The sequence below is a fragment of the Puma concolor genome, chromosome C2 (genome assembly GCF_028749965.1).
Source record: "Puma concolor isolate L17-30 chromosome C2, mPumCon1.1.hap2, whole genome shotgun sequence".
In the NCBI taxonomy this organism is placed as follows: Eukaryota; Metazoa; Chordata; class Mammalia; order Carnivora; family Felidae; genus Puma; species Puma concolor.
Window position 1 is genome coordinate 89,350,452 of NC_141675.1, and position 1,041,351 is coordinate 90,391,802.

Here is a 1,041,351-nt window from a genome sequence, read left to right on the forward strand (position 1 = left end):
AGATGATTCACAAGAAAGTGCAAGAAGACACATGGTATAAAAAATATTAATTCTCACATACTGCTGAAGGTGAAAGGAGGCTGGCACTGTCTGGGGACCAATCATCTTGCATTGGTTTTTATTTCATCCTCACAACCATGAGCATGTTAAATATCATACCTTGCATGTTATAAGCAAGGAAACTTAACGTTCAGAAGGGTTGGGTATCTTGTTGACCAATATCACTTGGCAAAGCTGGAAATGAACTCATACGTCTCTCAGGCTCCAAAGACCAAGGTGTTTTCATTCATCAAGCTATGGCTCCAGTGACTGGTATGATTCAAATCAAACTCTTTTCACCTACTAAATGAGCAAAACCTAATGCTCACGAGAATAAGGTGAAAAAGTCCTTCTCATTAAGAGTCTATGGGTGGGTGGGTAAATTAAAAAATCCTTTGAAATCTGTCAATACTTACTAAAAGCCATAAAAATTTGATTTCCATCGACCCAGAAATTCCACTTGGGGAGAATCTTCTTTTAGGGAATAATTCAATATACGGAAAGAGTTAGGTGCAAAAGATGTTCATCAAGGATTTATAAAAGTGAGCAATTGGAAACAACCTAAATGTCTAGAATTATCTAACTAAATTGGTAAATGTTTACTTTCCTCCTGACAGAATATTATATTGCCATTATAAACATGCTACAAATATTTTGAAGTAAAAGGAAAATACTATTCATATGGTTTCTTTTTTAAACCTTGCTGCCCTCCCTCTTTCTAAAAAATTAAAGTAGGGACACCTGGGTGGTTCAGTCGGTTAAGCATCAGACTCTTGATTTCAGCTCAGGTCATGATCCCAGGGTCATGAGATTGAGCCCCTCATTGGGCTCCACACTGAGAGTGGAGCCTGCTTGGGATTCTCTCTCTCTCCCTCTGTCCCTCTTCTCTCTCTTTCTCTCTCTCTCTTAAAAAAAAAAAGTGGAAACACCATTCTTCATTTTGTTTAAAAAAATTAAAGTATAGTCGGCATACAATACTACATTAGTTTCAGGTATATAACATAAATGTCAACATTTATATACATTATGAAATACCGTAAGTATGGTTACTATCTGTCACCAAAGTTATTACAATACCTTTGACTATTTTCCCTATACTGTACTTTTTATTCCCTTGACTTATTTATTTTATAACTGGAAGTTTGTACCTCTTAATCCCTTTCAACTATTTTGCCCATCCCTCCCCCTCTATCCTCTCTGCCAACCACCAATCTCCTTGTATTTATGAGTCTGTTTCTTTTGTTTGTTTATTCATTTGTTTTGTTTTTGAGATTCCACATGTAAGTGAAGTCGTATGGTATTTGTCTTTCTCTGTCTGACTTATTTCACTTAGCATAATACCTTCTACTGTGGTCCATTCATGTCATCACAAATGGCAAGATTGCTTTCTTTTTTAGGGCTGAGTAATATTCTATTGTGTATATACACCACATCTTCTTTTTCCATTCATGTATCAATGGGCACTTACATCACTGCCATATCTTGGCTATGGTAAATAATGGCAATAAACATAAGGGTGCCTACATCTTTTTGAATTCATGCGTTCATTTTATTTAGGTAAGTACCCAGAAGTGGATTTGCTGGATCATATGGTGTTTCTATTTTTAATTTTTTGAGGAACCTCCATACTGTTTTCCATAGCACCAATTTACATTCCCACCAACAGTGCACAAGGGTTCCCTTTTCTTTAAAGCCTCATCAGCATTTGTTGTTTCTTATCTTTTTGATACTAGCCATTCTGACTGGTGTGAGGTGATATCTTATTGCATTTTCAATTTGCATTTCCTTGATGAATAGTGATATTGAGCATTTTTCATGTGTCTGTCAGCCACGTATATGTCTTCTGTGAAAAAATGTGGCAGGTCCTCTGTCCAACTTTTAATCAGGTTGCTTATTTTGTTTTTGCTGTTGAGTTGCATGACTTCTTTATATATTTTGGATATTACCCCCATCAGATATATCATTTGCAAATACCTTCTCTTATTCAGTAGGTTACCCCTTCATTTTGATGAAGGTTTCCTTCACTGCGCACAAGTTTTTTAATTTTATGTACTCTCATTTGTTTATTTTTGTTTTTGCTGCCCTTGCTTGAGGAAACAAAGCCAATATATATATAGATAGATATAGATATAGGTATAGATATAGATATAGATATAGATATAGATATAGATATAGATATAGATATTACCAAGGCTGATGTCTAAGAGTTTACTGCCAATGTTTTCTTTTAGGAGTTCTATGGTTTCAGGTCTTACATTGAGGTCTTTAATCCATTTTGAGTTTATTTTTGTGTATGGTGTAAGAAACTGGTCCCATTTTCTTTCTTTCACATGTAGCTGCCCAGTTTTCCCAACACAATTTGTTGAAGAGACGGTCTTTTCCCCATTGTATATTCTTGCCTCCTTTGTCCTAGACTGAACGGCTATATAAGCACGGATTTATTTCTGGGTTCTCTGTTCTGCTCCACTGATCTGTGTGTCTTTTTGTGCCAGTACCATACTGCTTTTGATTACTACATCTTTGTAGGATAGTTTGAAATCTGGGATTGAGATACCTCTAGCTGAGTTCTTTCCCAAGGTTGCTTTGGCTATTCGGGGTCTTTTGTGGTTCCATACAAATTTTAGAATTATTTGTTCTATTTGTGTTTGAAAATACTATTGGTAATTTGACAGGGATTGCAGTGAATCTGTAGATTGCTTTGGGTAGTAAGGACATTTAACAACATTAATCTCTCCAGTCTATCTTTCCATTTATTTGTGTCCTCTTTCATTTCTTTCATCACCATCTTCTAGTTTTCAGAGTGTAGGTCTTTTACTTTCTTGGTTAAGTTTATTCCTAGGCATTTTATTCTTTTTAATGTAGTTATAAATGGAATTGTTTTCTTAATTTCTTTTCTCTTTTGTAACTAGTGTATAGAAACAACAGATTTCTGTATATTAATTTTGTATCCTGCAACTTACTAATTCATTATTAGTTATATTCCTGAGAAATTCCTAAACCACAAAACAAGTTGAGAATCACCTTATAACAAGAGAGACACTGTCATGAACATTGCTAAGAGAGTAGATCTTAAAAGTTCTCATCCCAAGAAAAAAATTTTTCATAACTAGGGATATATGTGAACTAAATTTATTGTAGTATTCATTTCACAGTATAAACCCACATCAAATGATTATGTTGTACGCCTAAAACAAGTACAATGTTATATGTCAATCATACTTCAGTTGAAAAAGAAGACAAGGTCTCCTCCTGAAAGAGAAGGCCAAGGGGGTGGAGGGGCTGAAAGGAGGGGAGGAGAGAACATATGGAGAAGCCATTTAGGGATGTGGGGGGAAGCTGACTCAGGACATGGAGTTGGTATTGGACAGAGGTTGATGACAGTGAACTTGCAGTGGTAGCAATCTCCACATAAAATAATTTTCCTGTAGGAGAATTCAGCAGTGGGTTTTGGAGGAAGAAGGGGGCCAATGTTGCCCTGGAATTAAGGGTTTTTTTGGCAGGTAGCATCAGAATGGGAAGTTACCACTAGAGGACTTCTCTTTGAGTTATAACCTGTGGGTCTGAACTCAGAAGCAGGAAAGCCTGGGTGACAATGAAGGGCCGACCACGGTTAATAGCTTTAATCCATAAGATATATAAAAAGCTCATACACTGTAATTAGAACACTACGAATAGCCCTTCTCTTAAAACAATAGACGAAAATCATGAACAGGAATTACAAATTACAAATGTGTGGTGTGTTCACCTTCCTAGTGGTCGAATCAATGAAAATTTAAATACTAAGGTATCACTTTTCACCTACCATGGTAGGAAAGAAAGCCCACTTTTTAAAAATGAAAGTGCTTCATGCTAATGAATGAGAGGAAAATCTCAAGGGTGTAAGTTAATATAAATTTTTAAGAAGATAATTTGGCAACCGTTTCTAAAAGCTTTAAACTTTTTATCTCTTGAATTAGTAATTTTACTACCTGGAATTTGTACTAAGGAAATAATACAAAAGAAAAAAAACATTGAGAGGGACGTCTTTCTTACTCCTTTGCCAGCCAACACTACACTTGTACCCAAAGAACTAAGTCAGGTTAACCTTCAGGAAAAATGAAACTCTGAGGCTGTTAGTGTCCCCCGAGGCTCTCTGTTCTCTGATAGACATCACAATAAAATAAGCTTTCTCAGCCTATTTCTCTACAGAGGCAGGTCAGTCAAAAGGCTCCTTAACTTGATTGCGATTACTCCTACATTCCTATTCTTCCTCAGTTTCTATTATTAGCTCTTTGGTTACCACCCACTAGACTGTGAACTCCTCAAGGGCAAGGACGTCAGTCTTATTTATCTCTTTGTCTTCTATCCAATACACACATGATAGATGCTTGATAGAGATGGGCAGCAGTGGCTGTCACTTCAGCTGCCCTCACTCCTTTATTCCCCATCCTCTACCCTCTTTAGTTTGTGCATTTGGCCAAAGATCAAGTTGGTCTCTTTGTTCAGTTAATTTGTTCTGAAGTGTCCTTGTTGTGCATGTGCCAACCAGTTGGCATTTCAGAGGTGCCATGATTATTAATAGACTCTTGCATCACATACCTTAAAGCAAGGTTCAGGGTCCTTGCCTCTCTGGGTTTATCAGCATAGTAACTTTCTATAACGCTTACTATAAAGGGATGTGGCAACATGTGGGTAATAAAACAAGGCAGGGAGTCAGCTGACTCATGAAAAGTTAAAACTGATGAAGAGCTCAGGAAATGATGGTATTGATCCACCCTCCTCCCCCCACTGCAATTTTTCAGATAAGGAAATTGAAGATCAGAGAAGGGCAGATTTCCAAAGTTTGCATGACTGGTCCATGGGACGGTTGAGATAAGAGTCCAGGGTCTAGACATCCAATATATTATGATTTCTAGGGCACATGTCATGAAAACATGTGAGCTCCATGAGCATATTAGAGAGGGCAAGGCCAGCAAGCCCACCTATGCTGAGTGACATGGCAGAACTCCATAATGGAGACAGAAGTTTTCAGTGATTCTGTGAGATGGCCTGGTTGGAGAACAGGGGCAGGATGAAACAGAAACAATGGGGCATGGGGAGTAGAGCGTGGCCTTTGAAAGCTGGAACATGGTCCCAGGTCTGGCACACATCCCCTTGTTACTTAACTTCTCTAAGACCTGGGTTTTTAGTCTGTAAAAACTTGTCCATCGAACTGACTTCTCAGGGTTGAGGTAAAGGAGACAATGGATGTGTTGTATTATTCAACTCAGAGTCCCCGCAGAGAGCTCTGGAAGATGGTGGTTTGTGACATTCTCACAAACCTTGAGGGCAAGGCTTGTGGTCCTTCAGAGAGGTTAAAAACACCAATGCCTCTGTCGATCTTCCAAAAGCTTTTAGACAGGGATGAGCTCCTTCCCTGATGAGGCAGGCCCTAACCCTATTGGGCTGATTGCACTCTGGAGTGGGGTCAGCAAACTACATCCTGTGTGCCAAATTCAGCCAGCTGCCTGTTTTTGCAGGATCGACAAGCTACGATTGATTTTTATATTTTGTTAATCACTTAAAAAAATCATATTTTATAAAATGTGAAAATTAGGTAGAATCTAAATTTCAGTGTCCGCAAGTGAAATCTTCTTGGAACACAGCCACACACATGGGCCTGCATATTGTCTCTAGCTGCTTTCACGCTACAATGGCAGAGTCCAGTAGTCAAGACAGAGATTATGTATGATACTCTCTCTATTTCACACTGCCCCCCAGAGCTCCCCACACATTGCAGTGATGTAGTCGTAACTCAACGGTTTTTCAAATGCCACGTGTATGGCCTTAACAGGACATTTTTTTCTTCTTAAAATTTCCAAGGCGTACTCATCACATCAAAACAAGAAGAGAAAAATGGACTTTAAATATCATGCTTTTAAATCACAGCATGGATTATTTTGTTACCAAATTAGATGGCAAACATTATTTATTATGCAGTGAATCTATACGTGGGCTAAAACAATAGATTATGTCATATTACCATACTAAAAGCATATCACAATATTCCCAACTCACAGGAAAGTAACCATCAGAAAGCCAGAAAATTTTAGGTGGAATATTTCATTGCAGCAGAATTTCTTCATCCAATTAAGTAATGAAAGTGAGGCCCACAATCAAAGCAAGTTTCCAAGTGGCTCACTTGTTGCCTAAGCAAGGAAAGTCATTTAGGGATGAGTTAATTAAATTGTGTTTGATCACATCAGCCAAAGAAATGTGTCCAGAGGAAAGAAACTTGTTTCAGATTGTTTTGGCAAGAACAAACGGTCTTTCAGAGAGTTGAGAACACTGAGAAGAGTACCAATAGTCAATTAACAAATAGCTCTGAGTGGATTTCCCTGGCTCTTGACGAGTTGATAAATGTTACCAGTACTATTCAGTGGTGGTTTATTCAAGGAGTCAGTGACAAGTTGGAAGTGACTGAGGAATTAGCCTCCATGGTACATCTTTGTGGAACAACTATAGGAAAGAATATTTTCAAAATGTAATTACACACTTTAAATGGGTGAATTGTATGATGTGTGAATTAAGTCTCAATAAAGCTGTGTGTTTTTTTAAGAATATTTTCAAAGAAATTGAGAAACCATCGTTTCACTATAAACTGAAGTAGAATCTGCTAAGATGTGTTACAAGTGAGGGTAGCAGAAACACATGGAGCAGAAAAAGCTATGATTGGATTCATTCAGAAAGCTTATGGTAATAAGGGATGCCTGGCTGGCTCAGTCAATAGAGCATGTGACTCTCAATTTTGGGGTTGTGAGTTGAGCCCCACGTTGGGGGTAGAGGTTAGTTAAAAAAGAAAATAGGGGCACCTGGGTGGCTCAGTGAGTTAAGTGTCTGACTTCGGCTCAGGTCATAATCTCACAGTTTGAGCCCCACATCGGGCTCTGTGCTGACAGCTCAGAGCCTGGAGCCTGCTTCAGATTCTGTGTCTCCCTCTCTCTCTGTTCTCCCCCCAACACACTCTGTGTCTCTCTCTCTCTCAAAAATAAAAAAAAAAAGATTTAAAAAGCTTTTAAAAAAATAAAGCTTACGATAATTCATCACATTATTCATGAGTATTCTGTGGAAAATATTGAAATATGTGTTACAAAACCAGTAGCGTCAGTGGTGAACTTCATTTCACTGTCAGTTGACTTAATCATCATTGGTTCTGTGAATTTACTTTCTTAAAGCTTTTTTTTTTTTTTTAATTTTTAATACACCCAACGTAGGGCTCGAATTCACAGCCCTGAGATCAAGAGTACCATATGCTCTACCAACTGAGCCAGCTCGGCACCGCGGTTCTGTACATTTTATCAGATATAGAAGGTGGCTAGTATCCTGACTTATCCTACCGTAAAGCAATTTGATGGCTTAGCAGTTGCAAAGTTTTATTGCAAGTTTTTGAGCACAGGGCTGAGATTAAAATCCTTCTGAGTGAGATGAACCACTCAACCACTGTTAATCAAAGGAGAATGGCTTTTGAAGTTCTCTTTTGCTGAAAACCTAATAATGGTTCCTGATGAATTCAACTTAAAATTATAAGGCAAAACAGCACTAACACGCAAATTTTATATGGTGGTAAAGTCCTTTTAACAACTAACATTGTGTAATTCCCAAGGAATGTCAAGCTGCTTTCTATACTTTCCACGTGTGGTCAAAAATTAAAATGAGAAGCAAGATCTTCCTTCCCATACAGATCTGTGGCTGACATAGTTTTTGAACTTAAACTACAGTTCCAGCAGTGTTTTTCATACTTCAGCGCAAGTGTGAAGAAAATTTCCATATCCCAAAATCTGTTTTACTATGTAATCAAGGAGAGCATTTACTTAAGTTTCAGTTGGAAGTGATTAATTTGTAATATAATGACATGCTAAAAGGCAACCACCAAAAGAAGAATTTAATAACCATAACTGCCTGGGGCGCCTGGGTAGCTCCATTGGTTAAGCAGCCAACTTCAGCTCAGGTCATGATCTTGCGGTTCAGGTTCAAGCCTCATGTCAGGCTCTGTGCTGACAGCTTGGAGCCTGCTTCAGATTCTGTGTCTCCCTCTCTCTCTCTGCCCCTGCCCCGCTTGCACTCTCTCAAAATAAATAAATAAACATTAAAAAAAGAATTCTATAACTGCCTTTCAAGCAACAAATATACATAATTAAAATTACGTGTTCATGGACTGATACCAGCATTTGGCAGAACTATCTATGTGGACAGACATTTTAAAAATGAAATACATAAAATTTCATTATAAATCAGCATGAACAGTTGAACATTTGTGATGATTTTTGATGATCGGGAACCTAGTTTTGAACCTCAATTAAGCAAAATATTATCCCCACTAAAGAGTTCCATTCTTGGAATGGCTTGAAGATGGCAGCATAGGAGGATGCTGGGCTCACGGCGTCCTGCGGATCACTTAGATTCCACCCACACCTGCATAAATAACCCAGAAAACTTCCAGAAGACTAGCAGAACGGATTCTCTGGAGCCAAGCATAGACGAGAGGCCCACGGAAGTGGGTAGGAAGGGCAGAGAGGTGGTGTGCACTACGCGGACTGGCGGGAGGGAGCTGGGGTGGAGGGACAGCCGGCAAAGCAAAGCCCCCGAGTCTGGCTTGCAAAAGTGGAGGGGCCAGATGGACTGTGTTCGGAAAGCAAGCGAGACTTAACATCTGGAATATTATAAGCTAACAGCTCTGCTCGGAGAGCAGGAGGGCTGGAGAACAACAGGAGGGAGAGTTGTTAAGCCCCAGATGACAGAGTGCAGCTTGGCGGGGAACAAAGGTGCTCGCCAGCACCATCTCCCTCGCCCATCCCCCAGCCAAAATCCCAAAGGGAACCAGTTCCTGTCAGGGAACTTGCTTGCACCACGCAAACACCCAATGCTGTGCTTCTGTGGATCCGTCCCTCTGGTGGCGGGTCTGACTCCCTCCCGGTGCCACAGTGCCCCTCCCAAAGCGCATCACCAAAGGAAAAGCAAGTTGAGCCTGCCCCTCCCACCCCCGTGCACCTTGCTGATCCACCCCAGCTAATATGCCAGATCCCCAGCACCACAAGCCTGGCAGTGTGCAAGTAGCCCAGACAGGCCACGCCACCCCACAGTGAATCCCGCCCCCAGGAGAGGGGAAGAGAAGGCACACACCAGTCTGACTGTGGCCCCAGCGGTGGGCTGGGGGCAGACATCAGGTCTGACTGCGCCCCGCCCACCAACACAAGTTATTCAAGACAGCACAGGGGAAGTGCCCTGCAGGTCCACACCACTCCAGGGACTATCAAAAATGATGAAACGGAAGAATTCCCCTCAAAAGAATCTCCAGGAAATAACGACAGCTAACGAACTGATCAAAAAGGATTTAAACAATATAACAGAAAGTGAATTTAGAATAATAGTCATAAAATTAAGCACTGGGCTTGAAAACAGTATAGAGGACAGCAGAGAATCTATTGCTACAGAGATCAAGGGACTCAGGAACAGCCAGGAGGAGCTTAAAAATGCTATGAATGAGCTGCAAAATAAAATGGAGACGACCACAGCTCAGATTGAAGAGGCAGAGGAGAGAATAGGTGAACTAGAAGAGAAAATTATGGAAGAAGAAGCTGAGAAAAAGAGAGATAAAAAAATCCAGGAGTGTGAGGGGAAAATTAGAGAACTAAGTGATGCACTAAAGAGAAATAATCTATGCATAATTGGTATTCCAGAGGAGGAAGAGAGAGGGAAAGGTGCTGAAGGTGTACTTGAAGAAATAATAGCTGAGAACTTCCCTGATCTGGGGAAGGAAAAAAGCATTGAAATCCAAGCACAGAGAACTCCCTTCAAACGTAACTTGAATCGATCTTCTGCACGACATATCATAGTGAAACTGGCAAAATACAAGGATAAAGAGAAAATTCTGAAAGCAGCTAGGGATAAACGTGCTCTAACATATAAAGGGAGACCGATAAGACTAGTGACAGATCTCTCTACTGAAACTTGGCAGGCCAGAAAGGAATGGCAGGAAATCTTCAATGTGATGAACAGAAAAAATAAGCAGCCGAGAATCCTCTATCCAGCAAATCTGTCATTTAGAATAGAAGGAGAGATAAAGGTCTTCCCAAACAAACAAAAACTGAAGGAATTCATCACCACTAAACCAGCCCTACAAGAGATCCTAAGGGGGATCCTGTGAGACAAAGTACCAGAGACATCGCTACAAGTATGAAACCTACAGACATCACAATGACTCTAAACCCATATCTTTCTATAACACTGAATGTAAATGTAAATGAACTAAATGTGCCAACCAAAAGACGTAGGGTATCAGAATGGATAAAAAAACAAGACCCATCTATTTGCTGTCTACAAGAGATTCATTTTAGACCTGAGGACACCTTCAGATTGAAAGTGAGGGGATGGAGAACTATTTATCATGCTACTGGAAGTCAAAAGAAAGCTGGGGTAGCCATACTTATATCAGACAAACTAGACTTTAAATTAAAGGCTGTAACAAGAGATAAAGAAGGACATTATATAATAATTACAGGGTCTATCCATCAAGAAGAACTAACAATTATAAATGTCTATGTGCCGAATATGGGAGCCCCCAAATATATAAAACAATTACTCACAAACATAAGCAACCTTCTTGACAAGAATGTGGTAATTGCAGGGGACTTTAATACCCCACTTACAACAATGGATAGATCATCTAGACACAAGGTCAATAAAGAAACAAGGGCCCTGAATGATACATTGGATCAGATGGACTTGACAGATATATTTAGAACTCTGCATCTCAAAGCAATAGAATATACTTTCTTCTCGAGTGAACATGGAACATTCTCCAACATAGATCACGTGCTGGGTCACAAAACAGCCCTTCATAAGTATACAAGAATTGAGATCATACCATGCATACTTTCAGACCACAATGCTATGAAGCTTGAAATCAACCACAGGAAAAAGTCTGGAAAACCTCCAAAAGCATGGAAGTTAAAGAACACCCTAGTAAAGATGAATGGGTCAACCAGGCAATTAGAGAAGAAATTAAAAAATATATGGAAACAAATGAAAATGAAAATACAACAATCCAAATGCTTTCGGATGCAGCGAAGGCAGTCCTGAGAGGAAAATACATTGCAATACAGGCCTATCTCAAGAAATAAGAAAAATCCCAAATACAAAATCTAACAGCACACCTAAAGGAAATAGAAGCAGAGCAGCAAAGACGTCCAAAACCCAGCAGAAGAAGGGAAATAATAAAGATCAGAGCAGAAATAAACAATATAGAATCTAAAAAAACTGTAGAGCAGATTAATGAAACCAAGAGTTGGTTTTTTGAAAAAAACAAAATTGATAAACCTCTAGCCAGGCTTCTCAAAAAGAAAAGGGAGATGACCCAAATAGATAAAATCATGAATGAAAATGGAGTTATTACAACCAATCCCTCAGAAATACAAGCAATTATCAGGGAATACTATGAAAAATTATATGCCAACAAACTGGAAAACCTGGAAGAAATGGACAAATTCCTAAACACCCACACACTTCCAAAACTCAATCAGGAGGAAATAGAAAGCTTGAACAGACCCATAACCAGAGAAGAAATTGAATCAGTTATCAAAAATCTCCCAACAAATAAGAGTCCAGGACCAGATGGCTTCCCAGGGGAGTCCTACCAGACGTTTAAAGCAGATATAATACCTATCCTTCTCAAGCTATTCCAAGAAATAGAAAGGGAAGGAAAACTTCCAGACTCATTCTATGAAGCCAGTATTACTTTGATTCCTAAACCATACAGAGACCCAGTAAAAAAAGAGAACTACAGGCCAATATCCCTGATGAATATGGATGCAAAAATTCTCAATAAGATACTAGCAAATCGAATTCAACAGCATATAAAATGAAATATTCACCATGATCAAGTGGGATTCATTCCTGGGATGCAGGGCTGGTTCAACTTTCGGAAATCGATCAACATGATACATCACATTAATGAAAGAAAAGATAAGAACCATATGATCCTGTCAATCAATGCAGAAAAAGCATTTGACAAAATTCAGCATCCTTTCTTAATAAAAACCCTCGAGAAATTCGGGATAGAAGGAACATACTTAAACATCATAAAAGCCATTTATGAAAAGCCCACAGCTAATATCATCCTCAATGGGGAAAAACTGAGAACTTTCCCCCTGAGATCAGGAACACGACAGGGATGTCCGCTCTCACGGCTGTTGTTTAACATAGTGTTGGAAGTGCTAGCATCAGCAATCAGACAACAAAAGGAAATCAAAGGCATCAAAATTGGCAAAGATGAAGTCAAGCTTTCACTTTTTTGCAGATGACATGATATTATACATGGAAAATCCGATAGACTCCACCAAAAGTCTGCTAGAACTGATACATGAATTCAGCAAAGTCGCAGGATACAAAATCAATGTACAGAAATCGGTTGCATTCTTATACACTAATAATGAAGCAACAGGAAGACAAATAAAGAAACTGATCCCATTCACAATTGCACCAAGAAGCATAAAATACCTAGGAATAAATCTAACCAAAGATGTAAAAGATCTGTATGCTGAAAGCTATAGAAAGCTTATGAAGGAAATTGAAAAAGATATAAAGAAATGGAAAAACATTCCGTGCTCATGGGTTGGAAGAATAAATATTGTTAAAATGTCAATACTACTCAAAGCTATCTACACATTCAATGCAATCCCAATCAAAATTGCACCAGCATTCTTCTCAAAGCTAGAACAAGCAATCCTAAAATTCATATGGAACCACAAAAGGCCCCGAATAGCCAAAGTAATTTTGAAGAAGACCAAAGCAGGAGGCATCACAATCCCAGACTTTAGCCTCTACTACAAAGCTGTCATCATCAAGACAGCATGGTATTGGCACAAAAACAGACACATAGACCAATGGAATAGAATAGAAACCCTGGAACTAGATCCATAAAAGTATGGCCAACTAATCTTTGACAAAGCAGGAAAGAATATCCAATGGAAAAAAGTCTCTTTAACAAATGGTGCTGGGAGAACTGGACAGCAACATGCAGAAGGATGAAACTAGACCACTTTCTTACACCATTCACAAAAATAAACTCAAAATGGATAAAGGACCTGAATGTGAGACAGGAAACCATCAAAACCCTAGAGGAGAAAGCAGGAAAAGACCTCTCTGACCTCAGCCGCAGCAATTTCTTACTTGACACATCCCCAAAGGCAAGGGAATTAAAAGCAAAAATGAGCTATTGGGACCTCATGAAGATAAAAAGCTTCTGCACAGCAAAGGAAACAATCAACAAAACTAAAAGGCAACCAACGGAATGGGAAAAGATATTTGCAAATGACATATCAGATAAAGGGCTAGTATCCAAAATCTATAATGAGCTCACCAAACTCCACACCCGAAAAACAAATAATCCAGTGAAGAAATGGGCAGAAAACATGAATAGACACTTCTCTAAAGAAGACATCCGATGGCCAACAGGCACATGAAAAGATGCTCAATGTCCCTCCTCCTCAGGGAAACACAAATCAAAACCACACTCAGATATCACCTCACGCCAGTCAGAGTGGCCAAAATGAACAAATCAGGAGACTATAGATGCTGGAGAGGATGTGGAGAAATGGGAACCCTCTTACACTGTTGGTGGGAATGCAAACTGGTGCAACCACTCTGGAAAACAGTGTGGAGGTTCCTCAAAAAATTAAAAATAGACCTACACTATGACCCAGCAGTAGCACTGCTAGGAATTTACCCAAGGGATACAGGAGTACTGATGCATAGGGGCACCTGTATCCCAATGTTTATAGCAACACTCTCAACAGTAGCCAAATTGTGGAAAGAGCCTAAATGTCCATCAACTGATGAATGGATAAAGAAATTGTGGTTTATATACACAATGGAGTACTACGTGGCAATGAGAAAGAATGAAATATGGCCCTTTGTAGCAATGTGGACGGAACTGGAGAGTGTGATGCTAAGTGAAATAAGCCATACAGAGAACGACAGATACCATATGTTTTCACTCTTATGTGGATCCTGAGAAACTTAACAGAAACCCATGGGGGAGGGGAGGGGAAAAAAAAAAAGGTTAGAGTGGGAGAGAGCCAAAGCATAAAAGACTCTTAAAAACTGAGAACAAACTGAGGGTTGATGGGGGGTGGGAGGGAGGGAAGGGTGGGTGATGGGTATTGAGGAGGGCATCTTTTGGGATGAGCACTGGGTGTTGTATGGAAACCAATTTGACAATAAATTTCATATATTAAAAAAAAACAAACTGTAAATTGATTGCTAAAAAAAAAAAGAATTCCATTCTTCTATTAGTAAACCAGTATTACCAAAAATTGTGCTCAATTATTATTATATTTTACATTTTATCAATAAAATTTATTTTGGAAATTTGTTTTCTTTCCTCTACAAATGTCTACATAATATCCTCAATCTTACCTCTAGGCCCACAAAGCCTATATTACTTACTATCTAGCTCTTTATAGAAAGTATTTGCTAAGCTTGATCTAAGTCACAGTCCTACCTATGCTATGATAGTAAATCTACTTCATGGTTTCGAGTTAATAAGTGTAAAGTGTGTAGAATGGTGGCATGTGGTAGGTGCTTTTTTAATGCAAGTTATTAACATTAATAGCTATATTTCTATAGCTCTTCTGAACTCTATAGAATTGTGGTCATTACAAAAAAGGTTATCTGTCAGTGAGTAAAAATGTCCTTTAAGACAGTCCTCTCTAAAAGTGTCCTAAAGTGGTTTCTACCTAATCCATCCCAGCTCACTTTTTAAAAAATGTTTGTTTGTTTTACATTTATTTATTTTTGACAGAGTGAGACAGAGCGTAAGCAGGGGAGGGGCAGAGAGAGAAGGAGACACAGAATCTGAAGCAGGCTCCAGGCTCTGAGCAAGTGTTCAGCACAGAGCCCGACATGGGGCTTGAACCCACAAATTGTGAGATCATGATCTAAGCCGAAGTCGGATGATCCACCGACTGAGCTACCCAGGTGTCCTGGTTTATTTATTACCTTTGAGAGAGAGCACACACACAAGAGGGGGAGGGGCAGAGAGGGAGGGAAACAGTATCTGAAGCAGGCTCCAGGCTCCAACCTGTCAGCACAGAGCCCAACATGGGATTCGACCCACCAACCGTGAATCATGACCTGAGCCCAGTGTTTAACTAACTGAGCCACTCCCCCCCACTCACCTCCCTATCCCTGCTCACTTCCCCTTCCTCTACCCCTCCTCCTCCTCTTTCATTTTTTTAGTAGCAGCTTTATTGAGATATAAATCACATACTCTACAATTCGCTCATTTCATTCAATGCATCGCTACAACCAATTTTAGAACATTTCCGTCAACCCAGAAGGAAACCTGCACTTTCTCAGCTGTCATCTCCCAATCCTCTCACCTCCCCCACAGCCCTAGGCTGCAACTAATCCATTTTGAGTCTCCATAGATTTACCCGTTCTGGACATTTAACATAAGTGGAAGCATCTGAAATGTGGTCTTTTGTGACTGGCTTGCTTTTCTTGGCAAACTATTTTCAAGCTTCATCCACATTGTAGCAAGTATCAGTACTTCTTTTTTTTTATGGCAGAATAATAGTCCATTGTATGGAAATACCAATTTTGTTCATTAGCTGATAGACATTGGGTTCTTTCTATCTTTTGGCTATTATGAATAATGGACACTCATGTATATGTTTTTATGTAGACATATTTTCATTTCTCTTAGGAAGACACCTAGAAGTAGAATCACTGGGTCACATGATAACTCTATGTCTAATTTTGAGGAATCACCAAACTGTTTTCCAAAGTGGCTACACCAAGTTTGCATTTCCACCAGCAGTATGAGGGCTCTGATTTCACATCTTCACCAACACTTGCAATTAATCTGCTTATTATTGTTATTATTATTATTATTATTATTATTATAGCATTCCAAGTGACTGTAAAGTAACATCCAGTTCATTTTTAATTCTCTGACATGGGGTGTTGGAAAACTACCTTCCTCACCACTCTAGGTTGGGTCCATGTGGGGACACCACCCTGGGAGCCCAGCTCTAAGAGCACATCGGGGTATTTCCACCAAAAGTTAAGTTTTTCTCATAGGACAAAAGGATCCCAGCGATTATGCCCCACTGGTAGCTTTCCAGTTCACAAAACTACGCATTTACTTAACCCTCTAAGAAGCATTATTGGGAAATGTGGAAATGTTTTTCAAAGAACTACAAATACTTACAGGCAGATTATTACTAGGGAGCTTGACTCAGCAAGACAAGATTGCTTCCAGAAAGAAGTTCTGCAGAGATTACTGCGCACCTCCCCCCCTCCATCCCTATGATTTACAGAGACTTAAATCTCTCCTCTCTCTTCTGGGGAGAGGAAGCAGGGGCACTGGGAAAGAAGTCTCCATACAGGAAGGAGTGCTCCTGGAGAGGCAGGCCCCACACCAGGACAGAAGGTCAGAGGGGACACTGGTTTCCGGTCCTGCCCTGAGAGGCAGCAGCTCCCCCGGGGTGGAGCAGAAACGGGGATATTTGTACCTGTCAACCTTAAAAATAAAATAGCCAGTTATTTTACCAGCAAAAAAAGTTTATGGGAGAATAACAGAAGAATTGGAAACTATGGTGGATGACAGACAAGTCCAGAGATAAAGGGAAGGGAAGGTCAGCTTCTATTAGCTTTTAGGAGGAAATCAGGGAGGGTTGTTTTGAATACAAGTTCGCTGGCGCAGAACAAGAGTTGGAGTTTGTGGCGGTTTCTCACTGGCTGCAAGCGGTAGTTAGTGCTCATAGGCCGGGAAGTCTCTTCCTTCTTTTTCTTAAAAGCAGGCAGTGACATTCTGATGTGAAAAATGTCCTCTCCTGTCAAGGTAAGAATGGTCTTCCTTCTTCCTGCTGGTTATACAGGTTGCAAGGAGCGGTAGCTGCATGACAGATCCCCTTCAGAGCTCCCCAACTTGGTTTTAAATGAGGTTTCTTTTATTTTCACACCCGTGAACAATGTCAGCCAGTCAAAGGCTATCGCACACCTACTGCGTGCTGGCTTCTGTGGGGTGTCCTGCTTCCTGGGTGCACTTTGCTGAGTGTTCCAAGGTGAGCTCGTCCCCTTATACATCCTCCCACCACATCCTGAATGTGTCCCTCGTAGCGCTTTGTACAGAGTTATCTCAGAAATGCTCATTTCAATTCATCGCTATAACCTCAGAGCTTGGGACAGTGTCTGGTGCTTGTAAGATGCTCTAACGTACTTGGTGAATAAAGGAAATAATCTAAAGTCAATAATGGGTGGCGGACCCCAAGTCCAATGCCTCCCTATGTAGATTATTTGATAGTTTAGTCACACTTAGTAAAAATACAGTTCTGTTGAAAATTTCCTTTGTTATGATGACTGCTTAATATTCTTCTCAAGAAGTCACCAAATTTGTCTTGACCTAGCTCAGCTTTTGGACATTTATATAGTTTTATGTTTTTTTCTTTGACAAATAATAGTAATGCATCCTTGTACAAGCATCTTTGAGTACATGTCTAGTTATGTCCTTTGGGCAAATTCCTAGAATGAAATCGCTGGTCAAGGGATATGTCTATTTTCTTTGCTTTCTTTTTTTATTGAGGTGTAATTAACATACAAGGTTGTATTACTTTCACGTGTAGAATATGGTGAATAAACACTTCAATGCAACACCTGATACTCATCACAAGCGCTCTCCTTAATCCCCACCACGTATTTTTTTTAATGTTTATTTATTTTTGAGAGAGAGAGAGTAAGTGAGGGAGGGGCAGAGAGAGAGAGACAGAAGATCTGAAGCAGGTTCTGTGCTGACAGTAGACAGCCTGCTGTAGGGCTCGAACTCACCAACCTAGAGATCATGACCTGAGCTGAAGTCAAGGTGCTTAACTGACTGAGCCACCCAGACGCCCCACAACACCTATTTCACCCATCCTCCCATCCGCCTCCTCTCTGGTAACCATCAGTTTGTTCTCTATAGTTAAGAGTCTGTTTTGGTATTTGTCTCTTTTTTAATTTGTTTGTTTCTCAAATTCCACATATTAATGAAATCATATTGCATTTGTCTTTCTCTGGCTTATTTCACTTAGCATTATACCCTCTAGATACATCCATGTTGTTGCAAATGGCAAGATCTCATCCTTTTTTGTGGCTGAGTAATATTCCATTGCATATCTATACCATATCTTCTTTATCCATCTATCAATGGGCCCTTGGGTCTATGTTGCTTCCATAATTTGGCTATTGTAAAGAATGCTGCAATAAACATAGGGGTGCAAATATCTTTTCAAATTAGTGTTTTTATTTTCTTTAGGTAAATACCCAGCAGTGGAATTACTGAATCAGACGGTAATTCTATTTTTAATTTTCGATTTCCTCTTTGATTTCTTGGTTGACCTATTCATTGTTTAGTAGCATTTTACTTACCCTCTGCACATTTGTGTTCTTTGCACATTTTTTCTTGTGATTGACTTCTAGTTTCATGCCACTGTGGTCAGAAAGATGCATGATCTGGTATTAATCTTTTTTAATTTATTGACAGTTGTTTTGTGGCCTGCGAGTTTGGCTGCTGGGACCGCAGGTGCACCAGAGCGTGTGGTTGTCTTCCCCTCTCTGGGGCAGGAGCGCCTTGGAGAGACTCCCGCTGCGCTGCCGAGTGGGACAAGCTGGATGGGGTGGTTCTGCAGGAGAACGTGGGTGGGGCGCACGGTGCTAGGTATTGGAGAGCCTGGTGGAGAGTGTTCCTGCTGGTTCTGAAAGTGTCCTGATATCTCGGCTGGGTGGTGGAGAGGGGGGAGGTGTGTGCCAGCCCTTCTGTTCTTGGACAAGCCTTCCAGCGCACATTCTGAGGTTAGTAAATAAATCTTCACATATACCCCAGGTGCTTTTCAAACAGCTGCTTCTATGCTGTTTCTCAGTGGGGTTGTTATGCGGGCTCTTTAAGGGTGGGGTGTCAGTTTCCTCCTGCCTTCCAGCTCTCCCAGAGTTAAGTCCGGATGGTTTTTAAAGTACCCAGAGTTAAGCCCTGATTATTGTAAAAACTCAAAAAGTTAAGCCTCACTGGTTTTCGAAGCCAGATGTTATGAGAACCTGTCTTCCCAATGCAGGTCACCCATGCCTAGGGTGGTGTCTGATCCTCTCTCAGTGCTAACTTCTCTGGCTTGTGGTATCTTTCCTGTTTGTGGTTAGTCCTGCTGGGGGGTGTTGGTTCTCAGCCATGTCTCTGCCCCTCCTACCCGTTTTGATGCGGCCTCCTCTCTACACTTATCTGTGGAAAGTCTGTTCTGCCAGTCGTCAGGTTGTTTTCAGAGTTCCTTGCACTAATCTGCCTGGTGTCTCAGTGTGTCTATTGGAATAGATGATAGGATCTAGTAGGATCCTTTTACTCCTCCATCCTCCCAGAAGTTGTCCATTTTTTTTTAATGTTTATTTAGTTTTGAGAGAGAGAGAAAGACAGAGTGCAAGTGGGGAGGGGCAGAGAGAGAGGGAGACACAGAATCCGAAGCAGGCTCCAAGCTCTGAGCTGTCAGCACAGAGCCCCAAGTGGGGCTCGAACTCACGGACCGTGAGATCATGACCTGAGCAAAGTCGGACACTTAACTGACTCAGCCACCCAGGTGCCCCAGAAGTTGTCCATTTTTAAAGGTCTGTAATACATGTTGCAATTTCTGTAATGGCATGTTGGTCACACACCATTGCCAACAGCAGATCTTATCATTCTTTCAATCTTTCAATCTTCAAGATCTATCAATCTTTCAATCTTTCAAAATAGGCCCACAGCCATAGTATCTAATTGGTTCCTGGTGCTGAGCAACCTCTCAGGTAATTGCTTGTGAACATGTGCTGATGTTTTATTTCAAATTTGTCATAAAGAAAACAGTTCCTTAGAAAGCCAAATCAAAAATTCCTTCTTAGAAGAGATATTTCATAGGTAACTTGAACAACAATTCAAAAGAATGTCTGGTTAAAGATTATGGAGTGAGTTGAGTTCAAGCCTTGAATGTCAAATGAAATGTTATGGCCCTCCCCCTCCCCAGACTGACAGCCAGCTGGGGGGTGTAGGAGCCAAATTCCCAAGAATAGGCACTTATCTGATTAAATTCCATTCAAAAATAACTCAGAGTTCAGCTTTAAATGAGGCTTAGTTTAGTTCTCTTTTCCTAGTGCAAAGTGACACTTTTCATGGTGTTGATATTTGGTATTTCTTTTATTAATATTTTAGCTAACTTACTTTGTTTGCTTCCCCACCCCCACTTTTCTTCAACTCACCCAAGGATGTGTCCCAGCATGGTGTCCTCTGAATGTCAAGCAGTTTTGTCCCACCCTCGGGATTCTTGACAAACCACATGCCGTCTTTACTCTTTCCTCTAGAATATCGTTTGGAAATTGACTTAAGACCTAAATGAATTTACTTTTAAAATAAACTTTACATCATCACCTTAAATAAAAAACTAGTTTCCTTTCTCATAAATCGAAAGTCATCATAAAATAAACACAACAAAAATTAAGTGTTAGTGGGTTCTAGGTGCATATCTCTGCCAAAGGCTCTGTGCCTGGGGCTGCTCTGTCTTCCTTGTAAAGGAAATATGCAAGTATCAGAACACAGATACATTGGCAGTCAGCGTGATTTTCTCCCTGTGTAATCAGAGTGTCTGAAATGCGTTTGAAAAGGCAATTACTTTCCTCCTCCAAGTAAATCAATGTTTTCTAACAGTGACCACAGACCACTTAAAATCAACTTTGTGCCACGGGCACAGTGATTGTCACACCTGAGCACACAGCAAAATTACCCGGACTCTTGTTAAAACACAGATGGCTGATGCAGTAAGTCTGGGCTGGGGATTGAAATGTGCATTTCTAAAAAGTTCCCGAGTTGTGGGCATGCTGCTGGTGCGGGCAACACTTTGAGGGCCACTGCCCTCATTGCTCGTTGCGTTGTCTCCCATTTTAGGAGCAACTGGACTGGGGACGCTGGCAGGTGCAAACCAGAAACCACTGCGATCCCTAAACAGGTGCTAATGTACTCCCCTCTGTTGTTGGCAATTTTCCTCTCCAAGAGCAACGAGTCCAGGCCCAGTGCTAGCACCCTAACAGCAGCGTTATAATCTCTTGAACCACTCACCCCTCCAGGAGGAAATCTGAATTACAGTTGGTGGAGGCGATAGGGACCTTCCTCCCCTACATGGAATCTCCCGTCATCCCATTCGGGGAGCTGGGTGTGTGAAAGGTGAAGCTGCTTCCTGGGGAAAGCCCCTCCATATAACTTCGCTAAGAGCTTAATTCCAGAAGATAGATAATGGAATCGTGATGTCAGAGAAGTGTGGCCTGATGCCACAGGGAGTGTAAGTTTTAGTCTAAGTGCAACAACAGGAAGGTTCTTGGTGGTCTCATCTAAAGGAGCCCCTCTCCCCACCTGACTACAGGCCCCTAGTTCATTTTGCATGACCATCCTCACAATGTGAACTTCCGTGGTCTCTTTGTTGGTTTGGTTGTCTGTTGCTCCTCTTCCATGAGAGCCTCCCTGCTTTGTTCACTCCTCTGTCCCCAGCATCCAGAGCAGCTGGCACAAAGCGGGTGCTTCCTAAATATTTATGGAATAAAGGAAAGGATGGCCGAATGCCATTCAGTCTGTTCTAGATTCAGGGAGCAAGGAATGCAAAGTAAATGAGATATAGTCATGGGTCTTCAGACTCACAGATATTTGGATAACTTATTTTCCAAAAGTTGGTTGCCATTATCAAATTATTCATAAAAAGAGAAAATAAAATTCATAAAGAAATGTGAGGGAAATGCCCTTCACTCATTTTACAGATATGCTACTAGCAAAACAAAATAACATTTTACATCTTTAAAAATGTTTGCAGTCAATTCAGGTGAGGGTGCAGATACTTTAATAAGCTTACAAAGGCTATATTCCCTTCAAAAGGAAATGCGGCAACAGATATCAGGAGCCATAGAAAATGGTTTTTTGACTGAGACATGACATAAAAAATTACCCACTTCCTGAGAAATTCACTTCTGGGACTTTATCCTAAGGAAAGACTTCCAAATGAATGGAAAATTATACGTACAAACTATTAATACACACACGACACGAATGAATCTCAAAATAATTATCCTGAGTAAAAGAAGCCGGACCAAAAAATAAAAGCCCCCAGACCCAGTACATCTGTTTGATTCCATTTCTATAAAATTCTAGGAAATGCAAATTAATCTATAGTGACAGAAAACAGAGGAGTGGTTACCTCAGACTGGGGGTGTGGGGAAGGATGGGCACAAAACTTTTGGGGATTGTGAGAATGTTTGGTATCTTGATCACGATCATCGTTTCATGGGTATAAGCCCATATCAAAACATTAAATATGTGCATTCATATTACATAAATTATACCTCAGTAAAGTTGTAAAAGAAAAGAAAAAGAAAGGGCTGATAGACACAGTAATCTGGATGAATTGTGAAATCATTGTACTAAGGGGGAAAACCAGACATAGAATAAGTAATACATGCTGTATGACTCCATTTATATACAATTCTAGAAAAAGCAAACTAATCTCTAGTGACAAAAGCAGGTCAGTGGTTGCCTGGGGTGGGGGGTGGAGAGAGGAACACACTGCCAAGGGGCAAGAGGAAACTTTGGGGCGCGATAGAAATGTTCCATGTCGTGATTATAACGGTGGTTTCACACGTAGACACATCTATCAAAACTCACCAAAATTTACCCTTTAAATGGATTCGCTTATTGATGTAAATTAGACCTAACTCAATAAAGTGAATTTAAAAAGAAAACAGAAGAGACGAAAAAGAGGCCTTAGTTTAACTTCTGGTGCCAGGAATGCTTCAAGCCGAGAATAACAGCACAGGCGTTTTGCCTGGGAAAAATATTTAAATGGGCCTCTCAGCTATATAAGAGCAAACCCGAAATTCTATTCCTGAGTGGAGACCTTGGGGACAACAAGGAATTAGCCTTCTGTGTAATAACAAAAAATTTTGTCTTCACTAAGGTCAGAGGTAAAACTGCCTAATATTCACAAGGAGCGACTGTTTTCACCCCTCTGTCCGGGGCTAGACCCAGGGGGAATTGGGGTTCTGAGCTGTAGGGAGGGAGGCCTGAGTTAAGAAGACCCTACTCTAAGTGATGGGCTGGTTCCTGAAATGTAGTGAGAAGTCAGGGGCTCGGGGGTTCTGGGACAAGAGGTGAGTAGAGAAGCTGGGAGAGGGAGGCCAGGACAGCGAACGAACAACCAGGAGTGAAGAGATACGGTCATCCATTTTAAGTTTTCCCCCTTTCTGTACTGTATTTCCCCTCCCTGAGCTGTCACCCACAAGCCTTCGGTAAAGTTAGGCTAAATGCTACAGTTCAATATTAACTGTGTTTGCAGGTATTTATGGGGCGCAGCGTCCAGGTAAAGTGATCTGTGGAGAGCCATGGAAGCCTGGAGATAGGATTACAAAGTTGCTAGAAGTGACCATCAGGGAGGCCCCTGAAAAGCTAAACAGCAAACGGTTTGGGGAAAACATGGAAGAGCCCCTCAGGGATTCTTGGAACTACCGTCTCCATGCTCATATGGCAGGAAGTGGAGCACAGATACTACATGGCGGTGTTCGGTGTTCGAAGGAATGGTGACCTCCTGAAGAGTGGTAGCCCGGGGACATTTGGGATGTTTAACGACTCACCCCCCGCCCCCTCCCCCCACACACCTCGCAACCTCCCAAGGAGGTGTGGGCTGTTTTGAGCTATTTTGAACTATAATACTTTGGATAGAATATTTTGGACAGAAAAATACTCTCTAAGTCCAGGTTACCTCTTTTATCTCAAAAGCTCGGAAGAGACCTATGGTATATGACCAAACCCCAAGGAGTAATTGCCTCTGGCTGATTGACGTCAGTTAATGACTGGACTTTGTACCCAAAAGAGGGTTAAAACCGAAGACTGTTGGAGGGAAGTCATTTCCTCCTTGGATTGCCTGGCAAGAACATCTAAAATGAAAGCCTTTCGTCACCTCGCTCTTCTCATCCTCCTTTTTGGAGCCTCAGGTAAGGACCATTTTGCAATTTTTATTCTTTTAATCATGTTTGCTGTCTCTGAGATAGAACCAGCGGGCTTAAGCTACTAGCTCCAAGGTCCAACAAAGCAGACTATTTCATGGCTGAAGTTTCCTCTCCCATTCTGCTCAAAGACGTAGGGCATTTTAGTGCGATGAAGGAAGACAGAGCACAAGTAAAGGGGGTTCTGGGCTAAGGTGTGGGGTTCAGCAAGCCAGAGATTTGTCCTCCAGAGTTCCTCAGGCCAGATGAGAACAACTCAGTAGGTTCCGAGGGCCTGATGCCCTTCAGTAGCCTTTTCTTTGGCCCCCAAATGTCATTTGGACCCTAATGCAGTGCAGGGATCTGGTTTAATCCCTGATTCCAGCATCAGGAGTCTTTTGTCTCCTTCTACATGGGAATTACGGTTTATCTCTGGGCAAATCCCTAAACCCATCTGGGTATTGGCCGGCTCTTCTATCAAAGATGGATGCGCATATCCATCTCACAGTTACTCTCTGACTCAGGGTGAGCCCTTGTTAAATGAGCAGAGTAGCAGGGATAGGAGGAGCAGCAGTGAAGATGGCCAGCTGGTGGGGCACCCAGGCTGGCTCAGTCAGTGGAGCTCACCACTCTGTCTCAGGATTGAGCCCCGCATTGGGTGTAGAGATTACCTAAAAATACACTCTTAAAAAAAAAAAAAAAAAAAAGGTGGTCAGTTGGTGAACTATTTTCTTGCTCCTGGCCGAGCAATGGTTTATCTCTTCAACACTTAATGACTATTTAAGCCAGGCCCTGTTGAAGGTGGAGAGCCAGATTCTGCCATCCAGGGGCTCACAGCCTTGTGGGGGAATCAGTGGTCTTTCTATATCGGAGGGGTTAGGAATTGCTTCCTCACTTACACTTTTTTTTCTTTTTTTTTTTTTCTCACGAAACCTTCTAATATTTGTTTTTAAACTGGTTGTCAGTGTCAGCGTTCTTTGAGACAAGGGTTCTAAAAGAGTAATCACTGGGTCACTAAGAGTTTACTACTGTTCCATGTGTCCAGGGGTTTCTAAGAGTTGGAAAAAAGGCAACTCTGATGATCACCGTAGCCCTTAGGGCAAAAATCATCTCTACTCATCCTGCTCTTTAAAAAATTAATGTGTCTAAAATTATTAATGGGTAAACATCCCTAGGAAACAATTTTTGGAGAAAGTTTAATACACACGTAATGAGGTATTTTTATTTCATCTCTCTTTAAATAAACCCCCTCCCCTGCCCTCCCTAAAATGGGGACTATTGCCTTAAACTATAAAAAGACAAAAAAGACAAAGACTGCCACTTTCAGGTAGTAACAGCGCCACCTGCTGGCATTGTCAATTGTCCTCAGAAGACTACCAGAGAATATTAAACCTGGATTAATAGTCCAGCAACTACAGGCCTAAATGATGTTACTTCTTGGTCCTTGTCTTCATCCATATTAACTTTTTGTAATATAGTTCAGTAACATTTTTCCAGTTTCTTTCTCTTTAATTTTATCTATTGTGAGGGTTTTGTGTGTGTGTGACCGAAGTAGTCATGTATTTTCTTTACTTTTTTTTTAAAAGAGAGAGAGCGAGAGAGAGAGCGTGCATGAGTGGGGGAGAGGGGCAAAGAGAAACAGAGAGAATCTTAAGCAGGGCTCATGCTCTGTACGGAGCCCAATGCAGGGCTCGATCTCACAACCCTGGGATTGTGACCTGTAGCAAAATCAAAAGTTGGACTCTCGACCAACTGAGCCACCCAGGTGTCCCCATGTATATCGTTTTTAATGTAGTCAACTATATTTATTTTTCAAGAAAGAATGATTGGGTACTAATTAGTATTAAAGAATAAGTAACTGCCGTTATGTATCGAATGTTCTTTCTTCTGAAACTTGGTATCTTTGTTCCTCCAGCCATTGGGCAAAATACAACTCCTTCAAGTAGCGCTACCATGAATGACGTAGTTACTGCTGCCACAACACCTACCACAACACCTGCCACAACACCTACCACAACACCTGCCACAACACCTACCACAACAACTGCGACAACTGCCCCAACACCTACCACAACAACTGTCACAACTGCCACGAAAACTCCACCAACTTCCTCTGTGGCCTCTGTTTCTATATCGAGTTCAGTTACAGACGCCACTGTCACGTCTACAACAAGTAAATCAAGCACAGATGAAAACACAACAGCTGCACCTACCCCTGGCTGCGTTTCTTCTGGGAGCAATGAGCCAACCACAGTGGTTACTTCTCCAGAAACACAAACGACAGAGACGGACACTGGATCATCCCTCATCACAGTCCCCCAAAGTAATTCCTCAGAGGCTGTTCCTTCAGTGACTTCTGGCAATGTCACTTCGCCTGAGAGCAGCCCCCCAAACCCTGGTCCCCCAGGTAAGAGCGATTTCCTTAAAGACTGCTCCTTTGCAGAGTCCTAGCATTGGGGAGGATGGTAGGTAAGTGTGTTCTGTGGGGGGGAGGAAAGTGGGTATAGAGAGACCCAAGGTTTCCTTGAATATGAACCCCTGGAATTACAAACTCTGAGTCAAGGGGCACCTGGGTGGCTCAGTCGGTTAAGCATCCGACTTTGGCCACGTTCTCACGGTTTGTGAGTTCGAGCCCCACGTCAGGCTCTCTGCTGTCAGCACAGAGCCTGCTTCTGATTCTCTGCCCCCTCTCTCTCTGCCCCTCCCCCACTCTCTATCTCAAAAATGAGTAAATATTAAAAAATTAAAAAAAAAAAACCCTGAGTCACAAAGGCTAGTAGTCATGGCAGAGACCCTAAAAGATAACCCACGGTTTCATTCTGTTCTCCTTTGCCCTCCACCTATCCTACTTCAAGTTAGTTATGGACTTTTTTTTTTTAATTTTTTTTTTTTAATGTTTATTTATTTTTGAGACAGGGAGAGACACAGCATGAACAGGGGAGGGTCAGAGAGAGGGAGACACAGAATCTGAAACAGGCTCCAGGCTCTGAGCTGTCAGCACAGAGCCCGACGCGGGGCTAGAACTCACAGACCGCGAGATCATGACCTAAGCCGAAGTCGGCCGCTTAACCGACTGAGCCACCCAGGCGCCCCAGTTATGGAATATTTTTATGGACTTGGGCATCATGAAAGCTACTTTTCTAGCTTCCATCTCCCTAGGAGATTTTAAGAAATAGTTTCAGCTTCTCTGAGAAGGCAAGGTCCAAATAAGCACTGTCTCTCCAGCCCCACTGGTCTGTCTCCCTGATCTATGCAAGGAAGGAGTCAGTGCTATCCTGACTCAATGTTAGGGGAAAGTATGACATTGCAATGGTGGCTGTTCACAGTTTGGAGTTTGAGTTAATTCACGGAATGTGAGTCTGAGGAATAAAAAGCCAAACAACGGAAGTGCTCAAATGGTCCTAGACATGGGGCCATTGTCCAAAGGACAGATGTTTCAGGAATACTGTCCTGAAGAGTTGGCAGTTGACCTCAAGTCAAAATTATTGAAACAGAAACCACTTGCCTCATTTCCCAAAGTTTGGTCTTATTAGAATAAGGGTCAGCGAACTTTATCAGCAAAAGCCAGCTAGTAAATATTTTCGGTTTTGTGGGCCACAATAGGGTTTCTGTTGCAGCTACTCCAGCCTGCCATTTTAACACGAAAGCGGTCACAGTCCATACACAAATGAACGAGCCTGGCTAAACACCAGTAAAACTTTATTTACAAAAACTGAAGACGGGCCAGATCTGTCTCATGAGTCATAGTTTACCAACCGCTGGTCTAAAAGAATCCTCAAACCTAGGCTTGAAGGGTCCAGATAGATCTAAGAACTGGCTGGTTAAGCAAGGGGAGACAGAACCTGTATCTAAGACCTGGGTCCCGGTCTGCCTTCATGTTTGGAGGGACCACTCTGAAGACTAGGCCACCTGGGTCACAGCTGCACAATCGGCTCTACTGAAGTCAGGAAAGGGAACTTTTCTAAGCAATTTCTGCGTCCCCGGACATTCCCTCAGAGTAAAACCCCTCCACTAGCTACCTGGGGAGGGGGCAAGTCACTTCTCTCCTGGCTTCAACTTACCCAGCTGTAATAAGGTGTGACTGAACCAAATAGCCATCAAAATCCCTTCTGGCTGCAACATCCTGTGACTTTATTCCTGTCGCACAGAACAGGCTGACAAGTCTGTCCTTTATTGCCGGAGGGAAAGCATTCCAGGACTTGTCTGCCTGGTGTATCCTGAGTGGGCTTGTGCTCAGTTCCTTCCCTAGGATTTTCCAAATCATCCTTGCAATGTGGGGATTTTTGAAAACACCTTTTATTTTACTTAGAATATTAGTTCATACCAAGGTGCCTGAGTAGCTCAGTCAGTTAAGCATCTGACTTTGGCTCAGGTCGTGATCTCCCGGTTTGTGGGTTTGAGCCCCGCGTCGGGCTCTGTGCTGACAGTGCAGAGCCTGCTTGGGGTTTTCTGTCCCCTTTTCCCTCTGCCCCTTCCTCACTTGTACTCTTTCTCTCAAAAATAAATAAACATTAAAAAAAAAAAAAAGATTCCTTCATGTCTTTTCAGGGCTTCAAAGCTCCTTTCTTTTTAACTCTGAATAATATTGCACTGCCTGAATGCAGCACAGTTTTATCCATTCACCTACTGAAGAATATCTTGGTTGCTTCCAAATTTTGGCAATTATGAATAAAGCTGCCATAAATATGCCTGTGCAGGTTTTTGAGTGGGCATGTTTTCAACTCCTTTGGGTAAATACCAAGGAGTGTGCTTGCTGGATTATATGGTATGTTCAGTTTTGTAAGAAACTACCAAACTGTCTTCCAAAGAAGCTATACCATCTTGCTTTCCCACCAATGAGAGTTCCCATTGCTCCAAATCCTCATCAGCGCTATCTATCTATCTATCTATTTTGAGAGAGAGGAGAGAGTGTGCAAGCAGCGGAGGGGCAGAGAGAGAGAGGAGAGAGAGAATCCTAAGCAGGCTTCGTGCTGTCAGTGCAGAGCCTGATGTGGGGGCTCGATCTCACAAACCGAGATCATGACCTGAGCCCAAATCTAGAGTTGGACACTTAACTTACTGAGCCACCCAGGCGCCCCTAATTTCTATTTTTTTAAATAAAAGTAGGGGTGCCTGGGTGGCTCAGTTGGTTGAGCATCCGACTTCTGCTCAGGTCATGATCTCTCGGTTCCTGGGTTTGAGCCCCACATCAGGCTCTGTGTTGACAGCTCAGAGCCTGGAGCCTGCTTCGGATTCTGTGTCTCCCCCTCTCTCTGCCCCTACCCCGCTCATGCTCTGTCTCTCTCTCAAAAATACATAAACATTAAAAAAAAATTTTTTTAAGAAATGAATTAGGCCCAAAGTTATGGAAGAAAAGAAGCTTAAACAGGGCAAAAGTATATTCAGTAAAAACTAAATCTCCTTCCTATCCTAAGCTCCTAGGACCCAGACCCCAGTTTCCTTCCTCAGAGGCAACTTCTGTGGCCAGCTTCTCATATCTTTCTCCAGAGGAATTTGTGCAAATACGAGCATACACATTTGTGTGTTTGTGCATGTTCCTCTCTTTTTATCACAAAAGAGAGCATGTTGTACACATTGCACCTTATATATAGCTTTTTTTAAAAAATCAACAATTTCTACCTATAAGTTCGTAAGAATATTAACACCTTTTGATCAGTCACTTGACTATTTCTGAAATCAAAGCTCAGAATCATTTTATTCGACAGAGGTGGAGAAAATGGCCAGCCAATTTGGCCTCTGACCTAACTCCACTCCCCGATCCCACCACTTCTCCAGAGAGAGGAAGAGGCTGTACCCTGCCTGGTCTGGGAGCACCACCCAATGGTGTGGACACCATTGCAATATAATTCTCACCAACTATTCAAGTCATCCACTCAGAAAGCCAGGGGAGAGAGTGTGCCATCATCACTTCCTCTGAGAATTTTCACTGAGTTAATCTGCAGGGGCCCCTTCCTGTCCCTTTTCCTTTCTTCATGCACCTGTGTGCTATGTTAGTTAACTCAAATAGAACACCTAGTTTCTTGGGGGGGTGCTTCTTGCCTCTACCTCCCTATAAGACAGTTATTCATACTTCCCTAGAAAATAGGATTCTCTCTCTCAAATGGTGTTAAGGAGCCCTACCTAGTGTCAGAGGCACAGACATCAAGGTTCTGAAGGATCCTTGCAATCCAAAGATTCCAACGATGGAATTAGAAGACTGCTGTCTCTATAAGTACACTCTTTCTTGCCCACCGGTCCCTGCCCTTTACCGTTGACAAGCCTCTGGCTCCAGAATTTCAGCAACAAACTCCCTCAAGACGTAAGGGAATATGTATTTGCTTCTAGCTCTTCTAAGGGTGTGCTGTAGACTAACAAAACCAAGGAATGGAAAGTGCCCAGAGGGAGGCAAGAAGATTTTGAAGTATGTTTCTGGGTGTAATTTGTTGTCATTCTGTGGATTTTTAATCTCTTTCTCTTCCATCTCAGATCTCAGCAGTCCTTGCCACGGAACTCCCTGTAAAGGCGATTCTTCATGTGTTAGCCTGAATGATACCTATTTTTGCCTGTGTTCGTTAGGATATTACTATAACTCTTCCACATGCAAAGAAGGTGAGTTACAAGGGATGAACTGGGCAGAGCTGCATTTCAGACCTAAAGTGGAATGGGAAATGTAAAATAATGTCAAAAGAGCCTCCAGAATAGTAGAGGTAGAGGATGATTTATAGGTAACAAAGGCCTGCTGAGTAGAGAAAAAGCTCCTGCTTTTATTTCAGTGGAAACTAGAGGGATGGGAGATGGACCAAATCAGAGGTGTGCGTGAGCTTGTCCTAAAGGTCTGGGAGTGGATGTGTCCCTTCACTGTACTGGTTAAAGGGAACGGTGCCATAAGGACAAAATGATGAGTGTTGCAGCCCCTGGAAAATTCTGACAACTGCATAAATACAAAGTCGTGCTGTTACATGGGGACACCGATTCAGGATAAGGTGCCATACTTAAGACAAACCTGAGAGCCTACTCTCTGACCTCAAGTCAGTTCTCTGTCACAGAATTTGCTTGCTCCCAACAGAAAGCTCCATTTTTAGAGACTTAAGAACCTCTTGGCTCCTGAAATGGACTTTAGGAGCAAATCAATACACCTCTGGCATAACCCTTTTTTGGTTAGTTCAGCTGGGTGCTCTGCAGGTCCAAGACTGTTTCCTGAGTTAGAAATTGTTCTCTGTTTCATGAATGAAAAATATCTCCCCCTGCCAGAGCAGACCAATTATGCAGGAAATGAATGTACCGTGTTGGCCACAGGGATTAGAGATACCCCAAAAGCCAAACGGACGTTCATATTTCAGCACTAATAATCTCATTTCTGGGCATCCACTCTAAGTACGGACCCCAAATATAGAAAGGTTTGTGCATAAAGATGTTTGCTGCAAATTTTATTTTTCTTTTTAAATAGTCGGTAGCATTAAAACAAATAAAGACTATTAATGAAGATAATGTATATTTCATAGAGTATTTTGCAGTCTTTAAAAATAATAGTTATCAGAAAAAAACCAATAGTTATGGGGGGCGCCTGGTTGGCTCAGTTGGGAGAGCATGCAACTCTTGATCTCAGGGTCACGAGTTCAAGTCCCATATTGGGCGTGGAGCCTACTTTAATAAATAAGCATACGAGTAAATGAAATAGTTATGAAGACTAGGTAATTATTTGGAAAAGTGCTTATTATGTGACAATAGGTAAAGAAGACTCACAATGTAAACATGGAATTGTAACGATGCAAACTATGCACAGAAAACAAAAGCTGGGCGAACTGTACCAAAGCAAAAATGGTTGCGTTAGGCTGGGTGAGATTTGGGGCAACATTTTTGGTACTCCCAGACTTCCCATAATAATCATCATATAATGTTTAGAATTTTAGAGAATAATCTATGTTTTAAACACAATAGAAATTAACCCTTTTTATGTTAAATATTACAAAAAAGATTCTGCTTAAATTTCAGGAAAGCTATTCCCTGGAACAATTACAGTAAAAGTATCAGAAACGTCTGGTTTGGAAGATAAAAATTCTATGGCCTATCAAAAATTACATACTAAAGTTACTGAATTTGTAAGTATTTTCCTACCTTTCTTCCTGCATAAGTGTCCTTTATTCTAACAATGACTTACGGATGTAGGACTGGTATTCAGTCCGTACACACTGGTGCAGCTGTATTAGTCCGTGAAATAGTGAAATGCACCCTTACTGGTTGGTAAATAGCAACTGTCCTGAGCCCCTGGCACCTGGTTGCCCGGGCTCCTCCGCTAGGACGCTTAGGCCTCCCCATGATCCTGCACCTAGATGACTAACACTAAGCACGGCAGAGGGCCCTTCGAGGCTTGTTCCAACGATGCCATCCATACTCTTTGATACAGAAGCTATGAGAATATTTTTAAATGGAGGGGTGTCTGGGTGGCTCAGTCAGTTAAGCGGCAGACTTCGCCTCGGGTCATGGTCTCAAAATTCGTGAGTTCCAGCCCCACGTCGGGCTCTCTGCTTTCAGTCCAAAGACTGTTTCAGATCCTCTGTCTCCTTTTCTCTCTGCCCCTCCCCCACTTGCATCCTCTCTCTCTCTCCCAAAAATAAACATTAAGAGAAAAGAATATTTTAAAATGGACACATAAATATAATGATGTTTTAAAATATTTTCGTAGGAAAAAAAATAAAAAATAAAATATTTTCGTAGGATTGAAGAGAAAAAAATCAAGGTTTCTTTTTTTCCTTTCTACCTTCAAATCTGCTTATACTTCTATCCTAGTCGGGCTTTTTTTTAATGCCTGGAAAAGGAACTCTGTTCAGATTAGTATCTGTTACTTTTTCTCCCCCCACTGTCGAAAATGTCAAAATGAACCTTAGCTTCATTTCATTTTGATGATTGTGAGTGAATGTGCCAGCATGAAAAGGGGTGGAAATCTCCATTCTGGATCTATGTTAGACCAGTGTTTCTGAAAGTTTAGTTTTAAAGAAACAAAAAAAAAAAAAACAAGGAGCCAGTAAATATGTCTTAGAACCCTAGGTGGGGCAACACTTTTAAAAGCTAAAAAGACATGGAAGACCATACCTTTCAATTCTGAATTATTTCATCACAGAAGAGTTTTGCTAGTAGAACGGTAAAACATAAAACATTATTGTCCAGATGATTTACAGATTGTACGGAGACAGCTAGTGCTCACGACCAAACAGCCGGTGCCTGGCACTGCGAGGGTGAAACCTGACTGCAGCCTCCTGGCCTTGGCCTTGCACATACCGCCTGTGCACGACGGGCCAGCTGGCCATGACCTATCGTCTTATCCTAGATCTACATTCCAGTTCTCCCACTTGGATGATTTTCTGGTGCATTGAGGACAGCAACATCCATGTGTTCCTATTTCCAGAGAACCCCTCTACTATCTCAAGTCGCATTACTGAGCAGTGGCCCCTGTGGCCACCACGTTCCCCAAACTTGCTTTGGGTATGAGTGTCCACAAGCGCCCTCCTGGTACAGGCCTATGCCCTGGTCTTCAGAGACCGATTTTGAGACTTGGTCTCAGTCAGGTCTTGATGGTTTCAGAGGGACCATGAAGGGGAGAGAGCATTCTTATAATTTTCAGGAAGTTTTTTTTCTGAAGAGGATATGCCAGAACTCATTTGCGGTTCTTACAGACAAGAAAAGAGAGATAATTGACTTTCTTCAAGGTCCTCTTAGCAGACTTTGTAGCCAGGGCAGTCCCAGCTCAGGCCCCAAGATGTCTCCCAGGGCCCATTTTCTATCCAGCTGGATCCAGATGGACAGTCTGCAAAGGGATGTGGAGTTTCCCTGTTGCATACGTGCCTGGAATTTTATGTGTAATGTTTCTAATTCCCAAAACAACCTAATGGGGAAGGTGGTACAATGGTGCTATTTTGCTGATGAGGCTGTTAAGGATCAGGAAGGTTAATTAACTGACTGAAGGTCACCCAGCTGATGAGTGAGGAGGTAGGGACTTGAACTCAGACCTGCCTGACCACAAAACTGCTTCTTCTCCTTCTCACCTGCTTGCTGTGTCATGCAGTAGAGGGCCAGCAGGCCTGTTTGGGTAGCTACTGCCTTCTTGTCCAGACTTACAGCCCTTCAGTTTGATATGTGTATGTCCGGACAGCCTCAAAGGGTGACCTGGAAGATTTGAAAAAAACAAAAACAAAAAAACAGAGACACTTTCTCCTATGCCAGATGCTAATTTTGTAATCTCTTCTATAGGCATAAGAAAATTAAGTGGGCAATGGTGAGTAGGGGAATGAGAGGGCCCTCGGAAGATGACCAATGAACTTGTTGCTAAGTGAACTCCCAGGCCCCTGATGGTTTACATAAATGCCAGCTATTCCTCGTATTTAAAAGAACTAAAAGGCATATGGATGTATTCTGGATGTAAGGCTACCCAGACTCACTAGAGCATCAGATTTGTTTGAATTTGACTAGAATAAAAGAGAAATGATTTAACATCTTTTTAAATGACATTGGTTACCAGGATCTTTTAAAGCATTGGGTCACCATGAGGAGAAAAATAGTAAAAAAGTCATTGGATTATAAAAAGGTTGCACCAACCCAGTGGAACACTCATATAATAAAATATGGAGACTGGGGCCCACAGGAGGGAAGACATGTTCAAGGTCATGTCTTTCACATTTAATTTATTCAGTCATCAGTCAGCCAGTGTTTGTTGAACATTTCCTGGGGATTGACCTGTGTTGAGTGCTATGGGGTGGGGGCGGGGGAGGTTATGAGAAAGAGAAAACTTACATTCTTATTGGGACCCTCTCACACCCCCCTCCACTTCACCCCTGCCTGAGGTCCCACAGCCCCTCCACTTCACCCCTGCCTGAGGTCCCATGACACAATTCTGCCTAGTGACATGTACTTGTGCTGGAGCCCCTTCCAGCTCACAAAGTCATGTATCAATTCCATCTCATTTTATACCAATAATAGCCCTGTTGGTAGGAATTACTGCTACAGCAAGGGTTCCCATGAGAAGAATGAGGTCCAAAGAAGTTCTACAAAAGCTGACACATGGAGAACTGTGACCTTAGGTGTTCTTCCCAGTCCAGCCTGCTCTTTTCTGAGCCACACTGCTTCTGAACATTAGTGTGTGGGCTCCTTCCCCCTCTCTGTGTCCCAGCACTGCCTCTGAAATGCTTTAAGGCTTGTCTGCTTTTGGAAGCCCTCTCTGGTTCTCTGCAACTGGAAGAGAGTTTTTCTGGATTTCTCTGGTAGATCGTATTGCTCCGTGGTGCTTACCTGTCTCAACTTCATGGTGTAGTCCCCTGTCCGATCTCAGGGCATAGCCTGCCGTCTTTGTAACCTCTGTGTCTGGCATCCTGCCTCAGCAAGGTGGGAAATTAAATAAGCGTTCCTTGGGTAGACTGATGAGTGTGTGAAGCAGGCTTTATAGATAAGTCTAACAAATATGCAAAACTTCACAGTGACTTTGAAAATACAAACTTAACAAGTTAGTCTCCTTAGTTTTAAAAGTATGATCATTGATTTGGCTGGGTGCTTTAGGTGTCTGTCTTTTTTCCTGGAGAACTCTGACTTTACATCAGAATCTTACTATTTTGGAACAAAAATTATCAAAATGTGTTAGAGCACATGCAAGGAGCAAACTGCTGTGATTAACCACGCATATTTACACCAAGGAGGTTAGAAATGTGTTTATGTGAACACCTAGATATAGTATCACATTTCCCCCCCTCTTCGTGGTTATTACTAAATTTGTTCTTCTCCTTCACAGTTTGTGAATGCATTTAACAGTTTTGATTATGGACAGACTATAATTCGTGAAGTAAGGTAAGTGGATCGATGGGGGACTTTGGAGGCAGGTAATATGCCACGTTGTTTTGTCACTAAATATACAGTGGTTCCATTTTTTCCCTTCGTTGTAATATCTTGCCTCCTGAATTGGAGGGTGTGCTAGTAGGTCCTTTGAGTGAATGAATTGTGGATAGCCTTTCCTTCCTAGCCCTACTGCAAAATTATTCTGTAGATTTCTGGTCATTTTTCACCTGATAAAGGACTTGTATCAAATACCCCTTTCTCACTGCCCCGTCTGTTCCATCGTCACCTCCAAATCCTATCATGAATTAATCACGGGAGGGAATTTTAAATTAGAATCTGAATCCCATTTTGCTTTTTGGACTCCCTTTTGCGGTGACCATTTGAGTTTGGATTTTCTCAATTGTTCTGAGGAATGAATATGGCTGTAAACATTTCCTAAGTAGGTTGGCTATGTTTTCAAGCTTCTGATATTTATTCAGAAGTCAAAATGGAGTCTAGAAGAAAAAAAGAACAGGAAAAATATAGCATGAATCTTAAAAAACACATAGCCAATGGTGCACCTGCGTGGCTCTGTCTGTTGAGTGTCTGACTCCTGACCTCAGCTCAGGTCTTGATGTGAGAGTTGTGAGTTCAAGCCCCATGTTGGGTCCTGTGCTTGGGTGTGAAGCCTGCTTAAAACACACACACACACACACACACACACACACACACACAGCCACAGGCTGGAGAGGGAAGGACTTTTTGAAAGTCCTTTCCCCCACCCCTCTCTTTTCGTGATTGTATCACTCGATTCCTCTTGGACAGTGGAAGAATTAGAATTAGACACAGAGGTTCTTGGGGCTCCAAACTGCAGCGCCCAGTGGAGAGAGACCATGCAATGTCTTGCTCACAGCAGGCACTCACAATCAGGGGATCTGATGTGGTGTTCTGTGCTCATGTTCCCTGTAGCCCCACCCTCCTTCGTTCAGTGTCTGAGCTGAATCTGCCTGCTGACCCCCCTGGCCCTCTGGGGAATGACCCAGACTCAGTGTGGTTGATTACTGCTCTCTCTGTGCAAGAGAGGAATGCACATTCACACCCTTCTGTCTCCCTTAAAGTATAAGTGAGGTTTGCCAGCTCAGCAAGAAACCTACTCTTTTTTTTAATTTGTTTTTTTAATGTTTATTTATTTTTGAGAGAGAGAGAGAGAGAGCGCGCGCGTGAGCGAGCATGGGAGAGAGGCAGAGAGAGTGAGACTGGACCCACAGTGGGTTCCATGCTGACAGCAGAGAGCCCGATGTGGGGCTCAAACTCAGGAATCAGGAGATCATGACCTGAGCCAAAGTCAGATGCTTAACCGACTGAGCCACACAGGTGCCCTAAGACCTACTCTTGATTTTCTACAGAAAGTGACAACTTACTATATCAGATGTTACTTGTTCTGGTTCTGGTTAGTTTCAGGCTTTTAGCACCTAAAACGGACTGTCCACAATTTTTCTCAATATCCTCCAATAGGGCATCGTTTTAGCCATAGATTTCCTCTGAGCGCACATGGAAGAGAGATAGAGCTCCAGGCCTGTAAATTGCTAGCATACTACAAAGCCAGGCCTTTATGTTTGGGCCCCAGTTGTGGATATAAGACAGCGGCTCAGGGCTGGAGCTGAGAGACTGGGGAGTCCAGGAGGTTTGAAAATCAATCTGTCAATTCTTCAGTTCATCAAGTGATGGATTCATTTCATTTTTAGCACCTCTCCTTCAGCAAGATCGGAAACACGTGCTGGTGAAAGGGATGTCTCTGTAGAAGTCGTAAACATTTTCACAAAAACTACAAAAGAAGATGAGGTGACCGTGTCTAAATCCATTCAGAAAGCAATTGAAAACAACAAGGATGGCATTACAGGATATATTAGTAAGTATTCAGTAGTTTTATTCGAAGTTTACCTAAAGACCTCCCTTTTTGAAAACATTTCCATTACATGTGAGAAGAGGGCAAGAAAAGCAGGAGAACTGAATCCACTGATGGGCCCAATGCCTGTTAATTAGTCATTCTTCTTCCCTCTCCTCCCTCACTGGCTCTACTTATCACTCTGACCACTTTGCTCCTCTCTTTGGAAGGCAGTCGTGAACAGATGGTCTCTGGACAGGAAAAGATAAAGAAAGGAGAAACAAGAAGGCTTTATACCAACTTGTAGCTTCCAAATGATCATAGAAAGCCTTCCTTACTCTGTTTCCCCTTTAGGCTGACACGCAAGCCCCTAGCACAGCTGGAACAATTCACTTTTGCTGTGTCACAAACCACCCCAACCTTAGCGGCCTGAAACAGCAACCATTTATTTGTTGTAAGGCCATAATTCCCCTGCTGGCCTCTCTCATCCTTCTTTTTGCTCCTGCTGAAACTTCTCCTTGAGTCTCTTAAATTTTTGCTTTTTAATGAATGTAACCTTTGTGGCCTAGTTTGCAAAACTGTTTTCTCTTTTTGGAAATACACAAATCCTGTTCGTGTATAGCTTTCCAGCACCTTTCCACTTTCTTCGAGATTTCACGCAGATTCTCACTGTTCTCTCGGGATCTGGAATGTAAATGCTCTGGGGTAAAGCACTTCACCTTCTACCTGAAACAATGGAGGCCCCTCTGCACCATACCTTCTCCTTGGGCTGCTGCCTCTTGGCAACGTGCATTCAACTCTTCACTGAGTGTTCCTTCCTGGCAGAAGAGACTGGAGAACACTAGTTGTGTTTCTCTCATGTCACCCATCAACATGACAGCTGCCAGGCCTGGCCTTTCTGTGGGCTCCATAGCATGAAATACACACATGACCCTCCATTTGTTCACCTATCTTTCTATTTTACCCGTTTGCTCTTTGTTGTTGGTTTTCCTGTTTGTTGTTTGGGTTTTGTCTGTGGCAAGCTTGATCTCATTTGGAGCTCTAGACTTTATTACACTATTAATATTCTGTCTTTGGTTATGGGACCTTCTTTCTGTATTTTGTTTATAAATCTCATCTGAGAATTTCCTGTGCAAACCATATGTCCATTTCTTTTTATTTTTTATTTATTTATTTTTTTAAGTTTATTTATTTTGAGAAAAAGAGTGGAGGAGGGATAAAGAGAGAGGGAGAGAGAGAATCCTGGGCAGGCTCTGTGCTGTCAGTGCAGAGCCTGATGCGGGGCTCAAACTCACAAACCATGAGATCATGACCTGAGCTGAAATCAAGAGTTGGATACTTAATTGACTGAGCCATGCAGGTGCCCCTAGTTGGCTTTTTCAAATGGTAGGCGATGAAGGAAGGTTAGTTACAGGTGTGGGATGTTTAGACGAGAATAACTACTTTCTGTTTTACCTGCTCCTATGTTTGCCCCTTACTCTATTCTCAGATTCATTTTTTTTATCCCTAATGTCTTTCAACATGCTTCTAGACTAACATTCTTAAAAGAATGCGTTCTCCTGCCATGCTTCTGCTCAGAATCTACCAATGGATTCCCAGGCTTGTAGGATAAAAGTCAACATCCTTAGCCTGGCATTCAAACTCTGCTGTACATGTGACTGAACAAAAGCATGATTATTTGTTGAGGTTCCTGGTGTGGCACTTGCATTGACATCATTCAATTCTCACAATAATCATGTGAAACAAGAATTATTAGCCCCGTTTTATAGATAGAGGACACCTGGATCCACCAAAAATCAAAAAACCGAACAGACAGCTCATAGCCTGTAAATGGCAGGGCCAAGAATTCTCATCTCTCTCCCACCTCGACACACCACCTCTCCCCTGCCCAAGGGCAACTTCACTACTCTCTGACAAGAGTCCTTTGCTGCTTTTCATGCCTACTTTTCTCCACTTGACAGACTGCCTCTCCTTTGACTGCTCAAATCTTCCCTATCCTTCAAGACTTAGCCCACCTCCTGGAACCTTCATAAGGTTGTCTTTAGCTAGTTGAGCCTCTGAATTCCCATTGTACTTAAAGTCTGGACCGTGAGTTGACTGGGGGGACTTTCTGTGGGCTCAGACATGTAACTCCACAAAGATGGGGCCCAAAAGTTATATAACTACTATGTCCCTTGTGGATCCCAGCATAGAACTAAGTGAAAAAGAGATCTTGCCCTTGAACATAATTGTACTACCTTCTATTGAATTAATTTGAATTGAATACTATAAGGACATGGTCATAGAAGGGAAAATTAGGGAGTTGGATTTGAATATCCCAGATTTCCTTTTGTTAAATCCCAAACTGTATAGAAAGGTGTGTATAACAATGGAGTAAAATGCTTTCACAAGTTACTTTATTCATATTGTCTTTCTGACTGTATTCTTGAATTGCTTGTCCCTCTCAGTTCAAAGCCTGTGTGATTATTATGGTTGTGAAAAGGAAAACCAGCAAGACAAATGTGACAATGGTTTGCTGTGTAAATGCAAGCCGGGGATGGAAAGACCTAACCCCCAGATCCCTGTGTGTGTTGGTGAGTGTTCTACCTGCTTGTGAAACTTCTTCACAACCCCCACCTTCTCTCCTTCTGCATTTACAAAATACAAGCTTTATTGCTCAAGTGTCCATGTGTCTCAGGGGTGTGCATTTGGGCTTTAGCCACATGGGTCTGGACTGAGGCCTTGGCTCCGAGCTGGTGAGGAAGCCCATGTGCAGCTTCACAGGGAGCGTGTCATGTGCACAGCCAGGGAGCACCTCACCTGACCCAGAAAAAGCAATGTGAAAAATTGTGTTCTGTGACATATCACTTGGGGGTTGAAGGCATTGTTTCTGAAAATCACCCAGAAATTCTGTTTTGAAGCCTCTGCTCCAAAGTGTCCTGATACCTGCAACGCAGACCATAATAAGCAATGCTTACTGAACAAGAACAGTGGGAGCCCCGAATGCGTGTGCCTCTCAGGCTACGAGGAAGATGATCATGGGATCTGTCGAGAGTAAGAGAAACCACTCTTTTTCATCTTGCCATAGCTTGAACTAGCCAAAAAGGATAGAACTTGTAGACATATGCATGGGTTTAGGGTCAGGATGTTGGAATGCTTCCATAAGTTGGTAAGATAAGAGCATGATCCTATCACCGTCATCATCATCAATGGTTTTTGAACATTCTCTGTGCGCCGGGAACCATGCTAGGTAATATGTCTCCCAAAACAACGCTGTCGGGAATGGATTTGTTCCCCATTTGCAGGTGAGGAAAGTGAAGCTCAGAGAATGTAAATAACAAGCCCCAGCTCACAGGGCAGCAGATAAGTGGCAGGGACATGTGGCCTCGCAGCCAAGGGGAACCCACAATGCTCCAGGCCTCTAGGGTTCAGCGTAGCCTGAATTGCCGAATCTTTCTGGAGCCCAGAGGATGGAATGTTCAGTCAGTAGGAAATGGGGCCACTGGGAATTGTGTACCCTCTTCAGCCTTCCAGAGCTCCATGGAAGGTGCTCACCCAGAAGAATGGAAGCGTAAGGCAGAAAAGAGGAAGAGGAGAAGGAGGGGGGAGAATGAAAGGAAGATGGAAAGGAAGACTGGAGGCTGGGTGGGAAGTCTGACATGCTCCCCGTGGAGACTCTGTACCATGGTTTCCATTATTGTATTTTAGGTGTGCCTTTGGCTACAACGGAGTCAACTGTAAAGACCGTGAGTATAAACGTTTTGCTTTGTTAGTAATCATCTGAGAAATGTGGAGCACATTCAAAATTCTGCCCAGGACTCCAAAGTCTCTGGCTCCCTTCATAAAGAGTGAGAAACTCTGCCTCCAGTTGGTCTTCTGGGTCATGCCATCCCATTCCTGCCCTTAGGTCATGAGCAGCAGCACCTCAGCTGTAGGAAATAACAGAACCCAGCCCACGAGGGAGGCTGGCGCCTCTGCACTTGGCCGGACCAGAGGAGGGCGTCCAAACATTCTGTTCATTCTGTACATCGGCTGAAATATGCATTTTCTGTTACTAGTAAGGGTAAAAGACCAGTATGTTCCAAAAATGTCTGTGATCGTGGGAGAGCAGAACTAAAACCCAGACATTGAGATACTCAAATCTTTTTGTTCCAGAGCCATTTACTAGCTTGCAGTGTATTGTTGCAAGTTCAGATGCTTTGTTCTCTCCCACATCCCACTGCCACCAGTCTAGGACAATACTAACTTTATATTTTTAATTATATTTTAAATCTTACCTAACTAACTAAAGACCAATGATCCAAGATGAAGGAAACATGACTGTGGCCTCCCAGTGAGCCACAAAATTCATGATGAAAAATGCTCTCAATTTCTACTATATTTGGTTGCAAGGCTGTATTTGCTAAGTCATTTCTTCCTTCTGGGCTTTTAGCATCTGCACCTACAAAATGAGAGTTTTGGACCAAATGACCTCTGAGGTCGTTTCCAGAGTGGTCTGTGCCCCCATGAATCCAAGTTGGAGGTGGCATATATGGCAGTCACAAAGCAGACAGAGAGAAAGGGTTCTAGAATAGCACTGTCCAATAGGAATGTAATGTGAGCTCCATATTTAACTTCAAATTTAAAAAATTCTAAGTAAATTAAAAAAACTTTTAATATCTTATTTATATTTGAGAGAAAAAGAAGCAGAAAGTGAGTGGGGGAGGAACAGAGAGAGAGGGAGACGCAGAATCTGAACCAGGCTCCAGGTTCTGAGCTGTCAGCACAGAGCCCGACGCGGGGCTCGAACCTACCAACCATGAGATCCTGACCTGAGCTGAAGTCAGACACTTAACCAACTGAGCCACCTGGGTGCCCCAAGTCAATTTTTCAAAGATACATAAATAAAATTATTTTAATAACATTTCATTTCACTCAATATATCACAAATATCATTTTTTAACATGTGATCAATGTAAGTGTTATTAATGAGAAATTTTACTTGTTTTCATACCGTGTATTTGAAATCTGCTGTGGGTGTTATACTCACAGGCCATCTCGCAGCGCCACATTTGTAGTGCTCGATGGTGCTAGCCAGAGCAGCTCTAGAGGAAGAGAATGGGCTGTAATGAACTCTCCCCTCGCTGATTGTATTAAGCCTCTATTAGTGAGAAATTTAAGTCCGGTCTAGTTCTCCCTGCTTGTCAACAAGGCCAGATATGGTGGGCAGGAAAAGGCAGCAGAGGTGAGGCCAGGATGTGGACCTCAGTTGAGATCTCAACTCCTACAAAGTCCAGGAAGGCCCTGCCACTGACCATGGCCTCCTTTATGTTTTTGGTCTTCTTTTATCTGGAAAGGCAGCCTCTCCTGATTGGGTTCGGAAAACACAGTTGTGGGGGAGGTGCTAAAGGAGATGAGTCTCCCACCCAACCTGCCACCTAAGCTGCCCCTGGTGGGGTCAGGGACCAGAGCCTGATTGTCTTCACAGTCAGGGACCACTGGGAACACATGTACCTTTGCAGTAGACAGTGGGGGGCCGCTCATGGGAGGTTGTGCCTACTCTTTGCTCTTCCTTTTCAGAATTTCAGCTGATCCTAACTATTGTGGGCAGCATCGCTGGCATCCTCGTTCTTGGCCTGGTGATTGCATTGATCTTCTCAGTGAGGTACGGAGTGGACGGGTCCCTTTCCCTAGGGCACAGCACCACCAGCATCATGCTCGAGGTTCTAAACATACCCAGCCTTCCTGCAGCAAGAGAAGGGAAATAAGGCGAGGCCTCTTTAACACTGTGGGCGTGTTGGCTTTTTTTCTTACCTTAATTTTCTTTGGCTTATGTAAGCCATACGTGATCACTGAAGAAAACAGAAAAATGTGTAAAGGAGCACAATTAAAAAATCGTTCACAAAATTGACCACCCTGAGGCAACTGACATTTTGGCATATATCTTTCCAGATTGTTTTTCTTTTTCAATGATATTATAGACATAATTTTGTATCTTTTGTGGGTTTTTTTTTATTCCTTTTTAAAATTTTTATTTATTTATTTTTGAGAGAGGGAGAGGGAGAGAGAACAAGTGGAGGCAGGGGCAGAGAGAGAATCCCAAGCAGGCTCCCCACTGTCAGTGCAGAGTCGGACGTGGAGTTCAAACTCCACGAACCATGAGGCCATGACCTGAGCTGAAATCAAGAGTTGGACGCTCAGCCGACTGAGCTACCCAGGCCCCCTGTATCCTTTGTGTTTTAAAACATATATGGTTAAGGTTTATTATTTTTTTTTTTTTTTTTAGCACGTAATGTGACATAGCAACTATTTTCTGATGTCACCAAAACCCTTTGTTAGCAGTTTTCAACCCCACTGGTGTTGTCAAGTGCTGTTCTCAGCAAGGACTGGCCCAGAACCCTGCAGCAGCGGTTCTCACATCAACGTCAATAGAGCCACTTGGCAGCCTGGTGCCTTAAGTGCCCTTCCTAAGAACTTGGGTCAAGTCGTTTCATTTATTCGACAAATATTTCGATAAAGTTCCCTCCATTAACAGGGAGAGAGAACACTATTATCTCCGTTCCCCTTCTAAATGTGCCAAGTGCGGGTGCACTTTGGCAAAAACAAAGCTACTTGTTTGTAACATTTAGCTCATATCTTATATTTTGGCAAAATAGGTATTTTTGCACTATAATGTGAGAGGATAAATAGATTTTGTTTCTTCTTCTCTCTTTTTTTTTTTATTCCAGTTTGATATTAACTCTTTCCTCTAGAGCCTTTATCATAAGGATGCAAAGCTGGGAAATGGGAATGTGAATTTCCCTTTTCTAGGAAGATGGCTAGAACATTCTGTTCTGGACCAAGGCTGTCTCCTCCTTTCCTAGGAGGATGGCTAACTGTCTTGGGTGTCCAGTGTCCTCAGGCCTGTTTGTGGAAACTTGTGACCCCGTGACAGCTATGTTTCTCAGTTCCTCCTTCCTGCTACAGAGCCAGGTTTGCTCCTAGTTCAGCCTCACATTCATGATTCTTGGGAACACATCAAGAATTATAATTTCTTGCCCATTTCAAAGGGAAGGAAGTCTCTTCTCAGGCACCTTAGACAGGAGTGCTCTCAAAGGGAGGCGATTCTGTTGTAGGCTGGGATGGCCACCAGGGTCCACAGGGTGAGTGGGTCTTCCCTTATGACATTTCCGGTGGATAACTGTCACCCCGAGAGTGTCCTGTGGGCATCAGAGATGCAACCAATGCACTCCGCACTGTGGCATCCGGGCACTGCAGGGGCAGGTCTGTGTGTGGGAAACAGAGTTCATCCGGGGCAGGTACCTCCCTCACCTGCAAGTGTGTATCCTTGACTTTGAATGCTTCCACTTGAGGTCCTTGAGGGGTCACAGCAGAACCTGGGAAACGCCTTTTTCTCCTTGTAAGACCTTTATACCTCGAACTTTTGTTCACCTAGGTGCTTCCACACACATTGACTTTGCTTGAATGAAAAATGGTGCCACCAATCAGCTTTTCTCTTTGACCTCTATGATTGTTTCCATATATGATTCAAAAGCACCTTAAGAATAGTAACATTATTAGCAAGATTTCCATGAGACCAACCGAATTACATGACACTGTTGGACAAGTGTTAATGTTCTGTTTTTGATGGTTACAGAGAGTTTACGAGGAGATTGTCCTAAAACTTAGGGAGTAATGAGGTATCATGGGTCCTGGGGCACCTAAGAACTTATTCTTAAATGGTTCAGACATGTTAACAAATTGGGGAATCTGGGTGATGGGCATATGGAAGCTGCATGTAGTTTTTGTTTTGTACCTTATATGTAAATTGGAAATTATTTCAAAATTTTAAAATATTTTTAAAAAAGGATATTAATGTCTGCTTCAAGGAACTTTCTGCCATTGTCAGATCCTACTAATTCTTGTTACCATTTATAGGTCAAAGAACAAAAACAAGAATATTGAAGAACAGAACTTGATTGAGAACGACTTTCAAAATCTGAGACTGAAGCAGACTACAGGCTTCAGCAATGTAGGAGCAGACGGGAGTATCTTCCCTAAAATCAGGACGAATGTCCCCAGTCAGCTACACAATCCCTATGCAAACCAGAGAAGTATGCCTCGCCCCGACTACTAGGTGAGTCAGCTGGCTTTTGAGTAAAATGCCCAGGACAGAGCAGGCACTGGGCTATTGTATCTTCAAGTCCTGGCTGCCTTGCCGTCTTTTTTGTGTTTATTTTCTAATCAAAAGAGAAAGGTTAGAGGATGTTCCCTCCTATTGCTAAACAGTCACCACTTGGTCCCTAACACTGACCATCTATGTAACTTTAGACACATCACTTAATTTCCCTGGCCTTCTATTTCCTCAGCTATAAAACCAATTTAGATGTCCTCAAGGTCCCTTTAAATTACAAACTTCTACAGATATGACTCCAGTCTGTGATGAAAATTCCTAGGCTGTTTAAGGGCCTAGGACCGAGGTCAGGCCTGGGAAGAAGTGTTGGATGAAAACATGGTTCTGTGGATTCCTTCCAGCCTGCCCATATAAAGGCAAATTTCTCCTTTCCTCTCCCCAGACTTCAAGGCATAACCCAATCAATTTCTAGAGAGATAAGGCAAGTTAGGCTGGTGATGCTTTATTTCCCTTGGGAGGATTTTCAAGGAGCATAGCTTGTATTCATTAGATTTGTATTGGATAAGCATGCTGGCATTGTTTAGTGTGATCTGAAGAAAACTGTAAGAGGCCGCTTTTATGGGGAAAGGGGACTAGGGGCCTGAGCTGGAAGGAAGGAAGGAAGGAAGGAAGAGGAAAAGGGGGCCAGAGAAGAGAGAGGTAAGGAAGAGCAGCAAGGAGAGAAATGAGTTCTTAAAAGACGAACAATAGGGGAGGAAGGGAAAGAGGGAGGGGTGTGAGTGAGGCCTACCCAGAAGAGTAGATTATAAAGAGGATAAAGGAAGAGGAGGACACGGGAGGATGGCAGAGGGGGCTGAGGAAGGGGAGCATAGACTCCGCATTCTCTGTGGACATTACACTTCTACAGACTGCCCAGGTGAGCACACTGCCTCCAAGGATCTTAATGTTCTAGGGACATTCTGGGAAAACTTGCCTTATCTCTATTTTGAAATCCCATGATTTGTTTTGCACATAAAGTTTTCTTTAGTCATGGAAGTCTGAACGGTAAATGTATGTGCAAGCAGTTGACTTGTACAAGAAGGTGCCATGTTGGGTCAGACACGTGGTCTAGCCAAGAACGAGCATCCTATGGGAGTGTCTGCTGCCCTCCCACCAAGGTGAACCCTAACCAGCAAACTCAGTAAAACCTCCTTTCCTCCTTATGCAGGGAGCCTTTACTTTAAGCATAATCTCTAAAGAGAATCCTTTAGAGGTAGAATAAGCATGGGATTTAGAGTCAGACCTGAGTTTGATGCCTTGCATCTTTTGTTACTAGTACTAGCTGTGTGATCTTTGACAAGTTATTTGACTTCTCTAGGTTTGTTTTCTCATCTATGAAATGGACAAAATAAAGCCTATCTCACAGGATAAAAAACAAGCTAATATGTATAAAAACCTAGTCCAGTGACTATTCTAACTTGAATAATACTGTTCAAGTAATGTTAATAATTTATTGATCTAAATTTTCTCATATGTTGCTGTTGCAATAGTTCCTTTCTAAGAGTTTCCCTCCCCCTCTCCCTTTCTCTCTTTTTGTCTAGAATGGCAAAAACTGGGGACCGTCCATGGCCTCAACCCAGTGTATGAGCTTTTACTTTGAGTGTCTGAAAGACTAATGGACAAGTGAGCAGCCACAAAGATTTGGCCTTTGGTATTTCTCTGCCACCCAGCACCTAGCCTCTCTCAGTGGAAGCTGTGACTGTAGTGAATGCTTGTTTGCTAAGTACCTATGAAATTAAATGCACATAGATGCGATTGGCACTTGTAAGGCAGTTGATTTTGTCCAATCAGTACAATGGTTAGGTTTCTGTTTTTGTTTTTCCTGGCAACAATAACCATGTCCAACCTAGAGGAAAGCTCCCCAGGATTGTTTGCACCTGGGAGAATGTTACTGTGATAGCCTACTGATCAGTGACCTAATTCTGAGAGACTCTTACACATCAGGTATGGAGATCCCAGGGAGGGGTGGGAAGAACTACCATCTTTTAAGGTTCTCGGGCTTATTCTCTCACAAGTTAAAATAGGATGCTACTTCTAGCCCTCAAACACGGGATTTCATCACTTTTGACCTGCCAGGATCTTGTGACCTGGTCTCATACCAAGAAGACAGAAAGAAGACCTGTCTCTCAGCTTTTTGGAGGAGAAGTGACTGGGAATCCAGGATCTTTTTGATGTTAATTAGAAAGCCCAGACTAGAAATGTCCACCATGGAGTACATTCTAAAGTTGTCGAAATGCCAGGAGCGGGTAGAGGCAGGGAGAAAGAAAAATGTAACCAGGAGTGGAAGGAACAGAGGCAGGAGTCTGGGCCTGGAGGATGAGTATGAAGGCAGGCATGCATGATCACCTTCGTCCTCAGATCCCCTCCTCAATGAGTGAACGGACATTTCCTCCCACTTATGTCCTACCCGAGACCCAGAGCCTACGTACAAGAGTGAAGACAAAACCCCAGGAGCAAGAGCTGGAAGTCACTTTGAAATTGCAGACATTCTGTTCTGCTGCTGATGAAAGAGAGAGCTTGTGACCCGATCCAGGTGTCCAGCCTTGTAATACAGAGTCCAGAGATGCTTCGCGGAGGCCTCAGCCTTCCCTGGGGACAGACGCTCAGCAGCGGCCACCCGCCCACACAGAGCCACGCCCAGCACAGGCTTTCTTTACTGTTAATAGTGTCCTTGTTTATGTCTGATGTCTGGTCCCCTTGCAAGTTATTTTTATTTGTTGTTATTATTATTTGTTCTTGACTATTAACTGTAAAGGTAACAAATAAAGTGTGTTTGGTAGGTGGTGTCCCTCCTTGTGTATGGGCGTTTGGGGATGCACACAGCAGTGAGTCTCACTTTCAATAGCAAACGTGACACATGACAAACAAGACTGATATCTTCCGTCCTTGTTAGGGGCTGTTAGACTACCCAGGGCAATTTTTAATCATGCGATAGACATTTTCAGCTGCTTCCCCATGCACATCTTAACTTGTCTCACATTATGAAGCAGCCAAACATTTTGGATAGGACCGATCTGACCCCCAGCTCCAAGGGTGGGTCTTGGTTTGCCCAAGCCCATCAGTGGAACCCCATCCCCCTTGCCAGTGATTGATTTGGTGAGCACATGGCATAAGTGGATGCAATCAGAAAAAAGCCCCAGTTTTGGTAGGAAGCTTGGAGGAAGAGAAATCCTTTGTTCCCTTGACAAAGAGGGCTTAAAGCTATGAAGCCTCGGACTGCTTCGGTTTTGCTGAGCCAACATGTAGAGGAGGGCAGAGCTAAGAGAACCAAGGAAGAATGGAGCTGGAGCTCTGATCAGACCATGCCTGAAGCATCTGGACTTGACTGTTAGTCCACTGTGAATAGTTATTTCTGTTTTTGAAGTTGAAAGCATCCTCACAGATATCACTTTGTTTATTCTCCTGTTCTCAAGGCTGGGTGGTAAACGGTATAAAGGAAACACTCTTATGAACTGTTAACACCTATAAAGACATCAGTCAACAGTTCACAGCAGAAGAATTTATGTAGATGTAACTTAAAACTGGCTGACCTTGTAACTTGTCATCACAGGCGATCTGTGTGTTACCTCCTTTACATTTGAAGATGATTCTGGATTCAGTACTAGAAGTAGGCTATTTGAACATCTTTTCTAAACAGACCCCCCCCCCCCCCGCCCCGTCCTTGTGTCCCCATCACCATATGCCAGTCTCCATCACTTCTCAAACATCCTGGGCCATATAACTCTGGGCTTCATGGACTGGACTATCATCCACTTTTCAGAGACTTTCATTGCTATTGTTTAAATAAAAAATTGTTCTAAATATGTATGCGTGTAATGTTTACATTACATGACATTACATTACAAAAATGGCTTTCACGTACAAGGATGCTTTTGATTCTTACATAATATAACTTACGATTCATTTGTTTCTGCTCACTGGGAACTTTGCAAGGGTTTCCCATGTTGGTTGTCCTGCAACCTCGGAGGGCTATCAGAATGAACTTTCTAAGATGCGAATTAGATCACGATGCCCCCTGCTTCAGGCTTTTGGGGGTTCTCCCCTGAGAGAATAAAGCTCACGGAATTGAGGCAAACTCTTGTGGCCCATCACACCACCAACTGCTCCAGCTTTGCCTAATGCCCAGGGCACTGACACGCTGGCCCCAGCTGTCGCTCCGCAAACACACCTCCTCTCCGTACCTCCAATTCTCTATTCACGCTGTTCCCTGCGCTTAGAAAGCCCCTTTCCTTCAACTGCTAACGATCCTCGCCATCTGTCTTCATTGGCTAAACCGTCAATCCCCTCTGACCAGCTTCCCTGAATCCTGTCTTCCCCCACCAGTGCTCTCAGGTAGAGGCATGCCTCCTTCACATCCCAGCTATGCCCCGAAGCCAGCTCCCCCGGGAAAGGGGTGGTGCATGGCGAGTCCGTGTTTCCTTCTCCCCAGCACAATGCCTGGCATGGAACATTAAATGACTGTGAAACAGCAGTGTGAGACAGACTCTCCCAGCTCAGTCTTGAAGAATGTGTTCATTATGTGGTGACGGTTCATTGTGGTGATGGTTTCACGGCTATTTCAAAACTTGTCCAGTTGCACACGTGACATATTTCCAGTTTATTGTATGTCAGTTATACCTCAACAAAGTTATTTTTGTAAGTGGGGGGCAGACTCTCACACAGGGTCCTCTCAGACCTTCAGGGAGGCATTCTCTGATCACAGCCCTAAGACAGGGCAGGAACATGTACGTGTTATTCTGCTGTTCTTCACGCCAAAGTTTCTCTGGGGTCAGCACTGGGGGTGGGGGGGGGAGACCAACTGGAGATGGGACACTGGCTGTCAACAGCAGGTCTCAGCTGTCCGTTGGAGTCACCTGAGGAGATTGAAAACTCACTGATGCCTGGGGCCCTTCCCAGAGCACTTCACTGGTCTAGGGCAGCCTATCAGGATCATTAAGGCCCCCAGGTGACTCGAATGTGCGGCAGATTTTGAGAACCACTGTTTTAGATCAGTGAGTGGTTTGGCCAGAACCCAGATCGCATCATTTCCAATTCCTTCCCTGGAGTCCGTTGTGCCCAAGAAGCAACCACCAGTTGCCTTCAACACTAAACTGGCTTGAGATTCAAATCTCTGGGGCAGTTTTGCCCCTGAACCAAAGTCCCCCCAGCCCTTCCTAGCAGCTGGGCAAATCCCATGGCCAGTAGGTGGCGCCGTATCCTCTGACTTGCAAAAACCCCCACCTCTGGCAGGGCTGCGCTTTCAAAAGACTCCTTTGAAATTGTTAAGTTTGAATGCGCTAATACTAAATAATTTCCCCTTGACTTCTTGGTCTCTTCAATCCTCACTCTTGTGCCAGAGAAACATGAATATGACTCTTGTAATCTCACTCTAGTAATATTTGCATCATTTTCCCTGGGTCATTAGAGATCGTACGTGGTTCCCTTCATTGGCTCTAAGATAACTGAGTATTGAAGTCATGTTAACATCGTTGTGCATAAAATTTGATACAACTGTTCAGATAACCGATTTTTTATTTCATGGTAATTTTCCAAAATAGAAAAAGGAAATTCATTTTCACTGAAAAATTCTTCAGTTAAGGTAAAAGTACAAAATGCCACCAATAGGAAGTCTCTTTCATCAGCTTTCATGAGGTGAGCAGGTCTGGCTGTTTTTTTAAGGGAATGAGGTTGAGGAAAGGCCTGGGGCACAGCATAGGGGCCTTCCCCTCAACCTCCAGTCTATGAAATGTGTGTTCTTTTACTCAAAGAAGCCTGGGACAAATCATCAAAGGCTTAATAATTCCTGCAGTCCTGATTTTCTGAGCCCACAGTCATGACATATGGTCCAATAGAAGAATTTTCTTCTGCCTTCAGGTGAGAGAAGGAAAACATTCTGCACAGGTCAGTTCTGGAACGTTTGGACTAAGTATCGAGGGATGAGTCAGAGTTGACTAGTCGGAAGAGAGAAGGGATAAGGCCTTCTGCGAGGAAGAAACACCAACATGCAAAGGTGAGAGTGTGTTTATGAGGCAGAAATGCCGGGTGGGGGGTCGAAGGGCCTTGCGTGTCACATAATCACTGGATTCCTGGTCTTTCAGTTATACCAAGTATGTATCCCATCTTCTTTTTCTAAAGAGCAGGCTAAACAACTATAATTAGTAAGGCATTGACCACATCTTCTGATGTAGATAACTTGCAAGCCCTCCGTGGTCTCTTTGGAAGGAAGGAGCCCAGCTTGCTCAAGTTAAGGCCTGTGAGTATCCTGCCTCGGGTCTGACTTGGCTCCGTCCTTCTGCGCCACTTGGAAAACAGTGATTTGGGTGACCTCGTCTAAGAGCCACACACCCCTCAGCTAATTACATTTTGGCCTGTTGATCTGAGAGGGTGAAAGGCCCTGTGTTTGCTGTCAGTGAAGATTTAATTGTGGTTGGGGACGAGTGCTGGAAGGACAGCTATACAGCATAGAGCTCTTGTGACCAAAGGCCTGCTGTAACCCTGGAGGGGCCATCTGTTTAACATGACTTAGACTTGTAGGTCAAAGCTATTGCCCTTAGAAGTCATTCAGGGATCTCCCAAATTGAGGAAGTATTCAATTAATAATTACTGAATGCCTACCATGTACCAGGAATTTTCAGATGTATTTACTAATTTAACCTGCATACAAATATTTTCTAAAATAATCATAAGACTACCTATTGCACTTTAGAAAATATTACAATATTACCGTGTATTTCTTTAAAATACACTCAAATTATGTCAAGACTATGTCGTAGTCACGCTGAAGATCAGAAATTCCAAATGAGGCAGCTGTGATGTAGTAGAAAGAAGAATGGTCCCTGGTGTCAGGAGATCTTGGCTCTCTCACTTATCACTTCTCTAAGCCCCAGTCCAAAAGGGGAGAATAAGGCATGTTTTACAGTGAGGATTTGTATGAACTATACATACCTGGCTGGGCACCATCCTTTGGGCCTGAGCGTGGCAACTTTTTGAACTGTGTCTTTGTGAGGAAGCTGGAAAGCCAGCAAATCTCCTACAGTGCAACAAGGCCCTTCTTTCCTACCTGAGCTGACCGCGACGCTAGGCTAACACCAGAGCTCCATGTGATGAACTGTGGATAGTGCCAGGCTGGTCAGCTAGGATTCCTAGCCACATTTTCTGACTAAAGTCAAGTGTGGCCTCTGGAAGGCTTGTGGTCTGAATGTTTAGTTGAACCCAGGAGGGACCTCAGGTGGCCACTGCAGGCATCGTGGCTTATTTCATGATCTCTGAAATGTTAGAGCAGACAGTGACTTATCTCTACTGAAGCCAGGGAAAAGGAAACTGTCAAAGAAGGAGCTTGGGTTTACATGGAATGAAGAATTTGCTGTGATTAATGATTAAACAATCAAAGTATCTTAGCTAGGGGGCTTATGGAAGATCCTGGGACATCATTTAAAGAGGTGCATCAGGGGTGCCTGGGTGGCTCAGTCAGTCAAGCGTCTGACTTCGGCTCGGGGCATAATTTCATGGTTCATGGGTTCAAGCCTCACATCAGGCTCTCTGCTGTTAACCTGAATTCTGCTTTGGATCCTCTGTCTCCCCCTCTCTCCGCCCCTCCTCGATGCTCCTCCCTGACTCTACTGTCTCAAAAATAAACAAACATCTAAAAAAATTGTTTAAGAGGTGGGGTGACCATCTTCTGAGTCCATTCTCAAGACAGATCTTCACTGTCTTCCCACAGGCCTTGCACCCTCTGTTAAAGGGCAGTGGTGTTTTGAAGGACAACTTTCAGTTGGTACAACAGGTTATGTAAAGCAGAGCCTGCTGCCAAGTGCCAAACACATTTGACTTCACAAGTAGTAATTACAGAACCAGGTCTGGCATGGACTAGAGTCTTCTCTTTCCACGTGAGCAAACTGTGGTCCAAAGAGGGGCAGGCCGTTGCACGGCTGCTCAGCTAGGTTATGGCATTGAGACTGGAACTCAGTTCTTCTGATTTGGAGCCCAGATTGCTAGTTTTCCTCCACTAGCAATTATATATGAAGAGCTATATTCCACAGAAGGGCAGCAGGCCCTGCACACAGGCCAAAGTTGGATCCCAGGCAGTAGCCTGATGCTTGTTGCAGTGCTATTGGCCCTTGGCTTCCTGTAGACCCTGTCCCCAGGCAGTTACTCATCTCCATGCCCCCACCCCACCCCGACCTGGTCCCCCAGAAAGACATAGGGGGTCAGGTCCTACCTTTTGAAAAGCTGCTGATCTTCTAGCTAAGCATTGTCTTAAGGACCGCTGATAGCGCTAACGCAAGGCAGGAGAGAGAGACAGGAAGAAAGTGGGAGGTGGCAAGTAAGGGAATGGAGTGTAGGTGAAAAGGAGGATAAAAAGAAGGTGGTTCTCAGGTGGCCAATGCTCAGCTTCCAGGAGCATTCCCAAGTTACTGGCTTCTTCCCTCCTGTCTTCAGATGTCTCCGTCCCTGCCTGTGTTCACTGCCTTCTGTCCCATCCTCCTACTCTGTGGCATTTCCCCCAGGCCACATCTGCATGGACCGCACCTGCTCTGTGCCCCTTCCCCCCCATCCCCTGCTCTCTCCTTTTTTCTTGCCACTTACTCTCCAGGTCTCTAGACATGATTAATTTAAAAGGTGTGGGGTGTATGTGTGTGTGTGTGCTTGTGTTCATTCATTGTAATTTTATTGAAACAACTGGAAAAGAATCCATGCCTTTAGGTGGTGTGAAGTAACTTCTAGAAAGAAAGAAACATATCGTGATGGCTTTGCTGGCGTGGAGAAGGCACATTTAGGGAAGGACTCCAGCAGTCTCCTCGGGGTCCAAGCCCTACGGATAATTTTAAAGAAAAGTTTTCTCAAAGGAAAACACACATGCCAAAATTAGTTGAAAAACATAACAACTTTCACTGTAATTTAATTTATGGATATTATTTTTAAATGTTTCAGTTCATGAAAGCCAGAAAACAGATATTCCCTCTGGAATAGATAATCTTAAAAATATTTTCAAAACTAACCTTTGAAAAATTGCTCTCAGAAAGATATAATAATGAGTGTTTTCAGAATTGATAATTATATGAACAGGGCGAGGGCTGAAAACATGAAGCTTATTTAGCAAGAGCATGCTAGCTACTTCATAAATGAGTTTAAAATGCTTGCATATGCTTCTCAGCCTCAGAGAAATGTGACATTTCTATGACTTACGGCTACGTTTTTACATTAAGAGCAACAACAAACAGAAAGCCCATTCCTTATTGTTGAAAATTTCTGTCAAGACCTGTTTTGTATTCCATTTCTTCATGTGAAATTCTATCCACCTCAGGCTTGGCATAACCCCAATGTGACTGCTTAACCCAAAAACAAACAAAAATAACAGGGATCTATTATAGGCCAGTTAACATCGTAGGCTATTTTCACCAAAATGGAACCTGGTGTGCTCACCACGGCTTGTGATGTGCCCATCTCCTCGTGTGTACCCATTACCTCGACATTGCCTCTAGCTGTGTCCTTGGTGGTCCCCTAGTGCCTGTAAACTCTGAGATCCAGTATAGGGGTTATATTTTCCTAACCCCAGGACCATGGTGCACAGGAGGAGAAAAACCTATAAAGAACATTTTCCTATAAAAAGAAATCAAATTCGGGGAGGCACCTGGGTGGCTCAGTTGGTTGAGCATCTGACTTCAGCTCAGATCATGATCTCGCAATTTGTGGGTTTGACCCCACATTGGGCCCGCTGCTGTCAGCCTATCAGCCCCCTTCAGATCCTCTGTTCCCTCCCCTCTCTTTGCTCGTCCCCCCATTTGTGCTCTCCCAAAAACTAATAAATTTTTTTTAAAGAAATACAATTTGGTATTTTTTTTTAATTTTCAATATTTACTTTATTTCTGAGAGAGAGAGAGAGAGAGAGAGTGCGAGTGGGGGAGGGACAGAGAGAGAGGGAGAGACAGAATCTGAAGCAGGCTCCAGGTTCTGACCTGTCAGCACAGAGCCTGACGCAGGGTCCAGCTTGTGAACTGTGAGATCACGCCTGAGCCGAAGTTGAACACCCAACCGACTGAGCCACCCAGCCACCCCTAGAATTTGGTATTTTTAAAATAAAAAGTTAATATTAACTTTAAAGAAAATGTTGTACATGCTTCATAGCCCTGTTAATTGCTGCAAAGGAATTTTGTAACATTTTGTCACCAGGGTCATTCATTTCTTGCACCGTGACAAATCCTAGGCAGGACTGTTAAAAGCAGAGGAAATGAAGCATATTATCTAAACTAAGGTGAACACCCTAGTGTTGTTGTCGTCTCCTCTCACCTTGAATAATGACCTGCATATTAAATTACAACTATGTATTGGCAAAAATTTTTTGATCTGGATTATAGATCGAATTTCACAATGTGCCAACTCACTATGGGAATGAGTTGGCATGTAAATCTGAATTGTGAACCAGAAAAGTTTTAACTAATATGATTTGTTAACTATTTTTTTTAAATTATGGCAAAATATACATTACATAAAATTTACCATTTTAGCCATTTTAAAGTGCACAGTTCAGTGGCATTAAGTACGCTCACAGTGTTGTGCAGCCATCACTATGATCCATTCATTCCCAGAACTTTTCCATTACCCCAAACTGGAAATTTATAGCCATTAATTAATAATTCCCCATCCCTCCCCACTCTATGAATTGGCCTACTCTCGATACCTCAAATATGTAGAATCGTATAATATTTGTCCTTTGTGTCTTGCTTATTTCACTCGGCATGTTGTCACAATTTATCTGTGTTTTTTTTTTTAATTTTTTTTTTACATTTATTTATTTTTGAGAAACAGAGTGAGACAAAGTGTGAGCGGGGGAGGGGCAGAGAGAGAAGGAGACACAGAATCTGAAGCAGCCTCCAGGCTCTGAGCAAGCGGTCAGCACAGAGCCTGATGCGGGGCTTGAACCCACAAACTGTGACATCATGACCTGAGCTGAAGTGTGACACTCAACAGACTGACCCACCCAGACGCCCCACAGTTTATCTGTGTTATAGCACATGTCAGAATTGAATTCCTTTCTAAGGCTAAATAATAGTCCAGTGTAGGTAGATACTACATTTTGTTTATCCACTCATCTGTCCATGGACATCTGAGTTGTTTCCACCTTTTGGCTATTTTGAATACTGCTGCTTTGAACACGGGTATACAGCAGTTGCTGGATCATATGGGTAATTCTGTGTTTAACTTTTTTAAATGTTTATTTATTTTTGACACAGAGAGAGAGAGAGAGACAGAGCATGAGTGGGGGAGGGGCAGAGGAAGAGGGAGACACAGAATCCGAAGCAGGTGCCAGGCTCTGAGCTGTCAGCACAGAGATAGACTCGGGGCTCGAACTCACAAACCGTGAGATCATGACCTGAGCCCAAGTCGGATGCTCAACCGACAGCCACCCAGGCGCCCTTCTGTGTTTAACTTTTTGAAGAACTAATCTTGTTTTAACACTAGAAGACACATAACATTTCTCTGGGTTATCCTTGCTCAAACCTTGAGAGTGAACCCCAAGCCAACCAGGGGTCTCCTTTGGGCCCGGCAGCTCAGCAGTGATCGGCCATGGGATGTGCTCCCAGCAGCTACAAGGGAAGCCGTTCCAGACGCCTTGGGCACTGCTGCGGGTCTCCCTTTCTGAGCAGGTGCATCTGTACACCCTGACTCTGCCCCTTAGAGGAAGGCAAAGCATTTGAAGGGCACTTCCACCCCCCAGCATAATGAATGAAGAGTTCTAGGACAGGGTAAAAGGGGCAAACTAGAAACAAAAAGCTTCAGAGGAATTAGAAAAGGCATTTGCAAAATAGTTCTAAGATAATGGAGCATGGAAGAATGTTGTCATCATTTGGGACTCAGCGGCTTATGGCAGGTCTGGGCAGGTTGGGAACAACCAGGTGGGATGGGATAGGGGCAGACTTGATTGCAGCACTTTCCAGGTGCAGTCCTGGTAAACAGGGGTCTGTGTTAGGCCTGTACCCATTAAAAACTCCCCATTCCCCCCTCTCTCCAGCCCCTAGTAACTGCTATTATACGTTCTGACTCTAAGAATTGGCCTATTTTAGGTTTCTTATATCAGCAGAATCACACAATATTTTTCCTTTTGTGTCTAGCTTATTTCACGTAAGCAAATAAGGGTCTGAACTGGGAAACACTGTGTTGGGGGTGGGGGAAGTGATGCACAGAAGATCGGACATCAAAAGGCCTAAACTCAGAGCATGCTTGATACGTACAAATTACTGTACTTATCAATGCAATATTTACCCAGTTTTTGAGACTTAACTTTACTTCCATCTAATCCATCTTTCCATCTCTGCCAGACAAATCTGAAATCACCACTTGGCACATGACAGCTCCCGGTTCAAACTGTCTTCTCTAGCTTCCCATTATTTATGACCATTGCCTCCCAAGGTTGGATAAGAGTAGCTCCCAAGGCCATTCCCCTGAGAGGCAGGAAGACACTAGATAGACCTTGAAGGGGGCCGGGGTGGGGGGGGCGCTCTGCAGCACCAATTCTCCTGGAAAACATTTGGGGATAAGTACGATTTTTACATCAGAACAAACATGGGGATATTGTAGAATCCAATGTTTGCATGCAGTTTAAGGACAAAATCCTGGCCTTCAGTGAAATTTGGAGCTTTTCATCTAGGCCCAGTATACTCCAAGAGGAAGTTTACATCCTTGGGCATCAGGGCACCACCCCGGCAGAGTCTGGGAGGGGAAAGGGGCATGCATATTAAATTGCAAACTCCTTAATCTGGGCAGTCAGAACTATCTCCTGCCTGGCCTCTGGGAGCTGCCACTTTGCTCTTTACTCCTTAACTGCTTCTGTTTTTAGTAAAGGCATTCTGAACCTTTGGACAGGCATCCCAGGTCTGTCACTTCCTCTGGCAAGTTAATACCTCTGTGCGTCAGTTTTCTCATCCGGATAACAGTAGGGTTTGGGGGACAATTAAGTGAGTTAACAAGGTAATTTAGTGCCGTGCCTTGCTAGCACTGTTCTCTGTCCACGTTAGACATGCTCTTTCTATTGCCTTTTACATGAAGACCGCCTCTCCTCCTCTTGCCTATAAACCATTCCAGTCTTAATCCATTCATCGCGGCCCAGCTCAAGGCCACCTGTCCCTTCTCACGCGCTGTCAGGGGAAGCTCCCCAATTGCTACTGGTAAGTTCAGAACCAGCTCTGCTGAAGGATAAGGTGAAAGCCTGAGCACCTGTTTCTGAGTTTATCAGTTTAACTTCACGGAAACCGCCAGGGATGAGGAAGGCTAGCGGCATATCGTCCAGGCTCGAACCTCGAAAACGGCAAAGTGCTTGCGAGGGACAAGTGGGCTGTACATGTGCCTCCACGCCCCACATGCCCTCCCTTCGAGATCCAGCGCGTCTCCTCTTACTACACCCGCAGGCGCCTCCGTCTCTCCTCGGGGCGATCGCGCTGCTGGAGGTGCGACTTTGGGAGAGCCAGACGGCCAAGGCAGGATCTCACCATACCTTCTCTCCGTCTCGAAGTCTAGCAATTCAAAGTAATCACGGTTCGCCCCTTGGAGCGTGCCCGTCTTTCCCCCTGGCGCCAGGCTGCTAAGAAAGCAGAGCGAGACCCTCCTTAGCGACTTCGTTCCCCCGGGGCCCCCAGTAAGCGCGGCGTAAGGGACTTGCACCTGGGCGCCCCGGGATCCGCGTCCCCGGGCGGGTCCCCGCTCGGGGCGGAGCTGGCCCGGCCCGGAGCTCGCCCCGCCCCGCCGTAAACTGACCGTGTGGCAGCCGGGCGGGGGCTTAGAGGGGGGAGAAGGGGAGGAGAGAGGAGGGAGGAAAGTGGAGCCTGGCGGGCCGGAGGGAGGAAGGGAAGGGGCGGAGGCGGAGGGCAGAGTGTGGCGGCGCGTCCCGGAGCCCGAGTCGCGGCCCCAGCGCGGAGCCCGCCCCTCCCCGGCCCAGAGCCGCCCGCCGGGGCCGTCCCGAGCCGCGATCCCCCGGCAGCCCCGGGACTCGGCTGCGAGCACTGCGGGAGGGATGGTGGTGGCGGGGCGCCGGCCAGCGCAGCCGCCAGCTCCTCCCGCCCGGCCAGGGGGGCTGTGAGCCGGGCATGAGGCTGCGGCCCCCGGCCCTCGCCCCCCGCGTTCCGGCCTCGGCCCCGGGCCCCCGCGGAGCCCGCCGTCCGCGCCGCCGCTGAGGCCGGGCGCCCCCACCATGCCGCGGGCCCCGGCGCCCCTGTACGCCTGCCTGCTCGGGCTCTGCGCGCTGGTGCCCAGCCTCCCAGGTAAGCCGCGTCGCCCGCCGCGCAGAGAAACTTTGTCCCGCTAGGAGCCTCCCGCCGGCGGCGTGGAGGGCGGGGCGAGGGGCGCTGTCTGGGTGGGGGAGCGTCTTCCGGGCTCCCCACCCCCCAGGGGGCGAGCGGCGGGGTGCCGCCCGGTGGGGGGCTCGCGAGGTGCGTGCGCCACCCCGCGCGCAGCCAGCAGCCGCCCCGGCGCGCTGTCGTCGGCCGCCGGTCAGTCCCGGGCCGAGGAGGAGTCTCCCCTTCCTGTGTAAACAGCCTTGCCCGGCTGCTGACCGGCCCGCGTGCGCCCGCGCCCTCTGCCCGGGGAGGGCCGCCGCCAGCCCTGCGTGGGGGCCGGGGCGCCTCGCTCCCGGGCACAAAGCGGCCCTTGTGGCCGGCCGGGGGCGGGCGGGCTGCGGGGAGGCGCCGAGGGATGCCGCCAGTGCCCTGGTCCCCAGAAGGCGAAGGGCAGCGAGGGGGGCGCGAGAGCCGGAGTCCTTGCTGGAGCCACGGCTACTCCGGAGGGCTTGTGTCTTCGAACTGCGGGTGCTCGGGGCCCCTAAGCGCATGCTAGAGTTTCACAGCACCCAGTTTAACGGCCTTCTTTTAAAGTTTAATCCCCGTGCTTCCTCCCGAAGCCACCGCCAAACCCTTGGGACACCGGCGTCCCAAGTCACAGCCCCACCGGGGACTTACCGACCTGACTCCTGCCTGGGTTTATCCCGAGATAACACGAAACACTCGCCCTGGAACATTCCCCTAACTCTGGAGGATTCTGGGGCGGAGGCAGGAGGTGTGCTATTGCTTTGGCGCGATACTGCCAGGGGCTGGAGGCTGTGTGAGGAGCCCTCACTTACCTGCTTTAAGTTTTCCGAGTTGGGACGAGAGTGGATGTGGCAGTTAGGAGGCCCCAGAGGAAGGATGCTCCGTTTTTGCGCAGGGGCTGACGGACAGATAAGCCACCCCGAGCCCCTACCAAAAAATCAGGAAGCTCTAGCTTTTCTCCTTTCCCGGAGGAAATAATTGTGTCCTTTATTGCTTCATTCTCTAGCAGGCCCACGATACTGGATTGCTCTTGTGCCTGGCTGCCAAGGGAGAGGGCACTAGTCCCCTACGGGGCCTCATTTGCATGAAGACCTGGAGGTTTACCTCTGAGCAGGAGGAGGGTTCTGGGCAAACGAAAACTTCTTTAGGCCCTAATGCAAACTTAATACTGGAGCAAGATATCTTTTATGGGAAAATAATCACTGTAGAACGTGGAGTAGATCAGTGGTTTCCAAACACCCATCTGGCAAGCAGTGCCCATCGCTGATGGGTCCTCATGGGTCCTCAGGGAAATGCAGCTCAGAGAAGGATGGCAGCTTGTGGCACACACAGGAGTTTATCTTTGTCAGTGGTCCCCTGCCTCACAGGACTGCCCTTTAATTTGAAATGATGTCTTTTTTATTTTTGGTTGGTATAGTTGGTTTCATTTATTTTTTTAGTGATTTATAGTGATGACAGGGTAGTTTTTCTTTTTGGCAAAATAAAAAATCTAGCAATCCTGTATAAATTTCCCCTCCTCTTTTTCTGTTTCTTCTGTTCTTTTTTTTTTTTTTTTTTAAGTTTATTTATTTTGGGAGCGAGAGGGAGAGAGAGAGAGCTCATGAGCACACAAGTCGGGGGAGGGCAGAGAGAGAGAATCCCAAGCAGGCTCTGCACTGTCAGTGCGAACCGATGCGGGGCTCAGACCCACAAACTGTGAGTCATGACCTGAGTCAAAGTCAGACGCTTAACTGACTGAGCCACCTAGGCGCCCCTGTTTTGTTCATAATGTTCTGTGAAATCCCAAAGTTTGGCAACTGCTAAAGGAGATGATTTCTAAATTGCCTTACAGCTTGACCTTCTGCGATTCTAATAAAAACTCAAATGTTTCCATTTGTGAAGAATTCTTGTAATATATTGCTTTCCATTTGCGTTGTGATTTCCGTTGTTCACAGTTCATATGCATCTTCACAGTGATGTCCATTTTCCGAATGGGCCCAAAGGGGCAAAGTGACTTGCCCACTCTTCCTTGTCCACTGATGGATCTCAAAAGCTTTTTGGTCTAGTGCCCTTTGTCCTACATGATGCAGTTTAGGTTGGGAGAAAAGCATTGAGTCTTGGTGGTTTATTTCCAACTCCTTCTGAATTCCCTTTTCTTCTGCTGCCTGCTAGAGCTCAGCCAGCTTGCTGTGGGCCAGCAGGGCCATGATGGAGCGAGCTCATCACTGGCCTCCAGACCGGTCACCTCCCTCTTAGCCCCGGAGCCTCTCAAGGTTAGAAGAGACTGACACATATTTGTGTGATTTCTCCTAGTGCCCCAGGGTTGCTGAGCCGGCTTCACACAGACTTTGAAACAGTTTTTCTTTTCCTTCCCTTTTCTTCTTTTTTTCTTGAGGCCCCACAGGTACTTTTCCCAGAGCTTGTTTCAGAAAAACCTTCATTGCCCAGTGAAAGAAAGAGGTGACCCACGGGGCCATGCCTGCTTGGGTGTCCCTAGACCAGTGGCCAAGTTGCACGTCTGTTGCTTTCACTACTTCCATCCCTGTGCTTAATCCAGCAGGAAGCAGACTTTTAATTGAAGAGGACTCATTTCTTTTTTTTTTTTTAATGTTTATTTATTATTTTTGAGACAGAGACAGGGCATGAATGGGAGAGGGTCAGAGAGAGGGAGACACAGAATCTGAAATAGGCTCCAGGCTCTGAGCTGTCAGCACAGAGCCCGACGCGGGGCTCGAACTCATGGACCGCAAGATCATGACCTGAGCCGAAGTCGGACGCTTAACCGACTGAGCCACCCAGGCACCCTGAAGAGGACTCATTTCAAACAAGTTTCTGGCAGGTTGACCAGCCCTCTCCTATTCAGAGTTATCTCCTGCTCTCCTTATCCCATGGCCAAGAGCCTCTAGACAGGACTTGAGGACATGGTCTTCCCACAAAACCAGAGAAGGGCTGCTCTGGGGTGAGGCCTTTGCTCCCTGAGAGGGAAGGGGAGGAGTGTGGTATTGATCCTACTGCAGGACTGGAGTCATGTTTACTATCATAGTTTATTAAAAAAAAAAAAAAAAAAAATCATATGTTCCTTTAGTGAATGCCCTGCCAGTTAGAATGCTCTGAATCCTAGGAGAGCCCTGTACTCTATTTAGTGGGCTCCTGGTGACAGTGCTCTCCCCTCCACCACATGTTTCATGGCCTGTGAGGGGGCTGCTGGAGTTCGGCCTTGGGTTTGTAGCTCTCTTCAGGTAACCAGGCCTGGGTCTAGCAATAACGGGGCAGTGAAATGCAAACAGTGGGCTTGGTCTGGAGACTGCTGTTTACCCTGGGTATTTACATTTTAGCTCCATCATCCTTGAGTCGGGGGGAGGGGGGCTTTTTATAAAGGGGATTGAGGCAGAAGAGGGCAGGGTCTAATTAGCTCTAATTAGTATTCTCCTCCTGCTTGTTCTCCGTGCTTATTTAGCTACTGAGGCAACGGAGAATTAAAATACCTAAATACTTGGCAAAAGGCTTTTTGTGCCTGCCTACCCTGGTAACTAGTTTCTCTTCTTGAGCCGGCTCATGGAAATACTCTGAAAAGTTTTCACGATATCAGTAATGTGGAACAATTACTGCCTAAATAATAGTGTCCTTTTCATGTGGCAGTGTGCAGCTGGGTTCGTGGGGGGGGGGGGTGGGGGCGGACATCTCTTTTCACAGGTATTTTCTGTTGGCTGGGGGTGAAGCTTCAAAAAGCCCACTGCTATAGTTTGTTTGCTTTCTTTCCACTTGGAATGGGATTAATGGCCTTTATAAATGTAAAGGAACACGTTATTTATAGGCCCCATTTGTTTGTGAGGCTTCTTCTTGCTTCTGTTGAATGCAGGGTTTGATTCCTGGGCCACCTGGTGAAAAGTTTGCTCATAGACAGGCCTTGACACATCCCCTGTGGTGGATGCTGGAGGGGCAGGTAGTGTGGCCTACCCTCCTTACTGGATTCCCTCCCTCACTCACCCTCCTCCCCTAACACCACCAGAGTTTCTGAGATGCTTGCTCGTCTCGTATAGCTGGGGCCTGCTCCTGCTCTTGTCCCCTTTACCTATCCTCAGCTCTCACTCAGAGTGATTCTGTTAACACTCAAGTCAGATCATGCACTCTGCTTAAAACCCTCCAGTGGCTTCCAGAAGTCCTGACAGTGGCCTGCCAGGCCTCTCTGGGAACTCTGACTTCCCCGACTTTATTTTTCTCATCACTCCCGCTGGCGCACTTGGCTCTCCCTTTTCTTCCAGCACGCCACCTATGCTGCACGGCGGGCTCCTCTCTGGGCCTGGAGTACTGTCTCCCCAGATGTCCGTAGGGCATGCTGCCTCCACCCTGCAGCCCTTTCTTGGCGGTCTCCTGCTCAGCAAGTTGTCCCTGGCCACTCGCAACTAAACCTCCTGCCTCACATCCCTCCCGTCTCTTTTCTTTCCTTAATTTTTCTCCTCAGCCCTCATCGTCATCTCGTGTACTTACTGGTCTTGTTCACTGTCAGTGCCCTCTTCCCCAGTGAGGATTCTCCCCCAACCAGAAGCACTGTGAGGGCAGAGGGTTCTGTCGATTTTGTTTATCACTGTGGCCTCTGCCTAGGATATTGCCTGGGTCATATTTATTGAATGGATGGATGAGCTTGAGTCTTGGCAAGATTTTTTGAGCTGGAATATATGATAGAGGCCGTGTATTGCACCCCCTGAATTGTTTGCATGAGAATGCTGAGGCCTGGAAAGAGTAAGTGGCTTGCCCAAGGTCATGTAGCCAGTAAGTGGCTGAACAAGTACTTGGATCTTTTGTGTCCAGGATAGCCTCTTCCCATAATTCCAGCCCAATGTCCCCTCCTCTGTGAAGCCTACTCTGCCCCCTTCGGGTAGGTGGAATTGGCCTGTCCTTCCCTTGCTCCCACAGCACATTCTGTTACACTAGGGGCCGGGTGTCCCCCTCACATACTGCGTGGCAAATTAACCAGGCCTTATTTACCTTTAGGTTCCTAATACAGCCACAATGGATCCCCCCCTCCCATCCCCACTCCACTACCCCATGGTTTCAGTGGTCTTTAAAAAACCCCTCAATTTTCTAAAAACATAAATCAGTTTTAGATATACAGGAAAATTGAGAAGATAGTACAGAGAGTTCCTATATACCCCACACCCAGTTTGCCTATTATTAGCATCTTACCTTAGTACCGTATGTTTTTTACAATTAGTCAGCCACATTGATACATTATTATTAACTACAGTTCACACTTTATTTTTGTAATAATTTTTTTAACGTTTATTTATTATTGAGAGATAGACACAGAGCATGAGCAGGGGAGGGGCAGAGAGAGGGGGAGACACAGAATCTGAGGCAGGCTCCAGGGGCTGAGCTGTCGGCACAGAGCCCGAGGCAGGGCTCGAACTCATAAACTGAGAGATCATGACCGGAGCCAAAGTCAGACGCTTAACCGACTGAGCCACCCAGGCGCCCCAGTTCATACTTTATTTTATTTAATTTTTTTTTTTAAATAAGCCCCAGGCCCACTTAAAAAAAAAAAAAAAAAACAACAACAAAAACAAAAAAACTTGAACTCACAACCCTGAGGTTGTGAGTCACATACTCTACTCATGGAGCTAGCCAGGTACCGCTGAGGTTCATACTTTAGTCTGATTTCTTTAGTTTTTACCCAATGCCCCTTTTCTGTTCTAGGATCCCATTCAGAATGCCACATAAATTGAGTTGCCTTGTCTCAGTCTCCTTTGGACTGTGACAGTTTCTCAGTCTTGTCTTGTTTTTGATGACCTTGACAGTTTAAAAAAATTTTTTTTAATGTTTGTTCATTTTTTTAGAGACAGAGACAGAGCACGAGTCGGGGAGGGATAGAGAGAGAGGAAAAGACAGAATCTAAAGCAGGCTCCAGGCTCTGAGCTGTCAGCACAGAGCCCGATGCGGGGCTCAAACTCACATGTGGTGAGATCATGACTTGAGCTGAGGTCGGACACTCAGCCACTGAGCCACCCAGGCATCCTGATGACTTTGACAGTTTTGAGGAGATATTTTGTAGATTGTCTGATGTTTTTCCTCATGATTAGGCTGGAGTTATGGTTTTTGGAGAAGGCCATAGAGGTAATCAATTGCCTTTTTAAAAATTATTATTTGAATAGGTAGTATAGTCACATGATTTTTTTTTATAGTATAACAATTGTACAGTGAGAAATCTGTTTTCCATTCTCAGTGCCCATCAGTCTAGCATCTTGCCCTGACCCCTTCCCTCACACATTACCCCTGTTAGGTTTCTTATGTATCCAGGGTGTTTTCTACATGTATGTTACAGATATCCCTCCCCTGGGGCACTTGGTTGACTGAGTAGGTTAAGCCTCCGGCTCTTGATTTTGACTCAGGTCATGATCTTGTGGTTTGTGAGTTCAAGCCCTACATCAGGCTCTGCCCTGACAGTGCTGCTTGGGATTCTCTGTCTCGCTCTCTTGCTGCACCTCCCTTGCTCTCTCACTCTCTCTCTCTCTCTCAAAATGGATACATAAACTTAAAAAAATTAAAAAGCAAATATTCCTCCCCTATGTTTGTTGAAAGCACTATACACACTGTTGTATGTCTTGCCTTTTATTTGCAACTTAGTATATCGAGGTAAGGTTCGTATCAGTATATAGGGAGCATGCACATTCTTTTTTAAAACTGCATATTATATGCAAATATATGAATTTGTTTTAAAAATACAAGTCATATCTGTCAAGCGGGGTGTTCTGCAGATGTGTGATGTTCAGAAAGGTAGTCTAAGATGGGAACTGGCCTTCCTGAGGCATATATTTACAGTTCATGGTAACATCTTTGGACCAATGACTAGTTGCTAGATTTTGTACCAGAAACATTTCATTTATTGTGTGAGAAGTATGGGGGGCGTGGTTCAGGATATGAGGAGAGGCACTCCATCATTGCCACTATTTAAAAAAGAAAACAACAATAATGAAATGTCTTTATTTTCTGTTGTCTTGACAACAGTGACTAAAATGTAATTTAGGATCATGAGAAACCCCGCTTCTCGCTTGAATCATGAAGATGACACGCACACGAACCATTCTGAATGTTACGATCTGTTACTGTTAATGTGCTTTCTAGGGTGAGAACACACCCTACATACTCACGATGCTTTTCCCACTCTCCCGGCTGAATAGTGTCATGTCCCCTCTCTCCCTGCCAGTATAGGGTTATTCTGGCTCGGTACTCATTTCTGTTAACCCACTGAATGTTTTGGATCAGGAAATTCCACCTGCTGGATGTGTGCTGTAGCCGGTGTTGTCTGACCTTGGACATGTGGGGTGGACAGAGATGGGGAGAGACTGCATGGAGGGAGGCTGGCAGGAAGCCACTGCAGGAATCTAGACTCAGTGCAGAGGGCCTGGCTTGGGCATTGTGGGGCCAGAGAGGGCAGGCAGGAAGGGCTGGATTAAAAGCAACATTTCATGCATCTTGAAGGAATGATCGACCGGACGTGGTAGCTGCCTGGATATGATTGATGAAAGAGAGGGGTGAGTCAATGAGTTTCGGAAGGAGAGCGTATTTTTAGATTATGGTTTGCACTAAACCCCGGCTTCGGGGGTGTTAAGGGCTGCAGGCAGTTGCAGTTGGACTGGAAATAGTCACAGTGCAAACCAAGAAAAGATGTGGCCATCGTCTGGGCCACTAGTGCCTATTTCCATGACCTAGACACGACACTCTGACATTTGGGAACTCTAGCTGTTTAGCTTTTTATTCATTGCTTCCGTCCTTTCAAAATGCTGTTGGTGCCGAGTGACTCATCCAGCCAAATCCAAACTCTGAAATATTAATAGGTGGAGAGAGGAGAAATGCCAAGGGAAGAGCTCTGGTGCTGTGGTGGGTGTCAGCACACAACCTATGCTTTTGGTTCCTGGAGTGCCTGTCTGGTCCCTGTTACCCGGTACACTGAGCTCCCGGGGAGCAAGGCTCATTCATCTCTGTATTTCTAGCATCCCCTAGTGCAGAGCTTGGCATTTAGTACATGCTTCGTGCAGGCTTTCTTGAATTTGAATTTGTCCCAGGAGCCTAATTTTAGAGGAATCATTTCAAGTGCAGCACAACTACTTTACTGTTGCTTGTCAATATGTAATAATAGAATCAATTAGGAAATCAGGACAACACGTATTTTACAGTTGTTCAGTATGTTTTCATAGCAGATGTCTGTCCCATCCTTTGAGCCTCTTCAGTATTACCTCCAAGCTCTTGTAGGCTGACAAAACAGAAGACTGTCTGTCTGGGTCCGCACTGAGGAGCCTTATCGCCTTGAGCTCAAGACCCTCCACCCAAGTTCCTAAAGCTCAGTGATGAATGAGGCCCTGGTATTTAGAAAGTGGTCTTTGTGAATTTCTGTGCATCTAAGCAGAGACACGAATAAGACAGCTGACCTCAAATTCCTTTCTGATTGAGAGCCTGTTATAGATCTCCTCAAGGAGATCCCAGAGCTCACTGGTCACACTGCCCTGAGCCTGGGCTGGGTCAGGGATTGCCAGGCAGGTCCCCGATTTGGGCACTTGCTAACCAGCACCCCTTCTGACCTCTTTCTGGCAGACGGGGCTCCTTGTTTCAAGTCACTGACTCCTGTTTTCTCATGTTTTCATCTCTAAAATGAGCTGACTTGGCCAGCTCATTTTAAAACAGTTCTAGCTCTGAGGGTCTGCAACTCCCATGATTTTATGGAAATGATTTTGGGTGTCAAAGGAGATGGTGTGCCACAAGGACCTGAATTTTTTTGTTAATTTTTTAACATTTATTTCTTTTTGAGAGAGGGGGAGGGGCAGAGATAGGGACACAGAGGATCCCAAGCAGGCCTCGTGCTCTGACAGAGCCATATGAACCATGAACCCACGAACCATGAGATCATGACCTGAGCCGAAATCAAGAGTCACCTCTTAACCGGCTGAGCCACCCCAGGTGCCTGAAGGGCCTGAATTTGTACTTGATAAGGAGAGCAGGGGGAAAGTCACTTTCATTCTGGATTTGATCCCTCCACCCCCATTTGAGTTTCTGACACGTAAGGAGATTTGACCACAAAGTGGAACTAGCATTTTGAAACTCTTCCTGCCTACATATTTTTTTAAGCCTATTTAAAAGTCATCAAGTGAGTGGATTCGCTTTAAAATGAGAAAGGAACTTGTCAGTGCAAGCAGGAGGCAGGCAGGCCCGAATTCCCAGTGGGCTGGATTCAAAGACCTTCTTGGTTAGTGTTTGGACCTGGGAAGGGCTCTTCTGCTGAAGTGAGGTTATGCATGCTATCCCAGCTTGTTTCTCCAGCGAAATGTGTTCTGAGTCCAGGGCTTGCACCCAGGAGGTCCTGTTGCAGGTCTGGCAGTGAGATTGGAGTCCCCCAGCTCTGTGGGTGTGGCAGGGGCTCAGCAAGGCGGCTGGTGGTGCCCAGGAGCCCAGAGTGCAGCATCGAGCTGGGGGAAAGCATCTGACTTTACTCTCTCTGGGCCTCCAAAGCCCTTCCTCCTTTCTTCCCAGCATCTCTGGTCCTGCTAGGGTCTCCTCCCTTCCACCCCGGTGGCCATTCTAATCCCACATGGTATTTGTTCCCTTTAGTGTCCCTCGTGGTGACTAAGTGCAGCTCCCTGTGTCGATTTCTGTTGTTTTACTGCTAGTGGCAAAGGAGAAGCAGGGAGTTAAAACTAGCAAATTGGGGAAATGCTAGGGTTTCAAGAGGTCTTACAATAGTTGTTTTTATGGTATTTCATGGAGTTCCCTATATTTTCCCCCTCCACTCTCCCTTTTAATCTTTTCCGGCTGTTTTTCCCCTTACAGTTTGGACCCTTCTTTCTAGGGCTGGTGGCCCTGGGTTTCTCTTTTTTCCATCAGTTCAGTGGACATTCTCTCTTCTTGGAATTCAGGGCAATGACCAGAAGAGACTAGTGGGTCCTTAGTGCTATGAGGGCTGAACAGAGAGCCATGTTCATTCAGAGAAATACCAACATCCTCTCCTCTCGGTCAAAAGAACTGCGTCCTTGATGTTTCTGAGAAGAAGGAAAAGAAAAGAATGATAAGTTTCAAGGTTCGCAAGGTTGAAGAAGGGTGGGTGCAGGTGTGGGGTAGGGAGTTGAGTGGGCAGCGAATTTAACTTCACCACTGCAGTTTAGCACCCCCCTCAGGAGACCCCTCCCCAGATTAATGGGAGAGAAGGGACTGGTCTTGGTTTGAAATAAGTAAGCTTTACGATGATAAAGAAATCTCCTTCTAATCTTAGTTTCTGATTTTTTTTTTTTTTTTAATCAGGATGGGTTTTGAATTTGGTCAAATGCCTTTTTATTACCCAGTGAGGTGATGCTATGGTTTTTCTTATTTGACCTACTAGTAGGTATACTGAATTAATGGATTTTATCTTAACCCATTAATTAATTAATTTCAGAGAGAGAGTAAGAGTGAGTGGGGGAAGGGCAGAGAAAGAGAGGGAGAGAGAGAATCCTAAGCAGGCTCCCCACTGCCAGCGCAGAGCCGGATGTAAGGCTCGAACTCGTGAATCATGACATCATGACCTGAGCTGAAACCAAGAGTCAGATGCTTAACTGACTGAGCCACCCAGGTGCCCCTCTTTTTTCTTTTTAATAAGGATTTTATTTTTAAGTCCTCTCTCTGGTCAACGTGAGGCTCGAACTTACAGCCCTGAGATCAAGAGTTAGAAGCGCTTCCCACCGAGCCAGCCAGGCGCCCCTCTTCTTTTTTCTTTCCTTTTATCGTACAATTTCTTTTTGTCATTTTGGGTGGACTGAGTGTAATGAGCCCTTCGGTGAGGGAGGCCCTCCTGTGTGATGGGGCTGGAAATCCACGGGGATCCAGCAGAAGTAATGGGAGTTGCTCACGCTAGTGGGCACGCTCGGTGAGCGCTTCAAAAACTGTCACAGCGTTCAGGGCATGGCCAATGAGCCTTAACCTGCGATTAGCACTGGGGCCTGACCCTTCAGCCTTACCCAGGCTCCCAGTTAAAAAAGGAAGTGACCCCTCCCCCTACCCCATACAAAAGCCTCGTCAATCAGGTTTATGGCCTGGAACTAATTGGTGCATCTTTATCTTTCTTTGAAGGTCTTAACATATGCACTAGTGGAAGTGCCACCTCGTGTGAAGAATGTCTGTTAATCCACCCGAAATGTGCCTGGTGCTTCAAAGAGGTATGTGGCCGGGGTGGGGGTGGGGAAGGGGAAGAAGGGGCAGGCTACCCCACGGCTCGCAAGTTGACTGTGCAGAAAATTCTGCAGACTGCGTCTTCTTCTTTTTTTCTAGGGCATTTATAACATGGGTCTTCAGGTCGTGTTGAGTGTTTTCACCCTATTTTAGGAAAACAGGGCCTTCCTTCCCCTTGTGGGGAAGCCAGTTATGACCCTCGTATGGTTTTCTGCTCTTTGGTAAGAGATGTGAGCATGTGAAGTGAGTTGTTGTGTGACAGTTCAGAACCTACAGGGGTGGGTGGCATGTTGTTGGAGGCCAGTCATCTTCATGGGGCTCGTCTGAGGATGAGTATTATGAGTCAGCCTTTATGGAATAGTTAAAAATAATGGTTGCTGTTTCTTCCCACCCTGTAAGAAGGGTTATAAGTTCAGAAAGATGTTAGGCATACTGCTTTCACAAAGCGATGCAAATACCAGAGCTTGGTGCGCTCATCAGCAAATGATCAATTTCTAAAATTCCTCTCTTGAAGGACATTTCTGGATCACTTGTCAAAACTATTGTCAGAAGCACAGGGCACGAACCCTCTTTGCACAAGCACCCTGTTAAGGTTATTTTTTGAAGAAGCTAAGACTTGCTATCTCGCACTGGCTAAGTGTCTGCAATTCAGTGCGTGGGGCCTGTCAGGAGGACAAGAGAGGGCTCCTGGGAGGCCATGCTTCTTCACCACGATGCAGCCTCAGAGCCTAGGGATTGGTTTCCTCTTCGATGGCTACAGATGGCCGTGTGGGGAGCCCCGCTAGATACTGCACACCTTTTACATGGCATCTCCAGCCCTCACAACAGCTCTGTCAAATAGGTGGGAATAACAACCATTTTATTGATGGAAATTGAAGGCTCAGAGAGGTGAAGTGACTTTTTCAAGACTACGCATTGTGCCAAAGCTGAGTTTCAGTCTGCCTTCTTGGACTTCTGAGTCCAAGCTCTTTCCTCGAGGCCACTCGGCCTCTCAAGTGTGACCTCTCGAATTTTTTTTTAGTAGAGAGTAAGATTACTAAATAAGTGATTCCAATCCCAATAAATTTATCACAAGAAATCTTCTCAATGTATGAACCTTCATTGTGTTTGTGCTTAATTGTGGTGTGTTTATTATGAAATTTCTTTAAAACCTTTCACTGGTACCCTATGACTTGCATGACAAATCCAAGTTCCTTGGCCCCCACCTGCCTCCCCACCATCATCACTTGCCTGCCCCCAGCACTTTGGTCAGAGGGAACTACCCAAAGATCCCTAGAGAGCCCTGCCTGATGAATACCTTCATGGTTTTTCCTGTGCGTGCTCCTGTGCTTCCCCCCTTTTCCTGACCAACATTTGTCTTCCCCCGTTTTCAAGAATCAGTTCAAGACTCATCTCCTCTATGAAGACTTTCATGGTTTTCCCAGACACATCTGTCCACCTATCCATTCCTCAGTCCATCCACGCCATTTGGCAAGGAAATGTTATCTCTCTCTTCCCGAATGTTGGGGCAGGGGTTTTATCTATTTTCTGCATTGCTGGATCCCCAGTACCCAGAGCGTTAACCTGGCACACAGTAGTTGCTCAATAAATACTGGCTGAAGGCTTTCACTGGATTGCTATTGATTATCTGCACGTGCAGGCCATGACCACCTCTTTGTCTCCCCATATTCTGTACTTCATTGGTAGCACTTATAACCTTTTATTGTTATTAATTTGTTTTCAGGCCGGTTACTGACTAAATCATCTTCTTGAAAATCTAAACTATGTCTTACTCATCTTGGCCTCTCCAGATTCAGCCAAGAATCTGGCAGAAATTCATATTGGATAAAAGAGGTGGGCTTAAACAACATGTCGTTAGAAAACCAAAGTTTAAATCTCAGTTTTGCCGTATTTCCTCCCAGTTTCTTGATATGTAAAACGAAGGTGACAGCTCCCACCCTCCGGCGTAACTGGGATTGTAGAATGAGATCAGGCCGTGAGAGGGTTTGTGAATGGGACTGCTAATTAACAGAATGAGTATTATCCAGCAAACTGCTTCTGTTGTCGGTGACATTTTCTAGTAAATACAGGCAGTGGGGTCTGGAAGCCAGGGTCAGTGGTCTACTTTGGTTTTCTTCCTTTTCTTGTGCTAGTACCTCCGCGAGTCTGATGTCCTAATATTGATAGTGAATGACATTATCTCAAGGAACATGTCACTGTCCCAGGCCACACTTGGGTTCCCTCTCTAGCCCATCTGGTTCCCTGTGCTTCGGCGGAGCCTCAGTCTTGGTTGAAGAACTCCTCATTTTCTTGGGGCGAAGTGCCCCTGGGGCCTGAGTGTATTTCAGGGAGCTGAGTTTGGAGAGTTCAGGAATAGTTTTTGATCAGTCTCTGCCCTTTAGCAAGACAGAGTAAGTGTGGCCGAGTGCCTTCTTAACCATATATCCTGGGACGTCATCAGAGAGGTAATGCGTGGCCAAGAGTGTATGATGTGTATGTACATTGAGGGCTGGTGCCTAATGGACAGCCAGGGAGGGCCAGGTCCCTAATCAGTGTGTTTGTGTGGATTCTGATCCACCCACCTGCCTTGTCGTTGCACGCCAGCACAGATTAATCTCAGAACATATTCCATCAAGACTCCCCTGCTCTTGAACTCACCGTGCTTTCTTATTTTACTTGAGGTGGGGTGGGGATCCTCACTCTGCATTTAACATTCCTTGTAACCTAATTGCACTTCTTCTACCCAGTCTGCCCTCCCATTACTGTATTCTCCCACAGGTATCGAGTTTGAGTCTGCCCTTGGTCAGCTCCTGCTCAGCACCTCACTCTGGTTCTCTACAGAGTTCTGCTGCGTTGCCTCTCTCTCTCTCTCTCTCTCTCCTTTTTTAAGATTTTATTTTTAAGTAATCGCTATGCCCAACGTGGGGCTCGAACTCACAACCCCAAGATCAAGAGTCACATGCTTTACTGACTGAGACAGCCAGGTGCCCCCTGAATGGCCTTGTCAACCTGGCTCTTTTGCTCTCTTGTCTTTGCTTGCTTGCTTGCTTGCTTTCTTAATTTTTAAAGTTTATTTATTTATTTTGAGAGAGAGAGGGAGAGAGAGAATCCCAAGCAGGTGCTATCAGCACAGAGCCTGACACAGGGCTCGAACTCACGAACTGTGAGAGCATGACCTGAACTGAAATCAAGAGTGGGATGCTCAACCAACTGATGCCAACCAGACATCCCTCTTGTCTTTGTTTCCTGATGTAGTTTACTGGTGGCTTCAGATTCACCCTCTGGCTTCAAGACCAGAATTGCCAGGCTTTTTTGTACTCTTAGACTAGGAGTGTAGGAGGCTGCCTGTCCTCACCTGTTCCCATTGCACACCTCAGCCCCTGCCCCTAATACTTTGTGATACCTCCATGGCCCCTGCTTCTCAACCAGCATGAACACTTATGGGGCTCTTTGTACTGCACAGGATGAAACACACAACAAACCCCAGCAGCTTATTATCCATTTTGTCTGTCATTTTTTTTTTTTTTAGTGGAAAATTTCCCCTGATCTAAGATTATAAGTTTCACAACCCAGTTAGCTGTGAAGAGGAATTTGCAGGGCATGGCGTGTGTGTGTGTGTGTGTGTGTGTGTGTGTGTGTGTGTGTGTGTGTGTGTGCGCGCGCTTTCGGAGGCCCCGGGCAGCCTGCATTGTTTCTACACACACTTTCTTGCCTATGACCCAGTCACATCACTTTGCCTACGTGCAGTGAGAACTGGGAGACCGGACCTAGCTGTGTGCCCAGGGAGACCCTGTGCATGAGCAGAATGTGCTCGAAGCAGGGAAGCCAGTGTGGCTTGTAGGAGGACGGTGGTTTGGGAGAAGTGGACAGGGCTGAAGCACCCAGGCTCCCTATGAGGATGGAGAGAGCAGAGTTTGTGCGAGTGGAGACAAAGATAGGCTAGGGGATTGCATACAGGACTGGGGAAGTGGGGAGTCTGTTGGGCATGACAGTGAGGCACCTTGTGTCCACGGCAGTGCAGGCTGCTGAGAAGCCAGAAGGAGAAGAACCAGGGAGGCAAGGCCGCTGGCCTGTGGTGTTTGGATAGGAGGAAATGGGGATGGACGTGGAAGAAGACTGGGGAAGCCTGGGCCAGGGTGAGGGGTCTTTGCCGGGGAGGTAGACATGGAGAGGCAGAAATGAAGGGTCAATAGGGCCGGGTGCAGGAAAATGAGGAAGGGGACTTTTTAGAAGCTGGGAAACAAGACAGGCCAAGCGGACCTTCTGGGGAAATTATGGTGGCTGGGGCATAAATGAGACATTGCCTGTATTTTCCTTTGAGCTAGGAGGAAATGAAGAAAAAAAAAATGAGCATTCACTCCAGCTCACAATAAAATATAGATTCTTTGAGAGCATCTCTTTGTGGTCATGAAAGGAATAATCTTGGCCTATTGTGGATGCTTCATAAATATTTGTTCAGTGAATTAAATGAGCCGCCTGAAAGCTGCCGGAGGGATTTCTCCATCCCCGGGGCAGAGGGTACATGTGGGAGGGTGTTGCTCATGCACAGATTTCGGTTTGGATCGCTTACCCTCTCCCCTCACTGCCCCCACATCCACTCGGGCTCTGAGGGGCTGGCCTGGCCCTGCCATATCCCAGGGAAGAGGCCAGCCTCAGATGGTGGTCAGCTCCCCACCTGTGCCCACTTCTCTGCTAGGCTCTCTGCCCATTCACAAGTTTGTTTCTTCCCTTTTCATCCCAGAAATTGGGACTGTCTGCCTCTTTCCTGCCTGGGTTCCTCTTCTCCCAGGGCCTGCAAGTTTCTCAGCTCACCCACCCCTGCTGTTTCAGAGACAAACAAAAATCCACCCTTTCCCCCAAACCACCACCCACATCTTCTTAGAGTTTCAACCTTCAGCCAGAGTAGGCAGGATGGGGTGCAGATAATGTAATGACTGCTATGACACAATCACTAGAACCTGAATGAACCTGATCGCACTCAGGCACAGGCCTTCACTGCAGGGAGAGAGATTTTGGTGAGCCAAACGTTCAGGGAGTTAGGTGTTACAATGTTACAAACAGTGGAGCTCACTGTATCTTCTACACGTAGGTGATGGAGGGAGCCAAAGGGAGCAAGTTAAAACAACTTGCAAAGGCCAATGTGGTAGCAAATTAAAAGGGATCTAAATTTGGAACACTTCCCTTTTCTTTTTTATATCAGGCATAGTGACTAAAAGCCATAAAAGATGTTTCAAGTTCCTGTTCCCATTCTGTTGCTTCTTTTGGAAGTTTGCCTGTAATGCAGTTTCCTTTTATGAGTCCTTGGAGGGTTGATGGATGCGTTTCTGGAGACCACGGACAGATGCTTCCTCCATGAAGTGAAACTTTTAGCATCGAGCATAGAGCATCGGGAGCACCTGCAACAGTTGAGCTGTGCCCAATTAGAAGCCCTTCCTGAAACTAGTTTCCATTTTTCCAAGTTGAGATGAAGTCCCCACTCTCCTTCCGTACCTGTTTTTCTGCATAAGAGAGAATATTTATCCTCCAAGTTTGATAGATGGCAGGAAGATCTCTGCCTTGGGGGCAGCAAGGAAGTATTAAATTCAGAGGGATGGAATCCGGGGACCCAGAGTTAGTTTCTTGCTGCAGAATTCAGCCATGGCCTTGTTTGAGATGGAAGGTAGGTGATACAAAGAGCACTGCGGTCCAGGCAGCTGAGGCCGGATGAACTTGAATTTCTTGGGTGAAGTTTGGCATGAACTTTGGCATGTGGGCCTCTGATTCCTCACACATAGAGAGGAGGGGCTGACACCAGGTGGTGCATCTGAAGGCCATTCCCCTTGGAACTCCCTCTATTCTGACACCTGGAGAGGTTCCAAATATCCGGCCTCTGGGATCTGAAGACTCTTAACACATCAGATAGCAGGATGTCATTCATGTGAGGAAGATTTTTCTCAATCATGAGTCTTTCTTTCCTCCAGGGGTTTATGGTTTGGGGCATCTGCATTCACAGAATTGAAGCCTAAAATGGAGATATTGAGACATTTCCTTTTATTTATAATGCTTGCATATCTGGAAGGTTATAACCACTACAGTGTATGCCCCTGATCTCTGTGGTTTTAGGTCCCTGTGTTTATTTTGTTTTTTAAATTAATTAATTAACTAATTTGATTATTTATTTATTTTGAGAGAGCGCACATGAGCAAGGGAGGGGCAGAGAGAGAGGGAGAGAGAGAATCCCAAGCAGGCTCTGCTCTGCCATTGTGGATACCAATGCAGGGGCTCGATCCCATGAACCGTGAGATCATGACCTGAGCAGAAATCAAGAGTTGGATGCTTAACTGACTGAGCCACCCAGGCGCCCTAGGTCCTTGTCTTCAAATATGCATCTGTTTTCATTCAAAATTAAACTATCTAGAAAGGAGTTCAGGAATAGAGGAGACTCACCTGGGCTTGTGGGGTCGGCACTCCTGTTGGGCCTGCAGCACTCTGTCCTTTGCTTGACCAGCAAGAACCTATGGCTGGAAATTAGTCTTGGCTATTTTCGGAAGACTGTGCCAGATGAACCTTCAACTACTGTGGGAATCCCACCACCGAGGGAGCTGCCTTACTCTTAACGTTTATTTATTTTTGGGACAGAGAGAGACAGAGCATGAACGGGGGAGGGGCAGAGAGAGAGGGAGACACAGAATCAGAAACAGGCTCCAGGCTCTGAGCCATCAGCCCAGAGCCCGACGCGGGGCTCGAACTCACAGACCGTGAGATCGTGACCTGGCTGAAGTCGGACGCCCAACCGACTGCGCCACCCAGGCGCCCCCTGCCTTACTCTTAAAAGGTGCTTCAGACCTGCTAAGCTCAGAAGTGCCTCAGGTGGTGTCCTTGAGGCCTTAGAGCCCTGGGACAATGACAAGGCTCAAATAATAGGTAAAGATGTCTCAAAGGCTGTTGAACACATCAGTGAAACCATTGGGCCTGCCCCAAATAACGAGACACTGAACTTTGTGAAATAGGAGAAGGTTGACAAACTGATGATAGAGGTGGAGGTCACTGAGACTAAGTCTAAATTTGGTGTAGGTGCCGTTGTAGGGTGTCCCTGGCTGTGTGCTGAGAAGGGGGCTCTCTGTAGTGTCCCCTTTCTGACTTGGTTGGCACTACTGAAGTCACCTTGAGAGTTTTGTTTTGTTTTGTTTTTATAGTAAACTCTGTGTCCAATGTGGGGCTTGAACTCACGATCCCTAGATCAAGAGTCACATGCTCCACCAGCTGAGCCAGCCAGCTGCCCCACGAGTTGCGGTTTTAATATGGTCATTGGTAGTTCTCATACTGGCAACCAGGTGACAATACAAAGGTCAGTGGCCCTCCCTTGGCTGCACAGCAAACTTCCGGGAAGCCACGTGCATTGTAGTGAAGGTTTACCACAACCTCGAAGAATATTATTAAGGAGACCTAAGCTGCTACCAGTGAGGGGAATGAAGAGAGCATTGCCCCTAACATCCTAGAGATTAAAGAGGCCTCAGAGCCGCTAGAGTACCGTTGGGAAAGCCAGACACACAGAGAAGGCTGTATTGGCACGGGTGTGGCCATCAGGTCTAGGAAGGATGACCTGGACTCTAATTAAGTCGGCTGATGATCCTAGCAGGTGCATCTTCCCTGGCCAGCAGGTGGCCCTGTACAAGTTCTCCATCAAGGACTGGTAGTTTCTGTCAAAAATCTTTTGAGCAGGATGACTAGGAAGCTTGGGTGAAGTTCACTGCTAATGCTGGTGTCTGGGCTGTAGGGCATGATCTCGATGGCCAAGCTGAAATGAATCGCCAAGGCTATGGATTAGGAATCATGCAACCACCTCCTGCAGGAAGCACGTTGGCTCTGTAACCTGGTCTGTTTTAGAATGCAAGCTGCTCCAGACCAATGGGAGGGATGTCAGGGCTCCCTGTCACTCTGGGGACACCGAAGATGCTTTCATTGCCAACCTGATGGCAGAGTTTTCCCCTGGACAGCTCAAGACGGTGTACCTTGACAATCAGAACTGGGCCAAGCACGACCAGCTCATCAGAATTGGAGGAGCTGGCAGCAAGGCCTAGTATGTCAGCAAGAAGTTCAGAAATTCTCGCCAAGTAGGCTCTGAGCAGGCGAGCCCCCGAGCCCTTCCAGCTCTGGACAGCCAATTAGACCTCCGCTGCAGACAGCTCAGGACTGCAGACCTCTCCCTTCCCCCATCCCTTTGCTTTTGTACTGCTTCATTAGAATGTCTACATCAGAGACGAACTTGGCCATGTGGAACCCAGTTTGGAAAGCCTAGCTTTGAAATCCTGTATAATTTCAAGGATAATTAGTTTTAGCTGGAATCATTATTTTTCTCACCTGTTCCACAAGTGTCTGGAGCCACTTATACTTACAGTACCAGCCCTGAGGTTGACAGGCAAGATCCCAGGGGTTCAATATACCAAAAAAAAAAAAAAAAAAAAAAAAAAAATCAATTATGAAACAAAAACACCAACAAAATCACAGAGGCCCAGAACAACACATCTGGTTTTACTTATATAAAAACACTGCAAATTGTTCTTGACTTCTTGTTCTTGACTATTGAACCTTGTGAAGGCTCTAATAGGCATTGGCTAGTCCTGGGGCATCCTGGACCATGATGTACGGCGAGTCCTCCGAGTGTCTGTGCTTCTCCCAGCAGTCTGGCTCCTAACATAGCAGTCAGGACACTTGAATCATCTGAGGCTTTCTGACAAAATGTTACAGAGGGGAGGGGAAGAGATCAGCATTATAACTCCTCTAGCTATTACAAGGATTATCTAATCGAGTACTGGCATTCAGCCAGCTGGTGGAGGTGATCTTATTTTCTACATCCATCAGTGAAAGGATGTTCAGAGAGAATCTTGGGTTTACTTTGCTGTTGAAAATCCCCTTACTGCAAAATGATGAATACTTATAAGTACCATATTTTATAACAGAGTATATTATTTCGTTTTAAAGTGAGTGGCCTAAACTCCTGATGCCCAGATAAGGTTGGGTCAATCTGATACACAACCTTCTCCTAAATCCAGCTTAAGAAAAGAAAGTGTTGGGGCGCCTGGGTGGCTCAGTCAGTTAAGCGTCTGTCTTCAGCTCAGGTCATGATCTCATGGTTCATGAGCTTGAGCCCTGCGTCGGACTCTGTGTTGACAGCTCAGAGCCTGGAGCCTGCTTCGGATTCTGTGTCCCCTTCTCTTTCTGTCCCTTGCCCGCTCACTCTCTCTCTCTCTCTCAAAAATAAACAAACATTAACAAAAATTAAAAAAAAAAAGAAAAGAAAGTACCTTTCTTGTTTATTATTCAAATAACAGTAAAGATAATATAAAATATAATTTTAGTCACTCTAATGCCTCAACTATCCTTAATTAAAAAAAACTTTAGTTTTGAATCCCAATGCAGATATGATTTTATTTTCTGATTTAGTCTTCATAGTTTTGAATGACTGTGTTTGGAGATCATATGCCATGTTTTTCTTATCATTTGGGGATTTAGGTTTATAAGATCATGCTATTCTAAATAACGCTGCAGTATATATCTTCTTATAGAGTTTCCCCTTCTGATTGATTTCTTGTGATAAATTCCTAGGAGTGGACCGCTGGGTCAAAGGGCACTGTGTTCATTGCCATGTTGTCTAACTGAATGACTGTGCAGAATGTACAGGTCCTGCACAGTAGATGAGTGGACGGCTCAAAAGTTAACTCTTCATTGCCTGAATGACTACTTGTCCACTTATATAGCATCTTTCAAAATTTTTCAGTTGTATAACTGACCAGTTACTTCTCCCCCGCTAATCATGTAGACACATGCATTTTTTCAGGCGAATTTTGACCATTAAAGGAACAGTGAAATGAAACAGTTTCATTATGCGTTTACAGTTTACAAAGTGCGGTCATATCCAGTACTTTAATTAACGCTTGTAATCCTCGGTGAGGCATATTGGGGTCTATGCTATCACTTTTACCACTTTCAGACGATAAAAATGGAGTGCAGAGGGTTTCAGGTCCACGAGATGGTGATGGGTCTGCCAGCTGAGGTGCTCTGGAAAGACAGCCTGACCACCGTGTGCTCTCTCCTCCTCTGTCTCTGCACCTAGGACTTCGGCAGCCTGCGCTCAGTCACCTCCCGGTGTGACTTGGAGGCAAACCTGGTCAAAAACGGCTGCGGAGGCGAGTTTGAGAGCCCAGCCAGCAGCACCCGGGTCCTGCGAAGCCTGCCTCTCAGCAGCAAGGGCTCCAGTCCCACGAGTTCGGATGTCATTCAGATGACGCCCCAGCAGGTTGCCCTGAGCCTGCGGCCCGGTGAGTGCCCTCGGATGGGACGTGTTAATAATGAGAAACCCAGCCCGGGCAGGCTGAGAGCAGAGCTGATAGAGGGAAATGGCAAGGTGTGGCCCAGACCCCAGGAAGCGGAGTCCAAGGCCCCCGTGGACAGATGGGTAGCTTTGATGTTTTTTTAATTGCAGAAAATTTAGCATTTTAGCCATTTTAAAGTATATAGTTCAGTGGCATTAAGTACATTCATGCACCAAGTTGTCTAAGTAGCACCACCATCCGTTTCCAGAACTTCTCATTACCCCAGCCTGAAACTCTGTGCCCATTAAACACGAATTCTCAATTGTACCCTCACTCTCGCCCCTGGAAGCCACCACTGTAGGTGCTCCTCTAGGTGCCCCATATGAGTAGACTCATATGGTAGTTTTCCTTCTGTGTCAGGCTTGTTTTACCCAGAAAATGTCTTCAGGGTTCATCCATGTTGTAGCAGGTGTCAGAATCTGCTTCCTTTTTAAGGCGGGTTGAAACTCCCTCATACATGTATGCTGCATTGTTTGTCTGTTCATCCATCCGTGGACACTCGAGTTGCTTCCACTTTTCAGCTATTATAAATAGCGTTATTGCATTTTATGGGAGGATACTGGCCGGTTTACTCCCTAGTGAATGCAAGTTTCTCAGGAAAGTGCTGCTTCCAGGAAAGAGTATGTTTTCTTGTCAGCAAATTCCATTTGAGTCCATGGCATTCTGAAGGGACAGACTTTCAGAGTAGAGGTGTTTTGTCTTACGACCCTAGAGCCCCTGCAAGCCCTAGAATTGATGGTGATGTGAAGAAACTAACAGATTTTGCATACCTGCTGTGTGCTGAATACCTGGCCGACTCTAAGGTAGCTAATACCATTTTACACATGAAGGGCGACCCACTCAAGGTCTCCCAATTAGAAATGGTCTCTGAGTCAGCTCCAGGTCTTTGTGACTGTAAAACTGCTGTTTTTTTCTAGTTCATCACTTTTGTTATATATTATTCTACATATTAGAATTGTTATGATGTCAAAGAGTAGATATGCATGTGTCTAAATTAGGAAATACCACATTATCAAGAGAAGATAGCTTATTTCCAAATTCCTTTGAGTTTTAGCCTTTTCTTCTATGTCATTGCCTAAAAAACCCTTGGCAATAACTATTTCCAGAGGGTTTATATAGACCTCAGAGTTGCTTGGAGCCAGTGGCAAGAATCATGGATGTGGTTGGCCGTCCCGGGTTCCAGCTCTGGTTCTGTCCCTAGCTCAGAGGGCATGGACAGGTTAGCCCTTCCCTTAGCATCTCAAGGTCTTTGTCACAAATGAGACTTTTTGTGTAGACACACCTAAAAAAATTTTTTTGTGTTTATTTATTTTTGAGGGGGGTGGCACAAGTGGGGCAGGGGCAGAGAGAGAGGGAGATACAGAATCTGAAGCGGGCTCCAGGCTCTGAGCTGTCAGCACAGAGCCCGACGCGGGGCTCGAACCCCCAAACCATGAGATCATGACTTGAACTGCTGTTGGATGCTTAACGGACTGAGCCACCTAGGCGCCCCTAAATACACTTAAAAAATTTTTTTTTATGTTTATTTATTTTTGAGACAGAGAGAGACAGAGCATGAATGGGGGAGGGTCAGAGAGAGAGGGAGACACAGAATCGGAAACAGGCTGCAGGCTCTGAGCACATAGCCCGATGCGGGGCTCGAACTCACGGACTGCAAGATCATGACCTGAGCCGAAGTTGGATGCCCAACCGACTGAGCCACCCAGGTGCCCCCCCAAAAAATTTTTTTTAATGTTTATTTCTGACACAGAGACAGAGCATGAGTGGGGGAGGGGCAGAGAGAGAGAGGGAGACACAGAATCAGAAGCAGGCTCCAGGCTCTGAGCTGTCACAGCATAGAGCCCGACGCGGGGCTTGAACCCACAAACTGTGAGATCATGACCTGAGCCGAAGTCAGTCCCTCAACCGACTGAGCCACCCAGACGCCCCTTAAAAATTTTTTTTTGATGTTTGTTTATTTTTGAAGGAGAGAGAGGCAGAGTGTGAGGGGGGGAGGGGCAGAGAGAGAAGGAGACATAGAATCTGAAGCAGGCTCCAGGCTCCGAGCTGTCAGCACAGAGCCCGACACGGGGCTCGAACCCGTAAACCATGAGATCATGACCTGAGCCGAAGTCGGAGGCTTAACCAACTGAGCCACCCCGCCGCCCCTAAAATTAGCATTATTTTCAAAGAGTAGTGGCCAAAGGTGTCAGTTCTGGAGTCGGTCAGGTCTGGGTTTGAATAGTGACTCTCCGTGTCTCAGAATTGGTTTTAGCCCAGCACTGCCATCATAAGCACTTGGTTATGCTTGCTCTTGTTGCTGACATCCTATGGTTAAGAATTGTTTTGTTCTGCCTCGTGAATGGTCTTGGAAATACGAAACAAAATAAGGGTGTATGTGGCCCTGCTACTTAGAGAGGCACACACTACCAGATCACAGGAATTAGTGTGGGGATTAGTTGAGGTTGCTATTTTTATGAGTCCACTGTAAGTGACACTTAGGCTTTTTGTTTGGTGAGATACCATGCTGAGAGAGAGAAGGAAGGGAGCTCTGGCAGAGCTGTGTGCCAGCGTAGAGAAGAGTCAGCTGAGCCATTATGTAGGTAGCTATTTGGTGATGTGCTCTGGGTTAAAATAACTCATCTCCTTATGTGAAGACAGGCTCAGGGTCATGGGCTGTGACCCAGAAGGAGATGTAGGAATTGTGGTAGACTATTAAGATATTAGAACATTGTGTAGGGTAAAGTGGCTGGCCATTAATGTGAATGATGTGTCTTCTTTTTTATTTAATTATAGTATAACAGTAACTTAAAGGAAATTCTTGAAGAATCTACTTTAATTAATATTATTTTTCATTTTTACTAGATCCTGTCTCTATTCTTGTGTTCATATTTTTCATATACTTATAATGTATTTATAATCATGTACTGTCTTCAGTAATTAACAAAGAACAAAATTCATACCTCCAAACCAGTTTATAGTTTCAGGGTTACCAACAAGGGAGGTTTTTAACTTATATTTTTGCAACTTGTCATTTAGAATTGCTCTCAGAGCCCATGGTTTTCTAAGAAGTATTTTCCTTCAAGGTGGCAAATCCTTATTCTTCAGGGTAGATTTAGTTTAGGAAGGAGTTGGAAGTCACACAAAGCCAGAGATGTTATAGTTTTAATTCTCCTTCTTAAAATCAGAGTTAAGGTATGACTGTGAGGCAGAGAAACTGTTGTTTGACTTGACTTACCGACTGGCTTTTCAACAGCTCTCAAAGAGGAGTTAAAGAAGTGATTTGAGTGAAGGTAGCCTCCTTGGGCAAAGTTTTCTTGGCAGTATATTTATGCACAGCACTGATTTATGCACAAAGCACAATGTATGCTCAGTTAAAGAAGAAAGAAGTCAGTCTTATTCTAATATGCTTGTTGTTAGAATTCCAAGTCATCACATATTTAAGAAATGCATTATTTTGCCTACTGAACTGTCTCAGAAATGAACACAAAAAGGGTGTATGGGGCCCTGCTGGATTGCCAGGGATTAGTGCTGGGGTTAGTTGAGGTTACTGATGTTAGCAGTCTGGGTAGAGTCTCATCTCATGCTAAGCATTGTGATACAGTTTCTGGTGTTGGAAATAAAATGGAAAGCATGATCCTTTTTCTATTTTGGTGTTTATTTTTATTTTTTAATTTTTTTAAACTTTATTTTTTTATTTAAAAAATTGTTTTTACATTTATTTATTTTTGAGAGAAAGAGAGAGACAGACAGCACAAGTGGGAGAGGGGCAGAGAGAGAAGGAGACACAGAATTTGAAGCAGGCTCCAGGCCCTGAGCTGTCATTACAGAGCTCGATGCAGGCTCGAAGTCACAAACTGCAAGATTATGATCTGAGCCGAAGTCGGACACTTAAATGACTGAGCCACCCAGGGGCCTCAAACTTTATTTATTTTGAGAGAGACACAGAAAGCAAGCAAGGGAGGGACAGAGACAGACAGAATACCAAACAGGCTCCATGCACTGTCAGCACAGAGCCCACCGTGGGGCTCGAACCCACGAACCATGAGATCATGACCCAAGCCGAAACCAAGAGTTGGACGCTCAACTGACTGAGCCATCCAGGTGCCCCGATCCTTTTTTCAAGACAAAATCATTTTGTGGGTGCTGTGGATGGGCTCTGATTGTGTATGTGGTGATGGAGAGCCCATTTCTGGGAGGTCAAGGTGATGGAGGGACTGGCTGCCCAGTTAAGGTATACCCAAACTGTGAGGATGTTTGTCTATAGAGATGAACACTTGGAGGAGATCTGATGAAAATATGAATTCCTAAAGGTCTAGAACCTTGTAAATATATTTATGAAATGTAGAAACACCTGAAGCCAATGAAGCCTCTTAAAATCTTGAACATTTTAATATTTTTAAAGAGAAGGACAGGCAGGCCCCAGGTATTTATTTATTTGGGGGAGGTAGAGAATGCTATGTTGTAGTCAGCAACATTCAGTTTACCAAGTGCATAGTTAACCTAAGTTAATCACCCCCTGACTCTGGAGAAGCCCTTGAGATATAGTGATTTTTTCCATTATTTATTTTTAGAAATGCTTTTTTGTCTCCTCCCTCACATAGATATTTGCTGAGTGAAGTGTAACTCTTTGCCAGCCTTATACCAGACTAATCGAAGGCAAGCCTTGGTATAGTATGAGTGAGTTGTTGTTCCAGGGGAAGCCTGGGGAAAAGAAAGGAAAATTTCCCTCTATACAGAACTTTTTGTTTTGCTTTTCTTTCTTTCTTTCTTTCTTTCTTTCTTTCTTTCTTTCTTTCTTTCTTTCTTTCTTTCTTTCTTTCTTTCATTAAAACGTGATTCCCATACTGTAGAAGTCACAATTTTATTATCTTATTTTTATGTTTTTAAATACTTTTTTAAGCGTATTTGGTTTTTTAAATAATCTGTACACCTAACAGGGGGCTTGAACTCACAACCCTGATATCAAGAGTTGCACGCTTTTCTGAGTGAACCAGCTGGGTGCCCAAGTCACCATTGTAAAGTATACAATTCAGGAGTGCCTGGGTGTCTCAATCGGTTAAGTGTCTGACTTTGGCTCAGGTCATGATCTCATGGTTTGTGGATTCGAGCCTGCGTTGGGCTCTGTGCTGACAGCTCAGAGCCTGGAGCCTGCTTCAGATTCTGTGTCTCCCTCTCTCTCTACCCCTCCCCGGCTCATGCTCTGTCTCTCTTTCAAAAATAAAAAACATTAAAAAAATTTTTTTTTAAAGTGTATAATTCAGTGGTTCATAGTATATTTGCAACATTGTGCAACCATCACCACTGTCTCATTCCAGAATACTTTACTTACCTCAAAAAGAAACCCTATATGCATTAACATACCCTCCTTATCTTTTCCCTCCCTGCCACGTAGGTGCTGGCAGCCTCCAATCTACTTCTTATTTCTGTGTTTTTGCTTATTCTGGACATTGTTCTCTTTCTTTCTTTCTTTCTTTCTTTCTTTCTTTCTTTCTTTCTTTCTTTCTTTAATTTGGAGAGAGAGGAAGAGCATGAGTTGGGGAGAGAGGGCAAAGGGAGAGAGAGAGAGAGAGAGAGAGAGAGAATCCTAAGTAGGCTCCATGCTCAGCACTGAGTCTGATGCAGGGCTGAATCCCATGACCCTGGAATCACGACCTGAGCTGAAATCAAGAGTGGGACACTCAACCAACAGAGTCACCCAGGTGTCCCTATTCTGGACATTATATATAAATCATATGGTATATGGCATTTTATGTCTGGCTTCTTTCACTTTGCAAAATATCTTCAAGATTCATCGATGTTGTGGCATTTATCACTTCCTTCCTTCCTTTTCATGGCCAGATAATATTCCTTTGGGTCTGTATAGATATACCACATTTTAGCTGATGAATACTGGGGCTGTTTTCACTTTGGGGCAGTCATGACTAATGCTACTGTAAAAATTCATGCACAAGTTTTTGTTTGGACATGTGTTTTCAGTAATCTTGAGAACATTGCTAGAAGAATTTGTGGGTCATATGGTAATTCTGTGTTTAACTTTTTGAGGAACTGCCAACTTTAAGCAAGAGTTTGTGTAAACACAGGATCATGTTTTCCATTTTGTTTTCAGTCCTGGAACTGTATGTGAGGATAACAACCTTAAAAAATTCTTAACAAAGGATGTAAACTTTGGAATAAAGGTTATTGAAATGGTGAATAAAAGGCCATAGGTAGGTTGAAGCACTGGGGCAGTTAGAAGGGATTTACTTAAGTCATCATTTGCCTCGATCCTTTAGCTCATTGACCAGTAGTTTGTTTTTTCGTGTGCTTTATTTTGAAATAATTTTAGGTTCACAAGAAGTTGCAAAAGTAATAGAGTTTTTTATACCCTTCCTAGTGTTCCCTGATAACATGTTACATAACCAAAGTATATTACTGAAACTAGGAAACTGACATTGGTACAGCACTATTAACTAAACTACAGGTGATTGGTTGCTTTTGAGATGGGTTTCCTGCCAGTCCGTGTCTGTGCTTTTTTCCCCCCTCCTCCCGGTTCTACTTTGGGGATGCCAGTTACCTGACTTACAGATTGCTTCTGCCACCCAGAATGACAGAGTATATACTTTATTAAAAAGACTAAGAAAGACTTCATGGTGGGTAGATAAGAGGTTGGCTATAGATGGAATGTTTATGGCCTCCTTCCAAAGTTTATTTATTTATTTTTATTTTTAAGTTTATTCATTTTGAGAGAGAGACAGAGACAGAGAACACAAACAGGGGAGGGGCAGAGAGAGAATCCCAACCAGGTTCTGTGCTGTCTGCACAGAGCCCGATGGTGGGGCTTAAACTCGTGAATCATGAGATCATGACCTGAGCCGAAACCAAGAGTCAGACTCTTAACCGACTGAGCTACCCAGGCGCCCTGCCCCCAACATTTATAAATTGAAATCTAACCCCCAGTGTGATTGTATCAGGAGGTGTTAGGGCCTTGGGAAGTGATTAAGGCATGAGGACAGAGCCCTCGTATTACTGCTTTGAATTTATAAAAGACCGCAGAGGGCTCCCTGTCCCTTCTGCCATGTGAGGACACAGCAAGAAGTCAGCAGTCTGCATCCCAGAAGAGGATTCTCACCAGAACTCAACCGTGCTGGCATGTTGATCTTGGACTTGAAGGCTTCAGGACTTGAGAGAGAAATTTCTGTTGTTTATTTTTATTTAAAAAAAAAATTTTTTTTTTTTTAACATTTATTTATTTTTGAGACAGAGAGAGACAGAGCATGAACGGGGGGAGGGCCAGAGAGAGAGGGAGACACAGAATCTGAAGCAGGCTCCAGGCTCTGGGCTGTCAGCACAGAGCCTGATGCGGGGCTCGAACTCACGGACCGTGAGATCGTGACCTGAGCGAAGTCGGACGCTCAACCGACTGAGCCACCCAGGCGCCCCGAAATTTCTGGTGTTTAAAAGCCATCCAGTCTATGGTACTTGTAAGCCCAAATGGCCCAAGACAAGGTTATTTTCAAGGACACTAGGGATGCCAAGCCCTGGTGCTCGGGAGTGGACACTGTAGAGGCCAACTGTATCTTCATGTGGTGCCTTCCTGGGTTCCATCTGTCAAGAGTCAGAATTCTGGGCTGAGGAGTGGGGTGGGTTGCAGCACACCAGCCTTGTCCTTGACCAGGGAAGCAATTCTTTGGCTCCATGTCTGGATTTAATTCTTGGATGCTAATTACCTTCGGCTACAGTAAACAGAAGAGCTAGATGAGAGTCCTGAGGTATGCACCTGGGCCCTAATTCCCTGTAAGTCCTGTTTGCAATATACCTGATTTTAAGGTGTCCTTTCTTTCAATTTTTGGCACAGAAGGGTATTTCTGGGGAATCAAAAACTACTTACATTCATTTGGGGATGGCACGCATCTCTGTCGGTTGGAATACTGCTTTGTCTGAATGTTTGAACAAAAATCGATCTTAAACACACCAGGGATTCTTGGTGGAATCCCTACCTTCACTGTCTCCACTTCTTATTGAAGGGGCAGCAGAGAGAAAACAAACTGTGAAAGTACATTTCAAGCAGATGGTTGATACTTGACTACAGTGGGGGAAACTGAGCAAGAGGCAGGCATTTTGTGCAAAGCACCGCCAGAGCTGGGAGCTTTGGAAATGGGAAAAACCAGGACATGAGAGGGCCTGCTTGCAGGGCAGGTGCGAGGTGCTTGGCTGTTTTGGGGGGTGTGCTTTGTTCCATTTGTTTGATCCTGCTGCTGGTGAAATGGGGGTCCTGTGGAATGGCCCCAGAGAGGAGGGGTAAAGCCACAGGGGATGACGAGCCTGTAGTGGTCTGACCTGGAGTGGGGCAGGGGGGCATGTGGGCTGGGATGGTGTCGCCAGAAGCGGGCACTGATGGAGCGCTCATGGTGAGTTGATAAGGGCTCTGCTGGATGCATGAAAGTGACAGGTCTCCGGTGGTGCAGAGCTGTGTGGTTGGATGTGTTGCCAGAGTGTATCTAAGTTTGCATGGTTCTGGAAGTGTGCCCAAAGATGGAAAATGGGTCCCAGACTTTCTCTCTGCACGTGGCAGTGGCCTCTCCTTCAGTCGGCTGACCTCGGAGGCCTTGCTTGTAGGGGAGCTAGTGCACAGCTGCTTAACTCCCACACTTAGCACTCACGCTGAGAATTGGTCCAGGAATGTCCTTCCTTCCAAAATCTGCTGATGGGACATCCCAATATTGCCAAGGCCCCCTCAGGAGTTTGTGGCATTTAAAATCAGGTATAGTGGGGCTCAGTAGGTTAAACTTCCGACTTCAGCTCAGGTCATGATCTCATAGTTCGTGGGTTCGAGCCCCGTGTCAGGCTCTGTGCCAACAGCTCAGAGCCTGGAGCCTGCTTTGGATTGTGTCTCCCTCTCTCTCTCCCCCCACCCCCTGCTTGCTCTCTGTCTCTCTCTCTCTGTCTCTCAAAAATGAATAAACATTTAAATAAATAAATAAATAAATAAATAAATAAATAAATAAATAAATAAATAAATTTTTAAAAATCAGGTGGAGTTGACATAGCAGTAAACCCTCATTCTGAACCCTAATCATACTACCCTCTTTCTTATACCCTTCAGTTTTTGGAAAACTGGGAGAAATACTTCTTTTTAATATTTGCAGCCCCCCATGTGTGCTTTTTAAAGTAATCAGTTTCCCTCAGAATATGATGCCAAAGAGATTTCTGACTTCAGAGTAGATGCCACCTTAACGCACACAAACATGTATATCATACCTTGTTTGTCTTTTTGCTTTCATGCCTGAAAAATGTGGAGTTAAAATTTAATACCCAAGGCTAGAGCTGTTCACAATTAAGTTCCTGGCAGAATTTTCTATCTCCCTTTTTGTCATTAGGGGAAATTGCTTTATTTTATTTATTTATTTGTTTTTTTAACGTTTATTTATTTTTGAGACAGAGAGAGACAGAACATGAATGGGGGAGGGGCAGAGAGAGAGGGAGACACAGAATCCAAAGCAGGCTCCAGGCTCTGAGCCATCAGCCCAGAGCCCGATGTGGGACTCAAACTCACGGACCGCGAGATTGTGACCTGAGCTGAAGTCGGATGCTTAACCGACTGAGCCACCCAGGTACCCCGGAAATTGTTTTAATAACTGACTTTTGGGGGAACCCAGGGGAGGCTTTCCTTGTGTACAAGCATTTGTGTGGTGTTAGGATACATTGTGTCCTTTGATCCCCACAGTAATTAACATCCTCCCATTTTACTGATCCAGAAACTGAGGAGCAAATTTAGAGGAGCCTGAAGTCTTCCAGGTTCTGGGTGACAAGGTCTGGATTTTAAGCCAGCTCTCGCTCTCCAAATCTGGTGCCCTCTTCCCTCCCAGGGGTGCCTCCCAAGTCCAAGCCTGTTCTCCGCTCTCTGGTCCTAAAGTCCTCATCTGTTCATTACTCATAATCCACAAAAAGGTAGAAGTGGATTCTGGATAAAAGAAGATGTAGTTGGGAAGTTGGGGGGAAGGGCACAGGTGGACAGAAAATGTAGAAGACTCTGCCAAGAGGTCATGGGATTGGACAGAGCAGACATGATTATAGGCTCTGCCCATTTGGGGTCTGTGGTCTGCCCACACAAAGACCAAGGAGGTTCTCCCTTCCCCCAAGTTCTCTTCCCTCCTGCCCCTCCCCCACTGTGATGTGGCATCCAGGGCTGGGAGGGGCTCAGAGCAGGGACCTGCTCTGTCTGCCTGATGGGAGCCAGAGGCAGACATTACAGCAGTCTAGAATTCATTCTGGAAGAAATCTCCAACATTCCTCAGCTTGAGTCAGACTCTGATGGTTTTTAAAAATAGGCTCCTATGAACAGACAACCCAAACTGCATCAGTCTTGAGGAGGCGAGGACAGGACACGCAAAGACAAGTCCCGGGAAGCAGGCTCAGTGCTGTCACTCAGGCAAAAAATAGTAATTATAATAATTATACTTCATTTGTGCAGGCATTACTGCTTACCAAACACTGCTCTTCAAATGAGCGCTTCATAGGCTTAATCAGTGCTGTGCTGTTATTATTTCCATTGTTGATCTAAGGACACAGGCTCAGGTTGCTCCCCTAGTTGAGGGACCGAGCTGGAACTTGGATTGAAATCTTTCGGTCATCTGAATCTGCATGGTCTAGTTAATATAATGCGACTTGTCTGGGGTGGGAGAAGGAGAAGGAGCACATGGGATTGGGGTCCCTATCCTCCAAGTTCAAGAAGGCTTCAGCTTGCTGGTTGTCAGCTCGAGATGGGAGACCAGCTTCTCTCCCATCCAAGTACTAACCAGGCCCGACCCTGCTTAGCTTCTGAGATCAGACGAGATCGGGCACGTTCAGGGAGACCAGCTTCTCTGAGAGGTGACTGCCACCACCAGGTGTGGACTCTGTGGGCAGGAGAGGCCAGCCTCACTGTGCTCTTCTGAATACATGAGTATGTCCAGATTTCAAATGTGTGTGTGCAGCAGTCCTACCTAGAGAGTTCAAGGACATCTTGGTGCCTCTGAAAAACTAATAAGCTCAAGGACAGATAGAATTACTTGGTATGATTGCCTCTTGAAGTCGGTTCTAAATGATGTGTTTTTAGAGCCTATGAAATGATGTAGGATAATTATCCTGGCATGGGTCCCCTGGTTGCTGCACTGACGTGGGTCTTTCTGTAAACCCTGGGAGGTGACATTGCAGAGGGCCACACCTCCCAGACACTGGCTTTTCTCTTTGTTCATTTTCTCTGAATTAATTCCTCTTTCCTCTGTCTCTGACTCTTATTTTACAACCAAGAATTATTTTCTTTTTCTTGTAGCTGGTAGACAAATCTAGTAGTGTTTTCTTTCTTTCTTTCTTTTCTTCCCCCCCTTCATTTTGATGGTGCTAAAATTTAGAATCTGTCTTCCTGTATTTATACATATAACTTATTTTTTTTTTCTTTTTACTTTAGAGACAGTGAGTGCAAGAGAGCACATGAACAGGGGAGAGGGGCAGAGGGAGAGACAGAGAGTCTCAAGCAGGCTCTGTGCCCAGAGTGGAGCCTGGCAAGGGGCTTGATCCCATGACCCTGCGATCATGACCTGAACCAAAGTCAAGAGTTGGATGCTCAACCAACTGAGCCACCCAGGCACCCCTGTACATATAATTTCTAATGATAATAATTTGTGTCTATGATATCCCAAAATGTCAAATATTCCCAAGAACTAAATACTGTTGCCTATAAATGCCTAGGAAAGTAGAAATAGGAGACGTGGCACAAGCAAAAAATGTTTTTGCCCTTTGGGTGTATTTTAAGTGACAGTGTGTCCCTGCTCTCGCTTGCCTTATACCTCTCTCCCTTCGCCCTCAGTTCTTACTCATTCCCGTACCTCCTTTTGTTTATTTCTTCCCTGTTTTCTGTTTCATACACACCTTGGCAGTCTCCTCCTGGCCACATTCCCACCTTGGCTTCTCCTTTCCCTGAAGTTGGTGCGGGTTGGTGGGTTAACTCTCACCTAATCTGTGTCCATGGAATTGTCTGGTCCATTATCCACCAACTGCCCAAGAGTCCTTTTGTTGACAAAACAGAACACCACTGGGGAGACTTGTTGTTAAGGAGTTTCCTCAAAAATGCCGAGCGAAGTATTTGGAAGGAGAACCTAGAACTTCACCCTCAATTCCATATTCCCTTCAGTTACTCTTCTTCCAAGAAAAATATTTCTTCTTTTTTTTTTTTTAAGAACAATATTTCTTTTGAGAGTCATGTGGTCACTAAAGAAAAGTAAGAGGGGGACCAGCTTTGAAAGTGAAATCCATCCCTTCAGCCCCCAGCGAGTTGGATGACCTCTAATTGCATGGCCTCTCTGTTGGCACAGGCGATAAGACTACCTTCCAGCTGCAGGTTCGACAGGTGGAGGATTACCCTGTGGACTTGTACTACCTGATGGACCTCTCCCTGTCCATGAAGGATGACTTGGACAGCATCCGAAACCTGGGCACCAAGCTGGCTGAGGAGATGAGGAAGCTCACCAGCAACTTCCGGTTGGGGTTCGGGTCTTTTGTAGACAAGAACATCTCCCCTTTCTCCTACACAGCACCGAGGTACCAGACCAATCCATGCATTGGGTGAGTGACCAGTCATCCTTCTGCTGGGTATTTAAGTGTAGGGGGAATGGAGTAGCAGGAAAACTTAGCCCAAAGAAAGGACTAGGGAAGGCATATTGGGGGATGGGGCAGGCTTCAGTGTTTAATCTGATCAGTGATGACCTAGTCCTGTCTCCCCAACTGTGTGTGAAGACGTGAACTGTTGCAAGGCTGTGGGAAGGCATAATGATCATAGCTCATTTGTTTTCCTGCCTGATGTAGCACTGTTTTCTACATTGAGAGGTTTTATGTATGTATGTCTGTCTGTATTTTTAATTTATTTATTTTTAATTTACATCCAAGTTAGTTAACATATAGTGCAACAATGATTTCAGGAGTAGATTCCTTAATGCCTCTTACCCATTTAGCCCATTCCCCCTCCCACAACCCCTCCAGTAACCCTCTGTTTGTTCTCTATATATGAGTTTCTTATGTTTTGTCCCCCTCTCTGTTTATATATAATTTTTGCTTCCCTTCCCTTATGTTCATCTGTTTTGTATCTTAAATTCCACATATGAGTGAAGTCATATGATATTTGTATTTCTCTGATGAATTTCACTTAGTATAATACCTCTAGTTCCATCCACGTAGTTGCAAATGGCAAGATTTCCATTTTGCTGTTTGCCGACTAATACTCCATTTTGTGTATGTGTGTGTGTATGTGTATGTATGCATATATATATATGTATATATGTATGTATATATATATATATGTATGTATGTATGTATATATATGACATCTTCTTTATCCTTTATCCATTCATTCATCTATGGACATTTGGGCTCTTTCCATACTTTGGCTATTGTCAATAGCGCTGCTGTAAACTTTGGGGTACATGTGCCCCTTCAAAACAGCACACCTGTATCCCTTGGATAGATGCCTAGTAGTACAATTGCTAGGTCATAGGGTAGTTGTAGTTTTAGTTTTTTGAGGAACCTCCATCCTGTTTTCCAGAGTGGCTGCACCAGTTTGCATTCCCACTGGTAGTGCAAAAGAGATCCTCTCTCTCCGCATCCTCGCCAACATCTGTTGTTGCCTGAGTTGTTAATGTTAGCCATTCTGACAGGTGTGAGGTAGTATCTCATTGTGGTTTTGATTTGCATTTCCCGGATGATGAGTGATGTTGAGCATTTTTCACATGTCTGTTAGCCATCTGGATGTCTCCGTTGGAGAAGTGTGTATTCATGTCTTTTGCCCATTTCTTCACTGGATTCTTTGTTTTTTGGGTGTTGAGTTTGATAAATTCTTTATAGATTTTGGATACTAAACCTTTGCAAATATCTTCTGCCATTCCGTCGGTTGCCTTTTAGTTTTGCTGATTGTTTCCTTCACTGTGCAGAAGTGAAGGATGAGGTCCCAAGAGTTCATTTTTGCTTTTGTTTCCCTTGCCTCCGGAGACATGCTGAGTAAGAAGTTGCTGCGGCTGAGGTCATAGAGGTTTTTGCCTGCTTTCTCCTCGAGGATTTTGATGGCTTCCTGTCTTAAGTTTAGGTCTTTCATCCATTTTGAGTTTGTTTTTGTGTATGGGGTAAGAAAGTGGTCCAGGTTCATTTTTCTGCATGTCGCTGTCCAGTTTTCCCAGCACCACTTGCTGAAGAGACTGTCTTTATTCCATTGGATATTCTTTGCTGCTTTGTCAAAGATTAGTTGGCCATAGGTTTGTGGGTCCATTTCTGGGTTCTCTGTTCTGTTCCATTGATCTGAGTGTCTGTTTTTGTGCCATATTTATTTATTTTTAAGCTTATTTATTCATTTTGAGAGAGACATAGACAGTGTGAGTGGGGGGGGGGGGCAGAGAAAGAGGGAGAGAGACAGAATCCCGAGCAGGCTCCATGCTGCCAGCGCAGAGCCCAGAGTGGGGCTTGAACTCACAAAACTGTGAGATCATGACCTGAGCCGAAACCAAGAGTCAAACGCTAATCCAACGGAGCCTCCCAGGCGTCCCTCTACATTGAGTGATTTTAGACAATGTTTTCAGTAAGTGGACACCCAGGTTCAGGGAGGGAGCAGGCAGAACAGTGTAACCTTTCCTCTTGCTTGGGGTAAACTGAGGTGCTTGGGGATAAGTGAATTCAAAATCTGTCCCTGTTGTTATGTAAATATAACTTACCTTGGCAAAATGAAATGGAAGTCCTGGGTTTTAAAGGTATGATTTTGGGGGCGCCTGGGTGGCTCAGTTGGTTAAGCATCCGACTTCGGCTCAGGTCATGATCTCACAGTCTGTGAGTTTGAGCCCCGCATTGGGCTCTGTGCTGACAGCCCAGAGCCTGGAGCCTGTTTCGGATTCTGTGTCTCCCTCTCTCTCTGACCCTCCCCCGTTCATGCTCTGTCTCTCTCTGTCTCAAAAATAAATAAAAACGTTAAAAAAAAAAATTAAAAAAAAAAAAAGGTATGATTTTGTTTTTTCCAACATAAGTCAAGTACTTGAATTGGAAAATATTTGACAGATTATCAGACAGCAGGAATTTCTAACTGCTCCAACAAATAAATTGAAAAGTGTGTCATGTTAGAAGTTTATTTCCTGCTTACCTAAATCCAGTGGACACCTTCCTTCCACGCAGTGACTCAGGGACCCTTGCTCTGCCCACCCTGTACTCCTCTATCTTCTATATGTGGCTTTTAGGGTCATTGTGCCTGGGCGGACGCTCATAGGAGGAGCTTATGGGCCACCAGTGAATAGCCTTTGCCACTTCTGCACTTTATCAGACACGATGGAATTCTAGCAATGAAGCTGGAAACCAGTTCAGTTGTGCTCAGGAAGAAGAGGAAACAGGATTGGTGGACAGGACTCTGCCATGGTGTGTTTGTGTGGGGGGTGGAGGGTCACAGCCTCCAACTCCCCCAAGGCAACCTCTACAAGGTTGGTTTGTTTCCTTTCTAGTCTTACGAGTGTTCCTGTAAATGTCAGGATGATGTGGGCAGGATTACAATGAGTGGTAACTTCCAAGTTTTTCTTTCTCATCCCCACATACAACTTTAGTTAGGCTTTGGGATGTAAGACCCCAGAATACTTATTAGATAAGAAGCTACTAAGACTGAGATTCTTACCAAGCATCAGGCACTGTACTATATGCCTTGAACCATGTGGACTATCTCATTCAAGTCTGATGGCAATCTTTTGAGGTCTCTAAGATTTATGTGAGCCAACCAAGGCTTAGTATAAACCACTTACCTAAGATTACACAACTTGTAAGGGGTAGGTTTGGGGTAAGAGTCCAAACAAACTAGTTTTAGAGTCTGCATTCCCATTAATATGGTGCTTGCTTTTTCTGAATTCAAATCACGTGACCGCACAGAGGCTTTACCCGAGTCTGAGGACAAACGCCCATCCCCAAACAACCCGACCTTCAAGGCGCTTGCCTAAGGGTAATGTTAGGTGATGCAACAGTAACATAGCCCCCAAATCTCAGTGGCTCAGCACCATCAGAGTGTCTTTCTTTCTTGTACAAACTCTGATGAGGCCTGAACTGGTTTCTACGGCAGCTCTCCTTTCAGCGGTGACTCGGATCCAGGACCTTCCACCTGTGGTGGCATTTTCAGTTCTTGGGTTACTTGGCTGCCCCTGGGGGGGAAGAGAGCTGTTCCTAAGCCCCTGAGCCTGCCCAGCTCCCCAGCTAATCTTCCACAACCTCAACAGCTCCCAGGCCTGGGTTTGGCTGGGTGCTCAGGATGCAGTGGTGTTTATGCTGGTAATGTATGTTTTCCGGAATCTTTCCTAATTTTCTGTAAATCTCCTAGAAGCTCCCTTACGTGTTCCCCAGGGGTTGGGAACTGACACAATGGTGGGGAAGATAATAGATAAGAAAAAGTTTTAAATACAAAAGCAATTCTAAGTTCCTTAACTGTGAAGAGGCCCAGGTGTCATCATTTGCTGGGTTTAGCTTCCTCCTGGCCACAGGTGGCCTCTGGCATTATTATTACTTTGGTCCTGTCTCCAAGGCCTTTTCAGCTGAGTCTCAGTGCCGTGACCTGTTGTTGGAATTTTGCTTCTTACCAGGTACAACAGCAGCTTAACCAAAGCCTTTTTCAGTTCATCCCTAAGAGTGATTCTGTCTGCTTCTTTTCACCTCTGCCTTCTGATTGGGCCCTGTTTCTGGACAGACAGGGTATATCTCCACGGTCACTTCCCCAGGACCATCCACTCACTGTAAGATGTGCTAGATTGGCAGCCCAGAGAGGATGGAGGGGACTATCTCTGGAGACTCAGCATTCAGATATTCAGGGTTATCACGCACAATTTATCCAGAGTCCCTCTTGAAGGCCTGGAAGGCAGAACCAATTGTAGACGTAAAAGTCTTCTCAGTGAGCACAGGCACCCTGAAAGACTCGCAAGGCAGGAAATCTAGTGAAGAACAGGAGTTCTGAAGGAAACAGCAGAGCCGAGTCATGCAAATCTCTCTTCTGTAAGCTGGGCACCGCATCAGGGAGTCACTCTGGCTCAGTGAGCAGGCTGAGGTTTATCTCCGCACGGCCAGGCAGTGGAATGCATGTGGTGTCCTGGGTCCCAGAGATTCCCGCTGTTCCTGGGGAGAACAGCGAACGGTGGCTGTCCCTATACCTGATCCAGCCTGTGTGTGCTTTGTTAGAAGATTTGACCAAGAATAACCAGGATTTCCAGGTTTTCTAGAACAGCGGGCAGGTCTGTTGGAGCTGGGTTTGTACCACATGCTCGGCCGCTGCTGTCCTTACCACCCTTCATGTCGCACAGCTGGCCCGCCTCCCTTGTCTGCCTTTCATCCCTGGCCCGGTGCACACTGCCTGCGATCCTCGTCTATTCTTTTCCTTCAGCTAGTGCGCAGAGGAGAGTCATGGGGTTCTCCTCAAGCTCCGATGGCCCCTTCAGTTGGATTTTTCTCCCCTGAGGGAGTGGGAACAGCAAGAGCCCCCAGGAAGTTTTGGGAAGATAGAGTCAGGAGTGACTTAATCACCTCTACAGGACACCTCAGAGAAAAGAGAGCTGGTTTTTCATGGGGGCTTTTCTGAGGTTTGTCCCTCCTCCTGCTCCAGACGTTTTTGCCAAAGGATCAAAATCCTAGATTCATCCCTTCCTATCTTAGAATGTGCTAGAAATGCCAGGACTGGGGTAAGTAGTAGTAACAGGGCTGCCATAATCGGAAAAAAGGCACAGTATCATTTAATCACCAGATTAAAGATCTGTTTACTTGCTATTTTGAGTAACAGGAAGAGTGTCACTGGGAAAAGTCATGTGGGATTTACTGATAGAGGATTTGAAGGATTAATGCAGCCTGTTATCCCCGGCCCTGAAGACATTTCCTTTTGCTCGAGGTATCGGGCTGTTGTTGAAATACATGTCATGTCTCATTTATAGGTGGGGCCTAACAAAGCCAAACTCACAGAAACAGAGTAGACTGGTAATTGCTGGGAGGTGGGGGGAACATGGAGATGTTGGTCAAAAGGTACAGATTTCCAGTTATAAGATGAGTATGTCCTGGGGATGTAGCGTATGGCACAGTGATGCTAGTTAACGATATTATACTTGGAACATACACTTGTATACTTGGAAGAGAGTGAGTAGATCTTAAATGTTCTCACCACACAACAAAAATGGAAATACACATGCAAAAATCTGGGCAAGTAAACTGACATATTTCATCCTTCATCATTTATGTTTTCCCTTACCCTCCCTGTGTTTCTTCCAAGGGTCACAGTATTCCTTCATCACCTTGATGGTGTTATTTCATTGTCTTCTGGCATGTCCTGTGGCTGATGAGAAGGTGGCTGTCCATCTAATGGTTTTCCTTCTCTCTGGTGGCTTTTAATATTTTCCTGTGCTTTTCATATTCTATAATGATACACATTTGAATGTGTCTAGACTGGATTTGCTTTTATTTACATTGCTCAGAATCTGGTCTGCTTGTTTAATCGGAGAATACGTCTTTATTCTTGAAAATTCTCAGACATTTTCTCTTTGATTCCTCTATCTTCTCAATTTTCTTTCTTTTTTAAAAAGATGTTTATTATTTATTTCTGAGAGAATATGCACACGTGCACACGAGTTGGGGAAGGGAAAGAGTGGGGGAGAGAGGATCCCAAGCAGGCAAGCAGACTCCGCACTGTCGGTGCTGAGCCCGACCTAGGGCTTGAACCCATGAACCTGTAAGATCATGACCTGAGCCAGGATCAAGAGTCAGACACTTAACTGACTGAGCCACTGAGGGGCTCCTCTCCTCTTCATTTTCTAACGCTAATTTCCCTAGTAAGAAATTTCTTCTAGTTTACCATTTTGGTTTTTAGTTGGTTAGTCCATACACTGAAGTTTCATATTTGAATTTCACTGACTATAGTTTTTATTTGGTTCTTTTTCCAAACTTCTGTTTTTTATATTGTTTTGTTTTCACAGCCTTGTTTTTTTTTCTTCTAATAATATCCTGTTCTGGCTTTTGGTATGTATTCTTTCCTCTCCTTTAATGTTTTAAATATCCTTGCATTTACAGTGCTTCAAATCATTCTGTTATCTCTGTTATCATTCCTTCATGGTGGTTTGTTTCTCACGGGATCCATAAGTTTGTCATAAGCTCCTCTTCATCCGAGGTGGTTTTCTGGGCGAGGATCACAGCCCCATCCTTGTAGGGCAGTTATGTGTTTGCCTGGATCCTCCGGGTTTCGATGGGACTAGTTTTCCTGTTTATTGTTCCTTTGGGGGTTCCTTCACCATAAAGTAGTGAATCCTGACTTGCTCGAGCCTGGAGTTAACAATTTTTATGGGTGATTCATCATGCTCTCGGCCCAGAATGGCTCTTCCTTGCTTCTTTCCCAGGCTAGTGGCTGGAATTTGTGTCTTTCATTTTGGTGACAGGGCAGCTCTTTGTAGAGCTTAGCTTTATGAAGAGAGCCCTATTCCAGTGCTTCATCCGTCCCCGTTAGAATCGTGCCCCCAACCCTTAGGACCTCCGTCGGGTCCTGGCACATCCGGGAGCTCTTTGGCATGAGCTCTTACTCCAGGCCCACCTCATCTCGTAACTGTACTCATTTGTTGAGTGTTTTTTTTTTTCCTTCATCTCCGGCAGCTGGGATTTCCCCACTAAGCTTCCATATTAACATTTACATATGAGCATTTTGAAAAATTATATGTTATCTGGCAGTTCTGTATTTAGACTAAGACAGAGCTGTTTCCAGTCAGCTTGTCCCACAATATTGTCCTGAAGCCATAGATTGTTTTCTGGATTTGCCTGGGTCTAGCGTCTTCAAATTGGAATCACTTTTCATACGTACATGCTCCCCCAGGCAACTTAAGCATATATATTTTACTTACCTTCTTGGTTATAATCCTTGATGGAATAACTCCCTATACATGGCCCCAAACAGGGCTCTACAGACAGACACAGGGTGGGGGTTGGAGCATTTCCTGGAGTTAGACCCCCAAGTGCTCAGACCTTCAGTTCACTCAGTTCTGCCAGAGGTTAAATTAAATAGTCACAGGGGACATCGTATTTTAGTGACTATGGGACATGCAGCAGGATCTGTGTGACAAAGCTGTTTTCCTCAAAGAGATGACTGATTTGGTTGTAGTAAATTCTCTGCCATGAAGGCTTCTCTCTGGCAAACACATTTTCTATTTCCTGATTATTTAATAGTAATTCTCCAAGTAAAAATATATCTACTTAATGTTGTTAGCATGAATAAAAGGGGAAAGGTAAAAAATGCCAAGCTAATTTTGGTGAGCTTTTCACAGCTTCCCTGGCTTTCTCGCTGAACAGCAGTTATCATTCTTTTCCTCTCCTTTCTCTCCTCAACCCACTCGGTCAACTGTGACAACAATCACATTCCCAAAGTCCTGCATAGTAGACCAGAACCACACAGAGAGGAGGAGCGGCTTGAAGGAAGGGAAAATTTGTGTGTGTTTTCTTCCTCCTGCACCTGTCCATTTGTCAACTACCAATAGGACCTCAGCTCATTTCCTTCTTCTCTCCGGGAATATAATTTCCATGACCTTGTCTTCATGCAAAAATGAGATGGGAATAAAAAATTTGATGGTCCAGATCATATATAGAAAAGTCTGTCCTGTCCAAGCACAAGGTACAAGTGAAGTCTGAGGAAGAAGGAGGGAGTGAAGCCAAGGGAAGGCAGATGGATGAAGCCTGTAGCTCCCGCCCCCATCCAGAGAGAGTCGTGGCCAGAATGGCAGTGGGGTTGACTCTGTCCAGAGCCGGTTTGCTGCGGTGGCTGGTGGATGGAGCAGGCACTGTAGGTCCTGAAGGAGAGTGGAATGGCCTCTTAGAAAGCCAAAGTTTGCCTCTTGTTTGGAGGAAGGGAACCTGTCCAGACCTGCCCTGGCTGCTGCTTCTTGGCTGCAGTTAGGCAGGATTCCCTAGCAGTTGCTAAGCCTGTTTCCCTCTCCATACACAAGGCTTAAGTTGGATTATAACCAGCCCCCCCTCCCCCCACCCCCCCCCACCCCCGCCCATGCCTCTCTGTTAGTGTTGTTTTTTTTTTTTTTTCCATCTTTTGTTCTAAAAGAGAGGCTTTCTTAACGTGGCTGCAAACTTGCACAGTCTCTTTCAGTCTGCCTTCTCAGCCTCCCCTTGGCCCATCCTCACCTTGTCTGCCCCCGCTGCAGACAAGGCCCCCCTCCATCACTGGCCTTCCTTGTTCTTGGGCTCCCTGTGTTCTCTCCTGCCAAGGGGCTCTTGCATGTGTGCTTCTCTCTGGCCAGGACCCTCTTCCCTCTCCCCTCGAGAATCCACTGGTGAAACAATGGAAGGCCTCTCTTCCTGTGTGAGCGACTGCATGCCAAGCTGAGACTCCTAGATCTGTAATTGGAATCTAATTTCCTCCAGGGATGGAACCACTCAGGATCTCTACTGCAGACTGAAGATGAGATCGCCCAGTATTGCAGGAGAAAGACATGGCATTAACTTGCTATTGAGACGCAATACTTGCCTCTGCCCAAATTGCCACATCTAATTTTCCATCTGAGGACAGTTAGCTTCTGAGTGATCTCTGTTGCATTTAGGAGAGCTGGTCGCTTATCATCACAATATTTATAAATGAATGAAGTAGCAGATAGAATGTCTTCATTCCTGTTCCACTAGCTTTTGCTCATGTGCCAGGATGTCCTGCGCGTCTCTGAGTGGGTTCACTCAAAGGGATGCTATGTGATCTTTTAACACGTGGCAGCAGCAGAGTTGATGTGGGAAGCTGCTTTCATACAGTACCTCTGTTCAGGCTGCTCTCACTCGACACTGCCCACCTTTCTTAGCCCAAAAGATCCTTCCCTGCTGTGCTGCCCAGGCCATGGTGCCCATGCCACTGGTCCCTCCCATCTTTCAAGGCCCATGGCATGGCATCTCTGTGACGTATTCCTCTGACAGCAGTAGTCTGCTATTATCTCCTTTTTTCGAACCATTTGTCCATTCCATTCACATACAACCTGGATATGCTGACTTGCCTGTGGTATAGGTCTTGGCCTTTGTAGAGTAAGAACCATGTTGTCTCTCTCTTTGTGTGTCCCAGGGGCACACAGTAGGTGCTGGGTAAATATTCATTACTGCTGCTCAAGGCACTTAGTGAACACACAGAGTACTTGGTTGCTTAAGATTTACCTACAGTGATGGAAAGTGACTCTTCTCTTCTTTCTCTCTAGTTACAAGTTATTCCCAAACTGCGTCCCATCCTTTGGGTTCCGCCATCTGCTGCCCCTTACAGACAGAGTTGACAGCTTCAATGAGGAGGTTCGGAAACAGAGGGTGTCCCGGAACCGCGATGCTCCCGAAGGAGGCTTTGATGCAATACTCCAGGCGGCTGTCTGCAAGGTAACTTTTCTTTCTGTTTCATCTCTACATGTGGGCGGGCGTTGGCCCTGCCGGTAGGAGATGGCAGATTTTGAGCCACCCCAGCCTGTGGTTCGTGTCCATTCTTACATCCGAGGGTGAGCTCAGGGACTTTTGGGGAAACCTACAGCAGTCAAGTCAGCTGGAGCTCACTGATGGGTCGGGGCGGGTGTATGTCTCTGTTTCAGGGTGTGGCCATGTGTGTGTGACTGGACGCTGTCTTTGCCAGAAGACAGCTGTTCTGCATTTATGCATTAGATTCTTGCTTCTTTTGGGGGGAAAAGGTAAAGTTCAAGCCCTATGCATGAGGCCTGTTGAGCCTTCTGGCCCAGTTTTGGCCAACCTTAAAGATTGCTGGATTAGCAAATCTGGCTGAAAAACAAAACTGCATGTCATCTCAGGTTGCATTTCTATTTGTTTTTCTCCAGCTTTTCTGTGGTATATGAATCCAGAGGGAGGACACAGACCTAGGTCAGAAATGAACCCATGCTCTGAGAGGTTCCAGTCCCAGTTAAATAGATAAATGGAGCGTTGGTGATAGCTTTTTGTTTTAATTGAAGTATAGTTGACACATGGTGCATTAATTTCAGGTGTACAACATAGTGATTTGATAAACATATGTATTGTGCTGTGTTCATCACAAGAGTAGCTACCCTCTGTCATCATAGTACGTGTTATAATACCGCTGACTACATTCCCTATGCTGTGCCTTTGATCTCCGTACATTATTCTTCCCAGAACTGGAAGCCCATACCTCCCACGACCCTTCACTCATTTGACCCATTCTCCCACTGCCCTCCTCTCTGGCAATCATCAGCTTGTTCTCTGGGTCTATTTCTGCTTTTTGTTTATTTGTTTGTTCATTTGATTTGTTTTTTACTTTTTTTTTTTTTTAATTTTTTTTTTTCAACGTTTATTTATTTTTGGGACAGAGAGAGACAGAGCATGAACGGGGGAGGGGCAGAGAGAGAGGGAGACACAGAATCGGAAACAGGCTCCAGGCTCCGAGCCATCAGCCCAGAGCCCGACGCGGGGCTCGAACTCACGGACCGCGAGATCGTGACCTGGCTGAAGTCGGACGCTTAACCGACTGCGCCACCCAGGCGCCCCTTGATTTGTTTTTTAAATTCCACATGTAAGTGACATCATATGGTATGTGTCTTTCTCTGTCCGACTTCTTTCATTTAGCGTTATACCCTCGAGGCCCATCCATGTTGTTGCAAATGTCAAGATCTCATTCTTTTTGTGTAGCTGCATAATATTCCATTATATGTGTATGTGTGTGTGCACACACCATTTCCTCTTTATCCATTCATCTCTCAGTGGACACTTGGGGTGTCCCCATATCTTGGCACTGTAAATAATGCTGCATTAAACATAGAACACGTAGATCTTTTCAAGTGTTTTCATTTTCTTTGGTCAATACAGTAGTAGAATTACTGGAAGATAAGGTATTTATATTTTTCACTTTTTAAGGAACTTCCCTATGATTTTCCAGTGGCTCTACTGATTTCTATTCTCACCAACAGTACATGAGAGTTCCTTTTTCTCCACATCTGCCCTGACACTTGTCAGGTAATAACTTATTCCTAAACTAGTTTTCTACTATCAAAACAACTCAATAACAGCAAGATTTTGTAAAAAAAATCATTCTTGAATTTGCCATTCCAACACATACTTTCACAATTTTTTCAGAGTGCTCATCACTGAGCATGCCCTCTTGAAAATTTCGGTGGCTCAGCAGTAGGGCGATCGCTGGGACCCCCATGTTTGGGGCTAAAACTCAGTTTGGAGAGGCTGCTGTTCATTTACCAAGTGGTAAGCACTTAATTAACCACTTACATAGTTTCTGACCTCAGCACGTGTCCAGTGTGTCACAGACCCACTTTTTCTCCACTCCATCCTTGACCTGGTGATAAGAGATACAGTTGTCCTTTCTGAAATAAAAAACTGAAATGGTAGACAGGGATAAGGGGAAGGAAAAAATGGGAAGAAAGCGTAGTCGTCTGCGGTTCCCTTCTTGGTCCCCCTGCAGCTCTGTCGTCATTCACTGTGTCCTCGGGGCCACCCCTAGAGGAGATGGCCTTGCGGTGGCTGCGCCGCCCTTCCCGGCTGCTGGGCCAGAGCCAAACAGTTTGGTTCAGAGGACTCTGGTGGTTTGTAGCAGCCCAGGAAAGCCAGACGGAACATGGCTGGAATGTGTTCAGCTCTCAGTCTTTACAGTGTGTCACAATATAGGCCATTTATGGATTTGCTTCAGAAAGAAAAATTACATTTTTGACTGGCATTCAGACATTGATCATATGAGGCGTTGTCTTCACAGATATTCTGCCGAATCTCCTTCTTGGCAGGGACAAATAGTGCAGGGAAAACAGGATCCCTCTCATCTATCTCCCCAGCTCGAGGATTTTGTGGATTTTCTTTTTATGGGGGAGGAAATCATCCTTAGGGCTTGAGGGAAAGAACTCAGTGACAGAACAAAGCCATGTCCAGTTATGTTAATTCTGATAGAGTGATCGGAAAGGCCACGGTTGAATGCCTGAGGCACAGTGGTCTCCGAGAAGCCGAGAAGCCGCAGGATCTACTCTTGTGTTTACAGAACCTTCCCATACCACCCCAAGCCCATGCAAATCTTCTTCCCTTTGAAAACTCAGTATATCAACACTCCAGCATTTCAGAGATGCTGGCAGATTTCTTAAACCACTGTGTGAATGTACTGTGTGAATTATTGCTCACTTTATGAGCATATTTCAGTTTTAGGTGTTGACATTTTCCTCTTCTTCCCACCATGGCCTTAGCAATGGCGAGTACCTGGAAGGTTCCTAACTGCTGGGAATTATGTAGTCTATGAGCCAGCAGTGGCTCTCTTAGTATTTCTTTTCATGTGTACTGTCAGTTTCTGCTTGGGGACATTTCATGCAGTTTTTTCTTACTTGGAATCACCTATTTATAACAAATGTCATCCTTCCTAGTTCACCACACCCTTACTTATAGAAGCCATATATTGGAAGTAGATTTTGGCTTACCTTTTGATAAAAGACCATGTAGCAATCATACCCTTAAAGGACTCTTAAAGATCTGAATAATTCTTTTTTTTTTTTTAATTTTATTTTTTTAAATTTACATCCAAATTACTTAGCATATAGTGCAACAATGATTGCAGGAGTAGATGCCTTAATGCCCCTTACCCATTTAGCCCATCCCCCCCAACCCCTCCAGTAACCCTGTGTTTGTTTTCCATATTTATGAGTCTCTTCTGTTTTGTCCCCCTCCCTGTTTTTATATTATTTTTGCTTCCCTTCCCTTATGTTCATCTGTTTTGTCTCTTAAAGTCCTCATATGAGTGAAGTCATATGATATTTGTCTTTCTCTGACTGACTAATTTCACTTAGCATAATACCCTCCAGGTCCATCCACATAGTTGCAAATGGCAAGATTTTATTCTTTCTGATTGCCGAGTAATACTCCATTGTACATATATACCACATCTTTATCCATTCATCCATCGATGGACATTTGGGCTCTTTCCATACTTTGGCTATTGTTGATAATGCTGTTATAAACATTGGGGTGCATGTGTTCCTTAGAAATAGCACTCCTGTATCCCGTGGATAAATGCCTAGTAGTGCAATTGCTGGGTCGTAGGGTAGTTCTATTTTTAGTTTTTTGAGGAACCTCCGTACTGTTTTCCAGAGTGGCTGCCCCAGCTTGCATTCCCAAGGATTTGAATAATTCTTGATAAAGTAAGAGAGGAAGGGAAAGCAAGTAATAAAACAGCATAAACATATGATCCTACTTGACAAACAAAAGAGAGAAGAATGTGGAAAAGATTGGAAGTATATAGACTGAAGTGTTAACAGTGTTTGTCTCTGGTGATAGGATTATGTGTGGTTTTTGTTTTCTCTGTTTTTTTTTTTTTTTTAATTTTATATTTACCTACATTTTCACAATGATTTGGTATGATGTTTTTACTTTTTTTTTTTTTAATTTATTTAGAGAGAGAGAGAGCAAGAGAGAGCACTTGAGTATGGAAGGGGCAGAGAGAGAATCCCAAGCAGGCTCCGCACTGTCAGTGCAGAGCCCGACGTGGGGCTCAGTCTCACAAACCTTGAGATCATGACCTAAGCCAAAATCAAGAGTTGGATGCTTCACCAACTGAGCCACCCCAGGGCCCCTGTTTTTTGGTTTTTTTTACTTATAATGAAACAGCTCAAACATATGGAAGTAGAACAGTGAAATTAAACCCATGTACCTGTTGTCCATCTTTGCCAGTTACCAACTCCTAGACGATCTGATTTGTGTGCCTAACCACTCTCTCCCATTATTTGAAGTAAATCCCAGATACCATTTATTTCAATGATATTTAGATTTGTAATAATAATTAGATTTTGAGAGTTGTTTTTTTAAGAGTCCTAAGCATTTTTACTTTGTTTACTGAGTTTTCTGCTGCCTCCTGATTTGGGCAGATTAAAGGTGCTTCCACTGAATCCTGCAAACTGACTGTGACAGAACCCACAGGCCTGTGAGCTCTGGCTGGAGAGTGGTGTCAGGAAGGCTGGAGCTGGCTGGGCAGCGCGTGAGCCCCCCCCCACCCCCACCTCCCCCCGCGCCCCTACCTCCCCTGAAGGGAGCGACCCTGAGCCCTTGGAGATGAGCTGATAGCAGGCCTGTGTCGCAGCTCACAGGGGGCTCTTTGTTCTGGTTTCCTTCTTGCTGTGGTTTTCCTGGGATAGACTGTTAGTTATCAACTTGTGTGATTTAGGAGTATGTTCATATGACTGGCCCTAAATCCCACCTCTGTGGCCCACTTTATATTTCTTGGAAAGCTGTTCTTTGCAAAAAGAAGGAAACTGTTTCTATGTAGGATTCCATTTAGGACAAGGATCCTGATTCTACGAGTGGAAGTCTTTATCCCGCTCAGGTCACATTGCTGTGAGAGGTCATTTAACAGTGTCCACAGCTAAGGGACGCTTCTGTCATCAATGCAGGCATTTTTTTTCCAATACATTGTATCTGGCTAGGCCAGATGAGGGAATGCTCCTGCTCTTAATTTCTTATCTTTACCTAGAAATCTATTCTTGAGCGTTCCTTGGTCAAAATAATAATTTCCCTGTACTACTTTTCTTGTTCTTCCAGAACTTTCTAGAAGTTGACTGTAAGTTGTTTATTCTGAAATTGTGTGGATAAAAATGTGATGAGTGGTTCAGACTGGAACAAGGACTGCTTTCCTGCTCTCCCTAAACTGGGCCTGTCCTTGGCCTCGGGTGACAAGGGAGGGGTGGCCGAGGACTTCTGCCTTCCAGGTTGCCAGTCACCACTTTGCTGTTGTTCGTGCTTAAAGAAGTGACCTGCCAGTTTGAGCTTGGCTGGGTGCATCCTGGCTGCACAGGGTTCTATGGGCTGCTTTCAACCGTTAGACAAGAAAATAAGATCTTTGCCACCCAGTACATTCCCCTTTTTGTTTCAGCATCTAGAACCTCCACATCCTTCAGGCAGACTTCCTGTTTGAACCTTGATTCTCTAATTTTGTATTGTATGTTAGATTTTTAAACCATTGTATATCCTCTCAGAAATAGGTGGATGAGTGAGTCTCAAAGCAAACAAAGGAAGTTTACATGCTGAGTAAAAAGTCTGCAGCATGATCTGAGTCCTTTATTCCTTCGCTGGTGAGAGCATTCTGATCTAAAATGGAGACCCGGGTGCAGAATTGCTGGGGGGACAGCTTTACTCTGGCAAGACTTTCTGTAGGAATGCAAATTCTGTGGACCTCTAGAAACAGAATAATTGCTGCCCTTGCTCACCCCTCATCCATGCTCCAGATGTTTTACATACATTATCTCTGATGCTCACAACAGCCCTTCAGTGTATTGGCAGTGGGGGCTGTCCCCTGCTTATGGAGAAGGAAACGGAGTAGGACAAGGATTCATGAAACTTACTGTTAATAAGGAGTAGAGCCATAATTTGAACCAGATCTGATTGATTCTGAGGCCCATGCTCTGTTACCTGGTACCTGGTGCTTTGGGAAGTAGTGACAGTACCCTGCAGAGCAGGGAGGCTCAACTTAAGAGTCATGTTGTCCTAATCAAGCTAAGCCTGCTGCTAACTGACTCTGTGGAGGCCAGCTGACCTCTCTGGGCCGCAGAGCATCTGGAAAATGCAAGGAGGTGGGAATGGAGGGGAGATCTCTAGGATGCCCTTCCATTGGGCTGGTCGGTGCTATTTTTCATAAAGGACTCCTCCCCTTTTGCTCAGAGCCCTTGATTTTGCCTTTTTGGTCACTCCCTGTTCAGTCTTGAGCCTCAGGCCAGGGAGGGGCTGCCACAGGTACCTGTAGAGGTTGGAAAATTCCCCATCCCTGGAATCAGGCATTGCTAGAAGTTTCTACTCTGCCCCCTCCCCTGTCCCAGCCTCCCACAGAGTTAATTTGAGGGTTTTTTGTTTGTTTTTGTTTTTACCTGTTGCCTGATTTCTTTTGTTTATTTATGTATTTATTAGGAACTTTTTTTTTTCAAGTTTATTCATTTTGAGAGAGAGAGGATGAGCAGGGGAGGGACGGGGGGGGGGTGGGGAGAGAGAGAGAGAGAGAGAGAGAGAGAGAGAGAATTCCAAGCAGGCTCCACACTGTCAGCGCAGAGCCTGACATGGGGCTCAGTCAGGAACTGTTGAGATCATGACCTGAGTTGTAATCAAGAGTCAGACGCTTAACCTTAACTGACTGAGCCACCCAGGCACCCCGCCTGATTTCTTTTAGACTTCAGACTTGCGTTGTTTTTCCAAGCATGAGTTGAGAAATGTATGGAATTCCTTGAAGAAGGCAGCCATCCCTGACACTTCATGTCACCTGAAAAGGAGTCCCTAATGTGTTCTCTTTTCTCACCATCCGGGTTATCTGTCAGCATGCGTGAACTGCTTCTGCTAGCGGATTGCACCAAGTTTGGGGGGCTTGTTCCAGCCCCAACCTGCTTGCTCTTCCTCTGGCTCAGTGTCTTGGTGAAACACCATGAAATTATTGAACTTCCTGTGGCCCAGTGAAGCTTTAGGGGCCATGTGTGCAGGTATGCACGTCTTCTGCCCATGCCCATGCAGCTTTTTGCCAGAGGTGGTGAAAGTTTCTCTTGGCGTTCTATTTTGCAGATGTTTGTGGTTTAATGTGCATTTTTTAATCACTTGACTGTGTCCAGCCCTGAAGTGATGTTTCCTTGTTCTGCCTCGTGCCCATGAACTGTGTTTGGGTATTACTACCCTGCTGACAGCTGCTTATTGACACAAGGGATGGGAACTGACTGAGTTACAATTCAGAATTGTCACCAGGGCACGGATGAGAGTTTTTGTCTCTTGGTCCTCCAGCATAAGCCTGTGTTCCCTGTGTTGAGGGTGTTTTACACCCCTTGGCTCACTTGACTAATGATATGGCAGGAAAGAAACACCCTGCAGAAAGGTTAGAAGGCCCCTTCAATGACTGAGGCAATATTTCCAAATCTGGTTAGAATGTCAGTTTTGATTTCAAGCGACGGGCTCCTCTGTGCTTTACATGTCCATTTGGCAAAGAGGCAAAGAGACAAAGACTTATTCTCGGGCTCTTCTGGAACTGCTCTCTCCCCAAACCTCTCACCCCTGGCCTCTGCATTCCAGCCAAATGATCTTGAATCAGTTACCCTGACTATGGGGCCCTTTGCACATGCTATTTCCTCTCTTTGGAATACTCCTCCCCTATATTCCTGCTTCTTTCTTTCTTTCTTTCTTTCTTTCTTTCTTTCTTTCTTTCTTTCTTTTCCTTTTTTATTAATAAACTTTATTTCATTTCAGAGCAGATTTAGGTTCACAGCCAAATAGAGCAGAAAGTACAGTGTTTCATATAATTCCTGTCCCTGAACCCCCCATTCCAGCCCCATGGCCCCCCCACCATCAGCATCCCTCACCAGAGTGGTATATTTATTATAGTCCATGAACATCATTGTCAGCCAGAGTCCATAGTTAACTTCTGGGTTCACTCTTGGTATTGCACGTTCTGTGGGTTTGGACAAATGTACAATGACATGTATCCACTACTGTTCTATCCTACAGAACAGTTTCACTGCCCTAAAAATCTTTACTTCTCTTCCTCCTTCCTTCCTTCGTATCCCCAAACCTGCTTTTCTTGGAATGTGTAGTCTCTGCCTACTTCTGTTTTAGACCTCTACTTGTCTATGTGTCAGGGAAGCCTTACCTGATTGAGCCTTCTGATGAGGTCAGAGCACAAAGCCCTTGGTCACATCTACTTCAGTAGCCATTTTGTTTTTATTTGGGCCACTCCTTGAGGGATGTCTACCTCCGCTCTGAGACAGTAAGCCCCTGAAGGCAGGGACCCCATCTCTTTTCTCACTGCTGTATTTCCCTAGCACCCAGCACATTGCCTGGCACATAACAGGCCCTCCTTAAACATTTGGTGAATAAACAGATGCTTTGTTCTCACAGATTCCTTTATGCTTCTGAGTTCAGGAACCCACAGGTCACCTGACTCCAAGCCTGTCCACCCGCCTGTTGTACCAGGCTGCCTCCATGGCATTTACAGTGCTTCATGGACATCCACTGAAGAGAACCAGATGCCATTAGCTGGCAGGACTTTCCAACTCAGCCTAGTCAGTGTATACTGGCAGGTATGGTGGGGAAAGCTAAAGAAAGATGGGGAAAAGTCCCTATGGCTTCTGATTTGAGCTTGCAGGGGTTTGATTTGAGCTTGTAGATCCACCGGAAGTTATAAACAACCGGTTTGTAAACATTAGAGGGAGCCACATGAAGTTACTGATATTTGACAATCAATGATATTTGATACTTGACTACTAATAATTTCTCCTGCAAAAATAACCTCATGTGGTTCAGCCATGCCAACATTCCAAATGTTTCTCTTCCATTCAGACTGGACTCTTTCATGGAGTCCACATCAGACATGCTGTATTGTGTGTTGTTGGGGCTTGGGCTCAAAGTAAATGTCTAAATCCTGACTCACAGGCCAAGATTTCTTTTCCCGAAGGAAAGAATTACTGCACTTTTGTCCTCCTTGTGTTTAACCACAGAAAAGATTTTTTTTTTTTTTAACTTTTCATTTGAAAAGTATGCATGGAAGCAGGAAAAACAACTAATGGGAACACGATTATTTTATAAAGTGCCCGAAATAGACTTGAATGTCAGCCTGGTAGAGGAAGCCAATCTCAGAACTAACCTCGGTTTTCCTTATGTGCCATGTTCGAATTCAGACTCGGTCCCTGTGTTCAGATCTTCTTTGGGGTCTGCCTGCTGGCTGGTCAGGTCAGTCCTTTTTCCTTCTTCATTTCCTCCCCACAACTTGTTCTCTCCCCGAGTGCTTGCCCGAAAGGGTAACGTACAGTGTTCCGTCATTACTTTTGAAGATCTGTGGAGTACTTACTGCGTGCAGGACACTGTGTTAGGTGCTGCGGGGATGCATAGATGAATGAGCCACAGCTCCTGTCCCTGTGCTCATGACTCTGATTGGATGACAGGTGCTTGTCCAACAACCTGAGATTCCAGTGGAGCACACAGCAGAATGCACAGAGACGGCACCTTAGGAGCCGCTGACTGAATCACAGCATTCTTCTCCTTCAGTGTCTCCCTTGGTCTCCCTGCCTCTTGGTTTCCAATGCTGATGATGTTATTGATTACCATTGGTTCAGTGCTTTCTGAGAGCCAGGCCTTATGCCATGTACTTCCCAGGGCTGATTTTACTTAATCCTTTGAGTGTGGTTTTATTGTCCCCTTTTGATGAAGAAACAAGCCTAGAAAGGCAGAGTAATTTCTCAAGGTTGTTATAGCTAGAAATGACAGAGCCGGAGATGGAAACTGTACCCAGCCCCCTTGCTCTAAGGCCAGAGTTCTTAACCTTGACGTTAGAGTGCCTGCAGACTGTTGTGTTCACACCAGAGCAGAGCAGTGGGAGGCGTGTGCTTCCAAAGACAGCAAGTCCTCCTCTAAGGAACCATTACAATTTCCCAGGTAAGGAGGACTGGTACAGTCCCGGGAGAACACAGTTGCATATGCAACTGTTCTCTGGAACTAAGAGTTTCCTGTTTATCAGGAAGCACTTATAACATGGCTCTGGCAGCCCTAAGCACTTTCCAGAGGGACCACTTGTACCGTCCCAAGGTCAGAATTCTGTTGGAGCCCAGCCCTTTGAGCAAGCATGCTTATCTTTGACCGTGGCTTTATTATCCGTAAAATGGGGACTCTGATAATCTGCCTTCTCATTCATAATTCAGTGGTTCTGCTGTGGCAAGACACTTTTTCAGATGGTGGGTCTTTTCCAGCGATAAGGGGGCATGTGGCTGGTGACTCTTCAGTGACGACTGAGGCCCATGTGTTGTATTAATACCTTTATGTTGGGTGAGCATTCACTTTAATGAGATTGCCCTTGAGATCAGAACACTCAGTCATTTAAAGCTAGTGCTTCCATCTTCACTGAAAATGCCCCTGGAATGATGTATTGACTTCAGGCCACCTTGGGGTTTGAACACCATTTACCAGAGAGTGTTGTGAGTATCGCCTCTGAACAAGCAGGCCAGCCCACATTCAGGCAGGCATCCATCAATGTTTCCTAAGGCAGCCGAGCAGGGACATCAGCTTTTCCACATTCCCACGAACCAGCATTTCAGGCCCTTCCTGGCACTTTCCCGTACGGGCGTCATTGAGGCTACCCTCATCGCTTCACATGCCCTGCTGTGGTCCCTGTGTGTAAGCAGGTCACTATGAAATGGATCTGGGGACTGACATGCTTAATTTGAGCTAGTCAGAAGATTCAGCTGCCAAATGCAACACCCGAGTCCCAGCCCTGCTTTCCTCTGTGAGCTCAGATCACATCCCAGGAACTGCATAGGCCCCGGGGGCTGTGTTTAAGACGGACATTGACTGTGAGAGAGTGGAAGAGGGTGAGTAAGTGGATGGTGCTGGGCTTGGAAGCCATATCTTAGAGGGAGTGGTTAAAGGTTACCCAGGAAGAGAGATACCTGGAGAAAAGCATAGGTGACCTCAGACATCGTCATAGAAGGGAGAATAGACTCCCCTGGCTATTCAGGGGTGGGGAGGTGCTAGGATAGCTACAGGGAAGCAGGTTTGAGTTCAAGGCAAGGAAGAATTCTCTAACAAAGATCTCTGCTCTGCAGTGGAGCAGGCTGCCAGATGCCAGATGGGGCAGTGACTGTGTGTGTGGGCCCCCTGCCCACGTGGTGGGGGCACCAGAGGAAAGCTCCATGTACTGGACAGGAGCGAGGACAAGATAACCTCTGGGTTCCTTACAAACTGCAGGTGCTATATATTTCCTCTGAGTCAGTTTTTGGGCCCAGTAGCCCCTGGTGTGTTTGTTCTGGAGTAGCCCCTTCTAGCTTGTTTTCTGTTACTCTCAGCAGTGTACCCTCTCAGCTGCCTTTGTATTTGGCTGCCATGACCGTGAACCCTATCATGCACACTCACTTGTGTGCCAGGCACAGCTTACTTTGACCTGATGCCTAAAAAAGCTTTCCCTGCTCCCAGTGGCTTTGCCACGGAGCCACCTTGCCATGACGTAAAAGTCTAGGTACAGTGGGGGAGCTGTTAAGAGGGACCCAGGGACAGACTGGAAGCAGACAAGGGAGATGGAAGCCTATTTTTGATCCCTTGAGTGACCTTCCTCCTTTGTCAGACCTTGCAGTCCCGGATTACGTCAGAGAAACCACATCCTCTACTGCCCAGTTCCCGTGCTGTCCTGGGCCAGATGTTAGAGGTAAACAAACCAAGTTTGTCTTCACTCTGGGGAGGAGCCAATTTTTATTTATTTTCTCAAAGCTGGGAAGACCTGGTCTAGCATCTCCGTTCCTGCTTCCCCATTTCTTGGACTCCGGCCTCCTCTTCACCATTGCACAGAGCCCCAGGTCCCCCTGGCTGACTTCCAGGCCTGGCTGCCTGGGGCCGTCCCAGGAACCATCCCCAGTGACTGCCTGGCCTCGCCCCTCTCCTGCTCTTGCAGCTCCTAGCAGACGGCAAGCGATTCGATAGCTCTTAACTCTTCCCATATTTGGGGGTTTCAAATAAGGTGTTTGCTAGATTGGAAAGCGTACGAGGAGCTGGTGGCATCGTGAGTGTCATGATTGAAGACTTCTAACCCGGCCAGGGAGGGTGTTGGTACCCAGCTCTGATTCTGTCTGTGTGTTTGTTTGCTCCTTTTTCACTGAGTGCTGAGCCTGTGCTGGGCACAGTGCTCTTGTGATTCTGGGGCTTGGGTCCTGCACCCCTTTCTCTTTTCCCTCAGCCCCAGATCTTTGCTGCTTTCTGAGGACAAATTTCCCCACCCACTGAGCTTTCCACCCTGGGAAAGAGTTCTTTGGCCCCAGCCCTGGTCAGGCTGGTTGGTCCCCATAGAACTACAGGTCTGCCTCCTGGGACGTGGATGGAGTCAGAGATTTGGGGCTTGGTGACGGTTCTCCCAGCCACAGTCTGTGGATGGCTGTGTGTCACATAGTATGGTCACCTACCCATGTGTGTTGCCTGCCTGGAACAGGTGAAATACACGGGGTGACAGTCATACCTCCCTGGCAGAGTGCAGGTGGGTGGCCAGGAGGAAGGCGAACCTCAGGCTATGCCTGCTAACCTGGTGTGTTAGGAAGTGAAGAGAAAACTCTGGAAATTGTATGTAGCATTGTCCAGGGGCTCTGGTTCAACACAGGAATGGCCTGTAAGAGAGAATTGACAGTTTGGGACAGGCCTGGTGCTGTCATAGAACCAGAAAAAGAAGATAAAAAAGATAATTCCAAGGTTTCTAAAGAAGGCATGTGATCGCCCCATTGTCAGAAATGGGGACGCCTGGAGGGGCGGTTGATCTGGGGGTAAATGTGGTGCCGCGTCTTCCGATTAGTTGAGTTCCAGGTCACAGCAGACACTTTGGTTTTCGGCGCAGACCTGGGAGTAAAGCTCAGGAGAAAGGTCAAGTGTGGGCTGTGATTGTGAGTCATCCAAGTAAATCTCCACAAAGGGAGATGGAGGGGTGGGGAATGTTATCTCTGACCTCATCCACCTGCTGGGAGAGCAGCCAGAGGGGCAGGGGTAGGACAGTGCAGGGGGCTCACAGGAGTTCCCAGTCAGTGCAGAGGCCACAAGAGTGAGGCCCAAGGCCATGGGATTAATTCTTATCCTCGGCTGCACGTTAGGCTCATCTAGGGAGCCTAAAAACCCTAAGGGCGGGGTGGCAGATCGGCCCAGTTAGGTCAGGACCCCTGGGCATTAGTATTGGTGAGGCTCCCTAGAGGGCCCTAAAGTGCAGCCAGGGCAGAGAACCCTGTGTGCATGAGGGAGGAAGACAGGATCCAAGAACTGCTGTCTAGGGCTCATGTGGAGAAGTCTGATTATAAGGAATTGAGGAGAGGAAATAGAGGCCATAAATCTGCCAGTCTTACAAAAGAGAAAGAAGCAAGTGAGATTGGCAGAGCAGCCGGGTCACAAGAAGGGTTATTTTAATTGGCTCACGAGCATGTATTTTAGGCACATGGATGGGAACCGGAAGAGAGACTGAGAGAACAAATTCTCCAAAGAGGGCGGGCTGTATGAGCTGTGTTTCCTTGGGGTGGAAGAAGCACTTCTTCTTTGGGGGCAGACAGATCAGAGATGCCAGGAGGATGCCCCTGTGACTGGAAGCCATCCTCAGGTTGTGGGACCAGACACTCTGAGCCACTGGGAGTAGACGAGGAGGCAAGTCCCGTTATCTGTTTCTTTCGGTGATGAAAAAGGCAAGGTCACCTCCTGAGCGAGTGTGGGAACTAGGGGTTTGAAGGCTGAAACAGACCTTGTGGTGAATTTGATGCAGGTCTGAGCATCAAACAAAGAGAAGTTAAGTGAATCGTGACCTTGGCCAGATGCCGGGTTTCTTGCTTCTGAGTCTGGTACATATCCGTCCCGCCCAGCCCCTGACATTTTCATCTAAGGGCTGACTTCAGTGACATTTAATGAAATTGGCTTTTTTTAGAAAAATGTTTATTTATTTTTGAGAGGGAGAAAGTACGCAAGCAAGCAGATGAGGGACAGAGAGAGAGGGAGACAGAGGATCTGACGTGGGCTGTGCGCTGACAGCAGAGAGCCTGATGCAGGGTTCAAACCCACAAACCATGAGATCATGACCTGAGCCAAAGTTGGACACTTAATTGACTGAGCCACCCAGTGCCCCAAATGAAATTGGCTTTTAAATTTTTGTTTTTACTCTGAGACATGGAGAAAATTTAGCTAAATAGCTAAATAGGTTTGGTTTCACTTAAAATAATTTTTTTCTTAAGAGAAAATATATTCAATCTAAAAATATAGAAAATGCAGATAAGCAGAAAGGAGAATAAACATCACCCGTAAACCTACAGTCCAAAGATAAGATTGTATGCTTCTGAATTACGGACGTAAGTCACAGATTCTCAAGTCCAGGGAAATACTGATGATGATCACTGTCAGTTTGTAGTTGCCTACCACATACAGTCACGGAGCTGGGTGTTCCTCCTCTGTTTAATCTTCTCGTCACCCTATTTTATTGCTATTCTTATTATCATCTCCATTTTATAGAAGAGAAGCTGGCCTGGGAAGGATTGAGTAACTTGCCTGAGGCCAGAAGGACAAGCTGAGGCAGGTGTAGGGCTAACCCGAGACTGGCCAGACCAGCCCCTAACTGCTACACGATAGTGTCACCAAACAAAAGAACGTGTGTGAGTGGTATTCCCAGCACATTACTGACATCAGTCTATTTGTATAAATTCTTGTATTAAGAGACTTTATGAGCAAACCAAGTCTTCTTTAAATGAAAGAGCTTCAATGAGGTATACTTGATGTATAATACACTACACGTATTGAAAGTATACAGTTTGAGAAGTTTTGACATGTTTACACCTGTGAGAGATACGTACATACATACATATATATGTACATATACATATATATATACACACACACACAGATACCATGATCAAGATAATAAACACATCCTTTCCCTCACAGTGAACATTTATGCTTCTTTGTCATTTGCTCCCTCCTGTGCCTCCTATTCCTCACCCCAGGCAGCTACTAATTTGCTTTTTCTCACTATACGTTAGTTTGCATTTGCAAAAATTGTATATATCCAGTATAAATACTTATTTAGCCTGGTTTATTTCACTGAGCACCATTATTTTGAGATTTATCTGTGCTGTCAGGTGTCTCCATCCTTTCCTTTTGTCACAGAGTAGAATTCTTTGCGTGGATGGACCACTTTTTGTCTATCTGTTCTGTCCTGTTGGTAGATGTTTGGGTTGTTTTGGATGGCTGGTAGTTTTTGCTTATTACAAACAGAGCTGCTGTAAGTGTGTTCGAGTGTTTGTATAGATGTTTGCTTTTATTTCTTTTATCTCTAGACTTGGGAGTGGATTTACTGGGTCATCTGGTAGGTGTTTAACTTTTCAAGAAACTGCCAGAAGTACACATAGCATTTTACATTCCTAACGGCAGTGTGTGACTCCACATCTACATCAACATTTGGTGTGGTTGGTCTTTTCACTTTCAGCCATTCTATCAGGTGTGTGGTAGGTAGAATCTAATTGTGGTATTAATTCAAGGCTTTAAAGTTTTTTCCATGTTTGTTTATTTCTTGTGAGAGAGAAAGAGCATGAGTGGGGGAGGAGCAGAGAGAGGTAGAGACAGAATCCCAAGTAAGTCTTCACGACGCCAGCACAGAGCCTGATGTGGGCTTGATCTCACAAACCCATGAGGTCGTGACCTGAACTGAAATCAAGAGACAGACACCTAACTGACGGAGCCACCCAAGCACCCCAATTCAAGGCTTTTAAAAACTTTTCAGTATGCAATACTTCATAGTCCCTACAATGATTGTGGAGCCTCCCACATCAAGTAGTGAAAGGTGAAGAGAAGAAATGTAGAAATTATTACCAGTCTTAAGAGTAATAATTATAGGGGCGCCTTGGGTGGCTCAGTCAGTTAAACGTCCAACTTCGGCTCAGGTCATGATCTCACTGTTTGGGAGTTTGAGCCCCCCACTGGGCTCTGTGCTGACAGCTCAGAGCCTGGAGCCTGATTTGGATTCTGGGTCTCCCTCTCTCTCTGCCCCTCCCCAACTCACACTCTATCTCTCTCGCTCTCAAAAACAAATAAACATTAAAATTTTTTTAAAAAGTAATAATTATAGATCCTTTTTGTATCCTCTCATGTGCTGAGGGCTTTTTAATACAATTATGTCTAAACCTAGCATCAACCCTGCAAAACAGGATTTTTTCCATGTTACAGATTAAGAAAGCAAGGCTGAGAGAGGTGTCCCAGTTAGCGCAAAGCATATTTGAACTTAGCCTCATCTGTTCGAAAGCTCATGTCCTCTGGCTCCCCACACCATACTGCATTTTGTAGTTATTCTTTCTTTAAAAAACAAAACAAGGGGCGCCTGGGTGGCGCAGTCGGTTAAGCGTCCGACTTCAGCCAGGTCACGATCTCACGGTCCGTGAGTTCGAGCCCCGCATCAGGCTCTGGGCTGCTGGCTTGGAGCCTGGAGCCTGTTTCCGATTCTGTGTCTCCCTCTCTCTCTGCCCCTCCCCCGTTCATGCTCTGTCTCTCTCTGTCCCAAAAATAAAATAAAAAAAAATAAAAAAATAAAATAAAAAACAAAACAAAACATAATCTATTTTCCCACTGTTGCCTTCTGCTCCAAACATGGAATACAGAACTTAAGCCTTCAAGATAGTCCAGGCGGACAGTAGGAAAATTCTTTCTAATGTAAATTCTCTGTGGAGTCACTGCTTAAAAAATCTCTGAGCCCAAAAGCCTGGGTTACTGAATGAGGAGGTTCTGACTCGTGCTCTGCAGCCCAGCCTCTGGGCCATCACTTACATAACAGGAGTCCACTTCAGGGAAAACAGAATTATTATTATTATGCTGTGCCATTCTTCATCTGTAGAGCTATTTCTGTGTCAGATGCCACCTTTCAACTTGACAGACATTTATCTTGGACCCAACAATCATTAGTGGAGAGCCTACTAAGTACTTGAATGAATTCTCTCGTTGGTCACGCACACGCGTGCACGCACACACACGTGCACGCACACCCTGCACCATCCTCTCCTCCTTTATGATTGGGTAGTTTCGCTTTGTGAGTAAGAAGCAGATCATCTGAATCTGGCTTCTCTGGCCCTTACTAGTGCAGTGACCTTGGACTGGTTACTTAATGCCTCTGACCACCAGTTACCTCATCTGCACGAGGGCAGTATTTTACCTGCTTTACAGAGGTTGTGGTGAAGATGAAGTGGCATGGTGGAGGTGGAGTAAGTATTAAGTATTATTATTCCTGGTTTCCTATCAAGAAAAAAGCTTTTGAAGTGTTAACTCATTAGGTCAAAGCTACATGAGTAATTAGGGGTGGCAACAACATTACAGTGCCTGTCCTGGGGCACCTGGGTTCCACATTGTTCTGTGTCCTTGTTGCCAGCTTCCATTATGTTCCTGCAAGTCCTCTGGGAAGCTGTTGTGGGGCAAAAGGAGACTGAAACAGTTAAACAGCAGACCAGCAGCATTCAAAACCCAGTCTTGTGAAAGTAATACTTGCTTCTGAAAGACAGTTGGGGGGAAAAATGGGAAAAAAGAGAAAGATGTTGCCTGTCATCTCTACCCCAACCACATGATGGTGTATTTCGTTTCAATCTCTCTCTCTCTTTTTTTTTTTTTATATGAAATTTATTGTCAAATTGGTTTCCATACAACACCCAGTCCTCATCCCTACAGGTGCCCTCCTCAGTGCCCATCACCCACCCTCCCCTCCCTCCCACCCCCCCCCCCCATCAACCCTGAGTTTGTTTTCAGTTTTTAATAGTCTCTTATGGTTTGGCTCCCTCCCTAACTTTTTTTTTACCTTCCCCTCCCCCATGGTCTCCTGTTAAGTTTCTCAGGATCCACGTAAGAGTGAAAACATATGGTATCTTTCTCTGCCTGACTTATTTCACGTAGCATAACGTTCTCCAGTTCCATCCATGTTGCTACAAAAGGCCATATTGCCACACCCGAAAAACAAATAATCCAGTGAAGAAATGGGCAGAAGACATGAATAGACACTTCTCTAAAGAAGACATCTAGATGGCCAACAGGCACACGAAAAGATGCTCAATGTCACTCCTCATCAGGGAAATACAAATCAAAACCACACTGAGATATCACCTCACGCCAGTCAGAGTGGCCAAAATGAACAAATCAGGAGACTACAGATGCTGGAGAGGATGTGGAGAAAGGGAACCCTCTTGCACTGTTGGTGGGAATGCAAACTGGTGCAGCCACTCTGGAAAACAGTGTGGAGGTTCCTTAAAAAATTAAAAATAGATCTACCCTATGACCCAGCAGTAGCACTACTAGGAATTTACCCAAGGGATAGAGGAGTGCTGATGCATAGGGGCACTTGTACCCCCAATGTTTATAACAGCACTTTCAACAATAGCCCAATTATGGAAAGAGCCTAAATGTCCATCAACTGATGAATGGATCTTACTTTCTTTTTAATAGAAAGTAATGCTCATCTCTTACATGGTTTGTAATCACACTGCCATTAAAGTATTGTCTACTTCATCTTCCAGCTAACATTACACCTGTTGACCATAAGGTCATACTTTTTTTGAACATAATTTCTTTTGGCCAGAGAGAAGATACCTCCATTTACTTAACCATTCCTAAACAAGATCCCTTTTTGTCACTACTAGTGAAAATATTGCTGTGCATATTTCAGAATACTTCTTGCAGAGAGAGTTCTTGAAGTAGAATAATTGAGTCAAAAGATGTATACTTCTTTAAGGGAATTTTTGGTTATGGAGGGATAGTTTACACAGAGTAAAATTCACCTTTTTAGGCTAAAGTCTTCTAGCCACCCCCACAATGAAGATAGAGATTATTTCTAGAACCCTTCAAAGTTTCCTAGCATCCCTTTGTTGCTGACCCCTCCCTTTATTCTCAGCCTTTGGCAACTACCAATTTGTTTCTGTCCCTATATTTTTGTCTTTTCCCAAGTATCACATGGATGGAGTTAGACAGTAAGTTGCCTTTGGAGTCAGGCTTTTTTCACTTAACATAATGATTTGGAGATTCATCCAAGTTGTGTGTGTCAGTAGTTTGTTCTTTTTTTTTTTTTTTTCCAGAACAGTATTTCATTGTGTAGATGTACTACATTGTGTCTCTCTGTAAACCACTTGATGCACATTGTTTCTGGTTTTTGATGATTATGAATAACTGCTATAATAAGTATTTACATTGAGGGGTGCCTGGGTGGCTCAGTCAGTAGAGTATGCAACTCTTTTTTCTTTTTTATAAATTGATATTTTAAATTTATTTATTTTGAGAGAGAGAGAAAGAACGAATCCCAGAATCCCAAGTAGGCTTTCCGTCAGCAGCATGGAGCCTGATGCAGGGCTCAAACCCATAACTGTGAGATCATGACCTGAGCCGAAACCAAGAGTCAGACTCTTAACTGACTGAGCCACCCAGGCACCCTGAGTATGCGACTTTTGATTCAAAAGGGTTTAAGCCCCACGTTGGATATAGAGATAACTTAAAAATAAAATCTTTAAAAATATAAAGCTGTGTAGAAATTTTCATGTAAGCATAAATTTTCATTTCTCTTGGGGCTGATGGTAAGTGTATGTGTAACTTTATAAGAATCTGTCAAACTGTTTCCAAAGTTGCTGAGACTTTTGTATTCTCATTAGCAATTATGAGAGTTCCAATTTTTCCACACCATTACTGCCACTTGGTATTATTAGGGTTGGTGTGTTTGCCATTGGAAGAGCTATCTAATAGCTATCTTATTGTGGTTTTAATGTGCATTTCCTCAGTGACTACCAATGTTGAGACTCCATTCTTGTGCTTATCTTCATTCCTCTCTCTTCTTTGGTGAAATGTTTGTTCAAGTCTCTATCTTTTTAAATTCAATTTATTTTCTGATTCACTTATGAACATTCTTTATGTATTCCGGATATCGGTTCTATCAGATTTTTATTTCTTTGCAAATATTTTCTCCCAGTCATTACCTTGTCATTTCATTTTCTTATTGGTATCTTTCAAAGAGCAGATGTTTTTAATTTTGATCAAGTCCAATTCATCAATTTTTATCCCATAAATCATGATATGTAAGAAATCTTTGCCTATACAGAAGTCACAAGGGCTTTCTCCTGTTTCCTTCAAGAACTTTACTGTCTTAGTCCTAATCAATTTTTGTATATATAGGGAGCTTTGGCTTGAGCTTCATTTCTTTCCATATGGATGTCTAATTGTTCTAGTACGTTCTGTTGAATTGACCATATATGTGTGGGTCTATTTATCTCTATCTCGCTCCATTGGTCTTTATGTTTAATGCACTATCTTGATTATGGTAGCTTTATGGTAAGCCTTGACCTTAGATAACGAGTCCCTCAACTTGGTTGTTCTTTTTAGAAAATTGTTTCTGGTCTCCATTGTTTGACTTTCCATATAAATTTTAGACTAAGCTTACATTTTCTCAAAAAGGCCTTCTGGGCATTTGATTGGGATTGTGTCGAGTTAGTTTATAGATCAGTCTGGGGGCAGATGACCTCTCAGTGACATTGACACTTCTGATCCATGGAAACTATCTTTCTGTCCATTTTTTTAGGTCTCTGATTTCCTTTAAGGTTCTTAATACACATTGTCAAATTAAAGATTGTTCTACTTTCTTGTCAGGGTGTTTAGCACATTGTTGTGTCCTTGTGAATAACAGATCCACATTTTTCCTACAAAAAGCACTGTTGGTTTACACCCTCTTGATTATGCCTTATCTCCAAAGCATCGTGCCCTCCCTTCCACGGCTTATAATGTACTGCTTTAACTACTTCACAGTTTGAAACTCTTTATCAAAGTCTAACATACCTGCAGAAAACTGTACAAAGAGTGCAGCATCTCGGTCAATTTTCACAAGGTAGAAATACCAGGTCAATAGACAGAACATTACCAGCAACCCAGAAGCCTCCTTGTGACCCTTTTCAGTTATTAACTACCCCCATTCATGCTGTCAAGAGGATCCACTGTCTTGACTTCTAACATCACAGATCAGTTTTGTCATGGCTTAGATGTCATTGCTGTCAGGGACCTTCTAGGTTTCTTATTCCAGGTCCCAAAAATGTGCTTGGCTTCCTCTTTGTGCCTTTGCTAGTGCTTACAACGCCCACCCCCCTCTTCTGCCTTCTCGGGCATTTCTTCCTCCAGCTTCCTTGAAGAGCCCTTCCTATTCTTCCAGCTCAGCTTAAGTTTCATGCTCCCTGAGAAGGCTTTCAAGCCTCCTCCTCTCTGGTTTCCACTGACATTGTATTTACCTTCATTAGCACCTTAATGGGGATGTGTTGGAATCCTGTTTCCATTTGACTGTAAACTCTTTGGGATCTGGGACAAAACATTCCCCTGCCCCCCCCCCCCCCCCCCCCCCCCCGCCATTAGTCTGACTTTTTGTGATTTATTATTATTGTTTTGTTTCCATGCCACTTTTGGAGCAAGTGAGAAAATATTATGGCTCTTGAAGGCTGTTAAATTCATCAATATGGTGGTAAGAAAGAGGGTGATGCCTTCAACTCCTGATCTGCTGGAAGAACAACAGCTTTTAACTTGTAAAGTCTGTGAATCCAGTCTTTGGCTTCCATATCAAGCGTGCATGTGTAGATAACTCTCGGCATGTATTCACTCTGCCACCAACATATTTGGAGATGCCTTTTCACTGTTAGTAAGAAAGTGGCCATGTCTCAGTTTCTGTTGCTCTGTATCAGGGTCCAGCTGTTCCTAATAATAATGGCTGGGGTGTTTGTAGCATTGGGGCCACAGTGGCTGCATGTGAGAAATAGAGTCTTTCTCTTGCAATACAGACTGTATGTAGCTGTGCCTTTTGCTGGAGTGGATACATGAAGCAGTAAAGGGAGAACAGAGCTAATCTTACTGACCTTAAACACTGAGGTATTTCAGTTAATGATTGGAGTGGTTTCCACCTATCAGAATAGATGGCAGATTTTACCAAATCCTCCGAAGGCAAGATCCATTGACCATTGGAACACTCCATTCTGGGTGATTTGTGTCTCACTGGGGGACTGAAATGTTCCCTTACTGGTCATCTTAGATAAGGCCAGCTAACCCGAGTGCATTGTCAGGGGTTGGGTTGAGGTGGGTTAAAGGCTTTTCCAGGGATGGAATAATACATGAGGCTCAGAGGGGAAACGTCCAGAAGGGGTAGCCCTCAGGTATAACCAAAAGGAACAGAGAAGCATATGGTGGTTGGGAGGGAGGTTCCGGGTGCCTGGGCCTGCACGGGCCCAGCTGTGCAGCTGTGTCTCTGTGCATTTAGGCTTCCCCAGTTCAGGCTGTGTCTCTTCTGAGTTCTGTGGATCATTCTTGAGTGGTTTCTATGAGTGCTCCCCGGCTACGCACGTAGAAGAATGCCTCTGATTCAGACCACGACCCTGGGAGACGGGCCAGTGCGGCTTTCTGATGTCCTGGGGCAGGCCTGGGCAGCAGTCAGAAGCTCCTGGCCCCCCTCAAACTTCTGTCCCTTAGGAGAAGATCGGCTGGAGAAAGGATGCGCTGCATTTGCTGGTGTTCACTACAGACGACGTGCCCCACATTGCACTGGATGGAAAACTGGGGGGCCTGGTGCAGCCACACGATGGCCAGTGCCACCTGAATGAGGCCAACGAGTACACAGTGTCCAATCAGATGGTGAGGACCAGGGGTCCCAGCCCCGCTCCCATGATCCTGCCCGTGGGCCAGGTGCTCACCTGGCCCTCTACTCATGGACTTTCCAGTCCGTTCTGGGAATTGGGTTTCTAGTCCATCTTCTCCAGCTAGGCTTTCAGAACTCATTAACTTAGAACATTTCTCACAGATTTCTGCAGCTGGTTCATCTTCTGCCATCGTGCACCTAAATGGAAGCACTTAGTTAAGGAAGAAGTGACTTGGGGAGACCAGATAGATCTCAGAGGGGAGAGGTGAACTTACAGGAGGCCAGGGACTGTGCTCCTGCAGAGATCAAAACTTGCATAGAAGTTTATAGGGCAAAATAAATGAGGATAAGACATTGTGACTTCTAGAAAGGGGCTCCCTGAGGCACTGAGTCCTGTCACCTTCAGGAGTGGGGCTGCAGGTGTCCTGCACAGAATGGGAGGCCCCAAGGACCTTCCACTGTCAACAGTCTATGACCATCACCATGTCATTGAAAAGAATTTATGCAGAATTTCAAACATATATCATAAAAATAGATCATTGGAATGAACCCCTATATGCCTATTGCCCAGATGCAATAGTTACCAAGATCTTGCCACATTTACTGTGCAAACAGGCAAACAAACAAAAACCTGTACCCTCTTCCTTCCCAAATCCATTCTGGGAATACTTTGTAATTTTCTTTGCTTGGCAAGCCCATTTTCTCCAGTTTCAAGCCTTCCATATTATCCCAAGAATAATGGAGTCTGGAAAAAGGACTCCTAACTATAGAACTTGATAACTGTAGAGCTAATGAGGACCCCTCTACCCATCATTAGCCCTTAAAATCCTTTAGGACATTATTAGACTGCCTCTCAGCCTCCACCCTCCCCTCCTGCTTGGACCCCTCCCCCACCATAGCCCAACATTTAAGCGAGAGGTCAACAGCCTCTTCTGCCCATTCTGAGTAGTGAGCAGGACCCATGAGAGACATTGGGGGGCCTAGTTGTTGGGCTTAGGAGAAGGAAAGTAGGGCAAGGAGTTAGGGAGGAGAAGTCCTAAGGAAGATAAAGATAATGGTTGCTGATGGTAGATGATAGGGTATGGTGGCTGGACTTTGGGGGCCTCTCCTCTATGCCCCATCCTTCCTAAAAGGATGGAGGCACAGACCAGCTGTGGGAATCTTCCACTCATTATGTCTCCATTCTGCTTTGGGAGGGGTGAGGGGAATGCATCTAGTTTGGGAGGTGCCAAAAGGCCCTTACCTGGACATCCTTTCTGCATATTTCCCCAATTTGGAGCTGCCAGTGGGGCTTGGTTATTAAGGATGGCCAGGGGAAGATGCTTTTCCTAACAAGTGTGGGTTCCTGAATGCATGTTGGAGCTGGGGATGGTATCTCAGCCTGTTAGAAATGTTACAGCCTTGGGGCGCCTGGGTGGCTCAGTCAGCTAAGTGACTTCAGCTCAGGTCATGATGTCACAGTTCGTGAGTTCGAGCCCCACGTTGGGCCCTGTGCTGACAGCTCAGAGCCTGGAGCCTGCTTCAGATTCTGTGTCTCCCTCTCTAGCTGCCCCTCCTCCACTCACATTCTATCTTTCTCTCTCTCAAAAGTAAATAAACATTAAAAAAAAAAAAAAAGGAAACATTACAGCCTTGACCTTTTGCCTTGGCGCTAGGACTATCCATCTCTTGCCTTGCTTGGAGAGAAATTGGCAGAGAACAACATCAACCTCATCTTTGCAGTGACAAAAAGCCACTATATGCTCTACAAGGTAAGCCTCGAGGGAATGAGGGGAGCCAATGCCCTGATTCTGGGGCCCATGATGACCCGAAGGTGAATAGGAGATTAGGATGTGGGGTGAGGCAAAGTGTGAGGTAGTGGTCTGAGGAGTGTTACCAGCCTTCCTCTATGTGGGAGATCCAAGGGAGAAGTGAAATACAGCCCTGCCTTGATCTAGTGGGAAATAATAGTATTGATGAAGCTATTCAACATTCACTTAGCAGCACATGCCTTTATAAGCAATTTAAACATAGGGCATCTGATGTGATCCTGAGAAAAACTTGGGAGACAGTAGGAGCTCCCATTTTTCAGATGATGAAATGGATATACAATGTAATCCATAGGGAAGGACAATATAAAATAAAAGTGTACAGAAAGAAAACCAAGGCATTGAAGCAGGTTACATTACTAATTCCAGTATTCCCAGAGTTTTATGCCTTACTCACAGAGTAGGGCAGACCAAGGGGTCAGTCTGAGATAGGATTTCCCAAAGAAAACAATAAATGTCTTGGGCGAATAGAGCAGTCTGTGTATGAACCCATTCTGTCTCAGAGACTTTTCCTGGGCAATCCTCTGGGCCATCGTTATAAAATCCTCTCGTGAATGCGTTCTTCCTCACAACCACAGGCAAGTCACATTTTGAACTAGAACTATCTGAGTTGCTCAAGGAGTGTTCATGTATACTAAATGTAAAACTCGGCTCACCTCTGACTTCCTTTGACTTGAGAGGTTATGAGAACTGAGTCAGCAATCCCTCCCCAACCCTGTCCACCCCTCAGACTGCCTGCCCCCATCTCCTCTCTGGGCTGCTCTTAAATATCCACAGAATAACCTCTGTCTGATCATGTCTTTCTATTGCTCCTGGCTGAGATGATCACTGATAAAATTCCACTTAAAACTTCAGTTCTTTCTCTTCTGTTAGTCTGAATCAATTTTAGAAGATGAAAACAAAGGAAGAGGATTGTTGGTTTTATTTTTTTGTTGTTCAGATAGAAGGATAAAACCCAGCCATTTACACGTAACTTCTTTAGAGGGATCGATTGCACCGACTAGACTGGGTATGCTTCCAGATACTTCAAGATGGAATTGATCCACTTTGGCCTAAGCCATCCTTGCTCAGAACCAAGGACACCTTGCTCAGGGAGTAGGTCCACATAGTCCAAGGCAGGCTGAGGGCAGTGGGTTTTTCTAGAGGTCTAGAAACTTTAATAAGTGACATACTCAGTCACTAGGACAAATGAAAGAGGAAAGGCAACCACTTCAAGGCTGCCTGCTGTGCCACAGGATTTCACCCAGAGATACCCAGATGTCCTTGGGAGGCCATCATTCACATGTCAGTTCCCTATTCAGGAAAGAGGCCATATTTGAGAGACTTAGAAGAGATTCCTCTTTTACTCCTGCTGAAAAGATTGTGAGCATCCTTGAGCTGAAGCTGGGAATATGGATCTAGGTAGACTTGAGGAAAGATGGCAAGAATATCAAGAGTATGTTGTCCATAGAGGATGAAATTTCAGAAAGTTGTCTGTTACATGCCAGACGGGAGCAGCCTCCCAGAAGGAGCAGGACATTCTACTTTGGGAACAGATCTTGCCAGGCCCCTTTGCACTTAGACCTTCGAAGGTTGATGTTCCACAGCCTGCTGCATAGCTCTGTCCCCCAGGGCCCGTGCTCGACTTTCCTTGTGACACCTTCTCCAGTTTATGGTGTGCGAGACTGGCAGAGTGTGGTGCTGGGGGGCCCTTGCTGGTCTAGCTCAGGAGACCAGTGTTTACTCTTTGACGGTATGGAAGGACAAAATTGGCTTATATCTCTTCTTTCTTTTTTTTTTTTTTCCTTCAAGAATTTTACAGCCCTGATACCTGGAACAACAGTGGAGATTTTACATGGAGACTCCAAAAATATCATTCAGCTGATCATCAATGCGTACAACGTAAGTCACCAGTTTCTTCCCCACTGCCGCCTCCCGCCCTCTCCCCCTGAGGCTCCAGGAGCTGCTGTGGACGCAGGTGGGCAATGAATGCGTACATGGGCAGCCTGCGTACATGGTTCTGCTTCCTGCCGCCTGCCTCTTGAGTTTGGTGCCTTCCTCCTTCACTCAGGTTTGTGGTGGAGAAGGCCCCCATCCTACTTGATGCATCCTCTCCCCTCACCTCTGTTCTCTTGACTCTCATCAAAATTTGAACCCAGTGAGCAGCAAATGGCTCAGTCAGACTCCGGCCAGTGGCCCCTGGACATACTCAGGTTCTCACTCCGTGACAGCCTGGGCCCCCCACTGGAGCACCACGGTTGGGTGGGCACAGGTTCTCCCTCCTGTCCTCCTTTCCCTCAGTTCCAGATACCCGAGGAGTACTTGACTCAGACCTACTTTTCTCAGGAAAATGTCAGGCACAGGTTCTCATGCTGGCAAGTTTATACCCTCAGCTCTCCCCTCCCTGCTAAGCCCCGCTAAGGTTATAGCTTCCAGTGTCCACTCAGTCCTTCACGGGGCCAGGTAATTCGCAAATTGGAATTCAGGGTACATCTTCCTGTTAAATCAAAGTTCTACATAAAGCAAATATCGTTGAAGTAGCACTGCTAGTCCTAAACTCATGTAAAATAGACATTTGTGGGCAGACCTGGGAACCTGATTATCCACTATGGCATCACATGTGTGGTAGAGAAGCCATCTTACTTTCCCAACCATGACTGATGTACAAATGAGTATGTGGAACTCTGCCTTCCCAGGGTTGACTTTGTCAACCTGCTGGTGCAGCCCTCTTTTGAGTTACAAACTACTGCTCAGTTAGACCAGGAGTCGGAGGTAATGTCCTCACCACTGGGGGACCCCGGAGCCCTCACTGGTCCTGGCGTGAGCTGAGTGGCAGTGAGGATTTGTGGATGGTTTTCTGTCCTCTGCCCTCCCCATCTTCTATTGCACACAAGGATCCTCTTCCTCTCACAAGTGCTCTGATTCCCCCTCACTCCTAGAACTTCCTGTTGAGAGAAACCAGACTTCCTTCCCCTCTTCCTACCCTGTTCCCTACATACTGACATCCTCTTTTCTGTTCCCTGACATTTAAGTCTTCACCAGACTCAGTGGGCCAGGGTTTCCAGGTTCACCTCTGGTGGTTTTCACATTTCCACGGTGAGTGGAAACGTGACCTACCGAGAGAGTGTCTGGGAAGAGAGTGTGTGTGTGAGGGAGGGGGCCCAGGCCTGCCAAATGTCACCCCCTTTCTGAGGGCCTCTCTTTTTGTGAACTTATTTGGCCTCAAGCTCTGGATGCTGGACCAAAGGAGTTAAAGTAGGAGCTAGGACTGCTGCCTCTGGGGGCACTGTGGCTGAGAGACCCCTGGGTAAGGAGAGGGGCTGCTGCTAGGCCTGCTGTCACTGGGGGTGGGGGTGACCATAGCTTGTCTCCTGCCAAGCCCATACCTTTGGGGAATAAGTGGCTGAAGAGCAAGCCCATCTTGGGCTCTAGGGTGGGTGAGAATTTCTCCTGGGTTTCTAGGGCGGATTTTCATCCTCAGTCAGCTACTGAGTTCAGATCCTGCTGGGAGGCTCCCCAGGAGCCTCTGGGGCTACCTCTGGGGCTCCCCTAAGAGTGCTACCTGCTGAAGGCCTAGGCCCTCTGCTCCTCATGACTTTAAGAAAGGAGAGCATAATGACTCTGAGTTGCACAGAACTGACTGGGTGGTATTTGCCAGAAATGGAAAAAACACTCTGCTCTGTCGGTGCTTTGTGTGGCCGGGTGGTTCTGTACTTTGATACCCGTGTGTGGGACCACTAAAAACCAGGGAGCACATGGCATTGTAGGTTTTCTGTGTGGGAGCTTGTAAATAACTGGGGGAGTTCTTTCCCTGAGATGTGTTACAGTGGCTCTGAGCAGGTTTATTACATATAAATTCATCTTTTTTTGTAATGTTTATTTATTTATTTGAGAGAGAGAGAGAAAGAGAGAGAGTGCATAAGCAGAGAAGGAGGAAGAGAGAGAGAATCCCAAGCAGGCCCTGCGCTGTCAGCCCAGAGCCGGATGTGGGGCTCGATCTCATGAACCATGATATCATGACCTGAGCCGATACCAACAGTCAAAAAACTTAACTGACTGAGCCACCCAGGTACCCCTAAATTCATTTTCCTAATTAAAATCCAGGGACCTGGGGAATATGCTTCGTGTGGTTGGTGGAGGTTAGGAGAGGAGCCGAGAGCCCTGTCTGCTGTTAAGGAGTCAGGATTGGGATGAGCATAGAAAATGATCTTTTCTAGGCAGGAGCTACATTTAACCTGGGATGGAACCCCTGAAGAAGTCTGGGAATCCAGGACTGTAGCTTAGCTCTGAGTTCATCTGGTTCCTATGAAAGAATGCGTTAGGAAATGAGACACACAACTTATGAACGAACATTTGAAACTCAACTATTTTTTTATTAAATTTTTTTAATGTTTATTCATTTTTGAAAGACAGAGACAGAGCACAAGCAGGGGTGGGGCGGAGAGAGAGGGGGACACAGAATCCGAAGTAGGTTCCAGGCTCCGAGCTGTCAGCGCAGAGCCCGACGTGGGGCTCGAACTCACGAGCCGCGAGATCATGACCTGAGCCGAAGTCAGATGCTCAACCGACTGAGCCACCCAGGCACCCCGAAACTCAACTTTTAACATGGGTGATTCTGGAATGCTATCAACAGTTCACTGGAAAAATTTAAAGCAGCGTTATTGAGATTGGGAACAAATAAACTGTACAGATTGAAAGTGTAAAACTTGTTAAGTTTTGACACGTGTACACATCTCTGAAACCATCACCACCATCACCACGGTATTGAATGTGTGTGTCAACCCAAAAAGTTAGGATCATCGGTAATTCCCTACTTCTGCCTCTTTCCCTCAGTGGGGATTTGAAAGCTATTAAATATACGAATGTGAGACAGCAAGGTATTTGGAGCCAAGTCCAGCGGGTGGAAGCCGTGTTGGTGCCCAACAGTGATTAGGACCTGCTTCACTGGCTGTGGTCATTTCTGACAGAGGGGAGGGCCCAGGCTGGGCCTTGAGTGTGTGTGTGTGCGTGTGCATGTGTGTGGGGGAGCTTAGCGGTGGTTATCCTTTCACCTGCTCCTCTCCTTGGCCTGGATCTAAGCCCAACTCTAACCGGACTGTTTGCTTTTCTCTGTGTCACCTTACCGCCTCGGCAGTTTGTGGCGGATCCCATATGAGTCATGCAACACATGACTAAGTATGGGTGTTGACTTTGACCTCCCCTAGAGAGCTGGCAAACCGTCTGTGGGGACATTCTGAAAAGATTTTGGTTGAAGCACATGTAACAGATGAAATAGCTGTGGTTTTTAGCTAGGCTGCGGAGGGAGCAGAATGGGAAGGGCATGTTTAATGTCTTGTAGACTCAAGTCTGTTGTATGCAGCTTTCATAATGTGAAACTTCAACTCTGGGCTTTGATTTATATATCTTTTCTTGCTCTGCCAAATTCTTCATTGCGAGAGATCACCAAGTCCTCCCAAGGGGGTTTAGCTTGGCTAAACTGGAGCTTGGCTGTACTGGAGGTGCTAAGGAGAGCCCCGAGCCCAGAGAGAGGCCCTGGGTGCACACATACAGAACACGAGCACTGTGTCACATTGAGAAAGGGGACAAGGACTCAGAGAATCACTGGGGGCTCTTTTCAGAATGGGAAAGAACAGAAGGAGCTGGAAACCGCTAGAATTGCATGTGGAGGGTGGTATCAGAGGCTGTGGTGTATGTGTCTCCTAGTGGAGCACATGTTTCTCTTTTTGTTGTTGCCATAAAGTCTGCGCCCACCCATTCCACAGCTGGCCTGACTTAAAGCAATTGCAGATGTGACCTAGGCTGACCGAGTATTTTAATAGCCTTTAAACTTCTGACATTCTTGACATTGTCTCCTTGTCCCAGGATGAGGAGTAAGGAAATGTCTTCAGGGGCAGGGCTGGTAGGAGTTAACTGAATCAGGAGTCATCTGTAAGTCTTCATGTATTGCCTGTAGCTTTGCTTCTTTATTATATTTTATGCTCCATTCCATTCATTCATTCATTTGTCCAGCAAATATATAATAATGGCCTAATGTGTGGCAGATACCGTCTACATCTTGAGAAACAAAACAAAACAAAAACAGCAAGCAGAATACAGTCCTGCCCTCTGGGAGGCCATAGTCTTTTATAGGAGATAGACTTTTATGATCAGAATACAACCTGATTGTCCATATTCTCCAAGGTCAGAGCACTGCAGGGAGATCAAGAAGGCCTTGTTCTGTCCTGCCTGCCTCTAGGTGCTGAATGACCCTGGGCAATGCCTTTTCTTTGACCTCAGTTCCCACTTCCGTAAACTGATAGGTTTAAACTGACTGAATTATCTTCATGATTCCTATCCCCTCCCCCCCCCCCCCCCCCCCCCCCCCCCCCCGCTGTCAACATCTTAAGAGTTTCTGATTCCTATGGGGGCCAGGAGTAATAAAAACTTCAGATCACAACACAAGGCTTTGGGGGTCTAGACTAGAGCATAGATTTAATTTCTCTCCATTATAGTTACCAATTCATTCAGGAGGAGTCCCAGTCCCCAGTGCTCTTTCTCCCCCTGCCAAATTCCCCATTAACCCTTCTGGGTGGCAGCTCCAGCAGACCTTCATGGGGAGGGAGGATTGGTATTTCCTCCTAATGTCTTGTTGGTGAGCTACAGGGCCCTCATGTTTTATGTGACTGATCCCAAGTAATTTTTTATGTAGCTCCAGTCTACCTAGCCCTTTTATGATACATTGATTTGCCTTATTCTCAGTTATTTGCAATTCAAAAATATATATATCAAAAAGAAAGTTAATGTTTGTTCATTTTTTGAGAGAGAGAGAGAGAGAGAGAGAGAGAGAGCAAGCACAAGCAGGAGCAGGGTAGAGAGAGAGGGAGACACAGAATCCGAAGCGGGTTCCAGGCTCCGAGCTATCAGCAGGGCTCGATGCAGGGCCCGAACCCATGAGCTGTGACCTGAGCCAAAGTCAGACGCTAAACCGAATGAGCCATCCAGGCACCCCCAAACATATATAGTTTTTAAATTGACCTTGTCTTAGATACAATATAAATCTATAGTAATCAAAATAGTACGGTACTGGTACAAAAATAGACACATAGATCAATGGAACAGAATAGAGACTCCAGAAATAAATCCACAATTGTATGTCAGTTAGCCTATGTGAAAGTAGGCAAAAATATACAATGAAACAAAGAAAGTCTCTTCAGTAAGTGGTGCTGGGAAAACTGGAGAGCTACATGAAAAAGAATTAAGCTGAACCACTTTCTAACATGTATATAAAAATAAATAAAATGGATTAAAGACCTAAATGTGATACCTGAAACCATACAAATCCTAGAGGAGAGCACAGGTAGGAAATTCTCTGACATCAGTTGTAGCAACATTTTTCTGCATGTCTCCTAAGGTAAAGGTAAGAAAAGCAAAAATAAACTATTGGGACTACATCAAAATAAAAAGCTTTTGCACACTTGAAGGAAACATCAACAAAACAAAAAGACAGTCTACTAAATGGGAAAATTTATTTTCAAGTGACATATCCAATTACAGGGCTAATATTCAAAGTCTATAAAGAATTTATAGGAGTGTCTGGGGGCTTAGTTGGTTAAGCGTCCGATTCTTGATTTTGGCTCAGGTCGTGATCCCATGGGTTCAAGCCCTACATCATGTTCTATGCTGATGGCACAGAGCCTGCTTGGGATTCTGTCTCTCTCTCTGTCCCTCCCCTGCTTGCTTTCTCTCTCTCAAATCAATCAATCAATACATACATACATACATACATACATATACATAAATACATAAATATTAAAATAAAAAGAATTTATATAACTCAGAGTGCCTGGCTGGCTCAGTTGGTAAAGCATATGACTCTTGATCTTGGGGTTATGAGTTTGAACCCCATGTTGGGTGTAGAGATTACTTAAAAATAAAATCTTAAAAAAAATTATACCACTCAGTACCAAAAAATGATCATTAAAAAATGGACAGAGGACCCAAATAGACACTTTTCCAAAGAAGATATACAGATAGCCAATGGACACATGAAAAGATGCTTGACATCATCAGGGAATTGCAAATCAAAGCCACAATGAGACAGTACCTTACGCCAGTCAGAATGGCTAACATGAAAATGACAAGAAGAAATAGCAAGTGTTGGCGAAAGATGTGGAGAAAATGGAACCCTTGTGCACTGTTGTTGGGATGCAAATTGGTACAACCACTGTGGAACATAGTATGGAGTTTCCTGAAAAAATTAAAAATAGAGTACCATATGGTCCAATAATTCCATTACTGGGTATTTACCCAAAGAAAGTGAAAACACTAATTTGAAAAGATATATGCACCCATATGTTTACATATTTACAAGAGTCAAGATATGAAAACAGCTTAAGTGTCTGTCATGGGCAAATGGGTAAAGAAGTCGTTGTATATATATGCAATGGAATATTATGCAGCCATAAAAGGATGATATTGTGCCATTTGTGACAACATGAATGGACCTAGAGGGTATTATGCAAGTGAAGTAAGTCAGACCGAGAAGGACAAATACCAATGATTCTACTCATAAGTGGAATCTTAAAAAAAAAGAAACAAAAAGCAGAATCAGACCTACACATAAAGAGAACAAACTGATGGTTGCCAGAGGGGAGGGGAAGTAGGGGATTGGGCAAAATGGGTGAACAGGAGAGATACAGGCTTCCACTTATGGGATGAATAAGTCACAGGAATAAAAGACACGGTAAAAGGAATAAACTTTTTGACTTTTCAGAAATAACTTTTAAGTTTCTTCCACTCGGTCTGAGCCCGTTAGCATAGCTGCCATTAGGACATCCATCCATTCATTCAACAGAAGCTGTGTTCGGTCCTAAGGAGAAATAGGGTATGGTTCTGGGAACTCACAGCTCAGTGGGGAAGGCAGCCTTGGAAATAACTGATTGTGTTTAGCAGGAGAGTGCTGTTGAGTGCTGTATGTTGAGAGGTGCTCACCAAACTCTCTGCCAGTTGAGGCTGGCACAAGAGGAAATGGATTGAAGAAAGAGTATTTTTAGAGTTGTGGAAGCACTTGAACAATTTGTCGCAAAGGAGGAGACTATTTTTTGCAGAGAGTATTTTCAACAAGCTATTAATTTGTTGGGAAAACTGCATATGTAACATATTCAAGTTTAGCACTATAGGCTCAGCAAAAAAAGAAAAGAAAGAAAAGAACCCCACGTGAGCAAGAGGAAGTTCTGTCTGCCATCTGTTCAATGCCATGTTCCCCAAAGTGCACCTGAGAAGGGGAGTGGGAGCCTGGAGGATCATCAGTTGATCTTGGGGTCCATGTGTGCTTTCGTCTCTCAGAATGTGTGCATCCTGTCATACTGAATGTATTTAGTGTATAAACAGATGTATTTTTTGTAAGATGTGGCCCCTAGACACAAGCTGGTTCATTTGGCTTCAGTCTCCAAAGGCATGTCCTTAGAGATTTGGCAAGTCTTTAAACTTGCAGGCATGCAGAAAATTGCACAAACTTGTCACAAACTAAATATACCTGAGTATCCAGGACCCAGGTCAAAAAACAGAATATTACTAACACCCCGAAGCACCCGTTGTGCCCTATTCTTTTGCCCATCCCCCAAGAGTAACCAATAATTTGCCTACTTTTAAATTTCATATAAATAGAACCGTACAAGTATGTATGCTTTTTGTGTCTGGCTTCTTTCAGGCAGTGTCCTACGATTCATCTATGTCATGGAATGTAGTCATGTTTCATTAATTGTTAGTGTATGGTGTTCTATACGAACACACCATAACTTGGTTTGCTAAAAGTCTGTTCTGCTGTTGATAGGCATTTGGGTAGTTCTGTTTTCTAACTATTATGAGACAGTGTTGCTATAAACATTCTCATACATATCTCTGGTCACTACATATCTCTGTTGGGTATAATCCTACAATGAATTGGTAGATCTAAGGTTGGTCCAAACAGCAGTAGATACTGCCTAATGGTTTTCTAAAGGTTTTTGTACCAATTCACACTCAACACCAGCAGGGTGAGGGCTCCTATTGCTCTGCATTCTTTTCAACACTTGATATTTTTGGTCTTTTATTTTTTCTATTCTGATGGGTAATTCTGGCTTGATGTTGATTTCAGTCACCATCTTGAGAACATCACCCACATGTAAGATATGACTCTTTCAGAATGCAGTTCAAAACTCAGCACATGTAGCCCTCATCTACTGGAGGTGGGTGTGAGCATGGGGATTGGCAGGGTGGTTCCAGGAGAAAGTGCCTGCTGAACTGGTGTTGAAGGTTGACAAGATGCTAGTCAGGAAAAAAGAAGAGAGAAGGGCCACTGACCAGGGGAACACTCTCCCAGGCTCATGGAAAGGCCCACAGTCTAGAGAGCACATGGCAAGATTTGAGGAGCTGCATGTGCGAAGCTGAGTGGGGATGACAAGTGACTCTGGAATGGTGAGCAGGGACAGAGCATCACCCCTGTGAAGTAGATAAAGTTACCATATGGCGGGTGGACCATTATCAACCTCTCTGAGCTCATGGAGGGAGATTTTGGGCCAGGTCTAGCAAGATGGTATACGTGTGGAGAGAAGGGAAAGGATGTGGGACCGGCAGCGAACCAAGCCCAACTTTCCTTGGCCTGAGACTCCTGAGTTAGAGATAGTCAAGTGGGCCTCAGAGAACCAATGTGGAGAACTGCAGCCTTTACTAACTGGTTCTGGTTCCATTTTCTCTCTGTGTTCAGAGCATCCGGTCTAAAGTGGAGCTGTCTGTCTGGGATCAGCCTGAGGATCTTAATCTCTTCTTTACTGCTACCTGCCAGGATGGTATGTCCTACCCTGGCCAGAGGAAGTGTGAAGGCCTGAAGATTGGGGACACGGTAAGTTCTCACCCCCATTTATACCTGTTAGCATTGGTCATCATTCTTTGACTTCTGGTAACTTTCATGACTTATTAGAGTCCTTTAGAGGTTTATATTCTGTCTTCTAACTCAGCATAACATACTGGGGGACCTTCCTAGGCATGCTCTGTGTTGTGTGTTTAAGGTGCCGGGTAGATCTGGTCAGTCGACAGTGTTCAGTGCATCGCCACCTAAGTCTTCCTCAAGTTGACATTGTGCCCTTGGTGTTTTCAACCATTATTATTTTCATTTGACAGGGATGAAATCAGGTGGGCGAGTATGGGTGGGAATCTAAGAGAACTAGCCTTCCTTCCTAGTCCTCTGCAGCCTGCTCTGTGTCTCGGATAATCTGACCCTCCCTTTTCTCTTCTGCGAAGTATGAAGAAAGCCATCCATTTCTTCTGATTTGGTCACATGGAATGGATAACTCCACAGCGATGGAGGGCCTAGAAGCTCTGTGTGGGTTAAGTGGGTATAATTAAGAAATGTTGTATGTAAAGATATGTACCTATGTGCCAAGCCAAGGGCTTAAGGGAGGGGAGAATATATGGGTGATGAGAACAAAGAACAAACACAGGCACAGAGGCAGGCAGAGTGGTGATGGAGAGCTGTCCACACGTCTTCCAGAGCTTCCTGCTGCTTAGAAGCAGACCGTGGATCCTTTCCTTGCTATGTTGATAGTTTCATTGCTCAGAAAACAGAAAGGCAGTGAGAGAGTTCTCTTCCACACATAAAAGAATCTGACTAAAGCCAAAAAAATGGATAGGGACCTTGAAAATAGATGACCATATCTTTGGGGGGCACTAAGCACTAATGAAGGCCAAAGTGGATACACACACACTTACACCCAGGGCTCTAGGGGAAAGAGCTCTAAAAGTAGGTGTAGCCACGTGTCTGGTTGAGCCTCCATATGGTCTTCTGGGCCTTTCCCACATGCCATGCCTGATCCTCTCCTTCCTTCCCCTTCACAGCAGCCCTCATTTATGACACACAGGTGGATGTCCCGCCTGTTCTAAGTCTTACAGTGGTGCCTCACCCTGTCAAAGGGAAAATTCAGAACATGGCATCAGTGTTGAGAAAGTGAAGGACTCTAAGTAACAACTCTTTTTCTAAAGCATGTTTTTTTCCAAGTTTATTTACAAAAAAAAAAAGTGAAAGAGGTCCTAATCAGTTGTCAGATGATAAATCATTAAAAATTAAAAATGATTGTGGCATTTAACTCGGAGAGCACTCATAGAATAAGGTAACATTGCCGTACAAAAATCCTTCCATTCCCATCTTCCTAATTAAATGAATAAGTTTGTTTGGAGGTTGTGCTTTAATCTAGACCAATACAAAATTGGAATAGAATTGATCCCTGTCTTATTTAGCAATAAGTAATAATATATACATGGACTGTTTAAGTGGGGAAAGCGTCATCTCATTAAAGAGGCACTTCCAAGAAAATTTTATTTTTTAATACTTGTCAAATTTTGCAACATATTTATGTTGTTTTGATCAATCCAGATGATTGTCACAGGGTTTAGAGAGACAGCTATGAAAAACAGAAGGAGGTAGAGATAACCAGAGAAAATGACATGTAAGTGAGTTCTGTGGATCTGTGACTAGAATGCCTGGGGCAGTGTCAGGAAGGCGCAAGAATAACACATGAAAAACACCCAGCAAGGAACCCTTACTTGGAGAAATAGGTGCAGTGGGACAGAAGTGAGAGAGAGGACCCACAGCACACACACAAGACGCCTGGGGTTCAGGAAGGCTCTTGGCAATGTCTCATGACATCCTTATGGATAAGATAAATGATGTGAGTTGATGACAGCACAGTTAGGCAGATTTGTAGCTGAGTAAACTTGCTTCTGAGGAGTGTTCATAATGTCAGCTGGAGGGAAGACTTGAATGAGGTTCCAAATGTCTCTTATCTACTTGTGTTTTCTACTGGCTTGAGTGGAACTCACGAAAGACTGCTTATCAAGTATGAAAAGGTCACAGAACTAGAGAACACAGATTATCTTTGCTCCAGGAAAACCAAGACTTAAAATCATTTTCAAAATTCAGCAGTTGAAATCACAGGACTGATATCTTGCATTTAGTTCAGACTATTAACAGGGTAGAGGAAACTTAGTTTGCTAGTAGTTTTTAAGATAAGGACCTGGCAGATTCTGATTCTCAAAGGCTTAATATGAATACACAATGCTGCTTAAAAAAAAAAAAAAGCCATTGAGGTCATATTAACAGAAGTATTTTGAAACCCCAGAGATAATGGTTCCACTCTTCTTCGTGTGGGTAAGACTACATCTGGAGTTCTGTGCTCAGTTCTCTTTTTTTCAAAGAGTAAATGACAAGCAACTATCACGATGAATTGTCTAGAAACCAGGAAGGTCAAAGGAACTGGTGTTTTTTGATAATGACAGCATAAAGTTAGATTTCTTTTGGGATATGCAAGAAACTCAGGCAATTTATGCTGCCTTAAGCAAAAATGAGAAAATTGTTATGAGAATATTGGGGTCCCTCATGGACCCAAGAGGGACATGCAGTTAGCCTTAGGAAAGACCAGGAACAAATTAGACTGTGAGTTAGCTCTGTGTTCCTCACCACTTCCCTGTGAGGAAGATACCATTATTTATATTGACAGATGAGAAAGACTCAGGCACAAAGAATTGAATTGCCCAGATTCCACTACCATAAGCAGCAAAGTGAAAATTCAAAGCTGGGGCTTTCTGGCTCTGATGCTGGTACCGTAGACCACCTTTCCCTGGCCTTTTAGTGCCTATGATTCTGTTCTGTCCTATCTGTTTCAAAGGGTTCATTTCGAAGCAAAGTACGATAACAAAGAATGGGGGCCCTTACACGGGGAACACAGTTTATCAAGTGCCTTTAGGCACCCAGTGCACACACCCCCTGGCTCAGGTGGGGGATGGGGTGCTGCACCCATTGCTGCTAGACTGAGATTTAGGAGTGTGGCAACATGCCCGAGATCCCCCAGCTAGCAAGCAGTGGACTTGCCACTCAAACCAAGGTCATCTGACTAGTCCTCCTTATCATGGAGGGGATAACATGAGTACCACTCCGGGGGTTTATCATGGGCCCCGTTCTGCCGTAGGGATTTACTGCTCCTGCCTCTGCTTCTTGCAGCGCCTGTAAGGTAGACATTACTTCCCCACTTCATGTGAGAAAGACTGAGGCTCCAAGGGGGACCTGAGAAACTTGCTGGAAATCCTGCTGCTGTTGAACCCCAAACACCAGCAGTCGAAACTGAAGCTGCTGGTACCAAAGCCTGTGGTATACCTCACGCACTTTGGAAGAAAAAGCTTTCAAGGAAGCCCAAGGTGCTATCATTACCACTTACATACAGACACCGTGCTGTACAGATTTTGTTTTTTTGCCAGGATAGCTCAGAAACAGTAAGGACATTGTCCAGAGGACAAAAAAAAAAAAAAAAAAAAAAAGATTTTTAAATGGCATTTTCTCGCAAACACAAAAAATCTCAGCTGTCTTGGGATGATTGGTAGAGCATCTGCGATAGAGAAAGAAGGGCGCTGCCTCCACACGGATGCCCTCGACGGCTCTTCCGCATGCGTGTGCCGGGAGCGTCCCCTTGACTCAGACGGAAGCCTGCCGTGGCAGCTCACCGCGCAGTGTTGTCTTCCGGTCCGGGAGGCCATGGTCACATGGCCCCTGGCTCTGCTGCAAGGGAGGTAGAGTTTTCATTTTCTGGGGATGAAGATGCACTGGCACTGAGCGGCAGCCACTCACCCGTCACAGCTGAACATGCTGCTGCCCGCAAGGGCCACGCCAGCCCACGAGAGGCTAGCTCTTTGAGGGCCCGAAGCAGTGGGGGCAGAGCTGGCGGCATAAGGTGCAGGGCCCAGTGCAAAATCAAAGCATGGGGTCCTTGTTCAAAAATGCAGTCTGAAGGTGACAACAGCAGAGGATTAAACAGCACAGGGACCTTCGGAGTGTAGGGCCCTGGGAGTGCACCGACACAGTCCCGTGGAGCCGGCCCTGGCAGGGAATGAGGGGGCGCTCCCTCAGCCACCTTTTTGCTGAAAGAGAGATGCATTTCTGCACTTCTGGCTGAGGCCAATCTGATTCTCTTAGCCCTGGGCCAGGAAGGCAAACTTCTGTCCCTCCTTCCAGACTGAGCTTCCAGGCTTCAGCAACCAGGCCGGCTACTGAGTATGTGGGCACTTTCCTGCTCCAACATCTGTCTCAAGGACAAATCTGGCAGAGGAAATACACGTGCAGATGAGGCAGCCCCATAGAGGGTGATGGGTGCGGCTATAAAAGCTCAGCAAGGTGTCACTGCAGCCCCAAGGAAGAAGGACCACATCACAGGGGTGTGTTCGAGCTAAGAAGCATGAGTAGGGGTTTTCCAGGCATGGAGGGGGAGGAGTGGGCATGGCATGGTGAGCAGCAGGTGAGGCCCTGAGGCTGTGAACAAGCATTGCCCTTTTGTAGGAGGAAGCAGCTGAGGGGAGTGTTGGGGCCTGAGGAGAGGGTGGCTGGAGTGGAGGCTGCAGAGGCAGGCCCAGGCCATACGGGTAGGACAGATGTGCCAAGGTGTCTGGTGTTATTTGGCAGCCGGGTGTTTTTCTTCAGTGCCATGATTTGGGAGCCCCATGGACAAGGTGGCGAATGGCAGGAGGTAGGCAGGAGTGTAGAGCGAGCAGAAGGGCTCGGGGACTTACCCTAGGGAAGTGGGATTAGGGAAAGCACACAGGGAATAACTGTCATGGGGTACCTCTGGGTCTGGTCTATGGATGAGGATGTGCCCCATGGGGTGTGTGTGTGGGGTGCAGCCTTGGGATAGCTGGGTTCAGGTGGCAGCCAGGTGGGTCTCACCCCTGTAGCTAAAGCTTCCACAGGCAGGGACTCTGTGGTCACTTCCAACCAGAGGCCACGGTTTTGTGACTGTCCTGTGTTCTCTGGGTTAAGAGAGCTCTTCTGGACAAGAAGCGGGAAAGATGGCAGGGGGTAAGGGACAAGGTCATCCTCAACGAGAAACACTCCTCAAATAAAATGTTGAAAGTGTCATCTTCAATAAGGTTCTCTTCTCCAGTGATTTCCGTGTTTTCTCTAATTTTCCTCCTCTGGTCCCAACACCAGCCAGTGCTGATGGAGTGGGCCCGGCCGCTGGGAGTTGATTTTCTCATGAACCGGCTTTGACAAATCAGTATGCAAGTGGCCAGCCGTGCAGCAAGCACTAACGCCCAGTACAAAGGACGCAGTGAGCCCATCACGGGCTTCCCACAGCATCCCCCTCTCCTGTCACCTCCTGTGGGGCTCTGTACCCCATGCCCGTGCCCAGCGCTTTGTTTCAGTGAGTTCCTGGTGGACTTGGCGTCTGTACAGCCCTGGGTTTGGTGGGTTTGGGGTGGGGGCTGGGCAGCCCTTTTGAAAGCGAGGGTCGGGCCAAGAGCCCTGTGGGGAAACCAGGAGCATCCCAATGAGGCTTCAATAACAAGACTGGATGGGAGGGAGGGCTGCTGTGTCCATGACCTTTCTCTGGAATCTCCGAGTGGGAGATGGAAAGTCTCAAGGAACTGGGGAGCTTTCAGTATCAGTTGAAGTCTGCGGTAATCAGGGAAAAGTCTCATTCCAGCTGCCTGACAGACTCTGGATTCCTTCCTGATCCCTCAGGGAATGGACTCTGAAAGGAGGTTAGCAGAACAGATTTACTTGTTCCTGAAGTGCTTTTTATAGCCTTCCTGTGCCCGGCAGGACATGAGACCCCATGGCTGAATTAGAGTCATTCTCTGGTGATCAGGTGGCTGGCTGCACAGGCCCGACAGCTAGGACCTCGGTTAGACCACAACTTTAGCTGGGGAAGGCCACCGGGACCGCTTAAAGCCAGTCGTCCTGTGCTGCTGGCCAGGCGGACGGCATGTGAGCCTTTCTAAGTCCTGGGTGACTGGCTCCCTGCACTGATGCAGGGACTCCCCTAGTGTCTGCACTTAGGCCTTGGAGAACACAGACACGCTGGTAAGACTGGGGAGATTTAATTCTCTCGTTACTTTGTCCCTTAATGCAGGCACGTTTCCCTGGGGGAAGGTTATGCTCACAGACGGACACTCCTCACCATCTTTCAGTAATTAAATCCCTTTGGCTTTTGGTCTGGGTTATTCCTCTGTAGCTTATTCCACTTCTGACCCACAGATGCCTTTGGGAGGCAAGGGCGTTTCACTTCTTAGGTCCCACACAATTGTAGCCCTCAGAAGTAGTAGCCTTGAGCAAGCCATGGCTTCTCTCTGAACGGAGGGATGCTCACCTCTGCATTCTTGATGGCCCCGTGGGTGGCTTCGGTCAAGTACCCCCTCCCCCCACTTCCTATCTGTAGACTAGCACAAGGCAGGATGATTTGGAGACGCCTCTGGTCACCACCTTGGGGATCACCATCTAGTGGTCCCTGCAGTGAGCTGGGCCACCTCTCCCTCTGTCCCCAGATAAGGACACTGAACATCTGGCACATTCCCCACTTCCAGGAAGTGATGTGCCAAGGAGAGCACAGGCCTGGTCCCACCCCCACCAGCTGTGTGACCAGCATTAAGCTCCCTGACCCACCAACCCTGTTTCTTCTCTGGAAAGGGAATGGGTTAGTCCCTACTGTCTGCTGCTGGTTTGGCTCTCCCAGAACCCTGTGATTCTGGCTAGTGGTCACCATCCTCAGCTCACCTGTGATACCCCTTGGCTAACACTGATTCCTGGATGTCTGTTGTTGAGTCCCCTTGGAGCTGTGTGTGCCACCAAGTAGGACCTCTCTCTGGGGCCTGGAGTGCTGGGTCTGTCCTCCTGCTCAGTCTCACCTACCCCTACACTGGGGTGGCCCCACAGGTCCTAGAATCTGAGGGGAAGCCTTTTAGAATTATTAAAGACCCCAAAGTGATAGGGATCTGTAGAACATTTAGAAAAAACATGTTTTCGATGTTCTCTAAAAATATGCATTGTTACCTAAATAACAGTAAAACAAGTTATAGATGATTATTTATTTATTTATTTATTTATTTAACTTTAAATGTGTACTTATTCATCTTTGGGGGGGGGGGGATGAGTTGGGGAAGGACAGAGAGAGAGAGGGAGAGAGAGAATCCCAAGCAGACTGCACTACCAGCACAGAGCCTGACGCAGGGCTCGAAGTCACGAACTGTGAGATCATAACCTGAATTGAAATCAGAGTCGATGTATAACCAACTAAGCCTAGATGACTTTTTAAAAATCAGTTTTAATCCAGCCCAAATAATAGAATTAAGAATAACAGCTAAAACTGGTTCCAACCCATTCTGAGCTTCAGAATGAACTGAGGAACCTTTTCAAAGATAGGGGCACCTTGGGGCACCTGAGTGGCTCAGTCGGTTAGCGTCCAACTTCAGGTCATGATCTCCCGCTCTGTGAGTTCGAGCCCCGCGTCGGGCTCTGTGCTGACAGCTCAGAGCCTGGAGCCTGCTTCGGATTCTGTGTCTCCCTCTTTCTCTGGCCCAACCCCGTTCATGCTCTGTCTCTCTCTGTCTCAAAAATAAATGTTAAAAAAAAAAATAAAAAAAAAAAATAGTGGCGCCTGGGTGGCTCAGACGGTTAAGCGTCGGACTTCAGTTCAGGTCATGATGTCGTGGTCCATGAGTTTAAGCTCTGCGTCGGACTCTGTGCTGACAGCTCGGAGCCTGGAGCCTGCTTCGGATTCTGTGTCTCCCTCTCTCTCTGCCCCTCCCCTGCTCACGCTTTGTCTCTGTCTCAAAAATAAACATGAAATGAGATGAAATAAAATAAAGACATTTGGCCAGATGCAGTGAGTCAGTTTCTGGAGTGGGCACAGGCCTCTGTCTGGTCAGAGAGTGCCACCGTTGAGAGGAGCGTTTCAGTGTAGTGTTTGGTCAGAGGGTGCCAGCTACCTGTCTGCGGACCCCACCTGTGCTGGGCTCTGAGCCAAGTGTTGGATGACTACTGCACATGGCTCCTTTCTCGGGGGGGGGGGGGGGGTGGTGGCGGGGAGCCAGGCTCCGCCCCCTGGGAGAGCCAGGCTGCTGTGTCCTTGCCTTCCTCACACTGCAGCCCTGTGGGCAGCCAACAGGCATCTTTCCTGCACCGCTGTCTGCCACCTAGGACCACCTTGCTGCCTGTTTCCAGGGCAACCCATGAGAAGCTCAGGAGGTAGCGGCACTTCTCTTCATGCCTTGTTTAAAAAGAGAAATATTGTCCGTGTGTGTGGAGTGTTTCATCTGTGATGACTCTTGTTTACGACCTTGGGGCCGTGATCGTGAAAGACGCAGCTACGAGGACCAGCCAGAGGAGGAGCCTGGGTCAAGCGTGAGCGAGGCTTCAGGTGTTACCTGTGGGAAGACAGATACCCTGGAAGGGACCCAGGGTCATCCCGTCCCCTCTCCAGCAGGAGAGGAAACCCTTCTGAAGAGGAGCAGGCAATCGGCCGGGGTCCGTGGACCTCCGTGCCCTGTGAGGTCAGGGAGCACTTCTAGCTCAGTGCCCGGCATGGAAGACGTGCTTAGCAAGTACTTGTTGACTGAGTGACTTCCACAATGGCCAGGGGAGAGGATAGGATACAGGTGAAATGCAGGAAGAACCGTGTGACCTGGAGTGAGTCTCTACCTTTCTGTGGAAGCCCGAAGTTTCCTCAGGGTCGTGCAGATTAAAAGATAACGTGCCCGTCAAACATGGGCGCGCCCGAGTGTTCTCGTCCTCGGTACAGTGAGGGTGCTTGGTGGCCTGGGGCCTCTTCCTCCTTGGGGCTCAGTGGAAGCTCTGCATCAAGGACCTCAGGACGGGGGTGGGGGGAAGTTCCCTGGGTCCCCGGTGGGGTTAGGAGGCCGGTGCAGATACCCCAGAGCTCTTGACTAGCCACGCCACATCCCCTCTCTTCTTTCTGCACAGGCGTCCTTCGAGGTGTTGGCGGAGGCCCGGAGCTGTCCAGGCAAGCACGCGGAGCACACGTTCACGCTGCGGCCAGTGGGGTTCCGGGACAGCCTGGAGGTGGGGGTCACCTACAGCTGCAGGTGCGGCTGCAGCACAGCGCTGGAGCCCGACAGCGCCAGATGCAGTGGGAACGGGACTTACGTCTGTGGCCTGTGCGACTGCAACCCCAGCTACCTGGGCACCAGGTGCGAGTGCCAGGAAGGGGAGAGCCAGAGTGGATACCAGAACCTGTGCCGGGAAGCAGAGGGCAAGCCCCTGTGCAGCGGGCGTGGGGAGTGCAGCTGCAACCAGTGCTCCTGCTTCGAGAGCGAGTTTGGCAAGATCTACGGGGCTTTCTGCCAGTGTGACAACTTTTCCTGTGCCAGAAACAGAGGGGTCCTCTGCTCAGGTAGGCATCCCGCAAGTACTGTAGTGCTGAGCCACACCCGGGCACCACTGGGACATCCCCCACCCAAAGTGTGCCTTTTACTAACTGCTGCTGTCCTCCTGGGAGAAGGCGAGAGCAAGCCTTGCCTGCCACCAGGCGGGGGTGGAGACCAGTGTGTTGAACACAGTGGCAGGAGAAAGACCAGCCAAGTGCATGTGGACTCTCAGGGTCACAGTGTGTGCTGTGAGTCATCCAGGACTTCTTGCACAGCATTCCTGATGGGTAGGTGTTCAGTCTCTTCTGGATTGCCTTCTGAGACAGGGAGCTCACTGGGGCCGGTAGTGGTTATTCCCTTGTTAGACATGGCATTCATCGCCTGTTGCTGCTCTGACAAATTTCTACAGACTTAGTGACTTAAAACAACACACATGCATTCCGTTACTGTTCTGAAAGTCCGAAGTCCACAGTGGATACTAGTTAGCTAAAATTCAGGTGTCCGTGGGGCTGCATTCCTTTTAGAAGCTCCAGGGGAGAATCGGTTCCGTTGTGGTTCCCCACCCTGTTCCAGCTTCTAGAAGCTGTCTGCATTCCTTAGCTTGTAGCCCCTTCCTCCACTTTCAAAACCAGCAGTGTGGCACCCAGATCTTTCTCTGAGTCTGACCTCTGCTTTGTTGTCGCATCTCTTTCTCTGACATTCCTGCCTCCCTCTTATAAGAAGCCTTGTGATTACAAGGCTAATCCTGGAGTCTCCCCATCTTAAGATCCTTGACTTCATCAAACTTGCAAAGTCCCTTTACCACTTAAGGTAACACAGACACGGGTTCTGGGATTGGGGCGTGGGCATCTTTGGGGGCCGTCATTCTGCCTCCCACAGACACAGTTTGCAAGTTTCTTTTGATTGAACAGAAGATTGTTTCTCAGTAATTTCTACTCACCGGTTCATGTTCTAGACCCCCTCTTCCATATGTCAGCCTGTCAAACATCTGAAAATTTCTTTACATTTCTCTGTGCTCTTTTCTTACCACAAAGACACCAAGGCTCTTCCTCCTCTGAGGACTCTAGCAGTTTGGTAAGTGCACTTCTCAGCATCGAGCGTGTTGTCATTTTGGGTAACGAGGGCTCGGCCCAGAGTTCAGCTGAACATTTCTGTGATCTGGACATTCCACTTCCATTAGCACATCCTAACAATATGTCCACTTTTTATTTTCTGTTAAACAATCACATGATACTGTTGAGGTGCTTTTTAACATTACTACCAAAAGTTGAAGGTTTTTAATTTTTTAAAGGAACTATGGCCAAGCCAAGTTTTTGTTGTCTCCTGTTTGAGTGCTTGAAGTTTTCGATCTAAGAATAAGACTTTCCATGGATTCCAGTGAAATTGCAATTGGCAGCTCCCATTCTGGAAGTTGCATTCTTATGAGATACTGTAGAATCGTGTCTCAGAGGGGTCACTCCATCCAAAACCATGCTGCCTGCAAATACAGTAAGTGGAACAATTTTAGGCAGGATCTTAGTTTCTTCTGCAGTGTATTCTGTTGTTTCTGTGATTCCTCCTTGCAAATGGTCTTACAGTTGGGAAGTACTGATTTGAAAGGAACTTTGAGGATAGTAGGGAAGAGAAAGCAGAAACGTAGGAAGCAAACCAGAGCCTATAAATGACCTGTCACTGTGGAAGAATGACCATCCCTCTGTGGAAGGAGCAGGTGCTGAGGGTGGCCTGGACATGGGTTAGCAGGTGAGGCCTCCTGGGATTTGATTTGGATCCCTGCTGCACGGTCAGCACATCAAATCCTAATTCTTCCACCCGTGACATTTCTCTAGGACATTCACATGCCCTGTACCTTCTGGAGCAATTCAAGTTGTGAACAGGATTAGGATTTGATGTGCTGACCGTGCAGCAGGGATCCACTCTTCCTCTGTCAAAGAGATGAGGGTCTGGGATCGCGACATGGTTCTATCTGTGTTAGCAGGAAAAGTGCTTAGGATCAGGCTGTCCTGGGTCTGAATCCAATAACACCACCTGCTGCTTGTGTCACTCTGGGCATAGAGCTCTTGCAAATGAGAGAGAATGTGAATAAAGCACCCAGTGCACAGCCTGGAACAAAAGGAGGGCTCAGTGACCACTGGCTGCTTTATGAGTCAGTGCCACCACCTCTGGTCGCTGCAGCCGCTGCCCAATGTGCAGAAGGGGCCAGCCTCCCCCTGTGAATCACCAGGCTTTGCCTAAGGAGTGCCAGCATGGCAGAATGGACCTTGCTTCCCTTTAGCAGCACCATAAAAGCCCCAAGGAGCCTGGCAGTGTCCGTAACTGGCTTTTAGCAGCATTTTTTCTTTTTTCAAACTTTCACAACCATTCTCATGAAACTGTCTCTCCTTCAGGAGCCAGAAACAATCCCCTGATATGTCTTTACACAGAAGGCTGCTTGTGTCCACATTGCCTGGGAGCAAGGGCTTCTAAGCCAGATGACACGTGCCAATTCCATCCCCGTAGTTTCTCAGCCTACTGACGGGTTGTCTTGTACTTCTGGTTTCCTGTCTTAAAATAGCTCACAACCCATTGTTTCTACATTATTTTGAACTTTGAAGGAGAAGACATAGAGGAAGGACCTGGCCTGGTGCTAGTTAGGAGAGGGGCCCAGCATGCAGTAGATGCCTCCTCTCCCCCTCCCCCCCCCCCCCCCGACAGATGTTAACATTTCTTTGCATACAGTGCAGAGTCTGGGTGTGCAGGGCGGGTGTGAGTGAGGTGTGAGTGGCCTCAGCATGGAAAACTTGTCATTTTGGAAGCAGGAGTATTATGTAGTTGAGAGAGTACGCAGCTGTTTTGTCCAACCACCGGAATGCACAGTTCTGAGTTAAGCTTGCATTTCAGAATTCTGCCCGGGTGCTGTTTCTCTCTGCCTCCCTTCACCCCATACAATCCTACAGTATTGAGAGACTCTCCCTGGGTAGAGAACAGGCAGATTCTTGAAGCTCTCAAGGCTCCCACATGCATGATGTCTCAGGCCACTGACTTCTTAAGATGTTTTCCACCCCCGTTGGAAAAGCCATACACATTCATTAAAGAGAATGTGAAAAATAATTCTGTCGATAGATGTGCTGGCTGTCCTTGCTGTCTGCATCCGTCTTGGTCACTGGGATTAATTTGGAACATCTGGTGACCCAGACAAGGAACTCCTTCCTCCCGTACTGGTTAACGTACATCCTTTGTGAAACTGTGTGCTTGGTCAGATAGCTGGAGAATTCTTAGGTTTAGAAGAGTAGAAAAAAATTAAATAAATTGTTTATAATTCCTTCACTCATACTTGGAGAGGTCAGTCAGTATCTTTCCTTCTAAACTTTTTTTCTAAGTTAGTATGTGTGTGTCTGTGTACAATTTTGTGTTGTGCTTTTCTCGGGTAATACATCCTGAGACGTACTTAAAGTTGCATGACTTTCATACCTCATTGATTAGAACATTTTGAGTCTCTTTCCATTGCATCTCCAATTACCCTCTATACCCGTTCACTTTAAAAGCAACAACTAAGTTGAAACGTGAAGCCATCCAAGTCTTCCTGGGGAAAACAGTTTCTGGAATGAGGTCATTGTTGTGTTTGGTTATTTGGTAAGGACTTAAAACTGAGCCCAGCTCCAGGCAGGACTCACTCCTGCACATCCATGTAGCACCCCACTCGTCTTTCCTTGTCTCTCGAACACTGCTGCTGTCTCGGGAAGGCAGCCGTGACTGGGTGGGTGATGGGTTCCGTTCCCCAGTTCCTTGGCACCCATGATCAGCTTGGAACTCCCGCCTGGAACTGTGTCCATTGGTTTCAAGCTCTTAGACTGCTGTTATATTTGGGGTTTTTGTGGGAGAGAAGTCTGTTTCCCAGCAGCCACTCTGGTCTTGAAGGTGCTGACTCAGAGGCTCATGAGCAGCTGACTTCAGCATTCTCCCACAGTCCTTCCCGCCCCTTTCCCTGCAGCCTGCCCGCAAGGGGCCGTGTGGTTGTGGTCTGTCTTCAGACGGGGGGGGGGGGGGGGCTCAGGCAGGGAGCCAGGGCCAGGCTCGGTGGGGACATCCTAGAGAAGCTCCTTCCACTTCTCTCTGGCCTTTTTGTCTATCCTTGTCTCGTTGTCTGCCCTACCCCCAGAGAGGACCGAGGGGGGAATGCAAGACAGTACAAGTTTGTAATGTGTCATTCAGCATAAAAGTTGGTAGTGAAGCAAATCAGACTAAGGTTTGGAAGCGGTGACTTTTGGGACCATTGTCATGGGAATGCCATGTGTGCGTGTTGTGTTTCTCTCTGGTTTCTAGAGGCAACATAACCTAGGGAATGGTTCTGTCCACAGACGGTCCCTGTGTGTGCAAAGGGAGCTTTATGGAGCCACTGTGAGGTTTCTATTCTTCTGAGTCTTGTAAAGTGTTGACCCTTCAGAGTCCCTCCCCCAGTGGAACATAAGAAGTAGGACATGGTCTGTTTAGTTTTGTTTTGTTTTGTTTTGTTTTGTTTTAATGTTTATTTATTTTTGAGAGAGAGACAGACAGACAGACAAAGCATGAGCAGGGGAGGAGCAGAAAGAGAGACCTAGAATCCCAAGCAGGCTTCAGGCTCCAAGCTGTCAACACAGAGCCCGATGCGGGGCTTGAACTCACAAACCACGAGATCATGACCTGAGCCGAAGTCAGATGCTTAACTGACTGAGCCACCCAGGCGCCCCTGTTTAGTTGTTTTTAATGTAGTAAAAGATTATTGCTCAAACTTTGTTGTTCTTTGTTGGTTTCTATACCCAAACAGTGCATGTCCTGGGACTTGAGTTACTTCTTTGTGGTAAACTGTTGAAATCAGTCTCCACATGGAAGATTTCAGCACTCTCTGTGCCTTGGATGACTGCCCTGGGGTGCAGTGAATAGCTTGCTAATTAATGGTCAGCCTACTTCTTGGGTTTCATATATTGAGAAAATTTAAATCAAATAGGATAGGGAATTTTGAACAGAGCCCTTTAGGTCTTCTGACTGTGAGATCCCAAAAGTACCTCTAAGTAAGATCTCAAATATTTTACTTCCTCTAATAGGCTTTTTGGCCAGGTTATACATACATATATACATATATTTATGTTTTTCTTTTCCATACAGATTTTTATATAGATATAAAAATTCTTTAATGTGTGGCAGGCAGTTAGAGATTAAGGGACATCTGTGGTTCTCTCTCAAACATAAAAAAAATGGGAGAGTGACAATGGTGGCATCATTTTAGTCGTCAGAGCCAGCATCTAAACGCTGGGGCTGGGGCTGGGCTGATGGCTTCCAGAAGGCTTCACAAGGCTGTGTGAAACCTCTCCAGTTAAAAACACCTCTGACATTAAGGCCTGGTTCTAGACTTCTTGATTCTTGCCAAATGAAACACCTCGTTTGGCAACAATTATCCAGCTATGTTCATAACAATATTTCTCACCGTATTTATGCTCTTTTCTTCAGAAATGTAATTTTCACACTCACGGTAAGTATCCCAGTGCCGTTCCTGGGTCTGTGGTCACGGTACTTTCTGCCACTGCATTGCAATTTGCATAGATCATAAATGGCTTGTTATAAAACCGAATTGAATGTGGCTGCACAACAGAGGCCTCAAAAAGTACCTTTTGAATGAACCATGATTTGACATCTTGAATTTTCCAAGAAAGGGGCCTCTTGGTGGGATTACTACCCCTATAGAGCCTCAGGTGAGAGAGCCTAGAAAATTCTTCAGGTTTTTGCATGTATATTAATCTCTTCTTAGTTTGTTGATGGTTACGTGGGTACTACTTGCAAATATAAAAATGCAAAATATATACATTTTCTAGAGAAAGGGCCTCTTGTCCCCCACAGGAATGTCCTGCATAGCAGTTTCCCTTATTTGCTATTACATAAATCCTAATTATGCACATGACAGCAGAAGTTAAGAGGGTCCTATTCCATTGTGGAGCACAGAATACGGTGGCTCTAAGAGCAGAATTTGTTACAGGATTCTTCAATAATTATGATCATAAGGAATGACATACCCCTAATTAGTAAAGACACTTCCATTTACCGGTCCATGTTCAAATCTGGATTCTAAACCCGGCCCTGCCCCTTTCTACTTCTGTGACCTTGGACTCTTCACTTACCCTCCCTGACAGATTTTCTTTCTTTCTTTTTCTTTCTTTTTTTTTTTTTTTTGTAAGTTTTTACTTAAACTCCAATTAGATGTTACCATCTAATTACAGTGTAATATTAGTTTCAGGTGTACAATACAGCAATTCAACAATTCTAAACATCATCCAGTGCTCATCACAACAAGTGCCCTCCTTAATCCCCATCGCCTATTTCCCCCATCTCCCCACCCACCCCACTTCTGGTAACCAACAGCTTTTGACAGGTTTTCTTATCTGTCAAATACCCCAGAGGGTTGTGAGCATAAAATAGAACCATGTCCATAAATCTCCTTGAACACTGCCTCACATTGGGGGTTTGAGTAAATGTCACTACCTAGCCTCCCCCGTGCACCCCTTCTTGGAGGCATGTCTTCTTGCATAGAGATAAGCATCAGAGACATTCATAGCATCAGAATAGGTCGGTTTCAGAAGTTCATTTCATGATCAAGAATTTAGTAAGAATTCCATCTGTATCCAGATACTGCCCAAGTTCACTTGAAAGACACAAAGGGACCCACATTTAGGGCCTAGTCCTATCACGAAACAGTGCATGAACCAGGTGCACTGAGCTGCTCTCCCCAGGGTCAGCCAGCTTCTTGCAGCTTGTGATTGGAGAGAGTTCTTTGGGAAAACCAGAGTGTAGCAAGTACCCGATGTTAGTGCAGCTGCAGATGCAGAAACCGTGATCTCTGCCTGAGGGTCATCTTGTTTTAGGTGAGTGGCTGATTCCATCTCCTGCAGTAAGAGTTCTCTGAGCACTGTTCACCTGCCAGGGCTGTGCTTTGAGCCAGGGTCACAGCTGGGGCTGCTTGCAGTCTTGAATTAATATCTAAATGTTTGTTGCCCCTAGACTTTTCCACTTCTCAGAAACTTTCTGAGACTGAGGAATGAGGATATGAGTCATTCGCACTTCTACCTTGACCATCCGACTTTATTAGATCTTGAAAGACAAGGGAGAGAGTATTGGGAGACTGGGTTGAGAACCTGCCTTGTTCCATGCTCTGAGCTCAACTCTGGGTAGAGTTTTCTTGCTTCCCTTGCTCCCTGCTCAGATCCTGTTTCTGCAAAGATCTTAAGCAACAGTCCACCAGTGATTCTGAAAAATGGACCATCCTAAGCATTGGATCTTACCTCACTGCCCTTCTCTTGCTAGTTAGAAAGGGAAATGTGCAAGCATAGCCCCTGTGGTGAAGAACCCATACATGCCTTTGAACTTCAGGACTGATCCTTAAGGGCATGACACTTGGCTTGCGAAAGAGATCATGAAACTTAAAAAGGAAAGGAAAATCCTAGAAAGGCCATGAGAATGCCCAAGATAAGATCTTAGTCATGTATAGGTTTGGGTGGCGTTAGTTTTTTGATATTATAGGATAACACAGTAGGCAATTTTCCATTCTTAGTTAAACTGAGAACTATACGATCTCCGGTATTGGTTTCATTTCTTCAATGTTGAGCCCTGGCTTTGAGTTTGATCTCAACTTGGAAACTGTGACATACTGATTATAGGCCTCTGCTGCTCAGTGCCTCTGGTGGGGTGGGGTGGAATTGGAAGGAGTAGCCCTGTTTTCCTTTGGGATGAGCGTCCATGACTCTATGAAAACTGACCTAAGAGCCCCACCCAGATTCTAATACTCCCCGGTGTCTGGAAGCTGCTCTGAGTAAGTCTGACCTGTTGCACCTTTGGCTTCCCCTGTCTGGGACACCTGCCGGTCACCCTGGGACCCAGAAGAGGGGACCTCCAATCACTCTAGCCCACAACCACCATGTCTTGATCAGGTGACCCCACCATTCCTAAGCTAAAGGAATATCCTTCCCATGTTGGTATGTTATTTGACACAACATTGGTCTTTAGTAATAGGCAAATGTAATAATATAAGGAACATCTATTTTAATGCCCTTTTCACTATATTGAGGTGGTTTCCTTGGAAACAAACTGAGGCTCATTTGTTAGTATTTTTGCGCTCATAATGAGCAAGCACTTAATAGTAGGATTATTTGTGTCTTGTGCCTTTGCTAATAGCATCTGTCACACACGGTGGGTTGACATTTTACTACCTGCTTGACTGTGTACATTTGGGGAAACTGAGACTCAGAACCTGGACTAAAGCTTGCTGGGATTCTTGGTTATAGATTCAGACCAGGAGAACCTTGCAAGTAAATAGTTACCTCATTTCTACCAAATTTTACTTATTTTGATTAGCTTGAGGCCCTTCCCAAATCTCTGAATTACCAATCCAGTTTTCTCTGCCACCACCCAAGCATTGAGCCCGCATTTTCCAAGTCTTACCTAATAAGTGCTCTTTATTTCAGTCAAAATTTTAGGAAACATTTAGTGTCTGTTTTCCTAAGTGAGTGTTTGTCTGGGTTACGTAAGGACATATCAGATACAGCAGACCAGGCTGAAGGACACACATGGACCAAGGGATAGGCTGAGGTAGCTGTCCTTTTCTGACTATTATTTGATGGAAGGCAGAGTGTTCCTCTTCATATTCAGTGGGTGTCTGGCTGTTGTTATTGGTTATGCTAAACCCACTTTCCTTAAATGAACCTTTGTGGGCCTGTTCTAATTTATAAAATGCTTTTGACATGAGTGATGTCATTAAGTTGTTGTTACTCTACCAGGCGATTGATGTGGCTGTTACTGACCTGACCCAAGTGGAGGAGGCTGTGGCCGAGAAGATTGGCACGTTGGCCACACTCCCCACCAATGGTTGGCCCGAAGCCTTGACCCAATAAAAGCCCACCTTTCCTAACTCTAGGGGAGCGCTCTTCTCTTCTCTGGGCAGCTGCTTCCTGCCATCTTGTGGCTTAGCTGGGCTCCTGGCAGCCAAGCTTCAACGTGGCCCACTCATGTGACATTCCAAACCAGCTCTGTCCATTAAGAGTGCTGCACCCAGCTCTGAACAGTGGCCAGCTGAGGGTGGAACATGGCAGCTGTTAACCAACCACAACAACACGATGGTTTTCCAGGTTGAAAATAGTAACTCTCCCATCCTGTTGCAGTGACCAAGGGTAGTGAACTTATATCTCTCCGGATGTGGTTGGCATTCCCCCAGAAGTGCCTGCCAGGTGGATTGGGCAGGTTAAGCCAAACTGAAGATGTTGATCTGAGAAACCTCGGTTTCTTTTGGCCACAGGCCCTCTGTTTTTCTTTCTGAGTCAGCATTCCTTAGGGTCCTGTGAGGACTGTGGTTCATCTCACTTAGCTGTTTATAGATTTTTTTGAGACTGGAAAGATGAGTTCCTTAAAGAACACAGATTTTGCCCTCTTGTGTCCATTGCTTTAATCTCCTGTGATCGATAGACTTGGGTCAGAGACCAAGTCCTTTCTTTGCTGCCCTCATGTGAAATGCAATAGTAATTTGAGGGGCTCGGCAGCAGGGCCTCAGCATTGAGAAATCAGGTGTGAGGACAAGAAAGGCAAAGGCATCCTTTGGGAGGACTGTTCCCTTTGACAGTGGAGTCTTAGCTTTCTAGCCAGTGCTGTCATCTCCGAAAGGAATGTTGAGGTTTGGAGAAGCTTAGCTTAAAGCAACATCACCTTATTTGTTTAGTGGTCATCATATTTTGCTGCTCAGATACAACATGAATGCAACATATGGTTCGGCAGATGAAGGCAAAGGGCGAGAGGCTTGTTGGAGCATTGACTTTTGGGAAGCACCATCAGTTGACCTTGTCAGGGCTGGTTCATTAGCACTAAGCCAAAGACAGAGGAGCGGTTGGCCTTGAGACTGATGATGCATCATTGTTCACATGTCTGAAGGACATTTTTTTGCTGGAGAAATCTGAACAATACGCAAGAGCAATAGCGGGGTGCAAAGCTTGTGCTGCTGGACTATAACCTTGACCTGCCAAAGGAAAGAGAATTCTTAACCATTTTTTCCTCATGGTATTTTAAGTCTCTGGATTTCTTGGGCACGTGTTAAGAATTTGAAATACCTCAAGAATCCTATTTAAGTTCATAAGCCTCAATAATGCTTCTGTTCCCTTTCTAATTTACAGCTTTGGATATCTTCCTACAGAGCTTCAGGTTTGTGCTGATGATATTCTCAGCCTCCAGCCCATGTTCTGAGCATCCACTGTGGCCCTGACGATTCTAGGCATTGGACAAAGAAAAATAAAATGCCATCTTTGGTTTTGTTTGGGTTTGCTGACTAATGGGTTGAAGCAAATGAGTAAACAAACAGATATATCCGTGTGATAATTGATTTTATATTTAAGCTTTCCTCTTAACTAAACCTCCCATCAGCTTTTGAGCATGCTCAGGTCTCTTCATTCTAGAAAAAAATAGAGAAAGAGAAACCCTCAGCCTCCTACCCATTCACTGTCCCCTTCTTTCCTCTGTATTCACAGCTATATTTCTGACATTTGTCTCCACCCAGTCAGCCTTAACCTCAGTCCATAGGTCTTCCCAGATCCTTAATGGCCTTGTGCTGCTACATCTCATAGACTTTTTTTTAGCTCTTGACTTTTCTGGAACAGTTGACACTGTTGACCACCCCTACCTTGAAATCCTCTCTCTCCACGTTCAGCCTTTGGCTGTCTCCTTTGGCGTCTCCTTTGCAGGATCCTTCACCTCTAGCAACCCACTCAATGCTGGCTTGTCCACTTGTCCAAGGCATGGCCTGGATGTCCCTTCCCAACACTCTCTCTTGGGAATCTCATCACACCCACACCTTCCATTGCTCAGACCTGCTGCTGAGCTCCCTCCACCACTTGCCTTCTTGACATCTCCAGTGGGTGTCTTCAGTGCACCTCAGTCTCAAGATGGCTCAAACTGATCTCATGATCTTCCTCCCAGCCGTGGTTCTCTTCTGATTCTCCTTATCTCTCCTTTGATCTGTTTGCATAAGCCAAAAACCTAGGAATCATCCTTTTCCCACCTTCTCCTCAATGCCTACATCCCATATGCTACCAGGTTGTCCACTGACCTCTTATTTCTTTGAAATTCAACTCCTTGACCACCATCCTGGTCTATCTGTTCTCCACACCACAAGGCGATTGTTGCAAAACCAAAACATGCTGATGTTCATCACCTCATAGAGGCTGCACGTATGTGGGGATGGCCAGAACCTGGGGTGCCTTGGAAAGCAGGGACAGCTGAAGAGACTCACGGGGTAGCCTGGGATGTTGCACCACAAAGTAGAGACGTAGAAGCTATGCTGTAGGTGATGAGAAGCCATGGAAGGGCTTTATGCAAGAGCATCATCACGTAGTTTATATTTTAGAGAAACGCTGTGGAGCCCAGGTGGAAACTGACTTGGGGGGGGGAGACAGATCATAGAATGGGAAGGCAGCCAGGAGGATGCTGCAGCATCCAGGTGAGGCTTGTGGCTTACCTCAAGTGATAGGAGTCTATTGTCAGGCCATTTAGGGCCTAAGGGATAAATTCAAACTCCTTAGTCTAACCCTCAGGCCTCCTTCCTCCATAATCTCCTTCCTTCCCTCCCTTTTACCGTCTACTTGTCCATTCATTCATATATATGTACATGCAATAGGCCTGTATCTATTTCCACACCCTCGCTTCCCATCTTAGTAGACCTCTCCTTTTTTTTTTTTTTTAATCTTTATTTATTTTTGAGAGAGACAGAACATGAGCAGAGGAGGAGCAGAGAGAGAGAGAGAGGGAGAGAGGGAGACACAGAACCCAAAATAGGCTCCAGGCTCTGAGCTATCAGCACAGAGCCCAACGGAGGGCTCAAACTCAGGAATAGCGAGATCATGACCTGAGCTAAAGTCTTGATGCTCAACCGACTGAGCCACCCAGGCTCCCCAAAACCTCTCCTCTTCATTGTTTTTTAAATTTTTTTCTTAACGTTTTATTTATTTTTGAGACAGGGAGAGACAGAGCATGAACAGGGGAGGGTCAGAGAGAGGGAGACACAGAATCTGAAACAGGCTCCAGGCTCTGAGCTGTCAGCACAGAGCCTGACGCGGGGCTCGAACTCACGGACCGTGAGATCATGACCTGAGCCGAAGTCGGCCGCTCAACTGACTGAGCCACCCAGGCTCCCCAAAACCTCTCCTCTTCAAATACTTCCATTCCCAGCTGCCCACCCTATTCATCGTCACGTGTGAGCTTGTGCTGCTTTATTGCATCCCAAATGCCTTCTCTCCTCTACTATTCTGAAACCCACAGCTGAGCCTGAAGCCCACGTCGGGCTCTCCACATTTCTCTGTGCCCTGACCTTAAGCAGCGTTATGATGGTTGTGGAGGAACTGGAGAGCCCACCTGATCTACCACCCTTGCTTTACAGAAGAGGCCAAGAGTGCTTGAAGGATCAGTGGTTAAAAGAGCGAGTCTTGTGGATGGCCATGTTGCACATTTTTAACTGTACCACATCCTGGGCTCTTTGAACATTTATCCCATATGTTATTTTTTAAAATTTTTAAAAAATGTTTTTGAGAGACAGAGAGAGACAGCATGAGCCGGGAAGGGGCAGAGAGAGAGGGAGACACAGAATCCAAAGCTCAGGCTCCAGGCTCTGAGCTGTCAGCACAGAGCCCAACACGGGGCTCAAACGCACGATCTATGAGATCATGACCTGAGCCAAAGTAGGACACTTAAACTACTGAGCCATCCAGGCTCCCCATATCCCATATGCTATTTTAATTGTTATCACGTAATCATGACTGGATGATACTGCAGAAGCAGTGTGTGCAGTGGTTAGGAATATAGGCTCCAGAGTCAAACAAATGTGGTTTAGATCCTTGCCCTGACACCTGCTTGTTGTGCAGCTTTGGATAAATTACTTGGCCTTGTTTGGCCTCTCTGTGCCTCATTTGCCAGCTCTGGGAAAATTAGGGTGGTGCTTGTACCGTGGTACAGGGTTATCGGCGCGGGGGGGGGGGCGGGGGGGACTAATGAAATAATCCATGTAAAGGGCTTCGAACAATGCCTAGTCTGTTGTAAGTATTCCATGAAGTTTCTCTAGGTGAAGAGATTTTAAAAGTGGCTTGATGTCCCAGTGAAATTAAAAATCTCTTGGAGGCAGTACACCACACATTCTCTATTGCACATTACAAAGAATTTTCCCAATCCTGTACAGGGGACAAGGCAGTATCCCTCTTTCATTGACGAGAAAACCGGACCACTGCCCCGAGATAGCAGGTAGGTAGCTGAGATTGCACAGCAGCACCGCTGAAAAAGGATGTCCCCAAACTGAGCTTTTCTGAGGCATTTCAAGTAGAGTGACAAGGATAGGACAGAGGGAGCTGAGGTCCAGGCTTGGTGTGGGGCGAGGCAGCGCTATGCTTCTTTGTTGGGGAGCCGCCCTTGCAGAGCGAGTTCTCCAGTCAGTGACGGTCCTTGGCAGGAGAATGCTGTGTTTACAGCCTCAGAAAGCCTGTGGAGCAAAGGTACACTTGTCAAGAACGACATCTCTCTTGCCCCTGGAGGTTTATTTAGTTGTTGCTAAAGTGCCTGGAGCCAGGCTAAGATCCCAAATCTCCTTTCTTTACTTTTTCTAGAACCAAGTCAGTGTACAGAAGGGAAAGATAAGATACGGGAGGGGCACATTCCCATGGGACCAGGCTCAGAGACACCCTGAGGATAGCAGGCAGCACAGGCGGAGCAGGGCCTGTGAGGACACGAGGGCCTGTTATGTAATGCTAACCTGCTTGTCAGCAGCCAACCAGGAAGAGTACTTCCTATGAGGGATTTCCCCTTCCTGCCCAGGAGCCCCACACAGAGAGGCCATGCCCTTTGGAAGCCTGCATATGTGTTTGGCCACAGAGAGGTGGGCCCGTGTCTGGTTTTGTTCTCCTCGATTTGTGTTTGTGCCAGGACGTGTGCCAAGGGCCCTCTGCTGTGTGTCCACAGGCTCCGAACGGGGACTCCAGACACCCCCCCTGATGTTAAAGGAGGCAGAACAGTGGCCTCTGACCCCGGTTGCCCTGGTGCCCTGGCTTGGCAGCCCTCGGGGCCGCGAGTCTCACAGACAGGGGTGACTGGAGGCACGTAACGTTCTGAGTTGGCCTCCTGCTCTTTTTAAGCCAATTGTTGGAGAATTCAAGACCCGACTTTGGTGACACAGTAGCCACCCGAATGAGCAGGGATTTTCAGAACACGCCCCTTCTTTTTCTTTCCTCTTCACCACTTCTATTTACAGGGCTGCCTCTTCTGAGAGGAGGGGAGACTGGGGAGCAGACGCAGAGCCCTGAGAGAAGGGGTGCAGGGTCTGTGAGGAGAGGAAACTAGGAAGGTGAGAGGAAGGGAACTGCTTGTGTGAGGGACTGACTGTGGGGAGAGGGAGGGAGGGAGGCAGGACCGTGAGAAAGAGGAGGGAAGCGCCCTTCCTGTCTCAGGAACTGGGCTTAGTCCTCCCTCCCCTCCTGGGCCTTCTGGGAGCTAGGACCGGACTTGGGACTCCTGGAGGGGCCTGAAGCCGCTGCTGAAGGAAGCCACAGTGTGTTCCGGAGCTGGATGGAAACTATTTGGGGACCAGCTGTGGAGAGTTGGCTTGTGCCCTAAGGGTCTGACGTCTGCTTGGTTGTGACCCCTTGCTCCTGTGCTGGGTGAGAATGGGGAGAAGAGAATCACTTCTCGGTTCTGCCCATCTCAGGCCTGCCCCACTGCCCTCAGGCATCTCCTCCGAGGTCACCCCATGGCCATCTGGGTCCTCTGCAGGCCCTGAGTCCAAGTCCAGCTTGGGGGTGAGGGGGAGCGGTGGCTTCCCTCCTAGACCGCTTATGTGCTGCCTGACATGCCTCAGGGAGCGTCCCCACAGGGCCTCGGGCGCCTTTGTGGTATCAGCCTTCCCACCGAGGCTCTGGAGGCCTCAGAACAGCTGCACCAGGTCCTGGGTTTGCTCACTTCTGGCTGGACATGGATACATAACCTCATGGGAGATTTTAACCCCGGCGGCTTTTGACCCAACCTCGCAGAAAGTACTTCTCTTCCGATCCTCCGAGATCTACTCTGAGCTTCCTCAATAGTGAGGGAGCACTTACTATATGCCGAACACTGAGTGAGTGCTTTATTCAGGTTAAGTGATTAACTCCTACAGCAAACCAATGACGGGGGCATTTATATCAGCCCCATTTAAAAAACAATGTTTTAAAAAAACATTTATTCATTTTTGAGAGACAGAGAGACATAGAGAGGGAAAGACAGAATCCAAAGCAGGCTCCAGGCTCCGAGCTGTCAGCACAGAGCCTGATGCGGGGCTTGAACTCACAGACTGAGAGATCATGACTCGAGCCAAAGTCGGATTAACCGACTGAGCCGCCCAGGTGTCCCGTATCAGCCCCATTTAAAAATGAAGAAACTGGGGCTCCTGGGTGGTTCAGTTGGTTGAGCGTCCGACTTCGGCTCAGGTCATGATCTCACAGCTCGTGAGTTGGAGCCCCGCGTCAGGCTCTGTGCTGACAGCTCGGAGCCTGGAGCCTGCTTCGGAGTCTGTGACCCCCTCTCTCTCTGCCCCTAACCCACTCGCATTGTGTGTCTGTCTCTCTCAAAAGTAAATAAACATTGGGGCGCCTGGGTGGCTCAGTTGGTTGAGCATCCAACTTCGGCTAAGGTCATGATCTCACAGTGTGTGAGTTCAAGCCCCGCATCAGGCTGTGTACTGACAGCTCAGAGCCTGGAGCCTGCTTCGGATTCTGTGTCTCATTCTCTCTCTGCCCCTCCCCTACTTGTGCTCTGTCTCTCTCTCTCTCTCTCAGAAATAAATAAATGTAAAAAAAAAAAAAAAAAAAAGTAAATAAACATTAAAAAAAAAAATGAAGAAACCAAGATACAGATGGGTTAGACGTTAGTAACTGCTGGTAAGTGGCAGATTGAGGAGGCCAGCTCAGGCACTGTGATTCTGGAAGCCACATATTCACCACGCACCACTGCCTCATTTTCCCAGTGTTTCCTTGTGTCCCCACCCCGTTCTCCACCACTCATGTTCCGTGGTAAACAGGCTGCTCTTCATCCTGGGCCTGTGCAAAAATCCCCCCCTCCCTTCTCTTTTCTGGTGGTCCCTGAGGGAAGTTGGGGGAGCCTGGGAGTCTGGCCCCTCCTGGTCGGCACTCTCCCAGCTCCTCAGGACCCCCTTGGATGTTTGCTTTCCACCTACTCCCACACCCTCCCCTCCTTTGAGCTGTGCACCTTGACTTTTCTCCCCTCCCTCCCCCCTTACTGACATCCTGGCCATCCCTGCATTCCTCAAAGACCTTGGGACCCACCTCATGCTCCCCCCTCCCCCTCAGGCCCCACCATCCCTGCATCTCCCTGAGACAGTTGTCCAACGCATCGGTCTCCAAGCGCCTTGTTGCTCAGCTCCAGTGGCGGTTCATAGCAATTCTAGCCCGTTTCCTGGGCGCCCCCATGCACCAGATGCTGAGTGAGGGCTTTACCTGCAATAGCACCGTATTTCTTGACAACATTTCTACAAGGAGGGCATTGTCCTCATTGACAGATGAGGAAACAGATTGTCAGACAGGTTTAGGGACTTGCCCATGGTGACACAGTGAATGGTGGAGGACATATGTGAACTTGGCTCCGTGCAGCCTCTCAGCCTCTCTCAACATGGCTGGAGCTGGAAACTTGCACATCGCTCTCTGGCCACAGTCCTCACCCCTCAGCGTGTCCCCTCTCTTTCTCTCTGCCTCTTTCTCTGCTGTAATCTCTTCTCTTTAGAGCGTGCCATTCCCTCCATCTCTCCGTTTCCTCCCAAACCATTTCTCTTCTGAATCTTTGTCTGCAGTCAGAAGAAGGCACAAATCTACCCCATCTTCAGAATATCCTGTCTGCCTTCCTCCCCATCTCTTCCCACACTTCCAGACCACTTGTGGGAGCTGCCTGCTTGCAGCCACCTCACTGCCCCCTGGATTCTGCCCTCACCCCTCCCGATTGTGGCAAATCCACAGCAGCCACCTGGGATTTGCACTTCCTGATCTCTTTTTGTGCTTGCTCGGGCTTCCGATCATGTCTCTTTGGGCTTCCAAACCACTGGTTCTCCCCTGCTTGTCCCTGGCATCTCCTTCCCAGCCTACTTTAAGGGCTCCCCTCCCCCTAAATCGCCGATATTCTATTTTATAAAGGGAGGCATGGGGCCACGTCTTGGCCCACAGCCCACACAAGCACTGTTTTGCTGATGGAAAGCTGTTGAATTCTGTAGAGCTGAAATTCTGTATAAATAGACACATTTACAACTTCCTGTCCATTTAGCTATCAATCATTCTAACAAAGGTAGTACTATTAATAACTTGCACATGTAGCAAGTCACAGCTTACAAAGTGCTTTCGCATGCCTTTCAGTATCCCTACCTATGTGCAATGAAAATATTTTTATGTCTGCACGGTATTAAACAGGCATCATTAAATTCGACTTACTCTGCCAAGGTGTTGGGGGTAGCATTATAAAGGAGCTGTGTTTTGCTGAAGAGTCCTTGCTTAAGGCCCCCTGGGTGTTGTTAACCGGGATAATGTCCCCAGTTCCCCATTTAGTTTTACTGGTGATTGGTAGGTTATTGATCCTTGGGACAGGGCCAAATGACCCTTGTTATTTTAATAACGTGTTCCTGCTAGGGCATTGGGAGAGACTAAGGGCTGACCACAAGATGTGGGGAACCTCCATGCATACAGGTTGAGGCCCAACTACAGGATCTGAGACATTTGGATCAGGGTAAAGTGTAACCATACTGACCCAGTTTTTGAAAACCTGTATGGGTCATGCTTTCTAAAGGAGGCTTGAAAGCTTTAAACCAAGATGGCAAATGGTTGTATCTTCTGTGCCAGTCCCCCTAGTTGGTAGAACCTGCTTGGAGTACTGTGTTGAGGGGGATCCTGAGACCAAGCCAAGGCTCCCGTGATCAGATGGCGTGATGTGCCATAGATGGGGAGGAGGACATGAGAGCACAGGCCACATCTTTGCCGTAGCTGCTTCAAGCTGTCTTTGAGAGTGGAAGAACCACCGGACAAACTGGGGCCAGCAAGGGAGCCAGGGAGCCAGTGAGGGCAAGCCTTTGACAGGTCGCTGCCATTTCACCAGGCCCGGAGGCTGCCCTGCTTTGACTTGCTGGGACTTGACTTTGGAGTTGTCAAATTTCTGAGGCCAAAAGCCACATGGATAAGGATTTCCTGATGTCCCACAGCCCCTCAGCACCCAGCTGCTTGCTCACCCCACTTAAGTGGGCAGGGGCTGTCCGTGCTCTGTCTACTTTATCTTACACATTGTTTCTTGTCATGTCCTCACTGCTCAGGTGTCGTGGGAGGCTTTCTGGAATGGCTCATGTCTCTGGTGGGGAGTCCTGTCCCTCTCCTGCCCTTGACCCCTAACTTTCTCTGCCTGAGCCCTAGATCTGGGACACACTCAACTCCTTTGACCTCTGGCTGGGTTTCGGGGCTCTTGGGCCTGTGTGGTGTCAGATGTATCCAACATAGCCAGGCTCGTTGCTGATCTGGCGTCATGGTGGAGAGCACAGAGCAGCAGGTACCTTCGCCGGCATTCTCAGCAAGCAGGTTCTGTCACTTCGATGCCCGGTCACCATGGGGAGCAAGTTCTTCCTTCAGCACACACACACACTTCCCCTGAAACCCAAGTCTTCAACCAAATGATATCCTGCCTCTTCTCCAGAATGTTGGCACGTTGGAATACGGTGTCAGGTTGTTATTGGCTAATGTTATGTTGCTGCCACACACAATTAGAGCAGGGAGAAAAACAGCACCCGCTGTCTCCAGCAAAGCTGTCCCTCTGACCCAGGTACCGTTGTGCTGCTTGTAAATAACGGCACTGACCATGCTTTATGGGAAGTGTGGCATACAAGCTGCTGGGGAGTGCCAGAGCTATGTTAGAAACCTTCCCCAGAAGTGCACTCATATCTGCAGCTCACTTGGAAATGCGTTTTGGAAACTGCACTGACCGGTGGAGGGGGTGGGGTGGATGTGCGATAGAGCAGCAGGTAACACGCTAACGGTGGAGTGTGGGTGGCAAGCATATGGATGTTCACTGTACAATCCTTTCAACTTGGCTGCAGGTTTGGAAACTTTCATAATAAAATGTTGGGGGGCGGGGGGAAATTACCCTCGACAGTGACCCATTTTTAATTTGAAACAGGCTCTTGACCAGTGTGGCCCCTGAGGCTGGAGAGTGAAGGGGCTGTGCAGATTGGATCCATTTCATTCCGGAAGGCTTCCTGTGGGGGGTGGCTTCCTGCCTGCCAAGCCTTGAAACCTGCACTGTTCACAGACCGGGCTAGAGGAGGGGTCTGCAGCCACCCTCCCGTGGGAGCCGTGCACTCTGCTGCCAGTGCCCTCCAGCCCCCTGCCCCCACCTTGTGTACCCCTTGAGTAGGTGTGCTGCCCTCTCCTGTGCCTCACCTTCACATGCCAGCTCCTAGGCAGTTAGACTGCACCCAGCCTCCTGCTGGCTTTCCTCACCTTTCCCAGAGGGTTGCCATATGCCTCGGCACTGCCCGGGCAATGGGAGGGGGCTCTCGCCCGGCGCAGTATCTGCTGAGGCTCTGAGCCGCGGTGTAAAAGCAGAGAGGCTGTCTGGCCCCGGGAAGGTTGGGAGACTTGGTCGCTCCAGATGGCCTCCCTCCTGCCTGCAGATTCTAGGCACCGAGGAGCCGACAGAGCACGAGAGGGGGGGGGTGGGCAGGAAGTAAGTGGCCGGTGAAGAAGCTCTCTGGACTTAGGTCCTGAACTAAATTGTGGGTCACATTCATTGGCGGTCTCACAGAAGGTGCTGGGATCTAGCTACTGGGATAACTGGCTCAGGTGTGGGAGTAAAATGCAAGGCCTCCACCTGTCTGATGCCCATCCCCCACTGCTGCGGTCTCCTGCTAGTATGTAACTGGCTGCACAATGATACAGATTCTTGGTTCTTTTTTGTAAATTTACTTTTAATGTTTGTTTATTTTTGAGAGAGAGGGAGAGAGAGAGAGAGAGACAGAGTGTGAGCGGGGGAGGGGCAGAGAGAGAGAGAGAGAGAGAGATACAGAATCTGAAGCAGGCTCCAGGCTCTGAGCTGTCAGCACAGAGCCCAACACGGGGCTCAAACCCGCGAACTATAAGATCATGATCTGAGCCAAAGTAGGACACTTAACCTACTGAGCCATCCAGGCGCCCCAATTCTTGGTTCTTTTAGTCTTAGCCTTAGCAAAATGTCATCAGGAAGGAAAGCATGCTGTCATAATAGTTAGTGTAAGGGAAATTTTGTAAAGTTAAGTGCCGTAGCGCTGCTTTCTGCCTCTGTTAGTGCAGAGGATCGAGAATCCATTGTCAGGCTCTTGGCGCTCTTGGAAGATGGCGCTCTCCATGCTTTTTTTTCCCTGAGCGACACATTCGCTCACGCTGACACTTGTCCTCTGAGCCCAGTGAGCCTCTGCCCTTGACGCCTGCAAGGGGCATGCCCAGCCCCTCGCCCTCCTACAAAGGAGAGCAGGGCAACCTTCCACTGGTTGTCCACCTGGTTAGGGCCTATTCTGCTGTCTTTCCTCCAGAGAGGCAGTAGGTGCTGGGGTTCAGACTCCCTGGTGTGAGTCCTGACTCCACCACAGGCAGGTGATCTTCAACAAGCAGCTTCATCTCTGTGTCTCATCTGTGGCAACTGTGACGTGAGGGAGGGAACAGTCCCTGCCACATGGCCCCGTTGTAGAAACTGCTCAAGTTTATGCTGCAAAGCCTGATGTGTATATAGTGAGTGCTGTTCAATTAGCCACTGCTGACCTTGGCACCTGTGCCCGAATCATCCCACTCGGGGCTACGGCTCTGAGGCCGGAGCCAGAATTCAGCATCACTGCACGCCGTGGCTGTAATAAATTACCACAAAGTTAGTGGCCTTTAACAACATGGATTTATTCTCTTGAATTCTGGAGGTCTGGGCTAAAGTCACCGGGCTGACTGGGCCATACTCCCTCCGAGGCTCTTGGGAGGATCCATGTCCTTGCCGTCTCCAGCTTCTAGAGCTGCATTCCTCACATTCTTTGGCTCTGTGGCCTCTTCCTCCATCTTCAAAGGCAGGAGCTAGCATCTTGCTTCTGTTGTCCCATCACCACTGTGGTCCAGTCTCCCTCTGTCTTCGTCCTCTAGGGACCCTTGTGATGGCATTGGGGCCCACCTGGAGAACCCAGGAGAACCTCCCATTTCAAAATCCTTCACCTAGTCATATCTGCAGGAGGTTAACATTTACTCTGGGGATTTGGAAGCGGACATATTTGGTGGCCATTCTTCACATGACAACTGAGACAGGAAGAAACTCTCTGGGGTCATGGTCCTGTGGTGTTACTTGGTCAAATTCTGGACCAACTTAGAGCACCGCCCCAGACCTAGCTGGGCCACACAAGCTGCCCGGCCCCCTGCTATGCAAGCATGTGGGCTCTAGGCCCTCTCTGTCTGCCCAAACAGAGTTGGAGGGCACAGTCAGTATCTTGCTGTATTGGCTCCCCATTGTCTTGGTGCAAGGCAGACGCTGGGTGGTTGGTTATGTGTTCATGCCGGCAGGCGCTGATGTGCTGTGTGTGTCCCTTTAGGCCACGGCGAGTGTCACTGTGGAGAATGCAAGTGCCACGCAGGTTACATTGGGGACAACTGTAACTGCTCAACAGACATCAGCACGTGCTTGGCCAAGGATGGCCAGATCTGCAGCGACCGTGGGCACTGTGTCTGTGGGCAGTGCCAGTGCACAGAGCCAGGAGCTTTTGGGGAGACGTGTGAGAAATGCCCGACTTGCCCAGATGCCTGCAGCACCAAGAGGTAATGGCACCCTCACTCCCACTTCTCACCCCAGACCAGGCCCATCTTTCAGCCCGTCAACCCTTGGAGCCGGCCCACCTCTTAGTCCCCATCTCCCGCATTTTCCACTGCCCAGCCTTTTCTGGGGAGCAAAACTCATACGAGCATTAACTAGACTTTAACTGTATATTAAAATAGTGTCTTTGAAACACTGGTTCCTTGGGGATTTTGTAAGAAAATAAAAACAGAACAACAACAAAAAAGACTGTTATTCTATTCCCCAACTTAGAAGTTACCAGATCACTGAATTAAATTCAACTGGTTTGGGTACCAAAATAGTGGCTTCTCAGAGCCTTTTGAGTGCTATTGAGTATTTCACAGGGGGATGTAGTATGCTTCTGTTTTTCAAACAAGTTGGATCCCCTCCCCGACATTAACATTTCCCAAATAATGTTTCACAGGACATCGTATGGCAAATGTTGCTTGGAACAAAACATAATCAGAACGTGGATCGGATAGGAGGGCATTCGACCTAGATAAGGCATGCCAGAAACAAACCACAATGGCTTTTGAATTTTCTGCTCCATTTATACAGATAATAGAACGCTGGCCCTGCACTGCAGCTGAATGCAGAGATTGTCTGGACAGTGGGCACCGCGCCTCCACTGACTCAGCCACGGGGTCACGTTCTCCATGCTGACCTCCCCGCAGCTCTGCCCTTCCCCCTCTGCCAGAGTGTGAATGGGTGGGAATTAAAGGGATCCAGGAGCTATGCCATCAGGAAGGCATGAGTGACCGTTTCTCTTGAATTTTGCTAAAGGAACAGCTGTGTCATCGTCATCCACGCTAGGGGGCCCGGCGTGAGGGAAACAGGCACAGATAATCAGAAACAAATAATAGTACAGACGTCGTTCCTCTTGGGCTGGGGAACGCAACTGTGCAATTTTCTTTTGGCAGATTTCCCCTCCACATGTCTGGCTTGGGCTGATAAAGAAAGGAGTTCATGCTCTCCGAGCCTGCCTTGGCTGCTGGTCGGTCCTTGCTCAGAAATGTTCTGGGTGGCACAACCCCTACTTGGCTGTTTGCCTCAAATAATCCAGGCGTGGGTAATTGAAAGCTGGCTGTAGATGGAGAGACAAGATAGACAGGACCAGATTTTATTTTGTGTAATTGGAGAAGAGCCGGGGAAAGGGAGGGAGAAGAAAAGCAGACCCACTTTAGACCTGCTAAGAGTGGAGAAATAACAGAAATCCAAATAGCAACGTCCCAGGGGAGGAGGGTAGGATCCTGGATCTGGAGCCCAAGTAGCTGGGGCCGTGTGAGCGTGGAATCACAGCCATCACCCACGTTTTATGACGGAGCGGGGCACGCTCCCCCAGCTCCTCTCGCAGAACTGTTTCAGGCTGTCCTTGGGACACACGAGGTTAGTGGAGGGAGGGGGGCAAGCTAGGACAACACACATGGAATCAATAAAAGTAGATCAAGCCCGTTTCTTCCATTCCCCTCGAGCAGCAAGGCAATGCAGTTTTGGCGTAGGTCAGTTAAAAGGCCCGACAACCTTAGCTTTAGGTCAAAAGGGCACAACAACCGTAGCTTTAAATGTTTAAAGCATTCATTTCCGAGAAGAAACAGTATCTGATAATTTGTTATCCATTAAGCAATACTAAAGACACAAGGAGAGCAAAGAGATGCCATAAGGAAGCCTCACTATTCCTTTTTCATCTTTGGGCCACACTGATGCTCTCTGTTTCTTTCAAAGCCTAGTTGCAACTTCTTTTTTTTTTTTTTTTTTTTTTTAAACAAATTCCCTTTGAAAGTGACTTATGTGATGTTTTTCTACTTGTTGGTTTGCCAAGAACCACCAGGTTTTGAATGCCTTGTCTTCCCCACCCTCCCCACTTGGGGTTTCAGAACAGCCAGTCTCCACTTTCTAGAACTAACCAAACATACCCTTCACCTTGGGTGAGTTCACACTCAGGCTCAGCTGATTTCAATTAACAGGCTCTCTGAGTAAAGTCTCTCTCAGCAACTTGTTTGTTTAAAAGGCCAGACTTATTTTAACACATGACTACAATATATCACAAGTTTCAACCCAGTATGTGGAGCACACAAGTTAGACTGATAAATCCACATGGATAATTAGGGAACGTTTCCTGGAAGTGGCCCTGTGGTTTAATGTGGTTTAATAACAACGGTTGCAGTTGGAAGGCTGGCGAATCCTCGCTGAGAGGAGGGTCAGCTTGGGGGTCACTTGCTGTGTGCTAATCCCAGAGGCCGGAGAAAGGGCCAGAGCTAAACCGCCCCTTCCTGGCCTGCAGCCAAGTCTCAGTTGTCTGCCTCTGGGACTCTGGCCTCAGGGGAAATGCAAACATTACCAACTTGTTTGTAACTCCAGAATGTTTCTATGGAGTGTTCCAGGAGAGTGGGATGTTATGGCCAATTCTGGGGTAGCTGCATTCCTTTTTTTTTTTCCTTGTTTATTTTGAGAGCGAGAGAGCGCAAGCCGGGGAGGGGCAGAGAGAGAGAGAGAGTCCCAAGTAGGCTCCAAGCTGTCAGTGCATGAGCCTGATGTGGGGCTGGATCTCATGAACCATGAGATCATGACCTGAGCCAAAATCAAAAGTCCAACGCTCAACTAACTGAGCCACCTAGGCACCCCTGAATTCCTAAGAAAGTCCTGCCTGCTTTCCTCCCCAACGTTCAGAAAGGGAAGTGAGGACTTGGGAGGGGCTTACCGAGAGGCAGGGCACTGGGTGCTGGAGCAGCGGCCACAGCGTCTCATGGCCCTGCTGTCTCCCCTGGCCTCGAAGGGGGGGGCGCCTGAAGTGCTCTCCAGCTCCCTTCCAGTTCTGCTGCTCCCCTGAAGTTTCTTCTCTGGAAATCTAGTAACTGGCCTCAATCTCAAGGAATTAAAAAAACAGATGATGGTAATTCAGGCCGTGCATCGTGGTTGTACATCCCTCTACATTTTTGCCAGAGAGCTTTCCGGACACATAACCTCACTGGTCCCCATGGGCCTATGGGTGAGCGGAGTGGCCATCCCCCGGGTCACTGTGGCTCTGTGGTATCAGCACCTGTGTTCCACAGATTCGGCCCTAACCCAGCCTCAAGGAAGCCCCTGCTTCTGGGGCAGCCATCCCCATCGCCACCGGGCACCATCACCCCACTAAGTCCCTGAGAATTCACTGTCAGCTGGTTGTCTTGCCCAGCCCGCTCCTCCCTGGGGTTCTGTTTGTGCTCCCCCATCCCACAGTCCCCCAGAGGGGTCAGGCCCCTCTCCCGCCACCGCAGGCGTCACAGACCTTCTGTGAAAGCTTTGCTTCTCTGGCCCCACAGCCTCGGGATTCTGTTCTCACTGATGTAAAGTGAAGGTAGATGGGGACTGTCTGGAACTGGGTTTGACTATGGGAAGTAGAGTACTGATCCTTAATTGAGCATTTTACGTAAGCATTTTTACACAATATCTGACTTAAACTGTGCACCTGAGTTGGGAGGAGAAGGGGCTCAAAACGAGACTTTTTGGCTCCTAACCCAATTTCTCCAGAAGGCCCCTGTTGAAATGTGGCCTTCCTGGAAGGAGACTGCCACCCCGTAGCCTCTACCAGAGTCTAGTGTAGACCAACTCATAGAGGGTAGAACCCTCCAGGCAGGCTCCATCTGGGAGGGAGAAGGGCTCCAGGACAATGGTTCACAACCCTCACTGTATGAATCTGAATCCAGAAGCCCGGGCTCTGCCCCAGAGGTGTGGATCCCATTGGCGTGGTCAGGCCCTGGAGATGGTATTTTCTAGAAAGCCTCCTGGAGAGTCTAATATGTGGGAGGGTTAAGGGCCCCGCCCTGGCAGTGATCCCCTAGTAGGAATCCTGGGAAATGGGGCAATTTGGCAGCATTAAGCACTGGCCAGGGGGGTGTGAGGACCCCTCTATGAGGCCAGGAACCCCATTTTTTTTAATCACTCCAAAGTTTCCTGCTTGGAGCAGACTCTTCAAAGGCATGTGATACAGCTGAGTGAAGATGGTTTGGCTCCTGGTATCAGAAATTGAACGGTTTCTGGGGCACCAGTCAGTTAAGTGGATGACTCTTGATCTCAGCTCAGGTCTTGATCTCAGAATCATGAGTTCAAGACCCAGCGTGGAACCTACTTTAAAAAAAAAACGGGAAAGTCTCTAACCTGCAACTTGATGTGTAGACCAGGCATGCCTCTAAACTCACATGTTTCTCCAAGAACCCTCGGGCAACCAGAGGCCAGCAGAAACACTGACTGAGGCCAAAAATCTGAAGATAGGGTGAAGTAGAACCTTCAAGGGCCCAGGCCCAGCAGAAGAGTGGGCAGTGCACCCCTGGGAGCTCAGTTACCTGTGGGGAACCACCACACAGCATCTAACACCCTCATTTATTGCCTCTTTTCCAAAGAGACTGTGTTGAGTGCTTGCTACTTCACGTGGGGGACCCGGCCGACAACCAGACCTGCCAAAACCTGTGCAAGGATGAGGTGATCACGTGGGTGGACACCATCGGTGAGTGTGTCCAAGTGGCCCTGGGTAACTGTTCCCTTTTGTATTGTGGTAGACACCTCGAGGCTTCCTCCTCTGTGGAGACCATCGATTCTCAGGGCCACCTGGTAGGGAGCAGGGTGGTTCTAGTCTGGAGTTGAGAAGCATGACGTCAGTGTCCTGGATACTACTGTTGGGTCCCTGGGCTCTCTGGGGTGTAAGACTTCTTGTTCATAACTTTCTGCACCATCACTGGAGCCCATCTTAGTCACATCTCCCAGGTTCTCGGAGAAGTTGGTATATTAGTTAGGACAAGTCATGTTAGCTGCTAAAACAAATCCCAGATCTCAGTGACTTAACTAAATATAAGTCACTCACTGCGAGTCCATTGAAGACCTTTTTGGTTGATAAGGTCATTCAGGAAACCAGGCTCCCTCTACCTGAAGGTTCTATTCTCCTCGAGGTCCCTGGAATCCTCTCCACTCAGTCAGCAAATGGGGGAAGACAGTGAGGGATCACGTGAGATGCTGTTATCGGCCAGGCCTGGAAATGGTGCTCACGACTCCAACTCAGTTGTTTGGACACATTTAGATGTAAGGGTCGCTGGGAAATGTAGTCAAGTCGTGTGCCCAGGGGGCAGGGAAACCCTGTTTGATGAATGGCTGCCTAGTCTTTACCACATTGGCCTCAGCCTGGTGTGGCTCTCATGATGCTGCAAGGTATCAGAAGGGGCAGGGGTCTCGTGTGGCCTAGATTGCACAGTGATCCCAGCACTGGGATTGAGTGCTGTCCCAACTGTCCCCCCGGCAACAGGCATCTGTTCCTGCTGCTGTCGCTCACTCCTTGTTCTGTTATCTTTCGTGGCAGATCACATTTTAGAGTTCTTCTCATTCTGACCTCTCCAGTTTGACTCCATCCATTCAACCCTTTGCTTTACCTCTGAACAAATGGCTAGAAGTCCATTCTGGGTGGGAGCCCACAGGGTGGCTCAGACAGAGGTGCACAGACCTTTGCGTTTCACCCTTTCTGGGCTGCCTCCATCCCTTTACTAGTACAGCCATTTCTGTCCAGGCTGAGGAGTTTCTAAATGCAAATCACTTATCTTAGCCCCGTATGCACGTGACTGGCTTTGGAAGTGGTCTGGAGCACTATAATTACACCGAATCAAAGTGCCCCTATGTCAGAACCCTCATACAGTGTGGTGGTAGTGTAGATTTGTGCATCTACTTTGGAAAATGGTCTGGCAGTTCCCCGCAAATTAAACGGAGTTACCGCACAATTCAGTAACATCACTCCCGGGTATATACACAAGAGAACTGAAAACACGTTAACACAAAAACTTGTGCACAAATGTTCATAGCAGCGTTATTCATGAGAGTGAAAAATGAGAACCGACCCAAATGTACATGAACTGATGAATGGAAAAATAAAATGTGGTACATCCATACAGCGGAAAAAGGAATGGCGTCCTGATGCACACTGCAAGAGAGATGACTCTTGTAAGTACTATGCCATGTGTGAGAAGCCAGACAGAAAAGGATATATATCGTAGGATTCCATGTATGTGAAATGTCCAAAATACGCAAAAGCACAGAGACAGAAAATAGATTGGTGGTTGTCAGGGCTGGGGAGAGAAGAGAACTGGGGCTGAGCGCTAACAAAGATGGTGTCTGTTTGGGGTGACGGACATGTTCTGGAATTGGATGGAATAGTTACACAACATTGTAAATATACTAAAGCCACTGAATTATACATTTAAAATGGTGAGGCGGGGCGGGAGGGGAACAAGACTGTGTACCATGAAAGGGATTCTGCCTCTGAGGCTCCCTTGCTGGCAGCCTTGCCCTCCACCTTGACCTCAGCTGCCGCAGGCTCCCAGCCCCTGCCTTCTCTCTTGGTCCTGACTCACCCCCTCTGTAGACGTCCCTGGTTCTGACCGACCGCCGTGGCCACGTGAGGCTCCCGAGTATGTTGAGTCATGCATTCAGCCTGCACTTGTTCGTTGAGCGTCTCCTGCGTGCCGGGGCTTGTGTTAGACCAGGGGAGCCGGTCGGGAGCCTACCGAGTCTTGTTTCGTGGCCGTTTTCCTGCCACCGTGTCTGCTTGGTGCTTCAGGACTGGCTCACAGCAAGTTCTGCCCGCAGACCTGGGGCAGTGCTCGCCACTCCCCCGCCCCAACCGCCTGGGCGCACACAGTCGGAAGGAGATGCTGCCTTCCTGCGGCCCCCTGACTGAGGCCCTTGCTCTGAGCTGTTATGCACAGCTGCCTCTCAGTGTAATCCTCAGTGAGAAGCTTTCTGTTCAGATTCACTGTTTATCCTCCTTCCTTCCTTCTCTCGGCTCTCTTCATACACATACACTCACCCAGGCCAGGCTTATGGTTGGGGCCTAGGAGAAAAAGTCCAGGATTTCCCATCTGATAACCACACTAATTTGTCTGGTTCCAGGTTAAAACTCCTTTGAGCAGGGGCGCCTGGGTGGCTCAGTTGGCTGAGCCTCTGACTTCGGCTCAGGTCATGATCTCACAGTTCATGAGTTTGAACCCCACATTGGGCTCTCTGCTGTCATGCAGAGCCCGCTTCGGATTCTCTGTCCCCCTCTCTCTCTGCCTCTCCCCTGCTCACACTCGCTCTCAAAACAAAACAAAACAGAACAAAAACAACGAAAAAAACCCTCCTTTGAGCAACAGGGTCACAAAGGCAAGAGCTAAAAAGCATTTCACGCCACAACATCAATCCACAGCTGTTTTTCAGGACCGATTGGCCATTGCGGAACAATGTCCCCTTTGCTTTCCTCTTCCCTGCCCCTTTTTCCTCCTAGAGATCAGTCTAACCCTTCCCCAGAGAAGCCTTGGAGTGCAGGTGACGTCTGGACAGGGGGTTATGAGTCCATCATGTTGGGTTAACGGCATGTGGGGACAGGTGGGCACTGCTCCCTAGAAGAGTGGAGCGGGTGGTCTGGGCTCGGCCCTGGCCTCGGGCGCTGGCCCGTGGCATCTGTGGGTGAGGCACCACGGCAGGTGCCCAACTCTTGTCCAGACGTCCTCGTCATCCTTGGGTCCTTTTGGTTTTACACCCTACCAAAGAGCTGCTGATGCTTGGCCACTACAGCTGGCTCTCAGCCAAGTGGACTCAACTGTGAACTCTCAGGCCCCAAAGGGCATCGGAATGGCTCCTTCTTTTCTGTGTCCCTTTAATGTCCAGGGCACTTCCACTTACCAACCTCACCTCCAAGCATAATGCCTTCTTCCGTTTCACATCGCTCCCAGCAAACACTCTGGGGGGGGGCTCTTGCATTCCCCAGGGATTCCTCACCATTCAGGGGATTCGTGTTCCCAGAGCAATTCAGATTCCATGCTGGGCCCACGTTCTTCACGTGAGAAACCCGAACTCATTTGTGAAGGCCCAGCCTCCGCTTCATGCCTCCCTGCACCCCCTTTCCTAACTGAGGTGCTTGACTCCCCACCCTGTCCATCAGCACACTGGGTTGCTCCGAGAGGACACTTGTACCTGGTTTTCTTCCAGTGAAAGATGACCAAGAGGCTGCGCTTTGTTTCTACAAAACCGCCAAGGACTGTGTCATGATGTTCGCCTACACAGAGCTCCCCAGCGGGAGGGCCAACCTGACAGTCCTCAGGGAGCCAGGTGGGTGAGGGCCGGCTCTGCTCCTCCTGGGAGCTCGGCTTCTGATACCTTTCCCTGCTCTAGGCTTATCGCCCTTCCGTCCTCACTGGCTTTCCAAACTCCAGAGAGACAAGGGTCACAATTCCTTATAAAGACCGGGATCTAAGGCCACCCCTACCCAGTTCCTGGAGTTTGGAAGAAAGATGATGTACACCTGGGGACCCACTGCCGGGCAGAGCTCTGGAGGTCACGGCGTGGAGGCACGGGAGTTATAGTGTCTCATCTTGGAGGAGATGGAGCACAGGGGTAGAAGTGGCCATAGCACACATTTCACCTGCACAGCTGACGCTGATGGCCATGAGCAGCTACAGGCTCTGCAGGGGGTGTGCAGCGGGCGGGGGCGGGGGGGGTGGCGTGGACGGTCAAGGCTGGGCAGGCCATCTGGGTACACACACACACACACACACACACACACACACAGCCCTGGAGGGGCACCTGCACTTGCCACCGTGAAGTCCAAGAAGGGCAGACGGGGCTCTGGGTTAAACTGCCACGCTCAGCTCCTGGGCCACTGAGGAGGCCAAGCCTTAGTGCAGACATTGATAATTCTGCCTCATGCTTTGGACCCTGGGACTAATGCCCTTTTGCTTTGGAGTAATTAGGGTTTCTAGTATAACCCCTTTTATGCTTCCCTGGAGGGGGACAGGGGCGAGGAGAAAGGTTTTGCTCCCTTCAATTTACAGCCTTGCAAACTGTTTTTCCAAATTGAGCCAGACCACATAATACGCCTTCTCTGGGCCAGCGGCAGAGGAAGTGCTGTGGTACCAGCCCAAGATGCATGCCTGTAAGAATGAGGCTTTGTTTCCAAGCGCTGTCTTTGTGGTTCTTTGAAAATAAGCACATTCGCTCCAAAGGGCCACACTCTGGGGTTACAAACGTTGGCTGGCCTCCAGCCTAGCCCTTGTGGATACGGCTTCATGAAACCTCCTGCCTGCCCAGTCTGCCTCTGAAACCATTTACATGGAGGCTGAGACACATCCAGTCTGGAGAGCGGAGAATGGGCCAGGCCGGCACACGTACACTCATGTAAGGGGAGGTGCTGCTGAGCACACAGTGCACCATGGCGTCTGGGAGAAAGGGGTGCGGCCACCAAGGGTCTCTTCTACATGTGGCCTTGGAACAGTCACCATCCCTCTTTGACTCTTCCCCTTTGTGTGCATTGGAGAAAACTTCCAGCACCCCCAGGTCTCCCAAAAACAGCATGGGGATCTAAGAGAGAAGAGAGGGAAGGTGTTTGGTAGAAGGTGGAAGGAAGAGAGGTGCACCTGTTGTTCCAGATAGGCCTGACATTGTGGGGGAGGGGGTAGGGATGCTATCCTAGTGGCTTTGCTCATGGTTTCTCCTGGTCCCCTCCAGAGTGTGGAACTGCCCCCAACGCCACGACCATCCTCCTGGCCGTGGTTGGCAGTATCCTCCTGATTGGGATTGCGCTCCTGGCCATCTGGAAGCTGCTCGTCACCATCCATGACCGGAGAGAGTTTGCCAAGTTCCAGAGTGAGAGGTCCAGGGCCCGCTATGAAATGGTAAGCCAGTGGGGAGCCGGAAGTAAGAAAAAAAGTCAAGCTTAGAGATCTGGTTGAGGTCAGACAAGCTTTAAGGCCCACTAACATCTTTGGCATTGAAATCAAAGAGAGGTGGTGTGCACCCCATTCTAGAAGGTGAGAATTCATGGTCCAGAAGCACAGGGGGCTCTGTGTAGAGCCTCACACCAGACCTAGCTCAGGACTCTTCCAGGGAAGAGGCGCTTGGTGCAGCCTCAGAGAAAGAGTCTGGACAGTCCTAGAGCGACTGCAGACTCAGTAAATGAACTCAAGTTGTTAGAGTCTATGATAGCATCCATTTGTGCGAGTCTTGTCTCCCCAAGCAAACTGCATGCTCCTGAAGGACTGAGCAGCACAGGGAGCAGCACCCCTGAATCCCCACTTAGTTTCTGTTAAAGTTGGAAGGAACTTCACAGACCATCGGGCCAAGCCCGTCTGAGAGAGAAAGAGGGAATCTTAGAGACAGGGAGGGTCCTTCCCAGGGCATGACAGGTGGAGGCAGGGATGGTCCTGCAGGATGGGCCTGCCACTGCCGGCGTGCTCCGCCTCCCGGGGTGACTGACTGAGGAAGGGCTTCTGACCCCGAGAGTGTGTGTTCAAATGAATGGACACACATGTGTCCTCTTGCCTTCTGTGTTCTGCAGGCTTCCAACCCTCTGTACAGAAAGCCCATCTCCACACACACTGTGGATTTCACCTTTAACAAGTTCAACAAACCCTACAATGGCACAGTGGACTGACAGCTCCTCCGAGGAGGGCCAGAGGGGGCTGACGATAAGTCGGAGACTGATACGCCCTGGACAGCTGCTCGACTGGATCACAGCTCCCTAGAGGGACAAGCAAAGACACCTTCCTGTGAGCCTGGGCCAGGAGCCCATTGCCTGCACGGGAAGGCAGCCAGAGTTCCACCTGGCTTCTGGGCCATAGCCACACCAGGCCGCCACCCCTCCAAGCCCAGGAAAGGCCTGGGACTTTGACACTCTCAGCTTTCCACACCACATCCAGCTTGCTGACTCGGGTGAGCTGCTGGGGGTCTAGGTTGTCTCTCCCTTCCAGGAAGGCTGAGCCTCCAGCCTGGCCAGAGGAGAAGGATCTTGGGAGTATCAGAGTGTGCAAAACCAACATGCGCTCTGGCTTTTGTCGTGTTGATCATTTTTATACAAAATAAAAAGATCATGCATTTATGGTATAGCTCTGATTACTGCGAATTATCTGCCTGATGTCTGTCCTTGCACAGGGGTGTTGGTGATGGGATTATTGAGATGCCTGCTGAAGGCACATAGTTGCAGATGTCAGTTTTCCAATTCTGTCTGTGTTTGTTTAGTACTTTTGTAATGAAAGGGGAAAAGATTGGGATTGAAAGTAAAGATTAAACAAGACTTTGTGTTTGCCTGACACTCTCTGTCATGCGCGTATTCCTATCCTGACGTGGTTTTAAGTGGTGCCCCGGTGGGGGGTTGAAAAGGCTGTGTACTTCCTCCGGGGACCCAACAAGAGCCAATTCCCTATTCCAGACCAGGGCTCTTCAAACAGGGCCTCATGGGATGCCCGAGGGAGACCTAAGCCTATGCCTTTGGACCCTCCCAATTTTGGTTAAAAGGAAGACTTCCAAGCTAGAAATTGTGAAAACCACACTGGCCTGCCTCCCCTGTTTCAAGGTGCTGAGGCTGGAAATGGATTGTGCACGTAAAGAAAGGTCAAGATGTGATTTCCACAAATAGTCCGTCTCTATACCTTATTAAGAACAGGAAGCATCTGGGCGGCTCAGTAGGTTGGGCGTCCGACTTCGGCTCAGGTCATGATCTCGCGGTGCGTGGGTTCAAGCCCTGCGTCGGGATCTGTGCTGACAGCTCGGAGCCTGGAGCCTGCTTAGATTTTGTGTCTCCCTCTCTCTCTGCCCCTCTCCTGCTCACGCTCTCTCTCAAAAATGAATAAATGTTAAAAGAAAAAAAAAGAACAGTGCCTTCCCCGCTCAATTCCTATGTCCCAACCAGGCCTAAAGCACAAAACCCATTTCAGCTTTTTTTTTTTTCCCTGTAGACCCCTGAAGTTCCCTTAGGTTCCCATATCTGAGATAGAAGGGACCTGACAAATTATCTGATCCTATCCCCTATTTATGTAAGAGGAAGCTGTGAGAGAGGGGCAGTTGCTTGCCCAGACACGTGTCAGGAGGTCAGCTGATGACAGCCAGAGTGTTGGCCTCCTAAGACCTGCTCTTTCTTGTAGGATGTCTTTCACTGACCAGTTTTTTTGCTCTTGGCATCACTTCAGGGCTATTAGGCTTTCATTCCAAATTCATCTGTTCTCAGCCTTGGACCAAATTCCCCTTCCTTCATTTTTAAAAAATGTTTATTATTTGTTTTTGAGAGAGAGAGTGCACACGCGTGCGAGCTAGGGAGGGGCAGAGAGAGAGAGGGGGACAGAGGATCGGAAGGGGGGTCTGCTCTGACAGCAGCCAGCCGGATGTGGGGCTCGAACTCATCAATTGTGAGATCATGACCTGAGCTGAAGTTGGACACTCAATCGACTGAGTCACCAGGGCGCCCTGTACCGTTCTTTCATTTTGGCAAACACTAAGACAAGTGTCTGTCAGTAAATAGGGCCTATCACCTGGGGAAAATATGGACGGATTTTGAGTTTCCTTTGTTCTGTGTAGTTAGGATGAAACAGAGGCCTCGTGACTTGGTGAAGCTGCCTTAAAACCTTTTTGTAGTAAGTCCAAGTGTAAATAAATATATAAAATAGATGCATAAAATGGTGACTTTGAGATTCTAAATTGAGAAAAATACGATTTTGGAAGAAATTGGGTTTCTCTTCTGTTCAGTTGCGGTTTCCTGGAGACAATCATCAACTTGTTGAAAGTCTTATTTTCTATCAGGCAGTTCTGTAAGGGCACTCAGTTCCTGAGCCACACACTCTAAAGGATTACTTGCTCCTGGCGTCCACCTGACAGAGAAGTTAGGTCTATTTCATCTGTGACACCCACAGCTAGTGTGGGAGCCAGCTGCTCACAGCACCCTGCTGCCCCCTGCTGGAAGCTCCTGGGACTAGCTATTTGGAGACCTGACTACTGACATTCTGACCCACCCCGTGATTCTTTTTTTTTTTTTTTTGTAATGTTTATTTATTTTTGAGAGAGAGCATGAGCAGCGGAGGGGCAGAGAGAGAGCAAGACACAGAATCAGAAGCAGGCTCCAGGTTCTGAGCTTGCAGCACAGAGCCTGACGTGGGGCTTGAACCCACAAACTGTGAGAACATGACCTGAGCCGAAGTTGGAGGCTCTACTGACTGGGCCACCCAGGCGCCCCCCCAATTTGTGATTCTTATTCCTTTCCTTAGGCGGTGTGTCCATGCTGGTACCCTGCCCCGCCCCCACACATAGGCGTCACCACCAGCACTCCTCGATTAATACAAATAATGGAGCAGGAGCTGGGGGTGGGCACATGGTCGCTGCCCTTTTGCCATGCTGGGAAAGCACACAGATGGGAGTTCTCATGATTGCAGAGGGGCCTGCAAAGAGCACCTGGCAGTCTCTGGAAAAGCTTCTCCTGGTATCTGGTTGGAAAGATGGTTAGGGATGCACTTGTTGGAAAGGAGGGGTGGGGGCTATTTGCCTTTGTAATTAATCTATACTGACTTAATATAGGTTTTCAAATGGTGCTTATCTTTATTGACTGATTTTAAACAACTTTTCTAATCGCAAAAGTAATGCATGGAAAAGATGGAAAAATATAAAGATATCATAGAGAATCTTTTATAATTATACCAAGCAGGGGTAACTACTCCAGCTTTTTGTGCATGACTTCAGTCTTTTTCTGTGTGTGTGTGTGTGTGTAAAATTTTCACCAAATTAGGATTCAACTATTGCCCTCTTTAATGTTTGTTTATTTTGGGGAGAGAGAGAGGATCTGAAGAAGTTCTGTGCTGACAGCAGAGAGCCTGATGCTGGTCTCAAACCCATGAACTATAAGATCATGCCCTGAGCTGCAGCTGGACACTTAACCGACTGAGCCACCCAGGTGCCCCAACTATTGCCCTCTTTAAAAGAACCAGGGATCCTCATTCCACTTGTTTGACTAGTTCTTAAAGTAACTAACAGCCACCTCTTTGGGGGAAGAGAGATGTTTTTTTTTTTAATTTGTTTAATTAGGACCAAAGCTTGAGGTTCATTATCATTAAACTGTTGGGCTGGGTTACAGGTAACAACAAACAGATGGGGAAATGGGAAGGGGGAAGGGGTCTTTTATCTCTGCCCCAGTAGATAAAAGGAGCTCACCTTTTAACTGGCTGGCTCCTCCCTCTCTTGAGAGGGCTTCCAGTGTGTTGGCTCCTGCCTGCTTCGGAGAAGGGCCATCCTGGGGCACTAGGCCGCTGGTGGGTGCTTTGTGACTGGCTGAGAGGGGCAGTGGCGAAGAGGAGGAAGCTGGCAGTGCTCAGATGAAACTCAGGAGGAGGTAAGTGTTGGACCTGTGTCTGAGGCACCAAGGAATGCTGGGTGGTGCGTGTTGGGCCAGCACTGAAAATGCAGACCGGGAGCAAGGGCCGAGCAGTTTCTCTGCTTAGGCTTGTCTCGTAGCTGCACTCTGACAGCTGTGGCTTTTAGCATGGCTGGGAATGAGACCTTCTGGTCCCTCTCATTCGGGGCAGTGGGCTGAGGCCTTCGGTTTCTCCCACCTGGCTTCTGTCCTCCCCCCGCTCAGGGCTCCCGACGTCTTAGGACCTGGCTCCATTCAGGCCTTAGCCCCTCCAGGGAGGATGGGAAGTGGAGGGGGAGGAGAGATGGGGAGACATGGTGGTGTTGGCAGGGAGAGCCGTGTCTGTAGAGCCCCCCTTCTCAGCTCCCAAGGCCCCTCCTGGTGAGGTCACGTTTGTGCGAGGAACTCTTGGATGGTCACCGCGCATCAGCCTGTCTGACAGCAGCCTCTGAGATGGTTGGGTGATGTGTCCCAGTGAGAAGGTCTTCATATCCAATTTATTTCTCTTAAGAGTTCCATGCCAGGAAGTTCTGATGCTTCATTTTGTCATATGATGGGACCTGGTCTGTCTGGATATCTTGATTGTCGGGAAGCTGGAAACTAAATGCAACAAAATATAACCTGCCTCTGGTTCTTATTGAGATCCTTGACCTCTTCCCTGAACTGTCTTCTCTGCTGCCCCCTCCTCACACCTTTCCTCCCTCCACACACACTTTTGGATCCTTCTGACCATGTCCTTCTGTGTCATTTCTTCATCTGAAGACCCTCACACCTTGGTGCATAAAGGCAAGATCTAACCTGTAAGTAACCATAAGCCCTAACTTTCTAGGATAGGAGGATACTTTACTTTTTTGTTCTGGTGACTACTACTGACCCCTTGTCAGAATAATGCATATAAAATATATAAATAGGTAACATATAAAAAAGTCTGGACCTACTTCTCAGGGCAACTGGTTACCATTTACCATCTTCGTTTGACTCCAGAAACACCCTGGAAGGCTCACCAATTAAAACTTCGTTGGTCTTAACCTGCTTCAAATAGCAAACCCCTGAGACTAACAGCAGCCTCTCCTCATTTGACACTCACAATAGGCCCACATGGTGTTCAGGGAAGGCATTTCCTCATTTTACAAAAGAGGAAATTGAGGTCAGTCACCCCTGGGACGAGTGTTAGACCCCAGCTCAGGGACCCCTTCTCTGGTTTGATGATTTTCCATCCATACTGCACCTTCTGGAAAATGTGTGACTGGCTTCTTATCCTAGAGCTCACATATAAGTGAAATCATATGGTATTTGTCTTTTTTTACTTATTTCACTTAGCACGATACCCTCTAGATCCATCCATGTCACAAATGGCAAGATCTCATTCTTTTTAATGGCTGAGTAATATCCCACTGTATATATATGTGTGTGTGTGTGTGTGTGTGTGTGTGTGTGTGTGTGTGCGCGCGCGCGCGCGCGCACACACACACCATATCTTCTTTATCCATTCATCTATCAATGGATTCTTGGGCTGCTTCCATAACATGGCTATTGTAAATAATGCTGCAGCAAACATAGAGATGCATATATATTTTTAAATTAATGTTGTCATTTTCTTTAGATAGATTTCCAGAAGTGGAATTACTGGATTATATGATATTTCCTTTGTTTCTTTTTTCTTTTTCTTTTTTCTTTTTTTTTTTTTTTTTTTGAGGAATCACCATTCAGTTTTCCATAGTGGCTGCACTAGTTTGCATTCCCACCAACAGTGCACAAGGTTTCACTTTTCTCCCCATTCTCACCAACACTTGTTATTTCTCATCTTTTTGATACTAGCCACTCTTACAGGTATGAGGTGACACCTCATTGTGGTTTTTATTTGCATTTCCCTGATGTTTAGTGATGTTGAGCATCTTTTCATGTGTCTGTTAGCCATCTCTGTGTCTTCTTTGGAAAAATGTCTATTCAGGGCTTCTGTCCATTTTTTAATCAAGTGTTTTTTTCTTGGTATTTAGTCACATGAGTTCTTAATATATTTTGTATATTAACCCCTTATCAGATATATCATTTGCAAATACTTTCTCTTATTCAGTAGGTTGCCTTTTCATTTTGTTGGTGGTTTCCTTTGCCATGCAAAATCTTTTTATTTTATTTATCTTATTTATTTGGAGTATATTGGGTATTATACTCCCAATAGTTCATATTTGCATTTCTTTCCCTTGCCAGAGGAGACATCCATAAATAGGTTGCTAAAGGCAGTGTCCAAGAGATTACTACCTATGTTTTCTTTTAGAAGTTGTATGGTTTCAGGTGTCACGTTTGGGTTTTTAACCCTTTTTGAGTTCATTTTTGGGTATGGTGGAAGAATGTGGTCCAGTTTCATTCGTTTGCATGGAGCTGTTTTCCCAACACCACCTATTGAAAAGACTCTTTTCCCCATCATAGACTCTTGCCTCCTTTGTTGTAGATTGATAATATAGGTGTGGGTTTATTTCTGGGCTCTCTATCCTCACATATCCATTGATCTATGTGTCTGCATTTGTGGCAGAACCCTACCATTTTGATTACTACAGTGCTGTAGTATGTCTTGAAATCTGAGATTGTGATACCTCCAACTTTGTCCTTTTTCAAGATTGCTTTGGCTATTCAGGGTCTTTGGTTTCACACAAATTTTAGGATTTTGATAAAATTTGGTATTTTGATAGAGATTGCTCTGGGTGGTTATGAACATTATAATGATATTAATTGTCCCAAACCATGAGCATATAATAGCTTTTCATTGGTTTGTGTCAAAATCTTTAATTTCTTTCATCAGTGTCTTACAGTTTTCAGAATACAGACCTTTCACTTCCTTAAATTTATTCCTAGGTATTTAATTTGTTTTGGTGTAATTGTAAATTTCCCTTAATTTCTCTTTCTGCTACTTCATTATTAGTGTATACAAATGCAACAGATTTCTGTGCCTTAATTTTGTATCCTTCAACCTTACTGAATTCATTTATCAATTCTAATAGTTTTTTTGGTGCAGTCTTTAGGGTTTTCTACATATAAGTATTGTGTCATCTGCAAAGAGTGAGGTTTACTTCTTCCTTACCATCTTGGATGCCTTTTATTTCTTGTCTGATTGTTGTGGCTAGGACTTCCAGTACTATGTCGAATAAAAGTGGTGAGAGTGGACATCCTTGTCTTGTTCCTGACCTTAGAGGAAAAGCTTTCCATTTTTCAACATTGAGTGTGATGTTAACTATATGTTTTTCATATAGAGCCTTTGTTATGTTTAAGTATGTTCCCACTAAACCTACTTTGTTGAAAATTTTATCATGAATGGATGTATTTTGTCAAATGTTTTTTCCGTATCTACTAAGATGATCATATGTTTTTTATCTTTCCTCTTGTTAATGTGATATATCATGTTGGTAGATTTGTGAATATTGAACAACTCTTGCATCCTTGGACTAAATCCCACTTGATCGTGGTGAATGGTATATTTTAAGAATTGTTGAATTCATTTTGCTAATATTTTGTTGAGAATTTTGCATCTATTTTCATTTAAGATATTGGCCTGTAGGTGTTTTTGTTTTTGTTTTGGATTAGGGCACTGTCTTTGGTTTGGGTATCTGGGTAATGCTGACCTCACAGAATGAATTTGGAATTTTTTCTTCCTCTTCTATTTCTTGAAATACTTTGAGAAGAGTAAATATTAACTCTTTAAATGTTTGGTAGAATTCACCTGTGAAGCCACATCTCGTCCTGGGCTTTTGTTTGTTGGAAAAGTTTTGATTACTGATTGAATTCATTACTCCCAGTAAGTCTATTTAAATGTTTTATTTTTTATTGATTCAGTTTTAGAACATTGTATGTTTCTAGGAATTTATCCATTTCTTCTAGGTGGTCCAATTTGTGGCATATAATTTTTTGTAGTGGTTTCTTATAATCCTTTGTATTTCTGTGTTGTCACATGGTTATTATTTCTCTTCCTTCATTTCTGATTTTGAGTCCTCTCTTGTTTTTCCTTGATGAGTCTGGATAAAGGTTTATCAATTTTGTTCATCTTTTCAAAGAACCAGCTCTTGGTTTCATTGGGGTTTGGGGTGTGTGTGTGTGTGTGTGTGTGTGTGTGTGTGTGTGTGTGTATGTATGTTATCTCTATTTCATATATTTCTGCTCTAATCTTTATTATGTTCTTGATTTTACTATCTTTGGGCTTTGTTCTTATTTTTCTAGATCCTTTAGGTATAAGGTTAGGTTGTTTGAGATTTCTCTTGTTTCTTGAGGTAGGCCTATAACACTTTAAACTTCCCCCTTAGAACTTCTTTTGCGGTGTCCCAAAGATTTTGGACTACTGTATTTTGTTTCCATGTATTTTTAAATTTCCCTTTTGATTTCTTCCTTGACACATTCATTGTTTAGTAGCATGTTGTTTAGCCTCCTTGTGTGTTTTTCCAGATTTTTTTCTTGTAATGGATTTCTAGTTTCATACTGTTGTGGTCAGAGAAGATGCTTGATATGACCTAAACCTTCTTAAATTTGTTGAGACTTGCTTTGGGCTTAACATGTGATCTATTATCCTAGAGAATGTTCCATGTGCACTTGAATGTGTATTCTGTTCTTGGATGGAATGTTTTGTATATGTGTTAGGTCCATCTGGTCTAATGTATTCAAAGCCATTGCTGCCTTGTTGATTTTCTAGCTGGATGATCTATCCATTGATGTAAGTAAGGTGTTAAACTCCCCTACTATTATTGTACTGGTGTCAGTTTCTCCCTTTATGTCCACTAATGTTTGCTTCAGGTATTAGGTGCTCCTAAGTTGTATGCATAGATATTTACAATTATTATATCCTCCTCTTGTTGGGTTAATCCCTTTATCATTATGTAGTGTCCTTCTTTGTCTCTTGTTACAGTCCGTTTTAGATGAGATCAGGCACGTTCAAGGTGGTATGGCTGTAGACTGTTACAGTCTGTTTTAAAATCTATTTTGTCTGATAGAAGTATCACTACCCTGTGCCACCCCCCACCTTCCATTTGCATATGTTTTTTCCATCCCTTCACTTTCAGTCTGCATGTGTCTTTAGGTCTGCAATAAGTCTCTTGTAGGCAGCAAATAGATTATTATTATTTTTTTATCCATTCAGTCATCCTTTGTCTTGATTGGAACATTTAGTTCACTTACATTTAAAGTAATTACTGGTAGGTTTATACTAACTGCTGTTTTGTTAATTTGTCTTCTGATTGTTTTTGTAACTTCTCTGTTTCTTTATTTCTTGGTCTCTTCCCTGTGGTTTGATGGTTTGTGTTGATGTTTTGCTTGCATTCCCTTCTTTTTACTTTTGTGTGTCTATTACAGATTTTTGATTTGTGGTTACCGTTGGGTTCATCTACAACATCTTATAGTAGTCTTTATTCAGCTGATGGTCATTTAAGTTCTAACACATTCTAAAATCACCAAATTTCTACTCCCCCCCCCCCCCCACCTCCAGTCATCTTTAACATTTTATCTTGTGCATCTCTTGACTAATTTTTGTGGGTATAATTGATTTTTATCACTTTGATGTTTTAACCTCCATACTGGGTTTATAAGTGATTAATCTACCTTTACTATAGGTTTGCTTTTACCTGTGAATTTCATAATTTTCCTCTATTTACAGCCTCTTCCTTCCACTTAAAGTATCTCCTTTAATGTTTCTTTTAAGGCTAGTTTAGCGGTGATGAGCTCTTTTAGCTTTTGTTTGTTTGGGAAACTCTTTATCTTTCCTTCTAATATGAATGATAAACTTGCTGGGTAGAGTATTGGTTATTGAGTTTTTGTTTTTTTTCTTTTCAGTATTTTGAATATATCATGCCACTCCCTTCTGGCCTGCAAAATTTCTGCTTTAAAGTCAGCTGATACCCTTATGGGGTTTCTCTTATATGTAACTCTTTTCTCTTGCTGCTCTTGAAAATCTCTTTATCCCTATTTTTTTGCCATATAAATTATTATGTGTCTTGGAGTGGACCTCCTTGGGTTAATTTTGCTGGGAGCTCTCTGTGATTCCTTGATCTGGATGTTTGTTCCTGTCCCCAGATTAGAGAAGTTTTCAGCTATTATTTCTTAAAATAAATTTTCTGTGTCCTTATCTCTCTCTTCTCCTGGGATCCCTATAATTCAAATGTTATTATACTTGATGGTGTTGCTGAGTTCCCTTACCCTATTCTAATTTTTTTTTATTATGTTTAGTTTTGCTGTTCAGACTGGTTGTTTTCCTTATACTGTTTCCCAGATCGCTGATCCATTTTTCTGTATCCTCTAATCTGCTATTGATTCCCTCTAGTTTATTTTTTTAATTTCAGTTATTGAATTCTTCAGCTCTGACTTGTTTTTTAAATCTTCTATTTCTTTGTTGAAGTTATGAGCTCATATACTCTTTTCTCAAGTCCATTGAGTATCTTTATGACCATTGCTTTATCGGGCATGTTGTTTACCTCCATTTTACTTAGCTCTTTTACTATGATTCTTGTCTTGTTCTTTCATTTGAGACATATTCCTGTATCTCCTCATTTTATCTAATTCTGTGTTTGTTTCTATGTATTCAGTAAGTCAGCTACAGCTCCTGGTCTTAAAAGTAGTATCTTTTTTGTAGAAGTCCTGTGTCATCTTGTAGTGCAATCCCCGCTGGTCACCAGAACCAGGTGCTCCTGGGGTATCCCCTGTGTGGGCTGCATGTGCCCTACTGTGTGTGGCTGAGCCATGGTGGCCTTCAGCCTAGCCAGCTGCAATGACCTGCTTTGTCTGCTGTGGGTGCACTGCACAGGGTTTGATCTCCATGCTGTTGAGAAGCCTGTTTAAAGCCACCACTTTGGGCTCATTAGCAGGTAGGGCTAACAGTCAGACTTGTTGTCTGCAATTAGCTTTTCTGTCACACCTGGGGCATGTCTTGCTCCCTTCCTGTTTAACTGAAAGGCTCTTGTTGGTGGGCAGAGCTAGCCATCAGACTCACTGTCTGCAGTTAGCATGTCTGCCACAGTCAGGCAGCCATTTCTTTTAGAGAGATTACTGAAAGCACCCAGAGGAGAGGACTGGGAAGGCTGATTCTTGGTGGAATAAAATTTTTGTCTTCCTGGTAACCAGGGGTAGGTCTTGGAGAGCTACAACATGTCGTTAAGCTACCGTTGCATAACAAACCACCTCAGAATTCCATGGCATACAATAATAAGCATTTATTATTATGCTTATAAATCAGCCAGGTCTCCTGTGGAAGGTTGGTGTGGGCTCCACTCTACTTTTTTCTTACTCAATATCTACACTAGCAAGTGAGATGCACTGAGCCTGTGCCTTTTAAAGGGCCCGTCAGGTGGAAGCTGGTGGCGCAGAGATAGAGTGGGTGTATCTAGCTAATTGAACTGGGATCTGCTAGTAGCTGAAGTGGTGACTTGGAATCTTAGGAAATCTCAGAATCTTAGGGAACTGAAATTGGAAGCCCCTTAGAGATCATCTAATCCAATCACCCCATTTCACAGATGAAGAAATTGAGGACCAATGAGAAATGATTTGCACAAGGCTGCAGAAGAGCTAATTACAAGCAGAGTCCCTGTCTCTTGACTAACAATTTGGTATTTTTGTTATACTCTTTACCCCCTTTCTATAGAGGTAGATACATTCAGCTTTTTTACCCCTTTATGTCTATATGTAGATTTGCAGCTATATGTATATTCTTTCATCATTTAATCAACCAAGTATTTCTTGCATACAGGAAGTGCACCAGACTGTCACTGTCCTGGTCATCATGGAACTTAGTTTCTAGACTTTGAAAAGTACTTCCATACCATCATAAGAGACATCAGCCAGATTTTCCTTCCTATCAGCCTCAAGAGACATGTTCTTCCAGGAAGATACTGAATCTTCTCAGGATTGAATAGAAAGTACCAAACTAAAGTGGCGATTGTATTGTATTCTATTGCAATTCTATTCTAATATCTAGATGTAGATATTGATTCTGAGTCCTAAAGTACCCGTGAACAAGAAGCCTAAGAAACACAACTGGCTGCTACCACCTGACAGGGGATCATATGGCTGGGCTCAGATTATTGGTTATGGCCGTCTTCTCCTCTTGGGGCCCGCATGTGTCACTATCTGTCTCCAGGCTTCCAGCGTTAAAGGTGACAGTCTGCTACTGGTCTGATTTTTTTTTTTTTTTTTTTTTTTTTTAGTAATCTTTATCCTAGAAATTCAATAATTTTCATAGGATATGCCTAAGTCTATGCCTTTGTCCATAACTCCTGCCTAGAACTTAGTGGGCTCTTTTAATCTGCAAACTCAAGTATTTTTTCAAACTAGAGAGGTCAGTTATTTCTTTTTTTTTTTTTTTTTTTTAACGTTTATTTATTTTTGAGACAGAGACAGAGCATGAACGGGGAAGGGGCAGAGAGAGAGGGAGACACAGAATCGGAAGCAGGCTCCAGGCTCCGAGCCATCAGCCCAGAGCCCAACACGGGGCTCGAACTCACGGACCACGAGATCGTGACCTGAGTCGAATTCAGACATTTAAACGACTGAGCCACCCAGGTGCCCCCAAGAGAGGTCAGTTATTTCTAAAATGATTGCCTCTCCTCCCAGAATGCCTTTTATTGCTGCATCTGTCTTCTAAAGCTGTCATCTACTCCCTTACTACTTCCATTTTTTTGTCTCCTTATTCTGAATTTTAATGGTTTCTTCCACTTGCTCTTCCAGCCCATGAATGTACTTCTCAACATTATCATACCATCTTTAAAATTTTCCATCTCACTTTCAAATTCAAAACTAAAATTATTTAAGTTCTCCCAAAACTCAGGTCTCGTTTTTGGTACTTTGGTCTCTGAAGTGTGGTGTTTCCTGGGGCAGCTCACTCTTACCAGAAGCCTTGTGTTTGTGAACATTCAGAAAGTTTGCTGGGCCCCATCCCAAGTACAGAGAATATTGCAATGAATCCAAGATTGAATCCCTGCTCTCTTGGAGCTACTATGGGTGGTTTTTTTTGCTTTCCTCCCCAGGTTGCTGGATTTCCTCAGACACTTTGTCTACCCTTGGCTCTGTACACCTTGAGAGGTGGGGCAGATGCTCCTAGAACAGCAAACCTGTGGCTGGTAGGAGGCCTACAGACTTCTAAGGGCCAGCATTATAGTAACTAGGATAATCTCTGTCAGAAACCTCAGTTCCTCCCTAACCAAGGAAAATCCAGTTGACCCACTGGGGTGTACACACACACACACACACACACCTCCACAAGTCCTGAGCCTCCTCACTATTGTTCCTTCTTCTACCTTAATGGAGACAATACCTGGAACCTGCTCTCTTCTTTGGAGATATTGGCAGAGCCTGTAATCATGCTTCTAGGCCTTACCTGAATGAACCCAGCAGCCATTTTCTTCAGAGAGATGGGTGAATGGGAGTTGAGAGGAAGTAACATTGAAGGTGCCTTCTGTCAGTCCCTAGGGGCTACGTTAGGGGACTTTTCCTAGAGGTAACTACAATCAATGATTAAGGTTGAGTTGGGACTGAGACTCCGGGACTGTGTTAGCCACAAGCTGCAGTGAGTGGATCTCGTTACCATCCTGGGTCTATACTCCTGTAGCTGAACAGTAAGGGAGCCAGACCAGATTTCTTAGGTGTTTCCAGCACTACAAAGCAATTGGCTTATGCATTACTAAATGCCTAGAATACTGGAAGAGGCCAGGGGATAGAGTTCTCCACTCCATTAGTCTTACACGTGTTCTGGGTGCCCTGTGAAGGATGTTCCCTTTTGTTACTAGGACAGGTTATAATGCTCAGTGCTTATGCTCCGTAAATATGCCTTGACTAAGAAAGGGCTGCACGATCTAATGTCTCCAAAATACTTCCAAGCTGAAAAGTACTCTCCTAGTTCCTGAGATAGCCAAGTTATTTACCTGAATCAGTTTGTGTTCCAAAATTTTAGGAGTCCAGGTGGGGTTTTTGCTTAGATAAAAGGCCTGCAAAAGCACTGGGCTTATTCTCAAACATCAGAATCACAGGAAGCACTTGTTAGAAATGCCTTACCCCAAATCTGAGGCAGCATCTCTGGTGGGGCCCAGAATTTGCATTTTAAATGCATGGTCGGGGCCTCTGATTTCATTACCTAGTGGGTCTTGGATGAGCTTCAGTAGAAGAGGCAGTGCTAGTATACTGATGTGGCCAGAGCTTATACCTGTGAAGGCTGGGTGTAGGTGACCCAGCAGGAATGGGACACCCCAAGATGTCTCATTGTATCTGAAAAACATGTCTTACCAGTTCAGTAGTTCTTAGCATGCTTCTCAGCACGCTGATGGATTAAGGACGGAGAGCCTTCAGCTGCAATTGCCACACTGACCCTCCTAAACAAGACCTTGAACATACAGGGTGGGGCCACCTGTTTCAAAATGGGCATCTGAGCTCGTACCCTTTACTCCCAAGACTGTTCCTGAAAAGATGAAAAGAAATATGTAGAATGGGGGCAAATCTCTGTCACTACTGGAAAAGAGGGATCGTGCAGAAACTCAGAACTGGTGGGAAAAATAGTGTATTTGGGACCAGAAAGGGGCTGCTCAACTGGTTATGGCACATGCGTGCAGGTGGGGCCTGTGAAGGTGCATGTCCCTGGCCCTACCTCAGTGGAAACCCAGAAATGTTGGTAACAGCGTCAGCTCTGTTGCTGGGCTCCTTTCTATTTCTGGTGAAGGCAGACTTCCTTGTCCAGGGTAGTTGGGATAATTGTACAGGATCTGAGCAAACCTTCAAATGGAACCTTAGATGTCTTGACTATTGTCTTTAAACAAATGAAAGAGCAGCTTGTCCACTTGTAATCCAATAAAGCATGAGGAAGCTCTGCCTGCTTCAGCACAGGTCCATAACTGCTGCCTGTGATCGAAATGAAAGCCAGATATTGGCTTCAGGGTTGCAGCTACCATCACCTTCCCCACTTCCTATTTCCCTATGGATACCTCGACTATCACTTTTAAACAGAAAAGGAGAACAGCAAATATTTAAATATTTGGGCATCACATAAGGCACATGAAATACTACAACGGTTTGGGCCTTTTGATGTCTTAAAATTTTTGTGTCACAACAATTAAAAGAAAGTCTGATCTTTCAAATATGAAAGATCCCAACACAAGCAGGACTGTGACTGCCTAACCAACATCAATCTCAATAAAAAAAAGCTTGAAAATAAATTTATTATAGTAACAACGCAGTGATTACTCATCATTCAGTATTTCCTAAAGACTGTTAGAAATCCAGAAGTCACTCCAACACAGAACCCATGAAAGAATCCAATCCATTAAATGCTGCTTATTATTTCACGCCACGCTTCTCAGGAGACCATGTATCTTCAAGGTCTTCACAAACATGTATCCAAGACACTCAAATTCCAAGTCTACTCAAATAAGCTTCCCAAGCAGCTTTTCGGTACAACTCAGCTGCTTCCAGACGATTAGATGACATTATTATGCCCCGGCCTACAATGATGATATCAGATCCTCGTTTGCCAATAACTTCTTGTGGGCTATTATACTGTTGGCCAAGATTATCCCCTGCAAAAACCAAATAATAACACATTAAAAAAAAAAAAATCAAGAAACTGATCATGACTTTTCTGAAAAAGTACCTAACCAATTTTTTTTTAATATGAAATTTGTCAAGTACCAGCCAATTTTAAATCAGTATGTGCCACTGCTTTCCATGCCCCTGCTGGACAGCAAGTGAGTAAAAGCAAGTCAGTAAAAGCAAAAAGTCTCTTTGGATAGGCCAGAGACCCCCATGGCAGAGAACGATGCTAGCCAACTCCTCTTCAATGTCTAATTTAGAGCATTTATAGGTTAACAGTATCAAAAAACCATAAATCTTCTATGTTGCCAAAAAAGGTTCGTTACCAAAATAGCAAACCCAATAAAAACTGACCTTGCAATCAGACATTTATATGTCTTAGAATCACTGTGACACTGTTGAAAAATTCCTCACAAACCTCTAATCTGACCACAGCCAAAGTGAGCCTTTCCGCACCCATTAAGTACCAGATTATGTACAAATCCCAATTCTTAATTTTGACTACTGCCTTTCTTACTCTATCACAATTTGTTTTAACTTGGTTTTTTTTCATGTTTGTTTATTTATTTTGAGAGAGAAAAAAGAATGAGTGGGGGAGGGGCATAGAGGGAAAGAGAGAATCTCAAGCAGGCTCCAGACTGTCAGCAGAACTTGATATGGAGCTTGATCTCATGAATTATGAGATCATGACCTTAGCAGAAATCAGGAGTTGGAGGCTTAAGCAACTGAGCCACCCAGGCGCCCCAATAATTTGTTTCTTAATTAAGTGTAATTATACAGAATATCCTAGTATTCAGGTGTACATCATAGTGATTCGATATTTTTATACATTAGGAACTGATCCCCAAAATAAGTCGTTACTATCAGTCACCATAGTTATTACAATATTAACTATATCTATACATTACATCTCCGTGGTTTATTTTATATCTAGAAGTTTACCTCTTAATCCCCCCTTCACCTATTTCATCCATTCCCCAACTGCTCCCTCAACTAGTAACTAACACTTTGTTTCCTGTATCTATGAGTTTGTTTCTGCTTTGTTTGGTTTGATTTTTCAAGATTCTAATGTAAGTGAAGTCATCAGGTACTGGTCTTTGACCTATTTCACTTGGCATAATACCCTCAATATGTCACAAATAGCAAGACTTCACCTTTTTTCCCCATTATAGATCTATATCACACCTTTCTCCATTCATCTATTGATGGATACTTAGGTTGCTTCCTTATCTTGGCTATTGTAAATAATGCAGCAATGAATATATGGGTGCATATATCTCTTCAAACTGGGATTTTTTTCCTTCTGATAAATACCCAGAACTAGAATTGCTGGATTGTATGACAGCTTTATTTTTTTTTTTTAATTTTTTTTTTCTTAAGTTTATTTATTTTTGAGACAGAGAGAGACAGAGCATGAACGGGGGAGGGTCAGAGAGAGAGGGAGACACAGAATAGGAAGCAGGATCCAGGCTCTGAGCCATCAGCCCAGAGCCTGACGCAGGGCTCGAACTCAGGGACCGCGAGATCGTGACCTGAGCCGAAGTCGGACGCTTAACCGACTGAGCCACCCAGGTGCCCCAATGACAGCTTTATTTTTAATTTTTTGAGAAACCGGTACTGTTTTCCACCATGGCTGTACCAATTTACATTCCTACTAACACTAGTGGACTAGGGTTCCCTTTTCTCCACAACCTGGTGAACACTTGTTATTTCTTGTCTTTCTGATATTAGCTACTCTGACTGGCATGAGGTATTATCTCATATGGTTTTGATTTGTATTTTCCCTGATGATTAGTGATGCTGATATCTTTTTGTCTACCTGCTGACCACTATCTACCTGTCTCCTTTGGGAAAATGTCTATTCAAGTCGTTTGCCCATTTTTTAATAAAATGTTTAAGTTCTTTATATATTTTGGATATTAACCTTTTATTCTTATCTGATATATGACTACTTGCAAATTCCTTCTCCCATTCAATGGGTACCTTTTATTTGATGGTTTCCTTCGCTGTCCAAAAACTTTTTAGTTGGATGCAATCCCATTTATTTTAGTTTTTGTTGCCCTTGCCTAAGGAGACCTGTCAAAAATATAGTGCTAAAAGAGCTTACTGCCTATGTTTTCTTCTAGGAGTTTTATAACTTCAGGTCTCACATTCAAGTTTAGTAAGTTTTGAATTCATTTTTGTATGATTTAAGAAGTGGTCCAGTTTCATTCTTTTCCATGTAGCTGTACAGTTTTCTCAGCACCACTTATTAAAAAGACTATTGGGCACCTGGGTGTCTCGGTCAGTTAAGCATCTGACTTTGGCTCAGGTCATGATCTCACAGTTCATGGGTTCAAGCCCCGCATTGGGCTCTGTGCTGACAGCTCAGAACCTGAAGCCTGCTTCAGATTCTGTGTCTCCCTCTCTCTCTGCCCCCTCCCCTGCTCACACTCTGTCTCTCTCTAAAATAAACATTATGGGGCACCTGGGTGGCTCAGTCAATTAAGTGTCTGACTTGCGCTTAGGTCATGATCTCATGGCTTGTGAGTTCGAGCCCCGCGTCGGGCTCTCGGAGCCTGGAGCCTGCTTCAGATTCTGTGTCTCCCTCTCTCTTGGCCCATTCCCCAGCTCACTCTCTCTCTCTCTCTCTCTCAAAAACAAACATTAAAAAATAAACATTTAAAAAAATAATAAAAAGACTATCTTTTCCCCATTGTGAATTCTTGTCTCCTTTGTCATAGGTTGACCAGGTAAGAGTGGCTTTATCTTTGGGCTCTTCCTTCTGTTCCATTCATCTATGTGTCTGTTTCCATGCCAATAACATACTACTTCAACTACTATAGCTTTGTAATCAGGAAGCATAAGACTTCCAGCTTTGTTCCTCTTCCTCAAGACTGCTTTGGCTATTCAAAGTCTTTTGTGGTTCTATACAAATTTTAGGATTCTTTGTTCTAGTTCTGTAAAAAATATCATTGGTATTGATGGAGATTGTACTGAATCTGTACATTGCTTTGGGTAGTATGGACATTTTATAATTCTTTAAATCCATGAGCACATAATACTTTACATTTGTATCATCTTCAAATCTTTCACCAATGTCTTAACAGTTTTCAGAGTACAGGTCTTTGACTTCCTTGGTTAAATTTATTCCTAGGTATTTTATTTCTTTGGATGCAATTGTAAATGGATTTTCTTCTCTTCCTGATAGCTTATTATCAGTACATAGAAACACAACTAATTTCTGCATGTTAATTTTGTATCCTGCAACTCTACTGAATTCATTTATTCTAATAATTTTTTTGGTGGACTCTCAGATTTTCTGTAGAGACATACCTTGTTTTACTGCATTTCACTTTACTGTGCTTTGCATATACTGTTTTGTTTTTTGTTTTTTACAAATTGAAGGTTTGAGGCAACCTTGTATTCAACAAGTCTATTGACCTGATTTTTCCAATAGCCTGTGCTTACTTTGTATCTCTATCACATGTTCGTACTTGTCACAATATTTCAAACTTTTTCATCATTGTTATAGTAATCTGTGATCAGCAATCTTTGATGTTACTAACACAACTGTTGTGGGGCACAACAGACTGCCCATATATGATGGTGAAATTAATAAATGTGTGTTCTGACTGCTCCACCAGCATCTCTCTCCCTCTTCTTGTGCCTCCCTATTCTCTGAGACACAGCAATATTGAAATCGGGCCAGTTAATAACGCTACATGGCCTCTTAAGTGTTCAAGTGAAAGGATGAGCTGCATGTCTCTCATTTTGAATCAAAAGCTAGAAATGACTAAGAACAGCATGAGAGGGGCAGAGAGAGAGGAGACACAGAATCTGAAGCAGGCTCCAGGCTCTGAGCTGCCAGCACAGAGCCTGACGCGGGGCTCGAACTCACAAATTGTGAAATCATGACCTGGGACAAAGTCGGAGGCTTAACTGACTGAGCCACCCAGGCGCTCCTGCAATAAAATATTTTTCGGGGCGCCCAGGTGGTTCAGTCAGTTAAGCCTCTGACTTTGGCTGAGGTCTTATCTCGTGGTCTGTGAGTTTGAGCCCCGCGTCAGGCTCTGTGCTGACAGCTCAGAGCCTGGAGCCTGTTTCGGATTCTCTCTCTCAAAAATAAACGTTAAAAAAATTAAAAGTATTTTTAAAGTATGTACTTTGTTGTTTTAGACATAAAGCTACTGCACACTTAATACTCTACAGTATAAACACAACTTTTATATGCACTGCGAAACCAAAAGTTTCACTTGGCTTGCTTTATTGGCAATATTTACTTTATTGGCACTATTTATTGCACTGGTTTGGAACTGAAGCCACAATATCTCTGAAGTATTCCTGTGTACAGTATCATGTCATCTGCAACTACTGAGTTTTACTTTCTTTCCTTTTCAATTTAGATGACTTTTATTTTTCTTGCCTAAATGCTGTCAGCAGGACTTCCAATGCTATGATGAATTTTTTTTTATTGAGGTATAACTGACATATAACATTAGTTTCAGGTGTACAACATTAATGATTTGGTATTTGTATACATTGCCAAGTCATCACATTGACTACCTGACAATTATCACCTTAATTACAAAAAAATTTTTTTTCTGTGGTAAGAATTAAGACTCTTAGCAACTTTCCAATATGAAATACAGTATTACTAATTATAGTCACCATGCTGTACATTACATCCTGTGACTTATTTTATAACTGGAAGTATGTACCTTCGACACCCTTCACCCATTTCACCTACTTCCTACCCCAGCCTCTGGCAACCACTAATCTATTCTTTTTATCTATGAAACTTGTTCTAGTATTATACTCCACATACAAGTGAGATCATATGATATCTGTCATTCTCTGACTTATTTCATTCCGCATAATGCCCTCAAGGTCCATCCATGTTGTCACAAATGGCAAAATTTCATTATTTTTATGTCATAGTATTTCATTGTGTGTATATATATTCCATGGTACACACACGTATACATCTCTATTCATCCATTGACACTTAGGTTATGTCCATATCTTGGCTATTATAAATAGTGCTTCAATGAATATGGGGGTACACGTATCATTTTGAGTTAGTGTTTTGTTTTCTTTGGATTAATAGAAGTAGAATTAATGGGTCAGATAGTTGTTTTTTTTAATTTTTTAAAATTTTTATTTTTTTAATTTATATCCAAGTTTGGTTAGCATATAGTGCAACAATTTCAGGAGTAGATTCCTTAATGTCCCTTATCCTTTTAGCCCACCCCCCCTTCCCACAACCCCTCCACTAACCCTGTTTGTTCTCCATATTTAAGAGTCTTTTATGGTTTGTCCCCCTCCCTGTTTTTATATTGTTTTTGTTTCCCTTCCCTTATGTTCATCTGTTTTGTCTCTTAAAGTCCTCATATGAGTGAAGTCATATGATTTTTGTGTTTCTCTAATTTCACTTAGCACAATACCCTCCAGTTCCATCCACGTCGTTGCAAATGGCAAGATTTCGTTCTTTTTGATTGCCGAGTAACAATCTATATACACCACATCTTCTTTATTCATTCATCCATCGATGGACATTTGGGCTCTTTCCATACTTTGGCTATTGTTGATAGTGCTTATATAAACACTGGGGTGCATGTACCCCTTCAAAACAGCACATCTGTATCCCTTGGATAAATACCTACTAGTGCAACTGCTGGGTCATAGGGTAGTTCTATTTTTAATTTTTTGAGGAACCTCCATACTGTTTTCCAGAGTGGCTGCACCAGTTTGCGTTCCCACGCAGCGCAAAAGAGATCCTCTTTCTCCACATCCTCACCAATATCTGTTGTTGCCTGAGTTAATGTTAGCCATTCTGATAGGTGTAAGGTGGTATCTCATTGTGGTTTTGATTTGTATTTCCGATGATGAGTGATGTTGAGCATTTTTTCATGTGTCGGCCATCTGGAGGTCTTCTTTGGAGAAGTGTCTATTCATGTCTTTTGCCCATTTCTTCACTGGATTGTTTATTTTTTGGGTGTTGAGTTTGAGAAGTTCTTTATAGATTTTGGATACTAACCCTTTATCTGATATGTCATTTGCAAATATCTTCTCCCATTCTGTCAGTTGCCTTTTAGTTTTGCTGTTTCCTTCGCTGTGCAGAAGTTTTTTACTTTGATGAGGTCCCAATGGTTCATTTTTGCTTTTGTTTCCCTTGCCTCTGGAGACATGTTGAATAAGAAGTTGCTGCGGTCAAGGTCAAAGAGGTTTCTGCCTGCTTTCTCCTTGAGTATTTTGGTGGCTTCCTGTCTTACATTGAGGTCTTTGATCCATTTTATTTTTGTGTATGGTGTAAGAAAGTGGTCCAGGTTCATTCTTCCACATGTCGTGTCCAGTTTTCCCAGTACCACTTAATAAAGAGACTGTTTTTATTCCATTGAATATTCTCTCCTGCTTTGTCAAAGAATAGTTGGCCATATGTTTGTGGATCCATTTCTGGGTTCTCTATTCTGTTCCACTGATCTCAGTGTCTATTCTTCTTCCAGTACCATACTGTCTTGATGATTACAGCTTTGTAATACAGCTTGAAGTCTGGGATTGTGATGCCTCCTGCTTTGGTTTTCTTTTTCAAGATTGCTTTGGCTATTTGAGGTCTTTTCTGGTTCCACACAAATTTTAGGATTGTTTGTTCTAGCTCTGTGAAGAATGCTGGTGTTATTTTAATAGGTATTGGATTGAATATGTAGATTGCCTTGGGTAGTATTGACATATATTTTTAACTTTTTGTGGAACTTTCAGATGGTTTTCCATGTTGACTATACCAATCTACATACCACCAATAGCAGACAAGGGTTCCCTTTTCTCCACAGCCTTACCAACACTTCTCGTCTTTTTGATAGTAGCCAATCTGACAGGTGTGAGGTGATATCTCACTGTGGTTTTGATCTGCATCTCCCTGATTAGTGATGTTAAGCATCTTTTCATGTTGGCCATCTGTATGTCATCTGTGTAAAATGCCTTTTCAGATCTTCTGCCTACTTTTTAATTGGATTATTTTTTTTTTGGCTATTGATGTACATGAGTTTACTGTACGTTTTGGGTGTTAACACTTTATCAGATATATGATTAGCGAATATTTCCTCCCATTTAGTAAGTTGCTTTTTAACTTTGTTGATGATTTCCTTTGCTGTACAGAATATTTTTAGTTTAATATTGTTCCACTTATTTTTGCTTTTGTTGCTTTTAGTTTTGGTGTCAGATTAGACAAATCACTGCCAACACTGATGTCAAGGAGCTTATCACCTATGTTTTCTTCCAGGAGTTTTATGGTTTCAAGCCTTATTTCAAGTCTTTAATCCATTTTGTATTAATATCTGTGTATAGTATAAGACAGTAACACAGTTACATCCTTTTGCCTGTCCAGTTTTCTCAACACCATTTTATTATTTTTTTAATTTTTTAAAATTTACATCCAAATTAATTAGCATATAGTGAAACAATGATTTCAGGAGTAGATTCCTTAATGCCCCTTACCCACAACCCCTCCAGTAACCCACAGTTTGTTCTCCATATTTATGAGTCTTGTCTGTTTTGTCCCCCTCCCTGTTTTTATATAATTTTTGCTTCCCTTCCTTTACGTTCATCTGTTTTGTCTGAAGTCTTCATATGAGTGAAGTCATATGATTTTTGTTTTTCTCTAATTTCACTTAGCATAATACCCTCCAGTTCCATCCACGTAGTTACAAATGGCAAGATTTCATTCTTTTTGATTGCCAAGTAATACTCCATTGTATACATATACCACATCTTCTTTATCCATTCATCCATTGATGGACACTTGGGCTCTTTCCATACTTTGGCTATTGTTGATAGTGCTACTATATAAACATGGGGGTGTATGTGTCCCTTTGAAACAGCACACCTGTATCCCGTGGATAAAAGCCTAGTGCAATTGCTAGGTCATAGGGTAGTTCTATTCTTAATTTTTTGAGGAACCTCCATACTGTTTTCCAGAGTGGCTGCACCAGCTTGCATTCCCACCAACAATGCAAAAGAGATCCTCTTTCTCTGCATCCTCACCAACATCTGTTTCTCAACACCATTTTATTGAAGAGACTGTCCTTTCCCCATTGTATATTCTTAGCTCCTTTGTCATAAATCAATTGATCATATGTGCATGGGTTTATTTCTGGGCTCTCTTCTGTATTCCACTGATCATTGTGTCTGTTTTTAAACCACTACCATACTGTTTTGATTACTATAGCTTCGTAATTATAGTTTGAAATCAGGGAGTGTGAAACCTCTAATTTTGTTCTTTTTTCTCTAGATTGCTTTGGCTATTTGGGATCTTTTTTGATTCTATACAAGTACTAGGGTAGTTTATTTTACTTCAGTGAAAAATCTCACTGGAATTTTGATAGGGAGTGCACTGAATCTGTTGATATATTTTGACTAGTATGGACATTTTAACAATATTCTTTCAATCCATGAACATGAGTATCTTTCCATTTATTTGTATCTTCTTCAATTCTTTCATCAATGTCTTACATTTTTCAGTATACAGGCCTTCAACTTCTTTGGTTAAATTTATTCCTAGGTATTTTATTCTTTTCAATGCCATTGTAAATGCGATGGTCTTAATTTCCCTTTCTGACAGTAGGATATTAAGTGCAGAGAATGCAAGATTTTTGTATCCTGCAACTTGACTGAATTCGTTTATTAGTTCTAACCTGTTTTTGGTGGTCTTTCAGGGTTTTCTATATAATAATATCATAATCTGCAAATAGTGACTGACAGCTTCACATCTTCATTTCCAATTTGGATGACTTTTGTTTCTTTTTTCTGACTAATTTCTGTGGCTAGGACTTCTATCTAGTACTATGTCAAATAAGAGTGGTAAGAGTGGGCATCCAAGTCTTGTTCCTGATTTAAGAGGACAAGTTTTTATCTTTCCACTGCTGAATACAATGTTAGCTGTAGGCCTATCATCCATGGCCTTTATTATGTTGAGGTATGTTCCCTCTATAGCCACCTTAGGCCTTTATCATAAATGGATACTGAATTTTGTCAAATGCTCTTTCTGCATGTGTTGAGATCATATGATTTTTACCCTTCATTTTGTTAATGTAGTTTATCACACTGATTTGCAGAAGCTGAACCATCCCTGTGTCCTTAGAATTCCAGCTGACCATGGTGCATAATCCATTTAACATATCACTGAATTCAGTTTGCTCTTTTGTTGAGGATTTTTGCATCTATGTTCATCAGGAATATACTGGCTTTTAATTTTCTGTTCTTGTGGCATTCTTATCTGGTTTTGGTGTTTAAGACTTATTATGTGGCCTACCATGCGATCTACCCTGAAGAATGTTCCATGTGCACTTGAGAAAAACCTCTATTCTATTGCTTTTGGACAGAATGTTCTGTATATATCTGTTAAGTCCATCTCATCTAATGTGTTGTTTTAAGCTGATGTTCCTTTACTGGTTTTCTGTTTGGATGGTCTATCTACTGATGTGAGATATTAAAATTCCCTACTATTCTTGTATTACTATTTCTCCCTCTAGGCTTATTGATATTTATATATTTAGGTGCTCCTATGCTAGATGCAAAAAGATTTACAAATGTTACATCCTCTTGTTGGAATGACTCCTTTATCATGTAATGCCTTAGTCTGTCTCTCATTAGTCATTGTTTGAAAGTCTATTTGGTCTGATAAGGGTCTATTTCTTTTGGTTTCCATTTGCATGGAATATCTTCCCCATCTCTTTATTTTCAGTCTATGTATGAAGTGAGTTCTTATACTTTGCTTCTACCTGAATGGAGTCTTTTATAGCCAGCACATGGATAGGTCTGGTTTTTAAAATCCATTCAGCCACTCTGTCTTTTGACTGGAAAATTTAGTCCATTTAAAGTAATTATTGTTAAGGGGAGCCTTGGTGGTTCAGTCAGTTGAGCAGCCAACTCTTGATTTTGGCTCAGGTCACAATCCCAGAGTCGTGGGATCGAGCCCCGCATAAGGCTCCATGCAGAGCATGGATTCCCTCTTCCTCTCCCCCACACTCTAATACATACATACATAAAATAATTCTTGTTAGGTATATACTTTTTGCCATTTCATTAAATTGTTTTCTGGCTGCTCTCTGTTCTTCTCTTCCTCTCTTCCTTTGTAATTTGATGACTTTCTTAAGTGGTATGCTTGGATTTCTTTATCCTGTGCATCTAATTAAGGATGTGTTTTGTTGTTACAATAAGGCTTACATTTAACAACTTACATCTATTTTAACAAATTATGTTTGACAGCATTCTAAAGCTCTACATTTTTTTGGGGTGCCTGGGTGGCTCAGTCAGTTGAATGTCTGACTCCGGATTTTGGCTCAGGTCATGATCTCACAGTTTGTAAGTTCAAGCCCCACATCAGGCTCTGCCCTAACAGTGTGGAACCTGCTTGGGATTCTCTCTTTTTCCCTCTCTCTGCCCCTCCCCCGCTTGTGCTCTCTCAAAATAAACTCAAAAATAATAATAAAGCTCTACATTTTTATCCCCCCTTTTACATTTTCAATATCACATTTTATCTTATAATTGTAACTACAAGAATTAAAGGATTTTTTTTTTTATTACTTTTGTCTTTTAACTTAAAAGGGATTAATCTAGGGGTACCTGGGTAGCTCAGTCGGTTAAGCATCTGACTCCTGATTTTGGCTCAGGTCACAATCTCACAGTTTGTGAGTTCGAGCCCTGCATCGGGCTATGTACTGTGTCAGCGTGGAGACTGCTTGGAATTCTCTCTTACCCCTACCCCACTCATGCTCACTATCGCTCTCAAAATAAATAAATAATTCCTTTTAATAAGTTCATTTAATCTACTTCTATTTGCCTTTCCAGGGAGATTTATTCTTTCATATGTTTTCTTGTTACCAAGATTTATTCTTTCATATGTTTTCTTGTTACCAATTAGCATCCTTTTGTTTCAGCTTAAAAAAACCCCTTTAATAATTTCTTATAAGGCTGGTTTAGGGATGATTAACTTCTCCGTTAGCTTTTGCTGTTCTGGAAAACTCTCTTATACTTCAATTCCAAACTTTGAAGAAAAAAAATCTTCCAACAAAGAACTCTCCTCAGCAATCACTTTGAATCTATCTCACCACTCTTCTGGCCTGCAGTTTCTGCTGAAAAATCTACAGATAATCTTTAATCTTACGGGGCTTCCCTTGTATACATACAAGGGAGTTGTTTTGCTCTTGCTGCTTTTAAGAGTCCTCCTGGTCTTTGACTTTTTTTTTACTCTTTTTCCTCCAAGTTTTTATTTAAATTCCAATTTAAAATCAAATATATATAGTGAATCCGAGTAAATAAGGGGAACACCTTGGCAGATGTAAAAATCAGGACACCAGGTATGTGTAAAAACTCCCTTCTGGAAGATACTGGTACTGTGGAGTGTGCTCGGGGGAAGAGCATGAAGATGGCGCTCACCAGTCTCTGTCCCCGACAAGTGTTGTAGTAGGCTCTCAAACGTATGTGTTAAATTAGGTGCCTGCCCCCTAGGGCAGCACGTTAACAGTAGCAAATGAGCCTTTTTTACTTAAAGTCTGGGCACCATCAGCTATCTCTGAGCCCTTTAAGAGACATTTCTAAGATTACTAAAGTAGGCTTCACCCCCAGTGCAGACCCCAATGCAGGGCCTGAACTTAAGACCCTGAGACCAAAACCTGAACTGAGATGAAGAGTTGGACACTTAACCGACTAAGCCACCCACTAGCCTTATGGATATAAGCCCTGTTGGTTTACAAAACTGTGTCTCTTGGGTATAGGTATTAAAAGTTGGGAGTACCTGATGTGCAATTCAACTCCTTCACTCCTCAGGGAGATGCTCCAAGTTTTGACTTCCCTCCTAAGTTTGCTTTATGGTGAGACTGAGTCCCAGCATCTCCTACCCACTTTGATGTGGTTTTCTTCTCATTTGCCAGATACACAGTTCTTGCTCAGCCAGACATTAGGATTTTTTTCAGAGAAAAACGTTCCATGCGCAGCTGTAGACTCCGTGTGTTCGTGGGAGAAGAGGAGTTCAGGATCTTCCTACATCACCATCTTGAACCAGAGTCCCACATTTTTCTTTTTAAATTTTGTTGAACTCTTCTGCTAAATGGCTTATCTTTCAAATCCAAGATGCTTTAAATGTTCCTAAAAGCCTAGATCCTTTTTAGTCAAAGAATTAGGGCAGCTTATAATGAACATTAACAGTTGACAAGCATAGCACTGTGTGAAGTGCATTCTATACATCACTATCTCACGTAAGCCTCTCAACTGTAAGAGGTCAACGCTGTTATTATTCCCATTTTACACTTGACAATGAGACCGGAAGAAGTGAAGTGACTTGTCCAAATATACATGGCTGCTAAATGGAAGGGCCAGAAACCCAAATCTGACTCAAAACATTTAGTGCAAAATTAAAATGTCAAAGTTGTCCAGCACTAAGGTAGCTGTCGCAAACTTGGGTGAGTCATTCTGCTGCAGCCTGCTCTGTGGCAAATACAATCTGTAAAACCCCCAATACTTGTTAACCCCACGGATTCAGCCGCCATTCATTCACTTACCTGAATTTTCATTAGCCTATGAGTTTCTTCCTGGTTAACTTTCTATAATGTTTTCTGCTTAAAGTACACAATTAAAAACAAACCCCCAAAAGGTGGTACCTTCCTTAAGTATGGTGGTATTATATAAAATAATTAACCTTGAAGGACCTAACGGGAATCCACTAGTCCTAGTATGTCGGGGTTTAAAAAGAAAACCAAGGTTTACCAAACTCATACCTTCAATCATCACGTTCTCATATTATCGTCTCAGTCACACCAACCCTTTCAACTGTTCTTATACAGCGTATTGTTCACTCCTTCAACATTTATACGAGTATTTACAGACCATTTATGAAGCACAGGAGCATTGTGCTGGAGGATATGCAATCTTCAGAAAGAGTTCTCATCCTCAAGGAGTTTTTAGCCTAGAAGAATATTCCAGAAATACTCCACATGTGCAAAAATATATACAAGAATGTTCACTGTTTGTATAACAGTCCAAATCTATCAACAGGGGAAATGATTAAACAATTTTAGCCCAGTTATAACTAGGAAACACTATGTAGTTGTTACAAGGTTAACTCTGGATGTAAAAATGTAATATAGCCACATATACAGAAAACATTCTCCTAAACTTTACCTGCATATGTGAGTATATACAAAGCCAAAGGTTTCGAAGGATACATAACACACCAATTGGAGGGGAAAGCTAGACTGGGGAATGCAGGGTGCAATGGAAAGATGAGCATGATATATACAAGAATGACTAATACAAAACCTACTTTGCTCACAATATTTTCACAGGTACCTTTTGAACACCTGACAAATTGCACTGAGGCGAGACAAGCACAGCTGTTGTCATTTTAAATAGTTTTGCTAACTAAGAAGAACCGTACTGTATTTCATAGTTTCCAACTCCAACTTCTTAAGCCTAACCCATAAAGAAGGAAAGAGAGAGAAAACGGGATAGAATGAACTCCCCTACCTGTGATAAGCAATCTTTCTTGGACAAAAATCAATTCAGGAAAAATGTTTCTAGGTCATCATTTCTTCCCCATTCAAAACCAAAGCCATTTTACTGAGTCCCACAGGACATTTAAAAATGCATATTCTTATAACCCAGATCACTCCCTTCACTACAGACTGTGTTTGTCCTGTTTTTCCACTATAACTACTTTTCTCAGACTGCTAAAAGTGTTTTATGTTTGGGAGACGTGAAAGAACCATCTATCTCCACACTCAGAAGGCACAATACGCATTAACATGTCAACAGTTCTGCAAGATCCTCTAACAAAGAAATAAATGTTGGATTTTGTTAGCTTAGAGCATTCTTCCTTGATCATAGAATACCTTTTATGGCAGCATATTCAGAACATTAGTTGGGATAGACTAAACTAAAATTATCAGTTTCTAGGCATATTTCAACAAACAATAACTCTAAACTTTCACCCTAAAATTAGCCTGCAAGTTATTTTGCACATCTAGGTCTGGATTACCAAGCCAAAGGGCTCATTTGTTACTGTTCTGGGCGAACAAGCTTTCTCTTTAGTAACTTTGTAATAACAAAATTTTATTGTGGGTAAAGAAGCATTTTGGAAAAACCATGACCAATGAACAGATTTACCTCCTGCTTCTAACTGAACTCCTGGAGTCAAGTGAAGAAATTCTGGTTTCATGCTTACTCGGGAGCCAGAGATAAAACCAACCACAAACTCAGAATGCTCTTCAGCCATTTTAACCTATAAGGAACGTAACATAGATTACAAGAAAGTAGTTAATTACACAGAGTTAACAGCTCTACAAGTAAAAACTTGATTCTATTAACTAATAAGAAACTTCTACTTTATATATGTCATATCTCACCTGATATTAAACTCATTATATCTAAAACAAGTAATTTATGACTCTATATATTTTATCTAGTAAGACCCTGAGATAACCCTTTCTCCCAATTAATCATACCTTAAAAACATTACAGAATCCTATACCCTGTGCATCTAAAATTGAGATGCTGCATGATCATGCTTGAGAACCCACCTACTCCTAAAAAGGGTATGTGGAAAGTACTCTAGAATACATTTATGATGATACGAAACCAAATTGAAGACTAATTCCTACCCACACAGGGTACTACTCCATATCCAGATACCTATCATATTGTCAAGGGCTAAAGAAATCTCATCTACGTTTGCCAATAACTGATCTCCACAATTTCTACAGCATTTCCTCACATTTATAGAAGGCTCTTCCATGAGGCTCATACTGTTCCATTCGTGCCACCAAGTATTCTCACCCATCAAGCCATGTCTTGTACTTGAGGCAGACCCAGAACCCCAGTGCCAAATATTAGAACGGATTCATGGACCCTCCGCTATGAGATCTGGGAAATCACATTTATGTTCAATATAGGGGCGAGGTTAAAACCTGGCCCGAGGGCCATGTGATTTCTTCAGAGTTCCAGTCTTTGAAATAATAAATTCCCGCTTAAAAATTAACATTTTACTAAAATTTTATTACTTTTAAAAGTAATAGTCTTTAACATATCTATAAAGGAAGTTTGTTTTTTTTAATGATTACTTATTTTTTGAGAGAGAGAGACGGAGCACAAGCAGGGAGAAACAGAGAGAGAGGGACATGCAGAATCTGAAGCAGGCTCCAGGCTCTAAGCTGTCAGCACAGAGCCTGACGCGGGACTCGAACTCAAGGAATGGGAGATCATGATCTGAGCCAAAGCCAGACACTTAACTGACTGAGCTACCCAGGCGCCCCTGTAAAGAAACTTTTTAACTAAATAATTATCCATTCAATTTCATTCTGGTGTGTAGGTGTAGGGGTTGGGTATTAACATGTAGTGTTATATTAACTTTCAAAAATGGGGTAGTTACTGGAGTAAACAGTATGTCTGAACTCTAATTTACAGCTTTCCCACCCAAAACCAATCAATAGCAAAGACTGAAAAAGATAAAAGTACTTCATCTGGGCTGCTGTCATGAGAATGTGCATCTCTGTGGGACTTAGGGGATTCTGAGAAACTGCAAGTCTGGCAAGAAGCCCTTCAACTTCAACTCATGGCAAAATGAAAAAAAAAAAAAACCAATTGTATCTTAAAGACCAAGTAAGAATAGGTAGATATTTAACCAAATATTTATATTTCAGTGTTTATATCTCTTAAGTGTCCACTACAAGATAGAAAATGCTATTATCAGGAAACTCTAGCCACCTAGCATTACTGTCACCCTAACAACACTTGATTTCTTTTTTTTTTTTTTTTAATTTGGCAGAGGTTCCATAAATCTTAAATGTCAGATGTTTTCTTCCCCTGTACCTTCTAGCACAACAGCCTGGGCCCCCTGTCACCCCGGCCATTTTGTCACTTACCGCTGCTGTCGTGTAGTTGCCTGTAGCCAAGGAGCCAGCAGAGCTCATTTCTGCAATGAGCAAGCACCCCCGGTGCAAAGGCAGGCCTACTTCTCTCAGGCCTCTCACGACCCCCGAACCAGGCACCACGTGAGCATTGACCAGATCTGCCCAAGAAGCTATTTTAAAGATACCACCTAAGAAGGTAAAAAAAAAAAAGAAAAAAAGTAAGTTTTCAAATAAAAACCACTAACTTTTTGCCCAACCAACTACAGTAAGAAATAATCTCAAAGTAACATGCTAATGTCATAGTGAAGCACTTCAAAAATTTTAGTGCTCATCAGTGGACCTATGGTTCCATCTATGAAAAACTATTCACCTGGTAGCTGGCTAAAAGATCATAATGAGAAAAATGTCTTACAATTTCTGCACTTAGTTTATCAATAACACTGATTAAGACTGGTTTTCCTTGCAGGCTGACTTCTGACCACCAATAAAACCTATGTAATTAGAAATGGGACTCCAGGGGCACCTGGGTGGCTCAGACAGTTAAGCGTACAATGCGTGATTTTGGCTCAGGTCATGATCTCATGGTTCGTGAGATAGACCCCTGCGTTGAGCTCAGTGCTGGCAGAGCAGACCTTGTCTAGGATTGTTTGCCCCTCCCCCACTCGCTCGCGCACGCTCTCTCTCTCACTCACACACACACACACACACTAAATAAACTTAAAAAGAAAAAAGAAATGGGACTCCAGTGAAGATGGGCATTTGAGGCCAAAGATACCAACATTCTGAAATTCCCCTGAAGATGACAAATTTTCATTCTGCAGGAATCTCTCAGCAACTTTACTATCTCTCAAAAGTTCTACTTGTTCCTTAGGTCTCTTAATTTCAGCAGGCAATTGTATTCATTTTAAAAACTGACAGCAATACCCCTAATTGATTTCTGAAAAAACAGTATGTAAACATGTAGTTTGTATAACTCTTACATTAGTCAAAACTAAGCAATGTGATGATAGAACATCTTTTTTTTTTTAAGTTTATCTTTCACGTATGTACGAGAGAGAGAGAGTGCGCATGTGCACACAAGCGCACAGGTGGGGAGGGGTTAAGAGGGAGAGTAAGAATCCCAAGCAGGCTCCACATTGTCAGCAGAGCCCGATGTGTGGCTCAACCACAAATACTGAGCTCATGACCTGAGGTGAAATCAACAGTCAGACACTTAACCCACTGAGCCACCCAGGCACCCTTTTAAATTTTTTCAATGTTTATTATTTTTGAGAGAGACACACAGAGTGTGAGTGGGGAAGGGGCAGAGAGAGAGGGAGACACAGAATCCAAAGCGGGCTCCAGGCTCTGAGCTGTAAGCACACAGCCCGATGCAGGGCTCAACCCCATGAACTGGGAGATTATAACCTGAGCTGAGGTCGGACACTTGGACGCTAAACCGACTGGGCCACCCAGGCGCCCCAGTAGAACACCTTAAAGCACAGGAAGAAAGTCATACATAAATCTATCCTGAAGAAACAGCTTAAGCACATACATGTTATTACTTTAAGAAAAATTGTTATCTCTAAAGATGCTGATAAGCATTAACCTTTTAATAGACATTTTATCCTATTATTTAAACAAAAAAAGCTGTCATATACAATGACAGAAACTTGCATAAAATAATGGGTAGAAGTAGTTTTTCTTTCTCAACCAATATACCTGGCTTTGAGTTCCTATTTAACCAAAAAAGCACACCAACAGATCTTTTTTTGGCCAAAGGCAAATGTTAAAACTTTACACTTCTATTTGTTTCCTATACCTGCAATTTTCATTTTTCAAATATTTAGAACTAGGTGTGTTCTGCCAGGGCCAACATCTGTCATTTTTGTCTGCCTAGGACCTGCAGCCCCTTCTTCTGGCCTCAGCACACCCATTTTCTATGGGGAAACTACCTTTGACCACATTCTGGTTCAAAAAATTTATAGTTAACAACCTCACATCACCAGAAGTGGGGCATATATTACCAAGCTAATAAAGGTATTCTATAACCCAGGCCTGAGTGATTACTTTGGGGTAGGAATGAGGAGTGTTGTCTACCTGAGAAAGAAGTCAAGAGAAGAAAGCAGAGCTAAAAAATGGCAAGAAGGCAAGTCCAAAGACTTGCACTTGAGCTCCTAGATCTAACCACGCTTAACAGACCGTTCTATGGCCAGACTCTGTGATGTGAGCCAGTGCATTTCCTTTAGTTCTTCAGACAGTTGGAGCTAAATTTGTATTTTTGTAGATTCCTAAATAATACTTACCTTCATACTGTTTTTTTACTGTATTTCCTATATCTGCAAACTTCCGGTCTTCAAATATTAAGAACTCGTGGCGTTTTGCCAGAGTTGTTAACTCCTTCATCACATCCAGAGTAAAATCATTCAAAATATCTACATGAGTCTTGAGCATGCAGATGCTGGGTCCTAAAGCATCAGCTAGCTGCAACAGCTCTCTAGACTCTGAAATATCTGCAGACAGACACAGATTAGTCTCTTTCTTTTGCATAAGCTTGAGAAGCTTCGCTGCAACTGGGTGGACCCTGGGCAGCTCTGCACGTGCACCAAAGCTGAGTTCTCCGGGAGCGGGAGCTTTGTTTACAGAACAGAGAGAACCATTATGACTAGCTGCTACAAAAACATTCTCCTGAATAAATCTCTTCACTCTCTCGACCATCTCAGCATCAATTTTTTTCTGTCGCTCGAGAATCTCCAGCATTTTAGACAATGTACACACTGAGTGAAGATGGATCCCATGTGCCTGCAACTTGTCTTTGCCTCCTTGCTCTCTGTCCAGCAGCACTATGGCATCGGTGACCTTCAAACCCTCCTTCTGAAGAACCTCAACAGTTTCCAGAACACTAGATCCACTGGTAACGACATCTTCAATGATCAAACAGGTTTCTCCTGGATTAACAGCCCCTTCTACAAGACGCTTAGTACCTAGGAAAAAAAAACAATTATTTCAATTTAAAATTATACATTTCAGCCAACTCAAGACGTATCTTACATTATAAATTTGGCGTGTATTTAAGAAGAGGTGGATGATCTAAATCTTATTTTCTGATAATCTACTTCAGAGCTACTTTAACTTTATTCCTGACAAACCTTCAATGAGCCATGACACCATTTTGTTCAGTGTCCCTGTATCTGAAAATTGCCAAAGTTACATATATAGAATATTTTCAGTAAAACTAGCAAATTACTTTATAGTGTAAATAGAACACCACTTAACATGTTCATGATCAAAATTTCAAATATGGGGTTTCTTAATGCAAGATAACCTACCTAGATCAAGAAGTTATGAAACAATAACCCAGTACCATCAATGAAATCATTCCTTTTTCTTCCATCAAAAAACAAGTTCATTACTCAAGATCAACTAACTAGCCTTTTGAGAAATAAATTCAGGAAAAAAAATATTCAGCAACCATTTAGATCACTACAACTTTACGAATATACAATGCAATGTGAGTGAATGTACTTCCCCACTCCAACCCCTACTATAGACTACTTTCAGATAATCTACAAAATGTTAAGTATCTAAGGCTATAGACTTTACAGACTCATTTTATAGTTGCTACTACCAAATTTGTCTTACTTTGAAACCTAAGAATTGGTGAGCAATTTGCCCAATGTTTGAGCTTTATCACAGGTACCATCCTTGCCCTTCCCCATTCCTTTCCTCCCCTTGAAAGAGCAAGCTGAACTGAATCAGCTTAGACTAGTACATAAGCCTATGATACTTATATACATATTTAACAATTGCTGATCTTATTCTAAGAAATATTTTTAAAAACATAATAAAGACAAAAAACAGTTTCCTAATGGGCAGGACTCCTACAGACAGGCTTTTTTAAATGGAGAATTTCAAACAATACTAGAAAAAAAGTATAACAAACACCCATAAATACTTCGCCACTTAACTCATGGTCAATCTTGTTTCAGCTACATCCCCACCCCCCTTCCCTCCCTCCACAATTTTTAGAAGCAAACTCCAGATATCATATGATTTTCATCATAAAAAATTTTTAAATGCAGCTTGTAAAAGGTAAGGACTCTTAAAAATACTATCACACCAACATAAAAAGACCTATTAATTCCTTAATGTCATCAAATAAGAAAAAATATGAAGTCAGTTCCAATATTTTTAGATTGATTTATTTTCTTTAGTAATCTCTATACCCAACATGGGGCTCAAACTCAAGACCCCAAGATGAGGAGTCTCATGCTCTCCCAAATGAGCCAGCCAGGCATCCCTAGATTGTTTTGTCTTTGAAGCAAGCTCATATGTATAAAACACACACCTGATAACCTCCTGCCAAGGACTCGTGAAAAAAATATCTTCATTTAGAGAATTTTATGTGGCATTTCTCTTTATGCAGTTTAAATTATAAACAAATATATTAGGAAAGTACAATCTCTTAGAACATTCTGCTGGTAAAGGAAGGACTGGTTAAAAATGTTGGGTTTCAGGGGCGCCTGGGTGGCTCAGTCGGTTAAGCGTCCGACTTCGGCTCAGGTCACGATCTCACGGTCTGTGAGTTCGAGCCCCGTGTCGGGCTCTGGGCTGATGGCCCAGAGCCTGGAGCCTGCTTCCGATTCTGTGTCTCCCTCTCTCTCTCTGCTCCTCCCACGTTCGTACTCTGTCTCTCTCTGTCTCAAAAATAAATAAACGTTAAAAAAAAAAATTAAAAAAAAAAAAATGTTGGGTTTCATACATGTGGGGCAAAACAAGCATTTTTTTTAAATTGTTAAGTCAATACAAAACATTTCACCCCTAGAATCTAAAGGAAAGGAAGGTGATTAACAGTAATAGTTAACCAATTCTAAAGGACCTTCATATGAAGAATATTCAAGGTGACTTTGGTAAAACATCAGTGCCCAGAAGATGAAAAAATTCTATTATCAGGTTACATATCAACTTAAAGTTTATACTACTTTTATTTTACCATAATCCTTTGATTCTTTCCTTCTAATAAGCATTGGAATTTGGTTGGTTGAACAGATAACTGTAGCCAATGGTAAAGCTGTATAAGGTACTCCACACACAGTGTCAAAATTGATTCCCGCACTTTGGGCAGTTTGGAATAAAATTTCTGCAACCTGTAAGAAAATGAACACGTAAACTATATATTATTGTTATCTTGAATGGTATATAAATCATGTTAACAGAACATTAAAGACAGTAATAACCCCATAGGGGATATCCTCAAACTTGATCAGAAAAATATGTATGCCTTTTTGTTAAATGGTACCCTCTCTATAAATCCCAGTTTACAAATATGAAAACACAAGAATGAACCCACTTGTCTAGACGACTCAGGGTCTACTCTGAGGGCAACATGGTATGTGTTAGGGAAGGCTATGATGTTGACCCCAAAGACCAAGAAGGGTTCCCAGTCCTCCCAGTTTCCCTTAGTAATCCATTATGAGTTGATTATCTAAACCTTTCCATAACCTGCTAGCTACATTTTCTGCCTGAAAGAAGTCTTCAGTGAAAAGTTTCATAGAAGAAATTAAGAGAACAATACTGTTTAATTTGCATCAAAAAGAATCAAATACCCAGGAATAAATTTAACCAAGATCAAAGACCTGTAAACTGAAAACTGTATGACAGTGGTGCAAGAAAGTGAAGACAGAAATAAATGCAATAGTATTCCTTACTTATGAATTGTCAATGTCCATACTACCCAAAGCAGATATAATGCAATCCCTATTAAAATTCCAATGGCATTTTTTATAGAAATAGAACAAACGATACTAAAATGTGTATGGAACCCCCAAAGCACCAAACAATCAAAGCAATCTTAAGAAAGATGAAGCTGAAAACATCATACTCCCTGACTTCAGACTATACTACAAAGCTGCTAGAGTAATGAAGAATGTGGTACTGGCATAAAAACAGACACATAGATCAATGGAACAGAACAGAGCCCAGAAATAAACCTATAGTTATGTGGTCAATTAATTTATGGCAAAGGAGCCAAGAATATAAAATGGGAAAAGGACAATCTCTTCAAAAAATGGTGTCGGGAAAGCTGGACAGCCACATGCAAAAGAATGAAACTGGACCACTATCTTATACCATACACAAAAATAACACAAAATGGATTAGACTTGAATGTAAGACCTGAAACAATAAAAACTCCTAGAAAAAAATGGGCAGTAAGTTCCCTGACATAGGTCTTGGCAATGATTTTTTGGATTTGACACCAAAAGCAAAGTCAACAAAAGCAAAAGTAAACAAGTGGGACTACATCTAACTAAAAAGCTTCTGCACAGCAAAGGAAACCACCAACAAAATGAAGAACCTACTAGATGGGAGAAAGTATTTGCAGATCATTTATCTGCTATGGGGCTAATATCCGAAATATGTAAAGAACTCACATACCTCAGTAGCAAAAAACAATCAATCCAATTAAAACACGGGCAGAGGACTCAAACACACTTCTCTCTAGAGAACACAAATGGCCAACTCATACATGAAAAGATGCTGAACATTACTAAGCCACAAGGAAATGCAAATCCAAACCACAGTGAGGTACACTTCACACCTGTTAGAATGGCTTGTCACCAAAAGGACAAGAATAAAAAGTGTCAGCAAGGATGTGAAGAAAAGGGAACCCTTGTGTCCTGGTGGTGGGAATGTAAACTGGTACAAACACTATGGAAAACAGTATGGACATTGCTCAAAAAATTAAAAATAGAACTACCATATGATCTAGCAATTTCACTTTGGAGTATTTATTAAAAAAAAAAAAAACAAAACGCTAATTTGAAAAGATATATGCACCCTTATATTTACAGCAGCATTATTTACAATAGCCAAGATATGGAAGCAGCCCAAGTGTCCATCAATAGATGAATGGATAAAGAAGATTTGGTATATATACATATGGAATATTACTCAGACATAAAAAAAAGAATAAAATCTTGCCATTCATGATAATACAGATGGACCTAGAAGGTATGATGCTAAATGAAGTAAGTCAAAGACAAATACCATAGGATTTCACTTATATGTGGAATGTAAAAAATATAAGAACAAACAAAAAAGCAGAAACAGACCCACAAAAACAGAGAAGGAACTGGTTGTTGCCAGAGGGGAGGAGGGCGGAGAGATGAGCAAAGTGGGTGAAGGGGGGGTGGGAAATACGGGTTTCCAGTTATGGACTGAATAAATTATGGGAATTAAAGGTACAGGTAGGGAACAGTGACAGATGGTAGCTACACTTGTGGTGAGCACAGCAGAAAGTAGAGTTGTTCAATCACTGTGGTGTACACCTGAAACTACAGTTGTGTGACAACTATATTACAATTAAAAAAAAAAAAAAAGACTCATAAATATAGATAACTGGTGGTTACCAGAGCAGAGTGGGGTGGGGGGTGGGGTAGGAGAAATAGCTGAAGGGAATTGAGGGTTTAAAATAAATGTCACTGGGAAGAAAAGTACAGCACAGAGAATACAATGAATAATATCATAAGAACTTTGTGCAGTGACAGATGGTAACTACACTTACTGTGGTGTACATTTCACAATGCATATAACTGTCAAATCACTATGCTGTATACCCGAAACTAATATGTCAACCATACTTCAAGTAAAAATTTTTAAAAAAGGAAAAAAACCTAAGGACTCCACCAAAAAAACTATTAGAATAAGTGAATTCAGTAAAGTTGAAGGATACAAAAGCAATATATAGATAGCTGTGGTGTTTCTATACACAAGAGAAATCAAGAAAACAATCCCACTTACAATCGCATCAAAAAGAATTAAATACCTAGGAATAAATTTAACCAAGAAGGTGAAAGGTGTACACTGAAAACCGTAAGACTCTGATGAAAAGAAATTGAAGATGACACAAATAAATGAAAAGATATATTATGTTCATGGATTAGCAATATTAATTCTTGCTAAAAGGTCCATACTCCTCAAAGGGAACTGTAGATTCAGTGAAATCGCTACCAAAATCCCAACAGCATTTTTCACAGAACTAGAATAAATAATCCTAAAATATGTATGGAACCACAAAAGACTCCCGCATAGCCAGAGAAATCTTGAGAAAGGAGAACAAAGCTAGAGACATCACAATCCCAGACTTCAAACTATCGTACAAAGCTAAAGTAACCAAAACAGTAAGGTACTGGCACAAAAGTGGATACACAGATCAGTGGAACTGAGGGCCTGGAAATAAACCCACTCATATATGATCAATTAATCTACAACAAAGGAGGAATGAATATACAGTGGAGGACAGAGAGTCTCTTCAATATATGCTGTTGGGAAAACTGGACAGCTACAGGCAAAAGAACTAAACTAGACTGCTTTCTCACACCATACATAAACTCAAAATGAATTAAAGACCTAAATGTAAGACCTGAAACCATAAAGCTCCTAAAACAAAACAGTGGCAATAAGCTCTTGGACAAGAGTTTTAGCAATGTCTTTTTTTTTTTTTTTTTTTTAAGATTTTAAGCAATTTGTACACCCAACATGGGGCTCAAACTCAAGATCAAGAGTCACATGCTCTATGGAATGAGCAAGCCAGGACCCCCCTCCTTTTTTTCTTTTTAAAGATTTAATTTTTATGCAATATTTTTTTGATCTGTCTCTTCAGGCAAAGGCAACAAAAACAAAAATAAACAATTGGGAATACATCAAAATAAAAAGCTTTTTGCACAGCAAATAAAACCATCAACAAAGCAAAAAGGAAACCTAGTGATCAGAGAGGATAACTGCAAATGATATATCCAATAAAGGGTTAATATCCAAACTGTATAAAGAACTCCTATAACACAACACCAACAAAACAAACAATCCAATTAGAAAATGGGCAGGGGACCCAAATACACATTTCTTCAAGGAAGACATACAGATGGCTGATAGGCAAGTGAAAAGATCCTCAACATCATTAGTCAAGGAAATACAAATCAAAACCACAATGAGAAGATCACCTCACACCTGTCAGAATGCCTCTATCAAAGAGACAAAAAACAGCAGCTGGAGACAATGGGGAGAAAAAGGGAACCCTCGTGCAATGCCGTGCAATGCAATGTTGGTAGGAATGTAAACTGCGGCAACCACTCGGAAAACAGTATGGAAGTTCATCAAAAAATTATAAACAGAAATGCTATACAATCCAGTAATTCCACTTCTGGGTATTTACCTGAAGAAAATGAAAACACTAATTTGAAAAGAAAATGCACCCCAACATTATTTACAATAGATAAGATATAGAAGCAACCTAAGTGTCCACTGATAGATGGATAAAGATGTTGTATATATGCACAACAGAATATTACTCAGCCCTAAAAAAGAATGAAATCTTGCCATCTGTGATAACATGGATGGACCTAGAGCGTGTTATGCAAAGTGAAGCTAGACAGAGAAAGACAAAACCCAAATGATTTCACTTATATATGGAATCTAAAAAGCAAAACAAAACAGACTCATAAATATAGAATGTGAACTGTTGGTTGCAGAGAAGGGGATAGGGCTATGGGAAAAACAGGTGAAGGGAATTAAGTGATACAAACTTCCAGTTAGAACATAAATAAGTCATGGGGGTGTAAAGTGCAGCATAGAGAATAAATGCTATTTCATTAATTTTGTAAGGCAACAGTTGGTAACTACACTTACCATGGTAAGCTATTCATAATGTATTTAAATGTGGAATCAGTATGTTGTTTACCTGATACTAATCTAATATTTCAACTTCAATTAGGAAGAAAATTATGTGTGGTGAAAGACACTAATTAGGCTTGCTGTGATCATTTAACAATACATGCAAATATCCACCTGAAACTAATATACTGAACTAATATAACACCTGAACTGTTAACACCTGAAACTAATATAATGTATGTCAATTACACTTCAAAATCAATTAAGCTCTAACACTGGCCTTACTAATGTATTTTAATGTTTGTTTATTTTGGGAGAGAGTGAGCAGGAAAGGGGCAGACACAGGAAGGCAGAGGGAGATGGAGGGAGAGGGAGAGGCAGAGGGAAAAGCAGGGAGGGAGAGGGAGAGGCAGGGAGAGGGAGGGAGAGAGGCAGGGAGAGAGGCAGGGAGAGGGAGGGAGAGAGGGGGGAGAGAGGGGGGAGAGAGGGAGAGAGGGAGAGAGACAGAGGGAGAGAGAGACAGAGAGAGAGACAGAGAGAGAGACAGAGAGAGAGACAGAGAGAGAGACAGAGAGAGAGAGAGAGAGAGAGAGAGAGAGAGAGAGAGAGAGAGACAGAGACAGAGACAGAGAGAGAGACAGAGACAGAGAGAGAATCCCAAGCAGGCTCCGCACTGTAAGCGCAGAGCCCAAGATAATGACCTGAGCAGATATCAAGAATCAGATACTTAACCAACGGAGCCACCCAGGTGCCCCTAGTAATCGGACCAGTCTCCTCAGGCCAAGGCCAAGAAAAGCTAAAATAAGCAAATGGGACTACATCAAGCTAAAAAGCTTTTGTGCAGTGAAGGAAATTATCAACAAAATGAAAAGGCAATCTACTTAGTGTGAGAAGATATTTGCAAATCATATATCCAATATGGGGTTAATGTCCAAAATATATAAAGAACTTACACAATATAAAAACATTTTTTAAACAGGCACAAACTTGAAAAGACATTTTTCCAAAAACATACAGATGGCCAACAGGCACATGAAAAGAGGGAAAGGCAAATGAAAACTACAATGAAGTATCACCTCATACATGTCAGGTTGGCTGTTACCAAAAACACAAGAAATAACAAGTGTCCTTAAGGATATGGAGAAAAGGGAACCCTCATACACTGCTGGTGGGAATGCAAAATGGTACAGGCAGTATGGAAAACTGTATGGGGATTCTTAAAAAATTAAAAATAGAAGTATGATATGATCCAGCAATTCTGCTTTTAGGTAATTATGTGAAGAAAACAAAAACTTCAATTCGAAGAGATACATGCACCCCTATGTTCACCACAGCATTACTTACAATAGCCAAGATGTGGAAGCAGCCTTCGTGTCCATCAGTAGATAAATGGATAAAGATGTGGTGTATGTGTATACACACACATATATATACAATACACACATATACACAATGGAATATCATTCAACCATTAAAAAAGAATGAAATCTTGCCATTTACAACAACATGGATGGACCTAGAGGGTATTCACTACGCTAAGTTAAACAAGACAGAGAAAGAGCAATACCATATGATTTCATCTACATGTGGAATCTAAGAAACAAAATGAATACACAAAACAAACAGAATCACTGACACAGATAACAACTATCAGTTATTAGTTGGGAGGGTTTGGGGGGAGCAGGTGAAATACATGAAGGGGATTAAATGATAAAAACTTCCAGTTATAAATAAGTCATGGAGATGTAATGAACAGCATAGAGTTTATAGTCAATAATACTGAAAAAAAAAAAAAAAACAAACAGGAAGCTTACATACGAAAATGTTAAAAAAAGAAAAAGTTTCATAAGTACAGTGCCTACTGTGTGAAGTCCTATAATATCCTTTGCCACATAAATCATCACATTTTAATGCTAGAATGCACACTCTCATCCACCTTATTTTTTAAAAAAAAGGAAAGCAATCACTCACGAATTGCTTAGTGAACTAGATAAGGTCTTCGAAATTTTTTGCACCTATACTTCTAAAGATTTGAAAATTCCGTGAATATTTTTAAGTTGCAAAAGATATAATTTCTAGAGTACTAAAAAATTATATTTTCCTAGAACGGTTATGTCACTCTTTTAAATTTTTTTTTTTCAACGTTTATTTATTTTTGGGACAGAGAGAGACAGAGCATGAACGGGCGAGGGGCAGAGAGAGAGGAAGACACAGAATCGGAAACAGGCTCCAGGCTCTGAGCCATCAGCCCAGAGCCCGACGCGGGGCTCGAACTCACGGACCGTGAGATCGTGACCTGGTTGAAGTCGGACGCTTAACCGACTGCGCCACCCAGGCGCCCCTATGTCACTCTTTTAAAAGTGAACACAATAGGATGCAAGTGCTGTAGTGATTTGATACTGAACATCTCCTTTTTAAAAAATATGAAAATGCTGCAGTAAGGAAGGTGGAAAATTTTACATTTTTGGAACTCCTTTTCATTCCACTGTGCACAGAATTTTATTCTAATGTAATTAAGTTTATACTTGGAAAACTTTTAGTGATCACTCTATCATATTTCTCCACGACAAAAATGTATAGAAATTCAAATTTAAAACTGTAAATTAAAACAATTCCTATGACCATAAATCTCTTAAGTGTTGAAAACTGTTATGTATTATTACAATTACTACAAACATGAAATTAATTAAAACATAAAAATTTGCAAATTTTGATAGAAGCAGAAGAATAGATTATTTTGGAAATACTTCTCTTAGTGAGAGGAATGGTACCCCCTCATCTGTTTATGTATTTACTTACGCTAAGTATTACAACCAGGAAGTCAGAGTTCAGTGTAAATTCAATCGGGTTTTGGGGGGGTATAAATATTGAGACATACTGTTCGCATAAATAAGTAGATACGAAAGGAGTTCCATTACAGCCAGGTTTCTCAACGTTTTCAATTCCTGAGTTAACTACCAAAAATCACACACGCGCACTAAGATCTAGTATCTAAAAGCAATTTTTAGTCATCAACTAATTGACTTGATAAAACGTAAGCCAAATTTTCATTAGAAGATTCCCTAGTCATTTACCTTCTCAGGACTGAGACAGATGTACCACAGTATGATTCTGGATGGTGAGAATAGACCAACCCACTTCAACTAGTGCTTCAATCCTTTGTATAATAAATAACCTCACAAAATAGGGTTCCCAAAGGATGAGAATAAACCCTTAGGCGGTGGAGGAAATATATGTGTCTTCTTGACTGAAATGCCCTGAGGACGGAAATGTTCTACATCTGCACTGTCCAATGGGACACTAGCCACATGTGACTATTTCAACTTTAAAATTCGTAATGTTCAGTATTCAGATGAGGCTAGTAGCAACTCTAACGGACAGGACATTCAAACCCTTCTACTCAGTGTGGTCAGCCAGCAGCTTTGGCCGACAGCTTGTTAGAAAGACATAACCTCAGGCCCTGCTTTAGATCTACTGAATCAGATTACACAGTTTAACAAAATTCCCAGGTGATTCAAATATACTCAGAGATTGAGAAGCACTGTGCTAGAAACCTCTAATTTGTACAGTTTTTCCTTATACTGACCAAAAAAGTGCTTCCACGAAACGCCATCCTTTGGCCTTCATTCTCCCTCCTGGCCACAAAGTGCAAAATCAAATCCTTTCTAAGCAACAGTCCTTCCAAATATTTAAGCCCTTCCAAAAATTCTTCCCCCACCCATCTTTTCCTCTATCCCCACATCTAGTTTTCTAAGGGCTTCATATGGACAGTGCCCCAAATTGGGCTTCCTGACTCTCTTGCAAAGCACGTGTCAAAGCAGGCGTGTCAAGGAGCAGGCTGCATTCTACATCCTGATAAAGGAAACAATTTTTCCTGTTTGTGGGCCCTGCTTCTGGGCTCCCAGGGAAGCAAATCCTCACCGCATGGGCTCTATTTCTGCCCAAAGCATAAAGTCATACAACCTTCTACATACTAAAAATCTAAGATAAAATCTGTAACTTTCTGAAATGCCTTTGGCCATGGTAATTCCTAACTCTTTATGTAAAAAAGAAAAAACGTATAACCCTGCACCAAATGTTCCTTCCCTGGAGCTCTCTCTTTGTGAAGAGTGTGTATACAGAGCGGCTAACTTGGGTCCGAATAAAACTCTTTTCCTTTAAAATTTAAGAAAGGTTTGCTCATTTTGCATCAACATTCCGCAAAAGCCTAACAGTGCCTGGCCTCTGGGCTTCTCAAATCGACTCCCCAGGCCGACAGTAAGTAGGGTCGGCTGCCTGTTCGGCTTTCTTGCTCTCATCCACAGTCCAACTCCTTCACCCTCTCCACCTCCAGGACCCCATTCCGACCACCCAGCCCCGTGCTTCCCCTTTCCCCGGCTGGCACCTGACTGAGAAGACGTGGTCGAGACACGATGCCGCGCAGATCGATGTAAACGGGGGAAGAGAGCCCGCTCTTCAGTACGAAGTTCCCAAATTTAAAAGCCTGCACGTCGTACAAACCCGTTACCAACGACTCCAAATCCGCTTCTTGGGCTGCCATGGCCACGCGCTCCCGCTCCCGTTCTAAACTCCAAAGCGCGCCTGGCCTGCGGCGCCCCGATACCGTCACCCGAGAAAGCCCCGCCTCTTCCTCCCTGACTTCCGGCGGTCACGGCGCATCTCTGCCAGTCTAAAAGCGCGGGCTGTCTGGTGGTGGAAGCGAGGTGGATGCAGTCGTTTGTGCTTCTGCTGGCTGCCTCTGGATCGGGTCGCTGGAGTTCAAAGTTCCGAATACCTAGATTGACTCCCGAGTCATAAAGCCAAGGCTCTCTGGAGAGTTTGTGTAAATCCTGCCCACTTTGTAGCGCAATGGCCCCTTAATTAATCTACTTCCTGGCTGAGCCTGTCGTTAATCGCCAATGTTAGCCATGATTCCCGCCTCCCTCCCTCCGTGTACCCATCCCTGCCTCGACCCTGGTTTCTCAAAATAGACTGAAAGCTCTCGAAGACAGGGATATGTCTTAATTCTTGTTAACTTCATGGCATCTGGCACATGACAATGTCATAGCAATTCGTACATGGGACCATAAAGCGCTTAGGTAATTGTTTATTACCTCTTCTGTCGGAACTGTGTCCTGGAGGAGGACTTGTGTTAATTCCTGTTAGAATAGCTCAGCTGCTTGGCGCGTTGTAAGTATACAGCAGATGTGGAAGGGAGGGAGGAGAAGAGAGGAGGATAAATTGCTCCGTATCAAGGTTATCCAGGAGGATAATCTTGCCAATCTGAAAATGCAAGCGTATTTGGTCCTTACAAATAAATCTCTTAATGTGGGGGAATTCCCATTATGTGTAGAAGGCACACATTTAAGGGAAATAACCCTTAAAACCATAGGGCTCATGATGGTTACTCATTAAAGTGATTCTGATTTCATTCTGATTCTATATTTCGATATTTCTAATGTCTGTATGTTCTCTGAAGAGATTGTGCTGACCAGCCAGTATGAAGAACCCATGCTTTTGAGCGTTGTTTCTCATTTCAAATAAATACAGTAAAATTTTGATGAAAAAGAAGCCAAATGTTTATAACAGTTTTATTCTTATTGGCAAAGTAAACTAATCAAAACACTTGATCTGTAATACTCTAGCTAGCCTCACTTACGCTTGGGTGGCTCACCCAGACCTGTTCATATCTGTATAGGCTAATCCAGATTCTGAGAGCAGACCATGATTCAGCAGCACAAATTTCTGAGATCCAGCTCAGAAGGCCTGACAATTTTCTAAGAAAGTTGGCATTTGGAACACAAGGCTGAAGTTAACAACACACACCTGAGACTTACTTGACTTTTTTTCTCTTTTCCTTTTTTTTTTTTTTTTTTGTTTTGGATAGGGAAATGCCTTAGGATACTTCTCCAGGCTGCAAAATTGTTGCTTTCTTTCCAAAATGCTGGGCAAAAAGTGTTGTAATAATAATGTGATATTTTCATCTTGTCAAAGGCTTTCATATATTTGGGAAAGAGAAAAAAAAATTACTCTTTCCTTTGAACAATGGTTTTAATTAGAAAGAAAAGAAAAAGACCACCAGAAATAATATCTTTAGTATAGTGTATTTATAGGAATGCATAACTTGTGAGATGTACATTTTGAAGTTTCATCCATGACTTATAACATTTACTGTAGTAATAACAAGACAGAAGGTCATCACTTTACAACATTACACATGAGTGATTTTGACTTACAAATAAAATATTTACAACCTACCTTTACAAAACGACATTGTGTGCATACAAAATGAACTGCAGAAAATTTTAAAAATAATAAGACAACCAAAAACCCAGAAGATACACTTAAGGCAGACCAGCAAGACACTGAAATAATTAAGGCTGTGGAAGTCTTCTGCACCTTGAAAATATAGAGCTATTTATCAATACTGTGGAGTGGTTTTAAATCAATTGTTACAAGCCTGATGGAAGTATGTACTTATATGTATATGTGTAATGGTCCCTATGGGGAAACCTATCCACTTATGGATAAGGCCCTTGATCTCAAGGGCCAGAGAAGCCACCCCAAACTCTCAAAAGACTTGGTGGGGATGGGTCACTCAAAACCAAGAGGTGCCAATGCAGTTTGCAAACCAACTATTAATAATTCAAATATAAAGATACTCCTGACCCCAGGTAAACAGATAACCTAAATGATGGCCCCATTATGTTTCAGGCTTTGTTCACTTGGCTCTGTGGACTTTAAAGGACAGCAAGTAATTCCCAAATGAGTAGACCCTAACTCCACCCATCAGCCCTAATGGTTTTGAATGGCTCTAAGTGGTTTTCCAGTAGAAAAACTGACCGACCTGGGCTGTCTTCAACTGGATAGATTTCTGCATATGAGCAATAACATATACATACATATTATACACTATATACATGTACAGATGTACATATATCCATATATTCCAACAGTTTGCACTTTGATCACTACTGTTTTCTGACTAGGATCTCATTCTGACAGGTATGTTTAGTGTTTTTCACAGTCTTCACATTGGTCCTAACTACTGGTTTTACTCACCTTCCCCATAGAGCAGGCTGGAGTTTGGCAGAAACAGAAGTAAAAGCACCAGGGTCAAAAAAATCAGACACAGAGATGACAGATATGGCTTAAGTTAGTAAGAGGAGATATATGTTTTGTTAACTTCATAACCACAGTCTCTGAGAGCATGGTAACAGTCCCCATAATACTCCATGATGTGGATTCATCTCTTGATAGAAGTCAGGCATTGATAGAACTCTTAATGCTAGCTATCCCTGGGCTAGCAAATTAGCTTGTTAAATTTTATTTGCACTGTTTTCCCTCTACCCACCTTTTTCTCAGCTATCCTCACCCTCTGAAATAACAGGCATCTGAATAAACAATTAATCTCAATCATTTGAATAAAACTAAATCTGACCACATTTTAGAATCTCCCAACAAACAGGCTGACAAAACACAATAGCCTATGAGTATTTCAGGCTTTCACGAGTATTAATTTCAAGCTTCCCAAAAATGACCCTTAAAGATGAAAATTTGTCTTAAGAGTAATTGATTTCTCTTCTCCTCTAACTTCTACACATATGAAAAATGCAGAAATGCCTTTCATAGAAGATACAGCCTATGATATTTCTGTGTTCTATTTCTATATAGATTTCTCACATGAATAATATTTCCTATCAAAATGTCTAGGGCTATGGACAAATTTCAGCTCTTTCCAATCCTCTAGAATTAATGAAACAACTGAGAACCTTATAGTTTTTAGAAAATAAATATTAACACAGTAGCTTCCCTTAGTGGAGTATGTATGAACTTTATCTTTTCTAAACCTGCCCCAGGTTTAATTGTTAATTTCCAAATGACCCCTAGACTTTAAATAGTTAAGAACAATCATAATGTGAATAAATCCACTGGAAGCCCACAGTGTTACCCTAACCCAGACTCCACAGACACACTACACGGGAGAAAAAGGAATAAAGCCCACATTCCTCAAAACCAAACAGGGGAGTGGTGAGTTTGCACTTTTGCCCTACTGCAGAGACCCCTTATGTTTGCAATATTTCCTCCTCTATCAAATTTGTGGGACCAAGTTTTAGTTAATACACAGAAATGACCACCACCTAGTTTATAAGGTATTTGCTCCCTCATGTTCTCACAAATCTAAGTTTCCATGCTCTTTCACATAGGCAAGCAAACAGGAAGGACTAACTCCTGGGCACTAAATCATGGAGACTATAAGAAAGCAAATATGCTACTCCAGAAACTCTTAAGTATCTTAAAAAAGAGAGAGAGAGAAAGAGAGAGAGGGAGAGAGAAATCCAAGGTTTCCCCGCTAAAATCCAACGGTTCTATTCATTTCTACACCTGTACATGTAATCTGCTTCTTACGGTGGATGCCAGTGAGATTCTGAAGAAATGAGTTGTGATATCAGACAATATTTTATTCTTACTTCTGCCCTCCCAGTGAGGAAAGTGGCTGTTTGGGTTCTTCTCTGTCAATGTTTCCCAAGCATATAGCTTGAGAAGAGAGAGCAGCAGCTGCTTTGGAGGGCACCCTAATCTGTGTCTGCCATCAGAAATACTGGAGAAAACGGTTTATTCACATAAGACCATCAGGTCTCCTAACCTTTTTCTGTAGACATGCTTTTTAAATGATTGAAATTACAGGCTAAGACCAAATAACATTTAGACAAAGAGCACCTGGCACTTCCAATTAAAATCAAATTACAGAATTTAATCTTACGAGTTTGCAAATGGTATCCTAAAACATGAGTATTGAAAACCTGGAATGTTCAAAGTTACTATCAATAAAATTCTTAGCACTGGCAGTGTGTAGCACTTAAAAAAAAATCAAAGTGTTTTTTTTAGGCATCCCAACTATGCTATTTTCCCAACATTCCTATGAGATTAAAGTCCCTCCTCTCCACCCCCCCATCCCATTTCAACAATGGGGACATTTGGGACAGAAAAAAACAAAGACTTTCTGTAAGAAAGGACGAATCAGGAATAGCTGAGGTTGAAACTCAAGCATTCCTGGCCTCACCCTATATTCAGATGTTTTCATTTAAAGGATATTTTAACATAAAAAAAATGCTGCAGTATCAGTCAGTCTAAATACAATGAACTTCTTTATCTCCCCACCTCCCCTCTGAAAGGCACTACTATTTATAAAGGCTTTGTGAACAACAAAGCGGTGAAGCCAGCTTTTCCTCTGCTTCCTCTACTCACCCACGAGTGTTTATGGCTGTGAGAGTCCTGAAGGACACCTCCACATTACAATTTTTCTCTTAAAAATTTTCCCACATTCAGCTGTAAGTGGATATAAATCTATTTAATCTGAAACAAATGTAGAAGATGCAGTAAATCATGGTATCTTTAAAAAATTATTACGGGTTGTCCCTGATCTTTTCTTCTTTCTGCATCCCACCCTTACAAAACAAACCTCAAAACTCTATGCAATGAAAAACAACAAGCAAGAAACTTAGGACTTTCACCAACATTAATTGTTCCCATTTCAACTAGAAGCTCACTTTCACTAATTCCCAGTTAAGTTTTGATTTTAAGAACTGCGGTCGAAGTGGACCATTTTCTCTTCTTCCCCTCTCTACCAGAAAGTCATATCTGCTAAAACAGGTACAAGAAAGTGGTTACTAATCCTTTGTCCCTCACCATGGTTGCCCACAGCGCAACCTCAAGTACGTTTCCCAGCCCCACGTTCTGGGCTTCCTTGTTAAAGCCTTCCTTGTTATTTCCAACGCCCTGTGGAGAAATCTTGAACCAGGACTGCTCTCTTACTTGGGACAGCAGGGGAGTGAGCAGGGGCTTTGCAGACAGGGAACCTCTCTGTTAGTTTTCTTCCGTTATCAAACTATATAAAATACACACCCTTTCTCTTCGGGCCTCTATTAAATGAATTCTACTCTAATGATTGTACTTTGGCTCCAGTTAACAGAATCATCCTACTTTTCATTTCTATGTCCTGCTTGTCCTGTCTCCTCACTTCCCCAGCATGTGTACTTTCGGGGAGGGGAAATTTCACGCAACCCCACACCTGGGCTGTCCCAACTCTGATGTAAAAGCTGATATAAAACCTTTGGCTATAACGTTCTGTCAGCTGCCTTCCCACAACATGATTTCATGAATGCTCTCCTGTGCCCTCTGTGCACCACTGTCCAAGGCCCAAATCTTCTCCAGCAGAAACTCAACCCATCTCTTACATGGTCATACAAACTCAAAAGGACTCGGCAGAGAGTTCTTTAGTTGCTGTGCACAGTGGATGAAACAGACCTTGCCAAGCCACATTTTATGGGTATTTGGAATCCTCAGCACCTGCCCTCCATCCCGTGACTAGCCCTAGGGACCAGGCTTTCTTCTTTTAGGCTAGATCTCACAATGAAGACATGTTTACTAAAAGGTTTTTTAGTAAATATGTTTTAAATTTTAAAATATTATATCAGATAGTATTTGTATATACATGTAGGTTTAAATGAAGACTAGAGAGGGTTGGTCAAGGGCAGGGTCTGAGGGAGGGCACCTCGGTGACCCAGGGCCATTCGAAACTAGGAACCAAATAATAGTCGGAATCAGTTTCCACGTATTTGGTTAATCCTAAAAATACGAAATGCTATCTAGTCTTATTGCTTGTACTTTCTACTAATTGATTAATCTATAATCTGGGATGGGATGAGGTGGAGGGTGGATGACGAAGTTGGCTCTGAGACCAATGGAAAAGACAGATGAGTATTTTTAATTCTATATTTCCGCTGTGGGAATAAGTGTTTTAATATATTAAAGTTCAGGCTTCATTTCCACCATTCTTTTTCATTTAGACAGATTTGTAATTCTATTTATCCTTCTTAAACTCTCTGCTTGCACTTTTGTGCAGCTCGATTTTAATTTTCTCAATCCTATCATAGGAGAGAAGCAAATGCCATTAAACCTGATTGGAGGATAAACACTTGAGTTATATTTTTAAAATATTATTTGCATAATAGCAACTTTTAAAACACATCCTAGAAAACAAAGGGTGGGTCGTGTACCAACACAAAAAACCCAAAATTGTTCCTCAAAAACAAAGAAAGAAAAACAACCATGAAATGCCCAGGTTGAAGTTTTTTTTTTCCCCCCACTAGCAGGGGAAAGGGCAGTTCAGAATCACTGTGTGTGGAGAATACATGCCAGAAAGCAGCATTGGCCTCAAAGTGCAATGGGTCCTTTTGGTCCAGGGAAATATCAGCGGCTGAGTGGTGACAGGTATTGCAATCACAGTTGAAACTCAATGCTCTGTTAGAGTGATATATCAGATTTTATTCCATGGCTTCAAAAAGGACTTGGGACCAGGCCTTTAAAAGGCCTATATGGCTGCCTCCTTTTGGTAAGCACCCCTTAGCTTCCAGAAGGGGTTAGAAATAAAGCAAGCCAACTTTCTGAGGACTGCCTTCTACAGCTGTAGAAGAAGTCAGAAAGCGTCGTTACGTCGTTCTTAGGAACCGTAGGAAAGGTTTCTACTTGCCCTTTTGTATGAACCTGTTATATTCATTACCTAGTTCAAACCGAGTGTAGACATAAAAATAACCCCAGAACTCTTACTGTATTTGGACTTCTTTTCTGGCAGGCTTTCCTGCCAGATGAACTCTGAGCTGCCAGTGAATTTGGGGGTAGCATTTCATATACAGAACCTATGTTAATCAAATACTTGTGACTGAGAGAAAAATCTTCTCATTCACGGACTGCAAAAGGGTAACATTGCTTTCTCTTAATGCACGGGTTCTGGTAAAAGATTTCTATACAAGATTTATAAAATGCTCTAAAAAACTTGTCATCTAATTGTGCTTAGTCAAAACAACGTAATGCTTCGGTAAATAAATTACTGTCTTAACTGGAGCACTCAAAGTTACTTATGATTGATTTCATATATACCTCTATATTATAAAACTCTGAAACCTGAATGGGATATATTTTACTGTATGTGGATATGTATCCTATTAAGAAACTATATCTAAGTAATCTAAACCAGAATAGTTGGCATACATGATGTCTCTGTTAAATAGAACTTTTTGCTTAAAATTTCAGCAGAGTTAGAAACCTTTTATACTCACTACAGTGAGCTTTGGGTTTGCCCGGTTAACCACTCATTTTGGAACACTCTATTAAAATTGTCTAACAGCTAATATTCTTGTCCTCCTTGGCCCTCTCTTTAATGCTTTGGGTGACTCTTTGCATCTTTACCTCTTCCAAATGACCTTCTGAGATGTCCCCGGACTTAGGGTAATTTTACGGCTGCCCAGACCCTGAATAACCACTGACGAGGTTTAAGAGGTACATCGCTCGATCCAGAGAACTGCATGGAGTGAACTAACAGAATTATTTACAGACATTCAGTCTTGCTTTGGTTCACACTGCACTTCCATGTGAAACCCCAAGGGCCAGGAGATGGCTATGTCCCTTGGTTTACTCGGTTGACGATGTAGCTCTTGACATTGGGGATAGGCCGCACGTCGTTCTGATGCTTGCGGCGTTCTATGAAGCACGCCAGGCGGGAGGTGTCCAGGGGGATCTTGGAGTAGCTGCCATTGTGGGGCTGCAGCCAGGGATGCTGCAGGCAGGTGGCTGCCGTGGGCCTCCTCCGAAAGTCTTCCTGTAGGATCACATTGATGAAGTCTCTGGCGGCATTGCTCACACCACAGAAGTATTCCTGCGGGAAGCTGAAGTCCACCCTGCACACATTGATACATGTCTCCTCTTTACTCTCATCCAAGAAGGGGGACACCCCACTCAGCATGACATATGTCAGCACCCCGATGCTCCAGATATCTGTGCCCAGGGAGACGGGGATGCCTTGGATCACTTCTGGGGCAGCAAACTCGGGGTTCCCCAGCAGGTGGTGGATGTGGAAGTGGCCCGAGATCTGGACGGCATCCTCCAGGTCGATGAGCTTCACTCGAGGTACTGGAATGCGAAGGTCGATGAGCAGGTTTTCCGGCTGAGGAGACCCAGGCGTGAGGGAGAAGAGAAGGCAAGTTCAGCTCTCTGACTTGTCTTGACTACCAGTACGACTCTGGTGGTTCAAACACGGTTCTGCTATTCTTTGAAAAAGCCTATAGAGCATGAGAAATTGCCCATGCAAAGTGCACAGGGGGCTCCAAACTAGACTAAATTCGGAGTTTGGGTGGCAGTTCGGAGAAGCTGTTTGACATTGAAAATCATGTCTTCTCAACCACCCCTTACTTCTGCACTGATTCAGAAAAAAAGAATGAATTATTCATTTTGGAAAACAGAGCCTTCTTTGGGAGCACCGTCAAAAAACTGACATTTACTGGCTTCCTTCTAAAATGTTAGACGAAGTGGTAAAAGCTTCCCTACCTTCTCTCACCCCAGATGTCACTGTGACTCTGGTGAGTTCTCATAATTCACGAGAAACACACTCAAATTGTGTGACAACCCAGTTTCTGTTTAATATTCCTAAGGATCCTAATCTAAGGAAATGAAATGAATTAGAATGTACATCTCTCAAGGGTAATGATGGACAGGCCATCTCCCTGCAAGGGTAGCTATTTCTTATTACCTTGATGTCCAAATGGGCCACCCTGCAGTTGTGAAGATACTGCAGAGCTTCTATGATGTCTCGGATATAGAAAGCTACTTTCTCTTCCATCAGCTCATCGTGATGCATAAGGTAGTCTAAGAGCCGGCCATCATCCATCCTGGAAGCAGGGGGGAAGGAAAAGGCAGAGGAGATACGTTTGGAAAGAAATGGAAAAGTAACACAATACAAATCCGCAAGAGCTCTAAAATCTCTCCTATCCCCCTTAGAAATGAAGATCTATTTGCCACACGTGTGTATTTTAGTTAGAGCCCAAAGTTACTCTAAGGCTCAGAACTAAAATTAATTAATTAAAAAAATTATAGATGTGATGTGCCCCACGGAAGAAATCTGTGTAACCTTAAGACACATCTTATGTTGCTAAAAATCGCTCACGAGGAAAAAGGTCTGACACTCTTAAGAGATTAGATTGCAAAAGAAAGTCTTGAGAAAGAAAGAGAGAGTTGCTATTCCAATTAACTGGAACCTGGTGGCTGCAGGCTGCCCCAAATATGTTTTGCAAATTGCTTTTATTTGTCCATGTTTAATTGGGGAAAATGGAAAGTGAACAAAGTTTGTCCTTGGCATTCTTGACCCCTTTTTGGATCCTTTGCCTTTGGAGCAAGTTTCCAATCTTAAAAACTGTTGACTAAGGACATGGTGGGGGGCGACAGTCTGATCCAGATTTGAATCCTGATTCTGCCACCTACAGGCTGGGGGCTTGGGACCAGACATTTAAACTCCGTGTTTGAGTTTCTTCATCTTTCAAGTGGGAATGACAACAACAGCAATAACACCCACTTCATTATGAGCGTTGTGCAAGAATCAAGTGAGGCAATGTGGCATTTAAACATAATTGGTAGAAATAGTAAATGCTCAATAAATAGTATCTTCAGGTACCCTGTGCCTTCTTTAGCAAGGAGTGACCAGATGTCAGACTGACATTCTAATGTGCACTGGGCTGTCAAAGGCACATCCCCAGGAAATACTCAGGCAGAGGAGCTTGAACCAGAGGCAGAAACAACCTTTGAGCACAGCTGAGCCTCACCCCCAGCCATGCTTCCATTCTCCTCTCTAGCTTATTCCTTCCCACTGGTCTCTCCTGCTCTCCTGGATGGGGGTAAAGCCTAGGGCCTTGCCAGGGGTGGGGTGGGAGTGATTAGCATGGAGTGGAGTGGAGTAGGACTGGGTTTGTTAGATGCACCCCACCCCTGGACTTCTTGCAGCACTGCTCTGAGACCTGAAAGCCTCAGCATTAAGTTCACTCTCAGAACTTTTGGGTCATGCAGACACCCAGGCTCCACCCTAGACTAGGGGATCAGAACCCCAGTTGCCCAGCACAGAAAAGCTCTACCAGAGATTTGGATAGTCACCAAGGGGGGGACCTCTGGTCAGAGCGTTACCAAGCTTTAGCACAGGGTTTAGCTCAGACACTGCCTCTCCACTCATCTCCTAAACCTCAAGTCCAACAAACACCCTTCCATGGTCTCACAACAACCCTCCCCAAAATGTGCGTTTCTTTCTCAACATTTGCCACATGAAACTGAAATCATTTACTCAGTGACTGGTCTTCCTCATCAGACTTTGAGCTCCTCAAGGGCAAGAACCACACCTTTCCATCTTTGTTCCTTCCACCCTGGCCCAAGTCCACACGGCAGTTGGCACACGGGAGTACTCATAAATATTTGCTAAACAAGCTCAATCCACTATTCATCTCATTTAATCCCTGTAACAAGTCTGAGAAGTGGAAATAAATCTTCACAGATTTCAGACTTATTTCAGACGTCAGATTATTTCAGACTTCACAGATGAAGATGTGAGGACCAGAAATCTAAAGATCTTGCCCTAAATCACAGAGAGGGGATTAGAGCCCAGGCTCTTTACTCCAAGAATGGCTTCCTTCCATTGTACTGTGGCAGCCTGGTAAACAGCACCTTCCCTTGGAATGACAGTTAGTGAATCTGAAGAGGCCAAGTTTCTGAGTCAGTCGTACTACTTTGATATGCGAATGATAATATCTTTTATTGGAACTTGGGCATAACACATTGTCACCTGCAAATGAAAATAGTTCACTGCCAACAGAATACACCTTTTGAGTTAGGAAGCTGCCCCAACAAAACGTTAGGTTCCAGAAGGCTGTTTGTAAGTATAATTTGTTAAGTCCAAGTGACAATTGACCAGCGACTACACAGCTATATAAAGTATCAAACAAGAATTACAAGTATTAACAGAGTTGGTTTTGTCTTCTCTTGTTTCTTGGCAACCAATTAAAAAGTGTAGTCAAAGAGGTTTGTCTTTTGGCTGTCTTTTTTTCATAAATAAATTTATAAGTTATTGCTTCTAAAGGCCTTCATACACAAACACCTAGACGAACAAGCACATAAGGGCAACACTAAAATGGCACCTGAAAAGCTGTAAGTGAAGACACTTCTCTTCTGAACACAGGCTCATGTGGAGCCATACACAGCACTGGTGTTGGGTGCCAGGTCATCAGCACCCATCTGATAACATCGCTAGGAGGGCTCAATACTTCTGAAAGGACTTTGTTCTCTTTAGCCTCTGTTAGATCTCTGTAAACCACAGAGCATGATCTCCATCCTTAGCTTGGGGTAGCAGTGGGGAGAATGTGCTTTATTTGATGTATTCTGGAGCTAAGTATATGGTTGCCTGAATTCCTAGAAAATCTGGAATGAGTAGACTATTTTCAAGGCAAGTGTCCACGTTATAAGAATTTCTTGGGTGGTAGACCATGCCATGGCAGTAAATCGATGCACAAACCCCTCTTTCATCTCAGCTCCGCCCCCTATTGTCAAGAAGCTTTTCCTAAACTCCTGCCCAGCCGCAGAGTCCATAATAGAAAGCACATCAGCATCAGAGTGGGAGAGATATGGGGTTCAAGTCCCAGTTTCTCCATCCCCTAGTTGTAAGGACCTTCCTTATCCTTGATTTTTTCTAATCTATAAATGGGAACCGCATTTTTATAAATGGATGGGAGAATGCTTGTTACATACAACACTTTGTACACTATAAGACGTTGCATAAAATGAAACTGCTGTTTCCAGTGGACGATAAATGGCCCAGACCCCAGACAGCCGGGGACCACTAAGAGACACCTGTACTTACAGTTCCAAAATCAGGATGTAGGATGTGGGGGACTCATAAGTGTCATGGAGAGTGATGTACTGGGGGTGCTGCAGGTGCTGAAGTAGGGCAGCCTCGTGGGCGGCCTGCTCTTTTTTCTTCATTTTTTTGCTAACAAATTTCACAGCGACATCCTTGCGGGTAGCTTTGTGAATGCATTTCTTTACGATGGAGAAACGGCCTCTGGAAAGCGAAAGGGAGAAAGCGTTTTGCCAAGCTTCATTGATCAATTAGGTATTATTTTATTCAAGGGTGTGTAAATTTTTATCTGAAGTGGTTAGACAGTAGCATCTTATTAGGAATCCTACCTTTTCTATATTTTAATATTTTTTAAAGTTTATTTATTTATTTTGAGACAGAGAGCACAAGCAGGGGAGGGGCAGAGGGATAGGGAGTGAGAGAATCCCAAGCAGGCTCCTCACTGTCAGTGTGGAGGCCTATGCGGGGCTCGATCTCACAACACTGGGGTCATGACCTGAGCTGAAATCAAGAGTTGGACGTTCTATCGACTGAGCCACCCAGATGTCCCACAGGTTCAATTTTCCAAGCAGAGTATATTTATATAAAATACAACAATAGTAATGTTAAAGAAGGAGGAATTCTAGTCTATGATAATTTCAAAAACATTTTTAAAGAGTCATTTTTGGGGTGGATGGCTGGCTCAGTCAGTTAAGCGTCCAACTTTGGCTCAGGTCATGGTCTCACGGTTCACGGGAGTGTGTGTGCTCTCTCTCACTCTCTCACTAATAAATGAATAAAAGCATTAAAAAAATAAAGAGTCAATTTTTAAATTTAATTTTATTTTTATTATCTTGGTGTTATGGAAACTTTCTAATACACACACAAGTAGAAAGAATAGTATAACAGATCTGTGCACCCAGAAGCCAGCTTCATTAATTGTCAACATTTTGCCAACCTCATTTCATCTATTCCTTTCCCACCTCTTGCCTTTTTTTCTGTAGTATTGTAAGCAAAATCCAGATATCATGTTATTTAATTCAGTAATTCTTGAGTTTGCATCTCTGATTGACAAGAATACTTAAAAATGTATAACCACCAGGGCCCCGGGGGGCTCAGTAGGTTGAGCTTCTGGCTTCAGCTCAGGTCATGATCTCACAATCCCTGGGTTTGAGCCCCACATCGGGCTCACTGTGTCAGCACAGAGACTGCTTCAGATACTCTGTTCTCCTCTCTCTGTCCCTCTGCTTGTGCTCTCTCAAAAATAAATAAACATAAAAAAATGTATAACCACCATGCCATTTTCACATCTAACAAAATTTGCCACATCTAAAATAGAATGGTTTCCAGACTCAGCAGTAGCCCAATAGGATGTAGTAATAACGGGAAGTAGAAGAGGGAACTTACCAACAACTGGTCAGAGAAAGGGAGAGTCAAAGAGGTGACAAGACAGTGCCATCCTAGGCCTGTCCCTGAGGCACCCTAACCCACGAGTAGAGAAGTCAATGGCCCAAAGAGCAGTCCATTCCTCTAGAGGAAATGTATGTATCCGACACCACCATGAAGATTGTCCAACTGACTCCTTGACCTGACTCTGTGCTCACCAAGTGACTTTCTGACAATAAGTGTTTTTCCACCATAGATTTTCACAAAAGAAATAATGTGCTAATAAATAAAGCACATATTTGGTAAATATTAATTGAATGCCTATTATATACCAGACATTATTCTTCTTGCATAGTAAGCAAATACTTGGTCAAACTGGCAGCTCTATTCTACATCGTAAATTAATAAATTGCCATTCTAAAAAAAAATTGCCATTCTCGTATTTTTTAAAGTAGTCTCTATGCCTAACATGAGGCTTGAAGTCATGAGCCCCAGATCAAGAGTTGCATAATATACCAACTGAGCCAGCCAAGTGCGTGCCCCTCCATTCTGGTTTTTAACAGCATTCTTTTGTTTGATTATTAGAGGTCACTCCTTCCAGAGGACTTCAGATGCATGAGAACAATTGAATATTGGGGAGAACTCTCCTGAACTAAGTGGTCATGTTGAGGTACTGCTGTACCTTAAATTTTTAAATTAAGTAATTTATTTTGAGTGGGGAGGGGCACAGAGAGAGAGGGAGAGAGAGGATCCCAAAGAGTCTGATGGGACGGGGTGGGGGTGGGGGCAATCCCATGAACCATTAGATCATGAACTGAGCTGAGATCAAGAATTGGACACTTAAAAAAAAAGTTTATTTATTTATTTTGAGGTGGGGAGGGGCAGACAGGGAGAGGAGAGAGAGAATCCCAAGCAGGTGCAGAACCCAACATGGGGCTCGCACAAACCATGAGATCGTGACCTAAGCCGAAATCAAGAATCAGACGCTTAACTGACTGAGCCACCCAGGTGCTGCCCCCGCTACACCTTAATTAAAAAAAAAAACAAAAAACATGTGTGTTTATCTGAGTTATGCATTCCCATGATTTAAAAAGTCAATTAGCTTTAACAAGGTTTCTTATTAAAACTAATAGTATCCCATTCTCTTACCTCCACCCCCATTTTCCCTTACACTAGAGGCAGTTTAATATAGCAGTTAGTTATATTTAGCTGATTATTCAGGTAGTCTATGTTTGTGTGGCTACTTCTTAGTGTTTCAGTCTTCATTGTAATCTGCTGATACCTACCATGGAGAGTGAGATATTAGTCTCTCTCCCTCCCTTTCCCCAGCACGTGACCACTTTTCCCATCCCCTGTCCTCTCAACAGAATATCAAAAAAAAAATTTTTTTTAATGTTTATTTATTTTTGAGAGAGAGAGACGCACACAGTGTGAGTAGGGGAGGGGCAGAGAGAGAGAGAGGGAGACACAGACTCTGAAGCAGGTTCCAGGCTCCTAGCTGTCAGCACTGAGCCTGACATGGGGCTTGAACGTGCTAACCATCAGATCATGACCTGAGCCAAAGCCAGACGCTCAACCAACTGAGCCACCCAGGCGCCCCCAACAGAATGACACCTTAATTAATATTCAGTGTTTCCATTCTTGCGACTAGATCAGGGCTATTCACGGATGAAGCTCTAGTAAACTATGAATATTTTCCTTGTGATAGAATTCAATCATCATTTCTGACAAAGTGTGTCCCTTATGAGCACCACTCAAAGATTAGTCTGGGACTAAGAAGTCACCGCAGTGTGACTGAGCGGTGGTTTTTATCATGGTTCCATTCTCAGAGCCTTGCTCTGCTTCTGTGGATATGTTCTATCCGTGCACAGCTTGAACGTGGCCTGGGATTTGTGTTGTTCCATGCACAGAATTAGGGGATCTCCTTCTTTAGCTATGTCTTCACTGAGATTTCCCACTCATTCTTTGGCTCCCAAGGGCCCATTTTTGTGGATGGGATTCCCTCAGAGTTTTAGCCTGTGGCTTGGAGTAACGTAGTGAGAGAAAGAAGGGAGGGAGGGAAAAGCATTTTCCTGCTCTCTTCAGCTCAGAGGGACCTCTTTTCCTGTCTTTTGGCCAGAAAGATGGGTTTCTTTTGCAGTTGCTCCCTGTGCATGCTGCCCAGTTCCCTGCTTTGACCTACGCTTGGGCTAAAGCCTGACAAACAAACCAGAGAACTCACTGCTACCATCCTTGACTTTCTTCAAGTTTTAACTTGGTTCCCCATTCTCCATGTTATTGACTTACAGAATCCTGAGGTAGTTGCTAGTTTGGATTTTGTCCAGGGCTTCTGGTCGTCATCAGTGGGATAGGCTACCCTGGGCTTACTCTGTCCTGGCCGGCACTGGGGGTTGGCTCATTCTAAAAGCTGGGGACTAAACAGCTGTTTGCAAGCTCTGATCAGGGGTGTTGGTGTCTGTCAACTCGACCTTCACAGCAGGGCGATCTGAGTGGACTGTTTGGTTGGGAAAGCTCCGAAGCCGGTATCTTTAAGACTTTCCTCTTGGGCTGGTCAGATTTCCCAGAGAAAGATCCTCCTCCTCCCTGCCTAGTGGTGAAGCCCCGGTTATCCACTTCTGGAGCCCGCTGGCTAAGAGAGCTGGGGTCCTGAGTTATCCAAGCAAGGATTTGGCCTCATAACTGGTCCACTTGCAGTCAGGTTCTGCTGCCCCCAGCTGTGCCGGTGTCCCTGAGAACAAAGACACTTTCTTTTACCCTGTCTAGAGAATGAGCTTCTGGCGTCTCTCTGGATGGGGAAGGACAATTTGGAAATCTGGAGCTGCAGCCTCTCACACAGAGTTTCAGCCCACCCTCCAGTTTCAGCATCCTCTTTATACCGATTTGCAGAAGTACTTGCGCTGCCAGTACCCGAGCCTTTGGGGGAATTCTGCTGCAAAAGTTGCACTGCCTCTCACTTGACCCCGCGACTGACTCGGATTGAGTGCTAGGTCATTTGTCACTCTGTCACTTGTTTTCTGCCTCTAACCTGTTATTATTGTTGTCTCTTCGTCCCGTGTCTTCATCCTCATGTGCCTGACTCGAAAAAGTCCTTTAGTGCAGATTCGGTGAAGTCTCGGGAGGGAGGGAAAACTGATGTCTCTGTTCAACTCGCCTTCCTTACCTGGAGGCCTGGCCCTGCTACCTTTTTGGATCCTGTGCAGGTAACCAGTCAGCATTCCCAGGGATAAATCTCTGACTTCTTTATATTATAGAGGTGCCCATCTAGTTTATTTCCAGCTAACCATGCTATGCTCGAGTGCTCTTTCCTTCAGATGGACTTTAGCAGCGAAGATATTTCTTTCTGCACCATGGTTTTTATAATATTTTATTACCAGAGAACTAGTTTTTAAATGTTTACTCATTTTTGAGAGACAGAGAGAGAGAGAGAGAGAGAGAGACAGAATGTGAGTGGGGGAGGGCAGAGAGAGTGGGGGACACAGAATCCCAAGCAGGCTCCAGGCTCTGAGCTGTCAGCACAGAGCTCGATGCGGGGCTCGAACTCACGAACCGTGAGATCATGACCTGAGCTGAAGTCGAATGCTGAATCAACTGAGACCCCAGGCACCCCACCAGAGAATTATTTTTAACAAGATAGTCATAGAGGCCTAGAATTCTAGGTTTAGGTGTGATGGAGAAAGTTGACTCACTTCTATGGCCCACAAATACCTTTCATGTGTTTCATGTAAGTGTCTACATGTTTTATTTCCTTTCTGTTAACATACAGCATTTTTAAAGGATCTCCTGAAACCATGAGGACTATACTTGGAAGAGAGGCAAAACTTCAGATTGTTGGAGATGAGATTTTTTTTTCATAAAACATTGATTGCTTTGAACAAATCAGAAACTTGATCTCCCCTTCAGGAAATATGAAAGCATCCATCTCTTCCAGGTAAAACATGCCTTAGCCTGTGGCTATCAACAGTAAATGCATATCTCGGGAAGGAATTCACTGGTACATCCAGGTGATGCCACCAGTTTCATTTAGAACCAGGTGGGGAGGGGCACCTGGGTGGCTCAGTCTGTTAAGTGTCTGACTTCAGCTCAGGTCATGATCTCACTGTTCATGAGTTTGAGCCCTGCACCAGGTTCTCTACTGTCAGCGCAGAGCCTGCTTCGGATCCTCTGTCTTCCTTTCTCTCTGCCTCTCCCCTGCTTGTGAGCACTCATTCTCTCTCTCTCTCTCTCAACAAACAAACAAAAATTAAAAAAAAAAAAAAAAGAACCAGGTGGGGATTCACTACTGGAGTCATGCCATGCCTAGCTTCACAAACTTCAATATAATGTGGCAAACTAGATTTCAATTGCTAGAGCTTATTTTTGACAAAAATTTCTACAATGAGAAACCACATATGCTAGTAAAACAAACACAGGCTTAAGAATTGGGTAGCCCAGGGCTGGAATCCTGGCTCTCTACTTCCTAGTTGTAGGACCTTGAAAAAGTTACTTACCTCCCGAAGCCTGAGTTCCTTTCCTGGAAATCTACTCAAACACTACACCTCATGTGTTATAAGGATTAGATTTAATACCTTTTGTATAATACCTGCATAGTTTGGAACACTACAGAAACTCAATAAGCACCATCATTATCACCTTGGAAATTTCCATTGGCCCTTCCCTGCCCCTCTGGCCATACAAAGAAGAGAGAAAGCTGAGCTAAAGTTGTTGTTTTTTGTTTGCTTGTTTGTGTTTTTTTTTAGAGAAAGAGAGGGAATATCAAGCAGGCTCCACGCTCAGCACAGAACTTGATGTGGGGCTCAATCCCACCACACTGGCATCATGACCTGAGCCCCTTATCAAGAGTCAGACGTTCAACCGACTGAGCCACCCAGGCGCCCAGAGATAAAGTTGGTTTTTGACGAAAAGCGCTGTAATGAAAGACAGTGAATTACATTTAAATCCTAAGAAATGGTAATAATAAGCATTTTGGCTCTCTCCACAACCTCTGTCGCAACCACCTCACTTAGGAAATTTTATGCTTCATTGAGAGACGTCAATCAGAGATGAAGAAGATGCTAATGGCCCATTGTTTGTGGGTGCTCTTTTATTTACACATTCAGGGAGTGGGAGACTTGCCAGCGCTACCTACCCTCTCACCTAGACCACGTGCAAACTGATGCACATCTAGAGACGAGCCCCCTTTTCGTTTCGGCCCATCAACTATTTTGTGGGCCAGGTGATAGAGTTTTTTCATTATTTTGTTAAAAGTTATATTTTTATCTTTTATACTTTTGGGGACATACTTTTCTAACCAAAAGAAAGAGACAGAAACAGAGAGAGAGAGAGACGGAGACAGAGAGAAAGAGACAGAGACAGAGGTGTGTGTGTGTGTGTGTGTGTGTGTGCGTGTGTGTGTGTGTATGTAGGGGGCACTGGATTGAAAACATCCATGAAACAATGCACTTGTGCTTGAAACATGGACAAGAATGGAAACCTGTACCAAAAATTAGTGATTATACCTTCTTCCCAGGAACACATGGAACTTTTAACAAAAACTGACCATGTACTGCTTATAAATGAAGTCCCAACAAAAATCAGCATCAGTATCATATAAATCAAATTCTTCAACCACAGTGTAATTAAGTTAGAAATCAGTGACAAGTAGATAGTTTGTAAAACTCTCATACAGTTGAAAAATTTACTTTTTAAAGGATATTTATTTATTTTTGAGAGTGAGAGAGAGAGAGAGAGAGAGAGCAGTAGAGGAGCAGAGAGAGAGGGAGACACAGAATCCGAAGCAGGCCCCAGGCTCTGAGCTGTCAGCACAGAGCATGACGTGGGGCTCGAACTCATGGACCTCAAGATCACGACCTAAGCTGAAGTCGGAAGCTTAACCGATGGAGCCCCTACAGTTGAAAAACTTAAAATATTTCTATTACGATTAGGTGAAAGAAAATAATCATGGTTGAACTGAATGATAATGAAACTGCCACATACCAGAACTCAGGGGAGGTAGCTAAAATTGTACCTTAAAGAAAAGGCTGAGCTTTAAATTCTTATATTAGAACAGAAGAAAGGCTGATAGTTGATGAGTGAGGCCTCCAACGTAAAAAGTTAAAAAAAGAGCAATAAAAGTACACATAAATATTCTAGCGTTTTCTTACTATAGAGAGAGTACACGGAGGAAAAGAAACAAATGGTAAAAGCAAATCATTATTCGGATGTGATGTTGTTAAGTGCTCATGAAGGAATAGAAAATGGGGTCATTACCTTCCAATTTCATTCAGCTCAGTATAAGCTGAATCAAAATTATCCTTCCAAGAAATGGTGGCACCATCAGCAGCAGCATCTTTGGAAGAGAGAGAATCCATTTATGACACTGAGGAAGTCATGTAAGAATAAAGAAAAGGTTGACAGAAAAGCTCCCGCCTTGCCCCAAAGCAATTCTCATGGCCAAATACGGAGTCTAGCTCAGTGGGAAAAGGCCAGGATTCTCTGAAATGTTATTTTTAAAAATATCATCCCAGGGGAAACTGACATGACAGAGGCAGACTCCCCCTCCCTGTGCCATCTACATAAACAAAAGAAAACTTGGGACAATCAGAGACACAACCTCTGGATATTTTAAAAATAGAAATTTGGTAGAAAAAATTAAAAGAGAGAGAGAGAAACACACAGAAGGCCTAGAAAAGCCAGTGAGAATCAGGGCTGAGGGTGAAGGCAGCAGAGGAGAAGGGAAGAGTTACAAGGCCCAGAGGAGGAAAGGAGAGGAATGTGCTGGAAATACCCTAACCACTGCTCTCTCTCACCCTGCTGTCCTCAGACATTAACGAGCCTATCTGGTATACTGAATGCTGAATGATTTAGCTTAACCCAAAATACGTGCCTGAGTAGAATGTGGCAGTATTACCTTAAGAGGTGTTCATTCTCTGACAATAATTTAAACACACACACGCACACATGCACACATGCATGCACACATGCACACCAGTATGTATTTGTGTTGTCCCTGGGGAACAAGGCTCACAAGAAGCAAAACATGTGACAGAATTTAGTTAGTAGCTCCAGAGGAGAGGACCACCCCCACAGTGTGGGTCTTCTGACCACAGCTGGGCTGAGGTTCAGGTGCCTTACCTACATTGAATTCTGACACAATAGAGACCCAGGGCCCAGGTTTCCCAGTGAGTCATGGGTCTTAGGGAGCAGGGTGACTGGGAGGGAGCTTAGCCCCTGAGGACGCGCTGGGGAACACTTCCAGACTCAGGTGGGGGTTGGGCTATAGCCAAGGGCCCTAGAGGGTTTCTGAAGCCCCCTGGGAACTCTGGGATTCCCTGACCCTGGAGAGACATGGGTTTCTTGCCTTCTCAGTGTGGTGGCCTCCTCCTCCACCCCAACACACTCCCCACCCCCTCGCACCACGGAATACCTCACCACTTGGAGATTTCTTTGGGCTAGCAAGTGTCCTCTTTCAAATGTTCTTGGGACCAAAGCGGCTTGGTGAGACAGTGAATGGGGGGCCAAAACGAGAACCACATTTGTGAAATACTCGTGTGTAGCTATAGATACATCTTCATCATCCAACACATCCACCTGAAAATGTGTCCACTTGAAGTAAGACATTGTGGGAAGGCTAGGGGTGGGGAAACTATCAAATACTCATTCTGATTCCAATCCTTCAACCAGGTTGCTTTCCTCTCCCCAGTTTAAATTGGTGAGTGGGGCTGTGTCTGATGCTGGGAGGCACACTTAGGCCTGGCAGAGGTTCCCAGGGAGAGGAGGGCTGGTGTTCCCATCCAGGAAAAGGGGCAGACAGCATCCATACGACTCATGACTCCTTCTCACCCCTCTCTGTTCCTGGAGACACATGCGGGTGTCCAGGACCCTGGCAGGCCCAGGGCAGACACTGGTGGCAGACCAAACTTTTGCTCCAAAATGGTTGAAATCACACTTTTCATCAGGTCTCTGAAATGTTACTTGACTGAAGACACTGGACAATCCAGGTTACCTCCCGCAGGGTGGCCGGCACCAGTGAGTGTGTGACAGCTGGCCAGGTGCCTTGCCTCCACCAGGGCTGCTGGGCATGGCTGGGACTCACCGTACTCTGGGAGTCGCACAAACTCTGAGGGCTCGCTGGGAAGGCTGATCCCCCAGGGGTTACTGGCGCTGACTCTGAACTGATAAGGACTCCCAGGGCTGAGGTCTTCGATGACGAGGTAAGTGTCCAAGGTCGAAGCTACAGACTGCTGCCAGGCCTGGGAACCTAGCACACAATTTCCAAGGAGAGGGAAAGAAGAAAACGCCAGAGGGACATTGTTTCAAAGACCTTCAGCAAACAAAGAAAGGAAAGCTGACACATTCTGTTCCATTCAAGGGGTTACAAAGTGGGCTCTGAAAGCCTGTGGGCCAACGGTGGCAGGTTTGGGCTCAGTGTCCTAAGTGACTGCATATATCATGAGGGGTGTGGAAGCAGCTGGCCTAGGGGTTCTGGTCATTTCCAAATGTGTATGTGCGAGAAGGAAAAGACACAGATCATACAGAATTGACAGAAGGACGTGTGGCAAATTCTTAATAAGGCATAAAAATATATTATAAATAGCAAAATGAGAGAAAATACACATTTGGAAATGGAAACAAAATAGAAGTGAACATGCATTGAGCACGCCATACATGTAAAATACCGCAGAAGGCGTCTTCCCAGAATTCTCTCATTTAACTTTCGCACTTAAATCTCCAGAAACCGGTGAGGTTGGGAACACAGATCTCACTTTATACGTGAAGAAATAGAGGCTCAGAAAGAGGAAGTGATTTTCTCAAGAGAACTGTGTTAATAGGATGAACTATGAACTGAACAGCACGGAACTAAGTGCAAGCTTTTGTGAGACATGTCTCCCAGCTCAGCACGAACACCTCTCTGCTGAGTGGGGAGACCCAAGAGTGAACAGCTTCAGAAAGATGCAGAAATGAACAGCTCTGTAACTGCACAGGGCCTGTTTGGTAGAAGAAAGAAGAGTTAAAAAACTACGAGTAATGGTGAGTAACACAAATGAGTTAGGCTCTGGCCACAACAAGCAGTTGTTTGAAATTCAGTTCTGTAATTCATTATGTGGTTCAGAGATGTGTTAACAACTAGAGCTACCTGGCAGCTTCTTATTTAACTAATTCTTCTTGATAATAGGTGACAGGTTCAGGTGTTTCTAACTGCTAAACTAATGCATGCATCCTTAGCATGTAAATGTAACAAAATTAAAAAATGAACAGTTTTTAAAAAATCATACATATGTGTATATGCATATAAAATTTAAAGATCACACAAAATATATGATATATATATATAACATATGCTATATATATACATATACATATGCTATATATATATATATATATATATACACACATATACATATGCTATATATATATCAAATCTCTAAATTTTATCTGGGGATGGGGGTAAAGCTCTGCTCATGCTACCCTAGTTACTACTCTGGGAGAAAGGTCACAAATTACCAAACTTGATACCTGGGTTTAATGCCAGGCCTGTCTCTTACTAACTCCTGCCTCCGTGTTCCTCAACTTTCTTCAGGCCTTAGCCTCCTCATGTGTAAAATGGGCCTGACTGCTCCTGTCTGGGTGATTAGGCTTGTTAAGGACAAAAGTGCACGCGAAGGCACTTTGAAACTTGCCAAGAGTCATCAGCCCTTGGGCGAAGTTGGAGAGCAGGAGGCGGCTGTGGCCTGGAGCTGAGGTCCTTGTGCTGAGTTGGAAGACACAAGAAGGGACAGCTAATGAAAGGCATGAAGGCAAATAGTTCATGACTCTGAAGGATCTCCTTTCGAGGAAGAGAAGGAAGAAACAGAAGGGCAGGGGAGCGAGCGTACCTTCCTCCCGGTACTCCACAGTGTAACCAGAAATAGTGCAGTTCCCAGTGCTGGAGGGAGGCAGCCAGCGGAGAATCACAGAAGTGCAGCTTCTCTCCTGGGCAATGGGGCGGTTAGGGGCTGCTGGAACACCTTTGGGGACAGAAATTACGGTCAAGTGCTATTTCAGCAGAACTTGGCACTTTACACCAAGGTTGAAAGTTACCTAGGAAACATTACCTTCCCCGTGTCTCAAATTTTTCCTAGGGTCTTTTCTACCAAGTGGCACACCTCTCTCCAGGCCCTGGGGAAGCCTGGGAGATACACTTTGGGGTTAGAACTTCTTCCTTGGGCTAAAGACTGCACACTGGAGTTAGAGCTTGGCCAGGCAACGATACGGGAAGTTATGGGGGACCACAGATAGCTCTTAGCGAAGACGCCTTCTCTTCCATTTGCTAGACCTTTACTTTGGAATTTCACAATGGACCTCTGCTTCCCCAGGTTGCAGGGAACCCTTGTAATGTTCACTTAAGATATTTGGTTAACACAAACTCAGAGAGAGAAAAAGTAGAATGGTGGTTGCCAGGGGCGGTGGGGAGGGGGGTTGGGGAGCTGTTGCTTAATGGATACAGACCTTAGTTTTGCAAGATGAAAAGAGTTCTAGAGATCGGTTGCACAACAATATGAATGTACTTAACATTACAGAATGTACAGTTAACATTGGTGCAGACGATAGATTTTATGTTATATGTATTTCACCATAATAAAAAATATCTTAAAAGTATAAAAAGGGTTTGACTAACAAAGACCCTGTACCTTGCACTTTAACTGTAGCAGACGTAGATGTGGTGCCATGGTCGTTCGTTGCTATGCAGGTATAAATCCCACTGTCTTGGGGCATCAGATTGCAGATCTTCAGGGTGATTTCCCCAGAATCACTAGAGACACCAAAAGGATGCTCTTCAGACTCCAATAATGAGTCAATTGACTGATGGGTAAAATCCCCAGGGTGGGCACAAGGTGTGCTGAGCTGAATCCTCAGGCTCAAGGTCTCATCCCAGCTCTGTTATTTTCCTACACACCTTGGGTGATCACCTTATTTTTCTATATTCCCATTTCCTTATGGGGGGGGGATTCTTGTCACCCCCAACTCTCATGTTTGTTGTATATGGGGTGTAGGGATAGAAAAGAAGTAAAATGAGATAAGAATTAGAGCAGGGTTTGAAATATATAAAGCCCTATACAATATTACTAGTCTTATTACCATGAGCAACTCTGTCCTAAAATATTCTCAGTCTCACACATCAATAATAAGTCATACAAGAAAATAGACTGAAGAATGAAAATGTTTAAGTATTTCAAATTCTACATATGGGACCCTCAAAACAATTAAGTGAATTAAGTAAAGGGCAAATTCCTCTACTAAATGCTAACTTCCCTGGTAGTCCCAGTCACAAGGGATAGCACTGCTCAGGAAGAGTGAAATGCAGCAGTCATGGTCAACCCTGCTCCCTCCCTCCAGCTGAGACATACGGAGCCTGCTGGTCTTCAGGATCCTCACCAAGCACTGGCTCTTACACTAAATTCCTTGGGCCCCCTAATCTTAGGGCTTGGCCAGCCCTTGCCATCTTTGCTGGAAATACCATTTCATGTGCACAAAAATTAAGTTAATGGATAGGAGTTTGATTCTAAATGATTCTTTGATAGATGTTTAAGCACTGAGAGCTTGTTACTGCGTGTCCACTGTAAAGGGTAGTGCACAATAAAGTTCATCATTAGTAGCAATAAATGCTAACACAATGATTGGGAGGCAGTCAACTAGGTTTTGTTAAACAGCCTTTCTGTGTGGAAGCATGTTTATGGCTAGATTTTCTGTTTAGCATTGCATATTTTGGAGCAAGTCTTTTTTTTTTTTTTTTATTCTTCTAAGAAAATTATTCTTAGGTTATTGAAGGAATTAAATAGATCACTGTTTCACAGGATCCTGAGGGGCACAAAGAACACTGGGATGTTGGGATGGGAGACCCACATTGCTTCCACAAGTCTGGGGCCTTTGCCATTTCCACTAACATAGAGATTCTCTTGGGGATCCTTTTGGGAAAGATCAACTGGGTGAATGTAAGTCAGTGACTGCCAGAGCTCTTTGAAGGTATGGTTTATGGTTGACCTGACATATAAAGTTTTATGTTTTAATTTATTGAATGTGGGTCCAGAATGCAGTCTTTCCAACCTGTTCTCATTTGTTAAGCCATGTCTACGTGATGTTGAGCAGCATGCGGCTATGTGCTGGCCATCAGCCAGATGTTTGACAGGCTCCATGGCAGGTTGTAGTGAGCGGTGGAGGCCGTGCCTAAACCTCCCAGCCCTGGGTACACTGTTGACTCAATTTCTCTCCTAATCAATGCCAAGTATTTGTGCTAGAATAGGACCCAGGGCAGCTGTTCTCTTGGAGAGACTAAGTAACCAGCATGGGAGCTGCACCAAGGAGCTGGGAGTGTCGATGCAGGGCGATCAGCTTACCAGGAGGAGACGGTGTATGTGGCCGAGCTGTTGTCAGTGTCAAGGATGTTCTGGTCTGGACCCTTCCAGGTGATGGTGGGCTTCGGCCGCCCACAGACTTTGCACTGCAATGTCACTGTGTCCCCAAGCAAGCAGGTCACATCCACTAAGGGCACAAGGAATTCTGGGGCCACTGTGGTCAAATTGACATAAATTCACATCATTTAGAATAAACAGAATACACAGCCATTTTACAACACAACCCTCTCATTCCCTACCCACGTGTAATGATTCAAATATCCTTCAGCTTATGTTGCTCAATCATCCATGTCCCATTAACAAGTATTTAAAAGTAATAAATGTTTATTGTAGAAAATTAGGAAGTACAGATAAATAGAAAGAATGAAAAGCTCCATGATGTCCTGATACAGACATTAACGACCGTGAGCATCTTGGTGTATGTCTTTTTGGCTTTTATCAACACACTTTTTATTACATGAATTATACATATGGCAAATTGTAGTCTTTTCCACCTCAACAGTTTATTCTAAACACCTTTTCTTGTCCATAGCACAGAATGACATCACCAATATTTACAGCCTCTACCTCACTGCTGGATTTGCCACAATTTATTTAGCCAATCCTCGTGTTCTCAGTTCTGCTTTTTAACTCACCTTCTTGGATGAAATTTGGATTTAAGATCTGAAAAACACAAAGAGACAGAAAACTGCTTAAATCCTAAAGTACTGAAAGAGAGCAGGAGACTTTGACCCTATTGAGTAAAAAGGAAGCACCATTTAGGGAGATGAAGCCAGGAGCCCAGCCTCTGTTTGTGACCGTATCACTATTACAGTAACAACCCAGGGCACCTGCTTTACTTTCCTCTCTACTCCGCTTCTTCACGTGCCTCTGGGTGACCCAGGGTCCCAAGCAGGTGTATCATGACCGCAAAAGCTCTTCTGGCTGCAGCTGGCCTCTCTTGCCTGCATTTTACTTCCTTATTGCTCTTCCTCTCTGTCACATGCATAAAAGTCATTCCCCCTGCCTGCCCCCCCTTCAATATGCACTCAAGCAATGTGTTGGCACTGATTCCTCCCAGCATCACAAATTTTCAAAAACAGAGCACCTGACATTTATCGAACTGGAATGGTCATTGACATTAACCACTAACCAGTAGCCTAATGGTTTGCTTCCAAATGTACCCCCTTCCCCCAAACAGGAGAGAGTTCTCTCCAAGCAGTTAAATGCAGAGCTTGTCTGGTTGAAGGGGAAAGAGAGGTCATACCTGTCCATTCTGTCCCCAGCATGTCCTCCTATAGCCCAAGCTTCCATAGGCCAAATTGAAAAGCACCGACCTGGAGGTTCTGGCCCTTTTTTTGCTGCTTAGGTGAGAAAACCGGACTTAGGCCAACTAAGTGACTTGTCTGGTCATATGGCTGGTTGGCAGAGGCACTGTGGGGTGGGGGGATTCTTTACACGCACCGTAAAGGCTGCCTCGTGACCCCATGCATCTTCACAAAAGATCGACTTCCAGCTGACTAGCCATGCTGAAAAGTCATCCCTTCTTGATTTTTCTGCCCTCTTTTGTTTTACCTCTAATCATGTGGGTCCAGGTCATAAAGCTTGGTGGAGTGAACGAAACATGGGTTTTGGAGTCAGAGAGGCTGGGGCTCACCTCTTTTGTTTCATGTGATTTTATGATAATCACTTAAGATTTATGACATCAATTTCCTTCCCTATAAAATGGGGATAAATAATACCTATTGCAAAGTGTTATTGCAAAGATTAGATGAGCAACATATGTCAAGTGCTTAGCACAGTGCTTGACCAATAACAAGTATTCGATGACTACTTAAGTAAAGAACGATTATCTCATTCTAAACATCTCCCTTCTGCAAAGCAGACTACTGTTACAGTGGCTTTTCTCTTAAGAGTTTGTTGTAAAAGTCTTCTTTCCTTCCTAATGAAGCCAGAAAGCTCACGTGTCTTACAAATGGCTCCCTGGGGCATTCATACTTATCTCCCTGTATTTATGTGAACACGTGTCATAAGTGAACACAGTTTCTGTCCTTCCCTTATACAGGATCCATATGGGCCCTTTGGAACAAAGATGCTACTCCCCCCTTTGGATTTCCGTTTGCAAACCAATTGCCCACGTATACCACCCAGCTTTTTCATGAAGTGAGCTGCAGAAAACTCTTGCAATGCCACGTCCTGGGGCTGTGTGTCTTGAGACTGCCACTGCAGTGTCCTCTGCTAGTCTCAAGAGGCCACTATACCACCGCCTGGCCTTCCTTTAAATCAGTGGTTCGCAGTCCTTAACCCTAGCAGCTTTAGCAGCACGAAAAAGCCTCAGGCCTGGGCCAGGCATCCAGAGTTTTGAAAGCTGTGGCAGGTGAATCAACATGCAGCCTGGCTGGAGGAAAGTTGCTCTATCCAAGGGAACTGGGCTCAGGTAAACCAACTCCCTGCCTCTGAGGCTTTTCTGGGGTGGCCCAGGGGTAGGTGAGGGCATTTGGTGGAGCTGCTTTTCCCACACCTTGAGAGACCCCCACTTTGTGAGGAGACGTGGGGCCATGGCTGGGGGGGGGGCGGGGTGCAGCCAGGGAACGCGGGAGGGTGGCAGCATATCACTTGCAGAAGGCTAAGGAGTCCTCGGAGGCCACCTGGCTTAGGGGATGCAAAGAATGATGCCTGCACAAGTCACTTCACAAAGAAAAGGAGATGAGGACTATTTTCTAAATATTATCAATGTTTATCACAAGGTGTTGAGATCAAGGGTGGCTTTTCCCCGTTCAGAAAACATGGCCTCCTCCTCCAGGCTGGTGCCAGGTTTTATGGATACAGATATGCAGGACGGAGGCCCTACCCTCGGGAGTCAGGAAGTGTTTGAATTTGTAGTGAGTTTTTTCTTTGTCTTCTTACCTGGGCTTTCCAAATATTCTGCAATTAGTATCTTCCACTTTTGTAATTTTTTCTTAAGGACGAAAAAAGGCACAGTCAGATCCACTAGACTGCAGGTTCTTCAAGGACAGGGGCACGTCCTCAGGACCCTAGCCTGGGTTCTGCTGCAAAATGGGAATTTAATACATGCTGCTTGAATGAATATTTGACCTGTGTCCTCATTTCAGTTCTTCCAAGAATTGAGGACTGGTTCCAAGAATTGAGGCACTAGGTCCTTAAGATCTATAAAATAATTACTTCAGGGTATATTACTAATAATATTTGACTAGGGCCTGTTTTCAAACACAGATGGGTTGCAAGCTTTTTGGAAAATGATTTAAAAACAATAAAATCCATTGCCTCTGTGAGAGGAGGATCTTAGCGGCGTTCCATGCAGGACGGAATGTAAACTCCAGGAGCTGACGGAGCACAGAGAATCCAGACCCCAAGCCAGACGTGCTCTCTTACCTTGGACAACATTCTTAAGAAGCTTAGGCCTCAGTTTTAGCTGTAAATTGGGGATAATGGTGCCCCCCTGGAAGCTTGTTTGACACAAGGACTCATTTGTTTGATGAAGATTTATTGAGCAGCTCCTTGGTTGTGGCCAGCAGGGAGTGAAGCAGATATGCTCACCACCCTCGTTAGGCCAAAAGTCTGGTGGGGAAGATGCAATTAAGAGACCTCTGCACAGCGTCCAGGATGGTGCCTGGCTGCTGTTAACGCCCAGCCTGCAGCAGACACGGAGCACAGCCTTCTCACTAGTCCCGCCTCCCCTGTCAGTTAGGGTAGAAACGATACGGGAATGCGGCCAGGTTTGTCCAGTGGCCTGTATTTCCCATCCTGATGGGAATCCACAAGGGAGTAAGGCAGTGATTGCATGCCAGGAGTGCCAGCGAGGAGACAAATGACACTTGGAAGGGGCAAATGGCACTTTCCCACATCATAACATTTTAAGTGGGGTTTCATAAACCTGCACTGTGGCAGTACATCTATAAAAAAGCACCCCAAATCACTGCTTAGGGAATTTCCTGCCTTATTCCTCTCTCTCATCAATACCAACTGCATTTAGTAGATGGTTAAACACAGGCACTATTTAAAAAGCAAATCTTCCGAGTTTGGAGGTAAACTTTGGCGGGGAAGTTGGAGAGAAAGCTTGCCAACAAGGCTTCCTTGCAGGTTCTTTATCTGGAAGGGGCTTGTGGAAGGCATCAGTCTTCATTCCTCTGCCTCTTGGGCAGCCCAAGTGTTGCTCATAATGGTAATAACATCAGTGATTTGTGTAGTATTATATAATCGGCATAAACTACTCACAAACTCCTTCGTTTGCTCACCCAAAACTCTGGGGGGATGTGCCAAGCAGGTGTTATTTGTTCCCATTTCCAGATGAGACAGAGAAGTGCCTGTAAGGTCACAGAAGGCTCCTTCCACCTTAGCATTCCATGTACAAGCAAGGTCTTGGGGAAAGCATTGTGACACTTTGTCGTTGAGGTCAAAGGCCTGCTTCCCTTTGCTCCCTAACCTGGCTCTCCATCCCATTTCTACCTAGTCCTCCTGTTTAAACTCCTCCGGCAAGGACCAAGAGCTTGGCTGAAATCCATGCTAATGTTTTTTCTAACTTTGACCCTGGATTATGCCCATTGAAGATTCCCCCTTCCTTTTTCCCTTTCTGCTTTTAAGCGATGTGCAGCATGGACTGGTACAATATGGAGGGTCATGACAGCCTTCTCACACGGTAGTGGAACAGTCTATGTATTTGTCTGTGGCTCCCTATGGACTGCAAGATCCATGTAGGCAAGAGCCTTGTTCACTGTTGTTGCCTCAGAGCCTAGCACAGTATCTGGCACATAAGAGCTCCGTTGATATTTATCAAATCTAAAATACATACATACATACATACATAAATACGTACATAAACAAATAAATAAATACTAAAGTGGTGGGATCCTAATTTGGGGGGGGGGCGGGAGTTGAGAAAATGTCTTGCCATGAACTTGGAGTGTTTTCCTATTTCCATCAATTGGAATGTGACTTGCTCTACAATCTCATCAGTCAGTCCTTGCCTGAAATTTAGGCAACAGTGATCTTTTCCTCCTCCCTGCTCTTCCAGAGGCTGGTACGTATGGTCACATGCTTCTGTCTATCACGACATCTTCCCTGCATGCTATTATCCTACCAGACTCATGAACCCTTTGAAGACAGTAGCACATAGCATCTTGCACATAGTGGAAGACCAAGTATTTGCTGAATCAAATTAACTCACCCAATTAATAGACCAGAATTTAGGCCTCCTGACCACCTTGTCTAAGGTGTCAGAGACGTGAGGTATCAGCCCCTGGGGCCAGAAGGGTTCATCATAAGCTACACATATTTCTTGAAACCTCACGTTTTCCTTCCTTAGAAACAGTTTGAGAGTTCATGGATAGTGGTAGATGGGAAAGAGGAGAGAATGGAAATCGAGACGGATGTGGTAGCGGAGGAAGATGACCCGGTTGCATACACTGCACATGTTCTCTCTCTGGGAGACCCAAATCCAAGAGGGCAAGGCTGGTATAGACAGCATGGCAAAGAGCTGCTTGGGAATCTGGTTTTATTTGAACAGCAGAGGGCGGCAGGTGGTAGCGCTTCCTCCTCAGGGAGAAAAGAACCACCACAATGTGGTCCACCGGCAACCTAGTTTCTTCCTTCTGGGGAGAATTCCAATGTCTTCTTGATTGTCTTCAAAATGGGAAGGCAGCAAGGTAATGGGAAAGAGTTATAGGTAAAATCAACCAGCACTGAATAAGAAGCTGAGCTCTGAAGAAATCTTGAGCCTATTTTTCTTGCCAGTCAATGTCCAAGATTGTGACCCCATGTCCTGAGAGTGAGGACAAAATCCTTGTCTAGATAACCAGGTGTCAACGGACTCCAGAAGGAAAGCACACCCACCCCATTCTTTCTCAATCCCTCATCATCAGTCACAAAGCACAGTTCAAAACCATGTATTTAGGAACCAAAATGGCCCAAAGAAACTCAGACCAGATGTTCTAAGCTCAACTCAACTACCTTGAATGAACTCAGAATTTGTATAGCCTGCCTCATTTTTCTATTCCTTTTGTGCTTGTTTCATGGGAATTTCTGTTCAAAAGAGGAAGGGAAGGGATTTTAGATGATATTAGGCAAGGACATTTGGAATAGATATAAGAAAACCAATTTTTAAAAATTTAGGTATGAGTTCTGGTTTGGAGGTTTAACAGGTTCCTGTTCCTAATTTTTTTTAATTAAAAAAATTTTTTTTAAGTTTTAGAGAGAGACAGAGTGCAAGCAGGGGAGAGGGGCAGAGGGAGAAAGAGAGAGAACCTTAAGCAGACTCTCTGCACTCAATGTGGAGTCCAACACGGGGCTCAATCCCACACCGTGGGATCATGACCTAAGCTGAAGTCAAGAGTCAGACACTCAACCGAGTGACCTAGGCACCTCATAACCCTTCCTATTTTCGATCTGGTCAAACCAGACATAATTTTTTTGAATGTTTAGGAAATATCCCTACCTCTGCTTATTTCTAAGTGGCCATTAAGCAAGCTGCAATACAAAAAGTTTGTGAATGCAACACAATTCCAAACAGCAATGGGAGTTTTGAAAACTACATGAATCAACATGTAGCCTGGTTCAAGGAAAGCTGCTCTATCCAAGGGAACTGGGCTCAGGCAAACCAACTCCCCCCACCCCCCCAGGCTTTTCTGGGGTGGGGCAGGGATGGGTGGGGCATTTCTTACCCCCGAGTATTTTCATTACTGTCTAGTTCTAAGTATTTTTTCTTCAACTTTGACTTTTCTTCCCCCTTTGACTTGGCTGTAATAAAATGTTTTAAAATTTCCAAATTGTGAGTTTTACAAATTATTTTTGTGACTGATTTCTAACTTAATGGCATTGTGGTTGGAGGACTTGCTCTATAGGATACTAATTCCTTGATTTTTGATGAGACCTGCTTTATCAGTACATGGCTGATTTTTGTAAAAAGTTGTGTTCTTGACAAGAATGTATAAGCACTAGCTGTTGGATATAGGTCTCTATGAATGTTCACATGTCAAACACATTCACTGTTTTATGGGGATTGCTAGTCTGACTCTTCTTTCCACCCCTTCTCAGTATTTTGGTTAGAGAACATTTGGCATGTCCTTGAAAATAAAAAGGGTAACAATTTGACTTTTAACAGAATAATGAAAAAAAAATCTACCGCCCATCCCACAAAATAGTCAAAGCAGAAGGTGGTTTATTACTGTGCATGCATGGGTCTCCCGTGCTCTCAGCAGCCTGCAGTTCTGCTCAGAGGAGACTGGGGGTAAGGGGGGTTGCTAGGACTGCCTTTTCATATGGCACATGTCCCACCTGGAAGTCAAGATCTTGACCTTGGATAAAGGTTTTATGGATGAATGTTCTGAGGTCTCATCCCTTAAAATGATTTGACCGTCCTTACATTCCTATCCCCAATACTTCTTTTGCTTTTTACTTTTTTATCTTTACTCTTTTTTCACCTACCACTAGGTCTACTGCAACAGTTAATAGGTCTGCACCTGTTGTTTGCTCAGGTGCCAGCTATCTCCCTAAAGTGCAGAATGAAACACACAGACTCTGCTTAAAAACCTACTTTTGTTCTTGTCGACCACTGGGTCAAGTCCAGGCTTCCTAGAAAATTCCTCGAGGCCCTCATAATTTGGTCCCGACTCATCTGTTAGGCTTTATTTCCTACAGCTCTTCTCATGTATCTGAACTCCAGCTACAGACCATATGTTTTTCTCAAAATGTGCCAGGCACTTTCATACCTCAGGCCCTTTGCTCATTCTCTTTCCTCCCACTTACCCTTCTCCAAAACTGTTTACATTCTAGTAGTCCACCCAACCCAAACACTACCATCATGTGAAGCCAATGATTGTCCTCACAGCCTTCCTAGGAGACAGGCTGTGAATATACAACCTTGGGGAAGACACTTAACCTCTCTCTCTGTGCTCCAGTTTTCTCATCTGTAAAACAGAAACAATGATAATAGTACCTATGTATTGACACTGTTGGGAGGAAAGGACTCAGCAGAGCCAGGTACACAGGGAACACTGATAAACAGTAGCTGCTATTATTATTATCCCAGTGCCTGAGTGGGTGTGTAAATTCCCACTGAATGAATAATGGCCTCATGACTCTTAACAGAGCACGTAAAGTTTACTGTGTAACGTGAACATTAATCAAAACTGCCTCTCTCTACGTGACTGCATGCTTCTTAAGCATGGGGCCTAATCTTATGTAATTTGTTGGCTTTCCATAGTACTTACTGCAGTGCTTTGTGTTATTAACTTTTGATAAATTGAATCGACTAGGATATCATGTTGAGTGAGCCTGTAGGTGAACCTTGACAGTGCTGGGTTGGGGAGGGAGGTGGTGGCCTTCTCTAACAGTTGGCTCTTACAGCAATTTCTCCTGGATCAATGGCACCTCATAATCTCATTAATGTACAACATAAATGAAGTGGTTAAGGCCTCTAGACAAGGGTGACAATACCACAGGACACACATGACTGGGGGTTGCTGGGTGACTGTATTGGCCTGAGAAACCGATTCAGACATTTCCAACCAGTGCGATTGGGTCTCCTTTCTTGGCTTCTGTGGTTGAACTCCTGAGTCACTGGGGTAGGGTGTGGGTGAGGCCACATTAAGGGATTAAAAAGGTTGTTGAGGAAGAAATTCTCCTCCAACAAGCAGATGTGCAACAAGGGAGGGCCTGAACCTTAAGAAAGTACCTGAGCTTCAGTGAGCAGATTTCCTCCATATCACATGCCAGGTTTGGTCTCTCACCTCACCATACTCAAGACCTGCTCTCTCTCTCTCTCAAGTATTCCGTACACCCAACATGGGGCTCCAACTCATGACCCCGAGATCAAGAGTCACATGCTCTTCTGACTGAGCCAGACAGGCACCTCAGACCTGTTCTTTTTGTTGGTTGTGTGACCATGACCTCTCTGACACTGTTTCCTCTAGGAGGGTAAGAAAACCCCATCTTCACAGGATCGTTGGAAGGAACAGAAAACATAACAGAAATGAATATGCAGTGGAAGATTTTCTTGTAATTCTCCTAGGAGAGAGAAAATGCCAGCTCTGGCAAGCAAAGTGCCCTTTCCTCAGTGGTAGAATATAAATCAGTCTACACGTAGAGTCAGAACAAAGCTAGGCAACACGAGTGAGTGTCCAGGCCAAACCTATCAGATATATTACAAAGAAAATATTTTGTAAAAATAAAGAGAGGAATGTGATGCTTCACTCTCTTTTCTCCAGAGTTCTTTTCATAAAAAAATTCTTTTTATATAATGCATTACCAGGCATGGGTGGAAACACACTGGTGATGCCAGGAGGCCAGTCACTTGACTAGGGGTGTAAAAGTTTCCTTCAATCTGTGTGGCCAGGTTATGTTGAAGGCGTGAGTCTGGGACAAGGAGCACAAGCAGCTGAGGTGGGAGCAGCAGGCTGACTCTTCCAGGATGTGGAAGCAGGGGCTGGGGAACTGTGGGTAGGGGCAAGGTCTGAACGGTCAGTGCTGGCCACCCAGACCCTTCCCAGGGCTGGTGGTGGACGTTCCAGTCCGGTCTCAGGAGGAAATGTACCCAGGCCATTTCTGGCATACCCGCTTCAAAGCAAGTTCCAGGGTCAAGGCACAGAATCTCGACTTCTTCTGTTGGAGGGTCTCAGTGTTTTCAGTTAGTTCAGGAAAGCGAAGGGTCTCAGAGTCCACTGACATCACGCCTTGGATCTGCATGGTGCTCATTCCACACCACAGACATAAACACCTGGACCCTCAGAGCTATGTGACTTCTCACAGAAACCCGAGACTCAGAAAGGCTAAGTGGCCAAGGCCTCACAGTTGACAGCATGCAGACTGCGATCCAGGCTTTCTGACTCCTGTTAAAGTGTTCTTTCCATGTGGTGCTGCCTTTGTGTGATTTTTTTTTTTTAAGTAATCTCTACACCCAATGTGGGGTTTGAAGTCACGACCCCAAGATCAAGAGTCGGATGCTCTGGTGACTGAGCCAGCCAGGCACCCCACCTTTCTGTGATTTTTATTTAAGTCATACTTTTGCCCTGGAACGCTGGGCAGAAATGATATCCCTCTTTGTTGAGCTGGAAAGTTGAATAAGTTGAAATCCACATAGAAAAACTGGCACTGGAAGGCAGGTCTTCTCATCTGCCAGGATCTGTGTTTTAGATTAAAAACAACCTGGAGATGGGAGATTCTAAGAAGGGAGCAGGATGGTGTAGGTGGGGGGACAATGGCTAGGAGAAGCCAGAATCTGCCCTCAGGGCAGCTTCTCATTTTCAAACTGAAAGTTACAACTTCTCTGCCTCAGTTTCTCCTTCTAAAAGTCTCTGAAGGGCCCAGGGGTGGGGAGGATGTGGGTGGAAAGGAATCAGGGAGTTATTGTTCAGTGGGTACTGTTTCAATTTGGGATGAAGAGAAAGTTCTGGAAATGAATAGCGGTGACAGTGGTACAACATTGTGAAGGTGTTTAATGCCACTTAAAAATGGTTAAAATGGTAAATTTTATGTCATGGATGTTTTACCACAATAAAAAATAAGAAAATTAAGGGGATAGGGTTAACTGAAGGCTTCTAAGTTTCTGTCAACTCTCCAAGTCTAGGGTTCTTACCCTGACTGGAAATTTCCTTCCAAAGTATATTTGCCTTTCCAGGTACTTTCTCCCCCTTGTCTCTTAGAACCCTCTCGCACAAGACCCCAATGCTGTTCTTATGCAGAAAGTAACCCCCCCCCCCCAAACTAACTGTCTCGCAGCTGGTATAATGACTGAGGGTAATGTCTACATTTAGACTGTGTCGTGGATGAGGATGAGGTTGGCTCCTTGTTAAATGGCTGGGACAGAGATGGAACATTTTTGGAATTGAGACAGCCTCAATTTGACAGATTGATGTTCTCTGCTAAAAGTGGCATTGGGCTTTTTTTTTTTTTTTAATTAAGATGCATTTATTTAATTGGGCTTGACATAAAAACTGGACAGAGAAACTTCATCCCTGAAGATGAAGGTCCAAGTCTAGGAGGCTGGTTCAAGCCTCTCTACTCCAGCACATGATGTAGGCAAGTGGCAGTTCTGGGGCTGGAGGGCAGGTGCAAAACCTCAAGTCTCAACATGGTCCTCGGATGATTTTCTGAGCCGCATGGGCGTGGGGACCTGCCTAGCCTGGGTCCTAAGGGATACTGGTACAGCTCAGGGAGGATCCAGCTTTCTCGGAGGTGGGCATTGGCTCAGAGGGTGGGTGCAGATCCTTGACCCTTGCACCCTGGCTCTAACCTGGGCATCAGTGCAGATACTGGGGCAGAGGCAGGACTGGGAAGCTGGCAGGTGGGGATATGATGCTCCGCCCACCATCACATCTGCAGTCCTCATCAATAAGAGGCAGTCAGCAGTGTAAGCTGTACTGGAAATAAATGAATATTAACTTGTTCCTCAAACAGTCTAGTGTCTGATTTTCAGCCTGATTGGATTCTTCTTCCACGTAGAAACATTTCTCTCATATATAATCTCCTCTAGCCCCCAAAGTGTAATCAATACAAGATAAAGTAAGGTGAACTATGGGCAGACCTTTGCCATTTCTAGAATAGTTATCTCTAAGGTGTGGTCACAGATCAGCAGGAGAGAGGGGGGTGCCAGACCACCAGAGGATCATGTAGACTGGGAGCCAATCTTGCAGTGAATGGTGGTGTGGCTTGTGTGCTGGGAAGTGGGGGCTGTACCTGAGAATATTCACAAGCGTTTCTCTATAGGGGAAGAAAAAGGATGGATACATTAGAGCAGAATTGCCTCTTTTTACATAACTATATGTTCTTGGAAAGCTTTGTAAGCCAGACTCTTAGGATTCAAGGTGCTTCATTTTCCTCTTAATTAGCATTCAAGGATGTGCCTATAAACCTCCATAAAACAATATGGTGGGACATATGCAAAGACCCAAAGAAACTGCTCCTTAAGAGAACCCTTCAATCCACCAATTGAGAAAAATAGTAAAGGAAACAATTTGATAGTCATATACGTGTGGAAGCAGGGGAAAAGAGCCTAAATACAGCTGGGATTGCAATCAACATGCTGGCATCAGGTCAAGGGGTAGGCAGTCAAGAGGGCAGGACTTAGCATTCAGACACCTAGCACGGAGCAGTGCACAGGGTGAATAGGTCGGCATGTCAGCTGGGGTTCCAGGCACAGGGGCTCAGAGCATAAGCCACGGGAGTTGTAGTTCAGCTCAAGGGCACAGGACACACTCTCAATCAGACAACACATATTAGAGTAATCAGGTTCAGGAATTAGGAGTGAGGTTGGGGGCCAGGATGGGCCTGCTAATGATGCCCCAAATTATTAATTTAGCAGCCAGCGGCCTTCAGGAGGCCACCTGTTTCTCAAGCTGAGTCGTTAAAGAAGAGCTCTCTTTAGCATACAGCCCTGGCCATCGTTGTCCCTCTGCAATGAACACTGCAATAAAGTTCTCCTTACCTATCCTGTGGGGAAATTCTCAACTCATGCTGAACAGGTTGACTTTCTATACCATATTTGCTATCTGTGTCTGAAAATTTTAAGCTAGCAATGCCAAGATGCCTGCTTTCCCGCAGCACCTGCTTATGTGCTCAGTTAAATTTAACATGGCAATACAGCGCACAAGAGCTCACTGATGCTTAAGAGGATCTGTATGGAGGGAATGTGCAAGGGCAGCATACATACATACGACAGAAAACTTGGATTAACCAGAATATTTGGTTGGTTTCTAACAGCATGCCCCTCAACAGTGCCAGTTAGTTGAAATGTCTGCCTCGAGCATTGTATTTGAAAACTTTTCAGACATACATCAACAAAATTCATGGCTTTCTTCCCTTCAGCACTAACATCCTAATGCCTTTGCTTACACATCCCAAAGCACCTCCCTGGGACCAATCTTATTTAGTCTATGCAAAGGGCTGCAAGCCTTGGATGAATCAGAACCTCAGAAATGTGTTCAACTCACAAAGCAGGGCTGACATATGTGCATGTGCGGATTTACATAGTTTTGCTTCCCTAAACGTAGAATGGAGCGTCTGATCACATCAGTTAACTTTCTCCATTTGCATTGCTCCCCTGGCCCCGCATCGCTCTGTGCCCACTTCTTACACTGAACAGTGGGAAAGCCACTCTTCTCTCCCTGGTCCCCCTGAGCTGAAAAAAGGTCCCAAATTGCCCTCTAGATCACAAATACCTGGCTGTCCCCCTCCTTCTGCCTGGACATCCTCTACTTGCGGATGACATCCCTGACACGGACCAGCAACACTTAGACTGGGGATGCAGGTGTCACAAGGGGGCTACAAGCTGACAGGTGTGGGGTCCGTGGGAGCGGGTGCCTATCCCATGGGATGCAAGGAAAGCAGAAATCTCCCCTGGCTGCCTCATTCTCCAAGATACATTTAGGCTATGAGTGCCGTACCCACTTCCTCCCATGGGGGAGCACTGCATTGACCTACACATGCCGAATTTAGGCCTGTGGCAATACCCACAGCCACAGGTGACCACTGTATCCTGGCAGAACTCTTGCTTTCAACCACTTGTCTCTGGTTTCATTCAACACAATTGGCATCTTCCACAGCTCCTTTACCCCTTCTTGGGAAGAATGGTCTTTCTTGGGTTTTTGGTGGATTTCTTTGGGATCAGGTCAAATTAGAATAAGAATAATAAAAGTCCATCCAGTTAAGTGAAAACTTTAGGTCTATACAAAGGAAAAGAATTTAAAAAAATACTATTTTGTACTTAGAGGAAACCTTTAAACTTCTGTCTATTCCTGGTGATGGGAACACAGATTTGGAGAAAAACATTTCAATTTCCTCTAAAAGACGAAATGGCAGGGAAAGCCAGCTCCATATTTGCTCTAATTGTCTAGGGTTTGCAAATTCATGAGGGTTGTCACTCAGTGGCAAGCCATGTAGGAGTCCTGTTTCTCTAACCCAAGATAGTTTCTAGCCAAGAAGGGGTGAGAAGTTGATTTGACTTGGTGTTCCTGTTGGTGGAGGTGTTAATTCCACTCCCATACCCCCGGAATCCTCCAAGGTAAGAGAGGCCCCTGACAACGTTCTAGTCTCTCAATCTTTAGAGAGACCTCTGCTAAGGCTACAGAAGGAGGCCATTCCAGGGCCGCTTTTACTTCCTGGTGGGACAGCCACCACCCAGGATCCCTAGGGCCAGGCAGAGGCTGCAATCACTCACTTGCTCTCAGCCAGCGATATACAGTGACTAGGGGCCAGGTCACCCACCAGGCCATACTTAGTCCATAATTTTGCTGGGGCCTCAAGGGAGGAATAGGTTCTAGTAGAAGAACCAGATGAAGAGGATAAAGGGGAAAGAAAAAGAGGGAAAAGGGAGGAAGGAGAAACAAATGAAGGAGAAACTATAACTAAAAGGGTTCTTGTGTTTCAACTGGGAACCAGCCACTCTTTATAATGCCACTTTCCACAGGGGGAAAATGTGCTCTAAGTTTCCAGTAATGAAGTTGGATATCTTCTAAACAAAGCCATACCCGCCAAGGAAGGAAATATTAAGTAAGCATTCAAGAGAACCAGAAGTTTTAGTCTTTTTTTTTTTTTTTTAAATAATCTACGTCAAGTTTTCTATCAGAATTGAGCTGAATTTTCTTTTTTGTTTTTAAGTTGGGATGGGGCACCCAGATATGCCCTAAGATCACAATTTATCCTTGACTGGCTGATCACTTCAGGAAGGTCACTGTTATAGAACACATGTAAAAAGACAATCATTATAGGAAATAGGACAACAATAGCTGCTTCTACCTCCATGCTAGTATTAGGGTCAAGATCATCACACTCTGACTCCTCGGAACTGTTCGTCTCCTTGAAGGGCAGCATGAGGAGGGGGAAGAAAGAGAAAACAGTTAGAACCACAGGCAGCTTTTGCTGGGGAGTGAGGAGAACTTCAGAAAGGCATGAGCAATGGGAAGTTGGGCAGAGAAAAAAAACCAGGTGCTTCTAAGGAGGGGGTGCTGATCACCAAGGGTGGCAGCATGCTCTTTCCAGGGGGAGGAGGCTGGGATTGTGTGCGGCCGAGCATCTCACAGGAAATAGCAGTGGAAGCAACCACATGAAGCATGAATACCGGATAATTTAAACTCTTGTCTTCTGTGAGGCTGGACTTCCCAGATGAGAGTGAAGGAGGGAACGCAATTTCTTTTCCCCAAGAAGGACGTTAGAATGGGCTTCGGTTGTTCTTTTTTTTTTGCTCAGGAAGGGGGAAAAGTGCCAGGTAGATAATCACACGCTATAACAATGTTAAACATGAGCAGTCTAACTCCCATGGTCCAGAGTCAGATCTTTCCAGAAGGCCCAATGTAAGAAAAACAGATCCCATCATTCCAAGATGGGGGACAACAAGGGTCTGCCAAAGCTTAGAATCAGTGGGTTCACAGTAAGATGGTGGATGATTACAAAACAGTAACTTGGGCTTCGCCAGCGTGCCTCCCTTTCCTGCCCACGTGTAGGCCTGAAAATGTCATCGTCTGAATTCTGGGGAAAAGAAATGAAACTTTACCAAGGCCACAGGGGCCCTTAAATTCCAAACCTCAGACTTCACATGGTTGAAGGTTTGGCAGGCACTCCTAATCTCCTTACCCTGCGTGTATTTTCAAACCTAGGATACTGAACGGGCAGCTTTGGGAACTTTAGTATGAATCAAGCATCTTGCATTTTTACAAAAAGAATGCTGCAGATAATTTTGTTATAAAACATGTGCACAGTATAAAGAGAAAGGTATAAAAGAAAATAAAAGATACTTACGTATTTGAATTGAAGTTGCCAGGAGAAACAAAACATAAAAAATAAATTGATCTTGCATGCAAAATCCTGCTAAACTACTTCCCCTCTGGTCCCCACACTGGGAAAAAAAAATATCCCCATCCACCCAAATTGCCTCGTGAGAATGCTGCAGGGTGGGAGTAGATGAGAGGTGGGGCACGGCTCTGGAATACCTTACTCACTTTAACAGAGACTTTGTTGCCCAGAATATCCTTGGGTTTACGAGGCCCTGTGGCTTCATTTTTACCCGTGTTCTCCACTTCCGCCCGCTTTCTCATTCGTAGGGTATGCCATGAACATGACTTCCTGTTGTACCAAAAAATGCACCAATCAAAATGGCAGGTCAGGGCAGAGTGAAGCGGTGGGTGGGCTCACCACCCTTGGGTGAGTCAGTAGGTGAGGTGCTCCAGTCAAGCCCCAGCTCCAGAGGCCCCAAATCTGTGTGCCAGCTCATGTGGTGGCTGGTAGCTAGTTGATCTCACCTCCAATAAGAAGTGAGTGAGGATGAGCTTTGACCCCTCTTGAGAGATGTGCCAGGTTGGCCGCAGCATTTGAGGAAAATATGAGTACTGGATTATTAGAATCTACCAAGGAAAGTTTTTATATAATACTGATGATGAATCCCTCAAGGACTGAGGAAGTCCCTTCCTGAACAGTATGGTGGGTTGTGGAAAAACAGGGTTGGTGGGGGGTGGCGGGAGTAAAACAGAAAAGATAAGTGTGTTTTATAGTGTATAAGCTACTGGCACTTTCCCAGGACTAGATATAAAGACCCAAAAGGATGATTTTGAGGTTTTCATCCCATTATTTGTATTTGGGCTGTGGCCACTTCCACACACTGCAGTACAGATAGGACTTTTTTCTGGGGCATTTGACTCGACACATGGTTGAGCACCACTCATTTATCTGGATATTTTAGGATGAAGTGCTTCTTGGTCTATGTCCTCCACATCTCTCAGTGTTTGTGAATAAAAAGCTCTGCCGACCACTAAGAAGTCCTAGAGTTTTCCTGCTGGGAGAAGACCCAATGTGGGCTCTCAAGGAGGTGAGGGCAGCAATCCCCTTTCACACTACCCTTAACTTCTTCCTTCCCACAAAGGGGTTGGAAGCTACTTCACAGACCTGTAAAGAAAAACTCAGAGCAGAGCTCTTGAGTTGCATATATGTCAGGACTCAAAAGACAAAGACAGCAAAAGCCAAGTCACAAAGAACATTAGTGACCCTGGGCAGGCATCCTCAATTTCAGGTGTGGTCACAGAATTTGGATGAAGTTCTATCATTGCCTGGAATAAGTGAGGTTGGCTTTCCTTCAGTGTGTCCTTGTCAAATTTGGTCCTTTGCAGACAGAGCTTGATGAAAAGAGCCTTCAGTAAGGGAGGGAGGAGAGAAGGAGGAGAGAGAGAGAGGCATATGAGATTTAGGAGAAAGGAGAATGTTTCAAAATGCATAGCATCTCCTCCATAAAACTCCATATATGTCAGGAATTTTAGGACGTCCTGACAGTGTTCCCAAAATATTTATCACTAACACACATGCTCAGTGGTCACCCTTCTGAATAGGAAAGGGCAAGAACAGTCATGTTCTCAATGTGGGGGTCAAGCGGGCTCCACCAGAAAGCAAGAATCTCTTGGCCAGAATTCCTCTTGTATCTCCCGAATAGGCAGGCTCTCTAAGCACACCAGCAACTCGCTTCAGTTGTTGTACCTGAGCAAGAACCAGTCATGGAAACTAACCTTAGATAATATCACTGTTAACTTCCAACACTTGCTTCATATCTTTACCCCCCAAATCCGCATCCCTGACCCAGTTTGAGAACATCTTGAGTCAGGGAGGCCCATGCTGAAAAGATTCCCAGGGCAAACAGCACGTTGAGTGCGTGTGTGAGTGTGGGGGTGTGTTCCTGCATTTATCACAACCCTCTGGGTCATTCAGTGTGCTTGGTGAGAGACTAGAAATGTGACAAATAATGTTCAGAAGGAAGACTCAGTAGTATCAGTGGCAGGACAGGGTCAATTTCATATTCTTCTTTCCAGAAGAAGTCGTCATCATGGTTTGGGGAGCTTCCATCTCTTGGCCACAAGCCCAGGAACTGATGTGGAGACAGGGTTTCAGTGACATTTATGCTGTGGGCATCACAACCAACTCTGCCCCTTGTGGTCACAGCAGTCCCTGGGGAGGGTGCAGTGAGTGTCATTCCCTGATAAATACTGACAGCCACTTTGAGTCAGACGCTCTGTTCCATCCCCACCAACCCCTGCACAAGAGAGGCTGACAAGGAACCAGAATGACCCAATTGTATTTGGATCTGTTCTCTTTCACCCAGACTCACATCCCTCCCATGGAAGGCAGGAAAAAGGTGCAAAAGTGAGGAGGGAGTGCTGGGTGCCTGGATAATTAGATTACAAATCGTGGTAAGTGAGCTCTAGAAGGCCGTTGACTAATAAGAACTTCAATGCTTTGAGGGCCTTTATTTCCAAGCCTTCTTAAATGGTACCAAAACAAATGTCTTAAAAGTAAACTGGATTGGGTCTATGGTGCCTTAGAGACCCCCACTGATTTCCAGCTGGGCCTGTGGTTACCTAGAAAGGCCAGGGTGAGGCTGGTAGCCTCTATCCTCCAAACTAGAGAAATGCCAAAGAAGCACTGTGTCCTGTTGTGCCCCTGCTCAGCTATGTCATGGGGAGTCCCTTCCACCTGTGCCATGGATGACCACTGAGCTTGGAGAGTGGTGGGGGATGCAATCTAAACACTGTCTTGTGCTCAAGTCACCACTTCATGTCAGCACCTCAAAGGCGCCCGGCGGGACAGCATCCAATCGGAATCATTCCACATCTCGGAGGTTAGAGAGAAAAACAATAGGGGCTGTTTAGAAGGGAAGCCTAGTATTGGAGCTTGGGTGACAAAAGCACTTTTTGTGTAGGGAAAAACTGCCAATGCATTCAACCAATTCCTAAAATACAGAAAGGAAAAAAAAAAAAAAAAGAATTGTTTGCACATTTAAAACTCCCAGAATAGTGAAATAGGGGAAAAAGGGTCAACTAGTCTTTAACCTCATTAAAACATGCTCATGGTGAAAATTTATTTTACATATTTAAAATAGTACATTTAAAATTATTAGTTACATTACAGGTACAATGATGAACATTGTGGCTCTCCATTTATATTGCACAACCTGACTTCATCCATATGGGGTTCTTTAAATAGTGCAAAATACTTTATACAGGAATGTGTTCGAAAGGGTCTTCGCAACCAAACTAAGGAAAAGAAATATCTTACAAATTACCATGAACATATATTAAAGTGACAGGGGAGGGGAGAAGTTAAAAAAAAAAAAAGTTACAATCTGTACAGAGGAATTGCCATAGACAACCAAAAAGTTCCCTCTCTCCTGAGAGAAGCAGCAGGCCTCTGACCTACACAGGTCTGGCATTGGTGCTAAGGTCATTTTTTGGTGTCAATCAAAAAAAAAAAAATATATATATATATATCAGTAACTTAATACAATATAAATAAAGTCCAGTCCAGTGAATCCTGTGGTGGGTCAAATGGAGCAACGGAAGGCATGCCTTTTGTCATCTAGGGTTTCAGTAGGGTTCTTTTCTTAATGGGGGAGGGGGAGAAAAAAAATGAACAGAAAATTATAACCCAAAAGGAAAAAAACCCACAGCCACTACCGTCAACAACCACAAAAAAAGCCCGGAACAATCCAGCCTGGATGCCCCATGCTGCGTGCGGTTCCAGCACTCAAATATTGGTTCCGGTGGCACTGTCGAGAATAAGCAGCGGTCATTCCCTAGCGTGTGTTTGCATTTTTGTGTTCTTTGTTTGGTTTTGATTTTCTAATCCACACACTCCTCTCCCGGGGAAGCCAACGAGGCACTTACTTGATGCTTCCGTCACTACTTTCTGCTGCCGTGGTGGCTTTGGTGAGGGGTGCCAGGACGCTGCCCGGGACCCAGCCCTCGGCCGCAGGGGAACAGTCGCTGGCCGGCTGGTACACCAGGCACATGTTCTGCTGGTTGACGGCAAGGACCTGGACCACCTCACCTTGGCTCACACAGATTTCGTTCTCCTTCAGTGCATAGTAATCTTTGATCACGGCCATGGAGGAGGTCCCATTGCAGCCCCCCAGGTCGCCCTGCTAGGAGACAAGGGCAAGGGGGACATGGATACAGGAAGGCTGGTTCACACAGGTAGCCTTATATCCCACTGCGTGCTTAAAGGCCAAATCCTACTGCGTGCTTAAAGGCCAAATTTCCCACCAGCAGGGTAAATAGCAGGCAGAAGATTATCTTGAGCAATAAAATTACATGTACAAATGTGCTCTGAAAATCTATTTGTTATAGCAATGTTGTATATAATATTATAATCAGGGGTGAATGGGTAGAGAACTGTCCAGCCTAGGGAAAAGCATAAACACACCTTCCACCTGGAAGCCCCTCACTAGCATGCAACCTTCCTGCCAGCATCCTCTAATGTAAGGAAGAGGGTGGCACAGGGATACATAAGCAGTTGGGCAGAGTGAGGTCAGGGCAAAGGTCAGGTCAGGGTCACACCCCCCTAATGGAAAGAAGACAGACCTTCTGAAACATTTTTTCTTCTTTGTGAAAAAGCATCAGTTTCCTGCTACATTCTGATCTCCTTTGAGACAGAAGTAACAATGAGACATTTGCCCAGTTCAATGGCAAGACCATGACCTACCCTGACCCAACTCTAGTGGGAACAAAACTCCTCTGGTCTTGCCTGTGTTCATTAAAACAAGAGGTCATACCTCTGTGGCTTTTTCACATGACTCTACCAGGAAAGCTACTTCTAGACCTGTACCTCCCATGGAGGCCTGGCTACCTCACAGAGCACGATGAGAGCCAGAAATTCTTCAATAAATTTGACAAAAGGCCGTTATGACTTCACCTAATTCACAAGGAGTTTTTAAGGTAGAAAATCATTTCCAGGTAATATGATGAAATAGGTCAGTACAGTTAGTCTAATACAGAATTGAACTTGGATATTAATAGTTGATTTTTAAAAATATATTTTCATTAATAATTAAAGAGTCAATATCATCCAATTTGGATAAAACAAATAAAAGTATAAAATCAGAACATGTAAGTAAAAAAAATGTAGATGTTCCTGTTCACAGACCCATTGAGTTCTAGAGGCAACTGAGGCCTAATGAGATTAATGAACTGCCCGAGGTTCTAGGGCAAATGAGTTACAGAATTTGGGTTGGAACCCAGATTGCCTGAATTCCTAATCTAGCACTTTTCCCATTTATTCCCATGCCTACCACTTTGTAGGGTCCTACACAGTTGTGTGGACGGGTCTATAGTTAGTTCTATGCCGTCCTCACAGTGATGTTTAAATTGTGGATTATCTGTGATAAATGTCTAATCCAAGCCTGCTTTTCCCATTCACACACACATGACCCATTTCCCCGCACTGCATCCATCAGTGGAGGGCAAAGGACTGTGAGCTCACTTCAGCAGCTCATCATTAGAAAGCATGATCTCTTTCAGACGTCAAACACTAGAGTTGTGACTTTTAGGTGATCCAAAGCACGACTACTCATATAAGTCATCATTGCCACTACAATATTACCTTATATCTGCAGGGTTTCTGCAGATGACAATAGCTCTTTAACACAGAATGTCTGACCACAGGGAGCTGGTCTAACTCACTCAATTTGTAGGGGAAGAAAGAGAAATAATTGAGACTAGGCTGTATTCAGTGGGTTGTTCTGGTAAATGAGCAGCATAAAAAGAAGCTACTTCTTTTTTCTAAAGTGAGCACAGAGGCTGTGCCCTCAGAGTGGTGAGGCTGGGGGTAATAGGCTGTCACTTACCTTGGTGGCCTCAAACTTGTCCCCAGGCTGGTGATAGTCAAACCCTGGACTGCCATTGGAGGTAGATATCTTCAGGGGTGGCAGAGGCGGGTTATAACTGGAGCCCTTTGGGGGCTTGTCAGAGCCCCCGGGGACAGAGGAGTAGGGTCTGGGGCTGGCTTGGGGAACTCTGGATGGCTGGGACCTCATCACAGCTGTGTTCCTTTCTTTCCGCTGGTACTCAATGGGCGACTGTAGTGCTATAGGGTAAGAGCAGACAGTTACTCTGAGGTCTAGGAATCTCACAAGGATTTGGAAGCTTAGTACACACAGGCTTTATGCCAGGCATAATGGTAATACACGAGGAAGACACTATTCTTGTTTTTAAGGAACTTATGATCTACCGTGAGGACGAAGAAACCTACCTTAATGATGGAAATGCAAAAACGAAATGGTGCCATATATGAGGTACAAAGTGCTGTGCAAAAGGATGGAGAGAAGTGTGTGCATGAGTGTGGGTGGACACTTCTATGGGGGTGGTGGTGGTACTAAGCTTCAGACTGTGCAGGAGGTAGGCAAGTGTGAAGTGTGTCTGGGCAACAGGATGGAGTCAGATCACCTGCAGCAGAAGACCATCGGTGGAGGAAGAGATGAGACATAAGGGAGGTTGTTGGCACCATGACTGAAAAATCTGCAAAGCCCTGCTAACGAGGCTGGGTTTAATTCCAAAGATCTTGAGAAGTGATTGGATTAAATGAACTTGAACATTTGAAATTCTCTCGCCAGAGCCACATTTTGAGGAATATATTAGCCTTGGAGCAGCAGTTGGGAGGAGGGCTGGAGAGGCCGGTTTAGAAACCATGAGACAGTGGCAAGCCAGCGACCCAAGTGGAGCAGAGCCAATGAAAATGTAGAATGGATATGACGTGGCAGGTGTTCAGAGGGAGATTAGACTCTGCCACAGCCTGGATGGGAGAAGAAGCCAAGAACTGATGGTCACTCGGGTTTGGGGTCTGGCAGAATGGTCGTCAGTGGAACTCAGGAGACAGAGGAAAGACATGAGCTTTGTTTTACAGAGTTTAAAATAAGAAAGTTCAAAGGCTTGAGTGCTAAAGAGGTATAGCCAGGCAAAAGTCACACAGGTCAAATTCTATAATAATGACTTCCACAGCTGAGCCAATTTTGTCATTTTTATCAGTATTTTCTGCAACAAATATTTAAGTAGGTTAACAGCTGGGGCCCAGAGAGCTTTCAATTATAGGGATATTTCTATAGCAATAAGTGTGTGCTTCAGTAGGACTCAACATAGGGTTCACACTTCTCTTTGAGGTTTAAGGAGGGAAAGATTGGCCCTGAGATGCCTGCATATGCCTCTGTAAGTAAAAGGCTAGCCCTACTCTATCATCACATCCTTGTCTCCTGAGTGTGTCAAAGGATAAAACAGGCTCTTGCCAGAGCTCAGCCTTTCTCCCTGGTGTTCTGTAGGCATTAAATATTTAGGTATTGGTAATCGAGTTCAGTAGTATCTCCATAATTCACTATAATTAAGAGAAAGATCTCTTGGAACCATGTAAAAGTCTGAATCACTGATTATGCCCAAAGAAATGCAGTTCTAAGTTTTAAGTAGATAGCAGGGAGTTTGGAAGCAGGCCTTATTGAACTAACTTCATGAATCAGTACCCATCACATGGAATTGGGGTATTACTTGATTAGGTGTAATAACTGTGCTGAAGTGTTTCAAAGTAATATGACTTAAATGAATGACACAGTGAGCCTCTGTTTTTCTGCTAGTCAGTCTCAGTTTGTATAGCTCAGGTCTTAGGAGCAGGGAAGCTAATCCCTCCTGAGAGGGTTTGTTTCTGGCTGATCTACAGCATCTTATGCCTGATCCTGTTTCTTTCTTTGCTTTGTTTGCTAGGGAGTTCATAGATACATGCGTGCCCTACCATTAGCAACTATCTGTAGTTTGTGGTTAAAAGCCCAATTTTAAGTTATACGGTTCTGGGTTCAAGTCCTTTTTCTATCACCCACTGTTTTTGTGATCTTGGACAAGTTTACTAACCTCCGTGACTCCTTTTCCTCACCTGAAAACGACAGGGTGATAGGACTTACCTTTCCATGTTGACATGAGGATTAAATGTGATGATACATGTGAATACTTGCTTAGCATCGTGTCTGGCACAGAGAAGGGACTCAACATGTGTGAGCCATTATTGTTACTTCAATTATTTCTAGTTTCAATTTTTTTCTTATTTGTCTTTTGTACTGACTTGATAAACTTACACATCTCATTGTGGCTTAGAATCAGAAATGCTTAACTAACAGAATGCAATATAATGACATATTTTATATACGTGCTCTTTTTTGTACAAAACTGTTTTATCAACAAAGGTATTAATTCAAAGTTCTAGGAGTAAGACTGACGCTATAGGGAGCTGGCTGTGTCTGCCTGCTCCCAGTACCGCTGGCAGGCGCACACAGTATGTGCAGCATGGGCAGAGTAGATCGTCCCTCTTTTTCACACAATGAGCCAACAGAGGCCCAGAGAAATGTTGTGACCTGCCCACAGTCCTAAATGGCATGTCACCTTTCATCTTTCCCCCATAGCATTCAGGTCCATGCCGGACACCCAGCAAGTGCTGTTTGCGCCATTGGAAAGAGTCCAGATTCCAGTACTGGCAAGAGGTGACACATCTGATAGTGGATCTGTGTGTGTGTGTGTGTGTGTGTGTGTGTGTGTGTGTGTGTGTGTGTGTATGGGCATATATGCTTGCTCAGTTTGTGCATGTGTGTGCATGTGTGTGTACATACAGGCATATGTGCTCACTGAGTCTGTGTGTGTGTGTGTGTGTGTGTGTGTGTGTGTGTGTGTGTGTGCACGTGTGTGTGTACATACAGCCATACGTGCTTGCTGAGTCTCTGGGGTAACTTCATTACTGGTTATATTCTGCCTTCAACTTCAAGCTCTGTTTCTGCTCAGAGAAACTTCTGAGCTCATCAGCTTGAGAGGTGAGTGCTAGTTTAACACCCTATACTTCCTCTCACATGCCAAGCTCAACATGAAGACAATCCCAGCAGTGAAAAAAATATAGAAATGTAAACAAGGTAGCAATGCCATTTCTGGTTAGGGGGCTCCTGCAGGGTCCGTAGCGAGCTATATTCTGTGTGTAGTCATCTGTTCTGAAAAGTTTCAAAGTATTACCGAAATTCAGTGATCACCTCTCATTTGAAAGGGCTCAGGTTGGCCAGCAAGAGGACTCATCTAGGTTCTTGCACTGATCTGTCAAACTCCCAGTATTTGCTAGGTAACACCAGAGAACCTGAGAAAGTACCAGCCATTAGCCACCAAATGGGAAAACATAGGTCACTGATCGTTGATGTGCCCAACTCAGCCTTTTGCCACAATTAATACCAACTGGCAGCTGGCCACAAAGCATACACCCTATGTCTAGGCTCTAGAGAATAGCTCTTCTTTTGGAAAGTTGGGGTTTCTTTATCATGTTCCATCTGTTCCACTGGTGTATTCAGGCTTAGAAAAAATCTAAACAAAGTGTTCCTGAAAACTACAAGTTTGTCATCCACATAAAATGTCATCTGGGCTCATGAAGTCACCATGAGCCCAGACACAAGGAAGCTCAGAGGCATGGGGTTCCCTGAAAATGGCTGCTGGAAGCCAGGCCCACTGATACCTACCATTTAGGAAGTCTCGCTGTGTTTCTAAGACTTGGTTGATGTCCTGCACCCAGGCCTGCTGGATGTCCGCGTTGGCAGCTTGCAGAATGACCCTCTCTGAAGTCTCCCTGTTCATGAGTGCAAACTTGCAGGGGTCATTGTCCACGTTCTCCTCCAGGACCAAGTAATTCATCTGGAAGAACCCAAGTCGATTCTTTTGGTATTTAAGTGGTTTGAAAAACCAAGAGCACCCTGTATACACTGTATGTTAGCCATCTTGACAATAAATTATATTAAAAAAAAATCAACAACATATTATACTTCCTCAAAGTTTTTATTTCAGGAGACATGTCCACAATTTTGTCCTGGATCTAATAGCTAAATACTTTGGTTTCTGTCTTTGATGAATGACACGGAACTGGAGAGCCTGCAGGATCTGTAGGACCTGCACTCAGCCAGTCTTTTTCTTTCAAAATATTTAACCTTCATGCCCCCTGCATGTTGGGCTGAAAGACTGTCAAAGTTGTGAATTGGTACTCACGCCAGGTCTCTGTCTCAGGGAAGCAGCTCCCTGGGTTTGGCTCTTCCTTGCTCTTTGTCATCCCCACTGGGAGCCTTACCTTGATGCTCCTTTTGAACATGTAGCCCGGGGTGAGGGATCCCTTCCTTAGCAGTTCACTGAAGATGACGATTTGCTCAAAGAGGAACACACGCCTCTCCTTGGTCCGGGACTGCATGCCCGCGTCCAGCTCAATCACATAGAACGTGTCCTGCTGCAGCAGCTTCCCCTGAGCAGTCAGGGTGCCCTGATGGAAGGAGGTGCTGGGGTGAAGGAAGTGAAAACCCAGCAGGGGGCCACAGCCCTCTGGGTCCACAGGACCTGCCCCACTGCGGACACAGACAACAGACCTGGCACTAAAAGCCCCAGGACTCTAGTAAGAGACTGAATTAAGACCCATCCATTCAGCTAGGGCAGATACAGAGCTCTGGGGGAAAAGGGAAAGAAACCACTAAGAAGCAGCTCTGAGAAAATGCCAGAAGGAAGAAAGGTAAAATTATTAGCTAAAACGATGTTCAGGAATTATCCTGGCTCTTCTTATTTTTTATTAAAAGGAGAGCAGAAAGTAGGGGACACCTGTAGCCTTTCTGCCCCTAGGGCTCTGAGAACTGTTGCCTTCCTGGCTCCCTCGCAGCATGGGCCAAGGACCTCGGCTACCCTTATGGCCACAAACCAACCTGTGGCCAAGGGAAGTGATACAGGCAGGACCACAGGTAATCTGAATTGGGCCGCTCTCCTCTCCATCTGTTATTTCAGGATGAAGTCTTAGAATTAGTCTAATTCTGAAGTCTTAGTCTCCTGCTACCGATCAACAGGTGAAGTTGGAGTACCATACACAGGTGCCCATGTTTTATAAGCTGATAGATATTTCTTTGGGTCCTGTGATCCTTCTTAAAATGCTTCCAGCTAGCAGGTCACTTGCCAGCCTAGGTAGTGGAGCCTATTTGGTTTGCCAGTTTCTAACCCGATTTTCAGAGACATCTTCACATCTTCAAAGGGAATATGGCCCAGCCCAGCAGGTCTTCAGGGATGCTATTGGAGACCCCTGCTTTCTCTACTGTTCTTCAGCAAGAACACGCCGACACCTGAGATAGCAGCCAGAGGGCCACCTCTGAACCATACTCTCTCAGGTGATGACTTTCATCCTTCAGTAAAAATGTGGGCCATTTGCTGCACATGATGCCTTATTCCAAACAGTACCCGGCACATGGGTCATTTTTCTTCCCTATTCCTGAGAAATGCCTGCCCTCTGCTTGGATTATGGCTCCTTATTGCCAAGGTTGGCAGCCAAACAGGCTTATCTCTCTCCTGGTCCAGAGTTAATATTAAGCCAGTGACCAGCTAGCCAGGAAAGCTCTAAAAGCTCTATTAATATTACATAAGAACCTGACCCATGAATGATAGCCCTGCTGATGCTGAAGGGAAAGCCAGAGGATTTAAAAGACAGAGAGTCTCTAAGTGGGGAGGCTAACTTCTCCCTGGTCTAAAGCCCTGGGCTTCAGAAAGGACGTAGGGACATTCATGGCCCTTCTTAATTAGCTGAAGGAATGCAAAGAAGATTCCTTGCAACTGGATGGAAAAAGGAGATGGTGGTGTTTGACTGAAAAGAGAAGGTAATTTTGCAGTCTGTGTATGGCCTTCTGTGGACATACACGTGTATGCACGACACAGCTCCTGTGGAGTCTAACTTGAGCCAACACAGTCAGATGCTCTTCCCCTGTTAGTGGTCAGCACCTCCAAAGACTCAGAGAAGGTCAAGCCAGACTCCTCCTCAGAAACACGGGGACATCAAGGCTTAAGACCAAAAGGGATTACTTGGTTTGTTCAGAATAGCCTCAGACCTAGCATAGCCCCAAGGGAAAAAGTGTAAAAGTTCATCCAGTGTGACTAGAGGAAAACCATGTAAGAACGCAGAGTAGATTTCTGCTGCAAACCCCTGCTTACTCTAACGCCACAGGTGTACCGTGGAGAATCAGGAATCTATGAAAAATAAACAGCAAAGAAAAACTCCACATAGTTCCTGGTCATAACAAAGCAGTGGCAGACAGGGACACCAGAAAGGCCTTGGAGGGCAAGGAGGACAAGAGAATTTGGCTCAAGAATATCATGAATCCAACTAATTAACCCAAACCTGAATGTAGCATCTCCTAAATTTACTTATAGACAAGTTTGCTGCTTTGCTTTTCTTTTCTTTTCTTTTCTTTTCTTTTCTTTTCTTTTCTTTTCTTTTCTTTTCTTTTCTTTTCTTTTCTTTTTTCTTTCCTTTCCTTTTCCTTTCTTTTCTTTTCTTTTCTATTTTAATTTAGCCAAGGAAAAAAAGCTTTTACTTTCTTATTATCTCAACTTCTAGGAACCCCTTTTCTCTAGAAAGTAATAAAGTCTTAGGTTTCAGGATTATCAGGAAACAGGATTAGAAGATCCCCACCTTTCTCTAAGTCATTCAACAATTATTAAATACCAGTCAATAATTGTGTCAGTTCCAATTTTATCACATTAATTCTCAGATTATATGTAGTTAGCATATGAGGTTTGGATATAAACTAACAGCAGCCACTTAGCAAGCTTAAAGTAGGAAAGTCAATTTTTTCTCCAAAGTTCACCTTTATTGGCTGAATTACTCCCCCTGTCCAATTCATATGTTGAAGTCCTAACCCCCCAGTATCTCAGAATGTGACCATATTGGGACATAAGGTCTTTACAGAGGGAATGAAGTTAAAGTGAGGTCATTATGGTAAGTGCTACTCGAACATCACTGGTATCCTTATAAAAAGGGAAGAGTTGGACACAGAAAAATGTGCAGAGGGAAGACAATGTGAAGACACAAGAAGAATGTCATGTGAACATGAAGACAGCAATCTACAACCCAAGGAGGGAGGCCTGGTCAGATCCATTTCTTACAACCTTCAGAAGGAACCACCGCTGCCTATCCTTGATCTCAGACTCCTAAGCTTCTGGAAAAATGAGACGATAAATTCTGTTGTTTAAGCCACCCAGTGGGACTTTGTTATAGCAGCCCTAGCAAACTAGTTCATTCACAGAAGCCAAAATTTTGGGGACTTCTAGCTGTTTCTCTTAAGACTTGGTTCTCTTCTTTAAAGAATAGAAATGTGAACATGATGTGTTAAAGCTTTAAATGTTCATTTAACTGAAAAGCCAGCCAATATGTGCATCTCTTTATTAGAAACATCCTCTCTAAGAAAAAAAATGTGTTCCAATTTTCCTCAGGTGTACTGCCATCCCATAGTTCTGTGCTCCCTCAAATTCCCAGCACTCACTCCTCAAGCAAGCAAGAAAGGAAAGAGGTTGCTGCCAGGTCCACAGTTACAAGGAACTTTGGGTCTTTCCAGCCCCATTGGAATTGTGACTCCAGCTTTGTGGACTGCTCTGTAACTTTCTCTCACTGCCCTATCACTACATATCCTAATTAGATAAATCTTCTGGGCCCGTGAGCCAGAGGGACCTGGAACAAAGGCACAGATGGTAAGTGGAGGCGGCAGCGGAGGCGGGCGCAGGGCTTCAAAGGGAAACTGCCTCACAGCCCAGGCTCCCGCTGTCCAGAAGAGAGAGGCTCGGAAGCATTCTTAAGGGCTCACCTCAAAGCCCTGCAGGCGTCCCAGATTCATCATGTCATTGCAGCGTTTTGGAACAAGGCACATTAACTCCACTGCTTTCTGTGGGAAAGAAAAACAGTGGCTCAGGAAGGGGATGAACACTCATGCAGGAAGCTTAAGGCAATTCCGTGCTGGAAGTCAGGGACCTCCTAGCGGCTCCTTCATTCTAGGAAAGGACACTGGTCCCTGCCACCCACTCCTAGAAAAGGGCAGGGGTTTCTGTTCTAGCTTGGGTGTTGGTCATCAGTATAGGGCTCCAAGTGAACCAGTGACCACCTGTGGGGGGCACGCTACCCAGTCTGCCTTTTCCTCCTGCCCACTTTCCTTTAGCAATTCTCTTTCCTTCTCATATTTTCTTTCTTCTTTGTTGCTTCTTGGCTGCCTAAGCAACAGCTTAGCCTGGTTTGCGAAACACTAGAGGTTTGAACCTAAAATAACATGCCAGAATGGTCTATAACCTCTCTGGCTTAAAATAATCCCCATGGCGACATTGTCTCAAAGGACTTCACTTAGGGAGTAATCCTTGGGGGTAGAAGAGGGAGTGAAAATGGGATATGTTATATTTTGAACTCCAAGAGTACCTGGATTCATGGATAAAACTGCACACTGAAACACTCAATCTCTGGGGCGCCTGCGTGGCTCAGTCGGTTAAGCATCCGACATCGGCTCAGGTCATGATCTCGCGGTCCGTGAGTTCGAGCCCCGCATCAGGCTCTGTGCTGACAGCTCAGAGCTTGGAGCCTGTTTCAAATTCTGTGTCTCCCTCTCTCTCTGACCCTCCCCCATTCACGCTGTCTCTCCCTGTCTCAAAAATAAATAAACGTTAAAAAAAATTAAAAAAAAAAAAAAAAAAAGAAACACTCAATGTCTGAAGGATGTCAGGGGACTCAAATACCCCCCTTTCTTATCCTATGTCACTAGAGCCACATAGAGAACAGGAGTGGGGTGAAACTCTGCTCTGTCCCAGGAAAGAATTCTTGGGTTCCAGAAAAAGACTCAATGTGTTCATTATTACTTGCCATTTCTCATCTTGTGGAGCACTTGTTTGCAAGGGGCTGTCACTGAGAGGAGTTAGCCTGGACCGCTGGTCCTCTAGAGCCAGCTCTTCCCCGTTAGAGACAGATATCCAACACTGGCTCCCAGAGCAGCCAGCGTTGTGAGCAGAAGACTCACCTCGATATCTGAACACTCCAAACCAGCCTTCTCGCTGTATCTCAGGAAGTCCTAGCAAGTGGGGGAAGCGGGGATGGGTGCGGGAGGGTGACATCAGTTAGGAAAACAGAGCACTATAAAAAAAAAACCCAGCATCATAAAACCTGTGATGATACCCAGGCTACTTTCCTCCCTAACAGACATGACAGTGCATTGTAGAAGCTGAGATATGAACTTATGAGTCATATTTGAAACAACAACATGGAGAAAAACCCCAAATACTCAGAGATTAAAAGTTATGGGGAAAAAGGAGGTGGGGAGGGAGGCAAGAAGGGAGAGGGAGACTGTGAGCAGGAAAGGGGGGGTGGGGAGTTATGTCCAGAAAGGCTGGGAGAAAGGAGAGCTCAACCTCTCTCTTCCCTTTACTTCATATTCTGTAAGACAAATGAAATTAAACCATTGTAAAAAGTAAAATATGATCAAATTGTAGGTATTACTCATCTAAGCTTTTGAGGGAGGGTCTTGCCTTTGCTTTTCTTTCTCCTTGTGGTTGCTCTATTTTTATGCTCTTACTATTTTTTTATTTTTTAAAAGTCCCAAGTCAGTGATGGTGACAAAGGAAGAAAGTGAATTGAAATAAAGACAGTGAACGAAAAACCAACCTTAAAGGCAGGAATGGCTTGCGTGCAATTTATTTGGAGGCGGAGCTGACACAAGAAACCAACAGGCAAGGTAAGAGCCCACAGATGCCCCCGCTAGTTCACGGGGAAAGTGTGGTGGAGACTGAGCCTCACGCTGACCTGCTCACTGGCTCAGAGCCGGAGAAGACCCTTCTCCGGCTCTGACCCGGGCTCACAGCTCTCTTACCTTGAGGAGCAACTGGTATTTTGTGATTCTCTGAATGGGCTTGATAAGGAAGTCACTAAGTGTCAGCCTTTGATTTATCTCCTGTTTCACCTCCTGGAACGCGAGGGAGATATGTTAGGGGAAAAAAGAGCCAAAGAACTGGGGTCCTGGGGATTAGGGTTCGAGGTGAGACAGACAGGACTTCGCTTTTGCCAATAAAGTTTTAGAATCCTCAACCCACGGGAGAGGTGGAGTTGCCCACACAACTGCCAATGTGTTATTAACAACACGCAGCACACATTGCCACACCATTCTGCACGTCTAGCACTTTCCCACCCTGTGTCCTCACCCCAGCCCTGGGGACAAACTGGGATGGGTATTCTGTTCTCTCTGCTGCTCCAGGGCCCACATCAGGAATGAAGGGCTTCTCCTGGGACATAGGCCTCATGGGCTGGGCCCTCAATGCAGATCTACAAACACTCAGCTGAGAGCTCTTTCCAAGGGACAGCCTTGCCTCTCCTCCAGCAAAATAAGCATTTCCAGGTTGGGGCAAAACAAACACTTTATGGTGCTTGACAGAACCTCTGGGAATGAGAGCAGAGAGCATGGGGTGACTTGGAGCATGGGGACAAGGAGGAGGGGCCACTGCACACAGTGTCCAGGGACTGGCAGGAAGTGTGTGGGCATGGTCTGAGCTGGGGTCACCGAAGGGGGACGGAGCTTCTGAAGCAGTGTCTGGCTGACAGTCATTCCACAGACAGAGGCTTCTGAGAGCTGTCCACACCCTGGGTGCCTCAGCTCCTCTGGAGGAAAGGTGGTCATCGGGAATCTAGCTAATCCGACGGCCCCGTCGAGCCAGCTCTCCTTGTCCTGAAGGGGTCGCGGCACTGGATGGGGGGGTCTGGGGATAGATAAGGCTGGCATTTATGAATGTGGCTGCCTTGGCCTGACTTTCTTCCCCCACCCGGCCCAGCAAAGCCCGAGCAGCTTACTTCAAAGTAAGCGTCGTACTCCGCGACGATGTACTCTGAGCGCGGCTTGTTCTGGCAGTACCACACGTAGATGTGCAGCTTCCGCTCCTGCAGAGGCAGGGAAGAAGGCACTCAGGCACCCTGCGCCTCGGGCTCCCAGGGTGCTGGTCTGCTCACCCCGAGAACTACAGACAGGCTCCACACTTTGGGGACACGCCAAGGCACTTAAATATCGACGGTGGGAGAGTACGTGCGCTAGGCAAGAGCCCATCTTTCAAATTGCCAAGGAGGTTACAAAAAAGGCAACAACTCAGAGAGGGACAAGAGGGAAGGCAAGTCAAGGAAGAGCAGGAGAGAGAAGGAATTTTCAGAGGCAAGCACAGGAGCAGGTGGGGGTTGGGGGGGTGGGGTGGGTAGGCGGAAGGGGTGGGCAGAGAGGGGGAAAGAAGAACTCACGTGTTTGATGAAGAGCTGTGCCAGCCTGTCTTGCTCCTGGATACATTTTTCCAGTTCAGCCAGGAAAAAACTAAAAGGAGGGAGGGGGTAAGGGAAGGAAGCCACGTCCTTCAGAACTGCATTATTTCTCGGTGAGGAGATAAACAACACCAGAGGCTCCCCAAACCCTACCCTACCCCTAAGGCCAGATGCAGGGGGAGGGTGGGAGGGTCCTGGATTCCTAGGATGTCCCCTGGTCCTCAGGACAACATAGCACTTACTCCTTATGCCAGTCGTAAATCTGGTGAATATTTCCAAACACGATTTTATCCTTTCCTCGCATGTCCTCAGGGACACCCTTTTCTTCTATTCTCTTCATGAAGCCCTGTAGGGCAGAGGCAGCGGTCAGCAGGGCGTTTTCAGGAGACAGCTTTCTTGACAAGCCCCATACCGCAGCCCCACGTAAGTGCCCACTCTCTGTGGTTTCTCAGTGTGCAGCCAGGACTTTACCCCGTGCAGAGTGACAGACACAACTCTGACGGAGCTCTGGGTTCCTTTTGTTGTCTCCAGCCCCTTAAGAGAAAGTCTTTCTCACCCAAGTATCTAAATGCTCCTAAAGTAAATCCCTGAGGAAAGAGAGCTGTTTTATATACTACCAAGTTGACTCCTAACTGTGGACTTGTCCAAGGTCTTGTCTTACGCGTGGACTTTTGCTTGTCCTCTCGGTAGCCAAAACATCCTTCTTAAAATCTAAGGAGACTCTAAGCCTCAAGCTCTCACTAGGAGTGTCCTGCTTAGTGCTCATGGGGACCAGTAGTTCTGAAGAATATATGTCCACATGGTTAAATGCCAAAGAAGAACTCTTAAGTTAGAAAGTTGGTCACCAAAAACAAGGTGAAAGGACTCAACTCTAACCAAGAGGCTCCCATAAATGCTGCAACATCTGGGACCCCCATCTCTCTCTGAATGTCTCATGATATTTCAAAGAGAAAAAGAAAAACACCCTACATGGTTCATTTGATCTATTATCATTTTTCGTTTAATTTCTGCAAATACCCAGAGAGAGTAAACAACACTAAGTTAAAAACATGTAACCTTCAAGTTACAAACCCTTCGGCCCAGGTAGGGTCCAAAATGCCCCGGGTTGGGTGACCGCAGACCCACCCCAAGCCACATACTCACCTCCACCACAATCCCCAGATCTTTGACATAGTCTTTTTCTGTCTGTACCAGCTCATTCAAGACAAACCTGAGCAGGAGATTAAGAACAATGAGGGCCCTCTTCACTGTGAAGCAAGAAACCTTCGCACAAAAGTTGACAGGAAAGTTACTTTGGCACCTTTATGAGAAGACCACCCCAAACCTCACACTTGGGAGCCCTTGGAAGGCGCTTACTGTTGCTCTCCCTGTGACAGGGTCCTGCTGAAGAGGGGAGGGCACCGAGCTGAGAGGGGCTTTCCCAGGTGGCACACAATAGCCAGAGGGACACCAATACTCAGGACTCCTCCTTTTCCTTCCCGTTCTTTTTAAAAATGTATTTATTTATTTTGAGGGGGGAGGGGCAGGGAGAGAGGGAGAGAGAGAATCCCAAGCAGGCTCTGCACTGTCAGCACAGAGCTCAACACAGGGCTCTATCCTACGAACAGGGAGATGGTGACCTGAGCTAAAATCAGGAGTCAGATGCTCAACTGACTGAACCATCCAGGTGCCACCCCCCCCCCTTTTTTTCTGTTCTTAATGGTCTTTCCTCCCTCACCTATAACTGAACAGTCGAGTTGACACAAGACAGGAGGAATAACAGGCACTTTGGCAAAACTGAGTTATGAAAGCTTTGTGGCTAAGGAATCAATGTGAGGCTTTTCTTCCTTTCTTTCAACTCCATTCTTTGCTTATCAAGAGGAGAAAGACATTTGCTTGATAAACAACCTTTGAGGCCTCAGAGATACCAATACCAAGTGAGGCTTCTGAGATACAGAAGTTACAATTACTCAGAGAGGTGTCCCTGGTAACTGGCCTGCAAAACCCCCAGTCAAGGCCAGAAAGATGGACTGCCGACACCTCATAATCACAACTTTCCATGCAGCAGCCTCCCCTCACCCACCAGATGGGGGGGTTAACCACTACAAGGACACTTGCTTTCGTGGTTTCTTTCTTGTTAATGATTTTTCTCCTCTTGGAGCATTTACTTTGTGCTAGTGCTTTATCTAGGTTTTCTCATGCTTATATCAAGGTAGGTACTATAAGCCCCATTTCATATGGATGAAAATTACTGAGGCCATATTACCCATGGTGACAAAGTCTGTACCAGAGTTGGGATTTGAACCTATTGTACCAGAGTCCAAAGACTCTGCTCTTTCATTGTCACCTGCTGCCTGGCAAACTATTCAGACTGGCTCTCTGGAGTCCCCAAGGCCTCAAAACCAAGCACTTCTCTTTCTGTCCAGAGAGTAAAGAGCTGGACATAAAACACTCAGGGCCATGTACTGGAGCAGGCTAGGTGCTGTGCAGCTTACTGGAGTCTGACTCGTCCTAGCGAAGTTTGAAAGAGTTTCACCTGGAGCCACACAACTGCATTTTGGGCCCAAATGGCAGAAGGGAAAAAGTTCTGGGATGTCCAGAGGGGACCCCCGGCATAAGGGTTATAACTGTTCTGAACCCAGGAAGCAATTCATCTGAAATTCTTGGTCTATACCACACAGAAAAGCCAACGAATCCCCAGGTCTGGGCCTCAGGGTGACAGGGAGAAAGCAAAAGGAACATGCGCTTCTTTATCAGCATGCCCAGTACTTCCAACCAGTTTCCTCTCTCTAACACACACAATCCACAATCATGCGTTATAGGCCACAGGAAGGAACCGGCAAGGCCAAATAAAAGCATTTAAATGTATCTTTAGCATGGCCCATGTTACTGCTTGGAAGAAAGTGGTAAAAGAAAACCCACAGGAAAGTGGGAGTCGGAATTTGGGGCTGGGAGGGCCCTCTGGAGATGAAGTCCAGCTCTCTGTCCCCAGGGGATATTTTTATCCTATGCTATCTGCTGACAGATTGAGGGCTGTCTTCGGCTTTCCAGCCTCGAGGGAAGGGAAGGGGACTGATTAAACTGGGTGCTGCTAGTGGACCTGGCATCACTTCCCTTGAAGGGCTGATGAAACACTTGGGGAGATAATGACACATTACCAGACAGTCTGAAGAGGTACATAAAAGATTTAAGTTACAGGCATCACAAGACCATGCATGATCAATTGCCAAAAAGACTGAACTGATAATCATGCAATCTTAGAAAATGTTCAGTTCTTATTAGTAAGGATTCTTTATGAGGTAAATGTTATCCTTTGGTCCAACAAAACTTCTACCAGCTACAGCTCAGACCTCCTTCTAACCTCTGTGTTTCACAATGGTGGGGAAGAGCTGGTCTTGCACAGAAAATCTCTTAGAGCCTTTGCACTGGCTGTTGCCTCAGCCAAGAACACTTTTCCTCCATGGCTAATGGCTAATTCCTTACCTCCTTTTGGTCTTCGTGCAAATGTCAGAACCATCTAAAAGTGCAGCATGGCCCCAACCATGTTCTGAATCTCCCTCACTACTTTTTCTTTTCCCAGCTTCTAATATATTAAATAATTTATTTTTATTCTGCTTATTGTATTATTTCTCCCTTTATGGTGCAAACTTGCCATGAGAGCAAGGACTTTTCTTTTGTTGTTATTGTTTATTTTATTCACTGATATATCCTATGCCTTAGTGCATAATAATAGGCATTCAACACCTATTTTTTTTAGTTTTTAATTTTAGAGGGGCTCAATCCCATGACCCTGGGATGGTGACCTGAGCCGAAATCAAGAGTCGGATGCTAAACCAACCAAGCCACCCAGGTGCCCTCAACACCTATTATGGAATGAATGGGTGACTAAAACTTCAGGACAATCAAGTCCACTCTCAGCCTTTTTTCTTCTCCTTTTGTTTTCATCTTTTCTCCATGGAGCTCCCATTTAACCCTTCAATGTCTGTATTGAGTCTCCATTCTCTGTACCTGCCTGCCCGACCCAGCCTCTAGCCTCACACAGCCTTCACAATTAGACACCTATATATCCTCTCTTTCATTGTGGCCATAAGTTACAGCAAGAGCAATGAGATACTCTCATAGTTGGATTTTCAGGATAGCTCAGGATGTGGAGAGCTGTAGATTCATGCAAGAGAATAAGAAGAGGGAGAAGAAATGGGTAAAGTGAGTTAAAGAGGCAACAGACTTTTGCCTGTTGGAGCAAAATCAGATAATATCACATCTGGAAGCAGGGCAATGGCTTCCATGACTGCTTGTGGGCCCTTCCAACTGAAGTGACGAGAGCAGTGACAGGCTTTGCCAAGGACCACCTGCTACCCCAAAGGTCTCCTCCCTGACCTGAGTTTTACTTTGGCTTGGGAAAGGACTGGAACATTGGCTCTAGCTCTCATCTATGTAAAAACAACCCTAGAAGTGAAAGAGAACCAGCTTTGTGCAAGTCCTAGGAAATTTCCATTTGCAGATGGTATTTTTCTATCTCTATTCCATTCTTGAGGTTCCCCTGAGTACCCATAAAGTTGAGGGGTAAATATGGAACGGAAGAGACACTTGCTCAGCTCCACTGTGAGGTGACAGCCCTGCTCTGAGGCCAGGCCTTGGCTATGACATTTCTACTTCAGTTTCCTAGGAAAGAAAGTTATAAATGTTCACTTGGCCTGTTTCCAGGCAACAGAAGGACCTGGCCTCGCTCACTTTTGCTAATCCTCATGTCTGTGACCAGGTTAAAGGGATGAGGAGTCTGAGGGAGAAAACAGACTAATTAACAACAGGGAGGGACCGGTTCTCTGTGCTTACTATCTCACACACAGCAGGCAATGTCCAAGACTCATGAAGCTCTGCTTCCAACATGGAGTCAAACCCTAAATAAGAAAACTAAAGTTTTGGAGGAACTGTGGTTTTGCATTCATGGTATCCGATATCTTCTTGATCAGCCCAAGTAATAGAAGATTGACTTCACATCAGGGTGGATAACTCAAACCTTGCATAATATATGGGTTTTTGTGAAATGGACTGCAATGTGAATTGTATTTGCGCCCCCCTCCCCCCAACTATTAAAAAAAGTGAAAAGATTCTCTTGGAGCTAAGTCCACAAATGGATGCAAAACTAAACCTTTAGAGAAGGAGTGGAGCTAGGCCCTGTCTGGCTGGCACAATGGCTCCCTTTGCCTATATACTATGTCCCTTCATTTTGAGAAATGTTTCCTCAGATGAAACTCTTCCAACTTTCTGCCATGGATTCTCTAGTATGGGAGCATAGTAATAGTCCCAGAGTTTCCTAAACTTTGTTGGTTTCCTTTTATCAGTATGTTTTAAATTTCTAACAGACCTTGGTTATAACCACACTTGGTCAGCCATAGCTGCTATCTCCCAGAAAACACCTCAGCCTAAAATTCTTAAAGTCGGTGCCACTACAGTGCCTTGTTCACAATGCTACACTGCACAGATCTAGGTCACCTTTACTTAGAATGAATGAGATCAATGGAAACATAGTGTAATTCTCCCCCAAATTTCTCCGACCTTAGCCCATTGTTCACCATACACATGTGCACCAGGATAGAATCTGGAGGAGTCACTTACATCCTGCCCCTCAGGGCCTTGGCTTTCTGTTCTTCTTCCAGGTTTCTAGGAGGTGTGGGTGGGGTCATTCCCTCATTCAGGCAGCCTACAGGGTCTTTCAGGCTTCCCCGGTATGAGCCTCCTTCTAGACTCTGGAAAGAGGAGAAAAATAGCCTTAGAGAACTGTACACTGAAAAGTCGTCTGGAAGCCCTCTTGTCCCCCTCCAGCCTAGCAGCAGCTGAGTTGGTCGGTCAGTGGCCAAGGCTGTGTTCACTGAATGTCAGTGAGGTACCAGGAGGCTAGGTACTCCCCTCTTCCAGCAGCAGACAGCCCAGAACTGCCGCCTTCTTGGGCAATCAGGAGGAACTTGGCGTCACGGGCTACCAATTTCCTGCCATAATGAAAATTGTCAAAAGTGACATCTCTGGGTAAGGGTGCCAGAAGTAATGCTAATCAGTTGTAGGACCATCAATTGATGGTCCTTATCCAATTGATAAGGAGAGGGTAGTCATAGGAGAGCTAGTTGGCTAAATCCACGTGTGTTAAATTAGCTACATTTTCCCCCCAAGAGCCAATGAGATGTAGACAAGAAGAGAGCAATAGATTTAGCCTTTCCTAAAAATATCTTTGCTAAGGTTATTTACCAAGGGTTTTCTTTCATTTATGAATCCCTTTAATTTCTTTTAATTAAGGTGCTGCAGGACTGAGAAACAAAGTAAAGGGATTACTACAGTTCTCTAGCAAGAGTTAAGGGCAAAGGATTCTAACCCCAGATCTCCTAGTCACTGGACGATCTTGAGTGAGACAGCTACAGATATCCCATGTATGCTTTAGTTTTTTTCAATTTTCAGATCAGATCTGTCCTTTCTACAGACTTCTACAGAATAGACAGAGATAAAAGTTGTAGATCTCTTGAAAAATTAAAAATGTTCACCCTCGTCCTTGGATGGAACTGTTAACAAGAAGGATACTCAAAAATGGGGCCGATCTTAGCATTTTTACAGGTGTCCTTGAAGAAAGATCACACAGTGACGCTTAGCATTTCATTATGGAAACTGGCAGAAGCAATGTGGATAAACAGTAAGACTGGAGATGAAGGTCAAGGTGAGCAACTCCAAAACAAATATGGGAGTCTAGTCCAAACTATCCATACAAGGGGCCTATTTACAACAGCCTCTGAGGCTCAAAGGGAAGGCTTCACTTTGGTAGTCTTTGAAAACATCAGCCCTAAGGTTAAAATCACAAAAATCAAAAAGTGTCCAAAAAGGTAGGAGAAACAAAAGGCTTCAGCATGGTCTTAAACAACCTGCACTTAGAGTATCTGTCCAAATTCTCTCAGCTGCTCTATTTCAATAGGCCAAAGAAAAGTAGGAGAAGTCCAGGGGAATGAAACAAAAAGCAAATGAGGTGCCCAATGGGCCAGTCATCATATGAGAACAGGTGGGGAATATTAAGACTTAAAGCCGAAAATTTTAAATATTTATTTTTATTTTTGAGAGAGAGAGAGCATATGTGTGAGCAGAAGAGGAGCAGAGAGAGAGAGGGAGAGAGAGAATCCCAAGCAGGCTCTGTGCTGTAAGTGCAGAGCCCGACGTGGGGCTCTATCTCATGAACCGTGAGATCATGACCTGAGCTGAAATCAAGAGTTGGACGCTTAACTGACTGAGCCACCCAGGTGCCCCTGAAGGTGCAAATTTTAAAGCTGAGAAGAGACGTCAACCTTCTTGCCCCTCACCCCACCCCAAAACCAACAAAGTGTACCAAGGGCCAAGCATGAATTTGTTAACAACAGTAGAAACCAGAATTAAGAAGATAGTGTCTTCAAGTTTGAGAGAGAGAGAGTTTCTTTTAACTTGATAAGTTATTTTACGGGACAAGTAATCAACCATGGAAGTTATCCCTAGAAGCAGCATAGGCTAAAAATACAGAAAGGTCAAGGAGAGTTTAGAAAAATTTATAGATTCAGGATCTGTAACCAGTTATTAAGGAAATGAGAATGTCTGGTGTTGAGGTCTGACAAACCAGTGGACAGGCAGGCTTTTTGAGACATGTGACATGTCTGCTGGTGCCATCACCAGAGACAGGCTCCCCAGGCAGATGGACCCAGCTGGTGATTGATCTGATTACATGCCTTTTACTTCCCCTCCTCCTTGGCCCATTGTCCTATTACAACCTTTGTTCTGCAGCCTGTTGGCTGGCAGGATGCTGACTGCAAGGCCCGGGGAGACAGGCTTACATCTCTGCCTGCAAGGTTCTCCTGTGCAACATCCCGCTTGGTGTGGGCCATTTTCAACCTTCTGGAATGAAGGACATCTGTGGAGTCCAAAGTGTCACACAGGGAAATATGTTCCATATCCTCCTGCCTGACCTGTTCTATGAGCAAAGAAGCCCAAATTATCTCTGGGGAAAGTCTCTCTGCGAGAGGGTGAGCAGAGCAGAGGCAGTGAGAAAGGAAGAGAGAAATAAAGGGTCTGGCCAAGCTGTAGTCTGGGTAATCTGCCTCAAATAATGGTGTTAGCTATCAGTGCTTATAATTCGAATACGATTCCCTCTGAGACCTGGCTACCTGTGCTACAGTGGGGATCCTGGGTCCCAGGCAAGGGCAGCTGGGGGCGACCTGCAAGTGCCTGTGCTGCTTCTGGTGGGAAGCAGGCACAGGTCTGATGAGTAGTGGGCTGTGTAGCCACAGGGAAGACTTCTGCCTTGTCTGGGGCTCAGCCCACAACAGTCTCAGGAGGCAAAGGAGAAAGTATACAAGGAAGAGAACAACAGAAGTTCCTCTAGCTGGTCCAAGGTCAGGGAACAGAAATGCAAATAGGATTCAAAGCAGTAGATTAAGAAGAGAGGAGAGCTGTCACCACAATAAAAATGAACACATTTCCTGTCTGCTGGATCGTGGATCACACACCCATAAAACCCCCCTCGTCTGGGCTCCTCTAAGCACCCTTTACACATCCCCTGCACAGCATTCATTACACAGAACTGCAATTGATCATTTGTTTGTACTCAAATAAATATTTATTGAACAGCTACTACATGCTGAATATTTGCCAAGCAACTGCAGAAATGAAAATGAGTAAGATTTGGCTTCCTACCTTACCTATCCTGGGTGCTGTTCTAGATGGAAAAGGTATCAAGGAGGATGAAAAGGGGGGTGGGCAGCTCTATGGTGGGGTGGAGAGGGAAGGGAAAGGCTTAATGGAAGAGGCAATGCTTGAAGTGAGTATTGAGAAATAAATACACTGATGGGAGAGCATCCCAGGTGGGAGAAGCACTCTGAGTAAAGGATCAAGCTGTGAACCTTCCCAGGGCAGCCTGGGAAGGTGGAAGCAGCCTGACACAGATGGGATATGGGGTATGAAAGGGCGAGATGTGGGGGCTGGTGGCAAGTGATTGTGTGTTGTGTGAGTTGGGATGAGTGAGTGCTAGGGAAGGAAGAGGTAAAGGGTGAGGTAGACAACCCTGGGGAAGTGCACAGGGATAAATCATATGTGTAAAGCCTTACGTGTAGCATTAATAAGTAGAGACTGTACTTTCTAAAATGAATGACAAGAGGGTTTTTAATTTTTTTTAAATGTTTATTCAAACAATTTTGAGAGAAGAGAGAGACAGAGTGTGAGCAGGGAGGGGCAGAGAGAGAGGGAGACAGAGGATCCCAAGCAAGCTCTGTGCTGACAGCACAGAGCCCAGTGCAGGACCGGAACCTAGGAACTGTGAAATCATGACCTAAGCCGAAGTCGCTCCAGGAAGATCACTCTTAATATTTCTAAGGGCTTTTCATCTCTTGGGAAAATGTCTCTGATATGACAGTAAGGCAAAAAAGGATTTGTCTGTATTCTGATTAATTACATTATTTTTCAAAGGGTCTAGGAGAAAATGTATCAATATTTAGCACTGAATATGTCTAGATGATAATTATCAGAGATATAATTTGTGTTTATATTCTTGTTATTATTCCAATTTTTCTTGAATAAGCATATTCTTATTCTATTAGTAAAAAAAAAAAAAAGAACTATTAAAAAGTTCTTTTAAAAAAAGAAAGAAAATCTGTCTGATAGTCATGTAGACAGATGTCATACTGAAATCAGGGAGAAAAATATTCTAATAGTCCAGGCAGGAGAGCATTGTGAGCACTAACCCTAGACTGTGAGTTTCATTATGGAAGATTCTATGCTTGATCTCAGAGCTGGCACACAGTAGGACTCCGAGAATTTATTGAATGTACTGTGGGACTCTTGGGGAGTGATCAAAGGTCATCTGATAAAACAGGAAAAGGGTGCTGGTCCAGCACCCGGCAGCACACCAACCTCTTATCAGCCCCACCGTTTTCTAAAAATTTGTATAACATTCTCTGGACAAAAAGTATTAGATCATAGTCATTTCCAGACAAATTAAGGGTGGGGGTGGGGAAGATAACTGTATAGGAGAAAAACTAAAGTCTGGACTTTTCAGGCAAATGACATTTCAGGTTTGTGACTGCCTTAAAATTTTTTTTGGTGGAAATTGAAACTTTTCCATCGAGGGATGCCAGAGGAACCCAGTTCCTGAAAACACACACCTCCACCATGGGTGTGATGCAGCCATTATTTCCTCTTCCCTGGGCTCTGAACTTGGCTAACTAGACTGCCACTGAGAAAGCAGGCTGATTCACCTAATAGAATGCAAAGCACACACACAGATGTGGCCTGGCCCTAGACATGTTTCTCGGCCCACATGGCTGGTCTCGGGAGGTGAATGCTATCAAAGTAGGAGAATCAGAGGGCAGGAAGTCTTGCGGAAGCAGGTAGACACATTCTAGGATGCCAGGCTACCAGGCAGACTGAACAGGAGCTCAATCCCAGGCAGCCCCTCCCCCAAAGGCAGGGGATTATCAGTCAAGGGGCCATTGGTACCTTCCCAAGCCCAATAAACTATTGTGACATGCCACCTGAGGACAAGGGCTCAGGGAGGAGGCTTGATCTTTCATCTCGGGCAGGTTGTGAAATCCTGTGGCTGTTTAGAGACACAAGTTCAAAGACACATTTTCACATGGCCAGGAAGCTCTTGTTCCTCACGCTTGAGGGATAAAACCAAGTCATATAGATTGTTAAGCTATCACCCTGCAACTTTCATCCAACCAGCAATCTATTGGCTGACACATTCTATGCTCCCATGACTCGAACAGGGCTGTGGGAGATAAAGGGATGACGCTGTTCCCTTTCCCTGCCATTCAGAGTACAGATGAGGTGGCTAAGAGCTAACATTTGTAGGATGCTTACTTATCATTTTACAAAGCGCATTCACACCTACTCAATCATCATGGTATCTCTTTTGAGCTAAGATTCAGGTGGACAGAATCCTCACTGCTGATAAAGGAGATAAAGAGAGGCCCCAGTAGACTAAGTAACTTGCCCAAGGCTACACAGTAAAGTAGCAGAGGCAGGACTACCAGCTAGATCTATGATTCCTTACACACCCACCACTGCCACCACCAGTCCACACATCTAGGAAAAGCTTTATTAAAAATCACACAGGGAGGGGCACCTGGCTGGCTCAGTCAGTAGAGCATGTATGTGACTCTTGGTCTCAGGGTCGTCAGTTTGCGCCCTATGTTGGGGGTATAGGTTACTCAAAAAAGTAAAAACAAAGATCACACAGGAAAAGAAGGGGGGAGTCCTTGTACCTAGCTTGGAGTTAGAGACTATACCTTAATACAAAATGTGGAAAAAAATGCGTTAGCTCTATTTGGGGAGAGGTGGGAGGGCATCTTCTCCTGGTAAATAAAAGCAGTGATTAAAGACCAGGGCTGGCAGAGAAGAACTCCAGTGGCCATTAATGTCCAGAGGGACTTGCCAAAGGAGGTTGTGGGGGAACTTCAAGGGCTTTATCTGCATCGCAGGTGAGCTAGAGGACACCTACCCTTGCTTCCTACCAGCCGCTCAGCGGAGATGGTACCTCTGGGGCAGCCGCCTCAGTGCAGCCATGACCATGTGACCATAAAGCACCAAGGACGGCTCTGGGACTCAGAGACACAAGGGATCTCAGGACTTTTGGGTGGAGCAGAGTTTGGTGTTACCTCTGGAGCAACCGAAAAAGAAAGCAGAAAGAATCCAAGCCCTAGATATAAAAGTCCAAGTACACTAGATGCTCCTGTAAAACTTCCAGCCTGTACACTGGAAAGGAACTTACTAGCTCATGCTATACTGAACTAAGATAACTTCTACCCACAGGTCTAGGCTCCACCCTCTGGAGCAACAAAGAGTGACACCAACTCTTCTTTCCCACAGCAGTCCTCGATTATGTCAGGATAGCTCTCATGAGCCTTCTCTCTCCTAACTTCTCCCCATACTTAACCCAGTGTCTTCAACTTTCCTTCAAAGGATATGGACCACATGGTACTGGTTACCTCCTCTGGGGCCCTTTCACTGAGTTCAAGAACACTTCAGAATGCAGCATTCAGAGCCTGATACATGACTCCCACACTACTCATGACCGGTATGGGCTAAAGAACTTTGACTACAATGGAGCTATTACTTTCCTTGATTGTACACTGTACTTTCGTTAACCTAGCCTATGACCACACAAGCTATTTTGGTAGCAGTCACACTGTTGAACTTACAGTCAAATAAAAACTCCAGAACTTTCATAGGTTCTGGATCCTACCCTCTTTTTAAAAAAATTTTAAATATTAATTCATTTTTTGAGAGAGACAGAGCACAGGTGGGGGGAGGGGCAGAGAGAGAGAGAGAGAGAGAGAGAGAGAGAGAGAGACCCAGAATCTGAAGCAAGCTCCAGGTTCCGAGCTGTCATCACAGACCCTGACATGGGGCTCAAACTCACGAACCGCAAAATCATGACCTGAGCTGAAGTCAGACCCTTAACCTGCTGAGCCACCCAGGCGCTCCTAGATCCTACCCTCTTTTAAGCTAAAGAGCTAATGAGGAATAAAAATACACGTCTCAGAAGTAAGAATGCAACTCAGGATTTCCAAATGTGGCAGGGGAAACAACCACCCACCGTTGCTTCACTGCTATCCCACAGTGGATACATACTAGATGGGAAGAAAGAGAAAGCAGAGGAGAGGGCAAAGGAGAGGGCAAAATTTTGGTGAGAAGATTCTGAGAAACCAAATTACCGTTCCCTCATTCCTCTCCATGATATGGGCTTGGTTTCACATGTTCGGCCAAAGAAATCTCTCTAATTCTGGGTTCACCGCAGGTCCTCAAGAAGTAATTATTGGTGGAGGAGGAAGTTAAAGTTCTTCTTATGGGAAACGCACCACAAAAAAACCACTCGTCTCACAGACATTTGCTGAAAGCCTGTTACGGGGCTGATCGACTCCATCCTATGCCCCCTCTCTTCTGGGAGACTTGCTCTTATGGGGCTTCTCAATATCTGCACTTACCTGTTTAACACCAGACACGGCAACTACATAACCAGAGGTCTGCAGGGATTCCCAACAGTGCTAAGGTGAGCACAAAGAGCAGGATACAGGTAATCCAAAATATAGGAAAATATAACCTTTTGGAAATAAGTGTGTACTGATGAAACTGTGAGTGTGAAAGATTCCTGTGTGTTAATGGAGGAGAAGAAAATGTCCTAAATGACCGGTCATCTAGCTGGGTATGGAAGCTGTGAAGATGAAGGCAATGAAGAGATTAAGACACTTCAACAAATAACCCAACGGAACTATCTAAGAGCTGTCCCCGGCAGCAGGTGGCTTACATAGTAATTGCCATGGGGCTGCAGAGGAAATCTGGCCTGGGCTGGTCAGGGAAGCCCTTTTGGAGAGATGAGATCCCAGTGGGGCCTTGAAGGACTGTTATGCTTTAGAAAGCAAGAACGAGTGGGGGAACATTCCAGAGAAGTAGGGTGGTGGTATGAACAGAAACTTGGAGAGAGGAAAGCCAAGTGCATGTTTGGGGACAGTGAGGGAAACAATTCAGTTGGAGCAGAGTCCATCAACCAGAATAAATAAGTGGGTGTAGGCCGGCTACCAAACATTAGAATACAGGATAAGTGTGAACTTTATCTATATTTATCTTTTATCTTTGATTGTATACGTCTATCAATAGGCACAATTTTGGTCATGCATTGCCAAAACATGTAACCTATTTATAAATTACATTTCTGGACTGCTGTGTTATCCTTATGTATGTAATAAAATATACCCCAAATAATTTTTAAATGAGATGAAGAGATTCTGAAATTGTCTTCCTGTATACCTCAGTAAAGTGTCTCGTGTACCTAAAGGCACTTCTCCCGTCGGAGAGGACTGCTCATGTAGGCAAGAGGGAGGCAGTGAGCCTTCATTGAGGAGGGGGGGTAATTGCAGTAGAAGACCCACCAGGGGACTGAGGCCCCAGGGGTGGGGGGAGGCTGACTGGGGCAGGGGAAGATCAAACAAGTACTGCAACAGTCCAGGCATGAGGTCAGGGCTCAGGCTCAGGTGGTAAAAGGGGAAAAAAAATTTAATGGTATTTGGAGAACGAGGAGGGTGTGTGAGGAAAGGAGAGGCAGTGGGCAGAGAGGCGAGCTTTAAGAAGCCAATGCAGTGCCCACGAGAGCACTGAAATCCCACCAGCGAGGCAGGGAGGGTGGTGTGGAAAATGGACAACTTTCAAGAGCTGGACACAGCTACTAAAGACATCAGCTGAACTACTCTAAGTTAGGAAGGACAACTTAGAAGGAGAAGAAGAAAGTCATGTGTTGAATTTCATGGGTACTCTCTAAGCTGAGAGATTTGAAAAGCGAGATACTATAATCAGAATTATTATCAGGCAGTGTCATCGGCACAGCATCTATCATTTTCCTCTAATTCCTGGGCCAAGGGGAGAAGGGTGCAAATGGTGTCGATTAGCAGGACTGCCTGACAGAAGTCAGTCATTATCCTCATGAGAGTTGCAGGAAACCCCAAACCTGGATGAGAGTGAAGACAATGAAAACGCTTCAAATTGTCATCCTTTAGGGGTACGGGTCAGTGTACCAACACGGAGTAGAGGAAGAGCATTATCCAAACACGAGCTCTTTCACCATCGTGGTGCCAAAACCTACAGCAGCCAGACCCAGAACCCTTCTCTTCAGTGGTCCGATTGGCCCTTGAGATAGTCACAAGCTAGGCTAGTGTTCAGTGGTAGAAGTTTGGTTTGCCCCCATGAATGGAGTATGCACCAACACCCCTGATCTCTTGTGCTCAGGCATCCATACCCTTTTGCCCATTCCCCTTTATAATTAGCAATCTTGCAGACTCTGCAAGCTAGAAAATTGTCTGGGGTCCCCGAATAAAATTACCTGGTGCTTTCAAATATCCAATCCATGTTCTGTGTCTCAGCAGCCAAGTTAGCTTCAGGGCTAACCAGACATACATCAGTCACTGTCCAAATGCCGCGTCCCTGTAGGCCAGTGGACTGGTCTCACAGGAAGGCTATTTTGTCTTGGATACTTTTTTCCTTTCATCAATGCCACAATCCCCAAAGGGCCTGTTAATTGCCTATGCCCATTCCAAAACCAAAAACCAAAAACCAAAAAACAAAAAACAAAAACAGGCTTTGGGGAAAAGGTTTTTAGAAACAATCATCAGCCAGAAACAATCCTATAGGAGGAATGGGGATAGGCGCAAAGGAGGACACGGCACATAGACGCCAGGCCCTGGGAGCCACATGGAGGTAACACACACGCAGAACTGCCTCCAGGACCCCCACTTACCAGCTTGCTTTTGACCAATTGTTCTATTGCACTGACAAGGTCTGCAGCAGAAGGTACTTCAGTGGAAGCCTGCCGGGCTGCTAGCAAAGAGGAGGACTGCAAGACATTGAGCAGCAAAGGAAAAGCAGATTAGCAAGGAATGAGGAATAGCAATTAGGAAGCAAAACAGCAAGTCCAAAGCTCAAGGCAGGCAAGGGAAGCAAAGCTTTATGTTTAGAGGGAAGAGATCACAGAGGGAGATAGAAGGCAGTGTGGGTATGGGGACAGGCCCGCCTGTCCCCTTGTCAGGAGTTCTGGCCAGCAGCAAAGCAGGCATGGGACTAGGCTCTCCTTAGGCAGGCTTCTGGAGCAGCTGAGGGCAGGGTTTGCTGAGTTCCTGGGGGGCCAAATGTAAGGGCTGTACCCACTGTCAGCAACAGGAGAGAGGGACAGACAGAATTTTGGCTGTTAAAGGGCTGCCCATTGCCGTTCCAGGGTATGAAAGGAGTCCATAAACCTAGCCTCAAATGTATCCAAAGAAATTGTTTTTGCTTTAGTCAAATACAGATTTAAAATATAGATCTTCAGTGTGTATCAAACAAAAATTCAAGGGCAGAGCACTTAAAGACCAGGAAGCTAGAAACCCCCTCCCCACTCACATGTGTGCACATGCATTCACACATACGCGCGCGCGCACACACACACACACACACACACACACACACACACACACAGCTGCTTCTGGTAAGGCCCCTAACTGGAACACCAGGATGTAATAAACGATTTTACCAAGGAGTTCTGTGTGTCTTGCTGAAGTGACCAAGGACTATCCTGTTCACAGTAAAGGAGGTTCAAGCCAAGGGCCTGCTGCCCATCCCCCCGTATCAGCAATAGGGACTGGTCTATGTGGCTGTTTCGTCATTGGTTTGGGGAATCCTGCTCATGGAGGGACAGTGGTTTTTGTCTTTCTTCTCCTACTTGAGAAGAAACTGGGGAGAAATGGTTAACCCTGCATGCATGTATGAGCTTTCCCCCCTGGCAGAGCAAAGCAGAAGGCAAAACAGAGGGCCCGGGACACATGCTCCTTCAGCGTCTGACACTGATCACTGCAAGGGTAAAAAGCTGACTGTTCTGGCCACAGTCTGGCTTCAAGTTTGTCCCTTAAGTTAGGGGGAAGAGTTTCAAAAAGGAAGCTACTTGTTGTCTAATTTAAAAGTTAGTTTAGGTCTTTGCTTCGGAGATGGGGTAAAAAGAAAAAAGCCAAATAAATGTAATTAAGGAGATAGAACAACACTCTTTTTCCTCTTCTGGAGAATGCAGGAAAGGAGGTTAAGTTTGTTTGGAAATCCAAGCTATCAAATTTTTGATTTAGTAATCCTACCCCTGGGAACTTATTCCAAGGACAGACGTCAAAAGAACAAATGCTGTATGTACAAAATGATCTGTAGCAGTGTTATCTAGGAGAGCAAAAACTGAAAACACCCCAGGATATCCCAAAACAGGCTGGTCAAGCAAATTATGGCACATCAAATAAGTGACACTGTCCCCAGCTATTAAAATCACACTTACAAAGGTAAAATCAACACAATTTTAGAAAAATACTAAGGAAAGCATTGAACATAAGATGTGCATATTAAAATGATAAAAATAAAACACACATGCATATGAACAGTTATTAGAAGGAAACATGGAGAATCAAGGTGATCAGGTAACATTACAATAGGTAGACTTAAAAATTCCTCATAGACTGTTGTAAAAATTACTTAGTAAGTTCAACTCCATTTGCTAGAAGTTCTGAGGCTTAGCAAATATTTCAGAGAAACAAATTTCTGGGAATCAAACAAGCAGGACTGAGGAGGGCTAATGTGTCTGCCCTCTTTCCGGATAACAAAAAGCCTACACGAATGTTTGGGGTAAGTCTGCATTTTCAGTTAAAGATTATCCAGAAACAACATAACATCCTCTTTCCCAAAACAAGCTGTGTTTGAGGGAATTTGAGGGAGAGGGTTCGTGACCTTTACTTATCTTATGCAAGCTGGCACCTCCGTGTGGAGGGCTGTGCTGTGTGGGGTGGCAGATACAGTCACATGAGCTCCCCACTCCCCACATATGCTGTCACTGTTTGTGGAACATTTTACAAGGATAGGCCTCTGGGAATGCAGCAGGTTGGTTCTCATTCTGATCTCAGTGTGAAGCACGGGCATTTCTGCCCCTGGGAATCTAGGATGGGCATCACGCCATGCTTCCTGACACTTTTCCTTCCAAAAGTTAAGAGTCAGGGCCACCAACGTCACCTTAGGAGGGGCCACACAACTGTGCACCTCTCATGATTGAGTCCACAGAGGGGGGCATCTCAGTCAGCTCAGTCATCATCCTGTCCCTAGAATCTGTCCCTCTAGCGTGGCACCCAGGAAGACCTCAATTAATGTCTGTGGGTTAATAATGACCCAAATGCAAAGCAGAGGGAATTAAAACAAGAATGGGGACATCACCAGAAATGCTGAAGCATCGGCAAACAGTACTTTCTGAATTGTATCCCAGGTGATGTTGTCAGGATGTGTCCCCTGCCCAGCCTGGGCTCACCACCTTAGGGGAGGCTGTGCTACTACAAGGCAGGGCAGTAGACAGTACAAGGAGACCCCGGAGGGATGGCTAGGCCACCACCACCACCACCACCACGACCACAAACCGCTCTGAAAGGAAAATGTAAAGCACCATTGAAACCTGAAACCACCACTCCAACCTGTCAAACCCAACAGGATAGCAACACTAAGAGAAGGCAGGAAAAACCCAGTGAGGTGAAAGCATGGTTTGCAAGCAAGATGAGTGACAGAGCACGCAGTTAGAGCAGCCCACGTCTCGGCCAGCACACTTGGAAGCACATCCAAGCCGAGCCTCTGCTCTAGAGCCATCGGGGCGATCGCTCTGCGATTGGAGCCCTTGGAGACATCCACACTTCGGACACCTGTGAGCCCATGCATGCCGGTGACTCAGGGAATTCTGTAACACCAAGAATGTGGCAGCCTGCACCTTAGGCTCTCCCGCCTTTGCCGGCAGCCTCCCCTCAGCAGCGCCCCCATCCCTTACGCGGTACTTGTGGAATTTTCATACCACCGGGGCTGACTGGAAGTTACCATTATTTGGATTTTAGAGTTGAGTATAGGGAAAAACAATCAACCAAAACAGAAGTCGGAAGTCAGGTGCAACAAAGTGATCACGGCCTGGAACCACCTCAGGTTCCTTTTGAGACAAACCGTTTCTTTTGGGATCTATAGCTTCCAAAGACAGAGTCATTACCCTTCATCAACAGGAGGAGAGACCAGACAGATTCCCACTTCTGCATGCCCCTACCCTGCCCAGAATGAAATCAGACCTCCAGGGCTGGGGGCGGGGATACCTACCGAATACAGAGGGAACCTACATCACCATGGATTCGGAGAGATAACAAGGAAGAGAGAGTATTACTACCCCCACCGCACACACACAACAAAATCGCCATGTATTACACATTGTTCTTTCAGATCAGAAAGTAAGGAAATCCTACCATCTCGTCCTGCGTAGGGTCATTGTCAAAGATCTTCATAGGTGGAGGGAGGGGGGTGTGTGACTCTTCATCTGGCTCATCTTCACCCCATCCTTTCTTGTTCTTCTAGAACAAAAGAGCAGTATTAGTCATACAGTCATATGTATTATACAGTTAAAGATATCAATGGTTCAGGACTTAGAATTTTTAAAAAAGCAACATGTAAGATCTCCTTTCTCAATACATCCCTATTTTTTCAGCCTCACTGCCCTCCTCTGCGGAATGGGTACGCCTTCTTATCTCAAAGGACAGTGAGGTTCAAATAGGGACACACACACACACACACACACACACACACACACACATGAGAAACATCTACCTCATTGGTTAGCCAGGAAAAGAAAAAGCTGAGAGTGGTCAGAGAGAGCCTAATTTTTTAAGCTTTTGAAGGACTATTAAACCACAATCTGAATATCACCAGGCTCTACTGTCATTCTCAGAAGGAGAAAGGGCAGATAGCATGAAATTACAAAGAGAGTCTGGTTACACAGCAGGAAGAATTGCTTAGCCACATCAGGGACTACAGTGGGTTTGCCAGAAAAAAAAAAAAAAATAGCTCTCATTCTTTCAACTAAAACATACCCACTGTATTTTAATTATAGAACCTCAGCTCTGAAAGGGACTTCAGAGGTCACCTGGTCTGACCTCTGGGCTAACACAGGGACCTCTCCGACTGCTTCGTGAGGTCATGTGGTATCCCCACCCCTTCTAGCACAGGTGTCCATTCGCTTTCATGACAGCCTACCTCATCACTGGTTGACCCCCATTAAAGTCACTCTTTGAGCTGAAACCTTGCCTTCTGTAAACCTTCACCTGTTACTCATAATTCTCCCATCTGGAGCAACATGGAGTTGTCCACTCGCTTTCATATGTGGCACTGCTCTAGATACTTGAAAACAGCTATAATCTCTCAGCTTTTATTCTTATTCTCAACTAGCAGGTTTTGATGTAGTCCTTAGTAGAGGTAGGGGATTAGGTGACCAGATGATTCCCTTTAGGCCCACGCCCCTATCTCCAAATCTGGCAAGATGTTGGCTATCTGCTGGAAATTCTATGTGCCAGTCTCTGAATTGGTCACACATCAGACTGGCAAGGTCTTGTTAGTACAAAAGCTCAGATCACTTGGGTTCAAGAACACAAACTCCTGGGGACTAGGGACTGGCTGGTTTACAGAACCCACGGAAGGATGCCTCACAAGGTTCCAGGAAGGATGTATGTCAGAAGCCCCCTCCTGAGGGAGGCTCCAGGGCCACGTGGAAGTACCTCATCTGCACTGTCTCCCTGAGGGGTCGTCTCATCCCCAGGCTTGGGAGATCCCAGGTCGAAGCTCTTCCGGCCATCTCGTACTTTCTTCTGCTTCTTGATATTTCCATCTGCTTTCCCGCTGTTGAGCCGGCGCACGGGGCTCGTCAGCCACTTCTTAAGGGTGTTAGTGGAACGCTTGGGACCGGGGGAGCTGTGGATGGAGTTCAGGGAGGGCTGAGACTGCAGGTTGGCCACTGACTCAGACTTGCCTCCGTTTTCACTTGAGGAATGGGAGTATGCATCTGAGGAGAAAGAACAGACAGACATAGCCATGTCAGAGGCGGTTAAGGGAGGTGGCTGGCCTGGGAGTAAGACAACTCCATCCTCAGGAAGCTAGGATACAAGGCAGAATGTCAAGGCCAGCTGCAGACCCTGGTCAAGGCAACCCTCGCTAGAGGGTAGTAACAGCTGACATCAATTTTTAATGTGTGAGGCACTGTTCCAGGTTCTGTGGATATAGGAGTGAAGAGAAGACAAAGAATCCTACCTCCATTGAAACAAAATTAAAATCCTAAGCAAGAATCACCAACCAAAAACAATGTCAGGGAGCACCTATTAGGTAGTGTATTTTAAAGACGTATAAGACGTAGGTTTTATTTTCAAAGACCTCTTGGGGCGCCTGGGTGGCTCACTCGGTTAGGCGGCCGACTTCGGCTCAGGTCATGATCTCGCGGTCCGTGAGTTTGAGCCCCGCGTCGGGCTCTGTGCTGACAGCTCAGAGCCTGGAGCCTGTTTCAGATTCTGTGTCTCCCTCTCTCTGACCCTCCCCCGTTCATGCTCTGTCTCTCTCTGTCTCAAAAATAAACATTAAAAAAAAAAAAAGTCCTCTTATCTAGCTACACACACACACACACACACACATACACACACACAGAGTGTGTGAAAGAAAAGTGAAAGAGCAAGACGGAGCATGTAAAATAAAGACAAATTCACAAAGTGGTATGTGATTAATTGCCACAGGGCTGGTATGGACTTCAGGCGATAAGCTAGCAGAGTTCAGAGGAAGGTCAGATCAGTGTAGGCGGGATTGGTCTGAATTGGCTTCACGAAGGGGAGAGGGAATTTCAAAAGGGGGAGACAGCAGGAACAAAAGCACAGAGGTACGAATATTGAAAAGTGAACACAGCCCAAATAAGTGGATCCTCTGAATGAAATAAAGATTTGATGGAGAAGGAGAAACTGGATAGAAAGTATTAGTGAGGTCATTTAATAATCAAATAGTGTGTGACCTTTACTATGAGACACAATAAAAGGGTTTATAAAGGACACAATAAAAAGGGTTTTTTTTTTTTGTTTGTTAATTCATGTGGTAACTATAGACAGCATAGCCCTGGGAAGGAGGAGTCAGAGTCCAGACGGCCACACTGGGGCTGTGCACAGGGGTGCAGAGGAATGAATGTGAGGCACTCCAAAGCAAGAAGTGTCTGGATGACAAATCAAAGACAACTCACTTCTCTGCATGCTGCTGCTTCTCACTGCAAAAATGGTCTTGGGAGAATACCTGACCCACTCTGCCTTGACCCCTGATGGGCCCACTGCCCCGGTGCCAGTTCGCATACTGATATTTAAACCAAACACATGACTAGGTATAGAAACAAATGACTGAAGTGGTTTTTTATACCTACTCCTCTCAAAGACGGAATCATCTTTTCCTATAACGACTTCATCCTAGACCCAGCCTGGAGGACTAATCTGGCTTTAGAGGCCTTCTGGCCTAGACGTAGCCAACAGAGAAGAAACAAAATCCCATAAGAAGGTGAATGAATCCTTTTTGCCAATAGAAAGCTGCCTCCAGCTTCTACAACTGGCTGACCTTGAGGGCTGCAAGCTCAGGATCTTGACCCTGCGGGGATCTTCTTCAACGCTGCTAGAGTTTTGTGTGTACTTTGGAAAACAACACCTGAGCGTTTGCATCTAGTAGCACAAAAATTGAGGTCCTAAAGTCCCCTGGTATAAAGGATAATATACAGGATTGCTCTGCTCAGGGAACATTTGGGATCCGCTGACTTGGTTGGCGTCCCTTTAAGGACGAAGTTGTAATCTTATCTCAGGGAATTCCTTGCTGGCTGTGGTCCTGGGTATGTTGACATTATTTCTGAAGTGTTTGGTATGGCTCAAACTCCTGTTCTCAGAAGCCTGAGTGATACACATCTCCCCAGGGCTGGTAGTGGAACCAGGCCTTTCTGTTATCTTTCTGCTGATAAGCTGCAAAAGCTTTTCATTCACCAGACCCCTGTGATAGCACATGGCTCTATGAAACCAAGCCTTCAAAAACTTAATCAGCACATACTGTGTCAGCAGAACTAGAGGCCCAATCACATTAACCGTGCCTTGTGTTACTAAGCAGGGTAGGCAGCTCTCCAGGTTCCCTGTTCCATCGCAAAGCATAGCGTGACTTCGAGATTCATAAATGCAAATCTTGATGGACTGTCCTTCCCCACTGTCCTGTGGCTCTGCCTTGGTGCATTCTGTACAAATGCTCACAGGAGTCCAGGTTAACAATCAAGTGTACTCTCACTTTTGTTGTTTCAAGTTTACTCTGTGTAAACAATTAGGGCCATTCAATCACAGCCCACATACAAGAGAAGTCACGTGTCGGAAGCAATCCATAATTCACTGTTAGGGTCCTGAATGGAGACAGGACCATTTCTAAATTACTTTGTTTCTTGTTTGTTCCTGTTTTTATTTTCTGGTTTTGATATCATTGACATATAACATGGTATTAGTCCAAAGCATACATCAATGACTTGATACTTGTATCTGTTGTGAAGTGATCACAATAAATCTAGTTAACACCCACCATCTCATATACTTACCTTTGTGTGTGTGTGTGTGATGAGAATTTTTACTAAATTACTTTGAATGCATGATTATAAAGAAAGTGGCACGGGCGCCTGGGTGGCTCAGTTGGTTAAGCATGAGACTTCAGCTCAGGTCATGATCTCATAGCTCCTGACTTCAAGTCCTACACTGTGTTCTCTGCTGACAGCTCAGAGCCTGGAACCTATTTTGGATCCTGTGTCTCCCTCTCTCTCTGCCCCTCCCCCGTTCACTTTCTGTCTCTCTCTTTCTCTCTCAAAAATAAATAAACATGTAAAAAAAAATTAAAAAAGAATGTGGCACGATTTAGAAAATTTGTACTTACTTTATTACGGCTTTAAAGAATAATTGGCATGCTATGTTCACCCCATCTTTGGAAGATGTCTACAATTAGCAGACAATGGAGATTTTATTCTAGTACCTTTCCAGGCACAAAAGTTAAGTGACTGATTTGTAACAGCTGCAACAATAAGACTGTTATTGAACCATTCCAAGCTAAGGGAGGTGCTATTTATTAGGATTCTGGTCATAGGAAACAGAAAATCAGAGTTTTTCAGGAAACCAAGGCTCATAGTTGGTTAAGTGGCAGACAGGCAAGACTTAAATCCTGATCTGACTCCACTGCACGTATATTCATCTTATTCCTACATCTGTATTCACTCCATGTATCCCTTTAGCCTCATAATGATTGTAAAAGGAACATCAAGCTGCTATGTCTATTTAACATTTCAAACATACATTTATACATGATTTATACAAGTTATACAATTGCAATGCTGAAAACTGTCTAATTTTACAGATAAAGCAATGAAGGTTTAAATATGAGAAATCCACGGTCGCAAATGAGTTGATCACAAAGCTAGGACCAGAAGTCAGGCATCGCTACATCTGCCCCAGGACTCTGAACCAGTGCTTCCTCTCCGGCCCTGCGGCATAGAAGGGGTCTGTAAGGCTAATATCTGGTTTTAAGTCACAAGGAAAACAAATGTGTCCCTGGGCATTGTACGTAATCAAGTTCCCCAGATGTTCCAGTATGTTCAACTTAGCTTTCTGGATCAGAAAAAAGTCGCATTCTGAGGCTGATTTTACTATGAGACATTTTTAAGATAGATAAAAATGTAGAAAAAATGTAACATCCAGGTACCCACCATCTAGGTATGATAAATGTAAATATGTTTTGCCATATTTCCTTCAGCTTTTTAAAAAAAGAAAATACTGTGTATACAGTTGAAGCTTTTAAATTTTTTTCTACCTGTTCACAGTCACACCCACCACTTTCCCTTCCCTTCTCAAGTTGGTGTGCATCTTTCCCGTCCATGTAGTTAGCCATTTACTTTGTATGGGAATCCAGTGTTCTTTATATTATCCCAATATGTCATTTTTCAACATACTCATTAATTCAAAATTATCTGAGATTTATCCATGTTCAGTCATGTAGATCTAGTTCATTGATTTTAATTGTTGAATAATATTCTTTCACAGGACATATTGTGGAGCTTGTAACACATTTTCCTAATGATGGATACTGAGGATGTTCACACACGCACACTCATTTTAAGCAGTCCGGTACAGGTCTCTGTAGATTTGTGAGAATTCCTCCAGGGCAGTGCTTTCCAAACTACTCGTGGTCAGGGAGTCAAGGATCTACTTTTCTTATTTCCAATCTGTTTCAGACCAATACTTTTATAAAATACAAAGTCATACTCTTCGATGTGGTGGAAGTGTCAGATTGCTATAAAAGCTTCTAAATGCTTATTCCCATTTCTGTACTTACCTCCCTGTGGACTGGAAACAAAGGGCTGACAAACCTTTACCACGTACAGATCATACACTGAGGAGAACACACCTTGCTCTCAACTTTACAGCATCCAGAGCATGTATGTCAAGGTGGACTGGCTGGGCTTTAGAGAAGACACCTCACCACCTTCACTAGGTACTGCCAGATTGCACCCTGATTTACTCCCACCAACACTGCACGGAACCTCTCATCTTCTGGAAATCATCAACAAAATGAAAAGGCAATCTACCAAGTGGGAGAAAAATTTACTAATCGTGTATCTGATGAGAGGTTAATATCCAAAATATATAAAGGACTCATAGAACTCAATAGCAAACAATCTGATTAAAAAATGGGCAGAGGATCTGAATAGACCTTTTTCCAAACGGGACCTACAGACGGTAGGCAGGTACATGAAAAGATGCTCAACATCACTCATTATCAGAGAAATGCAAATCAAAACCACAATGAGATGCTACCTCCCACCTGTTACAATGGTTATTACCAAAAAGATAAGAGATAATGAGTGTTGGGTGAGAATGTGGAGAAAGGAAACTCTTGTGCACTGTTGGTGGGAATGCAAACTAGTGCAGCCACTCTGGAAAACAGTATGGAGGTTCTTCAAAAAATTAAAAACAGAACTACCCTATGACCCAGAAATTCCACTTCTGGGTATTTATCTGAAAGAAATGAAAATACTCACAAAGATATTAAAACTCCTGTATTAATTGCAGCAGTATTCATAATACCCAAGACATAGAGGCAAACTAAGTGTCCATCAGAGGATGAATAGATTAAAAAAAAAATGTACAGGGCTCCTGGGTGGCTCAGTCGGTTGAGCACCCAACTCTTGATTTCAGCTCAGGTCATGATCCCAGGGTTGTGGGATTGAGCCCCGTATTGGGCTCCATGCTGAGCATGAAGCCTGCTTGGGATTCCCTCCTTCCCTCCCTCTCCCTCTCTCCCCACCCCCCTTTGGCCCTCCCCCACTCTCTCATAAATAAATAAATAAATAAATAACAAGAAAATGTGGTAAATGTATACATTGCAATATTATTTAGCCACAAAAAGTAAGGTGGATGAACCTTGAGGGCATTATGCTAAATGAAGTAAGTCAGACAAAGAAAGACAAAGACCATATGACCTCACTTAATATGAGGAATCTAAGTAAAAAACCAAACAAACTTCAAACTCACAGATACAGAGAACATATTGTTGGTTGCTAGAGCTGGGGAAGGAGGGTACACAAAATGGGTGAAGGTTCAAAAGATACAAACTTCCAGTATAAAATAAATAAGTCATGGGGATATAATGTACAGCATGGTGACCATACTGAATAATGCTGTATTATATATTTGCAAGTTGCTGAGAGAATAAATCTTAAAAGTTCTCATCACAGGGAAAGAAAAAAAAAACCTTTTATGTGTGATGATGGATGCTAGGTAGACTGATTGTGGTGATCATTTCACGATACAAATACTGAATCATGATGTTGTACACCTGCAACTAATATAATGTTATATGTCAATTAGATCTTGATTTTTTTTTTTTTAAAGAAGAAAGGAAAAAAAGAAAAGAATTCTTATCTTCCTGCATTCCCCTTGATGCTTCATTATGTACACTAGCATACAATTTTCCTCTGGAAAAATTAAATGTCTCCTTCCTACCCAAAAGCACATAGTTTAAGGAAACAAATTGAGATTAAAGTAAAATGTCTCAAGAAGTAATGAAAAGGTAAAAACCAGTGCCTCTAGGTTGGTAGGAAATGCATCTTATAATTGGTATCTTAGCCACAAACTGGGGAAATAGAAAACTTGTCAGGGCAATCCCTGAGGTTGAAGGTCCAACTTTTCACAGGCTCTGAGTGGGATAGCTTAGCTGATTGGTCATGGGAATATAAAGATACTAATGAAATCAAGAGAATCTAAATAAATAAACCGACAACCGATGCTTATCCTTCAGACTTGCACACTATTTGTTATCCCTACTTCCTTCAAATCCCAAGCCACCTCTCTGAACCATCTGATTTCCTCCTTAACACCTGACAGAAGATAGGCTGCATGGTCACACAACACATTCCAAAGCTTAGCCGATGACTAGAGAATTCTTGACCTCAACACTCATCTCCTAATGATCTTTTGTTGAAGTTGATGAAAAGAGAAACTCTGCTCGTATAATGTTCCTGCCTTGCTTGTATGACCTAAGAACAACTCACTGGTGCCTCGTCATTGATTGCAACAAAGAGATGAGTTGGCTTCTGGCCCTTCTATGCCACTAACTAGGGGGCAGACACTGGGACAGATTAGACAGGATGCACTCAAAGCCTGGCTCCACCACTGGCCAGCTGTGTGACTCTGTTCCATTTACTTAACCTCTCTGTATCTCAGTTTCCTCATCAGTGACTGAAGATAATATTAGTATCTATCCTATAGGGTTGCCATTAAGAATAAGGAGTTAATGTTTGTAAAGTGTTTAGAACACTTTAAACCCATAGAAGCACGATAGAAGTTAAATAAAAATTAATAAAACCATAAAAAGCTCCCCTAAGTCCATGACTGTGAGTTTATTCTCTATGTTCCTTCATTCTATCTCATGGTCTTCTAAAGCTTAGACTAGATGATTTAAGGCCATTTTTACCCTTAAAGATTCATGCCTCCTGAAAGCAAAGAAACACTTAATGCTACCAGCTGCCATTCTGTGTCATTTTCCCCTCTTCACTTCAGGGAACCACTCTTGTCTGAGAATAAGGTGGCCATATCCTTGGGCTATGTGGCCATAGTTGTCCCCCTTTCCCACTATTTGGAAGTTTAAGCAGCACAGGTTATTATTTCCTGGAAGTGACATATGCCTCCTTTTATAGGGTGTCTCTTAGAATGGAATGGGAGCTTCAGATGGATTTTAGGGCCAATTGAACAACTCTTGATATTAGGGTCTCAAATACCATCGTGGGGTTAGAATAAACATGTTAGTGTTATCGGTTTAAGCCTTTGGATAAGGACTCCATGATTTCATCACAGCAGCATGTTTTAAGCGGTACAGGAGATGAGGGCTGTCTGCTTGATGTGAAGAGGAAAAGTGGAACGAAACCCATGAAAGCAGGCACAACTGAACACGTCCTAACAAATCCATTGTCTAGGTCAAACATGGTCCTTCCTTACTTGGATAGACCTTCATTAGCTACCAAAATAGAAGATAATTGTGTACAAAAGGATAGTAACTGAATATACTAGAAATGTGGTGGGGCACCTGGATGGCTCAGTTGGTTAGACGTCTGGCTCTTGATTTCAGCTCAGGTCATAAGCTCATGGTTCGTGAGTTCGGGCCCCCTGTTGGGCTCTGTGCTGCCTGCTTGGGCTTCTCTCTCACCCTCTCTCCCTGCCCCTCCCTCCCCTCAAAATAAATAAATAAGCTTAAAAAAAAAAGAAATGTGCTATATTTAATATAGCCATTTATAAATTCAGTTTCTTTTTTAAAAAGTTTCAACTCATATTTATTTCACTTTTATGTTACACCTTAAAAAAAAGCTTCTTCTACCATTTATGGTCTGGTATAAAATTTGTAAAACTATTCTGAGAGCAGAATACATTTTGCACAAGCCATCACAGAATGCAAATGTAAGACATGTCAAAGGACTATGGCTGCCTCCATAGTACTGCATCCACTATTTCATTATTTTATGATTTTCTTCAATCATAAAATACTGATTCATCAGCCTTCTTCACACTGACCTCAAAGTAAGCTGAAAATAAAGGATTGAACCTCCTAGACAAAATGAGAAGAGAGTCCTATTACTTTTGAGGGGTTAGTAACCCCAAAGTCCAGGAACACTGTCCTCTAAAGGCCTAGGGTAGGCCTGCAGAGAGCATATGCATGTGTAAGGTCACCAAACCTTTCAGTGGACTGTGAGCACCCTGGGTGTGTAACCAACCCACTAAGCTGGCCAGCTGTTTTCTATACTGGCTTGAGGGATGGAAATGAAGAATCAACAACTCATTTTCAGTCCATTCTGCTGCAGTTCAGTGATGGTACTCAACCATATCCCAAAGGCTGGCTTTTTTTTTTTGACATATTGTATTATTCAATTGCTAAAAGATAGGAAGTCTAGTTGTTCTATATCAATCATACCTGTTTTATCTAGATGGTCAATGAGTCTACAAATGTCCCTCTGGCATTTATAATAATCTACTGGGAGCTTTGATTCCAATGGCTGAAATCGGAAGAAAATGCAGACTCCTAAAATCCACCAGATATTTACAGAAGAGCCCTTTAACCCCCTGCTCTTCTGTCTTACTTGATTTCCAATGATACAGGAATAATTATAAACTCATCCTTATTGCCTTCCGTGGCCTGAGCTATATAAGGCAAATGCATTTCATTACATCTGTTTGCAGTGATTAGATACCCAAACACTCCTGTTTTCTTTGGCTTTGCTATAAATAATTTACTTAATATAAAAATTATAGAAGTATCATATATACATTTTTCTCACACTGGAAATTGCACATCTAGAGAAGGGGATGATGGGAAGGTCAAGGATAAAAATTCTTTGGGTAATAAATACATAAATCCAATTGTTTGTAAGCATGGAAACACAAAATCTACAGTAAATAGTAATATATCCCTCATGGCATAAGATGGTGGCTCTGACAGGTCTTTTAGCGGAATGCTTTGAAAGCCAAACTCCTGGGTGCATATTTAGCTGAGGTCCTAAGGCTATGCATCACCAGTTCCTGGAATGGCTGGCTTCCCAGCAAACCATTGCTTGGCCATTTGGTTGGCCATTTGGTTGGACTACTTGGTGCCAGAGGATGAAGAAAGCTACAGGCTACAGTGACAATAACAGGACATGGGAAAGGGGGACAATCAGTCTGGTCCACAAACATTGTTTTGTTTTTTTAATGTTTATTTATTTAGAGATAGAGTGTGCACACATGAGAGAGAGAGACAAGAGACAGAGAGAGAGAAAGAGAGGGAGAATGAGAGAGTGCCCACGCAGGGGGAGAGGCGGAGAGAGAGGAGAGAGACAATCCCAAGCAGGCTCTGCGCTGTCAGCACAGAGCCCAACTTGGGGCTTGATCTCATGTACTGTGAGATCATAACCTGAGCCCAAATCAATGGATGGATGCTTAACAAGACTGAGCCACCCAGGAGCACCCACAAGCATCGTTTCTTAACACTAGAAAACTTGTAGCCCTTGCAATTTGCCCCTACCACAACTTGCGACTAAACTTGGCAAACACTTTTTGGCTCCGGATACTCCTTCTCCCATCTCTTCCACAATAGTTAAGTCTCAAATGCACAGTGCAAGCCCCTGCCTCCTGCTTGTTACACTGCTTTTATACTTAGTTCAGGAATGTCTTTTCCAATGAGCCCTTTGCCAACCCACCGTTCTTTTTTTTTTTTTTTTAATTTTTTTTTTTCAACGTTTATTTATTTTTGGGACAGAGAGAGACAGAGCATGAAGGGGGGAGGGGCAGAGAGAGAGGGAGTCACAGAATCAGAAGCAGGCTCCAGGCTCTGAGCCATCAGCCCAGAGCCTGACGCGGGGCTTAAACTCACGGACCGCGAGATCGTGACCTGGCTGAAGTCGGACGCCCAACCGACTGCGCCACCCAGGCGCCCCAACCCACCGTTCTTTATCTCACTACTCTATCTCACTCATAGACTTCACGTGTTTTCTCTAATTTTTTTTTATATCTAAATCCCTATGGATTTGGAACTCCTGATTTTTCCCATTAAAAAAAGAGTACAAAATGAAGGATCACTCTGAGCCTCAACGGCACATTGTATTGAGCTACAGTTTAGTTCATTTCTACATCCTTGTCCCCTTCTCTTCCCTGTAGTGCTGATCCTACCTGGTAGAATGTGCAGAGATCTGAGAATTCCAAATCCAGTGGCTCCACATAGGGCAGAAATTCTTTTCATCTTCAGAGCTCATTGGGACACTAGCTCTTAGTATCAGGGTCTTCTCCAACAGACTAAACAATCTCCACAGGGGTGAAAAGCCAGTACCTCTGGCTTCAATTGAGATGAACTCTTTCGAGTTCTATTATAATTCGGTCCAGATCTCACTCAATCACTGCTGGCTCCTTCAGTGCCTCCCCTGCCACCTTGATTCCCATCAGGTTGCCATGGGACACAGTGGGTAAAGTGACTATTTCCAACTGCTTGTTCTCACTGTCTCCTTGGCCTTAGTTTCCCTTGTATAATATTCTCTCCAACAGACACAGAGTGAGGAGAGCCCTCAAAGGGCGATGAGTCAGTGCCTTCCTCCCATCCCAGATATGCATGTTCTAAACACACAGTCCATTGCTGTGACATGTTGCTACAATGACTCACTTGATTCAGTACCTTTTTGGTGGCCTTTGGAAGTCAAGGGCTAAAAATCCTCTCTATATTCCAAGGGGTGGATTCTGAAACTTGACATATCAGATTGTCAAAAGTCAGTGAAAACATATCTGCTGCTCTTCCAAGAGTAAACATTCCAGACATTTCCATTTATATGCCCATTTCATTCCCCCAGACTTGTCCACAGCTTCTAGAGAGGGAATGTACCTTTTTTTTTCTACAGTATAGTGTAGGAAATCCTCCTAAAAGGCTTCTGAACTGCTCAAAACATAACCAAGAGAATATGGTGAAACTTCACAAATCTAGACCGAGAAAAGGACATTGCCACATTCATATAAAACCTAAACACAGAAATTTATTTTAGAAATGGTTTCTACTCATGGTAAGGCAACAAGAATCAGTGGCTCCACCGGAACCAAGGTCATCTGAGATCAGCTTTCATCTATAAAGATATATGATGAGCACAAGGGGGTTCTCAAATCATGACCCATGGCACCTGCCAAGTTCCAAGCCTGGGGTAGACATCTTCTTGCAGCTTAATTTTCAGCCCTCCTAACCTCCATATATGGCAGGTAAGCCAAATTTCTCTGGTTAAAAAGGGCTACTCTGGAGTCCAGGATGTATTTATACCCCAGTTTTCTCCTAGGCCTTCAAATAAGACTTCCAGTAGGTTAAGTGAGCTCCATAAAAAGTTTAGGCTGTTCACTTAAATAGCAGCATTTTGTACTTTTCTTTTCAGGTTGGGGGAACATAAACCAGTTCAACCCTAATAAAACCCCCAAGCCTCAAACTAACATTACACAAATTACTGCATGTAACTGAAGATTCTCTCAGATGATGACCAAGGCTGTCTTTCAGGTTTATTCAACTGGAAGCAGACTCTTCCTTCACAAAGACCTTCTGCATGAATATTTTTCTTTCTGTACCTATTGTCATTGCCCTAATTCAGATCTTTTAACCTATGTAACAGTCTCAAATGGATTCCTCTGCATCTAATCTCTTTCTCTTATCCATTTGACATATCTCTGCTCCCAGAACAATGACATTGGTCTACAGAAACCACTTGATCAATAAAATCTAGAGGCCCCTGGGTGGCTTAGTCAGTTGAGTGTTTGGCTCTTGATTTTGGCTCAGGTCATGATCTCACGGTTTGTGAGATCAAGTCCAAGGTCAGGCTCTGTGCTGACAGAGTGGAGCCTGCTTGGGATTCTCTAGCTCTCCCTCTCTCTCTGCTCCTCCTCTTCTGCATGTGCTCTCTTTCTCAAAAAAAAAAAAATACATATGTATATATGTATGTGTGTATGTATATATATGTATATACATACATATATATGTGTGTATATATGTGTATGTGTGTGTGTGTATGTGTGTGTGTGTGTATATATATATATATATATATATATATATATATATATATATATATATATTTGTCAGCCTGCTACTTAAACTAAACTACTCTGTGGTCAGGCCTGCTCACCTTTCCAGCTCTACGAGCTTTCCTTCTTTGATAATCTGAGGTTCCCAAACTGTGGTCCTCAGACCAACAGTGGAAGCATCATCTGGGAATTTGCTGGAAATACAAACTCCTGGGTCCCATTCTGGAGCTACTGAATTAGAATCTATGGGGGTGACCCAGCACTGTGTTTTAACAAGCCCTCCAAGTAATTCTGATGTATGCTCAAGTTTCAAGATGATGATTTAAAAGTTTTTATTTTATTTTTTTAAATTTACATCCAAATTAGTTAGCATATAGTGCAACAATGATTTCAGGAGTAGATTCCTTAGTGCCCCTTACCGATTTAGCCCATCCCCCCTCCCACAACCCCTCCAGCAACCCTCAGTTTGTTCTCCATATTTATGAGTCTCTTCTGTTTTGTCCCCCTGTTTTTATATTATTTTTGTTTCCCTTCCTTTATGTTCATCTGTTTTGTCTCTTTAAGTCCTCATATGAGTGAAGTCATATGATTTTTGTCTTTCTCTGACTAATTTCACTTAGCATAATACCCTCCAGTTCCATCCACATAGTTGCAAATGGCAAGATTTCATTCTTTTTGATTGCCGAGTAATACTCCACTGTATGTATGTGTGTATATATATCTATATCTATATCTATATATATATATCTGTGTGTATATATATGTATATATGTATATGTGAATATATACATATATATATACACATATACACACACAGATACACACACACACACACACACACACACACACACACACACACACCACATTTTCTTTATCCATTCATCCATCGATGGACATTTGGGCTCTTTCCATACTTTGGCTATTGTTGATAGTGCTGCTATAAAAATAGGGGTGCACGTGTCCCTTCAAAACAGCACACCCAGGGGCGCCTGGGTGGCGCAGTCGGTTAAGCGTCCGACTTCAGCCAGGTCACGATCTCGCGGTCCGTGAGTTCGAGCCCCGCGTCGGGCTCTGGGCTGGTGGCTCGGAGCCTGGAGCCTGTTTCCGATTCTGTGTCTCCCTCTCTCTCTGCCCCTCCCCCGTTCATGCTCTGTCTCTCTCTGTCCCAAAAATAAATAAAAACGTTGAAAAAAAAATTAAAAAAAACAAAAAACAAAAAACAAAACAGCACACCTGTATCCCGTGGATAAATGCCTAGTAGTGCAATTGCTGGGTCGTAGGGTAGTTCTATTTTTAGTTTTTTGAGGAACCTCCATACTGTTTTCCAGAGTGGCTACACCAGCTTGCATTCCCACCAACAATGCAAAAGAGATCCTCTTTCTCTGCATCCTTGCCAGCATCTGTTGTTGCCTGAGTTGTTAATGTTAGCCATTCTGACAGGTGTGAGGTGGTATCTCATTGTGGTTTTGATTTGTATTTCCCTGATGATGAGTGATGTTGAGGATTTTTTCATGTGTCGGTTGGCCATCTGGATGTCTTCCTTGGAGAAGTGTCCATTCATGTCTTTTGCCCATTTCTTCACTGGATTCTTTGTTTTTTGGGTGTTGAGTTTGATAAGTTCTTTATAGATTTTGGACAGTAACCCTTTATCTGATATGTCATTTGCAAATATCTTCTCCCATTCCATCGGTTGCCTTTTAGTTTTGCTGATTGTTTCCTTTGCTGTGCAGAAGTTTTTATTTTGATGAGGTTCCAGTAGTTCATTTTTGCTTTTGTTTCTCTTGCCTCCAGAGACGTGTTGAGTAAGAAGTTGCTGCAGGCAAGATCAAAGAGGTTTTTGCCTGCTTTCTCCTCGAGGATTTTGATGGCTTCCTGTCTTACATTGAGGTCTTTGATCCATTTTGAGTTTATTTTTGTGTATGTTGTAAGAAAGTGGCCCAGGTTCATTCTTCTGCGGGTCATTGTCCAGTTTTCCCAGCACCACTTGCTGAAGAGACTGTCTTTATTCCATTCGATATTCTTTTCTGCTTTGTCAAAGATTAGTTGGCCATACATTTGTGGGTCCATTTCTGGGTTATCTATTCTGTTTCATTTGTCTGAGTGTCTGTTCTTGTGCCAGTACCATACTGTCTTGATGATTACAGCTTTGTAGTATAGCTTGAAGTCTGGGATTGTGATGCCTCCTGCTTTGGTTTTCTTTTTCAAGATTGCTTTGGCTGTTCGGGGTCTTTTTTGGTTCCATACAAATTTTAGGATTGTTTGTTCTAGCTCTGTGAAGAATGCTGGTGTTATTTTGATAGGGATTGCATTGAATATGTATGTTGCTTTGGGTAATATGGACATTTTAACAATATTTGTTCTTCCTATCCAGGAGCATGGAATCTTTTCCCATTTTTTTGTGTCTTCTTCAATTTCTTTCATAAGCTTTCTATAGTTTTCAGTGTATAGATTTTTAACCTCTTTGGTTAGATTTATTCCTAGGTATTGTATAGTTTTTTTGTGCAACTGTAAATGGGATCGATTCCGTGATTTCTCTTTCTGTCGCTTCATTGTTGGTGTATAGGAATGCAACCGATTTCTGTGCATTGATTTTATATCCTGCAACTTTGCTGAATTCATGAATCAGTTCTAGCAGTTTTTTGGTGGAATCTTTTGGGTTTTCCACATAGAGTATCATGTCATCTGTAAAGAGTGAAGGTTTGGCCTCCTCCTGGCCAATTTGGATGCCTTTTATTTCTTTGTGTTGTCTGATTGCAGAGGCTAAGACTTCCAATACTATGTTGAATAACAGTGGCGAGAGTGGACATCCCTGTCTTGCTCCCAACCTTAGGGGGAAAGCTCTCAGTTTTTCTCCATTGAGGATGATATTAGCATTGGGTCATTAGTTTTTTGTTTTAATATATATTTGTTTTTGAGGAAGAGAGAGACAGAGCAGGGGAGGGGAAGAGAGAGAGGGAGACACAGAATCTGAAGCAGGCTCCAGGATCTGAGCTGTCAGTACAGAGCCTGACATGGGGCTTGACTCAGGGACTGCGAGATCATGACCTGAGCTGAAGTCAGACGCTTAACTGACTGAGCCACCCATGCTCCCCTAAAGGTGATGATTTTAATTTTTTATGTTTTAAAAAAATTTTAATATTTATTTATTTTTGAGAGAGAGAGTAAGGGGTGGGGAGAGAGAGAGAGTGTGTGAGCCAAGGAGGGGCAGAGATGACGATTAAAAAATTTTTTTTCATATATATTTATTTTTGAGAGGGAGAGAGAGCACAAGCAGGGAAGCAGCAGAGAGAGAGGGAGACACAGAATACGAAGCGGGCTCCAGGCTCTGAGCTGTCAGCATAGAGCCCGATGTGGGGCACAAACCCATGAACTGTGAGATCATGACCTCAGCTGAAGTCAGATGCTTAATGGACTAAGCCACCCGGATGCCCCTGAAGATGATGATTTTAGATGAACCCCCCACTTTAGTCTAATAATTCATTTAGTCAGTTTGCTGCAGCAGCCATGGTGTGGTCCTCATTTCTCATATCACCCTGCAGCCTCTCTGCTTGTCTAAAGCCTACCTACCACTTCTTGGATGACCAAGCCCAGCATGTTCTCCTTTTTCTCTGAGAATACCTCTCGTACCATTCATTTGGCGCTGACAGATGCTTGTTTATGTGCCTTCACCTCCCTAACTCTGAGGAAAGTCCTTGGGGACAGAGATGTCCTTCATCTTTGTATCCCCAGCCCAAACTCTTTGGGCACAGAGGAGCTCATTAAATGGTCAGTGATGAATGGCTAAGGACAAAGAATGATAAATCATTGGAGCCTGAGTATTTTTAGGCCCAGAGACCTCTAAGAAAAAGTCAATGTTGGTGAGGTGCTCATCCCTTAAACTTAGCAAGGTGACTATCAACATAGGCTAGTGCATCCTTTTCCTTAAGATGTTCTGTGTTGCTCAGGCAATTAAAGATGGGTTAAACAAAGTTACCTGTTTCTTTACTGCAAGACTTCTTGGAATCTTTACTATGCTAATTAACATGCCATATAGATGATGACTCCACAAGGGGAACATAAAACATTTACAGAATTCTATTAATATGTTGTAGAAAGCAAGGTGGTTAGCATTGATCTTGGCTATTATTCTACTCAGTCTAGAACACAAAAGGTGAATCACACTCTGAGGAGGCTATCCTGACAGCAGGGTTGCCAGTCAGACTTAAAACATCTTATGAACACCAAAGTAGGAGGTAAGTTACAGTCCAGTTATTTTCGACTTACGTGCTATCTCAGAGTCTCCCAGAAGTCAGTAGGAAGCCTGTCCTGGATTCAACTTACAATGCCCTTCAATAGTAACCTAAACCAAAGTTAGCCATGCCAGGCTTAATTATAGAGGCGGAGTGAAAGAGTTAAGCAGGGTGACGCTGGAAAGTTTAAGACTGTAATTAAGCGCTACTTAACTAAAAATGTTGCAATGGAAACTCTCCTAGGGAACCCAAGGGAAGAAGAGGGGAAGCTGCATACCTGGAGGAAGAAATAAGTGGCTGGTGGTCAATGGCTATGTTTTCAGTGTCCTTTTTTGGGAAAACTACATTTTGTGTGCTGGGGGGAGGGGGGTGGGTGGAGGGTGGGAAAGAAAGTATTAGGGTACAGAGTGTCCTAGGCTTAATGTAGTTTGAGACCCTGCAGGCTTAACCGGGCCCTGCTTCCCCCAAGCACCTGTGCCAAGTGAGTCTTTCTCTGGGTCCTTGTTACCTGGCTTGGAAAAAAAGCAACAAACAAGCTGAGTTCAGTCTAAGCTTCCCAACCAAGAGCAACGTCTCATTCTACATTTCTCTCCTCTGTTCTTCACACAACAGTGCCCTCATGGCCATCCTCCCTTGCCTTCTCATACCCAGAGCCCAGATTCAACACTAAGAGTGCACATGGCCAGGAAAACCCACTGCCTGGCCTACAAGGGGATGAGATTCACAAGTACGATCCCATGGCTTCTTTAAAACTTTTTATTTTGACATAATTTCAGATTTAGAGAAAAGTTGCACAATTAGTACAAAGAATTTCTATATATCCTTCACACAGAATTCCCAAATATTAATAGTTTACCACTTGCTTTTTCTTTTCTCTTTTTCTCAATTACCTTCTCTCTCTTTTTCTGAGCTGAAAATAAGTTAAAGATTCCTCTTGATCCCTAAATACTTGTGTATGTTTCCTAAAAACATGGGTGTTCTCTTACATAGCCACAGTACAATTAGCCAAATCAGGAATTTACCACTGATATTCTCTTCAAATATTGCCAATTGTTCAAATAATGTCCTTTATAGAAAAAGGTCATGTCTTTGATGACTTGGATATCTTTATGAGTACAGGGTAGTTATTTTGTAAAACATCTGTCAGTTTGGGTTTGCCGGATGTTGCCTTATGATTAGATTTAGTGTGCATTTTTAGTAGGAATATCCCTGAAAATGATGTACCATGTGAGGAAACATGTAATATTGATTTGATCCAATTCTAGTGATGTTAAGTTTGATCTCTCAGTTAAGGTTTCTGGTACAATTTTCTAATACATCAAGTTGAATTGCATACTTGCTCAGTACTGATGTTTTAAAATTCTGGTACAAATCAACTGTAAGTCATGTTTGAATGCAATTCCTGCATATAATACCCAATTCCATTCATGAAATAATCTCCTGATCATGAGTATGAGAGGAGAGTAATTTTCCACTCCACTGAAAACAGATTTAACAATGAAAATGGTGGCTATGCAAAAGGCTAGACCTAGATTGTTAAAACTGTACAACTTGTGCTTTGACTTGCTGCTTAAGGTTGACTTTGGCCTTGTGGGAGTACACTATTAGTCAACATGAAGTTTATACACTGAAACCCATACTCCTAAATGGGAATTCTGAAAGCTAGTCTGGGGTCAGGTTTGTATTTGACCTATGAGTCCCTTCAATAGATCTTGAAATTGTCATTGAAAATGGTGATGTGGGTTTGAGGGAGTCATAAAAGGCTGGTTGGCTCTGTTAATTACCTATGATATTTTACTAATAAATACAGAGAGATCAACATGACAAAGAATGCTGGTTGCTACAGTCTTCAGTATGGGACCTGATCAGCTGAAAAGGTTAGAGGTTGAAGAAGGTTAGAGGTAAGACAAGCTGAAACCTACTCTTCTAAACACGAGCTAGTTCCTGAGATTTATTAGTAGCATTTCAACTTCCCTTCAATCAGGAAAAACATCCAGACTACCCAATGGACTCCTAGGGAACAGGGCACTTATTTACCTAGGTCAAGGGTCTAGGTCCGATGTCTTCATTGGTAAGGCAAACATGAGAAGACTTTGGATACAGGACAGTTAGAAGAGGCATATGTGGCAAGACAGTGCTAGGTCAGCCAAAGACATTCATATTTATATTCATATTTAAAAAAAAAATCCAAGTATTCTGCCACCAAATACTACACATTGGGACCAAAGGCACAAGGGCTGCTACTTTGCCATGCCTGCTCAAGGATGACAGACCACCTCCTCTTTTCTAGAGCTGGAACCCCCAGCTTCATGGTCAGCAATGAATGATTGGGATGGGGTATCATCCAGCACCACAGATATTTCTGGAGATAACCTTCACAGGAAAGATACACAATTAGACTATTTCCATAAGAGTGCTTCCTTCCTAGAAGACTGCCTAGATCCTGCCCCATTATGATGGCTCTAAACTCCTAGGTCCTATAGGCTCAATTATATAACATTTATATATGAAGATATTATGTTATTATTCATTCATTCAACAGATGCTTGCTGTGTGCTATCTATGTGCCAGGTGCCACTCTTGACGCTGGGCTATAGCAGTGAAGGAGAAAAAGTCAAGTTGAAGTTCCAGTTGGGGTAGGAGTGAGGTCAGATAATAAACGAATACATGAGTTTTTAAAATTTCCAATACTGTTGAACAATTTTTAGAGAATTAAACTGGTTAATGAGCTGTAGAGGGCCTGGATAATAACATCTTTAGAGGGAGAAGCTGGTGACAGTCTCTCTGAGAAGCTGAGACCCAAATGACAAGAAGGAACCAGCCATGTAAAGACAGGACTAAGGCCTTCTGCCAAGAATACAGCCTGTTCAGAAATCCTAAGGCAGAAAAAAGTTTGGGACATCCAAGTTATTATGGAAGTTCTTGTGGCTGGAGTATAGGTGATGGGTGGAGGGATATGAAATGAAGTTGGGAAGGTGGCAGCTGGACCCAGAGCCTTGCAGGCCATAGCAGCAAGTTAGAACTTTATCCTAAATGGAATGGGAAACCACTGGAGGGTTTTCAAAAAAGGCTGGGGTGAGGGATATGTGATGAGATACAGTTTTACTTTAATCGACAAGCATTAATTTCTGATTGGTCTGTGTTGTGTAGCCAGATAAATTTCTTCTGAACTGGAATCACTTTTCTATCAAGAATCACCTCTTCTGGGGCGCCTGGGTGGCTCAGTCGGTTAAGCGTCTGACTTCAGCTCAGGTCATGATCTCACACTCCGTGAGTTTGAGCCCCACGTCAGGCTCTGTGCTGACAGCTCAGAGCCTGGAGCCTGCTTCAGATTCTGTGTCTCCCTCTCTCTCTGCCCCTCCCCTGCTCATGTTCTGTTTCTCTCTGTCTCAAAAAAAAAAAAAAAAAAAAAAAAAAAAATTAAAAAAAAATTGAAAAGAAAAAGAATCACCTCTTCTTTAAGGATCTGGGGAGAAACATCGTACCAAATATGGATGAATGGGAAATATCAGGATATTCAAATTTGGTCTCCGGACAAAATACTCCATATACAGGCCAAAATACTCATACACATAAGGCCACCTCATTCCTTCCTACTATCAGCTTGTGTTTCCAATCCCTATGTATGACCTGAGCTCTCAACTATATGTCTCCTGCTATGGTCTAATATGCTATGCATATTGATATAGCTTCAGGTGGCATTATCAATGAGATATGCTTGCACCTCTGATCTTGCTAATCTCCCTGTTTAGAAAGTTCTTCCCCCAGATCCCATGTAGCTCATTTCCTCTCTGCCTTCAGGTCTTTATTGAAATACTACCTTCCCAGTACAGTCTCCCCTGACTACTCTATTTGAAACTGCAACATCTCACCTCTCCACCCTGATAGTCCCTATTCCCTTCCCCTTTTATTTTTCCTGTACCATTTGCTGCCATTTAGCTTATTGTATTAACCATGTCTTTTTATTTTCTGCATTCTGATGTGTTGCTATGTGGAGGGACAGTCCTTCCCAGGGCTACCTAATTCCTAGAGATAGGAACAACTCAACTGTGACTGTGCCTTTCAGCCTTTCATACACAAACCCACCAATTCAGAGCCCACACTCCAAACATCTTCTTCATTGAGCTCTGCATTTGGGGCCACCATCCACCTGCCCTAAGCATCCCAGAGCCAGGAACCGACAGCTGGGGAGAGCCCCTACATGCCAGAGCCTGCTGAAATTATTCAAACTAGCCAACCCGAAGCCTGATTTCCCTGGCTAGCCTCTTAAAAGCCTCAGCCCCCTGGTTCCTTTCCTCTCTCTGCCTGCAAACAAGCTCCGTGTCTTCTCCTATGGCCCTGCATGGTGGGAATGTGAAGAGCAGGCTGTCTTTTCAGAGGCAAGCATCCCCTCATCTGTTGGCCTTGGCGAACCACAAATTTTTCCTGTTAAAAAATACCTACTATAGAATTGACTTTTATTATTTCTCTCTTCTACTTTCCTCGCTAAAATATGAGCTCCACGAGGGCAGGGAGTTTTTGTCTCCTTTTGTTCACTATTGTGTTCCCAGCACCTAGAAGAACCCCTGACATGAGAATTAAAACATTCAGTAGACACTGGTTGGAAAAAAGATTTCAGAGAAAATGCTCAACGAATATGTTTTAAATATTAAATGAATAATAAAAAAAGCCAAGGTGCTTGCCTGTGTGTGCACGGGTAAATACAGGAGGGGTGTGGTAGAGTGGGGTGACCTCAGGATTTGAGTTCCAGCTCTGCCTCTTCACCCTTCTGAACTTGGGTTTCCTCATCTATAAACTGGGGAGAAGCGACACCTCCCCGTGACATAATGATGCACCCTTAAAGTAACAGGGAAAGGTTATTACATGATGATAAACAGCAATGATAGTGACAGCTGGATGACAATAAGCAATATTGTGTTGTAATACAGCCATGCCTACAGGGCCTGGGAGATGGCCAGCCCTGATCCTGAGCCATCAGACCGCTGTGTCTGAGTCACCTGCTCCACGAATTCTTGCTCACTTTCCTTCACCGACAGCAGCGAAGGGAGAATGCACTTACTCCTATGCCCTTCTGTAGCCTGCTGCTTCTCATCAGTCACAGAGTCAGAAGCAGATCCCAGCAAGTGCAAACACACGCACACACTCTCTCACACACACACTCACAGATGTGCATGACAAGTGCCAACAGGTTCATGGCATGACACAGGGCGTTCGTGAACTCAGGTCCGAGACCCCACAATCATCTGACTCACATTAGAAGAGAAGATTTATCTGGTTCACAAAATGGGTTGCACCCATTTCTTATTCTAAAGTTAGGAAGTACTTCATGACTTTGAAAATTAAAAATATTTAAATGAACAGGAAGACTTTTAAAAAAGTGAAGCTTTCAAATGTAATATATGGCCGTTATAGGAAAAAACAAAGTTTCAGTAAACCTACCACCATGTAATAGCTACATCTATACTACTTTGGAACATTTACTTCATCTTTGTGTGTGTGTGTGTGTGTGTGTGTGTGTGTGTGGAGAGCAGGATATTTGCTGAATGAATGAACTAAAACTGAAGCCCCAGTGAACTTCTTCAGCCCATGGTGCCGTTGCCTAAGTCTCAGGGCTCCAGGCAGCCTGAATGGTGCTTAGATACCTTTCACAGTAGAGTAAAAAGAGCACTGGGCCACACCAAGAATCCCAGTAGAGGATTCTAGCTTTACTGCTGACTTGCCGCATGGTTTTAGGCAAATCTCAATCTTGCTGGGTTTCAGTTTACCAATCTACCAAATGGAAGAACAACTCTAGATTATCGGCACTAATCCTTTCCTTTGACCTTTCTAACTCAGAGAGACTGAGGCCTATGTTCTAAGCTGCCTTTCAGATGCCATCATTCCAGGGGAGAGCCAAAATTTCAAATCTTGCCCTTTGGCCTCAATTCTCAGACAGGCCCAGAGCAGAGAAAGCAGCTCCCAGAAGTCAGAGTTCGAGCCTGAGCTGGGGAGAAAGAAAAACAGAAGGTCCACTAATAACCAGAGAAGGTGAAAGGGGAGAGAGGATGCTACATGGTTTCCTCAGATCTCCAGCATGTAGTCCTCATGCCTGACCTAGCTGCCCCCACCATTGACCACCCCTGGGCAGGCAGGGCAGGTGCTCAGTCTCCAGGTACCTGTTCCTCATGGCCATAAGGAATGAATATATAATGACCATTCAAAGGTGGTACCAGAGACTAAGTTTGTAAAACTATGGGGAAATGCTTAAACATTAAGTGAAAGAAACAGAATACAAGGTTGAGTATAAAACTGAACATCTGCCCCCCCCCCACCACACACATAACGTACACATAGAAAAGACTGAGGGGTAAGTAACTAAAGTCAAGCTGTCTAGAATTATAGGTGATATATTTTCCTTAATTTTTCCTATGTTTTCCAAATTATCTTCTATATTACACTTTAGACGCTCAGCCAGTCAGTTGATCTTGGCTCGGGTCATGATCTCACGGTTCATGGGTTCGAGCCCCACATGGGGCTCTGCACTGGCAGCATGGAGCCTGCTTGGGATTCTCAGTCTTCCTCCCTCTCTGCCCCTGCCCCTCTTGCATGTACTTTCTCACTCTCTCTCTCAAAATAAATAAACATTTAAAAGTATATCATATGTAAATATATGTACATGAAATTTTAAACAACATCTTAGAAAATTACAGGCTAATCTTTCCAATTCCTTCCCAGGTATTCCCTTGTATCCCAGTCCCACTCTCCTACCTAGAGGTAACCATGGCTGATATAGGACTCTCAGAGCATTTTCATGCATTCACACACACACACATACACACACACACACACACACACACGTACACATGCATAGTTCCTGCACAAAGCAATTCACACTATATAGTTAAAGGTTTCTATACATTTTTTTCATTTAACAAGTATAAGATTTTCCTGCCTATATTTTCTTTTTTGCTTGTTTTAGATGGCTACATAGTATTGCACAGTAAAATGGTACCATTCTTCTATTGGAAATAATGCTACTGCCCATCTCCTTGTCAGCTATTACAAAAATTACCACATGGACATCCTGGGATAAATGGAGATAAATGGAGAACTTCTTTAGGCCATGCTCCTAGAAGGAGGTCAAAAAACATAATATCTTTTCAATTGCAAGGATTCTGCCAAATGGCCCTCCAGAAAGACTGCATCAATTTATTTTCCCATGAGTATACAATGGTCTACTTCTCTACCCCCTTACCTATAATTTTGCTAATCTGAAGGGTGAAAGTTATCCTATTTTTACTTGTATTTTCTGATTAGTTCTGATAATTATCTTTTCAAAGGTTATTGCTTTTTTAAAAATCCTGCCTGTTTATAACTTTTGCCCATTTTTCTATTGGGTTGGTGGCTTTTTTTCTTATTGATTTATAAAACTCTTGATGTATTTTGAATATTACTCTTTGTCTATTATGTAGGGTGCAAGTATTTTCCCCTGGTCTTATTACTTGTCCTAACTTCTTTTATAGTGTCTATTTGTCTGAAATCCATTTATAGTTTATTTCTATTTATAATGTTATTTGTGGACATAATTTACCTTACTTTAATGTCAGGGAAAATATTTTAAAGGAGAAACTTCAGGAGCGCCTGGGTGGCTCAGTCGGTTAAGCATCTGACTTCGGCTCAGGTCATGATCTTGCAGTTTGTGAGTTCGAGCCCCACGTCGGGCTCTGTGCTGACAGCTCAGAGCCTGGAGCCTGCTTCAGATTCTGTGTCTCCCTCTCTCTCTGCCTCTCCCTTGCTCATGCTCTGTCTCTCTTCTGTCTCAAAAATAAATAAAACATTGAAAAAACTTAAAAAAAAAAGTAAATGAGAAACTTCTTTCTTATGTTTTGTCATGTTATATAACAAATATAACATTTCTCATGTTATATTTGTCTGATAAACTCCCCGTATTTTATAAATCAAAGTTATGGAACTTTTAAGGAGACAGGACTATAAGAAAGGATTAAGAAGCTTTGTCACACATCTCATAGCCTGGGTATTTTCATAGCTCAGTGTATGCAGCATGCTGTGGGAGCACTGAGCTCACCAGATGTGTAAGAAGCAGATAGATCTCTCAGGCTCTGGCTCTTGAGGGCAGTTCCTATGCTCCTCTGGGCCACATGTCACCATTGTGGGTCCCCATATTAGAGAGGATATCACTGAACACCAAAGTTTAAGGACCTAAAATGTCCCATATGAGGACTACAGAATAATTTCTCCAAAGCATAAATCCCTTCATGCAAAAACTACAATAAATGTGATTTTATTTTTCTCTGTTTTAAGTTTCAGTATATTTAGGTTCAATAAATGCTGGATAAATGCATCATTATTTTTAAATCATTCATGCTGGAGACAATCAGAAGGAGTTGGTTGGGCATTGGGATGATAAGGGGGATAAAGTTAACAAGTAGATTTTCCAATGAAGTCTCAGGACAGGTTAGAGGCTCTAATGTCAAGAATACCATTCTAGTGTATGTGTTTGGAAGAAGGGAATTCTCAGTCATGTGCAATGGGAAGGGGTGAGTAGTGTAGGTAGGGGCAGTTGCCGCCCTGCTCTTCGGTGTTCTGATACATCACAATGCCACAGATCAAGCACAGGGACTGAAAAACACCTCTGGGTGCACATGCATCTTTACGAAATACATGACACCAAAAAACCCCAAGGTACAGAAACTCTGTACATGGGAGTCAAAACGGATGTGGCACCTATAGTCACCGCAGCTCAGAGGGATGGGTCACAAGGAACCATCTATACTGTCCCACTCAATTCCTCCCCTGACTGTGGCCATGGATATGGTAGACAGCTGACTAGGACAGAGGGCAGTGCAGGAGGAGGACAGGGAGAGACTGCACTTGTGACCCTGCCCCCACCAGCTCCAAGAATGACAGGGCAGGTGGAGAGCAAAGAGTCCTGGCACCTGCTTGACAGTGTGGGTGGCCTGCCATTGTTTTGTTTATGCATCTGTCCATTTAGGCTTTTGTTGTAACTTAATATTTTCTAGCCACAGAAGTAAGTAATGTTATTGTAGAAATTTAGAAAAATTAAAATTTAAGGAAGAGGATAAAAAAGTAATTCAGAATCCTTCCATATAACATGTTTTGGTGAGCTTCCTTCTAGTTTCTTATAAATTAATAAAATGCTCTCTTTCACACATACACTTAGCATTTTGGGGGGTATAATTTAAAAATTCTTTTTATCGTGATAGAATTTATACAACACAAAAGTTACCACTTTAACCCCTTGTACATGTACAGCCATGTTTTACAATCATCGTCTGTACGTTTATATGCTATTCTTTAAGAGAACTTACAACATGACAGAAATGCTAAGCATTTCAATGCCATTCTCAGTAACACTTGTACACTTCATGCACATAGGTGCTATTATGTCCATTTTGCTGCCCATGAGAATGTGGCCCAGAGACGTTAAATCCCTATAGCAGGTGACACAGCTGGTAAATGACGGAGTGAGTATTCAGGGCAGGTCTGCTGGACTCTAAAGCCTATATTCTTCTAAAGTTTTGAGTCCCATCTGGATGAGGGACCACAGTGGGGGTGGGCTTGAAAGTGTCTTAACACACCCATTATCTACACCCAAAAATGAATTGAAAAGTATCTAGTTCAAATTTTGCATTAGGAAACTTTGAAATACTTCTACTCCAACAGAATGGAAATTGCATGGTACTCCTTCTCCTTATATTTAGTGGGATAATTTATTTTAAGGATCATAAAAATATTTATAGGGCTTTCATGAGCTCATCTGTAATCTTCATCTCCCAAACCTATTTTCCACAATTAGGCACCTCAACTTTCAATTCTACTTTTACAAGGTTATGCAGAAAGAACCTTTGTGGTTCAGGGAGAGCAATATAGTCCCACAGTGGCACCAAGAGTAGCTCTTACCAGAGCTCAGCGGGTGACCTCCACGTGCCTGCTCTGGAGAACACACTGTTCAAATCACAGAGCAAGCCTGAAAAATGGGAAAGCAATCCTGACAATCTATATTTTCACCGTTCTTACTCTGTTGGCTTTTGTGTTTGCCACCCGCATGTCGCCCCAATTGTTCAGAAAAAGGATTTCTTAGTGAAAGGATCCAAGCCCAGAGCACACAACCCAGAATCACGTATGTAAGTTGATGTTCATTCCCTTGATCCTGGTGATGGTTTGAGAAAGATCACTAGGCTCTTTCAGGTAGTGGTTTCCCCTAGCTTGGTATGATGTATTATTCTAAGGGGTGGAGGAGGGCGGGACAGGGTGATGCAAAGGTAGAAACTATAAGGTAAAAATACCTTCTTCATTCTCTCCTTTTACTCTCATCAAGGTCAAAGTCAAAATCAGGCTTTTACTTTAAAGCAAAAGAACCCAGGGCTAGCATAGGGGAATATTGAGTTTCTGGGAGGCAGAACCCCAAGCAAAGACAAATTTTTAATATCCATGCTGGGGGGCAGCCTTTCCAAAATTGGCCAGGTCCATCCCACAGGTCAGACATAGCCTGACCTTTTTGGGCTGCTCTCCTCTGGGGAAGTGGGAAGTCGAGCCCTGCATACTGACATGGCCTGAGGGCAGAGCCAGGAGTAGGAAGGAAAAAAGGCCAATGGACTGGCAGGGAGAGCTATACGTGAGTCAAGAGGTGGGCTCTGGGACCACCTGGAGAGGTCTGTGAATCCTAAGGAAGAATTCTGGAGGGTCACCATAAAGGAGCAGTGAAAGTAATCACAGTAGATCACGGGCTGCCGAGGCTACCAGGAGAAGGCAGGTGGAACAGTTCTGGGAGGGCTGTGACAACCAGAAACAGCCTCCTTGGGAGAGTCAGTGCTATTTTAAGAGACAAACAGTGTGACTGTGGTTAAAGATAATCACAGTCAGATGTTGGCAAAAGTAGACAAACATTTCTAGGCCTCTGCTATTTAGGGTATAAACGTGTGTGTGTGTGTATGCCAGGCAATGCTTATGTTAAGACCTTTGGCGGCACAGGGTTTATATATGCAAATAAAAGTAATACCCCACAAGAAAGGCTGCTTGTGGAACTGCTAAGCCATCCTACAGTTTCAGGGACATAATATGGAACTGTACCAGATTCCAGGATGGTAAATGAAAAAATAGAACTTGCTACAAGGAGCAGAATCTAGTTTGCAGCAGGGTAAGTAGGAGAAAGAGTAGAACTTGGAGAGGAAAACCAGGATTCAACTTATTACCCACATGCTCTTGGGAGAACGGTTTAGTCTCTCTGAGCCTCAGTCTTCTCATCTGTGAAATGTGCAGGCTGACTCCCAGAAGCTGGAGACCAAAGGAGATACTAGAGTCACACGGTAGATCACTATCTGTTCCTCATTTCCATAACACTCCATTCGCATCCAGGACTTTATGTCCTTCCTCGTGCTATTTCCTTTGCCTAACTTCTTAGATGAAGAATATCCCCCCTCTCCCTCCCCTTCAAGACCCAGTCCCTGCATTACTTCCTCGCAAGGCCTCACCTGCACACATCTCCTTACTCTCCTCTAGAGGGGCCAGTCACCCTGTCCTCTGAGCATGTACAACATGAGAGGCAGTGAGACTTCAGCTGGGCTTAACCTCACTGCGGTTTCTCAGCAGACGAAGATGCACACTGGTCAAGAGAGGACACATGCTGGCCCCCTCCCCAGTACCCACTTCTCTTTCCCCTTCACAAGAGCATCCCAGATTGCCCAGCTTTGTATGTAGAAATCCTGTTTCCTGCTCAATCTCCACCTCCAACCCCACCGCCAGAGGCAGAGCCAAAAAGAACCTGAGTATTTTATTTCCTGGGACATGGGGAGCAATTCAAGGATGGGCACATGACAGGACTCAGTGTAGACAGGCCTAATGGGAGTCAATTTGGGGGACTTTTGACTTCCCTCTTCCCACTGAACCTGAAGATCTATAAGTGAGTTTCACTATTGCAGAAAGTAATCTAAATCCAACCAACAACACGTTTAACCAAATGTCAAGTTTTTTTTTTTTTTTTTTTTTTTTTTTTTTTTTGTCTAAAAGTGATAAATGTGGTTACTAAATACAAGAAGTCCTGATTGGTTACTGATGACAGAACAGAAATTTCTGACCCATAAATGGCAGATCAGATATTTACCAGAACACAGCTGATAACTGTACTAATTACAGAAACACATCTAAGATGATTCGCTTTAGACATGAACAAAGGATAATGGCATACACTAAACTAAGAAATAAATATAAACTAATAAATAAAGATCTTTAGCAGTGACATGCTGAAGAATTGCTTAAGAACCCAACATACTGGCCTCCAGATGTAGGGAGGAGACCTTTTATCTCTTTCTTTTTAGAGAGAGAGCGCATGCATGAGTGGGGGTGAGGGGCAGAGGGAGAGAGAGAGAATCCTAAGCAGGCTGCACACTCAGCATGGAGCCCAACTTGGTGCTTGATCCCACGACCCTGGGATCATGACCTGAGCCTTAATCAAGAGTTGGATGAGTTACCGAGGTGCCCCAACCTTTTATCTCTTTCTTAATAAAAACTGTCACCCTGAATCAGCCCTATGATCCACCAGATCAGCAACTTGTTTTCAACAGGGACACTCCTAGGGACCAAAAATTGAGCAAAAGGCCAGTAATTACAAGTGTAAGTTATATGTCTGTTTTCCCAGAGAGTTTTGAAAAATATTCACTAATCCCCACCCCACTTAATGGCTCACCTAAAACTACTGCCCTGTAAGTCAGAGAAATGTCTAATAATAAGAAAAAATATCATTTTTCATAAACTAGCATTTATCAAGTATATTCTATGGGCCAGAAAGCCAGGAACTATATACTAAATGTCACACACGGTCCACATCTTTTTTTATTTGAATCCTTACAAATACCTTAGGCATAGATAAGTATATTTTCCCAAGTATACAGATGAATAAACTGGCATAAGGAAGTTCAGTAACTAGAATAATGCAATGCGCTTAGTAAGTGCTGCCTGATGGAACCAGTCTGACCCTCCCTAATGTGGGCCCTTCCCTTGGAGACTAGAGCTAAATAGAACATTGCCTGTAGAACTCCTCTAAATTACCTACAGAAAATGACAGATGAGCGCAAGAGAGCCAACTGGCCCATGCTCCCTTCTTAGACACATCCCTGTTGTGATGGGCACATTCAGAGATTGTTAGAACCCCAGTTCCAGAAGCTCTGTAGTCTGGTTCTTCTCTTAGCTGTGAGCCAAGGCATTTCAGAAAGACATAGATTCAAGGCAGCGTCTCCAAACCTGCCTCCACATTACTTCCAATCTGTTGTTAGGGATCAAACAGAAAATAAAGATTGTCCTATTTGCGGGGTGCCTGACAGGCTCAGTCAGTAAAGCATGTGAGTCTTGATCTCAGGGTCATGAGTTCAAGCCCCCACATTGGGTGTGGAGCCTACTTAAAAAAAGATTGTCCTATTTGAGTCCCAAGCTGATGCCATTCTAAAAATGTCATATATATATACATATATATATATATATATGTATATATATATATACACACACACACACACATGATGTCACATATATGCCTATAAATTTTATGGTATAGGATGTTAATCATGACTATAAATACAAATTGAAGGTGTGACTAAATTATAATGAGCTAAATTTTATGAACTACACCACTTTCAGTGCTTTGCATTCATACGTATTTGGTATAAAAATGTGTAAGACCATTCCACCAATAGAATTACAGCACTGCCCTTGACCTGTGTCTGAGATACGTACCCACTGATACAGAAAAAGATGCAAGCCAGACAAGTAAACAAGAGCTGAAATCTTGTTTCAGCCCCTCATTGTCTATACAAGACAATGTGCAGATTGTATCTCACAAACCTGGGATCAGTAATTGTGGAATAAGAGACAAGAGTGAGCACATAAGTGTGGTATAATGCTTGGCAGGCAGCCATGGTAATTACAAATCCAGGTGAATTACGTCACAGATACTTTATATGGGAGGAAACTGAGAGAGTGGAGAATTTGGCTGATTTTCTCCACAAGACCTGGCCAAGCTGGCATAAACTCCCATAGTCACTTGGGATGACTATACTCTCCCTGCCCTGAACATCTTCTCTTCCCCCAGGGCTCATCTGGCCTTTTGGGAAGCTTTGCTTACCTTCTCTTTTAACTCCTACACACACACACACACCCCTAAGAACAGTCCAGCTCTGATTTTGCTCTTGCAGCCCTAGCTTGCGTATGCTGGCAGAAGGTCATGGTTAAATTTAGACCTGACCACCTCACTGGGAATGGGCTGGGAAACTGGCTGTTTGGAGAGATCCACAGACACTCTGGTAGAGTTGGCTACTGCCACTCTAAAATGGAAGCACTATTTGGTGGTTAGGATAGAAGTTAAATTGAGAAGGGGGTAGAACTTCCTAACCACAGTGCACACACATAAAAAGGCACCTACAAATTAGAAAGACTGAAAAAAACCTCAAAAGGTTATTGAGGTCTTCCCCTGCTTTCATGCAGAATCCAAGTAAACATATTTTTTAAATCCCCTTTTGAAATGGGAATTGGGAAAGATTTCAAGGTACTCTGAGCACAGTGTCCCATATGTTGTAGAGTCAAGTCTATAAGATTGCCAAGAGAGGGTCACTTAGCCTCAGTGGGACCTGCCAGCGTGCATGATCAGTGGCGTATCACTGTGGGAGACAGCAGCGGTGGATGACAACGCCTTAGAGCAGAAACTAAGCCAGATGGGAAGGCCCAAAGTGCAAATGGTGAATGGGAATCTGGCCCCTTTAACTGGATTCCAGGGACAAAATATGTAGGAAGGGGAGCTCCGATCACAAGATGACAGCTCCCCATGTCATGAGTTAGCAAGTGAGGGCCTCAGCAATGATCCCTATGGACACAGTACAGGTTCCTCTGGTGCCTGGGGACTTAAGAATGGTACATGAGCCCTTGAAGCAAGCCAGCTTTGAACAAGGTACCAAAAAATGAATTTTAGAAAGCTGTCTGGCTTTATGCTTCTTTTATTCTACTCCCCTTGTGTTTTCCCATAATATTTAGCAAAACCTTTTGGAAGGACTCTTTAGCTTGGTCCAGAATGCAAATAATACTCATTTGGGGACCAGAAGAGTGGTAGTAACTAGACTTTAGGTACTTTGTTAGTTCTTCAGGCAGGGTTCCCACCCAATCTAAATTCCACCCTGACTCCTACTACCAACAAATATTCTCACAGCATCCTCTGAGAACACTTAGAAAAAGGTATGTGATATCTGTTGTCCCCTCTAAACTGTAAGTTTTTGAGGGAAGTGCCATGTCTATTTCGTTCCGTGGCTATGATTTCTGATTATCCCCCAGTCTTGGAGGAGTCAGAAATGACCAGTGCAAGAGACCTTGGGTAACATCCCTGGAATATTGTGGCAGCCACAGATATCCTGGGTTCTCCAGGAAGACCTCATGGGAACCTGATTAGATTGGAGCACATTGGCTATCAAGGCCTGGCTTCAGATCAACCTGACCTTCCATTTTGCTTGGAAGGTCACAGAAAGGCCCTTTGAGATATCCCAAGAAGGTCCCCTGAATTGGCTAGTCTTGCTTGGAGACTCCAGGCCAATGGGGCAGACACTGATTTCATCAGAGCCAGTGGGACCTAGCCCTCAGTTCTAAATTCGGGGAGTCCAGCTGCGATTTTAGAGCAGGTAAGTTCCCCCAGAATCCCTCTAGACATTTAGAAACACCAGATGTAAGTGGACACCATGGGGCAGGTTTCTACAGGAGCAAATCTAGAGCAGGTAGCTAGGACACAGTTCCAGGAAGCTAAGAGTGATTTCTGATTCACTAGGATCCCCAGCCCTTAGATTCCTTCCAAACAGCTGGGTCTCCTCTCAGACTTGATCCAGCGCCTCTACCCTTTCCATCCCCCAAACAAAATGACAGGACTAGTCTACCTTTCATCATCTTCTCTAAAAAACACAAGCAATATGCTACAGACAGAATGATCTCATTTTATGAATTACCAGTTGACACCTCGGATAAGTCATTTCTTTTTTCTTAAGTGTTCTTCTCATGTATAAAACTCAGAACTTTATGATCTGACATGCTGTAAAATTCTAGTGTTCTATGATGTATAATCAAGACAGGCTACATGTACAGCTTTCTCTAGACAAATAGGGAAATGACCCCAATACCCTGGATAGCACTGTGCTCAGCGAGACACCTGGTGATGCTGCATGAGGACAAAAATAAAGATAAAAAATGCTGCTCAGAATGATACATTTGAACACTCACACATCATTTAGTTAAAGGACAAAATGAAACTTGCCCGAGTTCAGCCTGGGGCTCCACGGACCCACCTAGTCACATCTCTCCATCTCCATTCTGCCCTGCCATACCTGCCATCTTCTCCCTCAGACCCTGGGGACATGCCAGCCAGCAATGCTGTTTTTGTTACATAAAGGAGCAGGACCGGAGGGTTTTGGTTGAGGGGTTACGGGGTTGGGAGATGGTAGCACGTTGTCACTCTTCCTGTTTTTAGCACTGTTTTCAGGATCTTCCCTCATTATATTCCTAAAAGCTGGCTTGTCTGAGCTTTGTGGGAGAACTTGCAATCTAAGCCCCGTTTCCTCACAAACTACGTTGCTCAGAAATGAAAATAGGTAACTGCCTCTCTTAAAAGTTTAGGTTGAGAAGGCCCGTGGGCATCTTTCAGCATCAGAGAGATTGTATCCTCCTACAATCATGGAGATGGCTGGGAAGAGGGCCTAGGATTGGGCCTGGGATGGGATGGAAACTTTCTACTCTGGCACATCACTGTATCATGGACTATAAGCTCTCAGACAGCTCTGTCCAACAGAAATAAATTGCAAGCCATAAATGTGACCCACACATATGATTTTATTTTTTACATAATATAAAATAATGTTATATAAGTTTTACACAATTAAAATTTTTCTAGTGTCATGATAAAAAGTAAAAATATACAGGTGCAATTAATTTTAATATACTGTATTTAACCCCAAATCTCCAAAATATTGTAATTTCAATATGTAATCAATCAATACCTAAATTATTGAGATTCTCAATGTGGTTTTTTTGTACTAAGTCTTTGAAATTTGATATGTAATTCATACTTACAGCACATCTCAGTTTGAACTAGCTTCATTTCAAGTCTTCAATAGCCGCATACAGATAATGGCCACCGAACTGGACAGTGTACTTCTAGAAGGCAGGTCTGACCTGATTTCCTCTGGGGTCCCCTGCATGTACCCGCTGCTCTGCTCTCACCATATATTCAGCCCTTTAAAAACCCCATCTTGCCCTTTAGGGCCCAGAGACAACTTTGTATCTCCTGAGAAGTCCTCCCAGACCAGCCCAGGCCACTGTGCTTCCAGCAGATTTTGCATAATTATTTTAGTCAGCAATCAGGTAGGACCCTGGAGTATCTCTCCCCTTATTGTCTTCAGCAACTATTCCCCATTGTTTTTTGTTATTATTTACTGTTTCATATTTATGGAACAGCTCTCAAGTTGGACTGTAAGATCCTCAAGGGGATGAAAACATTTTAAGTTCTCTACTGTCGCTAGTTCAATACCTGCCACGTGGTACTCAAATATTTGGGGGTTGATACAAGAAATGCTCAGCTCGATTTCCCATATGATGAAGGAGCTAATGAAATAATCTGAATGTGAAAGTTGGCACAGTTCCACAGAGACTTCTATATACTTGTTAATGTTAATAATAACCTAACAGTTACCTAGAACTTACCATGTGCTGGTTCTAAGTGGTTTACGTATGTCAACTCATCTAAGCCTTGTAGAAACCCCAAGACTAGATTCCTTCATCATCTCCATTTTCCAGATGAGGAAAATGAGTCAAAGAGTTTGTATAATTTGCACAAGGTCACACAGATAAGTAGCAGAGCTGGGATTCAAACTCATTCTGGCTCCAGAGTCTAAGCTCTTAATCATCATGATATATTGCCTCTCAACCCAGCACAAACACAAAACATATTTTTTACAACTTGCATATCACTATGTAGCCTAAGAATCAAAGGCTCTTAGCCAGGGCGTTTCCTTATATAAAAAGAATTAAGTTAATTCAGAAAATGTAAACAGAAGCAAACAACAGGAGAGAGATGAAATTCCTTGTCCCAGAGGTTTCTCATAAATCCTCTTAAAACAAAAAGCAGTACACTCTTCCTTTCACAGGGTGTGAAAGGGGAAGGGGAGGGGGGTTTAACTGGCAACAAAGGAGTTGTGAAATTCTGAATGTTCTTTGATGGAGGAACCCCACTTCTAGGGATTTATCCAAAGGAAGTAATGATGGGTGTATGCTAAGACTTAACTATAAGACTGGCCATTACAATATTGCTTACAATAGCAAAAAGTAGAAACAAGCAAAAACAGATTGAAAATTAAAAAAAACATATTCACACAAGGTAAAATGTGCATCTAGTGGTATGCTGAGAAACCAGCTCTTTGAAAAAAACAAAAAAAACCCCTTGATTTGTGGTATCTCATGACATCCCGCCATGGATGATCTCAAGCTACCAATGGTTTAACAATCCACCCTCAAAACCCTAAATATTTAATGATATCAACCTGGCTCCAGCATTTCACTGAATGAACACAGAAAAAGCATCATAGAAGTTGTTCAATATGTTATGTGAAGGAAGTTTATAATACTACTATGTCGTATTTCTGGGAAAAAAAATAGATACATGGGAAAAAAGATTAAAAGGCTTATTCAAAGTGTCACTATGGCTATCTCTAGGTAATGAGATTTTATTTTCATTTATTTGTATTTCCAAATGCTTTCCCAACATTTATATATGATTATTCTAGGAAAAAAATTAATCAAGGCTCTTTCCCAGTTACAATAATTTAAAAATGACCTATTTTCAAAGGTATGTCTTAAAATAATTAAAGAAAGAAAAGAAAAATTCCTAGGCCTGCTCAGTGCCTAAGGAGCGAGAAGACTCCTAACACCACTTAAGAAGAGAAGGATGAGTGGGGGAAACCTATGTCCTTGTTACAGTGCATGCTGATCTTCTGAGTAAGAAATCATACCTCTCTGGTGGGGTAAATCATACATCCCAAGGAAAGGAAAGGTGGAATATAGGGAGTGGAAATGTGTAAACCAGAGGACAAGGATCAGTCTGGTGTAGAATCTGATTCTGGAAAGATCTATTTCTCCACCCAGGGCTCTTCCTCATCCCTCTTCACTAAACTTTTACCCATTATATTAAATCAATACTAACAATGGTCAATCAAGTCTTGTCTGCAGTGAAACACTGTGCAGCCGTTAAAAATGCCTTGGAAATGCCTCTACCTGGGAGGACGTTCAGAAGATTAAGGGAAATCAAGTTATAAAGCACTATGTAAGATATGAACCCATTTATTAAGGGGGGGAAACATATAGAAAAGAACCTATTAAGTAGTTAAGTAGTTGTTTCTAAGTGGTTAGGATTATGCTATAATCCTAAAAGTTATGCTTTTATGGTCTTCTGTTTGCCTAACTTGACTTTTTCTGCAGCGAGCATAGTTAGCTTTAAGAGTAATGAAATAAAAGCAGATAATAAAATCAAAACAAAAGCAAAGGAGTTCATGAAAAATGTAGGGGATTCCTAGCTCACTATTCGCACAAGTGAAAAGTGAGTCTCACAGGGGCCTCCTCCACTTCTCAAAGCAGGAATCCCCAGGGAAGGAGGACATCTTCAGTTATAGAATGCTTTTGCTGGGGCTGGGAGAAGGGGGGAGGTAGGAGGAGGGAGGGGGTCAAGTGGAGAGTAGAAAGAAAAAGAGCAAACAGACAAAAAAAACCAAGCCAACTGGAGGGCTTGTTAAAACACAGACTGCAGGGTCTGAGTCAATGGATCCAAGAATCTGCATTTCTGTCATGTTCCCCAGTGACCATTCTTCAAGAATTTCTGCTCCAAGTAGAGAGAGAAGAGAAAGAGGCACTGCACAGGTGTGGGACTGAGGTTCAAAATTTGCAGAAGTGGAGTGTTTGCCATTCTTTCTAACAGCGAGGCTTGGTTCCCTTTTGGGTGGGGAAAGGTAACATCCCTTTTTCCATGGGAGCAATATGGAGGTTCTAATGACAGGAGGGCAGATAGTGGGAATGTCCTGAGAGCCTGTTACACACCAGGTGCTGCAGGAGAACAAACACGTGCTTTCAACTAATCCTGCCCCATGGAAAGCAAACACCTGGAAACAGAAATGTTTTATGAGGTACTGTTTCAATCTAGTGGTAGAAGGGATTTCCCTTCCTTTCAATTGGACAGTTTCCTCACTGTGGTCACCAGGAAAGCAAGAAGAATGTGGAACAACCTGTTCTGTAACTGTGATCTTTGCTCTTTTACCTGGCTGAAGCCAACCTGGAAGCCTTCTTGCTGTCTCACAGGTGTGACCAGGGCTTCCCCTCCTTCCACGAGGTATAACACAGAAGGTTACTTGTCAACCAGGAAAGATATCCTCCACTAGTCACTGAACAGACCCAGTGGGGGAGCCAAACTACCCATGTCCGCCATCTGCAAGAAATACACAAGATACTGGCCAAACCTCAGAACCGTGGGGGCTGCTGTGGGCAGCAGGTGATGATGTTTATCTAGGCAAAAACAGTCTAAAGAAGACTAGCAAAGAGGTGCCTGGGTGGCTCAGTCGGTTAAGCATCCGACTTCGGCTTAGGCCATGATCTCACAGTTCATGGGTTCGAGCCCCACCTTGGGCTCTGCGCTGACAGCTCGGAGCCTGGAGCCTGTTTCAGATTCTGTCTCCCTCTCTCTCTGCCCCTCCCCCACTCACCCTCTGTCTCTGTCTCTCTCTCTGTCTCAAAAATAAACATTGAAAAAAAGAAGACTAGCAAAGCTTTGCATATGACACATGTGCAAAAAATGTTAGCTGAAGTAAATAGAAAAATGTGTGTCATTAGATTGTTAGCCAAAGTCAAAGGGCAGGAAAGAAGAAGTGATGTGTTTTTATATCAGGTGGGTCCTCAGGATGTGAATTTTAATATTAGTGTAGTTATGCTCCAATTCTTGTACCTTGTGCTCTCGCTCAGAGAAGAACAACTCAGGGATGCTTAGTGTTCTTGCCAGTATCCTTTTTGGAATGTTCTTCCATGTAACACACAGAGATTGTAACACTAGGAGAGTTATGTGTTTCTTTTTAAAATTGGTTTAATAGAAGGAAGGAGGAGATCCCTATCATACTTCCACATCACAAACTTTCTTTCCCACAGCGATGATGCCACAGAATTGAGGCACAGCTGACAGTGGTTTGAACCAAGAGTGTGAAATTGCTTAGGAACGTAGACTTATAGTATTACCACCCAGAGGACTCACAAATATTTAGGTGGGAGTCCCATCGGGATAGGGTCTATGTCTAGCAATGAAATTACTGTTATCATTAGTAGCTACCTTTTTAAAACCACTTTATATGCCTGGTGTTATGCTAAGCCCTTTACATACATTTTCTTAACTCATCCTCACAACACCCAAATGGGGCCAGCACCATTATTATTCCCATCCATTCTCCCCCAGTACCTAGTGCAGGGTTGGCAGGCAGTCAGCACATAAACATCTGTCAAATGAATTGAAACGCTGTGTGTTACATAAAAACCAGAGGCACTCAAAGATAGAATGATAGGAATGCATTTCATTGGTTCATTTCCACCTGAAAGGGTACATTTCAAGAAAAGGGATAAGAAAGGAGAAAAGGGACCTTCTGAAAAAAATTGAACCAGAGGGAAAAACACGAACAGATATTTATCAAGAACATGCACACAAGCTGGTTCAGGTCAGGGATGTGACAGTCTTTGCCTTCTGTGGTCAGGATAGCCCTTCAAATAGCCCTTCCAAGCTGACCAGACAGGTCTAGTTCCAAATGGCTCCAGGCAATGCAGTCATCCCACAGAACTACGGATAATCCACAGTCAACACCTTAGTTCCAGTTTAGGGACTGCCTCTACCCTTCTCAGCTGTCTCGACCTCACCTGTGTCCACAGTATGAGAAGTCCACACCCGTGAAGACAGTAACGGAGTTGAGGAAAGAGCGCAGAAAAAGGGCTCTAGTTCTGACCTGTTAGTAAGTGGCTGTATCTCAGCTTCCTCCTCTATAAAAGATCTATTCAGTGATCTCCAACTTTCCATGATTTAGACCCTTCTGTTCAAGAAGCCCTCCCTCTGGTTTCAGATCCATGCTTTTTGTAGGGCCCTCCTTCAGGAAAAATCTGGGGTTTGGTCTGAAGGAGACGGCAGCCACTCACTCACTGAAAGAGGAGAAGCACTTCAAAGGATAAGGAATATTTTTAGGGCAGAAGAGCACAACGGCGTCAAGATTCTTGAGGGGAATGATCATGAAGTAGAATATCAGTAACCCTTCTCCAGTGTAAGACATGCCTATAGTATGGGGCTCAAAAGTGAACCTCCAATGTTCATTTTTATTTGTTAACTTGAAATTTTTTTTTTAATGTTCATTTATTTTTTGAGAGAGAGAGACAGAGAGAGAGAGAGACAGAGTGTGAGTGGGAAAGGGGCAGAGAGAGAGAGAGACACAGAATCTGAAGCAGGCTCCAGGCTCTGAGCTGTCAGCACAGAGCATGATGTGGGGCTTAAACCCTCAAACCATGAGATCATGACCTGAGCCGAAGTTGGACATTTAACCAGCTGAGCCACCCAGGTGCCCCTTATTTTTTTTAACTTTAAAATAATTTTTCATAAAAACATGGTTACAGAGTCTGAATTTTTGCTTTTTTATCTCATGTTAGGACTTAACCAACTTGTAGCACATGGAACTATGGGGGTGATGCCTACGGCATTATGGGTGATTATGGGACCCACAGCTGTACCAGGGGAGAGATATTTGGCTTCCATTTCCAATTTCCACCTCATCCTACCAAACCCATACACTACCATTTCTACTAGGGACATTACAACTGGCACTAAGTACTGTTATCCAGGTAACCATGGATGTCCTTCTTTCTAGACCTTAGAGAATCAGATAGGGGAAGGGACATAGGAAGGATTTGGGTTGGGGAGAGTAGGTATGTGTGGGAACTCTCCTTACATTAGGAAATCTCCTCAGGAGGCAGAAAACCTGAAAGATACACTGGAAAAACATACATGCTAAATGGTTGATGCAGTTTTCTTTGTGATACAGGCACTTCCTGGAAGATGAAGAAATGAAAGGGTATGTGCATTAAGGTCCCAAGAATTTTGTGCCTTGAGTGGTGAGTTAAATCTGTAATAGTGAATGTTACAAGGACTGCTCTTTGAGGTTACTAGCACCTTTCTAAAGGAACTTGATGTCATGCTTTCACACATTAAATTCAGTTTATAAAATGAGCTATATTAATTTATGGGCCATAGAAAAGGCAGTCACATCAAGTCATAAGGTCCCTGTCTAGTGATTCTGGGAAAAGGTAGGGGAAAAAGAGAGCTAACAGAAGATGATGACGTGGGATGCCCTGTGGAGCCTCATAGCCCTTACCCAGGCCCCATGACGTCAGAGTCAAGCTGGAACCCAACTGCCCACGGGGTGAAAAAGCCATGGGAATGTGATCCCAGCATCTCCCCTGTAAGCTGATTCAGTCTGCTTAAGTCACCACTCCTCTCTCTCTTTACCTCTGAGATAGTTAGACTCCTAAACCTGGCACTTGCAGCATGAATGGGGATACACAATGGCAGGAGGGTTTGAGATGCAAGGACAGTGATACAGTAATAAATATAAATAAATCCTGCACACACTGTGGAGAAGCAGAAGAGGACAGCCATCAGGAAGGGTTTCCAAGAAGGGCACTTTTGTCCACATACTCAAAGTGAATTACAAGTGGACTAGAAAATTAAAGGCTCTAAAACTGGCTTCCACCTAGCAAGGTCAGAAAGAATTTCTAGGCTCCATGATCTAAGAAGTCACAAATTTCAGTCTGCAACGCAGAACTTAGCAACTTCCCGGTGATTTGAATTCCTTTTTGTCTCTGAAACAAGGTGCTTTTTAAAAATTTAAGATAACTGAAGGAGAATCCAGAAGTGACCCACTTCTTCAGGCTTAAAGGAAAGTCTAAATAAATAGCCTTTCAGCAATCCTGAAACTTCTCACAAAGTGTGACATCAATGATTAATCAGCTTTCGGACGCACACATGCTATTATCTCACGTGTGGCTATTTTTCACTTTCAAAAAGGCAGTTATAAATGTATTTGCTGTCTTTCTTCCTTTGCACCTGATGTCTATTTCCAGCCTATCCCGGGTCTTCAGTTTTTCTGCTCTTCAACACCAGTTTCAGGGTAGGGAAGAAAGACCACCTCGCATCAAACCCCTTTACCATACTCATACCCAGTAGAGCCAAAAACCGGAAGAGAAAACAGATAGTTGATTTCCTCACTTTTCCAAGTCAAAAGATAAGCTCAACTAATTTCACTCATGTTTTTCTCAAATACGATATTTAAAAACCACACAGGTATATCACTAAAACCTTGACTCGCCCTTGTGCTAACAAGTATAGCCACTTAGGATCCACCCAGGGAAAGTCCAGGATGCCTCACTTAGCTTTGGGTCGATCAAAAATAACCAGAACATTCCAATTCCTCTTTTCTTCGGACTTTAGAAGGACTTGGCTTAGACTTTCCTCAGCCCTTTGAATTCTGAGTGACTGGCAGCCAGTTGGGAAGGCCCCTTGACTTGGGAACCTTGGTAGTGGTTCCGACCCACTAGCTTCAGAGTGCAGCTACTGGAACAGCAGGAGCCAAGTTCTCTGAGGAGAGAGAGAGGCCAAATAGCCAGCTGCCTTTATTTAAAAGGGAAGCTACCTTTCAATTGTATGAAGTCTGTACAACCAGAGAAACTGGTTCGGCTGAAAAGAGAAGCAACCGTCCCTGGCTGTGCTGCCCTCCACTCCAGTCAGCCTCTCAGATTTCCCTCGGTCCTGCTCCGTGTTGCAACTGGGCGAGCTTTCTCTCACAGCGTTCGGGGCTCTGTTCAGGCTCAGTACAAGACTTATCTTTGCAATCTGCTTCCGAATAGATGCCTCCAGTCTGGGTGGAGACGCAGATCTCTCTTTTCTGTTGGAGCAGACCTAGGGAGCCTCGGGGTAGTGCCCCATACCTCAGATATAACCACCCTGCCACTGAGGCCAGGAGTTCTTTAAAGGGTGGATATCTCAGCTCCCCCTCCCATCTTCCTCATGTCTCCCATCTAGGAAAGAGTAAGGAGTAAAGTGGAAGAAAGTGACGAGGCACCCACTTCTGTTACCCCCCTTTCTCCTTTTATGCTGCTTTCACTGCTTGGGTCTTTGGCTTCCCTCCACCTTCAGCTGAGGGTCAGTGGTGTCCTGGAGCTCTGGCTTGGCTCCTGCAACACCCCCCTTCCCTCTCAGGCCCCCTCTGCCAGCCACAGAGCCTGCAGCCACAGCTTTCCCAGTCCTGCAGGCAGGAGGTGGGCTCCCCGCCCCACCCCTACTTCCTGGGCCTGGGAGCTGGAGGGGAAGCCGGGGCAATACACAAAGCAAAGGGTTGAGAGACCCCAGGAGAATTCCTCTGCAGGGAAGCTGGGGCTCCCACACATCTGGATTCAAGCAGGCAGCTGCAGGAGCTTTAGAAAAGCACTGCCCAAGTTCCCGAATTCTGCCTTTTGACAGGAAATGGGCTCCCAAGAAATCCTGCTTGGAAACCCTTCCCCACGAAAGCAGCCCAGACTGCAGAGCAATCCCACCCACTCAGATTCCCTTTGGTCATTTCCTGCTTCCTCTCCTTTCTAATGTCCCTTTCCTTCAATTCCCAGCCTTGGTTTTGAATGTTTCTGAACTAGGCTTGGATGCTGGTGAGGGTCTCTGGCCCTCGAAGATTCCTTCTCCATCTGAATTCTGGCTTTTAGAGCTGGCTACCACGCAGTTTCAGCCTGTTCTAATTAAATGCAGAGACGGAGAACCTAATGCTGGCATTATGAACCTTAATGACTTGGGAAAAGGTCCTTCAGATTTAATTAGTTTTTGTAGCCTTGTATCAGCTCAGGATGAGGACTGTGTCAGGTCTCTGTTGTATGTGGCATAGATGATGATGAATGAAGTTTATTTATCAGTAACTCAGAGAGAAAGCTGCATCCGGACTTTGTCAGATGAGGATGGCGACGGAGACTGGGGCACTGTAAATTGGGGTGGAGGCAAGAGGTCCAATAGGCGAAATTTAAAAATGGCAAATGTCCAGTGAGAGGCTATATTCTCACTTCTAACCACACAGAAACAAAATCTCTCTTGCTCCAGCCTCCAAGCTGAACTGTTAAAGTGTCAGGGACAGTTTTAGGAACATATGTCAACTCTGTCTAGGAAACGCCCTATTCCTTTTTCAGGTGAGGCTCCACAACTGATAGACTTCTCCGTGAACCTTCTCACCATTTTGCTTTGCAGGCTGATTTTGGGGAAATTAGTTGCTTCCCGCAATCTCCTCAACAACATTAAAATTAGCAGAATAGTTAAATACAGCCCTAATTGGGTACATAGAGAGTTCTTGGTTAATTAATGAGCGAACCTCGGCCCAGAGTTGCACACCCAGCTGGCCTGCGAAAGCCCAGGCAAAGAAAAGCCCGCTCCAGTCCCCAAAGAAAATTGTCACTTGGCAAAAATAGTTCCTAGTGTAGAGACAAGTGTCAAATACATTCCTATAGCTAGGAGTCACTCGTTAATCCTTCCGCTGAGATCCATATGTAAATGAGATGAGGGAAGTGCGACTCGGCCACTACTGGGACGCACAGCCCCAGAGGGCCTCCTCCCCATCCCCCCGCATCCCCCCGCATCCCCCCTCCCCCCCGGCAGGCTGGAGTCCTGACATCCAAAGTCGCTGACAAGTAAGTAACTGAGTTGCCAAACTGCAGCTCTGCCTCCGAGTCCGAACTTCCCCGCGAGCGAGCCCGCTTTCTGCTAGGGAAACTGACGCGACCCCCCCTGGCCGGCCCTCCCATCCCCTCCCTCACGCCCGCCCACCCCACCGCCCCGCGGTCCCGGGTTTTGCTAAAAGAAGGCGAGAACGCCAACAGCTACTCACCTCTGCACGGGAGGCAACAGCAGCACTTGGCAGCAAAGAGCCACCCCCAAGAGGGACCTCGGGTGTAAGCGCGGTCGCCGCCCTTCATGCTGCCGCTCGACCCCAGCGCTCCGGCATGGCCCGGGCCGCCAGCAGAGGGTGGGAGCGCGGCGGGCAGGAAACTTCAGCGCCGCGGCCGCGAGCCAGTTCTCTCCCTCCTCCCGGCCGGCCCGCCCGCCGTCCTCTCCCCGCAGCGCGGCCGCCGCTGTTTCTGGGAGCCACAGCCACCTTGGGGAGGAGGGGCGGGGTGCCGGCCTGGAGGGAGGGCCTAAGGGGGCGGAGTTCCAAAGTCCAGCTGTTGGCCGGAGTCTCCGCCAGCGGCTCTGCTGTGACCCTGGGCGAGCACTGGGGGGGGGGGGGGGGGGGCGGTGGCTTTCTGGGGTATACCCCCGCCTCCGGCACACAACAGGTGTTTCTCCTCTCCTCAGCTTCGGTTTAACATACAACCAAATGAGGCCAAGGAGGTGGGGCAGGAGCAGATTTAGAAGGCTCAAGACCCAATAATGCCTTTTCTCTAACAGATTCACCCTCTCCTTCCCCTCAGCCTGGGAAGGAGGACGTCCCCTCCGCATTGAAAACACCTTCACTTAACCCTCCCCTTTCCCTCCTTTCAATAGTGAATGCTAATAATGATAATAGCGCCGGAATTTTTTCTAGGCTCCGCGCCCCTAATGATGAAACCCAAAATTCAAAGCTGTTTTGTCGCCTGCTAACCGTTTGACTTTAGGCAAGTCCCTTCACTTTTTTGATAATCAAATTCCTCATTTAAAAAATAAAAGGAGAAAAAATTCTTATGTTGCAGGATTGCCAGTAGAATTTTAAAAGGCATGTCCACGCAAATGCCTGTTAGATGTTTAAGAGTCCCATCCCTCCAACCACACCTAATGGGTCCACCATTTCTTTACTTATTTCCCTAAGCTTTTCCATTAAAAATATTTTTCATATTTAAGGACATATATCCCTCACTCGCTCTGCGAAATCCACCTGGATCACATCCACTGGACCTTCCTATGAACCACTGTGTTTATCACTCACGGGTCACCTCTCCCATCCCCTTGTGTCCAGATTTAGGAAAAAGGAATTTCTGGAGACATACAACACTCATAGAGAGGGCCCATTGATCAGAAAAAAGGGAGATCTGTGAGAGGAATCAAAAACAGAAGGTGATCACTCAAGGTAACCAATTCCCACCTGCAAGAAAGACAGCCAGGGGACAAGCCTTTTAGAAGTGACTGGGATCTGGGGCTTCATTTCTCAGTTTGAACCATGTTTAGGTCCAATGTTGCAGCACCTGCCACATGGTTGGAACCCAGTAGATGCTCAGTAAATAACAGCAGCACCACTTAATGAGTAACAGTGGCTACCATGTATTGAGCATTTATTTGTGCCAAGCACTCTCCTCATTGCTTTGTACACATTAACTCATTTATACACACACACACACACACACACACACACACACACACACACACACACACCCCTTAAAAGGAAGGGTCCTCTTTTGTAACTGAGGAAGCTGAATGAACTATGATAAGGCTTTGATGGTTTGGGCCTAAAGAGAAACTCTAAAGAGCTTCACCCCGTAGAAACAGTAGAACCTAGAGTCAGAATCTAACTTCTAGTTTTGCCACTGCCATTTCCTTGATAGCCTCTCCTGGCAAGGGTTATATAAGAATCTCATCGTTGAGCAGGAAATATGCCCCTGGTAATCCACATACAAAACAGAGAAATAAAAGTTCAAATTGCTCATGCAGCCTGCACCCCAGATTCCTGATTCACTGATCATCCTATTGGTCAGTCTCATCTTGCCAGCCTGAATGACTTCAGGATCATAGTTATCCTGGATTCCAGTTCTGACCTGTGGCAACCAACACATACTGTTGTCTAGTTCTCTCTTAAGACAAAACCCACTTTGCTGTCCTTTCCAGTGCAGAGCAGATAATTGGCCAGGACCTCAGCCCTTCTAATAAAGTGAGCTTTATTTGCTTGTGATCCACTGCATGGGGCTATGATACGATAGTCTATATTTGGTCTATCTACCTAATCCACCTCTCTGGATACTTCTGAGGAATTCTGACAGAAATTGAAAGATGTTTCAAAATTGCTTGGTAAACACTTTTTCAGTTAAATCTTCCTTCTGGGCCTTTGTGTTCAGGTTACCTTGATCACTTTTCTGTCATAATCCTTTGCAAGAGGCTGATGACATCATCTTGCAGAAACTGGCTTGAGTTAGATGTTTGTGGGAGACCCAGCCTTTACTTCAGAAATCAGAGCATGAGTAGGCCCTAAAGTAGTCTTAGTCTCCAAGAAAAGAATCCATCAGGCATATTTCTACTGGTCCTTATAACCCAGGATCCATCCTATTATCAACATAAAGATGTAAAACCATTAGGAACACCAACCCATCTTAAGTTGATAAAGTCAACACATCCAATGGAGATTCATTCTGGGGTTAGGCACCAATAACTCAGTAACCAGTAACTGCCAGCCTCAGTACACCAGTGATGTCTACAACCTGACAAGAAAGTCTTGAACACAACTGAGACAGACTGATTGCAGACCTATTCAATAATTCAGCAAGTACTTACTGAATGCCTACTGTGTGCCAGGCTCTGTTCTAGGTAGTGGGTCTACATTGGTGAACAAAACCAATCCCAGCCCTGTGGAGCCAGCTGTTAAGACAGACTCACCAAGAATGTGAAAGAAAAGGGAATCAACATCAGATACCTAAGTTTTTTTTTTTAATTTTTTTTAATGTTTATTTTTTTTAGAGAGAGAGGCAGACTGCAAGCAGAGGGAGGGGCAGAGAGAGAGAGGAAAACACAGAATCAGAAGCAGGCTCCAGGCTCTGAGCTGTCAGCACAGAGCCCAATGTGGGGCTCAACCCCACAAACCATGAGATCATGACCTGAGCTGAAGTTGGTTGCTTAGCCGACTGAGCTACCCAGGAGCCCCTCTGACCAAGTTATGAGTTGAGGGATTTAAGAAAATAGATGCCTGCTTCTTCTAAACTTCATCTATATGTTTTATGGCAATGTCCTCAGGACAATTTAAAGGGGATGGTAGGGAAATGGTTATTAAACACTGGTGCCTATAGAATCATCAGAGAAGCTTTCAAAAATTCTAGGCATTCATGTATGAAAAGCTCACAGCTAACATCATACTCAATGGTGAAAAACTAGAAGCTTTCCCCCTAATATCAAGAACAAGACAAAGATGTCCTCTCTCATCACTTTTATTCAACATAGTACCAGAAATCCTAGCCACAGCAATCAGACAAGAAAAAGAAATAAAAGGTATCCAAATTGGTAAGGAAGAAGTAAAAGTTTCATTATTTGCAGATGACATGATACTATATGTAGAAAACCCTGGAGACTCCACAAAAAAACTGCTAGAACTGACAAATGAATTTGGTAAGGTTGCAGGATACAAAATCAATATACAGATATCTGTTGCATTTCTATACACTAATAATGAAGTAGCAGAGAGAGAATTAAGAAAACAGTGTGATTTAGAATTGTTCCAAAAATACTGAAATACCTAAGAATAAACTTAACCAAAGAGGTAAAAAGGCCTGTGCTCTGAAAACTATAAAACATTAATAAAAGAAATGGAAGATGACACAAACAAATGGAAAGATATTCCATGCTCATGGATTGGGAAAACAAATATTGTTAAAATGTCCAAACTATCCAAAGCAATCCAGATTTAATATAATCCCTATCAAAATACCAATAGCATTTTTCACAGAACTGGAACAAATAATCCTAAAATTTTTAAGGAACCACAAAAGACCATGAATAGCCAAAGCAATCTTGAAAAAGAACAACAACAACAAAAAAACTGGAAGTATCACAACCCCAGATTTTAAGACATACTACAAAGCTGTAGTAATCAAAACAATATGGTAGTGACACAAAAATAGATATATAGATCAGTGGAACAGAATAGAAGCCCAGAAATAAACCTATGACTATATGGTCAATTAATCTTCAACAAAATAGGCAAGAATATACAATGGGAAAAAGACAGTCTCTTCAACAAATGATGAAATGGGAAAACTGGACAGCTACACGCAAAAATAATAAAATTGAACCACTTTCTTACACTATACACAAGAATAAACTCAAAATGGATTAAAGACCTAAATGTGAGACTTGAAACCATGAAAATCCTAGAGGAGAGCATAGGCAATAATTTCTTTGACATTGGCTGTAGCTACATTTTTCTAGATATGTCTCCTGAGGCAAGGGAAGCAAAAGCAAAAATAATCTATTGGGACTACATCAAAATAAAAAGCTTCTGGGGCAGCCGGGTGGTTCAGTCAGTTAAGCCTCTGACTCTCAGTTTTGGCTCAGGTCATGATCTCACCATTTGTGGGACTGAGCCTCACATTGGGCTCTGTGCTGACAATTTGGGGCCTGCTTGGGATTCTTTCTCTCTGCCCTTCCCCTGCTTGCATCCTCTCTCAAAATAAATAAATAAACTTAAAAAAAAAAAGTTTCTGCACAGCAAAGGAAACAATCAATGAAATAAAGACAACCTACTGAATGGGAGAAGATATTTGCAAACAATATAACCAATAAGGGGTCAGTATCCAAAATATATAAAGAACTTCTATAACTCAACATCAAAAACCCCACAAATAATCCAATTAAAAATGGGCGGAAGTCACGAACAAACATTTCTCCAAAGGAGACAGATGCCAACAGACACATGAAAAGATGTTCAAAATCACTTATCATCAAGGAAATGTGAATCAAAAACATAATGAGATATCACTTCACAGCTGTCAGAATGGCTAAAAAGAAAAACACAAGAGGGGCTCCTGGGTGGCTCAGTCAGTTAAGTGTCCAACTCTTGATTTTGGCTCAGGTCATGATCTCACAGTTCATGGGTTCAAGTCCCACATAGGCCTCACTGCTGTCAGTGTGGAGCCTGTTGGGGATTCTCTCTCTCTCTCCTTCTCTTTCTGCCTCTCCCCACTACACTCTTTCTCTTAAAATAGATACATGAACTTAAAAAAAAGAAAAGAAAAACACAAGAAACAACAAGTATTGGAGAAAATGTGGAGAAAAAGGAACCCTGGTGCCTTGCTAGTGGGAATGCAAATTGGTGCAGCCAATGTGGAAATCAGTAAGGAGATTCCTCAAAAAATTAAAAAGTAAAAATACTGAGTAATTCCACCACTAGGTATTTACCCAAAGAATACAAAAACACTAATTCAAAAAAGATATATGCATCCCTATGTTTATAGCGGCATTATTTACAATAGCCAGATTATGGAAGCAGTCCAAGTGTCCATCGATAGATGGATGAATACAGAAGATGTGGTATCTGTGTATAGTGGAATATTACTCGGCCATAAGAAAGAATGAAATCTTGCCATTTGCAACAACATGAATGGATCTAGAGAGTAAAATGCTAAGTGAAATAAGTCAGAGAATGACACCATATGATTTCACTCATGTCGAATTTAAGAAACAAATGAACAAACAGCAAAATGAGGCAAACAAACAAAAAAACCCAGACTCTTAGCTGTAGAGGACAAAGGGATGATTACCAGAAGGGAGGTGGGGGGATGGGTGAAATAGGTGATGGTGATTAAAGAGTTCACTTGCCATGATGAGCACTGGGTGTTGTAATAGAGTGCTGAATCACTATATTGTACACCTGAAACTAATATAATGCTGTATGTTAATTATACTGGAATTAAGATAAAAAAATTCTAGGCATTAGTTTTTTTTGTTTTTGTTGTTTTTAAGTCTCCACAGGTGATTCCAGGGCAGAACAAAATTTAAGAATTGATGCTCTAGGTCTTCCTCCCCCACCCCCTGGAGATTCGGATTGATTTACTCTTTTCACTTTTTTTTTTTTTCCTAAAGAAAGGCAGACGGCCACATGCAGCGCCTCCTTTGGATGTGTCTGGAGTCTCAGAAGATTGCACTATGTTCTTCTACAATGGACTTGACAGCTTCTTTAGAGATTCTAGCAGGGGGGGCACAGCTACTCATATACCCTTGACTGAAGAACAGGTCCTCCTCTATCAGGAAGGTCGTCCACTTCAACCAAGCACTCAGCTGTGGGAGGGATGCATGTGGAATGGTGAGGAAGGAAGGGGACACTGGCCTAGCCAGCCAGAACAGCTGAGAATCAACCCTGGTGATCAATGGGGTGACCGCAGCCAGATCGTCCTCACATCCTCAGATTAATTCACTTTGGGTGCATCTAGGCATCAGTATTTTTTTTTTTAACTATTACTTTAGAGAAAGAGAGCAAGCAGGGTAGAGGGGCAGAGGGAGAGAGAAAGAAAGAGAGAGAGAGAGAGAGAGAGAGAGAGAGAGAGAGAGAGAATCTTAAGCAGGCTCCATGCTCAGCATAGAGCCCAATTCAGAGCTTGATCCCACGACCCTAGGATCATGACCTGAGCCGAAATCAAGAATCAGACACTCAACCTATTGAACCATGCTGGTGCCCCTAAAGTTTTTGGTTTTGTTTTGTTTTTTTTTATTTTGAGAGACAGAGTGAGAGAGCACAAGCAGAGGAGGGCAGAGAGAGACAGAGAGAGAGAGAGAGAGAGGGAGAGAGAGAGAATCCTAAGCAGGCCCCACACTATCAGCATGGAAGCCCAATGAGGGGCTCAAACCCATGAACCTGAGATCATGACCTGAGCCAAAATCAAGAGTTGGACACTTCGGCGACTGAGCCACCCAGGTGCCCCTCGGCATCAGTATTTTTAACAGTTCCCCAGGTGTTCGTAACATGCAGCATAGTTTGAGAACCAGTAATGTAGTAGTTTCCAGACTTGAGTGTGCCTCAGAATTACCTGGAGGGTGAGTTAAAACACGGATGATCTGGCTCCACTCCCAGAGTTTCTGATTCAGTAGGTCTGGAGTGGGGCCTGAGGATCTGCATTTCTACAGGTTCCCAGGGGATGCTGATGTTGGTACAGGGGCCACACTTTGAGAATTAATAGCATAGAGAATTTCCCCCCATGTGTTTGCAACCTGTGCTCCCTTCTTTTTGTAATAGCATCTTGATTTTTCTTAGAGGAAGTAGCCCTCATCCCTTCTCAGACCATGTTTTTGGGTAGAGCTGACATCATTGCCCGTCCACCCTCCACTTCAAGGATGACCCTATGACCTGGGCTTTGCCAGTCAGTCAGTCACAGGGATTGGTTCAAATTTAACACATGACCCAATTTTAGCCAAGGAGCATAAACGGTGAGCACCTAGCAAGAAGTACAAGGAAGGCAGCAATCTCTTCTCACAAGATTTCTAAGTTGGTGGAATATTATTATTTTTTTATTATTTTACTTATGTATTTTATAATATAATTTGTCAAGTTGGTTTCCATACAACACCCAGTGCTCAGACCAACAAGTGTCCTCCTAAGTTGATGGAATATTGACCTAAAGCAGCTGGAGACCATCTGCCCATAACCACATAGGAAGAAGCTGCCTGAGTCAACTTGGAGGAGAGATATAACAGAGCTAGAGACAGAGATAGAGAGGAGAGACAGAGAGAAAGACAGACAGACAAGTTGGGGAGAGGCTTGATGATATTACCTGAATAACTGGATATACTTTTTCCCACAGGCTTGCTGAGCCCTGGACTTTGCACAGCCAGATAAACTCCTTTTTGCAGAAGACAGGTGAACATCTCTAATCTCTGGGTTTTCAAACACCTGTCCATCCACTCCCAAGGTGCAGGCTAAGAATCCCTGAGCTATAGCAATATCTTTAGAGTGTTCTTATTTCCAAACAGATGGCTGAGCCTCATTCTTATTTGGCAGAGTTTATTTGGCAGAGTTTATTTATTCTTATTTGGCAGCCTCTATCGTGAGGCCTCCTCCAAAGTCCATTTTGCACGAATTAGCCTTTCTACCTACCTGTGTGTCTGCTTTATGTCTCGTCTCCACTCTGCCCCCAGTGAACCCCAAAGAATTCCTGCTGGTCTCAACCTGCAGACATACTGGGCCCAGTACACCATAATGGGGGCCTGATACTGGAGACTGAAGGGACTGCCCTCTCCCCCATGTCAGCCACAGGCTGACACTGGACCATGACCTCAGGCATCTGCCTTTTCCACCAACAGACATATGTCCAATTTTCTCCTTTAGGCTTCTTCTCTTCAGATTTACAGGCATAGAGGTTTTCAAATTCATAGCACTTCCCCACATTTCTTAGAGCTCAGCGCAGAGACATAGGGAATAGCAACTGTGCCCCACCTCAGGCCTAGAGACCCCTGTGACAAGTACATGCACAACTTCTAGAAAACATGCCTGAACAGGCTCAGAGAGGGCTGCACCGGGGCTCCGGGTGAATGTGGAAACAGGCCCTGCTTTCCTCCCACCCCCACCCCCAGATAGTCCTGTACCTGCCTTTTCTTCCCCCAGCAGTGACACTTCTAGCACCCATTCCGATGGATTCTGGAACTTCTGGATTCCGATCCAGATTCAGATCGATAGTTTTTTAAAGCTCCGCAGAAGATGTCAGTGTCCAGTCAGGGCTAAGAACCACTGACCTTGGGGCTCAAGGCCACCTACACCCTGGGACTACTTCCTCAACGGCTGATACAGAGTTTAGGGAGCAACGGGACTCAGATGTTTTCACTTTCTCAAACTCTGACAACTGGCATCTTCACTCATTCTTCTGTGGCCTGTTACTTTCTCCAGTTGCTAATTGCAGGTCCCTATCCTCATCTTCCCTCTGTGGACTTCTGACCTGTGAACTGCCTGATTGCTGATGCCAGGGTGGCTCATAATTTTTCCCAAATTACCCATTCCTGGCTTCAGTGGATGACTGTGGCTTAAAACTCTAAGATTCTTACTGTTTATTTAACAAATGGTTGGTTTTTGAACATCTACTGTCTATGAGTCACTTAGCTAAACTGTATACAGGAATTTGGGAAATTTATGAGAAATACAAATTGAATAAGACATGTATCTTGAGCAAATATGAAAAAAAAACAAACAAACAAAAACTGGGTGAGTTCTGGGAGAATCAGTTTGTTTAATTGTTTTGTGGCAGAAAAAGGAAACTGGAGACAGACCAGGACTGACAATAGGTAGAGGTTTTGTCTTTAGGTGAAAAAGAGGAACTGAGATAATCATCATCAGTAACCAGAAACACTTCAGATTAGAGAATGGAGGTGGAAGGTGTGCTTTACTATATTTAATTTGAACACCAGATATATCTTACAAAACTATACAGTGTCTGCATGGGTAACTATTCCCTGGCAATATGTGCTATTTTAATAGTAGTGTCTACAGAAAAGGCATGACTGCCAGCCTTATATGCAGTACCCTCTTCCCCATTTAGTGTGGTCTAACCCCCCCACCTGGTGAAAGCTCCAAGACTCCAGTGATGAAACCATCACTGAGCTCATCTTATACGTGTAAATGGGTTCCTCCGTGCTTGCCCACCTGACACATGTCTGCCTCTTTCTTCTGACTCACTTACACTCAAGAACCTTAAGCCCCAGCATATCCCGTCAATCATCCTCTTTGTTTTCCCAGGAAGGAAGTCTCACCCATCACTCTCCCGTCTGAACCAGGCCCCAGGTGGGGGAGAGGTCTAAGCAGTATTGAGGAAGTCAGTGGCATTTCACTGAGGACCCAGGTGTCTCCCTAGAACAGCCAATGCTTCCTGTTCCATGGGGACAGGGAGGTAGAGCGGCGGGCAGCCAGGCCGGCTTCCTGAAGATCTGTGCTGAGCGGCTCCCTGTGCTCTGGAGCAGACAAGCTATTTATCAAAGTGAAAGATGCCTGATGCTGGAGTTGCTAAAAACAAACCCTTCCAGGTTTTATCTGCATCCAGAAATGCTTACTTGTAAGTAGGTCAAAGTGTTCCTAAAGTAGGGCAGTAACAAGTGCCAGTCTATCGCTGTGGCTGAGTTCCAGTTCAGGAAGGCTCACCATTGCCTTCACAGGACACTTCACGGGACGGCACTGGCACTTCGACGCGGTCCTCCCACCTCCCTGCCCCCGATGCAGGAGCAGCTGCTTGTAGACTCATGGCAGCCATGCAGAGGTTTCTCAGGCATCAAATGCAAAGTGGATTTTGCCTTGATGTAGCTCAGGTCAGTTTATTTATTTTAAAAAGTTGTTTAATGTTTATTTATTTTTGAGAGACAGAGCATCAGCAGGGGAGGGGCAGACAGAAAGGGAGACACAGAATCCAAAGCAGGCTCCAGGCTCTGAGCTGTCAGCACAGAGCCCGACACGGGGCTTGAACTCACAAACTGTGAGACCATGACCTGAGCCTAAGTCAGACACTTAACCGACTGAGCCACCCAGGTGCCCTTCGGGTCAGTTTATTAAAGATTTGAATAATAAGAGGAATGCGGGAGACACGCCCATCCTTATATTTCTGAGTTTTCAACCATTCCAAATAAATGAGATGTACTTGGCCCATGTGTCCCCAGAGAAGACTTCCCAGGAAACAGGAATGCGAAGACTTCTTCGGTCAAAACTCCTAACATCAGAACATTACTCCTTGTTCCCATCCTCGGGCTCCTGCTAAAGCTTAGACCAGTTTCCACTACAGTTTTTAGGGGATGGGGAACATAATGAACCTGGGGCCTACATCTCACCAAGAACCAAGTAGGCCTTGCTCTCTTTTACTCTTTTAAAAGAAAGTGGGGGTTGGGGAGTGGGACTGGATGGCCCCTACATCTCCCTCTTCCTGCAATTGCATCCTTTGAGGGCTCCCAGATTGTTGGTCAATAACCACTGAGACGTTTCTGGCCCATCCCATTGAGGAATGATACACCCACACCCACCCTGACACTCAAGGTCTCGCACTGTCCTCCATCACGCAGGTCGGAGGGCATCTCTACAGTGTGATCCGAATGCCTCCTTCAATGACCCGAGTTAATCACTGAAAGAGAATATGTCACTGGCAGGTGCAAGCCAGGGAATAACTTTAATTTTCAGTTCAATTATTATCAAATATGATCTCAACTCTCTGGGTCGAAGGTAAAAGAAAGAAGACAGGAATAAACCATTATTTGGGGGGAAATCATAGAGCCAGACAGACCTACTGTTAGTAGCTTGTGGAAAGGGCCTGGGATAGGCCAGGAATAGAAACTGAGGGAAAGGGGATACAGACTAGAGACAGTGTGGGGGCCTCTGCAGAACCTGTGGATGAAACTAGAAACAAAACCTTGTCCTTGTGAATAGCCCTGGCATGGATTCAGGCTGGAAAAGCCCTAGAGTCACCGCTACGGGGTTATCAGCATTGGGACAAAGGGCAGGCAGGGAGATGAACATTAATTGACCTCTAGTGAGGTGTACCTAGGTGGGGAAGTCTAATTCAAGGGAAGCAAGTACTGTTGCTCCTTTTTATTGACTTTCAGGATCTTGCCTAAGGTCATGAGCTACTCAGGGGCTAAGCTGGGATTCAGACCCAGGTCTTTCACATCAAGACTTGTAGTCTCTCCACACCTGTCATCATTCACCTTATGGCCTGCTACATATGCTGCAAAGGCTCATGGTAGCCAAGCCATCCATGTTTCATTCTAAACCACCTGAGTACACAACTGTATCACCAACTTTACAGTTTCTTTTATTTACTTATTTATTTTTTAATGTTTTTAATGTTTACTTTTGAGAGAGCCGGAGCATGAGTGGGGAGGGGAAGAGAGCAAGGGAGACAGAGAATCTGAAGCAGGCTCTGCACAGTGTGGGGCTTGAACCCTCGAACCGTGAGATCATGACCTGAGCCAAAGTCAGATGCTCAACTGACTGAGCCACCCAGGTGTCCCTCAACTTTACAGTTAAAACCACTCTTGGCATCTGGCTCGTTCCGTCGGTAGAGACTGCGACTCTTGATTTCGGGGCCGTGGGTTCGAGGCCCAGGTTGGGTGTAGAGATTACTTTTAAAAAATCTAAAATAAAAAAGTACTTTTACTTAATAACACTGCCACCTTTGAGTCTTCCAGCAACTCTGTAAGATAGGTATTTTTTTGTCAGCTTCCCTTTGCATAGATATGGAAACTAAGATAAAGTGACTCTCCCTAATTCTACACCCTGTCCTCTTCCTGGCCTGTCTCCCCGAGAGCCAAACCCTCGCCTGTTTCCTCAAAGATGTGCGAGTACATTTCTGAGAAAAATATGGGATGGTTGCCTTAGGTTATTAAAGATGATTACCCGATATGGAAAGAAAAAACCAGACATCTTTAGAACTGGAGGGGATCCTACAGGTAATTCAGAAAGATAGGGATGAAGGCATGAATGACGGTAGGGAATAACCAGGAAAAAAGACAAGCCAGCAGAGAGCCTCAGAGTGCAATTCAGTTGCCTCTGAGCTGTGCCCAGAGAGCAGGGGACCAGGTCTCCCAAGCATGAGGGGCTTTGGGGCACCTGATGTAAAGCTGGATGGCTGGATATTCCTAAATCCAAGGATGGTGAGGAGGATTTAAAACCACACACATGGGGCGCCTGGGTGGCGCAGTCGGTTAAGCGTCCGACTTCAGCCAGGTCACGATCTCGCGGTCCGTGAGTTCGAGCCCCGCGTCAGGCTCTGGGCTGATGGCTCAGAGCCTGGAGCCTGTTTCCGATTCTGTGTCTCCCTCTCTCTCTCTGCCCCTCCCCCGTTCATGCTCTGTCTCTCTCTGTCCCAAAAATAAATAAACGTTGAAAAAAAATTAAAAAAAAATAATAAATAAAACCACACACATAATCACTGTAAACAAATGAAGGTTGTTGAAGTTAATCCAAGATGTTTTGTGCTGCCCCCACAGATTCAGTAAAAGAGTACAGAAAAGTTACTAGGCTTTTACTAAACTGTACCTTAGGAAAGAAGTGTCTAACATTTTATATGCAAATTAAATTAGTCTGTTCTAGATAAGAATCAGGAGATGGAGCATGAGAGTTAGGACTGGTAGGTTTCAAGTGGGGAACTGGAGGAAGGAGACTAGCAGGAGGGATGGGCAGGAAGCATCTGGGTTTCAGCACTAAGTAAGAGGAATTTCTCACCATTAGAACTGTACTAAAATGCAGTAGGCTTCTTCTAGAAGTAATGAGCTCCCAGTCCTGGGGAGCACTCAAGTAATGCTTGGCTGAGTATCAGAGGCGTGTAGAATGGGGTCCCTATATTAGGGAAAGAGTGAATCAGAGGACCTTTATTGTGCTTTTCAATTCTAAGATTCCGAGAATCCATAAAAGCCTATGTTCTGAAGCGAAATGAAATCTAATCAAGGACTTTTATTCAATTATAAAAAGAAAAAATTTTAATTCTAATTTTTTATAATTCTGAAAAGTGACTAGGACCTCCTTTTAGAATCTCTCCCAATGCATCTCCACCTGTCTTAAAACACACTTTTCTTCAAGAAGTATCAGCACTCAAGTTAGTTACATTTCTCATGCAAATGCACTATTTTTTGGTTTCAGTTAATAAAAACAACCTTGCCATCATTTTTCACTGCAAACATACTATATTCAACTCTGTTACTCTTTTTTCATAAGTTTATTTCTTTATTTTGAGAGAGAGAGGGAGGGGAGGGGCAGAGAGTGAGGGAAAGAGAGGGAATCCCACGAAGGCACCATGCTGTCAGCGCAGGGCCTGATGTGGGGCTCGACCCCACACACCGAACCATGAGATCATGACCTGAGCCAAAACCATGAGTCATATGCTTACCCGCCTGAGCCACCCAGGTGCCCCTAGCTATGTTACTCTTAAATACAATTTTGTGGGCTATAGTATGGAAAACTCTTCCCACTGCCATTCATCCTTCTCCGGGGTATAATTTGGTTCTAGAAGAAAATGAGTTCTGAATTCCAGGGTGGCTCCCTCATAGCAGGTCAGTTACAGACACCCAAACAGAGTAGGAGTGTAGACCAGAGACTATAGTTTTAATATGTCACTTCATACCTGAAGGGAAATGTCTGGTGACAATTATTTTTTAGCTTCCCATGGTGAATCCCCGTGGTAGGCATTATGGAGTCAACTAAAACCTGAAGTAGCTTCTCTTAATGCAGAATTACACTGAAAACTAAGAGAGAGACTTTTAGTGGACTCTCTAGTCCGCAGGCAGAAGGAAGCTTTTAGTCTCTGACAGCAGAGGGGATAGGAAAGGCTCATTTTGGTTCCTGGCAGCAGAAAGTGCAGGAAGTTCCCATCCCTGCAGAAAATCTGTTGGACAGCCTGGACCAGCTCCAGGGTTAGGCCAGCCCCTATCAGGTCCCTAACTGGACCCAGTTCCACCTATGATCCACAGGGCTGGTGAGAGTTTTTCTACTCTAGCCAGGGACACCAAGATCTTTCTAGCGGGCAAAGCACCCACAGGAGAAAATCTGTCTGTTGCTACTACCTCCAGGGAAGGGAGCACATGAGGCCAGAGGCGAAGGGAGAGTGAGAGAGCAGTATGCGTGGCCATCTCTCTCCAAATTCTCATCCAGCTAGATTGGTTGCATAAAGGGGAGCCTTGTCAGATGGAAGCTCAGTGAATTTGAGTACCTGTCACAAATGCCTTCAGACCTGGGAGGGTATAGAGCATACTTAAAGAGTGAGACCTTGGGAAATTGACAGACCTGCCTTCAAATCAAGGTCCTCCACTTGTGAGCTATGTGACTTCAGGCAAGTCACCTAATCTTTCTAAGACTGACCTTCCTTGTCTATAAAGTGAGAAAAGATTATTGTTACTCGTGTTAAAGCACTAACCTAGAAACCTGGCCCATAGGAAGGCTCAATAAATGTCAGGTATTTTTATGACTTGACTACAAACTTAATGTAAGTCAACAGTATCACAGACCTGCTCAGCATCTTCATGCTGCTGGTGAGGTGTGTCTCCAGAGCCCAGGTTTTCTCCACTGTTCTAGACCTGCACACCACAGCCTGGGTAAGCTGTTCCTGAGGGCAGCTGGGTGATGATAGCAGAAATCATCAGGAGACCCTACGGGAGAGCACTCCCTGTGAATAAGCGATGGCCACTTTGGGCCCCTGCCCCTTTCCTCCAGGACATCTGCTCATAGGGCTCACCTCCTGGGCTAGGTTTTGCTAAGCAAAGAGGTGTTTCCTTATAGCTTCTCCAGGCACTCAGCTGGAGCCAGGAAGAAACTGGGTAGGAAAGGAAAAGGGACACAGAAGTCTTACATAGCTGGGTAGAGAAAAGCCTAGATAGGTTTTGGGTCCAAAGGCAGAAGCACCCAGGACCAACGCTTGTGTGTTTGTTTGTTTGTTTTTAACACCATTTTAACCATTTTTAAGTATATAGTTCAGTAGCATTAAGTAACAACACTCCCTTGGTTGTGCAACCATCAGCACCATCCATCTCCAGGACTTTTCTCATCTTGCAAAACTGAAACTCTGTACCCATTAAACACTAACTCCCCATTTCTCCTCTCCTTCCAGCTGCTCATAACCACTATTCTTCTTTCTGTTTCAGTGAATTTGACTCTTCTAGGTACCTCCTATAACTGGAACCATCCAGTATTTGCTCTTTTGTGACTAGTTGAGTTCACACAACATAATGTCTCTAAAGTTTATTCATGTTGTATCATGTGTTGGATTTTCCTTCTTTTTATATATTTTTAATTTTTTTAACATTTATTAATTTTTGAGAGACAGAGAATGACAGAGAGTGAGTGGGGTAAGGGGCAGGGAGAGAGAGAGAGAGAGAGAGACAGAATCTGAAGCAAGCTTCAGGCTCTGAGCTGTCAGCACAGAGCCCAATGTGGGGCTCGAACTCCCAAACCGTGAGACCGTGACCTGAGCTGAAGTCGGACGCTGAACCAACTGAACCATGCAGGTGCTCCCAGAGTTTCCTTCTTTTTAAAGACTGGACAATACTCCATTCAATGTGTATGGAACATTTTATTTACCCATGCATCCACTGATGGACACCAGAATTTCCATCTTTTGACTTTTGTGAATAGTGCTGCTCTGAACATGGGTGCGCAAGTAGCTCCTTGAGTCCTGCTTTTGATACTTTTGGGTGTATGCCTGGATGTGGAATTCCTGGATCATATGGTAATTCTATGTTTAAGCTTTTAAGGGACCCCATACTGTTTTCCATAGCAGTCCACTATTTTACTTTCCCATGAGCAGTGCAGAAGGGTCCAATTTCTCCACATCCTCACCAATGCCTGTTATTTCCTATGCTTTTAAAAAAAATAATAGCCACCCTAATGGATATAAACTGGTATCTCATTGTAGTATTGATTTGCAGATCCCTAATTGTTAGTGATGTTGCCCTGTTGCCCATCTTTTCATCTTATTGGCCATTTGTATACCTTCTATGGAGAAATGTCTATTCGAGTCCTTTGCCTATTTTTAAATCAAATTGTTTTTTGTAGTTGTGTTGTAGGAGTTCTTTATATAACTTGCGTATTAATCCCTCCCAATTCATCTTTAAAATCTCCTATGCCTGATAATTGGGGGTTGCTAAATCCATAAGGCAGTGACTCTCAATGCTCATGGAACAACAGAATTACCAAGGAACCAAAAAAAAAAAAAAAAATACTGATGCCCAGGTAGTTATGAATTAATTGGTCTAGGGTGAGGTGTGAGGCATCAGTAGACTTTAAAAGTCTCCTCTGAGTGGTTCTAAAATGTACCCAGAGTTGAAACTGTTGCTACAAAGTCTTTGTCCCTTGGGAGGTGCTGCCCTCCACCACTTGCTGCTAAGAAAGTGAGAGAGGATAGATTAGGAAGAGGAATGATGAGGCCCCACAGGGCCCAACACCAGTGAGAGTGTCAGGTGGCAGCAAAGAAATAAGAAAGGCAGGCCCCCCACTTTGTCACGCAGCCCTATCACCAGTCCTGCCACAGATATATCGGGGGAAACAACCAACTGCTGTCTCCTGAGAAGGCACAGGAAGGAAAGACAAGAGAGGAGCCCAGAGCTACCCGGAAGCACCATAGGCAGTGTGGTGGAGAGCAATGGGCAAGGGGGTTGGAGCTTGGTTCTACTCCAGCTTTGCCATCAACTTCCCTGTGGCTTCTGAAAAGTCATCTTGCTTTCCTGTGCCCAAGAGTGGCCCTAGAGGAAAGGAAACTGGACTAGTGCACTGTTTCTCAGACTTGGCTGTACCTTGGATTCACCCAAGGAGCATTTAAAAACATGGACCCTCAGGTCCCATTCCAGAGATTCTGAATCCAGTTGTTTTGGGTGAGGATTGGGCATTGTCATCCAGTAAAGCTTCCAGGGGATTCCATGCAGCCAGGGTTGAGAGCCTGGTCTAGTGGTTCTCCAAGTTCCCTTCTCGGTGTTAACATTCCAAGATTCTTCCACCTGCATATCTGGCGGGTGACAGTCATGGCCTGAGCACTCATCTGGCACTTAGCACATCACACAAACACTGCATTTTTTCTCACAGTCCACAGAAGCACTGACCTGATGCTCTCTACAAAGGTTAAGAGGACCAGTTCCCTCCTAAGAATTGAAAAAGGAACAGATTTTGACCTCCAGCGATATTGGGTGAGGCCACCCTGTACTAGTCCACAACCCCCAGAGGAATGCTTCATTCTCAGTCCTGCTGTGCATAACTTGTAAGGTGAAGCGCCTGCTGGAGACACATCAGCTGGGAGGGGAAAAGGCCAGGGGGCCAGCAGGCAGCCCTCAGAATGGGGAGAAGGAACAGTTATTGGAGTTTCTGCTAAGAGGCCCTGGAGTGGGAGATGGCTTTCCAAACTGGGGTGTGTGCATGAGAGCATGCGCTTTCAAATGAGGCTGTGTTATGGCTGCTCCATGGAGGCCTGACTGTCAGGAATTGGGCACCTGTGTATTCTGAGCCCACACAGGTGAGAGGGCAGTAAGAGCTCACAGGTGGCCATCCGAAGGCCCACCTACTTGGCCTATGCTTGGAGAGAGAGGAACCAGCCTACAAACCAAAAGAGCCAAGGAAATGGGTGATAGGCACTGGTAGGATACTGCCTTTAAGAAGCCATGCCTGCTGGTGGAGTGCGCCAGAAAGTTCCATGCTGGTCTCCCTCTCCACTTTCTCTCTTGCCTCTATATTCCATCCCTCCTCCTTAGTGTCCATTTTGCAGTTGACCCTCCACTAATCCCTCTCCCTCTAGAGTTCTCACCCTGAATGCCTCTGGATCACAGATCCCCTCTGACTGCTCTCTGCCTCTCCACTGTGGGTTTGCTCCTGCCACAAGCGGTAGGGTCCCAGATGGGCAGGGGCAAGGAAGGCATGCATATCCTACCCAGCCACAGGCTGGAGAGGCTGGGCCTTCATCAGGAAGTCTCAGCTCCTCTCTGCAAGGTAAGTCCTTCCTGATGAACAATGCACACCAGAGATCTATGACGAGTTAGCCCTCCCCAGCAAAGGAAGTGCCATCCTTGGTTTTGTCTCCAAAGATGGGGGTCTCTAGACTGGATGTGTGGGAGTTGGTAGCTATTTTGCTGAAGAATCGATGGCAAATAATGGAATAACTATCACTTATCATGACAACTACCACGCATTGCGTGCCAGGCACTGTTCTAAGTGTTTTGTGCATATTGCATCATTCACCCTCACACTTCTAGCCCCTTTGGGTCCCAGTTTCCCTTTGCTTAGACTTCAAACAGAACCACATTCCTGAGTTTCACCCATCTCTTCCCGGTACCACGAGTTTCTCCAGTGGACAATTCAAAGGACCGGGGAGCTGTATCTGCAATTACAAATTCCACACAATTTCCTGACACAGTTCCTCCTGTGTTCTCCCTCAGAGAAAAGGAGGGGGAGAAGCAAGCGATGGATAAACAGAGGGAAGGGGGCACGAGGGTGTGTGCGTGTGGAGGGAAGAGGGTCTTAGTTTCCAGTTTTCTTCTGATGGAAAAAACCCCAGGGACGCCCCTTGGGAGAGTTGGACAGCTCCAATAATGCAACCTGCTACTGCCATCTGGTGGGTGAAAGGAGGATGGCAGGTTTTAGAGGTGGACCAGATGCAATTCCAGCAAAAGCAGCAACTTTTCAGAAATTTAATTAGCCTGCAGTACCTACCAAGAAGTCTGTAGCAGGTCTCTGTGGTGACCCTGGTGTCCCTGCCTCCCCAAAGGCCCCTACCCTCTTCCCATTTCACAAACACTCAGCATGGGTCTGCACAGAGGCCCCCCCCCACCCCCGACGGAGGTCATGTGACCAGTTAAGAAAAGAAGCTCAGAACCCCAGGAGAGCTCAGCGTCGCCTTCTGCGCCTCAGTTTACTCAATGTAAAATGAGTAACTCCAAAGCCCCTGCCAGCCTTGACTGTCAAAGTTAGAGGGTCTCATTTGAGAGTGAGCATGAAAGTCACAGGGGAGCTTGCTAAAACACAGACTGCTGGCCCCCACCCCAGCTATTCAGACCCAGTGGGTCTGGAGCGGAGTCTGAGTTTGCATTTCTAAAAGTTCCGGAGGGATATTGACCTTGCCAATCCTGAGACACCCCCCACCCCCGCCCCCCCCTTGGAGAATCACTGTTCTAAGTAGTTCAGTCTCCTTGGTGGGAGGGGAAAAATGAATAAATAAGCAGAGAACTTATATAAAATGAGTAACACAGAACTTGTGTAAAACAGAAGCCTGGGCTCAAAGAACATATCCATTAAGGCCCCATAAATGAGTGTCCTGTGCCATGGCAGGGCTGAGGGGAGGATCAAACCTAACTCAGCTATGCTAGCACTTGGGTGGGGGTGGGGGGGCCAGGGAGCCCAAAGCAGCTCTGGAGCCTTCAGTGCAGAAGGGAGAAGTCTAGGCTTGGTCACAGGTAGAAGACTTTTCTGAATGTAGTGGGAGAGCTAGAAGAGGTCTTAGAGGCCATCTAATTCAGCTTTCATTTTAGCCTGAAATGGACTCACAAAGGTTAAATGACTTTTCCAAAGTCACATGGCCACTCGGTAGCTCTTTCTCCTCAAGTCCCCAACCCACTCCTTTCACAAGCAGGTCAGGAGAAATCCCACAAGGTCAGAATAGGTTGACGAGACAGGTTAGCTCAGTGGTGCTCTTCGGTTAGGGTGGGCTCATGCCCAGCGCCTTCTGCACGTGCCCACCCCCCCTCAGTCCCCCTACCTTTCACCAGGGGGAAGAAGCAGTCCATCTCCACGCTGCTTCGGGAATGGGAGATGCACAGGGCGCTGCTGGGAACCAGGCCCTCCTGCGGGGGGCTCCTTTCCGTGGTGCGGACCAGACACCAGCCTGGCCGCTCGCTGGGCCGCTCCAGCAGCTCCACCGTCTGTCCCACCTGGATGGTCAGCTCGCTGCTGTGGCCTGCATTGAAGTCCTGGAGGACCACGGTCAACTCACATCCGCCAGAGAGCTTGGGGTGGGGCATGGAGTGGAACGTGAGGGGTTGGGGGAGGAGGGGGTGGGTGAGAGGGGGAGGGAGAAAGGATGCATGCAGAGGAAAAGAGGAGGAGGAGGAAGAAAGCGGGGGAAAGATGGGGTCCGGAGTGGAAAGAAGGCAGAAGAGGGAGTTGGGAACAGGAAAGAAAACAAGAAAATAAAGTAATTGACACAGTGCCATTCAATCATTCCGCTGCTCTAGCTCCAGCCACAATCTGGAGCCTGCCCAGAACCGAGCTTAATTCTAATTCTTTCTTGTTCACTTGGAGTTATTTTCATTTTCCTTTGCCAAGCTTCCAGCTAGCTGTGCCTTCTACCCCCTTTCCCAGTATGTCTCTTTATGTCTTCCCAGGGCACTACCCTGTGCCCCTCCTTGCCCCTATGACCACCCTCAGACTCTTACTGGGCACCATTTCTAACTCACTCACTCACTCTTACCTGCTTCTAGCTGAATTCTTATTTGGGAATAATGGAAGAGACAACCTCCTTCCTTCTAACTTTTGCAACCTTCCCTACCCCACCCCCAGCTGGAGCCATCAGCTTAAAACAGATGTTGCCAGTGACACAAAAAAGAATGAGGTGTGAACACAAAGGAGAAGCAGAAGAGAAGGGAATAGAATTGGTTTACCTTAGCCCAACCACTGGGGACCAGGAGAAAGAATGGGAAGGGAGGAAGAGGGGTCACATCTTACTTAGGAACCATCCTCAGTACCCCAGCCTACCCTCCCTCTGGGCCTGGCACTTCCCCACTGCACTGGTTCTGGGGCAGAACCAGTAAAACTGGGTAGAGCGACCTCAGGATAAGAGCAACCTCTTCTAGCTGAACACCGAGACTTTCACTTCTCATCGTGAGAAACCACTAGTTATTAGTTTGTCTCACAGAGCTAAGCACAAAGCCTCTCTCTTAAAAAAAAAAATGTTTTTAAATGTCTTATTTATTTTTGAGAGGTAGAAAGAGACAGAGCGTGAGTGGGGCGGGGTGGGGGGGGGGGCAGAGGGAGAGGGAGAGAGAGAGAGAGAGAGAAAGAGGAAGACACAGAATCCGAAGCAGGTTCCAGGCTCCAAGCTATCAGCTCAGAGCTGGGGCTTGAACCCATGACCACAAGATCATGACCTGAGCCGAGTCAGACCCTTTAACCAACTGAGCCACCCAAGCGCCCCTGCAAAGCTTCTCTCTTGAAATAGCAGCTGCACTTAGGGACAGAGGGGAAATAAGGGAAGGAGTGGGAGACCCAGAGGCCCACAGGGGCAGCCTATTCTCCCCAAGGTTCAGCCCAGACAGCGGCTCAGTGGGAAAGTCCCGCTACCACCTCCAAGGAACTTGGCCTCAGTCTGTGCATCTCTAATTGAAGCCTTCAGGGCCTGCATTGCCTGCACCAGCAGTCATACTAATGCACCAGTCCAAGTACATTGTGTAGCTATATGTCCCGGGAAGCTTCTGCTGAATGGTAAATACAGCAAGCAGCCCAGTATGCAGAGAAACAACAGTCCCACCAGGACCAAGAGCTCAGCATTCAGGACTGTGAGAATTTCCTGTTAAAGGAACTTGAATGTCACAGTGGGCTTGAGAAGGTTACACAATGTATTGAAATGATGGTTGCAAAATGTATGGCTCCCAACCACGGAGTAAGGAGCCTGCTCTAAACACGTGTCCGGGGATGGGCAGGGCGCAGCCATTGAGATTGTATCAGGAAGAGAAATTCGTAGGACAGAAGTTGGAAGAGGGAAAGAGACAGAAGAAGGAGAAAACATGCTTGTTGGCTCATTTTTCCATTTAACTTTCCTAGTCCCATTAAATGCACAGACGCTACCTCTGTGCCCTTCTGGTGCCATCTTCCCAAAGCATCATTTTGAGAGGGATGTTGTGAGATGGTAATACCTCAGGTCTGTAGAGTGCTTTCACCCTCACGTTAACTATCCACTTGATTCTCACAACAACCAGGCGATGCTACCATCTCCACCTCATCCATCAAGAACTTTAAGCTCAGAAACATCAAGATCATTGTTTGGGACAATGAGTGCGCATAAAAATTGCCTCAGGAGTTTATTGAACATGCGGATGCCTTTGCTGGTCTCTCACTTGCCCTAGCCTCCAATCACAGGTTCTGATTCAGGGGACCCAGGGATGTATATTTTTAACAAGACTCCCCCAACTCATGATTCTAAATGGAGGGTCCCTGAGATACTGTCTGAGAAACACTGGCCAGATGGTTTCCCACAGTCACCCAGCTGGACTTGAATCCAGCCTTCCACCACAAATCCCATGTTCCTTAAACCACATACCAGAGCAAATTATGTACAAGTTTTAGGTATGTATGTGGTTGGAGGGGGTGGGAGACAGGTGGCGAGAAGACAACACTGGCCTGAGCTACTGGTCCTCTGAGGGTTTGCTTGGCCTACAACAAGTTGCTTAAACTTTCCGGACTGCAGTTTATAATCTTAACCAGTCTGCACTAACATATGAACAGCTACATCACTGAAACACAAATTTCACTGAAACACAAGTTTCGCTGAGTTAATTTCACTGATATTTTATTTCATTTTTTTTCTCACTTGCTGGTGGCATCCCACTAAATTGATTCCACTTTCCACTAATGGAAATTTGTAGAATTTGCAAATTCCATTTGTAGAATGTTGGACTAGATGACCACAACATTTCCTGCTAACTCTGAGAATTTCTGTCACCGAGCTTCTATGCTTCAGTGGAGTCACTCCTCTGTGCCAACCTCAGGATTCTTTCCCAAGGTCAAGCATGCACATGGCCTGAGATGCAATTTACAGCCCTTTCAGGGATGGGTATGGCCCTTTTGCAGACTTTTGCAAAGCAGAGGACGCCTAAGGCTCTGGTTGCAAACAGCCTAGCATGTCACCAGATACAAGGCCCACTGCCCCTCAGGACAAGTTACAGCCAGACCCATCCACGGGCAGGCAGGGAGCTATGGTGGGGGGCAGGAGAGGATTAACAGCCAGACAGTGTGCTTCTACAATTCAAAGATCAAGAGAAGGCTGGAAAACACCGTTAGATGGCGATTTTTGCTTGCTGTAGGCTGCCCAGGCCAGACAAAAGATGATGAAAGATGATCAACAGTCAGTTTCGCTGGTGCTCAGAGACCCAGCCCCAAAACATTACGGTTCAAATAGAGGATGAATGTCCTGGTTTTGCCTCACCTCAATGGCGTGATCAAATAGATTTATCACACTAGGTCCCCACTCCAGAGCAACAAGGGAATTCTCAACAGTGGCAGTGAGGGAGTTAGGAGAAATGGATGAGTCAGAGGCCAGACAGAGCCGCCCCCGTAACAATTCCTCCCCAGAGCAACAAGGGAGCTTCAGGTGCCCAGGGGACTCAGAGTTCACACTTGACAAACTGTGCTTCAGAGAACCCAGGACTAGAATTAGCCCTGGAAAGTTCTAAGAGCCCTTGCCAGTAGGGGAGGGGGCAAGGGCAGAGGGGCCAAAAGACCTTTGAGGAATCTGGGCACACTTAAAGCATTTTTAATTGCAACCCTCAAAATAATTCATTCATGCTGCATGCTCTAAGACTTCTCCTGGACTGTAATGAGCCACACCACCTACTGAACAATTACAGAGTGTTCCCCTCATTAACCAACAAAACCAAATTCCCTCACAGACACTAGATTATCAGTTTCTTAGGAAAGTAGGTGTGTATTTTTCTTTCTGACCAGTTCTGTTGGGTGCCAGCAGGTCTACTGTCTCACAGGGCCCCAGGGTCGTTACTTTCTCTTCTTCCTCTTCCCATCTGGACAGGCCCAGTGACCATGTCCCCACTCTCACTGTCCCTTCTTCTCTGCAGGGCTGTACTCCTCTACAGTGGCACATTCAGGAGTCCACACTCCTCTCTCTGAGCTGAATCTCTGTCCCAGAAATTTAAATAGGTCTTATCCAACAGCGTGTTGCACAGAATGTTGCAAACATCTGTCTTCACCTCGCTCTTCTCCCCAAAGCCTTTTAAGAACGGTTTCAACATCCTCCTTGGAAATCTTTAAGGTATTGTCTCAGGGAACCATGTTCCAATTTGACAGACACCCTCTTGCTGAAATCAGGGGTGTGGAGGGAGGGAGCCCAACCTCTCCCCACCACAGAGGTCCTGGTGATTCAACTGTGTCAGGAAGGGGTTATCACCCCCTGCTCAAAAGTCCAAGGCTGCATATTATCTGTCCTGTTTATTTTCCAACTGTTGGCTATGGATGCTTGACTTTCAATCTACCAGTTTGATCCCACTCCAGATTCTAAGACCAAACTCATTCCTAGGAGGGAAATGTTGGGAGCCACGAGCTGATAACACAGACTCTCAGCATGAAGTCAGGTGTTCCTGAGTCTTCTCTGACCGTATACCGCAGTTTCTATAATTTTCTCTTGCCTATTTCCTTCACGGTGCCCCCCCTCCCCGCCCCCCCATCTCAGCAGTCTCTGACGTGGCCCCTTCCTGGGAGTGTCTCAGCTGTTTTCTTTGCTTAGCTCCTTAGGACCTTGCACAGGGCTTGCTAAACCTTTCTGATGCTAATGGCTAGTTGGATTTCTGCCCTCCCCCTCAGGGTGCCCCTCCCCCCTGCTGGTGAATCACTGTCTGATTCTTTTCCCCTTACTTTCCCAGCCTCTCTCCTTCCTGGGTCCTGGCCATTTCCCAAGGAAACTTGTTCCTATGTTGTCCAGTCCCTGGACTTTGTCTTTCCCACTCCAAGGTGCATCCTGAGGGGCGGAAGGAGCTCCTCACATCCTCACTTTCCTCCTGCTTCTCAGCCATAGCCCGGTTGTCTTCTTTCTAGCTGGTACCACTACACATGCAGAGAAGACATCATAACCTCCCTCGTTCTTACTCGTATTTGCCAGAAACTATTGCTTTCATTGAGGTCCATGTTTGCTTGGTGACTATTTGGAGATTGACTGCACCTCCTCTGTGTATAAACAGTGTGAGCCAGATTACCCCTAAGAATTTCCTCATTTTATGGAAAAAGGTAAGATTATTCCCTGTGGAGTTTCCAGTGACATTAGGAGAGGTAGCACACCACCCTGCTCAGGATTCTACTGTTGTCATTTTAGGGCCTCAGCTTCAGCCTGCATCTGTCTCCACCAGATTCTCCTGAGGGCTACGGACTCAGGTTGTGCGCCCCGGTTGTGCGACCAGGGGCAAGTTACTTAACCTCCTGGTTTCAGTTTCCTCATCTGTGGAATGGGGACATAATGGTATCTGCTTCAGAGATTGCTATGAAGATTAAATGAAATAATTTTGTTTTGAAGTAGGCTCTAATGTGGGGCTTGAACTCATGATCCTGAGATTGACAGTCACATGCTCTCCCAACTAAGCCAGCCATGCACCCCAATGAGATAATATTTTTAAAGGACTTGGGACGGTGGCTCCAACAGTTAGCTCTCCAAGTGCTTGTTTACAAATAAATTCTAGAGGAATTAATTAATTATTATTATTACTTAAATATGAGAGGAAAGTTACCAAGTAGAGAAGAAGTAGAAAAAAGGAGTTAATTTGATAGCCCACTGTCCTTGGATAGACTGCACCAGACGTACACAGGTATGAAAATTATTATGTGAGTAAATCAGATCTTTTCCCTCTTTAATAATCTTAATGGAGTCTTACCCTAAACCAGTGCAATGAAAAGAACTGGCCTGAAAGGTTTTAGGGAAGGTGACTCACATGCCTTTAAGGGTCCCCAGGTCAGCATAAACTTTTTCTGCAAAAAACAAGGGGATGGTGGGACCCTGGATCCCTTTATGGAAAATGAAGATTCATTCTTCATTGCTTGCCGCGTACCACCCATCTGATGACCACCTCCCCTACCCATGAGCCTGACAATGGCACACAACACCTGCCACCTGAGCCTGCTGACACTGTGGACATCAGCTCCTGCCATCGCTTCGTCCATCAGATAAGCCAGACCTCCTCCTCCTCTCCTGGCTGCCTGCCCTCTGATTCACTCTGGTTAAGTCCTCCACGGTGTTCGGCCAGCGGGAGGCACAGATCTCTGAAGTAACGTCTGCATGTGAATGGCAACAAGGGAGGCCAGACCCGGCCTTAGAAAAATGTGAAGTGAGAGGGTGTCAACTTGGTGAGGTTTCAGGGGCACTGAGAGGGCCTGCCAGCTCCTGTTCAAAACAGTCCTTCTCTCTCCCAGCGGTCCCTGTGCCTGCTGCCGATGCCTCTGTTCCCACAGTCACAGATTAATTTCATTAGATAACATTCCTTACCATGAAACATCTCAAAGCAGAGTATGTATACGACCCCCTTCCAATTGCAAAGGGATGAGAAGTAGCATACAGGTGACAGGCAGTTGTACTCATATGGCTTTGAGCATGAGTATGTTCATAACAGCATTTTAAAGTGTGAGAAACAATAGCTATAACAAAAAAAAAACCCTAATACTAAAGTACAAAAATCTAACAGGAAGGGAATAGTTAAGTAATTATGATATATAAAGTGACTGTTTAATTAAGTGGTCATTAGATATTCATAAAGCTTTATAACAGTTACAAATTGCTGAACTCATACAAAGTTTAAGGAAAAGGACAGGATGTAAAGTTGCATATATAACTAGGTGGAGAACATCACTAACAACAACCCTATACGTCGGAAATTCACAGGAAGGAAATTCATCAAAATGTTATGACTGGCTTTACTGAGTGGAAAACTCTGCGTGATTCCCCCCCCCCCCCCCGTTCTATTTCCAGAGTTATTTCATAATGAAAGTAACAATAACAACATGTACAGCAGATCAACAATATCATGGCGGCGGGGGTGGGGGTTGCAATATTTGAAGGAGGCATAATACTTTGAGGGAAAAAAGGTCAGTGGACAGATGGATAGTTCCCAGTTCTGCTCCAGGATCACCATGTGAGCCTCAGAAAAGCCCTGCGTTGCCCATGATGCCTCAGTTTAGTGGCTTCAAAATCCATCCCTATAAACCTCTGTCCTTGCACTCCTGTGAAATCCAGATGAGCTCTCCAGAAAGCTGGTCTCTTGACAGGAGTTTAGTGCTCCGTTTCTACCTTGACTGAGATTTGAAACAGGCGTAACGCAATGTGTGGGCAGTGAGGGGCCACCTTCAGTCTGTAGGTAGACCGCCCGTGTTGCTGCTAAGTCCAATTAAGACTCTAAAACTGGTGGCACCTGGGTGGCTTAGTCGGTTGAGCGTCTGACTTCGGCTCAGGTCATGAACTCACAGTTTGTGGGTTCGAACCCTGCATCAGGCTCTGTGCTGACCGCTTGCTCAGAGCCTGGAGGCTGCTTCAGAGAGAGTGTCTCTTTCTCTCTCTGCCCCTCCCCGCTCACGCTTTGTCTCACTCTGTTTCTCAAAAATAAATAAATGTTAAAAAAAAAAAAAAAAAAAGACTCTAAAGCTGATGATTTGCTTCATCTTTGTTCACTGGAGGTGGGGCTTCCCTGACCTCAGCTGAAGGAGCTATTTAGCTTAGTTGTTTTCCACCGTGCGGAGATGGAAGGCGGAGCCACAGAGAGGCCAAGGGTGTGGTCTGCAGTCAGCAGAGGTCATGGAAGGCGGAGCCACAGAGAGGCCAAGGGTGTGGTCTGCAGTCAGCAGAGGTCATGGAAGGCGGAGCCACAGAGAGGCCAAGGGTGTGGTCTGCAGTCAGCAGAGGTCTCAAGAACCGTGTAGAAATTAATAGCACAAAGAACGCAGGAGTGGGAATCAGGAGGCCTCCTTGGTACTGGTGGAGGTCCTAACTGTGTGTGACATTGGGAAAGTCCCTTCCCTTCTCAGTACCTGAACTTCCTCATTCTTAGGATGAGGAAACTGGATTTCAGGGGCCCTTCCATTCAAGTAGTTCCTATGGTCACTCATTAACACACAACCGTGTTTAATTTTCTTGAGCACTTATCATTAACAGGTTGCCTTGTTTATTTGTTATTTGTGGCCTTATTGCATGTGAAAATATAAGGTCCCAAAGAGCAGAAGCCTTCTCTGTCTTGCTCACAGTCACATCTGCTGAGTCTGGCACATAGCAGGTGATCAACAGATACTCACTGAATGCCGGAGTGAATGAGGTCCTCAAGCTGTTTCCTGCTACATAACTGCATACCTGCAATGTGGACCCACAGTGCCTGAGCGGTCTCTCACACTGGCTGCCCACCTATTCTTGTCAGTGTCTTCTAGACCCCAGTTTATTTGTTCTGAATCCCCTTTTGAAAAATTATCTTACCCTTCGATCATTTGGCTATATCGTCATTAATTCCTAAATCTGCAAAAAATGACACAAGAGGGCAAAGATAAACCAACAAGAATAAAGAGAATGAGAAGTAATAGACAAGTCAACATTTTTTTGAGTAACAGAAAGTAGCTGCAAGAGTGGATTCTGACTTGGCAGAATGGAGAAAATGAGATGCATGTTCCTGCCATTAGCCCTGCACAACCTCGGAGAGACTGAGGAAGTGGAAGCACCAGGTTGCACCTGAGGGTAGGGGTATGGGTGGGGCTAAAAAAGGGAAGAGGGGTTGAAAGTCTGTAAAGGGAGTAGACCCCTAGGTCCCTCTTGTATGTGATGTGCACTTTCCTGAGAACTTGGAATTCACTCAAGGTCCATATACAGAAGAGGGAGATGGCCACCATCCTTGATCTTATTGGCTCCCAGGATACTGGCAGCCAAATATAAACATTTTAGGCGGATTTGAGGATCTTTCATTGGAGAAACCAAAAAAGATGTACAGGTAGTCAAACACTGACATTTGGAGATCCCGCCCCCAAATCTCCAGTGTCTTGCTGGATCACTGCAGAGTGAAACCTTCCAGTAAATACACTCCATCCATTAAACAGAGTATCCACTCAGCTTTTTTGGTGCCCCATTCATAAATATGAATATGATTCAGTCAAAGATCACCAGACTTTGCAGAAAAGCCTCTCTGATAGAAACCAAACTAAACAAACAAAAAGGATCAGGCATTCAGAGGAAACAAGATACAGGCAAAACAATAAATCTTCAACACTACTATAGTCCTTGGAGAGGTGAGAAAGGTATTGTGTCCATAGAAAAAGAACAAGCTGCTACAGAAAGGGGGGGAAATTACAGAATAGAAAGAGCTCTCAGAAGTTAAAAATATGGGGCACCTCGGTGGCTCAGTCAGTTAAGCATCTGACTTCAGCTCAGGTCATGAACTCACGGTTTGTGCTGACAGCTCAGAGCCTGGAGCCTGCTTTAGATTCTGTGTCTCCCTCTCTCTCTGCCCCTCCCCCATTTGCGCTCTTTCTCTCTCTCAAAAATAAATAAACATTAAAAAAATAAAAAAAAATTAAAAATATGGTTGAAATGAAACATTTCATATATGGATTGGAAGATAAAGTCAAAGAAATTTTCCTGAGACTAGAACAAGACCAGTGAGAGAGGAAAGTAAGAGAGAAAATATAAGAAAATTAAAGAATCAATCTAACAAGTATAAGACAGACAGAATGAAAAGGAATAAATTGTAAAGAAAAATTCCCAGGACTGAAGGGCACAAAGTGCCAAATTGATACGATGTTCCAAGTGCCTGCTGTGATTAATTTAAAAAGACCTCCTCTAAATCACAGCGTCAGGACGCATAGGCAGTAAAAAGGGCATTCTAAAAGCTTTCAGAGAGAGAAGGAGGGGAAAAAGTCAGGTAAAATCCAACAAATCAAGAATCATAATGACAGTGTTTTTCAACAACAGCCTTAGAATGTTAAAGAAAATGGAGTACTTCCTTCAAAATTCTGCGTGGGAATTATTACCAACCTAGAATTGTGTGTCCAAACAAACTGTCAGTCAAGATGAGGGCACACTAAAGACATTTTTACACTTTCAAAGTCTCAGAAATTTGCACCAATAAACATTCCGTGAGTGGCAACAATTAGATTAGTACGTCGGTCTCCCAATTTTTCTCTTTTATTCTCTTTATTTTTTTTTTTTTGTTTCTCTTAATGTGATGCGCCTTTGATAGATGCAAATTAAAATTAATCCCTTCATTCCCTTTTTAAAAAATGAGTTAATAGACATATTTGAGGAGTGCCTGAACCACATAATTTTTTTTTTTATTTAGCAAAGATTTCATCCAGGCCTTATGTGACAATCTTTTAGCCAAAGCTATGAAATGTGAACTGAGGTGGATTCATGGCCTAGCTAAGGTGCAAGGGTTCATCCAAAATCCAATACCCCTATTTTACAGAAGAGGAAAATTAATCCCCCAAAGAAGAAGGACTTACCTAAGGAAGATCATGTCTAAAAGATGGTAAATACTCAATAAACATTAGTTGAATGAATGAGTGTGTTAGTGGGTAAGTCAATGAGTTAAGCCAGAGATGATTCAATACTTTTAACTCATAAGTAGAAAAACTGAGGACCCCAAGATAGTTGGGAGCAGAGCTAAGACTAGACTCAGGTTTTCAAATTCTGGATTCAGAACACTTCTCACTAGATCTTGCTCAGTTAATGATGGCTACCACTTGAGGAGAGTGTCATAAGGCTCTAGGTTCACACCTGCACCTCATGTATTGATATATAGATTGGTGTCACTGTGGGAAGAGGATTTTCAAATTCATGCCTGACAAAGCTGCAGAGGACACGAGGCTGAGAAAGGCAGCTGAGATTACAGATCACAGAAACCCAGGACCCTCATGAGCTTCCACCCCAACCCCCCACTCAAGGCAGGACCCTTTGAACAACATCTAGCTCTTTGTGTTATGACACTGTTCCCTCCTGGTGGAAAGCTGCAATTTTCAGAACATTTTCTTTGTTTTTGTAATTTCCATCCACGGTTCTTAGTTGCCCTCTAGGGTAATACAGAAGAAATCTTCCTTTCTTCTATGGAGCTCCACATATGTGAAGACCAGATTGATAATTCCTTAAGTCTTCTCTTTTTCAAACATTCCTTCAAATGGATCTCAAATGTGTAGTTCAATATTTTCATCATATGCTTCTGGATGAACATCGGCATGTACTGTCCCTCTGATAGAGACACCCAGAACTGAACTGAATCCTTTAGACTTATTGTGCCCAGCACAGGCTAAGCAAAGCACTCACTTCTAGGTCTAGACACTGTACTTCCATCGATGTGGTCTCAGAGTCTTTTAATTAAGTCAAGCCATTGGCTTCTAGTGAGCATGTCGCCTACTGAAGACCCCAATCTGACTCACAGGGTCCTTTCAAGCTAGCTTCTTCCCTTTTTCTACGTGAGGCTTTAACTCAGAGAAATTTATATTTATCTCTGTTAACTTTAAATTTCTAGCTAAAGAGTTGTGTTCTTGACTCTCTCATCTATAAGATTAGTGATTCCTTCCAGCCTTGTGTCATCTGCAAACCTGAAATGTATGTTTCAATGTATGTTTCAATGGAGAACAAAGTAGGAACAAGGACAGAGCTCGTAGCAGACAGACACCATCTACCCAGAGGAGGAACTAGATTTGCCTTGGGCATAATTAACACCAGGGGTGGAAGTTATAGGGTCTCAGATCTGGCTTAACTTAATGTTTATTCATTTGTTCATCCAACAAGAACTTGCCAAATGCTGGTTAGAGAGTCAGAGCTCTCCAGCAAAGAAGGGAGGAATTGCAAACGGATTGTGAATTCTGTCTGCGCCTCACCTCTGTATTCACTGCCCAGGCTTCAGAGACCATCTAGACTGGGCACAAGCTGTCAGCAGACAGGGCTGAGAGGATGCATAGCCTGTCCATGAACACAGGCCTCTGCAACACTGACCCCCTAGTCTGGAGACAATGGTCCTGATGGGAGCGCAGGGCATCTCCTGGCTCCTCTGTGCTTCCCTATCCTTACTGATGTTCTGGCTGTACCTGGGCAGGAAGGCACTTTCCTGCAACACACACCATAACTTGGGAAAGGGGAAAAGAGCCAGGGCACCAGCTCTCAAAACCCAAGTTTACCTGCAGCAGAAGCCTGAGAGAGGTGGCAGGGAGAAGCAGGGATTACAAAAGCCATTCTCCAGGAACAGAGAGATAAGAAGTTGTGGGCTGCCCTCAGGCATTCTTGCAAATCAGGCATTCTTGCAAATTGTCCTCTGTGCAGGTCAGGCAACACTGAAAAGTTGAGCTCCAGGGAAAATCTGGCCAAAGACCAGGCAGGATTTCACAAAAGTACACAAAGTTATCCAACCTCAGTTATTCAGATGTGGGTCACCATTTTCCGTGTTGTGGGTCACTGGGTCTGGAGTCAGACTGCTGGGTTTGCACCTGTCTCCATCGTTACTGTCTGTATAACCTTAAGTAAGTTAATCAGCCTCTCTTTGGCTAATCTTCCTTAACTATAAAATAGGGGAAATATGAATTCCTACCATACAGAGTCATTGCAAGGATTCCATGAGTTCACACAGGTACCATGCCACACGTCACGTGCTCAATAAATGCTACCTACTGTTTACCCAGCAATCATAACTCGGCACATATCCAAGGCATATTTTCTGTACCAGTATCATGTGCGTAGGGTATAGAAATCCATTTCTAAAGCATCCTTAATGACACATATTGAGGGAAAACTGGCAGTTGGGTTTAGGGTACGATTTAAGTTACAATTGCCCTTTGTAGGGCCATGGATAGGAACTTTTCTTCTTTTTCCACCCTAGGCCTCCTAGAGAGACAACAGACTACATCAGGTTGGGAGAGATTTCTTGGAACTATTTGCCAGATCAGGTGAATAACAATGTATAATGAATAACAACAATAACAAATATCCACTCACATAGAGATACCTGGCAAAATAATCCCTGGAAAGAGGCCATCCTCCCCCAGGATTGACCAGAGAACACCAGTCAGCCTGAATATTGTTATGTAATCTGAGCACAGGGAGCTAGTCTGCCAGGACCAGAATTGGGTAGAGGGCACAGGTGAAGTGCAGGGGTGTGCTGCTCAATGCCCAGGGTGGGGAGAACCTGTCTCAGAAACACGGCCAGCCAGGTGATGGCAGCCCGGGGTGGGGCAGGGGGTGGGGAATTCAAATGCACATTCAGAAGAAGCACGCTCTAAATGCTTTGACTCAGAAAGCAAACATCCAAAGTCACTGTTTACCAGGCCCAAAGACATGCCAGTGGACATCTGGTTACTTTCCCATTTTCAAGCAGAATAAGACAACACTGCACACTTGTGTGACCCTTTACAAAACTCTCTCACAGACATCAATCTGATCTTCACGGATTCTGTAAGTTAGCATTATGACCTTATTTTACAGATGAGGCAACGGAGACTCAGAGAGGTGAACTGTCCTGCTCAGGATCACAGAGGAGTACATCGATCGCAAAGGCAGGTCCCCAAGTCTTATAAATCCAGTTATGTCACCCATCACTTATTTGCTTACTCACCAGCCAGCCCCTATGCTGCACACAGGGCACAGAGGGCTGAAGCAGATAGTCAGGATGGCCCTGCCCTCACTAAGCTTACTGTCTGATGAGGAATAGCATACAAACACCCCACGTATGACAACAGGGGTTCCTCAGAAAGTGATTAACTCTTCCCACTACTGCCTAACCCAACAGCACACTGGATACTGCCATGGTTGTGTCTCCTCAGACATGATACAGACATGTCTATGTCACTTGCCCTTGGCTGTGACACTTGATAACAACTCTTCTCCTGCTTACCCATCAGCCAGTGGGATCCCGGAGCATCTACCCTGTCCTATGCCAGCCTGCTCAGCTTCATCACCATCCAGCCACCCCCAGCTGTGGGGCACCACCCTGGTGGTGGGAGCTAGAGGAGATGCCAGTTGTCCAGATGAATGATCCAGAACATGTGCCCAGCAAGGAAGAGAACAGCAGCAGCAAATGAAGGGGTTCCTAGAGTCTTAACAGTGTCTTCCTCAAAAGTTGTCAAGTTTAGGGGCACCTGGGCGGCTCAGTCAGTTGGGTGTCCGACCTCGGCTTGGGTCATGATCTCACAGTTTGTGGATTCGAGTCCTGCATTGGGCTCTGCGCTGACAGCTCAGAGACTGGAGCCTGCTTCAGATTCTGTGTCTCCCTCTCTCTCTGCCCCTCTCCCGCTCATGCTCTGTCTCTCTCTCAAAAATAAATAAATATTAACAATTTAAAAAAAAAAGTTGTCAAGTTTATGTTCTCAGTGAATTAAAGACTTTTCCTTATCCCTGGTCCTATCCTTGCCCCTTCAGCGTGAAGAAAGGGCCTTTATCTGTGACCCAACACTTCTTCCTTGTCCAGCCTTGCCCATTTATTGAGTGAGTCCTAATGGGATTTTCTGCTTCTGTCTGCTGCTCTTGGCTAGTTTTGCTCTGGGCTTGACTGTCACCCCCATGTCATGTCTGGTTAATGACAGTGGATCTTTCCTACCACCACCTTCCTTCCTGGTTACCAACTATCAGGACGTGCCCTTTGGACACCGCTTACAACCTGTTCCCTTGTCTATGCGCATGATCTATGACTCAGCTCCTTCTTAGAGACTTCTTGACTTTCCATTCAGATCAGCATTCTAGGAACAAAAGAGCAAAAGTGGCACTAAGTGGCCACTAGAGGGAAGCAGAAGCTAGGGTTTACTAAAGGAACCGGCAACACACAGGTTACTTGCTGGGGCACATCACTACCCACCTAAGTGGGAAGCACACAGACAATTGCATAGTGCCTGGTGCAGGGTGAGTGCTCAATAAATGTTTCCTGGATGAAATTCCTGGTTTTAGAAATGAGAAAGCAAGTGATGTGATCAGGAAATTAGCTGGTGTCAGGGTCTGGTCTCGTCCTCAGGCCAGTGTGCCTTTCCATCACACAGTCCATCAGCCCTGCTCCTCCTGTGTGGTTCAACCCAGGTAAACCACCTGCTCACCCCAGTCCATTTTTGAAACATTTTTGGATAAACAGTAGTCACTCGAGACTCTTTTCTCTGTCCCTTACATCGAATTTGTCACTGAGTCCTGCCAGGTTATTAAAAATCTTTCTTTTGTTTTCTGGGCAGCTCCCTTGTTAATCCATGCCACCTCACTGTCTCCTCATTGTCTCCTCTCTCCCATGCCGCACCCTCATGCACTTTATTATTTCAGAATTTATATAGACTTTGCCTTTCAAATTCTACCAGCCTCCTCCAGGCACTCACAGCTCTTCATAATCCTCCCCAGCCACCTGTTCAACTACTTGCCCATAGATTTTCTCTGTTTTGTGTCTTGATGGTTCCCTGAGTATGTCCTGGTCATTTCTGCCTCTGGACTTCTATTGATGGCTGACGTTCCAACGGAAAGTTTCCCTTTTCCTCTCCAGACCCCATGTTCCCCACTGTCAAAGGTCATGTACAGTGCTGGCTTCCCCAGTATCTCATATTTCACATGTTCTTTGGCAGTGATCTCCACCAAGGGCTTTCCTCTTCCTAGGATTAATCTTATTTGTCTCATCCGTTCAGATACATGAGTAGTCAGAAGGACAGATCCCTTTGGGCAGCTGGGTGGCTCAATCGGTTAAGTGTCTGACTCTTGATTTTGGCTCAGGTCATGCATGATCTCACAGTTCCTGGGTTTGAATCCTGCATTGGGCTCTGCACTGGCAGGGCAAAGCCTGCTTGGGATTCTTTCTCTCTCTCTCTGCCCCTCCTGTATGCATGCACATGTGTGCACTCTCTCCCTATCAGAATAAACATCAAAAAAATTAAAAAAAAAAAAAAACCCAACAGATCCCTCACTTTGGATGGCTTGTGTATGTGCGTATACTACAAAACATTATATTTTCTGGCTATTGTCTTAGTGACTGAATATTTAGATTGCCTTCTTAGTTTTATCAATTTTCTCCTATTCTATGGCACTGTATTGACAATGGGACATCCTAGAGCTCCGTGTTTGGTTTGGAAAAAATTACTGCATTTTTCTTCATAATTTTTATTTTCTTGAATTTTTTTCCTACCAAAAATATGCCAATATTTCTAACTTAGAATTTGTGTCTCAGTTAGTAGTGGTGGCAATGGTGTAGGGGGCAACTGAGGGAACTGTCACTGCATGACAGCATGGTGGTTCAGAGTCTGGATTCTGAACTCAGTATCCCTGACTGAATCCAAGTTCCACCGATGACTGGCCATTACCTTGGAAGTGTTAAAAATACAAGGTCCGATAGTGTTTTAGTTCTTCACCAAAAATATCAAGGTACTAGTGATAACAGAACATGCTATTTTTTTTTCAATTTTTAAAATTTATTTATTTATTTTTGAAGGAGAGAGACAGGGCATGAGCGAGGGAGAGGCAGAGAGAGAGAGAGAGGGAGAAACAGAATCCGAAGCAGGCTCCAGGCTCTGAGCTGTCAGCACAGAGCCCAACGTGGGGCTCGAACTCACAAACTATGAGATCATAACGTGAGCCAAAGTCAGACACTCAACTGACTGAGCCACCCAGGCGCCCCAGAATATGCTATTTTGATTAAAGACTGTAACATATGTGATGTACTTACTGTCTAGTTAATGGCTATTGTCATTGTTGTTGCTATTTTCATCATTATTTGGTGTGATTGGTTGAGTCATGAAGTCCCCTTTTTTATAGAGAGAGCAATTACTCATTTTATTTTTCAATTTTTTATAACATACACACAGAGAAGTGCATCCATCAGCTCAATGAATTTTCTCAAACTGAACACATCTGTGTAATGAGCTCCCAGATCATGGAAGAGAACAGGAGCCTCATTCACACTCCTGGGCACTACTCCCCCACAATCCACTATTCTTAGCATTTTTTTATTATCATAGCGAAAACACTTAGCATGAGATCTGCCCGCTCAACAAATGTTTCAGTGCGCAATAGAGCACTGTTGACTACGGGCACAATGTTGTATAGCAGATCCCTAGAACTTGGCATACTCCATTCTGTCACTTTTGTCCCACTGCCTTCCTGACTCAGTGGCTCCGAGCAGTGGGGTTTCAGCAGAATTAGACAATTTTGACTTTCTCTGATAGCTGCAGGAGCTGGGGCTAGAATACTATAGAAGAATATTAAACTGTAGGTCCAATTGGAATGTCTTGGCTAGAATAATATTTAACAGCTATAGCAGAATGCAAAGCCAAGATCACAGACCCTCCATGGACTAGGGAGAGATGAGGGTTTTATTCTCCTTTAAATATAAAGCAACTACGCCAAACGTGGGTCACGAGCAGCCATCCACACAATTTCAGCGAAAGAGAGGAAACACCTATTTAGATATCTTTAAAATGTTACAGTTCTTTCTTCCCTGTGCCCCTTTGCCTGTGATTGGGAGTTTGGCCTCTAGGCAGGGCCCACTTGACCAGATGGAATAAAAAGGGAGTGGGGAGAGAGGACTTGGTAAAGAAAGCTGACAGCCCAGATCACACATGAGCCTGGCTAGGAGCCCCTGGTGGTAGCATGTAGGTGGACAGCAGATGTCTTTCATCTTTAGGAAAAGGCAGGAATTTGGGCGGCACTTGGGCAAGTTAAAGAAAACTTGGGGCCTGCACTCATGGGAAGGCTCCTTCCTAGGCCCTAAATTTTAGCACTTAAGGACAAGAATGAGCTTAATTATAGAGATGGTTAGTAGTGCCAACCTTGGGATGTATTTGATATATTTCAGAACCCCCCCCCCAAAAAAAACCCCACAAAAAACCAAAAAAGGGAGTCTCCTGCTTGAGCTGAAAACTTCAGTATTCAAGTGGGAAATCACACTCACCCTCAGCACCACAACAGGGGAGGGAGCCCACCCTGAATATCCCCACTTTCCTGCGTCTTCAGCTACTGGTAATACATTGAATTCTGAATGAGAGGTGGTCACCTCTCATCCCAGGTACAAAGCTGTACTCCTCTTCCAGCATTTACATCACCCCTTCTGGAAGGTCTGGTCAACTTCAAACCAACTTGGTTTCTGAAGGTGAGAGACTGCTTAAGTAATCTAAGGTAGACATAAAGATAGAAATTCTCCTTTTAAGGCTGACCTCAAGTTTTCATTCATTCATTCATACATACATACATACATTACATACATACATACATACATACATACATACATACATACATACATACAACAAATATGTATTGAGTACCCTTGCCTTTGGACTCACAGCCAGGAAAGAATGCAACTCCCTGGGCAGAGGGCACTGGGAACCCAGTTCTGGCTCTGCTCCTCTCCTGGAAAAGGGCAGGAAGCAGAGGTCCCTCACTTGCTGAGCCTCCAGGAACATCCCTGTGTCTCTATGTGGATGCCCACACTTCAACACAGGTGCTGCTAGCAGCTGCCACAGGGATTTCTTTTTATCTCAGAAAATGAAATTTGAGAAAACAAAGACACCCTACACATCAGGGAATTCAAAAATTATAGCAAGAACGACATGATTCATTCATTCTCTAGGCATAAAGCCACTGTGTCACAGGTGCCACAGATGCCACCAAGTCTCCCAGGGTCGAATGTTGACCTCAGGCTCACTGGCAAAGGAGGGAGAACCTAAAAGACGCCAGCATTTAGAGAGGTTTACCCTTCCTTTGGCAGAAAGAGAAAATGAAGAATGAAATGCTGTTTGCTACAGTAGAAGAGTCCAAATTTCTGGCCAATGTGCAACAAATCAAATGTTAGGTAACGTAGGAATTGTAGGGGTCTTCCTAGTGTTGTGTGTTCTTAAATACAGCCAGACCATAAGGAAACAGCACAGGTGTCCCTTCTGGCCTTAATACTTAAGTGGATCCCTTTGTACATAATAAAATCTTAACTTTTTTACAAGTATCCTCTGCCACCCGCCTCTCAGTCTTAACTTCAACCACAGCAACGTACAGTCCACAGTTGTAGCCATAGACGTCCAGGACCTGAACATCCAAGCACCTTTGGTCAACTGTCCTGTCCGCCTGGAACATCCTCCCTCTGGTCCCCTCCTGCCAGTTTCCCTCTCCTTTATGGTCGAGCTCGATTTCCTTAGGTCCTGATTAATTACCTGGTTTTCTCATTCAACAAATATTTGTTGAGTAGTTACTATGTGCCAAGTACTCCTTTAGGTGCTGGGGTTCAGCACTAGCCACCCCCCCCCAAATACTTTTACCCTCATGGAGTCCGCATTCTTATAGGGGAGGCAGGCAGTACACAAGATAAACAAGCCAAGTAGGCAGAACCTTAGGAAGACAGTGGCAAGCACTGAAACGAAAACCAGAGAATGTAAAGGGAATAGGGAGTGTGGTGTGTGGGTGGTGGTGGTGGTGGTGAGGTGGTATCCTCAAGCATTCCTAATGTACATTGTAGGTACCTCTGTTACGGTATCAGCATAAGCTTCTTTGTATTTACATAGGGGCTATTTATATATGTGGGTGGTGCTCTGCAACTGGAACTGGAGCCCCTAGGGCTCTGTATCTCCAAACTCCAGCCCCTAGACATTCTTTACTCAGCATCTGTTCACGCGGTGTTTCCTGAATTGAGAGAGAACTGTCCATAGAAGTCAGAATCTAGTGCACCTGCTTGTGTCTCTGCCCCTTGGTGCTTTTTGACTACAGCTTCTTCTCCTTGTTTTACTCTCCTGTTTGCAACTGAGGTTTTCTTAATACTCTCCTGAGAAAATATCCTCATAGATTAATTTCCCTCCCGCTACTGATTTCTGAATGAGAACAGCCTCTCATCAAATAACTGGGGGAAACAAACATGATCTTTTTATGGAAACTCGTTTGCAGAGAAAATAATTTCATGAAAGAAATAAGTGGTATTTCAAAAATATGTCCACAAATTCTTTGATAACTCCACCCTTTGGTTTCCTCTACTCGAGCATGGGCTGGACTTTGTGGCTTGCTTCTAATGAGTGGAATAGGCTGGAAGTAATAATGGGCACCTTCCGAAGTGAGGACATAGGAAACATCATAGCTTCCTCCTTGCTCTTCGTGGGATCATGGGCTGTGGGGGAAGCCAGCTGCCATGTCATGAGGGCACGGTGTCATGAGGACCCTTAGGCAGTCAGGTGAGAGAGCTGTCTTTGAAGCAGGTCTTCCAGCAGACCTTCAGAGACTACAGGTGTGGCTGGCATCCTGCAACCTCATGAGAAACTTGGAGCCAGACCCACCGGCCAAGCCACTCTTGGATTCCTGACCCATAGGAACTATTAGATAATAAGTGCTTGTTGTTTGAAGTCTCTAAGCTTTGAGGTAATTTGTTCTACAGCAATAAATAATTGAGTTCTGTTCGGGTTCTATCACTGACATTGAGGAAGTCAATTAACCTCACTAAGTCTTAGTTTCTCAGCTGTTAGCAAAGGGGGTCAGAAGACTCTAAGGAGTGCCCGCTCTTACACCCTATATTCCCTGAACAACAACAACAACAACACTCCAGGAATAATGTAGTTTGGGTCAGCTATGTGTAAAATGTGACAGTCTTGATCTCTCTGGGGTATTTCTGGAGATTCAGATAGCAAGGTGGTCATTACCTGAACTCACAGATGCAAGCTGTGTTCTGGGATGTGATATTCAACTTGGAGAAACAAAAATTGCACACATGGAAGGCTTCATGCTTAGGAGGGGCCTAGAGAAGGCAGTATGCTTTACATGGGTGTGGTCTTCAGAGTTAATGCGTTTCCATGAATATTATCTCACTTAGGGCTCACAAATCTCCATTCTACAGATGGAAGGTTGGGGCTCAGAAAGTTTTGGTAACTTGCTCAAAGCCACACAGTTATAAAGTTCCAGAACTGAAATGGAACCACAGACTCTTTGTTGCTGCATTCTGCTTTCTTTTACTCTCAGCTGCCTCCCTGATGACTGGACCGTGTGCTACACCGGGCAGGTTGAGGACATTGCCTGGCATGGCCATGGTTGTTCTGTAAGAAGCTGCATTCCTTAAGGCTACTGACAGTGCCACATGCCCTATCACACAGCTCCATTCTGCCTCGTGCCTGTAGGCGGCTGCCCTGGACTGGGCATCTGTCCTTGGGAAGCTGCCCTAAAGGCTGCCAGTGACAACAGACATGGCCTGGGGCAAAAAGATGAGTGTGGCCAATTAGATTCCATCTTTCAAGAATACTTACCCAAGGGCAGTAAAGGTTTTTAGGAGGGGGAGAAAGGTCACACAGGCCATAATGGGCCACAGGCAAGCCAAGATTATGAGGGAACAGCAGCTGAGAGCAAGTGGTGGCAATAAAGTGAAGAAAAGGTACATATCATGTGGGACTTGGGGAGAGGGGCTTAAACTAGAGCCAGAAGTGAGGTCCCTATAGTCCTCCAGATCCAGGACCATCCTATGGGCTCAGGCTCACGAGGTACAAATCAACCGTGGCCACTTATATTTGATTCCTATGTGATTCCATCTCATCAGTTCTCTTCCTTGAGCTATCTGCAGAGTGCTCTTACCTGTAACTAAATGAATTTAATTAGGGCTGCCAAGGCTGCTTTAAAATTTAAAACATAAAACTGTGTGATTATAAAGTTCCAATAATCATAAGGGTTTTCTAAAACAGAACACACATACACAAAGACCTCCATGGATTCTGACAACAGAAACACCTGTGACACCAAAAGCTGTATTTCATGGCACCAGGACACAGAACATGGGCTCTACTCCCTTACAGGATGATCTGTGACTAGGAACCAACCAACTGTTTTCCAGTTTTTAAGAAATTGCTCCAAATCTTGTAAAAGAGGACTAGTCAGCCCACAGTAATACAAAGACCAATTATGATACATGTGGGGTTTGACTGGCAAACAATTAGGGAACGGGCTTGTGACCCTCTCAAAGTCACTTGTGATGGACTCGTACTTCATAAAAGACTGCATTTTGTTAAACAGTGCCCTCTGAGTAGCCTTGACCTGCCAAAAAGTTGACATTTGTAGCAGCATGATAGACTGATACAGTGTAGAGTTCCGACTGACAATGAAGGGTCCTGGATAGGCCCCCAGCTGTCACTTAGTAGCTATGTGGCTTGGATAAGCGACTTCCTCCATTTCTAAAACAAAAAAAACATGGGCTAAAAGATCATCAAGGTCTATTCCCACTCTGAAAGTGTGTAAGTGTGATGTAAGATTTTCAACAACACAGTGTATAGCTGGCTATTCAAGTAGTCACTCACCGTACCCGGATGGGGACCACATGTCCATAGTATGTCTGGAAAAGTCCAAACAAAAAACCAGGACACATGGTCTGGCCACAGGACAACTTCTTTAAAATCAGAATTGTTCCATAAACTACTTTATGTATACACCTGGGCCATGGCTCCCAGGCCCACTCTTCTCCTAGAAGAGCCTGAACGGGTGACTAAAAATAAAAAGGACTTGTTTGCATAGTTCATTTCTTACCTCATTTTTTTTAAAGTAAGCTCCACACCCAACATGGGGCTCGAACTCACAACCCCAGGATCAAGAGTCTCATGCTCCACCAACTGAGTCAGCCAGGCACCCCTCTTATTTCATTTACATTTAAAATAACTCACGGCCAAGAGCACTGAATATATACAACTCCGACCTCTTGCCCCTTTTCCCTCTCTTACTCCTTTCTAAAAGAATCTGGAAAACCTAAGTTTGTCTGGCTCTTTTCTCTCAGGTTTTCTTATAAAAACACCAGTGGCCACACCCTGTTCTTTATTTGACATCTCATTAAACCCCTAGGCAAAGTATTTACATTCCCCTCCAATTTTGCTTTGCACTAAGCCCTAAAGCATCCACCTGCTGGAGGAGCGCAGGGTGCATCTGGTCCTGGGCCTCAGTGAGGGAGACCATGAGCTGGTGGAAAAGTGATTCGTACAACTATTGTCATACTCATCATTTCTAATGGAACAACATTCAGTGCTTTAAAGCTTCCAGCCTCTTGTCTCTGGGTTGGGAAAGGATTTGGAACTTGGACAGCAGGCTCTTTCCCTCAGAGGATCAATGTACTTTAGAAAGAAAATCTATCAGTCCCCAGAAGGCCCAGGGAGGCTAAATGCAGGAGGGGGGTTCGTACAGCATTTTAATATCCCTGAAGCATGGTGGTAAGTAGATTTTTTCCTAAAACCCTCTAAAACCATTTTAGGATATCCTGAAATCCCCATCTGACTGCCTCCCTCAGCACCTCTTCATCTGCAGGCTACAGATCACCCCCCGCCCACCCTCCTTCTCTGGGAGTGACAAGCTCAGCCATGGGGCCCGGCACAGAGTGTGGCACTCTCATAGTGGACTCCACTAGCCCTTATGACGCCATGCGACAGCATGGTAGACATGGTGGTGGTGCCCTAGGCCAGGAGTTAAGGAGTCTGGGTGGCCACTGGTTCTTCTGCTAAATGGCTGGTGATCCTGAGCAGGCCTGTGAATCTCTCTGGACCTATTCACTCATTTATCAATGAGATCACTGGGTACATAAACAAACTACATATAAAGGCATCCTCAGGCTCTAGCTTTGTGTTCTGATTCACAGCTTGACCTTCCCCGAGTCACTGGGGCCAATGCCAAGGACTGAGTGCAAGTGTGGTTGGTGAGTAGCTACAGCCACTGAGCTCTGTGGCCTCCTGGGGACCCATGATTTGCTCTGCTGTAGGCTTGTCATTCTGAAAGACATTCTGTTTAAATCTCCATATTTATCATTGTCATTTTGACATTACGATACTCTTCTGAAAGAAATAAGGGAGAAGTCTGTCTCTTTCCTGCTCTACAGACAATAATTCAGTTCCCATTTAAAAATTTCTCTTGCTAAAAGTTTCCTCATGGAAAATTGTGTTCTCTTCTTTTAGTGTCACTTTGTCCTGGAATATCCAGCACTGCTTTAAGAACCTACTCCAAATGTCAGCCAGCTTATCCACAGTGTATACATGTCTTATACCTTTGACCACAAGCTACTGCCAGTGACCACTTATCCTTCACTAGTTAGAACTGAAAGTAGCAAATACCACTCTTCTTTGTCTCTGTCTGGCACCACTCAATGTGATTCCCTCATTCCTAGATCAAGGTCAGTCAAAATCATCCCACGGTCTGAAAGTAGGTAAGTGAGAGAAGGTACATCTTGCATTGTCAATCCATGCGGTTTAAGAAAAACACATCATGGTATACTTGTGCTTGTCAAAAACCAAAATGTTACTTAACCTAACACGTTTGCCTTTTTGTTCTTGCTGTCAGAAAACTTCAAGACGAGTTCACTTCCATCACTGCAGTGGGGACTCAGATTGCTCACAACCCTTTGTTCATTCCTGTTCTGAGTTTCTCACATATTACCTTCTAAACCTTTTCCATTCTTCACAAGCTAACAAACTTGTCACCCACAGTAAGTAGTCCTGCTCATGACCTTCTGAGGAACAAGAGGTCATAAACCGTGAACACGCTCGACCTTCTTCTTCACCTACTCCTCTATTGCCTAGAGAACCAGGTCCACGTCCCTGAGCATATAATTTAAGGCTTTTCACATGCAATTCCTCCTTTCCAACTCATCTGCTACCAAGACTGATCCTCTGCTTCAAGTCACAGTGACACTTGTTGATTCCCAAACATACCAACATTTTGTCAACCCCCTGATTCATATGTATGGCGTTTTCTGTCCAGAGTGGGTTCTAACTCCCTCTTGCAAGCCACACCCCTCGCACCTTCTGGAAATCCTTTCCCGCCTTTACACCTAGCTCAGATGTAGCCCCATCCATGAACCCGTCCACAACCAGTTCCAAATAATTTCTTCCCTACCTTTCTAGCAGAGTGCTATTTATATACATTATAGAACATCTTTGCCTTGGATATTTGTACATTCCTGTATCTTCCACAGGATTGAAAGTGCCTTAACAGTACAGCCTGGGTGGTTTTTAAATTTTTCTTATATAGAAAGGATTTTCAATTATTGTTGCTTTAAATTTGCTGAAATAGATGGGAATTGCTGTGCTCTGAGACCTCACAGTTTTGAAACTTCTACAGCCCCTGCTTCCTCCATCTGGACTCTCTTATGTTTACTTTTGAAATTCTTCATCTTTTTTAGTGTTTTAATTAAACTTCCAAGTACTTCTGGAAATAGGTGGAGTATATAGTTTAAATGCTTTTTATTGGTTTATAATTTTGGGCTTTTCATTGGACCATAATTAATTTTGAGGAATTTCCTCATAATTCTTTAAAACTTAATCTGTTTATTTATTTTTTAACGTTTATTAATTTTTGAGAGAGAGAGAGAGAGACAGACAGACTAAGTGTGAGCAGGGGAGGGGCAGAGAGAGAGGGAGACACAGAATCCGAAGCAGACTCCAGACTCTGAGCTGTCAACACAGAGCCTGATGTGGGGCTTGAACTTGTGAACCATAAGATCATGACCTGAGCCAAAGTCGGACACCCAACCTACTGAGCCACCCAGGCACCCCTAAAACTTAATCTGTTTAAAAACCTATTTTATATTTTAAGAGGGGGAAACAATGATCCTTTACGATATATGGAAAGAGGAGTTATGAGTCTCAAAGATCTTTTTACTATACTTAATACTCTTCTGTACAAAATAAACACAAGATGTGGAGGAGGGAATTAACTAGGGAGATATGTGATAGATTGCCACTATTTTTCTGATAATAAGAGATAGTCTAGCAAAGAATTCTAGGTGTCTCCCAAGTCCATTCTGCCCTGATTTCTTAGTAATACTCATTTTTTTGAGGGGCTATACATTGTCACCTAGTAAAAGAGTACATTCCCCCAGGTCCCCTTGCAGCTAAAGTAGCCATGTCACCAGACTTTGGTGAGTGAGATGAAAGCCTGAGTGCCAGTTGTGACTAGTCTCCTTAATGTGGGGAGGGGGGGGTGGCTCTTCCCTTTTGCCCAGCATGCTCCCTGGAACACTTGCCCTCTTGCACTAGGAGTCAGACCACACTCTATGAATAGTGGAGAAATAAGCTAGAAGGAGCACGGGTACTGAGGATGTTGTGGGTCTTCTCCACCAGTCCTAGACTGCTTATCCTCAGGGGTCTACTATGTGAAAGAAAAACAAACTTCTATTTTATTTAAGCCAGTGTCATTTGGAGCTTTTTTATGTAGCTAAGCCTTTTAATCCTAATTGATATAGATGAGAGGGTTTTATGAAGGTAGAAAGGGGAGTTTTGGAAATGTTTTTTAATCTCCATAATTTTCTATTCTGATCGGGAGAGAAAAGCGAATTCAAAAGCAGGTTGGATCAGAGGACCACATCTTTGACAAAAGAAGACAGTGAGGCAATGCCACAGAACCAATTATGAGAGCTCAGCTGACAGCAATGCCAGCAACACGGCTTCTCTGAAACTCCAGTGACCAGAACAGATTGGAACAGACTGAAGGGACAAGTATTCACACAGGTCAGGCTGCAGCATTCTTAGAAAATTCAAGGGCTACTGGTACAAGCTGAGCCCAGAAAGTGTCGTCTAAAAGAAAAGAAAGAAGCTGTGAATCAGTATAAGAAGTAAATATAGGGCAACCTAGAGTGGTTGACCATGACTGAGGTTTTGTGAGAATATTTGTATATAATAAACATTCTTTTCAAAGTTTCTTTATTTTATATATTTTAATGTTCACAAGCTTAATATATACAAGAACGTTCACAAGTTTACAGTCTTAAAAAAAATCTTTACATGAAATATTCCCTAGTGCCTGGGTGACTCAGTTGGTTAAGCATCTGACTCTAGATTTCAGCTCAGGTCATGATCTCACAGTTAATGGGATCAAATCTTGCATTGGGCTCTGTGCTGACAGTAGGGAGCCTGCTTGGGATTCTCTCTCTCTCTCTCTCTCTCTCTCTCTCTCTCTCTCTTTCTCTCTCTCTCTCTCTCCATCTCTGCCCCTCCCTGCCCCCTGAATAAATAAATAAATAAACACTGGGGGAAGAAAAGAGTGGCACCTGGGTAGCTCGGCTGGTTGAGCATCTGACTCTTGGTTTCGGCTCACATCATGATCTCACAACTCATGAGTTTGAGCCTTGCACCAGGCTCTGTGCTGACAGCGTGGAGCCTGTTTGGGGTTCTCTGTCTCCCTCTCTCTCTGCCCATCCTCTGCTCCCTCTCTCTCTGTCTCTCTTTCTCCAAAATAAATAAACAATAAAAATAAAAGAAATATCCTCTTACCTGCCTACTTGTACAGTCATGTACTTTTTTCTTCCTTCCTTCCTTCCTTCCTTCCTTCCTTCCTTCCTTCCTTCCTTCCTTCCTTCCTTCCTTCCTTTCTTTCTTTCTTTCTTTCTTTCTTTCTTTCTTTCTTTCTTTCTTTCTTTCTTTAAATTTACATTCCTGGGGAGACTCTGATGTTTTCCCACTCGTTAAAAAACCCACTTAGTCTCCTGGTAGCAGCTACAAAAATTGCAGGACAAGTGAGGGCAATGGGATAATTAGCCTCTAGAGGGCTAGTCTTGAATTTCTAAACCTATTAAGCAGTGATGAATATCAATTAACTTCACTTTAACCCCAAATTGGCCATCTAGTATTTTCACCAGGCTCTCCTTTACTCTGGTTGTTCTGGGTTCTTCCACGACGAACTTCAGTCCTGCCGCCTTCAGTCCTGCCCGCGTGAATGCAGCCCTCTGCAGATGTCAGGCCTCAGAGACTCTCCAGTACTGTAAGTATTAACTCCCCACACCTTTCCCAACCTGCATTCATCTGATTTGTCCTAGCGTCCAGGCTTTCAACTTCCAACCATGAGAGCCTTTTCATCATTTATTTCTTTAAGCTCTTCTGTTCCTGTTTCTGAACCTTTGCTCAGGCCATGCTGGATGCATGAAAAATACCTTTTCTATTCATTCACTCTGCCAACCAACCCTGTCCCATGCTAAATTCACAGGCTCATCTCCTCCAGGAGTCCTCCTGAACGATTATGAACTAGGTTTCCACACACACACACACATCCAGTTTTCAACCATGGTCATTTCCTTAAAATTTCTGACATTTAATAAAGTGAATATACATTTTCTCCTGTCATTAACATGCCTTTTTCATCTAAGAGAATCTTGTCCCAAACACAACCATTTGCGCATCCTTTCTTGAAAATTTCGCGACATGTAGGGAGTCTCCTCCTCACAACAGCTTTCTTTCTCCCTCATCCTCCATTCTCTTGTATGAAGTTTTTCCTGGCTAACTAAACATTTCCAAGATTCAATTTAACCATCTCCTCACTACATCCTCAATGCACTTGGCACCCCCATAAATGAAATGTGTCCTTCTAAATGCATGGCTTTGTTAAATTAGCATTATTCCACACTCTCGTAGACTATGTGTTTCCTTTATGTCTGAGTGGACTGCAAGTCAGGAGACATAAAACTAGCCCTGGTTCTACTAGCTATATGAGTTTAGGACTAGTTATTTCACCTTTATGTGCTTTAGATTCTTTATCTACAAAATGATAATCCTTAAGGATTCTTCTAAATCTAAGATTCTGCTCTTCTGTATCTGTGAGTGAATTTCCTCCTGGGGCTACTTCAACAACATGGCACTATCTACCCAACCCCACACATCTCCACTGCTCACTCCAAGGGCAGGTGATGGTTCATATAACTTATTTTTTATTGTGTTTTAGCATATGGCCAACAGTTTTGAGACAATATCGAAAGAGAGCTAACTATACTCAAATTATTGAACAAATCTGCAAATTTCAAGGATAGGGAATCCAGGAGGAGTGTGTCCTGTGGACTTCATAGTTGTTCTAGATCCTCAGAAGACACATGGCGAGGAACAATGGGTCCTGTCCCCGTCTCCTCTTGAGGAAATTGCTATGTGAAATCAAACCCTTTCATCAGGAGAAGCTGCATTTCACTTTCTGGAAGCCTTATAATCATGGTGAATGGGATAGGATTAGGGAGGCAGTGGAAGGGGTCAGTAACTGCAACCACCTGAATGCTCAATTGGGTGGAGCTCCAAATTCTGGTTTTCCACCCAGCAAACCTGTTTCCTGGCCTCACCATCTGGGTACAAGAAAGAAGTCTGTTTCTCAGGCCTAACTGTAACTGTGACAACGGAAGCCAGCCTCTTTTATTTTTTTAATTTAAATTTTAGTAAGTTAGCATACAGTGCAATACTGGTTTCAGGAGTACAATTGAGTGATTCATCACTTACATTTAACATCCAGTGCTCATCCCAACAAGTGTCTTCCCTAATACCCATCATCCATCTAGCCAATCTCCTGCTCACCTTCCTTCCAGCAACCCTCACTTTGTTTTCTCTTGATGCTGTGAAGATTCAGGAGAATTCCTCTTTAAAGAGTCCATACAGAGTCAATTACTGTCCGTACAGTTTAATCTTCTCTGGACTGTCCATAGTAACTGGAGGATACTGCTGCCTAGCTCCAGGTGCCATTTTAGAGATGATGTTGTTTATAGGCATAAATCAGGGAATGCCAGGGTTTCAATGGAACCTAAGGGATTATGTGTTCATTTATCATTTAATGCCTAGCCATTTCCCAAAAGAGTATCTGGAGAGGCTTGTGGGAGAAACATATATTAAGACATTTAAAATACAAAAGTAACAGAGAGGGGGGATTTATAACTCCCTTGTTTACATATAAGGAACAGAGACTCAGAGAGACAAAGTGTTTTGCAACGACAAGGGGCTGGGACCATAAATTCTTCCTTTATTGGTTACTTTGGCTCCAGGCTGATACTTTCCCTCCCCACCTTGAGTTCTGCCATCATCTTGAGTGACTTCATCTCCCTATGGGCAGCCTCTCCAGCACCTTGGCCTCTCGGTTCTTTGACCTCCTCATCTCCCCCGAGCTCCTCCTTCATTCTACTTCAGAAGCCCCCTCCCATGGCCACCCTTTGATCTCATGGTCACCATTTTTGACTGTTCTGACTGCCACATCATTAAATTAAACATCTGACTTTGTTAACAACATTCTACACATTTTGGTATGTTGTATTTTTATTTTCATTTAATTCTACTTATTTCCCTTTTGTTTTCCACTTTGACCCATTGATTATTTAGAAGTGTATTATTTAGTTCCCAAATACTTGGAAAATTTCCAGAGATCTTTCTGCTATTTATTTCTAATTCTATTGTAGCAGAGAATATACTTTGTATGAATCCCTTTCAATGTATTGAGACTTATTTTATGGTCCACAGAATGGCCCCTTTTGGTAAATACTTTGTGTGAATTTGAAAAGGATGTATATTCTGCTATTGTTGGGTACAGTGTTCTAAAAATGTCAATGAGGTCAAGTTGGTTGGTTGTGTTCAAGTCTGCTACATCCTTACTGATTTTCTATTGATCCTGTCAATTATTGAAAGAGGGATATTAAAACCCCCAAAGGTAACTGTTGATTTGTCTACTTCTCCTTGCAGTTCTATCAGTTTTTGTTTCCTGTATTTTGAGGTTCTGTTATTGCATGCTTAAAGGTTTAGAGTTGTTAGGTCTTCCTAACAAAAGATGTGAAATATCCAGCTTTATCCTTGGTAATATATATAGCTCTGAAACCTACTTTGGAAAATACTAATGTAGCCACTCAAGATTTTTTTTTGGAAGAAAGTTAGGATGGTAGGGGCGCCTGGGTGGCGCAGTCGGTTAAGCGTCCGGCTTCAGCCAGGTCACGATCTCGCGGTCCGTGAGTTCGAGCCCCACGTCGGGCTCTGGGCTGATGGCTCGGAGCCTGGAGCCTGTTTCCGATTCTGTGTCTCCCTCTCTCTCTGCCCCTCCCCCGTTCATGCTCTGTCTCTCTCTGTCCCAAAAATAAATAAAAACGTTGAAAAAAAAATTAAAAAAAGAAAGTTAGGATGGTATACTTTTTTTAAAAAAGTCTTATTTGTATATTCATATTTAAAGTTCATTTCCTGTAGGTAGCATATAGTTTGGCCTTGGTTTTTTTTTTTTAATGTTTATTTATTTTATTTTGAGAGAGAGAGAAAGAAGGAGAGAGAGAATCCCAAGCAGGTTCTGCCTTTTCAGCATCGAGCCTGATGCAAGGCTCAAACTCACAAACCATGAGATCATGACTTGAGCCGAGATCGAGAGTCAAAAACTTAACCAACTGAGCCACTCAGGCACCCCAAATGTATATTTTTCTAACAAACTTTAAGTTAATCCCTACCTCTACCCTGCTGTAAAGTCAGACAAAGATCTGAGCTTGTTTAAGCCTTCCTCAGATCACTGCATTTTGTTTTAAGAGGTTAGTATTTTATTCTTATTTTTTGCACTCAACATTAAATTATAATTACCACAATGTTTTAACGTTTTCTTTAACTTACCACAATGTTTTAATGTATCTTTTTGCATTTAATCCTTCCCTATTGGGTTCATTTTTCTTTTTGCAAAAAGTGGTAAGTTATGAGTAGTGAAATCTCTATGTTCTTGTACATCTGAAAATATCCTTATTTCACATTCTTAAATTATCGTTTTGCTGGGCATGGAATTCTAGGTCACAAGGATTTTCTATGAGAACATTGGTGCTCTTACTCTGTTCTCTTAGTCTCTGTGGCAGTGGATGAGAAGACTGCTAACAAACTGTTTTTCCTTTTGGGTAACTGGTTCTTTCTCTTATTGTTAAGATTTGCTATTATTCTTGATTTCTCTAGTTTCAGGACAGTGTTTTTATATTTCCTTATTTCTGGAAAATTCTTAGCCATTTTCTATTTGAAAAATGTCTTCTTGCCATCCTCCTCACTTTATTACAGAATTCTTATTAAAATGATTTTTCATTCCATCTTTTTTATCTTTTATTTTAACTCCAAGTACTGAATATTAGGCTGCTTGAGTTGTTACACAGCTCACTGATTGTTCTTTTTAAAAAATTATTTCCATGTGTTTCCTTTTGGATAGTTTCTATTACTGTGCTTTCCAGTACACTTAGGTTTTCTCCTGCACCATCTAATGTACTGTTAATTGCATCCTGGTATTTTTCACCTCAGCCATTGTAGTTTTCACTGAGAAGTTCAACGTGCATTTTTCTTTATGTTTTCCATGTGTCTACTTAACTTTTGAATGTATGGAATACTTTTTCTTTTTGAATACCTTTAATACCTGCTTTTATGTCTATCTCTGCTAATTCTAACCTCTGTGTCAATTCTGCCTAAGTTTCAGTTGATCTCTCCCTCCCCCTACCCCTCCAATTATGGGTCAATTTTCCTTCTTCTTTGCATGCCTGGTAATTTTTTATTGGATGACATCACGGATTTTATCTTATTGGATGCTCAATATTTTTGTATTCCTATTATTTTGTATCCTAATGTTTTGTGTCCCCAACTATTCATGAGCTTTGTCCTGGCATGCTGGACAATTACTTTGACAGATTGATCCTTTTAAGATTTTGTTAGGTGAAACCAGAACCTAGTTGGCCAAGGGTTTACTATTCACCACTATGAAGGCAAGACCCTTCTGAATCTCTACCTGATATCCTATGAATTTCAGGTGTTCTAATCTGGCTGGTAGGAACAGCCACTGTTCCCCCTTTGTGGGCACTGGGGACCTCTTCACTCTAATTATTCAGGTAATTCTTTCCCAACCTAGGGAAGTTTCTTCATATGCATGTGCTTATCAATAATTGAGGAATACTTAAGGGAGACCCTCTGAAGATCTCCAGAGTTCTCTTTCTGTGCAGTTTTCTTCTCTCCACTCTTCTGTCCCATGAAGTCTAGCTGCCTTGGTCTCACTGGACACTCAGCTCCATCTTATAACTCAGAGAGACAGTGCTGAGTTATGTCTCCTGCACTAAACCTGGAAACGCAATGTGGCAAGCTAGGGTATTCATAGGGCTCACTTTGTTTCCTATCTCTCAGTGATCACTGTCCTTTGTTGTCTGATGTCCAGGGTCTTGAAAATGGTTGCTTCTTATATTGTGTCTGGTTTTCTGGTTGTTTCAGGTGGGGAGTATATATCTGGTCCTTGCTTCTCTATGTTGATCAGAAGCAGAAGTCTCACATCTTCCTTCCTGACCATAACTTATTCTCCTTCCAACTTTCTTGTTTACTTACACTTATTATGACCTTTCTTTAACTTCACTGGGACCTCTAGCATATGGAGCCTCTCTTTTGCCCAATCCATTAATACTCTTCCTTCATCACTTTCCTTCTTATGCACCTTGGATATCATGATCCATTGTTTTAGTAATGCTCTTGCTAATGTTTTCAATTTCCTCACTCCTCTCTGCTCATTTAGCCCAGCTGTTTACATAGTGGAAATACAATATATTTAAAAATGAATGGATAAATACATGAGAAAACAGAGCATATGTGTTAATTTCTGACAACCCCTTTGCCTATAATTCACAGCTAAACAATTTTTAAATATCATTGCTTTATAGTACTATATATCTTTTATCCATATAAATAACAATTATATATAAAATTGGATTATCCCTTACATATAACTGTCATTTCCTCAATTCTACATTACTTATGATGTGTGCTTATTTATTTTTCTAGCCAAAAGCCATAGACTTCAGGTTAATAATTAAGTCAGTAATGGAAAAGCAGAATGTTTAAGCATGAATGAAATTTAGAAATAATTTCCTATTACTTTCCATTTTTATAGATGACAAAACTGAGGTTTTCAGAATATAGATAATTTGGCTAAAATGTTTTTCAAAGCTCTTACAGCTGCTTAACAACAAAATTAGGACCCAAACCAAACATTTTGATTCCAACCTAAGGTTCTTTCCATCCCACAGCAGTACTGTATTTTCTTACCCAGGTCTGCTTGTATCCAATACTTGGTGTTTGTAGACAATTTGAATGTCGTTTACAGTACAGCTTGCCCTGGCTTACCAGTGATACCATGAACTACTTAATGTTGGGTTGACCACAAGATTTCTAGAATAAGGTCATGCAATCTTAAAGCACTACTTACAATGGGAGCAATGCGGTGCATATGTCATGTTCTTACACTTGGGTAAAACATCCTTTTGAACATTAGTCGGTGATTCTGCCACAGGGGATTTAATAAATTCACATCCCGACTGTGTAATACCTACTGTGTAGAGTCCAAAACTAGAAGCCAATAGAGAACTCTGCAGGCTAATGTATAAATAGTGTAATAAATTAAGCCCTAAGATACATGTCTTAGCCCTCTAGACCCATCAGGACATTGCACCCTCAAAAACTGGTTCCCTAAGTCTGGAAAAAGTCTCAAGAAGAACAAGAAGCCTTCTCATCTCTATACTCTGACTAGACATTAACTTTAACACTTATCCAATACACATAGGGACTAACAGTCATGGACAGAGCCTGGTGGAAGTTAGGCAGTGAGAGGAACAGGAAAAAACCCCCAGGTTACATGAATAATATTATTTCAACATACAGGCACACCTTGTTTTATTGTGCTTTGCTTTATTCTGCATTGCAGATACTGTGCTTTTTATAAATTGAAGGTATGCGGCAACCCTACATCGAGCAAGTCAATTGGTATCATTTTCCAACAGCATTTGCTTACTTTGCGTCTCTGTGTCACATTTTAGTAATTCTCACAGTATTTCAAATTTTTCATTATTATTATGCTTGTTATGTTGATTTGTGATGTTACTATTGTCATTGTTTGCCATGAACTATGTCCATGTAAGACAATGAATTTAATCAATGTGGTATGTTCTGACTGCTCCATTGATGAACTATTCCCGCATATCTCCCCTTACCCTTGGGCCTCCTTATTCCCTAAGACACAACAATACTGAAATTAGGCCAACTAATAATCCTACAAAGGTCTCTAAGTGTTCAAGTGAAATAAAGAGCCTGTGTATCTTTTAATTTAAATCACAAGCTAGAAATAGTTAAGCTTTATGAGAAGGTATGTTGAAAGCCAACATAGGCCAAAAGCTAGGCCTCTTGCACCAAACAGTTAGCCAAGTTGCGAATGCAAAGGAAAAGTTCTTGAATGAAATTAAAATTGCTACTCTAGTTAACACACAAATGACAAGAAAGTGAAACAGCCTTATTGCTGATATGGAGAAAGTTTGAGTGATCTAGATGGAAGATCAAACTAGACACAACACTCCCTTAAGCCAAAGCCTAATCTAGAACAAGGTCCTAACTCTCTTCAATTTTGTGAAGGCTGAGAGAGGTGAGGATGCTGCAGAATAAAAGTTGGCAACTAGCAGAGGTTGGCTCATGACGTTTAAAGGAGAGAAGCTGTCTCCATAGCATAAAGTGCAAGGTGAAGAGCAAGTGCTGATGCAGAAGCAGCGAGTTATCCAGAAGATCTAGCTAAGATAGCTCATGAAGGTGGCTACACTAAGCAATAAATTCTCAGTGTGGACAACACAGCCTTTTATTGAAAGCAGATGATATCTAAGACTTTCATAGCTGGAGAGGAGAAGTCAATGCTTCAAACCTTCAAAGGACAGGCTAACTCTCTTCTTAGGGGCTAATGCAGCTGCTGACTTCAATTTGAAGCCAATGCTCATTTACCATTCTGAAAATCCTAGGGCCCTTAGGAATTATGCTATCAAGAATTATGCTAAATCTACTCTACTCGTGCTCTATGAATGGAATGACAAAGCCTGGATGACAGCATATCTGTTTACAACATGGTTTACTTAAGATTTTAAGCGCACTGCTGAGACTTACTGCTCAGAAAAAAAGATTCCTTTTAAAACATTACTCATCACTGACAATGCACCTGGACCCACAAGAACTTTGATGGAGATGTACAAGATTAATGTTGTTTTCAACACTGTTGTTAACACAACATCCATTCTGCAGCCCATGGATCAAGAAATAAATTCAACTTTTGAGTTTTATTATTTAAGAAATACATTTTGTAAGGCTATAGCTGTGATAGACAGTGATTCCACTGATGCATCTGGGCAAAGTACACTGAAAACCTTCTGGAAAGCTTTCACCATTCTAAATGCCAGTAAGAACATTTGTGATTCATGGGAAGAGGTCAAAATAGCAACATTAACAGGAGTTTGAAAGAAGTTGGTTAGAACTTGTGAAGGTCAAGATTCCAGCAGAGGAAGTAACTACAGATGTGGTGGAAACCGCACGAGAACTAGAATTAGAAGTGGAGCCTAAAGATGTGACAGACTGCTGTCATCTCAAGATAAAATCTTAAAGGATGAACAGTTGCTTCTTACGGATGAACAAAGAAACTGGTTTCTGGAGCTGGAAACTACTCTTGGGCAAGACGCTGTGAAGACTGTTGAAATGACAACAAAGGATTTAGAATATTATACAAACTGAGTTGTAAAGCAGCAGCAGGCTTTAAGAGGATTGACTCCAATTTTGAAAGAAGTTCTACTGTTGGTAAAATACTACCAAACAGCATTGCATGCTACAGATAAATTGTGAACAGAGGACTTAATCTGTGCATGAACGTCATTGTTGTTTTATTTGAGAACCTTAACAGAAGACCATGGGGAAGGGGAAAAAATATTACAAACTGAGAGGGAGAGAGGCAAACCATAAGAGACTATTAAATACAGAGAACAAACTGAGCGTTGATAGGGGGGTGGGGGAAAGGGGAAAATCGGTGATGGACACTTGTCGGGATGAGCACTGGGTGTTGTATGTAAGCGATGAATCATGGGAATCTACTCCCAAAACCAAGAGCACACTGAACACACTGTATGTTAGCCAATTTGACAATAAATTATATTTAAAAAAATTAATTAAAAAAAAAGAATTGCTGCAGCCATCCAACCTTTAGCAGCCATGACCCTGACCTGTCAGCAGCCAATAACTTAGAGGCAAGATCCTCCACCAGTAAAACGATTACAATTTGCTGAAAGCTCTGATTATGGTCAGCATTTTTTAACAACAAAGTATTTTTTAACTAAGTTATACACAGTGTTTTTTAGAAATAATGTTAATGTATACTTAATAGACTACAGTATAGTGCCAACCTAACTTTTATATGCACTGGAAAACAAAAAGTTCATTTGACTTGCTTTAAATTTATTGTAGTATTTGCTTTATTTTGCAGTGGTCTGTAACTGAACCTACAATATCTTCAAGGTATGCCTACATACATTTGAAATTCACACACACACACACACACACACACACACACACACACACTCATCTGTTGAGCAGACCCAAAATTTGAGAATCTGAGTTAGAGCCAAAATCCAAATAATTGAGTTAAGAGCCAAAATGTAAATTATTTGCAAATACCACTTGATGTTAACTGCTAATGTAGTTATTCTGATGTTCACCAAATATTTTTAGCCCTCTGCCTTCTGGACACATAGCTCAGCTGTTTTTTCTGGCTCCTGTTGGTTTTGTAGGGCCTAAGACTAGTTCTGGCCATTGATGCTGAGTCATTTCCACACTGGATCATTTAATTGTAGGTTAAGATCCTGAAGAATTCTCTTTTTGTCTAGGATGGTAATTGACAACTTTAGAAGCTGGTCTATCAGCCAGAACCCCTGATTCCCTATGATGAACAGAGCCCCTTGCCAACCCATTATGAACATAATAGTGTCAGCAAGAAATAAATCCTTGTTGTTTTAAGCCCACCAATATTTTCAGAGTTGTTGACACACTATAACCTAGTTTATCCTGATAAATACATCTACTTTAATTCTCTTCTTTGGATGGAACAGTCTTAGGGAAGGATACTGGTAGGACTCCAGGAACATTGAGAGAGTGGTAGGAAAGATAAAGTTAAGAAAGGGAGAGAGTTGCAATGGGGCCATTCTGAGACAAATATGGACATATACAAATTGAATGCAATTTGTGTAAACCTACTGGATTTTATTATTGTTGCTGCTGTTACTACTGCTACCATGATTATTATTATTAGTTCTATTATTATTTTTTTAACAACCTGAAGATTACTGTTATTACATGATATGAGTCATCCTTGGTGTTGGATAAAGACACAGAGGGAGGACAGATCATCTTAGTTTTTGGATCCCTCAGGCTAATGCAAAAGCTATTCATTATACATAGTGTGAATTTTGTTCTTTGAGTATTTGTATTTCCTCACACAATTGGATTACATAATTCTTCTAGTTAAGGACCATATTTTATATTCCTTGTGTATACTTTGGAATGGTCTTAAAACTCAATAAAATCAAGCTGAAGGCCAGCTTCACTTGCTATTAGGGAATTTGCATCAGATACCATTGTTGGCCTTCTCTTAGGCTGACTCACAACAAGGGCATTAATTCTTGCATTGTCATTTCCTGGAGTCTTAGGAATGCTTAATAAGAGTCAAGGGCATGGGGGTGGGGCAGGGCAGAGGAGAAGTGCATTTTCAATCAACATTATTTTTACTTTTATTTATTTATTTATTTTCATGTTTATTTTTGAGAGAAAAAGAGAGAGAGAGAGAGAGAGAGAGAGAGAGAGAGCATGCATGTGTGTGCACGTGTGTGGGGGAGGGGCAGAGAGAGAGGGAGACACAGAACTCAGCAGGCTCCAGGCTCTGAGCTGTCAGCATAGAGCACAAGCGGGGCTCAAACTCACTAACCGTGAGATCACGAGCTGAGCTGAAGTTGGATGCTCAACTGACTGAGCCACCCAGGTGCCCCCAATCGACACTATTTTTAGAACTTTATTCCTCATTGGTGAACAACTCAGTAAAGAAAATCAAGTGAGAGACATTTTTCAAATTGACTTCTTAGAGCAAGTGTTTCATTTTTCTTGAATATGTGTTTTGCTGGGTTTATTCTCTCTGTAGCTCCTGGCCCTTGGTGCTTTTCCTTTTTTAATCTTCCCATTTGCCATTCTTAATTAAAAATGCTCCACAGAGGCCAAAGGCCAAGTCATTCACTTAAAGTTTCATGACTGGGTAATACAATAAAAACTGTTGAGAAAGGAGTTGGCATTTATCAGAATCCTTTGAATTGTCAGCGACCAACCTCATGGTAGTTTCCCACACTTGGCTGTACAGCCAGGTTCCCCTTTGCTCCTTGGATTATGACCTTGCAATTTCTTTGCTAAATTTTCAATTGGTTTCCTTGGCTTTCGGTCTTACATTTGAACTTTGCCTGTACAATCACACACCAGACCTGTCTTCTACTCTTGCATTATCTGGATGGAACTCAAACATCATGACCCTGTTTTTGCCAAGAATGACATTATTCTGTGGAATGCCTTCCTACTCCCTGGTGGTGCAATGCAGCTATTTGGCTGCCAGTCTGGTTGCATTAAAAATGTAGAATATTTCTCTCTGTCTTTCTGCACACTAATGCTCTACATTATGCAATTGGACTTGCAGTCCGTACTATGTGTCTGGCACTGGTATAGGCAGTGGAGATACAACAGTGAAAAAGTCAGACAAGAATACTTGCCCTCACAGAACTTACCCTGCAGCAATGACAAGTCCAATTCCTAGTATGATCTGACATGGATCCTATAAAACTGTCCTGATTCCTTGTCTAGATAATGATCTATATCTGCATGTAAGTTCAAACTTACATCCATTTGCATCTTTTTTTTTTTTTTTTTTTTTTTTAGTTTTAGTTTACAACTAAATTTTCATCGAAACAGGCCAAAAGACAGTTGACCCATATCAGGTATGGTCAGAAGTCCCCTGCCACACAGGCAACACATGTTGCTCCAGGAAAATAGAAAGTAACTAAGTGCCACATTTGATTTCTCACAGCCACACAGAAAATGTGATTTTGTTTGTCACTTTATTTGCCACCAATTGGCTCCTGGACCAAAAGCTGAGCTGCAAGGAACTTGTCCCATGCGGCCCTTTTCCAGAGGGCCTAACCAATGCCATTTGAGACTAATAGCTCTGGGAGACAACTCTCTGGACTTGATTGAACAGTGTATCTCTCTGGAGATAAGGCTTAGCATTAGATAGAAGCTATCACACAATGAACGTGTGCGTGTGCACATGCGCACGGTAGTATCTGAGCTCCTTGCTCATTTGGCTTCAACCTCAAAAGCTTGTCTCTCAAGGGCAAACCCATAAGTGGGAGGAGACAGCCAGCTTCTCCTTAACCCCCAAGTTTGCTGCCTACATTTAATGAGTCCTCAATAAGGTCTGGGGAGAGGAAATCGGGAAACTCCATTTATACCACAACTGTAACTGAGCCATCTTCCTGTTGACAAGGACTCAGATAGAGGTTGAACATATCTATTATTTGCACCCAAGAAACAGATTCCTATCTCAAGACTTTAACAGGAATTTCTGGACCTCTTCAATGAGTCTCCTGGGGCCCTGTGCTGTTTGTGATAAAGAGAACCAGGACTCTCTCTGCCTTAGTACTGGTGACTGAGGTTTGTCTCTAAACAGGCATAGTTGGAAACTATTCTTCCTGCTGCTGCTAAACCTTTATCAAGCTACACTTAAGGCACCCTGCAGTCTACTGGGAACTGGGGGAGGTAATGAAAGGGAACTGATATTTTCAATCTATTAAGGATAAAAATACTGTGACACTTCTCATGATCTGCAATGCCCCTTGGAGCTTCCAGACATTTATGCATACTGTATTCCATGAACTCTTGGTTCCTAGATTCATTTTATATTTGGACCATATATGGGTTTACGTTCAAGGATCTTATCATGTGAACTTTGAGGGATGTTTGGAAATAGTACAGGTGAGGTCCTTATCAGTCTGAATGGAATATAGGTTCCTCTGACCCAGCCTAATACCACATCAGAAAGGCTCCCTTGGACTGGTAGAGACCGAGGGAGTAGTCTGGGGACCCATGTGAATTCTAGGGCACACTCTTGGGCATCCTCTTGGTTCCAATGGAGGCATGAAGGCTGGGGAAGAAGCCATCTTATTTGAGAGCTGCTATCTGTTCCTAGGTAAGACCACTCCTCCCCACATCTTCATGTTTGACTGGGGAGTAATGGAGAGAGATTTCTAAAACCTTGTGTGTCCTTCTACTAGAACCCTCACCACCACCACCTCCTCCAACACTCACAGCCTCATCACCACTATGTGACTTGGGAGTGAGTATAATTTCATTATACTCTATATCACTGTTCATGTCAGTCACTAGAACTCAGACCCTCCTCTCACTTCTTCCCTCACCCCCTCCACTCCTCACCTCCCTCTGAAGTTATATTTTTCTGTATGGCATATATCATCAGCTGGCACTTTATATATTTTACTTATTTGTCTGTATTCCCACCAGAATGTCAGCTCCATGAGGGTAGGAAATCTCTGTTTTGTTGTTGTTGTTGCTGTTGTCTAAAATAGTGCCTGGCAGAGTAGGTATTCAATAAATATTTGTTGAATGAATAAATTATGTGATGGATATCTAAGTATTTGTTGAGAGTCACCAATTACTGACAACATCCATTTTCTTGTTTTTTTTTTGATGAATGACCCCCACATTGACCCTTTGGATGTATTAGTCTTTCCCAAGTCTCTGATAGTTGAGGGGACCATCTAGAACCCAAATCATCACATTACTTTGGGCATAATCCTTGACATGCCTTCCCCATGTCAAGCATTTGCCAAAGAGACCAATATGTCCAATGTAACTATTGATGCTATCCCATCCCAACCCTCTAAATTCTCCGCCTCTACTTGTATATGCATTCTTATATAAGACATTTAATCCAGGAGAAAACAAGCCAGGTTTCTGACTATTATGGCCAAATATGGGGCCAATAGCATGATGGGAAATGGGCATGTGGGATGATCTAAGCAATCGTACTTGTTACACCATCAGACACAGTGGGCTAATTACCTTCTCACTTTAATTTTTGAGTCATTCATTCCTCAGAAGCTAGGAATGCTGAGTTGATGGCCTCTCCTAGAAGCCTAGGTACCTGCTGGCCCTATCAACAATCTTGGACTGTGCCATGAAGCTGAAATGTCACCACTTATATTCTGCAACATTAACCAATCAATTGTGCCCTACAAGGGGCCCCCTCTTTAATGACCTATTCCATCTCTAAGCCTGAGAGTACTTAGATTGTTTGTGATGGCTGGGCTTGGAGGTCTACATCTATGGCTCTCCAACAAATCTGTTGGTTGGATAGTCCCAGAAATACCAAAAAATAAAGCAATATGTAACACATTCAACACCAAATGAGAATGTAGGAAGAGTCTGGAAAGTACAAAGCCTCCTATTTCCATCTTAACTTCCATCTGGTCTTGGAGGAACTGATCTATGTAAATCAATTTTATCACTGACTTGCTCTTCTCAGGGCCAAGAAGCCCACGCAAGTCCTCATGAATCTATGCGAAACCAGAGCAATACTTGGAGTGCCATACTTTGGGTCACTCTCTGAGTAAGTGTGCCAAACCAATGCAATCTAAATCCTGCTTTTACATCAACTATGTTTCAGTTCCCACTCCCACCCTAGTACTTCTTTTTACCCTGATTGGTGCCATAACAACTGGGCAAAACTTGGCAATACCAAATCTAAAAACTCTAGGTTATGCTTGGGTGTAAGGCCCATTAAAAGGCCACCACTAATAGACAACAGAGTCCTTGGATATTCTTACAAACAAAATGACACTCCTTATTCCATCATCCCAGAAACTCAAAGGCAGATACATAGAGACCCCATCCCCCATCTCTGCTATTTCTGAATCCTCTAAATTCTGTGTCTACCACTATCCATGACCACACCCACCCACAGTATGCCTGGTTACTTTATCTTGCCACTAGCACGCTTGATAGTCACTGGTAAGACTGGATATAGCACCTGTGCTGTGAAAACCCCCTCTAGGGCCAGGAGAGGCTTGCAGAGCTGGCAGAAATAGAGTTCACGAGACAGATATGAGATTTAGCTGCATATCTGCCCCAACCCCCTCTCTTGGGATTCTACTATCTACAAAGCCCAGAGGGGGGTTAGAGCCTGAGCAGCTACTTTAAGGTGCTGCACATTCAGGTGGCCCAATAAACAGGGGGAAGGGTGTTAGTGGTATTCTTTGAGTCACTTGGTCAGCAGAACTACAATTTTATCCTTATCTTTCAGCTGTACTTTTGGTTTTCTAAACTCATCTTCTTTTTTGGATTATGAATTTAGAATTTAGGGGTGCCTGGGTGGCTCAGTCAGTTAAGGGGCCAACTTCAGCTCAGGTCATGATCTCGCGGTCCCTGAGTTCGAACCCCACGTTGGGCCCTGTGCTGACAGCTCAGGGCCTGGAGCCTGCTTCGGATTCTGTGTCTCCTTCTCTCTGACCCTCCCACATTCATGCTCTCTCTCTGTCTCAAAAATAAATAAACGTTAAAAAAAATTAAAAAAAAAAACAATTTATTTAAGGGCTCACATTCTTACAAAATCCTTTTTACTGGCCTTCAACACCTTTCTATGTATAGGTAATTGTGTATATATCCACACACAAACATGCACATACACATACATTGTTGGATTGTGGTCTGAATCTCTTCTTCTCATGGACTCTCTAACACTGACCCAACTAATAGAATCTTCTGCATCTCACCCCATCTCCCCCAGATCCACCTGTTTTCTTATTTGCTCAGTCCCTATGTTGTAGTGGGCATGGACTTTTTCTTAAGGAATAGTCATTTTTATATCATACTTTGGACTCTAAAACTCAGTAAAAACACATTCACACTGGATCTTTCATCAATATGGAATTTCTAATCATATAAGCTTTATGACCCTTATATAGTCAGTTTGTGACAGTCCATGTGTGGAAATCAACAGCAGATTGTAGATCCTATACTGTCCCCTGTTACCATGCTTTTGGGCTGCTGATGCAGCTCTCCATGCGAGCTCAGAATAGAGAGCGGTGCTCCTTCTCCATCCCACTCTTTTCCTTCCCAGGTACATCTTTTTTCCTAATGATGCCTATTTTATGTTGAAGCTAAAATAACTCATCAGTTAGCTTTAATTAAGCATACAGTGAGTAAAGAGAATGAAAATGGGAGAAACTTACATGGGTTTATAATTTGCATCCAGAATAGACTTGAATGTTAATTATTCTATATAATTTATAGAGTGATTCTATTATATGCCATGTTCTTTGAGGACAGGATTAGTTCTAACTCAATCTTATAGCCTGTTCAGTGGCTCTTACAAGGTCTGGTCACAATAAGTGCTTAATAAATGCTTATTGAACCAATGAGTGGTCCCAATGGCAGTACTAAAGGAAGATGTCAGAATGTCAATGGGTTGAGGGACAGATGAGGGCAGTTTTAGAAATAAAACTTTTAAAACCTTGGGCTCTTGGTTGATCAAAAACAGTATGGAAGTTGAAAAGAGACAGCGCTTTGAAACGCAGTGAATGTGAGATTCAATGAGAGACCACTCTCTCACTGTGAGGAATCAGTGCAGGACTGGAGAAAATCACCAGAAGAGCAAATACTGGAAGGGAGAATTTTACCTTTCATGCCCATGTTTTTTTTTTTTTTTTTTTAAATATATATTTGAATACCTGGGAAAGTGATTCACCAGCCATCAGATTTAACAAAACCCACTCTCATTTTGCTGTGTGCTTTAGTGATACAGAAAATTTTCAATTATCTCTGCTAATGGAAAGGAAGCAATGGTACATATAATCAAAATGCCATTTCTGTTTGCCTTTGGAAGTATTATGTGTGCTTTTCCCCCAGCAGGTTTGCTTTCATAATGATTAGTTCTAGCTTAGGCTAATATTAAAATGAGTTAGCATTTTCTATGCACAATAGCTGGTAGTAGAAGAGATGTGTTTATGGCAGAGGAAACTCATGCAAGTCTTAGTATTTGCCACAGTTAGTCGCCCACATGGATGATCCACTTGCAGCGAGTGGGATTTTAAACAGAGCAAAAGGCAAAGAGTGACTAGATGTCCTGGATTTCAATGACCAACGGGTAGATGGCCAAGGAGGAAACCATAGCTAGCATTATGAAAAGTGTTAAAAGAGAAAGAACACTGGACTAGTCATAAGGCCACTAGGGTTCCTTGATGCCCAAGGGAGGTCATATAACCTCTTTGTGTCTCAAGTTTCCAAAAAATGTGATAATGACACCTATTCTGTCTACCTCACAAGTTAACTGTGCCAAAAGAGGATAGTGGGCTAAAGGACTTGTAAAAGTATTAAATGCTATGAAAATGCAAAGCACTATTAGATAAGCAATGAAATATTATTGTTGCCACCTTTCCAGGAACTGTCCCTTGCCCTACCTCCTCAGTGCTTGGGGCCTCAGGCTGGGGTTTCTGAAGCTTACCCCAATGAAAAATAGTCCCCTTTCTTGATAGACCCCTGCTCTTCAAGGATAGCTACTCTGATAATATCCATGCACCCTAGTGAATGGATGCATCCTTTTTTGGGTAACAGGGACCTTCCATCTATAATAGATTAACTTGGTGGCTTTAAAAGTGTGGTCCCTGGATGAGAAGCATTAGTATTACGTGGGAATTTGTTAGAAATGCAAATTCTTGGATCTACCCCCACTTACTGAATCACAAACTCTGGGAGTGGGGCCCAGCAATCTGTTTTAACAAGTCCTCCGGATGAGCCTGATACATGCTCAAATTTAAGAACAAAAAAAGCAAGCTAGGAATCAGACTCTGGGACATTCCACTGACAAACTTATTTTTCTGCAGGAGGTAGGGGAAGGCTTACGGGACTCTTCACAGTGCACAGTGTGAGTATGTGGGTATGCGTGTGTGCGTGTGTGTGTATGTAAATGATGATCTGGAACATCATTTTCTCAGGTAGGTCTCTATCCCAACCACCCTAAAAATGCATCCCCACCTCAGAGACTGCCTTCCCCCTTTCTTGATTTACTTTCTTTGTAACACTTATCACTTTCTAATTTGCTGTGTTATTTACTTCTTTACTTGGTGGATTGTCTGTCTCCCTCTAAGCTAGAAAGTATGCTCCACAAGGGCAGTCCATTTTGTCCACTGCTGTGTCCCCAGCTCTGAGAACTGTGCCTAGTGGACTAGCGGACACTCAGTAAATATCTGTTGAATTAATGAGTGAATGAATATCTGCTGAACCTGGGAGATGAGGAAATAGTGGGGTCAGACCAAAACACCGAAACACCTGCGAACATCCTTATTAGGCAAGGTTGCTACAACATGAGAGCCTTGCCTCTCTGCTCCTGCTTTGGGCTCTGAAATAAGTCTATAAATATGGGTTGAGTATATGCCATCCTTGGGGATTTGGTTCACTATACTCTTTATCATTACAAAATGTGCTATCTGGATTCTACTAGACGGGCTAGTGTACTGATTGATCAACATGTTTATCTGGCTGTTTGGGGCTGGGGACAGTCTATGTTTGTAGCAGACTAGAGTGTGATGTGGCAGGGAAAACAGTAGTCTAAGAGTGAAAAACAGGAGTTCTGAGTTCTAGTCCTCTGCCCCTAACTCGCTGTGTGGTCTTGGGCAAACTGGGTAGCTATTCTGGGTCTCATTTCATTTGTTGATCTCAGTGATCTTCAAGGTCCCTTTCAGCGGTTATTATAGATCCATTGATGAGTTACTTGATTAATGTATGTCTCCTCTACTGGTAAGCTCCCTGAGAACGCGGTGAGTCTATATTTGTCCACCTAGTTCATAATGCCCAGTACTTGCAGGTACTAGGTATTTGCTGAGTGAGCAAATCCCTGTGAAAGCCAGATGGTGATCTTAGCCTCATCAGCCTGTGCTCTGCATAAGTCACAGGGACATGGATGTGGCCACAAAGACCTGGCCTGGAAGAGACCTCCAATCACACAAGGAAGAGCAGGATACTGGCTGTGCTCGCCCCCTACCCCCAGGGCATACAGAAGGTGCACAATTCATTAAGGTGAAGACCGTGACAGTACACAGGGGAGAGCCCAAGCTGGCACTGGGCCATCAGGCCTGTGGTTTGAAAAAGCATGGATCTGGAGATCAGAGACCTACATTTGAATCTCAGAGCTGCTATTTTCTAGCTTTATGACTTATCGTGTAAGTTATTTACTTCTCTTAGCTTCAGCCTCTTCAGCTGGAAAATGAAGACAGAACTGCCTGCCTCTCAGGATGACTGTGAAGATTAGAGGAGATGATGTATATCGGGTGCCTTCCCAGCATCTGTATGAGAAATGTGCTCAGTAAATGGAAGCCTCTTTGTCTGGTTCTGCCCTCCTGACCCGCCCCCGCCCCATGAGGTTTCTAACAATGCCTGCTTCCCCAGAGAACCAGACTAAGTTTGTTACCAGCTCATGGCAGTGCCCTGGCCAGCCCGGCTTAGGGGAATAAAGATTGGGATAAAAAGTGTTTCTCAAAATATCTACCTTCAGAAATATAGATTTTCTTCTTTTGCTTCCAGTTTGCTTAATGAGATTTGGAGATTTCTGACTTGCTATGGCTAGAGAGCAAAAGGTGCTATTTTGTAAATAAAATTTAACAACACTATCTTTTGAATGTGCTGAGATTTATCACTGAACAAGTTTGAACTTTGCTTGTCTCTCTTTTTGGCTGCCTTTGTCTCTCCTTCCACCTTGCTCCCCCCCCACCCCTCCCTGGTAGAGTGAATTCTACTCCTGTTTTTGCCCTGCCTCCTCCGCTCTCCCCACCATACTAATCTACTACATATGGCCATCTTTCTTCTGGAAAACAAATTCTGCTGCTAGGCAACCAGAACACAAAATTGCTGTGGTTGACATGATTCTTATTAGTGATAGCAACTGCAGAAGTGCCGCCATGACGGCATGCCACATGTATGCTCACTGCGTCTGTCCCCAGCTAGACAGACCTTTCCAGAAAGTGGGATGGGGTGGATTCTTGGTAGAAAATTAATGGCCTCAGCACTCAACAGAGAGTATTTATAAATCACTGTATATCAACAGCCTGCTTTAGAATCATTTTATTAGAACACATTCATGAAAGTGACATACGGAAAAAAGACAGCAGCAATTCTCAGTCATGCAAATGCCCGTGTTAAGGTTCTCCATTGGATTAAGTTCAAGTACAAAGACAGTCCTTTCCTGAGCCAGGTGCAATTCCAGGGAGTGACACTGTGAATTGGGCGCGTGTTTCCTCCACAAAGTTCAGAACACTGAACAAGTCCCATCCTCACAACAAGATTGCGAGGTACATGGAAGTGTAAACTTTCAGGATTTTAAAGACCCCTTTACCCAGCCCTCCCCCATAACCCAGCTGGAGGAAGTAAGCCCAACGTGGGGCCCTCTTAGAAATATGGTTTAGTCTATTGAAAATAAAGCAGTGGGCCTTAAAAAATTAGAAAATGAGTATATATATATACATATATATATATATGTAGGTAATGGAATCCTCTTTGCCTCTTTCTTGCCTTGGTGTGGGGTTTCCAGGAAACTCTGTTAGGGGATGGGGCTCTCTTGAGTGTCTTGGAAGCTGGAGGGCTTTTTAAACTTTTAACTTTTTATTATGAAAAATTGCAAACACATACAAAAGTGGAGAGATGGTATAATGAATGCCCATGAACTGACCATCTAGTCTCAACAGTTACCAACATGCAGCCAGTTTGTTTCATTTATTTCTTCTCCCTCTTCCCATCCCCCACCCCCCACAGGATAATTTGGGAGTCAGGAGGGTGGTCTTTGAACCACAGTGAGGTTAGAGGAGCCAGGAAATTCCGACAAAACCTGGGCAGGCTGACACAGAGAGAACACTGGTTGGGGACATGGTTGGGCCAATGTTCAGGAACCGCTAGAGTTAACCCTCCTCTTCTCTACCATAAACTACCCCTTATTCCTCCTCCCTCTTTCTCATGATGTGGGGGAGGAGGGCTAGATTAGAATGATGGGTTTTCCAGGTCAGGAGCCACTGACAATAGAAATGTTCAATCTGGACAAAAACTCCAGAGATAAGTATGTCCCTTGGATGAGCATGCCCACTCACGTGGCAGACGCCCGGGGCGAAGAGGACCTGGGGTGCCTGGTGTTTGGATTGGGAGTCAGGGGGAGTGGCTTGGGTCATGGGGCCTCTCACAGATCCCTACCGTCCCACCATTTTCAGCTTTGGAGAGAAGCTCAGCAACCTCGAATCGCACCTGGTAGAGAAGCAGGGAGCCCGAGGGGCAAGCCCATGGCCCAGGGGGGCAGATTTTGCCTGGAACATGTTGCCCTCTGAGCAAAGGCTGTACCCCACACCAGCCCTGCCAGAGCAGTCTCAAGAGAGGTGGGTGATGGGAGTCCAGGTGGGAGGTCCCAACGGCGGCACGGCTAACCCGGTGAGCTGCAGGGACAAGTCCCAGGCTGCGCGCTAAACGTAAGTGGAGAAAGGATCTCCAGGTCCCAGGTGCCACCGAGGAGCAAGGTTGCCATCCTGTTAAGAAAAGGGCCGGGGCTCTGTGATTTGCGTATGACTTTGCAAAAATCTGCACGAGATCCCGTAGCCCTTTATAGAAAACAGAGTTAAATCATCAGTGCAACCTACTATATTTCTAGCAACCCAATGCACAGAGTGCAACCTGGCAGGTACACCACCATTTTTTTAGAAGAGGAAATGGAGGGAACACAGTGCTGTGTAGGACATTCCTTGGTCTGAAGGTTCAGAAGAAGCCAACCAAGTCCAGGATCCAGATGAGGATCGCTGACTGGCCACTTTCACTAACTCTGGCAGGGCTCAAATCCATATACTTTTCCTCGCATTAGATGCTCGTTGAGCAGTCCTGTGGTTTCCCAACATCCCACACATAAAAGCAGGAGGAGAGCCAGGAAGAATATAAAGAGAGATGCGTTAAATATGAAGTCCTAGTGACAGCGATCATTAGTGTTTATTTCATACCCTTCTGTTTTGTTTCTTTGTTTCAACTCTTTTAGGATCCCTGTGCCCTGCCAGCAAGTCTCACTATGACATTCATTTGGGGGGAAAGAAACTGAGAAAAGTTTAACCATTTATGTAGCACGTCTTTGGCAGTAAGTGACCTAAAATTCCCGATTTCAAGTATCTCCAGGGTTCATGACATGTGGTAATCTATGATTTTTCCAAGGCATGTGGTTGGTTTGTGAGGCCAGATGGCTGGCTGAAGGAGTGGATCAATGAGTGAATGAGGGAGCCTTCCAGAGACCCAGCTTCCATATTCCAGTGTGGCCACACCTACTCTACTCAGACACCAGAAGCAATGGAATCGTTTCTTTAATAAAGGCCCCTCAAAGAAAGTCAACTTCTAGTGCTATTGGAGGTGTGAAATATTCTAAAAAGCAATGGCTCAGCCAAGAGAAAAGTCCAAGGTAAATTAAAGAGTATGATCTCATATTTGACTGTGGCTCAGATTATGATGCTAAAGGTTCCATCATACTTGCCATATAGAAATGAGAAAACAATCTCAAACTCCCTTAGTAAGAACTCCAGCCAGCCAAAAACTGTTCGTTAGGGAAAGAAAACACTTTAGCATCAAGGTAAAATGGCAGTTACTCTGAGCTGTGAGGAAGATAGGGGATACTTAGAATTCAGAAAGGAGAGGAGATTCTGAAGAAAGCCAGGAGCTGTACACATGCATTTGTGAAGTAACTCATAGAAGATGCTGGTGACCACAGAGTTCATCTTTACTAAGGCAAAGGGTCTTAGGAATTTTATATACATTACATTAATAGGGAGGTGGGGCAGAGGGGTGGTATCTGCTGTCCTGATTAGTTAGTTCCCCACACTATAAGTTACTGTCATTACCAGTTTAATGAATAGATGTGCTATAAGATCTGGAGAATTTAGTGTCAGAATTTAACGGTTTTATAGATGCTGACTTTGACATTTTATGCTTTACACAGTTCTTAAAATTCTGAAGGGAGAGACAGTTTTTAAAAATATTTTTATTGTCATTATTATTATTAATAGCTAATATTTGTTGAGTGTTTAGCACATGCTAGGCAAAGAGCTGAGTGTCTGGCTTGCATCATTTCATGTATTTTGCACCACAACGTTATGGGGTAGGTAATACCATTACCTCCATTTTGCAGACTGAAGCCCTGAGAGGCCCTGCCCAGGATCATACAACTGGCAAGTGAAGGGGGTGAGATCTGTACTGTGGTTGGTTTGATTCCAAGGCTGTCCTTAACCATTGTGCTACGGTGGCTCCTGCAAAGGAGAATTGATCTTCCTAAGTGATGTCTGGATGTTTGTGGATTCCCAAGGTCTTGGAAAGCATCTCACGTATTTTGTGGATCCATCTTATCCTCAAGGACCTATCTAGAAGAGGTTTGGGTCACTTCTATATATATATATGTGTGTATATATATATATATATATATATATATATATATATATATATATATATATATATATATCTCCATTAGGTCTTGCAGAAGAATTTTTACCCCCTTTTAAACCTCAAGTTATAATTGTCTCTGTGCACCTGCACATCTGTCTGCTGGTTTGATGTGTGAGACATCTAAGAAATAAATGCATGTAGGCAAACTGAATGCTTGTTCTCTAAAACCCTGAGAAAATACAGACACATTCATATAGGAGGCTATTATTTTACATAGCCCAGTTGGTAACTTCATGAAAGAGTAGTGAACACCAATGCATAGCTCTTAACTTCAAAAATGACAGCCATTCATAATCTCTTTGAGATGATTTTCTAAGAATCATCATTAAAAAGAACTAATAAGAAAAGTTTAAATGAAAGCGTGGGGAGGGGGAAAGGCCATTAAATTTGAGATGATAATTATTTCTATTATTTAGAAAATATCTCTCAGCTTGGAATTCATATATATGTTCCACATCCAATCACCCTATACCTTTCGCATTTCAATTCAGTAGGCCAGGGTAGGGCCTGTAGTTAGCTTTTAGATATATTTCCTTCATAATTCTGTGAGATGCCTGGTTTGGAATCCTCGGCACACTCCATCGCTGGAAAACCTGAGTGTTGTAGTGTTTGAACTGCATTTTCACATCCGACAGCACACACTGTCCAGAAGTACTTGTCTTTGGCATTTTCCATGAGGGGCAAGAATCAGTGAGACCCACTTCAGTAGAGCAGTAGCTTTTATTAACCAGACCTCCTCATTATTCTTTTATCTTTAAGGAGGGTCCTATGTTGATATTTCCCCTATCTTCCACTATTCAGGTATAGACACCCTTTTTATAAATACTTTATATAATACAATGTAGGCTCCATTCAAATACTAGACACTCATGACATGAGCTTTCTGAACTACCGGAGATGTTCTGCAGACCCTGGGTACATAAGAGACATCATTGGACATCCAGTGGTATAATAATAGCCACAAATGGGGAACATATTTATATATTATAGATTTAAACCCTTTCTTGGTCCATAAAGAATTTGAGACAACTATTTGGCAATATGTTTTTAAGTGCATCTCCAGTTGGCTGTATCTTCTGATGTTTCTCTCTGATGGACTGGGAAGCCAGTGAATCAGAAGTATGCCTGAATTACTACTCCCATGGTTAAGACATAATAAAGAGCCTCTTCCACATTCCTGACTCATGTCTTGTTCTGCTACCCAGTGAGCGGTTGACACATGGGATATAGGGAACATGGAATGTTCTTGGTATTTTAATGCAGGTGTGTTTTACTCAGATGATCAAGGGGGAAATGATAGGACTTAGACCATTTGGGTAAAATGTTACTTTGTGTGCTTTGGCTTGAATTATCCAATTGTTTCCCTTAGAGAGCTTGTCCAGTGGAAGGCAGTGTGCATAGTGGACACCAGCAAGACTTGGGTTCATATCTATGTTCTGCCACGTTCTGGTTGTGTGACCTTGGGCAAGTTATTGAACCTCTTAGAGTGACATGTTCCTCATCTGCAAAATGAGGATAATGATACTTACCTTGAAGAATTGTTGTGAGGACCAAATGAAAGATTATGCATAAAATGCCAGGCTCATATTAAGAGTTCAGCAAGAGAGGCAGTTGTCATTGTGAGCTGTTTATGCTCTGAATGGCTTCCTTAGCAGGCAGCCTCTGTGCTTTCCCTGGCCTTCCCAATTGTAGCAGGGACTTCTTAGAGAGGGACTATATCTCCCCCATTAGATGGGGCAGCAGGGGGCGGGGGTATTATCCTTGATGGGGACTTTATGTGCCCTCTTGTTTCCATTATACACAGGGAACTCTGCAAATACTATGTTAACTGGTTTAAAAGAGCCTTTCTCTACCCCCAAATTTCAATGTAGAGCCCAGACTGGAAATTTTCCTTGATGTAGCCATCAGAATCACAAACTGCGATACAGAGTAGTAAAAATATTGAATCGTGCATACAGGAAAGATATAAACACCAGAAAGTATATTTTTACTTCAGCTCTTTTTTTAAGGATTGATTTTGTGACTTTCTTATGTGTTCTTTCTTGCTTTCTACTCTGCCTGAAGGGTCTCCTTTTGGCTTCTAGATGTCTGCTGCTCATGCGGACCCCAGGGTTCCTTATCTAGGATGCTGTTATGAGCTACCGAGAAGGACCAACTGGCCTGGAAGGTGGCACAGAGTTACGCCCTGCTGTGCTCCCTCCCAAGTGACAGGCCAGGCTCTCCCCACCTCAGGAAGGCCACCCCCGTGAAAGAAATCAGTCACAGGAAGGAAGAGTTCATCCCCCTGTTTTTCTTCTTTCTGCTTTTCCCTCTGCTCAGGGAACCCTCTGAGAGCACCATGGAACCAGGAAGTGTGGGAGAAACATCCTTGAAAATATTGGTTTCATGTAATTATTTTTTTTGTTTCAAGTTCAGAAAGTTTAGAAATTGCCTCTTTCCCAAGAATTCTTATCAGAAAACATTCCCTCTACACTTAGACTGTGGGAGTTGAAGGGAGAGAGGGAGGTGAGGGGCCGGGGAAGAGCTGGGGCTTGACCTAATGATGAATCTCGTGTTCGAAACCTTGCTGCCCACGCAGGGTAACCAGTTTCCTTCCTGGAGGCTCTCTGTGTCTTCCTAACCTGGGTCCCAATATCCCCACGCTCAGTCACTCTGAAACCCCTCTGGAATTACAGGGGCTTAAAATCAAACTTGAAACATGTCTGCTTTCTGTCTCTCACACTGTGTATCTCTTCATAGAATCTCCTCATGAACTTGAAAGTGTAATTTCAGCTCTTCCTTACCTTTTCCATGCTTCACTAAATAGCTGCATTCGGGAGGAAACTCTGATGAACTCATTCCCTCGTCACCCCCAACTGCCCACCCCCTGAATTTTCCTTCTCTTTCCTTTCACTGTCCAAGGTTCCTGTCCTTCACAACCAAAGTTTCCAGCTCCTCAGCTCGCAACCTTGGCCCATTCTACACATCAGCCCAAATTCACTCTCTGGTCACTTTCCCTCCTCTCAAGATACTGAGACGTCGATCACCCTGTTTCCTACCGGGCACCTGCTTGTCCCTTGTCTTAGGTTCATGCTGAGGGTGGACCTAAGCAACCATTTAATAATCATGTTCTTTCCTGTCCTTTAAAAATAACATCTAGTAGGGTTTTCTTTGTTAATAAAAGTAATTTTCTTATAGAAAATTTGGAAAAAGCCACCATCCAGAAATAACCACTATTTACGTTTTGGTGTATTTCCTTCATATATACATACATGCACACATATATGTATATACATATATATGTACATATGCATACATAAGCACAATACACACATATATACATGTACACATTTGTTTTTTATGTTTAACACAGAAAAATTAGTCTCTCATGTTTAGAAGGAAAAGGAAGACTCCCAAGCAGGTAGGAAGAAAAGGAATTACATGCTGCAGCTCAGGTAGGCTCTTCACCTGTGCCCCCCACAGCCATGAGTTTTTGGAGCCCATGACATAATGGTTTACAATGGCCTGATGGCCAGAAAATATGTTCAAGATATCCCTGCCTCCCAGACCACGTCGATGAATATTTCCTAGAGAGTGTATGGGAAACACATTCAGAGACACACAATTCATCAATATACAAAAACAGAAGTTATACACATAAAACATATTATTCAAACAAGTATTTCTGAGCATGTCTATGAATGTCTAACTGTGTGGCAGTGTACTGAACACAGCAGAAGGTATCCCACGTGAACCTTGTTTTTATGGATCTCGGGACTCAGTTGCTGACGTAAAAACCAGCCCAAAGGAAACAAAAGGGAACCGGAAGAAGATGCTGTCTCACAAAGTGCTAAGGGAAGGGACTCCAGAAATCATTCCAATAATGAAGAAAACTTGTTTCAACAACACTTTTCCTGTATCCACCAGTACAGAGAAATAGTTTTGGAAACATAGTGATGTCTGTGATAGGTTGGTAGACAAAGGCGATTATTATTTAAAAGGTCATTATATTTTAGTGAAGAGAATCACACAGATAATCTACCAGAAGACATATAAACATATATTAGAGGAGAGGTTTGCAGACAGTAAGGAACCCAGAAAAGGGGCAGGGCTAGGGGGTAAGGGGCCTGTGTATCAGGAGGCTGTAAGTCCTAGAGAATGTTCTTGTGGTTTGGGAGACACGTGTCTCCTCTTAAAGCTGCCAGGGATAGACTTTATATATCCCATGAAAATCTAGAGTCAGGGTGAAGACTATGCAATCATCGCGATGATTCATTGCAACACGATTTCAGGAAAAGGATCAAGAATGAAGGAGAGCCAAGATGCCTTAAAGGTACAGCTGTAGATGCGGGTTAAGAAAATATTGTCTGGGAGATGGTAGGGGATGCGTTCAGTTTCAGGTCTGCCAAAGAGAGCGCGTGAGTCACCCAAGTGCAGTTCGGCCGCAGACAGTTGGAAACATAGCACTATCGACCCGAGTGTGAGAGATAAGGGCTAGAAACAGAGATTTCTCAACTCATTGTTAAGGGTGCAACTTTATGCTAAACAACATGGCAAATACTATGTAAAACACCTAACATATGACCTGGATGTTAAACAATGATATTTGACTTGTTTGAGGTGGGGGAGGGGACAGGAGAGGGGGCAATGCTTGTGCTCAGAGGTGTGGTGGGAGAAGTAGTGAGCATTAGCATGAAGGAGGCATGAGTCAGGCTGGCAGTGATGGGTGGGCCAGATGTGATTACACAAGTCAGTAAGCATTACTGGTGGACACAGCAGGAGCAAAGCATGACATGGCTGGGGGCATTCGACTGCCATTATTTATTATGTGCTAGATGCTGTCGCAGACAGTAGAGATGGGAGCATCATTAGGACGGAGACAAGATTGTCAAGGAACTCACAATGTAACATGGGAGAAAGACACATAGGCAACCCATTATGTGATAAGTGTAATTAGGCTGAAACATATAAATTGCCAGGATTCACCCATTTTGGATACACAAAAATGGCAGTTTCATATGATTTAATCGGAAGCAGATGCATTATAGCATATATGACAGCAAAGGTCTCTAAAGGATATGTTGGAGGGAAAACTTTATAAACATCTGTACTTGATCCTTAGTGAATGTGCTACTGAGGCTTTTAGCTGACAAGTGAGACATTGAAGGAATAGTTTGAGGAGGATGAATCTGGTATCAGAAGAAAAGATAAGACACAGGAGCAAAATCCCAGAAAGCAGGGAGGTTACTGAAAGAATTTCAGCAAAGGGTAACCAAGGCCCAGCAGAGTGGTGTGACAGATATTTTGAGAGACTCGTTCTCAGGGCTTAGCAACAGACTGGCTGTCAGGGAATATGCCGAGAATGGACCCAAAGATAAAACATGGGTATTTGGGAAAATCATACTGTTCTGCCCCAAATGGGGAAGTCAAACCACGTTACTAGTTTGAGAGAAAAAGAAATAATTTTCTGAGACTGAGACTGAGGAAAAGTCGGACATCAAACTGGAAACACACAGGTGACCAGTTATAATAACGGTGCCCGGCACTAACAGTGTTCATTATGTGTCCACTTGGTCTCAAATTTGCTTATTGGTTTTCTGGTTCCTCAGTAGAACTTCAGATGGGTGGGGACTGGCCTGTTTTGTTTCAGTGCTGCATCTCCATTCTGGAACAGTGCCCGGCACGTGGTGGGTGAGTAAATTAAAGTGAAAACTGCCATTAGGAGTAAAGTCACTTCAGAGCTATAATCTTGGCATTTTTGTCATGGACATCAGAATCGAAGAAACAAAAACCATGGCTGGAGGTGGCGGGGTGATGTAGAGAAAGAAGAATCATGAGCAGAAGTTCAAATGTGGCTCTCACTGGAGCATGAGGGGACAACATGTGGTAGATGGCAGCGTGGCAGGCAGTGGTTGACGACATGTGGGAGAGGAGGTGTTGAAGTGATATACTCCAGTGGGTATAAAGGATGAGATTTAGAGGGTTGTGATGGGTGGGTTAGCATTAGACTCTTTCTGAGACTAGAGAAAGAATGACAGAGTAAAATGACAGTGATGCATCTAGGTGAGGATGAAAGTCACCGCCATGCAAACAAACAAACAAACAAAACCCCCAAACCAACAGTGTTTCTTGGATGTTAATGAATAACGTCTAAATTCCTTTGAATGGTGTCCAGTGTCTTCCAGGATCTGAGCCAAGCAATCCTTCTGGTCTTAATCTCCCACAGCTCACCTCACAGACCCAGAACTTCAACCAGACATATATCTCCCCTGCAAGCCCCAAACCCATCCTATTTTCCCCTTTCTCCCTTACCTGCTCTTACTGTTTCATCCATGTAGTATGACCTTTCTCTGCACCCCACCCCTGCCTCCACAGTGCTGCCTGGATAAATTCTACCCACTTAGTAAAGTCTAATGCTAAAACTTCTCTGATCCTCCCAAACTAGGATTTTTAGTTTCTTAATTACATTTGGTTTCAATTTCCAGATCTCTCTCTTACCCACAATGCCAAACATGTTACCTTGTGTTTATTTGTTATTCAGTTATTCCTTGAACAAATATTTACTGAGCACCTTCTAGGAGTCAGTACTTTGCTGGATTCGGTGATGCAATGGGGGTATAAAACAGACATCCCTCCATTCTCACGGACTGAAAGTCTAGCATAGGAGGCAGTCATATAACCACACAAACGCTTATGGCCACAGCGGCAGGTACTGAGAAATAACAGTACAGAGTGTTGTGAGAGATGTGGCTTGGGAAGGGGACTTGGGCAGTGGATTAGGACAGGATAAAATCAGAAAGAAAAGAGGGCAAAAGGGGTGGACTGTGGCATGGGAGGAGAGATGATCTTCCAGACAGAGAAAACACAGGCCCTGTCTACAGGTCTTAGGATGGGAAGAAATCTGGGACATTCAAGGAAGGCCAGGTACAGGCTGCAAGGCAGAATACAGGAGGAAAAGAGTGGTTCTCATGAGGCCAGAGAAGTGGGCTGAGGCCAGACCATGCAGCCACATAGGTCATGGTGAAGATTTTGACATTCAGCCTCAGAACAAAGAGACACTATTGAAGGGCTTAAGGCCATAAAGTGATGTGGACAGCTTGTCCACTGGGGGCGCCTGGCTGGCTCAGTTAGTTGAGCGTCCAACTTTGGCTCAGGTCATGTTCTCGCAGTCTGTGAGTTCAAGCCTTGTGTCAGGCTCTGTGCTGACAGCGCAGAGCCTGGAGCCTGCTTCAGATTCTGTGTCTCCCTCTCTCTCTGCCCTTCCCCCGCTCATGCTCTGTCTCTCTCTCAAAAATAAATAAACATAAAAAAAATTAAAACAAACAAAAAGAAAAACAGATCACACTGCCTGCAGAGTGGAGAAGGGAGCGGAGGGAGGTAAGCGTGAAGGCCCGGGGAACAGTGGGGAGGCTCTGCCCATAGGCCACATGTGGTAGGACACCGGCTCACACTACAGTGAATGACGCAGATAAGAAGTGTAGCCCTCAGTCTTTTTGGGGTCAATCCCTAGGACTGAGAAAAGTTGAGTCTCACCAATCATTCCGCTAATGTAAACCCCCGTCAGCATCACCTCAGGTCCCCAGAACCCCTGGGAAATGTGCCTGGTGGGATAATCAAGTTTTCTGAATAGCTAAACACCAGCACTTTATCTCCCCGATTTAGCCATCCTTATGGATATCTTTATATCTCTAACTTCTGAAACAGAATACAGTGAACATAATTTTCCCTTCTGTTTACAATATAAATACCACCATGATCAATAATTATGGTGTAGTGCAGAATATAAGGGGGTCCTCAGATATGCTCAGTCATGATGAAATCTTGGTACCCTCACTGAAGAGAACCAAACTGTTGGGAGTTTTAATGCACCCATCAGCTTTTGCTCTCAGAGCTTTTCTGCTTCCTCTCTTGCTGACAGTAGCTCAGCCTTTGTGGCTATTGGTGGGTCTAGACAGAAGGAACTTTCTCTTTTTCTGATTTTCTAAGTAATATCTAAGTAACTAGATGGCCGAGATGGTAAGAATTACATACCAAATCAGGATTCAAGAGGCTTTCCTGTGAGCATACGTGTTTAGTTTTGCTACGTGAAGACTTCTATGTCTTGGATCTGTTTGTTGGACAGCTGAGTTCCAAATCCAATATATTTATTACCTTTTATCCTAACACACTTCATTGCTTTAGCTGTGTTACCTGTCCTATAATGTAGGACAACAGACAGATACCTTCAAAAGTCAAGCAGTTCTTATTCTTTCATTAAAATAGAGGAGGGATGCTTAGGGATTGACAGAAACCCGCATTAAAAATAAAGTTTCCGTGTTGCTATACTATTCTGAGGAGAAATAAGTGGTGAATTATATTTGAAAATACTAAATGTAGGAAACGTCTCATATGACATCACATGAACCTCTAACTTACAAATATATTGACTTCAAAATGTCAAATTTTATGTTTATCAAGACAGAATAAAGAGAGTAGAAAGATGAGCCACAGAGTGAGAACAGACATTTACTGCATATATAACCAATAAGGGACTAATATCTAGAATGTATGAAGAACTCTTAAAAATGCAGACAAGAAACCCCTAGACAACTCACTAGATACATGGATGGGCAGGAGGCTTGAACAGGGCATCAAGAAAAAAAAAAAAAAAGAAAACCCAAAGCCCCATTAAGGACATGAAAAAGTATCCAACCTCATTAATGCTTAGGGAAATGCAAATTAAAACCATAAGCAGATACTACCATATACCCACCAGACCTGCAAAAATTTTGAAGTCTGACAGTATCAGGTATAGGCTAGTGTACAGAGCAATCGAAACTCTCATATATACTGGTAGGAGTGTCCATTTGGCACCAGCATTTTGAAAAATAGTTCACATCATCTAGTAAAGTTGAAGGTATAGACAGAGATATACCCTATCACTCAGTAAGTCCTTTTTTGTTCACCTAGAAATTCCTTTACACTGTAGGGAAGCTCAAGCAAGTGTGCCCAAGCATACAGATACAAGAATATTTATAGCAGTATTGCTCCAGCAGCCCCAAATATCCCATGCACAGAATGGATAAATTGTGGTATAGTCATATAATGGAATACTACATAACAACTAAATGAATGAATGATACACATCAGCATGGATGAATTCCATAAAAATCACACACACACACACAAACATGCAATATAATTCCAGTCATATGAAATTTAAGAACAGCTGCATTGAAACTATATTGCTTAGGGACACATACAAAGGAGGTAAAAATATAAATAAAAGTAAGGATAGTATTATCACGAATGTTACGAGAATGATTACCTCTAAGGGAGAAGAACAGGGTTGTGACCAGGAAGGGACACACAGGGGGCTTCTGGAAAGCTGGCAATGTCGTGCCTTTCTGACCAGCATGGTTATTTCCTGTATGTTCACTTTATAATTGTCCATTCAATTGTCTAGGAGTTTGTATGCATTTTTAGCATATGTATTTTACTTTAAAAAAAAAAAAAGTTTACTTATTTATTTATTTTGAGAGAGAGTACAAGTGGGGGAGGGGCAGAGAGAGAGAGAGCAGGAGACAGAGAATCCGAAGCAGGCTCCAGGTTCCAAGCTGTCAGCACAGAGCCTGATGTGGGGCTCTAATTCATGAAATGTGAAATCATGACCTGAGCTGAAGTCAGACGCTTAACTCACTGAGCCACCCAGGTGCCCCTGTATTTTACTTTAAAATTTTTTTTTAAAGTTTAATGTAAACCAAATACTTTTAATTAGGAATGTATTTTATCCATAGAAACGAAAGTATAATTAACATTAATGAGACAAACCCAGAAGTCTCATTTGGGTAACAGTATAAACACTGGACATTTCAATAAAAATAAAAGAAACTAATATTATCAGTTAAACAAAACACACAGGGCAATAATGAATAAGGATTATTTTTACAGTATCTGATATCAGCTTGGAAAAGATTAAAATATCGATGCTACACTAAATTGCAAGATTGTGGGGACTCTTAAATTCAACTGATGGGAGTATGGACTGGTACAACATTCACACAGAGCAATCTGACAATGGCTATCAAAATTTTAAATGTAAATCCTTTTGATGTAGTAGTTGTACTTCTAGGAAGTTACCCTATTAATATACTCATAATTCACAAGTGTGAGAAACTATATCTATACACAGCTACTAATTACAGCCTTGTTTGTAATGGCAAAAGATTGGAAACATCTCATTTACCCATCAACAGAGAACTAGTTAAATAACCTATGGTACCATAAGTAATGGAATACTGCATAATCATCAAAAAGAATGAAGCAGCATTACATGACTCACTGTATAATTACCCAAATTTGTTACATGGAAAAAGTGAAAAATCGTACTTATTGTATGCAACTACTTGTTTAAACTTTTTAAAAGATATTTATTTTTGAGAGAAAGAGACAGAAAGAAATGGAGTGTGAGCGGAGGAAAAGCAGAGAGGGAGGAAGACACAGAATCTGAAGCAAGCTCCAGGCTCTGAGCTGTCAGCACAGAGCCCGACACAGGGCTCAAGCTCACAGACTGCAAGATCATGACCTGAGCCAAAGTCACATGATTCACCAACTAAGCCACCCATGTACCCTTAAACATTTTTAAGAAGAATAAATAAATATGAGCCTTCATGTTTTTAAAGAACCTCTCTAGAATACCCACATTTTGAAACATGTGGGTTTAAAAGTTCACTACTTTAAAAGTTCATCTTAAGAATCTTGAATGCATAGCTTTAAGGAAAATCAGGTTTGATTGAATTATTATGAGGAAGTGTAAGAAGATTTTGGTAAAGATTCTATTTTTCTGAACAGTTCCTATCAGAGCTAATAGCCCATTTAAAAAAAAAAAGCCAAATTCCACATCAAAACCAAGTAATTCTTTTGATACAGATGTATCAGTAGTACTTCTCTTCTACATATTGTCCCTGATGAGAATAACTTATTTGTGTATCAAAACTGATACAAAGGAGGAGAAACAGATAGAAAGATGAACCTTACGGTGAAGCTCAAATTTCACTTTTGGTGTAGAAGCCATCCCCTTCCCGGGGGTAAGTTTGTTGCACAAAGTGGGTATGCTTCTGTTACAAAACCTAGCATACAGTATGGTAAGTCTTTCTAATTTCTCAGCTAGTTTGCAAAGCAACTGGCATAAAGGAAGTGCAAAGTACAATGGTCCCTTTCATTAATACATGAAACATGCCCATAGTCACCGTGTTTGGCATCACATATAAGACACCTGGGGTGTGAAAGGACAGAGGTTGTTGTTAGGTATCAGGAACCTCCACGGTATCTTGTCAACAGCGGACACTCAGTAGCATTCCATTGAATAAAAGAATGAAATCAGTATACCAATATATTTGAAATAATTTTCTATTCTACCTCTAGCTAATTTCATTCTTCTCTGTTAACAGATCTTTTTTACTTGGTCATGTGTTAATGGTTGTGCCAACTAGTTTGCTCTTTAAATAACACAACCAACCTAGTGGTTTGGACTTCACGTTCCTGTTAGAAGCACTGTCTTGAGTTAAATTTTTTTTTTAACATTTATTCATGTTCGAGAGACAGAGATAGAGCGCGAGCAGGCGAGGAGCAGAGAGAAAGGGAGACACAGAATCTGAAGCAGGTTCCAGGCTCTGAGCTGTCAACACAGAGCCCCACATGAGGCTCGAACCCACAAACCGTGAAGTCATGACCTGAGCCAAAGTTGGAGGCTTAACCTAGTGAGACACCCAGATGCCTCAGAAGCACTGTCTTGAGTTTAAATGTTAGAGAACATATCCTAAAAATCTCCCTCTTTGGGGATTTTTCAAAAATTTTTTTCATGAATGCAATAAAGTTTCATGTGGAAAAGGCATAAAAATTGTGACTTTTTCGGGGTTACATGTAGGTGCAGTGGGGCAGAGTGGGGAGCTGGACACTGCATTACACATTTCAGATTCCACAATTTGAAGCACCTCCTTTAAACAAACCTTTTCCCACTCCTCATACCCTCACATTCTTTTTTTTAAAAATGAGACTACTTTTCTTTTACGAACAACTTCCTTCCAATATTCCTAACTGTTTCATGAGATAGACAAAATTTAAAAGTATTTGGGGGTTAGGTTGAATACTTCCTCCTCTTTTCTCTTTGTCTAGAATGTCTGTCTTCCTGCCATGAGTGTAACCTCCTCTAATCAGGAGTGTGCTGAACGCAATCAGGGCCAAAAGATAATAGTGTTGTTTGTGTGTGTGTGGGGGGGGGTGTAATCTGGCATTCTGATCTGCAATGGTTATGAGTCAGAGAACTGAAAATTGCAGGACTACCTCCAAGTGTTCCCAAGTGATCTTTTTAAAAGGATTGCTGAGTTCTTTTTAGATAAAAGCCCCAAAGGTGTCAGTCACAGATACACATATAGAGATAGAGGTTAAAACAAAAGTCAGTTCCAATGCATTATAAATGCCTTAAAATTGAGCATATTTAGGCTGCCAATCAGCAGGAAAGAGAGACAGGTCGAAGCAGGAAACCAAGGTATTTTCTTTTGTTCACTGCCATATCCTCTGTGTCTAGAACTGTGCCTGCCATATAGTAGAGCTCAAGAAGTGGTCGATGAATCCGTGACATAAAAGGTGGCATCCATCAAAATCCCAAGGAAAAGAAGATAGTGAATTTTTAATCTCCCTGGTGCTCACTAAAATCAAGTCTTCCAGTGCATGCAAGTCAGTAATAGCAAGTAGCAAATGACACTTGTTAAACCCCATTCCTGCAGCTGAAATGACACCATTTGGCAGGAGACCAGAGACAGACATAGTAAAAGGTGGAGGCTTTCTTTCCCTTCGGTGCATCATGAAGTTCAGAGGGGATATAAGCCCTTGCCATTGGAACGGGGTGAGAGCACTGTGTACGGGACACTCACTAAGCAGTCCACAGCCAGCATCAGCAGGGGCCAGGCAGAACAGAGGCTCTCTCCCGAGCTTGTCGTGAGTGCATACATCTCTCTGCAATTACCAATTTCAAACAGAACCAGGTAGAGCGTTAAAAAAGGCTGGTAGGTGAACCTTTCTGAACTCAGAAGACTCAATTTTAAGCCCTTGTGTATGGGGAGGCTGAAAACTGACCACTGGCCCTGATACACAGAAGTGGCTTCTCCAGCACAGCCAGGGCCCATTCTGCACAGCACGTGGTGGGGGAAGAATGGAAAGCCCGACTGCTGGGGGCAAGAGTCTGCCTGCAAGGAGGGAAAGGACATCTATCCTGGGTCCTGTGTGCACAGTTCTGCATCTTCTTCTAGCAGGTTTCTTTCAACAGGCAGAGATATCGGGGCAGAAACAGGCTGCTCCCATCAGAAGGCAACTGCTGCTCACTGCCCCCTGGGAGAGGCCCTGAGCCAAAGTCACGTCCTCGCTGTTGCTCCTTGTAGAGAGCCACCACGGAGGACATTCAAACTTACTTCTCTTGACAAGGATCTGCTTTTTGGCCTCACCTCACCCCAGTGCCACAAATCCCAAGACCCGTGCACACGCGTTATGCAGACAGGTGGGCGGTAGCTGTCGAGCAGCGAGGAAGTGACACTGAGCTTCCAGGCAGGTAAACTTTGAGCAAGCATGTCCCATCTAAGCTCAAGATCAAGAAACAGGGTAACACTGATGCACTTGCTATCCAACAGGCTTTTCCCAAGAATCCTACGTTGTGGCCACAGGTAACTGGTGTCCAGCTTTACAGCACAGTGAGCATAGACAGAGGCAGCTCCAGCTGAGGCACAAACACCACTCAAAGCCCCCTTCACCTGCCCCGTCCATTCTAGTCTCACTGCTGTAGCTGCAGATGTTCATTCCAGCAACATTTCTGCCTGAATTTTCTGAGAGTTCACTTTCATACCCACCAGGATTGCTTACCCCCAGACACCATACTCCTGGTGTCACTTCTAGTCCTCCAGGAGCTCAACTTTTTAAGAACAATACTCACAGCCTGTTTCCCCTACCGTTCGCTTTAATAAGGCATTCAGTCTTCTTGCTTTGTACTAAAAGAACCTTTTAACTGACACAGAAGAAAAAAAGGGTAAGTGATACACCAAGAGGTGTACTGTGCAGAACTCTCCAGTAAAATCCTTGCCCTGAGAGCTGCCACTTCTCTCTCTGCCCCCAGACCCCCAAGCGGGGTGCCATCCCCTCACTCATGCCTCTCCTCCCGAGCACAATGTGTCCAGTGGGAGACATACTCACTTGGGTCTTGTTTGCCTTGGACTGTCGCCAGCTAATCCACTTTAACATTTTGGCTTGCTCTCAAATTTGCTTTCTCTTTCCACCAAAAGTTTTAAAAACAGAGTTCATATTTGTGCCAAGCCACAGCAGGACTCACTGCTCCCGGGCAGCTTGGAGGCAGGGATCAGTCACATCTCCGCGCTCACTGCCAAGCTCTCAGAGCCCAACCAAGTATTTGCCTTGAGAGGCCTGAAGACTCTGCCTGGGGCAGAATCACTCCCCGACCAAGGCCACTACAGGAGTCACAAGTTCTTGGTATCAAAGAGTCTGTGATAGGCATTCGTACTTGGGAAGTTCTCTTTCCCCACTTTGCCACATGCCAGCCCTGGAGGCACTGGACTGGGCTGGAAAATCACTTTGTAATTTACTTGGGCCAGCACAGATGGGCATGGCCAGGGCAGGGTGTTGGAGAAGGGGGTAACAATAGTGTTTGGTTTTTGCTTACAAGGTTCTACAAGTTGAGGAATCAGGGTTACTCTAAAAGTACTGTTTTTAACCCTATTTATTTATTTATTTATTTATTTAGTTATTTTTTTATTAAAAAAAATTTTTTTTAACGTTTATTTATTTTTGAGAGACAGAGACAGAGCATGAGTGGGGAGGGGCAGAGAGAGAGGGAGACACAGAATCCAGGATCCAGACTCTGAACTGTCAGCACAGAGCCCGACGCGGGGCTCGAACTCATGGACCGCGAGATCATGACCTGAGCCGAAGTCGGACACTTAACCGACTGAGCCACCCAGGCGCCCCTAACCCAATTTATTTAATAGGCAGGAGATTGAGTTGGATTTCAGTGTTAGGTGTGTCATTAACTGGTTTTGTGACTCTGAGCAAGTCACTTCGTTTCTTTTAAACACGTCCGTGAAGGCAGAGGGACAGATGGTCTCTAAAGCTCCTTTCTTCCCTAAGCTTCTATTTCCAAGTTCCAAACTCACCTGGATCAGATCTGGCCTCTGGCCACCCCTGCAGCTATCACACGTAGACCTGATCTACCGGCAAATCACCTTTTGCAGTTTCCCTATTTCTGTAACAGATGCTCGGGCACTGCTGCCTCTAGAACCAGAAAGATTCCTTGTGGCTGCCGAGCCATGAACATCATGAGGGCACTTCCGGGCGTTCCTGCAATTTGCCTGTGTGCAGCAAGCTACTCAGGTGCTGGAGCTTCTGGAACTTACTTGCTTTTCCAGATGATTGGCAATTTTAAAAAGTAGGTCTCTTGAGGGAAGTTTTTAAGCTACGGAGTATAAATTAAAATATTAAGTAAGATAATGTCGTCATGAGAGATTCTGCCCCATGAACCTAGGTTGCATTTTTCAGCAAAGTGTATTTCACACCCATTGGTAGTATGCAACAGCTGGAAGCCAGTCATTTATTTGAGGAACCTTTTATTTAGAGAAAAACCTGTGACCTCAACTCCTCACACTTTATCAGTTTGCTCTGAAAAGGCAGAACATTTGTACCATGTTGAACGTGGCTCAGGAGAGAACTGAGCAGTGTTTCTGGGGAGGTGACAGCAGCACAGGAGGAGGGAGCTTCTGGCTTCCTGGGAAGCAGGAAATCCTCAGTTTCTTGCTGCCCACAGCCACCTGACCCCTCCCCCAGGGCCCCGCCCACCACAGGAACGGTACTAGGAACAAAAGCCATCTTCAAACCTAGTCCAGGACTTAGGTTATTCAGAACCTCTGGTGGGCGGGGTGGGGGGGGTGGGGGATCACGATTTGCACTTAAAATTGGAAGAGACTTTGGAGTGACTAGCAAGTCCTCCAGAAAAACCAGAATTCCTCCATCTAGGATTCAAATGGCAATTCTGACCCATAGTGTTGTGGAGGTGAGATGTGACCGACTGGCTTATAAAGTCAAGTTTGGGTTTCTCCAAGCCCTGGTAACTGGAAGTACAATTATATACTCTTCTCATTTATTCTGGGGTTAGAACGTGTTTGGTTACTAGGTAGGATGTAACATAAATCTCTCCCTAGAAGGAAATATCTTAGGGCCCTCAGGCGCCACTGAGATCAAGGGCAGAGTAGCAGAAGTACAGAGGGATCTCCCCATCACGTTTTCTTCGGTTTCTAGTAGAGTGCATTTAATGGGCTAGATCTCCAGTGGATGGTTCACCTGCTCTGGCACCACAGCTAAATGGAACAAGCTGTCACAATCACATTCTGAAGACTCAACCTTGGGTGGACCAACCTGACGGTTTTTAAGAACCTGCCAAGCAAAGATTATTACCTTGTATGAACTGATAGGATGTTTATTAGTCCTTACACTGTTGAGTCTCCACATTTCTAGGTGTCTGGTTTTCTCTTCAGTGGCAAAACCCAGTGATTTGTGGGTTCTTAAAACTCCAGGAAGCATATTGTTCATTTTCTAGGAAGCATGTTGTCCATTTTCACAGGAGTGCTGGGCAGTAACCCAGACAGGGACATGTCTCCTCTGCACACAGACACTCTTTCATGCAGTGTCTATGCTCCACGGCATGGGCTACACTGTCACCAATGCACCAATTCAAGGGTTGGACCTTCTCTGACTACAGCCTTTGCACCCAGCAGCTTGCTAAGTCCTCCCAAATGTAGGCATCAGGATTACCAAATTCTAATAAACCAGGTGAGGCTCTAAGGAAGTCTATTCTCAGAACGCTCCTGCAGCCAGTCTTCCCCGCCTCTTGTTATAGGTATCATGTTACTGCAGTGAGTGACACTGTAGGAATCCTTTGACTTTCCCCTTAGCTGAGCCCTCACTGTCTCTAAACTGAGACTTCCCTACCAGTGAAACAAAATTTTGGCCATGACCCACTAAACTGATATGACAGTCCAGTTTAAAAACTATTAAGTTAGATCCTGAAATCTCCAGGCTTCTTCACGAATTTTCCTGTCCCCCTTCAGCACATTGCCATTATCAGCCCACCTTGTATGTTAACTTAGATCACATTAGCTTGTACTTGAAACTTCTCATTTGAATCACAATCAGCTCTGGGATGTTCTGACAGTGTTCTTGCCCTTAGAATTTTTATGGAGAATAACATCTGCAACTCCATTTCACTTCCACTTCCCTGTATTCAGCCAGCCCAGACATGTCTACAAATTTATAGTGATTTTTAGTTGGAGAGTATCTCAACCAGGATGGGTTTGTAATGTTTAATGGAGTAAGCAGTTACTGAACATGTGCAGCATGCCTACTCCACACAGTAAATATATGCACAGGGGCCATCACTGCGCAGGTGGCTGCTTCTGGGCCATTAGCTGGAAATTATTCAGCAGACATCCATCATGTTGAACAAGCTACTTCTTCACTGCCACTTCATTCCGAGCCTTACCTCCCTGGAATTCTATAATTCTGTATTTCTTTGAAGTGTGGTTGTAAAGTCCCATCACTTCACAATACACACACATACAGAACAGTCTTAACAGTGGAACGCCCAGAGTAGCATGAGCATGTTTTGGGTGGAACAGAAAAGGGCTCAGAGCACAACAGAACCAAGTAAGCACACCCATTTGCCTTCATAAAATAACACTTTTGCATGGGACAGGTGTAAGGTAGAACTTAATTATGCAGACCCATCTGTGGGTGAAACAAAAGCAACTTGGGGGAAAGCGATCAATGCTATTTACTGAAGCCCCCATGCTGGTTTTATTAGCACTTAATGAAGAATAAAGAATACCAGACTGATTCCTCATCATAGGGAGATTCATAACACAAGTAAGCAACCCCAGATCCTCTGCTACACAGAAAAGGGGCTGGGCATTAGTCTTCTATCCTCAAGCTTGTCTTTTTAGCAAGTATTTGGATGAAGCCACAGATGGTATATTTATCTAATAATGCTGGGAGATGTGGCTGATGTACTGGACAAAATTTACATTCCAAATATAAATTCACACTCAAAATGTACTAGAATACTGGGATGGAACTGAACAGGAGAAAATCTGATAGATATAAAGTGTTCCCACCCTCAGGTTACTAAGTCACCTGTGCAATGAGGGGGGTCCACGAAAACAGGCATGGAGATTTGATAAGCCAACCACTGCACACCACTCCTAGACACATGTACCACCTTAGGGAGGAGACTAGGCATAGCAGCCCTAGAACAAGAAGCTGAATTTGTATTAGTTAGATCACATCTGCTGTATTAAGTACCATTCTTGTATGCCCCACTTTATACAGATCGTTACACACTGAAGGAAATCCAGAGGAAGGCAACCAGGGTACAGGAGGGTATGAAAATACACTGATACAAGGAACAGTTGGAGAAACTGAGGACTTATAGACAGAAGATTAGAAGACAAGACAACCGTCTTCAAATATCTAAAGTCCAGGGGTTGCCAATGGCCCACGATGCTACAATTTGATGATTAAAATGAATACCTGACAGTAATGAATTATAATCCATCAGCTACTCAAATAAACCATGAGCCAATGCTAACAACAAGTATCTAAGCCTTAGATGCTAAGGGCTAACAAATGGAAAGAGGAGTAAAGTTGCTCTGTTTACACACAAGTAAGTTGAAGCTACATCTATTCAGCTATAGTATAGAAAAGAACCTGCTGATAGTCAATGAACAAAGAGGGCAGAATTCTACTCAAGAAGTAGATCCTCACAACCTGTTAAATAATTGTGTACTCATATTCATAGCGTCTAAACTTTTGTTTTCCCTCAAATAATGGTGGAAAATTAACCCTTACTGAATGTCTTATAGGTGCCAAGTAAATGTATTTTACTTAATCTTCCCAAGGACTCAGTGAGATGGGTATTACTTGTCTTATAGATAGAGAAATTAAGGCACAGCAACTCACACAACATGACACAGAGGGCAACCACCAGAGCTGGGATTTGAACCCAGATGTGTCTAAACTCCTTCCACCCCACCACAGCACACAAAATACACACAAGGTGATTGGAGAGGTCCTAGGGCCCCACAGCTCCTCAAGTTGGTCTGTCATGACTCTTTAATGGTTACGTTTTCCTCATCTACCCAATATAGCAGGGCTGTGCTCTAATTCCTCTGGATTAAAAAAGGAAGACTGGGGCCTTTTCTAGAAACCCATTGTTAAAATGACCCTGATCCCTGTGGGGTGAGTCACAGCTGCCCTGTTGAATATGATTCAGTTTAGCTGAATCAGTCCATTTGGTTACCTTGTTCTTCTTCAGAGTCCGTTCACCTGACTATTTGGAAACCAACAAGACCAGTTTCCGGGTCTTCTGGTACAGTTAGGGGAAGGCTTAACACTGTTGACATCTATGAAATCAAAGATCCCACTTAATGGTTTGCCTGATGAAAGGGAGTGTAGGAGGACATATGGCTGTCCTGGTATCACTGTTCTGTGTTAGAAGAGTAAGAACATTCTAAATTACAGTGCATGGTCACAGACAGGCCCTCTATTTTATTCTGAGAGTGTGACTATTTCTAGGTGATTTTTCAGGTTTCAGGTACAGAACACAGAATCTCTCAAGATCTCAAGACCTGCTGCCCATGTTTCCCAGGGTCTGAGAAGGGATTTGGGGGTTCCTGTTCCCAACAAGCCAGGTTCTCCAGCTGACTAATGCTTTCTGCTTGGAGGTAAGGGAACTTCTAGATTTCTTTAGCACATTTAAAAATACAATGTTTGTATATCTGGCTGCTTTCAGACCAGCTGTTTTAGCTGCCCCTCAATGCTGGAATTTTCTGAGATCAGGTACTATGTTCCTTCTGTTCATTCCCAAGTCTTTCCCAAGCATCCATGTGTGCTGTGGGCCCAGGACATCAGTGAAGCAGACAGACAACCTTGCCCTCATCAGGGCTTAACGGCCTGGCTATAGAGACACACATCAAACGAAAATTACACAAAGAAGGATTCACATTCAACAAATAGTCCACATCACTCTATAGTATCCAGCACAGAGCTCGGCACGTGGTGGGTGCTTTTTCACGAATATGTGACTAATGTTTTTATGGAATGTGTAGAAAGACCGACCAGCCAAGTTAATCTTAGCATTGGGAGTACAATGCCTTGGCTTTGAGAGTGAGGGAAAAACGTGACAGTGAAGCAGAATGATCTGGGTTCTAGTTCCTTCTTTTCCACTAATGACTAGAACCTTCTTGGTTGAGTCACTCAATCTTTCTGGGCCTCAGTTTCCTTATTCATAGAATAACATGTAAGTAACCAAGATTCTTTGTTAACAGTGACATGCCTGTCATCAGAAGTGTTCTAATCTAGCCTCACTTACCTTGCCAGAAGACAAGGAATGGCTGGAGCCGAAGACAAGACAAATGCCCTGCGTCTAGGTCAGGGCTGTGGGAGGATGGAGTAGCAGCTGGAAGGGATGGATCCCCTGGGCTAACAGGCTCTCTCTGAACATGGGAAGCATTGCATTTTGCTTCCCACCCACTGACTGTTTAAAAAGAAACACTCATTTGTGGGATATTCTAGGTTACATTTCTAAACAACACATCAAAGGAGAAAGGGAGGTACAGGAATAGTTTTCTTTGTATGTTTTTACACGTGGAAAAAAACAATTTTCCATCCACTTTGATAGTCAAAAATGGCTTAGAAACTTGAAGGCAGGACATCAGACAGAATTAGCTTGAATGTCCTTGAATATTAGTCTAGAGTGTGATTTAGCACCATGATCTTGGAAACCATGGGGCACAGTCTTTTTTTTCCCCCAGTAAGAAAAAAAATTTAGGAAAAATCCTAATGAATGTAGATCATCTTTAAAAAAACATAACTTAGAAAACAAAAATGAAGCAAGGACACAGCCTGTTGCCTGAGGCTGAAGGACTAGGCCAACATATTGGGTCTTGATAGACTAGGGCCAAATAGTCTTTGGAAATCCATACCTTCATTCATAAAATCACTAATATGCTGCAAAAGATCATTTCATACCCTAACACCCTGAGGTAAGCAAATGATTGTAGGGTTAGAGACAAAAATCTTCCTGTCTCTGCTGCAAATTTAGACAGCTGAATTCTTCCCCTCGCTTGAACAAATACATAGGGTCTCTGCTACAGTCTCCTTTCTTTCACTGCCTCCAGAGCTACTAACTTCTTGCTTATTTGCTCCAAAATATAAGAGACCAAGCGACCAGGCTTTCTTGCAAGACTATTACATCCCTCCAAGCTGCTTCACGCACTACCACTTCTTGGTCCTCTGTGCCTCAGGAACTGAGCCCTGATACTCTGGCCCAAGGAAGGCATCATTTCCACTGGAGCCCCTTCGGAAAGAAGGCCCTTACCAAACAGCATCTCTGTGGCCATTTGCCAAATCACTGGTCTTGGTCTAATTTTAGATGATTCCATTCAACCATTATAAATAGGAGCCAATCATAGCCACTAAGGTCTCAGGAAACTATCCCAGCCTCAGCGCCCTGAGGTCCAGCCTCCCACGAGGCAGAGCCACCCAAGCCGCCCAGTGGGACATCTCTAGAGGACGGGAGACCCAGACCCTCTCACCCTTCAACTTTGCTCCTTCTGCTAAACTCTCAAGACAGGAGAGGTCTGGCTGATCACCTGGTCTTTTGTCCCCTCAGACGACATCTCCACACTATGACATAGCTCCTCCAGCCCTGCTCTTTCCACTTTGGTTGGCACAAAGAAACAACCGGTTCCTGAGGCTGGGCTCCATAGTGGGAGAAATTCCTCTGAGGGTAACTCTCCAGGGGTGGTTAAGCCAACAAGAAGTCTTGGGGGAAGGAAGGTTGGGACACTGTCCTACCTTGTCACTGTCCACTGTATTCTGAGAGGTCCTAGAGGCGATAGAGATGGTGTCTGGCTGGCTGCTTCCATCCCCCTGGCTGTCAACATCCTCCACTCCATCCCTGCAGGAAGAAGAGAAAAAAAAAAACAGGGGTGGGGGTGGGGGGAACCACTGTGGGTTTAGAGCACACTAGGATTTCCAGCTGTGCTGGCAGAGCAGAGTCTCAGCACTTTCGAACAGGGATTTGTCTAAAATTATCCCACTAAAAGGAGCAGCCCTATGTGATTTTCGAAGATGTCACCTTTGCACTTAAGCACACAATCCCTGTGCTGATAACTGAACACAGAATGATTCCCCCACACCATAACTCCTCTGGCCCATGGTATAGAGGAGGCAGTTATTTATTTATTTATTACTGGGAATGGGTCTATAATAGGCAGTAGGAAGAGGTATATTCTACTTAGAACCAAAGCTTCTATCCAGCTGACTGGGTGATCTCTGACAACCCCAGAGTTTAAAGTGTTCAAATAGTTTTTCTGCATGCTGTAAGAGGATAGGGGTTAGTTTATAGCTGGCTTATAAAGAAAACAGAGCTGATAAGATATTTTGACTTGTATTTCTTCTGCTTAAGAAAACGACATGAGATATTCCTCCAGAGGAGATAATCTTTGGGGAGTTCCTGATGCTGAATGCTCAACTCCTGTGTATGGAGGAAGAGATTATTTCCTTCAACTTGGTGGGTCCTGTTGACCTCATGCCTATTTATGATGACTTCTTATCAACACAAAGGCATCATCTCAAAGATCACAGATTCCACAGTAGCTTTTTGAGTCAGCTTGCTCCTGAGCATCCGGTAAGGTAATCTCTTGAGTGTACTCCCGGCATATGGCCTTCCTGGGCCACTGGACCATTTAGCTGTCTCACTTACATATCCCTTCAATTCTCCAGCTTAAGAATTATGTCTCAGTCCTGCACTGAATGCATAGCCAGGGCAAAAGGGATTAGATGCCTGGGAACTGGTGAGGCTGGGTGGTCAGTGTCAGGAAAAACTGAAGGAGGTGTGGGCCAGGGACATGGACATGGAAAAATTAGCACAAAACTTGACAGTTCTTCCCAGCTTATGAAGGTTACTCCCCTGATGCTACTTATGGAGAAGTAATGGCATCAGGAAGTTGCTGCATAAGGATGACACCACATGGACAAAATTCCCCATATACTGAAGCCGCCTCACAGAGTCTAGACAATTATGATCTGGTGTACATGGACGTTAGTGTGCATGCGGGTACAGTATCTTCTAGTCACCAAAAAGTGCCTTCTCCTGCTCAGAACACTTCTAGGTCAACTGCTTTCTCACTGCCACTTACGGGCTGGGAAATGCCAACTTATTTTAATAATGTAAGCCACACATTCATAGGAAGGAAATTCTGCTGTAAAATGAAATTCCGTGATGCATTTCAAGACCAGGAATAAAGGACTTGTAGATCATCTGCTGTTTTAGATATCTGGGCCGTTGCTCCCTGCCATGTGCACAGAGTTGAGAGTTGGCTGTACTTTGCGCTTCCCACCATTCTGGCCCATCGTGGGCCCTTCTGGTCCATTGCAGATGAAGCCAGTTCTGAGGGAGGTGGGGAGCCCATCCAGGAGTGTGGGTAGTGTTCTCCAAGCCAATTCACTCCTCCGTAAACTCTGTCCCCATATCTTGGGAGCCAAGCTAATGAAATTACAGACAGCCTGACTGTTCTCTGCAGAATCTGCCAAGGCTTTTCACCCTCCTATTTCAGGACAATGACAGAGAAAAGGTGGGAGGCATTTCCAAGATATGTCCACCTCATGTTCTATAGATGCTCAAACTCTGCTACGTAGGAAAAAGGGGCACTTTCACAGGGAAACTTGAGCCAACCTCACCTGAATATCCTTTCCTGCATGCTCCTGGACATTGAGTTCATAACATTTCCACTCTACCTTCTATATTAAAGTAGAGGCCTCCTACAGCAGGGTCTGCCTCTAGTGCTAAAGTAAGTCTATTCCATCCCTGGATCCTGGATGCAGGTAACTGAAATGCAAACAATTCCTCCTCCAACACATTCATAATTTGTCCTTCCAGCACTGAGAGGTGACTTTATTCTGGCCATGCAGGTTTGGGGGCTTCTGTCCTGTGGTGGTATCTCTCCCTACCTTAGTCACACCCTTCTTTGGGCTACCACCTGCCTTTGTACTAATGCTACTATCCACAGGTCCTCAGTTAATGCATCCTTGTTGGCACCAAAAGGTCAACTAAATCCTTGTGATTTACCCTGTTCACGAATAGGGGAGGAAAGGAGAGCCTGTTGCCGTCAATGACTATTACCCCAGAACTCTGTTTTGTTTTGTTTCAAAGTTAACATGATGGTTTTGAATGCTTTCTTTTGAAGTGCCCTCTAAAAGAGTCATTGTGAGTGACTGTCACATGGAGGCTTGTGAAAGGAACACCTAGGAAGTCTTCCACCAGTTTAGGGCAACTGGGATTCAGGAGGGCCCAGAGAGATAAAGATACAAAAAAATCAGTCCCCCTGCTTATCTCAGATACATGAAGGTGAGGACTCGAGGGTTACAGAAGAGCTGCAGTGATAACCCCATCATACTATCCCCTACCCATTACAGTATGCAAAACTCATTTACTGTCTTACACAGTCCACTTAGGCCCCCCTCCCTCCCAAAGCCTTCCCTGGACACTCCTCTCAAGTGCTCATCTAAAGTCCCCTCTGAATGAATTTTTACAGCATTTACTGTCCCCATCAGCAGCACTGGTTCTTCTAGTCTAACCATTCTGCATGGGAGACACAACTGTTAGATGGTTCTCGAGGGAAGGGACTCATCATGCATCTTCCCCTTCTCTTCTCAGAGCACCCAGCAGAGTGTCTATGAAATAAGAGGTGCCCAATGAAGCCCTGCTGAATTCAATTGACAGTTACTGGTGAGATGCTTAAAGAAAAGATTGCTCATCTTAGATGGGACTTCACAGAGAATGGTGCCAACTGCACAGCACACCCCTTCTGTGGAAGCAGAGGGCGACCCCACTCCCAGTGCTGAGAGGAGAGACGCTGGTTACCTCTTACTATTGTTCCTCTGTTTGGCTGGTGTTTTGGGGAGTTGAATTGGCTCCTTTAAAGCTCCTTTCAGGTGAATGATCCTCTCTTGAATCACCTCTCGAATGTTCTTGATCCACTCCTGCTTGGTTTCTATGTTGGAGGCCTGGAGTGCCACAGAGAGAAACAGTAAACACCCCATCTTCCTTTGTTCTCAATCCTCCTCCTGCAGGCTTAACCCACTACTTTTAAGGACACCAAATGTTTGAGGAATTCATTTCTATTTTACGCATATGACTCTTTAATTCTTCTGCAACTCCTAGAATGGGGCTATAACCTCAAGACTCAATGGACACTTGCACGGGGGTGATTTTCAAAGTATTTAATGCTCCACATGGCACTGACCAATACTGACATCTGTCCTGGTGTGGGAGCATATGTGGAGGTCCCCCCGCCGGGCCAGGGATGAACACATCAGTTACCAGATGCTGGGAGTTCTGGGGAACACTGGAGATGTAGCAAGGGGCATTTGAAGGCAGTGGCTATTCACCAAGTGGTATGGGTCTATATCAGCACATTCAACTCCTAGCATGGCTACATAGGCTTATGCTGACTGAAAGTCAATGCTGGGTTTTTAGCCTGGTAAACATGTTAATTGAAGGCACTTCTACCATCTCATAAGTATCCCATTTGTCTTTGTGGAATTTTTTTCAGGTAATTCTGTCTGATGGCAGGCGGCGGCTAGGCAGGCAATTCCTAGTGAACAAGTGTGAAGCATTTGTCAGGGTTGGACCATCTTTTCCTTGGTGATAGCCACCCACTGATAAGCAACTGACTGATGGGTGCCCCATCCGCAGGACCCCTTCTTGGTTAGATGTACGTTACCACGAGCATATTCCCAGGCTGTGTGAGCTCTGGAAAGTTAGAATGACTCCTTAAGGCCCTCATCTGGAGAAAGGCCCTTTCTTAGTACTCCTTTCAATCAACATAATTCCCTTGCTAGTGTGATTTATGAGAGCTTCTAGAATGTAAGTTTCCAGAGGACAAGGTCCATCTCTCATTTGTAGTTACAAGCAGCACTGAGCAGAATACCTTCTATGTAGGTGTTCAGGAAAAAGTATTGAACGCACGTGGATCAAATCAAGGTACCTTTTGTCAAATGGTCAGTTGTCCTTGCCCTTGAAGGGGACACGTGGACAGAACATATCTAAGTGGGCCCTGCTGAGGAAGCGCAGCAGCTACTCCCTGCATCCCTCCCTCTTCATGCGCTTGAGGGGATCGACTTAGGGGACCACGGATCTTTGAGATTTCAAGTCTATGTCCATGATAGAACTTGCTTTTTGATACCAATGTGATACTGCCCTTCCCGGTGGAGTCTCCAGGCCCCACCTTTCAGGAATCATGTGCCCCAGCCCCCTGCCTTTCTCCTGCCACCCTCAACCCTCAACCCAGCCCCAGTGGAGAGCAGTACTTACTTTCAGCACTGTTTTATTGTCTGAGGAAGGGGTGCGCCCAGACCACAAGGCGAATTTGCAGGGATCACCTTCTACGTGCTCCGTCACACCCAGCTCTGAGGTCTGTAGACAGGAAATGCCTGTGAGAGGCGGGGAAGGGGAGGGCAGTGGGAAACTTAGGGCTGGGGTGGGAAGGGAAAGGTGACAAAGAGGAGAGGACCGAGGGAGGGGCTTCTGTCAATCAAACTTCAACAGACTGGAAGCTTTGTTCCTCTACCCAGGCTGAAAGGATCTACAAGCACCTGCCTGATTAGCAGGTTGCAGGGAGGGAAGGTGAAGAGGGAGGCGCTAAAAGCAGACATCAAGAAGAACGATGGACTCTAAAATGCAGAAGGGGTAGTCGAGGGGGCAGCTTTCCAAATAGGAGGCATTTTCATTTGTCCAGGATGGTTTTGGTGTGGCACCAGGGGAGAGATGAGCTGAGTGTTCAAGAGCCCTTCCTGCCCAAAGGCTCTATGACAACAGGGAGACTTGTCTTGCCCCACCTGCCCCACCTACCAGTAGCTTGTTCTTGTAAACATATTTCGTGTGTCCTGAAGAGTCTTTGATCTCCTTGCTAAAAACCAAGGAGATCTCAAAGAGGAACAAGTGCCGCTCTCGCCCCTTCCGGATCAGTGACTTTGGGTCCCACACTTGAAAGGCATCCTGGAGAATCAGCTCCCCCTGCACATCCAGGTTCTCGTCGAACCCTGAAAGACACCCATTTCCACCCTGTGGAGTTTCTGTAGCACCCCGTCTGGGTGCCATGGTCCACTCCCCTCTTGGAAAGGTCTCCCTGACTGTGAGCATTCCGTTCCCACATCGCTTTCTCTCTCTGATTCCTGACACTCCTAAATACTTGAGTAGATAGCTCTAGGGAACTGTAATCAGATCTCCCTTTCTGCACCAGTCTCCTACACATAACCAGTATCAGTGGTATCTTCTCAAAAGCCTGGGACCTCCTGCAAGGGCAAACCCCATATCACCTTCTTCCTCTACAGCTCCCCACAGACTTGGGCTCCGAGCTCTGACTGGGGTTGAGGACTGTCTGATGGATGGAGTGCCCTCGACTTCACTTTATTTGTCATTGCTGTATTTCTTACAGTCCATTCCCAGGACTCTTCCCTTTGATGGCTCCTGTCCAATGTGGTGCACAAGCCTTTAACAGCTATATTTATTCCACTTTAAATTTGAACAGGGGTTCTGAAACTTAGTGTGCTTGAGAATCACCTGCAGAGCTTGTCAAAACACAGATTCCTGCCCACTCCTGCCCCTAGAATACTGGGATTCGGTAGCTGTGGGGTGGAGCCCAGGAATTTGCTCTTTTGACAAGCTCCCAGGTGTTGCTGCTACTGTTCCACATACTTGGAGTAACTGGATCCAGAATACAGGTCAGGAACAGGCTGGAGGAGAAGGGTGCTAACAGATGAGGACACCCAGGGCTGGGGATGGGGATGGAGTGCAAACAGAAAAGGGGGCAGAGAACTGTGGCAACAGGAATATGTTCAGATGGTTAGTGCTCAGTCTGGAGAAGGTAACCAGGGCTCTGCTATATGATGAATTATAGCTTCCTATATTCAGAGTGGCCCAGGAAGTAGTGAGATCAGACCAAGATTAGAGGTGGGGGAGGTGGGAGGGAAGGTGATGGTGAGAGATGGAGTCCAGAGGAGAAAAAACAGCCCACTACTCTGCATATTTACAGCAGAGTACACTGATCCCCCTTAACATCTGTTTTCCAGGCCAGACTGGAATGTGGAGTCTGAACTCATCCGACAACTTCCGCCCCAGTGCAACTGCTCTGCTCCTCTGTTCTGTGGTGTTAAGGGCATTTTATTGGAGTCTCACTCTACCAGGTTTCTGGGTCCCAAGACCATGGTTCCAGTGGACTAAATGTACATTGGTGAAGTCCTATCAGGTCTGTCTGGCTGGACTTTTCTCACCTGCTAGGAAGGCCGTAAGGATGGTTGCTCACCAATGTGAACATCAATGTGAACCCAATGCCACTGAACTGTGTGCTTAAAAATAGTTAGAATGGTAAATTTTATGTTATGTATATTTTATTACAATAGAAGAAAAAGAAGAACATAAGGCTGGAGACCTTGGATGTATGTCCACATGCATGCAGGACTTCTACTCATTCTGATGACAAATGCGATGCAAATGCTATTGCAGATGAACAGGACTGCTGTGGGTCAGGGTTCTAGCACATTTATAGTAAGGATGATGGCCTGTCCTGGACTACCTCCCATGCAGTGAGTTATCCACATATCCAAAACAGCTGAGGTCTGATTCTACCTGGAGGCAGGTATTGATCGAGTTGGCCCCTGTGGAGCTCCTCTCACACCTCCTGAGGACCTATGTAACAACTTGCCATTTCTCCTCTCTTCCAGCCTTGCCCGTTGCCTGACGTCATGCCACTTCCTTCCCACAACACAAGCTCCCTAGTCTTAGGAAAGGAGGAGGCCCCCCAGGGAGGCTGGGAAGACAGCTACCTTCCAGCATGCTGACATGCATGGCATCATTGGCTTTCTTTGGGACACTGAGCATCACCTCCAGGCCATCCTTGAGCTCTCCCTTCCCTTCTTCACAGCAAGTTAAAAGTTCCTGGGGAAAAAGTCCAGACACAATTAGAGCCATTTGCCCCAGCTTTCCCACCCTCCCACCACCTAACCCATCAAGGTGATTACAGACCAACTTCGTTCTCCGTAATGGTTTCCTGTAAGCTATAAGAAAAGTGGGGTGGGATGGAGAGTTATCTCCAAAGGATTCTACCACTATATTTTTTCCCTAGACTTAGCAACAGACATCTACTTCTGGCACCACATTTATTTATGTACCTCTTCTCCCTAAATGCTGACTTCCCACCATACTGGGAGCAACCTGGGCTCATAGACATTATAGGTTTATAGCATTTCAGAGTTATAACATATTTTTAGATCATATAAATCAGGAGTTCATACCTTGGGACCAGTATATGGGGTTCTGGACTAGTTCTTTTTAAATCTTAAATCTAGAATCTACCCACCATGCCAACCCTATCTCCCCCATGACGTCCACCATGCCGAGGCTTCTCAGAGCATGCCCTCTCTTACTTCCTCACTGAAGACTAGGTCAGTATTCTCTCCACAAAGACATATAGTATCTGGTTGATGGAGAAAAAATAATCTTCAACTATCTTAAAAATTCTAAGGGCCATTTGGAGTGATTTTGCCCAAACCAGAGGAATACTGGCATTCATTTTTCCTATGAGGGTTATTGTATTTTGTTCGTTTTGACACTTTTGACACTTAACAAAACAGTTAAGCAACAGATCTGCAATCCATACCCTCTCCTTCTGTAGGGGCTGGTGAAGGCAGAGGATGGGTGGATGGGGTAGAGATGCACTTCCAGGAAAGAAAGAAGTTGACCAGATCAAACCCTGTAAACATGTCAGACTTCCTGGCTAATGGTAGTACCTAGCAGGAAAGTCCTTATCTATGGAATGCTTTTAGTAGGATATATCTGGTTTGTCTAGAACTTCTTACGGTAAACAAACCTGGAATCTATGGCTTTAGGGGCATGGCTCCCTGTAAGATATCACATATGCTATGCAACTATCTAAGTAAACAGTATGTTTCATAAACAAAATGGCTCTCTTCAGGGTAAATGATATTATACAAGATATACCATTTAGAAAGTCTGTGTGTTAGTCTGGGCCACAGCATATCCTGATGCTCCAAGAAAGGGCTTAGAGCTGTTGATGGTTCTGGACTTCTCTCTGCGTTATCTCTTCCTCGGGATTATTTGTATCCTTGAAATTATTAGTAAAAGCTTTATACTTGGTAAGATATCTGATTAGTGAGCATCTGACACGAAAGTACAATCCTTTGTGTCATCTCGGATACAATCCCATATGAAGAAGGGAGCTTTGAGTGCCCAAAGGAGAGGTGAACTGCCTCAAGCATGTTGGGGAGGCAGAAGTGATCAGTTCTCAGCTCGGTCCTTGGTTCCAGTTGGTATAATGGCATCACTGTTCAGAAAGCTGCACTTACTTCTGCCAACCTGAAGTTCTCTGACTCTCCCCAACCCTTTCCTAATTTTAACTCTCCTGACCTTGTTTCCCATACATCCTCAAAGGAATTTCCAGGCAGAAGCACAAGAGACAAATAAGAAATATATGCTTCAGTGTGCAATAGAAAATTCCAAATGGTTTAACCCCCCAAAGCAGTGTGGCAAGTCCATCAATCAACCACCCAAGCCCATAAATTCTCCTTGGATCCTTGCTATACTTGTTATTAAAGAGAAAGCTCCAATTTAATTTAGACTTCAAAGGACATCTGTAGCAGATTTACATGGAGAATATTGAACACTAACTGACAGATAGTTTTGACTTTCATGCAACACCCAAAGTGAGGAATCCCAGAGGATACTGATAATTAAATATCAGTTTATTTGGAATAAAAGTGTCTTTAATGAGAAAATAAATCCCATATTGTTTATTTATAGTAAGAGCTCAGCAAACTGAGCTTTTACTCCACAGTACTCTGCTACCAATGCATTTATAAGAGGTCAAAATTACCTTGGTAAATCTTTTTACAGATTTTCCACAAATTCCCACTACTTCATTTTTTTTTTTTCCTTCTCAGTTACCTGCACAGTCATCTCTTCCTAAAACATCCAGTTACAGAGTGAAGGGCCCAGAGCCCACCCACCCATCACCTAAAGCAAAACACAGGGCAGCCTGTCCGTCCTCCACTTTCCTCTCTTATCTGTGTCACATAATTATCCAGGGAACTTCAGCCCTGTGGGATTAAAAGGGAGAGCTGAAAAGCTATATTTCTTTTAGAACTGGATCTTACGTTTTAAAAAAAATTTTTTTAATTATTTATTTTTTGAAGGAGAGAGACAGAGCACGAGTGGGGGAGGGGCAGAGAGGGAGACACAGAATCTGAAGCAGGCTCCAGGCTCTGAGCTGTCAGCACAAAGCCGGACATGGGGCTCAAACTCATGAGGCAGGCAAGCCGTGAGATCATGACCTAAGCCGAAGCCAGACGCTTAACCGCTTAACTGACTGAGCCACCCAGGCGCCCTGAACTGGATCTTACTTGATTTAAGGCATTGGCAAAGTGTGGATGGGCAAGTTTCTGTTTTGTTTTGTTTTACTTTTTAATTCACAACCCCACCAATTCCTTAAAAGCTTTGAGATGCTTAAATTTAATAACCACAAACGTGAATTTTAAAAAATCTTCCAGTACAAGAAAACTCATTTTAAAGGGTCAAGCGTTAAATGGGATAGGGAAGGAGAGGATCATTACACACAGAAATCTGGGCTAAGGAGAAACCAGTAACAATACAGTAGTCGTAATAGGACTCAATGCTAATTGTCTGATAGTCAAAGGCAAAGAAGGAGCGAAAAGCTCTTGTGATTTAAAGGTAGAGAGTACACCAATTATTTAGGAGAGAACCCCCACACCCTACTCTGAGATCTTATGAGAATTTCTGTGAGCCTTTATATAAAGAACTTTAAAAAACAAAGATGACATCTTCAAAAGCAATTCTGCCAAAACAGCCAAGATGTTCTGCACATTGTTACTTCTCACATGAGTTCTCAACAAAGGCCAAGGGCATGATGCCGTGTTGTAACTCTCTAAGCCATTTCTGCAGGGCTGGATGACTTGAGTGCCTGGAAGCAGAAGCCCAAAATGTCTCTTCTTGGAGACGAGGAAAGAGAAGGTTTGAAGGCAGAGGCAGGAGGGAAAGGGTGGTGCTAGTCCCTGACCTGACCCTCAGTGGGGAAGAGGTCCAGGGCATGGGCTCATGGGGCCCCATGGGGGCTCATGCTCTTCTCATCATGGAATCACATGTGCTAAGCAAGGAGACCCTAGTGGCTGTCCGTGGGCACCTCCAGTGTGACCAGAAACCTAGATGTGAAACTAGACTGGTTTTCAGGTTTAGTGAAGCTAGAATATCTGGGATTCTGCAAGCACCTCTAAACATGAGTTGAATTTCAGCAGATTTTCTCTGGAGCTATACTACTTACAACATGCCTCTCACTATCCCTTTATCCTTTGCATTTGAGGAGCAACCAGCCAAATATTCACACTCAGGGAAAACTCTACCCTTACACCTTGAGAATTAATATACATAGGGGCTATATAACTGCTTATAATATCGATTTCCCAGGCTTTCTGTGGGGGAAATGTCACATCTTCAGACTGCCGGTGTATCCTTCTCTGAAGAAGCAGCCCACATTACTTACTATTTTACATAATTTGATTATTTGAATTTCAAAGAAAATATTTTGGAGAAAACCCAAATCTGTTTGCTTGGCTCCAAAAGAACCCCTACCTAACATATGGGATCCTCCAGACACAAGAGTGTCATTGTGTTTTAATATGCACTCTTTGAGTGTTTTCTCTCAAAAACCTCATAGTCTTGATAAACACAGAGATTAAGGCAATGGTAGATGCCACCCTGGGCCTCCACTCTCTATGTTGACTGGCAGTGTCCCCTTGACCCCTGACAGAAGGAGGGACCACCAGGAGGAATCTGTCCCAGGAGGGAAGAGCAAGTGAGGCCCTAAGTGTCAGCCAAAACTGCTCCAAACTGTGCAGTGGTGGGCAGGTATGAAAGCAGTCAAAACGTGTTCCTGCTCTCATTTCTCCTCTGTCCCCCAGCAAATAAACACCTAGAGTTTCACAGCATAGGTCATGCAGTCTGGGAGCCAGCAAAGCCAATGGGGGTTCACCTCTGAAGTTCTGCTCTAGATGGAGGAAAGGTCTTGAGATGGAAGCTTTCCTATCCTGGGCAAAGCTGGGGCTCCCTGGACCTGATCAGTAGTGCAGGAGGAGGTGCCCAGAGGGGAGGGGAAGTACCTTCAGGAGCAGCTGGTACTTGGTGATCCTCTGGACGGGCTTGATTAGGTAGGAAGAGATGGAGTTGGCCAGACCGTGCCGCTGCTGTATCTCCTACAGGGATGAAAACAGGCACCATGACATACAAAAGGGTGTGTATATGCATGTGTCTTGGGAGGAAGTCAGTGGTGTGAGAAGAGAGCAAAAGGAAAAAGGGTAGAAAATTATGAGGAACCGTTCTTTGATGGGGAGAGAACCAAGAGAGACCAAGACGAACACACAGAGAAAAGGAGAGGTGGTGAAAGGGGAGGAGCTTTAGGGAGAGAAAGCAGATTTGTGTGTCAGAAATGAAACTTATAAAGAAATGGGGAAGGATAAAAGTGGAAAACGAAAGTGAGGAGGTAACAGCAGACAGAAGGGTAAAGGAGAGGTGGTGAAGCAGAAAGTGAAAGGAAAAATCAACCCAGAGCGGAGGTGATCACAAGGGGCTAGCGGGACGATGAGAATAAGGGCATGGGGCTCGGATTTCTATGCCCATGGCTCCTGAGTCTTCCTCTCCCTCAGTCTCCTTAAAACAGCATGAGGGCATGTCTCCTTTACCATCCCTTCTCTCTTCAACTTAGACCCATCCCAACCCAGAATCATCACTGTATTCTTTACAACTTCTTCATTGTGATCAATGGCATCTCCCTCATTCAGGTCTCTTGAGCTGATAGCCATGGAGTCATTTTTAGTTGTTCTCCTTGTGTTATCCCCAGTGACAAGTCTTTCCTCTCCACGCCATTCATGCCCAAGCTACACCCATGACCTCCAGCTGCTGTTTGGGTCTCTAGCCTCTCATTTTAGACCATTCTCTATCCTGCCTCCAAAATGACCTTCCACGCCACAAGGTGTAGGTGCTGTGAAGGTTAGTGAAGGGTCCATGTAGTCCCCTTGCCTCAAGAACCTTACACACCAGGTGGCTGAGAATACTCACACACATAAATAGCAACAAAGGAGATGGAAGGTATTCCCAGCAAGAACAGAGAGCAATGACTGGGCCCAGGAGTGATGGATGGCTTAGTAGAGATAAAGCCTTCAGCTGAGGTTTAGAGGATAAGTGGGGGTGCGGAAGTGCAAAGCTGGACGAGTGGCATTCTATAAATGGAAATCATATAAAAAATGCACAGGAAATAATCATTGGGTATTTATATGATAATGAGGACCATGCAGAATGGTATAGAGGATGTACACCTGGAGTCCAGGAAAAAATGAAAAATACAGTCAGATAAGCAAGATATATTTAGGCCATTGATAGGGTTGAGCTAGATTAAAAAAAAATTAGGATTTGGTGGTGAGCTTCTCAATGGAAAAGTACTGTAGATTTTAAATAGGAGAAAAACATGGTGAAAGCGATGTCTCAGAGAGAGCAATATTTAGCCTAATAACAAGATACAGGGCGGAGGTTGGGATATAGAGATGGAGAAACCAGTTAGGAGGTTGTTGAAAAATCCCAAGTGTGTAAACACAGAGTTACCATGCGATCCAGCAATTCTACTCCTAGGTATATACCTGAGAGAAATGAAAACATACGCCCACACAAAAACTTATATACACTGTTTACAGCAGTATTATTAATAATAGTGAAAAAGTGGATACAACCCAAATGTCCATCAATTGATGAATGGAGATATACAATGTGAGATATCCATGCAATGGGATATTATTTGGCCATGAGGAGGAATGCAGTCCTGATATATGCTATAACATAGATGGACCCTTGAAAGCATTATGCTAAGTGAAAAAAGTCAGTCACAAAAGAATACATATTATATGATTCCATTTTTATGAAATGTCCAGAATAGGTGAATCTGTAGAGACAGAAAATGTATCATTGGTTGTTTAGCACTAAGGACAGGTGGGAGGATAAGGTGGGGTGATGGCTAAAGGGTGTGGGGCTGCTTTTTGAGGTGATGAAAATGTTCTAAAATTGACTGTGGAGATGGTTGTACATATCTGTGAATATACTAAAACCATTAAAGTGTTTACTTTAAATATACATATAATGTATAGCTCTATCTATCTATCTATCTATCTATCTATCTATCTATCTATCTGTCTATATCTGTAGGTGTGTACCACGGGCTTGTCCTAGGCTAGGGTTAGTAAGAACAAAGCACTGGGAGGAATACAAGAAACATTTAATTAATTAATTAATCAATTCATTAATTAATTTAATGTTATTTATTTTTGAGGGAGGGAGAGTTTGAGCAGGGGAGAGGCAGAGAGAGGGGGACAGAGGATCTGAAGCAGGCTCTGCTCTGACAGCAGAGAGCCTGCTGTGGGGCTTGAACTCATGAACCGTGAGATCATGACCTGAAGCAAAGTCGGGTGCTTACCCAACTGAGCCACCCAGGCGCCCAAGAAACATTTTAAAGTTATGTGAGAGAGGACTTGTCATGTGGCCATGGAGGAAGGGGAAGAAGAGGGAATAAAAAACAATTTTTGCATTCCTGCCAGCTATCCCAGAAAAGTAGCAACTTCCTCACCCGTGTGCCTCTTCCCTAGAGGTGTGGAGTTCTAGCTGGACTTGTCCAAGGGTGATGGGCAAAAGAGCTGGCAGCCTGACTCTCTGGACAAAGGAACATCGTCAGTTTACTTGGCAGCTCTGGCAAGAGAGCACCGGCAATAGGGCACCTTTGACAGCCGTCCATCTCTGCCAGCTCTGGGAAGGCTGCATGTGGGGCAGTGAGGAAGGGAGGAAGGCGTTGCCTCCGGGGGCTAGGTCCGCTGAACCATGCTTGCTAACCAGCTTAGCATCAAACACCACAGCCTCACAGCTCTCACATCCGAAGTAGAAAATTCTGGATCGTGTGAAGGTGTGCCCCTTTCTGGAACTTCAATGTTCTGTGCACTCTTTACGATAATGGATACTAAAAGACAGCCTTTCTTAAGGGCTTATCTCTTTTATAGAATGAGGGCCTAAAGCAGATATTTTCTAAGTGAAGAACTTAGGGAACCCTTTCTGATGAAACGGAAAAAAAGCTACAAGTATTACGGGTTCTGGAAAGCTCTGGGAACAATCAGGAGAGGTTACTGAGAGGTTACTGTTCTCCCTCTCCACCTCTATGCCGAGATCCAGGGACTCCTACCTAGTGGACGGTTTTCCTGGCTTCCAGTGGTCTTCCCAACTAAAGTAGAGGCTCATCAGGCACTATGTTGGGAATGGAGGGTGGGGGAAGGGTGTAAAATTTGGAGGTTATCTAACTTACTAGTCAAAGTCTAGAAATTGGCTAGAAACAGGAATATGATGACCATAGGACTAAAGGAAAAGGCCAATTAGCACCACACACTATGATGTGTACAAAATAAACCAAGCAAATCATCAGTCAACCTCAAGGGGCTCATAGGTGGGAGGAGGTGTGTGTAATAGAAAGGTACATTGATAACCCCCATAAGGGAAATTGTTATAAACACTATAAGAGAGATACAAAGTATAACACATGCATAGGGAAAGGGAAGGGTTCCTGCAGGACACATTTGACTTTTAAAGGATAGAAAGAATTCCGAAGAGTGACAGAGTGTGCTTGTGTGTGTGTGTGTCTGTGCAGGTGCATTTTACACACAGAGTGGTAAGGCAGAGAGCGCACTGTGAGCAAAGACGAGGAAGCGGGGGAGTCTGAGGCATGCTCAGAGCACAGGACATGGATGTTCAGAAAAATGCTACGTGGAAGACAGGACACAATGCATTTAAAACTTCACAAACACCCTTCTGCATACTGTTGATGAGTAATCGACCAGAAACATGTTAAAGAAAATACATTATTAACAGAGGTAATAGTGGTAGAGAACATCCAGTATGATATCCAATAAATTCAGATACCAAGTTAAAGAAGTACTTTTCTTGAATTTTCTGTTTTATCAAATCTAACCTTAAAATTCCAGTTTGGGACACTCAGGACCATTTGCATATCAACGCTTCATTTAAAAAAGTCATGTATGTTTTTTCTTGCCTGGCTTTCTCCCATTCAAGGGTCATTCCTTTACAGAGCAATGAGACACTTGTGGAATCATTTCTATTTTGGCAGCATCAGTCTAGAAAGATGCTCAGAGGTTCATTTTGTAAACTTGAATATGGGAATGATGTTTAAATGTCTGTATTCCTGAAGGTGCCTAGAACACCATCTTCTCTATAGTAAATACTCAAATATTCATGGGCGAAATGAAAGCCGGTAGGCAGAAACACAGACTAACAAACATTAAAAAGTTCTGTATTTCAAGTTGTTGTCACTTCTGATGGGACTACCATAATGGCCATCACTGCTACAGTCTCTTTCTCAGTGAACTTCCCTCCCCCAATTTCTTCACGCCTCGTTCTTCCCTTACATCCTACATTGACCCTTTTGATGCTGTTCACTTTATAGCCAACAGGTCACTCTTTTGGGCCTAGCAATATGTAGACTTATGCCATCATTCACTAGCAGGGATGGATCCTTGTTCTAAAGCAAGGGACCAGACAAAAGGTACATCAGTCCCATCTTTGCTTGGCTTCCATTACAGCCCAAGTGATCAGCACTGGCTGTGCTATAACTCTCAAAGTCCAGGCCAAACCCAAGCCAATCATACCAGAATCACAAGGGTGGGACCCAGGAATCAGTATTTTCAAAACTCCCCAGGTGATTCAAATGTGTAGTCAAGGTTGAAATAATTGCATGTGAGTAGTGTCTCTCAAACTTGAGTGGCTTCTTAAAACTCAGATTGTTGGGCTTCAGCCCTGGAGACTCTGACTCAACAGATCTGGGGAGGTGGTCCAAAATATGCCTTTCTAACAAGTTCTCAGGTGATGTTGATGTGGCTGCTCTGAGGACCACACTTTGAGAAGCCCTGCATTTGAGGGAGCTGTGTATGAAGTAGCTGTGTATGCATTTGAGGGAGCTGTGTATGAAGTAGCTGTGTATGCATTTGAGGGAGCTGTGTATGAAGAAGTGAAACATCTTAGCGTGTGGGTTATACTGCCAGTCTCTCTGCACACAAGATGGTGGCCAGCCCAGTTTGGTGCTGAGGCATGAAGGACCAATGTTCCTTGTCTAAAACCACACCACTTGAGATGGGATGGGGTAAAACAAAAGACAAGCACTGCTTTGGCTTTTCTCCATGCTTTACTCCTGAGATAGAGGTTTGGGTGGCCAAATTAAAAAGAGGACTAAAGGATAAAAACCCACTATCCCAAAGTAGAGAAACATTTCCACCCACCCACTCATCAATGACTCAAGAATGGAAAATCATGGCTTACATCAAAGAAGGTGCCTGCATGCTCCAGGATCAGCTGGTTGGAATCAGGCTTGTTTTTACAGTAGGTGACGTACATCTGAAATTTGTCTGCCTGAAAAGAACAAAGGCAATGACAGGTAAGCGTCCGTTAGCTGCTCCCTTCTGTTGACTGTGCCTGAAGGACCCAGCAGGGGTTGTGTAGTTAAGCTCTCAGATGTTGTGTGGCACAGGATTATCTGTGGCAAATGTTCTGGGCTTATCTGCCCGTGTTCCCCTAACAAACTTGGGGATACTTTTCTCCTTTCTGAAGGTGGAGAAAGCTTGCTGAAAGTGAGCTTATTTTAATACTAGACTGTACTAGAAAGACTTTGAAAACCCAATTCATGTAACGTATTTTGAAGTTGGATAGAATTTGTTTAGACATCATCCCTTTTCTGGATTACCTACAATTGTCCTTCCCATCTTGAAAAATGATAGCCTTTTCTCTAAAAACAAAACTCAAAGAATGAAAATAAAGTGTGATCTCAGAGGAAGACCTGATTGTATCCCAAATGTCTCCATTGGGGGTAGTTTGTAGGCCATGCCAAGTGTCTATGCCATCATCTCCAATTTTCCAGAAGCAATGATGGGGGAAAGGAAAGCAAGGGGACCCTCTAGGGACAGGGATGAACAATGAGTCCTAACCCACTTGTAACTTCAAGCCAACAACCTTGTAGCTTGGCAAAAAAATCATTTCTTGTTTCTCTTAGTACCCTCTGGGTTAGTACTCCATGTCCCTGCTACTGGGAAAGGTGTGCATATGTTGGCCACTAAGTAGTTTTCCCATTTGTGAAATGCTGCCAGTGTTGGTGCCTACAGAACACCTGGGATATCCTCTTCTGAGACAGAAGCCCAGATAGATATGTGTTAAGTATAGCAGGTCTCATTCATGCCAGCACTATTCTCAGAGCTTCTCTTATATATTAACTCATCTGATCCTCCTGAGAACACTATGCAGCATCCCCATTTTACAGATGTGAAAACTGTGGCACTGTTTGGTTAAGTAACTTTCAATTCCCACAGTTAGAAAGTGGTAGAGCCCAGGCAAGCTGACTTCGTGCTTCTTGGTCATAACCACTGCCTTTCAGTATACTGAAACAACTCTTTCTAGCCTCATATGTGAAGATTATGAGACTTAACAAAGTCACCTTGGGATAATTCTGGGAAAAATGTGCCTATTTTATGCAATCATCAAAGGTTTTCTGAGACCAATTTTAGGGCTTATATACTACCTGGGAGGCATTTATCAGCCCTAGGACATAATGATAAATCCTACTTATGGCTGATTGTTAGGCAGATCCACAAATTGTATGAAACAAGATGTGAAAAAAAAAATCCCTTCACTTATTTTTTTCCTCTACATTGGCTGTGCAAGGGATCATAAATTGTTGATCAGCATTAATGTGAACTGTGCACAGGCTCATGTATTTAGAGGTAGAAAATGTATTAACACAAAGTCTGAGACTTCCTTAAGAAATGAGAGTATGCCAGGAAGCAAACACTAAGGTTTCATGTAAAGAAAACAACTCAGGTCTTGAGCTGTGGAATTGGCTGTGCTATTTATTACATGTCAGTGGACTAGTCAACCTCCTAGGTCATCTAAATTGTTTCCATCTATAAAATATAAGGCATAACTATAGTCCTACCTATTCCATAGGTTGTTGAGAGCATAAAATCTCTGAATCATGAATACATTTTGAAAAGTAGCCGATTTTGAGTGGAAATTATAATGAGATAATTATAAAATAGAACTCCTGACCCCAGGGAAGGATTTCCATGTTTAGTTGCACTTAGTATCACAGGTGGATTTCCCTGGAGATGTTTGCATTCCCGTCATGAACCTGAGCTCAGAATAACATGGTGTGGATGCTAATGGAGACTAATGTTCCCATTTATATAATTAGAACCTGGTACATTTAGCCCATTTACTTGGCCCATGACAATAGCACCAGGAAAGAAAATGACTAGACACTAATTTTGTAGGTCAGAACTGGGATGGATACCTATGGAATCTGTTTTTCTCTATGAAGGAAGAAAATGTAACCGATGGTTTGATGGATTCCTGAAGGCCTAATTTTGCCCTAATCCTAATCCTGTAAAAACAAAACCAATGGTTAGAACTGGAGTGGCTCCTCTATCATGGGTGGTGATCCTGTTCCACTCTCCTGATGTCTCAGTTTTAGAAAGTTCCTGGAGAACTCAATGTAGAGCTTGGACACAATGTCTAAAGACTTTTCCCAAGGAGGACTCTGCTCCTTGGGGATGGTCTGCTCCTCTCAGATATACTTGTGCCCCCTCCCTAGAGTCCCTGGCACTGTGTTAGAATGTCAGTGACACTAGCCCTCAGGTCAGGCAGCAAACAGTACGCCATCTGACACCATGTACCCTCCTGGAAAGGATGGCACAGTGGGAGAAGAAGCATTTCAGGTCAGTTACCCAGGTAACAAAGCAGTGTCCCACATCCTCAGGCAGCTGCTCATACTTCTCCAGCTCTTTGAGGAAGATGCTGCAAGGGGAGAGAAAGGCTGGATCAGACATCTCTGTACTGCCTCCCTCCCCACCCAGATGATTATGCTGCGGCCATCACAGCCCCGTAAGCTCTCCGTTATTTACACTTGGCTTCTGCATTCTTGAAGTGATACATGGTGAGGAGTAGTTTTAAATATATTAGAACTGTTTTCATTATAATTTACATTCATTGATTAATTAGTGCTACTTAAAATTGTATTATTTCTCTTACGGATTTACATTTCTCAGGTTGAAAAGAAATTAAATATTATACTTGTGTTGGGACTTTCATTTTAACTGCCACCATGAATCTATTTTTTATACAAGTAATCTGAATACATGGTAACATTAAAAAAATTTGTAAATACAGATATCAAAAACAATGAAATAAATATCATCTATGATCCCGGAGATGTAGTGGAAACATTTTGAATCCTACAGTAATTTCTTTCCAGTTCTTGGCTTTCTTCTTCTACCAGCAGGCACTTTGTGCTAAAAGTTATGAGTTAATGTTTCCTAATGCAGACATCATTAGGAAAGAAAATTCAATATGGAAAAAGTCACAATATATTTCAAAGCTGAATTGAATTACCAGGGAATTATCTGCCTCTGTGGATATCTATGCCATGGTTCCTTTATGTGTGAATAAATAATGAAGGGCTGACTATACCAATTTCAAGTTCATATATTAAACAATTGGATTGGGCTCAGAGAATATAAGCTCTAATGAGCCAGCATCACCAGAATGGAATTTGTTTTTTTTAAATCACACAGAAAGTTTTAGGGTGCCTGAGTAGCTCAGTTGGTTAAGCATCCGACTCTTGATTTCTGCTCAGGTCATGATCATGGTTTGTGAGTTTGTTCGAGCCCTGCATTAGGCTCTGCACTGACAGCGTGGAGCCTGCTTGGGATTCTGTCTCTCTCTACCCCTCCCCTGCTCTCTCTCTCTCTCTCTGAATAAATAAACATTAAAAACTAGAAATCACACAGGGGTTTTAAAATAAAAAATAATTATGATGCTGTGGGGAAACTCACTGATGGAAATGGAAGATATAATCTTTTCAAAGGGCAATTTGACAATACCTACCAAAATAAAAAAAAAATGTATACTTATCTTTTGTTTCTGCAACTTTAATCCTGGAAAATTTCGTATATATTTTAATCTACTTACGTAGAGGATGATGTAAACATGTGTATTCAATGTGTTACTGTTCATAATATTAAAAGGTGGACTGTAGGTGACAAAATAACCCGTATAGCCACAGAACCAGATAGTACACAGTTATAACAAAAATGACAAGGCTTCCTATGTTTTCACATGAAAGATCTCCAAGGCAGGCTGTTAAGTAAAAAAAGCAAGGTGTGGAAGAATGTATACAACATGCCGCCTTTTGTATAAGTAGGGAATATGTACTCTTATTTCCAACCCAAGAAATTAATGGTCAAAGGGTACAAGGTCAGTTATGAGAGGTAAATCGTGAGAGCCACTATAAGCATAGTACCTATAGCTAACAATATTGTATTGTACACTTAAAGTTTGCTAAGTGTACGCTTACATTGAGTGTTCTTTCATCATCATCATCATCACGATCATCATCATCATCATCATCATCATAGAGGGAGGACACTTTGGGAGGTGATGGATATGTTCATGGCCTTGATTATTGTGATAGCTTCATGGGTGTACACTTATCTCTAAACTCATCAAATTGTATATATTATACATGTACAGCTTTTTACATGTCGATCAAAATTTGCTATGGTGGTTTCTTTAAAAAAAGGTCATCAAACATGAACTATTAGGACTTGATCAAGATAAAAAGCTTCTGCACAGCAAAGGAAACAACAAAACTAAAAGACAGCCTGTGGAATGGGAGAAGCTATTTGCCAACAACATATCTGATAAAGGGATAGTATCCAAAATCTATAAAGAACTTATCAAACTCAGTACCCCCCAAAATAAATAACACAGTGAAGAAATGGGCAGAAGACATGAATAGACACTTTTTCAGACATCCAGATGGCTAACAGACACATGAAAAGATGCTCAACAGCATTCATCATCAGGGAAATACAAATCAAAGCCATGATGAGATGTCACCTTACATCTATCAGAATGGCTAAAATTAACACAGGAAACAAGTATTGACAAGGATGTGGAGAAAGGGGAACCCTCTTGCACTGCTGGTTGGAATGCAAACTGGTGCAGCTGGTCTGGAGAATAGTATGGAGGTTCCTCAAGAAACTAAAAATAGAACTACCCTACAATCTAGCAATAGCACTATTAGGTATTTATCCAAAGAATACAAAAATACAGATTCGAAATGGTACATGCAACTCAATGTTTATAGCAGCATTATCAACAATACAATATACGTTGTATATATATAATGTATATATACACACACATGCACACACAAACACACGTATATATATATATATATACACACACACACATACACGCACATACACATATACACATATATACATATACACAGGTATATATATACACACATACACATATACATACAATGAAATATTACTCAGCCATCAAAAAGAATTAAATCTTGCCATTTGCAATGACGTGGATGGAGCCTGAATGTATTATGCTAAGCAAAATAAGTCAATCAGAGAAAGATAAATACCGTATGCTTTCACTCATATGTGGAACTTAAGAAACAAACAGATGAACATATGGTAAGTAGGGGGGAAGAGAAGAGAGGGAAACAAACCACAAAAGACTCTTAACAAACTAAGGTTGCTGGAGGGGAGGTGGGTGGGAGATGGGCTAGATGGATGATGGGTACTAAGGGGGGCATTAGTTGTGATGAGCACTGGGTGTTGTATGGAAGTGAATCACTCCTGAAACTAATGTTGCACTGTATGTTAACTAAAATTTAAATAAAATAAATTTAAAAATTAAAAAAAAGTCATTACCATAGGAAACCAGCTAAAGGAATAGGGTAAAGATAGTGGTGAGTTGGAAATCCCAATCTATATTTTTAATTTAATTTTGAATTTTAAAATTAATTCAAAATTAAATTAAAAGATATAAAGCAGTTCTGAATCATTCCACTACTTACTTCCAGCATTGGAAAAAATAAATTGTATTGATTTGACCTACTCTGGCTCCTATTGCCCAAGCATTCTGGCAGTATCTGCTACTTGTGTTTCCCCTTCAACAACATAAAAAGATGTTGTTTTTAGTTTTAGTCATATTTGGAAGGCCAAAATGCTAATAATGATTGGTGGGATCACATGTAATTTTTTTGTCCACCTGCAATGCAAGTTTTTCTATAATAAATGAGCATTGCTGTAATAATAAAGAAAAGTCACTTAAAAATTTTGGGGGACTCTTAGCAATACCCATTTGAAGATAATCATCCTCCCCTAACGTGAATTTTAGAGCATCCTGATTTGACTCATGGAACAGAAGTAATTATAATGCAATTTGGGCTTTCAAAATACAAATATGCAGTGCTCAAAAATCAATAAAGTATCATATTTACTGACATGGTTTTTAATGTTTATTTATTTATTTTTAGAGAGAGAGAGTGAGCAGGGGAGGGGCAGAGAGAGAGGGAGACAGAGAATCTCAAGCAGGAGCTCGACGTGGGGCTCGAACTCATGAACCGTGAGATCATGACCTGAGTGGAAATCAAGAGTCAGACGCTTAACCAACTGAACCACCCAGGTGCCTCAAGTGATACTTTTAGAAGAACTTCAGGTGACATACATGTATTTAATATGACTTCTAAAACATAAATAGGAAAAAAATATTATATAATGCTGTAATTGAGGCTCAAACTTCTTTCCAGGCCAAAAAGGAAACATCCTTTTTTGCTGCAAGAGAAGCAGTCTGGCTCCCCACCATATCATGTCATCACTGAATTCTAAAAGACACTGAGGAGGGCACTGTTGGGATGAACACTGGGTGTTGTATGGAAACCAGTTTGACAATAAACTTCATAAAAAATAAATAAAAATAAATAAAAGACATTTATCATGTGGTCCTTCTCTGTGAGGAACACTAAATAATATAATGTACAACATCTTCATAAATACTCTTTCAGAAGGTGTTGAGTTATTCTTTACGTGGACATTTCTCATATAAATCTTCACTATAAATCTCAGTGAAGACAATGATTAGAACGTCAGCTCTGTCCCATGATGGACTGAACAGGGCCTGGGGTGTGGACTGGAATGGCTTGGTGACGAGGGAGGAAATCTGATGGGCTGTTCTAGGATAAGGACTGGTGAAAGAAAATGAGTTACTTTAAAGAAAGAAGGACCCAAAAGGAGAGAGGTCCTGGAAGAAGAGAGAGAGGGAAAAAATGGGTAATCCAAAGGTCCCTGGCAATTGGGATAAACTCTCTCAGCTTGTGGAAAACCTCTTCCTCCCCACTCTTGGGATGTCACTCCAGTCCCCTAAGCTCTGACTCCCACGGTATTTAGGCCCTTCTACGTTAGGGTGATCAAATAAACAAAACAGCCAGATCATGACATTCCACACAGGATACAACTCAGGGAGACTTTCCTTCTTTCCTTGACTTTTGACCCAAGGTCAGTGACCTGGTCACTTAAGGTTAAATTTAAGCAAACAGTCGTAATTATACCAACAGAACTGATCCTTGATCTAGATGCTAAAGACAGTGCTAGGAATTTTCTTTAAAATCCTGATACTCTCAATTGAGCAATCCCATGACTTTTTGTGATAGCAGCTATCAAAAACCTACGAGAGAATGCTCAGTTTGAAAATTCTGAAGAAATGAAAGCCCTGTAAAATGAGTTACATGCCTAGAATACTATTTGCATAATTAATGCCTTTCTGGAAAATGAAGGTTTTAGCAGCAACGGCCACTAGCCCACCCATCTACTGATCCTGTCTCTCACTTTCCTTTCCTCCCAGAGCCAAGCACAAGTTAAAGAGCCAGAGTTCACACTTACTCACAGTTGTGTGTGGGGGAGTGTCTTCTGACGCCTCATTTTTTGCATCTTTGAACCACAACCTCGTGGGGTTGTTGTGAGGATTTAATAAATCCACGTAGGTAAAGAGACCAACCCAGGGCCTAGCATACAGTAGACATTAAATAACTACTAGGTTTTTAGGACCAGTGCTTCCTAATCTTAATAAAGTCATCATCTGATAAACATACATTTGCACACTCTTCCCCATTCCTGGAGACTCATTCCTAGGGAACTCTCCCCTAGGGGAGACTGTGTTGGAAAATTGGTACTAGATTACCTTTCCCTAGAAAATATCCTGGGAAAATTGTGATTGCGTGTTATAAAAATTGGATTCCAAGGTCACATATCATTTAAGTTTGGGAAATATTGCTAAGCTGGTTTCTTTACTGGAGGGCTTCCAAAATCCTATAAAATGATGAGGTACATTATAAGTCTCTGAAGTAAACAGTGTGCAGTGCTTCCCAAACTTCTTTGCAAGTGGAACTCTTTTGGGGACAGTATCAGACCTTGTCTCAAGGAACACTCCTGGAAACCCCTAGTTAATGGCCCCTGTACCTGGCCGTGCACCGCCCTCTGGGGTTAGCATCTGAGCTGCTGTATTATTCAGAAAAGCTCCCTGGGTAATTCCACTGTATCCAATCCATAGACCAGCATTTGATGGCAGCTACCCCAGATTCCAGTTGGCAGATACCATATTGACTCCGTATGACTTAATTTTTTAATTAAAAAAATCTAAGAATTAGAAAAATACTTTGTGCTGGGCATATCAATTCATAACTTTGAGTAAGACATTCACTACCATCTTAATGTGATTGTTGAAGGCAAGTGGCAATATTAAACTTTATTTTGCTTTTTAATTTAAAGCTTATGAAGATGATAGATTATGTAACTCTGATCAATATCATTCTGTCTGCTTCAAGTGGACATGATGAGTTTAAATTAAAGCATAAGAGGTCACAACACTCTTCACAAATGATAGAATATTCCACCTCAGCTCTTCTATAGCCACATCTTTGTCCTCACCATTTCAATAATTATACATAGTAAATCATGAGGGAACAAGCAAAGCAAGTAGTTTCAGTGTTTGTGTGAATGTCTGGGGTTCTTTCTGAAATGAATACAACTTTTAAAGAAATGTTACAATCTAAACAAAGTCATTATTAAATTACCATGATGCATTATATTGTATGCTTTCTGAGGAAAATGCTTCCCTCTGGCTTTGTACAGAATCTTGGGAAATGAAACCTCTAGCGATTATTGATGGAAAAACTTTTAGGTGGTCTGTGATGAAGTACTGTGGAAACAGCACCATTCCAAACGTACATTGAGTCATTTTGATTTTGTTATTTTCTCCAAAGGTAAATTTGTTCAATGGTCTCACTGATTCTAGAGAAGTGCATCTGTCAGTGTGGTCCAGCAGACAGACCTTTACATCAAGGGGGCGGTCCGCATTTAAAGGGTTATATATTTGATGATGATGATGTGTGTACATACGTGTGTGTGTATGAATGACTCTCACGCATGTGCACTTGTTAGAATGATAGAGGTAGTGAGAAGGGGAATGAAGGTAGAGGCCATGGCAAGGAGGAGAAGAACAATGAGGAGGATATATATATATAAATAAAGCTGGAGGTAGGGTACGGAGAAAGCCCTTAGGTTCACTTCTTTGCAGGAAGTCCAGGATGTTGCTCATTATCAAAGCCAGGCTGGTTACTGTCTTCGTATAAGTGGAGCTAGACATCATTTCTAAAGAATCCATCAGTGGCCAGACAGATTCAGAGGCTCCGGGTTGCAGGGGCTAGGACAGCTGATTAGCATACTGGGACAGCTATTAAACCAATGAGGAGTCGTGTGCAGTCCAGGGAAGGTGTGGGATTATTCAGGGGGGTGTTTCAGTCAAGTCTGACCACCTGGGCTGAGCCATGTGAGTCACCCCTCTCTGTCCCTTGATTACACACCAGGAATTTCGGCCTAGATTAGAGATGAAGGGGAGAGGTGTCCAGGGCTGGGCTTCTCCTCAGCACATTTCTGCCCTCAGGCTCCAACCTCAAGAAGAATTTACCTTGCTGCACTGCTACCTGTTGAATATGTTTCGCTAATGCTTTCTAATCTTGTTTAACTTGTGTGATCAGATGAGCCAAAAAGCATTTGCATAGACCTATAGCTTATTTTAATGTTAAAATAAGCATAAAAAATCTCACATTTAATGTCATTCATACCCATGAATGTGCTGTTCGGCAACTAGGTACAGAAGCTCAATAGTTAGTGTGCACAACTAAAATTAACATGACTTTGACGCATCCACATAAATGGCTACACTTTGCCTTGCTTTGGGTGTGCCCCAGTATCCACAACCAACACCAATGTCCACAGCTCACTGAGAAAACAAACCCCAACAACAAAACCACAGGTGAATTTCTATGGGCTCTCCTGATGGCTTGTGTAGGGCTTGCAGTTAGCTATGCCTTAGGGTATGGGTTTAGGGCCCAAGAAAAACCACAGCAGGCCTTCCCCTTCCTTTTTCTCTGACATTTGAATGTTAAGAAAATGACAGTGTGATTTAATAGGGAGTTATTCAGACCTGAAATCTTCGCTCTGCTACCAATAGGCTTGGGCAGGTCACAGACCTTTGTAAGCTCCAGTTTCCATAAAACAAGGGAGGAGAACAGAACTAGACTGTCTTTAAAGGTTTTTCCCAGACTTTTATATTTTGTAATTCTGTGATTTCTATAAATGAGATAAAACTAATACCAAGGGCACTAGGAGGGGAGATGCAGCATAGAAGGCATAGAATGGGCATATTTTAAGCAAGGGTGTGTGTCGGAAAGGGATAGTAGAGGCAAAGCAGGAAGCGGCCTGGTGGCCCGGCGGACACTGCTGTAGGCTGCACATCCTCTCTCTCACCACTGGGTGGAGCCAGCTCCTCGCCTTGTAGCTGCAGATGGCCCCACTGCGTTGCAGGTTTAGTGGGTGGAAACCAGCATTAAATAAGGAGAAGGAGAAAGTGAAACAGAACCTAACCCCAAATATCAGAATGCATCAGACATAGGGTGTTATTTTGACAAATTTAGTTTCCCTATTACGTATAAGAATGTGCATATCAGGACATAATGTTATAAACTTTTTCTTTGGTTCGTGATCAAACATGTTTGATAAACACCTTGCTGATGTTCCCTTCCAAAATAGAATTGTAGCCCTAGGGAGGTCTAGGTCTCTATCTGCCTAGGTCTCCATCTCTCCTCCCTCCACACCCCCATGACTTCCCTTCTGTCTCCCCTCTCTAACCTCCCTGACTACTGCTTCCCTCCCCTCTCTCCCTCCTTTCCCTCTTCTTCCCCTTGTTACCCACCCACTTTACTGCTCTCTCTAGCCTCTCCTCTATCTAGGTATTTAATCCCTCTCTATCCACCACCTTGCTTTGTGCCCCCCAACCCTGGCCAACGTCATTTCTGCCCAGAACTACTGCCCTCTTCCACCTCTCCCTTCCTCCACCTCAATCTTACAGCACAAGACACAGTGGAACTGGGAGCCTGACACCGGGACCTTGCCCCACCCCTCCCCCAGGGTTGAGACTGACTCACAAACTTCTCCCTGTTGCCTCTCTCAGCCTCCTTGCTAGACTTCACCACTTTCCTCCCTTGGCAGGCCTTTTTTCAAACTTTTCTCCATCATTAAGGGAGCCATCCCTGGTTGTAGAAATACTACCAGCTACTTAAAACCAATCTCTAATGCCCTCCCCTCTGTGAAACCTTTCCTATTTTTCCAACGGAAGCTATTTTCTTTGCTCCTTTTAACTGCATTTGTGCTTCCCTCCACCCTGATCACAAGGACCTAAATAATTCCCAGAACTCAGGGGGCAGAGCCTGCGTTTGATTCATCACTGGGTTCTAGCTCCAACTAGCACAGGGCTGGCCCAAGAAGGAACTCTGGGAAGATAATGGAACTGTGGGCTGGGCCACTGGTTCACTGTTATTTCCCATCACTTCCCCCAGCTCCTCCCCCACTGCTGCACACCATCCTCTGCTGCTGGCTGACCTTGGCCACCTGATACCCTGGTGGGCTGACTTTGGCCCGGCCAGTGTTCCCAACTTAGCCGCACATAGCTCAGGTCCTTCTCCCTCAGCCTTGAGCCCAGAAACAGTAGGCTGGGACTGCATTGGGTAGAAGCCAGGGCAAATCTAAGCTTCCAGCCAAGCCAGCAGGGAAGAAGTGTACCAGAGGGATATGTGGCTCTGGTTGTCAGTCTTCCACTTGCCTTTCCAACCCTTGCTGAAAAATTACATATTTCAGGTAATTATTGTAAGACTGTGGGACCTTGGTGACATACCTGTGGAAGAATGGGGTTGAAGTGTTCCTCAAATGTGGGGATCCACATAGAAGCTGGTTAGATATGAATCAAATCAACCAGCTTTTGCAGTCCCAGTTGGTGGTCTATGGAGTGGGAGAAGGGGAGAGAGCACTGACATGGGAAACCAAACCCCTGGGATCTATGCCTGATCTTTAAAGGGGGAGAAGGTGTCCCACACTGGGTTAGTCACTGGCTCCTTTCTGGGTCTCAATGTCCTTATCTGTAAATGGAGATAGTTGTACTTGATGGTGAGGAAGACCGTCAGAACCCTGACAGCAGAGATTTTATAAAAATGTTATTACTCTGGGGCGTGTGGGTGGCTCAGTAGATTAAATGTCCGACTTCAGCTCAGGTCATGATCTTGCCATTTGTGAGTTCCAGCTCCACATAGGGCTCTGTACTGACAGCTCAGAGCCCAGAGCCTGTTTTGGATTCTATGTCTCCCTCTCTCTCTGCCCCTCCCCTATTCGCACTCTGTCTCTCTCTCTCTCTCTCTCTCTCAAAAATAAATAAACATTAAAAAAAATTTTTTTTTAATGTAATTACTCAGACTCACATACAAATAACATAAAAATAACTGGAAAGCAAAAAAGTAAAGTTCAGATTTAACTGAAGGTGATAAGCATTTTAAACCGTTGTCCTTACTTACAGAAGCTGAAAATCTAATAAAGGCAAATTAAAAATAAATAAGTTTTTTGAATTACAAATTGCAAGTTGGTTAAAAAAAAAACAACCATTACTTGGGGCGTACCTGGGTGGCTCAGTCAATTAAGTGCTGGACTCTTGGTTTCAGCTCAGCTCATGATCTCACAGTTCATAAGTTCAAGCCCCATGCCAGGCTGACGACTAATAGTGCGGAGCCTGCTTGGGATTCTTTTTCTCCCTTTCTCTCTCTTCCCCTCCCCTGCTCATGTTCTCTTTCTCTCTCTCAGAATAAACAAATAAACTTAAAAAAAAAAAAAACCATTACTGTTTGGGGGCTCTATTTATGGAATATACTATCTTACCTGAGTGCTCCTGCAATGCTTAGCAAAATACAATAGAAATGGATTTAGTTCTTGTGTATATAAGTTTCATTATCTTTATGATTTTATAAAAAGGAGGTATAGTATGAAAATGGGGAGAACAGAGGGTAAAAACTAAGTATCATTCCACTTATACCTCCAGTTTCTCTAAAACCATTACTTACATTGAATTGTTCTTCTTCACAGAAATTTTGGTGCTTGAGAATTTCCCTGTTCAATATTTATATAGACAAAGGTCCTTGAGAATGATAACACATACATACACACACTAATCTTGGTTGTCATTTTTCAAAGTGACATTTAAAAGATCAACACTAACAAGCTGAGAAATTTAACATATTCTTCATATCAGCCTTGGTCTAGGTAATAATTTCCTAGTGGCTCAGCTAACTGTATCATTCAGGTAGTATGAGCTACCTCATTCAGGAGCTCAGTCTCTCCACTTCCCAATATTCTTTTCTCCCTCCCTCCCTCCCTCCCTCCTTCCCTCACTCTCTGGAGCATAGGCAGATAACCTAAACTGTGCACTAGTAACGAGAGGAATGTGTCTGTTAGTGGCACTTAACCATAACTTTGTAAAGATGCAAACAACTGGGGTTAAAAAGAACCTTTGGATATTTTCAGGTTAAAAAGTAACTATTTCATAAGTATTCCTGAAAAGCAAACAGGTGTTTGGACCATTCTATGGTCCTCCCATTAAGAAGCTCCCAGGAAGTTAGCATCCAAAATATATGAAGAATTTATACAACTCAACACCAAAAAGCCCCCAAACAATACAATAAAAAAATAGAGGACCCGAATAGACATTTTCCAAAGAAGACGTACAGATGGCTAACACACAACATGAAAATGTGATCAACATCACCGATCATCAGGGAAATGCAAATCAAAACCACACTGAGATACCACCTTACTCTTCTCAAAATGGCTAAAATAAAAAGACAAGAGATAACAAGCACTGCAGAGGATGTGGAGAAAAAGGGACCCTTATGCACTGTTGGTGGGAATGTAAACTGGTGCAGTCAATATGGAAAACTGTATGGAAGCTCCTCAAAAAATTAAAAATAGAAATACCACATGATCCAATAATTCTACTACATTTTTACCCAAAGGAAACAAAAACACTAATTTGAAAATATACATGCACTCTATGTTTATTGTAGCATTACTTACAATAGCCAAGATAAGGAAATGACCTAAGAACCCATCAACAGATGAATGGACAAGGAAGATGTGGTGTAAACACACACACACACACACACACACACACACACACACACACACACTGAAATATTACACAGCCGTAAAAAGGATGAGAACTTGCCAGGTGCAACAACATGGATGGACCTAGAGGGTATTATGCTAAATGAAATAAGTCAGACTGAGAAAGCCAAATGCCATATGGTTTTACTCATATGTGGAGTCTTAAAAAACCCAAATGACTAAACAAACAAAGAGCAAAATCAACCTATAAATATAGAGAACAAACTGATGGCTGCCAGACAGAGGGGCATGGGGAAGATGGGCAAAATGGGTGAAAGGAAGTGGGAGATACAGGCCTCCAGTTGTGGAATGATTACGTCACAGGAATGAAAGGCACAGCATAGGAAATACAGTTGATGACCTTGTAATCATGTTGTATGGTGACAGATGGCAGCTATGCTTGTGGGGAGCACAGTGTAATACACAAACTCATCAAGTCACCATGTTGTGCACCTGAAACTAATGTGTCAACTACACACAAATAAAAAAACTAAAAATTAAAAAAAGAAGCCTCCAGGAAACTCCTTCATTCAGATATTCAATCATTGTGCTATTAAGGCTATAATTGTTAAGATTCTGGTAGTGATGAGGGAAAAAAAACCATACCTAATGGTTTTCCCTACCTTGAGACTTTCACAAACAAAAGACTGAATTATGACTTAAGTGGCATTAGACATTAGTCTGCAAACTGTAATTCTATTTTTAGTCTGTGAGCCCATCCATCCATCCATCCAACAAATATTTACTTAAAGTGTACTGTGTGCCAGGGTATGCAGTAAAAGACATGGTCTTTTACGGAGTTCACATTTCCTGCATTTTAAAGTTGCCTTAATTGCCATTTTCTCTCTTATTTATTAGAGATTTTAGAGGTGTTATGCTTTTTTCAATTTATCAACATGTGTATGGCATAAAGAGAAAGCACACAATATGAGAAAAGCCTTAGCCTCCAGATACTGTAGAGAATTAATACACAGCTTGATTTTCTTGGTTGTTCCCTAAACTGTGAATAATTTAAAACATTAATTTTTTTTTGGTGGGGAGCTTACTATATGCAGAATTCTTTTCTTTTTAATGTAGAATATACTAATGATTCAGCATTAGTACTAATATCAGTAATTATGCTATACTATAATACAGTGGCTGTGCTGGGCTCTGTATTGGGATAGAGAATCAATACTGAGTAGACCTTGACCACCATGATTTTAGGGGTTCTTTTTCCTTTTTTTTTTTTTTTTTGCAGTTTATCTATTTTCTTTTACTTTATGCTAGTAATATCAAATTACTTGCTCAAGTTCTTGAGTCTTATTTACTGCTTCTAAGTTGCTATGGTCTTGGAAATGACCTAACCATCTAACAAGATTGTTAAATAATCTAACAAGAGGTAAAGTGGTTGTTGGGACAGATAGAAAGGTGCTTCTATGAAAAGATAAGAGCTGTATCTTTGTGATATCTCTTTTGGTTGCTCAGAGGTTGGTTTTTATTTTCTTCTGGTTTCTTAATAACATTATAAATAGGTAACATTTGCTGAATAGCTGTGTTTTTGATAATTAAATTTATGCCTCTACAGAATGTAGTATTCCATGTGGTTTAACTTGAGGGTTTCTTAGATATTTTGTTTTTGTTTTTGTTTTTTTTTAATGTTTATTTATTTCTGAGGCAGAGAGAGACAGAGCATGAGTGGGGGAGGGTCAGAGAGAGAGAGAGAGACACAGAATCAGAAGCAGGCTCCAGGCTCTGAGCTGGCAGCACAGAGCCCGACGCGGGGTTGACCTCACAAACCGTGAGATCATGACCTGAGCCGAAGTCGGTCGCTCAACCGACTGAGCCACCCAGGTGCCCCTAGAACTATATTTTGTAACTGGTAGCTGTTTCAGCTACTTAAAAATTACCAAACTGCTTACTATGGCTTACTAGAGTGATATCACAAAACAAGAGTAAGAGGTTGTTACTTTGAATATTCTTTTCCCTTATACATTGATTTGGCAAAAGCAGGGCTCACAGTAAGTGCATGTTGTGATCTCTAGACTTCTATATCTAATCGGTTTGGTAAGAAAATGGGGAAAGTGAGACTTGTTGACTAAATTCCAGAGATCATAAATCAAAAAAGTGAAAGTAATACGCCTTACTGCTTACCAGTCCAATGTCTTCTCAGATATCCTGAGGGAGGTGGGATAATGCTGAGCAGGACTCAGAGGACAGAACTGGGGATCAGTGGTCAAGAATGGCTTTACTGGGATCTTATTAAAGAGACAGGAGGAAGAATATTTCTACGTCTGGAGACTTCCAGACAAACCAAATGGAAAGTGCTGAAATTTGTGATAAAAAAAAAAAGAAGGAAAGAAAGGAAGGAAGGAAGGAAGGAAGGAAGGAAGGAAGGAAGGAAGGAAGGAAGGAGGGAAGGAGGGAAGGAAGGAAAAGAAAGACTGGGAACTTCTATTAAGTACTCCAGAAAGTTTTCCCTTAGAGCTTATTGGTTTCATAGTCTGACAAGGTTATCATGTCATGGGAACTACGCATTTTCTGTTCTTTTAAAACTGATGCCATTTGATGACATAACAGGGTATTAATCATTAGGAGTTGATAAGAGAAGAGTGGTTCTCCACATCCTATTCAGACCTTTTAGAGCTCTGGATCATTTAACATCCAACTCTTGCTTGCTCTTAGTTATTCCTAGCAAAGGGCCATACTGAGGTCTTATTTTCTAGAGCTGGGCTGTCCAGTGTGATAGCCACTTGCCATCTAAATTGGTTAAATTGAATAAAATGAAAAACTCTGTTCTCAGTAGCACAGATCACACTTCAAGTGTTCAACTGCCATGGAAGTCTGGTGGCTATAGTATTAAACAGCAAGGACCCAGAACATTTCCAGAAACATTGAAGAAAGCTTTATTGGATAGTACTGTTCTACAGTCTTGCCTCACCTGTTCATAGGGTCTCATCAGGAACTCTTGGGGCTGGTAGTTTTATCTCCAGCATGACTACTTAACTTGGTAAATGCCTTGATGAGCCTGACCATAGGACTTCCTCCTGAATTGTATCCTACAACATTCAACCTTTACCTCTTAGCCCCTTTCTGCAACAGAGTTCCGAGAGAGCATTAGGACTTTATACCAACACTATTCTTGCGTCTTGAGATTCCCTTTCTTTGTCATATTTTGGAAACTGAGTTATTTCCATTTGTTGGCTATGTAATTAACCAACCAATGTTCTTGCTGACTCAGTTAACAATGGAACGTGTTTAGTATGCTGTAGAGAAGATACTTAAATTGGGAGTTGGACAAAATGAACTATGAGGCTTTAGGGCCCTATGGTTCTATTTTAACAAAACATAGAGGGTTGACTGATATTCCCTATAAGCTGTCAAAAAATGTGTTCCATTAGGTATTCTGATTATCTATATATTTATTTACATATGTTTTTGTTTTGGTTGAAGGTGGGGATTATCAGGTAGTTGGGGATAGAGGGGAAATTTAAGTTGAAAAAAAAACTTCAATGGAATTTGATATGTATGGCCCACAAGGTAGAATAATTAGCCTTAGATGAATTCTAGTGTCAGAATTCCCCACAATTTTGCTGAGGGGAAGCTACTTTCAGTTCCTCAAAGCCTGGTTATCATTCTGATTGGATATGAAGATGCTGCCCTAAGGAGAACTGGGGAAGGACATTGCCGAATTCTTGACTTCACTCTCCATGAGCAATTTTGGACAATTGTGGAAAAATAGGGGTGAGTGAGAAAAAAGTCTGACAGCAACTGACTTAGAAAACTTAACAGGTAGGGGCGCGTAGGTGGCTCAGTCAGTTGAGCCTCTGACTTCGGCTCAGGTCACGATCTCATGGTTCGTGAGTTCGAGCCCCAGCATCTGGCTCTCTGCAGTTGGCGCAAGACCTACTTTGGATCCTGTGTTCCCCTCTCGGTGCCCCTCCCCCACTCATGCTCTCTCTCAAAAAATAAACAAACACAAAAAAAAAAAAAAAAAAGAAAAGAAAATTTAACAGGTAATATCACCAGGCAGTAACAGGTAATATTACCAGGCAACATTTGCCAATCAGCTTTGATCCACTCATTGAGAGGCCCTGATGATGAGTATTTATGGCCCTAAGTATGCTCTGGGGAAACCCTCCACCAACCTACTTGTTATGAAAATCGTAGATCTCCTGGATGTTGCCAAAGATGATATGCTCTTTATTAAGGATCCCAGGGGGGATCTCCTCCACGCCACTGGTCATTTCCCACAGGTAGGTCTGTAAGATAGCAACATCTTCATCACTGGCAAGTACTACAAAATGCAGACAAAATAAACAGGTCTTCACACGGGAGGGCTAAGACTCAGACTGGGCTTGCATATGGAGTGTAAAAAGTGAGATGGTAAATAAACAGAACGGGAAGAAAGAAAACCCAAATGTTCCATTACCTTCAACTGTTGCTAGGGAAACTCACATTCTGGACTCTAGCAAAGTACAAACTCCACATTCCTCTTATTAAACGCGTGTGTGTTTGAGTGTGTCTGGGGGAAGGTGTAAATTGCAGACTCAAGTTCACTGAGTATGTCATGGTTTTTATTTTGAATTCAAGTCTTGTCTACGCTAGCTGGGGCTAGCTCCAATCTGAGAAGAGTTTCTTTTCAAAAGCATTTTAAAATCCCCTGCAATTACTACTGACTCTGGGAGAAAGATTTCCTTTGTTGGCTTTTATGTGTTAAGCTCCGGGAGAAGACAAGGAGCACTGAGCTCCTCTCAAGGACTTGATGCTGGCAAGGCTGTCATTTTTCCAATACAGCTGTGAACCGATTACTGCAAGACTTACCTCTAAGCACTCATGTAAGTCCCTTACATACGCCTTCTCTGTCTGCAGTAATTCAGCCATAATGAATCTAGAAGAAAACAAATGGGCTTTTAGTTGGTTCGGGATATAATACCTCCCCTCCTTCAAACTTCCCTTCCCCACCCCAGCATTTATGACATTCCTGAATGACCCCATTTTTTTGCTTTACCAACATGTCTCTTCCTTTCTTCAAAATTCCTTGCCTCTGAGTATTATCATTGGTTCTCTATCGCTCCAGCATGTTTGTGTTCAGCTAGTTCCATATTCTCTCCCTTTCCTGCCTCAGTCTCGCCACTCTGTGATGCTTTGCTGACACACGTGTGTCCTCCATTACACGTGTGTGCTCACATGTATGCACAAACATGCAGCAACACTCATACTCATTCTCACCAGCTAGACAGCTCCACTCTCAGCTTCCTGCATGGAAGTCTCACAGCTCCCAGAATGAGGATTTCTGTTTCCTGTTCAATAGAACTGTTGACTTTTACCAAAATGGTAGCAGTACTAGAAGTCAAACCAGGTTTAAAAGCCAGGCACAGATGCCCAAGATGCTGCCACTGAGACTGGGGGGGGGGGGGGGGGGGGTAGCACACTTTTTCTATAAAGAGCCTGATAGTCAATATTTGTGGGCAACTTTGCTGTTGTAATGTGAAAGGAGCCACAGACAATATGAAAAGAAAAAGTGTGGTTGTGTTCCAATAAAACTTTATTTATGGACACAAAAAGAATTTTATCCAATTTTCACATCATAAAATATTTTTCTTTTGATATTTTTTCAATCACTTAAAAATATTTAAAAAATAACTTTATGGGGGCGCCTGGGTGGCGCAGTCGGTTAAGCGTCCGACTTCAGCCAGGTCACGATCTCGCGGTCCATGAGTTCGAGCCCCGCGTCAGGCTCTGGGCTGATGCCTCAGAGCCTGGAGCCTGTTTCCGATTCTGTGTCTCCCTCTCTCTCTGCCCCTCCCCCGTTCATGCTCTGCCTCTCTCTGTCCCAAAAATAAATAAACGTTGAAAAAAAAAATTAAAAAAAAAAAAAATAACTTTATGCTTACAGACTATGCGAAACAGACGAGGGGTCAGATTTGGCCCGTAGGCCGTAGTTTGCTGACCTCTGGCCTAGATTATCCTGTACACGTTGATGCTATTCTAACGGGGCTTGTTTACAGAACAGACTGGTGTGAGTGAAGCTGAGCAAGCAAATCCAGGCACAGCACAAGTTAACAATGTTGTGACTGCTCTTTGGTCTCCCGTAAAGCAAAGCTTGTGCTTCACATCTGTAAGGAGAGAGCTCCCTTCCACTTGGGCCCCAAAACAACACAATGCTCTCTGGCAGTTATTAAACTTATGATGCGTGGCTTCATTGAAGTATACCTACTTCATTTTCTTTCTTTTACAGATTTGTAGTAAAAAATGGTGCTTCCTAGCTGACATGTGATATGCAGTAATGTCTAATTTGCCAAAGTATATGCTTACACATTTATCTTATAGGCTTTCTATGTCAGTTTTTCATGGTAGTTCATAACGAAAGCCCCAATTTGAAGGTGCTCCATCACGTGAAAGTTTTGAGAATGACTATCCCTAAAGTGTCCCCTGTGGGGAATTTCACAAGAAATATGAAAATGAGCAGCATCTTTTCCTGGACCTTTACCTTTGTGGGATTTTCCTTAAAGCAATACACTGTTCTAGCAGTGGTCTTTCTATTAATTTTAAAGTATTAATTTAAAAAAATTTCCTTTTGCAGGAGTTAAGTAGCCACTCTCTTAATATTCTTATTCTATTGGTAGAGTGGAAAGGGCATGAGCTTTAAAGTCAGACAAATAGAAGCTGAGTTTTGATTTTGTCATTTACTGGAGGTAGGACTTGCTTCTCCAAACCTCAGACTCCTTACTTATATAACAGCTGATCACACAGGGTTGCTGAAAGGATTAAGTGAGATCACATAAGCAAAGTTTCTTATACACTGCAGGTACTTGGTAGACAAGGAAAGAAGGAAAATCAGGAGGAACATAATCTGAGATGCTTTGAAAAGTTATCTTTGATTTTACTGCCTTGGTTTCTGGTATTCTTCCACCCTCTCCCTTTTTCTCCATCTGCTTCCTGGAGTCTTGACTGTCTTTCTTCATAATTTAGCTCCATTACCCTCCATCTCATTTTGTTCTCTTTTCCACCTGCCCTTTAACATCCTCTGGCTATTTGGTGACCCTGAGAGAGTCCAGCAGGAAGATTTGGCCAAGTATGATCTCTTTATTACCCTCCTTGTTACAGGCTGAATTGTGTTCCCCCAAAATTCATATGTTAAAGTCCTAGTACCTCAGAATGCAACTTTATTTAGAAATAGCCATTACAAATGTAAATAGTTAAGACTGAGTCATACTGGAGAAGGGTAGGGCCCTATTCCAAAGTGACTGGTGTCATTAAAAAAGGGAGAAATAGGGGCGCCTGGGTGGCTCGGTCGGTTAAGCGTCCGACTTCAGCTCAGGTCATGATCTCACGGTCCGTGAGTTTGAGCCCCGCGTCAGGCTCTGTGCTGACAGCTCAGAGCCTGGAGCCTGTTTCAGATTCTGTGTCTCCCTCTTTCTCTGCCCCTCCCCTGTTCATGCTCTGTCTCTCTCTCTCTCAAAAATAAATAAAATTAAAAAAATTTTTTTTTTAAAAGGGAGAAATATGTATATAAGTATATTTTGGGAGAATGCCATGTGCACCTGAAGCCAGCCATCCAGAAGGTAAGGAGAAAGGCCTGGAACAAATCCTTCCTTCCAAGCCCTCAGAAGGAATCAACTCTGCCAACACTTTGATCTCAGATTTCCAGTCTCTAGAACTGTGAAACAATATATTTCTGCTGTTGAAACTACCTAATTCATCATACTTTGTTACAGTAGCCCAAACAAACTAATACACTTCCCAGATAAAACACAAGCTCTGGCTTTGCAGACTGGCTTCAGTTTCTTCAGCTCCAAGGGACCTGTGGTCCTACTCTATTTTGATAAAATCAACTACATTGGGCTTCTTAATTTTAGGACACACTATTTTTTTCCAGCACTACCCAAAAATGAATCTGTCAAAACGTTTTCCATAAAGCCCTTGCAAGATCTCTGGGTATGTGTAATTCCCAGCACCAATATAAAGAAAGCAGAGTGATCAAGAAATGTTTTATATGGTGGGCATGGTTCCTTGTTTCCACTATCCAATGCTCTATAATTCTTGATTTGTGTGAAGTGTGGCTAGAATCATCATGTCTGTCCATTCCACCCTTCTGTGGGTGGTCATGAGGACACATTAAGCTGTCAAAAGGGTCATGTAGCAGAGAAAAACAAGACGAGCTTGCTAATTGGGTGAAAGCTCTCCAAAACATACTCTTTCTTCCGGGCTGACTTCCGCTTCTCTTCATTGACTTCGTGGTTGGCATCCCGTAGCTTGACCTCACGATCTGAAAGGCTTGCTGGGATGATGTCCAGCTCCAAGTCCTTATTGTCCTACACAGAGAGAGATGGCAGAGGTCATCTGAGAGATGCTTCGGGAGAGCAACTCACCAAAGTTAGGGGAGGAGGTAGAAGGCAAAACGGGAGAAAGATATAATGGAGCAAGTTCAGAAGATGGGGAATCCCTCAAATGGCCACCTACGAGTGCTCTTCTTTAAGGAATATACATTTTTTTTCCAAATAAGAAATATTTAAAATGTTCAAGTCAAATGGTCAGGGCTAATATCCATAGCAAGGAAAAACAATAAGTATATTTAATAATTAGTGTCATATTTCCCCAAGGATTTCAGTCCTTATTAAATCAATCAATCTATCTATATACACACACACACATATAAATTAGTCTAAGATTGGTTATTAACCATTACAACAGTGTGAAACCGAAATACATAAAGATATAAGAAAACTTTCATTTGTCAAGGGAAAATAATAAAAGCCAATATTTTTATTTAAATGAACAACTTCCCCTATAAACAGAAAGCTAAATGATAGAACAATTACGAAATTTTCTAGCTGCCCATCCCTGCTTATTTCAACCACTGTTTTGTATGTATACAGGGTGGGAGCCTTTAGAAAAAAATCTCACAGTTTAAAGCATGGGGGATATGTTATTATTTCCCTCAATTTTAGCGGTTTAACTAGTGCACTCTCTAGTCTGCTCTGCTTCAGAGCATGAGCCTATTTAAAGATTTAAGAATTAGAAATCCTAGGATTAAATTGCCAGCCTATATTTAGCTCTTAATTCATAGGTTACTGACCTCTATTACAAAGAAGAGATTAACAGTCAGTCTTTCCTTGATTCATGGCAAATAGTATCTCTTTTCAGCTGAAATGTCAAACAGCCTTTGTACAACTGTATACCTTATTCTTGAAAGAGCACTATTGTGCATACTGGGGACCCTAACATTTGCTGATTAACATAATTGGTTGGAAGATGGTACTGATGAAGCCACGGTAAAGGGTTTAATCGCCAAAGGCAACAGTTAACTCTACACATAGAAAAACTGTTCTGTAGCCATGGGTCCCACCCCTGGCCAGCCAATTTTGCTGTATAGTACTAATCATGAGGGGATGGAGGCCAATGGCTTACCAAGATCCATCCCCTCCACTAGAAAAACCACACAAGGCAGGCGTTCTAGGGGTCAATAGCTCAGAAAGATTGCTCTGGACAGCCCACTTCCTTCCATGGTAATGAGATCAGTGGCATGGAGAGGGAGAGAAGGGAGGATGTCCCAGCTAAGCAACCCCCATGCCTACCTCTGTGTTGACGCCGAGGGCTTTCTCCAGGGAGTACCGGTACTTTCCCATCCTCAAGGAGAAGTCTCTGTAATGCTTGTCCACTGTGGTCACCCATTTCCTGATCTCTGTGGCATGAATGTGGCCTTTTTCCACAAAGCTATCGGCCAGTTGAATCAGAAGCTTCACCTTCTCCTTTGTTTGCTGTCCCAAAAGATGGTCTTAAATTACTAGATTACATTTACTCTCATGGCCCTTCAGTCCCATCCCTCTTTTCTTCACAGCAGCCACAGATACCTCACTGCCTGCCTGGGTTTATAGCCCAGCTCTCACTTACTAGCTGGGAGATCTTGAATAAATTAGTTAAATCCTCAGTGCCTCAGTTCCTTTACCTGCAAAATAGGGATCATAATAATCCTACATCACAGGTTGTTGTGAACATTTCATGAAATGACAATGTAGAATGCTCAGAACAGTGCCTGGAACATAGTGCTCATATTAAGAGCTCAGGAAGCAATACATGTTAGCCATCATGACTACTGTAAGAATCTTACATATTAATATATTTATCAGTTCACAGAATAGGTTAAAGTCACATCTGAGATCCATTTGAGTCCTAAAGTATCTCTAGATGGTGGATGGAAGGAGGTGGTGTGGGGTCTTTTTGAGCCAAGATGAAAAAAGCTGAGGCTTAGAGAGGCTTAGGGCTTGTTCAAATTCATACCACCTGTGAGCGACACAGCCTGTTTGCCTCTGGACCAAAGTGCCTAGTTCTCTTCCCTTCACTGTATTGGCCTGAAGTGGGCTTGTCAACAGGTAAGCTGACTTTGGCCAGGATCTAAAGAAATCCAATTAACATATTTAAGAGTGAAGTCTGCCCCTTTCACTACTAGGATCTTGTCTGAGAGAAGGAGAAGGAGGGAGGGAGAGGAGGTGGGGGAGGGAGGGAGGGAGAGAGAGAGAGAGAGAGAGAGAGAGAGAGAGAGAGAGAGAGAGAGGGAGGGAGGGAGGGAGGGAGGGAGGGAGAGAGAGAGAATGGAGTTAATGAAGCTAGTATCTACTACAGGGTTAAGGTAGAGTTTTGATGTGTATTGGATTAATTTCATTTCTAGCAAGAGGTTGTTCAACATCTACTCTGTCCATACCACTGTACCTAACCACTGTGCGGAAGGCTATGGGGACAGGCTCGGGGGGTAAACAAAAGCAGAGAAAAAGATACTCATTTTCCCTAAACAGTCTATATCTCTAGAGGGGATAAGATAGTCATGTAGAGTGGTTAAATAACTTGGGGCACTACGTAACTGAACGTCAACATGAGAAGTATGTAGAGTTAACACTGCAGGAATTTTAAAACAGGAAAAAATGAAGGTGGGCTGGCATGGGCAGGAAAGGTCTCGTGGGGAAGCAGGACTATGTCAGTAAGATATGGAAACAGAAGAAATGTTCAAAGAAGTAAACACTTGCTTATCTTTTATCCTAAGGTTGTGTTTTGAAACTCCAAAATCAGGGAAGCTTGATTAATTTTACGAAACAGTAAAGAATACTGGAATAATATTCTGAGAAGTAAAATTATCTTTTGGATTGGAAGAGAGTAGGTCCAAGATTTAGATCATGCTAAAATCTAGATAACTGAGGCAAAAAATTTCTGGAGCAAAAGTAGAACGGACAGAAGAGCCTTTCTTCTTCTTCTTCTTTTTTAATGTTTATTTTGAGAGAGAGAGAGACAGAGCATGAGCAGAAGAGGGGCAGAGAGAGAGAGAGAGAGAGAGAGAGAGGGAGACACAGAATCTGAAGCAGGCTCCAGGCTCTGAGCTCTCAGCACAGAGCCCTATGTGGGGCCTGAATCGATGAACCATGAGATCATGACCTGAGCCAAATTTGGATGCTTAACCAACTGAGTCACCCAGGTGCTCCAGAAGAGCCTTTCTTTATTCCACCCTCCTCCCTCACTTTTCCAGGCTCATCTCCCACACAATAGACTAACCCTCTCAAGAAATGCCAGAAAGGGACTCCTTCTAGCCAGAAAGACAAGCAAGGCCAGAAAGATGTGGAATCCAGCTCTTCAGCAACACACATGTCTGAACCTCTCCTGTCTCAGGACAATGAGCTGGTACCCAGGCTGGGAAACGAGGGCCCCAAAAAACTTTGGTGTGAAGGAAAGAAGGTGGGTATGGGGACAGGAGAAGCATCTCCTTAGCCATGATTAGGCAAAGAATAATAGCACTGGGAATTGGTTAAGAAAAGATCCCTGGGGGGCGCCTGGGTGGCGCAGTCGGTTGAGCGTCCGACTTCAGCCAGGTCACGATCTCGCGGTCTGTGAGTTCGAGCCCCGCGTCGGGCTCTGGGCTGATGGCTCAGAGCCTGGAGCCTGTTTCCGATTCTGTGTCTCCCTCTCTCTCTGCCCCTCCCCCGTTCATGCTCTGTCTCTCTCTGTCCCAAAAATAAAAATAAAAAAAAAAAAACGTTGAAGAAAAGATCCCTGGTATCCTAAGGACTTCTACCTCACTACATTTAGGGGTTTCTTTCCCCCTCTGAAAACAATTGTTATAAGGTTTGCTATTTATTTAAAACAGAGATTAATTTTTTGCAGCTATAATCAAGAAATGTTTATGTAAAACTCTTGAAAGCACTTATTTATTTTTATTTATTTACTCTCTCAGTAAGATGTCATCATGAAATGGGAGTTTCATGGCCAGCTGGTGGCAGCAGCCCTACAGGCAGTTCCATCACAGGAAATGGCATCCTGAAACCTGGAAACTGTGATTCAGATGCAACAGAGAGAATGGCTTGTGACCAAGAGGGTCCCAGGTATGTATGGACCTGGGGGAACAAATGGACAGTAAATTGGGCAGTGTAGACAAACCCTCCTCATGTGGTCTCACCTACCTTAGTGGCTGCCTCCAGGATCTCCATGGCCCCTAAGCACCAGTCATGCCGACCTCACATGTCCCTCCTGCTGTCATGGGTGGTACCTACTCATCCTGCTTTCCATCCAGTGGCCCTCTTCCCCACCAGCTGATGGGGGATGCTCTTTCCCCTGTCCCTAAAGCACTATATGTGTACCTCTACTTCAGCACATATCAGTCTGAGTCACTTATGTGTCTCCTTCATTAGACTGTGTACATCTCAAAGGTAAGTGTTACATCTGATTCATTTGTATCTCCAGGGTCTAGAAAATAGTGGGCATACCATAAATGTTGAATAAATGAATTAGTGAGTAATATTGTGTTTGGAGGTAAGTAAAGCTGGACCAGCAAAAGTTGAGGGTTTATACTGGGGAGAATTAGATGAAAAATTTGACCCATACACTGGACTGCAACCATGCACCTACTTAGTCTGAAATGAATTCTCACATACGAGTGACTATGGTGGCACCATGTGACCTGCCAAATGCTTGGCCACAGCTGATGATATCAGAGGCAAACACTTGTATCACTGGGGTGGCCCATCAATATGAAGCCACTGACTTCTTGTGTGGTGTCCTGGCCCCAGTTGTTTTTCTGGGGATTTGGACTGCATGGAAAACTGGGTAGGTGGTTGCAGAGTAGAACTGAAAACAGACAGCAGACATGAGAAGGGAAAGACAAGCTGAATCACAGTAGCGGTGATAATGTATTCCTGATCCCCCTGTCATGAGATGACGAGACAGTGTGATTGCTAGGATGGCCCCTGGTGTAGGATGACAGCCCAGTGTTCACATCCAGAGGTGAGACTATGCCACATTTCTTGTTCTTCCCATAAGGCTGAGTCATTCAGATTTTCTTGGACTCCTGGGAGGTCTAGCCATGGCTTCTATTTCCATATACAGCCATACAATATCGTTTCCCTTTCATAATTCAAGCCAGTTTGAATCTCAAGTCTTGCCACCAAAACAGAGTAACTTCTATAGACTGATAAAATGGGGGTCAGATTGCAGAGGCTCTTGAATGGTAGGGTCAGGTGTATGGGCCGTGAAGCCTTTAGGAAATGTAATTCATTTGAGCCTGGACATTTAGAATGGATAAATATCTCACTTATCCTGGGCTTCATGGTTCCTCTAATGTATGTTTTGCTCTATTTTGAATTCTATGTAATCTGCTAGAAAAGTCAGAGGTAAAAATAAAGGGGTCAGTAGTTCTATTTTTTTTCCTCCCCCCCCCCTTTTTCTTCTTTCCCTTCTTTGATCAGTTAATATTATGTCATCTTTCCCTGATCAGTGAGCCTTACTCTGAATATAGTTTTCAAAAAGCCCCTTTGGTATCTTTTGCACATTTGATAAGTTATTAAAGTTATTTAGCCTTCTGATATTATTCTCATAATCTCATTATAATCTTCCAATTTGCCTTTCATTGCTGATATTCCTTGTATTTATTGATACATTCTTTGTAGATATGAATTTCCTGAGCTCCCTGTGTGGGTAAAAAGTTCTCTTGAGATATATCTTCATATTCATTCCACAGGGGAGAGTTTGTCACTATATGTGAGAAACTAAAACTTTCAAAAATGTCTATTGCATGTAAACTATATCCTCTTACGAGTCTCAGAAACAAAATCAGGCCCATCTTTTATCTGAACTGTTCAGATCCTACTTTTCCCAATGTAAAGCACCTGCAAACAAGCCCAGTGTCCCCTTTCCACACAGCCTTCATTTCTCAATTAGCTAATTTAGTTCAGCTAAGGCACAAGGCACTTTTGTTATCATTTAATTCTCTTTTGTTAAGAATTAAGTCTGACTTATCTCATAGCTTCTTTCACTTTTGGAGATAAAATTACCAGTTTAAAGAAGTGTCTTCTCAACATCAGTTCTCTTTGGGAGATGTAAATAAAATCCCCATGCCCTCCAGAATGGCTATATTAAAAAGACGAATGATAACAAGTGTTGGAGGGGATGTGGAGAAGTCAGAACTCTTATACACCACTGGTGGGGATGTAAAATGGCACAGCCACAGTTGGGCAGCTCCTCAAAAAGTTAAACATACAGTCACCATAGGCCTCAGCCATTCCACTCCTAGGTATATACCTAAGAGAACTGAAAAGAGATGTTTACACAAAGGCTTGTATACAAATATTCATTATTCATAGTAGCCTCAAACAGAAAACAACCCAAATGTCCATCAACTGATGAATGGATAAAAAGTGTGGCATATCTCTATAATGGAGTATTATTCAGTCAGACAAAGCGATGAAGTAATGATGCATGCCACAATATGAATGAACCTTGAAAACATTATACATGAAAAAAGCTAGACACAAAAGGCCACGTATTACAGGATTCCCGGATTCTGTTTATATGAAATTTCCAGAATAGGCAAATTCATAAAGACAGAAAATAGAATAGTGGTTCCAGGGGCTGAGGAGAGGAAGGAATGGGGAGTCACTGCTAATGGGTACAGGGTTTCTTTTGAGGGTAATGAAAATGTTCTGGAGCTAGATAGTGGCAATGGTTGTATGACCTTGTGAATATACAAAATCCACTGAATTGTAAAAAATGAAAAACCAAAGAATCTTCAAACAAAATTTTGCTATTAGAAGAAATAGATTTCTTCCAGCTGCCAAAATGATTAAGCTTTCCTATCATCATGTGCTTTGACTCCTTATAAATTTGGAAGCCCACAATAGGAAAATATCTCGTGTATTCTTCTAACTGGATTTTCTACAGCCTACCACAATAAGAAAAATTTTGTTACCCTCTTATCCCCACCTGATTCTCTTTATCTTATTTTTCTCTTTACACTTGTGGCTTGCTATATAGAAAGTATATTTTTATATTTAGTGTTTCTTCTATTTGATCTGTTTCTTTGGAGCAGAGAATAATAATTCAACATATTCAATATGCTCTATTGCCCTGTTTAGTTGTGAGGGCCACCCTATTTTCTCTGTGTTGAGGTCAATTTGGTTTCCGTTTCCAATTCACTTTACTGGTTATAAAGACTAAAATCAAAGGTAGCTAGTTAAAGGAGGCTTGCCTCTGGGAAGTGCAGCTGGAGAGGAACAGGAGGCAACTGTTGCCTTTAATCAGAAGCTCTTCAGCTGGATTCGTTACCCTGTAATAAATATTCTTGAGACTTAGAACATGATAGATGGGAAAATGAAACCCCATTATGGAAAGAGTTAAGTTAGGAGGGAGAGAGAACAGAGAGAGCCAAAGGAATAGAATCACATTAAATATAGATTTGGTGTAGGGAGTCATTGAATCTACCCAAACTTCTTTTTTCCCCTATGTTCACAAATATTTGCAGCCTCCCTTTGATGCATGATTCAGTCAGGCAAGTAAACAAAGTGTGGTTCTTATCCTTTGGGATCTTGCTGGCTCAGACATGAGATGACACTTCGCACAGATTACTGGAGAACAGGATGGTTCATGGCAGGTCCCTTAAGGGTTATACAGACAACAGTGGATGGAATGCAGGGATGGGCCAGATCACATCCCGGCATGTCTGCATGATCACAGAGAAGGAGGCACTCCAGTGGAAAGGCAGGCTCTTTTTTAAAAGTACAAACCAGAAGGAAGAAAATAATATTCTAGGCAGAAAAACAGTATGGGAAAGGTACGGAGGCAAGAAAGCATATGATGTATCTCTCAGAGGGTAAGAAAATACATCCATTCAGCTGGAGCATAAAATTTGCACGAAAGAATAATGAAGATAAAACTGGGGAGGTGAGGTGGTGCTATTGTGGAGGTTGTTAATCAAGACACTGGCGAATCACTGAAGTTCTTGGACTGGGTGGAAACAGGACCCACCCAGTGTTTTCAAGATGAATCTCAATGATGAGCAGGATGGATGGGAAGGAAGGAGAGGCTGAAAGCATGGAATCCAGTTAGGGTGGTTACGAATATGAATGGAAAAGAGGAGAAAGACAGCAAGAGGATTTTAAGGAAGAGGAAGTTAAGTTGACTAGACAATTCTCTACATTTCCTCTTAGGTTATGAACAGATTCCGATCCTAACAAGTTCTGGGTATCTACCACAATCCATCTGATGGGGTTGGAACACCAGTGGATCTGATACCATTCTGCTTGTTAATGGTTCATTATTTAGAGGGGGGCAGATAGACACAAAGTATAGGTCATTCAAAAGCTATTTTCATTTGGATTTGAAAAGAGTTCTGGGCATCTGTCACCTTCCTAGTGCTGTTTGCTCTGGTTGGTACTGAAATGAGTCTCTTATCTGAACTGACAGCTTTTCACATTGGATGAAAAGGCCCCGCAGCTCACAGGGTTGCAGGGGAAAGTTTGCCACTATCAGAAGTTCATAGTGTAGAATTCATAAAGTGAATACCCACTCATAAAGTATCAGTTCCAGAAAGAGGCTAAGGGCCTAATTTTGTGACAGGAAACTAGAGGAAATGTGCCTTAGCAGGGATCTTTGGGGCGGGGGTGGGGGTGGGCATCAGTACGTTCCCCCCCACTGTGACCCCCACAAAAGCAGCTCTCATCCTGGTTAGAGCACCTGCCATGTGAGGAAGTGGTGCCAAGACAGGCTCCTCGATGGCAGGGAGCCCAGTGTGAGGCGCGAGGATGCCACAAAGAGGGAACTGAGACAGGAGATTTTCATTCAGACCCAAGGGTCCTCAGACCAAACCCTGGCTGTGAAAACAGATTTCCTCCTACGACAGCATTTCCTGCCTCAGTGTGAATGGGGGTGTGACGGTGTGTGCTGTGTGCGTCAGTGCACATTTTGCTCCCCAGAGACCCCAGCCTGGCTCGTTTGCAGGTCTGAGGCCAGATGGAAGCCGTCGGTTCAGGAAATAAGAAACTCACCTGTTTTGTGAACCCATCCACAGTCACTGGCCTATACGGGTAGACTTCCCAAACCATTCAAACGTCAAGAAGGTGTGGATAGGTGCAGAAGTTCACAGTGCAGTGTGCATTTCACATGAGTGTGCCCCTTCGCCTTATATGGTCTAAAAGAATACAGCAGAGTCTACACCTGTAGCATGGAGGTGAGTATTTGGGAGCACAGTGTATAGGAGCTGACTTCTCTCATACAGATGATCCATCCAGCAGCTGCAATTCTTTGGGTATTCAGGTTTCAATGGAGATCATCCTACCCATGCTCTCCGCCGCCCCACCCCTTGCCCCTGTGGTCAACATTTCTGTACACTGAAGCTGTTCTCCCTTTCATAATGTAAAACTGGCCAGACTGGGGAGTGCTGGGTGTGTGTGGGGAGGGCTCCAGATTGCTTCCTACCTTGGCGGGCACCCTGAATTCCCCATACTCTTTCAGCAGTTCCTGAGTCTCCTCTGTGGTCTCTCCGGGGGAGGTATGTGTTGAGAGGTAATATTCACCTGTTTCTTGGATCCAGTCCAGCGCCTGTGGGAGGAAACAACCCACCCAGTCCCCCAAAAGTCAGCTGTCAATTGCAAAACATGCATTGTTACACTGTTTGGGACAGTGTGACGGACCCAGGAAATGCTGGCACCATTTGGTCAGTATGGAGCTTGGAAGCTGATTTTAGGACTGAGCCCTCTCCCATTAGACTTGGAGCATCCTACCAGTAAAGAGAATGTCTCATCCTCGTCTTCTAGGCCAGGCCCAGGATCATCCATGAGCTCTTAGAGGCAATCTGACCCCAGCATCTTCTCCCAACTCCTGGTACAGAGTACGGGTAAAGGCTGAAGGACTGCTAAGTGACAGTCTGTTCTCCTTCCTTTTGTCAGCACCACCTCCCATCTCTACTATGCCTGCTGCCGTGACCCTCCTCTGTGTCCCATGCTGTGGTCATCTGGGTGTCCACACAGTCCCCAGAACTGAGGCAAAGTCAGGGCAACATACCTGCTTAGCACTGCGCTCAAACACCACATATTGCTGGCACTGGTCTAACCGTCGCTTCTTCAAGGTCCAGAAGTGCAGGACGCGATTCTCCCTCTGTAAGAGCTCACTCAAGATGGCTGTGGGGCAGAAGAGAGGAGCGCTGCTTCTGGGGGGCGCTGAGCAAATCTGCACACCCCAGGGGCCAGATAACTGTGACTTGCAAATCTCCCCATGGGACTAATCCAGGCACCAGATGGGGGGAACCAAAAGCTTGGTCCACAGAGAACTTCCCAGAGGGGAGCAAGATCGGGGGCGTGAGGCCTGTTGATGAAGTTCCATCAGTTAAGGGAGGAAGAGGATGCCCCCAGGGTAACTTAAAAGTGACCCTGATTCTCTTCATACCAAAGCCAGTGCTTGATGGTAAGAGACCTTGGGAGGTGTCAGATCTTAAAATAACAGCTAACTCAGTTGGCCTCTGGAGCCTATGGAGAGCAAGGGGACTTGATAAGAATCCCAGCCACTCTGGAGTGCTAGGAGAGGGTGGGAGAGGAAAAACAGTATGAGGGACAGTATAACTGCATAGATAACCCATGTCCTGAGCCACACTCTCTGCCCTGTACAAGCGGCTATGCATACACAGCACAGCCTTGAAATCATGGGCGTAGGGAAGCTGTGTTAGGATCATGTCTACCTGGAGTCATGTCTCTAGGTCCAAATTTCCATGCTAAGAAAAGGTGAATGCTATTCTCGTTACCTCTAATGATATCAGGTGAGAGGACATGCACCAGGCATGTGGCACCACGATGGGCCACGGCAGGTGTTCATCCATGTCATGTCCCTCTCTCCTCCTGTCATTCCAGCAGCAGCTGGCTACATGCCTAAATTTCCTATGTGTTTTAATAGTGTGCTCTATGCTTGAAGCACTCCTATTTAGTTTGTATTGTGTCTGCCTCCTGCTTCCTGCTAATTCTGTTAGATACTAATAAAATACACAATGATATGAAAAATTAATATTTATTAAGCACTTGCTAGGTAGCAAGCACATATTCTCATAATACTCTGTGATGCACATACCATTAATACCTCCATTTAGAGATGAAGACACGGAGGTTCAGAGAGGCTAGGTAACTTGCCCAGGGTCATTCAGATAGAAACGTTTGACCTCAGAGCCTGAGTCCTTAGCTACCTTGGTCCTCTGGGTTAGAGGGGCTGAGAAGCACAGACTACCACTACAGAAGCTTTACAAAAAAGGGCACAATCAAATCACAGTACTTGTACTTCGAACTTTTAGTGCATCCTCCTGGAAGGACAAAAATCTGTCTCTCTTCCTTTAAGGCTGAGAACTTCCATAGGTCTCAATTAGTCACCAATCCCTATATGTATGCCTTTATTATGTAACTTTTTAGTTCCTCCACAAAGAGACAAATTGCCCTGCTTTAAGGCTCAGCTGTGTGACCTGATCTGGCAAATGTGTTGTTAACAGATATTATACAAGCAGGAACTTAGTGTGCTTGTGCACATGACCTTGCCATCACCACTATAAGGAGTTTTCCCGGGTAATTTCTCCTTCAACTGGGGTCCCAGAATTAATACATGTGGAATAGGCAAGAACCCAACCTGCAGTGAAGGCACCAAGCCAGCCAGACTTGCAGCATGAAACAAAGCCGCATTGCTAAGCCCAGCCAAGACCGCTGGTCCCCAGCCAATGCAGTCACTTGAACAATAAATGTTTACAGTTGAATGTCACTGAATTTTTGCTTGTTATGCCATAATAATTGCACCTGTAATACAAACTTAAAATAAGTGGTCCTGGCCTTGGGTCCAGGCAGCAGGTGGAAAGGAAATAGGTATTGGAGAAATTGTAGGTCCCTGCTTAGGTGGAAGCTTCAATTGGGCAAAGACAAGTAAGAACCTGTATTTATTTTAATCTTTTGGCCTCCTAATCCTTGTTTTGCTCACTGCAGAATCTTCTGCGGTGGTTAAGAGAATCAACCCTGATCAGGCAAAAATCCTAGAGTTTCAGATTTCATTTCTCCCCTTTCTGGAAAGCTTTCCTATGGACACAACAACCTGCCCTCACCCTTATGAAGGTGCAGCATACTCTGGTCTTTCTGGGTGCCTGCCACTCCTGGTACAGTGAGGTGTAGGGGGAGGCACGTGCTCTCTCAGCAGGCAGTTGGCCTCACCCGGACTGCTGCCAGCACTGCAATGTGCATGAAGGACAGAGTGACATAATGCCAGCCACCACCCACGGGTCCCCTGACCTCAAACAGGGAGCATATCTAGAAAAGGAACCCTGCTTCCTTCTTCTCTGCAGCAAATTTTATTCCTAAGTGTAATTCTTCCCAGTGGCCTCTGATCTTCCCACCTCTCAAGCTCTCTGAGCAGGGAGGGAGGCCCTTCCTATGGCAGATCAGTGCCACCCACTTCTCAGCCCTCAGCCTGTCCCCACCCCTCACTCCAGGTCAGTTTCAGCTCCCTCCCTAGCCTGGGTCTCCAGACTTGCAGTCCTCTGCTGTGTCAAGATGAGATGACACTTGTTAAATTCTTCACTCGAAGGCCAATTTCTGCATGGCCCAGCATCAGTGATACCAATGATAATCATTTAAGCTGAAAGTGGTCACCTGATTAGCAATTATTGAAGGTTACTGATTTGTTCATACAATTGTAGATACATAGACTTCAGAGAGATATTAAAGATTATCTAGACCAGTAGTTATCTAAATTTTATGTGCACACAAAAAATCTGCTTGGTTGGGGTGGAAGAGCTCTTGTCAAAACGCAGCTTCTCACTCAGCAGGTCTAGGCAGGGCCTGAGAGTCTGTGCTTCTCACATGTCTCCAGGTGATACGAGTGCTGCTGGTCTGGGGACCACATTTTTAGGAACCAGAATTCAGACACCTTCCATTTTAAAGTATGAAAACGGGGCTCTGGGGTGGCTCAGTCGGTCAAGCATCCAACTTTGGCTCAGGTCATGGTCTCACGTTTGGTGAGTTCAAGCCCTGCATCGGGTGAGCTTGAGCCCCACTTTGGGATTCTGTCTCTCTCTCTCTCTCTCTCTCTCTGTGCCCCGAGCTCACTCGCACTCTCTCTCAAAATTAAAAATAAAAATAAATAGATAAATAAAATAAGAAACTGAAATTATAAAAGCTTACATGGTAAGTCATAAAGCCAGGATTAGAATTTGGTTTTATGCTTCTCAGTCTGTGTCTTGTTTATGGGCTGTAAGATACCCTAGTCTTGTGCTCTTCAATATATGTTAGCTGCATCTGGATATTTACATTTAAGTTAACTAATATTCAATAAAAGGAAAAATTTAGTTCCTCAGTTGCATTCGCCACATTTCAAGTGCTCAGTAGCCCATGTGACTAGTGGCTACTATACAAACGGTGTAGATACAGACCATTTCTTTTACTTCATAAAATTAAGTGTTGCTCTAGATCAAGATAACTGAAAAAGTGCCGGGGAAATTACATCTTCATTTTTCCATTCCAAATCCTGATGCATGTTTAAAAATTGCCCAGGAATCACCACTGCCCATGCCATCTCACATCAACATTTTTCTTATCCAAGGAGAAGAATCAGGAAATCAGAGATTGCATAAAGACCAGGTACACAGCCTCTGGTCAGTGCTGCCGATGTGGGTCACGGCTGGAAGCCCCCACACTGACCTTTCACTTGCTGCTCAGGTCCCCGCGTGTGGCTGGCGGCACTGGGCATGCTGACGTTGTTCCTGTGGATGTACTTGAGAAACACTTCAGCGTTCCGCCGTGCCAGGGTACAGGCCTGAGAGAGACAAAGGTGTGAGGACCCCAGCAGGTGCATGGGGTCTAAGACACTGGAAAAGGGGTGCTGGTGGTGAGGTTTCTGGAGCTCTGGGTAAGCAGAGCCCTGGAGGCCACTTCTGGTTCACAGATACTCCAATCCCAATGCAGGAGGCTCACCCTTTTGTGGAAGAAAGAATCACTCCCTGGGCTTCTCCCCTTTCCATCCCAGCTCAAAATCAGAAATCAGCCATCCCTTGACTCCCTATATGTTGATTCAGTGTTAATAATGTCATAGTTACTGCCTCAGGCTGGTTTTCCTCTGCCACCAGAATGCCTCCTATATGACCACTGGGGTAAGTCACTTTAACATTAGTTTAGACTTGAGAAAGCAAATTTGGTAAACAAACCTATTAACCATACATTCCATATCCAAATGGAAATTACATTAAAAAAAACTTATTTGTCCATAAAATCCACGCCCACCTCAGTGACACTAATATCCTACTGCTGGGAAATATGGATCTACACACAGGACTAAGAGCCATTCCACCACCCTCTTGACAATTCGTGCTAGCTGTGCATGGCAGAGGACAGGTCACGTTCTCCTTGTCCCCATGGAGGAGACCCAGGCCCCAAGTGGGCAGGAATCATGAAGCATGTCAGGGCTAGAATCTAGGACTACTGACAGATTATTCCTAGTTTCTCTCAAGGCCAAAGAATTTCTGAATTTCTTTGAGGTTTTCTTCTGTTGCAGAAGTAATGCAGCAGGGCCCCTTATCCACAGTTTCCATCTCTGCAGTGTCAGTTACCCGCAGTCAACTGCGGTCCAGAAGCAGGTGGTCCTCCTCCTGATGTGATGTAGCCTATCGCTACTTCACAGTACCGACATCATCCACCTCACTTCATCTCATCTTGTAGGCATTTTATCATCTCACAGCATCACAAGAAGGATGAGTACAGTCCAATGAGGTATTTTGAAAGACCACACTCACATAACTTTTATTATTGCATATTGTTACAGTTCTATTTATTATCAGTTATCGTTGTTGAACTCTTACTGTGCCTAATTTATAAATTAAATGTTATCATAGGTATACACACATAGGAAAAAGCATAGTATATATAAGTTCAGGCATCCACTGGGAGTCTTGGAACATAACCCCCATGGATAAGGGGGATTATGATACATGCTAGTCCACTAATTTTTAATCTACAGTTTTCAATAGTATCTCTAAACAAAACTGTCAAATTTTGACACCTTTTTACATTTAGCAACTGATTCCACAAATTACGCTGTAAAAAATTATTTTAAATTTTGCATTAGTAACAATTGTTTCTGGGAGCTCTGGTAAAAGACTGTTGGTGAGTCTATCCACCATGAAGTCCACGAATTTAACAGCTGGATGGTGGTCCAAAGCTAAAGTATCCAACATAGATGAACTAATACACATAAATGGAGAACTCAGTGTCTGCCATTGGGCATTTGATTCCCACAGCAATAGGGAGTTTCTCACCTATGATTTTAGGCACACATGGAAAACATTTTTTGTTTCATGCTTCAAAAGAAACGTAATTTTATGAAGTAATATCTTTATGCCTCTTTTAAAATTCTTTAATATGCTCCACTTAAATTATTGTTTTAAAATTTGTTTTATACTAGAATAGACTTTTAAAATCTCTTAAGCCTGGTATAGAAGACTTTTTATTTAATCTTATTAGTAAGAGCTGATTACTAAGGGTTCTGATTGAGTGCAGGTGCAAGTGCCTGAAAGGAGGGGTGCAGGGAGAAGCTATCTTAAAAAGAGAGAAAGAGAGAAAAAAAAGTAAAACTCAAAGAGGTGGTCAAGTATAGAAAATCCCTAATAAAAGAAAGTCAGTTAATTATAGAATTATAGAAAAGCAGTAGCAACATGTCAGAGTATAAAAATTCTCTTTGTACTTTCAGAAACCTGAAAGGAAGCAGAACATGAAAGCAAGAAATTTGAGAGTAAACAGAGCCTTTAGATAATTTTTAACACAGATGACTCTGGCAGAGAGAAGATCAAAGGCTAGAGGAAAGAGGCTTACTAGGACTTTCCACACCAGCTGAAAGCCTGCTCAGAGCAGGACCGTGCTTCCTCCCTGAGAAACCAGGGCTCTATTAAAAACCAAAACAAACAAACTGAGGTATTTCTCTCTTCACGCAACAGAATAAATAAGTGGTGTTATATCCATTGGTTACTGATAATTGTTCGATTGATAAATAAGGTGTCTAAATTCATTTAATTCTTGCCCTAAATTTTGCATCATCCATTTATAAAATATTTATTTTAATACTGATTTAATCTGGGCTTATATATTTCTTTCTTTTTAAAATTTTTTAAAGTAATCTCTGTGCTCAATGTGGGGGCTCAAACTCACGACCCCAAAAGCGAGAGTCGCATGCTCTACTGACTGAGACGACCAGGTGCCCCTGGGCTTATCTATTTCAATTAAAAATATCTTTATAAACCGAACATCACTGGGTGAAACTATGTATTTTTCTCAATTAACAACATCAACGGGATATCATGATATTTGAACATGGCACCTGTACTAATGGTATATAATAACTGCCTAGTCATCTAGAAAGTGCTGAGAGAAATAATATTTGAAGTGTAACTTTTCAACCTTTCAGGGTAACCAGCCAGTATCTTCTTTTATCTTCTCTACAAATACCTCCCTTTAGATAAGAAGTGAGGAAAACAGGGGGATGGAAAGCTCATATGATGATGCCTGCGTGTGTGTGTGACAGAGTCAGAGAGAACGGAGACCAAGGAGCAAGGCTAATGTCTCACACTGTGGGTGACAATGTGCTCTCACCTTAAGAAAGGCCTCCTTTTGTTCCAAATGTTTACTGATGAGTGGGATGACGTGGTCCATCTCTGCTGCTGGTCCCAGTTTGTCTCGTCCACCACACCAGTCCTCATCTCTCCGGTATTCTTGCTCTAAACTCTCCAGGACACTACAGACCTAATGAACCAAGGAGGAAAGGCTCTGTAGATTACTCGGTCAGGAAGGATTTTCTGAGCAGCTTCAGCTGACAGAACCCTGCAGTTCCTTTTGAAGTTCAGTTTGTAGATTTAGAACATGCAGTGCCCCTGGGACATCTAAGAGAAGTCCAGGATGCAGTGGAGTTTGGGAGACTTGGAGTCATCTTCTGACAGTCGTTGGCTGAAGGCTGAAGCTATGGGGTTGAAGACATCACTTAGGGAGAGTATACAGAGTAAGGAAGGAAGAAAGACTAGTAATTTGTGGGGGAGGGGGGTTCAAAGTGTTTTGTGTATGTTCATTCTATCTCTGGAACTTCTTGAGGACTCTGTGAATATGGCAGAGCAGGAAAACGAAGTTTAGAGAAGATACTAGGATTGCCCAACCATCTGTACTTGCCCTACAGGAAGTAGCCCCAAACAGAAATAAAGGAGGAAGTGGCCGTGTTGAGGGATTTATGGGTCCTAAGTGAATGATTTCTTTCCTCCTCCTTGGCAAACATATCCCAGCAAAAATGTCTTGAGCTACCATCATAAGGCAATGACAACTTCAGGTCTTCTATTAGAAAATGTGCATTTCCTTCAGAGGATAACAAATCTAGGTTAACTTAAAAGATAGTGGTTCTCAAAGTGCTAAGAGGCCATACTCTAAAAGCAAAAGTGTTGCAAATGGCACTTGGATGGAAGTCAGGTTGGGTGCAACAGAAGGGGACCTAGGGCAGCCTTGTGTCAGGGCCTAGGGAAGGGTGCAGGAAATAGAAACCTGTATTCCTATACTTTCTTTTACTAGGCTTTGAAAGCTTGGCTATGGCAGCAGGGAGAGCAGCTACAACTATCCTGGGTCCCCTTTGCCTGAGAAGGCCATCCCTTTTGATGAAGAGTGTGGTACTAGACAGGATGTTTACTGAGTGATGAACTGAGCTGAAAAATGTTCCAGGCAAATCACCCTCATGGCCAACATGCTCCCCATGTCATGAGAAGGCCTGTCCCTGAATCCTGCCTCCTCTGGCACCACACACCTCTCCTCATGCAAGGCGTGAATATGTGTAGGAAGGCCCATGTCTTGAGAGAAAACGGATCACAGACATGCAAAAAACTTTGAGTACTTAAGGCCTGTCCCATGATAATACTGAACTAAAAATCAATTTGGGAGCTAGAGGAAATGAAAAGATTAGCAAGCATAAGTCCTTTAATTTAACAGGTAAAGAAACAAATCCAGAGCGGTAAGGTAACCTTTGGCAAGGTCAGTTCAGGGACAAATTGACTGACTCCTTAATGTAGAGCTTTGTCCCCTTCAGCATCATGGTCCATTAAAAACTAAAAGTGGTGTATGATACTAGACAGGGATTAAACCTCATTAAAAAAAAATCTGGGTACAGGTATTCCTGCTTTTCACAAGCTCACAACACCACTTCACGTTTGTGAAAGACCTATGTTAGTACCTGTTTTTACTAACTGAAAGAAAGACGTGGAGGATTTTCGGTTTTATGAAAAAAGGTGAAAAGTAAAACACAGTGTTCAGCATTTGTTCTGCGGGAAGCTGTCACAGAGGCAGCATGCACCCAAGTAGTGAGGGTGGTCCCCAGCCTCCTTCTCCAGGAACTATACTCAGCCTCTCAGCATCCAGCTGCCACAGCTCTGAACTGTGTCTGTGAGCATCTGTGCTTTATCTTGACTTATTCTGTGCGTCCATTAGCAAGATGTGTCCCTAAGGTTTCAAAAGGGCCTACAAGAGGTTACTTTTGGGTCTGGGAATGTTAAAAAAATTTTCCCATGTAAATTAATGGTCATTGCTTTTTTGCTTTACATCTGACTTCAGCTTACAAAAGTTTTCATAGGAATGCTCTACATTCAGATAGCAGGGGAAACCTATATTTAGTTGTCCAGTATCATTCTTTCCTTTGCTTTTGAATTGTTTTGTCAAAATCAACTGACTGTATATTTGGGGTCTCCTTCTGGAATTTCCATTCTGTTTCATTGTGTCTATTCTTACGCCAACATCATTCTGTCTTGATCATTGTGGCTTTAGAGTAAGTCTTAAAATCAAGTAGTGTAACTCCTCCAACTTTTTTTTTTTTCTTTTCAAGATTGTTTGGCTATTCTTGATTCTTTGTATTTCCACATAAATCTTACAATCAGCATATCTTTTTTTTTTTTTTACAAAAAAAGCCTGGGATTTGATTGGGATTGTGTTGCATCTATAAACCATCCTACTCAGCTGCTCCCAATTCTGTGACCGTCAAAGGCATCATTACTCCAACAGAAAGGAGAAGTGAGAAAAGGTGTGGAGACTGGAACACTGGCTACTGGGCCCTCTGACAGGCATGTCATATTTGCTTCAAGACAGACTTTCTCATGGTCCCTGTAAGTCACCCAGAGGAGAACATTTCTGATTGATTTCTACCAGGGAGCAATTCAAATGAGGAAAGTATTTTACATTAAATAAAATTACTTCTGTTTTTTTTAAATTATTATTGAGAGAGAGAAAAAAAGAATGAGTGAGGGAGGGGCAGAGAGAGATGGAGAGAGAGAATCCCAAGCAGGCTCCAGACTCAGCACAGAGCCTGATGTGAGGCGTGATCCCACGGTGCCTGGGATCATGACCTGAGCCCAAATCACGAGTTGGATAATCAAATAACTAAGCCACCCAGGTGTCCCAAAATTACTGTGTTTTAAACCTCTATTTCATGAAAAGAATTCCCTTAAAAGCACCTGAATCATTTAAAAATCCTCTCGGCCCTGTGCATATTGCTGTACAGATGGGACAGTGAAGGGTCCACATCTTTAATGTCCTGCTGTATGTATCTCCTGCCTTTTCTCCCATGGCAGCACCATCCTACCAGTTAGGCTCATGGTCCACCGGTGACAGAGAACTGTTTCCTCCATCAGACTGAGAGCCCCACGAGTGAAAGTGCTGACTGTTTTTCAGGCATAGTGCCTGACTGTGGCACATTAGATCACGGTCACTCTGCTTTCCTACTTTCCTGACCTTCATAGGAGGCATATACTTCCCTGCCTCATTGATGTTGGCTTGGCCCCGTGACTTGTTTCGGCCAAAAGGATGTTAGAGCATGTAACACAAGCAGAGACTTGAGATGCACCTGCACAGTAGATTTTGGGCTCTTGCACTCTTGCTTTTCACCATAAATGTGCCTCAAATAGCTGCTGGTCAAGGAGGATGACAGACATGAGAGCAGATCCAGACCAAATCTATAGCCGGGAGCCCAGTTCCAGCAAGCTTAGCCAAGATCAGCTGAACTCAAATACTTAAAAACAAAATGCTTATTGTTTTATGCCACTGAGTTGTGGGGTAGCATTATTGTGGCAATAGCTGACCCATACACCCCTCAAATCTAGTATTCAGTCCAATTTGTCCCTTAACATCTACGTCTGATGAGTTTGAGAAATTCCTAAGAAGCAAGTCACATGGCTCACTTCTCTAAAGAAAATGTTATAAGGAAGCTAACTGCAGTATTTCCACATCATTTTTCTACTCTCAAAGGTTAGTACTGAGAAGACTAGCTTCTTGTTAAGGGAGATACTGCAGATTTGCAGTACGAGGGGAAAAAAAAAAAAGCCCTCCATCAACATCAGTCCCTCACACCCTGCAGCCCTTCCCTCACCTGTTCAGAAGTTTTATAAAATGCCACAGAGGCATTGACTAGTTTTAGCCGGTCTTCCATCTTCAGCATGAGCTGCTGCCAGTGGAGGGCCACCTTCTCGGCACATTCCCGGATGGCATCGGCATCATAGTGGCCGGCCTGGAGCAGAGCCTCAGCTTTCTGCTGTACCTGCAGGGCGCTCTGGTGCGTCTTCTGCAAGGAAGTGGCATGAAAGAGGGACTGGGCACAAGGGGAGGAGAGAGAGGTCCGTGGGAACGACCCAGGCGTGGTACAGGAGGGGGTGGAGTGAGGCGTGAGTGGAAAGATGCAGAAAAGTTAAAGAGCTTTAAATGGTAGATTCAAACATTTTGTCATGACGATTAATATATCACTGTTTTTAAAGTGTATTAAAAAAAAAGAACATCATGCATTTTCATTGACTGAATGCTCAGGACCCTGGCTCCTGCCCACCCCCCACCCCCACTCTCCTACTTGTATCACTGGTTCTAAAAACATCCCAGTTTCTGTGGTAGAAAAATAACAGTTGTGTATATATCTGCTCCCTGATTGGTTCATACACTAGTGAATTTTTCTTTTCAAATCTCATCATAAAATTGTTCACTGTAGTGAGTTTTCAAAGGAAGTTACTGCTGTAGTCCCATTTTACAGATCAAATAAACATAGCACATAAGAAAAAAAAATCTCCATATAATACAAAGCTCAGCCAACAATACAATTATTTTAAACATTAATAATTAGTTGAAAAGGACTCCAGGAGAAGGAATAAATTTGGCAGGTTAATAAAGCCTAAGAGTAGCATCTCACCATCACTTTGCTACCTCACCAAGGGAACAGAGCAGTGTAGTAGATAATTTAGCTCAATGTGTAATCCTTACATTATTACATTACTTATGTTCGCATTTAGGATAATATATATATCATGGAAGGTTTATTTTCTTATTCAGGCTAAATGTGGTCTGCATTCTCTGATTCATATTAACTGTAGGAGGTAGGGAGACCAGGCTGGAGGACAGGGTGGCAGAGAGAGCCAAAAGGGATTAAAACTTACTAAAATAAAGTACGGATGTGGATGAAACAGGACTTCAAAGAGCTAATATTATTGCAACCTCAGCCATTGGGATGATTTCAACTCCATGGCATAGTGGTAATTTGGCTTCTGCATGTTTAAGAAAGTATAGCTCAGCTTCCAGTAAAAAGGGACAGCTAGCAGCCCAGTAACATACTCCAGAACTACTTCTGCCCTTCTTGGGCAGCCGTGCAAGGACAGTCCCCAAGAGCTGATCCATTCAGCACTCCCTGTGTGAGTACAACCTCCCTCCTTTTCTCCTCTACACCACTGCTTCCCCTTCACCCTCATCCCAGAGGGCAGTTTGCATAGTCCTGTTGATTTTCCCTAGTCTGTCAACCATCTCCTGGCTTCCCTTCCCTGTTCTGAAATCTGTACTCAGTGTGAGCTATGTTAGCACGACAGCCTCCAGCAACCTAGACTCCTTTATTCCCTTGCTTTGCCACTAAATCAGCCCTCAGTCATGATGACCACATCAGAATTTGAGTTCCTAAATGCTGAACATGGCTAGAAAGAGTAAACTAAGGGGCAGAAATGATCCTTTATAAATCCCCAACTTCTTTCTCTGTTTTACTTATCGGCACCATTTTCTTTTCCTGTCTCCTAAATAGAGGGGTATCCCAAAGTGCATTCTCGGTTTTCCTTCACTTCTGCAGAGCTCTTATTTATTCCCATGGCTGCTATTATTTCCTCTTTGTAGATGACTCTCAGTATCCATCTCTCGCCCTACATCTGACCCTCATCTTTAATTGTCTTGAGCTGCCTGTCACGCTTCTCACTCCAGGTCAGCAGCACTGGTTCAGTTGATTTAGCTGCCTGCCCCATGTTAGCCACTTACAAAGATGCATTCTTAGTAAAAGAAATGAATGGTCTTCCTGGAGACAGGAGGAATGCTCGCCAGTGAATGCAAACGGCTTGACTGCCCTGCCAGAGCCACCACCTTCCTCCTAGAGATCTTCTCAGGTTCCGCATCTAAAATGAAACTCCTTCCTCTGAAAGCATCTTCCGACAGCAGTCTACCATCTGCCCTCCTTGTTGTCACCTGGGGTTCCAATAGTGACATCATCCTTGACTTGTTCCTCAAGGAACAACATCCTTGACTGGTCTAGCCCACGTCATGCCTAGACTGCTGTGGTGGTTCCAGTGCTAGTCTCCTTGCCTTCCATTTCTAATCCATCAAACCCATCCTTCACATTTCATACAGATAAATTTGATTTCCTGTAATAGGAAGTTCTTGGATGAAGTGACTTCTAATGTTCTTCCGGCTCTGAAACTCTAATTTGATGCTATAATATCATTCCCTTCTCTCAACTCAAAAGCCTTCAGTGGTTCCCCTACTGCTGTGAAATTAAGTCCAAACTTAAAAGATGTCATTAAAGTCTCCTCCCAATGTAGTCTGTAACACTATCATCTACTACCTCCTTACAAAAACCCTCTGAAAACACACTATGCACTTTTTAATTTTCGCTACCTTCATTCTTCCTGCCTTTTAATGAACATCCCTTCTTCTCTCCCACTTATGGTCCAGTAGTACTTTGAGACTCAGCTCAAATCTGAGCTGTTTTTGGGGGGGAGGGGGTGTGCCTGGGTGGCTCATGGTTTGTGAGTTCGAGCCCTGCATCTGGCTCTGTGCTGACAGTGCAGAACCTGCTTGGGATTCTCTCTCTCTCCCTCTCTCTCTGCTCCTCCTCCACTCTCACTCTCTCTCACTCTCAAAATAAATGAGTAAACTTAAAAAAAATGTCTTTTGGGGACTTCTGGGGAAGATGGTTGGATAGGAAGATCCTAACCACAGGGGAGGTCAGCAGGGAATGGGTAAAATAGGTGATGGGGATTAAGAGTACACTTATCATCATGAACACTGGGTAATGTTTAGAACGGTTGAATCACTATATTGTACATCTGAAACTAATATAACACTGTATGTTAACTATATTAAAATTAATTTTTTTTAACTGAATACAAAAATCTTTTTGGACAGCTGGACTCACTAAAAACTACTCTCTTCTGAATCATCTAATATTTGGCTGGTTCTCCTTACTTAGACTGTGAAACTCTCAAAGCAATGACTGCTTTAAAAATCACTTTAATAACTGTCATTTATCCAAGGGTATATGCTGTACCAAGCACTGTGCTTATGTATATTTGTTCTTTCTTATGACACCACTATAAGGTGGGTATTATTATTCCTATTTTACAAATAAAAAAAAAAAAATGAGGCTCAGGCCGGTTGAATGACTTTCCCAAAAATGTACAGCCAAGGAAGTGATGAGACCAGGAATAAGATTCAGGTTTGACTATTCCTATGTTCATTCCCACCATATCACACCAGACTGTTTTATCTCTAGCAATTAGAATGGCATCTACAGTGCTTCACTCGGAGGAAGGGTTCACCAAATGAACATTAGTGATTATGATAATTAACTGGCTTCTCAATATATGAAATCAGCATGTAATTGTCATCAAAATCCCATCATTATGTCTTTTTCTCTGAGAGTGAAGGAATAACTCTAATTGTCCTATAATTTAGGCTATGTAATAAATCCTCTTCCTTATTATGAAACTCATTATATCTGATAGTCCTTGGAACTCTGTCCCCTTTAATTTCCAAAATGACAAACTCTTATGCACACGACATAATCTTGCTTTGATACGCCTGAGTCATTATTTTGCATGTACTTCTACTCTCTACTATGTAATCCTATTGAATATTATATCTTTAAGACATGGATTACCAAGGATGTTAATATATGATGTAAAATAGGAGTACATGGAAGAAAATTGAACCAAATCAATTGAATTTATTACCCAGTTTTAACTACTTTTTCTGCCATAATGCTCATACTTAAAATGCATAAGAGGATTTCAAATAAAATAGATTTCAAAATCGAGCTTATCTCTATGATATTCACAGCTCTTGAAACCCCATCAGCCATAACATCTTGCATACTAACAAACAATAACTTGGGTCTGTTGATAAATCTATACTTTGGGTGCTTTGTTCTGGTCTTTGTTCTTAACTGTTCTGTTTTCCTGAAACCCAGGTACTTCCAGTAAAAACTCTGACCTTCTTCGGGGAGACCAAAACCTTAAAACCCATAAATCCACCCAAGCTACGGTAAGCAGACATTCTAGTCTGCCCATGATAGTGTTAGTATATGCCTATTTTTTCTAGCTTAATTACTAATAATTCCCTTCTTCCCTCTCAGAAGTGTCTCAGTTTTAACAATAAATTATATGATCATCCTACCCACACTTATTTTGTTTTCCCTTCTGGAACATAGGATTTTTTCTCAGGGTCCAAGAAGTCAAATTATGTTCTCTATCAGCCATTACTTGGAAAGGCCTCAGTAATACCATCAAAGTGGGCCAAGCCAAACCAGGCTAGTCAGATCCCCTTTCAAACTGCTTCAATCTTCCTTGGCATATTTTCCCCTTGATGCAGAACATGGTCTAAACCAACACGTTTAGGGAGAAGCACAGGCTCCCTGGAGAAGGAGCAAATTGGAAGTTCATTATGTTAACTATGCGACAGACCCTGCCTACCCTCCACTCCCATGATCTTTCAGAAATCCTATCTGCTCTGCTATCTCCTCTTCAGACCATAGACATATACTCCACAGGGGCCTATATCTCAATATCAATTCCAAGAATATTTGATCAAGTTGCACCCATGTAATTAAGAAACCTACATGCTTAGTGAGCTTCTATTCTGTAAGGGTGCGACAGCACCATTGCAAATTAATACATACTGCATATGCAGGTCGTGGGATTTAGTCACTTCACTAGCAGAGCTGATGCATTTACCCAGTTTTCCACTAGCTCACTGAAATGCTCAAGTACATCATGACACTTGGTTTTACTTGCCCAACATTTGCTTATGGAACAGGGAATTTAATTACCTGATAGGGCAGGTAAACCTTCACAGCTGAGATAAACAAGGAGGAGGTGTGGCCAACAATGGTCTTCTCTCTGTCTAGCACTCTCACAGCTCCATGCCATGCCCCTAGTCTGCCCAACCTCTGTTCCCTTCATGCTGACTCTCTATGGGGCTTTGACCACTGTGTGCCTGATTTTCAATTGTAACCCCAATCCTGATTTTTCCTTGACAGTGAATAGGTCTTAACAACTTTCATATTTGGGCATGCCAGTAAAAGGGAAAGAGGCAGCTGATGATAATAAAACCTCTCTTCTCTCCTTAGTTCCTCCTTAGAAAATTATTTGCCCACACTGTGTGTGCAATATATAGCCTATTTTAAAATCTCAAATCCCAGACAGTAAACTACGACTAGTACTGGTTCCTACGAAGATAGCAGGCTATCTATGATTACTGTATTAAAGATATAAGTATGGGCATGAACAGCTAAAATTTTATCATTATTGTGTAAAATTCTCATTAACATTTTTTTTTAGTAAAAGATAACACCTTTGCATTTCTTATTCACTCAAAAGTGGGTTGACGTTTATACTGAACCACAAGTAATGGATGTCTTTCAAGGTTTCTCTCTGTTCCCGTTGGTGCTGAACTTATTTTTAATATAGTTCCCATGTCCCATTTCCTACTCTTTCCCCCACACCACTCTAAGGCAATCAGCTCAAGTCTCTTTGGGAAGGAGAATGTTCTAGTAGAAAGGATAATTAAAGGTATTATTTAAAGCAAGATGAAAAAATTTATATCAGATTGTTGTAAGAGGAATATTATTTTAAAATAGTTTTTAAGACAAGTCTTGGCTTGTGAACTTCTGGTTTCAGTTTATTCTTGAAACGTGACTTATCAAACAGCTACTCTCAGTGAAGCAAACTATCTGGTGCAACCTGCTCCAGTGCTCATTGTTCTTGGTAAGAGGCAGAATCTGACAAGAAAATCTAAATATTACCTAGGAATCAAAGGTTTTAAAATGGAATACTAATGTACAAATGACTTTTGTACTTGTCTATCTTCAATTCTGAGTGATCTTCAAACGGACTTCTAACCTTTTGGCTTTACCAGTCTCACATGGTGTATAGTCCATGATGTACAAAAAGCTCAGTGTACCCGGGGCCTTAAGGTGAAAGGTACCAATGGGTAACCAAGATGCACATTTGTGGTGTGAATACTTGTCTTCTCATACTAGGACTCCTTGGGGGTGATGAACCCTTGCATTTGCTTCTCCATCAATTCCTGCATAATAGGGAGCTACCTGGACCATTTAACCAGAAAGAGTTAAGGCTTCACTACCTAAAGAAATGCCCACATCTTGAGGAATCATCTTGCCTGAAGTGCAGAGCAGAATGGGGAAGGGAGGACAGTATAGTCAGATTTGGGTGTTACCTCGATTGCCAGTTGGAACTGCTCGTGTTCCCTCTGCAGCTGCTCTGCTTCAGACAAAGAGCTGGCATTGACCAGGCTGGCATTGAGCATTGACTCCCCATTGCGGATCCATCCCAGGACCTAGGGAGTCAGGACAAGAACACAGGTGAATGGCCTTTGCAACGTCCCCAGAGCTCTTGCTTTCTCTGACTGGTCCTTCAGTCAGACCCTGCTATTTTCTGACCACACTTGGAGAGAGGACAGGAAGGCTCTGGATAATGCTCATCTCTGCAATCTTACCTGGCGCCACGTGCCATAAGGTTCTTATTGTAAGTATCAACCTCATTCTTAGATACATTTATTCTACTCTACCATTATTACCCCTCTGTCCCAATTTCCTCAGCCACTTAATTTAAACATTATCTGCTTGTATTGTATGTACACTTCTGAAGTTCAACATCCCACCATACTCTGTCCCCCCAAATGTAAACTTCTGGAAGACTAGGGCAATATACATGTCATGCTTTGTCTCACACAGTGCCTAGCACAGTGCCTTGCAGGTGGTGAGTATGCAGTAATGTTTTTGAAAAAGGGAATAATTATCTATTGTATAGACAATACCCAAATCACACCTGAACAAGTGGGTCCAACCTCTTATGCCTTGCAAAATAGTTAAAAGTAGACAAGTCTGAGCTTTGACAGGTCAATGACCCAAAGGAAAGAGGAGGGAGAAAGAAAACAAGTAAAACAGCATAAATAATCCATACACTGGATCATTAAAAAAAAAAAAAAAGGCAAGGGGAGAGGAAGTTATAATTGATTTATATTATCTAGAGGCAATGGCTAGGCTAAGTAAAATTTCTAGGTGACCTTAATTAGTACTGGAGAAAGAGAATTCAGTTATGGAATATTAGAATAGAAGGAGAAAGAGCTGACACTGTCTAGACAGTCCTAGGTGAAATGGACACGTGGCAATTCTCCAGCTAAGATCGAGTCAAGCAAATCATCACACTGGAAGAATCAGGCCTTAAAAATCTACCTTGCATCTTGTCACCAGAAAATTGCCAAATACTTTCTTTATTAGGGAGTCTAAGAGCCTGCTTGGAGAGGAAATAAAAATTCTTCTGAAATTTCAAGATCAGTACATATCATCCATCTGTTACTTTAAGGCAAAGGAGAAGATACCACAATCTGTTTCAGATTTTTGCAGACTTTTTTCCCCCTCTCAACTTCTTCATGTTCAACAGTTAGAAAAATACTAAGCCTGGGCTCTCCTATTCCACAATCCTCATAGGCAGTTCTCAAATTTCCTCCTTGGGCAGAAAATGACTGATGACATATTGTACATGGATAACACTAGGGCAAAAATCCTGTGGAAGCTGGGCTATTTTGATTGAGATGCTAACTCATGGCCAGTCTGGCAGATTGTGGATGAGATGCCAAATCTGTAAAGCAATTAGTCGCAGGAATACTGCTCAGAGTGTGTATGTGGGAAATGTCTGATGCCAGTGGGGTGTGGCTGGCTGGCTAGAGGTGCTAATGATTTCCTAAAGCCGCCTGTGAGTTTGGGTACATGCATACATGGATTGCATGGCCAAAAGCTTCAGCTCTTTGGAAAATGGAACTCACAATATATACTTTTGAACTATGCAAGTCCTTCTGCCATGCTTCATTGCATTTTGCTTAGTTCAAGATTCATTGGAGGGTGTCAGAGAAACATTTACTCTGTGTGCATCACAAATCAACGTTTGAGGGGCAATTTGACTCCCTCTGGGCCTCCTGAGTCTTGCTGGCATATGTTACCTTCTAGTTTCAGCCAACTGGAAACATCAATTATAGCTGTGGTGATGGGGATCTCCATTTACTAGGTTTCCATTTAGATATTATAGGCTCCAGTCTCTGCATCGTTCATTAAGTCATGCCATATCCTTGATATTCTTACTCATTTTGATCTTCCAAATGCTGTTTATAAAGGCATGTCAGGTCACCAGAGTGGGAATTTTGATTTTAGGAAGATAAAAATGCATGTTTATATCCATGGCTTAGGTTCAGGGGTGGGACTGATTCTTATACCTGAGTCAGTCCTCGAAGTAGGACTGGGATAGTGAAGAAAAAACACAAAGTCTGCAGTCAGAACACCTGGCTTTTTTTACTACCTGGAAAAACCACAAAACCCTCAGTTTTCTCATCTACAAAATTAACATAATAGTACCTTTCCTTTCTACATCAGGGCTGATAAGATGTAAAACCTGCCGATGGTAGAGGTGGTGATGTTTAGTTTTGGAGCAAAGCGAGGTAATGCTATGATTCTTCATTTACCCCTCTCACAGTGAGAAGAAAAAAAAAAAAGGCTAGGACTATTAATTTTTGTTCCAGTATTTGTAGAGCTTACTGGCAAATTCTGATGTGATGTGGGACCCTTGGCTGTTTTGTTACCACCATTCTTTGTAGTCTGATCAGTGACAACTCTTGTTGGTATAATTTTCTATTACTGTAGTCCTTTATTTTCTTGTCTCATAAAATTGGTTATTTATTCTATGAGCATCCAAATGAGTGCAAGGGAATAGAAGAAATACTGTCAGCAAAAATGAGAAAATGTTTTTCTAATCCTGTGTAATTTCAGAAATCTCATTTAATCTCTCTGAATCTCGGTTTTCTCATCTGCAAAATGGTAACACTTTGGTTGCTTAAGTCACAAAGAAAGACTAAATGAAGTAACCTAAAAGTGTTCTGCAAACCATAAAATGTAGTCCAAAACATGAGCATTTTATGTTGATCAATTATCTGAGGCAACGATTTACCTATAGGTTAGATGATCTTTGAGGGTCACTTTGAATCCTAACATTCCATACTTCTTTCAAAATTCAGAGGCCCTGCAAACCACAGGATACCAGAGAGAGTCAGGTGGGTAAGAATGAGGGACCAGAGGCATATCAGTGCTCAGGGACTCAGGAGCTGGCCAAGAATTCAGCTCAGTCAGAGCTGAGATGGCAAACTGAAAATGGGGATTTACTGCTTCCTCAGGCTAAGAAAGCTCAGGTAAACCCCAGTGAGAAGACTGGATTTGGTTAACTGGACGTGGATGTCCACAAATGATGATGCCATCTCAGTGGGGCAAGCTGTACCCTGTAACCACACAGGCTGGGAAGCTGTTTGTATATGGTTCTCTAGGTCACATTCACAATGAAGCTATGAAGATGCCCTCAAGGCCTCTGACTCTAAGACCAGCTGTTGCTGATGACTTATCACAAGGCACAGTCATTTCTGAAAGTCTGACCGCAGGAAAAATTGCCCACCCCTCAGATGGTAACTCAGAGCCTGTCATATTTCCAGCACTTCTTAGTTCTAGAAATTCACAATTTAAGAGATTGTATATGTGATCATCCTTCCTGGTTTTATAGACTGTGACCATGTCTTCTTAATTATCTCCATTTTGAAACAAATGGACAGTACTTGTCCCTTTGGTCTACCCCAACTCTTTTCTACCCCAACTCTTTTCTACCTTTATGTGTGGTGAACAGAATTGAACACAGTATTCTTGACAGGATCATAGTTTCTCCTTTGTTTTCAATGTCCCTTTTGTTCATAAGCAAGTTTTGGGCAGTATTTGGTCCACAGGAGTAATGAAAGTCAATGCCTTTAGTAGACAAATAAGTATGATTTATTTCCCCATAGCTTAGAGCCCCAATATCTTACAAATCCATTTTGGCCTATTTTCTGCTAAATGCACTGTTCTGGGGTAATACATATGGAAATTCACTTAGTTTTATGCCCATTGAGTAGGTTTTTCAAATCTTCTTGGATTATCTAATAAATGTGAGGTCATCTTTATCAGAGCAGTAATTTTCCTGGAAAGCAATCAGAGAATGCTGTGGGACTACAGAGTAATCTGAACCACTTTTCTAGAAGAAAGGGGGCATCTGAGTGGTCTAGGGCCCTGGACCATGGGCTATAATCAGGGGAGTGGTTTTCCTTAAGCAGTCAACATTTCTCCAGAGGTGTTTGGGCCATTTATCTAAGATACAGAGTCCTATGTAATCCCTCAGAAAGAACACAGGTTGCATTAAACAACTTCATTTGTTCTCAATACTCGAAAATAATTTTCAGTCTAACATCCATAGCATCATCTCTCCTCAAAGCTTACGTTTAATATAATTGTGGTGTAACTACATAACCATAGGTTATGATGGCCAAATCTAAACTTTTCATCTATGAGCTCTAACGACAGAGCTGTGTAACAGCACATTGTGGGTCTCTTCCTTTCCGTCCCCATTAATGGCATTTCAGTTAAGGTGTCCTTTTTCTTTTTTTCTTTCCTTTTTTTTTCTTTTAGTATTTTCAAAAGAGAAACTCTCAAGCTGGTGTCTAAATTTAGCTCCACTGATCAATACTGACATCTAAATTAACTCCCTCTTTCCAAGTGTCAACAGCTTTCAAATCAATATTTCCTGCTCCACCAACTTCCATCAAACACAAATGCCTTCTCTGAAACTGGATCAGACGACTCCCAAAAGAAAGAGCCCTACACTGACAAGGAAAACAAGTCTGCCTAATGAGGCATGGTGGCTTAACTAAGCAGCAATCCCTTGGCGCCTCCCAGGACCTCTGTCCTTCCCGAAGGCCTTCGTGGGTTTCTTGCAGTCTGACTTAAGCAATCCAGTATGGTTTTGAACTACAATCCCATATGTGTCATCTTCACCTGCTGGGGAGAAGCCATTTGCTGCTGCAGAAGAATTTTTTGTCTTCCAACTCACGAAATACTGAATGGGAATGTATCCAGATACTAGTCAAGCCTGGATTATTCATATATAGACATCCCACTTCCCCATTTGATAAAGTACCTATCATCATCCCAACTCCCCATTCTACACAGAATGTATACTTAGAGGATGAAAATTCATTTCCATTTCCATACCAGTCAAGAAAAACGTAATTAGGGTGTGAGCTCTATTATTAATGTTGGAGCAAACAATAAAATTAAAAACCAGGAACAAAACAAAAGTATATATTTCATTTCACAGTCAAATAGGAATGATTTTCCTGTTACTCTGTTTGGATGATCTCTCCCGCCACCTTCGGCTGATGGGAACAACTATGCATGAACGACGGAGGACTCCCATGACCTGTTGGAGTGTGTTGATTGATGAGGCAGGCGCCTTGTGCCAGGCAGAGGCCGTACCTGCCTGTGCTCTAATATGTAGTGCTGTGAAGGCCAGGAAGACCCCCAGGCTGTGTTCTGCTGGAGGGCTGCTTCCTATTTCTCCTGGAGCCCGAGGGCAAGAGTGAGGCCCAGGAGAGGCAAACTGTGGAACTGTGGATAAAGGAAGCTGGGCTGAAGTTTCAGCTAAGCAGTCAACAGGCCCTGGCAGCACTAACCCAATGCCGCCTCAGTTTCCCCATCTGTGAAATAAACAGACACTCCTTTTTCACCATGGGTCTCTTCTCTTAAAATGAGATTATAGGGGCACCTGGGTGGCTCAGTTGGTTAAGTGTCCGACTTCGACTCAGGTCACGATCCCAAGGCTTGTGAGTTCAAGCCCCGCGTTGGGCTCTGTGCTGATAGCTCGGAGTCTGGAGCCTGCTTTGGATTCTGTGTCTCCTCCTCTCTCTGCCCCTCCCATGTTCATGCTCTGTCTCTCTCTGTCTCTCAATAATAAATAAACGTTTAAAAAGTTTATTTTAAAAAATGAGATTATAAATGAGGAAGTATTTCTCATATGAAGAGTAAGCACTATCATTACTACCAAAAGCTTCAGAACTTGTATACTCATCACTGCTCTGGGTCTGCTAGGATTTCCACCACGTTCCTGTGAATAACACATCTCTCCAGAGATTTAGGAGTGGTCCCAACGTAATTACACAGAAAACAGCCTGGATGGCAGCCCTGTGATTCTGCCTTACTTGGCACTCAGTGATCTCATCTGCACAGAGGACAGATCTTTAGCACAGCATATGCGGGCTCTGGCTGAGCACTGATCGGGAGAAGCAGAGCACAGAAGACAATTTTGTGCATTATAATAAATAACAATATAATAGCTAAGACCTAGGCATTAACAAGAAATACTCTGGATATAAAACAACAGTAATGATTAAATTAAAAAGGTGTCTTTGTCCCCTATACTAAATTAATAGAGTTAAATACGACAGTGTAGCAGCCACACTACATAAGAAAAAATGTTTGGCAGGAAGATGTTTCTCTGCTTAGGATACGTTGGGCAGGGCTCTGCCTACAGGGTGCAGGGGTCAGGATTGCTTGAAAGAGTGTGGAGCACAGGGAACACCCACAAAAGTGCCATGGAGCCCACCCTGCCAGGAAGCCCTCCTGGAGCAGTGGAGGGTAGTAACATGCTCTTCCATCAGTGTGACCACTGTTTGGTGACCTCTCTAGGCTTCGGGGCCCTCATCTGTAAAATGGAAATGGTATCTGCTTCGGAGAACGGTTGGAGGATTGATGGAGAGACAGATGTAAATGGTACACAGCACTCAACAAATTGAACTATTATATTTGTATTTCTTCAATCCCACTTTGTCTCAATAAAAAAAATCTCCATTCATTATGCTAATAATTAAAATTTAGTCTGTTCATAATATAAATATGTAATATTTTTGTTTAATTCTTTAAAATTTTACTATTTTTTAATGTTTATTTTTTTATTTTGAGACAGAGAGAGACAGAGAGACAGAGCACAAGTGGGGGAAGGGCAGAGAAAGAGGGAGACAGAATCTGAAGCAGGCTCCAGGCTCTGAGCTGTCAGCACAGAGCCCGATGCAGGGGCTCAAACTCACAAACTGTGAGATCATGACCTGAGCTGAAGGTGGACACTTAACCGACTGAGCCACCCAGGTGCCCCAACATGTAATATTTTTAAAATGTGTCATTGGTTACTATGTTTTCCTAGGGGTTCCTAGAGGTCTGGGTACGTCCTTTGGTAAAATGTTTAGTATAATGTCTCATACAGATAAAAAATCTTTTTTTTTCTAAATTGACTTTAATATGGCAAAAAAGTTTCTTATAAGAACCACACACATGTTGAAAAGAACAATGGGTGGGGCGCCTGGGTGGCTCTGTCGGTTAAGCGGCCGACTTCGGCTCAGGTCATGATCTCACGGTCCGTGAGTTCGAGCCCCGCATCGGGCTCTGTGCTGACAGCTCAGAGCCTGGAGCCTCCTTCAGATTCTGTGTCTCCCTCTCTCTGACCCTCCCCTGTTCATGCTCTGTCTCTCCCTGTCTCAAAAATAAATAAACGTTGAAAAAAAAAATTAGAAAAAAAAAAAAGAAAAGAACAATGGGAACTGCTACCACTCAGTGACTCTCAACGCTGCGTCAGGTGTTGCAGTAGGCACGCAGGTGCCCCAAGGTAACCAACCTGGCTCAAAAGCCTGACTATGTTTATTGATGAAGGATATGTATTTCACATGAGCTGTGTGTCAGGCTTGAGGATAGAAAGGAAGAGAACAGGTTCAGTGACTGAGGTCAACTTGGGAAAGCTCCGGAAGTCTCAGGAGACTGTTGGAGAGAAAACTAACACATCTGTAGTTTGAGGCTTGCGCCATCAGATCTAGTCGTTAGATCCAGTAGACAGATAGCAGCGTCACTTTCAAAACCAAATGACCACTCCTTAACTCACCTGTTTTCTGCATTTGGGTTACACCAGTGGCTCTGCATGCCTCACCCCGTACCAGGAGCAGGGCCCGGCCAGGTGGGCAGCCCAGACCAAGGGAGGAAGGTGTTGGGGCCAGGCTCACCTGTTTGACCTCGGCCTGCAGGTGCCGCAGCTGGAGGCACTGCTCTAACCGCTTATGGGTCTGCTCTGCGTTGAGCTCCAGTTCGTGCTGCTTCTCATGGAGAAACTCCAGTAGCTCTTGTACCTGGGCTGCCAGATCGATGTCTTTCTCACAGATTAACTCAATTCCTGATTTAAAACACACGTAAAAACAAATAAAAATAGTACTATAAAGACGACATTTCCTTCAATAAGCAGAGGAGAGCTGAATGTGGAAACAGCCGCGAGCAGGACCCTCCCAGCCTTCACACATCCCTCTGTGAAACCAGACAGTGTCATATTGAACCTTTGTTTGGGATGTTCAAACCATGCAACCTCTTTTGGATTATCTGATCCTTTGTCTGGGAATTTCATCAGCTGCTTATTATCAGCCGGAGTTACAGAGAGGTGGTTCTCAGGGTGTCCATCCCCAGAGAAGAAAGCACTAGTAGGAACTGTTGGGGGTTTGCTAACACCTACAATATTCACAAGCAAGGCTCTCAATCATATTGGGAAATACAATACAAAACAAACAAAAAAAAAAAAAACAACCAAAAACAAAAACCAAAACCTCTCTCCATAACTTCTGCCAAAGGCAGAGTCTTTTAGCCGGTCAGACGCAATTTATAATTAGATGGCAAGTTTGTTCTGACGAGTCTCTGGGCAGTGGCGATTTTATTAATCAACAGCTTAGGTCCCCTAAAAAGGCAACTCTTAGAAATGCCCATGCTAGCTGTCATATACTGTTTCTCAAACACAGGAAAATACACCTGATAAATATACCCCAGAAGTACCACATGGGTCCTGACTGCTTATCCATTTACAAAAACCATGTTAAAGTTGTGCCCACACAAGGAGAGTTTGCTCACCATCCTTCTGCTTATTCAAAGCAATGAGTAAGCCCAGGCAGCCACTGACAAGCATTCCCAACATTTATGGATATGTCACCCAGCATTAATAAGCGGCCAACCATCTGACCTGTGATGGGGCCTCCAGTCAATACTCACTACACAGAAGCTGTGGCTCATTCCTTGTCCATCCACCTCTCCACCTTCCTTACTTTTTCCATATACCTCTCCCAACAGACAGGTGTGGACACACACACTCTTTCTCTCCACCAAGCCAGTGCTCCTATTTATACGTCAGCAGCAGACAGACTAGAGGAGCCTTCCTCAAACAGATCTGTGTTTCAGGATGGATTATTAAAACTCTGACAGAATGAGGGGACTGCCTTAGTTATCACAGGCCTACTTGTCTGCCAGTGGCTTGAATTTGATTCCTTCCTTAGCTCTTGAAGACCACATGAAAAGTGTGCTAGCTTTGGAGCCAGTCCTGAGTCAGGATTGTGAACATGGGCAAATTATCTAAGCTATCAGAAGCTTCACTCTTCTCACATGTAAAATAGGACTTTACATACGTACTTGTCTCATAAGCCACCTGCTCAGGGGCTCCTTGGGAGGATTAAATGAGATAATGCACGTAGAGCATCCATCACGTAACATAATAAACATAGACCTCGCTCCTTAGTCCCATGGCTTTCCTGATTCCTGACTCTTAAACTCTCAACTCTCTGCCTTCTTATATTCATGCCCTCTTGGTTGCTATCTAACTCCAACTTGATGAAAATTATAACCTGTATTGTTTCTTGGTTCCAATTATCCACCTAGTTCTAATTTTGAACCTTGCTCAGACCCACAGCTTTAGAAAAATCCTTTTTATTTTTAATTAAAAACAATTTTTAAAATTTATTTCCTTCAAGAGAGAGCAAGTGGGGAGGGGCAGAGAGAGGGAGAGAGAGAATTCCAAGCAGGCTCCATACTGTCAGTGAGGAGCCCGATGTGGGGCTCGAACTCATGATCCCTGAGATGAAGACCTGAGCTGAAATCGAGAGTCGGATGCTCAACTGACTGAGCCACCCAGGTGTACCAGCTTTAGAAAATCCTAACTCAGGATTGCTTGCCTCCTTCTGATCCCTGACACCACTTGGCCCTGCAACTTCTCAGTTCCGTTCAGATCCTTTCCCCAGCTCCTCATCCTCGAGTCTATGACCCAGTGAAGCTCACAAATAGGGAGTCACCCATCAATGGGGTTGGGACTAAAATTCCCAGCAGATAAGTCACAAAAGGCTAATGTACTTCCATGGGGATCACAACCCAAGCAGCCTGCCAATCCCAATGTACAGTCACATGAAAACAAGTCCCCTTTGGGAGACATCCCCATCACTCTGACTCACATCTTCAGAAATTCATTACCATCACCACCAACACACCTGCCGGATACGGGGAGGAGGAGTATAAAGAGAGTGTACACGTGCTAAAGGAACTTCATTTCTAGAGGCAAAAAATAGGGTTTTATATAAGGACAATATGGAAGAGTGGGAAAAATTTCTTTTCTGGTGTTACATGGTAATAATTTCAGTATCTTTTCATGTTTATTTTTTTCTACCAGTTTCATAATTCCAAATCCCAGCTCCTGAAATATCTGTAGGAGACAGAAAAGAACGGCTTGTTCTTTTGGCAGTCAAGTCCCTGAAGTTACTATTTTCATTTACCAAGGGGACAAGGTAGAGCATCTCCTTGACTGAAAGGAAAAATAAGAACACAAAAATTCCTATCTCTGCAGTGCTCAGCATAGTGCAATGACCCTTGGCCTCCATATTTACTTTCTGGAAATGTAATTTAAGATACATCTGCAGAAGCAGAAACTCTTCCCTGGTTCCAGCCACAATGCAGGTTTTTTCCAGCTTGTTTTCATTCCACATGCATCTGTGGTGTTTAGTATGCTAGGCTTGGACAAAGTGTCTTTCTCTGGGAAGCCCATGGCTCACCTCTGCCACATGGCATGTAAATGGGCCCTCTAAACTGGTAACTCATCAAAGCGGCCAGCACCTGCTTAGGATACCATCCAGAGCCGGCTCCCAGCCTGCCCCGAGACCCAAGCCCTTCACCTGCACCTACCTCCCTTGATATTATTTTATGAGAGATGAACACAGGAAATAAAATGGGTGAAGACCATGCTTACTGCACTTCTGTGCACAACAACACATCGTGTTGTAGATGAAGTGAATGGGAGGTACATCAAGTGGCACCTAGAAGGAGAGAAGCTCACCCCTCCCTCCCAGTGCCTCCAAATGCATCGGCATGAGTCCCAGTCAGAACTCATCAACTGGTAAATATCCATCAATCAACAGCAAATGGAGTTTGCTTGTGTTCACATTACTGTTCTCAATTTAGTCATAGTCCTGTTTTCCTAGGGGCTCTCCGAAATGCAGCAAGACACATTTGTCCTTTCCATCAAGCAGTGAACCTATCTGTAATGAAACAGTTTGTCAGTCTCTTTAGGGCAAGTTGTGTTGATGTGTCCCACAATATTTTCTTTTTTCTTTACTTTTTTCTTTACTTTTTTCTTTTCTTTTTTCTTTTTTTAACTTTTATTCATTTTTTGATAGAGACACTCTGTCTCTATCAAAAAATGATGAGTGGGGGAGGGGCAGAGAGAGAGGGAGACACAAAATCCGAAGCAAGCCCCAGGCTCTGAACTGACAGCACAGAGCCCGACATGGGGCTCGAACTCACAGACGGTGAGATCACGACCTGAGCTGAAGTCGGACGCTTAACTAACTGGGCCACCCAGGCGCCCCGTGATGTGTCCCATGGTATTTTCTACCAATCCTTCCACCAGAACACTGTTGGGGGTGTTCCCTCATGAATTTGTCCATGTTCTCACAGGAATGCAGGCTCCCTGGTGCTACGGCCACATGTCTTATATATCTATGCATCTTTAGCACCTAGCACAGTGTTTGACTCATAACACCCAATAAATACCTCTTCAGTGAATGTATGGGCCTCTCCAGGAAAGGGCTCAGGTCATGTCCTACTGTGGAAAGCATCTGCGAACTCTGGGAAAGGACAAACTTAGGTTTGAATCTATGCTCTGCCCCCTATTAACAGTGAATTTCCAGGCTCGAAATCCTCTCTGAGCTTGGGTAAAAACAATCCCAACAATGTCTTCTAGGGGTGTCATAGGACTAAGTAAGTTTAGGGATATACAGTGCCTGGCATTTAGTAGGCTCAAAATATCTGTGTTCCCACTTTTTCCTTTCCCTTGAGTTAATTACAACATATTCATTGTTGATTACCAATGGAACCATTGAAAGGCTTGTAAAAATGTAAATATAAAATCTTATTGTGAGGTGTTTATGGACTTGCTCAGTGCACATCATTAGAAACTGTGATGGTCTAAATGCTATTAGACCACTGCTCTCAATTTTGAATCACTTTAGATCTGGAGAATTTTAAAAATTGCCATGCCCTGGCCACACCCAGGAGACTGTCTTGGTGGGGGACCTGGTCACCAGGAAGTCTTAATCTCCTGTGGTGATCCAAACACACAACCAAGATGGGAAACCACTGGATAAGAGGGTATAGTGGCCAGCAATCCAGGGACAGAGATATTCTTTATGCTACACTCAGTCAGCAGAATGATCCACACTGTGTTTGTTTAGAGCTTGAGGCCACAACTAATAATGTGACTATACTTACCTTTGCTGCCGGGTTGAGGGTACCACTTAAACTTCCTCCAGGAGAGAGGTGCTTGTGGTCTAGGGTAAGGTATAGGTATTCTTGGCTATGCTACTCAGAGATATGTCTTTCAACTCTTTGTGTGTTCTTTAAACATCAGCCTGCCTCCAATAGAGAATATACTTTCTCTTTTCTCCTCCCCTCCTCACTCCTCTTTCTGTGCAATTCCCTCAATGTAACACCCAGTTCAGCAATTACAAAATCTTTTAATCGGGTTTTTAGAACAGCATTCTCAACCCTGGCCATATATTAGAATCACCTGGGAAGTTAAAAAAAAAAAAAATCTGGGCCCACTCCAGACCAATTAAGCAAGAATCCCTGAGGAATGGGGCCCAGACCGTGGTACTTTTAAGTTCTGAAGGTGATTCTAAATATGCAGCCAGGCTAAGAACCATTGTTTTACATCTAAGTTCTCTTCCCCTCCACTCAGCCCCCATCAGATCCACATTTCCATTAACCCTAGAGTAGCTCCTCTTTTGGAAAAAACACAAGGCTTTTCTTTCCTTTTATAATGCAAGTGAAATTATTTATGGCCCATTATTTTTACACATCTCTTCCACTGCATTGATGTTCACTCCATTAACTAAGCAAATACTGTTATTGAGAACTTGCTGTGAGTACAAGACATAACCACTCTGCTAGATGCTGGGAATGGAAAGAGAAGGAAGAAAGAGTCCTGCCCTCAGGCTGCTGGAGAAGCTGCAGGAACACATAACTGCAACAGAACACAGTATGTGCTAGAACACAAGTGCAATATGTCATAGTTATCAAACTTTCTTGAACCCTTACCATGCTCACACATTATCACATTCCATCTTCACGATGACCCTACGTGGTGGGTATTCTTATGATTGCCATTTTCCAGGGAAGGTGAGGCTTGGAGAGATGGGGCAGCATGTTCAAGCACACCCAGGCAGGGAAGGGTACGGCTGGATGCCAACCCAGGCACTCTTCCTGTCCCACCTGTACTCTAAGCTCTATGCTCAAGGAGGAGAAGAGTGATCCCCACCAAACTTATTTTTATTGATATTCAAATTCCAGGGGTGGGTTCTTCCCAAGCACAGTAAATTTTAAGTATCATTGCCACAGATCCCCAAAAGTTTTCACTTTAAAAACCTCACATAAAGAAAGAGCTTGAGGGGTACTTGGGTGGTTCAGTCGGTTAAGTGTCCGACTTTGGCTCAGGTCATGATTTCATGGTTCATGAGTTCAAGCCCCCCATCTGGCTCTGTGCTGAGGGTGCGGAGCCTGCTTCAGATTCTCTGTCTCCTGTCTCTGTCTCTCTCTGCCCTCCCCCACTCATGCTTGTGCACTCTCTCTCTCTTAAAAATAAACATAAAAAAAAGAGCTTGATGCTTTGATTAAACCACAAAAGCAACATATCCATTGGACATGCAGCTCTTCTTATTCTCTTCTTATAAGGTCACATGTAATAGCCACATGGTCAGATTTCATTGGAGAGAGCTGTGGCATGGCCAACGGGGGTGCTTAGGCTGAATCATCATGGCAAGTAAGAGTTGGAGAGGACTTTAGGAATCCAGGCCCACCTCCCACACTAGACAGAAAAAGAAAGGTCTAAAGAGAAAGAACAGGAACTTCCCAAGGCAGACTGTTTGCTGATAGTGGATTTGGACCTTGACTTCACCTGTATGTTTTCTCTAACTTGACTCTTTCCAGCAAAACCTGGCACCTCCCAACTTGAGGCTGAAATAGATAATGCTAGAGTGAGGGAAGAACCATGAGCAAGTGAAGAAAGTGTTCAGGATTCGCCTTTTAGTCCTAAGGCTAATGCTGACTTAAGCAACGGCTTTTGCTTTGGTTACAGCTGTGGGCACACCAGAGGGATTTAATGGAACCTGCCTCAACGTTACAGATTTCACACCTGAAAATAAATATGTGGAGATTCCCTACTTCCATTTATTCCTATAAAATCTAAGCATAAGCCCTTAACTAATTTAGCATGGAGGGCTAAACACCAAATGCTTAATTTTGTTAACTGTCCTTTTTCTACAACAACAGTTTATTTACCCTTTGCTTCAAATATAGTTTATTAAACACACATTATAAATGACTAAGACATTTATTGCCTCAGTCCTGTGTCTCTGAAGTCATGCATTCTTCAACCACCTGGGGGGCAAGACCCACCCTGAGTTCACCCCAACCTTCACCCCACCCCCCAGCCCTGTTGCAACTCTGATCTCCCTTCTTCCACGCCGGAGAGGAGGTAGATGCATTCTCTGCAGGACCAGGCATTCAGCAGCAGACAGGAAGTGAGCTTGCATGAAACCCTTGGATTCATTCCCTTTGAAGCCTCATGGACTATGCCAGACTGATTAGCTAGCTGTGGTAGGAACGAGGGAACAGCCAGTCCCAGCAGAGAGGGCTGAAGAGGCCAATCAAGCCTCTTTTGACAAAGCTCATTTCTGGATCAGGATACTGTGGGTGTGGGCAGCGCATCTGCCTGGGGTGTTTTCACCTACTTAGCCCTCAAGGTTAAGGAAGCCACCAAGCACAGCTGACCCTCAGTCACAAGCAGCTTCAGGGACTGCCAGCTCCTGGTAGTCTTTCTGTTACCATGGATACCTGGCTCTTGGGACAGAGATGGGCTTGCCCAGGTCATGTCAGCCCCCTGCTATAAAGTGCTGCGGTTTGTAGGCAGACAAGCTTTCCTCCTGCCAGATGCATCAATACCGAGGGACGAAGGGTGAGCATCCCTGCCAGGCTTCTCTATCCCAGCTTCTCTCCTATGTACTAGGTGTACATTCTCTCCTGGTTCCCAGCCTGAGCTGGATAGCCAGCTATTGTGAGCACCCTGAGGGCAAGCTCTAAGGTGAAACCCTGAGTCCAGATAAGGCTCTCAATCACAGAAAGGATCATTGTTCCCCCCTCCTTCCCTAATAAGACCTTAAAGATGTACAAGCCATTACCAACCATGCATCTCAAATTTTAACGTGCACATGATAGACTTGGAGATTTTGTTAACGTACAGATTGAGATTTGTAAATCGGTGATAAGGGCTGGGATTCTATGTTTCTAATCAGCTCTCAAGTGATGCTGGTGCTGCTGGTCCAGGGCCTACACTCTGAGTAGATCCTAGATCAGTGGTGCATTCAAACCACCTAGAGGGCTTGTTGAAACACAGATTGTCAGGCCCCACCCCAAGATTCTGATGTGGCAGGTTGTATAGGCCCTCAAACTTGCAGTTTTTACAAGTTCTCTGGGGATGCTGATGCTGCCAATATGGGGACCACACCTGAAAGTTCCTGTCCCAGGGCACGCCAGACATCAGCTCTTGTGATTTAATCATCATGATAAAAGCAGTGGTTCTCAGCTCTGGCTGCACAGTGGAGTCACCTGAGGAGATTTTGCTGACGCGCAAGACCCATTCAGAGGTAGTTAAATCAGAATATTTGCACTTGGGGCCTGGCACTGCCATTTTTTTTTTTTTTTTTAATTTTTTTTTCAACGTTTATTTATTTGTGGGACAGAGAGAGACAGAGCATGAATGGGGGAGGGGCAGAGAGAGAGGGAGACACAGGATCGGAAACAGGCTCCAGGCTCTGAGCCATCAGCCCAGAGCCTGATGCGGGGCTCGAACCCACGGACCGCGAGATCGTGACTTGGCTGAAGTCGGACGCTTAACCGACTGCGCCACCCAGGCACCCCATGGCACTGCCATTTTTAAACGAGTGCCCAGAAAGACTGCAATGTGAATGGCCCTTCTTGGGGCTATGCGGGGCACAGTCTACACCCTGGAAACAAGCCTGGGCAGCCGCAGCTGTTCACAACACAAATGAAAATTCACGGCAAGATTATGCTGAGCAAAGTGAACAGAATTTACCAGATTGTCTCTCCTCTGGTTAGAAGTGAAGTTTCTTTGAATGTTGTTATTTATTCCTTCAGGTCATTCAAACAAACACAGTAGCCTACAGTCAAGTTTGCTTGCAGGCTAACGTCTGCCTGACACTCTCATGATTCTAAACATCCTTCACGGTCAACAGGGACATGGACCAACTGTGTTTTAAAGAGCTGATGGTCTGAGCCCCTGTCTGCTTCTTCCTGGAGGGTGAGAAACCTGAGCCAATAAGGACCCAGTGGTGAAAGCAATGAGTGGGTCTAGGTGGAGAGACTGTGTTCCAGCACTCTACTGTTCATGTGCCCCCATGAGTGACTTCTTGTCTTCTGGACTAGCTGGACCATGGGACAGCTATGGCTCTCTCCAGTTCTAACACCAAAGGCCATTTTGGAGAGTGGCAGGTGTAACAGGAAGGGTTCATGTATTTGTTGGGTAAATAGTGAATAAATCTTGAACACGAAAAGAAGTGAAATCTGGGTAACTCAGCCTTGTTTTTTTGAGAAGTTATAAAACTACACGACCTTGCCATAAATTTTTATTATCACTTCTTACACTGATGCACAGACCAGTGATAAAGAAAACAGGTCTCTGAGAGGCCTGAACCAGAGACCTGGAGCCGGCGCTGGGGTTGGAGGATAGAGCAGAAGAGGGAGGTTGGGGAGCAGAAGTGCCATGTCTACACATTTGAATACAATTCGCATGGCTGCCTGGCTGCTTTTGGAGCCCCTTTGGTTTGTCCCTGCAGGCCGCCATTTGTTTTTTAATCTGCGCTAATTTCCATGATTTGTGTTCCCCATTCTCTACACAGCACCGGGAGACTGTGGCCCCATCCTTATCTTCTTTTTTTAATGTTTATTTTTGAGAGAGAGACAGAGACAGAGTGCGAGTGGGGAAGGGGCAGAGAGACAGGGGGACTGAGGATCTGAAGCAGGCTCTGCACTGACAGCAGTGAGTCCGACTGGGGCTCGAACTCACGAACCATGAGATCATGACCTGAGCCGAAGTCAGACGCTCAACCGACTGAGCCACCCAGGTGACCCAAACCTATCCTCATCTTTACTGGTGCCTAACGGGGCAATCTCAGACATGTTATTTCAGCTCTCATGCTTTAATTTTCTTTTCTTTAAAATGGCAAAAATCTCTGTTCCTGTGTCGGAGGGTATAGAATGAATGCACAGAGTACGAGTGCTGGTTGGAGTCAAGCTGGCATTCTTGTTTTCATCACCTCCCTGCCAGAAGGAGGAGGATGGGAGAGGTCACTTGCCTGAGGCCTGGACCTCCATGATGTACTGGTGCAGATCCTGACCCTGCTGGATGACCTCGAAGGTCATGTTGTTCATGGCCAGCTTCCGCTCCGTGTGGCGTTGCAGCCGCTGCTCCGCGAGCGTCAGATCCTCTGTATTGAAGTCATTCATCTGCCGGAGCAAGTCTTCATTCCAGGCGTCTAGCTCTGCTGTCACCTGTTAGGGAACGACCGTCAGTATAGGCTCTCAGGTCCGTGAGAGCCTGCTGAGCTGAAGCTCACCCATTCCAAGCCCATGCATGGATGGACCCATCCCTGCTTTGCATCTGTCTGACTCCTAAACTCATTTAAGCACCAGTGCCACACCCCCACATATGCACACCTGTAATTGTGTTCATGCCTCCGTGTGTTTCGATGTCGACAGCAGCACAGGAACAACAGTAAATGTTGGATGGTAAGTTACCGTTTATAAAATTTTTGCCTACCCCATTCTATTCCACCCCCACAATGACCCAGACGGGCCCACGGGGTGGAGATCTCCAGGTCCATCGTACTGAAAAGGAAGCTGGTGTTCACTCAGACAGATGGAATCTGTCCAGAGTTCACCCTGCTAGTGAGGAACATACCTGTGGATATAACTCAATTCTTTTTCTTGGTCCAACATACCACAGTGTTACTCAAAAAATCTCATCACTGGAGAGGACCTCAGAAATTAAATATCTAAGTCTCACTGTTTCTGAGAAACAGAAACTGAGGGCTGGAGAAACCCGTGAATGGCCCCAGGTTACACAATCAGAGCTGGTATACATCAAACCCAGGGGCCCCATGTGGTTCCCTTGTTCTGTTGTGCAGGACTCTCTGCCTGCAAAGGCTAATCCCTGGAGATGATGACTAAAGGTGGAAACAAGAGCAGACTTCTAGAAATCCAAGCAGATATATGCTATAAAAAGGCATGATTCTAATGAAGACTGAAGCATGTAACGAATGAAAACCCTGCCCTAAGACAAACTTGCCAACTGGTTACTGCTCTGTACCTTCACCCATGTGACTTCCCCTGGCTCACCCTCGAACACATGACTGCACAGAGAGACTGAATCCTACACTTCCTCTACACTAGCTGCCGTCATTCACAGACGGGAACTCGGCAGTACTGAACAAAAGCAATTCCACCTGATCTGTGAATCAAAGAACTCTTCTGACATGGTTTTCAGGGTCGCTGTCTCATGCTCATACCCCCAGGTGGCCCTGTGAAGGAAATGGCACAGGGACCATCACCTTCTTTTCTGAGAAGAGGGAATGAAAGCCTCACTCCACATCAGACAGTTGCAGTATGGCCCAGGCAGCCTAGGCATGAATCCTAGACACTCCCCCCTGCTGTCCCCTTCAGTGATTTCCATTATTATGCATCTCCCCCCCCACCCCCACAACCACTGACCTGTGGCTGACAACTACTACTGCTCCAGGAACGTCTGGGGACAGAGGGAGGGAGAAGACCAGCTTGAGGCAGCTGGGAGATGGCACACTTCTATCCTGTGCTGGGGCCATGCAGACTGGAATGGGATAGACAAGTGGTCTGGCACAAGGGGCTGACATCTGGGGCACACAGGACTTCATTTTTTGTCTAACAGTAAGACCTTTCTTCATGGAAAGGGTAGTTGCTGTCTTGGAAGCAAAGATGGGGGAATTGTAAAAATACCACCTTTCCCGTCCTAGGTTCCCACCTCATTGCCCCACATCTTTTCAGGTCAACTAAGGGATCCATTGAGCTCAGCAGGAAAACCTAGTATCTATTTATCTTGGGGAGTTCTTGGGGATCTGGGAACCAGCAGGTTGACAGACAAAACAGGATTTTGTTGTATTCCATCTTTTAAAAGTACTTTTCTAACTAGAGTAAGGAATTAAAATGAGAATAAGAGAGATAATTGATTTATAATTTATAGGATGAATAGGCCTGTATATAGACTAGGCCCATATATGTTTTTCCTTCATGTATTTAAGAAAGTTTAAGTATAATTTACATAACAATAAAATGCACATATTTAACTAAGCATTCAGTTCTATGAGTTTTGACAATTTTATACACCCATGTGGCCGTTACCAAAAAACAAAATATGGACCTTTCCATCACCCTAGGGAGTGTGCTTGTGCCCTTTTCCAGTCAATTCCTGCCAACCTCCACTCCTTGACATACCTCTGGTACCATATTCTGATTTTTATCACCATGGATGTAGTTTTGCCTATTCTTGGATTTCATACTAATGAAATAGTACAGTATGCATTCTTTCAGGTCTGCCTTCTTGTATTCAACATGCTATATTTATTTATTTTTAATGTTTATTTATTTGAGAGAGAGATAGAGAGCAGTCAGGGGAGGGGAAGAGAGAGGGAGACAAAATCCCAAGCACGCTCCATGCCTCCAGTGCAGAGTCTGATGTGGAGCTTGAACTCACGAACCATGAAATCATGACCTGAGCTGAAACCGAGAGTTGGACGCTTAACCAACTGAGCCACCCAGGTACCCCAACATGCTATATTTAATATTCATCCATATTGTCATGTGTATGAGTAGTTCATTCTTTGCTACTGCTAAATAGTATTCCATTATATAGATGTATCACAATTTATTTATCCATTCTCTGGCTGATGAACGTTTGGGTTATTTCTCAGTTGTTTCCAGTGTTTGCCTATTATAAGTATAGCTGATGTGAACATTCTTATACAAGTCCTTCTGTGGACATATGTTTTCATTTCTCTTGAGAGTTGCCTGGGAGTGAAGTCATAGGGTCACAAGGTAGGTGCATGTTAAACATTCCCAACAGCAATTTTACATTCCAGTAGGAATGTGTGAAAGTTCCAGTTGCTCTATATCGTCACGATCATTTTGTATCATCAGTCTATTTAAATTTAGTCATCCTGGGGGGCATGAAGTGATATCTCATTATGGTTTTAGGATACTAATGATGGTGAGCACATTTTTCATATGCTTATTGGCCATTCTTATCCACTTTTGCAAAGTGTCTTTTGACATCTTTTGGCCAGTTCTCAAAAACTAGGTTAATTATCTTTTGCTCATAGATTTGTAAGAGTTCTTTTTTTAAAAATTTATTTAAATTTTAGTTAGTAAGCATACAGCACAAGATTGGTTTCAGGAGTAGATTTCAGTGATTCATCACTTACATACAACACCCAGTGCTCACCATAACACGCGCTCATAAGAGTTCTTAATATATCCTGGATAAGTCCTTTATCAGATATTGTACTGACAACAGCCAAATAAATTTTTTTAGCCTATTTCCTGACCTATAAACTAAAGAAAATTAGAATAAAACAAAGACAACAAGCATGAAAGAAGAGCCTGTTTTTTCTTTCAACTTTAAGTTTTGTTTTGTTTCCATGAAACTGAGTTTATGCAGGGTGTGTTTGCTTCAGGAAGACTCCACAGGGGTCCAAAGGCAGGAGTATGTGGAGAAGAACGTGTTGAGGCTCCTGGTAAGGAGCAGGACACAGTTGAAGTTCTTTAGTTGGGAGAGTGAGCCTCAGAAATCTGGGATCTTGGGAATCTGAATCTAAAACAAATGTGTTACATGTCCAGCATTCTGAAGCTGGTGTTTCTATATTCTTTCCCTCTCCCTTTCCCTATCCTCCTCTACCCTAACCACCTTGACATCATTAGGTTGAGGGCCCAAAGGATGAGAATTCCAAGAGGCTACTCAACACATCAGCCTGACTTCTAAGGCTGTCCTTCTGGGGTCTGCTCTCTTTTCTCTCTTGTTTGGCTCTTCTAATTACCCCCAAGCAGTGATGCCCAGATCCTTGAAAAAGTCTGATTTGTGTATTTCTAGTAGTTGCTGGAGTTCATCTTCTTTCCTGCACATTTTATGTTTTGTCAAAAGATGTTCTTCCATTGCATTCTTCCTTCTTACCCTCTTTCTGAGGTACAAGAGTTGTACACAGCAGGGGAACTTGTTTTTTTTTTTTTTAAGAAAAAGCTGTTTTCAAACCTAAAGCTTACCTACTGTTAATGAACAAACCTAGCTTTCCAGGCTTATCTCATGCTCTTCTGTTACATAAACCAGTCAGCTGGTTACTCGCTGACCCTGAGAGTTGGCTCCTGCCCTCTCCAGCTTCCTTCCCTGGTCCCATTGCCCTGAAATGCCCTTGTTTCTTCTCCTAGTCTGCTCAAGTCCTTACCACTCTTCAAAGTAAACCCTCTGACGTGAAGAGCTTCACGACCACCCCCAGACCCAGATGTTTTTCTCTGGCTTATTTTGTAATATCAAACATGGACTTGTTTGCTGATACAGAGACCATGAAAAGAAAATCCCGCACTAGGGAATTAATTTGGCCATTTAACTCCATTTGGAAAAGAAACCTGAAAGAATTTGTTTAGGGCAAAAAGTAGGGCCTGAACCAAATGAATGAAAGATAGAACACAAGTTGCCCACAGGGCATTCAGCTTTCAATCACCCTATTTTGCTTTCTCCTTCCACTCAATTAGGTCCATATCAGCTCTGGCCCACTCAGTTCCCCTCTTGGCTCCAGTGGCTCCTATCTCCCTCTCTCTCCTGAATTAATTGGAGTGTTAGGATACAATGACCTCTTTGAGAGATACATTGGCAATATTTCTAATCTAACAATTGTCTACTAGAGCCATAGCCATAAGGGAAATCAGAGAAGGAGCAAAACAGAAAGAAAGGATAAGAGGCAGTGGGAAGTGGGAAGGCTCACTTCCAAATGAAGCCCAAGACTTTCCTGCCAGATGGGATTCACTGAATCCAGCATTCTGCTGACACAGACTAACCAAGGGACTTGGTTTAGTAGCTGCCTTGGGCTTTGTTCTCAGGGTGCCCACTGCACTGGGTCCTCCCATTTTCTGGGTCTTCCCCAGTATTTACGTATAGAGCACACTTCAGGCCCTCCCCTCCCAAAGTTTTATCCTGTACTTACCCAAGTCAAAATTCACCTGCCACTTCTCTTCCCTCTTCCTCTGGTCTATTCCCATCTACTTATCTCTTTACTATCACCTGCAAATTTGGAAATCTCACTGTGAGGTCCTTTTCTCCAAATCATTTGAAGATGCTGGTAATCCTGATGAAGATGATGGCCATGGGTTGAAGAAGGTATCTACCTTGTATAGGCATACCTTGTTTTATTGCACTTTTCAGATACTATGCTTTTTACAAATTGAAGGTTTGTGGCAACCCCGTGTTGAGCAAATCTATTGGCACCATTTTGCCTACAGCATTTGTTCATTCCATGTCTGTGTCACATTCGGGTAATTCTCACAACATTACAAACTTTTTCATTATTATTATATTTGTTATGGTAATCTGTGATCAGTGATCTTTGATGTTACTACTGTAATTTCCTTGGAACACCATAAACCACACCCAGGTAAGATGGTGAACTTAATACTATGTGCGTTCTGACTGCTCCACCAACCAGCCATTCCCCCATCTCTCTCCTTCTCCTTGGGCCTCTCTTTTTCCTGAGACACAACAACATTGAAATCAGGACACTTAATAACCCTGAAATGGCCTTTAAGTATTCCAGTAAAAGGAAGAGTCTGTATGTCTCTCACTTCAAATAAAAAAATAGAAGTGATTAAGCTCTATGAGGAAGGCAGGCATGTTGAAAGCTGAGACAGGCTGAAAGCTAGGCCTCTTCTACCAGCTAGACAAGTTGTGAATGCAAAGGAAGAGTTCTTGAAGGAAATTAAAAGTGCTACTCTAGTGAACACTCAGATGATAAGAAAGCAAATAGTCTTATTGCTGATATGGAGGAAGTGTTAGTTGTCTGGATAGAAGAATAAACCAGCCACAACATTCCCTTAAGCCAAAGACTAATCTAAAACAAGTCCTAACTCTCTTCAATTCTGTGAAGGCGGAGGAGGTGAGGAAGTTGCAGGTGAAAAGTTGGACGCTAGCAGAGGTTGATTCATGAGGCTTAAGGAGAGAAGCCATCTCCATAACATAAAAGTGCAAGGCAACGCAGCAGGTGCTGATGTAGAAGCTACAGCAAGTTATCCAGAAGATCTAATTCAGGTAATTAAGGAAGGTGGCGTGGCTACACGAAGCAATGGATTTTCAATACAGACAACACAGCCTTCTATTGGAAGAAGATCCCATCTAGGACTTTCATAGCTAGAGAGAAGTCAATGCCTGGCTTCAAAGCTTCAAAGGACAGGCTCTCTTGTTAGGAGCTGATGAAGCTGGTGACCTGAAGTTGAATGGTGACTGAAGTGCTCATTTGCCATGCTGAAAATCTTAGGGCCCTTAGGAATTGTGCCAAACCTATTCTGCCTGTGCTTCATAAATGGAACAACAAAGCCTGGATGACAGCACATCTGTTTACAACATGGTTTATGAAATATTCTAAGCCCCCTGTTGAGACGTACCACTCAGAAAAAAATATTATTTTCAAAATATCACTCCTCACTGACAATGCACCTGGTCACCCTAGAGCTCTGATGGAGACATATGATGAGATTAATGTTGTTTTCATGCCTGCTAAAACAACATCTATTCTGCAACCCATGGATCAAGGAGTATTTTCAACTTTCAAGTCTTATTATTTAACAAGTACATTTTGTAAGGCTACAGCTGCCACAGATAGTGATTCCTCTGATGGATCTGGACAAAGTACATTAAAAACCTTCTGGAAAGGATTCACCATTCTAGGTGGCATTAAGAACATCCATAATTCACAGGGAGAGATAAAAATATCAACATTAACAGGAGTCTAGAGGAAGCTGACTCTAGCCCTCACAGATGACTCTGAGGGCTCAAGACTCCAGGGGAGGAAGTAACTGCAGATGTGGGGGAAACAGCAAGAGAATTAGAATCAGAAGTGGAGCCTTAAGATGGGACTGAATTGCTGCAGTCTCACGGTAAAACCTGAGTGGATGAGGAGTTGCTTCTTAGGGATGAGCAAAGAAAGTGGTTTCTTGATATGAAAACTACTTCTAGTGAAGACGCTGTGAACATTGTCAAAATGACAACAAAGGATTCAGAATATTACTTCAACTTAGCTGATAAAGCAGCAGCAGGGTTTGGGAGGCTTGACTCAATCCTCTTCTTCTTGAAGGAAGCTCTACTGTGGGTAAAATGCTATCAAACAGCATTGCAGGCCACAGAGAAATTGTTCAAGTACACATTGTGTACATTAAGGTCCAATCCTGTTCCAACTAACAGTGGGAAGGAAGGATCCACAGCACTTCATTATGGTGAGATGCTCTGAAACACAAGGGCTGTCAACTGCAAAATGAGCATCTTTCTGTTTTATGATGCCATTATTTTCATTAAGATGAGAAGAGTGAAAGCTAAATAGTTTCCACTGACCTACAAGTGCCAGATTATAGGGAAAGACATGCTGCAGCTAAAGAGACAGTCTTATTGCATGGGAAGAGCTATTTTTATCTCTAACAGGTTTTGCATATTGATAGGTTACCACTGTGAAACCAAAATTCACCAAATTACCAGAGTCATTTATTCTTCTTGTCTAGTCTAGTATTCTCTTTTCTGAGAGTTCTTTTTGTTTGTAAAATCAATTTATAAAATGTTGAGATTAGTGAATTCTAATATATGTTTTTTAAAGGTTTATTAGAGCATTTTCTTCTGTTTTATTAGGAAATACATATATATATATGACTTGTCTAATGAGTTAAAATATTTATTTATATAGCTACATAAAGACCTCTAGGGAGGGGCGCCTGGGTGGCGCAGTCGGTTAAGCGTCCGACTTCAGCCAGGTCATGATCTCGCAGTCCGTGAGTTCGAGCCCCGCGTCAGGCTCTGGGCTGATGGCTCGGAGCCTGGAGCCTGTTTCCGATTCTGTGTCTCCCTCTCTCTCTGCCCCTCCCCCGTTCATGCTCTGTCTCTCTCTGTCCCAAAAATAAATAAACGTTGAAAAAAAAATTAAAAAAAAAAAAAAAAAGACCTCTAGGGATATAGCAAGAACTTTTGGGAAAAGCAGAAGGGTTTGGCAATAAATAAATCCACTGAACCATTTTTAATTTTTGGCAAAATAGTGTCAGTTTATATTTAAACATGCTATAATTGTTGAGTTACAATGTTCAGTTACCTGATTTCTATTCCAGTAGATAATCTGGATAACTGGATAATTTTTATGAACAATTTCATGTTCTTTTCTTCATTAACATCATGGTAAAACAGAGATCTTTGATATAATCATGACTGATCTTGAGGGGGTCTTGACTGGATCTTCAGTGGGTATTTTGTCCCTATCTTTGTCTCTTAAGGAGTTTGAGACCTGTGGGAATCTATTCTGTTTTTGAAAGATCTCTCCTTTGTTGAAGAGCTCCTACAACGTATATTGTCCTCTCATTCATACTTCTCAATGCTTGAATGTCAGAGTGATTTTCTTCCTGTGTAAGTGAAATACTTAGTCCTGGAGCTTACATCTGCTTCCTTATACTGAATCCCCAGTATCCTCACCAAAAATAAGCATATAGAATTTGTACTTTGATATTACACACTGAGTTTAGGCCCACAGTGCCAGACATATCCCATTATAGAGTGATCTGAAAAATTTCCTTCAGGGATCTTTGATAATTTACCAAAAACAAGTGACTTGCCAGAATACAAAAGCTGTATGAATAATCATTTTTTTTATTTTGTTTTGTTTTTTAGGAAGGAAGATGGTAGGAGTAGCACCCCCAACCCCCTACCCTAATGATCCTGAAATCAATTTAACAAAAGTCTAGAAGAGACTATCAAATTAATATTTTGTGTAGACTTTGGTTTACTTTATATATTTATTCTGCATTTCCTTCTCAAAGGAACTGGTGCATATTTAGAAAATGCTACAGTGATCCCTGGGAGCAATCCACAAAGACAGTTCTCAAGCAGAGCTTTTCTTTCTTGTTATAGTTACAATGTTGGCGGATTTGAGGCATGTTCCAAACATGGAGCACCACATGGCTTTGCAGAGTCTGACGCTGTATCTGTAGAAGAAGAGGTTATGAAAGTGGACCAGATGATGTGGTCCTCAGATGATCCCAGGCAATAGAATGACTGTGCAGCCTGATGGCCCTGCATCACCAAAGGAAAACTTCCAGTAAAGCACCACAGGGCCCTGCCTGACCTGGCCAATATTTCAAATAGCTACAATGTTGAAGCAATAATAAATTTACCTTGATAGGCTGAAGAACTGAAGAACTGGGCCAAGAAGAAAACAGTACAATTTGAGAGGAAAAATGTATAAAAGCTTCTATTTAAGTTTGTTTTTTAAAAGTCAAGTGCTTTGGAAGCACTTTGAAAAAAACACCCAGGGGCTTTTAAGGGAGCACAAGCCTAGCCAAAGCAGGGGTCTATGTCACTGAAAAGGCTCTCACTCCTGGCCTGCTCTGGGAGAGCACCAGGGTCCTGGACACACTGCACCCAGGAGTGTGTAGGAAGGCATAGCCCTTGCCTTCAGCAGAGGGCACCCAGGTCTCCATGGTGTCTTGAGACCATGTCATATCCGGAAGGACATGAATAAGTTGGGTATATGTGCCACAGAGAAGGGCTGATGATGAAGAGAAATAGTTACCAAATTTTTAAAGTCAAGGGGACTGTAGAAATAACTATATAATCTCAACATTTCTCAGATAAAGGAAAAGAAGGCTATGATGACCATTTTCAAATATCTTTAAGGCCATCAAATAAAAGAGGGAACAGATTTATTCTGTTTTGCCGGAGAACATAATTAGGACTAAAGGGCAGGAGGGTGGAGATTCTGGTTCAACACACTGATGAAATCCTGAGCTCCCTCGTCTGCCCTCTTCTCCCTTCCCTCCAAACCCCACATCTAGGCTTTGGAGATACCCCAGTAGAGAAGTGGTGGCATCCCCTGGAGATGTCAAAACCTGGCCACCAAATTTTACCTGTCTTCTAGATGTAATCTCACCAAGAAACCTTCCATGGACAGCCCGACTAAGCTAAATATTCCTGCCTCAGTGATCTCATCCAACCATGAGTCTTCTCTCAACAGAATCATCACATTGTATGATGATTCTATTTTTCTGTTTCTCCCTAGCTAGCCCTCTAATGGCAAGGATGGTTTGTATCTTCAATGCCCAACATAGTTTTTGATTCATATTAGGTGCTCACTAAATGTTTAATTGAGCTGGATCAGGCAAGAGGCTGACGGAGCAGTCTCTTTCAAATATAAGACACTAAACGCCCTTGCATACAACCAATTGAAGAGTTGAGACCACCAGTAAATTTCCATCAACTGCCCCTCCGGAAGGCAGAATTTTCTTCCTTGAAGGCTATATTTTCCCCAGCCCCAGCCTAACCACAACCAGTCCTAATGTGACCTCTATAGATTTATAGTTGGCTGTTTCATTCCTTACTCAGGTTAACTACACAGATTAATTTTCAGGTACATTGAACAAACTTTGATTGTAATTATAGAGTCAGAGATTTAAAAGAAAAACTGTAACTGTGGCCCATTTTTCATAAAGTTTCCTATTTAGAGTATCTTTCCTGGTGCCATTTCTAGTGCTCTCTAATGTGAGTATGACCACCCCGGGGGATGTCCCAGATTATCCACTGATAACATAAAAATTTTCACCGTATAAATATGCTTATGTATGTGCATATTTATTACATGCACACATATTTGATTAAACCATAAGAAAGATGCAAAGTTTCCCTAGACTTTTACTAGCAGACTGATGCTGGAGTCTCACTGCAACCACTGGCAGATGGTGGGGTGGGAGAGGGCTCTTCCAGGAGGGTGGGAGCGCACAGAGCAGAGGGGCTGACTGTGGCTTGTTTGTTGGGTTGCTTTTAGCATATTTTAAATTATTGCTCTTTTCATGAACCCAGTTAAAAAGATTTATCTATTATCTAGTTTTAACTAATCTTCACAGAAAGACACATGGCCTATCAAGTTTCCTGCAAAGAAACTGCAGTTTGAAGATAATAATAAGCATGAAAGCACAAGAGAACTTTGAACTCTGTCAGCCACCTTATGGGGTAAAGAAAGAGTGATAATCTAATCAGAACTGTCAAGAAACCAGGCCAAAAAAAAAAAAATGATTAGAAATTATCGAGAAGGTGATTTGAAATATGAACCACAACTTCTAATGAAAAAGCTACACTTCACCCTAAGGGCACACTGAGTTCTGAGATTACTAGTCAGTGATAGCAGAACATGTGTACCATTCATAAACTAATATATGCACAGATAGGGAATTGCAAGTTCAAAAACATTTTAAGAGAGTGAACAATCAAAAGAATTTGGAGACCACTGGCCTAGTCTTGCTTCTAAACATATTTTTTATTTCTTTCTGATCATTCTCATCAACTGCAGAAAACTTCGAAATGCATGGAAGCTTCAAAAACAAGAGAAAATCACCCACATTCTTACCGCCACAAAATAAACACTATTGGTCTCTGCTATTATAACCTTTTGATATAAAATGTCTTTCATTGAGGGAAGCTGAACGTACAGGAAAAACGTTACAGAACATTATGTTCTGATATGGGTCACTCTGTCCAGTCTCCGTGGAGGCTAAGAAGGTATGTCAGAAATGCAGTTACAGTCCTAGTTTTAAGCATTTGCCTAATACATTTGAGTTAAGTTTCACTCTTACTGGGGGTGCCCTATGACTTCACCCCAGGTTATACTGTGGGCGCCATATACACCATTCTCACTGAGGAAAAGGTTACTGGTAGAGCAACTCCAGTACTACCTTAATTTTTAAATTAATTAGCCCATCTCAGGCATCAGTGACATGGTTAAGGAGTCATGCTTAGATTTCCAGATGTCAGGGGAGCAGGCCTGCTCTGCTTTTCATTAATCCCCAGGAATTCCAAGCATGTCCATCAAATGCCTTCCTCTAGGAAGGCTTCCTCTAGGAAGCCATAGCTGAAAGTCCCTGCAGTAACAGCCCTGCCCTGGCTAATGTCAGCTCCAACATGTCTCTCGTTAGAGAAACCACCCTCAGTTTCACACTCTGACTCTTCTCTAGACGTACTCTTCATGCCCATGGTGAAACACTAGATGGTATTTGAAATAATTTCATCACCCTCAAAACTGACTTCTGACAATTGAGTTGGGGCACAACTTCTCCATAGGTTTGGCAGGATTTCCATTTCGATCTGAGATGAAATGCAGCATTTCCCAAGCTTTGGGCCATATCCCAAGTGGGGAACAAGACCCCTTCTAAAACCTGGATGCCACTGCCTAAACCAGAGGGTGCCACCAAATCACTATTTTTATCTCCCTCATACTATGTCCCCACTTTGCTCTACTGCATACCAAGTATCCAGGTTGTTGTATAGTATGGGGTGGGGGTGGGGAGAGGGAAGTTTTATATAATGCAAAGGCTGAAGAAATTCAAATCCTATAATTGAAATAAGCTTCTCAAGTGCAACAGTTAAATAGGATCCACTTTTAAAGTATTTGATTTATAGTTCACTTTGTTTTTTAAAGGGTAATTTTGGCATATACTCTGGATTGTTTTTCAGGAATGGAAATGGATTTTCCCAGAACCACTGCAGGCAGACATACCCTGGTGATGCCTCCCGCCCCCTCTGGCTCATGTCAGGGGTGTAGTTCATGCCAAACTGAAGCTATCTATCCCATTCTAGAACTAAACCAGCAACCCTGACCTCAAAACCATGCCCTCTAATGAAATAAAACTTAAACAACCAAACCCTCAGATTCTCTCCTTCCTCTTAAGCATTTTTGGATGTGGACCCAGAATGACAGAAGAGTAAAGAAAGACTACAATTGCAATATCACCACACCAGCTAACATCATCTCCCAATGGCTACATTCACTCTCGGTAGGTGAAGTGGAGCCAAGGAGGGATGATAGGAGTCCTGGAATCAAATGTGACTGCTTATTTCTGAGAGCCTGACTCCCAATTACTAAAGATTAACAGCTCACACCCCCTCTTTTCCTTCTTTGTTACCTTTGTTACTCAGCTTCATGAAGTTCACCATGTTCTCTCTGCTGCGTGCCCAAATCTCTAACTTTCCACTAGTATTCCTACTAGTCTTTCCAACATATTTTCTTAAGTATACATTTATTTTTCTTAAAGTTTATTTGTTTTAAGTAATCTCTACACCCAACATGGGGCTTAAACTCATGACCCCAAGAACGAGTCGCATGCACCTCTGGCTGAGCCAGCCAAGTGGCCTACAACATATGTTTGAATACTAGTAGCCACCTGAAATCCTTTTGAGTGTAGATTCAAAATAAATTAAGTAAAGGGTACACAAAAAATCACCTAAAGTTATAGAACAAGTTGTAAGGATAATTGAGATCCAGATTTAAAGACTTCTCTTTTCCTTTGTTCCAGAAATTGTCCAGAATGCCCCTTTTAGACCATGAAGTCTTTAAGCAAGAAACTGTAGTGGTTTCCAGGGAGGCAAGGGGAGAGGTATGTTTTTGAGAAGAGAAAAATCATAGGACAATAAGGGATAGGAGGGATTGCTTTAGGACTCCTTTTCTTTTATATTTCTGATTCTCAATATAAACATTTTTGGTCACAGAATTGAAGAAAAGAGCATCTTTTGCCAGGGCAGTTTTCTGGTCCTGCCTGGGACTGTTTTGGGGATGTTGGAATATCAACATTTAAAAACAAAGTAATTTCCTTCCAAATTAGTTTCACGAAGCTTCCACAGATATTGTTGGGAAGATCGTTCCCAGACACCCAGAAGCCCCAACTGTGAGGAGAGGGTTGGAATGCAAAACAAAATGTAAAAGAATGATGGGTGGAGAAGTAGCTTTCCCTAATACCACACCAGCAGGGAGCAAAGAGAAGACAGTGGATCTTTCATTTAACCCTTTGCCATCCCTGAAAAGGACAAAGTGCCTTGGGTGTTAGATACTCTCCACACCCCAGGAGCCCTCCTGGCCTGGTTTTAGTTACTGTTTCAAAGCAGAAAATAATAAAAGGTGGATATTATGTGGAGCAGACATTATTAATAGGCATCACAAAGAGGATATAAATATACTATAACATCTGATCCTGACCTTGCCAGAAGGAACTGAGGAGTCCATGAGATGAATCAAGATGGCCTTAGCACAGACTTACCTTCTTAGTGAGCACAAAGCAAACTGAAGAAAAGGTCTTCTTCCCTGTGGCGCCTGACTTCCCAGCTGCTCTGTGATTTCATCTAGTTCCTGACCAAGGTCACCAACTGAGGAGGCCTCCAAATTTTAACATCTACCTCCTCCTCCTGATGCTAAAGGATCCAATCACTAACTCAAATAGACAACTCCATGGTCTTTCAGGAACCAAAGTACCAAGGGTCCACATAATCCCAACCAAAAGCCTTCTTAGTGAAGTCATCCCAGACAGAGAGTGAAACAGAGAGGCTCTTCTTGGCTGAGCAGGTGAGAAGGACAGAGGAATGGAACATGGTAGAATGTGAACTGTGAATCTGTTGATTATAAAAATGTATCCTTGATGCACAATCCCCTCTGATTCCCTTAGGGTACTGCCTGATGCTCCGTTCCCAGCCTTTGATGCAGCGCCTTTGACCAGGAAGTAGCCCATTCTGGAGCCCACCCCCCCAGAACTCTCCATGACTCCCTCCCTCTCCTTTCCCAGTGCCCCCCTCCGCCACCTCTACCTCAATGGTATATTGCTCGAAGATGCGTAGCTGCAGGAAGATGTCTAGCTTGATCTTCCGCTCGTGGAACAGCTCCTCCATCTGTACCTGGGCATCATCCAGCTGCTGAAGGACTGACTCGATGTGGCTGATGGAGCTGCTGTGGGGTGTCTTGTTGTTGGACACAGCCGAGTCCCTGTGGCAGAGTGGGGGAGAAGGGACGGGCCTTTCCATGTTAAAAGTGATATAGGGGCAGGGGGCCTTCCTCATTTGAGCAAGGTGGATATGAATCAACAGGATCATTCAAGATGTTTATCAAACTCCTACTGTGACCCTGGCACTATCTCCTTAGTAGGTGAACCAACAATACTTGTATCCTCTTTGGGGTTCATAGCACTGTAGCTCGAGACTAGCTGCTCTCCTCTTTATTCCTCAGAACTCTGAAAGCCATCAGACAAAGGAATGCATGGAAAGGGCTCTACAAAGCATAATATATTAAGGAAATGGAATGATTCCATATATATGTAGCCTAATATGCAGAGTTTTAATACACACACATACACATGCATATGAGTAGACACATTAATCACAATGAGTAAGAGTAGACAAATTAAAGGCATATGAAAAAAAATCACCCTTCCTAGTTTTATCTCACAGGATTGCTATTAAAATAAAATGAGATCATGGCTACCAAAATTATTCATCTACTTTATAACGCTATGCCAAAGTTATGGGCTGGTGTTATTCCACAAGCTCCAAGCTGTAGTTAGGAAAACACAGGATCTGGAGGCCACAAGCCCAAATTGTCCCCACTCTGCACACATGGGCTTGTGGCCTTGGGAAATCACCTCCTGGAGACCCCGCTGCCTCCTGAAAAGTGAACTTAATAATCCCTGCTCACTTCTTGGTTTGCTGTTAAATAAGACAGTGAATGGAAATGTGCTCTGTGAGCAGAAACATGCTGTGTTAATAATGGCTGTTAATCCTGAAAGGACACAAAAGAAGGGTCAAGTGCTGACTGGGGCATGGGCCCAGCTGGAGAGAGTAGAGGACAGGGCACAAAAGGCTGGGACAACAGCAAAGTTTCAAAGAGGATGAGTTCCGATTTGGATTTGGGCATTAAAAGAAAAGGACAACCCCAGCCAAGCAGGTAGGAGGGGTGCACTTTCTGAGCAGGAGCGTCTATACAAAAGTGGGAGGGGAAGGTGGCATGTCATAGAGGGGAACAAAAAGTAAACAAATTGAGCTGCTCAGAGAAGTAAAGGGTGGTGAGGCCTCCTAAGAGATCATTATAATAGGAAAATTACAGGAGTTCAGAAGTTTAGATTCTATATGGCCCTAAAGCTTGAAATAGATGGGCACATTCATTATCTTGTGGCATCCTGGTTTCTTGTACAATGTAAGAGGTTGGAGGACAAACCATCAGCAGGTTTTCTGAAAACCAGTCCTTTTAGCCTGTGTTTGTCTCAGAAGCAGCAGGATCTGAGCTCATCCTATATTTCTGAAGGGGGCATAAGGCCAGTTGTCAGGAGCCCCTCCTTCTGTCATTCTGAGAGCTCCCGATTCCACCTGCAACTCTGGCCTATTTGGGCACAAAACTCCACCATTGCACAGACACCTCAATCATGAAAAGAATATAAGGCATGCACTTGATATGCTGAATTATGCATTTGTTGAGGACTTTGCTGTTGGAAGCATATGCTTGTTCTTTCTGACTGATCCGCTCAGACTTTTTTCCATCACAAAGCTTCCAGAAGAAAGAGAATGATTTCTGACCATTTTGTACAGTACCTATGTCAGCATCTCACTCACTGGGAATCACAGAAATGATGCAAAAACCACCTTAGGTGCATCAGTAATGATTGCCAGAAAAGTCATGGAGACCTAGGGAAGATGTGTTGAGGCATCCTGCCCATTTCCACTAGGCACCATTCACTTCTTTTCTTCTTTGACTGGTCTTGAAATTAGGGAGGGGATCCTCGGCTAGAGTCAGGCTAATGAGGGAATACATGGTCACCAGTGGTTCTTGATCACACACCTATGGTCCTCTCTGACATCCATGGAATTTAAACCTGTGAATGGCCATCAGCCATGTCACTACCTTCACCATTACAGAGTAGCCTTTAGCCCTTAGGCATCATGCAAGGTTGGCAGTTGAGAGCAAATGTCAACCCGACAGACCCAACTCACACAGAATGGAACTGACCAAGCTTATGAAAAGTTATTTGGAAAGAAAACACTAAGCATCACAAAATTCTAGAGCTGACAGAGCTCCTAGAAGAACCTCCTTAATTACGCAGACAAAACAGCTGAGGGCCAGAGAGATTAAGTGACTGCCCGTTATTTGGAATTTTTTTTCAGAAGCAAATAACAGTAGGGTTTCCTAGGTAGGCAGACAAAACTCATGTATGATATATTTGTAAAGATGAGCTGGAGGAAGAAGGGAAAGAGGCTGTCTTGTTAGTATGCAACAGGAGGATTCAAAACATCTCATGTGCATGTTTGGAATAGACATGATTAATTTCCAACAGAAAAACATGCCAGGGCTATCTCCAGGTAAGTTTTTCATTGTTTAATTGGACAACTGGTACAGGGTGGGGGAAGCCCTCTCCAACTGAAGTAATTCCCTCAGGGCCCAGCACTGGCCTGGGACTTGCTGATGAGATTATTCCTGTCCAGAGCTGCCAGAGGTCCCAGCACTGGGTGATTTTTGGATAGAACAAGTCCCTGCAGGCAGACATCATTAGCACCGTCAAGTCCTATTTATACAGCACCTGGGCACAGGGGTGGTGCTGAGGGCTTGCTCAAGGCCTCACGACACTTTATTTGAGGAGCCAGCGGCCTTGACAGGGATAGGAACCTGGATATTGATGCCAATAGAAAGGAGGCAATGGTGTGGATGATTCTAAATGAATAGAAGGTTTTAGACAGGATTTTCTTTCTTAGTTATGTTTGTTTAAGTTGATACAGAAGGAGTTGTATTTTCTGGGCAGCAAGGAATGGTGGAAGGGTCATATGTGGGTAATGGAGAACAGAGTGGGATGACAATACAAACTCTCTATATCCTCATGGAGGACGGCGTTGGATCCCCAAAGCCAACCATTTTTGCCAGCTGGGGCACTGGAGTTCAGAGTTCAGCCTGAGATCAGATACCAAATAACACTATACTCCATAATGGCTATTTCTCCACCTGACCAAATATGCCATAACTCTTTCTTGTTTTTTAAGTTTTATTTATTTATTTTGAGAGAGACAGCATGAGCAGAGGAGGGGCAGAGAGAGAGAGAGGGAGAGAGAATCCCAAGCAGACTCCATGATACCTGTGCAGAGCCTGAAGTGGGGCTCGAACTCACAAACTGCGAGATCATGACCTGAGCCAAAACCAAGAGTCAGATGTTTAACTGAGTGAGCCACCCAGGTGCCCCGAATATGCCATAATTCTTAATGAAGATGTTATTATTTTCTATTGAATGTTGTTAGCTTTTGTACTTATGTTACTTATTGATTGCTAAATAATAGCATGAATGATAAATAATTCCTTGAAACATCAGAGCTTTTCCATTTACTCTCATTCTAAACTCCAGTTGGGTATGGCACAGGCATTTTCATATCTGACAGATGGAGAAACTGAAGCTCACACAAGACCACAAAGCTGGTGGTGGCTGAGCCAAGACTGGGACATGACTTATCTCACATCTAGTCGAGGGCATTTCCCACTGGAAAGCACTGCCCATGCTGACCTGGCCTCGCTGGGCTCCCCCAGGGAGGGAGGCGCTGACCTGAGCTGCTGGATAAGGTCTTCGCCTTCCTTGATGACATTGAGCGTGGCGTCCAGAGTGGCAGTCTGCTGCTGCTGGAACTGCTTGATCAGTTCCTGGACCGCATCCACTGAGTCTGCACAGACGTCCTCCAGCATCTCCTTCTGAAGGTCTTCCATCCATGTCCACAACTGTGGGGGAGAGAGCAGAGACCCCACTCAGGGCAGACAGGAGAGGCCAGGTGTGGAGCAAGGACAAGATAGTTGGGACAGGGGTCACCCAACCTACCCTCAACCAGTCAGTGCAATGTCAGACTATCATTCTCATCAGCACACCTATATTTATATTCATTACTCATCTCTGCTAAGTTTACTCCATTAATGGTTCCATTCCCTAAGGACGATCACCACCTCTGGCTTAACCTCCCTGTGGTTCAGGGAAACTTATAATCTTAGAGCAAGGTTGATTGCTCATCTTTGAGAAAGTAGGAAGAACAGAGGGCTGGTGATAGACATATATTATTTCATCTTTCAGAAAGGAGGATTCTGCACACCTCAGGCAGCTAGATGCTGATTCCTAGAAATGTATCATGATTTTGGAAATATGCAAAAAAGAATGTGATGCTCCATAAGAACCAAATGAAGATTAATTTTAAAAATATGTGCTATGCTAAATTATTTGTTTCTTTTCAGGGCTACTAGGTTGGTTAGAAAGTTGAATGCTAAAAATGTAGCTTATCTTAATTTCAATATAAGTATGAGACATTTCCCCCATGATATTCAAAGCACTGAAATGTAGTCAGGGTGATATGACTGGTCAGACAACTTTAAAAGAGCTAAGTGTAATGTTTTGAGCAGAATAAGGATTAGAAATGATGAACAGTTGAACTGAATTCTGAAAACTCATGTAATGATAGCTCTTCCTCATACAGAAACTAGGTCTCCAGTGGCCTGCCACAGTGCTCTACTGCTAATTACTCCTCTGGAGCATGCTCATAAAATGATGGAGGGAAAGACAAGTCTGATGCTTGCTTAAAAATAAGGAATCTTCACGTGGCTATCCAGAAATATCAGCTCAGGGCTCTACCAGAGGCGGGGGGTGGGGGGAGGGAAACAGTATAGAGAGAAAATTGATAGAATCAGAAGATGTAGATTTTGGCCTCTGTTCTTCCTATAACTCGTGGTGCCTTTGAGTAAATCACTTCACCCTTGCCTATCTATGACCTCGTGTGTAAAAAGGAAAGCATTAAATAAAATGGCTAATTGCCTTCTGGTTCTAACATTTATGTATGTCTTCCATGTTAAGAACACGGATAAACATCCATCTCAAGAATATCATCTCATCTAGTTAGTTCTCAGGATGGTAAATCATGGTATGGCCTTTGTAACTGGAGATAAGAAAAGAATCAATGAAGAGAGACAAAAATAATCTTCAAGTTTCAGACAAGTTATTCTTTGTTCTTCAGATAGGAGAGGCTCTGGATGTGACAGAAGAGGGTGAGTTAACAAGAACACTAAGCCCTAGAGGTAGCATGTAAGAGGGTATAAAGACTGTCCTTCTTTGACAGGTGAGAAACTCTCTGAGCCTTAGTTTTCTAATCTACAAAATGGGAGTAAGATCTGCCCTGCTCATCAAAGACTATGGATATTAAATTATTTATTATTAATGCTTTAAGTAAACATATAGCATTATTAATAAGCTCATAGTGTTGTGATGATAGCTGCAAGGAATACAAATTATTATTATTCAGTGTTCCTGTCATTTAGCAGTTAATAATCTGGTTGTAATTCAGTTTATTTCCTTTAAAAATAACCTTTTCTATTATAAAAACATAAAACAAGTTTTCCAGACCATATAAGCTGGATTCATATTTCTATAAGTATGAATGTATTTATTACAAATCAGTATGAAATCAGGAAGTTCAGGATATTGGTCACTGTTGCTTCTTGTTAGTTCATACTTTACGGCTGCCATTTTGCCTGGAGACCAAAAGCATTTTCTAAAGGTGCTGAAGTCCCTGGGTAAAAGATAATGGGTTCTCTGAAAAACTACTGGATACAGGGGCAATATAGCATGTAGCATGGTTAAGAATTTCAAACCCCCGTGGTTCCTGGGTGACTCAGTTTGTTAAGCATCCGACTCTTGATCTCAGCTCAGTCTTGATCTTAGAGTCATGAGTTCAGGCCCCACATTAAAAAAAAAAAAAAAAAGTTTCAAACCACAGTTCTACCATGTATCAGCTATATAAGCTTGGGCAAATAACCTACCCTGTCTGCACCTCAGTTCCTCAGTATTCCTTATCAGTAAAATGGGGATAATAGTAGTGTTTATCCCCACAGAGTCATAAATATTACTAATTTGATATATATGTGTGTGCATGCATGTCTGTGTGTATATATACACAAATAAGTGAGATATATCTATATCTATCTATATAGATATCTGTATCTATATATATCATTTAGAAACAGTACTTGGTATATAGCAAATGCTAGATACTATATTTAAAAGATATTTTTGGGGGCACTTAGGTGGCTCAGTCAGTTAAGCATCCGACTCTTGATTTCAGCTCAGGTCATGATCTCATGGTCGTGAGATCAAGCCCCGAATCAGGTTCTGTGCTAGGCATGGAACCTGCTTAAGATTCTCCCTCTCTCTCTCTCTCCCTCTGCCCCTCCCTGCTCTCTCTCTCTAAAAAAAAATAAAAAATAAAAAATGTATTAAAAAATTTTTTTAAATGCTTGTTTATTTTGTGTGTGTGTGAGATAGAGAGTGCAAGCAAGGGAGCGGCAAAAAGAGAGGGAGAGAGAAAATCCCAAGCAGGCTCCTTGCTCAGCACAGAGGCTCACACAAGGCTTGATCACATGCCATGAGATCATGACCTAAACCAAAATCAAGAGTCAGGCACTTAACTGACTAAGCCACCCAGGCACCTCAAAAATAAAAGATATTTTTGATGCAAGCCACCCCTAGGTCCAACTAGAAGGCAGAGGGAAAGTGTGAAATACTTCTTCCATTTTTAACTGGTAAAAGATCAACACTGGATTTGGTCCTTCAGAATGCTAGGCTGAGCTGGGCCTCTTTTTGCTGTTTTTGCTGCTTTGTCCTGGGATGTCTAAGGAAAGCCTAGAGACTGGAAAACCTAGATATTTCTGAAGGTAAGAAAGAAGGTGGGGAGAGGAGGGGAGAGGAGAGGAGAGGAAGAAAAGATGTGAAGAGAGAGAGATAAAACCTGGACACCAAGCCTGTCATGTAAGAGAAGGAAAAGAAACTCAATGTCTCAAGGGAGGACAGGCATTGAGATAGAAGACTGATCAGGGTAAGGCTGGCACTCATTGTTACAGGAATAAGACAGAAAAGAGGCGTATATGAATCTTGAGAATTTTATTTGAATTAAGATAATTTTGTTCTCAGTACCATCCCTAAGCTATTTTAATGGCTTCATAGCCTTCCCCCCCTTTATTTATCCTTAATAAAACTTGAACACTTCTGGTGTAGATGTACAGAAGAAAGCATGATTCATGGCACTCCCTCCTCCTGATGGTCCTGCAGTTAAAGAGCAGGGACAAAGACAGAATTTTCCAGATAAAAATGAGGTGTCAGTGTTACAAACAAGGGGACCAGGAAAACACGAGGGACATATGAGGATACACTCTGGCCTCTGAAGTCAATATTAAAATAACATGTCCTCCCCCAAAATATTCTTTGACCAGTGAACTGAAACTGATTTCTCACACTTCTGTTCCCATATTCTATTGTATTATAAACAAACTCTTGTCTAAGACAGAGTGAAAACCTACTTCCTACTAAGGAAAATCAGCTAAGAGATAAATAGTAAGATACAATACTCAGTGCAGCTCAGCCCAGTGGTTAGCAGCTTGATAAGAAAAGGAAGCGGTCTACATTCAAGAGTTTAAAATGTCAAATAAAATTGCTAGTGATTAAAGACAATTTGACTTGGAGATAGTGAAGGGGACTTCAACACCAAATACAAAGGGTTAGTGACATCTTTCTCTGTTTTTCCTTCTGTTAAAAGAACAAACAGAAGGAAAGGAACTCTTGAATGGAATTGATATTTACTAGCGATAATTCTTGATTCTGCCATTGTCGGGCTATTCCGTGAGCATGGGAAAACTACTTTACTTCAACTACTTCATATTTAACATGGTGTGTGCACGTGTACACATGTATATGTGTGGTCTCTCCAGGTTGTCTCTAAAATCCCTTCCAGCTCTAACATGCTATGGTGTCTCTTAAGGCTGATGTCAAGGAGAGGGTAGTAAAGAAATGCTTAATGTGTATTGAAAGATCGAGGAAGTAAACATATTGTATACAATGGGATTAAGGTTTCTTATTGCCAGGGGAAAGGGAGAAGGTTGGAATAAACTTTTTTGTGTTGAATCAGAATTTTAACTATACGTATGGGTATTTTATATTATAGATATATAGATATAGACAGATAAACACAGATGTGTGTGTGTGTGTTTAAAAAAAGAAAGAAAGAAAGAAATGCCTCTCTAAACTGCAACTCTGCAGTCACAACTTAGACACTGAGACATCCGAAGTCCAAAAAGTTTAACACTAGTTTGAGGATAATTGTGATACCAAGTTAAGACACTATTTACAACCTAGAAAGCTTGAGTAGTGAGTCACTTGCAATCCCATGAGGCCACATGTACACAGTCACCTCCTGGTGGCAGCAAATTTAAATTGCAGACTCATAATTCTGAATAAGCACCTCCGAGGCATAAAGTGGACAGAACTGAAGATTAGTGTCACTAAACTATGAGTAAGGATCAATATTCCTTTCCTAGGCTGCAATTTTCCTATCCTGTGGGTTTCCTTCTGTGTATGTGTCCATCTGACTTATCCCTAAAGAGCATGCCTAGGTTGCTTTGAAAAGAATTCACATCAGAGAGCTGCTTCTGTTACTAATTTACTAATTATCAGGCAGCACCAGTGAGACCTAGTCAGAATGGTCTCTCTCTCTCTCTTCAAGCTACAAGAAGCAACGACTGCCAGAACTGGGTAAAGTCATGGAGTGTGTGAGGTAATCAGTAACAGCAACCATGTATTTTTTTTTTCCCTATTGTTCTCCATTTTGCTTTCTCTCCCCTAGGGTAATCCTCTTTATCCTCTGCTTATTAAGAGTCTCACACATTAGCACTGCGCTTTCTCCATTAATCCAGTGCTCCAGAATGACTCTCACATTTCAGCCATTTCCAGACGTTCTTCTTGATCAAACATACCTGTACTGTGACCCACCCCTTTAGGGGTCTGCTCTTTGGTTGGCAATGAATACTTGGTCCATGTTGATATACATACGTAGAGGCTTTATGTGTTCTTTCTCTCAGAGAACACATGTGGTTGCGGCCCCAAATACCTATACCCAAAGAATGGGCCTAACTTGAGAAGTTTGAGAACCTTCGCAGGGGTAAAGTTAAGGAAGACTTAAAGTTAGTTAGAAGCCTACATAAAGTTAGTCCTAATAGTGAACCAGTGAATTTAGGAGGGGCCAGCCCATGGAGCCTATCCTGCCTGCAAAGTGGGACAGCCTGAGAAAGAGGCAATGGAAAAAGGCAGTCAGGAAGGGACAAGGAAGGGAGATACTAGGAGGTTTGTAGAAACAATGAGGCTTATGGATAAGTGGTTAAGGAAAGAGGTATTTTACTCTATCACTTTCACCTGCTGATTGGCTAGTCCATCTGCACAGCCCTGGCCGCCACTGTGATGATACAATCGACTGCCCCAAGATGTCTAATGGACACTAGTTCCACAGGGTAAACTGCCCCTCCCTCATTTTGAAGAGATCATTTTTCTTTGGCATCAACTATCAGCTTTTATTTCTTCGATAAGCACCATGACAGTTTGGCAATTGAAATAGAGGATGAAGCGGTCTTGATCTTGAGAGTATCATCCCTTTTGAAGACTGATTTAGTTTTGGTTCTATGATGGGTGGTGGGTAGAGGAACATGTGTACACGTGAGGGTCTTGAGAAGTGTGTGTGTGTGTGTGTGTGTGTGTGTGTGTGTGTGTGCGCGCCTGTTTGAGCAGGAAATAGCATGGAAGAATGATTTCACAAGGTTGGAAACAAAGAGAAATGGGCATTTAGTTAAGCTGTGTAATAAAGAGTTGAGGTTGATTATCTTGGCCACATTCTTCAGTTAATTTGACTCTCATATTATTACTACAAAAATACCTAAAAAGGGATATTTTGAAAGCCCAGAAACTGCAGTATTTCCATGGAAACACAGCAAGGAAGGAGAATTCTGTCTGGACAATCTCTGCAGAGCAGATGACACCTGCTACAAATGCCTTCTCCCTGGACAAAGAAAATGAGGACCTGGGTAAATTCTCCTTACATGCTTCCTCACTCTCCAGAACAGCAAAATGCCAGCTGCCCTCCTGTCCCCAGGCAAAAAGAAGCTATTTGAAAGTTGAGCACAATATATACTAATACCTGAGGCTTTGCAAGCATAGGAAGGTCCCAGGCACATGTTTGTCACCTCTCTTTATAGTGTAACTTTTCTCTCCAAGTAGGGATGACAAATTTTGTTTTTGTAAAATAACATTATTGGGATTGTTATTGATTTTCAGCTGAAAATATCATTGAAGAAAAGTTATAAAACCAAAAAAAAAAAATGCAAAAGAAAATTAAATCACCCATAACATTTAACTTCTTTGTATATTTCTTTCTAGTCTTTATTCTATGTGCATATCAAAATTGTGGTCATGCTGGATATACAGTTTTTTATGTATTATACTACAAGCCCTTTCTCATGCTATTAATGAACTTTTACAATGTGATTTATAATGACTGTATAATATTTCACTAGCTAGATGCACTCTGATATGTTTAATGGATCACTCAACATGGAATATTCAAATAGTTTCTAATTATTCAAATTATGAATAACACTGCCATAAAATGGTTAGAAGATTTTAACCTTCCAGACTCGTATGGCCACCAAGAATTCATAAAGCAGGACCAGTAGGATTAAACAGAGTCTTCAAATCTGCAGAAGAAATGGGCCTGGAGCATATCTTTTTCATATTTTCCTCCTGTTTTCTCTCTGAGTGTAAGTAGAACAAATCTTTTGATGTAGGAAGCAGGCAAAAGTAAAATTATGAACTTCAGCCTGGGGAGTCACAGGAAGTCTAGGTTAAATCTCTTAGGAAGATGGATGCTCAGTTCCTGCTCAGAAATCTCCTGTACAGGAGGCTCCAATTCCTTCAAATTTATATCCCACAATGCCATTCTATTACACACTGGCATTAATGCAAAAACTCAGAAAATGATTGTATGCAGGCAGAAATGAAGAGAGAAAAGGAAGGAGGAAAGGAAAGAAGAAGAAATTAGCCCTAACTAGGCAGGAAGGATCTCTGACAGTACTTATCAGCATCTGTCTCCCACACCCACAACCTGGCAACACTTTACATTTCTCCGCTAAGATCCACCCTCCCCCTCAAGGCCTGCTTTAGAGATTGGAAATGTAAAGAGAAAAAAGAAGAGTAAGGAGAAGGAAGAAGAGCAGACGAGGAAAGGAGATGCAGGAGGAAAACAGAAGTGTGTGGAGCAGCAGGGGCAAGTGTGAACAGTCTTCAGGAAGCCAGGTAAAATCTCCGCTGTATGACTTAGAAGCTCCGTAACTTAGACAGACTCTTTAGCGAGCCTGAGTTTTCCCGCTTGAAAGTATGTTTAATAAAATCTAGATCCTAAGATCGTCATGAGGATTCCATGTGTCTGGCACGTAGTAGGTACCCAATTAAAAAAATGCTACCTACTACACATCGAGTGCTCACAATGAGCCATATCTTAGGTCAGGTCTGTCACTTCGGTGTATTACTTCAGACTGAATTACTATTATTTATTATTATTGTTATCAACATCAAATAAAGAAGAGGAGAAGAAGAAAAAGAAAGGAATTTTGAATTCACTTTAGAACCATCAGGGATCTCAGGGCCACTGAATCCAACAGCATGATTTTATAGATGAGGCAGCCCAGGGCCAGAGGCACGGTGATCTGCACAAGCTCACCTGGTTCTACAGCAGCAGAATCTGGACTAGGATCCCAGCCTTCTAGCTCCATGTACAGAAGGTGGGAGATATAGCTAAACTGACCTCATCCTCCACCTCCCTAGGCAGCTAGCACCCCCACAGCCCTCACAAGGAATATGACTCCTGTTCATTCATGCTCCATTCCATCACCCACAGGCTCATAATTAGAGGAGAATACACATGACTTTGGTTTCTGAAACCATTATTAAGAATCGGGTGAGCCACAAGCGAGCAGACAACCAGGCAGGAAACCTGGATTAAAGCTAATCCCCTTGCTTTACAGACACTCATCAGAGAGGGGCTGTGGATCCCACAGAGAGGAAGCAGAGCCATCTTCCGGGAGCTCACAGCCCCTTCATCTGCCTGGGGAATCTCAGTTTAGAAAACATTATCTTTTCATGTTTTTCTCTGATAGGCACTGCAACAATTTGCATTCATTCCCACCAAGTGTCAGAAAAGCCTGTGAAGTAGTAACAACCAGGCTTCTTAATGCATTTCAAATATCACAAATCAACTTAATTAAGTAGGGTTAATTTTTTTTTTCCTGAGAAGCAATCACACTTTAATTAATACTCGATTAAAATGAATTCCTGGGGGAACAGAAGCATGCATACACCTAATGAGTTCATCTGCCAAGGGTGTTATTATAGAAGATGCTAAATGTGCCTCCTTACTGGCCACTTACTCAATTTCAAATGCCCCCATGTTAATCAGAAATGAAAAGCAATTGCAGGTTTGCAACCCAACTCCTTTATGGGAGCCTCTCTGCCCTGCCAACGGTGGAACATAATCCGTTCTCCCCTTTCCCGTCTCTGCTTTGTGAATGATTCAGGACCAGATTTTAGCCCAGATGGCTTCCTCCTGCATGGAGGGTACCTCAGTCTCCCTTCCTTCACTGGCCACCACTCCACAATCAGAAAGTTGAGAAGCAACTCACATTAACATCACCACCCTGGAGCAGACCTCATTAAGAAGATTTAATTCTCTGTTTTAAAAAAATAAAAGAAAAGCATAGAACACATTTGCAAACTCTGTATGTTTCTTGCTGGTAGCAAAGATGATCAAAGTTTTGCGGGACTGATTTCTGATAGGAAACAGCAACCATAAGAAACTGGGTATGGGGGGGGGGAGGGAGTCTCTGCTATTTTACGTTTCCTCTTGCAGTGACTATTTCTATACTAGGGATCCCCCAGTTTCTCTAGCTGCAGACTGAATGCTCTAGCAGACTCCCTAAACTACCTGCCTGGGTGGCTCCCTCCTCACTAGAGATGAGAAGGAAATGTTTCATTTTGGTTGAGACCTAAATACAGGTAATCAGGAGTAAATTGTTAGTATCATCACTGTCAGGAGGTTAGTAACCCCAAGACCACCCAGGCCCCTGGGCATACCTTGGAGGCCGTTTTTTCCTGGGAAACTGCCCTGACCCTTGCCAGAACAAATCAACCCAGCCAACGCCCCCTTTCCATCGACTCGCCTTACCTCTTTGGTGTGCGTGTGGAAGGAGACAGACATGTCCAGGAGAAGCTTCCGCTGTTCCACCCTGCGCACAAAGTCCTGGATGCGCACCTCCAGGTGTCGAGCTGCCTTGTAGATCTCCTCGGGGTCACATTCCCCCGTCTGAGCCAGCTGCTCTGCAGCCTCTAGGAGCTTGTCCGCGTTGGTGTAGGTATTCTGCCAGCAGCAACAGTGAGGGAGAGTCAACTTGCAGCCACTGACTGAGAGCTTCGCGCTTTCCCCCAGCCCACCCGGGGCTGCCCAGAGCTGGAGCCTAGGGTGTAGGCGCTAAGCACACAGCTCCCTGATCTGGCAGCAGAGGAGCTGAGTGCCAGGCTTGCCCGCCGCCTCTCAGCAAGCTAGCAGCCTTCCTGGCAGCTCAGCATAAATGGGCACTAGCTAGGTGCCTCCTCCGTTCCCGGGATTTCTCAGAGGTGGGGTGTCCCTGGAAAGAAGCGAGGAGACAAGGCAAGAACCCCCTCTCCCATGTGCTCTGATTCCCCACCCTTGTGAAGATCCATCATTGCCTTCACATCTCAGGCTGTAACTGCCAGAGTCAGAAATACCTCATCCACAAAGATCGTCTGTGTTTCTACGTGAGAACACCAGGGAAACAATAACTGGAAGGCTTGTTCGACTTTCTCCCCCAAGTTCCCCGTAACTACTGGTGTTTATCTTTTGGAACAGAGCTATCTCTTTATAGGGGAAGAGGTCAAGCAATTCCAGGGATCTGACAGAAGGAAGCAAGCGGCCACAGTCAGAGTGAGGAGATGCAGGCTATTCCCTGTGCACCCAATGAAGGCTTAATGTTTGCAGGAAGACTGGGGAGGAGCCTGGTGATTTCATCATAAACTACTCCATGCACACGCACACGCACGCACGCACACATGCACACACTCTCTCAATCCATGTCTGTACACACCATGCTATTCTCTAGAGCATTTAAAAAGGCAACCAGCTTGTAATTATTATTCATCAGGATGGGAGTCACTGCCTTTATAATAGTTATGCCATGGATTCAACTTTTCCTCAGCAGGCTTCCCTTAAAAAAGATCTGATATACCCTGATTTAGAACTGGTGAGTCAAGTGTATATTATATTTCTTAATATCCCTGCAGTCATACAATGCCCTATAGAGTGCTAAATAAGTGGATGCTGGTAACCATGCAAATCTTGTAGCAGAAATAGTATCAAATGCAAAGTGAGTGGAGAATGAAAATGGATTTATGAGCAATGACGGTGGAGAAGTGGCCTTTAGTGTCCACAGAATTTTGTTTTTATTTTATTTTTTTAACTTACCTGAAGATCTGGGCATTAAAGACTGAATTGTACTTCCTCCCCACCCCTGGAAATTGACATGTTGAAGCCCTAAGCCCCAGAACCTCAGAATGTGACCTTATTTGGAAAGGGTCATTGCAGATGTAATTAGTTAAGATCAAGTCACACTGGAGTAGAGTGGGTTCTTAATCCAACATGACTGCTGTCCTTACCAAAAGAATGCCATGTGAAGATGAAGCAGAGATTGGGAGATGTATCTACCTGCCAAGGAATGATAAACATTGCCAGTAAACCACCAGAGTTAGGAGAGGCATGGAACACATTCTCCCACATATCCTCAGAAAGAACCAGTCCTGTTGACACCTTTGACCCTGGATTTCTAGGCTCCAGAACTGAGAGAGAATAAATTTCTGTTATTTAAGACCCAGGAAACTAACACACTGGGGTACAAAGTTGCAGAGACTGTTGACACAGACCCTTGATTGTACTGGAGAAGATTGGCCGGGCTTCTGCAAACACTTGTCATGGTTTTAAGAAAAAAAAAAAGAGGTTAGAGTGGGAGAGAGCCAAAGCATAAGAGACTCTTAAAAACTGAGAATAAACTGAGGGTTGATGGGGGGTGGGAAGGAGGTACTCAAAATCATGATGGAAACACCAAGAGAGATGGGAAATGATGGGCAGGAGAGACTTCCTAGGCTGTGGGCCAGGTTGAAGAAGGCTCCTACAGGGCTGTCCACAATTTCTAGTGGGTGATGGGTATTGAGGAGGGCACCTTTTGGGATGAGCACTGGGTGTTGTATGGAAAACAATTTGACAATAAATTTCATATATTGAAAAAAATAAAAATAAAATAAATAAAAAATAAATAAATAAATAATAATAAAAAAAAGAAATACTTAAAGAGGCCACAGTGGATCCTTAAGGAATGCTATCTGAAAAACAATGGCCTAGGGCAAATGCTGTCCCAGTGCAGGTTGAAGTAGGGTGGTAGTGGTACACAAAAAAGAGGAAAAATCCTTTGGCCCCACTTGGGGAATTCATGGAAAAAACATGATCCTTGTGTGAAGAAAGAGGCTTTGCCACTGAGTCAACTAAGGGTATGTTGATTCTGGAAAGCAAGTGAAGGAGGTACTCAAAATCATGATGGAAACACCAAGAGAGATGGGAAATGATGGGCAGGAGAGACTTCCTAGGCTGTGGGCCAGGTTGAAGAAGGCTCCTACAGGGCTGTCCACAATTTCTAGTAAATACACCCAGAGCTGATGGGAGAGAGTGTTTTTCAGGAATGTCTCAGATTTTCTACTTTAAACCCTAGGGAATTTCAGGAAACCCCAAAGAAACCCAGAGGTTGTGACTTTATATTTTCTAGGCAATAAATAAATATTTGTGGCAAAGTGAAAGCAAGCTTACTTGAAAGTTAAGTTTGGGACCAATAAGAGATATATAAAAAGCAAAACTGAAGTGCCTACTGTATATATAAAGTAGACAACTTGTCCCAGTTTGTCCGGTACTTTCCTGATTTTAACACTAAAAGTCCTATCAATTCTAAGCAAGTTGGGATGGCTCATTATCCTAATACATATCTAATGCTGTGAGTCTTTCAGGAGTATAGATACATATGCAATGTATGCTGCCTCAATAGATTATTGTGTAGTCATCCGTGACATAATATGGCAACACAGAAAACTGAGCAAGTAACACAATAATAATTAAAGGTTAAAGTTCTTTGACATCATGATATAGATGCTGAAAAAATGGAAAAAACTGAAAATAAAAATAGCCAATAATTACTGAATAATTTTCACGTGCCAAAGACAATCTAAAGATTTATATGCATATTAACTCACTTCATCTTCATAATAATGCTATGAAGTCAGTACAGCCATCAGCTCCATTTTACACATGAAGAAACTGAGGCACAAATAATTTCTGGCCAAGGTCACATGTTTCATATGATAGAACCAAGATTAAAATCTTTTCTGGTTTCAGAGCCCAAGCTCAAACCATTACACTATTATGTCAGATGAAGAAGGGCCTTGGCTTGCCACACTGAGATGTTTTACCCCAAAGGCAGTAGGAAGCCACTGAACAGTTTTAAGCAGAAGACAGATGTGATGGGTGTATAGTGTATAGAGACATTACCCCACCTCTATACAGAGTGAAGGCAGAAGCCTAAGGATGGGCAGGACTCAGAAGAGAAGGAAGAGGACTTCTCATTGACAGGACCCACTTTTCTTTATGCCCATGGTACTCTATGTTTATCCCATTCCATAGCCATTTTCAGGCTCACATGTAACAATGTGCTTCCATGGGTATCTTCCTACTGGTCTGTGAGCTCCTTAAATGTAGGTTCCATATTTCATTCATCTTTGGTTCTTCATGCCAGGAGCTGTGGCTGGTATACTATAGGCACTTATTAAATGTTTGCTGAATAAACAAGGCACAAAGATGGGAATGAGCACTGTTATGTTTGATAAGTTGAGTCAACCTGAACAAATTAGACAATGGTAGGAAATCATACTGGATAGGCTGAGAAGAGCTACAGAACACATTTATAAAGAGAAAGGGATAATAAAGACATGTGGGAGGGCAATGGGGTCAATGCTAAAAGCTGCGCTCTTTGCTTTACCTGCTGCTCAGGCTTCCTCCCTGTTGCTACCAGAAAGAGGTTCTAAAATTCAGATCCAGTCACACCTCTCTTCTTAAAACTGTTCAGTGGCTTCCCATTGCCTTTGGGGTAAAATGCCTTAGCATGGCATGCAAGGCCCTTCTTCATATGATGCTTGCTTTTTCTCTTCAGCTTCAACTCACATTTCTCCCCCTACAGCCTATGAAATAAATTGTTTAGACTTCCAGAACTCATTGCACGGAATCCTGCCCCTATTCTTATGGTTGGGATGTTTTCCTCCTTTCTTTTTTACATGATCAACTCTTACCCTTTAAGACCCAGACCAGGCACCACTTCTTCCAGGAAGCCCACCCTCACCTCCACTTCTCACCCAAGGTTGGCTTAGATGTGCTCCTCTGAGCTCCCAGAGTGATCTGTGCCAACCTGCCATACTCTAATGCAAATGTTTGCCTTTCCCGTCTGCTTAGGGGCAAATAATGTCTTTCATCTCTTTCCCTTAGTGCCTGGCACCAAGTAAATACTCCATAAATGTTTAACGAATTAATTAATATATTAAAGAGTACATCACTCCCCATTAATCCTAATATTCAATCCTTGGCTCTCATCAACTACTTGGTATAAGACCTTACATGCTATAATTCATATTCAATGTTCAACACCATTTGGTTTATCCTACCTCTTGGCACAGTCTTGAAATAGAAATGTGCTTAGAGAATATCAACTGGAGTATTACCAAAGCACTGTATTGATACCTATCATCACCCCAAATTGGAGCATGGATCACGACAGGCTTCTGTTCACCTTCTGACCAAATAAACAGCAGTTTCTGCCCCAAGGCCAGAGTTGGACTTCACTGTGAGTACAAGTTCCTGGGCATTCTTTGGTTTCCCAGCTGCATAGCCTCTGCCTTGTACTTGACCCCTTATCAACATTACCCAACTGATATGCCAAAAATGGGTCCTAAGAGCTGGGTTATTAATCCTTCAGCCTTTGGGGCTTTCAAGCAAGGCCTGTGATAGTCCTGAGTCAGACATTTGGGACACAGATATAGCTGCAGTTTCTGTCCTTCTCTCCCCAGTCCCTATGTCAACCAGGTAAAATACCCTAGATAATTCAGGCCTTCAGTCTACCTTCCACTCCCTCTGCTGCAGGCCTGGCCCATTTTTTTTTTTTTTTTTTTTTGCTTTCTCCTCCTGGAAGAAACAGAAACTTCTAGGATAACTTATCTCTGAAAACAGAGGCATCCCCAAAACACAGGTATGGTTTCAGTTTCCCTGGGCTGAAGCAGAAGGGCAAGTGGCAGGGAGTGGAAGAGACAGTGAAAATAAACACCTATAGCATCAAGAGTTCATTTCCTTGGTAACATGAAGTTAGCACTCTTGGCTGTATGCTCTGGGGATGAGAAGGATGAGGTCCAGGAAGCACTTTCACTATTCAAAAGAGGCGGTATGGACTGGAGAATGTGACTACCAGAAGACCAGGAGAGAATTTCTTTCCTGATGATTATTTTTCCAGGCTGGTATAGCTGGAACCCATGGGCAGTTAGAGGAAAGGAGCAAATGAGGGAAAGAGAGACATGCAAGTACAGGCATTGGGGAAGATACAGACTTAACTCTAGTTTTGACAATAGTGAATGGCAGACAAATCAAGGTGATGCCTAAAATTTTACATTTGAATACTACTTTAAAGTTGACAATAAATTTCTTCCACCTTCTTTCCTTACACAGTCTGGGGGCAGGTATGCAGGGAATGCATCTGGGGGTAACGAACCACCTGAAAGAATGAAAGGTAAGGGCACCCAGTATTCACACAGGGCTGGAATGGTACCCCTTTCCACCAGTCACACTGGAAAACCTCATGAATCACAGGATATTAGGTAGAGTACTCAGAAGAGTCTTGCCTCAGCAGGGGTAAATAGTTAGCCTTAGACCAAGCATTGCTCTGGTCCTGCCTAACAAATTTTGTAAGAAAGACCTAAAAAGACCAAACTTTTTTCAAGTAACTTAACTGTGTCCCAAGACAAAGCCTAAGAATATTTATAGGGGGGCACCTGGATGGTTCAGTCAGTTAAGGGTCCAACTTTGGCTCAGGTCATGATCTAACGGTTCATGAGTCCGAGCCCCGCATTGGGCTCTCTACTGTCTGCAGGGAGCCTGCTTTGGATCCTCTGTTTTCCTCTTCCTCTGCCCTTCCCCTGCTTGCTCTCTCTCTCAAAAATAAATAAAAATTAAAAAAAAAATTTAAGCATACTTATAGGAGTATAGAAATATTCAGCAACCAGCAAGGTAAAATTCACAGTGTCTGGTATCTAATAAAAAACTACCAGATATACAAAGGATCAGGAAAATATAACCTATGATGAAGACAAAAAGCAATCAAAACTGACCCATAACTGCCATAGATGTTAAAAATAGTAGACAAGGTTTTTTTAAATGGCTATTGTAACTGTATTTCATATGTTCAAAAGTTAAGTAGAGAAACATAAGACATAAAGAAAAAAAAAGATCTTGCACTTCAAAAGATGAAAAATATACTGGGTTGTATCAAAAGTAGGTTAAACACTGCAGAAGAAAAGATTACTGAACTCAAAAACACAGCAATATAGAAACTGTTCAAATTGAAATGCTGACAGAAAAATAATTTTTTAAAATGAAGCCTCGGTGAGCTGTTGGGACAACTTTAATAAAGCTAATACCCATGTAATTGAAATCCCTAAAGGAGAGTATGGGGAGTAGAAAAGATATAAAAGATTTAAAGAAATAATGGCCAAAAAATTTCCAAACATCCACAGATACAAGAAACTAAACTCAACCCAAGAAACCCAAAGAAAATTACACCAAGGTACATAAAAGTTGAATCAAACCAAGTAGGGAAAAAACAGAGAAAAGGAAATCTTAAAAGGGGCCAGAGGAAAAAAAGACGTGCTACATACACACACACCAAATATAAAGATTTAAAGTACTTTAAAATTTAGTCAGCTTAGAATTCTTATGCCCAGTACAAATATTTGTCCAAAAAAAGTGAAAATAAAGACATATTAAGACATACAAATCTGAAAAAATTCTTCACCAGCAGACTTACATGACAAAAAAAAATGAAGAAGGAAAATGGTATCGGATGGAAATACAGATCCACACACAGGAATGAAGAACGTTAGAAATGTTAACTGTATGGGGGAAAAATGTAAGTTTTTCTTATTATTTAAATCTCTTTAAAAGATAACAATTTAGGGGTACCTGGGTGGCTCAGTTGGTTAAGTATCCGACTCTTGGTTTCAGCTCAGGTCATGATCACACAGTTTGTGGGTTCCAGTCCCATGTCGGGATCTGTGCTGCTGGTGTGGAGCCTACTATTCTCCCATTCTCTCTCTCTCCCTCTCTCTCTCTCTCTCTATCTCTGCCCCTCCCCCACTCACGCGCATGCGTGCATGCTCTCTCTCTCTCTCTAAATAAATAAATAAAACTTAAAAAAAACATAATAATACAAACATAACAATAGTGTAGCATGGGGTTTACAGCACATGCATAAGTAAAACATATGACAACAATAGCACAAAGGTCACAAAGGGAGAAATGGAAGTGTACTATACTATTGTAAGGTTCTTATACTATATGTAAAGTGGCAAAACATCATTTGAAGGTGAACTGTAATAATTGAAGTCACATATTACAAACAACCCTAAAGCCACCATTAAAGTAACAAAATAAAGAGTTACAGCTAAGAAGCCAACAAAGAGATAAAATGGAATCATAAAAAATTATTCACTTCTCATCATGATAAGTGTACTCTTTAATCCCCCTCATCTATTTTCCCCATCCCCCCACCCACCTCCCCTCTGGTAACAGTTTGTTCTCTACAGTTAAAAGTCTGTTTCTTGGTTTCTCTACCTCTTTCTTTTTTTTTTTTTTTTTTTCTTTCCTTGTTTGTTTTGTTTCTTAAATTCCACATATGTGTGAAATCATATGGTATTTGTCTTTCTCTGACTGGCTTATTTCACTTAGCATTATACTCTCTAGTTCTACCCTAAAAGGATGTTACTGCTTTCCAGGAGATACTGAGGTTGGAGTGACTGCTAATGGGCACAGAGTTTCTTTTGGGGGTGATGAAATCGTTCCAAAATTAACTGTGGTGATATTTGCATAACTCTGTGAATACACTTGCAACCATGGAATTGTATACTTTAAAAGGGTGAATTGTGGGGCACTTCGGTGGCTCAGTTGGTTAAGCGTTCAACTCTTGATTTTGGCTCAAGTCATGATCTCATGGTTCATGAGATCGAGCTCTGTGATGGGCTCTATGTTGACAGCACAGAGTCTGCTTGGGATTTTCTCTCTCCCTCTGTCTCTGCCCCTCCTCTACTTATGGTCTCTCTCTCTGAAAATAAATAAATGCACTTAAAAATAAATAAAAGGGTGAATGGTATGTATGTGGATTATATCTCAATAAATCTGGGGTTTTTTTAAGGAAAAAAATATTCAATTAACCCAAAACAGGAAGAAAAAGGAAGAGAGAAATAATTGAGAATAGATGAAACAAAATGGAAAAAATATAACAAGATGATAGACAAACATATCAATAGTCACATTAAATATAAGTTATCTAAACACTACAATCAAAAGGCAGAGATTGTCAGGTTGGATAAAAAGGCAAGCCCCAACTATATGTTGTCTACAAGGAATGCACTTCAAATGTAAAGACACAAATAAGTTAAAAGTAAAAGGGTGGAAAAAATATAGCATAATAACACTAATCGAAAGAAACTGGGGTGACTTTATTAATATCAGACATAGTAGATTTCATTGCAAATCATATTACTGGGGAAAAAGAAATTCATTTCATAATGATAAGGGGGTCAATTCATCAAGAGGACATCATAATCCCAAACATATATGTACCTACTAACAAAGCTTTAAAATACATGAAGCAAAAACTGATACACTTTCAAGGAGAAGCAGACAAATCCACAATTACAATCACACATTTAATGTCCCTCTCCCAGTAATTAAACAGAACAAGTAGAAAGGAAATTAGTAAGGATATAGGAGATTTGAAGACTTGATCTAACTGATCTGACATTTATTAACACTCCACCCAACAAGAAAAAAATGCATATTCTTTTCAAGTGCTCACAGAACATTTACCAAGATAAACCATATTCTGGGCTAATAAGCAAGTCTCAAAAAATTCAAAAGGATATAGTCATACAAAATATCTTCTCTGATCATAACACAATTAAATTATAAATCAATGATAGAAATATCACTGGAAAATCCCCAAAGAGTTGGAAACTAAAGAACATACTTTTAAATAATTTATGGGTCAAAGAAGGCAGTATAAGTTTATCAGGTACCTACAGGTGTTCTAGGCATTGTATTAGTCTCTTAATATACATTAGCTCTAAGCTTTAGGATATTGTAAGATGGGCATTATTAATTACATTTTTCAAATGAGAAAACTGAGGCTCAGAAAGATAAAGTAACATGTTTGATGTTACATAGCTAGACAATGGCAAGTCATGTCTCTGAATATAACCTCCAGGACTTTTCATGAAACCATGTACCTCTCTAAGACTCAGTGTAAAACTCTACTTCTTCTGCTTCTCTGCTACTTTGCATTATATTTGTTCTTGTGCCTTTGATTTTTAAAATACGATGTTGTAATTATTCTTTTGCAACTATTTTTTGTTTTGTTTCGTTTTGTTTTATTTTGTTTTGTTTTATTTTATTTTGTTTTGTTTTGTAATACACTTTCAAAGTGTACATGGTGACTTCCAGAGAGAATTACATTCTCCTTGAAGGAAAGAGTCCTATATAACTCATTTTTTCTATTCCAACTACTCATAAATGTTCCTCTTAGGCACAGTGCTCTCCTTTAAACAGGTACTAAACCCCAAAGCTGTGCGGCCCAGCTCTTGTCAGTAGTAATGGTTGGAAATGGACATTTACCATATCTCCTAATGTAGGTAGTCCCCAGTTTAAAAATGAGTAATGACCTAAAAGTTTCTTTGTAAACCTCTTATTTAGTACAGAGAATATATTTTCCATGTAAATGGGAGTTAGATTCCCAGGATAAAAATAAAGAAATTCAGTTGTGCACATAATGTGCTTAAAATTTGGTACTAACATTGTACATCATGTACAATTAGTCAACATTTATAACTAGGGTGATACAGGAAAATGCTATTTAGTTTTCATCCTGGAGCACCAGGCACATATTTCTTCTCCACTTGCTGGTACTCACAGGGGAGGAATGGGATGGACTCTGGCAATGGTAAAGTGGTCTTTGGCTGGAAGCAGTAGGAAAAAAGGAGGAAACTACTTCTTGGAACCAGTGATGGGTTAGCCCACCACATTACACCTGCTAGAAGGACATCTTCCTATGGCTTCCCAAATAAGGCAACAAACACTAGTTGCCTTCATTAAGGCAATTTGTATGTCCAAACAAGGAATGTCTAATGAACATTCCTAATCAGATGCTCCTTAAAGTGGAGACTATCTGTACAAACACTCAGTCTAATAATTGGGACTAATACCAGAATAACTACTATAGATGCCAATATCTCCCAACACAATAGTTTGGGTGTTGAGATTATCTCTGACTGTATCACACTTATGTACACAGTCACCACCATGTCCCATTCTCATGTGCATCACTACTTTCTAGAGAACATGTTCCTCTCTATATTTGGAACGCTTTAGCACCTTTTCCTATTAACAATAAATGGTATATTTTCAGAACTCCATATTTTTTAAGTAAATTTTTTAAGTAAAGTGTTATTTTTCTAGAGTCTAATTTTTATGTGTTTAAGAATGTACCTAGGTCTAGGAATTCTGAGAAAAGAATATCAGCTATTTTTCACTAGGGTGTTTGTTCTCTCTTACTGATTCCTTCTCTATCCTTCTATTCTGCACCAGCTGTATTCATTTACATGTTATACTTTAAAGAAAGTTTGATGTATTTCCTCTCAGCTGTAGGTTGGAAGCTGAATATCTAGTTACTTGCAGGCAAGAGAGCAAAAGAAGCAATGAAAATTAACTGTTAGCAAATTATCTATTTAATAGAATAAGAACAACAACAACAACAACACAAAACAACTTGTTTCTGGACCAAAAGGCAGGGCAATCCTAGAGGCTGCCAATACAGGTTGGACAGAAAACATCAGGTCCAGCTTCTAAGAAAGGACTGGTCAAGATTCCAGAAAATGTGGCCACACCTACTAGGCTGAGACAGAAAGCAAGAAAGGACTTTGTCTCTGCCCCTCCCCACCTATGCCTCCAACACAGGGAGAATAGTTGAAGGTAGAGACAGGACTGTAGGCAGGCCTGGGAGAGCCAAGACTGGTACTTAGCCTGAACACAAAGAAGAGCAAATATGAAGGGGACTCGAGGCCAGAAATTGTCCCAGAACTCCAGCCTGGGGCAAAGTAGAGGGTCCCAGGGAACTTAGCAATCAGAAGATCAAAACCAGGAGAATGCCCTGAAGACACAAAGCTCTGACAGAGAAGGGAAGCATTTAATCCTCTTCCTGCTAACAGGCCCCAGATGCAGTTAGCTGGCATCCACATTGCTGCTGGTAAGCAACCCACCACTCCCAGAATTTGATAACACTGTCTCCACCCTGGCCACACTTCTCCCACCCCCTTTCCCTTCACTCTACTCAAACTGGCAAAATAATGAAGGGGAACGTGTAAGCACAACAGGAGAATGTGGACAAAAATATTTGAAAAGTGAACAAGGTAGACCTAAGTGTTCAGAAGTGGATACATGGATTGCCCAGCCACCCTGGCCCTGTAAAAGTTCATTCTCATGCGGACATCTTACAGCCAAGGAAACAAGCAGTTGGTGAGATAGCATCCCCACAGAACGAAGATGAATAGGGCCACCTGCTGCAGGGTTTGGCAGCTAAAGACATCTTGGGGGGGGGGGGTGTACCCAAAGTAATGTTCTCTCTCAGAAAATATAACTTTGCAGTGTTGCTGTTTTTCCTGTTTTTCATGTTCTATGTTTGGCTGCCAGTGGGAGGCAGTGGGTGTGAGAGGGAGAAGGCAGGGCTCTGAGAAGACAAGACAGTTGGCTTGAAAATACTGCTGAAAACCTGTGGGCTTGGGGATTTACTTTTTTCTTCTGTCCCCATCCTGAAGGGGATAGACAGGGAAAGGCTGGGCCTGACACAGGGAAATGGGGGTCAGATAATGGGTTAACAAAGCAGAGACTCTGACCCACCTACACTTCTGCTTCAGCCCAGTTAGTATAGTGCCCCTTCATGTCCTTCCTTCCTCTTGGTCACATACAGCCCTGTGGATCGCAGCTGCCCATGTCTGTACAGATCTACAAGAGGCCCACAGCCTCTGATGCAAGAGCAGAGGTCACTGACCCTCTTGAGTGATGGTGTTCCTGTTCACTTTCCATCTTTGTAAATCCTGGACCGCTCCTACCTGCCCTGTTCTTACCTTGACCTACCTCCTTGGGTTTGATCTACAGATTATATGGAAAGTGTTTCTCAACAGTAGCACTATTAACATTTTGGGCCAGATAATTCTTTGTTTGGGAGGCTGTCACAGGTTGAATTCTGTTCCTCCAAAAAGATTATGTCGAAGCCTTAATCTCTAGTACCTGAGAATGTGACCATCTTTTGGAAATAGTGTCATTGCAGATGTAATTTGTTAAGATGAGGTCATATTGAAACTGGGTGGGCTTTAATCCAATATGACTGGTAGCCTTATAAAAAATGGTCTGTGGCCTTGGAAACCGTTTTTATTAAGATGGTCCAAAAGTGAAGGAAGAGGCCCCTGCCCCCAAGCCAAAGCCAAAGCAAAGGCTTTGAAACCTAAGAAAGCAGTGCTGAAAGGTATCCATTGTCACACAAAAAAAGATCTGCATGTCACCTACCTTCTCAAGACCAAGACACTGTCTCCAAAAGCAGCCCATATAACCTTGAAAGAAGGCCCTCAGGAGAAACAAGCTTGACCACTATGCCATCAAGTTCCCTCTAACTACCCACTCAGCCACGAAGAAAACAGAAAACAACAGCACACTTGTGTTCACCTGGATGTCAAGGTCAACCAGCACCAGATCAAACAGGCTATGAGGAAGTTCTATGACATTGAGGTGACCAAGGTCAACACCCTGATCAGGTCTGATGGAAAGAAGAAGGCATATGTTTGGCTCCTGACTATGATGTTTGGATGTTGCCAACAAAATTGGGATCATCTAAGTTGAGTCCAGCTGACTAATTCTAAATATAAATTTTTTCACCATAGGAAAAAAAAAAAAAAAAGATGGCCATGTGAAGATACAGACACAGAGAGAACACCACGTGACATGAAGGCCAAGACTGGAGCGATACAGCTACAAGCCAAGGAACACCAAAGATAGCCAGTAAAGCGTCAAACTCTAGGAGGGAGGCCTGGAACAGATTCTCCCTCCCAGCCCTCAGAAGGAACCAGCCCTGCTGATACCTTGATCTCAGACTTCCAGCTTCCAGAACTATGAGACCATTCATTTCTATTATTTGTAGCCACCCAGCTTGTGGTACTTTATTACAGTAGCCCTAGGAAACTAATACAGGGGCTATTCTTTGTATTATAGAACATTTAGCAGCATCCTTGGCCTGTACCCAGATGTAACAGCAATCCCTTCCCTAGATGTAATAAACAAAAAATGTCCCAGACATCACATATGTCCCCTGGGGGCAAAATTGTCTTCTAGTTGAGAACCACTGTTTTAGGTCATAAGACCACAGAGGAAGCCCTAGTGAGGAAGACCATACAATGTCCTCAGCTTACAGTGCTTTCCTGATAATCTGCAGATGGCAGGTTTAAGAAATCATCTAGTACTGTGGTTCTTATAGGACAGGGTGAGGAGGTAGATAAAGGAGATTGCAGGAGAAAAGCAAGACATAGGCCCTACCTCATGTTACTCAAATTAGAATGGGGTTGGGGGGGGGGTGGCATCTGGCAGCATATTTTTTAAAAGCTATAATGGCAGCCACGATCTAAAGTTAAAACCACTCATCTAAGGACAGGGTTCAAAGCTTGGGCTGAAATTTCGAGCTGAAATAAATCTCGTCTTTTGCCTATGTGTAGACATAACCAAAATGTTCAATAATAGGAGATTGGTTCACCACATTATGGTACAGCCACATGATGCAGTCATTACAATTATGTCTTGAAGACTATTCGGTGATCTGAGCAAGTGTTCCTAATGTAAGATTAAATGAAGAAGGAAGGTAAACCAACATATGGTCTGTCTGTCTGTCTGTCTGTCTATCTATCAAAAAAACTACCACTGATCATGATGGCTGCTAGTTTTGGATCCACTTACAAACATTATTACATGTGGTAGATTATGTCATTATCTTAAATTACAGATAAGAAAAGTGAGCTTTGGAAAGAAAAAAAAAAAAAAAAAACTTGAGCAAGCTCCCACAGCTGGTGAATGGCAGATACTGGTCTGGAATTTGCATTCGTTTCACCCCAAGCAAAATGCTCTTTGCACTCTGCTGTGCTAAATAGAAATTTGCCAATAAACATTAATAGTTTATATATAATTATCTCTAAGTGATATTAGGAATGATTTTTCTTTTCCACTATTTTCTTGTTTTCCACATCCTATGATGAACATGTGTTAATTTCATAAACAAAAAAAATGGAAAAGCCAAAGTATAAAAATAATATATGCATTCTTAGAAATTACAACAAAAAATAAACAAATTTTTATAACTATATACATTTGCTCATTTTTGTATGTGTAACAAGAAAGATGTGCAAGATAACTGTGATTACCTTGGAAGGGAGGGATTGGGAAGTAGGAGTAAAGAGATAATTAGCATTTCTATTTATATATATCTTTGCAATATTTCACTTGTTATTACAACAAACAGGAATCTCTTTCAAAATATGAAAAATACCAAATAAAAGAAATTTTAAGGGAAAAGATAAAGATCTAATATATTTTTGTGAACCAACTATATTTAGAAATATAAATAGATTCAATTACAATATATTTGTAATTTAAAGTTTATTTATTTATTTTGAGAGAGACAGAGAGAGTAAGCACAGAGAAGGGGCAGAGAGACAGGGAGAATCTCAGGCAGGCTCCACGCCTGATGTGGGGCTCAAACCAATGAAACTGTGAGATCACGACCTGAGCTAAAATCAAGAGTCAGAGGCTCAACTGACTGAGCCACCCAGGCGCCCCCTCATTACCCATGTATTTAGCTTAGAGATGGGTGCATTTCCTAGCTCTGGATCCTGAAGACACTAATGTTAGACCAACCACAGTGAAATATATAATTACAAAAAATGTAAAATCTCTCTGCAACCCTAGTCAGAGATGTCATCTTTCTCAGTTTGGTCTTTATGACATTGCTTATCATAGCTTAGAAGTAACATGATTTTGGCATGGCATATATGTGCAAAAAAGATCCAGTTAAAAATAATCACCTATGAAGTCCTAGAAATTATTCTCCCTGGGCACAATGCCAGCATCAACTACCCATGACCCTGAGTTGTTTTCCTCAGCAGTCAGAAGTAAGAGACATGTCAAATTTGAAAATACTTAAAAGTGAAACAGGCTTTTGGACAATACCCCCAAGAGCCTCTGTCTGGAATAGGGCCGTATGGTTTGGTTGAAAGACTTCCCCATCACCATCATATAAATATCAAAGCCATTTAATGCCCGTGGCATGAGCTGACAGCTGCACACTGACAGGCAGGAGTCAGTCTTTGGATGCTGCTGTCTATGAAACTGACAAGCTGGTGTGGATTGAAATAATGCTTGGAGCCCTTTAAATAAAAATCATCAAAATAAAGATAGTATGACGCATAAGTGAAAGCAGTAACAGGAGAGATTCAGTTCTAGAATCATCTTCCCTCTTCCAGTCTCACTAGTCCATTCTAGGACTGGGATTTTGGTGACTTTAGAAAGCCTAAGTTGCTTGCATCTCACCTTCTGCAGGTGTACCATTAAAATCATCATCATCATCATCAGGGCACCTGGGTGGCTTAGTCGGTTGAGTGTCTGACCATGGCTCAGGTCATGATCTCACGGCTTGTTGGGCTCTGTGCTGACAGCTCTGGAGCCTGATTCAGATTGTGTCTCCCTCTCCCTCTGCCCTTCCCCCAGTCACACAGACACACACACACAATCTCTCTCTCTTCTCTCTCAAAATAAATAATAATAATAAAAAATTAAAAAAAAATCATCATCATCATCATTCAGGAGAAATATGACTGTTAGCCACAGGACTGCTCCAGGGCCCACAGGGAGTGACACATACTGCTTGAGGGGCCGAATTCCCTGATCATACCCCCCTGCCCCCGGAAGGCTACTGCAGTGTTAGGAAAAACCCTCAGTGAGGAGGGAAAGGAAAACATTAGCCTCTGCATGGCCCTGGGGGTGTCTCTACTCATGACTGGAATTAGTGAACATTGCCATGTCCCTAAAGCATCCAAAAAAAAAAAAAAAAAGTGAATTATATTCGGAATGCTTTATATACAAGGAAGGGAGAGTTTATACTATATTTCAGAAAGTTTACCATCAATAAATGTGAAATGTAAAGTTGTAGCACAAAGCACTTAGGGTTAAGCCTTGGTTCTCTATGAAATTAAATTATGTAGAAGAGTTCACTGTCCAAGGACACAAAAGAAATGAGGTGTGACAGAGGTACAAAGTAGTGATATAATGCTGAGGGCACACCAGTAACAACATGATTGGGTAAGATGGATAAGCCTGGAGAAGTTTTCAGAAGGAGGTCAATTTTGGAGCCAGTTTTAAAGTCTAAAGTGTGAAGGCAAAGGGGAGGAAATCTACCAGGCATGGGAATGGCTTGGGCAAATGTCCAGATTAGGAGGTCAGGATGACATGAGGGGCTTTGGCAGGGAGCTAAGAGAGTCCTGAGGGTTTCTCCTTTGAGTCACGGTTGAATATTGAAAGCTCGCTGGGGGTACATAGCAGGGGTGGCTAAGGGCTCTCCAGGAGGAAAAGTCATCTGTCTTTGGAGAAGCACAGTTCAGGAGTCAGAGAACTCAGTTCCCCGGTCTCTGTGGGACAAGCCGCAGACCGTTACCTTGTGGTGTGGGAGAGGTGTGAAGGTGGCAGGAGGGACAAAGGAAGGAGACCTACACTAGGATTGGGGCTACCTGCATCCCCTTCTGAAACAGGGCCGTATTCGGATACTTATTCGAGGTCAGAAGAGACACCATCTATCCACCAAGGACTGTCCACCGCAGACTGTGGGCCAAGACCCGGGCCTACTTTCAAAGAGAAAACAACATGTTCTTCCCATTTCCTAGCCTGAGGAATTTACGTGAAGAGGCTCACCCATTGGAGCATTTCCTCAGTTGGTTGAGAGAGGCTGTGGGAGATCAACGTTTCCCCGCACAGGACTGTCAAAGGAAAGCGCAGAATCCAAGTAGCTGCAGACGGGACTGTGAGACAGGGATCATGAGGTTCGGGTTCACCTCCCATCATTCACTGCATCATCTGGAGCCCTTGAATGGTCCCAACTTTCACAGGCCAAGAGCTATCTTCTATGACCCTAGCCTGTGCCCATAATCCTCAGAGTTATGAAAGCCTCAGCAAGAAATTCCATGCAAACTCACCCTCAGTGCTACAAGGGGCAAGTTAAGCAATGGGGTTATGTGGATAGTGACACAATGAAGAGCAGCAAGCCAGCTAGGAGACGGGGTCTAGCAGGTCACAAATAATCTCACTGAGTCCCAAAAAGGTGGGTGCTAGAGCCACAGTAGACCTACAGGGCTCTCTGGGAGGGGCGGGCATGCATTGGGGGCAGTACTGCTCGCTGCTGAGCAGGTCACTGGGAGCAGGGCTTCTCTGTTCTCTCTGGTTAGAAGGGCAGGTAAGATAAGTGGCCAGAGTACGCTATATACAAAGCATCATGCTGTTTCCATTTTCACTTCCAAAATCCACTTTTGACCCCAAAGTCTCACAGATCTATACTTATATAAACATCAGAACAAAGCTCATTAAATCAACAGCTTTAGCTTTAGGATGTGGAAAGTCTCCCCTGCTAACCCCTGCTCTGCATGGGATCCTGGCCCTTAAACAGTGTAAGAAGCCTGGGGCATGAAGAGTTCAGTTAAACTCAGAGACTAGTCAGCACATTCTCTCTCTTGGGAGACACCCAGTATGGGGCAATATCATCAATCTTTTCTATATCTTTAGTTCCTCTTTTCTAAGTGTGTTCCAGACATGATCTCATCTACTGTCACTATATCCCCCAAATAATAATGATGATAATTTACATCTGCTCTCTGCTCTAGACTTTACGTGCTTTTAAGTACGTTATTTCATTTAATGCCTACTTTGACTATGATGGAATAAATATTGTTCCCATTTTATGGATGTAGATATGAGGTTTGGCAAGGTTAAGTGACCTACATGTGCAGCTGGAGTAGGTCTAGGCCTTCTAACCCAGGCGTTCCAATCCCTGAACCCTTCTCACTAGATCTTTTGCCTCCCATAAGGAAGAAGGGAGGAAGAATCTGTAACTCCTATTTAACTGATGGGGAGATAATGGTACTAATTATTAACTGGCCTTCATGTAAGGCATTGACTAAGGAAAGAGAATCTAGGAAATTAACCTGTGTCAGCATCATGCAGCCAAATCATCTGGCCACCTGAAGCCATGATGGAATGTAATTTCTTGGAAAAAGAACCTCAAACCCTTCTAACTTCATAAACTTGTAAAACTTTTATCAGAGTGACAACTATGGGTGGGTCAGACCCAAGATTTGCGTCTAAATAACACTCTCCTCTGTAGCTGTATTTTAACAAGCAAATCAGACTGACCTTGTGAATTCCCAAGAAACTAAAGAGTCCATAATTTTAGGCAGAGTCCAAGCCTCATAAAGAAGAAAACTGAAACATGTCTATCACATGGAATTGGAGTTCTCTTTTTAGCCTCACTGCCCCCTTCCCTCGATGTTATTTTCAAATTCTAAGCATATGATGGACTAACGTCCACTAGAGTTATTTCGAGCCATACTTGGCATTGTTGAAACTCAGATATATTGTACAAAATAGCCCACAGTGTGAAACACCATGGAGATATGTAATTAAAGCTGAGGTTGCCAGTGTTTAGGGCTGTCAGCATCTAGAATGTAGTGGGACAGCTGCACTAGTCTCTGAAACCCAAAGGGCATGCCCTGGGCTGGCTGGGCATTTGCTGTGTATCCCAAGACAAACAAAGCCGATCCCAATGAGGCTTGTATGTCCCCTGATACTATAGGATACCACAAGAGTTCAGCTCCCTCTGTCCCAAACATGCCTTTCTTTCCAGGTGGAATAACTCAGATGTAATGCTTTGTTCCTGTTAGAACTTGGCAGTGGACTTTTCTCCTTTTAAAAATGTATTCCAAATAAAATTAGTTCATGAAAATGCCTCCAGTTGCTCACTGGCAGAGGGAAAAAAAAAAAAAAAAGATTTATCTGCTTGGTGGGTTATTCTTGTTGGTGATATGTGTTTTATTTTTTGGTTTGTGTAACATACAGCCTGAAGCCCCTCAGAGGCTCTTAGGCACTGGTTCCTGGTACTTGTTACCTGCCCCAGCTGCCCCGTCTACCAGCAAGTTCTCAGAAGCCCTTACCCTTCAGCCCAGATGCTTCTGATTTGTTCCAACACCCCAAATGCCGCAGCAAAGGAGTGTTTACCTCACGGAGCTCTCAGGGGTCCTGGAAAACACTGCCTACCTGAAAGTACTCTTGGACCAGAGCTACGCACTGTATCCTGCACCCTGACTAGAATCCCTATTTCAGGAAAGTGTGTCCCAGGAGAAGATGGGACAGACATGAAGGGGAAACAAAGAGGAGGAGGGAGGAGCGAAGGAGAAGGAAAGAGGAGGGGGAAAGAGGAGGGGGAAAGAGGCTACAAAGGCTACTGTTTTGAAGTGCCCCCCCACGCCTCCACAACCCACACCACAGTCACCACCCTCTACCACAGCCAGGTTTTAAGGACTCAGAAAGTCCTCAAGGGGGGCACCTGGGTGGTTCAGTCGGTTGAGTGTCTGACTTTAGCTCAGGTCATGATCTCCTGGTTCGTGAGGTCAAGCCCCACTTTGGGCTCTGAGCTATCAGCTCAGAGCCTGGAGCCTGCTCCAGATTCTATGTCTCCCTCTCTCTCTGTGCCTCCCCTGCTTGCACTCTGTCTGTCTGTCTGTCTCTCTCTCAAAAATAAACATTAAAAAAAAAGAAAAAAGAAAAAAGAAAGTCCTCAAGGCATTGTAATGTATAGGCATCTACTGTGGGGAACAGGAAAGGCTTGGAGGGCATTCATAAATTGCCATTTTCTGAAGGTTTTTCTTGGGAGAAGATTCTGAATCCTTGGCTTAAACCCAGCCCTCCCTTTTCAGTGCTTATTTTGCTTCTCTTTACATATGTATATGTGTACCTGGTTTAAATAGTCTATAATTATAAATTATTTGAATCTGGGGAAGAGTAAGAAGTCTTAATATTAGAGACTTCACCAGAAAAAAAAAAATAACATTGTAGACTACCACGGTAATCTGCAATACCATAGTGATAGCTAGCATTGATCAACATACCCACATACTCTATATAGAGAAAAATATCTGGAAGAATAAACACCAATGTCTTAGCAACTGTTAGACAACTGAGTGGGTAGACTATTTTTGTTCCTACTTGTTTGTCTGCTTTTCTATATTAAATATGTGTGATTTTGTAATTAAAAATAAAGAATATAGGGGTGCCTGGGTGGCTCAGTCAGTTGAGTGTCCGACTTTGGCTCAGGTCATGATCTTGGGGTTCGTGAGTTCGAGCCCTGCGTTGGGCTCTGTGCTGACAGCTCAGAGCCTGGAGCCTGCTTCAGATTCTGTGTCTCCCTCGCTCTCTGCCCCTCCCCCACTCACACTCTGTCTCTCTCCTTCAAAAATAAACATTAAAAATTAAAAAAAAAATAAAGAATATAAATAAATTCCCAAAAGGATCATTAAATCAGCTCAGTTTTTCCCATACTCCAATGGGGTATAAGTGTGGGCTTTGGGGTGAGCCTGCCTGGGTTCAAATCTTGCCTCCTGCACTTGAATGGTCTTCTTTGGGCTTGATTCTTCATTGGGAAAATGAGGATGAATTAACATCTACTCTGTAGAGTGATTTCAAAGATTAAATGAAATATTCCTTGTAAAGTCATGTGTTACATAAATGGCATTTATTATTATTACTCATTCTTTGAAGCTTGCAGATACGTTTCAAAATATTTTTATCCCCTGTATGCAAATCCATCAGCACTCCCTCTAACTTTCAGCCCAGCCAGAGCTGGCTTCTAGGGCGGCAAGCACGCTTCTGAGGCCCACTCTGCTCAGGGTGTCACAGAAATGGAAAGAAGAGGGAAGAGAAAGGAAATCAATTTGGTTTCTCTTCACCTGGGCAGGTTGACCTGTGCTGAAATTAATTATTGGAAGACATGATAATAAATGGTTTGCTTTCAGAATCAATACTGGGCAGACAGAAGAGCTTTCCTCTGGAACAGCCTTCCCTGTTTCCTTTCTAAACCATGTCAGTTCTTTCTGAGAGACAGTAACTTTATTCTTCTCTTCCCTGTGTTGTTGTTACTGTGCATGGTAAATATGCTGTCACATTGTGAAACTCTAGTGGTTACACTCTTGGTACCCTTGTAAGGAGGGCACTGAGTCAGAGAATTCATTAGAGTAGAGAGTGCTCTCACTTGGTGCTCAGTCTTTCTTTTCCTCCTTCTCCCTTTTCTGGGGCCCCATGACAAGCTCAGCTCCAGCCCAGTTACAGAAATAAAATGGAATCACACATCTCACCAAAAGACCTACAAATCAGGTCCTCTTGGCAACCATCTAGCCCTGCCCTGGTGCCCCGTTTTGATAACTAGACTTTGTCCTGTCCCTAGGAGTCAGCCCTTCCTTACTGGTGTCCCAGTAACCTTGCCTCCAACTTGCAGCCTAGTGGCTAGAGCCTTGCAAACTGTCCATTCTCCTCTTTGGATCTCTGAACACATTCGCTCCTGGATACCCAGTGCTGGGTACCCCGTATCTATCAACCACAGGCAGAATGCACGTTTATGCCATTTGCTACCTTGGTTCTGACTGGTCATATTAGATGGCCATTTCTTCCATAATGTTTAACCTGAGGGTCAGACTTCTCAGTACCCATAGCTGATCTGTCCCCTTGCATCTGGCCACTTCAAAGGATAGACCTACACTTTCCAACATAGTTAAGCAGACCCCACCAAGCTGAGTCTTGAGAGATGACAGCAGGGTACTTGATAAGCTAGGGAAGGGAATGAGGCTTAGATGTATCCTATCACCCACACTACCATGGCGACCACTGCTGCCACAAAGGCCACTATTCATCAAGCACCTCCTATGAACCAAATTCTCTATTACATACTTGCCATAGGTCCTTTCTTTCTTTTTTTTTTTTTAAGCTATTCATTTATTTTGAGAGGGGTGGGGAGGGGCAGAGAGAGGGAGAGACAGAATCCCAAGCAGGCTCCATACTGTCAGGACAGAGCACGATGAGGGGCTCAAACCCACAAACAGTGAGATCATGACTTGAGCCGAGATCAAGAGGTGGATGCTTAACTGACTGAGCCACCCAGGTGCCCTCCATATGTTATTTCTAACTGTCATATCACTCTTCAGGGTAGGTGTCACTATCTCCATTTTAGAGAAGGTTACTGAGGCTCAGAAAAATTAAGTGACTGGTGCAAAGCCAATAAAAGGAAAGAACAGATTGATTCTAAATGCTACGCTTCTCTTCACTATACCATACATCCCAATAGATAGGAAATCACAGCTGAGAGGGAACTCTCAAATGGGCTTGGGTAGCTATCAAGGGGAGTTGATTTGGGAAACCAAAACGTTTAGTTAGTGATAGTCGGACCTGAGCAAAAGATGAAAGGAAAGAGACAAAAGTGTAGTCCACCAGTCTGTGCTAGAAAATGGAAATGAAGGGGTGCCTGGGTAGCTCAGTCAGTTAAGCATCTGACTTTGGCTCAGGTCATGATCTCATAGTTTGCGAGTTCGCGTCCCACATCGGGTGAACTCGTGCCCTGCTTCAGGTGAACATGAGCCCCACTTCAGGTGAATATATAAAGGGAAAAAACAGTCTTTTCAACAACTGGTTCTGGGAAAACTGGACAGCTACATGCAAAAGAATGACACTGGGCCACTTCCTTATACCACATATAAAAATAAATTCGAAATGGATTATATGTGAGAACTGAAACCATAAAACTCTTAGAAGAAATCATAGGCAGTAATTCTTTTGACATTGGCTATAGAAACATTTTTCTAAACATGTTTCCTCAAGTAAGGGAAACAAAAGCAAAATTCAACTACTGGTACCACACCAAATTAAAAGCTTTGCACAGTGAAGGAAAACGTCAACAAAACAAACAAGCAACCTACTGAATGAGAGAGGATATTTGCAAATTATATATCTAATGAGGAATTAATATGCAAAATATATAAAAAGTTATACAACTCAACACCCCCCCAAAAAAAACCCCAAATAATCCAGTTAAAAAATGAGCAGAGGACCTGAATACATATTTTTCCAAAGAAAACATACAAATGGCCAACAGATACATGAAAAGATGCTCAACATCACTAATCATCAGGGAAACACAAATTGAAACCACAAGGACCACAAAAACCACTTTATACCTGTCAGAATGGCTAAAATAAAAAACATAAGAAACACGAAGTGTTGGCAAGGATGTGGAGAAAAAAGAACTCTTGTGCACTGTTGGTGCAAATGCAGACTGGTGTATCCACTATGAAAAATAGTGTGGAGGATCCTCAAAAAATCAAAAGTAGAATTACCATATGATCCAGTAATTCCACTACTGGGTATTTATCCAAATAAAATAGAAACACTAATTCAAAAAGATATACACACCCCTATATTTATTGCAGCATTATTCACACTAGCCAAGATACGGAAGTAACCCAAACCCATATTATTATATGGAATATTAATATACATTAAAATATATTTTAAAGACTCTTAATGGAATTTTAATATATAATATTAATATATAAAATGGAATATTACTTGGCCCTAAAAAAGAACGAAATCTTGCCATTTACAACAACATAGATGAAACTAGAAGGTATAATGCTAAATGAGAGAAGTCAGTCTGGAAAAAATACTGTATGATTGTACTCACATGTGGAATTTAAGAAGCAAAATCAATGAAAAAAAGGAAAAAAAAAGAGACAAAAGAATGGACTCTTAAATACAGAGACTAAACTGATGGTTGCTGGAAGGGAGGTGGGTGGGGAGATGGGTGGAATAGATAAAGGAGACTAATAGAAACTTATATTTATGAGCACTGAAAAATGTACAGAATTGCTGAATTATTACATTGTACACCTAAAACTAAAATAAGACTGCATGTGAATTATACTTGAATAAAAAATATTGAAAAAGAAAGAAATACCTAACTCACTGAAGTTATGAGGATTATAAGAAGTACACTGAAGTTATGAGGAATATAAGAAAAATAATTAGAACAATGTCCAGCACACAGAGAGGACTCAGTAAGTGTTATGCTACTGTCATGATTGTTGTTGGTATTAGGGTCTCTTCAACAGGAAGCAGCAAAAAATGTCTATCAATGAACATGATACACTGAATGAAAATAAGTATGACTAGATGACTTGTTTTGAACTTAAAATTAATATACTGAACACAAAATCAGTAGTCAGTATACTTCTTTTGTCTAATTTACTTTTTGTTGCCTTTAAAATCCTTCTGAAAAAGGCCAATATCATTCATCTCTCAAAAAGGAGAATTTTTGCAAGAGGAAAAGAACTTCACTACATATAAACTAGCAGAGGAAGAGGGTTAAAGGTATGGTGTGATGGTAGCTATCCCAGCTGGAAAAATCATGGAAACTTAGTGGGGCTGGGGAAATACACATAGTAAGGATTACCATATCCTCTTGTCAAGATTGGTTCATCTGAAATAATTTTTTAGTTTTTTTTTTTTTCAATTAAAAAAAACCATTAGAGTCTAAAAAACTCACTCAAAATTTGACTCAAAAAATGCTACTTCCCAAGTGTCAGATCCTGGGCTAGGGCTGTCCAGGTTGATCCTAGCTCGGAACAGTCTCAGTAATTCTAACAGGGTGGCTCTCAGGCCCCAGGCTATATGGTTCTTGGGTTTATCTTCTTATGAATGTTCATCTAATCCACTTCTCTTCCATTTGTCATTTTTATAATTGGAAGGGATCTCAGGGATATCCTGACTTGATATCCACCCTACAAAGTAATCCTCTCTGTACCATTCATTTACTTGTTCAAGTGCCAATTGCATGTTAGGCCCACTGCGATGGGCACTGAGATAAAAAGACTAATGAGACAAAATTCCTTTTCTAAGGAAGGTCACAGTCCAGCTGAGGAATGAGGCTGGCATAAAATTAATTATGACACTGTGTGATAACTACCATGACAGGGATGTGACCAAAAGAAAGTGGATCCTAGCAAAGGGGCATTCAACACAAACAATGGAGGCCACCTCTTCCTAGAAGAGATGATACTTGAGATGAGTGTTTAAAGATGAATAGAAGTTTATCAGGGGACGTCCGACTTAAATAAATGGGAGTGATGAAAGGGCAAATAGCACTGAAACTTGGGAGCATGGCATATTCAGGTTCATAACAGGACAGCAGAAGTATAGGGTGGGGTAGAGGGAGCCCATGAAGGGTAAAAGATAAAGCCAGAGAGGCAGTAGCCACATCATAAAAGGTTTATGATACTGATAGTTTGAACTTTATCCTAATGGGAAGCCATCTATGAGTTCCGTAACTGATGGAGTAGCATGATGAGGTGTGCATTTTAGGAAAACCACTCTTGTGGCAGTGAGGGAAAGGATTTAAGGCAACAACGACTGGAGTCAGGGAAAGGAGGATAATGCAATAAACCAAGCAAGAGATAATGAGATTTTGATCTCAGGCAGTGGCAATGGAGATGAAAGGGAAGGGACACATAAAGAGGTAGTGGCATCAGTAGTACCTTGCAATAGACTCATGAAGGTGACAGCAAAGGAGGAGTCAAGAATGACTCCCAAGTTTTTGGCTTGAGAAACTGAGCAGTTGGTACCCTTTACTGGTATGGGGAACACAGAAGCAAGAGCGTACCTAGAAGGGATAGGAGATGATAAAATAAATTTGGGATACAGTGGGTTTGAGAACCATCTGAGAAATCAAAGTGGAGGTGTCCAGAGAGTCAATGAGTTTGTGAATAGGTTGTTCAAGGGTGAAGTCAGAGACAAGACAAGGATTTGGAGCCATCAGACTAGGGGTGACAGCTGAGGCTAGGAAAGAGTATAAAATCATGCATGGAGTGTACAGTGAGAAGAGCCAGTCTGAGGAAATCCTGGGGGAAAGGAAGAAGAGTCTAAGAAGCACCAACCAGAATGACATAAGGAAACCAAGAGCGCATGATGTCATGGAAAAGATGGGAGAAGAGAATTTAAAAGGGAGGAGGTGGTCAACATGGTCAAATGCTTCATGAAGACCAATTAATATTTGAATATTAATATTCAAATTAATATTTTCAAATATTCAAATATATTCAAATTAATATTTGAAAGAAGGAAGACTTTGGTAAAATTAACCTCAGTTGCCCAGAGGAAACAGAAGTCCAATGGCAGGGGTCAAAGGGCATCTAGGAGGTGAGGAAGTAGAGATGGCAAATATAGACTCTTCTCTCAAAGTCTAAGTTTCTTTTTATTCTTTTGTTGTTGTTTTTAAGGTAGGAAGGACTTGAGGATGTTTATATCCTAAGGGAATAAAGGGTCACCTCTCCTGGAAAACCTCCAGTGATATGAAGCACACAGCATCATTCTGATTTTGGACAGCTCATAAAAAAGCAACCATGGGTTAGAAGTTATACCTGAATTAAGCTAAAATTGGCTTCACTATCCCTTCCACCCTTATGTCTTCTAACAGGAAGACTTCAAACACCTGCCTTCCATAAAACATTATTTACTCAAGACTGAATATATACAGTTACTTCAACTTCACTATCCCAGCAATCTTCTGACAATCACAGTATGGTTTTTCAATATCCTTTTGAATATATATTTTCTCAAATTAGGCACAATAAAACATATGATTTAAATAACCAGTGGATAGAGAAATCTTTATTTCTCTGGTTTAGAGATTATACAGTTAACCATTGATTAACATGAACTTAAACTGTGTGGGTCCATTTACATGTTTAAATAAATACAGTACAGTACTGCAAATGTATTTTCTTTTCTTTATGGTTTTATTAACATTTTCTTTTCCTCAGCTTACTTTATTGTAAGAGTACAGCATGTAATACACAAAACAGAAAAATATGTATTAGTTAACTGTAAAGCTTCTTTTCAACAACAGGCTATTAGCAGTTAAGTTTGGGGGGAGTAAAAAAGTTATGTGCAGATTTTTGACTATGCAGGTGCTGGTGTCTAACCTACTAAATTGTTCAAAAGTCAACTATATTTTAATTTATATCATTACTCAAAAGACATTAATATTTCTCTCTGTTCTAAGAGCAAAGTCTAGACCCTTTCATCTAAAGGTCAAAGTTCTTGAGACTAGACACAACCTACACTCCTTTGAGCTTTTCTACAATGATCCACTCTCTCCCATGTAGAATCCTCCACTCTCAACAACGTATAGATCTCACAAAACTTATGGGAGATGCCAGGAAATTTGAGGGCTCTCCTCACTACCATAGTTTTCCTTGAACCAGAATTGAAATCATATCAGACCTGCATTTCCATATCCCCCATACGATGGAGCAGACCATGGTCCTCTCTAGCAGCAGTCAGGGATTTCCGCCCACCCCTTCTCATATGTCTACTACTTCTCCATATTGTTTACTACCCTCAGGTTTGTAGATTTCATATAGATGTGATTCTTTCTCATATACCTTCATGAGAATTAGAATGAGTCTTTAAAAAAAAAATTTTCTTCTGTCACCATCTGATTTTGGACAGATCATAAAAAAGCAACCATGGGTTAAAATACCCTAAAGTCTCAGCAATGTTTGATAATTTATATTCTTGTATTAAAATTTAAGTATACTGTTTGTTACATATGACTTTTCTTGATATATGTATATACATTTTGCAGGCAAAATATTTGTATTTTCCTACTAAGGTGACCTAAGGGCATTTCCTTCACAAGATGCTTCTCTGTCACCTCTGTGGTACCCCACATATCTGGTTTGGGCTTTACTGGGATAATTTTCTCCTTCCACTGCAAAGTTCACTTAATTCTTTATAGATATATCAACAAAGCTTTCTGCCCAATCTTTCCCAATCTTTATAAGATGCACTCACCTCTTGCCAGAAGTCCATCATCCTGGCTGTGTAGGATATATTCCAGAACACTTTTTAAAACACCATCTACATAGGCAGCCATTTGTTTTTCAATGCCTCCCTTCTTTTCTATAGTCACTTCCATCACATGGAACAAAAGATAAAAACACCACCTGCGCTTTTGAGTCTTTCAGTTTGCTACCCAGAACTTCAAGTCATGGGGAATGCAGTCTCACTTTCTTCTGAATGTGCCATTTGTTCCATACAGGAAGCAGCAGAAGTGGGGGACAATTCATGGTCTTAATAAGAGGTTCCTGGCAGGCTCGCTATACTACCTTAGATATTGCCTCCTACCCCCTCTCAATTTCCACATAAAGTGACCTTCAAAAACCAATGGTTGGGAGTTACCCACAATATAACATATCTTTCTTCTTCCTGAGAGCGGTCATGAGAGCCCTCCCATCAGCTCATGCTACTTTTCCCTGGCGCTTCATGGAGGGAATGTCCTGAATATACTCAAGTGGGACAAATGTCATGCAAGACCCAAAGGGGGAGACTGTATTTCATTTGTCTGCTTTTTCACATTCTTCCACTTGCCCACATCATGACATTAATTTCTCTGCATTTTCTTGGCTTTCTTCCTATTTTTTTATTCTACCAAAGAAACTTTTATCTTATCTAAGAAGTTAGAGTGTGAAAAAGCATCTATTGAAGTTTTGCCACCTTCTCTTCCTGCTTGTATTTGCAGTTGCTATAATTGGTCACCATCTCAGGGATGAAAAGAAAGATGGAACGTACTCCAAAGATCACTACACCATCTTCTAGGCAGGACTATTTACTGGATCACCAAATGAACTAATGGTTTCACTAGAAATGCTTCTTTAAAACCCTAGAAGAATAAAGATTATGCCTCCTCTCAGACTATGGGACTTCTTAGAGAGTTAGAATATGTTTCCTGCCGATGGGGGCACCTGGCTGGCTCAGTTGGTAGAGCATGCGACTCTATAGCTCAGGGTCGTGAATTTGAGCCTACTTAAAATTAAAAATTAAAAATAAAGGATATGTTTCCTGCATGTTTTTATTTGGATCATGAGTCCTTCAAGACAGAAACTATTATATCTCTTTCATTTATCATGGTGACCAACACAGACTTGATTAGGCTTGGGAACTGATAAGTACCACTGTCTGACTCTGAGGGCATGGGCTTTCTATCTCTATGAATTGCCTATTCTACTTGCCCTTAGAGCTCCAGTAGGTTAAGCTGTTTACTTTGAATATCTTTTATGGGTAAGGTCACTGATAGGGCTATTAAAATGTTTTCTTTCCATTTTTGCCTATTTTGACCCCAAGATTCAGAATTATTTTTTAATTTTTAAAAATTTTTATTTCATTTTCAAGAGGGAAAGAGACAGAGCATGAGCAGGGGAGGGCAGAGAAAGAGGGAGACACAGAATCTGAAGCCGGCTCCAGGCTCTGTGCCACACAGAGCCCAATGCGGGGCTTTAACTCATGAGCCACGAGTTCACAACCTGAGCCAAAGTAAGACACTCAACTGACTGAGCCACCCAGGTGCCCCCAGAATGAATTTTTTAAAGTGTTTTCTATTCAAATGTGAGAATAAAGCAAGAGTCAGATAAACAACTAACCAGAGATTATTGAATGAAGTACTTAATTGTGCCTATGTTTTTATATTCCTTTAAATCTTTCTTTAAATGGTCTGTTCTTTCAAAAATGTTACACTAGTGCTATTTAATATGGTTAGCTGCTTAAATGTGATTTGGTGCTTTGAGATTTTGGATAATATATATTTGAATGTAAATGATTGCTAATTTTTTTACTAAGCTAGCTTACAGAAAGTCTGGCATTTCAGATAATGAGGTCATAAAGCAGACCACTCACAGAGCAGGCACAGCTGCTATCTAAACCACAGGCACTTGAGTACTTTCCTACTGAGTGATAGCAAATATCTCAGGACAAAATAACAGTACCAAACCCCATACAACCTCCTGGAAAGATATGGATACATCTACCCCCTGACAGTTATGCTGTGATTGGCAGAAACTCCACCCTATGCTTGTTTATTTTTATTTTTTTTCTGTTATTTAATGTTTATTTATTTTTGAAAGAGAAAGAGAGAGACAGAGCATGAGTGGGGAAAGGGCAGAAAGAGACAGTGATACTGAATCTGAAGCAGGCTCCAGGCTCTGAGCTGTCAGCACAGAGCCCAATGTGGGCCACAGACCGTGAAATCATGACCTGAGGCAAAGTTGGACTTTTAAATGACTGAGTCACCCAGGTGCCCGTATGCTTGTTTTAGACTTCTGATAATGACTACTGTGCCACAGTAGTATATTTATTTATATATATAAATATAATAAGTGTCTTTTGAAATCTGATTTACTCTACGGACTGATTTATTCTTCATGTGATGAGTTTATCAGCAACTTGAGTCAAGTACATACCAGGACCAGAGGGTTTCCCACTAGTGCCCAGGTCTTCTATTTGGGCATGGAAAATCTCAGTATCTCGGACTAGAAAGATCTATAGAGACAGATCCCTGGTACATCCTTGGCCCCAGACTCTCACCACCTGCCTGTCCCCGGCCAGGTGGTCAGGACTGTGGCTCCTTTCCTCATTCAGCTCAGCTTCTATGTAGACTATTCAAAGAGTGCCATCTGCAGGATGAACTGAGGACCATAACTACTTCATTCATTTCCTTCAAATAAAGTTAAAGAATTTGTTTAAAACTCGTTCAAGCTCTAATAAACACAAAATTTAAGTTAAATGCTACTGACAGGTAATAGTTTGCTACATTAATTTTTCACAGCTATAATTTATATTTATTATTGCCTTAAATGTCTTTATGCTATCTACAGAATAGAAACATATCTGTTCCAGGCCTTTACACTGCCCTTCAACCTTTCCCTGTGGGTAACCATTTTCTCCACTTGCGTGCTTGCTCTTCACTGTAGAAGGGCAGATTCCCAGGAGCTGTAACAGATGCAACAGCTCTCTTTCTGCTTTGATTCAAGATAATTTTTTAATTAATTCTTTAATTTTTAGAGAATCGGTGCTTGAAATTTTGTTTCAAGTCAGCCTTAGTCAAAGAATCATAAAAATACAAAATTTAAAATAGCACTGGTGAAAAACGACCCCCCCACCCAGCCTCCTACACCACACTATTTGTGATGCCCTTCCTGACTAAATCTCATAATCAGCAATCCAAAAAACAAGAAACAAGAATTTCCATGCTTTGGCTTGATCTCTGACTCAAGAATTGTCCAATTTCTGGTTAAATCCACTCCTCCCCTCCCAATGGCCCTCACTTGATTGAGAACAGAAGCAAGGGAGAGAGAGAGAGAGAGAGAGAGAGAGAGAGAGAGAGAGAGAGAACACTCCCTTTCCTGTCTGGATCACCCCCTTTCCTGTCTGGATCACCCCCTTTCTCAGCACTTGTGTGTGATGATCATGTTGCACAGAACAAAGCAGGTCTGAGGCTTCTGACAGTCCATCTGCCTTTGCCATGGTCAAGTTGGTTTTCCTATGTGGACTACCAATTCCAGGATACTAGGCAGTTCCACTGCCCACTCCTTTCCTCAGAGTAGGGATGAGAAAACAAAATAGGATTTATTACAAGGCTATGAGATGCATCTCTAGAGACCTATTTACAGGGTAATAAGGCAACCTCATGGCCCCTTGCTTACATGCTCTCTTTGTTGTCTACATCTGTCCCCTTTCCAGAGGAAACATTTCTAAAAGCATGAGCCTTTTAGAAGGTATAACTCAGGACACATGAGTTGGTTAGCTGGTTAACCACATTAGTTGGTTAACTGTCTGACTCTTGGTATTGGCTCGGGTCATGATATCATGGTTCATGGGATGGAGCCCCATGTGCGGCTCTGCACTGACAGCATGGAACCTGCTTGGGATTCTCTCTATCCTTCTCTCTCTCTGGTTCTCTCTCTCTCTCTCTCAAAATAAATAGACCTTTTTAAAAAAGAGATATAACTCTCTCTCCTAAGAAAGACACAGTCTTATCTGAAAACAAGGACAGGGAGAAGTGGATTGAGCCTAGGAAAGGCTGTAATGTACTACATCAAATGGAATGACCACTGCAGCATCTCCTTCCCACTCCCCCTACTCTTGCTGTTTGTCCTGTACTTTTCATGAGCAAACTGGCACTTGGAAATGATTTTTACCCTCAGTTCCTATACTTCAATAAGGAAGGAGAGCAGTCAGTTAGGGTGAAAACATGACTCTGTAGTCAGATGTTTTAAATGCTAGCAGAGCCACTGACAAGCCAGATGACTTGGGGACACTGAGGAATTTTCTGAGCTTTAGTGTTGTCTTCTATAAAACAAGGCTAATCCTATGCATCATTCAGGATTGGTGAGAGCTAAAACATATAATGGAAGTGTAAGCTCTCAAAAATGTGTCCATTCTTTCTTTAGTATGAATTTAAGTGAGTGCGTCTCTACTAGTAATTGAAAGGCACTGTCCTTGTGAAAGGCTTATTATCAGGTATCAGCGAGAAGCTAGGGGAGCAATTGGTAGAAATGTTAAGAGTTTCAGTGGCAGCCAGTTGTAACAATGCACAAAAACAACACTTCCCTCAAGGGCCTATAACCAAGGCTGGCATTGCCTTTGAGGCTGCAGCAGAAAGAGGGCAAGGGGTGGGGGATGGCTGGGCCAGGGCTGTGGGTGGCTCTGGGGATATCCTTTCTAAGTGAGGAAGAGCTGAGCCAAAGGACAGACGAAAGGCAGAAACACCACACAACTATAGGATGGCTCTATTCCAATAGTTTGTCTCAGATACCACACTCCGCACTCAGCATACAGGGAGACCATGTGGCCCTCTCCCATCCTTTGCCCACTAACAGACAGCAGAGGCACCCAGGATGCCTGGCTACTCAGATGTTTTGGGACTGTGCTACATCCAGAGGAATATTTGGCTTGTGTCTATATTACATTGGCATAATCCAGCCCATTCTGCAGAAGGTCCTTGTATGGATGAAGCTTAGTTTTTTGCTTTTGTAGTGGTGGCAAAATAAATATAAAGTTTTTAAGTTCAGTGGCATTAAATAGATTCACATTGCTGTACAACCACCATCCATCTCCAGAACTCTTTATCTTGTAAAACTGAAACTTGATACTCATTAAATAATAACTCTCCATTCCTCCCTACCCCGCTCTAGCCCTGGCAACCATCATTCTACTTTCTCTGTGAATGTGTCTACTCCAGGTAATTCATATAAGTGGGCTCATACAGTATTGGTCCTTTGTGACTGACTTACTTCACCTAGCATAATGTCTTCAAGAGTCATTCATGTTGTAGCATGTATCAATTTCTTTCCTTTTTAAGGCTGAATAATATTCCATTGTGTATGGACCACATTTTGTTTATCCTTTCATCTGGATACTTGGGTTGCTTCTATCTTTTGGCTATTGTACATGATGCTGCTATGAACACTGGTATACAAGAATCTTTTCATATCCCTGCTCTTAATTCTTTTGAGTATAAATGTAGAAGTAGGATTACTGAATCATATGGTGACTTTATGCTTAATTTTTTGAGGAACTGCCATACAGAGACTATACCACTTTATATTCCCACCAACTGTGCACAAAGATGCTATCTAAGGCTTTCTTTATTGGATAGGTCGGCTCTAATCCATCTGTATTTCTGGCTTGAGGTCACTAGTGACTCAGTCTTTCTGGCACCTGCCAGGCCTCTCACTTTCCAGCACATACTTGCCACTTCCCCAGAGATGTGGCGCGCTCCCACCATTTTCCTGTCCTTTAGAAGATTCTTTCAGTTCTTGGCAGGGTCTCACCTTCCCCACCCACAGCTCACATGTGTCTGGGGCTGGTGGCCTCCTTGGGTGAGTGGTAGCACTCTGCACAATGCCCAGTGTGACACCCACACTGAGGACTGTCCACATGGTGGGATCAGAGCCAGCCCTGGTTAAAGCTGTCATGTGGCAAACCCTAGCTTTGTCATCCTCCCTTCTGCCCCATACGGATTCTCATCAGATGCCCCTTCCCTGCTTTAGTCCTCAGTCTTAGTTTCCACTGCAACTGATCACACTTGACAATATAAGTGGACAAGGTAGTATTTCATCTTGAAGATGAAGATGTTCAGAATCCATCGGAGATTCCCCAAAAGAGGAATATGAGTTGGGATAAAATTTGGGGGCTGGAGGCTCAGAACAAAAAACCCTCCTGTATAACTATCATGAACTCAAATGGTCAAGACCTCTCACAGCATCTTTGTGTAATTAGATAAAAATGCCCTTTCGGGATTACATGTGCAACTCAGCTAAAAGACTGAATATTACACCATGTTCTCTGGGCACATGCAACCTTGTGACTACATGATGTGGTGAACAGGTGCCATCTCTTCCTCCAGGTCCTGGAAGACGCACAGCTTTGCAAGCAGAGCTAATGCTGATTTTCAGCTCCCACTTGCCTACAGGGATAACCATAAGCAGTAGTTCTGGGCTGTTGCTGTTTCTAATGTCAGTTCCTTCCACCGTTACCACCTTGTGACAAGGCATTTACATATCATGCTGGCAGGAAATTTGCTTTGAAGATCATAAACTAAGGGTCTCTTTATCACTCACCTAGTGATCCAAAAACAGACAAGGGTCTCCTTGCATCAGGCAGGAAGGCAGCCCAGAAGCCATTGGGCTATCACCCCAACATGCCCCACCAAATACCAAAGCCATAGCCCTGGTCTCCCTTACCCAGCTCCACACACACACGACCAAACAGCATCTCACCTGAGCCACCTCTTCAAAGTCATCATGCCTCTTCTGCAGGGCCCGGGCTCGATGCAGGGACTTCCCAACCCCGGTGTGTTTGCTGAGAAAGGCCTCACCATGGTTTTCAATCCAATCCAACACCTGGTCAGAGAAGGAAGACAGAAGGAAAAACCTGAGACTACATGTGCTACCACAAGAGTCCTACAGTTCCCATCCCAATCGGAAAGCAGCAGTCCAGCCGGAAATGTTCAATCCACTGTCCATCCAGGGGTTTCATTGCTGTCATTAGCAATGTAACAGTCCCACCCTTCACTAAATTCAACTTATCTTTCGTGTCCAGAATATTCCCTCATTACTCTTTCTGTTTTCCCAGGTTTAATTAGTTCATTATTTTAAATAAGCTACACAGACTATCAGGCACGGTTTAAACCTCTTACTACCTTTACTCCAACCACATAAATTCAGGAATGCTGGCAGGAAATTAGGCAGCATCAGGTCAGGGCAGTTCCCTGGCCCTCATGGCTTACTCCTCCCCTACTGCACCGTAACAATGCTCACAGCAGAGGCAACTAGTCATGGGAACCCTGCCTCCTCGGGCTTCTGGGACTCCCTTCCTAATCTTGAGAGTAAAGTCTGTACTGGTTAGACCCCACCTGGCTGCTCCAGATAGTGATCACTAGGAAAACTGTCCTTTCAGTCTTCTTTCCAGCCCTGTCTTCCAACCAGCACTGACCAACTAATAGTTAACAAATAGATAATTTAAGGTCTTTGCATCCTAAGGCCTGTAGTATCTATGATTCTCTGCCAGGAAGCAGTGGAGACCCCGTGTATTTCTAGGCTCAAGATCTAGTGATTTGGCCTCAGGACATTTTCCTTGGTATTGAGAGAAACTGGAGAAGTAGAGGGACAAGGGAGGGGATGCTGAGAAGGTGAGAAAATATGTTGTCCTGGGGAACACTGGACAGGAGGAGTAGAAACCCCTTAGCAGGAGCCTTGAAATGTACGGGGTGGGGGGGGGGGGGGAGGGGGGGGCGGGGCCTAAAGCCTTTAACACCTGTTTCGCTTTCACATTGATGGCCTAACAAAACTGTGTGCCTCTCAGGGAGAGGGAAGCAGTTCATCTCCTGGTGCTTCAGTTCATCTCTGAAGAGCTAATGCTCAGTGAAGCAGGTGGCTGCAATTAAATCAGTTAGAGTGCACAGATACACCTGTTAGAGACCCTGCCAAGACAACTAAGCCCACTCCATTCCTGTTACTCTGGACTTGACCTGAACATTTGATTAACGATGTACTAGCCTTCCTAGGTTCTAGAATGACTTTCTGGAAAATGATTTAGATGAACTGGGCCTGTTTAAAAGGATGCTTTAGTCCATTCCTCTGTTTCTTCTACAGATTGCCCAGTGGCAAGCAGACAGACCAGATCATTCCATGGACTACAGGCATGGGAGTTCTGGCTCCACAGAACCTTGCCTTTGGCTTCACTTCCTTTAACATTTGAGATAAATTATACTTGCAATTGTGCAAAGTATAGAAGCCTTCAAAGTCTCCATCGACACTATCATAAAGCCCACAATAGGATTGGTATTAGGTCAGAGAAATGTATGTATGAATATAAAAATGAGGTTTGACAAACATTCACTTAACAAAACTGGAATGTCCATTAAAAAGGAGAAAAGAAAGGCTTTTTAGGAAATGACTATATAAACATTGGGTGTAGAGACTTAAATACCTTATATAACAAATTCTGGCAATATATGGTTTTCATATTCCAGAAGCATGTCTGTGAAAATAAACTGCAGTCATAAGTGAACTGGATTTTTACCTTTTGCAAACACTGAAAGGAAGCACTGAAAGGAACTCGAAAGGTTCCTTTCTTAGAGGAAAGAAGAGCCCACGTCTCTCCAGAATTATGTATGGTGAAATTTCAACACACAGGAAATCAGGAGAGTGCATTTTTACTTGACTTGACACAATCTGATCCCACAATTCTCTGTTGTAATGAGGATGATGGGCATCAGCCTGCATGGCCCACAAAGTTTTCCATATATTGTGTACCACAGACAGTGCAGTTTTATTTTTATGCATATTTAAACTTGCATTAATCCCTTTTTGAGAATGAATTGAAATTCATGGATAATTTTGATAATTTTTATATACAAAAGAGCTGTCTTTTGGTTTTTCACAAAGGCTTTGGAATTTATGACAGATTTTCAGATTACAATTATTATTTTTTTTATTTAGTTTTGAGCAGTTAAGTATGACCTGCTTGTCTGGCGATGTTTCAGTGAATTTATTTTGTTTCATTTTGTTGTTTCTCTCTCGCTTTAATAGGGTTTGTTATGCTAAAACAAATTGGTTTAACAGGAAAGCTTTTCACCCACTGGTTCACAAATGGTTAGCTTTTATACTCCCTATGGGTGATTTCACAACTTATAAACTGTTTTTTAAAGAGCAATTTGCGTCCTATTTAAGTTCTTTTGCTTTCTTTAAAATGTCAGTTCATTATCAGTTAACGACACTAAGGTTACTTAATTAGCTCTACCTTAACCTCTTAAAAATGAATTTATTTCATATCTGATAGGCTTTTATCAGTTCATACATAATTTTGATTGCTCTGTGTTGTTATATTGTCTCCATTTAGCCTAACTTCTGCCATTGGGACTGAAGCTGGGGAAACACGTGTGATCTCAGCAAAGATGCAGGGACTGCATGGAAATCAGTTTAACAAATAAAAAAGCAAATGATTTAGGATATGGACAAAATTCCTTTAGTAATACCTAGAGACTGCAAAAGTACCTGGGAATAGAGAAACATAATCACTATAGGAAGTACTGTTTAAAACACTGATTTCTGACTATTTCGTTTCAGACAGTTCATTTAGAGCCAGTGTTGCCTGACACGCATTTAGACCACATGCTCTCTTGACCCTGATCCCATGTCCCACAATCCTGAGAGTACCACCCAGCTTCCCACTAGACTGCACAGCACAGAAATGTGCTTTCTGAGCAGACACCAGCAGTGCCTGACAATTATATTACACTCTGTCAATGAACGTGCAGCATTGGAAGTCTGGATATCCCTCAGTTTCTGGTGAGTCCCAGACTCTGAGCATCACTGGCTAAAGAATAAATTGCATTTCTAGCCAAATCCCTGAACCCCTACCAAAGTGTGTATACCCATCAAGGTACCCCTTATTAGCTATCCCTGTTTAATTCTCATCTTACGGAACTTTACTTAAAATAATCATTGATGAATTTCAGTCAAGATAGTACAGGTTGATAGTTAATACCTATTAATGGCTTTGAATTGGTATTCAAGTGTTTCCAACATAGGTGGCTTTATTTATTTATTTATTTATTTATTTATTTATTTATTTATTTATTTATTTAAAGTTAGTTAACATACAGTGTAGTATTGGTTTCAGGAGTAGAACCCAGTGATTCATCACTTACATATAACACCCACTGTTCCCAACAAGTGCCCTCCTTAATGCCCATCACCCATTTAGACCATCCCCCCATCTACCTCCCTTCCAGCAACACTCAGTTCTCTGTATTTAAGTCTCTTATGATTTGCCTCCTTCTCTATTTTTATCTTTTTTTTCCTTCTCTTCCCCTATGTTCAACTGTTGTGTTTCTTAAATTCCACATATGAGTGAAATTATATGATATTTGTCTTTCTCTGATGACTTATTTCACTTAGCATAATACACTCTAGTTCCATCTACATTGTTGCAAATGGCAAGATTTCATTCTTTTTGATTGCCAAGTACTATTCCATTTTGTGTGTGTATATATAAACATATATATACATACCACATCTTCTTTATCCATTCACCAGGTGATAGACATTTGGGCTCTTTCCATAATTTGGCTATTGTTGGTGGCAACTGCACTACTCAGTATTTATCCAAAAGATACAAAAATGCTGATTCGAAGGGGCACATATACCCTAAGATGGTTTTATTTTTTAGTTTTTGTGTTCAGGTTCTTCGGGGATCAAAGAAGCACATGTGGGATGTGAATATCACATATTCAAACAGATACTTACTAGTCTTACTGTGCCCCAGTGCCGGGCACTAGAATAGCCCAGAGTGCAGTATGAAACAAGGCAGGCACCGCCCTGACTCTGGGAGCTCAGTCTATGTGGGGAACAGGCACCAGGCATGAGATCACACAATTGGTCACTTATTGCAATGGTGAAAAGTGCCAACAGTCAGGGAAGGCCTCTCTGAAGAAGTGAGGTTTAGCTGAGACCTGAGAGAGAGTAGGACTTAACCAAGCAAGGAATGAAAATCATCAGCACGGCTTGAATAGGGGTAAGCAGGAAATGAGCTGGGAGAAGGCAGGAACCAGACCTGCCGAGCCCCAGTGTGCCCAGTCAGGTTCCAGGGTTCATCCTAAGAGCCACCAAAGGGCTACAAGGAGGAGAAAGACCTGCATTTAAAAGCTATTGCTCTGACTGCTTTGTGGAGATTCCAAGGAAAACAAGAGTAGAGGTGAGAAAACAGGACGTTATTGTAGAAATCCTGACAAGAGGTGCTGGTGGCTCAGGCAAGTCTGATGGCGGTGTCCGTGGAGACACAGGTCTGAGTAATATTTGGGAGAGAGAATGGCCAGGATTTGGTGGTTGGGTATGGGGGCAATGGAGAGGCAGGTGGAGGCTGACCCCCTGGGGCATGGCTTGGAATACAGCATGGAAGAAAGGTCCGGTCACCAGTGTAGAAGCAAATGAGTTACGAGGGATGGCACAGAGATAACAGATTTTTGTTTTCTTTCCATTTTCATATGCTCTGGTTTTGACAAATGACAGTTATGCCTGTGAACTTGAGTGGGAAGCAGTACCCAGTGATAGTTGTCAATCTGATTCTGGCAAGATGTGCCCTTAGTTTCAAAGGAGCAATTTTTATACACTCAGGTTTAAAAATAAGTTATAAATTGTTAATATAGTTGGATGCTAATAATAAAAAAAATAGGGACACCAATCCATTTGAAAAACACAAATTTAGGCTTAAATGGAATTAACCTGTGCATTCTTGAGTGGACATTTCACTAGAACATAGTTTTTGAGGGGCTCCTTAACCTGACATGCAAAGTCCTCTGTGGTCACCCCACCCCCTCTCAACCCCACCTCCAGTGAGTCCCTGCCTCACCCCTAAATGCCCCAAAACCTGCTTCTTGCCTCCTGAGTTTTACTATTTTTAACTTTACTTGAAATGTCCATGTCCCTTTTTTCTCCCTACATCCACTTCCCAGCTTCCTTCCTACTCATCCTTGAAGCACCATCTCAGAATTACTAGTTCTGGAAAGACTATTATGAAGACTGCTCTTCAATAAACCGCCCAGGCTGGGGGGTGGGATGCCACTCTTCCCTGATTCTTCTCAAACCACAATTACTGCCACCAGGCCTGTCTCTCTCACTAGACTCTGACATCCTTGTGAGACACAGAACAGCCTGGTTTGCTCAGGACGTGTTGAACTGCACTCGGCTCACGCTCATCCCCAGCACAAGACTTTGGGGTGAATGTGTCAGCTCCATGCTCCCCTCCCTCACTCTGTCATAGACCCTCTCTCAGTCTGCACCCAGAGTTCTCTCCTGGTGTGCCTCCACCCTCCCCACTGCCCCACCTGACAGGTGGTTAATTCCTGAGGAGTGTGGGATTTTCACCACTGTATCCTACCCTTCCACCACCTCCCCCTGCCCCCAGCATCCCTGCCAGCCCTGTACATGCAGGAGATACTGGAGAACATTTCTATCTGGGAGCTGTCAAGGGCAGTCTGGCTGAGCCTCCTGCCCTACCATCTTGAGAGAGGCTGTGCCGTCTTATTCTGGAGGCCTGATCTGTGCCCTTTCTTTGGGAACAAACACCCAGGACTCCTGGCCACTCCAGCAGGCAGGCTGTCTTAAAAACAACTTGTAAAGCTCTTCTTCCTTTCTTGTGCCCCAACTGTTCAACCAGAAATTAGTCCTTTCCCAGAACAGCCTTTTCCAAGAGAGATACTCACATCCTGAACCGGATACTGGAGCCAATCTAACAGCCATTACACATAATTCCCTAATTGCCCCCTTTCTTCCTCATCTAATTGTGTTTATTCCAATGAGCACACAAAAGGCAGGGCGCTTTTCAGGGCAGGAGACAGGCCTTTCTAGCTGCTAAGGGAAAGAAAAGAAGTCATTTTGAAGAGAACTATTGATATTTTTCTAAATGGTGGCCATGAATGCAAATGAATTAATGGGAGAAAATCAAGGGCCTAGCTGCTTGCTGTTATGGGACTGATTTTTTGAATTCTTCTAATGTGATGGAATCTTAGTTTTAGAGGCAAACCAGAGATATCCACCTTAGAAATTTTAAGTTTGTATCTCAGCTCTACTTACATATAAAAGTATTTTAGGTTCCTAAAGCATCATTAAAATGTGGCACCACCATGGTCAGCATGATTTGTAGACACCATCCTTGGAATTAAGAGGAACCTAGATTCTGGTCCCAGCTCTGCTCCTAACCAGCTGTGATCCAGCTGGGTGTGCACCTTCTCATCTCTGGACCTCACCGCCTCCAATGGAAACGCTGGATCAGACCATCTCCCTAAGTCTTCTTCCCACTCAAATATTTCTTTATTTATATGGAGGTCTTTTATTATACGGAGGGTACAGCAACTCCCCTCCTCAGAAGAAGAGACTACTGTCTGTGGAGTGTTCACTCTTTGTCAAGCACTAGGCCAGGGGATGTGGCTCATCACCTCATCTGTGCTATCTCACCACAGCACTGGGAAGTGAGAGTTATTATCCCCATGTTTGGATGAAGCAAATAAGTCTCAGGTTAATTAACTTGGCTGAGCTTGTGCACCTCTCAAATAGTGGAGTCAGGATTCCCTCCTCAGGGGTTCCAAGACCACTTCCTAATAAATTTCCCCTGGTTACCTCCCTGTGTGGACACCTCTTCACCCTGTTTGGACTCAGATTCTCTAAGTGGGGTTGCCCTCTCTGCATGGATGCCCTCCTCACTCAGCCCGGGCCATGACACTGCACACCATAGTGCCTGTCCCTTGTGGATGGTCTCCTTACCCTGCTCAGTCTGCACCTACCCCAGGCTACCCTCTCTTACAAGTGCTCTAACACCCTGCACCAGGATGCCCCTGTAGAGGGACTCTCTCTTCACTCCGCTCTGGACCACACTTCCTTGGGGACTTCTGGTGCTGAGCTGCCCTCCCACACAAAGATATTCTCAGCCCACTTGGGCTCTGACCTTCCTGGGCCACTGCAGCCCTCTCACCCTGTGGAGATGCCCACCTTGCTCAGGCCCACTTAAGAGGAAGAACCTGCCCTCTTTCAGAAACATTTCTGTATTAGCTCCTTGGACACTGTCCTCAATAGGAATTGCTCTTGACTCACTTACCTTCACTGTGGTCTTCTTTTCTGAACTGTCTTGGTCTTCCCAGCCTCTAAATTTTGGAATACCCGAAGGTTGGGGTTCTGGATCTCTTCCCTCTCTTCTCTTACTCCCTGCATTATCTCACCCAGTTCCATGGCTTTAAGTATCATTGATAAGCTAGTCATTTCCATAGTCACAGCTCCAACCTGAATTTCTCTCCTGAGATTGACTCATACCCAATGGCCTCCTTTCCATCTCCAATTTGGCATATAATGGGCACCACAGACTTAACATATCTAAAACAGAGCTCTTGATTCTCTTCTGGCCTCCTTTCCTGGTGTTCTCCACTTCAACAAAAGATACCAGAATTTGCCCCACTGCCTAGCTGCAAGGCTGAGATTCTTTCTTATTAACCCTTTCTTATACACAGTTTCTTACACAACCACTACCAATCCAAGCCACCAGCATTCCTCCCTCACCCCCCAGCCCTCTCAGTGGTCTTCCTCCTTTTTTTTTTCAATATTTTTTTTAACATTTATTCATTTTTTGAGAGACAGAAACAGAGCACGAACAGGGGAGGGGCAGGAGGAGAGGGAGACACAGAATCTGAAGCAGGCTTCAGGCTCTGAGTTGTCAGCACAGAGCCTGACACGGGGCTCAAACTCATGAACCGCAAGACCATGACCTGAGCCGAAGTTGGCCGCCTAACTGACTGAGCCATCCATGCTCCCCTAGTCTTCCTCTTTTTACTCATGACACCCCCAACCACTCAGGAGCTGGACCTATTTCTTTAAACATAAATCAATTCACGACATTCCCTTTACTAAAGACTCTACAATTGTTTCCGACCATACTTAGAAAATCCAAATGGTCTTTCTAGCTTATAAGTCTGATTTGACTTGGACCATTTCCTCAAACTTCTCACCCTTTTGTCCTGCTGTCTATTCAACAGCCACCCTGGCCATTCTCCCATCTTCAGGAATGCACCCAGCTCATTCTGGTATCAAGGACTTCTTAGATCCCATTCCACATGCCTGGAACCTCTTAAACACATCCCCATGGCTTATTCATTCAGCTTTCTCTCCATACGTCGCTGACTATCACTATACGAAATATTACATATCCATTTGTTAGTGGTGGTATTTTCTCTCTTTGTCCTGAATGTATGCTCCATGTGAGCAGGGGCTTTGTTAGTTCGCGGCTGCGTTCTCAGAGAGCATTTGCTAAATAAATGACTGAATGAACTCATCCCATCTGATTTGAGAACTTCCTTCCTGTATGATTAAAGGAAATGGAGACAACTGACAAACACATGAGGAATCAGAATTCCAGCTCTCTGATTTCCTCATCTGGCTCCCCCTGATCAATCATCTTATTTGACACAGGTTATTAAGCCTGCGTCATAATCTGATTCACAGTAAAATAAGCAGGAAGTTTTTCTTGTTTTAAGTAAACTGAAGAACTCCTCCCTCTCAGCATCTACCCCTTCCCCCCCTCCCCAGGCCCTAGGCTCCTACTCTTCAGAAAACCATATTCTGAGGCCAGTAAAAAAGAGCAAACACACAAATCAGCTGTCTACAACACATTTTGTTCTGTTAAAGGTTCCAGTACACACGATGTATAAGAGCACCCAGGGCAGTCTATCATGTCATTATTTCTTTCTCCTGGCAGAGCACAGTGAATGTGAGTCCTGAAGGGGAGTGGCTCACACAGTGCCAGTACCACTCAGTTCCCATCACCTGAGCCCGGAGAGCAGTAGGCGCTATTGAAATGCCCACTTACCAGCAAGTCATTTTCTGTCCCTTCTTTGGAACAAGTATGATCAAAATAAATGTCTTGGCACTTCTCCAAAGAAGACATTCAGATGGCCAACCGACACATGAAAAAATGCTCAACATCATTCATCATCAGGGAAATACAAATCAAAACTACAATGAGATACCACCTTATACCTGTCAGAATGGCTAACATTAACAACTCAGGCAACAACAGATGTTGGCGAGGATGTGGAGAAAGAGGATCTCTTTTGTATTGTTGGTGGCAATGCAAGCTGGTGCAGCCACTCTGGAAAACAGTATGGAGGTTCCTCAAAAAATTAAAAATAGAACTACCGTATGACCCAGCAATTGCACTAGTAGGTATTTATCCAAAGGATACAGGTATGCTGTTTCGAAGGGACACATGCATCTAATGTTTATAGCAGCTCTATCAACAATAGCCAAAGTATGGAAAGAGCCCAAATGTCCATCGATGGATGAATGGATAAAGAAGATGTGGTGTATATATATATACAATGGAGTATTACTCAGCAATCAAAAAGAATGAAATCTTGCCATTTGCAACTACGTGGATGGAACTGAAGGGTATTATGATAAGTGAAATTAATCAGTCAGAGAAAGACAAAAATCATATGACTTCACTCATATGAGGACTTTAAGAGACAATACAGATGAACATAAAGGAAGGGAAACAAAAATAATATAAAAACAGGGAGGGGGGCAAAACAGAAGAGACTCATAAATATGGAGAACAAACAGAGGGTTACTGGAGGGGTTGGGGGGGGGATGGGCTAAATGGGTAGGGGCATTAAGGAATCTACTCCTGAAATCATTGTTGCACTATATGCTAATTTAGATGTAAATTTTTAAAAATTAAAATTAAAATAAATAAATAAACAAATATTTAAAAAGTAAATAAATAAAAATAAGTGTCTTGGTATGGCAGGAGAAGCTATCATTTTTCTGAGAAATCTCAGCTGAAACTCATTAGCAGGTATCTACTCTTTTTCCCCTCAGAAATGTGGTCCCTTGGCCTGACAGACCAATGCTGGGCAGAAGCTGGTCAACAGATATGAAGCCCTAGAGTTTCAGCTGCTTCCACCCTGCAGCCCTCTACTCCCAGCCAGCCTACACCTGTCCCTTCTCAATGAGGCCAAGGCTGGGGTGACCGGAACTCATCTTTGTCCTCGGCATCTCCTTGAATCTCTTCACCCTGGTGCCTTAATGCCTGTACTTCTCATCACTAAGGCCTGGATGTCTTAAGTCAGAGGTTCTCAAACTTCAGAATACTTGAGAATCACCTGGTGTTCATTTTAAAACTTAGGGCAGGGTGTTCAGGGCAGCTCCACCCCCAACCCCCAAAATGTGCCACTTTGGCATGTGGATTATTTTGAGCTGAAGGCACTTGAGACCCTGTGGTCTCCCTTAACTACACAGAAGAATCTAAATTGGGTTTAGAATAAGGGTTATTAGTAGAGACAAATTTTATCTGAGTGACCCATAGGGTAAACATCTAATTACCAAACATCTCTGCTCTTCTTAATGCCCTGTGACATGCATTCCTTTCCTCTGCAATGTCGGACCCCCACCCCATTCTCCTTAGTTCAGAATGACGTATATACCTCATTTTGCCCGTCTTTGGAATTTTCATGTTTATGTGGATTCCCCATACATATACCTATTAAATTTTATTTAATCAAACTCTGTTAATCTTTCTCATATCAATTTGATTCTTAGCCCAGCTAGAAGGACCTTTGAAGGGATAGGAATCCTTGGTCCCCAAGAATGGGACAGGACATTCTTGCTCACGGACAACAGACCCCACATTATCCACAGATTCTGAAACAAAAAATACAGAACAGGGCTGGATAATCTGTGTTTGTAACAAGTTCTCCACTCTGAGCAGATGATTTTAATGCCAGGAGTCTAAGGACCACACTCTGAAAATATAGTTCCGCATTTGCACTTGACATCTTGCTTGTTTTCCATTAACAAAAGGTCCTAGTGATCTTTTCACAGGTGCTCTCAAATCTACCCTTGCCCCATTCCCTAGTTCATGCTTTATGGCCACATGATGATTGTGGCTCCCAGAAGCCTCGCACTCCAACTCAGCTTTCCTCTGGCACCAAGTCACCTCAGACTCACTCCGTTAGCATGTTTCCTCTGCTCAAATCTCTGAATAGCTCTCCACTGGTTATAAAGTGCTAGTCTTTTTATTATTTACCCTTGTATTCAAGGTTTCAGAAATAGCTTGTTGGGTCAAGGACACGGTGAGAATAGGGGTTATCAGAAAAACAGGACCCTGGAAGATGGCCGGCTTCTCAATAATTAACATAATAATAAAAAGGAATTAAGGACATTAAATGCACTTAAAATTTCCATGCATCAAGGAAGCCCTGAGGCTCAGTAACTCCCGGGAAGGGACTTCTCTCACCATCTCCCATGTGCCACCAGCCTCCTAGCGCTGCCAGTTGGAGGCACCTAGGTCCTTCCTTAGAAAGTGCTCACCATGGAATGACTACTCTTCAATCAGAGAAGAGTTTACATACAGAAAATCAAAGTAAGCACCAAGAGAGAGACCATGACAGGGAAGGGGAGAGAGGAAGACAGAAAGTAGGGCCAAGAGGAAGGGGCCCCGGGTGGGGTGGGGAGGGATTGGAGGATTAGAGTATAGAGTGTGAGGGGTACTAGAAATCCAAACAATTCCCAGGCAGGAGGGTCTGAGCATGTCTGAGGCAAGCCTCTAGAGCTCACTCCCCAACCCTGCCAATTCTCGGTAGGGAACACTTGGAGAAGGCTGGATGAACAGAGGGTTAGAATGCTCCCTCTAAGATCAGGGACACCAGAGAGGTTAAAGTTTAGGATGTTTCCCTATCTTCTCTCCAATCAGAAGGCAAACCTAATGAGGAGAACCCTCCCTCGATTCCCTCCCTATCTTCCCTACTGCAGCTGAGCCTCAACCCTGGTTTCTTTTGGGGTGTTCACCCTCCCCATAGAGTCACCTATCATCTTCTTGAATATATTTCAGTGATTGGATTATGACCATCAAATAACTTAATCGGAAACTTTAATACTGCTAAGTACTCGCATGGGCAAATGGATATTATTCAAGATACATGTCACAAAGAAGAGCATCAGCAATGCTGAAAACACGAGTGTGAAAAACATGAGAATGGGTAGTGTCTGTTCTAGGGAAATTTGTATCAGAGATAAATGAGTGTAGAAGGCAATTTTATAATGACAGAGTAGACGGGAAAGAGTATTTGGGTATGAATATGGCTTGTCTGTGTGAGACTTACTGGACAGGTGGTTTGAGGATGAAGCTCAGCTATCAGGCTACATGACCTTGGGCAAGTCCCATCCTTCGGGACTAACTTGTCCACCAGGGCCCTTTGAGCAATGGCATTCCAGCAATAATTTACAAACATCTCAAGGGGAGAGGCTTGATCTCCCTGCATTCCCGTCAGGTAGCATAGTGCCTGTTGCATAGCAGAGAGGCTAAGAGCAAGACCTGATGTCAGACAGACTTGGATTTGAATCCTTATTCTCCTACTAACTGTGTCACCTCAGGCAGATTTATTTAACCTTTCTAAGGCTCAATTTCCTTACCAGGAAGATGGGAGCCAAACTATCACCTGCTTCATAGGGTTGGCAGATTAAATAAGAAAAGGCAAGTGAAGAGATTAGATGCTTAATCATATGTACCCAGAAAGATGATGAATCCTGAGCTTTAAACAATACAACTTTTACAGGCACATTTAGTCCCAGTAACAAAATCTCAGGGTTGGAACCCAACCATCTCTCTGAGGTTTGAATACTCTCCACAACATATACAACAAGTAACCAGTTCACATTTCAAATTTTGCAGATGGTTCATCTACCTGGGACTGCACCCTGAGCATTTTCCTTCTTAGATACTTTCATCCTTTCCTAGAAGAAGAGTTCATTTCCAGACCCATCATCATTCTGGTCACTCTTTTCTAACTAATCATTCTATGTGCAACCCAAAGTGCTCATCTTTTATTATGCAAAACTTCAGTTGGATCATACAATGTCCAAACTGGTTTAGTATGATTAAGCGGCTATAGTCACTACTGCTAGTAAGAGATTGAATATCTAGAGTTTAAAAAAAAATCACTCTCAAATCCTTTTTACATATTCTTTGGCAGGCAGGAACTGACATCATAAAACCTATAATTTTCCATGTGAGGCTCCAAAAAACTGATAGAAACAGGTGAGATACATTTGTGCTACAAGAACTATGGACTTTAATATTAACACAGTCATTCAGAAGGGAAAATCACCGAGCCTGATAAATTCTGCCATCACTGCCCCTCACCAGCTCACCCAACTGGACTGCTTAACAACAAAAGACATTGTTTTTAAGGGAGTGCATTGGAGCTTCAACCCTCACTGTCCCACCCACACCACTGAGACCACCCCTAACCCTTCCTGCCTTACCTCCCACGTTCTCTGACAAGGGTGGGCACCCAGTTAGACTTCCTCTTCTCTGTCCCCTGGCTATACTTAGCTCTGCTTCCTGGCCTTCCCCAGGAATACCATCTCCATCTCCTCTGCCTGAGCTCTAAGGACCACTGCAATCCCACCCCAAGCACAGGGAACTTTCCCTGCTCTGACTCCACTAGCCCATGGTTATTTTGCTTCTTTCGCTCTGAACCCAGACAGCTGTGTGCCATTCATACATCCTTCAGTGCATATGTCTTCTCTCAGGCGAGGGACCGGACTCCCAGCACAGGGTCTTGCACACAGCAGGTGTTCTAAAACATTTCATCAATTCATTCTTGCAAAAAACAGAGGGAGAAGAAAAAGAAGGGGAGGCAAAATAAGATGACCTGCAGACAGTGTTCAAAACCAGTTGCTCTGGCTGTGGAAAACAACGGAACAGAGTTTGCATCTACCAGAAAGATCAAGAATCTAGCTACTCTTTGTTCTTGTCAGCACAAAGTCCAGCCTCTCTGGGCTGGGAAGTAGTCCCTTACACCCCTGGAAAGCCGCAGAAGTTAGGGGGAAATAGAAGGTGGAGACAGGCTGATGTTGTCATGGACTGCCCTTTCTGGCTCTTGCTCAGTGCTGTCCTACTCTAAACAGGAAAAACAATAGTACTGAAAATTATTCTGCTGGCGATACTAGAGCAGGGTCTGGCTTATCTGCACCTTTCTGCAGCTTAATGAACCCCAATTCCAGTTTGGTCCTTAGAGATTTATTTCCATTGCCCTCAGGCCCAGCAAGGAAGAGAAACCTGAGCACATCTGTTGGGACTCAAGGGAGGGCAACCACCAGGGTGATGTGCCAGGCCGCTTCTGGTTGCAGAGGTTTCAATGAAATCTCTTTTTCGCTGGTGCCTACCCTTGGTCTTCATCTTTTTGCTTTACTCTGCTTTGGGCCCTTAATGGGCAAAATATTCCTACCTGGGCAAAGACCATGCCCAGTAATGGCAATGGGGCAACAAGTCAGGCAGGCAGAGGCTGGCTCGCTCTTCTGACCTCTCTTCTCCACCAGCAGGAGACTCTGTCTCTCCTTTTTTGTGCCTCCCTCCCTCACTTTCCTCTTTATGTTTCTCCTCCCATCCATGGGTGTCTGTTTCTCTGCCCTCTGTCTTCAAACCTTTCTCCCTTTCTTCCTTCGCCACATGGGCTGTCTCTGTCTCTCCCTCTTCTGTTTTGGGATATGTGCATGTGTCTGTCTGTCTTTCCCCTCCCTATGTTAAGTATGCGTGTGTGCTTCTTGTCTCTCTCCCTGGTCTCCTTCTCCATCTGCCTGGCTCCTCTCTTGTGTGGCTTTTCTGTAGGATATGTGGACAGGGAGCCAGGACACTTAGCTTCTGGTCCTGGTATTACATTAACTAGCTGTGTGGTTACAGCCAAGTTATTTCACATCTCTGGACCTCAAGTGCCTCAATCGTAATGTAGGTTAGACTAGATGGTCTTTCAGGTCCTTGACAGCTCTGAAATTCTATCACTGAATGAAAAGAACGCAGAAGACCCCAGAAGCAGTTGCTATTGTTAGAAACAAAAGGTTCATGTGTGGTGGGGGGGGGGGGGGGGGGGGCAGGGAGGGGGTTCCCTAACAGCACAAGCACCAGGTGGCGCTGGAGTACCACTCAGAGGATGTGACTAACAACCCAGACCACACTGATGGAGGCTTTACCACATGCAGGGCAGCCAGGGTGCTAAGCCTTGCACTTGTATCTCATTCAGTCCAATGAGATAGGTACGATGATCGTTCCTATTTTAGAGGTCAGGAAACGGAAGCACCAGAAGTGAAACGCCTTGCCCAGTCATACAGCCAAGACCTGTAGAACAGTATTGGCCCTCAGGGTGTCTGGTTCCAGAGCCTGTGTTCCTAGGCACAATCTGTATTGTTCCAGCCACTGATGCTCACTCACAAGCTCTCCACTTAGGCTGCCAAGTAAACATCTTAGACCCCAAATGTGCTGAAGAGTCTTGGATACAGACTATAGCGTTCAGTCAATCCTCTCCTCCCTCAAGACACCAACTCTGACTTCTCATGCCTCTGCCTATAACTGTTCCATCAATATTCTACTGCACTGCACACTGATTGGCATGTTCTGGTAGAACTGTTCTTTATATTTTCAAATGGGTATGTCTTGAGCCATTCTAACTAACTAGGCATCCTGCCAGAATCTAATGCAGTACAGTTCTAGGCCCATTGCAGAAGCCCGAACTTTCTGAATTACTGATGAACACTGGGATACTTTGTGAGCACTGAGGGTATGCCCCCATATCTTCCACCTTGGCTGTAAATACTTGGGACCCTCAAGACTTTCACATCGCTATTTCACACCACATCACAGGCAGACTCCAGCTACTCCCTGCAACTACCAAATGGGCTGAGCTACCCCACAGAAACAGAAACTGGGGGTCCTCTAATGATAATGTCAGCTCAAGTTAGCAAATATAAAGAGAACCCCAGCTTCATGTCAGATACAGCTAAGAGTTGTAAGCTGTACAGAGAGGAAGAAGTCATGCTTTCTACTCTCAAGGAGATATAGAAAAGATGACAAAAACATGCAAAATAAAGACAACAAATATATTAAGTTTCTGGGAGTCAGGAGACCAAAGTCGAAGTCTCTTATGCCACCCATTGAGTGTGTTATGTCCAGAATCCTTTTTTATTTTTATTTTTTTAATTTTTATTTTGAGAGACAGAGTACAAGTAGGAGAGGGGCAGAGAGAGAGGCAGACAGAATCCGAAGGAGGCTCCAGGCTCCGAGCTGTCAGCACAGAACCTGATGTGGGGCTTGAACCCATGAACTGTGAGATTATGACCTGAGCTGAAGATGGATGTTCCACCGACTGAGCCACCCAGGTGCCCCTGTGCAGAAGCCTTTTGAAGCACCAGCTCCACCACCTGCTAGGTACTGATGATTAACTGGGTATAACGTAAACACCGGGGACCCATCACAAGATTTGGTAGCCCTTGTTTTTCCGCACTCTTCTTTGTACAACTGTCCCAGTATCACTGACATGGAGAGTGAAGGCCTGAGTGAGACAATGGGTCAATGAAATTATGCTCCAGAAGTGATAGTCACGTATCCTGAAAACAACAATGGAATTACCATCCTAGGGGATTTAGTTCTCATGGAAGATCCGAGCCCATCACATCCACCTCCTAACATTCTACTTACTCTTGCTCAGTGCCAACAATGTGATTGTACAATAGACATGATAGCATCTCAATTCCAGAAATACTCTCATTTTTAAGACCATGGTGTAGAATGGCCATAGGTGTAGTTTTACTATACTTTTTTTTTTTTCTAGATTTAGTGTTGATGTCAAGGTGGCCACAGAAAAGTCTGGGGACGGCAGTTCCCAGAAAGTCCAAGTTTGAATGCCACCTTCGTGTTGGGGAGGCCTTTTGCCTCTCCCTCTCGCAGCCCCTCTGTTCCTCTCTATGGCCCATCCCAGTACCACAGCCATGAAACAGCAGGAGGACGGAGAGCTCACCAAGGACACTGCACAACCCGCAGCCTGGGTTGCCTCTGTGAGTCACTCAAAGTTCACTGAAATAGTAACACCCTGTCTGCATGCCTCTGGAGGCTGGCACCTCACTCTGTCTCAATCACAGATGGACTCTGTGCTCTCCTGTGCTCAGGGATGATATATTTATCTGGACAGTTCCAGATGGCAGGAGTAGGCAACTGATTCATTTGCTTCTCCTTTCCCAGCAGGCCCCACAAGGGTTTCAGAGCTGGGGCCAGCATATAAGTGTCCGTCTCTCTTGAGGCTGAGGTGTCTGTCGCCTCTGATGACTCAATCACTGCTCCAGCCTGGGGTGGTCGAGTAGGGCTGCCTTCGACAAAGCTAGGGTAGCTCGAGAATTGGAAACACTCCTGAAGGTCTGCCTACTCCCAGGCCTGGTTGCATAGTGAACCCCTTCCCAGAGAGTGTCCCAGCCAGTGACAGGATGTCCTGCTCACCCTCCATCCCCTCTCTGTCTTGGGGCACCTGGCACTGGGGACCCTCCCACAGCAGCTGAGAAGGGGTTCAATACTCCAAAGACATGTCCAATTGGCTCTCAGTGTTTCATGTAAATTTTGATACACTTTTAGATTACAACTGGCCAGTACCACAGAGAGTATAGAAGGAGTGTGAAATGTTATTTTATATGTATAAGCTTGAAGTTATGTGCTGGCCACAGACACTGATAGCATGAGTGCCCCCACCTTTGCCTCTCACAGCAGGGAGATGTGAAGCCCCAGCTTCAGTCTCAAGCTCCCAACCAGCTCTCCATCCCCCATAATATCCACACTAGAGCAAAGCCCCCTGGGGTCCCCAAGGAGACAGACAGAGAAAGCATGAGAGGAAACAAATGGGTCATTTCATTCAAAAGGGCATTTGTGGCAAGACTGTTCTTTCATCATCAAAACATAACTATTTATTGTTTGTGGTGAAAGAAAAAGCTATGACTGGTATAATAATGCAAAAAGGCAGAATAAGCCATAAATAACCCCTTATCATGAATAGCCCATGTTTTAAATCTGGTTTGCCAAAGAATACCACCATCACACCCCAACTTCAGCAGACCACCTGTGTCCCTGATTGAGAAGTGAGCTCACTGTGTGTGGTCCAACCCTGAGAGTGCTCAAATAACCTCCAGGCCCTGGAGCCATCTAGAAAGCTCCTGAGTGAGGGTCAAGTTCTCTGCCATCTACACACAAGGAACCACGCTGTGACGGAATCTCCTGCCCCACACCAAAGAGTGAGAAGGCCCATCTGCAAAGTTGTTTAGGCAAGAAGCATGCAACTAGTAAGTCCATATGGTGAAAGGGGTGGGGGCAGCTGGGGCTGATTTGCCCTCTTCCCTCCGTAAATCAGGTGTCCCCAGGCCTGGTCACCTGGGTCAGGGACTTGGGCCACCTGCCTGCCTGAGGTGGATGCCTCGTGCTGGAAGTGGCCTGTTTGTTACCTGTTGCACGTCTTGCTGGAATACACAGAGCTGCAGCCGCTGGTGGAGCCGCACCTTGCGGTGCTGCCAGATGCTCTCGAGCCGCCGCTGGTGGTGCAGCACCTCGTGCACCACGTCCAGCACCTGGTGCACCGCCTTGGAGTAGTTGGCAGTGGCCGTGAGGGACTCAGAGTTCCCAGGACTCAGGGGACGCTGCAGCACATCCAGCAGTGCTTTGCCATCTTGGCTGACCTGCAAGAAGGAAAGGTTAGACCAAGGGAGCCAAGGAGCAGGCATGGACAGAGAGGTGAGGAGAGTCTGCCCCTGGGATCCCTGGTTAGGACTGAGAATCCCAGCCCTACCCAGACCCCATGACACCCTAGGAATGTGCCAGCCAGAGCTGTCCTGGTGCTCAGCCTGTGGTCTGGGGGACAGCACAGTATCCTGAATCCTGAGGGAGGAGAGGTACTCAATCAGTGTCTCTCTCAGCCTTGAGTTTTAGCTTCACAAGGGCAGGGACTCTGCCTCATTCATCTCTCTCCAGCACTTAGAACAGTACCTGGTCCATCATACCTGATAGATATTTTGACTGACTCTTTGGCTATGTCGAGCAGCAGAGTTTCATTTCAGAAATGAAGCTGAATATAAATTGACACCATAAACCTCTCCCCCTCTTTTTTCTTCACTGCTTCTACCTAGCTCTAAACTTCTAGATGTGTGACCAGAGGCAAGTTACTTAACCTCTTTGGGCCTCAGTTTCCTTGTCTGTAAAACAGGGACAGTAACGGGGCAACCTCCCACAGTAGTGGTGAGGATCGAGTGAGTTAACATGTGCGAAGTGCTTAGAATGGGGGCCAGCAGGTACTACTGGTTCCTAATTCTATTTCCACCACCATCATCATTTCTCTCTCTCGTCTTCCTTACTTCCTCTTCATTTTCTTTCTTTTTTTAATATTTATCCTTCTTTTGCTCTCTTTCTGTACAACTTCCTTTTTTTTTCCCTCCTGAGCATGGTAACACCCCCATCTTTCCAAAACATGTAGAGTAAGGGAGGGACCTTTATTTATTTATTTTTTAATTTTTAATGTTTAATTACTTTTAAGAGAGAGAGAGACAGAGTGCGAGGGGGGAAAGGCAGAGAGAAAGACATAGAATCTGAAGCAGGCTCCAGGCTCTGAACTGTCAGCACAGAGCCCAATGCGGGGTTCAAACCCACATAACATGAGATCATGACCTGAAATGAAGTTGGATGCTTAACCGACTGAGCCACCCAGGCACCCCAGGGAGGGACCTTTAGCTTGTAGACACAATATCTATGTTCTTATGTTCCCCAACATTCGCCCTCAGCGCTGAGACCAGCGGGGGTGACACTCCCTGTCATTCCTATTGGAATCTTGGTACAATTGCAGGCACCAGTATTTCTGGAAAGTGGCATCATCTGATTGACACCTGTGGCTCTCCAAAGCTGGCAGAGGACCCAGTAGAGCATGTATCTTCTCAATTTAAAACAGTGGTAACTAGGGAATTCAGGGATTTTAAGGCCCTAAATTAATTTGGTTAAAGATTAAATCAAAGTTGGTTTGGAGTTGAATTCTCTTCTTTTTCTTCCATCAAGGTGGGGAAGGAAGCATGTTCCCACCTCCAGCCTTACGATGGTGAATGAGGTGCTGTTGCTGGGCCCAGGCCTCCCCTTATTCCACCTTTGTGTCCTAAAAATAGCTTATTAGGGTTCAGGAACACAAAGGCAGCTGTTACTCACCCTGTTCATGGGGCAACAGAAACAGTGTGGGGCCCAGGGGGTTGGTGGTTCAGAGGAATACTGGGTGGAGAATCTGTGGCTGAGACAGGAGAGGAAGCCTGGCTGGAGGAATACAGCCAATCTAGGTGACTACCTCTACCTACCCCATCCCACTATTCCTGCCTCCAATGCATTGCCAGGGGTAACACTCTCCAGAGATGTGAATAAGACAAATATCCTGTGGCCAAACCCAGGAGAGCTCTCTTCAGGGAACTCTGAGCAGATGCTGTCTTTGGCACTGTGCTATGTCAAGGGCAGGGTGGTTAGAGTTGGAGGGCCAAGTCCTAACATCCAAGTCAACAGAGCTCCAGTCCTCTGCCTCCGTCCACATCTGCAGGAGGCAGGGACGGCCCACTGAACTCTGAGGTGGGTTTGGAGGGAATGTCTATGTCCAACAATGCTAGGGCCTGACAAAAATTTGGGAGAAATATTGTGTCTCTCTATATAATAATACACACACCCACAAGTGTGAAACATGTTAAGTATAATATTAATCTCATTGGTACGCTCTATTTTTGTATCTTACAAGGAGTAAATTTAGATATTCTTGACCCATGGATGGGGGCACAGTTCTGTTAAAAGAGAAGCCTTGGGCCATTTGGATCAGAGCTGATGAGATCAGATTTGGCTCAAAAGCCCTCCTCTCTGCCTCCTATAATAACAAAACCTGTTACCATTTTTTTTAGCACTTATTACTGTCAGGCACTGGGCCAAGTGCATTACATGCACTATCTTTGTAACCCTTCAAACTACAGGCAAGTGTTATCACCTTCACTTCACAGAAGAAACTGAGGTTTAGAGTAGTTAAGTAACGTGCCTCAAGTCACTCCCCTATAAGCAGGGGAGCCAAGAGTCAAACTCAGCTTTGACTGTGGCAAAAACCTTGACTCTTACCAGGAAGCCATTGGTTCTTTGATTTCAGCACGCATCAAACTCACCTGGCATAATATTTATTAAAATGTAGATTCCAGGCCCCAGTTTTCGACATTCTGATTCAGTCAGAGGTGGAACCCAGGAAGATGCACCTTTAACAAGTACTGCAGGGGAGTCTGAGACAGAGGGTCCCAGAACTGGCTTGGAGAAACACTGTTCCAAATGTCCCTGCCCCATGGCCAGATGTGAATTCACTTTCCCCTCCTCATGCAGCTTCCTTAATTAGTCCATCTCTTATGCCCTCCAGCCTCTCTCTCAGAATTCACGCCCTTTAGTTAACTCACTTACTTGTGTACCTCCACACAGATAATGCCTGTATGCCCCTTTCCTTTCCCTTGGAAAGCAAAGGCAAGAAACTTCCCCCACTTCTCAACTTGTACCATGTGCCTGCCCTTTGGTTTTTCAGTGAAAGAGTCTTTTAATTTGTCCTTAACTTCCATGACAGCTTCTTACTCCTGCAAACAATTATCTCCACCCCATGGTGAGTTTTCCTCCAGACTTTCTAGTGAGAAAATTGGTATTTGTTGATGGGCTGCTTCATAAAAGGGGTGGCAGGGCTGGTGTGTACACACCCATTCACCAGGCAGAAAGCAAACGGACGAACACAGCCTTGCTTTGTTATACTCCTCTTCCAGGGGAGAGAGCCCGATCTTCACACACAGGGTGAAGGGTGTGTGTGTGTGTGTGTGTGTGTGTGTGTGTGTGTGTGTGGGCATGCGTGCGCACATGAGCACATGTGCAACAAGGTGGTGCCTGCTGATGGCCACACTTCTTTTGCTTCCTGGCCAGAGATCTATGAATGGAGATCATTCATAGATCAAGGATCTTAAAGATGTCTCCAAAGGGAGAAAAATGATCTTTCTCTCCTTCTTAGTCCACCCAGGCTATTTCACAGAATGCAGGCCAGTGCTCTGGCCGCTCACCCACATACATACACACCCAGGAGCCCTGGGTGTCCGGTTTGGTTCTCACCTCCGTGTAGGCCTGGGTCACCTGCTCATACAAGGACTGATGATGGTGGATTGCCAGCTCCAGGTCCTGCATCTCGGATGGCAGGCCACCCTCACTGCACATCTTGCACCAGGCGTCCACTCCCGACAGGAACTGGAAGGAGACAGCAGCTGGGTTGGTACGGGAGCACTGGGGGTGGGCAATGGGCAGATCTTTGTAGAGGTGGTCAGATGCCTTTGGAAGAAACATCTGGCACCTCTGGGAGCCTCAGAGACCACTGCAGAGAATGGAGTTTTCTAATTCTACAAACACCAACCCGACAAAAGAAGTACCTGTACCTGTTCAGAAAGCGCAGTTTCCACCTGTACAGAAGACCCAGTACCTGTTCAGGAAGTGCAGTTTCCACAAGCAAAGATGATTGTTATGAAACCACTGACGGGGGGAGCCGTCTACGTGTTCAACAGGCTATATGCACACATTGGCTACAAAATACAGGTGTGGGAAGAGCTCACTACATTACAATACACCTTAGAGCTTCTTGTCCTAGGCACACTCACAGGCGCATGTGAGAGGCTGCATATAATGGCACAGATTTCCACACACGTGTAACGAGTTGTGCAGAGGCACAAAAAACACCTCACACAAGACCATCGGGCACTCCAGGGAACTTGCAAAGGCCATTCCCACAGGGGGTGAAGATTAATGCTCAACAAGATCTCCACTGTTGGGTCAGTATCCTCAGAGATAGGAGAGAGGAAGGGCAGCTTAGGGGGACAAATTGCACTGGGCCTATAATGGCACTGGCTCCTGGGATGTGATATATAGATATAGATCTCAACAGACATAAAATTATTTAAAAATTAAAATTAACAACTGTGGAAGACTATGGGTCTCCATGCACAAAAGGTGAGCTAACTGAAATCACTCAGATTTATTGGGTGGAAAAATACACCTCTAAAATGCAAATAATTCTTCACCCAATAGTCTGGAATGGTTCTGTCTGTGATTCCTCTCGCCTGGGTGCACAGCTCCATTTAAATTAATTGCCTAAATACCTTTTTATCTCATTGCCTAGAACAGCCCATATGAGGACAATAAAGAGCTGCCTAAATAAATGCATAATAGCTTTGAAAAAATAGCCTTGAATCTGCTGTTTGGAGCATGTTTGTTTTTTGTTTTTTTCTCCTAGCTAAAAAGAAGCATGGTTTATGAGTTTCCCTGAAGGACTGGTAATACCTGAGGAAATTGCATTAAAAAATAGATACAAATAAAATTGCTTCTGATCCAAAGCAATCCAAGTCAGGAAACATCAACTAGAAGTCACTCTCAGTTCTGGCACTGTACTTTCTGCAGCTGCGTGAGTTCTAGTCTGGGTAGTCTGGGTGTGTGTCAGCCTGCCTGGGTGTGTGTCAGCCGCCGGCCTGTGGCTACTGTGGTTGACTTTTCATTCTGAATGTTTTTATCGCATTAGGCCATCTCTTAACAATTCCAGAAGTGTGTAGGGTGCCATCAAGTATCAGACTGCACACACTTGCTAACATCTCAGAAGCTTCTTTACTCCACCAATAACCATTTCACAGAGGACCCTGAAAGCAACCTGACATTTGTGTGTCAGCCACGGGGGGCGCACCTCTTCAAGGCCCTTGGGATTTCCCTGTAATACTTTAACAAGAGCCCTAGAGCAGACCCCACAAAATGGTCACCTCAAGGAGAGAAAGGCAGAGAGACAGAAAGGGAGGCATGGAGTCTCCCTTGCCAATCTGGACACACCTTGAACAAAATGTGCAAGTGGTAGGGTTGAGGAGAGAACAGGAGATTTGACATGAATATTCTCCTGGTCCTGGGAATGAACTAACGAGTCATTTTCAGTCACTACCACCATCATCCTTTAATAAAAGGCCTAGATCCCTTTCAATGTGTCGGGCTGTCCTTGACTTATGATACAAGTATTTCAGTCTTTGGGAAGGTCTCAGGTGGAAACAGACACAAATGAAGGAAATACAAAGATACCAGGATAGTATGTGAAACAAATACAGTTGTGATGTCTAGCATTTAAAAAGGACATGAGGCACATTACATGTTCCATCTCTAATTCTTATAATAGTGCTGTGAGGTTTATGATTATCCTTGCATTAGAGATGAGGAAACAGGCTCCGATTGGTGAGGTGACTAGCCTAAGAGCTAACTATTAGAACCTACATGTGCCTGGCCTTGAAGCCTACACTCTTGCAATTATCCCATGCTGCCTTCCATGCTAGGTGGGTAACAGAGGGAGATATTTAAGGTATGACCTCATCTAGGACTCCCCACAATCTGCAAGCTACCCAAATGTCATACAAAGAAAGGAATTTAGAGGTTAAAACCACAAGCTTTAATGTTAGACACATCTCGGTTGAAATCCCAGCTGTTCACAGATTGTGTGATTTTCTCAGTGGTATGTTGGTAAATGTTTAATAAACAGCATGTGTGTGTGTGTGTGTGTGTACACACACAAGTATTGTAAACTTTACTGATATAAAGAATGTGTAGCACATAATTTACAAAGAATGACAACATATATATATAATGTTCCTTACTGTAAATTCCATATAGCCGACCAATTCTCACAGGATGCTTTTGTTTGCAAACAAGAAACTTATATGAAAGTTAGCTAATATTTTTGCTAATATTAAGGTGAAAGACAAAAGTGAAAAATACCTCAAGACTTATGTCAGAGCATTATTCCTTCATCAGTGATGTGAGTGACTTCTGTGCTAAATGTAGTAATAGTTTTTGAATATCAGAAGAGTATTTCTTCAACCTGGTGTACTACTATTCACAATGTAACAGCTATAGTCAGGACACACCTTTAATCAAGTTTAGTCTGCATCTTTAAATATTTTTCCTTCATTTTCTTAAGACTCCAGGCAATCAACAAAACAATAAATCAAGCCCTGGTTGTAGCATTTGATGATTCCCGTGGTTTAAAACGTCTACCTTGGTCTATTTCAAGCTACCAATGTGACATCACAGAATGTGGAGTTGGGAAGAACTTATCAGGAGCACACAACCGTATAGTATTTTCACCACAAAGACAAATAGATATAATTTAAGGAGCACAGGTAATAATAAAATGTAGTAAAATAACTAGGAGTGATGAGTTTTGAGTACCTATTACCTTTGTTTTTAGTATATTTACTGTAAATGTATATAATTTAGTTTTATTTTTTTATTTTTATTTTTTTTTAAATTTTTTTTTTCAACGTTTATTTATTTTTGGGACAGAGAAAGACAGAGCACGAACGGGCGAGGGGCAGAGAGAGAGGGAGACACAGAATCGGAAACAGGCTCCAGGCTCTGAGCCATCAGCCCAGAGCCCGACGCAGGGCTCGAACTCACGGAACGCGAGATCGTGACCTGGCTGAAGTCGGACGCTTAACCGACTGCGCCACCCAGGCGCCCCTATAATTTAGTTTTAAATAATGGTTATGTTTAATAACCAGCTCATGAATTTGCTGAAAATTTGACCTTTGGCTCTTCATAGGCTGCTTAGAGCCAGCTCCAACACACCACTGGGTCTTAGGCAGGTCACTCAGTCTCTCCGAGCTGCAGTGTTCCTCTCTGTAAAATGGCTTGGTAATGTCACTGACCAAAGCCAGTAAATAAGTAGCAACAAAGAATTATTATATCTAGTCATTGTGTAATTACCACATTATTATTATCCATAGCCAGTGCTTCACGTAAGATTAGTATCCCCCTGATTTCAGACTCAGTGATCAGTATTTAGTTTCCCCCATTTCATCTGTGTTCTGAGAATGTAGTCAACACACACACACACACACACCAGTAATAATAAACTACCAAGCTGAATGTAAACAGGCTCTATGTTCCTTGTTTGGATATTAAGCAAAACCATCCAGAGTTACCGATATTTCCTTATATGCGCAGGGGCCATGAAAGCAGTAGAACATGGGTTACTATTGCAATTACTCAGCAGGGCCTTGAGTGTTTCAAAGAGAGAGACAGTACATATACTCCCATCTTTCTGACCAACAGTGGCTACAGCAGCCCCCTTGGCCTCACCTGCTCAGCCTTCTGGTGGAATACCGCAGACATGGCAAGGATGGTGCTGCGTTCATCCAGAGCAGCAGCGAAGCTCTTCCACTCCTGGTCCAGCTGTGTGGAAATCTGCTTGATTTGCTGTGAGGCATAATGGCCGGCCTCAGAGAGGCGGGAAGCCACGGACATGATGCGGTTGATATTGACATAAGCATTCTGGGAAGTAGAGGAGACAGAGTATTTAGTGGGGCAAGCTGGAAAAGCATCCACTGAGCACTTTTGGGGTGGGGTATTTGGGGAAGGGGCCTACTCAAAACAAAAAGTTTGAGAGAGGCTAGTACAGGCCACATGAGTGTATCCATTTTGGGCCCAAGAGAAGTCTGTCTACAACATAAAATTTCAACTGATAGCCGGTACAGTAACCAAGATGTTTCATTCTGGGGACCAACATAGTTTTTGTGCCAACTATTAATGCACATGAATGGAATCACTTTTCAGACAGTCTTAGTCATCCCCACAATCATCTAATGAAGTCATGCCACAGGAACAGCATAGCATGGTGCTTCCAAGAGTGACTCTCTGGAAGTAGAGGCTCAGACTAGGGCAAAAGACACCTCTCTTGCTCAGAAGAGAGTTATATCCAGGGCATTGTTGCCACCTACAACAGGGCAGTGGTGTTCATCAAAAGGAGCAAAGAACACAAGTCTTGTGATAACTACGCTTCTTCCTATCACCAAGCAAAGACTTTGCTAAACCTCTGCCCCTCTCCCTACCAAAAGAGCTGGGACACTAGCCATCAGTCAAGATTTAAATAAAAAGACCATTTGAAGCAACAATATTCTTCCATGCTAAAAATAAGATATGTGGGATTCTTTCTTATCCTTTAGACTTAGGGTTATTTCCCTACTTACACCTCAAAAAGCATCTGTGGGTTATCCCCGAAAAGCATCTGTAGGCCTCTTCTGGACCCGCTGACTTCTTTCATCACGTGTTTTGTTTACAGTCATTCCCATCTTTGATTTCCAATTAAAAATTCACGGCATGTGTGTTATTTCCTACTAGGCCAACAGAAAACCCTCCAGGAACAAGGCAAAAGAAAAACCGCACAAACATAAGCCAGTAGCAAGCATGAATATTTTTAGCTGCTACCTCCTATTAATTGTTTGAGGTGTCAAAACAACCAAGTAATATTGTGGCATCCACAAGGAGCCTTTCTGAATCACACAATGTCTTCCTGAAGAAGGACCATGGCAGCAAGTTGCTTGTGCACCTTCGTTCTTTGTTACAAATCTTCTCAAATGACAATAAATATTCTTCAGCAATGGCACTTTCTCCTGGCTCTATTATTAGTGCAGGAGTAGTTCATTAGTATTGGCTAAAATGAAGGTTTCTGGTTTTCCTTTCCCCCTTCCCTCATGGTCCCTATTCATCTTAGCTGTCCCTGACCTCAAGCACTCCATCCCAAACCTGAGCCAGGTTGATAAGGTCTCTCTTCATTTAAAAGGTCCCTGTGGAAGTTTAAAAGGTTAAGTGAAATGCTCAAACACAAATCCATCCTGATGTCTAATGACCCCCATGTGTAATCTCTTTCTTTAGTCTGGCCTAAGACCTTTCTGATGCAGTGCATTTCCTTAATAGAGCTAGAATATTACTGACTCTTGTTATTTGAAATAACTATCCTTCAAAGATTTAGGAGTCATTCTCAGCCTTGTTTTCTGAGTTAGGACACAGATTCTACCTAAAATTAAACTCTATTTATAGAACTAACAGAAAAACCAACTCTGTACTTGGAAAGAAAAGAGAAAGAGAAAAAAAGGCATGCACTGATTTTAATAGTTCTGTCTTCTAAGGGAATAACATTTGGATTCCCTCAAATTTCCTGCTTGTGTCACGGTCTCAATTTGGGTTGCCCCCAAAGCAGATCTTGCAACAAGTATTTGGGTCGCATGCTTTATTTGGACATGATTCCAAAAAGCAAGGTGAGGGACTGGGGAAGTCAAAGAAACAACGAAAATGAACAAAGCATGTGTTTAGGAGTGGGTTAGTGCTATGAGCAATTGGAGGTCATCCCTCCTGAAGCCTTTTAAGAGACTGCGTTGAATCTGGGCTGTCTCACCGGGAGGTGAGGAATCTGGGGTATTCATGCATTAAAGTGCCATTGCTCATGGTGGAGGGTCCCTCCTGGAGTCACTCCCTGGCAATTCCAGCCTGCCCTACACACAGGTCAAGCACACTTCCCAGGTCAGAAAGTGACCATGGGCAGAGAAACTCAGGAAGTTATCAGGGTATATGGGAGCCCTCTGCATTTATCCTTCAGGGCTGGCTGAAAGGATACAGGAGGGACATTGACAGCATCTGATAGAGCTGTCCTTCCAAACTGGATTCAAATCCTGAAGACCCTCTCTCCCACCCCACACTTATCTGGATTTATCTAGGATTATTGGGTTTTAAAAACCTCATGAGCTTTGGCCAGATGGGAAGCAGGAAAAACAATAAGAGCAGGCACTAGCCTCTTTCCAGCGTCCTTCATGTGCATCTTATGGATGCCTGGCCCTCCGTCATCACTGCCTGTTTACATTCTCTCCCCACAGGGAACATAGGGAGGCATAGTTCTACTCACTTTTAGGAAGAACTTTCTAGCTCTTACAGATGTCTAACCGTGGTTGCCTCTGGAGGCTGTTAACACTTTGTCACTCATTCAAATATTTATGGAGAGTTGGCCAGGCTCTGTGTTGGGGACTGTGGGAGATCAAAGAGAAACGAGACAGGATTCCTGCCCTCAGGGGCTCACAGCTGAGACTTAAGAAAAGTCCTCAAATAAGTGCAATTTAGAGCAAAATGAAGTGTTTCTACGGAGGCGGAGGCAACTCGCTGTGGGGGTGCAGAGGAAAGGGATCAGAACCACTGGGAGAGATGTTGGGAAGGGGCTTCCTACACAGAGGGGGTGGTGAGGCTGGCAGTCCTCCAAGGCCCCCTTCAACCCTGAAGCCTGTGATCATAAATGAAAGCTAAAAACAAACAAACAAACAAAAGACCACAGCTTACATTTCACATTCTAGAGACTAGCACAGTAAATGCCTTTTTTGTTTCCTTATCAGTGGGCAGAGAAATGTCTTACTAAAACTAACAAGTGATTATGCTTCACAAAAGGAGGAGAGGGAGTATTCCTCACAATAGAGGGATAAATATAATGTTGACTCATGAATTTGCGCATTCTTCTTCTCTACAGTCCCCTTTCAAAACAGCAAAACACCGCGGGGCGAGTCACATTGCCCAGGTTCATCACCGTCACCTCCGTTTTCCTTCAGCTAGAACCTGAGACAAATGGGCACCTAGATTCTAAACAGCAGCCAGAAATCAAAGGAAAAGATAAGAATGGTAGAGAAGGTCTCCCATGACTTAAAAGGAAAGAGCAAGGTCAAAGAGCTGGGTTAAGAGTCTGAATAAACAGGGGTGCTTAGTCATTATGCAAAAATGACATGTCATGGCCTTTGGGCCATCTAGCCATGCGGTTCTCCTGTGTCACTGTTTATGCCTCTGTTAAGGAGCATTTGGGGGTCACGCTTGTCCTGGGGATATGGCCAACAAGAAGAGATACTTTCATTCTTTATAGCCTTTCCATTCCCTACCAGGTGTCTCCTCCACTCCCTGCAGTCTGGCACTGCCGTTCTTCTTTGCCAGCCTAAAATGCCCTTCCATCCAAGTCACTGGCCCAGGAGTCAGGAGACATGAGTTCTGGTCCAGCTCTAACACTCACCTAAGAGGTCACTTGTCTCTTCTGTGCCTTAGTTTCTCTATCCTTAAAATGAGGGGGCTGAACTGAATAATCTCAGACATTCTACGTCTGAGTATGCAGTGTCAGTTCCAGATGGAATGTAGAGAGAACTTAAGAGGTCACAGTTTTCTCCTGTCTTATCTTCAGTGCTTAGGGGAATACCGACTAAATCTATTCCCCTCCCCAAACCCTCTTCTCTGCAGGAGGTAAGGCACAACATGAGGAAACAGGAATAACTCAAAGCTTTCAAGTGTCCATGTGCAACAGGAATGTTTTAAATAAGAGATGTGATCTCATTTACGCTTTTAAAAGACTGCTCTGTAAGCTCAAGGGTCAGCAAGGAGAAGCTTGCATGGAGTGAGACAGCAAGAATATTGCTGCCTACCCTGGAGGGGACATAGCCCAGCCTTGGCTGTCCACGTGTCTCAGCCTTTCATCCTAGTTCTGCTCTCTGGCCTGTCACGAGAGGGCCACGGCTGGAGCTGGGCCCCTTGAGTTCTTCAGCCTCCAGGTGACCAACGACCAGATGCTTCCCTCCTCCTCTCCTCTCCTGCCCCTTCCCCTGAGCTGAGCTGCCTAGACTAACCAGCTTCCCTGGCCAGAAGTCAGTAATATGACCAACAATTCTGGCTTAATGAGTATTTTCTTAAACCCTTACCTCAAAACAGCTTTATTAATTTAAATCCCTTATATATATGCAGTGCTATTATTATCATCATATTCAAAGTACTGCATAGCCCAAGATGTAAACAGAATCTGTTCTGTAAAATGCAATGCACCTGCAGCACAGTCTGTTTTATTACCCACCTCATCCTACATGTCCCCCTGACAAGGCCTCTCCCTCCATCACTTTGGTCACAATGGAAAATATAATTAAATTCCAGCATAATCTTGCTAACTCAAAAACCCTCTATACTTACACACTGCCTCCACTTTTGTTGCCTAAACTCTGTTTTCCTGTTTCATTCTTGCAGTCATTAACTGGAGATCATAGGATGGACAGCCCTTCTCCCAAGGCCCTATCTTGCGGTGATTAACTGAAACCAGTGAAGCAAGCAGTCACTCTCCTGAAATAATTACTTGGCAGAACCTTGATGAAAGTTTTCAGCCTTGCCAAAAGGTTCTCACTTTGAACCTGGTTCCCGGTTGCTCTGGCTGGCTACAAAAGCATGCAAAGTTAGCTTGCAAGATAATCACAACTTTCCATTAAAAAATCCAGCTAAATTTTCTCTCTAAATGAAGTTACTTCTGTAGTACACTCTGAAAGAGATACTGGTTCTTCTAGAAATAATCAATTGATAAAAGCTATCATTTTGGTAATGCTAAACTCTGTGTCAGGGGCTAATGGTAGGAGCAGATCACTGGCAAATGTGTGTATTATGTGAATCCCATTGACTTCACTCTTAAAAGTAGGGGTACATTATACACCTTTGTCATAGGTCCCCACTCTGAATCAGAAACTCTCTCCTGTGGGTTACATGAGGTAACATAAAGTATTTAGTTAGTTGTCTGACATATAACTGTTAACTCGATGAATGACCTATCTTTTCTCTCATCCAGTTCCAGGAGACTGGCATTAATTCACCAAATCAAGTACAGACCAAATCAAAGTATCAGTAAAAAGCATAACAAAAAGAGAAACCTATCAAGGGGTTCCTGGGTGGCTCTGTTCGTTAAGCATCCTCCTCTTGATTTTGACTCAGGTCATGATCTCACAGTTGTGAGACTGAGCCCCGTGTCACGCTCTGCACTGAGTGTGGAGCCTGCTTAAGGTTCTCTCTCTCCCTTCCCCTGCTCTCCCTCTCTCTCCCTCTCAAAAATAAATGCTTTTAAAAAAGAAAAATTAATGATTCCAACAAGACTTAAATATTTCAACAATCCAAATTCCCATTGTATTTCCCAGAAAACATGCCGCAACGTCCCCTACTATTCCTGGGCGGGAGTCCCTTTCCACAGAAGCCTGCCACATGTGCACAGCCCTGCAGCCGGGGAAGCTGCTCTAGTTGGTTGTCAGGCCACTGCCCTGCACAGCACACCTCCTCTGCTGGCAGATACCATTTTCTTAGGATTTAAGGGCCTGGGGCCCTGAATTGTCCACAGCTCTTCCCTTGACCCAGAGAGATCAGAGAATCTGGAATCAGCAAGTGACTTATTCTATGAACCATGCCGTTGCAACACGGTGTCCTTTCATACCTTAAGCTGGAAAAACAGAGGCCTTTGTCTCTTGGGATACTCTTCTTAAGGCATCTCCACTACTTTGGCATACCCAGAGCACCCAGAAGGGGGGATGTCTTGTCCTCACACAAGGGGACAGATCCTTTGCCTTATCACTGACTCTAATGCAAAAGGTGGCAGAAGTCTCCTCCCCAGGCCTGGCCTGGGGCCCTCCACCTTGTCGCTCAGGGGCAATGTTTCTCATGCTCACCCCCAGAGAGGCAGAGGGGAGTCAGTGAAGAGCTGTCTCATCTCTGGGAAGAATGCGTTCTGTGCACAGGGTTCCAAATTCCATTCCAGTTAATGGGGCTACAGCTTCTAAATTATCATTATGAAAATGGAAGATGTGATCCATTAAGGCCACCACAGGAGGAAAGGCACAACTGTCACAGAGAGGCCGTTCTCCTGAAAGGGGCTCGTGCTCAGTGCAGACAAGCCCTGGACACCTTGACTCTCCAAATCCAAAAACCAAGGGAGGGAAGCCAGGCAAGCACCTGGTCAAGGGCCAAGGCACTCAGTAAAATCACTTCGGTCAAATGAAAAATGGATATTAAATCAAAATATTAAATATGAAACACACACACACACACACACACACACACACACACACACACACGGCCTCAGCTGAGAAGAACATTACATGTACCAGGGAAGCACACCCAAATGTCATTAGTTATTGAATGCTTACTTTGTACAGATATGCGTGGTGGTAGAAACTTTCCTCTAGGCTCTTTTTCTCATCTCAATTCTTTTGTGTATAGAGAAACGTTTAAAAAAATAATTTTGGTATATACATATTTTTAGTATTTGGGGGGAAATGTTCTAAAACTGTGCAGAGAAAATATACCGTATCTTATCGCCCAGCTCTTCCTCTCACACTGATGTTCATATATCAAAGCATCAGATATCTATGGGTGTTGGGGCTAAAAGGGGAATTTATATTCAATCTTTTACTTTTATCAAACTCATTCATTTTATTCAGACACAAAGGTTGTTTCTAGTTTGGGTTTGTTTCCTCTACAAATAATGCTTCAGGTTTTGGAGTATTTTTAATTTTAACAGATTTGGTGTGTTAAATACTTTTTAGATTCAGGAATTATTTTAATGTATCTTTCATGAATTTGGTCAGGTTGCACATTCCATGAAAGCTGTAATTACTCACATTCCTCCATCTCTTTCTACTTTAATAAAGTTTTTTTTGGTGGGAGAGGGGGGCCTGGGTGGCTCAGTTGGTTAAGTGTCTGACCTCAGCTCAGGTCAGGATCTCACAGTTCATGGGTTCGAGCCCCGCATTGGGCTCTGTGCTGACAGCTCAGAGCCTGGAGCCTGCTTTGGATTCTGTGTCTCCCTCTCTCTGCCCCTCCCCTGCTCACTCTCTGTCTCTTTCTCTCTCTCAAAAAATAAAATTTAAAAAAAGCCTTTTTTTTTTTTTTCAAAGTAAGGCACAATGTACTACCAGTGAAATAGGTAAGTTTTAATGAGCAAATACTGCTTTTTTAAAAAATGTTTATTCATTTTTTTTTGAGAGACAGAGAGAAAGAGTGTGAGTGGGTGAGGGGCAGAGGGAGGGAGACACAGAATCCAAGGCAGGCTCCAGGCTCTGAGTTGTCAGCAGAGAGCCTGATGCGGTGCTCAAACTCATGGACCGTGAGATCATGACCTGAGCAGAAGTCGGATGCTTAACTGACTGAGCCCCAGGCGCCCCACAAATACTGTTTTAATAAGAAAAAGAAAATAAACTCTTCATTATAGCTTTTTAGAAGCCAAGTTCATGTAACAATCTCATTTTATAGTTAGGAAAAATAATAATAAAACCCAGACATTTCTTGAATCCACCTAGGAGGTGTTTAAAAATTTGTTAAATCAATTAGGTGATAGGTTCAAAGTCACCAAAAGAAAGGCTAACTGGGACTAGATCCCAGCCTCCTAATTCCTAGTCGGCATGACCCCCTGTTTATAGCTATCTTTTTCCCATGCCCTGCAGCTTATATTAATTTAAGATTTTGTTTTGTCATACTCAGAGAGAGCCATAAGGAAAAATACTTGGAGATTTTCCCATACAGCTTTCAGAGGCTTCGTGAGTAGCGTTCAATATCAGTAAGAAAATAGATTGTGCCAGAGCAATGGAAAAAGCTGAACCTCACCTCCTCTTTCCAGCTTAATGATACCATATGTATTGCTAACATCTTTGCTAGTACCAAACCCATGTTGCTATTACCAAACCCACTTTGGGTCCTGATGCTGTTAAAGCATCAGTTTATGATTAATTAGTTTAACATTACCATGTAAACCTGCTGATCCCACCTCGAAACATATGGACACTGGGATAGTAACATCTGGAATAAGAACTGTCCATGCTTGAAACTCTACTACAATAGCTAAGAGATGTGATGAGCTCTAAATGAAACCTCCAACTTCTGCCTCCCGCAAACCACAGGGTGCCCTCGAGGGGGCCAAATAGGGCAGTTGATGGATGACTATCTGGTCAGGTCTGGCCAGACAGTAGGTCAGACCATGTGGAAGCCATCTGTCACTGTTGGGTGGAGGGAGGAAAGAAGCTGGAGCAGCCCTGGTGCTCGGCAAAGATAACATTGGCCCGTGAATCCCTCTGTCCCTCTGGCCTGGCTTGCTGTAGCAATGTTTCCTCCAGCAATTGCTTTACAAACCATTAAGCAGCCATGAAAACAAGTGCCTTGGCCATATGTCCTAGGGCCAGGGAAACCCAGGAGCAGATTTCAGTAAAAGAGAAACTGGTCTCTCTCTCTTTTCTCAGCTCGAGCAAAACTTCCTTAGAGGGGTGAGTGTCTTAATAGGAGGCAGTGCTACAGGATTTAAATGTTAGGGAGGGATGGGAATGGCTGGAATCAGATTAGTGGACACCAATGGGGAAAGAGGTTGGGAATAATGTAGCTCTTCTAGATTAAGATATAGTAATTTCAGGCCACCTTTAAGATTAAGTTCAGAGGCTATAAAACTTCATGGAAACATATTTACCAGTATCTTCTCCCCCCGCCCTTTCTCACGTAGGCCTGGTTATTCAGAGTTTGGTCTGTGCATTGGCACAACCTGGGAGCTGAAGAGAAATGCAAAACCTCAAGCTCCTTCCCAACTTTCTGATTAGAATCTGCATTTCAACAAGATTGTCCCAAGTGATATGCATGTACATTAAGGTTTGAGAAGTTCTGTAGATGGGAACTCTGAGAACAAGGAGAACTGTTTCTTCTAGCACTCCTGACCCTGACAATAATACCTGAACATTTGCCAAGCACAACATTGTGCCAAGTGTGCTTAAAATGCATGATCACATCTCATCCTTACAACAGCCGTGGCAAAGATACTATTATTATCCCCCCGTTTAGAGACCCAGTGGTAAGGCTCTGAGAAATTGAAACAACTTGCCTATGATCACACAACCAAGTAGGAAACACAGAACCACAGTTAACACCTAGTGTCCATGCTCTTTATACCATGCTATTTTATTTTGCCACAGATGTGAAAGCAGTTGGGCTGGCCAAGGATGTCCCTAAAGGGAGAGGGGAGATGATGAAGAGAAATTTCTCTCAAAGATTCAAAGACTTGCACCTCAGAGAAGTAAGGGCTCCTGGAGAGAGAATTCAGTAAAAATATCTGAATGTCTGAAGTCTCCCAGCTGGGGACCTTAACTTGCCCTTAAAATTCCCAGAACAGTCCAACTCTAGAATGGGCAGGAGTCTTTTGTCCTCTCCCTCCTTGAACCAATAATCTTCACCTGCAAACCTAAGGCCAGTCACCTTGAAGAACAGATCCCTGTCTCCACAGAACCTTGGGAGAGCCCAAGACTAAGGCAACTTTTTGCCCCTTTAATCAATATCTTGCTGTATTTCTGGAGTTTAAATCTGCTGTCTTTTTTTTTTTTTTTAATTTTCTTTTTTAACGTTTATTTATTTTTGAGACAGAGAGAGACAAAGCATGAATGGGGGAGGGTCAGAGAGAGGGAGACACAGAATCTGAAACAGGCTCCAGGCTCTGAGCTGTCAGCACAGAGCCCGACACGGGGCTCGAACTCACGGACCCGCGAGATCATGACCCGGGCCGAAGTCGGCCGCTTAACCGACTGAGCCACCCAGGCGCCCCAAATCTTCTGTCTTATTTAACTTTCATTCAACAATGCAAGACACCGTGCCAGCAGGAAACAAGACAAATAAAACTCCTATGCAGGTGGAACTTACATTTTGGTAGAAGAGTCAGATAAAAAATTAATAAATATTTACTGTACCTTTCTTATTTCAGCTCTGTATAAAATATAGCTGAGAAAAGTATAGTACATGATGGGGTTGAGAAACACTACTTAAAATAGACAAGTCCAGGCAGGCTGACCCTGGAAGTCAGGGATGACACCCGAGCTCATCCCTGAATTAAGTGAGAGAGTGAACATGTGGCTGTGGGAAGGAAGAAGCTCCAGGTAGAGGGGACAACAGGGGCAAAGACCACAAGGCAGGAATGGCCTTGGTAGGTTCAAGAAACGGCAAAAAGCCGAGGGTGACTAGAGCAGATGAGTAGGTGTAGAGGCTGAGATCAGAGAGGTAACTGGGGTCCAAACCATGAAAAGCCTTGTAAGCCATGGTAGGGGACTTCAGCTTTTATCCTGAGAAAGACAGGAAGACATTAAGGCATTTTTGACTGGAAGAGTGACACAATATGACGTATCTTACTCTTGGCAGGAACGTTCAGGCAGTTGTGTTGAGAATACACTGTAAGGGAACAAAGCTAGGAGCAGGAAGACCAGGTAGGAGCTACTATAATGGTCCGGGAAGAAGCTGATGGCAGCTTGGACCAGGGTGGTGGCTGTGGAGGTAGTGACAAGTGACCAGATTCGGGATATATTTTTGATGGTAGAGCCAAAAGGACCTACTGATGGAAATTCTTTAGCTCTTACTCATTTGTAGGCCTCCGGCTATGTCAGGCCCTCTGACCTCCACCTTTTGTAACGCTCCCTTCCCATATGCCTACCTGGTCCTGGCCTCTCAGTTCCCAAACTCACCTGTATGTCCTCGATCAGTCTCTGTCCCTTATCTGGGACATATGCAATGGCATATGCAGCATTACTGCTGCTTATTGTTATCAATGTTTTATATTTGTGTCATGCTTTGCAGTTGAAGCCCTTTTGTGTATATTATCTCATCTGACGTGCTGGGTTTCATAGACTATTTCATGCTTTTCATTTGGCTCCAGGAGACGTCAAAGAAGAGGCATGAGTCAGCTTTGGCTAAATTTCAGGCAAATTAACTCCTTGGCAGCTGCAGATCTGTCAGAGAGCAGGCACTGGCTGCATGCGAACATGTAAGAGTGTGCGGGTAAACTGAGCCACAAGGCGCGAGGGATACACACCAAGAGGGCCTAGCAAATACCTGAGGGCAAGGAACATGCTGACAGAAGGCCCCAGAGAACAGAAAAGAGGTACGAGGGCTGTGGGCAGAGAATTAGGAGTGAGGTGGGAGAGCAAAGTCTGGGGCCTGGAGGGGGCGTAGGATCAAAAGAGAAGGTTGAACCAGGCCAGTGCCAGCCACAAGTCAGATATCGGAGTGGTCAGCCAATTCCTGGGGATCAGCTCACAGCAGGCTTTCAGAAGGGACCCAGCCAGCACTGTGTATCAGGACAAGGCTGAGAAAGCCTCAGCCTCAGCCAAGGAGCTTCCCTACGTTTTTCTATTAAATCAAAGCCAATTCCCCAAACAAGCTAATTAGAGACCAGTGGGCAAAGGTAAATGGGGCACTTAGAAAGGCTGGGGTGGGGAGCAAGGAGCAGGGAATAAAGACAGATACTCCTCTCTGGATGCTTCTGACTTTGAAGGGAAATCCTCACCTCTAATTCCACAGGCTAATTACTCAGTAGCTTCAGGGTTTGACCCCAGGGCTATTATCAGTTGCTAGTTCTCTTCACCCTGAGATTCTCAATCTGCTTCTCAGACTTGTACAGATTTCCCGGGCTCCACCCAGCACAGTTAAATCAGAGTCTAGGGCAGTAGGGGCCAGATGTGGTGTTTTTTCAAAGTTTCCCAGGGGACTCCAGTGGGCAGCCGGCGTGAGGACTGCTGCCTTAGCCATGTGCACCGTTTCCCCAGGCTCCATCCAAAGCACACTCCTCTCTCCTTAGGACAAGTTTAATGCTGTCAGTGGTGCCAAGAACGAGGATTCATAAATGGATACTGAGCCGATCAGAAAATAAAATCTAATCCTCCCACTAAGTTGGAAGAAAAGCGAAATTCCACCCACATGGCTGTTTGTGGAGATACAAACACTGCATTCTGTTCAGCTTGATTCGTAAGAATAGGTCTGGCTGGTGATATGTGCAATATTTTACAAGCATAGGTTTCCTTAGAAGGCCTGCCTTAGGAATCCCAGTGTTAACAGCAAACACAGGATCACATTGATTCTTGTCAGGGAGGGTCACATTTTAGTTGCTTTGTCTCCACCTTTAGGATTAGAACCTCAGAAACAAAGATGCTCAAGGGCAGGCAGAATGTGAAAGATCTTCCAGTCCAATAGTTTCTGGAATTTAGTATGTATCACCTAGGAACCTTGTAAGCAGCCCGGCTCCCAAGCCCACTCCTGATGGAAACCACTGCTCTCATTCACCTGCTTTCCAGTGGTTCTTCAGCTTCTGCTAGAGTCACGTCCTATAGAGCTTCTGCAGAAGTCAAGGCCCTGCCTTACCAGTTCTGCATCCTTGCTGCCCAATCTCTGTCCCTGGTTGGCAACAGATGCTGTGGCATGCTTTATGTCCCCATTTATCCAACAAGTAATTATTAGGCACCTTCTAGGTACCAGGCATCGTCATGGGTACAGGGGCTACAGGTGTGAGTGAAACAGACAAAGGTGCCCTTAGTAGCTTATATCCTAGTGGGCAAAATTCTCTTTGCAGTAGGGACATGAACTTGAGAATGGCTAAACTGAAAGATCAGTGAAGACTGCTTTGCGTCTTGTGAACCTCGCTGTCCTCAGGGTCTAGCAAAAAATACAGAGAATACAAACAGCCAAAGTTTGCTGAATATACCAATGAATGGATGCCAAGTGGTGCGCCCCCACCTCCTACCTCAGCCTTATAATACCACCAGGGTTGGTGTTCAAGCTCTGTCATGGTCACTCTCTTTTACTATTAATAAGGTTATATCCTAAAGCTAGTGGGAACCCACTTATGAAACACCCACATTTCAGGTGTCTTTTTCTTATTTTTTAAAACAGTTTTATTGAGATACAATTCACATACTATACAATTCACCCATTTAAAGTGTATATGTTTTAGGGCGCCTGGGTGGCTCAGTCAGTTGAGCGTCCAACCTTGGCTCAGGTCATGATCCCACATTCGTGAGTTCAAGCCCTGCATTGGGCTGTGTGCTGACAGCTCAGAGCCTGGAGCCTGCTTCAGATTCTGTGTCTCCCTCTCTCTCTGCCCCTCCCCTGATCATGCTCTGTCTCTCTCTCAGAAATAAACATTAAAAACATTTTTACAACTTATTGTAAAAAATAAAGTGTGTATGCTTCAATGGTTTTGAGTTTAATAGTATTTAGTCTACAGATATGCACAACCAGCACCACAATCAATTTTAGAACATTTTCATCATCTCAAAAAGAAACTATGTTCCCTTCAGCTATTTTCTCCCATCCCCATCTCCCATCATCCAACCCTAAGCAACAACTAATCTACTTTCTTTCTCTATAGGTTTACCTATTCTGGACTTTTTATATAAATGGAATCATATAAATATGTGGCCTTTGGTGAATGGCTTCTTTCACTTAGTAAATTGTTTTCAAGGTTTATCCATGTTATAACATATATCAGCACTCCATTCCTTTTTATGGGCAAATAATATTCCACTATACCTATATACCATATTTCATTTATCCATTCATTGGTTGATGGAAATCTGGGTTCTTTCCACCTTTTGGTTATTATGAATAATGTTTCTATAAACATTTGTGTACAATGTATGAACATTTTGTGTGAACATATGCTTTCATTCCTCTTAGGTTTATACATAGAAGTTGAATCACTGGGACATATGGTAACTCTATGTTTAACTATTTGAAGGACTGCCAGACTATCTTCCAAAGTGGCCATATCATGTTGCATTCCCTTAAGCAGTATATGTAGGTTTTGATTTCTCACTGTCCTTGCCAACATTTATTATTATCTGACTTTTTGACTATAGCCATCCTAATGAGTATAAAATGATTTCTCATTATGGTTTTGATTTGCATTTCCCTGATGACTAGCAATGTCAAGCATCTTTTCATGTACTTATTGACCATCTATATATCTTCTTTGAAGAAATATTCTGATCCTTTGTCCAATTTTTAAAAAACCTCTACACCAGTGAGGGACTTGAACTCATGACCCCAAGATCAATAGTCACATACTCTAATGAATGAGCCAGCCAGGTGCCCCTCCTTTGTTCATTTTTTAAATTAGGTTATTTGTTTTTTGTTATTAAGTTGTAAGAATTCCTTATATATTCTACATTCAAGTCCCTTATCAGATAAATGACTTGCAAATATTTTCTCCATTATGGGGTTATCTTTTCACTTTCTTGATTATATCTTTTTGAGAACAAAGGTTTTTGATTTTGATGAAGTCCAAATTATTTATTTTTAATTTAATGTGAGGAAAGTGTCCAACTTTATCCTTTTGCACAGAGCTATCCAGTTGTCCCAGCACCATTTGCTAAAAAGACTATTCTTTACAAACTGAATGGTCTTGGTACCGTTGTCAAAACTCAGTTGACCACAGACATATGGGTTTATTTATGAACTCTCAATTCTGTTCCATTGATCTATATGTCTGTCCCATGCTGGTACTGCACTGTCCTGATTACTACTACTTTGTGCAAAGTTCTGAAGTCAGGAAATATGAATCCTCCAACTTTTTCAAGATTGTTTGGTTATTCTGGGTCCCATGTAATTCCATGTGAATTTTAGAATCGGCTTCTACAAGCCAGCTGGGAATTGGATAAAAATGTGCTGAATCTGTAGGTTCATTGCCATCTTAACAATAAAAAGTCTGTTAATCCATGTATATGAGATGTTTTTCCGTTTATTTAGTTCTTTAGTTTCTTTTAACAATGTTTTGTAGTTTTCAGAGTACAAGTTGTGCACCTCTTTTGTTAAAAGTTTCCCAAGTATTTTGTTGTTCTTCCTGCTACTGTAAATAGAATGGTTTTCTTAATTTCATATTCAGATTATTCATTATAAGTATGTAGAAATACAAATGGTTTTTGTAAATTGGTTGTAGATCCTGCAACCTTGCTGAACTAATTTACTACTTTTAATACTTTTTTGGTGGATGTCGCAGGATTTTCCATATATAGATCATATTATCTACAGGCACCAGGGTGGCTGTCAGCTGAGCAATGGACTCTTGACTTTGACTCAGGTCATGATCTCATGGATTGTAAAATCGAGCCCTGCATTGGGCTCCACCCTAAGAGTATGGAGCCTGCTTGGGATTCTCTCTCCCCTGCACCCCCTGTCCCCTCTCCTGCTAGCATATGTGCACTCTCTCTCTCTCAAAATAAATAATAAAATATTTTAAAAAGATCATGTTATCTGAGAACAGAGATAGTTTTAGTTCTTCCTTTCCAATGTGGATGCCTTTTCTTTTTCCTCAATAATTACCCTGGCTAGAACTTCCAATATTGAATAGAAAGTGGCAAGACCAAACATCCTTGTCTTGTTCCCAATCTTAGGTGGAAAGTGTCCAGCCTTTAATCAGTAAGTATGATATTAGCTGTGGGTTTTTCATAGGTGCTCTTCATCGGGTTGAGAAAGTTTTCTTATATTCCTAGTTAGTTGAATGTTTTTATTATGAAAAGATGTTGCATTTTGTCAAGTGCTTTTTCTAAGTCTACTGAGAGTATCGTGTAGTTTTTGTTTTTTATTCTACTGATGTTAAACTAACCTCACAATCCTGGAATAATTCCTAATTGGTGATGACATATAATTCTTTCTATATGTTGCTGTATTTAGTTTGCCGGTATTTTGGTGAAAATTTTTGCATCCATATTCATAAGCAATATTGGTATGTAGCTTTCTTGAGTGAGGTCTTTGGTTTTGGCATCAAGGTATTACTAGAATAATAGAATGAACTGGAAAGCGTTTTCTTCTATTTTTTGGAAAAGCTTCTGAAAAATTGGTATTAATTTTTCTTTAAATGTTTCACAGAATTCAGCGGTGAAGGCATCTGGGCCTGGGCTTTTGTACATTTCATCTAAGTTTCTATTTATTGGCATACAATTATTTGTAATATTCCTTTATAATCCTTTTTATTTCTGTAAGGTTGGTAGTAATGTCTCCTTTTCCACTTCAGATCTAGTAATTCTGTTTTTCTTGGCCTAGAATCTAGCTAAAGTTTTGTTAATTTTGTTGACCTTTTCAAAGAACCAGCTTTTGGTTTCACTGATTTTTCTATGTTGTTTTCTATTCTCTAATTCATTAATTTCAACTCTAATTTTATTATTTCCTTATTCCTGCTTGCTTTAGGTTTACTTTGTTCTTTTTCCAGTGCCTTAAGGTGGAAGGTTAGATTATTAATTTGAGAATTTTTTTAACACAGGTATTTACATCTCTAAATTTATCTCTAAGCACTGTTAGTTGCATCCTGTAAGTTTTAATAAGTTATGTCTCACTTTCATTCATTTCAAGTATTTTCCAATTTCTTTTTTATTTCTTCTTAGACCCATTGTATATTTAGGAGTATGTTATTTAATTTCCACATGTTTGCAAAATTTCCCAAATTTCTTTCTGTTTTTGATTTAGAATTTTATTCCATTGTGGCCAGAGAACGTTGTATTATTTTTATCCTTTTTATTTCTTGAGGTTTGTTTTATGACCTAGCATATGATCTATCCTGGACAATTTTCATGTACCCTTGAAAAGAATGTGTGGTCTGCTGTTGTTGGATAGAGTATGCTATGATGTCTGTTAGGTCAATTGGTTTATAGCCTCTATTTCCTTGTTCAAGTTTTCTATTTTCTTGCTGATCGTCTGCTTAGTTGCTCTGTCCATTATTAAAAGTGAGAGTGTTGAAGTCTCCAGCTATTATTGTTGAACTGTGTTCTCCCTTCATTTCTGTCAGTTTTGTTTCATGTATTTTGATGCTGTATTGCTAGGTACATATATGTTCAGATAAGTGTTATACCTTCTTGATGGAGTAACCCTTTTATCATTACAAAATGTCCCTCTGTATCTCTAGTAACACTTTTTTGTTTGCTTGTTTCAAAGTCTATTTAAAACTCTGTTATTGGGGCGCCTGGGTGGCGCAGTCGGTTAAGCGTCCGACTTCAGCCAGGTCACGATCTCGCGGTCCGTGAGTTCGAGCCCCGCGTCAGGCTCTGGGCTGATGGCTCGGAGCCTGGAGCCTGTTTCCGATTCTGTGTCTCCCTCTCTCTCTGCCCCTCCCCTGTTCATGCTCTGTCTCTCTCTGTCCCAAAAATAAATAAACGTTGAAAAAAATAAATAAATAAAAAAAAACTCTGTTATTAGTGGAACCACTCTGGCTTTCTCGTGGTTGTTGTTTGCATAATATATCCTTTTCCACCCTTTTACTTTTTTTTTTTTTTTAATTTTTTTTTTCAACGTTTATTTATTTTATTTTTGGGACAGAGAGAGACAGAGCATGAACGGGGGAGGGGCAGAGAGAGAGGGAGACACAGAATCGGAAACAGGCTCCAGGCTCTGAGCCATCAGCCCAGAGCCCGACGCAGGGCTCGAACTCCCGGACGGCGAGATCGTGACCTGGCTGAAGTCGGACGCTTAACCGACTGCGCCACCCAGGCGCCCCTCCACCCTTTTACTTTCAATGCATTATAATTTTTGAATCTGAAGTGTGTCTCCTATAGACAATCTGTAGTTGGATCTTGTACTTTTTTAAAAATTCAGTCAGACAATCTCTACGTTTGATTAGAGTGGTTACCCTTTTCACATTTAATGTCATTATTGATATAGGTGGATTTATGTCTGCCATTTTACTTTTAATCTATGTCACACTTTTTATATCTTTATTTTTCCTGTACTGCTTTCTTTTGCATTAGGTAATCATTTTATAATGTAGCATTTTAATATTTTTACTGATTTTTTTCACTATATTCTCTGAGTTATTTCTTAGCCACTGTTCTAGAGCTTACCATATATATCTTCCATTATCAGAATCAGCTTCAGATGTATACTGACTTAATTCCAGTGAGATATAAAAATCTTATTCCTATATTGTTTTATTCCCTTCCTTCTTTTTTGTGCTATTACTACTATATACATTACATCTATAAATGCTATAAATTTAAGGTTAGTTTGTTATAGTGTCAATTTTTATATATGTCTTTTTTTTAAATATATTTTTTAATGTTTATTTTTCAGAGAGACAGAGAGACAGAGTACAAGCAGGGGAGGGGCAGAGAGAGAGGGAGACACAGAATATGAAGCAGGCTCCAGGCTCTGAGCTATCAGCACAGAGCCCAATGCAGGGCTCAAACCCATGAACTGTGAGATCATGACCTGAGCCGAAGGTGGACGCTTAACCTACTAAGCCACCCAGGCACCCCTTTATATATGTCTTTTAAAGAAACAGAAACAAAAAAAGAAAATAAGTATATATTTATAGCTTTTGTTATATTAACTTCCTTATTTATCATTTCTGCGTCTTTTCATTTGCATCTGTGGATTCAAGTTACCATATGAATTAATTTCCTTAGTCCAATACAGCTTTGTTCTCATTCACCAACTTGTGCTGTTACTGGAAAATATATTTCTATATGTTACAGGCCCAATAGCACATTTTATAATTATTATGTTATACAATTAATTTGTAAATCAATTAAGAGAAAAAGAAGGCATATGCATTTATGTTGTCTTTTATAATTACATAATTACATTTACTGGTACTTTTTGTCTTTTTGTGTGGATTCAAATTACTGTTTAGGGTCTTCTTTTACTATTTATCATAAAGTTTGTTTGCTGACAACAAATTTTCTCAATCTTTGTTTATCTAGGAATATCTTTATTTCAACTTCCTTTATGAAAACTTTGCTGGATATAGGATTCTTGGTTGACAGTGTTTTCCTTTGAGCACTTAATATATTCTCTCACTTCCTTCTGGCTTCCATTGTTTCTGATGAGAAATCAGCTATTAATCTTATTTGTGTTCCCTTGTAACAGTTACTTTTTTCATGCTGCTTTCAAGATTTTCTCTTTGTCTTTGCTTTCAGTATTTTTACTATGGTGTACCTGTTTGTAGATGTCTTTGCAGTTATCTTACTTACAGCTTCGTAAACTTCCTTGGCTGTGTAATATTTTTCAGTGAATTTGGGAAGATTTCGGCCATTATTTCTTCTAATTTTTTTTCTGTTCCTTTCTTTCTCTCCTCTTCTTTTAGTACTCCCATTATGCATATGTTGGTGTGCTTAATGGTAGCCCATATTTTTCTGAGGCTCTGTGTTTTTTCTATCTATTCTTCAGATTGTATAATTTATACTGATCTATTTTAAAGGTCGCTAATTCTTTCTTCTGACAGTTCAAACCTACTGTTGAGCTTCTCTAGTGAATTTTTCATTTCAGTAATTGTATTTTTCAAATCCAGAATTTCCTTTTGGTTCATTTTTATAATTTCCATCTCTTTAGTGATATACTCTGTTTATGGAGACATTATCATCAAAACTTCCTTTACTTCTTTAATCATTGTTTCCTTTAGTTTTTTTTTTTTTATTTTTTTAAACATTTTTATTTATTTTTGAGACAGAGAGAGACAGAGCATGAACAGGGGAGGGTCAGAGAGAGAGGGAGATACAGAACCGGAAGCAGGCTCCAGGCTCTGAGCCATCGGCCCAGAGCCCGACGTGGGGCTCAAACTCACAGACCGCGAGATCATGACCTGAGCTGAAGTCGGACGCTTAACCGACTGAGCCACCCAGGCGCCCCTAGTTTCATTTTTTTAAAATAAAAAGTTATGGGGCGTCTGGGTGGCTCACTAGGTTGAGTATCCGACTTCAGCTCAGGTCATGAATTTATGGCTTGTGGGTTCAAGCCCTGTGTCATGCTCTGTGCTGACAGCTCAGATTCTGTGTCTCCCTCTCTCTCTGTACCTCCCCGATCATGCTCTGTTTGTCTCTCTCTCTCTCTGTCTCAAGAATAAATGAACATTAAAAAATAAAATAAATTTAAAAAACATAGTTATAATGGACAGTTTGAAATTTTTATCAAATCTGACATCTGCTCACTCTCATAGGCAGTTTCTGTTGCCTGCTATTTCCAATGTATGCTTTTTATCTATTTTTTCCTTTTTTCCTGGCCATATTTTTCTGTTCCTTTGTGTGTCTTAATTTTTTTTTTGGAAACTGGACATTTTAGATAATATATTATAGCAACTCAGGGTTCCAGTCCCCCACTCCTGGGGCTTGTTATTGTTATTTGCTTGCTTACTTGTTTTGTGACTGGCTGGACTATTTTAGTGAAGACTATTTCCACCTCAGCTCCCATAGTGAGTGACCTCTGATGTTGTTCCCTAGGGGGTGCAGCCTTGTGTATTCCCATGGACATCCTGGGATGACAGTGGTCTTAGTAGTACTCTCTTAAATTTTCTCTTGCTCTGACCACATGTTGCTATGAAATTCCACTAATTTCCAGGTGATTATTCTCTTATTTTCAACAACGTCCTGGGGGCATAAAAATGCTCCACAGACATATCCAACCAAATTTAGTCTACTTTGAAGGGACAGTCTGTGAGGTCAGTGTTTGAGATCTGTTCTGGCTCCAGGAAGTCTCATTCCCCAGTTCTCTCCAGCACACTAGCCTGCTTACTGTTTATCCCATATCTCCAATGACTCTACCAATCTCCCAATTGCTTTCCACCAGAATCTCCCTAAGGGTATTTTTGAGACTGCTGTTGGCTTAAACTTCTCCACTCTGTTGCAAATGAGGTCAGTTCCTTTGGGAAAAGACTTAAAGCTCTTAGTTTTAGTTTGTTTCTACTCCCAGGCAAAATCTCTGAGCCATGGCTCTGTAGCTGGGGTTAGGGATAAAAGTGTAGTTCCTGACTGACACCCTACTTTAGTAGCTGAACACTCAGTGAATGGGATGAGTAGCCTCAGGCCTCCGTTTGCCTTTCCCAGCCTGGAATCTCTGTCTTACAAGCTGGGGCAAGGGAGACTGGAGCCCGAGAATTCTCAGCAGTGTTGCACCTATGGCAGAACCTCTGTTCCCTGAGTAGGAGCTAGGCAGAAGAAGGAGTCCTCCTTGCTTGGCCACATTCACTGGAATTTGGCTTCAGCAACAGGTAACTTTAAATAGGATAAGAAATGTCCTATAATGACAGTCTTCAACTGGGAGCCAGGGGCCCTGTGTTCTTGGTTGTACCAGTTTGGAGGGCAATTTCATCTTATTGAACTGGGAGGGGAAAGGGAGAGAATGGATCTTGGTTCAGATACCATAGGTTCAACGTTCTTATTGAGTTTTAGTAGTTTTCTTGAATATGCATCTCTTCATTTGTTGAATGCACTCAGGACCATTTCCAGAGACTTAAAATGGTTCTTTTAAAATAATTTCACCACTTGGGGCGCCTGGGTGTCTCAGTTGGTTAGGCAGCCGACTTCGGCTCAGGTCATGATCTCGCGGTCCGTGAGTTCGAGCCCCACGTTGGGCTCTGTGCTGACAGCTCAGAGCCTGGAGCCTGTTTCAGATTCTGTGTCTCCTTCTTTCTGACCCTCCCCCATTCATGCTCTGTCTCTCTCTGCCTCAAAAATAAATAAACGTTTAAACAAATTTTAAAATAAAATAAAATAAAATAAAATAAAATAAAATAAAATAAAATAAAATAAAATAAAATAAAATAAAATAAATTTTCACCAGTTTCCCTGAAGACTGGATCTGTGGAGTTTCTCATGCTGTTATGCTGGAAGTGCACTATCTTTCAGAATTTGCAGTGCTTTATTTTAGAGGGTGACTATTTCATACATATAGATTCCACAGAACAACAGTTCTCTAGCTTTAATGTGCATATAAATCACGCAGGGAATCTTGTTAAAAATGCAGGTTCCTGGGGCCCCATCCTCCAGAGATTATTATTTTCTTTGACTAGGGTGCAAGCCAAAAGAAACTGAGTTTTTAGCAAGCTTACTATGTGAATCTTTGAAAAAAAAATTGTACTATAAAGACTAATGCAGGGGCGCCTGGGTGGCTCAGTCGGTTGAGCGTCCAACTTCAGCTCAGGTCATGATCTCACAGTCTGTGAGTTCAAGCCCCGTGTCAGGCTCTGTGCTGACAGCTCAGAGCCTGGACCCTGCTTCGGATTCTGTGTCTCCCTCTCTCTCTGCCCCTCCCCTGCTCATGCTCTGTCTCTGTCTCAAAAATAAATAAAAATATTTAAAAAAAAAGATTAATGCATAACAGATAAGATTTATCTCTTCCTCCTCCTCCTCTTCATCTTTTTCTTCTTCTTTAAGCAGGTTCTTTATCTACCAAGGGGCTTTGCAGCTATGGTAGGATCAAACACTGGCTACTTAAACATCACAACAGAGTGTGTGTGTGTGTGTGTGTGTGTGTGTGTGTGTGTGTGTGTATGTGTGTATTTACACTGAAATCTAGAAATACTGTCATTGTAGGAAGTGCTCCCTATTTGGGGTTGGGGACTTGCTGCAGCATCATGGCTTGGGGATGCCAAGCATCAAAGATGACAGATAATCCCAGAACAAAGCTTTTCAAATTGGGGGCAGGAGACCCACTTCAGAGTCTTTATTTCTTTTGCACCAGGTTTGACTTTTCCTTGGTGCTACCATTTGTAATTTCTCCTCAAAACAACGAGAAAGAACACTAAGGCTTGGCTACAATTGGTCTGATTTACACACAGTCAAATGGGAATATGTGCCTCTGGTGAACAAATTAATAGCATTAAAGCAGCTATCAAACATGCTCTAGCAAAAAGGATTCCTACCACCCAGCTGCACATGGTTATCATTAATGTGAATCCTCACAGTCATAATAATAGAAAATGAACATCATTCCATTTTTTAAAACTCTAGACAGAAACCATTAGCAATTTACTTTTTCCCAAAGAACCTGCTAATTAAAATTGTAAATAAGGCTGCATTATGTTTGGATTTACTCCTGTCAGTGTTTTTCATGAAGAAATAGAACATGGATGACTATGGAATTGTTCTATTCCATATTACAGCTCAACCCTACTTCCATCTGTCCACACTCCCATCAGAGGAAAAGCCCACACTCAGAGGAAAGGGAATTTGTGAGAAAGGCTCCCACAGCAGCAGGCAAAATTAAGCAAGAAGAGTGCCCCCGAGAGCTTAAGAAACCTGGCTTTCTGAGGCACTGTAAGAAACCAGAGAATATCTTCTTACTAGGTTATGTAGGTGGGATATTTTTATTATTATTATTATCATTGTTATTTTGAAATTCAAAAAAACTAGGATTCCCCAGTGGGAACTGTAAAAGAACATGTTGTGGCAAAAATTCAAAGATCGACCAATTTTAATCTTTTTTCTTTCAGAGTTGCTCATGTACCTTATGCAGTAGGGTATCACTCCCACACTCTTGGTGTGTTAATAATTCATGGCCTTTATTGGTACCAATTCATTGACAGAACTTGGGAAATTTCTGGCTTTTCTTCCATGATTTAATGATATGTAGTTACTTCTCAGTAGTAGTCATCTCAGCTGGAGTTGGGTCTTTAGCCAGTATATAAAATTAGACACAAACAAAACTTAAAAAACAGATAAAGTTGATTACTTTTGTTTATAAACCAACATACTTGGGGCTTCTGTAATTGTAAGTTCTTCGATCCATTGTAGAACTAATTCACAGAACATTAATTACCATCAGTAAAAAAAAAAAAAAAAAATGAGCTTTAAGTCGGGGTTGATTGTCAATTTAAAAATGTACATGAGGGGCGCCTGGGTGGCTCAGTCAGTTAAACATCCGACTTTGGTTCAGGTCATGATCTCATGGTTTGTGGGCGAGCCCCACATCGGGCTCTGTGCTGACAGCTCAGAGTCTGGAGCCTCCTTCAGATTCTGTGTCTCCTTCTCTCTCTGCCCCTCCCCAACTTGCGCTCTGTCTCTCTATGTCTCTCAAAAAATAAATAAATGTAAAAAAATTTTGTTTAAATGTACATGACTCCCCCATTTAAATAGAGATCCTTTTATTACACTCTATCATAGCATAACTACTCTTCCAATCTAAGACTTACTAGTTTATAATTATATATTTATTGGTGAGATTATTTATTAAACATTTGTCTCTACACTGGAACCTCCACGGAACAGACCATCTCTCTTTCGTTCACTATTATCTGCACAATATCCAGCACAGTATCTGATTCTTAATTATTTGTGGAATGAATGAATGAATGAATGAGGAAGTCATGATGTTAAGATCTTAAACTGGGAAGGTTGACTGAAAAGTTTTAGGATACTCTTGAATCCCCTAAAATTATCTTTTAAAAATGTGTTCATATACACATTACTCTGGGGAAAGGACCCACAACCCTTATTAGATTTCAAGGGGGTCTGTGACTTTCCCGAAAGGTATGGAATCACTGACCTATTTCAGCAGTAAAAGAGGATTCGATACCAAAGAACTTACCTATAACCTGAATCAAAGTATGCTATATGTACCTTTACATGGACAGATTTGTGGGCATATGTATAGGTGGGTGTATAATTTCCAAGAACAGTAACAGAAATGCCTCAGTAAATTTACAGAACAATCCACATTCACACCTCCCCTGAGTAGCTGATCATTCTATGGTCACTGGGCTCCAGGAGTGGCTGCGTGCATTCATCTGTTTCTTGGCAGCAACATCCATCACTCAGGCCAGAGAAAAGGACTCTATAATTCTCTCCTTTCACCTGTTTGGGATGCTGACATCCCTCTTTGTGGGAGTTGTTTTTAATAACAAACCTGTAAACCTACTGGTTAACAAAGGCACAAAGCCACATTTATAAAGCACTGGTGCCCGGGCAGTTTGATCAAACAACCCTGGGATTTCCCTTCCCTTGCCCTACAGCCAGAGAGGAAAGCCAACCTAATCAGTCCAAGGAGGCCTCTGAGTGTGGCATGCCTTCACAGCCAGCCGTTGGAGACTATGAGATGGGCTGAGCATGCTAATTGGCTGTTGTATATTAAATCTCTTCTCTCTCTCCCAGCTCCACAAGAGGCTTCCCTTCAGTAAATTTCCTCCCTTGTTTTTGTCCTGAAAATGGAGACTTCCAAAGTAAATTTGTCATGAGAAAGGTTTCTGTTGTGCCATTAACTCTCAGTGATCCATATTAACAGAGAAGAGCAGTGGTGCAGATAATTCAAAGCCAAAGCTCTATTTAGCTTTGTAGTTCATTGTTTTGAGGGGCTTGGTAGCAGAGTTACCTACCTAATTATGTTTGTCTTTGCTTCTTATTAAAATGAGTTTGTCTGCCTCAGGGCCAAGCAGTTGGGTGACATGAAGATTCTGGCACAGAATTTGTAAAATTCACCAGGGGACGTCCACAAGGCACCCAGATAATCAAACTTGACTAGATTTGAGTTCACATTCTTAATCACCTGTGATCAATTGCTTTGCTCCTCTGTGACTAAAGTGAGCCAGGGATGAGACATAATTATAGGAGACTAGTTAGAAGGAAATGAGTCTTTACATTTAGATGAAGACACAAGTCTATTATAGGCAAAACTGATAACAAAATCAGTGTTGATGTTTTCCTTGCCTGGTCCTACAACCTCCTATTCTGTAGCCACAGTTCTCTTGCTATGCTAATTTCATGACGATCATCTCTGACTTATACCTTGCTATGGTTCCCTGTGTTAGTCATTAGGGCTATTCACAAATACCCCGCTCTCTTCTCCCGAACACATGGTAGGACATACATCTCCACTCAGCAGGTTAGATGTGGCCGTATGCCTGATGTCAGCTAATGAGATGTGATTAAAAGTGGCATGTGACACTTCTAGGCAGAAGGCTTCAGAGCCAGCAAGTGCGGGGCAACCAGCAGCATGTGAGACGGCGGCTGCTCTGCCAGCCTGAGTCCCCAGTGACCTTGATGAGCAGAACTCCTACCGGCCAGTGATGGGCATATGGTAGGACCAAGAAATAAATCCCTATTGTTTTAAACCACTGAGATATTAGAGTTCTTGTTAACTCAGCATATCTCTATCACTGCATATATCAAGCTACATCATGATTGGGTTATTTCCCCAACTAGACACTGAACAACTTAAGGCCAAAATGGTTTCTTCTTCAGGACATGAAATTTAGTACGTAGCGTATTTAAAACAACCTGGTAGAAAATGAAACTCCCTTTCTTCCTGGCCTCTGTGATCCTCCATGTTTTATGTTTTCCTAACACTTGCCCCCCCCCTCCCAGCACCACTGGCTGAAATAAGAAGGTGTCTTTGGTGTTCAGATATATGGTGGGGTTGGTGTTTGTGTGTGTGTGTGGCGGGGGGTGGGGGGGTGTGGCAGTGGAGCTATTCTTTTTGACCAGGAGCACAAGTAGGAAGAGCTGGCAGAAGAACAGAGGGAGGTAAGTCAGAGAAAAATTAGGCTACAGGCATTTTGAATAAAGTAGGTTCAAAGGGCAGACAAGATTTTGAAATAAAGTCTTGGGGCAACCACACAGAAAAAACAGTATCCCAAAGTGTTAGGTTTACAAAGGATCATAGGTTTTATCTGGACTAGACCTCTACATCATCATCATCATCATCATCATCATCATCATAACACCAATATTAACTGATAACTTACTATGAACCAGGCGCAACTCTAACCGCTTTACAATTAACTAATTGTACCCTCACAACAACCTTATAAGGTAGTTATTACTGTCATTTTACAAATGAAGAAACTGAAGCCCAGAGAAATAAATTCCATATGGCCACACAGCTAGCAAATATCTCTCTGTGAATTCAGCATCTGCTTGAACACTCTTCAACCTGGGGAGTTTGCTAGCTCCCAGGGCCTCCCACCCGCCTGAGCTACATCCTGCCTCCCCTTCCAACTGCACTCCCCCACAGTTCTGCCTTCTAGACCAACACAAAGCAATTCTACCCTCCTTTCTCCAAGGTAAACCTTCATATATCTGAAGGCAGCAATTATGTATCCCTTAAGGCTGCCCTTCTCCAGTCTAAACAGCCCCAATTCACTCAACTGTTTCCAATGAGCCTGCGGTCCCACACCATCCCAGTTCAGTCACTCACATATGCTAAGGACCCAAAAATGTTGGTTAAATCAGCAGAGGGAACTGGTGACTTTCCCTTATAGTCCTGTGCCGAGCAAATGCCTTCTACAATCCCAGCACCTTTCTTTCACCAAGTAAAACAGAGTCCAGAGGCAGAAATGGAGCCATAATCTGCGATAGGAACAGCAGGCTGGCCATGTGTCCTGCACACGTCCCCACGGAATGCTACAGAATCCGCATGTTTAGAGTTCCTCCTTTTCACTCAGGTCTCAAGTCTATTTCCACCCCTCCCTCCTTCTTCTCCTCCCCCCCCCCCCCAGGTCCTCCCACCCCCACTGCCCAGCCCTCAGAGGCAGTACAGAAAGCAGGCCCTCTACTCACCATGGAGTTCATGGCAAAGTGATTGTGCTGTGTCTGGAGGTCTAGAGCATGCTGGTAGCTCACGCCGATCTCCGTATGGCTCTGGAGGAATAACTCCTTGTTGTGGCTTATCCAGTCGAACATCTAGAGGTGACAAGAAGGTACAGAGTAGTCAGAAGGGTCATGGGTCCAACAGTGCAAAACTTTGAGCTACTGGAGAAAAAAAAAAAAGAGTCCTCCTGCCGGAGCCCAGTGAGAACCAGTCATCATTCTCAGAGTGGGGGTGGCCCACAGCCTGGTCTCCCAGGAAAGCCCTCACTTTTAGCATAAGGATGCATCAGCCTCTGTGCTACTCTATAGAGCCTAGGGGAAGAAGAGAAAACGAATGAGAGAATCAGGGAGATGGGGGGAAAAAGCTATTGTTATTACCCCTATCTACTACTCCTTTGGAAAAACATTTACAAAGCCTCAAAAGGACACCATGCTCGTTTTAGGGACAGGAGCTGAGGGCACAACATGGAGGCTTAATCCACTCCCTACTGCACTAGCAGAAGAGAAGCAACAGGGCACCCTAACATGCCACTGATCCATACCATGTCACCCAACCACACACATTGTTGAAGTGACTCTGGACTAAACCACCTTTTCTCATGACTCCACAGCCCCCCAATTCCAAGGTTTCTGCTATAACCTATCAGGAACCAGAAGAGGAGGGATTTGGGGGGCAGGGTGAGCACTGCCTGGCGCAGTGGGCACTGAGCCATTTTCCTCCCCTTAGCTCTCTACCCTGGTTTTTGTTTCGGCTTCCACCTCTCTCCCAGGCAGCCCACACACATTAAGGGGAGCTGACCAGAACCCCAGTTCCAAGGGAGGGATCACTCTAAAGGTTATCCATCCTCAGGACACCACATCTAAGCCAGTCAGTGTAGGACATTTCCCAGCCAAAGGGATTGTCTCAGAAAAGGAATGTTATCCAATTCAGTAGAATAAGACACTGGTCTGGGAAAATAGAACCTAGTTCTTCAGATATAATTTCCGGTCCTCTGATACTGTCATTGTGACCCTGAGCCTCAAATTGTTACAGCCATTCTGCTGGCAGCCTAAGGGTGAAGCTGATGAGCAGAGAAAGGGTATAGCCAAAACACTGACAGGAGGCAGGCAGATCCCTGATTGAGCTTTGCCTGATCTCTGGCTTGTTTCTGGACTTCCCTAGTACCCAAGCCAAGAAATCCTCTTTATCATCCAAGTGCAGTCAAGTGATGTAACAGGAAAGGTGTGAAGCCTTTGAAAAGACGACTCCTATACTTGGAACTGAAGCCCCATAGTTTGGGACGGGCTCCGCTGCAGAGCAGAGCGTGGAGGAGCCGAGCACAGGTGCAGGCGGAGAAGCTGCAAAGATGGCTCCAGCCTTCCTAGAGGCAGAACCTCAGACTCATTTATTATTCCCCTTTGAACAGCGAAGTGAATTTGCTTTTTCAGTTGTATTCAACCTTTTACATTTACAAGACACTTGCTATGTGCCAGGTATGGTCCAAGGCAATGGAAAACAAGAGTGACTAAAATATGGTTCTTAGGTTTAAGTGGTTTAAAGGCCAGTATGGAAAACAGACAGGGACTCAGATATAATGCTAGTACAACTTGGCACAGGACTTGATTAAAATCATGACTTGAAAAAAATCTATCAAGATAAAGTCCCATATGTTCTTCCATGCTAGCTCCCACCCTTAATGGAGTGGGGACAAGGAAGAGCAGAGAAGGCTTCCCATAGGAGGTGCCACCTGGAATTAGCCAGGGTTGGGTGAGGGAGATGGGAGCTCCAGGCAATGGGAAGACCTAAGAGGCAGAACTTGGGGCAGCCAGTATGTGCAGCTTCTGGAAGCACCCCAGCTGTGCTTCCAGAGCCTGACGTGAGGAGAAGATGTGGCTGGAGAGGCAGATGAGGCAGCTGACTATGGAGAGCCCTGGACACAGGCTTTAAGAAACCTGGACTACATTCTGTGGGCAACAAGCAGCAGTGGAAGGTTTTAAGCTGAGCAGCGAAGTGTGATATGAGCTTTGATCGCACTGAGGGATGTGGACTGGAGGGGTGAGGCAGGGCAGAGAGAAGGGTTAGGAAGCTGTCACAGTAATCCTGGTGACGAGGGGTGGGTGGGGATTAGAATCTGGAAGCCTGGGTTAGGGGCATGGTAGCGGAGTCTGCCATGGGCAGGAGTGGGCAGGCTTGAGAGCTCCTGGGAACAGGACCGAGGACTCATAGTTATTCTGGGAGGGAGGGTGAGAAAGAGGTAGGGAATAGCCAGGTGTCTGGCACAGCACCCTGGGTCCTCATAGGAAAGGTGCTACCATGAGTGCCACATAAAGAGGAGGATAAGAAGCTGGGGTGGGGATCAGGAGATAGCAGGTTCTGTCTTAGATGTGCCAAGTTTGAGAGGCTGATGAGAATTTCAAGCAGAGGTACACTGTGGGCAGTTAGACTTCTGTGTCGGGAGGTCAGGAGAGAGACATCAAGGCTGTGGTAACTCACAGTTAAGTATAAACACATCACCTTCCAAATGCAATCATGCATGGTTTGGAAGTGATTCTCCCTTTTGAATTACCCAGATCACTCTCAGCTATCTCTCTGGGATAATAAAGGAAGAAGGAAAGTATCACTCCTCACTTTCGAGTATCAGAGGATGTTTCAGGCTGGGGGCTCCTGCAGAGTCTGGGTCAACATCTGCTGTGTGCAGTATCCTGGGTCTGACAGCAGTAGTCATCTCCAGGGCGCTGGCACAGGTCAGGGCTCTCCCTCCTCCCGCAATTATTCTTAAGGACAAAGGGAAAAAGAAGACAAGTGCCCCAGGAGTGTAGAGGAATCTTATTCTGTAATTTTAGATCTTTAAAATTCCGCCTCTCAACCCCATTTTAAAATAATTTCTCATCTCTGTTCCTTATTGACAAAAGAATCAATAAAGTTAATGAAAATCTGAAATGCCTTAAGTCCTTAGAACTTGTGATGAAAAGCACTCACTCCATATGCTTTCTTGGATATCACAGTGGCCGAGAAGTGACCTTCCCTGTATTTTCTGTTAAATGACTATTTAGATACGCAAATAAGCAGTGAAGTTACATGCTAGCACCAGAATGATTAGATTGCCTGGTGCCAAGTCCCTGCTGGACTACAGAGCAGGGCTTGCTGGATAGGGGCCAGTCAGGCTGGAAAGCAAGAAGAGAAGGGAATGAAAAGACAGGCAAGAGTAGGGTGTGCAGAAGAAACTATGCACTTCTCTGAATGGGCTTCTCACACAATGTCCACACCCAGGCCATTCCTCAATTCTGCCTCCACCATGGAGCACACCAGCAGCTCTCTGGTGGCTGGGGGTTCTGGCAAGATCACTGGTGCCGGAGGCAGAGCTCCAAAGAGGTGATACATACCTCAGGGAGAAAGAAAAAAAGACCTACTCTGGGGACCAGATGGTCCCACATGACATCAGAAACCAGAATCTCTCCAAGGTGGCTATTTCCTAAGAGACAGTCTCAAGTCTTCTCTGGGCCCGCATCTACTGCCTTATAGTATATAACTTGCACCCTTGCAAACCTGGCTATCTGCAAAGGTCACCATCATTTCTTCTGCATTCAATACAACTGGTTGTGGAGAGAATGTGGTCATATGTGCACATGTGCATGTGTGTGTGCACTCATGTGCATGTGTGCACTGAGTAGGATGAGGACGGGGCTGGCTCCAAGCCTGGTTCTGTCACTAAGTACCCATGAGACTGGGCAAGTCTCATTTCTGGGTTTCTCCTCATTTGCAAGGGATAAGTGGCTCCCTGAAAGGAGGTAAGCTCCTGGTTTTACGTTCAGCCCAGTTCGGAAATTTATGGAATGCATTTTTTTTTCATTCAGAAGAAAATAGTTTTAATGAGTCTCCTGGATCAGAAGGTATATTCATTGCTGCAATTTACATTTCTAACATTTGAAGAAAAGAATGACAGTGAGAAAACTGGTGTTATTTGGTAGCCAGAGAAAGGCTTAGTCTCAGCCCCGACATTTGTCTGGTGTGTTAGAGTCCAAAATGTCTGTCAGTGCAAAAAGCGTGTCTCAGCTCTTGGCACCAATGCAATAAAGAATTAAGGATCAGTGCCCAAAGTAAAAGCAGAAAACAGTCTTATTAGAGCAACAGTATACCATCTAGGGAGAGCAGGCAGGTTCCGAGAGGTGGAACTGGCCCCTAGGTTGTTTGGGATTGGATATTCAGTGGGTCCTTCTGGGCTAGAAGGAGTGGTGATGCACAGCGGGGTGGTCTCTAATGGATGCTGCTTCCCATCATTTGGGGTACTCCTTTCACAGGTTGGGAGGGGGAGTTTTTGAGCCCACAGGGTTAGTACCAGACTCTTCATGGCAGCCCTTTTCCATGGGGGCGGGGCTGTACCCACAATACAAATGCATTGTAATGAGTCTAGGGTTACCCTGGGGCAGAGGTGGAAGAGAAGAGCAAGCTCTGCTCCTGTGGCTCTTGATCAGTCAGGCCCAAGCTCTTGGAAGACCCAAGGTCAGGATGTTGTGCCCCCAGGTTTCTCATGTGCAATCTATTTATCACTGTTCTTGCCATGAGCTCAGGTCTAACTGCCCATTTTATCACTTGGGATAAAATCTTTGGGACTCTGAAATCTTTGAGGTCAAGGGATGAAGATTCCTCAGGGCATGCCTTTGACTTCTCATATCTAGCTTCTACCTAACACGTCCATTCAAACACTTCATCTCACTGCGTCCATTAGGGCTGTTTTATAGACTGGGAAACAGGCTCAGAGAGCAAAGGCCGGGGTCTAGAATTCATTCACTACACCCAGTGCACATTCACTGAGTGCCTGTTGAGCCAGGCTCTCGGGACATTGCCCTGCCTCCTGCACATAGCTGTAGGACCTCTTGTGCCTGGTCTCCCCAGGGGAGTTACTACACAAAAAGCAGCCACCAGGGCCCTGTGAGGTTCTAGATAAGGTAAGATGCTATCCCTCACATGAAGCCATTCACTCTCCAATACCCAGCCTGCTTCTCTCCCCTCAGGTCTGCGCCACTAGGGCCTGGGGATGGCTGATTCAAACAGCTCCACTTACTCTCAGTAAATACTTGCCAAGTGAATGAATGCATGCGTGAGGTGGCTCTGGGGTTGCTAATTCCCAGACAAGCTGGCCCTTTCTAAGCTCCATTCCAGCCAGGTCATTTTATGATTTGATCTATTGGAATTGGGCTCTCTGGAAGACACTTGAACTAGACTGACCCAAAAAAGCTAAAGGAAAACAAACAAACAAACAAAACTAAAGACAATATCTCCACAGTAGTTTCAAACATTTGGATCTTTTTTTTTTTTTTTTTGAGAAGCTACAAATGGTAGGTTTAACAAAATTTAATGACAACAAAATTCTTCTAAGAGGAAAGTTCATGTCTAAATAATGAAATTTTATCTCTTTGTTTGAAAACTAACATAGTTTCGTCTCATTAAGAAGATAGATGTTACATGTAAGCTACTTGGATTTTTGGTTTTTTTTTTCTTTTTTATGTTTTGCTTTTAACTAAACTATGTAATTTTTTTTTTCATGCTGGCTACAATTTTGCCGAAAGATAAAAATCTAGTTCTTAGTATATAATAAATGACAAAAAGAATCTATTTAAATGCAAATTAGGGAAATAAACAGAAACCTTTTTCTCCTTTTCTTATGAAGATAGGGATAGCAAAAAGGTTACTATTGTTCTGTTCTGTTTTTAATGAAGCATAAACTATTTCATGGAGCAAAGAAATTAAATAAGGATCTTGGGCTTATTTTCCTTCATTTGCCAAATTTAGCAATGGTATCTGATTTAGAGTTTTAACTTTCAAACCACCTTACCACCTACTGTTAATATTTTATATTGTCTGTAATTATAGATTATATTGTTTTTCAAGTTGCTTATATTCAGCTTTGATAAGTTGATTAAGAGGATAGAAGGCAAGCAATGGATTTTCTTTGCCTAAATACATACATTGCGGTATCACCTGTGTCTCCTGGACCCTGCTTGTACACAGGAGTGACCCAGCCAAAAAGTTTATGCCCTAAACAGTGCTAACAACTCCTTGCCGGTGAACCTGGCTACATCTTGGACACACGTGGTCCGTTCCACAACAAAGTTTTATGTGTATTACAGTGCAAAGAACAGAGCCTCCAAATCTTGGGTTTGAATATAGATTCTGCTATATAAACTTTGGTAAGCTAGGTTATTGGTCTGAGCATCTGTTTCTTTATCTGCAAAATGGGATAACAATTTATACTATTTTAACCTTTGGGTAATAGTGAGATTTAAATAAGGTAATGGTTTTATTTTTTAAGTGCTGCATACCTGATAGATTTTTAAACCTATTTAGCAAACATACTCTAGTGTACATATTACCCTAACATTTTCATTTAGAGCACAAAACAGATGAAAAGTATGGATTTAAAATTGCAGTAGGTTCACCTTACTGCAAAATCACCGTGGGCTAATAGGAATCATACCGCACCTCATATACAAACATGTCCCCTGCCCACCCCTCCCCAAGAAGTACCCCACAGTGACCACAGGGTGCTGCACAGACACAGCCCAGAGACACCTGTGCATCTTCCCATTGCCTCCACTTTCACATACACAGAGGGGCACTGTGGGTGCCCTTGCCCACACAGGATTCAGAGACCTGTACACCCCTCTAAGGGTTAAGCTTGAGGACACTGGTGCCCTCCTGGCCTAATGGTGTGGCCGGACCAGGACCTTGCTCTCTCCTGCCTTGCTTCCAGACCTTCCCTTCCTTATCCTCTCTGCCTTCCCCAACTTTTTCACATTAGTCTCAGTCCCTTAGGCTCTTCACAGCTTTTCACTCAGGACAGACTCCTATTAAAATGCATCATTCCCACAGCCCCCCTGAAATCAGTTTATTTTGGATATAGAAACAGCTCAGTGAGAAAGTAAGGCCCTTTGTGATCATGACCCACAGGTGAGATCCAAACTGTGGTGGCAGAGGAGCACTCGATAAGAGAGGTGGAAAGGAACAAGGAATGAAAAGTGCATGGGAACCAAAGACTAATCTCCCCACCTTACAATTCTGTGTTCATGTGAACACTAACTCATGCTGGGGCATATATTCTCAAGCAAACAGGGCAACACATAGACTCTGTAACCCTTAAGACCCTTCAACTCTGGTCTGTAATTATCTACTCTCCTAGGATTGCAAGCTCTCCTGATAAAGGAAAAAAAGGAACAAAAGGAGAAAAAATAAAGGACCCCAAATGTGGACCTAGTTTCTAGGTTCCCAGAATTCCTCACTGGAGAGACTTTGACATGTCACCTCATGCATATCCACAAGGCTTGCAGGCCATGGGCACTCAGGGCTCTGAAAGGCCATCTTTATACTGGGAAAGGGCAGGCAGTTAGGACTTGTGCCTGATGCACTCTAGGTGTCAATAAATATCCACTGAGGGAGAGGAGGTGCTCTGGGCTCTGCCTGTTTCCCTTTAGGCTTTCGGTGTGTCGATGGTACACTTCCATATGTTGTATAGAAGACAAGCCATTTTTCATCTTCCACCATAATCCCAGCTGCTCTAGGGAGGATGGCTCAGCATGGTTACCTGAGAGACCCTCTCAATGACTCAACCAGGACACCAAACAGTTTCACTGACCAGGCTCTGTCTCTGACCTATAGATATCCTATCAATCCCCTAGCACATTTCTTACACTTTCCCTATTCAAATTCCCTAATTCCCAAATCTCAGATCTAACATTCTAACTGTTGCTCACCTCTAGAATGGTCCCAGTTTCTCTACAAAAAAGGCCACTATCCCACTGTGAGCAGTGGGCTAACAAAATCTTTCCCCTTCTGCATGATAATCTGACCTTCATTTAATATCCCAATTCTGTTTCCCTGGAAACAGGTGAAGACAGTATGTGACAACATGTTACATGTTGCCTATGGTAAGAATACCCACCATGACTGGTAAACTATCTGGATTGGAAGGACAATCAATGAACTGTAAATACCCGATGGGGACACCATAACCTGGGCTTCCCTGAGTTTGACAACTCATGTTAATGGCACGCCCATTACAGGGACTCTGGAAGCTGTGCCAATGATGTTATAAGAGCTACTGGCTCCCATGGGGCATGGAGTTTTTAAGCCAAGACATCTTCTGTAGCTGCCCACTGTGAATCTTGTCTTCTTGCACCTGAGCTGGACTGCTGCAAAGACTGTCCTGTTGGTAAGCCATGGTTGCGATATTATATCATCTTGAGTAGATCAGTGCGAAATGTGACCCATGATGGTCTTGCAGTCAGTGTTCGGTAGAGTCCAAGGAGACTCCCTGGTAGGTGTTGTCTCCAAATTTCAGAGCCAAACTATAAGAACAACAGTACCGTGCCTCTTCTCATCTTGCCTTCTTTCTCCATCTTGCGCTCCCATTCTCAATTTCTCTCGGTGACAGAGTAATGATAGTGGTAACAATAACAGCATCTAACATTTGTTGAATGCTCCCTATGTGCTAGGCACTGTTCTAACCACTTACATGTTAACTCATTTAATCCTCTTCATCTCATAATTATCTCCCCAATATTAGCTCCCAATATTATCATTTCAATTTGACAGACTAGGAAGCTAAAGCACAGAGAGGTTAGCTGAGATTCAAACCCAGGTGCTGATGCTCTTAACACTGTTGTTGACGCTTCCAATGTGCTCAGAGCTTCATTCCGGCTACCCTTCCTGTTATCATCAAACTTCTAGAAGTACATTCTGCCCCTGTTGCCTCCATTTTCCCTCCACCCACTTCCTCCCTAACTCCTTGTAACAGGGGCTACCTGTCCTACTTCTGTAAGTCTGCATCCACAGTGAAAACCAACCATCTCCTCCTTTCTGAGCCCTTGGTTCTGCCACTCCTCCTTCCCTTTGGTCTCACCTCACAATCCAGCGCGGGCCTTTCTGAAACTCCCTCTCTCTGGCCACGTGCCCAGATTCCTCTCCTGCTTTCACAGGCCTCCACCCCAGGCAAAATTCTCCCTGAGGCACCAGCAAGTCTACACGCACACTCTTCCCTGACACCTCGCGTCTCCACACAACCAACAATAGAAACACTCTCATTGTGAAAACTGACCAATTGTCCAGTCCTACACTGATCTATCCAAACTTGCCTCCCACTTCTCTCACTGCCCCTTCATGACCTCCTTTCATGTCCTTCACACCCTTACTGAGACGGTCTCAAGACTTAGCCCTCTGACTTGTATTCACCAGGCTCTGCCCACCTAAACATCCATCTAAGCTCACATCTTCAACAACACGAGTGGTGTTTCCTATTTCATGTGCCAAGCTATGCTTGAGGTTCCACACCAAGAACTTCAATAGATGACCTCATGCGGTCCTTATAATAATGGTACGAAGAAAGTATTGTTCAATCCATCTTAAATATGCTGAAAACTCAGTGTGAAGAGTTGAAGCAAATTGTCAAAGATCCCGCAGCTTGTAACTGATGAGTATCAATTTAGAATCTCATGTCCATCTAAACCTAAATCCCACACAATTTCCTGGTTCTGGCGTGCCCTCTAACCATAACTTCCCAGATAACTGACAAGAATAAATACATGCCAGGCTCTGCACAATGAACATTGTGCATAAACACTGTCTCAATCCTCAACCCTGGGAGCTACGGGATCATCACCACCTTTTTTGTAGCTGAAGAAACAGATTCAAAGAGATTTAATGACTTGGCTGAAGTCACATAATGAAAACTCAAATGGCATATTGAAGACTCATTAGGTCTGCATGACTCCAAAGTCCATGCTTTTAAATCACTACCAAACTGTCTCCCAAATAAACACTTAAATTTTAGACTATTCCTAGTGACTCAACTCAATATGAATATCCCAAGACAGCATCTTCAATTACTGTGTCTTTTCTATGAAAACTATTACCTTCTTCTGACTTCCCACATCTTCACCCCATCTCCCAGATCCCATTTGTTCTTCCTTCCCTCAAATAACTCTGATATATGCCCTTTATTTTTCATTACTGCTACTAGTTGCCACACAGCCCCTCCTGCCTGTATTACTACAGTCACTTCCATACTGGTCTCCCTGGACTCCATTTTCTCCCTTATACCAAGCCATCTGCCCCTACCAGGTTCATTGCTCTAATATACTGCTTTCGACATGTCAAAACACGCATGTGTATGCACACATGAGCACACACACGTGCGCGCACACACACACACACACACATTCACATAATTACTGCTGCTGTCATCTACAATACAAACAAAATCCAGTCTCCTTGTTCTGGCATTCAAGACACTCCCCCCCTCCTCAACTGGTCCAAATCTGCCTTTCCCTATTATTTCATACTACTGTCCTATACCAAGCATCCTTTCAAGCCATATGCTATTCACTGCCACGGAAATACATCATACCATGCTCACTGCCACCCCCATATTTGTGCTACATCTTTCCCCCTATGAAATGCTCCACACCCAAATACCCAAATTATTCCCATCCTTTGAAATGCAATTAAAGTGTCATCTCCTCATCATGCCTTCTTTGACCAAGTGAACCCATACTGATTTTTCTTTTCTCCAAACTCTCTGCTCTGGAATCTACTGCAGGAGTTCACAAACCTAGCCTTAATTCAGAACTATCTGAAGTGTTTTTGTAAAAAATATAGCTTCCTAAACTTTGCTCTTAAGATTCTGATTTAGTAGGAGCTCTCTAGATGATTCTGGTGCACTTGCATTTTTTATTTAAATGGTGCATGTGGAGACTCATCATCTGTCCACTATAGGGTAGCTGGTATCACACTTAACCCTACCATCTATAAACTATTTAAAAGCACAAGCCAACAACCAACATAGACCAATGACCCGTGAAGGAAGAGAAGCACATAATGTAAGCCCTCTGTGAAGCAGAGAACTACAAGCTGAGTAGCGAGCAGCAGTTTTGATGGGTATAAAAAAAACAGAGTTCAGAGCTGGTAAGGTGGTTGGAATTTTGGTGATAGAATATTAGGGAAGAGGGAACTAAGAGAAGGAGCCCTAAAAATCTTCATTAAAATATCCTTCAGGTCTTTGGCCAAATCCTAAGCTGTGCACCTGCAAGGCAAGACTCCAGAAAGTCTAGCAGAGAATAGCTGCGGGAGGTAGAACATATTGAGAGCTGAACAGAAATTTTAGGTTATGCAGTACTGGGGAAATGTTGAGAGGTCTAAATCAAACCGTGTGAAGAGACTTTGGTAAACATTCTGGGCGCTGAGTTGGGTCCCCAGAAAGAACCAGGATATAGGAGTAGGAACTACAACCTAAAAATAAGGGCTCTACCCTCGGATTAATGAAAAGATGGAAGTAGATCTGTCATAGCAAAGCCTAAACCAAGGCTCAATAGGATCAAGATCTGCTAGTAATTTAACTGCATCCCAGAACGAAATTTAAAGGTTAGAAGGAGATAACCTAATCCAGAGTCTCTACAATGTGTCATCTGCAATATCCAGTATAAAATTACAAGCCATGTGAGGACACAGTGAAAAGTGATTGACAAGCAGAGAACAAAAGGCAATGAAAACAGACTCAGAGATGACCAGGCTATGAATTGGCAGGTAACATTTTCAAGATTATCATGATTAACATAAAGAGAATAGGAAGGAAAGGGACAAAATGAATTAAAAGATGGAACCTGAAACAGAGTTTCCAGTTTTCTGTTTCTTGTAGCCCAAAGCATCCTGATACAGTCACATGCTCATGATGCTTAGCACAATATTTTATTTACTTAGTGAGTATTCACTGTATTCTGGACATTGGATAAGAGACTAATGATAAACAGCAATGTCAGAGGCTAGCGAGGGAGACAAATGTAATCAATAGTCTGTCAACTTTAAGTGTGAAAAGTACTATGAAAAGTATATACCAGGAGCTGACAACAGACGAGCATTGGTCCCATTTGGCGGAGGTAGAGGTATGGAAAAACATGAATGGCTTCCAGAGAGTGGCAACAGCTGAACAACACTTGAAAGACAAAAGGATTTGGTCAGGTGAAGCTGTGGATGGAAACACCTTAATGAGATGACATAACTTGAGCAAAGGCCTGGAGGCTTAAAATATGGAATAGAGAGGAGGTACACAGAGTTCCAGAAGTGAGAGGTGGTGAGAAAGGATGACAAAAGATGAGGGAGGGGCTGGGTCTCAGAGGGGCAAAGATTGAAAGGCAGAGAAACTGGCCTTTATTCAGTGTGCAGCAGGGAACCAGTAAAGGGCAGCGAAACGGTCAAATCTGTTTTTAACCCTGACTGGGTGTCTACCCTGAGGTCCCCAGATAAGACAGTGATTTACCTCATTGCAAAGGGGAGTCCGAGCCAGTCCTGATCTCACAGAACAAAATCAATTAGCACATTACAGACTTCTCACCGACTGAGGGTTCTCCATGCCCACTCCCTCCTTGTTTTCCCCTCACACTCCTTGTTCTTACAACCCCTTCAATGTCTGGGTCAAATATGAAGGAGGAGGTAAAGATAATGTATTAAAGGTGCCCAGCACAGAATATAACACATAATAGATGCTGAATGCATGTTAATCCCGTTCTATTTCCCCTGGGTTTAGCAGGATAAGCTGGCAGTCACAAAAAGTAGTTGCTTTCTGATTAGAGAAACTCAGGCTGCAAAACTTCCTGCTCAAATCACACACTGCCCTTGAAAATGAGCTGTAGCTCAGCCTAGAGAAGCACATGATCACGTTAGGCCTTAAAAGGCCATGGTCCTCACTCATGCCTTCCTCATGCTAAGTGATGGAGTGAAAAGTCTCACCAAGTCCACAATTAATGTAAATGCTTTCAGACTTTAAATAAGGGTTTTTTTTGTGTTTTTCATTTCTAGTCTGTTTGCCTGGATGGACCAAATTCCCTGCAGCACTGGCAATATGCACAGTACCCTCCTTCTGGGGAAGGAACGGTCATCCAGGAGCCAGCAAGTCAAGCAGAGGAGAAACAGGACCAACCAAGCCAGGAGTCAGCCTAGGCAGCCCCGGGATATTGACTCTGAGTGGCCAAATTCCTTCCATCTGAACCACAGATGCTGATAAAATATTCTCAGCAACCGAGTGAGAAAATGTGCTTCACTTACTTCCCAAAATGTAGAATTGAAGAGGTCAAACTCTATTTAATCCAAGCTGAGAAAAGAGTGCCCAACTTTATCCCAAAGCTAAATTTAGACATAAACTGAGATCTGGCCCTTGGCAAGTTAATTTAGATGAGCTAATGCTTGTTCCTGGCATACAGGATGCACTCAGTAAATGGTAACTATTATTGTTACTGCAAAAATGGAGCGTCTGCTGGATGTTCTCATCCAGTCCTCCCACGCATCCTAAAATCGGCTGTGCCAATCACTTGCACATCTGGGGAAAAAATTCCACATGGGCTAAGGAGGAGGTGGCCCTCCCTCTGAGGGAAGAGGGTGGCTGCTGTGCTGCAGGGGTGTGTGCTAGGCGGGCTTGAGCTCCAGCTGAGGAAGGAACCTGGCACTCCCCCTTTTCTCTTTGCCCTCTTCCCACAGCTTCGGCAGTGGGGTCTGGGCAGGCAAGGTGCAGCACGGGAGCCAGGCTCAGGCACATCTAGGAAGAGAGGCTTGGTCATGCTTCCTGCTTCCAGACCCCACCGGGCAGAGCACACCCTGCAGATGCTCAGGAAGAACTTAGGGAATGAAGAGCCTAATCACTCCTCAAAACCCTTCATTTCTTTCTTTTTTTCCCTGTATTTATTTATTTTTATATTAAATATAATTTATTGTCAAACTAGTTTCCATACAACACCCAGTGCTCATCCCAAAAGGTGCCCTCCTCAATGCCCATCAGCCACTTTCCCCTCTCCCTCAACGCCCATCAACCCTCAGTTTGTTCTCAGTATTTAAGAGTCTCCTAGGAAAACCCTCCATTTCTTTAACAATCTTATGCAGAGGCCTGCGGAGAACTCCTGGGTTCAGTTAGTGCCCTTGTCCCTGTGAGCAGGGCAGAAATGTAGTAATGGGACCATTCACGGCATAATGCTTTTAGCAGCCTGATCACCACTCCTGTCACGCTTCTGTGCCTTCAAAGAAATTTAAATTTAATTTAGTCACCCATCCTTCTCCCAAAATGTTTTTGGGATTTCTTTCCACCCCCAGCCCCCAATCCTACTGTCGTGAGGTGAAGGCCTGGTCATTACCTTAGCTCCCTTTCCTCCCCAGCATCCAGTAGGTCACCTGGTCCCACTTCCTTTCCTTTCGAGTGTCTCCAGAGTTTGCCCCTCTCTTTTCCACTCCCACTGCCACCTCATCTGCTCACCCTTGGATTAGTATAAAAAGACCAGAAGTGGCGATCCTGCCTCCCAATCTCTCTCTGCACTGCAAGATGAAAGTTACTAAAACCCCAGTTTTTAAGTGGCATCCTTTGAAACCACTCAGCAGTAGGTGGTGCTCTTGTGCCAGCTCAGAATGCTCACAAAAGTTTTGCTCCATCAGGCAGCCCAGTGAGCATGGACTGTGCCACAATCCACTCTTGATTTGGTACTGACTGTGTGCCTCAGGGGGACACAGAAGTATCTTAAGACACCGGGCCTGACCTCCAGGAATTTGCAATATATTGGGAGGAATGAGGCCTCTGAGAGTAAAATCACAATACAGGTTGGAATAGTCAAGTTTGAGGGGAATGGATAATGGCTACAGGAAGATGCCCAGAGGAGAGAAAGACCACTTCCAAGAGGGAAGAATGAGTAAAGCAGTGTTTGAGCAGACCTTCAGCTAGGGTAGGGTTTCAATAGGCAGAGTGGGAGGGAGGTTGGTATAGAGGCAGGAGACGTTAGGGCTGTGCAAAGCACAGAGAAGGATGTCCTGAAGGTGTGGCCCAAATGCCCAAGTCCAGTCTCATTCCCCATTGTAGTCCCTTCCGGTTTGCACCTCCTCTTGACACCTCATGACAAGGGTCAGCTTCCCAGGGAAACCTCCTAGGGCAAGACAAGCACCACTCTAAGGTAGGACCAGTTGGTCTACCTGATCTGCATGGAGAAAACCAAACATCCCTTTTTCTCTATACCAAGAAAAGGCATGTCTTCTCTCACCACATCAGCAACCATCCCCATAGCAGGGACTTTCTTGTCCTAGAAAAGGCTCTCTGAGAAGGGCTGGAGGTGAGCCAAAGAGTAAGAGACTGGGGTTTCTTGGTGAAATGGGGAACATGGGGAAGAGCCTTCTGGGATTTCAGGAGAGGCAGGTTTCCTCCAAGGGAATTAATGTTCCTTTGGGTGTTTTACCATGAGTTTTCTGACTCTCCAAGATAAGACCACAAAGCTTTGGCTCTGCTTAGGAATGACCTCAGGGAACGCCAGGGGACACAGGAATGAACATCCCTGATCTGGACACACCTAACTCAGGGCACCAGAATCCTGTCAACTCAATATTTCCATACTAGAAAAGCCTCTCTATGCATACGTGTGAAAAGACATCATCTTCTACTCATATACGAGACAGTGCCTCATTCAGTTTGAATGAGAGAATGTAATTCTCTGGGTGGGCATACCTTGGAGTTTCAGACTGGCTAACCTGAACTACAAGAAACAAGTGCACCCCCCCCCCCAAAACACACACACAAAATCTCTCTCACTTGTAGGAGTGGGATCAAGAGCTGCAGACCCCTCCCCATCCCTTTTCACATTTGAAAAACTAGTCCCAGGAATGCCACATTGAAGAGCTTAGAGTCCATATCAAGTGAAAATAGGCCAGAAGAAGTGATGGGAGGTCACCTGGAGCAAAAAAGACTGGGAAGGTCCATGAGGATTGTCTTCAAGTCATCAGAGGGCTGCTGTCCAGGAGACAGAAGGAACTAGTTCTGGGGGGTTCTAGAGCAGAGCTGAGACCACAAGGTGGAAGCTCCAGAAAGACAGATGCTGGTCTGGTGGCAGGAGGCCTTTCTAACAAACAGTGGTGTGTAATGATGAAACAAACAGGCTGCTTCACAAAGCTGTGGCTTCCTCCACTCAGGAAATGCTCAGCAGAGAGTCTAGAGGGTATGTGTCAGAGAAGCCCTGAGTAAAGGATTAGACCTGCTGATTCAAAGATTCTAGCATTCTAAGATGATCCCGGCAGGGCCTGAACTATTCACCAAATTCCAGCTTTCCCCATGGCCCCTGGTTCCTCGGGGAGTGGACCCCCAGTTGTAACTCCTGGGGAGCCATGCTGCAGGGACACTGTCCTAGAGCCTGAGCTCCAGCCTCTCTGGGAAGGGGTGCTCCCAGAACCCACCCTGTACTTTGGGGCTGCCATGCCTTTGCTCATGCTCCTCCCTCTTTCTGCACCCCAAGTTCAGCTGAACATTTCCCCATCTGCGTTGTTTACATAGCCGGGATAGGCACCTCGGTGGACTTTCTCTATGCAGCAGCTAACTGTTTGCCAGCGCCCCCTGCTCCAACGTGGTAAGGCCTGACCGTAGCCCATCTGCTGGTGGTGTGCCCCAGCACAATATATTTGGCAGTTATTTAATTGGCTTCCCTTCAGCAACAGTGTTCTAAGATCTTGCCATCCTGGTCACATGCTTCCACTTCCTTTCCTTTCTACTAGCAGTAGATCTAGTAGCTATTATTCACTGACCAGTTCCTCCTCAAGACCCCTTCCTGGTCTCTCCACGCACCAGGTACCTACCTCGCCTACACACTCTGCTGTCGCATGCTGCCCACTGTCTGCTCCAGCGCCCTTGCTGTGAATGAGGATATACTCTCTGCCCTCCTTCCCCAGGCCCCAGCAGGCCTCCCCATGCCTCTCTTCCATTCCTGATCCCATCTATGCACATGGTCCACCTTGAGTCTACCTCCACAAACTGGCCATCTGCCGAGCACCTACTGGGCTCTGGGCATGTTAGATGCTGTATATACATTTTCTTTACCAATCCTAAGGCGTTTATTAAAATCTACATTTTACTGATAAAGAGACAGCTCACACAGCGTAACCTGGCCACAGAAAGCCATTCAGCTAGCAAGAGGCTGGGCTGGGATTCAAATCCAGGTCTCTGTGACTGCAAAGCCAGTGCTCTTTCTATAAGGGTTGCTGGGTCTTCTGGCCTTTGCTCTCTCTGCCCTCCAGAGGAGGTCTGCACCACACACGGAGCTCTGCCTTAGCTCCACCCACAGAAGGAAGCAGGACCACAAAAGGGAAGAGAAGCAACAGGTTCAGAGAGAATGGAAGCAAAAAGAGTGGCATGAGTGCAGGCTGGAGGGGTGTGAGGGCACGGGGGAGAAAGGTCACAGATGGGAAAGGAAGGAGGGGGTGCAGGGAAGTAGGCTAGAAGAAAAAGGGAAGGAAGGTGTTTTGGTCCCTGCTGTAGAGACTCAGTTTGTTCTTTCACTTAACAAATTATACCTGAATTTTTGTTCTTCAAAAACAGTACTTAAGACATTCCTTCCACTTCCCCTACTGGGGCAGAGCTGACCTGTTACCTTTATTCCTTGGGCTACCACCCACTGTCTTCCCAAAAACACTCTAGGCACCCCAGCCCTAATTCCCGCCTAGAAAGCAACACAGACCTAGATACTGAACCAGGCTCTAACCACCAGAGTGGGTATTATTTCTGTGCCATCCTTTTCTCATAAGGTACCAGGAATCACATCAATGCCGAACCTGATTTTCCCTATGCTTCTCTACCCAGTGCTTGGGTGGGAGACAGGGTCCCCAGGACCTAGCAGAGGACCTGGCACATAGTAGACATGTAATGTCAGCTGACAAGGGAGTGAATCAGTGAGTGTTTCTCAGTTACTTTCCTGTGCCTCACACAACTTCTGTCTCTGATCAGGACCTTCTGTTTCTAGCTCACCTAAATTGCTATAGACAGAATCAGACAGAAACATTTTTAACGTAGTGTCCATGTTCTCAATTCCAAGGGGCCACTATGGGGTCCACAGTTCTGTAGGGTCCACTTATAAGTAGAGGCCACATATGCAGGCTATTTACATATGGCTGTCTGGTCTCACCCCTTGGGAGATCTGAGAGGGAGCTCCACCCCTCCGCCCCGTGCCTAGACTTCCTCCCAGTCCTGCCTCCAATCTGCTCTCCACACCCACAGGCCTCCTGCAGATCTGTGACCTCTGTATACACTGGGGCTGAAAATGCAGGAGAGGCAGAAAGGATGGAAGGAAGAGAAAAACAGCTTTGAGAGAAAACACTTGCACATGCACTCTGCAGAACACTGTGACTTGGATTATTTTTGGACTCTAATGTTTCTAATGTTCAAGAGGAGGAAATGAGAAAAGTAAGTAGAGATTCCCAGGACCGGCAGGCTGGAAATAATACAGGACACTGTGTCCTGTCTTGGGGCAGGATACGGACACACTTCCTCACCCTGAGCCCAGGCAGTGGGGGGTGCAGAGGGTGGTGGCTTAGGCTCCCGTAGGAGGAGGGAGGGCAGGAACAAGAGGGCATGAAGCTTTTCTCCAAAAAAAGCAGGAAATTACAAACTGCCAAGTAAAGACCTTGCCCTCTGGATGCCTCAAGATTGCAGCTTTTTGGAGCCATCCTCCCAACAAGAAGGGCTCAGGCAAGTGAACCACAGAGACTTGGCCACATGTACCCTGGAGACCTGTCCAGCGCCTTCCCTTTCACTAGAGCAGTGATGAGGACCCCCATCCTCCATTCCTCCCCAGCCCCTGCAGCCACCTCCTAGGTTGCTAGCTGGCCCGTGCACCCCTTCCCCTGCAGGGCAAGGTCAGCGTGTGTGTGTGTGTGTGTGTGTGTGTGTGTGTGTGTGTGTGTGTGTGTGTGTGTGTTGGAGGAGGGGAGTAGTCCCAGCCCCAGAGCAGAGGGCCACCTTCTTACACTGCCCACCCAACTCTTTCCCAGGCATACTTCCCAACCTCACCAAGCCTCAGCTCTCCCACCCACTAAACGATGCCCATATTCACGCCTGCCTGGCCTGCTACACAAAGCAGATGGGAGACCAAATGATGAACCACCAACTGGATGACTTTGGGTGGGTCTCTACTCTGGGTCAAAGATTTTTATGTAAAAGGAAGGGCTGGACCACAAAACCTCTAAGGTCAGGAGTGTGAGAAGACTTTAAAAACTGACATTTAAAAAAATATTATGTATTATAATTGCTACAATGGCACTTCAGTTTGACAAATGACTACGGAGTCATGCTCGCTGCTGACTTGAGAGGTGTGGGGCTTGGACGTGTGGCAAAGAGAAACAGCCAGTGTCTGGCAGGGAGGAGAGGCAGAGGAATTTCTCCACAAGTGGCCTTACTGGTTCTCATCGCTCCAGGCAGGATAAGACTTTGGGTCTTGCTTTGGGCCCTGGGGAATGATCAGAAATGTTTATACCTTGGAGGGAGAGGACAGGAAACAGCAGTGGATACTTTGCCCAGTGACAGGGCATCCTGGGGATGTCCTAAATTGCTAATGTGGTTAACAGACATACAAACAGCAAAACACAATAAGCATGTAACCCTTAGCACAGTGCCCTGATGCCTGCTGCGATGTCCTTCCCCCAGCGGGCCCCATAAATATTTTCTCATAGTAACATGAAAGTAACATTATTTTTTTTTTTTGCACCGATCTCCAAGAAAATCAAAATACATAGATGTGTTTCTTGGATGGACTGTAGGAAGTGTTTCTGGCCCCAAGTTTGCAGGAGAATAAGACAAATACACTTTTAGCTATAATGCAAAGCAGAAGGTGACAAGTATCTCAGATACATAAGGTACATGGGGAGGGGGCAATCCAATCCCCCTGGGAGAATCACTTTCCTCTGTGGCTGCTTCAGGGACAGACTGTTTTCCAAGAGACCTTTCCTGTGGCAACTTCCCAAACCTGGACCCATCACATATGACCCCCATTTGACCTAGGTGCTCCTCTCTGTGCTTCGGGCCAGGGCACCACACAACCTAGCGATCTTTGGGGACCCCTATGAACCTACATCCTAATTGCCAATTTCTCTCACAACTCAATCCTCAATTTTGTTTCATTTAGGGATTACCGAAAATTATCTGGAGCAAGTCCATTGGGAAGATAGCTTGGATGACACTCTGTGTGGTCTTGGCAGGCACCCAGTGACTGAAGAGGAAGCCATGACTGAACCACCACAAGAAGAAGGAAGGGAAATCTGGTGCCAGGAACCTCCACACATCACCCCACTCGATTTTCATAACAGGCCCAGGCAGCTCAGGCCCCCCCCTTTTTTTTAAAGCAAGAACAGAACTCGACAGATGATGGTTTTAGTTGCTGAGAAAGACTTACTTTCCATCATCAGCCAAGGTGATAACTCTGAAGAGAGAAGATCCTACTGTAGATATATAGGGAAGAATGAATAACAAAAAGGCAAAAATGTTTACAGAATTGCTGAGCTATAAAGAGGCTTAGATATCATTAGTACGGCAAGTCTGAAAGGAAGAGAGGAATGACAGGCACTATTGACTGAGGTGGGTGGGGGTCTTTCTCAAACTACTTTGGAGATTCTGATATGTTCCCTTACAAACCTGTTCTCTACCACAATGCCACCACTACGACAGCCACACACATGCCTCACCACCACACTTCTCCCATTGAAAGGCACTTTCACAAAGAGAGAGTATTAGTAGTGAGAATAGTGTGGTGTAGAAGCAGAAAAGTTAAAAGAAACTGAGTTAGCCCAAATTCTTCATCTTTGTTTTGTTGGGAGCATAACTAGTGGTCAGAGATTAAAGACGTGTGTAAGGTCTCCCAACTGACAAAGTGGCACCTCAGAACCAATCTGAATTCCCACTCACACAGCTCCATTTCAGCCCAGACGGCACCCTTGCATGCAAACAGAATTCCACCATGCAAGGATGAAGATGCAGGAAGGTACTTAGAATTAGGTTCTGCAAAGGGAGCTTCCCCATAGGCAGCATCGTGAGGGTAGGCTCAGGTGACCACTGAGGCCAGTCTCATCAAAGCAAATGCAAAGGTCTCGTCTGAGCAGATGCCTGGGTTACAGAGGAGGTGGGCACCTAAATACCACTCCAACTGTGGTCTTGAGCATGTCCCAAGCATTGTTTTACCCATGAAACAAACACACTATGCTGCATAAACCAATAATAAGCATAATTCCAGTACTGGAAGCCCTGCAGAGTGGCTTAGTCCTCCCTCTTTTGGGAATTCTCCCACAAGGTAGTGGGAATATACTCCTTTCTAGAATGGCTTTGGGCAAGACTAGAGCATGGGCCTCCTGGGTAGACATCAGTTTTTATTCAGAAGAGGAGTAGATGAAGGTTTCTCTATCAGTTAAGTCCCTTATACACTGGAACCCTTTGAGGCTCTTGTTTCCTGCAAAGACTGGAAGATTGTGGGCCTTCCACAGACTGGAAAGTTGGATGGTGCGGCAGCTCCAGTATTTTCTTTATCTTTTTTTTTTAAGGTTGTATTCATTTTTGAGAGAGGAAGAGAGACAGAGCACAAGCGGGGGAGGGGCAGAGAGAGAGGGAGACACAGAATCCAAAGCAGGCTCCAGGCTCTGAGCTGTCAGCACAGAGCCCGATACGGGACTCAAACCCATGAGCCATGAGATCATGACCTGAGCCGAAGTCATACTCCTAACCAACTGAGCCACCCAGGAGCCCCAGCTCCAGTAGTTTCTGATATATGTCACTGGCATCAGTACATTGGTGGGCATCATGAGGTCACAATGGCTGCCATCATGACGACAAGGCTGGGTTCCCCACAGTGTGTGGGAGGTAGACTTTCTGATCTCAAGGTCTTTTCCAGTTCTGCCATTCTAAGATGTGCCCTAGGCACCTAGGAAAGGGAGGGGAGCAGCTAGGAAGGATCCTCCACTGAGGAGCAAGAGGGCATGGAATGAGGCTACTTAACGACATTAATACCACAAACCGCCCCCTACTGGGGAAGAGCCCTCCCTTCTCTCTGGTAATGGGATATGACTGCAGGGCAGACACCTCCATCATACAAGGTCCACTGCAGCTGTGGGGGCAATCAGCTGTGAGACAGGTCTGCGAAGAGAGTCGTAATCTGCACCTGGCTAATGAGGACAGCCCGCCTGTGTTCTGTGAGCACAGTGGAGGACAGGCCCATTAGTTACAGGCTAGAGAGCACAGGACCAAGGCAGTGCTGCTCATCTTCCAACAAGATGCATTGTGCACTACTTGTATCACCTCGGAATTGCCCAGCCCTCCCACAAATTGCTCATTAAGGTTTTCCTAACATTTCCGAGCTGCAATATTCCCTCTTCTCTAAAAATCCCCAATCATGGAGGTTGTGCCTAGGGCATGGGGTGCACACAGCAGACATAAGTAATAATAAATAGCAGTTTGTGACAGCTTGCTGTTCCAGGACAGAAATTCTAGCCTATTCATCTTTATCCAAGTGCCTTGTTTGGGGATCATGACAACTGCTCACAGAAGTTCATTAAATGAATAGCGGCCTACTTTACCAGTTATCGTGGAACACAGTCCTTCCTCCCTAAGTGTTTAATTGGCAGAGAAAATGGCTCCCTCCTCACCACCCCCAAGATGAGGAAGGATCATTTCAGGGGTCAGAGGAAAGTGATGAGAAATGGCTTCACTCCCCAAGACCAGGTGGTAAATGGGGAGTACCACGTATTATTCAAGCCCTAGGAAACAGCTGTCACCCCACAGAGCCAGAGGTGACAGACCCAGCACTCACCTCTTTACAAAAGTAGGAGCTGGGTGATCACCAGACTCCTCGATTTGCTAAGAGTTTCCCAGATCTGGAATTACAGGCCTCCGACAAGACTCCCACCAGAAGGGAGGCTAGGACATGGCTCATGCAGTAACTATTTCCTCCCACCCTTGTTTAGATGTGGATCCACGCAGACAACCCTTACCCCAAACCACCACCCTCTTCATCCCCTTTCAAAAACACCAAATAAGTCAAGGGCTGAGCACTTGATTCTGCACAGATATTTTAAATTAAATTTGAAGCAACTTAAAAGGACTGTTTTCTCTCCTGCCCCACACTGAGCACATTTTCTGTGGCAGCTGGGTCAAGCCTGAGCAACATTTTCACCACTGACTCAATATCAAAATATTCCTGAGCTGCCCTCTTCCCATCATTCCTTTCACTCCATGTTTCATTTTTTTTTTTTTTTTTTTTTTAACGTTTATTTATTTTTGAGACAGAGAGAGACAGATCATGAACAGGGGAGGGGCAGAGAGAGAGGGAGACACAGAATCGGAAGCAGGCCCCAGGCTCTGAGCCATCAGCACAGAGCCCGACGCGGGGCTCGAACTCACAGACCGCGAGATCGTGACCTGAGCTGAAGTCGGACGCTTAACCGACTGAGCCACCCAGGCGCCCCGACCATGTTTCATTTTTTATATTGTCTCCCCTCCCCCTCTACACACACCAAGCACACCACACACATGCCACACACACATACTTCTTTCTATGGTATGAATACACCACAGAACATGGATCCTAACTTAGAGTCTCTGCAGAGAACTCAGGGCTTGTGTACTTGGATAGGAAAAAAATATGCCTTTATTGTCACTAACATGTAACTGAAATATAGCATTCCTTTCCGTTATGAATGTAGGCAGCAAACTACATTAATGTTAGCAATACTTGTGCCTCTGACATCAACAGAAACACACACTCAGATCACATCAGGTTTTGCCCTGAAATGTCACTTATGCTCATCACTACTTCAAAATTATGGTAGGTAGAAGACTTCAAATAGAACTTGTTATTTAACAATGTTCCTAAAGAAGTATTCAAGTTATGGCTATTTTAAAAAAATGTAATAACTGTACTTCAATAATTATTTTTCAAGGCCATATGTGTGTGTGTGTGATACATACATATACATATATTATATATATGTATGATATGTATGCATATATGTGTGTGTATATACACATATGTGTGTGTACATGTACATATATATTATTTTGTACATTTACAAATGTTACTCTGAGAAGGGTCCACAGGCTTCCCCAGAACAAAGAGGTCCATAGCACAGAAAGGTTAAAAGCACCTGCTGTTGAGTGTGCCTTTGAAGGTGGGATTTGAGGTCGTCCCCAGAATCATCAGGGCATGGGCCAGATGGCTAAGGGGCTAACAGGCAGTGTTCAGTGGTAGCAAGAGGCAGGTCCTGGGAGTGAGAGATAGCAGGGCTATTGGGTTAAAAGTTAGGTTGGGCTTTGGAGACAGACCAAATACTAGCTCTGTCTAACCAAGAGTGTGATCTTGAGAAAATCACACTCTGGGTTAGAGAAAGAATCAAGCATGAATTGAGAAGATACATGTGTGGCCGAAATTACTGCCTGGCTGACTGGTGCTTGGCTGACTCTAGAAGGTCAGCCTTCCCTACCTGGGGACTTCTGAGGTTAAGGTATTTTGTTTTGTGTGTTTTGTTTGTGAGACAGGCGCTATCTGTGCCCTATGCAGGCTTCCCATATCCTTGAGCTTCACGGGTGCAGGGAAGTGCCTAAAACAAAACACTTCTCGGCAGACCTGAGTCCTCCGTCTCCCCTTATGACCCTGGCTCGCTGAAACAGGCACCCAGGCCAGGCTGTAAAGCAGATTCCTTGCCCCAGAGCAGAAGAGACTGCAAGTAAAAAGGAGATGTCCAGATCTTTCCACTATTGGTTACAAGAGCCAAAGTACCTGCCTCTGGCTTCACAGAGCATCTGGCTTCTGACCTGGTGTCTCTCGTCATTTGGTGAGTGGTGACAGTGACTCTGTAGTCCAAGGGGCCCTTCCTAGAGGGGAGTAGGCCAGGGCTGGAACCAGGCACTGGGCCACTGGGCAAGGAGCCCTCAGGAAGGCTAGGGAGACCTCACAGCTCCTAAGGTTGTGCAAGAAACTCTCCTACATATCTCTTCCCAAAACTGGCTTAAATGAGATTCAAAATTCCTTTTGTAGAAAGGGGCTGTGCAATCTTTAAAAATTACACATATTGGTTTTCATCTGATTATGAACTATAAAAGACTAGAAAGCACAGAATAATTATACAGAGAGGGGCTCCTGGGTGGCTCAGCCAGCTGAGCATCTGACTTTGGCTTAGGTCATGATCTCACAGTTCATGGGTTCAAGCCCTGCGTCGGGCTCTGTGCTGACAGGCCAGAGCTTGGAGCCTGCTTCAGGTTCTGTGTCTCCTTCTCTCTCTGCCCCTCCCCTGCTCACACTCTGTGTCTCTCTCCCTCTCTCTCTATCCAAAATAAATAAAAATGAAAAAAATTATATAAAAAAAGAAGTATACAGAAATTAAATCAACCATAACCATAAACCCTTGAAATCAAAACTATCAGCACTGTGATGAATTTTGTCCATTTATACCTATGTTGGCACTCTCACATAAATTGGGATAATTATATATAGTTTTATATCCCGATTTCATTACTTACAAACACATAAGGACATTTTCAATATAGGATCTTAAAAGACACAAAACCATTGCATCAGATGCTGTCTATAAAACTCACAGGTTACCACAACGTCACGGTATGCCTAAGAGTGATATTATGCATTTGAATAGAAGTTATCCCCAGAACACTGATAGGAGGAAAACCTATTTCACTCTTCTTAAAGTGCATATAATAGTAAACTCTCTTCTTTAGCTTGGAGAGAATCTAGAGAAGATACTTCTGTATCCCTGGCAAAGAAGCACTATATGATATTTTTCTTTTTCACTTTCTCACATGTCCCCTGATAAGGGGAAAGCTTTGAAAATTCACTGCTGGAAAAGTGGGGTCTTGCTTGAGAAAGTACACAGCAGCTGAGGAAAATCCTCCAGAAAGCAGTGGTATGGAAGGAAGAACCTTGTACTTCAAACGGAAGAAAGCTGGATTCATACGTCAAGTCTGCCATTACAGCCCCAGGATCAAAGAGCACCCGTTTCCCGTATATCAGCAGAAACACCACCACCCACCTCAAAGGATCAAAGGGCTGCACAGATTAAATAAGACTCTGTATGTGAAAGTGCTTTGTCAACGGTAAAGGACACTGCAGGACAATAATCACTAAGTCGTGTTATTGTGACTGGTAACAGTATTGCTATTCTTGTGGCTTAGCTGGCTTGAACCACTCACTGCATGTCCTGAGAGGGGCAGCATCCAACAGTGCAAAAGTGTGGACTTCACAATCACATCACACTTCTCAGTCTGGCCAAGTTATTTGCCTTCCCATTTCTTCATCTATAAAATGGGATAACCGTCATATACCTACCCCTTACAACTCTTGAGATGATTAAAATAAGTTAATTTACACATGGTGCTTACAACAGTATCTGGCACATAATAAACACTACATAAAGGGAGATTTAAAGAGTCAACAATCAGGGCCTGGGTGGCTCAGTCAGTTAAGTGTCTGACTCTTGGTTTCTGCTCAGGTCATGATCTCATGATTTGTGACTTCGAGCCCCGCATTGGACTCTGTGCTGACAGTGTGGAGGCTGCTTGGGATTCTCTCTCTCCCTCTCTCTCTGCCCCCCCCCCCCGCTCACTCGTGCGCTCGCTCTCTCTCTGTCAAAAATAAATAAATAAACACTCTTTTTAAAAAGTCAGTGATCAATGACCAAATAAATCATCCCAAACCAGTAGGCACATTTTTAAAGCTTTCCACAAAAGTATTATTAATCAGAAAGTTGGACCAGCAGCCTCTGTAAGTTCCCCTAAAAAGCTAAGCAGCAACCCCCAATACACACAAGCCCCACTTCAGTCTGGCCGGCTCCCCTCCTACCTTCTCGGCATCCTGCTCAAAAAGCCGTAGCTGGAAGCACTGGTCCAACTTGAGCTTGCGCACATGCCACATCTGGTGCAGGTGCTGCCGGGTGGAGTGCAGCTTGTCCAGGAGGCTGGTGATCTTGGGCACCAGGCTCTGGAAGTCGGCGCTGCCCGGGATGCAGTTGCGCCCTGAGAAGCCGTCACTGCAGCGGATACACTGCAGCAGCCGCTGCCCCTCCCGGTCCAGCTCCTCCACAGGGGCCTTCAGCACCTTCTTCTTGAGCTGCGTGTGCTCGTCGATGAGCCGCCGTGAGCCTTCCACGTCCACGGGGAACTCCTTCCGGGCCAGCATCTCCTGTAGGTCCTCGAGGCGTGACAGCAGGTGCACAGCACTGTTGAAGAACTCCTCCAGGGAGAGCCGCAGCTCGATCCACTCTTCGTGGTTGTAGTCCAGGGAGCCATCAAACTCCTCGGTCAGCTGGGAGGGGTCCACCAGCTTTGTGAGGCCCTCCACGGACACCATGCTTGTCTGAGAGGGGCAGACACAGAGAGGGGGACTCAGTGATGTGGAGTGCGCAGGGGGAAGACCCCAGGGCAGCCCCAGGCAGAAGACAGAAAGTCAGGGGGAAAGGCTTGACATAAATCCGCACGTTAATGACCACAGCCTGCCTCAGAAAGGGCGAGTGGGAGAGCATGCAGCCCATGGGTCAGGAGCCACAAATCAGCCGGGGTCAGCAGTTTCAACAGACTGGCCGACAGCCCGGGACAATCTCTTGGGCTTTTATTCCTTCCAAGACTTACTGGTAAGGCCACAGTAGCTGACGAATCCTGAAATATCAGCCCCTGCCATCCTGCATATCGTAGGGTAAGTGGAGAAGTAGAAGTGAGAAATGTGTGGGTAGCAGAAGAGAAGGGAAAGGGGGTGCTAAGAGAGAGGTCTGGCTCACCTCAAAGATGAATTTGGAGCTGCCAAAGTTGGTCTTCTGTTTCTGCCAGAAGTTGTCGGGTTTGATGATGAGGGCCACATGGATCTCAGCTGGAAAGGCTTCCTGTAGCGTCTTGAGGAGGGGCTTGATGAGGTCCCACTTGGAGCCCCGCATGTCGATGATGACGGTGAAGCCACGTTTGCACACGTCCTCACTGTGGGGAGGTCAGAGGTCAGGCATGGTCACTCTGGGTGGCTAAGACTTTGGGGAACGCAGTCAGAAAGCATCCAGAAAGCTGCTTTCCTTTTCACCTGGACCCCTCCAGCTTCACACCATGTTTCCTGGCTGCCTTCTAACCCAACTCAAAATGCACTGCCTCAGAAAACCTTTAGATTAACCCCATCTGACCTAGGGCATTCTGGCTTCTTCCAGCACTTAGCACGTAACTCAGCCCTCTCTACAGTCAGTCGTACTTGTTGGGATGTTTATGTGCAAGCGTTCAGAGTTGTATTTGATTTTCTTTTAATTTTTGTCTCCTTTTCTTGCTCCTGGCATGAATCATGATTTCCCCATTTGAATACAAGCTCTTCAAAGACAAGGACCCTACTGTCCTTAAACATGACATGAAAAGCTTTTGGTACGGGTTCTGACCTTCCCTGTGCCTACCTCAATACAGACACTGGTATGCTTTACCACTGAACTCAAAGTGGGCCAAAACATCTTTTTCCTCAGTGGGCTCTAGGCTGATTTGACCAGTGGATTAGCAATGGTACACAGAGCATTGATAACATATATTTGCCACCACTGTATTTAAAATGTATTACTTGTAAAGGCACCTGGGTGACTCAGTTGGCTGAGTGTCCAACTCTTGATTTCAGCTCAGGTCATGATCACACAATTGTGAGATTGAGCCCTGCATAGAGCTCTGCTCTGACAGTGTGGAGCCTGCTTGGGATTCTCTCTCTTCCTCTCTCTATGCCTTTCTGTCTGTCTGTCTGTCTCTCTCAAAATAAATAAATAAAATAAACATTAAAAAATGTATTACTTGTAGTTTAAAATGTGTATTGGCTTCTAAAAAATCATGTTGCTGAGTCATGCGGATTACTCTTAGATGGCCAAGGGTGGGGCTGGTTGGGATGTGGTCCAGTTGTCTCACGTCCTTCCATTACACCAGTCAGGATGTAAAAAGACATGTTTCAGGAAGTTAAAAGAGGGGAAACTACTCTTGAAATCAAGGCCAGATGAAGTGACAGTGACCATCTTGAACACCAAAAAGTAATTAGGCTAAGTGAATCAAGATGTTGCTATATAACTTATTAAGTAGCAAAATTTATTTAAGCACTTGGACTTTAAGTATAACTCCTAAGAAATCAAAGAAAAAAATGAAAGCAAAAATAGTTATAACATGTCAGTTTGGAAGCAATTCTATGTTTTGGTAGTTAGGGGTCTTTCCTTCCATCCGTCTTGGTTTGCTTAACGTATGTATCTATTTTATAACTCAAAATAGATTTTGGTTAGTTCACATTAAAAAAAATTTTTAATGTTTATTTATTTTTGAGAGAGAGAGAGACAGAGTGCAAGCAGGGGAGGGGCAGAGAGAGAGGGAGATGCAGAATCCAAAGCAGGCCCCAGGCTCTGAGCTGTCAGCACAGAGCCCGATGCAGGGCTCGAACTCACAAACCATGACATCATGACCTAAGGTGAAGTTGGACACTTAACCAACTGAGCCACCCTGGTGCCCCAATTCACATTTTTATATACATACTGGTGTAGCATTGCTTTAGGGTGTTTTGCTTAATTTCCTATTACCCAGATAGCACTTGCTTAAACCACTGTGCCTGTTGTGTGACCCACAGAGGAGTAACACCGCCTATTAATCACTTACAGCTACTGGAGGTAAGGCCACAATTGGAGGATTTAGGCCACAAAAGGAATCAAAGCCCCCTCTTAAATCTCAACCAGCGTTGAGAATGTCACAGACTGGTGAAGAGACCACAGCTCCTGTGACCTTGTGTCTGTCTCAAGCATAAGGCAGCTCACTTAGGCTTCCCAGTTTGACAGGAAACTCCCCAGGCAAGTTGTTGCTACAAATGACTAGACTCGACAAGAGAGGAAGCCTGAGTCTTTTATTTCTCCCCAAAGCGTGTATCCCAAAGGAAAGGAGTTGCCTCTTCTTTGACGCGTACTGAGTCGACAAGTCGCCAGAGCCGTCCATAAAACATTCTCTCTGCCCTATTGTCTGAAAGCAATGTGACTTTTCTTAATGTATGGGATTTCTTTCCCATTAAAAGAGAAACACCTGCTAATTTATAGAAAAGTTAAAATAGTCAAAGACCTATATAAGAGAAGCTCACGATAAGAAGTTACAATACTCTGGTCTATTTCCTTCTAGTCTTTTTTGTGCATGAGGTTTTCACACTATATAGTGTTCTATTTTTCACTGCAACAGGTTTTTTCCTCATATCTAAAATGTCTTAAAACTATTACATTTAATGACACATGGGCCATCTTATACCTATATCCTAACTTATTTAATCATTCTCATTATTTCTTTACAGAAAGGCAAATCAACTTTGCCGTGCACACTAGCAGAGCATGAGAGTAGCCCTCCCCCGTCCCCACTACTGTCTCATTAGCACTGGCCACTGATTTTTTTTTATTTCTTTAATTTTTTAAAGTTTATTTATTTTGAGAGTGTGCGCACGCGTGCATGCACACGCAATGAGGGAGGGGCAGAGTGAGAGAGAAAGAGACAGAAAATCCCGAGCAGGCTCTGTACTGTCAGTGCACAGCGTCTACTGTTAGAGTTTGTGGGGCACAAACTCACAAACCTGTGAGATCATGACCTAAGCCAAAATCAAAAGTCAGACACTTAACCAACCGAGCCACCCAAGTGCTCCTGGCCATTGAACTTTTTACATCTTTGCCCATCTTCTAGGAAAAATACTGCATTACATTTAAATACACATTTCTTTGATTACCAGGTATAGCTTATTGTTCCATAAGTATTTCCCTGTGATTACCTGAAGAGTTCTCTTATCTATTTTTCTATTAGAGTTTACTGGTTTCTCTCACTGTTCTTAGCTTCATTTAGCTTGACTTCCACTTGTTACATGCCCACTATGTCAGGCACTGCGAGCTGACCGTGGGTCCTGCCTTTCCTTCGAGATGCCCAGCTTCCTTGTTTCCCTGCCCCTCAGGTTCCACTGCTGTAACTGTCCTTTTGCTCACATCCCTAACAACAAATAGTGACTATCCCAGTATGTAAACATAGTGAGCAGCAGCAGCCTATACACTATGAACTAATAATCCCTGACAACTAAAAGTAGAAATCAGGCACTAATATTCTCTAGGAAATTCTCCCTAGCTCAGGAGATGGGGACAGATGCCCAGGGGCTGAGTGCTGAGAGCTAATCTAATTGGCATCTTTCTATGAAAATAGTCTTATCTCCTAAGGTGCTCTGTATGTTTCGTTTCAAGTAAGAAGCATAGTTGGGGGAGGGAAAAGAACTTTTTACCAATGCTTATTCTATGCCAGAGCCTACGCTTAGGCACTTGATACCCATTATTTCATTTTATCCTCACAATAACTTATAAACTTGGTATGGTTATCTCCATGTAAGGAATAATGAAACAGAGGCATGGAATTTGCCTAAGGTCACATGACCACTAAGAGGCTAAACAGAGGGTCAAAACCAGGTCTTTAAAGCCTACGCTCAGGTCACTATATCATACTACACCCTACCATATTGCTGCTACATGTGGTGTTCCTGTGATCGGGGGTGGGGGTTAAGAGTTCGTGATGGGGGATTGGATTAGGATGCTCACTGGAGATGAGGGCAATTAGCACAAGGACTCTAAGTGTATGCCCTTCCATTCTGTAGTCTGTGCAAAATCACAAAATCACAGGAACAAGAGAGCATGCATATTGAAAAGTTCCAGCAATTCACTTTGGTTTTGGCACATGAGTAAGAGTCAGAGAGCTATGAGGGGGTGCTGCTCTGAGTGCTTTAGAGAGCCCTGTTCTGTGCTCTGACCCTCCTCTTGCACATTTTCTCCCCCAGGGAACAAGGCAACTTGCCCCATAGAGTCTGTGTTGCCCTCACCCACCTTCTAGATTAAGCTCCTACCACCTAAAACCCTAAAATTCTCCGCCCAAAGGGCCCTTAGCCTACTCCCTGGGCCCATGTGTACTTCTTTCCTAGGTTCAGTTCCCCCAAGGACAAGAAATACCAGCAGTATAAACACAAGAATGTGGCTAGAACATGGATATGTGAACTGAGGTGTCCACACGCATGCAGAAAGACAGAGCTGGGCAGTGGGCAGAGAAGGGAGGCAGACCATGGGCTGGGGGTCAGTCTCCCTGGACTGTCAAGTTCTAGCATGGAACTCAGAGCAGTCCAACAAATATAAAAGTTAAGTTGGCCTCCTAAGTTGCTATGAAAATGCATTTGTCAAAGTAGAGGGTAGACTCTTTAACATTTCGTTAGCTTGCTATATTAATTTTCAACATTTACACACAGGGTATGTGGGTTTCTATTTGTACTCTTGCCCTGGGCATCACAGTTAGAAGCAGGCCTTCTTAGAAGAGACAGGAGTGGAAGCAGACCTCAAATCAGGATGCATCTCATACCATGGCAGGAGCGCTGGATTTATCCTAAGGGCAATGAAGAACCACTGAAGGGTGTCATTTAGGGAAGGAACATGATCAGGTGATTCGGAAGGCTTGCCCTGAAGCTGTGCAGAGGGAGAGTAAATCAGGGTCAGCCAGAGGGAGTGGCAGAAGGAGAAGCAGAGAACCCTCTTCCTTTGGATCTTTGCTAAAATGCCTCCTAAATTAAGTCTCCCTTGGGCCACCCTATTCAAGGCTATGGCTCTCGCCTGGCACTGCCTACTTCCCTGCCCTTATTTTTCTCCTTAGCACTTACTACCATCTGGATCATATATTTTATTTATTTACTTATTGTCCCACTTCCTTCACTGGAAAGTAACCTCAGTGAGGGCAGGGAGTTTTGTATTGATTCCACTGCTGGATCCCCAATGCCTAATACAGTGCCTGGTGCTTGTTAAGACTCAATACACTGAGGTGGCACTTAAGGCAATGGAATCTAGAACCAGCCTTCTTTGGTCTGAATCCTGGCTCCATCATTCACTTATTGAGGCACTTTAGGCAAGTTACTTTTAACCTCTATGCCTTAGCCCTTTTACTGCAAAACATGAATGAACAGGAATACTAACAGCCTATACTACAGGGCTACTTAAAGGTTAAGTTTGTTAATGCCCATAAAGTGCTTACCATGGTGCTAGACACATAATCTGTACTACGTAAGTCTTAGCTGCTATAAGAGATGCGGTGAGTATCCCACCAGGGACACTTTATTGACCACTGTGCCCAGCCTCCAGCTCTAAAAGTGCTGTAGCTATCAGCTTACACTTGAGATCATCTCTGGAGACTTCCCTGCCGCTGATAGATGACACTTCTCCAAGAGACACGTGGGCAGTGACAACCTCACACCAGGTGGGTGTGGGGGGGGGGGTGCCTTTCTATTACAAAGGTGCCAAAGCTCAGACCCTCTACCACAAGGTGGAGTAGCTCTGAAGTGTGACTTACGTTGCAGAGCCTTCTCATTCTCCAAGTCGGTCTCCGGCTAGACTTTATCTGAGACCACATCCTTGCTTAGCCCTTCCTCTTCCCTACTCTGCTTCTCCAACTCCCTTAAAGGTTTTCTTGAAGAGAATGCCCTTAATGAATAATTTATACCTGAATCCCCATCTGAAGAAACATAGCCTAAAACATACATCCACCAATTTCCTACATACATGAAATTCTGAAGGCAATTTGATATATGGCCTGGAAATTAAAAGAAATCCAGGTTGCAAATTTTGACTCGGGGATTGTACAGTGACTGGCACAGAGTAGGCATTCAATAATATTTGCTGAATGAATACATTCATGAACTATGGTAGTAGATAGGCACAGAAGTGAGTAAGCACCCAGTGAAAATGAGTAAGACGAAGAGAAACTTCCTGAGTCAAAGATAGAATTTATGGGAATATCAGTGTTTCAGAGATGGGAGAAGAAAGTAGATGAGCCTGAGGAAAAATGCAGAGAGGTTAGAGAAAACCAAAAGGGGAAGAAATCAGGAAAGGGAGGATTTCAAGGAGGAACTGCAGTGTCAAATGCTGCAAAGAGGTAAGTCATTAACTGAGGTCAGAACTTTTCCATTTAGCAACTAAGAGGCATCGGTCCCATCGGTCAGGGCAATTTCAGTGGGGTGTTAGCACGGAGATTGGGTGGAGCAGGGAAGCAGTCTTCCTATTTGATCTCTGAGATGATTATAGGAAATGTCAAAGTCATCTTAGGTTGCTTTTGGCGCACTCCCATCCCTGGCCCTGTCTTCCCAACTCTGCAAACAGGGTCTGCACACTGCTCTTTGGCTGCCCAAGCCCCAGGTGGCTCCCCAGCCTGCCTCTGCCCCAAGCCTACATGCCCCCAGACCTCTTTTACTCTCAGCATGCTCGATGGAGAGCAATTTGAGTAAACCAATTTACCCTGGAATAAAACAGGTAGCCTTCCTTTTCCCTTTAGGTTATTTACCTTTTAAATAATATTTATTAGCCCAAGTTAAATGATCAGCAGCACATATGGCCACGTTGTATATGGGGAGGAGGGAGTGTAGAAAGGTGAAGCTTGGAGAAACAGGCCTTTAAATCCACTAAAGAGAGGAAAGGAGAGTGAGTGACCCTGCCCATCCGCCACACCCCTTCCTTTAGACAGAGAACGCAGCCACTGCTCACTACCCCTCTGCCCCATTTGTTTCCCATCTGGGGCTTGAGACCTGGAACCCCTGGGCCAGCTTCTTGCCCTTTGTGCGTGGTAAACTGCGTGGTAAACTGTTTCATGGACTCTCGGAGCCCTCAGGCCCAGGACATAAATGTATACTTTATGATTGATTGGATATTTCTTGTACTCAGTTCTAGACCATTTAGTCTTTTGTTCATTACACGTTACTGGAGCTGTTTTCACTCGTGAGAGTTTGTACCATCTCAAAAAAGCATTTGTGCTGCTTTATGCCAATGCTTCTCAAACTTTAGTCACTTTCATTATCACCTAGGACACTTGTTTAAAAATGCTGATTTGGGGAAACCTTTCAGATATTATGATGAAAATCAGTCTGGGATGAGACCCAGGAGTCTCTCCAGGTGATCCAAGGACAATACCTAGACTCTTTTAGGTGTGGCTTTAGTGATACTCACGTTGTCTAAATCAGACTAGAATATGCTTTCATAAACAGGTAGCACACAGCTATACCATCAGGGCAATGTTTGCAAGGTCAACCAGCAGCTATGCTCTATAGGAGCCTGCCAAAAATGCTAGCATGTTTCTCTCTCTATCCTCATGTTCTCTCAAATGGAATCATTTATTGGAAGCACAGTCATGGGAGGATTTCTGTGCTCACTTCTCTGCCTTCTTTTTGCAAAACCGAGCTCCTCCTCTCTTGGCCTGGAGAGGCTTTCCCTGAAAGGCCTGGTGGCTGCCTTCCCCAACATAGCAATTCTGTGTTCAAACCAGACGCCTGCTGGAGACCTGCCTTCCCAGGCTTCCTCTCTAAAGGAACTTCTAAATTGCCATTAAATCATTATGAAGCTTCTTATCATGCACCTGACCTGGCAGGCTTATCTAAAATATCGGGGCAAGTCCTGGGTTATCTCTGGGTCCTCCAGGCCCTGCACACATCTGATGCCCCAGAGTTGTCTCTTGACCCATTAGACTGTGAATGGTGTAAGGGCTTTCCCAGGTTTGACTGGTACAGGTATGGAGGGTCTCAGTGGTGGGCAGTGAAGAACCAATGAATAAGCCTGTTACCACTGACCCTTTTTTTACTCCTGGTGGCCCCCAACACCAAACAGAAATCACAATTTAGCAGCACACTATTGAACCCAGTCCTCCAAAATGGTTTTATTAGGCAAGGCTATTACTATTGCTTGTAATGCATTCAAGTGTCTTTGGAGGAGGCTTAAACTCTCCATTCTTTAAACCACTTCCAGCTCATTCACACACTCACTTGATCTGTCTGCTTGTTGGCCTTTGGATTTGCCTCCTCTATTTTAGCTGCTATTATCATCCCAACCCTGTTTCATAGATCTGAAGACTCAATGCCTTTAGCCTGGAGGAAGGGGGCAGGGATTGAGATACCAGCGCCTCAAGCGAAGGGTTGCTCTGGGACCTGAAGAGCAGGGCAAATGCCTGTCAGGCCAGGTCTTCACCCTGGGTTACAGGTTTGGCTTCAGGAACTTCTTCCCAATCACTGCTCCCTCAACTCCTCCCTAGGTCCCTGGCCAAGGGAAGCCCAGACCATCCCTCTGGATTCCATTTGGGCCACATCAGTGAACCACCCTGGATATCATCCCTGGTCATCTGGCTAAGGGGTCAGATTTAAATGCCACCTTCTCCCTTGGGCTTTCCCCTGACTTCCTTGTCAGAGGGATCTCCCCCTTGTTAAAATGGACATGTTATCCGTGTCTCTCTAAACTGACTTATTAGTTTCAATCTTATATTAGACTTTGGCCTCTCCTACCTCTATGCCTTTGTGCTTGCCCATACTAATCCCATCTTTGCCTAGATAACTCCTACTCCCATTTCAAAGCTCAACTCACATGCTTCCTCCTCCAAGAAGTCTTCCCATATTGATACATTTCCTCCCATCCCACTGGGATGAAGGTTCTTCCCACACATTGCCATAACCTTGTCCTTACTCTGCATGGCAGCTGTCATATGTGGGGTAACTACCGCCAGGCTCTGGCTAATCAATTTCTTTATCCCTCACAGAGATTTATATGGCTTCACAATGAGAGCCTAGTTATGAAGGTGCTTCATAAATAATATGGTGTCATGTAAATATGTCACATTATTCATTAACTTATTCATCCAACAAATATATACTGAGCCCTTACTTTGTGGCTGGCCTAGTGCTAGACACTAGCAATGTAAATGTGAACAAGACAGAAACATGAAGGTTACATTCTATGGAAAGAGAGGGACACAAGAGAGTAGATAGATAAACAGAATAAATGCAAATTGTGATATGTCTTAAGAACTTACCAGGTGGTCAGGACAGGCCACTATGAAGAGCTGAAGTTTAAGCAGAGAACAAAATTCCAAGAAGAAGCTAGTTAAGGAAATACTGTAGAAAGAATAATGCAGGGAGCAGCAACGGCCTGTGCAAAGGCCCTAAGGTAGAAAAGAGCCTGTGTTGCTGGCTGCTCCTCCATTACAAGGAGGAATCAGGGATAGCAAAATTCAGTAAGCAAGCAGGGGACCAGCAGCGAGACCTAGGCTGGAGCTCTAAATCTTGAGGAGCTCAAAAATCAAGCTGGGGAGAGATATAAAATGAGAGTACAACTAATGAAATGGAGCAGTTGTCTTTGATAAAAATGGGACATACACATATTAATGATAAAAGCTGATTCTATTGAGCAGATGAGAATCCAATGTATGCTAAGCATTTTATTCCTCACATAAGACTTACAAGTAGCTGCTATTATTATCCCACTCCATAGCTAAGGAAACTGAGACTCAAAGAGGTTGAGTAACTTGCTTAAAGTCACCAGGAAGAGTCAAAATCAGTATTTGAATCTGGTCTGTTCAATTCCAGTATCTGTCATGCTACCTTGTCTGAGAGACAAAGACAGCTTAAGCTTGAAGCAACTTTAATGCTTACTCCTGCTAATCCTTCATTTTAGAGTTGAGGGCAGCAAGTTCCTGAGCAAGAAAGTGATTTGCTCAGGGTCACACAGGTGGGTGGACATTTTGGCCATGTGGGCCAGACCTCCAGCTGTCAATCTCCCTGCTTCAGGTCTTCTATTAAGCCATGAGAACTCTGGAAATGAGAAGGGAAATTCTCCCCAACCTCAGATAATCTGGTTTGGAGGTTCAGGGTAACCTCTGTTGAGTACTAATGCCCCTTCCCCAGGAATGAGGGCCATCCGGCTGATGGTTTCCACGGTGCTCTGGCAGCAGAGGGATGGCCTGACCTTGTTTGCCCTAGCTTTTGTGGTGCCACCTGAGATTTATCCCACGTCTATGAATGTCCAGCAGTTTCTCACTTGAAACAGCTCCTGGAAAAAATACAACATCGAACCATCTTGATGGCAGGTGTAAGAGCAGAGATCCACAATGAAAATGCCCCAGCAGACCAGGCAAGGGGGCAACAAGTGTTTCTGCTTTGTGTGTTCTGCTGCGGGCTGTTCAGTTGGTGCAAACTGTGGGGTACAGGGTGTCAGCAGTATAGGGTATCAGAATCCTAGTGCTGGCGCCCAGGAAGGCCCAGTGCTTGGGCTGTGATGAAATAATTTTCAAATCAGACCTACTCACCAAGTTGTCTAGGGAAGGTAAGAAATTAAACACTGTGGTAGAGAGCTAGACTGGTCACTGAGCAGTGGATGATGAAGAGGAAGGACAAGGTAAGTGACGGACTCCCTGTTTAATGAGGGCAATACTGGCCCTGCCAACACAACTCTGGCCCTGCAGGTGCAAGCCAATCAGCAACGAAGGATGATTTGGAAGGATGACTGGAGAAGTCTTACCCATCCTGCATGACAGCCTTTAATACCTGGAGACAGTTCTCCGTGAGCAGACAGAAACCAGCAAAGGGAAGAAGGGAGAGGAGCCCCAATGAGTCACCTGCTGTGCCCTTTTCCCTAGAACTGTGCTGTACCACTGTCTCCCTGAAATCATTTCATGAGCTGACTTCTCCATTCAGAATTCAAGCAAAAGAAAGGTCTCTGGAGCTTTGAGAAGGAAAAGATCCCCCTGACCCATGTGTTGGAGTTCACATGCCATTCTCAGGTCTTGGAGAGTCTTTGGCTGTAGGATCTAGATTTCCTTTCAGTTTTTCATCCATCCCTCTGATCTGGGTTAACCCTTTTCTACTCCTTATTGCTATTCTCACAGCAGCCCTCTGCAGATTGCCCCAAACCACACCACACCCATTTTCTTAAACAACCAGAAATCAGCAGGTGTTAAAGAAAAGTGTTAAAGACACATTAGCACCTGCGTTAAGCTTTCTAATTGGTATAATCAGAAGCAGTAAAAAGAACACATGGAGGAGACAGTGCCTTACTGAGAAAAGAGCCACTCTCCAGGGAACATTGTGCGGTGAATGAGCATTTGCTGGCACAGATAGTTCTCAAACTCACCCTTCAAAACGTGGAGGGCTCTTGGATGGCTGGGTGGCTGATAGGTGGGAGAGAGGAGCTCTGAGAGGTGGCAGGACTCCCTGGCCTGTTGTGGACCTCTCTTGCCTGGCTCACAGGTGATGGTCCACCATCAGGTGGCTTTCTGTCACAATGGGAGGTTCATCTACCATCAAGGTCTCCTCAGAATCCATGTCAATCCATCCAGAGGTTTTTTTCTTTGTTTCTTGTTTTTTGTTTGTTTTATTGGAAGACACTGTCTACTTTCCCAGGTCATGATTATTCCACAGAATTTGTGTCTTTTCTACCCATTGAACAAGACATTTTTTGCCTCTGGGCCTCTGACCTGTGATGCCAGGGCTGGGGGACAAAGGTCAAAATAATGCTTTGTTCTAAACCAAAGCCTCAATTCCTCCTCTGTAAAGTGAGGAGACTCTGACTAATTGGTCAGAGATTGGACTTAGTGGTGTTTAAAAGTTCCCTGGTAATTCAAAGGTACATCCATAGTTAAGTCACTACTACGGTAAAGATTCTGCAGATTTCCTTGCCCATTTCCAGGTCTAGGAGCTCCCTCTTTGTCAGTTCCCTGGGCCCAACTTTCCCAAAAACAAACCCAACTCCTGCCCAAGTCAGAGTCCCAGAGAAGCCTTACACTGGAGAACAAAAGAAGAGGCCAACATTTTCCAAGTCTTTAAAGTCTATTCCCTAATTCCACTCAAATGAAGCTGTTTAAACAAACAAACAAACAAACAAACAAACAAACAAACAAACAATGCTGACTGCAAATGTGCCCAAAGCAAGGCTGATTGTCTTTCTTCCCCTCTCCCACCTGCCACCCCTCCCCCACCCCCACCCAGGGTGTAGTAAAATATTAAATAGTACAGACTCAGCTTCCAAGATTACTTACTCCAAGTATCCCCACGGGGTGCCCGGGTGGCTTAGTCGGTTGAGCGGCCGACTTCAGCTCGGGTCTTGATCTCACGGTCTGTGAGTTCGAGCCCCGCGTCGGGCTCTGTGCTGACAGCTCAGAGCCTGGAGCCTGTTTCAGATTCTGTGTCTCCCTCTCTCTGACCCTCCCCCGTTCATGCTCTGTCTCTGTCTCAAAAATAAATAAACGTTAAAAAAAAAAATTAAAAAAAAAAAAAGTATCCCCAGATGTGGCCATACAATGAGACGTCTAGTGGCCTAAAAAACACAGCAGGACCTCACATCTGCATTATTGACTTGTCCTAGATGCTGCCTTTAAACAAAACACTTTCTAAAAAGTCAAATCTGCTTAGAGTCAAAAGAGAATGACACAGGCTGAAGGGAGCTTCCAAAGAGAGTTCTGGAAATGGCATGGGTGACAGCAGTACCAAGGTGAAAGTACCCAGCCTTCCAAAGCATGGCTACCTCAGAGGGGCTGCACAAACCCTGGTGTCCTGACTAACCAGCCAGGTCACCTGACAGTCTCAAACACACATTCCATTCACCAAAGGAAGAGGCCTTGCTTTCTAAATCTGACTGGCCTGTGGGCAGGACACTTGGAAGGGGGAAGAAGAGCTTAGAAGGTCTTAAAGAAGGACCAGAATTGTTGCTTGTAGAAGTCTGGGGCTGGCTGGCAGAGAGGGACAGTGGCAGAGGGGCACATTCAGGGAGGCTGGGATAGAAACTGATGTGACTATTTCCCGACAGCAGCCTCCTGTCCCATTTCCCACGGTGCCCACAGAGATGTTCATCCTTTCCTTCTGGGGCATTCAGAACATGAGGCAGAAACAAAACAGAAACCAAAGCAAGCAGAGGAAAAGAAATAGCGGACTGGAAACGGAAACCACAACCTCTCCACACAGCCCTCCCCTTTCCCTGTCCTCTCCAGACAGACTCCAGGGCCAAGCTCCCCAGGCCTTTTCCACTGCCCCATCTTTCTCCCATAGTCAGGCCGGGTGAACAACAGTATCTTTTAATGTTAAAAAATGTCATTATAATCACTGATCAAAAATCTGTGGGTAGTAAACCAAAGATGGAGCCCCTGTTCCTGTCTAACCACAGTGCCCTCAGTCACCCCAACAAAGATGCAGGAAACTCTTCCAAAACAGGGAGAAAGAAAAGAGAGAAGAGAGGGGGCCCAAGAGAGGCTGCAAAGGTGGGGCCAGTGCTGCCAGCCTTCCTTGCTCACCCCAATCCCTGTTGCCCTCACCACTCCTTCTCCTCCGCCTGCTGCACCGTCACCTCTCCCCACCCTCGCAAGGGACCCTCCACTCTCCAGCTGGGCTCTGGTTTCCTGGCAGGGCAGGTAGAATCCTCATTAATAAACCACACGTTTCCTCTGGGAAACCGTCTTTGGTCAAATCGTGCCTGTGCACACCTCCACTCCTTCCCCTCCTCCTTCTCAAGTAATGGTACTTTCTTGAAAGCCCGGTGCTATTTGCCTACAGCACATGCAGACACATGCCCAAACAAACCTACCAACACAGACACCCTCGGCTACCCCTCACACAGCTATTCCTGCATGCCCACCACGTTCTACCAACCCAGGAGACCTCCTTCCCATGGGGCGGGAAGCCCTTGTGCTGCAGCCAGCCTTCCTTCCCTCAGACACCCAGACGGAGGTGCCCTGGCCAAGGGCACTGATGAGATCCCTGTGATGTATATGGAAGAAAAACCCTATAATGGCTTAGGCACAAGGGGGAGCCTGACAGCAGCAAGGGAGGTCAGAGAGCCAGACAGAGGAAACCTGAGGGAGGGGGACATGTTTGGAACTCGACACTAAATAGGCAGGGCTCCAACAGGTCTTTGTTCCCACCTGCAGCTAGCTCAGAGCCTTAGAAAGCTCACCTGTGAGTGGAAAATCCTCTGCTTATGACACAGGGGAGGTCCTGACCTCCAGTGCATGCCACTCTGGGGGTCACCTGCTGTCCCACAGGTTCTGCCCATGTCAGGGGGCAGTGTAAGGTTGCAGCAACTGGTCCCAGCAACACCACTGGCCAAGTGGGAAGTCCTGGGCATGTCAGAGCACTCTCTGGACAGCACTTTACCCTTTTAAAGTGAAGAAATTGGCCTGGCTGACCTCTATAGCCCCTCCTGCCTCAAGATCCAAGATTTGAATCCACCTACTTCTTTTAAAAATCTAGGTCAAATTTCATGTCCAATAAATCTTCTCTGGTTAAGTCCATTTAACTGGTATGCCTGTTTAACCATTGCCTTGAAACGGTTAATTTTGTCTTCTCCAGTGGACCTTAGAACCTCAAACACACTGTGAGTTGTCCCAAGGGCAAGAACTGGGTGTCCCCTCATTAGCCCATAAGTTCAGGGGCAACCTGAAAAAGCCAGAGGATTATTGGACCATTCTCTCTGAGTTGGTACATATATAAGAACTAAACAATCATCCTGTGTATGCACAGAATGAAATCTTGACCAATTGGCAGGTGTCCTAGTAGAACACCCCACCATGGTCAAGGCTGGTAAAGGGTAGGAGTGATTCTTGCCTTCCTCCAAGTCCAAAACAGGGAGTTTTCTTTCAGGAAATGGGTTCAAGGCCCGAGTTTCTTGCAGAGGAAAACAGCTTATTGTTGGGAGATAAGTGCACATTACCTTCCTGGGCAGAGAATCAGGGGAGAGGGGCAAGTCACAGCACTAGGTTGAGACCTGGCCTCAAGTACCAGGCCAAGAGGAGTTTCTGTGCAAGACCTGGCCCATGAATTACTAGGGATGACAACAGATGAACTTCCAGCTCAAGACGGCACAGAAGAGTCTAGGAGATGAGAGGGAGAAAAACATTGGTTTGGGGGGTTTTGAGTAGCTCTCAAAATGAAGTCTGGTCCTCGTCTGACCTAGAATCAGATGGGGTAGGGAAAGGGGAGGCTCTGAGACAAAAGAAAAGACAAAGCAGGGCCATCAGAACACACACGTGGATATGTCAGTAAATTCTCCAGAAAAGCATTTGTCCTAGCTGAGTCACCACAGCTCTGACAAAGTGCTCCTATCTGGGTTTTGGGACAAGTGGGGCTGGATGTTACACTTGCTAAACTTAGAAACAGGAATACTCCTCCTTGGTGAGACAGAGTCCGCTCCCAGGTCCCTCACATGCTCCCCCATGCTTCATCCTCTGGCAAAGGGCCCTGCCTTCTTTCTGCCATAGAGCCAGTCTACCCACGCCCTGTGGGTACAGTCCATTACACAGGAAAGACGACATCCCAAAGGAAACCTGGGTCTGGCCTCACTGACTCCATGTCTGGAAGACAGAAGCTGGCAAGGGCCCCAAGGGTTCCAGGCACAAGACACTGCCCTTTCCCCTGGGGGAGCTCCCAGTCTAATGGAACTCTGTCAACTTGCTAGGTACTGCTCTACAAACTCACTAAACAAGACTCACCATTTCTGCCCTCAAGAAGCTCACTATTCATCAAGGAGAAAGGTTTGTGGACAGTCAGAACTTATAGAAGAGACAGGGACCATCACAGCTTTATGATGAGTTCTCTAGATTCAAAAGTCTTTTTCAAATTTTGTTCAAATTATTTGTTCTGTTTAAGTTATTGATGCTGAACTTTTAAGGATTTAAGTGTTTTTATTTAAAGCAATCCAAGAAGAGAAGAGATGGAGTGGAACAGGCAAGGGGGAGACATTCTTCTTTTAGTAAAAGCTACAGTGGCAAACTGGTACAGAAATTTTTTGCAACTAGTGAGTATATTCACCAGGGTTATACTTTCAGCAACAAAAAGCCCTAGGTTGTGGCGTTTTTCTTATTCTCGTCTTTTGTGTTCAGAGAAAGAAAACAGTGTCTAAAAGGCAAGGCTTGAAAAGACAAATGAAGACTTTTATCTTCAATGTTTGTGGCTGATGAAAATAGCAAGGAAGATAGTAGAAGTTCCAAGTACTTCTATGCTTGGGGCACTGTGACTTCAATCTACCTTAGACTGAAGACAAACCAATGGGAAGGATTTTTTTTTAATTTGAAAAAATTATAAAAAGGAAGCTTTTTAAAAGAAAGTTAAGAATTGCTATAGATATATCACATTATTTATGCATTTTCCCTAAAAAATACCACTATAAAATTCCCAGTTTCAAATGGCAATTAGTATATACCCAAGTTAAATATTTCCACAAACATAACTTTATTGAATATGCACTAACATTATCAGAAGGATTATATTAAACCCATTTTGTAGTTGGAAAAAAATTATTACTTAGTGCTTACTTAATTTTCAGTGTTTTAATAAAAATGTAAAGCCTTGAAAACCCAAGCAGAACACTATCATTTAGAGCCTCTGATAAAACCAATCTGTGTCCTTGGGTAGCTGAGCAGAGGTACTCCACCACTTGGTGGCAGCATGCCTAACTTGGCAGCTTGTATATAATAAGGACAATCTCTCTACAAAATTAGTTTTATAACATAAAATGTCATACATATATACCTAAAAATGTACACAACCCCAAACACCAGTAAAGGGCACATGATAATACCCCTAACCAATGATAGGTAAAGCAAGAAATACAAAACATGTAAAAAAAATAATCATATGGTAGAGAAGGGAAAAACAGCCTCAAGTCTAGAATCTGCTAAGTGAAAAATACATCCTTCTTCCCCAGCGCTAGGCTGTCTCTCCAGCATCTATATTCAGGTCCATCTATATTCAGGTCTATATTATTTCCAGCATTGACAAATAAATCAGAACTAAATTTAAATCATCCTGATTCCCTAGCATGAATTCCAGAAAAACCTGAATGTAGTGGGACTTATTTCACCTGACATGTTAAAATGTACCTAATCAAGGCAGCACCAGAAATGTCAGCTTCCCAATCAGCCTGCTGTTGGTGAGCCATAACCTTCAGCAGCCTAAAGCAGAAAATGTAGGGCTACACCTGAGTTTTAGAGGCTCATTCACCATTGCTGCCCAGAGAAAAACTCCAAGGAGACCTAACTTAGAAGGCAGATAAGGACCTCAGTTCAGATGAGCACAGAGGAGGTTAACAACCACTTTAGGCCAAGCCAAGAACTGACTGTACAACCAGCCAAGGAGCTGAAACACATCCAAAGGCAAAACTAAAAACTCACCATGGGCAAAAAGCAATTAAGTCCTTCTAGATTTCATATCAGATCCAAACTTTAATGTATGGTCCCCATTAAGAGGCCTATTAGTTCAGGAAAATAAAAAGACCTGACAGACCCCCAAAGGGCAGACCCTGTGACCGACTCCTTTAGTCTTTTCAAATCCAGGATCAGACTTAAGTCTGTAACACATGGAACTACATTAGGGTTTCCTGATGATAGTGATAACAATGTTTGCACAGTGGGGCCTGGTTATTGATGAGCAAATAAACAAATCTGGAGAAATGTCAAGACTTGGAAGTCTAAGGCAAGGCATACTGGATATATAAATTGGGAAATTTGGAAAGCAATGTGGCAATGTGAATCACTAGCCTTTAAAAAAATGTCTGATTGCCATAAATCTATCCCAAAGAAACTATCTAAAAAGTAGACAGTTTACACACAAAGGTGTTTACTGGGAGTTTATATAGCAATGAAATTTTGAAAATAACTTAGATGCCTAATGATAGGGTCAATTAAAATATGGTACATTTCAATACACACTACTATGCATAAAAAGTCTTGAATGTTAAGAAAATATTCTTCTGGTATAATGTCGAGTGGAATAAAACAAGAAGGAAATTAAATAAGCAATAATTCAATTCTGTTTTTTTAAAAGCTCTAAATAAAGACAGGAAGGAAATATTTCAATATATTAACTGTCCTTATCTCTATATGATACAGTACATGATTAAAGTATTTTCTTTAATTCTTTATATTTTTCTGCACTTATTTTCTATAATAAAGAAATGGTTTTCTTTTTTTTTTAATTTTTTTTTCAACGTTTATTTATTTTTGGGACAGAGAGAGACAGAGCATGAACGGGGGAGGAGCAGAGAGAGAAGGAGACACAGAATCGGAAACAGGCTCCAGGCTCTGAGCCATCAGCCCAGAGCCTGACGCAGGGCTCGAACTCCGGGACCGCGAGATCATGACCTGGCTGAAGTCGGACGCTTAACCGACTGCGCCACCCAGGCGCCCCAAGAAATGGTTTTCTAACTAATACAAGAGGTTAAGACTTTATCAAAGTACTTGGTATATCTATTAATATATTCAGTGTTGCTTATAAGCTTGCTAGATGGTTCTGATCTCACTGCTATCACTGCTTTTAGCTCTAATCCTAACCTTAACCATCTCCCTAATCCTGACTTTGAAAAATCAGTGCTAGGGTCAATGAAGGACAGGTGGCAAAACAAGGTCCCTACTTTTTTTTTTTAATTTTTTAAGTTTATTTGTTTTGAGAGAGAGAGAGCGCACAAGCGGGGGGGGGGGGGGGGGCGGGGAACAGATAGAAAGGGAGAATGAGAGAGTCCCAAGCAGGCTCCACACTGTCAGTGCAGAGTCCAATGTAGGGCTTGAACTCACAAACTGTGAGATCATGACCTGAGCCAAAATCGACAGTCAGCGGCTTAACTGACAGAGCCACCCAGGAGTCCCCAATGTCACCACCTTCGAGCAAAAAGAGGGAAAGACCTGCCATTTGCTGTCAGCCCCTTCTGAGTACCAAGTTCTGGGCTAGGTTCCATCTACATGTTCTACCACCGCTGTGTTTCATAATCCCTTTATGCGTGCCTGTTCTACAAGGTGAGAACATTTGTCAGCAAGCAGACACATTTCTCCTTCTAGAGCAGAAGTTTCTGGGTTCATTCTTCTTGGGCTGGAACCCCTTGCCTCATTTCCAGAATCAGTACTTTCCCTTTAGCCCACTCATCCTTCTCTGCTAGTCCACTACTGTTAGCTCCACTCTCACCAAGTTCAGGTACCTTCCAAGGGTCACACTGAAGATGCATATACAGACAAACAATGCTCCTCTCTCCATCAGGAATGCTTATCCAATGCTGGGTCCTTGATTTATCACCTAAAGACATTCACTGGTTCCTGGAATAACCAGGCCTACTTCCCATAGTTACTTCATGACCACATGGTTTTTGCCTCTGATCATCCAGACTATTGTTCTCCAGGGAATCACAAATGCATGCCTCTACATTTGAAGTATCACCACTAGCTCTCCCTCCTCCACACAGCTGCATTTCTCAGGGTTTCCATGAGCCCCTTCTGGCCCCTCAGCCCCATCAGGGCTGTGCCAGCCACATCTGCCAAGTCCAGCAATGGCATGGTCAAGGAAGTAAACCAGCTTCAAAATGTGTATCAGCATAATGCTAGTGCCAGAAATGTGCTTCTGCCACCAGAGCAGTGAAGATGAACCAAACAGGTGGCCGAGTGAAAGAAGACTCAGACCCAAGAAACTGAATAGAACTACCATCCTTAGAGTACAATAGAGACCAGGCTTTACATGCAGGGTCCCTGCTACTCACAGTTTTTTACTTATCTCTTTAAATAGTGTCCATGGTCTTAAGTGTTTCTGCTTTTTCACTACATCTCTTGGTATTATGTGCTCACTAAAGCATAGTTGACTATCATCCATAGATGAGCATAAATAAGGAGCATTTACACATCTGCTCCTGGGGGAGAAATTCTGAGGCACTCCCCACAACCACCACCATTGTCCAGCACATCCACAGTCACCATGGCTGCCTTAACCAGTAGAAACCAGGTGTGAGGCAATCGCCATCTGCATTCCACACCTGCAGCAACCTTCACACTTAGAATCCAAAGAGAACCTTAGAGAAAGCAGGTTTGATGTACAGACCATTGCTGCCCACCATCATTACACCTGTAGGCCCCCTCATCTCCTTACCACCCTCTTCCATTGTCCTGTTCCAATCCAATCTTTAGCCCATCCTACTCTCCCCAGATGTGTCCCCTGCACTCCATCACCATGGCCTCCCTTACTCTGGCTCCTCATCCCTTCAGTGGATAAAAGTTCAAGCTCTGGTGCTAAAGCACTTAGCTTCTTGTTATACTGGCTCTGTGTCCCTAGGCAAGTTACCTAACCTCTTGGAGCCACAGTCCCCTCATGTGTAAAAGAAGAAATAAACATACTCACCTCGAAGTTATGCATATCAAATACTTATAATAGCACAATAATGTAGGTTAAAAATAATAATTGCTAGCATTTATTTATTACTTAATAGATCAATTCCAGGGGTTGGACACATTGTCTTTTCCCCCTTAAAATCACATTTGAAAATTCATCCATGTTGTTGAATACCACAGTAGTTAAAAAAGCTAGTCAAAGAAAACTACATATGGTATGATACCCTTTGTATAAAACTCAAAAACAATGGGGCGCCTGGGTGGCGCAGTCGGTTAAGCGTCCGACTTCAGCCAGGTCACGATCTCGCGGTCCGTGAGTTCGAGCCCCGCGTCAGGCTCTGGGCTGATGGCTCAGAGCCTGGAGCCTGTTTCCGATTCTGTGTCTCCCTCTCTCTCTGCCCCTCCCCCGTTCATGCTCTGTCTCTCTCTGTCCCAAAAATAAATAAACATTGAAAAAAAAAAAAATTTTAAAAAAAAACTCAAAAACAAGCAAAACTAGGGGCACCTGAGTGGTTCAGTTGCTTAAGGGTACAACTTCGGCTCAGATCATGATCTCCCAGTTTGTGGGTTCAAGCCCCACATCAGGCTCTGTGCTGACAGCTTAGAGCCTGGAGCCTGCTTTGGATTCTGTGTCTCCCTCTCTCTCTGTTCTTCCCCTGCTCACACACTCTCTCTCTCTTTCTCTCTCTCTCAAAAATGAATAAATGTAAAAATAAATTTTAAAAAAAACAAGCAAAACTAAACAACATATTGTTTATGAAAACATGTGGTAAACTATACCAAAAAAGCAAGAGGATAAACACAAAACTCAGAGTAATGGTTGTTTCTGGGGGGGGGGGGGGGGGGTTCATGGTGGGGAGGAGCCACAGGTAGCTTCAGGTAGCCACAGGTAGCCTCAAATGTCACTACAGGTGACATTCTACTTTTAAAGTTGAGGGGTGGGCTCTCAGATGTTGATTTTATTATTATGCTTCATAACTTACATATACATTATATCTATTCCTTAATAGGTAACAAATATTACTATATGTGCATGTGTATATACAGTATAATAATAATAATAATTATATAATTATATATATATAAAGTATAATAATAATTATTATTATACTTTAGGAGACAGACTAAGAAGTACTGAGCACCTGGGTGCTACAGAGAGATTGCTAGATAATTCTTCACCACACACTTGTGGGATGGGCATTCTTTTCCTAAATTAAAAATCAGAACATTAGACTCAGAAATACTGAATAATATGCCTCAGGTCTCACCCTATGCTGAGAAATGCAGAAATACCTTCCATTTGCCCCTCCAAATCCATTCTCCATCCTCTCCCCTCAAGCCGACGCCCTAGGAGGCTGACCCACATGGACTGCATCAATGGGCTTACCTGGCTTTGGTTGCATTCAGTCAATGACAAACGATGACAGGAGGTCAGAGAATGAAAGGACAGTGAAGTTAAGAGTCTGGATTCCCCTTGCTCCCCATCATGGAATCACCCATAGCCACAGCTCCTGTCAGGTGGCCCTCTCACACAGCCGTCTCTCTCCAGATTCTAAGAACTGTTGATCATCTTGCCCTTCAGGGCTAGAAGTAGTAACATCTCCCCTCCCTATTGTTTCTAGCCCTGGTATAACTTGGGAATCCAAACCTTGCTGGTTTCCCTGTGCCCTGCCTGCATGACTATAAATTGTACCTTCCTTAATCTCTTCTCAGATTACCCAGGTTGAGTGGCCATTAGCTTACTGAGTAGTGATAGAGCTGGGATCTGAACCTCAGTATCTTCTGCCATCCTAGGATGCTTCTCTTCCCTTTGTTGGAAGGTCTGCACAGCTCCAAGGAGAGTGATCACTAATGAGGGTAGTTACTGTTGTGATTTTACACTCCTTAGCAGCAAAGTAGAACACTATTTGCTCTTCAGGACTTGTGTTACACACAGCTTAACAATAGGGACACTTAACTGTTATTGCTCAATTTGTGTAGAATCTGGGAACTGTAATAAATATTATAAGCCCTCTATACATAAGCAACAAAATAAATTTAAAATGAGTGTGAAAAGGCATAAGTTTTGGACAATGCTCTCATTGGTCCTATTTTCTAGACCTCCTGTCACTACTCCCTACCTCCTCCTTTAATTGATAATCTCAGAACAAAGGACAGAATGCCAACAACACATCTCAACAGGCCCTTGCAATAAGACGCACTCAGTGATTATAGTTTGGATAGCTTGGGCTCTCTCAGGCTGAATATAGTGGGAGGAAACCCTTGCAGTTTTTACCTCCTCATCTTTTAACTGTCTTTCTGGCTCATTCTGCATATTTCTATTTTCTGGTGATGCTGTACAAAGACAGTGCTGGCTATAAGCCAAATTTATCTCTTGCTGAAGTCAGTAGAACAAGAGCAAGTGTTATCAAATAATAAGCTGTGAATATTGGCACTTTGGTTTGATTGGCATTACAGAATATCCCATCTTAATTTCTTGTCATCTCTCCTCACCAGTATGATATCTGCAATTCTTGCCAGAACACTTAACATCTCAGCTGCCCTGCTAAGAGCAGAATTAAGTGGCAGACACATCAAGGGGCTAACAATCAGTGCCCTTAGAAGTAGCAGAAAGATGGTCATGACAAAGCAGGATAACAAGGACGATGAAGAGGAGAAATTCAATGCACTAAAATAATCCAGGTTTTTTTTTTTTTTTACTAGATACTTAGAATTTCCTATTTCAAGCATTTGTTCAACTCTCAATAATCACGGTGAGTAGATTATCCACACTGTGAGCTCTGCCTGGGCAATTATTTACTCTCAGGCTACATTTTCTATCCTGTCCCTCAATTTCTAGGAAAATTCATCAGTTGATTGTATCTGAGTATTTGCCTTCTGTTCCTTTCATGTACAAGTAGCTGCAAACAGATAGCAGAGCAGGATAAAAAAGCTAGCTAAGTATAGCATGGATGACAGTCAGAAAAGATAACACAAGAGCCCACCAAGATGCCTATCCAGGCCCTGGCTCATAGTAGGCACTCAGTAAACATTGTTGAATTCAGTAAGTGGACTTATTAGCAAGTTGAACCAGAAGACTTTTCAGGCCCCTTCCCACACTGCTAGTCTGTGATTCCTCAAAACAAGATGACAGAAAGCATGGAGAAGATCCTGGAGATGGGTGCTCAAAGCCATCAGAGGCACAAAAGGGAAGTTGGAAAAAACTTAATTCTTGCCAAGATGGATCCCAAAAGAGTAAGCAGGACTGTTCCAAACTGTCACACTCCAGGATGATCCTTGGTCCCATGTGATGCCCCCAAATTCCCACAGAGTCCAAAGGAACTAGAAAGCAGTTCTCTCAGGATTTCAGATGTAGACATCATCTGAAGTGAAATCCCAGGCCCTAACTTATTTAGTGAGCCTGAGAAATGACGTGTATGTTAGTGGGGGTAATAGTACTCTGTTTTGAGGTCCTAGATTTTATGATGCATTTTTCCCCCAATATCATAGAAACACAAAATTCAGGGCAAGAAATCTTAGAAATGATCTAATCCAGCCTCCAGCCCAATGGAGGAATTCTTCCTACAGTATCCCTAACAGAAGGTCACCCAGTCTCCAGCTGACAGAAAGCCCACCCACTTTCTCCAGGGGCAGCAGCATTACTGCTGGACAGCTCCCAGGTGGGCAGGTTCTTTCTTCACTTCTACCCATTGATGCAGCAGGGACCATGCCTGCTCCCTCCTCTTTGCGACAGCTCTCCTGACACCTGAAGTCAGGAATCACTGTTCTTCCATTTTCATTCCTGCCAGAAAACATCCTTCAATCCTTCAACTACAGAGACACCCAGTTTGTGGATTCTTCAATACACTGCTCCCCTGACAATACTCTAAGTGGTCAACAGCATTCTTAAAACCAACTGGCAGAGGTGCACCTGGGTGGCTCAACCAGTTAAGCGTCCGACTTCAGCTTAGGTCATGACCTTACAACTCATGAGTTCGAGCCCCATGCTGGCTCTGTGCTGACAGGTCAGAGCCTGGAACCTGCTTTAGATTCTGTGTCTCCCTGTTTCTCTGCCTCTCCCCCACTCATTCTCTCTCTCTCTCTCTTTCTCTCTCTCTCTCTCCCTCCCTCCCTCTCTCCCTCCCTCCCTCTCTCTCTCAAAAATAAACATTTAAAAAAAATTTAAAAGGGGTGCCTGGGTGGCTCAGTCAGTTAAGCATCTGACTTTGGCTCAGGTCATGATCTCGCGGTCTGTGAGTTCAAGCCCCGAGTCAGGCTCTGTGCTGACAGCTGGGAGCCTGGAGCCTGGAGCCTGCTTCGGATTCTGTGTCTCCCTCTCTCTCTGACCCTCCCCCGTTCATGCTCTGTCTCTCTCTGTCTCAAAAATAAAATAAACATTTAAAAAATTTTTTTAAAAATTTAAAAATGGACTGGCAGAGTTCAGTGTTGCAGAGTTGAATGCAGTGGTCCAGATGTGGCCTGGCCTTCACAGAGGATGGTGGGACTATTTCTTCCCATTCATTTATAAATTACCACAACCATCTGTTTAATCATCTTTTCTAGAATAGTGCCAGAAATGGCCGTCAAGATGACTCATTCCTTAGATTTCAGGATCTTCTTTCATCACTTACTGGTCCTTATTTGCCTGCCTTCTTTTAGCCAGCTCATCTCTTATGCTACCAGCACAGTCATATATTGCACTGCCCTTTATTCTTACTGGTTTGTACAAGGTAGGGAAATATCCAGGTTTTACCTAACTTTATCAAAATATCTTTTCCTGCTCACCATGAACACTCAGTCAGCCTGGCATACAGAGCCTCTAAATATTTGTTAAATAAATAAAGAATGAATGAATGCATGAATAAATAAATGTCAAATGTCACATACAGATGATTACACCAGTCTGTAGAGCACACTCCACCCCAAAAGGAGCCTGTCTTTTAGCTTCCTGGGCCATGACCCAGAATAGATCATTTCTTCTCATCAGTATCATTGACCTCGACTAACTATTCATTTTCACAGTTTCCCTTCTTTCCCAAACCTGTGGTTAGCAGAAGAGTGGCAAATATTATCTGACCCACTAAGTTCTTCAGTTTCCCTCCCTAGACTTCAGTGTCTTCAGAACAATTCTGTTCCAGGTTTTGCTTCCAACAGTAGTCATATGTGAACTTGGGGACATGAATGGCATGACTAGTTGGTAAACTCTGCAGCCTGCCAGGTACTCACAATCCTCCTGAACAAGAGCCCTTGTGACAGAGGTGGCAGAACTCCAAGGAAAATCCTTCCCACTGAGGTAGCAACAGGAGTCCTGCCCCCCACCTGCCAGAACCTGTGAAGAACCTCTTCTGTTCTCAGGGGCAATGCCTGAGACCACCCTCTGAGAGGCAAAGAGCTACCATCTAGTATACTCCTTCAATGATAATGTATTGTTTCTCCTTATCTGTGACCTTCCTTTCGCCCCTCTTGGGTTTCATTCCCCTTCACCCAGCAGAAATCTTTCCTTTTAACTGCTTCCAATCTATTCTGTCCTATCTTTGCTTAACAAATCAGAATGAAGAAAAGTGTTCTTCAAACTCTTTTACCTTCTATTCTGTAGAAGGTAAGTGTACATTAGCTGCAGGGATGTGATAAACATACCAGAAAGGAAAAAAATATACCTTTCGTATCTCCTGGGACCCCAATTTCTTCTGGCTCTGAAAGAACTAAGAGTTCATCATGGGTCTCCATGAAAACTTTTCTTGTAAATTGCTTTAGAAAATGCCTGGTTTTATGCCTGATAGTAGTGTACTTGGGAAAGGTGCTTTTAAAACTGCTTAGCCCCTAGATGACTAAATTGCTAAATTACCTACATCAATCATGGGTTATTTAGTCCATCTCTTTGCCTCTGAGACAGATGGGAATATTTCTTCTCTCCAAAGACCTCCAAGAAAAAAAAAAGTATTCTATTCTATTCCTCATCCAAAGACTCTTGCACTCCAAGTTTAGAAGTTCTTCTTTGCATAGAACCCAAGTCCCTTTTGTTGGAACTTAAGACCTTTTATCTTTTTTTCTGGTCTCCAGCAGATATCATAAAGAAAAAAAAATAGACACTATTCAACATCTATTTGTTCACAGCCTTCTGCCTGGGGCTCTTCAGGGCTCCCCATTCTATTCAATATCCTCCCAAGCACTTGATGGCTGCTCTTAAAACTCCTTTACCACCTGCCCATCACCATCCACCAATCCCTTTACATTTGTCTCCCTCATAGCACTTTGAGATCTGGCGCTTGCCTCATTTGACACCTGCTTCAAGAACTAATCAGCGCTTGCAACAATTACCCAAGGTCTCCTAGCAGAGGCGGAGCTGAATATGGAGCTCCTGTCTATAATTTACTAATTCTCCTATAAAATGCACAGAGACAAGAAGATTTTGAAGGCCCAAAGTACCACTTCTCATTTGCCACAAGAAACACTTGACAGGCTCCAGCTCCATTAAGTGGCAGAGAACAGAAATCTCTCTGGCCAAGTGCAAGGACAGGAGAGCCCTGGATCAGGAGTCAGGAAGGCAAAGTTCTAGGCCAGCCACTGATACTGATGCCCGGTGAGCAGCTCTCATCCCTACTGACCCTAATTCCTAAGCAGAGCACAACATGTAGTTGCCTAGACAGCTTCTCAGGGCTCTTCCAGCATTCACATTCCGTGATTCTCTGAGTCTACAAAGGCCTTTATTCTCCCTTCTTAAAAGATACAGACCATGGCCTCAACACGTCTCTCTCCACCACCTCCATGGCCAGCACCACCAGGAAACACTTGGAAACCAATGTTTCTCAACCTGTTAAAATGATCATCGTTCCCTGCCCCCAAAAGAACTTTTCTATGCTTCCTTCCTCAATTGTCACAGTCAATGAAAATTTAATGCCGTGAATATATTGTATACCTTTTTAGGTACCATATATATACCTGTGCTTAATACATAAAAGGACAGGTTTTTGCTACCCCCCACACCAAGAACCAATTTTCATCCTCCTTAGAGACAATATTAACCCTGCTGAAAATGTGTGATCTAGATTGGACTGAGGGCTGAGTCTAACTGTATGATTCAAGTGGGGTTATTTGTCCCAAACTCCAAAAGCCATAAACCATATTCACAAGCCGTAAGTTTTGAAAACAATCCATTGCACAAGCCAAGGTGGACTCAGCTAACTTCCTACTTCCCTAGGGAAAACAGCAGCTTCCCACCCTCTTCCCCAGGCCACAGAGTCTCCACTCCAGGGCCTGTCCTGGTCCTCACCTCTGCCCAGGGCTCCAACTCCATTCATATGGATCCCAGCAGTAACAATGGGAATGATGAGAACAAGGTGAACAATGGGTGACATTGTTCCAGGAATAATTAGAATCCACTCCAAGGGCAGAAACAACTGCCCGGGCTGGGATGGAGGCTCATTCCAACTCACTCACACGAGCCCAGCTCCCCACTCCCCGGCAGGATATTCCCCTTCACCTTACCTTGGCACGCTGGCCAAATAGGTCACGAGTTTCCGCAGGTCTTCCTGTCTTATTCTGTCATGATTGCTGCGAGCAGGGAAGGTCAGAATGGGTCCACCTCGCTTATCACGGCCCCCTGTAGGGAGGAAGAGGAGGGCGGTTAAGAAAACCAGCTGGAAAGCATGCTGCACAGAAAAAAGAATTCCATCTGAGTGCTGGATGAAACAGGCAGAAATATGGTGCCCGGAGAAATGCAGTCACTGGTTAGGTGAAGGGTATGGCGTTTGGATGTAACTAACATGTGTAACCTTGGGCAAGACTTTTTGACTTCTCTGACACCTCATTTGCAAAGTGCACCTGAAAATAATGATGAGCATCTTACAGGGTTGCCACAAGGACTGATGGGGAAGCACTTTAAAACATAAAGCTCTCCACAACTGTGAGATGATAATGAAGGTGGTGGTGACTGCTCTCATTGAGAAAACAAGCTATCGAATGTGTTATGGTCTTTGAAAATTTAACCTTCAATTCACTTCTCTTTGCAGACCTCTGTGAGGTAGAAGTGCTCGAGATGAACTGACTACTGTAGTGAGAAACCCTTAAAGCATCCATCCAGGACATCACTGCTGGGAGATTTTCAGATACATAGAAAAGATGTTAAGTGCTTTCTACACAGTCAAGATTCCACCCCTGCCTGTCTGCCTGCCTGAGGTACCACCTGTCACTCCTGCTAGAGGAGTACAGGAATCTTGATCAGAAACAAGGATGCTCAAGGTCTTAATCGTGGCAAATGCATATGTACACACTATGATTATAAATGTTTTCTAAATATCACATTAAAACAAGCAGGAAGGAGTATAGTGAAATGATGATCATTGTTGGTATTGGACGGCTGGGATTTTACATGGTTGCTTTTTCTTCTTTTTTCTAAACTTTCTTTTCACTATTTATTATAGGATTTAAAGATTTATTCTTTAATAGATGCTATGATTAGGAAGCAGGGCCAAGTTTCTCAGGAGGGTCACAGAGGACAAAGCTAAGGTACATCCTTACAGGCACTGGTTATTATGCACAGAAAACCCCTGTCATGATCACAGACTCTTGCACACATCCCAGGCAGCTGCCTGACATCCTCCAGAGTGGGGACCACAAGGGGATACAATTCAAGAAGGGGGAGGAAGTGACATGGCCATCACCAATACTAGAAAAGAAGCTTAAAGCTCAGCCCTCTGAATAAGGAGCTCTTCAAGGAAAGGCAGAGCCTCCCAGGGTCCCCACCCAAGTGTGAGTTCATGAATAATGTTTCCCTCTGATTGTGGGGTCCAGAAGCCATACAGACAGAAGGGAAGCTCGACAAACAAAACCTAAACCACTCCAGGATACTCCTGAGGAGGAAATAGGAAGACTGCAAAGAGAAAAGGATCAAACAAGATCAGGCCAGTGAGGGACGTGCCCTGATGAGAAAACATTTCAGTAGTACCACCCCCACTTCCAGCCCCACAGCAGGGCGATTTGTATAGACACACCACAGCGTGGGACCTGGGCCCCTAGCTCCAGACCTTCCATACCATGGGCCCTGGTTCTTTGTATGAAAAACCACCCCAACTCATCTACCTTGTAAATGATCCCCATTTCCCATCTGCCTTCCATATGAGGAAAAGGAAGCAGAAGGATTAAATGGAAGGTTTCCCTGTGGGAACCAAGGAATTTAACAAAAATCCCCTACCCCTGGACAAGCGGAGCAAGACTAACTCCATTTTGTGCTACACCCACCATCTCATGTATAACCCCCACATGACCTACTTATTGCTTAAGACACTCCCCCACACTAGTCAAGCCGCTGAGCACACCCTTACTGGAAACCGGCTCATTTAGGAATGCAGAACCCCTAACCGCCAAAGAATGTAAACCCCGCCTTTTGCTCACCAAACTTGCACGTAAATTCTGACCAGAGTGATAGGCTAGTTCAAACAATTACTATAGGGTAAATTGTAATTCAATTGGCCACCTGCGTGTGGACTGACATGAATGGCAACTTTCTGTGTGTGTTACAATCTCATTGGTCACTGGCCCCTATAAAACTGCTACACCTCTTAACCTAGAGGTCCAAGTCCCTGCTCCGCTGTGTCGGGTATACTCGGGCCCAAGCTTGAGCTTGCAAATAAACCCTCGTGCGTTTGCATCGGTATTGGCTCCTTGGTGGTCTCTTGGATTCGAAATCAGGGGCATTACATCCCAAAAGCTGGGAGCATCTCTTGTAACCACAACCTTCCTCTCTAGCCATGAACCATCCTAAGGATTTTCACTCTTGGGTGGTTTTAACTGCAGTTGTTGCCTTTATTCCTGACTTTCGGTAGACACAGTAGAGCCATGAGAACATGGAGTGCCAAGACTGGCTTGTTTGGCAAAGACTCACTACGGACTTTGTAGGACTGTTGGAACTGTCCTTCCTGAGCTAGAGGTAGTTCTGCCCTTGGAAATAAGAGTTTCATAAATATGGCTGGGGAAGGTTCCAGATGGCAGAGGAGAGGGAGGGAAAGGAGAAAGCCTGGGTCAGGGCAGCCCGGTCCCTTCAGTAAGCATGGAGAAGGATCCAAGAGGGGGCAGCAGGATCAGCCAGGTGTTTCTCAGAAAGGAGATGACCTTGCAAGTGTGTAGGAAGCAGAGGAGGAAAGGGCATAGTGAAAGAGAATCACTGTGCTGGAAAGAGTGGGACAATGGGTAGAACAAGGCCTCAGAGCCGGTGCAAGAAGAGGGGTCCTGTCCCCTTCTCTGAAGCAGGCTGATACAACTGAGAGAGGGAGGAGGAAACAACTAAATGAAGGAGTGGGAGAAATTCAGCCTGCCTGGGGGACACTGCTCTTTAGGTGAAATAGCAAATGAGGTCACCTGTCAAGGATCAGGATAGGTTCGAGGTGCTGGGAGAAAGCGGAGAAGACCATCACTGATCAGCATCCCAAGAGAATGAACAGCAGGACTGTGTATGAGGTAGGCTAAAAGGAATGAGGCAGGGAACTGGGGCACAGTGAGACCTCTTTTGGGAGGTCTAGCCATCGTATCTATGTTAGGTTCTAACCTGAGTGAAGGCAGAATAAAGCTAATGCATGTGTAAGTGGAGAGGGCCCAGTGCAGGTAGGAAATGTCCTACTGGATCATGAGTTCCCAGAGAAGAGGGAGCAGATGTTTTGCTCATCTGAAATCCATCCTTTCCCAACTTATAGGAGAACACCAGAAAGGGTCAAAGGTAAGAGGCTAAGTCCATGGACGCACATATCAAGGGTTAAGGTCGTAGATTTTCATGGCCTAAATAAGGAGGTGGAAAACTTTGGTGCCAAGGAGGCTGAGAAGCCATGAAGGTGTAGGATTGGATGGATAGTTGATATGGTGCTGACATTACAGAGCGTGATACACAGAGATGAAGAATGAGAATCCTCCCTGCTGAAGTCAGTGTGCATTATGGAGGTGGATCCCAGAGGGTATGAGACACAAGTAGCCAAGTTTTGAAAAGGTGCTGGTAATTCCTTTACTCATCACATTCCTGCCGTGGGCCTGTGCATGTGAGGCTTTGTTGCCAGGAGCTACAGGACAGGTATAAAGAGGATAAAGAGGGAGGGGACAGTCTGATGTTCTAGAAGTAGCACTGATCCCCTTCCAGAGAGGCAGGGCAGGGTAGGGTTGGGGAAGAGGCAAGACCAAAAGCAGGGACCATTAGGGCTTCCCTGACTGAGCCAGAGGAACAATGCTGCTCAAAAATTTTCAGGGGTTATCAGGCTCCAGTTAGGGCAAGTGGGGAAGGTGGGGGGTGGTGGGAGAAGAAAAATACATTGAGGGCATCATACTAAAATTCTGGCCCATGTAACAATAGTTAGCAAGATGTTAATGGATACACATGATTTCCTTAAGGGAATGAAGTTATTCTGTAGTTTGGGAGATGCTTTCATGTGTTTAATGGGCATGTGCTTTAATGGACACAGCAAATCTCCATGAGGTGGCTATAATATGCATTTCCCAAACTTATTTAAGCATAGGACCCCTTTTCATTTTTTTGAGGACCATCTTGTGGGACTGCTGTTTTATGGAACATACTTTGAGAGACACAGGTCCAAGATACAAGACTGTACCACAGCAGCATGAAATTTCCCTGGGAACATAGAGAACATTGCTGGTGGGAGATCAGGAGGCAGAGAGACATCAGGGGGTGGCCAAAAGGAGGGTGTGAGTGCACAAAATGATAATAGGGGTGAAATAAGCCCTGTACAAGCAGATTGGATAAAAGGCACAAATGGGTGCTTGTGAGTGGGAGGCATATGCACTCAGAGGAAGCCAGAGAGGGCAAAGGGGGAGCCCACAGGTTGTGAGTATAGAGCAGGACCACCAGGCTGGAATGACAGAGGCTCCCTAAGGCACAGCCACAGAACCTGTCTCACACACACGTGCACACGCCCACACACAGAAGCTGTTGGGCTGCACTGGATTATTCCAAATGTGCGTTCCCATGGCAGCACGCTTTCCTTTGCCCTGGCCGTGCTGGGGGCAGGAGCAGAGGAGGGCAGGAACAAGAGACAGTTCGTTTCTCTGGTCACCACCTTCCTTCTCAGAAAGAAATATAGCTGCTACACTGTATTATTTAATTCTGGTTTCTTTGTTTTGTTTTATTCTTGTGTTTTGTCTTTTAAAAGCTCAGTATATAAGAGGCTTTATTGGTTTGTTTCTGGTTTCTGGGTTTTTTTGTTTTGTTTTTGTTTTTGTTTTTAATGCAGCCAGATGTCTCCCTAGCATCCTCAGCATCCTTCTCAGGCATGGGAAGACAATGTCCCCTAAGCTCAAAAGCTCCTGGCACCACGTGCAGATGAGTAAGACGCACCCCAGGCTGGTCAGCCCACATCAGTTCAAGGGAGCGAGGTGCACAGCCCCAGCCACCTCGCTCCTGCTCTGGGAAGCATCTACCTGCCTCATGCTGGACTGTCTTCCTAGCACATTGTTTCTATGTTCTCCCTTAGGACAACTCTGTCTAGTTGGGAAGGTTTTTTTCTAGGGCTGGCTGAGCTCTGCCTCAGGGCTCCAACTGAATTCACATGGGAAAAAATAAGCCATGAACAATCAAACAAGGGTCCCCATGTCAGAGTTTACTGTATCTGCACTCATATGCCCTGAACTGATGCAGAACAGGATGGTGTTCAGAGGCTCTACACTAAAGCAAGGCAGGCCTCCTGGAGGAGGCAAAGTGGGCACTTACTTGGGAAAAACAGAGGCTCAAAATGGCAGAAAGTGTGGGTAAAGCATTGCAGGTAGAGGAAGTTTGGGCACAAGAGAAATGGGAGGATTAGCAGGAGACCCAGGGGACAGGAGGGACATCAGGTTAGATGAAGCTCCAGGCCCTAAAGAAGAAAAGATCTGATTGAGCTCTACTTGGGAGTAGAAAGTAAACAATAGACGCTGTGGGCCATGTCCTACAGCCAGGCATTGGGCAGCAGCAGAAGTCAGGGGCCTAGCACTGCCCAGCGGCCCTCAGGACCTCCACACAAGGTCCTCCCACATGTTCAGCAAACACTCAGATCCAAGCTTACAAAGACTTTGGAGGTTGCCTTACCAACCCCTCTACCCATAATCACCGCCACATGATCCTGCCAAGGGCTGTTCAGCCTGTGCTTCAACATCTGCAGTGACAGGGTTTCACTACCTGACAAGGTAGACAAGCCCCTAACGCTAATGGAGAAAGGCAGCTTCTTGGTCAATCTCACCTAGCAGCAACAACAATAAAACGCTGGTATCACTATTACTACTGAGTACATCTAGTACCTTACATACTCCCATCTCATACTTTGCTCTCACATCCCATCTCCACATTCTGAATCATCAGTCTTTACCTTCCCTCTCAGCAGGTGGGAGACACCTGCCGCTTGGTTTCACCTCCCTCTAAACCCCTCCTCACTCTCCCTTCTCTTCATTGTGTCTGTTGCCCATCATCCAGTTCAGTAGCACCTATGATGTGCAGCCATGCCCTGTGGGACTGTACTCACTTCTTCCCTGTGATTCTACCACCACTCCTTGTGGACAATCAGGATCATCCAGAAACAAATGCTCAGTCCACAAGGCATGAATGCTTGTGATCCTCGGTGGGGCACTGCCATCATCCCAGCCCCTGCTGGAGGTTCTACAAGGGAAGTCTACAGAACTCAAGAACTGGCACCCAGAGTGATGCTGGTGCACCTGTAGCTTGCCTTCAATTACATCACAGGCCACCAAACTTTTCTTAAAGGTCCAGATAGTAAATATTTTAAGCTTATGACTATCTGGACTCTGATAAAATTACTCAACTCTGCGATTGTAGTTAGAAAGCAGCCATTGGGGCATCTGGATGGCTCAGTTGGTTAAACTTCTGACTCTTGATTTCATCTCCGGTCATGATCTTACAGTCCATGAGTTGGAGCCCTGTGCAGCACTCTGTGCTGACAGTTCAGACCCTGCTTAGGATTCTCTCTCTCCCTCTCTCTCTGCTCTTCCCCCCACTCATGTTCTCTCTCTCTTTAAAATAAACAAAAAAACTAAAGGAAGAAAGCATCCATTCACACTACCTATAGCAGGCTGCATAGTAGCCCCCCCCCCAAAAAAAAATATCAGGTCTTAATCCCTGGAACCTGTAAATGTCACCTTATTTGGAAAAAGCACCTATAGATGTGACCGAGTCAAGGATCTTAATATGGGAAGATGAGCCCGGCTTAAATGACTGGGCCCTAAATGCAGTTACAGGTATCCTGTAAGAGGGAGGCAGAGGAAGATGTGCCACAGACAGAAGAGGAGAATAAGTGTGACCACAGAGACAGAGATGGGAGTGAATGCTGGCAGCCACCAGAAGCCGGAAGAGGCAAGAAGTGAGTTCTCCCATAAGAGCTTCTGGAAGTAGCACAGCCTTGCTGACAGCTTGATTTCAGACTCAGTAAACTGACTTCATGGCCTTCAGAACCATGAGACAATGAATTTCTGTTGCTGTGTGCTACCAAACTTGCGGTAACTTCTTACAGCAGCAATAGGAGACTAATACTGCCTGAACAAACGCACATGGCTGTGTTCCAGTAAAATTTTACTTACAAAAACAGGTGGCTGGCCCACCAGCTATAGTTTGCTGACCCCTGAATCAGACAGTAAAAGATGCAGGTGCACAAGATGGGTTGGAGAGAAAAGCTGGAAATAAATATTTGGAAGTCATTACTAAGAAAGGTAAATGAATGGATATAAACATTCACTTGAGTTCCCTTTGCCAGGAAGGAGAGATAAAGAGGTTAATGTCCTATCTGTGATCCAGTCAGAGATGAGCCCAAATGAAACCTCTGGGAATGTGTGAGGTGAACAGAGTCCTCCAACTGGACCATCTCCCACAAGGACCTTAGTGGCCCATGAGGGACCTCACAGGCCTGGGATGGTGGGGTGAAGTAAGGTATATGTGTGGGGGCTGTGAGGTGAGAGGCACCCACCTGTGGTGGTGAATGTCATCCAGAGCACCCAGCTAGGATCAGAGCTCTCCCTCCTCTTTCTGCCTGCCTCTGGAGCAAGGATGCAGCCAGGGGCTCCTGAGTGCCACCCCACCCCCACTTCTCTCTCACACACCAAGAAGTGACTGCCAGCATGCACACGTACACACACTCCTCCAGGTCTCTTATAGAGCAAAGTTCCACAAACACTCACCAGACACGAAGGCCACTTTTTCCTTTAGGATGGGAAGGACATCAGAAGCTTTCAAACCATCATTCCGAAAAGATCCTGTGGGATGACAAAACAGAGGAATCAGGGTGAAAGAAGCCAACTGGCTGAATCCCCGGGTGCCCCCCTCAGCGGCCCAACGCTATCATGCGCCAAAAAGTTGTGCCTTGTTCAGGTGCTACAGCCCAGCCCAATGGAGCAGGAGAGGGTCCACAACAGGAAGGACACTTCCACATGATGCCAGGCCACGCAGGTGTCCCTTCCAGGGAAAGGATGGTCCAAGTTGCCCCCACCACGTATACAAAGCTCCGTGCCTGGCAGGCAACAACCACAAGCCCTGCTGCTGTGAGCAACTTGACGATGGGGCTTTTTAAAAGCCACTTTTGTACCTCTTTGCCTAGCATGGTGTCTGGTACACAGTAAGCACTCAGTAAACATCTATGGAACAGGTTTATTAATATCAAGATGGACTACAATGCCCTAAATAAGTGTTTATTGCTTTTCCTCTACCTGGCACAGTGACTTTTAGTCTTCATTGTACAAATGGGAAAAGTAAACCACAATATCCCCAAGTGGGAAGCTAAGTTGAATGCAACAGCCTTCTTCCTCCTCCCCCTCAATGTCACCCTCACCAGTCCACAACAGACAGGAGGTGGGGAGACACCAATCTCCTGGGAAGTAAACACACTCCCTTCTCCAGCAACACATTCTCTGCCTAAATTTCACTTCTCAGCTGCAAAGTCCCTTCTGGGGTCCAGCTGACTTCCTCTTAGGGGGTGGGAGGCAGAGGCCTGGGGCTCACATAGAATGGAATATAATGATGTGCCTGGAGAAACAGCCTCAAAGGCAACCCAGCCCAGTGTGAGTGCAAGGTGTGTGGGAAGACAAGCCTCAGCACACAGGCACAAAACCCCAGGCCAGCCCACTGTGCCCCCACATGTAACCCGACCACCCACAAGGACTCTCAGGGAGAGCCAGCCCACACTCTGTGAGCTATAACTGGAGCCTCTGCTGTGTATTGCACACATGGACCCCAGAAGAGAAGAGGTTCTGCGTCGGCTCAGTAAAACAGAACCAGAGCCCATGGACACCTGCTCCAGTGCCTTTCTCCACTTGGCTTACTCCCATGTGGTCCCAATCTGACAGTCCACAGAGAAACGTACTGGGGAGGATAGTCTCACTCAGGACTGTCTCAACCTCTAAACATTGACTGTTTCAAGAGACGCACCTGGGAATTCTGGCAACAGCCCAGGATTAAGATCACTGGCCTAGGGAAGGGAAAATGAGCCAGTTGTACACTCAACCAGAGAGGAGGAGAGATGTGTCCTCAGAATGCCAGTTTCCACGGTCAGGGGTTATATCCTAACTCCCAACAAATTTCCAACGTGTCTTTGACCATTTCACCTATTTCTTCTTCATTTTTCACTAAATGAAGACAGTGAGCCTCTTTATTCATCATTTGCTTCTCTTCATAAGCTGGCCCAGAGTGCCTGATTCTGGAATAACCAGCCACAAGGCTCACTTTGAGATGGATGTGAGCAACAGAAGAAAGAAAACACCATAAAAAAGAAAGCTCTAACTATAAGCATTGTTTTATACTTATTATCCTTAGTTTGTACAGATATTTACACTCTGACCTTATGTCCAACACAGAAAAACTATGAAATCTCACTAGTAGAAACTGCTTAGGATCAATATAAATGATTACAAAATTTACAAATAGATACATAGGGTTTTTTCATCTTCACACAATAAGATGTTTTGGCTTCCTTGGTGGAAAAAAGTCCTATCAGTCTTAACCAACTAGACAAGGATCATATTGAGCTAATGCATGAATTGTTTGTGTAGAACGATGCCTTTGCATTAAAATAGCTATTTTCTTTTTTAAAATTAATTTATTATTTCTTTAAGTTTATTTATTTTGAGAGAGAGATCGATCAAGGGGGGGAGAGGCAGAGAGAGAGAGAGAGAGAGAGAGAGAGAGAGAATCAAGCAGGCTCCACACTCAGTGTGGAGCCTGATGTGGGGCTTGATCCCATGACCACAAGATCATGACCTGAGCCGGAGCCAAGAGTTGAATACTCAACCAACTGAGCCACCCAGGTGCCCCTAAAATAGCCTATTTTTATATGTGAAATACACCTTTGTATCCATCAATTTTAAAACATTCTCCCCCATATTACTACATTTACTATTAATTTCTGTAGGAAAAAAATTTAATAAGAAAAGTTAAACTTCAGTCTTTCAAGTTATTTACAAGTTCAAAACGAGCAAGGCCCAAATGGATGAGATTTCACTCTATGATGAGAATCCACATAACCCTCTTTTCTCCTAAACTCCTGTCTTGTTTTTCCCACTGCTTTTCCTCTCCCTTAATTCCCTTTAAGTGTACAGATGGCTCTAATTCCACGCAGTCCTCAGGCATTAAGGAAGAGCGTGGAATTTGCTACAATGGAAGCAAAAGGTTCCCTATACTGACCTCTCATCGCTCCCATGCATGAAGTGAGAGCAAGAGGGAGCTCATTCATCATGCCCCATCTCTTCCTTCTCCCCTCCAGACTCCAGGGCCTAAGAGAAAGGCTGGGGCTTGTCCATGCAGCTTGCAACCACTGGCCAGAGTAAATGTCTGTATCTTGGGTTGGGCTGGTTGGTCTAAGATTCCTAGGGCTTCCTTTTCCCAGGCTAGTCTTCCCTGATTTGGTTCAGAGACAGCTGAGTTATCTCCCAGGTTATGAGTCTACCATAAGAAAACCTGAAGTGTCTGGATTTATAAAATCCTTAAGTAGGAAATAATCCTTTGCAACAACAACAAGATTTTTCACATTATAAAAGGATTTGCTCCAGGGTCTCTTTAAATAAAACTTGCCTTAACGGTCTGAATTAGTTTTTCACTTGCTAAAAATTGAATTACAAACAACTTTTCAACAATATATGCATTATGTAAAGCCAAGTAGAGCTAAACTAATTAGCTCAGCAGCTCAGAAGTTGGTGACCTCGAGTAGAAAACCTATTTGCACCAACTGAGGGTCCTATGTATCAATTCTCCCAGGCCCTTGTGAAACCAGCTGTCAGCATCTATAATAAAGAGGAAGTCCATTGAAAACTAACTCAAACAGGACCAATGAAATAGAAACATGTTTTCACTATCAGGTACATGTCTGGGCAGACTCATAGAAAATGTTTAATAAATATTTGATGAAAGGATAAAGAAATGAATGAAATGGTAACCCTTTCTCAAGTGACATGCACAAGGTCACAGGCCACATCTGTCACGCGAAGTGCTGGTGATCTGCGTAGAGGACCTACAGAGTCCCACTCAGCTCTGATAGTCTGAGATGTTTTAAACTTTTCTTCATATTTATTGGCCTTTAAGATCCTCAGATTATCAGATCAATATGCTTTGAGAGAAAGCGCTGGGAACAAAGTCGCTAACAAGGTTCAGTGTGTTTTTGGGAAGATAAAACAACTCTTCCCTGACCTCCCACCATATTCTTTTCTAGGAGTCAGCTTAGGGATTGGGATGCCTAGGACGCATCACCCCATCCTGTGGATGGCCTAAGTTACCAAAGTGGAAGGCTAGTGATGGAAGAACGTCTGTGAAGCATACATACCTTGAAAGAGGCAAGTTATTTGTATCTCTGAAGTTGCTGTCTCTGATACAAGGTATATTTGATAATAGCACTATTAGACTACAAACTCTAGACCAACTGTAGATTAGCTTTCCCCTTTAAAAGAAAAGCCTGTTGAAACAGTAGGTCCCTTGCTAACTCTAAAGAAAGCCTGAGAACCAATGAAAGTCCCTGTGCCCTTTGGAGTGACTGCAGGGAAAAAAGAATCCGAGGGCACCCTCACGGACCTGACCCAACGTCAGTTTCATGCTTTCTCTTAAGGACAAAGGCATGCTTCGATGGCATTCAGCACGCATCCCACCCCATTTGTGTCCTGCTGCTGTCAGAATTACAAGCCTGCTGTTTGGTTAATTAGCAAAGTTGAAATGCTCTGCATCTATTAGGGAAGTAAAAATTACCACTGCCATCTCCCCAGGATCTCCAGCATGGGACTTCTCCAAGCCCCACTTTTGCCTCCTCCTCCCTCCAAATGTGTTAGGCTTACATCGCTGCTGCCTGTTCCTCTTCACCTCTTCCTAGTCAGGCTTCCCCATGCGGGAAAGTGCCCATCTCCTTCACTCTGGGCCCCAGCTTCTGCAGGGCCCCACATGGCAACAGGAGGACTGGCCCTTGGGTCATAGTCTCAACCCACACCACCCCCATCTGTCATTTCATGGCTCCAGGATGGCAGTGAGCACCCTAGGGCAGCTGGGTGCCTTGTGCTCCATGCTAGCCTCCCCTGGCAACCCTGATTTCAACAAGCGAAGACACAAACAGCTAACTGTTGAGCATTTGGAGGTGCAAGCTGCCAGGGTACCCGCGGATTGCTCTCTACTTCCTTTTGGTTCTCAGCCATACCCCCTTAATGTGCACTTACTTAGAAGTTACTGTTAAGTTTTCTAATATTGTCTCATTGCCTCGAGTGGGCCTGAACCTGTTTCATCAATGCTCAGGTAGGCCTCCACTTCCTCTTTCCAGTCCATGCCTGTATGTCCAGCATGGGAGCCTTGATCAAAGTGGCCCTGAATCAGTGACTGATCTGCTGCACAGAAGACATTTGGTTTGCAATTGAGAGTTCCAAGAGCTCTTGGGACCAAGCCTTACTTGGGGTATAATTTGGACTGCTTCCTATTCCCAGAGTCATTCTTTCATCAATTCTTTATTGAGCACCTATTATGTGTGAGGCCTTATGTGAGGCGTGGAGGTACCTAGATAAATAGGCAATGGACCCTGCTCTCCAGGGGGCTTGCAGGCAGAGACAGACAGATATGTAGACAGGACATTGAACTGTTATTAGAGGCAGGACATCATCTGTACAGAATATAAGGGGCCTCAAAGGAAAGGTCTCCTAAAGGTGAGTCCTAAAGCCCTGCTACTCAAAGTAACAAGCAGCACTTACCAGCTAGAACCTTGCTAGAGATGGAAAATCTAGGTCCCACCCCAGCCCTACAGAATCAGAACCTGCATTTTAACAAGAAACCCCAGTGATTCATATGCATGTTGCATTTACAGAAATCTATACACTAAAGTATGTCTTTCTATTCCAGAATTGCCTCAGAGGCATAGATCCATAAAAACATCCTTCTAGTCTAAATAGAACTTCTAAAATATAATCTAGTGCTACCCACCACCCCTCCTACCTCCACTGTGAGAAGACCTCTCACCACCGCCCAACAATTCCAAAAAGTCAGCCACTATCCTGGAACCCATCCCCCAGACTCAGTTCTGCAATAAAAAAACCATTGAGGAGATAGATAACTTTCCCCTCCAGGGCACCAAGACTGGACCATGTCTTGTGTTTTTTGGCACTAGAAGTGGTTATGAATAACACCTGTCCAAACTGCTCAGAATTTTGGTAGCTTAAACCACTCTCTCAGGCATCAGATAGTTTAATTTCACAACAAATCTTCCTCACTAACCCAATCCTCAGATCCCTGCCTCCTCTAACTGCTGTCAGTACTATACATACATTTATAGACCAAGACGCCATCTCCGAGATGACCCTGGAGAGCAGAGGAGCCAGTCGGTTTATGCCTCTTCAATGCACCTGCACTCCCACCCACAAGGTACAAAGCCCTGAACACTGGGCAATACTGGATGAGAAGCAGAGGAAAGAAAGGTGCCCGCACCCTAGGGAGCTCCATGTCTAATGAGAACACAGTGCAATTCTCTCCCTTGGAGGGGAGACCCAATTTTTGCCCTCTGAGAGTTTCCAGCCTAATAAAATACCTAGTGCCCAATTCCCCTGAGACCAGGATGCTGCCTAAGACCAGACTTTGTATGAAAAACGATTTAAGATTCTGAGGTTCTGACAAAGACCCTCCCACGCTCCCCCAGCCTGGCTGCCCTATATCTCCTGTATCCTAATTATTTGTGCCATTACCTACTACCTTACCCAAACAGAAACCTGGGAGGCCTTCTAGACTCTTCCCACTCCTACATCCCAAATATCAGTTCAGTGCTTGATTCTGCTGATTCTACCCGTTCAATCTTTCTTGAATCCATCATTTCCTCCGTGCAGTTTCTCTGACCTTCTCCTCAAGTGGAACCATCCCTGACTGTGCCTCCTCCTCTCTCTCTCCTGAAAGTCATTTCTATGTTTTCATTCTTTTCACCATTAACAGATTCTGAAACCCTGGAGGCAGGGACCATGTCTTACTCTTTGCCTTACCTTAGCACTCAGCACACAGTGCCTGTCATGCAAAAAAGGCTCCAGATATACTGGACAAAACCAAGCATACACAGGTGCTAGAGGACTGAGAGCAAGAGTGGGGAGTAGGAGGTGATTCATCAGGGGGATGGCTCCCCTGAGGAGGTGATCTTTGAACCAGGGTTTGAGTAAGGGTAGGCCACAGAACAGTGTCCTGGAGGCAAGCAGCAAATGCCACAGCAGAGAGGAGGGGCGAGCTGACCCTGTGCCAAAGATGGAGAGAGCTTACGGGGTGAACAGAAAAGTAGGATGAGGGAGTGATGGAAAAGAGGGCATGGAGGTGGTGGCTGAGCTCCATGATCACACTCTGAACTGATATCTCAGTAGGGTGGGCTCCTGGGAAGGCATGAGCAGAGAAGTGGCTGCAAGTGCCATTGGAAGCTCAGAGAGCTGGGACTGCAACAACGCAGCACAGGCCAGAGCTAGGTGGAACCTGGCTGGTCCTGAAGGAAGGCTGTGGTTCCAGAACAGAGCTGGAGCCAGGAGGCTCTCACCCCAAACCCCATATCACATTCTGCTGTGCAAAAGGTGGGGGAGGATGGGACATGTGGCTCTTGCTGAGGTGGGTGCTGGAATATGAGGACGGGGCCACTAGAACTTTGTCTCTTTTTATCTTCTGAAGTTCCAAGAGAGGCAGGAAGAATGCTTATCTGTGAGGTACCTGATGTGAGCTGCCAGGCCAGTAGGAGGCTGGGAGTTTGAGTAAGACCATAATAAAGATGCAATGTGGCACTGAATCAAAAAAGGAAGAGACTTAAGGATATGATCCCTTATGTGTAGGACTAGATGGGCAAAGCCCTAGGAGAAGACACTGTCAGTACAGCTGTGGATGGGAAGGAAGGGATTGGTGGGTGGGAGCGATTATCTTCATTCCCCTCACTATCCCTTCTCTCCCTCACCTCTTTCCTTTATTAACACAAGAAAAAGAGAGAGGGGTGGCAAGAATGAGAGGAAATGGGTAAGAGCAAGAGAGAAAGAGCTGTTGAGAAACACACACACACACACACACAGATGGAGGTGAATGTCTTGTCTCCTCTTTACAGATGCTAACAAGCTATTGAGGAAACTGGCTGTTGGAAAACTCTTCCAGAGACTATAAATATATTCCTTAGATCTCTAGTTAAAACAACTGCCACTGAGGCAGGAAGTGTGTGCTAAGAGGAAGGAATAAATCTGGTAAAGAAAGAGACTGGGCAGCTTTGTGTCAGCAACAGAACACATGTGCAGTGTGGAGCTCCACCTGCCTTGCCCCACCTGGGGATCCATCTGCCCACAGCACAGCCTCGGTCCCTCAACACTGACACCTGCAAATGTCAAACCAGCCTCAGCAGCAACCTCCCTCACTTTTATGGGAGGAAAGACAGTGTAGCAGAACTCTCCTCCACCCAGGCACTTCTAAGAGAAGGACATTCACAAGCCTCAGCTAATCTGATTTCAACACAGAAAGGAGAAGGGAAAAAACAAAGACAAGGGCTCCTCTTTTGGCAAATGCTAAATACTAAGCTTTTCCAAGCAAACTGACTAGGTCTCATGCAGCGGTCAGGAACTTGAGATGACAGTAGCCAGACTGGGTAGTCATTACACCAGGGAGAAGCAACGTTTACCTTCTCTGAAGTCTGATTTGCATTTGCTCATCACTCCCCACAATGACCATTTCCTGCCCTGTGCTATGATGAGCTGGGTATCTTGCCCAGGGTACCTTCCCTGACACCTCCCCTGCCCAGGCTATGCTGGCTCCTCCTTCTCTGTATGTCACATGGCAGGCCCCTCACTGTTGTGTCATCTCCACTGCAACATCTGGATCCCTTTCGAGACCCTAAGCTCCAGAGGTCTGGGCTGGGTGTTTATATCTGTATCTCCAATTCCCAGTACACAGCTTGTGCTCAGGAATGCCCAGGACAGATTCTTATTCACCCACAGTGCCATGATGCCCTCCACACAAATGATGCTTACTGACTGCTGTGCCTCTTCCTCCCCCAGGCCTTCTCCCCTGCCTATTTCTACCCCATCTTTATCTTTTTTCTCTCTCTGCCTTCCGCATGAACTCTAATTGTGGCCAATTTCAATATTAACTTTCTAAAGTCAATATTAGATACAAAGGCCTGGTTAATGGGCTACTTTTGAAGAGCAAAATTTTGTAACACCATTGCTAAATTAGCTGCATTAGAGATCACTATTAATTAGCACTTTAAACATGTGGGTAACACCTCTGTAAGCCCAGCTAATGAGCAAACCGTTTCTGTTTATTCTTCACAAGATTTAATATTAGCTGAGTTGAGACCTCAGCAGCAATGCACACAGGCTCACTTGCCCTCTCTCCCTCCCTCCCTCCCCAGAAAACTTGACAACATTTGGTGTTCTCTAGACATGAGAAAATGGCCACTTCAGAAGTGATTATATCTGCCCATCACTTCTTAAAAACAGATTCTTTGCTAACTGACTAGGTTATTTAAAGTGCTCATACCTCATGGAGGGTTGTGACGGTTGTAGATTTATTGTCTTTTTGTTACAGTGAGTATTACTCTTGCATGAGTTCTCAAAGTAACACAGAACATTAGCTAGTGATGAATTAGTCAGTGATGAACATGAATCAGCTGTTGAACATTAGCAGTATATTTGCTTATATAATATATTTAGAGAGAGTTACAGAGATACTTAGAGGTGGAGGCGGAAGGTATGTGCTGTGGTTCAGACATATAAAAGGCTCACTCCTTGGGACCCTCACTCTCAGTCCCCCTCCCTCTTCCCCAGGTGCATATCAGTAGTATTTGAATTTGAATTAATTTTAATTTAATCAGGACATGACTTTAGGTTAAAGATGAAATTGTTGATTTGAAAATGCATCTTTGGCCCCTGTCACTATGGAACAGCAGGCATGCAAACATGAATGGCCCTGTACTTCCCCTCACTCTGCCCTGCTCCCCATAGCTGGAAGTTCAGATGTGGGTAGCAGTAAAGCAGCAAAGGATGACTGCAGAGCTCAGAGCAAGAGACCCTCATGGGGAGCTTCTAAACCAGTCCCCCTCACCCCAGTCCAGAGCTTCTCCCTACCCCTACCTCCATATTTTCTGACTCCATAGCTGTGCCACTCTTGCCCTAGTCTCACTACCCATCAGTGGAAGCAATGCCACAAGGACATAGTGGGCACAGACTGGACACACATCCACTGCAGACATGGGTCAAACACAAGCAATGACCAAATAAGCAAAGAGTAATAACCAGGATTGCAGAATTGCAAATGCAGCCTGACAGATGAGAAGAGCTATGCCCAAAGGTCATATTATTGAACAAATTTTAGCAAACAAAAGCACCTTCTCTCACTTCAAGGACATGTATGCTGCTGTCCTTGGTCCTGAGCTAGTTGCACAGTTGCTACTCAGAGTGACTGCTGTCCAGCCTGTACGAGGATATATGAACCAAGTGAGAAAGAGGCAGAGATGAAAGAGACCTTCAGATATATCAGGGAGATAAACAAATATGAAGGAGTGTTGAAGGGACATAGACATGGAAAGATTACAGAAGATAATACAAAGATTTGTTCTGGTATTGTTTTTAAATAATTTCAGGGGTGTCTGGGTGGCTCAGTCGATTAAGTGTCCAACTCTTGATTTCAGCTCAGGTCATGATCTCAAAGTTCTCGTAAGATCGAGCCCCCCTTGGGATTTTCTCTCTCCTTCTCTCTCTGCCTCTTCCCCACTCTCTCTCCCTCTCAAAATAAACATTTTTAAAAATAATTAATAAATAATAATTGTAGTAACCCAGAAAAAAGTCTATGCATAACACACACACACACACACACACACACACACACACACACACACACATACACACACCTCCCAGGGAAATGAGACAGCATGAACTACTTATGGATCCCAGTACTATGTTTTTCTGGCTGGTAATCTCTGAAGTAGATGGATTGGCCATGGAAAAAATTCTAGAGTTTTAAGCAATTTTTAAAACTTTCCTTAAGTTATTGCCTTGGGTATCTAAACACTGCCCACTTCAGTTCAACAAATATATATTTAGCACATATATGTTTCAGATAAAATTCCAGTCACTATGGGTACAATGATAAAAAAAATGTAGAGTTCTGACCCCGCTAAGGGACTTTGAGTATAGGAGGCAAATCAGACACATCAACATGTAATTTTAATATTATATAAGAAATACAATGATAGAGGTACATATGAGAGATAAATATTCAGAAGAGGCCTAATAAAACTCAAGCTCTAAGAAATTGTCTAAAAAGTGAAAAAGCAGTATCTAGAGAAGAGGCAAAGGGTTATAGGATCCTCAGCAAGGTTCTGGACCAGATAGGATACTGGTGAGAACCATGATCTCTCTGGTAGTTTTAGGGGAACAGGGAGAAGAGTAGTTAAGACATGTGGTTTTTCCACCATGACCTAAACCTTCTCCAGAGTAACAGAAGGATGAGTTAATGTTTGCCAGAGATAAGCAACAAAGCTTCCTCTGTGAGATAGTAAGCTTTCCTAGGGCAGGCACATCCTGAGAGGCCCTGAGTAAAGCACAGCTCTGCATTTAGACAGAACTAAGCTTCCTCTGTGAACCTAGCATAACCAGGAGCCAGCATAAGCTAGGAAAGGACCAATTTCAAGAGAGAGTCTGACTCGTGATGTCTGCTATTTCTTTAGAAAGAAGCATAATGATGTCAAGTGCTAAATAGGAAATCAAAGTAATCCAAATACCTCACAAAGCTAGAATCCTTCTCCAGAATTCTGGAAAAAACAAGAAGCTTGGGGGGGGGGGGATCTACAAAGGGTTGCCTAGGTAACCCTCAACTGTGCTTACCAGTGCACATACTAAGCCATACATTCCAGGACTACCTAATAAACCAAAGCAAGATTCCTAACCCTGCCTCAAGATGTGTGTGGTTGGGGAGGACCATAAAGCTCATGAAACTGCATGCAAATTATTGCATATGTGTCCATTAAGTGCCCATGTTTTTGAGAAAAGAATCTGTATAATTCCAATTTTCATCTGATTTTCAAAGGGGTCAATGACTCCCTAAATGGCTGAGAACCATTTGTCTAAAACAAAGTAAAAAAAAAAAAAATGCTATAATCTCTCTTGAGTTCTAACCACTTCATCCTATAATCCAGCATCTGCCTCACTCATGGCACACTTTCTAACACTCATGACCTAGATGGGACCCAATCCTGTGCTTGGGCTGGCAGAAAAATTAACCAAAAAGAAATTATTTAGATTCCATAGCTTGAATAAAAGGCAGCTGAGGCAGATGGTAGGAAGTCAAGGCTGGGTACAGGACCAGGACCCTATGCTCTAAGGATGAGCTCAACCAGGGGTGGTTCTCCCTCACTGTGGAGTTACTGAGAGCCAGAAGAAGTGAAGTTAAACATGAAAGGAGTTTTACAGATGCCTAGGCATTGCCTTTCCTGGAAGCCTTCCTAATAGAAGATTGCCCAGCCTCTAACCCCTGCTAGCAGAGGGATAACAACTTGACTCAAGACCCTTCCTGACTCCGTGAGGGGTTCTGAGAAAAGTTAGAGCCAGCAGAAGGGGTCTGCAAATTTATTTAACAAGATCCCTTAGAGGCTGGATCATGGTGGGATAAGAAGGGGGTTCTCAAGTGTTCCTACTCAGGTAGCCACAGAAGAGCATGCCTGGCCACTATGTGCTCAACAAGCTATTTTTTGTATGAGATAGTAAGCTTTCCTAGGGCAGGCACATCCTGAGAGGCACTCATGGCCCTGAGTAAAGCACAGCTCTGCATTCAGACAGAACTAAGTCTGACTCCCAGCTCTAGCACTTATTAGCTGTGTGCCCTTAGACAACTTACTTAACTTCTCTGAGTCTCTGTTTCCTCATCAGAGATAAGAATACCTACTTCACAGGCTGTGGTGATAATTAAAGGACAAAATGTACTTGAAGGCATCAGACATATACTGATGGCTAAGTAAACATAACACTCCTTCCTTCTTCCCTGTTCATCTTAGCAGCATTAACATGGGGCTTAGTAAATAATACGTGCTTATTAATAAGTGTTGATTGTGTCAATAAACAAATGTAAGTGTACACATTAAGTGAATAAAGTAAATTCAGAAAACGGCAGCTAAAAACTGCCTCCTCACCTTCCCACTATATACCTGTAAGCCATGATGCTCACATTCATCTGTGTGGTTCCTGTGAATTTTTATTGTTTTTCACCCCTATCCAATCTAAGCTTTTTGGTGAGCACTCCAACCATTCCTGCTCCCCTAGCCAGTTTCCTCAGATGCAAAGGAAAGCCTCCTGTGCCCAAAGGAAGATCAGCTGCTGATTGAGCTGAATAAGCACTTGCCCCTTCCTCCTGTGTCCAAAGGGCTATGGTCATGGGCATCCCTCCACTCTGATTCCTATGTGTTGGAGACTATAGCTGGCCAGTCTTATTCCTTCTTCCCCAGCTCCTCTCCCCCACTGCCGTTATGAAGCTGGGTTCCAGACAAAGGTGTATGGGTCCAGGTGGCATTTCTGAGAAGTACCTCCATTGCAAATGCATACCACTGTTGGTAGCCCCAACATCTACCCATAGGTTAAACCTTCAGAGCCCCATTAAGGAGTCCCAGCTGCCTGCAGGGAAAAAGAGTAAGAGTCCCAAAGAGTCCATGCCCTGTGGGCCTTTTCCTTGGCTGGCCTTGAGCTGTCAGGCCATTGTGAATGGGGAATTCACAGAAGAAGAAAAGCTAGAGGTTGCGGAGCTAGGTGTGGATGCACAGGAAAGTGGCAAATACAAACTCAGGTAAGCCAGACCTTCAAATCCACCTGCTAAGTAGAACAAATGGTCCAAAGCTGCTAAAATTCTCTGTACTATGCTCTCTGAAGCTATTTTCTCCATCAATTCTCCAACACTTTGAATTTTTTCCCCAGTAATCTGGGCAGATTACCTCCTGAGGCTGGGAAACCTGGTCCTCTTTGTTCTTTTCCAGCTTCTCATAGAATGGGAGGCCCTGCCATGACAGGGAGCCATGAGTTTGCTTTATCCATGAATGAATATGCACATGTACTCAATACACAGATGACATGCTAAAGACTAGAAGAATGTTAAAGTAGAGTGTAAAGATGCTTATTATGGCTTTATACTATTGGAAAATCACACAAAATCTAAATGTTCATCCAGACAGGATTGGTAAAGTAATCCATGGAATATCCACTGTGTGTAGCCATTAAATATGACACTGTGCAAGAGTAATTAATGCCATGGGAAATTTCATAGCCTACTGTTAAGTAGGAAAAATAGATTATAAAACAGCATGTACAAACTTATCCCAATTGTAATATATTAGTATGTGTCTGTGTATAAAAACTGCATACATACCTATACATACTGGTTATCTCTGGAAAATGGAATTATGGCTGATGTGAATTTTAATGTTTCTTTAATGTTTTTTTTTTTGTTGTCCAATTTTTCTTATTTATTCTTGAAATAATGCAAGAAGAGCAAATTCCCCCTTTGTGTATTAGTCTTTCATATACAGGATCTTTGTATAATATTCATGCACTTAAAAAGTTTAATAATTAGGTTGTGGTTATGATACCATCTGCAAACAGCATTTTAAAAGTGAACTTATTTTAAGTTTAGGATAACCATGTTCCGCAGCTGTTTACTCTATGATATGATTCCATGACAAATAAAAAAAGGCTACCATTCATCACAGATAGTTTTCTTACGACTGAAAGAATGAAGTCCAAATAAGCTGTAAAAAGAAAATTAATTTTTTGTTAAATGTCATTTAAAGATTTGCTGTGCATGCAAATAGAGTTTATCTCAGGAATGCAAGACATTCAAGAAGACTCAAGTAAAATTAAATTCAAATAAAATCAACATGTTTTTGGATTAAAAAGCTAAATATTACAGCAGATATCTATTGAATGAATCTCTAAGTACCTATTATGTGCCAAAGGGATTTTTTACTAGACTTCCATTTGGAGGAATAAATGGGTGAAAGTAATTAAACATTTTTTAGAAAAAAAAAGATGAATAATGGGCTGGGCTTGGCCTACTAGATATTAAAATATACTTTTTTAAACTACATTATTAGAAGGTGGAGCAGACACAAGAATTAACATACAAATGAATGGAGTCTGATTCATAGACCTAATACAGATCTGGCATATTTAAGAACCTAATATATGATAAGGAAAGAATCTAAAGCAATGAGGAAAAGACAAATTATTCAATAAATGGCACTGGAAAAAAGGACTACTTGGGGTAAAATAGTCAAGCTCATCCTCACAACCTAATACCATACACCAAAATAAATCGTAGACAGATTAGAAACCCAAATCTTAAAAATGACATATAAGAAACATTTTAAGAAGAAATATGGGTGAGTAAATGTAACTGATCCCTGAGTGAAAAAAGAGTTCTCGGGGCATAAAAGCACTAAAAGAAATCAGAAAGGAAAATATTGACGATTTTTGTGTATGGAAAATTTTAAACTACACGTCAGAGTATAAACAAAATTTAGAATGCAAAGGACAAGCTGGGGAACATATTTACAACAAATTTGACAGAATAAAGATTAATACTACTCCCTATTTGAAAAGCAAGCGAAGAATAGACATTTCAAAAAAGGAGAAATGGCTAATAAACATAAGAAAAAGCAGTCAACCTAATTACTAATCAAGGAAATGCAAACTAAACAATGAGATGTTTTAAAATCCATTAAATCTGCAAAGATTTTGAAAAGGCAATAATCCTCAATGCTGGCATGAGTCCAGTGTTAGCCCTCCCTGCCCATAGTTCTGCCAGTGTAACCTTTCCAGAAAGCAATTTGGCAATATGAATCGTGAATAATAACACCATGCATAGCCAATGACTTAGTAATTCCCCTTCTGGATGTCTATCCTGAGGAACTGAGGAACACTGAGGACAAATACTTGAGGACAAGGAGTTTTAAGCAGCACGTTTTATTGTGGTCTCAAACTGCAAACAACTTAAACGTCCAACAGAAAGGGATGAGTTAACCAATGTTGAGATAGCTATAAATGGTTTGAATAACTTATAATTTCATAGAAGAATGCTCACAATATGTAGAGTAAAATATTGTATTTTCTAAATATCTAAATATTTTCTAAAATACCTAATGATACATGTACTACATATGTTAGGTTGAATCATATGAAATTTGAGACATAACTTTTTTAACCATCAGAAATAGCAATTTGGTATGATCCCAAATATGGATATAATGTATTTCTGGGTTGTGGGATTATGGGGATATTTCATTTTCCTCTTTAAACTTTTCTATAGTTTTCAAATTTTCTACAATGAATATGTATTAAAATGTTAAAGTTGTATAATCACATGAAGATCATATAAAGAAACACCCAAAACTCAAATCTATATTAAACTATCTCTCCTTTTTCTCTTGCCTAGAGTTTGCAGTCCTCTGCCTCTTTGATCTTTTTATCTCCATGCTCTTCATCTTTGTCTCTCCTTTGATTTATTTGCATGTTCTATAATTGGTTCTTGAGTTAATCCCTAGAATAAGAAGCAGGGTCCTAGAAAGAGTCTGACCTGGGCTGTCAGTTCCCTTTCCTGTAGGAAGCATTCTCAGACCAGGCACAAGATTCATGAGGTTTCTACTGCTCCAATGTAGCCAGTAGAAGGACCATAATTAGTAGAAGGACCACAGAAGAAGGCAGGCAGCCTCCTCATGGGGAATCCTCTCCACTCATGTCACTGCCACTCCTTTAGGGCTGAGACTAAGGTTCCTGCCCCTGTTCTATGGGAGGCTTGGAAGAGGGTATTGCACAGCTTCCCTCCAACAGCATGTTGGGAAGAATTAATCCCAGTGCCCCCCCCCCCCAAGCCTGACATCTTATTGTGCTCTATATTCTTGCCAGATGTCTGTTGGGAGTTCTCACCCACTACATGATGAAGACTCATACTTCTTGCTGACACATCCTCTCCCAGTTCCTCTTGACTTGCCACTCACGAAGCTCTTGACCCCATGGAATGACAGAAAGACTTATAGTGAGATGATCAGTTTCAACTCATATCAACTTAGCAATGTGGGGGAGGCTGCTCCTTCTCCTTTGATTTCCTCAAGTGGATATTTCACAACTACCCCAGTTAAGATTAAATAATTCAAGGTAAAGCAGTTGCCAAACTGCAGAGCCCCATACAAAAGCCAGGTATTAGTTATCATGTCTGTATGGTAGCCTTTCGTGGAAGCAATTACAGGTTTTATGCCTTTCTGATCTTGAAGTCTGCCTGTGCTTTTAGGCTCTAGTTAACCTTCCCACCACTAACACCATCACCACCAACTTCAGAAGAGAGACAGCCCCCTGTATTGGTGACACAATCAGAGAAAGCCTGGGTCATCCCATGCCTACCTACCCTGCTCTGGTGTCTCAGCTCTCAGGATAAATGTGCTCATGGTAACCTTGAACTCTTGGCAGGCATTAATCTGTAGGACAAGTATGGGGCCAGAAGTTGAGTAACTGTGTGGCTATGTTCCGTTTCCCACTTGGGGAACACAGGGGACATGGTTCCCAATGTGGGGTGAGGTCTGTATCAAAGTAACTAAAGGCACTTCCTTGAATCCCTACATGTGTAATTGTCTCAGCACTTGCACTAGGTCACTCAGATGAACCAAACCTGGAAAGACACTCTCAGCTATTCATGAAATGCCACCCCTGTAGAGTCCTGTTCTAACCACTTTCTCTTCTGACAAATGAATATAGCTTTGAAACCCCTGTAATGCGTAAAGATTGCCATCCCAGGAGTGGGGCCAGGGTTTCCATCCTCAACATCTTCACCAGCCTCCCAGAGTAAAGCATCACTTCCTCTCACCTCATCTTCCTACTAACTTCATCCAGAAAGAACTCCTAAATGTGTCCAGTGGCTTTACAAACAGTGCATGCCAGTGAGTTGAGCAGAAACAATAACCTTCCTTCTCCTCAGAGCACTGACAAAACATACCCCTTCCTAGAGGGGCCATCAGATGCCAGAACCGAGCAGAACCAAATGGAATGCTAGATCTAAAAGTCCTTACAGAGCTGCTAGCCCTTCATTTACAGTAAGGAAAACTAAAATCCAGTGAGGGGAAGGCACTCAAAGTCAGATGGTAAGTCTATAAACCCAAATTTAGTCAAGCATTTTCTGCTTCACACCATATGGCCTGAAGAGTATTCCCACTATAGATGCATTCATATTAAAATGCAAGGATGGGTAGATGATAGTTTAGATCTTTGCTACCTAACACAGTAGCCACTAGCTATATGAGGCAATTTAAATTTTCATTAATTAAATAAAATTTAAAATTCAGTTCCTCTGTCATATGGGTCATATTTGAAGTAGCTAATGGCTATCACATTGGAGAACATTTCTATCGTTGCAGAAAAGTTCTATTGACAGTGTCAGTCATTTAGATGATAGATACCCAACAAATGGTTAAGTCCTTGAGTACTGGGTCTGTGTCAAGAGCTCTCTTGGAATGTACTGAGAAAGTTCTCCATATCCTATAACCAATAACTGAATGAGTAAAAAACAGTCCATGATACAGCCAGTGGGGGCTGTATGGACCAAGGGTCCATAAACATGGATTTGCCATCTAGGAGAGCTACAGAGATGGCCATCCTTGGTTTAAGCACATGAATCTAGGGAAGAAGCAAGTGGCTTCTGTCTCCACTTCTTTTTTTAAAAAAGTTTTCTGGGTTTTTTTTTAGTGTTTATTTATTTTTGAGATAGAGAGAAACAGCATGAGCAGGGGAGCGGCAGAGAGAGAGGGAGACACAGAATCTGAAGCAGGCTCTAGGCGTTCAGAGCCCAACGCGGGGCGTGAACTCACAAACCGTGAGATCATGACCTGAGCTGAAGTCAGACACTTAACCAACTGAGCCACACAGGCGCCCTTGTCTCCACTTCTTTTATTAAAAAGTGTTATTGTTAACTTTTGAAACTTGATCAAATTTCCCAGTGGAAACCAAAGCTTTCAGCTATTAACTGCCAACTTTCATGTAGATGCCTTTGAGCTTCAGCCACTTTGGGAGGTAGTTATGCCAGAAAACCAAGAATTCTAAATGAGAAGGTTCCTAATGGGAAAAAGTCTTCACAAAGCTAGAGCATTTTCAAGAGACAATTTGAAACTTACATGTGCACTCACTTTGTAATGTCCAATTACCCTCTATTAAGCCAACAAAAAGCTGAATGGTCACACTGGAAATCAGGCCATCAGGCTATCATGCTATGGTGAGAAGCCAACCTGCCCAATGGCTTCTGAATCCCACAGTTCAACACAAGGTAGGGTGAGAAGTCATTCAAAGGACTGGGTGAACATTCTGTCAAAGAAAAAGCCCCTTTGCAAACAGATTTGACTTGTTCTGTTCTACTCAAAATTTTGAGTAATAGATTAAGAAAATTTCTGCCAGGGGTACCTAGGTGGCTGAGTCAGTTACGTGTCGGACTCTTGATTTTGGCTCAGGTCATGATCAGTTGTGAGACTGAGCCCTACATCAGGCTCCATGTTGACTGTGGAACCTGCTTGGAATTCTCTCTCTCCCTCTTTGCCCCTCCCCTGCTCGCACACACACACACATTCTCTCTCTCTCAAAAATAAATAAACTTTAAAAGGAAAATGTCTGCCAATAAAAACTTTACAGATGTAAAAAATCCAGTAAAGACATCCTTTTTAATATATAGAATCATTCATTAAAATGGGACCAAAGGAGAGAGAAATTAGCTGCTTACAGAGATTAGAAAAACACAAGGCCCCCTGGATATTTTTAACACCTGAAGTTCTAACTATACACAAGACAAAGAAGGGAACTATTCTGAGGCCCAGTGGCTCAATTAAGAGTGATTTATACAATTAATGCTTAGAGCTAGTAAGATACTCAATGAACAACTGATTTCTTTCTATAGGCTATGGGTGTATTTTTGTATTTGTTCACATCTTGCAGTGTAAAATAATTCCTGTTGCTATTTCGATTTTAAGACATTTTTTATAACAATAAGGTTCTTTCTTGTTCTAGAATACCCTAGCCCTATTTTCTACACGGAAGATTCATCAGTGTCCAACACACACAAAAAATGTGACTGTTCCTCAGTTTTCCCATTTGCAAAATGTAAGTAACACCAATCTCATAAGGCTATTGTGAGAATTAACTGAGATTATGTTCATACCTTGTGACTGGTAGACTGCAGGTGTCTGGTAAGTGCTAGGTGATTGTGTGAATGAATGAATTAATGAAGTGTCTGGACTATGTGACTGACTTGTCACTGGGATCAGCTGTACAAACCTGGAAGCAGTCAAATTGCAGAAAACCACTCACAATTTAAGACACAACCATCCACATGCTGTCAGCTCCTGAAATTGAAGATACAATAACTAGGAGGAAATAAGCTCCCTCCAGAGAGCATGCCTTGCAAATTCAGACTACTGCAAAGGTAAGGACATTACAGTTCCCATGGAAAATAATCTTCCCTTCAACTCTAAATGTATCTGATTCTGTGTTTGTGCAGATGGCAAGAGTAGTCAACAATCTAATCATGCTAGCTTTGGGGCTCCATGACTAAAATCCTTCCGTCAAAATCCATATGTATATTTGGAAATGTTCGCCATCCAACCGGGGCCCAGGCATGCAAAGAGCAACTCAGTGATAGTTCTGGTACTGTTCCAGACAAATAATGTTCCTGACCCAGGAAAGAACACTACACTAGGAATCTAAAGACCCAAGCTCTCTGCGAGCTTTTTCAAAGTCTCTTCCCTTTCTGGCCTTCATTTTCAACACCAGTAAAATGAACAAGCCAGACAAGCTGATGATTGAGACTGTCCCCTCCCTGGCTATTCCATTCCCTAATTCTGCTTTGCTGTAGAAGAGATCGTGGCTGGCAAGAAGTTAGAGAAGGGGGCAACCCAGAAAGGAATTGAGAACCTCAGGGGTGAGAATCATGCTGGGGAGATACCATATTTAACTAATTGTAAAATGCATCATTAGTTTATGTACCATCAAGAAAGAAAAAACTATTGTAATTAAACTACTACACACCATAAACTGTAAGATGCAGAGACAGTAAAAATGTGGAGAGGAAAAGGGCATCTTAGAATCAATGAAATATGAGAACTGGGCACTTGTTATACTCTAGGCATGGAGCTAAGTGTTTTACACATATTGTTTCATTTAACCCCAAAATAACCCTGTGACATAGAAATGTGCGAAAGATCAGCATTTTACAAGGGAAAAAAAATGAGGTACAAGGGGTTTACAAAATTTGCTTAAGGTCATCTAGCTGGTCAGTAGAAGAGGTGAGATTTGAACCTACAACTATTTCACTCCAAACTCTGTCTTCTTAACCCTTTACCCTTTGAAGAAAGGCTGGAGCATTTGATACAAAGTGAAAATGAGTTGTCTGATGGATATAGGACTAAAACACTAAAACTATCAGTATACATTAACAGAATTCACTAGGATAAAATACTTAGAACTGGAAGGGACCTTAGAAATAATGTAATATAAGCACATACTCTACAGGCAAAGAAACTAAAAAGCCCAGAGGAGTTATGTCATTTGCCCAAAGTTACACAGCCAATTGTGCGAAAGCTAGGATTCTAGAATTTTGCCCAGTAATAAGATCAAGATCGCAAGTCTATATAGTTTCCTGAACCCACCCATTCCTGTCTTTTCAAGTTCTGGGCATTTTCCCATCTCTACTCAATGACTTCTTCGTGACTTCCCTGTGATTATACAGGCAAGTTCCTTCAGCACTCCAGAATGCAGTTCCCTCAGGCCTGAGCTATGGAGCCATTCCCAAAGCAGTGTGTGGGGGTGGACAGAACAGCTGGGCTGGGTTCTAACACCCCTAGCTCCAGGAAAACAGCATGCTTAATTCCTCCATGTCTTGTAGATGCATATGTAAATTGAGCCTGATACCACCAAACTCACACAGAGACCATGTATATAACGTCCCAGTGGCACACAGTAAGTAGACAATGCGTGACAGTTATTATGGCTACGATGGTTGAAGTAGGTTGGTGCTTTTACAATCTCCTCACCTTTCTTGACCATTGGTTCATATATGATCATCTGCTTTGCATTTTCCAATTTGAAGCACATTCTCTTAGATGGAAATAGCAGGAGCAGAACCACAGGCCTGTATCCTTGTCTTCATCTCCCTTTACAATGAAACAGCTTCCCCAAACAGAAGTTCAAACCCTCCTCTACCACTACTGTTCACAAGTTTGCCTCCTGTGGCTTTAATCCAGTTCTCTGACCTTCCTTTAAATGTTTGTACAAGGCGTTTAAAAATCAAGCTTCTTGAGGAAGTCCTTTTCCTTTTATGATTTATCCTACTTGTCTTAAAGTGAAAGCCAACCCCTTTCCAAGGTGTGGTCAGCCCTCAAGATATCATAGCCACTTGAAGCTTAAGGTCAAATCACTTTATGTTCAATCTTCCAACGATTGCAGGTTGACTGCCAGTACAGTAACAGCCCTACCTTTTTAGGGATCTTTGTGCTTCTCATTACATATATGATAGAAGACAATATGTAATAATTATGTTGCAGGCTGCCTGGAGAAAGGGCAGGCCCTCAAGCTGGGAAGGGGAAAATGCTAAAGAAGCTAAGTAGCCAGGATGTGGGCTGACTTAATAGTCCTACTTTCCCTTCTAAAGACACCTAACTGGGGGAAAGCCTGTGCCCAGCCTCACTAGTTAACCACCCAAAAAAGCCCAGCTGCTGAAACCAGCAGGCATAACCAAGACAAGACACCCCCCCCCCCACCACCAATCCCCAACCCCAGTGACAGCTTAGTTCACAAAACAGAGGCTTTGTAAATCACACATCACAGGAGCCCAAATTTCAGCTGCTCTGCCTGGCTGTTGTTTTGTTCTGCTGCTTTGCAGTAGATGTTTGCTACTGTGATTAAAGGTTACTACCTAGGTGCAGGCTCCCTGAGTGCCTTAACATATCTTATGTTGATTAATTCTCGCAACTACCCAATGGGATATATATTATTTTCCACAATTTATAGGTGAAAACTAAAGATTCAAGAAATCAAATAATTTACCCAAAGTCACAGAGCTAGGAAAGGATGAAGACAGAATTTGAACTCAGGTCTGTCTTAAGCCTGTGCACAAAACCTCATACCATGTGGATCTGTCTCATCTAGTACCCAAGTCACTCTGAGTCAAGGCACATCCAGAGCTTCAATCCCTACAGGATTGGGATGTAGCCATGTTTGGTACAGCCCCAGACACAGAATTTGATGTGTCTGGGATGAGTCTCCAGCTCCTAAGTTTCTGTGGAGTCACAGGTTGGTCAGACTTGGTGAGTGCCTCAGTTCCCTGATTAGTTAGTACCCTGCTGTTAGCATTCTGCTCTGAAACCCCACCTGAGCCATTAGGGCCTCCTTCATCCCTTGCTGTGCCCCTCTCCTGGCACTCCCTTAGGGGAAGGAAGTAGGTCTGAGTCCCTGCACTCCCAGGTTACTGTCTGGGGGCCTGACAGGAATGGATGGATGGCCTCATGGTGTAGGAACACAGACTCACCAGACCCTGAGTGTCTCTTGCCACTTGTGAACTCTGGGACACCTCCCTCCTAGAACTGCCCAAATCTCCCTCCCCCACCTTGGATGGTGGTGCTGGCCTGAAGGAAACTTGCTTTTGTGATGCTCCATTGGGTCCACTGTATTTCACTGCTGACTGTTTGCCTCTTTCAGACCAGCCCACAGTCCCTGAGCTCTCAGACAGACATTCTGTCAACCCTTTCAAAAGTGCCAATGCCAATCTTGTTTTGAAGTACGAAGTCAGTTTAGCAAGCGGCTAAAACAACCCATAAAAGACTGTCTGAGGCATTTCAGATAACAACTACAATTGGCTAAATTAAAATGAAAAGTCCCATGAAACTTCCACCCCACTGACTGTTAATGACATGGTAATTATAAACATGACGGCAAATATTATTACCAACTTCAAGTGTTAACTTGAAACCAGCTAGTACAGTCAGCAAAATGCTCCAGTCCTAGAAAGTTTGGAGAACTCATATAACACAGTAAATCCAACAACTGCAAATCTAACTTAAAATGAAATTTCTGACTGTGGGAGTGCAGATGTATTTCTCAAGGTGCCACACTACCCAGGACACACCTAGGGGCCAAGCTCAAGAAGTCTTCTGAGGTGACCTAGATTGGCCCATATACATTGTGGCAACTGTTTCCACCAAGCCATGTAAGGATGGGCCAGAGATTGGCCAGGTGCTCACCAAGCCCATTTGTCCTTTTGAAGGACACAACTCTGACATTTCCTAGCCTCCCTTGCAGTTAGGAGTACCATGTGACTGAGCTCTAGCCAATGGAATGTGGGAAGAAGTATTCTCTGCCACTCCCATGACTGGCCCGCAAAATCATCCCATGCTCTCTCTGTCCTCTACTGGCTGGATGAGGTCCCAGGAGAGGGTTGTAAGGGATGGCAGAGTCACTGAATGGAAGGAGCTTGGGTCCCGGGTTGTCATCCAGCTGGGAACACCTGTAGTGGACTGCAATGTGAGAAAGAAATAAGCTTCTATTATATTACCCCTGATAATTGCAGATTATTACAGTAGTCAACCTATGTGGACCAATTTGCAGAGAACACTGACATTGCTGACATAATTTTTAGAGAAAATATCAGTGTGGTAAACTGGAAGAAATTACTTTTGATCTCCATTCCCAAATCTTCTGTCTGGTGTTCATATGTTCTGCAAGGGGTGAACATGGTCTCTTTTTAAAGAAACTAGTATATTTCAGTGATCTGGGTACAAAAACTGCAGGAGAACTTCAAAGAGGAGAACAATAAATACAGGAAAAAGGGAAACTTGGGAGGACTTGGCTGTTAAGTTGCCAGTAGTCATCCAGCTCTCTACTCTTCTCTCTAAAAGAAACCACCCATGCCTCTGACAAACACATGTGAAAGTACCAGGCAAATTTTAGAGAGGAATATTAACACAAGGTACTGATCCTGAATCTAAATCCTTGGCCTTGTCTCTTACCCAGCCTAGTTCCGGTTGCATCACCAGCCACCATGAGGTGTTTCCATTTATATGGCACCCAAAGTCCAAAATCTTCCAAGTTTTCAACTTTGTGTCTCCATCATGTTGGAGAGGGGTTTGAGCGCTTGCTTCACACCTAACATATGCCAGACCCATATATAATAATTATAATTATATAGTATTATATGTATTATAATTATAGTAATTACCTCACTAAATCCTCTCATATTCTTTCTTGAGATAGGTATCATTTCTAGACATCTATCTTTATGTCTATGTAGATATACAGACACATAAAGACAGATAGAGACATTATTTCCACAAATGTGGAAGCTAAGACTCAAAGAAGTCAAATGATTTGCCCAAGGTCACATAACTGGTAACTAGGACTAAAAGAATAATTTTCTTTTATGTAAACACCAAAACCGATGAGACTGCTCCCTTAAACAACTATTTACACCTGGTGGTGTGCTGGAGTCTGCTGTTCTGGCTCCCAAGAGCCAATTGTAATTTTCAGGATTTTTGCCAACTGGTTGTTAAATAGGTTGGTAGCTTGAAAAATCTGCCACAAATAGGAGTATTTACACAATGGAAATCAGCAAATGCTGCAAATGGTACCGTCAGGGCTGTCATTCCCCCTTGGAAACATTTACCAGCACATCAGTAACTACACCTTTCTATTTGCACCAATATGACAAGGCAACATGGTCGTTTTATCAAGATTTCAGGAATAAGAAGTGGAATGAAATAGGCCTGGATTGCAGACTTGCAAGCAAAAACTTGTAAAAGTAAAGGCAAATGTTACAAAGACATAAAGGAATAAGGCAGAAATAAGTGTCCCTTAATATGGCTCAAGCTTCTGACAGTTCCACAAAGAGCTCTCCTAAGAAGCTGGTAAGAAACAATTAGGGAGAATGATTACTAACTATAGGTGGGGAGTTAAATTCCGGGGTAATGTGGAAAGATCTCAGAAGTTTAGTTTTAAACTAAGGAATGAGGGAGGCATCACAAGCCTCCTGAGGTAAATCCTAAAACGGGGACTTTTTTTTAATGAACATAAAATTAGCATATTAATGCAGTAGCACAGATAATCCACAGCAGAAAATAAAATCGCATGATGCATTCCAAAGCTAAAGGTAAATGACTGGAATATTATCTTTGATCAACTGCACAGGATTTACCTTCTGCAATCAAAGTGCATCTTAATTAGCTACCCAATATTTGGAGGAAGGAGCATAGTAGCTTACAGAGTGTTTAGGAGCAATCAGCTTGCATCCACTTTTTTCTTCTTTAGTAAACATTCCACGTGTGGAAAATAATCTCCATGGAAAAAAAAAAAAAAAGAAAAAGAAAGAAATTGTGTTTTTATTTGTGGCTTACAGCAGTTGTTCCCAAACATGCCTGATCATCAGCTTTGGTTGAGAATTAAAAAAAAAAAAAAAAAAAAAAAAAAAAAATACAGGCTCTGGCATCTATATTTAAATATAGATTCAGTGAGTCTAAGAAACTGTATGTTTGCTAGAACTGAGCTGAAAAGACTCATAAAAGCATAACACCAAAACAATAATTAGGACAATTAAAGGATCCCAAGAAGAAACCTAAGTAAGGTTGACCACCAGACCCAAGAACAGCCAGGGAAGGGAAAACAGTTTGGAGAGAGGGTGTGAAGGGGATTCCAGTTTTTGAAGAGGTTGCACTAGGATCTAGCAGGACTCTGAGTGTAAGGAAGGAAGATTAATTGCCACTTATTAGTAACGTTTGGAGAGCAAGTGACTTAACATCCCTAAGCTTCAGAATCCTCATCTATAAAATGAGGAGATTCACACCTAAATTGCTAGGCTGTTAGAGACTGGAAAGTACCTGTCACAGTCCCTGGCACAGAGGAGGTCACTGTTAGGTACTGCCTCATTATCATTTATGTCTTTTGTACCTTTTGGGAACATAATAACATGCTAAAGCATATAAAGCTACAGAAGCTGCTACGTGGGTGCGTCCAACCACTGTCCTCTCACAGAAGCCTACAGCAACAGACTCATGGCAGTCTTCAGTGGACAACAGAGGAGGGTAATCACTGCACTCATGACCAGAAAGCAAGAGAGCAGCTTTCACTTGGCTCTGCCCTCAATATGACCTTGAACAAGCCTCCTGTTTCCCTAGGTCTTCATTTCTAGCCCTGTCAAATGGACACAATCAAATAGAACCTGTCTTGGCCAGAAGCTCTAATGAAGAGCCCAGGAGAAGGGGTTAATGTGAAGGCTCACACATTCCAGGGATAACGAGCCAGCCTGTCACTGTCCCCAGGAGCTTTCCCTCCCCAGTCAGAAAGATCCTTGGCATCCCCAAACTGCTGCACTGAGCTTCAGCTAATTGGAGGCTTGATGACAGATGACACCAAGTTTCTGGGAAACAAAATGATCTCTCCAGCCCCAGAGCTCTGCAGTGAGGAGGGAGGATGGGAAACTTCCCCAGAGTAATTCAACCAAGGTTCCTGGGGGCAGTGTATAAAACATTCATGGAACTCGAGCTACCTCCAGAACATGTCAGAGAAAAGGAAACAAGCAAAGCCAAGCATGGAGAGTGCTGCTGGCCCCGCCTGCCAGCTGGCACAAACACACTAGAAATGAGACGTGGCCAGCCGGACAAGCAGCAGGATGGCCATGGAAGACCACTGCAGCACCCACCAAGAGTTCGAAAGCTGGAGAGAATCTGGACAATTCTCAGGGAATCTTAAGGGAACAGCACTTTGTTTTCTGCCAGACAGGAGAGGAGGTATGTCTTGAAGAAAAAGTGACAAAGCAAAGTTACTGAGGAAGGACCCCTGTTGCATTGTTCTAAGAGATAATCACAAGAGAGACCAAAAAATGCCACCAGAGGAGGAGGCAGGCTTGTGAAGAGGGGAAGGGGAGAAGAGTCTGTAAAAATGCAGCCTGAAGAAAGGTAAAAGAAAAGAAAGATCAAGAGGAGGAGGGAGGGTTCAAAGGAAGTTAGTTCAAACTCTATTTAAAGGAGTAGGGTAGAGCAGCTGCCACTTCACACAGAGAGAAAATCCTAGGCCTTCGTGCTGACTTTTTTCTAATTTAAATTTTCTAAGTCACTTCCATGTAAATGAAGTATACCAAGCACAGGAGGTGTTCCACACTTCCTACTTGAGCCAGCTCTGAAGCCCTTATTTTCTGCTGCAAGTGAAGGGAAGTGGGAGATGGGAGCAGGTGAAAAGGACAAGATTTAGCAAGAAGGGCTCACCTGGCCCTAGCCTGCTGATCAGATGAGCCCCACTTCCCACAGCTCCAGGTCACAGCCCCAAGACCCGAGTCTGAGATGAGGATATAGCCCAGGGTAGAAGCCACTTCTTCCCAAATGGGAACCACATCCTTGGAGCAACTCCCTTGGTTGCATTTATGGATATAATTCATACCAAATTGATTAACATGTCCTTAAAAGTTAAACATTCTCAAAAAGTAAACATTCCCAAGTCCATCACTTGTTGAGGTTCAGTGTCCTCTATCAGATCCAGAGCTCCCACGGGCAGCTCTATGCTTCTCCCTTCCCATCAGGAGCTTTGTGGGGACAGAAATCACACCCATCAACCTGTACAGACCCAGCAGAGCTTCCATACACCAGGACTTTGTAAATGCTTTTTGATGAGAATGGCATTATAAATCCCTATTTTCCCCAAGGATTCTTCTCCAGGTAGAGGAAAGTTCTGAAAACTAGCAATATCTGTTAAAAAAGAAAACATACACAAGGCTCCAGTCTTCCACAGGGAGTGCCAAGACACTGCAGTGACCAGGAGCTTAGCCAGCCGGAGTCAAGGGAAGCCATTGTTCTTCCTGCTATGAAGGATAGCCTGTGCCACACAGTGTCTCCACCACCCTCTGAGCCTAAGTTCAGCTGGGACTTCCCAGACCTTATAATTCTGCATTGGTTTTGACTGTGTTTGGCTAAGAGTAACAGAAAACCCTACTCTAATGGTTTAAATAAGTAAGGTGCTTCCTTGTCTCAAGCAATAAAAAGTCTGCAGCTGACAGTCCAAGCTGCCTCAGTGGTGATTATCTTCTTGATCCACTATCCTTGTACATGGCTTTTGTCTCTTGGTCACAAGATGGCTGCAACACCTTCTGGCACCATGTCCCCATTCTAGGGATGAAGAAGGGTGAAGAGCAAACAGCTTTCTCTTTGTATGGCTTTATCTTTACTTAAGGAGAGTAGACCTTCCTGTTGACTTACATCTACATATCAATAGTCAGAATTGTGTCACATGGTCTACCTTCATGGCAAGGAAAACTGGAAATTTCGATATGTCACCCTCCACCCTTTATAATAAAGGAAGAAAAGGGATGAGGTCATTGGAATGGATGTTAAGTATACCAACCTGCAGTATCAGTGCCACATACACAGGTTCACAAATCAAAAGGACACTCAGACCCTCCCAAGAAGGATGGTGTAGGATGCATTTTATAACCTGTTCTCCCAAATGTGATAAAAAAATATGCCCCAGGCACCTTTCATTCAGAAAAGCCTCTCAGGCTCTGGAATGTGTCCCCTCCTATTGAACACAAAGAGTTACTTTTATAGGCATTCTCTCATATATTCTTTACCACTATTAGGCATGGGTAATCCATCCCACTTTTATTAGATAAGAAGAAAGAGGCTTAAAGAGGTTAAGTTACTTGACAAATGTCCCATGGCTTATAGGTGGTAGAATCAAGTTCTGAACTCAGATGTCTAGCCTCAAACCAGTGCTTTTTTTTTATGGTCATTCTCATCATGCTGCATGCCTGACTGTTCCTGCTACTGCTGCAGCCCGCTTTCTTCCTTACGATGATCCTTTCCCATTTTAAGATTTAAATTAAAAAAAATTTTTAAAAAAAGATTTAAATTAATGCAGAAAGAGCAGAGAGGTCATGGGGAATCTGGCAAATGCCCACAGAAGGCTGAAAAAGATTAGGAAACTCTCACTCTTGCCAACAGAATGTGCTGCTTGGTAGGATGCTCTCCCAAAGCCCATCAAAAAGAGGTCCTAAAAAACCAAATCCACAAACAGAAGGTGTGTTCCAGGGGTCATCCCCTCCACGTCCTTCACTCCACCATCCTCAAACAGCATGGACAGAATTTGAAGTTCTTTGGCATGTCTATGACTACCTGCCTACTGCATGTTGCCTGCCACACAGGCTCATCATTGCTCAGGCTGGCTGTGTTTTCCTCCAATAGAGCACTTTTATCACTGCCTGGTAATTTCCTGGCCACTGTTGTGACTTTCACACTAGACCCTTCATCCCTTAAGATAAAAGGATGGTGTCTAATATTGTTTCCCCAGCATCTACATGATGCTTGGCACATGGTAAGTTCTCAATAAAAAATATTCAAATATATGAGTGTAAAACACCAATCTTTCTTATTACAGTGGCTGTACATTTCTTTTTGTACAGCTGGTCGCTCCTGTGTGTGCCCAGTTAGAACTCCACAGATCCCAGGGAGGGTAGAATTTCAGCCATTTGGCACAAATCCAGAACCCTCTTAGGCTGTAAGAGCCCAATGAGGCTGAGGTCTATGGCATTGGAGGTGATCTTGCTGCATTTCTGGGGTGAGTGGGATGTGTGAGAAGGAGAGGAAAATGGGCTCTGAACTTCTGGCAGGCAGGTTTCTTGATGCAAGGAAACCAGAAGAGAAGGGAAATGGGGAGATGTCAGGCCTAGGAGCTGCAAGAGTGAATGCCAGGCCTGCACTGGTGCCGACACTCCACCTGGGCCCCCCAGGCAGGTTTTCAGTGCTGCAGTCACACAGGCAGCCGGGACTTAGTTTCAGAGCCCCACTGTCTCTGGCCAATCAGGCCTTTCCTTAAGCTTCTTTAAGTGTGCCACACTGCCTTGCCTTGACTGCTGGTACCTGTCCCATCCTTGCCACTCTTTCCTAGCACTGATCCATCATGCTTCCATGTACTTCCTGAGTCCAGCTGAGGCTCCATGATTCATTCCTAGGCCCTTCCCACTGCATCCCACAACCACTGCTGATAGAGGAAGAGGATGCAGAAGCCAAACAAGCCTCTAAAGCAACATTTCCTAGCGTTTCTGAAGTCAGTGATCCCTTTGAGAATCTGGTGAAAGTCCCAGACTTTGGTCCTAGTCAACTACACATAAACATACCATCACAAAATGTCTATACAATTATAGGAACTTCCCCATCTCTTTTGGGAGATAGACCTCCCAAAAGGCCCACTCACAGACCTAGAATAACAACTCCTGATCCAGAGGGGGTCATGCACAACTCTTGTTTTAGGGCTGCTCCCTCCCTGGGAGAACCCCAGTAGCTCAGTCAGGCACTTCTCAGCTTGTCCTCCCCACAGGGAAGCACACAAATTGTCTCTTTGATCCCTTCCACCTCACAAGTTTTTGATGAAAAAACTGCTGAACCCCTACTGTGTGGTAAGCAGTGGGAAGCTGAATGACTTGACATATATTTTCTAGAAATCTAATCTTTACAATAAACTTGCAAAGTAGGTATTATCCCATTTAAGAAGAGGAAATTGGGCTCCTTAAGGAATTGACTATGGTCACACAAACAGTGAGTTATGCAGTGCAGAACGAGACCCAGGCCTTTCCAGGTCCATTTCTGCTCTTATGAGCACTGTACTCTGGAGATGTCCCAAGGCTAGGTTACCTTCAGGAGGAAGCAAAGGCAGTCTCCCTGGACCGTCCAAAACCAACCCCCTTCCCTCCATGTTGCTCAAAGCCTTTGATTCCACAGTCAGAAATCTAGCTAAAAACGTTAAAAAAAAATTTTTTTTTTTAAAAAATGGGGCGCCTGGGTGGCTCAGTCGGTTAAGCGGCCGACTTCGGCTCAGGTCACGATCTCGCGGTCCGTGAGTTCAAGCCCCACGTCGGGCTCTGTGCTGACGGCTCAGAGCCTGGAGCCTGTTTTAGATTCTGTGTCTCCCTCTCTCTGACCCTCCCCTGTTCATGCTCTGTCTCTCTCTGTCTCAAAAATAAATAAATGTTAAAAAAAAATTAAAAAAAAAAAAAGAAATCTAGCTAAAAAGAGAAGTGATATCTCATGGTTATGTGTCCACTTCTCTAAATAAATGTGGTATTGTTTTTTGGACAGTGCATGGAACTATCACCTGAGTCAGTGAGTGTGAACCAGAAGTGAGGTGAAAGTAACATTTCAGGAGGAAACAGCAGAAAACAGCTGAAGTTGCAGAGAGAAGAATATGCAGGGGAGCATCTTTGAAGATATAATGAGGAAAATTAGCTGGCAGATGGAAGCAGCTTTCCTAGATAAACTGTGTAGCAAGAAAAAAAGATAAGACAACTCCTAATAAATTCCTTCCTGTGCACAACACTGCAGGGGCCTGGGGTCAGGGCAGAGGAGAAGCCTTTCCTGCCAGGTACCTGCTGATGGGCTGGAGCAGGGAAGGGGTTGAAAACGGCATTCAGAATGAACTGCCTTCACATGCTGGCCACGAGAGATGCTGAGGCTAGGCTGGAGGGTGAGCCAGGCAGAGAACATCCAGAAAAGATGGTGCCCACAGCTATTAGAGTACATGGCCAGGAGGGTCAGGGGTGGGGACAATGCAGAAGAAAGGTTTGGCAGAGTCTGGAATCAATGAGGCAAGATGGAATGAAAGCAGGTTGGGAGCAAATGAGAGGACAGGAGAAGACTGCACTCTGGATGTCTGTTTACAGCCAGCACCCAGAGCTTGCTCTTAAAGCCTAAATGCAAGGGCTTGCTCAATCAGAGAGCTGAGCTTGACTGAAGTTCCTGGAGAAGGTGGGCACCTCTTCCTAGCATCGTGGATGTTCAGGAAACCAAACAAAAAAATTTTAACACAGAATGCAAATAAAAGGCTTAACATGTTATGAATCTGCAGGATCCCATGTTCTTCAAAAATAGTAGAATGAGATAAAGCAAATCTAGTTAACAATGTCATCATGGATGCAGAGATTAAACAAGGATTTATTTTTTAATTAAAAAACCTAAACGTCGAACAATAAGAGAGCAGTTAAATCATGGTTGCATAGTGTAATTGGTGTTTAGGGTCTGCAATCAGACTGCTTAGATTAAATCCTGGCTTTGCAACACAAGAACTGTGTGACCTTTTGAAAATTACTTAAATTCCTTATGCTTCCATTTCCTTGCCTGCGAATGGGCTTAATTACAGTACCTGCCTCCTTGTATTGTTACTTGGCACAGTGCTTGATATATTCCTAGATAACTGCATAGCAAGAAATCGTTCAGGATATGTTAGCTAGTAGTATTGTTGTCATTAGCAAGATGCATTCATAAGATAGCCTACTCTTGAGCCATTAAAAATAATATGTAGCAATATAATTTTTTAAGTTTATTTATTTATTTTAAAAGAGTGTATGTGTGCAAGTAGGGGAGGGCCAGAAAGAGAGGGCAAGAGAGAGAAAATCCCAAGCAGGCACTGCCAGCACAGAGCCTGACATGGGCCTCGATCTCATGACTGTGAGATCATGACCTGAGCCAAAATCAAGAGTTGGACACTTAACTGACTGAGCCACCCAGGCGCCCACAGAAATATCATATTAAAACATGTTTACAAACAATGTGTTTTAGGTTTTAGAAAGCAGATTATGAACACAATGTATCCTTTATTTTTGTTCTTCATATATTTATATATTTATGTTTATATATATAACACACACACATATACGTGTGTGCGTTTTATATATTTAGATGATGAAGAAAATGAGATGAAGATTCAGAAATAAATAGCCAAGAAGAACAGGAAATTACTTTCGCCCTCAGAAATGAAGAAAAGACCAACTTCAATACAGCCAAAAAAAAGCTCTAAGGGAATGTGCTCCTGAGGAATTTCTTTGATGTGAGCTTATAGAAAATTCCTGGCTGTCATTCTGCCCCTCTCCCATCCTGCCCTTCTCTCTCATCTTCAGTCCGTGAACAGGGATTTAGGTCTCTCCAATCTCTGAAACAGGCAGCAACAGTCTCCATTATTACCGGTATTATTATCAATAATAACAGTAACATTACCTCTCATGGGAAGAGTACCTCATCTTTATTCAGAGCTTTTCACATACACAAATGGCCTTTAAAACAACCTTTACCGGGGCGCCTGGGTGGCGCAGTCGGTTAAGCGTCCGACTTCAGCCAGGTCACGATCTCGCGGTCCGTGAGTTCGAGCCCCGCGTCAGGCTCTGGGCTGATGGCTCGGAGCCTGGAGCCTGTTTCCGATTCTGTGTCTCCCTCTCTCTCTGCCCCTCCCCCGTTCATGCTCTGTCTCTCTCTGTCCCAAAAATAAATAAACGTTGAAAAAAAAAAAAAAATTAAAAAAAAAAAAAAAAAAAACAACCTTTACCTGAGCATTGACCTTGAGTAGGACCCCACCTGCAGCTTGTCTCAGTCTGAGAGGCAAAACCTCCTTGGACCAGGAATCAAATGAGTAAATCAAGGACGCTCACTAGGATCACACAAACTAGGAGAAGACCACATATACTATTGCAGACATCGCTGAGGGGCAATTCTAGGGGCTCTCGAGTTAAGACCAGCAGAGTCATGGGGGCGCCTGGGTGGCTCAGTTGGTTGAGCATCCAACTTCAACTCAGGTCATGATCTCACGGTTTGTGAGTTCGAGCCCCACATTGGGCTCTGTGCTGACAGCTCAGAGCCTGGAGCCTGCTTTGGATTCCGTCTCCTTCTCTCTCTGCCCCTCTCCACTTGTGCTGTCTCTCAAAAATAAATAAATGTAAAAAAATTAGAAAAAAAAAAGACCAGCGGAGTCATGGAAAATATGAGAACTCTTTCCCATTCATGCCCATTATTCAGAGTGGACATTATTCAGCTGGGGAAAGAGTTCCCAGCTTTAAGGACAAAGCTAGCCATGAAAGAAGGGTCCCTGGTTCCCTCTGCTTGGCTCTATGGAGGTTGGCCTACTCCCAAAGCAAAAGAGCACTTTTGACAAGAATGAAAACAATTACAGGAGTGCCCTACAGTGCAGGTGGGTCTGATGCAAGTGTCTGAAATTAGATTTCTGGCAGGTCAGCAGGCCTTCACAAGGCTTCTGCAGCTGTCCTTTTGTGCAGAAGCATGGACAAAACACCCCATGCTCACTGCTAAACTCGGCTCCTCATTGTTACCCAAACAATACAGTGAAGAGGTAGATGCCGCAGAGGAAAGACAGGGCCTCGTGTGGAACTGATTCCAGGCCTAGAAATGCGCACCCATGAGCTGTGCTTCACTGGCGCTCTGTATTTTAAGAACTTCCCCTCTCACGGCAGGTTGGACAAGATGGTGGCTCTCTAAGCTCCTTGGAGAGGGGGAAGAAAAGATTTCTTCCACTCCCCCACCCTGCCCACACAGGGGAGCCTCAGGAGGAGGTACTGGAAATGTCGACATGCTCTATTACAGCTCTTAGAAAATCAGGGCCTGCGTCCCAGGAGCCCCCGCCCCACCACTGACAAAGCACTTCTACATGCACCGTGGGTTTGATCCTTACAGCACAGGAACTGGGCAGCCGATGGGCTTACAGCAGGCAGCATCCTAAGGAGCATGTCCCGCAGGAGGTCTTGAGTAAGGAGACTGACAGTGTGGGGGGAGGAATGAGGCCCAGCAAAGTCTGGTAAGACTTTATCTGCTGAGCTAAACTCCGAGAACTTGGTTAATGTGGGGCTACAGTGAATGTTTGTCATACCTTCTGAGTGTATATGGTTTCTCTCAGTCTTAACCTCCCCACTAATTCTTCTCCCCAGGTCTCCCCTAGTAGTATTAACAAGCCATCTTTGCAAACAAATTCTTTTTTTTTCTTTGCTTTTTTCATCATTAACATTTTTTTTTTGAGAGAGAGAGAGAGAGAGAGGGCGCAAGTGAGCGAGAGGCAGAGAGAGGGGAGGGAGAGAAGCAGGGCTCACCCAGGGGCTCATGTTTTACCCCAAGTGGGGTTCACCCTGAAGTGGGGCTTGAGCTCACCCAACTTGGGGCTCAAGCTTATCCTATGTGGGACTTGAACTCATGAACTGTGAGATCATGACCTGAGCCAAAGTCAGATGCTTAACGACTAAGCCACCCAGGAGCTCAACATTTTTTTCTTTAATTCAAGTCAGTTAATATACAATGTAGTCTTGGCTTCAGGAGTAGAACCCAATGATTCATCTCTTACATATGACACCCAGTGCTCATCCCAACAAGTGCCCTCCTCAATGCCCATCACCCATTTAGCTCATCCCCCACTCACTTCCCCTCCAGCAACCCTCAGTTTGTTCTCTGTATCTAAGGATCTCTTATGTTTTGCCTCCCTCTGTGGTTTTATCTTATTTTTCCTTCCCTTCCCCTATGTTCATCTGTTGTGTTTCTCAAATTCCACATATGTGTGAAATCACATGATATCTTTCTCTGACTTATTTTGCTTAGCATAATACCCTCTAGTTCCATCCACATTGTTTCGCAAACAAATTCTTAAGGTATTTTGGGCCCACAGACATTTGCATCAGTCTGCAATATGCACAACAACCACATACACATGTTCTCATGCTTGTCATCCACCCCCAATTCTCCCACCCTAACCATTACTACCTTCTCTCCTGGACACTCAGGTCTATCATTTCAGGGTCCTCGAATACATAGCCTTAGCGAACATACTCTCAACACACAACACTCTTCCCATGGAGCTGCAGATAAGGGCCCACCCAGAAAGGGAATAGGACAAGGCTGAATTCTGAGAAGCCACGCTGACCCATAGGCTCTGATAGTATCTGGCATGTAAGGGGCACTGGGAGAAGGCTCAGTATCCCTTGGGTTCAGGTACACCAAGAGATACATCTCTAAACTCAACTCAGACACCAACTTCTCTGTTCTTGTAGGGCAGGCCATCCACAGTTTTAGTAATATGGACACTGAGTTTTAACCACAAATGATAACCCACAGCAAGTGCTCACATGAAGATTATTCATTCCCATGCTCACCTAGAGGAAAGTTTTAATCCTGGAGGATTAAAGAAATAAGGGTATAAATCTTTTGAATACTGCATTTCACTCCAAGAAGTAGACAGTACTATCATTACCACCCAGGGCCTAGGGAGGCCTCCTAACTTGTCTCTCACACAACTAGTAGAGATGATAGAGCCAGGATTAGACCTAGGTCTGCCTGACTCCAAGGCCTCAATCTGTACCTTCCTTCCCCTAGAGCTCCTCTAGACTTACCTAAATCCTGCCCATGGTTGATTCACTATTCAGATAGCATCACAGAAAGAGACTTTTGGGGACCAGTCCAGCTCATATTGATCTTTCCCTCCTATGCTCTTTTATCACACTTATAGTCTCGAGTATTCCACCTAGCAATTGATTTTTTTTTTAATCCTCTCATTGCTTCATACATGTCCTCTTGACTTCCTGACCAGTCCCTCCTCCTGCATCATTTCTTCTCTTACTTCTCCCACAATGCCATGGCCACTGCAAACACTCAATGAATATCTGTTGAACAACTAGTCTGAGAGACACAGATGCAATGCTTAGTTAGAACTCTCCTTTTAGAGTATATAATTTCAAAAGTCAGAATTCTCCCTAATTCTACCTTTTTGGTCCCCTTTCACAAGCTTAAAGTGGTGTCTATGAAGAGTTCCACTTAAAGAAATGGGAACATGCTTATGACAAAATGTCAAGCTAAGAGATAGGATGTAAAAATAGATACACTGTGTGAGCTCAACTATGGAAAAACATGCATAAAAATATTGGAGAAAATATATTAAAGAAAAAGGAAAAATGAAGGTTGGAAGAAAATATACCAAAGGTTAAAGAGGGGTTATTTCTGACAAGTGGGACTCCGAAAGACTGTTATTTTTCCATTTAGTTTTCTTTCTTTTGGAAATGGCAGAAATTGCACTTTAAGGAAATTCCAGAGTGATGTTAATAAATTGGATGCTATGTGTACAGGAACTAGTGGGAGTAAGCTTAGAGGTGGAGAGGTGTACACAGTTCATTAAATTAGGAAAAAATATTAAAAGAATATATCATTCAGGGTCCAACCAGGTAAACAAAAATCACTCCAGAAACTATAAACAGAGAGAATTCAATGCAAGAAGTTGGTTATCCAAGTGATAGGAAAGCAAAGAAGCCTAACAGGATGGAGGGGAAACTCAGAGATTACCAGGAGCTGGGGTCACCCATGGAAACACCAGGAGAGCCGAGACCATTTCCCTCACCCAGAAAATGTGGGAACCAAGAGAGGGGGTAAGATACTCCCACTTCCCCTTTTCCCCTGCTTTTCAATCTCTTGTCAGTGCCTGAGCAAACAGCCATGAGCCAGTGCTCATGGAGCCTGGGAAATGCAGTAAGCAGGGGTTGGCATCTACAAAACAGGACAGGGCAGGAGACTTTGGGCAGTAAGGGAGATGTGAAAGCAAACTGTCCCAGGACCAGCATGAAAGGGGTAAAAATTAGATCAACTATCAAATAGATTCTATGTGAGGTCATTAAGGAATAAAAACACAGATGCTGACAGTTTTCTGGGGAACATAAATTTATACACTTTATAATTAAATCAAGGCAAACAGAAATTCTAGTTTAACAGCAACACTCAATAACTCCTAATGACAAAAGTCCCCTTGGGTCACTTGTTGAACACACACACAAGTTCCCATGCCCCTCTCCTGGAGATACAGATTTGACCTGCCCAGGCCCAGTGTGGTAGACAGAAGATGGTAACAAACTATTTGCTGCCCTCCCATTTAAAGACAGAGTTCAATTCCCCTTCCTTTGAATCTTAGGGCTTTGTGACTTACTTGACCAATAGATGCAGTGAGAGAGACATTCTGGGACTTTTGAGGCCTTGTAGCTTATGCCCAGGACCCTTCAAATATTCAAATTGGGAAAATCAACTCCTACATAGGAAAGCTGACAATCCTGAGATCACTGTGCTGTGAAGAAGCCCAGGCTAACCATGTGGAGAGACCACAAAAAGATAGTAAAAGAGGCTGACCAGCCCAGCTGTTCCCCCAGGCATCAGACATAGTATAAAGAAAACATCTTAGATATTTTAGCCCCAGCAGACACAATGGGGGGATATAGTAGGGTAGGAATCTAGCTACAGGCAAAATTGAAACCCCAAACATATGGCCCTAGTGCACTGGTCCCAGCTGTCTCTAACTATTGGAGCCACCCTTGAGGTCCCCAAGTATTATGGAGTAAAGATAAGCTAGCCCCACTGTGCTCTGCCTGAATTCTTGACCCACAAAATCGTGAGAATAAATTGGTTGTTGTCTCACATCATTATGTGTTAGGGTCAGCAGTAGATAAATGGAACACGTGGCCGGTGGTTTGGCAGTCTTCAGAGGTGATCTGGTCTACCCCCAGGACTGTGATCCAAGCCCACAGATGAAATCAGGGTTAGCAATAAAGGGAAGGGGGAGAGGTAGTGTCTTAAAGAGAAATGACAGCGCTCAGTCATATAACTTCACTGGAGAGAGTCAGAGGCCTCGGAAGGGTTCAGAAGAGGAGTGCCAACCACTCCCAAGATTCCTGTTTGTTTTAGCTTTTGGGCTTTCACACAAGCTCTTTGTCTATATAACCTACATATAATCTATAATTTTAGAGAGAGAAGTATTTACTACCTCCTGCCTCTTGTGCCTCTTTCAAAACTCCTAGAATTCTTTGCCTGCTCTGAGGGTATGAGCTAACATCACATACGATATCAACACCTTCAGACTTAAACACTATGGGTACTTGGTTTAGAGTCTCAGAACACTCTCCACTCCATACCAAGGCAAACCTGTGTGCCCAGCCTTCCCTGAACTTATAATGTATAGTGACATGACCAAGATAGTCTCATTACAACACCTACTCACCGGGAGACCTTAGGTGTTAGGTGTTGGGAAACAAGACTCCGCAGCCTCTCACATTTCTGCACATCTTATGAGTAGAGGCCCTGATAGCTTTTGTTCCAAACTTCCTTTTTTAGGATGTTCATATAGTGTGTATAGTCTTGGAAGACAGAGAAATTGGCTCCCTCTGAGGCAGACAGCAGATTTGTTTGCTGACCAGCATAATAAAGACATCTCCCTCTAGGATAAAGGTGGGCAGATTTGCCTGTAGCCCCTTTAAAGATTGATGTTAGCTAAGGTCAGGGTTCCTCAGGGTTCCTCAACTGGATGCAAACCCACCACATACGTAGCATCCCCTGAGCCCCTGTGCACTGCCCCTGTGCCATGCTGGGGTAAGGGGTGCCAACACAAATATGCTAAGCCATGCTGCCTGTTTTGCCATGAGAAATGAAGTCCTATGTTTTCTGACCCAGGAGTCTCATGTCTTCTGTCAGCATCCAAGACACTGTGGCAGGCTCACTTGTTAGCTGGCAAGTAGGTAACACCTCAGACCCTTCCTGGTTCTTGACACTAGGTAATAGAGTACACACACCTCCCCTCTGAAACACCTGCTGCAGCTCTCTCATTCTCCCTGTCCAAAGTGTTTCCTTCTGCCATACCCTTGACTACAAAACCCACTGTCTGTGCCGGCACAAGACAAGAGAAACTGAAGGTAAATGTAATTAAGTGACTAATTCGAGTGCTAGACACCAATTTCTGTCAGAAGCAGCCACACTGAGGGGATAATGACACTAACTAAAGCAGCTTTTGCTCTGAAGGGAAATCTGTTCAGAAACATCTTTTTCCCTACAGAACTTTTCTCCTGACCCCTCATGACTGTTTTCTTATTGTCTTAAATGCCCACATCCTCCAGTCCTATATCCGTACTTTAGAATTGGAGTTACTTAAGGACACAGTAAAACATGCAGATGCCTGCTCCACCCCAGACCAACTGAATCAGTCTCTGGAGGTGGGGCCCTGGCACCTGCATTTGAAACAAGTGCCCCAGGTGATTCCTAAGTATGCTAAAATTTGTTCTAAACACTGTGGGCTCAACCCTGCCTGCACATGAAAACATGATGTCTGGGCTCCAGCCCACAGACTGTCAATAATATCTCTGGAGCGAGGCTAGGCATGGGATTTTTTTCATGATTCCCTAAGAGATTCCATTTGCAGTCAGGGTTGAGAACCTTCTGTCTATCTACCCTACTGGGAACAGAAACCAGGTAAAAATGCATATAATGGAGACGTTTGTTCCCAATATTCCTCCATTCCAATATGTTAATAGACTTTCAGCAAATGTGTTTAGTTCTTCCCCCTTTCAATATAAACCTTTTTTTTTAAATGTTTATTTACTTATTTTTGAGAGTGAGAGACAGAGCATGAGCAGGGGAAGGGCAGAGAGAGAGGGAGACACAAAGTAGGCTCCAGGCTCTGAGCTATCAGCACAGAACCTGACGCGGGGCTTGAACTCACAAACTGCAAGATCATGACCTGAGCCAAAGTCAGACGCTTAAGTGACTGAGCCACCCAGAAGCCTCTCAAATATAAATCTTAAGACCTGCCCTCACTTTGGAATTCTTTAAAAAGCACCTACGATAGCAATCTACCCCCATGATGTAAATTTAATAGGCCCATTCCCTTTCTTTTACTCTACCTTGGCACTCCAAATAACCATTTACACTTCATCTACCCATCAATCCTTATGCACCTTGCTAAGATATCTACAGAAACAGAAACCTAGCTTATTTCCCTGCCATTCATGGTCAGTTCCTCATGCTTCCCTCCTCTCTGCACGCATCCCTCAGCACCCAGATCTTCAAAGGGAACAGAAGCCGGGTTGAAGACAGTCTTTCTCACCAGAGGCTTATGAGCTTTTACTAATAAAGTAGAGTCTGAACAGCTGTAGAAGATCTGTCCCTCCTTCTCTACACATCCCTGTGTCTGGATGAGTGGCCAGGATTCCATGAATCCTCTATGTAGACATTAAACTCACCAGGTCTGATATGGAAAACCTGCCTCTCTCTCACTCTGCTCTTGAGGGTACCACTTAATAGAAAGGCTCCTAGGTATCTCTAATGTAAGACATTTAATTCTTTATGGGATGGAGAAAGGAGAATGGTACAGAGCATCTATTCCACATCCTGGAAGCAGGAATCGGTCTTTAAAGACAGCACAATCCACATGCACCACGTTCTAATTGCTGTGCCTTTCAGAAAGATACTACCATGGGGAGTTCTGTCTGGGCAGTGCTGCCAAGTCATCAAGGTCTATCTATATAATAAATCACTAGCCATTTCTTCCAGCAATATCCCCCTCTTCTACCATGCCTGCCCACAATAACTGTCCCCGCATTCTCTCTACAGTCTCCTCTGTCAAAACCATCACCGAGGAGGGATCTGATAGCACTCAGTCTTGGAACACCACACGGGCATTCTGAGGGAAACATCTTACATAAACGGAATGTTACTTAAAGGTTGAAATTTGGGCTGTGTTAAACTGGCTGGAGAGATTCTCTAAGGGAAAAAACAGGGAGAAAGTTTTTATTCCTAAGGAAAAAAGAACAAGTTTATTAGTCTTAGCCCCTGCTAATGAATATATAACATGCAGGAAGTTATTAGAGTTCTTAGCATTTCATTCAGTAAATATTTGCACCTACGTACAACAGGCTGTGGCTGGGTACTGTGTGGATTCAGTGATGTTTAAGACAAGGCCCCTCCCTTCAGAGCCTACCACAAAGGCAATTACACATTAAGAAGACTGTTAGAAGATAAATAAAATATTGGGACAACATCAAAATAAAAACGTTCTGCATAGCAGAGGAAACAATCAACAAAACTAAAAGGCAACCTACTGAATGGGAGAAGATATTTGCAAATGACATATCTGATAAAAAGTTAGTATCCAAAATATATGAAGAACTTGTAAGACTCAATACTCAAAAATCAAATAACCCAATTTAAAAATGGGCAGAAGACATGAATAGACATTTCTCCACAGAAGACATCCAGGGGCCAACAAACACATAAAAAGATGTTCATCCTCACTTACCATCAGGGAAACGCAAACCAAAACTCAATGAGATATCACTTTAGACCTATCAGAATGGCTAAAATCAAAAACACAGGAAACAAGTGTTGGCAAGGATGTGGAGAAAAAGCCACACTCCTGTACTGTGGGTGGGAATGCAAGTTGGTACAGCCACTGTGGAAAACAGTTCGGAGGTTCCTCAAAAAGTTAACAATAGGGGCGCCTGGGTGGCTCAGTCGGTTAAGCAGCCGACTTCGGCTCAGGTCATGATCTCACGGTCCGTGAGTTCGAGCCCCGCGTCGGGCTCTGAGCTGACAGCTCAGAGCCTGGAGCCTGTTTCAGATTCTGTGTCTCCCTCTCTTTGACCCTCCCCTGTTCATGCTCTGTCTCTCCCTGTCTCAAAAATAAATTAAAAAATGTTAAAAAATTTTTTTTTTAAAAAGTTAACATTAGAACTACTCTATGATGCAGAAATCATACTACTAGGTATTTACTCAAAGAATATGAAAACACTAATTCAAAGGGATACATGCACCCCTATGTTTACAGCAGCATTATTTACAATAGCCAAATTATGGAAGCAGCCTAAGTATGTGTATGTGTGTGTATATACACACACACACACACACACACAATGGAATATTATTTATCCATAAAAGGAATGAAATATTGCCATCTGCAACAACATGGATGGAGCTAGAAAGTATTATGCTAAGCAAAATAAGTCAGTCAGAGAAAGACAAATACCATGATTTCATTCATATATGGAATGAGCAAAGGGTATAAAGAGACAGAAATCAAGGAATAGACTCTTAATTAGAGAGAACTATGTTTACCAGAAGTGAGGGGGGGTGGGGAGCTGGGAGAAATAGGGGATGGGGATTAAGGAGTGCACTTGTGGTTATGAGCCCCATGTTGTAAGAAATTGTCGAATCACTATACTGTACACCTGAAACAAATATAATACCATGTGTCAACTAACGCAAATTTAAAAAAATAAAAAATTAAATTTACTGGATCGTAGAAAAAGAAGACTTTTAGAAGATATATGAATGGCGAGTAAGCACATGAAAGATGCTCAACATCACTAATCACTAGGGAATTACTAAGCAAAACTATAATGAGGTATCCCTTCACACTCATTAGGATGACTACTATTAAAAACAAAACCCAGAAACTAACAAATGTTGGTGAGGATATACAGAAATTGAGAACTTTGTGCCACATTGTGGGAAGGTAAAATGGTGTGTCTGCTGTGGAAAATAGTATGGCAGTTCCTCAAAAAATTAAAAATAGAAGTGCCACATGATCCAGCAATTCCACTTCTGGGTATATACCCAAAATAATTGAAAGAAGGGTCTCAGGGATGCCTGGGTGGCTCAGTCGGCTAAGCATATGACTCTTGATTTCTGCTGAGGTCATGATCTCACGGTTTGTAAGTTCAAGTCACCCAGTGTCAGGCTCCATACTGAAAGTGTGGAGCCTGCTTGGCATTCTCTCTCTGGCCCTCCCCTCTTGCTCATTCTCTCTTTCTCAAAATAAATAAATAAACACTTGTTAAAAAAAAAAAAAAAGAAAGAAGGGTCTCAAAGAGAATGGTATATCCATGTCCATAGTAGCATTATTTACTATAGCTGAAATGTGGAAGCAACCCAAGTGTCCACTGACAGATGAATAGATAAGCAAAATGTGGTACATACATACTGGAATATTATTGGTCCTAAAAAGGGAGGAAATTCTGACATGCGCTACAACACAAATAAGCTTTAAGAACACCATGCTAAGTGGGGTGCCTGGGTGACTCAGTCGGCTAGGTGTCCGACTTTGGCTCAGGTCATGATCTAGCAGTTTGTGGGTTTGAGCCCCGCATTGGGCTCTGTGCTGACAGCTCAGAGCCTGAAGCCTGCTTCGGATTCTGTGTCTCCCTCTCTTTCTGCCCCCCCCCCCCCGACACTCTGTCTCTGTCTCTCTCAAAAATAAAAGATATTAAAAAAAAGAGAACACTATGCTAAGTAAAATAAACCAGTAATGAAAAGACAAATACTGTATGCTATGTACCTCTTATATGAGGTACTTAGAGTAGTCAAAATCCTAGAGACAGAAGTAGAATGGTGGTTGCCAGGGGCTGGGGGCAGGGGAATGAGGAGTTAATGTTTAATGGGTACAGGGTTTCAGTTTTTATAAGAAGAAGAGTTAGAGATGGATGGAGATGATGGTTGCACATTATGAATGTATTTAATACCACTGAACTGTACACTTAAAGTAGTTAAGATGCTAAATTTGATATGTATTTTACCACAATAAAAATAATTGGAAAAAAAAAGACTTTTAAAGTAACATCTATTACTTTTGCAATGCCTGCTTCTAATCACCTTTAAAATATTAACTCATTTAATGGCTAAAATGAACAAATCAGAAGACTATAGATGCTGGAGAGGATGTGGAGAAATGGGAACCCTCTTGCACTGTTGGTGGGAATGCAAACTGGTGCAGCCATTCTGGAAAACAGTGTGGAGCTTCCTCAAAAAATTAAAAGTAGACCTACCCTATGACCCAGCAATAGCACTGCTAGGAATTTACCCAAGGGATACAGGAGTGCTGATGCATAGGGGCACTTGTACCCCAATGTTTATAGCAGCACTTGAGAGTGTGCCAATTTGGCCAATAGCCAAATTATGGAAAGATCCTAAATGTCCATCAACTGACGAATGGATAAAGAAATCGTGGTTTATATACACAATGGAATACTATGTGGCAATGAGAAAGAATGAGATATGGCCTTTTGTAGCAACGTGGATGGAACTGGAGATTGTTATGTTAAGTGAAATAAGTCATGTGTTTTCATGCTTATGTGGATCCTGAGAAACTTAACGGAAGACCATGGGGATGGGGAAGGAAAAAAAAAAGTTAGAGAGGGAGGGAGCCAAAACATAAGAGACTCTTAAAAACTGAGAACAAACTGAGGGTTGATGGGAGGTGGGAGGGCGGGAGGGTGTGTGATGGGTATTGAGGAGGACACCTTTTGGGATGAGCACTGGGTGTTGTATGGAAACCAATTTGACAATAAATTTCATACTAAAAATAAAATAAAAATAAAATAAAATAAAATAAAATAAAATAAAATAAAATAAAATAAAATAAAATAAAATATTAACTCATTTAATCCTCACTTAAATCCTATGGAGTTTGCCACTGCTATTATCCCCATTTTACAATTGGGCACAATGGGGAATGGAGAAGAAAGTAGAACAAGGATTTTAACCCAGGAAATCTGGCTCCAGAATCCATGTATCTGACCAACGCGGTGAATGTGTTTAAGACACCAGGGGCACCAAATATCCATGAGTGGTGTACTCCTCAAGGGCAACCCCAAAGAAGGCAACATTATTCTAATAGTATTACTATTGCTCAAAGATGTCCTATGTCTTCTCTTTAGGAATTGTCCCGCAGGGTCTTGTGAATATCCTCCACTGAACACATCTTTTTCCTCTGATGAGGCAACCGACGCCAACAAACTGTGCCCTCAAGCTGAGTTACTCCATTCTAGGTCACCACTTAAGTGAGACTAACCATTTGAGACTTTGTCTCTGCCCTCCTAACCTGGCTCAAAGGGCAATTACGTTGGCCCAGGGGCAGACCCCATAGGTCTGTCCCCAACTCACTGCTGAACATGCTTACAAACCAGGTCAAAATGAACACCCAGTGGCCTTGAAAATGAAAGGCAGAAGGGCAGCTGACAGCAGGAGATGGGCACTACTACCATCTGAGTGCTGGAGGTGAGATGAGTTGTTCTTGGCTGACACATGACCCTTGGGTTGCTTTGGGTATTCCTCTCACCCTTTTCTCCTCGTCCCTGACTGCCTTGTGAGTTTATGAGGCAGCTTCCTCCCAGGGCATGACAGAAGGCAGTTGGCACTGTGTGCCAGATTTGCCCAGGCCAGAGCATCTTATGGTGAGATCCTAATGAGAGAACAGAAGGGAACAAACAGTGTAGCAACTACTAGTCACCCAAGAGTCCGAGCCAGACAGACCTTCCAAGGAGGGCAGACCCTCAGCCTAGGATCTAGGAGGATCACAGGGTATAGGGCCCAATGAAGAAGCCCCATAACTAGCAGCTTTACTTAGAGCTTTGAGAGAAATACAAAGCTTCTGATAGAGAAGGGAGAGAAACTTAAGGAGTGTAGAGTAAGCAGGGGACCCTAGGATAAACTTTGGCCTTAGGCATGAGACAAAGTCCTGGCAGGGTTGATTTCTTCTGAGGCTTCTCTCTTTGCTCACAGATGGCCTCCCTTCTGCTGCATCTTCACATGGTTGCCCCTGTGTACACACTCACTCTTGGTGTCTGTGTGTCCTAATCTCCTCTTCTTATAAGGAAGAATAAGAAGTCCTTTTGGATTAGGGCCTACCATGATGGCTTCATTTTAACTCAGTTTTTTTTAAAATATGAAATTTATTGTCAAATTGGTTTCCATACGACACCCAATGCTCATCCCAACAGGTGCCCTCCTCAGTACCCATCACCCACCCTCCCCTCCCTCCCACCCCCCATCAACCCTCAGTTCTTTAAAGGCCCTATCTCCAAATACAGTCACATTCTGAGGTATTAGGGGTTAAGGCTTCAACATGTGAAAGGTGGAAACACAATTCAGTCCATAAAATCCTGTATATATAAATATATATTCAGTATTTTTAACATTTCTGCCCCTCTTCCCCATCCCTTTATGTTTCTTCTTATGAGTTTTTTCATTCAGTATGAAAATCTTTAATGAGGAAGAACATCGGTAAAGATGCTGTTTTGGTCATCATGGTAGAGCAGCACAAGCAACCCAGGCAGAAAGCATATCCCTCAGGACTGGAGGCCAATACTGAGATGGCTAAAGAGCCACAAGATGGAACCACATGGGATTGGGACACCAGATCCTTCAATCTCCCAGTCCTTGTCTTGGTTAATGCTCCCTACCTGTGGCAAGCAGACTCTAAGACTGTGCCCAGTGATCCTCACCTTCTAGTTTCCATACTCTCACGAAATTCCCTTTCCTTGAGTATACACTGGCCTAAAGGACTTGCTCCTTAACCAAGAGAATATGGAAGAGGTGATGAGATGTCACTTCTGTGATTAGGTTACATACAACTGTGACTTCCAACTCCTGGAATACTCTCTTTCCTCTTGACTTTGATGAAATAAGCTGCCATGTCGGAAAGACCCACATGGCAAGGAACTGAAATCAGCCAACAGCCAACTAGAAACTAAGGTCCTCAATCAAGTAACTCTTGAGTAACTGCCTATAACCATTAATTGAATTTGAAAGTGGATTGTTCTCAAGTCTTCACGTGAGATCCCAGCCCTGGATAATACCTTGACTGCAGCTTCATGAGAGACTATGAGGACCCAATAAGCAATTCCTGAACTCCTGACCCACAAAACCTTTAAGAGAATAAATGTGTGTTATTTTAAGCCATTAAGTTTTGGAGTAACTAGCTACATAGCAATAGGTAACTGATACATTGCCCTAAAGTCTTCTCTCTAGCCCCCAAATATTTGCCACCCTATTGTTTTTGACTTCTGACCAGTTAATATCTTCTAGTATCCACAATTGTATCTAATTCCCTTAGGATAATTTTACCTTGTATATGATTTTCACCAGATTGACTTTTCCTACTGCAAAAGGATGCAGTCACTATAAAGCCACTCCTGGCATACTGAAAGCTAATACAGAAACATCCAAACTTAGCTTGGTGACAAGATTCTTACCACAATCTGTTATAGGGTCACTATACTCTGTTCCTATAAAACTTGGCACTCACTCTTCCACTTGACTTGGTTTCTCTTTTCTATTTCCTCCTTTCTTCCCCATCAGAGATAGATACTATGCTCCTGTATCCCTCAGAGTAATCACTCTCCACCACAAACTATATCTTCATAGCACATACATACCCATTCTAGGTCTGTCTCTCTCCTTTATTTCCAACTCTTTTCAAACTACCTCAGGAAAAGATTTCTTTCTCCTTGCCCTGTACTTTCTCCTCCCTGCTTTGTTCCATTTTTGAACCAAAAATAATCCAAATCATGGCTGATAAGTGCAAGCTCTATGCCAGGGATTTACACCTGCATCAGGAAAAAAGGCAGAACCATGCATTTTGAAGTAAATTAAAGCTAATAAAGAACCAAAACCAACAATTCTAAAGCCCTTGAAAGCACCCCAAAAACAACATCAGAGCTGCTACAAAAGCTTCAACTATCCAACTCCTCATCATCTAATTTAATTTAACCTGCTTTTGATCATAAGCAGGTTTTCAAAAAAATAAAATAGGACTTCCCTTTGCTGAGTTTGTTTTTAAGCTTATTTATTTATTTTGAGAAAAAGGGGGAGGAGAGAAGGGCAGCGAGAGGGGGAGAGAGAGAAAGAATCCCAAGCAGGCTCTGCACTGTCGTGTGGAGTCTGATGCGGAGCTTGAACCCACGAACTGTGAGATCATGACGTGAGCTGAAACTAAGAGTTGGACGCTTAAATGACTGAGCTACCCACGTGCCCCACTTTGCTGGAGTTTTTTCTATGCTTACTATTAAAACAATGTTGCTCTCCTTTTTTTTTTTTTTTTTCATTGCAAATGTATGATATTTGGTGAGTTATTTTGGGTCTAGCCTGGGAATATTTAACCATTATACACAAATGTGTTGTTGTTGTTGTTGTTGTTTTTCCAAAAGCACAAGACAAGTTTTGGCCCTTGACTTATTGATGAATTTTTAGAAATAACCCACTTTTAAGATGGGGGTTATAAATACATGTAGAGTGAGGATGGTGTTATTCATTGGAATGAGAGAGGGGGAATGTGTATACATGATCAAGGGGCCAAGTGGAGCTGAGAGAAAGAACAGAGAGTGAAGCTGGCTATGGGAAGAGCCAGAGGGAGGAGAGTGGAAGGAAGGATGATGGTATTCAGAGAGTAACTGATACGTGAGGGGTACTGACCTAGAGCCCTGTTACTGTACTGTTACTGTACTGAATCTTCACATCAGTCCTGCGAGGTAGGTCATCTTCTCCTACCACTTTTCAGATGAGAAGACTCATTCTTGGAGTGTTTATATAACCCACTGAAGGTCACACAGCTCATAAGTGTTGGGGTCAAGATTCCACTTGGGTCTTTTTGAACAGCCAACAAGACCTTCTTGCCATTTCCCTGTGTACCCATCCCTTCTTTTTCTAGGTTAACAAAAAAGAGAGGGTGGATTTGTTCCACTTTTTCTGATGAAAGGTAAGGAAATACTAAAGCACAAAAGTAAACTGGCGGAGACAGTCTGGGAAACCAGAGTTTGTATTTCCCAAATCACAGAAAACCCTGTGGCCTTCAGGGTAGAAGCTGGAGGGCAGGAGAGGCTGGCTCTGCAACCACTTAGGGACACTAGAAAGAGAATTCCAGGGCACTCTTTCCAAAAGCCACTATACAGCTTCTCCCACAGGTGAACACAGAACAGCCCTGGCAGAGAAGGGCAAAGGCAAGATCAGCAGCTGAAAAGCCAAAACTATGAAACCAAGAAAGGCCAAACACCCTCCCCCCCAGACTCAAACTCAGCATCATTTGGATCAATGTTGGGATGTATGATGATAGGGGAAAACACAGGAAAGGGAAGCTATGGCTTAATAAGTAAGACACAGCTGTGCACGCTGGGCATTCGTTTCTTTAAAATGTTTGCTCTGAAAGGATTATCTTCCTTTTACTGCTTGCTTAGTGTTGTTTAAACATCACCCTTTTAATAAAGAAGTATACTGTGAACCCAAGAGAGATATAAAACCTGTGTTCTTCTTTCATCTCAGGCAAACACTGGAATGCCACTACTTGGACCTGCACATTCAGGTGGAGCCCAGATCTGTCTTTTGAAAGAGCCCTCCCCCCCAGTGGAGCTGATGCAGGTAGTCCACACTACACTTCTGAAAACACTGTCTTAGATCGAGTAGCTGTGGGAAAGTGCACTTATTACACAGCAATGTACTGAATAGATTGTGACAGCTCTGCAAGACATGAGGCTTGGGAAACTGTGGGAAAACTGCAGAGGATAAGAAGAAACTTCTGGGCTACTGGCCACTAAAATACAATTACCTTCAACAGACTTCAAAACCCACTCCTTACTAGTACTTCACATGTATCTTCTGATTCCTTATGACCCCTTTCCTAGCTTCTGACTCATTGGGGACACTCATCTCCCTAAGTTGCCCCCAAATAACTGTCCCTCCTGATATTTTTACTAGACTACGGGCTGTAGTCAAGGTTACCAGAATATTGACTGTGTTTAAAATGCTGCAGAGAGGCAACTGAGGGCTTTGCCTGAGTCCACACTCGCCGAGCAACAGCCTTGCCCTGAGTGCATGGGAGGTGACTCACCTTCCCCTGGAGAGGACATGCACAAAGGTCTCCATCTGCACAGAACAGAGTGCCCAGATTCCCAGGTCCCATGGAAGGGAAAGAAGAGAGAACAAAGAAATCCAGCTAGCTTATCTCCTCCTGTAATGTTTCCCACCTGGGCATTCTGTCCCCCTCTAACAAAAGAAATCACCTCCATCCCTTCTCAGAGATGGTCAAGTGATCTTTACTAAGTGCTCTGAGCCCTCGGATCCAGTGGGCCTCTCTGCCCCAGGAATCTGATAGAAAATCAATCTGTTGTCTCCTTTGCTTTCTGAATATCACAGATATCCATCAGGTAGGAGTTTGAATCAGATGATCTGCAAAGTCCCTCCTGATACCAACACTCTATAATTCCTTTTAGCCAAGGCCTGAGGATGCTGTTTTGGCATGAGGTAAGGAGACAATTGACATAAAGTCAGAAAATATAATTCCCTCCCAAAATCCCTTGAAAGTAGAGGAAAGCTGTAGTATGATTAATCCAGAATTGGACTTTGTTTTGCTTTTGAGGAAACTGAGGCCAGACTTGGGAAATAATGCACACACAGGTGATATTGATGGTTGAACTGGGTTGGACCCAGGACTCCTGGATTCTCATGCTTGTCCCCTTCCACCATTTAGGTCTACCACCTTTGGCTTAACACGATATGCCCTGACTTTTGGCATCAGCAGCTGGTTTACCATCTTAGGGGTATTTGGTTCCAGCTAATATCCCAAAGAGTCAACATCCTGAGCACACACATCCTGAGACACATCTTGAGTCAGATGGTTTAGGACAGGTGCCATGGCCACCTATTGAATGGCAGAAAAAAAAAACCAGCCCTGGATTTTACAAGTCACCATAAATGCACCACAATGTGGGTAACCTATGTGTAGAATCCCGGGTAATAAAAATGATCACTTCACCAAATGCTATTGGGGGTTTCCCTAGGATGGATTCCCTGGTAACCCCAATTATCCCACTTGATCTTCTCCCAGGCAATCCTGATGCAGTCCTAGTACTCTCGGAGGTGGAAGGCGACTGCATTAGAAGATGGATCTGGGTAAGCTAAACAGAAGCAAGGCAGGACCAAAAAGCCTGGCCAGGAGGCTTTGGAAGCACCTAAGCATAAGGTAAAAGGTGATGATAAGGAAAAAGGGATGCAGCCAAGTGGTTACAACTGGCTACTAGATCTACTTGGCGATGAAAAAAGAATGAAATCCGGCCATTTGCAACAATATGGATGGAACTGGAGGGTATTATGCTAAGTGAAATAAGTCAGTCAGAAAAAGACATATCATGTTTTCACTCATACAATAAATTTGAGAAACTTAATAGAAGACCATAGGGGACGGGAAGGAAAAATAAGTTACAAACAGAGAGGGAGGCAAACCATAAGAGACTCTTAAATACAGAGAACAAATGGAGGGTTAATGGAGGTAGGGGTTTGGGGGAGGGCAGGAAAAATGGGCGATGGGCACTGAGGAGGGTACTTGTTGGGATGAGCACTGGGTGTTTTATATAAGTGATGAATCATGAGAATCTACTCCTAAAGCCAAGACTACACTGTATGTTAGTTAACTTGACAATAAATCATAAATTAATTAATTAAAAAATGAAAAAAAATGGCTACTGGATTTGAAGACTGAGATGAGGCAGCCATGGGAGAGAGAAAAGCACAAAGAAACTCAAGGTGTTAAGTCTTGAGGAATAAAGGCAACTGTACCTTGGGAGAAGAGGCTGAATTTAATTTTAGACATGTTAAACAGGATATTCACAGGGTCACAGAGCTGAGAGCTAGAGAGAGAGCCAGAAATCTAAAGATGGGAGCAGGGTAGCCACATCCATGATAGTCCTGGACACTCAGCTGTGCAAACTGTGCTGGGGGTTCAGTGCCTCTAAGTGTATGTGTCTTCTGTTCCTAACATTTTGTAAGCATCTTGAGGGCAGAGAACTTGGTATGTTGTTATTCCATGTGCATTACCATACACAGCACAGGGCACAGAGAAGCACAGAACTGAAACCTCCTCTGGCTACACACACAAGCTGGGCAGTGCATGTCAGGTACAGGGCTCCACAAACTGTCTCACCTGCCACATCATTTTTCAAGACAACAAAAGTCAAGCTGGCCCAGGGCCATGGGGCATTGGTCCTACCAGCTTCCCCTGTCTCTTGGGAGGACAATACCAGGTATCCACAGAGACTAACCGGGCAAAAAAAGGAGTCTCTTCTGTGAATTAAATCCTGCCACTGTTTTCTCAATTCTGAAGATGATGACTAGATCACAGGACCCAAGCCATCCTCCAAATATCTTCCCTGCCAAGGATAATAAGAGTTGAAATCAAGAAAGAAAGAGTGGCTCTGGCCAACAAGGGAAGCTCCAGGCCTTTTGGGTGAGTCCTTAGCTACAAAGCCTTCTACCTTCAACTGAGGCCACACACACAAGTTTATCCTGGGCCAATGTCCAACTCCGGTTCCCAACCATGTAACCTTCCTATCCCTCCCTAGACTCTGGTGCAAAGTCCCACCATATGTCTTTCTATACCTACCCCCACAATGAGAATAGCAGGGCTCACATAGCTCTTTCAAGTCATGTGGTAAGGGCTAAGCAGACAAGTTGACAGCTAGATGCTGATATATTCCTCAAACAGGTGCATTCAACTTCTACAGAGTTACTGTCACTTAGGAACATATTTAAGGTAAAGTCTCTTTCCTTTTTGTCTGAGGCAGAAGCCAGCAAGGATGACTAGAGTCAGGGAATGCCTAAGAAACGTACCCTCCATTCTCCAGAGGGTACTATACAGCTCCCCACTAACAGATGAATGGGGTCCCAGTGTGGTTCACCCTCCCCTTCTTCATGTGATCAGGGATCAAAAATCGAGAGCTTGAGCTCTGAAATAGACCTTAGCAACAACAACCTGCATTCACACTCAGGACTCTATACCTAGAACATACCCACTGGAAACCTCCAGCATGCCTATAGATTTCTTCCTTCCTCTCTCTTGTAGGAAAGCTCCTCTCTGGATATACTCCATTGACTATGGGTCTGAACAGGTCAGGCCTGCTCTGCAGGGGGAGGGGAACTAGCAGAAACCCAGTAACAGGACCTGAGGGGAATCATCTACTTGCACCCTTCTCCAGGGAGACAGCTATGATTCTGGACTTCTGTGCACTTTGCCCAATGGTCTAGCACCCTGAGGGTGAAAGAGGGGCCCTTCTGGCTCCAAGGAAGGAGTCCGATACAGGAGTTTCTGGTAGAGGGGTCCAGGAGAGACAACCCAAACCTATTAGGAGATTGGTAGCAACTGACAAGAATGTAAACCTTGTCCTAAAATGGACAAATGCTGTACTCTTTTTTTTAAAAATTTTTTAACATTTATTTATTATTGAGAGACAGAGCATGAGCATGGGAGGGGCAGAGAAGAGGAGACACAGAACAAGAAGCAGGCTCCAGGCTCTGAGCTGTCAGCATAGAACCCAACGTGGGGCTTGAACCCACAAACCACGAGATCATGACCTGAGTCGAAGTCAGACACTTAACCAACTGAGGCACCCAGGCAACCCTACAAATGCTGTACTCTTAAGAGTTCCCACCTGACTGTTACAGCAAGTCTGCTGGAACATCAAGATGCCCTTGGCAATAATGAAAAGTGGGGCATTTTGTACTTCACAGAATCAATAAAAATATGTTTTATATATTTTCTTCTAAAGTTCCTAGAGAACTTTTATCTCTGTCTGGCTGGGGATTTCTGAGGCCTTGCTCCAGTCTTTCCAGTTGGCCCTGAGATGTGGCCACTCAAAACAATAGGAACTTGGCCCCTTCCTTCCTACTCTCCCTTCCCCTAATCATTAGGCCACGAGGCCAAGAAAAAGTCAAATGAATCAGAGGAAGCTTTGGTGCAATGGTTTATTAACTCCGACATGCCCCTGATCACCCCAAAACTTCAAATCATCCTAAGTACCACCTCCACAAAGTAGTTCCATCCTCAAAGCCTAAGAGAAGGTTAGCATCTACTCCTGATGCTGTGTGCCCTTTGACCAATACATTCCCTTCCTGTCTGGAACACCCATCTGCAATCCAAACTTTGGCCACCACTTAAGCTCTGTTTTCCCAAAATTTCTCCTTCTAAATTTACTTTTTCTTCTTTATCAAATGTATTTTGGTCATTACAAAAGCAATGCATGTTCATCATAGGAATTTTTAAAAATAGAGGAAATAAAATGACCTAATGTCTCAATCCCATTCTTCATAAATTAACAGCATAAATAATATTTTTATGTGTTTCCTTCTAGTCAAGTTGCTGTGCATTTTTCCTTTTTTTTCCCATCTGGATCAGACAGCCTTTTCCCCCAGGTACATCACTTACTACTTGTATGACCTTGGATGAGTTATTTACTTAATCTCCTGAAGCCAAATTTCCTGGCTAAAATGAGGTTGGGGGTGGAAGCTGGTTGTGGCAGCTGTGGTCATTCCTATTACATCTGCTTTTCAATAAACTTTCACTGAAATCAATTATCAGATCAGTCAATAAGGAAATAGGATTCAACTTATAAAATTCACATGACACACAACTTTTTGGAAACATTTGTCACATCCCAGGAGGCAGGTCATTCAAAGCATGGAATGGTTTTATTCTATCACTTCCTGTGGATATCACAGGCCCAGTACACGGGAGCAATGATGCACAGTATTGACAGGGTTGAAAATTATCACAAAGCTATCACTTACTGCATTCCTGCTATATTCTAGGAACTCTACTAGACTCTTAGCAATTTTTTCCCTGCTGTTCTAAACAAACTTGCAAAACAAACTTCTGATCCCCATCCTACAGATAACTAGAGTAAAATGCTCACTCAAGACTTCAGAACTAGAAGGCTCAGGATCCCAATCTTCTGCGCCCAAATCCCACAATATTTCCCTAAGCAGTGACCTGGCTTTCTGTGCATAATTTCTGGTTGTTCCATTCAGTACTCAAGCAGAATTTCTTGTTGTATAAGATAGATTTTCTAGCTATTATTCTTAAACTTCCTCCTCGCCTTTCTGCAGGGGACCAGGATTAGGTAGGTGGGCCCATTCTGACCTACCCTGCTCACAGCAATCATGACAGAATAAAATAGGAAGACCTGGGGAAACTTGTGATCTTTTGGCCAGTATGCCAAAGTAAGGAGAAGAGGTAGGGGGATAGGGGTGAGACTGGATTGATTCAGGAACTCTGAATGAGGAACTTGGCTCATTCTTTCCATGGAATAGATTCTAAGTATTCCTAGAACATCATTACCCATTGTTGAATGAATGACACCTCACATCAATCATATAAAATATATATACACAAATTATAGATGAGGAAGATAAGATTCAGAGAAGTCAAATAACCTACTCAAAGCCATATGGCCAGTCACTACTAAAGCTGGATTGGCTAAACCCAGGTCTGCCCAACTCCCAAACCCATGCTTTTCCACTCCACCAAGATTCCCTCCTTACTAAGTGTCTGAAAATGTATGGAGATAGAGTAAGGTTTTATGGGGAGGATTCTTATGACATCCATCAGAACCTTCCTCAGAATCTCCAGAAAGATTATTTTATTTGGGAACCTGATGGCAAACACTTGCAATTATTAAACCATCTTCCTGAGAATCCAAATTTTAATTGGATCTCCACAGCCAAAAATTCCTCAGGGAACATGCAGTTCAAACCTAAGGGAGAGTCAGAAAAACAGAAGGCTTTCTATGATAGACTGTTTACCAGTACTGGCCCCATCAATCCTCCCATTCATTTGTGCATGCTCCTTTGCAATATGGCTTTGCCTCTCCTTCCATAAAGAGGTGGAGTTAATCGTCCTATCCCCTGAATCTGAGCTAGTCTGAGACTTGTCTAAATCAAAAGAATACAGCAGAAGAGACACTATGTGACTTCTATGCCTCAACTTCTAAAGGTGTTACAGCTACTGCTTTCATCTCTTGGAACATTTCTACAATGATGTAAGGAACTTTAGTCTGATCTTCTGGTGGATGAGATGTTACAAGATGAACAGAGAGAGTTTCCCAGCTATTGGGAGCACCAACTGCCAGACATGTGAATGAAGCCATCTTAACTATCCAGACCTACCCAAGCTGTCAAATGACTAGAGCTACATAAGTGATTTCAGGTAAGACCAACAGAAGAACCACCCAGATGATCCCAACCCAAATGACAGATGCTTAGAATTATAAGCACATAAGAAGTTGTTTTAAGCCACCAAAGTTTGGGTATTTTGTTATGCAGCAAAAGATAACTGACACATCTTCCCTTTGCCTCTGGGAATACCTCCTTTACCTACCCTTCTCAGCAACCCCTTTGGTTCTAAGCAACCCCTGTGTAGGACTTCTCTCAGAAGTTTCTTTCCAACAAACACTTGCATTCTGTATATATTTATGCAAATATCCTACAAGCCCAGCATTGTGCTGGCAGGCATAGGGCATTCATAGATGTGTAAGTTGAGGACTCTTTCCTCAGTGAACTTATTATGTATGTCAACAACCCAAGCCCCCAAACAATAGCAACACAAAACAAAATGTGAAGTGTACAGTTGAGCTGGGCACCACAGCATGTGCCCATGGTGGGCAGACATGTGAATAAATGGGAAACATGCAGAAAAGTAGCTCAGGGTCCAGTTTTCCAAATCACCTTACAAAGGATTATTCCAGTGCACAAATCCATCACCTCTGAGAGCAGGGATGGCATAAAAACTGTGGGAACTGAAAAAGATTGTCAACTATATTTCAGATAAGGAAGATGATGTGGCTCATGGCCCAAAACTCTGCAGGCTCCAAGAACCCCAAGACTGGAGCCAGACAGCACATATAGTTCTAACTGCATAAAGAAGAACCAAGCCCAAGGGTTTCACAAGGGCTCATAAAAATGATAAAGGTTTAGAGACTGCTTTTCTTGATGTACAACTTCTCTGTGTGTACTCAAAAGGAAATGTCTTCTCTCATATATCAAGCTGTTGGTCATAGTCAACCAATCCTTGTTGCCTTCTAAAAGAATTCCAAATTCCTTAAGTTGACATTTAGGGGCTCTCCATGATCTGGGGCTAAAGATCTGGGGTTCTAATCCTAGCACTGCCATTTATTCACCCTGGCAATCTGTTTCTTAATCTGTAAAACTGGGATTTTACATGCATAGATCACAGGGAAGTTATGAAAAGTAACACATAACAAAGTGCCCAGTATTGCCCCTGGTACACAGTGGATGTTGTCTAAACGTAAACTTCCTTTCCAATGGTTCAACACCCTCCATCAAACTCAGAGAAGACAGATCCCTTCAGAAAAGTTTGTTAGATGCCAGGGAAGAGGTACAGTTATCTTGAAGTTGGATATGGTTGAAAAGGGACCAGAGTGATGGACTAGGTCCCTGTGTCCTTTGTTTGTTTTTACTGCACATCCCAAGTACATCTACACAGCAATCAGGCATCTAACTAAGGCTTTGCTAAAGTATTTTCTGAGAAGGGAACTTAGAAATGCTCTCGGTTGAGTTTTACCCAAGCCAACCCTACTTTTTTTTTTTTAATTTTTTTTAATGTCTGTTTATTTTCGAGAGAGACAGAGCCTGAGTGGAGGAGGAGCAGAGAGAGTGGAAGACACAAAACCCAAAGCAAGCTCCAGGCTCTGAGCTGTCAGCACAGAGCCTGATGCGGGGCTTGAACCCATGAACTATGAGAGCATGACCTGAGCTGAAGTCAGACTCTCAACCGACAGTCATCCAGGCGCCCCAAGCCAACCCTTCTCTTAACCCTACACTTCATACCCAACAATGGGCATTTGCCTCTTGTACTCAGAACACTGGTCCCACATTGGGATTGTTCTCACCCCCTTCTCCCATTTCTTCAGTGGAAGAAGCTCTCTAGCCCTCATTTTCTTAGTGCCACTCCAGCAAGACACCACTCTCACATCCAGGCCAAGTGAAAGTACCAGAGATAATCGCCCCTCACCTTTCCCCCTACCTGCTCCCCTATTGACAGGAAAGTCAGTCCACTGTTGGTAATAACTCTTTCCCTGTCTTTCTACAAATACATAGTCATATTCTATAGTAAAATGGGAAGCCAAACAGAATGAAATTTCCATCAGAGATCAATCAATACCATTGATTGAAGCAGCATTTCACTGAACAAGAGGCGCCAGGGAGTCATCGAAATCGTCCTCCCCTTCCCCTAAATGTACACGTGCTGCCCCTCTGTCAACCTCTGGAATTTCACTGAATGAGTAGTGGTACATTGTCTATGAGTATCAGCCCCTGTCTAACCATAGCCTATAGTTAGGGAGAACCTATAGTTCTAAAACATCAACCACTAACTCAGAATTGGATAGAAATAAGTTCCTATATACCTCATCCTATAGGGGGGTCCTCCCTGACCCAGTAAGCCAAACCCACCCCTATCCATACCCTATCATTTGTAAAGTGTGGTGGCTCCCAATCTCCAAACATGGATCCCCATAATTGCTCCATCACTCCCATCCAAATGATAGTCCTAACCCCTAAAGGGAAGGGAAATAATTTGTTAAGTGGCTCAATGTGTCAAGCCTTCTGCCTGATTCTTTTTTTTTTTTTTAATTTTTTTTTCCACGTTTTTATTTATTTTTGGGACAGAGAGAGACAGAGCATGAACGGGGGAGGGGCAGAGAGAGAGGGAAACACAGAATCAGAAACAGGCTCCAGGCTCTGAGCCATCAGCCCAGAGCCTGACGCGGGGCTCGAACTCACGGACCGCGAGATCGTGACCTGGCTGAAGTCGGACGCTTAACCGACTGCGCCACCCAGGCGCCCATGATTCTTTAAACATCATTCATTCCGACAACATCTCTGTGGGTAAGGCATTATTATTTCCACTTTACATATGAGTAAACTGAGGCTAATACAGCCCAAAGGTAACACAGTCAATAAATAAGACCTGCATCAAGGCCCATGTAGCTCAAAGCCATGACTTTACACCCAGGAGTCAACATTTAGAGTTGTACTCTCTTAGCATGTATTCTAACTATACCTGCCTTTGTTTAGGAGTTCACGCCTTTACCGCTGGTTTCCTACAGCTCCAGCACAGTGTCATGTGCTTGGAGGTAGTGTTCACAATGGCAACAAACAAAGTTACTTTCCAAATCCTTCCCAAAGTCCTCTTCATCAGAGGCCCACTGGAACCTAACCCAAAACAAAAGGGCATGTGAATGTAGTTGCCACATTCATCAAAAGCAATGCCCCTTCTACGATATTTAACACACTATGTTGTCATGATAGGATTCCATGAGTTAAAACCATAATGAAAAGACATGAGAGGGAAAGCCCAACAAGGAGACATGCACAGAGGGTAGACAAAGAGTCACCTTTCATTTTAAAAAAATCTTTTAGCATTTATTCATTTTTGAGAGACAGAGAGAGACAGAGTACAAGCAAGGGAGGGGCAGAGAGAGAGGGAGACACAGAATCTGAAGCAGACTCCAGGCTCTGAGCTGTCAGCACAGAGTGCAGTGTGGGGCTGAAACCCGTGAACTGTGAGATCATGACCTGAACTGAAGTCAGACGCTTAACTGACTGAGCCATCCAGATGCCCCAAAGAGTCACCTTTTCTATGAGCTCCCTCTTCATCTGGGAAAGAAGATAACACCACTCTCTCTCCCTAGGGAGCTTTCTCTAGATTTTGAACCCAGCTGGGCCCTGATCCAGGCCCACCACATGACCACTCATAAAGGGAGGTCACCACCACCTGGGGGCTCCCTTAAAGCCAAGGCAAACACAACTCTCCCTAGCAGAAGTCACCTCTCCATGCTATTCCCTGAACTCTTCCACATTCTCTAATTAACATTCCCAGAGCTTGGACAAGAGAATCAGTTGCCAATGGCAATCAAGCCCTACTGCTGCAAATCCAACTTCACCTTGATTGGCTTAGAGGTACAGACATCGAGGTGGAGCCAGGACCAAGCTGCCTTTGTGTCTAATACATTCACTTCACAATCATCATGCCTTATACTCATGTAACTCTTCAACTTTTTAAAGGGCTTTCCAGTATCATCTCATCATCTCTTAATCTCACCGCAGTTCTTGGGGTGAATAACAATGTCCTCAGGCAGACAGGAACTCCTTACAGTTGTTTTGTCCCTCTCCACCAGCCTCAGCACCTTCAGAGACCAAAAGACTTTCAACAGAGGAGAAGCAGGAATATGACCTTCTCAATACAAAGCCACAAAATCGCTCAACCCTACAGATAGATAGGGCCTCAGCATCTCTCTAACTAGATTTCTCTTATCCTCAGCAGGGGTGCCCTGTAAAACAGCACTGTCCAGGAAACTTTCTATGATGATGGAAATTAATATATTTGCTCTGTCCAATACAGACCCCATTCACTAGTCACATGTAGCTACTGATCATTTGAAATGTGGCTAATGCAACAGAGAAGCTAAATTTTTAATTTTATTTTAATTTTAACTTTAATAGCCACATGTGGGTAGTGGCTACTATATGGGACAATGTGGTTCTGCAGCATCCCAACCAGACCTCATGGGCAATGGTAATTTATGACCTCAGTTTGCTATATGGTATTCCGCAGACCAAAGAACATTATGGAATTTTACACAGAGAATACCTAACATATGTGCTAAAAGAACCACAAGATGAAAAGGCTAACTGGATTACCCTTTGCCTACAGTTTGGATATTGATCACTTCAATAACAAAATACTTACATTCTTACAGACTGAGGTTAGAAACAGAGGAGATGCGAAAGACTATCTAGCTCAACCCCCTCATTTTATACATGGGAAAACAGACATGCTATATCTTTCTCCTCAGACTGTACTTGACAGACCTCATGTGTTCTAGGAATTCCTGTGTAGTTCCATACTTGCTCATAAAGATTCTGACAACTTGCCCAGTTACTCTGTTTCTCTGTGTTTACCAGGGTAAGAGCTAAGCTGGGGAGGAGATTACAATCACCACCATCACCATCAGCAACCAGGATCTCCTCCTCAATGATTTATAGGGCCCAGAGGTCAGACCCTTGTAAACTGCAGGCAAAGAGCTAAGCCAGCGTGGAGAGTGGGGTAAGGGTGGGGGGATGGAGAGGGGGGTTGCTGGGGCCAGACTCCTGATGCAGAGCCCAGCAGTTCCTCTCTGGTTCCTGCCCACTGTCCATCTTCACTTGTCCAGTCACCTATTTGGAAAGCCCCTGATTTGATATTCAGAAAAAAATCTGTTTTCCTTTCATATGAGCTCAGAGCAGTGGTCTCAGTTTAAACTGAAGGCTTCTAGGCAAAACTGGCTCCCAGAGCAATTTCTTTCCCTTTGTTATTTGCTGAATGGGTCCCTGAAGAAAGGGGCCCCCATTGGTGTGGGTCCTAGAAATGAAGATTTTAAAGTTATGGAGAGGGGAAAAAAATCTAATTTTCTTATAAAAAGAAAATATCTTTTTCTCTGATTTTTTTAAATTGGAAATTCAGAAGAACACAGATGCACATAGGCCAATTTTTATTAGTGTTATTTAGAGATCTTTGGTCATACTGTTAAGGAGAAATGACTATGACATAAAAACATTATTCATCAAAAACTTATTGAATACCTTCTTTAGAGTCACTATGGGGCGCCTGGGTGGCGCAGTCGGTTAAGCGTCCGACTTCAGCCAGGTCACGATCTCGCGGTCCGTGAGTTCGAGCCCCGCGTCAGGCTCTGGGCTGATGGCTCAGAGCCTGGAGCCTGTTTCCGATTCTGTGTCTCCCTCTCTCTCTGCCCCTCCCCCGTTCATGCTCTGTCTCTCTCTGTCCCAAAAATAAAAATAAACTTGAAAAAAAAAAAAAAAAAAAAAAAATTTAATAGAGTCACTATACTAGGCATAGAGCATCTTATATCTTATAGAAGAGACAAGTAACATTCATCCATTCAGTATTTATTGAGCCCCTACCAGACAAAGTTCCTATCTTCATAGAACTTATATTCCAGTAATGGGAGGCTTTCAATAATCATGTGTACAAAATAAAACTATTATTTCAGATAGCATAAGTCCTAAAAGAAAATAAAAACAGTAGGATAGAGCATGATGGGTGGGGTGGGGGATGTGCTACTTTTGCTACGGTGGTCAGGAAAGGCCACTTTAAGAAAGTGACATTTGAGCTAAAGTCTGAATGTTGGGAAGGAGGCAAATGAGAGGATGAGAGAAAATGCCCCAGGTAGAAGGAACACTAGGTACAAAGGCCCTGAGATGAGAACAAGATTGGTAAGGCCAGAGTGAAGTGAACAAGTGGGTAGTGGTTCAGAGAAGAGGTCTGAGGAAGAGGTAGGTGCAGATTACATAGGGCATTATAGGCAAGTAAAAGGTGTGGATGCTATTTCTAGACAATGGGAAGGCACTAGGGAGTTTTAAACGTGAGAGACAGAGATGATCAGATCTATAACACAAATACACACAATTATGGATAAAATATTTATAATAGGAAAATGACTACAAAGCAGGCCATTACAAAGTATTACAGGAACTATGTTAATAAGGAAACCTGCATCACTCATGGTGTGATAGCATTCCAGGCTATAACAGCAGGTGCAAACTTGTGTATATGTGAAACAACACTGTGAACATGATGGCACACTGGAGAGGACCACAGGTGGTCAGTCAGCATGGAGCCCAAGTAGGTATGAGCCATGCCTGGGAGACCTTAGACCTCAGAAATTGCAGTTATTTTGCAGGCCACTGATTCTTAACTTGACCTTAAAATACTGGTATAAAGCCCTACTCAAGACCAATTAGATCAGAACTTCTGAGGTGGGAGGGCAGGCACCATTATATTTAAAAGTTCTCTGGGTGATGCTAATGTACAGTCAGGGCTGAGAACCACAGTAGGTGATGATTAAGGGGCCCTACATGGTTTGAGACAAGCAGTAACAATTATTTATTTTCCACTACAAATTTGTTTTTCCAAAGATTATATTTTAGAATACAGTATTTTTAAAGTATAATATATTCAAGTGATGATGACAAATTAATTACACTACATTTACATCTAAAAGTGCTGAACATTGTCACAAATGGAGTCACAAGTTTCCATTCCTCCTGAACTCTGGCCCTTATGACAGTTTATGAGAAACCCAGAAACTTTTAAACAGAAGAAACCATCAACAGTACAGAACTGGTAGATTTTAGAACCAGAATAGTACTCCAGAGAGCTCCTTTATTTTATAGATATAAAAAGAGAGGCTCACTAAATGTCCATCAACCGACAAATGGATAAAGAATATGTGGTTTATATATACAATGGAATACTACTTGGCAATGAGAAAGAATGAAATCTGGCCATTTGTAGCAGCGTGGATGGAACTGGAGAGTATTATGTTAAGTGAAATAAGTCAGGCAGAGAAAGACAGAAGCCATATGTTTTCACTCATATGTGGATCCTGAGAAACTTAACAGAAGACCATGGGGGAGGGGAAGGGGGAACAAAAAGTTACCGAGAGGGAAGGAGGCAAACCATTAGAGACTCTTAAATACTGAAAACAAACTGAGGGTTGATGAGGGGTGGGGGAAGGGGGAAAGTGGGTGATGGGCATTGAGGAGGGCTCCTGTTGGGATGAGCACTGGATGTTGTATGGAAACCAATTTGATAATAAGTTATATAAAAAAATAAAAGTAAATAAAAATAAAAACACCCTTGGAAATATTTTGAGAGAGAGAGAGAGAGAGGCAGGCTCAGAGAGGTATCATGACAAGGCCAAGGTTACCCAGGGTTAGCAGCAAGGACAGAAGTGGAGACCAAGCTTTTTCTACCACACCATGCTGCATGTTTATTACTCAAGAAAAGCCATCCTAATTTCTGGACTTGGCATCTTTCACAATATTAAGTAGATCATGAAAGAGCACTTAATTGTAGAAGAGAAATATAAAAGAGGAAAAGGATGGGGGGGAAAAACCAAACTAAATACAGTTTGGTGCACATACAACTTTATTTTTCAGGTTATCCCCTTAGTTTATGACTGCTAAAGTTACTGCTTCTTCTCATGCTTTCTTCTGCTATTTCCATAGGCTTCTGCAAACTGAGAATTTATTCAAAGTAATACAAGTTTTCTACAGGTTAGCAATTCTTGTTCAAGGCACATATTTCAAGATGCAGACCCACATCTTTCTCCAGCCTCTGGAAGATAGAAGTATTTGAAGCAAGAGACATAGAAGACTGGGTCCTTTCCCCACGCAGCAGGATGCATTTCATAACAGAATCCCTGGCTCTATGTTAGAATCAAACACCTGAACATGTTTTGAGTCTATAGTTGAAATACCATCCCAGCATTGAAAGCCGAAATATGCTGTACATTTTAAATGTATGTCAGGCAAACGGAGCAGCAGTGCCATCTGCATTTATACTGACTGCCACCTTTGAGTTCCAGACCCAATATTCGCAGAGCAGCAATGACCAACCATGTAGTTCTTCTCCATTTCTTGATAAAGTCGTTCATTTTACTTTCCTCTGGACAAGGTGGAGGAAGTGCACTGAGATTTTAAATGCCAGCTGAGTTTTTCTGAAAACAGAGGTAAAGGATGTCTCAGCCAAGGTCGCTGTCCAATCTGGATGCAGCAATACCCATCCATAGAAACTGACTTTGTACATTTAAGTGTGTGAGTTCTGCAGTGAATCCAAGAGATGGTGCTTTTTGCTACCACAATGACCAAAGAAGAGACTGGGTTCAAGCTAGACTGTGTGTCAGCTCTGAAAGCTATGACCATCCCCAGCAGAGGTAGATAATGCTACTGTGTCAACAGAAACAGTGGCTTGGCCAAGGCTCGGTCATGCAAGCATGGAAGCAAATCTGCAGGCATTAAAAATCAGTCAGGTAGCCCAGGAGCAAGACTACATAGGGATAAACTCAGAAGGAGGAGCACAGAGCTTGAAGGTTAGCTCGGAGCAATCCTAGAGGTGAAATATGTGAAGTCCTCGGTAAAGGGCTTCCCAGCCCGAGTGGTCACTTCTGATTTCAGGACAGTCATCAGTATGCTTTCTTCAGCCAGAAATCCTCTGAAATTGTCTCTGCATCTTCTCAGGATATACTCAGAACTCTACCACTGTCTAGAATAGAGGTTAGGGTTCCCAGAACTGGGTAATCTTTCTGAGCTCTAAAACCATACTTTATAGTCCTTTAAGATCCTTATTTTCATGAATAACTTAGGTATTTTGTTTTAAACTGCCAGAAGGACATCACTACTCTACATTATCTAGTTTTTTCTACAGACTCACAGAGGCTTTTGTAGACTTATCCAATGTTTTTAAACCCTGAGTAAAGATCCTAAAATAGTTCCATGTCCTGTTGCAATATTTATACATTTATTCTTCTATATTGTTTCTTTTTACTTCTTATGCAGCTCCAATTCTAGAGCCTGTTATGTGTTTTACAAACTATTTTTCTTTTCTATCCATTTTCTGGAGTGCATTCAGCTTGTAAACACCTATAAGGAACACGAACAAAGAAATCTATTTTAATGTCATGAACAGATTCAGGCTATAGAATGCACACTCTAATGCAGCATCAGATGAGGACATTTTTCTCCATACTGCTTTTATATCACTTGCAAGGTGATTTGTCAAAACAAATACTTTACCACTCTTCTCAATAAGACTTCATATATTCCATGCATGGTGGTTCCCTTCTATTTTTAATGCATCTGGAAACAAAAGATGGTTCAAGTGTCACTATCATGGAATTCACGGTTCCTTCTCCTCTAAGTGATCAACCACCCATCAGCAGTTCTGCAGGAGCCACTTGTCTTCATGGATGCTTCCATTGCCTGTTCATGTCCTCACTCTGAAGAGGTTTGCCAAGAATGCCTTCTGGAGCCAGAACTGATGTACACATGTAACCTTCCGGCCAATATCCATTTTCAGGGACTCATACCAACATGCCAGGAAAACACAGAGCTCTTTTTTAATTTTTATATATTTATTTATTTATTTTTGTCCCTCTCATCTTTGAACATCATCTTTTTCTGTGCCATGTCTTGAACAGAGCTAAGGGGACTATGGGTGGCTTGCATTTGTTCCCTGTATGGTCCTGGTGAGGATACTATGGTTTCGGACAGAGCAGCAGCAGGAAGTAGAGATGTGGAGTGCTAGAAGGAGGTTACCCCTTCTCACTCATGAAGAACTGCTTAATACAGCAGATTCATCCCACACATGAGATACACTCAGTCATCCCTGTCTCCTTCAGACACCCTTATTTCCAGTGATGGTATTTGGAAGTCAAGCTTCTTCTCCTTTGGAATAACCTGTAGTGAGGAAGGTCTTCAGGTGCAGGAAGGAAGTTCCATTTTGCTAAGGAGAAAAAGGACAAAACTGTAGTTGGTGCTTCTCTAGTTTCCAGGCAATCTTCATCATATATAACTCTAATAATCGCCCCTTCAGAGGGCACTAGGCAGTATTCCGCCTCTGAAGGCTCCGCCTCTGAAGGCTCCACCTCAGGAGTAAGACTGGGTGTTTGACTTTGCCTTAGAGCACGGATTCACAAGAATTCAAATATAATTTACATACATTATGGAAATATTCCACTAGAGCTAAAACAGATTATAATGAGTTCAGATGAATTTAATCTCTTACCTTTCAGAGAGGAGACATCCCTTTTTTCTTTGTGAATCTCAAAGTGAAGGGCCACAAGGGGCTGATTTCCAAATTCCTTCCAACTCCTACACTTCACACTGGCTCTTACTCCTGCCACGCAAGGCAGTGAGCTTCTTGTTTTATAATCTCCACAGGTTCCAGCGAGAGTCCACTCCACCCAGACTTTTAAGGCCTAGTTAGGAGGACAGGAACTTGTCCTCCAACCTGTGGAGCAAAATTCAACAAGAAGAAGCCCACAAGGAAGGCACTGATTTTCCCTATCCCCAGCCCCCTCTCAGGAATGTGGCTGCCTGCCTTGAAGGCAGAAGCACATGTAGCTGTTGCATCTGAGAGCTGTGCCTGGCTCTGTGCATGACTCAAAATCATCTGGCACCACGGGCATTCTACATTAAACAGTGTTGTGTCATTTTCGGAGATGACTTAGAGGAGGCACCATACAGGTTTCAATATTTGAACATGAAAATGTAAACATTTTATTTTGTGCTAAAATGAAACAACTTCTCAATCCAAAACATGTCCATCTTTCAGCCACTTTCTGAGTTATTCTTTAGGCCTCCCATAGGCTATGGGAGACTCCTCCAAAACTGAGAGGCTATCAGACAATATTTATGCCTGTGGTTCTGATCTTCAGAAGCAGCTCAGAGCTAGGAGAGGAGAAAATTGGAAGGTAATCCTATAAGGCTTTGATGTGGAAGCCCATAGGCCTGCAGAATGAAATGCTCTGGGAGGTGTGCAAATAGCTCTGGCTTCTGGGAGCAAAGTCTGGGCCAAAGGACTGGGGTCTGTGATAGCATGAGACACTTTTGGTCAAGTGCCTGAAGCCACATGGGACTCCCATGTTTCTGTGCTGTAGATGTAAATCCATTTGCACCCTGACATCGTGGGATGAAAAGTAAATAGGGTACCAAAGGAAAGAAGAAAGAGGAAAGAATAGTGCTGAGGATTGGACATAACCTTGGGGCAGAGTCAGAGCCAGAAAGGTGACCTCAGATCACATGTTATTAAGTACAGTTTACAGTTCATCTCAATTCCAATTATTGTGATCTAATTTATCTACTCCCAAGGGAATTTCTAAAGCCATCCAAAAGTAATAACAATAATCCACTGTGTTAATGGAGTCCTGGTAAACAGGGCTAATTCCTCACACTGACCGTAAATATGAGCATTCACCACAAAGTGCAATAATTGTCCTGTACTAACACCCGAATGTCAAATTTGCTTGAACGTCATCTGCATTTCTTGTGGGGGAGGTGCTTGTGGTTTTTTTGTGTGTGTGGTAAAATATACATAACATAAAATTTAGCATTTTAACTATTATTTTTAAGTGTACATACAGTTCAGTGCCATTAAGTACATTTACACTGCTGTATAACCATCACCACCATCCATGTCCAGAACCTCTTCATCACCCCAAACTGAAAACTGTATTATTTTTCACACAGTCTGTGAGCTACCCCAGACCCCAAAGCACAAGGAATCTGCCTGTGCTTCACATTCAGCCCTGGGGAGAATTCTAAGATACAACATGATATGGCATTTTAAGATTTACAAAGTATTCTTCTTCAATGCACACATGACTTATATGCCTCCTGCAAAAGGGAGAAGAGCAAGGCTCAGAGAGGGGGACAGACTTGCTCAAACACAACAGTGACAATAGATGGGAAACGAGCTAGGCTTCCAGTGCACATCCCACTGCACCTCATCACCGCTAGCACTGAGGAGGAAGAAGAGAAGGCCCCGCCTAAGTGATGCTTGACAAGATCCTCCAAGGGCAGAGCTCTGTCTTGCCCCACCCTCTACTTTATGGGTTCTCACTGCTTTGAGGACAGAGAGCCAGAGCTGTCTGGGGACCCAGAAAAAAAAGGGGGGGGGGGGAGTTCTCATTCACAGCATTCATTACGAAAGCCAATTGGGGTAGTTTAGTACTTTCTCTCCTCTCCTTCCCTTGCATCAAAGCAAACCCACACCCCATCTTTTTTTACAAGATCACCATAATAACACCCTCTTCCAGCCCTCTTTCCAGCACACACCTCCTCTATTCCTGATGATCATTTTAACCAAGTTTCTTCTGCATAAAAATGGAAGCAACCAACAGACTCCACCTGGTGTGATCTCTCCTTCCTGCACCTCATAGGGGTGGCACTGGTCATGACCTGACCCCACTGTGTTGGTTTACTAGGGCTGCCACAACAAATTACCACAAACTAGGTGGCTTAAAATGACAGAAATGTATTCTCCCACAGTTCAAGCCAGAAGTCCAAAATCAAGGTGTCAGCAGTGCAATGTCAGCCTTCCCACCTAAGGCTCTAGGGAAGATCCTTCATTGCCTGCTGTTAGTTTCTAGTAGGTCCTGACAATCCCTGGCATTCCTGGGCTTGAAGCTACATCACTCATCTCTGTCTCCACCTTCACATGACCCTCTTCTATATGTGTCCTCTGCTCTTCTTATAACAACATCATCCATTGGATTTAGAGTCCACCCTAATCCAGTATGACCCCACCCTACCTTAACTAACCACATCTGCAAGGACTCTATTTCCAAATAAGGTCATATTCTGAGGTTTCAGATAGACATGAACTTTCAGAGGACACTTATTCAACCCCCATTAACCTATCTTTCATCTTTAAGATGTGTTAAATCCAATTTCTTGTTTTCTTTGGAGTTTTTTGGGTTTTACCTTTAGTACCTGTTTCATTTAAATCCTACTCTTGACCACTTTGTTGAAAACCAGTCTGAGGCATCTGCCTCCATTCCCCCTACCCCATTAAAGACCTCACTTTAAAATGGGTGCCTGGACACCAGGTCAAGAAGGAAATAATAGTAAGTTGCCCAGGAGGGTTCATTATTTCATCTCTCCCCATTCACCCAAGAAGCAATGTGTGCTAACCTCACATTCAGTATTGCGCTGGGGGCTAAGGCGTTCCTGCCCTCAAAGGGCTTAGTGCATGTAAGAGAAGTGAGCTACTGCATAGCTAGATGACCCGAGAAAGTGAAAGAATAAAATATTGAAGGATAGAGTAGATGACACAGATGGAGCAGCAAATGACACGGGACAACCTGGGGAAAGGCACGAAGATACAAATAACCCTGGAGTCTTCTGGGGACTGTGAACAGAACACATCTGACTACACAATGGGCTTTGCTGCAGAGAGTAGGCTGGATCAATGACACGGTTGTGAAGATTACTGTGGGTGGATATGTACCTGATCCTATAGGGCCTTCAGTCCAGGCCAAGAGGACCCATTAATGGTTTCGAAGCAATTGGGAAGTTTGACTAAGTGGTGTTCAGGGAAGCCAGATCTAGCTGGGTGTGGATGATGGACTGGGAGGAGTAGAAAGTTGGCAAGAAAGCCCTGGCTGGGAGCCCAGTTAAGAAGACAGGCTCCAGGGCCAGAGCTTTATTCCTCCACTAGCAGTGAATCCCCATCCATTGCAGTAACCTTCCGTCAGACTCTGCAATCAATACAGCCATCCTGACATGGCTGGGGGCAGGGCACCTGGCTGGCCTCCAGCCCTCCCTTCCCATTAACATGATGAGTTGCAGAGGGCATGTCAGGCAGAGCTTTCAGTGAATTCCAGGAATGGAGATCCCCTTCAGACAAAATCCCTGAAGAGAAGCTCAGGAGTGCTTTGCAAATCAACACACAAACACCTCTTATGTACAATGGTCTGTCCGGAGAGGACAGAATCACCATCTCAGCTCAGATCCTGTTTCTTCCCACTGTTGCACTTCCCTAGGACTGGTGCTAGCATTTATGAGGTAACAAAGTGACCTGAGCTCAGGTACTATTTTGCAGCAGAGGACACCATATAGGTGATTATTGTCTGCGATTACATTGGGATCTTCCCAAGAAGGTGGACTGTCTTCCCCATAAGGCTCCCACTATCAGGGCCCTTCCTGTCACCAGAAACAAAGCCTAGGGGAGGCTGTAACACAACCCATATTCTCTGTCCTCCTCATTCACCCACAAACTCCCCTGCTTAACACCTTAAGGAGCAGAGGGAGAAGTGGAGGTGACATGGAGGGGGCACGAGCAAACCAGAATATGGTGGGCAGAATAATTTCTTAGGTCCACAAGGTACATCTCTGATCCATCTGCCTTAGGCCTTCCTGGAGAAATACAAGCAGAAGAAGGGAGATCCAAGGATCAGGAGGATGGTTGACTCCTTTGGCTTCCCTTCTCCTTAAGAAAAGCTTTGTATACCATCACGGGAAGCTTCCACTGGCCCCATACCACCGCCATCCTTGCAGGCTGTAGACTAGCCCAGAGCAACAGGCGTCAGGAAAGAGCTGTGGAGGGTGGTTGCAGGGGAAAGGGGCAGGCATGGGAATTTCCTGAATGCAGCTAAGGCACTAGGGGAGAAAAGGCACACTCTCCACTTCCACCTGCTATTAAACTGGAAATTCGAGCTTTGCTAGAAATAGATGGTACACAGGACAGGAGTCCAAAGGAAAATAACCATCCTCCAGATTGTTTTCCCTTTTTTAGCAATCAATCTAATTTGAAAGACATAACAACTTCCACCCCCTTTATTTCTGAAGAGAGATGCAAACAGGTGATCTATTTGTACTAAAATTAACTCCCTCTATGTGTAACTTCTTGATGATATTCATATATTGAATCTGACTCATACTTTTGATGTGGAAAGGTTTTATTAACATAACTACTTATCCCAGCCCACTCCCATTGGGATTAGTGGCTCTTGCCCAAAGTACATTTTGGCTATTTCTATGTTACCTTAAATTCTGGCACAGATTAATGTCTCATGACAAGCACATTCACAGATTCTATGAGAATTTCCTGGCTGTCCCTAGGTAACAATAATGAAAGTAAGAAACAGCTTTGTCTACACAAGCAAGGACGCCTCGATTGCGGAGTCTGGAGACCCGGGATATTATCATAGCACTGTGATCCAGTCACTTGTGTCCTCAGAGTCTCAGGCTCCTCATCCGTAGAATGAGCTTGCTGGCCTCACACAGTTCTCAGTTCTCTTCCAGCTCTGACTTCCTGTGATTGTAAAAGACATTTAAAAATATCTCCAGGGAAAGAAATCTCACAATATTATTTAGTCGTGAGAAGATTGAACTAATGATATCTAATATCTCTGGGTTCTAAAAGTCTGTTATTCTATTATATACAATGGTTTTTTAATGTGTAAAGATTAGTAAAAAAAAAATTATTTAAACAAACAGAAGACTCCTTTTTTAATGCCCAGTTTATTTATTTTTTTTTTAATTTTTTTTCAACGTTTTTATTTATTTTTTTTGGGACAGAGAGAGACAGAGCATGAACGGGGGAGGGGCAGAGAGAGAGGGAGACACAGAATCGGAAAGAGGCTCCAGGCTCTGAGCCATCAGCCCAGAGCCTGACGCGGGGCTCGAACTCCCGGACCGCGAGATCGTGACCTGGCTGAAGTCGGACGCTTAACCGACTGCGCCACCCAGGCGCCCCTAATGCCCAGTTTAAAGGACAGAGTTAAAGAGCCTAAAATAAAATCTCCAGCCATTCTGTGTTCACACACAGACAAAGTGGGTGGATGACATCAAAGCTATACAACATCTGGAGTGGCAAAGACTACTGGTAACTGGGTTGTCTGCTGATTGAAACAAGACATGACAATTACGGGACATTATACAACAGTCCTAACTCCATGTCACTGCTAGACCTTTTGCCATTAGGCACAGAAGGAAGCCAAGATCCCAACATATGGATGGCATTATGTGAAAAAAGATCCATTGTCTCTTGACAAAGGCACAGCTAAGTGGCAGACCCTGGAGCATCAGAACAGCATCTCAAGATACTTAAGAACTTGGGTGAGGCAACCAGGGCTTCAGCAGGTGGCCAGTTTGGATGTTACTATGCAAAAACTGCTCTCCAGGTTGAAGTCATCCTAGTTAACAGGCCCTAGATTAGTTCAAGTAACAATGGAGATAAAGAGGGGTGTACAATATAGGGACAGACAGATGAGATTCATCCATATACTCAGCTAAATCTGGCCATGGCAGGGAAAGAGAGATGGATGAGAGGTGAGGTTAAGCAATCAAGCATCAGAAAGGTTTTGTCAGGCCCCAAATTTAACAGAGACTGTCACTTAACACAATGGGAAATAAACTAAGTCCTCAAGGGCTGGGAAAAGATCTTCAATGCTAGTATACAGAAGATGCTCAACTGTACATGTTGACCAAATGGAAACTTACAAAAGAAGCTACTGCTTCATTGTTCACTGAACAATATTTCCCATTCATGGCAGCTCAGACTGCCAGGTCAGCTGCAAGAGAGGGAAATGGGAATGAATGAGGGGTAGCTATCTAAGCTTAAAGGTGCCTGGACTAGGTTCATGTCCCCTGGAAGGAGAAATGAACTTCATCAACCACCCTGGGTACCACTGATGGAAAGGAGCTGTGGGCTGGGGATCTATCACAGAGCCAATGTCTTCCATAGTCTAAGTTGGAAAAGGGGTACTCATCTATCGAAGAAATACCCCTTGCCCAGCTGCCTTAACATCTTAGAAAACCTAAAAGATTTCAGGTTGCTGGAAGTAGTCAGACACAAACCAAAGGCCCTCCACAGAGTCATTAAATTAAGTAAGCAATTAAAGGGTCTGGGGGTCTAATTCCTGAGCACTAAGACCAGGCAGATGTGATGAACCCCAAGAATAGCCACCAGCTAAGCCTGTTTTCAAAGAAAGCATTCCCTTATTATGAGAACTAGCATTAGATAAAATAATGATTGTTTTCAGTTCAATCTTGTGAGAACTTATACATAATTTGAAAGTAGGTATTACATTCCTTTAAACTTCATTTCTTATGGCATATCCATCTTCTAATACTGTCCAATAGAGAGGACAGTATTCTGTTAGAGTTATTTTATTTGGAGCAGCATATCTAAATACAGTCTGAGTCAGTGGGTTTTACATCTGGAAAATTTCTGGAGCCCTGATCTGCCCTGGCCTCTCTTAGTCATCCACGCCTGTGTCAAGGGTTGAACTAGCCACTTAATGCAATCAAACTCAAGGTAGTAGCAATTTCTTGGCAGCACCTCCAAATTTTAATGCTTGAAAATACACTCACACATATATGGTCACTTGGTTTATGACAGGGTGACACTACAGTGCTGTGGGGGTAGGATGGTCTTTTAAACAAATGACTCTAAGCCAACTAGATGGCAAAACAGGAAGAAAAAAGAAAAGAGTCTTTCCCTCACCGTACAGGAAAAGCACTTTCAAATGGATTATCAATCTAAATGTGAAAAGTAAAACAGCAACGTTTTTTCAAAACAAAATTTAGAGTAGACAAAGATTTCTTAAACAGGTCACCAAAATAAAGCACTAAGCATAAAAGAAAATATTTTATAGACTGGAATACATTAAAAGTATTAATATACCATTAATACACAACAAAATACACCATGAAGAGCATGAAGAGGCAAGCCATAGACTGGAAGGAGATATTAACAATATACATATTCAAAGGATTCATATCCAGAATATATAAAGAACTCCTACAAGTTAATAAGAAAAATGCAGATAATTTAACAGCAAAGATAAGGCAGAACAACTAAAGGTTCACTTTACAAAAGGACAGACATCCAAATGGTCAATAAACATATGAAAATGTTCTTGACTTCATTCACCATCCAAGAAATACAAATACAAAACAAAACCCACCCATAAAGTGGCATCACCACATACCTACCAGAAGAGCTGAAATGGAAAAGACAAATAATACCAACAATTAGCAAAAATGTGGAACAACTGGAAGTATCCTCCTTGCTAGTGGAGATATAAATTGCTACAACTACTTTGGAAAACTATTTGGCAGTATTTAATGAAAGCTAAACATACTCTTACCCTAGTGTTTGCTAATTACCCTCTTAGATATATACTCTACAATACTGGATGCAAGTAGTCATCAACAGATCTACACAGAGCAGCTTTATTCATAATAGCCCCAAACTGGAAACAACTCAAACACTCAAATACCTTATACAGTAAAATGAATGAATAAATAAATAGCAGCATAAAATCAGTACACTATTTCATAGCAATGAAAGTGACATATATTTGTTACAGTCAACATGGATTAATCTCACACAGGTAATGTTGGAAAAAAGAAGACAGTATATATACTTGACAAAATAGTACATACATGAAGATTCCACTTCTATAAAGTTTCAAAACAGGCAAACTAATCTTAAGATGCTGGAAGTCACCCTAGAGATTGCCCTTGATGGGAGGGCCTGGTAAATGGAAGGGGACACTGGGGGGCCAGTGTTCTGGAATAATGTCCTATTTCTTGATCTGTACACTAGTTATTCAAGTGTGTTCACTAGGTAAAAATTCACTGAGCTTAGGATTTATGTACTTTTCTGTACATATGTTATACTTCAGTAAAAAGTTTACAATATGAAAATATAAATGCAAATTAGATTTAAGACAGAAAGTCTTTGTGGGGGAAAAAATCCATGAAAACTGACTTGCAAATCCAAACCTATTAAATGACAACAAGATTAAGACTTTCTAATTGTTCAGATTTTTCTGTTCTAAAATGAAAATTTGCTTTTTAATTTAACATCTATGCCCCACTCTCAAAAAGAATTGGAAGCCACAGCCTTATTTACTGAATAAATACACACTAGAGGCCTTTTAGTCTTCACTGGAAGCTTCTAGGATATCAAAATTGTTCAATTTTGCTTGGTTTACTTTTACTTTTTTCCCATATTAATATATGGGTTTTTAAAAATGCAATTTTTCTTGGCTAACACCCTCTAATAAAGATTAACAACCCTAATATTTACATAGCCAGCAAGCAAACTCAACTGAGCCAAACACAGTCTATCCAATCAGTCTTCGGAAGGCTTCAGCCAGTGGCTATCGTTCGGGTCTAACAGGCTCGTGCTCACTGGAAAGGGAAGATTGGGAGCAATTATCTCAGTAATCCAGGCCAAGAAACACAGCCATACTATTCAGGAGAAACGGGGGGGTGGCGGGGGAGGGGGGGGTGGCATTGTGCACAGAGACCAAACCTGCTCCAGTGAAACAGAGCCTGGCCAGCCAGAAGGAGCTCGTGGTTTCCTACCTAGATGTGTGCACTGGCTTCCACCCCTTATGGAGGAAAGCTTTTCCAGGAGATGGGGTCGTTCTCTTTCACTCACTGAACTTATATTTGTACAATGCCTATGGTTTACAAAGTTTCCTAGATACAAATATGAGTCTCTCGCTCATCCTAAAAAGAAGAGAGAGGAGTTATTATAATCCCCTTTTTGCTTGTGAAAGAACTGAGACTCAGACAGCTGAGGGATTCCTTACAGCCCCAGCAATGGTAAGTCCACAGCAAGAACAAAGCACATTCAGGCACCGTGCTCTGACTCCTGTACCATGAGGTCTCCTGGCTCCCCTCTAAGCCTGCTTATGACAATGAGAACACAATCCTAAGGCCTAAAAAAAAGTTAGTCTAGGATTATTAGACACTGGGCTGCAGGCAAGCTGGAAACTGTACCCCAGCCCATGGACAGTGTTCACACCTTCAGGACCATACATTCAGAGGCACTGAGAGAAGAAAGCAGGCATGGGTAGGAGCCAGGACCAGGGGCAATTAGCTATTGAATGTGACAATGGTCAGAATGCCTCAGTCTGACTCTATTATAGAAAAGTCATCAGCAATGGTAGAAACGTGTCATCTGGGCGGGCTTTTCTGCAGATAGAGAACTGACACCTGTGGGTTTGAAACATACAAGATATAGTTCTGAAATCTATCCATGAATATGATAGGTTTCGGTTCTGCTAGAGATGGTATATTGTGAGTACCAAACAGCATAAAGAGCAGTAACTTTAGAATCCAGTAGATTTGGCTTTGAATTCCATCTCTCTTTTTCATTTGATATGCATCCCAGAACAAGTTACTCTGCTCTGATGAGCTTCAGTTTCCTTGACCATAAAATAGCAATGATAATACCTGTGCATCAGAATCATTGTGAAAATTAATGAAATAATATATGTAAAGTTCCTGTATGTAGTGAGCAATAAATATTACTTCCTTTCCCTACTCCATACATTAAAAAAAATAAGTTTTCTTTTTGTTTTTTAAAATATATGCTACAGTTTGCATCTTCCTTGGCAGCTAGAATAAAATAAAAACATAAATCATCTAAATTCATACCTTACAGGATAATCATATATGAACAGATAATAACCTAAGATATCCCAATTTAAGAACCTTGACCTATTTTTTTTTTTCTTTTTCACCTGGAAGCTATCTGATTAACTCAGTGCCTGCTTCATTCCTGCTTCATTTCCTGGGATAGAAATTGCAATAATCTTCTCCTTAATTCCAATCTAAGTGATTAACATGACAAAAACATGTCAGCTGTAGTCAGAATCCAGTCCCATGATTTTCTCTAGGACTGATGTTGCCAAATTCTGCCTGGAAGAAAAGATGAGTGTCTGATTGCCAGGTTAAGTCCAGATGTTGCTCTGGACAAATTCCACAGGTTACACAGAGAGGCTGAGAGAGTCTTACATCTGACTACCTACGACTTTCCTCTTAAAAAGCAAAAACAATCTTTTCAAAATCTGCAGGTGTTCTTCCACAAAAATCTTTTGCTGTGACTTCAAACTCTATGAATACCCTCTACCCATAAACTGATCTTCCCACCCAACTGTCCTATTTCTGTCCATGCCTGCATGTTTTCAGAATCAAGAAACTGGAAGGACTTTCATTAAAGCCATTATTCCCAATGTCAAATACACACACACACACACACACACACACACACACATATGAATCATTTCTACTGCATCATGATGGTCTTCTAGTATAGAGGAGCTGACTACTTCCCTGCTGCATTATTCCCATTCTCGGTCAAGTTCTTCCATAAATCCAGCTGGGATGTTTCCCCTTATGTCTTCATCCCATCCACTAATTCTAGTTCTGTCCTCAAGAGCAATGCAAATAGCAATGGGACATAGATCAATCTTGCTTTTCTTCCACATTGGAGGCCCAGCAATATGGAAGACAGCTATTATGTTTATATGCACATTTTCTGCTCTAAATCAACAGTCAATTCAAAAAACATCTGTTGAAGGTCAACTATGTGCCTCACATAGTTTAGGTGCTAAGACAGGAGAACTAAATAACATATGGCATCTTCATGCAAGATGGTCACACTTGTCCCTAAGAACTCTGGATGTGACCTGGCTTCCAGACTACTCACCCTCTCACTCCTCCAGATACACTATGGCTTGTTGATGCCTCTCTTCAAGCTTGGTACCCAGAATGTGGGAGAAAATATAGATGGGAGCATTGTGCTCCTTGGTGTTTACCCAAAGGAGCTAAAACCTATGTCTAACCAAAAACTTGCACATGAATGTTTATAGCTTTATTCAAAATTGCCAAAACTTGTAAGCAACCAATCTTTTAGTTAGTGAGCAGATAAACAAATTTATCCAGACAATGGAATATTATTCAGTGCTAAAAAGAAATGAGCTGTTAAGCCATGAAAATATATGGAGGAATCCTAAAAGCATATTTCTAAGTGAAAGAAGTCAACCTGAAAAGACTACATACTGTATGATTCCAACTATATTCCAACTATGTGACATTCTGGAAAAGGTTAAACCATGGAGACAATAAAAAGATCACTAGTTACCAGGTGTTAGCAGGAGGGAGGGATAAAAAGGCAGAACACAGGGGATTTTTAGGGCAGTGAAACTACTGTGTATAATACCATAATGGTGGATACATATCATACCTTCGTCCAACCCATGGAATGTACAATAGTGAACCCTAATGTAAACTATGGACTTTGGGTGATTATGACACGTCAATGCAGGTTCATCAATTATCACAAACTTACCACTCTAGTTGGGGATGCTGACAATGGGGGAGGCTGTGTATTGTATGTGGGGGAGCGGGGCTGGGTATAAAAGGGAAATCTCTGTATCCTTCTCTCCATTTTCTGGTCAATCTAAAACTGCTCTAGAAAAAAGTCTTTTAAAGAAATTAATAGAGAAAAGTGGATGAGTGAGTCTGTAGATTACACCAACGTCAATTTCCTGGGTTTGATACTGTACTAATAGTGGGAGATGCTGGGCAAAGGGTGCACAGGAGTTCCCTGTATGTTTCTTTGCACTCTCCTATGAATCTCTATTTCAAAATTAAAAGTTTAGAAATAAGTGGATGGATGAGCTCCCACTGGCAAAAGCTGCTAATGGGACAGTTCAAAGACTAATAAAAGGCCCAAACCAGGGTGGATCCATCTACTGAAATACCTCTGGAAATGAGCACCAAGGAGAAGAGAGAAGACTGTCAGATAAAGGTCCACACCTTGCCCTCCCTAGGAGGTAGGGCATCCTTCTGGAAGGACAACCCTGACCTCTGAGATTGGAATCTGCAGGGCCTTCTCATTCCTATTCTTGGGACATCTGGATGGGCAGAGTCTGTGATCCATGCTCCTTGGATCCATGCTCCTTGGCATGTGGAGGGGCTATGTGGAGTGGGGATGGGGGGTCATGAATCATCAGGCTCCAGAGTCCAACACAACTTTCTTTAAAATGCAGTCCTATCACTCACCAGCAGCGGTGGCCTGAGCATATTATTTTCCTTCTTCAGCCCTCCACAAAACAGAGACAGAGAAGAGCACTATTATCACATAGGATTATGAGAGGAGGCAATAAAATAATTCATACAAAGCACATATAAAGCTCCAGCAGCTACCAAACACTTAAAACATTCATGGTCTGAGAGTCTTCTGCATGAGTAAGGTCTAGTTTTCAGGACACACTCTTACTCCCTTTGTAACATCAGATAGAACTTCTACCCTTCTCCCACTTGCTGGTACCTCTCTAGTTTGCCATGACATCTCAGATGTCCAGCTACCCCAACCAGTGCTTTTTAAATCTTCTTCAGTAAAGAACTAGTTTGGTTTTTGTTTTTTCTTTCATTTCTTATTCCAATCTGTCACAGACTGGTACTTTCATAAGATACAATAAAAATGAATTACTAGAGAAACATAATTTTATTTTATTATTTTTTATTTTTAAAATGTATTTATTTATTTTGAAAGAGACAGACACAGTGTGAATGGAGAAAGGGCAGAGAGAGAGGGAGGGAGAGAATCCCAAGCATGCTCTGTGCTGTCAGTGTAGAGCCCGATGTGGGGTTTGAACTCACAAAACTGTGAGATCATAACCTGAGCTCAAATGGAGAGCTGGATGCTTTACTGACCAAGCCACCTAGGTGCCCCTCACATACTATATTTTTAGATTTATCAGTCTGATATGTATCATTAATTCCTTTATCTTGCTGAGTAATATTCCATTGTAATTTTAAAAACAAAATATAAGTCCCTTTAAAAATGTTTTAGATTCAGACAAAATTACTCTGGGAAATTGCTATAAAAGTTTATAAATGCTTCCTTTCAATTTCTTTACTTCTCATTACTGACTGTATAACAAACAGTTGACAGAGCTGGGCCATGGACTGCACCTCAGGTAGCACCTGTCTGGCACCTCCTTTCTCCAAGCTCCTTAATGGCTTTAGTCACAAGTGAGTACGTTCAAATCTCTATTTTTTATATCAATTTAGATTCCCAAGCTATATTGCATGCTCTCTGGGTCGTGTCCACTATGTCAAGGGTAGGACAGGTAGTTCACAGGGGCTCAAATCCTTGCTGATAATCCAAATATTAAACAGGCATATTAGTTACTTTTACTTTCTCATGATTTAGACAACCTGTTGCACATTTGTGAAAACTTGCCTAATGAACACATTTTGTGCCTTCCCTATTTGCCTGCCTTCCATCTATTTCTGTTTATGTCATTTTCACCACCTGCTTTAACTCCATTTAACTGAAATGCACCAGATATAGTCACTGTTTCTCTTCCACCGAGGGACAAGACAGGATAAATCACATAAAATCCCATTCATCAGAAAATCTGGCTCTGGCTCACCAAATAAACATTCAAGGAAATGGAGTGCTTATACTAATTTACTTCCAGGGGATACTGTTAATCTCACCTCTGTGTCTCTCTAATGCCAGGCACGTGATAGCTGCTCAATAAGCATTCGTGTAAACTGGCCATAGAGTGCTGGCTGTATCTCAGTGACCGCAGGTCATATTTTCAGTCATGTCACTCAGAAGGCAAGGGTAGCCATGACCAGAAAAGAGCAATGAGTGGCAGTGTTACAGGAAGGAGCCTCGGGCTCATTTAGTCCAGTGACTTTCTATCCTGGATACACAGTGGAATCACCTGGAAGCTTAAATACCCAGGCCTGCCTCCCAGACCCAGAAATGTGTTTTAATGTAATTTTTCTGGGGTGAAACCTGAGCATCACCATTTTTCAGATTCTATAGGTAATTCCAATGTGCGGCTAGGATGAAAAAGCACTGGTTTGGAATGCCCTCACATCCACACTGGTGTTTAACAGATGTTCCTTACATGTTGACTGAGTGAATGGTTCAACCAATGGATCAATCCATTGATCAATCTAATTTGATCCAATTGGATCTAAATCCATTGATCTATCCAATTATCAGAATGAGTCTGCAGTAAATGTGGACACTTTTGACTCCTGTCTCCTCAGACCCCTCACCTCTGGTGTATATCTTCTCCCAAGGTCCAGCCTCAAACTCCAGCCAGAAAACACCCCTCTTCCATTCTCTTGCTGGTTGGGGGGGGTGGATCACTGGCCTTAAGAGAGCTCATCCTCACCTTTTTCAAGCAGGAAACTCCCAAGCTTTCTCAAATACACACCCAGAAGGCCCCCACGAATACCACTGGTCTCAACTCATACAGGATGGGAACATGTTATCTCATCTATTTTGTGTTTGTTTAATGGTTGTTCTTTGATTGTTTTTCTGGCAGTCCATGGGTCCAGGATGCTATCTCAGACAACAGACTTCCAGAGTACAGAGGCCTGAGAACACTTAGTACAAAGTGACTGGTTTGTAAAAGGTCTAGTAAATGGATGTTGCTGTTGTACTGCTATAGAAAGGCAAGGTAGGGGGGCAGCATGTGAAGTGACCAGGAAGGAGGAAGCAATGTGGTGTGCACACGTGGTGTGATCTGGAAGGGAAGATGAGATGCTGGCTGCTCATTGTGGGCAGGCACAGGTGACACACGTGATTAGGCACTGCCCACCACCCCATCTCAAGGGGCAGGGAACAGCTAGCCATACCAAGTTCTTCGCCAGGAATGTGTGCCTGGGGCTGCCACAGCTTCTGACCTCTGGTTGCTCCCTAAGCAGCTGCCGCTGCTGACACTATTTTTAGCTGAACAGCAGCCTCTTCCCAGCCTCCTCTTCTCTAGCTTATTTCCATGACCCCAGAGAAGCCCCTGAACTTTCATCCTGCCTCTGGACCCTGAACCTCCCACTCCCCCTTGAGGCTTACACTAGGTCATTTTGCGATGTTGTTTTGTGGGGATGTTTGGAAGGAAATGAATACAGGGCAACTGGGAAGTCAGTTGTGAAATCCGACACTTATCTTTTAAACCAGGAAAAATAAAAAAGGAAATGCATTAGGTCCAGGGAGAGCATTCCCTCTGGCCCCCGAAAGCAGATACCTCCTGGGTCCCACTTTCTCTACAGGGTCTGCATATTGATGGCATCCCGTCACTAGCACTGACAAGCATTTTCTGGTATGTTTCTGTCTTCTCACTAAAAATGGGAAAGAAAATTTGCACTAATATGGGCACCCCTGTTTCCTGACACTCTATTAGACTCTATTCATGGTTTTTCTCATATAAATCTTACAATTCATGAGCTAAGCGAAAGGACCCACCCAGGGCCACACAACTTGTAGTTAGCAGAGCTGGGATTCAAACCTAGTACTTTGTGACTTAAAAACTTACCCCTGAAAATAAGAGTGATCTATACCCAGCCCTTTAGACTGTGAGCTTTCCAAGGCAGGAAGCCCCATTACACTGGTACCTCCCACTGGGCTCCTTAAATCCTGTGGATTGACTGAACCACCAGCTTCCAGAAAAGAAAGAGGAAAACATACTTGCCATCCACATGCCAGTAAAATATGAAGAAATACATGCCTTCTTGCCCTCCACCACCTTCTTAGTTGACTGGAGGAAAAAAAAAAAAAAAAAGGAGATAGGTGTCCAGCCAAAAGTGGTCAGACCATTCCAGAGTCAGTGATAACCTTTCCCAGTCCCAGAAGCACCTCTCAACTTTAGGGATTCTGAGAAAACAATTCATTCACTCATCACCCAGCAGATATTTACTGAACACCTACTATATGCCAAGAACCATACTAGCTGTTGGGGATAGCAAACAAAGGAGTCATTTTCTGTCCTCATAAAGCTAGTAGTATAGGAGGAACAATGCTGGGTTTCAGAGGCATTTGTGGGGTAGTGACATCTCCCGACGCACTACCTTAAATTTAGAGCTCAGGCAGTTTTGTGGGAGGAGGAGAAGAAGTAAAGGAAACCAAACTCGTTGCTATGCAACCAGGATGATATATTCTTAGCCAGAGCAGGCAGAGCAGCAGCATGGTGCAGGGAGTGGGTGGGGGGAGGAGAAGTGGGGGAGGAGGAGGCCCAGGAGTACCGAATGGGAGGCTCGTTGTGCACCACCGCTGCACACACAGGCTTCCTCCCTGGAGCAGGTAACAACTGGACACTGCACAGAATCATGCTCACCAGAGGTAACCAGAATATTGTGGGGACAGCCCAGGAACCACAGAGAGAAGGCCTCCTGCCCAGCTGCAAAAATCCTCATTCTTGGGCCTGAAATTAACCTACCATTATTAAATCCAGGTCTGTACTGAATACCAAAAAGGGACAAAGAACAGCATAAAGCTGGGCGTGCTTCTGGCCTGGGGAAACATACAGTTCATCAGGGGAGTAAGACATACATGCATAAACACAGCATCAACAAGTATTTATTAAGTACCTCCTCCATGTTCCTTCTGCAAAGTGCAGGACACTGTGGTGCTGAGGAAGGGCTCATGCTGGTGGGTCAGAGCATGCAGACAACAGATAGCATGGTGCTGACAGACAACTAGGGGGACTCAGGCCTGAGAGCTAGACCTGGCTTGGCCACACATGGGCTCAGCACAACCTGTGGCAAGGCTCTCTGGGCCTCAGTCTCTGGATCTCTGAAATGAGCAGTTTTTATACACCTGAGTCCCTGACACTATAAATGCTACAGGACTGCAGAGATAGCAGAATTGAGTATCAAATGGAATACTCAGGAAATGCCATATGGAAGAGGGAGAAATTGAGGATGTAGTGGGGGAAGGAGTCTAATCTTTTTGGAAGGTCTATTGTGTACCTCTACCTGAGGATAAAGAATAGTTTCCCTGGGGCACATGGGTGGCTCAGTCCCTTAAGTGTCCCACCCTTAATTTCAACTTAGGCCATGATTTCAAGGTCGTGAGATCAAGCCCTGAGTTGGGCTCAGCACTGCCTGAGGTTGCTTAAGATCCTCTCTCTCTCCCTAGCCCTCTACCCTCCCACAAGAGCTCTCTCTCAAAAAAAAAAAAAAAATAGTTCCCCCATTTTCAGAGTTGAAGAAGCCTAGCCTCAAGAAGGTTAAGTAACTTACTCATAACCACACAGCTGGTAAATAGTAGATGCAAGATTCAAACCCAGGCCCGCCTGGCTCCATGGTCTGTGCACTTTGCACAGGATCACACTGCTTCTCTAAGACAGTAAGACTTGGATCAGAATTGGGTATAAGAAGGACTGCAGGAAGTAACAGGGGCAAAGACACTGATAGGCTGAAAAATTGCTAGGGTTAATAAGGGAAGGTTCCTGGGGATAAGAACAGAGCTGTGAGTGTGAGGAGGGTGCAGTGAATAGAAAGAATGAGAACTTGGCAGTCCCTGGCCAACACCCTGCATTGCGCTAAATGCTATGGAAAAGAAAATGGTATATTAAACAGTCCTTGCCCTGAATTAATTTGCAACCAGGGTGATAAAATGTGAAAATTAACAATTAGTGAAATGTTACAAAAATTGTCAAAGAAGGCATACAAAAATAAATCATAGCACAGTTTAAATGCGGGAAGTGTTGCTTCTGATTTTGGTGGGCACAGGAGATTCTGTGTAGGAAGGGGACTAGAGGCAGGCCTTAAAGGATTCAGGGGGAGGATTGGGGAAGGGGAGTGGAAAAGAGACAGTGAGGGCATGTGGGGCAGGAAAAATCTCATCCATAGGAGAAAAAGCAGGAAACATGCTTTGTGGAAGACCATTTCACTTAGAAGAGCTGGTGGGAAACACTATAGACCAGTTGGGTTGTGTGAGACAATAGAAGCCAGGCTAAGGGAATGAAGGGTCCAATCCTTGACCAGAAGGCTATGAGAAACCACTGGCTGTGCTTGGGCAGGGGAGTTTAAGAAAAGGAAAGCAGCAGTGCTCAGAGAGCCAGAGAAGGGGACTGATAGGCATGGGACGAGAAGGGTCCCAACTAGGGGATGGTGCTGAGGATGGCAAGCAAGGACTAGTCTCCCAATTATTTCAAGGATGAACATGAAAGTCCTTGTGACTGGGGAACAGGAGAAGGGGGAATCAAAAGTAATCTAACTTCAAACCAAGAGAATCAGAGTCCCATATTCAGAACTAGAGAAGCCTAGCAAAAAATAAAATTGGGGGAAAGGGTGATGATCAGGTTGATCAGTTCCACATTAGACATTCTGCCTAAGGTTCCTCTAAGATATTCAAGTGAAAAAATGATGAATCACAAACTCAGGAAAAGGAAACCTGAAGCTGGGGGGAGGGCATGAGGGGTCACCATTCACCCAGGGTGAGACAGCCCTCGGCTGCTCCCTAAGCCCCCAGGGAAGGCAACTCAGCTGCTCAGTGAGTTAGGAACTGTATGTCCTGATAAGAGAAGAGAATGGAAACAGAATCCCTGAGCCAACATTTAATTATTCCCATCAATAGAGCAAGAGAGGCCCCCAAACAGGGTCAAGCCCAGAAGAATCTAGTACACTTCCCTCCCCAAGAAGGACTTCTTTCTGTGCTCTAGTGAGGGATCACAGCCTTGCTAGGAACAGAAGATCACAGGAAACCTTGTCCAGCATTTTAGTATACAGACACGGGATAAGACTCTGGAGTCAGAACAATGTGGGGACAAATGACAGTTGTTCCACCTAAGTGTACATGGGCTGGCTGTCCACCCTGTCTGCAAAGTAAATAAGACAAGTGTCTTAGTGTCAGGTACCTGGCATAATGTAGGGCATACAGATGGCATGAGTTAAATGTTAGTTCCCTTCAGCTCCACCTGAGAGCAGGCCTTTTCATTCCCATCCAGTTGTCAATGATATAGTTTTTCCATTAATACTACTCAGAAGACCCAGTTAGTTATACGCTCTGAGATAGCACAAAAAATGTCAATTTCCTCTTCCACCTGCCAAATGTTGCATGTTTCCCCTGGAGCTGGGTTTGGGGAACCATGAACTAAATTCCATCCTCATGATAAAATCTGACAGACTTAAAGCAGAGGGGGGGCGGATATAACTGCTTTTCTGTAAATACAGTTCAGGGTTCCCAAAATATCAACTCCACCTGATTGTCAATGGCAATTGAAATTCTACCATTAGAGATCTACTTCCTCAGTTTAACATTCTTCTTTTAAATATCAAATTCTCCCATGAGGAAAGCCCATTGAGCTATTACCAGTCCATCATAAGTTGCAAAACATACATGAATTTATTAGCTGCCTGAGAGAGCAAGAATTCTGATGCTTTTTAGAGGAGGAAGGGGTCATTTTGGAGCTGGATCACTGATCCTATTTGGGGAGACTGAAGTGAGCTAGAAACCAGAGGGCAAAGGGACCTAAAAGAGCAAGCTCACAGCTTCACCAGGATCTACCTTGATCACTGAATGAGAGGGGTCATAAAAGAGATAACCTGCTGGCTGGAAGTACCAGGTGACAATGTGGGACCCTGAGGGTATAAAATGAGAGTCAGCAAGACAGTACCTCCCTGCACTTCCCAGTAGCAGAAAGGCAGCAAAGCACCATAGAAAAGCCATCTCCACTGCCCACAGAACCAAAATAAAAGGGATCACGGGACACCAGGAGAGAATGAGGTTGGAGCCAGGAAGCACTCCCAGATAATGCAAAAATTCTCAGCTATGCTTTCCTTGCCCCCACTACTCTCCTGAAACTGTTCCTTCAAAGATGACCCCTGATGTCCTAACATTCAAACCCCAGGGTTCTACCTACCTACCTCCTCAGCAGATTAAAAGCCAATGCCCACACCTTCCTTGAAACCCCTGTGTGAGGGAATCCCAGGCACCTTGGTGTGACCACTCTCACTTTCCTTCTCACTGAGACCCAGGCTCTTCCTTGCTCCTCTCTGCACTCACTCCCTTGTTCCTAACAAGTCAGAGGAGCCATAGCCCAGCAGTTCTCAGCAAAGCAGGAAAGAGTCACTCCAAAGAGTCTCTACCATACAGAGCCTAGCATATGGCTGGTACATAATAAATTACAGATGTAATAGAGACAATTATGCATTTCAAATGCTGGCCAAATTATGGGTCAGAAGGATCCCATCATAGGAAGCCACAGAAGATACAGATCTTGGTTGTATTTCTGAGGAAGCTCCACTTATTCAACATTGACACCTGGACTTAGACACACAAACACCTATTCAGCATATTTTCTCCAAAGAACAACCTAAAAGGGTGCTATCAACCTCATGGCCCTTTGCCTCCTCAGTATTCTAGTCTCCTATATCTAAGGAGGCGTTCTTATAGAGGACTGCATAATCACAGGAAAAGGTCCCATGGATGGAATCTGAGAGGAGAGAGCTTCTCTGATACACAGGGACTCTCCTCGTCAGAGCCAGCTTCCCCAGACCCTCCTACTGCAGGCCCTCTAGCATCCTCCCTGACCCTGGCCTTGGTAATAGCTCAATGGGCTTTCCTCATGGGAGAATTTGATATTTAAAAGAAGAATGTTAAACTGAGGAAGTAGATCTCTAATGGTAGAATTTCAATTGCCATTGACAATCAGGTGGAGTTGATATTTTGGGAACCCTGAACTGTATTTACAGAAAAGCAGTTATATCCGCCCCCCCTCTGCTTTAAGTCTGTCAGATTTTATCATGAGGATGGAATTTAGTTCATGGTTCCCCAAACCCAGCTCCAGGGGAAACATGCAACATTTGGCAGGTGGAAGAGGAAATTGACATTTTTTGTGCTATCTCAGAGCGTATAACTAACTGGGTCTTCTGAGTAGTATTAATGGAAAAACTATATCATTGACAACTGGATGGGAATGAAAAGGCCTGCTCTCAGGTGGAGCTGAAGGGAACTAACATTTAACTATCTCTGCAATGAACTATTTCTGCCATCCCACATCTGATTATATGTACCATGACACAAACATCAGAGAAGAACATCAGAGAACACCACACTCCTAAACTTTGGGCCTCATCACCCCACTGTCTTCCCTTCCTTCCAGCAGAAATGCCATGGCAACGATGCCATGCTCTCCCCCACCAAGTGGGAGCTCTCTAAGGACCAAAGCAATGGTGAAAAGCCACACATTGGACCTTGATTCTTCCTCCCTCTGTACCTACCACTTCCCTTCAGCACCCAGCAGGACACTCTGCCCATGAGGGCACCCCCTGTTCATGCCAGTGACTGAATGATACATAGAACTAAGAGGCCCCAGGGGCATCACCGAAGGGAGAGATGTAACTACAGGGGAAAAGGTGGAAGGAGAGATGGCAGACAGGGAGGAACTGGAGGATACCTCTGTGACCCCAGCAGTTTCTGACATTTGCTATCTTAGCCACCCTTTATATCTTTGGCCCTGGCCCTGATCACTGAGATTCACCCTTTCATCTGCTCCTCCATCTCTGCCCATTGAGTGTGAAACACTGAGATTTGTCAGATATTCTGAGCACCAGAGCCCATGCAAGAAAGTTGCCAAGGCAACAGAACACTCCTCTCTGGTATAAATACTCACGGGTGATACCCCTGGTGGAGTAGAGCACAAACACCTCCCCCTCCTCCTTTAGTCAGATCTGGCAGACTTCAAAGTTAGGGGAGCCATGACTGGTTTTAGCAGGGGGCGTGGCACAAGGGGGTTCCTCCAGACCAGCTAAGTCACTGTCTAATGGACAATCCAGCAGGGAGAGAGGACCTTGCAGTTCTGATTAAATGTTTAGCTCTCACTGGGCCCAGAGGTGGGCATGGAGGCCCAGGGAAGGCTGGAAGGGTGGAAGCAGCATGAACTTTGGTTGGGGGAGGGCACTCCTGAAACCACAGTACTAGGACAGGCCCTGCGAACCCTGAGATGCCAGCCTGCTGGGGCCACTAAGAGATGTTGGAAACGTATGCTCTGCCTGGGGCTGCTCTGACCTCCCCTCTCTTCTTTTTCCTTCTTTTTTCCCCTTACATCTTAATGTTTATGCCTCTTTCAGATGGCTAGTGGTTAGCCCAAGGTCTGAGGGTACCTGTGTGCACACAAACACATCACAGACACCCAGGAAAAGAGTTTGTTTCCACACATGGGCATTCAGGTCACAACAGGGCAAATTACCTCTGGGCCTGTGTAGGGCAATTCTTACTCCGAAAGCAGACACAGGTGGGCTGAGAGAGAAATAGGCGAGACAGCAGGCATAAGCACTCTGGTTACTTTTCCTGAGCCAGAATCAGTTGAGAGCACACACTAGGGCCAGCAGAAGAGGGTTCGCCACACAAAAAGATACATGTTTGCTGATGTTTTCATAGCTTCTTTCATATACACAGATGGAGGCTAGGTCACCCTTGTCCCCACTGCTCACAGACCACAGCCCAGGCAATGGGAGAGAGGACCGGGAGCACAAAGCAGGATCCAGAAAGATGATCTACTGTTGCCCAAACTTTCACGACCGACTCTGACTTCAGGCATAAACTCTACTAAGTTCATGGTTCCCAGGGTCACTAACAGCCATAGCCAACACCCTTTAGAGTCCAGAGGAAAAGAAAGAAAAGGCAAATGCCCCTGCCCAGGCTTGGCAGTGCCATTCTCCTCAGGCAGAGGTCACTGAAGGACTGGTCATGGGCAGGGCTTGGTTCAATGTCTTCTGCTGGGGTCAAAGGCCAGGCTGATCAGGCCCTGGGAGCTACCAGAGCATGTTTGGGAATCAGCAGGGTAATGCTGCATTTAGAAAGACAGAGGCTGAGCCACTGAGACTGAGAAAGCCCAAGGGCTTATCTTCTTTGGGAAGACAAGACTCCTCCATTCCTGGAGAAGTGTCTATGGCTCTCACACCATGAACACCACCTCTCCCAGCAATAAGTGAAGCACATCTGGGCGGAGAAAGGAAGGATGGCCTTGGTGCAGCCAGCAGTGGAGGGTCCTCACTCAATGAGCTCCAGAGTAGGCAGGAAATATGCAAAGTGGCTATCTGGCCCAAAGCCATGCTACCAGCGTTCAATGATCACCTCAATGCCCATGATGAGGTTCTCAGGGTTGAAGGAGATCTCAGTGTCCTTGGCTGCCTGGTAGTCATATAGGGTCTGAGCACAGAGCCTTTTTCCATTCAGCCCCATGGTCCACATGCTCAGAGCCACCATCTTAGTGTTGCAGCATTGGGGCGTCTTCCGCCTGTACCAGACACAGCAGAGTGCTAGGTACTGACTCCTAATGGAGATCTACCCTGGGCCTTGATGAGGCTTGGGTCAGCCCTTTGCCAAGGTGGGTCTCTGGTTGGGTGAGCTGCTTCTGCAGGAAGGGACTCCTCAGTTCACCTGGCTGGGGGCTAGACACAGACGTGGTGGACATGGCCTTTTCCTTCTGCTTGAAAATCCTCCATGCATGTGCTGGCTGCTTACACACAGGCTCCTGTTCCTCTCTATTCCTTGAAACTACTTCCTGCTGCTCACATTTCCCCTGGGGTCCAGCCTCACCGCCTTGTTCCTCTCGATAGCACTGCTCCTGGAGGGAGGCCTCACACAGCTCCTGCTCCTGATGCTCCTGCTCCAGTGGCTGCCACTTCTCCTCTTCCCGCCACTTCTCCAACCTGTGAGTTGTCTCCTCCTCCTCCTCCTCCTCCTCCTCCTCTTCTTCCTCCTCTTCTTCCTCCTCCTCCTCTTCCTCCTTCTCCTCTTCTTCCTCCTTCTCTTCCTCCTCTGCTTTGGCCCAGAAGCTGTCTTTGCTGGCTCAGATATAAGACATGGCATTGATCTTCTGGTACACAGAGCCCACAGGGGCCTGGGGGCCCATGTTCTGGAAATGGCAACTCTCCCCATGGAAGGCGCAGTTGGCACCTGAGGCCCTGGCTATCTTGTGTATTATGCACTCAGGCTCCATGTCCTCCTTGGCCCTCACATTGACTGTCACATGGGCCCCCTTCAGAAAGCTGGCCACAGTGCTGACATGGTTGGCGCATGCTCCTGCACATCACTCACACCCTCGCCTGTTCAGTTGATGAGGACAAATTTGGGCAAGCCAGAGTTGGGGTCCTTCACCCTGCAGAAGGCATATATCACCTTCCCGCTGTTGAGCTCCTCCACCATCTCCTCCAGGCCCCCCTCACCAGTGCCAGCCACATGGATGTCATTGCTGTTACCCTCATGGGTAAAGACAGCCCAGTCAGTCGGGAACTTCTTGGTGACCACTCACATGTAGGTCTCCTGCATCACCAGCCCGCTCTGGCTCAGGTTTGTAGCCATGGCCGGCCCCATGGTCCCCACATCACCGCCATTCTGACCTCTCTTATTTTCCATAGTTCTTCCCAGACCCACTAAAATACAAATTGCATAAGAAACAATGCTAGAATCAAGCATCCACATCCCAGTGCTATTCCAAGAAGACTGTGCCCTTCACCCCTGCCCTAAGCTAACAGCATTCCATTCACATGTCCATCTCATCCATCCCCTGCATCCAACCCACACCCAGAGCATCATATTTTTGCCCATTCCCTTCCCTAAATCCCAGTCCTCCCAACTGTAAAAAGTAGTAGAGGGGAGCTTTCCTGTCCTCCCTCCAACTCCAAAATTTCTGGAAAACCAAAAAGATGAAATTTTGTGTGTGAGGACTCCTTGGAGAAACTCTTCTAAGAAGTAGTCAGTACCAGCAGCCCTACTGTCAAAGTTAGGGGGCCCCAGGAGGGTCCCCAAGCGTCCCCGTTCTCATGCTTTGAGGGCGGGATAGAACAACAATCCAGAACAAGGATCTTACATTCATTTCCCCTTGCCATCCACATCCTCACCATCACTCCCCACAAATCTCCATTATACCTAGCCTAAGCTACTCACACATTAGGAGCCACACCCCAACGTCACTCTGTCTATTATCACTGCCCATCTCACACTCACTCAGCCTGCAGGACCAGTGGACTCAGCCTTCCCAAAGCCTTCCACAGGCGCACAGCCCAAAGGACTCCTCCCCCAATTCTTGAAGACCCATCTGCACCAATTATGTGACATATCATACTCTGCATTTTATTATTTATTTTTTGGAGGCCCCACACAGCATTTAGAACAATGTTGTGCACCTAGCAAGCACTAAATGAAGATTTGTTTTAGGGTGGATTTTTAAAAATCATTCATTGTTCAACAAACCTGGTAACGTAAGTCTCCAGGTGTCCAAGACATCCCTCCAGAAGGAGAAGGGAACTCCCCACATCTTCTGCTGCATTTGTCGACATACCTCTCCTCCCCCTCTTCTAAACACCATATTCCTACTCTGGCCTGAAACATCCTTTCCAGTTCCAGTTACCCAGACTGTCACAGCTGCTCTACCCCAACAAAACTTTCCCCTACTCAGGATGGCTCAGGACCCCACTCCTCAACCTCTGACATCACTAAACCATCTTCTGAATTTCCTGTGGAGCACAAACAAGGTGGAATTTGTTAAAGCAGATTCAACAAGCCCTGTATAACAAACACTCTGGGATGTGCACATCCGTGACCATCTTTTGTCAGGTCACACCTTGCATCAGCAATCTGTGTCCTGGCTTAGGACTTTAGGACCTCTTAGTTGCCTCGAACCTCCACTCAGAATTTCTGAACATGCAACAGCCACTAGGCTTTCTGGAAAGAAACTGGTATTGTCTCTCCCTGTGAGGAGACTCTAAAGACTGCTGCATTCTACCCTCCTCTCAGAGGTAAAGCAGACACCAGGGCCACCTCATTTGTCCTTCCAGGTTCCCTGACGGTAGGCCTAGAATCATAGTAAGAGGGCAGGCTTTGCTACCAATCAAGCCAGGGTTCAAATCCTTGGACAACTTGGTGGGTACCCAATTCAATCAGTATCCACTGAGTGCATACACTTGTTCCAAGGGATCAGGCGCTCTTACAGAATTAGTCCTTAGACCACCACTATCAGCAGCAGCAGCAGCAGTGCCTGGAAACTTGTTAGAAACGCACATTCTTGGGTCAACCTCAGACCTGCTGAATCAGAAACTCTGAGAATGGGGCCAGCAACTTGTGTTTTAACAAACTCTCCAACTCATTCTGAAACACACTCAAATTTGATCTAGATCCTGGGGATACATAAAAATGAAAAATCTATGATCTAGACCAGCAGTTCTCATCCCTGGCTGCACATGAAAATCACCTGGAGAGCTTTTAAAATAATACCAAAGCCTGGCCCCACCCTAAACCAATTCCATTAGAATCGCTGTGAGTGGAAAAATAATCATAATGCAACATGCAGAACACTTAGATTGAACAAGAGTGCAATGAGAAGGGAGAAGGCAGTGAGGAGATCATAGGAAGTGGCTTCACTATATGTAGCTCTGTTTCCTCATCTGTAACTGGGGATCATAATGTCCAGCTTACCTGAGATGATGTATATAAATGCCTGGTACACAGTAGATGATCCATCTGCATCAGCTCTCCCCCCTACCCCAGAATAGACCCCTTGCCGACTCTGAGCTCAGCAACTGGATAGATGTATTTAGAATGTCCCCAACATCAGTTCACCATCGAGGACCCCACCCACGAAAGAAAAACCTGGTTGTTCACAGCTTTGGGCGAGAGTTCTCTCCAGCAGCCATCTCAACTTCCCCCATGTCTTCGGTCACTGTTTTGAAAAACAGCCTGAGTCATTGGGAACCAGACTGTCTGGTCATAGCCCAGACCCCGGCTCTAACAGTCCCAACTCTTTCAAAGAACAGCTCTTTAAGACAGCTTGACAAAGGCCACTTGAATTACATAAGGAACACATTGACCTATTCCCACTTCTCTCAAGCTTTTTTTGCCTGTGGTTCTATGCAGGTCCACTGGCTTGGGGTGAGCTTTGTCCACATCAGGCGGTCCTCTCTGATACAGATCCTCTCATTCAGTCTCCCTCCCCAGCAACATCTGAATTCGGATTTATAGGGGACTTGACAGTAGCCCCAAATTAGTCCACTCCTCCCTCCCCACAAGGCACAGGAGTGTGTCTGCAGTCACAGAGAGTGCCCTGGCCTTGTATGATGCTGCAGACCCATAAGCAACCCCCGACCCAAACTGAACAGAAAAATGGGGACTTCCTTGTAGTTGCCCCCCCTGGGCTCTATGCTTATCCCAGTAGATGCTGAAAACATTTTTTGGTCTCTTCTTGAGAGTAACCTTCACTGTCATTTTTAAATAAACAATAAGTAAATTGCATCATTACTTCACAGGCAAACGTTGCTTTTTTTTTTTTTTTTTTTTTTAATACTAAAACCACTATCACTCAGCTTGCCCAGATTTGGTTTCCTATTCCTCTAGATTTCCCCAAATGAAGCTGGGCTGTTTCCAAAAATCAAATTAACATTCAAAAACAAGGTTTTGTCACTGTTATGGATAATTTAGAAAAAAAGAAATCTGCACCACCACATTGCAAAACAGTTCCAGAATGCAGAACCCAAAGGATTTGGTCATAGGTGGAATCAGTGGCCTTAGTCCCCACTGGGGGCCTGCTTTGAAGTGAGTACCACTTCAGCTGGGAGTGGGCAGGGAAGTGTCAGTATGCCATCATCTAGGAGGGGCTACAGAAAGCAAACTCTCACACCAAATGAGGGAGTGGTGGAGGCAACACAGAGAAAAGAAGGCACAAAACTTCAGAGAAAAGGGCTTAGACACCCCAAGAGCAGGAATCAGGACTATTCTCCAAAGAAGGGGGTGCTGCCAGGGAAAAAACAGTGTCTTCAGAGGCCAAGGCCTGGTCTAGTTTCCTGCTCCTGACCCACAGAACCCCCACAGAAGAATCTGGAACATGAGAGACAGGAAGAAAAATCCCTGCAGAAACGGTCATGAAGGAACAGGAAAAATAAAGGTGCCACGCAGCTTTTCTCCAGTTCCCTGAGCAATAATACTAGGGCCTGATTCCTTCCCAGACACTGCCAAGTCACCCTCTCCTGGCCCCATCACCCCTCCTCTTCCTTCCCCAGGTCTTGCCACATGCAGAATAAGACCTCTGCCCAGCCTGGCCTGGGGAGAATGAGAGATTTTCTCCTTGGCTCTGCATTTTCATTCAGCCTTAAAAAGCTCAGGCTGGGCAAGAAGCCCATAAGCATGTCGTGCTACACCTCAGTGCTCACCTCCCCAGCGCTGGCAGGTCTCTCCTCCCTGGCTTCATCTTCCTCACACCAGTACTGTCACTGGCTCAGGTGCCAGACCCCAGGCCCTGGAAGCACTGACGGAGCTGCCCTCACGATCCTTAGGAAAACGTGGCCAAACCCAGAACATTACCAATGCTCAGCTTTGCTCATCAAGGCATGCCAGGCTAGGAATCCAATGGAGCAGAGGGAAGCAGGAGGGACAGGGACAGAGTGGTGTCATTCAGCAGCACTTAGTCACCTGCACTAATGGTAGAAAGATACTGGGTGATCAAAATGATGGATAATCAATAATCCAGAATAATTGGTAGGAGACAACATGATTGTTCACAGCTGAGTTATGAAAGATCTATTTGTTCAAAAATGAATCTGCCTTTCCTGAACACAAAGACTAGGATAGACAGAAAACAGCCACATGAAAAGAGAAAGTCAGTTCAGGACTTAAAGTTGACCACATAATACATGTACAGAAATAACTGAGAGTTAGCTGTATGAGGAAGACACACAGGAAGTTAAAGCTCTAGAACCTAAGACATCTAGTGCCCCATTTTATATATAAGAAAACTAAGGCCCAGGGAAGTGAAGGGACTGCCTCTGTCACACAGCCATTTGGTAGAATAGCCAGAACTAGACTGGATTGTCTGAGTAGAGCACTGTTCACCTAGCTACATTGGTCCAAAGCCTTCACTTTGAAAAGAACATCATCCTGAACCCCTGATGCTGACCAGTGTGTCGCCTGGAGGACCCCCAGGCCTCGTGGCAATAGCTGCTTCTGTAATCACCGCATTTCCCTACACACAAGTCACCCTCATGTGCAACTGACTGTCTTGGGCTAAGTACCAAAATGATTCATAAATCACTGCCCAATTGTCTAAAGTCACAACATGGTCTTTAATGGCAGCATTTCATATGATTAAAATCAGTAGCTGCTATCAACTTCATCAAGTTCAAGTATAATAATCATCTTGGTATTTGGGTGACGCTTTTGATTTTTGATTTTTCCTAAAACTCTTTAACATGTTGTACCTAACATGATTTCACCAAACTCTGTGGGTTATAGGTGAAGGAGGCATTGAGATGCCTCTTTCATAGACTTCCCTGGTGATCCTACCCATAAGTAAACAGCTGGCAGGAGGGGTAGAGAGACTATAGCAGAAGCCTCCTGACTCCCAGACCTGAACTCTTTCCAGAGCAAGTTGAGAACAGGAGTAAGAAGCTAAACTTCACCAGAAGCTTCAGAGGCAAGAGCCATAAGGACACTGATAACCTGCCAATAAATAAAGATACAGAGGTCTGGGGCAAACTACTCAGTGTCATACTTTAGTAACAGCTCCTTTTTCTTTCTCCCTTTTCTTTTTCTTTTATTAAAGTATAACTTGAACACAGCAAAGTGTACAAATCTTAAGAGCTGGGTAAATCTTTGCATATGTATGCACTGATGTCACCACCATCCAGACAATAATTTACAACATTTACAACTACCCAAATGTTCCCTCACTCCCCCTTCCAATCAAGACTAATCTTTATCTGACCTCTACCCCACACAACAGGTTTGCTTGTTCATAAACTTAATATAAATGAGTAGAGTATGTATACTTTTATATCTGGCTTGTTTGCTCAACATTCTGTTTGTAAGATTCCTTCATGCTGTTAGTATGCCAATAGAGTGCTCTTTCTGGTTGCTGTATAACATTCTGTTGCATCAATACACAACAATGTATTTAGCCATTCTACTGCATATAGAAACATTATGGTTGTTTACAGTTTGGGGCTGTTATGAATAAAGCTGATAATGAATATTCTTGTACATATTATAATAAAGAGAAACCCTCATACCTGTTGAGCACATCCAGGCACAGAATTGTAGGGTCATGGGGAGATACATAATAGATACCACCTAAATTTTTTCCCAGTTATTGCACCAATATACACTCTACCAGCAAAGAGAGTTCCAGGAGCTCCACATCCTCACCAACACTTGGTATTATCGGTAAAGACTTTTCTTTAAAGTCTCACTGGGAAACCAGGTATCCCAGGTAGATTTCCTGACTTTATTCTTCAAGCAGTTTTTTTGAATATTCAAACAATTTTACTTCTTGAACAGAGTAAACCACCTAACCCTTGCCAGACCATACTGAGATGTACAGAGAGATGTCTGCCCCCATATTAAATATCTAGGAATTTCACTGTCTCCTCCTTCCTGGGTAGACATCACTAACATACCAGCAAGTCATAGCACCTCCCTTTAGTTTCTGTTCTAAGAAATATTGAAGATGGCTCAATCAGGAACTTTAATTTACACAGTCATAAGTCAATAAGTTCTGGTCTCAATGTGCATGGGCTTCTTTGCTGCTATAAGGCTATTTCTATCTTCTGAATGGTGAAAGTTGCCCCATAAATAAATGAGTTATTATTCATTTCATTTGTTTTATGTAGCTTGGCAAGTGTTACTCAAACAATCAACACATACTTACAAAGCACATATTTTATGTCACTGAGCTAGACATTCTGGAAGTCACAAAGAAAACCAACAAGGCTTCCTTTGATGGCGCAGGGCTCTAGAGTAAATCACATGGAATGGTGTCACCTGCCTTCTTCCTCTCACTTTATGCAGCCAATCTCTTTCACAGATAAATGAGGTTAAAACAAACATCAGTAATGGCCTTGGCCCTGCAGGGGAAAGCAAGTCTTAAGGGAACGAAAATGAAGAGGGAAATAGTCCTGCCCATAGGGCCATGGCGATAGAGTAAATGGGTGATTGAAGGTGATGACTGCAATGTCTACTTTTCTCTTGGGACTAGGTCAAGTTATACCTTATCCCTTCCTCCCCTGACCTCAGCTCACCACCACTTTCTGAGAAGGAAAGCTACTCCAGCTTTCCTTCTGCTGCTTCTCCAGCTACTTTCTCTTGATGCCATTACCCAAATGATTGAAGCAGAGCATGCTACCCATGCCACACTTTACCACCAGGTATAGTGGCCAAGACCAGACATATTCCCAAACAGTACAGAATATGCCAAACTTAAAGAATGTATCTGTGGTGATCACTAAATCTAAGAAGGAGTAGCTATGGACTGGCATGTGCAGGCAGAGTGGATGAGTTTTCAGCTGGTCCTTAGAGCAGGTAAGACTTCAGGCAGAACAGTGGAACAGTGATGGAGAGTGTTTTGACCTCTAACAGAACAAAGGACATGAGCAGGAAGAAACACGGGACCTTTAGAGTCTATAAACAGGGCCAGCCTATCTAAGTGGCTTTCCACACCACTATGATGCTGGGACATGATTCAGCTATTGCTCCTGAGTATGGCTTGACTCTCTCACTCAAACAAAAGCTGTCTGAGTGACAGAGACTTTAGGGACTTTCTTAGAAACACTCTCACATAAGCAGACAGATAAGGCTGTGCACAATTTTGCTCATCAGCATTCTACAGCCCTCAATTTCTCAATTCATAGTTTCTGGCTTGGCTCTCTAGATGTCAAGTGCAAGTGACCAAGAATACCTTCATGGCTTTTCTGGATTGGAAAGCTGATTCTGTTGCTGTGCAGAGGTGTAACCATGTTGACAGGGCAGCTAGCATTGGGGAGTAGGGTAAGGGACAAGGAACAGGCACAGGAGGGTCAGGCCCATGAGGTGACTCTGGACCCCAGAACCCTTCAGGGCCAGTTGAAGAGGGCAGAGACAGCATCTGAGTAGGGGCACAATACCAGGGTTCTTGGATCATAATGTTCCCCTCTGTCAAACTGTTTATCCAGGTATCTTTTGGGGACCCAAATCAATATTGGTCAGGAATCTATAGACTTATTCAATCCTGAGGGACCAATAACATCTTATCACTTGGTTTAAATTTTCATTTATTTTTCCTTATATTGTCAACTCATAAGGAATACCTTTCTTCTGGATGGAGCAAAAGTAAAACTACCACTTTTAAATGGCCAATCAGAAAAACAGGATTGGGCTGAGACTTCCATTCTCAGCCCAAAAGTTCATTTCACCACAGGCTTCTGTCCTCAATAGTGTCTGATAACTAAATAACCTTTGTAAGAAACACATCTTTTTCAGACACAAATATCTTTTTTAAAAAAATCTATTTTCTTAAATGTTTATGTCTTTATTTTAACAGGGAGAGAGAGAGGGAGAGGGAGAGAGAGAGAGAGAGAGAGAGCGAGCAGGGGAGGGGCAGAGAGAAAGGGAGACAGAGAATCCCAAGCAGGCTCCACACTGTCAGCACAGAGCCTGATGCAGGGCTCAAACTCACCATCTATGAGATCATGATTTGAGCTGAAATCAAGAGTCAGACGCTTAACAGACTGAGCCACCCAGGCACCCCCAAGACAAACATCTTTTAACATACAAAAAGTAGGGGCACCTGGGTGGCTTGGTCGGTTGAGCATCCGACTTTGGCTCAGGTCATGATCTCACAGTTTGTGAGTTTGAGCCCCGCATCAGGCTCTGTGCTGACAGCTCAGAGCCTGGAGCCTGCTTTGGATTCTGTGCCTCCCTCTCTCTCTGCTCTTCTCCCACTCATGCTCTGTTTCTGTCTTCTTCAAAAATAAATAAACATTTTTTTAAAAAATTAAAAAAAAAAACAAAGTAACTAGTGGAAAGAGGGGCAAAGAGTAGTCATCAGTTAAACAAATGTAACATTAGTTGAAAGCATGTATGTGTCAACATTCCAGTCTTGTGGTTTTCTCTTTTCATTAATTGATTTTATTCCACTGATCATTTTGACTATAGGTATAATGAAAACCTTGACAAAAGTCAGAATGAGACACATCAATAAGCACTTCTTGATGGCATGGAGTTGGCCTTAGTCATTGCTGTCTTCCTAGAACTTACCATAGACCTGCACATACAGAAAAATACTTAAATATTAATGGACGGAATACATGAATGATGAAAAGAATTGAGTAATTTAAAACACTGTATACATCAAAGGCATAAATTCTTTTTTTAAGTTTTTATTTAAATTCCAGTTAGTTAACATACAGTGTAATATTAGTTTCAGGGGTACAATATAGTGACTCAACACTTCCATACAACACCCAGCGCTCATCACAACAAGTGCACTCATTAATCCCCATCACCTATTTAACCCATCCTCCTACCCACCTCCTCTCTGGTAACCATCAGTTTATTCTCTATAGTTAGCAGTCTGTTTCTTGGGTTGCCTCTCTCTCTTTTTCTTCCCCTTTGCTTGTTTATTTTGTTTCTTAAATTCCACATATTAGTGAAATCATATGGTATTTGTCTTTCTCTGACTTATTTCACTTAGCATAATACTCTCTAGCTCCATCCATGTCATTGCAAATAGCAAGATTTCATCCTTTTGATGAGTGAGTAATATTCCATTGTGTATATATACCACATCTTCTTTATCTATTTATCAGTCAGTAGATACTTGGACTGTTTCCATAGTTTGGCTATTGTAGATAATGCTGCTATAAATATCAGGGTGCATGTGTGCCTTTGAACTAGTATTTTTGTATCCTTTGGGTAAATACCTAGTAATGCAATTGCTGGACCATAGGGTAGTTCTATTTTTAACTTTTTGAGGAACCACCATACTGTTTTCCAGAGTAGCTGCACCAGTTTGCATTCCCACCAATAGTGCACGAGTGTTCCCCTTTCTCCACATCCTCACCCAAAGGCATAAATTCTTTAGGGACACAAAATAATGTAGAATAAGAATAATAAGTGAAGAATAAGAGAAAGAAAACAAAATTAAGGACACAAGGATGAATCAAAAACTATAAAGCATCGTCAAATAGACTGTGTGGTAATAATAACTGCTGTCCTCAATTACCTGAATGACTTCAAGTAAAAATGAAATTACATAGCTCTGTATTACTCTAGAGGGCTGAACTAAGATCAACATGCCTAAATTAGACAAAGTCAGATTTCAATTACATAAAATAATTTACTAACAATTAGATCTGTCCAATAATAAAATGAGTCATCTTGTGGAGTCATGAGCACCTTGTCACAGAAGATATGGATCATCATCAGTCAGAGATTGTCCAAAGGTAATTTCTGCTTCAAGTGGAAGTTAGACTCAATGGACTCTAAGATCTCATCAATAACTAAGATTCTGTTAGTCTAGAACTTATGATCACAAGTAAATAGAGTCAAGCAAAGTAGACTTCCTGGAAGATGAAATTAGGAAGGAGGTGACACAGAATGGCAAGTTAGTCTAATTACTACAATGAATATTGGAGTGTAAGACCCAAAAACCTCACTAAGGGGAAGAGGATATGAAAAATCACCCAGAATAATTGTGTCAGGAATGCTTTAGGATCCATGCATATTATTCTCAGAACCATCTGTTTAGAGTAAATTGAGACCTTCCTATATTGGCAAATAATCCTAAACTAGATCAAACTGCAATGTGAAAATCTTACCAGATATTTAACAAGTTGATGCAATGTGGACAGGCCATAGAGTTTGAAATTAAAGGAAGCCAACAACAAGGCAAGTCTATCCCACAAATCTGTAACCAATTTGAAACTTGTGAATGATGGTCTCTGAGCTGCTGCCATAAAAGCACCCATCCTGGCAGCCTTGGACTTTGTCATTATCGAACCAGGGGTCATTATTTTATGAATCCTATATTGTAGCTGAGCCAGATAGACAACAGCACCTTCTTTCATTCTGCTTGGATAATGGCCAAATACAAGTCACTTTACTATGACTTAAAGAGTATTGTGCCCATCTGTTCACAATCGATGGGAATAATTGAGGGGTGAAATGTGCCAGGCGCTCTTGGACAATCCTGTGGAAGTGGGTCAGGGGCGTTCTTGGCCATTTGCCATGTGACAACACTTCCTTCATCTGTGAACATATGGGCTTGATGAAACTGTCACTTGGAGAGCATGGTACAGCAGGGCCTGGGCCATTCCATTTCCATGAGAAACTTTCCCAAAGTTATAGCGAGGGAATATCCTTTATATTCTGTGTTACATCATGAGAAATTCTTGCAAGCATTTAACTTTGTGTTATGTCTCTTAGGAGAATCTGGCTTTGGTGCCCTCAAATTAGAAAGGGGAAGTTGTGACTGGATGTCATTCCTGTCCACTATCTTCAGTTTAAACCAGGGAGGTAAATCACCACAAAGGAGAAGAGTGGCCAGTTGTTGTCATGAGACCACAGACAAACCTCCATTGTCTACTTCTCCTAAGATGGAACAGTGGTGGGAAGTGGAAAGGGCTCTCAAGCATTTGCTCAGATATTTGAAACAGTCCAATGGTTGAGTGAGAAAAGACTCATAAACAGGGGCTGAAAAAAGTTTGAGTAATACTGGATTATTTTTAAACATAATTTTGAATAAAAAATAAGGGCACCTTGCTGAAAAATCCTTCTAATGTCTGTCTTTTCAAGTGGAGAAATTTTCACTTATGATTTATTTAAAAGGAGAGAACATAATCATTTGAGGCCCGGCAAAAGTAAGGCAGTTTCTCTTAACTCTCAGCCACAAACTCCCTCTTTTATTCAATGTTTCTATGGTGAACATGAAAGCAAGCCATGAAGGCAGAAGAGATGTTGCTAAAGGGTGTGCCAGAGTCAACAGGGAGCACTGGCAGATGAGATGTAATATTTCTTGGTACAAGCTGGTGGGTTATCTCCTTTTTCTCCATACCTATGCTACATAGTCAGGGCCCAAACCAAGATGGGGCCACTAACTCACAGAGCCACCATTGCTTCAAGTATAAATACTTGATCAGCACAGCCTGGTCCTAATCAAACAGAGGGGCTGATGGCCTAACTGCAGGTCATCCAGATTCTTGACATCTCTTTTCCCCTCCTAAGTATTTCTCTGCTCACAGGGGAATCAAGGACAAGGTGTGGAAGAAATCCATTCCAAGGCATTTTTCTATTTGTGAGCAGTATGTTGAAAGCATTTCTAGGAAAAGAGGATTAGGTTGTAAGTTAAAAAGAGATGTTTGTGTTTCCTCTGATTTCAATTATTCAGACCCTCAGTGCCCTCGACTCCCCCCAGCCTCCTTTGCGTGCCCAGGAATAATGAAGAGTGGGCCTGAACGCTGATGCCTATCAGCATTGCCAGGAAGACAGCATACAACCCTCTGCCATCATAATCATGGCTTCTTCTCCTTCGCATCACAGCTCAAGGTCACCTGCTCCTGGAATCCATGCTTACTCACCACACTGGCTCTAACCTTGTGCCTCCCTCTTCACAATATTAGCATCTTTGAGTCATGCCATGCATATTTGTCTATTCTCATGACTAGGAACTGACAACATGAAATAACAGGACAAAGCAAGAGGCACTGAATTCAAGGCGTGGCTTCTTCTTGCTAGCTGGGCAACCTTAGGCAAAATTTCTTCACTTGCTTGAGTTTCAGTTACCTCATCCAGACAAGGATAATAATCATTGTCCCACCTATCTCAGAAGGCTGTTGTGGATTTCAAATCAGATAACACATGTGAAAACTTTTTATAAATTGTAAAGTAGCTGTTTCTGTTGTTGGTGGTGCAAAGACTTTGTTTCTTATACTCCAGCATCTGAAATAGGGTTGTGCCCCCTCTGCAGGCTCAGCACAGATTCGGCTTAACTGCCACTGAATGCCTTCCATGTCCCTAGAGTGCTAACTAGAGATCCTCTCCCCAGCTTTACCGTGTATGCCCACTGAGAAGGATCCTACAGCCTGGCCTCATGTATTCCCAGACATGAGACAGGATAATGGATCCACCCCTCAGAGCCTGCTCAAGGACACAATAGTAACAAAGTGGTGGCAAGCCTCCTCCAGCAGCATAGGCCACACTGAGACATCCAGTCCCAGTTCCCAGGAGGTAAGTCATCCCCATGACACCAGGAATTGTCCCTCCTTCTCCTTAGCACCACCACCTGCAGAACGTCCACTACAACCACTGCAACCAAACTCCCTGGCACCACTCACCTCACCATTTGGCAAGCTTAACGGCCCATAATCTCTCATGGGCACTTGTTTTTAGAGTCATAACTAAAATCTCTGATCGCCCAACAGAAAACAGCTGGGAGACCAAAGAGAGAAGGCTGCTATGTGACATCTAAAGCCACTAATGGCCCATCTTCCCCGCAGCAGTGAGCTGACAGTGTCCGGTCTTTTTCCCTGCACGTCTGCTACCAGGTCTGCCTGTGACTGGGAGCACTTACGGTGATACCAACTCGCTCTGCACCTTCAACAGCTGACACCTATAAACATCTCCTTTGTTTTACAACAAACACAACTCAATAACTAATGGCCTTCTGGAGAATTCCAATCCATAGCCTCATTCAACAGGGTTTGGAAGGCATCTCCAAACTGTAAAAATGTTTCAAGTAAAAATAAATCACTATTCTTTACACTTTATCATACAATCAGGTTCATGGGCCCCAGAGTCAACCCTTCTCTAACAGTCTGGTAAAGAAGGTAAGAAATGGCTGAGTGCTCATAAGTGATTTGTACAATACTTTATAAACATGAAAGAGACATCAGTATCAGAGTGCAGTGGTGGTGGCAATGATTTCCCCTGAAAAATCTAAAATGCCCTCCCCAGTACTACCCAAATTCTATCACGTTTTAAATGGCTCACTCAAGCTGGACTTCTTCCACAAGACTTTCTCCGATCACTCCAGCCTAGCAAAATTCATTCATTCGTTCAATATTTATTTATTTAAGCATTCTATGTACCAGATACTAGCTCCTGGGGGTAGAACAATCTAAAAAAATTTTTTTAATTTTTTTAATGTTTATTTATTTTTGAGATAGAAAGAGACAGAGAGTGAGTGGGAGAGGGCCAGAGAGAGAGGGAGACACAGAATTTGAAGCAGGCTCCAGGCTCAGAGCTCTGAGCTGTCAGCACAGATCCCGATGCAGGGCTTAAACTCACAAACCACGACATCACAACCTGAGCCGAAGTCAGATGCTCAACGAACTGAACCACCCAGGTGCCCCTGGGGGTAGAACAATCTAAACAGTCAAAATCTCTGTCTGGTGGCTCCATTCTCTCATCTACTAATAAACGCTTATACTTCTGCATTAAATACAGCCCTTCACAATGAACATTTTCCTGAAACTCGTATTACTCTTTACTTTATAATTATGAACCTGTCTTCTTAAGTACCTTGAGCTTAAGCATTTCTGATTTCTTCAAGGTCTGCTAAAAGAAGCTGCTGAGTAAATAAACACTGAATGAATACTTACCTAACTATGTGATATATATATACATCTATATACTTATATATAAATACATAAAAGTTATATGTATAATTAATATAAAATTACATATAAATGAGTGTATATATTTATATATAAATATACGTATATATAATTAAACAGATGTGTATGTACGTGTGTGTGTATAATTTTCTCATCTAGCTGCTAAGTTTCTTCAAAGACAAGAATCTCTCTGTTAACATTTCTATCTTCGAGCGCATTCAACCCAGTGCTGGGACATGGCTCATTCTCAGTACATACTTACTTGAATTCAGTAGTTCTGCTAGCAGTGGGGGTTCCCCTTCCATGCCAATCCTGTTAATCATATCCTAGATTTAGAAAATGAGAAGCCTAAGGCCAAGTAAAACAATATAGTCAGTCCTAAGTCACCTACAATCCTCTAACATTCTGGCTGAGCCTTCTCCAAGACTAGAGCACTGTTTGTGAGGAAGGAATAAAGTCATCTTTCATCCAGGAGGGCTGACATAAGCCACTTGTGCGTTCCAAGAAGAAAACCAGAATGAAACTGGAGCAGCAAGCCTTGACTTTGGACAGCACGACCACCCATGGAAACATCCATCATGCGACCCACACAAGATCTGCCTGGCAAAAGATCATGAATCCAGGAGTTAGGGCCACCCACCCTGTCAGGGGGACAGTTGCAGCCAAAACCAGTCCCGTGAGACCAGAGCCCTTGGGTATCCTCGTTGCCCCAGGTACCCATAATTGCTATCTTTTGGCTCCGTCTCTTGAAATCCATCTCCTAGAATAGCCAGCTCTGCTGTGAGCACCCTTAGGGATGCGACAGCTAAGCAAGGTCAGGGGCTGGAGTTGATCTCTGTGGGGAGATGAACCAATATCCTTTACTAGCCTAGGTGAGATCAGGTGAGGTGATGATGCCCTCTCAATCCCCACAGGCGGCCATTGGTCCTACCACCTATACTGCCAATGACTACATGATTTAGCATTGGCAGAGCACGCCACGCCAGCCAGCCACAGATTAGGACATCTGTGTATCACCCACAAGGGCATTAATCCAAATCAGAGAGGTTTTTTTCCCACCAAATCAAATAGTTCTAAGTTCCAGACATAGTCATAGGATGTCTCAGGATTTAACATCTCAAACTTAAAAGCATTTACCCTAAAGCCGATCCTTCCCATTTGCCAAATTACAAAGTATCCCGGGACCTTTAAAACCAACATTAAATAACCAAATGACCAATCAAAATTGAATTCCCTTTTCTATCCCAGACACAATGTTAGACTTTGCTTCAGTCTTTCCAGATCTGAGCAGTCTGACCCCTGCTCATGTTAGGTCAGCCTTTACATATTACTGCCTCCTTCCCCATCCTCATGATCCCAATGGATCCTGAGTAAGCTGCTCTTGAAAGTCAGCAATGACATTTAGTCATGCAAAGCAGTGAGCTCACTTCATTTTCCTCAATAAATATTTCATTGAGATTCAGAGAAATAAGAGAAACCTTATTCATGAGATTTATGTTTGTCTTAATGATTCACAGCATAATTTGTTCCAATTAAATATTTATTTTAATATGTTCTTGGGTCTGAAAACTTCTGCCCATTCATCAGTGAGTCTTTGTATCATCAGTCCCCCCACAGATAAGGAGACTTTGAGAATAGCCTCGTTCTTCCCCAAAGTGGAAGGTTTTCCTGTCCAGCTCCCTCTGAAGGGGGTGCCTGAGCCATGCTTGCACTGACACATCCCCCCCTGACACATCCCCCAGGGCCCTGCCAGTCAGTCTCTATTCCGTCCTCCCCCTTACCTTGCTCTCAACCTCAAACCACAACCTGGAAGCTCACCCTGCTCAGATACCTCTCTCAGACACAGAATCCCAAGAAACTCTTTGTAGAACAAGGTAGGGGGCAAAGAAAAGCCCCGGGCACTGCAGTATGCTAAAAAGGAGGCTGGAATTGCAGTAAAGAGCTCTGAGTTCCAATTCCAATGGCACCACTTCTGCCCCTTTCCTACTCATATAATGGGCAAATACATACTGTTGGGAGAATCAAATGAGATGATGGAGGTGTTTTATAAACTATAAAGAATTTTAGCCACCTCCCAGTGCTGTCATGACATGTGAAAAGATACATTTCTAGTATTTAGGACAAACCTGGTATATAGTAAATGCTCAAATAAGACATAGTTATAAAAAATATGAGAAATGAAATTTGTTTACTTTTATTAGAGCTCAGTGACTATTTAGGCCTCACTGCCTAACTTGCCTACATGTGGCCTAAGTGAATGTTTCTATTACTCCCATACACAGATGTACAGAATTCTTAGGAATATCCAGAACCCATGTCAGAGGCAGAGACTTTCTGTGTATGTATGTGTGTGCTACAGCTTTAAACTGTTCATATTTATACATATCTTCACAGTCTCAAGTAAGTCTCCCACAGAGACAGCATAATCCCCACTCTGTTGCTAAAACTTCCCTAGATCTGAAGAAAAGCTTCCCCTGTGTCCTTCACAGGGAGCAGTCAATACCACTCATACCCCCTTAGCCCCAAGAACAGCCCCCGTCAGGTGGCAGCCAGAGCTGTCTGCCATCTGTGGTCCCTCTGTCCTGACCCCAGCTGAGAGCTCACCACTCGGCCTCCCTGAAATCTGGCTCCTGGCACAGATGGAAGTGTCTCCCACAACCCCATGGAATGTTTCTTTAGTCCAGAAAGTACAGCAGTCGCTCTCAGGGAAGGTGCTCTTCTCTGCCTCCCTCCATGCCACCCTCAGGGAGGCTTCCTGGATGACACCTGAGAGGAGGCAGTAAGGCCCTGGTGGGGGCAGAATGAGTAAAATCCCAAGGCAGCTTGAAATCCAAAGAGATTGTACCTTTTATATTAATTAAATGTCATTTCTAAAAATTTTAAATCCCTGGCACTGTGCAAAAGATTTACTATGCCAAAGCAGAAAGGGCTTCCAAAAAGCAATTATAAAAGCTTAGAAGTTAATAACAGCTTTGTACCTTGTACTATTAGAACTAATTCCATTATCTGAGAAACTAAAAACTGATGTTCGGTAACTTCCATGGCTCCTGAAAGAACAGTTCTCTACCACCACACCATGTTAAGTATTTCTCTCCTCCAGGAAGCCATCCCAGAACACTCCCACCACATCCGACTCATTCCATTCACTCTAGACACCACCCACCCTACTCCACACACCCCCACACACACAGCCTAATGTTCCTCTACTTCTTCCGGAGCCAAGGAATCTTAAATTAACAGCAGGGTGCATTATTTTTGCACTCATTAAAGGATTAGCTGAGGTTTATTAGCCCAAAAGAATGAATGAACTGTTCTGAGTGCCAAGCATTGCCAGAGTAAGAGAGGCTGTGGGCAGACAGCACTTTTCTAGCACCTTTCCAATCACACCAATTCTGCCTTTCCAAGACCTAATGTTTAATAAATATTTTATTTATAAAGATAATCAAATAATTTACTGTTTCTTTCCCCACCACATGCCTAAGGAAAAAACACCACTGTTTTTTTCTTTTTCATAAAAGAAATTCCCAGTGTGGACCCCCAACTCAGGGTAGCAGCTCAACTTGTCCACACACTGGCCAGCTTTCCCTCTGAGCTGGTTGCAGGTCAGAACGAAGCCTCAATGTCTGAAATATGATCTTCTTCCATCTGTCACTTCCCCAATTCGTCATGGAGCTGAGGACTAGAAGATAAAGGTCTCCAGAGGTCCACATGGCAATGAGCAGATGTTAACTTGGACATCAAACGGGACAGAGGTGACTCTGCTTCAAAGCAAGAAGAGGCCTAAGGTCATAGCCAAATGTACTTTCATAGCCAGAGGAGACCCCAAGATGTCACTGAATGGTCCAACATCTGATTCTTCCTTCAGGCACCTAGGGTATTCTCATCACAGTTCCCAGATGAAGGAGTGGAAAGAACACGAGGTTTAGAATAAGAAAACCTAGGTTAGAATCCATTATATATGTTGAATGACTTGGGCAAGTCACCTAACTTCTCAGAGCCTCAGTTTTCTCATCTGTAAAACAGGGATAGTACTATTGTGACGTTCGAGATAAGCACCTAGGACAGTTCCTGGCACATAGGAAATACACAATTAATGTCCAAAAACTAAATTACAACACAACCATAATCAACAGGCCATTTTCCCTGAATTCTTTCTCCAGTAGGAAGACTAGATTTTTGTTGTCTGTCTATGCTATTTTTGCTGGTCCTTGCATGACTAATCAAAAGCTACTGAGAGACTACCAGCTGGAATGAAAGAAAGATGCAGTCTTTAACCATGGCCAGAGAGAAGTTATCTGTCCAACAAAGGGATGAGAGCTGAGCCACAGCTTTCCCCTCATGAATAAAGTGTCCAGGCCATATCCATAAGGATATTTTTAAACATCACAGTCACTGAAAGTTAAATCTGCTCCATACCCTTTATTTGGATACAGCAGGGTTTTAAGCCACCAAATTTGTTTCTCTGTAGACCATGTCCTGGCAAATAGATTCTTATCTTTAAAAATGCATCCCCATCTTTGTTGACAATCCTGTCTTCTACACTGAGAAATATTCCTGGAACCAGGGTCTGTTTCTGGAAACCAATTTAAATTTATGAAGCTGCTTGTATTTATGATAAAATGGAAGTAAATCTGGCTGAAGCAAAGACCTACATTCCAGAGATAACTGGCCATTCATTTATTAGTTGCTGCCCCTAGCTAACACCCAAACCATAAGCTGCCCCTTGCTCAATCTCCCTGCAGGAACCCTGGGTCATTCAGAAGCACAGGGAAGGAGCTGAAAAAGTAGGGGAAGCAAACAACATTAAATCAAGGAACACACCCTCTACAGTCAAGGTCAACACCCAGGAGGGGCAGTAGGCCTTGGACAGTGGCGGAAGGACTCCACCCACACAGCACTTTGAACAGAAGCTCTCTTCCAACTGGAGGCATAGAGCTGCTAATCTGACGCACACCCAAAACATAGATGTGGGTAAAAACAAAATTACGACTGCTCCCGTGAGAAAGCCAGGAAGAGAACATATTGAAACAATCATGGCCTGAAACCCTGCCCAGCACCAGTGCTACTAAGTGACCTCAACCAGGGACAGGAAAAGATTGATCAAGTTACTTTCCTTGCTCTAAATCTCCCAATAGCTGCCCATAAACTACTAAATAAAATCCTAAATCTCTAGTGTGGAACATAAAGCCCACTTACCCAACCTTTCCCCGTTTGTCTCTTATTATCCCAAATCCTCTACACGTGCACTTGCAATGAACATACACACACAACCCCCACATAAAGACTATTTTCCAAACTCACCAAACCCTCCCACTCTGTATCTTTCCTCTGTAGCTCTTCTCCATCTCCACAAGTGCAGCTTCTAGCCATCCTTCAAGGCCTTTCAAGGCCAAATCCACAGCTGGAATTCTCTTCTCTGCTCCATGGCACTTTCCAACTAAATAATCCTTTCCCTTCACTGTAATTTCCATGAAGACAAAGACTGCCTGTCTTGTTCACTATCATAATAGTACCTTTGAAGAGTAGGTATCCAATAAATATTTGCCAATTTAATAACTACCTCAATGCCAAGATAATTCTTCTGTAACTTGAGTTTTCTAGTCCTCATCAGACAAGAAGTTCCCCTTAGCAGAGACAATTCTGCTATTGGCCTGATTTCATTTCTCATGTGGTATCTCAGTCCCTGGAAAGTCTGATCCCATGATGTCCAGGAGCCTGTGCTCACCTGTGCTCATTGAGCATTCCACTGACCACATCTGCCATGTCTTTCCTCTTCTGCTCTGGCCGCCCACCGCTGCTAAAAGATGCATAAGGTGCTATTCTCTGAGGGTACCAGCTTCTGACTCAAAGTGCTGTTCCAGAGCTCTCAAATCCTCAGCACTCCAAGTGCCAAACCACCTGAGCGCCCCCAGAGTCGCCACTACCCCAGGATTAAGCCCTGATGGAAGCTAAGCCCTTCTTCCCCACTCTGTGTTCACAAGGTGGCATCCTCTGTACCTGTATGCCACACAGAGTCCTCATGAGAAGAGCTCCTTCAACTTCTGCACAGCACTCCTTTCCTGAGGGTTCAGATGCCATCCCACAGGCTTGGGGTTGGCTGGAGATGAAATCTGGGAAAGAGAACACCTGGTCTCTCCAAAAGCCATTTTCCCCTTCCTCCCATTCAAAGCCATCATACAAACAGGACCAACAGGCTGCTTGACTCTGATGAAATGGCCAGGACATGTCCAGCGCCAACAGTGGCCACAGTATGTTCACTAAACTGAAGTTTAGTAAACTGAAGCTATGTTCCTTTGCCTCTGACATAACCTCACTCCCAATCTGCTGCTTCAGGCCTCATCCCTCACAGCCTCTGTTTGAGGTCCTCAAAAAGTGCTAACTACTACTACCTTTCCTAGTTAAAAAGCAAAGCCCTTCCTCTGCCTTCCTCTTTCTTTCAATACCTCTCCCCACAGCCTACTCTACCCATCCGGCACCTCTGAGGACCAGTTGCCTCAGCCCCTCCCTCTTAGCATCTAGACAGGCATTTATTTGCCCTGGCTCTTGAATCCTTCTCTCCTGAAGTGGTCGATAAAAATGGATTTCAGCAGATACTGCCCAGGGCCTGAAGATTTATCAATGCTGAGGACCTCTAATGACTGCCAATTAGTGTGTCCGTTATTCTGGGCTGGGTCATTCCAGCCCTTAATCTACTTTATGGAGAAGGAACTCCAGCAAAGCACGAAGCACCTTGAGCTGGTGGACTGAGCCAGCAGGAGGCAGCATGGTGAAGGCCCCCATGCAGGTAGCCCAGCTCAGAGGCCTGGCACGTAGCCTCCAGGTAAGGGAGAAGGCCTTAAAAGGAGCTACTGATGGATGACTCTGCTCCTTCTGGAAACACATCCCAGTCAAAGGTGCAGAGGGCAGCCTGAGGCTGAAGTTTCTTCCCAAGGCCTGGGGCCAAACTTCAAGGCAAGTGGAGGTTGGTCTTTGGTTCCCTCCTTCACATCCAACTTTCGGTCGCCTCCTCTCAAAGCTCCAGTACCCAGCACTTATGGCACATTCTGTCTTTCTCAGCTTATTGAAACCTGCCCCCCTAAGCTTCCAGGCCTTAGACCGCCCCCCCCACCCTGACCATTCCACCATGGTCTCCTCATCCAAAAGTTAGATTTCAGTCAATAATTAACAGCTAACATTTATTGGGCTTTTTACATGCTTGACACCACTTCGCCCATACAATAACCCTATGAGGTAAATATTGATATTGTCAGCATCTTACAAATGAGGAAATGGAGGCTTATAGAAGTGCCTAACATTACACAGCGATGAGTGGTGTGAGGTAACCCTGGCCATTTTGATTTCAAACCCTCATCACGCTGCCTAAAAAGTCAGTCAGTCAGTAAAATAAGCCTACCATTGTGCTTGAAACTTCCAAGCTTTATTAAGTTTTAGGTTTGCTTTGGTTTTTAAAGGAGCCTCGTCAGGCAAATCAATAGCTTTAACTGATAGAGTTTAAGGATAAATAGTGTGGAGGTGATAAAAGGGGACAGAAGCTACATGTAGGTGTACTTTCAACTTAATTTCACCCCACATGAAACCACCTCCCCAAACTAGCTGTATTCATCTCCCCATGACCAAAAATATCACTCCATGCACACTTTCAACCTACTTGGCACATCTTCTTTGAGTATCTACTTTGAGGGATTTCCAAGAGCTAGCAACCTTCAGCAAGTGATGGACTGATAAGGGGAACATCTAACATGAGGTCAAAGCTATAGACATGGCATATGGAAAAGAGAGAAAGAAGAGATGGATCCTGAACCCGTAGAAGGTATTGATTCAGAAACTGGACCTCCTCTTCTCAGGTGGAAACTATGGAGGGTCCAGTTGGGAACAGGGGGATAAATGTCCCTCCCTATGGAACCTCTTATAACTAAAGAGAGGATGTAGAGACATCTGGTTTTTCAAATACAGAGAGCAAGCCAGCCCTCAGGAAAGGCTATCTTTGGTACCCTCATACCTCACACCTGTGCCCTCCAACCCTGTTCCTAGGTAACAAGGGCATGTATTATAGCAAGGACAGCCTTCCAGCCCTGCTGGGGAAGTGATGCTCGTGTTCCCAAGGTCTGTGAGGATTCTTAAACCTTAATATGATCCTTCTTCTTCCAGGAATATTTGCAAGGACCCAGCTCACCCAGTGGAGCCCTATGACTCCATCAGATATATTAGTTTTTATGCAATAAGGCCATTCTTTCTACTATAGAATTTTATTTTTTAATATTTTTCATTAAATAAATTTATTACATTTTGATCACAGGCTATCTCAATTTTTTTTCTTAAGTTACAAAATGTGTTTTTATGGGACATGCCCCCAGTACTTCTGAATCCTTTTCATTAGAATTTGGCTCTGCATTTTTCTGCATCATTCAGAGCATGTAGGCCCCCAATTAGGGCAAGAAACATGTCTAAATGTCTTAATCCTTAACTCTAGCTGAGCACAGAGTGTGATTGATACAGTTGGTTGCCTACTGAGTAGGAATTTACCCTTTTCTTCCTTGCTTACAGAACCTAGATTTTGTTCAAGAATCAGCATCCAAGAGCCTTAGGAGAAAAAGAGATGCTCCCAGCCCCACAGGGTAAATGTTAATTAAGTTATACCAATCATGAAAATTATATCCCCTTTCCAGTGACTTGTTTAGGAATTGGTGGGGAAATTATGTCCTTTGAGCCATGAGAAAAGGTCTCCCAAGGGATATCTGGGATAGGTTTTCTTGCTCTTAAAAAAGACCTATGTGCATACATGCATGAAAACTAGGCTTTTTCAGTTGTCACTTCTCCATGTGACACATGGCATTTTGGCAGCCATCTTGGGACTATAAGGAATGGAACGATGAAAAAAATTGGGGTCCTGGGGATCTCCATTCTTTTAATGGAAGGCAAGGCAATTAGGATCAACCCTCCCACTAATGGCAATTGTGGACTTTTTCAATCTTCTTAAAGGCATTAAAGAACTAAGAAAAATAACAAAGAAGTACTAGACCAAAACCTAGGAGAAGGGGAGAATCCAGAGATTGGTCCAAAACACAAAGGAGCTTTTGCTCTCAGAATATTTGCCAATCTGCAAGAAACTGTGGCAAAACTAAACTGTTCCTTTGACAGCCAGGATGGGCAGGGGGAACAAAAATCAAAATTCTAGGCCTTCTCAAGGAAGGGACTCTGATAAATAACATTCCACTCTAAGCTGGGCTTTTACCCAGAGAAAAGGCTTCACCGTTAAGGGAAAGGTAACCTAGAAACACACCAGCTTTCGTGGAAACTTGAAACACAGCTACCTATAATCTGGGTCCAAGGATCCCCAAGCATTCAAAGATTGGATTAAGGTATAATTGCACTGATAGTATCTATAGATGTCTGGCAAAAGAAAAATTATCATTATAGGAGGAAATTACAATTCTAGGCTTCAAATTATTATCATAAAATATTTTTCAAAAATAATGACCAGGACACAATCAAAGATAATACAAGGAAAAAAGACACCAGGAGCAAGAACCATCACAAACAGCAAGACTACAGAAACAGACCACAAAGACTCCAGAATTATCCAACTAGAGACTATAAAGCAAATATGTTTGCTATGTTCAGGGAAACAAAAGACAAGATTTTAAAGGTTTTTCATTGAACTGAAAACTTCAAAAAAAGTTATTTGAAAAATAATTAAATAGGGATTCCGCACTGAAAAATACAATACTTGAAATTAAGAAGTCAAAAAACAAATTTAATTACAGATTAGACTTAGTTGGCTAGAGAATTAATAAACTGGAAAAGAAACCAGAGGAAACTATCTAGGATGCACCAAGGTGAGATAAAAAACGAAAAATATAGAAGTAACAATAATAAATATAGAAGATATAGTGAGAAATTTCAACTTCAATCAATTTCAAAATTGATTCAAATTCAAGAAAATTCTATTTTAATCAATTGGTATCCCAAAAAGAGAGAAGAGAAAGAACAGAGATAATCACTGAGAATTTTCCCAAAAGTGATGAAATGCAACAATCTACAGATTTCCTGTAAGAAATCTAATGAACCCAAGCTGACTAAATAAGAGAGAGTCTGGTGATGATACTGAGCCTTTTTTTTTTTTTTAACGTTTATTTATTTTTGAGACACAGAGAGACAGAGCATGAACGGGGGAGGGTCAGAGAGAGGGAGACACAGAATCTGAAACAGGCTCCAGGCTCTGAGCTGTCAGCACAGAGCCCGACGCAGGGCTCGAACTCATGGATCGCGAGATCATGACCTGAGCCTAAGTCGGCAGCCCAACCGACTGAGCCACCCAGGCGTCCCACTGAGCCTTTTATTTAACAGCCCACCTTCTGAACTTCTTGTTAAGCAGGAGAAGAAGCAAGAAGAGAAGGGCAGACGTATTTATTGTTTAGGCTATTTTGAGTTTGGGTTCAATTCCCTGCAGCCAAAAGCATCCTAAATGATATTCATAGTGAGAATAATGTATCCACCATTTACTGAATACTGAACATGTGGCAAGCATTGCATATAGATTTCTATTTTCTGTAATTCCTCACAAAGCCTTACAAGGCAGTATGTATCAGTCAATACAGGCATGGTAGACTATGGATACAAACCACTGTGAAATCTCAGTAGCTTAGCAGAAAAGATGATTATTTCTTGTTTGTACTACAAGTTCAACATGGTTCAACAGAGGGCTATGCTCATAGTCATTCACAGTCCCAGGATGTTAGAGACTTTATCCTAGCTAGCTTCTACAATCAGTGAAGTAGAATGAAGTAAATAGTAAGGGGCTTTTAAAACTTCCATTTGGAAATGAAACACCTGATTGCTCACGTTTCATTGGCTAAAAAAAAAATCACATGGCCGAAGCTACAGGGAAGTGCAATCTTACTGTGTGCTCATAAGGTGGAAAACTGTAAATATTAGTGAATACTTGTGACTACCACAGATAGGTATTACCCTAATTCTTCAAATGAGGAAGGTAAGGTTCAGAGAAGTATTTAATACTTGTTAAATAGATGAGTTGACAATGCCCTCATTTAATGCATCTTCCTGAAGGTGATATTATGGACATAACTACTTGCCTTTTTGTGATGAGGTTAGTGAGAAGAGAAATGAAGCAGTGATATGACCTCTAAGGAACCAAGCAGAGTATCTAGCTGGGTCTCATCATGATCTATCCTAGAGTCACTACCTTCAAGGGCAGAGTATGGGACCAAGGCAGCCAGTGGTGGGGAGATGCGGGAGGCGAATATTCTAGTCCTTTCCTTATTCCTTATGTTAACTAGATCCTTCCCTGTGTGGATAAGACTGGACTGAAATTGGCCAGAGAAAGAATTTATATACATGCACTAAGGGTTCCCACTATCTTATATATTCCAGGTGTTCAAGATGTGGTTAAGAGAGGGGGAAAATAAGCCCACATAATCGAGTTAGCCATGCCAAGTTTCTTAACTTTGATCTCTGCAAATTCAGAAAGTTGGTCAAGGCAAAGGATATGCAAACAAAGACAGCTCTTAACCCATCATGTCCAAACATAGAAGGGACGACCTTGTTCTCTCAGTTCCTCAAGACCTTCCTATGAGGTATATTTTCCAGCCTGTACTGTGCAGAACATTCTCCACCTCCTCCCATACCTACTCATGACACATGCACCTCCCTCTTTCCGGTACCCCACATCTACTGGCAGGGTCCCCCAGCTGCCCTTCCTGCTACACATGGACTGCCTCTGCCAGTCCTGTCCACCCTTCTACAAACACAGCAGCAGCTGTCTGAGAGTCTCTCCCTGTGGCAGGGAAAGAGTCAATACCAGTGTTCTTATTTATTTATGTGTTGGTTTATTCCTTCCCAGGGATGAGGCAGCGGTTAAGGGGGAAAGGAGGGGGGAGGAACAGAGAGGGAAGGCCCAGAAAAGAAGCTGTGGTGGGCTAGAGATTGGCAGAAGAAATGTCTCTATAATTTCCACTGCTTTCAAACCACACTGTCTCTAACTGAGCCCCCTGGGGTGAAAGGTCTATGTTTTACCGGGGATGAGAGTTTATAACCTTAATTATGCCTTGAAGCATTTGGCTGTGTTCATCCTGAAACTTCCAGCAGAAAAAAAGAATGTGGTTTCCATTACAGTGTCACTGAGGGACTTGTACTGGGGTTGGGATCATTAAAATGAAAACACTGATGAGTAAGCCATGGCATTTTGTCTCCAAGACTTACGTCCTTCCTCCACCCCTAGTCCTGTACTTTATTTTGAGACAGGCTTAAAATAGTCCATAAAATATGGAGCTCATTATCCCATCTAACAGATTTCATTTGGCATGAATGTAGATTAAAAGCCCCATGCCAATTCTTCCTCCTAGCCTGAGTTTATAAGAAAGACACTCCTCTGCCTTTGCTCTGGGCTGGGTTCTTTAGAACTCAATGCTGCAATAGACCAGGAGAGCCAGGAGGTACCACTTCCAACTCCACTTGGCTTATTTTTCATGATAATAACAAGGGAGGATGGAGAAAGAAATACAACCTGTTTGGGGGCTCTTAGAAATTTTGCCTGGAGTCTTAAGATGCTGGATCCAATCTAGACACCCCTCAAACCCATGAATTCTCCATCCTGCCCATTCTTCCACATACAATGACTACATCAGGGATGCTGAGCTTATTAAAGGGGGCAGGATTGGAGGTTGAAACCACAGGGAATATAATGAAAAGAGGCCTCTCTAGGAGTTTTTGTGTCCTGCTTTCATATGCAGGCTCAGCCAATAACTAACTGCATGGCTTCAGGAACTGAAATCCTCTCTTCAGGCTCAGTTTCCTCATCTCTTAAATGAGAGGTCTCTTCCAACTCTGTCTGTTCTTTTGCTGAGGGTACAATTATGGAGGTAAAGAGAGTGAGAAACCAAAACCTCTTCTCACCACTGATCTTGTTTGGCCCAATACCACCTCTTGAACCAGTAAATTCACTTTTTATCTGATAAAGCTCCAGCCTTCTCTGATTACACCTTTCCTCTGAATCACTAGAGCGTTTGCACTGCATTTTCTCTTACCCGGAATGCCCTTTTCCCTTGCTGTACCCAAATCTTCAAAAATCCAAATACTCATAAATACATGCTGATGGCTTGATTTATGTCTTTAATGCATTCCATGCACAGGTGTCATCTCCTCTCCAAGAGTTTCCCACAGGGCCCAGCATAGGGTTTTGTATCAGAGGAGGGAGGAGGGACTGATCTCTCAATTTCACTGGCAGGCTTATGATTCTCCACTCATTTATCGTTTCCCCTAAACCATTCAATGGCAGAATTTACAGGTGATAGACCTCCCCACCACCTCACCCCTGTACTTTCTAATTATAGATCCTCTCTGAGTCCCCTCAGCTATCTCATCGATACAATGAGAATAACACCGCCTACATCGCAGGGTTGTTGGAGGACTGAATGAAGCAGGTGAGAGCCTATCCAAGGTCTTGACCTAGCCCACCTCTCCAGTCTCAGCCCATAACATTTCTTACTCTTCTGCTAAGAATATCAAGGCCACCTGAACTGCATTTCCTCTTTTTTTTTCTTCTTTCTACTTAAAAATAGCTTTCTAAGCACCTCCTTCTACCCTCTTTCCAACAGAGGAAGCATTCCCCTCCTCCGGTCTACCACTTCCATCTGTACTCTTGCTTCAGCCCATTCCTACCTCCTCCAGGTCACTGATGGACTTTACAGCACTTATCACAAGCTCTTATTATAAATTCAACTGTTGTTGGACTTGTGTATTATCCGTCTCACTCACTAGAATGTAAACTTCATGAAGACTTCATGCCTTATTCATGCTGTATCCCCAGAAAATAGCACAGGCCCAGAACATAGGCAGTACTCAATGAATATTTATTGAATGGATTAATAAATCCATTTCTGTATATCATTTTCAAACCTCTCTCTGTCATTGGCCCCACCCCATCCTTAAATATAGTCAGGCCTCCCTTCCTTAACAAAACCATCATTTGACCTTAATGTCTCACCAACCTATTTTTTACCTTGCATTTTCTGACATGGTTCTCAAATAAACAATATGTGCCGGCTGCTGCCTCATCTTTACCATCTCCTCCCACTGCAATCTGGTTTCTCCTCACCAAGGCTGCTGAAACAAAGCTGTGAGTAGTCACCAAAGCCTTCTGTCACCAAACCCCTCAAAGTTGCCCAACTTCCTGCAAATGGGGATCCCTAACTGTCCCTTCTCCTCTACTCCCATGAATTTATTGTGTCCTGGCTCTCCTCCTACCTTTGGGAATATTCTCCTCACTTGGATCCTGTCTCCCCATGTCCACACTTTCCAAGATCAGTCGACACTAATCACATTTCCCCCTATACTGTCTTCCCTGAACTAATATCAATTTCATGATCACTTTTAGGCCAATAAATCAAAATCATGCATCTGCTACCCTAACTGTTCTCTAGAAACATAAACCTGAAGACGCTGGGCATTATGTTATATCATGTTATACTTCTTCATATTTCCAGCACCTGGCACTGGTACCATATTCCCAGTACCTACATTCCCTACTGCCTGGCATGCAGAAATTGTTCAGTGCATTTTTAAATTAAATGCTACTACCCTGCCATCATCTGCCTTTAACCTGACATGCAAGCAAGAATCTTCACAAGGCAGCCCCAACCTATCTCTCTAAACTTAACTCTTACCACACACACAATCCAGGAAGTCTGTACTCTCTGACTTCCATCCTTTTAGTTAAGTACCACTGAAGCTTAACTCAGTGTTGTCCTATTAATCCTACCTGTCACTGTAGTATTTGTTACTGTCTACTTCCCCCACTAGAATATAAAGTCTTATGAATACAAGAATACTGTCTTCTTCAGCACTGTATTCCCAGAGCCTTAATTGGGCACAGCATATAGTAGGCCCTCAGAAGACATTCATTGAATGAGCAAACATTTCTTATTTCATTCAGACTATTTCTCCCTCTTATGAAATAATACCTGACAGCACCATGTAGATATATTTAGGTACTGCAGGTATATTATTTTGCAGGTATTGCAAGTACTGTCCACATAGAAGCATGGAACCTTACGACTAGAAGGTATGTACCTTCTAGTAATCCATCATCTGATAGAGGGGTCAACAGAGACTCGCAGAAATTACTGATAGATCGTGGTCTTTCAGGAGTTTGAACTGTAAGCTCTCTGAGGGCAGGAAGCCTACTTATTATCCCCAAATGCTCCCTGCTATGCGTAGACCCTTAGTAGATATGATTACTATTGCCAGCAATAACACCAACAGTATTTATTGCTTTGGCCATTTCTTTGATAACAAACTGCCTCCATCTGCAAGGTGAAGGGTAAACTCTTCATTTATGTTGAGAATCCAGCTGGCGTTCTGACCATCCAGGGACACAGCAACCTCACAACCCCTTGGCTATCAGCAATCACTGAATATGTCACAAGAGAAGAACAGGCCCTGGGAGGCCATGCCACACCCAGAAAAGTGCTGCTTTGCTGTTCTCACATCACGGTAACCTCCACCTCACTGGATGGAAACACCACACCTGCACCTCACAGGACAGCTATCGGTGTCCTTCCCCCAGGACTTGGCCTAGATATATCTTGTCTAGTGATCTCACACCACAGACAAGACATCCCAGTGATATACTCTATATGTGCTGACAAGGGAGGTGGACAGGATCTCCAGTTTAACATGTGTGCTGGAGGAAAAGTGAGTGTCTCCCCACCCACCTGTACCATAGCACATATAGAGAGAACTCAGCCCAGATGGGAGTCAGGGGTCCTGGATAGCAGCTCTGTGGCTTTAGCAAAGTACCTAACCTCTGTAAGCCTATTTTCTATCTGGGAAATGGGGACTAAAGTAATCTATCTCAAAGATACATAATGAGGACCCACAGATATAAGACATTAATTTGTCAAATCATTACAGTTCTCTTTTTTTCTCCTTAACAATGCCATGATAATCAGTGTCTTTTCTTTGTTCCCTGGAGAGTTCAGGTACTCTGTTAGCCAAAGTGATTTATTGGAAACAACCCTGAACTAGGTGTCTGGGTGAGAATACAAAGGGATAGTGGGACAAGGACCTAAACTCAGAGAACATCCACTCTCAGGGAGGGGAAAGGACCCCCCACAAACGCACTCACCCAGAAGTAACTAAGCTCATAACAGCAGCACAAATCTGGGAGGACAGCATGCACCTACCAAGCACTTCTTCAGCTCAGGCACTGCCACACATATTAACTCCTTCAGCGCTCACAACAACCCCGTGAGACATGTCCTGTTACTACCCACAGGAGCCCATTGTGTATCATGGAATGCCTAATTATGGACACCTAAGTGCCCACCTGCCTCCAAACAGAACCAGGTATGACTAATTAGGGGAGCCTTTTCGGAAGACATGTGAGTTTCAAGGTTTAGAAGGGGAAGGGTGTGAATTAACTATAAGGAGGAGACGCTTGGGGCATTTCTAGTGGAAGCACAGGAAAATACGGAGCTTTCTGGGCAGATTCTGGAGCAGAGCAACAAAGAATTGTCTGGGATGGTGTTTCCAGTGGTGCTGTGCTCAAACTATTTATTGGACAAGACACTTGGTCCCTTTAGAAAAGTGATCTTATGCCAAAAGCCAATTAAATAACTATAAGAGAGGGGCACCTGGATGGCTCAGTCAGTTGAGTGTCCAACTTCGGCTCAGGTCATATCTCACGGTTCGTGAGTTCGAGCCCCGCATCAGGCTCTGTGCTGACAGCTCAGAGCCTGGAGCCTGCTTCGGATACCGTGTCTTGTTCTCTCTCTGCCCCTCCCCTGCTCATGCTCTGTCTCTCTGTGTCTCAAAAATAAATAAAACATTAAAAAATAAATAACTATAAGAGATACATATTTGTAACTTAAAAAGCTAAGTTAAAGTAACTTCTTTATGTACATATAGGAATATTCAGCTCAAACGGGAAGGTGATTACAACCTAAGTTCCTCTAATTGGAAAATCCCTAGTTCAGGAAGCCATCCAACACTTTTCATACACATGCTGTGTGCTTTTCTCCTTTTTCCCACAGACCATAGGAGGGAAGGAACAAGTCATAAAGGTTGGCACAAAGAAGACATACGTCAAGCTGGGCACACATATGCAAGTTAACAAAAGCAGGACAAGCCAAAACAAAATGGGTATCCATTTGTCCAGGATCACCTGGGTATCCTACTATCCATGGCAATAGGGACTGGCCACAAGCAGATGGACTAAGCAGAGACACCAAGCCTGACCCAGTCAGGGACCAGAGCTGGGCAGATTACTGAGCAGCAAGCAGACCACAGACAGGCCATCTTCAGTGATGGGAAACCAAGGGCCAGGAAGAGGGCTGTAGGCATGGGAAGGATGAGATCTACAGTCAGGATGCCTGAGAGACACAGCCATTAGAGCTAGCTGCCTCTTGACCCTGTACTGACTGCACCTGGGCAGAGTCAATCCTTGGATTAGGACATTTAGGAGATGTGAAGGTTGAGGCAAGAGAGAACAGCTGCACAGGAAGAGGTGAACTTTGGTGAGAAACACAGATTCCTGGCTGAGCTACAGCCCAACACTGGGAAGGCTTAAGGAAAGTTACTCTCCTCACTGCCCATCTATCAGAAAGGAGAAAGGGATTTTTGTTTCTCGAATTCTGGGCAGGGCCCAGCTGTTGGGGGCTATACTAAGAAGGAATGAAAGGGGCTTGACATCTGCAGTGATAAACTGCCATCCCAATCTCCAAAGCCTTAGGCAGCCAGAACAGACAGCAAAAACCCCAAAGCAAGCTGGGGCCAGACAACATCCTGCACACAAGAAAAATTTTGTTCCTAGAAATAAGGAAAGTCAAGGTTTAGCTAGGTAGTGATAGAAAATGGTTGCAGTTGCAGTTTTTGAAGAAAATTGCATGAATTATACCCAAAAGATTATGTTCTTTTAAATTTTACTCCTTAGTGCATTCCTATGCTTACTCCTGTGTTTACTATTCTCATATAGTGGCTGATTTTCTCATTTATTTTGTTATTTTGCTAAAGAGGCATTTTTGCCTTTCCTCTCTGGCATCCATGTTACAGGATGGCAATGAGCAGTCCTCAAGCCTGGCTACCATCAGAATCACCTGCAGAGCCCTTAAAAATGCCAATGTCCAGCTCCAGCAAGTGTCACTTAATTGGCTGCGGGTGGTGGTGGGAAGAAAGGAACTGGACACTGCACTCTCTAACAGCTCCTGGGTGATTCTCATGGATATCCAGGGGTAAGAATCAGTTGGTTTCTGGTCCAGAAGCCAAAGTACTGTGTGGTACCTTCAAGAATATGGACAAAACACCAAGAAGAAATTAGCAGTCTAAAAACTATGTTGTAAATTCAATATATCACTTACGTTTTCCACACATCAGTCATTTATGTACTTCTGACATCATTTAACCATATCCATTACCTCCTACAGTTATTTCCTCAATAGTATTTTAAATCAATTCCATTTTACTTAAATTTATTTTAAAAAGAAACTACTGTACTGAGGATAATGGCAAGGTGACATAAAAAGGCAGGGGCAAAAGAAGAAAAGACAGTTGCTCCTGAGAGGGAAAAGCACTCAAGTTAGGAGGCAGGGAAAGACAGAAGACCCAGGATGCGGGGCAAAGCTGGCACAGGCATGGGGTGAGGAAAATAGGAAGCTTGGAGATAGGTTGGAGACTAACAGAAGAATGCCAGAGAATGGGGTTACAGGTAGCAAGTGCCTATAGGAGGCCGTGCCCTTAAAGAAGCCCTAGGGAGAGGGGTGCCTGGGTGGCTCAGTTGGTTAAGTGTCCAACTTCAGCTCAGGTCATGATCTCATGGCTCGTGGGTTTGAGCCCTGTGTCAGGCTCTGTGCTGACAGCTCAGAGCCTGGAGCCTGCTTCAGATTCTGTGTCTCCCTCTCTCTCTGCCCCTCCCCGGCTCGTACTCTGTCTCTCTGTCTCAAAAATAAATAAACATTAAAAAAAGAAAAAAGAAAAAAAGAAGAAGCCCTAAGGAGAGAGAGAGGCTGTGGAAGCAAAGAAGCTGGGGTCAGAGATGAAGGCAGGGCAGAGTATGAGACCCAAGCGGGGCTGCTGGAAGTGAGGGGCGATCTGAGAGATGAGTGGGGCTGAAGAGGGCCTGCTTGGATGAAGTGGGGGTGGGGACAGGGGACAGCACAACAGAAACAGACACCAGGCAGAACAGAATGTCTGCTGGACAGCACCAGGCAGTGACCAGCAAAAGACTCTCCAGCGACATCTGTAAATCACCTAAAATCATCTCACGACAACCAGTGGTAGACATTCCATACGGTGGAAACACTGCCCAATGCCCTATGAAGAAGGAGCCACCAGTCTTCCCTCTCTTCCTCTTTCACTCCAACATGATTACGCGTAAACAAAGAAATGTAAACCCCCACTTCGCATGTCAGGTCCCCAAGGACATGCCAAAACTCAACAACCACAAAAAGTGATGTTATTTCTCTTCTCTTATACACTACTCGTGTTTCTTATCTGCATGAGCTCCTTTCTTTCCATGAGCAGCCCTACCTACCACAGGAACCATCTCCTCAGTCACTGTCTGTAAGCACAGAACAGTCAGCAGAATTGACCAACACCCAGTAACAAACACCATAAAAACTGCGTCTGCTATTAACAAAATAAATCATCAAAATAACCATGTCTGAGCAAGTTGGTAGTTCACTATCATATAGGTCCTTACATATAGACTAAAAATATCCTTACACATAGTTAACTACAAGCCCTAAAAAACAATCCCTTTTATTATTTAAAATCCTCACCCTTAACTTTTTTTAAATGATGGGGGAGACAAAAGGTTCATCTGCAATCACCAAGCAATCACTGTCATTTCTCAGTAAAGTTTATTTCCGCTCCACGATGTGTTCTGTTTCCTCCCCTTTCCTAGATGTGTCAAATCACAGATTCCTGTATCCCCCAGTCACAGCCAAGAGAATGACTCAGGCGGCACACAGCTTGTCGATTATTTCAATTTCCTGGGCTAAGCTCATCATTTCCCCCCTTCTTCTCATTTCTTATCCTCTCCTCACTTTCTTGAGGCCTGTTACTTTCAAGATGACATGAGGCATGACAATAATGAGGGTGAAATGACATGAAATCCTAAAACAGATGAAGGGAGCTAAATTCTGATACACTAAGAAGAGATCTAAGAGAACTTCGTTCACCGCCCGGGAGGACGGGGTTCATCATTCATCCATCCATCCATTCAACAAATATTTACTGAGAATTTCCCATGAGTTATCTCAATCTAGCACGCCACTTGAAATCATGCCATTGTCTAGACAATGTTAGGTAACATTAGCTGCTAGAGAGGTGCTCTCTATCCAAAACTTCTGCTTGAATACAGATGTGAGGGTGCACACATGTACACGTATAGTACTAGGACACCCACTAACCAGAACTGGGCAACTTAACATTCAACCCCAGAAGCCTAGAAATAAAATGCCCTTCACAGGAAGGGCTAATTTAAAGCCTCATAGTAAAGAAAACCCTAGAGACACTGTTTATGAAAGACCATAAACTTTCATCTACAGCCATACATGATGACAAAACATTCATGGAAGAACACACAATTCTGGCAACCAACTTTTGCTATCCAGGGGCACAGGTTAATCCACAAATCCATAAATGTATTAACCTGGCATTTCAAGAATGTTTGACACTTTTTTCTTTTTTTTAATGTTTACTTATTTATTTATTTTGAGAGAGTGTGAGCATGCACGAGAGAAGGGGAGAGGCGCAGAGACAGAAAGAGAATCTCAAGCAGGCTCCATGCTCAGCATAGATCCCAATGTGGGGCTTGATCCCACAGCTATGAGATCACGACCTGACCCCAAATCAAGAGCCACCCAGACACCCTGAATGACTGATACTTTTACATGCACTAACAATAAATTTCCCCCAAATGCTATAAGTATTGGTATAATATTCCCAGTTTTCAAATTAACAAACTGAGGTTCCATTTGAGAGTAAACCATTTATTCAAGGGCACTTGGAAAGTAATGAAGCCAGAACTTGAATCTAAGTTTGCAATTCATGGATTCAAGCATTTTCAAAAAATAAAATAAATAAATTATTATTATACCTTATACACTAACATCTAATCTCTTCTTCTAATTAGTATCATATGTTAGTTTGAATTTGTTTGAATTCACATAAGTATAAATGGTCTCTAAGCTTCTAATAATTCTTAGACTTTTCTCAGCTCCTGGTTATTCCATACCTCCTGCTCCTGTTTTTCCCAGGATGTTTGTAGGAGAGTGAGAATTAACTGTCCTGGTAATAAAAACTAACATTTACGGGTCACTTTCTTCATGCCAAGCACTGGGGTAAAGTATTTCACTTGTAGTTTCTCACTCAACCCTTACAGCAACCCTCTAGGTCAGTGCTATTATTACCATCATCACCCTGTTTATAAGGAAGGAAAGGAGGCACAGAGAGTTTAAGTAACTTGCCTGAGATCACACAGGTAAGGGGGATTCACACTTATGATCTTCTTCCCTGTCCCCCAGTCTATGACCTCCACCTGTAAGAAGTTCTGGCTCTGCTAACACTCTCATCTCCTCTCCAGTCTGGGCTCCCACTGGCCTGTTTCTCAGTGCCAGTGAGAGACTGCTTTTCACATGTGTCCTCCATCTTTGATTTCTCCCTGATAAGAGCCCTGGTTCACCTGCTCTGTGCAGCTTTCTGCTTCTACCTTATACTGACCTCCTGGCATACCTAAGAATGTTCCCAATGGAGATGAATACACCTTGGGTATACAGCAGGGCTTCCCCAGGACCATCTTTTCCATCAGGGGTTTGATCTCATTCTTGCCAAAACCTCTTAAAGGAGCCAAAGCTTTTAAAAATAGCACTCAATATTTTTTAAATTACTCAACCAAGTTAGTAGTGGCTTTCCCTTACAGCAGAGTATCTGAATTTGCATCACATTATCAAGAGATTTAAAACACATTAATATGTGAGGGTGAAATGTATTAAGGTCAGATTAACCTGAGGAATAAAACTGACTTTCCCTTCTCGTTCCACTGACTGCAAATTCTGAACCGGCTCTATCTACAGATAATCCACAAAAGGAGCTGTCCTCAGCACAGGTGCTATATAGCTCCATGATGCTGAAAGGCATGTAAAGAGGAAATGAACACTTACAAAGCACCTATTGTGCACCAGACGTTATGTTATGTGTTTTATAGGTATAAATTAAATAATAATTCCCCAACAACCCTAGCAAATAGGTCTTTACTGAGCCCATTTTACAGATGGGGAAACAAGCTGAGAAAAGTCACATGAATCAGCCTAAGGTCACAGAGCTGGTAAGTGGCAGAGCTGAGATCTGAGCCTACATCTGTTTGTTTCCAGCTTCTTGATGCAGGGACCATTCTCCTTGTTACATGGCTTCTCAAAGTGATCTATCAAAAGCCCTGCAACACTTGTCTTTGACTATAGTATGGAGCTTGATTTAAAAAAAAAAACAGCAAGAAATGAGATGCTGATATACAGATGCTCCCCAAATGGCACTGTGATCCCAATTCCCAGCTGGGTCACAAATGTCCCAAGAAAAACAGCCTGTCCTTACTTTCCATGGGTTGGCTACTCCCCTGTTTCATTCCCTGTTCTCTCTTTTTGCTCCCTGCTCCCCGCACTCTGTGTCTTTCCATGTGCATGTTTCTGCCTCTCTCTCTCTTTCGCGCACGCACACACACACACACACACACACACACACTCACTCAGGAATACCTCGATCCAGCAGCCGGAGCAGGCGGAGATACCAGAGATACCACTGGTCCCAGAAGCGGTCCGTCATCCCACCCTGAACTCATCCTTCACAGCCAGTCCCTCAGCAGAGCCTCATCCCACCACCTCCGACTCGAGGAGGCCGGAATTACTTGATGCTGGGCTCACACGCAGCCTGCTCTGAGCAAATGCCTGCCTGTGAAGACAGCCACCAGTCCTCCCACACAGAGGCTGACTGTGCCGGAGCCGTTTCACAGCAACAAAGGAACAAGTGCAGAACACCGCCGCCTTGTGCAGACCTAGTCTGCAGGGGCCCAAGAGGAGGTCAGAGATGTGGGGGGCGGGGCGGGGGGGAGGCAGGGAGAGCTGTCACAAAGAGGCGAGGTTAGAGGTGGTCTTGGGAATGAAAATCCACATTCTAGGTCATGTCTTAAATTTCATTCCAGAATACCTCAACATTCTGGCTTTCCCTGCCTCTCACGACAGAGGCCAGTGGCTCCCTTAATAGGACTGGGGTGGGAAGCCAGGAGCTCAGCCATCCAGGATTCCAAGGCCTGCCCAGAAGACCCAGAGTCTCACTCCACAGGGACCAGAGACACTCCTGTCCAAGAATGCTAGACCCACATGAGCAGAAAAAGACCACAGCCCCTTACTCCCTCTGTCCATTTGTGGATCCTGTTATCATGGAGATAGCACAGGCTCTGGAGTCACACAGTCATGGGTTCAAATCCTGTTACCACTTAATAGTTGCCTGGCTTCAACCAAGTTTCTTCAACTCCCTTAGCCCCAGCTCCCTCCTTATAAACTGGAGAGAAAAGCATCTGCCCACGGAAACATTGTGAGGTTCCCAGGAAAGGAAGAATGTGCCATTTCTGGTATAGCACTCAATGGAGAGCAGTGCTCAAGCATTCATCCTCCTGACCTCTCAACCCCTCTCCTTCGCACCCACATGTCCATACATTCCATGGTTTCCTACCTCCCTGCCTTTGCTCCTGCTCTTCCTGCCAACAGCATGGCTTCCTCTGATTTTCCCAATGTCTAACTCAACTACCGCATACTGGGCAGCCGTCTCTGGTCTTCCCCTTTATATTCCATTTCACGTTCTCCTTGTCTAGGACTCTGCTGCCTTACTTGATCATAAACTCCACGAACATAGGAACTGCTTCGTAATCATCGTTGTGTCCCCCAATGTACTTCACATAGTGCCTTGAACTTTACAAGTGCTCGAGTATTTACTTACTGAATAAATGAACAGGCAAGTGAGTCTGGGAATGCCACACAATTTCATTCTCATGGCAAGGAGAGGAATGCACTATGGCACCTCAGATCGTGGGCACTGCCTAAAGCCCGTAGGAAGATGATGGGGCTCCCCATGCCTGCCCTGCTGGGAGCCCATTTTATAGCGGACTGGCCACCCATGCAGTGAGGCTGCACCCCTAGTGACTGGGAGTCCTGCTCACAGAAGTGAAACCCAAGGGGACTCTAGCTTCTGGGACCACTCTGTCCTCTAAGCCTAAAAAGTACCTGGCAGCCCTGTGCACACCCATCACAGCTTTTGTGTCAGCTTCGGCCAAACCAGCAATGCCTTCTCACTGTCCTAACAGAAATGTTAGCTTCCCAGGCCTCCTGTTCTTCATTGGGCAGCCGGTGGGAGCAATCCTCCCTCAGTCCTCCCTTCCTGGGAGCTTTAGGCCCCTGAGCTGAGACAGGCCAAAGATCCTGACAGAACTCAGACTGAGGCAGAGGCTGGGGGAGGGTGGGGATAAGAGCTAGGAGGGAGACGAGAAAGTGAGAGCAGACACAACCTCCCCACCCCCTGGCCCCTGCACCAGCACCACCCTGCATCGTGGTTCCTTCTGAAAGGGCAGTAGTGGGACTGAGCAGACAGACTGCCTGGAAGCCACCTCTCTGGCTCCAATAGTATTATTTTGTTATTACCTTAAATGGACAAGACTCCAGCCTGTAGTTAACACAAGAATGCAAGCCCCTCCTCTCTCCAGACAGCAGTGCACTGACCCCTGAGGCTCCCCCTTCCTTCCCAAACAATAAAATCCATCATTCAGGTGTAGCCAGTACTTTTTTGGCTCACAAAGTACTTTCATATCCATCATCTACTTTGGGTCTCTGAACAGCCCCACAAGGTCTGTAGGACAGGGATCATTTTCCCCGGTCTACTGAAGAGAAAACCCACATTCCAAGAGGTTAAATAACTTGCTTAGAGTCAAATGCCTAGTAGGTAGCTGGGCTGAGAAAGAGATATGTACCATCTGTGTCCTCCCAAAGAGAGTTTCTGGGGCTCTGGAATGTTCCCCGAGGAACTGTGACATCTTTCCCAGAGCCATGGAAGCCCTCAGAGTAGGGCAGGGACTGGGGAAACATGGCTACTTCCCAACAGGATGTCCCTCCGGGATACAGCTGACATACCATGGGCACAGGCTGAGGTAAGCAGGCCTCATTAATGGCCTTTCACCTTTCTCTTTAGCTCCTGGCTGTGGCTGCCAAGGGAGAGCGTCTCCTAAGAAGAATGCCAAAGGGGGCTTTCCAGAACACAACTTGGGAGAAATCCGAAATGGAGGGTGGGAGGTGTGAGAGGGGCACACATGGCTCTCCCACCATGCAGGAGACCTAGACAGAGATGGGCTGTGGCAAGACAGTTCCAGTGACTGTGTGGAACGGTGTGAACAAGAGTACTCTATTCCATGTCCCACTTGGGCTAGAAGAAAGCAGCTGGCCCTGTTCCCCTCCCTCTAGTAATCAAGGGCAATTCCACACAGCCTCAAAAAAGAGAAAAGAATAAAAAAAAGAGAAAGGGAATAAATAAAGCCTCAAAAAGAGAAAAGGAATAAATCTGTTAAAGAACAATATGGGTGTAAACACCTCCCCACACAACTATGAACCTAGAAACATAAGCATCACCTGTTGGGTTAGGCCCAGGATGAACCCATTCAGCCAGGAATTTTACTAAAATCAGCTCTAACCTATCAAGCTGGGCTCCTTAGAGCTCGCTGGCCCACCACTGCTCATTTCTCCAACCCCCACAGAGCCTCATAAGCTTTAGTGTAAATGCAGCACCTCCAGAAGTTGAATAAAATGTTCCAAGAAACTCTGAGAGTTTCCATTTAGCTGCAGCGCAATTAGAAAGGACAGGGTATTGGCCAGGACAGAGCTTTATTAACTTTTGTTGCTGTTGTTTTGTCTTAAACAATGCTTCCTCAGTGGCTCCTTCTTTCCTCATGATCAAAACAAGCATGGCCATTCCCATTGGCATGGGCCCTCCAGCCCACCCACCTGGCTACAGGGACATATTCTCCAGGGACAAGTAGCATCTTCAGTCCAGCAAACAGCCTGTCCACTCCAGAGGACTGATGCCCATCTGGAGGATCACTGGTTACTCAATGTCACATCATAGGTATGATGCCTTCTCTTCACTGATCCTTCTTAACTTGGCACTGTTCTTTCTCCCTCTCTCCACCCGCCCCAACATGAAAACACTGTGTTCCCGATCAGATAAAGCCAGCACAGTGTATGGAGCAGAAGGCAAACAGCACAGAGGGAGGAGAGAACCAATCATGTCCCAAATCTTTCCCACTCATCTCCTGGGACAATGACCACCAATCCCACAGCAGCACTGGCCAGCTCCTTGGACACACGGGGCTTTCAGACAAGTGGAGGCCACACAAGAGGTCATATGGTAGCATACCAGAGTGGAGACAATCCGTCGACATGCTGTTCTTCCCCCCACCATGCCCCAGGAAGTGAGCTCCATCAGGCTGCCATTTTGCCCTGCAAGCTGTGCTTCAGTTGCAACATGAATCAAACACTCCAGCAGACACCATCCCCAGCCACCTCCCACACCACTTCTGTCCCCTTGGCGATTAGCACCCAAGTGTTGAAGTGAGCCTGTGGCAGCACATTCTCAGCAACACCATCTATGGGATGGGAAGGACCCCCCACCGCCACCCCAGTCCCTCCTGTGAGAGCCTGGTGTCCCCAGGTGAACAGGCTCCTTAGGTCCACACCTGAAGACAGCACCTATGACAAGTATCACCTATCACACTGAAATTCAAGTCCACCTCTCCCAAGAGGCCTTTTCCAGCTAACCCCATTCATTCTCTACCTCAGAGGTTCTCAAAGTTTAATGGGCAGCAGAATCACCTTAGAGGGTTTGTTATCCATGCAGATAACTAGGCCTCACTCCCAGAGGCCTGCATATTTAACAAGCTCCCCAGATGATTCTGTCCCCAGCTCTCCTCTCTTACACAAGGCACTGACTTCATTTAACTCTTCTGGTTGAATTCTAGAGTGTACCCACCTCCCCATATACCCTAAGAGTCCAGTAGGCAGGGAGCTTCTGAGTCTCAAAGCAGACTAGAGTGTCCTGGATGGTAAAGGGATGTCCTACCTCCCAAGGTCCATTAGAGGGACCCAAGCGGAGGTGTTGAGACGCTGCTAGCCAGAAGGCTGGGAAATCATCAGTCTCATCTCTCTCCGCAGGCTCCAGAAAGCATTCGTTCTGCCTTGGCTCCACCGCACATCTGTACAATAACTTTAAATGTCACCTCAAATATCAGGCCAGGCAGCAGGAGGGAAAGGCAGAAGCTAATTAGCCTGCTTGCCCTGGCTTTTGTGTCGCTTTCATCCTTGCTCACCTCCAACCTCTGCTGAGATCTTTAAGTATCCGTTGGCTGGGGAGCCCCCAGCTCATGAAGACTGCACACAACATTTCACCACACGAGGTTCTAAACCAAACTGTTTAATGGAGGAACTCCCTTACCTTGCTCTGAGTATTTATACTTCCCCTACCCCCACCAGTCAACAGAACCCCATGTTGCCCTGAATATCCAACCACAGCACACCATCCCCAAACCCCTCCCCCCGCCCCATGCCCCAAGAGCCAGACCCATCCCATCTTTCTCTACCTCTTCAAAGCTTTCCCATCCCGGGTATGTGAAGAGTATCATGATAATCTCATCCCCTGTAAGGTCTTTATGATGAGATCTTTACATTTAGGCCCTTGGGAAGTATTTACATTTTGGCAAAAGATATTGCTTCAAAGGAAGGGGTGGGGGGGGGGGAATGCAAGCTCATAGATACAGAGAACAGACTGGTGTTTGTCAGAAAGTAGGGGAGAGGGCAAATGGGCGAAGGCGGTCAAAAGGTACAAATTTCTTTTTTTTTTTTTTTTTTTCAACGTTTATTTATTTTTGGGACAGAGAGAGACAGAGCATGAACGGGGGAGGGGCAGAGAGAGAGGGAGACACAGAATTGGAAACAAGCTCCAGGCTCTGAGCCATCAGCCCAGAGCCCGACGCGGGGCTCGAACTCACGGACCGCGAGATCGTGACCTGGCTGAAGTCGGACGCTTAACCGACTGCGCCACCCAGGCGCCCCAAAAGGTACAAATTTCTAGTAATAAAATAAATAAGCCACAGGGATGTAATGTACAGCACAGTGACTATAGTTAATAATACTATATTGCATATTATGAAAGTTGTTAAGAGTGGATCTTAAAAGTTCTCATCACAAGAAAAAAAATGTAACTATATATGGTGAATGATGTTAACTAGATTTATCATGGTGATCATTTTGCAATATATACAAATATTGAATCCCTATGTTATATACCTAAAACTAATATAATGTTATATGCCAATCATATCTTAATTTTTAAAAAGGAAATGGAAAAAAATAACATGGTGTATTTCTACCATCATGGGAGATGCTAAATTAACATTTTATTTTGGGGATTTTTGTATATGTACATGTTCTGATGACAAAGAGCTTAATTTGTACCAATTATGATCTGGAATGACAAGTAAATTTATTCCATTGTTAAAGTTTTTTTAATGTTTATTTATTTGAAAGAGAGAAAGTGGGGGAGGGGCAGGGAGAGAGGAAGACAGAGAATCTGAAGTGGGCTCTGTATTGACAGCAGAGAGCCCGATGCAGGGCTCAAACTCACAAACCATGAGATCATGTCCTGAGCTGAAGACAGCCTCTCAACTGACTGAGCCACCCAGGTGCTCCAAATTTATTCCATTGTTAAAGAAAAAAAAAGGGAGGGCATGGAAGTCCAGGCCTTAGATAAGCAGAGGTGGGGATGCACACTGGAGGCAACAAGGAGGATCCAAGACTATCTTCCCTAAGTCTCATAGATATTAGCCTGTTAGGCCATCTTGATGAAGACAACTCACAGGAGCTGGTGCCTCCACTATTCTCCTTAACTCACTCCCATGACCTCCCATTTCCTACTCAGAACATGACTACCTGGTAGGTTGCCTTCTCTACAGCACCTACATTATAAAGTAGTTTTCCTTGAAGACAAAAAAGAAAAGCTAATCAATAGTTGGAGAGAACACCTCAGAACCCAACCCAAGAGGCCTAGGTAATCAATCCAGAGGGTTCTTTATTATCTCCTGTTTCCCACAGCCAATATGGTGGTGCCTCCATCTTACCTCCACTAAGAACAGTTTCTTCACCCATCAGGAGAGGTGGTATGACTCAAAAAACTAAAGGCCACCTCAAACTTGGGGTCCATTCACCCTGGTGAGGTTTTTCTTAACCATTTCTCTCATCTCTTAATTCTCACAGTTCATCAACACAGAATCAGGAAAACCTAAGTTGTCAGTCACCACAGCAGAAACCTCACACCTCACCCAGCCCACAGGGAGCCCCACTGAGGAGAATTCTCTCCCTTCTCTCTCCTGTTTTCATCCCATGCCTTCACCATCTCCTACACGGATTTTTCCAAATAGTCCCCCTCCCCTCAACCCCCCAATAAAATCAGGCTAAATAGGCACCAGGCTATAATGACTGGGGTTGATAATAATGAATGTGAAGTCAAACAGGATCAAAAAGAGCCCATTGTCCCATTAAGGAAATATTAAATTTTGGTTAGCATGTATCTAGAACTAAACATTTTTTTCTATTTTCTAATGGGTTTTTTTCTGTGAGTGTTTCATAGGGTAATCCACTATCACATCAGAATATTTGACTCACATGAATACCCTTACCCCCCCCACACACACACACACAACCCAAGGATGGATAACCATAGGAGCTACACACTTCCTTGGCTTTTATTTTCAAAAAGAAAAGAATCAGTTGCCATCATCACTTTACTTTTTAGCAAATGAATTCTGCTTATGGTTCTCAAAAATAACTAATTCCTGTAAATCTATAAATAATCTCTTTCTAATCTGCTTATACTGCTAATTTGAAACCTTCTAGTGTTGGGAAAGGACCTGAACTTTGCATTCAAATACCAAATTTCAAATCCCTTTTTCTAGCTGAGTAATTTGAGACAAATCACTTCTGTATATCTATGTTTCTTCATCTTTTGGATGAAGATAAGGATGATGTTATAAAGTTGAAATGACCTTCATGAGGAAAAAACAAAATAACATTCAAAATATGAAGCACTATACCTAATATATGGTAGGTGCTTAATAAAGTTAGTGCATTCTCTACAATAGAAAAAAACTCATATCCGTGTATGAAATTCTCACTACATACAGCCTAAGTGGACAGATAAACCAGTAAAAAACAGTGTCAGTTTTGCCATTGAGGACAACTCTAAGCCAAATGTCCCTTATGAAGTCCTGAGTTAGGGAAAAGTCACAACACCAAATCCCCCAGCTTCTCTACCTGCCAGGCAGAGGCAGATTCCTAGAGCTTACTTGCCCAACTGCCCAATTCATCTGGCTTTTTCCCCCTGCTCTAAGACAGGTTAGAAAGTTCCAAGAAAGCGGCACCTGGGTGGCTCAGTCAGTTGGGCATCTGAGTTCCGCTTACGTCATGATCTTGTGGTTCACAAGTTTGAGCCCCGCATTGGGCTCTGCGCTGACAGCTCAGAGCCTGGAGCCTGCTTCAGATTCTATGTCTCCCTCTCTCTCTCCCCCTGCCCCCGCCTCATGCTCTCTTTCTCTCTCAAAAATAAACATTTAAAAACAATTTTAGGGGCGCCTGGGTGGCGCAGTCAGTTAAGCGTCCGACTTCAGCCAGGTCACGATCTCGCGGTCCGTGAGTTTGAGCCCCGCATCAGGCTCTGGGCTGATGGCTCAGAGCCTGGAGCCTGTTTCCGATGCTGTGTCTCCCTCTCTCTCTGCTCCTCCCCCGTTCATGCTCTGTCTCTCTCTGTCCCAAAAATAAATAAACGTTGAAAAAAAAAATTTTAAAACAATTTTAAAAAAAGAAAGTTCCAAGAAAGATTCAATTATCAAAAATCCTTTGACTATGCCCACATGAATCGTGTGGGTGACCCTCAGCACTGAGGAGGTGAGAAACTTTATGGAGCTCCCTGCTGGAGTTTCCAGGTCCTTCAACTATGTGGCTTCCCTAAAAGCCCATCAGTCTGGTCTTATAGCATGTACACAGGAAAGCCTACTTAAAAATGCCCATGAAGAAGAACAAACTATACAACTTCAAGAAGAAAAGGTTTTAGGGTTACCTGAGTGGCTCAGTCGGTTGAGTGTCCGACTTTAGCCTGTGTCATGATCTCATGGTTTATGAGTTTGAGCCTCTTATCGGGCTCAGTGCCGTCAGCGTGGAGCCAACTTCGGATACTCTGTCCCCCTCTCTCCCTGTCTCCCCATACTCGCAAGCTCTCTCTCAAAAATAAATAAACCTTTAAAAAAGAAGAAGAAAAGTTTTTATAGCCTTAGGGTGGGAAGGTTTTCCTAAGCAAGACACAAAACTCAATATGTTGGCTTATATAGGCATTTTTTTAAATCTCTGTATGTATATACAAATCAATTAAGAAAAATAAGGGCTGGAAAATACCAGTGAAAGGAATACTTTTCACTGTATATCTTTTCGCAACTTTTGAATTTTGACCTTTGGACTATATCACCTAACTTTTTAAAAGACCTCTTAAGATGATGGAGTCAAAAATAAATAAAACTGTTCTTGGAGTCCAGCTGCCACATGGTGAGAAGCACAAGCCACATGGAAAGGCCACGTGAAAGAGAAGCAAAGACCTGGGACGAGAAGTGCAGCTGGTCCCAGCCGAACCCACACCGACTGCCGCTGTGTGAGTGTGGCCAGCCGGGGAGCTTCCAGCCCTCCGAGCACCCAGGCAGACACTACGTAAAACAGAAGAACTGCATCATCAACCCTCATAATCATGAGAAACAACAAATTGTTGTCCTAAGCCACTAAGACTGGGGGTGGCCTGTCAGAGTGTAATAGATAAAATGAAAATGAAGTCATTGGTGAATGAAGAACAATTAAAGCCACAAGATTGGATGAAATCACCAAGGAAGCACTGAAAAGGACTGTACCTTATTTCATCTACAAGACAAGAGTATGGCTAGTCTCAGGACTGTATCTTTTTTATCTACCTATCTACCTATCTTGGAATTAGAATCCTGAAGACAGGGTTGTCACAGAGGGTGTCTAATTAACATGCTTGCTTCCATTTTTAAAAAGAAGTCAGATTTCTTCACTCATATGAGGACTTAAAGAGACAAAACAGATGAACATAAGGGAAGGGAAGCAAAAATAATATAAAAACAGGGAGGGGGACAAAACATAAGACACTCTTAAATATGGAGAACAGAGAGTTACTGGAGGGGTTGAGGGAGGGGGATGGGCTAAATGGGTAAGGGGCATTAAGAAATCTACTCCTGAAATCATTATTGCACTATATGCTAACTTGGATGTAAATTTTAAAAAACAGATTAAATAAAATGGTGAAAAAAATAAAAATAAAAAATTTTTAAGTAAAAAAAAAAAAAGAAAAAGAAAAAATAAAAAGAAGTCAGATTTTCTCTGACAGGAAGTAAATATGTCTGATTTAGTTGCACGCTTTGACAAAAAGAGCTGCCTTTTCTAATCCATAAATTTGCAGCTCCAAAAGTTTGAATAAAATATATTAAAAGCCCATTGAGGAGGGCACCTGTTGGGATGAGCACTGGGTGTTGTATGGAAACCAATTTGACAATAAATTTCATATTAAATATATACATATGTATGTGTGTATATATACATATATTAAAAGCCTATATACAATATGCTAGAAAATACATGATTTGCAACCATTTAAATGTATGGTTAAAAACTGTTTAATGTCATCTTAAATGTGTGTGGGGTGGTATATAGTTTTCAATATTCTTTTAGGCAGGCAGAAGCAAAAAAATCTTTTTTTTTTTTTTAATTTTTTTTTAACGTTTATTTATTTTTGAGACAGAGAGAGACAGAGCACGAACGGGGGAGGGGCAGAGAGAGAGGGAGACACAGAATTGGAAGCAGGCTCCAGGCTCTGAGCCATCAGCCCAGAGCCCGACGCGGGGCTCGAACTCACGGACCGCGAGATCGTGACCTGGCTGAAGTCGGACGCTCAACCGACTGAGCCACCCAGGCACCCCAGAAGCAAAAAAATCTTAAAAGCTCAATGAACTATGTGTGGTATACCCACACAATGGAATACTACGCAGCCATTGGTAAACAATGACAAGGCTTTCTGTAAATTGATATGAAAAGATCTTCCAGAAGTATTTTTTAGGTTCAAAATGCAAAGCATAGAACAATATAGTTAGTATTCCCTTGCTTTTGATTAAAAAAAGGGGGGTAAAATAAGTATGGATTCCGATTTGCTTATATTTACAAAAAGAAACACTGGGAAGTTTAGCAAGAAACTAACACTGACAGTTACCTATGGGGGGAGGGGACTGGGTAGACAAGCATAGGATCATATAAAGACCTTTTTATATTGTATTAATTTTTGAACAATGTGAATTGTGAGGTTTTTTTTAAGTCTTCACAGGAAAAAAAAAGGAATAGATAAAATTGCAAAAACATGGATAATGTTAACAGGTAATCTAGGAGACAAATATCCACTACATTGCAACAATACATCATACAAAGGATTAGAATCTCTTAACGCACAAAGAGCTCAAAAACCTTAAGAAAAAGTTAAACAACTCAGTATAAAAATGGGTCAAGAATACGAACAGGCAATTCACAGAGGAGGAAAAACAAATGACTGCTAAAAAGCAAACAAAAGGTGCTAATGTTATTAATGATCAGAGAAATGCAAATTAAAGCAATAACATCATGCCACATTTGATCTATCACACTGGATGGAAATATATATATATAAATATAAAATCTGGTAAGAGAACAAATTGATATAATGTTTCAGAACTCAGTATGACAGTACCTATCAACACTTCTAAAGTGGATAGCCTCCAAGCCAGCAATCCTATTTCTAAGACTCTCACCTACTGCACTTAGACACACAATGCAGTGTGTTCTGTAACAGCCAAAAACAGGAGGTAATCCCAATGCCCAACAATAAGGGACTAGTTAAAATAAATTACAATACAGTTACAATACAATATTTTATACTTTGAAACCATTAAAAAGGACAAGCATGAATTTCATTTGTAGTGACATGAAAGAATGCCCATAATACATCGTTGGGTAGAAGAACACAATTTGCAAAATCATTTGAAATAATTCTTATTATCCTATTCTTGTGTGAACATAGATATGGGTATATAAATACACATACACAGCAGGAAAATGGATTTCAACACACAGAGTTCTGGTAGGATATAACCAAATCATTAACAGTGGCTATCCCTGGAGAATGGGGAAGGATGGCTAGAGAATTGTATTTTATAAAATGTTATGTTGTTATAATTTTTGCCACAGTATTCTTACCTTTGGTAATTTTCAAGGCATTTAATTAATCAGGCTGACTAAAAGAGCAGCTCAGGCCTTTTCTGGAAAATGAGTGCTCCTCAGGACCAGGACTGCCAGTTCCTTCTTCACTCCCCACTCACAGGATCTGGAATGTGAGTCTCCAGAGAACCCACTGCTCATAACGACCAGCTCCCTGGACTTAACGTACCTGTCCAGCGGCTGGCAGATGCTGTTCATCCCCCATTTGCTCCATACCCCAGCTTACCACAAGTCTGGATGGTGGCTCCATGAACTTCCCCAGCATTCAGTAAAACCCCAACTCTTATCAGCCCATTCACTTAGTGGCCACTTAGAGAGCTTGTGGGATTTTGGTCAGAGATGGCAACTATGTTTCGTGCCAAGTCCCAGTTCTAACCAAGGGGCAATGATTGTCCAGAGCTTCTGTGTTAAATAAAATCACTATCTTTCCCTTTGCATTAACAAATATCTTCGAGACAAAGAAGAAAAGAAAATTTCTGAGGCCATACCCAGGACAGATGAGGAAAGAGTGGTGCCATCAATTAGTGACATCTGCCAGGACAAGGCAGGAAGAGCCATAAGTATGCAAGCTATCCAGCCTGTCACCCCTGCCCTTGTACTCTGACTCACAGTCTCTGACACTTGCAAATCTACTCTCTCTACATAGAGTATTAGACTTCGGTTGTGGGGAGCTGATGGTGGTGGGAGGTGGCTGGGGGGGGGGGGACAGCTGAGTGTGACTGTGTCATTAAGTGCCATGTCTGTCAGAAGACAGGGTCAAGGTGTGGAGAGTCTGAGGAAGGGGAAGGAGCCCCCAACAACAGGTGGAGATGTGGCCCCAAACAGATGCAGCTGGAAGGCTCTGAACATCTGGGTACAATGCAGGCCTGAAGAAAGCCCTGAGTCTGGGTTCCATCTGTCAGGTCTTATTCAGAGTTCCTTATTCCGAGGACTCAGCAATTATGCCCACATAAGAACCGGCCTCTCACCATTTTGCAACATCCAAGTGCCCTATTAACTGGGAATTCACTCATCTTTCCTATCCCTGCAAGCAAAAATAGGAAGAGGAAAAAAAACTCAAACCAAAAAAATCTCAAAACTTCACATGTTGTAACTAAAAACACTCAATAAACAAAGCCAGTCTTTGGGCTCCCTTAGGGAGTAATTGTCTAAGAATGCTTCTTTTCTTTCAGCTGCTGAGAGAGAGAGAGAGAAGGAGAGAGAGAGAGACGTGCTAAGACTGTGTGAAGCTCATCTTGAAAGCATTAATTTTTCCAAACACCAATGTGCATTTCGAGTGCTGTTCCTGTGCAAGTGGCAGCAGGCAGTGAGGGAGCTGCTGAGGACGCCTCTCCATGCAGGGTCTGCCTGTGGGGCTCCAGAGGAAGTGGCTGTGGTGAAGTCTTCGGGGAAGGATGCAAGTTTTAGAAGCAGGGGCCCAGGCAACATGACTTGCCTCCAGGAGGGGCTGCACGAGGCCCCATGGTGCTGACGACTTGGGGTGGATTACCCATCTCTACACTTGGAAGAAAAAAGCAGAGCCAATACCTCCACCCCTTTTCAGAACCATTCTCTAGAGGCTGAGCTGGCCATTAACCAAATATCCTTCTTCCTCACCCATCCCTCACAATCTAGAACTCTGACAATCACACACTGGCCTAGCCCCAGGACACAGGTCATCCACTTCCCAGGTAGAGGTCTTTAAACCACTCTGCCTTCTTCTCCCCATTTATAGATAAAAATGGAGAATGCAATTTGCTCATCCATGGTTAAACTGTTCTTTGTTGCCCACGTCTATCCTCTCCAGGTAGTTGAGGACATTCTCCTCTGCAGTCTCTCTGCAGAGGACAAGACACAACAAAACCATCCACTGAGGCAAAGGAAAGTCTCATCATCTGCCTGATGAAAGCAGATTCAACAATTAGGATTCCCCAGAAGCCCAGTCAACCTTAACTAGACATTCTCCAAGCAGATTACCACCCGGGACCTATGCACATGCAACAGTATTCCAGGATTCCCACCAGAACTCAATGCTGCCCACACACAGACTTCAATGCTTTATCACCACCAAGATATCATACGCCAATTCTACCACTTACAAGTTGTATAAAGTTGATTGAGTTACTTAACCTAAATGAGGATGAAAATAATAGCTTTTAAATAAGAAATGCAAAGGGCTTAGAAAAGTACCCGGCACAAAACAAATATTATATATGTGTTTACGACTATGATTATGATTATGTGCCTGGCCTTCACTCTCCACGCTCTCTCTTCCCTTTGGAACGTTGCATAGATTCCTCCCATGCTTTGGGACACTGTTTCCCACTCTGTCTTCACCTGGCTTTCTGGACTAATTCTCCCAGTCTGTAGGAAGGCTTTCTTGATATGGGCTGCGTGTCCTGCATATGCACCCATTATCTGTACACCCTCAGTATCATATTCTATTCCAATCGCCTATATGTCTACCTCCTCAGCAAGGTCCTGCATCCCTAGTGCCTGGCATAGAGAAGACGCTCAATAAATATGTGTTCAGTGAATGGATAAATGAATAAGACACAGGTGAAGAACAGCTTTCATTCATTCAACAAGTATTTACTAAGTGCCTACTCTGTGCATTACCCTGGACTATGCTTGGAAATAGAGAAGGACAGAACACCCAGGCTGCTCTCCAAAAACTCACAGTCTGAGGGGCAGTTTCTGCCTTCTAGCAGTAATTCAATAAAAAAGATGGGGTGGGTGTAGCCCAGTCCAAGAAGGAAAGGAAGGTTCTTGGAGGGAAACACAAGATGGCCTAGAATGGGTCTGTTTAACTTGAACCAAGCAACAAAAGCCTTGAACCTAAGATTCTGTTTATCATCCCTACGTGTGAAGAATAAATGTGGCTTTGCATGACCACATTTGAAAACAAAAGGTAGACCCTTCTTTATAAAAATGCTTTATTTATCTGAGTATCAATCTAACTCTTTCAAGAGAAACACTGGTCAATCATCACATCCATGCTGTCCGCGAACTATCCTCACTAGACCATAAACTCCTACAGACAGAGGTCTTAGTTTATTTTATTATCATGTATTTTTATAGCCCATCCCACTCCTCCTGTCTGCCATGGGCACCAAGGGCCTAGCATGGTGCCTTGCCCAGGGTAAAGGAATTTACAGGATACAAACAGGGAAAAGTTTACTCATTCTGTATCATTTATATCATTCTGCATTTCTCACTATGTTTTTTTTTTTTTTATGTTTTGTTTATCAGCTTAAGGGAAAAGAAAAAAGAAACATCAGGAGTTACAGGAATATTTTTTGTTCCTTCCACTTTTCTCTAGTGAAGCAGAACAAGAACCACCACCGCCGCACCCACAAAATAAAGCCTGCTCTAGGATCAGAGCAAGAGATCTACTTGGCTATAACTTTTCCAGAAGCCTTTGATGGTTCAAGCCCACTAAAGCACAAAAAAAAAAAAAAAAAAAAAGGACACAGAATTTCTACTTATAGTAAGAAAAAGCCTAGGCAACTTTTCCCTTTGAGATTACATCATAGATACTTGAGGTTATGTCTTCCATCCTGAGTGCCCTAAAAATGAGGCAACAAGAGATCTTTTCCTCAATGAAAAATGCAAAGCCACCTGCCTCCAGAAGGACAATGGTGTTCTCAATCCTCAGCCCTGAGAGCAGGAACTCCAGAGCACTGTCACCCAATGCAGCTGTAGCAGTGTGACTGGGCACCTATCCCGGAGGGTTTTTGGAGACTTAGGCTACCTCCGTCTTCCTTCATCCATGCCAGGACTCTGGTCCCACCACCACTACCATTTTGAGGGTTATCTGTGGCATGTCATATAATGAATTTCAAAGCCAGATGAAAGTGAATTAGAAATTGGTCTACCCCATCATTTCCATCCTTCTCATGGATAATGCAGAGTAAGCTAGTAAGGACTGTGACTCAGAGGATGACCTTTTACCATGAGCACTAGAGAGAGAAAACATGCACGGACAGCTGTGTATCAGTTGGTGCACATACATATGCACGTCAGCCTGTGGTGTGCCCATGTGAATACACCTCCATATACTGTGTCAGGGCAGACAAAGGAGCCTGAATAATATTGGGAATATAACCCTAGGCACTGAGTTTGTCACCAAGGCACTTGTGTCTCTGCCACCAGATACAGTCTCCCTAAGAGACCAACTGGTTTGGAAACATGTAGGTAAGAAGGGCAATCTGGAGACAGATAGTTTATTTTGTCCCGATATCTTTGAGACTGAATGCACTCCTACATGGAAGTACATAAAAACACTGCTCATTAAAGTGTTACTGAGACTTCTTCTTTTTTTTTTTTTTTTAAATTTTTTTTTTCAACGTTTTTTATTTATTTTTGGGACAGAGAGAGACAGAGCATGAACGGGGGAGGGGCAGAGAGAGAGGGAGACACAGAATCGGAAACAGGCTCCAGGCTCCGAGCCATCAGCCCAGAGCCCGACGCGGGGCTCGAACTCACGGACCGCGAGATCGTGACCTGGCTGAAGTCGGACGCTTAACCGACTGCACCACCCAGGCGCCCCTCTGAGACTTCTTCTAAATGACACCTGCCTTGGAGCAATGAGTGCCATCCTTACTCTCCTCCATGACAAGTCCACTGGAATGAGGCGTCAGGAGAACGTCACGCAGCGTCTGTCTGGATATCTGCTAACCCTTTGACAAACGTCCTCCACAATATCCTTGTAGATAAGATAATGAAAAATGAACAGGATAAGAGTATCATTGGTGGATTGCTGCAGATAAACTACAGGGCTCAAAGAGTGTTTATTAGGGGAATACAGTGAGCATTAGGTGGGATGCTGGTCTCTGGTGATGGCCACAAAGCTCTTCCTTTGACTGTCGTGTTTAACTTTGTATTTAAAAAAAAAGTTTTAATGTTTATTTATTTTTGAGACAGTGAGAGACAGATCTTGAGCAGGGGAGGAGCAGAGAGAGAGAGAGAGAGAGAGAGAGAGAATCTGACACAGGCTCCAAGCTCCAAGCCATCAGTGCAGAGCCAGACGTGGGGCTCAAACCCACAAACCATGAGATCGTGAACTGAGCTGAAGCTGGACACTTAACCAACTGAGCCACCCAGGCACCCCTGTGTTTAACTTTTTTAAAAAATTATTTCCCGGGGCGCCTGGGTGGCACAGTCGGTTAAGCGTCCGACTTCAGCCAGGTCACGATCTCGCGGTCCGTGAGTTCGAGCCCCGCGTCAGGCTCTGGGCTGATGGCTCAGAGCCTGGAGCCTGTTTCCGATTCTGTGTCTCCCTCTCTCTCTGCCCCTCCCCCGTTCATGCTCTGTCTCTCTCTGTCCCAAAAATAAATAAACGTTGAAAAAAAAAAAAATTTAAAAAAAAAAAAAAAAAAAATTATTTCCCAAGATGACAAGATGAAAAATATGTTTATAGTATGGGCAGATGATACAGAACTGGTATAGTGGACTTAATACTTTAAGAGATGACCAAAATCAATATGTAAGTTTATCTCAGCAGATTTGAATACTAGGTCAAAATTAACAAGAGCACATTTTATGTCTGAGAACATTTTAAAATAGAAAGGTACGTATCCCTCACCTAGCAATTCCAGTTCTTTATATCTACCCTAGAGAAACGTGTGTGTGTGCATGCATGTTCAGTAACATTCACTGCTGCGTTGTTGATAATGATAAAAAAATAAACAAAAGTAAAAACCAGGAATAGAAGAATTGCTAAGACAACTATGGAATATCCACAATGAGAAATACTATGCAGAAGATGTTCAAGACATGTCACTGCATGAAGAAAAGTTGATGATATAAAAGAAAAAGAATGATATAAAAAGCATGATATGTTACCCACAGACATACAGACAGAAATTTAAAAATTTCTACGCATCTATGTAGATAGATAGATAGATAGATAGATAGACAGACATGTAAATGCATAGAAAGATCTAGAAGGGTCCCTAAAAACTGATACCAGGATCTACCTCTAGGGAACAATTAAGTTGTTACAGAGTCAAAAAGGGTACCTACAGCATCTGAAATTCAGAATGTATCATATGAAACTGTGTAATTTAGCTTTCTTTTTATTTTTTTAAAGTCTATTTATTTTGGGTGGCAGGCGGGGAGGTGGGGTAGAGAGAGAAGGAGAGAGAGAATCCCAAGCAGGCTCTGCGCTGTCAGCACAGAGCCTGATGTGAAGCTAGATTTCACTAATGGTGAGATCATGACCTGAGCCAAAATCAAGAGTTGTATGCTTAACCAACTGAGAGCCACCCGGGTGCCCCTAGCTTCCTTTTTAAAGTAAAGTCTTGCTTTTAGCTTTTAAAAAAAGTACAAAAATATGGGAAAGGCCACAAATTTTTGGGTTTTCCTTACAACCTAATAGGGGTCAGCACTGTGGAAAGACTGCAAAAATCTATTTCATACTACACAGAGTGCATTCAAATCTTGGTGCCCAGACAGCCTGCAAGTACCAGGGATCACTAAGCTGGTCATGTCTGCAGCACTGGGTTGGATCCAATCCTGACAACACAATTAGGCAGGGACACTGGCAAAGTCAAATGCGACCAGAAAAAAGAAATGCCTATGCAAAGTTTGAAAAAGCATGACTTAAGAATAATGACTGAAGAAATCACAACTGTTTAACCTCAAGATTATGGGGAGATAGACAGGTTCCTTCAAATATGTGGAGGGTTATTACGCAGATGATGCAGTAAACATTTATTTGGGTTTTTTTCAGAGGTAAATACTAGAACAAATAAATACAAGTTATTATTCCTATTAAAAATAAATTTGAAAAAGAAACATTCTAACTAATAAGAATGAATGACAATAGAATAGTCTGTCAGGCATGATCATGAGCTCCCTGTCATTAGAAGCATTCAAGTAAGAGATTCTATAGGGAGAGATACTGGATTACATTAGAAGCAAAACTATATAAACTTTAACATCTCTAACAACTCCAATAGTCTGTGATTCCATATTTTGACTATAGAATCAATTTTCAATCAGTATGTACCCTCATCAACTCCAAATCCCACAGGTGGTGTACTTTGCCACCAGGTGGCAGTAGATGCCTTGGACTCTGGGTCCTACATACTAGATGTGAAAAATTCAAGTTTGCAGTTTTCCAACACTTTTTAAATTAAACAAATAATAATAAAGGAACAGATGCAAGCACTAAGCCCATAAGCAGCCCCTCTCAAGGATACATGTAAGTATAATTCATAATTTGATGATTCCATCACAATGATTCTTAATCACTTGCTTTCCTCTTATGCATCTCTTTTGTACACGGTCTACAAAGAGACCCTTAACTTTTGTGGCCTCCTCTCTCTGGTGTCAAGTTTCCTGACTTGTACACAGTTCCAGATCCCTGTGTGTCCTCTTAATGCAAAAATTCCCTCTGCCTCCTCCACAGCTGCAGACCATGTCTGCTACTACAGTCTTTCTTCCCAGCCCAAGGAGAGGGACCAATGGGAGAATCAGAGAAACACCCCAGCCATTTCCTGCTTCTATCTTTTCTGCCCCTATATTCACACAGCTGAAGCCACAAAACAAGCAAGCAATAAACACAGAATAAGCCAAGTAGCTGAATCGCCACCCTGACAGCATGAAGGTATATGATTATCTTTTCTCAATTAGAAGAGAATAATCTCCCACCCAGCTCTTAGAGAAAAGAGAAACTCTCCTTCTGTAGCCACAGCTGTAGACTTGAGCGTTGCCTAAAATTTGAATACAATCAACAACCTTTGTCCTAGTCCCTAGCAACCCAAAACTCTGTTAACACTGCCTTGGTTACAGATCACTTTAGAAACCCTAGTTTTCAGGGAGTATTCTGGTAAGAGCTTGTGAATTAATGCCAAGGATACAAGATTTTTTTTTAACTTAGATTTAAAGCAGGTTCATCATGATAAACCATATGCTTGAGTCAAGGTCCTACTCTTCTTTCAGGTCTCAGGTGAAACTCCTCTTCTTCCAGGAAGACTTCAGAAGCCTAAGACTACATTGTTGCTCCTGATATGTGCCCTGCCCTGTCACAGCCCTGCACCTGCCCCACCATAGCCCTGCACCTTCTCTACCACAGCACTGTACCTTCCCTACCATAGCTGGGTATCTACCCTTACCATAGCCCTGCACCTACCCTACCAGAGCCCTGCACCTGCCCCACCACAGCCCTGTACCTGCCCCACCACAGCCCTACACCTACCCCACCATAGTCCTGCACCTGCCCTACCATAGCTCCATACCTGCCTTGTCACAGCCCAGAACCTATGCTACTACAATCCTGAACCTGCCCTGCCACAGCACCACACCTGCCTTGTCACAGCCATGCACCTGCCTGGTCACAGCCCTCCACTTGCCCCCCACAGCTCTGAACCTGGTCCATCACAGCCCCACACCTGCCCTACCACAGCCTGAAATCTGCCCCATCACAGCCTTGCACCTGCTCTATCACAGCCCCACACCTGCCCCATTACAGCCCTGCACCTGTCCCATCATAGCCCTGCACCTGCCCTTACCCTACCCTGTACCTGCCCCATAACAGCCCTGTACCGGCCCTACCACAGCTTGACACCTGCCCCATCACAGCCCTGCACCTGCCCTACCACAGCCTGATACCTGCCCCCATCACAGCCCTGCACCTGCCCTTACCCTACCCTGTAACTGCCCCAGAACAGCCCTGTACCTGCCCTACCATAGCCCAGCACCTGCCCTGTCACAGCCCTGCACTTGCCCTACTACCATCCTAACTACATGCACTTCAACGGCCTCTGTACCAGCCCATTTCCCTGTTATACTGTAGGATCCATGAAGACCTAGACTGTATCTGTTTCTTTTACAACTGAATCCCCTAAACAGTAGGACTCAATAAATATTCATGAAACTATCATAAACATACACATTATCAATTAACTAATTAATGTGAAGCCCAAGTCCAGGCAGCTGTTCCATTGAGGATAATATTTATCCCTTCTACAAACATTTCCTGAGTGTCCCTTGTGCTGGTATGATACAGGATGAGTCAAACCCAGGCCCAGTCCTCAACATGCAGTGGAGGAAGCCAAAACAAATACATAAATACCTACTGTGCAAAGTGGGTACAGCAACACCAAAAAGGATAGATATTAGGAAGTGGAGAACCAGTGCCCAAGGCACAGGGATCACCAAGAAATTCAAAGCAGCTTGAACTAAGGCTATAGGACAGGTAATACTGGGGCCAGAGCCTGAAGGTTCTTCAACAATACCTTTAATTCAATAGTATGTTCCAGGCTAAGTGCTTTACATTTCTTGAAATAATTCTATGTAAGGCATTTCTACTACAGAGAAGGAAATAAGCTCAGAGAAGTCAAGAAAACTGCCCAAGTTAGAACAGCCAGTAGCAGCAGAGCTGGAATCCACACCTAAGCCAGCCTGATCACTATAGCAGCAAATGTCATCCACAGCACTTTGAAACCTGAGATGCCAAGTTACAGAGTTATTACTTTACCCAGTGGACAATGGGGAACCACTCTGAGTAGGAACATGCCAAGGTCAAAGCTTGTGCTTGGTGGGGTGCCTGGGTGGCTCAGTCGGTTAAGCATCCAGCTCCTGGTTTCAACTCAGATCATGATCTCTCAGTTTCATGAGTTCAAGCCCTGCACTGGGCTCTGTAGACTCTGCACTGGTGGTATAGAGCCTGCTTGGGATTCTCTCTCTCCCTCTCTCTGCCCTTCCCCCACTCAAGCTGTCTCTGCCTCTCTTAAAAGAACTAAAAAACTTAAAGACAAAACAAAACAAAAAAAGCTTGTGCTTAGGAAGATTTATCAGAAAATAATGGAGAGAATGAACTGGGCAGTTAGATTTGAAGGTAACTGCAATGGGCCGATGTTGTATCATGAAATTCCTGCTCTAGGAGAACAGCAGCAAGACTGGAAAGGTGATTCAGAGCTGAGGCATTTCCAGAGGAAGAGTGGACACAGTCAAGGATGATCCCAAGGTATACACCTGAGTAACAGAGAGGATGGGGACTTGGAAGTGTCATGTGCATGCTTCTCCAGTACCTCTGCATGTGTGCATGTGTGTGTGGTGTCTGTGGAAGGAGTGGGAGTGGCTACAGGCTTATGGGTGGGAATATGGCAGCTGTAAGTCCTCAGAAACTCCTAAAAAGGAGGTAGCCTAAAACCTCCCCACACCCCACCTCTCCCTAGGCATTGCTGCTACTTGCAAAAACTTCCAGAATTCCCTTGGCCATCCCACCACTCAGGGCATCCAAGCCCCCAAGAGGAGTCATAACAAGGCATAAGGCCTCACACAACCATGTCCACCCAGGTATACTCTCCTCTGGACAGCCTGCCCTGGCACAGAGAATGCCTGGCCTCAAACCAGCACCAAGAAACAGAAAGGTGCCAGATAGGAGCTACAGGCCCCAGGAAGGAATTCTGATTCCCTGTAACTGTGAGCCAGAAGCTTCATGTCTCTGGATCTGTTTCTTCATCTGTAAGACAAGCAGTTTGGACCAGAATCAGAAGTTGCAAACTGGAGTCCAGCAGGCCAAACTCATCCTGCAAATGGATTTTGACCAATACAATGTCTTTTCATTGAAAACTTCATTTAAAAACCAAGCTATCTCACAAAAAAAAAAAAGCATGTTTGAATCCTCTGAAATAAGAAAATCTGGCAACAAGGAGCTTACATTGCCACATGGCATCAATCAGCTGGAGCTGAGGAGCTGCTGTCACCCTCGATGAGGCACCACTCTCCAGTCTGCCACAGTCCCCTACCACCCCTACTGCCCCCTGCTAGTCTCCACTCATCATCTATGCTTGGCCCACTTCGATCCTTCCTACTAATAGTCTGGCTCCTCTAGGAACCTAAGAAGTGATCTAAAATGTCATCAGTGTAAGGCTCAGGAACTGGGGACAGTAAACAGGGGTACTGAGAAACTGGCAATCAGCACCTCACAATGGCAGGTGCAGACTTCTCAGAGCATCAGAGCCTTGCTGCAGCTGATGAAGGTTCATTAACACGTGTGTCAGGCCTGCCCACCATCCTCCCAGCCCCACCCCAAGGAGGAACAAGGCGGATGACATCAGCTTTGGACACAGTCAGAGAAACCCCATCATGAAGCAATTTGCTTCCCCAGCCACTCTAATTTAACAATTAGCTTAACAACCCTGGTCAGGCACTTGCTGCTGGAGCAGAGAAGTGATCTGGATCAGCAGCAGCTTCAGCCTAGAAGCTTCGGGAAGCCCGCTCCCCAACTGCCCTCCCTTCAGATGGGTCTGCATCTGCCACTCACACGGATAGATCTTCTAAATATCTCCAAAGAGGCTCCACATTCTCTTTGAACCTCTCAGCTGGACTTCTTGGAAACTCCCCTTGTGTCCAAAATCAGCTTCTCCTGCCACAACTTTAGCCCATCCTCTCAGTCCGTCCTGCAGAGATTCTGGTCCCATCACAGGAAGCAAAGCAAACCAGGCCAGTGTGCTCTAGTCAATCACTTCTCTGGCCCTTGGGGAGTTGGGGTGTGGAAAGGAAGCCTGCACAGAGGCCACACTTCAGGGAGGCGAGTAAATCCACAAGGCTGGCACGCTTGGGACATTCTGGGCACAGATCCTGACTCAGAGAACAAGTCTCAGGGCTGGTCTGCCCTGACTCAGCAAGCTCAGCTCCCCATCATCAGAGGGCCTCTCAGTAGAATGCACAATACTTCCCTCGCCCAGCTTGTCCTGCTCCTGCTCCAAGTCCTTGCTCAAGCTTCACCCTCAACCCTAAATGCCAAATCTTAGATAGAGACACATGCGCTGGTATGGGAAGATTGAAACAAAGAGTCTAAAAAGCCACAAGTCCACAGAAACTTGGAGTCTATTTTAAAATACAGTACTAGAATTCCAGGATAGATGGGGGGAGGCTAGAGCCCAAATTACCAGACCCTCAGACAAGAAAGCGTCCTTGCATGACTAGGCAGAAATTTCAAAGAGGCCATGGGAAAAGAAATGGCACATAAACACATAACAACATCCCAGGAACTTAAGCCAAAAATAAAACTGACGCATGCCAGTGCCAAGGTCAATCACAGAGGTTTTGTTCCACCAAAGGGAGATGAGATGGAGAATTAGGGGGACCAGTTGGTGATATTCCTGGTACAAAAGGTATCCTCAAAAACAGAAGTCCTTCCCAGCTTGCCCTCCTCAATGGACAGGAGTGAGGTCAGGGTTGAAACTGCAGTAAATGCTCAGGAACCTGACTGACAAATGAGGTGTAAATAAATCACGAGGACCATATGGCATCCACCTGGGAGTCCTAAAGGAATTCAAGGGTGAAAGTGTGGAGCTGCTAGCCAAAATGTGTAACCTCTTATTACAAAGTCACTGGTGCCCTAGAACTGCCAGATTACTCATGTAGCCTCCATTCATAAGAAAGGATCCAGGGAGCATCCTCATTTTCACAGCAGGAAAGTCAGCAGAAAATATATGAAGAACAAGAACACTGAGCATGTAAGCATGACCTATCACAGGAAAAGACAGGATGGGTCTTAAAAGAGCAGAGAACATATATAAGAGTTTTTGAAAGAGTTAGATATGAATGCAAATGAAAGAGAATCTATGGGTATAATTTACATAAATTTCCAAGAAACTATTAGCAAATTATTATAGTAAAAAAAAAAATTTAATTGAGGTATAGTTGACACACAATGTTACATTAGTTTCAGGTGTACAACATAGTGATTCCACAAATCTATACTTTTAAGTGTAGCTACCACCTGTCACCATACAACACTACAACACCACTGACTATACTCCCTATGCTGTACCTTTTCAAAAGTAAAAACTTTTTTTAATTGAATAATGATACACTAAGAAAAACATTTTTTTCATGGAAGTGAGTTGGAGACGAGAAACGTAAGGAAAAAGTAAACCAACACTTCTTCAAGTTAATAAATAAAAAAAATGAAGATGTTAAGGCATCAACACTAGAACTGGTCTTAAATAACATTCTTATAAATAATCCGTTAGAGGGTGTTGGTGGTGAGCTACTTTACAGATCTACACTCTTCCAGGCAAGAAAAAGAACTGCTGATCAAGAGGAATGATAGGAAGGTCTTTTCAGGTTCTCAGAGCTGATGTAAAAGAGGCAACTGAATTTCAGTGTAATGGGATCCCTCTGCCCCATGACATTTCCTTAGTCTCCTTTCTCCCGATAAGATGAATTCTGGGATCCATTCCCCAGACCTCATGATTATGAGCTCCAGAACCTACATTTTCCTGGAAGAGTGGAACCAATTCAGATTTAACTCAAAGAAGATGCTTCTGGCTAGACTAAGAGAGAGACTGTTCATTGCATTTGGTTAAACCCTGACCAGTCAGGCCCACCATGGATCAGCTCGTCTTCCCTCATCTGCAATACACAGAGAGAACTTCAGGTTTATAAACCCAAGGCAGACATTCACAGAAAAGCCAATGTGATGCTATGAACCAAGAATTCTAAAACAAACAATAGAGTATGATTGGATTTACCTATTCTTTTGAATTAATTTTTGTTATGGCACCTCTGTCTGGAGCGTATGGCAGGAGGTGACGACAGAAATGCAAACCTAAGCAAGCTCAGCATCCCTTTCTGGGCCCACATTTCCCCATGACCTATCCCATCTGCCTATTATGCCTCTCCTACTGCTTCTCACATGAATGAATGCCACATGGTAAGAATCCATGCTACACTTTCTCAGTATCCATCTCCACTTATCCAAGTCAGAACTAGGGCCCAACTTCTCCCCACAGGCATACCCCAGCATCATGGACCCTGAAACTTCCTCTATCACTCTGTGCTTGAGGCCAGTGTCTTGTTGAAGAAGGTAGAAGCAAAAGATTTCTATATTGTGTCATCTGCAAAAGTTTGTTCTAATAATATAGGGGATATATGCATAGGTGCAAATTCTGCTTCTACTAATTACTGGTTGAGTGAACTCAGAGATCAATATCCTCATTTGTCAAATGGGTATAATAATGTTTACCAACTTCAAAGGGCAATTCTGGGGATCAGTTGGGGTCATGATTATAAACAGCTTAATACAGTATCTGGCACAAAATAAGTACTCGATAAATATTAGTTAGTACTAACAATGTCTTCCCAAGAAGATCTATTTATTCCTTTCTTGATGTTCTTACTTGTTTTCTCAATCTAAATGTAACTTTCAAGAGGCTCCTTTTTCAAAAGGTGAGTGATTCTAGCTGCCTCTGTTCTACAACTCCTCAGTTCTCAGTTGTCTCTTTATTATCTTCTGTGCAACATTTGCTTAGACCTGTCTGTACGTTGCTTTATAAACTGGTAAGTCCCTTCCATATGCCAATGTCACTGCTGTCTGCTCTTGGGAAAGCCTGCATGGGAACAGGCAGCAAGCCTGGTTTCTACCAGTAGTAGACAACTAATTGCTTCTAAAAGAGTCAACAAATAACATCGTCCTCAGTGAAGCTGTCGAGGTAAAGAGGGTGCACTCTGAAACCAAACTTTGACAGCACTTTGAGAGCAGTTCCCTTGTTGGATAACATTCATCAACCAAGTTCACAAAGCTGATATATAAACCAGAAGCTCCATTTATTGGATGTCCCAAAACAGCAAAATACAACTGTCATAGGACCTGGAGTGCTCAAGTCAGTGCAGGCTGATAGACTGTGTAGGCTGATGGACTAGGAAAACCAAACCATCATCCAAAAGTTGCTTAGTGAGCATGTAAGCAAGGTTACGGGAGTCTGCAGAATAATTCATGGCTCAGTAGCAGAAGACCATAATGGGCTGATGTGTCTACCCCAAGATTAGGAACAGACCTGCCAGAGAAACAAAGTTCCCTCGTCTGTGGACAGAGCCAAAATGGGCACTATCAGTTTCTGCCTCTTTAACTTGCCTTTCAGAAGTACTTCAGCTGACCAGTACCTTCTACACACAGTCCTCCCCAGACTGCAATCAATGCAATTAAGTAGGTTTAGGATTACTAAATTACAGTAACATTTCAGCCCAGCAACCCTTTGATTATCCCTAGGTCACAATGACGGTATCTTTTCTCTTCCTTCACTCATCTGCACATCTCCCAGGCCAAAGCTGTACATGACACATCACATCTACCCATGCAGGAGACATGGATGCATCTAATTTAACTCTCAGAGGCAGCTTCCTTCCTGTTGTTTCCATGTTCCTAGGACACTCCACTGTTACCTCCATGAAACCTCTATGGGCAAAACTCCCCTAGACCAGGATCCTCATCTTCTATTTTATTTCATGGTTCTTCAGTGAGAAGAGGAATTCATTAGCAGCAGACACCTCATCAATAGCATTGACTGACTTGGTTAGTGAAGGTGCAGACATTTGCTTTCATACAGGAAAAGACCACTTTTAAGCATGGGGGGAGGGGAGAGGACTCAAGGAGCAGAGCAGAACAGAACAAGACCAGGAAGAAGGGTGCACTGAGCTGCTGTCTCTGTTTCCTTTACAAGGACTTGAAGAAGGATTAAAGAAGGAGATGTGCCATGTGCCTGGATTGTATTTAGAAAATTGATACCCACTACTTGAAAGGAAATAGCTCCTCTTCCACTGCATTTACCCTGGCTAATATCTTCTTTTCCTTCCCTGGTGCCTTAACAGCCTGTGGAAGAACATTCAGCTTTAGTTTAGAAAAAAGAAATTTGGAGCCTGGGATAGAAATATGTCTTATTCCACAAACCACAGGCTCCTTAGGCTAAAGAGGATCTTCAAGAGGTCTTTCAGGAATCCCTCTGGCTCAAGGACTAATGTGCCTGAAGGAAACTCTAACAGAGGAGACACCTTACCAGTTGGGGGATTCTCATCTTCCTATGTGGTTGCAGCATGGATGTCTTCTGCTCCCTTCTTCCGGGTTTAATTGAGTTGCAAGGCAATATCTTTGGGCTCATGCTTAGACCCAGAGAGCCTTAGGTAAGAACATGGTTTTGACAATTTCTAACAAATCACTTAACCTCTCTGAACCTATTCTCTCAGCTATAAATGGAAGTAACCACTACCTTTCAGCATTTGGAGAGGACTAGCAATAACATCTGCAAAGGGCTTAATCAATGGCTGCTCTTATTACTGGGGACTTTCAGCTAACTTGACACCCATAAGGGATGCTACTTGGAGAATTCACCACCAGGTAACACCTGGCTGGGCTCAGACCACCAAGCATTCCAGCACACCTAAAGACACAGGAACACCATGGCCCCATACCATCCAACCAGACACAAGGCTGCCTCCCTCTCCTTCCTGGGGGTCCTTCATGTGGAAATGCTTCTTCCTGAGTCCAGGAAGTATACACTTGGCTGCTTCCTAGCCCTCTTACCATAGAGCATGGAGCTTGGTGCTCCAAGCAGAGACCTTGAAGATTCCAACTTTCTCACAAAATGGATAGATTTAAATGTGCATAGAAATCCTTCAAGGACAGACATTAGCATGGAACAGGCGAAGAAAAGTGGTGCAGAAAGCAAGACAAAGCAGAAAATAACAAGAATTAAGGTGATTTCAATCACATAATTATATTGTAGAAGGGACTCTAGCAATCATTTAGTGCAACCCTGTGATTTTACAGGTGGGAAAACTGAGACATAGAAAGGAGAAGGGACAGATCCAAGGCAAGGACAGATCGATCCTAAAACCAAGACCTCCTGACTGGGTGGAGGGCTTTATTCACAATCCTGCACTACACAGAATGCCTGAAGCTGACACATGAGACAAGATACCAGAGGAAGGGACTGGCAAGCTTTATTTAGCTTCTACTGTATAAACAACACTAGCATAAGAACACTAAGACTTACAAAAACATCCCCAGCTGTCCTCTAGGAGTTTAACATCTGTCTAGCTGGGAAGAAAACACCTGGCATATGAAATAACAATAATGAAAGAAGGTTTGTGATGACAAGTCCTGGGATGCATTCAAGGAGATCAGAGATGGGAACAGAGTGATATCACAGCAGACTTCTTTCCCACCTGGAGTGGGATACTGCTGCAACCTCACAAAATGGATAGATTACCCACAGCATGGCTAGGATAGAAGGGACATTCAAACAAAGGTTCCAGCAGGAGTGAAGTCTTGGAGTCTAACCTCAGCATGGTTATGTTTTCAAGCCAGTAATGAGAGAGCTCCAGCGGGTTCTCCAAGAACCTGGTAACTACATACTTGGCTGCTTCCTAGCCCTCTTACCATAGAGCATGGAGCTTGGTGCTCCAAGCAGAGACCTTGAAGATTCCAACTTTCTCAGCAATCACTGTGGCACTGAGGTCACACGTGTACACAAGCACACACACACACAAACACACACAACATGGCAATGGAGTCAGATGCTCAGATTTCTCTCTTCCTACATGCTCTCTGACCCCAGAGAATTCTCATCTAGGCTCCACCAGGCTCTGACCACTCTGTCACTGAATCAGCCTTCATCCCTGCTCTCCACAAAGGTTTGTCCAGCTATTCTTGGTGCTGCTGTCTCTGTCTTTGCTGCACATATGCTCTGTCGTTTATAGCAGTCTCTGTCCTACATCTTGGAGGGCATGTCCCCAGAAAATAGGGATCGAATCCTACCTTCCTTTCACTTTTCCTACCTTACTTTTTCTCCTGCTATTTCATCACCTCATTTTACCCTATTGTAGTGCATATTTTATATAAGCTGCTGTAACTCCTTTTACAAGCAAGGTGGTCTCTAAATGCATGCCTGCTAGTCAGCCCATTTGCACAGCCACCTGACAAGAGGTTCTACAGTCTCTCCTCTAGGGATAGTATTTTTCTCCCATCATTTCAGGCCTAAGCCAAATGTCACCTTTCCTACAGACTATTCCCTAACTCACCTCTACCTTCATGAGGTTCAAATGCATGTGCCATCACCTCCTTATAGCACATACCCTATTCCATACCATAATCCACTCTAAACACTAAAAAGATAATAATAATTTTGTTACAGCAAAGTAGCTCTACCATGTCATTCCCTCACGCAAAAACACTCAATGGCTCTCACACTGCACGGTAAACAAATCTCCCACTTTACCACCAATTTACCCTAGTTTGATTTCCTATTTTCATCCTACACACTAACGTGTGTGGATGTGTACATGTCCTGGGGACATGTTTGGTTTGATAATCCAAACTGCCTGCTTCTCGTCAAGCATGTCCTATTCTATGCTACAAGTAAAAGGGGAGCAGAAGATTTGTGTGTATCTCTCCAGAACTATCCCCAGGCTGAGCACTGGCTAGAGGGACACACATGTAGACACAGCTCTGGGAGATCCCCAGTCCCTTAGACATTTTAATTTTGTTCCTTCAGCACTTCCTCCTCCTCTTCCTCCTAGATCTCTAAGAACTTATTTCCCCTAGGGCAGTGCAACAGAAAGAACATGGACCATGAAAGTAGACATGTAGACAATTTCTAGGTTCAAATTCTAGCTCTGCCATTTAATAGCTGTGAGATTTTAGGCAAGTTCCTGACCTTTCTGTTTCTTTACCTTTAAAATAGGGACCACAAATGTTATTTTAAAAATTAAATTAGATATTTGTGGAAATGCTCAGCCTTGTCCCAAACACTGGAAGGTGCTCAATAAATACTAGGTATGATGACTGATGGCTAGTGACCTTATTATTCATGCTTCCTTGTCATAAAAGACAAGAGCAGAAAGTCAGACTCCCACATCATGGCCATGGTCTCCAGTCTCAACACAGGCACTGCTCAGAGCCTGGAGGTCCTTCCCCAATCACTATTGCGTTGCTTCCTCATACATCAAGTGGAAAATGCCACACTAGTCCTCCCTTAGACCATCATTCAGTAGGGGAACCTCTTCACCCCTCCCAATCCTCCAAGCTCTATGATTTTTTTTTTTCCTTTTGTAAAAATGATATATTCCAAATGCTTCTGTCAATAAGCATTATTCAACTGTTGGGGAAAAGGGTCTGAATCAGTAAAAACCTAAACTCCATCAGTTTCTCTATCATCTCCAGACATGGCAGGGAGCAGGAGGTCTCGATGTCCAAATGAAAAATTAACTGTTAGTTTGTGATACAGGCAGGCAGGGAAAGGGGTTTTATTCTAGCTGCCTCATATTTGTATCTCTGGGCTAAATAGAAGTAACTGAGTGTGTTCCATGGAAAAGGCAGGGGAATGGTTAGTACTAGATGAACTCTAAGGGCTAAATCTCACTCCATAGCACACTCAGCAAAAGAGCCTCTCCCAGGAACTCAGAAAGTAAGTGCTGTTTGGGGCTATCATCAGTGTCACTGGACCAACCATCCTTTTTAATTTTAGTCCCAATTTCACTGGACTCTTCAGTGTCACAATCAGAATGTCACTAAGGCAGCCACATATGGAAAGGCAATGTTACACTAAATGGAGGCTGACAAAGGCCTTGAGTTCCATGGATGGAGATGGAGTGGTTTCCTTCATGAAGGAAGACCACGCCCCATCCCCAACTTCTAGTTGATCCTAGAGCTGAGATCTGGTTGAATGAAGTTATCCAAATTTTGTCATACTGCCCCCTTCACAAAGGGATTGTCAGAATAGCTGTCCAGGGTTAAAAGGAGGCACCATCTGTGGAAGGGAAGCCATGTCTTCCTTGGTGCAACATGAGTTGGGCCCTATGGGGATCAGACCCATGGTCTGGCCTCCTGGTTGCCACTGCTAACCAGCTGAGCTAACAACACAGGTCCTGAGGAGACACGTGTAAGACATCAAGAAGCAGGTAGACAGTCAGCAGACCATGTGAGGAGCCTCTTGACTGTGTCTTCATATCTTATAGTTGGAGATAATCTAATGATCCAATTCTGTGACTTATGAAGATGAGCAGGTGGAAATAATTTTAGTGAAGAAAAGTCACTTGAGGGCCCTCTAGCTCTTTTTATCTTTAGAAGTTAAAGAATTTTTTTTTTCCAAAGCCTAGAAACTAAGGTACAAAATATAAACATTCAGCCTGAATACTCAGAGAATGTAATGTGTATTTGCTCTGTTATTTAAGAATGTTCAATTCTTCTCTACAGAAAACAAACAAAAACAAAATAAAGATGATAAAACTAAGCATCTCTAACATGCTTTGTGAGCTACTTGCTTAGCTATTTAGAAAAAACAGAGTGTACATCTGTTGAGGAGAAGCTAGGAAGGGAGGGAAGGACCAAGTAGATACCTAACATTCGTGTCAGACATCAACCGCTCATTGGTGGCATTCACTGAGGCCTCATGGATCTTCTGCCTAAACCATGTACACAAGATCCATAGCTATTCACTGAAATTGCTCCGGCCAGGCTTACCTCCCTAGAATCTCTCCAAAAAAGCAAGTATGTACTTGCCACAGGCAACTTTTGCCTTCTGTGCCCTCTTGTTCACCTCTCAATTCTGGTTTCCAGAACCACAGCAGCAGCAGGAAGGTTGATATGGCAGTGAGACAAACAGGACCTATGACCCTGTAGAATACAGAAGTCAGGGATGTGGTCCTTCCACCCACAGGTAACCCATCCTAAGTGCATAAACCTATCCCATGACTTTGGCCACGAGCCTTCAGTTCCATGACCCATTCTGTGTAGAGCACACTTAGAGGACACGATTGAATAAAGGCAATTTCTTACCATAACAGGAGTGGGTGGGATGACCTTAAAGAGTCAAGGTCAGGTTGGAGCACCTGGGTGGCTCAGTCAGTTAAGTATCAGACTTCAGCTCAGGTCATGATCTTACAGTTGGTGGGTTTGATCCTCCTATCAGGCTCTGTGCTGACAGCTCAGAGCCTGAAGCCTGCTTCGGATTCTGAGTCTCCCTCTCTCTCTGCCCCTCCCCTGCGCGCGCGCGCGCTCTCTCTCTCTCTCTTTCTCTCTCTCTCTCTCTCCAAAATAAATAAAAATGTTTTAAAAAACTTAAAAAAAGGAATCAAGGTCAGGCAATGTAGAAAAGGAGGAAAAGTGCCAATTTCATGTCTGAAGTCAGAGTAGAATTAGGGCCTCAAGGAAAGATCATTTCACTGAGAGACCTCTTTCCAGCTCTGCCACTAAGAAGCTGTGGACATATCACTTTAGGTCTTGAGAATTCAGTTTTCTTATCTGTAGAAATGAGACAGGTTAAATTATCTCTTCTGGATCTCCCATTTGGGAATATATACTCTGCTTCCAGCTTATACTCCATAGCTAACATTGCATCCTTCGAAATGGTGTTTGCATAAAGCTGCTGGTGCTTGTGTAGAGTAAAGAGACCTCTTGGCTCCTATATTAGCAATGGGGAAGTAACTAAGAGTAAGGTCAGGGGAAAAAATGTTTTTCCTAAAAGTTTCATATTCTCCTAGTGGACTAGAGGTCTCCTGTTTGCCCCTCCAGATCCACCCTCCATCGCTCTCCAGCAAGTATTATGTACACCCTCCACCCTTCTCCAGCTTGTTCCACACCCTGGGAGGCCGACATGTTTGGATTGCATCAAGGTTCCTTTGCTGTCTGGTGCCCTGCTGAGTTCAGACACTGGAAAGCCCTAGCAAGAGATCAGGAGAAGCAAGGAGAATGAGCCTGGGATAATTCCTAGCTCTCCACAAGCTCTCTATGGGGTTCTGATGTGCTAACTGTGTCCCTAGACCAAAAGTCATGGCTCCTTTTGAGGTAGCCCTCTCACACAGACTCTCTGTCCCCAGGGTCTAGTAACTACTCCCTCCCTCATTCAAGTATGTCTAGAGAAACTAACTCTCCCCCCCCCCCCCATTATTAGTCCCTGTCCACACCTATGTAAAGAGCCCCTTCATAACCTTCTCCAGATTGCCCAACATGCCTGAGCCACCTATTTCCTGCTGGGGCTCTGACTGGTACACCTAATGAATCCATTTCCTCCCTAGTCCCATCTTTCAATGATAGATTCATTCTGAAAATTTATGCACTAGGCAACTCACATTCCAGACTTTCTCTGGTGCAACTGAATCCTCAGACAGAAGCTTTTCTCTGTAGCCCTCTTCATGCCTACCTGCAAAATTTCCTCTTCTACAGAAAACAAAAAGCATCACAATGGCTTAAAAACCTCAGTTCCACGTGTGGATAAGCAGCATAACATTCATGTCATTGTCTACTAAGCTCTTCCACCCAACCTGGTGACTCAACGTCTCTCCTTGGAGGTAGGCTTGCCACCCCTCACAGCAACGTCTTCCTACTTACAAGCCTCTCCCTGACAACACCCCACACATCCTATAGCGAAAAGGGTGCCAGCTGGGATCCTAGACCCCATCAAGCCCAGATCCACCTCTGCCCCCCTAGACACAATGCAAACTTAAAGGTGACCCACATTGGATGCTTTTGTCTGGCCTTTAGAGAAAAAAAATTTAATTTCATCTTTATTGAGGTATAATTGACATATAAGATATTTAAAGTATACATCATGGTGATTTGATACACATATACATTGTGAAAAGATTCCTGTCTATCTAGTTGATTAACACATCCATCACCTCACATACGTATCTTTTTTTGTGTGTGAGAGAACTTTTAAGTTCTACTCCCTTAGCAAATTTCAATCATATAATACAGTATTGCCAACTGTAGCCACCATGTTATACATTAGCTCCTCACACCTTATTCATCTTAACAGCTGAAAGTTTGTACCCTTCTACCAAACTCTCCCTATTTCCCTGTGCCTCTGGCAACCACTTTCCTACTCTATTTCTAAGCATTTGGCTTTTTCTTTTTTTTAGATTCCACAGGTAAGTGATACCATGTAGCATTTGTCTTTCTCTGCCTGGCTTATTTTGCTCAGCATAAAGCCCTCTAGGCCCATCTGAGCTGTCACCGATGGTAGGATGTCCCTCAGCCTCTGGATAGATGACCCTCTCTCAGTCTCAGTCTGTGCTTCATATCTCAACTTCTTGGGATGGTTTCTTTTTTTTTTTATGTTTATTTATTTTTAACAGAGAGAGAGAGAGACAGAGAGAGAGAGAGAGACAGAGAGAGAGACAGAAAGACAGAGCATGAGCAGAGGAGGGACAGAGAGAGGGAGACATAGAATCTGAAGCAGGCTCCAGGCTCTGAGCTATCAGCACAGAGCCCAGTGCGGGGCTCGAACTCATGAACCGCAAGATCATGACCTGAGCTGAAGTCAGACAACCAACTGAGCCACCCAGGTGCCCCAAGATGGTTTCTCTTCAATAATAATAGTAATAATAATAGAAGTTATTATTTGTTTGCCAGACACTGATCCAAATATTTGATGTGCTACACAATTCAATCTTCACACAGTCCTCTGCAGTCGGTACCTTTATCATCCCACCCCATCTTAAAGAAAAGAAAGTGGCACAAAGAGTTCAATCCATGCGCCAGGATTCAGGCCAGGAAGTCTGGCTCCAGAGACTTCACTCTTTTTTTTTTTTCTTGGTAATGTTTTATTATGAAACATTTTAATCATATAGAAAAGTAGAAAGAATAGTATAGCCAGTTCCCATATACTAATAACCTAAATTTAACAATTATTAACTCATCGCCACATTTGCTTCATCATTTTTACAGTATTTTGAAGGAAATTACAGACAGCATGACATTTTATCCATAAATACTACAACGTGAATCTCTTAAATATGAGGGTATTTTCTTATCCACAATACCATTATCACACCTGCCAAACAATAATTTAATAATTCCTGGGGTACCTCGGTGGCCCAGTCGGTTACGCATCCGACTTCGGCTTGGGTCATGATCTCACACAGTCCGTGAGGTAAGAGGCCCGCGTCAGCCTCTGTGCTGACAGGCCGAAAGCATGGAGCCGGCTTCGAATCCTCTGTCTCCCTCTTTCTCTGCCCCTTCCCCGACACAGGCATGCAAGAGTGTGCTCTTTCTCTCTCTCAAAAATAAACATTTAAAAAATAATTATAACAATTCCTTCATATCATCTAATAACTAGTCTATATTCAAGTCTATTTCCCCAACTGTCCCCACAACACGTGGGGCTTTTTATGAGTTTGTGTGGGCCAGGTTGACCTTGTCTGAATTGTTCCAGTTTTAGTTCACATGCTACACATACCCCCATCGCCACTATGCTATCTGCTGCTTGCTGGGCTTTTTCCTTCTTAAATAGTCTTTTAAATGAAAAACCTTCTCTCTTATTCCAGTTCTCCTTCCACACAGTTCTGTATAAATTTAGTGCAAAGCAGTCTTTCATGACTGGAAAAGACCAACTTTCCCAATGTAGCTACTGCCCAACTGCAGACACGACCATGTAACAGACACAGAAACAAGCATGAGACACAGCACTGCTTCTGTCTGCTGGGACTCAAGGAAGTCCAGACAGGTGGGGAGGCTCCTGAAGGGAAGGAGGGAGGTCTCTCTGAGGTGAGGAGTCTCACCCAGAGGGGAGGAAATTGTTACAATCTGCTTCATGGCTTCAAGGGGCACTCTTGCTCTGAAAACAATGTGTGTGTCAGGTGGAAGGGAAATACTGGGTCATTCACAGGTACAGAGAGGCAACTTTGATATTCTAGACCCAAACCCAAAGCAGTCCTAATGTACACACCACGATCTTTTCCTCATTTCCCAGCTAAGCACTGCATTCGTTGGTCAGATGTCATCTTTGGGCACCCTCCCAAAAACCTTTAGACATCCTCCCCAGCCTCAGGTAGACTGTGTGCGGTGGGGGGGTTGACAAGCAGAAGGGGTCATCATTACTGCTGCTTCAGACCTCTCTGAGGAAGGAGGAACATAATGAAAGGAGAAATGGAGGGGAAAGAGTACAGAAGCACAAGAGTACAGAAGCAAGAGCATCACCGAAGTCCCGCCGCTTACAATCAGGAGCTGGAAGTCCCCAACAAAACTCTAAATACCTAAATGTATGCCCTGCTGCTAAAGGGCTGCCAGAGGAATCACATCATTTCATTCACTGATTCACAAAAGAAAAAAAAAGTTTCTTACCATCTCTCAGCCCTTTAAACCCCTCCTAGTTCTTTAAGGCTTAACCAAAATCACCTCCTGAGTTTGGTGCTCCCATCTCTGCTTGCTTAGCATCCAGTGATGACCCACTTGCGGGATGTGTCAGAATGAGCTGTAATTATCTGTTTCCTTGGTTGTCTCCCTGCTAGACTCTGAGCTCCTAAGGCCAAAAGCATGTCTTATGTATCGCTGTGCCCTCAATCCTTAACACAGGGCCTGTCAGATATCAGTCATTTGGTTGGCCAAAATGAACCGAATTCCAGCACTCCTCCCAAAACCACCTTCTGTGTCTTGCTAATGGCACTAGAGTGTTTCTTTCTCCTACTTCCTCTTACTTAAAAAAAAAAAAAAAATCCCAATTGCTCCTCAGTAGCTTACTTGATAATCAAAGCAACTGGAAAACAGCACACATCTAAAAAAACTTGTGTCTGTGTAGAAAGAGTATAAGTCTGCCTCTTTGTTGTTGTCGTTGTTGTTGTTGTTGTTATTATTATCACTATTATTAGAGTTGTGGACATCAATCCCTTTATACAAAGACTCCTGAAGAGTTGGCCCAGACCTTTTCCATCCTCACTCCACCAAAGTCAGTGCTTTACATAGAGCACCCCCTCAAGAAATCCTTGTTGAATTGACCTGATGGTGTCCGAGCTCCCCAGAGAAGCTGGCTATCTGCCAAATATAGCTACAGTGTGTTGGAATTATGTTAAGTAGCTGACACAGTTCAAGGGAGGAAGAAAATTACCAATCCTTCCTGGAAGTGAGTGAAGAGAAGGGCTCTCTTGCTTCCAAAATGTCCAAACATCTTGTTCTAAATACTGACATCTGTTTGCCTCCAGCTTGCTGCTCCCAATGTTTGCCAACTGGCCAAGAATATTTGCATCTTTACCAACCATCTTCCCCCATCACTTCCTTCCCAAGCTGGCAACTTCTCAGGCATTACCGGGTAAGCACTAAGTGGGCACCAAGGGCAAATACCCAACCCCACTGAGGAGGCCAAGCCACCAGCTCTGCTTCCTGGAAAAGCCCACCATCACAGTGTCCCAGTGGGTCTCCTACCCTGCACAAGTGCTAGCCGTGCCATCACCCCACTCTCAGGCCTGTTGCCTTCCTCAGCTTCTTTTCCCACTACCATCTTAAATCACATATAATCTAGTTGCCATGGTGCTATTAGGCCCTCAATCACAAATGCATGAGTCCTGGAGATAGACTGGTCTCCAGTGTTGGACTGTTGACCACTCTACACTCTTCTCTCCTGGTGTCCTCACCTTGAGCTGTCCTGGCTCTCCTTCTGCCCCTCCAATGCAGCTTGGACATTCATGGACCCCTTTCTACCCACAAACTCTAACTCTGAGCCATTCTCAGAGCTGAGTCATGGAGCCACCTGCAACCTCTCTCCTCCCACTGCCCATGCACTCCCACTCCTGGAAAGGCTCTGCTGCCTTGTGCAAAAATATCTTCTCACACTTGAACGAACTGCATTCTTCTTCTTTTACATCTCTCAGTGCCCTACTGTTTCCTAATCCTAGCTCAGAAACTGCCAAATCCAGAGCTCAACCCTCTTCTCTTCTATATGCTTAGTCCCACAGCCTCAAGTGTTTTCTAGACAACTGCATTGGAGTCACCTGCTATCACCACACACTCAGTGTCAAATCTCTCCAAATTAGCTCCCTTTCCCAACGTCCTCCTTTCTTTCATTGTGCTCCATTTTTCTAAGGCACCAAGGAAGTGTGGGATGTTAAAAAAGCAAGAGAAAATAATCATAGACATCCAGTAGAGATTTTTGTACTTAGAAAGTAACAGAAAAGTGTTAACACTCACTCTGGAACACAGAGGTTAAAGATGTGGATTCCTAGGTCCCACCCCCAGAGACTCCAATTCAGGAAGTCTGGGCTAAGGCCCAGGAATCTGCATTTTAACAATGGCCCCTCCCCCTCCGGCCCCTGCCAAGTGATTCTGGTGCAAATAGTCACACAAGTCATATTCTGGAAAGACTGGGTTTTAGTAGTTGTGTACAAGATAAAGGCTAAAAATGCAAAAATGCCCAAAGGTAGCTTTAAATAGAAACAATAAACTGTTACAAAGTTCTGTTGCATAGGGATTTCTACTAAAACCATAGAACCAGGATAAGACCACAGAAATTATCTGGTCTCACTTCTACATTTCACAAAGGAAAACTGAATCTCAGAGGAGGTTTGCTACCTACCCAAAGCCACACAAGTCCAAGGCAGAGTGTTTAACATAAATGACAAAGGAGGTCTTTTTCCAAAATAAGCGCACACACACACACACACACACACACACACACGCTTAAAACAGTACATCTCAAATTTTAATGTGCAAATGAATTACATGAAGCTCTTTTTAATACGCAGAACTGATTTAGCAAGTCTGGGAGGGCCTGAGATCCTGCATTCCTAACAAGCTCCCAGGTGATGATGCTGCGGCTGGTTTGTGACCCACCCGTTGAGTAGTAAGGTCTCAGAAAGTAAAATAACTATTCTTGTCTTGTTCTAAATCAACAATCTATTTCTTTACAGTGAGCACTTGTGCTGCAGAAAGCAGCATAGCCTTGTTTCCTCTGCCACAGTGTGGAGTGGACTGGCTGCATCACTGCCTCAGATTAGACCACTAAACACTGACTGCCAGCCTGCAGGGATGGAGCCCAGAACAAAATGGGGCTAACACACCTCAAGCCTAGGCCCTGCCACAAAAACATCCATGTTGGAAGTGCAATGGGATGATGGAAACTGGGGACTTTAAAAAAATGCAGCCACATGCTGTTCTTAACACATTTTGGGGTGCCTGGGTGGCTTAGTCAGTTGAGCATCAGACTTCGGCTCCGGTCATGATCTCACAGTTCATGAGTTTGAGCCCCGCGTCAGGCTCTGTGCTGACAGCTCAGGGCCTGGACTGGAGCCTGCTTCAGATTCTGTCTCTCCCTCTCTCTCTGCTCTCTCTCAAAAATAAATAAAAACAATATAAAAAAAATTTAAACACATTTAGTAAATTAGGAGATTATTTCATTTTGAAAAAAAACTTTCAAGTTAAAAATAAATGTCCTTGTATGGAAATATGTCTACAATCAAAGGAAAGATGTTGTTTGGGATCAGGAAACAGAGATGAACGTAGCACTATCACTGTGAACAAGAGCTGAATTATACCCAGAAGAGAATGGCATGCAGGCTTGTAGGTGGGCTCTGAGACCATCCTGTCTGCTTTCAAAACTTGGCTCTGCCACTTACAGACCACGGGATTTGGAGCAAGTCACTTAACCTCAGCTTTTTCATCTGTAAAATGGGGTTATTATGAGAATCAAATGAGGATTCCGCATGATTCCTGACACATGGTGAGATTCAATACAAACTGGTTACATCTCCAGAGATGTGAGCACAGCCAATGAACCACAGGTTAGTGAATTCCTCAACCCCTGGGAGCTCAACGTGCTCAGACACAAGGCAGCATTGTCTGCTAAACGTGGCTCTCAAAGGCTTATAGGCCTTCGCTGGTAGGACAAAACACAGAGAAAGGCAACTGGTTCAGTCTTTTCTATTTTCTTGGGGCAACTCCCTGATAGGCAACGTGGCCTATGACAGGGACACGTGTGCACTGTTGGCCATGTCTGGGTACTTGCTACTGTCCTTAGCAGCCCTCACTATTGGCTTCATGGGTGTGTAGCCACACAGGATACTGCATCCAGAAGGCCCTATGCTTGGGATTTAATGTTCTGTGGTCACTCTCTTGAAATTCTTAACAATTTAATCTTTGAATCTGTGTTTTGTAAGTGAAATCTGATGGGAAATGAAGCACGTGCCAGAGGACTGGGGCCTAATCGTATACACAGACCACCTTCCAGGGACAGGTTTTCAGCCATTCATTCTCCTATACCCTGGGGCCCTGGGCTTTGCCTGGCCTCTCCATTCCTGGGCTCTCACAGGGACCTGAGCACAAACACAGAGGGTGGGGGAATCAACGTCACACACACACACCCACAGTGACAAAACAAGGCATGGTGGCAGCCATTTCTCCTCCAAGCTGGCCATACCACAGCATGCTCAATAGGCAACATCAGGAGTAGGCCTCTCACCTGCTATCTAGGTAGCTAGCATGTCCCTGTGCTTGCAGTATCCTTGGGGGTGGACTGTCCATTCTAGGTTGAGGCATGGGCCCATGGGAAAAGGGAGATGCCTGGCTCACCCTCTCTGGCCCTGGCCAGGGGGTCAGTCTTGCAGCTGACAGGACCCAGCAATCCAAATGACAAGAGAGAAGGGACCAGGCACCTGTGAGAGTCTGCACTGGCTAATGGACCACAACATTTAAAAAACACATGGCAGGTCAAGAGAGAGACCGTGGGAGAAAGGAAAGGCTTTATATTTTGACACCTTTAATGGCACTTTTTCCTGTTTTTGGAAAGGAAGAGGCTTTGCATTCTCATTTTGTAGTGGGCCCTGTAAATTATGTTGCTCATCCTGAATATGAGCCTCCAGCCCCACCCCACCCAGCTCCCCTACTTAATGCTGCTTTTATCTCCCCTTCCTCTCTTTAAGGGGAACAAGATGTAGCCCTTTCTCATGAAAGAGACCTCTGATATAGGCCTCTTATATCAGAGGTGCAAATCAGTCTCAAGAATGGTCAGCAGAGCAGATGGAGGGTGGAGAGAAAGCAATGCTTAAGAATCATGGCCACTTGGGGCACCTGGGTGGCTGTCGATTGAGCACCCAACTTTGGCTCAGGTCATGATATCACAGTTCGTGAGTTCAAGCCCCACACTGGGCTTGCTGCTGTCAGCACAAAGCCAGCTCTGAATCCTCTCTGTCTCTGCCCCTCCTCCCCGCCCCCCTCTCAAACATAAATAAACATTAAACAAGATTTTTTTAATTAAAAAAATAATCACAGCCACCTGGAATCTGAGAGATTCTCAGGAGACATATGGCAAGCTAGAGAACGGCAACTATGCTGAGGAGATAAAAAGCACTATAAAATCACCCCAGAAAAGATTCCCCAACACTTACGCCACTATCCCCATGGTTCCCAAACTATGACCAAGGCACCCAGGCACCACAGAAAATTCATCAGTTCTCTGTGGAATGTTTAAATGTTTGAGGGAAATATATCCATGTTTGATGTCTGTCAGACACCACACGGCTACTAGCAAAAGACAGTTGTCAGCTTCAACGTTAAATTGTACTTCATTCCTTTCAATGACATCAGATCTTTGCAAAACTGGGGTTGGGGCAGTTGCTATGATAAAAAACAAACATAACACAATAATCAATAGACAGCAGGAAATGAAGGGAGTAATATCTAATCTGATTCCAAGGTCTGAGAAGTTGTGCAGTGCCCAACAGGCACATATGTCTCAGTAGTAAGTAACCGTGGTGATTAAGGAATGAAATAAAAATACTTTTCTCTCAATTTATGTGTACTACTTTTTCAAATGGCTACTACATTGTTAGTAAAGTACATAAGTATTTGTTAAGGTTTGGGGATCTAACTACTTTATGAACAGATCTATTAAGTGTCTTGTTTGGCCTAATGGTGCCATGGGAAAATTAGTGAGGCATGAAGGTACCATGAGCCGAGAAAGTTTGGGAACCTCTGCCCTACCCAATCCCTTCTTTTCAAATAATGAAAGTCTCTGCAAGGAGAGGACAAGGAAGAGGATTATGAGGAGCATATCTCCAATGGAACAAGAGCTGGACTCAACCAGGTATTAACCAATAAGTGATGCACAGTGACGTTTCTCACATTACATTTTAAAAAGCTACTTCCAAAACTCAAACCTAGATGCTAAAAAAAAAAAAAAAAAATTATAAATCGAGACACTTTCATCTTCAGCCTGGAGGATGGAAGGGCCAATTTGGAAAAGGTTGAAGAAGACATTAAATCCATTGATAAAGGATGCAAAGACAGATATTACAGGGAAGTTCACGATTTCATTGGGCTGGATCAATTCTAGTAGGAAATCCCAGAAAAATCCAATTGCAGGTCAGGACTACAGAGCCTGCAGTGCTGAGGCAGGCCACAGATAAGGCTGATGCTCTCTGGCACCACAGGGAGGTGTATAACTTCCAAACTTGCAAGCTCGAGAGGGAAGAACTCAGAGGAGAGTTTGGATTAAAAAATAGTAAGGGCCACCCATGTTTACAGAATAAAAGGACAAAGATAAATGGGCCGCTTCAGGGTACAATCTGCTTTATCTGTGGCCAGAAAGAGCACCTGGCCCACCCATCAGAGTGAGTTAACTGCACCCAAGGACTCAACGCAAAGATGTGGCATCAGAGAAAGACAGGTAGTAGCTCCATTATCATGAACTTAAGGGGAAAGTTACATATATGAAGACCCTCTAGGACTAAATGATAATGTCCTGTGTGGAATGTGGATGCCCAGTGTCTCACTTTCTTAACAGTAAGATAGTTTGAACCTTCAAATTGTAACTCCAAGCTTAGAGAATAGCCTGGATACAGGCAGGCTCACTAAATGCAGAAAACAGAAGGCCCATGAACAGCAGAAATGGCAAAGCCTCACAGAATGACTTGATCCAGAGGGAGGTATGGGGATAGCAGCTAATGACAGCAAGAACCACGCCTAACCAAGTGCCGTCACTGGGCTCCTCCTATTTGGGAGCTGTACATGCAGGGGACAGGGACAAAGTGAAGAAATTCCTCAATCAATAAGACTTCTATAGCTGGAACTCCCATCCATCTCTCCCTCTCCTGCAGCCCCTTCACTTCTGTAGATGCCCCAGATGCTGAGTGGATCCTTTACTGCTTTCCCTGACTGACCCTCTACCATTTCATCTTCTTGGCCTTTATCTATCTTCCTCCTCCCTGGCCCCTTGCTGTCCTGAATCTGGGTTTGGGGTGCACTCTGACCTTGCTATGCTCTCTGGTCTGACTGATGGCCATTCTATAAACCTAAGAGAATTTCTTGGCCTTTAAACCTTGCTTCTGTTTCCTCAGTCCCAGTTTCTCACCCTCTGCCCAGCTTCCAGAATAATACTTGTATCTGAAGACAGAGTGGCAGAAGATGGGATGTGGTGGGGGAGGTTCTAAGAAAAAGAACAGGAGGCACCTAGGTGGCTCAGTCAGTTAAGCATCTGGCTCTAGATTTTGGCTCAGGTCATGATCTCACAGATTGAGCCCCACACCATGCTCTCGAAAGAAAGAAAGAAAGAAAGAAAGAAAGAAAGAAAGAAAGAAAGAAAGAAAGAAAGAAAGAAAAGGAGGAGGAGGAGAAGGAGAAAAAGAAGGACGACAACAACAACAACAACAGGATATGGTCCGGGAGGTACAATGTCCAGAGGAAGGAGCACTCTGACAACTGCTCTCCCCACCAACTCTTGACCAAGCCAAATGTGGTAAAGGATAAATCAATGGAAGTTAAAACTCCCTCTAATAGGGAGGGAAAAGATCTGGCAGGGCCAGCCAAGACGAGTATCTCTGGGGAAAGAGATTTGCCAAATATCCAATTTAAAGAAGTTGGAGCCTCTGAGAAAATTCAAACAATTTTTTTTTCCTTTAAAAATCTTCTTTACAGACCAGGAGAGGAAACAAACCATGTTTAAGGATAGTTGTTATAAATAGATTATAGCTACCCTAAAATTGTTGACTGTACTTTCTTAGGAAGCCCATAAATATCTGGCAGGTCCTATAAAAGTATGAACTAAGGATACTATAACTGTCTCAGAATTTATTCATACAACTCACCCAGAGATTGGCAAGCTAGTTCATTATTGTTGGATTTTTAATGGCTAGGAACAGATCAGCCGGTGGTAATTTATTCTGAATGTTGTGTGTCATATGCAAACATAAGGACCCACCCCCACCCCAGTCCATCTTTATAGGCCAGCATTTTCTCAGAGCTGAGATAAGCAAAGGAGGATGTTCTCCTAAGTAGACTCTCAAAATGACTCTCAAAATGACTTAAGAGACTTAGGGAACCTCAGTAACAATCCCTTTTAGCACCTTCACTTTATAGTGAAGAAACTCAAGCCGAGGGAGGTGAGGTGGCCTGTCCAAGAACACACAGAAGGCCAGCGCAGAGCTAAGAGCAGCACACAGGGCTCTCCAGACTGGGGACATGTGCTTTTGTACCATACTGCAGCCACAGTCTGTGCTACAAGCCAGCCAGCAAACTTGAGAAGATCTCTACTGACATCCAAAGCAGAACAGCCTTCCACTGCTCATATTTTGGGGTAAGTCCCTCTCCAAAAAAAATAAAACAATCATATGCAAATTTCCTTTCAAGGGCTGAGAAGTATCTGGAAAGCACAGACCCAACTACAACTAACATAGGGTTAAAAGCTCTGACACTTGAAGAGATAAATTACCTCCTTTGTTCTTAACCTCCACAAAGGCTCTCCAGGAATTTGCAAGGTTCTCACCATAAGCTGATGTATGGGGAGATAAAATTGAATCCAACAGCCCAGAAATGGAAAAGTCCCAGAGAACAAAGCCCCACAAGTGCACATATCAAGAGTCCCAGAAGGAATGAATAAAGCATTTACCTGGATACAGAACTATTTAAATGCATAAGAATTTAAAAGTCTTGACATGGAAAAAAAATGGCACCCACCAGAGTATTTGACAGAGTCCTAAAGGAATTGTCCTTCTGCTCTACATTAAAGAGATTCAGGGTTGGATTTCATGGTGCCACTTTTGGCATCAGGCCTGCCAGATCTAGAGTTCTACAGTCCTAGGGCCTCTGGGAAACCTAAGGGAGCACATGATTACATGCTTGGCTCTGGGTCTGACATAAAGGACCTCATCTGAGTAGCTACCTTGGTCTTTCTCACGAGGAAAACTAAAAACCAAAGGGAAAGTCACAAATACGCTTATTCCACGACTAGCATAATGCTAGATAAAATAATTAGGATGGTCTGAAAAAAGTCTCAGTCAGAGAATTACCCTTGTGGATAACAAATCAAATAAATGCATCAAAACAAACTAGGTAGAATATACTGAATGGCTCTAAGAGTTTAGAAACTGGGTAAAGGGAAGAAATTAGATGACCTCCTTTTGGATTCAAGAGACATGTTGGGTGTCATGAGAGGTGGGGAGGAGGAAACACTCTGGAAACAGTTTAGCAGACTTCTGTGAACTCAGTACCCTTCCAGCAATCCAATTGTCCTGGCTCAAAAACCAGACATTACAATCGGATTCTATAAGAATTATAGAGAATTAAATTGTATAACCAAGTCTGATGTGTGCCCTCCACCAGAAGTGATACATTACAGAATCTGTTGGGAAATGCTAAAAATCATTTCTGTTATTGATTTATGTAAAAGTTCTTGGCAAATGGAATCCAAATCCCACATACACGCACCAAAAGAAGTAACTGTTACACGAGATAATGTGGAAGTTAAGCGTTTTACTCTTTGGGATGAGGAATTCATCAGACTTCTTCAAGTTCCAAAGGTTCTGAAGGCTAGTGGTTAACTGAATGAGCTAAGATACTTGCCATAATCCCACTAATTAAAGAGCTATATTCAACTAGACTATAGACAATAAACTGCTAAAGAAACTTTGGTTAGAACTACTGGTAGCCATTAGCCACAAAGCTGAACTTAAAGTAAATGAATGCTAATCAGGACTTTCAGAATTTCAGGTTATAGGAAAAGAACACATAACCATCCTCAGGGGAACTTTACCATACATCTCACAAAGCTTCAACTGCTGAGATACAAATTAGTTCATCATAGCCTAGAACACCCTGGTGTACACAGGTCAGTTGACCAATGGTTCCAACTGTGGGAAAGGCCCCTGGTCTGGTGTCTGGAGTCAGGCATAATATGATAAGACTGCTGTCTGAGCACCATGCAACTAAAGGCTACCTGCTAGGGAAAGGCCTAGGAGGTCCATTCTGAGTATCCACCAAAACCTGCAGGGAAGCATCAGGATTGGGGCCGAAAGGAAAACTACCCCAGAGCTTCTCTCCAAAGTTTGTCCAGCAAACTGACTGCCCAGCAGTCAGGTGAAAGACAGTCAGCATTTTCTCCATTTGCTTCCAGAGGCTTTTGCAACCTTTATATAAATCAGTAACAGGAAAATGGAGCAGAGATCAGGAAGTGGTACCACAGCTAATACTACAAAGACCCAAGCCTCTCATCTGCAACCATCTCTACCCAGCCTCAAGTTTCCTGTTGCCTAGGAACAGACACAAAGCATGCTGGGAAAAGTGTCTTAAGTATACAGGTGCAGCCTCTGTGGCCATCTAAGCCAATTCTTGACCCAAGCCTGACTTTACTCGTCTATCTGAACTTGCATTTGGCTAGAGGTCTAGGGATTTCCCCATTTTGCACATGGCGGACACTCCCTGGGAAGGGAAAAAATTAATTTGACACAAGCAATCAATCCCACTGGAATGTTTGTGCACACTGAGCCAAGCAGAAATGGATCCTAAAGGGAGCACTTCTGGGAGGTGATGGGAATTATAATACTGAAAAATGATACTGTGTCAAGAACCCAGTATGATGGAAGCAGCACACACATATGCATCCAGAGCATGAGCAACAACACACACATGCACACAAGCACATATATGCACATACACAGGCATGCACACTTGCCATCCTCATGGAATAAGATATCTGGGTGTGTAATTGTCCAGCCTTCAGTCATTTTGTTTATGTTTTGTATTCAAAATGTTGAAAGAAGTGCAAGAATACAGCAGTGCTAAACCCTTTCACAGTAAAAAGTTCTGGTAGCTTGTGAAATTCTCCTAGGATTCCAGTGTGATTTCTGTGGTGCCAGTCTTGGTGAAAGCACTATCATCGCCCTTTATCCACAACCAAAGCCAAATCCCTGTTGATTATCTGACACTTTACCACCCCTTCAACCTTACATCAACTAGACATGAAATCCACCACCATTACATCCCTTGTATCATCAACTATCTTTCAGTAGTTTCCTAACTAGAATTTTCATCTCCAATTGTGTCCCTTCCAACACTGTACTGGCCTAAGTTTATAATTTTTATTCCATCACTTCAATCCCTTATGATTCCCCACTGCTTACAGGATAAAATCCAAATCCTGGAATATGAAAATCCAAAATCTCACATGTATCTCCAGTCTCTCTCACCCTATAACCTCTAACTCCATGACCTGTACAACTCTCTGCCTTTGCCCACCCTTCTCCCTCTGCCAGGAATGCCCCTCTCCACCATGTCACACTGGATAATGAGCTCATCTTCCAACTGCCATTGAAGCACATTTACTCTATGACCACCATACCACCACAGTTGCCTAAATAGGCTTCCCCACTCCCTGGTTTGGGTCCCTGTATTCCATTGCGTAGTCATACCATGTACCTGGAATGTTTTAGTGTACTTTTCAAAATTGGAATGTTTCTCTCTGTCAAAATGTGAGTTCTCGGAAGGTCTACAGAATGTGCAGGAAAGGATAAGGAGTTCTGGGTGGAAGGAAACCTAGAAGAAAGCCAAGACAGCTGCTTAATTACCTCATGCCTCCTTTTGAGATGATGTGGCTGGGTTTGCACATGCCCTAGGAAATGAAGATTTCGGGTAGCTTTCACTATCTTCTCTATCTGACCCAAAAGAAGAAAAGTTCAAGGACATGAGCTGGCAGGAAGATCAATAAGTTAGTCCCCCCTGTGCCTTGGCAGAGAAGCTCTGATGGAGCCTTGATGAAGGCATTATCTAGGGTATTGAGGTATATCTCTAATTATAGGTTTGGGATCCAAAGGAACAAGCTGAGAAAGTATAGCCTTTTCAACACAGGCCCAGAAATCCCAGAGCTTGGTCTTTATTTCAAAAGATTCTAAGGGCCAAAATAGTTTGAGGCCACTTGCTAACCACCAGGATGATTCTCCCCAAGGAAATTAGAGCCCTTCTTCCCCAAGCAAGAATGCTGGGTCACCTACTAGCTCTGGCACCAGGTGGACTGACTAAGCAGTCTCAAGCTGCAGAGACAGAAAGCCTCAGAAGGATGGAAAGTCTTCACAGAACCAGGGCACAAATGTCCTGAGACTACTTACCACCTGGTTTCTATCCCTGTTGACTTTTCTGGTGTCCAGTTGGCTCAGAATGTTGTAGATGCATTCAAGGCCACTTAGCTCAATACTCTCAGCAGTGTCAGAGAGGGAAAGGGATTTACCAAGTTTATCAATAACAATACTGTTCTCCTGGCACCTAGCCTACTATTCTTTCCTCTTGGACCCAACCATCTGGCACCATATTTACCTGCTTTTTTATTTCTGCTCTGTACTTTCCTGGCCCATCTGACCTGCCAGTCTCCCAGTTTCTGCCACCTTCACAAAGACCAAAGCTCCCATTTTCCCTGGTCAAAATAGAAACACTGCTCATAGCCACTAGGACTATTTGAGCCCCAGAGCCTTGGAGTGGAAACACCCTATAAAACACAGAAGTTTTCCTGTGCTGAAAGTGATGAAAGAATTTTAGTTATAAACAACAAACAACTCCATCACAGAAGAAGCAGAGCAACAGCCCTGAGTTGGACTTCATTTCTCTATTTATTTATTATCGATTTAAATTGATCTTGTTTACCATGGCCTTTCTATAGAATATATGCTCATGGAAACTCAGACCAATGCTAAAGGAATTAGCTTTTTTTGGAAAAAGCAAAACTAACCAGAACTGGCCATTTTAGGGGACTGAAAAGCAGATCCAAGCAAGGTAAGGGGACACCAGTCCCATTAAGACTTCTAACTCAAACATCAGTCACGTTACCAGACTGAAACACCAACCTCTCGAAAAGCAGGATTCAGCAGTGCAGCTCTATATATAATCCATTGCCGCTCTTTCACCTTCTGAAGACTGGGAGCCCCTTGAAGACAGAGGCTGTACCATACTCCCCTCTCTAGCACAGTGCAAGGGATGTCAGGAGTGCTCACTAAAGGCCTGCAGGAAGAATCAACATCATCATACCCTGGCATGTTTACGTGCACACAGAAACACACATGTGTGTGGATGGAATCCTAAAGAAGACAGCTTTAGAAGCTCCACTTCTAAACCTTTTCTTCCCAAAGTTATTGCTTTAACTAGGATAATACTCTTTAAAATATAATGTATTTTTCTCTTTCGTATGTCATTACATATATTTATCCTCCCTTTATGCTGCCAGAAGCATCTATTTGTCTCATGGAAGTTTAGGTTAGTTACAGTAGCAGACAAAGAGAAAGCATCAATGTTCAGCTACTAACGTCCAGGACAGGAGTTTTTTTAGTATGCAGCTTGAATTCTCAACTCCCATTAACATATCAAGATCCACACTGGGTGGACTTAACCATTAAGAGATCACTTTAAATGAGAGGTAAAGAGTATTCAGGGGGCACCTGGGTGGCTCAGTCAGTTAAACATCCAACTCTTGGATGGTTTTCAGCTCAGGTCATGATCTCAAAGTTCATGAATTTGAGCCCTGTGTAGGGCTTTGAGCTGTCAGCACAGAGCCTGCATGAAATTCTCTCTCTCTGCCCCTCCCTCTCTCATGCATGTGTGCATGCATATGTTCTCTCTCTCTCTCCCTCCCTCTCTCTCTCTCTCTCAGAATAAATAAATAAAGTTTAAAAAAAGTGACAGAGAGATTCTTGCCATGAGGGAAGGATCAAACATCAGGGGAACACAGGAAAATTCAGCCTAGGAAATCAGACACCAGGGTCTTGGTTTCCTCCTATATGAGCAACTGAACACCTGATAGGTTTTAGGGAGGCAGTTTTAGAAAAGAAGATCTCAGTGGGTGTGATGACACTGGACAACCCTAAGGCCACCCCTGAGGAAGCAGTGGGCCTGTAGAATGCCTACCAATCAATCACATACCATGATCCACATGGTGTGGAAGAGGCTATAATAATGATACTCAGAGGTACTCAGAGAGTCAGTGACCAAAGGCTTGGGGTCAGAACACTGAGGCTGTCATGTACAGGGACTTCGACTCCATAGGCAAATAGTTAGAATATGAATGTTAGTGCTGAGTATCAACAAAATACCCCAAAAAGCAAGACAGGTCTAGCCACACCTTTGCAAATACCAGTGCAAGCATCAGACCAGACCAGTCATTACACAGTAGCTCCAAGCACCCTTCTCTCCCTTCCCCCACCTCTACACACCCAGACGCCATGCTGAAGAGAAGTGGGAGAATGGGAGAAAATCTGAGTGATTGAGCAATTCATCTGAAAAAAACAATCATCCAAAAAAACTAATCCAGAAGAGAACAGAAAAAAAAAGAAAAAAGAAAAAAAAAAAACCTTGGTATACTATAAACTAGTTAAGGTGGGTTAGGGTCTCATGAGAAAGATTAGCTCCACGTTAGAAAGTTTAAAAGCTACATTTCCTTTGCATATTTGGGTAATAAGGAGAAAGTTTGCAGCTGAGCCACACTGCCACCCATCAGAAAGAAAACCTCCCCTGTTCTGGGCAGTTAGACCAGCCACTCTTCATTCCTATACACACGTGTCTCTTCCAAAAGCAAATGGAACATATCATGAAACGTTTCACTCCATCTCTAGTGCTGCCAATTTCCTACCAGACATGAAAAAATGTACAGTCCTCAAACACAGTATGGGCTGTCACTCCCATCCAAGTCCCCTAGCTCAGCTTTCAACCACACTCAGAACCAAGGGAGAGCTCAGAGAAAGGCAGCTGACGAAAATTCCTTTCATTTAGTCAGCAATTTTGTTTGCCCAAAGTGATCTTCTATTATCCCACTTTCTCTCATACTCTTCTTATGAGGTATGGCAGGACAAGTATGTTTACCACTTTCTCCAGATGAGGAAAGAGAGGCCCCATCTGTAAAAACAGACATGTTAACTGGCCTGGCCAAGTCACAGAGCTAATTAATGGGGGGGAGCATTGGAAACCAAGGTCTCTCAAATCACATCCTTGGATTCTTCTAGTCAAATGCAGACTATGGCTTTTGCACACACAACCTAAAACACTTCCATACCTGTGGTATTGGAATTAACTTTCACTCAAGCCCACAGAACACATGTGGGTTTTTTTGTTTTGTTTTGGTTTGGGTTTTTTTGCCTAATTATGACTACAAATCTGGCTCCTAAATCACTTAAAGACACACAGCAAAAGAGGCTAATGGCCTAGACCACTTATTTAAATGTCACTAACAAAAGCATCCTTAAATATTACATAGAGTCGTACCCTTCAGAAAACAGGGACTAGCTGTCCTCACGCTCTTCTGAGGATAAAAGCAGAGAACATCCCGAACCTATGATTAGTCGTCCTACAGTCACCTTTGAAAAAGATCAAATAATGGGTGACCCTTCTTGCTACTCTTTGGACAAAATAATGTCCCAGATCAAACACTGGTCCACAGAAAAGCCAGGTTATAAATGTCCATCATTAGGAGAACGGTTAAATAAAACACGGCGCATCCATACAACAGAAAGTAGCACAACTCTAAAACAAATGAGGTAGAGTTATATGTACTGACATGGAAAAATGTCCATGATTATAAAGTGATAAGAACAAGTTGCAGAATAACAGGTATAGCACGATTCTCTTTTTGTTAAGTACAATAAAAAAGAAAGCTATGCATTTGTATAAACATGTACTTGTATATTCAACAGGCATGTATGTCTGTTGAATTTATCTTAACATCAGGGAGGAGAAGGGAGAAATAGTATTTGCTTTTGACTTTAGATTCGGCACTTTTGTTTTGCATAACTATTGTTTTAACAATAAGTGTCAATGCCTTTACCCCTCCAAAAAACCAACATATCCTCTGTCCTCCTACATGATCCCCATATAAAGGCTAATTGGCTTATGAATGTCTTACTTTGCTCAACAGATATGTGTATACTGTACACATAAAAACGTACATCATACATTTATATTAACTGGGAAAAATGGCCTCATTTAGGAAAAAGTCTATCACCCGTCAATTTGTTTTTCACCTTAATTTGATGATCAAAAAACAAACCATAGATCAAGGGAGAGAATGCACATAGGAAACAAGACCACAAGGAAGTATCTCAAATTAACATAGGGGCTCTCCCTGGGCGAGAAGGTTACAGTGGCTTTTCCATCCGTTACACTCCATCACATTTTCTAAATACTCTACAGTAAGTCAGCATTGCTTTTGTAATAGAAAAATAACTGTAGAATAAAAAATAAATGTTCTATGAAGGTATACCAAAAATCAAATCTCTCTAAATGCAACCTTGTTTACCACTTATTTAAATTAAATGATCTTTTAGCTTATTGGCAATAAACACATATTAAATGAATCAATGAGTGAGTGAAACTCCCTTTCTGATTGATCTCCAGTTAGCCATTTTTTTCCTATTTCAGTCCCCTAAACTCACAAGACCATAAACTCTTCAGAAATAGGGACCATTTGTTGCCCATCTTTAGAAGCACCCTTAATATCTAGCATAATATTTGGCACATAGCAGACACTCATTCAATATTGATTAGCTAATCCATTTGTGTGTTTGAACTTTCTACATGGGTTTTTCTGAAGAAAGAGTGAAGTTTCAGTTTTCCCATGGCTATGAAATATATGAATATTATAAGCAAGCAATAAAAGGGATCCCCTCTAATTAATCCAGAAGCAACAAGAGCTATGGGATATATTTCATAGTCAATATTGATTTCATAAGTCTATTTGTTTAAGGTAGAACTGCCTGTCCACGCACAAAAAAAAAATGATTTATTTCCTTAGTATAGTGTTTTATTATGAAACTCCCAAATGACCTACACACCAATAAATAGCTCTTAAAAAAAAACCTCAAGACAACAAATACTAAACAAGCAAGTATTAACCACAAGTTGTGCACTGATCTGGGTGTTGAGAAGAATACAAACAAGTCCAAAGCTAAAGGTATGTACATCCTACATGGGGAAACTAGACATGACCATTTTCCAAAGTAGGGCCTCCAAGAGGCGTTAGGGTCATCAATGTTCAGTAAGGTTCAGGGAAGAGGCTAGTTTCCAAACAAGTCTGTTGCACATCTCATCCCTACCCCGGACATCTTGTCCAGTCACCACCCAAGAACTCAAGAGTCCACTGGTGTCACATCCACTCCAGAGTCTCCAGGGCTGAGCAAGATGCAGAAGCCTGCATCCCCAGCCCACTCTGAGCTCCAATGGACAGATCATTTTTCATGCAATTCTCACTCATTCTCCAGCAAATAGATCCATTTCATCTCCTCTCTTCTCAGGCTCTCAGTATCCTTCAGTCTGTCAGATAACCTTGGCTATCTGAAGATGCAGGTCAGTTTAATAAAAGCTCTAGCATTTGACCTATAACCACCTGGTCTTTTCCCATGGCCACAGAAGAAGAACTGTCCCTCCATTCCAGAGATAACCTCTTAACTGGGAATCTCATGCTTGACATGAGGCTCTATCTCAAGACTGTGAGATCCTGACCTAAGCTGAAATCAAGAGTCAGATGCTCAACTGACTGAGCTACTCAGGCACCCCTAAAGATTTTTATTGAAGCACAATGTGTATGCATGAAATTGTACACATAAGTTTATGGGACTCTGAAATTTCACAAACAGATCACATCTGTGATCAAGAAACAGAACACTACTGTACTCCCAAAATGTCCTTTCAATTACTGTTTTCATTTTCTCCTTACTTTTACTGCCAAACTTCTTGAACAGTGGTCTGTCTTCATTTTCACCACCTCCTCATCTATTTCAGCCTAGGCACCCCCTCTTCATTGAATCCCACACCCATCCAGGTGAGGCTGTTGATCTTCCCTCTATACATTCAATGTACAACACCCAATCCTCTTTATGGCACTTACTATGCTACAACACAATTGTTTGCTTATGCATCAGTCAATCCCACTAGACTGTTACCCTCCCGTGGAAAAGATTATTTCCAACTCGTTTGTGTATTCCCAGTGCCTGGCACTCAGTAGGTGTACAGCTGGTGTTTGACACTTAAATGAATGAGTGCAAGAATGAATGAAGAGATCCACTCACTGAAATCTGATATTCTGCTAAAATTAATCAGTTCTTTGTCCAGTTCTTATCAAGAGTAATAATGATATTTGGTTGTCAAAACTCAGTTGTTGGGATCAGAAAGAATAGCTAGAAAATTGTTCCAATATTTGGTTAAGTATTCTCTTTATATCTAAGTATCTGAGCATGTTATGTGCCAATGCACTGGGGTACAGACAAGAGACTTAATATCTTGCACCCATCCTCCAAATTAAAGCTGTGACATTACTCCCAATGGCACTGTCCTTCCATGGCCACATACCCAACATGGAGTCCTGCCAACCTTTTTCCTCGACTGTTTCTGGAGCCACTCCTCTCTCTCCTCACATCATTTCTAGGACAGTAAGAAGTCAGAGACAAGAATCCCCCAGGAGACCCCAGACTCCTCCTCCCAGCCCCCTTTTGTCACATCCAATTAACCATCTGCCAGTCTCCTGGGCCTCTTCCTAGGCCCACTGTCCAGCTGCCAACTCAATACTGTTTCCCCACCCCCACCCCCCAATAGATACGGCCATTGTCCCTCACTGCAGGGTAAGAGTGTAAAAGGCAGGGATTTTAGCTACATTCCCAGTCCCTGACTGCCATGCCCTGGAATAACTGTAGTTGCAAGCTCAAAAATTTCATCTTCATCTATCTCTGCACTGTTAGGGAGGGAGGGAGGGAGGGAGGGAGGGAGGGAGGGAGGGAGGGAGGGAAGGAAGGAAGGAAGGAAGGAAGGAAGGAAGGAAGGAAGGGAGGAAGGAGGGAGAGAGGGAAAGAAACTATTGAAGCATCATAATTTTCATCATTTGGACAATGTAAGGATTTATCTAACTAATAATATGATCGTAATATATGTGTAAAATAGTCATGTACATACAATTACACTCTATTATAATGCCCTTTCTATTACTGTTTATAGCCATACCTAAGGAAACCCCCACTTCTTCTAAGTCTAGGGATTCTAAACCCAGTCCCACACAGCCCACCTTATGGTAATAGCAGCCCCTGGATTCCTACTTCCCCTCACTCTAGAGGGCCACCTAAGACCCCTCACTTGATGACAGCTCTTGGATTTGCCCCTAAAATGAGAGTCAGAGGGAGTGCTTTGGGGCCAAAGAAATGGGTGTGCTTACTGGCATCTTCCCTCTTGTGTGAAGGGTTCCTGCTCATGGAGAAGAATGTGCAAGAGGCTCTCCCATAATCCCTACTCTGCTTCCTCTTTCTTCTGAGACTTCTAGAAATTCTAAGGAAATTCTAGAAATTCAAGAGCAGGTCCCATCCTTGACAGACATACTGCCTCATGACCAGGCCTGTACCCCTCCTCAGGAAGCCATGTGGCACCTTCTCGCATGGGTCCACCTCCCTCTCTCCTCTACTCACTTACCCTCCAGCCCAGGGACTTGCCTCTCTGCCTAATACTCTGCAGGAGATAATTATGCAGACCCCACCATTGGCTGAAGCAAATCCCACCTCAGTCTACAAAAAGAAGCCACCAGCACTTCGAAAAGGATTGCTAATTTGGGATCTCCCAGCCGGCTCCCCATCTTCTCTGCCCAAGGGCCTCCTAGGGCTATGCCAACCCAGCCTGTCCACTTCACAGCTGCCCTCAGCTCGTGCTACCCTCTCAAGCACACCACCAGTAGCCCCCAGACCTCCAACCAGCTGATACTCCCTCTAGTGGGGCTGTTGATCAGGCACATTGAGCCCTCAGCCAAGTTCCTTTCTGGACAGCTACTTTACTAAGGTCTGCCTACCCCACCCCCTTCTCTGGCCCAAGGCTCATCCCTAAACTGACCTTGAGATCCACCTCTCCAGACCCATCCAGGACCTTCCTCCATCCATGACTTCTCTCTTTCCTAAATATTCATTCTCCTCCCCACCCCTAGGTATTCATGTATCTTCCCTACCTAAAAAAAGCCTCCCCTCAACTGCTACCCATCTCCAACTACCTCACTATTTTTAACCTTCCTTTCACAGCCAAACCTTTCCAAAGAGTCATCTCTATGCACTCCCACCACTTCCTCCCATCCACTCACTCCCCATTCCCCTTGCAATTTGAATTCCACCTCCCCTACATGATTGAAACTGTTCTTGCAAAGGTTACCGCTGATCCCCCAATTTCCAGAACCAAGTCTGTATGCTTAGTCCTCATCTCCCTCAACCCATCTGCAGCATTTTTCTCCAAGCACTGCTCTCCCCTGGTTCTCCTCCAGCCCTGTCCTTGGCCCTTTGCCCTTAAGTCTGTACATGCTTTTCATTTATTATCTCATCTACTCTGATAGCTCCAGCCACAACTTCTTACAGATATCTCCCAAACCTATATTTCTGGCTCTGGCCTCCTTCCAAAGCTCCAGATTCCCTTCCTTACCCGCCTACAGAACCGACACCTCCCCTAGCTATTTCACTGACACCTGAAATGCAACATGTCCCAAAGTAAACTCCCAAATCCTCCCTCTCCTCCTGCCTCCCTATAGCTGCTCCTCCTCTTCCTAACTCCTGATTTTCATTTAGGGTACCTCCATCCCTCCAGTCACCCAGGCTCTAAGCTTTGGCATCATCCTTGATTACTGCCTCTTCCTTGACACCTCTACATTCAAGTTGTCAAGTCCCATAGACCCTACGTCCACAAGGTCCCTCACAGCCACCCCCTCCTCTCCATTTCCACTGTGGCATCTCAAGTTCAGACCTATCACAGTGGCCTCCTAATCCGGCACTGGCCAAAAGTTCCTCCTCCATTCCATTTGACCCTCTGTGGGGCTGCCAGATTTATCTTCCTGATCGTGCCTCCATCCCATCCAGAAATTTTTAGCAGCTCCCAAAAGGAAACTGCAGATAAAGACCAAACTCCTTGGCCTGCCATTTAAAGCCCTGTAGGCTCTGGGAGCCCAGTAAATGTTTGATAAATGTAGCAATCAATCAACCTCGTCCCGACCCCCTTCTGAGTTTTATCTCCCATTGACCCTCCACCTGCATCCCCTGAGTCACATGAACTGGACCACTTACTGGCCCAAACATGCCATGGGTCCTCGTACCTCCTTCTAACACTGTCCCAACATGGGAACACATCACTTTCTGTCCTCCCCATCTAAATCCCACCCATCTTTCAAGCCTCAGCTCAATAAGTAACCACTTCCTTGACAGCATAGCTCATCAGCCACTTTTCATTTTCCCACCTGTTTATCCCTTGTATCCATGTTTTCTAGCTAGTCTCCAGTTCCCTTCTAATAACGCAGAAGGGGAGGAGACAAAGCTAATTCCCCAACAGTTTCTTTACTTCTTTAAATTAATTCCTCTGTCCTCCCAGCTTATTCTTTCTGTTCCCTCACTCCTCAGTAGACACGATTTCAAGCAGTTCTATTGATCCAACAGCCCTGTGACCGTCAATCATTTCCTAGTTATTTTGCTGCCAGTCATTCACACACAAAGGAGTGGCAGGAGGAATCTGAACTGCATGCAGACAGAGAAGGAGCAGGAAAGGACTGATTCACTGCACCCACCTGAGGCTTGGCAGAAGCAAGAACTCCATTCTCACTGGGCTCCTCCAGAAAGCACGGGGCCATGTGCCAGGGTCTGGAGGGCTGGGGGGTTGGCATCTTTATACTTTTGTGGAGGGAGAGAGAACAGGAGTGTCCTGACCTGTTGTAAGAAGGGTGCCCCATCCAGTCCCTTTGGGAAACCAAATTGAAAAGGACTGCTTTCTTCCTGGACTAGAAAGATCTCATAGAGGTCAGATTAAATAAAATAATATTTGTCAGGAGAGGCACTTAGAGTAATAGAATGTTCGATTTAGAAGGAACTATCTACATATATGTGGATAGAACTGTACAACTTATAAAGACCCTTCACATACAGTATCTTATTTGAGTCTCTCAGCAGCCCTATACAGGAAAGGGGAGAGAGGGCTATTATCCTCATCCTACACAGATATTAAAGTCACTTGCCCAAGTCATTCAGAGAAGTAGAGCTCAAAGGGGAGTGTTCATCTCCTGCTCTCTTGTCTGACCTTCTCAGCCTCCTTCACAGGCTTTTCCTTCCTTTCCCACCTCTTATATCCAAGTGCTCCCTGAAGGGGTATATTTATATCCATTCCCCTTCCTGCTCTATATTCTTTGTTGTAATGATTTTATACACTCCCATAGAACAGTACATGGCTGCAGTAGGTACGCCATAAATATCTGTCAAACAAATGACTGAATGAATGAATAAAAGACAGCTGAAGCCCAAACCCTAACCTTCTGATTCCACACACAGGCTCCGGTACTTCATCATGTACCTCTCTGGCACCCTCTCCCACCTCCTGGAAAAAGCCCTACACAACACCTCTTCTGGAGATCCCCCAGCCTGTGTGTAAGCATATTCACCTAATAATTGATACAGGAACAACAGGGGCAGCTAGGATGTCTTGTGCTACCACTGTGTATCAGAAATGGCTAGATGCTGTTTACACGTTTTTCCTATTTAGTCCTCCAAACCTGTGAAATAAGCATTCTTAGTTCCATTTTGCAAAAGACTGAAAATGAGAGAGATTAAATAATTTACCCAAGATTCTACCCCTGGTTAGTGTCAGGCCTATCTGATCCAAAGCCCATGATCTTCAGGCTATCCCCCTCAACACAATTGACATCTGGGGGCTAGAAAATTCTTTGTTGTCCTGTACATTATAAGATGTTAGTAGAACACTTGACCTCTACCCACTAGATGCCAAGGTGTGCCAATCAAAAAACTCTCCAGATATTGCCAAATGTTCCCTGGGGGACAAAATTGTCACCACCTGAGAACCACTGGACTATACCATACTGCCTACCTCTGGAAGCAGAAAGAAGTCTGTAAAGTAAAAGTGTTAATTCTCTAACATCTGAGAAGGACTCCTAATTCACCAGTTCTAGTGTTTTACTGATATTTAGAGCCACAGAGATTTTTATTACTTCTCACCTAATTTTGTTCTACAGCTTCAGTTTGTTCCAACACTTCTTCCATTCCCCCAAAGGATTTTCAAATACAATTGAACAGAATGTGTCAATAATCAAGCTATTTATGATTGGTGGCACAGGATAAAGCAAAACCTCCCAAATCTTATAGTGTGCTTGGCTGTCGTTGATATGTTCTAAAATATATTAGTGTAGAAATAGCCTGCATAAATACAATGTTAGAAATATTAACAACATTCCATCTCCAGAAAAAAAAAGTCCTCTCCATACTCCCCAAGAAGTTCCTGGAAAGTGATGTGACCTAAAGCCCAATTCATGGTGGGCAGAAGTAGAAGAGAATCAAAAAGGAAAACAAACATGAATTAAGCATGATTCTGGAGCATCGCATCAAGCCCAGTGTCAAAAAGAGATGTTTTCCTTTGCTGCAGAAGAAACCACTCCCCTTCAGTGCCTGGCACTGCACAGATGGAGAGGTGATATTTACTCAAAGAATTGCACAAAATAGGTGTTACTCCAAAATAACATCTTATTGATGATCTGGACATGATGTTGTCCAGTTCCTCTGTCCAGGAAGAATGAGGTTTGTCATCTGAGACAAAAGTTTAAAGAATCATATAGTGAATATCAATATACCACCACCTACATTTAACAATTGCATATGCTTTACCATGTTTGTTTTATCTATATTAGGAGGAGGTGATTTGTTTTTGTTTTTGATGAATTTCAAGGTTTTTAAAATATCTTTTTCCTTACCTGCAAAGAACAAGTAACTTCAATGGGGGAGACAAGCCTTATGCGTATGAAAGGGCTAAAAACAATATAATACCACTAATACAGTGAGAATATGAGTATAGATAAGTGAGTGTTTTAGGAATTCAGAGGAGACAGTTGGTCCTGTGAGCTGTGAAGACTCCCAGAAGAAGGCAGGACGCAAGTCTTTGAAGAATGAACTGGATTTGGAGAGTGGGGGTGCAAAGGTAGATGATGCCCTTGGGAAGTGAGAAAAGCAGCCTGGCTGGAGCTGAGATATGAAGTACAGACTTGACCCTGAAGACACTAGGAAGTCACTGTAGGTTCATAAACCAGGCAGCAATGTGATGAAATTAGTGCCATCTTGCCTGCAGGTGCCAATTTGGAGTGGGGGTGAGAGAGCAGATTCCAAGGGACAAGAAAGGAGGTCACAGGCAGCATAACAGATCCTGGACTAGGGCAGAGGCTGTCGATGAACAGGAAGGGCTGATGATGACAGATAATTCAATAGGATTTGTTAGAGGAAAGAAACTCCTCACAGACAAAACCAAGGTTTTAACTATCATGACTGGGAGAGGGGAGATGTCACTTACAGAACTAAGAAGACAAGAGAAGAAGTTAATGTGGGGAGTTGGAAAGACACACAGAGTTGAGTTTGAAGCTGGCTGAAGTCCAAGTAGCAGCAAACACTTCAGTTGAAAATGTCTGGACTCACAGGACCAAAGCTCAACAGAAAGATATAGGTAGAAGATATTTCCATATCAATCTCTTTTCACTTATAACTTTTAACTTTTTTCCTTTTAGTCTCAAAAAAAAAAAAAAAAAGAATTTTCTCCTCTGCTCACCAAAGCTAAGCTCTTATTTTTGTTAGGGAACCTACTTTTGTCTCAGGTTCCAGGTATCTAAGTCAACAATTAATGTAGCATCTGCAGTGTTCCCTGTCCACAAGCTTTCTCCCTTCCACCTGCAAACCTCTTCTGACTCCCTGGCAAAAAAATGAAACTCCTTTTCTTCATACTAACACTCCTTCTGACTGGCACCCAATCTCTTTTTCCTTTCACTGATCAACTGTGCAAATAATGGGTTCCTATCCACCACCCCAAATCCTTACTCCGACTGCCTCTTCTAATACTGCGCTCCTGAGAGCTCACAGTGGCCTTGTTTTTATCACATCTGGTGACACTTACCCAGCACTCCTCTTGCTCAACCTGTCTGCAGCCTGTCTTCACCTCAGAACCCACGCTGACTCCCTGGGGTCTCCAAGATCAAGTCTCCTTTGCTGCCATGTTATAAATAAGGGTTTATCCCCCAAATTCTAACTTTAGTTCTTCCCCTCTTTCCTCCAGTCCCTCCCTCTGACAAATGGTATATTCACAAAGCTTCAGCTGCATCCAACCTTGACCCAGAAGCTTTCCAAGTCCACATCGCCAGCCCTAATCTCCTGCCTATGCTCCTGTACTGAGTCCCATTTTCCCCACACACACATAAAAAAACTCCACCTGGATGTCCATCAGTCATCTCCAGTTCACTAGTTCCAAAGCCAATATCATTACCTGCCTTGCAAATCGGTTCCTGTCCCAATCAGACCATGTCAGTGGCACACTGTTAGTCCTCTACACTCTCAACCCAGCTACTTCTGTTTCCTCATGGGCTTACTTTTCTTTTCCCCCTATAGCCAGTTTGTCAACAAATCCCCACTTTTCTGCCTTTGAAAATGTCTCTCAGAGCTGTCCCTGACTCCTCATCCTTTTTGCCACCAACCTAGAGCAAGCCCCCTCCCCCTCAGCTCTGAATCACTTTTCCATCTCCCTGGATTCTTTCTCTCCCTTTTCCACTTCATCAGTCATATTACCCCCAGATTAACCTTTCCAAATACCACTTTCTTCATGATATGCCCTTGCTCAAGAACCTAAAATGACTCCCTACTAACTCTTAATCAAATCCAAATCCTTTCTTGGATTTCCCAGACTCTCCCTATCTGTCCTGCCCCACTTACCTATCCCTGTTTCCTATTCCTCCCTAACCTACCCCTTCTATTTGGTCAGCCCAGAAACCTCAATGTCCATGCCCCAAACTCCTATGTGCCTTTTGCCCACATAGAACTACCTTTGGTTCTACCTCATCTATAGTTCTGTCAACTTCTTATCTTATAGAACCATGTTTACCAATTAATTAATCTCCAATTGAGCAATAATTGTCAAACTCCTTTTAAAAGTTCTTTGACGTCAAAGACCACTCTGAATATTTCTTTTGTATTCCACAGCACCCTGGACAGCAGAAGACTCCCAGTAGGAGTTGAAAAGTCCTTGTTGGTTTTCTTTTTAAAAAAAATTTTTTTACATTTATTTATTTTTGAGAGACAGAGAGAGACAGCATGAGTAGGGGAGGGTTAGAGAGAGAGGGAGACACAGAATCAGAAGCAGGCTCCAGGCTCCGAGCTGTCAGCACACAGCCAAATGCAGGGCTCGATCCCACGAACTGTGAGATCATGACCTGAGCCAAAGTCGGACACTTAACCGACTGAGCCACCCAGGCGCCCCGAGTCCTTGTTGGTTTTCTATTCCAATTGGTTTCTATTCCCACTTTTGAGTTCCCATATTTCCCCTCCTCTACCTAATAAAAATGATAAATAAAACTATTGTGACACACTCCCAGGCTTGGAACAGAGAATTCCTAAGAAGACAATATGGAATCCACCAATAAGAATAGTGGGCTGGTGTGTGTACATGTGTGTATGTGTGTGTGTTTGTGTGTGTGCGTATGTACATGTGTGCAAGGGAGTTGAAATTTAGGGAATATAGCTTTATCAATTGGTCAGGAGACTTGAGATACCAAAATAATCAGAAGAGGACTAGTAAGGGACCAAAATGACAGAATTATTTGAAACATTCCTAATTAGAAGCACAGTATGCCAGGGTTTGACAAAGCAATTGCCAGTCTCGTCCTTGTGCGTGCAAAATTTTCCACCAGAACGTAGGGGGTAACTTTGGTGCTAGGGACTTTGAAAATGTGTTTGAAGTTTTCTCAGTTCAACTGAATAAATTTATAATCTGTCTAGCTACCAGGTACAGTGCTATGGTCCATAATGATGGAGAATCAGAAGGGAGAAGGTTACAAAATGTGGCCTTATCCCAGGCTTAAGAATCTTCAGCAAGAGCCCAGGCTAGAGACTAGTGGGGGTAAAATCAGGAAGCAAAGCACAGAGGACCATGTTGGGGGGCTGGGAGGGAAGCAGTCCTAGACCTAGCGACCGGCAGTGTGCATCCCCACTTGCAACTTGTTACAGGTCATCAGTCATTTCCAGCCTTCTTCACTGCAGATTTAAGCTTTCTCTGATTCTAAGTGCACATCAGATCTAACCCCCCCGAAAAAAAAGGCTCCCCAAGGAGGAAGGGGAATATCCTCAACAGGAGTCCCACAGGAGACAGACCCTAGTCTGCTATTTATTCTGTGATTTGAGCCATACATAAGCCACACATTGTATTTGGAAAGGCCCTGGGAAAAGTAACACATTGGACCATTATAGGCCATTAACACCATTAACACTGTGTGAATTTGTCAAAATTATCAAACCTCCAGAAACTGAACTCAGCCCAAGGGCCTGGGACAAGGAATGGACAGGACGAGGTAATAAGAAAGGTGAAGGAGGAGTGGTTGTCAAAAGATGAAAGTGGGATCCAGAAAAGGAAGGTGGGAAAGGTCACACTCCAAGAGTTTTTTTTTTCCCTAGAGCTAAGAAAAGGCAGACTTTGTCCAGAGATGGGAGGACAGAGAGGGTGGGGGGGTGGGGCAGCAGGGGGTGTCAGGGGAGACCTCCTGATGAGTATTTCTGGTTATCACTCAGGCCCCAGAACCTTATAACCTAAATGTCAAGTTATAAACTTAGGTCAGGCACCTCTTTAGAATCCATGCTTTGGATCCTGGGCAGTGTGTGTGAGTATGTGTGAGTGCAAGAGATAGAGACTGATGGGGGAGGGGGGGGATAAGAGATTGATGGGGGGGGGGGGGGTGGCTGAGCCCTGGGAAGCAGTAGCGTATAACAGAGGCTTCTTCCTCTGCTTTCTCCAGGTCCTGGCATGAGCTCCTGCCCTCCAGCTCTTTCCTCTTCAGACCAACCAGAAAATGAACATATGGGCCAATCAAGTCTTGACTTCTAAAGCCACAAGTCTCCCCCAACAAAGCACCCCACCCTCTTCCCTAGAGATGACCTCTAGGGCAAGGCAATGAGATTAGGAAACAGATGGGTGTGCAGAGAGCCTTCAGAGCTAACCTGATCCTTGACCCCACCAGTTCATGTCCTCTAATCCAACTTATGGAAGGACAGGGCAGATGTGCAGGGTCCCCATAACTTATTGGACTCCTTGGGACAAAGATTCCAGACAAAATGGTTCCAGACACGGGAGATGAGGAACTGGCGGAAGCCACAGGTAAACGGGAGATGGGGAATCCCTGGCTGCCAGAGAAATAGGGCCACAGGTGGTGGGAGACGAGGGTGGTCGGTGTCTGTTTTGGAGAACGGGCTGTGGAGCCCGGGAGCAAGAGCTATAGACCTGGGGGATGGGAGGTGGCAGGGGCAACAAACAGCTGTAAAGACAGATCTGGGGGCTCTTATACCACAGGCAAGCAAAAGATTCAGTGGGTGTGTATGAGGAGGACGCTAACTCACACTTCCAGGAATGAGTGATTCCTAAGAAAAGCTCATCCGTTCCCAGAACTGGAGAAGAGGAGGACACGGAGGAGGTCCAAGGCGCCCACCGACCTCCCAGCCCGGTCTGCCTCTTAAGTCCGAGACGCCGACTCCCCACACGCACCAGGCATGACCGTCCTTGGTCCGCCCGGCTCCTGACTGTCAGTCTGCAGCGTGCGCGACTCCCGGTCCCCTCTTGCCCCTCTCCACACGTCAGGACCCCGGGCCCCTGGCCCCAGATGGGGTGCCAGCCCAGGGCGGCCGGAGGCTGGCTGACAGGCGCTGGGGGAGGGGGGAGACGAGGGAGGGGCCGGGGACGCCGGTAGCTGAGCCGCGCACTGCAAAGTGATCCAACATCGCCCCATCCCCGCGCTCCAGGAGAAGGCGGCCGAGGGGACCGCCTCCCACCTCCCCAACACCGACTCTCGCAAGTGGGGTGAACGCCGAGGGGTGCCGGGCTCCCAGCCCCCACCCCTCCCCAAAACGCAAGCAGCATTGCCATAACAACAAGAATCTCGGCAACTCCAGTCCGACGACACGGAGGACTGCCCCCCGACACGCACACCCCAGCAACAGCCCTCCTTCCCCAAACTTGTCCGAGACGCCGCGTCCCGAGCAGCAGCCCTCCCCCGGGCCCCCCGCGCCCTGCCCAGCTTACCTGTCCGGAAAAAGGCATCTACGTCCGAGTCTGCTGCTCCTCCTTCCTCCGCTGCCCCCTCCGGGGGGTTCATGACTGGGGGAGGCGTCCGCGGGCAGCCGGGGCCGGCCGAGCCCGGGGCCGAGGGCTGCGGGGCACCCGCTGGGCGGAGGGCTCGGGGCGCAGCGGCCGCGGCCGCAGACCAGGAGGACTCGCGGCTTCGAGGGCGGGCGGCTCGGGCGGCTGGGACGGCGGGGCTGGGGCAGAGGACGCCCAGCCTCCCTCAGGCGGAGGCGCGCGGCGGGCTGGGGGCGCCTGCCGCCGGCTCCCCCATGGTACCCCTTCCCCGCGGGCGCTGGCCGCCCTGCTGTCTGGCTGGAGCCGGACCGGGCCGGGGCCGGGGTCCGCGCTGCCTGGGCGCCCGCTCTTCCCCAGCAGCGGCAGCTGGCTCTTCTCCTCGCCCGTCCGCCTGTCTCTATTGTTCAGCCCTGCTCGGCTCTCCTCTTTATTTTTCCTCCTCCCTCCCACCCTCCCTGTCTCTCTACCTCCTCCCTCCCGCGCTCGCTCGCTCGCTCTCTGGCTCCCCCTCTGGCTCCCGCCGCCGCCGCCGCCGCCGCCGCCTCTCCAGCTCCTCCCCCGGCTCCCGCTCCCTCAGTCCCGGCCAACAATGACCCGGACGGCGCGGAGCTGAACTGAAGCTCCGGCCCGGGCCGGCCGCTCACCGCGGGCCCCCGGCGGCGCGGACGCCTCCCTCCCCCGCGGCCGCGCGCCGGCCTCTCCCGGAGCCGAGCCCGAGCAGCGAGCTATTGTTCGTGGCGGCACTAGGCCGGCTTCCTGAGCCCCGCAGGAAAAGCCCCGGCGAAGGAGGCGGCTGAGGAGGGGGCGGGGCCGCCGGGCTAGTGCGGGGCCGCCGGGCTCGCCCAGGGGCCCTGCCGCCGCGGTCCCGCGCGCTCAGCTCTCGGCTCGCGCAGCGATGCTCCCGGCCCGGCGGCGGTCCTCCGCCCCACCCGGCGCCCAGGTATGCGAGGGGAACCCCACGCTGCCTGCCCGCCTCCTCTTCAGACCGGTACCCAAGCTGCACTGACCTGTCCTCAGAGACCGGACTTTTCCCTCTCCTTCCTGACAAAGCTCTCTCCTGTCTCCCTCCCCTCCTGAGCCTCTCGCATTTTCCTCTCCGTCTCGCCGTAGTTCCTCTCGTTTTTAGCCTTTCGTTTCCTTTTTCCCCTTTTCAGCGCCCCTTTAAACATCTCTGCCTGTCTCTGTGACTCTTTGTCCCACTCATTCCTCTTGCGATGTCTCCCTGCCCATCTCTCCCTCCCTCTGTCACTCTCTTCTGTCTCTCATTTGTCTCTGTCCTGCCTCTGTACTTGGCCCGTATCTCTGAGCTCCTCTTGGACAGCTGTCAAAACTCCCTAATCCCCGGGGGCCTTCTCTGTTTTGTTCCTCTCCCTCGTGTGAATGGAGAGATCCAGTTGGCCTGGAGAAAGGAGGTGTTACGGCAAGCTGAATTTCAATTAAAGTGGGGAGAGGGGCTGGGGAGGAATGGGGATGACGGCAAAAAAGAAAGCAGATGCTGTATGGGGTAATTAATGCAGTGATTGTATTGTGCCAATTGGTTTTTTAAGCAATAATTAAACAATAATTAGCCAGTATTCTGTTTATAGTTCTAGTGACTGCAGAGACTACAAAACAGAGGCTCTTTAGACCTAAGTACTTAATGTGGTGTGTTGGGAGGTGTTACTGCTGCCTCATCCAGGCAGATGGAGAGGCTGTGGCCTGACCTAATGTGTTAAAACACACGGAATAGGAAAACCAGGTCCTCGTCTAAATTTGATGGCCCACTCCTGGATGTATTTATCTCTAACAACGTCTTTGGTTCCACCTCTCTCCGGTTCAAAGCACCTGGGACCTTTCCAGATCTATTAACTGGGTAACTCTAACAGCAAATAGAATGAATTAAATAAGATTTTAGTGAACCCTTTCTAGCTCCCAGTACTCATCACTTTCTTTACTGAATGTCACACATTTTTTTTCACCCACTAAAAATATAAGTACTGTTGCCTGTCTCCAGTCTTGGGTACATCTATCAGGCTCCATTTCTTAAAAATTATTAATAGTGACGCTGAGATCACAAGTTCACTGCCATGAGATCTAATTCATCTGATACCTTAAATTGCCTTAAAGCATCCAGATGCCCCCCTACCTACCACCTTTTCTGACAATGAAAGTACTTCTCATTTGTCTTTTCTAACTTTTGCCTCCGCTTAACCCCATGCCTAAACCCTTTCCTGTACTCCCACACACACATGATGGCAGAGCTGTTAACAGCTACTTGTGCAGATAGAGAACCAGAAGTCTGGCAAGAGTATTAGCTGATCCCAAATTCAGAAGAAACATTACATGTTTAGAAGAAGTTTCATATCAAAGTCTCAATAAATGTGAACCAGAATGGGGGAAAACCTTATACAACACCAGTTTTTGAGAGGAAATTTGGCAATTTGTATTAAAATCTTAAATGTATGTTGCTATATCATTATCAGACAAAGAAGATTTCAGAGCAAAGAATATTACGAGAGATCAAGAGGGACATTTCAATTCATCAGATACATGTAACAATTCAAAGAGTTTTTGCATTTAATAAGGGAGTTTCAAAATATATGAAGCAAAACCGATAGGACTATAAGGAGAAGCAGACAAATTGATAATTATGGTCAGACATTTTAATATCTGTCTCAATAATTGATAGAATAAGGAGACAGATCATCAGTAAGAATATGAACAGTTCAATTTAACCCAACTGATGTTTATAGAATACTCCACTCAACAACAGCAGGTACACATTTTTTTCAAGTGCACAGGTAACATGTAACAAGATAAATCATGTGCTAAGCCATAAAACAAGTCTCTAACAAATTTAAAAGGATTAACCCCATGCAGACTAGTAGGTAAATTATACCTCAGTTGTTTTTTTTTTTTTTTAACGTTTATTTATTTTTGAGACAGAGAGAGACAGAGCATGAACGGGGGAGGGGCAGAGAGAGAGGGAAACACAGAATCGGAAGCAGGCTCCAGGCTCTGAGCCATCAGCCCAGAGCCCCACGCGGGGCTCGAACTCGCGGACCGCGAGATCGTGACCTGAGCTGAAGTCGGACGCTTCACCGACTGAGCCACCCAGGCGCCCCTTTTTTTTTTTTTATGTTTTTATTTATTTTTGAGACAGAGAGAGACAGAGCATGAGCAGGGGAGGGGCAGAGAGAGAGGGAGACACAGAATCTGAAGCAGGCTCCAGGCTCTGAGCTGTCAGCACAGAGCCCGACGCGGGGCTCAAACTCACAGACTGTGAGATCATGACCTGAGCTGAAGTCGGAGGCTTAACTGACTGAGCCACCCAGGCGCCCCTGTTTGGGGTTTTTTTAAATCATATAAAGTATGTTTTCTGAGCACAATAGAGTTAAATTAGAAATCAATAACGTTGACTGATGAATGGACAAAGAAAATGTGGCATATATATACAGTGGAATACCAGTCAGCAAAAATGAAATCTTGCCATTTGCAAGAATGTGCATGGAACCAGAGTATATTATGCTAAGTGAAATAAGTTAGTCAGAGAAAGATAAATATCATGTGATTTCACTCAAATGTGAAATTTGAGAAACATAACAGATAGAGGAAGGGAAGGAAAAGTAAGATAACAGAGGGAGGCAACCCATAAGAGACTCTTAAAGACAGAGAACAAACAGGGTTGCTTGAGGGGAGGTGAGTAGAGGGTTAGACTGAATGAGTGATGGCATTATTAAGGAGGGCACTTGCTGGGATGAGCACTGGGTGTTGTATGTAAGTGGTAAATCATTGGGCTGTACTCCTGAAATCAATACTATATTGTGTACTAACTAACTTGAATTTAAATAAATAAATTTTTAAAATAAAAAGTCATATTTCAAAAGAAAAATAAAAACAAATCAATGACAAATATATGGGAAATCCCCCAAATATTTGGAAACTTAATAACATATTTCTGAATAATCCATGCTCAACTAAGAACTTGAAAGGAATATTAGAAAGAATTTTAAAGTGAATTAAAATGAATATGTCATATAAGAATCTGTGGGATACAGTTAAAGCAGTATTTAGAGGGGAATTTAGAGTACTAAAATACCTATTTTGAAATGAAATATCTCACACCAGGGATCTCCTGTTCTACCTTAAGAGTAAATGAAACCCAAAGCATAAGAACAGCATTTTATTTTTTTTTTTTTAATGTTTATTTTTGACAGAGAACATGAGTGGGGGAGGGGCAGAGAGAGGGCCACACAGAATCCGAAGCAGGCTCCAGGCTCTGAGTTGTCAGCCCAGAGCCCAACGCGGGGCGTGAACTCACAGACCTCGAGATCATGACCTGAGCCGAAATCAGATGCTCAACCAACTGAGCCACCCAGGCGCCCCAAGAACAGCATTTTAAAAAGGCAGAAATCAATGAAATAGATAACTGAAAAAAAAGAGAAAAATCAATGAAACCAAAACTGTGTTCTTTGAAAAGATCAATAAAATTGATAAATCTCTAGCCAAACTGAAATAAGGAAACAAGAGAGAAGAATCAAATTACTATTAGCAGGAATGAGAGAGGCGACATCACTACAAATAATGGAGATGTAAAAACAACAAAAGGAAATATTATGAGCTATTTATGCCAATAAATTCAACAACTTACATAAAATGGACACATTTCTTGAAAGGCACAAACTACTAAAGCTTACTCAAGAAGAAACAGATAACTTAAATAGCCATATATCTATTAAAGAAATTAAATTTGTAGCTTAAAATTTTCCATAAAGAAAATTCAAGACCCATGTGGCTTTACTGGTGAATTCTATGAAACATTTAAAGGAAAAGTAATACCAATCCACACACACATTTCCAGAAAAGGGAAGAAGAGGAAATAACTCCCAGCTATTTTCATGAAGGCAACATTACTCTTTTTTTTTTTAATTTTTTTAATGTCTATTCATTTTTGAGAGACAGAACATGAGTGGGGGAGGTGCAGAGAGAGACACAGAATCTGAAGCAGGCTCCAGGTTCTGAGCTAACAGCACAGAGCCCAATGCAGGGCTCAAACTCATGAACCACGAGATCCTGACCTGAGCCACTTAACACACTCAGCCACCCAGGCACCCCAATGCCAACATTACTCTTATGCTAAAACTAAACAAAGACCAATGAAGAGGAGAAAAGAAAAAAACAAAACTGTTGTCCACTCTCCTTTGTGAACATAGATGCAAAATTCTTAATGAAACTTTAGCAAATCAAATCCACTAATATATAAAAAGGATAATACATTATAATAAAGTGCATTTTTGCAAGGATGAAAGGTTGGTTTGACATTTGAAAATTTACCAATGTAATTTACCATATGTCATGGGTTGAATTGTGTCCCCCCAAAAGATAAGTTAAAATCTTAATCCCCAGTACCTGTGAATATAACCTACTTTGGAAATAAGGTCTTTACAGATGTAATGACTTATGGATGGGGTCATTATGGTAGGTCCTAGTCCAATATGACTGGTGTTCTTATGATAGAAAAACGTGTTGTGAAGAAGAGGCATACAGGGAAAACACCATGTGACAATAGAGGCAGAGACTGGAATGGTGCAGCTACAAGCCAAGGAACGCCAAAAATTAATGGTCACCACCAGAAGCTAGGAAGAAGCAAGGAAGGATTCCACCCAGTTTCAGAGGGAGGACAGTCCTGCTGACACCTTGATTTTGGACCCCTAGCCTCCAGAGCTCTGACAAAATAAATTTTTGTTCTTCTAAGCCAACCAGTTGTGATACTTTGTTACAGCAGCCCTAGAAAATTAATATACCATATCAAAAAAGAAAAACCATACAATCATCTCAATAGATGTAGGAAAAGCATTTGACAAAATACAATATTCGTTTTTGATCAAGACTCTCAGCAAACTAGGAATAGAAGGAACTTCCTCAACTTAATAAAGAGCATCTATTAAAAAAAAAAAAAAAAAAAAAAAGCCAGGGCACCTGGTTGGCTTAGTCAGTTGAGCATCTGACTTCGGCTCAGATTCTGATCTCATGGTTTGTGAATTCAAGCCCCACGTCGGGCTCACCTACTGTCAGTGCAGAGCCTCTGCCCTCTCTGCCCCTGCCCCTACCCCCTGAAAATAAATAAAAACATTTTTAAAAAACTTATGGCTAATACTAAAATTAATGGTAGAAGACTGCTTTTCCCCTAAGATCAGAACAAAGCAAGTATGTCCACTCTGACTCCTATTCAACATTGTATTGGATGTTCTAACAAGTATGATAAGGCAAGAAAAGGAAGTTAAAGGCATCCAAATTAGAGAGTAGGGGGTAGAACTTTATTCACAGACAAGATAATTGGTTATTTAGAAAATTCCATGAAATCTATCCAAATGCCCCTAGAACTAATAATGTGTTTAGCAAGATTTCAGGATAAAATACTGAAAAATACATAAAAATACATTGTATTTCTCTACACTAGCAATGAAGGTTTAGAAATTGAAATTTTAAAAATCACTATTTACATTTGCTTAGAAAAATATAAAGATGAAGGCTAACTCTGATTAAAGATATGCAAGACCCACACATTGCAAACTACAATACACTGCTGAAAGAAATTAAAGAAGACTTAAATAAATGAAAAGATACTGTGTCATGGGTCAGAAGACTCAAAATGCTTAAGACATCAATTTTCTCCAAATTGATCTGTGGATTCAATGCAATACCAACTAAGATCCCAGAGGATTGTTTTGTAGGGTTTTTTCATTTTTTGTTTTTATTTTTTCTGTAGATATTGACAAGCTGGTTCAATCCAAATAAACTAGAAAAGTCAAAAATCTGAGAAAGAATAAAGTAGGAGGACTTACCCTATCCAACTTCAAGACTCACTATAAGGTTAGAGTTATCAAGACAATGTGATTTTGGCATTAAGATAGAAAAATAGATGAATGGAATAGAATGGAGTCCAGAAACAAACCCACACATTTATGTTCAAGTGATTTTCAACAAAGATCAAAGGAAATTTGGTATAATAAGGATAGTCTTTACAATGGTGCCTGAAAAACTGAAAACCTGTATTAGTTTCTATGACTCAAATAGCAAATTACCACAAACTTAGTGGCTTAAAACAACACACATTTTATTATCTTATAGTTGTGGAAGTCAAAGGTCCATAACAGGTCTCACTGGGCTAAAATTGAGGTATTAAAAGGGATTCCTATTCTTTCTAGAGGTTCTAGGGGAGAACTGTTTCCTTGCTTTTCCCATCTTCTAGAAGGCTTTTTTTTTTTTTTTTTTTTGGCTTATGTCTCCCTTCTTCCATCTTCAAAACCAACAATATAGGCCAATTCCATTCTACACTGCCATTTCTCTGGTTCTCTTTCAGTCCCCCTCTCCCACTCTTAAAGACCCTTGTGATTACATAGGGCCCACCCAGATAAATCTAAGATAATCTCCCTATTTTAAGGTCATCTGATTACCAATCTTAATTGCATCTGAAACCTTAATTCCCATTTGCAATGTAACATAACATATCCACAGGTTCTGGGGGCCAGGACATAGACATCTTTGGGGAAAGGCATTATTCTGCCTACATAATATCCATATGCAAAAAGAAAATAAACTTAGATCAATATCTCACACAAATTAACTCAAAATGGATCATAGACCTAAATGTAAAGTCTAACACTATAAAATTTCTTGAAGACATTGAAGAAAATCTTTGTGACCTTAGAGTAGGCAAAGATTTCTCAGATATGACACCTAAGGCATAATCTCTAAAAGAAAAAACTATAAACTTGTAATTATGAAATTTCAACAAAATTAAGAAGTTCTACTCTTTAAAAGATATTAAGATAATGAAAAGACAAGCCATCAGAGAAAATATTTGAAAATCACATATCTGATGAAGGACTATCTCTGGAATACATAAAGAACCCTCAAATTTTTTAAATAAGAAAACAACCCAATTTTTAAAAATTGGGCAAAAGATTTGAATAGAAACCCATATTCGCAGATACATGGATGGCAAATAAACACTTGAGAAAATATTCAACATCATTCGTCATTAGGGATATACAAATTTCCAAACCACAATGAGATACCACAATCTATTAAAATGTCTCAAATTAAAAAGACTTGCTCATCTCCAGTGTTGGTGAAAATGTGAAACAACTGGAGCTCTCCTGCACTTCTGGTGGAATGTAAAAGGGTGCAACCACTTCAGAAAACAGTTTGACAGTTTATTAAATAGTTAAATATGCACCTGCCGTATGACTCAATCATTCTTGGTATTTACCCAAGAGAAACAAAAGCATATATCATGCAAAGACTTGTACACAAATGCTCATAACTGCTTTATTTATAATAGCCAAAATCTGGAAGCAATCCAAAAATCCATTAACAAGTGATAGGATAAACGAATTACCATATATACACACGATGGACTACTACTCGGTAATAAAAAGAAATGAATTATTGCTATACCAATAATATGTGGATGAAATTCAAACTAATTATGCTGAGTGAAAGAAGTCAGACCAAAAAAAAAGCACATACTAAATTATTCCATTTATATAAAGTTCTAGGAAATGCGAAGTGATCTATGCTGGCAGAAAGCAGATCAGTGGTTGTCTAGAGATGACCAGCAGGGCAGAGACTGGGAGGGGAGGAGCAGGAAGTTGGGACAATGAAGAGGAACACTGAAACTTTTGGAGGTGAAGGGTAAGTTCTTGATTGTGTCAATTGTTGTGTAGGTGTATGCTTATGTCAAAACTGATCAAGTTGTGCAGTTTAAATACATTCAATTTATCAAATATCAATCATGCCTCAATAAAGCTATTTTTTAAAATAATTTTTGTTAAAAAGAATGTGATAGGGGCACCTGGGTGGCTCAGTTGGTTAAGCATCCAACTTCAAACCAGGTCATGGTCTCATGGTTCATGGGTTCAAGCCCCACATCAGGCTCCATGCTGGCAGTGTGGAGCCTGCTTGGGATTCTCTCTCTCTCCCTCTCTCTGCCCCTCCCCAGCTTGCTCTCTCTTCTCCCTCTCAAAGTACATAAATAAACTTTTAAAATTAATTAATTAATTTAAAAATGTGGGGGGAAATGTGGTAAAGCTCCATGTACTTACAAGGAAATAGCAGTTATCATGTGAGGAATATATGGGATTTTCATGGTCTCAAAATTTTAACATTATATTTAAATATTTAAAACTTCATAACATGATTCTTTACAATGAGGAGAAAAAGGGAGAATCATCCCCTGGGGAGTCTTTCTTACATGGAGCACAAGAATGTCAGGGTGGAGGAAGGAGGAGAGATATTAAGGTACAAGTATTTTGGAAAAAAAAACTCTCAGTCTTGACAGACACTACCTTTTCTCCACTCCTCTTTGAAGATTTAAGGAGGAATGGATCAGAATAGGACAGGATGGAAGAAATGCTTAGGAAGGTAGACATGCCCAGGAGAAGGAGGGGGCAATCCAGAGTCCATAGCAACAGTCTAAGAGCAGGTGGTAAACAATTCAAGGAGGGTATGGCTGTGAGACTGAAGCAGAAGGTTGTGGAAGTCAATAAGAAGGACAGAGCAATAGCATGTGTTGAAAGCGTATATGTGGAGGGGAGAAGATGTGGGCAGGAAAGAGGGAATGGTGGTAAACAGTAGTTCAGGATACCTCTGGGCACTAGGCAACTGAAAAAATGGCGGCACCACTAACAGAAGAAAAAACGATCTAGGTGAGAAACCAAACTGGGGAAATACAGAAAAGTGATTAAATATTACTTACTTTTAGGGGTGCCTGGGTGGCTCAGCCAGTTAAGCATCCTACTCTTGATTTCAGCTCAGGTCATGATCTCATGGTTCGTGTGATTGAGACCCACATCAGGCCTGCTTGGGATTCTCTCCCCCTCTCTCTCTCTGTCCCTACCCCATTCTCTCTCCCTCCCTCTCTCTTTCAAAATAAATAAATAAACATTTTTAAAAGATGTTATTTAGTTTTACCCCTCAGTTCACTGATGAGAAAACTATAAACTGGAGAGTAAAGTGACCTGCCCCAAGTCACACAGCCAACCGCAGAACTCATGACTCCTAGGCCAGTTTTCCAGGCTGCTTCCCTATAACAACACATCTCCCACTTGAGGAGTCTGAAGGATGATAGGCATCCAGGTGGTAGTGTCCTTCCAGCAATTAGAACAGTCAGTGCAGAGCCTGGGACAGCTTGGGAGCTGGAAATATTGATTAAGGAGCCAGAAGTTGGCTGAAGCAGCAACAGCAAATGAGATAAAAGGTTTTCTATCCATTTCCATTAACTTTCCCTCTTTAGACGTATTATCCACTTCTATGTCCTGCTTTCTACTCAAATCAAATCTGCCTTGGAACCAGCACCTCTTCCTGACTTTACTGACTTCATTATCCCAGTGTCAAAGACTAGAACCCTAGGAGACTTGCCTGGCTCCTCTGCCCTCTCTACTTCCTGCCTTCATGCTCTCATTAAGCCAAAGTTTTCCTTTGAAATGGTATCCATTGCCTCCTTTCCCACCAACACCATCCAAACCAGGCTTTGACTCCATAATCTTGAATTTCTACAATAGCCTGCCAACTGGCTTTCCCAGGCAAGGTGTGGAAATAAAGCCAATACATGAAAGAAACAGAGACAGACAAGTCACAGGAGCATGTTGGCCATGGAGATAGGAGACAAGCGGTGTCGGCAGGCAGACAGATCCAAAATGTCAGATGCCACAGAGAAGTGAGGGGCAGCAAGGACTGGGGCATGGAGACAGGATTTGGTTAGTGCAGGCTACAAGTGGCCTGGAGAGAGAAAGCAGAGGGCAGAACCTGGCTGCAGACAGGACAGGGGCCAATGTGTCGTGAGGGGAATGGAAGCAGCAGACCTGAATCATTTGTCCCTGAAGTTTGGGCAGCGAAGGCAGACAGACAGACAGACAGTTGTTCCACAGTACGATCAAGTTTCCAAATGTTTGTTTCTATCTGGTTTTCAAAATGGAGCTAGCTGTGCAGACTTGAGAGACAACTGAAAGAATAAGAGGGAGTTAGAAAATTCTGAAGCAGGAAAACTATCAGAGTCACTCAGAAACTGGAAGGGTGGGTGGCTCTCCCTGTTGCAGTGATCAGCCAGCATCCTGAGGGTTGGTCTGCATAGAGGAAGCTGGTAGAAGATATTTGGGCCTCAAATCGTGATTCCCAGCCCTCAGCCCATACAGCACAGGAAATTTCTAACACAAAGCTGCTTCCTTTGTCACACTATTTTCTGTTTAGAGTAAGCATAGGAAGTAATCTGTCCTGTTCTTTTAACAATTCCAAGGGAACGCCAAAACATCCCCTGGTCTTGGCCTTGTTCAATATACAGTTGTGACAGAACCAAAGTTCTTCCTGACCTCTACTCTTAATCTTTCCTGCTCCAACTGAAGCAAATTCCCTCTCATCCTGTCTTCGGGGCAAGCCTGTGATGGCCAAAAAGCCTGCCTGGATGAGGAAATCTGCAGCAGGTAAAGTAACATGGATTTCCTCCAGATCCTAAGGAAGTTGTCATTGACTGTACACCCATGTTACCTGCCAACCTTGCCTATCCTAAAAAGATAGGGGCACTCAAAAAGATTAAAGAACATTCAAATACATGCCAATTTCCACTGACATTGTAAGAGAAAGACCTCTTTAGTCATCTCAAAGATTCAGGTCCAAGGAAGCCAGAAGGAATTCTGCAGCTAATAAACTAAAGCATATCTTAAGCTAGCCAAGAAGAGTTACATATGCTTAAGAAGTCACCAGACATATAATCCAATCAGCCCCAGGAGCCTCTCTGTGTCACCAAGTGGACTCAAGGAAGAGTAAAGTTTCCTCTCTGATGCCATCTCAAGAGGCTAAGGAGGATCTGCCAAGCATCCCTTGGGGATATGTCTTGTAGCAAGTGACAAGAAGGAAATCAAGATGTGGAAAAGAAAGCAAGAAACATGTTGGGATGAAGAAGGAATAAAAACAAAATGGAAGAAAGATGGTGATAAGAAGACAACAAAAAAGGAGAGAGAAAGAGATGGAGAGAGATGGAGAGCAAGGGAGAGAATCTCTGCTGTTCACTTAAAACAGGGGTCTGATCTCGAAACTAGAACAAGCAATCCTAAAATTCATATGGAACCACAAAAGGCCCCGCATAGCCAAAGTAATTTTGAAGAAGAAGACCAAAGCAGGAGGCATCACAATCCCAGACTTTAGCCTCTACTACAAAGCTGTCATCATCAAGACAGCATGGTATTGGCACAAAAACAGACACATAGACCAATGGAATAGAATAGAAACCCCAGAACTAGACCCACAAACGTATGGCCAACTCATCTTTGACAAAGCAGGAAAGAACATCCAATGGAAAAAAGACAGTCTCTTTAACAAATGGTGCTGGGAGAACTGGACAGCAACATGCAGAAGGTTGAAACTAGACCACTTTCTCACACCATTCACAAAAATAAACTCAAAATGGATAAAGGACCTGAATGTGAGACAGGAAACCATCAAAACCTTAGAGGAGAAAGCAGGAAAAGACCTCTCTGACCTCAGCCGTAGCAATCTCTTCCTCGACACATCCCCAAAGGCAAGGGAATTAAAAGCAAAAGTGAATTACTGGGACCTTATGAAGATAAAAAGCTTCTGCACAGCAAAGGAAACAACCAACAAAACTAAAAGGCAACCAACGGAATGGGAAAAGATATTTGCAAATGACATATCGGACAAAGGGCTAGTATCCAAAATCTATAAAGAGCTCACCAAACTCCACACCCGAAAAGCAAATAACCCAGTGAAGAAATGGGCAGAAAACATGAATGGACACTTCTCTAAAGAAGACATCCGGATGGCCAACAGGCACATGAAAAGATGTTCAGCGTCGCTCCTTATCAGGGAAATACAAATCAAAACCACACTCAGGTATCACCTCACGCCAGTCAGAGTGGCCAAAATGAACAAATCAGGAGACTATAGATGCTGGAGAGGATGTGGAGAAACGGGAACCCTCTTGCACTGTTGGTGGGAATGCAAATTGGTGCAGCCGCTCTGGAAAGCAGTGTGGAGGTTCCTCAGAAAATTAAAAATAGACCTACCCTATGACCCAGCAATAGCACTGCTAGGAATTTATCCAAGGGACACAGGAGTACTGATGCATAGGGGCACTTGTACCCCAATGTTCATAGCAGCACTCTCAACAATAGCCAAATTATGGAAAGAGCCTAAATGTCCATCAACTGATGAATGGATAAAGAAATTGTGGTTTATATACACAATGGAATACTACGTGGCAATGAGAAAAAATGAAATATGGCCTTTTGTAGCAACGTGGATGGAACTGGAGAGTGTGATGCTAAGTGAAATAAGCCATACAGAGAAAGACAGATACCATATGGATTCACTCTTATGTGGATCCTGAGAAACTTAACAGGAACCCATGGGGGAGGGGAAGGAAAAAAAAAAAAAAAGAGGTTAGAGTGGGAGAGAGCCAAAGCATAAGAGACTGTTGAGAACTGAGAACAAACTAAGGGTTGATGGGGGGTGGGAGGGAGGAGAGGGTGGGTGATGGGTATTGAGGAGGGCACCTTTTGGGATGAGCACTGGGTGTTGTATGGAAACCAATTTGACAATAAATTTCATATATAAAAAAAAAAAACGGGTCTGATAAATAAAGTTTTATTCCAACACAGCCATGCCCATTCATATAATTAGTGTCTATGGCTGCTTTTGTGTTATAGCAGCAGGGCTGAGGAGTTGTGACAGACACCATATGATCTGCAAAGTTGGAAATATTTACTATCTGGCCTTTTACAATAAAAGTTTTGCTGACTCCTGACTTAGAGTAATAAAGAATGTCATAATTTCCTCTAATACTAGTAAACTCTTTGTGGTTCTTCAACTGTTCTTAATGCTTAAAGTTATCTTCAGAAACTATTATCCTGGAAGAAAAAAAGGACTGGAGCCAAGCAATGGGAAAATTATTCAGAATTGTAGCTTAGAGAGTGACCAAAGCAAATTACATTAAGGTACAAAAGAAATTGCAAAGCTGAAGAACAAATGTGACTCTCAAAAGACAGTTATGGATGGGAAATGTGTGTGTGTGTGTGTGTGTGTGTGTGTGCATGAGTGTGTGTGAGAGAGCAAGAGAGAGATACAATTTTAGTACTGCTAAATACTAATTAGAAATCTATATACAGAAATATATGTGTGTATATTTCTAAGTATAATGTTTCTATATATACATTTTTTTCCAATTAGTATTTAGCAGTACACAACTCACAACTGTTTCATGGTGTAAAAGTTGGTATAGTATGGTGCCCAAGGGAATTAAAGGAGTTTATCAATAGAATACAGGAATAATAATAATATAAAATTAAAATATGGATTACAGGTGAATTTAGGGAAAGAAAATGGTTTAAATGTTTCCCTTATCATCTTTTTATATGAGGGGACAAGTGTGAAAGTGGTGTTTTTTATATCTCTACCCAAGATGCTTGATAACATGAGGCTGAGGAAGACGAAGGCAGCGAGTAAAGGATGAAAGCCACCTCACAGAATGTGAAACAGGATCATCTAGGCTGTGCTGGACCTTCTGCAGAGACATTAAAGAGCCAAATAAAAACCCCATGTCTCCTCCATTTGGTGTATATTTTTCCAATCTTATCTTCTTCAAATCACTCCTTTCCATACCCTCCAAAGTCATCCCATTCTATCTTGTCCTGCCTACACATACACTCACACTCCATCTCTTGTACAAGATTCTACTTTTCTTTCTCTACCCAGCAATCCCTGCCCTGTCCCCATCCCTAGCTTTCTACTCAAAGGCACAGACACTGCTGGTTATCTACCCCCAAAGTCATGCCTCCTTACTAAGAGAATTGCCATATTATTCAGAAGAGCAATGTGCCCAGCGAAAATGCTCCCTGCCCCAACTCCTTTATACCTGGGGCGCCATGTAACCCATTTCTTGTTATGAGACATGACTCTGAGAGTCAGGTTGGGAGTTGGGGAAAATGTTTTCCCTCTTCATATGGACCCTGCCTTTCCCTCACACATGCTTCTCCTTTCTCTCTTCTCCTTTTGTTCCTTCACTCTTTTCTTCTTTCTCCTGCATGGTCCACAAACAGGAGGCTGGAAGTAGAGTAACCATCTTGGGAGCAGAAGACAACAAAGCCACAAGCTAAGGATCATGGAGCAGAAGGAGAAAAGGAGCCTAGAACGCTGATGCCACCTTGGAGCTCCTGCAAAGACTTGGACTTCTTGGTATGTGAGAATATTATGCCTCCATTTAGTTAAAGCCCTACAGGTTCAGGTGATGAACAGCCTAATGCAACTCTTTGTCACACCCATATTACTCCTTCCACCTGGAAAGTTGCTTTCTCCTCACCACACAGCCAGTATTTGATGTCCTGTTGCTTTCTTCAAAGCCCACCCTAAATCCCACCTCCTTTTGGAAGGCATTCTATGACATCTCAAAATTGATCTCCCATTCTCTCATAGTCACATAGGGCACAACTGAAATCATTAAAATAGCATGGATGTGTCAAGCCTGCTCCATGTCATAAATACATATATATGTTTATTCACACACACCCCTGCTAGGTTGAGAGCTGCTAAGGGCAAGGATCCTATGTCACTAATTCTGAATGCCCTGCAGCACCCAGCACATTGCCCAGAGCAGTCACTCAATAAAGGGTTGTTTACTTTGATTGGAAAAATGCTCCTTCCTTCCCAAGTGTATATTATGGATCAGTTTAAAACACCTGGTTTCCATGTAGATGGGGTGAGAAAGTTGCCAAATGGGAAAAGACTTCAGAAATCTTAGTCATATTTTCACCATGTTTTGACAGTTTTGAAACTGTGCAGCCTATTGCTGACTGATGGCCCAGATGTATTAAAAAAAGGTAAAAGGAGGGACAGAAATGAGATGATATTTAAAGCAAGACTGGACCTATATACAATCAAAATAGTATGCTGGTTTCACCAAACTCAACTTCAAACCAGCATCTGCTGAAGGTAGACTCCTATCCAATGTATTGCATTATAATTCCAGCTACACTTCTACTGCTTATTTATTTAATTTCTTTTGTTTAACTAAATTTTTTTAAACATCTACTATGTGCCAAGCCTGGAATAACCAGTCATCCTAGTTTGCCTGTGAAATAGGGGTTTCCTGAGATGCAGGATTTTTTAGTGCTAAAACCAGAGTCCCAGGCAAACCAAGATGGTCAGATTCCCCCAAAGATCTGTGTTTGATATTGGATATAAAGCAGTGAGGAAGACAGATATAGTCCCTGCTCATAAGGATCTCTACAATCTAGTGGGCTTTTCTTTGGTAAGGGCCTGGGGGGGGGGGGGTCCCCAGTAATTACAGATAGGTTTTCATCCTTTATACTTTCAAGTCATTCATGTTAGATTCTATTACACAGTAATCAAGTCCATCCAACACTTTCAGGTGCTAACACACAAATCTCCCAGCACAGCTGGCTGTCCATGTGGAAGGAAGATGAAGAACTTTGGAATAGGAGAGTAAGCAGAAGTTCAGTTCATGAATGTGGCCATTGTTCTGACGGCTGTGAATTCCAACCAACTTTAATCACAGCCTGAGCCAGTTGTCTGTTGTTCTCGGATCAGCAGGCATACTCTATCTTTGGGTTCTCAGCCCTCTTTGTGACACTAATTTTGACCTGTTGGGTGGAACAGTGCTCTCTTTGGAAAGGGCCAGGAGATCTGAACCTTTCCTAAGAGAATATGGAAGTAATCTGACTGTTGTGTCTGCTGATGTGGCCATCACAGCTAGCTGGGCATGACTTTTTTTCCATCATTGTTCCATATGCATTCCTCCTATAGCTGGATACTGGGTTAAAGAGAAAAACTCTTCCATTCTTGAGTCAAGGGCATATGGATGACTTAATATACCTCATAAAAAAGTAAACCCTTCTTCCAGATTGGGAGTATGAGCTTCACAACCTGATGGTCCTATCCCCCATAGTTACCACCCACTCAATAAGGCTGAAAGTCCTGGTTCCTCCATTCCAAGAATCAATGGACTACTTCTATCTCTGCAGGGGATTTTTTTTTCCTTCAATCCCCAGACTTCATTTCTGCTTGGCTTTAATAACAACCATAAATTGGTTTTCTACAATTGCTAGATATTTTACATGCTAGATATTTTTATATCTATTATCCTATTTAAACTGCACAACAACGCAAAGTAGATATTGTTATTCCCACTTCGAGATGAGGCACAGAAAGTTTAGGGAACTTTCCCTGGGTCACATATTATACAGTTGAATTTGAGTCCTACTCTGTCAGACTCTTCTGAAAGTTGGTTTGATGACCTGAAAAGGAACAGAATCTGTATACTTGAAGATAAGTGTGAGAAGAACTTCAGGAAGAGAAGCAATTTTGTGTCTGTTGACTTCTAAATCTTGCTTGGGAGGGGGTGGGTAGGACAGGGGATGCGGCAAATCAGGGGAAGGCTAGACAAAAGCCTTGGTCTACTGCTCTGCATGAGCTCAAACATAAACTTAGTTTATAACTATATATGAGTTTGTGCTTCGAAGCAGTGAGGAATTAATTTAAAAACTGCCTAAGAAGATTTTTTAAGGGCATTTTTTCAACAAACAAAGCTAAAATGCTTAATTTCATTTCCATGGAACTTTTTATGCCAAAGATGCTTTAAGTGGCCTAGAATTATCCTTTGGAAAGATACACATCAGAGAAGTTAGGGAGTCCGATTTTTGTTATACCTCCTAGTCAGCTTTATCATTGAGGCACAGCCCCGAGGGTCTCAGAGCCTGACTACATCACTACCCATACTATCCATGGACACAGTGGGGGAATGGTGCAGGGATCCCAGAATGAACATTTACAAATGAGGAAAGTTATGCCTAGAGCCATGTATCCCCAGTGTCTTGCAAAACACCTGATTAATAGCAGGTGCTCCATAATTTTATTGAATAAATGAATCAGTGAGCAAATAAATAAGTTAAGTAATTTTTCAGAAGGTCACACAGCAGGGACAAAACTCCAATGTCCTAAATCTTAACTCCATCCTTGATTTATTTACATCATCCTTTGGGTGATCCTGGCCAACTTTAAAGTGGATATTTGGAGTCAAAATGAATAGGGCACTGTGCCTGACTTAAGCAATATCAAAGATGTAATTAGAGATGTGGAAAAGATGAAGTTGGTGAAGATCTCTTGTAATCTAAATGCCAGGACCGTTCAGTGTGGTTGGTTTGATTTCTAATGAGCATCTGCTCCCCTTCACCAATCCCTTTACACTTTCATACAATGCGCAGTTCATATTACAAAGTCAACAGTTCTTTATCATCTGTGTGGTCATTCACCCTGTTCTTGTCTCTCCCTGGTAATTGTTTAATCTGGCTTCCCCACCACATTTCTTGGCTGCCTGCTCCCTTCTGCCCTTGTCAGTCAGGTTGTACTCAGGGAAAGTAAAGGCATAGAAAGCATTTCAAAGTCAATTAAAACTGATTAGGTGTTTATCTACTGCTTTGGATTATCTCCATGCTCTGTGTAGACAGATAGCATAGGCTGGGTAAACAACCAGCCACAGATTAGGGAATCTTCTAAGATTTGTATTCAGCTTTCCCCTATCTATCATAAGAGAGGGGTGAGGAGTATGGATGCCCATAGGATACATTTTTAAAAACCAAGGTATAGGGGAGTCCAGGTGGCTCAGTCAGTTAAGTATCTGACTTTGGCTCAAGTCATGATCTCGCAGTTCATGAGTTGGAACCCCGCATTGGGCTCTGTGCTGACAGCTCAGAGCCTGGAGCCTACTTCGGATTCTGTGTCTCCCTCTCTCTGCCCCTCCTCCACTTGTACTCTGTCTCTTTCTCAGTCTCTCTCTCCCTCTCAAAAATAAACATTAATTTTTTTTTAAAAAATCAAGGTATAACTTATACGTGTTCTAACTGTACACTTTAATGAGTTTTAAGGTGTGCAAACATTGCCATAATCAAGACAAAGAACATTTCCAGCATCCCAAAACATTTTCATGTGTCCCATCTCAGTTAATCTTCCCCTACCTTCACCCAGGCAACCACCAATCTGCTTTCTGTCACTATAGATTAGATTTGTCTCTTCTAGGGTTTTCATATAAATGGAATCATAGAGTATGTACTCACTAAAGTTATTTTTACTAGACTTTGGAATAGCTTCTCTGATTTCCTTCCCAAGTGATGTCTGGTTCAGGCTGATATTAAAATGAGTTCATGTTCCCTACACCCACAGTGATTTGACAGGGTGGGCAGAGCTAGGATGTGGAAGAAATCTGAGAGGTAAGTGGAGGCTGATGAGAAAATACTTGGCAATGAGAAGAACGTTGGCTTTTCACAGCATTGGTAGAAAATGACAAAGAGCGTGTGCCCACTTTGTGCCCTGAACCTATTTTCAATGTCACACAATACAGCTTGTCTTAAACCTAACTGCCTAGGAATTTTGTGTTCTTTGCCTTGAATGGGCACTTTATTTGGAAACTCCAGACTCCAGCCAGCCCCTCTCAGCAACGGAGTCATTGCACCCTCTGGTGTAAACCTGGGGATCTGTCACCCCTGTGGCATAAGGCATTCCCACCTACACAGCCATATATCTATCACCCGCTGCAGCCCTCCCCTGCCTTCAGGTTTCCCTGACCCCCTCAAGCAGGGAAGTATCAGACTCCCCCCCAGCTGCTGTTAGGTTCATGGGTCAGAGGCGGAGCTTGTGAACACGTGAACATAGAGGAATACCAAGAGACTGCTTGAGAGAAGACAGGGACAGAGAGAAGAAAGGAAACCCCAGAGAAGACAGAGCAAGCTAGACTTGAAAGATGAAGAGGTAAAGGGCAGAGGCACAACCCATACAACAAAGCAGGAAGCAACAGACAATAGACGGATGGATTTTTTTTTTTTTCCACCTAAGAGAAATCCTAAAAATTCACTCCTCTGTCCAAAATACACAGATTCAGACCCAGGCTATGAGAATCCTTGAAAAGTGGATTTTAACATGGAAATACTGATAAATCTTTCAAACAACCTGTACACCCCCCAGGTACTGCTGGACCTGCTTAATCCCTTTAAACCTCCAATAACTCCAAGTATGGTGTTTAAAGTCTCATAAATCTGCACTAGCTTAAAATAGGGAAATATAAATCATGTTCAGGAGCTTAGGGGTAGGGACAGAAGATGGGCACCGTAATGCCATTTAAAACCACAGCATAGGCTTTTCATCAAATTATTCCAAGAAAAGCTGAAATGGAAAACGCTCAGGTTTCTGAGTTGTGGTTCCATACGTTCTCAATTTGTTCTTTTTCCTTCTTTTCAGGGGGCAGGGTGGAGTGTGAGGGAGTGTAGATGGGCTGTGTAACTGGAGGGAAAAAAAACTGCAAAGACCTGTCTCGCTTAGTCCTATTTTTACACAAAATAAAACCCAAAACAAACAACAACAATTTTTTAAAACTACTGCCAGAAGTCATTAGAAAACAGCACTATTTCTAGTAAGGCACCAACAAAATGATGTCTGGTTTTTGTTAAATGGATTAATTCATGCCAGAAAGTAAAAATTGTGGATACTATTCTACTAGTAAGAGCTGATTTTTCTTTTTCATTTTATTATATGCCAGGCACCTTCTGTGTGAAGAAATTTGGGTGTACTATCTGATTTCATCCTCACAGCAGCCCCATGAAAAATATTATTCTCTCTGCTTCAGAGATGAGGAAACTGAGATTCAGATTGTTTAAGTACCTTGCCCAAAGCTACACTGCTGCTAAATGATGGAGCAAAAATTCAAACCCAAGGTTCGCTTTGGAAACCCCGTCTTCTTCAGGATGCCACCTCCTTTGGTGGTGTCATGGAACCAGCCCACAGACCACCTGGAGGAATCCCAAATGTCATCCTCTGAGAACTGATGTGCCTTCATCTCTCTCTGGACCTGGTCCAATGGCCTTTTCAAACCCCGAAGTCTTAGAAAAGCCTGCTCTGTTAACTGAATCTTTACCCAAAGTTCAGACCATCTAGAGAAAATCACAGTCCCTTGCTTGTGTTGCTTTCTTCAAATCCCAGTTTTCCTGCACTGAGATACTACCAAGAAATCCTGGGAAAACCTCTGAACTCTAGACTCCTCACTATTAAATAAGGATCTAGGGGCACCTGGGTGGCTCTGTCCGTTAAGCATCTGACTTTGGCTCAGGTCACAATCTCACGGTTTGTGGGTTCGAGTCCTACATCAGCCTCTGTGCTAATAGTTCAGAGCCTGGAGCCTGCTTTGAATTCTGTGTCTCCTTCTCTCTCTGCCTGTCCCCTGCTCATTCTCTCTCTCTCTCTCTCTCTCTCTCTCTCTCTCTCTCTCTCTCTCAAAAATAAATACACATTAAAAAAAATAAAAGGTTAAATAAGGATCTAGAAGACTACCTCCTGGGATGTTGTGAGGATTAATGTATAGGAACACAGTCTGGAGACTGCAAAAGCCAGGAAATTTCTGGGTCTCATGATGATTATGGTACTTTACATATATACTAAGGAGTAACAGCCCCACCAAAGTCTAGCTTCACAGGGAAGAGAGAAGACATAAGACATTTCAACCACTGGGATGGAAGCCAGAACTCATTTCAAAACACTCATGATTGAAAGACATGAGTTTGGAAGAAGGAAAATACGTGTATCTCTACCATTACTTCCCAAAATGTTTTCAGTGGGGTATTAATAGATGTTTCCTCAAAAGGTCTATGGTCAGAGAGATTTGGAAAACACCATCTCTCAGAGATCACAATGCACCTTGTCTTATTAAAGATCCTGAGAAGTCTTACCATAAAATAGTCTCTGCTTAACTCAGCAATTCCTAAACATGTGACCTCAGGAACTTGATTTTTGGGTCTCCTTTAAGCATCTCCCAAAACACCAGGGAACACAGTTCAAGAGATGCCACTGTCAATAAAGATGGCTCGCCTCATCCCCCATCAGTACAGCATCTCAGTCACTCTTTCCATGGTGATCACCTTCCACTTAACAGTGAGAAAATTGAGAAGATCACAATGAAAGATTCCTCAATGCCTGTGAACATGTTTGCACAATACCAGGCCTGCACAGATGACAGTACATACAACACACCCATAGGTCTCTGGGTGCCGGCCCCACTCGCTTAGATGAGAAGAGAGGAATAAGAGGAAGGGTGTCTCTCATTTAGCAGCTCTCTGGCAATGTGTGTGCCATGATGCTAACTTATCATGGAGAACTGTCTTAGTTTGGGATCCTCCAGAAGCTGACCTTGAAACAAAGATTGGAGAGCAAGTAGTTTATTTGGGATTTAATCCAAGGAAATACCAGCAAGAGCGTAAGGAAATGAGTCAGGGAGGGGAAGACAGCCAATAAAAAGTGAATTATTAAGCCAACTATACAGTGGACAACCACAGCTTAATCCTGCTGGGGAACAATGCAAAACATATACCTCAGAATTATCCCACCCAAGGGATGAGGTTGCTGGGATATTTACACATCATCTCCCATCACTTATTGGTTGAAAGATGCTCTAGGGGACAGGGGACAGTTAATCTCTCAGAATGTCTGAACTGCCATGTACCTCAGGCCTAGTGACCTTCCAGGTTTCCATATGAAGTCCTCAAGCACCAAGATGCAGATACTGGCAGTAGGAAGAAGGAACACACTGAAATGGTAAGGCCTGAGGGATATGGGTCTGCTTCTGTGTCTCTTATGAGCTTGAGTCCATAGTGCCAGGCCAAGAAAATACCTTCTCTTTCCTATGATTCAGTGTCTCTCAGACTTTTTTTCTGGCTCCACATCACTAATATTTCTCATTACAAGCAGTGACTCTCAAAAGCCAAGGTAGAAGGAAGCTGCATTCCCTTAGAGGTGGTACATGAGAATCTGTCTTGTTACTGGCAATAACCCTCTACTCCTACATTTTTTAGAGTTCCCAAGGGAAATCTCTTGTGCACTCAAAAGGTTTTCTCTTGTTTTTCATCTCCCTCCCCACTTATTTTTTCTGTGACTACACTGATGTCTGTGTCTGGGCCAATGCTGGTGGCTCTAGGAGCTCCTAGAGCCACAAACTCCCACAGAACCAGTGGCCATATACTACCCAGAGTCTTCCCGGGTTAAAACCTTACTGAGTCTATGTGAAGTGGGGAAAAGGGCCTTTTGTAACTGCATAGAACACTTTCCCCCATTGGTACCACTGTAGCACCTCTATTTATGTTCCTCTGCTCACAACATCAATTGTGAGATCATATTCATCAGATACTTCTTGAGTTGCTAGAACGTGGCTCATCATAAATACCCAGGAGAGACACTATGCTCCCTCCTGATTCCCCCCTTTTTCCCCAGGTACTTGAACAAAAACACCTTCCCTCTTCCTTTAGCTAAATCAGCCCCTGTCATACCTGCTCGTTTTTCTTTGGGGAGATATGAATCTCCTTTGGGTTCCATAACAGACAACTAGTCATATTCTACATGTGTGGTACTTAAGTGAGAGAACCACTCACTGGAAATTAAAATTTTTCTTCTATCTTTTGTTATACCTGTGAGCCCAAATGGATGATGATGTATTTATGAGACTTCAGCTAGGTCTTAAAGTTTATTCCCATTATAGATAAAAAGAGATACTGACCCTTCTTGGAAAACCTAATGGATCCAAGGATCTCAGAATCAAAGGAGGAAGTTAAGTTTATGCACAAGTGGTATAAAATCTAAAACACAATTTCTAGAATGAAACATAGAAAAATGTTTGCAACCTTAGGGTAGGCAAAGATGTCTTAGTATACAGAAAACATGAACAATAGAAAAGTGAGTTGATAAATTTTATCTAAGCAAAAAACATTTTTAAATGTTTATTTATTTTTACCCTGTTGTAATTTTCTTTTTTTATATGAAATTTATTGTCAAATTGGCTTCCATACAGCACCCAGTGCTCATCCCAACAGGTGCCCTCCTCAATGCCCATCACCCACTTTCCCCTCCCCCCCCATCAACCCTCAGTTTATTCTTAGAATTTAAGAGTCTCTTACGGTTTGTCTCCTTCCCTCTCTGTAACTTTTTTTTCCCCCTTCTCCTCCCCCCTGGTCTTGTGTTGAGTTTCTCAGGATCCAGATATGAGTGAAAACATATAGTATCTGTCTTTCTCTGCCTGACTTATTTCACTTAGCATAATACTCTTCAGTTCCATTCACATTGCTACAAATGGCCAGATTTCATTCTTTCTCATTGCCAAGTAGTATTCCATTGTATATATAAACCACATCTTCTTTATCCATTCGTCAGTTGATGGACATTTAGGCTCTTTCCATAATTTGGCTATTGTCGAAAGTGCTGCTATAAACATTGGGGTACAAGTGCCCCTATGCATCAGCACTCCTGTATCCCTTGGGTAAACTCCTAGCAGTGCTATTGCTGGGTCATAGGGTAGATCGATTTTTAATTTTTTAAGGAATCTCCACACTGTTTCCCAGAGTGGTGGCACCAGTTTTCATTCCCACCCATTTCTCCACATCCTCGCCAGCATCTATAGTCTCCTGATTTGTTCATTTTAGCCGCTCTGACTGGCGTGAGGTGGTATCTCAGTATGGTTTTGATTTGTATTTCCCTGATGAGGAGTGGCATTGAGCATCTTTTAATATGCCTGTTGGCCATCTGGATGTCTTCTTTAGAAAAGTGTCTATTCATGTCTTCTGCCCATTTCTTCACTGGGTTATTTGTTTTTCAGGTGTGGAGTTTGGTGAGTTCTTTATAGATTTTGGATACTAGCCCTTTATCCAATATGTCATTTGCAAATATATTTTCCCATTCCATCGGTTGCCTTTTATTTTTGTTGATTATTTCCTTTGCAGTGCAGAAGCTTTTTATCTTGATGAGGTCCCAATAGTTCAATTTTGCTTTTAATTCCCTTGCCTTTGGAAATTTCAAGTAAGAAATTGCTGTGGCTGAGGTCAGAGAAGTTTTTTTCCTGCTTTCTCCTCTAGGATTTTGATGGTTTCCTGTCTCACATTTAGGTCCTTCAACCATTTTGAGTTTATTCCAAAAAACATTTTTAATGTTTATTTTTGAGAGAGTGCGCACGCGCGAGAGAGAGCACACAAGTCAGGGAGGGGTAGAAGAGAGAGAGACACAGAATCCTAAGCAGGCCCTAGGCTCTGAGCTCTCAGCTGCTGGCACAGAGCCCAATGCGGGGCTCGAACTCACAGAGTACAAGATCATGGCCTGAGCCGAGGTCAGACAATTAACCAACTGAGACACCCAGGAGCCCCGTAGCCAAAATTTTTAAATGTTTCTCTTTGAAAGACATTGTTAAAAAAAAAAATGAAAAGTTATGCCACAGAATGGGAGAAATTATTTGCAATACACAAATCTGCCAAAGGACTTATATCCAGAATAAATAAAGAACTCTTACAACTCAATAATAAAAATACAAACAAAACAATTTTACTAGGGGCAAAAATTCAAAGTGACAGTTCACCAAGGAAGATATATGAATGGCCAACAAGCACCAAAGAAATCCTTAACATCATTACTTGGTATTGTGCACTGGTCATTGTACTAGTTAAAACCACAATGAAATACCATTCAAATGGTAAAAATTTAAAAAGACTGACTGTATAAACTGTTGGCAAGAATGTGGACCAGCTGGAACTCTCCTACAGTGCTGTTAAGAGTGAAAATTGTACAACCCCTTTGAAAAAGAGAGTGTCGGTTTTTAAAATGTGAAACATACCTGTCATTTGATCCAGCCATTGAACTCCTATTTATCCCAAAGAGTTAAAACAAACACAAAAGTTTATACGTGAATATTCACAGCAGCTTTAATCATCACAGCCCCAAATAGAAAATAGTTTAAATATTTCTCAACAAGTGAATAAAGAAAATGTCATACATTCACACGAGGGAATACCATTCAGCAAAAAACAAAAAACAAAAAACAAAAAACAAAAAACAAAAAAAAAACCCCACAAATTATTGATATGCCACTAAGATGAATGAATCTCAAAATAATTATACTCAGTGGGGGGAAAAAGAGCCAGACACAAAAGAGTACTTACTGTAAATCCAATTTACACAGAATTCTGGAAAATGCAAACTTCCCTATAGTAACAAAAGGCAGATCAGTGGATCCATGGGGCTAGGGGCAGAGGGAAAGGTGGACTGCAAACATGTACAAGGAAGGTTTGGGAGATGATGGAAATGTTCTATACGTTGATTGTGCTGGTGATGTCCCGGGGCTACGTATCTGTCAAAACGTATCAATTTTATACATTTTGTCAAACTGTATAAATTTACAAAGTGACAAAGAGAAGAGCTAAAGAGAGGGAGTTAGAACCTGAGAGCCCTCATATCCTCAGGGAAGTTCAGAGAAGACCTGTTTCCTTGGGTGGGAAGGTGAGTAGGAGTCTGCAAACAGAGTGGACTGACCATTCAGAAGAAGGGAGATCTCCTCTGACCTTAAGGACCACTCACGGGTGATCAGTCCGAGCCCTGTGTGCCCTGAACACATCCTCTCTGCCTGAAAGGCTTTCCCCTTCCTAGCCACATGTCACTTCTTGCAAGACTCTCTCCTCTTCCAAGAATTATTTTCTAATTTATCCCTGCCCATTGTGCATTCACAGCATGGTTTCCACCAAATCATCTATACTTCCTTTCGCAGCTAGTTTTTGCCCACAGCTATTTGTGCTTTTTGGGTTAGAGATTACCAAGCATTGGCAAGGACATGGGGGAAACCAGACCTTCACTCACTGCTAGTGCAGATTCTGAAGGGCAATCAAGTACCTTAAAATCCAGCAAGCTGACCTATGGGTACCCACCTAGGGAAATTCTTCCTAGGAACACAAGAAGATGTATCTAAGGAAATTTACTGTCACACTGTTGGGGGTAACCTAGGTGTCCATCTTTAAGAAATGTACAAGTAAAATGTACAATATGTACACACCAGGATAATGAACTAGATTTCCATATAGCAATCTGGATTGATCTCAAGAACAGAGTTGAGAGAAAAAAAGTAAAGACAGAATGAGATTTATAGAACAATTCCATTTATATATTACACACCCACATAAAACAGCCTTGTGTATTTTTGTAAGTGTGCTCTTATAGCTAAATAAACATCTGTCAGATGGATTGGAAAGACTATATTAAATATATTCAAGTGGATGCCTATGGGAGGAGGGCATGGGATTAGGAATGGTGGATGAAGGGGAAAAAGACAATAAAATAAACATTTTCTTATGAAAAGAGAGAACCCTTCCATGGATAGATGATGATATTCTGTGAAATGAGAAGAGGATTAATGCAAGCATGTGCATCTGACTTCCAAAGTATGTAAGAAAGAAGAGAATTAGGGGGCACCTGGGTGGTTCAGTTGGTTAAGTGACTGATTCTTGATTTTAGCCCAGGCCATGATCTCATTGTTCATGATATCGAGGCCAGTATCAGGTTCTGCACTGACAGTGGGAGCCTACTTGGGATTCTCTCTCCTCTCTCAGCCCATCCCCAACTTTCTCTCTCTCTAAAAATAAATAAATGAACTTAAAAAATTTAAAAAAGAAAAAAGTTAGACATAGATGATTGGTACATACATACAAACACATACACATAGACACATATATACACATATACATTACACATATACACACATACACACACAAATACACAAACATACACACACAAATACACACACATATACATATATACACACACATACACATGCTGCTTCTGTGTTTGTTTTCATATTCAAAATGAACAAACTTTTCTAGTGTAGTGTGTCACTTTCCTATTGATGCTACAAAGTGCCACAAATTTAGTGGCTTAAAACAACATAAACTCAGTGTCAGACAGTTCTCTGTTGGTAAGAAGTCCAATAATCCAACACAGGTGTCCCTGGGCAAAAAACAAAGTGTCAGAAGGACTGCCTTCCTTTCTGGAGGCTCCATGGAAGAATCTGCTTCCTTGCTTTTTCCTGCTTCTAGAGATCGCCCACATCCCTTGACTCATGGCTCCCTTCCTCTGTCTTCAAAGCCACCAAAGGCAAGTCTTCTCACATTCCTTCCCTGACTCTGACCTTCTCTCCGGTCTCCCTCTTCCACTTTTCAGAACCATTGTAATTACATGGGGTTTACCTGGGTAATCCAGGATAATCTTCCTATCTTAAGATCAGCTGATTAATCCCCCTTTGCACATAAGGTAACAGATTCACAGGTTTGAGGGATTAGGACATTGACATTTTGAGATCCAGTATTCTGCCTACTACATATGGCAAACAGTGAAACCACAAAACCACATATTCTTTCTTCTTGTGAATCAGTTATTTGGCCAAATAAAATCTCCTGAGTCCTACTATGTGCCAGATCTCTGTGGTGAGAGCTAAGGTTACAGTAGGGGTTAGGGATTGGGAGTTTGGTAGTTTTTCCTTCTCTTTCAAACAAAATTCCCACCCTGGCTTATTTTAGCTAAGGAATAAATGAGAAGTAATCTGATTAAACTGTCCTCATTACATTAAATGACTGGCCAGTAGTAACCTTCTAGAAGACACATTTATATTTGTTTTAAAGGAGCACCCTAACCCAGCTCTTAAACTTTAACGGGCATACAAATTACCTGGGAATCTTGTCACTTGCAATTTTGATCCAGTAGGCCTGGCATGAGGCCTGAGATTCTGCTTCTCTGACAAGCCCCCAGGCCATGCTGACACTGCCCATCCAGGATAGCAGGTGGAGGAACAAGGCCCTAACTCAAAAGAAGTTCTAATCCCAAACAATATTGAGTCTGACTCTACCTTCATCCTTATGAAGGTCTGCCTCCCAAGAGGTAATGGTACTCAACATGTTAACCATAACACCGCACTTTGTCACTATGATCAAACACCTGTAGCAGAGGGGAAACTCTGCCTACTGATAATGGTTTCCCACAAGGATGGTTTCTGACCCAAACTCACATTCATCCCGATGGGGGGGGGGGGGTACATTTTACAATCTTTAATATAATAATGAGTCTCCTGTCTCCTAGGCCAGGATTTGTAGGCCAACATCCAAGGCTTATGTCCCCTGGCAGTGACCGAGAGAGCCAGTCCCCAGACTGATACCTATTATTGAAAATTTCTAAGGTTTGAACTATTTGAGGATTCCCCTACCAGACAAGGTAATAAATGGCCTGATAAGATTCAACCTTATCTCTCTAATGAGGATTTGATTTATATACTAGGTCCTTTGGGGACTGAAGGGGTGAGATGGCCAGGAGGGCAGAGCAGAAGCAAGAGAATCCCTATAGATAATGTAGATAATCTTTATAGGGCCCATGAAACCTTAATAGAGCACATGGACCAATGGGAGGACACATTATGTGTGTCATATTATCAAGTGAATTGTTAATGTAATTTGTAAGGTTAAAGGAGGCAAGTTTCTATATATACACGTGGCCGTTCTTGATTAATGAGTTTGGGCAAAACCACTTCATAGCACCCTTCTGAATATTAATGTACTTGAGTATACTCTGACCTATGACTTCTCCAAATCCTTGTTTTGACCTCAGAAAGAGATCACTTAGGGCAATGAAACGGAACCATACCTACAGTTCCATACCTTCTATTTGCAAGACAACTAGGTATGTCTCATCTTCTTGGCAGAGTGGTTCTTTACTGTTTCCCTCAATGGCTCTGTGAGGACCCTCCATTTCGTGTTATCTATAGACGTCCTTCTCACCTTATCTTGGATGGTAGTTGCTAGAAACTCTCTTGTATGGTCTAACATTGCTGGGCCTCCCTGATTCAAGCAGCACAGATCCAGACTTGGCATCTGTGCAAGAGAGAGATGGTAAAAGGCATGACTGTCTGTAATATCAAAAGGGGGCACACTCTGGCTAGAATAGGACTTAAGGCTATCCATTCTTCTAGCACCTAAGCTGGATGTTGTCTTTGAGAGCTTTTCCCTATTATAGAATAGATTAAGGGTTACTATTCTCTCCCACCCTAAGTATTCATCCAATTTTATACATGGCAGCAGCTTTAAGACACAATCTACTATATATCACTATATGGAAAAAGAAAAGGAAGTTTATAAGAGAGGAAAATCATTCAAGATCAAACAGTTCATAGCAGAGTCTATATTCAAACCCAGCTCACAGAGGTCAGGTAAATTGTTTGAGGCCATATGTCTGGTTGATGGCAACAGCAAGACTAGAACTGCCTCCAACTCCAAGACTTTTTTCCACTCCAGTCTCCCTTAACCATAGCTGGGATACCCTTTCCCCACTCGGATTATAGATTCACTAATGCCTTTGAAGAAATCCAGCTTAAGAGCTGAGGGAGAAGGGTAAATGGAGCTACCTGGGAATCCTACTGATCAGGCCTGGTCTTCTTTCCCACAGTCATATTCACCTTGTCACCTAATTCCATCTTTATGGCTTAAGCTTTTTAATTCTTTTCCTACCTAATCCCTCTCTCTGGCCATGTGTGATTACTATCTTGCTATTTCAGGTTTCTGTCCAGCTGGGTAAAATCTTCACACACTGTTTTAGCACTGAGTTTTTCTCTTTGATGTCATCTCATCTGCCTGGCGGCCGGCTCACCTTCCCACCCCTCTGCTGGCACCTCACTGGGTTCTTCCCCATCCCTGCTTTCACCACCATACTTTCCACTTCCTCTCTCCCTTCCACTTCTCTTGGAAAGATGGCTCCTGAATTTTTTGCCCCCAGCAGAACTGGATGGCTTTTCTCCCTCTGCTTAAGGGAGTGGGGGGATGAGCCGTGAAAGCCCCAAATGCCATCTTTCATCTTATTTCCTATTTCCAGCACATATCCTATTTATAATTCTGCCTCCCTCTTAGCAGATTGACACAGCACTCTGCTTGGCTCCCAGAATAAATGCAATTCAAGAATAAGAGACAAGTCCAGGCTCCCAGGATTCTTCTACAGTCAGGCATTGGTTAGGAGTTTTTTTGCCAGCATTTGAGAAATGTCTCTGATGGCAGCTGTGTTTCTCTGAGCCCATCTTCCGCTGTCCTGGAAACTCCTTCCATATAGGATTTTCTTCCTGGCAGATTTCCCTTCCTGATTATGTCTAGACCAAGCTTATATTAAAGGTAGGTGCTATTCCCTAACATACATTGGCTACACCATAAAAGATATTTAAGAAATATTTGTTGGGTGAATAAATGTTGGCATGTTAATAACAGGTCATAACTGAGTTTGTGGGAAGCCAATTTAGAATTATAGCTGATCCGCAAAGTCAACATTACATATAAAAATTCACATTAAAAAAAAAAACAGTTTCTTATTACACCCAACGTCTCTGATGTCCCCATCACTGAATCATTATAAAACCTAAAGGAAGGAGCAACATTTACAAGGTGTCTTCCACTATTAGGAATGGTGCTTTGCTTAAATTATTTCATTTATTCTACAATCTCTGAAATAAGATTTGGATCCCCATTTGTAGGTAACAAAACTGCCCTAGAAAGAGTAAGTGGATTCACCCCAAATCTATCTGCCTTCAAAGCTCACTTCAAAAACCTAAAGAGGATTTGGGGCCTTTGAACACAGCATCCAAGGTAGCACATGCTAATGACCTCTGGTTCAATCTGTGTCCCCCTGCCTATTTCTTTTCTGTTTGGCACATAGTAGCTACTCAAATATTTTAATTAAATTATCAGATATATCATTCCAGCTTAGTTTCTTAGCATGACATTCTAACATTCTGGGCTTGATATAGACACTTTAGAGGAAATCCACCATCAAGCTTTAGAAGATTATCAGATGGGGACACACAGGCCTATGTTCTCTGTCTTCATCAAGGAAAACAGACACAGGATGAAAGCTCAGCAGGCAGGATCTAGGTTAGAACTAAGGGAAACATAAGACACTGGACCAGACCAACAAGAAAGACAAAATATTTTGCCTGCAGGTCCCCATCTCTCTGGGATGAGCCAGATTCCTGCCTGCTGGTAAGGCTTTGCCTCTGAGGGTCTGCAGAGGCACCAGGAGCCGTTCTTCTGCATTTGTGGTAAGAGAAGCTGTCGCAGAAACTGTCCTCACTCAATGGCATCCTTTTCACAGTAATGTGAAGTTGTTAGTTCCCTTGATTGCTCTCTGATGCATAGCTTTAATTGCATCCTTGCTTTTATGTACAGAATAGATTCATGTTCCCAAGAGGATAGCTAGGAAACCCCATCGCCAGCCTTGGAATACAAATGGGAGCCTGCTGAAACTGCTGCTTCATGGGTGGGCACAGGGAAAAGGACATCAGGGAGGACAGCTACCTCTAAAAGTTTGGGGTTTATGCATGGAGGTGTCACTGTCCCTAGTGAACTCTTCTGGGAGTAGAAACGGCAGCAATGTTATTCATAGGAAACTGCTTGAAAATTGCATAGGAAATTTCCCATGCACAGGAAATTGCCTGTGAGGTGAGTGTATGTGGTGCTAAAAAGCTGCCATCCCCCCAGAAAGCTGTTCCTCACCCATACAGGAGCCTCTATGGACTAGTCCCTCTGTTGACATAATTATATTGACTTGCTCAATTTTTTATGCATGGTCCTATATTATTGAGATCATATTATATATAAATTTTATAATCTATCTCCTTTAGTTAACATTGTAGCTTATAAGCCTTGGGGGCGGGCGGTAAGGGGTGCAGTAAAATCTAGCCATCTTACAATTGAGGATGACACCAGGCAGAATTGGCAGCAATGACCAGCACTGCTGGGTTGGCTCCTGGCAACTTGAGTAGTCCTATCCCAAGGGTTTGGTTCACCTATTTATACAATTTCATGGGGCAGTGGGCAGTAGTTGGTCTAAGAGGTAGGATTAAAAGAGTTTGGTTTTTTAATCTTCTCTTGAGTTCTTTTATTTTCCAAATTTCTTAATAAACCAGTATGACTCTTATAGTCAGAAAAAAATTATTTTAAGTGTTTCCTCTTTCGGCTGCCAAGAAAGCAGCAAGGCATTGGAATCTGAATCAGCTACAGTGAAGAGGCCACTCAAGCTCATCTTATCATGCCTTAGGCTCTCCATCTGTGAAATGGGACAGTCACCCTGGACCCTCCGTAGTAGAGACTGTTAACACCATCTCTAACCTTTATAGATGTCACACCATCCTTGGACAAGATGAAGAGATAACCAGCCTATATCTGGGAGGTGGCTGAGCTGCATGATTCACCTCTCCTCACCCCTCCAAAGACCCCATGCCTGTCAAAGGAAGATGATTCATTCACCTTATTTGTGATCAAAATCTCCCGATTTAGGCACTGTTGAGAACAGACTGGCATCTAGGTATCTTTAGTTCTTGAAAAAGGGGAGTCAAGCTACCTTCTTTTCCCATGGCCCATTTATAGGGCTAACATTCATTAGGCATAAGAGACACGGTACCTAGGGACCATAGTGCTTTTATACGTCCATAACGTTTTAATAGATAACATATTTGTCCTTATCTTATATTTGCCAACATGGTTGTACAATATAAGCTTTCATATTTTTTGCCCATGAAGGCAAAAGTGCCTAAGGCCCATGAAAGTCATAATACGCCCCTGCTCAGACCATATCAGCCCCATATTTTCCAAGCCCTTCCATGAAATAAAGGTGGACTGTGGACAAGCATGCCTACCACTCCTCTCTATTCATCTTTGTCATCTTTCTGGTACAAAAGAAACAGAACTTGGGTGTGGATTTTTGGCATGAAAATAACTAACCATTCGGTCAAACTGAAACCCCACAGCAGAATTAGGCAGATGAAGATCTATTTAGCAGACAGAAGAAGAAATAGCTTTTTTAATTGCCCACACAAACAACCATTACAACACAGGAAAGATAAGAAGCAATAACTCTAAGAAATGACTTGGCATTTCCCCTTTTTCTTAAGAATGATTATCCCTCATTCCTTAGGGTAAGGTGTCTGTGAAATGCGAACATCCTCTTTAATAACCCTGGTCCTTCTTTTCAAATTAGAGTTATAAATAAGTAAGTACAATTTGCAAACCATTTGATTACATCCCTGTACTTTCCCAAGATTCCCTAGGGAGGCACTTACACCAATTTTTGCATCATTAAATATTTAAATAAAAACTCGAAGTGAATTGTGGGACAAAAAGGCATTTATGAAGCACATGTTTGGGCACAATGCAGCGCCAAGTCTTAGGCTCAGGGAGGAAGTAGAACATTTGGTCCCTGCAGACCAGCAATAGAATGAGCACATCAAAGAGATCTGAAGGGAGAGAATGTTGGTTTCAAGGGAGGGAGCCAATACAGAAAGCCCCGATTTTACTCCAAGTCCCTTATTCAGCAGCCACAAACACACAGAATGCCACCAGGAACCAAGAAGGAAGCACACACAGCAGCTGAAGAGCCACTCTCAAGTCTTAAACCCCATGCCTCTGTTGGTTTTAAAATGTTGTGTAAAAGTTGAGTTCAAATCACCCCAAATACCAATGGTACAAAAGAAAATAAGTAATTTAAATTCAGAACACTTTGTTCATGAAATCAGGTGATTTTTTTCAATACATTTTATCACAATTTTCCTTGGTAAATATTCATTGAGCATGGCTCTGTGCCAAGGGCTTGTATGATATATTAAACAGCCTCCACCCACAGGAGTTTGCAATGTGTTTGGGAAATAGATGTTTAAATGGTGTATACAATGAATGACATGGGAGCAGTCCCGACTATAAGTTCTGTGTGGGAACCAAGAGAAAGGCGAATCCTCAAGTGACTGCCAAGGCCCTGAGGATCCAGCAGGAAGCAGATGGCACACTCAAAGGATTTAACTAGAGAGAGTTTAACTAAGGAAATACTGACTGAGATGTGGGGAGACTTAAGACAACTAATCACAGTGGTGAACTCCTGGACTAGCAACAGTGGGGAGCCATCGCCACTCTTGGCCTGAGGCAAGGCAAGGTTGGTGTCACTGGAGCCCCACAAGAGTTGGTGCGATGGAAGAGGGGATGCCCCACGCAAGCTGAGACTGTAGAGGGGCAGGACACTCAGGCTGGGATTGGGGAGTAAAGACCCAGCCTGCGATCCCCTGCTGATACCTCCCATAAGCCAAGCCTACCCAGAAACTAGAGGGAAAGGGAGCCAGAAGACACAGTCCTAGGGCACAGATAAGGAGAGAGAAGAGCAGAGAGTGGATCCAGAGGGACAAATGGACTAGCTCAGCACCCGGGCTAGACACCTTGCTACGAGCCTTAAGAGAAAGACGAGATTTCTTGGCATAAAAATGAAGGAGGAGGATAGGGGCGCCTGGGTGGCTCAGTCGGTTAAGTGTCTGACTTCAGCTCAGGTCATGATCTCACCATCTGTGGGTTCAAGCTCCACATTAGGCTCTGTGCTGACGGCTCAGAGCCTGGAGCCTGCTTTGGATTCTGTGTCTCCCTCTCTCTCTGCCCCTCCCCGACTCACCCTGTGTCTCTCTCTCAAAAATAAATAGATGTTAAAAAACTTATTTAAAAAAATGAAGGGGGAGGGCATCTGAGGCAGAGAAAGACAAGCATATATATATAAGAACTAAGGAATTTTTTTTTTCTGTCAGGAGATAATGTACACAAAGTGCTTTTTTTTTTTTTTTTTTTTTTGTACAGAAAAGTCAGGCTATAACATTCAGGAAGCTTGGAGGAAAAGACACTAAGCAAGGTTTCTTGATCTCAGCACTATTGACATCTGGGGATGGATGATTCTTTTTGGGGACTGTTCTGTGTACTGTAGGGTGTTTAGCAACATCCCTGGCCACTACCCATTAGATGCTAGCATGCACTCCTGGCGGTGGTAACTGAGGTATCTTCAAACATTGACAGATATCTTTTGGGGGGCACAAAATTGCCCCCGATTGAGAACCACTGGGAGAGGAAAGGAAAGAGACCAAAGAAGGCAGATAACTGTTGAAATACAGTGCAGACGGGTGACACTAAGGGCTTAGTCCAGTGTGGCACGGTGACACTGACAAGAACCAACGTCGCAGTCTCTATGAAGGAGGAGGAAGCAGGCTGCATGAGGAGGGGTAGAGGGACTGGTGGAGGGTGATTTCAGTTTGTAGATTGGATCACAGGGAGAATGACATCTCTAACTGAAGAGGTAGGAATGTGTGGGGCTGGCCTTGGGGAAGGATGATGTGTCTTCTGTGAATTTGTTTGAAGGAAGCCTGGGATATTTAGATAAGAGACTGACTTGAGGAGGGAGACTGGGACTGGAGGTGTGAATTTGAGTCATCCACAGAGAGACAGGCTTCTAAACCTCCTATGGATAGAAGTTCTCCCGGAGGAAGGTAGAGAAGCCAAGCACTGAAGTTTTCTCTCTCTTACTCTTTTTTTTTTTTTTGGCGGGGGGGCGGGGGGTGGGTGGGCAGGGTGATGTGCATATTTAGAAGAATAATGTGAGATAGAAATAGAAAGTGCCAGAGGCAAGAAAACCAGGCAGTTTTCTGAGGGGGGAAGTCGTGAAGCCCAGCCCCAGACCCTCTCACCAGTCCATATGCCCCAGGGACTATGTCTACCACAAGAAACTACCTTTTATAATATATACAAAGGTGCCGCTGGGCTAGGAGCAGTCCTGAAGAGAATCAAAGATGTCACGGGAGCCACAAGTGTCAAGGCAGGAGAGGAGCCTTGTCCACCCCCTTAACAGTCCTCTATTTTTTAAAATCACTCAAATCCTGAAAGAAGGAGACTTTGATTAGGTGGACATTTTCACTTATGTGGAATAAACAGCTCTTCATCAGGGAGGGAGCAGTTATAGGAAGTGTCATCCCCCTAGAGTTCTGAAGGAGAGGTTGCACACAAATGTAGTAGGAAGACCTGAGGATCCAGATCCACAAAGGTAGCCTGCTTGTCTGTCTCCGTCCTTCTAAGTGAAGAAAAATGGTGGATCTTCTTGGGGTATTTTTTTTCCCTCTCACAAAGATGTATTTGTGGTAGGCAGAATTCTAAGATGCTCCCCAAGATTCCAGGCCCTGCTGTACATGCCTTGTGTAATCTCATCCCTTTGATTGTGGGTAGAACCTGTAGATGTGACAGGGTGATGATTAACATTCATGATTAACATTATGGGGCAAAAAGGAATTTTCAGATGTAATTAAGGTCCCTAATTAGTTGACTTTGGGTTCCTCAAAAAGGATATTGTCCTGGGTGAGCCTGACCTAATCAGGTGAGCCTTTAAAACAGATAAAGAGAAAGCAGCCATGTTGTGAACTGCCGTGAAAAGACCACATCACTGGGACCAGACGGAGGCTTCTAGGAGCTGAGAGTGATTCCTGGCCAACAGTGAGCAAGCAAATATGGACTTCAGTCCTATAACAACAAGGAATTGAATTCTGCCTATAATCAGTGATCATGAAAAACGACCCTGAGCTTCATATAAGCTCAGAGCCCCAACCAGCCCTTATATTTTAGCCTGATGAGACCCTTAGCAGAGGGTCCTGTCCTGGAAACATTGAGTTCATAAATTTGTGTTGTTTTTAGGTACTACATTTGTGGTAATTTGTTATGCAGCAAAAGAAAACTAAGGCATATATGAAGAGAGACTGTGTCCATAGGGTGGGTTGGCTCCATGAAGAGACCGACAACCACAACCCACAGCTGAGCCCCACAAGTATGCAGGGACTGGGCAGGCTGAGACGGTGTGACCCTTGCTGTTTCTCAGACCCAGCTTCACCAGGACCCAAGCAGCCCACAGCATATAGGGCCATAACTCATCTCCTCCTATGAGAGGGCAAACTTCAGACCTGAGAAATTGAAACACAATAGAAGCCACACAGAACAGGCAGAACTTATTTTCTGAACTGAGATCGTCATGGCACTGATCGTCTGCTCAGGATTCCTACTCCTGGTGCCAGATCTGTCCCTTCCTTGGCCAAGTATAACTTTAGCCCTTCAGATACTGAGCTAGCGAAGCTGAATGGGCACTGATGTATCGCTTCTCAGGAGGGCCTCTTCAAAACAGGAAGGATATGGAAGAAAGGTGGAAGGAGAAGAAAAAAAGGAGAATTTTATTCAGCAAACAAACATTTATGGTGCTCATTACATAGGCAGCCCTGTTCTAGGCCCCAGCAACACACAGTGAATAAAACAAAAATCCATACACTCCAGTGAAAGAAGAGAGGCCAGTTAATAAAACAAAAATCTAAAAGTATAGTGTGGAGTGACAGTAAAGCAAAAGAGGAGCTGGAAGGGAAAGGGTTTGGAAAAGGATATCAGGAGTGCAGTTTGGGACATGTTAAGTTTGAGGAGCCTATTGGACACCCATTGGTGCTATCATGTAGACAGTGGGATATTCCAGTGTGGAGTTTGGGGAAGCACTGGGACTGGAGATATAAATTTAGTATCTAAAACACGAGATCAGCTGAGACTAAAAGGGAGTATATGTGGATCAAGAAGTATGAGGGTAAATCCTGGGAGCCTCTGACATTAAGGTATCACAGAGAAAAGAAAGAACCAGTGTCTGAGTCCAGGCTTCCATAACAAAATACCACAGACTGGGGGCACTTAAAACAACAGACATTTATTTCTCCCAGTTCTAGAGGCTGGAAGTCCAAGATCAAAGTGCTGGCAGATGTGGTTCCTGGGAGGCCCTAATCAAGGTTTGCAGATAGCCACCTTCTTGCTGTATCCTCACATGTCACAGAGAGCAAGCAATGGTCTCTCTCTCATAAGGACACTAAGCACATCGTAGGGACTCCACCCTAATGACCTCATCTAAACCTAATTAACTCCCAAAGGTCCTACCACCAAATACCATCTCACTGGGGTTTAGGGCTCCAACATAAGAATTTGGGAGAGGGGGCTCTGTGCTGACAGCTCAGAGCCTGGAGTCTGCTTTGGATTCTGTGTCTCCCTCGCTCTCTGCCCCTCCCCCACTCACGTTCTGTTTCTCCCTCTTTCTCTCAAAAATACATAAACATTAAAAAAAAAAAAAAAAGTGGGGCGCCTGGGTGGCGCAGTCGGTTGAGCGTCCGACTTCAGCTCAGGTCACGATCTTGCGGTCTGTGAGTTCGAGCCCCGCGTCAGGCTCTGGGCTGATGGCTCAGAGCCTGGAGCCTGCTTCCGATTCTGTGTCTCCTTCTCTCTCTGCCCCTCCACCCTTCATGCTCTGTCTCTCTCTGTCTCAAAAATAAATAAACGTTAAAAAAAAATTTAAAAAAAAAAGAATTTGGAAGAGGGGGACAAAAACATTTGAGTCCACAGCAACTAGCAAAAGTGATGAGAAGGAAGAGGCAGTAAAGAAGGAGAAAAAGCAAGAGAGTGTAATGTTCTGGAAACCAAGGCAAGAGTTTCAAGGATGAGAGACTGGTCATCAGGGTCAAATGTTGCTGACAGGTTGAGTTGAGGCTAAGAACCTTCAATTTAGCATCATGTCATTTGGGATCTTGACAAGAATAGTTTTGATGGAGTGATGAGGATGAAAGCCCAATTCAATTAGCATCAAGAGAGACTGGACGGAGAGAAATTAGAGGCAGCAAGTACAGACAACTCTTTTAATGAGCTGTGCAGTAAAGGAGTAGAGCAGTGGGGCAGAGCTGCACGGGACTATGATGGGAGAAATTAGAGCGTGTCTGTATGTTGATGGGAGCAAAGGGATAATGACAAAATGTGTATAGTCAATTCTCCGTTACACAAGAAAATAGAAATAGTGTGGCCCATTTGATGAGTTTACTTAGATTGTATGTAATAGCTGACATATATAAAAGAGAATATGTAAATTCTGAAACACAACGAACACCCACAAAACCACCATCCACACACACATCCAACAGCTGGACCACCACCAATCACATCTATATGTGTGCTCCTCCCCTCTCGAGCCCTCTGCCTCTCAGAAGAAAACAAGTTCCCTGAATTTTGCAGTTATCATTTCCTTGTAAAGTCATATCTCTTCACTATAATCTGTTGTATTTATTGACTGATAGATCAAGGAAGACCTCTTCTCTGCCCCTCAACCTACCTTCTGCTGACAGACATCAGACCACCTTGGTCCGTCTCATGAAATTCCTTTCTTACACTGAACCTGCACACTAAAAGTCCATTTTTCATCTTCCATCTCCAGCTGGCTACTGCTTTACCAGAAACACCCCTTCTTTGACATGAGGATCATATTAGTCATTCCTCTCTGTATGACGTCCTCCACATGAAAGCAGGAAGAGACAAGCACATCTTCTTCACTCATGTGCACACAGAACAGACCCCATTGGCCGTAGCACCCTTTTTCTCCTGCAAGTCCTCAAACCTCAAGCCTCCCCCTCTCGTCCTAAGGCACACCCCACACCCCGAGGGGCAGGCACACCCCGAGGGGCAGGTGTCAATTCCTGGTGGCCCCTCCACAGAGAGCTCAGGAAGGCGGTCGTCAGGTTTCTTTGATCCCCAATCACCCATGGGCAAGTGGCCATCCTCAGATCATCCAGGACTCTCAGGGTATGCAGGGATCTGCAAAACTTTGACAAATGCCAAAAGACTGGGCCCTTTACAAATGGATGACAGCAGGTTCTGAGAAGCCTTCTGCATACATAATCCAAACACCCAGCCCCCGCGCTTACTCACTGATGCTTGAAATTGCTTTAAGGAGAGACAACAGGCTTTCATCTCACAACTGGAGAAAGCTTTGAAGGCCCTGGATGAACTAACTCAATGATTTAGACTAGCGCACTCTAGCCGTGTAAAAGGACTGAAAAGACTGGATGATGCAACGGACATCTTTAAAAACGAGTGTGAAGGGACAAGAGGTAAAGCAGAGAAAGATGGGTCTTTTCTTGTCTCCTTGGGAGCTTAAAAAAAAAAAATCTTGAAATCAGAAGACATGGAATCAAATTTGTCCCTATCGTCAGCTGTTTAACCACAGGGCAGTTACTCGAAGTTTTGAACTTATTTCTTATTTCTAAAACAAAGGTAAGTACGTACCTTCAGAGTTACTGTGAGACTTTAATGCCATGCTACACGGTGAATATTTTTCTTCTTTCCCTGTTGCCTCCGGCATCTCGAGCTCTGCTCATTTACATACTAACAAGGGCTCCCTCTCTTAGCATTATAGAGATTAAGAATGAGGAATCTGGAACCAGGCAACATGGTTCAAATCCTAACTATCACTTTCTGTGATCTTGGGCAAGTTACTTGACCGCTCTGTGCTGTTTCCTCACCTGTGAAAATGGGAGGTAATAACAGTACTTGCCTTGTGGGGAGATTGTAAGGATTAATATGTGTCATGCATTTAGGGATCGTTTTGGCACACAAAACAAGCACTGCAAGAAGTGCTCGCAACTATTATTCCCAAGGGCTTCACCTGTCCACTTTCCACAAGGTAAAACATCATTTTAAACTCCTCCACTTCCGCTCTTTAATATACAAAGCCCACTGTAAATTGCCACACATTCCTCTAGGTTCCCTAACGCCCCCAGCCCTAATCTTAAACAGCCAAGCCATCTGGTCGTCCCACCACAAGCTAACCCTAAGCAGTTCTCATCTCTCCGGGCCCTGCAGGTTCTGAACTTCCGCCACCCAGACTTTGCTGGATGGTGGCGGGCGCGGGGGCGGGGCGCCGCCGGAGGGAGGCGGGAGGGCGGCGGGACGTCAGCTCTGTGACGTCACACCAGGGCCCCTCCCCCCCGTGGTTGCCAGGCAACGCAGCGCGGCGTCGGGGTTGCCAGGGGAAGGCGAAGCGCTAACAAAGCCTGGTCCCGCCCCACCTCTCCTGTCCCTTGAGGCCAAAGCTGGTACCGCCTTTCCCCGCCCAAGTTCTGCGGCTTTCCCCAGCCCCCGCCCAGGGTGTGTGGGACTCCATCTGTCCTCACATCTCCTTCCGCCTGAGGCCAGGTGCGAGGTGAGGCCTCGTCCCCGACAGCCTGTTTGAGAACTAGCCTCAGGTAGCAACCCCTAGGGGAAGAAGAGGGAGGGAAGTGCCCCAAGCGCCCCGAGGGCTGTGCGGGTCTGAGGGAAGAGTCCTGCCCTTGGGCTCACCTGGATTCTGAATCCCTCCTTGTTCACCGAGCAAGAGGAGGGGGCTGTGATCTTTAAGAGAATATGATCTTGGGAGATTACTGCTCTGTACCCAAGCTACGTGTATATTTTGTACCCAGGGCTACTATTTTGATTTCTCACACAGACGATGGTGATTTGAAAACCGAACGGAATCTAGGATCAGAGACCCCTACTGACTAGCCAAACCACTTTTTTTTTTTTCCTACCTGTGGGGGGATTGTCATGAGGATTAGTGGACATGAGTAGCACTATAAAAACTGCTATCAATCATTCATTTTCCTAATGTCTATTGATCAGTGACTATATTCTAGGCTAGGCTATTCCTATAGTGAGCAGAAACTGTCCCTACCTTCAAGTATATAGTCTAATGGGGGTGGCAGGTGTTCATTAAAAATCGCACAAATAATTAATTAGAGCTGAGACAAGTGCTGCCCAGGAGAGAGGCAGGTAAGTGGTGCTCTGAGAACGTGCAATGGAACTGACCTGAGATCTAAGAACCTGTGAAAAAGTGAGGAGTTAATTCCGAGCAAGGGGAACCATGTGTCCCAAACCCACTACCTTCTATTCCAAACCCTGACTAGTGTATACGATTGCCTGGTCCTTGTTTCCAAGAGCTGTTCAGAGAAACTGCCTCTGAGATTCTGGTGTCTGGAGGCTTTCATTCACGTAACTGTGGCCTTTCGTTAATAGAACTGAAGCTCTACTTAGCCCACACCAATAAAACCAAATGAGCAATTCCAGAAACAAATCTATATTCCACGTTTGACAAGTCCTATATTCTTCAGCACCCAGCACATATGTGTTGACCTGCCATTCCACACTGGGTGGCATGTATGCTTCAGAAAAAAAGGAAACCCATTGAATTTTAGAGTTGTGGGGCCTGGAATAAATAATTGAGGAAGGTCTACCATACTGAGAGCTTTAGGAGTGGAAAAGAACTTTGTAAAACTTTAGAATCATGGAACATTAAGATAGAATGGACCTTTCCTCACTTATCTGATGTGAACAAATGGTCTCTATTGCTCAAAGGCAGAAAAGTTGGGCTTTGGTGCCTCTTCAACCTGAGGAGACTATGATTCTAAGTCTCTGTGGCTCAAAAGTACATGGAACTCCTGAGAGTCAAATGAAACATGGAAGAATTTGACCTGCCCCTCCTTCAGTGTCCTCCATTTCTACTACCATCTACCCAGTCACGCACACTTGAAAAGTGGGGTCACCCTATACTCTTCTCTCCTCCTCCTCCTACACTGGTTCCCAAGTCCTTAACTTCTGCCTCTCTTATCCCTCCCCATTGTAACTGCTAAAAGGCAATGATGATCTCAAGAGTTGTTGCTAAATGTGCCACCATATTCTTTTAACCAACCTCCCTGCCTGGAGCTTCACTCCACTTCCTTTAGCCCATTTACACAGCTGTTGATCCTTCAATATGTGTTTTAGAGTCCAAGAAAGAGTAAGAAATCATATACAAATTTAACAGCATTCAACATTAAAGAGTTTTTAGCTATAATGGGATTGGACTAATGGAAGATTGGCTAGTTAAGATGTAAGGAGAGATCTGAAGTATATAGTAATCACAAATATAAGGAGCAACCACTACCCTCGAGATAGATTGCCCAAGAAAGAGCTGACCTCCCAAGAGCTTGTCAAAGAGAGTGTGGCCACAACTCACTGAATGGTAGAAAAATTGCTGAGGTGTCAGGCAGGCAAAAATCCACAGTCTAGGACACTGAAGAAGTCATTTACGAAAAGAATATGACCATGGGTGATATTGTTCTCTGCCCAAACTTAGTGGGAGCACTCTACTACAAAGCTTCCCAAGAGAGGTACCAGGGGAAGCTGCTAGGCATTGGGCCCTGCTAGCTGCCATTCATTGTGGCAGTCAGACATGCATGAGATCACATCCTGTAGGAACCAGAGGCTGGAGAAGCTGTGCACTACAGGATTGCATCACTGGAGAAACTTCATGCTCCTGACGCCTAGCAAGTGGAGCATATGGAACCTGCAAGAGAAACCCTTTCTTCCTCCAGTATCCCTCCAGTGTCAAACTCTACCAACAGAGTTTGACACGGCAGATAACAAAGGAGAAATATTTAAAGAACCTGGTTCAATTTTTGCTGAGAAGGCAATGCAGGGTGAATTTGGAGCTGAGAGGCAATAAATTGGTAACAGGCATATCAAACTAACACCCAAATCTGATTGTGTGACCCTAGTGCTTAAATCCTCTAGTGTGTCTCTATTGCCTTCAAGATAAAGTTCTAAAGCCTTAGCAAAGCTTACCAGGCCTCTTATATTCTGGACTTGGTCTATAGTTCCAGGCCTAGACCCAACCACTCCACCTCTGCCCACCCTAATCCTCCATAATTACTCACAGTTCCCTTAATTCACTACATTCTCTGATACTTCCATACCTTTGTCTAAGGAGTCCTAGCCATTAAAAAAAAAAAAAATCCTTCCTTGCTCTTATCAGTAAATAGATGCTTACTGAGTATCTATACCTGGCACTATTGTGGGAATTGACAATACAACAATGAACAAACCAGGCTTCCGAAGTCTCTGTTCAAATACCATCACTCTTTGGGAAGAATTTTCTGATGACTTTCTCCTACCTGTAAATGTTAGATGTCTTACCTAGAAGATTCTGTTTTCCTATATCTAGTGCAGACTTTTTAACACTTATCATACCCTATTTTAGTCACTTATTTTCCTATCACTCTCTTCTACTACCCATGAGCTCTCTGAGGGTAGGGTGTATGACTCATTTATTTCTGTATCACAGTATTCAGCACTAGTCCTGATCCATAAAGTTTTATTGGATTATTAGCTCAGGATCACATAATCAGTCAAATACAGGCCTAGGACAAGAATCCTGGTCTCCTGTCTAATAGCCAAGAATGCCTCTTCACTAGAGCTTTCTCTGCTCTGTGGGTGTTATACCTCACCCTGCTGTGAAGGACAGTGGTTTTCTGTTGGAAAAGACAAGTGCAATGTTGAACATCATCATGAATAACAAAAGAAACAGAAAAAAAATAGATCCCTATCTTATATGGAAAACTGTGGTGCATTCCCTCAGAGTTGTCACATATTTTGAGTTTCTAAATCATAGTAATGCTATAATGAAATGGGAGGTAGGGAAGACAAGGAAAAGTATGAACGTGATGTTGGGGGTATTCTGACAACTTCATTCTGAAAAAATGAAGGCTGATAAACTTATGACAGACAGTGTTAAAGTGACCCCAGTTTTGTACACTGATCCCCAAATTAGAAGACGTGTCATGCAACTGTAGAGAGCACAGTTAATGTAGCAGTCTGTAAAGGGTGTCCTGGGCTTGTGGACCATGATATGAACCTGAGGGATTTAAAATATTAGCGTGGCTAGTTTAAGATAAATCAAAAGAGATACCTGTTCACCTGTTAAATGATAAATATGTGGAACTCATAACTTCCAAGAGGTGGTATTAGCATGATATATAAGCAATTTTGATAAATTTGCTGATAACAAAGCCAAAAACTACTGCTCAAAAAAAAGGACAAGGTCGGGTAGGACAGCTCTTAGCAATATTGCTGTTGGCATCCAAATGCTAAATTGGCTTGACCGTGGATCAAGCCCAGGATGGAAAAAGATTCAGATTTCTGTGAAATAAAGTTGGAGAGGCAAAGCTAATTAATATGAATAAGTTGAATTGTGGAGAACTTGGAAGTCAGACATGGCATCATTTTGACAAGAAAAGAAATGAAGATCCACTAAAGATTTTTGAGAGTGATGTGATGAGTGGTTAAGACATTTTATGTGGGAAAACTAAGCCTGAGTTTCCTGCCATTGGGAAAATGATTATAATATTAGAAATTACCTACAAATAGGGTGTTGTAAAGATTAAATGAGGTCACGAATGAGCAATGACTGCTCTTAGGCCCTTCTTATGCTGGGCATCCTTTCATTCTTTGCAACTGGGTGTAATGTAGTTAGACAATTACCATATCACCAGGACAAAAAAATTAGGACATACTCTGACAAATAATTTTTGTTCCACTTCAACGTTCTAAAAATGTACTTTTCATGATACAAATGGGAATATCTTGGATATTTCAGTGATTTAGGGAGACAGCAGGACATAATATTTGAGACTAGGTTTGTCCTAGAGAAAATCCATAATGTGTAAGTGCGTTATTTAGAGAGAGGGAGGGAGTATAGTATGGAAAGAGCAGTGACGTTACCCCAGATTCTTGCTTCAGCTCCAACATAAAACTGTTACCTTGCGCCAATGCACTCCACCTTTTTGTACGTCAGTTCTCTCATCTGTAAACGGAAATTAGTGTAAGTCAAATTGAACTCCTTCCTTTTTTTTAAAGGTGCTCCTTTTTGTTTTCTTGACAGTTTTCTAAAACTCATCAGGGACTGAAGTAGGGAATGAAAGAGAAGGAGGATAAATCAAAAATGGCCATAATGGGGGCACCTGGGTGGTTTAGTTGGTTAAGCGGCTGACTTCAGCTTAGGTCATGATCTCATGGTTCCTGAGTTAGAGCCCCATGTAAGGCTCTGCACTGACAGCACGAGTCTCCTTCGGATTCTCTGTTGTCCCCTGCCTCTCTGCCCCTCCCCCACTAGTTCTCTCCCTCTTTCTCTCTCAAAAATAAACATTTTTTAAAAATGGCCATGATGTATTAGACAAGGCAACTGAGAAAGTAAAAGAAGTATGTTTCAGGTGCTTTTATGGGAAAGAGGAACTGATAGGAAAGGGTAGCTGGTAGATAGGACTGCAGCGTGGTTGAGAGTCTACAATTGGAGATTTGGGAAGCATTGGGGTAGAGCGCTGGTTGCAGCCACAAAAATCAGCCTGACCTCCAGCTAGAATACAGGAGGGTGCAGCAGCTCAAGATTCCAACTGCGACAACTTTAAAAAATCTAGAGAAAATAGTTTTGAAAACATTGTAAAGACAGCAGAGGGCTTTAGAAGCAATGAGGACTAGATTGATTAAAATTCCAGGAGGGTGTGGAGCCCTTCCAAGGTGAGCTGAAGATCACAAGCCATTTTTTCCCCTGGAGCTATTTGCCAACTCTGGCTGTGGACTGAGGATTGTGCTTGACCCTTTGCAGAGAGACTATCCTGGGGGGAAAGTGAAACTGACAAGGCTTTTGTTAGTCAAACACCAGTGGCACAACAGACTAGAAACTTTAGTTTTTACATGTCTGGTATATAATTTAAAAAGTACTGGGTATGCAAAGAAGCATGAAAATGTGTTTAGATACACTGAGGTAGGCAAAGGATGGCTGTGTGAATTCATTCTGACATCTCACTCAGGTAGGTAATGACTTCATGTACTGAGTAGTAGGGACAGTAATAGTTGGGTGGGATGCAGCCTTGAGGGGAAAGTCGTCCACTGGAAATTAAACAAAAAATAGAATTATAGTGATGGAGAACGCACAAATCAAGCAAGGTGGAAGCAGGAGTGAAGCAGTTCCAGAGTAGAAGTGAGGCATGGTTGGAGTGTAATGCACTCGCTGATATTGTAAAGATTATTATGCTGTTACTGCTTTATAAAATAAGAATAGATTAGTAATAGATTAGAACTTTTCTGTTCTTTCAAATGCACTCAGCTGATCTCAATCTTAGAATCACATGGCCATCTTAAAACTTGTTCGTGCTATGGTGTTTTATAAGTGTCAGAAATCTTAAAGACCCCTCCTCTAACAACCCAGCAAGCAACGTCAATTCTCATGAGGGAATCCCAGCTCCTATTTATAAAACTAGTGTAAGGTTACACTGCCTTAGAATGCTTCCTCAGTAAGAGAGGTTCTGCCAGTGATTAACCAGATGTTCCTACTTTCTTCCCTTGGCTCCTGTTTTCTTTAGAAAGTCCCAGGTGTCTTTGGCCCATGGAATATTCTGTGAATTCTATTTCCCTGCAATCAAAAGAAATCTATCCACTTTGCTAATTTGTGCCAAACTTTCTTGCTGGCTTCTAATACTCTAGGTGAGTATTTTAAACTAGAAGCTAATTTTTCCTTTAACAACCACTATTTTTACAGTTTGTTTTCTAATGGACATTCTTTTTAAGTTATAGAAATCTCAGGTTTTACTAGAAATCAATCGCAATAGTTACCAGAATTTCTTCTGTAACACATAATCTTAAAACATTGAAACTTAAACATTGAAAGAAAACTTAAAAGTTTTTCTACAGAAGTGCTTGCACTTCCTCAACCTTTTTCAAGTGACGGCACACAAAGAAATAAATGGAAGGCACACACTGAGGTAAACTGGAGGGTACTGGGAGGTTTTTATGGAGCTTATACAAAAATTCAGTGCATTTTTATTACATAACTATAATAAAAAGTAAAATACAAAGTAACAGTAAAGATATAACTGTTTAATTTGAATAAAACTCCCAAATAAACATTTGAAAACTTTATAAAGAGAAGTCAAGTTTGTTTTCTTATCATGAGTTTGCTTTATATCAAGTTTTGTGTTGAAATGAATACATGAGGTTCCTGACAAAAATCTTTTAATGATGTTTTCTTCTAATTCTTACAGTTAACATCAGTGGAAAAGTTTGCCTCACATATGGCTTTTAGCAAATAGTAGAAGGGTATTTATTGATTTTTCTGCAGTTGACAGAAACTCCTTTCTCACTCTTAACCAGAACCTGGATCGTTTAACTTCTTTCTTTTTTTCATTGAAATTCTCATGATAACATGAATAGATTTCTAATGCACTTGAACTTTTTCATATCATGTATTTCCAAATAATGTGACACTTAACAGATGTTTTGCTGCTAGTCTCTTTAGGATTGAAGCTAGAGTATCAGTATCATGTAACTTCACATTTCCTTTCAATCTGCAAGGATTGTTAGTATACTTATTTTCAGACACTCCTTGAGATTTTGATTAAATTCATTCTGGTGCTCAAAAATGTCAAGCAGGCCAGTTTTCTGAAGACAATAATCTCTCTTCAACAACTCTGCAGCAAAGATCATTGACTTTTTTTTTTTTTTTTCAATTTTTCTTTTAGCTCCTAATCTCCAGAGAAAAAGCTTTTCCTTTGATAGTTACCTTGGTAGGAAACAGCAGTTTCTTCACATAAGCTGAAAACAGACGGAACCAGAATGGCTTGGATTTTATTAGTAACATACTTTAATGTGGAATTCACATTTACAGGGGAAGTATAGACAAGAGCTCATTGTGAACAAAATAATGTCTTACTTGCATCACAGGCACGGAGAACATGGAGAGCAGATAGAGTGTAAAGCCTTCCCACCTTCCTGTCATCACAGATTTCCCACCGGTATAGGAACGGCTGTGCTTGCATAATCTAGAACATCTGATTTGTTTTAAAGTACTTAGTTACTACTCCATGTACATCGCCCTGAGTAGTTTTGGTACTTTTTGGCAAAACAATACTTTTCCAAGCATTCCTCTCCAGGGATTCTAACTAGTGCTATTAACTGAATGCAGTTACTTAACAACTGCAGATTCACCACTCTGCAAGGAAATGCTTTGATTCATTAGTCTTGTACAGAATGTCATCAATGAATCTTCTAATAGTATTATTCCAGAATAGCATTTATATCTTTTCTTGGCTTCGTTTGATCCCAAACATGTGGTCATTTCCCAGGCAGGTTGGTAAAATGAGTAATTCTACAACTGTGAGAGACATGTTGGCTTTATTTCTTAATTATGGGACCTTTTACTTAGCATCTTGGATCCAATCTGATGTAAACTACTATTGTAAATACTGTTGTAAAGTTTCCTAAAAATAGTGGTTTTCGAAGTGTGATTTCAGGGACTTCAGAGGAGCCTGGAGACTTTGGGGAGTAGGAGTCCATGAAATTAAAACTTTTTGTAATAATATTAATACACGATATGCTTTCTTCACTCTTTTTCTTAAGAGCGTACAGTGTTTTCCAGAAGCTACATGATGTGTGATACTATAACAGATTGAGTACAAAGCAGATATGAGAATCTGGCTATCGTCCATTAAGCCAGACATGAAGAGATTTGCAAAAAATGTAAAACAATGCCACTCTTCTCACTATGGGGTTTTTTGTTTGTGGAAGGTATAGTTATTTTTCATTAAAATGTTACTTATGTTGATATGTAAAGGGTTTATTTTTATTTTAAAACTAATATTTAAATTTTTTGTTTTAATTTCTAAAATGATAAATATTGATAGATAAAACCCATATTAACAAAAGCTCTTTGGGTCCTCAGTAACTTTTAAGGGGTCCTGAGACCAGAGACTTTAAGAATTGGTCTCTTAAGAAATTGTCTGTGTAATGTATTTTCTGCTAAGTCCCTGGCATAATTTGTCTGGCACCATTTTCTTCATTTGATAACTTTTCCATGAAAATAAGATACTTAGATAGACAAAAAATGATCAGGGTAAAACAAATCTAAATTTTAAATAACACTAAAAACAATAGATATTAGGGGCTCCTGAGTGGCTCAGTCAGTTGTGCATCACACTCTTGATTTTGGCTCAGGTCATGATCCCAGGGTCGTGGAATCCAGCCCCGTGTTGGGCTCTGCACTGGGTGTGGAGCCAGCTTAAGAGTCTCTCTCTCTTCCTCTGCCCCTCTCCCCTGCTCATGCTCTCTCTCTCTAAAATTAAAAAAAAAAAAAATAGTAATAGGTATAAATAAAAATGATTCATATTTAATTTTAAATTTTACTTTATGGTAGGAAAATAAAAAATATATTTCAAGTATTAAGGTGACTACAAGTCTTTTGACCATAACAAATCAATTTGTAAAGAAAATAAGGTCCATTTTCTTATAAGTATTTTTAAATAAATCACAAAATTTTTGAAAACTGAGCATTTGATAAGTAAAGTGGGAATTTTGAAAATACTATTATTTAATAATCAGAGTGTTAGATTTCTAAAAATATAAACGATTACTTAAAATCAAATGGAGTTAAAATAGTTTGAAAACTATTTTTTGTAAGATATTAAAAAGGTTCAAACCCCTCAACTAAACCAATTATTTTCCATTATTATTTGTTTTTAGAAATATTGTTTTTTTATTTCTATAACAAATGTCATTATAAAATTTCATTATCAGATTTTGAATATTTTACATCAAAAGCCAAGAATAAATAACTATACAAATCAAGTCAAAATTTCAAAAAATGAATAAGTGATGATGATAATGATGAGGCATATGTGCCTTCTTTGTTGGGGAAAAAAATGTGAAAAATAAGAGCAAATTAAATCAAAGGAAGACCTAAGTATTTGAAACATATGCACAAACGATTATCACTAATAACAAATACATTACAATTAAGCAATGTTTATCAGACTTATGGAGATGGTTCTAACATGATGGTTAAAGTGGAAAACCCTATACAATCATCTCCTCTGGCAGGTGCTGCACATAAAACCTTAAGCACAAAAACAATAATTACTGGAATATGGAAGTTTACTGACTGAGCCAAACAGTATCCACGTATAATTTCAACCGTTATAAGTAGGTGAATGGTTGTAAAATGGTTGTAAATTTTGTATCACTATAAAAAGTTTACAACCATCGATCTCTCCTGGAGACACCTGTAGCCCATTCTGCTTTGGCCACTTGTGGAAAACTCAGCTATAGAGATCTGTAAAAGATAGAATGGGGTGAAATGGTAAAATGTGTATTACAATACTATCTGATGATTCTCAAGTTTTCTAGGAAGGCCTATGGCATAGTAGGACGCAAGATGAACCTTAGGGGTGTGTAGAGTTTGAATAGATGGAAAAAAAGAGAGCACTTCAAGTAAGCCAGCCAGAATTAGCAAAATACTGAGGAAAATAGAAAAGCAAGATAGAGTTCTACTAACAATGGATGAACAAGTGCTAACCTTCAGATATATAATCTCTTGGAAATAGGCCAGAGTAGACTACGTGTTGGAAATTTGTGTTGGTAAACATTAGTAGAAAAATTCTAGTTTAAAATTGTGTATAAATCATAGAGAACCTTGAAAGTCAGGATATGATTGCCATTTTGTGAGCAGGGCTCTCTGACCTATTAACAGCAGCGTAGAATATAGATGTGGACATGCTGGGCACACAGACTAGACCAGAGAATGACCTGAGACAGGGATGCCAGTTAGGAAGTGCACAGTGGGTGGTGAGGGGCTGAACCAGAATAAAAGGAGTAGAAATAGGAAGGGAAGATTTGGAGACATATTTCAAAGGAAGCATCAATGGGATTTAGTGAGAGATTTTTGAAAAATCTGGTCTGATAATTTCTGTATTTTAATGGCTACACTTAAGACCATTTCTTTTTATTGTGATTACAGATATACTGTATATGGATTCTTTGCTATCATGTCGTTTATCCTTTATCCATTTTTCCTATGCTTTCTCCATTCCATTCTTGCCTTCTTGTGGGTTGATGAAGCTTCTCCCCAGGGCTTGGAGGTCAAATGACTGAGAAAATAGTGGCATGATGTTCAGAAATGAATTTAGGAATGGGACTTAGTTGGGAGATGGAGAGTGAATTTTAGTAGAGATGTGTCCTGGAGATAGTAGGAAGTGAGGTCAGGGATGGACAGACAAGTATAATCAATGCCATTTTGTGGTAGATGGAGCCAGGAGAGGATGTGAGCTCTCCAAGAAGGCCAGAAAGACAGGAGCTCAGGGTGCTGAAGACTGAGTTTTGGGAAGATTGAAAACTCATCTGTCACCAGGAAGGAGGAAAAAAGTTATGGTGACAGAGGAGGAGTGCTGACGAAAATAGAAAGACAAGAATGGTATATGCCATCAAAGGAAGAGAAAACCTCAAGAAGGAAAGGACAGTCATGTTTAACAGGCATCTCCCACATCAGACTGTGTGTGTTCAAATCCTGCTTCTGTCTGTTAAGAGCTACATGTCCTTTCAAAAGTTTTATTTCTCCTTAGTTTCATCATCTGTGGAATAGTGATAATATAATCTACCTCATAGGGATATTTTGAGGATTAAGTGAGAATATGTATACAGAATACTTAACATAGTATCTGGCATAGACCAGAAGTTAATAGGTATAACTGATGACTTTTAAGGGAAAAATGGGGTGGTGAGAGCAGAAAGAATTGCAAGACGTTATAAAAGGAGTAAGCATTCCGAAAAGACTAGATATGGAGAACTCACTAGAGATTGGCCAAAAATGGAGAGAGATCTCGGAATATTCTTAGAAGAGGCAATGGGGTAAAGGCTTTGCTTAAATTTACTCTGTAATGACCAAGGGCTGTCATTCTTACTGTTATCATGGAAGCCTGGTTAATTAAGGTTCGACCATCTTTTCATTTACATGATGCCATTTTAACCTTAGAATAGAAATCAAACAATTGCACAACTAAAATATCCTGTCAAAATAAATACAAATAGGCAAAGTACAACCTCTTTGAAGGAACAGTATGGCACTGCCTGAGAAAATAAAAAATTGAATTTCCATCTGATCCAGCGACCCCACTTCTGGGTATATACCAAAAGAATTGAAAGTAGGGACTTGAACAGGTGTTTGTATACCTAGTTCATCAAAGCATTACTCACAATAGCCAAAAGACAAAAACAACCCAAATGTTCAACAACAGGTTGAACACACACACACACACACACACACGTACAATGGAATAATAACACTCTACAACATGGATGAAACTTGAGGACATTATGCTAAGTGAAACAAGCCAAATACAAAAGAACAAATATTGTGTGATTCTACTTATATGAAGTACCTAGGGTAGTCAAATTCATAAATAAAGAAAGCAGAATGGTGGTTGCCAGGTGTTAAGGGGAGAGGGAAATGGAGAATTATTGTATAATGGGTACAGAGTTTTAAGTTTTGGAAGATGAAAAAATCCTGGAGATGGATGGTGGTGATGGTTGCACAACAGTGTGAATGCATTTCATGCCTCTGAACCATACACTCAAAAATGGTTACAGCGGTAAATTTTGTCATGTGTGCTTAACCACAATTTTATACATATATTCAGACAATATGAGAAAATAAGGCACTGCCCTTTCTTAGATAAAATGGATTGAAAAGTTATCAGAAACAAATGTAATGGTAACTTTTAAATTACGGAATATTTCATACATATAAAATAAAATGCATGACATAAATATAGGATTAAAGCTAATGAAACAAACATCTATGCAGCCACCATCCAATTTAAAATATAGACTATCACTAATGGTGTTGGTATCTCTGTTGCATCTCCCTGACGACCTTCTCTCCCTCCCCAAAAGAGGAAACTGAAAGTTGGAATCTGTGTTTGTCATCCCTTGCTATTTGTTGTAATATTATGACATATATATGTAACCCTAAACAACAGATTTCCTTTCCATCCAGCATTCACCCCTGATGGTATCTGTAGCAATACTCACTGAGAACTGTGCTATCTTCTCAATGAATTGAAGCTTTTATCATTATGAGCTGACCCTCCTTGTTCCTAATAATGCATTTTGCCTTTAAGTTTCCTGTCTGGTATGAACATTTCTTTTGGTTTTATTTGCCTATTTATCCATGTAGCCTCTCACCTTCAGTTGTTTTGTGTCTTTATGTCTTTTCAGATGTGCCCAAATTTGGATTTTTGAAAAGTCTGGTCTGATAATTTTAATGGCCACACTTAAGACCATTTCTTTTTGTTTTGATTATGGATATACTGTATATGGGTTCTTTTCTATCATGTTGTTTACCCATTTTTCCTATGCTTTCCCCACTCCTTTCTTGGCTTCTTGTGGGTCGATCAAGTTGTTTTGTTGCTATTGTTTTTTTTTTTTTAATTTTTTTAATGTTTATTCTCGAGAGAGAGACAGACAGAGACAGAGTACAAGTGGGGGAGGGGCAGAGAGAGAGGGAGACACAGAATCCGAAGCAGGCTCCAGGCTCTGAACTGTCAGTGCAGAGCCTGATGCGGGGCTGGAACTCACAAACTGTGAGGTCATGACCTGAGCTGAAGTCTGATGCTCAACCTATTAAGCCACCCAGGCGCCCCATTGTTGCTATTGTTTTTAATTCCTTTTCTCCTTTCTACTAGTTTGGTGTTTATATTATTTTCATAGTAATTACTCTTGAAATGTTGCTATGCATACTTGAGTTTTTGCAAAGTCTAAAATTAATCAAATCTTTCTACTCTTCCAAATGAAAGAACATACAGTGAATGATAATGGAGTACTACCAACCTGAAGCCACTTTAGTTTCTTGTCTTGGGACTTCCCAACAGGGTCGGAGGTATAAATCTACAACTAATGAAACAGGGCGCTGTCGAAAAAACCACCAGACGCCGAATAGAAGTGAGGCAAGATTTTATTCACAGCCGGGCCAAACCTGATCTCCTGATCTTAAGAGAAAAGTGCAGGGGCGCCTGGGTGGCGCAGTCGGTTAAGCGTCCGACTTCAGTCAGGTCACGATCTCGCGGTCCGTGAGTTCGAGCCCCGTGTCAGGCTCTGGGCTGATGGCTTGGAGCCTGGAGCCTGTTTCCGATTCTGTGTCTCCCTCTCTCTCTGCCCCTCCCCTGTTCATGCTCTGTCTCTCTCTGTCCCAAAAGTAAGTAAACGTTGAAAAAAAAAAATTTTAAAAAAAAGAGAAAAGTGCAGAGAATGACCCTGAACAAAGGTAGCAGTGAGCTTATATGGATTTTAGCAAGTCAGAATACGTCATTATTTAGCTAACCAATTACAATTTACAACATTTCATGGTAACCAATTATATTGTGACACACAGACATTAGTTTTGGCGGGAACCTATCAATTTAAAGTTCTTTGTCCTAAGAGGGTTTAAAATGACCAATCATAGTTAGACACCTAAGATACCGTGGGGCAGTGAGTTCGTGACTTTTTACATGTTGGTCTTGCCTAGGCCAGATCTTGGTAGAAGGGGTGGGGGAGCGTTTTGCAACCTAAGTTATCTATTTAGCAAGCCGGTGAAGTTACAGAAGCGAGATAGGGTGGTTAGTAATTTCCGATAACCCTAATAGGGAACTACATAAGCTTTTATCTCAATTATTCATGAAAGGTGAGGTTAAGCCGAACTTATATACAATAAGCTTTCTGCTATCTTATAAGTTGACCTATTACACTAAGACCTAGTTTGTGGCAACAAACTGGTGGGAGACTAGCTTGCCCCCAACAAGAAGCAACAATGGAGACACATTTCAGTGTCCCCCCCCAACCCCCACCCCCCACCCCCCACCTCCCACCAGCCGGCAGAGTATTTCCACCGTTTATGTTGAGGGTGTGTGAACTTGGGAGGGTATCAGGTTTGTGGGGTGGGCGTAAGAGAGTCCTTTGCTTCAGTTGTTCACTTTTTGTGGGCCTAAGACCTGATTTGTTTGCAACTTGCCTGGTCATTTGTCTGAGAGTTTCAAGTTTTGGGCATCTACATTTGCATCTTACCTTCTTCATTTGCTTACCAGTTTGGTTTCTGCTTTACTCATTTTATTTGGCACTTGAGGATGTCCCTTGCTTTCTTCCATGTCAACAAGGCAATCTGAAAGGTGTGTTTTCTGGGATTTGTCCAACATGTATGTGTTTTGAAGGGGCGGGGGGCTTTATTTTGCTTTTTCTTTTTAAAGGTTTACTTATGTAAGTAATCTTTACACCCAATGTGGGGCTCACACTCACCGCCCTGAGATCATGAGTTGCAAGTTCCTCCAACTGAGCCAGCCAGGCACCCAATGTGGGACTTTTTGGATTATCTTGTCTCTTTTTCTCTGCTAACAGCAGACAAAATCTTTTAATCTGCTGTTTGTGTACCATCTATGGATTTTTATGTTTTGTTTCAATTTGTCCTGGAACTTTTTGAATGAAATGTACAAGTTTTGTCTTTTACAATTAGAAAAGATAAATACATGCAGATGTAGGGAGAGATGTTCACCAGAGAGCTGTTTAATGATTATTTTTATTTGGAAATAGCCTAGTATCAAATAATATTCACAGAGTAAATTTTGCTACAACTTATCCTGCCATAAGAGTTGTGTGTGTGTGACATGGACGATGTTCATGATATGCTGTTATGCACGACCCCATTTTTATTTATACAAACATACATGTATTTATATTGAAAACATTCTGGAAGATGTCCAATATTTTGGGGTAACATCTTGCTGATCTTTACTTTTTAAATGAAGACGAATTGTGCGGTTTTTAAGTAGAGGACGTAATTATTTACAAGAACACAAAGCAGCGGTTAGTAACCCATTTTCTAACTTCGGAGTTGTGTAACAATGGAATGTATATACCTTGTGGGGTAATGAACTCCCCAGGATGGAGATCAAACAGAAGCTGGGTGACCTCTGGTCCAGGATTCCTGTCATTTTATGATTCAAAGATTCTCAATTAATTTATTTATCTTTCCCCTGCCATTAGGTCATCCAATCAATGCCTCAGACATATAAGCAAATATGCATCCCCCCGGAGCTGCCGGAATTGCTGAAGCAATTCACCAAAGCCGCCATTCGGACCCAGCCACAGGATCTCATCCAGTGGGCGGCTGAGTACGTACTCCTTCTCACCTCAGCCCCAGGTTCCCATTGGAGGTGGAGGAGGGGTGGTCGTCCGGAAAACTGAGGAGGGTGTCAGGACTGCAGCCTGGGAATCAGGACTGATTAGCATAATCTTTGTGATGTTCAGCTCTCGAATTGCTTTGATGATTTAAAATCCACACCGCAAGAAAACACACCGGGCCGGGGTGGGTTGCCCTCCCCTAAGCGACCCAGACTGAGCGACAGGCCGCCAGAGCACTCGGCCAAGTGTCCTGAGGCGATCAGCGGGAGTAGAGTCCCACAGCTCGGCGGCACACGTCCCAGGGCGTCCCTGCACCCCTCCCCCGTCCCAGAGGACACAGGCGCCTGGAGCCCGGCAGCAGCCGCGCCTGCAGTCAGTCCCTGGTCTAAACCAGGGCCGGGTCTCTGGTCTCACCACTAGAGAGCAGCAACGCGCCTCGGGGAGCGAGGCGATGTGGCCGCGGGCCGGGCAGCGCGCGCTCAGTCCACGCTGGTTCACCTCTGCGGTTGCGCTTTCTTGAGACCCGTTCCTCTGCGGCCGTTCAGCCCCGTTCTTGCCCCAGCCAGACATTCTGTACCTTGTCTTCGGGGAAATCGTTATTTTCTTTAGTGTTTGTCGGAGCTAATTTGTTCCCTCAACATGAAGATGTCCACCCAGTGCACGCTGCACTGAGGAGCAAGGAGGCAAAACGGGGTGCCCGAGGGCCGGAGGAGCGCGGGCCTGGCCGAAAACACCGTGCCTCTAGCTCAGGGCCCGTTTTCGGGAGCGACCCCCGGAGGCTGCTGGGTGGAAGGAGCTCACGCCGCGGTAGCCAGCCGCTGGCCCGGATTGCAACAGCTTTGCGCAGAAAGCCTCTCAGCTATGGAATTGCTTCTTAGACAGACATGCCCTCTCGAAACTGGGGATCTGGGGCTTGAGGCAGGGGGTGGGCGCTTACCAGACCTCCTGGACCATTTTCAGGCTAGTTTTACTGCTTAATGCTGACCTCCTCAGCAGCGTTTCAGGGGGAAAAGGGGAGTCAGAGAGGCTTGTGGAGCCTCGCCGGTCGGCTGGGGGAAGGGAGAAAGTCTTCAGCATGAGGCGTACTGAGCAGGTGGGAAGATGTGGGCACCTCGAAAAGGCGCACAGTGTTATCTGAGGGGAGCCTCAGTCTCTGAGTCGGTGCACTCCCGCTCAGGGTTTGGGTCAGGATGAAGCTTTCACAGATGGAAGGAAAATAAGCCAGTGGTGCTCGTAAAAGGGAACATAATGGGGTTGCTTTGCTAGTAACGAACACTGTTTCGTTTTCCATTCTAAATTTTATATATTCTCTCTCAGACTGAACTTTGGCATCAGAAGACTAATTTCTTTTGGCATACTCAGACAGACTTTGTTTTATACCATCCAATAGTTTAAAGCCCCATTTTATTATGCTGCTGCTTTGTAACAAGGAAAATGACATTTCTTGCGATTGTCCCTGACATTTATGGGAGAAAACATTCCACTGTTGTAGCCAGCTTGCTCCCATTTTGTATCGTGTGCTATAAATTTTTTAAGTATCCGTGAAGAATCAGTTTGTAGTTTAACTGCAGTGAAAAAGGAGAGCGTGACCTGAGAGCACTCTCCATCTATTCAGACCTGAAAAGCACTTATCAGATGGTTTTATGTGACTTACAAGCCCATGGCACTTTAGGAACCCCATAAAGTATTTCCAAGACAAAATATGTCTTAATTTTGTGCTTAATTCATCACAAGCAAGCATCTCCCTACATAAGTGCTCTCAGTGAAGAAATCATCTCCTGGACATCAGCAGGACATAAACTTGTCTCATGGTATGTGTGACCACACGAATTGGTCATAGATGCGAATAACCCTGCAACTGTTGGCTGCAAATGAAGCTAAATGACCCACAGTGTACTAAATCTGGGAGTACAGCCTCATTTCCACATTCTCTAAATAACTTGGCCAGAAAGTCCAAAGACACTGCTGCTGAGTCTCACTCTCTATCTGCACAGTCACTTCTGTCAAATGAGGTGCCATGTTTCTGTCTCTCCCATTTATGCCACCCAAGTTTCTCTAGTCCACTCCTGTTGTCAGTCTGAACCCACGTGTACCCCAACACTGCACACTGTAAAAGGCGTCCAGACAGTATTTCTTCTGCCCTCTCTGCTGTTGACGTCTGAGGGGTACCTGGAAGGTATTGTTTTAGGCCTTGTAGCTTTAGCTCTACATTGGTCTGTGGCATAGGGACAGGCAGTGGTTCATCCCCATCATTGTATGGCTTGACCCTAAAATGGGCTTCTACAAAATTCCCTCTGCATTCTTTTTATACTACCCGGATTTGGGGAAAAAATAGTGAAAATATTTATTCATGAAAACTAAACCAGAGAGAGGCAGAGGCATGTGATCCAGGGATAATTACTAACAAGGCTTTTGAAGGAGACAGTCCCTTCCCGACAGCATTGGTGACCCGTGTGTCAACTGCCTATGTCCATGCCTGCTGCAGGCAGCCCTTTTTATCTGAAGCCAGTTTTGAAATAGGACTCAGCATTTTTTTCACCTTGCATCAAAACAAAGTCCACGCCACAAAACATCTATGAGCAGGCAAGTTTTTATGAAAATTTTTGAAGGAAGGTAGAGAACAGTTTTACTTCACACACCCCACATAAGGTGGTCTCGACCCTCTGTGGCTTGTCTTCTCACCTGAGCCTCCCTTAGTGCCCTGCCAACCTTCTCTCCCTTCCTCCTTTAAGCCCAAGCCTCACCACCTCCAGCTGGAGACCTTTCCTGGATCACCCCTAGAGCGGCTTCCTCTCCTCTTTCTTATACAGGTCACTTTAGTGCTCTTCCAGCTTTTTTCCAAGAGCTCATATCCCTACCCCCTACCTAATATCACCTTTTAGTATGTCAATAGCCATTTTACTGAAAATAAAGATTTTATGTTTGAAAGACAGTCCTCTAGGTAACTAGGATTCTTCCTCCATAAAAGAGAGAGGTGGATTTAAAATAACAGTGACCTTTCTTCTCTATTATATATATATGTGTGTGTGTGTGTGTGTGTGGTGTTATATATACATATATATATAATGTGTATAATACGTATAGTCTATGTACATATGTATGTATATGTGCATATGTGTATATACATATCATATATTATATAATTATATGTAGTATGTGTAATGTATATGATAGGAGAGAGAAACAAATTACTGTTATATTACATATATATTATATGCATATCTATTGTATAGAACACATATATATCTCCTATTATATGTGTGTGTGTGTGTGTATGTATATGTGTGTGCGTGCACACACATGTGTATATAAAACACTTAGGAGGGGTGACTGGGGAAAAAACCCAGGCTCAAGATGCTTCAGGGAATTCCATACCAAAATTTTTATTGATCATTCCTCATCCTTAGAGAGAAGCAAATCTTTTTACTTCCTAAGTGTTCTTTATACCTTGAGGGGAAAGTAACATATTCAGGCTTTTCCTGTACATTGCTGTAACGAAACAAAGTGTCTGGCATATAGAAGCCCCTAACAAATGCTCTTTCTCCATCCCCTCCCCTCAAGAAAAGGGGAAGGGGATTCTCAAAGCAGCCAGAGGCCACTGGCATATAGGATGTTTTCCCCACCCACCTAACTTTTTTCTTGTAGTTATTTTGGGGCTATGTCTCGTGGAGAGATTCCTCCAGTGAGAGAGCGGTCTGAGCGAGTGGCTTTGTCTAACTGGGCAGAGCTTACACCTGAGCTGCTAAAGATCCTGCATTCTCGGGTAAGGGCTGCACCCCAGCATCAAGGGGGAGGATGGGCAATGCTGAGTCCAGGTGGATAAAAACAAAAGCTCACCATCCTCTGTCCAGTCAGCTGGCCACTCAGTATCATGAAATTCACTAAAGATGCCTTGGAAGTAAATCTTCTCTTGGGAAAATAGGAATGATAATGAAATAGACCGTAAGCTGAGTTATCAGTGGAGTCATCCCAGGTTTCCCTGAAGCTGGCAGAATGTCCAGGGGCTCAATTCAATACTAATCCCTTCACCCCAGAGGAGTGCAGATCCAGAGTCCCTTGACAATGTCTGCCTTACTCATCAAGATCATAATATGATGCCAGTCACAGTTTGGAGAGGAGCGTGATTTAGTTCCCCAGTTATCTCAGGTGCAGACATAACCTAGCTTTTGGAGAAAATCCTGGCTCTCTTCACAGCCACATAATTCTGGGAACTTCCCAGTGAGTGGATGAGGAAGGTCTGACTTGACAAAGCTGCAGTTTGGCCAGTTCTCAGGCAATAATGTTTAGCACCACCAAACTCCACTTTAAAATCCAGGACAGAGATGATTGCGGTGATTCAGGACTGACAGCCAACTGCCTTGCTCCCAGAGGCTTAGCATTTCACTAGAGTGAGAGGGGCAGGGAAGGTGCAGTAGTACTTTGTTGGGGCATCTGTAGCCTTCTTACATCGTTGGCCAACAACTGGCCATTTGTTCCCTTCCTCCTCTTAACCATCAAGCACCTTATGCAACAGATGTGACAGAGATCTGACATGCCTGGGACCAAGTAATATTAGGCATCCAGACCACAGACCCCATAATATTCTTGGGAAAGTGTGAGGGTTGCATGGGAAGTCTAGTGCAAAGATGTCCATAGACCCTAGGAGCAAGAGACTTAATATCTAGTTTTTATTTCCTCACTGATCAGTGGTCTCAGACAAGTCTTCTGCCCCTTGGTGTTTCATTTTCAGTCTATCCTATCTGCCAAACTAGGGACAAACTAGGGATGAAACGGCAGACAATAAAAGCATCGGAAAAAAATGAAAATGTAATAAGTGTCTTATTTCCCTATGATTTTCACATCTAGAGTTAAAATGATTGAATTATACCTCAGCATGCTTTCCACTCCACTGAATGTTTCTCTACCCTACAAAGAGAACTGCCAGGGTCCACCCCTGACCACCACCCCCTACCAAACCCTTTGCTGTGTGCTGGGAGAACATGGGCTTTGCTGTGCATTGTCCCTCGGGGCATCCTCTCATCCTATCCCTCATTCTCTGTCTTGTGTCCGTGCCCTGGCCTGCAGGTTGCTGGAAGACTGATCATCCATGTAGATGAGCTGGCCCAGATATGGAAGGTGCTGAGTCTCCCAACAGATCTGTTTAACAGTGTGATGAACGTGGGCCGCTTCACGGAGGAGATTGAGTGGCTGAAGTTTTTAGCCCTTGCTTGCAGTTCTCTTGGAGTTGTAAGTGAGCTTTACTGCTTTTTTGTTCCTTATGGGAAAAGCTCTGTCTGAGCCTGGAAGAGCAGTGGCTCTGCACACAGGGTCAGTCTCCTGGGCTGAGGATGAGTATGCCTCTTTTGTCTACTTCTCCTCCTCTCTGAGTTAGGTCTTTCCTCTGCTCATCAGCCAGAAGCAGGGGGAAGGAGGAGAGAGGGGAAAACTGTCATCAGACCCTGGGGAGAGGTTATTAGAATGTGGATTTTGGATTATTTGTGAATTTCAGACATTGCACTCAGATTTATTTCTGTCACCACTCCACCCATATTCCTAAAGATAACCAAGAGCCAGCTGTAGATTTGCTTATACTTGGGTTTCAGATACCTAGAAGATATACCAATAGAGACTTTTAAAAAGATGTACAGCCTTATAGAAACTACTATTTGATAAGCTTAACTGTATATAAAAATCAGAGATGAGAGAGCAGGAAAGGAGATATGAGGCTATTTCCAGACTTCTGGTCTTGACATCATCATGGATGCAGGATGCTCATACAAATTCATGCCTTTTCCAAATTTGACTTGATTTACAATTGGAAAAGGAATGTTTCTGTTTTAAAGAAAAAGATACTGCACACAGTTCATATATATATATATATATATATATATATATATATATATATTTAGGTATCCTCTTAGATGTGGACTCACTCTTGTTAAACACTGTTATAATAGCTTAAATGAAAATGAATCTGGGGGCACCTCGGTGGCTCACTCGGTTAAGCGTCTGACTTTGGCTCAGGTCATGATCTCGTGGTTCATGTGTTCCAGCCCTGCATCAGGCTCTGTGCTGACAGCTCAGAGCCTGGAGCCTGCTTCAGATTCTGTGTCTCCCTTTTTCTCTGCTCCTCCCCCATTTGCATTCTATCTCTGTCTCTCAAAAACGAATAAATGTTAAAAAAAATAATAAAAATAAATAAAACAAATCAGAAACATGGTTTTTTAAAAATCCCTGGAATACATGCAAGTTTGAAAGTTAATGAGAAAATCATTGCCTCCACCAAAAGCAAATGGGACACAGAGGTAGTTTGAATCAGTCAACAAATCTAAACACAATCTTATTCTTTGTTCTTGAATATGCTTGGGATATGTATCTGACATTTTTGTTTCTGACAAAAGTTATGAGAAATACTACATAGTTCAACTTTTCCTATGGGTTTCCCCTGCAACTTTCATTACAATAATTTCTTTTTTATAATTTTTTTTAATGTGTATTTTTGAGAGAGACTGAGAGACAGAGTGTGAGTGGGGGAGGAGTAGAGAGAGAGGGAGACACAGAATCTGAAGCAGGCTCCAGGCTCTTAGCTGTCAGCACAGAGCCTGACCTGGGGCTCAAACCCACAGACTGCAAGATCACGACCTGAACTGAAGTTGGACACTTAACCGACTGAGCAACCTAGGTGCCCCATCATTATAACCATTTCTTCAGAGACAAGGTGAGGAGAGGCCATTCATTCATGGTTTTTTGTCTCATTGTCCTAATAATAACATTATATAATGAATAAATTGCTCTCCTCCAAAGAGGAGAGGAAAATGCAGCCAGAGTAGATGTTTTGCCTGTCATCACTATCACACTTCTGTGGAAATAGCCCCAAAGATTGGGGGAAATCCAGAAGGGAAAATTAAAAATTGACACATTTTATTAAATTCTCATAGGGTCACAAATGTATTCATACTACTTGCAGAAGTGTTTGGGGTGAGGAGAGGGGAACATACTGTATTTTATCTGTAGTTTGTTATTTTTTCAATGTTTATTTATTTTGAGAGAGAGAGACAGAGAGGGGGGAGAGGCAGAGAGAGAATCCCAAGCAGGCCCCATACTGTCACTGTACAGCCCAGTTCGGGACTGGATCTCATGAACTGAGGGATCATGACTTGAGCCAAAACCAAGAATTGGCCGCTTAACCAACTGAGCCACCTGGGAACCCCTGTCTGTAGTTAATTCTGATTTTCCTGGTCTACCCTACCCACAAAGGTTTGAGTAAGAAAATAAGTAGATTCGATCTAGTCCAGGAATTTTAGTCTGATGCAGTAACTGAAACAGCTTTGAGGTAAAGGCCCAGCCTCTCAGATTTCTTCACACCACCCCACTCTTCAAGATGGCAGCAGAGTGCATAATAGGGAAAGAGTGACTTCAGCACTGCAAAGCCACCAAAGAAAGGGGTTCCCACATCCCTTGGTGAGGTGTGTGAGTCCTTTCCTTGTCCACATACCTCACAGGAACCAAGAGTAACTATGGAAAGCTAAATTCCATTCCTCCCTCTGCTTAGCTCACAGCGCAGCTGCTTAGGTTTACTTTGATATGTCTGCCTCCAAGCTGGGGAGGGGAAACCATGAGGGGAATTGTATCTTTCTACCTCCTTCTAAAATGAGGAGGTTGGGGGCGCCTGGGTGGCTCAGTCGGTTAAGCGTCCGACTTCAGCTCAGGTCACGATCTCGCAGTCTGTGAGTTCGAGCCCCGCGTCAGGCTCTGGGCTGATGGCTCAGAGCCTGGAGCCTGCTTCCGATTCTGTGTCTCCCTCGCTCTCTGTCCCTCCCCCATTCATGCTGTGTCTCTCTCTGTCTCAAAAATAAATAAACGTTAAAAAAAATTAAAAAAAAATAAAAAATAAAAAAATAAAATGAGGAGGTTGAATTAGATGTTCCATGAAGTTCTTTCATCTCTAACATTCTGTGATTCTATTCCCCCTTCTCTGCTTCCACTGAGATACCCTCAGGCCTGGCTTTGGATAACAGTGGGCTCCTCCAATACTGAGAGGTCCTGAGGTATCTGTGCCCCTCCTCATCCCAAGATCATAGAACACCTAGAGGTGAAGTCAGTCTAAAGGGCTAATCTGTAAATAAAAGGTGCTCTGTGAATCCAGGAATAGGCCCATTTTACCCATTTTTTTCATGCTGGACTATTGCTAGGAGCTTAAAAGTAGAGGTAGGAGCCATCAGTCAGGTGGAGTCTTTGCATTCTAGTTAAGTCATAAATCCTTAGAGGCAAGCCCAGGAATTTCCTCCTTCCTTTGCCAATTCACCAGCCAGCCATGATCTTGGTGCCATTTAGAAAAACCACTTCCCTCCTTACAGTCTACTGGCAGGAATTTTAGATAGCAGGTACTTTCTTGAGCTCTCTGGCTCTACACTTATGATTCAAAAGACTGTGGCACGCAGACTTGTATTCCTCTTCTCTCTCAGCACTCCTTCCGTTAGACTAGCATATATTACCTCCTGTTCCACTGAGACTGGTTATAGAAAAGGAAGATCACGTAATTGTGTTCACTGGAAGGAAGGACATATTTTGTTAGCAAATGATTCACTTTCTGAGCCTTTCACCTCTGGGTTTGAAAATGAGTCTCAGAAGATGCTTATAAAGGCTCTCTTTATGAAGTAGAGCCCCACATGACCAAAAAAATCTTGTGCAACAGAAGGCAGATCCCTGTTTATGTTAGATTTATTCCAGAGAATTCTTTACCCATTCATCCATGTATTAAATCTTTTAAAATATTTTAAAATCTTATGAAGACAATAGAGCTTAAAGGTTTGTGTTTGAGTGATTAGCAAAAGATACTATTTAGAGTAGAAAGCACCTGCATTAGCTTGTAGAGCTGCCAGAACGAAGTACCACAGACTGGGCAGCTTAAACACCAGGAATTTATTGTCTCACAGTCCTGGAGGCTGGAAGTCTGAGATCAAGGTGTCTGAGGCCACTCCCCATGGCTTGTAAATAGCCCTTGTCTCCCTGTTTCTTCATATGGCTGTCCCTCTGGGTATGCATATATCTGGTGTCTCTCTGTCCTAATCTCCTCTTCTTATAAGGACAGCAGTCCTATTGGGTTAGGGCCCACTCTGATGACTTAATTTTACCTTAATTACCTCTTTAAAGGCCCCATCTCCAAATATAGTCACATTCTGAGGTCCTGGGGTTAGGGCTTCAATATATGAATTTTGGATGAACACAGTTCAGCCCTTAACAGCACCCCCACCTGGATGAGTCTGCAGAACAAAGGCAGTAGGGGATTCTTTTTTAATTTTATTTATTTAAAGAGAAGCAGAGAGGATGAGCCCTGAATGGAGATCATAGAGTCCCCAAACCCCTTTGACGTCATGTCACGTACATGCCCCTCCCTCTCCCTGACAGCCTCTTACCCAGCCTTTTGTCTGCCTGCCTCTCACCCTCCTTCCTGGAAGTGCCTGCCCCTCTGCCACATACAGCACTTCACAGGATTTCCAGGTGAGGACTCCCGAGGGCAGGGGAGAGTCAATGAAAGTGGCCTACTGCAAACCAAAATTTCTTTGACACAATGTGGCTTATCATTTTAAAATTCATGTGCATTGATGCTTCTGTTTCATAAAATGGCAATGTTTGTAAATGCAGAGAAACAAAATGTAAATATTAAATCAATTAAAATTAATAGTTAATGCAAAAAATGTTTAAATCACTTGTCACTGTTAGGAAGATGGCCAAGTTTACTCAGCATCCCCATATACCTCCTGACATACCCATTTACACCCCTGGGTAACACACACCAGTTAAAGAACCATTATTGAGACTTCCATTATATTCAGGGGGAGGAAGGGAACAGAACAGCTAATAGCAATTGCAAAGAAAGAACTGTGCTGGCCAGCCTTTGGGGAGATAGTGCAGCTGCCTTTTCTTTCACCCAGGCACACCCAGTTCACCACTCCAGACTCATTTTTCACTGATCCCTGGAAGGTATTTACGGATAATCTGCACATCATCTGTTTTGGTAAACCATTAAGACATATATGCTGACCTATCTTTGCTAATTCAGAACTAAACAATCCTTTCTTCGAATCACTTCTTTCCTTTATCCCATAATTTCACAACTTTTTCACTTGTGAAATTTATATAAACAGTAGGTTTATTTAAAGACACAGGTAAAACCTCATTTCTGAACATGATCTTTTAAATGTTCAAGTTTCATTGTAAGCAGTGTTTGCTTCTGTACCATAAACCCTCTGGAATCCATCATCTACTTAATTTTTCCCCAGCAACAACAAGGTGAATGCTATGTCATATAAAATACTAGGTGTTTTGGGGCACCTGGGTGGCTCAGTCAGTTAAATGCTCCACTCTTGATTATGGCGCAGGTCATGATCCCAGGGTTGTGGGATCGAGCCCTGTGTCAGGCATCATGCAGAGTGTAGAGTCTGCTTGGGATTCTCTCCCTTCCTCTCCTTCTATCTCTACCCTGCTTGCATGCATGCACACTCTCTCTCACTCTTTCTCAAAAAATAAATAAAATAAAATACTAGGTGTTCTGGGGCGCCTAGGTGGCTCAGTCGGTTGAGCATCCGACTTCGGCTCAGGTCATGATCTCAGAGTTCGTGGTTTGAGCCCCGCATCGGGCTCTGTGCTGACAGCTTGGAGCCTGGAGCCTGCTTCTAATTCTGTTTCCCTCTCTCTCTCCGCCTCCCCTGCTCATGCTGTCTCTCAAAAATAAATAAATGTAAAAAAAAAAAAATACTAGGTGTTCTGAGTAGATAGATCTACATGTTTTGGAAGACGTGGTTTTAATGTTCAGTGTCACTTTTCCTGTATCTGGGACTCCTATCTTCCCAGGGACTCACCTTCTCCTCCCTCCTTGCCCCTACTGTGGCATTGTTCCACAGACTGCTGGAGCATATAAACTAGACTAATTACCTCAGCTCTTTAGAGGTAGATTGGAGAGCAATAAGAATAATTTTAATTTTTTATAATATAAAAATTGTGAGGTTATTCTGATTAAAGTAATAAATATCGTAAAGTATTGAGCAGTTCATAAACTTAGTCCCTCGAGACTATCCCTCCAACAAAGAAAGGAAAGGAAAAAAAGAAAGACACCCAGGATATCAATATTTTTTAGATCGAATTAAATGACATTTGGGGGTAAAAAATATTTAAGCTTTCCAGAGTATTACATCATTCCCATTTCATTTTATGAGAGCAATATTTTTGTTTTCTTTCTGGCTTCTAAACTCATCTTAGGAATTTAATTTGGAATAGTGACTTTTTTTCTCATTTTATCTTATGGCTTTATAGACCATTGCCAAAACTCTCAAGATAGTGTGCGAAGTGTTATCATCTGACCATGACTGTGGACCTCCCCGGATCCCATTTAGCACCTTCCAGTTTCTGTACACATATATTGCCGAAGTGGATGGGGAGATCTCTGCCTCACACGTCAGCCGAATGCTGAACTACATTGAACAGGAAGTGTAAGTAAACTGTTACACATGGAAGGGGAAAGAATACCCATAAAACAAACATAGCAGGCCAAGATATAGGGAAGTTACTACATTATACTGCCCTGGGAACAGAGAAATGTTGTGAAGAACAAGAAATAAGGACCCAAAAGCAAAGGGGAAAGGGCAAAAAGAATGGCATAGGACAGTGATTCTGGTGAGGGGTTGGAAATGCTACTTCTCAGGCTGTTGCCTAAAATACCCAGTCACAAACTCAGGGGCAGGGCCCAGGCATCTGTGTCTTAGCAAGCCCCCCAGATGATTCTGGCTCACACTCAGGTTTGACAAGTAGGGTAGGAGTGGAGGAGGAGGAGGAGCAGGGGGCCAAGAGGTCAGAGAAAAAGAGGGTGATAAGGGCAGAAGCCACAGCAGAATTCACTTGGAGTGAGAGAGTTAATATATTGTCTTTCTTAAGATTGATTGTTAAACGAACTAACCCCAGATATATATTTTTCCCAAACAGAATTGGTCCTGATGGTTTAATCAAGGTCAACGACTTTACCCAAAACCCCAGGGTTCGGCTGGAGTAAAAGCACAGTTTTGGCAATTTTAAAGGAAGATACAGAGATGATTGAGCTTCAGAATGACTGAATCCCATGTGCCATCCAATGTCAATTTTCTTGTACAACTGGTACACACTAATAAACAATTAAGCAAACATGCGAAACCAGAAGTGTGTGGAATTAAGATGTAAAATTGTTGGAACAAAACACCTACATTAACAGCAGATTAGTATTCTTCCCATATGGACACTGAATGAAAGTGGCTAACAAAGCGTGGATAGAAAATGTATCTCAAGTCAAAGCCAGGCTGGCAGATTTTCAAAGGTAGAACGTTAACCAGACACAGTTTTGATGTTTTGTGACTATTAGGCATAACTTAGATAAGTATCTTTTACATGGTCAACCCACATTTTTACCAGTTTAGTTCTCCATTTGTGGGTGTGATGCTCGTCATTCATTCACTCACTCACTCTCCAATATTTATTGAGATTACCTTTATGTGAGGAATAGGACTGACAGACAAAATACAGGACACCCAGTTTAGTGTGAATTTTGGATAAACAGATAACTTTTCAGTATTTTTGCTTTGTTTTGTTTTGTATTCTTGCTAAACCTGGCAACCCAGCTAGGAAATATGCTGGCTTCTGGGCATATACAAATAAATCATATCTGAATTCTGCCCTCGTGAACTTAAATCACTTTAATGTAAGTCACCCTGAGATGTACTATAACATGTTGCAGAGGTCAGTATTAAAGTGTCAACGTCAGCAGATTTCTCTGACACCAGATACAGACATAATGGCTCCCTCTTGGGAATTGCCCTGCATGAGTTTAAGACCTCTGACATGGTCACTGAAAGATTTTTCTTTCTTCCAGGAAGCAGACGAGATGAACAGGCTACAGGGTCATTGTTCTTAAGGCCAGGTGTGCCAAGATTGCTGGATTCCTTCCTTCTGCAATACTCTTCTCTCATAAAAGTTGTTTTTGTGTAACAATCAGGTTAGCATGCCTTTTCATATACACATATCTTCCTACTGAATTGGGGAGAAATGTGTCTATTTAGTAAAAGTAAAATAAGTAAAGATAAATAAGAGAAGATTGTGAAGGGACGTCACCGCAGGTCTTTTATTTTGGCTTAGAGTAAAACAATAAAGAGCTGAAACACATTCTCCCCCCACGGTCATCCAGCTGCACCTGCAGGGGGTGGGCAACAAGCAATTTGTCCCTGCTGTCTGCCATCTTAGCCAAAGCGGCCTATCATGTCTATCCACTCCTGGACCCCAGGCTGCTGGAAAAGGCTGAAGCCCTGCAGGTGAGACCTGGCACCCTGATGAACTGGGATTAGGGAATGAGTGTGAAGTCCTCTAACCTGCCTCAGTCTCTCATTTCTCTTTCACTGTGACCAAAGAGTTCAAATAGGATCTTGCCTGGGAGTGGGGAGTGAAGGGGAGCAGAGGGAATAGCCCCAATTTAAAAGGACCTAAGACAAGTTAAGGTCGTAGACGAAAGCAGAAGGGGCCTTGTATGTCTGAGAAAACAGACTGAAATTAGAAACTAAACCTCAGGAGCCCTGAGCATAATCCCTCAAGAGTGAGGCAATGTGACCCCAGCCATCAAAGTGAATACTGGACCCATGTATGAAGTCACTGATGGTACTGTAGCCATCCACTGAAACTGAGCACAGTCGGCAGTGCCGCTAGTTCATCTTCTAAACTTAATGTCTGCCATTTTCCTCCTCTCCTGCCCTGGCTCACTGCGGCGATGCTTCCTCTAAGCCACTGATACCGCTAAGCCACAGATGCTCATCAGAGACAGCCTTTATAGCACGTCAGCCAAATCAACCTACTTCAGCAGTCACCCCAAAGGTGAAAAACAGCTGGCCTCAGCCTGTGCTGTGCTGTAGTAACAATATTATAAATACTATATCAGTGATAATTGCCAACATGTATTAAGCACTTACTATGGGTAGCCACTATGCACAACACTTTATATAAATTTTCTTTACAGCCTGACCTTGTAAAGTCAGTACTATTCTCCCCATTCTATAGATGAAGAAACAGCCTTAGAGAAATTAAGTTGTTCACTGCCACTGGTGAGAAGGAATTTGCATCCAGGCCTTTCTGACTCCAACCTTGTGCTGTCTTGTTTGCTCAATGCTTTTAGTAGTATCTCCCCAGAAACAGCCTCTGAGATAAGAATTTAAGTGCAAATAAAAAAAATAAAAAATAAATAAAAAGAATTTAAGTGCAAATAGCTTATTTGGGAGGCGATTTCAGGAACAGTGGAAAGGGAGTAGGAAAAGTAATATAGTGAAGGAAAGAAAGCCAATAGACAGTGTGTTACCAGGCAGTTATCCCTAAAGTCCAGTTGTGCTGGAGGACTCTGGGAGACAGGGTAGAACACATGTAAGAATTATCCCAATCTGAGGGATGAGGAAGCTCTTCATCGTCGGCTACAGGCTGCTTCCTCACCCAGTTCTCCTCTGTCATTGAGGGCTGTTTCCAGGGGCATTAACTTACTTGCCTGGCTTAAGGCCTGAGCTCGCTCCTTTCGCTGCAGAAAAAAAAAAAATGCTCTCAGGTGGGAAGTCCTAGGTGTTTACAATAAGCAGCTTTTGAAGGCATTTGCATGGGGTACCACCAACAACTGCTGCAATACCTTACAGAGATTTCAGTAAAGAAAAATTTTTAGCATTTTAATCGCTATTGTTTCTCTCCTTGGGTTAGGCACAAGTCCGTAGGGGCAGCAGGGCAGTAAGTGACTGACAGTGTGTGTTAAAATCACACTTGACCCTCAAACCTGGCACATGGTCCCAAACCAATGGTTTCTTCCTTGTGATGAGATCATTCCAAGGGGGTTTTCTTGGTCCTTGATGCCAACAGACCCTTGTCAGATCCTTTCCATTAACCTTCCTATTATAACCAGAAATAAGTGAATCCTAGCATGACCTCAGCCAAGCTGTCAAACTGAGACCCCTATAACATATGGTTTATATTTCTCCTTAAAAAGAAAAACATTCAGGAAGCAATAAAATCAGGATTTTATAAAGAAAAAGAAGTGGGCTCTTTCCTTCCTAAATTAAGCTATTTTGATTAAAGTGAAGACTGCAGATACATTTAAAGCTTCAGTGGGAAATGCAAAGATTATGGCTCAATTCCATTTTCTCTGTGCTTCATGCCCTCTTTCCCCTTGACACTGTTTAATCAGACACCTCACCATCCCTAGTTAACCAACATCCAAGATCACCAGGGTCCTACAACAGAAGGAGCTGGACACTCACATGTGGAAAGTTGATTTTGAATTAGGTATGAATAGGATTCTTAACCTAAAATCCTTGGAGAGGCTCCTGAATGTTTCTGATAACTATATATATATATATATATGAAATGTGCACATTATATATATATATATATGAGTACTATATATATATATATATATATATATATATATGAAATGTGCACATTAGCATTTTTCTGGGGAAAAAATACAAAGCTTTTAGCAAATTTTCAAAATTGTATATGATCAAAAAAGGTTAAGAACCTTTGGGTAACAAATAATTCCACAAGGCACTAAATGGCTTGAGGAAAAGCAACAGGGTAGTCTCAGATTTTTCTAAGCAGAACCAAGCTCATACTTCCAACATGTAATTTATAATCCAGTCCACAGCCTCTTACTTTTTGATTCTTATATCCTGGCTATAAATCATAACCGTGTTTTTAGATTTTCATATATTTTGCAACTTTGCTTGTTTTCTATAAACTGAAATTGGGTTGACATGAACAGACACTTTCACACTTCAAAAGTGAGCCAATTGGAAAAGCCATTGATCCAATGCTGTAAATTATAACACTGCCTAGACTAAGCAGAGTCACTAACCATGACACTAGAGGGACCTAAAGTTCCACAACAGGCTCAAAGGGCTGAGTCCTGAATAATCCTAATAACAGACCATCAAAATAGATAAAGCAAAACTGACAGAATGAAAGGAGAAATAAACAGCCATATAATAATAGTTGGAGACATGAATACCACCCTTTCAATAATGGATACAACAGCTAGACAGAAGATAAGGAAATACAGGACTTAAGTAACATAATAAACCAAGTAAATCTAACAGACATACATTGAACATTCCATCCAACAACAGCATACACATTCTTTTCAAATGCACATGGGACATTTTCTGAATAGACCAGATGTTAGACCACAAATTAGGTCTCAATAGATTTAAAAAGATAGATTATCATGCAAAGTCTCTTCTCCAATTATAACAGGATGAAGTTAGATATCAAAAATAAAACTGAGAAGGTCACAAATTTGTGGAAATTAAACAACATACTCTTAACCAATGGATCAAAAAAGAAATCACAAGAGAAATTAGAAAGTACTTTGAGCTCAATGAAAAAAACAGAACATGGCAAAACTTACAGGATACAGTAAAAGTAGTGCTAAGGGAAAAATTTACAAATGCTTACATTAAAAAACAAGAAAGACCACAAATCAACTGCCTAACTTTACAACTTAAGGAGCCAAAAAAGAAAAACAAAAAAAAACCTGAACCTGAAGCTAGCTGAAGGTAAGAATAATGATTAAAGCAGAGATAGAGAACAGAAAAACATTAGAAAAAATCCATGAAACCAAAAGTTGATTTTTCAAAAGATCAACAAAATTGACAAAACATTAGCTAGATGGACTAAGAAAAAAAGAGAAAAGGCTGAAATTACTAAAATCAGAAATGAAGTAGTGACATTACTACTGAGTCTACAGAAATAAATATAAGAGAGTACTTTGAACATAGTGGATAACCTACACTAAATGGGACAAATTCCAGAAATCAAACCTACCAAGACTACCAATCATGAAGAAATTGAAAATCTGAATAGACCTGTAATAAAGAGATTGAAGCTGCTATCAAAAATCTCCTGACAGGGGCGCCTGAGTGGCTCAGTTGGTTGAGCGGCCAACTTCAGCTCAGGTCATGATCTTGTGGTCTGTGAGTTCAAGCCCTGTGTCCAGCTCTGTGCTGACAGCTTGGAACATGGTGCCTGCTTCGGATTGTGTGTCTCCCTCTCTCTCTGCCCCTCCCCTGCTTGCTCTCTGTCTGTCTCTCTCTCAAAAATAATAAACATTAAAAATTATTTTTTTAATCTCCTAATAATGAAAAGTCCTGGACCTGAGGGCTTCCCTAGTGAATATTACCAAACACTTAAATAGGAATTAATATTAATCATTCTTAAGCTTTTCGAAAAAACTGAAGAGGAGGGAACCCTTCAAAACACATTTCATAAAACCAGCATTATTCTCATATGAAAGCCAAAGACACTATAAGAAAACTACAGACCAATATCCCTTATGAATACTGATGTAAAAATCCTCAACAAAATACTTGCAAACTGATTTCATCACCATATTAAAAAAAGTATTATACACCATGATCAAGTGGGATTTATTCCTGGGATGCAAGGATGGCTCAACACATGAAAAATGATCAATATAATTTATCACATTAATAGAATGGAGGGGGAAAAACACATGATCATCTCAACTGATGCTGAAAAGCATTTGACAAAACTCAACATCCTTGGGGTGCCTGGGTGGCGCAGTCGGTTGAGCGTCCGACTTCAGCCAGGTCACGATCTCACGGTCCGTGAGTTCGAGCCCCGCATCGGGCTCTGGGCTGATGGCTCGGAGCCTGGAGCCTGTTTCTGATTCTGTGTCTCCCTCTCTCTCTGCCCCTCCCCCGTTCATGCTCTGTCTCTCTCTGTCCCAAAAATAAATAAACGTTGAAAAAAAAAATTAAAAAAAAAAAAAACTCAACATCCTTTTATGATAAATACATTCAACAAAATAGAAATAGAAGGAAACTACTTCAACATAATAAAAGCCATATATGAAAACCTCACAGTGAACATCATATTTAATGGTAAGACTGAAAGATTTTCCTCTAAGATCAGGAACATGACAAGAATGCCCATTTTCACCACTTCTATTCAACATAGTACTGGAAGTTCAAGCCAGAGCAATTGAGCAAGAAAAAGAAATAAAACACATTCAAATTGGAAAGGAAGAAGTAATATAATCTTTGTCCACAGAGTATGTGATCTTACATGTAGAACACCCTAAAGTTTCTACCAAAGAACTGTTAGAACTAATAAATGAATTCAATAAAGTAACAGAATACAAAGTCAACACACAAAAATTGGTTGCACTTATATACAACTAATGAACAATCTGAAAAGGAAGTTAAGAACACAATTACATTTATAATTGTCTTCAAAAAAGAATAAAATATCCAGGAATTAACTTAATCAAGGAGGTAAAAGACTTGTACAATAAAAACTTTAAAATTATGTTCAAAGAAATTTAAAAAATGCAAACACATCCTATGTTCATGGATTGAAATACCTAATATTGTTAAGATGTCAGTATTACCCAAAGAGATTTACAGCTTAATCCCTATCATAATCCCAGTGACAGTTTTAGCAGAAATAAAAAAACAGTGTGGTACAGGGGTAATGGCAGATATACAGACCAATGAGTAGATAGTCCAGAAATAACCCCTTACATACATTGTCAAAAGACCATTCAATGAAAAACGCGTACTTTTCTGAACAAAGGATGCCAGGAAAAGTGGATAGCTACATGTAAGAATGAAGTTGGACCCTTAGCTGATACTGTACACAAAAATTAACTAAAACTAGATCAAAGACCTACAAATAAGACTTTAAACTATAGAAATCTTAGAAAAAACATAAGGCAAATTTCATGATATTGGCTTTGCCATGGATATCTTGGATATGACACTAAAGACACAGGCAACAAAAGAAAAATGGATGAATTGAAAACTTCACGAAAATAAAGTTTGTACATCAAAAGACAGTATCAAGAGAGTAAAAAGGCAACCCACAGAATAAGAGAAAATGGGCAAAGGACTTGAACAGATATTTGTCCAAAGAAGATACACAAATAACCAATAATCACAAGAAAAGATGTTCAACATTACTAATCATTATGGAAATGCAAATCAAAATTACAATGAAATACCTCCTCACCCTCATTAGGGTGGCTACTACCAAAACCAAAAAATAAACAACAAAATAAATGGAAAACAAGTGGTGGGGAGAATGTGGAGCAATTAGAACCCTTATCACTGTTGGCGGGGATATAAAATGGCCCAGCCATATAGAAAACAGTATAGCAGTTCCTCAAAAAGTTAAAAATAGAATTACCATATGATCCAGCAATTCTGAATATATACCCCCCAAAATTGAAAGCAGGGTCCAGCAGAGATATTGGTACACACATGTTCAGAGCAACAATATTTATGATAGCTAAAATATGGAAGCAACCCAAGTGTCCATCAACAGATAACTAAACAAAACGTGTTATATACGCACAATGAAATATTATTTAGCCTTAAAAAGGAACGGAATTTTGATATATGCTATAACATGGACAAACTTTTAAAGATAAGTGAAATAAGCCAGTTACAAAAGGATCAATACTGTATAATCTTGTTTATATGAGGTACTTAGTCAAAATCATAGAGACAGAAAGTACAATGGTTTCCAGGGGCTTTTGGGGAGAGTAGAATGGGGTGTTGTTTAATGCATATAGAATTTCACTTTCACAAGATGAAAAAAGTTCTGGAGATGATGGTGGTGATGGTTGTACAATATTATAAATGCATTTAGTACCACTGAATTGTGCGCTTAAAGATGGTTAAGATGGTATATTTTATTATTTGTGTATTTTGCCACAATAAAAAAACATTTGAGAAAATAAAAACAAAAAACCCTGGAAGCGATTACCTCAAAAATTTAAAAAGGGAGAAAAAAAGAAAAACTCAAAAAAACACAGACAAACAAAAAGGAGGGGAGAAGCATAAAATTCCAAACAGTAGAAAAATGGTACACCAGGCAGCCATTTTGTAATTGTAAATTACTGAGAAGCGATGTTGATGAGATATTAAAACACTCACAGTAATATGCATCATATCCTATTGTTGTAATGTATTTATACATATATACACAGTTGGGAAAAGTCTAGAAGGGAATGTACCAAACTGCTAACAGTGGTACTCTTTGGGATTATGGGTGATTTTTTATTTCTTATCTATGTTTTCTAAAATAAGCATGTATTAAGAAAAATCCATGTAAGCTTCTAAAAAAATCAAGTCAGCTTAAGGAAAAAACCCTGTAATCTCAAGTAAATATGTTAAACACTTATAGAAGGATGAAGACGGGAGAGGTTTTCAAGTCTAATTCAATACAAAGCTAAATTTATTAAATACCCAGTTTCCCCAAATCAGTATGATTTTAGTTTCCGAGTTTTTATTTTAATTGTAATTAAGATTTTCAAAATCTAGTCCTTCTTATTAAAAAATGTAATCAGTTGGCTTATTTAATTTCTCCCCATATGATTTAAAACATTAACCCCAAACTCAATGTCTTAAACACCAAAGACTAATTGCCATTAAAAATCGTGAAGCATGCTAATGTAAGAATACGGAGTCATTCTTCATTAACAGTAATTACCTCGACTGAAGAGCGAACTATGCATGGAAGTAAAACAAAATCCCAACTAATGAGCACCATTCTGAGAGCAAGGGCCACAGTGAATAATTCTGAAATTGCAATCAGAATTACACAAAGCTAACCAGACCAAGGATTGACTTTTATTGACTATCAAAACCAAAATCATTCAAAATGGCACACAAAACACCGAGCCGAGCCAATTCTTTTTGAAACCTGTTGGTCCTCTCCCTCAGTCCCTTCCTCTGGCCCTTGAGAGTCCTTGTCGCCTCTTCCCTCGGCTAATTCAGGGTAGCGGTTCTTCAGAAGTTCTTTCAAGCGTTCAGGAGCCCGGCTCCTTTCGGCCCCGCCCCTCCCGGCTGCCCCGCCCCCTCCTGCCAACCTCGCCCCCCCCCCGGACCCTCCCCGCCCCGCCCCGCCCCGCCCGGCCTGCGGCGTTCGGTGGACTTCTCCCACTTTCTCTGCCAGTGTGTGACGAGCAAGGCGCCAGGAGGGGTCTATTGCGCAAGCTCAGGGTGCTGCGCTGGAAGTACCGGAGACGACCCGGCAGCACTCACGAGACTATGAGGCGCGACATTCGGCGGGCTCCTTCCCGGAAGCGGAAGCTCGGGGGGCGGGCCAAGGGGATCCGGGAGTCCACGGCGGTTAGTTTCTTTTATCGTTTGGCTTTACTTCCCTCCGTCTGGGCTTTTCTGAGGCTGCGAGAGATGGTCAGGTCCGGATCTCGATCGGGCCAGGTGAGGGCTGCGGACCTGAAGCGTCCACTATGGGGGTATAGAGGGACTGAGGGGGCAAGGGCCAGGAGAAGTGCAAAACTCTGAAAAAAATAAAAGCAAAGACAATGTGGCGGCGTTAAAAATGCTGGGAGAGGGGAGTTGGGGGGACACCCAATGTTAACATCCTAACACAGCCGCACTGTATGTTCTGTTTTAATTGTAGTCTTCCAGAGCGTTGGCTTTGGTGTAGGGCGCCGGTTCGAGGCCAGCCTCCGTCGTGGGTAGGGTGACTTAACCTCTCCAACGCTCAGTATATTGTTGCATCAAATACAGTTTCTTGGCTTTTCCACCAAGTGTTGCTATTAGCTGGTCTTCCGTCACAATTACTGGTATTTTACAACTACTTGTAAAAACTAAAGTCTCCCAGTTAGTGCCCCCACCGACAGCCTTACCCATTCCAAAAGCACCCCCTCGTCACTAAATGATTTATTTTCTGCTTTAAAATCTACACAAATCCTCTTTCAAGGTAAAATCTCAGTTCTTTGGCCTGTCAACACAGCTATTTTTTGATTCCCCTAGTGCATTCCTTACCAGACCCGTCCCCACTCCAAGTGTATCCAGAACTGTTCACTGATATGTTCTTCAGTGTCCTGGATGCCCCATGCCCTCTCATGCTTCCATGTCTTTGCACTTCCCTTTCTGTACTGCCTGGAATGCACCTCTGTTCCTGGTACCTCCACTTTCTATCTTTTCCCTCAGCTCAGGAGCCACTCAAGAGCCTTCCCTACCCCTCTCACTTTCCCATTGTTTGGGTGCTCCTTGCTTCCCCCTTTTGTGCTTTGTGCTGACCATTATTAAACTGCTTTTCATACTAGGGACCTTCCTAATCTATATACGTCCCTTACTGCACAATTTATCTCTATATCCTCAAGGCCTGGGATAGCACATAGCATATAGTAGATTTCTAGGTGATGAATCAACTATTTCTCACACAGACTCACTACCTGGAGTGATCTTATCCTCTTTAATATATCCACGTCTCTCATTCTCTCACTTGATATCAACTCACCTATGATACTGTCTTCCCCATTAATATTAATCTTAATGCTTTTTAAAAAAATACCTGGCTCAGACTTTCTTCATGAGTACTTCCTGAGCATCCTCACCCTTATAGATCTTTCTCTTACATTGAATGAACTCAGAATACGTGCAGTCAGCAAGGGGGAAAACGTGGTTTTTGTAATCATGGTCACCTTCAAGATTCACATTCCAATTCTGCCATTACTATGGTAGTGATATTAAGCAAAGTGCTTTCTACTTCTCTGAGCCTCCTTTCCCTTAGCCATAAAGTAGTTGTAAATAGGTATAAAATCCTGCCTCAAAGAATTGGGGAGAATTACATGAGAGAACCTGGTAAAACATCTATCTCACTCTTGGCATAAATGTGCAACAAAATTTGGTCCCCTTAAAAACAGTTTACAACCATCTTGATGGTAAGAATAGCTAACACTGGGGTGCCTGGGTGGCTCAGTAGTTAAGTGTCCGACTTTGGCTCAGGTCATGAACTCGTGGTCTGTGAGTTCAAGCCCCACATCGGCTCTGTGCTGACAGCTGAGTCTGGAGACTCCTTCGAATTCTGTGTGTGTCTCTCTCTCTGCCCCTCCCCTGCTCATGCTGTATCTCTCTCTGTCTCTCAAAAATAAATAAACGTGGGGCGCCTGGGTGGCGCAGTCGGTTAAGCGTCCGACTTCAGCCAGGTCACGATCTCGCGGTCTGTGAGTTCGAGCCCTGCGTCAGGCTCTGGGCTGATGGCTCGGAGCCTGGAGCCTGTTTCTGATTCTGTGTCTCCCTCTCTCTCTGCCCCTCCCCCATTCATGCTCTGTCTCTCTGTCCCAAAAATAAATAAATGTTGGAAAAAAAAAATTTAAATAAATAAATAAATAAATAAATAAACGTTAAAAAAAAAGAAAAATGGGGCGCCTGGGTGGCTCAGTCAGTTGGGCCTCCGACTTCAGCTTAGGTCATGATCTCTCAGTCTGTGGGTTCAAGCCCCCCATCGGGCTCTGTGCTGACCGCTTAGAGCCTGGAGCCTGCTTCAGATTCTGTGTCTCCCTCTCTCTGTTCCTCCCATGCTCACACCTCTGTCTCTCTCATTCTTTCTCTCAAAAGTAAATAAACATTTTAAAAAATTAAAAAAAAAAAAAAAGAATAGCTAACACTGAGGTAGCACTTGTGTGGTAGATGTTACTCTTAAGTGTTTTTCCACAGTAGTTCTAATTCATTTAATATTCATAATAGCCTTATGAAGTAAATACTATTATCATCTCCATTTTATAGATGAGGAAATTGAGGGATGAAGACTTCGAATAATTTTCCTACAGTTACAAAACTGGTTAGCAGTGGAGCAGGATTCAGACCCACATAGTTGGTCCCAGAGTCCCTTCTTTTAAACATTATACTATAATTAGATGTATGACTTTGAACAAGCCTCCTTTCTGTAATTTAGGTTCCTAGCTCACAGAAATGATAAATCATAGGGTGTGGATTAAATTATTCTACAAATGTAATCTTACTTTGCACCTGTTAGTAGGAGATACAACTTGTAAGAAATGCATATATTTTTCTCAAATAGCAAAGAAAAAAAGTTTAATGATAATACCCAGTAGAAGTAAATGTGAGATAAAGATTATGGTCTCATGCATTGTGGTTTGGGGCACTCCTTTTTGAGAGTGTTTTTGTAAATGGTATCAAGAGCTATTAAATGAGTTATAGCCTTTCACCAAATAAATAAGCTTTTAATCCTGAGTATGAAAACGCTTTTTTCTGTACATGGAAATGTTTATTTCAGGCTTGTTTTTCAATTGTGAAAAATAGAAGCAAACCAAGGATGTGTTATATTACTTCCACTCAAGAAAATATTATACAACCATTAAAAAATTTTGTGAAGTTATGTTAATATGGAAAAATATTTAAAAATAAAATCATAAGATTTACTTTTTTGCAACTAGCTAGTCATCATGACTAAGAAAATCCATATGGGAAAAGATTGGAAGACCCAGTAGCAAAATCTAGTGTCTAGATCTGGTTTCTAAATATCATTCGCTAAAAGGAACCATGACTTCTAGGAGGAATGGTCAACTCCACAGCTGGAACAGGAAAATTATAAGATGAGCCTGGATACATCAAAATAAAAAGCATCTGCAGAGTAAAGGAAACAACAGAGTGAAAAGGCAGCTTATGGAATGGGAAAAAAGATTTGTAAACCCTCTGCCTACTAAAGGGTTAACGCCTAAAATATATAAGGAACTCCTACAACCTAATAGCAAAAAACCAAATAATCTGATTAAAAAATGAGCAAAGGGCCTGAATAGACATTTCTCCAAAGAAGATACATAAAAGGCACATGAAAAAGCACATGAAAAGGTGCTCAACGTTACTAGTCATTAGGGAAATGCAAATCAAAACTACGGTGAGATAACACTTTACACCTCTTTAGATGGCTATTCTCATTGGTGAGAATGTGGAGAAATTGGAATACTTGTACACTTTTTGCAGAAATGAAAAATGGTGCAGCTGCTATGGAAAACAGTATGACGGTTCCTCAAAAAATTGAAAATAGAGCTGTTGTATGGTCCACAAGTTCTACTCCAGATTTTTTTTCCAAAAGAATTGAAAACATGATCTCAAAGAGATATTTGCACTTCTCTGTTCATTGCAGCATTATTCACATTATTAGTCAGGATGTGGAAGCAATCTAAATGTCTATTGATAGTTAAATGGGTAAAGAAAATATGCTATATACACACAATAGAATATTTTTCAGCCTTAAAAATCCTCCCATGTGCAACATGGATGAACCTTGAGGATATTATGCTAAGTGAAATAAGCCAGTTAAAAGGACAGACAGTGCATTATTCCACTTCCATAAGGGACCTAAGATAGTCACACTCAGAAGCAGAGAGCGGAATGGTAGATGCCAGGGGCTGGTCTGGAGGGAGGGAGAATCGGGGAGTTGCTATCCACTGGGTATAAAGTTTCAGTTATACAAGATAAATAAGTTCTAGAGATCTGCTGTACAATATCATACAAGTAATCACCTGTATAGTATTGTGCACTTAAAAATTTAAGAAAGTAGATTTCGTGTTATGTATTCTTACTACAATGAAAACAACAACAAAAGATGAGCCCAGAGCACCTTGTTGCAGAAAGTAAGGAATTGCTCAAAAAATAATGGGGCCATGTTGAAATGATACAGGAGCTAGTTTGAAGAGACTACCACTGATAGAATCTGGGACAATTGGAGCATCAAAGTATTTTAATAATGATGATGATGGATCATAACCCATGGCATAACAGGAATCACTGATCCATACTAACAAACAACAAAGGAAAAGTGCTTACCTACAGTTGAATGCCAACTAACAACTATAGAAGGAAGATGGAAGTTACACAAATCACCGTTTCACAAACAGTTGGGATTAAGGCAATCATCAAGGGATGCTACAACTACTGGGTGAATCTGATGAATAGAAGTCTGCATAATCTCAAAGTATCTCCCCATTAATTACTTAATACAATGTTAAAAATACTAACCTTAATACTAACAGTGAAAAACCTGGCAGATGCCATCTTAAATGATCAAAATTTACATTACCAGTAATGGGACAAACTGGTACCATATGCCTACTTACATTAAGAAGGACAAAATTTCCCTTTTGTGGTATTCCTGCCAAAAATGCACAACCTGAATCTAATCGTGGGGGAACATCAGACAAGTCTAAATGTCAAGAGGGACATTCTACAATGTAAGTGGCTTGTACTCTTTAAATATGTGAAGGTTATGGAAGACAATGAGCGATAATCCAAGGAACTGTTCCAGATTAAAGGAGACTAATGAGGTATGACAATTAAATGCAACATATGATCCTGCATTGGGTATGGACCAGAATATTTTTTTTAATAAAGGACATTATTAGAATAATTGGCAAAATGTGAATAAAATCTGTAGTTTATAATACAGTGTCAATATTAATTTCCTGATTTTGATAATTATAGTTATATAAGTGACCTCGTTCTTAGAAAATATTTAGGCGTACGTATTTAATATAAAGGGGTATCATATCTGTAACTTAGCCTGAAATAGTTCAGGAAAACCACTAATACTTAGTATTTCTCTGTGTTTTTATTGTATATATTTTGTTTTTGCATATATTTTGAGAGAACATGGCAGATGTAGTAAAATGTCAACAGTTGGGGAATCTGGGTAAAGTGTATATAGAAATTCTTTGTACTGTTATTTCAGAATGAAAATTACAAAAGAGAGTTTTGATGAAAATGTGCCAATATGATAGTTACTTTTTTAGGGTGCTTTTATCCTGGGTAATTTTCATTACCTGACTTTCTGTTATATAAGCTCATGCATGTTTTTTGGAGAAAGATCACGTGTAATCTTACAATTATGCCATACATTTACCTCTGTATACTTTTTGTTTTTAATTTTGAAAGATAATTGCGGTAGCTGTTTTTGGACTTGGTCCAGTGTATTGGAATACCATGGTTTGGAATTTTATTACAGTTTTGGCCAGGACACCAACATATGTATATATAAAAGGGAAGGACCCTGAAGGTGTCATGCAGGGACCAGTGGAGCAGTACTATGTAGGATCTTATTTCCTATAAAGTTGGTTCTCTTTACTGGCTTCATGACTCTATCATATCCCAAGTTATCTCAAGAAGAAATATAACTCCATTAACCCAATTTTTAAAATGTATTCTCAGCAGCATATAACTCCAGATTAGTTTGATAGTTACTGCTCAAAGCTATCTTGGGATGAAATATGTCAACATGTAAAGAAAAACCATTAATGTAACTGCCAACAGTGACTACTTGTGAAGGGTGAAATGAGGGGGTGAGTAGGGAATTTAACTCATGTCTTAAAAAAATTTTTTTTTTAACATTTATTCAATTTTGAGAAATAGAGCGTGAGTGGGGGAGGAGCAGAGAGAGGGGGAGAGACAGAATCTGAAGCAGCCTCCAGGCTCTGAGCTGTCAGTACAGAGCCCAATGCAGGGCTTGAATCCACTGACCATGAGATTATGACCTGAGCTGAAGTTGGACGTTCAACCGACTGAGCCACCCAGGCACCCCATTATGTCTTTTAAAAATTGTATTTTAATTAAAATTTTTTTGAATGTTTATTTTTGAGAGAGAGAGAGCGCGTGCAAGCTGGGGAAGGGCAGAGAGGGGGAGACACAAAATTCGAAGCAGTCTCTGGGCTCTGAGCTGTCAGCACAGAGCCCAACTTGTGGCTCAGATTCACGACTGTGAAATCATGACCTGAACTGAAGTCAGATGCTTAACCGACTGAGCCACCTAGGCACCCCTAAAAATTACATTTTAAATAGAGATTATATTTATTGATATAAGTTATTAAGGTATAAAGAGGCATACCTTGGAAAATCTCCCTTGCTCTGTCCTCTAGATTCTCAGTTTCCCTCCCCAGAGGCAAACACAACGAACTGTTTGTTGCCTAACTTTCAAGATAACATGGATGCATGTTAAAGCAAGTGCATTTTTTTTTCTTCTACACAAAAATTAGCCCACTTATTTTACTTTTAAAATAAAATTGTTTTTTCAAAAACAATATTGTTATATGAGTTTGAAAAGAAAAAGTGAGGGAATGAGCTGTAGGTAAAGAAGAATGGTAGAGTTTCCATGGGCTGGTCTTGTCAGGCATTCTAAATAATGTGGATAACTATTGTTTAACACACTGTTGGAAGTCCTCGCCTCAGCAGTCAAACAACAAAATGAAATAAAAGGCATCCACATTGGCAAAGAAGAAGTTAAACATGGAAAACCTGAAAGACCACCAAAAAGCTGCTAGAGCTGATACATGAATTCAGCAAAGTTGCAGGATACAAAATCAATGTACAGAAATTGGTTGCACTTCTGTACACCAATAATGAAGCAACAGAAAGAGAAATCAAGAAATGGATCCCATTTACAATTGCCCCAAGAACCATAAAATACCTAGGAATAAGCCTAATCAAATATGTAAAAGATATGTATGCTGAAAACTATAGAAAACTTATGAAGGAAATTGAAGAAGACACAAAGAAATGGAAAAACATTCCATGCTCATGGGTTGGAAGAATAATTATTGTTAAAATGTCAATACTACGCAAAGCAATCTACACATTAATGCAATCCCAATCAAAATTGTGCCAGCATTTTTCTCAAAGCTAGAACAAACAATCCTAAAATTTGTATGGAACCACAAAAGACCCCGAATAGCCAAAATAATATTGAGAAAGAAAACCAAAGTGGAAGGCATCACAATCCCAGACTTTAGCCTCTACTACAAAGCTGTAATCATCAAGACTGTATGGTATTGGCACCATACACCAATGGACACATACACCAATGGAATAGAATAGAGAACCCAGGGTTGGACCCACAAATGTATGGCCAACTAATTTTTGACAAAGCAGGAAAGAGTATTCAATGGAAAAAAGTCTTTTTAGCAAATGGTGCTGGGAGAACTGGACAGCAACATACAGAAGAATGAAACTAGACCACTTTCTTACACCATACACAAAAACGAACTCAAAATGCATGAAAAACCTAGGTCCCTTGTTGGGACCTCATCAAGATAAAAAGCTTCTGCACTGCAGAGGAAACAACAAAACTAAAAGGTAACCAACAGAAAGAGAAAAGATATTTGCAAATGACAAATTAGATAAAGGGTTAGTATCCAAAATCTATATGGAACTTACCAAACTCAACACCCAAAAAACAAGTAACCCAATGAAGAAATGGGCAGAAGACATGAATAGACACTTTTCTGAAGAAGACATCCAGATGACCAATAGACACATGAAAAGATGCTCAGTGTCACTCATCATCAGGGAAATACAAATCAAAACCACACTGAGATACCAGCTCACACTGGTCAGAGTGGCTAAAATGAACAACTCAGGAGACTACAGATGCTGGTGGGAATGTGGAGAAATGGAAACCCTCTTGCACTGTTGGTGGGAATGCAAACTGGTGCAGCCGCTCTGGAAAACAGTGTGGAGGCTCTTCAAAAAATTAAAAATAGAACTACCCTACAACCTAGCAATAGCACTACTAGGAATTTATCCAAAGATACAGGAATGCTGTATCTTTACAGTGCTTATAGCAGTGCTTTTCAATAATAGCCAAATAAGGGGCGCCTGGGTGGCGCAGTCGGTTAAGCGTCCAACTTCAGCCAGGTCACGATCTCGCGGTCCGGGAGTTCAAGCCCCGCGTCAGGCTCTGGGCTGATGGCTCAGAGCCTGGAGCCTGTTTCCGATTCTGTGTCTCCCTCTCTCTCTGCCCCTCCCCCGTTCATGCTCTGTCTCTCTCTGTCCCAAAAATAAATAAACGTTGAAAAAAAAAATTAAAAAAAAAATAATAGCCAAATTATGGAAAGAGCCTAAATGTCCATCAACTGATGAATGGATAAAGACGATGTGGTTTATGTATACAATGGGATACTACCTGGCAATGAGAAAGAATGAAATCCTGCCATTTGTAGCAACGTGGATGGAACTGGAGGGTATTATGCTAAGTGAAGTAAGTCAGTCAGAGAGAGACAGATATAATATGTTTTCACTCATAGGTGCAACTTGAGAAACTTAACTGAAGACCATGGGGGAAGGGAAGGGGAAAAAATAGTTATAAACAGAGAGGGAGGGAGGCAAACATAAGAGACTCTTAAATACAGAGAACAAACTGAAGGTTGATGCGGGGGTGGGGGTGGGAGAGAGGGGAAAATGGGTGATGGGCATTGAGGAGGGCACTTGTTGGGATGAGCACTGGGTATTGTATATAAGCAATGAATCACGGGAATCTACCCCCAAAACCAAGAGCACACTGTATACTCTGTATGGTAGCCAACTTGACAATAAATTTTCTAAATAATAAATTAAATAAATAAATAAATAAATAAATAAATAAATAAATAAATAAATAAATGTAGGTAAGTAGAATCAGAGTTATGAACTCTGTGCTCTATCTTTAACTTACATGTTTTGAAGACTGGGGAATATAGAACATGTTCAGAGATTGAGTTTAGTCCAAATTTACTGTAGTAGGTACTTCTCGTTAAAATAATATTTCAACCTTATTTTCAGCTTAAACTTAAGGAACAAATATGTCTTGTTTACGTGACATTTTACTTAGAACAAATAATTTATTGATTTCAATTGTAATTGTGGATTTGTATGATACATCACCTTTAAAAAAATTAATAACACGATATATACATCAAATGGAATATTATTCAGCCTTAAAAAGGAAGGGAATTTTGACACTTACTACAAGACATTAGATTAAGTGAAATAAGCCAGTCACAAAAGGACAAACACTGTATGATTCCACTTATATGAGCTTCCTAGAGTAGTCAAATTCATAGAGACTCTCAGTAGAAGCGTGGTTGCCAGGGGCTGAGGGAAGGAGTAGATGGGAAGTTAATGTGTAATGGATACAGAATTTCATTTTGGCAAGATGAGAAGGTTCTGGAGATGGATGTTAGGTACAGCAGTGTGAATATATTTAATGTCACTGAATATATTTAATGCCACAGAACTGTGCAATAAAAAGTGGCTACACTGGCAAATTTCATGTTATATTTTTATCGCAAAAAGAAAGGAAACAACATTTCAGGTTTTGTCAAGACAACCTACTGAGAATATAATAGAAAAATATGTGTATATTTACTATAATTTAATGCATTATACCATAGGTGATATCTTCAGTGAAACACACTGGGCCTGCTAAATTAACAAATGGAAAGAAAGGGTAAGTACTTAAAGAAGTTCACCACTTGAGAAAATGTCAAGAGAGTTTTTCTTGAGTCTTTGCGCTGGACTAAATTTTGCCTATCCCAGAAAACTAGATAGGTATCTACCTTCACAGACTGTGGGGAGGAACCTTCCATATCTACCCATGTAGATCATCTTAGTGTTTAATAATCTTTATAATCATTATAAAATCTTATATAAATCCCATCTTATGGACAAGCTTCCTTATTCAACCTTTACTGGGAAGAAAATGACTACTTATATTTTAGAAACAAATTTTGTAGTATGTGAAAATATTAATGAACTTGTTTTCTAGGACACATTTAAGAAAGATATCACGTTTTAATGCAGATTCTGGCTATCCTATCCATTCTGACTCAGAAAGTCAGGTAAGATTAAACTGAATAGATAAAATATATACTATCTTTTTTAAAATGTTTATTTATTTTTGAGGGAGGAAGAGAAAGAGCAAGAGTGGGAGAGGGACAGAGAGAGAGGGAAAGAGAGAATCTCAAGGAGACTCCGTGCTATCAGTGTAGAGCCTGATGTGGGGCTCCATCTCACCAACTATGAGTTCGTGACCTGAGCCAAAATCAAGAGTCAGAGGATTGACTGACTGAGCCACCCAGATGCCCCTACAATACGCAGTATCTTAATTATTCAGGTAAAAGCTAAAAAGTAGGAATAAAAGTGCAGAGGTTAAGTATTAATTGCCTTAAGGACATATGAAGGCTTTTTGCTTTAAAACATGTTTTCTACCAATAATAAATTGCTTCTAAAATTTTTTTTAAAACTATATAATTTGTTGTTGTTTTCTGTGCTAAAATTTTATATATGAATTTCTAAATGAGTTTCTCCTTACAGACTGAAACTGTGCAAGGGCTTGATGGTTGTGCTTCTTTGCTGCGGGACATTTTAAGAAATGAAGATTCAGGTTTTTAAATTTTTTAAATGCCCTTTGCTAACCACCTTTTCTAAATTAATAATTCTCTTAATACAAATGAAGTTTTGTTTTAATTATTAATAGGTTCAGAAATAGCATATTCAGAAAATAGATATAATCCCAGATCTTTAGAAGGCAAAAGATTTGGATCCAAAAAGAAAGGACATGAAAAACATGTTCCTTCAGGAGTCCGGAAAGAAATTTGTAAGTATTTTCTCTTTTTTGTTTTTGTTTTTGTTTTTGATGTGTATTTATTTATTTTGAGACAGAGAACGTGCACATGAGCGCACACAAGTCGGGGAGGGGCAGAAGGAGAGAATCCCAAGCAGGCTCCACACTTTCAGTGCAGAGCCCAACTCAGGACTTGATCCCACAAACTGAGATTATGACCCAAGCCCAAATCAAGAATCAGATACTTAACTGACTGAGCCACCCAGGTGTCCCTTTTTTTGTTTAAATATAAGCTTTGGGGTACCTGGCTGGCTCAGTCAGTGGAATATGAGACTCTTGATTGTGGGGTTGAGTGTTTGACCCCCATGTTGGATACAGAGGTTACTTAAAGAATAAATAAAATCTTTAATATATATATAATCTTTAATTATGAGGGTTTTGATAAACTATTGGGATTATGCAGTTGGTCTTTCATTTTAATAATATGTGGTTATTAAGGTGTATGTGTGTGCTTATGCTTCTCTTTCTCTATTCAGCTTCTAATTACTGGGTAGTTGCTTTGTTTACTATCACTTTCCCAAGAAGAAAAGTAGAAAAAGTGACTGACTGGGTTTTGTAGAAGAAAAGGTTCAAACTCAGAATGCATTTGGGAGGTATATAGAGTTATCTTTGTTCTCCTTACCACTTCTTTCTATAGATAACCACAAATTGGTTTTGTTTCATGTGCATACTTACAGATACTAATTGATTTAAAATCATTTTATGTGTATATATCCTAAGTAGGTTTAGCAACTCAACTTGTTGAGCTGCACAGTTAGAATACATGGTACCTAAGAAGGTAAAATTCCAAGTTGGGTAGGTAAGTAAGGAAAGACAGCCTTCCACTGCTTGATGGTGAATGTAGCCAAGAATATTTTACATCCTCCCTGTTAACTTTGCTAACTTTATAAAGTGTAATAATTCAGCAAACAGTTTAGAACAAACAAGTTTTGATTATGTTGCCCCCTGGAGGCCTGTAGAACAAGATAGCCCAAAATGGAGATGAAAATATCCACAATGAGAATTCAGATAGACAAGAATGAGACTAGCTAGTTCTGTGGTTCAGGCAGGCCAAAAATATCAGCGCAGCAGTGCATGATTAGAATCAGCGTAGGCAAGAGGTAAAGTCTAGAAAGTTATCCACAGCAACAGCCCTGAATATTAAGAGATCTGGATCCAGGCAAACAGGCTGAGAAAATGAGAGTAGAGCATTTATAGGAGTAGAGGTTGATGTTCAGAATGGCATGAGTTGGAGAATAAGGCAGAGAACTGAACAACTTACTAATCCATCTTGGAGGGTAGTCATTTTTAGCTTCATATTATCTTGACTTGCACTGTTCAAGAAGGTATTTAGGTGCATGTGGCCATTGAGCACTTGAAGTATGGCTAGTACAACCAAGGAGCTGAATTGCAAATGTTATTTACTTTAATTAACTTAAATTTGAAAACAGATACTTGACCCAGTTATTAGAAAACTTTTAAGCATGTTTGGAATAACTTGGATATATGAATCTACTTTTTCAACTATCAATTTTATTAAATCTAAATTCAGATCAGATATTTCTGATGAAAATTTTGCATCTAAGTTGAGATGTGCTTTGTGTAAAGTACACACTAGGTTTAAAATATCTAAAAATTTTACATTAATTACATGTTGAAATGTTAATGTTTCAGATATATTGATTTAAATAAAATGTTGAAATTTTACCTATTTTTACTTTTTTAATATAGCTACTGGAAAATTTTTAATTGCATACATGGTTTACATTATACTTCTATTGGGCAACACTGATCTAAACTAGGGACAAGCATAGTATAGCCTGGTTTATTTATAAGTAATGTTTTGTTATTTATTTTGTAAATAAAGGTTTATTGGAGTGCAGCCATGCTAGTTCATTTATGTATTTTCTATGACTACTTTTGTGCTGCAACAATAGAGTTGAGTGTTGTGACAGAGACCATCTGGTCTGCTAAGCCTGAAATATTTATTCTCTAGCCTTTTAAGGAAAAGTGTGCTAACCCCTGGTCCAAATTCTTAAAGCCAAGGTCTATTTACTGGGGCCCAATGGACAAATAAAGGAATGGTAGCACCAATTGCTCATTCCTCTAATCTCCTCTTTTTTTTCTCAAGGCAGGCTATTTCTTGTCCAGGGTATTCCTCTTTAGGGAACTCTCATTTGGAATGTATGTGGCTGACAATGGTGCCATGGTAGCAACTTTCTGGATCCCAGTTTAACTGCTTACTAGTCAGAGTTGCAACAGAAAAGAAACGGCAACACTCTAAGATGATTCAAGGAGGGTTTATTTACAGAGCAACTCATTACAAAGGAGTGAGTGGGGTATAGGGAAACCACAAGGGATTATGCTAGCCCAGTGCAAGCAGCAGCAGCAGAGGCCTTAAGAGATGAAGTTAGGGAGAGGTTACTAGGACCCAGACACTGTTATTTAGAGTAGACTGCCATGAGAAGAGTGGTGAGCTTCATTTAAGGAACAAAGCTGACCCAAGTTTCTTCAAAGAGAGGGGTTTGGGAATAAATACTCTGACTTCATGCTTCTTCTTTCTTTGGTACTTGCAAGACTCCCAGTGGGTCAGGCCCAATTGGACCCGTTTTGATGTATATCAAGTCTGGGACTTGATTTTTATTCTTACAGGCTAATAAGTTAGCCTTACTGTGTCATGGATGCTGGCAGGAGACACAAGATTCCTGGGTCAGAGGCAAAGGACTTTATTACTCACACAGTAAATAAAGTAAGCAACATGTATGTTAGCGTATTTCCCCCTCACTCCCAATTCCTGTGGGGGTAATGTGATGGACCCAGATGGATGCTGCTCATCCTGTAGGTTTCTTTCAGCTGAGGAACACTGAGCTTGGGAAATCCATTGTGTTGGTAGTGAGCACTTGTCTCAGGGAAACATTACCTTATCCTTTGAGTTTATTCACTACAAACACAACCCTGAGAAATGGCCCAGATAAAGAGCTTAGGTCAAGGCCTTACTTTATTAGTATACTGAGCAAGACACGTAGGACCACAAGAGGCCCATGAGGACTGTCTCTTAACAGTGTAATCCATATGGATTAGCATCCCAGGAAGAGCAGTGTGGAGACAAGTAGAGGATGGATTTGGAGGAGCAGATGAGAGATACCTGGCTTTCTAGATCCTCAGACTCTAGAATTTTAAGGAATTTATTACAGCATGTTAACTAGTATCTTATGTATTATTTCAGTTTTAAGATACATTATCTTACTATTTTATGTTAACCATCTCCTGGGGTGTGATCTTATGTATTTTCTGTCTGGAACCTGCCTGATCATTGAGTGTCTGTGGGGTCAAGCTCACCCACCTTATGCAGACTGGGAGTAAGGAGGCAGAAAGGCAGTTCCATAAATGCATGGAGCTTCTTGAGAGTGCTCCTGACATTTAAAGAAAAAACATTTTTTTAATAAGCAACTTTTTACATTTGATAGCTGTTGAATGCTATGGGCACATGGCTCTGCTTTCAGTAACATACATCTATTGCTGCCCTCACCTTGGGGAAATAAACTGCTACAGGGAGAGCATTGATTGCCCCCTTCAAGGCTAGGTGTTCTTTTACATATTTCAAATTATAATAGGCATCCAGCAGCTCTTATCTGTAGTGGTTATTTGTTCTATATGAGTGGCAGAAAGTATCTTACCACTGGACAATGCTTGTACATCCAAGCAGTAGTGCTTGTATAGAAGCTAGGATTCAAGGACTAAAGAAGTTTTGTGGACTGAATAATGAGTACATTCCTTTCATGAGTTCTAGTTATCAACTGACACCAATTAGACATATCATCATCCTAATGTGTTAGGTAACATTTTCATGTAGGGTGGTTTGGTGTAATGAACAAGAGCAAGAAAATATATCTTATTTGTGTTTGTGTATTAACAGGCTCATTTTGTTGGTGATGGTTTGGCTGTTTTTTTTTTTTTAATTTTAAAATTAGTAGTAATTTAATTGCAGTCTTTTATTTATTTATTTAAAAAAATTTTAAGTTTATTTTTTTTTGGAGCGGGGGGTGGGCCAGGGGAGGGGCAGAGAGAGAGGGAAAGAGAGAGTATCCCAAGCTGGATCCACATTGTCAGCAAGGAGCCCAAAGGGGGCTTAAACTCACAAACCATGATATCATGACTTGAGCTGAAATCAAAAGTTGACCACTTAACCAACAGAGCCACCCAGGTGCCCCTAAATGCAATCTTTTATATGAATTTATGGTTTTTACCTTGTCTTGAATAATTTGCTTTAAGATTTGCCTCTTAAATACAAATCTGTAGCATTATCAGTAGAGTTTTGTATAGACTAAGTTAATAAAGGAATAAATTGAGTTATTTTAATTCTAAGGCTTTGATTTTTTAAGAGATATGTTTGAAGTTTATTAATTTATGTTGGATGATGACATCTTCTAGCAGATGCAGAGGCATAATAGTATAGCTCAGCTTTATCAGAGATTGTGAAAACTACTCCTTGAAAAGAAGGTGAATGAGAGCCAATGCTTGGGACCCCTAACTGTGAAATCTAGAATTCATCAAACCAGGCAATTCTGTCTTATGGGACCAAAGAAAATTCAAGTGCAGAAGAGAGACCAGGAATCAGGAGGAAAGGAAGACCAGTGTGCAGTATGGCCATGGGCTGCCTGTGATCTCATCCTCCACCATTTTAGGTTTCAAAGCTAAAAATATTTTAGAGATACTTTTCCACTTGATTTATTATAAAATTGTATTTCCAATAAATAATTTTTTTGCAGAAATGTTCATTAACCAGTTTGTTGCTCATCTATTCAGATAATGGAGAATAACTTCTTTTTCGTTTTAATCACCTCAGAGGGCACATGTTTAGAGGTATAGTATTGATATCGGATGGGAATATTTGTGAATATGAAATATTTACTTGTCTGAGTTAAGACTTTGTAGCAATTTGGTAATAGATCTAACATTAAGTTCTTACTGTGTGCTAAAGTAGGTGATACTTTTATTATTATCATTTTTATGATGAGGAAGAAGAGGCCAAGAGAGGTTAAGTAATTTGCCAAAAGTTACTCAGCTAGTAACTGTTAGAACTTGTACTCAAGTCTGGGAAATATGTTCACAGGAATAGATCATCTCAAAAGGAAGCATACCCCAAGTCTAAATAGAAGCATCTACTATCGCATCCATTTTCATAGTCAAATAATAATTTAGTAGTTTTTTTCTTTAGATTTTTTTTCAATCTTCATTGGTTATATTAGTTAATCTGCCTTTAACTTTTTGCTTTTACATGTAAGTTCTATGCTTTGGCAATGTTTTTATTTTTAGTAAGCTATATATATTTGGAGAATTCCATACCATTTTTTAAAACTTCACTTTTTAAACAATGAGTAACTTGCATAAATCAGTTGCACAAATTGACAAATTTTTACGTATGTATACACTCATGTAGCTTCCACCCAGATGAAGATATAGAACATTTTTAGCACCCTACCATGCTTCTGCCCCATCATCATCCTCACCACCTACCCTCATCCTTAAGTAACTAGTTTTCTGACTTCTATCTGCACTGGAGAATTTTACCTATTCTGCATTGGAGAATTTTACCTATATTTGAACTTCATATAAATATACTTGTATACTATGTAGTCTGTGTCTGACATCTTTCATACATTATGTCTGTCAGATTCATAGAGGCAGTTGAAAAATGAGTAATTTGTTCTTTTCCATTGCTGCATAGTGTTCCATTGTACGAGTATACCACAGTTTATCCATTTCTACTATTCATGGCTATTTGGATGTTAACATTTTTGGCTACTGCAAATAAAGCTGTTGTGAATATCCTTGTACAGATCTTTTGGTAACCATGAACACTCACACCTGGGAATACATTTGCTGTATCTAGAATATATATTTAGCTACTACCAAAAGCTAGATATTTTCTGAATTTATTTTGCACCCTGATAACCAATGATCTACCAAGAACACGCTCATTTCTATTAATAATCTTGTAGAAAAAGTTTGCGAAGGGGATCTCATTAGGGAAACAGATCTTGATACTTTTCTCTCTAGATCTCTAGAGTAGTGCTATGTAGAAAACATTGCTTTTCATGTATTCGTTTATTAATTCCAGGTTTCTCCCTTGTACTACTTTGTAGGTAGACTAATAATGAGACTCTATGGGGGCAAATAATGAAGCACAAGATACAGCCCTGCCTAAAGAAGCTTACAGTTTAGTCAGATAGACAAGAGAATGAAAGATAAGCAATATAGTGTAATGTGCAGGTGACATATAACTCATATAGACACTATGTGCTCTGGGATGGTGAAGAGCGGTCATTGGAGTAGAATGATTGGAAAACGCTTCATGGAAGAGGGAAGCCTTCAGATGAGCCTTGGTGTGTGGGTAGAATTGAGTTGGAAGAATGGTTCATCACAAGTAATGTTATAGGAAGGTGAGAGAAGCTTTTTGGGTGTCTAAATTGACTTGACTGGAATGAAAATTTGAGTTGGAAAAAGTTGGTGGGAAAAGTTGGTTGTGGTCAGGCTTTGGAAACTTTAAATGCCAGGTTAAGATTTTCTTTGAGGGCCCATTGTCTAGATTAAGTACACTTTTATTCTTGGTCTTGGAGCTCTGATTTTTTAAAAAAAATGATTCAAGCATTCAAATTTTTACAGACTATTCTGTCTCTCCTATTCCGTTTTCCCCTGAGAGCATGAACTGGACAAGGAGCAAGGTGAAAGAGTTTTACTGGATTTTTAAAATAACACCCTTAAAGAGGGGTCTTATAATTGAAGGAGAGATTTCACAAATACCATTTAATAGAGACTTTAAAGATGTAGTGGAGATAATTTTTGACTGGAGAGCTTACACAATTCATTAACTACTTTTAAAAGAGAATTTGAGGTGATTTTCTTTTTTTTTTTTTTTTAATTTTTTTTTTTTCAACGTTTATTTATTTTTGGGACAGAGAGAGACAGAGCATGAACGGGGGAGGGGCAGAGAGAGAGGGAGACACAGAATTGGAAACAGGCTCCAGGCTCTGAGCCATCAGCCCAGAGCCCGACGCGGGGCTCGAACTCACGGACCGTGAGATCTTGACCTGGTTGAAGTCGGACGCTTAACCGACTGCGCCACCCAGGCGCCCCTGAGGTGATTTTCTTTAGGGGGTGATAGTGGTAAAGCCCTTCTGTAAAGTATATGGTGAATTGAGCTATTTCTGAGAGTCTTTTTCTTCCCTTGTATTTTATGATAAAAGTTTTTGAAGAATCCTATTTCAAGAATTTTTTTTTCCTTCTTCCACATTAGTATCTTCAGATAATAAGAAATATGTACCTAATGAAACTTCTGCTGGAAGTGAGAGAGACTCATCAGATATACCACAGAATTGGTCATTTCAAGATCATTATAGAATGTATTCACCGATAATCTACCAAGCCCTCTGTGAGCATGTGCAGACCCAAATGTCACTGATGAATAACTTGGCTTCAAAGAACAACCCTGATGGAATTCCTGCTATACCCTACCATACCATGTCTGGTTCTGGTTAGTATGAATGATGTTTTAAAATGCATGAATATAAACTCTAATTAAGTTTCCTACTTTTTGTAAAAGCAGTATGAGATGTGATAACTTTTCCCCCTCTTACCTTTTAGAGTCTCAGGCAACTCCACATTCTAGTTATGGCTTATCAACCTCCACCCCAGTCCAGTTACTTCAGCCTCCATCCTGCCCTCCTATGGTTCATTCTGTGGGTACATTTTATACATTCTACAAATAATTATTTGCCTTTAGGAATTGTCACCTTAAGAGAGAAATTTGAATTTACTGATTGTAGTAATGCCCAAGGATGTAAATATTAATTATTCAAATTACTTTTTTCTAGAAATATTTTACCCATTCATTAAGGACAATGTGGGAGGGGGAGGGAAAGAGATCAGTAGAAAAAAGAAATCACCCATACCTACCACTTAAGCACAATTGCTGTTAACATATTGATAGAGCACTTTCTAATCACTTAATTCTCTGATTTTGTTTTCTGGTTTTTATTTAAGTTTACTTTTAAGAATATGGTCATAATTAAATTTTATAAGTTTTATATACTACTTTTTTTATTTAGCATTTTACTGTGAACGTGTTTCTGTATTAATATATACCTTTTGTAAATTTTTAATAAGTGAATGAATACTCTAGTTAGTGGATATACTGTGCTCTATGTAATTGCTCCCCTATGGTTAGACATTTAAGTAATAGCTTTTTACTACCATAACAGTTCTGTAAACATGTTTGTGCAAAAGCTTTTTGTATGTTTGAGCTTATTTTCTTGCAATGCAATTTCCCAAAGTGGAAGTTTGTTTCAGTCCCAAGGTGGACTGATTTTTGATGCCTTTAAACCATATGTGATATTTGTAAACAATTTATTGTAGTCATGGCTTTATAATGTTCCCATATCGCAGGGGGAACTAATTAATAAGCTTGAAAAAACTAGAATATTGTGCTGAGGCAAAATCTGGCTTCCTCACTGGTAATCTATAACTCCATTCTGCAGAAGTCATTTTCTAATATTTCTGGTTTGAGTTGATTATAGTTAATGCCTACAAGTCAGTACTCACATTTTTGAAGGCTTACCTTGTTTTTTTTCTGTCTTTAGGAAGTTCAGACTGATGGTGACAACCAGTTTGCATCACAAGGTAAAACTGCTTCTATGAACTGTACAAACGTTCTACAGAATTCCTTCAGTACTGGTCTTGGAGTTCCACGCAGCCTGCCCAAAAGTGACAGGCCACCTCTTCCACCATTCCAGCAGCTGGGTCTTGTCAGTGGGATTCTGCCACAACACGAAGTTCCTAAGGAACCAGACCTACTAAAATGTTTTCAAACATATATGAATCTATTGCATTCTCGTCAGCACAGTCAGACACACCAAAGCCCCACTCTGTTTCCACCAGCTTTCCTGTCCAGTAATGAAGATAGATGTACCAAAGAACACATTGGAGAAGTCCCAAGTGAAAGAAAGGATTTAAACATACACGTGCAAGATTCAAGAATAAAGGATGTGCAGAAAACAAAAAATGTGAACCAGAGTGCTGAAAAAGTCAGAACTATAAAGTATTTGTTGGGAGAGCTCAAGGCCCTGGTAGCAGAGCAAGGTATATGAGCACTTTTAAAATGAATTTCAGGGCGCCTGGGTGGCGCAGTCAGTTAAGCGTCCGACTTCAGCCAGGTCACGATCTCGCGGTCCGTGAGTTCGAGCCCCGCGTCAGGCTCTGGGCTGATGGCTCAGAGCCTGGAGCCTGTTTCCGATTCTGTGTCTCCCTCTCTCTCTGCCCCTTCCCCGTTCATGCTCTCTCTCTGTCCCAAAAATAAATAAATGTTGAAAAAAAAATTAAAAAAAATAAAATGAATTTCTGTGGTGGTAATGCTAAATAGCAGTATCCTATTATTTAGTCATCATTTAAATTTAGAAAAATAAACAGAGTTTGTGATATTTTCCATAGGAATATGTCTTGAGCTAATAAGGAAGTGAGTTCTGCCTATTTTATTGTTTAGATTTTGATCCCTCATGTTTCCTATGGGTTTGAAATGTACAAGAAAGAATCAAAACAGTCTTTTACTTGCAAGCATGTCTTCATTCTACTTGATTCCGAAGGACCTTGGAAAGATTCAATCAAAGAGAATTTATAGCCATAAACTTTTAGGGGTTAGAAGACCCCTAAAGATGATTAACTCCCTAGCATAGACTGGTAATTTTTCCTATTTTAAAAAGATGCAGATTTTCTTCCTATAATTTCTTTAATAACCAACTGTTGCAAAGGTTTAACAAATCTGACTCGGAGGAGTAATCCAAACTTTTTAATGCCCTTTTCAATTTACTTGTGGGTTTTTTAATTAAATCAAGACAAATGTCTCAGATGGAATTATGAGATATTTGAGCCAAGTTGTATTCATTTGTTTTCATTGTGTGTATATGCTAAATAATGGCTTTCACTTGGAGTGAGTTACAGTTTTGGCATCTTAGAAAACACAGTAATTGATTGTGGAAGCACTGACTGAATACCTAATATTTTCAGACAAAAAGAAATTCCAAATCTTAAAATGTCTTATAGGAAGAACATAGCACTATTAATTTGAAGGCTCAATATATTAAAATCTCTGTGTTTTCAGACTTTCAATTTATCACTATTCTCTTGACCAAATACTGAATCATGATAACAGTAATAATAAGAGTAATAATGTTAGGTATCATTTATTGGATACTTACATGTGCCTGGCACTGTGCTATTTTATATGCATTATCTCATTTAATCCTCACAGCAGTCCTATGAGGTATTGTTGTTATCTCCAGGTAACTATGGAGAAGAAATCTAGGCTCAAGAGTTAAGAAGTTTGACTAAAACTCTATTGCTAGAAAATGGCAGAGCTCAGGTCTCTGCCTCTAATGCTTATGATCAAAACCATTCTACAAAGGATTGGTAGGGAATTTCTCAGTAATTGTTTACTATGTGCTCAGATGTTTACTATGTACATATACTTTACATTAGGGGGCTAAAATACCCGTGGGATTGGGGCGCCTGGGTGGCTCAGTGGTTAAGTGTCCGACTTCAGCTCAGGTCATGATCTCACAGTTTGTGAGTTCAAGCCCCGAGTTGGGCCCTGTGCTGGCAGCTCAGATCTTGGAACCTGCTGCGGATTCTGGGTCTCCCTCTCGCTGCCCCTTCTCCCTCCACTCACGCTCTGTCTCTCTCTGTCTCTCAAGAATAAATAATAAAACATTAAAACACCCGTGGGATTGAGTCACATTTTATAATTTAAAATATACTTTCTACTTCTTTAGGGTATAAGAGAGTTAATACTATAATTATTAAATGTTTTCAGTCGACAGAAAATTTGAATGGAAATGAAGGGGCAAATATAAAAGGACAAAAGATCCAAAATCCACCTACCTGTCTGTTTGCCACCTCTAAAACCATGCACTCTCCACAATTAATAGCAGAAATGGTACTGCTTTTGATGCAACACCAGATAAGGTGTGACTGGTTGTTTTAAATCTACTTTATAATATTAAATACTAAAACCTTATCAGAGAAGATCCTCCCTCAATATTTTGCCAAATTGAATCACCTAAAGAGAATTATTTGCTTATGCCAGGATCAAAGGTTGTGTTGTAAACGTTAATACTGTAATCAATTCTAGGAATCCCTTCAGCAATGATAAGGAATCCAGTAGTCCTTTGGGAATATGAATATGAACTGGGAGACATAGTTATCTTCTTACTAGACTCTTTAACTGGAAAAAAAACCAAAACACTAATAATTCTGTGATTGAAGATTAATCTTTAGTTTACTGAATTTCTTTAGAATTCTTTTGAGTAAGCAAATTCAGGCAGAAAAGAGGAAAATAAAATTTATATATCAAATTTATAAGTAATCAAGTTGTTTATAGTAAGTATGTACTTATCTGGGAAATTTTCTTTTTTAGTAATATACATAAATAATCTTATCCAAAAGCAATTAATGGTATTGTTTTTATTATTTCTTTGCCCGTACATAGAGGATTCAGAAATTCAGAGATTGATTAGAGAATTGGAGATGTGTATATCTCTGCTTCCAGCAATAAGTGGAAACACAAATATTCAAGTTGAAATAGCACTGGCTATGCAACCACTAAGAAGTGAAAATGCCCAGTTACGCAGGTAAGCATTGTTCTTTGCATATTTTTGTCATTTGCAGAGATGTCCCATGGCCAGAACAAAGGTGCGAAATGAGATATCTAGGACTCTGTGTGAAAAATAGATTTAGTATTTTATTGTGTTTCTACTTTTACCTCTCCATTTCTAAACATTGCCAGCGTTCTCTAACTTCTGTTGCTTCTGCTCACTGGTATGTCTTTCCTCCCACCTCCTTTACCTCCATCGTCACTTGGTCATAGGGTACAGAGGAAAAATGAAGTTCCTCAAGGTATTTGTCAGGCTAGTCTAGGCTCTGCTGCAATATGAAACTTAAGAATCTCAGTGGTATAGCACGGTGAAAGTTTCTTTCTCCCTTATGCCGAGACCAGCATGGGCCGTCATCCTAGGACGCAGGATTTAGATTCCCTCTATTTTCTGAGGCCACTGTCTCCTAAGATAATGTTTTTCAGGGAAAAGAGAACATGGATCTGGCACACCGTCTCTGTACCTCCCAGCCCAGAAGCGACAGTCTCACTTCCACTTCTATTTTGTGGGCTAAAATGGGGCAATGACACATATGGTCGTGCCTAATATAAAGGTCTGGGACATAACATTTTCCCATACTGCCCGTGCACCCCAGAAGGAAAGGAGAACCTGATGGGGGTGAGCACCAGTAGCTCCACCACACTCAGTCACAGAAAAAACTCACTTAAATTCTTAGATATTTTGTCTTTTGGCTATCATAACTTATGTTGGAAACCATTTGCATATTATTAGCAATATCCTAACTTTGCATGTTTCAGCGATGACCACCAAGGCCACTACTCCAGGGTTTATACTTTGCAGAGAATTAGAATCCATTTTCAGTGCTTCTGCAGCACTGCAGTGTGAGTGCATCCTGAGAAGGTATTAAGAGTTGTATGAGCTGTAGACATTGTATTGGGTAGGACCTGCAAGGACCTGCACAAACATTTTTAAGAAATCAGAAAGCAGTAAAATAGGATTCCTAGTTGGGAGAGCAGCTTAAATTTATAGATCTGGAGCCTGCAAAGGCATGACACCTAGTGAGATTTACTTGCTTAGGATTATTTCTCTAATGGTCATTAGTCTCTAAGATACTATGATATAAGATGAGGTTGCTGGTTTTAAATTTTAATAATAACGTCTTCAGTTCTGACCTAAGCGATAGCATTAATTTTTCAAAATAAAAAACAAGTATGAATAATAGTAATGGTAATAGCCAGGAGTACTACTAACATTTATTGAATGTTTCTGATGTGCCAGGTTATGTCCTTTATATATGTCCTCTCTTTAAATTCTCAGAATGGCTCTGTTGTGTTATTCTCATTTACACATGAGGAAACCAATGCACAGAGAGGTTATATAATTTATCCAATGTCATGTATATAAGAAGATTCAAACCAGGCAGTTTGCTTTTAGAGGCCAAATTATCTTAATTTGTACACTTCTGCATTGCTTTTGCTAGGAAGTAGAATCTAACTTACTTATACTTCAGTACTTCAATATTTAAGTGTATTTTGTGGAACAAAACTGTACTGTAAGCTGTTTGAAAGAAACATGTTTTTAAAGGTATGACTGTCAAGTAATTTTTTTTTTTCTTAAATAAACATACCAGAACTTAGTCTCAGACTATTGTCTGTTTTAACATGTGCTGATGGGAAGTATCAGGAGTTCTTATTTATTTTCCTTCTTTAGAACATTTTAGAATTGTTTTAGGAGCTAATTTACAAGCCACTCAGGAAAATGAGACATACTACTTTATTGGTCACTGCTTGTGTTTAATTTTTTAAAAAGGTATTAGTTTGATGTTCAACCACTTTCTTCAGACATGGCACCAGATCTTTTTGGTTCTGTGTCCTTAGAGCACAAAGATTATATAGCATACTATTCCCACTGTTTACTTGACCTTCTAAAAATGAAATTATTGAAAAATAAAGAATTTGTCTGTTTGTCTTTTTAGTGGAATGAGGTTTCCAGCAGAGGTATAGGAAGTTTTGTGCCTCTTTGGTAACTTTATTTGGAAAGAGTCATCTGTAATTTCCATTATACATAGGTTTATTAAAAAGTGTTTTTCAGCATTTTCAGTCAAAAACATTTTTTTTTTCTGTCCGGACATTTAGAAACTACATGTTTCTATTTAGCCAGAAAAGTGATCTTTCAGGACTTCTCTTGGAGTTTATTGCCATCTTGTGGCTTAAAAAAAATAGCCAGGTGCAATGATTCTATGGTATTTGGGCATGGCAATTTGGGCTGCACAATTTTTATTTGGAACTTCTGATAAAATCCTCAACATTTAGCCTTCCTCGTCCCTTCCCATGAAATGTCTATAGTGCCCAGTTCATTGTGACCCCCAAAAGCCCTGGCACATTCCCAGATTTCCTGCATGAGGTTTTGCAGGGGTACTACTTCCAGTTAAGAACCATTGAGCTAGAGAGTTCCTTAATATTTATAGGGTAGGTTAGAATTCATGACCACTTCCTGACTTTAGACTCAAGTCTGAGACCACTATGTACTCACAATAGAACAACAACAACAACAAAAATGAAATAGAAGTGAGTGGGAGGAGACATGGGTGGCATTTGGTCTTTGGGCTTAGTCATTTGACAGATGGTACATAATTCTCTCAGATGGAAGCCACTGGAGGAAGAATATATTGTTTATTTGTTTATTCATGTTATTTTTGAGTTCAAAGATAGGGGAAAGCCTGTGAGTTAAGATTTAGATATGCAGAGTTTGTCATTTAGACCATCTGGAGATCTATACGGTAATAAGTAGAGCACAGGAACAAGATCCAGGATAGAAATGCAGACTTGGGAGTTACTCCCTGAACACATTTTTGTTGAGTTATAGATTTGGCACTGTTGTAGGCACTGGAGAAAATGGTGATTAAGAACAAGTGATTTATTTAAAAAAATGAACAAAAAACCCTAAGTGATTTGTGAAGTGATGTGACCTAGGATGGAGCTAGAGTGTTTGATGCTAAGCAAAATTAGTCAGGGAAAGACAGATACAATATAATTTCACTCACGTAGAATTTGAGAAACATAACAGATAACATGGGGAAGGGAAAGAAAAGTAAGATAAAAACACCGAGGGAGGCAAACCATGAGACTCTTAAATACAAAGAACAAACTGAAGGTTGCTGGAGGGGAAGTGATTGCGGAAATGGGCTAAATGCGTGATGGGCTTAAGGGGGCCACTCCTTGGGATGAGCACTGGGTGTTACATTGTAAGTGATGAATCACTGGGTTCAACTCCTGAAACTTATACTACACTGTATGTTAACTAACTTAAATTTAAATAGATTAATTAAAAAAAAAAAACAAGTGATTTGTTATCAGCGTGTAAGCGGCAAATTCATCAGGAAGGTATAGAGTGCAAACGTAGGCAAGGGTGAACTGGTGGGAATAACAGCTTTTTAGGGAAAGAATACGGGAGCAGGAGACTGTGAGAGAAACCCAAGAAGGAGCAAGTCAGGATATGGCAGGAAAGCTGGGAGAGGGATGTCACAAAAGCCATGGGAAGGAAGACTTTATAGGAAAGATCTTTGCATAGCATTCAGACTAAACAGACTGACAAAAGAGATAAAAGAGGGTCGAGAATAAACATCACCAGATGAATTGCTCAAAGAAAACCCAAGAAAACTTGAAACAGTATTCCATAGTTTTAAGGAAATTAAGGATAATAGAATCCTTCTTAAAGGCAGGAAAAGAGAGAATGTTTAAAGGAGAAAAGACAGGAAAAGGAGAAGAAAAGTGAATTAGATGAGGTCAGGAAAATGAAGCAAAAAAATCTCACAAAAATGAAAACAAAATAAACAAATATGAAGTCAGGGATCTTATATTCCATTAGGGTATTTTTTATATTCCATTAGAACCTAAGTAATATGAACGCTCATTTTTGTTGTTTTTTTAGGTTTTGCTCTTTTCCCCCCAAATCTTTTGGTTTCAATTACTACTAAATTCATAGTTCAGTGGCTCCAACCAGCCTTCACTTATTCTTCTTCCCAAACCCTTTTTCAAAAAAAGTATTGATATATACATATATATATAATTGATATATACCTATATATATAATTGATAATATATATGATTTTGTGGTAAGCAAACATATATATAATTTTGTGGTAAAATATATATGACATAATATTTGTCTTTTTAACCATTTTGTAAGTATACATTTCAGGGTCATTAAATACATTCACAATGCTGTGTTCCCACAACCACTATCTGTTTCCCCCAATTTTTTCATCCCCAACATAAACTTTGTACCCATTAAACAGTAATTGCCTTTCTTCCTTCCCCTTAGCCTCTGGTAATGTCTGTTCTCTTTTCCATGTGAATTTGAGAAGGCTGAATGTTTGTCCCTTTTATTTGCTGCTGTATTTCTAGTGCTGAGAATTGTGCCTAACATTCTGATAAATGTTTGTTAAATGACTGAAGAAATGGTGGATAAGCTTGAAGAAACAAAACAAAATAGAGAATAATTAAAAATTATTGTAAAGAAGATACATATGGAAGAGAAACAAAGAATGCAAAATTTGGCATAATTAGCGTTTCTGATAAAGAGAACAGAACAAATGGATTAAAGATAAAAGATGCCTGGATGGGTGCCTGGAAGGGTGCCTGGATGGCTCAGTCGGTTGAGCGTCGGACTTTGGCTCAGGTCACGATCTTGCAATCCGTGAGTTAGGGCCCCGCGTCAGGCTCTGTGCTGACAGCTCAGAACCTGGAACCTGTTTCAAATTCTGGGTCTCCCTATCTCTTTGCCCCTCTCCCACTCATGCTCTGTCTCTCTCTCTCTCTCTCTCTCTCTCTCTCTCTGTCAAAAATAAACATTTATAAAAAAAATTTTTTTAAAGATAAGTAAATAATGGGAAATTTAGTAATCTAAAGATCTGTGTCAGTGGATCAGCAGGGCATTCAGGATCCCAGGAAAACTATTATAATGATCCACACCAACACATAAGCTAATAAAGTCACTATATCATATGGATAAAATAAAATTAACTTTTATAGACACTCAAAATAAAAGCAAATATATAAAAAGAAAAATATCAGGCTGGCCTCAGCCTTTTCACAGGAATATTCATTGCCTGAAGATCTTAGAACATTATTTACAAAGAGCTAAGGGAAAGTAAGGATGCCCCAAGAATCCCATATGTGACCCAGCAGTCCTTTCCATGTAAAGTCAGCAGTCGTAATCTCAGGAGTGCAAGAACTTAGAAAATGCAGCACTCTTGGACTCCTTTAAAACGAACAAAAAAATTATTGAATGGCAAATTCCAGTCAACCAAGAAATGAATTCAAATAAAGGAGTGGATTAGAGATGAACATTGAATCTATACATAGAACTAAGACAGCTATGGGAATTAACGTTACAGAGTAGAATGTGTTAGTAATCTTCACAATATAGATTCCAAAATTAATGTTTTTATATCCTATTTCCTTTATTTAAAGTTATCTAGGAATAATATTTCCTGAGGTAGAGAAATATTTGTCTAAAGTTCATTAGTTCTAATTTCACTTGTTACTTTTTCCTTCAGATAAAATCATGTAATCCTAAATTCAATACATAATATTTTAAAATAGTATTTTTTTAATGTTTATTTATTTTTGAGAGAGAAGAGAGACAGAGTGCAAGTAGGAGAGGGACAGAGAGAGAGAGGGAGACACAGAATCTGAAGCAGGCTCCAGGCTCTGAGCTGTCAACACAGAGCCCGACACGGGGCTTGAACTCACAAACCATGAGATCCTGACCTGGACCGAAGTCGGCCACTTAACTGACTGAGCCACCCAGGCACCCTATAAGATAGTATTTGTAATATTATCCTATTATTTAAAAATTCTGTCTGGCTAATTTTTTCCTCTTTCTATAGGCCTAAAAAATGTCTAAATGATATCCAACAAGTAGTGATTATTATTTCTGCTTAGAATTGTGCTAGAGGTTCTAACTAGTAAAATAAGGCAAAAAAAAGGAAATAGAAGTCCTTTATTTTATTTTTTTAATGTTTTAGTAATGTTTATTTTTGAGAGAGAGAGAGAGAGAGAGAGAGACAAAGCATGAGTGGGGGAGGGGCAGAGAGAGATGGAAACAGAATTCGAAGTAGACTCCAGGATCTGAGCTGTCCACAACAGAGTCTGATGCGAGGCTCAAACTCATGAGCTGTGATATCCTGACCTGACTCAAGGATCCTCAAGTCCAACACTTACCCAACTGGGCTACCCAGGCGCCCCTATAAAAGCCTTTTAAAGTACAGGCTGTATTATTCACAGATGACATGATAGTCTTTGTAGAAAATACTACAGAACCTACAAAAAAGCAACTAAAATTAATAAATGAGCCTAGCAAGGTTGTAGGATATGAGATCAATATACTGTAGGCAATTATATTTCTATATACTGGCAATGAACAATTTGAAATGAAATTTAAAAACAGTACTTTTAATAGTATTGTCAAAAAATATGATCAATTTAGGGGTAAGTTTGATTAAAAACGTGTGAGACTTGTATACTGAACGTTATAAAACATTGCTGAGAGAAATTAAAGAAGACCTATATAAGTGAGAAATAAACCAGATGCATAGATTAAAAGATTTATTATTGTTAAGATGTTAGTTCTCCCCAAATTGATCTATAGATTCTATGTAATTGTTGTGGTCAAAATCCCAAGAGGTTTTTCTGTAGAAAGGTGATTCGAAAATTTATATGGAAATTCAAAGAATCTAAAATAACCAAACCAAAACAACTTAAGGAAAGGAGAATAAAATTGGTACTATACTATTTCAAGACATAAAGTTATAGTTATCAAGACAGTGTGGCATTGGTGTAAGGAGAGACATGTATAATTGAAACAGAATGGAGTCCAGAAATAAACTAACACACAAAGATAACCAATTCTTGACAAAGATGCTGGGGAAATTCAATGGGGAAAGAAAGAATAACCTTTTCAATAAACAGTGCTGGAATTGGAGAGCCATATACAAAACAAAAACAAAAACAAAAAAAAAAGGAAAGAAAAAAAACGACTTCAAATTTTACCTTCCACCACGTATAAAAATTAACTTGAAATAAATCACAAGTCTAAATGTATAACTAAAATATATAGAACTTATAGAAAAGATTAAAAAAATCTTAGTCATTCTGGGTTGGAAAAGATTTCTTAAATATAATGAAAAATATAAGTAGAAAAAATTTATAAGTTGGACTTCATCAAAATATAAAATTTGCTCTTCAAAAGACACTATTACTAAAAGTAAAGAGGCAAACAACAGAGAATATTTGCAATATGTTTAATGAAGGACTTATAGGACATATGAAGAACTGTTACAACTCAAAAAACTGGCAAAGTATTATAATGGACACTACATCAAAGAAGATAGATGGATATCAAATACACATATGAAAGTATCTCATCATTAATCATTAGGAAAATGCAAACTAAAACCATGAAGAGATAACACTACATATCCATTAGAATGGCTAAAAATTCAAAAGACTATACCAGATGTGAGTAAGGATGTGGAGGAACTGGCACTTGCATAATTTACTGGTGGGAATATAAAATGGTGCAAATACTTTGGAAAATAGTTTGGTAGTTTCTTAGAAATTAAACATAAACCATATGATCCAGTCATTTCGTTCTTAGGTATGTATTCAGAGAAGTAAAAGCATATGTCCACATAAACGCTTACTTGTGAATGTCCATAAGGAAACAAGCTAAATGTCTGTTAGCAGGTGAATGGATAAACAGATGGTGGTATGTTCACACAATAGAATACCATTCAATAGTGGAAAGGAAAGAACTATTGATATGTGCAACAGCATGGATGAGTCTCAAAATCATTATGCTGAATGAAAGAAGGCGGGATAAGTATGTATCATATGATTCCATTTACAATATAATTGTAGGGGTGCCTGGGTGGCTTAGTTGGTTAAGCATCCAACTCGATGTCAGTTCAGGTCATGATCTCAGTCATGGGATCGAGCCCCACATGGGGCTCCATGCTGGGCATGGAGCCTGCTTGAGATCCTCTCTCTCCCTGTTTCTCTGTTCCTCCCCTGCTCATGCTCTTTCTCTCTCAAAAAAAAAAAAAAAAACCAAAAAACAAAAAAAGCTAATATAATTGTATACTATATAAATATATAATATAAAATTCTAGAAAATGCAAACTAATTTATAAATTAGTGGTTGTTTGGGAAGGGGATATTATGAAATGGAGCATGTGGAAATTTTGGGGTGTGATGAATATAGTAATTGTGGTGATGGTTCCACCACATCATATGTTAGTATAATCAAATTATATACTTCACATATGTGCAGTTTAATATGTTTTATTTTAGGGGCGCCTGGGTGGCGCAGTCGGTTAAGCATCTGACTTCAGCCAGGTCACGATCTCGCGGTCCGTGAGTTCGAGCCCCGCATCAGGCTCTGGGCTGATGGCTCAGAGCCTGGAGCCTGTTTCCGATTCTGTGTCTCCCTCTCTCTCTGCCCCTCCCCCGTTCATGCTCTGTCTCTCTCTGTCCCAAAAATAAATAAACTTAAAAAAAAAAAATTAATATGTTTTATTTTAATAAAGCTATATTTAAAAACAATGAGTACACTGAAAAAAGAAATATTTGCCTAAATGTCAGCAGTTCTTTTCCTTTGTTTAAATCAAGTATATGAAAATATAATAGATAATATTTGCTAAAAACGTGCAACTATTTTAAAAAGATTATTTTTTGTCATATCATTTTTTATAGAATAATCATGTTTTATTTTTTTAATGTTTGTTTATTTTTGAGAGAGACAGAGTGTGAGCGGGGGAGGGGAGGAGAGAGATGGAGACAGAATCCGAAGCAGGCTCCAGGCTCTGAGCTGTTAGCACAGAGCCCGATGTAGGGCTTGAACTCACGAACTGTGAGATCATGACCTGAGCCGAAGTCGGACACCCAACCGAGTGAGCCACTCCAGGTGCCCCTAGATCAATTATGTTTTAAAAGTCTGGCTTTTACAGAGAAAGACAGATACCATATGGTTTCACTCTTATGTGGATCCTGAGAAACTTAACAGAAACTCATGGGGGAGGGGAAGGACAAAAAAAAAAGAGGTTAGATTGGGAGAGAGCCAAAGCATAAGAGACTCTTAAAAACTGAGAACAAACTGAGGGTTGATGGTGGGTGGGAGGGAGGGGAGAATGGGTGATGGGTATTGAGGAGGGCACCTTTTGGGATGAGCACTGGGTGTTGTATGGAAACCAATATGACAATAAACTTCATATACTGAAAAAAAAAAAGTCTGGCTTTGAAAGCTGAGAATGAGAGGGAAGGAGAATAGGTAATTGTACACTTGGGTTGGAGGGAATATCTTCTTAAATATGGGGGCTGTTTTGTTAATCTCAGCTGAGGCACATGAGCCAGTAAAGAGTGAGAAGCTGTAGGTGCAGAAGAGAAAAGGCGTGGAATAGGAGCAGAGTCCTTTAAGGTAGAGGAAGAAATGGGATCGAGGAAGTTGATGAGGTCCCCCTTCTCTAAGACTAGAAGAAAGGGGTGAGGATTAGTGTATATATATGGATACATTTGTACACCCTGGGCAGAAGGATAACAGTTTGTCCCCAAGCCATATTATTTTTAGTGAAAACAGGAAAGTATCCTACTGAGAGTTGGAGGATAGGAATGACAGGCTTACAGTGAGGGATGAGAGTTTAGGTTGGCCATATAGGGGAAGAAGAGAAGAAATTGACCATGGATGTACAAAAAGATTGTCAAGCAAACCTTCTGTCACATACTTGGTGTGTAAGAGGACCTCAGTACCTTCTGTTTTCCTAGAAAATACCGAAAGCAGCATTCTAGTTGGAGTTGCAGATTGCCAGTCTCTGTTGCCTTTTCTAGATTCTCACTCTGTGTTATAAAGGGGAAATTTCAGAAAAGTAGAATTGTATTGAAACAAACATGGGATTGTATTATACTGTTGTTCTTCTGTAGCTTGCTTTTTTTCATTTTATAATGTGTCTGGAAGATATTTCCATGTCAGTACATGTAGATATCTCTTTTTAAAAACAACACCTGTGTATTAGTATTTCTTATTATGGATGTACCATAATTTATGTGGCATTTTAAGTTATTTCTAACTTCTCGCTATTAAATATTGCTATTGTGAACATCTTTGTATATATCTAAAGATTGTAGATGCTTTTGCACATGTACTACCGTTGACCCTTGAGCAATGCAAGAGTTAGGGGTCCTTACACCCTACAAAGTAAAAAATCTGTGTGTAACTTTTGATTCCCCCAAAACTTAACTTCTAATAACCTACTATTGACCAGAAGCCTTATCAATAACATTGAATGTATTGTTGACTAACATAGATTTTGTATGTTATATGTATTATGTACTATATTTTTGCAATAAAGTAAGCTAGAAAAAAGAAAATATTAAGAAAATCATAAGGAAGAAAAAATACATTAACAGTACTTCACTGTGTTTATCAAAAATCTGTGGATAAGTAGACCTGCACAGTTGAAACACATGTTATTCAAGGCTCAATTATATTTCTAGGCTAGATAACTTAGAGTTAGAATTATTTTGTTAAAGATAATAAACATTTCACATTTCACATTAACATTTCACATTAAAGATAATACATTTTCACAGTATCACATTGGATACTGTCAAATTGCCGTTCAATTGGTTATATCAGTTAGGCTCTCACCAGTCGAGAGAATTAATTTGCCTCACCAACAAATAATGTTATTTCTTCTCATTTTTGTCAATCCTGTGGCTATAAAATATCTCCTGTTTTAAATTTGCATTTCTTCATATTAGTGACGCTGAGCATTTTTCATATGCTTATAAGCCATTTCTATTTCTTATGTGAATTGCCCGTTTTTATTGCCTTTCTTACCGATTTGCAGGAGCTCTTTAAGTGTTATGGATCTTTTGTCTTTTATATATGTGGCAGGTATTGTCTTCCAGAATGTTATTCTAGAACAAGTTTTAAATTTTGATACTGTTAAATCTTTTATTCTTTTCCTTGATGGTTGCTGGGTTTCGAATCTTGCTTAGAAATGCCTTCCCCACTTCAAGATTATGTAGATTTCTACCTAAAGCTTGTATAGTTGCTCTTGTTTGTTTGTATATTTTCTGTATACCTCTTTCATCTATCTGGAATTAATACATGCAAGTGATGTGAGGTAGAGCACTATAATTTTAGATTCAGTAACAAAAATAAATATTTTAATACAGAATATGTTCAGGTAATTAATTTTGGAAAGATAATAGAGACAACATTTTTTCAGCATTAACTTCCTAGAAGTAAACATTTTTGTAGTTCCTCTTGTATGTTCCTATTTGTGAGGGGACTACACATTGTGAAGTTCACTGTAGGGCAAAGTTGCTGCTTCTTAGCATTCTGTCTTTTAAAATAAGGCCATTACATTTTCCATCTAATAAAGAAATTATTAGAAACATAGATTTGCATTTCCCAATTTTTTCAATGTATGACAGACCAAGCAAATACATGTCTGATAACAGTCAGTCCCTGTAGGTGTTCTAGTTCATAGTTAGATCTTTTAAAGAGTACATTGTTACTACAGTAATGAAAATACAGAGAAGGAAGACAGAAGAAGAAAATAGCAAGAGGAGATAGGAAACGGAAAAAAAAAAAAAAAGACAAAGAAATAATTGAGAGAACAAAAAAAGGAAAAAAGAAGAATAAGAGAAAAGTCAGCCTTTTTCTTGTGAGGGGAGAGTTTAATGTTGTCCCAGGCAATCTTTTCAAAAATATCACATTAAAAAAAAAAAAAAGCTCTATACATAGTAGCAGTGATGTGGTTTTGTTGTTTTGTTTATTTGGTTTTTGTCTTTTGTTCTGGGGATGAGATGGACTTCTGCTATCCTAAGTGGGTACTGTCTTTCATGCTCTTTTTTATTTTTTATTGTTTTAATCTTTTTTTTCAACATCAGTGTACTCTTTAATCCCCACCCCTGAGCGAAATAAGTCAGTCAGAGGAAGACAAATACCATATGATCTCACTCATGTGGAATTTAAGAAACAAATGAGCAAAGAGAGAAAAAGAGACAAATCAAAAAACAGACTCTCAATTACAGAGAAGAAACTGATGGTTAGGAGAGGGGAGGTGTTATCCTTTTTAACAGGCTGTTAGATGTACACTGTTAAATGAGTTTGGGAATCATGTTTCTTTATTATTTCGTTTAGGCAACTGAGAATTTTAAACCGACAACTTAGAGAACAAGAAAAAACTCAAAAGGCACCTGGTTCTCTGGAATGCAACCTTGAATGTAGGTAAAAGAACTTTAAGAACTGATGATAAATTCTTTGTGGTTCTGGAAATACTGATAAAGAATTGAGCTTTCTTAATTATTTTGTCATAAGAGGACTTTCTTTTAATCTACATTTGAAAAAATAGGAATAATACCCTTATTAAAAATTAAAATAGCACAGAAACAAAAATAAAAGATCTGTGCTATTATGTCCCAATAATACACCCCTATTTCTTTTTTAAAAGGCTGTACTTCCTTTCACATGTCTTCTGTTCATATAGAATTAATGTGTTTCATAAATACTGAGTTCCTACTGTATGCCAGGCACTAATAGAACTATATATGTATTTTATTTTTTTCTTTTTTAAAAATGAGATTACACTCGATATGCTCTTCTGTAGCTTGCATTTATTCACTTAACATGTAGGGAGCATTTTTCTTTTTTTTTTCCTTTCTTGTTCAGGTTTTTATTTAAATTCCAGTTTGTTAGTATACAGTGTATTGTTAGTTTCAGATATAAAATTTAGTGATTCATCACTTACATACAATACCCAATGCTCACACAACAAGTGCCCTCCTGAATACCCATCACCAATTTAACCCATTCTCCCACCTGCCTCTCCTCCAGTAACCCTTAGTTTGTTCTCTATTGTTAAGAGTCTGTTTCCTGGTTTGCCTCCCTTTTTTTCCTATGTTCATCTGTTTTGTTTATTAAATTCCACATATGAGTGAAATCATATGGTATTTTCTCTCTCTGACCGATTTACTTTGTTTATCATTGATACTCTCTGGCTCCATCCACATCATTGCAAATGCAAGATTTTATTCTTTTTTATGGCTGAGTAATATTCCATTGTGTATACATACACACACACCGCATCTTCTTTATCCATTCATCAGTAGATGGCCATTTGGGCTTTTTCCATAATTTGGCTGTTGTTGATAAGGCTGCTGTAAACAACAGAGTGCATGTATCTCTTTGAATCGGTATTTTTGTATCTTTTGGGTTAATACATAGTAGTGCAGTTGCTGGATCATAGGATAGTTTTATTTTATTTATTTATATTTTTTTTAATGTTTATTTTTATTTTTGAGAGAAAGAGAAACAGAGTGCAAGTGGGGGAGGGGCAAAGAAAGAGGGAGACACAAAATCGGAAGCAGGCTCCAGTCTCCGAACTGTCAGCACAGAGCCTGATGTGGGGTTCAAACCCATGAACCATGAGATCATGACCTGAGCCGAAGTGGGTGCTTAACGAACTGAGCCACCCAGGCACTCTTGGCTTTATTTTTAACTCGTTGAAGAACCTCCATACTGTTTTCCAGATAGGCTGCACCTGTTTGCATTCCCACCAACAGTGTAAGAGTGTTCCCCTTTCTCTGCAACCTCACCAACACCTGTTTCCTGTGTGGTTCATTTTAGCCATTCTGACAGGTGTGAGGTGATACCTCATTGGGTTTTTTAAATCTATTTTGAGAGAGAGAAAGAGAGTGTGCATGTGTGAGCAGGGGAGGGGCAGAGAAAAAGGGAGAGAGAGAATCCCAAACAGACTCTGCACTCTCAGCATGGGGCCCCATGTGGGGCTCGAACTCCCAAAACATTGAGAGAACAACCTGAGCTGAAATCAACAGTCAGAAGCTTAACTGACCAGGCACCGCTCTCATTATAGTTTTGATTTGTATTTTCCTGATGATGAGTGATGTTGAGCATCTTTTCTGTTAGCCATCTGTATGTCATCTTTGGAAAAATGTCTACTCATTTCTTCTGCCCATTTTTTAAGTGGATTATTTGTTTTTTGGGTGTTCAATTTTGTGAGTTCTTTATGTATTTTGGATACTAATCCTTTAACCAATATGTCATTTGCAGATATCTTCTCCCACTGTGTAAGTTGCTTTTTAGTTTTGTTGATTGTTCCTTCACTGTACAGAAGCTTTTTATTTTGAAGTAGTCCCAATAGTTTATTTTTGCTTTTGTTTCACTTGCCTCAGAAGACATATATAGTAAGAAGTTGCCATGGCTGATGTTAAAGAGGTTACTGCCTATGTTCTCCTCTAGGATTTTGATGGTTTCCTGTCTCACATTTAGGTCTTTCATCCGTTTTGAATTTATTTTTGTGTATGATGTAAGAAAGCAGTCCAGTTCCATTCTTTTGCATGTTGCTGTCCAGTTTTGCCAATGCCATTTGTTGAAGAGACTTTTTTTCATTGGATATTCTTTCTTGCTTTGTTGAAGATTAGTTGACCGTACAGTTGTGGGTTTATTCCTGGGTTTTTTATTCTGTTCCATCGATCTTTGTGTTGTTTTTCTGCCAGTATCATACTGTTGTGATCACTACAGCTTTGTAATATAACTTCAAGTCTGAAGTTGTGATGCCTCCTCTTTGCTTTGCTTTGCATTTGCTTTGCTTTGCTTTGCTTTGCTTTGGCTATTCGGGGTCTTTTGTGGTTCCATACAAATTTTAGGATTTTTTGTTCTAGCTCTGTGAAAAATGCTGGTGGTATTTTGATAGGCATTGCATTAAACGTGTAGATTGCTTTGGGTAGTATAGACATTTTAACAATATTTATTCTTCCAATCCATGAACATGGAATGTTTTTCCATTGCTTTGTGTTGTCTTGAATTTCCTTCATTAGTGTTTTATAGTTTTCAGAATACAAATCTTTAACCTCTTTGGTTAGGTTTATTCCTAGGTATCTTACGGTTTTTGGTGCAATTATAAATGGGATCGAGTCCTTGATTTCTCTTTTGGCTGTTTCATTGTTGGTGTATAGAAGTACAACAGATTACCGTACATTGATTTTGTATCCTGAGACTTTACTGAATTCATGTATCAGTTCTAGCAATTTTTTTGGTGGTCTTTTGGGTTTTCTACATAGAGTATCAACGTCATCTACAAATAGTGAGAGTTTGACTTCTTCCTTGCTGATTTGGATGCCTTTATTTTTTCGTGTTGTCTGATTGCTGAGGCTAGGACTTCTAGTATTATGTTAAATAACAGGGTGAGAGTGGACTTGTTCCTGTCTTGTTCCTGACTATATAGAGGAAAAGCTTGCAGTTTTTCCCCATTGAGGATGATATCAGCTGTGGGTTCTTTTGTATATGGCCTTTATTATGTTGAGGTATGTTCCCTCCATCTATACTTTGTTGAGAGTTTTTATTATGAATGGATATTGTACTTTGTCTAATGCTTTCTCTGCATCTATTGAGAGGATCATATGGTTCTTATCCTTTCTCTTCTTAATGTGATGTATCACATTGGTTGATTTGCAAATATTGCATCCCAGGAATAAATCCCACTTGATGATGGTGAATGATTCTTTTAATGTACTGTTGGATTTGATTTGCTAGCAATGTGTTGAGAATTTTTGCAGCCATCTTCATCAGGGATACTGGCCTGTAGTTCTTTGTTTTAGTGGAGTCTTTGTCTGGTTTTGGAATCAGGGTAATGCTGGCCCCATAGAATGAGTTTGGAAGTTTTCTTTCCTTTTCTATTTTTTAGAATAGTTTAAGAAGAATAGGTATTAAGTCTTTTTATAAATTTAAATTTATATTTATAGTTATATTATATATATTTATAACTATTAAATTTATAACTTTAAATGTTTGCTAGAATTTGCCTGTGAAGCCCTCTTGCCCTGGACTTTTGCTTTTTGGGAGATTTTTTATTACTGATCCAGTTTCTTTGCTGGTATCGGTCTGTTCTAGTTTTCTATTTCTTCCTGTTTCAGTTTTGGTAGTTTATATGTTTCTAGGAACTTACCATTTCTTCCAGATTGTCTTAATTTGTTGGCATATAGTTTTTCATAATATTCTTTTATAATTATTTGTATTTCTGTGATATTTGTTGTTATTTCTCTTCTCTCATTTATGATTTTGTTTATTTGGGTCCTTTCTCTTTTGTTTTGATAAGTCTGGCTAGGGATTTACCAAGTTTATTAATTTTTTCAAAGAACCAGCTCCTGGTTTCATTGATTTGTTCTGGTTTTGGGTTTTTTTTTTTCCAGTTTCTTTATCACTTATTTCTACTCTATTCTTTATTATTTCCCTTCTTTTGCTGGCCTTAGGATTCATTTTTTGTTGTTGTTGTTGTTGTTTTTAGCTCCTTTAGGTGTAAGGTTAGGTTGTTTATTTGAGAATTTTCTTCCTTCTTGAGGTAGGCCTGTATTGCTATATACTTCCCTCTTATGACCACTTTTGCTGCATCCCAAAGGTTTTAGACCATCATGTTTTCATTTTCATTTGTTTCCATGTATTTTTTTATTTCTTCTTTAATTTCCTGCTTGACCCATTCATTCTTTAGTAGCATTTGTTTAACCTCCTTATATTTGTGGTCTTCCCAAATTTTTTCTTGTGGTTGACTTCAAGTTTCATAGCATTGTGGTCAGAAAATATGCATGGTATGATCTCAATCTTTTTGTACTTGTTGAAGCCTGATTTGTGACCTAGTATGTGATCTATTCTGGAGACTGACCCATGTGCACTCAAAAAGAATGTGTATTCTGCTGCTTTAGGATGAAATATTCTGAATATATCTGTTAAATCAGTCTGGTCTGGTGTCTTTCAAAGCCATTGTTTCCTTGTTGATTTTCTTCTTAGATGATCTGTTCATTGGTGTAAGTGGGGTGTTAAAGTCCCTTACTATTATTGTATTACTATCAATGAGTTCCTTTATGTTTGTTATTAATTGTTTTATATGTTTGGGTTCTCTCAATTTGGGGGCATAAATATTTATAATTGTTAGATCTTGTTGGATAGTCCCCTTTATCATGATATAGTGCCCTTCTTCATCTCTTGTTACAGTCTTTGTTTTAAAATCTAGTTGGTCTGGTAGAAGTATTGCTACTCCAGCTTATTTTAATGTCCATTTGCATGATAGATCTTTCTCCATCCCCTCACTTTCAATCTGCAGGTGTCTTTAGGTCTAAAATGAGTCTCTTGTAGGCAGCATATAGATGTGTCTTTTTTTTTTTTTTTTTAGTCCATTCTGACACTCTATGTCTTGATTAGAACATTTAGTCCATTTACATTCAGAGTAATTATTGATAGATATGTATTTAGTGCCATTTTATTGCTTGTTTTATCATTGTTTCTAGAGATTTTCTGTTCCTTTCTAGTCTTTGCCACTTTTGATCTGTCCTTCCCACTCAAAGAAGCCCCTTCAATATTTTTGCAGGACTGGTTTAGTGTTCATGAACTCCTTTAGTTTTTGTTTGTCTGGGAAACTCATTCTATTCTGAATGACAACCTTGCTGGATAGAGTATTCTTGGCTTCAGATTTTTCCCATTCAGCATGTAGAATGTATCATGCCACTCCCTTCTGGCTTGCCAAGGGAGAGATCTGTGGAGAGATCTACAGCTAACCTTATGGGTCTTCCCTTGTAAGTTAGGGACTTTTTTGTCCTACTGGTTTTAGATTTTTTTCGTTATCACTATATTTTGCAAATTTAAATATAATATGTCTTGGTGTTGGCCTGCTTTTGTTGATTTTGTTAGCAGTTCTCTCTAACTCCTGGATTTGGATGTCTGTTTCCTTCCTCAGATTAGGGAAGTTTTCAGCTGTTATTTCCTCAAATAAACTTTCTTTCCCCTTTTCTCTCTCTTTTTCTTCTGGGACTCCTACGATGCAAATGTTACTACATTTAATGGAGTCACTGAGTTCCCCAAGTCTACTCTCATGATTCATCATTCTTCGTTCTTTTGTTCAGCTTCATTGTTTTCCATAATTCTTTTTTTTTTTAAGTTTTTGTTTATTTGTTTTGAGGGAGAACGTGGGTGTGCAAGCAGGAGAGGGGCAGAGAAAGGAAGAGACAGAATCCCAAGCTGACAGCATAGAGCCTGATGTGGGGCTCAAACTCACGAACCATGAGATCGTGACCTGAGCCCAGATCAAGAGTCGGATGCTTAACTGACTGAGCCACCCAGGCAGCCCAATTATTTTCCATAATTCTATCTGCTGTATCACTTATTCATCCTTCCATCCTTGTGGTCATTACATCCAGGTTGTTTCGAATCTCAGTTATTGCATTTTTCATATCTGTCTGATTGTTTTTTAACTCTTATTTCTGTAGTAAGGGTTTCCCTGATATCTTCCATGCTGTTCTCAAGCCCAGGGAGTATCCTTATGACTGTTATTTTAAAATCTCCATCAGTCTTATTACTTATATCTGTTTCAATTAGATTTCTAGCCATGACCATTTCTTGTTATTTCTTTTGGGATGAATTCCTCCATCTTGGCATTTTGTCTAGGTCTCTGTCTTCTTCTGTGTGTTAGAAAAGCCTGTTGTGTTTCCTGCTCCTGAGAGTAATGACTTTATGAAGAGGTTATATAGTATGTAGGGCCTGGTGCTTCAGGGAGTGCCTCTGGTGTGTGCTACATGCACTCCACTAATGTGTTTTGGCTGCTCTATCCCTTAGGTCAGTCCTCTGCAGAGGTTCTCCTTACCTGCAGTGGGCAGTGCTTGGACCTTGGCTAGAGTGTGGTCAGTTTTATCTAGGTGTCTGGCCTCCTTCTTAAATGAGACTTGATTCTACTTCCACTAGAACTGATGCTTTGCAGAACTCTATGGTCAGTAGACCTGATGTGTGCAGGGGTTTGTGCTGGTGTTCTTGGGGAAGGGCCTACTGCACTGGTCCTTAAACTTGCCTGAGAAAAGCAGTACAAACAGAGCACAGGAGGACAGGTCTTCGTGTAAGCAGATTAAGGAGCCAGTGTTGGGGCTGTGCTTTTTTTTTTTTTTTTTTTTTTTTTGAAGTTGGTTTATGCCTATGGGTAGAGGAAGGAAATGGCTCCAGCCAGCTCCTTTGTCCTGGAGAGGGTACTCGGTGCTTGGTGCTCTCAGAGAAGCACTCCCAGAAGAGTGAGTGATTTCCCCTTGTACCTCTCAGGTGTTTTTCAGATCACTGTTTTCACACTGCTTGTCTGTAGTTTGCTTGCCTGTCTGGGGCAGCACAGTGCACTTTGGTCTCTATCCCAGCCAAACCTGCTGACTTTTAAAATTCCAAACTTCAAGGAAGTGCTGTGGAGGGGGGCCTGCACTGGTCTTCAGGGTGAGAGTCTTGCCTCGCTGGGGGTGATGCAGATTTGACTGAGAAGGGCAGTTGTGCTGGAGCTCAGGGGCATGGGATTTGGAGCAGGCTAAACAGCCGGTATCCAGGTTAGCTTCCCTCAGCAGGTGTCTGTACCTATGCTGAGGGCAAGGGATAGAAATGGCACCCACCAGCTCTTTTGTCCCGGGAGAAGCAACGTCACCTCTCACAGATGTGCTCCAAGAAGTAGGAACCGTCTCTCCCAATGCGCCTTAGGCGATCCCCAGATCATGCCATTTGCTCCGGGGTTGCTTGCCTGCCTTCTTTCCAGGAGTAGGGCAGCCCCCTCAGGTCTCTCTTCCCAGCCAAGCTGGTAGACCTCTAAAACTCCAGTCTTTGTGCCCCACTGATTGCAAAAACTCATGAAAATCAGCCCGTCTCGTTTTCCCAGCCAATGGCTTTGTGAAAGTGTTCTCCTTGTATGTAAGGGCTCCTTTGCTTCCATAGCACCCGTGATCTGTTTCTCCCCCAAACCATGTCTCTGCACTTCTTACCTTCCTCCATGTGGCCTCTTTTCTCCCTCCAGTTGTACAGTTTGTTCTGTCAGTCCTCAGGTCAATTTCTTGTGTATTCAGAATGATTTGATAGTTACTCAGCTATGTTCGAGGCATAAGGCAGGCCTAGGGTCCTCCTGCTATGCTGCCATCTTAGCTCCCCCTTCCAGTAAAACCTGTAGTGCGCATTTTTCTGTATCAAAATACATAGATTCTGTTTAAGAACTATTTGAATATTCTGCTTATGTTGCTTCTAGCATTATGCATTTGAAGTCCTCTGATGATAGCTATCTAGGTATTTTCCCAGTGCAAACAGTGGTACAGTGAAAATCTTGTACGTGTGTCTTTGTGCACATGTGTGAGCATTTTGTAGATAATAGCTGTAGAATTAATGAGTCAGTCGAATTTTGACAGATATTGCCAAATTGTGCTTATGGATCCTAAAGCTTAAAATATTAGGAAAAAGAAAAAAACTACTATTAACAAGGAAAAGATTAGAACAATTTGTTTCTTTGTTTTTTTATTCTTGGGATCTTTTCCTAAACTTGACAAAACTCAGATGACACAAAGGAAAAGACTGATAAGATTTGTTCTCAGAATTTTTTGTCATTTTCTGCATGGCAAAATTGTAAACACATTCAAAGTGCATTAATAAAATGGAGACAATTTTTTCATAATACATGATATAACAAAGGCTTAATTTTCTTAATATATAAATAGCTCTTACAAAGCAATAAGAAAAATACGAGTACCCAACAGAACACACACTTCATAAAAGTGTTCATCTTTACCAGAGTAATCTTGGAAAAAGTCACTCTGATTCCACTATGAATAAACAGTGGGGGTGGAGATATGTGGGAGAGAGGGGCAAACAGGGAAATGAGGAGATTGGTAGTTGCCATTCTAAATAGCTTATATCTTTTTAGTCTCTGACCATTTGCCTTATTGTTTTCTTGAAAGCATTTATCGCTATTTATGATTACTTGTTTGTTATCAGCTCTTTGAGAGCACCAGCTATGTCTCTGCTATTCATTACTGTATGTCCAAGTTCTAATTCCGTGCCTCACACATAGTAAGTCCCCACTCAAGGCTGTATTTATTAAATGAATGGTGCCGTATACTTTTACAGACATTAAAAAGAATGTGATAGATCTATATGCTAATTACATATTAATCTTATGGGAGAAAAAGTGTTATTCATCTCTGTTTAAATATATATGTTATATGCCACAAGTGTTTTTCCAGAAAGATACCAAAGTTAATTGTGGTTGCCTTTGGGAGGAGAGTGGAGGTGGGGTGGGAAGGGAGATTCTTCACTGAGAATAATTTGGTAATTGGTATTTCGTCGTGTTTGAATTCTTTTTACTTTGTGCATGTATTATTCTTTCATTAACAAAGGTAAAAAAAAAAATCTTAATGCTCAAAATATCAGTTGGAGAAGAAAGGTATGATCTCTGCATCAAATTTTAGAAATATATTTAATATTTACGTGGAACTGCTCAAACATACAATGGTTAAACAAATCAATAAGTTCCAGATCTTTTCCTTTTTATACACAGATCTTTTTCAGGTTTGTGCTTTTAAAATTAGGGAAACGTTGATTTGATCTGTTTTGTCTTGCAGTGTTTTCTCTTCAGTCATTGAACAAGTCCCTGCAAAACCAATTACAGGAGTCACTGAAGAGCCAGGAATTACTACAGAATAAAAATGAAGAACTTTTAAAAGTAATTGAAAATCAGAAAGATGAAAACAAAAAATTTGCTGGTATATTTAAAGAGAAAGAGCAAACTTTACTTGAAAATAAACAGCAATTTGACATTGAGACAACAAGAATAAAAATTGGTATGTATTTGAACTATAGTTGTGGTCACATTTTTTAAAAAGGAAAAGGAAACTGAAATTTTATTGTGGTTTCAGAATTGGAGGAAGCCTTAGTCAATGTGAAAAGCTCCCGGTTTAAGTTAGAAGCTGCTGAAAAGGAAAATCAAATATTGGGAATAACATTACGTCAGCGTGACGCTGAGGTGACCCGACTGAGAGAATTAACAAGGTAATATTGATTTCATTTGAATAACATGCCTCTTGTCAGATTACTTATGACTTCAAAAATGATTTTAGGTCTGCTCTCTTTCCCCTTTCTCTCTTGTCGATGTTTTGCTAATTTCTAATGATGTTTTCTTCTGCTCCAATTAGGTTTAGAAATGCCAAACCTGGCTCAATGCTTTTCTAAACCATGTGATTCCAAGAAAAGGGCTCTTGTAAAGAGCTTCAGCTTATTATATGTACATAAGCTGAAGACTCACTTAGCAAATTGTTAAGAGCCCTCTGGTTCTGACGCCAGAGAGACCTGAATGGAATCCCATTTCTACCCTGTGCTAGCTGTATGGCTTTAACCAAGTTATTTAACCTCTATAAACCTCAGCTTTAACGTGGGGCATGATTAGGGTTGATGGGAACACTAAGAAATAACTCACATGAAGCACTGAGCACAGTAAGCCCTCATGCCAGATGATCTTGGGAAAGTCATGTAGCCTCTGTGAGCCTCAGTTATTTCATCAGTGAAGTGAGGGAGTCAGCAGCAACCCCTAAGAGCCCTTTGTTCCCAAATATGTCTTTTCTCAAATCAATAATATCACTGCACTCAATTTTTACCTGATATGTACTTTAAAAGTACAATTTTCTCTTGAGACATTTGTTAAGAATTGGATTTCCAACTACTTACTTAAATCCTAGAGAAGTCTGTTATTTTAGGCCTGAATATCATTAGATCTGACCATACACTTGAATGATACTGGAAGTTCATAGTTCAGATATAAAATAATTTTGAATATAAAATAATCTCCTTCATATTTCAAATGAGAAGATCCATTTTGAATGACACACTTAGGAAAATAGATGAAATAGTAATGTATCTATAATACTTAATCTATTTAATTTTATAAATATATTTGAAATGATTCTATATAAGCTATATGAACATAGAAATACTGTTTTTTTTCCACATTCATATTTCATTCAAATATTTATTGAACAATAGGGAAAAACAAGACACTTATGTATCCATGTAGTGTTATAATTAATTAGGCTCTAGTCAGAGTTTCTAAAATGTTGGCTTATACCACTCTTATTCAAAGTAAAAGTGAGAGAATGTCCCCCTTATGAAAGCCTTTATAAAGTCTCCAAAGAAAAGCATCTCCTCTTTTTTGAGGACTACTTTTGGGATGAAAACTCTGTTATTATTAAATATTTATGGTAAAAGAAGCCAGTCACAAAAGACCACATATTGTATTATTCCACTTAATATGAAGTGTTCAGAATAGGCAAACCCATGGAGACAAAAAATAGATTGATGGTTGCCAAGGGCTGAGAGAAAAGGGGAAGAAGGAGGAGTGAGTGCTGATGGATACAGAGTTTCTTTTTAGGGTAATGAAAATGTTCTGAAATTGGATAGAGGCAATGATTATATAATTGTATGAATATATTAAAAACAACTCAGTTGCACACTTTAAAGGGGTGAATTTTATAGTAAATTATATAACAAAGTTTATTTTTAATTTTTGTAATGTTTATTTTTATTTATTTATTTATTTTTTTGAGAGAGAGAGAGAGATCAAGCTGGGGAGGGAGAGAGAGAGAAATCCCAAGTAGGCTCCGCGCTGTCAGCACAAGGCCCGACTCAGTGCTCAAACTCAGGAACTGTGAGATCATGACCTGAGCCAAAACCAAGAGTCGGACGCTTAACTGACTGAACCACCCAGATGCCCCTCAATAAATGTTTTTTAAAACATACCTATGGCATATAATCCATTTGGAAGAGAAAAATAGGATAGCCACTCAGCATGGTCAGGTTCCATGAGCAGTTGCTTAGGTGTCCCTGGGAGCATCTCCTCATTAAGGGGCGTGGTGTTCAGCCTCTCGCAGAAAGTGCAGCAGAGGATTTAGTTGCCTGAGAAATTGTTTTTCTTCTCAAAATGTTTTTTTTTCATTCCAATAAATCTAGCTCCTTTATGAGCATGAAATCAGAAACTGGTTTATCTTTTATTAATAGTATACTTTGATTTTTTTTCCCCAAAGTCTTCTCTCTCTCATATCTATTATTTTGTCTCCTCATCTATGATGGAAAGATTTTAATAAATGCATTTTCATAGATGGGGAAACTGGGACCATACAAGTTAAATATTAATAGAAAGTTAATAAGCAAGGACTAGAACTCACATCTCTTAATCCCTAGCCAGGTTTTCTCTCTTGCACATGGTATGTCCTTAGCTAAAATAGTTTATTCCTGGTAACACTTCCTCGTAACTGCTAGTCTGAGTGAACCTTAGATGTTTTGTTTTGTTTTGTTTTGTTTTACCTGAGAGATGTAGGGATGAATGGATGGATTCATTTACTTATTCATTTATTCATCAAACACTTATTGTATATTATATTCCAAATATATATGTGTGAAATACAAAAATATGTAATCATTTTAGTTGCTAAATATCCATGTCATCAAGCTAAAAGCTTATTCTAGTGCTTTGATGATGTATATAGGAAGATACAGCCTTTTTTTTAATTAAAAAAAATTTTTTTAATGTTTTATTTATTTTTGACTGAGAGAGAGACAGAGCATGAGCGGGGGAGGGGCAGAGAGAGAGGGAGACACAGAATCCGAAGCAGGCTCCAGGCTTTGAGCTGACAGCACAGAGCCTGATGCGGGGCTCGAACTCACAGACCGCAAGATCATGACCTGAGCCGAAGTCGGACACTCAACCGACTGAGCCACCCAGGCGCCCCATATACAGCCTTTTTTAAGAATAAACTTGACTGAAGAGGCCCCTGGGTGGCTCAGTCGGTAAAGCATCCCACCTCAGCTCAGGTCATGATCTCTCAGTTCAGGAGTTCGAGCCCCGCGTCGGGCTGTGTGCTGACAGCTTGGAGCCTGGAGCCTGCTTTGGATTCTGTGTCTCCCTCTCTCTCTGCCTGCCTCTCTGAAAAAAAAAAAAATTTTTTTTTAATGTTTATTAAAAAATAATAATTTTTCTCTCAAAAATAAACATTAAAAAAAATTTTTTTTAACTTGACTACTATTTAATTTTTTTTAATTTTTACATTTATTTATTTTCGAGAGACAGAGCACAAGTGGGGAAGGGCACAAGTGGGGAAGGGGCAGAGAGAGAGGGAGACACAGAATCAGAAGCAGGCTCCAGGCTCCAAGCTGTCAGCACAGAGCCGATACGGGGCTCGAACCCACGAGAACTGTGAGATCATGACCTGAGCCGAAGTCGGACGCTTAACTGACTGAGCTACCCAGGCACCCTGACTGAATACTATTTAACATAGTGGTCCATTTGTGGAGAAAATTGATAAAAAAGATGTAAGGGCAATTTTCAGAGTAAGTAATAGTTTAATTATTAGAGAAATTAGCATAAATGGAAGCGCAAAGAAATGAAAGGACTTGCCTGCCTTTCACAGCTAGTTGGGGCCCAAGCTGGGACTTGAGCCAAGATGTTAGTTTCCCTCTTGAGCCTTGCTTTCTCTTTTGGAAAGGACAGCTTCTCTCTGAGAAGATGATGTGTTTTTGAGAGATTCTTCTAACTTTGTACCTGCTCATTCTTTCAAAATAACACAGTCTGCCTTTTCACTAGGAATGAAAAAGGATTTGTTTGCTAGTAGAGCCTTTTCTTAACACTCACCCTAACATAGAAGCATAGGAAATGAAAAAGGTTATTACTTCTTGTATATTATCTGCTTTTAGAAGACTGTGTCTGAAATATTAGGTGTAAATGTTTTACACTCTTAAGACTCCAAGATTTTTTCTGTCAGTTTTTTCCATTATTGTCAAGGACGTTTTCTTCTCACGCTGGGCATAAATCCTGTGTCTTGACTACTAGCTCACCTGTTAGATTAGCGGGTCTCTTTAAATGATTATAGAAACATGGTGGGCAAGCTTAAATTAGCACAATGTCTTACATTGTTTAGTACTACCCCTACATTTTCTGAAGATTCAGTAAGAACTTCAAAATGCCAAGTATACCCATGGATGGTAGTTTTTGTTTTGTCAAAACAAAACAAAAAGTTGGTAGTTGAGCTTAATTATATCAAAATTCACCCACGTTGGTGATTTACACTGTGTTTGGTGATACCCTGTGCAATTCAGTTAATTAGGAACATCTCCAATACTATAGCTGGGCTACTGTGACCACTTTAGTTTTACTTTTGCCAGAGGGTAAAGCAGCACCATCTGACAGCACAGCTAAATCTTCACGTTCAGCTCCCTTCCATCTTCCCTGTAGTCGTACACTGCAGTAAGAAGGATGGATGTTTTTTTGCACATGTTTTAAGTAACCTCTTAAAGATTGCAAAAAATTTCTAAATGCCTTTTTCAGAATGTTGTGGAAGGATAGTGGGACTAGAAGGTACGCATAGGAGTTTTAAACAAACACCCTAAACCGTCGCTCTCTCTCCTTTCTGAAACCTTGAATAATTTTGAAATATACCCTTATCACTTTTTCAGAAATTCACTACAACACATGTTACAAAACCATTAAAATGTGAGGAAATTAATAGATTTTCAGTAAATAAGTAGTAAATATTCTAATAGCTTCTAAGAGCACTCTTAGTGCTGATAGTTATTTAAATTAGTATATTTTTATAAGTAGCTGAGAACCTTGCATTTCTTGTAAAAATGTGTCCATTTTCTAAGCATTAAAAATCAGTGTATTTAAATAGTGTCTCCCATATAATAGAAACAGAAATACATCTACTTTGTAGCGATTCAGGTGCTCGTATTGCTTCCTTTAAATTTTTGACATACTGTCATTTCTTTACTTACAGAGATTTTTCTTTTAGTTTCAGAGATAATGGTGAGTCACATTTTGTTTATAAATTGGATGCTTAATGATTGCTATTAATTTCCAGAGATTAAACTCTTATTAATGTCATTGTCCCTTTCTCCCTTTCTTCATCACTGATTTTGTTCACAGTGAAGATAACACTTTTATTTAAGTCTGGAAAGAAACCTCAACATAAGTATTCCTTTTCTAAAAACAAATAAAAATGAAAGTTCCAGTATATAGTCTGATCAAATTAATTAGTGGATCATTTCAGAATTTTTTTAAAGATATGTTCATACAACATATTTTTTCTTTTAATAATAGCTCATTGGCTTTTTGAAAAGGCATGAGGAAAAGTGGTAAGAACCATAACCATTTGAAGAGCAGTCAGAACTCAAAGTATGTTTAAGATGACAGTGTAGTAAGTAAGCCAGGTTAGAAAAAGATTTATTTTTCCTTCTGTAGGAAAAAACCCACTCATTCTATATCCAGAGATATAATCACTGCTGTTTAATATAGATTTCCTCTTAGTATTTTATTTGGCCGTGTGTGACTGTTTTTACAAAAAAAATAGTATTGTATCCATGTTATTTATGGACTGCTCTTTTAAATTTAACCTTATATAATGGACCCAACAAATATTCCTTACAACACAACTATAAATAGCTATGGTACAATTAGAGCATAATTTACCTAAATCATTCTACTCTATTTGAAGGTAAAGATACTAAATCCACCTATTTTCTATTATAAATTATATCTTTGCAAGTATATCTTGGGTACAGCCTCTTGGTATATATATATATAGGATGAATTCCTAGAAGTGCAAATTAGTGGATCCAAAAATGTGAGATATACAAATATTTAAGTCTTCTGATGGATTGCCAGTTTGCTCTCGGGAAGGGCTATACCAGTGTACGTGTCCCACGGATAGTACCTGCTTCTTCAAGCTTCTCTGACAGTGGGTATTATTCTTATTTTACTATGTTAATTTGATAGGCCTCCTCCAAAATAATCACATTTTCAAAATTTGAATTTCTCTACTTAAAAGTTGAACTTTTAAGATATGCTTACTGGCTACTTTTAATCTTTGAAAATTTCCTGTTAATGTCCTTTGTATCTTTTAAAAAATTGATGTATTTCTTTTCTTATCGATACATAAGAATATATATATGGTTCAATTCAAAAAGTCCAAAAGCTTGATAGAAAATGGCTTTAATAGGTCTGCTAATAAAAGCTGCCATCAAATGAACACCCATATAGCCTGAAGCTGTGTTAATGATAATAAGCACATTACCCTCATATTTTATCTTATTTGATGTTCGTTGTAATTCTGAAGTAGATACCTTCACTTTGCAATTGAGGAACTTGAGATTCAGAAAGTTTGAGTGACTTACCCAAGATCACAGCTAGCGATGATAGTATGTGACCCTGAGTGGTTTTTCGTATGCCACACTTCTGGTACCTAGCTGCTGGTCATACCTAATTATACCAGAATTTATCTCTAACTATCCTTTTTTCCCAGTATTGTTCCAGTGTCCTTTGCATATATCTTTTGAATGGAGAGAAATAGCTTAATTACTAACAGAATTCACACCATTTTACAATGTTGCTCAAAAATAAAGCATTTTATACCCTAAGAGAAAAAAATACTGAGCCTCTATTTCTAAATATCATAATATTAGATTTGATACAGACTGAGATCTTTGATTGATTTTATTGTAATGTACTCATTCCAGAGTTCATTCCTTGAATTTTGCTTTTAGTTACTTTTTTTTCAATGTTATGAACCAGGTGCTTGCCTCAGATCCTTTCTTTTAAAGAAGCTGTATAGGGGCGCCTGGGTGGCGCAGTCGGTTAAGCGTCCGACTTCAGCCAGGTCACGATCTCGCGGTCCGTGAGTTCGAGCCCCGCGTCGGGCTCTGGGCTGACAGCTCAGAGCCTGGAGCCTGTTTCGGATTCTGTGTCTCCCTCTCTCTCTGCCCCTCCCCCGTTCATGCTCTGTCTCTCTCTGTCCCAAAAATAAATAAATGTTGAAAAAAAAATAAAAAAAAAAGAAGCTGTATAAACAAATAAATGAAAGAAACCAGTAAAAAGAATAATTAGTGTACTGAATTCTTCTTAACAGAACTTTACAGAGCAGTATGGCAAAGCTTCTCTCAGATCTTAGTATGGACAGTGCTCGCTGCAAGTCTGGAAATAATCTTACCAAATCACTTTTGAACATTTATGAAAAACAACCCAAGTGTGACCCAATCCCAGCTCACACTTCCATAATGAGCTACCTAAATAAGTTAGAAACAGATCACGCTTTCATACATTCACAGCCACTTTCTACAGTTAACAATGAGGAGAACATAGAACCAGGTAGACCTTACGAAAATGTTCTGCCCTCCAAAAGCCCTCAGCATGGTAACACAAGGAACAAGGAGGAAGTATCAGCCCCTGGGAACATTCCTACCCTTTCAAAACAGGATTCTGATGAGAGTGAAATCACAACTTTAATAGACGATGAGTGTAATTTGGATAATACAATTTACATTCCATTTGCTAGAAGCACTTCTAAAAAGAAATCACCATTATCTAAGAGATTATCCCCCCAGCCACAGATCACTGTGGCTTCACCGCAGCTGGTCAGCAACAGTGGACTTGTCTCTGAAAAAGAAAATAAATCGTGTGCACCCGGAGTTGGTTCCTCTTCCAAAAAGGAAGCAGAAGATACCCCTGAGAAACTTTCCAGAACACCTGATATGGAAGACAAGCAGCTCCTCAAGAAAATAAAGGAAGCCATCTGCAAGATACCTGCCGCCCCTCAGGAGCCACCAGAACTGGCGGCGTGTCATGGCCCCTCTACTTGTCAGAGCGGCAGCATTCAAGTGAAAAGTAGTGCTGTCTCCGATGGTAGCTTTTTTAATTCTGACTTGACGTCTGACTGGAGCATCTCCTCTTTTTCAACGTTCACTTCTCGAGATGAACAAGACTTCCGAAATGGCCTTGCAGCGCTGGATGCCAATATCGCTCGACTCCAGAAGTCCTTAAGGACCGGTCTTCTGGAGAAATGAACTCAGAAGAAAAGGGATTGAGTACCTCTTTTTAAGACTAGAACTTGGCTACAATTGAATGTATATTTTAAATTTCTCTAGCGAAATGGATATTATGTATTATAATTAATTGTATGAATAATAAATTTATTGTTAGAATATATTGACAGTCTGGAGCTTATACAAACAAGTCATCTTAAGAAATTGACATTTGTTAAGAGAAGACAATTACAGGTAATTGGGAAAGTATCACAAGTAATATTTTTAGTACTTAGCAGTTTGAGGTCTTTTCTTACCCAGCTGGGCTAAGGGTCCAGGTCAGGATTCTCTGGTTGTCCTAAAGAATAATGGGAAGGGAGTCTCTGGGTACAATTTATTGTATTCAAACTAGGCTTTCTTTTCTCTTTCAGGATTCCTGTTTGTTTTTTAATGGCATCGTGTTTTTCTGTGGGATGCTCTGTGCTACAGGCTAGTGTTATGTATAAACATTTCTTTTAAGAGAAAAATGCCAATATCTCCACCTCTTAAAAAACATTGATTGGGCCAAGAAAATATAGATAACATCCTCAGTTAGCGTATGGTTTCTTAAAACTTTGGCACTTTTATTTGTTTGATTCTGAGTAGGTGTTTAAGACCTTTTAAAAATAAAGTCAGACTGATAAATGCTAATAGATAAGTCGTAGCTTGGGAAATTTGTGTTTTTAAATAAATGAGAAATGTTTATTTGGGTTTTTTTGTCCTTATTATATTTGAACATAAAGGAGTTTTTAAATCTTTTACTGGTTATAATTCTGCGTTTCTGCACTAATAACTCTTTTTCAGCCCATTAGCTGAGAACATTCTCTATTTGTAAATAATATGTATTAAGTTAGTTTCTGCTTCTCTCTACTAGCAGTTCTTAACTATTCAGTATCACCACCATCTGTGTGAGCAGCACATTTGAGCAATTAGAAGGCTGAGGGTTGTCCTATCACTAATACTTCCTACAGGTCCACTGGCTGGTACCTTTCTGCAGAGTGCTTGGGCAGGCTTTAGCATTGAAGTGTTCTGCTGACTGCAGGATCTCTCCCTATTAGTTTTTAAGTGTTGGTGCTGCATCTTCTGGTGGACCCAGATATAATCTCTTTGGCATGTCCAGATTTTATAGAGATTTAAGTCTAAAAATATTAAATGAATCTTCAGTTATTTTCACAGGATTGTCCATGACTATTTTTAACTTTTCTTCCAGTATTCATAAATTAATCAATTGATGTATTTGGAGGCAATAGGCCACAACTCTTTAACATATAAGTTCAGAAGTACAGTTCAGAAACATAAAATACAGGAAGGAGGAAAATTGTGTCATCTGCCCACGCCCAAATATTCAATTGTTATTCATATGCAGAAGTAAATTCCTAAGATTATTATATGATAATACAAGAAGAGCATCGAATTTTCCCCTTAAAACAGGATGGGCATTCTTATGTGCAAAGAAAATTATTAAATGCTTCCATAAGTTTCACTTAATTAGGGTTAGCAATGTGATTGAAAAAGAAGAGACTGGAAAATCCTCTAGAAACCTTACCAGGAGCTTACTCTTTATTTAATATAAGACACATATATGGCACAGAAACATGAAAAATTGGGTTAAATTTCAAGGTGGAATAAGATTCTAGCAAAAAGGATGAGATAGACAGTGAGCTTCATAGAAGTTGAGAATACAAGAAGCCAACAAATGGTCGAGGAAGGCCTAGAAGAAAAGAAACTTCACTTGGATGTTTAAGAACATACAGGATCTGAATAATCATGTGGGTATCCTCAAAATGTTTACCCATAAAGTACCATCAAAACATGGAGTTGAGTAGTATATTAAAAACATGATAGGTATACCAACCTGACTATAAAATAGAGGGACTAAGATTACTACAGTTAACTCTTGAACAACACAAGGGTTAGGGGCACCAACCCCCCTCTGCAGTCAAAAATCCATGTATAACTTAGACTCCTCAAAAACTCTACTACTTATAGCCTGCTGTTAGCCAGAAGCCTTACTGATAACATAAGCAATCGATTAACATATTTTTTGTATGTTATCATGTATTAATATACTGTATCTTTAGAATAAGCTAGAAAAAATGTTAAAATCACAAGAAAGAGAAAATACATTCACAGTGCTATATTTATCGGAAAAAAAAATCCACGTATAAGGTGACCTGCATAGTTCAATCCTGTGTTCAAGGGTCAAATGTATATGATAATGGTAACAGTAGGTGATGATAGCACAATTAGAATAGTTAGGGTCAGACTAGAATGTCTTGAGCTCCAGGCTGAGGAATGATCACCAACCATGAAGTCATTGGGTATTTGGGAATATTTGGTGGTGGTGGTTTTTATGTTGTTGTTAATTGAGGATCACCAGATAAAACTGGGTGTTCTCAAAATTGCATTGAGTGGTCATACACAAAGATTAGAGGAAGGGGAGGCTGGAAACCACCTAGAAAGCTGTGGCAGTAGTCCAGACAAATCAACAAACAGAAATAAAAGTGGCAATAAAAGTGAAAAAGGAGAGAGAAATTGAAAATTTTTCAGTTGGCTTGGTGATTTGATAGAAAATGAAAGAGAAATCAAAGATGACTCCCAAATTTTCCGGTTTGATCAGTTTGAGTCCACTGAGCAATGTCTCAAGTGAAAAATAAAATTCTTGGTCAAGTTCTAAATTAAGTCTTGATAACAATACTGATAATGGAGAGTGGGATAAAAGGGAGAGACAGCATGCCTGTTCTCAGTAGTCCTCTTTAGAAATCTTCACATGAGAAGTCAGTGTAAGTCTCAGAAGGGTCAGTCTGGCCCCAAATCCCAGTACCCCCTCACACAGCCTTTTCATATGTCCCAGAATGTGAAAAGCAGATTAGTGAGGTTTCTCCCAGCCTCTGAGAAGGTGAACTCAGTGTAGCATGGGAAAGAACCATCCTCCAACATTTTGTCACTGTTCTGTCCTGTCTTGGATCTGTGGAGATAATGTGCAAATGTCAACATGGATTTAGTATTTGTGAATACCACTGAAGGGCATCTGATTCTGTCTGACCAAGTGTAGAGATCCTAAGGGCCAAAGAAGCCAAAGAAGTACTTTGTACACATTCTTCCTTTATTCCTGCCGCTCTTGGAGTTTAGCAAGTCTTGCAAAAATCTTTTCTTTTCACTAATGGTGGCATTTATGTCAAGTGCCTTAAAAGTTATAAAGGCCTGCTTCAACCACATGGAGAGGAGGGCAGAATTGCAAAGTGTAATTAGAAAGGGCATCAGCCAAATCACAACTTAGTATTTACTGCTCACATCGTGGGGTGTGATCTCTTCAGCTAAGGATTCCTTCATTAAATGAATACATGAAATGAAAGCTCTAATATTTGCCAGCGACTATTCTGGGCTCTGAGAATACAATAAAGGAGACATATTCTCTGCCCTCAAGGAGGTTACATTACAGTGGGGCACAAGCAAAGGAACAGAAGTTATAAGTCCTGGAAGAAAAATGGGAAGGGGACAAAGATGATAGAATTGATTTAATTTTCCATTATTAGGGTAAGAAGCTCTTCTCAAAACTTCTGTTTAGGAATCTAGAATTTAAGCATACCACCAGATAAAGCTGGATTTGATTTGTGAGCTAACACTCCCTTAATCATTTTTTTAAAACTTTTTCTTATGTTTATTTCTGAGACAGAGACAGAGCATGGGTAGGGGAGGGGCACGGAATCACAGATTGAGGGAGACACGGAATCTGAAACAGGTTCCAGGCTCTGAGCTGTCAGCACAGAGCCCGACGCGGGGCTTGAACTCACAAACCGTGAGATCATGACCTGAGCCGAAGTCAGTCACTCAACTGACTGAGCCACCCAGGTGCCCCCTTAATCATTTTTTAGATCTGTTAATTTTTGGTTTCCTCCTGCTCACAATTGCTTGAATGTGCCTCATATTTTGACGTTTTAGTACAACATTTGTAGAGAATTTGGCACTCTTATTTAAAGCAGTTGGCCTGAGTAGGACCTCCCTGAGAATTATAATCAGAGAGAGCAAGATGTTAAGGACTTCTGAGAGGCTTAAAGATGGGTTTTTGAAAGAACTTTAAAAGTCCTCTATATCACACTTACACCCAAAGAAGGAATCTTTTCTACAGGGATACCTGCTACTGGTAAGATCCCAAGCACACCACATATATTCCTTTTGCCTGGACCACCCTTTTGTCCAGGCTCCTCCTGATAAATTCTTCCTCATTCTCCAAACCCCTGGTACTACGACTGTACCTTGTATATGCCTCCAATGATGCATGTATCAGTTTACATATCAACCTTTCCTACCCTGCATGCTTCTCAAGGGTAGGGACCAGGATTTATTCATTTTTGACACCCCTCATGGCACTTGGTGCCTGTCATATAGTAAGCAGTTCATAACAATTGTTGGACTTAACTAAATCCCTGACAAATGGTCATCTCGGCTTCACTTGATTTTCTCTTGATGTCGGCAAGTTCATGCAACAGTTGATAGCTTTATTACACACATCTAAGCCCCTGGCATTAACCTCCCTGTATTTTTTATTCTTTATTCCCTTTATTCACTTCTGAAGCAAAATTCATTTGTTTAGCAAACATCTGCACACTGCTTGTGCTGTGGAGAAGCCACAGATTTTTTTAATATTTAGAAGGGGAGATAGGGTGAAACATTTATTTAACTCTGTCACCATTGCAGGGATAATTTATCCTACCAGCCTACTTTACCACCTTGTGGGAGGGATAAATGTAGGCAAAGCACTTTGAAAACTGGAGGGCACTGTATAACCTGATTTACAACATTTAGAGAGCCCTCGCCATCCTGCTTGCCTTGTCTTGATGTCCTCTAGTTTGTCAATGTCTTAAAACTTAAATCCAGCAATGAGCAGATGAACTCCAGATGTGATGTTATCAAGCAGAATGCAATTAGATTATCACTTCCTAAAATCTTGTTAAAGTTGTTTTAGCCATTATATTCTACTGCAGATCATATTAGGGCTATAGTTCATTTCCAAATAGTATTCACATGGTCGTTCTTGGTGTTGAGTAGCATCGTATTAGGACAGGTCAGGGGGACCCAGCTCCTGTCCAGCTGGTGAGCAGTTCTTCAAAGCTGAGGTTCTGACCAAACAAGTGGTCTCAGCTGCCCCACAGTTCACATTTACCATAAACTCACCTGTCCTTGAAGCCAGGACTGTTCATAGAGGCCATAAAGGACCATGAAAAGAGGCAGACTGGGCATCAGGAGACCTAGATTCAGGTTCTGCTACTGTTTCTCTGTGTGAACTTTATTCTCCAGTTATAAAATGTGAGGATTTGACTAAAAGTTCTTTGGTCATTCCATGATTTGATGTTCTTTTTAATATTGTATTCTAGCATTTTGACTAGACATCTTTCAATTAGTCAGCTGTGGAGGTTATGCTCAGGGTATGTAGAACTTCAGATGAAGTGAAAAGGCCATTTCCCTATCAATGGGATGGCCTTGTCAATTCTAGAGAAGATTTATAGAAGGGAGGTCATTATTTGTCACCTATGATTCAAAAATTCTGATATTGGGGCGCCTGGGTGGCTCAGTCGGTTGAGCGTCCGACTTCGGCTCAGGTCACAATCTTGCGGTCCGTGAGTTCGAGCCCCGCATCAGGCTCTGGGCTGATGGCCCAGAGCCTGGAGCCTGCTTCCGATTCTGTGTCTCCCTCTCTCTCTGCCCCTCCCCCATTCATGCTCTGTCTCTCTCTGTCTCAAAAAAAAAAAAAAATTCTGATATTACTGTTCTATTAATAATTCTATCACAGGACTAATTTTTGAACATCACCATTTCTATTAGCATTCTATACTTAGAAGTTTGAAATACTCCTGGTATAAAAAAGATTGTGGATAATTTTTGCTTTATTTTTTACAGTGACTTTTATAGATAAAAGGGACCTTATGATTCTCTATTCCAATCTCATTTTTAGAAATAGGGAAACTGAAACCAAAAAAATATTTTCAAGACCCTTGCTCAAAGCCACACAACTAAATCCTTGAACAGATATTGCAATTTTCAGTCTACTTTTGTCAAAATTTCCCTGATATCAGCTAACTCTCATGACCATTTGAGTCCCAGGGCCCCAAATCTGTCACCAGAATCTAGCTATATGGCATTCTTTCTCTACTAGTATGGTCTAATATGGAATGAATGAATGAATGAATGAATGAATGAATAAATAAATAAAAATTCCTCCTGGAATTTATCATAAGGATTAAGTAAAAACCACTTTGTGAATTATGAACACTAAATAGATGATAATGATCACTATATATAGTTGATCTATGTACCTGTGTATATACTGTACTAGATACTTAAGGTTTTACTTTTGCTTTCTGAAAGGCGCACAATGTTTTTTAAATCTCTGTTTTGCATTTGGCATAATACTAGTAAGACAATCCTCCAACCAATCACTTGGCTAATTTCATCAGAAGTCACTATTTAAACTTGTTTTTAAAGTAGGTGGAGAAAGTTACATGAGTTTTTCTCCTATCAACACTGGCATTCACAGTGAATTCTGACATTTCCAGGACCCCAGTACTACCATCTACTCAGCCTAAAGGATTAAAGTGTTCATTTCTCCCTGAACACTTCAAAAAGACATGCAGAGGCATCACAAACTATCCAGGAGGAAATTTTGGTGCCCTTTGGAGCTGTAGGAGTACACATTTGTTAAGATCTACAACAAGAAATGTCCACTGCTCAGTAGGGAACACACAGCCAAGGTACATATTTACCCCACCATCCTTTCCAGATTATTCTGTACTTGGCTGTGAGCTCTAGGCCTAGAATGGGGTAGGTTAGGAGAATCAAATATTTCAAACTAAGCAGCTCCAAAACAAGCAGAACAGACCTTCTCAGAGGGTAGTCGTTTGTTTGTGGTTTGATGATAAGAAAGAAGTAAAGGGAAAATAAAGTTTCAAATCCAGAGACTAACTGGATGGAGAGAAAATTAATCTTTTTTTTTTAGGTCAGTATCATCAGACTTGCTGTCTTAGGGTAGGGAGATTGGTGGAAGATGAGACACTACTAGAACAAGTTAATACATAAATATGTGAGTAAGTAGGTCTTCACTATTTAGAGCAGTGACCTATATGCCACCTCTCCATTCTTCCCACACCACAATGCTAATGATCATTTTTTCACTAGAGAACTGAGCCCTCTGTCATCATCTCTTCCCTCTCCCCATCCCAACTGTATTAAAAATCCATCTGATCAGATTTCTGTAATAATGGATGACTAATGCATAAAGCAACTCCTTCAACCCCTAACTTACCCAGAAAGCGTATGAGAATTTAAATTGTAGTTTTGTATCTTTGGCCAAAGATTGAGGAAAGGTCAGGAGAGATTATTGATGAATATAAGACACTTAGCAGTGATATTTCACTGGATAACATGGATATTTCAGTGGCTAAGGTCATTTTAATAACAATGCATTAGAAGAGCAAGAATTCTGCATCATGAGTCAGATGATCAAGTGACTCTTCATATTCTATGTGACCTTCATTTATTTATAACATTATATCTCTACTGTGTTCTACACACTGAGCACAAAGTGCACACAAAGTGTGCCTCTGAGGAACCTTGGGCCCCAGAAACTGCCAAATGAGGAGATGGGATCTTGAAGACTCTCCAGCTCAAAGATACTCTTTCAAAGAGTGACTTTCTAATGACTGAATATCTTAATTTCACCCTCACATTTAAACAATAGTTTCCATTGGATTTCAATGTGAAGATGGTAGTGTAAAGTCCTTTTCCCTTCTTTTGTAGAAATCAAAATGAACAAGAGGAGTACAAATACCATTTGTGGGGGAAAACAGGAGACAGATCTAAAACCAGGCCACAGATTAGAAGGGTTGCCAAAAGTAATAGTCTTCAAGCAGGGTTCATATGAGAGGGAATAGAGGGAAGATGCTATGACTCCAGATAGAAGAAGAAAGAGCTAGTAAAGCACACTTCTCAGCGATGAACAACTCACCCAAAAGAGAGAAATTTTAAATCCTTAGTTTATGACACAAGAAGAAGATTCATAGGCTTTATGTTAGGGGAAAACACACAGATGCCTATTAACGATGTAGAGAAGAAACACTTAACAAATCACTGCACAGAACTCTGAACATTAAGGAAAATTCTAACCCTTCTTACACACAAGCATTCTGCAGATAGCTGATCCAGGGAAAACTTCCTTATGTGCTTCAAAAAATGAGTCATCAAAAAGGACCAGTGGAGAATATACTAAAATATTTTGAGAGAAGAAAATGAAAGAAATAGGAAAATCAAATTATAAACTAAAAACCACCAGAAAAATGTTGCCATAGAATAGATACAAGTTGACTAAATATTTGACCATGAATTTTTAAAACTGACTTAATAGCTATTAAGTTATTATATTATATAGTAATATATAGTATTATATAAGCTATTATATAGTAAATAACTACTCAAATCAAGAGCATTGAGCAGAGAAGCAAGAGTTTAAGGACAAGATGAGAAAATAGCTGATGAGGCAGATGCTAGCAGAGCTTAGGAAAGAAATGAAAGACAAAAATTAAGCCATCTCAGAAATGAAGGGAAAATCAATAAAATTAAAACATGATAGTTTTGTTATAAAATCCTAGGTTCAAATTTGTTTTCCTTCAGCACTTTGCATATTACACTACACCGTTGTCTTCTGGCTCCCAGTGTGGCTAGCAAGAAGCCTGTCATAGATCCTTATTGCTTTGAAGGTGATATAATTTGTCTCTCTGGAAGCCTTTAGAATTTTCTCTGGATTTGATCTTCAATTTCACTCTAATGAATATGACAGTATTGTGTTTGTGTCTGTGTGGGTTTTTTAATTTTTTAAAAATGTTTATTTATTTTTGAGAGAGCATGCACACTCGCGTGAGTGGGGGAGGGGCAGAGAGAAGGGTGTGGGGAGAGAGAGAGAGAGACAGAATCTAAAGCAGGCTCCAGGCTCTGAGCTGTCAGCACAGAGCCTGACTCGGGGCTTAAATCTACGAACTATGAGATCATGACCTGAGCTGAAGTCGGAAGCTTAACCCAGCTACCCAGGTGCCCCTGTGTCTGTGTGTTTTTAAGTGTCCCATATTAGTGCTCTATGAACTCTTTAAATCAATAATTTTACACCTTTTTCTAATTCTGGAAAATTCTCAGTATTTCTTCTGGTATTTCCTTATAATTTGTTTTCCTGTCTCCTGCTGTGATATGTATTAAGTTTTTACTTCAAACCTTCATGTCTCTTAACTTTTCTCTTATTTTTGCCATCTTTTTGTCTATTCTTAACTTTTATGTGAAAAGTTTCCTGATCTGGTCTTTCATCTTAGTAATTTTTTCTTCATCTATATTTGATAAATTATAAAAATTCATTTATTGAATTCTTAATTTCAATTGTTATGTTGTTCATGCTTCATATTTCTAATACTCTTCTTATCTTGTTCAATATATTTATTATGTATATTGTAAATCTTTGATCTATTGATTCTGTTCCCTTTAGCATAGACCATTAAGCATGTGCACCTCATTTGTATCATTCTTTCCCCCTATAATTTCATATTACTTTGGGAATACTAGCTACCTAGACAGGCAGTTCGTACCTGGGAGAAGAGACTGAAATGCATACTCTAAGACCTCTTGTGATGAGTTTATATAATGTGTGGCAGGAAATATTCCTTAGACTGATGACTTCTGTTATTTCAGTCTGGATTTGATCACCCCCTATTTACCTACCCTCGTGACCTGGCTTTTCCTGTATCTTCTCCCTCAGCTCTGCTCTTTTTCAAGATTTCCTTCCTTACTATTGGGATAGGAGTAAGGATTGCTCCAGGGTCAAAACATTGATCTACACCTGGTGTTAGCCACTCTCCACCGGCAAGACTGCAGCTGTGCCATAGTATTATTCTTCCATCCAGTAGTGCTGTGCTAGCATTACTCTTCTGTTCCACAGAAGTGACAAGGTGAGCAGTGACACACCCAGAACAGTGAGGGAAGGGAAGGGGAGGGAAGAAAATACAATAAAATTGTTCTTCTACAACCTGTCCTCTGCCTTGCCTTCTTCTATTCTAAGGTGCCATTGTCCAAATATATGCTGGAACAAAGCCACTTCCTCTCTTCCTGAATGTTTCTCAATGTTTTAATATGATATTCTCTTGTTCATTAACCCACCCATCACTTCCGTAGCATTTCTAGGGTGAATTGTGAAAGGGGGCAAGCAACCTATGTTTGTTTGTCATCTTGTCCTTCCCAATAATGTGTAATATCACCTCTGTCACTCACCATGTTCTGCAATATCTGTGGGTCCATTGCTGCTCCCTCAAGTCTGTTTCACTGAGGCATTATCTGCCTCTGTGCAATAGGACATTTCTAATTATTGCAGATTTATAGTGTCTTGAAATCTGATAGGGTGATCCTTTCTCATTCATCTTGTAAATTGTCTTGGCTATTCTGGGCCCTTTACTCTTCTGTGTGAATTCAGGGATCAGTTTGTCAAGTTCTATGAAAAATCCTCTTGAGATTTTATTGGAATTGCTCTGAATTTATAGGTTAATTTGGAGAGTTGCCATCTTTATTATATCGAGAACTTTAATCCATTAATATTGTATAATGCTCCATTTATTTGCCCCATAAAGATCTTGTTAAAATTTTGTGGGATTTATTTGTAGGTACCTTATAGCTTTTACTACTATTGTAAATCACTTTTTTTGGACTTTTTTTTTTCCACAGTGAAAATACTTTTGTTTTTTCTGATCATACAAAGAAACCCCAAAAAACAAAAAACCAAATGGTCATTGTAAAAATTTGATCTTTATATAAATATATGAAGAAAGTAAATCCCACCTAAAATTTCATCATCCTGACATCCTGAGACATGTTGGTTTTCCATTCAAGCATTCTTTATGCATGCAATATACATAGACAAATAAATGTATATATATATATATATAGGATCATATTGTGCTTGCTATTTTTTTCATAAGTACCTTCCCTCTCCACTTCCTCTTCCCATATTAGCACCTTTTCTATTCTGTAGCTATATACCTGTAACCTATATTCATAACCCAGTATTTTCTCCATGCTCATAAAATCTTACATGGATTCATGGGGATTTCAGGGACTTGATCATTATTTTACAAAAATGGGTCATGTTATACTCATTTTTCTCTATTTTTATTTTCTCACACTTAGAAGTACCTATGAAAATCCCTCTAGATGACCAGAAAGTCATTCAGTATGCATCCAATTTATTCTTTTCAATGGCTGCTTAATATTCCATGATATGGAAATATAATACTATAATTTATTCAACAGTTTGACTCATTGTAAAATAAAGAAATTAGTTATCTTAAGTAGAAAAGGATTTAATGTGGGAAACTCAGGACTTAAAAAATTATTAGAGGGACCCAAGAGGCAAACTCTAGGCTGGGCTTTCAGGAATGGCTCCCATAGCAGTCCCACAGAACCTATCGCCCAAGGGGACATCTGTATCCATCAAAGTCAGGAAGATGCTGTCCCAGTTGCTGGTTCCAGAATCATTCCACTTTAGCTGTAACCTGGGGATCAGGTAGCTGCCACCAGAACTTTTGACTCCAGACCTAGACTGTGTCAGTCAGATCTGCACTGGCACTAATGATTGGCAAAA

At 43.1% G+C, this 1,041,351-nt stretch overlaps 7 protein-coding genes, 2 long non-coding RNA genes and 1 pseudogene across 47 annotated transcripts; 5 read left to right on the forward strand and 5 right to left on the reverse strand.

The window, feature by feature from the left end:
- Nucleotides 1-18,753: 18,753 nt before the first annotated feature.
- Nucleotides 18,754-48,612, forward strand: MUC13 (mucin 13, cell surface associated). Of its 2 annotated transcripts, XM_025914054.2 has the most exons (13): nucleotides 18,754-18,888; nucleotides 23,858-24,072; nucleotides 25,979-26,470; nucleotides 30,529-30,651; nucleotides 32,035-32,141; nucleotides 35,816-35,871; nucleotides 37,584-37,747; nucleotides 40,171-40,296; nucleotides 40,624-40,756; nucleotides 41,411-41,448; nucleotides 43,262-43,346; nucleotides 45,599-45,797; nucleotides 47,375-48,612. In XM_025914054.2, exons 2-12 carry the CDS (start codon nucleotides 23,928-23,930, stop codon nucleotides 45,795-45,797), a joined length of 1,668 nt encoding a protein of 555 aa, XP_025769839.2. In that variant the 5' UTR covers nucleotides 18,754-18,888; nucleotides 23,858-23,927; the 3' UTR covers nucleotides 47,375-48,612. The 2 variants fall into 2 exon arrangements, with proteins under 2 accessions (XP_025769839.2, XP_086531307.1); XM_086675181.1 differs by lacking the exons at nucleotides 18,754-18,888; nucleotides 23,858-24,072; nucleotides 25,979-26,470 and adding an exon at nucleotides 30,055-30,361.
- An 8,366-nt stretch (nucleotides 48,613-56,978) lies between these two features.
- LOC147577407 (uncharacterized) lies at nucleotides 56,979-60,309 on the reverse strand. 3 transcript variants are annotated; one of them, XR_015240244.1, is made up of 2 exons: nucleotides 59,025-60,309; nucleotides 56,979-57,756 (listed from the first exon to the last, which is right to left on the reverse strand). XR_015240244.1 is itself a non-coding variant. In XM_086675215.1 (2 exons), exons 1-2 carry the CDS (start codon nucleotides 59,994-59,996, stop codon nucleotides 57,654-57,656), a joined length of 798 nt encoding a protein of 265 aa, XP_086531341.1. In that variant the 5' UTR covers nucleotides 59,997-60,309; the 3' UTR covers nucleotides 56,979-57,653. The 3 variants fall into 3 exon arrangements, 2 of the variants coding, with proteins under 2 accessions (XP_086531341.1, XP_086531340.1); XM_086675215.1 differs by having other exon boundaries at nucleotides 59,302-60,309; XM_086675214.1 differs by having other exon boundaries at nucleotides 59,205-60,309.
- On the forward strand, nucleotides 59,746-181,543 carry ITGB5 (integrin subunit beta 5). The gene is made up of 15 exons (XM_086675211.1): nucleotides 59,746-60,064; nucleotides 71,174-71,259; nucleotides 81,345-81,549; nucleotides 93,915-94,164; nucleotides 103,788-103,956; nucleotides 126,520-126,681; nucleotides 128,341-128,436; nucleotides 130,285-130,374; nucleotides 139,196-139,330; nucleotides 148,226-148,655; nucleotides 170,246-170,468; nucleotides 174,861-174,964; nucleotides 178,465-178,584; nucleotides 179,980-180,146; nucleotides 180,809-181,543. Exons 1-15 carry the CDS (start codon nucleotides 59,995-59,997, stop codon nucleotides 180,902-180,904), a joined length of 2,403 nt encoding a protein of 800 aa, XP_086531337.1. The 5' UTR covers nucleotides 59,746-59,994; the 3' UTR covers nucleotides 180,905-181,543.
- Nucleotides 181,544-195,785: 14,242 nt separating this feature from the next.
- Nucleotides 195,786-226,326, reverse strand: UMPS (uridine monophosphate synthetase). 2 transcript variants are annotated; one of them, XM_086675212.1, is made up of 6 exons: nucleotides 226,085-226,323; nucleotides 217,025-217,178; nucleotides 214,338-215,015; nucleotides 212,065-212,240; nucleotides 210,311-210,425; nucleotides 195,786-196,161 (listed from the first exon to the last, which is right to left on the reverse strand). In XM_086675212.1, the coding sequence occupies exons 1-6, from the start codon at nucleotides 226,238-226,240 to the stop codon at nucleotides 195,992-195,994; spliced, it is 1,449 nt and encodes a 482-aa protein (XP_086531338.1). In that variant the 5' UTR covers nucleotides 226,241-226,323; the 3' UTR covers nucleotides 195,786-195,991. The 2 variants fall into 2 exon arrangements, with proteins under 2 accessions (XP_086531338.1, XP_086531339.1); XM_086675213.1 differs by lacking the exon at nucleotides 195,786-196,161 and adding an exon at nucleotides 208,921-209,111 and having other exon boundaries at nucleotides 226,085-226,326.
- Nucleotides 200,609-207,208, reverse strand: LOC147577408 (uncharacterized). The gene is made up of 2 exons (XR_015240245.1): nucleotides 200,882-207,208; nucleotides 200,609-200,757 (listed from the first exon to the last, which is right to left on the reverse strand). It is a non-coding gene; the product is annotated as an uncharacterized LOC147577408 (long non-coding RNA).
- Nucleotides 226,327-227,764: 1,438 nt separating the features above from the next.
- On the reverse strand, nucleotides 227,765-899,131 carry KALRN (kalirin RhoGEF kinase). 27 transcript variants are annotated; one of them, XM_086675190.1, is made up of 60 exons: nucleotides 898,643-899,130; nucleotides 704,541-704,615; nucleotides 696,879-696,993; nucleotides 669,242-669,434; nucleotides 668,311-668,823; nucleotides 641,647-641,769; nucleotides 614,102-614,293; nucleotides 610,061-610,192; nucleotides 606,379-606,609; nucleotides 587,800-587,922; nucleotides 552,767-552,958; nucleotides 543,250-543,419; nucleotides 539,492-539,666; nucleotides 524,913-525,108; nucleotides 515,196-515,362; nucleotides 507,471-507,590; nucleotides 501,094-501,312; nucleotides 497,304-497,453; nucleotides 494,367-494,481; nucleotides 490,717-490,832; nucleotides 490,132-490,254; nucleotides 481,983-482,165; nucleotides 480,601-480,719; nucleotides 477,226-477,292; nucleotides 476,554-476,663; nucleotides 460,747-460,816; nucleotides 458,294-458,383; nucleotides 453,043-453,135; nucleotides 448,681-448,792; nucleotides 446,708-446,898; nucleotides 446,171-446,272; nucleotides 444,719-444,861; nucleotides 441,649-441,751; nucleotides 368,678-368,924; nucleotides 305,067-305,350; nucleotides 303,765-303,869; nucleotides 300,242-300,337; nucleotides 290,578-290,708; nucleotides 286,126-286,192; nucleotides 285,225-285,328; nucleotides 284,965-285,034; nucleotides 284,530-284,616; nucleotides 283,559-283,651; nucleotides 282,713-282,763; nucleotides 281,522-281,599; nucleotides 277,990-278,175; nucleotides 277,391-277,562; nucleotides 273,719-273,957; nucleotides 271,761-272,017; nucleotides 268,059-268,182; nucleotides 266,860-266,919; nucleotides 252,771-252,798; nucleotides 252,118-252,289; nucleotides 250,414-250,535; nucleotides 249,619-249,750; nucleotides 247,839-248,003; nucleotides 246,014-246,092; nucleotides 238,406-238,606; nucleotides 235,265-235,403; nucleotides 227,765-234,682 (listed from the first exon to the last, which is right to left on the reverse strand). In XM_086675190.1, the coding sequence occupies exons 1-60, from the start codon at nucleotides 898,713-898,715 to the stop codon at nucleotides 234,137-234,139; spliced, it is 8,931 nt and encodes a 2,976-aa protein (XP_086531316.1). In that variant the 5' UTR covers nucleotides 898,716-899,130; the 3' UTR covers nucleotides 227,765-234,136. The 27 variants fall into 27 exon arrangements, with proteins under 27 accessions (XP_086531316.1, XP_086531314.1, XP_086531312.1 ...); XM_086675188.1 differs by having other exon boundaries at nucleotides 501,094-501,285; nucleotides 543,211-543,419; XM_086675186.1 differs by having other exon boundaries at nucleotides 271,761-272,014; nucleotides 303,765-303,866; nucleotides 543,211-543,419.
- Nucleotides 476,825-513,315, forward strand: LOC147577409 (uncharacterized). The gene is made up of 3 exons (XR_015240246.1): nucleotides 476,825-477,239; nucleotides 484,622-484,769; nucleotides 511,871-513,315. It is a non-coding gene; the product is annotated as an uncharacterized LOC147577409 (long non-coding RNA).
- Nucleotides 792,994-804,559, reverse strand: LOC112850187 (drebrin-like protein; annotated as a pseudogene).
- Nucleotides 899,132-940,262: 41,131 nt separating the features above from the next.
- Nucleotides 940,263-968,226, forward strand: ROPN1 (rhophilin associated tail protein 1). Of its 7 annotated transcripts, none has more exons than XM_086675217.1 (7): nucleotides 940,265-940,487; nucleotides 946,452-946,572; nucleotides 955,927-956,054; nucleotides 959,710-959,827; nucleotides 961,129-961,290; nucleotides 967,357-967,532; nucleotides 968,023-968,226. In XM_086675217.1, exons 3-7 carry the CDS (start codon nucleotides 955,939-955,941, stop codon nucleotides 968,087-968,089), a joined length of 639 nt encoding a protein of 212 aa, XP_086531343.1. In that variant the 5' UTR covers nucleotides 940,265-940,487; nucleotides 946,452-946,572; nucleotides 955,927-955,938; the 3' UTR covers nucleotides 968,090-968,226. The 7 variants fall into 7 exon arrangements, with proteins under 7 accessions (XP_086531348.1, XP_025769726.2, XP_086531347.1 ...); XM_086675218.1 differs by having other exon boundaries at nucleotides 940,265-940,444; XM_086675219.1 differs by having other exon boundaries at nucleotides 940,265-940,437.
- An 8,918-nt stretch (nucleotides 968,227-977,144) lies between these two features.
- Nucleotides 977,145-1,030,394, forward strand: CCDC14 (coiled-coil domain containing 14). 3 transcript variants are annotated; one of them, XR_015240247.1, is made up of 14 exons: nucleotides 977,145-977,333; nucleotides 987,083-987,138; nucleotides 987,457-987,529; nucleotides 988,005-988,074; nucleotides 988,168-988,287; nucleotides 995,591-995,827; nucleotides 995,938-996,032; nucleotides 996,933-997,431; nucleotides 999,833-999,974; nucleotides 1,012,170-1,012,252; nucleotides 1,021,436-1,021,654; nucleotides 1,021,730-1,021,862; nucleotides 1,028,759-1,029,905; nucleotides 1,030,082-1,030,394. XR_015240247.1 is itself a non-coding variant. In XM_086675224.1 (14 exons), the coding sequence occupies exons 1-14, from the start codon at nucleotides 977,160-977,162 to the stop codon at nucleotides 1,029,690-1,029,692; spliced, it is 2,577 nt and encodes an 858-aa protein (XP_086531350.1). In that variant the 5' UTR covers nucleotides 977,145-977,159; the 3' UTR covers nucleotides 1,029,693-1,030,394. The 3 variants fall into 3 exon arrangements, 2 of the variants coding, with proteins under 2 accessions (XP_086531350.1, XP_025769682.2); XM_086675224.1 differs by having other exon boundaries at nucleotides 996,933-996,972; nucleotides 997,231-997,431; nucleotides 1,028,759-1,030,394; XM_025913897.2 differs by having other exon boundaries at nucleotides 1,028,759-1,030,394.
- The last annotated feature ends 10,957 nt before the right edge of the window (nucleotides 1,030,395-1,041,351 follow it).

Excerpts from the sequence above, each read along its gene's own strand:
- MUC13 (XM_025914054.2), top strand. The coding sequence starts at position 23,928 with ATGACTGGACTTTGTACCCAAAAGAGGGTTAAAACCGAAGACTGTTGG. Across the intron at positions 30,652-32,034 it reads CTCTTCCACATGCAAAGAAG|GAAAGCTATTCCCTGGAACA; the intron begins GTGAGTTACAAG and ends CTTAAATTTCAG. Across the intron at positions 32,142-35,815 it reads ATACTAAAGTTACTGAATTT|TTTGTGAATGCATTTAACAG; the intron begins GTAAGTATTTTC and ends TCTCCTTCACAG.
- ITGB5 (XM_086675211.1), top strand. The coding sequence starts at position 59,995 with ATGCCGCGGGCCCCGGCGCCCCTGTACGCCTGCCTGCTCGGGCTCTGC. Across the intron at positions 103,957-126,519 it reads TCCAGGCGGCTGTCTGCAAG|GAGAAGATCGGCTGGAGAAA; the intron begins GTAACTTTTCTT and ends TCTGTCCCTTAG. Across the intron at positions 178,585-179,979 it reads GACAGTCCTCAGGGAGCCAG|AGTGTGGAACTGCCCCCAAC; the intron begins GTGGGTGAGGGC and ends GGTCCCCTCCAG.
- LOC147577407 (XM_086675214.1), bottom strand. The coding sequence starts at position 59,996 with ATGGTGGGGGCGCCCGGCCTCAGCGGCGGCGCGGACGGCGGGCTCCGC. Across the intron at positions 57,757-59,204 it reads CGGAGGCGCCTGCGGGTGTA|GACTGCACCTGGAAAGTGCT; the intron begins GTAAGAGGAGAC and ends CCTGTTTACCAG.
- UMPS (XM_086675212.1), bottom strand. The coding sequence starts at position 226,240 with ATGGCAGCCCAAGAAGCGGATTTGGAGTCGTTGGTAACGGGTTTGTAC. Across the intron at positions 217,179-226,084 it reads GACCACGTCTTCTCAGTCAG|GTTGCAGAAATTTTATTCCA; the intron begins GTGCCAGCCGGG and ends ATTTTCTTACAG. Across the intron at positions 212,241-214,337 it reads AGTAAAAAAACAGTATGAAG|GTGGTATCTTTAAAATAGCT; the intron begins GTAAGTATTATT and ends TTACCTTCTTAG.
- KALRN (XM_086675182.1), bottom strand. The coding sequence starts at position 898,715 with ATGAACCCCCCGGAGGGGGCAGCGGAGGAAGGAGGAGCAGCAGACTCG. Across the intron at positions 285,329-286,125 it reads ATCTGGGGATTGTGGTGGAG|GGCTTCATGAAGAGAATAGA; the intron begins GTGAGTATGTGG and ends TCTGCCCTACAG. Across the intron at positions 283,652-284,529 it reads AGTACGACGCTTACTTTGAA|GAGGTGAAACAGGAGATAAA; the intron begins GTAAGCTGCTCG and ends CTCGCGTTCCAG.
- ROPN1 (XM_086675222.1), top strand. The coding sequence starts at position 955,939 with ATGCCTCAGACATATAAGCAAATATGCATCCCCCCGGAGCTGCCGGAA. Across the intron at positions 959,828-961,128 it reads TAAAGATCCTGCATTCTCGG|GTTGCTGGAAGACTGATCAT; the intron begins GTAAGGGCTGCA and ends CCTGGCCTGCAG. Across the intron at positions 961,291-967,356 it reads CTTGCAGTTCTCTTGGAGTT|ACCATTGCCAAAACTCTCAA; the intron begins GTAAGTGAGCTT and ends ATGGCTTTATAG.
- CCDC14 (XM_025913897.2), top strand. The coding sequence starts at position 977,160 with ATGAGGCGCGACATTCGGCGGGCTCCTTCCCGGAAGCGGAAGCTCGGG. Across the intron at positions 988,075-988,167 it reads TTTAAGAAATGAAGATTCAG|GTTCAGAAATAGCATATTCA; the intron begins GTTTTTAAATTT and ends AATTATTAATAG. Across the intron at positions 988,288-995,590 it reads AGGAGTCCGGAAAGAAATTT|TATCTTCAGATAATAAGAAA; the intron begins GTAAGTATTTTC and ends CTTCCACATTAG.